Source organism: Marmota flaviventris, chromosome 20 (genome assembly GCF_047511675.1).
Source record: "Marmota flaviventris isolate mMarFla1 chromosome 20, mMarFla1.hap1, whole genome shotgun sequence".
Classification (NCBI taxonomy): Eukaryota; Metazoa; Chordata; class Mammalia; order Rodentia; family Sciuridae; genus Marmota; species Marmota flaviventris.
Genome location: NC_092517.1, coordinates 11960434 through 13113866, shown reverse-complemented (window position 1 = coordinate 13113866; position 1153433 = coordinate 11960434). Strand labels below are relative to the sequence as shown.

General features: G+C 37.8%; 1 protein-coding gene across 2 annotated transcripts; it reads right to left on the bottom strand.

Annotated features, from left to right (window-relative positions):
- Positions 1 to 284247: 284247 nt before the first annotated feature.
- On the bottom strand, positions 284248 to 1121888 carry Grm7 (glutamate metabotropic receptor 7). 2 transcript variants are annotated; one of them, XM_027931895.2, is made up of 10 exons: positions 1121370 to 1121888; positions 828967 to 829183; positions 674424 to 674565; positions 666843 to 666997; positions 575851 to 575991; positions 539522 to 539722; positions 530184 to 530323; positions 398875 to 399810; positions 337287 to 337533; positions 284248 to 284322 (listed from the first exon to the last, which is right to left on the bottom strand). In XM_027931895.2, exons 1-10 carry the CDS (start codon positions 1121886 to 1121888, stop codon positions 284273 to 284275), a joined length of 2748 nt encoding a protein of 915 aa, XP_027787696.1. In that variant the 3' UTR covers positions 284248 to 284272. The 2 variants fall into 2 exon arrangements, with proteins under 2 accessions (XP_027787696.1, XP_027787695.1); XM_027931894.2 differs by lacking the exon at positions 284248 to 284322 and adding an exon at positions 332407 to 332477.
- Between the last annotated feature and the right edge of the window lie 31545 nt (positions 1121889 to 1153433).

The following is a 1153433-nucleotide window of genomic DNA, read 5'->3' as shown; positions in this document are numbered from 1 at the left end:
TAAAGGGCAGTAGGAGTGCTTAGGGATCTCCAGCTTTTTATGTTTTAATCTTGAACTGGAGATTGAACCCAGGGGCGCTTTATTACTGAGCCATATCCCCAGCCCTTCTTATTTTTTATTTTGAGATAGGATCTTGCTAAATTGCTTAGAGCCTTGCTAAATTGCTGAGGCTGACTTTGAAACTTGTGATCCTCCTGCCTTAGCCTCCCAAGTAGCTGGAATTACAGGTGTGCCTGACTTGAGGACTCCTTCTTGTTGTGCCAACATAGTCCCAGGTGCACAAAGAGGAACACTGTGCATATTGGTCTGAGGTAGAAAGCTCTGAAGGTGGTGATGGAGAGACCATGTAGAAACAGATTTCATCCAGTTTGTTACTTAGCTTAGAATAAGCCCTGACTGTACAGAATTATTGCAGGAGGGTGAAAGTGGTGCCCACTAGTGATTGAAGTCACTCACCATCACAGTTAATTGACATCTATTCACCCACTATTTGTTGAGTTCTCCCTACTGTGTGTTCTCAAGTGCCTCACATGTAGACACCAGCAATTGAGTCTTACCTCTTATTGATATTGCTGTTGTTAAAGATGTTCAAAAAGCGTGTAGAGAAGGGACGTCCAGTCTCACCCATGTGTGGTCCACAAAGATGGTACATCGTTCTGGGTCTTAAGGCTAAACCAAAGTACACCAGGAAAGTTGAGGGGGGAAAAAAACCTTGTAGGCAGAGAAAACAGTGGGCATAAGGGGTCAGAAATATTGAGGACAAGATGTAAAATGTACCACAGTTATATTCTTGCTTTCCAAAGCCTTTGGGGCTCATTGCTGATCCTGGTTTTATGAAACCAAAGTAGGGTGATCAGTAGGTAAAGAAATTACAGCTCATCCAGGTTAATTTGAATTTCAGATAAACAACAAATGTGTTTCATTATAGATTTGCCCTCCTGCTGCATTTTATCTAGTAACCATTAGCAATAGGATTGATCATCAACTACTTTTTGCCAACTAGAAACTTAAAAAGAGGAAAAAAAATTAGGAGTCTTAGCCTCAGATGCTTCTTCAAAAGTGGCTGAACCAGATGACATTTTTCAAACAGTGGTTGACAAACTTTGCATGTAAAGGGACACATAGTAAATATTTTAGACTTTGTGGTGCACAGGATTCTGATCACTGAACTCTGCCTTTGTCTTGTTAAAGCAGCCATAGACAATCAGTGCATCAGTGAATGAACACAGGTGTGTTCCAATAAGACTCTATTTATAACAATAAGCACAGTACCCTCCATCACAGTGTGCCAAACTCAGCTTTAGCTGTCTGTTCAAAAAGAATTCTTTTTCCTTGTTGTAAAGGATTGCTTATAACTCCACAACAAAAACCAAACAATAGAATCCAAGGGAAAAAAAAAAAAAAAGGAAAGGGCCTTGACTATACATTTCTCCAAGGAAGATATATAAATAGCCAGTAAGAATAAGATGCTCAGCATCAGTAATAATTAGGGAAATGAAAGCAAAATCCCATTGAGATGCTCCTTCACACCCGTCAGGATGGCTATTTTAAAACAAAAATGGAAAACAACTTGTTGGCAAAGTTATGGATAAATTGACACCATTGTGCTGTGGGAGTATAAACTGGTACGGTCAGTGGAAAAAATGGTATGGTGTTTACTGAAAAATAATAATCATAGAGTTACCATATAATGCAGAAAATCTACTTGTAGTTCTGTATCTAAAAGAATGGAAATCAAGGACTCAACAGATATTTGTGCATCTATTTCATAGAAGTGTTATTTGTAATAGTCAAAATGCCTGTTAACTTATGAATGGATAAATAAGTAATATATATGATACACATTTAGTCAGCTTTCTGTTGCTATGATAATACCTGAGAGAAATACACTTAAAGAAAAAAAAGGATTGTTTTGGCTTATGTTTGCAGAGGTTTTACTCCATGCTTGCTCAGCCCTATTGCTTTTAGACCTGTAAGGAAACACATCAAGATGAAAGAGTGTGGCAGAAGGAAACTGCTCATCCTCATGGTGGTCAGAAAGAAAAGAGAGAGTTTGCTTTTATAACAAGAAGCACATTATCTTGTGAATTCATAAATAGATTAAACCATTAATGAAGTCAGGATTCATGAGGCCCCCATGATCCCATCACCTCCCAAAGATCCACAGCTATGAAGGCTGTTTCATTGAAATTGAGCCCTCAACACACGAGCCATTGAAGAACATTCCAGATATAAACCATAATACCATGGAATAGTATTTAGCCATGAAAGAGGAATGAGATTCTGGTACATGTTACATCATGGATGAACTTTGGAAACCTTATACTTGATGAGATAAACCAGTCAAAAAAAAGGGACAAGAATTACAAGGAGCCTAGAATAGTCAACTTCACAAAGACAGAAAGTAAGACAGTGGTTACCAAGAGAAGGGGTTGGACGAATGCAGAGCTATTGCTTAATAAGTGCAGAATTTCATTTTGGGAAGAGCCAAAAGTTCTGGAGGTAGATGTTGATAATGCTTGTACAACAATGGTAATGCACTTAATGCCGCTGAACTGCACTTAAAAATGATCAAGATAAATTTGAAGTCATGTATATTTTGCTGCAGTCAAGAAGAAAACTACTGCAAAAGTTTGATCTGACTCACCATAAACTGCTCGAAAAAATTCTAAAAAAATACTCTATTTTATATGAGAAAATATTCTCTTTATTTCCCAAGTAGAAACAATGGCAGATTGTAGCGATGTGGAAAATCCCCCAATAAATCTAGATAGGTGTAAGACAAGTGATGTAAAATGCCATCTTCCCAGTGCAGAGATGAATCATGCCTCACACTTGGCACTGTGCAATTCTCTTTCTCCAGTGCTATGGGAGAAAATGCTCTGTGACTTTGCTCACAGACAAGCCTGGGCAGTTATCATCTGTCCCCCTGCTGCAGTGAGAAACAGCTTACCTAGTCTCAGGGTCCAAAGCAAGAATGTCTGGCTGGTTCTGGGAGTGGACAAGGCTATAGTTTTTCTGGTCCTTGCTCTCTGGGGGTTTTGGGGTGTGGTGGACAGAGCATGCACAAAAAATATTTTCTTGAGGGAGAGCTACAAGCAGGTGACAACACATCGACCGACACTCTCCTGTCACTCACTTTGCCTCCTCCCAATCATCACTTCTCTCACTCTTTCTAGCCATTATCAATGCTTTGAATGTTTTTTTTTTAAACCTGTTCCTCCTTGCACAGATGTTTCAAGTGTTTTGTAAGAAGAGCATGGCAAAATGGACACAGAAAAATCAGAATCAGGAAAGAGACACTAGAAGGACACTAGAAGGCACAGGGACAATGTATACATCTCTCTCTCTCTCTCTCTCTCTCTCTCTCTCTCTCTCTCTCTCCACGCACACACACACTCCTCACCCCAGCCCCCCGCCTCTCTTTTCTGTAGTAGGAATTGAACAATTGACCTCAGAGGTGCTTTACCCCTGAGTTACATCCTCAGTCCCTTGTTAAAATTAATTTTTATCCTGAGACAGGTCTTGCTAAGTTGTTGAATCTAGCCTCGAACTTGTGATTGTCCTGCCTCAGCCTCCTGAGTTGCTGGAATGACAGGCATGGACCACCTTGCTAACATACTTTGTCTCAAAGCAGCTTTTACATTTATCTTCCTGAATCTTAAGTTTCTTTTTCAGTAGCAACAGTCAGAAAGCTTCCTTGAATTCTAGCAGGATTGATTTTCCAAGGGGTTGAAATTATTCAAAATCATTGCTTTTGACCCTTGTCTATGAAGGCAGCATTGTAAGTGGAATTTAGAGATATCGTAATGTGAAAATGAATTTCATTTGAAGTAAATCGTCAAGTTTAATAATCTGCTTTTGAGATATGCTAGATACTTGGGCCATTGCCAGGGTTTTGTGTAGCCTGAAAAAGGCTATTGTGGACTTTTGGACAAAGTATTTCCTATTACGTGATTTAGATATATAATATAGGTGCAAGCTACACAAACAGCAAATGCACATACATGCACACACGTGTGTATGTTTCTTTCATGTATATGCACAGCTACATAAAGGATCCTTTCCAAATTTGTGCTCAGAGATTTTGCCTTGATCTTTGAAACGAAAACTTTCCTTTCAAAGAGACATATTTAAAGCTTCTTCCTTTTTGTTTCAGTCTTGGAAAATAGGAATCACCCTATGCTCTGCTCTGTCACTTCTCTACCCACCGTATTGCTACTGTTAAGCCCCAGTGCAGCCCCCACCACAGCCAGCCTCCCCCTGGTCCCTGACACCATCCTTTCTCTCTGCCTGGGATTTAATGAGACTGGCCTTGGAGTAACCATTATCGAATGCAAATCTACTCTTGCCACCCTCTGTTCAGTAGACCTTAGTGAATCCCTGAGGCTTTCAGAGTAAAGTCTCAACCCATTGGCAGGTCAGGGTCTGACCTTGTCCCCCTCCCCTGTGTCCTCTCCCACCACATTCCCACGTGCACCTTCTCTGCATGTAGAATAACCACTTTTATTTCCCAGATGTTCCACGTTCCCGCTCGCACCTGGCTTTGGCTCATGTTATATCATCTACCTACAATACCTTTCCTTTTTCTATCTCTCTGTTTAAATCCTGGGAGCAGAATGTACCACAAGGAGATCAGATTTAGGACAGGGTGATACTACTGAACACCGTAGCTTGCCTTTCCGTGTCACATGCCTGTGGTTCTTGCATCTGCAAAACAGCTTGAAAATACCAACTTTGCGGGGTTCTGATGGTGATTAGCAGGATAATGTGAGAAAAAAAAACAACACTTGGATCTTAGCTGTAGGTACTTCATGAAATATTGCCTTTATGATTCATAATATGGTTATTAGTCAAGATATTAACACTCTTTATATTAATTACTCAAGTGTCACTTTTTTTTAAATGATTTTTTAGACGTCCCACAATATGATTAATTTTCTCTACTCATTCTTATCCTAGGACTTGAACACCCTTTTCTGTTTTAGAGAACCAAATAGAGAAGATAACTTAATCCTCATATACATATGAATTAATCATTCAATAAAAGAATTCCCCAGCTGATACTGGCTTTCCCATAATATCATCCAAAATGACTAGTAATTATTAATTCAGAAACTACCTCAAAGTTAATGAGGTGTCAGTTGAGTTATTTTTCTCAAACTACAGAACCAATGTAACAATGAAGGAAGCAATTCAAGATGGTGGAAAAAAAGAGACAACGGCATCACCATCCCTTGGCCTCTAGTCATCCTTCCTTTAGTTCATTCTTCTCCCAGAATCCAGATAATTCTATTAATGATACATTTCATATGTCTATTTCATGCTTTAAACATTGCAAAGATTTCCTAATGCATTTAGAATGAATGCCATATGCCACAATGCTCCACTTGATGGTCCCACCTCTTATTACTCTCCACCCCTTTCTCAGTGTTCTGGCCTCAGTGTGCTTCTTCCAGTTCCTCGAATCAGTTCACCTTTGCACACATCATTTCCTCTGCTGGATGGTTTCTTACTACTTAACATGCTACCTCCTATTTACCATCTGGATTCAGCTAAATGCCACTTCCTTTCAAAGGTCTTCTTTGATGTATTAAACTAGTATCAAATACTCTCCTTTGACTCTGCTTGCTACCCTATGATGCTCTGTTCTCAACCTTCACACCCTCATTGTTCTTTATGTTGATTAATTACTGGGTGGCTAGTCTCGGCTAGACATACGCTCATAAGGACAGGGATCAAGACTGTTTGGTTTGCCATTGGACCTTCTCACTACATAGTACTTATTGACATATAGCACCCAAAATGTGTTTGCTGAATGTTTCAATTCTAATGGTTTGGAAAGGAGTTGCCAGGATTGTTGCCTCTTTGAAGCTTGATAGCCATCTAAAATTTTTTGTTTTGCGGTAAAAGAAAGTGCATTTCCAAACCAAGAGGTTTGCCATTCCTTTCCTGTCCTCACCCCAACACAACTTGGAAGTGTCTGTTGTCACTTGTTTTAGTTATCTTTTTTTGTCACTAGCCAAAAAACCTGACAAGAACAATTAGAGGAGGAGAAGTTTATTTGAGGCTCAGGGTTTCAGAGGTTCAGCCCATGATTGACCTATTCCACTGCTCTGGGCCTGAGATGGGGCAGAACATCATGGTGGATGGGCAACATGGAGGAAAGCAGCTCAAGATATGGCAACCAAGAAGCAGAGAGAGCTTTGCTCACCAGTGACAAAATACAAACACTAAGGCACATCTCCAGTGGCCCACCTCCTCCAGCCACACCCTACCTGACTATAGTTACTATCCAGTTAATCTATTATCAGTGGATTAATCCACTGATCAGTTTAAGCCTCTCATAACCCAATTTTACCTCCAAATGTCCTTGAATCATCTCATAGATAAGCTTTTGGGGACACCCCATAGCTAAACAATAACATCATTTTTACTTTGTGTCCAGATCCCTATTGAATAAGACCAAGTTTTCTGGCCAAAGTGGTGAATCAGTGGGAGATTCTGGCAGTGTACATGTCCTGTGAATTCAAAGATGGTACAACCTTCAACTTATCCAGTGTCTGGTAATACACTCTGAGACAGATCCATAGATCTTCATTCTCCTTTCATCTATTTTGGTTTTCTCTAACCCTTTCCATTTTTCCATGTGCCTCTGTTAACAGATGAGTAGAGCTGAGAAAACAAGGTTAAAATAAGTCACCTTTCAAACTTACTTCCTTTTTTCACACATACAGTCCTAAGGAGATGGGGTTGTAGCTCAATGATAGTGTGTGGCCTTAGGGGTGTGTGTGTGTGTGTGTGTGTGTGTGTGTGAGTGAAAGAGAGAGACAGAGAGAAAGAGAGAGAGAGACTGAGAGAGAGAAGGAGGCTGAGACTCATAGATGTCAAGACAGACCCTGGCATAGCAAAGGATTACTTCATTTCTTATTTGTTTTTTAAAATATTTTTTTAGTTGTCAATGACCTTTATTTTGCCTATTTATATGTAATGCTGAGAGTTGAATCCAGTGCCTCCCACATACTAGGCAAGCGCTCTATCACTGAGCTACAACCCCAGCTCCTTTGCTACTATTTATTGCAGAAAAGCTGCAGGATGATTTTATGTTAACTCTGTACCCACTGCCCTTATTGTCACAGGCAACCATAGAATACTATAGTGGTATTTTCCTATCTTCATGTGATCCTTTAGAAATATGGAGGTACTCTAGAAAATAGGCTGATTTATCTTTTTCCTGAATTTTCATTTTGATGTATATACTTCACATTTTCTTAACCTTTTCATTCATTTAAGGCTTTACCCTTCTTCAGAAAATTGGGGCTCTTTCTATTTAGTTGATTTACTCTTCCAAGATCATTCTACTTTTTGGTGCCTAAACAATCTGTAGCCTTGTCCATGTTGCCTGAAGACTGTAGAGATCCAGTCCATGTTTGGCTGACTCCATAGCTCTGGGTCTGAGGTCAGGCAGAACATCATGGTGGAAGGGCTTTGTAGAATAGAGGAAAGCAACTCAGGACATGGTGATCAGAAACAGAATCCTCTTTGGGGGCTCCCAGATATCTGTGAGATAAAGCCCAGCCTCTTATCCAGGTGTGGAGGATTCCCAGTCACATAAGTGGGTGGGATGATGATCTCAGAATTCAGGGATGAACACATCATAAGCACTTCTCAGGATCATGGGTACCCACATGAAAGATGGCAAGATCCTAGGTGTTGACTCAGGAAGTTTGCATGAGAGAAGGTATCACAGTAGGTACAGTTTTAAGCTTGATAAGGAAATAAAATCAAAACACTCAAAAGGTATCAAGGAGGTCTAAACCTCTGGTGTCATCACAGCCTCTTAATGACAATGGAATGTTGACAACCATGGAGGCTTCCAAGAGAAGGAGGAGAGGTAGAAAGTGCCAGTGTGGCTTCAAGTGTGATGCAAAGAGGTTTCCATTATCAGAAAAATGGAATTCAAGAGGATATCGAGGCTAGGTGTGATGGTGCATGCCTGTAAGCCCAGCAGCTTGGGAGGCTGAGGCAGGAAGATCACGGTTTCAAAGCCAGCCTCAGCAAAAGTGAGATACTAAGCAACTCAGTGAGACCCTGTCTTTAAATAAAATACAAAATAGTGTTGGGGATGTGTTCAGTGGTCAAATGCTCCTGAGTTCAATTCCTGGCTACCTTTTCTCCCCAACAAAAAGAGGAGGTTGAGGAGAGGAGTTTTGTACAACTTTGAGGGCTCAGTGGGATATTCCAAGGGAGGCATCCAGTGGTTGTATAAGGAATTTGTAAAAGTTTGTTGGAGTGGCATTTAAGTCACAAATGGGAACCTTTGGCTTGGAGGCGTAATTGAAGTATGGGTAATATTGCTTGGGAAGAGAGGATGGGAAGAGAATCACTCCCTTCTCATGTCTAGGACTCCTCGCTACAGGCCAACAGTGTTCTATAGTTTATCATAAGCAGCTACCCTATCTTAGTTATGCTAATCCCTTGACTTTGATGTCTTCTGCTTCTCTTGACTAAGTGCACTTTATGTCTGACTTCTCCATAAGTGTCTGATGCCCACATGATGCTGTAGAAATGTCTTTAAGATTTAGTCCAAGTCCCCTTTCTTTATACATTTAAAACATATTCTACTCCATATCTAATATTTAGTACAGTGATTCCTCATGTTTGTGTTTATCCTGTTGGGAATCTGCTGCATTTCCCCAGACCACAGTGGACTCCCTGAGAACAGACTCACTCATTCTCTGGTCTAGAAGCCATGTACTGTACTTTGCAAAAAATAAATGCTGTTATTTACTAGCATTCTCCCCCTCCTCCATCTCTCTTGGCACCAATTTTTACCTGTTCAGGATATGGTTGGATGACTCAGATGTGTAGATAAAAATATGACTTGTTATGACTGATAAATTATGGAGACAGTTTTAATGGAGAGATGCTTCTGCTCACTTCGTCATTTAAAAGAGCTTAAGTGCCTTCTACCTCTTAAATATATGGACTTAACTATAAACACTTTGGTGAAGAACAAAGCGATAATTGATCCTGAAGTAATTAATCACCAGCTCAGTCCATGGTGGGTAGCTTGGTGCAGTTGTTGATGGCAAAGGCATTTTTATTTTGTAATAATGACAGTACTTTAGGAGGAATCTGGACAATTCTAAAGATTTCCATGGATTTGGGACCATGGGGAGTGTATATGTCAGAACTTGAAGGACAGTATACATTTGTGTATCAGAGGATAAATAGTTTCTTCTCCAGGGCCAGTTGTTAAGTAACCAGTAGAATCTCCCAGGACACAGTTTTGGAAAGGGTATAAGGTGGAGTCTGGATCAGTGGGAAAATATCATGGTGAAATGTGTTTCCTGCAGGTGAAGGTGGGAAAGGTATGCATTTACCTTCTTAGGCAACATCTTCAATGTACAGATCAAGAAACCAAATCTTAGAAGACAAAAATTTTCTTCCAAGGATTTATTGAGGTTTACCATGTTGTTGGGCAATTTGCCACCTGACATAAGTTTCCCCATGCTTTACTGGGAGGAAGGAGCAACTTCAAAGCCCCCAAGCTGCGTTCACATGGTAGAAAATGCATTTGGATTTTTGTATGTTTTCCTGCGCATCTGACAGAAGAAAAATGCCCTCAGCTTACTCACTTAGTAAAGAAATTGAATGTTGATTTCTTAACCTAACAATCTAAATATAGTTACTTTTCATACCTTTTGATTTTTACAAGTATTGCATCTCTCCTGGGGAATAACTTCACACATTTTCATATAAAAAAGTCTCTGATCATGATGGAAATCCCAAACCTAGATGACTAATATTGAGTCTTTTGAATCTCAAAATAAGCAGAGGCTAATTCATGAATTTTTTTTTTCCTCACAGCCTCAAAGCATTCTGGTAGACATTAAGTCTTCCGTTATCTCATACATTCACATCCCTGGAGTGTTTTTAGTCTGGATATTAAATAGTCTGATGTAGATGGTAGAAGAATTCTGGCTTTAAATTTAACTTTCAGATTCTTTAATAGGCACGGCCCAGGTACATCACAGTCTGATTGATTAATGGAGCATCTGGAATTAGCCATCATGTCCATGAAATTTAGGTGGGTCCATTTGGATGGATCAGTGTTCAGCTATACTCATCAAGAAAGAACTCTACAGCATACAACATCTAAGGTCAAATCCTATCTCTTACCTGCTGGGTGATTTTTGGCAAGTCCTATTTAACTTTTGTTTCTTTAAGATACAGATCATAATTAAGCCTGCCTCTTAGGAATAGTATGAAAGTTAGTTAAATGCTGCAGTGGAGATCATATCTAATGGCTGCTCATCTGTTTTGTTATCTATTGTTGTGTAACAAATGACCCTCATAATTTCATAAGTTAAAACAACACCATGCTATTTATCTTTCATTTTTCTGTGCATTGTCTGTGCGGTTTTTCTGCTCCAGATGACTGTGGTCATCTGAGGACCCACATGGCCTGGGATGTTCAACATGGAACCTTTCCATGGCTGGCAGTTGATGTTGTTGTCAACCAGAAGCTCTGGGGGACCCTTGACCAGGCTGTCTCAATTCTTTATGCAGCTTCTCCATGAGATGTAGCAGCTGGGTTCTGAGAGAGAGGTTCCCCAGTGCTCAAAAAAGAAGAAGCAAAATCTGCCAGTCCTCTTGACAACTGAATTTGAAGTGCCAGAATGTTACTTTAGCGTATTCTGTTCATCCGAGTTTTCACATAGCCAGTCCAGATTCAAGAGGATTAGAAATACTTCTGTGGTGGCCAATCTGGATTGCTGACTTGATTGGATTGAGAGATGTCCGCGAAACATCCAGGATTAATACATTTCTGGGTGCATCTGTAGGTGTGTTTCCAAAGTCACTGGCATATAAGACTGCAAACCTTGGTTGAGAACCTCTGCAAATGTGAGCAGCACCATCCAATAGGCTGCAGACCTGGATGGGAAAAAAAAAGTGGAAGAAGAAGAAAGCCAGGGTGCCTGCTAGCTTGGTTCTTTTTAATCAGGTGCTGCTATTACTGCTGCCATTGTCCTTTGACATCAGACTCCAGCCTTTTCAGTCTTTCAATATGGACTCTCACCAGTGACTCTCCAGAAGCTTCCAGACCTTCAACTTTGGACTGGGGCTGCATCATTGGTCCTTCTTGCTCTGAGGCTGCAGCTTCTTGGATTGAGCAGCTGCTGGTTTTCCCAGCTCTCCAGTCTAGGCCATTATGTGTTATAATTCTGAATATGTTATAATTCCACATATATGCATATCCTGTTGATTCTGTTCTTCTAGAAAAGTCTGACTAAAATAACTTCCATCTCCTAATTCAAGGAATAACAAACATGAACATGGAGAGGAGGAATTACTGGGACCACTATTCGGTACTAGCTGTCACTTCATTAAATTTTGAATAAAGTCTGAAATATTTATCAAGGCAACTGGAATTGGCCCTTATCTCCCACAACCTCCACCCTCTCTCTCCTCTTCCTTGCCTCTGGCTGCACTCTCTTATTCTGCCTCAAACAGTCAAATCTTGCTTCAACTTTGAGATCACAGAAGTTGCTATTTCCTTTTTTTTCTGGCATGTTCTTACCCTCAGTTTAAGACTAGCTCTTTAACTTTTTTCTTTTCTGTACTGAGCACCTTCTCAGAGTAATCTTCCTTTACCATCTCTTCAGAAATTGAGCTGCATATTCCTGTCTTCCATCAGATTATTTCAGTTTTTATTACTTTTCTTAATCATCTTCTAGTTTCTTCAAAACACACCATGGAAGTCTGTGGGTGTAACTCAGTGACAGAGCGCATCCTTTGCACGTGCAAGTTTCTGGGTTCTATCCCTAGTACTCCAAAAAAAAAAGGAACAAGAACATTTGAGATAATGGAAGTTTTCCATTTTTTCCCCCATATCATCCACTATGCCATTTGATTGTCTTTTGCTCATCATCTGTTTTTCACATAGAATATAAGGTCCATGATGGTGGGGACTTGGTCTTATTTGCTAAGTATTTCTGGTGTCTAGAACTGCATTTAAACACAGTAGATTCTGTGTGTATTTGTGTACGTGCATACAGAATAGGATGTAATAGGAATGAAATAAATGAATTTGAATTGTCTAGAGACTGTTATTATTGGGAAAATAAATGGTCCACTCTACTGATTCATATTCATAAAATTTTTGCATACTATATTTAAGATAGTGTAATGATTTTTGCTTAAAGAGTTAATGTGGGGGGCTGGGGTTGTGGCTCAGTGGCAGAGCACTTGCCTAGCATGTGTGAAGCACTGGGTTCTATTCTCAGCACCACATAAAAATAAATAAAATAAAGGTTCATCTGCAATTAAAAGAATATTTTTTTAAAAAGTGTCAATGTGGATTCATAGAACTTATCTTGCAAGTTGTGTGTTAGATCATATAAGTAACAAAGAGTTTTGAGATATATTCTCACTGTTTCCATTTAACTGCACTCCACAGATTGGCCTTTTAAATCTTCATTTCAATCTTGAAATTCCATGTCCCAAATCATAACTTTGCAATTTGATGCCTGAGTGCAGTTGTAGATATGCAGATCACCCTGCTTGGAGGAGATAAAAACCATCATTTATTGAAGTTCTGTTGTGTCCCTTGCATCTTCTATATCCTCTCTCATTTTGTTAATACCCCAACCCTGTGAAGAATTTAGGACCCCCATTTACAGATAAGAAAACTGAGGTTCGTAGTGCCTCTATTCTTCCATTCCTCTAGTGCCCAGAGTACTACCTGGCAAAGAGGGGCTCAATAAATGTTTATTAAATACTGATGATAACAGAAGCTAACTGAATTGACACTTAAAAAATGTTACCTAGAAGATTATAGATCAGGATTTGAACCCAGGTTGACATGTTGCAAAGCCCAAATTATTTCTATGGGTACAGAGCCAGCCATGGTGGCCATGGTAGCATCAATGTCAAGTCTAAAAATTAGAGAAGAGGAGTAACCTTAGGGGTGAAAGTAACAGGCCCATTTTCAAAGTGGAATTGAGGCAAGAAATAAGGTAATTATTCTAATTGACAACATTTTATATTAAATGCTACAGTTGGTTCGATGTGGAACATCTGTTTAACATCACATGCAAAATAAAACTTTCTAGTTGACGTTTTTTTGGCTCTGAAGTCTCCTAGAAAATTCTGGTAATCTACATCCTTTGAATATTAATGAAGCAAATTAGCTCCGAAAATGCCCTACTGTGTCTCAACTCCAGGATCCAACATGACTCATTAGACTCCTGTTGATTAGGAATGTTAAAGGAGATTTTCTTTCTTTTCACTTTAATTAAATAAATTTGACAGGCTTCCTGGATTCCCAATTGGTCAAGACTCCCAAAGTGTGGCATGAGAAGAAAATGGCACCTTCTAAATAGACCTTGCTGGTCTTCATTGGGTTTTATTCTTTCTTGAAAGATCCCATGAAGCAGTTAGTCAGTTTTAAGACAAATGAGATCCAAAGGTTTTGCTCTTAGGAGAAAAAGTGAAGAGAAATAAAAAGGTATTTCCTATACGAATGTAGGTATGGAGATTAGAAATCAAGTCGCACTGGTTTGCTGAGTATTTGCGATACTGTGTAAGCAGTGAGTATGATTTTAATTCTACACCACCAAGCTGAGCCACACCAAAAAGCTGCAGTGATTCAAGGGGACTTAATTTTTCCATCTTGATAGATTGATGCACAGCCACAGAGACCTTGTGTGAGATTAAAGCTGAGAAACTTATCCCAGCTGCAAGGAGCCAAGAAAGACATAAACTTTGAGTTCTGTCTTTTATTTGCAGCATCACATAAAAGCATCCTGATTTTAAGTTGCACCATTCTGTGGTCAGTTTACAACCACATAAATACCTTCTGAGAGTGCTATGGACAGGAGCCGGCCATAAATACTTGGTACGGGATGGCTCTGAGATATGGAGGAAAAGAAAAGGAAGTTGTCTTGCCTTTGAACTTCCTACATTGCATCATCTTCTCTTAATGGCAGAGTTAGAGAGCCCTGAGCTGAATTACCGAAGATCTGTTAGTAGAGTCTGCTCTTCTAGGGCATTATATCCCATTTCTATGCCAGAGAGGGTGGAAGAGACTTCCTCATTGTCACATTTCATAGAGAAATGGTCTGATGCTGTGTTGATCACTGTAGAGGAAAGGGAAGGGAGGGGAGGGAAGGAAAAGGGAAGGGAAGGGGAGGAGATGTAAAGAGAAGGGAAAGAGGGAAGGGAAAAAAAAGGACAGATTACTACTGTTTCAAGGGACTTCTGTTACTGCTACCTTCTGTGTGACCTGGGACCTTCAGCTTCATCAGCTATGTGTCTACTGAGTCTCAACTCTGTCCTAGACACTTTTCTAAGCCAAATCACTTCCTTTCTTCGAATTTCTGTTTCTTCATTCATTTAACTCAGGAAGTCTGTCTACATCCAAAAGGAAGCAGGCGGGGGCCCTTCCCTCTCACTCAATGACCAAATATGAAGCTACTTAGAACATGCCAGTACTATAGGTGGGTCTGAAGAAATAAAAAGATAGCCAAGTTATACTGCCTTCTGTAAAATGCTTAGTCTGTGAGAAAATACAAATGGTGCCCTAAAACATAACAGGGTTGAAAATAATTTGGGTATAGACCCAAGTCAATGATTCATATATGTTTGGAATATAAGAATTTCTCTCTCCCTCTCTCATACATATATATATGGAAAAATTATAGAATATATTAAGAATATGTTAATTATAGGATATGTTAAAGATTTCTTCTCTTATACACAATTGAATCTTATTTATACTTCTCAATTTTTCTTCATTCAGAAAATACTTAACCATGAGTTTATTTGGTATCTCTTGCTATGTAACTCCAAATCCTTCAGAGTCCCCAGCCCAGCGTTTCAGAACCTCTCCTGCAAATGCAACAGAGGTTGAAATTAAGAAGAAAACATGGCAGCAAAAGCCAATGAAAAGACAAAACAAACAAAAAAGAAACCTTCACATTTTAGCAGTCTGAAATCAGAACAAGGAAGGCATTCTATTCTGGAAGGAGGGAAATGAAATGGGATTCCTCCAGAATGCAGTCTTTCTACTTCCTCTCGGCCCTGTTATCTGAAGACTTCCTGTGTTAGAGTTGTGGCTTCACAGGGGTACACAAGACAGCCGATTATGTGCGGGAGGAAAGGTAGCCTGATTATAGCGTTTTCATGTTTCTGTGGTGTAAAGAGTCCCATGGTTGGGATGAGATTGTGGCTCACCAGTAGAGCTGTGAGGCACTGAGTTCAATCCTCAGCACCACATAAAAATAAATATAGGCATTGTGTCCATATGCAACTAAGAAAAAAAAAAGAGTTCCATGGTGGTTGGTTTTAAAATCTTAAGTTGGTATCCCTGAACATGAGATTGAGAAGATATGAGCGGAATTGGCTTTTCCCCCTCTCCCCGTACCAGAGATTGAACCCAGAGTTGCTGATGAGCCACATCCCCAGCCCTTTTTTATTTTTATTTTGAGATGGGTCTCACTAGGTTGCTTACAATCTCTATAAGTTGCTGAGGCTGGCTTTGCATTTGCAATCCTCCTGCCTCAGCCTCCCAAGCCACTGGCATTTCAGGCATGCATCACCATGCCCAGCTTGGTTCCTTTGTTTTTATTTTTTAACTATTGAATAATTTAACAACAGTGAGTTTTAATAACTGTTTACAAGGTCCGGGTAAATTATTTCTTTCTTTGGTTTACTCAATAATTTGAATTCATAAAAATAGATTTATGCACTGTGATTTAAATCATTAGTCAGAAAGACCTGTTCATTTGAGTAGTCGGCTTTGTAATTCTTGTCATTCTTAATGCTTTATTCTCACTCAATGTATAGGTTCACTTTTTAAATTATCTGCTGTTCTTTTTTCATTTTTCATTAGTTTAATTTAGTTATACTTAATATTAGGGTTTATTTTGACATGATTATACAAGCATGGAAGATAATTTACTCCAATTCAGTTCTTGGTATTTCCTCTTTCTCTACCCTCTTCCCTCACCCTGTTTCCTTTTATCTACTGATATTTCTTCTATTTATTTACATTTTTAAAAATCAGTGGCTTGTGAATACATATAAAAGTGAGATTCACTGTGGTATAGTCATACATGTACACAGGAAAGTTTGGTCAGTCTTATTTTACCATAAAAGTGGCTCTTGAGAATCAGTAGGAAGCAATCTCAGTGTATCATTGCAAGGAACATTAGATGTGACCTAATTCCCAAGTTTGATTTGCAGAATTTAACCATGTTCTGGAAAGGTCTCAGGGCTTGGTTGGGGGCAGTGTGAAGGCAGAGGTGAGCAGATCTTCAGGCTGTTTTCCTTATAATCCCCTCTCCTCAAACCAGAGAGGCTCACTTTACACGGTTATGTACACTGGGTCTTTGGGTAAGATGCTACTTTAACAAAGTTTCATATTTAACCCTTGCATTCAATTTTGCAAATTTGGTGTTCCCAGGATAAAAATTTCCAAATATGTTAGTATTGAGTTTATTTATGAACATTTATCCTTTTAAATATCCTGAAGAACAAGATTCCATATGTTTTTCTTTTTGGATGCTTTTTCTCAATGTATCCTGGGGCTATTTTGATTCTTGGCTTAAATCCCTATTATGTGGATTATAGAATATTTAGGCCCTTAAGATTTCTGAGATTTTTTGGTATATAACCCTTAGGTATATAGTCTCAAAATGAGCTTTCTGGTATATATGGTCCTTATCACCGTCTCATCCTCCAGTTTCTTGTTTTATATATATTCTTTTGTTCCACTTTGTTTTTGATTCTATCCAGATACCAGTGTTCTCTGAAAAACTTCCTATTTATCACAATTACTCTCAAAAAGTGACAACTATACCTAATATGTGTTATCCCAGCATGGCACAAAAGAAATAGTATGGTGTATCACAAATTCTAAGATGCACATTTTTTTTTCACATTTTAAGGTTCTCTGAAAGCGGGATTCATATTATGATTCAACCTATAGTTTAATTGCAGCATTTCTTTCAACATTATTATAAAATATTTTTTTTTATAAATAATTTTTTTTTTAGTTTTCGGCGGACACAACATCTTTATTTGTATGTGGTGCCGAGGATCGAACCCGGGCTGCACGCTGCCAGGCGAGCGCGCTACCGCTTGAGCCACATCCCCAGCCCTATTATAAAATATTGATACATCTTGCAATTAATATCATCTCTGAGTTGATAACATATGTTACAATTTCTTATTTATTATTTCTTATTTCTAAAAACCTACAGACATGGGTCTTCTAAAACCTTCTGGATGCCTCATTTCTATTTGTTCAAGGAAACATAGTTGCTTCAGGCCGACTACATCAACTGACATATGGAACTCAGTGTTATGTCCTAATTTAGGCACATATCCACATGTATGTGTCTACACAATCGCTTGTTTATGTACACACACACACACACACACACACGTACACATATACTCGCACACACTTGCAAACTCACACCACTCCCAGAATTCAGCTCTATCTGTACTTGACTCTTCTTTAAGCAACCACGGACTATTTCTTCAACTCAAGATTCAGGAAATCCCATTTCTCTCCAACCTCCCTCTCCTCCTCAACTTTATTTCTTCCCCTTTCATTTCGTCTAGGTCTGACCCAATCAGAACCCCAAACAAATTATTTTCCCTTTCTTATGCAGAACAAGCTGTGATCTCTAGTTCTTTCAAATCCATTTCAAAGTACCCTTGCTACTCCAGTGCGCTAACATCTGAGCCAAGCTTTTTTCTCCTTTACTTGGGAAGTGAAGTAAAGTGTAGCTATGCGTTTGGTTTTTGCTGGTTACAAACATGTCCATTACAACACTCCCAATGAGTAGCTCTGTCCTTTGAGAGGAAACTCTCCTCTCATCCAGTGATAGACTGGTCACTATACCCCAAGGAAAGCCCATTTTCAGATAGTACTAATTTTTAGAACCTCCTCATATGTGGACCGGATATTTTCTTCATTGCTAGACCTGTCAATCTATTCTGAATGCACACAAATATATGTCTAGTAACCTCTTTTCCACATGACAATCGCTGAAGGATTTAAAGACCAGGGTCACATTACCATGTCCCATGTATCATCATTTCTTTTAGAGTTTTTGAATGTCAAGGTTCCCAGACTCTACCATTGAGATCTGTCTTTTTGGACATATTCTAGTTTGTCAGACTTGAACTGAGTATATGGCATTGTGATCTGAATGAAATATTTAATACATAGATTAGCAGCACATAACACCTTATTTCCTTCAGAGCACTCTTCTTCCTTTAGCCTATAATCTCAAATTATCTTATTTTCTTATTTATTGTCTTAAGGCATCCTTAAAATGTCACTTCTTTGGGAATATAATTCTTGTCTTTTTCACCCTTTTATCTTTGGTATCTGGCAAGTAGTAGATGTTTAATAAAAATGTGTTGATAAACTAAGTGTAAATGAGCATTGTTCTAGTTTGGACCGTAAATGTCCACCAAAGGCCATGAGTTGAGGGCTTGGTCACCAACCTGTGGCACTATTGGGAGATAGTGGAAATTTTAGGAGGTAAAGTTTCTGGGATGGAAGTTAGGTTTCTTGGGTCATGACCTTGAAGAGGACACTGGGACTCTATCCCCTTCTTCCATCTACCTTTTTAAATTTTGCTTCCTGGTCCCTATGAGGTAAACAGCTTAGCTCTACCAACTGCTCCCTGCCATGATGTGGTACCTCACCACAGGACCAAGCAACCAGGGAGTGAAAGTTCTGAAAATGTAAGCCAAAGGAAGTTTTATCTCCTTTTAAGTTGTTTATCTCAGGCATTTTCTCACAGTGATGGAAAGCTGACTAGCCCAGGCATTCACACCGATACTTCAGAGTCATTCATACTTGTATACTTCATGTCAGAGTTCTACCTGTACCCACCGATTGTGTTTATCAGAGATCTAAACACAGAAATATTTTGAAGCGTCCTCAATCAGCTAGTGTTTCACTTCTCTGAGATCAGTATTTACTGATATGTTGTATATCAATAGCATAGATCTAAAAATTGATAGATGAGTATTTATCAATATCTATTCTCTCCAGTCATTGTAATCATTCTTGCCTGCCAGAAAAGGCAGTGGCAAAATAGAAGTTGAGCAATGCCTTTTTTCATGTCATCTATCAGTTTTAAGAATCTTTTCTGCAGGAAGAGTTAAAATGTACTCAGATACTATATGGATGCTGAGCCAACAGAAAATTCTGCATTAAATGCCCAAACCCTGGGGACAAAATATACCCTTCAAAGGCATAGCCCCAGCAACCTGCTTCCCCCTCCCTCACCTCTGTATAGCTATGACCTCATCAATCACCTCTTAAGACCCCACCTCTGACATTGCTGTCTTGGGGACCACATACCTTCAATGCATGAGCTTTTGGGGGACAATTCATATTTAATTTAGTTATACTTAATATTAACCAAACTCACTGGTTTGGTTTGTATGTAGGATAGCTACTGAATTCTTTTATCTTGTTCTTTTTTTTTCTTCTTGTATGTGTGATTTAGGCATACAGATTCTCTTTCTTTCTTTTTGAGAAAAAGAAAAAATAAGTTTTATTGCTTTGCTGTCAAAGGAGAAACACAGGGAACTCTTATCTCAGAGGCTGATTTTGCCAATCAGAGGCAAAACAGTATTTTTGTTTGTTTATTGTTTTTTGTAGTTTTAGATGGATAGCATGTCTTTATTTTATTTGTTTATTTTTATATGGTGCTAAGAATTGTACCCAATGCCTCATATGTGTTAGGCGAGTACTCTGCCTCTGAGCTACAAATCCAGCCCCAGGGAAAGCATTTTTTAATTTTTATTTTATTGGTTATTTTTAGTTATACATGATAGTAGAATCCATTCTGATATAATTATGTAAGCATGGAGTATATCTTATTCTAATTAGGACCCCATTCTTATAGATGTACACAATGGTGGGATTCACTGTGGTATTCATATACATATATAGGAAAGTTATTTCAGATTCATTCCACTGTCTTTCTTTACCCAATACCCCCTTCCATTCATTACCTTTTGTCTAATCTACTGAATAGCTATTCTTCCCCTCTCCCACCTTATTGTGGGTTATCTTCCACATATCAGTAAAAATATTGGACCTTTGGCTTTGGGGAACTGGCTTATTTCATTTAGCATTGTAGTCTCCAGATCCTTCCATTTACCAGCAAATACCATGATTTCAGTCTTCTTTACCACTGAGTAGTATTCCGCTTTGTGTGTGTGTGTGTGTATTTTTTCTTTATCCAAAATCTGTTGAAGGGCACCTAGGTTGGTTCCATAGCTTAGCTATTGTGAATTGAGTTGCCGTGAACATTGGTGATTGAATCACTATAGTATAAGCATACAGGTTCTTGAGAGTCAGAATCTTATTTGCTTTCTTCACTTCCACATTCATTTTTTTCCAGTACTGGGGATTTTAACCCAGCGATGCTCTACCACTATGCTACATCCCCAACCCCTTTTATTTAAACAGGGTCTCATTCAGTTCTCCAGTCTGGCCTCCAACATGTTGATCTCTCTGCCTCAGGCTTCCCAGTACCTAGGATTACATGTGTGTACCACTGTGCCCAGCCACTATATTCAAATTTGACATTTGCTTTAGCAATTGATATTGAAAGGCTAGAACTTACTGATTCTAAGCAATGTTCTTGACCTCGAACAGTCAGTCATGCTGTGGTTCAGAGGAAGTTGATTTGGCTCTAGAAGAGAAAGACAAGAACACAGAAGAACATGCCAAGAATAGACATGTGAGCAGGAGTAGCATTGAATTTCCATAGAGTTACATCTCAGGCCGTTATGTAAATGTTAAAAATCAAGAATTCACCCCTAACTAATCATTTTTAGGAGTGTCCATAATGTGTTATTGGCTTTAAAAAATATTTCAGCAAAATGCACAAAGTAAGATGTATTAAAAAAATCAAATGTCAAAACCCCTTGTGCCTTTGTGTGTATGCCTTTATTACATAAAGAAAGGGGTAGGGAAGACACTTGCCAGGCTATTTATATTAGTTATCCTGAGAAGTAAAGCATGGAGAGAGAGAGAGAGAGAGAGAGAGAGAGAGAGAGAGAGAGAGAGAGAGAGAGAGAGAAAGAAAGAGAAAGATGGTTATAGATTTTCTTAGGTACATTTGCCCTTGGTGGTTATAAATGTGTTAGTATGTCTATTTTAAAAGAGAAATTTGATAATGATTTCTTTCTTTAAGCAAAGAAAATACAGATCTAAATACAGATCTAAAGCTCAATATTGTATTCAGAGTAAAAATCAAAGCAAAATGAAGGAGAAGTAGAACTTTTATGTCAATTATACCTGTTTCTTCGCATTACCCCCTGTAATGAAAAATGTACTTATTTGAGCTAGAGGATGCCCAGGTAGCTGGTTAAATATGACTTTGGGTGTGTCTGTGAGGATGTTTCAGAAGACAGTAGCAATTGAATCAGAAGACTGAATAAGGAAGGTTGCTCTCACCATTGTGGGTGACAGCATCCAATCTGTAGAAGATCTCACACAGAACACAATAGCGGAGGAAGCATAAATCCACTCTCTCTTCTTGAGCTGGTACATTCACTGTTTCTTGCCCTCAGACATCAGAGCTCCTGAAATTCTGGTCTTTGGACTCTGCATCTTCCTCCTTAATGGGATTAGGGTGACATTAAGCTAGCCTGTTCTCTTGCTCTTCCAACTTTCATCATGAGAGGATGAAGAGAGAAGGAATCTTCCCACATTCAATGTTGGCACCTTGGTCTTAGAATTTTCATCCTCCAGAACTGTGAGGAATAAATTTTGTTCTTTGTAAATACCCAGCCTGTGGTATTCCATCATAGAAGCACAGAACGGACAAAGATGGACATTGGTACCAGAGAAGGATGGTATTGCTACCAAAAAACAAACAAACAAACAACAACAACAACAACAAAAAAAAACCCTCACAGTACCAGACAGAAGCTTGGGAACTGATCATAGGTAGAGGCTGAAATGGTTCTGGAGTGAATGTTGGAAAAGTCTATATTCCTATGAGTGGAGCATTAAAGGATGATTCTGGAGAGAGCGTGGAGGAAGAGAAGAGTTATAAAGAAAGCATGAATTTTCTAGGTATTAACTGAGTGGTCATGAACAAAATGTAGACAGTAAATATAGGCAGTAAAAGCCATTCTTCTGAGATCTCAGATGGGAAGGAAGGTCATCCTTGTTTTAAAGTGGCAAAGAACTTGGCTAAATTATGTCTTTGTCCTAGGACTTTATGGAAGGCAGAACTTAAGAGCAATGAGCTAAGATATTTGGCAGACAAAATCTCCAAGCAAAAAGTTCAGGATGCTACATATTTCTTAACTGCTTATGGTAAACTGTGAGAAGAGAGAAGTCATTGAAAAATGAAACTTGTAATGAAAATGGAAGCAGAAAAAAATGTATAGGTTGGGAGGATTATCAATCTGGCCATGTAGAAAATAAAAAAGTGTGTTTAGGGCTGAGGTTGTGGCTCAGAGGTAGAGCACTTGCCTAAGCATGTGAGAGGCACTGTGCTTGATCTCAGCACCACATAAAAATAAAATAAAGTTATTGTGTCCACCTATAACTAAAAAATAATTATTTAAAAAAGTGTGTTTAGGAGAGAAAAAAAATCAAGATGTGGGCAAGGGACCATTTGATAAGGAAATTAGTAAGGGTGGAAGTGAGACAGCTAAGCAAGCCCCCAGGGTTATGGAGCTACTAGCACATATAGATTTTCTGTACCTTCCTGGGTCTGCTTTGCTTTCCTTTGTGCTTGAGCATAAGAATGAAGAGACTTATCTTGTGCCAGTATGCTTTTATCTGATTCTTCTTATAGAGAGCACAAGAACTCAGGGAGTCTGTAACAGAAGGAAGCTGGGTCTAATCAGGAAGACCTTTCAGAGATCCAGGTTGCCCTCCTATCACAAACCCATAACGCTTTGGTCTTCTGGGAAGAATGGTTTCAAGAGAGGAATCCAGGGCAGTTTGGGGAGCTCAGGGCTTCCGTGCTGCTCAGGGCCCCCCTTGGGTATCTGTTCCTTTTATTCCAGTGCAGCATCCTTAGCCCTCCAGCTATCCCAGAGGTTCTAACAGGAATGAGAGAAGGTGCCTTTGCTAGAAAACAATTGACTCTTCCCTTGGGCCTGCCTGATGGATAACTAAAAGCAGGATAAATCTTGGCATCCCTTACCTTCATTTCATGCCTGTCTCCTTCATGACCTTGAACTTTGGGTCAGATTCTTGCTCAACTCTGTCATAGGCATGTGAATCATTCAGGGAGTGTTCACCCAAGACTGGTAACCCTCCCCCTTCAAAGCTGAATGCACCAAGATAGGAGTAATTGAGATATATTCAAGATTTGCAGGGATATTCAACTGCCAGCTTTTGCAACATCCTGTTCCAGGTCCTGGAGCAGTGCAGCCTTTGCAAGCAGATCACCTCATGATGATACTGCCCCACCTATACAGTAGGAATCCGCTTATGGGAACAGAATTTTCACCTTCTAGGATCATCTGACAGATAAGCATTAGGAGCAGCAACTGGAAATTGCCCCATCAAATTACAGGAACTTCTCCAGAACCATCTTTCAAAACTGGAACTGAAATAATGGAGCAACCAGAGCACAGTTTGATCAAGGATATTTATTTATGCATAATGCTCACTCCTGCCCTCATTCTTCCTCTATTGAAACCTAAAGATCCTTGTTTTAGTCATCTTTTTCACTCTGTGGCCAAAGACCTGACAAGAACAATTCTAAGGAAGAAAAGCTTATTTAGGGCTCATGGTTTCAGAGGTCTCAGTGCATAGATGGCTGGCTTCTTTGCTCTGGGCCCCAGGTGAGGCAAAACATCATGGTAGAAGAGTGTGGTAGAGGAATCCAGGTCAGGACACAGCACCCAAGAAAACAGAGAGAGAGAGAGAGAGAGAGAGAGAGAGAGACCCAAAGGAATACCCCAATGACCCACCTCCTCTAGCCACACTCTACCTGCGTACACTTACCACCCCGTTAATCCCCATCAGTGGATTAATGCACTGATTAGGTTCAAGTTCTCATAACCCAGTCATTTTACTCCTGAACATTTTAGCATTGCCTCACACATGAGCTTTTGGGGGACACCTTGTCATGGGGAGCCACCTCAGAAAACACTCTAAATCCGAATTCAAACAAAAGAGAGCTTTTTTTACCTGGCTAGGGACTGTCCCCCACCCATAGAGACTGATGCTCTGTGGGAGAACATCCATTTCCTGGCCTGTGTCTTGGGAATTTAAAGACAAAAACCACAACTCAGGGGCTTTTCTCAGCGCTATGCAAGCAAGCAAGTTACAGAAACTAAAAAATCAGTTAACTTAGAACTTAGTCACCTACATCTCAGTCAGAAGAAGTATTAGACCGGATCCTGAGTTTCAGCTGAGTGGGGGCGATAATCTATTTCAAAGTCATGTAGACACATAAATGTACTCAAACCCAGGATATAGCTCACCACAACCACCACCATACCCTGAGTTGGATACATTTTAAAGAAAAACATTTTCTTTAAAAGAAGACAGCTTTCAATTCTGTTTCTCAGAAATGGGTCATGAAACAGTTCTTTTTTATAGAAGAAAGCAAAATGGAGTCTTAGGCCTGGCTATGACAGTTCTTGCTTTATAATTATCTTATCTCACTTATCAAAATCTTATATCTATAATCTATATTTTTTACTAATCTATAACCTATAACTTACACTTTTACTGATTTTATTGATAGTTTACAACAACCTAATATCTAAATCACAATACTACTATTAGTATCCCCAAAGATAGGGCTGAGACACTTGATCTCATGAATTTTCCTGCTATGACCATAATGATTCAAATTGTTTTCCTGGCTTCTACAATTAACTTTTTCCATTTGCTTTTTCTGGGGGTGAATAGCAAGACCTGAATTGTTAGGACCCCTTTGCCCCTAGAGTCTCAGGCTTTTGGTCTAAGTCTCCAGTAACTGTGTAGTAACTAAATCCACTCAGGCTGTTGTTCTGGAGGGTTCAAGAAGTGAACTTTCATGGCATCCATGTTGCTCTTATGCTGCCAGGCAGAACACACACCCTGTGGATACACAGCTCCTTCTTAGAGCTTTCTCAGAAAGCCTGTGTCCCAGGCAGATACATGCCACAGGGCTGAGCTGTCACATCAACTACACACTAGAGCAAAATCTCTGGTAAAGGCATGAAATAGGTCTTCCTCTAAGATCCCAGAACAGTAGAGCCACCAGCATGCAGTACCAGCCTAGAAAAACTACAGGGATGAGATTTCACCATGCATGTGCTAAAGAATGAACTGTCCGCAACAAAACTATGCAGGTGGTTCTGCCTGGGGCTTATGGGGGTCCAGTAATCTCCTACTGTGTCTGAAAAGCAGGGCCTGAAGTCAAAGAAGATCAATACCATTCTTCAGACTTAATATTCTTTGCCTCATCAGGTTTTGGGATAACCTGGGACCTCTTATTCCTTTCTTCTTTTCTGTTGCTCCCCTTTGGAATGGGACCTTCTGTGCATGTCTCCATCATCATGTTTTGGAAACACCAGGCAACTGGTTTGATTTTGCAGCTTCACACCTGGAGAATCAGGCTATGAGTCTCACCCCTGTGCTGTTTAGATAAGACTTTGGGCTTTAGACATTAGAGTGAGTTAAGGCTTTGGGGGGCTGTTGGAGTAGAATGAATGAATTTTATATATGGTGAAGGAACTGCATTAGAGGGGCCAAGTGCACCCTGACACTCTTCTGTCCAAGGTTAGAGCCTACCTGTGCACCGGTCCTAGACTGATTGAAAAGCCACTGTCCTAGTACATTGACATCTTTAAATATTATTTCTCTAAGTGTAGTCCCGAGGCCATTTCATCTAAATCCTGGTGGGGCGGATGGCAGGGTTGGTTATCTAATTCTTACCCTGCAGCTCTGCCACAGTCTCTTGACTCAGAATCTCTGAGGCTAAATCCTTGCAAATATGCATTTTAACATTCCCTACTCTCACCCTCCCTGGCACATACACAGGTGATTCATTTGTGCTGTCTGAAAACAATGATATTCAGTTGTCTCTTTTTTTATAATCATCCAGCTGGAACATTCTGGATTTAGCCAACAAAGATCTGTCTTTTAAAGACTTGGTCTGGTGGGTCAGACCTCTCCTTCCCTGAACTCCTTGAAATAAACTTTCCCAAAAGCATCTGCAGATTTTTCCCAGGTAAGAGAAAATAAGCTAGCATGATTTTTTAAAAAAGCCCATCAGTCTGCCATGACTCTTACTGATAATGTGCTTGTTGAGGGTATAAAAGAGCCCCCTTCAGTAATAAGTATAGGTGGGATCCATTTCTTTCCTAGTGTTGACTATTAATGAATAAAAATAATTACATAGTGTAGTCCAGAATGGGTGTGAGCCATAATTGTATAACAAGAGACACAATTAACACCAGGCTTGGAAACCATTATTATAATGAGCATTTGATATAAAAGGATCATTATTTTTTTAAAAGGTATAGGAAGAGAAGACTTAATATGTCAATTAGATTCTGAAGACAAGCTAAATGGCTTAATTATCACTGTTAGAAATCAGGTTTTGAAACTAAAGTACAAATTGTGGAGGCCTGAATTTTATGGGTGTCATCAAGAAAAGAAAGAGGAAAGGGGAGAATTAATGGGCAGTCCTTCTAGGTGCTTTTCTTCTTTGATCTCGTTGAATCCATGTAACTTCATTTGCAGTAAGTATAAGCAGGAAGTGAAGAATGTCAGGGACACTAATGGAAATGTCAAGGCGTCCTGTTTCATGAGGGAGACTCAAGGTTCCTGTGCAACTGGACTTGGTGATACAGGAGAGAAGGGACCCTCTGAGACCTGTTCACACCTTCCTCAAGCTCCACCACTGCCTATAGGGAGATTGTCTCACTCTGACCATCTACATCCCTCTCCTTTCTCCTGTACATCCTGATGTTCTTCCTCAGGCCTTGAATTTCCTGCCATGACCCTTTTACTATTCTAAATCCTAACAAACCTTTATGAGTCTACTTGAGTTATGTCTTAGCCAGTACCAGGTCTTGCAGAATTCTAGCCCACTGGAGTTCAATACCATTTCTAGTCAGTCATGGTTATAGTACTCTGTACTTAATTATTCATAGATGTTTTATATTCTCTCTGCCTCTTTATTTCATATACATAGGACTTTCCATATCAGGAACTGATTTATGAGCTGGGTGCCATGGTCACACCTGTGATGACAGGAACTCAGAAGGGTGAGGCAGGCAGATTACAAATTTGACATCTTTAAATTGGGCAACTTAGTGACGACCTATCTGAAGAAATGGCTTTTTTACGAAAAAGCCTACTAAAGTTGCTCAGTACTGGAGAGCTTGCTTGATTCAGAGAAAGGGTATGCATATGTTGAGATGTGCTCAGAAAATTCAGAGTGATGGTTATGTTCAGGAGCAGACACTTTCTTCTTCCATGCAAGCATACACCGGCTATGGTTAATGTAATGGCAGAGACCCAGGCTCCTTCTGTCTCTATTGCTCTGCCAGCCACCCTCAACATACAGTTTCCATTGTTAGCCTCGAGATTCCAACTAACTTCTATTGATAGTTTTTAGATTAAAGTTTGCTAATTTACTCATTTAATAATAACTTATATTTTTACAGTCACTTCCATACTCCAGTGTCTTATTCCCCACCCCCATTCCATCCCCATAACAAAGCAAAACAAGGCAAAGATTTGCATGTATGTATTTTACTTGAACATTTGTTACTAAGGAGCCAAAAGCGAGAAACAAGGTACAGAGTAAAAGAAGAGGAAACCAATACAAGTTGTGTTCCATACACAGGCCATTGGTATATAATCCCTTGGGACATTCCAAGGAGTTATTATAACATGGTTTTCCAAGTAGGTTCAAATCACGACTCCCATACAGACACAAAAATAAGCACGTGTTAAATATTTAACTTATAATCAATAGTAGACAGACATTTTGCCCATTTCAAAAGATAATACAAAGAATGGACCATGAATCTTGAAATGATTTGCAAATAAATGAAAGCAAAAATAGCTTTTACATAGTGGGAAAGGGAGTCTTTTGGACAGGACAGAATTTGCTTGTCTATGCACAGTAATTATGTGGCTTTATTATTAGTCAAGTATAACTTAGAAAATTGTACGTTAGCTTCCATAGACAATCTAGAGGGGCATTCTTCAGGTTCAATACAGTGCACAGTTTTCTACAGATGCATTTTTCTCTGCTGTAAGGTGTGGAGTTTCCTCTATCATGTTCTCACCTCCATGTGCTGCTTTGCCACAGATGCAGAAGCAACAGAGCCAGATGGCTCTGAAACCTTCAAAACTGTGAGCCAAAATAAACCTTTCTTACTTATAAGTTGTTTTTCTCAGGTATTTTATCACAGCGATGGGAAGCTGACTACTACATTAGTTGAAATTAAACATGGGTCTAAGGGTATTTGCATTGGTGTGCTTCTCTTGGGTTACATCAGTCCTACAACAAAACTCTGTTGTATAGATTAAATAACTTAGGCTCAGAGGGTTTGAATTCAGTCATCCAAGGTTGCACAGGTAGTTGGATAGGAGATTTAGTTTTCATACCCACACAATCTGACTCTCAAACCATCCATCACTCCTAACTTATATTCTCAAGACCAAATCTAAACTAGAACCATTGCTTATGGTCAGACATAAGTGCCAAATCCTGAAGATAGCCAGAGAAAAGCCCCATGTGCCTGAAGCCAAGAATAAAACTCCCAGTGGAAAACAGGTTACAGTACTAGTGTCTGGGGCGGGGAGCTGGGGGTGGGGCACACATGATTAACTTTGTATTTAATGTCATTTGTGTGGGCTGATCTCAGAACCCTGCAGGTGTCTCCACCTCTACTTGACCTTTTCTGAAATAGCTGTAAGGTATTTCTCCTCTTTTTTCTTCAAAGCTAGAAATCTTTATAGAAGTGAGAATGGGGTCATTTGGAAAAGGGGAGAAATCACCTTAAACAAAATCACCCCAGTGACTTAGGGGCTCTTGTTGAAAGAAACAGGAAAGCAACATGACTCCAACTGTCACCAGCTCCACAAATCATCCTCTCCAGTCTGCACACTGTGGAGCTGGGAAAGACGGCATGGGTGATTAGAGAGCCATTGGACAGTTAATCACAGCCCTCTGGGGACTCACAGGTGAGGCCATTCTGATTATTTATTTCTGTAGTGTACCTTCCAGGTGGATTATATATACATATACATTCCTTTACTTGTGATTTCCTTCTCTGGAGATATTTCCAAGTCTAAAAATCCTTTTAGTGCCCCAGCGGAAAAGCCACATGCCCTTCAGCCACATTCCCTTGACAATAAGAAATCAAGTCACAATTGTGCGTACCTCTCCATCCTGCTTTTCTGGGAGTAAATATTAATGCATTTAGAATTTTTCTGGAAGGAGAAAAGTGCCACCCTGGTTGTTTACAGCACTGCATCGAGAGTTTACAAAATGTAGTGCTCCCATCCCTTAAGGGGACTCTCTGACCTCGAACAGGTTTCTAAGATATTTAGTATCTTTGTGATGCCACATGTTCTGTGGAGTTGATAATCCTCACCTCTCTGAAAGAGTAAGGAGAATAATGCATTGAAAATCTTGTGTAATGTATTAAGTGCCATGCTAGATTGAACAAATGCTAATGTCTTTTTCCTCTGATCCTCTCCCCATCCCCCCAAAAATGCTGAGTGTGCGAATTTCCACCTAACTCAGCCAAGTCTGTATTGCAGGAGGATCCAGTGATGTCATCCATATGCAAAGCCAGACCCTGACAAAACATCTAAAGCTAAACCTTGACCTATGTCTCCCTTGCTCATCTTTGAGAAATAGCATGATAATAAGAGATAATAACATCATATGGTCATTTGCAAAGTGTCAGATTGTATGGTAAACAACTTTCTGTTCTTTATGCAACTGGTCCTCTGTGAAATTGGCCACGGATAGAAAACACTAAAGAAACTTTTTTTGCACCTATACTTAACATACATATAGTTTTGTTCTTGTCAGTATTCCTTAGACAATACAGTATAACAAATATTTGCACAGATTTTACATTGTATTAGATGTTATAAGTCATCCAGAAACTATTTAAATAGAAGTATATGTGTGGCTTCTATGCAAATATCACACCATTTTAAATGAGGAACTCTGAGAATCTGCAGGTTTTGGTGCTTAAGGGATCCTAGAACCAGCCCTCCATGGTTGTTCATGTAAACTTCTGAAGAGCAGGGATATATACTTGTTTTGTTCATTCTGCACTGTCTTAAACAACAGTTGGCATAGTACACACTTGATAGCTAAGGTGTATCAGTGGTCTCATTAAGGAAAGAGTCTCAGTTGGAGGTAATACTTCTTTTTTTCTTTTGAATACCTCTTTAACTCTTTCTGATTTTCCCTTTTAAGAGGGTGATCGAGAAGATGGGAAGGGAGGGGAGGGGGGATAGTGGAGGATAGGAAAGGTAGCAGAATACAACAGTCACTAGTATGGCAATATGTAAAAATGTGGATGTGTAACCGATGTGATTCTGCAATCTGTATACGGGGTAAAAATGGAAGTTCATAACCCACTTGAATCAAATGTATGAAATATGATATGTCAAGAGCTTTGTAATGTTTTGAACAACCAATAATAAAAAATAAATAAATAAATAAAAAGCAAACAAAAACAAAAAACAAAAAAAAAGAGGGTGAGTGGACCTTAAACTGAGAGCCTTTCTTCTTCTTCTCCTTCTCCTCCTCCTCCTTGTTTTCTTTTTGCCAGTGTCTTGGGAACTGAATACAGGTTCTCATGCATGCTAGGCAAATGCTGTACCCCCTGAGCTACATACCCAATCCTTTAGCATGAGTTTTGAAAAATTAGCTCTGTTTTCATTTTATCTATTTTTTTCAACTCTAAATGTGTAAAGATAGATTCTGGTATTCCCCTAACTAGAAATTGAAGATTTTCTTTGTGAAATATCTTAAGGGGTTAAAATATAGATTAAATGTATAATTCTACAGATGTAGCAAGTTTCTCAAAAAGTGGTACACAGATAATATGCATTTGGGAAATGCTGATATAGGTGGCAAGTGGAGGCATGATGGGCAGGTGAGAGTCTAGTAGCTGGAGGGATGTGGGGGCAGGTGAGCCTTCCAGAGAACTTCTGTCCACTCTAGGTCATGGTCCACCCAGCTGATTGGAAAGGGAGTTGACATGAGTAATGACATGGTACTCTGGCTTTCAAAGTCATTCAGGCATTTTTGATCCCCACATCTTGTTTTCCCTATTGGGTCCTAAAAAAACAGACACAGAGCAATAGAAGCTGTCAATTCAATATTTGTCTTTCCCAGAATTCTTGTCTTCCCTTCACTGTCAAGAATATTCTCTTTGGCTTCATTTCTGGCCAACGACAAGAGTCTAGTGGAACACCCGCCTTATTCCTCCAAACACTACTCTTCATGCATTCCCTGGTAGGTCCTTTTCTAGCACTGCTGTAGTGCCCTGCTGAGAACTTACTTCCTTGTGACACCCCAGGGATGGAAATTTAGTCATAGTTCTTTGCATTTCTCAGAACAATGTTCAGCCCCACCAAGATGATTTGGCACAGGATCAAGAGATTAAATGCCCCTCCAAATGCTGCCAGCACCAGTTTAACACGATTCAGAGCTCAGGATGAAGAATATAAGTGCTTTTAGTGCAATAAGTTGCAAAAATTATTCTTTGTCTTGTTTTGTACTCCAACTCCTATTCTTTCCATGGATGTTCAAAAATCCAATCTGGACAAAGCATTGTTTTGGGGGACAGGGAGGGATCTGACGTTGTGCCCTACAATTCTTTGCCCAGGGCCTCTCTAACTGTCAGCCTGATTAGCCTACAGGCGGAGCAAACTAGAAGACAGATTCTGTGGAGCTGCTCTTAATCCAGGATGGGAAGAGTCCAGGATAAACACCAGCTTTATCGCTCTCCATGGGACAGCTGAGGAGAGAGCTATACAGTCCCAGCAGCCTTAAGCAGGCTGTGGGATTTAGTTCCTATTGACATTAGTCACCTGCTTATTAACATATCTTGTCTTATCCAGTTTTCCTTACCTGAGTCCTTTCCCATTGTGTTTTTTTCCCTGCTAGGAAAAATAGCTAGGGTATTATGGTATGGATATGAAGTATCCCCCTCAAAGCTCCTGCTAATGCAGGCATGTTCAGAGCTAAAATGATTATTAGATGATAAGAGATTTTGCCTCTTCAGTCCATCCTAGTTTGAATGAACTGTCTGGTAACTGTACACAGGTGGGACTTGGCTGGAGGAGATGGATAACTTGGGGTGCCTCTGGAAGGGTGCATCTTCCCCGAGATCCCTTCATCCTTTCTTCTCTCTTTACCACATGGGCCTATGGGGACATATTAGATCCAAACAATAGCAGTGGTCACTGGCTATGTTTATCACTTAATATAATAGAACTCCTATGCCTTGGAGGTCACGGGGGGCAAAGAAGATGTCTTACCTACTGAGCAGCCACATACCACACCATCTAGAGGGTGATTCAAAGGGATTTTTATTTATGTTCTCAAAGAATAAAATTCCTTCTTCTTCTTTTCTCTCTTTTCCTAATCTCCTACTTCTGTCTTTTGTCCTGTATATCTTTAGTTTTGACAAATGTATATTGATATGTATAAGCAGTATAGTGACATACAGGTCATTTCATTGCCCTAAACATGCCCTGTGCTTGACCTGTTTATCCCTCCCTTTCTCCTAGCTCTGGGCATCCACTCATCTTTTTATTATCTCTATAGTTTGGAGGCAAGTGTTTTTCTTAGTCCCATTTCCCAGAAAAGGAAGCCAAGTCTTAAAGGAATTAACTGAATTCTGAAGACCATAGGGTTCATGATAGAGAAAGGGGGCATTGCATCTATGTCTATAGAATTCCCCACATGAAACCCCAGTAGTCTGTCTCCAAACAAGACCAATGAGCTTTCAATGCTGATGTCTCCAGGTCCTTGTGCTTTATCTGATGCCAAGGGGCAGTCTCACCTTTGGTGGATTCCCCATAAATGGTTGATTTCCCTTTTGTGTATTAACATGAGCAAAGAAGGTAGGTGGATGGAAGGGAGAGCCATCAAGAAGCAGACTGTGGTATAGGACAGCATTACAGACCTTCTCTGCAATCATCTTTGTAGCTGACATTCATGGAGTCCCTACTGTGTGCCAGGCACCCTGCTGGATAAACACATGTCATGATGTTGGTTATTGGGACTGAGACATACCACAGATGGCAATACAGAAATGGGAAGCTGGGAAGCTAAATGGTAGGTAAATCCTAGAACTAGCATATGCTTCCTACCTGACCCTGGCCTTAGCTTAGCAAATCAAAACCCAAGATAAGGGTTTGGAGCTGCCTAAAGATGCATCCTCAGAGGTCGCTAAAAGCTGCTAAGTCAGTGTTCCCACTCTCCATCTGTTCCTCTATTCACAACCTCTGTGCTCCTTTTAGTCACAGAAAACTCCCACAGGGAGGGCATGGGAGTAGACAGGACCCACTCCTGCCAGCTCCTTGTTAAATGCAACGCTCTGAAGTTTCCCCTCCAACCTCCAAAGGAACTAGGAGATGCTGGCTTGAGTTCAAGTTCCTACCAGTAACTAAAAAATGTCATGTGGTCTGCACTAATTAGTCCCGCCAAACCCATTACCAAGGAGAGCCAGAGCGCTTAAGCAATTAGCAATGATTTGGCCCATATCCACATCTCCAGATGGCCTCTGCAAGTCCCCAACATTCTCAGAGAAATAGCACGTAAAGGCAAAGCTGAGATCCTATAAAGGCATGGACAGAATGAATGTTCTAGATGTGGGAAGAAAAATGATAGCACGATCTTCCTCATCAACATAGGTATTGTTTACCCAATAGCAGCTATGTGCCAGGTCGGGGCTAGCTAGATCTTTCATATGCCATTAATTCAATCTTGGCATCAACCCCATGGAGTAGGCACTAAGATCTTCTCCATTTTATTGAAAAGAAAACCAAGGCTTTGATAAAGTGTCCCAGGTCTCCAAATGAGAATAGTTGACTCTAAGATTCAAACTCAGATCTTTTGGGCTGCAAAACACATTCTGAAGTCAAATAGACCATTTTGTAAAAATTTGATAGGAAAATCCTACTTTAAGTAGGACATTTAATGTCACTTCCTTGGCCTATATTATGCTCCAGGTTCATATACTCTTATAACATGTTATGCTTTTAATATATAACCATAACTAATTAGCATTCTTAATACCCATGTCCCCCATTGTACTCAGTTTAATGAAGGCAAGACTTTGTTATTTTCTGTACCACTTTGTCCCCAACTCCTTTACCTTGATGCCTGGTATATAAAATCTGGCCAGTGACTGCTTGTTTAGTAAACTGACTATTTACAAACCAACAGACATTTTAAAAAAGTGAAAGAAAGACAGAATCCATAGGGCTGTGGAAAATTCATTGAGATTCATATTTATAAAAATATAACCCTAGTATTCTGGTAAACCAGTTCTCTGGAGGAAAACAGATAACATTCTGATTTGTAGTGTTTGCCAATTTCCATGGTACCGATCTTCCCACCATGACCAATTTCACTCTCAAAATGATGTCACTGACTGCACAGTTGGGAAGGAATGCACAGCTCAGGACCTCTTACATGGGATTTGTTGACGTCTGGGGAAACTCAATCTCCCCGGTGATTTTTATTCTCCCTGTCTTCTAGAGGTTTCTATGTGCTCTCCATAATTTTGACACTCTGTAAGCCTACATTTGATGTCTTTCATTATTTTGTGTTCCACTAAGTCCATGTGAGGTGTGGGCACGGGTGACAGTAGGTAGGGTACAAGAGGAGACAGCTAGTAAAAAGATGGAGCCAGCAGGTGAGTTCAGTACCTTGTCTCCCCATTTGCCTTTCTTAACACACCTCCCAGGTCTTTCAACATAGCCTGCTTTCTATACCCCATTAAAGGAATCCACATATTTGCTTCTCAAGTAAAATAAAACTGTGTCTTTCCAGTTTCAAACATCAAGTGTCCGTGGAATTTGGAGAACTAGCACCTTGCATTAGAAAATCGCTTAAAGATTGAGGACCCTATTACAGAATGTTGGATGGGTATAGAGAGACTCAGAGGTTTTCCATTTGAGAAAGAAATGGATGTCTTGGGAGTAAGGCGAGGTCTCTATTTTATGCACCCACCCCATGCTTCCTTGACCATCTCCTCCCCCTTTTGCCATTTTCTTTTCAATATAGAAGCTCTCCATCCCAAGGTAAACTTAGGATGTCACAGAAAACTCCAGGGAGAACAGGAGACTGTTAGGACTGTAAGATGAGAGAGTTGTGTTTCTCCCTCTGAAATGTTTTCAATGGGCTTTAACTTCTTAGTATCACAGGACTGCTAAGTCACTCATTTGAGTGTTCATCCCGCAGAAAATTGATAAAACATAGGTTTCTATAAACAGAAAGTTCTTTCAAGTATTCACTATAATTTGGATGGTTCTACAGAGGAAGCCTGTTTCAAGAGGTTTAGGGATTTGGATACAGAGAATGAGCGGTAAATGTTTGCCCTCTTATGAGACTCTGTGGAAAATAGATCATTTCAGAGAGCTGGCAGTCACCCACACAGTGGGGCTAATTAGATCTTTTGCCTTGAAGCTTCTCTCCACCCTTAGTCAATATGCATCATGCATTCATTTCAAATTCAGATGTAGAAATCATTTGTGGAGGCCACCACTATTTGCCAGGCATGTTGGCGGGGTGGAGAGAGAGAAAAGGATAAGAACATCTTTCTCTCCCAGAGCTCGCAGTATGGCACCAGAGGACAGAGATAATAATGGATCCAGAAGAAAGGTGACTTGAATGAAAACAGAACCACATAGGAAAAACCCAGGGCTTCAGGACATGTGGCAAGAACAGATGGATTGTTGGCTATGCACTCAGATCAAGCTTATTTACTGCTCACGTCACCTGAAAGAACTGACTCTATCCCTTGGAGTTTCAATTTTCCTTTTTACAAAATGGGATCATAATAAGCATATCTATCCATCAGGTTATCTTGAGGATTAAATGAAATAATGTATAGGAAGCACTCAGCCCAGATTCTGAAGCATATAGTAAGCACTCAGTAAATATCAGCTCTTTTTCTTGGGTGTAGCATTTGGGGTACTTTATGGTTGATATATGAAGCATCCCCAAAGGCACCCATGTTAATTCAGGGATGTAGAAGGTGAAATGATTAGATTGTGAGAGTCAATACATAATCAGTGAATTAATCCAGTTGATAAATTCATAATTCAAATGGATTACTGGGTGGTAATTTAGGCAGGTGGGTCATGGCTGGAGGAGGTAGGCTACTAGGGGCATGCCCTTGGGGATTATATCTTCTCTCCAGACCTCCTCTCTCTCTCTCTCTCCTGGGACACATGAGCTGAGTGTCTTTTCCCCTGCCATGCCCTTATGTCTTGATGGGTCCAGAGCAGTAGAGTCAGCCATCCGTGGACTGAACCCCTAAAACTGTGAGCCCAAAATAAATATTTCCTCTTCTAAGTTGTTCTTGTCGGCAATTTGGTCTCAGCAACCCAAAGCTGACTAACACTGGATGAAACAAATGTAAGTGGTTGAGGGAAGGACTGAGGATAGGGATGGCATTGAGGGCAAAGTAACAGACATGAAGTTGTGGAAGAGCATAGTACGTTTGGGTAATGCTTAATGGACCAAATCTGTTCAGTAAACATTGAGTGGGAAGGAATAGAATGGGAATAAGACCGGATTAGCTTGAAAAGGTCTGGTAGACCCAGTGAAGAGAGTGACCTCAGGCTGAAAGGCAGAGGGGATCTGCTGACATTTTTAAAGTAGTGATTAGAATAATGTTTTAAGAGGATTAGATTTGCTCAAAAAAGCTGGGTGTAGAGGATGGAACACTGTCTGTAAACCCAGTGACTCAGGAGGCTGAGGCAGGAGGATTGCAAGTTTGAGACCAGCATCAGCAACTCAGTGAGGCCCTAAGCAACTCAATAAGACCCAGTCTCAAAATAGAAAACAAATAAATAAAAAGGGCTGGGATGTGGCTCAGTGGTAGAGCCACTACCACTCGTCTGAGTGTTCATCCCACAGAAAATTGATAAAACATAGGTTTTATCATAGAGCTCAATCTGCAGTGAAAAAAACAAACATACAACTAGAATTGGAGTAATTGGTCTCCAATTGGCAGAAAGACCCTTCTCCTCCTGGGTCAGCAAGGAGTAGAAGAAAAATGAATGGAAGGAAAACTAGATTTGAAGGAGTTGGCACTCTGGTTTGTTCTTTTCTCCCTAGATTAGTTAAAGTCTTTTGAGTGCAAGGAGTTTGAGGTGGTGCCTGCAGATGGGCCATCTAGTAAACTTTGATGCAGTCCCCATGGACAATGAGAAAGAATATGAAGCAAGGTCAAGGAGAAGACTTTGAAAGCATCCCCACTCAGAGCCCTGTTCAGAGCATAATTTAGAAAAGAGGATATAGTGATGCTTTTGTCCAGCCTTGGTGGACAAGCCTGGGAGCAGAGAAAGCATGTAGTGGGGTGGACGATTGGCAGGAAACATACTGCACAAGGGTTGTAGACTAAGAGAATGGGGGAATCTCCAAAGAATTGTCTCTGACATGATTGCATTCGGGCCAGACTGGTAGGGAGAGAGAAGGGCTGGGAGAAGCCAAGGGGATCACATACCAGGACACTAGGGAATGACAGAGAGATACAAGAATGTAGCCCTCGCCATTTCGCATTGTTGTCTCAGGACCCTAGCATGCACTGATGTCTAACTTTCCATTAGCGGTGAATGTTTGCAAGAAATCAAAGACAACCAGTAACACTCCAAAGCATTCTATGCCAGTGGAGGTGACAATACTTATTAATTTGTGTCTTCACTCACTATTGGAATGACTACGCTTTTAAGGGTGACATGGAATTTCTATGAGAAAAAGAACAATCCCTGCATCCTATAATCTTAGAGTAGGATTTTTAGTAGCTCTGGTTGGATCACATGTTACTTTCCCCTCTTTGGTTCTTCCCAGTATTACAAATTCCAAAAATTCTTGCAAGAAGCATATTACAGGTTAGGCATCTTAAACATGGCCAAAGAAGGCATTTACCTAAGAACTTGGAAGTTACTATGATTTCTCACAATTTATCACAGAAATTCCTCCAACAGCAAGTTCCAGAATGATATAAGGTATTATACTTCTGCTCTTCACCATTGGATACGCCTGGGTGTAGTTATGCTGGTGTATTTTATAGTGTGTAGATCTTTTAGGAAATTAGGATTATAGAGTTCAATTTAATTGGGCTGACACTTTTTTTTTTAATACTGAGGATTGAACCCAGGGGTGTTCAACCATTAAGCCACATCCCCAGCCCTTTTAAAAATATTTTATTTAGGGACAGGGTCTTGCTGAGTTGTTTAGGAACTCCCTTACTAAGTTGCTGAGGCTGGCTTTGAATTCATGATCCTCCTGCCTCAGCCTCCAGAGCAGCTGGGGTTAAAGGCATACACCACCAGGCCTGGCATGGCTGACTCTTTATAAAAAAAAAATATATTGTTAGGATATCTGGAGGAGGAAATAATCTTATTAATAAAACACCTGAGTGTTATTTATCTTGCCCTTTTGGTCAGGAGAAGGATAAAAAGAAGTACTATCAGCAGACTATCCAAGAGGGGTAAAAGTTTTATGAAGTTGAATCTATACGTGTTCTATTTTCCTCTTTAATATTTAGTATTAAATAAATAGTGGGCTCATTTTCTTTGTTCTAGCTACAAGGCATATAACATTTGACCACAAGGCTGTTATTCACAAAACTCTTTTAAAAATGTGCTTGTCATTGGAAGATGCATTTATTCATATAAACTAGGAACCTGGATTGTGTTGGAGAGTGAGATTTGCTCTCTTAGGTTTGAAATGAATTTTAAGGATTGTGATGCTTAACCTACCCTCCCAAGAATAAACCCAACACACTCTCAACTGACCCTCAGTATGTATATATTGGTTACATTTTGCTCTAAGGTAGTGTTATGGCTCTCTCCTCTTGGGAATGGGAAGATCTGGGGTGTAAGAATGCCTGGCTGCCAGAGGGGAGTCAGTGTTGAAAATTGACACAGGAATCCAAAATTTCGCTATACATTGCCTTAGATCTGGTAAGAGAAGCAAGTTTGTGTTTGGGGGAGAATATTGAATTATTCAAATTTGAACACATAATGGATACATTTAAATATTCTTCAATAGCTTCCTGTGCACCTAAGTATAAAATGTTGACTCTTCACCATGACCAAAAATTCTGTGCCTGGTCTTGCCCCACAGGTCTCTGCAACCTCCCTGTAAAGAATATTCTAAACACACTTGTCTTTCTTCAGTTCCTCACATACCCACACATTTTCTTACCCACCAGGACCATTGAACATGCTCTGACCTCTGCTTTTTCTCCTACTTCTATCAGATTTTCCATTTCTCTTCCTTAATTTTCAGCTAAGATATCACCTCTTTAGAAATGCCTTCCCTGATCTGTTATATTTATCTCATCAAAACCCCTGTTTGATATCTAGATAGTACCTACCACAAATTGGAATTATGTTAATCATCTGTTAGCACAATTGTAGAAACTCTGCTGATTTTTTTTCACCCGCCATTGTTATTCCTAATCTGGAGCTTAGGACACTGTAAGCATTCAATAAATATTTCTTGAATAAATGAAGTAACAATAACCTTTTATTGCATTATTTCTGGGTGCTAAGCAACTTTAAGCAGCAAACTTATGTCCAATAACTTAGGGAAGAGTTATTACTGTTCTCATTATATAGATTAGTAGATCATTTGGGTAAATTCATTTACCTTATTATTTCTTTTTTTCCTTTTCTTTCTGTTTGGGGTGCTGGGGATTGAACCAAGGGCCTTCTGCTTGATAAATGTACACCTTAAATGAGCTACACACCCAGTATAGTGGTGAATTCTGACTTGTCAATTTGCAATATTAGCCACAATACCTCTCTAGCTATATTTTAAAAATAGCAAGTAGAGGATCTAAATTCAAATTTCTCATAATTCTCTTCTAATTTGATAACCTGCCTAAGTTTTAAAAACCCTCAATCAATTCTTCAGCTTTCTCAAACCTGCATCCTATTTTGGTGGCACTGAGCTGGACTCAGAACTGAGTTTAATTATTTAGGAAGTTTCCCAGGGCATTTTTCCCCCTCCTCTGATTTAAACTCCATCTTCCTGCCGTCCCCATTAAAGAAGGGCTGGGATGCTAACCATCATTGTGAAATATGTATCTTAATAGGTATTTCAGCTGCATAGAAAATGTGCAGAATTCATAGAAAACAGAATCTCAGCCTCTGCAAAAGCTAGTCAAAATGGTATTTCATCAGCCTGGATTTTTTATTCCTCCCCCAGAACTCTAGGTCCCCGGAGCTGTTTTAATCTTGGCTCATTAAAAGTTAATATGATTTGGATTGGTGCTATTCATTTTGTTCCTGGCCAGCTCATTTACCTAGTCTGGGTTGCTGTGTACCAGGTCTATTTGAAATACAGATCCATCCACCTTACCTTCATCCAAGATCCAGATGGGAGCAATCAATAGCTGATAGTTGATAAATGATAATCGTTACAAAGGATACAGATTCAAATGTCAGCTGCAGAATAGATGCCAGCTATTTGTTGTTAGGTAATTCAGAAATGTCAGGAGGTAACAAAGAGAGATTGCTATGCTGCAGTCATTACCCAGCCCAGGGGAGGAGTGTTAAACTTTAATACTTGAGCTGTGAATGTATCGCAAACTTGACCGACAAGCTTTTGCAGCAGGTGGTGCAGGTGTGCTTAACAATTCTAAATTTCTCAAGCATTTGCTGTAAAGAACTATTAATGTTCCAAATCCCCATCTAAGAGTTATAATTAATCTTCACCCACACCTGTAGAGTTGACACTGGCTGGGCTTTTGATCTGGAGAATTATTATCCATTGGTGGAGGAATTTGGAGGGAAAGGGAACTGGAAAATCATCCTTTTTAGTTTGAGGAATGATATCTAGTCCTAGTACAGACTTCTTAGTGGTTACTGTCATTTTCTTGGGGACCCACAATCATTTGCCTTATTTACATATTTCTTTTCTTATTCATCCAAAATGGTTCTCAGAGTTCCTGTTAGATGCAGACACTTGGAACAGTAGGAATGCAAAAAAATGTGAAATGGCTCAGATCTGGACCTTGCCTCTGGAATGGGTATATTCTGCAAAGGGGAAACATAGAAATATAGATATCAGCATAATAATTATTAAAGTGCAGTTGGGATGACTTTTATGTTAAAAGAGCCTATGTGGGTGTATGTTAGGTGGGTGGGAAGGGGTGGGAGAAAAATGTCAAATATGAAGAGATTTTAGATATTGAACTCAAATGACGAAAACTTCATATATATCCGCTAGAGAAGGTAGAAGGGTGTTGACAGAAGAGAGAGCTCCTATAAAGGCTGTATGGGTAAGAGCAAGTACTTAAACAATAATGGCAGGTGAATTGGTACAGTGGGGAATGAAATTGAGTTAAGCAAAGGAATAGTACTACAGTTCATTTTCTGTTGCTCAGGTCAGAGTATTAGAGAATACTACAGGTAATTTATAAAGAAATTCATTTCTAGACAGGTGTAGTGGAGCATACCTGTCATTTACACAGGAGGCTGAGGCAGGAAGACTGCAAGTTTGAGGCCAGCCTCAGCCACTTAGTGAGGCCCCAAGCAACTTAGCGAGATGCCATCTCAAAATAAAAAATGAAAATGTAGATCGGTGTTAGAGCACCCCTAGGTTCAATCCCTAGTACTGTGGAAAGAAAAGACATTTATTTCTAGCAGTTCTGGAGTCCAGGAAGTCCAAGACTGAGGGATATACCTGCTGAGCTGCTGCTGAGGGTTGTCTAGCTGCATCACATCATAGTAGAGGACATCACATGGGGAGAGGGATTGAGCATCATAGCTCAGGTCTCTTCTCTTCGGATGAAGCTACAATCCTATTGGATGAGAGCCCCACCCTTATGGCCTCATTTAACTTTAATTACTTCCCAGAGGTCCTGTCCTCTTAATATTTCACAAGGGGGATAAAATTTTGATGTGAGTGTTGGTGGGGCATTTATACCATAGCAAGTGCCATTGCTAAGAAATGTCCTGTTTTTGTTCTTTTTTATGCACAGTGGCTGTTGTAGGTTTTAAAGGGAGTGCTCTGTGTATTACCATGCTTTATATAAAGCTCCTTCTGCAGTGGAGAGTGGATGGGTGGTAAGGTAAAAATAGTCAAGTCTTTTTTTTTTTTTTTGTACTTGACATTGAACCCAGAGGCAATTTACCACTGAGCCACATCCCAGCCCTTTTTATTTTTTGAGACAGAGTCTCACTAAGTTGCTTAGGGCCTCACTAAATTGTTGAGGCTGACCTCGAACTTGGCTGTCCTCCTGCCTCAGCCTCCTGAGTTGCTGAGATTACAAGCATGTGCTCTCTTGAACCTGAGTTAGTCAAATCTTTAGTGAGAGGTCAGCTAAAAGATGCTGAGGGATGGAAAGGTAGAGAGAGCATCAGTGTTGTTTTCTGAGATGGGGAGTATGCATGAAGGACAGGGAGAGAAGATACGTAAGGTGTTTGGGAATGTTAAGAGTGAGAACAGTATAGGGATTTCTGATGCAGATGGTGGAAAGATATAGAAGCATATGGTTAGCAATCCATGGAGATGTTAAAGAGGAAAATGGGAATTCAGAATAACCGTGGAATGTGTATCCTAATAGTTGATAAAATTGTTGGGGTGGGAAATCATGGGTAGATGAGAAAAGACTTAAGGATGAAAACATGACAAACGTCCACACCTACTGGGTGAGCAGAGGAGATGCCAGTTGACAACACAAGAGTGGTCAGAAAGGACCAAAGGGTACCTCTGAGGGAAACTGGAGGGAAGTGCTTTTATCTCACAACCACTATAGCAAAAGTCCAAATGCAGTTTGTCCTTGTCATGAAGATATTTTATCTGTTTTTGCAAATTTATATTAATAGTTCTTATTGAATCTTGTGGAACATCTATTTTAGGCTATTGGAAAATAATGAAATCTCATTGTGATGCAAGTATTGATGGCAGAAGAATGCGGAAGCCTGTGGGGAGGTCAGGATGGACCCGTCTCTGTCATTATCCGGAGCATTTGCTCCTCAGATCAGATCTCATGATCATAGTTACTAAGGTGGGATGTCTTAGTAACAGAAAATTCTTGATTAACATTACCTACATTACATTTTATAATTGACATTGGGCTAAAACTGTAGGGAACACTTGTCTTAAGTTTAAAGAATTCATACTAAAAACATCAGGTAAAGACCTAACAGAAGAGAAGACGAGAAGTATTTTTTCTTCTACACATGTTCCCCCAGTTTCCCTCCCCTCCTCCTCTCTTTTTTTGTACCAAGGGTTGAACCCAGAGGTACTTAACTTTGAGCCACATTCTCAGCCCATTTATTTTCATTTTTTAAAATTTCAATACAGGGCCTTGCTGAGTTGCTTAGGGCCTAGGTAAGTTGCTGAGGCTGGCCTTGAACTTGTGATCCTCCTGCCTCAGCCTCCCAAGCAGGTGGGATTACAGGCATGTATGGCTCCTCAGTTTCTCTCAAAGTTCAAGAAGGAATTACCTTTAACAGTTTCTTTTGTATTTTTTTTTTTTTTTGTGTGTGTGTGTGTGTGTGAGAGAGAGAGAGAGAGAGAGAGAGAGAGAGAGAGAGAGAGAGAGAGAGAACTAGGAAGTAGGAACCCTCTCTTCCCCTAATAGTACTTAATTGTCCTATCCACATTTTCATTGCAGGATAGATGCTGTACCATGTTTCTGTCTCAACTGCTCTGGAAGTTTCCTGGTTATCCCTTGTAAGTCACCAAGCTAAGAGAGAAAAGTATACACTAATAAGGACCTACAATGCCATGTGAAATAACAGGCTTTGATAAGACACCCGAGACTAGTAAGAGAAGGAATGGACAAGAATGTGTCTCCTAGCATGTGGCAAAACTAACACTTAACGAGATTCAGTTCCAAAAGATATTGAGCCAACAGTAGGTTTGCTTTGTGCTTCCAGTTACAAAAACTCCATTGTAGCCCATTTTCTAAAATCCTGCACTCTTTATTTCCCTTGCATAGAGTGCTACCCTACACTTTGTCCTTCTTTATGCTGTGCTTCTAAGTTTCCAATGGTATTAAATTAAATAGACTCACTCTGTATTTTACAATTAATTGCTTCTTTTGACAAACACATTTTTTGTAAGGGGAACTGTATATAATTGTACATGGAAAACAAGTGCACATTTTTATAAATGGAATATAACTAGAAAAATAAATGCAATTAAATAAATCATATTATTCAATTATAGATAAATTCTATTGCCTGCCAAGTCTATGATCCTGAAGATTATTATTTATTTCTGGAGGAAAAAGTGTTATTTCTCCTTGAGATATTCAGAAGAAAAAAAGGGAAAACAAAAATTTGAAGCATCTTTTTCATTTATGTGGTTTGGATATTGTTTTTCTCCACCAAAACTCATATTCAGGCTTGATTCCCAATGCAGCTATGTTGAGAGGTGTGAGACTATTAAGAAAGATTACGCTTTTTTTCTTAGGAGTTAATTCTTGCTCTCTGGGGACTCAATTGGTTACCACAAGAGTAGGGTGTTATGAAGTGAATCCGGCACCTCCCCTTGATCTCTCTTGCACACTTGCTTACACATATGCTCTTCCCTTTGCACTTGCTTCCCCTTTCTACATTTTCACCATGAATGGATATGGTATGAGTCCTTACCAAAAGCCAACCAGATGCCAGGATCAGGCTCTTAGACATCCACACTCTGAATCAAAATAAACCTCTTTTCTTGGTAAAGTACTAAGCCTCAGATGATTTGTTATAGCAACACAAAATAGATTAAGGCATTCACTAAGGGATGGACCACTAGGTATTCCCAGGAATGCCACATACCCTCTGACTGAGTGAATTATGAGTACAAATAAGTTGTCACTTTTTGTACTGAAGTTTACCATCTGGTTGGTTGGGTCTTTCTTCTCTATGATTCTACCCTACAGTCCTTTCCCCTTTCTTCCACTTGGACTTGTTGCCATTCAGGACAATGCCCTGTCAGTAAGTCCCTCAATACATTCCACTTTGTGTAATCTTGGGTCTACCTTCATCTTTCTTCAGTCTTAAGACAACTTGCAGCAAGTTATTATGTCCTGGGACTAGGTTGTTCTGGAACATTCCTTTCCTTGCAAATGAGGAAAATGAAATCCTAGTAATAGTTCATTAATATGTACACCTATTAAGTGACAGAACCCTCTTTAGAACCAAGTCTTGTGTCTCCTAGGGGTGTGTTGAGCCACTCTTACAGTACATTCTCTGCAAAATGGTGCCTACTGTTTTAATAATACCACATTTTGGATTTCTCTCATTTATCTAAGTTATTCCCAGGTTGCAATTTTGTTGAACAGTGTTTGACTAAGATTTTACTGAACCCTATCCTATGCAAATCATATCCGTACTACCGAAAGACAGTAACTCAGGATGTAACCATAGCGAATACCAGCAATGAAAACTGTCACTCTTCCCCATCATGCTCTGATCACTTGCGAATATGTGTGGATGACAATTGAGGGATATTTCAGCTGAAAAATGGGAGGATTTATTGCTCTCAGATTGTCATCTTACATCTAGGAGGGTGGATTTTATGTTTCTCAAGGTATCTTGCTCATGAAGATAACTCATTTACAGTTCAAGCACAGTACCTCTGATTATCTTGGGAAATATATCTGCAGATGTTGGGTTGAAACAATTGTAGACCTAGGCCCCATTTTTCAATACAAAGACACTCTATCATTCCGGAATGACATTATGTCAGCTACAACTGTTCCTACTTACATATTTGCATTCCACAAGGCAGTATTGCCCAAAGTGTCCCTGAGGTTTCTTTTGTGGTAGGAGAGAGAGAGAGAGAGAGAGAGAGAGAGAGAGAGAAAATTAAAGACCCCAGAAAATGTGAGTTAATACTTTATTTACTCCAAAGATTCTAGGGGACATTAATATGCTAATGTGGAAGCTTAATCTAAAATTTGCTAAAAATATTAAAATCTTTACCCACACCATTCCTTTTTATTCTTATTTGATAAGGAATATTTGCTATCTGAAGTTGGCCCTATAAAAATGGCAACATTATACAGTTCTCTTTTAAAAGTTTGAGAACATAGCATTAAACTTTAGTTCAGGCACTTGTTCTGTGCTTAAATTCCTGATTCACAATCTTTCCTAACCTTTGCCCCTAACTTAACCGTAACAAGTCTGGGCTTGTTCTTGATACAAGTACTAATTCTACTTGTAAGAGTGACCCAGCTATTGACTCTCCATAGTGGCTTTCTTATACACAAATAGAATTTAAAAAATGTATTATTAGATTAATGTTTCCAGTCTCTTACTTCCAATGATGTAACTTTATCAGAAAAGAAAAAAAATCATCCTCAAAATTTGAGAAATTTGGATGTGGGCTTGACACTCCATTGATAGGTACATTTAATTTTCAGGAATGAAAAGTCATGGGGAAATTAGTGGTAGTGATGGCAACAGTTTTGGTATTACCATGCCAGTGGTAACCACAGTCTGGTCAAAGATGAAATAACAAAGCTGACTTTATTTCTTGCTCACACAAGGAAGTAAAAAGAAATGCAAACTCTTTACAGCAAAGGATTTTTTTTTTTGTAAAAGAGTAAAAGTGTATTATATTTAAATAAAGCAAAGATTTGATTGACTAAAAGTAAAAAGGAGTGGATGGAGGGTAATGAGAGAAATGGCAGAGTCAGAACATCCAAAAATCGTTTCCTGTCTAAAAGCTCTGAGAACTCTGGCACTAGTGGTTCAAATCAAATTTTTCATAACTCTTCATGTTAACCAAAGGCTTGCAGCAATTTGAAAGGCCTTCATATTTTAAAAAATGTCTAAATCTAATGAGGATGTGTGGCCTAGATGAAGTATTCTAATCCAACAATTTGAAAAACCTAATAACCCAATTTAAAAAACGAGCAAAGGACTTGAATAGATGTTTCTCCAAAGAGACAATGATGATAAATACTACAACATGAACGATCCTTGTTCTATAGTCTGGATCTGGAATGCCCCCAAAGTTTCTTATGTTAAAAACTTGGTCTTTGGCTTGACACTCTTGGAAGGTGGTTGTTCCTGGGCTGGATCTGCAATGTCCTCCCAAAGCTCATGTGTTGAAGGCTTCGTCAGTCCACAGTGCAGCCATGTCCAAAGGTGGGGCATTTAGGAAAGAAACTGGATGATGAGGGCCCTAACTTCATTAGTGGATTAATCCATTTGATGGATTAATAATTTGAATGGACTACTGGGAGGTGGTAAATGTGTAGGCAGGTGGGGCATGGCTAGAGGAAGTGAGACACTGGTGGTGTGGCTTGGGGACTGTATCTTATCCCTGCCCCACTCCCCATTCCTTCCTTCTCTCCTTCCTAGATGCCATGAGTAAGAATATTTGCTCTTCCTTACCCTTCTCCCATGGTATTCTGTATCACCTTGGGATTATAGCAATGGAGAAGGCTGACCATGAACTGAAACCTGTGTGACCACAAGCTAAAAAAAGTCTTTCCTCCTTTAAGTTGTTCATGTTAGGTATTCTGGGCATTGTAATAAAAGCTGAATAACACATGGTAAAACCTTTAAGAAGTGGGACCTCATGAGAGGTCATAGGTCATTGAGGGCATATACCCTTGAAAGCAATGGTGGGTCTCCATTCATTGCTCTTCTTCTGTCTCATTTTTACTTCTGGCTATGAGGTGAAGGCTTCTTTTCACCTTATGCTTCCACTATGATGTGCTGCCTTGCCACAGGCCCAACCACAACATGGCCAACTGACCATGGGCTTAAATCTTCAGAACCTTGAGCCAAAAATAAACCTTTCCTCTTTTTAAGTTGATTATCTCAGGTATTCCGTTCATAATGGAAAGCCAACTAACCCATTTTCAAAATGTATTAATTGAAATAAGTCAAACACAAAACATTATGATTACATTTATAAAAAAAATCTAAAAATGTAAAATTCCATAGAGACATTCCAAGTAGGTTAATATTTGTCAGGAACTTAGGAGAGGGGAATTGGAAGGTATCTGCTATTGGATATGGGGTTTCTTTTGGGAATGTTAAAAATATTTTGGAATTAGAGACTATGATCATACAGTTGTATGAATATACTAAAAGCCATTGAATTGCACTCTTTAAACAAGTGCATTTTATGGTATGTGAATTATATCGCTCACCAAAATATTGTGTAATAGAAAAAAATGTATAACATCAAGTTTGGGATGACATTAATGGCATATGTGGGGTTAAAGGAAAAGTGACATTGTGTCTGCCTTATTCACTGTGAAATCCTAATCTTTGGGTACCCATTTGCACCAAGAAAGCTGAGAGTTGGCTCATGTACTCTGGAACTACATAACTAGAAATGTGTAAGATTAATGCGGAACTTCAATTTCTCTGTGTTAAGGCTCAAATCCTTCAAGCCAGACTGGAATATTCTATCTGGAACAGAGATCATTGTTATTTTAAATAATGGCAATTATTCATATCTCATTACAGACCACATTTTGCCTTGTAATCTCTGATTTAGGTCATTTATTTCTTATGACAATTCTGTGAAATATCTATTCTTCTTGTACTACAAGGATACTGGGGCACTGTGAGGTGAAAAATCCTGCCCAGGGAAGAACGTGGGACCATCTATGGGAGACAGTGGCAAGGTAGCTCCTGGATCTCTACTGTCTGGTATTTAGGCCCATGTAGTCCCCTCCCCTTGAGTGCAGCAGGCCTGTGATTTCCTTCTAAGTAACAGAACCCAACCATGGTAATTGACTGTCACTTTCATGGTAATTGACTGTCACTTCCATGATTATATTGGATAAAACACAGTCTTTCTCCCTCTTGTTGGCTATCATGCAGAAAATGGCAATGTTGGGAAAGTCCGTATGGCAATAATTTTAGGGCATTCTCCAGCCAACAGACAGTGAGAAAATGAAGTCCTTAGTCCTACACCTGCAAGGAACTGAATCCTGCCGATATCCATGTGGGCTTAGGATGGATCCTTTCCCAGTTGAGTCTTGAGATGGGACTACAGCTCTGGCTGACACTGTAGCCTGTGAGACCCTCAATGAAGCCACACTCAAACCCCTGACCTCCAGAGACAGAGAAAGTAAGTTTATTTTATTTTAAGTCACTAAGCATGCGATTTTTTAAAATGTGACAATAGTTACTACCTTCAACCCCTTGGGAACCAGGGTTTCCAGAAACTAGACCTGCGTTGTCCAATAAAGTAGCCACTGACTACATGTGACTCTGTTAACTCTATGTTATTTACATTCAGTTGAATTTAAATTTTAACAAAGTTAACAAATTCAGTTTATTTGCACGAGTGACATTTTCCACGGTCAGTAGGCAAGGGTGGCTAATGACCGAAGAGTGGAATATAGTTGGATCACCTTATTTATGGTAGTTTTGCTTTGGAAAGTCATGGTGAGCATTCAATTAGTGAATCCTGAACCACTGCTTCAAGGGGAAATACTGGGATACATTTCTAAGAGCCTTTGGTCATTAACACCTTGTATGTAACCTTGTATTGTTGTGTGTTTCTGTTTAAAGATAACTTATTTAGTATTGATAATTAACATACCACTTGTGGCCAAAAGACCTGTAACTCATAATCAAACAAGTCTTATCTAACTCATGTACTTTCTCCATATGGTACATTACAGCTTTCTTGCGTTTAGGAACCCTAAAGAGCACTTTAGCACCACCTTTGGAGACAAAACTGCAAAATCACCAATAAAAGCACAAAGATGTTTAAACAAAACAAAACCAAAAAACCCCCTCAGTACTAGATAGTTCCCCCAAAGGATATTTGTGTTATAGTTTGGGTATGAGGTGATTCCCAAAAGCTCCTATGTTAACGTAGCAATGTCCAGGGGTGAAACGATTAGATAATGACAATTATAACCTAATCAGTGGATTAATCCATTTGATGGATTAATAATTTGAATGGACTAACTGGATGGTAATTGTAGGGAGGTGGGATGTGGCTGGAGGAAGTAGATCATGGGGGACATGGTTTTGAGGAATATATTTTGACCCTGGTGCATGCGCCTCCCCCAGCACTCCCCTTCTCCCTTTCTCTCTTTTCTGGCCCCCATGAATTGAGTAACTTTCTCTTGCAATACCCTTCCACCATGATGTTCTGCCTTACCTCAGGCCCACAGCAATGGAGTCAGCCATTCATGGACTGAACCTCTAAAATCATGAACCCAAAATACACTTTTCCTCTTCTAAATTATTCTTTTCAAATTACACTTTTCCTCTTTCTAAATTATTCTTTTTGTGGACCCAGCCACAAAAAGCTAACCAACACAATTTGTTTAAAATATGAGAACTGAAATAGGAAGGAAAAACGAGGCCTTTTCAGAATGGATACATTTCTGCTTCATAAGCTCATTTGTCTTCAGTAGTCAATATTGTTTCCATAACCTTAAAGAACACTTGGACTCTGCCAGGATTTTGGCAAGATAAGCATCCTTTCTTCCCTGATGAGCTTAAATTCAGTTTTAAACTCACCTTTCATAATTGCACTTGTAGTTTGTGAAGCAGCCTTTGTTTTTTTTTTTTTTAAAAAACAAAAACCTTAAATTTCATGATAACAATGTAGTGGGCTATTAGTGTAACACCTCAAGTTTAGCAATGGTGTAATATTTCACCTCTATCCAAGTGATTCTTCAACTTGTCAGCACATTACAGTGTTTGAGGGAATAGATACCTATTCCCAGGTCTCTTCTTCAGATATTCTTTAGTGGGTTGGGGTGGGGGGATCTTGTAATATGCATCTGACAATCTCACCACATCATGGTGATGTAGGAGGGCTGTGGATCAAATCTGAAGAAACATCATCGCTGAAAATGTGTGGGGACCCCCTGAGGAAGGGCCCCTGCAAAAAATGGCTTACAAACAGTTTACAAAATATACACAAAATGCACAATAATTTATAGAAACTAGTTTTAAAAATCTAAACAGAAAGGACTGTGATTTTAATGTGTGCTTTCAGATCAATAAGAGTCTAGATTGGATTTTCAAATGTTGGAACTTGGGAATTACTCTGATAGTCCCTGGATGATAGCACGAAATACCTGAAATTAGAACTGCTTCAGGAAATGTATGATATGTGCTCCCTGGAGCTACCTCATCATCCTGTGTAAGTCCCTGAGAGCAGCATTGGGGGTCTGTGCAAGTTCATGGCTTGGCAGTATATTCTAGGCTTTCAGAATGCTGATGCCCCTTCTTCTTCTTTTTTTTTTTTTAAGAGAGAGAGAGAGAGAGAGAGAGGAATTTTTAATATTTATTTTTTAGTTTTTTTGTTTGTATGTGGTGCTGAGGATCGAACCCGGGCCACACACATGCCAGGCAAGCGCTCTACCGCTTGAGCCACATCTCCATCCCCGCTGCTGCCCCTTCTTTACTACTGATAGACAAAGGTGTTTCTAGCGCCTTACTCTGTAGTTGGTATTTGTAAGCATTTGTTAAAAAACAACAACAACAACAACAAAAAAACTGTTGAGTTGAATCAGTTCTTTTCTCTGTCACCTTCCTGTGGTGAAATTGTTAAACAATAAATTAATCTGAACTCCCCAAATTGGTAAAAACAAAAAAATAAATTACCTGGATAAATGGAAAGAGAGGTTGCCTGCATTCTCCAAAATATTTCCCCAGTCACCATTTTATGCACCATGTTAGAGAAGACTCCACTGAGCAAACTTTCAATATCATTGCCATAATAAACACTCAGCCCCGTTATTCTTGTTCTCAGATGAAGATGATGCTGTGGTTAAGTTCACACTCTTTATGAGATCAAATGTAAGAATTTCTTTCACTGGCTTCAGAAGCCTGTATTAATTGAACAGTTTCTCCCAACCTGTATTACAAACCCCACAATACCCCGAACAGATTTGCCTTAGAAGCTACCTTGACACAGTTTACAAATCAATTTCACTTGCAGGATTGGAGCCTTTGTTTAGAAAGGAGTTTTCTTTTTTCTGCTCGTTTTGTTCATTCCTGGCACCAATCCAAACAGCATCCTGAAAACAATGCTACACCTAATTTGCTCTTGCAAATGAGAGCCATTAAAATAACTCAACAAAAGTGATGAAGGCTCTCAGATGATTTACAGGCCATGATTGAGGTGTAATGGCTGTGTTTATTCCTCCATCATCTGTCTGACTTGCTGGTCGCCCTGGAGTTCAGGTGGGAAGCACTCTAGCCAACATTTGAGTTGTACCATCCGGCTCCTTACTGAGATGCGCAGCTGTTGTCTGATTCCCAGTGCTGGGGGAATATGGGCCAGTGATGCCAGGTCATCCTTTCCAAAAGCATGCAGACATTGTAACAATCTGCTCCCAAACCAGTGATCCCAGTTCAAACTGAGGTGTGTGCATGCATGTCCCCAATTCCCTAATATCAAGAGGGATACCGTGTGTGGTAGAAGTAGCTGCTGCAGCCCTCCAGTTTGATATTTCTGGATTTCAATTTCATCTTGATCATTGTCTTTTGCTCCTTTGGATCTGATATTTAATTGATTTCTTTGAACCTTTTATTCCTTAGATATGATCCTGGTCTTCCTGAGGGTATAGCCTGTGACATTTTCCTCTCTACCTCATTTCATCCCACTTCTTGAGTTGCTTTTCCTGCTATGGCCTTATTTTTGTGCCTCTAATTGGCCAAAGTCATTTCCACTTCATGGCATTTACCTGGACTATTTCTCTTGCTGACAACCTACCCCATTCTTCTCACCCAACACTCCACCTGCCGGACTCACCTCATGCTTCAAGTCTCAGCTTAAATGCCACTTATTGACACAGGTTCTTTTTGATACCCCTCATTTTAGTTTAATTAAAATTTAAATTCATTATATATATGGTCACATGCTACATAAAGATTTCTCAGTGATGCACCGTATGTATATATGATGGTGATCCCATGAGGTTATAATGGAGCTGAACGATCCCCACTGTGTGGTGGCACTGTGGCTGTCATAACATAGCACAATACATTCCCACATATTTGTAGTGATGCTGGAGTAAACCAACCTGTGTTATCTTTCATATAAAAGCAGAGATTATGCAATCATGTACAATACAGAATACTTATAATTGACTCTATTACTGGTGTATGTATTAAACTCCTATTTACAAAAAGAAGTTTACTGTACAATGGTCTGCTCTGCTGGGCCAGCATCAGCTTGGACTCATATAGCTCTTGTTTACTGTAGCTCCTGATTGTATTGATGTCACCTCCAGAGATTGACCCAAACCATCCATTTTATGTAAGTGTACTTTATAATGTTCACAAAGGCCCAAATTCCCAAATAGTATATTTTTCAGAATGTACTTGTTAAGCATCATATGACTATATTCCTAAGCTACCTCAAATCACTGGGTGGTGACACAAATTACAGTTCATAAAGCAATATATTTATATTTTAATCACCCAACACTCTTTCTAACCTCATATCCCTACCTCCCTGTCTTACTTCTCTTTGGAGTAATTATTCATTTTTTATATATTTCTTAATTGTAGCCTTCCCATCCCCCAGAATATAAACTACACAAACCTAGAAAGCTTGACTATTTTGTTTCATAGCTATATTCCCCGTCATGGTACAAAAACCCAGGTATGACATTGGAGCACATTAGGTGTCGGATGGATGGATGATTGTACATAGAAAGCAAATACTGCACTGAGCAGCATTCATAGCACTCTAATGAAAGCTGGCTATTGGCTACGTGCGGTGGCCCACACTTGGAATCCCAGCAGCTTGAGAGGCTGAGGCAGGAGGATTGCAAGTTCAAAGTCAGCCTCAGTAACTTAGCAATTAGGCCCTAAGCAATTCAGTGAGACCCTGTCTCTAAATAAAAGGGCTGGGGCTGAGGCTCAGTGGTTGAAGTCCCCCCTAAGTTCAATCCCCAGTACCAAAAAAAAAGGAAAAAAAAAAATAGCTGGCTATTGTTACATCAATGAAAAGCCATATAATAAAGAAGAAAGGAAGGGTTTATTTTAAAATAAAATAACTGAACATATTTCTGAAGTGCAGACATGTCCAGTACAATATGTCATCCCCATCTACATAAATAGCTCTGGAAAATCACTGCCACAGGCCTTCATCTAGATCTCCTGCACCCCCATGGTACATGCCTGCTCCCACACATTGAACCACATGAAGGTCACTGAGCAGCCATACAGGTTTAATCTTCTAGGTCTTTGCACTTCTGGGTTCATAGCAGACCGTGTCAATTTATGAAGAAATCTGGCCCCTACCCCACCCTACAATTAGGGATGTATCAATGACAGGTTAGCATCAGAGAATTTCCACTTGTAGTCACGGCTAACTGAAACATAACCATGTCATGCTCTTGATAAATTTTCCACAGCTGTTACCAGTAATACCAGGTTATTGATCTTTTCTCTCCTTAATTCTCAAAGATACCCTCAACTGAGTTTGTGAAAAGTCTTTATATTAAAATAGAAGAATTGAGCCTGTATTCTGAAATTTCTTTAAGATGCAAAACCATAAATTGTTGTCCCTTTCCTTTTTTTATGTTCAGAATTGAAAAAAAAAAAATATATATATAGAAAGAATAAATCAGGGGTTTCATGCAATACTGTGCCTGAAATGGGGTCACATGCTTGACTTAGGGTAAATAATTGGAAAAACATTAAAAATTTTTTGGGGAATACTGGGGAGTGAACTCAGGGACACTTAGCCACTGAGCCACATCTTCAGTCCTATTTTGTATTTTATTTATAGACAGGATCTCACTTGAGTTGCTTAGTGCCTTTCCATTGCCGAGGCTGGCTTTGAACTTGCAATCCTCCTGCCTTAGCCTCCCGAGCCACTGGGATTGCAGGCTACCATGCCCAGTGAGCTTAAATTTTAAAAATGGAAATTTGAAGTTTCCATTAGCCACAGAAATAGATTGGTAGTCTTTTGGCTTTACCAGAATTTTAGCAACTTAGTATCATAATATCTCTCTTGAAGAAAGAAACTGAGGACCAGAATAATTGACTGGTCAGAGAATTTCTACAACCCTTTTCCATGGCTGTGCTTTAAATAAAATTGTCTTTGTGGTGTAGAATTAAGGTAGTAGGTATTGAGTAGTAGTGATTTGTCATGCTGTGTCCTTCCACTGATAGTTTGCCAAGGAAAGATGGCAACTAACATTTCTACAAGAGTGAAGTTAGTGATGAGTATGACTATTATGGTTTGGATATAAGGTGCCCTCCAAAAGCACCTGTGCTAATGCAAGAGTTGAAATGATTATGAAATGATCAGATTATGACACTTATGCCCTAATCAGTGGGTTAATCCACTTGATAGGTTAATAATTTGAATGGATTACTAGAAGGTAACTGTAGGCAGTTACACTGGGGAGGGGTGCATTGGGGATTATATATTTTGTCTCTGGCTCCTTTCTTTCTCTCTCCGCCCCAGCTCCTCTACTTCCTGGCTGCCATGAGCTAAGAAGCTTTATTCTGCTACACCCTTCCCCCATGATATTCTGCATCACCTCAGGCCTGGAGCAATAGAGCTGGCCAACCATAGACTGATCCTTTGAAACCATGAGCCACCATAAACTTTTCCTCCCTTGGGTTTTTCTTGCCAGGTATTTTGGTCATGGTGATAGAAATCTGACTAACACAAGGAGGAATACTGACCAGGTTAAAGGGGGAAAGTTCACTTTCTACTTATCTCTACCAAAATAAAAATGAATGTCCTTCCAGTGATGGAAAGCAATGGAGAGTTCACCTCAGATCTGGGAACAACAAAGAGTGGTGGAGATTGTGGCCAGTTAGAATAGCATACCCTAGCCAGTCTGTTGTCAGATGAGCCTGCTGTTGTCAGGTCTTTGTGTGCTTAGATATTAGCCAGAAATCTAGATTTTTGGGTGAGATTTCCAAATTTCAAATAGCATTTACAAATAGATATTTATTTGTAAATATCCTGAGGACGTTGGAGGCTTCAGTGCTGTAAAATCTTGCTCATTTATTCTGTCATTTTTCATAATCAGGTGTGAAGTCCCAGACCTTCACTGTGTACCCTGACCTCAAGTTCTTGCAAATGAGGCTGACTGCATGAATGTGAGACCCAAGGGAAGTGCATTGTTCACTTGAGTGAAGGCTATGTAGACAGCTGCTCAGAGTGATTCTGGCCCCTTGCAGTCTGTGCACCCTCTGCAACTCTTTTTCTTGCCCCTCGGTAGGTCAGGTTAAGTGTCCTGGTCTGGGTGGGGAATCTCAGTCTGCACACTTCAGTCTGGCTTTCCTGAAATATGGTACCTGTCTGCTGCTGGACCATAACTTAGATGCTGTGTTAGTCAACTTCACATTAATATTATAAAATATCTGAGATAATCAACTTATAAGGAGAAAATATTTGGCTCCTGGTTTCAGAGAGTTCAGTCCACAGTCTGTTGGCCTGTTGCTTTCAGGCCTGTAAAGGAGCAGTGCACCACGGTGGAGAGTACATGGCCGAGGATGCTGCTGAATCTCATGGCAGCCTAGAAGCAAAAGAAAGAGAGGAAGGAGCTGGGATCCCAATATCCATTTCAAGGACACCTCCTCCCTTACCCAGAGACCTGACTTCCTTCCACTAGGCCCCACCTATTAAAGGTTCCACCATCTCCCAGTAGTACCAAGGGCTTTGGGAGACATTCAAGATCCAAACATTGGCAGATGTTCATCACCCATCCAGTTCTTTAGGAGTCCCCAGTGTTGGTTTTGAAAGGCCATGTGAGGGGACCTGTGTGGCTCTGTTTCCATTTTGATGCATGTATTACATGGACCCTCCAAGGCCAGGAACTCGTGCTTTTTGGTTCTAAATAATAATCTTACATTCTCTGATGTTTTTGCTTCCTCTATTTTTATTCTCTTTCAGTTACTATCAATATTCTTATTTTTCATTTCAATTTTCTATCTGTATGTCACTTTATTTTGTGAGATATTTCAATATGTTTCAGCCTGCTAATGTTTTTTTTAAAAATATTGACAATTTTAAAATTTTAAGAGCATTTTCTTATCCTCTTCTTGTTTCTTCTTCAAGATAGCATTTTCTTCTTTCATAAATGCAATATCTTGTCTGTCATCTAACATATTAGTTATCTTTTTTATTAATTAATTAATTTATTTTAATTAGGTATATATGACAGCAGAATGCATTTGGAGTCATTGTACACAATTGTAGCACAAATTTTCATTTCTCTGGTGTAGTGTCACACCATATGAGCAGTCATACAAGTACCAGGGTAATGATGTTCATTTCATTCCACCATCTTTCCTGCCCCCATGTCCCCTCTCCTTCCCTCCCTCCCCTTTGCCCAATCAATCATAGTTCCTCCATTTTTCCCATTTTCCCCCCGAGCCATTATGATCAGCATTCACTAATCAGATAGAACATTCAGCATTTGGTTTTTTGGGATTGGCTTATTTTGCTTAGCATGATAGTCTCCAACTCTGTCCATTTGCCTGCAAATGCCATAATTTTATTCTCTTTTTAATGTTGAGTAATAATCCATTATGTATAGACCCCACTCTTGGCTGCTACCCATGCAGGCAAGGCATGCTGTGTTCCACTATGTGTAGTGAGCTGGCTGCAAAACACAATGAAAAAATCACACGACACAGAAATAATTTTGAAATGAGGGCAGGATGGCTCTGCGACATTAAGGGTCCTGCTTCCACACTGGAAGGAGAGAGAGAGAGAGAGAGCCTGTGTTTTTTATTTTTATATGGGGGATACACAAAGGCTTTTTCAGAATATTCTTCACCAAATAAGGCAGGGGGTGGGCTGTCCAAGCCCAATGGGTAACACCCAACTCCAGAGCTACAGAGCAGCCTCTATAGCCGAGCAAAGACTGAGGTCACATGCTTTGCACAATAAACCACAAAATAATTTGCAATGCCAGACCAAAAACTCCTTGGCTTCAAGGCCAATAGAGGCTATGCAAATACCTTAGAGGTACCCCTCCACCACCACAGTTTCTTTATCCATTCATCTGTTGAAGGGCATCTACATTGCTTTACAATTTAGCTATTGTGAATTGAGTTGCTATAAACTTTGATGTAGCTGTGTCACTATCATATGCTGATTTTAAGTCCTTTGGGTATAGACTGAGGAGTGGGATAGCTGGGTCAAATGGTGGTTTCATTCCAACTTTTCTAAGGAATCTCTGTACTGCTTTCCACATTGGTTGCACCAATGTACAGTCCCACCAGCAATGTATTAGTAGTGTGCCTTTTCTCCCACATCCTCGCCAACATTTATTAATGTCTGTATTCTTGATAACTGCCATTCTGACTGGCATGAGATTAAATCTTAGAGTGGTTTTGATCTACATTTCTCTAATTACTAGAGATGTTGAACATTTTTTCATATATTTGTTGATCAAAAGTATGTCTTCTCTAAGAAGTATCTGTTCAGCTCCTCAGTCCATTTATTGATTGGGTTTTTTTTTTTTTTGGTGTTAAGTTTTTTGAGTTATTTATATATCTTGGAGATTCGTGCTCTATAACTTAACAAAAGAAGTGAAAAACCTCTACAATAAAAACTACAGAACATTGAAGAAAGAAACTGAAGAAGACCTTAGAAGATGGAAAGATTTTCCATGCTTTTGGATGAGCAAAATTAATATTGTCAAAATGGCCATGCTACCCAAAGCACTACACAGATTCATTGTAATTGCAATTAAAATCCTCTCATCATTCCTTATAGAAATAGAAAAAGCAATCGTGAAATTCATTTGAAAAATAAGAGATGCAAAATCACCAAAGCAATCATTAGCAATAAAAGTGAAGCTGGAAGCATCACAATGCCAGACCTTAAACTATACTACAAAGCTATAGTAACAAAAGCAGCATGGTATTGGCACCAAAATGGACATGTAGACCAATGGTACAGAATAGAATTCTGATGCAGAGACAGATAAATACTGTTATCTCATACTAGACAAAGGTGCCAAAAACATACATTGGAGAAAAGATAGCCTCTTCAACAAATGGTGCTGGGAGAACTGGAAACCCATATGCAGCAAAATGAAAATAACCTCCTATCTCTCACCATGTAAAAAGCTCAACTCAAAGTGGATCAACCACCTAAGAATTAGACTAGAGACCCTGTGCCTAATAGAGGAAAAAGTAGGCCCAAATCTTCATCACATTGGATTAGGCCCCAACTTCTTTAACAAGACTCTTAAAGTGCAAGAAATAAAATCAAGAATTAATAAATCAGATGGACTCAAACTAAAAATCTTCTTCTTGGCAAAAGAATCAATGAAATGAAGAGAGAGCCTACATTTGGGGAGCAAATTTTTGACATACGCATGTTGTATTAGTTATCTTTTAGGCTTCTTTTCTACTTCTTTGCATTATATTTTATGTAATTTTTTGGTTGTTGTTTTATTACCAGTTACTGTGTCCCACCTTATTACAGGCTTCACTTGAATGTCTGATGTTCTTTTGTTGTCCCCCAGTTTTAAGAGTGAGGCAGATATGTGTGTGTGAGTCCCATATGTATGAGAAAGCAGGAAGAGGGAAGAGCTAGGATGGTGGGATTCTCTGAATAGTCATTAGGCAAGTTGACCAGTTGTTTCATTAGAGGGTCTCCAAGAATTCCTCCCCAGAGTACAACCCCTGGCTTTCTTTCCTTGGGTGGTGGTGATTAGGTGGACAGGGTGGACCTAACTCCCCATGTTTCTGAAGATAAATTGAAAAGAATCCTTATTCAATACAGTTGGACTTAAACCCCTTGAGTTAGTTCTATGCCTCTTCCCCAGTTTTTGCAAAGTTTGCATCTCATGAATTAGAATATTTCTGAGGTTGAGGATATGGCTCAGTGGGAAATTTGCCTGGCCTCTGTGGGTTCCATCCCCAGCACCTCAAAAGAAAAAAAAGAACATTTCTGATTCAATTTTACTATAGTGAAGAAAAAAGTAGAGGTTGCCCAGTTAAATTTGAATTTCAGATGAAAAAGAAACACTTTTTATTTGAGCAGATCCCATGTAGTTATTCATTATCTGAAATTCAGATTTCACTGGGCCTTCTGGATTTTACCTGGAAATCTTATCCAAAGCATAAGTCTGTGGACTGAGTGGGGAGAGAAGGGTATTGTCTTGACAGCACTGATGTGGGAGTTCTCAGGCACCTGGGAGAGCCCACAATTCCCTTTGGCCCTGCTCTTCACCTGACCTGATAGTATAAGGTGCCTCCAAATCCTCAGCTCCTTCTGGACTTCTGCAGGGCAGCTTGGCTTCCTCTCCCTGGCCTTGCCCTCAGCAAACTTTTGACATTTGGAATTTTCTGTGTTGCTTCCATATTTCATTTCACCTAACATGTAATCTGTAGGATAACCTACTCTAATGAATGGTTAAGAATGACAATCTTATGCTAATGACAATCATGAGAGACTGCCATTTCTAAGAGGCATATCAGCCTCAGAAATGTTATAATAAGGAAAAGATACCACATTTTAGAATGAATGAAATGTGAAAATGCCTCTATTGTCTCTCACTATTGGGTCACATATCCCCCCACTCTTCCAATGGGCTTTGAACCCAGAGGTGCTCTATCACTGAGCCACATCCCCAGTCCTTTTAAGTTTTTATTTTAAGACAGGGTCTCATTAAGTTGCTGAGGTTAGCCTTGAACTTGAGATCCTTCCTCAGCCTCCAGAGTCCCTGGGATTTACAGGCATGTGCCACTGTGTCTGGCTTTTTCTATTATGTTTTCTGGTCTTCAATTATATTTGTCCTTATAGATTAATATGTTTTCAAGAAGCCCATATTTTGCCCATTTTAGAATTTCAGGGAACAGCCAAGATTTCATACATGTGATTCTCTTCTTTCATGTAATGGAAATTTCAGATAAATCTGTCATTTGGCATAAAGAGGCTTATGCTCTTGGCTTCTTGTTTTTTGTTTTGTTTTGGTTTGATTTTTTTCCTTTCCTACCAAATGTAGTGGCAGTATGGTGCAGTGGTTAGTAGACCAAATATTCTTGGCCTCACCTAGCCATTGCCAAATCCCTACCAGTTGTTATAGCTCGGTTCACAACTTCTGCAGCCCAGAGAATAACTTTTTCTCACCACTCTGTGCTGACAGAGCTTCTGAGTTGTGACAGGCTTATTTTAAAGGTCAGGAGATGAGGAGATAAGCCCCCATGCCAAGTGAGACAGCAGGAACAGCAGGGGCAATTTATCTTGCTCTATTCTTTCTGTACATCCCTCAAAATCTCTCTGGCTCTCTTGTCCTCTCACCTTTTGGAGTTCCCTTTTTGGTTTTGAAAGTGATCTTTACCATCCTGCACTGTGTTTTTCTTATTTTCTTTCCCTGAGTCAGACCTTTGTTTTCTTTCTTTTATTCATTCAACTATATGTGGCCAAGATTATTCTGGGGCACCAGGGACACAGCATTCAAAAAGACAACAGTCACCCCTCACAGGGAGCTTACATTCAGGAGGGATGGGGGTGGGGAAGACAAAATAAAAGAATAAGGTGTGTGATGTGTTAGAAAGTGTTCAGTGGAAGAAAAGAGCTTGCAAAGAGGGTGGGCAGGCGTAAGGGCAGGGGTTGCTATTTTAAATGTGGTGGTCTGGGAAATTCTCATGGAGACCATTGAGAAAAGGCCTGAAGGATCCAGGAAGAGGGAGTGAGTCAGGTGATCCATCCTCAGGGGAGCAGGAGGAGTATCCCAAGCAGAGGAATCAGCAAATACATCTGCCCTTGAGGCCCGGGCCTACTGGGGGGAAAAGTCAGAGCCTGGGGTGGTGGTGGCTGGCTAGAATGAGCTAGGGGATAGTGCCAGGCTGGATGGGGGTGGAATGGTTGTTATCATTATAATCTCTTCAGGCTTCTTTTACTGTTTTTTTCTTTGGGTACTGGAGATTGAATGCAGAGGCACTTTAACATCGAGACACACCCCAGCCCTTTGTATTTTTTATTTTTTACTTTGGTAGTGCTGGGGATTGAACCCAGGGCCTTATACATGTGAGGCAAGTACCCTACCAATGTAGGCTATATCCCCAGCCCACCTGTTTTTTATTTTGAGATGGGGTCTACTAAGTTTTTTAGGGTTTCCTCCCTAAATCACTGTGGCTGTCCGTGAACTTGAGATCCTTCTGCCTCAGCCTCCTGAGATGTTGGGATTGTAGGCCTGCGCTGGTCAGACCACAGACATTTGTGAGGGGGTAAGAGAGAAATTCAGAGGTGAGGGAAGGGTGAGGTGAAGCACAAATGAATATAATCTGAACTGCATTTTCTCAGGACTTTGTGTAGGCCAGCTGCACTTGTCTCACTTTCTAAAATTCCTGCTCATTTCTAAATTTCCTTTTGAAAAACCAAGGCTGATGTCCTCTCTATTTACACCAGGAGATTCTCTCTTTTAGGCAAAATCCAGTCTCTTCCTCAGTGACAGCTACACTTTTAGAATCTTAATTTATGTCTCTCCAATCACCATAAGGACTGATGACCATAAAAAGCTCCTACAGTGTTCACTGTTTAATTTTTAGCTTAGGGATTTAGTCTGACAAGTTATCCTTTATCTCAATTATGGTGTCTATGATGCACCACCTTTCCTTTGAACTAAAGGGTAATGTAAAAGACTACTTTGGGGGAGGAATGGGAAGTAAAATAGGTTCCTGGGGTGCAGTTATTAGCATCAAACCTAATACAGTCATCTAACAAGTGCCAAGCATAACCTCAGCCCTTGGAAAAGAAGTTCATCAATGAATGCTGTTCATGTTCTCTACCAGCCTGGCCAGTATTATAAGAAAATATTTTAGGGTTGTTTCAAGGTTGAAGGGGAGCTAAGAGAATCCCTCTTGATCACATTCATTTAAAGACTAAAAATCACAAAACAAAAGGCTGATCAAACAAAGCACCCAGTCATCATTTGTTCTTAAGGAACAGTGTCAAAGGGTCTTATTTAATCATTTAGTGCTATTAAGTAGAAATTAGGTTTCCATGGAGGCAGTGGCTTTAGACTTGGCATTATGATCCTCCTTTGCTCATCTTTTTCCCCTATAGAAAATACAGTGATAATAATAATACTCATTTCTTTTTTTTTTTTTTAATATTTATTTATTTATTTATTTTAGTTCTCGGCGGACACAACATCTTTGTTTGTATGTGGTGCTGAGGATCGAACCCAGGCCGCACGCATGCCAGTCGAGCGTGCTACTGCTTGAGCCACATCCCCAGCCCAATAATACTCATTTCTAATTGCCAAAACTGTAGACCTGGCAGATGACCTGTTAGGTCCAGGTGCTTCTGGGATAGGGATTTATGTTCTTTGTGTAGAAACACGAGACAAAATGAATCAAATTCATTGCTCAGTCTTATTATTGCCATTCATTGGGCATCTGAAACTAGAAGTCTGCAGCTCTGGGCTTTTTGATTGTTTCTCCTTATTATATGTGAGATCAGTGAGCCATATATCTGGCACATTGGTCATATATCTATCCTTGTTCACTGTGAGTTCTTGTGTTAATTTTTGGTTGCTATAACAAAATACCTGACATTATCAACTTACAAAGAGGAAAAGTTTAATTTACTCATAGTTTTGGAGGTTTATTCCATGAAGACTGAACCTGGGACTTTAGGGCCTGTGGTAATGCAGCATCACATCATGGTGGAGCAAAACATTTACCTTATGCTTGGAACACAGAAGAGAAAAAGGAGGAGATCAAGGTCCTATAATCCCCTTTAAGGGCACACTCCCAGTGATCTGCAGCTTCCCCTTAGGCCCCAACTCTTAAAGTTTCCACCATCTCCTAAGAGCATCAAGCTGGGGTGGGAGTCTTTAACATATCAAACATTCCAGATCAAAACTACAGCAATCCAAGCAGAGTTTATGGAGGCTAGAGGCTGACCAGAAGCCTTTATGTACATACCCAGGCATCCCAGATCAGAACCACAAGCTGTGTTGCCCTCTTAAATGCTCTGACCTCCTGAGAATCCTGCTTTTGCTGTGTGGGCACATACCTCACATAACGATCTGCCTTTTCTGACCCTATCCCAGATATTTTCATGAATAAATCTATTAGGCTAGCATGATACATTCTCCAGGTTTTTTATTGCTATGACCAAAATACCTGTCAAGAACAACTTGGAGGAGTAAAGATATATTTTGGCTCAGGGTTTCAGAGATTCAGTCCATAGTTGGCCAAGTTCATTGCAGAAACATCGTGGCAGAAGGTCATGGCAGAGGGAAACTGCTCAGCTCATGGCAGCCAGGAAGCAGAGAGAGAGAGAGACAGACTAAGAGGGAAAGTGGCCAAGGATAGATGTAGTCCCCTAGGCCATGCCCCCAGTGACCTACTTCTTCCAACTAGGTCCCACCTCCCAGAAGTCCATTCAGCTGTCAGTGGATTAATTTATCACATAGATTAATCCACTTATGAACTCAAGAGCCCTCATGATTCAGTCACTGCTTAAAAGCCCCACCTTTGAATGTTGCCACTTCGGAGATCTTGTTTTAACACATGGGCTTTCTTGGAAGCATTTCAAATCCAAACCATAATATATGACCCCTCAATGCAGGCAGCTGCTGGAGTGACCACATGAGATGATATGAGAGAGAAAGCAGAGAAGCCAGAACTTCAAATGTATCTGGGAGAACATAAGCCATTAACCAGTTCTCTTTCCAGTATTAGGTAGATTGAACTTTCATTAACCTTTAATAGAATAATTCTGTTTCCCTTTTTTCCCCTTTCATTCCCTCATTAAATCTTTATCAGCACCTACTGTGCACCTAGCTTGGCACATAGTTGCCCTTAAAAGTTTAATCACAGAATGCTTCCCAGGTATGGGGGTTTATCTTCCTCTGAGAAACAGGACTTGAAGCCTGTCTTTCCACAGTGACAAAGTTTGTATACTTTGATAAAATCTACACACACTATGGAGAATTAACAGTCAATACTAGATCTTTTGTATGTAGGTATTAGAGACCAGCATAAATATTAAAAAAAAAAAAACAACTCTGCATTGTCTGAGACAATTCTTAGTAGCTAGATATTTCTGGAAATGCAGATACATTAGTAAGCTTTAGACAGAAATCAATCAGGCCCCTGGACTGCGTTTCCAAAGTCTAGCCTGTATTGATATAGTCACAGAATGTCAGGACTAGAGGGCTTCAGCTCAGAAATTCAATCCAATTCTTCCTTCAGTTCTTCTATTTTCCCTCAAGCCAGTCTTCTTGGACATGTGTATTGTTAAGATGCTCTCTAGCAAATGCTGTATTTTTAGAAATCTATAATTCAGAGAAAGAACTTTTTTTTTTTGGCTTAAACTGAATGTGCATCCTCCTTTTAGCATTTCTTTCTCTCTGATGAACAAATGTGCTGCAACTTACGATTTCCATCTGTCTTTTTATTAAAAACCAGGTTTCTTATCCATAGTGGATTTTCTCTTTTATCACTAAGCAACCTCTCTCCCCTGGATTCCTCCAATCCCTGTTCCTTTGGCTGAACTTTAAATCCTTTTACCTTCCTGATCACTCTCCAACATCTGCCTTTAATTACTTTTCTGCTAACTAGTAGGCAGGGAAAGGGAAACTGATAAAATTTAAATAAATCATTTGTCCTTTTGGAAATGCATCTAGAAAGTTCCCAGAGAAGACTCTTACATTATAGCAGAAAAGATTTTGGGATTTTTACTAGATTTTATTTAGTTATGCCATCACAAACATTATAGGACCTTGGGGTCCTTAAGAACATCAGATAATATAGCCCTGCATGATGTGGTAATACATGCTTATAATCTCAGTGATTCAGAATGCTAAGACAGGAGGATAACAAGTTCAAGGCCAGCCTCAGCAATTTAGTGAGATCCTCAGCAACTTGGAGAGACCCTGTCTTAAAATTTTAAAAAAATGAAAAGGTTTGGGGATGTAGATTAGTGATAAAGCAGTCCTGGATTCAATTTCCAGTACCAAAATAATAATAATAATAATATTAGTAATAATAATAATACAGCCCAAGATGCTGATTTTGTAGGAGGGAAACTGAGGCCCAGAGAGAGCAAATGTCTTACCCGAGAGCAGACAGGTGACAGTGACAAAGTTGGAAGTCATATCCCTGAAGCCTGTCTTTCCACAGTGACACAGTGGCTTACCTGCCCTTTGGTACTGGGTCCTAGCTTGGCGCATAATTGCCCTTAAAAGTTTAATCACAGAATGCTTCCCAGGTATGGGGGTTTATCTTCCTCTGAGAAACAGGACTTGAAGAAGGATGTATTTGAAGCATTAGGAAGGAAGGTTTCCTCTCAGATCAGCCCTACCAACTCCAGAGTTCTGTATATAGAGACAGGAGACACCCAATCCCTTTCTCCTTCCTCACTCCTACAGATCAGAGGTGGACAAACTATACCCTGCTTGCAAAAAACAGACAAACAAAATGCCTATTGCCTTCTGCTACAAATAAAGTTTTATCAGAATACAACCATGGCCATTCATTTACATATTATGGCTGCGTTTGATCTACCACTGCAGAATTGACTAGTTACCATAGAGATGTGGTAGCCTTCAAAGAAGAACATTTTTACTATCTGGTTTGGCAGAAGTCATTTGCTGAGCACTGTTAGAGAGAGGTGAACTCTAACACTGTTAGAGTTCCAACTGTGGTTTTGACCTACAGTCCTTGTATTTCTGTACGTCTTCTGTTTGACTCTATCATAATGATAAAATGATGATTTAATTAGATGATTTAAATCAATGCATGGAATAAAAATCTAATGGAAGGTCCAGTCCAGGAAAAACAGGTTTTGTATACTTTGATAAAAAATCTACATACACTATGGAGAATTAGCAGTCAATACTAGATCTTGTGTGTGTTTAAGAAAAATATAAAACTTGCCCAAGGATGACAATCATCAGCTTTAGAGCAGTAGCTACATACTGGTGTATGTATAAGAGGTCAAGAAGGATGGAGAGAGATGGGCTTAGCTTTGTGGTTCTTTTTAATTAAAAATAAGAAATTTAAAGAAAAATCTAATAGAATGTTAACTTGGCTACAATTGGCATTTGCATAGTTGGGAGTCTCATATTGATTTCTACCTTTTGTTCCTATGCCTTTTACTTTTGGTAATTGGAACTAAAACCAAAAGGGCAGGCAGGCAGGCAGGCAGGCAGACATTTGCTTGAGTAAATCAGTTAGTTTCTCAGAGTTTTAGAGACAACCTTTAGGTAGGAGTATTTCCAAATGCTTGGGCAAAACCTTGGCTCCTATATTTTGAGGAATGTGGGGCAATAGGCATAACACACATAGAAAGAGATAAGCTTGACATATGTATTTATGCATGCATGTATGCACATATACATTTAATGCTTAGTAGTGTAAATAGGCACATTGCAGAGTCCTAGAAACATTGGTTGTTCAAATGCATACTCCTGTAAATGATTCAATAGGGAATGTGAAATTCCATTTCTGTCCTCATTCAAAGTAGAGGAATTTACCACAAGGAGGCATAATCTTTTGTCTCCTTCTGTACATTTATGAATAAATGAGCATGACTGCCTCTTCTCCCCCACTAATAAGCTCCTACTATAAAGATTGTTTCATGGCCTGTATTTTTCTTGGAGATATTTCCAATTCAGAACATCTATTCCACATAATTATTCAATAGCATTTCATAGAACTGAAAAAAATTCTCCATTGTGCATTACTAGAACGCTTTCGTATCATCATTAAAAGTTTTGAGGGACTAAACTTCTGAAATACATTGCTAATCTATCACCTCATACCTGTATTATAAGAGTAACAGAGCTGGAGGCAGTTTAAGTAGGAGATGCAATAATTACAAAATACATTTCCCCATGTGTGCTAAATCTCCTTGTTTTAAAAAGACACTCAAAACTCATTCTAATCAACTATTTCCCAAGAGAGTCAAAACGTTTAATGATTTCTAACAGGAGGATCTGAGATCGTTTTATTTCAAAATGTTTGCACAAGTTCTTCTTTACAGCAATGGGTGTGAGTGTTTTTTAAGGTCTGAATGGACGTGGAGATTTGATTGAAAAAAAAAGGTAGGAAATTCGCAATTAGGAGAGGACTGAAGCACTTTCCTTTTCTTTGTAAAATGAAGCTCCAAGGGTATGAATTTTATAAAACAAAATCTCTCCCAAATTAATTGAGAATGAGGCTAGATGTAGCTCAGTGGTGGTTGCCTAGCAACCGAGCTCCATGCTGGAAAGAGAATGAGGGTACTTCAGCCCCTGGGTACTACTTAAGGCATTGAGTTGCCTAAAGGATGTGAAGAAAACTGTGCTCTTTTGGAAGTTTCTGTTTAAAGATGCATATAATCTATACTGCATTTTTCACCTGTTAAACAAGATTTGATGTTAAAATTCAGCTTAAATACCACCTCTTCCATGAAGCTTTCCCTGACTGTCCCCAAGGATCCTCAGATTCTGTGTTATATTTGTTTCCTCCATGTTCTGCTCATTCTGTGCATTTCATTTCACTCATCACAGTGTCTTAGAACCATTCGTTTGTTCATTTAATTAGTTTGTTCATTTCTCTTTTTGTCTGCTCAACTTGATTGTGTTTAGGGATTGTCTCTTGATTTTCTTTGTGTCTTCCACATAGAACCCCATGCCTCACACTCTATAGGTGCTTTTGCATTTGTTGGATGTGTGGATGGATGGATGGATGGATGGATAGGAGGGTAGATGAGTGGATGAATGGTGGATGAATGGATAAATGGATGAATGAATAGATAGATGGAAGGGTAGATGGATAGGTAAGTGGGTAGGTGGGTAGCTAGCTAAATAAACAAATGGAGAAATGAATTGAAAATGAATAAATCAATCAGGCATCAGTAAAGTTAATACCTATAAAAGTGGCAGTATTAATAACTCTATAATGTCTATAAATGTAAAGCAATAACTGCAGTACACGCAGTTAGGAGGGACTTTGTGATTAGCCTGTCTCAAACTATGTTCTGAAGAGTTGGTTTGAATTAAGTTTCCTTCCATTTTCTGTTCTTTACCCTACAGGCAGCCTGAGCAATTGTGTCTGATTTCTAAAGTAGATTCAAATTATTATCCAGTTGGCCCTGATCTCCCATCCCAAGGTAAGCATGGCTGCTGCTTTTCTCTGCTTATTGGACTTTGCCTGTGGCTTATTGCTTTGTTTATTATTACCCAAGTGCTCCGTCTTCCCTTTCATATTGTTGTGAAGTATCCTTCATCTTAGTTTGCACAACAAAGTTTCTTGAGGAAACTCTCGATTCCTGGTGGCTGTTAACATGTTTATTTATGACTGCAATAACCCTAGAACTCCCCTGGATAATCCTTAAAGAGGACATTATACGTAGGACTATGTCCTGAGGTAGAGAGCTGTAAAGGGAGCTCATTTCTCATACCCAGGTTTTCACATGAAGATATTAGAGGGATTCTATTTTGAATAGGGTTCTGTCAGGAAGCAGATAGCACATAAATTGTGTCATTTAAAGAAAAAATTTAAAGGGAATTTTACTAGGAGATGGCCAAGAGATAGAGAAACTGAAAGAGAAGGGTAGACACAGAGGCTACAAACAGGATATACCTGAAGGAGAAATGGGTTACCAAAACCTAGAGAAAAGAAAATGAAGAGAAAGATGGAGGGTTGTAGGGCGGGCTGCCTGAAAGGAACATGCCCTGTGTTCAGGTCCATGGAAACTCTGCAGGGAGGCATCCCAGGGAATCAGTACCCTGAATATACCTCATTTCCTTCTTTTGATCTCCTGCTGATGGATCCAGTAGCCAAGCCTAACTGTGTGGCCCACATATGCTAGCCTCGTGAGTCAGGGAGGCAAGTAGTCCAGAGGTGATCTGGAGGGGCCTGTGAAAGGTAATACTATTCAGCCCCCAGGAAGAAAGCAAGCAGAATGGGCTCTGTGAACAGAGGGCATGCTTCATATACCTTACCTCCAAAATAATGGTGGGGAAAACATTTGGACATTTTGTTATGCATCTTCAACTGCTTCTGCAAATAAATACATGTGTATTCTCTGAAAGTTCCTTACCGCCTGTTCATTCCCCACCGCTACCACCAGTGCTGGGGATTGAATCCAGGGCCTCACACATGCTAAGCAAGCACTCTACCGTGAGCTACATATAATCCCAAACCTTTTTAAATTTTTTGAGTCAGGATCTCACTAAGTCACCCAGGCTGCCCTCTATGTTGCAATCCTCCCACCTCAGCCTACAGAGTAGCTAGAATTACAGGTGTGTGCCAACATGCCCAGCTCCTTATTCATCTTCTGGTATTTACTGTTTTGAAAGGTTGTAAGCATAGGAATCTATGTCAAGCTACTTTAGGAAAGGAAAGGATACTTTAGGATAGATTATTGCTCCAGAAGGGCAGATTTCTAAATAGCTTCTGGAATTACAATAGCACAAGGCTGGGGGCTTTAGGTCTAGAAATCTGATTCTATTTCCAAATATTTCTGTAGGTTTCAGTTCTATGGGAGAGAATCTCACCAGTTTAACTTAGGGTAGGTGATTAACCCTAATAGAATTAGGGATGATCAGCCAGGCATGGTGGCTGAATTATGCCTGTAATTCCCATGGCTCAGAAGGCTGAGGCAGGAGAATTGCAAGTTCAAAGTCAGCCTCAGCAACTTAGAGAGCCCTAAGGAACTTAGTGAGGCCCTGTCTCTAAGTAAAATATAAAAAGGGCTGGGGATGTGACACCCTTGGATTGAATGCCTGGTATACCAAAAAAAAAAAAAAAAGAAAGAAAGAAAAAGAATTAGAGATGGTCAGTTGATATATTAAAAAAAAAATACACATATTATCCCTTGGAACTTATTTGCGGGGGGATGGTGGTGGGTCTGGTTCTTAGAGAAGAGATGGCAGATTATGAGTTGGGAAGACACCTTATAAAATTTTCTACACCAAAGACTCTATCCACATTTTACTATAATTGTCATCTTTCTCAATGGGGTCTTCTCAGATCCCTGTAGAGGTTTCTGCGTTCTTTTCTATTATACACCTGCCCCATTATTTTCTATATATCTGTCTGTTGCTCCTCTTAGATGGTGAACTTAAATAAGGGAACATCTCTTATTCATCTTTGTATTCATGGTACCTAGCACAGTGAACAAAGGAGCAATCAAAGCTTTTGGTTAAGCAAGTGGTTAAACATTGGGGCACTAGGATCAGAAGGCTTATACTGAGATTCTTCATTGATTTACTAGATCTGTTGAATTAAGTCAACCTTTAATTTTTTCCCTCTGGTTTCTTCATCTTTGATAATAATCACCCTTTGGATTAACGAAGACCAAATGGTATATATACTCATGAAGCAATAGTCCATAAAGGAGGGGTTGAAGCGGTTGGGAAGATGGATAGTGTTGGAATCAGACATCCCTGTTTTTGAATCATAGGGTCATTTCCTGCAGGCCATCGAGCAAGTTTCCTAACCTTTCTGAACCTCTGTAAGAATGAAGTATTTCATACTTCATAAAGTTTGATTGGAGATTAAACTTGATCATATAAATACTGTATCTGACACTTGGTAGTTGCTCATCTTTTACTTATTTCTATCAAGGCCAATCACTAGGCAGCACCTGGAGATGAAGTCTGGTTTTATGTTCCTTTTGGTTGCCGCCCACCTTATCTCAGTACTTTCTGCCCAGGAACCATGTTTCCCAATATGTTTCTACAGTTGAAAATAGGAGATTAATTTGAAGTGATTTGCTCTATCATTATTTCCTTGAAGTTACTTCCTCGGCATACCTAATTAGAAATCACTCTGTTCATCTTCTGACTTGTGATTATCATAGGTGGTTTTGAAAGTCAAGGAATAAAATTGGTGTAAAGGAGTTAGCATGCGTCCTGGCTCCGATGGGACCCCCCATTGCTGTGGTCATTGCCATTGATGTCATTGTCCCTGTTGTCTTTAGTACCCTAAGACCTTCTTGAATCACGTTCCTGCAAGAACATAAAGATCAGTGAACTACTCTTGTTTCTTGAAGTATCTAAAAAGATTAGGTCTAGCGGTAAGATGATATATATGATATATGAGGAGATAAATATGAAGCTTTTTCCAGAACTTCAGTCTTGGGACTCTTCCCTTGAGAAAAGAATGGTAAGTATTTATTTTTTCTTTCAGTTTTTTTTTTTTTTGCATGCTTCCTGAGCCAAAAACTGTAGTCATTTTGCTAATGCTGTCATTTTGGTATTCTCTAGCTATTCTTTTGTGCACTTTGCCTGATTCAGTTATGGTTCATAAGTTTTAAAATATGATTGGAGTCTCCATACTACTTTAGTCCTGAGTCTGAAAAATGTAAGAATGAGAATATGGTGCAAGCCTGCATTAGTTAGAGTTTGATTCAATCATATATGAAAAAAAATTCAAGTAGCATTGGCTTAATAAGGCAAGAGCTTATTTTTTGCTTTCACATCTAAGATGTCCAGTAAGTAATATGCAGTCCAGAGCTGGTAAGGTAGTTCCACAGTTATCAAGAACCCAGGCCCATTCTCTCCTCCTTTGCCTCCATCCTTCACATGACCTCCTTTCTCAAGGGTACCTCATGGTTTCAAGATAGACTTTATAACTCCAGTCATCATGTTTGAGTTCCAGCAGTAGAGAAAAGGAAGATATAGGGGTACTTGTGTGATTTCCTTATGAATGAGCCCCATTTAAATAGCTTCCTAGGGCTGGGGATGTGGCTCAAGCGGTAGCGCGCTCGCCTGGCACGCATGCAGCCCAGGTTCAATCCTCAGCACCACATACAAACAAAGATGTTGTGTTCACTGAAAACTAAAAAATAAATATAAAAATTCTCTCTCTCTCTCTCAAAAAAAATAATAATAAAATAAAGAGCTTCCTAGTAAGCATTACAGTTCTACAACTTTTGCCTACTGTCTTCAGGGAAAAATACAGGTTCTGTCTACAGTTTACTAAACAGCCATTCATAATTTGAAGGTTTATACATGTCAGCTTCGTAAGCTGACCAGGTCAGAGTCACACTTGCACTTGCAGTTGTATTCCACAGGTATAGGCTGAATAGATTACATGGGCTATGGAATCAGACAAATCTGGGTTTGAGTCCTGGCTCTTATTATCCATATGTTCTTTTTTCCCCCTCATTTTTTAAAAAATATTTTTTTAGTTGAGGAGAGATATACAATATTTTTGTTTATTAATTTATTTTGTACATGGTGCTGAGGATTGAACCAGTGCCTCACACATGCTAGGCAAGCACTCTCTGCCACTGAGGTATAGCCCCAGTTCCTTTTCCCTCATTTTTATTGGTGCATTATAGTTGTACATGTTGATGAGATTTGTTGTCACATATTCATACATGTACACAATAGAATAATATAATTGTTCCAGTATCACTCCCCAGCACTTCTTCCCTCCTTCCCTGACTGCCACCCCTTGGTCCCTTTCCTCCATTGCTCTTTGATTTTTAAATTAAAAAATTTTTTTTTTAGTTGTTGATGGACCTTTATTTTATTTATTTATGTGTGTATGGTGCTGAGAATCCAACCCAGTGCCTCACACATGCTAGGCAAGCACTTTACCACTGAGCCACAACCCCAGTCCCTCTTTCTTTGACTTTTTTTTCTTTCTTTCTTTGATTTTTAAGAAATCCTCCCTGACTTTTGTTTTCCTTTTCCCTCTCTAGCTTCCATATATAACCTTATGAGTTGCCATCACTTAACATGGTGGTGTCTGGTTTATCTTATTTTCCTGCAAATGCCATAATCTAACTTTTCTTTATGGCTGAATAAAACTCCATTATATCATTTTATGTATCCATTCATCTGTTGACGGTCACCTAGACTGGTCCCACAGTTTTGCTCTTGTGAATTGTTCTGCTATAAACATGGGTATGCATGAATTCCTGTAAGATCACTTTAATTCTTCATGGTGTATACTGAGAAGTGGTATAGCTGGGTCATCTGGAGAGTCCATGCCTAGTCTTTTGGGAGCCTCCATACTGATTTCCTTAGTGGTTGTACTAATTTATGGTCCTACCAACAGAATAAAAGTGTTCCTTTTATCCAGCTCCTCTTCAGCATTTACAATTATCTGTATTCTTGATAACTGCCATTTTGATTCGTGTGAGATGAAATCTCATTGTAGTTTTGATTTGCATTTCCCTAATTGCTAATGATGTTGACCATTTTTTCATGTATTTGTTGGACATTTATAGTTCTTCTTTTGAGAAGTGTCTGAATATTCTTATGCAAGTCAGGTGACTTCTTTGAGTCTTCATTTTATCACATATCAAATAGAGACAAAATAGTCATTTCACAAGGCTGGCCTCTTGAAGGAGCATAGGTACATAATTCATGTGGTTAATAGTTTTAAACTGAGTGCCAGCAATTTTACTCTCTTTAATGCTCATTATGAGTCTGAAATTGTGCCAGATTTGATAAATGTCATATCTCACTCTAACTACAAGATTTTCAAGTATATACAGATGAATAAATCAGAAACTCAAAGAGGCTAAGTAACTTGGCCAAGGTTACATAGAACTGTAAGCCCTTCCTAATCTAATAAACAACAAAAATGTAATATAAAGATCTTTCTGATTCAAACATTTTTCTTTTTCTTCCAAACTATATTGTTTGATTCAGACCCAGGTCACAACTCTCCAAACAGCACATACAGGTTTACATGACAGCAAACTGGATTCTTATGCCATTGTAATTCACTGATTATGTTTGCTCAGCAAGAATCAAAAGCTGCCAGAGATGTTGAATGGAGCCTTTAAGGTAGCTGTATCCTGGGAAAAGAACTGAACCCTTCTGTAGCAGAAAAATAGGAAAGATTTTCTCCTTAAGGCATGGCTTCAAAGTATCCTTGTTCCTAACTCTTTGTGCTCTGATTACATATATAGCCTTTGGTTTAACTTCCCTGGTTGCCTGACCAATTTCTATCATTCTTTGTCTTCTAATATTAATTACATTTGAAAAATATAAATGGCGCATCTGTTGTGTTGGTCATAAGGTTGGGCTGCATTAATGTGTGTCCTTGGAGGATAATTACAATGCCCATAAGATTTCTGGAGATGGTAAAAGCATCCATAATAGAAAAGCATAGGATTCTATCACTGCAACTAAAGTTGTGACTAAATTTATAGGTAGGAATTTGAGCAAGGAAAGCAATTTCTAAACTGGAATCTGAAGAATAAAGAGGGATTTGCCAAAGGGAAAGGGATGGGAGAGCATTCCAAGCAGAAGGGATAGTGTGTGTGTGTCTTTGATTCTTAAGCTCTGGCTTCTGGATCCCCATTCTTTCATTTTTCCTATCCTTACCATCTGAGTTTTGCCTTGACAGTGCCAGGGCTGGTTTTTAGCCTCCTGAAAGCCCACCATCAAACATGGAGGCCACCATGTTAAACAGCAGGTCACTGGGCTTCTGTCCCCTGGAAGCCAATGATAACAAACCATTCTGCAGGGTTGTTCTAAAACAGAGATGGCAACAAAGCTTCATTTCCTGTGCCAATGTTAATTGTTGGTAGCTGCCTGGACAGATCAAAAGGACACTAAGGACCACTGGAAAGCATCCCATAATTAATTAGTGATGCTTCCCTGGGTTTAGAACCAGAGTTCTGACGCATGAGTATTGGCATTATTGATTCCAAATCACCGCCCCCCTTTTCTTATCAAGCTTGAATGGAACTAGAAAACATGTCAAAGTAGGGAGTGAGAGATGACAATACCTTCTATCTCCTACTTGTAGCATTTCTAACCTCAGTATTAAAAATGTGGCTCTTGCCAATAAAAAGCTGGCTCAAGGTTCCTTGGGCCACCTTGGTAGTCCCTACATCTACAAAGCCCAAAGTAGGGAGTGAGAGATGACAATACCTTCTATCTCCTACTTGTAGCATTTCTAACCTCAGTATTAAAAATGTGGCTCTTGCCAATAAAAAGCTGGCTCAAGGTTCCTTGGGCCACCTTGGTAGTCCCTACATCTACAAAGCCCTGTTAGGCTCCAGCTGCTGTTCTAACATATCTGTCAACAATAAACCACCTGCTATAAGGGTTGTCCCTTGTGGGAATGGCTGAGGAAAGGTGGGAATATTGTTAGTGATCACAGATTTGCTACTAGTCTGAATAGAATTGATTATATGACTCTTCCTTATAAATGTTTCTGCTCATCCTTTGAGGACCAAACCAAAGACAGTAATCTTTGTGTGAGGGCAATGCATTCTAATGATTTCTCTGCTTTAAAATTTTCATTCTTCTTGTTGACTGGTGCTGACCAGCTAGTCCCTCCAATTAATACCCTCATCCCAGCAGCATAAACAGCTACGTTTGTTTTATTCTCCACCTCCGCATTCTGTCTGTGCTTTTGTTCATTTAGTCTTTCCAGTCTAAAACACTTGTCACTTTCATTTCACCAGTTTAACTATTGCTGTTCAAATTCCAGACTAGCCTACACCTGCCCACCTTTGGAACCTCTACTGTATTAGTCAGCTTTTTCATTGCTGGGATAAAAACACCTAACAAGGACAAATTTAGGAAGAAATATTTATTTGGGGGGCTCATGGTTTCCATCTATTCTTTAGGGCTCAAGGTGAGGCTGAATATCATGGTGAAAGAGTGTGTTGTAGAGTTGCAGGTCAGGAAATCATACCATGAAGCAGAGAGAGAGAGCGAGAGAGAACAAGAGAGTGCTCTGCTCAACAGGGACAAAATATATACTCCAAAGTTATTCTCCCAGGGACCCACCTCCTCCAGCCACTCCTTACCAGCCTACAATTATCACCAAGTTGATCCCTATTAATAAACTGAGTGGTTAAACCTTTCATAACCCAATCATTTCATCTCTAAAGCTTCTTGCATTGTCTCTCACACATGAGTTTTTGGGGGACACCTAATCTATACCATAACATGTACCTGTCCATTCCACCTGGTCTCTCTCTCTCTCTCTCTCTCTCTCTCTCATTGGTACCATCTTGATGCTTTTTATGGACTTGTATTTTCATTATCGAGTGCATATAGTCATAGTTGTCATAAATAAAATATGTGCTCTGGAAGATAGCTTCCTGAAGGCTGGGATTTGATCTCCTTTATCTTCTAACAGGTTTTGAAGCCAGGTCTTCATCACCTGAGATGTTGGATTTAACTTGAACATGGAGAAAAACCCACTACCACTCTCTTTTTACCAACACTTCTCACTGGTCTCTGTGCATGTAGATGGAAGTGAGTAAATCATTAATCAAAGACAGTGACATTTACCAGTTTTATATGTTTGTCCTTGAATTCTTTTATTTTATAGATATTAGGAGAAGAAAGCTCAGGATTTTAAAGCAGACATATTGAATTATTTCAGTGTAATTTGAAGGGAGAGGAGAACATTTATTTTTCTTTGGAATTTTTAGAAAAGAGCTTTTATTTTTATTTATCACAACAGGATTCCAAGCAACATCTTGCCTAATTATGTTAATTGAATTATTCAGATTGCTCATGAGTTAATATTGTCTCATCCCATGTTTCTAGCTCATTAACCAATAACCAAAAATCCAAGTAATTAAGGTATTTAGGAAATGAGTTTGTCAAATGGTCGGGTAGAAAACACTCAACCCACAGCTCTCATTACCTTCTTGGGGGGAATAGTCACAAACTCCTGGCTTATTCCTAATTCACTGGGCCACTTTTCACTTTATGGGTTCTTGAGGTCTTTTTACCTGTTGACCATTATACCATTTGGAAACACGTAGTTGTTCAGAGTAATCACAAGAGGAATGCTGACGACCCTGAGGTCACACTTGCCCCGACAGGCTTAGATGCTTGCTTGTCTTCTCAAATTTGATAAAGACAAATATCAGTATATCTTAGGTGTCCCAAACCCTGTCGACCTTTGTGAGAGAATAAAGTTAAGTCCCTTTTCTTATACCAAATTTAATACCTGAACTCCCATTGAGTTTGTCAGGCTCCATCTTTAGGAGATTTTATTGTTCAGGTGTTTCTGATGTCCATGGAGAATGCTTGAACATTATACAGGTCCACCGTGTTGACTAGCCTGGCTCTGAATCACTGACCTCTTTTTTTTATTTTTAAATTTTATGTTTTTAAACTGATATATAATTGTGCATACTGTGGGTCATAGTATGAAACTTTTATACTATATGTAATGATGAAATCAGAGTAATTAACATTTTCTTCTCTTTAAACATTAATTATTTCTTTGTGTGGGAAGCATCCAACTCCTCTCTTCTAATTCTTTTATTTAAATTTTTTTTACTCCATCTGCTATTATTTTTATTTATTTTTATGTGGTGCTGAGGATAGAACCTGTGCCTCACATGTACTAGGTAAGCACTCTACCACTGAGCAACAGCCCCAACCCCTCTCTTATAATTCTTAATAAAATACATAATAGGTGATCATGGATTATAGTCATCTACTGTGCTAGAGAACAGTAGAACTTATTCCTCTTTTCTAAGGGTATTGTTATCCAACTTCCTTCTAGCCTTCTTCCCCATTAGCCTTTGTAGCCTCTTCTGATGCTGTTCTACTCTACTTCTCTGAAATCAGCTTTTAGCTTCCATATATGTGTGAGAGCATATGGCATTTGTCTTTCTGTTTCTGGCTTATTTGATTTAACATGATGTCCTTTAGTTCTATCCACATGGCTACAAATGGCAGGATTTCATTCTTTTTTTATGGCTGGGAATAATATTCTGCTGTGTCTCTATATATCACCTTCTTCTTATCTATTTATCTATCCGTGGCCTCCTTGGTTGATTTCATAGCTTCGCTATTGTGCATAATGCTACAGTAAACATGAGAGAGGATGTTGACTTACTGTCCCGCTCTTCTTCTGCTGTTTGCATTTTACTATCCCTCCCTTCACTAAGACCATGGAGGTTCCTTCTGTAACTATGCCTGGGCCTGGGCACAGCATCTTTAGTTCACAATTGAGATAAATAATATAGAGCAACAAAAGCCTCTGAAAAATTGGAAGACAACTCCAGTACAGGACCTGGAAATGGATAGCAGAAGCCTCAGGTCTCAAAGTCCACAGGCCAAAGCCTCCCAAAGACTGAGTATTTGCCTTACAGAAGCATGGCAAGCAAAGACAAAAATATTTACTATCAGGCCCTTTGCAGAAAAGATTTAACCATTATTACTTGATATGGCTACAATCTCAGGCAGATGCCCTGGTTCTTAGATCTGCAAAGCGGACTTAGTTTATCCTTCAAGACAGAATTATTTTGTTTTCTAATAAGAACTCTTTCAGTAAAATAATGAAACTCCAAATCACAATTTAGAGTGCAACTGAATTTTGGCTCATATCTGAAAGTTTAAGGAATAACTGGCATTTGGCCTGGATAGACCTAGGGAGGCAAGTTATTTCATCAGAACTCATCTTCCTATCTTTACTTCTTAACCTGAGTTTTCTCTCAGGCACCCAAGTTCCCAGATTTATAGTTGCCAAACCATCCCAACTGAGTGAGGGCATCTTCTTCCTCTTATGTCCATCAGAAGCCCTGGCATGGGGGATGGGATTGTAGTTTAGCCCTTGCCTAGCATGTGTGAGACACTGGGTTTGATCCTCAGCACCACATGAAAATAAATAAAGTTATTGTGTCCATCTACAACTAAAAAAATAAAAGAAAAGAAAAGGAAAAAAAGCCCTTGCATTGAGCATAAAAGGAGCATTATGTATTGTTTGACATTTTCTGACCAATAGGAGGTAAAATCTGATTTTTGGCCTGGCCCAGATTCTAAGTCCTTCCCTGTATGTGGAGCTGAAGATAGCCCCACCTAAATTCTGTGGGATAATTTAGAAGGAGAAATGATTTTCCAAAAGGAAATCATTGAATATTAGTTGGATATTAAGAAACATCTTCTACCCCTGGTCTATGGAGAATCCATAAGGAAACAAAATTAAGAAAGACAGAGAACTGAGCTACCTGGTCCTTCTAAATCCTATCCTGGTAGTTCCTGTTCAGGTCTTGTGACTGACTTAGCCATTATATGCCCATCTGAGGGAGGAGCAAGAATGCCATAGACTCAGATAGTGTCCAAAAAGAACAATTTAATGGCCCATGGATGTATACATACCCTGACAACTGTGAACCCTGATAGAGGAACTATTCCTAGCTCAGAGCACTGGGCATTATGACATCACCCACAGAATTTCTCTAATAGACCTGATGGAATATCCAAGCTGTAATTTCCAGTGCTGATTCTGATAAGAATAGATAGTCAATGGTCAGGCAATCAGGGTTTATGGGCCCCAATTAAGGTCATGTTCATATGTAAAGACCACAACTTGAGGCTAATGTGTAGAAACATTAAATGGGTCCCTTCCAGAGCTTTTGCAAAAGTAAAGACCAGTTTTAACTGTGGGATCCTTCCAGCCAACTCCTTGGTCCCAGAGTGGTGGGAAAATGGAAAATGGGGGTGCACCGAAATGGGAGTTACAGGAAAGATGAAAACTCAGGCTAAAGGACACGGCCAACAGTCTTGATACTTTTTCAATGACTGTTTAACATAGATTTGGACCAAAGACATTTGTACTTTTTCAATGCCTGTTTAACAGATTTTGTCAATCCTCACACCCCAAAACCATATAAGCCCTTAGGCTAGCACACCCAAATGGGTTTTCCTGCTATCAGGTCCCCTCTTGTATCACAGAAGTTCTTCTCTTCTTAGTTAAATACACCCTACTTTGTTTACTCTTGCCTCCCATTATTGTCCTTGGATTTTTTTTTAAATTTTTTATTGTTGGTTGTTCAAAACATTACAAATTTCTTGATATATCATATTTCACACTTTGATTCAAGTGGGTTATGAACTCCCATTTTTACCCCATATACAGATTGCAGAATTACATCAGTTACACATCCATTGATTTACATATTGCCATACTAGTGTCTGTTGTGTTCTGCTGCCTGGATTTTATTCTTCAAATTTCCTAGGCAAGAACCCAGAAAGAAAATAGGAAGTGGGGATCTAGTCTCATTTCAGACTCTTGGTTTCAATTCATCATAACAAACCAAATTATGCCTAAAACCTTACAAGATACAGTTGGGCTTCCCCCTCCCCACCCAAAAACAAACCCAAATTGTTAATTTAATAGCTTTGATTGGGGGGGGGGGGCGGGGGAAGGATCATTGTTGACACCAAACAGAAATCTGTCCACTTCAAAAAGTTTCTTCACCACCATTGTTAGGTTCACTCAATCTGAAAATATTTCCAATGGAAAGAAAGCCACAACTTCCTGCCTTTTGCCTTTTATTCACTTAAAGTGATTAAGTCCCAGTATGGGCCAGCCCTTTCCATTCATAGAACCTGTTCATTTATAAGTGAACCAGGGTTGCTTCATCTTTCTTCACTTACCCAAACCCTTTATTCATGGTGCAGCTACAGCTTTGGGGTTTTCTAAAGCTTCCCAGATGACTGTGCATACTGCTGATCTAGATAATCTTCCTGCTTAACAGTTCTGAATACTTCTCAGCCCTTTCTCTATCACAGAGTGAGCTACCAAATTCTCTGTTTCCATTATGCAACTAGACTTCCCACACTGTTTTGCAACAGGTAATTTATGCACCTGCCTCTTTCCCTAAACTCTGTTCCCTGTGGACAGAGACTTTGTCTTATTACCTACCTACTATATCCTCAGCTCTTAGAAAAGTGCCATGCACAAGATAGATATTTTATAAATCTTAGCTGAGTGGGAGGCTCTCAAATCATCCTCTCAGAGGTGCTCTAAGGCAGGCATTATTATGATCATTCTTCTCTCACCAGTTTGAAAATTAGGGCTCACAGACATTCAGCGTTACAAACAGAGTCAGTCTGATTTAAATTTAGAGCTTCTGACCCCAATACCGTCTTCCGTTCCATAGCATCCTTCTGTCTCCTTCATGGAAAATACCAATGAAATGTTTCCTATTTTATTAGGCTGACTCATGAAATTATAGGTTAGAAATGGTCAAAAAATGGACACCTTCATATGCTTCAGTTTAATACAGTTGACCTCCTGTATCCAGTTTTTGCATTCATAGATTGCACTCGCCTTGTATCAAAAATATTCAGAAAAAGAATGTTGTCAGTACGGAATGTATATAGATTTTTCCTAAAAAAAAAATATAGTACAGCATCTATTTGCATAACATTGACATTGTATCAAGTATTAATAGTCATCTAGGTTTTTAAGCATATGGAAGGATGTGCATAGGCTCTATGGAAAGACTAGGTCATTTTTTTTTTCTTATTTGTTCTTTTTAGTTATACATGACAGTAGAGTGTATTTTGACATGTCATACATATATGGAGTATAACTTATTCTAATTAGGATTCCCTTCTTGTGGTTGTACACGATGTGGAGTTTCACTGGTCATGTATTCTCATATACGAGCATCGGAAAGTTACGTCTGATTCATTCTACTGTCTTTCCTGTTACCATTCCTCCCTCTTCATTCCCCTTTGTCTAATCCAATGAACTTTTATTCTTCTAGGTCATTTTTTTGAGACAGGGTTTCCCTATACTAGGTCATTTTATAGAAGGAACTTGAGAATCTTTTGGATTTTGGCATTGGGGGGTGGAGAGGGGTGGGTGTCCTGGAACCAGTCCTCCACAGATACTGGAGGATGACTGTACTTTTGTTATGACCTTCATTCAGGATATAAACTTTTATGAAAAAGGACTGTATCCCATAATGAAACAAAATGGACATTATTAACATTCTAGATTGGGGTTTTTCTCCATCAACTCATGGAATCATCAATTCTCCAACCTCCATGGAATCCTTTCATGGCCTGAGAAGTTAAAAGAACTGAATTGAAGCATCATTTAAACAACCACCTTACTGTGTGCACTCACAAAAATCTATCATGTTTGCGGGCTTCCCTTTCCTGGCAAAATGGGAAGAATAATTCCTATGTTAACCAAGCTATTCTAAGATATATAAAAGAATATCCATGAAGGACCCGTCTCACAAAATAAAAAGGAGCATACAGTCATATGATGATTTTATTGTAAATTTTTGCTGCCTAGAAGGGAAAGGCCAGGAGGCTCAATAAACACAGCATTAAAATATAAACACTTGAATGAACAACCTAGATATCTTTAACGATAATACATGAGCGTCCGCTTTTTAATGTAAGGTCCCCTCTGACGTGAATAGATTGTTACAGCCAGTTCATTTTCCATCTTTCCAGCAGATTAACTGCTTGTCTGAGCTCCTGAAAAAGGAATGATGAGCCTCTGAGGAGATGAAGGGGCTTCCTGATTAACTCATCTGTTTTCCTATCTTGTAATGAGAAGTTACCACTGTGCCCGAGTGTTCTACTTCTCTGAAGGGCGGCTGTTCTCATTTTGTACGTAGTATAAAGAGGGCACTTGGGCCAACAATAGAGAAATTTATGACCTGAGATTTGGAAAGAAGAAATGACACTGAGAGTGAAACCACTTAACAAATAATACAGGGTCTGGTGTAGTGGTGCATGCCTGTAATCTCAGCAACTTGGGAGGCTGAGGCAGGAGGATCGCAAGTTCAAGATCAGACTCGACAATGTAGAGAGACCCTGTCTAAGAAACAAACAAACAAAAAAGACTATGGATATAGCTCAGTGGTAAAGTGTCCCACATTCAATTTCTCAGTACCAAAAAATTAAAAGTAATACATTAGTAATGTCATCTTCCTGTCTGTATATTTTGGGTGCTCCTTGGTACAATGTCAATAGTATATCTCAGTGGTTCTCAAAGTTGGGTTCCTGGACAGTTGATATCACCATCATTTATTAACTTGCTAAAAATCAAAATTCTTGAAATGTACCCTAAACTTACTAAATCAGAAAGGTTGGATTTGTGGCCCCCCAAATCTGTGTTGGTGATATTAATATACGTTAAAATTGCGGAAATGCAGTGTGTTTGCACTGAGCCAGTTGATGCCTCTTTAAGTAAGACAAGAAGAAAAATAGTAGCATAGAAATATTTAGGGCTGATCTCTCTTCATCAGGTATCAGTGGGCTTCTTTGTCACTTGTGTTCAACTCTGTCTGTGGGACTTTAAGTTATTATAAAATCTAGGTGGAGAAAATTGAGGGTGACTGTGAGAATATAATGTAATATAAAGTTTTAAAACAGCATGTCACCATTTTAGTTGGAAGATATGTGCAGGGGTAAAAACAATGGAGGTGTGACTAAAATATTCAAATAAACTGGTTCTTTTAGGAAGAGAGGGTATATGAACTCTAATGCACCATGTTGTTTGAGCTGTAAATCCAGGGTCACTTTTGATTCAGTTATCTTTTCTTCCATGTTCACATTGAATCCATTAGCAAATCCTCTCAATTCTGTCTCCAAAATATATAGATTCTCAACTCATTCACTTCTCCAAGTGTATGCCATCACTGCCCAGGTCAAAGGTAGTACCAGCTGTCCCTGGGGCTATGCTTTGCCTCCCAGTTTGTACACAACCTTCCACTCTTGCCTAATTTAAGCTAGTCATTCCCAATTCATATATTTCCTGTGTTTTTGTTTTGTTTTCTTTTGTATTTAGAACAAAATACAAAATACAAAACACACACACACACAAAAAAAAATTGCGTTCCTAACTGTGGCCTACAAGACTTGGTTTGAGCTGGACACTAAGACCCAGTCTCATCTCTAACTGTCCCACCCCACTTCCCCAGCACCATCTGCTCCGACAACAATGGTTCTGTTTGTTGGATGTTTAGTCACTGGAGCATTCCAGGCTCCTTGTCATCTGCAGACACTTGCCCATGCTGTTAAATCTGCCTGAGAGTTTCCTACTACTCTTTCATAGCCAGCTTCTCCTTCTGTATTTATTGGTGATCCTGTCTATAATGGGTTTCTCCAAACCCACCCAGTTCCCTATCTTGACTCTTTCTTTGCTTCATGCATAGCATTTATAACAGTTTGAAATTGTTGGTGTTTTTTGTTTTGCCTCTAAAGTACTGATAAACTGCCATCATGTATGTCTTACTCACAATTTCACATTTGCCCCTATATCTATGATATATACCTAGTAATTGCTTAATAACTTCTATATGATGAATGGATTTGAGCACTTTTTATGGTACTTTGGACAGATAGATAATATTTTTAGAATGTTGCACTTTGCATTCTATAATATAATGTACATAATTATAATTATACACACATGCAATGCTACTGTAGTTGCTCTTCAAGAGACTTTTGAAAAAATATTGGCTTATAATGAGACAGGGTATGAATATATGCAGTGGTATGCTTGCTTGTGAGAGTAAATTATTGGAGCTTCTCTTCCTAATTCACTGACTTCATATTTATTAATAGCATGAAATCTGTATCTGTAATTGTGAGAGTATTTACACCATGGAAGATGTAAAAGCTAAAAATCAGATGTTTTTCATTCCACAGAGCTAGTCATTAAACATTTCTGAGCACATCACTGACAGCTGTGTTTCTTAGTCATGATTCCCAGAAAGAGATCCTTAAATGAAATTCTTTTAGTAGTACATTTTTAAAATTTTATTTTTTATCAACATGTATTAGTTGTACATGTTAATAGTGTGATAGTTCAATACATGAATTGATCAAATTCAAATTCAACATTCTTTACCAGCCTTCACTCCTACCCTCTGGAGGTCTAACCTCTAGTAATCACAAATCTATACTCAAGTTAACTTTTTTTTTTTTTTTTTTTAGCTTCCATGTATAAGAAAGAACATGTGGTTCTTGTCTTTCTTTTTCTGGCTTATTCCACTTAACATAATATCCTCTGGTTCCATCTGCTTTGCTGCAAATAACAGAATTTTATTCTTCTTTATGTCTGAATAATAGTCTACTTCTTTATGATCAAATAATATTCCACAGTGTACAGGTACTATATTTTCTTTCTTGAAGTGCTAGAAATTGAACACAAGGTCTTAAGAATAATAGGCAAGACTCCTCCACCACTGAACTACACCCCAGTGTTTCATTTTCTTTATTCACACTCACCTACTTTTGGGCACCTAAATTGATTCCATATCTCAGCTTTTGTGATTAGAGCTGAAGTAAAAATGGGCATGCACGTATCTCTCCTAAGCTGATGGCAAAGAGATATCGCAGGGTTTCTTTTCTATATTTTTATTTTTTTTTTTTTTTGAGAAAGGGATTTATAAGACTGTGTTTTAAGTAAGGGAAGCACAGGAGAGTGAGAAGGGGGACTGGTAAGGGAAGACCAAGCAAGTATATGGTGTCAGGCAAAGTCCCATGGAGTTTTACTTTGGCTCAGTTCCATGGAGTAGATTTGAAAACAGAGTTGTCCAGTTGGGGACCTTGGATGTGGTACCTTTTGTACTCTCTCTTGTGGACCATTCATTTAGGACTTACCCTTGGGGATCAAATATTCTCCAGTCCTCTCTCTCTCTCTCTCTTTTGCATGCAAAAATAAGGCAGGTTCTTGCAGCCGGAGAAAAGTTCTGAGATAAAGAGACACAGATGCTAACGGCTGGGATTGAGAGCACACAACTATAGTCAAGGGGTGCTGGGCCCAGGCAGCTCTCTACAGTAGTGACCCTCAGCATTTCACAGGCATGCATTCACCTAGGGATAATGCTGTTTGGAGGATAAGCAGGTCCAGGGCTGTGCCCAGCATTCTGCACATCAGAAAAGCTCCAGGTAATGCCACTCACTTTGCTTATGATGCACACTTGGGGGAACTAAGTACAGCATGCTTTAAAGTACTTTTTACAGGGCTGGGGATGTGGCTCAAGCGGTATAGCGCTTGCCTGGCATGCGTGCGGCCCGGGTTCGACCCTCAGCACCACATACAAATAAAGATGTCGTGTCCGCCAAAAACTGAAAAATAAATATAAGAAAAAATAAATAAAGTACTTTTTACAGAAAGACCCAATTGTATTTGTCTTGTTTGAGTTTGTTCTCATGGAAACATGGTTTATACAAAGGTTTGGAATAGAATTGTTTTCCTGAGAGATGCTAGGCCTTGCCACTGACTTCCCCCAAAACATTTTATCAGTGTGGTCAAATATTTAGTGATAGCACTTTGGATTTGCAAGGGAGTGTTCAGATCCTCTAGTGCTTCACAGATGTAAATTAAGACCAGGAAAGTGCCTACTAATGTCATTTTAGCATGCCTTTACCATTAATAGCCAAATCTATTGTCCAGAGACCCCCTCGCCCCAACCACCAAATGATTTTTCTCTCTGTATCCCCTTAGATTCATCTCTTCAAACATTTTACAAGACCTTGTTTACACATCACTATGCATGATTCATAGGGACCACAGAAACTAGTTAGATTTTTAAAAAATAAGACAGGTGTGACTCTTGCTCTCAGTGACATCACAAACTGATCAGACACCCACAGTATTTTACTTTGTTAGTGCTGAATGGGTGACACAGCTCCAGTTTCTCATAAATGCTATTTATCTTGTGCAGCCAACTTAAAGACATAAAGTGGCTGCAGAGAACACCAACTCAACCAAGAAATAAAGCAGAAAATTATTTTTAAGCTTTGTCACTGGAGATGTGAAGGCATAAGCGATCTTTTCATGCTAACTATATTCTTTATTTTTATGTTCTTCAATGAATGCTAATAAGACACACCAGGGCAGACTGCCTTGGGCAGAAATAAATATTATGCACTTGCAGTAATTAATTTATGGCAAAATGTAGTCAGCAGAGAAAAGTGAATTTGTGAAATTCTGAGTGCTTGACAGCCTCTTATTGAAGCAGAAATAAAATGCAATCAGTAAATGTTATACTGCAGAAGCAAGTGTTTAGTTATCACCAAAAGAAATATATTAAGTAATTGGGGGTACTTGGCTCTTCCATTCAATCCAAGGGTTACACATTCATTTTATTGAGGTATGAATACAGTATTTTCTAAACTGAGTAAAGGAGGAAATGAGTAAAAGATGACCTCATGAAAGTATTTTTCCAGAATGCTTTTGCTTTAACAGTATGTAAATGAGTTCCTTGAAATGTTGATCCTTACTTGGGTCTACACAGAACCCCCAACTTGAATGTTTTTGTTCACATACGATCAAGGCAATAGCAATTCATAAAATATCATTTCATAAACATGGGAATGGGTTGGCAGGTAGGTATCATTGGCATGGTGATTTGAATATTTCCAGAATCTCCTGTCCCTGGATGTGCCATCTGTTGTGGGCAATCTATTTGTCTTAGTTCCAGTTCTCAGAAGCAGAACCTAAGATGGAGAATCTTGTGCAGGTGTTCAAGAGAAAAGGAATGTAAGAAAAATTTTGGGAAAATAAATACAATTTCGGGATAAGACTAGCATAAGCTTGATCCCACAGCGAACTGTGGAATATCAATCTCACTGCAGAACTCGGGTCCAGGGCTCCCATTTTTGTTTACCCTCATGCCACTGAATCACAAGTGACTGCAGATGGTGGGAGATGTGGATCATTTCCCAAGTGAGGTGGCTCCATGCTGGCAGAGGGCAAGTCTCAGAAGGGGCCCCTGAAATCCGATATGCCATAGCCTGGGAAATGGGTACAACCAGCCCAGTAAAGGAAATCCAATCATGTGTCTACTGTGCTCAATTTTCAGTAAAGGGAACAAACATCCTAACCTATGTTCATCTAGGACATGAGGAAAGGAGAATAAAATGAGCTGGTCCATGAATCAAGTGCTATGTTAAAATAGCAACAACAATGACTCATACTTCTAAACATGTCTTATCTACAAAACCATTTGATTTCTGTTTATTACTGAACTCTTCCTTCTTCAGTAAGCTAAAAAAAAAAAAAAAAATCAATCCAACAATTACCCTATACTGCTCTGAGCAGGTTTTAGCATAAAGCACATCAATAGGAAGAAAGTCCATGGTAACTAAGTTCAGGAAAGTTGCCCAGGGAGGAATGAGCACTTGCATCAGATTACAGAATTGCTGAGAAAAACTGGTAAGTAGAGTGATCCTGGGTCAGGAGCTGGTCCCACTGAACTGAGCATGCCATTTACCTTCTCTGTGGAGGTCTTTTAAAGAAAACCAAATTGACTCCTCCTGCATGTTTTTAGAACTTAGCTGGGTAGGAACTAGAACATCTAAAGCTCTGGTTCCATGTGGAGTTATTAAAACTTCCATGTGTCCTCAGCCACAGCCACCCTGAAAAACCTGGGGTGGCGGGGATAGAAATTTCCTGCATGGAAACCTCAGTGGAAGGATTAATGACTATTTCTTTCTTTATCTAATATCCTGTCATTAAATAGGCATATTTTTTTTCTTTTTCCTTTTAAAATCCCTGGAGTATCTTGCTTCTGTCAGCCTATAGGTGCAGGACAGAGGGACTTGGAATAAATGCCCCTCTTCTCTCTTCTTTTAGGTACCTTTGAGGGAATACAGGACACTAGACTCTGCTTTTCATAGGTGGATCCATCCCTTCTTCCCTGCCTTTATTGTTAATCTCTCCTTCCTCTCTTCCTTGTTTTATTCCTTCTGTCTCCATTATATTTTAAAATTACCTTCCTAGCCACGTGTGGCAGTACATGCCTATAATCCCAGTGGCTCAGGAACTTCTGAAGCAGGAGTTTTAGAAGTTCAAGGCCAGCCTCAGCTACTTAGTGAGGCCCTAAGCAACCTAGCGTGACCTGGTATTAAAAAAAAAAAAAAAAGAAAGAAAGAAAGAAAAAGTGCTGATGATGTGGCTCAGTGGTAAATTGCCCCTGGGTTCAATACTGGGTACCAAAAAACAAGCAAACAAATAAAATTACCTCAGTCCTTTTTCTTGCCTCCTCTCTGCCTTCCTTTTTTCTCCTCTCTTCTTTCTTCCCCACTTCCTATCTCTATCTCTTTCCCTTTTCCCCTCCTATTTTATATGTTTGATCCCCCCAGCCAACTTACCTCCTTCCTCAATCCTACTCTCCCTCCCTCTACTGCATTCCTCATCCCCCTTCCTTCTGTTCATCCTTTGCCTGCCTTGGTTTATATCTGTCCCCTCTCTTTTTCTCTCTCCTGTTATTTGGTTTCCAGAGCAATCTTAGTGTAGTTCCCAGGTAACCAGGAAACCTGTCACATTCTGGCTGGCTGCTCTGGCTCCAGTCTGACCCAGAGGTCCAGCACAAGAACAGGGTATGTTATATTGAATTGACAGATGGGACCCACAGAATGAATACATGCCTATGTTTGACAACTTAGGTGAGGACTTGGAGAATGGGAGAGGTGAGTAGATAATTCAGCAGGGCTCTGGCCTTCCTTACACAACTACTTAGCATAGTTTCAGCCCTCTTGGCTCCACCGGTTCAGATGAGCTGTTATTCCAGGCGTAAGGGTTCTTTGTCATATCCCCTGTTTCTCAATTTATGGCATTCTTCATAGAGCTCAAATAGTGCTGATGTAAGTTTACCATCGTCACCAGCCAGCTCCGAGCAGGACCTGCCTCAGCTGCCTCACTCATTACACATCCCATCTGTCTCTCATGCTCCTTGGCAGTCAAAGAGCTTGATCCATTATGCATCTCATAATATGACAAAGATTATATAACCACCAGGCTATCAAAATCAGGGGACCAGAAATAATGGGAGCACCATTTTCAAGGACTTTCCTCTCAGTTTTAATGTCAAGGAGTATAATGGTATCTGTTAGAGGATTCTAAATAGAAATAAAACCAATCACAGACACAAATATATACGCACAACCCTATAATGATTAATTTTCTCAGCTTTGTTGAAAAAAATGATGCACAGTCATGCATAGCATGATGACATTTCTATTAATGACAGACTGCACATACCACTATGGTCTCATGAGATTAGTAGTATCATCACCATCTTGGTTTGTGTAAGTGGACTCTGTGACATTGGTACAATGACAGGAGCACCTGTCTTTAACAATGCATGTCTGTATTATTTGTCTTTTGGCAAGAGCCTCCCTGAATCATTAACCAATTTTGTGATCCAACAAAGTCCCATTGTTGCCAAAGATGTTGCCATAAAGTTGCAGTTTATGTATAAAGGAATGAAAACAAATGACACTATATCTTTAATGGGTGGCTTAATGATATCTGTAGGATATTTTAGCCATAAATATGATATAGACAATTAATCATATTTTTGCATTATCAATTTGCTACTTTGACTAGGTGAGTAGTGATCTTATGACTAAGTGTTCATTGGCTATCCTAGAAAGACATCCTTTTATACTTCAGTTTGCTTGTTAGAGTGTTCTAGTTATTAGTAAGAGTCAAGTTAATTAACGCATGGTGAGCTCTTAGCACTAGTAAGCAGAAACACTGTGGAACACATGGCGAATACTGTAGTACAGAATATGAATATTAGGGTCTCAGGGGAGCAGGACATCAGAAAGCCTGATGGGGGCAGGGTTGCTAAATTCAAGAAAGGTGGCTTATCAAGACTTGAATACCCTCAAGCACAACATGAATTACTATTCAGCATGATTATCACTTATAGTTGCAAAATTCTTATTTGGAAAATTTCATTCCCTGAGGCCACTCAAATGTTGGTTATGATTCTGGGATTACTCACAGGATTTAAGGGTAGAAAGCATTTGTCTGCACTTTGGTCTCTTGCCATACAAGAATATTACCAGGAACCCAAGCAGTTTCATTTTCTATCATTCACTGGAGCCATAAGTTCTCTATCTCTTTCTATTTTCCACATTTGCTCTCAGAAAAGAAAAGCTCTTCTGCTTCACTTGAGCCTGAGCCACTGCGACTATCCCCCAAATGTGTCCTTAGGCACCAAATTTACATCTTTCAAGTTTCCTTCTCTTATGTTTTAGATACAAGGTATCCCCCAAAACTCCAATTAATGTAGGAGTATACAGATGTGAGATAATTAGAGCATGAGAACTGTGTGATCTGATGTGTGAATTATCCATTTGATGAATTAATAATGTGAAAGGATTTCCTCACTGAGTGTAAACTGTGGTCACTGGAGATGTGCCCTTGGGGATGTGTCTTGTCCCCCTGGCATTCTTTTCTCTCTCTCTCTCTCTCTCTCTCTCTCTCTTTCTCTCTCTCTCTCCCTCCCTTCCTCCCCCTCCCCCCTCCTTTCTGGCTACCATTGAGTTAGCAGCTATCCTCCACCATGCCCTTCTGCCACGAAGTTCTGCCTCACCTTGGGCCCCTATCAATGGAGTCAACTGACCATGGCTGAACCTCTGAAATTGATCACAGTGCTGAAAGCTAACACACCATCCCTAGCCATATATTTTAGTCTTGCTTGACTCAAGTGCCCAAATATCAGGAGGATACATTTTATTGGCTCAGTTGAGGTTGGGTGACAAACTCTGATCCAATCAGTTATGACCAGAAGGTAGTGTCACATGGTATATCTGTCCCATGGTGATTTTTTGAGAGGAGAGTAGTTCTTAGGAATTGTGGATGTGGCTGAGAAGTTTCCTCCAGAGATTACCACATTATTACAGTATCCCAGAGATTGAGGAGATGATGAACAGCATCAGAATGATGATCTTGGAATGGAATTGTAAAAGATGAACAGATCTATAACCTTTTCCTAATTTAAAAGTAATGTTATTAGGTCCTTAAGCTCTCTGTGAAGATGTGTGTGTGTGGGGGGGTTATCTACAAATTTTAATTGATAGGACTTTAACAAATCTTCAAGGAAATGTTCACAAAAGCATTTTTGTTTGACACTGAAACAGCTAACTTCATGTAAAAAACTTAGATGATAGATTTTTTAATAATGATGAACAATAAATAATAGTCTCAATTATTTGATTCTTCTTCTAATAAAAAAATTCCCTCTTCTTTCAACATTTATTTCCAAGCTCTCCTCTCTTTGAAGAAAGTATGTTTAATTCTCTACTTTCAGTTGACTTCATGCTGAGCCAATAACTTCTTAAATAACAAAAGTGACCTGCAATAAACTCTGAGATATGAGTTTTATAAATAAAATCTATACCTCTGCCATTCATTCAAGTGCACAGACCCATAACTCTTTCTTTTCCAACCAAAATCAATTAGTGACCAAGTCCTGCCACTTTCTCTTTCTTAATGTCTATCAAATTCATCTCTTTCAATATCTCTTTCCTTCAATCATTTGGGCACATAGCTGCTCCAGGAATAGTCCTGGAAGCACAGTTTTGCCTTTGTCTATCCCTTCTCTTAACAAACTTTGAATAGCTTACTATGATTTTCACAACCACATTCACTTTATCACCATGGCATTTCAGAGTTTTCTTTACACTCAACCCTTACTTTGTATTAGTCCATTTTCTGTTGCCATAATTAAATAGTTGAGACTAGGAAATTTCTAAAGAAAAGAGGTTTATTTAGCTCTTAGACTAATAAGCCTAAGACTCAAAGCCTAAGAACAGGGGATCTCATCTATTCAGCTTCTGGTGAGGGGTCCCCTGGCTGTGTCACAGTTTGGCAGAGAAGCAGGAAGGGAATAGGCTACATGCAGAGGGGCTCAAGCACTTAAGGTGTCCTTGCTTTATAATGATATACTCTTGTAATAGCTAATCCACTCTAAAAGAACAGCATTCATCTACTCTGAGGGCCCCTTTCTGTAACCTAATCACTTTACCCTTGGCCCCTCCTCTTCAAGGTTCCATCATCTTAACATCATCACATGGGGACCAAGCCTGCAACACACGAGCTTTAAAGAACAAACCACAACCAGACCATAGCAGTCTTTCTCTTATCCCATCCCTATCTCCTAAGATACATGACTGAAGAATATACTCTGGGAATCTATGAAAGGAAGGACACTCAAAGGAATGAATGAGAATTTTAAAAAAAATTTAAATTTGTTTTAATTAGTTATACATGACAGTAGAATGATTTTGATAATCAAATATAATGGAGTATAATTTCTCATTCTTCTGCTTGTACGTGATGTAGAATCACACTGATCATATAGGGTAATAATGTCTGATTCATTTTACTATCCTTCCTACCTCCATACCCCTTCCCCTCTCCACACCCCGCCTACTGAATGTAAAGTAACTCTGTTCTTCCCTAGGACCACCCCTACATTGTGAATTAGCATCAACATGTCAGAGGAAACATTCGGCTTTTGGTTTTTTGGGATTGGTTTATTCACTTAGCATGATATTCTCCAGCTCCATCCATTGAGAAATTTTTAACAATAATTTGATATTTGATATTTTATTTTCAAGTCTCAAAGTCACCAAGAGAAAAATTAAGACTGTTGGTTTCCTTATACTACTCTCATAGTTTAATATTTGGAGTATGTATAAATTACTTACGTCCAAAAGACATTGTTACCTTCTCAGAGCTTCTAAAGTTTTGTTAGAACTTTTCCATAGGGTTTTGCTTTAATAATAAGATCTTTGATTAAGTGAGCTCTTTCACTTACTGTCTCCTGATCATTGTACATGTAGCTTCATCTCAAAAAGTTTCCCAAATCCCATTTCCCAAATCCTACTGAAAATTTCTATTTTCCTCTTTGATTTGAGCCCTTCAATAACTGGGCTCAGAACTATGGACGTCTTTAGCAGACCCACATGTTTACCCTTCCATCCACAGGTACTTATCCTGTCTTTGAATCCCAGAGCTCTTAATATGTGAACTACTTATTTGTCCTAGTAAAGCATTTCATGTTGCTATGTTGCTTTTATTTTTTTATAAGGCATTCATTGTGAAATGAAAGAAAATTGTACCTGGAATCAGACAACATTGACCACAGAGGTCATTTCATCTGTTCTTCCTTCCTTGATTCCATTTCATCTTCTTGGTAACTGAGCCCCGATCCCTCTCCATCTTCTTCTCCACTGCACTTTTTCCTCATGTTTCTGTATAGAAAGGCTGCCTTTCTATCTACCCTTAGCATCCAGGGATGGTTCTCATTTGGCTTGAGCCAATTGGCATATCTCATCCTTCTCCGTGGCCCTATGGATCAGTAAGATATGTACCTATAAGCAATCAGAGCCAAAGAGATGCACGGAAATACCAGTGAGGCTTCTGGGAAAGGGAATTTGGCTTCATTCTCAGGTTCCACAGGGAGTCTCCCATTTTGTTGCCGTGAGAGAAGGTTTTAAGCAGCATATGAGACCCCTTGGACCCTGAGGATGAAGCCAACACTCAGAAAGCCAGGAAAAAAGCAAGAAGGAATGTTGGCCTCATGGTTTGTCCTTCTGTATCACACACCCTGCCTAAAGCTGGTAGCTGTGACATTTTCAGTTTTGGCATGATGGTCTTTTATAACACAAAGATTCCTAATTGATGTTGTGTTCTCAAGCAAACCCTCATTTTTCTACCTCTGTAAATGAAGGTGGAGATAGTAAATACCCCCCATAAGACTGCTGAGAAAACATAAGATGGAATGTTTGCAAGTATCTAATGACACAGATTCTTAGAACATTAATATGTATATATTTTGTTTTTAAAAGTAGTAGAAAGATCATGGGATTTGGAGTCAGAGCAGACTTGAATTCAAAACTAATCCTGCCATTTTTCTTTTTTTGGTGTCAGGGATTGAACTCAGGGCCACTAAACCAATGAGCCCCATCCCCAGCCCTATTTTGTATTTTATTTAGAGACAGGGTGTCACTGAATGGCTTAGCACCTCACTGTTGCTGAGGCTGGCTTTGAACTCATGATCCTCCTGCCTCAGCTTCTTGAGCCACTGGGATTACAGGCATGTGCCACCATGCCTGGCTAATTCTGCCATTTTTCTAGTTGAGTAAACAACTTCATAACTTGTAACTATTGTTATCCTCTTTTACAAAACTGGGCATCATAAAGGTATTTCTCTTGAAGTGCTATTGTCTTCAGAAAACAGGATACAGTGTTTGACCCAAGGTATTTATGCTTATCTTCCCTTTCCCCTTCTGTAATTTCCCCTACTCACGTATGTAACTATTGGTCCCCTCAGATGTGCTAGTCTTTGAGGAAATACTGCTAGGATCTTAAATGTTTGTTCATAATATGTCAATGCAACATGAACGTCCTGGGAATGAATGAATACTAAGAATGATTAAGAACTGTGCTCTAACACATACATTCTTTATATCACTATTAATCACCCAGAAACGTCCTTACTTTATAGATGAGAAACAACTTGCCTACAGTCCCACAAATAACCACCGTGCCAAGCCAGAATTTGATCACCAGTGCATTCCATTGCTAGTCTCCTATTAACTTTTCATCAATATGAACACACAAAGTTGAAACAGGAGAGTGGAAAAGAAGAGGGGAAATGTAGTGTGGAATTAGTAGCTGTTCAGTCAAAGAAGCTACATTCCCCCCCACCCCCCACCCCCCTGCCAAAAAAGAGAAAGCCACCTGTCTGTCCCTGATTCCAATTGTTCCCATAGTCTTCACCTTCATATTCCCATACTGGTCCCTGAAATGATTTCAGAGCTTCCCAGTAGCTCCTCGGCGAGCCTCTGCACTGTTCTGTCTCCTTATCCATAATATATCACATTGCTGTGTTAGGGGATGAATCAGAGGCACGAGTGCCAGATTTGATTTAAAAGCTTTTCCGCTTCTTCTCTTAAAATTCCTGCTTCTATAATAAATGTTAGTTTGCATTTGCTCATAAAGGTATTTTATAGAGGAGGTTCTTTGCAGTTATTTCATTATTTTTCCAACTGTAGAGAAGATAAATTTTGATGTCTTTGTTTGTGCTCATGTAGTCCTATGTTGTACATTTATTCTTTTTTTTAAAGCAAAGGTAAATATACAGAGACGAATTAATATATTATAGAAAAGAATTAGAGCCAGAAATTACCCCTGGCATCTGGTTTGTGGCTGGGAATACAGAGTCTGTTTTCTCTGTAGTTCTGTTCCTCAGTTAATTTCCTCCCTTCTTTCTCACCTGGGGGTGTGGACTTCCGTAATCATGCAAAAAGAACATATGTTTCTTTTTGGGGGGGAGTACGGGGTACCAGGGATTGAACTCAGGGGCACTTGGCCACTGAGCCACATCCCTAACCCTATTTAGAGACAGGGTCTCACTGAGTTATTTAGCACCATACTGTTGCCAAGGCTAGCTTTAAACTCACAATCCTCCTTCCTCAGCCTCCCTAGTTGCTGGGGTTACAGGTGTGCGTCTCTGAGCCTGGCAAGAACATATTGAAATCCCAGATCTCCTGCTTTCCTGACTCCAGCGTTGACAGTATATGTCATGGATTCATCAGACAGATATCTATTTTGAGTGCCTACTATGTGTCAGCTACTCTTCTAGATCCTCTAAAAAAGTCAAGATGACTGTGGAAGAGGTAGAATGAAGTTTTCTACACCCATAATCAAATCCCAAATCTGTTCTTCTGAAGTAATTGAGCTATAAACAGGTTGTTCAAGCATTCTCTGTGCTTCTGTGGTAATAGGGAATCGGAATAAAAAACTAGCCAGATGTGAAAGAATCTGACAAGTGAAAAATGATTAGTACCTGGCCAGGGCCTTCAGCTTTCATTTATCCTGGAATTTTTCTGCTAGTTAGGACCGATGCTAGGTAGATGTAGTCTGTTGTCCAAGCACCCCTGAAAAATAGAACAAGCATTCCTTTGGCTCTACCTTTGACATAACATCATATTAAATGCTGGAGATACAACTAGGAAGAAGATATGGTTCCTTCCTTTAAAATGCATTCATGGTCTTTGGATGTATGGAGGCAGGTAGAATAGGACACCTATATTAACAGGTGAATGTGTGATCCAAGATGGTTCAATCCCCATTCTCCCTTTTCCATTCCTCTCCAATCTTATCCCTTGTGGAAGTAGAACATCTTTGGTATAATAATCCTTGGAAGTATAATTTGAGAAGTGATCACTATTTATCCTGCCTCTAATATGATCAATAATGATATAGAAATAATAACTTACATTTCTCAAAAAAAATTTGTAGTTGTAGATAGACAGCATGCCTTTATTTTATTTGTTTATTTTCATGTGGTGCTAAGGATTCAACCTGGCGCCTCACACATAATAGGCAAACGCTCTGCTACAGGGCTACAGCTCCAGCCCACAACTCACATTTTTGAATACTTAAGTGCCAGGCACTGTGCTGAAAGGTTTATGCATATTTCTTTAGTGATCCTTAAAACTATGAGGTAGGTTCTTTCATTATTCTATTTCCAGTTAAGGAAACTGAGGCCCAGAAATGTTAAGTATCCTGCTCCATAATTCAGAAGGGAGTTTTTCTTGTCAAATATGTGAGGCTCAGCTGTTGCCAGCCTTGGATACTTGAGGCCAGCAGTCTTGCTGCTCTGAATCTCAGGGGTGGTCTGTTGGAACCAGGAACTGGGTGAGGGCAGAGGCTAAGTTTGGTAGGGGAAATAAAGACAGAAGGGACTTAGGGGTGCCCATCTAAAGAGGTCTTTGTACAGTCTGAAAAAATCTCTTGGGGACACTGAGACATCCTTCAGTTTGGTTGCCAACTGTATTTCAGCTTAGCTGGAATGAAAAATGATTTATTTCTGGTACGGGTCACCTGGATATGATGATGAGTCACATGTATCTTTTGGTACCATACCTTTAAAAGTAGAGCTTTTTAGGAGAGACATAAGAGGAAATAGTCAGTTTTACCTGACTGAGTTTTGGGAATTCAGGATGACCTTGATGGAGGTCAAAGTTTGTTTTTACTAGACAAAGAAGAGTGTGGAGAACGTCTTCCCTGGCAGAGCCATCAGCTTGGACATAGGTATATAAGTAGGAAGCAAACTGCTGAGGAATCACAAGAGTTTGCCCTGTTGGGATGACTCACCTGGAGAAGTTAACACTTACTATGACCTTGAAAACCATGTTTTAGAACAGGATGTAGGAAATTTTTGAGGGAATTTCAGCATGGAATAGCATGGTCAGGTTCAAGTTCTAAGGCTCACTCTGTCATAGTACAGAAGATAGCTGGGAGAAAGATGCATAATACATCTATGTTGTTCCCAAATCCACTCTCCAAGTGGAAGTGGTAATTGCAGCTAGTAGATCCTTTTAAACATTTCTGAGCAAACTGAAGAAAAGAAAGATACCCAACACATGTTTTTTGTGCCTGTAAACCTCTCAGGAAAGTGACAAACTGTATTTCTTTCAGAGCAGATGGAAGATCACTTGTCGTTTATATTTACATCTGTGAGAAATATTGAGGATGGAGCGGCTTAGCTGTACTTCTGCTGTGTATGATGTAAAAGTTCATTGGTTAAATCAAGACTCAGTTCTCATTATGAAAACAAAACAGGCTGCTTTATTTCACCATGTCATGACTTAATCAACAAATATCAATTTGGTCTCTATTTTGTGTTGAGTGGGTGTTGTAATATGCACTGTGGAAGACATTAATGTTGACAATATCACTAGTAATGATATGGTCTAGGCTACCTTCATTGAGTTGTGTCAGATATTTTGCCAAATGCTTTATATACATTTCCCGATTTCATCCTCATAAAAAACACTATCAGTTGATTCTGTTACTATTTTTATAATACTGAAAAGGGAACATCCCCAGAGTTACACAGTGTGAAATTACACAGTTAGTTGGATGGAGGTAGAACTAGGAGTTTAAATTTGACATCCAAACCTGAACTTTCAACTTGATATATAAAGAATTTAGCTTCTAGCTGAGGATAAGAACCAAAATGTTTGGGGAATAATAAAAATATCACAGAACAGGTGCACTATAAGTGGATTCAAGAAAGAAATGTGGCAACGTTTAGTTTGGGGAGATTGGGGAAACCATCAGGTAGGATATAGCACTGCTTCTGAGGATGAGTTTTGTTAGAAGTAAACTCTAGGATAAAAAATGAAGTATATGTAGTTTATTTGAAAGGTGATTTCAGAAAATTATGGCAGGGAAATGAGAAGGGAAGGAAACCAATAAAGGACATTTCTAGAACAGATTGAGGCTCAGTCCCATGGGGGGATCCCTTGGAGGCAGTGTAGAATGTGCACCTAAATCTTCCACCTCATTGCACCCATTCTTCCCCTAACTCCTGCAAGTAATCATACCCGAAAAGCAAGAGAGCTTGGGTATTTATCTTCCTGCACCAGACTATCATCAACTTCAGGGTGCTCCTTGGTTTCATTCCAGTATTTCCAGTCAGTCCCAGGTCAGACAGTGTCACCACAGTCCATATCCAGGGCTTACAACAGGATGAGGTTGGAATGTTCTGGAATGATGACTGCTAAAGGGAATGAACCAGGCCCCAGCTACATTCATGATAGCATTCAAACTTTGGCCACCCCTCTTAAAAAAGGAGGCAGAATATATGGTCTTCCTTTTTGTCTTTGTGTACCTAGGAAACAATCTAGAGCTTTTCTGGGAAAGAAAGGAAGAATGGATGTGTGAGAATATCTCAAAGTCCCTAATGGCACCCTGGGCATAATTCACAAAGAGATGTAATATGTACAGAAAGATCAGGGAAGGTTTTTCTGAGCTTAGCAGTCTGAGATGCGCTCTCTCTCTCTCTCTCTCTCTCTCTCTCTCTCTCTCTCCCTCCCTCCCTCTCTGTGTGTGTGTGTGTGTGTGTAACATTGGGGGATACAGAAGTAGCGAAGGACTTGAGGCTGATGCTGAGAAGAACACAGAACATTGGAAGATCTGAAAGAAAGCCAGTGTGCCAGGGGTTAGGAGAAGAAGGGGTGCAGTAAGGCTTGTGGTTAAGAAAAGAAACGGGGCTTGGGTTATGGTTCAGTGGTAGACTGCTTGCCTGGCATGTGTGAGCCACTGGGTTCCATCCTCAGCACCACATATAAATAAATTAATTAAATTAAGTTCCATAGACAACTAAAAAATATGTAAGAAGAAAAAAAATGAAAAGTAGGGCTAGGGCACCAGGCTGGGCACAGCTCATATGAATTAGCCTGTGAAGCTGGTGTCTTTAAATATCCCCCCTTCAATGAGGCATTATGTGGACCTGGTTAATGGTGACTGTTTCTCTACAGAATGGCTGTGGGTCCAGGAACTTCAGGTACCGTGGTAAGTGCTGGGGAAGATACAAGGGTGCATTCTGCCGTTTAGTGCCCCTGAAACCATCCCAGGTGAGCAGCTACTTATAGTCTTAGGATGCATTTGGCTACAAAGAAATCATGGCTCAAATTGAGTTAAATATGAAAGAGATTTATCTTCCATAGGGAGACATATGATCAGGCTCGAGCCACGAGGATTTGGTTGTTTGTTTCCCATTTACTTGACTCTTTCCTTCTCTTATCTGCTTGGCTGTCTCCAAGGCCACAAGACAGAAGGCCAGAGCAACTAAGCCAGAGTGCAACTTTGTTCACATGGGAGGGAGATAATCCATCTTTCTGGCTGGGGGATACCTGTTCTCTCCTTTGGTTCTAATGGATTGACTTACACATACAACCTGCCCCTGGACCACTGATGATTACTAGAAGAATTTCCAGAGCAGATTGGCTCAGTTTTTAAATACAGTCACCAGCACAGACAAAGAGAGAACCACAATTAGCTGAAGACTAATGAAGGACTGCTTCTGGGGGTAAACATGGAGTCAGTTAGGGGAACAGAGTAGATCCTTAACAAAATTATCATTTTCAAAGAAAGAAGAGATGACAAAATGATGCTGTGTCAAACACCAATAATATTTACTTCTCTACTAATTCCATCTGTTCTTCACAACAGCCACAGAAAATACAGGCTTAATAATTGATAAGTTTCAAATCATAGTTTTCCTTGAGAATATCTATTGCAGTTAAAATCTCAGACTCTGGATGTAAACAGTCAGGTCCAAATTCAGGCTCCAGATGTCTGATTTTATACAATTAACTTAACCTTCTATCTAAATAATGGAGGTACTTAAAATTATTCCTACCACAAAGGGTTATGCAGAAGCTGATAGGAGAAGCTACTTATAGAAATCGTGGAATTTTACTGGGCACATGTTCAGAACCCCATAAATGTAAGCTAATGTTATTACCTGTTTGCTTAGTGCATAACGCTTCTGTGCTAGTTGTGATAAAATAGAGCTTGAACTTGTGATGTGATAAGAGTTTCTGGCTTGAAGACATCTTTGGGAATTGGCAAAACTGATACGAATTTAAAATGATTTCTTCTAAATGTCCAGTTTACGAACTGAGGTTTGAAAATGCAGTGAAGGCATTAAAAACTGCTTCCCTGATATGAAAACATAATCAGGATATTAGAATTTCCAAGTATAGACATTTCTGAGCCCCTTCAAGGAACAGATGGACTTAAATATGAATGAATGAATGAAGTGATAACTAAGGTGTAATTAGTGGGAAGGAATAATGACACTGTTATTAGACTGGGGATATACAGAATTAGAGAAGGCTCCAAACACCTTTCTTTCATTGCTCAAAAAATCATTATAGGAGATTGGGGCTGGGGGACCTAGGAGACCTAGCTTCATGAGAATGAGTCCATTGCTTATGCCAAGACACATCCAGCCATTCTGTGGTTTTGCAAATCTCTCTCTTGAGAGAATGAGCAGATAATTTTCAAGGCAGCTAAGCCCTCATAACCACTAAGATGGGAATGAAATTAATGGAATAGTTTTTATATTCCCTCTCACACTCATCTATAATAAATCACACAAAGCCACAGCATTTTCTGCATTTATCATACACATAGCCCCTTTTCTCCTTCAATACCAGAGAAATAGATTCAGGGTCTAGAGTCTGGAAAAAGCCAGTACAAATCACTATCAAATAGCTGCAAAATGCATTTGAAGTCCAACTGTCACTCACCATGGGGACTGTTGTACAAGGGGGAAATGTTTAAATAAGAGAGGAGCTGGGAAAGACCAGTCCTCCCTTATATCATTTGACCTGTGCACCAAGTAACAGCACACCTTACCCCTGTCAACTTTGTGAGGAAGGCCACATTACAAGGACCCCCCTCTCTTCATCTTCTCTTGCATAACTTAGACTGAAACTGAAAGTTGTTGCATCAGATTACTTGGGGGCTCTTAAAAAATCCATCAGCCCTGGAGGAAATATTTGGAAATCTCCCTCTCCAAAATTGGTAAATATGCTCTGGGCCCGATTACTATCTTGCATTTGCAGTCCAGAAGGACTCTCTGTGTCAATGTTATTGCCACTCCCCAACCAGAGGGCCAAGGCAAACCCAGACAGCAAGTATGAAAGGACTCCCTGTTGTCCTTCTCAGTCTTTAGAGATTAAATTGCTTCTTTGTTGAAGCTATACAAAGAAAAAGAATCCTGGACTGGAATGTAAGTGTGAAGTCTTTTGAAACTGGTGGTGTTTGCCTAAGGCTGTGTTTCTCCAATTCAATTGTATTTGATCCCTAGGGGTTAGGGCTGCTGTGCCTGTGGTGTGAGAAACTTCCAGATAAAATTAGATGTATTTGAATACATTATTTGTTCTATTTGACGATTAGTTTATCAATTAGGAGTGCATTGGGCTGCAAGTAACAGAAACAGTAGCTTAACCAAATAGGGACTTAATTTGCTTACCTAGTAAGATCTATGGAATAAGGCAGTTGGTGATTTTAGGGACACCAAAATTTTTCTTTTCATCCTTAAAGCCATCTTTCAACCTTAGCATGACAGCTTTTGTCCTATTTCTTGTTCTTTTAGTGTCACAGTGCATGTGCTTATCACTCCAGGGACCAAGGCAATGTTCAATGTGGGAAGAAGAGAGCAAGAGGTTGACTAATGTCTCTGCCCTCCTTTTAAAGGAAGCAAAAGTTTCTCAGAAACCTCTCCCTGAAGACCCTACATCATCCTCAGTTGCCAGAACTGTCACATTTCTTCTCTAGTTGTGGGGACTATTACATATCAGAAATCTGAATTTCTTCAGATTTGGCTTAGACCAATAATAATCTTGAATTTGGGGTTTATCACACTTGCCATCAAAATTTAGTGTATGTTAACAAGAAGAAATGTCTATTTGCTACTCAATAAATGGGGCTAGTCCCAGTAAATAATTGAGAATATTTTTTGACATCTAAAGAAACATCTAAAGAAATTAAGCAATACCACTTATGGAGACTATGCAATTTTTTGTAGAGTTTTATGTTTCTGAGAAAAGTAATAGGTGAATGGTTAGTGAAAATATTAATATATTAATACCACTAATATGTTAATGCTAATTAATTCTAGAGTGCGCTTTAGATTATGATTTCCAACCTGTTTTAATACACCTGTGTCGATTTCATTAAATTATTTGCACAACTGAAAACATGGTACTTAATGGATTAATAAATACTAAAAGACACCAGAATGCATTGCATGACAAAATGCAAAATGTGCAAATCTTAAGCCAATATTTGAAGAAATCTTAAGCATCCAGCAGCCACTGCCAGCCTTCCTCAGTGTGTAATTCTCTCTCAGTCCCTGCCTCCCATATAGTAACAAGAGGTGCTCTTTGAGTACCACAATCTGAAAATGTTATTCTTTGGTTTAAAGTCCTTTTATACCATCCCAATACTGTTGGGATAATATTTGAAATTCTTCTTGTGACTCTCAGGATCCCCAGCCCATCTCCTATCAGTCTTCCTGCTCCTCTTTTATAAGCTGAGTTCTTCAGCAGACCCAAGTTCTCTTGCCGTGGAGTCTGGTACATGCTGCTCTTAGTCTATGGATCACTGTCCTGCTTCTTCCTAAATCCCTGCCATCTTTCCAGCTGCTGCTTCCCCTGGGAAGACCTTCCTGGTGCACCTAAAGCATTTGATATTCTTATGCATGCTCCTTCAGCACCCTCTCTCAATGTATTTAGAGCTCTTTATTAAAATTGCTAAAAGTCAGAATGTGGAACTTTTACATCTTACCCCTCTGTTCACTGTTATCCTCTCTGCCTAGTGTATTACCTGGTATTCACTGTGCATTCCATAAATATTTTGATTTTAGTGTGTTTTTAACTGCTTGTAGTTTGTGGAAATACACCTTCTCACTTGTTGAATGACACTAATTAAAAAGAGGAAGCTCTATCCTTTCTCAAAAAATTTGAACAGGAAAAATTCAAATATTAGGAAAGGAAAACAGGGTATCAGAAGCAGAGAAGCATTTGACCAGTGGCCAAATGTGGCCCCAGTGCATAGTATATGAGGATTACTTATGACCATTTAGAAATCTTTCCCATGAGAACTGCTTTTCTCTTTCTTAAGGCCCATATTTTCCTAATCACTTGCAATGGGGGTCCATCATCTTCTATTTAAGTATTTGTTCTTTTGTTTTCTTCCAAGTTTACAAATGTGAATATGGATCCTAGGATACTCTCCTTAAGCTGGCTTCCCTTTTCTAAACTGTCTGATTATTCTTTTTCTTTTTTAAAATATATATTATATATTAGTTTTAGGTGGATACATTAGTTTTTTTTTTTTTTTCCCATGTGGTGCCGAGGATCAAACCCAGTGCCTCATGCATGCTAGGCAAGCACTGTACCACTGAGCCACCACCTCAGCCCCTGATTCTTCTTTACATGTCTTAGCATCCATATCAGGTAGGCTGGGACCATGCAGTAGTAAAGAAAGCCCAGAGAACAGGCTTGTTATTAGTGCATATAATCACAGGTTCATGGTCCAGAAGGAAGACAAGCAGAGAAAGGAATCATCTGAATTCTCAGATGTAGCCATATTTGGACCCCTAAGTTTTTCCCCAGACTGTCTAGGTTGATGAGTCAGCAAATGTCCTTTTTGCTCAAGCTATTATGAGTTGAGATAGTGTTACTCATAAGTGAGTCATAAACATAGGATTTGAAATTGGAAGTGTAACAATTGCTTGGTAAGAAGTCTCATGTTTATTCCCATGGCCAATGGTGGGAGGATTTATTCCCATGCAAAACAGAAGAGTCAATTATCAGAAAAGAGAGAGAAAGCCAAGAGTCCAACCAAAAACAGAGGTGTTTTACCCAATCACATGTCCCTTTGTCACTGAACCTTCAGGTAAATTACTGAATTGCCAAATTTCCCTCCTCTAAGACTAGAACTTCCTTTGGAAAGGTGAAAACTGACAACTTTCTGAAAATTCATTCTTCAAGTGCCATTTTGCCAAGGCTAGTTCACTAAAAGCCAGTTTGATAAAAGCACCAATTGTAAATTTTAATTTAAATTAAAAAGTATATTGAGTAAATCAGAATTATCTAAAATATATAATAAAAATATAAAGTAAGTAATAATTTAAAATTACAGAAAAATTCTTTTTATTCCCACTGAGGTTTTTCCAAATGATAAAATGTGTTTTTCTAAATATTTCATTTAACAGCTAAAGTTGGACATGTCTGTTGAAACTGTGATCTTTGGCAAATTTTTATAAAGTTACAGTGAGCAAAGTCGATACATTTGACCAAATGATTCTTAGTAGTTAGGTTCCCTCCAGTAACCTGAACCTAGAGTGGCCACTAACATTCTTCACAAGTTCAGTTCACCCTGTGGAATTCACCCCACAAGGTGTGTTTCCCATGCACAAAGTGTGAAGTCCAGTTTAAGTGGGAAAAGACAGTGCAGATGAAAGAGGACATCTTCCACAGGAAAGTATCTACAGTATACACACTGAAGCTTTATAACATTTTCCCTTCACTATGAACCCTTCACCAAGAGTCTGACCTAACAATAAAATGCCCCATTTTTAAAGAATCTCCTTTTACAAACATTTTAGGGCCTGTTTTCTGGGACTGACTCAGTCATATTCCAACTCTGTGAACTGTGTATCAGGTTAAGCCAGGTTATGCTGCAGTAAGAAGTAGCCCACAAGTCTCAGTGCCTTCACATGACAGTATTAATTATTATTTATTTTCCACTTCCAAGGTGGGTCTACAGGGAGACACAGATCATCCCAGTTGTCTTTGAGGGTTCCCAAATCAACATATAGCTACATTATCCAAACACCTAGTCTCGTTGGTCAGCTCAGTAGAGGAAGAAGGAACATAGAAACCCAAACACATGCTTTTAAAAGTTTTTACTCAGAAGTGATTACTCTCTTCCATTTATATTCTATTGGTCAACCCAAGTCATACTGAGACAGTTAATTTTATGTGGGCAGAGGATGACAATCCTCCTTGTACTTATTTAGAAGAGAGCTGGATGTTGATGAACATTGGTATTATCAACTGCTGATGATTAATTTTTCCATGCCTGTTAACTCATCTCTAAAATGAGAATGATAATGTCCATGTCACAGAGCTATTTATGAAGTTGAAAGTGAAATAATGAATGTAAAAAGCCTAGCACTTTACCTGACAATCAGAAATTTGCAAAATTAACTGTTATTATTATTATTGGCATGAATATATATCTTTAGGATAGATTATTACATTGAGTAGCATCAGTCTAAGTCTTTTGATATGCATCTTTATACATAAACTCAAATTAATTGATTTTATTTGAAGTGAATAAGTTGCATAATCATCGGTTTGGTCTCTCCTCCTCTTTTCTTCCCTTTCCTGTCAGCAACATCATCCACCCATCCACTCAAACCCAAAATTTAGGCATCACCCTTAATGCTTCTCTTTCCCTCCCCTCCCTAATTCCATAAACTTGCTGAGTCCTGTCAATTCTGATTTATGAATATTTTTGTTCCCCACTGGTATTTCAAACTGCCATTGTTATTTAGACAGAATGTTTGCACCCTGTTCATGCCCTGATTTCATATATTGAAGTACCGTTCTCCCAAGGTGATGGCTTTGGAAGGTGGTGTCTGTGGGGGATAATTAGGTGTCCTTATGAGGACACAGGGAGAAGATTGCCACCTACAAACGAGGAAGAGAGCCTGTATCAGATTCCCAACCATGCTGGCACCATGATCTCAGTAACCCAACCTCTGTAACTGTGAGAAATCAGTGCTATCTAAGCCGTCCAGTTTATGGCATTTTGTTATGGCAGCCTGAGCTGACTAAGGATGGTCATCTTTTGTCTAAACTACAGCAATGGCCTCCTAACTGGTTTCCCCCAAGATCAGTCCTCATTCTCCTCCAGCTCCTACTTCTCATAGGAGCCAAAGTGATTCTTTTTTTTATTTTGGTACCAGGGATTGAACTCAGGGGCACTCATCTACTGAGCCATATCCGCAGCCCTGTTTTTTTTTTTTTTAATTTAGAGATAGGATCTAATTGAATTGCTTGGCACATTGCTTTTGCTGAGGCTGACTTTGAAGTCAAGATCCTCCTGCCTCAGCCTCCCAAGCCACTGGGATTAACAGGCATGCGCCACCAGGCCCCACCCAAAGTGATTCTTTTTTTTTTTTTATTGGTTGTTCAAAACATTACAAAAAAGCTCTTGACATATCATATTTCATACATTAGATTCAAGTGGGTTATGAACTCCCATTTTTAACCCAAATACAGATTGCAGAATCACATCGGTTACACATCCACATTTTTACATAATGCCCTATTAGTAACTATTGTATTCTGCTACCATTCCTATCCTCTACCAGGCCCCGCCCAAAGTGATTCTTTAAAAATGTAGACAGGATGAAGGATTGCATCTTCTTTTTCCTCTTCTCTTCTCTTTCAACAAAACTTGTGAGGCTCTTTATGGATATAGGCAGAAAACTACATCCTCATTGCTCAGGCATGAGGGAGGCATCTAGAGTTTCTTCAATTTTCTTTCACTGAACTCTGATGCATGTTGGCTGAAGGTCCTTGTATATACCAGGTTGCTCCCGGGGGTCATTCTCTCCATTTCCAAATGAAACTCCAATCGAAATGAGGTAAACACAAAGGGGATGCCACTTCTTCCCCAGTGGGCTCAAGGGCTCTCCTGTTCTCAGCAAATAGAGATGGAATCATCTGCTTCCACTTGTCCAAACCCTGAAGTTACTACTGTGTCACAGTCCACAGAAGGCTGTAAACCACAGTGTGATTGCAGACTGCATCTCCATTTGGAAACTTTTATCAGCATCTCTGTTTATAGGACGGCAGATAGAATCAGATGTGAGACAAATTAAAAATGATTGTTGCTGCACTGGGTTCCATCAGTTAGCCCTCCCGAACATGATTCTTTGAAGACATGGGGGTGTCTTCTTTCAGATGAGTCACATTTGTCACAAAGTGCTGTTCCATCCCACTCGGTAGACATTCATGACTTCAGGCTCTTCTTTTTTCCTAGATTGGCAGGATTTTTCAAAAATTCAACTTCATTGCTGAAATGGTGGCACACGCTGTAATCCCAGCAGCTCAGAAGGCTGAGGCAGGAGAATGGCAAGTTCAAAACCAGCCTCAGTAACTTAGTGAGGCCCTAAGCAACTTAGCAACACCCTGTCTCAAAGTCAGAAACAGCAAGGACTAGGGATGTGGCTCAGTGTTAAATGTACCTGGGTTCAATCCCTGTTAGTAAAAATTTACAAAAATAAAAAAAAATCAACTTTGTTGAGGCATGATTCACAGACAATCAAATGCACACATTCTTTTTTTATACCTTTGTTTTATTTATTCATTTTTATGTGGTGCTGAGGATCAAATCAAGGGCTTCGCTTTATGTGATGCGAGCACTCTACCACTTAGCCACAACCCCAACCCCCACACATTCTTAATCAACAGTGAAGTATAGTGAATTTTCACAAATGCATGCACTCATATAAATTACAACCAATCAAATGTGGAACATTTCCATTGCCCCCCCCAAAGTTCCTTGTGTCCATTTGTAGTCATCCCTCCTGTGCTCTCCTGAAAGTCATCACTAATTTGCTGTCACTGGAGATTCCTTTCACCCATTCCGGAATTTCACATACTTAGAATCACAGAGTATCTCTTATTTCATGTCTGGCCTTCTCCTGCTGATATCATTATTATTATTTATTTATTTTTAGATTCATCTATGTTGTATGTATTAGTTCATTTTTTAATTGCATAGGATCCTACAAAGATATCACAGTCTATTTAATTGTTGACCTATTGATGGATATTTGGTTTGCTTCAAGTTTGGGTTTTTTAAAAATATAGTTTCTGTAAACATTTATGGACAGTTCTTCTCTAGAAGCATGTGTTTTCATTTCTCATGGGTAAATACGTCCTGTAGTTTAGGGTGTGTGTGTGTGTGTGTGTATATATATATAAACACACACATACATACACACACATATAGGATATATACATATACATACATATATAGGATATATATATACACACACACTTTTTTTCAATTTCACCATGATTTTTTAAAAGTTAAAAGGAAAACACGTTTAATACTTTCACTTAAATATTTAAAATGGATATATTGTTAGCATGATCTCCCCTTCTATAATAATATCAACTTATAACAAAATGTAAATAAATGTTAGTACTTTGGGTACAATGAGGTTTATGGCAGATAATATTGATTGCATCACCAAATATTTATCATATACCTACCAAGTGGAATATATAGTGTGGATAATATATGTGGAATACACAGAAGCAAATTTTTTGCTACCTTGAAAGACTAAAAAATCTTGATGGGGACAATGAATCAAAGCAAAGCAATCAGAGACTTCAAAATAATGATGAACTGCTGAGTTGTATATGGTATACACTAGTAGTGAATCAAGAGATCAGAGAGGTTGTATGATGGACAGTGGTTGAACCAGCATGTAATTATGGATTTCAAACTGGGTTCACCGTAGGGGAGGAGAAACTTCTGCCTTGCTCCCTAAAGCAAAGAGCATTAGTTGATCTGTTTAGTTGGAACTGAGCTTACTTGTATGATTCGATTTGTGGCCACTGTATCACATAAAATGCAAATGCCCACATTTGGCTCACTCTGTCCTGTGCTATATGTTTGAGTGGCTATATGGGCAGGGGTTCTGTAGACCAGGTTTCTCTCTCATCATGTGTTCCCTGAAGGATTGAGAGTTCTTAGATTTAGAGTCAGGGAATTGATATAGCAGGATATACTTTGTTCTCAGTGCTAAACTGTGTGCTCCAGCCTGGATTTTATCAGAGAGACATTCAGTGATGGATACTGACTTAGGCAATGGCTAATTTAGGGTTTCGATTTGCCCTCTCTTTCATTTTTGTCTACCTCTGACTCCTGGGGGAGTGTTTGCAGGACAGAGTCCAAACTCTTTGTCATAATACCATTAATATCCCACAAAACCATCAGCTTTTCAAATGTTTGAATTAGTTAAGATAAACATTTGTAATGAGACATTGGAACAAAGTCTATGTGTTTCAAATGACAAAAGGTTTAGTTGCCCCATTTTTTATTCCTATTGGAGACAGGGTGAACAAAGTAACAAATCTAGCAAAGCTTAATAAATACCATAGAATGTCTTCAGTCCTGAGTACTGACAACAAATTTCAGACTCCTTGACTTGAATGTCAAAAATTGATTTTATTATGTCTTCAAGAGAAGATGGGAGGCAAGAACAAGTATGAGAAGTAACGTTTGGGGAATCCCATCAAATATTTTCTGTGCCTTTTGATTGTCATCTGAGTATCTCCCCCCATGTAAAACTGGTTCAGAGAGAGCAGTAGGGATATCATTGGAGGTACTCATTTGAATTTGAGGGAAGTAATGGCAAATGCCTTTTACTTTCTACTTCAAGTTCAGTTCATTGTCATTGGCTGCTCAGAGGAGGACGAGGATAAGATTAAATGTGGCATAACACAGAAAAGCATTGCGATTGATTAGTAATGTCTGCAACAGGAGAGAGAGTGGTCAAAGGTGACTCGTTTTGTCACCCACATCTTAGCCCTCCAGCCTGGAATGACATCATTTCCCTGGAGTCCCAGGAATCAGCCCTATTTGGGAAATTTCTCCTCAAGAAGCATTAAAATGGCAGTATTTTCTAAGAGTGTCAGGTTTAAAGGCTGGTGGAGTATTTGGGGGCACTTTGAGGAAAGTACATCATTATGCAAGGCAGGTGTGACATTTGTTCCTTGTAACTCTCTTTCACTGCTGGAAATATTTTTATTTCTCTCTCATGTGCCACAAGATCAACAATAATATTCTGGTTCAAACAGAACCTTTTTATTCAAAGGCCTCAGGCTGTAATGGGTAAAAACTTGGAAAATGCTGCAGGAAATTAGGAGCACAACTTGCTACTCCCTTTCAGCCTATTAAAATCACCCTTAACCTTACAAACTGAAGGATGATATTTTGCTCCCAAGGGTCTGCTTCTGTCTTGCTTCAACTTTTAGAATCCAAAAAAGAGTAAACATGAGGCTAGGAAGTCTCCAGAAAACTTTCAACTGAGATACAAACTCAGTTTATTTTCTTTATTGAAAGAAAATATGGAGTTATTTTCTTTAATTTGTTGTCCTTCCAAAACCCATAGATCACACCGTACTGTTCTTTCTGCAAGATATTTGGGAATTATCAGTAATTGGAAATTATTTACATTCAACACCATCATGACAGAAGCAACTTTATTATATTACAGAGGGATGATTAATATATGAGAGGAATTAAAGTTTGCATCGCAGCGGGTAGGGCTCTTATCTGATATGTCACCTCACTGATTACAAAGGCATGCAAATTATATAGACAGAAAAAAATGTTTTTCTTTTATGCTAATTTTAGCTCATCCCACCTGTGCATTAACTCATTTCCAATTAAGTGGTGAAAGGTGAATTTTAATAGATGCACGAAGGTAGATTTCTGCCTTGTCAGCCCACCTACTCTAACATAAAAGGTGGCTGTATCATATGCTTATTTTAACCCCATTTTTTAACCTGTGTTTTTTCATTCCTGAAAAGATAAAATTCAAGCAATTGGTTTGCATGCACTGCAAGGGCTTAGGAGCCAACATCAGGTAGAAAGGTTGTCTTTTTCCTTTAGGCTATTAACCACTAAAGACAGAAAAAACAATAATTTTTTTTTAAATTTTTATACAAAGATACAACTACAGTGCCAGGAACACTACTACCTAAGGACACTCACTCTGGAGCCAGACTGCCTGGGTTTAATGGTCATCTTTGTATTTACTAGTTAAGTTAACTTGGCAAGAATTTGCCTACATGTGGTTCAGTTTCCTCCTCTTCAGAAAGCATATAAAATGAGTTCTTCATCCAAAGGGTCTAATGAGATGATCCATATCTAGAGCTTAGCAGAGTGCCTAGGACATGGTGCTCAAGTAAACATCTTCAAGTTTACTCAAGTAAACATTTCATTCCTGTATATTAATATAGGAATGAAAACATTGCTGTGTCTCGGGCTCAGTATTCAGATTTTTTTTTTCCCCCAGCAAAGACACCGAGGGAAGGATGAAAAACAATCCTGCCGATGCAGGCATTTATAATTCAAAACTCCTCAGCCTTTAAGATTTGAGTCAGAACCTTGCTGTTCCAGGTTGTTAGTGGATGCGAAGGCACTTCAGAGTCTGGAGTGATAACAATAAATGGAGAAATCGGCAAAGGAGCTGCAAAGCAGAATTAGCTTCTCTGGGAAAATGTTGTGCACATCCATGCCTTTTATCCTCCCATGCATATTCCCAGATGCAAAACCTATGTGCCATAGCTCGTGGTGATTTTCCCTTCTCTGACAACAGCAAAGTAAACAGGCCAGTGAGGACTTTAACGAAAGTTTCAGGGATTGTCACTCCCCTTCCCCCCCATCTAAAGCTTAAGGATTCCATTTCACTAATGAAACACTGCCCCATACCTTAGGCCTCACAATAAGCTTGCATTTTATATACATCATCTGTAGGAATATGTGTGTATGTATGTATATTTTAAAGTGTATTTATATTTGTTTATTTTGGCAATTCTGTGGACCAAACCTAGGGCCTCATATATGCCTGGCAAGTGCTCTAGAACTGAGCAACACAGCCTGTCTGTCTATCCATCTATCTATATTATCTTCATTCTCTCTGCAAATCTATGAAGTAGGCATTATTATTTTCCTTTTACAATAGTGAAATGAGACTAAGATGAAGAAGAGTCATTTCTCCATTTCAAGCAGCTATTAAGACCAAGGTCCAAATGGCTTGTGGTTCTTGTCATAAACATCCCAAACCCTCTGATGCTCAGAGTTCTTGAAAGAAGGCATTATGGGGTACATGCATAGCATCTCTCCATAGTAACCTCCATTCTGAAGAGACAGCTATCTCTCTGTGTTAGAAGCCTTAGACAATTGAATTTAATCTAGTTTGAATAAAGGAAAATGAAACAAACAACTGGTGAATTGGGCAGCTTCCAGAACCACAGCAGGTTCTGAGAACTCCAACCAGTGATACAATCTGACAACATTCCTAGAAAAAGAGTGAGGCATAGAAAACACAAATTGCTTCCAGCTTTAACTAGTTAATGGCTTACAGCTTAATGAGTTAGCTACAGGGCCTTTCACAAATCACCAAAGCTCAGTTTCTGTGATTAAAGTCTTTGTTGGCTTGGTTTAGTGGTCCCTGTGGAGGCGCTCAGTCCAAATCCACATTTTCCCACAAATTTTATTTAACACATGTCAAGGTTTCCTGTACGTTGAATTTTTTTCCCGTGGATTAAGTGACATTTCTAACCAAACTATGAACATTTGCTTACAGAACCACTTAGAATCTTGGTTCTGTGATTCACTGTGGGACTGAAGTCAGTACTTCCTTGCGGGGTGACTTTGGGTGTCATCCTGATTGGATTAAGGGCTACTCAGATTACTAGTAAAGCATTATTTTAAATGCTTCAGCGGTACAGAGCCCGTATTTCAGCTGAAAGGAAAACCCACGTCTCTGCAGGCGGTTTGGCGCTTGGTTAGAAGGAGCCTGCGCCTCCTGTTTTGTCCAAGAGGCGGGTTCTGGGGAAGACTGACGTGTGAGTGGACAGAGGGTCGAAGGTCCGCCCTCCTCACGTGCGTGCGCCATCCAATCAGTGGGACGCGGATGTAAAGAAAAAGGGGCGGGAAGCGCAAGCCCTCGTGCTGTGTCCGTTGGAGCTTGGGTGGTGTTTTCTCCTGCTGGGCGTCGGAACCCGGAGCTCTGCAGACTTCAACACTCTGGAACTCACACAAGTGACCTTCTAGGCTCTTCTGCCTTCGGGCTTGGGACTGAGAATTGCACCATCTCCTTCCTTGAGGCAGAGGCCTTGGGACTTGGGCTCTGTCACGCCACCGGCTTCTCTAGAGCTCCACCTTCTGGTCTTCTTTTGAGACTTCTTGGCCTCCCTGACTAAGTAAGCCAATTATCCTAATGAATGCCTCATGATATATCTCGGTATAATCTCGATATATCTCCTGTGAGCGCGGTCTTTCCAGAGAATTCTGATTAATTCAAACGAATGTGGAATGTGTCTAAGAAACGCCTGGTGGTTTTGTGAAAATGCATTGATTCAGAACAGGTGGAGCCTGGGATTTTTGCGTGTTTCCTAAAACATTCCCGGTGATAGCGCTGATGGCGAGAACCACCGGGAGTGTTGAGGGCTTCTTTAGCCTTCCTTACCGTGCGTCCTACAGGTGTCTTGCATTGGAATTAGCAGGTGGCAGAGTGCGCCTTAGCTGTTCTATTGAGAGACCTGGAGAAAGCTGCCTGTTTAGCAGCGTGCGTGTGATTCAGTGTTTTCCAAACTTGAACCTTCATTAGAATCACCTGTGGGTTGAAATCCAGATTTTTAGGTTCTTTCCCTTTAAATTTCCCCAATTTAAGGCTTTGGCTTATCTTGTTTTGATCCTTGAAACGTACCAGTCATGGCTCAGTGAGGTTAGGAACTTGCCTAAGCTCAAAAGTAGAGAGGAGAGGAGTGTCATATAGATGTGTAGATTGATGTGGGTTGATGGAGGCAGAGAAGAAACAAAGAATAGAGAGAGGGGCCGGGGAATTGGGCTCTGTCAGGAGACATCGTGTGGGTGAACCTAGTCTACTCGGTGTGACTTTTAAAAGGCTTGCTCACCTAAAAGGGGTGTGGAGTTTCCTCTCCACGTTTACATGGGCTTCAGGGAAGTGAGAAGCAGGCTCACTTCCAGTTGGTGGAGTGTGAACTCCAGATGAGATAGCCATATAACCTTGTAAATGGTTAGAAAACTTAACTAACACAGCACAAACTTCCACAACTTCTGGTGTTCCTCACACTAGTATCCACTGCTTTATTTTGTTGATGAAAACCAAACAGTTTGCCTGGGGACATGATGGAAAATCATGCTCTGAAAATTACACTTTCAGCCTGGGGTTGTGCCTCAGTGGCAGAGCACTTGCCTCACACATGTGAGACACTGGGTTCGATCCTCAGCACCATATAAAAATGAGTAAACAAATATATTGTATCTATGTATAACTAAAAAATATTTTTTAAAAATTACACTTTCATAATAATTCCCTGTCCTCCTGTATCAATTTTTTTAATTTTTTCCCCAGTTTACACACACACATGCATGCACACATATTTTTGGAGAAGACTTAGATTTTATATATATTAAGGGCAGATTAAAAGTCCAAACCAGTGCCAGTAGATAGTAGATGTTTTAGTCAGTTTTAAATTTTTTTTTTCAGAGGGGGATACCAGGGATTGAATTTAGGGGCACTCAACCATTGAGCCACATCCCCAGTCCTATTTTGTATTTTATTCAGAGACGGGGTCTCATTGAGTTGCTTAGTGCCTCGCCATTGCTGAGGCTGACTTTGAACATTACATCCTTCTGGCTCAGCCTCCTGAGCTGCTGGGATTACGGGCGTGTATCACCATGCCCAGCTTTTAGCCAGCTTTTTAATCACTGAGACAAAAATGCCTGACAAGACAACGTAGAGGAGAAAAAAATTATTTTGGCTCATGGTTTCAGAGGTCTCAATTCATAGATGGCTGACTCCATATCTTGGGTCCTGAGGGAAACTTCAGGATGAAAGTGCATGACAACCAGGAAGCAGAGAGAGCCTGATTCACCAGGGACAAAATATAAACCCAGAGGCATACCCACAGTATCCTACTTCCTCCGGCCATACCCTACCTGCCTACATTTACTACCCAGAATTAATTCATATTGTGAATTAACACACTGATTAGATTCCACCTCTCATAATGTGATCATTTCACTTATGAAAATTCATGCATTGTTTCACCTGTGAGCTTTTGGAGGATACCTCTTACCTGTACTGTAACAATGAAAGACAGATCTCTATGGACAGATTACAGAGAGAATTAGACCAGCCATAGCAAGAATATTGCATCTTTTATGTGAACCTCAATCTATCCTTGGTTGCCTAGAGCCCTAGAGAGGTTCTGAACTGACTTGGAGTGTTCTGTGACTCTATTCTGGGCTTCTGGGAGATGAGCTGTGACCCTTTTGCTGGGTCAGCATTTGACTAACTCATTCCATGTTGCATCCAGTAGTATTTGAACAGGTAACCTACAGTAGTTGTTGACATGAGGGTGGCTAGTAGGATTGAAAGGCTAAAATGTGCTGAGGAATGTGTTAGTTCTCTGCTATTATATTTTTCTCGATATCATTTTCATAACCCAAATGTCTTAGGCAAGTCTTTCATCATGAAGGTTCTGATAGCAGTTTGCTCAGGCGTTGTGGGCCTTATGATCCCTGTGGGAATTGTTTAATTTCATAGAGAAAAAGAAGCTGTAGACAATATGTAAATGGTGGACATTGATTATATTCCAGTAAAACTTTACGTGTAGAAACGAGTGGCAGGGTCATATATAGACCATTTATCCTAATTTACTAAACCATGATATAAAAAAGATTATCAGGGAATGGCCATTAAAGTATGGGCATTTAGGCTCTGGGATTAGGAAAAAAATAAGGCAGAGTTAATTAAAGAGCAGTTAACTGGTGTGGTAGAGTTCTGCAGAGAGCCTTCTCAACCTGTCCCATCTTGCCTATAGCATATATGGGCACTGTTCTCATATGCTGCCACAGATTTACATAATAACATAAGAATTTCTGTGTGGTCTGCTAGATTGGGCATAGGAAGTAGTAGCCCAACCTGTTAATTGGGTTCATTGGTGTGCTGATGGAGGTTTTGCAGCGAACATCAGTCATATCTGATGGACACTGAGTGAAAACAGCAAATGATGTAATAAACAAATATCCCAACCATTATTAAAAATACCTAGCTTGTCAGTCAACGTATTTTTTGAGAGTATTTTACTGTGACTTTTTCTCTCCAGTTCTTATTTGAATCTAAATATTTGCAAATACACTCCACATAAAATGGAATTCCAATTTGGATATCTTTAATTTTTTTTTTTGTATTGGTAGCTTTCTTCCCAAAGACAGTTTAGAACTATTGAGAGTTAAAGTGTTTGGCGGGTAACTGCAGGATGGGTTTCTGATTTTCATATTTTATAAGTTTTTAAAAACTGGTTTTAAATTAATAATTTTAGTCAACTTTAAAAAAAGATCTTGGTAGTTAAGTCTTTTGTGTATTATGTATAATAAGAATTTCTTTTTTTATTTTTTAATTTTTTGCTTTAATTAGTTACACATGACAGTACAATGACCTTGACATATCATACATTTGAATCAAATGGGATATAATTTCTCATTTTTCTGAGTGTACAGGTTGCAAAGAATTTCTTTAGAGTTGTTTTCTAACCCTACTTTGGGTGAACACACACTAGATTCTGGCTAAATGTGCATTACAATTCCTGGAGGATTTGATGAGGAGGGAAACAGTCCTTCCTGCTTTATTGATATTCTAAATAACCCTGTTTTCAAGCTTAGGTCCTGGCTGTAGTGTGATGATGGTTATGTATTTTAGAAACTAGGTACAGAAAAGAGGATTCTATCAGACACCCTTCTAGAAAGAAGGGATGAATGAGTTCATATTTCCTAATTGGTCTCGTTCCCCTATTCACCATAAAATCTAAGCTGTTCCCCTTGGAATAAGAACAACAAAACAGCATTGAAGTCTCCAGTAATCATTTTTTTTAAATCCTATTACCTAATGGAAGGTCCAGCTTAACATTTAATATCATGGGGGCTCTCATTAAAATAGAAGGAAGAGCAGCTGAGGAACCAGGGGAAGAGAGGAGGAGGGGGGAAAATGGAATAATAGGGGATTATAGTGGCCAAATTATATTGTTATAATGCATGCATGTATGAATATTTAGCCATAAATCCCACCATTACATACAACTATAATGCACCAATAAAAAATGTGGGGGGGGAAGGCATGCTCGAGATTATCTTGAATCATCTCTTAAAATGGTACTCCTGGATTCCTAAGTGTAAAAGAGAGATCACTTGGAATTTATGACTTAAAGAGAATTTGGAGGATGCTTCAAATTCAGTTCAATTGTACTAAATATAAATTGCCATCACAGGACCTAGAAAGGCACAGATGGCCCTTTTCTGTTTTTCTGGACCATCTATTCTTCCAGACCATCTATTCTTCCATGTATACTTTTCCTTGGGACTACTCTGTTCTCTTTAAGTAGTGAACCAGACACAATTTATCCCTTCTGAAAACACATTTACTCTTGACTTGCAAAGCGTAGCATTTTCCTAGTTTTCTTCTACATGAACTAACCTGGCCTTTGCAGTGTTTTCTTTTTTCTTGCTACATTTTTCCCTCTGCCAGACTTTTGAATGCTTACATGCCCTGAGGACTTGGGTTTTGCTCCCCTGGTTATCTAAATGCACAGTTTTCTTAGAAAGTTGGATTCAGTTCTTTGTCCATTGCCTTTCTCTCTCCATATCTCTGCCTCTAGGCCAGTATCTCTTACCTCCTATTTGATTTGTGCCCCTGAAAGTCTAATAGTCTTTTAAATTTTAGCATGGCCAAAATAGAATTTCTGGTTCCAGAATCTCCTTCCATCAAGCCTGTTTCTCAATTTATTTCTCAGAACCTAGTTTCTCAAGTTAGGTGCCTAAGAGGCATCTTTACTCCTTTCCTCCCTTCAATATCCACATAGAATTCATTAGCAAACTCCTGTCCTGGTACCCAGATGCTATCTGAAGCCCTTTTCTCCTTTTTGTCTGCTCTTTGATCACTTATCTGGACAAAAGTACCATTAACTGCCACCTGGACTGTTAGTGTAACCTCTTATCTCCTTATCAATCCATCCCCATACCTCTTTTAACAGAGGGAAAAGCTTACCCCATCACTTTTCTGCTTGAAACTCCTCAGTTGCCTCCTAATGCACTAAGAATAACTACAGTGTCTTATGATAGCACATCAGGGCTTTCAAAAAGATTTTTTGTTGACTTCTGTAATCCAAAATGAATGGTTTCTTTCCTTTTCTCACTACATTGCTCTGGATGTATTCTAGGCTTTTGTTTCTTTAATTTTTTCCTCTCTGTCTCTCTCAATAAGCCAGGGTCTTTAAATCATTAGTATTTGACAGTGTGTCTGCCTTGAATGCCCTCTTCATGGTTCTTTGTAGAATTGCCTCCTCCTATCACATAAGATCAGAAGAAACTCCCAAATACCAAAATCAGAAGTCATAGATGGTGTGAGGATATAAGGGCCTAAGTAATATTATTCTGGGTTTGTGAAATATTTTTGAGACATGCATATTTAAAAACTATCACATCAGTAATAACAATTCCTAAAATTAAAAGTAAGCAGAAGCCACTAGCAATAAGCAGTTGGAAATGGAAATAAAAAAGCATTTCTAAAGATTTTTATTTCTAAACATAGTGGAATAAGGAGGACCATATTCCCCCTCTAATGATAAATAGGAAAATATAACAATGTATAAAGCAGTGGTTTTTCCATCACTTGTCAGTCAGTGCAGAAATGGAATCCCTGAAAGAAGGGGAAAGTTGAGGGGAGTGAAAATTGCCTGTAGGCATTTCAAAGTAACAGCAAGAGAGAGGGGATTCAGGGAGGGCTTGAGGAGGCAGGAATGTGTGAGTGAAGGACCCTAGAGAGGACAGAACAAAACAAAGTCAAAATGCCCAGGTGATTTTCAGATACGTCCCCTCTACCTTTTGGCTGGGTACCCATGTTTGAGTGCATGAAAGGGAACTACTAGAGGGAGAGAACCTTTGAGAAGGAGTACAGTAAAGAGTGCTTAGAACTCCTTCTGAGCTGGCAGTGTTTAGTGTTCAAATAATTGTCTGGAAAAGCTGTGGGGTACTTGAATCTTTGGACAGAGTCCTGAGAAGGTGATGACTTCAATGATTGGGATGCACAAGCCCTAGACTAAAATTATCAAGTAACTTTACTGAGTGTTAGAAAGAAGTCTTTGTCTGGAAGCTGATTATGTGAAATATCCAGTGTTCAATATCCTACAGAAATTACTGAGCATCCAAAGTAACAGGATAATATAACCTATAAACATGTAAAAAGAAAAATAAAACACTTACCAGAAACAGACTCAGATATAATATAATAGATGATAAAATTAGCAAGAATGGTTATGAAAATACAAATTAGACTCCTTGTGTTCAAGGGAATAGAAAAAAAATAAGAATTATGAGAGGGAGAAAGTGAGAAATAAAAGCTTATATTCATATGAAAATTTGTACTCAAATATATCAGTATTGTATCAGATGTTATAGCAATTCTAATGTAATAGTCTCAAACTGGGCACAGTGGAAAATACCCATCTACTGATAGATGACTAAACAACTCTGGCTTGTTTATTCAGTAGTATAGCACTGACAATCATAGTGAATGAAATACTGGTCCATGCAACAATAGTGGTGAATCTCAAACAGACCATTGCAAATGAGAGAACCATTTCAAAAGATACATGATTCTGGGGCTGGAGTTGTGTCTCAGTGGTAGAACGCTTGCCTGGCATGTGTGAGGCCCTGTATTCGATCCTCAGCACTGCCTATCAATAAATTAGTTAAATAAAGGTCCATTGAAGGGGGGGAACATAGGGATATGAGAAATCAGAAGTTATGGACCTGGGTATTACAGCCTGATTATAGCTCAAAGGAAGGATGAAGTTGGGTGTGGTGGTGCACAGCCGTGATCCCAGTGACTTGGGAGGCTGAAGCAAGAGGATCTCAAGTTCGAGACTGGCCTCAGCAACTTAGGCCCTGTCTTAAAATAAAAATAAAAAAGTCTGTGGATGTGGCTTAGTGGCTAAGTACCTCTGGGTTCAATCCCTGGCATCTTGTTGCCAGCAAAAAAGAAAAGGACAAGGTTGAAAAGAGTGCAGAAAGGGAGTGGGACAAATTTTGATTATAGTAGTTTCAGTGATGTATTATTTTTGAAAAACTGTCAAATGAGTGAACTTCAAATTGGGTTCGTTCTATTGTTTCTTAATATTGATTTAGAAAATAGAAACAATTTCAGGTGACTATAATAAACAGATTAAATGATATTTATTAGATGACCTCAGAATAAATTATTTTGACCACACATCCTTAATGGAATGTTTTTAACATCTCTAAATTTGAAAACAAACTGGAACTTATAAGCAAATTAAGTATATTTAAAGTTAATGTTTCCAGGAAGAGAAAAATAATTTAGGTGATTGTGGGGATACAATAGTGACTAAATCTATTTTAAAGAGAACACAATGTCTTTTATTTTAGAAAGACTAGAATGTATCTTCTATTTTAAAGAGAATGACACACATACAACCAGAGATATGAAAAATTGTGCTCTGTATGTGTAATATGAATTGTAATCCATTCTGCTGTCATATGTAACAAATTAGAATAAAAAAGTATTCAGAAAAAAGAGAATGACACTCTAAAAGAGAAAAGTAACAGTATATTTTAAAAATATGGAGTAGTTTTGGCTTTAGGGATAGTGTTGATTTTGGCTGTCTAGAAATTATAAAAAATTACATAATTATAATTAAAAACTATCATGAATTAGAAACCCTACAAAGGGAAGAGACAAAAAAGTACAAGTGTAAAACAAGTGTGAGGTAAAACTATTAATGATTAATTTGTCTGGAAAGTCTCTGCTCATTTTCTTCCTTTTGGTACTGGGGATGCAACCTAGGACACTGTGCAGGGTAGGCAGGTGCTCTGCCACTTAGCTGCACTCTCAGGCCTACACTCATACTTTTAAAATTTCCTAACTGTATATTGAAAAAGCCAAGAGATATTAGTGTCCCAGGACTAGTGGTTACTCCTGGCATTCAGATGATGTTCTTTAAATCCCATTTCTCAAAGGAATTCAGCTAAAGAAATGGTTGATTTTAGGTCTGGATATTCCTGGGATGCCCTGCTGTCCTAGAAAGTAAAGAATATTTAAAGATTAAAGTGGTTATTTCAAAAGACACAGCTGGTCTGGGCGTGGTGGTGCACACCTCTAATCCTAGCAATTCAGAAAGCTAAGTCAGCAGGATGGCAAGTTTGCGGCCAGCCTCAGCAACTTAGTGAGGTTCTAAACAACTTAGCATGACTGTCTCAAAATTTAAAAATAAAAAGGACTGGAGGCTGGGATTGTGGGTTAGCAGTACAGTGCTCGTCTAACATGTGCGAGGCTCTGGGTTTGATCCTCAGCACCACATAAAAATAAATAAACAAAATTAAGGTATTGTGTCCAACTATTTCATATATATATTTATTTATTTTTAAAAAAGACTGGAGATGTGGCTCCGTGGTAAATGTTTACATGTTTACACACAAATGGTTTGAGGGAGCTCTTAGTTTCCAAAGCATTTGAAATTCAAATAATAGTAAGAATGATTAAAACAAGTAAAAACATAATTGATACATAAATACACATTAGTTATAGTCATTTTCATAGAAAGAAATCCAAATTAAAAAAAATAGGGCCAGGGTGGTAGAGTGGCATGCAACCATAGTCCCACCTGCCAGGGAGGATGAAGTGGGAGGATTTCTTGAGTTCAGGAGTTTTAGACCAGCCTATGCAACATAGGAAGAATCTGTCCCAAAACAAAATCAAATAATGACAATAAAAAAATCCACAAGGGATTTAAAAGTAAATGACGGGCTAGGGCTGGGGCTTAGTGGTAGAGCACTTGCCTTGCACATGTGAGGCACTAGGTTGAATCCTCAGCACCACATAGAAATACAGATACTGTGTCCATCTAAAACTAAAAAATAACAATAAAAGTAAAGAAAAATGCATTGTTTCTGCTATAAATGTCATGATAGGGTAACGATGTAATCTCATATGATAAGAAAGGACATTTGATAAGAAAAGACATCCTGGAGAAGGCTGCTGACTTGTGAAGATAGAAGGAATAAGTAGGTGAGGCCACTGCCCTCCTGGAATCCCTGTTGGAATCACTGAGTGAGTTAGGGGTCACCAATGTCATTCTGCTGATGAAAGATTGGTGTGGAGTTGGGTTTGTGTGTGATGCCAGACCCTCTTTCCATACTTGCTACCTGCTAGTTACAAGTCAGAATAGGGCACTTTACAAGGCAGAATCCGGTTGTCACTGTTTCAGCCTGGGAGTTTAGGGGTGGAGGGTCATCCAGGTTCTGTTCTCTGCCTCATGAGAAGATGGAACATGAAATGTGCAGCATCACCTGGGAAATAATCTTTCTGAAAACATGAGTCTGAAAGAGCCATTCTACCTTAGTTAGGATTCAAATGAAATATGGTAGAAAGAAGAGGTTCAGTGGAATCATGAGAAAACCTTTAGACACATTCACAGCTCAATATTTTTCTTTAGTACTCTGGGGGAAAAGAAGATTCTATCTTCTTCGGATCTTCTTTGAATAAAACAGTTGATAATGTTTTGGAGGACATATAGATTGAATTATGGTGTGGGAATTTGTCATCAAGAAATTATCAGTTGAACTTTTCTACATACATATATGAGATATAACACAGTGAATCTTACCGACTTGTACATTCAGAAGACACTAATTAAAAAAAAAAAACAAACTATAAATATTAGAGCAGTAGAGTAGAGGGAAGGAAATAGGGAGTAAGGAGGCGAGGGAAACAGGAAGTACTAGGGGAATTAGAACAAAGTATTCTATGCTTTTATAATTATGTCAAAATGAATCCTATTGTGTATTTCTAAAAAGAACAAATAAAAATTATCAATTTTGGTGTTCAAAATTGATAATACAGGGAAATGCCCTTGATTTTCTAAGATTTATAGGAGTATCTAAAGGATGCAGTAGATACTTTAAAATATTAAATAGAAAAGATATTAGAAGTATATATGGCAGAATTGCTTTATTTTTCTGAATCTTTCAAATTTTTCTTAGTAAAAAGTTGAAAAAATCCATTTGTTACCTCAAAACTCCCTTGACTATCCTTGCCAGTGATTCTCTCAACTTCATTTTCTCACTGATGCTAATCAAGTTTGTGAAATTATTTACTGTGTATTAACCCACTAGAGTGATGGCTTGATCAGGACAGAGACCTTTTCTGTCACTTGTCACCAATGTAGTCCTCAGAGTGCTGCCTATTATAGTAGGTCGGTTAAAAAAAACTAAATTAGTACAAAAACTTTGCCTATAAAGTAAGTTACAGGCAAATTATGAAATGGCAGAAAGACTAAGAATTAAAGTGTAGTAATTGGGCAGTGAGATATCTCTAAAGACTTTTGAGCAAGGTAGGGATGTGATCCAAATTAGAAAATGGGTTTTCCTTCCCAGCAAGGCTTTCTGATGCTTGAGGATATAGGTATTCTGCAGAGGACACACAAAGAAAGGCAGCAGGTCCTCATGGGTTTCTGTTATAGCTTTGTAATAGGTAATATTTTATTGGGTGGTTCAACCATGTGTAGCAGTTTATGTACCCGTGACCTATGCAAATACTATAAGGGGAAAGGAATGTATGAATTTCTGATAGAAAAACTTATGTGAGAAACAGGTTTCAGTTCAAAGTAAGGAGCCCAGGTGCTTTCTGAAATTATTTTCTGGGTATTAATAGTTCCTTAAAACACTTTCTTAATTTTGTGTAATTGTAAATTACCATATACTGTACTGTCTCTCCTCCCCAACCTAAGGAATTTCCATACCGTTTTAATGATTCCTTTGGACGTCCTTAATGAAATATATTTCTGAATGTGAACTGTCTTCCTGTTTCCTTCATTTCTTTTCATACCTTGCCATTTTAGTCAGCTTTTTCATTGCTATGACCAAAGAGTCTGACAAGAATGACATAGAGGAAGGAAAGTTCATTTGGGGATCCTGGTTTCAGAGGCTTCAGGCCATGGACAGCCAAACTCTTTAGTTTTGTGCCTAAAGTGAGGCAGAACATCATGGTGGAAGGGCATGGCAGAGAAAAGCAGCTCAGGCATGGCAACGGTAAGTAGAGAGCTCTGCTCACCACAAAAAATATATATATAAAAAACCCCAAAGGCCTCATTTACTCACTGCCTCCTGCCATACCTTACCTTCCTATAGTTAATACCCAGTTAATCCATCTCAGTGGATTAATCAACTTCCTAGGTTAACCTCATAATCTAATAATTTCTCCTCTTGACTATTCTTGTACCTTATACATGAGCTTCTGGGGGATACCACCTATCCAAACCATATTACCCTCTTGCCATCCTGTAGACCATCCTTCCTTGAGAAGGTAGATAGGCTCATGAATTACCAGAAATGGGAAGGATACTGTAGCCTAGAGACAGAAAAATAATTTCTTCCTCCTTCTCCACTTTAAAATTGGGGTGGTGTGAATATTCCCATTATCTATTTCTGTATAACAAATTGTTGACACTTACGGGCATAGAGCCACCATTTAATTCTGCTCACGATGTTTGCAGATCAAGAACTTGGACAGATGGAGTGGAAGATGGTTGCTCTTCCTTAATTCTGTTTGAAGACTCGAGTGGGAAGAGTCAGTGGTCTGGGGTTGAAATAGTCTAGAAGTTTTCTCATCCATGGGCTGGGTTGATTGAACACAGTGCCTACATGTGGCCTAGGTAGGGATTTGGGCTTCCCCAGAGTATAGTTGCAGAGTGGGGGGTTGGACTTCTTACCTAGCACCTTAAGGCTCTAAGAGAAGCTTCCATAGACTGAGGTGGGAGCTGCAAGACACAGCCTTAGAATATGCATGGTGTCATTTCCTCTCTACTCTGTTAGGGGATATAAACATGGATCTGCCCAGTTGCAACAAGAAGGGGTTTTGAACTCTTAATGGGAGGACAGTCAAGAATTTGTAATCATGTTCTCAGACTGCCATGACTGGAGAAATCGTGTTCAGAAATACTACCCTGGAATGACTGTTTAAAATAAACATGCTTATTACTATGAGATGGAGCAAACTTGAGGCAGAATGGTCTTTGCATTTGTGTTGTTAGGTCTGGTTCTTGTTCTCTTGGTTCTTTCTCACACAGTGAAGAACAGTACATGAATGTCACTCTAGTAGCTCAGCTCAGAAAGATTTCTAGTTTTGCTTTACAAAGGTTGAGGCAACAAATTCAGTATACTCAAAAGAGTTAAGGGATCCATGGATCATTTGATCAAATGGTCTCTGGGTAGTGATTCCTCCTGGCTCTAATCTGTGATTCTGAATCACTGTCAGGATGCAAAGTTGATTGTACTCACCGTACCTGGTATCTGTGCTCTATGTGGTTTGTTCACAATGCTTCCCTTTAGGGCTACTGACCTCAAGGAGCATGAACAGCAAGCAGGAAGTCTTCAGAGTGGACCGGCAGTCTGGCCTAGTAAATTAATTATTGAACAGTCACTACCAAATGCTGAGGACATGTGTGCAGTTTGACAAGGCTGCTATGATGCCCAGCCTTTTTAGGAAAGTAATTCTGTAAGGAAATTGCCTACAATAGAATTGGTGGATTCAGCCAGGTGACAGTCTTGTCACGGCAATCAATATAGGAACAAAAAAAATCAAATATTAATGAAAGATGGATTTGTTGGTGCATAGGATCGGTGTTTTTTTGTAAATGCCATTTTACTTCCACTGTGTGCTTTCTAGTCAAGGCTGAGTAGAAGCTCAGTGATAAACTCAAGGTGACATTTCTCATTTCAATTATTTCCTAAAGTGTCTTCCTTCTCCTTTTTCTCCCACCTCTTGTCAAGAACCGTGGGCAACATAATGAAATACTCCATCAGCTGTAGCGTCCAGGGTCCAGAGAGTTAAGAGAATTCTGTTGAGCTTTCTGAACGTAGAATACATCCTAATTTGGAATCCAGCATGAGATTTTGAGGTAGATCTTGGCCTTAGATAAAAATATCAAGATAATTTAACCTTAAAGGAAATCTACATTTCTATTTAGCAAACTAGCTATTAATTAATAAGCTAAAAGCTTTCAAGAGGAGAATCACAGAAATAAGTATAACGTTAACTTACACCTTTAGATTGCTTATGCTGGGTAGTATAATAGAATCTTGCATTCTGAAGAGGAGAGGACAGTTTTAAATCAGTCATTGATGGAATCTGCTTAACTTTTTACTTTTGATTGCTTGTTTTACATAGTGTGTAAAAAGGTGCAAACATTGATGGGGCAGGGAGAAGAATAATAAAAATAATTATTCTTATGACTGGCTATAACTTGTGGGATTAGAAATTTTGAGTTGGTTGAGCAATTGTTGAGTAACTATGCTGAAGGGCAGTCTAAAGGAATTAAGCTAGTTGACTCCATTAAAACAAGTAGATGCTGCCTGTCTTTAAAAACATGGTATATACTTGGTGTGGTTATACATACCTGTAATCCTAGCTATTTGAGAAGCTTAGGCTGGAGGATTGTAGTTTGAGGTCAGCCCCAGCAACTTAGACCCTGTCTCAAAAAATAAAAAGGGCTGGGGATGGAGGTCAGTGGTAAAGCTCCCCTGAATTCAATCACCAGTAAGCACCCTCTCCACCAAAAAAAAAAAAAAAAAAAAAAAAAAAAAAACCCAAACAAATAAACATGGAATATGTGCCAGGTATTGCTCTTCTATTCAATTTCCCAGACTCCTAATACTGATTTTTATCTTGATTTGTGAGTGGACAATAATTTCTCATTTTGGTATGAAATATGTCAAATGAAATAGTTTGTCTTTAACAATTAAAGAAAACTTTTTGTGGTAAACCACAAAAACCAGGGGCACTTTACTATTGATCTACATTACTAGCCCCTTTTAGTTCATTTTTTGAGACAGGGTCTTGTTAATTTGCCCAAGTGACTTTGAACTTGCGGTCCCCTGGCCTCAGTCTCCTGAATAGCTGGGATTACAGGCATGCACCACCACACCTGACACATTACATATTTAATAACGAGAACCATTGGACTGGTCTTGGAGTTTAGCTTCAATTTGAGTTCACAGAAATTTAGTCAAAAGATTAGAGTGACCAAGAGATACACGAGTAGATAGTGCTGCAATGGAAAAGTATTTTTTTGTTTTTTGTTTTGTTTTGTTTTTTGGCAGTCAGGTTTTTAGCAGTGGCCTGGAATGAAGGTGCTGAGGGCTCTGCCCTTCCAGCATTGACTGTGGGGAGCTTGAAGACAGAGAGAAACTTCTCTGGAGATGGTTTCAGAGAACAGCGTCTACTTTATTGTGCAGCAAAAATAGCTTTTATAGTGGGTATGTGCCAATTTACATATAATAGTCATTATAGGCCAAGGGTGATACACAACATATCATCTTCCAGGTCTCCAGACATCAAGAGTTCAGAAACTGCCATGTAGGCTGGCTGACCTTGCATCAACAGGTGAAAACTCCTTGTCAAGGGAGCAAGTAAATGCTGCTTGGCAGTGTTCGGACAGCACTCTGTCCCAAAACATAGCATTCTATGTTAGGACTTCCCTGCTGCACAGTGAACAAGATAAGCATTCCCCCATGAAGGTCCAAGGTCAGATCCTACAAGAAGAAAGTGCGGGATTAGAAAGGAAAAGCCATTTTTCCTTTTCCTTTCCTTTCTGTCTCCCTTTGTGGTAGAGAGAATACTGGCTCATCAAATGTGTTCTCATTGGCAAATGGGTCTTTGCAGATGTGATGAAGTTAAGGATCTTGAAATGTACAGGGTTTCCTGAATTGTCTACATGGGCATAGTGGAATCACCAGGAACTTTCTGAGAAGTAGGCAGAAGAGTCTGACTTAGAGACGGAGATTGGAGGATGGAAGTCAGGCGAATGCTCAGTATGTCCCCAAGCCAAAAGAATGAAGCCTCCAGAAACTGAATAGAATGTGAAACAGATCTTCCTAGAGCTTCTGGAAGGATTACAGTCCTGCATGATCCTTGGGCATAGTTATGGAAGACCCATTTTGGGCCTTTGGTGCTGAAGAATTGCAAGATAACAAATGCTAAGTCACAAAGTTTGTAGTAAGTCATTATAGCAGAAATAACAAATTAATGCACCTTCTGTGCCCTCCCTTGTCCTCCCTCATTTACTCCATGTCCCTTCTCTTTCTTCCCCACTTGTTTTTTTCCCTACCAATATTTCTCTGGATGTACAACAGTGAAAAGGCAGTTAAGGTCCACACCATTGTGTGCTGAGAGCCACAGCTGAGTCGGAATGGCCCCTGGCATTTTGCCAATAGTATTGGTTGACAGGCGAGGCATTACTATCCGCCTGGGCCGTTACTTTGGAGTTCTCGTGGGGATTCCTGGAGAGTTCCCATTGGTTGGGGAAGTGAGTGCAGGAGGAGGGATTTCTGGAGGAGATATTTCTGGTGGCTGGTTCCTGGACTAGCCGCGTGGGTTTCGGGATAGTTCTGGGGAGTGTGTGTGGAGTGTGCTGGTGGAGTTCAGAAATAGTTTGTTCCTACTTCAGTGGCTCGTGATTTGTGCTCAGCCAGACTGCGGCAATTGTGGATACATGGAGTGGGGTGAGTTGGACAGAGCAGTAACTACCGTATCTAAGTGCTTTGACGGGAATAAGCAGGGGTGAGAGAATGGGGGTTCTGTAAGGGTCTTTGAAGAGGTGACATATAGGGAGCTGTCAACAACAAAAAGAAGCTGCATGCAAAGAGCTGTGAGTGAGTGGACTGGAAACAGGAAGGGGTGAGTGGGAGGCATCAGCCATTTGTCCAAAGAGAAGGGACAGCATGAGGCAGGCAAGAGTGGAAGAAGGGGTTGAGCTTACTTTCTAGCCATAGTGTTCCATCTAGACAAACTGATCATTCTTTTAACCATGGGGGCTGGGGGTGGTGGTGGGTGGGAATCAATCTCCAAATGGAATTTCAGACTCTATATTTAACATAAGCTGTCGACATCCTTGATCTTGAAGAAATAGAAAAGATTTTGATTAATTGGTTCCAAGATCCATTCTGTGTTAGGCAATGATATCTGGTAATGTGAAGGTCTAGCTGGAGGAGGGGAGATGAGTTGGCTGACTTAGCTTTGAACTTGGATATTAAGAGACCAGACTAAACAGCCAGTATCTATGACTCAAGCATGCTGCAGAATTAGGGACTCAGTGTAGTAGATTATTTTTCTATCCTCTTTCCACTGTTAAATTGTACTTCTCATTTGTTTTAAAAGTCTTTAATAGAACAATCTCTAGAGGTTTCACCTTCTTTTGAGGAGAGCTCTTATCCCAATTATGGTTCAGGAAAGGGGACTGATGGCACTTATTACCCTCTCCTCCCTCTCTGCTCTTAATTCTATCCTTTCCTACTTATAAAGTGGAAGATTAAGAGCATATTGTGGATAATTCAAGTCACTAAATGCCTTCCTTTGTATTAATTGTAACCAACAGGTACCTTTTGACTTGAATTACATGGTTAATTGCCCTTTTTATCATTGCTGCTGTTGAATACTGTATTCAAGCCTTTGACTTATTGGAACAGATAGCAAGATATTGTTCTATATAAATGAGCAATAACTGGAATAACTACTGAAAGTAAATTAGGTCATTTGCAATGTAACTTTGCATTAGTGAGTAATTGCTTTGTTTCTCTTCTCAGTGCAGTCTTGGCATTGTCCTGTCTCCATGTTTGAATTGTCATTTCACTTCTTCCTTGACTTTTCCTTGGACTCCAACTGCTTTGTTGAAAATTCCCTGATATCCTCCTAGTCCTGATATTCGGAAACTAACTCTCCAACTCTGCTCATTTTTTATTTCTCTTACATATGACATTGTAAACATCCCTTTCTTCTTAGGGCAGCTATTGGCAGAATATTTTTTCTTGTTATTTCCTTTATTTTCTGGGTTTTCTTTCTGCTGTCTAAATGCCCCATTTCTGGCGGTTCTTTCATGTGTAAATTCAGGGATTTCACAAGCATCTGTTCTAAATTGCCTTTCATTTTTTTCTTTTCCTTTTTTTATATTTTGACTTGATAGTCTTATAACATGACATTTCTCTCTCTGTGCCATGTTGATCCTTTTTTATCTTTAAACCAGAATTCTCTACTGGGCTGAATATTTTAGCTGTATTTAACAGACATCTATATCCAAATGTCCTGCTGGTGGCTGTTAGGGGCTTGGAAAAACTGTCTACTTAGCCCACCAGTAGATCTAGCCACTGAAGCAAGATAGTCCAGGCTCAGGTTTTTTTTTTTTTTTTTTTTAAAGTTGTTGATAGACCTTTATTTTATTCATTTATTTTTATGCGGTGCTGAGAATCAAACACAGTGCCTCACATATGCCAGGTAAGTGCACTACCCCTGAGCCACAGCCACCAGCCCCCATGGCTCCAGTTTTTAATTCCTTATCTGTAGCCATGAATGTCCATGTGGCTTAAGAAATTACACCACCAGAGGCTTTTATGACATAAGTCTTCTTCAGGCAGATTTCTGTTATAGCTACTGGAAATGATACCAGGGTTGTCATCATGAGTCCCATAGAAGCACATATTAACATCATGGGAACTCAGAGTGGATAGCCTGCTGTACTTGTGGTGGGGTATGGTTGCCCTTATCTGGGGCCCCTGAATGGGATGTCCTCATTATTTTTCCCTGCCTCATCCACCTGTGCTACTCCAGGTCACCAGCTAAGTAAGCATGGAAGAGGTTATCATCAAGTGCTTTTTTATTTTCATTCTTCTGCATCTTCCCTTATGAATGAAGGTGATAAGAATCTGCAGAAATGGGACACAGGAAAAGCTGGCCTTTTTGGAAATGGGACACAGGAAAAGATGGCCTTTTTGGACATGGCACAGGTGTCTCAGTAATAGAGTGGGCCTCTAGCCATGCAGTGTTTTAACTCAGTGTTCCCCAAATAAACTTTTGAAATTTCCCAGTAGGATCCCTTAGTGTGTTCCTCATTATTATTTTTTGTTTGTGATTGTGGTATTGATTATTGAATGCAGGGCTTCACATGTGCAAGGCAACTGCTTTATCATTGAGCTACATCCCACCTTGTGTTCCTTATTTTTGCCATTGAATCAATGACTTTCCAGCCCATCACCCCAGCTCTGAATTATGAAGCTACTTTGCTTCTAGTTAAAATTTAATTGAAATAGCACAATTCTGTAGTAATAAGGGTGGTTCTATATGAAACTGAAATCATAACCATAGGGGGAGAGGGAGAGAGTGGGGGAGAGAACCCAGTACAGAAATTAAGTCATGACTTTAATGTGACTTGAGAGTTCATTATGGGAAAAAAGGTGAAGGAGAGGGTGGAGTCGAATAGCAATAGTATTTAAGTCATTGAGCCCTTACTTATGTGCTGGGCATTATTCCAAGTTCTGCCCATATCATCATCTATTAAGAAATTGGAAATTAATGCTGAAGTTACAACCTGAACTTTCTAGTAGTGTGTCAGTGCCAAGGGAAGATCCATGGACCAATATGGGTCCATAAGTAATTTGTTCCCATCTGTGACACAATGAACATAGCAACTGAAAGCATTAGAAACTTTTAAGGCAAGATAATAGAGTGACTTTGGTGAATATGAAGAACATTTTGACTTCTATGTCCTGAGCCTTTGCTTTTGTATTTTATGTCTCAATTCATTTTTCATGCTTTTTACCTATGTATATCTGTTACATTTATATGAATATTTTTGACAGGAAACACAAGGCCCATGATTTGGAGAATAGATTATTACTTACTGTTTTAGTATCAGTTCCCTGAACTCCAGTTTCTTTTTAGCAATATGATGAGCGCACGAGAGACAACGGGAAATTATGAGACATGGAGCTTACATAGAATTGCTGGAAGATTGGCCCATTCTTCCATCCAGAGAGAGGGAAATAATTACTCTCAATATAACCAGATATTCTTAGGAAGGCAAGGAGAATGATGTACATGCCTTCCTTAACCTTCAGTATGAGCTGATGTTCCAGGAGAAAGAATTCTTTAAATCTCTTCAGAGCAATATACTGTCTCTGGCTTTCAAGGTGTATTTGCTATTAAACCATTTTTTAAAAAAAATCCAAGTTTGCCAGTTCTCAGAAACTTCAAAGCATACATGTGAAAATATTCATGAAGAAAATTGGTTCCCAACAGTATTAGTTCAAGACGAAGGGCAATTAAAAACCAAATTTCTCTACAATAGTCAAAGAAGCACTAGTGTAACTAGCAGACAGAAGGAGATAAAAATGTGGGGCTCAGTTTAGTGAGGGGCAGGGTGAAGAATTTGATTTAAATAGCATTTCCTGGTTAGGAAGTCCTGGAATTTAGAGGAAAAATGAGGTTTGTAAGTCCTTATCTGAATGATATTTGAGGCCAGAAAGAGTGGAAGAAATCTCCATTGAGTAGAGAAGAGGGAAGAGAAGAAAAGAAGAACATTAAGAAACAAAACTTGGCTAAGTGTTGGGCTTAATGGAAATGAGAGGACATTAAGAGGAGTGTTTGAAGGAAGTTGGGTGGGCAACTAGACAGAGCCAAGATTCACCCATTGTCAGCTACCTGGGAGACGTTGTTGCTATCAGAAGGAGGGTCCCTTGCTTTGTTGTGGTTCAATTAGTTTCTCAGCTACCTTGTTGCAGAGGATAGAGACGAGGAATCAATACACGGACTCCGGGAGCTGGTGAGAGAACTGGCTGGAGACCCACCTCAGGTTGTTGTCCAGTAGCTCAGTTTACTTTTGGAATGCATACAATTGTTATAGGGTTCGAGTGGGGAGTGCCCATCAATCATATACAGGCAAGATAGTATCCATAAGCCAATCATCTTATATGCCTAATATAACCACGCTATGAGGAGGCTCTAAATATTGCTATCATCAGGAAGGGTCTTTGTCCCTAGGGGAGGGGATTTCTAAGTTAGAAGTTCCATGCCTAAAGCTCCTGGCTATCAGTTTCCTGGCCTGGCAGCTTGGCAACGCTAACCACAAGTGCTAAGGATGTGGTTTCACTAATGGCTCGCTAGAGCAGAGCATCCCATCCTGCAGGCATTCCTATCAGGCCTGAACAAGTGTAGATTCTTCAAGCACTCCGAGCTGCTCATAGCTGCTAGCTGTAAACTGAAAGTTATTCCAACATTGCTTGATACTTTAGGACACTAACTATAATCCCTTAGGTTTATTCCTATTAAATCATTTGTTTTTCAAATGCTAATTCTGGGAATGGGAGCCTCTTAGAATGAGAATGATTGTTTCACCTGGATAATATTTAGAAATATGGATCTTTCTCATAAAATCTCACATTATTGGTTTTCTTTCTCTCTCTCTCTCTCAAAAAAAAGGCAATATCAGTTCTTCATATCTCATTAGATAGAACAAGTCTTCTCCAGACCTCTATTATCCCCAACATGTACCCTGACCCTGGCCTTGTACATGAATAGCAGTTACCATGAGTAAATGTGAGCCTCACTGTTTTCTTCCACTCTGATGTCTTGAGTTACTTTCATGAATTATTCAAACCCTTTAATGCACACTCTTAGGTTCTAAGGTTTTCTCCTTCAAACTTCTCTTTTTGAAATATATTTCTCTATTTAAAAAAAAAAATCTCCATGCCAGGAGCCAATCCAGCAAAGGCTTTCAAGAGCTGAGTTTCAAATCTCAGGCCTACAGTACACTGACTTTTGCAGAGGAGTTTTTTGGTCACCAGAGCTGATGGCTTCTGCTCAGAGTGTGAGTTGGTGGGGGGACATTGCTTGCTGGACAGGCATTAAGTGTTCGAGCTCCCATGCATCTGGGTAGAACCATGTGATTTGTGCAGGGCAGTAAAATGAGAGGCAGTGACCTAGGTCACATCTTGACCTAAGAAGTTTCCTAAAATGAAGTTTGTTTTCTGCACACTTGGTACACATATGTGATGCTCTCCAAGTGCATGTGTTAGAGCCTTTTTAGCTTCATAAAGTGCCCAAAACCTGTGGCTCTGAGTCAGTGCTTGAAAAAGAGCCACCCAACAGGATTATACAACCTGGAATATATGAACTGGACTTTATTGGGGAGAGAGTTTCACATTTCATATGTGAAGTCACTGAGACTTTAGTGTTTTTGGTAGAGCAGTTAGCCTTTTGGACGAACATGCCGGACACATCACTTCACCTTTTGATGCCACAGTTTCCACATCCATAAAATGGGAAGTTGAATATAGTATAATTCCTACACTATGAGGATTAAATGAGGGTAAATTCTATAAAATGTTTATAAGAGTATTCATTGTAGACCTTCAAAAAAAATTAGCTGTTTCCCTTTGCATCATTATTTTTGCTTCATTAAAGGAGCCAGAGCTGGTCTTCATAGAAGTGACTCATTTTGTTCTTTTTCACTACTGTATGGATAGATAATAGAGCCAAATCAGGGCACTAAAACTGGTAGCTTGTGATCAGAAAATTCCCCTCCAGACATCTCAGCAGGCCTTTCCCCAGAAAAAGTAGAAAATCCTGTTGTCTGTATTTTAATTTGCCACAAATACACACACACACACACACACACACACACACACACATATACACATATACAATAATGGGACTTTCTTGAAATGGCCATCCTCTCTAAATTCATTATTTTTGTGGAGCCTGGGCCTTTGTAACTTTCAAACTAATGACCGGTGAGAGAAAATGGGAGAAATTCACTGAAAGTAGATGTGTCAAATTATTTTCGCTGTAGGATAGGTATTACACCATAGTGGGTAAGAAATGTTTCTCTCAAATTTGATCCTACTTGTGACAGGGTTTTGCATTTATGGGGAAGGGGACATGAATGCTGAGGACTATGCTCCTTTTTTAAAAATTTTTTATTTGTTTTAATTAGTTACACATGACAGTACAATGACCTTGACATACATTTGAATCAGATGGGATATAATTCTCATTTTTCTGAGTGTACAGGTTGAAGAATCACATCGGTCATGCAGTCACGTATATACACACAGCAACAATAATGTCTACTATCATTCTACTATCCTTCCTCCCCTCCCCTCACTTCTCTCTACCCAATCTAAGGTGACACTATTCTTTTTTTTTTTTTTTTTTTTCCCTCACATCCTCATACATGTCACTGTTGAGCTTGCTGGGAGCTTGAATCCCCTTGACTCCAGGTCTTATAGAAAGTCTTCCTGTTTCTTGTATTTCACCCTGTTGCCGTGTTTGGAAGCTTCTAAAATCCCTGCAAGTGTCGGCATGGCAGAATTAGAGAACATTACTTTGTGTAACTTTGTGTGGCTGTTCTGCCTTCCTGTGATTTGAGAGGATTTGGGAAAAGATGATGATGGGAATGTTTAGAGGGGTCATTTCTAAGAAACTCCAGGTATTTGTAGGAATCCATCCTATAAGGCAAGATATATGTTTTTTCTCCCTGTTGAAGGTGCATAAGGACTGTGATTATTTGAGTTCTGATGACCTTTATCAGATTCACCTCTTCTCCGCACCAAGCTGATTTGAATCCACATTCCTTCTAATTGCATGTACTTCTCATTCTTTTGGCTTAATTAAAGAATCAACTCTGGCATTACCTAAGCTCAAAGGGAATCTACAAAGGGTTGGCACACATGTCTCTCCATCCTTGGTATATTTATTTGTTGAAAGACCAAGAGGAGCATTCTTGGGCCAATCTGGCAGCCCAGGAACCCTGGCTCATTCACCATTTCCCTGTGGGTTTTCTCCTCAAATGGCAGCTCTGGAAGAAGCTGTTGACCTTGGTAGGAAAATCAGGCAGATAATCAGAAAGTCAGATATTCACCAGGAATGGGTATTTGGAGTGCAGCAAGTTCAATTTTCCAGATAATCTGCAACCCACCTCCAGCTTTACCTATAGCACGATGGAATACATTTCAATCTAGATTGCCTCCGAACTCCAATCAGCATTAATTTAACAATACATATTCAACAGGCAAATGCTTCAAATGACTAGAAAATGAATACAGATCCACATGTGTTAATGATGATAGTGGAACCTAAATACAATATTTGTCAGTGATGGCAGTGGAATTTTTTTTTCCTTTATTCCTCTCCTTTCCCCAATTAGAAAATGAAACCATTTGCTAATTGCTAAGAGATTTGCACATGGGCCAAGTTGGGAATGTCTTAGGCAACTTGCTTTTCTGTGTGTTCACACTGGTTTTCTGTAGACTTCATTCTCCGTCAGGGGTGACTTTATTCTCTTGGGGAACACAGAGCTGCCCTCGCTGGTTGGTCTAAAGCAACTGAGCTCAATCTGCTGGGGTGATTCTCTGTGGAAGCTGAGGGAGCATTAGACCATTTTTACCACATAGACAGGAGTTCTGCACAACAGTTCTTAGGACAAAGAACATCCTAAAATAGATTCCAAGACTGTCAGAAGTGGGAGACCATACCTCTCGTAATGCAAACAGAGAAAAGAGTCAAATAATCTACAAGTTAGCATGTAACTTCACAGCTTAGGCAAAGCAAAGACCATACATTAGGCTTCCTGATCCCAGGTCTGTGAACAATCCAAAATGTAGCTGCCACTCAGAAAAGATAAAGGTCATCGTAAGCACATGCATTTTTTGGTGGTTTTTGTTTTAAGCCTGGCTCATTATAGAGTTCTGTTCAAAGAAATAGCTTAGCAACTGAAAAAAAAATTAAGAATAAATGGAAGTGTTTAATACAAAAAAAAAATGATAATGATGATGGTGGAGGGAACAGTATCCCCTAACTGTGTCAAAATCTAATTTTCAAAAAGTTTAAAACTGGACACTAATTCAAATGAAATATAAATAAGCATCATTTTATTGAATTCATTAATAAGGAAGCAGATGAGATGGTAAAAATGGTTGCAGGAGCATTTGAGGGAATTAAAAAAAGTAAGCCTAAGCTTGCTAAGTTATGTACAGAACTGGTTAATGTTTCACAGGTCAAAAAACTGTAGCAAACTAATGTTTGGGGATATATTTTCTACTGAACATAAGTCTATGTAACTTTGCAGAGACCAGATTCCACAAAATGGTAAACAGCAATAATAATTCAACTAGTAAGTACAGGCTTCTGAAAAATTAAATAGTCATGTATAACATAAGAACAACATTTCAGCCAACAGTGTGCCACATACACAATGTAGTCCCACCAAATAAACCATCTAATGACATTATAACCATCTTCGTGTAATGTTCACATAATGACAGATTTGCCCAATATATATTTTAGAATGTGTCCCTGTCATTAAGCAATGGTGTCACTTGTTATGTTGTTGTCCAAACATGCCCTTATTTTCCTGCCCCTTGCTTCATTTTCTTCTGAGTATTGAGTAGTGAGCAAAGCAAATATCCCACCTGTGATAGTTGGTGTTTACACCTGACAAAACCAACTTAAAGGAGGAAAGGTTTATTTTGGCTTCTGGTTTCAGAGATTTCAGTCAATGGACAGCCAGTTTCAAAACTCTGGGCCTGAAATGAGGCAAAAGTAATGTGGTTGGAGGGTGTGGTGGAGGAAAGCGTCTTCATTCATAGCAGCTGAAAAACAGCAAGAGAAAGGAAGGGGCCAGGGACAAGGTAAGTCCCAAAAGGAATGCACCCCGTGACCTACTTCCTCCAAGCATGACCCACCTGCGTGCAGTTTCCATTACCCTCTGTTGTCCATTCAGCCGTCAGTGGGTTAATTTACTAATGAAGTCAAAGCCCTCACTATCTGGTTACTTCCAAAGCCTTATCTCTGAAACTTCCTCTTTGGGGGATTGTTATGGTTTGGATATCAGGTGTCCCCCAAAAGCTTCTGTTAATGCAGGAATAGTCAGAGGTGAAATGATGAGATTGTGAGAATTGTAACCTCATGAGTCTGTCCTAGTTTGAATGGACTGACTGGGTTGTAACTGTACTCAGGTATGGCATGGCTGAAGGAAGTGGGTCTCTGGTGGTATGCCTTAGAAGGGTTCGTCTTCCGTGACACTGTTTTTCTGTTTCTCTGCTTCCTGACCTCGCATGAGATGGGCAGTTTTCCACCACTGGGCCCTTTCTTCCATGATGTGTTGCCTCACTTTGGGCCCAGAGCAATGGAGTTGGTCATCTACAAACTGAGACCTATGAAATCATGAGCCCCAAATAATCTTTCTCTCCTCTAAGATATTCTTTTCAGATGTTTAAGACACAGCGATAAAAAAGCTAACTAAAACGGGGACCAACTCTTCAATACAGCCTTTGGGGGGACAGTTCAGCTCTAAACCATAATGCAAGCTTTGGATCATCATCACAGTAAAACTTGTTCATCACCCTTTAGGTTTTCCTCTCCATATCCAATACCAGAGCCTGCCTCCCCATCCCATGACTGTCGGCAAGTGTCTTTCACTTCTCAGTCCCTGGACTCTTACCTTTCCTGCTCCTCCTTTTCCTTCTCCCAACTCACTTCTTCCCAATGTCAGTTTCTCAGGATGCTCAGATTTTTGCAGTTTTTCCTGTTTTGGTTCAACCTAGTGAGCCTTAAGATAAGAACTTGTCATGCTATCAACAATATTGTGGAAAGGTGAATAGGGGAGTGAGTTCTAGAAAGCCAAAGCTAAATTTTTCTCAAGGGTAGAAAGAGTAAGGAAGATGAGAATGCTCAGACATTAGTAATCTTACTGTGTTTCTGTGGCCAATACAGTTCTGCCCAGCAAAGGGTCTCAGAGATGATGATTCTGGAAAGGATATTAGAATATGACTTTTTTCCCAGTGCCTCTGGGGGCTGAAGCAGGAGGATCCCAAGTTGAAAGCCAACCTCAGCAACTTATGAGGCCCTAAGAAACTTAACAAGAACCTTCTCGAAATATAAAAAGAAAAAGGGCTGGGGATGTGGCTCAATGGTTAAATGCTCCAGTTTCCATCCCTGGTACTACTCCTCTCCCTCCCCACAAAAATGGCTTTGGCTTTCTTGATTCAACATATCCTGCGCTCTTCAGTCTATCAGCAGTACCCCTTTCCTTGAGTTATCCCTATGCTTGAAACTACTTTAAAAGTCCCTGGCTTTCAGTGAGTAGCTGACTTCTCCTTTTACTTCTCTGTTTGTTTTCATGGATATATAATTATTATTAAGCATTTGGCCTGTTTTTGTAGGCACAAACTTCTATTGCCTTACTACTTTTAAAGAAGAACATTTCTGAGAATGACATTTCATTGAGTTTTTCATAGGCTCTAAAACATGGAATGCATTAACTTGTGTAAAGAACCGACGTTTCTGCCTGCAATTGGAGTCAGGAAGTGCAGACTTTGTTTACTTTTAAAATAGATCAGAATTAGAAAAGATGTACAGCTTTTGGACTAGAAAACCTGGGTTGTAGTCAGGGGAGTCTTATGGTAGTATGTGGCCTTGGGCATGTTATTTAGGCCCGTAGAGAGGAAATTATGCTTTCCTTGAGTCACACAGGGAATTAGTGATAGCAAAGGTGTGTGTGTGTGTGTGTTCTCTCGATGGAGGAGTGGGGGCAGCATAGAAACCTGCTCTCCTGTTTTCCCAGAGCATTGCTCTTTGAATTTTTTGCACGTAATCTCCTGTGCAGTAGAATCAAAACTTCTCCTGACCTTATCTTTTATAATTGTTATGATTTAGGTATGATATGTCCCCCAAAAGCACATGTGTGAGAAAACGCAAGAATGTTCAGAGGTGAAATGATTAGATTATGGGAGGTATAGCCTAATTGGTGGGTTAATTCACTGTTATGGAGTAATAGGGCGATAACTGTAGAACAGAGTATGACTAAAAGAAGTAGATCATTGGGGATGTGCCTTCAGGGTTTATACTCTGACACTTTGGTGAGCAGAGGGTGCTTTCTCTCTCCCTCACTCCCCCTTCCCCCACTCCCCCTCCTCTATCTCTGTGCTTCTTGGTTGCCACGTCCTGACCTGCTTTCCTCTGCCACACCCTTCCACCATGAAATTCTGCCTTACTTTGGGCCCAGAGCTACAGAATCAGCCGCCTGTGGACTGAGACCTTTGAGCCCATGAGCGAAAATAAACTTTTCCTTGTCTACATTGTTCTTGTCAGGTCTTTGATCACAGTGACACAAAAGCTGACTACCACAATAATATCCCCAAAGGATGTGGTATTTGCCTGTCATTAACAGAGCTGAGGTTTGACATATTTGCAAAGGCTCTTGGCTTGGGCACTGGGTATTCCATTTTTTTTTTTAGCATGTGAATATGCATCCTGAAAGAGGTCATTACTCTATCCCCCTGTTTATTAATCCTGAAAGTCCCTGAGAAAGAGGGTGAGGGAGGCAACCACAGTCTCAGAAAGTCCATGAGGCTCCTGGCCTGGATGCTCCTATTTTATTTTTTTTGGTACCAGTGATTGAGCCAGGGGTGCTTAACCACCGAGTCACATCCCCACTCCTTTTTTGTATTTTATTTAGACAGGATCTTTCTGAGTTTCTTAGGACCTATTAAATTGCTGAGGCTGGCTTTGAACTTGGGATCCTCCTGCCTCAGCTTCCTGAGCCGCTGGGATTACAGGCATGTGCCATTGTGCCCAGATTGTATGCTCTGTTTTAGATGTTTTATGAGGGAGCCCAGTTCCCCTGCAAATTAATTTCTTTTTAGAGAAGTAATGGGCAGGAATGTTGAAGTGTAGTCTCCTTAGACAACCACCCTGTCCCCAGTAACAGTCACTGTTAGTCATGACCTCTAAGTGCCTTTTATGCTATTTCCTGAAAAGGCCCAGTGAATCCTACAAGTTGTTCACCTCTAAATCATGGGTGCCGAGACTTGTGGAGATCAAGGAATTGGGGCGATGTCCACTTCTGCCCCATGTTCCCTGCTGTTTGAGGACTTCTTTCATCCTAGAGAGTCTGAGTTCTGGCTCTTGACCAAATTTTGACACTAATAGCACAAGACCACCTGCCATCTCCCTGTGCGGTATCTTTAAAGCATCAGGAACACAAAGCCAGTTGAGCATAGATGAGCATGTCATGGTTTAGGGTTTCTGTGATCTTTGAGACTTATCATGAGAGGTGAATGCCAGCTGTCAGGTAGAGTTGTAATTGTTGAAGTAGTTATGGGAAGAGGTCAGATATTTTGTTTAATTTTTTTTCTTGTTCCTTATGGACTAATGCTTTTAAGTATGACAAAAATAATTAAAAAGATGAAATAAACACAAGTTTCCTTTTCTCTCTTGGATTCAGTGGGCAAAGAGTTGTTCTTTTAAGTCTCCATAAAGCCTCTGAATGCTTGTTCTCTTTTCCATTCCTTGTTACAGACTGATAATAGGTAATGTGCAGACCAGCATTGTGACAGTCCACAGTGGGAAGAAGCCTGATTCAGAGAATGTGCAAAAAGGTTCCAGCTTTGCCTTTTTCTTTTTTATTGATGGAGGGAGTAGATTGTAACTTTGATCCTTTTTTCCAAGTCCACAGGCCTCTATCCTACTCATGCCCTCAATAGTGCTGAGACTCATGTTCAGAGTCTGTTTTCTTTAACTAACACATAGACTCAGATGTTGAGACACTTGAGCTCCTCTGGAATGTTTTGTAGGGAAGAGAATTAGGAGAATGTCACCATCCAACCATGCTTTTAAGTCATTCATTGCAGGGTCTGGTAAGCTAATATGTATTTTATATATTTCTTGCTAGATTGCAGTTACGTTAAATTGTCCTATGTGTGACAAATACCTTAGGTCTCTTACTAGAAGCATCAGTTTTTTATTTTTTATTTATTTTTTAATTTTTTAGTTGTTGATTGATCTTTATTTATTATATGTGGTGCTGAGGATCAAACCCAGGGCTTTGCATGTGCTAGGTGAGCGCTCTACCACTGAGCCACAACCCCAGCCCTAGAAGCATCAGTTTTGTAAGGAAGTGGGAATATAGATCTAGAAAGTGATTTGAATCATTATGTTTTTCCAACATGCCCATTTAAGAAGGTTGCCAAAGTGTGAGTATTGCTTAAAATGTGAAGAGGTCTGTGTGGAAGTCAGGTACTTTAAGATGGAAATTAAGAAGCCAGTGACCTCAAAGTTCCTCAGACAGCTCTACTACTACATGAAGGAGAAGGAAAGAGGGAGAGGAGGAGAGAGAAAATAAGAAGCTAGAATCTGAAACTTTGCAAGAGCTGATGTCCTTTTGAAGGAGGTAGATTTGAGGGGTCAGGGCTAATCTTTGGGTTTAGAAGCATTCGCATTGTGAACTACATCAGAAGCACTTAGTTTCCTTTGTTACTGTAGGGAGCACTTCAGTGATGGTTGAAATAATCCATCCCGGCATTAGCTCCATGATGTGTATTTGTTCAAAACCTGAGATGACTTCATCAGTCTAGGAGATTATAACTGGCTTGCTGTGCAATCAGAAGAGAGATGTACTGCTAAGACTAGAAGTATGTAGACCATTGAAAAGGACTGGCAATGCCATTATGTAAAAACTTTGAATTCAAGAAACTATACCAAAGACAAAGTGATACTGTGAGTGTTAAGGAATTATGAGAGAGAATCATCTAGATTGGTGTATTGTGGTACCCATCCTTACTTAGCAAGACTTATTAATACTTGAAATAGATGATGCTTGCCTTGTTGGTGCCTCTGCAAAATTGATAATCTGTTTCACACTTAGATAAATGATGTGCTAGCATTGATGCTATTAAAATGCTTTACTAGAATAAAAGAGGTCAAGTTTTACAGTGCCAGTTTTTATGGGCATCAGAATAACCTGGGATGCTCAGCAGTCATGCAAAATCCAGGATCCTGATCATCAGACCTGGGGCCACCTAAACCTCCTTTACAGGCATGCCAGGTGAGACTCCCATAGGTGTCGCCTGGAGCATGCTTTCACAGTCCATGCAACTTTCACACTGTGTGACAAAGGAAATGAGATTCCACCACGTGGCCTTGGTGAGGCCGTTCAAATTGTAAAAGGTGGAACCATGCCTGAAACTTGGAAATCCTGTCCCATCCCCTATACTACCTTCAAGCTACCTGGGTTTCCAGCTGAACTGTGGCTCTGCCTCAGAAACAGCAATGACATCTTTTTCAGTTTCTAGCCAGAGTGATTTGATGAAACCAGGGTCAACAGAAGCCAATTGCCTAGTATGTCATCAAGCTTGCTTTTAAAAATTTTCCTTTAATTTCATTATATCCTGTAACTGTCTTGGGTCACTGTAAGCTTAGACACAGCCTGAGGATCTAGGAACAGACAGGCTTCCTTTTTTAATTAGGTAGAGATCCAGAAATCACAAGAAGAGGTAGAAGACCTACACAGTCATCATGTACAATGCAGCTCCAAACCAAAGCAATTCCTAATTATAAGTAATTATCTAACACCAGATGTTCTCTGTCACCAATTGGTTCTGACACTCCTTGGCTTAGCAGAGACTAAATGGGTTAAAAGGTAGTCTCAAAAGCCCACCCCTACCTCAAATGCCACCTGCCCTGTGCCTCACTGGCGACACATTTGGATTTCCATGCTGTTAAACCCTTCAGCTTTGGTAATTTGGTAGACTGTCTCCCAGAATCTAGAAAAGAATTGTAATTGCAGTTTTATTATAAAGGATATAACTCAGGAAAAGCCAAATGCAGGAATTTCAAAAGGCAAGATATGGCGGTGAGGAAAAGAGGCTTTCACACCCTCCTCAGGCACTGAAGTCTCCCAGAACATTGGTGTGTTCTCCAAGTCCCAATGTCTCTGAGTTTTTGTCGAGATTTAATTATGTAGCCCACAATTGCATAAATCACATCTGTGTGATTGAACCTGGTCTCCAGTTCCCTTTTTATCTCCAAAAATTGGAGTACAGGCTGAGGTATTCCCACTCTCTAAACATGTTTGCCTTTTTTTAAATGACAAGTCCCCATCCTGGTCCCTACAGGCTACATCCAAGGGCTTTGCCATGAGCCATATCAAGGTCATAAGGGGCTCCTTATAAATAACAAAAGATGATCCTAGCACTCAGGAAACTCTCAGGGTTTTGAGAGTTCTTTACCAGGCACTTGAGGACAAAGACCAAATATCTGTTTTTATTACACCACACCTTTCAATTTTGTTTTGAATAGATGCTATTGTCACAGAAGGCCGTTTGTCTTCTTGACAAATCTGCAGCTTTGTGTGGGGAAACGTTTACTCTCTGGATCTGGACTGCCATGTGTGGGAATATTAGAAGTGATTATGTGTGCAGTTTGCATTTCTTATATTATAAAAGATGAGAAACAAGATGGCCTTATAGATTATTTTGTAACTGTCTAAATGCTATGATGATGTATTAGGAAGAATAGATTTAAATAGGATGGTACATAATTGTGTTATGAATATTAGGTTGTGGTAATAAATAACATCCAATGACACTTTGCAGTCTATAACATTCTTTCTTCCTAAACATGACAGTAAACTTAACATTTATTGAATATATTCTTGGGACTGAGTCCATGCTCAGTGTTTATACTCATTGTAATTCTTAAATGGGCACTATTGCTGTCCTCATTTTGTTAGTGAGGAAGCCCTGTTATTCAGGGGCTAAGTAATTTGTTCCATGTCACAGGATGAGCATCATAACTAAACCCTGGTTTATCTGAGCCCAGAGCCCTGAATTTTAGTCCTTGCACAATAAGCTGAAAGTAGAGGAGGGCAATAGACTGACAGCTAAAGTGAGTTGTAGTCCTTGAGCAGTTGGATTTTCCATTTGACCTTGAGCAATTCACTTTCCTAAATCTCCAATTTTCCCAGGTGTGGTGGCTCACACCTGTAATCCCAGGGTCTCTGGAGGCTGAGACAGGAAGATTGCAAGTTCAAAGCCAGCCTCAGCAAAAAAAAATGAGGCACTAAGCAAATCAGTGAGACCTTGTCTCTAAATAAAATGCAAAATATGTTTGGGGATGTGGCTCAGTGCTTGTGATCCCCTGAGTTCAATCCCTGGCCTCCCCCCGCACACACACACCCCCACCCCCCAAAAAAAAACCCTTCTAAATCTCCAGTTTCTCCTTTCATGTCCTCAGGCAGAGCACAAGTTGAGGTAGAAGCTCTCTCAACTTTTGAAACCCTGCCCTTTGTGTTCTGATGCCTGAGTTGTTTGGCTTCTTTTGTAGTTTTCAGGGAGTTGTTGGTTTATAAATCTGGGAACTTGGAGGGTGAAGGGCAAGTTTCGTAGCTCTTTAAGGTCATACATAATTCCTAGTCACAGCATCCATCCTTCAGGGCAACTTTCTCTGCTCTTTGTATATAGATGAAGTCCATTTTACAGAGCATACAGATGTTGTAAAGGGAAGATTTCAAAACAGAGTCCTGGGAAGAAATTATTATTGTCATTGTTTGTTTTCTCCCCTATGACTGAAATCTCAAGTATTTGGTTGCCTGTTTTTTCCCTCCTACTCTTACAAAGTACTGTAGTTGTTGATGTAGATCCAAGCTTTGGCTTTCTGGTTGTCTTTACCAGTAGGGTTGGTTTTAGTCAAGTGGCTTAAGTTCTCCAAATCTTAGTTTGTCAAATGACAGTAACCTCACCCACTTCAGCGCTCTCTGCTTCTTAGCTTTCCTCCTCCATGGTGTTTCTGCCTCAGAGCCATTAAGCCACAGACTAAAACCTCTGAAACCACAAAAGATTTGGGAGGTCTGCATTGAAGGCAGCATATAGGACCAGTGACAGCATATTTGTGAGCCTATTTAGATTGGCAATTGCTTGAGCAGTAATAAGATCCTTGAATCTCACACAGAATTAACATATGTCTCGGAGGCTCTCCAGGGTACCTGTCCTTCTTGCATAGGGAACTTGTAGCTCTGCCACCTCCACTAAGGATCTTTCTAGAAACATGGTATAGGGAAAGTGGTAGAGCTCAAACATCAGATGTTCAAACCACACTCCCTCACTTGAAAGTAACATTTGTGCCACCACCGACTCAGCACCCCCCCCCCCCCGCCCCGTTGTTGTTTTTTTTTTTTTTGGATGTCTGTGGAAAAAGTGGTCATTTACATTCACCCAAGTGCCAAGTTGTTGAAGTTGTTGAGAAGCAGACTTTTCTAGGTGTACAGGGGGGAAAATATGATTACAAAGCATTGTATCTGCCACAATTTATTCAAAGAAAAACTACAGTATTTGAATTTAAATTTACAAGGGAATTAAGTATTAATTATAAGACTAATTTATTAACATAGACAGTGAGTTCTTTCCAATGAAGATATCACTAACTCATATAACTGACAATTAAAAAAAAAAAAACTCTATTAGGGCAAAACCCCACAAAATTAATGCCTGATCTCAGAAACAATGGTGGCAAATATCCTTGAGACATATCCATGCACTATAAAAGCTAATGAATGACTTAGCAATGCATATGTTTGTAACAGGATCTACTCTGTGCAGTGTTTGGAAGATATGCCAAATTCTTGCTCTTTGGGTACTATTCTCCAGAACATGTCATAAACACTTAGAGGTTTTTGTTTGTTTGATTTTTGGCAATGGGGATTGAACTTGGGTGCTTAACCACTGAGCTATACCCAAGCCCTTTTAATTTTTTTATTTTGAGACAGGATCCTTACTAAGTTGCTGAGGCTGGTCTCGAACTTGGAATCCTCCTGCCTCAGCTCCTAAACTGATAGAATTTTAGGCGTGTACCACCACACCAGGCATTTACAGCTTATTGTTGTTATTTTCTGTGTTAATATCCGTGGATAGGAAGTCAATTTTTATTCAAATAAAGGCATGTCATACTACCAAAATAACACCCATTTCTCCAGATTATCAGGATGGTGAAATGAAAAGGTCTGCCAAAAGACGATGACATAAATCTGAACCATCCTTTCCTGCCTTCTCCCCTTTGCCCTCTTAAGCTTGGCAGGAGACAGTGCATATGCAGGCCCTATGGACATAAGGTGCCCCACGCTTGCTCCTGCTGCTTTTCCAAGTGCTTTCCATATGTCTCTACAGGATCCCGTCTAGGAAGGAAAGGACCCTTCTTGGGATTAGGTTGAGAATTCCTTCTCTTCAGTTTAGGGACAGACTTATTTCCACCTTGGAAATTTCCCCCAGGGCTTTGCATTGGCCCTAGGAATTAGAAGCAGCTCTCAGGGTCCCTATTAAAGATAGCCCTTAATTGTGATCCTGATGACTGGTATGATCTGAGAACTTCAGATACAGTACACAAGGCTCTGGACTTCTAGGCTCTGCGTTCCTCACGGGACACCTTTTACCATAACAATATGACAAATTCAGGTCCTTTTGCTGAGGAGTGATGGTTCACAGTGAGGCAGTGTGGTCCAGCAAATATCTGGACTTGGAAGAGAGACTTCCCTAGATTCTGGATCAGTGACCTTGGGCCACTGACTTAGCTTTCCTACGCTCCAGTTTCCTCAACTGTACAATGGATATGATAGTAGTTAACTCACAAGGTCATGGAGAGAATGTCTGATGGCATATAGTATATTTGCTACTATTCTCAATATTTACACTAATATCATGAAGATAATCTATATCTGTGTTGTTGATACTTTAGTAATATAATGAAAGTAACATTATCAAGAACCAGGAAGTCATGGCTACATAGTTTGGAAAAGCTTTAAGTCAGACTTTTTCAAAGGGTGATATTATGATAGGAGGACAGGCATTTTTCTGAGTAACTGTGAATTTATTTTATTATGCTTGGAAAAATGTAAATAAACGATCTAGTCCATAACTCGAGGGTTTGCTTGAGATGAGGTCAAGGCCTGGTGGTGGGAAAGTCAGGTTCACTATAGGTGAGGGACCAGAAAACTTGCCTTTGGAGCATTTTAGAATGGAAGATGTTCTTTATTATTATTATTTTTTTAATGAATAGCTCTAAGTGCTTAAAGATCATGAAATACAAGGCACCGGAGAAGCATGAATTTTCATTGATTTGTAATGAGATGGTAAGCTTTACTTTGCAATAATTCTGAAAAACATTGAGAAAAATGCCATCCATGTGAATTATTAAACTTGGAGGGCACCCACCACCCCGTCCCTCTGATGAAGTTTCAATCAGGATACATAGTGATTGTTTCCCCAGTTCTGTTTCATATGATGGTAAAAGACCTAAGTAGAATGCCCCCTACTGTTGCTAAAAAGCTACATTTGGGTAGAAATGACAATTTCAAAGGGGAAACTGATGTAGCCAGGAGTATCTAAAGGACTGAAGGGAACCCAGTGCACAGCCATCTGCATTTCCCAGAGGGTGAGCCACCTCTGGGATTGTCATGATACGCTGGAGGAAGGGTGGCCAAGTCATGGGGTCTGTGACATAAATATGGAGAGATCTGGGAAGAGATCTGGATCTATTGTTAGTTCTATCTACTTCTAAACTTCCCTTCTGTTTCCCAGGCTTCCATTTGTAAGAGAAGGAGTACTAAAGCTAGTTCAGAGATGGAATTCGTTAACTGGTTTATCTTGAATCCTGGTGTTGGGTCTTAGATGTTAGACTTTTATTCTTGTTGATCTGCACAATCTCTTAAATATGAAGAAACGTTATTCAAAACCTCTGCAAGCTCAGTTTCTGTTTGAAATTTAGAAGAGCCTGTGGCATTGGCCTCTTGTGCACACAGCAAGAACCTACCAGGGTGAAGCAGCTGTTGACCATTTTAGCTACCCATCCCCTGTTCTTGGTTCCCACTATTCCTGTTGTCTTCTAGTCTCCTTGATTGAGTAGTAGCCATTGCCTGGCCTCCATAGTCATTGTTTGTTAGTGACTTTAAAAACGTTCCTTTGTTTTCACCTCATTCACTGCTTCAATAATAGATTGGGCTTGACAGATAAGCAGTTTCTGGATAAATAAAGTCCTTGATTTTTTTTTTTTGTACTTTTCAGAAATAAATATATTAGTATATATATTAGTGTATATATGTATATGTATGTACATAATATGTATATATATGTATGTGTGTGTACGTGTGTGTGTATATTGTATTGATCTTCATAATTATGTCTATGAACTTTAAGTTGAGTTTACTCTTTTAAATCTGGAATGGACTCCTATATTATAAAATTGATTTGCCCTTTTACAAAGATTGGTTTCGATGTACGTTTTAAATAAGATCCAAGTTTCTTTTATTCTCTTAAATGTTCAGGAGAATCAGAATTAAAAGAAATGAGAGGAGGAAAATGCCCTGGTGTTCAGTGTTATTTGCTAGCACATTATCTACCTCCTCTTAGTGTCTAAGGAATCCAGAAATATGTAATTATTTGGACAAAGAGGAATCAAGTAGGAGGGAAACCTAACAGACAAGGAAAAATAAAATAAGAAGCCCTGAGTCAATCATGGGATCTTACTTATTCAATAAGTGCATGCATGTAATTATCATACATAGTTATATAAAATGATAGAGGGTTTAAAAATAACAGGGAGTAGATACAGGGCCTGCTATACTTTCAGTTCTAAATGAAAGGTTCTAAAATTTGGGTAGTATGCCATGTTTTACAAAGATTTCTTTAAGAAGTTACTTAACTCTTTTAAGGACTTTGAAGAGAGAGCAATATTGACAAACATCTCTACATGATAAAACTGGTTTTACTCTTTGTATGTGACTCCATTAACCCAATAAAACATTCTTAGAGAGTTTGTCTGTCCATCTGGGTGGAGAAAATCTTCAGATTAGGTGTCAAAGAGGGCCTGTCTCTGCCCTGATTCTTATAGCCTAGGTTCTTATACTTGAAGGAACACAAAGGTGGCAAATTTGGAGGGTGGGCTCTCGGAACCTGTTTCCTCCTTTGCAAAATAGGAAAATAATAGGACTTAAAGAGAAACTCATGAAGACCTAACATTCTTCCTGAATCACACAGCATGCATGGTGTTTCACATAAAACAAATACAGCACAGATGTTTTCATTTTTATTTTGGGCCCAGAAAATAATTATTGGGAGCTGAATCCTCCCTTAACCTGACAACTATGAAGCAGTCTTATCTTTCTTAAATAGATGTTTGTATAGTTTTCCTTTTTAAAAAATTAAGAAACAAATTATATCTGTTAGCACTGTTTTGTATTTCCATGTCAAAATCATGAGCAGATGTATGTTGCCTTTGTCCTCACATCTGGATGATAGTTTGCCATTTGGCAGCTCTCACCTATTCTAGAAGTAAAACATTTTGCAGACACCCCCCACCCCGCACCGCCCATGCCAATAGAAGTTACTTTATGAAGCATCAACTAACCTGATCCCACATAGTCCTCATAGTACTGGAGGAACACAGGAAGGAGAGGCAATGAGGTACTTGTTTTATTGGGGTGGTTGGCAAGGATACCTGTTGGGCCAGTGAACCCTTAGGTAGCAGTGAGATACTGTGTATGCAGGGGAGCTACGTGGCTTGGGCTTCCACCAACTAGCTGGTGAGTGTGCACAGTTATTTGGACCTCAGTCTTCTGAATTATTAGGGAAGATTGACACTTGGTAGATCAGTAGACTCTAGGTATGGAGGCTGGTAACTTCCCAAATTGAAAGTGGGAGCCCTTTAAGAAATGAAAATTGAGTGTCTTATTGCCTTGGAAGAGTATAGGATACAGAAAGAGAAGCCTAAGACCAGACAGAAAACACCAGTTTCTGCAAAATTCACTTGAGTGCACACTAACACTTTCAACTTGAGCCTTCTAAGTGTGATCTCTCACTCCACTAGATTCCTAACTCATTCACAGAAGAAAAGAGCAAAAGTGGGGAAAAAAAAATCTATCATGGCCAAGAGCAGCAATCCCTTTTGGATTAGATTCAGAAGAGGGCCACCTGCTTAAATGATTCCTGTTTTTTAGAACTATTGAAAATAGCACTTTTATTTTGTTTGAATTTTATTGTTTTTTTGGTATCAATTGAACTGAGGTGCTTCACCACTAAGCCATATTGCCAGCCCTTTTAATTTTTTTGAGGCAGGTGGGAAGTTGCTAGGGCTGGCCTTGAATTTGGGATCCTTCGGTCTTAGGCTCCCAAGTTGCTGTGACCACAGCTGCTGTTTTAAGCTTTTCTTATACTTCATTTTGGTTGTCTTTATCATAGGCAGCATAGAGGGAACTATTTTTTTTAATAAAAGCATGTAATAAAATGGCTATTCAACAGTATGGTGATCTCTGATATAGTTTGATTTCTAACCATAGTAGTTTTTGCTTATTGCCTATCTTTTTCTTTTTTTGCATTTTCTTTCCCTTTTATCTGCATTCATCCAAGTAATTGGTGTTTTATTTTCTGTTAACTTAGGATTTCAGCTATATATCATTTTTTATGCTTGCCTTCATTTATATTTTACCTTTGTATTTAGACTTCTTCAGTCTTGATACATTTTCACCATTTTATTTTAAAAATTTTTAGATATTCAACTCCTTTAGAAGAATTTTCCATTGTGCATCTATATATTCTCTACCCGGATAGTGTAATTTTTCATTGTATTTTTAAAATGATAGTTCTTTTCTTTTTCATTCATTCATTTATATATTTGTTTGTTTGTTTATTTTTGGTACCAGGAATTGAACTCAGGGGCAATCAACCACTGAGCCACATCTCCAGCCCTATTTTGTATTTTTTATTTAGAGACAAGGTCTCACTGAGTTGCTCAGTGCCTCGTCTTTGCTGAGGCCGTCTTTGAACTCACAATTCTCCTGTCTCAGCCTCCCAACCACTGGGATTACAGGCGTGCACCAACTGCACCAGGCAAAAGATATTTCTTTTGAAAGCTTATTTGCCATTGTTTGCAGTATTGTCTAAAGTTTTCGTTTTCATTTAGAAATTTATTCAAGTTTTTTTTTTTCCCTTTTCTTTAGATACTAGAGATTGAACTTAGGGATGCTCTGCCACTGACAATTTCTTCAGCTCTTTTTGTGTTTTATTTTGAGAAAGAGTCTTGCTAAATTGCTGCAGACCTTGGTAAGTTCTTGAAGCTGTCCTTGAACTTGCATTCCTCCTGCCTCGGCCTCCTGATTCGCTGGAATTACAGGTGTATGCCACCGAGCCCCACTTGAATTGAAATTTCTTAAAGTTCTACCCAATACAGGGTGGTTAAGCTAGAGTGAGTCTTAACACATTGAGTGTTAAATACAGAGGGAAACTTTGAAGTCCCACACAATATGTCCTTTTTATATAGTGACTTCAGAAAGGATTCATTAGCCCCACCTTAGACCTCTCAGCTACTATTGTGTTCCCCAGATTTTACCTCCTCAAATTTTTACCTTTTGAAGTTAAATTTGTACATCAGATGTAATCATATGTCATCTGCTGCCATTTCCAGGGAATGGGTGATTGATCTGCTACTTTGATCATTTTGCCACAAATTGATAAATGTTTAACTGAACTGGCAGATGGTGTCAACCGATTTTATGTTTTTTTAGAAACATCCTCTTTGTAAGATGTTTGAACTGATTTTATTTTAGTTTCTCAAGAATATCACAACTAGTGTATTTTTTTTTTCCTTCTGGGGCTGGGGATCAGATCCAGGGCCTCATGTGTGCTAAGCAGGGGCTCTTTCACTGAGCTACATCTTTAGCCCTTTACTCATGCTTTTGATTAATTAAAAAAAATTAAAATCTATATTGATATATATTTAGTTATTTCCAGAGTTTGGATTCATCAAGTTCTAAAACATAGCATACATCTTCAAGATATTGAACTGCGCGCTCGCGCGCACACACACACAGTCAAAAACATTTTCAGCTTGGGAATTACGAAGAAAAATAATAAGCATGTTAAATGTTATTTTAAAAAATAAAAATGTGACATTTAAATCAGATACCTTGGCATCCCATTGTCATACAGATGAAGAAAAGGTAAACTGGGGGAACTTCTTAGATGTGTCTCCTAAAAGATAATCTGCACTAAAATTAAGTAAATGCCTAAAGAGCTTAAATGCGTTTATGAAAATGTGTAGCTAAAATTTATAGCTCCACAAGATCATGATGTATTCTTTCTCTCCATTCTGGACCAAAAGTTTGTTTTTTCCTATTTGACTTTATATATTTGTGTGTGTATGTGTACACACACATACATACACTTACACACATACATACACACACATATACACACACACACACATACACTCACACATACACACATATACATACACATATATACACACATACACATATATACATATATACACACACACATATACATATATACACACACATATACATATATACACACACACATATACACATGTACACACAGACATATATACACATGCACACATGTATATACGTGTGTGTGTGTGTATGTATATACACACTCATTGTCTTGAGTAATGGTTGGATTTGGCCTGAGTATTTTCTTTTCCATTAGCTTAATCATAAAAAGGGGTATGGAATCAAAGTCTCTTCCATCTTTTCTTCAGTGTGCTGTTCAAGGGTTATTCTGTCTTCCCTGTTCTTCCCAAAGTGCTTGAATTTTCCAGTTTTCTTTGTCTCTGCTTCCTCATCTTACTGTTATTTCTCTTCCACTCACTGTTTTCTGTCCTTGCATCTTAAACATTCTTGAAACTACTTCTGTTAATGCCATAGTAATCACTATAGGAATGGGCAGTTTTCATTCCTAAGTTTGCTGGAACTTTCTGCAGCATGCCATGGTGTGGATAACTGCCTTTTTGCTGAAAGTATGTCTTGTTGGATTCCATGTTTCTGCACTGTCTTTCTTCCAAATCCTTTGCATAGCTGTTCCTTTTTTATATTTTGTCCAATCCTCGAGTGATGCTTTCCTTATGGGTTCTGCTCTAGGCTGTCCTCAATAAATGCATTATCCTTGAGTAAAATCTTACAATCTCTTTAAACTGTGGTCATTAATTTCTAAATCATCAGCTCTCACATCTCATCTCAAGACTGATACATCCAAAAGCCTACTAGATATTTCCACCTGGGTATCTCCAAGGCACCTCAAAGAAATGGAAGAATTTATCTTTCATTTTCTCTTTTTAACTTATTTTCTTGCTCTGCTTTTATATTTGAGTAATGATGCCATCTTCCACCTCTTGGTCTGTGAGGACTTGGGGTTCTCTTTAGCAGTTTTACCCTTTCATGTTTTCTTCTTCAAAAAGGTGACCGAGTTCCCTTTACTTTGCTGCTCTTATATATTTTGAACCTATCACTTCTCATCATTAAAAATCCCTATAAATCAACTTCATTATTGATGTGCTTTTAATAAATTGCTTACTCCATGTGCTTTTATGCTATTCCCACAGTGTGAACCAATTGTAGGTGAAGTACAGAAATGATTGCAAATCTTTGCTTGAAATTCTATAGTGAGTATTCAGAATTCTTTTTAACATGAACCATTCACGTCAGCATCTCATTTTATCTGCCCACCACCTCATTTCCCGAAGGACCCTTAACCATTCTGAATGTACTTCATTTCCCTTTACCTACTGTGTCCTCTTGATTTTCTGGCCTTTTGCATATTCTGTTCTCCCCTGCTTTGACCATTTCCACCCAGCCTTGCTGATTCTTGCTTTCTCTTTGAGTCTTAACTTAAAACACTGCTTTTCCAGGTACTGCATCTTTTCACTCTTGTTCTGCATATCTTTGCTTACATTATATCAAATTATATAATTTCCCCTTTTCTCTCAAGTATACCCTACTTCAGCCAAACATTTTGCTCTTAATAAATTTAATGAGAGCAACCATTGTTAATCCTTATTGGGTATTTCTTTCATATGAGCCACAGTTTAAGAGCTGTCGATGTGAGGATTAAATGGCCTAAAGCAGTAGTTCCATGTGGTAGGTGCTATTAACACCATTACACTGGCGAAACAGGATCAGAGAGGTTAAGTCAGTTGCCCAGGCTCCCACAGCAGGAAGTGGTAACATTAGTATTCAAGCCTAGACAGTTGTACATGGGACCTTTGAACCCATATTTTTAACCTGAAAAGACTTAGAATTTATTTATCTTATTATCCCACTTTTATCTACTATAGCTCTTAGCACATAGTAGGCAATACATATTTATATGGAGAAAGAATAAATGAGTGATGTTTCTGGGTGATATATTAAAATAATCAAAATTTACACATGAGTAAGAAAACCACCACACATTATGCCTGAGCTCTTCTCATGCCACTCACTAGGCTGCTGGTTGAGACTTTTTCATGCACCAAATGCTAGTACCCTTTTGCTTTTTCTCAAAGCAAATATTGCCCGCTAGGAAACCAGGCAAATCTAACTGCCCATTGGCACTTCTCCTACCAAAATACGTTCTTACTTGAAAATCGGTGGACCCAACTTTGAATGACTCCAATAGGTGATCTTTTAGAAGGCTACTGGAGAATACATAGAACCAAAGGGAAGTTTTTCAAAACAAGTCACAACAGAGACATCATAGGAAAATGGGTATTTGCACTGTCCTTTTAGATGAACAGTCTGTTTATTCATTCCCGTGAAATCCTGTTGCAGGTGCCTTCTGCATTGATCTTTGTTCACCACCTGATGATACTCATGGCTGAGTCATCAGAAGATTTCTGGACCCTCTGCCACCATCACATAGAAAATATCTTTGCTATAAATGAGAATTTGTGTTTATCCTTTTAAGGTTTAATATCCTGCTCAGGGTTATATCACCAGCTACTGTAATACTCATGTCTTTTCCCTTCCCTAGCCCATTTCTCACTCATCTCACCTCCCATTGTTTGTGAGCTCTCAAAAAATAGATAAATAATTGGTATGTGTGGTAGTTTCTTGCATTCCCACCAAAATATACAAGAGTCTGTGCAGTCTCTAAAGTCAGAGATGAATGGAAAGAAATGTTAGCATTGTTACCAGTGCTCACTCATTCTCTTTTGAAGTTAAAGTATTTAGTTTGGAACAGGCTAAGAATCCATTGAGAGTGACAGGACCTTCTGTGTTATGTGGTCATATTTATTATTATGTGTTATAAAGTAGCTCCTATGTACTAGATATTAGGCACCTGGTGAAAAGGAGAGATGGTGTTCCTGCCTCCACAGAGGTCATGTTAAGTCACTAGCAGTAAGAAGTCATGCAGGTCTATTAGAGCCCAAAGTTAAACCTCTCTCAGAGTGCAGAGAAATCTGAAGTTTGTAAGATCCATATAGTGGAGTACAGTTCATTACTCTTGACTTAAAACAATAGGGAGACAAGTGATTAGCCTTAGTTTGACAAAGACTTTGCAAGCTCATTTTTGGTTTCTTTGCCTAGAGGGAAGTGGCTCACAGTCTTCTCAGTAGGTTGGGAGCCATCCAAGCAGATGGTCCCCAGCTGCGCTTGCCAGCCACAGAGCGTTTGCCTGGTGTGTTTGCACGTGGTGTGGCAGTTGTCCAAGCACCAGGCCATAAACAGAGTGTTTTCCAGTGCTCTCTGACAGATCAGGGAAGAGAGGAGGAGTCCACGGGATGAGGTCCAGAAGTGGTTTTCTTTCATATATGGTCTTTTTAAGCAGGCTTATTGCTGGGCAGGCTCAGGAGAGAGAATTAAGACTTGGGCAGCATCCTAGAAACCCATGGCCGTTGGGGAGCCTAGAATCCAAAGGAACCTGCTAGGCACATTCATTGGCAGCCTTTCTTCTGGCTGTCCCTACAGCTATATCTGTACATCTATCTACATAATTTTTCTTCCAGCTGAGCTCTGGCAGAGCATTCACATCCAAAAACACTGGTCAATCACTGTTTACTCCTGTCTTCTCAGCGTCACCATGTGGCTTCAGTGTTTTTCCTGTCTCCTGCCTAGAGATCCGATGGCCCTGCACTATAAGATTTGCTTTAATAATAAATTAAGCCTTTAATAATAAATTAAGCATCATTGACTATTTTTGGTCCACATTCCAGTCTTGATGGTTACTCTGTGATTTGAAGTCTTTGCTTAATTACTCTGATCTTAAGCATTCATGTCTATACAATTGGGAGAAAAGTCATCTTTTTGGCTCCTGAAAAGATGGTGATTAAGTATAAATGAAAGTATTTATAAATTAAGTTGCTCTTCAAATATTCATGTTGTGGCTATTATTATTTTTAATGATCTGATAAAGGTGATTTTTTTAGAAATCTCAGGTCTGACTAAAGGACAAAGTTTTAAGTAGGTAAAGAACACAGGATTCTAAATAGTATGTGGATTTAAATTAGTTTTTATGTTAGTTTTATTTCCCTGAGATAACAATTTAAGAGGAAAAACCAAAACTTTGGCTTATGGTTTTAGTCCATGAGTTGGTGGGCCATGTTGCTTTGGGCCCGTGGTGAGGCAGCACATCGGGATGGAAGCACATGGTGGAGGAAAGTGCTCATCCCATGGTGACCCAGAAGTGAAAGACATAGGAAGGAGCTGGATTCCCAGTGACCTAAGATCTCCCTTCCACTATGCTCCACCTCTTACAGGCTCTACCACCTCCAAAGAGTACCACGCTGTGGACTAAGCCTTTAAACATGGGACTTTGGGGGACACTTATCCCAACCCTAACAATAGCAGTTTTCTCTTCTGTAATGTGGACAAGATGATACCTAGGTTTATCTGAAGATTAAATAAGTTAATACTGGCTCTCAAGTCTCTCTTCCCATTTTAACTCTGGCTCTACACAAGTCACTTAACCTCTCTGAGCCTTCATTTCCTCATTTGCAAGGAGGAGTACACCTGCTTTTTTTGTATTAAAAGTGATAAGATGATTTATGAAAAGTGTCTGCTCCAGAGTAAGATCCTATAAATGTGAGTTTGGTTTATCCTTCAATATTATTTATCAAGGGAAGATATTTTCAGAATTTCTGATTTTTTCCTGAGGAAGGAACTGAGGTAATCATTTTTCTCTTTCCTAGTTATTAACAGGAATGACCTTCCCTTAGGAAGTTGGTGCCAGATAGAAATAATAGCTCTCAGCAGAACCAATGGATTCTCTGGGCAAACCATATGCAGAGAGAACAATTAGTTAGATGTAACAGTGCCATTTGGCTGTCCATTCCACCACTAATGTTCCAAGTTTCCTATTGCACTCTTCCCAATGCCCTTTTAAATTATCCTGGTATTTTGAGTATTAGCCTAAGACATCTGTGATTACAAGATTTCTCAATGACTCATACGTAACCAGTTCTGCCATTTCTATGAGTTGCTGCTGACACTTTCCTTGTCTTATATGAACAAATTCAAGGCAGTTGATAACACTATTTCCTTTCATCACATTAAAACAGGATGAAAGACTCTAGGTCTAGTAAAAATTTCTTCCCTATGTCCTGACTTCATACAGTATTTGTCATTGCTATTTTGTCAAGGGACTTTGCTTACAACTTTTTTCTTAATTTGTTTCCCCCAAGCCCCCATGCAGTTTTAGTATAATCACCTTATTCTGAAATTCTCACATAGCATAATCTAGATGCTTAACTCTTGTTTTTCTCTCAAGTTTCTGCATTTTTTTTACAATAGTGACAGGATTTGTGAATTCTTCATTCTAAAGAAAAATGGCACAAAAACTATAAATAATCTTCTTTGCAACCATCTGAGAATAAGCCACAGATACTGTGCTCTAGAATGCTAAATCCTTTAATGCAAATTCTCCTTGGACATTCTTCTTGTTTATAGAATTAGAATAACCATCAAAATAATGAAATTGATATTGCTACAATACTCGGGTGCAGGCCACAGATTCCATTCGTCTCCTATCATATATCCTGATGATGTCCTTTCCAGCCAATGGGTTAAACATGGGGTCACATGTTGCATGTGGTTACTGTATTCTTTTATTTTAGTCCCCTTCAATCTGGAGCCATTGTGCAGGCTTTTCTTGAAATGTTTTAAGAACATAGATGGATCTGAAGATGGTCTTTTGAGTTTGTTGGATTTTCTTATTTGTGTGATCAAATTCAGGTTATGCGTGTTTAGCAGGAGCACTGCCCAAATAACACCATGTGCTTGTGTCTCATCACGCAGTGGATGATTTCAGTGTGACCTACCCTAATGAGATTCCTTCTGATGATCTGAGGTGGTGTTTGCTAGGTGTCTTTACTGTAGGTTATTTTTTCTTTGGATTATTTAGTATTTTGCATGGATATACATGACGACTGTAAAAATACCTTGATACTCACTAACCTCTCACAATGACCACTGGTACTTACTTCTACATTAGTTGACATTCTACTATGAGGTAGTGGGTTTTTTTTTAACCTCATACTTTGACATATATCTTAATATCTCTATGAATTCTTGGATTTGTATTTTATGTTGAGTGGGTTGCACACTATTACTACCATTTATTTTCAGTTTTACTTTGTCACAAATTTGATCATTTTCTGTTACACCTTTTGCCTTCTGGCAGGTTCCCAACATTTTTTGAACACTTCTTACATCTTATTACAATGTGATTTTATAGGCTATATGTGCTCTTTCCCTTCTCCAGTCTTAAATCAACTACTTCTGCATGAAATGCTAGTTCTTCTGAGGGAAAAATGGTATTTAGAAACTAGAATCCAGATATAAGGTATGCTTGTTGTTGTTAGGTCCCAATAACAGCTTGGATCTTATCCACATTGTGGAGAGAAAAAATGTGGGTATGCACATACATTCACCACATTTCTTAGGCAAATCCCAAACTGCTGCCCATGTTTAGCAGTTAGGGATTTGCCTAAGAAATGTGGTGAATGTATGTGCATACCCACATTTACAGGGTCATCCCTGTCTAATCTTATCAGAAACCATGAGTTAGTGTTCCGCCAATTCCATTCCAACATTTTTTCTCTTTCCATATGTGTAACACCCTCCTCCTTCTACATTGAGAAATGTGACTGCTCTGATCTTCTATATTTTATTTTCTCAATCTTCCTTCTCAGAACCAACCTCGCATACCACCTGGGGCGGCCCTTTCCTTTCTCATCATTCATATCTTCCTTCCATAGTCTTTGACCTTGATGATTTTTTTTTTTTTTTAAAGAAAGGCTAGTTGGCTTCTGACCTATTTGTGTGACAGTGTTTTGAAGACCATGCATGGCCCTGCTGCCCATATTTAGCAGTTTGGGATTTGCCTAAGAGAAGTGAGAAGCTGTTTTATTAGTCTCCTATAACAGAACACCACAGACAAGGTGGCTTAAGTAACACTTTTTCACGGTCCTGGAGACAGGAAATTCAAGATGAAGGCATTGGTGTGGGTGATTTCTAGTGAGGTCTCTTCCTCGCTTACCAGTGGCTATCATCTTGCTGTCTCCTCACAAGGGCCTTTCCTTGGTTTTCACACACTGGTGTGTCTTCTAAGAACACTTCTTTAGGACCAAGGCCTTGAGACCTCATTTAAGATTAATCAGCTTCTTAACTTATTTCCATGTACAGCTCCATGGACAGAGGGAGGTTTCAATTTATGAATGCTTCCATTCTTTCATTCATTCGGTTACTACTAATTAGCTTAGCAATTCAGGTTTTTGTTCAGTATCCACTAAGTAATAAGTGCACTAGTAGATACTGGGATATCGCAGAGGATAAAGCAGATGAAAGAAACCTGCCCTTATGGGAGAAAACAGGCCAAAACCATAGTGACGTTTTTCTCATGTTACCTAACATGACGATGGGTGAGGTCCTTAGCTGCCTGGTTCTCCTTTGCAGAATTTTAGGGGAAATGGGCAGGGATATGGAGGACAGAGGTGGTGGTGATGACTCTGAAAAGGAAACAACATGCAGATTTCTGGAAAGCAAAGGCCTTTGGAAGTCATTGAACTGTGGGAGGAGAACCTCCCACTGCCTGTGCTGTGGCTTTACTGATATAGCTTCTTCCCCTTTCTCTGGTATTTAAGATTCACTGTAAAAAGAGCAGGTCAGTCCAGATGACTCTCAGAATTCCCCATGCGACATTTTGAACTCAGAAAACAGAATGTGTTAGCTGTCTAAAGTCTGTATAAGGTAACAAGAGGACCTGGAGGTCCTACATGATCACCATCTGCCCTCAGTTTAAATATTTATTTCCCAAGAGCAAAACAGTTCCCTCACTTTCTTGTTCAGCCCTCCTTCCAAGTCCTCACTTGTCAGAGGAGCATTGATCAAGTATCTAATGCTAGAACAATTAAGCTTAAATAAAATTTCTGCTGTAATGATATGTATTTGAAATTCATTGAAGCATAAAACTAAATGAAGTAACTAAGTGCCTATTTTTTTTTTGAACCTATGTAAAGATTGCTACTTAGACATTAATTCTTAAACAAAGGGCTGCTGTCAGGGTCTTGAAATAAATAGTGTATGTTCAGAGGTAAAAGGAAGCCCCAAATTAGGCAAATTTAAATAATCTCGCATGCTCACAGAACACATAAATATGCATTTGCCTGCGTTCTTGGGAAGTGAGATGAATGCCTCCAAGCTCTGAATCAGAAGTTGACATTCTCCATCCATTTCTGTTAACTCAGATGTAATTTAATACTTCGCCCCTTGCAGTATCAATCTCTCCATCTGTTTATTTACTGACTCATGTTGATTCCAGAACCATTCCTTCGGAAAACAAATACACCAGGAACCATTCTCTAATAATTTAGGGAAGAAAAAATTTTTCTGAGGAAAACAGAATAGAAAAACTAACATACTGAGTCTGTTTTTTCCCAAGTTCTGTAAACTGCTCTAGCAAATTAATTGAACCCAAGGAAAGGTTGTAATAACCCTCAGAAGAAGCCACTGAGAAGCACAAGTCAAAAAACCACAAGGGAGGGCTGGGGATCTGGCTCAAGCCGTAGCGCGCTCGCCTGGCATGCGTGCGGCCCGGGTTCGATCCTCAGCACCACATACAAACAAAGATGTTGTGTCCGCCGAAAACTAAAAAATAAATATTAAAAAATTCTCTCTCTCTCTCTTAAAAAAAAAAAATACAAAAACAAGGGAGGCTAGGGATATAGCTCAGTTGGTATAGGGCTTGCACACACAAGGCACTGGGTTCAATCCCCAGCACTACCAAAAACAAACAAATAAAACAATTGCAAGTTCCATGTGTTTTTTTTTTTTTTTGTTATCTGAAGTGGACAGTATTAGGGATAGAACTTTTTTTTTTAATATTTTCTAGTTGTCAATGGACTTTTATTTTATTTTTTTACATGCAGTCTGAGAATTGAACCCAGTGTCTCATGCATGCTAGGCAAGTGCTCTACCACTGTGCCACAACCTCAGTCCCCAGGGGCAGAACTCTTAACCTGTGAGATCCTATGCTTTTCCCAGGTAGACCATGCTCAAAGAGAATTTAGCTCAGAAGTGCTGGATAATTGCTGTAGTCATCAGAGACCCCCAGTCTCAGCCCCTGCTCTCCCATACTCTGTTACTGTTCTCCACACACTCTGCTTGCTGTCTCCTTCTAATGCTGCTCACATTTAACGTCCAAGTCTCCTGGAGAAGTATGTCTGTCTGGCTGCTCCTAGACCACATTAATAACTCACTGCAAGGGTGTCGGGGAAATGTAGTCCTCCATAGACAGGAAGGTATGTCAGAGGAAGAGCCGTAGAAGCCTACCTGCTGTAAGCAACTTTACCACTGGGTTCTGTTTTCAGACCCTCTGGCTTCACAGCCTTTATCAAAAATCAGAAAGTTGGTCCATGGATGTTTGGTTATCTTCTCATTACTGTGACCAAAATACCCAACAAGAAAACTTAGTAAAGTTTTTAGTCTTTGGTTTCAGAGTATGGAGTAAAGACAAGGAAATCTGCTCCGCTCATGATAACCAGGAAGCAGGAAAAAAAAAAAAAAAGTCCAGAGACAAGATATGGTCTCCAAGAGCCATATTTTGTCACCACTTTCTCCAACCACACCCTGTCTGCCTATAGATTCCACCTCCTCCCAGTTGTTCATTCAGCTATCAAAGGATTAATCTACTGGTGTGGTCAGAGCCCTCAATCCATTCACTCCCCCAAAGCCTCACCTCTGAACCTTGCTGCATTAGGGAACCAAACCTTCGATACAGGAGAATTTGGGGAATATTGCAGATCCCAATTATAAGAGTGGGTAAAGGAGATTCACTGTTGTTGAGCTTTGTGGTATTTAATATGCAATGGATTACAAAAAAAAAAAGTAATAGAAAAAGTTCTCTGTCCTTACAATGCACCAGTTCCAAACATGTCATTTTCTACCTAGTAGCATTTGACATTCATTTAATCAGCAAACATTCGATATCTTTTTGCACCACTGTTAGACATACACAGATGAATGAGACACAGATATTACAGATGAATGTAACACTGTTCTAAGTAGGAGGCAGGTACTAGTTGTTTACTAGTGGAGAAAGTGATAAATAAGTAATTGCAGAGCAACATGATAGGTGATGAACCAGGTAAGCTTCACGGCATTTGGGTTATGCAGAAGAAACAATTTGCACAGTTTGGGGAGTGGCAGGGCAGACTGCTTGATACTGCTGGCACTTCGAGCTGCAACCCAGATGTTAAGGCTGAATAAGAGTTGGGTAAACATGTTGTGTGTTAATGCCTCTTTGTAGAATACTGTCTCAGGGAGAAGGAGTGATTTCCCTGAAGGTTTGGGAAAATAGAATATACAGATGCACAGTGTGGATAAGAAGCCCAGAGTGTTATAGAGAAAGACCATGCTTTAGTCACCTTTTTCTCTGTTGTGACTAAAAGACCAACTAGAACAAATTTAGAGGAGGAGAAGTTTATTTGAAGGCTCACCGTTTCAGAGGTCTCAGTCCATGGACAGCAGGCTCCATTCCTCAGGGCTTGAGATGAGACAGAACATCATGGTAGAAGAGTGTGGCATATGGAAGTGTCTCACATGATGATCAGGAAACAGACTCCACTTGCCAGATACAAAATATGTATCCCAAAGGCACAACCCCAGGGACCTGTCTCCTCCCGGCCACACTCTACCCACCTTAAGTCTCCACTCGGTTAATCCTATCATGTCATTGATTCACTGATTGGGTTAAGGCTCTCATAACCCAATCATTTCTCCTCTAAACCTCCTTGCATGTTTTCAAATGTGAGCTTTTGGGGGACACTTCACATCCAAACCATAACAGACTGGCGTTCGCATGTAGTGATGTAGTGTGTAGGCAAATGCAGGAGGGTCAGTTCAAGCATGACTTTTTATGTCAGGACATACAGTTCATACTTTACCAACTATTGAACTTCTCCCAAAGCTAAAAACTTATTTAGAATGATCTCAATTCATTCAGCTTTAAAAACAACAACAGAGTATTAACTTGTGGGTTAGAAAAATATACTAAGATTTCCCATAAGATGTAAGGTTGAAGTGTAGTGAAGAAGCTTTGGGGACTGGCACTGAGATTCAGGATCCTAAGGACTAGGCTATTCCCTGTCTCCCTCTTGCTTCATGCTTCCTCATCTCTCTCATTCACATCTCTAAATGCTTATTCTAAAGAAAGGCTGTCTTCAAAAATAGTTTAGAAACACTACTGAAAAGAGTGTTTCAGTAGTTATCTATGTTTCAATCCTAGGCAAACACTCTGATTAAGCCAACTGGAGTTATGTGACCATCCAGTTAAACCACTGTCAGAAGGGGTGGCCAACTCTAGTTGGAAAAACCTTGATCACATGTCTTTCCTGGGTATGTGGTAGTACAACATTTTGTGGCCGACTGCTCTTTGTAAATAGTTTTTCTTCTGTTGAATGGTAGTAACTTGACTATTATTGATAGTTTTGTTTACATTCTTATAGCACATCATTCCCAGCAGACTATTTAATAGAGTATATAAAATACATGTTCAAAATATTTAAAAAAATTTTTAGCGGTTGATGGATCTTTATTTTATTTATTTATATGCAGTGCTGAAAATTGAACCCAGTGCCTCACACATGTGAGGCAAGCACTCTACCACTGAGCCACAACCCCAGTGCACATGTTCAAAATGTTAACTTTGAAACTATACATTGCCGGACTGATTGGTATCGTGTTCATCCATGACTTGTGGTCTTCTCTTTCTGAGGAGATTTTATACATAATCACTTCAGTATTACCAGATTTGGAGTGAGAAAGAAACCTTATTTGTTGAAAATTATTGTGATTGGAAATGTGTTATAGAAGCATAACTGAGCCTAAGTGGTCTGATACCAACTGCTTTCTTCAAACATTTGTATATTAAATGCATAGAAGAATTCTCTTGACTCTGCTGGCCAGACCTTGAACAAATCACCATTGTTGAACAGGAGGAGAACTATGATCAGTCTCAGGAGGTCACTTGTACATTCCTTTGACCAATGAGGAAAGGTTTATGTTTATGGTTGGGATGGAGGAAGTGTGCTCTGTTGGCACATCAGAACTTTATTGAATGAGGAGTGGGGTGATATTCTTGTCAAGAAGAAAGGAAGCATAGGTTACTAAAAAGCAGCATTGTCCACTAGAAATTTGTCCTTCTCTTTAGCACTCCAGAAACTTCCTCAGCTACTTCTCAGAGTTGCTAGTTTCTCTATACCTGTTTATGGACGGGTATCACTGAAAAAAATGTTTATGGGAATATAGAGACAAATACTGTTTTGTTTGGGGTTGTTTAGGAGGGCAGAAGTTTATTTCTCACTTTGTTCTCATGAGGCCAAAGCCATCCTGTCCTTCACCTTTTGATTTATATGAAAGACTAAGTGACTGTTTCATCTTTTATCAACAGAACTTATGGTTCTATTTTAGCTCCCAGGAAGCTTGAGAAAAGTTAAAGCTGCACCCTTCAAAAAAATACCCTCAAGGAGCCATGAATTTCTCTCTCAACATGCATAAAGATAATCATGTTCTGTATCCTATCCCTAGTCTACCTGTACCCTACGAAGACCAGCAGATCTAGGCCCCTTGGGGAGGGTTGTGTTATCAGCGTTTTTATGACTACCTTGTATGTGACTGACATTTCCTTTAACAACTCTGAGAACTCTGCTAGATTGATTTGGGGTTTGTGGTAATATTTGTGGTAAGGGAGAAATTGTATGATAAACTGTTAAAAAACACTATTTTCGATTGAAATCTGGGCCATTGTGTGAAGGAATAAGTGAACATTTATTATTTAGTATTTTTGTATACTTACATCTAAGAAATACAGTTCCTTGGGAGCTGTATTTGGGAATTTTAAGCCTTGAATTAGGCAGGTGCAATAGGCATAGACCTGTGATTCTACCTACTGGGGAATCTGAGGCAGGAGAATCTTAAGTCCAAGGCCAGCCTGAGCAACTTAGTGAGATCCAATCTCAAAGTAAAATACTGAAAGAGCTGGAATATAGCTTAGTGATAAAGCACTTCTGGGTTCAATACCTAGTACTGGATGTGGTAAGGGGGGTAAAAGTTAAACCTGAATTGAAATATTTTTGATAAAATGTAAATTGTAACTTTCCCTCCCTGCAATTTAGCCCAAAGTCTACAACATGTCTGTTTTCCTGGTAGGGTCAAAGTTATTCTTGAGCACAGGTGACTAGGTGACACACAGTCCTCCTTGCCATTTTTAAAATCTAGTGTGGAGATTATTCCTTTTAAGGCAAGGTGGATTCATAGCTACTCACAGAAGGGGTAGAACGGAGCAGTTGAAATAAAAAGTTAGTGATGTATCTTCTGTCTGTACTGATGGTAATGTTCAATTCATACGGGAACTGTTTATTTCTATGGTGTTGTATTCAACAGACTTTCTCTACCTTGGAGTACTGAAAAATAAGGAACATTTTACTATGCATTTGGTAACTTCACACATTACATTTTTATTTTATGTATTTTTAATTTGTTCTAATTAGGTATACATGATAGTACAATGCATTTTGACACATTGTACATAAATGGAGCACAATTTCTCCTTCCTCCGGCTGATCATGTGCAGAGTACATTTTTACACATGGAGTAACTGATGTCCAGAGAGAGAAAGTGGCTGTGTAAGGTGGCTGGGATAAGTTCATCTTCTTTGCCTCTTCTTTCTGCCACTCCAGTATTGTCCCAAGTGTGGGGCTCTACTGCCAGCAATCCTTGAGTTATATGGAGTTAGAGGTTACTCAGTGAAAGAGGCATTTCCATTTCAATTCTGTCAACCATTTCCAAACAAAGAGATGGTATTAATTCAGTGCCATATCTTATACTTCTTTTTATAATCTTTTTGTAAAAGTGGAAGGCATCCTTGTTAAATTCTGGTACATTAAATAATATTGTCTTGTTAATTCTAGCAGATTAAATTATGTTTGTTTCAGTTGAATTTATTTTCAGTTAAAGCAGTGATACTGACTTTTAAATTTTCCAGTAGCAAATTGAACTTTTTAGAGCAAAAGTTTACAAAGCAAGTTGACTCAAAGAAAAATTCTAACAAGCAGAAGAGGCTTGATAATATTGTAACAATTTGTAGTTATCCCAGAGCTCAGGTTTGGGAAACAGAGTTGTATTACATTGCTATTCAAATAGGCTTCAGGAATAATTTGCCACCAAATCCTTTTCTCTCCTCCTCCTTATGTATGAATATATCGTGTGTGTGTGTGTGTGTGTGTGTGTGTGTATATATATACACATACATATATATAAATGTAAGTTTGTATACATTTAAATGTATACTCACACACAACATACACACATACTTGAGAGAATGAATAATTAATGAAAAGGAAGTAATATATTAAAACATCTTTAGGTCATATCCTAATTTCCTGATGGGAAAAATTCCATCTAGCCTCGGGGTATTTTGATGGATAATTTAAATCAACTCCCATCTGTGTAGCTAGAGAGATTTTAGGCAAATAAATGAAAAAAGACCAACAATCTTGATGTATGATTATTTTTCTCTACTGCAAAACATATACATGCTTATTGGAATATATGAAGAAGGAAATTTTATTTGCCAGCATGCATTTTAACTCCTTATAAGCATACCTCCTCTTAGTAGCTCCCTCATCAGATAGCTCCACTGTGAAGGGTAACTAGACAAAATGGTGGTCTCCAGTCTGAATTTCTACCTGGCATTCTGAAAGTTTCAGAATTTTTGCTCAGCCTTCATGAAATAGGGAACAGTTCATGTTAAGTTGGCCCCTCTAATGAGTATACCTTTTTAAGTAAACTTATGGAGCTACAATTTCTGGAGCATTGCTTCTTGCTATTCTCAACACTGATCACTTTGCTTGAGTTATCTTGCATAAGTTTTATCAATATCTCCATGAGTCTTTTCTCTTTTTTAAGGCAGTGAACTGAGGCTGTCCTTATTTTATTTTCTCTCCTTATGTTTTGAGGACAATACTGTTACACTTAAGAATTTTTCTTCAGTTCCTAGATTCTGTGCTTGGAATTTTCCCACCAACCACATAGAGGTGCTCACTAGTTAAACAGCTTATCAGGCACCTTCTATGTGCAGGTAAGCTGGGCATACAGAGTCAAGTCATGGTATGCAATTCTCAGTGACACCTTGCTGCTTCACAGCATACTATTTAGAGACAAAGGTATGATCTACAGCAAATTTGAACTTGATCTTGAGAGAAGATAGTGGATCCGGTGGAGAAAAAACAGAAATGCAAAGTTACTGATATACATTGGTTCCCCATGCCCTTGAAGAGGCTATTGGGAACCTGTTCCTTTCCTTTATCTCTTTAAGCTTTCTGGCCATGTGGTGAGCAGTTTGCTCCATCATGTGCTCCCTACTTTTACCATTTAACACCCCCACCAGAGGCCTAAAATGGTCCACCTGATCGTAGACTGGATCCTCTAAAACCATGAGTCAAAAATAAACCTTTTTTCTTTAAAAGTAAATTATCTGAAGTATTTTGTTATAGTGACGGAAAGCTGACAAACACAGGTAGCAATTAGCATATTCAAATCTTAGTAAAGTAAGGGTTGAAAGGATGATTCAAATGTATCATTTCAGAAAGGAGACACCTATGTGGTAGCAAAGAGTTAAAACTTGGGTTATTAGAAAGTTGCTGACATGAACGAGAGTCGCACCTAGAGTCCTATTTGAGGTACATGGTGAGGCTTTGTCCCAGATGTCTGGGAAGGAATGTGATGGATTAATACCCATGGATCTCAGGAGTGGAGAACAGCAGAATCAATGCTGTATGATCCCATAGGAAAAGGATAACATGAATGGCATGTATAAGAATCACAAGGAGCTGGGCATGGTGGTGCACACCTATAATGGTGGTGCTCAGAAGGCTGAGGCAGGAGGATTGCACATTCAAGGCCAGCCTCAGCAATTTAATGAGGTCCTAAGGAACCTAGTGAAACCCTGTTTGAAAATTTTCAAAAGTGCCAGGAATGTAGCTCAGTGGTAAAATGTCCCTGGGTTCAATCCCTCATATCCTACCCACCCCCTCAAAAAAAAAAAAAAAATCACAGGGAAAGAGCGCCCTCATGAGAAGTCAGAAGAACTAAAAGAACCCTCCTCAAGGCTAACCATTTCATTCCCACATTACGCTTCTCCCACTGACAAATCTCCTTGCCTTCCATCTCCTTCTTTAATATGTTCCCCATACCTCTATCAGCTCATTGTTTCAAAAATACTGCTTTGACCATGTGTCAGCTTTACATCATTGTGACCAAAATACCTAAGAACAACAACTTAGAGGAGGGAAAGCATATTTTGGCTGATGGTTTTTGAGGGTTAGTCTGTGGTAGGCTCCCTTCATTGCTCTGGGTCCAACGTGAGGCAGAACGTCATGGAAAAAGGGCATGGTGGGAAAATGATGCTGTGTTCATGGTGGCCAAGAAACAGGGGTGGGAAGGGACCACAGGGAAGATATACCTGCCAGGGAATATCCCCAGTGACACACTTCCTCCAGCCACACCCACCTGTCTACAGTTAGCACCCAGTCAATCCATTCAAACTAGGGTGGACAGATTAGATTACAGCTCTCATGGTGCATCTATTTCACCTCAGAACATTCCTGTACAAATACAGGATCTTTTAGGGGACATCGCCTATCCCAAACCATAACACACCACTTTGCTTCCCAGGGACAGTAGCCTGGAGTTGAAGCTTATGATACGAATCTGTGACTCCTTTCCTGTCATTGTTAAATACAGTTCTCTAGTAAGTTCTCAAGACATGGGTTGCTTCTGAACATCTTCGTCTAGTCACCATAGAAACATCAAGTCAGAGGAGCTTCTTTAAAATTGTCTCATTTTCTCTCATTTCTAAAGAGAAGCCTTTGGCTGCACTTTTCCTTGATGTGACAGACATCATAACCTGTGAGTGAACATCTAGTCATTTTATACTTAGTTTCCCAAAGGTGATTCCTGTGATGTTGGCAAAGAGAGGGAATTAATTTCCATGTGTTAGAGAGGAAGTATATGAACTGTATCCTTTTCCCTAATACATACTTCATCAACAAAATGAGCTGCCCACCTTTGAGGGGTGGCCTTCGGCTGTCCAGCTCTACCCATTCTACCCAGCACAGGGTAGATAAATCTTCCTAATTCAGGGCAATAATAGAGAACAGGTTTGCCCACAGATTAAAACCATATTCTCCTAACAGCTCTCTTAGTACCACATTTGATATTCTGATCTCCATCTGTCAGTCTCCTTTGTCTTCATTCTCATTTGATTCCCGCCCTCTACATTTGTTTTCTTCTCATTCCTTTCTTTACTTATTCTCCTCTCTTCATTATAAGGGGCCTGACCCTTCAAAAGACATTGACAGCTTTGCTGCCAGCTGTCGTCTTATGACTCAGTCAAAGGTGGAACCAGCAAGATGTTGGACAGGAAGATGGGAGAAGCCAGGGTATTCTCTTGTTTCTGACTGCTTAGGTCCCTGTTTCCATCAAGGGTGATACAGCTATCAAGGTGCATCCACTGCTCGCTCTTGGAGTTGATACCTTCTCGAAAGCTCCAGTGTAATTTCTGATTCCACTGAAGGCACCAGCTTCTGGACATCTCCCCACTTGTAGAGGGAGGTGCTTCCAGAGACTGATTTCTGCATTGCTACTGCTGTTCATGTTTGCTGTTTTAGCTCTGCTGACTGTCATTGTAACCAATTCCCTATATCCAGTCCTCTCTGCTGAATTACCTGGTGTGGCTTTTGCATTCTTGCCTGCATTCTGAGGAATATCTTTCCAAATTTAGCAGAGGGAAAAGGGACTGTGTACATTTGACTACTTGTACATTTGAATACCCGTCAGTATTCATTCAAAGATCCAGACCTATTGTGACCTGTCATGAGATAATTGATTAAACCAACTATAGTCCATTTTTCACACCCTAAATTAGTAGGCAACATAGTATATAATCTGCGGCAGTACATATTGGATTAATGGCCTAAAAAACAGCTATGTATGAAAATACAGACAATTCTGGGGACAATTAACATAATCTTGATGAGAAGACTTGTAGTTCTTATCATTTTACAGTTGAAGATACTGAAGATGAATGGGACTTGATAACCTGTCTAGGAAAAGAAACACCATTAGAATTTCCACACCATGAGCAAAAGAACCCTGCTTGTCTTGTTTACTGCCACATCCTCAAGGACAAGAAATCTGTCACATGATAAGTGTTTCAGATCAGTGCCAGCAAATGGCAGAACATGCAAATTTGCAGTTCTTCTACTTGTCTGGCTTACCATTTATTAACAGTCACTTCCTAAGGACCTCAGGTAGGCCATGCTGAAGACACTTTGGGACCGTAGGTATACAAAGGAAAGAGTTGGAGGATATTGGATCCACATTGGTGAAACTGAGCAGGTCTGCTCAGAGTGTGGTTGAATGTAGTCACCTTGGCAATGAGGTACAAAGAATTTACCTGGGCAGATGTAACTTTAACAAAATTATAAAAGAGTAGAAATATAGCTCAGTTGGTAGAGTGCTTGCCTAACATACACAAGGCCCTGAGTTCAATCCCCAGCACCACAAAAATACATTCATACATACATACATACATACATAATAAAAATTTAAGTGTATGATGCAGTTAAGGACATGTGTTGATGTGATTGAGGACAAGAAAATTTATGTCACCCCAAGACCCCTAGTGGAATACAGAGGGACAGCTCAAAGGCAAAGGTTACAGGCCGCTGACATGAGGTGAAAACTTTTTATGTGGTCTCATGTTCCTTCACCTTCATCCATTGGCTATCCCAGGGTAATTGACAAAGGTCTTTATTTATTTTTTTATTACATTTTAATCATGATGGGAAAGTGGCAGAGGAAAGTTAAGTGTGCAGGAGCCACTCCAGAGTTACATTAGAGATTGTAGTAGAGTAGTTACATATCGATTATACACAGCAGCATAGTTTTATTGATTATATGTGGCAGCATAGTATATATTATACACAGCAGCATAGTATATATTATGCACAGCAGCATAGTTTATAATATACAGCAGTATATATTTATGTACAGTAGCATAGTATTATTGACTATATGCAATAGCATTGTATTAGTATACAGCAGCGTAGTAAGTATTGCAACATAGTATCAATTGTATACAGCACCATAGTATATATTCAAAGTGGAAATGCAGTCATAGAACTGCCTTCCATTTTACTTAATCATAATTTGGCTATTTTCTAAGTTAAATTAATTTGTCAGTGAAAAAAGATAAGAAGGAGGATTTCCGCCTTTAAGTTAGATAACAGTAACAAAGCATTTTCCACTTCTATACTATCAGAGTTGTGCTGGCTCCTCTGTAGCTAAGGATATGCACTAGTTTTCAGGCCTTTAGAGTGTTTCTAATGTGTCACCATCAGCCCTCGAGGCAGCCCTGCCAATGTTCCTACCTCTCCCTGTGGTTTAGCACTACTGGGACCCCCAGAACTCTGCTCCAGCTTCTGTTCTGATGGATCAAGGGCCAGGTTATATTGCTTACTAAATATTTTAAATGTCACATCTGGAAGCATTTTTATAGAATTAATAATGATGCATGGCAGAAACCTTATCTCTTCATGGGTTCTTGATGGTAGTAAATTTGAGCTACAATTTATATTATAGATTGAATTTCTCCTTTCCCCACTAAAATAAATCAATAATAATTATTGATAATTAATAATTTAAATACCACTACTAATTATTATTATGTTATATGTTCAAGCCTTAACCACCAATGTGATAGGGCCTTTAAGGAGATAATGAAGATTAAATGAGGTCTTAAGAGTGGATCCTAATCGAACAGGGGTATCCTTAGGAGAACAGGATGAGACACCAGGCATATATATGTATGCAGAGAGAAAAATGTCATGTGAGTACACACAGGGCAACCACCTGCAAGCCAGGAAGAGAGGCTTCACCAGAAACCAGCCCCAACCTTGATTTTGGACTTGTAGCCCCCAGAACTTCAAGGAAGTAAATTGCTGCTATTTAGCTCCTAATCTCTATTATTCCATTATGGCAACCCTAGCAGACTCACAAGTAGTGATGAACTTAAGTATCTTTTCTTTTTACAATGTAATAAAGAGCACTTAGAAATAGCAGTAGGTCAGTGTCATCTATCTTATGGCATTAAGACCCAGCACAGACAGTCTTGTTGCTGTGTATCATCCAATACTAGAAAACAGCCTGATGTTAAATACCAGGTGACCTGGTAGATAAGCTTTCGTTGAGAGTTGATACAGGTCTGCACCTTCTCATTACCTTTCTCTCTGCATCTTCAGGTGTCACAATGCTGGAACTTCAATAATATTTCAGAGAAAGATAAACTAAAATGACATATTCCACTTTAGAAGGGAAGGGCATCTTGTTTCATAAGTCTTTCAGCCTACATGTTCAAATTTAATTCATGACAATTCAAAAAGTCTTTTAAATTTTCTATTCTCATTTGACTTTATATATACCAGGTGATAGTGGGCAATATTAGTTAGTATCATCCCTAGTATAATTGCTCAGAGTTCTCTTCCTCCCATGTGAATGAAATATAAGTGAATGAGAGTGTGTATGTGTGTGTGTCTACATTTTTTTTGTGTGTGTCTACATTTATTTTATTCTGATATCCAGTGAGCATTTGCACTTTGTAAGCTCCAAAATGAATGAAATACTTGACCTTCAGTGAGCTGTATATATTTTGAACATTGAGAAGAATTATTTTTACCACCCAGGCATTCATTCTCCATAGAACAATATATTCTTAAAACAGCACTTTGCTATTCCTTCATAAGCATGTTAAGGCATCATTGGAAGAGAAGTATAAATTATTTTCCCTGTGTACAAGGCCAAATCTGGATTCTCATAATCAAATTAGAGGTGCACTGTGTCTTGTGTGTGGTATTGTCTGAAAGTGTTTTATAACCTGGTACCTCTTTAAACAGGGAATCATCACATATGGCTGAATCCTTACTGTGCATTTGCATAATTTTTTGGAGGGTTGGTATTAGGGATTGAACTGAGAGGCATTTGGCCACTGAAACACATCTCCAGCCCTAGTTTGTATTTTATTTAGAGACAGGGTCTCAGTGAGTTGTTAAGCACCTTGCTTTTGCTGAGGCTGGCTTTAAACTTGGGATCCTCCTGCCTCAGCCTCTGAAGTCACTGGGATTACAGGGGTGTACCACCATGCTGGGCTAGTCCTCTTTTAAAAAAATATATTTTCAGTTGTAGATGGATACAATATCTTTTTTATTTTGATGTGGTGCTAAGGATGGAACCCATTGCCTCACCAGTGCTAGGCAAGCACTCTGCCACTGACCTACAACTCCAGCCCCCTGTAGTCTTCTTACACATTGTGTGTCAACACACATGAGGACTTGTGGTTACATACACACACACACACACACACTTTTCTGCTATTTTGTAAACGTGTACTCTGTTATTATAGTTATAGACATCAGTTGTCCTATCCAGAAACATGTTTTATATCTAAGAAGTATCTGCTAGGTGCTGGATATTGTTACAAGTGTTAGAAACAGGGCAGGGGATACACATGTCCTTGTTTTCAAGGAAATTAACATTACTGTGGCTTGCATCAAGTTTACCCTTGAATAAATACAGGACAAGCTCACAAGATCATGTTTACTACAGTTTTACTGGATGCAAACATCACAAAGTGTAAACAACATGAAATAAAAATGCAAAGAATTGTGAGAATTTGGAACATAATTGGTTGGGAACATGTTCATAGAGTCTTGAATTGTAACATTCACTGGAAGTTCTTTATTTTAAAATAATTAATAATCAGTATTTTTAATATAATGGAATTAAGAAGATTATACTATTCAGGGCATTTAAAAAAATTTTTTTAGTTGTAGATGGACAACTAAAAAAATATTTTTATGTAGTGCTGAGGATTGAACCCAGTGCCTCACATATGCTAGGCAAGTGCTCTTCCATTGAGCCACAACCCCAGCCCTCAGGGCATTTTTTTTTAAACCTCACTTAGGCTGAAATTTAGCAGATGAGCTTGAGAACTGTCAGTATTAACTGCATTTCATTTCCAAGTGTTAATATATGCATCAGTTTAGGCATTTTTACATGAAGTAAATAGTAGTGGCTTTGTTTTTTAAGCATGTGTTCTGATGGAAACAGAATTCTGTATTGATTTGGCTTTGGGAAAATGATTTGTTTTATGGTTGATCTTGCTGGAAACATTGGTACGGAATTAATATGTTTGAATGAGACCATCAGGAAAACAAAACGAAAACTGACATGAATGTGATAAAAAATAAGTCTATTCATTCTAGTGGAATGGAATAGCTAAGAAGTGTGCTTTGTTCAGCATCATAGATAAAATAATCAAATGATTAATACCTATCACATGAATTTAACAAAACTGGTGAGGCATCCCCTGGGGTTGGCTACCCTGTGGTCGTCTTGCCCATTATGTTTAACCCCACATGTGGACTCGTGGGGACAAAACACCTATTTTTTTATACTTCCTCTGTTGCCATGGTTATAGGCAATCAGATACCTTATCCATAATTATCTATGAAGTACCCACTATGGGCCAGGCATAGAAAATCATTGAGGTACGTGTTCCTACAAACTTCATCAAAGATTTCTGAAGGAGGAACGCCACCTGTTCCAAGCACTTTTTACACATGACAGTGCTTCAGATATTTGAGAATCACCGTCATCTCTCTTCAGAGCTATAATGTCAAACTGAAGCACAACCATTCACAAATTTAATCATGGCTGCTATGATTTCTCTGTATAAGACCCCACATAAGTCATATGAAGGTCACCAAATATTAACTATTGAGATGCTGGCATTTCCAGTCAGTTTATTTATTTATTTTTTTGGTGGGGGGAGGTTGCTGGGGATTGAACCCAGAGATGCTTAAGTACTGAATTACATCCCCTAGCTCTTTTTTTTTTTTTTTTTGATTCAGGGTCTCATTAAGTCACTTAGGGCCTCACTAAATTCCTGGGGTTGGCCTAGAATTTGTGATCCCCCTACCTTGGCCTCCCAAGTTACTTCCAGTTGATTCTTGTGCTCCACAGATAGCCGTCTTGATCTGTCTATCTCAATGTAATTTCAGGTTTCCAACTTATTCATAGGCTTGTAGGTATATCATGGATGAAATGCGTTGGTTTTGTTTTTGAGTACACATGACTTGTATTGGAAGCATGATGTTCCTTGGACAGGTAAACACTACTTGGACAGCAGTAAGACTCTAGTCCCTAACTGGAGGCCTAAGAAGTGACTACACAAAAGTAAGTTGACTTTTGAAAGAGAAGATGCTAATGCTAATTGAGGAACATAGATACCAGCTAGTTTTGGTGAGTCTGAGATTGATTTTTCCCCAGTCGTACTGAGGCAATTTGACTATAATTTTCACACTGTATTTGGTTTGTTGGAGAAAAATAAAGCTGTGTATTGATTATTGTTTGAAAAACCAGTTAGTTCTTAGTTTGCTTGAAAGAGAAAAGCAAATGCACAGTGTCAGAACCAAATAAAAGCATGACTAGGACAATAAGTACCCAGGGCTACTACATTGACCCTGAGTTTCTGGAGAAGCTGTGTCTAAGTGGGGACTTGATTTCAACCAGAGCGTCAGGGCCTGAACTCACATTTTTTTTTGGAGGGGGGGTAGGGGTCAGTAACTGATTCTTCCTTGCCATATAGCCATATAGATCAATCCATTTTAAGAAATATAACATCCTTTTTTACTGTAAAATATGGAGATGAGCAGTTTCTAAACTACATCCTATGAACACTAATTCCAAGAGATTAGTAAGGTATGTGAAGGACAGATTTGAAGTACATGTGCATTTGAGAAATACTGGGTTAGACTTAGTTTAATAGAAAGATACCTATAGGAGCTATAAATGTGTTAATAACAATGGTGGCTCCCAAAGAAGCATCTTAACAAAGACAAAGAATATCTGTTGTGGACCTGGAGTTAACTGATATGTACAGCTGGCAGGGCAGCAGATTGTCTCTGGGTTCTACAAGTGGGCCAGGATAGATCTTGGTCACCTCACAATAAGGCACTCAAAGTGCTTATCAAACACCCCACGTTCAACTCCAGTTACCCAAGGAAAGTTCCTTCTGAGTCAGAAATGAGATAAAAGGGGCCTATCGTGGACCAAGATTGTCTTGTCTAGAATCCGTTGGATCTTGTCATTACATTTTTTGATTGAAGTATTACAACATGAACTGTGTATGTTAATTTTTTAAGTTTTTTATTTTTTATTGTTGGTTGTTCAAAACATTACATACTACTTGATATATCATATTTCACACTTTGATTCAAGTGGGTTATGAGCTCCCATTTTTACCCCATATACAGATTGGAGAATCACATCAGTTACACATCCATTGATTTACATATTGCCATACTAGTGTCTGTTGTGTTCTGCTGCCTTTCCTATCCTCTACTATCCCCCCTCCCCTCCCCTCCCCTCCCCTCTTCTCTCGTCTCTCTGCCCCCTCTACTGACATTCATTTGTCCCCCTTGTATTATTTTTCCCTTTCCCCTCACTTCCTCTTGTATGTACTTTTGTATAACCCTGAGGATCTCCTTCCATTTCCATGCAGTTTCCCTTCTCTCTCCCTTTCCTTCCCACCTCTCATCCCTGTTTAATGTTAATCTTCTTCTCATGCTCTTCGTCCCTACTCTGTTCTTAGTTACTCTCCTTATATCAAAGAAGACATTTGGCATTTGTTTTTCAGGGATTGGCTAGCTTCACTTAGCATAATCTGCTCTAATGCCATCCATTTCCCTGTAAATTCTATGATTTTGTCATTTTTTAATGCAGAGTAATACTCCATTGTGTATAAATGCCACATTTTTTTTATCCATTCATCTGTTGAAGGGCATCTAGGTTGGTTCCACAGTCTTGCTATTGTGAATTCTGCTGCTATGAACATCGATGTAGCAGTGTCCCTGTAGCATGCTCTTTTTAGGTCTTTAGGGAATAGACCGAGAAGGGGAATAGCTGGGTCAAATGGTGGCTCCATTCCCAGCTCTCCAAGAAATCTCCATACTGCTTTCCAAATTGGCTGCACCAATTTGCAGTCCCACCAGCAATGTACAAGTGTACCCTTTTCCCCACATCCTCGCCAGCACTTGTTGTTGTTTGACTTCATAATGGCTGCCAATCTTACTGGAGTGAGATGATATCTTAGGGTGGTTTTGATTTGCATTTCTCTGACTGCTAGAGATGGTGAGCATTTTTTCATGTACTTGTTGATTGATTGTATGTCCTCCTCTGAGAAGTGTCTGTTCAGGTCCTTGGCCCATTTGTTGATTGGGTTGTTTGTTCTTTATTGTCTAATTTTTTGAGTTCTTTGTATACTCTGGATATTAGGGCTCTATCTGAAGTGTGAGGAGTAAAGATTTGTTCCCAGGATGTAGGCTCTCTATTTACCTCTCTTATTGTTTCTTTTGCTGAGAAAAAACTTTTTAGTTTGAGTAAGTCCCATTTGATGATTCTAGTTATTAACTTTTGTGCTATGGGTGTCCTATTGAGGAATTTGGAGCCCGACCCCACAGTATGTAGATCGTAGCCAACTTTTTCTTCTATCAGACGGCGTGTCTCTGATTTGATATCAACCTCCCTGATCCATTTTGAATTCACTTTTGTGCATGGCGAGAGAAAGGGATTCAGTTTCATTTTGTTGCCTATGGATTTCCAGTTTTCCCAGCACCATTTGTTGAAGATGCTATCCTTCCTCCATTGCATGCTTTTAGCCCCTTTATCAAATATAAGGTAGTTTTAGTTTTGTGGATTGGTTTCTGTGTCCTCTATTCTGTACCATTGGTCCACCCGCCTGTTTTGGTACCAGTACCATGCTGTTTTTGTTACTATTGCTCTGTAGTATAGTTTGAAGTCTGGTATCGCTATACCGCCTGATTCACACGTCCTGCTTAGCATTGTTTTTGCTATTCTGGGTCTTTTATTTTTCCATATGAATTTCATGATTGCTTTCTCTATTTCTACAAGAAATGCCGTTGGGATTTTGATTGGCATTGCATTAAACCTATAGAGAACTTTTGGTAATATCGCCATTTTGATGATGTTAGTTCTGCCTATCCATGAACAGGGTATATTTTTCCATCTTCTAAGATCTTCTTGTATTTCTCTCTTTAGGGTTCTGTAGTTTTCATTGTATAAGTCTTTCACCTCTTTTGTTAGGTTGATTCCCAAGTATTTTATTTTTTTTTGAAGATATTTTGAATGGAGTGGTTGTCCTCATTTCCATTTCAGAGGATTTGTTGCTGATATACAGGAATGCCTTTGATTTATGCGTGTTGATTTTATATCCTGCCACTTTGCTGAATTCATTTATTAGCTCTAATAGTTTCTTTGTAGAGCCTTTTGGGTCTGCTAGGTATAGAATCATATCATCTGCAAATAGTGATAATTTAAGTTCTTCTTTTCCTATTTTTATGCCTTTAATTTCTTTCGTCTGTCTAATTGCTCTGGCCAGTGTTTCGAGAACTATGTTGAACAGAAGTGGTGATACAGGGCATCCCTGTGTTGTTCCAGATTTTAGAGTTAATGCCTTCAATTTTTCTCCATTCAGAATGATGCTAGCCTGAGGCTTAGCATAGATTGCTTTTACAATATTGAGGTATGTTCCTGTTATCCCTAGTTTTTCTAGAGTTTTGAACATAAAGGGATGCTGTACTTTGTCGAATGCTTTTTCCGCATCTATCGAGATGATCATATGGTTCTTATTTTTAAGTCTATCGATGTGGTGAATAACATTTATTGGTTTCCGTATATTGAACCAGCCTTGCATCCCAGGGATGAATCCTACTTGATCATGGTGCACAATTTTTTTGATATGTTTTTGTATCCGAGTGGCCAGAATTTTATTGAGGATTTTTGCATCTAGGTTCATTAGAGATATTGGTCTGTAGTTTTCTTTCTTTGAAGTGTCTTTGTCTGGTTTAGGTATCAGGGTGATGTTGGCCTCGTAGAATGAATTTGGAAGTTCTCCCTCTTTTTCTATTTCCTGAAGTAGCTTGAAAAGTATTGGTATTAGTTCCTCTTTAAAGGTTTTGTAAAACTCTGCCGTATACCCATCCGGTCCTGGGCTTTTCTTAGTTGGTAGTCTTTTGATGGTTTCTTCTATTTCCTCAATTGATATTGGTCTGTTTAGGTTGTCTATATCCTCCTGACTCAATCTGGGCAGATCATATGACTTAAGAAATTTATCGATGCCTTCACTATCTTCTAATGTATTGGAGTATAAGGATTCAAAATAATTTTTGATTATCTTCTGTATTTCTGAAGTGTCTGTTGTGATATTGCTTTTTTCATCCCGTATGTTAGTAATTTGAGTTCTCTCTCTTCTTCTCTTTTCTAGCATGGCTAAGGGTCTGTCGATTTTGTTTATTTTTTCAAAGAACCAACTTTTAGTTTTGTCAATTTTTTGAATTGTTTGTTTTGTTTCGATTTCATTAATTTCAGCTCTGATTTTCATTATTTCTTGCATTCTACTACTTTTGCTGTTGTTTTGCTCTTCTTTTTCTAGGATTTTGAGATGAAGTATGAGATCATTTATTTGTTGGTTTTTTCTTTTCTTAAGGAATGAACTCCAAGCAATGAATTTTCCTCTTAGAACTGCTTTCAATGTGTCCCATAGATTCCAAAATGTTGTGTCTGTGTTTTCATTTATCTCTAAGAATTTTTTAATTTCCTCCTTGATGTCTTCTATAACCCATTGATCATTCAGTAACCTATTGTTCATTCTCCAAGTTATGTATGCTTTTTCCTTCCTTCTTTTATCGTTGATTTTCAGTTTCATTCCATTATGATCAGATAAGATGCATGGTATTATCTCTACTCCTTTATATTGTCTAAGAGTTGCCCTGTGACATAATATGTGATCTATTTTTGAGAAGGATCCATGTGCTGCTGAGAAAAAAGTGTAACTGATTGATGTTGGGTAGTATATTCTATATATGTCAATAATACAATTAATAACCTAGACTTAATTGAGTTCTATAGTTTCCTTATTCAACTTTTGTTTGGAAGATCTGTCCATTGGTGAGAGAGGTGTGTTGAAGTCTCCCATGATTATTGTATGGTGGTCTATTAGACTCTTGAACTTGAGAAGAGTTTGTTTGATGAACATAGCTGCACCATTGTTAGGGGCATATATATTTATGATTGTTATGTCTTGTTGGTGTATGGTTCCCTTGAGCAGTATGTAGTGTCCCTCTTTATCCCTTTTGATTAACTTTGGCTTGAAATCTATTTTATTTGATATGAGTATGGACACTCCTGCTTGTTTCCGAAGACCATATGAGTGATATGATTTTTCCCAACCTTTCACCTTCAGCCTATGTATGTCTTTTCCTATCAAATGCGTCTCCTGTAGGCAGCATATTGTTCGGTCTTGTTTTGTGATCCATTTTACTAGCCTGTGTCTCTTAATTGGTGAGTTTAAGCCATTAACATTTAGGGTTATTATTGAGATATGGGTTGTTGTTCCAGCCATATTTGTTTATTTATGTTACTAAACATGGTTTGTTTTCCTCTTTGATTATTCCCCCCCCCCCCCCCCCGTTACTGTCCTACCTCCCACTGTTGGTTTTCATTGTTATTTTCCATTTCCTCTTCCTGTAATGTTTTGCCAAGGATGTTTTGAAGAGATGGTTTTCTAGCTGCATATTCTTTTAACTTTTGTTTGTCGTGGAAGGTTTTAATTTCATCTTCCATCCTGAAGCTTAATTTCGCTGGATACACAATTCTTGGTTGGAACCCATTTTCTTTCAGTGTTTGAAATATGTTATTCCAGGATCTTCTAGCTTTCAGAGTCTGCGTTGAAAGATCAGCTGTTATCCTGATTGGCTTACCTCTAAATGTAATCTGCTTCCTTTCTCTTGTAGCTTTTAAAATTCTCTCCTTATTCTGTATGTTGGGCATCTTCATTATAATGTGTCTAGGTGTGGGTCTCTTATGATTTTGCACATTCGGCGTCCTGTAGGCTTCTAGGATTTGGGATTCTGTCTCATTCTTCAAGTCTGGGAAGTTTTCTCATATTATTTCATTGAATAGATTGCTCATTCCTTTGGTTTGAAACTCTGTCCCTTCCTGTATCCCAATGACTCTTAAATTTGGTCTCTTGATGTTATCCCATATTTCTTGGATGTTCTGCTCATGGTTTCTTAACAGTCTTGCTGAGCTGTGTATGTTCTTTTCAAGTTGAAATACTTTATCTTCATTGTCTGATGTTCTATCTTCTAAGTGTTCTACTCTGCTGGTAGTATTCTCAATTGAGTTTTTAAGTTGGTTTATTGCTTCCTGCATTTCTAGGATTTCTGTTTGTTTTTTATTACCTCTATCTCCCTGTATAGTTGATCTTTTGCTTCTTGGATTTGTTTATGTAATTCATTGTTGAAGTGATCTTTCATTGTCTGATTTTGCTGTCTGATGTCTTCCTTGAGACTCCAGATCATCTGAAGCATGTATATCCTGAATTCTTTATCTGACATTCCATCTGCTGCAGCTATTACCTCTTCTAATGTTGAGTTGACCTGCATTGCTTGTGGTCCTTTCTTTCCTTGTCTCTTCATACTGTTCGCGTTCCTTTCTACTTGGTGAAACTATTGTGCTATTGAATTTTCCCCCTATATATTTATATTGGTCTTGTATAGTTGCAAAGTCTCCCTCGCAGGCGCGGGCGGCGGCTCTGCCCCTCCTCCAATTGGGGCAATGTGCCTACCACGCCGGCAGGCCGCTGGGCCTGCTCTGCTGGTCGGTAGCAGGTCCGCCTACCTTGCAGGCGCGGGCGGCGGCTTTGTCCCTCTGCGGGCCGCTAGGCTTGTTCTGTCGGTGGTCGCAGTTCTGCCTACTTTGCAGGCGCAGGCAGCGGCACTGCCCCTTTGCAGGCCTCGGGGGATGTTCTGCCGGTGGGTCGCAGGTCCGCCTACCTTGCAGGTGCAGGGGGCGGCGGCTCTACCCTTCCTCAGGCCACTGGGCCTTTTCTGTCTGTCGGTTGCAAGTCTGGCCTGTTCTGTTGGTGGTCACAGTTACGCCTACCTTGCAGGCACGGGGGGGGGGGGTGGCTCTGCCCCTCAGCAGGCCGCTGGGCCTGTTCTGTGGGTGGTCACAGTTCCGTCTACCTTGCAGGCGCGGGTGGAGGGGGCGGCTCTGCCTCTCAGCAGGCCGCTGCTCCTCTTCTGCCGGTGGGTCGCAGGCCCGCCTACCTTGTAGGTGTGGTTGGCAGGTCTGCCCCTCCGCGGGCCACTGGGCCTTTTCTGTCGGTGGTGACAGTTCCGCCTATTTGGCAGGCGCGGGGGGTGGGGGGCGGCTCTGCCCCTCAGCAGGCCGCTGGGCCTGTTCTGTGGGTGATCACAGTTCCGTCTACCTTGCCGGCGCAGGGGGAGGGGGAGGCTCTGCCTCTCAGCAGGCCGCTGCTCCTCTTCTGCCGGTGGGTCGCAGGCCTGCCTACCTTGCAGGAGTGATTGGCAGCTCTGCTCCTCCACGGGCCACTGGTCCTTTTCTGTCGGTGGTCACAGTCCTGCCTTCCTGGCAGGCGCGGGGGGTGGGGGGTGGCTCTGCCCCTCAGCAGGCCACTGGGCCTGTTCTGTGGGTGGTCACAGTTCCGTCTACCTTGCCGGCGCGGGGGGAGGGGGAGGCTCTGCCTCTCAGCAGGCCGCTGCTCCTCTTCTGCCGGTGGGTCCCAGGCCCGCCTACCTTGCAGAAGTCTGTGTATGTTAATTAATGAGATGGCTATAGCTGAGTTTTTACCTTTGCATTAATACCTCCGCAGATTTGGGGCAAAAATGCTCTTTGGAGGCATATATGTGCTGGGGGCAGTTTGTAAACCAAGAGGATTCTTCAACTCCAGTATTTGATCTTGCGGACAGCATAGTTGTGATTATGATGTCATCGGCCTTATTTATTTATTTATATAGTTTTAGGTGGACAGAATATCTTCATCTTATTTTTATGTGATGCTGAATATTGAACCCAGTGCCTCACAGATGCTAGGTGAGCGCTATACCACTGAGCCACAACCACAGCCCATCACTGGTCTTTTAATGTGTTCTGAATCCCAGGACACCCTAAGACATCTTGCACTGGGAAATTGTCTCCTGGGTGTTTTTGCAGTTACCAGAAAACTTCCCATGTTCTTCTACAGATTCCTGCTGACATTTTCTTTGGACTTTTTACCAGAGGCTTCATTGCTGGTGAAATGGCATGTGTGCCTTGGGTTTTGATTGAAAGATATTTACCTAACCTTTATACTATAGTGGAAATAACTTCTCTGTGTCATTTGAAAAGTACATAACAAGGTGTGGTAGTTACCTTATTTGGAGCTTGGAGATACTTAGAGAAAAAGAAAAATGGTCCCGATTTTATAGAATCTGTCTAGTTCAATGCTCTTATGATCCTTTAAAACAGGGGTCAGCAAACTAGAACACTGTATCAAATCCAATTGGCTACCTACTTTTGTAATTAAGTTTTACTGCACCACAACCCAAACCATTTGTTTCTGTATGTTTTAATGACTGCTTTTACACTACAGTGGCAGAGTTGGGATGATGATAAGAGAAATCATCTAACCTCCAAAGCCTAAAACATTTGCAGAACATTTGGCCTTCTACAGAAAAAGCTTGCCAACAGCCACTTAAAATTTCAGACCCTGGAGCTTCATCTTAAGACATTTTAAGTTAGATTAACAGATGTGTGTCAGTGGACATGTAGGCAGCCTTTTCTGTGCACCCCTCCTCTGTACACACTGTTATTACTCAGTTCTCTCCTCTTTTTTTCTCCTCCATTTTTGAGTGGTTGGGGCTGCAACCCAGGGACTTCTGCATGCAAGGCAGGAACTCTACCACTGATCTACACTGCCAGCCCAGTGGTTCTCTTAATTCTGCATATATGCCTTCGATTTTTTTTTTTTTTTTAGTCAAGCAGCTTCCCCTTCTGAACCCTCCATCAGTTTCACTTGGTTTCCTCTTCAGTTCTCTGGCGTTTCATTGCCTGACTTCTCCTACCCTTCTGTTATTCATCTATTCTTTGGCAGTCCTTCATAAGTCTACGTTTTTCACCCCTTATTGTTCTCCTAGTTCCCTCTGTACATTTCCAGTTATCTGGATCAGAGGGCTGTCTTTGCCCAGGTTTGCTATATCTGAAACCAAATCCATCATCATTTCCCCCAAGCCAACCTACCCTACGGACTTTCCAATTTTCTGTTATTGGTAACATCAGTCTTCCACGTTGAGATCTTTGTCATTAATAATAATGATCATATTTTTTGAAAATTGTACCTACCTTCTGGACTTGAAAAACGCATTTAACGGAAATCAGCACCTAAGGAAAAATAATAAAGGGCATAACTGTAGAAGAAAGTTTACAAAGCTTACCTGATGCATAGACATAATTATTCTAAGAACAAAGACGGAGGGAAGGAAACTAATTTTGACCAGGGACCCCATGTGCTGGTTGCTGTACCAGCCAGGTTTTTGCAAAATGTACATTGTTTTCCTAATAAAGCTTTGAGTAATTTATCATTTTATGCAAGAGAAAGTCTTATCTCACTGATGAAGCAACCTTATGTCACACATCTAGTGAATCTTGATACTGGTATCTATGTCTGTTTTATTTCCCGTTGTTGAATATGAAACTCAGCTTCCACTCTTTAAAAAAATATTGTGGTTTCATCAAATTGGTACATTGATTTGATGTTTGCTGAGGTTTTTTTATTTTATTTTTTTAAATACATGACAGTGGAATGCATTACAATTCTTATTACATATATAGAACACAATTTTTCATATCTTACTGCATATGAATTGAAACTCAAAGTATATTCAGTTAGCAATGACTGTAGTTATAAGAATCACTGTCTCCACTTAGCTCCTAGCTAAGAAACAGTAGTAGTGACAATACTATACTACTGATGGCAACAGTTGACATTCATTGAATGTTTTATTGTGTAGGTACTGTCCTAGCCACATTATATGAATACTTAATTTTTGTTTTTATTTCTACCCTGTCTTCTGAAATGCTTCTAGTGGACAAATACAGAAATGAAACTTAGATTTTGTAACTTGTACATAATCACATAACTAGTCCATTGATTAATGGTTAATAGTATATGGTTAAATGGGATTCAAACCTGATCTGTCAGACTTCAGTCTTACATTATTCTCTGTAAAAAAGATAAACTGTTATATATTTATCAACTAAGTATTTTTTGATGGGATATTTTTGTATCACTTAATTTGTGTTTTATCAATGTTTCTAACATGGCTGATTTACATGTGATATCGCCAGCTCACGGTATACCTGAAGTGTATAACAGTCAACTCTGCTGAACCTGAATTAACTGGTTCTACACAACACCAGACATGTGGAGTTTGTATTTTGAAGATTTATCAATTTGCTTAATTATGTAGTATGCTAGGAAGTCTGAAACACCAATTGGGCCAAATTTGGTTTATTGCCCCGAACTTGCTGTTAGGCAACCTTAGTGTGAACTGGGGTGGTTAGTCTTACAATGAAAGTGGAGCTTAAATCTGGGGTCTTGAACAATGGGAGCTACTTGGGAAGCAAAAAAGAGTGTCTGAGATGCAGAGTCAGGAGAAAACAGGGAAATGTTTGGGAGACAGAGTGGAATGATCTGTAGTAGTAACTTGGGGAGAAGAATATAGAAAGGTGCTCATTCAACAGAGGGTCTTGCCATTCAGGGTCTTAGATGGGTGTGGGTCCCTGAGATTGTGATCTTGTCTAGGTTGTATTGAGGAGCAGGTAATTATATCCACCGAGGGCAGCACGTCTGAGGATCAGCATTTCATGCTTTTCTATAGACCACTCTGCCACTAAGATTCATAACATCACTTTCAATCAAAATCCTCATTAGAGTGAGATTGCTTCTTATGCAGATAGGAGTGATTCATATGTAAGTGTTTGAAACCAAAAACATTTTTTAAAGGCTCTCAGTGCCCCCAAATTTGAAATAAGAAACATCCCTATATTTATTTTTTAATGAAATTTTAAAATTGTCAGGCCAGAGAAAGTGTAAAATGCATTATTATTATCTTATTAGGTGCACTACTCGAGCCATTGAGGTGGAAGGAATTGATTCACCTTGGCTGGAATTCTGTGTACTATATTATGGTTTATGTGCCCCAGATATTCTATAAATGATATGATGTCTAAATTGTGACAGAGTATGTTAAAATGACCCTAGTGCTAGCAATAACCATATCATGTATGTGTCATTACTACTGTTAACACTTAAAAATACATGCTTAGATTTAATAACCCTGGCCTGGAAATTGAATTTGATAAACCATTCACAATCAGCCACAGTGTTATTTGAACAAATATTCTGCACCGCCCGCCCCCACCCAGAAAAAGAGAAGACTTATAAATACAGAAAGTAAATATACAATGAGTGCAGATTTATGCTCTAAGAAAATGCATTCCTTTCCTATTTTAGTTAATTACTGGTATGTTTTAATAGCAAATACTAATTTTGAATTAGAGTTATGGTTTATAGCAAGATCCTTGGGAATGCATGCCTCTATGCTCACTGGGTCCATTTGATTGTTGATTAGCAGGGCTCTGCCTCACAGTAGAGAATGGTCCTCAGTTCATGTGTTAAAGGTTTTTTTTTTTTTTCCCCACAGGACGAGGAGTTACTAAACATGTATTCTCTCATCCTTGTCATGCATCTCTAATGTAAATGTCATGGTGGAAATGCTCATGGGCCTTGCCCATCAATTCCTCACCTAAGACATCTTTCATGTGGTAGATCATCTGACATGCAACTTGTCTGCAAAGGGCCAGGGAAGAACTGGTCTTCATACACAGACTGCAAGAACCTACTCATGAATGCCAGTCTGATTCATCCAATGGTGTGTCACTGTAGGAAGAGACCAGTAGACAGCAGGACATTGTAAGAGTTGTTTTCTACTGGAACTCCTAGAAATCTTTAATTATTAGTGGTAATTTGTCTTGACTTGTTAAGGATGTGGGGGGGCAGGGGGGGCGGAGAAAAGATTACCAGTATCCCAAACTGAATCAAAAGGTGTTGGAGAGTAAAGATCCTGCCACTTGCACATCTTTATACCTTTTCCAGAATTTTATTCCCAGCAGATAAAAGCTTACTAATATTTTTACTCCTTTACTTTAAAATTCTTTTCTTTCATAAAAATCTGAATGCAAGTGTGCTCATTAGACATGCAATATTATTCAGACATTTAACCTCTCACACTGACTCATTAGACATGCAATATTATATAGACATGTAACCTGTTTATAAATGAACCTGTTTACTCATTTGTAAAATAAGGTGGTGAGATTTGGTATTGTATGAAAGGAAAGTGGGTCTCTAGAGATGCCCTGTGGAGCTCCATCTGCCCAACATTTTCATGAGCTTGGAGGATGTGAGCAGCCTATTAATGGAGATTGTAGAGAATGTGGATCTGAAAGCCATTTGTTATGATTTAAATATGTGCTATCCCCCAAAAGCTCATGTGAGATAATGCAAGAGAGCTTATAGGTAAAATGATTGGGTTAGGAAAACCTTAAAATAATCAGTGCATTAATCCCCTTTATTGATTAACTGGGTGGTAACCATAGGTAGGTAGGGTGTGGCTGAGGAGGTGGGTCACTGAGGGCATCCATTTGGGTTTATCTTTTATCTATGGTGAGGGGTGCATATTCTCATTCTCCCTCTCTTCACTCTCCCCTCTCCTCTCTGCTTCTTGATGCAATGTCCTAAACTGCTTTTCTCCTGCATACTTTTCTGTCATGATATTCTGCCTCACAGTGGGCCCAAAGCAATGGAGTTCACCACCTATGGAATGAGACCTCTAAAACGGTGAACTGCAAATAAACTTTTCTTCTCTAAAATTGTTCTTGTTGGATTTTTTGGTCACAGCAACAACAACAACAACAACAACAAAAACTGACTAAAACACCATGGTTAATGTTGGAATGATAAAATTAGAGACAGATGAATTGTGGCACCTTGGAACAGTGGGCTGCATGTCCAGGGAGAGATGTGACCTCAACACCAGATTTCACTTTCATGAGGATATCAGAATGATCAAAGTCATGGGGAATGTCCAGATCAAGCTAGTTCATCTCCTAGAGACTGAGGTTGTGGACTCCATGGGTGGCAGAGTCATCATAAGTAGTTTATAACTATCTCTTCTAAACCTAAGCATTATACATCACATCTCAGTCATCTCCATGTAAGCTGTGTGAACAGAACACCCATTTTATAGATGAAGAAACTGAGGTTTAGATCATTTAGGTCATTGTCCAAGACCACACTGGTAACCAAGGTAGAGTTCAGACAAAAATTCTCCTCCATCTGACCTCAAAGCCCAAGCTCTAAAGTACTATTCTGTCATTTCCCTCCTTGGTGTCTAAGGGTAGAAGGCTAAAGGTGACATTCAAATGCTAAAGGAATGCCCTGGGTAGGTGTAGAGTAAAATTATCTTCTCTGCTGCTTGTCCATCTCCTCCATTGTCTTCCTCCATCATGGTAGAGTTCCATCCTCCTCTGGGGATGTTCTTTGGTCTTCAAGAGTGGATCCTTCTCATACCCAACAAGAGTGTTTTAGTGGCTTTGCCTGCATAGTTCAGTTTTCCTTCCTAGAAGGAATAGAGCCCCAATAGAAGTCATTCAGCCCCCACACAAGATCAACTAGTTATTCAGTAACAACAGTAGGGTTTATCCTTGTGTGTTCATATGCACGGGTTACTGAGATGTTTAAAGGCCTTGCATTTGTGTGACTGAAATTATTTCCTGGAAGCAGCAAAAACCTTTCTAATAGACAAGTATACAACCCTAAGGGGGGCAAAATACATTTTGTGTCACTCTTTATTTAAGAAAACTGTTTAGACTGGTTTGGTCAAAACCAGTACCTGAATGGCTGAAAAAAATATATACCAATCAGCACCATCATATCCCAAGAAGGAAAACATCTCTTTTGCTCACTTCTGCTTGGAAAAAAAAAAAATCTCAGGCACAGGCTTGCTCCACCTTCTGACTCAGTAGCCTTGACCACTGATAAGCAGCAAGCGTGTCAAGACCATGGCTGTATTCAGCAGGTCCCTGAGAGGAGCCAAACACACATGGCAAAATGACCTCCTTTCAACATCCTGAGGTTTCTCCCCACTGTTAGCCCCCAAGAATGTAATGAGATGGAATGAATCTGGTGATAAATCAGAATTTACTTCCTTTGGAAAAATGATCTTCATGACTTCCCAGCCCAGAGCTTGGAGGGTGGGATGGAGAGGCTTGTTTCTAGACATTGGAAAGGAATCTCTTATTAATACACATGAAGAAAAATAATTTTTAAAGACAATAAGCAGAAGTTGAAAGGAAATGAAAGAAAAAATGACCTTTTACTTGTCTTTAAATGGCGAACGGAGAAAACCTCCAACACTTAGAAGTGGTTTTCCTTGTGATCAGAGATTGCAAGTGATTGAAATAATGTTTGCCCTTATTTTTATGTTCAGCATTGTCTGCAACAAGCAGAATTTCTTATACAATCACAAAAGTGGAGATGTGGGTTTTTTTAAAAAAATAATTTAAGTGTGATAGGATAATCTGGGATTGTGTAGGAACCCACACTATTTCCATGAGGGTGGGCTGTCTTACCTGGGTTCCAGGCATGGATTTGTAACTCAAGTCTCAGCAAATCAGTGTATCGATTCCTTTGGCTTCAGTTCAGGAATTTTCATGTGATTCAAGATGACCCAGTGAGACTCAGTTCCAGGAATTTTCTTGGAATGGTTAGGAAAGAGAAGGTCTGTTTTCTTAGGGACTTTTGAACTGGTAGATGAACAAGCCAGAAGCAATCAGTGATCAGTTGGCTTTGGAGTGAATGCAGAGGCAGAGATGAGACATGGTTTTGTTAATTAAATTTCCGAGTACCTAGATGTTATGCTGCAAGTTAGTGCACCCACAGACTTCTATTAAAACTAAAATGTGTGTGTGTGTATTTGGTACCAGGAATTAAACCCAGGAGTGCTTAACCACTGAGTCATATCCCCAGCCCAGCTCCACCCCTTTGAATTTTTTTTTTTTTTTTGAGACAGGGTCTGGCCGAGTTGCTAAGGCTGGCTTTGAACTATAGATCCTCCTGTTAGCCTCCCGAGCTCTTAGGATCATAGGTGTGCACCACTGCACAGAGCTAAAGTTTATGTTTTGAAATATGTTTTAGTCAGCTTTTGTGTTGCTATGACCAAAATAACCACCAATTAGAGGAGGAAAGGTTTATTTTGGCTCATAGTTTTAGAGGTTTGCTCCATGGTTGGCCTACATCATAGCTCTGGGCCCAATGCTAACTATAACAAAGTTGCAAGATTGAGAATTGTATCAGTCAAACCTATACAAAGGTCAGTTTTACTAGAAATAGGAATTACTGAGAAAACTAAGTAATTCTAAACTTGACTACAAGTAAGCAAGTGATAAGTTAGCATAGAGCCTCAGGCTTTGGCATAGTTCTCTTGATAATTCACAGATACAGCTGACAAAAATGATTTAGGAAACAAAAATGGGAATACAAATTAAGTTGCTCAGTGAATTCACCTTCGTCTGAAGCCCATCAATAAAACATTAGCTACGATTAACCAAGTACAAGAAAAAGTCCATATAAACATTAAACAATAATCATTTTATAAGTCACATTCTTAAAAGACAGTGTAATTAAATTGACAGCCTATGAGAACATGACAACTAAAATAAATATATTTATTTAGAAAAAATTAAGAACAAGTAGGTAGCTGGGCACTATGGTGCACACCTGTAATCCCAGTGGCCTGGGAGGCAGAGCAGGAGGATGGAAAGTTCAAAGCCAGCCTCAGTGACTTAGCAAAGCCTTAAGCAACTGAGACCCTGTCTCAAAATTAAAAATAAAAAGTGCTAGGGATATAGCTTAGTGGTTAATTGCCCCTGGATTCAATCCCCACTATGGGGATACATGGGCTATGGATGGAGGAGGGTTAATAGTAGACATCTTTAAATTTTTTATAATTTTTAAGAGATAATATTTCATAGCTACTCAGGTTTATGTATTCTAAAAAGTGTTTTTGCCCATTTTGAAAATTCAGAGTTATTGTAAACCTTAAAACCAGTGATTAACATAGTTTAATTGGCAGCATTTTTTATCTTATAAACAGTGGTAGCTTAGATCTGAGAGAATGCAGTTAGTTTAAGCTTTGATGCAGATTTAGCAGATCAAGAAGTTCCCATCTATTTTTAGTTCAATAAGAGTCTTTTTTCCCACCTTACATTCATGAGTAGATGGATGTTATGTTTTATTGAACACTTTGCTTTTCTTCTATTAAGATAGCTATGTGATCTTTCTTCCTTGGCTTGTTAATGGGGTAAATTTTATTGGCAGATATTTGAAAATTTATCTAGGTTTGTATTTCTTATATAAACCTCAGTTGGTTATGTAGTATTGCCTTTTTAAAATTGCATTGTTGGCTTTATTTTTGCCAGTGTGGAGGGGAGATTTTTTTCAACAAGTTCAGGAATGTCATGAATGCTAAAGGCCTATAATCTCTCTCATTTTGTTATTTATGACTTTAGGGCTCCCTCTTTCTATTCTCTGAAAAAGTGTATATATCATTGGAATTATTGATCCAGTCGTGGACTTCAAACAGAACTTGACTATAAAACTGTTTAGTCCTTCTTCGTGTGTGTGTGTGTGTGTGTGTGTGTTTTGTGTGGTGGAGGATGGAATGTTTAATTATTTGCTTAACTTTTGTAATAGATAAGACTATTTGGATTTCTTTTCTGATTTAGTTTTGTCACATAGATTTTTCTAGAAACTTACCATTTTTGCTTTCATATTGGATAGAATTGTTCATAAACTTGCTCCTTGGATTTCCTCCTTTGTCTCTTAGATTCCCCACTGGTGGTTCCTGATACAAACTTTTCTTGCCTTTTTTTTGCTGCCAGATTAACTGCTACTTCATATCTTCATTGACTTAATGATTTAACTCAATTGCATTGCATTAACAACCCCTATTTCTCTGGTTCTGTTTTAAATTTTGTTATGTCAATGACTTCCTGTATAGCTTTGATATAAACATTTTACATATTTTTATTAGTTGTTCAAAACATTACATAGCTCTTGACATATCATATTTCATACATTTGATTCAAGTGGGTTATGAACTCCCATTTTTGCCCCGTATACAGATTGCAGAATCACATCGGTTACACATCCACGTTTTTACATACTGCCATACTAGTGTCTGTTGTATTCTGCTGTCTTTCCTATCCTCTACTATTCCCCCCTCCCCTCCCCTCCCCTCCCATCTTCTCTGTCTACCCCCATCTACTGTACTTCATTTCTCTCTCTTGTTTTTTTTCCCCTTTCCCTTCACCTCCTCTTATATGTAATTTTGTATAACAATGAGGGTCTCCTTCCATTTCCATGCAATTTCCCTTCTCTCTCCCTTTCCCTCCCACCTCTTGTTCCTGTTTAATGTTAATCTTCTTCTCATGCTCTTCCTCCCTGCTCTGTTTTTACTTGCTCTCCTTATATCAAAGATGACATTTGGCATTTGTTTTTTAGGGATTGGCTAGCTTCACTTAGCATAATCTGCTCTAGTGCCATCCATTTCCCTGCAAATGCCATGATTTTGTCATTTTTTAGTGCTGAGTAGTACTCTATTGTGTATAAATGCCACATTTTTTTAATTCATTCATCTACTGAAGGGCATCTAGGTTGGTTCCACAGTCAAGCTATTGTGAATTTTGCTGCTCTGAACATCAATGTAGCAGTATCCCTATAGTATGCTCTTTTAAGATCTTTATGGAATAGTCCAAGAGGGGAATAGCTGGGTCAAATGGTGGTTCCATTTCCAGATTTCCAAGGAATCTCCATACTGCTTTCCAAATTGGCCGCACCAATTTGCAGTCCCACCAGTAATGTACAAGTGTACCCTTTTCCACACATCCTCGCCAGCACTTGTTGTTGTTTGACTTCATAATGGCTGCCAATCTTACTGGAGTGAGATGGTATCTTAAGGTGGTTTTGATTTGCATTTCTCTGACTGCTAGAGATGGTGAGCATTTTTTTCATGTACTTGTTGATTGATTGTATGTCCTCCTCTGAGAAGTGTCTGTTCAGGTCCTTGGCCCATTTGTTGATTGGGTTATTTGTTATCTTATTGTTTAACTTTTTGAGTTCTTTGTATACTCTGGATATTAGGGCTCTATCTGAAGTGTGAGGAGTAAAGATTTGTTCCCAGGATGTAGGCTCCCTATTTACCTCTTATTATTTCTCTTGCTGAGAAAAAACTTTTTAGTTTGAGTAAGTCCCATTTGTTGATTCTTGTTATTAACTCTTGTTAACATTAAGGAATTTGGAGCCCGACCCCACAATATGTAGATCGGAGCCAACTTTTTCTTCTATCAGGCGCAAAGTCTCTGATTTGATATCAAAGCTCCTTGATCCATTTTGAGTTAACTTTTGTGCATGGCGAGAGAAAGGGATTCAGTTTCATTTTGTTGCATATGGATTTCCAGTTTTCCCAGCACCATTTGTTGAAGATGCTATCCTTCCTCCATTGCATGCTTTTAGCCCCTTTATCAAATTTAAGATAGTTGTAACCTTGTGGATTGGTCTCTGTGTCCTCTATTCTATACCATTGGTCCACCCGCCTGTTTTGGTACCAGTACATGCTGTTTTTGTTACTCTTGCTCTGTAGTATAGTTTGAAATCTGGTATCGCTATACCTCCAGATTCACACTTCCTGCTTAGAATTTCTTTTGCTATTCTGGGTCTTTTGTTTTTCCATATGAATTTCATGATTGCTTTATCTATTTCTACAAGAAATGCCGTTGGGATTTTGATTGGCATTGCATTAAACCTATAGAGAACTTTTGGTAATATCGCCATTTTGATGATGTTAGTTCTGCCTATCCATGAACAGGGTATATTTTTCCATCTTGTAAGATATTCTATTTCTCTCTTTAGGGTTCTGTAGTTTTCATTGTATAAATGTTTCACCTCTTTTGTTAGGTTGATTCCCAAGTATTTTTTTTTTTTTTTTGAGGATATTGTGAATGGGGTGGTTGTCCTCATTTCCATTTCAGAAGATTTGTCACTGATATACAGGAATGCCTTTGATTTATGCGTGTTGATTTTATATCCTGCCACTTTGCTGAATTCATTTATTAGCTTTAGTAGTTTCTTTGTAGACCCTTTTGGGTCTGCTAGGTATAGAATCATGTTTTCCGCAAATAGTGATAATTTAAGTTCTTCATTTCCTATTTTTATGCCTTTAATTTCTTTTGTCTTTCTAATTGCTCTGGCCAGTATTTTGAGAACTAAATTGAATAGAAGTGGTGAGAGAGGTCATCCCTGTCTTGTACCAGATTTTAGAGGGAATGCCTTCAGTTTTTCTCCATTTAGAATGATGCTAGCCTGAGGCTTAGTAGAGATAGCTTTTACAATGTTGAGGTAAGTTCCTGTTATCCCTAGTTTTTCTAGTGTTTTGAACATAAAGGGATGCTGTACTCTCTCTCTTCTTCTCTTCATTAGCATGGCTAAGAATCTGTCGATCTTATTTATTTTTTCAAGAACCAACTTTTAGTGTTATCATTTTTTTCAATGGATTCTTTTGTTTCAATTTTATGATTTCCGCTCTGATTTTAATTAGTTTTTGCCTTCTGCTACATTTGCTGTTGTTTTGCTCTTCCTTTTCTAGGGTTTTGTGATGAAGTGTGAGCTCATTTATTTGTTGTTTTTTTTTTTCTTTTTTTGAGGAATGAACTACAGGCAATGAATTTCCCTCTTAAAACTGCTTTCATTGTGTCCCATAGATTCCGATATGTTGTGTCTGTATTTTCATTTATCTCTAAGAATTTTTTTATTTCCTCCTTTATGTCTTCTGTAACCCATTGATCATTCAGTAACATATTGTTAATTTTCCAGGTGATGCAGGATTTTTCCTTCTTTTATCATTGATTTCCAGTTTCATTCCATTATGATTAGATAAGATACATGGTATTATCTCCACACCTTTATATTTACTAAGGGTTGCCCTATGGCATAATATATGCTCTATCTTTGAGAAGGATCCATGTGCTGCTGAGAAGAACGTATATCCACTTGATGATGGTTGATATATTCTATATATGTTGGTTAAGTCTAGGTTATTGATTGTGTTATTGAGTTCTATAGTTTCTTTATTCAACTTTTGTCTGGAGGATCTGTCCAATGGTGAGAGCGCTGTGTTGAAGTCACCCATAATTACTGTGTTGTGGTCTATTTGATTCTTGAACTTGAGGAGAATTTGTTTTATGAACATTGTAGCACCATTATTTGGTGCATACATATTGATAATTGTTATGTCTTGTTGGTGGATGGTTCCTTTTAACAGTATATAGTGTCCTTCTTTATCCCTTTTGATTAACTTAGGTTTGAAGTTGATTTTATTTGATATGAGTATGGCCACTCCTGCTTGCTTCCGAGGACCATATGAGTGGTATGATTTTTCCCAACCTTTCACCTTCAGCCTGTGTATGTTTTTTCCTATCATATGAGTCTCCTGAAGACAGCATATTGTTGGATCTGTTTTTTAATCCAGGTTACTAGCCTATGTCGCTTGATTGGTGAGTTTAAGCCATTAACGTTTAGGGTTACTATTGATATGGTTTGTATTTCCAGTCATGTTTATTTATTTATTTATTTTAATTTGGCTTGTTTTTCCTCTTTGGTTATTTTTCCCCCCTTTACTGAGTTACCTCCCACTGTTAGTTTTGGGTGCTGTTTTTCATTTCCTCTTCTTGTAGTGTTTTGCTCAAAATGCTTTGCAGTGCTGGTTTTCTGGCTGCGAATTCTTTTAACTTTTGTTTATCGTGAAATATTTTAATTTCATTGTCAAACCTGAAGCTTAATTTTGCTGGATACAGTATTCTTGGTTGGAATCCATTATTTTTCAGCATTTGAAATACGTTGTTCCAGGATCTTCTCACTTTCAACGTCTGTGATGAAAAATCAGGCGTTAACCTAATTGGTTTACCCCTGAATGTAATCTGCCTCCTTTCTCTTGTAGCTTTTAATATTCTCTCCTTGTTCTGTATGTTGGATATTTTCATAATAATGTGTCTTGGAGTTGGTCTATTATGATTTTGTATGTTTGGCGTCCTGTAGGCTTCCGGGATTTGGCAATCCATTCCATCTTTCATATCTGGAAAATTTTCTAAGATTATTTCATTCAACAGATTGTTCATTCCTCTGGTTTGGACCTCTATACCTTCTTCTATCTCAATGACTCTTAAGTTTGGTTTTTTTATGACATCCCATATCTCTTGGATGTTTGGCTTGTGGTTTCTTACCAGCCTTTCTGCGTTGACTATATTCTTTTCGAGTTGATAAACTTTGTCTTCATTATCTGATGTTCTGACTTCTATTTGATCTAGTCTATTTGTAATATTATCATTTGAGTTTTTGATTTGGTTTATGGTTTCCTGCATTTCTAGGATTACTGTTTGATTTTTTTCTAAAATCTCTATCTCCTGGTAGAGTTCATTTTTTGCTTCTTGAATCTGCTTATGCGATTCATTTTCAAAGTATTCTTTCATTGTTTGGACTTGCTGTCTAATGACTTCTTTAAGATTCCATTCCATCTGAGTCAGGTATGCCTTGAGTTCTTTCTCTGTTCATTTTTCTGATACCTCTAGGTTCTCCTGTAAATTTAAGTTGTCCTTCAGTGTTTGTAATCCTTTTTACCCTTGTTTTTTCATGGTGTGCACGTTACTTTCCAACTCTGTTTAACTGCTGTTTCTGTTTTCTCCTATAAATTTTTTTTGGTTTTGTATATCTCTGTGGTCTCTCCTTTGTGGTGGAAGACTATGCCTAGAGATGTTGGGCTTTATTGTAATTTAAAGCTGATTCATTCGATTCATAAAAGGCTTACAGATTCTCTAGGCATATAGTGATCTGATGTTTGGTCTTAGGACTTTATATTTAGGTTGGGTTCTATGATGGTATGAAGGTTAGTATGTCTTGGCTACTTTGGAAGATTCCTCTACTGAAGGGGGATATTAACAGGAGAATGGATCAAGGTATTTGGTAATAGCTAGGTATTTCGGAGCCCTATAGACAGCCTCGAAACAATCACCTATTTGCATTTAGAAAATTACACGTAATGAAAGTCGTAATGCTTGGGATGAAAGTTAGGGGGAAGGGGAAGGAAGGAGTCCTTAAAGAGAAAGAGGGAGAGAAAGATAGGTAGAATAGAGGAGAATGGAAAGAACAATAAAAATTGAAAAGGGAAAAGAAAGAAAGAAAAAAAAAAGATAAATGAAGTCTTAGAGTTGTATTTTCTTCTCTTCCAGTAGGCTGAGCTGTGCCCTCCGAGCCGAGCTTCTGCCCTCTATGTGCCGGCAGCAATCCCTGTAAGGCGATGACTCTTCCCCTACTGGTCGTCTCTCTAATCCTGTTAGTCCAGAGCTGTTTCTCTTCTCCGGCCCCTCCCCCCCTTCCTCCTGCCAGCCAGTCAGACCCCGCTCACCGGAGGTGATCTCCAAGGATCTGGTTACACTTGCAGCCCCACTGCGTGCCCTATTTCCCAAATGACTGAGCACTCTCTCTGTCATTCATCCAGACCCCAGGGTTGTGGAGCGGTGATCTGGGAACCCACAGTTTAATTTGTCCGGACCCCTTTGGTGGCCACGCCCCCCGGGAACTGGCAGCTAAGGCCTTGCCGCTTGTGGTAGGGGTGTGGGGATCAGGAGTCCCCTCTGCTTCCCTCTGCCCCTACAGTCACACCCACACCGCTGGCGGTAGGGGGAGTTGGGGGTCGGGAGTCCCCTCTGCTTCCCTCGGCCCCTATGATTCCCTCAGCCCCTACAGTCACGCCCACCGAGCTCTCGGGCGAGATTTTTGAAGTTTCCCAGCTGTATGTATCTGGTGGGGGTGGGAGTCACACACCTGCTAAAGCCGATTCCGCTGGGAAGGGATCCTGTCCACCGAACTCTGGTGACATCAGCTCTCTGCTATGGCGCGCCCCAGACTCCTTGCTGGAGTGTCTGATGGGAGGGGTGGGTCTGGCCTGTCTCTGGTCTGTCCCAGTCTCCGATTCAGTTCTGGTTCGCTTTTTCATGAAGGCTTGATTAGCAACCTCTTCATAGGGTCCCTCCGCCGCACAGTGCTGAACCGCCTCCTACTGTGCTGGTCACCAGGCAGCGGTGGCGGCCTAGACCTACGCGCTGCGTGGTCGAGATTCACCCATCTGGGATAAGCTGTCACCTCCAATAATCCCAAATTCCCTAGCAGGTCTCACTTCAGCAGAATTTTTCTGGGAGTTTCTCAGCAGGTAGAATCTGAACGTTCTATTGCATCTCTTTGTCCACGTGGTTGAGGACGTACTGAAAGTGCTGCCTCCCTGCCTGCCGCCATGTTGAGTCCTCAACATTTTACATTTTTGCTTTTCTTTCAAATTTTCATTGGTGTGACCGATGATAGGGGTCATTTGAGACAATTTTCCTCCCTCATGTCTTTGGAATTGCTACTGACAGGTTACTTAACCCGTCAACTAAGGACAGCCACTCATGCTCCCTGCTTAGGGTCTCTTTTAAAAGTGATTCACATCTAGCTCTCACACAATGAAAGTTTTCCCTTTTTCAGAAGTAGACTAAGCAGAATTCTTTCTTCAGTAACTCACAGGTCTTATGTCTTACAGCAAGAGTTTTCCCATTGTGTGCTCAGGCTTCTCATTTGCAAAATGGGAATGCAAATAGTCTCACGTGGCTATTGAGGACAATCAGGTGATCATTGTTAGTGTGACCTGCTTATAGTAGGTGTCTTGGAAATGGCATTTGTCTGTTCCTGTCAGTAGTTTCTGCTATCAAAATATGCTAACTTTCTGGTTGGATGACAATAAAAAATGGCTACATTCACTTATCATAGTACTTTCTAATCTAGTCTAGTAAGTCATCTAATTAATATAAGTTCATAGAATTAAGTGAAGGGAGCTCTTTTTTCTCTGTGTGCATATCTTATGAGGCAGAAGAAAAAATAGAGTGTGACACCCAAAAAGCTAATGGGTTCTATTTCCCTATATTAGCTTTTTCCTTAAGAGGGTTTTACAGTCATCTCACAGATGCCTTTGAGAGTCGAGTAAAAATCATGGACACTGTCTTCCCCCAAATGAAGATTTGCATATTCTTCTTACATGGAATTCTATATTTGATAAGTTGAGACTAGAGACCCTTTGAAGAATATTCCCGATGAAGGGTGAGAATCCATGTTTTTGAAAGTAACAGTTCTCTTTAATGTTAGCCTAATGTCATTTTTTTGACAGCTTAGAAGTTCCCATTCCATAAGACTAATGCATCCTGAGTTAGAAGATGCATTTGCAATGGGCCAGGTGGATTTTTTGACATTATTAATTCTTATGGGATCCATCATAATGACTCTGAAAGAACACTAGAAATAGCTTATGAGCCTAAACAAAATAGGAAAACATTTTCAACTCCTAGTATGTTTTGAGGAAGGTGTCCCTGGTGGTGTCCAAGTGAATCTAAAATTGAATGATTTAATACTTTGAAAACTTTTCTCCTCCCCTGCCTAGGCTTTGCATTCCAGCTTATCCTGGGATGACTTTGTATAAAAGCAGTTTGTAAAGCAGGTATGTGCTTGGTTTGTTAACAACAAGAGCAGAATGCCCTTTATCTTTGTTTCAAAAGCAAGTAGAATCTTGTTTGATGATATGAGAAAGAGAGAAAAGTCCAGACAGAGTAGTAGACAAAGAGCACGAATCGGAGACAGAGGTCAGAATCAGGCAAAGAGACAGTCAGAAAGCCAGACAGAACAATAGACAAAGAAAACACATGTGCGCATGCACACACACAGATACCATACAGGGCAGTAGACATAGAGCGCGTGCGTGCGCGCGCGCGCGCACACACACACACACACACACACACAAGGCCAGATAAAGAGCAGAGAGAGAAACAGAGTCAGATAGACAGACACTGAAAGGAGGCCAGACAGAGCAATAGAAAAAGAGCAGAGAAAAGGGGAGAGACAGACACACGAGAAACAGAGGCAAAAGTCCAGATGGAATAATAGGCAAAGGAAACAGGGAAGATAGGCAGATGGAGAAAATGAAATTTTTTCATTTTGACCTAAGGTAGAAAGTGAGTCTATAATTTTTTCAAATAGCTAAAGCAATGAGATACATAAAATAAGGGAAATTCAGAAGAAATAAATTTGAAGCCTTAAATTTTTTTAAAAAATCAATGATATATAAACACATTAACAGCTATTTTATAAGGTTCTCATGCAAATTAACTGAGGCAATATGTGTAACTATCTTTAGCATAATACCTGATAGAATAGCCAAGATGGTTACTATTTCCTACTTTTGTTACTTACAAATTATGTTTTTAAAGCACTGGGCTCCAGTGTCATTTGCTGTTTCTTTTCCTAAATAAATAATAGTGGAAATGCTTTTCCTTAGTGATGTTTGATCGTGTCAAGTGAGCTATTTGTTTCTCAGGATGTGGTAGAACTGGTTACACATGAAAAATGATTCATTAGCTCCACAAGATCACATATGTGCAGTAGTTTTCATAGAAGCACCCATCATAGACTTTAGTTGTCAGTGATCCCTGGAGAAGGGCTCAAAGCTCAAAGACAAAATCAGGGTTAGTAATGAAAGTCCTAAATGTAGGCACAAAAATATTGGCTAGAGGAACTGTATAGAGGTCAGGAAAGGTTGTCCTTAACAGAAACAGTCATTCATCTACAAATACCTTTTTGTAGGCTCCAGGGAACTTTACAAGATCAAGAATATTTCATTCATAAAAGACCTAAATAAATGATGTGACGCTTGATCCTATGATGACTGCCAAGTGCATCTTCAGTTCCTAGATTGTTCTGTTGGACAAATAGACATGTGGAAAGCACTCTTTGACATTTGTGTTACTCATTTATTAAAGCAATTCCCTAAAGACTTTTACTTAGGAACTTTTAAAAAGAATCAAAGATTGTTCTTACGTTGTGGATAAGAGGACCAGTTTGACATCAGAACACAAATCCTGCACTTAAGCTGGATGAATGTATGTCTCAATATTCTCAAGTCCATTTTGTTCACTGTAAGTGGGGATTCTAAGAGCCTTCTCCTTACAGGGTGACCGTGAGCATTAAGTGATGTTTCTCTGCTCCATGTGCTTACCATGTGCATGGTACCTAGAAAGCACTTGCTATTAGCTGCTATTGTTGTTGACATAGTTATTGATCATTTTGACTTAAATGCATCATTGGACCTCAAGGAAATTGGTTGGGGGTGGGGGGGAAAATAGAAGTTGAAGGACAGATGAAGTCTTAAAGTAATATTTGCCTTGTCAAGATATTTCTACACAAGTAGTCAGATGCATTGCATAAATCAATTGCCACACACAGGGATAACTGAAATACTCATGTCGATAGACTAAGGGGAGGGGAGAGCATGGCCATTTCTCAAAGTAAGTGGGAGAAGACAGCTGGGAGAGTCTCATGTTCTCAGAAGTGAGCCCTGGATTCCTTTCTAGAAGGACGGTTGCCATGACACCTCAAGGCCTTTCACCATATTTTTTTTTTAGTACTGTGAAAAGTCATTTGGTATAATAAGGGTGGCAGTGATAAAACGATTTTTAATGCCTACATGAAGATTTGTGCAGTGCTATTTTTCCAAAGATTTTTCTCTGTCACCTTAAGGGGCAAGCCTGGGAAGATATATTTGAATACATGAAAGATTCACTTGCTCTCCGAGAAGAGTTGAGATAAATATTTATATTGGTCATTTGCCATCCATTTAATACTCTATGGGTTATTACATCCACACTTACTCTGAGATGTTCTAAAATTCCCACAGGAGTGCTTTTTCTTGTCAGCTATATTGGGGGATGAGATCAGGAACCAACACCAACTAATAGGAGACATCTGTGCACCTTAAGACAACATTTGCTGGGTACCTACCTTTGACATTTCGGAATGCAAGTGTGTTTTCTGTTCATTGATACAGAGTGAACTTCTGTACTGTTTGACAGATTGCTAGTCCCATTGGACCAAGAACCTGAAAATAACTTGGCCTTAGAATAATAGTGCTTTAAGAAAATGAGATATTAATAAAATAGGAATTATCATTTATAGCACTGGGGTAATAACAGTTACCTTTGCATTCCTTATGTGCTTTGCCCAAAATCAGTTTTAAGTTGAAACATGCCGCAATCCATCCAGCACTTATTGAGCACCTACTATGTGCTGGAGAAACAATGTGTACTGTTAGAGTTTTGGATTTTGGTTGTCCCCAAAAGCTCCTATTAATGCAGGAATATCTAGAGATACACTAATTAGATCATGAGAGCTATAACCAAGTCAGTACATCATGGTTTGAATGGTGGTAACTGTGGATCTAGATTCTCTGCTTCACCAATCACAAATTTGAAGAATAAATACAGAAAGTAATTAAAGGGAGGAATAAATGGAATAGGATTTATTTAACTGAGATTAAAAAAAAAATCCTATGATCTGGGAGGGAGCCTGATAGCAAGAAAACACATTTTTGTATTCTGATTTTGGGTTATGAGCATGGATCAATGTCTGTGTTCTGTAGGCATTAAAAAAGTATCAGGTCTATTGGCTGTTCCTGGAGTTTTAGTCCTTTCTGTAATTCCCAATGGGCTTCACTTCTACCTTCTATTTCCCTGCCTCTCTGAGACAAAGGAATTGGCTGGAGTGTTCCCACAGGGGACCCTTCATGGTGTTTTTACATTTGAAAAAGGTCTTTTTGGTGCCCATTAATATCTCTCTTAGCCTTTTGGTGTGTAGTCTCTGCCTTTAAATAAGACCATAATTGGGGCCTGTTGCCTGACCATTATCTATTCTTATTCAGCTGGAAGAGGTGTGTCACAGAGGGAATATCTGCTGGGCCCTTCCACCATGATGTCCTTGACTCACCTTGTGCCCAAAACAATGGAGTCAACCACCGATGGACTGAGACCTCTGAAATTGTGAGCCCCAAATAAATTTTTCCTTCTCTCAGTTGTTCATTTCAGGTAATTTGGTCACACTGATACAAAAGCTGACTACCACATAGTAAAGTAAATAAAGCATATCTTCAAGTGGCCCATTCTGTAATGGTAGAGTTGAACTTGAAAGCAGAGTTATAGATGTCTAATGTATGCCCAGAGATATCTCTGTAGCAAAGTATATAACTTATTCTGCAGGAGTCAAAGGAAGTTTCTCAGTGGAAGGGAAGAACTGGTATTTATTACACATTGTTGGTTGCCTTTTGTTTCTGGAAACACTAATGAGGGTATATCTGTCCATGCCACATAGGGTTTCAAATAATTTGAATGTGATGCCTTGAATTATTGTTATGCTTGAATTTGGGACCCCCAAAAGACCACCAGAGAACCAAGATTGATGTAAGCAGCAAAGAGGTGTTTATTGCAGGCTAGCTCGGTCCTCCATGCGCACATAGCAAATGGTGACGCTGAGAGGCTCTGAGCCCAGGGTTTGCAGCAGTTTTATACACTCTTTGGGAAGGCAGGAATTTCACAAACATAATAGCATCTCTTAGCAAATCATCACACACCATGGGAAAATCATGAAACAACTCTAAAACATGATTAGTGTATTGTATCAAGTGGCAGGAAAGGATTATTGGTTAGTTCAAGGGGTTGACACACTTAAAAATGATTGGTTTAAACCATGAGGGTGTCACAAGGGGGGGATTCATGCCAAACTGCAGGGCTTCTAGTTTAGATATTGGTCACCACACCTAGGTGGGGGCCATCTGATATTTCAGTATCTTGGCCTATCTTAGGAAATCACCATCTTCACCTTTTCCAAGAACTGTTTGCACAGAGCTTTCTGTGGTATTTTCTGACTTTAGGACTGTGGTAGGTCAGGGGTTAAGTTTCAGAGCAAAATGAGGTCCCAAGTAGAATGAGGTTGCTTAGGTCTTTCATTATCTGAACATTACCTTAGATAACCCTGGATAGGATTTAGTCAGGTGAAAAACTGGTAGAACAGAAGGACATTCCAAGCCAAGGAAAAGCGGGGTAAGCAAAGACTGCAGCACAGGGGTGCAGAATATGCAAAAAGAACCATTAACAAACCATTCTTGCTGGCACTTGAAATGTTAAGTACAAAAGATGAAGATGCTGATAAGGTCAGGGCAAGATGATAGGTCTTCTTTTGGACCATTACTCTTGGTGTCTTCCATTGTGTGCCTTATTTCCTTGATGGGAGCCTTGTCCTTAGAATTTGCTATGGCTGGGAGGACACGGGGAAGAAAGGAGGTATGCCAAATCTAAGAGCCATTGTGCAGTCCTGTTATAGCTCTTCACACCCACAGCCTATCATCTACAGGAAATAGAAGGATGTGTTTCCTGTTGTAAGCTACTGAGATTTGTGGGATGATTTGTTAATGCAGCAGAACTTAGTTGAAGCTGATTGTTACAGTTACATCAAACTGTATTTGGTAGGTAACATAGAGAATTTATATTTATTGTGCTGAATCCGTGAGTATACAGATTGAGGAGTTGTGATATAGAATGCACATTTGTGATGCCCATCCTGATAAAGGGAAAATTCTGCATGTACTTCTGTTCTCTGATAATGGTTATCCTGATATCTAGTGTGGAAGATTGATTGCAACTTTTCATAAATATAAAGCCTACATCATATACTCTAGTGTATCTGGATACTTTCACAATATTATGTTTCAAGGTTCATTCCTATTGAATGTTAGACGGAATCCTTCATTCATTTATGGATCACCAGATAGGCATGATGATGCACACTTATAATCCAGAGACTTGGGAGACCAAGGCAGGAGAATCACAAGTTCAAGGCCAGCCTGAGCAACTTAGCAAGACCCTGTCTCAAAATCATAATTTAAAAGGGCTTGGGAGGTAGCTCGGTGGTTAAGTGCCCCTGGGCGAAATCCATGATACTAAAGGAAAAAAAAATACAAGTCATTTATTGATCACCGTCATTTATTGATACATGATTTTCCATTTTATGAATGTCCCAATGTATGCCACTCTTTTGATTATAGCAGAATTATAAATAATGCCATTATGAATATCCTTATGTGTGGTTTTTGTTGAACACGTTTCTCTTGCATATAAACCAAGAAGGTACCGAAGTATATACCAAGATTTATCTTTAGTATATAATGCATAATAGTTTTCAAAGTGGTTGTATAAATTTCCATTCCATCAGCCAATTGTGAGAGCCTAGTTGCTCCATATCCTTATAACCTTTTTTTTTTTTTTTTTTTTTTTAAGAGATACTAGGAATTGAACCCAGGGGCACTCTACTACTGAATTACATCCTCAGCCCTTTTTATTTTTGATTTTGAGACAGGATCTTGCTAAGTTGCTGAGACTGGCCTTGAACTTGTGGTCATCCTACCCCTTAGCTTCCCAAGTTGCTGGGATTGCAGGTGTGAGCCACTATAGCTGGCTTCTTGTTGATATTTGCCTTTGGCCACTTATTTTGTTTTTAGCCCACCTAATTGGTATGCAGTGCTGCCTTCTTGTTTTCATGTCCATTTCCCTGAAGGATAGTAAGTTTGAGAATCTTGTAGATACTCATTTGCTTTATGGAGTATCCTTTTTTCAAGTCTGTTGTCCATTTTCTTATTGAATTTGATGTGTTTCTTATCAGTCATAAGAATTTTGCATATAATTTGCTTGGGTGACATTCATCAATTATTCAACATATTCCTCAATAATTTATCAACACATTACAAATGTGTTTTCCTTCAGGCTGACTTAACTTTTTATAATTTTTCTTTTTCTTTTTTTTTCATACTAGGCATTGAACCTAGAGGCGCTTAACCACTGAGCCACATAGCTAGTCCTTTTACATGTTATTTAGAGACAGTTGTTTAGGGCCTCACTAAGTTGCTTAGGTTGGCCTGGAACTTGTGATCCTCCAGCCTCAGTCTCCCAATTTTCTGGGATTACAGGCATGTACCACCATGCCCAGCTCCTTTTTTACTATTATTGACAGTGTTTTGGGTATGTTTTTTTAATGAAGTATAGGTTATTTACCTTTTCTCCCATGAATATTAACTTCTGTACCCCGAGTAAGATACTTGTGTCAACTTCATGACACACATTACAGTTAGTCATCTGGAATTGACTTTTGTGTAGGGAGATAGGGAAGTATATATCAAGATTTTTTAAAATGTCCTAGGAGTATCCGATTGACTTATTCCTGTTATTCACATCTCCATTTTTTCCTTATATCTGTAACAGTACTATGTTTGTTACAAATTAAATGCACAGTTATGTATGGATTTAACTCTAGATTATGGTCCATTGGTCTGCTAACACTTATACCAATTTTAGACTTTCAGTTATTAAAGTTACATAAGTATAGTTACCAGTATAAATCTACCACCTTTATTCATGAAAATTATTTTGAATCATCTTGGCCTTTTGTCCATCCATATAAAGGAATCACAATTACAATTTGTGTATGGAAACAAAATCTGCCAAAATTTTATTGTCATTTTAGTGTAGCTATAATAGCGTGAGGGGATTTTATATCATAAAAATGCCCTTTTAATTCATAAACATTGTATGCCCTGTCTTGCATTTATTGAAATTTCTATATTTTCTTAGAAATGTTTTAATTTTTGTTTGTTTGAGATTGGTTTTGTTTTTTTCTGACTTTTTATTAGTTTTTTTAGTTATATGTAACATTAGAATTCATTTTTGACATAATTACAGAAACATAGAATATAATTTGCTCTAATTCAGTTCTCAGTACTTCTATTATCCCTCTCCTCTCCCTCCCCCTCTTCCCTTTCTTCTACTGGTCTATTTTCTTTGATTATTTTAAATTAGTGCATTGTATATATGCATACATTGTATATATAGATCCAATAGGGACTCTATATCCTTGCTTAGACTTATTTCTAGTTAAGTTAGTGAAGGGCTTCTTGATATTATTAAAGGTTTGTTTATTTTTGTTGCAGATGTTTAGAAATACTATGACTTAATACTCAATAATCTTGCTAAATTCAGTTACTAATTCCAAACATTTATTTATATATCTTATCATTTCCAGGTGCACAAGACTGTTATGTGTATAGATAATGATCTTTCTAACCATTTTTTAAGCTTAATTGGGATGAGAAAAATTGGCTGTGTATGAAGACTACACATGGTACTGTCCTAGGATTCATGTCTTGAATGAATGAATTTTATCCTATTATTTGACATGGATAAAGTTCATTCATTGACATTCTGTCTCTCATATGTGCTCAGGATTTCTTTCTAATTGAACTAAAACTGCATTGCATACCACATTGCATTTGGCTCAAACTCTCAGTGTTTATTCCTTTAGCATAGGGATCTTTGTCCCATGTAATCGCCATGGAATTATCATCTTAAGTGAATTTAACACTGATAGAGAGTTAAATTTACCAAAGGATTCCAGTTTTATGATTGAACTGACTGTATTTCCCCCTCTAATACACAATCCAGTCTAACATTAGGAATGCACTCGATTTCTGTGTCTTCTCTAATATGGAACATTTCCATATTTCTTTGATATTTATGACCAATGTTTTTGAAGACTTAAGTCTTCTGTTGTGTATAGAGAACATTTCTTGTTTGGGGCCTCTGTTTACTCATGACAGGAGCTGTGTCCTTAGGCATCACACGTGAAGGCACATGATAATGTTTACCTCGCTGGTGACGTTTAGTTGATCACCTTGCCATGGAATCCATTTTCTCCATTGTCTAATTATTATGTATTCCTTTTCCACTAACCAACATATTTTTGAGAGACACTTTAATGCCAGGCATTCTGGTTTATTACAAAAATGTCCCCTGCATTCAGTAATTCAGTATCTGTCAATGATTCTTGCTTGAACCCAGCTTTGTTATGAAATGTGCAAAATGGTAATTTTCCAATGCTAGCACTCCATATGCACTAGTTGGTGCTCAGAATTTTAGTGTAAAAAGGAGCTCTCCTTTCTACTCCTCCCCCTCCTCTTCTTTATGTATTTATCTCCCATTAAGAAATTATATTTCCATCCTTTTATTGGTTCAAAATTTACTACTGTATTGAATTATTTTGGTGTTCAAAGTTTCCCAGATTTGCCTGGTGAGAGAATCTTCAACCAAGTGGTTTGTCTAAGCTTCTCCTCTTCTATATTTTTGGTTCCTCTGCATCCCCAGCCTTGCTGTCACAAGAAAGAAGGGAAACTGTTAAACTAGTTTCCTTCTGTAGTTACAGGTTAATCATGATTATACTTGTTTTCTAGTGAAATTGAAGCCAAAGCCAAAATGTTGTGTGTGGTCTTCTTGATTTTGTGATCCAGTATAGGAGAGATTCCCCATCAGAACCAAATTTATAATCAAAAACATTTAAATATTTCCAGTATTGATTGTTTAATAATTTGCATTTTTAAAGCATATATTTTACTGTATAGAATTTTAAATAGCATTAACTAAGCATACATATTATTAATCTCAAGAAGGGATGCTCTATTGTTTTAATACACCTCTCTGAGTAACAGATAGAATACAGAAACAATGTATAGATTGGAAAGATACAATAAAATTGGCCCAGTTGACATAAAGTTATTGCCCTGAACATATTAATGTAGTAAATTTTCATTCAGATTTATTCTAATTTTTTTTATTTTGCCCTATACCTATATTAGAGAATTTAAAGTATTTATTTCACTCTATACATTCTTACTGGTGCATTATAGTTGTACATGATGGTGGGATTCATTGTTACATATTTGCACCTGCACACAAAATAAGAATTTGGTCAATATCATTCCCCAGTATTTACCCTTTGCTTTGTCTCCTCCCTCCCCCTTCCCTTTATCATACTCTACTGATCTCCCTTTGATTTTCACGAGGTTTCTGCCCCCTTCCTACTCTTTTCATTTTTTCTAACTTCCACATGAAAAAAAAATGTACAGCCCTTGGCCTTCTGAATTTGAGTTAATATAACATTCTCCAGTTCCATCCATTTTTCTGCAGATGATGTAATTTCATTTTTCTTTATGGCTGACTAAAACTCCATTGTGTATATATACCACATTTTCTTTATGCATTCATTGATTTCTTTATATCAGTTTGCTAGTGATAAATTTACTCCTTTTAATTCTCCAAAAATATCTATTTCCTCCATTCTTTTTAAAATACTTTATTTTTTAATTTTTATGTTGGTGCTGAGGATCGAACCCAGTGCTTCTTCACATGTACTAGGCAAGTGTTCTACCACTAAGCTACAGCCCTAGTCCATATTTCCCCCATTTTTGAAGAATGCTATTATGGAATATGAAATTATAGCTTAGCAGTTATTTTCTTTCACTATTTTTGAACATTTCCATTGCCTTTAGGCTTCTTTGATTGCTGATAAGAATTCACCTATATTTCTTTCTGATGCACTTTGAAGATGATGTATTGAGGGTGGTAGTCTTAAGATTTTTCGTTCCTTTTTTTTTAAAACAGCATCTGTATTATGAGCTTCTGAAGTATAGTTTTCTGTATCTTTATCCAGCTTGATGGTTATGGTTTTTTTTATATTTGTGCTTGATGTCTGTCTCCTATTTTGGAAAATTCTATCAGTATCTTCTGAAATATTTCTGTGCCAGATTTTTTCCACATCCTAGAAACTAATAACGTATGTATTACACTGTTTCACTCTCATGTATTCTATCTATTATTTTTAAAAATCTCTTTGCTTTAATCACTTGTTTCTAATTAATTCCAGTTATTGTATTCTTCAGTTCTTTGATTTCTATTTGAGTCTCTTTATGGATTGCAATTATTTTCTGACATTTCCTACATCTTCTGACTTTCTGGAATCACAATAATTAAAAAAAAATTTTTTTGTTGTAGATGGATACAGTACCTTTATCTTATTTACATATTTGTAAGTGGTGCTGAGGATTGAACCCAGTGCCTCTTTCATGATGGGCAAGCGCTCTACCACTGGGCCACAACCCCAGCCCCCCCCCCCCACATTAATTTTTAAGTCCCTCATAGCTGTAGTTTTCTGTGAGGTGTTTCAAAATAAAAATTAGAAAGAAAGGGACTGTGGATGTGGCTCAGGGGTATAGCACCCTCTTATTAAATACATTTAAAAAATGTATTTATTTTTAAAATAGCTGTCTGTTTTTATGCTATTGTATGTTGTATATTTAGTTTGGACTCAAACTAAATACATTTTTAAACCATTTGTTTGGTATCAGATACTCTGAAGAATTCAGGAATAATGTAGTGGTCTCCTTAGATTTAGTTTTGCACCTGGCACTCAGGCTAGGATGTACCACTTTAATATAATTTGTAGTTGAGCTGACTTGAACCAAATGGGTTTTGGTGTTTGAATTGTTAGTGTTTCTGCTTAGCCAAAGGGCATCTTTGTTTTTGTGATGCTGGAGATAAAACCTCTGGCCTTGTATATGCTAAGCAGATGGTCTACTTCTGAGCCACACCCCCATTGGGTGACCCTTCTGCAGTGTAACACCGCCCCCCCCTCCCCCGAGATATCTTAGTTGAAATCCTGAATGTTCAGCTGAGTCCTTGTCATTGAAGAACCTTAAATTCAAATTTTTGCTTCCTAGCCCCTTGGGATAACCTCATATTGAGCTTTGGCTAACATTTGCCCATTTTGGCGTTTACTTGTGCTCCTGTTGGAATCTTCTATTCCCCTTTTTGGCTTATAAGTTGATGCCAGGTTGAGCTGATAGATGACTTGAGGCCCCCCTACCAAAAAAAAAAGCTGTCCCCAGTATCAGAATCATCTCTGTGCTTCTTTTCTCTTGCAATCTGGACCCTTTGCTGTTCATTGTCTGCCTTGGTCCCCAGAACCTTCAGATGTATTTTATTTTTTTAAATACTTTAGGATTTACACTCCCACCCCAGTGGAATAATTGTTCTATTCCAAACTGGTATGATAAAGCTAGAAGCAGAAATACATACCACATGCTTGTGAAGGATTTTTAAATGGTGGAATTCCTGTGATGTTATCCAGTTATCATTTTAGATAAGATTGTGTTGGCTAAATTTAGGATAAATTCCAGGTCAGCTGGAAATCTTCACAGAAAGTTGCATTTCATTTTGATTCATTTAAAATATTTTAATGAAAAAATCAATTTAAACCTCTGCCCCTCTTTTTTGGGGAGAGGGTACTAGGAATTGAACCTAGGGATGCTATACCTCTGAGCCACATCCACAGTCCCTTTCTTTCTAATTTTTATTTTGAAACAGGGCCTCACTAAGTAGTTCAGGCTGGTCTCCAACTTGAGATCCTTCTTCCTCCGGCTCCTGAGTCCATGGGATTATAGGCATGTGCCTGTGCACATAGAAATTCAAATCATGTTCTGAATCAGAACCTCCCTTTGTAATTGAGCAGTCTCTTCTTTTCTTGAACATGCCATTTTTCTTTTTCTATATGTTCTTTTTGGTAGTATGAAAATTTTAGAAATCTGGAAGGGGAGAACCTGATGTAAATAAACATACAGACCTACACAGGTCTGTGAAAATTTTGGAGAACTGCATGGCTTTGATTCTTTTTTTAAAACCAAGTGTTCCAGGAAATACTCACTTTTAAAGGATGATTTGCTGACAGTTCAAATCTTGAATCCAAGGTGCTGATTCATGAAATTTGAAGTTCAGGGAATTGCTTAAAGTTATAGCTTCCCAGGAAATAATCATATTAATGCCAGAGAAAGTTTGTAGACCTATGAAAAATTGTAATTACATACTCTGATGTGATATACTGCAGCCTGATAGATAAGGGACAGATTTAACAGTGGTGCTGACGGTTGATCCATTATCGATCTTTTGCTTTTAAAGCTATCAATCATGTATCTTGGACTATACCTTCCATTTAAACCCAATAGATAAGAAATTGCTGGTGTGAGAATAAGACACAGAATCAACAGGTTAGAAAATATGATCCACTGTGTAAAACTTTAAAACAAAAGCATATCAGTGATAGAGTATACAAATTCTTAAATCCAATTTTGTTTTGTTGCTTCTCAGGATTGAATTTAGGGGTGCTCTACCACCAGGGTACATCCTCAATCCTTTTTATTTTTCATTTTGAGACATGGTCTCACTAAGTGGTTGAGGCTGAACCTAGTACTTATGATTCTCCTGCCTCAGTCTCCCATTACACCTGGCTACAATATACATATTCTCTAGGTAATTTTGTTTTGCAAGATATTCACAATAAACTTCATAAAAACTCTATAGCCTAAAGAAAAACTCTAGCCAATATTTTATGAAGTCGTATTATTAAGAGGATATCAGTTAAAAAAAAAAAACTATCTTGGAACAATTTCTGAACAATTCCTTGAAATTGACTACTGAAAATGCTACTTTAAAAGTATCAAATTTACCATAATTTGTCTATTCTAAGGTGCATTTAAAAAATATATCGTCACCACTTAATTCAGTGCATGTTTTTGTGTCTGTCATGATCTGAATTCAGTTACTGAAACCTAATTACCAATGTTTGATATTAGAATATAGGGTCTTTGGGATTGAGATCAGGAAGGCTGTCCCTTATGAATGGGAGTAGAGAGCTTATAAAATAGAATCAGAGAGCTGCCTTGTCCCTTCCATCACATGGGACTCTGAGCAAGGAAGACATCAAGACGTGATCTTTCCAACTGTGAGAAATTTCTATTGTTGTAAGCTACCCAGTTGGTATTTTGTTAGAGCAGCTCTAATAGACTGTTTCTTTTGCAATTATTCATAAATAAATAGCTGTGAAGTAGATACTACACCATACATGAAAATTATTAGTATATAAGAATGAGATGGAAGGTTTTAGTTTTTTTTAATGACATGTTGATTTTGTTTAGCAACCATTAAGTAGATTATCTTGATAATTGAGTTTTAAGTTCAAGAATCTTTTCTTAAAAGTATTAGATTCAATGTACAAAGAAGTACATAGGAGTAGATTTGTATAAGTCATTTACAAGGAATTATAGGAGTATTTTATTTTATTTAGAGCTGTTTTGCTTTAAGAAATAAAACTTTACTGATATAGCAAAAGTTTATTATTTTTAATCTTTTTTTCTTCCCTACTTAGAATGATTTAAGGCTGGTCACCGTCAATTCTATATGAAATTATATGAGATTTACATAACAATTTTGGCTGTACACTTTTATTCTAGTTGGGCATCTGTCCACAATGTGTGGTATTTTTTTCTTGATCTGCAGCAATAGAACTGACTGCAATACTGAGTAGTCATTTATTTCATTTTTTTGATATCCTTATAGAAACATCAAACATTTACAAGATTCCTGCTATAATCTTTTCCATTCCCATCATATTAGAGAAGGCACTGAGGATCAAGCTAATTAAATGAGAATGTTGATTGAAGGAAAGGGTCGAATATTATCATAGTTGTACCTTCTGTGTACCTTATCTCATGTGTCTTTGGCATATAAAAGTCTTGACTCAAATATAAACTTTTCATGTGATCCTGGATTGTTTACTTGGGTTCTCATAGACCCAAATTTGTTCTCTGGAAAAAGGAAATGGTGAAAACAGGCTATTGACTTTAATTTGTGCTAGCAGGAATGAAGTACAGTAACTCCAGGCACATCAAGAATGCTCAGTAGATAGTTGTTTTTTGCATGGGAGATGCCTAACCTGGCATTGCCTCCCTCTGCTCCACAATTCTATTCAATTGCTATTGCTTTCAGATCCTTATTGAGTTCAAGTTCAGCAGTCATGATGCTAATGAAAAGAGTAAGTCTGATGAGGGGCTTGGATTGTACTGGTGGTGTTGCATTTAAGTTTGAAGTGTTGTTAAACATTATTATCATTAAAATTAATGCTTATCTCATTTAAGTCGTCTTCTCAATAAAATAGGAGCTGTAAGAATGCATCTTTAGAGGATAAATTGATAACCAGAACAGAGCATTATCATGAGTAAAAGAGCTGCATTTCACTAAGCAGCTGTTGTGTGCCAAGCACCATGCTAAGTAATTTCTTAGATTAGAATTAATGCTGTCAGTACATTTAATTTATATAAAACTAAAACAGGAAAGAAAAGTTCCTCCCATCACAAGACATTATAGTAGGGCCAGGGTTGTGGGAGATTTAGTTCTATTTCACTTCTGTTACGTTGTAATTTTCTGTGTGTGGTCTTGGGGATTAACCCAGGGTGCTCTACCTTTGAACTATATTCACCCAGTGGTTTTTTTCTCCCATTTTGACACAGGGTCTCAGTAAGTTGCCCAGGCTGGCCTTGAACTTGTGATCCTCTTGATTTAGCCTCCTGAGATACTGAGATTTCATGTATACACCACCCACCCAGCTTATATCATAATATTGTTAAAAGATACTCATTATAATGAGACACATTAGTATTGGTATGTTATGATTCATATTTTATGTTTTTTTTTTTTTACATAAATGCCATAGCATAGCTTGAGTGTTATGGAAACTAAGGGCTAGACCTAGACATGTGGATGGTGTCAGAGCTGGCATTGAACTCAGTTCCCTCTGATGACACAGCCTAACAAGAAGTTGGCTACCACCCATGAGTCCTTAAAAGATATGTCACAAGCCTTAGTGCCTTTTTCACTGTTCTGCTTTAAGTGCTCAGCCTTATAAAGTTGAAAGTCGATTTTTTTAAAAAAATATTTTTTAGTTCTAGTCATCAATGGACATTTATTTTATTTGTTTTTATGTGGTGTTGATGATCAAACCCAGTGCCTCACACATGCTAGGCAAGTACTCTACCACTGAGCTGAAAAGTAGATTATCTTTACCCTCATAAATTCAAAGAGGTACTTTCCCCCTCATAATTAACCTCTTCCAAATCTTTTTCTCGCTATTGTTATAAACAGTAGTTCTGCCTGTAGCATCTTGGACTTAAGGAAAGGGAGTAACTCATTTAATCCTTATATTAACCCTTGGAAGACTATCATTTTCATCTCTTTTGAAATGCATTTGTGTGAGGATAGACAACTAATGAGTGTGAGGGCAGGATTCCAGCTGGACCATCAAATCAGAAAGCTCTCACTCTTACCAATCCAGTTGCAGTGAATGCGACAGAGGTCATGTTAATAATATACAAATAACGATTTACCAGTGGTGGGTACCAAATTGTTATAGCTTAACAACTTGATTTCTGGTTAATATCCCTCTTCCTTCCCACCAAATACTGCTGCTATGTCATCTCAAAACTTGAAGATTGACAAGAGCAGATACCATATTGAATCTCAGAAAATACAGCTGGGAATTGAGTTCTTCTGTGTCCATAATGTGGCAGAAAACGTTCTGCCTTCACCCATGATTAATTTATAATAATAGGTCCATTGTCATTCACTCGTTTAGATTTTACAGGTTGGGAAACTAGCCGAGTAAATTTTATATTTAAAGGAGATTTGGAAGAGACTTTAGAAAGGTTGGGACACAAATCTTAAGGATGCACGAGAGAGTTTCCAAGGGTGATGGATGTCAGAACATGGCATTTATTAATGAGGACAAAGGGAAAGGGTGCAGCTGATTGTAAGATCATAAGATCTTTGGTACCTTTTTTTAAAAAATTAGGAACTTTCTGGCTTTAACCAACAGATCAAAAGGAAGGGCAGAGACTAAAGGAGATGTCTTCTTAGTAAATACTGTTGAAAAGGCCACTTATACGAACTCTGTCTATTGCACAGAGAATGTTCACTAAATGGTATGATTCACCCAGGTAATGTTTTGCACCATAACAATTTGAGGTCTTTAAGGAAAATAAAACACTCTCCTTTCTGGTCCATGTGGCCTGATTCCCCTTCCATAGGTATCTACAAGCACAAGTAAGAATACTAGTCATGTGTTATTAAAACGAGGGTATTTATGATATATTTTTAAAATTGTGCTACTTTATATTTTATGGTGTTTGTAAATACTGCATAGAGTTCCTTGAGTGTTTTATGTGTTAGCTGTAGTCATGTGTACAAGTTAGCTTTTAAGGCCATAATAAACCACCCTAATCTACTGGCTTCAATGTAATGCCTGTTGGATTAGTTCATGGGTCTGCAGTTTTGCAGTTGGAGGTAGTTTTAGATGGGTGGTTATTCTGGTCTCACCTGGGCTTGCTTATGGACCTGTGATCAGCTGCTGGGGTAGTGGGGACAGTCTCATCTCACATGACTTCCACTAAATCAGCTCTGTGCACCGTTATAGGAAGTCTGGAGTCATATTGATCCAGGTTTATTTGTTGTCCTCTGTACTTCCTAGTTGTGATCTTGGACATGTTGATTCTTCTTTTATCTATAAAATGGGGCTAAAAAAACCTTAAAGCTTGTAGTATCATTTTAAGGACTGAATGATTTTATATATATCAGTCCTCGTTGTATTAATTGGTAAGGCAGGCACTCAGCAGCAGTTAATCATTGATAATAAAATCCCTGTATGCTTGAAACTGGGTAAATTCACTATCAGTGAAAAACTAAGCAAAACACAATACTAGACCTTAAAGGTTTCCTGGACAAATGACATATGTCTATGTGGTTAGAGATTTTCTTCTCACCATTTCAGTCACGGTTCAGTTTAAAAAATTTGTTTTTGCTTTTCCTTCCCTCTATAAAAACACCTTATTATTTTGAACCATGTCTAATTACCATGTACTGTAACCCTGTTTTCGCTTGTTGGAATAATCAATAATTTCTTCTGAGAAAAGATACCTACTTTGACCTATGACCTTATATGAAAAATCATTTTAATGATCAGAGCAATTCATTTTCTTTTTATTCAACATGATTCTTCATCAGACCATTGCTTCAGGTGACTTACAAAAATCAATCCAAGGGAGAAAATAGTGTCCTTAGAACAGAGTGATGGCAGACAGTGCCCAATGCACTGGCTTCTGATTACCCATCTGTCAGAGTGGGCTTTTGTATTGGAAACAGATTATTCAGCCAGTGGCTGCCTTATCAGTTTGAAAGTTTGGGCTCTTTGAGTCATAGGGCATTGTCAAGCTTCGGATTTCTCCTGAGGAGCCTGTGGTACTTGGAGAGGGCATTACCTGGCCTCCCAGGGCATTTTGAGTGATCACCTACTGACTTCTGTAGCCAGCAAGCTGAAGAATTCCCTTGTAAGAAAAGTCCATTTCCTGTGTCCAGTCTACCTTGCTTAGAAGAAACCCCTGTAAAAATTCTCACTTTATACCTGCTGTCCTTGAATAACAGCAGCTGTTTTGAGATAGATGAGAAGTAAGGTAACCATTGATTTATAAAGAATGCTGGGAAACAGCCCGTTAGGTAGTCTTAAAGGTTGCTTATAAAAAATAACGCACAAATTGCTTCAACAAGATGAGCCATGACTTGGATTTTATAGGTCTACTCTCTTAGTTCTGAAGTTACCCTGTAGCCAGAGTTTTACAAATAGCAGCCCTGACAGCATGGCGGCTCCTTCTCATAGGTGGCCATTAAGCCCTTGCAGTGTAGCAACTTCAAATTCAGATTTACTCTAATTGTACACTAGATTTCACTCAAAAATAAGATGGCAAAACACCTGGTTGACATTTTTGTTAATATTGAGATATTATTTTGGTATACTGTTAAATAAAATTCTTGCATTATATATCAACAGAGTTTTTTTTTTTTTCTTTTGTCATTTTTTTTAATGTGACCACTGACAGATTTGACATCATAAAAGTGATTTGGGGATGGCGTTGTGGCTCAGTGTTAGCTTGCTCACCTAGCACGTGTGAGACCCTGAGTTCAGTCCGCAGCACCACGTAAAAATAAATAAAATAAAGGTGTTGTGGCCAACTACAACTAAAAAAATAAATATTTTTTAAAAAATGTGGTTTGTATTTGTGGCTCACATTTTCTTTCTACTGGACAGTGCTGGGCCTGAACTTCATGACTGAAAATAGGTCCTTAGATCAATGTCCTCGGCATCCCTTGAGAGCTTATTGGAGATCTGGAACTGTGGGCCTTCTCCTACACCTCTGGAATTGGAATCTTGATTTTAACAGCATAACCAGTTCATTGATGGACATACTAAAGTTTTTAGCATCACTGAGCCAAGTGTAGTAGGGATAGAGAGGACTGGTTGAGAAAGGGCTTTTGACAGTTTTTCATACCCTTGTTCCATCTTCAGTGCCATTCCAAATAGTAGTTTCTGCCTGGTGTCTTATCCACACAGATCTCCCAGGAAGTCCTATCTATCATTTTATAATGGGAAGAAGTGACTCAAATAGCAGATAATTCACTTAATGATTAAATTTTCTTTCTTTTTTTATTTTATTTTATTTTTTTGTGAATGACTCTTTCCATAAGCAGACCTCTTCTGTTACTGATTTTGACTTCCTTTTTCTGGATTTCTCTGCTTGGTGGTCATCCAAAAAGTTCAGGGCCCATGTCTGTTTACTCACCAGTTTAACTCATTCATCTTGTAGTTTTGAGTCTGAGGTCCTGTCTCTTTAGTTCCTCCGGCTAGTCGATCCCCATCCTACTAACCTGACTTACCTTCAAGGCACCTATTCCTCATTGAAATGTTTATAATTTATGTGCTTGACATCTACCTTCTTTGTCCACTAGAGTAAAGTCTCATGAGGTCAAGGTCTTTCACTCTGCAGTAACTTCTGATACTATCTAGATTTAGACCATAGGTTAAGTCCCCATAAACTACCCTTGATTCTGATCAGCTGGATTCAAGTTTAATGGTTCCCTCTACCACTTCATATTGACACTTTGCTAAAACAACCTGGAGAACGCAGGAAAGCACTGTACTCACTGCTATGGTTTAATTATAGCAAAAGGATACAGCTTAGAACCAGCCAAAACAGGTGAATTCTTGATAAGGTCTCCCAACTCAGCTTCTGTGTCCTCAGGGACATAAGTAGCCCTTCCTCTCACATCAATGTACTCTACAGTATGTCGCCAGCCAGGGAGGATCTCCCAAGCTTCCCTATTCAGAGTTTTTATTGGGATATCACTTTTGTAAGCATAATGGATTGAGTCACTGATCATGAAATTAAGCTCAGTTTCTACCTCCTTTCTTTTCCCCAGAGGTTGGCTAGTATTACATGGCTCAAGGCCCCATTCTTCCAGTCAACACTGCCCTGAGTCAGCTTTAAGTCTCTGGGGGGCCCACTGTAAGTTACTTTGTTTATATGAAATCAGGTATGTTCTAAGGGGCTCACCATGTGTAATAAAGATTCTCCTATCCCTTGGGAAATTCCAGGGGTTTAACGTTCCCTCCCCAGAATTTGGGACAAAGGGCAAATTGTTTATTACATAGAAACCTCTCTATCCCCAATGCCTGTAAAAGTGACTGGCACAGAGTGGACACTCTTCAAATATTTCAATAAATAAATCCCTTTTCAGCATGGTTCTTTGCACTAAGTGGTTCTTAATTTAAAAAAAAAATGGTAGAACAATTATACTTTTAACTCTTAGTATTTTAGAGAGTGATCAGGATTCAAGCTACTTAACAAGTAGCCTTTTGTTGCCTTACAGAGATACAGCATTGTTAACTTTCATTATTGTAATTAATTCTGTTTAAGTACATAAATCTTTGACTACTACTTCTAATGCAAGTACCATGTTAATGGAGGGAAATCAGTTCCATAAAATGACTGCAAAATGGTGTTTGGGCTTTTTGTCTTGTAATTAATTATTGACAATTTACACTCATTACACACGTTAAAGGAGGAAAAAACACCAATTATTAATATCTCAGGAAATTAATATTTCAGTGTTATTAAAAACACCATTGCTCTCTTAAGAAATGGTTGTTACATACTTTTTCGATTCTGAAATTATTGGTGAGAATAGTTAAAATGCTGCCTCTACAAGGAGAAGCAGCAAGAAGGGAAAATAAAACACAAGTTTTTAGTTTAAATAAGATTAAACCAGGCATGATATTGAATCTGTGTCCTCATATGGGTTCAGGACCCTCTGTGATTTCTGTGAAAGTGAAGGTCATCTGCAGTAAATGAGAGTGAACTGGGACTATAGACAAGGATAGGTCACGTGGGGAGTCACAGATTTTGGTGTTTGGTGGATCAGCTTCCCTCTGCTTATGCATCTAGGTCAATATATCATGAAGAAGTTCAGAAGAAATAAATGAGCTGGATCTTTTTGCATTCATAAATCTAAAACTTTGCTCTAGCAAATGATTTGAGGTTAGTTGCCTAAGCTCTTAATCCTGGTGTCCTGGTCTACAAAATTCCTGCCTGAAGATGACATTGTGTTAGTGAGTATTTCATTGCTATAACAAACATCTTAGATAAATTAAGAAAAGGTTTATTTTGCCTCAAGGTTTTAAGGTTTCCGTCCCATTGTATTGGGACCTGTGGTGAGAAGCACATCATGGCAGGAGACATATGTAGAACAAAGCTATTCATATCATGGCAGCTGGGAGGGGGAAGAAAAGAGAGCCAAGCATCCCACATTTCCCTTCAAGGCCTTACTCCCAGTGACCTAAGACTTTCCTCTAAGTCCCACCTTTTTGTGTGTGTGGTGGTGGTGGTGGTGGAACCCAGGGCTTTGTGCATGCAAAGAACTCTACCAATCGAGCTATATCCCCAGCCTTTGGTTTACTCTTGAGCAGTATAAAAGTGGAAAATTTTCAAGAAAATTTGTTTTTATATCCCCTTTGCTCTATTGTATTTCTTTAAAACTATCTACTCTTTATCTAATATGCCATGAAATCTTCAGGTTTACCTGTTAGTTTGGGTCTTCCTTTTCTTAGGAAGACTGTCATGTCACCTAAAACTGGTATTAAATAAATTCTGTGCGTTTCTTTTATTAGTCTGTCTTAGGCAGGGTATTATAATGGGAAAGGAATTTTTCCTCTCTATAATAGCTAACATCAATCTATTACAAACTTTCTAGTGGGAGTGTTAGCCCACATATAAAAAGGACCTCAGAATTATGTGTACACTGTTGTATATCAGTCACCAACAGAATTAATGAGAACAGGAAGACTGATAAGGAAATAACCTTGAGGAATCAGGAAACTGTGGACACACTTCATAGGAGGAAGAGAAGTAATGTCTAGTGGTTTTCTGTAGGACTTGATTAGGGAACACCACACACTATGGTGGCCATGGATGGTAGAGGCAATGTGTGTAGCTGGGTATTATGGATTGAATATGAGATGTCTCCAAAAAGCTCCTGTGTTAATGCAGGAATATTCAGGGCGAAATGATAGAATTGTGAAAGCTTTAACCTAACCAGTCCAACCTAGGTTGAATGGGCTAACTGGGTTGTACTTGTAGCTGCAGGCAGCTGGGATATGGCTAGAGGAAGTGGGAAAGTGGGGGTGTATCTGGCAGGGTCCATCTTCCCTGTAACTCTTTCCGTCTCTCTCTGCTTCTTGGCTGCCATGAACAACAGAACAGTGCTCCTTTGCCATGCCCTTCCATCCTGATGTTCTGCCTCATATTGGACCCAGAGTAATGGACTCAGCCAACCATGGTCTCTGAAGCCCAGAGCTAAAATAAACTTTCCTCCTATAAGTTCTTGTCAGGCATTTTGATCACACTGTTGCGAAACTGATGACACAGTAGCATGGTGTTGAAAGTGGAGTTCTGTAGAAAGGGAACAAATCTGGCAGGCTCCCTGGGAGAGGAATATCAAGAAAGGATACTCCATGGAGCCAGAACCTCATCAGAAGCATATGTGTGATGTAAGGGAGACTAGATCAACAAGAGGATGTGTGTACTTCATATGCAAATTTTGGGTTTTGGTGCCCAAGGTTTAGGATTAGGGTTCTAGGACCAACCTCTCACGGATGCTGAGGGATAGCTGTTAGTTTGAACCATTGAACTAGGACTCCTTAAATCTCACTCAGCTGCTAATCAGATTGGTCAATAATTACTAAGGGAACTGAGAGGTAAAGCCAGTATGTGGCTTTGAGGAAGAAACTGCTTCTAATTGCTTTTCTTCCACAGGTATCTTATCATGTACTTTGATAACTAATTGGGTGTTAGTTTAAGTTTTGGTCCCTGCATGATCCCCATTCTTGGCAGAACTTTTGTATAGTTTATTTGTTCATTTTTTTTTGATACTGGGGATTTGTTCATTTATTTTTGATACTGGGGTGCTTTGCCACTGAGCTGTATCCCCAGTTGTTTATTTTATTTTGATACAGGGTCTTGGTAAGTTTCTAAGGCTCTTCCTGAATTATTGAGGCTTGCCATCCTTCTACCTCAGTGTCACATGTCACTGGGATTATAGATGTACGCCACCACACCCCGCATTGTACAGATTACTTTTGCATCAATAGATGTCATGTTACTGAAACAGTAGCACATGTTATAAGCCAGTATTTTTCCTTGGGGGCTTTTGTTTTCCTGGGCCAATCCTTGGGAAAGAAAAGTAAGGGAGCTGCTCCCCAACTAGGAGAAGAGCTGCTACCAGAGAGAGGAGAGAATAGGGACTGCACAGCCTGTGAGCTTTGGAGACCCACAACTTGCTCTCTGACATTGTTCTAGTGAGATGAACAAATCTCCAAAGTGAAGAAAATTTGCAATAAGCAAAATAGAGCCCTGAATGACTCCAATGGGAAACTGCATGTAGATTTCCATGTGCTGTGACTCTGACCTTTCCTTAACACAGACCTGTGTTGCAACTTGTGGATAACGAATCATAATGCAAAATAATTCTTGTCGGTATACATAAAAATAAATTCTGCCAGTTGGAAGATCAGTTGACCCCTTTTTCTACCCCTCTGTCTGTTTTTAAATTAATTTCAACAATCCTTGTATCCGTATAAATGGATGCTTCTGGGACGTCTCCTTTGAACTTGCAACATCTTGCAATATCCTCATTAATACTGGATTAAATAAAATCTTTCACGTCTTTATATTGCTTAAACAGGAGATTAATGATTTTTCCTTCTGTAAAATTAATCGTTTAACAACTGTATTGTGGCATGATTTTTCCAGTTCTTATAGGAATGGTCTGTAGGGAGCCTGTTGCTCCCTAGTTGGTTGTCATTTACTTTTGGTCAGTATCTAATTGTGACTGTTACTTCAATGCATGGGATAGCTAGATTCCTTCCTCACAACCTTACTTCTAAAAAGCATGGTGTTATAACAGTAAGTCCCTAAGAAAGTATGCCATTTGGGTAAACACTGCAAATAAACACAAGTAGAAATAGGCACTCTCTGAAATCTCAATGAAGCACACCCTTGGACAAGAATCTTGAAGGTATACAGTCACTTGGAAGCAGGTGTTGCAGTATCCTTATGGTTGCATCGATGACCTTTTGGTTAGATGAGGTGACAAGAGTTATCAGAGAATGAATAGCAACATAGGAATGAATGGGTTTTCCCCACCAATGTATCAAGCTACAGGGCTTTCCAAATCCTTATGGGAGACATCCTGGTGCAAGTTTTCTGACTACCTCTTTCTATCCCTCCCTCTCTCCCTCCCTCCCATTGAACCCAGAGGCACTTTACCACTGAGCCACATCCCCAACCCTTTTGAGTTTTCATTTTGAGATAGGGTTAGGGCCTCACTAAGTTGCTGAGGCTGGCCTTGAACTTTGAATCCTTTTCCCTCACTTCCTGAGTTTCTGGGATCATATGTGCCCCACTATAACTGGCCCACCTGTGTGTTTCTGCACTACTCATCTCACCAAGAAATCTTCATTGTGTCCTTTGTTAAACTGCTTATCAAACTTGTTGCCAGTTTAGATAGAGGCATTTGAAGCATTTTTCTTGGTGGCCACTGGAGTGTAATTTACTGGTTAGGATCTTCCATGGTTAATGGTCCTTCTCTAAGGTACAGAATAAAGTGAGACAGACACACACACATACACACATGAAGATTGCACTTTGTACCGATGCCTGGTTGGAGAAGTTCCGGGGTTTTGAATAGGGGATGGTCAGATCAGATGTGTATCTGAGGACAGTGCTTGGGATCTCTTGATGTTGCTAAGAATCTACAAGAGATTTTATTAAAATACATAATCTGTTTGAGCAGCCCCTGGGTGGGACCTGAAACTGCAGTTCTAACAAATTTTCAGGTGATGATGATGGTTCTGGTGCATGGATTGCATTTTGAGTAGCAAGAGTTTAAAACAAGGATCTCAAATTTCTCAAAGGATTGAGTACTAGGTCATATGGTCTCTGTCACTACTGGTCAGTTCTGCTATTTTGTATCATGAAAGCAGCATTGAAAAATGTGTAGATGAATGGGCATGGCTGTGTTTCAATACAACTTTAAAAACTTGATGAAACTGGCAGAAGCTAGGATTTAGCCTGCAGGCCATCGTTTGCCAGTCCCCTTGTTTTAGACGCATTTTGAAATAGTGTGAGGATGGTTTGAAGGAATGGAGGGGAGATTGGAGACAGGTAGCCCTGTTAAAAGGAAAGCATTTCAGTGAAAGCTAATAAATGCTCAGACTAGGCAGAGGAATAGGAAATAGAAAGCGAAAGAAGAATTGATAGAACTTGACAGGGTTAGACAAAATATGCAGAGTTGACATCAATCTTGGATGGTTTGGGAGACCTCAAGTAATAAAATAAGGTAAAGCGTGACTTTTCCTGGGCACATTTCAGGAGAATTAGTTTTTGGTCTATTGCTTCTAGGATGTGACAGCTTCTGTTACAGACATCCTTCAGAATCTATGAAAGCCCACATGGTTTTATGCTCCCATTAATGATACAAAATTGAAAATTTTTATATGAGGTTTCAGGTTCCAGGAAGAAAGAAACTTTCTTAATTAGGTATCTTTATTTTGTACTATCATATAACCAGATAAACTTTTTTTTAATTATTGCAGTTTTTACAGGTAAACAATTCTGTGCCATTAATTAAATAACAGTTCTTCTGCTCAAGGGACTCAGGTGAGACTGAAGAACAATCACTAAGTATTTGTTTTTTGATCAAAGTTATTTGTGATTAAAAAGATGAACTTGAGACATGTCTAAAACTTGAGAATATTAGCCAGGTATGTTTGAACACACCTGGAATATCAGCTCTTGGGGAGGCTGAGTCAGGAGGATCACAAGTTTGAGGCCAGCCTAAGCAACTTAATGAGACCCTGTCTCAGAAGGGGGGGGGGAGACAAAAAAAGACTGGGGATGTAGCTCAGGCATAAAGTGCCTGTTGGTTTTATTCCTACTACTGGAAAATCACCATTATCATATTATAAAAAACAAAACTTGAAACTTGCTGTTTTTTGATGGGGTGTATAATGCAAACATCCCCAAGTTAAATAGAAGTCATATTGCAATATAATGTTGCCCAGTTGAGTTCTATAGATTATTGGCTGTATAGCTGAAAATTTAAAAAATTTTAGGTGCCTTCTTTTGCATTCAGTTCATAAGTAGAACGTCATACATCTCCATATTCGAGTACTAGTATCAAACCTATGAAAATTTAAAATCCCATTATATTTAATTTCCATTTTGTTTTCATGTTTCCCAATAGTTCCCAATATTTTATGGCTTGTTTTAAAATCAGGATTTGGTCAGACAAACATTGTATTCGGTTGTTACATCTCTTTAGTCCAGTGTTTTCCAAATGTAGTCCTGGACTAGCAGTGGCATTATCTGGGAACTTGCTAGAAATGCAAGTTCTCAGGTTCCACCTAGCCACAGTGAGTCAGACACTCAGGATGCAGCTGAGGGTCTAAGGAGTGAGCCTTTGGTGGTACCAGTGCTGCTGAAGACCAGGACCCTCTGTTGTCAAGGCTGTCCATCTTGGCTGCACAATAGAATCACCCAGGGATGTTGTAAGAAGACCAGATATCAGTTCCCCATTGGGTCCTGCTTCATAGCTAAGCTGGAATACCCTACTTTACTTTCTGCTAACCTTGGACTGTGCTCCTACCCTTTTATTTAACCGCATTGACTTTTATCTTGCTAATTATCTTACAGAAGGGCCCACAATGTGTATATGTTTGATCTTGTGCCTACTTTTGGGTTTGAAAGTGAAATAGGTGAAATAGATCTCATTACAATCAACCTTTTGGGTTTCTTTTTTTCTTTTCAACCAAGTACATCTCCTCTTTGCCATCTATTTGTTCTGTGTTGTAGGCTAGATTGTGACTACTGTGGTTTTCAATTCTGTTTTTCATTTCCAAAGTTGTTTTTTTCTTTTCTTTTCTTTTTTTTTTTTTGGTGGAACATCTCTTGAGAATTTCGCCCCTTTCTCTCTTGATAGCTTTGGACTTATCCATTTCACTTACTTTATTCTTCTGTTTCAAGCTGTATTTTATTAGAGGATTTGTTTTCAATATCCCATCTGGCCATCCTGCGTGGAGGAGAGTGGAGTCTTTGTTCTCGTAGCCTCTTTTTATTTTCACCTCTAGCCAGTCAGTATAGATTTGTTGAAATGCCAGCTCTGAATACTGTTTTGTGACATTCATGCTGACAGTTAACTGAGTTTCTTTTTGTTCAGATTGGTAGGACAAAGCCTGTTTAGACTTAATATGTTTCTGCATTCTCCCAGAAATTTCCAACTCTCTGCAGTTGACCCACTTTTTAAAACTTGGGAGACGGCAACTCCTAGATATTATACAGTGCCTGATACCCGCCTGTGAAAGTAAATGAGACCATCATTCTTTGGGTTTGCATCCACTCCATTAAAGTGAGATGAATTTGATATAAAGGGAAATCAGAGACATTGATATCCTATGTATAGACAAAATGATTCCGAGAGAAAAGTGATTTTTTCCATCTGTAATATTAATGATGACGATGAAGGATCATTTTCACACACTAAGAAGTGAAAACATACACAATCCCACTATTATGTATAATTACAATGCATCAATAAAAATATTTAAAAAATGGAATCATGACTGTCATACAGACTTAAAATGAGCATGTGTTAAAGACCTATTACTAATGAAGGAACCAGATAGATAAGCAAATAGATTCACAGGAAAAAAATTAAGAAGTGCAAATTTATATGGGCATATAGGAGGGTTGAAATTGAATGTGTAAAATGGAATTCCACTGAACCATAGGATGGAAATTATGTGTAAGTCCATAGATAAGATTTGGTTTGTATTAGTACCTGTTATTTGTAATTTACAGTTGTAACATAGCTAAAGGGCAGTGGAAGGCTACAAGCAGAAAACTGAGAAGAATGTGCTCTAAACTTTGCAGAGTAGTCTATTGGCGACACTCAATAATTCTTTTTTAGTATTTTCATCTCTTCACAGTGATGCCATTTGTAAGAAACATGATAGCCTGTAAGGCATTTTGAAACATATGTTTTTGACAATCACCAAGACCTGTGAGGTTGGTAGTATCCTTTATAGTTTACCTTGGGAAGATCAACTATGGAAGATCTTAGCATGGTATCTGGCCTCAGGTAGGTACTCACAGTTTTGTATTTGCTGCTGTAATGAGGCAGTATTGGATGGTGGTTAAGAACAAGGATTCTGGAATCATGTTGTAGATTCTGCCTTATTCTCCCAAACTATACTGTAGGGATGAAAATTATACCAGTTTCATAGAGTTATTAGTGGTTGATGAATTAATTTCTGTAAAGTACAGGGAACAGTGACAGACTGAGTAAATTCTACATGTTGTCACCACTGTTAGGTGTCCAAAGGCCAGATTAAAAAATCGCACCTGTTCTACCTACCTTCAGGTCCCATGGGCATCTTTTGCTGAAGGAGGTACCTTATGAAAGATTGATTTATATATTTTCAGATTTGATAGTTTTCTTTTGTTTTTCATATTTGAAGATTCAGAGTTGTTTGTGGAATACAGGTTTCCTATTTGAACCTGAGAAAGTTCAGGGTGATTCTTGAGTACATATTTCCTCTGACTCTCCATATCTGTGTTTGAGCAGTACTTGTTTGCTGTATGTTGGCAGATACGGACTTTGCTGGTGCTTAATCTTCAACACTTGATTGCTTACAGGAAACATGCCATATTTTGGAGCTCTTAGCTTGATGTTTTGGCCACATTAGGAAGAAGGGTGAGATACCAGTCTCAGAAGTTTTTTCTTAAGAGCCACAGAAAGGGTTTATTTGATTTCTCATTTACGTAATTTTCACAGCAATTCTATGGAATAGGAATTATTATATCTATTTGAGATATATAATGTTATATGTCAAGTTGACGGCGGTGGAGACCCCACTGTATGGTATAAAATCACATCTAGGTCTGTCTGGAAGAGTGTTCCTAGAAGAGATCCACATTTGAATCAGCAGGCTGAGTAAAGAAAGTGCAGATTGGGTTGGCATCATCCACTTCATTGAGGACCTGGAGAAAACAAAAAGGCAGAGGGAGAGCAAATTTTCTGTCATCTTGAGCCAGACATCCATTTTCTCATTCCCTTGGACTCTGGAACTCCTGGATCTTGAGCCATTGGATTCTAGGACTTAGATGAGCACATTCTCTAGCCATTCTCTGGACTTGGCCTCAGAACAGTGTGAGCCACTATGTTCTCAGACTCATTCCCCCCACCCCACCCCACCCCACCGCTTTCTGTCTGTCTCTCTTTCTACACACTCTCTCTCTCAGTCTTTTGCTTTACTGCCCCCTCTAATGGGGATATTGTGGATTGAAGATTAAGATGAGGATCCAGTAAACTGACTCACCTCATGGAGCAGCAAGCTTAGCTTCAGACAGTGGACCCAGAGCTTTGATGAGAAAACCGGCTTTGGTGTAAGCTGTTTAAATGTTAACTAGAGCTCCTCAAATCCCCAGGGCCAGGAACTGCCAGGTCTGGTATTTTAGTGAAGATGTGAGAGGAGTCCACACAGCCTTAGCTAAGTTGGTCCAGGGCCTGGAGAAGCCCAGGTTCAATCCTTTTTGTAGTAGAGACTGGGGTGTGCAGTTTGTCTAAGTCCATACCACAGCCAGGCCCAAGGATGGAGGCTATTAGAGGTCAATGTTTATGGTGGAAAGGAAGCCTACCATATTTCTGGTTCATAGAACTTGCTGCTTTTTAGTCAGTATCTGAACTAGTGAACAAATGTGGTGTTTTCTTTCGCCAGTGTGTTACTGTGTAAAGACAACAGCAGATGATGTCTTATACCAGAGTCGGGCTCAGACCCAGCGTGTGTTTCATTCCCAGCCCCTGTGCAGCTCTCAACAACATCCTTTTTCTCAGGTTCTCCTTTGTTTTCTAGACCTCAAGTTTTACTGCCTGTTTTTTCATCTATTCCATCCATCCTTCTAAAATAAAAAACATTTATTGAGTGCCTATTGTGTGCAAGTCACCAGGCCTTCTGTGGTTTGTATGAGCAGACAGGGCCAAGGCTCTTAGGAACCTTCTAGCTGAAGGAGACAAAACAAGCAGGTAGATGAAGAATCACAAATTGCGCTTGATATTTTTTTATGATGAAGAAGGAAGACAAGGCAGGAAAGTTGAGGGTGATACTGGAGGGTAGACGGGGAAAGCTTCTGCCTGGAGAAATGATGTCCATAGAGAGTGAGATAGTAGTGCCCTAGGCCAAAGGAATAGCGAGTGCCAAGACCCTGGGGCAGGGATCATCTTGGAGCAGCTGAGAGGAAAGGAGCTCCAGTGACCTTGGAGGTGGGCTGAGCCAAGAAATTTTAATAGCTGACATTCATCATAAGACCATCAACATGCTACTAACAAGAATTTATTAAGTTTATCCTGTATGACCATCATGGAACCAGGTGCTTCTCAGGTGTCATGTTATCCTCCACACTACTCTACAAGGTGCATACTTGACAAAGAGTATATGGGCCCTAGGGAAGTTGGTCCTTGCCCCAGGGAGTGTACAGTCTGTTGAAAACACCTGTTAACTAATGGCCTGGCAGCAGCCTCCTAACCACTCTGGTCTTGTATTCACTTCAAGTGAGGAAGTGATAATTTTTTCATCTCAGAGTGGCCTTGAAGATGAGCCAAGGGGTAAAAAGTGCCTGTGACCCATAGGTGCTACATCACTGGGAATAACTGTGAAGTTCTTCATCACTGGGAATAACTATGCTACGACTGACAGCTGCCCACAGTGCACAGAGCTGCATGAGGGACTGAGAGTCTGGGAAAGGCTGGGAAGAGGAGAGTGAGCTGAATCTTAAAACAGTGGGCATTTGTGGGACTCGAGGCAGACAAGGAAGAGATTGACAAAATTCCAAGAAGCTTAATGCATGATACTTGAATAGTCATCATAAAAATATAGTGTGGGGAACAAATGCACCTGTGGTTTTGAGGAGAGGAGGCTATGTGCTGTTACTCCATGTCTAAACTTGGTAAAAAACTTCTTATGTTTTGGGATACCACTTACCTGTCACACGGTTCTGCATATAATTTTAATCAAAATGAAAACTGTGTAGTAAATAGAAGCCTGCTTATTCAAGGGCTGTTTCCAAGAATGTAGTAATCTTTTCTTTAAAAATAAAAAGTACATGTCAACTTGCCCTCTAGTGACAATATTTTGTATTTCAGAAGATAAGTTGCACTCTGGCTTCTACAACAGTGTCATTTTCTTTTCATCAGACATAGGATAGCTGTGGATAGCTCTACAAAAGGAAGGGGAAACAGCAATCTCAGTGAAGTGTCTTTAGGTTGAGCTGGTGTGGTATTTTCTAGACTTCTCATAAACAGGAGTCATAGGGTTTGAGGAACAGAGACTCTGACCTTATAGTCTAAGGGTCCTGGTTCTGAAGCCAGCTCTGCCTCTTTGTAGCTGTGGGACTTGAGGCAGGTTATAGAACATTCCAGATACAGTCCCTTCAGCTTGGAAAGGAGTTAACCAGAATGTCATGAATTTACTTTTGTAAACCTCACTGGTATACAGAATTGTAGGACAGAGATTTTGCTTTGCCACTGTTGAGTTCTTGTGAGCAAATAATCCATATTAACAAATGAATGAGCAGTGACAAATGCCAAATGTTGAAAGCCATCCTTGTGAAAGGCCCTCATGTGGCATGAGGCGGTCAGTGACTGCTCTCCTATATACCCCTCCTCCTTTCCCTGGCTATCATCATTTGCTTTTTATTTCCCATTAATTAAGTTTATTTTCCTCTGGACTGTTTTACTTGCTGTTCTGTTTTTGACCATTTTGAGCAAACATTTGGAAGAGAGAGAGGAGAGCATCGAGGAAGGTCAGAAAGGTCTTTGTAGACCCTTGTGAATGACATTTTAGTTAAACCTCTCTTGTAGACATCCATGGATTTCTCTCCATCCCTTAGCTTTTAGGGCTTCGTCATACACAGAGGATGCATTCTGGAACCCTAACTGGGTTTGTCTCTTAGCTTTCTACCATTCAGTCCCTTTAACTAAGCAGTATTTTGGGTTTTTAAAAAGGATGTTAGCTGATTTTTTTTCCCATCATTCTAAATTATTTTGTTCCTTTCCCTACAGAGTTTATTGTTCACTTCTGCTTTGAAAAGCAGAACCTGGGAGTCTGCTGAGAAGAAAAGAAGCATGATAGGACTTTTCACAGCTGATGGATGAACACAATCGCTACTTACAGCTGAAAAACATCCTCATCTTCAAGTGCCACTTGGGATCCTTCATGCTGTGGAATAAAGGTGAGCGAGAATGCAAAGGTGGCAGATCTTAATGTACTTCTTAAAGTCTCAAGAGTCTAAATGCTTCCTGAGATGGTAGCCCCCTAGAGAGAAGCGAATGTGTCTTTTAGCTTCCTGCCTGGCATCTGAAACCTCAAATCCGAGATGATGGAGAAAAGGCACCACGTGAGAGGTGAGTGTGAAAAATGATTTTGATTCATGATGGTCTCCAGCTCAGAACCAAGTCACACTTCCCAGTGAGTAGATGATGGTAGTCCAGAGTTTCTAACCTTCATTTGAAAGGCTTTTATGGCCAAGCATCCATTTATCTTTTTGACCTCACTTTCCAGGTGGTCTTGGTGTCCCAGTCAAATTGTCCTCCCTGCTGCACTTGCAGCTAGGCTCATGTTTTGCAGATATAATTACATTTTATGTTTAGGGAAGGATAGTGTTTTGATGGATGGAGAAGAAACTGAAAGAGTTGTATTGGAGAATAATCTTTGGCAATACCCATATTGTTTCCAGTTTTTAAGAATAAATGTCTGTACCAGATGTGGTGGCATATGCCTGTAATCCTAGGGGCTCAGGAGGCTGAGGCAGGAGGATTGCAAGTTTAAAGCCACACTCTGCAAAATTGAGATGCTAAGCAACTCAGTGAGACCCTGTCTCTAAATAAAATGCAAAATAGAGCTGGGGATGTGGCTCAGTGATATAGTGCCCCCTGAGTTCAAACCCCAATATCCAGAAGAAAGAATGTATCTATCAAGTTTCTATATTTGTCTAATTACAAGTGATATAGGAAATACATACTCCAAAGGAGATTTATTTTGTCTAGGATTTCTGTTACCATTTTATGGAAAATCTGTTCTTCAAGGTCCAGTTGAGATAACATGTGCTATATCATTGTGTCATCTGACATTGACTTTTTTTTTTAATTTGTGCACACTTCTTCCTGAGTAAATTAGTTTAAAGGATTCACATCTGGAACATTTCTTGTATTCTATGGTGCTTAGTTTCTTACCTATGGTAAAGCCTAAGTAGGGCAGTCTGGTTTTGCTTAAAACTTACATCTGTTAAAAGTTCTGGGATGTAGTTCTAGGATGGTCAAAATCATTGTTGAATTTTTAAAATTGTTGATTAATGTGTTGTGTCTAAATTAATCACTTTTAGCTGTTTTTTTTAAAACCACTCCTTTAATCAGTACTTCTTTGCTTGATCAATATTTATCAGGACTCCGTGTGATAAATACATATCATAATTTTTCAGTGCCCTTCCCTTATATTCCTAATACACCTCTCATGAGAGTAATACAAAAAATGTAACCAGTAGGAGACAGAGTGGGTCAAACTGATCTAGTCCATGGGATATTTGCATTTATGGAAAGGATAAGAAGGAATCCCCTGCCATGTTCAGTATGCCCTGCCGTTTTCTCCCCCACACCTCAACATGTGTATCTGTACCAGGTGTGCTTTGTGATAGGACTGTCATCAGAGGGGGACCTCAGCTCGGAATTACTGGGTATTTAATTACGTTGTAACAGAGAATTTTTGCTTGCGTCTGATATTGAGGCACAGAGATTAAATTAGGAAATAGGAAAACGAGGAGTACACATTCAAGGGAAACTAGGGTGAGAGGTGTTGTTGGGATCTCAAGTTCTTCTTTTAAAGAAGCCTTGAAGAAGGGTGGTTATGGGAAGGTATGTGGGGATGCCATCAGTATGATATTCACAAGACTGTTTATGGTGGTCTGGCAGTTCCCAGGACTTTTGGTTCTGAGCTGGAGACCATCATGAATCAAAAGTTTTCCTTCATTATCTGCTCCATAGGTAACATGGGTAAGAATCCTGTATTATAGATTTCATATTTCCCTTTTGTCAATCTGTGCTAAAATAGCATGCATTTATGGGCTAATTAACAGTATACAGGGCAATTTTCATAAGTACGTGAATTTACAGTAACTTTAATATCGTGAATGATGATGTGTAGCTTTCCCAGAAATTTGGGAATGGTTTTGAAAGTGACAGTCTGAGGAATTCCTGCACATTGCTTTTAGACTATAGTTTTTTGTCCTCCTCCTTCTATTTACTATCTATCTCTTCTACCTTTTATTTCTTCAGTCCATCTCATTTCCTCTATCCTATCTCTGGACCTCTCTGAGGCTGTTCAGTAATACCTATATGACTCGGGTGCTGTGGTGTACACTGCTTGCAAGGCTGAGGAAGGAGTATCTCAAATTTAAGGTCAGCCTCAATAACTGAGCAAGATCCTGTCTCAAATAAAATGGGCTGAGGATATAGCTCAGTGGTAGAGGTACCCCTAGATTCAGTCCCAGTACTGCCAAAAAAAAAAAACGAAATAGAATAATAGTAACAATAATAATACCTGTATAAGGTAGTTGATCAACACAGTGACATGGGCAAATCAAGTCCTTCTTCCCTGTTCACACTGTTTTTATCCCACCTTGAGAGAGGTTGAGACTGACCCGAGTAAATGCAGCAAGAGGTTAACTTTTCTGCCGTAAAACTCCTTGAGATTTGATAGAAATAAGTAAGTCCTTAAACACTTTCCTAAATCATGTGTCCTTGTGGGGATCATTTTGTTTAAAGCTCCAGGAGGCAGCTTGGTGGAGACTTAGTGAGAAAGGCAAGAATTGGCTTGCATGAGCGTGCCTGGGCATCTTCCCCTCTGCCTCACATACTTTCCTTGTCCCCAGCATGTGGGGGAGTTGCTCCTGTGGTATGTCAGGAGCAGTGACTTAAAAGGTGCCATGAAAAGACAGGTGGTTACTCACAAATTCCCTGGGGGAGCAGCAGGTGCTCTACCCAGGGCCACATGGGGTAGCAGCACAGCTGGAGGAGGGGCACAGAGAGTGCAGAGGAGAGAGACAAGAGCCTCTTGTGGTTCCCATAGAGGGGGAATGGGTGAAGTGTGGTACTCAGGTTTAGGACAGGGTGGGGCAGTCTTAATAATCCCAGTGGGCTCTGGAGGGTAGGAGCCAGATAAGGGGAACTGGGGAGTGAACTGTCTATTTATTGGTTTGCACATAAAAGCCCTGCTTGCAGGTGAGTTTTTGCGCCTCTAGGAATTGGTCTGCCTGGGGAGGGACTCTTCCTTTAGATTCAGCAAGTCTCCAGATATGAAAGCATCAGATTATAAGAAGTACAAATGTGGTCCATGCAATGGTGTGCCTCCTGGTGACATTCCCTTAAATAAGATGTAGTCTTAGGTATCCACAGACCGTGCTTTGTATCAGTGTGAAATGCCACAAGTTGGGAGTTCCTGGTGGATACAGAGGAAAGGCTACTGGGGGCAGGGGAAGGCCCTGAATGTTACAGAAATGAAGCTTTCAGTGAAACCAAGACAGCACAAAGGCCCCCTTCAAACCCAAATTTTTGTGTTCAAGCCAGAAAGATTCAGACCTGTCACTCAGAGTAAGAGACATGAGTTTATTAGAAGGGATAGGAAAGGAAAAGGGGATGCTAGGAAAGGAAAAGGGGACTCTATCTCAAAGGAGAGAAGGGGGTCTTCTTAGGAGAGGGGATGACTCTCCTCTCTTGCCTGCCAGTTTTATTGGGAGTCCCAGGAAAGTTTCCAGAAAGTCAGTTCTAGGTCCCTTTCGTTACTTTTGACTGATAGAAGGATGATATCAGACTTTTGAGTCCCTGACCACTCTTGGTCACTCTGGTCCATACCTACTGTTTCTAATTGGTGACTGTCCTTACAGATTTTATGGTTAGGAATCTTATCTCTCTGAGTTATGGGATCTGGTCTGTGTAAGGGTCACAGAAGTTCCCTGTTTAGGGTAACTTGTGTTCATTTTATTGGGTGTTTGGTATGAGAGGGTCTGCTTTTGTCTTGCAGATAACAGGTAGTTTGCTGAGGAATATCCTGTGGATTTTACGCAGTCATGACTGGAGGTAGCTTTATTAAAAGAGAAAGCATGTGGGCATCAGCATAGTGGGTCCATTTTATAGAATATTCCCTTAATCTCTTGTTCCCACCTCTCTTATTTGTCTGTCCCCTGTCATACTCATGAGTCCTGCAGGCTTGCTGTTTCTCCAAGACCTCCTGATGTTCCCTGTCTTTTTCCCTGAAAGAAAACTCCTAGTTTAGCCTGCGTGTTTGCATTGATTTGTTTCTTCTCTTCTCTCTGATAAGGTATTTGCATTTTGACTGCAAACCCAACTGATCTATGCTTTTGCCTGGGCTTCCTTTCATAGGGTATAAAGACTGGTAAAATGGTATTAGCATCTGTCCAGAGGCCTCCCACCCTGCAAGTAACCTGTGGAAAACACCTTTGACCCTGCCCTCCCTCTCCCTCTTCATGTGACTGATGACTGTTGTTGCCCATAAATCTTTCTTATATCCATATGCCTGTCATCACTGCTTCTCCAAGGACTGACTTCTGTATCTCATTTTTTCTCTCACTTGAATTATAGCAACTTTTAGACAGTTACTTTCCTTTCAAGGGAAAAGAAGAGATGGCACAAATCACAAAATGAGAAATGAAATCAGGGGTATTTCTTCCAACTGTATAGAAATTATAGGGTAAGGAATGTTATGAAATACTTACTGCCAACAAACTAGATAGTTTGAACAAAATAGGCAAATTCCTAGAAAGATACAAATTATCAAAAATCTCAAGAAAAAATAGAAAACTTTTCCATATCCATATCAAGAAATTGAAATCAGAAATTTAAAAAATTCACAAATCTATGTGCAGATGGCTTATTTGATAAATTCTGTGAAATATTGAATGATGAAATATTACTATTCTACACAAAAACTTTCAGAAAAACAAGAGCAAGGAAACACTTCTCAGTTCACCTCATTGTACAATGCTCTCTACCAGGATACCAAACCAAAGACTTTAAAAGAAAAGAAGGGGTTGGAGATGGAGCCCAGTGGTAGAGAGTTTGCCTAGCATGTACAAGGCCCCGGGTTCAGTTCCCAGTACAAAAAAAAAAAAAAAAAGAAGGAAAAAAAAATAAGTTATTGAGTTACCAAATCAATATCCCAGGTTTAAAAATTCTTAATAAAATTAGCAAATCAAATCTAGCAATGCATTAAAATAATTATTTACCATGACCAAATGCATTTATCTCAGAATTTCAATGTAGGCTTACCTTTTGAAAATCAGTTATTGTAATATACCGTAGTAATTGAATAAAGGACAAAACACATGATCATATCAATACGTATAAAAGACACTTGAAAACAATCCAATATTCATTCACAATAAGGGGGGAAAATCCCACTTAATTCCCTGTGTTCATAATACTAACATCGGTCTCGCCTCTGATTCCAGTGATGCTTGCCTTGACCCTTAAGGACTGAGCTTTTTGTGTTTTGATCTGCTTTATAAGTTTTTTTCTTTTTTATAGTCAGACATGTTGATGGGCTTAGTGGTAGAGCTCAAGCCTAAGTATGTGCATGGTCCTAGGTTCCATCCCCAGCCACTGCCTCCCCTCAAAAAAAAAAAAATTTAGACATAGTATACTGAATACCAGTAATTGAGGTAAAGAGGCCTTTATTTTGAGATTTTATGTTAATCTGGCTAGAAGTTCTGCTGTGGTTAATTCTTTTTGTAATTAATTACTGGTGTCAGAGGTTTCAAATAGCTCTTTTTGTCTTCCCATTTGACCTTGAGCTTCCTCAAGTTCACAGCTTCTGAGAGTCTGCCTATTGCAGCTCTTTCAGCTGTAATGCAGTTACTAAACCTGCCCTGTTGATGTGGTGGTAGTGTGTTGGGCATTCTAGAATCTTCTGATTTAATCTCAGCCTTCTAGTGGGTCTGGGTCAAGGGCCTGAAACCTTCATGAATGTTTTTCCAGTGTTGTTTTTTTAGATATAGATGGACACAATACCTTTACTTTATTTATTTATACCTTTATTTTATTTATTTATATGTAGTGCTGAGGATTGAACCCAGGACCTCACACATCCTAGGCAAGTGCTCTAATGAGCCATTACCCCAGCCCATATGTTGGGTTTTTCAATCCCTTCAGGTGAGACGGAGACTAGAGAGCTGAGTACAGTAGAAATACCCTTCTAGAAGTTAAACCCCCACCAAATTTTTCCTACTTTACAGGAGGCTTTTGTCATTGATTTTATAATGATCACTTTCCTCCTTCCTCTATCAGAAGGCAGAGAGGAGCTTTCATGAATTTTCACCTTGAAAACCTCACAGGGTTCCTGGAGGTCAAGTCCAGAAGGTACACCTCCTCCCCACCAGATTACAGCCCCAAGGAATTACCAAAGAAAAAGCAGAAACATAGCAAAATGCAGACACGTAAATGTCAAGGTGCAGATGGCTTCCATAATTAATTCTACTACAGATCTGAAGAGGAACTGATACTGGTTCTGTCACCAGAGAAGAGATGCCTCCAGAGAAGAGATGCCTCCAGAGAAGGGTCTAAGGAGTTCCCAGAGGCGAGGGGAACTTAACTCTGGACCAGTGGGATTCTTGGCGTACGTGATGGAAAGACTTTCAGCATGATCCAAACACAGAGACTGGGGTTTATTTAGGAAGGTAGATACTCTTTCAAGGGAAAATGACTTGGGCTGGTCCAGTGTTTATAGAAGGTCTGTATAGAGCCCAACAGGAGGTGGATCCAGGGTGGAGCTGCACAGTTTCACACCAGTTTTCCTGGCCTTGTGTGTGAAGGGAAAGCGAGGAAGGAGAGAGGGAAAGCGAGGAAGGAGAGAGGGTAAGTGAGAAATGAAAAGACGGAGAACAGGCAGAGGTACTCAGAGTTTATTTGTCAGAGCTGACAAACAAAGGCCATCTCTCTATAGGAGAGAGAGGCAAAATAGGCTTGAGTTCTGGGACTTTTATGGAGGAGGCTCAGGAGTCAGAGCTGGGCAGGTCCTAATGTGGGTAATTAAGGTTTGGGTTGGTTTAAGGGAGTGGTGAGCCTTTCTCAGAAAGGCCCTTGGGTGGAAAGAGAAACTTTTTCCTTAAAATGGTGCTGTCATTTAAGATGGCCATCCAGATGCTAAGCAAGGACCTTATAGTGTATTTCCCTCATTTTATAAGGGCATGGGCCAAAGTGTTTTCTGCATCTCAGGGTGTTTCCCTTACAATTTCATATTTTTTTCTTATGGTAAATCCCTTTCTCAGTCCTACACAAACTGAGAATAAGACGAACACTTCCCATATGTTTTTGTAATGCCAGGCTCATTTTGATACTCTAATCCACCTCCAGCACATCATCAATATTAGCATTTGAGTGTTTCCAGTTGTGTGTAGCTCTGTGGCCTTCTGCTCTAGATAGACACTTCTTGGCTGTGGTCCTCTGTCAGTACCCAGTTTTTCAGATTTTAGAGTAGTGACTGCAATTTCCCTGCAATCTCCATTCTATGATAATCAAATTAAAAGTTAGGTCCTTTTTTCCTTTTTTCTTTTCTTTTTTTTTTTTTTTTAATGTAGCGTTCTTGTGTTGTAAGAATGGAGGCAGTAACTTCCAAGTTCATATTCATTTCACATTGGAACTGAAATTGTATGTCCATATGTATTTAATTAGCTCCCTAAACTAAGGAAGTAGATAATATCATTATCCCCATTTATTACCAAGGAAAATGAGTACAAAGATATTGTGATTTTGCCACTGATAGAGGTAATCAGTGGCAGAGCCACAATTATATATATATTTAATATAGTACCTAACATGAAATAACTGCTCAGTAACTAATGGAAGTGATGTGTATTGCTCATATCTTGTCATTTATTCCTCACAGTTGACTCTAAGAGGTAGACTAGTTCACCTTGCATTTTGTACAAGAGGGAGGTACCACCTTCCTTCTTCCCAGAAGTTCTGATGTAATTGGATTATAATGTACCCTAGGCATTACAAAATTGAAAATGTGCCCTCATAATTCAGGTATGAAATTATTTTAGTAAGGTTTTTTCATTGCTGTAACCAGAAGACCTGACCCCCCCAAAAAAAAATTAGAGGAAAAAGTTTATTTTGGCTTTGGGTTTCAGAGGTTCAGTCCATGGTGGGTGGACTCCATTGCTTTGGGCCTAATGTGAGGCAGAACTTAATGATGGAAGGGTGTGGCAAAGGAAAGCAGGTCTGGATATGTCAATCAAAAAAGAGCTCTCTCTAGAGCTCTGCTCACCAGAGACAAAATATAACCCCAATGACACACCCCTAGTGGGACCAACCACCTCCAGTTACTTCCTACCTGCCTATAGTTACCACCTGTTCAAGTGGATAAATCCATTGATTAGGTTATAGTTTAAATATGTAATCATTTCACCTGAGCATTTGTGCATTGTCTCATTTATGCGCTTTTGTGAGACACCTTATCTAAACCATAACAGAAGCTAAGGAGGAAAAGCACAACCTAAGAGGCGTATGGATCAGTTCCATTGCATTTGTACCATGAGGGAAGAACAACTCAGTGTTTTCAGATCTAGTTTTTTCTCCCAAATAGAAGGTGAAAATTTGAGATACAGTGGGAAATTTCCTAATATGGAGTTGCAGGAGATGCATGTATTCTTTAAATCCAGTTTGGAATCAAGTCAGGGAAAGTTGTGCTTAAGTGGTGGCACTTTAATGTGTTCAGGTCCCACCTCTGCCACTTACATTTCAAAAGACCCATTAAATCTGCATGAAGTCCCCTCTCTTTTCAGCTATTTGAACTATATAAGAGGAGGGAAAGGAGAATGACTGGTTAGATCAGGGAAAATTATTTATGCTGTTAAGGAGGGAATTCAGCTATGGATTGGAGTTTTTACAAGCTTGAGTAATAAAATATAAAAAAGGAAGCTGGTCTTGTAACTGTAGTTGTTAGTTTCAGTATATTCCTTTCCCAGATTATACCACACACACACATACATGCACATTGATAGAAATATGTAATATATATAAAATGTGTGTGTGTGTGTGTGTGTGTGTGTGTGTGTGTGTGTGTGTAAAACCAGGTGAAATGTAGTATAAAGACCTTGAGCAGGAGAGCCAGGCATGGTGACACACATCTGTAATCCCAGCAACTTGGGGAGGCTGAGGCAAGACTGTAACAGTGGACCACCTCATGCTTTGAATATAGCCCTTGCTGCCCTTATACTGAGGTTTACTCTAAAATGGACACTTTTTTCCTCCCTTTCCTTTTTTCCCTTTGCTCCTCCCCAATCTGGGGAACATAGGATTTCCCTTCTTCCCCATTCTGGGCCAAGTTAAACCCACCACTGGAGGGGGATGGCGCCAGAAGATCTAAGAAATGACTTTCCCAAATTCACAAGTCTCACTACAGAGAACACCTGAAATGTTGCCTTTGAAACTTATCTTTTAAAAACTCTGTTCCCCCTGATGAGGAGAATCACAGCCTCTGGGATAGGAGTTCCTATGTGTTCTTCCTTTGCTAGCAAAGCAGCAAAACTTGTTTTTCCTTTTTCTCAAAACTATCCTTGTGATTGGATTGGTATCCAGGACAAGGACCACACTTTTTGTAACAGGAAAATCATAAGTTCCCAGGCAAGCCAAAGCAACTTAGCAAGACTCTATCTCAAAATAAAGAATAAAAAGGGCTGGGATGTAGCTCAGTGGTGAAGTGCCCCTGGGTTCACTCCCCAGTACTAGTGAATAAATAAAACTATACATATAGACACACCATGAGCAGGTGATGTAAGTTCCTGCAGCCAGAAAAGATTTCAGGTACAAAATGTAGAGTGTTGACAAAATTTAACAAAATGGGCTAGAAATGACTCATGGGGTGGGCGGGGGCAGGGCTTTTGCCTTTCATCGGGGCTTTTCCCCTAGAACATATTTGAGGCTGGGCAGTACCTTAACTACATCTTTGATAAAAGGGGATCAACACTGAGCTTTTGGAAGAGTGGTTTCTATATGGTAGCACCTACTAGTGAGCACATTTTAAAAATAAAAGGAAAAACTGTCATCTACTGTACAACTACACAGACCCAGTACAAATCTTTTGGGAGACTGCCTTCAGAAAAGGCAGAAGCTGGATGAAGAATAGTGTATGCACATTGTAACCATGTTTGCACACTATGTCTAGTGTATACAAGTTGTTTATTATGTAGTCTATGTATATGTACTGGAACTGGAGTTTTGAGGTGAGATTAGATTCCCTGCTTCACCAGTTTCCTTCTGGGTTCTTGCAAATTTGAAGAACAAAATCCACAGAAAATAACCATGTGAACAGTAAATGGAGTTGGATTTATATAAGTGAGAAGAAGAGAAGCAAAACTTCTGCAGTACAGAAGGAGAGCTGATAGCAGGAAAACCCATTTGGTGTGCTAGTCTAGGGACTTCTATGGTACTTGCATAGGGCATTGATCAAAGTTCCTGCTAAACGTGTATTGAAGAAGCTTCAAGGTTATTGGCTGTGTCCTTTAGTCTGAGTTTTGAATCTTTCCTGTATCAAGATTCACTCCCACCTTCCACTTCCCATTTTGCTGTCCCCCCACCCCCCAACAAAGGAGTTGGCCTGAATGTTTCCATGGGTGACTTTCATTGTCTTTAATTTGAAAAAGGCCTTGACGGAGCCCATTAATGTTTCTATCCCTTAGTCTCATGGTGTGGTGTTTACTTATGAGGAAGACCTTGATTGGGGTCCATTATCCTGTTATCTGACCATTGACTATTTTTATTCAGTATTATATACTAGTGTAACTGTGTATACATGTAAACCTATGTTGTGCTATGTGTACTAAGTACACACTATATAGTACATACACACCATGTATGTATATATATAGTGTGTGTACAATACGTACTATATATATGCCATATACATATATGCATATTATGTATGCATACATGGTATATATGTATACATAGATTTTTGTTTAAGTTTATGGAAGTGTATAATGGAAATGAATCGGTCTGGAAATGATGTTAAACCTCAGCAAACTGGGTATTGAGATGAATAGGAATTGCTGGATCATTGTCTCACCACCCTTGGTGATCACAGTCTCCTGGAGTGCTTGCTATAAATGAAGAGCACTGATTTTCCCTGGTGCCTGCTCCCCCAGCCTCCAGCCTTCGTCAACTACCAATCTGAAGGGAGTCAGGACCTTTGTGGTGTTAGAAGTGATCACCATCTTAACCATGGCCCACAGCGAAGAGAATGCAACCTATACACACATTAGGACAAGCTAACCTGGAGAAATATGAATAAGATTCTCCTGGGCAGGTCCTCTTCTCCCTGGAGGTTCTGAATCATTTGGGGTGGAAAGGAGCTGAGGGCCATATTTGTCATTCTAAATCTTGATCCAGAATTGAGAACCACTGTGGAAGGGCACTGGAAAGGCATGGTGTAACAGGGGTATGGTTTGATTGGAAGTTTGTTTTAAAATCACTCACTATAGTGAGAAAGTAGATCCAGGAGCAGTGACAGAAAAGGAACTGGGAGGCGACTGCAGGAACTCAAGGAGGATAGGAGTAGTGATGGATGTGTGGCTCTAAGGACCTAGCAGTTGATGGGGACTGGACAGCAGAAGTGAGATTTTTGAGACCCAGATGTCAGAGGAAACTGAAAAGAAAATGTCATTTTCATTGAGAATGAGTCTGAAGTTGACAGCAAGGATACTTCAGATGGTACCTGCCTTATGATGGTTTGATTTGAAATTCTGTGGGCTTAAGAATAGCAGGAAGGCAGTACATGTTCAGTAGAAACCATACTTTAATTTTGATCTTTTCCCAGACTAACAATATACAAAATGATCCTCCCTTACGAATATGGGCAAGAGTAGATAGAGAGCTTCCAGTCAGACACCAGTACTTGAGGGCAGACTGCCAATGCTCCAGTACCCTGTGTTACTGAGCCAGTGGGTTAGTTGGATTAAATACATTTTGGATTCATATTGTTTTCAGCTTACATTGAATTTATCAGGACATAACCACATCATAAGTTGAGGAGTATCTATAAGAGTGAAAGACCCACAAAAATCTGTGACCATCAAAGCCCAGGATCAAGTGAAAGGGACCGGGCTGCACCATGGAAACTTCAAATCTACAGCCAAAATCCAAGGCACATGTTTTAAGGGAATTGAAATGTGACCAGGGAGAGTCTTGATCCTGTAGCCTTCCCTTCAATCAATAAGGCAGAGGACAACATGGTGAAAGTGCTCTGTTAGAGCGAGGCTTGATAATAGGGAGGGTGCCCAATGTAATGGAGGCAGGATCATTAGGGAAGGGAAGACTGAAAGTGAAAGGAAGTGGGGGAGACTAATTATAGCAGTTAGGTATGGAGTAATTATAAGCCTGAATTAGAGTGAAGCAGTGAGACAGGAAGTAAGGAGGTCATTACTTGTGGAGTTGTATGAGGAAAATCAACAGGACCAGATGGCTGATTGATAAGTGAAGGGCCATGGAAAAGGTGACCAAGAGCCAGAAGGATGTGAAACTGTGGAGGGGCACAACAAAATAGGAAGGTAGGCTGGGCAGCAGGATTTGACAAAAAGATGGAAGAGTTTGGTTTGTGGTATGCTTAGTGGAGATGATAGTTGCTAAATAATGAAAATGAAAGTGCCCATTCAGGAGAGCAGCTAGAGAGAGGATGAAGAGGATTGGGCATCCAAAGAATATCCTCAGGGCAATAGCCAAGGACTGGAAAAGCTCAGGTTAGGCTCCCCATCTTTGCTCACAAGTTCAGTGTTGGTCTACTAAACCAGGAACTACAGCAAGGCAGACTCATCAAGATACACAAGGATGAACCTTTGTTGTGAGAATTCTGGACTTTTCCAGGATTTCAGATGTTGAGGCAAAGAGAAACAGGCTGTCATTTGTAATGTAGGTCTTCTGCAAAGAGATGTTAGGGAAAGTACCAAACAACTCTAGGTTCAGGCTAGGGGGAGACGCAACATGGGGTCTTAGGGGTGAGTGGCTGGTTTACTGTGCTTACCCGCCATTATTCATTATAGCAAAACACATGGTTTGGAGTTCAAGTTCAGAGTCCGGAAAGCTACATCATGTAAGCCAAATCCAGTGCAACCCCCTGTTTTGGTATATTGTTGTCACACAGTCACCCCTCTTCATTCATATATTGTGTGTGGCCTCCTTTGTGCCACCACAAGATGGAACAGAGCCTGTATGGGTGGTAAAACCTGAACACTATCTGGCTCTTTGCAGATATTTGTGGGATTCCTCTCTAGTTCCTCAGTTTCTGCACCATTATGTCGCTTGGAGACTCATCAGCAGCAGTGCCAACCACTTCTGCCACCAGTGTTCCGGTATCCTCTCTCTGTTGTGCCTGCTATATTTATTGCTGTAGTTTTATGTAAGGCCTAGGAAGGTTAAGTCCCCCAACCTGTGGGCATGGAGCAAGTAGCTATATCAATCCTCTGTACTCATGCATCTTTTTCCTCTTTGGTTGTAATCGACTCCATTGTTTTTCATTTATAATTAGCTCTTTGGCCCCTCATGAAGTTCAAAGTTGGGGATCATAAAGAAACATTTCTCTTCTTCCCTTGTACATGCTTCTTTGAAGGATTAGTCTCAGGAATTGTTGGCTGCCGCGGTGCCTAGTCTGAGAAAAGGGGTGAGTGCTAAAAGAGTGTTAGGGAAGACTGAGCCATGATTCCTAAATTATTAGACACCTTAGAGCAGCCCAGTTTCTGCCCAGCCTGTGGGCATTATGTTTATGTGAACAAATAGCTTCCTTCATCATTTAAATCAGTTCGGATTGAGTATTTGGCCATAGGCAACATAATAAGCCCAGACAGACTGGTCCTAACACAATTATTCCTCAGTTTCCCTAAGTGCTAAGTAGGGGGCCACATCCCCCATACAGTACTTAACAGAGGAGCTTGTGGCAGTTTCTCCATCTCCAGCCTGTGCTCAGCTGTCATGCCATCTGCATTGGCCTCCAGCCCTTTGTCTTGCTCAGTTTGGATGCTGGACTCCATCCCCTGGCATTGTGGATGTTGAAGTTTATTTTGGTCAGTGTTTGAATCAGACTGGTCTTGCTGAAGAGATTAGCAGCAGCCTTGACTTTTTAGGTGCTTTTACATGATTAAGATGTATTTTTAAGTTATCTTGGGGTTGTAAAGAACAGCAGTTAACACTGGCAATTTCTGAAAGGGGAAAGACTATTATTGGATTATATTGGGTATCTGATATCGTGGAGGGAAATCCTGAATCAGCAGAAGTTGGATCCTGGCAGCTCTTAGGTACTAGTAAGCAGAAATGAATGAACTTCTCACTGCGGTCTAGGTGTTGATAAGAAACCACTCCAGCCCTATTGTGCCTTTGTGTCTCTTCACTTACAATCCAGGTTCCAAAAGGAAGAGAGACTTTGCCTCACTTTTTTTCCGTATGAAGAAGGGACTTTGATAGACTCTTCAGAATTATAAGCACTGTTGGAAGAAGGATTATCCAAAGAAAATCATGGTTACTGTTATCCCGAGAAGGGAGCAGATATGAATAGGGAAATAATATTTGCCTATTAAAAACAAAACAAAACTCTGCTTATAAAGGCAAAAGGACCATATTCAGCAATATCTTGTGAGTTATTAAGCAGTTCTCAAACTTTATTAGGTATCAGCATACCCTGGAGAGCTGGCTACTATGCCTCTGTCTTGTGTTCTGATATAGTACCCTGGACACAAGGACCTGAGATTCTGCATTGCCAAAAATTTCTTCAATTGTTGCTTATGATCCAGGGTACATACTCTGAAACTCACCATCTCATGTGGTGTTTTTCTAGGTTTCAATTAAAAACCTTTTTCTGGGAGTAATGCATCAACATTTGCACTCTGAAAAAAATGGAACTCACTTTGTTATAACTCAGCAGCTGTTAACTGTATTAACTTGTGAGTGATGGTGGGTGGAGTGTGTTTCAGATTGTCTTCAAGTGCACCTCACTTAAGCTTTTTGAGAAGATTCCTTTGCCTTAGCCGTTTTAATGTCCATGAAAATGTGATGAAAATCAAATCCTACAGTGTGTTGGAGTCTATCCATTTTGATAGTTGCAGTCAAACTTCAAATAACTTCAGAGGACTGGGAAGATTGGTTCCTACAAATGTGTTGGCAATGGCTTCTCTAAGAAGAAAGTACATTCTTGTATCTCAATTCTGACAAGCCTATTCTCTGTCATTTCTCAAAGGAAGAAGAAAAACCAGTTCTCAGTTGAAAGTGATTCAGATTTTAGTGAATTTCTCTTAGGACTTTGCCTTATAGAAGATGCTCCTGACTCAGGATAATGAAGGTACTCTGGGGACATTATCCAGAGCACCTTCAGCATCATACCCAGAAAGGGGAGGTAACTTCATCAGAAAATACAGTAAGTTGGGGTCAGAGGAGAACAGGAAACCATGTCCCCAGATTCCCAGCTCTGATGATGAGGGTGGGAACAACCATATTAGGTCACCGTTATGCTCACTGTGGTTGTCATCATGAGCTACAACAGTAGGGCTGTTTACCATTCATTGAGGTTATAGTTCATCCAGATTATGTTAAGTTCTTAACACATATTTTCTGAGTTAGGGGTTAGCAAGCAATGGCCTCTCACTTTGGTCCATAAAGCTTTCTTGGGCCATGGTTACACTTAACATGTTTTTGGAATTGTGTGTAGTCGTTTCCTGTCACTGTGGCAGAGTTGAATGGTTGCAATGTAGACTGCCTGGCCCATAAAGTCTATGACTTTTACTGCCTGTTCATGTATGGAAAAAGTCTTCTCTGATTCTTGGCATCACCCTGTAGTATCTACATCATGGTGCCATTTTATCAATAATGACATAGATGCAAAAGAGAAATGAGGCCTCAGGTCACATTCCTCATGGAGATGAGACTCAAAAGGAAGTCCATCAACCTCCAAAACATATGTTCCCTGTACATATTACACTATGCCTGATCAACACCGCTAAGTGTGTGGATCATATTGTACTGTAGCAATGTAGTGAGTGATAATATGTTGACAGTTTTCCCTTCCTTAAACAAAATAAAGTGACATTTTAAAATGGAATAATGAGAACTGGTCCCTACAGGATAATCACATCACAATGGCATATTTACTTTAAAAGGTAAATCATGTTTTACGGCAATTGCTAAGTTAATGAAATTATTATACTGCCAACTAAGTGGATTATGTTATTGCAGGCTTTTTGCATGACACCTGAGCCTTGACTGGTGGGCAGGTGATGAAAAAATTGATTTCCTAGTGGGAATTTGAGCCCTGAGGCTTGGACTCAGCCCAGTAGCTGTATATTTGCACGTGGTGCTAATTATTCCAAATATATCACTCAAGCAAGGTTTTTTGTTGCTTTTAAAGTTTCTGGTTCTATCTTTTAACTCAGTAGCTCTCAAACATTATTGTGCATCACAATCATATGGCTTTTTCCTTTTTAATTTTTGTTCAGGTACTGGGGATTGGATCCAGGACCACTCTTACACTGAGCTACACCACAGCCCTTTTTATTTATTTTTTTTATTTTGAGACAGAATGTCACTAAAGTTGCTAAGTTGCTGAGGCTTGCCTTGAACTTGAGACTGTCCTGCCTCAGCCTCCACGGTTGCTGGGATTACCGGTGTGTGCTCCTGTTCCAACTGCATCTTTCCTTTGCAAAAAAGATCATTCCTATGTTTAGCGATGTTGAAGTTACTCACCCCAGGTTATGGTCCTCCTGACAGCAGAGAAAGTTAGAATTTTTCACTTGAGAGTAGCCAGGGAATTACACATGTTATCTTGAGGTTTTTAGTTTTTACTTTGCTCATTCACTTATATTTTTTCCTATCAGTGGGTCCATACTCACTTGATTATCTTAATAAAAAAGCACTGGATAGTGTATTTTGGAAATGTAAATTAGACAGAGTCAGGCAGCATTTGTCTGGGAAGGGAGAAGGTGTGAATAATCCAAAGGCAAGAAAAGTTGAAATGTCACTTCTTATTCAATATAGAATAGCTGGCTTCTTAATCACTAAAAGCTCTTGATAAAAATGTCAGATTACTGGTCCCTACCCTAGATCTTCCAAAAAGAAGGCATCCATAATTTTAAGATGTGGTAATGGTGGTTCTTAGGCACACTAGGATGTTAAGGCTGTCACAGGTGTGGTTATCCTTATATTGATATGTGAATGTTTCTATGCTAAAGAGAAAAGGTAGGGGAAAGAGGCACAGGCCTATTCAGCTAGCAGAATGTTCCATTCATATGTACAATATGTTATCTGCATGCAAATTCTCATTACTTTACATGTGTATGCATGTAGTGAAGCCCAAGTGTTCTCATACATTTGAACTTGATCTTTCTCTGAACAAGACAAGTTCTTTGTGTATCTGATTATTGTCACCATTCAAATCTCAGCTCAAATATCAGTCTCCCCAAATATCATGCTAAGGGAAGTAAGCCAGTCCCAAAAGAACAAAGGCCGAATGTTCTCTGTGATAAGTGGAGGCTGATCCATAATTGGGGGGTGGGCATGGGAAGAATGGAGGAACTTTGGTTTGGGCAAAGGCAGGGGGGAGGGAAGGGAAGGGTAAGGGGAATGAGGGTAGGAAAGATAGTGGAATGAGAAGGGCATCATTATCCTAAGTGCATGTACGATTGCACAAATGGTGCGATTCTACATCCTGTACAACCGGAGAAATGAAAAGTTTTGTTCCATTTGTGTATAATGAATCAAAAAAATGTCTTCTGCTGTCATGTGTAACTAATTAGAACAAAAAAAATAAGAAAGAAAAAAGATATTCCTAAGCCCACACACACAAATCAGCCTCCCCCTGCAACAAAGGCCTCTCTTGACTATTGTGTTTGATGTACTGCAAACATGTTCACTCCTCTTTCTATCTGTCTTTGGCTATATAATATCACAACTTCTTTCATCAAGAGATGAGCTCTGTTGCCCCTACCCTTGAACTGGACTGACTGAAAACTTTGATCAAGTATAAGCAACCAATTTATTAACTGCAGAGGTCACTCATATTTCTTTTTGTCTTGAAACCCTATGTCCCCTTATAAACAAATCCAGGCTAGCCTGTTAAGGATGAGAGAGACAGGCTTGTCATCTCATCATCTCAGCTGACTGTCGGCCAACCTCCAGACCTGGGAGTTGAGGCTGGTATAATACCAGCCAGCCACAGCCACTCTCACCTGACTGCAGATTCCTTTGTGAGCCCAGCCAAGACCAGTCATGCCTGGCCCACATCAGCAGAACTGCTCAGCTGTTCCTCAATTCACACAAAATATTAGTTGTTATTTGAAGTCACTGTGTGGTGAGTTGCCTTATAATGCAGCCATAGCTAACTGAGGCAGCTGGTTTTTTTTTTTTCAAAAGATCATGCCTCCTTACATCACCATCTTGTATACAGTATATTTTCTTCACATTACCTGAAATTAGCTTGTTTCTACCTGCCTTTCTCCATAAGAACATGAATGCACTGAGGATGAAGCCTCTCTGTCTTGTTTGCTGATGGATCTCCAGTGCCCACAGCAGTGTCTGGCTGATAGCACTCAGTAAATATTTATTGAATCAGTGAACACATTTCATATAGCATCCCTTGAAGATTTAACTTCTTTTTTTTAATTGATTTTTAAAAAATGACAGCAGAATGCATTATAATTCTTATTACACACATATACCACAATTTTTATATCTCCAATTGTATATAAAGTATGCTAACACCTAGTTCGTGTCTTCATACATGTACTTTGGATAATGATGTCTATCACATTCCACCATTCTTGCTAATCCCCTGCCCCCTCCCTAATTCTGTTTACTAAGGCTTATATTAAATTTACTCTCACAGGAACTATAATTGGAAGTTTTTAAAAACCCTAATGTGTGTGGAGGGTTGCTGGGAAATTCCAGTTTGCGAAACTGACTAGGTATACAAAGCCTGTCGCAGAGCCAAAATACAGGTCTACCTGTCCCAAGTGGATCACAGCATGTTTGTTTTAGTCCCAAGTTCTTTTTGCTGCCCTGGCTTTTGTTAACTCTTAGGAGGTTGTGGAGGTGATTCAGTGATAAGTCATTCTAGAAAGGGATATAAATTCCAGGGGATCTGTTGTCAGTGATAATCTCACCATAGGTTCTGCTAATTGCTTCCTATTCCTCAAGAAGGAAATCCCAGAGTATGGCTTGTCCTAGACAAGGACATCAAACTCTGGGGACAGATGTAGCTCTTTCTGCTGCCTAATAGTGCTTGGCAGTGTGTCTCCCTCACTTTATCTTCTCAATCATCTTTTTTCCTTTAGCACTGACACAGTATGGTGGATGTGAATCTGCTCTTTGGAAATTGACCTCCAGAGTTAGTTTAAGAGTTCCCTGCAAACCCGCAGTGTATCCCTGGGCAAATCACTCAGCATTTCTGTGCTCTAGTGCAGTAATGATTTTAGTGTGTAGCTATGTTTTTAAGAATAAATAATCTAATATCTGCAAGATCTCCTAGACTAGAGATGTAGTAAATTCTCTGTAAATATTAACTGGTGATATTTTTATTGACGTTCATTATCAGAATAATTGAAAAATCAATCTTAGAATCTAGAGTTATATTCCCATAGTAGGGTAATTAATAATTATTCACTTTACTACGGATAATAGGTACATCTGCTGACTGCTTACCCTAAAGAGACTGAGTACTAATAAGACACTTTATATTCCAAACTGTTATCGTTAAAGTTTTGTCCCTGGGTTTCATAAACTGACTTCCAGACCTCTCACGTATAATCGAATCAAGCCTTTATTGAAGCACACCGGTGGCGGCTGACCAGAACATAAAGCTGTTCCCCTGATCAGCCCCGAACAATTGCAAGGGCACTCCTTATAAGCCTGAAAACCGCAAAAGGGATGTTCAGGGGGTCTAGTCAATGCAAGCAAGCCAGGTTACAGAAGCGGGACAGTGCAGTCAAGCGGAGGGAAGCCTAACCAATCACAGTTAGCTCAGTCACCCCAGTTACAGAAACAGAGCCCCGTTACCCTAGTTACAGAAACAATACCCATTAGGTAGTTCCGTGTTCTTAAAGGTTTCTATAGCAAAAGGAAAAGAACATCTTGCTCCAGTCATGACTCTTCTACTTGGCATGGTTGTTTTACAGGACGGAGTCATAAAACAAAATGGAGTCACATTTGCTCCTACTATCACAAAACCACAGTAAGGAAAGATTATTGCTTTTGAGATAGTCAAGATTCAGATGGGAAAACAACCTTGCCGAAGGTCACATAGACAGTAAGGTCACACAGTCAGTCAGGACTTGAACCTATGTTGTAGTCCTGTATACCAAGCAATTCAACCTCTCGCTACCACAAAGGAAACAAAGTGTAAAAAGGCAGAAGTTACCTAGTGCATGAGTCTACTCTTAATTTATGATGCCATTTCTGTAAAGAGCTGGAGACCGCATGTGACATATTAAGTCACAAAGTCTTATCCTCAAAACCGCCTTAAAAGGTAGGTAGCTCCATGTCTCCATGAAACTCAAAAGTCAAGTATTTTGAATTCCCTAGCTATTGACACTTTGACATAACTCTGATCCCCCAGATCTAAGTCCTGCTGTCTTCACAATGCTATGATAATGTACTACCACTGGCTTTGAAAATTCAAATTTGTCTTCAAATCTGTGAGGTGTCAAGCATTTTTGGGGGATAGACTTTTGTAATTTATGTCAATAGGCATTGTTATGGTTTAGATATGAGGTGTCTCTCAAAAGTTCATGTGTGAGACAATGCAAGAATGTTCAGAGGTGAAAAGATAAGATCATGAAAGATATGACCCAACACATTTGACTAAGTGTTAACTGTAGGCAGGTAGAGTTTGGCTGGAGGAAGTAGGGTAGGCATGCTGGGGGTATGCCTTTGTGGTTTATATTTTATCCCTGGTGAGCAGAACTTGCTCTCTCTGCTTCCTGGTGGCCATGTTTTGAGCTGTTTTCCTCTGCCTCACTCTTCCATCATGATGTTCTGCTTTATTTTGGGCCCTGAGCTACAGAGTCAGTCCTGTATGGAGTGAGGCCTCTGAAACTGTGCACCAAAATAAACTTTTTCCTCTACATCATTCTAGGGTATTTTGGTTATAAGAAAAAAGCTAATGAAACGAGTATTTAAAAAATGCATTTGTGTTAAAGTATTCCTCTAAAATGAAGGTTTAACTTACTGAAAGGGGAACAATATTTTTAGATACTTGAAAGAACGCATTGCCTATGTCTAATTAACATTTCATAGAAATTTTTTTTAAAAAAATCTATTAAACAACATCTTCAGGCCATAGTCTACTTGGTCATAGTCTAAGTTCATATCCTAGAGAATCAAGCCTTCTAAAAGGCTAGTTAAAATAGATTTTAGATGGAAAATAATTAATCAGTGTAACTTGGTAAGATGTGGCATGAAACAGATTTCTTAGATTTTTTTTTGGAGTCTTTGCTATGTTAGTGTATGCTTTGAAGCTCTCAAAAGAAATGGTTTATAGCTTCACAAGTTTATTTAACCATGAAACTCTCTACAACAGGAAACCATAGCTCGTGGATCATACCCAGAATATGGTCTGCTTCTGTTTAGCCTTTGAGCTAAATAAAAGAATTTTACATTATTATATCTAATGGATTGTTACAAGTATAAAAAGAATATTCAGCAATCTGTGGTCAAGAAAGCTTGAAGTATTGACTGTGGTCTTTTATTGAAAAGGTCTGCCAAACTGAACACTACTCTGAGATAATATCACCACCATCATGACTCATAACCTTCACCAATCCCTGCCCCACCTACACATGTATGTGAATCTCTTATCAAAATATGGCACTCCTCCTCCCAACTCCTTGCATTGGGGCTGACTTGTAAATTCTTGGGCAATATATGAGAAGAATGATACTGTGGTAGTTTGGAACCTAGCCAAACCTGTGTTGAGAAAGCACAGTACTCATGTTGACTTCTTGGAATTGAGTCATCATACAAAATTCCAACCACTCCACTGGAGAGGTCACATGGATTTCCCTTAGGAGTTCTTGGAGAGTGAGAGTGGCCCAGCCTTCCTGACATCCCTATCTACCAGGTACCAGGTATATTAGTGAAACCAGCTTAGACCCTATAGACAGCCCCAGATTCTTGCTGATGTCACCTTTTTATTCCTCTCTGAACCAATGTACACATTCACAAGATATAAAACACAGATTGAGCATCCTGAATCCAAAATCTAAAATGCTTCAAAATCTAAAACATTTTAAGTAGTCATGTGATGCCACAAGTTGAAAATCCTAGACCCTGAAATGTTTCATGTGCACAATTATGAAAAATACTGTAGAAAATAATCTTCAGTCTGTAAGGCATAAAGCAAATGAATTCAATATTGGTTCACATTCCCAGAAAATCTCATCATGTACATGAAAACAATCCACAATCTGAAAAAACCCAAAATTCTGAAACATTGCTTGTCCGAAGAATTTCAGATAAGCAGTGGTCAACCTACGGTTGCTATTTTGAGCTAGGTGGGTGGGGGCAATTGGTTATGAAGCAGTAGATGACCAGAGCAAGCTCCATGCTCATTCTTATTATTGTCTTCATTGTCATTTTGCAGATGGTCTTTAGGACTAGAATCCTACAGCGCTCATTTTGAGAAAATCCAATTCTGAGAGCATAATGCTGTCTTCACAGTTTGGTGGTTTTATTAATTTATGCAGACCATCCAATAAAAGGTCTAAATTTGTGCAGTTTAAACCTAATAATAGTCACTTGATCAAATACTCTGCTATATGCAGGGGACTGTCCAATGTGACACACCTGCAGAGATTAAGATAGCAGTCCAGACCTTTGAGCTCCCTAATCTCATATCTCCAACCATTTTTTGCAGCCTGCACTCCTGTTCCTGGGAGTGGAGAATTTCAAAAAGCTCATCCTCTGCTATCAATTTGTAGTACAATCTCTTTAGAGGTTTATAAGATCATAACATCAGGAGAAAAAAAAAATCTCTACAATCTTTACATGTGCACCAAAGCCCAGCACGCAACAGATGCTCAGTGATAGCATCATGTGGATTTTCATTTCAAATTCAAGAGGGTATCATTTCTTCACTGAGATGGTTGATCATTTCTCCCTCTTTCTGATGATTTTGCCACATAAGTCCTGTATAAGCACCAGGGTACCCTGGTGGCTTGCTTTTTACCTTATCACACTCCTGATTGCAAGCCTTCAGCACCCCCACTGAATGCCAAACCTCTCGTTTCTTTAGCTACCCACATATGCCCTTCCCAAGTTTAGCCCCTGCTTATTTCCCCATCTGAAATGTAATGTCATTGAAAAAAAAAATTTTCCTGGAATGCATTGTTTTCCCATGGCTCCATGGCTGTGAATGTGCCGTTCTTTCTCCCCAAATGCAAACTTTCTCTTTCTAATTCATGTCTTCTCATCATACCACTTCTGCTCCCACTTCTTCTCCAGTAAATTTTTAGTCTTCCCTTTAGGGAAAGTATCATTTATTCAGACATAAATACCCCCATGATATCTGTTAGAGTGCTTACTATGTTTGGTTAAAATTTATCTTCCAGACATAAGTTTTGCTCCTCTGTGCCCAAGGTTTTTTAATGATGAAATGTGATTCCTATTGCTTGCCTGCAGACATATAAAAATTAAAGATTTAATCATGCATAAGAACTTGGAACTGCTAAGGAAGGCCCTCTGTAAATCATTGCTGCCTTCACTTAATTTTCCTACACATGGCAGACTCTCTACCCCATCACACCCTCAGCTGCTCAGGGGTGGGCAATATACTGCTGTTGTCTTCTTATCCATAGTGTCTGGCAGGGACATTGGTAGGTGGCTGTTACTTGAATTGTTCTTTCTAGTCTTATCCTGCTAGTTGCTGGGTTTTGTTTAGAACAGATAGCTACCTGCTGAGAAAACTGTTTAAGTAGAAAAATGACATAGTTGTAAAAGTGTTCCTTTTAAGTTGTGGGACATTATGATGTGGAGAAAACACCATGGCAGATGGGCAGATGTGTTCATTGGCCCATCCCTGCTGTAGTGACCATGTACAAGGTCATTTCTGCTGTGAGTAAAAATTTTTTGGTGGAGGGCCAAGTCCAAGTCTGGACCCAGTTACATTTTGTTCCCCAAAATGACTCAATGCTCCTTTTATAGAGCTGGGGGCCTGCTGGGTTGAGCTAGGGGCAGGTCCTTATGACTTCACCAGAAAGAATTTGAGCATAACACAGAGTAATAAGCAAAAAATTTTAATAGAGTGAAAGGAGAGGGTTATGTACAGCACAGACTGTCTCAGAGGATAGTGTGGTGCTCTCAGGGCTGGAATTTTTTAAGAAACTGAGTCCTTTGTTCTTGCCTTGATATTCCTGTCTCCCCTAAATTGGTTTAGTACCCTTTGGATAACCCCCCAGCAACTTCCTCTGATAGGGCCTGGGCATTCTGGTTGATAGAGTGATTGTGACACAGTTGGTTACAAGAGATAACATCGGCATTTATCTTAAAACATAGTGCCCCTTGAGGGGTTATAACACTTTTCTGATACTTATTTTAGTTAGGGTCCCAGGATTTTAATAATTCCCTCAAGGGATTATAGTTCTCTGCAGCCTGGGGAAGGTTAAGCACTCCAGGTCTCATTTCCCAGTGCTTGCTTGTTCGGATAAGGTTCCCCACAGTTTTCAGTTTTATGGCTCCTGGACTCTTCTTGGTACAGAGGCATAATGACTGTCCTTCATTGTCCTTTCCCTCTACCCACCAGTTCATAGCTAACTAACCTACCTAACACTGCTTGCAGCAGAGGACAGTGAATGCTTCATCAGCTCATATTGCTTACAGGTGTCCAATTCAAGTGTCTTGATATGGATTTATTCTCCTTTTTTTTGTTACTTCCTCCTCCTTGTTGACATTGAAACAGCAGATTGAGCTATGGCTTCATTGAGACACTCCTGTCTTCCCTTCTAATTGATATTGGAGTTTAATGTCTTTTTTCTTAATGTAATTTATTATGGTTCAGCCCAGGTTTTGTTTATGACACTTTGTTTTTCGCTATCATGTGAAATGACTCCCAAGTGAACACCAGTGGAGGTCACTTGGTACAGATCAGATTTTTGTGCAGAAGGCATGGTCTTTTCTGGTTCTTCAGCATCTTTCAGAGGTGTGCAGCTGGGCCCAAGTGCAGGTGTGTGTATTCCGTGGCTGCACAGCAGAGCATGAACTTGCTCCCTGCTGCTTCCCTTTCTGTTACAGGGTCAGATACAGCCAAATTGCTTGGACTCCCGCAGCTTTTGCTTAGGTACCGGATGTTTAAGTTAGTGTTGGAGACACAAACCACAAAGCACCAGGAAACCTGGGCTAAATATCCTGCATGGGGTGTCAGGGCTAAACCAGTATGGCTGCTGGAGGGCCCTCAGTCCTCCAGGAAGTTGAGCAGGACAGTGGCCCCTGCAGATGAGATGTGGGAACCACTACCTCACAGATCTTGTTGCCAGGCAACCCAAAAGAAACCTGGGACCATTCATTGTGTAATCCTGTTGGTGTCCACCTGCATTTTTGTTAGTGATCTCACCATTTGTTCTTATAAATTCAAAGCAAGCGAGTCTCTGAAAATCGTTGATCCTATAAACACACAACACAAAAATAAGAGTCCAAATGGCTTATATATAGGTGAATAAAATGAGAATTTTAATATTTTGTAGCTGAACTGGTACCACAATGGATAGGTATAAGAGGGGTGGATTTGAAGAAATCTCATTCTTTGAAATGCTCTCATTTGTTTTTCATTTTAAGCAGGAAGTTATTTGTAGTAATTGAAGCTTTATAATTATAGTATCATTCATTTTTGTAACCTAACTAAGTTGTTAACAGCTTTCACAAGCCAGCTGAGTTGCTCATATTCTCTGTACACTGCCATTGTTGTGGATTTGGGTAGTCTCTAAATGGCAGCTTCTGCTTTTCCATGTGAGGAATCTAATGACCACCTCCATGCCGCTTTGCATGACTGATAGAAGTACAAGATAATTAATGCCCCCCTGGCCACCCCCAGTGAGTAGTGGGGATTCCCTTGGCTCTATGATTGGATAATTGGGTACTATGGTTTTCCCTGGTTCTCAGAGTTCCCTAGTAAGATTTTGCTCCACTTATCTCCAGGGGCAACTTTCTTGATGATGTACCTTCTGTTCTGTGCATTTTCCTCTGTCTTGCCACTCCATCCAACACTCGTGTTTCATTGCCTCTCTTCCCCAATAAACTACTAGCCCTCTTATTATTTTTTCAGGTCTTCCTCAGAGGAAAACCAAATGAAGATATGCTTGGAAAGAATAATAAGAGCCCAGGGACTTGCTTGGGATATAGCTGAGTGGTAGCGTGCTTGCCTGGCATGCATGAGGCCCTGGGTTCAACCCCTAGTACTGGGGAAAAAAAAAAGTTTAAGAGTCCATATTTCTTGAAAGAAAGTCCATAATATAAAGGACTAGATTAGAGATATCCCATGTAAAGATGAAGTAACAGGAACACCCAGATTGAGGAGAAACCTATGAACTTGAACTGAGAGTCCCAATATACTCAAAAGATACCAGTGATGTGGAAGAGAGGAACTTTGTGGAAGCACTCCAGTGGAGCATCTTTGCAGATGGCTTTCTTTTTTAGGATCTGGCTCTAACCCCATAAGATCTCTTAATTTTTTACTCTCCTGTGTAGTTGAGAGGGAATGGAGCAGTGTGCTGCCTTTCCAACTATCTTGGTACATTTTCAGTTTTTACAACTGAATACCACAGATTGGGTAATTTATAAAAGTAGAAGTTTATTTAAGTCATGATTCTAGAGGCTGAGATGTCTTAAGAGTAGGTTGTGGCATCTGGTAAAGACCTTCTTGACACATGGTGGAGGGCATGGCAGGGAGAGTGTGTGCAAGTGAACCAGGAAGAGCTTGCTTTTGTAACAAAGCCACTCCTGTGGTACCCATTAATGAATTAATCTACAAATTGATTAATCCTTTTATGAAGGCAGGGTTCTTAGGATTCAGTCCCTCCTGCCTTATCTCAAAATTACCACATTAGGGAGCAAGTTTCCCATAGGTTACCATTTGGGGGACTCATTTGAACCTTAGCCAACACTAAGAAAAATCTGAGCTATTTCAGAGTGTGTACATCTTCCACTGTTTGTTATCATCTCTCCTTCTCCCACCAGATATACCCGATCATCTTATGTCATCTCTTCTTCTACCTGGGAAGCAGGTACATATGGTGGTAGAAGGCAGGTACAACAAACATCTTTTATTTTTATTTTTCAGTACTGGGAGTCAAACCCATGGCTTTCATGTGGCTAGGCAAGCACTCTCCCACTGAGCTACACTTCCAATCCAAGAATCTTTTAAAAAGGCCACAGGCCTACCATTGGACAAAGCTAAAGAACATTAGCTTGCATTTTTGTATTTGAACGTCATTATACAGGTGCAGAATTATGGAACTCAGTTTTAGAAGGGACCTCGAGGATCTTCTAGACCCCAATTCCATCTTATACCTTTATACCTCTCTGATGTAGAGAAGTACTGTTCCATAATAGACAATCAGTCAGTATCTTACAAATGTCCATTTGAATTAATTAAGTGTCCTTCTGACAAGCTTGATCACAGTTAATAATTTAGAGGTGGCTCTCTTCCAGGAATGGCCTCTCCATCTCTACATATCCCAAACAGTAGTTCCTAATTCTACCACAGTCATGTGACATTTAATGAAGAGGGTATGCTTTAACAGATACATTGTCATTATGCAGACATCATCGAGTGCCCTCACACAGACCTTCATATAGGTCAGTTACATGCTGTGACTGCTTGATGCAATCAAGAGATGAGAAAAGAGATAAGAGGCAGCTCCCAGCACAATATGGCATATGATTTAAGGCATATTTTTTTTAAAGTGGGAGTGCATTCTAACATTATGCCAAAAATATAGTAGAGTAGGTATAAACCAGTAATGTATCTGTTTATTACCAAGTATTATGCACTATACATAATTGTATGTGCTATGCTTTTATATGATGGTTGGCACAGTAGTTTGTTTACAGCAGCATCACCACAAATGTGGGAGTAATGTGTATGGTGTTACCTTAGCTTTGATGTCTTTAGGCACTGGGAATTTCTCAGCTCTTGTTGTAATCTTATGGGATCAGTGTTGAAAATGTGGTCTGTTGTTGACTAATGTATCCTTTGTCTATATATGACTGTACTTAAAATCCTAAAAGAATTTGGTGCAGTTTCACCCTTCAGGTATATCCTTTAATCCCTCTCTCTTCTGTTTAATAAGAAACACATCCATAGTGTGTCAGCTGTTCTTCATATGAGTCATTTCTGTCATCTTCCTCTCAGCAAATCTCCCCATACTCAAATTTCTTCTTGGTTCTAGGAGTTAAGTAGAATGTATTAACCAATGCAGAGATCTAGGAAATGATACTAAAACTTGTAGATCTGCTAAAATCTGGATGGTGCTGTCCTTCCCTTAGTTATTGGTATGCTGACTGTAAAATGCCCTTTCTAATAGAATCCAGTCATGCCTCAGCATTGGGCAACTATGGGTCTCATATGGCAAATCGAGATTAGAAGCAATCAGATGTTAAGAACCAAGACAATTAGTTATATAATTATTCAGTAGGTAGTAACTTGTTTTCCTGTAAAGATGAGTTTTTACTCAAATAATCAAATGGTTTTTATTTTGCTGGCTTTAAAGGGAACATCAGTTTAAAAGCACAGATCTTACCTCTTCTGCCTGGCTCCTCAGAGATGACAAAAGGTTACAAATGGCAATTCCAATCATATGTCACTTAACTAAGAGCTTTATTGCAATCAATTAAAAAGCTTTTATGTAGGTGGATGAGAGTAGAATTGGAGCTTGTTGTGTTTGTTCAAACACTTACTGAACTTGCCAAATGTGATGGTATCATTGCAGAGTCCTCCAAGGTGTGGCCGACCCATAGATGCCCAGTTGATGATTGTGGCCACAAATGGATCTTACGTCCACCATCTCCCATAACATTTCTTTGGGTCATAATTTCTAGACTCCATGGTGGTGAAAGCTAGTGAATCTCAGGACTTGTCACTTAATTACGACTCCCTTACCTGTTCTCTTACTGGCATGCAAGGAGGGCTTAAAGTTTATTCTTGGTGGAACTTCAGGCTGAAGAGAAAGTCTAGATTTATACCCGTAGAATCAGAAAGAAGTCAAGGTGGAAGCTGGGGTCCTAGCTTATAGAGATGGTGGAACATTATAGAAAGACCAATTTTGGTCATGACGTTGATGATACTAGGTTTTGACATGCTGAGTTTGAGAGATCCAAGAACTGTGCATTATGCATTTGTGATTTTTTTTTTTGGGGGGGCGGGGAGCGGGTGCTGGGGATTGGAACCAGGGCCTTGTGCATGTGAGTCACATACTCTACCAACTGAGCTATATCCTCTGCCCCCTGTAGTATGCATTTGGATAAATTAATTTTAAACTTAAGTGGAGAGGTTTCAACTGGAGAGAGAAATTTGTAAATTAATTGCAAAAAGTGATAATGGAAATGGTAATTTAGGGATATAGGTAGTATGTAAGCTTGAGCAGAGCAGGGGGCCTTTGACCAGGTTTTGATGAAATCTCACGTTTATTGTCTGGGTAGAAGAAAATTAATTTATAGAAAATAAATTACAGAAGGATTAATTGAAAGTGAGGCAATATCAGGAAACTTCAGAACAGAGTATTGTGAAAATAGAAGACTGCTCAGTATCGATGAATGCAGCTGAGAAACTAAATCAGAGCTTCAAACAACACCTTTTGTAATTAATCACATGAAGTTCTTTAGTCAGCAAAGTGAAGCCATCTTAGGAGGTGAATGAAAAATTCCACAGCTTTGGTGTCTCCATATGTAAACTAGTGGACTTCTAAGACTGGACCTCAAATCAGATCCCAAAGAAAACTTTCTGAGCTATTCAGGCCTCATCTGAATTAAAAGGCAAAGTATTATAATTGTTTTAAGGACAAGAAGGCCTTTGTTATTGGCGAACTCTGGTGAATTTAGGAATTTACTGACTTTCCAGTCACTGTTCCCAAATCATACTTGCCATTCCTTGGCACAAAGCCTTCCAAGACTCCCTTTGGCCCACATTGTGGTACACTTTACACAATTTTTACAAACAGCTGCTCCTCTGCCTTGCTTTATCCCCAGTAGTTGTGCAAACCCCTGCGATGCTTGGATCCACACCAGGCTTTCCTGTGAGTTCATGGATTTGTTCTTCCATTCCTTTTACAAGGCATTCATGTTCTTTTTCTATTGTTGCTGTAATAACTTGCCATAAATTTAGTGCTTTAGAGTATACAAGTTTGTTATTTCGCTGTTCTGTAGATCAGAAACAATAATGTGCCACAACCTGGCCTTCTGTTGAGAGTCTCACAAGGCCAAAACTGAGGTATTGGAAGGTGCCATTCCTTTCTGGAAGATTCTGAAGTGAATTGCTTTTGAGCTTATTTAGGTTTTGCCAAATTAAGTTCTTTGTAGTTTTAGGTATGTGGTCCGTTTTCTTGCTGGCTGACAGCTGAGGACCAGTCCTTTTTTTTTTTGTACTGGAGATTAACTCAAGGGCACCCGACTACTGAGCCACATCCCCAGCCTTTTTTGTGTGTTTTATTTAGAGACAGGGTCTCACTGAGTTGATCAGTGCCTCACCGTTGCTGAGGCTGGCTTTGAACTCATGGTCCTCCTGTCTCGGCCTCCCCAGCTGCTGGGATTACAGGCATGTGCCACCGTGCTCAGCAAGGACCAGTCTTGAGAAGCCCCCCGTGTCCCTCCTGTGCTTTCCATGAGACCTCCTTCTAGCAATGGCAGTTGAATCCCCCTGAGGTTTTCATTGTCACATATCACTTAGAGTGCAGTCAGAGAAAAAACTGCTTTTAAGAATTTTACTACTACTACTACTACTACTACTACTACATTGGGCCCAGATAACCCATGGCAGCCTTTTTGAAGTCTTAACTAAATTTCCAAATTCCCTTTTGCTAATTAAAGTGGCACATTCACAGTTCTGGAATCAGGGTCTAGTCATCTGGGGTGAGAAATTATTCTGTTTTCCATAGAAGCCTGCATTCTTCTTTATTCTGGGGTCTTCCCTCTTCATCTTCAAGTTCAAGCACAAATCTTTCTTTCTCTCTGCACATTCTACTGCTTTCTCTACTTCTGGGAGGAACCATCTGCTCCCTGTGTTTCCCAAACCTTTTTGATTCTGTCACATAGTGTTATTGCCATGTGTATTTGTCTCTACCACTAGTCTATAGATATTATGAGGATAGAGATGATGGCATATTTGTCTGTTTCCTCCATTTCATAGGATGAACCTGTTACATGTAGCAGATGCTTACTTACTTTCTCTCATTGAACATGTTTCTGGAAACCATTCTAGAATGTTCCATTTTAATGACCTCTTGACACTTCATCTTCCCACTCTTGTCTCTTTCATCTCCCTCCTTCCTACTACCACAAATTCTTTAAGAGTGTGAAAGTGTTTTCATCTGCATTCACAGAAAAAAAAATAATTGATCTGAATATTGGGTTTCCATCTTGTAACTTACTCTGTGGTGTGGCATAGTGTCCAAAGTGCCCTGTCAGTCAACAGATAGGGTCAGGATCTGCAAACTGGCATTGAGTAAATTGTATTTGTTTTTTCATTTGTGATATTTTATTTAGTCCTCTGCCATCTTGAGATGGGTGTGAACACTTCCTCTATTTTAGACAGGGAAATTGAGTCATGCAGAGTAAGGTGCTCACCTCAGTTAAGAAGGTCTAGGTGGAAAAACAGGAGCCCTGAATCCTGACTCTGTTTCTGGGTCTGTCGTCTGTCTCTCTCTGCTGTCCATATTGCCTCAACTTGTATTATTCTCAACTTGCACATTATTCTCTTTACCAAAAAGAGGGCCCACTGAAGTATCTCCTGTCTTCTCTGTCAGGCAAGTGTTCAGAGATGCCTCCTGCCTTCTGACCCCTGTTGTGCCTGGTAACTCCTGGAATCGCCTACCCAGGTTCCTCTGCCTCCATCCCCACAGAAGCTTTCAGACCTATCTGGTTTACTCTGGTCTCCATACTTCAGTGCATCAGGTTGGGTTCTGTGAGATGGATGAGGAATCGGGATGCAGGGGCCAAGTTTGTCAGAGGTTGGGGTTGTGCATACAATCCAAGTAGAGGCCTGCTGGGTCTCTTTAGAGAAGCCCCGGATATGACCTGGGGCATTCTGTAAACAAAAAGGAGGTGTCCGTGGGAGAGAGGAATAGAGGAAAAAAACAACAATAGCCAAGGGAGCAAATTTTGCTGTAAGATATTGGTTAGGGAGTTCCTTTTGGAATTGAGGAGGTCTGTGCTTTGGATGTGCCCTGGAGGATTCACTCTCATTTAATTTCTAAGCCTCCTCTATAAAGGACAACTTCGAGAAAGTTTTTTTTTTTTTTTTAATAGAAGTAACACATTTTTAGTTTTTTATGAAACTATAATGTTTGAATTTGGTTAACTGTCCTTGAATATGCATGCAATTTTGGTCATAATCTAGTAGCTTCATATAATTTCATGGTGTCCTGTGATCTGTGGGGCACCCTTCCTTCATCCCATTTGGGGATCCATCAATGCAATATTGCTTAGCTACTTTTAAACCCTACTGGTATTCCTCACATCAAGATATATGGAATGTAGCATGTAAACATTTTCTTGAATGTTGCATTAGCTGGCATTTACAATATAAAAGGGAGAGATTAAATTCTACTTTTTAAAAGCTTGTGTGTATCACTTTGCAATGAGTGGCCCTCAAGGCATGGAGCATTCATGAGACTCAGGTCTCCTCCAGTGAAACGCAAAACCCTTTTGACTACACAGGGATTAAGAGAGAACAGGGACCCGGAGTCTATAAACCTCATACTTAATGAGCAATTTCTGAATGACTTTATTTTTTGCTGAATATACTCATTTTTATGTACAGTCTCTTGCTGTGGAAGACCAGTAATGCACTGAGGGTAGGGTCTGATTCTTAGATTTAGTTTGTTGCTATCTAGGTGCATAGGGACTGGATTATAGAGATGCAGTTTGTTAGTGAGAGCCAGAATTAGATGTAGTGTGAGTTCCATTTTCCTCATGTGGAAAGTGCATCAAATGTGGAAGCTGGAGCTGGAGCTGCATGTGGTGGCACACTCCTATAATCTCAGCAGCTTGGGAAGCTGAGGCAGGAAGTTGGCAAGTTCAAAGCCATTTTCAGCAACTAAGTGAGGTCCTGAGCAATTTGGCAAGACCCTGTCTCTAAATGTGTGTGTGTGTGTATACACATATATATGCCTGCAGATGTGACTCAATGGTTATGCGCTCCCGGGTTGAATCCCTGGTACAAAAAAACATGAGTGTAAGATCAGATTAGGGGATCTTGAATACTTATCTCAGCCATGTCTTATTTCCCTGTCTTTAGTCTCTTTATTTTCTTCTGTTCCTGCTTCAAAATAAACAATACATCCAGAGTCTTTGTGATGGTATTCATAAAACTTGATCATCAAATCCACCTGTATCATTGCATTAGTGTTAATGCTGCTTCTGGCTCACACAATAGGACAGCTACTGTGTGTGCAGTGAAAGACAAACGTAGACTAGGAAGGAGTGGCTGGATGCATGGATTTCCCTTGGCCCTGCATCTCTCCTCTCCTTCTGTCTAGGGTGCTGCTATAGGTAGGGGCCACATGTGTGCAAGCTCGCATAGAAGCCAGTCTGCTGGTCTTCCCAGGGAACTGGAACATCAAATAGATGGAACATTATCTCTTGAAAAGAATGGCAGGTGTAAACATGAACTATGTCTTGTGTGGGGGGAGGGAGGATGCAACACAAGGAACAGGAGTGGGATCTGAGTGTTCCTGATTCTCAACTTCTTTCTGGAGCCTCCCATCCCACGTGTACCTAGTATATGATATGTAAGTCCATCTTGCCTCTCAAGTGTAAGACTTTACCTCTGACAACCAGCTCCTTAGAATACTCTCAGATTCTTGAGCAGATGTCATCTGTTTTCTAATATCTGTAATAGACTCTGATTGAATCTTTGGAGTTAATCAGACCTGACTGATTGTTTGACTGATTTTTGGCATTGGAGATTGAACTCAGATTGTGATACCACTGAGTTACCTCCCCAATCTTTATTATTATTTTTTTTAATTTTTATTTTGAGACTAGTCTCAAACTTGCGAATTTGTGATCCTCCTGCCTCAGCTTCCTGAGTTGCTGAGATTACTGTTATGTGCCAACACAGACCTGATTTTGGCTCTGCTAAATACTTGGGCATGGTTTCTACTCTATTTACTAGTTAATTCATTCAAAGAAGGAAGAAACAATGCCCATGAAGGTTATTAGAGTGGAAGATACCATTTATTAAATACTTGATTGATGCAAGAAATTGTGGTAAAAAGAATAAAGATTTCCTTTTAACTAAGTTTTAAAAAAATCTTTGTGGTAGTAGACTGAATGATCTGCATCATTCAGTTGAGGAACTTTACTGTGGTTGACACAATTTACACAAGCTCTTCCAGGTGAGGGGAAAGCAAGGGCTAAACCCAACTCTTTCTGAATCTTGCATTGGAGGCTTAATTGTGAATTGATTTTTTTCCCCAGAGCTGCCTTAGCAAAGTAAACTGGGGGTCTTTCACAACAGAAATTTCTCATCTCACTCTTCTGGTGATCAGAAGTCTAAAATCAAGATGGTGGCAGGACCATGCTCCCTCTGGAATCTGCAAGAGAGGGGCCTTTCTTGCCCTTCTCCTAGCCTCTGGTGTTTTATGATTTGTAGATTTGTTGAGTCTCTCATGCCATCCCCTCGTATTCATCTTCTTATTCTGTATCTGTCTTTCTCTTTTCTTATAAGAACACTGCTCAGGCTGAATTAAGGACCTACTCTGTGCCACGCTGACCTCTTCTGAGCTCATTACATCTTCAGCAACCTTATTTCCAAATATTGTCCCATTATGAAATACTGTAGGTTAAGTCTTTAACATCTGTATTTGGAGACCCAATTCAATTCGTTGCAGTTATTATAATATACAGCCTCTGGAAACAAATGCTTGCAGGGTTGTTGTGACAGGGAAGCAAAATCATGTACATAAAATATCTGGCATGTAGCAGCCCCCAGAAAAATGCTTATTTCCCCAATAAGATTATTTTAGGAGATAATGCCTTAATAAAAAAAATATGTAAATGGTAAGAATTGTGGCCAATAGGGAAACCTTTTGGGGTGTGGAATCTTTGGATCCCCCTAGATGTAACAGCAACAACTTCTCCAGTCTTTGTGTTGTGTGATTAGTTTAAGGCACAGTAATTACTGAGCTCCAGCCCATTTATGCTGCTGCTGCTTCAGCAGTTTTCCTCATCGAGTTAAAAAGAAAAAAAAAAAAAAGGAAAAGAAAATATGTGAATATAGTACTTTTACCATAGAATGAGATGGAAATGTGCGCTTCCAAAAAGGAGGAGGGGACATAAAAACAAGGGCACATACAACCCAGTTTAAGGACAAGAGAACAAGGTTCATCCACCAAATGTAATTTGAAAATTAAGTTCTGCTTTCTTCACATGCGCAAGACCGTTGGTTCAATCCCCAGGACCACACACACACACACACACACCAAAAAAAAAAAAAAAAAAAATCTTTATTGAGTTTCCTGATTACCCTGAAGGAGGGAAATTGTCCATGGCATTATTTCTTAGAATTTTCTCCCACTTTCTATTTGTTATCCTGATGCCCCAAATTCCTTCTCTGTCTTCTAACCTCTATAACTTTCCTTCTATGCAGGTCTTGTCTGCTGCCTCCTGTCTCCTTCCTCTGCCTCTCTAGTTATGTCCCTTTTTGATTCTTCATACTCTGCATCACAGAATTTCTAAGTTGCTACCATTGTTGTGGCAGAACCCTGAATAGAAGTTCCAGATGTTAAGTAGCAAACTGGCCAAGATCCCCCCACCACCACCACCGCCCTTTTGAGTTAGAAGCAAAGATTTGAGAATGATCATAGTCACTTTGTGTCCTAACAAACAAGAGAGGGGATACTTAGAAATTAAATGAGACTTGATCCATGTATGGGTTCTGCTAATTTGCCAGTGGCAGGATCTGGAGCATCAGCTTGGTAATTGCTGAAGCATTTTCTCTGTGCAAGACTCTGCTAATCACTGGGGAAGTTTAGGTCCTTTGTACGCTGCCTTCACCACTGTCATGTCTGAGGCTTGAGTGTGCCCTGAGATGCCTGAGCCTCCTGGGTGTGCCAGCCCTCAGATCTGGTTCACAGAAACATGAGATCGGAGGCCAACACTGAGGTCAGATGCTTCCATCTACCTAAGATTTGATGTTTAACTTGAAAGAATGTTATTTTGGTTCATGCTGCAGGGTCTTGGGTATCAGGGATGACTTGAATTGCAAATGTAAGGATGGAATTATTTTGAAGGAATTGCCAAAGTATAAGGTGCTAGAAATGATTTCAACTGGTTGGATAATGGATTGAATTGAGGATTAAATTTAAGAGGGATGCATATAATTTCTTAAATCTAGACCTACAAATGAGTCTAGGAATGGGACCAGACTGCCGTTGACTCACTAACACTGCTCATAGGTGTGAAAGATGCACCCCATCAAATAATTGTGAATGTTATTTGTTATCAGTCCATAGAATCTATCAGTTACTTCTGGAGTTCTCTCTGTTGTGCTTAAAAAGAAGTTTGTTGGGTGAGGTACCGCACATATGTGATCTCTGTAGCTCAGGAGGATGAGTCAGGAGAATTGCAAGTTCAATGCCAGCTTCAGCAACTTAGTGAGGTCCTGTCTCAAAATAAAAAAAAAATAAATAAAAAGGGCTGATGATATGGCTCAGTGGATAAGCTCCCCTGGGTTCAATCCCTGGCACCAAAAATAAAATGAAAATTTAACAAGTGGAGCTTATGTAACGTGAGCATGCTGTGGTGGAGATAAAACTGAGTTTGAGTTGAAGGAAGATTGTGTGGCCCAGAGAGAAGCCACCTCATGGGGCTCATGGGTTGGAAGGTGCTGTGCAACTTGGGGGGGTGCAGAGGGGGAGCCAGGACCAATTTTCACTATACTCTCCACTGCACTTCCCTTTGTGTGTCACACATGGATGCTTTTAAATCCTTTAAAAAAAAAAAAAAAAAGTTGTATCCAGAACTCAGCTGCAAAGGCATCTGAGAACTGACACATTTGGCCCCCGCTCCATCCCCACAGGTCCCTTTGGAAGTGTGGAAGGTAATTGAGAAAGGCTTTTCCTGTGTCCAGCACCCCTGGATGGGTAATAGAGCAGTGGCTTGCCTCTCGTTATCTCATTACCATTGCACAGCCTAGGTCCAAGTGTTTTAGAATGAAATGTGCAGATCTAAGAGATCTGCAAATAACTCATTAAATCCTAGCAAACCTGCTAGGATTTTTAGAATGAAATGTGCAGCTTGGGAAGTGGAAGGTGGGGAGGGAGATAAATGAATACTCAGGCATTGAAGTTGGCACAAGATATACGTAAACATCATGATACCTTTGTATTTCTGTAATAATTCAATCATTTGTAGAGTGGTGGCCTGGGCTGGGAAAATGATCTATGCCTTCTATTTTTGATTTTGAAGAAATGTCAGAAAGTCACCAAGGCAATGAACAAATGAAAATAGAGAACCAACATCTCTTTAAAAAAAAAAAAAAAATTGAAAGTGTTTTTCAGTCAGTAGATGAGCTGCAAAGACTGATAAGAGGTGGAAACACATATTTCTGATCATACCTTTGATTAACCCTCTCTGCCATTTTGGATGGAAATAGTACTGCAATTTTGAAGGACAGTGTGATTTTAATTTTGGTATAAAGATGAGAGATGAGGGAAGAATGGAGTCAGGCCCATGCTCAGTTTTGTTCCAAGACAGTTTGGTATTGAAATTGTAGCCTGAAATATGTGATGTCTCATTGTGATTCCTTGTGTGCTAGCAGCAAAGGCTGAATAGACAATTTGCCTTCAAATGCAGTCCAGAATGGAAGTGGATGCAGGGATGTTTGCTGCTACCCAAAGTGCAGATGGGCTTCTGAAGCTGCCTAATGATCTGTGCAGAGTGGGTTGGAGTGGCCCTCACCAGCCCTGGTATTTTCTTGTGCTGAGTTAAGTGGCTCTGAGGATGGAATCCATTTAGGTGGGCTTCCAAAGATAGCTTTGGGGAGCACAATCTGTCAGACCCTCTGCTCTGTGGAATTCTGAAAGAGGAGATTCCCCTCCCAGTCAGCACATGAGTCTCTACCTGCCTTCGGGTTGAGTATTTGAGGCAGGTTTGCTAGGATTTAATGAGTTATTTGCAGATCTCTTAGAATTGTCTTATCTCAGATCTGGCATTGGTTATTTGGGGTGCTCCTATGTAGTTCTCATCTTCTGCATGAAAGAATTTTCTAGAAGCAGAAAGAGTTACATGATATCTCCTTGGATAAAGAGTTTTTCTCAGCCAAAATGCATTCATATTACCTATTTCTGTCTCTCCATTCAGAAAGAGCCACCTTTCAGAAGGGGTTGGAGCCAAAAATCTGAGAACCTGAGAGAAGAATCTCTCTTCATCAATTAAGTATCTTAGGAAGAGGTCTGTAGCTCTTTCATTGATATTACTTGGTACATGTGATGTCTGGAATTGCAGCAGCCGTTTTGTGAATGTGAGGATGGAAGACATATCAATGAGAGATGAACAGGAGAAGGAAAATAACCCAGAATCTTGAATTCTTCCTTGATATCACCCTACAAATGCCTTGTTTTAAATAACACCATTTTTCTATGTGTTAAGTTTTCTGTTGCTTATAGCCAAATGTAGTTCTAATTGATAGCTATTTAATATTTTAAATTTTATTTGTTCTTCTCTCATATGGTTACTCCTCTATGAGCAGCTCTTCATCCACGTCCCCTCTACATCCCATCTCCTATCTCCATATTGACAAATGTATCCCAAGTGCCATTTTCTCCTCTGATGTTTAGAAAATTTTTAATAGTTTTCTGTGCTTCAGGTATAAGCAGCCATGTGTGCTTAACCACAGGGATACATTGTGAGACACGTCACTAGGGGATTATATCATTTTGTGACCATCATCTTGTACTTACACAGACTTAGGTGAGGTAGTCCTGTTACTTGATATGCCTCTTGTGTTACTGGCATAACACAGTGGACTACTAAAGTAAATTTGAGTTATTTAAGAATGTTCTCTTTCTAATTATAAACTTAAGTATGAAGTAGTGAATACATAAACTAGTAACAGTCAGTTCTTCTCAAGTGTTACATACTGCACATACTGGGCTTACATGGGACTGGAGGTGCAGAAGGTATATTTGTGCCAGCTTGACCACAAACACCTCATGTGGTGCTAGAATCTCATAGTGGCTGCTTGTCCAGAGCACAGGCATTGTCCAGCTCTATTATGATGTTATGGGATCACCCTGGTTGTACAGCCCATTTCTGATGGAAATATCCTCATGCAGTACATGCCTGCATTATTTTCATTATGTGAACCCTTTAAAGTACTGGAGGGGGAAGTACAGTTTCTTTCAAATGAGGAAGTTTCTGTGGGATACCGAAGAGAACTGGAAAATACCACAATTTTAGATAAGACCTAAGGGGAACAGTTTTAGAGGAGGAAAAATTTATTTGGGGCTCGGTTTTAGATATCTTAGTCCATAGATGGCCAACTCCATTTCTCAGGGCTCCAGGTGACGCAGAATATCATGGTGGAAGAAAGAAGCTGGGAGCATGGTACCAGGAAACAACTCTGAAAGCACAACGCAGTAACCCACTTCCTCCAGCCACACCTGACCTGCTACAGTTACCACCCCTTAATTCCTACTAGGGGATTAATGCATTGATGAGGCTATGAGAGCCTTAACCTAATCATTTTCCCTCTAAGCCTTTGCTGGGGAGCACCTCATATCTAAACCACAAGAAACACACTGGAAATAGGAGGTCTTTTCCCTAAGATTTTAACGGGAAATTCTGAAGCAAAGGTGGACTTTTTTTTTTTTTTTTTTTAAGTGAACCACCTTGTTGCCAGCTCAGCCCCACAGTTTGCATTTCAGTGTGTTTGCAGTGCCACGTGAGATTCTCTGTCACTGTGTGACAGCTGTTTGCCCAGATGGAACCAATGTACTCTTGGATCAGTGTGTTAGTCAGCTTTTTGTTTCTGTGACCAAAAGAGCTGACAAGGACAATGTAGAGGGGAAAAGTTTCCATGGAGGGCCGACTCCTTTGCTCTGAGCCTTTGGTGAGGCAAAACATCATGGTGGAAGGGAGAAGTAGAAGAGCACTGTTCCATTCTTGGTGGCTAGGAAGCAGAGGGAGAAGGGGTCACAGGGGAAACAACCGTTCCAGGGCACGCCTCAAGTGACCCCCCTCTACCTGCCTACTGTGACTACCCAGTCCGTCCATTCAAACTAGGATTAGGTTATAGCTCTCCAGTCACTCCACCTCTGAACATTCTTGTATGGACACTGGGTGTCCTCCATACATTGGCATGCATGTCCACCCTCCCCCATACACATGGTAAATTTTTTTCATACTGTTAAGTATTTTCTCAAGTTTCTGTCACACAGCAGAGAGCCACATGCATAATTCTTATTTCTGGTTTCTCATTCTGATCCAATGGGGGACATGGGCTCCTCTGTCTGGTAATGAGTCCTGGGGGACAGGCTAGAGCCATAGTGGACAAGGATGGCTCTTGTTCCTAATAGCCAGTGTCCTTTTGGTTCCTAGTCCCTGTTTCCATATTTCTTTCAAGAACATGCTCTGGGGAAAATTATAAAAATATATCAGCATCTAGGTCTTGCTCCAGAGTTTCTGCTGCAGTTTATCTAGGGTGGAACCTGGCATGGGTGAGTGTGCAGAGCCTGAAGGCAGTTCTGCCCTCACTTCAGGTCCAGAAAGCTGCTTTCCATTGTGTCCACACACACTTTTGTGTCAGGATCTGGTATCCTGTGCTATTTGCTATCTTAGTAGAAACCCATAGGATGATTTGAAAATCAACTTTTCCCCTAAGTATAAATGTAGCACATTCTCATTGCAAAAGAAATAGGATGTAAAGGGGGGAAATAACTAATAACTCATAATTACATAATTCATTTTGTACATTTTTTCAAGCTTTTTCTTGGCATGCACGTAAGCATTTATGAACTTGATATCATATTTAAAATTAGAAATATTTGTTCTTGTCAATCATTTCAATATTGCTTAATTTTCTTATTGTTATATACTGTCCATGTAGACACTTCTGAGAAATGTTATTTCATTATGGTTAGAAATTTATTTTGTATATAGAGATTTTGATTGTTATTCTTGAGCAAAGAAGAATAGCATGTTCTGGGGTTGGGGATATAGCTCAGTAGTAGCACTTGGGCTTAGCATGTGTAAAACCCTGGATTCTGTCTTCAGCAACTGCCCCGGAAAAAAATAAACCATGTGATGATTGTTTCATGGTAAGTTGTATTGGGTCCAGGGTCAGTGAAATAGGAGTTCAGATCCCAGCTCTGCTGTTTATCAGCTGCATGACATTAGGGAGCTAGTTGGTCTTTCTTATCTTTAAAGTGAGGATAACATTTGTAACTCCACACAAGGCTGCTTTTGCATTCAATGGATGGTGCACATGTATTGATTGTCACAGTGCTCATACACAGCAGGTGCATGTTGAGTTTACCTCTACGATGTCTCCATGCTCTGAGCAGTAGCAAAGGTAGCCTTGCCCACATGGCTGAAGGACCAGTGTAATTTGCTGACTGTTTCTCTTACCCATAACTGTCTACCAGCAGGACAGCATTTACTAAGATGGACTCTGTTATTGTCCAGTTCATTAGACACATGAAACATTTTCTGGAGAGCTCTGGTTGTTAGAAGGAAAAGTTAAAAAAAAAAAAGAAAAATAAAAATCTAAAATACAAAACAAAATAAAACCCAAATACTCTAATAACAGTTGCCATGAGCTAGCTGGCTGGTGGACACAAAGTTAAGTAATTTGCTCCCTGGGAAAACACTACTTCCCTTTCTCATAGTGAATATGGCATATAGTCGAGTAGCAAAGCAGTTTCTCATCTATGGAACCAGGTGTGTGGACAGCTGGGGAAGTGTCCACTTGGGTCTCCATGTCTTTTTGGAGCCCATGGGAGAGCAAAGCAGAAAGTGACAAAAAAAAAAAAAAAAAAAGGAAAAAAGAAAAAATGCCATGTCCAAGTTTTCCAAGTAGAAAGGAGCAGACCGTGGAGGATGAGAAGAAATGCCATGAGAAGAGGAAACTCTGGGCTGGACTTAGCTGAATCTGCATCTTGAAGAAGTCGTCTTTGAACAAGAGAGGAGCATTTGAGAAATGCTGGGCACATCCTCTAGATACCAGCTCATGGCAGGGGACTTGGCTTCTTACCTCTTGAGTCTCTAAGCATTTATAATGGTACCTTGTACATTGTAAATGCTAGAAACATTTATTGATTTAATGTTTTCCCACTGTCTGTTGTAATACCCAAGGGCCAGGAAAAAGAAAAGAAGTGTTTTTGTGGACCTAATGTGAACCAGCAAGGAGTATCTAGTGATGAAGAATCTTGTAGGAAAGAACCAACGTCCTTCCATGTTACCGAGCCAGGGGGTGCAACCTAGACACAGCCAAGTGAACAGATGAGTCTTTAAAAAGACAGATTTCAAAAAGGTGTAAGCAAAGTCAGGAATGGTGGCTCATGCCTGTAATCTCAGCAGCTTTTGGGAGGCTGAGGAAAAAGGATTGCAAGGTGGAGGCCAGTCTTAGTAACTTAGACCCTAAGCAACTGAGTAAGACCCTGTCTCAAAATACAAAATAAAAAGGGCTGGGGGTGTGGCTCAGTGGTTAAGTGTCCCTGGGTTCAATCCCTAGCACACACCCCTGAAGAAAAAGTGATAGCAGTCATAGTCATGAATCTGAGATAGAAGTTGGAATATGGCAAACCCAAGAGCAGGCGAAGGCACTTGGGAGTTAAGTCAGGACTGAAGGATAGAAGAACAGAGAAGTGATTGAAGGACAAATATGGGTATCTAGCAGACATTTCAAGGAGTCAGGTTTCCAGTGCTTTACTGGGAAGTGGAGTTCCTGGGGAAAATGCAGACCATTGCAAACAGTGACAGGTATCCATAGGAGCAGTGTGAGAAAGGCTGAAGTTTCAGAATGAGCAGAAGTGTGCAAAGGCTTGCGAGAGCCAGCAGAAATGTGATTTGCGTGCCCTTTCCTTATGTGCAAAGACAAACAGGAAGAGCAGTCTGGTCCACAGAGCAGCAGTAGTAGCATTATATCTCCTCTGGAATATAGTTAGAAATGCAAATTATCAACCCCAACAGAGACCTGTCAAACTTGAAGAGTAAGGCAGTGTTGTGTGTTTTGATAAACTCTCTAGGGAGTTTTAATTATCACTAAGAGACCCTCTAGATTGGAATATTATTCCTTAATGTCCTCATTAAAACTAACTTTAAAAGTTTGCATGGGGGTGGGGAGGAAGCAGGCTTGACCCCTGCAAATGCCATCTTGATGCTCTGAAGTGAGGTGTGGCCTTTGGAGTATTTTGAAGACCTTGGGGAGTTTGATATACAGGCAGGGTCCATGGGAATCAAACTCCAGTTCAAGATTATGATCTTTTCCAGGAATGGGACCCCTTCTAGGGAACTGGTCTGAGATGCAGAATCCAAGATCCCTCCTGCTGCATCACAATCTGTCTTTTCAATAGGATCCCCAAGTGATTCATAGGCATATTCAAATTAGAGAAGCATTTGTATAAGATACACATGACAGCAAAGAAACCTGAACTTGCCTTTTGCCTCCACCTTCTCTATTGATTTACTGAACTCTTTTAAAGAGGTAAAAATGAGGGACAGGAAAAGGCAGGAGAAACAGACTGCTGTTTGATGCATGACATAGTACAAGTCCAGTGTCATGGCAGGCAGGGCCCAGGCAGGCCACCTGGTTGACAGCACCCAGACCTGTGATACTCATTGCGACTTGGGAGATGGACTTGCCTATACCAGTGTGGTCATTTCTCAGATCACCAGATGGTTTTGCAAAATTGTAAATGAAACCTACCATATCAAATTCAAGGTCAGCAGCCAATTTGTGATTTCTTGCCTTGGCGATTCATTTGTAGGTATGAAGCTAGATGGGTCCTGAGGGTCTGGAGACGCTGTCTCCCCTTGAGGAGTCTTGGAGAGTAGAAGTTTCTCAGAATTCAGAGGTGCATTCAGAACCTCTAGAACTTCAAAGGAGGAAGACGGGGGAAATAATACATGTACATAATTTAAGGGAAGACTGTCAGGCAAATATCTTACTAGTACGTAGAAAAAAGGAAGCTCTGGAAGCCATTCCGGGTTCATGAGGTAATAGGATTATTGATCTCACTTCTTCCCATTTGTGATGGAGATTCAGAAATACCATGGATATGAGAGGTTTTCATTTTCACGAGACATGAAAGATGCCCCCCTTTTGGGTGTATTTGCTGTTATTAGATACAGGAGAAAATAACTTCATTTTTCCTGCATTCTTATGGGGATTCTAAATGTTGAAATGACTACATTGATGTCCATCTAATTCTGATGAATGTACCAAAGTCATAGGTCTTTGGCAGAAGATTCCAGAGTCCTGTTCTAGGCCCTACCATCTTACAGAATATTCCAGTCTTCTGAGGATTAGCAAGGTGAGCTTATCACCAGCACAGAGAATGGAAGGATAGTGAATAGATTTGAGTGTCAGGATCTAAGCAGACACTGGAGACAGCATGATAAAATCCATTTGAAAGGAGGAGGATCCGTTGTAAAGGAAATGTTAAATGGGAAATATCACAGCACCAACTGGCAGAGGGGTTGTGGGGTTTGTGCATTGGAGCCTCACTGATTTTGTATGTGTGAGGTGGCTACCAGAAATGGTGCTGGATGATTGAGACTCCATCATCTGTGGTGACACCAGCAGAGTGATTCTTTCCCATGGCCCCTGTGTCCAACCAACAGTGCTTTAGATTATCATGCTCAGTCTTGGTTAGCATACTCTGAGAGTGAAGTTCATGTTCTGGAACAAGTTTATGTAGTGTCAGTTGATGACTGAAAATATTTGCATTTATATTCTATCTACATTGTAAACATCAAGAAATGGAGGGTCCCAGTGGGTTAATGGATTGGCTAAAATTGTGCAGCTGGTGTTAAGTGTAAATTTCAGGAGAAATGTGTGTTTGGAATAAGCTCCTGCACTAGGCTTTGAAAAATCAGACCAAAAATGAAAATGGAGTCACTCATGCTCAAGTTCCATGTCTTCAGGCTGAATCTAAACTGTTCATCTGATGTTCCTGAGAATCAGAGACAATAGCCAAATTTCCCTTATAGGCTACTTTCAGTTGGTATGATAATAAAGTTCCCTCTGTCTTAATCCTTACACAAGAAAAGTTACTGATGTTAACCAGTCATTTACTTTTGTTACTCTATCTCCTATCCCTGCCTTATAAGAAAATTAACTTTGAAGTGACCAGTCCCCTTTTTTGTTCTGTTTTCCTCAGCTTTTTTATGTTTCTAAAACCAACCCCCACTACTCAGCTCATTAAAACAGTAGCGCTGTTTTAAGGAATGAAATGCTGCCTGATTCTAGAATCAAAAATAAAGGCAATCAAAATCGTTAAATTGTGCTTTGTCCTCTGATAGTGGCAAGTGGTGGAGCTCTGCGCTTCGACCCTGGCATTCTGATTCTGAACCTAATGCCACCATCTTACTCTGGCACCTCTGTCTTTTCCTTTCCTTCTTGGAATATCCAGATGTCTGTTTCAAGTTTCCACTTTAGTGCCCCAAAAGACAGGCTCATCTTGTGATGAACAGAAACCCCACCTCACAGACAAGCCAAGGCTGAGAGTAAAATAGTTCACACTTCTCTTCCTCTTGATGATCTGCATCTTGTTTGTACTCAAATTCTCACCTCCAATGTCTCTTGATGTAAAGTCAACTGCAACCACGTGGCACTGCCTCCTCCAGCTCTCCTTTTGTGTTCTCCATCTCCTTTGCTTCATCTGTTCATTCGTGTTGTCACTGACTCATTTACAAATATGTGTGAATGCCTACTACCTCTGAAGCCTTGTCTAAGTTTTAGGATATTACTAGTAAGCAACACAAAAAATATCTGATCATAGTTATGAAGGGGACAGAAACAAGAAAGAAAATCTATAAAATCAGTTACTCATAAGCATTGTGAAGAAACTTAGAGCTGGTTACAAGATTCACTGGGATGTTAGGTGAAACATCTTTTCAGATACAATCAGGAAAGCTATCAGGCACGATGATGTTTAGAGAGAAACTAGAAATAAATAAGGAACTTGAGTCCTGTGGATATTTCAGGGGAGAGTATGCTTGGCAAGATAATTCCCAAATACCAAGTTTTATAGGTAGGGTAGGATTGGTATAATTGGTAAGGGGCAAGGGGACCTGAGTAATTGGAGAAGAGTGAGTGTTCATCATGCTGCCCAATTTTATTAGCCAGCATTCTATCATTATGACAAAATACCTAAGATAACCAGTTGATAAAGAAAGAAAGGTTTATTTTTACTTACAGTTTTGGAGAATCTAGTCCATGATGAGTTGGTTCTGTTGTTTGGGGCCTGTGACAAGACAGCACATCACGGCAGGAGCGTGTGGTGGAGCAAAACTGCTCACCTCAAAACCAGGGAGCAAAAGAGAAGGAGGAAGAGATGGGAATCCCACAGTCCCCTTCAAGGACACACCCCTGATGACCTCATGATCCCGCACTAGGCCATCTCCCAAAAGCATCAATCAGGGGACCAAGTCTTAACACCTGGGCTTTAGGGTACATCACCGATCCAAACTATAGCATTGATTTTTGATAAAGTGTTCTAATACATACGTTTTATGGGTGTAGAACACTGTATTCCCAATTACTGGGTGGGAGACAGAATTGTAGAAGTTGGTTAGAAATTGGGATAAATAAAGTATACATTTTAATGTATATGACATGTGTGAAATATAAATGTATATAAAAGTTTCTTACACATAGCACTATAGAAATTTTTGTTTCTTTCTTTGTTATTGTCATGAGTGTGATTATCTCAGTTTTACCCTAAGGATCAATAGGTAAAGCAAAGATATTTGGAAGTGGCTCTTTGCAGTTCTGAATGCAATTTCTTTTGCTCTTCTGTTAAATTATAATTTTGGTTATACACTTGAGTGACAGGGAAAGGTTCTACTATAATAACTTAGTGAAAAAAATCACTTTTACGAGTGGCCCGAATACAGCCTGGCTTTCCCACCATGTCCTGTTGTGCATATTCTGTTTCCACGGCTAGAATGTAAGAACAAATGAACACTTTATTCTTAAATTACAACATAATGATCATGATGTTATTGGTCTGGTGGTGTTGTAACAGTGGTTGTAATAGTTAACATGGGTTGAGAGTTAAACAAATGCACATCCCTGTTCTAAGGCCTTTGCAGAAATTTGTTCTCTTAAAACTTGTTAAGGTTTAGATATGAGTTGTTTCCCAAAAGCTCATGTGTGAGACAATGCAAGAATGTTCAGAGATGAAGTAATTGGATTATGAGAGGCAGAACATAATGCATTAACAGGGTGGTGATTTAGGCAGGTAGCTAGAGGAAGTATGTCACTGGGGGTGTGCCTTTGAGGTTTATGTTTTGTTCCTGGTGAGCAGAGCTTTCTCTCTGCTTCCTGGTGGCCATGTTCTGACCTGCATGCCTTTTCCATGCCCTTTTGCTACGATGGTCTGCCTTATCTGGGGTTTAGAGCCGTGAAGTAAATGAACCATTGACTGAACCTCTGGAACTGTGAGCCAAAACAAACTTGTTGTCCTCTACATGGTTCTTGTCACATCTTTTGATCACAGCAAAGACACTAAAACGAGCCTCCTAACCCTAGGAGGGAAGCTCTATGCTGATCATTTTCTGTCTAAGGAAATGGAAAATTCAGAATGTTTATGTGACTTCCCAAAGGACAGGACAGAGGAAGAAGAGCCAGGTTTTACATTAGTGTTTGGCTCTACGACTTGAAAATTTGGATAATTCAAAATTTATTTCTGCTTCGATTTGCATTCTTCCTGTGGTGCATTGGCTGTGTTGGCTGAAGGGTGTTTAAGGAAGAGAGTAAACTGGGAAATCCATTTTATTTTCTTTAGCCTACCATCAGAATTAATTTTCTAGTCTCTGTAAACATGTTGCTTTGGCCAAGGGATCCTAGAGACAGCAGGAGGAGTTTGGCAGGTGCCAAAGGTGGAAAGCAGTTGCAAGTTTTATTAGTCATGGTAGAAAATGAAGGACCCATCTAACATGGACCAACCTGCTCACCATATACATCATGTTGGTTGTCTTTAGAAACCGTATTCTTTGCTTGACTTTTGGTGGGAAAAAAAAAAAAAAAAAAGTGTCTTTTCAAGAAATTGCCACCAGACAGCAGTTTATTTAAGTTAATATTTCTTCTTTATTTTCTCCTTCCTCTGTCATTTTGGATGTTTTTGATAGAAAATACACTGAGTTAATATTTTAATGTTGTCAGGTCTTAACTCCAATTTTGAAGAAGCCAGGCATGGAGGTGTGTGTGCCTGTAATTTCAGCTGCTCAGAGGCTGAGGCAGGAGGATTGTGAGTTTTAGGCCGGCCTGGGCAACCTAGCAAGACTCTTGTCTTAAAAAAAAAGACTGGGGATGTAGCTTAGTGGTATAGCACAAAGAAACAAATGGGCTTTGCAGTTGATCATTTTCTAGGAGTTAAAGTAGCACCTCTGGATTTTAATACATATTTCAGACATGGCTGTGGCTGTGACTTACGAAGTGTTACTTTGACCAGGTTGGTTGTCCCTAGTGCTACCTAGCTTGAGACTTGAAATAAACTATAACTAAAAGGGGGAAAAAACAACTAAAATATTTATTGCAGAAAATAAAAAAGTTAACCAAAGTATTTTATTGATACATTCTTAGACAATACCACGGAATTGAAAGAGAATGGAAAGAGGGAATTTTCCAGCAAGGGTTTTTTTTTTTTTCTTCTTCTTTTTTTCCACTAAATTGGCACATAAGCAGCAAGATTAACGAAAGTACTTATTACAAACAGTAGAAAACATACATGCTTTTTTTTTAAGTCCTTATCACACTGGTCAGTCATAATGGGGCATGAACAAAACCTCAAGACATGAAAAATCCATATTTCTTTCCTTCAAATCGCATAATTATTAAAATTATTGCAAAATATCCATATACCTTAATTAAAATAACAAAAGAGAACAGAAATACAAATATCAAACATAAATTATTAACATGTACTGTAAAATACATTACTGGCATGCATTCCAAGGACCAAGACCTTATGCCATTGAGCCAATGCTTTCTTTTCATGTCACCTATCATGTACCACAGATAGGTGGGGTTTACTTTCTCAGCACAGTTTTTGGTCTTTAAATATCTTTTTTGTCTTAAAAAAAAATAACGTGATTTGCAGTGGTACTATAATCATAACCATATAGTCACATACAGATGTATGTGTGTCTTTGTCTGCCGAGATCTTTTTAAAATTTTAATCATTTTAAAAAATTTCCCAAACATTCCACCATCTGAGAGGGCAGGGCTCTATGAAACAGGGCATTCGGAAACAAACAATGAACCGAGGTACGACATCAGATGGCAAAGTGCAAAAGTCCTCACAAACTGTACAGAAAAATTTCAAAACCTTGCAGCCCGGAAGTGCATACGTAGAAAGACCAGTCAGCCCCCAAGTCGGTCCTGTGGCTCTCCATTGCATCCTAAAGAGCCAGGGTGGGACTTGAGTCTCAACTCTCCCTCTGGTAGGGAAGGTCCACAATTCAAGCCGAGTTGGCAGTGCTAATGCCAGTGACTTATTAAGCCAAGATAAAGTAAGGGTATTTCAGAAAGCAGCTGTTTAGGACACTGGATCCTCTAACATTGGTCTCCTGGCCGGGGAAGCTCCTCTGGTGATGGAAGCGGGCAGGACCAAAAGAGTCCTATGCCAGGTTGGGTGACAGAATAACTGAGGGCCTCTTCTTCCTCCATGGTTCCAAAGGATGGAACAAGTTAGATAACCAGGTTATTATAACTGACATACTTCTTTTTTGCAGCAGGGCCTGGGGAAAATAAATGGAAAGAGTAAGTGTTGGCAGTGACCTTATTTGCAAAAGAGGAGGTGGAGCTAGAACTGTGGGCAATTGTGGTGCAAAGTTAAGGCTGTGGGGAACACACACACAACTTTGGATTTTTCTATTTCTTTGGCTTTGTCCACTAAAATCAGCAGTTCTCAGAGATACTCAAACTATTGAGGTTCTTTTTTCGAGATGTCTTCAGCCACCTCCTTTTTAATCTGTAAGTGGTGTAGTATATATATCAGTGATTGTAACACTTCCTAATTGCCTAAGCTTGCAGGATCCACCCATGTTACACCAAATTTCATCAGGTGATCTTGTCTTAGACATTTGCATGGTAGAGGTCTGTCTTGGGTCATTAGAATTAATTTGTCTAGAGATGAGGTCACCCAGAGTGCTTTCTTATTCACAGACTCAAATGACTATAAGAGTGACTTATAATGTTGTCATTGCTAGGTTGTAAATGGTAATTTGCACAAGTATTTCCATTAAGGTTTGATGTTCTCGTTAATGTGCCAGGTAGCTCAATATTCACAGTCCCCATTTGTTTTCTTGACATTTAGAACAAATTATTTTCCCACTTGGCACAGTGACTCTAGGATTCTCTTTCACTCACTGATCCTAGTTCTCAGTACCACTGAATGGAATGTCCATGGCAGGATGTGTTCTTGGTTCACTAAATCTCAGTAGTTCTGCATCACCTTCTGCTAAACCCAAAGTAACTGTCGTGTATCATTTACTTGTAGCTTATTTCACTTACTCTAGTAGGTTCTAAATAACATTCAGTAGAGAAGGAGCAAGACTTGTTCCCAGAACTCATAGATAGCTCAGGAATTCATATGTGAATTTAGAGGAACTTGGAAGCAGCATTAATATACTGGGACACAGTTTGTATCTGATCTTTGAGTAGTGCATCTGGCATGGTATAGATGTGTATATGCATATATTTGTTTTCCAAAATACTGTGTATGGGGTGTGTGTATGTGTGTATACTGATTTTATTTTATTTTCTGGGCTCAAAATTAGTTTAAAATTAGAATTGTCTCCCTCTGAGGAATTCCAATTGGAGAACTCATTTCTCTGTTATATCACATTGATTCACTAAAAGGAGAAATAGAATTTTATGAAATTAAGGGTCTCCTGAAAAATATGGTCATGAGACTCCATTTATGATGTGTCTTCACTTGATGGACATTTGGGCTCAGCCTCAGTAAGACCCAGGTTCTTCTGAGAAGGTCCCTGAGGTCCCAGCAGCATTCATGGTCTTCAGCAATGTGCTTGTTTGGGGTATGAGGAGGAAAATTTAAGGAATTTTTATTTTCAGTGTCACAACTAAAATATCTCATCTGAACATGAGCGCCTTGTCAAACACCATCTGCTGATTATCCTCAGACCAAAGAAAAAATGAGCAGAAACCTCAGTAACTTGTACTCACCCAAGTATATTAGACCACCTCTATTGTGTAATAAATGAAGATTGTTTGCTGGATAAACATAACTGTCTAGTGAAACAAAAAACAAATATAATTGCAGGTGCTCAAATAGGTTATTAAACCCTAAGGATGAGTTTTCACACACACACACACACACACACACACACACACACACAAAAAAAAAAAAAAAAAAAGGTTAGAAAGCATTGTCCCTGCACTGTAAAGCAGAGTACTGCTTTAGATTAAGATCAATATGAAGTTATCTTTCAAAAAAAACTTAGAAATGATGTTTTGCAGAACAGAATAGCACTCCCATATGCTTTGCCTGGGTCATAGTCTCTGATAGCATAGAGAGAAGGTCCTGTTTTACCTGGGAAGATTCCAAAGGTCCGAGAGACTAGTGTTCCAGAAATGGGTTGTTTGATGCTTGAGTCTGGACTTCCCTCTTCACCCCATGACAGGAATCTCAAGCTGCCACTATACTCAGCTGCCCTAGGTTCCCATCCAATTCCTTCCCCTACCTAAGGTGTGGTTAGCATAGTGCCAAGATGCTGAACTTCTCAGAGACTTTATAAAATTGGGAAAAGAATTTTTACCCTATTGATAGGTAGAATGTTCAAATTATTCCTGTTTCTCATGGGGGAGTATAATGTACAAATGGGTTTTGAGTTACAAATTTCTTTGCCAAATGATAAGCCTAAATGTTTGCTTTCTTTGCAAAATTGCCTAGGAATATTGCAGCAAAATTATAATGAAGTTCATGTAGCTCCTAGAATGGCAATTATGTGCTTTTCACAGCAATGTCCAGTGTATTATAATATTTATTTTTAAACCATCTGGTCTTATGAGTAAATAAACGAAGTGCCTATGGTGTCTAATAATTTCATTTATTTGGATAGTTAAGTAGTTTATGGTCCAGGAAAGAAAATGGCTTAGCTCAAATAGTTGTCCAGTGAAATACTTGTTAGGAAAATAGTTTTATTTTAACATAGAGGTTTTTTTTTTGTTTTGTTGTTTTTGTTCTTTTATTTGGCTTATAAAGTTAAGTTATAGACTTTAAGAAAGAACAGGAGTAGATGGCATTGTCCTTACTGAAGTTTTTAAACTTGTCTATACCTATAGTTCACAAAGGAAGATATCTTAGAGAGCCAAAGCTTACCCATGAGCTAGGGCCAATGACACTGGTTTTTGTAAAGTATTACTGATGCACATCTGCTACCTGTGGAAGGTGAGGCAGTCCAGCTCATTCTCAGTGTCACAAGCAACCCTCAGTTTGACATGAAGTTCAGCAAGTTACTTGTTTCTTCAATTGTCTCACAAAAATTTCTCAAAGTGTTTTGTGGAACATTGGTAAACCACATTAAAAGAAGTATAGGGAAAAAAATAACAATGGAAAAGAGAAAGAGTCTCACAAATATTATGCTGGAAAAGCACTGAATAAATAAAATGAATGGAACTCTTTCCTCTACCCCACTTTTATTTCTTTATTTTGTAAATAATAAGGAATATGTTAGCTAAAGAAATAAGATAAATAAAGCTCAGTGTTTGGAATTTTATTATTTCGAAAACTATGTAGAAATATGTTTAAAACTATGTAGAAATATGTTTAAAGCAATCAAACTTCCATTAAAGTTAAAAAAAAATTCACATCCCTGAATATAATACATGCAAATTCATGGGCATTTTTGCTTCAAATGTGCCACCCCCCTCATAGGAAATGCCTATAGTTAAGGCCCTCCCTCCCCTGCCAACCCTTCCCTTGTCTGCTCTCTCCCCATTGCTACTGCCACTGCATCTATTGTTCCCCTTGAACTATAGGCAGTATTGTTTAATGAGTTTTGACCAGTTTAAAACATTGTTATTCTATGCATATTCATTTATAACTATTTTTCATATAGTAAGATTTATTTATATTGATTTGGTTAACCATTACTATATAGTATTTCCATATCATTGTGGCAAAAATCTTTGTAACTTTTTTTTTATTTGATGGACTTTGCTGTCCAGTTTTCTTTCATAACAAACAATACTGAAGTAGAAGATAGCTAGAAAATATCATTAACAATGTTAAGTGACAAGTATGAGCCAGGAGAAAAAATAAATGCCATATATTTAGATGACGAAGAATGGCTATCCAAATTTGCACAAATGAATAAGTAATAGAATCTAATTTTTAAAAAATTTGTTAAATTTATAACTCGGTGTCTGGAAGACGAGGAAGTACAACTAATTGAAAAATGCTCAATATCATCATTTAGAGAAATGAAAATTAAAACAATATGGTAGCATTTTGTACCCATGACATCAATGAATTGATTGTATTTTGAGAAGGTGAAAAAGAGGGAACTCGTAGGTCACAGTGGTAGGCATGAAGACTGATAATATAATCATACAAGAGTGCCATGTGAAAAGATTTAGAAAATCTGAAGATAAGCATCGTATTGGCTTGGCAATTTCACTTCCACATTATACTTGAGGCATTTCTTCCATAGGTGCACAGGGACATGTGTATGACTTACCAGAGCTTTCAATATAATGACATGCTATGCTCAGAATGTAAAAATGCAAAGCAGGCCAAGTGAAAGATACTAAAGAATAATATGAATGAAGTAGAAAATGTGCACACTGTGTCAGAAGTTGTGATCATGGTGGGAGGCTCTCTCAGCAGGCAAATGCTCCATTTTCAGAAGAGGAGCCAGACTTTTGTATTTTTATATAAAAGTTCGTTTTTTACTTGGCTATCCAAATAAAAAGGTATTTGGGGGGCACTATTAAGTGTTGGGCTCAGTATTAGGGTTTTTAGTAGATGGTTTTCAATCAAATTAAAACATACAGCAAGGAAGATACAAAAGCAAAACATTTCATGGAGTCTATAGGCTGTGAGTTTGCAGCTGGTATTCTCTGCACTGTTTCCCAAATATATTTGAATCTGTGGCACCCTGCCCCCCCCACACACACACACCTGTTTTAGTGAATCCCTTGGCAGTGCACAGAAACATAATTTTGGAAATGCATGGTGATATTTCTTAGATCTTAATCCTACCTGTTACTTTGGTATGTTGTTAATTTGTTGTAAAACTCAACAAATGTGGAAATGCTGGCTTGTTGCCTGCTGAAACTTGTTTGGGAGTGACTCTTGAAGCCATCCTAAGCTCTCTGCCATTTTAACTGTCCTCTTTAACTGCTGCTTCCTTACCAAACCATTTGTCCAACTTGCTGTTTACCTGTGAATATTTCAACTGAGAGGGATTCTTAATATTATCCTTTGCAGTTAGTAAAAGAAATACTTTCTGTGTACGACTTCTGTGTTTCCTGCCTATTCATTTCATTTGTAAACTGCCCCTAGCCTGTGGCTTAATGCCAAAGGAGACATTTACCTTCAACTGTTAATTCTCATTCCAGATTAAAAAAAAAAAAAAAAAAAAAAGCTAGTCAACTTGCAGTATTTTGTGAAGAAAAAGCAATTTGTTTTCTAATCATTGCCCCTACATTCTTTTTTTTTTTTTTTTAAATAATTACTTTGAGTAGCACATTACTCAGTCAAAAAAGTAAAAAAGATGCAAAGCTGAACAAGAAAGAACAGCATGATTACCAAAATAATGAGGCAGACATGGGATGTGGCTCTGAGTTACATTGCCTGCTTAGCATGCCTAAGGCCCTGGGTCTGATGCCCAGCACAGGGGGACAAGAAAAGGTGTTCATGATGACAGCAGTTCAACTCTGAACTAGAAACTTCCTCCTCCCTGATTCACATCCCATCTCCTTGGAGAATTCTAGACAGTTTATCCTTAAGCTTACTAACTAGACTTCACGACACCAGGAACTTGGTGTAGGAGTAGAATATTATCAGTCAGGGAAAGAATTCAGTATTCCAAATTACCCTGAGTTCCAACCCAATTGTAAAACTCCAAATTCTGGGTATCTGTCGACCTCTGCAACCATCTATGGAAGCAGATATTACTCAACACCTCTTAAATGTCATTCATTCTAATAGATGACAATAAGACTTTTTAAAAAATATTTTTTAGTTGTTGATGGACCTTTATTTTATTCATTTATTTATATAAATGACAGCTCGGTCTCAGCAGTGCTGAGAATCAAACCCAGGGCCTCACACATGCCAGGTAAGGGCTCTACTACTGAGCCACAGTCCAGCCCATAATAAGACAGACTTTCAGCCCACAGCTGTTGGTTCACTTCTCATTCATCATATACTTAGATTACTAACAGACATTTCTGTAGGACTACCACGTGTCATCAGCAAGTGGTGGACATTTCCTTTATTTTTTCTACTTACTACAGTAAGGATAAGGTATGAATCGCAGACCACCCTTACATAGAGAAGAAATCCCAAAGCAAAACTTGGCATTTTTCAACCATGCTGAATGAGGGGGGCAGACCAGTGGATGGTGGGGCAGCCCAGCTGCAAGAACCAGCTTACCATCTTTGCAGACAGTAGTGATCCAGTTCAAGAGAATGGAGAAGGAACAATCTAGAAAGCTTTGGGGAGGGGGGTGGAACATGTCTCATGCTTCCTTGCTTTCAAGTAGGGACACAGAAGGCAGTCAGAGTTGGGATGGAACCTTTGCGACAGGACAGAAAATGATCCCACTCCTGTGAGAAGTGCTTAGAGACGAGCTGTCAGGGCAGGTGGGAGTCCTGGACAGGGTGTCCTGCCTCATCCTGGCGGGCTTGTCAGGAGGTATTTGATTGAGTGCTGCAGCAGGAACAGCGTAAGGAGGAGGCAGAGCAATGGAAACGGAGGCTATACTTCCACAGGGAGGCTGGGTATAGCATCATTGTGCTGGAATTCAAGGTCAGGGAGGCCGGTGGGGCCAAGTGAATTACTTCAGTGTATATGAATGTTTTCATACCAAATTCAGGGCACTGGAAATGAGTGAACAAGTTGATATTCCTCTGGTAGTTTAGGTTCGTATTGGAGTTTCTCCTAACAGTCCTTTCATGCTGAGTTAAAGCCCAAGTTCTCAGTGGCCACAGGGAACCTTTTAGAGTGAAAAAAGATCCTTAGACTTGTCCGTTCCATCCCTACAATGCTCTTTTCTACCTTTTCTCTTCTTGGATTACCTGATCAGTTTTCCAGGCTCAGTTTCCCTCCTATTTCTTCCTTGTACTGAATACAAGGAGAGTGACCCTCTGGTTCCTTCTGGATGTAGTGGAATTGTAGGAGTCCGAACAATAGTCTTTTATTTTTTGTCTGTCGATCCTTAGGAAATGTGCTGAATATTTGTTGAAAATGTGGCTAGATGAGCTTTGGTTTTCTATAGCCATTGTTGTCTCTGGGGGAGATTTTAGAAATGAACAGGACAAAAAAACTTGGGACTTGGTGGGGTTTGGTACCTTCCTCTGACCCCTTCTCAGTATCCTCCTTGGTGCCACTGTGTACAAACTGAAGCATGAATGTAACTTCTCAGATTTCATTTGTAACTTTTAAACTATAACATTCCTTATTCCTCTATCGGCATTCAAGCAGGGCTGCAACAGCTTGGTTACAATTGAGAAATCAATTTTCAATTCCACTCCCCAAAAGAGTAAATGAACATTCTAGTGTTTCTTTAAAAAAAAAAAAAAATCTCATTTGTACTTTTAAGATGCAAAGCGTCAAGCAGAGGTTTACATGGTTCTTAGATGATGCATCTGAAGCAAATACAGTCCTTCTCTCAAAATATCTTTAAGCTTGGCTGAGTTCAAATCTGGGTAATTTACGGCTGTATATGGGTTGCTTTCAAAAGAAAAAGAGATGCAGTAAATTATTATATCAGAGAAGCTACTTTTTTCTTGTTATGCACTTTGCCTGGGCATTGAAAAGCTTTGTGCATCTTGCAGTTTTATATATTATAGATGTGAGCATTCTGGAGCGTAGTATGGATGCAGTGCAATAATGCATTCAAGATTGAAGCGGTGCACCAAAGTCTGTCTTAAGGCTAATGTTACAAATAAGGCAATAGTGATGAAATAGTAGCAGAGGAATACTTAGTGTTGCTGGAAGAAAAGCTCTTGCTGAATTCCAGGCCTTGGTTTTTGGGCTCAGGAGATTTACAGTCAGTTTCTTTATTCCTTTATATATCATCCAAATTTATTAAGAGCTCAGAGGTTGTTAGTGAGCTTGGCTATAAAGCAGGGGCATAAAGATAGAAACATTGTCTATCCTGGTACAACAAGCATTTATTGAGCAGCTACTCTGTGTCAGATATGGTTTTAGACCCTTCTTCCACGGGAATTTTCTCCATGAGTGACACTTCAGTACTTAGGAGCCATTTTAAAGGGCAAAGCCACCACCAAAGTGCACCAAAGAACAGGTAATAAATTGAGAAAAGGATGCTTATTCATGTATGAGCAGAAATACAAGGGCAGAGTCTCACTTTGTTTGGCCTCAGCTGGGAGAGTGTGCACAGAGCAACTCCAGTATTTTGCTGCTCTACACATTTCTGTGAATGACTGCAAGAGCCCTGCAAGCATTGATTTCAGAATTAAAAATAAACTCCAGGGGGCTGAGGTTGTGGCTCAGTGGTAAGCACTCGCTTAGCACGTGCGAGGAACTGGGTTCGATCCTCAGTACCACATAAAAATAAATAAGTAAAACAAAGGTAGTTTATCTTACTACAACTGAAAAACATATTAAAAAATAAATAAACTTGAGGGAATAGGAGTGAGTTGGCAAATTTCCAAATACAGAATCATGGAACCAGAAGAATCATTTGTGTTGTGGTTGTTGTCAATCACAAACATAAAAGATGAGAGACTGGAGGGGAGGTGGGGAAGGACCTCATCAGAAGAGAGGAGGTTTGAGCAGAGTTTGGCAGGAGGTGAAAGAGAAGCCATGCAAATCCTAGGCTCACAGAGTATATGTAGGTCCAATACCTGGAAGCTGAATGACCAGAGACTGGAACAGGTGAGTGAGCAGAAAGAGTAATACAGTATACATGGAGGAAGAGTCAAAAGTGAATAAAAGTGTCTGAGGAACTCCGAAAATGTCTCAAAGAGGAGAGAGTATTGAACTGTTTTATTATTTTTGTTGTTGTACTGGGAAAGAATCCAGGACCTTATGCATACTAGGCAAGCACTCTACCACTGAGCTACAACTCTAGCCCATTTTACTTGTTGTTGAAACAGTCTTGCTGAGTTGCTGAGGCTGACCCCAAACTTGAGCTCCTTCTGCCTCAACCTTCTGAGTCACTTGGATTACAGGCATGGGCCACTGTATCTGCTTATTGAACCACTTCTTGAGCAGTAGATTGTGGACATTCTTCAGGCCTCCATAGTTGTTAAAGAAACAGGTATGCAAGAACATTCTAGATGGGAATACCATATTGGCAAAGGTGTGCTCCTTGAAAAATCACGAATAATTTGATGTTTGAGTACAAAATTTATGTGGAAGAGAGAAAGAAAATTTAAAATGCTGGAAAAGAGACTGCTAGGGAGATCCATTTCAGATGGTCAGGGGTATTTTCTGCTGCATACAGATATTGGGATGTACTGTGAGAGAGCTTCACCAGTATTTGAGTTTTCCAATAACAGCCTGGGGATGGATTGGAAATGGGGATGTACCTGAGGATAGCAATCACCAGAAAGGAGATCAGCCATATGTTGATAGAACAGTTAGGACTGCTTGCAATACATGGATTCCCAGTTGGAATTACAGTGGGGCTCTTAGGCTCTTGAGGCCATGCTCATGCAGAAGCATCCTTGAGATTTCCCCCCCACACACCTGTACCAGGGGGTTGGACCCATTTTTTTTTTTTTAACCACTGAGCCACATCCCCAGCCCTTTTAGTTTTTACTTTGAGATAGGGTCTTGCTGAATTGCTAAGGGCTTTGCTAAGTTGCTAGATTTGAACTCACAGTCCTCCTGACTCAGCCTCCTGAGCTGCTGGAATTATAAGCCTGAGCCACTATGCCTGGCTCATTGGTTTGATTTTAATGTGGAAAGGGATATTTGCATGATGACAGTTGAGTTTTTTCAAGCACAATGCCCCCCACCCCTTTCTTTTTGAGAACTAGTCTGTTTTGCCCACACTGGTCTCATGTGCTCCTCCTGGTTCAGCCTCTTTTGTCCTGGGACTACTGTTATGTGCCACCGGCTTCATTGCCTCTTGTTTTGGCTGCACATTTCAGCGGGCTAGATGAGACTCAGAGAAAGGGAAGCCAGAGAAGCCATCTGAGCTAGAAAAAAAGAAGTGAAGGAAGCAACTTTCCTTCCATTTTTGAGATCCTGTCCCTGGAAGATGGTAGGGTTGGTATATAGTACTAATAATAGAAGTCAGAGAGAACTTTGCCAATATAAAGTAAATGTCTTCCAAGTTTTAAATATGGGTTGCTGGGGACACACAGGGAACCAGACATGTTGCTGTCTTTAAGGAACTCACAGTCTAAAAGGCCTGAATCCTCTGGGCTAAATGGGTATCAGGTGTAAAGCTTGAAAGTAATATCTTATACATAATCTTAGTGTAAAAGTGAACAGTCCTCAATTAGACGTGGAAATAATATGTTGATCTATATGGTTGAATCTTGTGGTGATAGTGTTTTCTTCTTATAGTTAAATATTAATCTGTTGGTTTATTTAACCACAAACACTTTATAATCAAAGAAATTAAAATGGAGACAACAGTGAACTGCAGGGTATTTTTGGTTTTTAGGTAAATACTTTTAATTGAAAATAGTATGCATAATAAGAATAGGAATAATAAGAATGTTTAAAAAGAAATGAATTTATATACATAAAGATTTGTGAAGATGTGCAGTATTATGTATAATTTTAAAGTATAATGTCTAACACTGGAAGGTTATTAAGTTCTTTTTGTGGGGCATACTTGGGATTGAACCCAGTGGCACTTTACCACTGAGTTTTATCCCCAGCTCTTTTTAATCTTTTATTTGAGACAGAGTCTAGCTAAGTTGCTGAGGCTGGCCTGGGACTTAACAATATTCTTGCATCAACCTCCCAAGTCACTGGGATTATAGGTGTGCACCACAGTGCCTGGCTATTGAATCTATTTTAATCCTTTTTTTAACACTGCATTTAAAAATCTATGGAAACATCTGGGCTGGGAATATGTGTGTTAGTGGTACAACATTTGCCTAGCATGTATGAGGCCCTGAAGATGATGGTTACAACTGTGGACCAGCATGGAAACTGATAATGTTTAGTACAAAAGAACAGGTCACAAAATCAAGAGTGCTGTAAGAGTAAAACTGCTTCAGAAGTCAAAGAAAACCAACTTTGAAAGAGGACAGGTCTATTTCAGCTTGGGGTTTTGGAATTCTGATCCATGGTCGCTTGGTCCTATTGCCTGTGACACTGGTGAGGCAGTGCATCATGGTGAGAGCATGTGTTAAAAACAGAGCTGGGAGGAAAAAGATACTGGAAGGGGAGAAGGTCCCAGTATCCCCTTCCAGGACACACCCCCAGCAACCTAACTTCCTTACACCTCTGAAAGGGTCCACCACATCTCAATAGTGCCACATGCTGGGGGATCAAACTTTTGACATATAGGGACTTGGGAACATTTCAGGTCCACACCAGCAATTTAATCATATAGATATGTTGATATAGATGTGTATATATGTGTGGTGGGGGGAGGGATGAGCAAAATATTAATAAATGGTGATTTTATACAAAGAATTGGGGTGGGGTGTTCCTCATTTTAATATACATGCATATTTTAAACTTATGGTAATAAAAAGTTGGTAGAGATTTATAGTGCTTTATCAGGGTAATCGAATTATAGTCATTTTAGTATTTAAGCTAAATTTCGTATAATGTTGCTTTTTTATATTGTAATTAGTGTATGTGTCTTTTTTTTTGTTTTGTTTTATAACAAGTCATTTAGCAAGACACAGGTAGGTGCCCATGACCATCCTTCATACCTGAGCAGCCACAATTTTTCCCTTCATTTTCAACCTTTCTCTGGGATAGAGAGAACTTCTTGTGCATTCTGTAGTTTCTTTTGAGGACTGTCTTATGCAATCTACTCTAATTTTTCTTCATGTTTTTATTAGTATAACCCACTCCTGAGTAAATACCATTATAGGAACTGATCCATTATTAATTATAGGGTAAGCATTTCTTCCAGGCTTTTTATTAGGGAAAAAAAAAAAAAAAAGCTCTGAGAAATTTGTTAAGACCTTCCTTTTTTATCTACATGGATTGTGTGTGTATCCACATCATGTAATAAATGGCTCCCTAAAGTATTTTCTGAAACGTGTGTGTTGAATCCACTACTGGAAGTCTATGAGAGACACTCTCTTTTCCCCAATGTTAGGGAGGAAATAGTTTTAGAAATTAAACACTAATTAATTAAGTTAATTCAGCTGTTTTAGGGTTTTGGCTTTTAAACCATGCCAGTCATCAAATCTATTCTCAGAGGGAGAGAGTGCTGGGATTGATTGGTAATGTCTGTCAGAAGTCAAGAGTGCTTGCTAGGTAATAGGCTAATCTGGTCTAAGTCTTGCTTCTCTAAGGGCATTTTATCTACAAGATCCACTTAGTCCCTGGCTGGAAGCCAGGTGGGCTTACCTCTCTACAGAAGTCCAGCTTCCTTCACACAGAGAATTATCATTGATATGCAGTGACAGGTAGAGGCAGAAATGCAAATACCATGGCCTGGGTTAGAAGGATAATGGATGCCTACTAAGAGACAGGTCTCTTCCAATCCAAGTCTTTTCCGTGTGCGTGTGCACGTGCACGTGTGCGCACACGCACTCATGTGCAATGACTTAAGAGTTTATTTATTCAAAGGAATGTGGCTCAAGATTGAGAAAATGTAGAAGTGGAAGAATCAGGAAAATAATTGTAAGTCAGGCCCCAAAGATCATGTAGAGAGAGTTACAAAAACCATGCCAGAAGTACATGCAGGAGAGGAAAAGAGGTGGGGGGTGGGGGCAGAGCCTCTCTGACTCTAGGTTGACAGTGTTCTGGAACATTCTTCCTCCCTTTCCCTAGATAGTCCTAAAGGTGGCTTCTTCTCTTTGTTAGATTTTCAATTTTTTTTCCCCAGCTTGGTGCTGGGGATGGAACCCATGGCCTCACTTAAGTTAGGAAAGTGCCATACAACTCAGCTACACCCCCACGTTTCAGTTTGAATGTCTCTTCCTTGGAGGTCTTTCTTAATCCCCTCTAAAAAACTGACTCCCACCTGCTTTCCAGTTCATTACACACTTTATTTTTCATCAGATACCACTAGCACTCTCTGAAGTATTCTGTTATTTATATTTTAATTTGTATTCTTCTTTCCCTGTTAGAATGTAAATTAGATATGTCAATTTTCGGTTGCCATTGTATCCACAGGACTTGTGAGATTGCCTAATACCCAAAGCATAAATAACTGAATGGGGGACACTTTCATAGGCAGAAGAGGATAGATAGTTTGAGAATAACAGATGGTGATGACTGATCTGACATTCCTTAAAACTTCTCCTTTGACTTCATGCTTTGGCCTAGAATCTCTCCCTTCCATTCTGAAATGGATGCAAAAAGGTGAGGGCCGTGATAGTTTTACCCTAGTTCACTTTCCTGGAGTACGGACTGGCCTCTGACTTCCCACAGATTGCACAGTCCTTCTAGCTCCCCAATTAGGGGGAGGAGAAAAGCCTTTCATTTTCAGGAGGAGTGATTAAAAGAAACTACAGCTGTTAATTGAGGGAAGTAGCAAAGACACCATGTTTTGATAAAATATGGATGGAGCAGACCATGACTCTTCAGTACCTGAGTTTAGGAGAGCAGCTTTTATTGGGAGAAGGGAAGAGAACACTTAAAATCGCTTTTGGCTGAGGATGTTTCAAGCTTGGTAATAAATTGGAGACATCCATGGCTTGGGCTTGCCTAGCTGGAATATATCTTTAAATGAGGCTAGTATGGCAAAATGTTAAGAATTGTTGAATCCTTTTGGTAGATTCCACTACTACTGCTCTTTCTACTTTTCCAAATGTTTGAATAGTTACAAGATAGAAAATTTGAGAATCCCCGTCTTCAAAGTAAAGTTTTGCTTTTCAGCTTTGGGGGGCAGTGCTCCCCACCTTCTTGTTATAGTCTTCACCACTAAGCACTTATAATGTTGACTTATTCTTTTTTGTATATCTCAAATAAGGGATGGAATTGAATTGGGATAGTTTTTATGGGTTGATAACCCTGACGCTCCTAATTTGACATTGAACATTAAAATAACCACCAGATTCAAAGGTAGAGCCATGGGAAAAGATGGACAACAGAGACCCAAGAGTAGCTGCTATCCAACTGTGCGATCCCGGCAGATGAGCATCTCTTCATGCCTCAGCTTCCTCATCTGGACAGTGGGTGTTAGAGGGTTAATGAAGTTTTGGGTAGAGTACTTAGAATGTGGTTTGATAAAAATTTATACTCAATTTACTTTAGCTACGATTAGTCTTCTCTCTGGATGCATTTGGAGAGTCTCTCTCTCGATCTCTCGTGCACGCCCGCACGCATGCACACACACACAAACAAAACACTGAGACATTGTGTTAGCATAAACTTTTCCCTTGACAGAAAGAGATCCTTCTGAAGCTGGTCAACCTGCCTATAAACAAAACTAAATTTGCTGTTTGAATTTGGACACTAAGTTTTCAGAAACTGTCTTAAGAAAGTTTAACGAGATGTCAGAACAACTAGTACATTCTGTCGATTCACTGAAAAAAAAGGAGTTTGTCAGTCACTGTCAGTGTGACCCCACTTCTGTCCACTCACACAGCCACGGTTATCCACTGTGCTATTTGTGCAGATATGATATTGAAACCTTACACTTTGAGAGATTGTACTAGTCAGCTGGTTCCAAAGGGAGAAGCAGGGATTTGACAGCTTCTGTTATGGCAAAATGACAGTTTGTTCCTGTACAGAATGATGCAGGAGAAAGCCGAACACATAATCAATAATCAGTGGTCACTGCTACCCTCATGTACAGTTCTTGTCACCTTTGTGCAGTATTGAAGCTGTTAACCATGGCTTCTTGGAAACCTTGTTGTAGCATTGTTACATTATTTCCATAATCATTGCTGGAAATTATAAATGTGCATTTATTCCTATATTGCTTTAATTCATTTTGATTTAATAAATGAGACACATACTGATGAGTATCAGAAGAGATTCATTTAGATTAGCTGGAGTGAGTTATCCCCTACTTACCAGCTGCTGAATTTTACAGTTAAGAACTGATCTGTGTCTGCATTTATATATATAAAGCAAAGTGAAGACAGTGACAACTGCCAAGCTGATTCTGTTAAAAAACATATTACCAGTGAAGTTATCCACACATGACTGTGGCATGTATGTATATTCAAATAGGGGGACACACACACACACGGACATACCCGTGTGTGTGTGTCCCCCTATTTGAATATAGGGTACCTCTTACCCGGGTTGGTTATCAAACACACTGAATGGTGATCACTCAGAAGTCCCTGTTTCCAAAGAAGCTTTTGAACCCAATACAGTGTGCTGTATCTCAGTTTGACCAAAATGATGTGTGGTGAATTTCACTGGAAACAACACAAAAAAATGTGACACAAAAAAAATGTTCTCCTGGTAGTTGTTGTTTCCCAGAAGCCAAGCAGTTGTTAAGTACTGAACTGCCACACAGTTCGGCATGGAGCTGAGTGACGCTCCCAGTGCTGCAAACATTTGCACTTTGAACACATCATTCGCTTAGCATTTAGAATGTGCTAGAAACTATGCAAAGCCCTGAATAGTCACAAACCCTTTTAATCTTTCCAGCAAGCTATGTGCATTATATATATCTGTTTTATAAAAGGAGAACTGAGGTTTAGTGAGGTTAGGGAGCATATTCAGATGTACTCACCTTTTCCAAAACAACGTTTTTGATAAGCAAGAGAAGGTTAAGTGAGGAGAACTAGATGGTCTCATGTGCCCACAGGACTAGCTAGGAAGTTCCAACAGGTCATGCGAGAAGCAGTATATTTTGTGACATGCTCAGGAAGTGTAGCTACTGATGGCAGCATGAATGTGTAGATTCTAGGAGAAGTACCCCGTACCCAGGGCCACCCCTGTTCTGTGTCACCTCTTTTCTCCCCATGGGAACCAAGTCAGGGAAGATCCTTTGAGAAGGAAATGCAGTGTTGGGGCTTAGAGGAGGGTTTAAAATAATGTCATCACAGGTTCAAATGCAGAGAAAAGGTTGTGACCCAAAACAATCACACTAAAGATGATATAAACTTTATTCTTTATGCTCCCCAAAAGAAGTCACAGGCATTGCCTTGGACACTTCTCTGAGAGGCAGCATGTGGTTATCAGGGTTAATGCGACGTGGCTTATGTCAGAATGCCTGCATTTGACATCCAGCTTTGCTCTTTGAAACTGATTTTTTTTTTTTTTTTGAGAGATCTCTAAGCTTCTTTTTCCATGCATTTAGCTTCTCTACACATAGTATAGTAATACTAGTGATGCCTGGAATAACTGATAATGGGTGAATGTAAAGGCTTCATTCAGCACAGTAATAGCCAGTTAATAAGATGCACTTATTGCCAGTCATAGTGGTGCACACTTGTAATCTCAGCTGCAGATTACAGGCTGAGGCCAAAGGATCACAAATTGGAGTCCAGCCTGGACTACTTAGCAAGACCTGGTCTCAAAATAATATACAGAGGACTGGGGTATATCTCAGTGGTAGGACACTTGCCTAGCATGCACAAGGCCCTGGGTTCTATCCCCAGTTTTACAAAACAAAAACAAAATCATAACCTCCATTTTTGTCATGGCTCTGTCATTATAATTATCATTAAAAGCAAGTCATCTATATAAGTCAGTGAAATTCAGAATTTCAAACCATGTCAACCCCTGTTTCAACGGCCCCTATTTCATAGGATGAACTGCCTTCCTAGGATGTCATTAAACACAAAAATGTTGTGGGACTTGAAGTTGCCAGTTTTGCTCTTGTGCAATAGAGTGTTATAAACTCTGAACTTAATCTTCAAATGAAACCCTTTTGGCCTTTCAGGAAGAGCTGTCTAAGACTGTGCTGTAGTGTGTAAGGATTCTATATTTTTGCAAAGGAAGCTCAGAAGTACAGTTAGATTTCCAATCACTTCAGAGAATAAGAGACCCATCTATCTCAACCTGATAGCATTTGTGTAAATAAATACTTTACTTGGGAGGGGAATTTCTATTTTTAATGATGGCAACATAGGAAATTCGTAATAGCAACATAGGACATTGTTACTATCAAGGCTATCTTAGAACTTCTGGGTGATTGTGTAGCTTAAGAGAACAGTACTTTTCTGCCACGTACTTCTAAATAGTTGCGGTCCCTTGAAGTATCATAGTGCACACTGTCATAAAAGTCCCACCATCTCAACTAACCATCTCATTGAGAGGGAAGGAAAACATTAAATGAATTAAATAAACATTTCCAAAATCCTTAACGTGCCCCATATTCAAGGTCATTTCTAGGGCTTTGTAAAGTCAAGAGGCCTGACTTTACAAAGATAATCCCTGAAGATCTGATCTTGTTTTCTACTTCTGTCTATACTAAGTATCCTGAGTAGAATTTTCTGCTTTCAGTATCCTGTGACCTGTGATCGGTCTTTCCTACTTGACCTGTCCACAGAGTTATTCCCAGAAACAGGTGTAGATGCCCCCCTGTCAATCACCTCCCAGCTAGGAAGCAGCTTGCCCAAGTCCTCAGACAAGCCTTCTCTTTGGCAGATCTTGTCTCCTGCTGTGTGCCTTCTGGCTTTCATCCTTTGAGTTTGCATTTGCATTTGTATTTTTTCCCTTTTGTTTATGCTATTGGTGAGTTCTCTTAGTTTCCAACTCCCTCACCTCTAAGTTTACTGTTTTTCTCCTTGTTGGCTTTATTTCCTTCCTGCAATGTTTTTGGGGCTGGCCTTTCTTGAAGACTTGGGAAAATTATTCTCTGTTCTTTTTAATGTTGCCATGTTGCAGGACTTCCCTTTTTATTGCTGCCCCCCACCAATATCTTAGGATCCATCAGTTAGTTATATGATTCTTTTGTCTATAGACAGAACAATGAATGGGGGGTGAAATTGGGCAAGTCTCATGGGCTGTTAGAAATGAACAGGAGAGGATTAATTGAAATAACCAATTTAAAAGAATTTGCTTAATATTAGTAATATTAGTAATGGCTTATATTGCTAGAGTTCTGCTTCTACCCAGCCATGGTACTGAGCATCATAGGCATATCAGCTCATCAGCTGTCTGGGACGACGTTTTCATTTGCAGATGGAAAGAGCAGGCACAGAGAAGTTAATTATAACTCCCACAGTCACATAACTCTGAGAGCCAAGCCATCAGACTCCAAGGCCCATGTCTAAACTGCTATGAATCTCTTTGAACAGAAGATGTTGCTCATGCCCATTGGCGGCTTCTTAGAAAACAGAAATAGAGAGTGGAAAAAATGAGTAAGGAAATCCTTAATGCTGGCATACTCCTGCATACCTCTCATGTCAAAGTGAGGGATACTGGATACAACATAAAAATTGTTTTGAAAAGCAGAGAGCAAAATTCAACCCATAGTAAACATCTTGCACAGGATGTTATATCTCAAATGTGCCTCTGAAATTGCTCACCCTAGGACAGAGCACCTCATTGCTGTCCAGTATTGGAGACTCCCTGCCTGTTGCTCATGCACCTTGTACCTGCCTGGCTGCAGGTTGCCAACAATAAGCTCAGAAACTAGGACATATTAACTGTTGATGGCACAGGAATTTCATTTACCTTTACATGCCTCAAATTTGAGTCTAGGATTCCATTTACCTTGTTTTAAAAAATATTTTTTAGTTATAGGTGGACACAATATCTTTATTTTGTATTTATGCAATGCTGAGGATTGAACCCAGTGCCTCATGCATGCTAGGCGATCACTCTACCTCTGAGCCACAACCCCAGCCCCTACCTTGTTTTAATCTCTGTACAGGAATACTGTGTCATTGCTTCTCTAAAGATCTATTCGGAGAAACGATGGATTAATGCACCCATAATTTGAAAACCTGTAGTTGGACAGCTGATTCTTTTTCTGTTTATAAGGGAGAAAAGAAACATACGAGCAGCTCCCAGACCTTCTGTAGATTTTTCCAGTTACCTTATTATATTTTTCCCAAATTGCCATCATCAAGAGGGTTGTGCTGTGGCTCTGTCTACTAGCAAAGGAATTTGTGTCGTTTTATTTTTTTTAAAGATGAAAATTTTAGAAGTATTTTTTGTCCATTTTGGAGTGATTTCAAAGTAAAAACTGAAATTGGTCCATCTGTAATTCATTTGTTTTAGATGGGAAGAAGAACATGGGGTCAGAATCACCCATTTTGAAAAGGGCAAGGGGAAAGGACATCCAGTTTCAAAAAAATTCAGGCAATCCCAGGAAGATGCCCAGCTTCATAGCCTTCCGCACAGCCCATCTTTGTACGTGTAGCGTCAGTGATGAGAAGAAGGAACGCCAGCCCTTTTCAGAATTCCCACCTGAGCAAAACCAGATTAAATAATGCTCAGCACGTTTCCCCAAGTAAACAGACTAGAGTGATACATTTTTGAATGTAACAATTTGAACTGTGAGGAATGGAACAAAGAGAGGTTATCAAGTGACCCCCAGCCACTGGAAAATTCAATAACCTTCAGCTCCCTGTTTCCCTCACTCACTGCTTAAATCAGTTTTCCTGAAATCTGTTCGAATGAATCCACTTACGTTTCAACAGGCAGTTTTGATGTTCTGTAAATACAGCCCAAATATCAATTTCTGTAACAGAGGCAACCACAGAAATAAATCAATGAGCAGCTCTGTCCAGTCCACAGGCTCCCAACATCTGGGTGGGCTGTCAAGCATGTACCCTGAGCTGGAGTTGTTGGTTTTGTTCCATTTCCACCCCCCCTGTATGTGACTGCTCACCAGCACACCCAGGCAGGGCTTCTCTGTTCACACCATCTTTTCCTTTTGGATGAAGGTCTGCAGGTTCTCTCCCGTTTCTGAACACATGCCCTAGGCTTTGGGGTGTTGGCCTGTAGAGTAGTGAGCACTGGAACCACATTTGCTGGGAGTGGCATTGGAAAATGTTTTAACTATGGACTCTTAAGGCAGATTCTAAAAAGTACTGTTTTTTTTCTGTAGGAAGAGAGAGATGGAAATAAGGGCAGTGGATGTATCGCATCCTCTTAGGAGTTTTGGAATGACAGAGGGGAACCGCTGGCTGAGGATCAGGCATTTTACCCTGGAGGATAAGGAGAGAGTGCGTGTGCTGCCAAGACGGTGGAAGTACCTACCCCATGCCTGTGAGCTGAGACACCCCACCGTGTGGTCAGTGCTTCAGAACTTTTGAGTTAGACCTTGGGTTTTCTAAGATAACCCTGCATCTTGGGCAGGGAGGAGGCTAATAAGGACTCACTGAGACAAGAATGGCACCAGGAAAGAGAACCTGGCTTGGGGGAGGAGTACCCAATTTCCTGCAGCTGCTTTGCAGGAGGAGTTATAAATGCACAAAGTAGGAAAGGGGACTTCACTGGGAAGTGAAGAAGAAATAGAAAAGAAATCATTTAAAAAAGAGAAGCTGATATTGCAGGTCTTGAGTTACAGCTTTTGCCAGTCTTTGCAGAGTATTATGAATGAAGTTGTTGATATGTGAGACTTGGAGCCATAGTGGGCATTGGAAACTCTGCTCTGCCACTTGCTGTGTGACACTGGTCAGATGAATTTGCCTCTCTGTTCTTTATTTGGGAATAATAGCAAACAATAGAACTTCCTCACTGAGTGGTTCTGAGGTATGCAGGATTAAAGTACTTAGTAAAAACTAGCACTTACCAAACATTTTAATAAGTGTTTGCTATTATTACGTCAGTCCTAGGTAAGTGTTTATATATTGTTTTCTCTCTGTGGCTTTCTTTTTGTCAGAGATAGTAAGAGGTATGATACAGAAATAAAGTAAACATAGTTACAAGAGAGGTGCTAACTGTGTATATCAGGAATTGTGTCATGAAAGCCTCATAAAGCATCTCTTTGGAACCCCAGGGGGTTCCAAGGTTAAGGGTGGCTTATTCAGGGTTGGGGTTTTACTTCTGAGCTGTTCTTCTCTCAGACTCCAGTCTTTGTCATGAGCTATGTTTCCCTGTGCAAGGACACTGTGCCTGGTGTTTGCTGTTTGGTCCTGAGGATCCATAGTGTAGTCCCCCCTGGACTGTGGACACAGGTGCCTTGAGGTGGGTGTATTGTGAGCCCGTGGCTGCCTATTCAGATTCACTAGAAAACAGTTACTGAGCATCTAGCTGTAGGGTTTGACCTCTTTGAGGACCCCAAGGCTCTTCTCTGCCTCCCAAGAATGACAGATTCACTTTGGGGGCATTCCATAGAGTGAGCCATAGGCCCAAGGGGTGGAGCTTCCAGAAGCTACTAAAAAGGTCAGGCGCTCTGGAAGTGTGGCATTTTCCTCCTCCCTGAGTCCACAGCTATCTTCCTTTCCCTGGTTTTTCTCCACAGTCTTCCTGCTCTCCCCCCCCCCCTCCATGTAGTTCCTTGGGCCAGAGGCTGCTCTCTAGGGCAGAAAACCCTCAAGGGTTCAGCAGAGCCAGGAATGTGTTCCCAGTCCTGGAGGAAGAGGCATCTGCTACCATGAAGCTTGGGCAGAAGGAACCTTCCCTGTGGCTTACCCTCAGATTGTGTGTAGATTTGTGGCAAAGACCTGGCTAGCAAGAGCTAATCATTCCTCCATTGTTTGGTTAATTAAACATAATTAATGAAATATATTCCCTCAGGACCTTGATGGGGTGGCCCAGGTGATGATTATGTCACTTTCTTCTTTCTGCCTAGTCATCATTTTGATTCAGAGACAGAGTGTTTTCTTGACTGAGATTTGATAGTACACAGCACAATCTTTGTCATTCTTACACAATCATGAAGGTCAGCTGAGTTGTTATCCCTACAGAGAAAGGGTGTCCTAAGTTGGATGGCACCCTATACCTTCTTTAAGTGCAAGCAATACGAACATCAGATGTGTGGCCAGCCAGGCCTTGAGATGCACCCTTGGAAATGGAAATGGACCACACGTAATGTTCTGTAATCTTTGACACTCGGCTACTTTAGTTAAGTATATAATGGCTGTGGACGAGGCCGTTGTACCTAAGCAGTATTTATTGCAGTTGGGTTATAAGTGACACAGCTGAAGCTGTTCATTTATATTCAGAATGGCTTAGATAGTCCCTGAAAAGATTTTGTCCCCACCGATGAGCCAGTGACTTGTGATGGTGTCTGTGCTTTTTGAACTTAGAAGTAAATGGATTTAGTCCCTGCCAATATTTTGCTGTTTCCCCTGCATAGAGACCCCCCCTTTCTCCAAATACACTGTTTCTTTTAGCTTGAAAGGAACAGTATAAAGAAATAATCTTATAAATGAGTCTTAAAATTTTCCTTGATATTTTTTCCCTCAAAACTTTTGTATAAATCAGGAAGAAAAATGCAGAATAGAAGCTGTAGTGTTAATAGTAACATAGACAAAAACCAGCAGATTAATTGTTTGGAGGGGCACTAATCTATGGGGAAAAGGGGTTAACTACTGAGAAAAAGATGCTTCCGCTAGCCAACTGTGAGAACTTAAATACTGAATTTATATGGTCTACTATAATATTCTTAGAGAATAATATGGTTTGTGGGGAGGAAAACATCTGACATCCATTCACTTAAACAGGTTTGGATGAACATTTTCTCCATGAAGGATCAGTTGTGTTGGAGATGGGATGACCCTCAATTTCCAGGTGATCTCTATTTGTGGTGGTGTTTGTTTAAAGTTCTGTTACAGAAATTAAGGGGATCAGCTTATCAATGGAAAACAATAAGTTATAAGAAGGCCTTTGACCCTTGAATGATGGGAAAAGGAAATATTAGGTGAAACTTGGCTCAGGTACTGCTAGCTAAGATTGCAAACCTCCCTGTCAAACCATTTAGATGAGAATCCCTTTGCATTCCATAGAAGAAGAATGTAAGAGAAATGAGCCCTTGCTGTCCCAAATTAAAAGCCATATCTGTGGTCCTGGGAAAGCTCTGACTGCAATGTCTTTGGCAAGGAGTGGCCCAGGTTCACCTGTTGCTTTGGCATGGAAGAGAAGCCAGCAACTGTGTTACTGTTCATTGCCATTGTCCTTGGCACAAGACTGAGCATATTCTACTTGCAATCTTCACAGGTGGGAACAAGGTATGTTCCAGTTCAGAAGTTCCTGAACATTGTCCCCACCGATGAGCCAGTGACTTGTGATGGTGTCTGTGCTTTTTGAACTTAGAAGTAAATGGATTTAGTTGTGAGAGGGCCCAACCTGTTCTGAGATAGAGGAGTCTCTTCCCAGAGGGAATGAGGAATGAGGTGTTGAAGGGTCTTTTTTTTGGAGGGGGAAGTACCAGCAATTGGACCCAATGATGCTTCACCACTGAGTCACAATCCAATTCCTTTTGAGACAGGGTCTTGCTAAGTTGCTTATGACCTCAGTAAGTTGCTGAGGCTGGCATTGAACTCGAAATCCTCCTGACTTTAGCCTCTTGAGTAGCTGGGATCACAGGCAAGCGTGCATCACCATGCCTGGCTGTTGGAGGGTTCTTGTCTGCTGTAGCTGGGCAGCTGAGTATATTTATGCACCCGAGAGTCAGCATGAGGCAGAGTAGACCAACAGATTGCTGCTGAAGAACACTTTTCCTGTAACCTGCATATGAATCACCTACATTGCTGGCTATGGATACTGACTCAGTTATTGTGGGATGGCTGAAGCTTACACATGTTTATCCAGCCCCCAGTGCTGCTGCTGGCCTACAGACCCAGCATTGAATGAAGCAATGCATTAGGGACATTTTTAGAAACTTACACTGCTGTCAAGTTCTGTTTATCACTCTAGGGGTTGACACATGCAGGGCAGAGGAAAACCAGTATTTTCACCAAACTGAGTCAGGAAAGTAGAGATAAGTGAAATACACCCAGGTTGGGTTTTAGTCTTTGGTGTAAGACACCAAAATGGTTCCTTTGCTTTTTCACTACATATGTGTAATGAGAGTCTGTGCAAATACCCACTCCTGGAGTGCAGTCTTATTTGTTTAATGAACTATTAAGGATAATTCCAAGCTCTTTGGATAGTCCAGATCTGAAAATATTTTGATTTCCATCCCAGATCTACCCACTAGATAACATTGGCAATATATATTCATTGAAATGGGATTCAGACAAACGGACGTGAATGATTAGTTGAAATTGGTTTTGCTTTTTTTTGCATCAAAATGATTGACAGGAAAGAGCACACACTAAGGATGGTTTCCAGAAATGCCCTTTTTGGCCAGAAGAGCTTTTGTGCAGAATGTGTGCTTCATCCTCCCAGAGGCCTAGCCATGGGTGGGCATGGGCAGATGGCTCAAGGGAGCTCAAACCAGTGCTAAGGAAACACCCCTGCTCTCCTGTGAGGGCAGCTGAGGAAGCTGCTCTATTTCATAGTTGTGATGATCACCACAATCTGAACACATATTCTTCTATGAGGCTCATTTGGCATTAATCCCTAAACTATTCCATAAGTTAGATCTTCTTTTCCCTGTTTTATAGGTGGACAAATTCCAGTTTAAATGAGGGAATGTGGGCTGGAGACTCAGTGGGGGAGCACTTGCCTGGCATGCATGAGACCCTGAGTCCAATCCTGAATGCTGCATATGAATAAGTAAATAAAATAAAAGAGCCATTGACAACTAAAAAATATCTTATAAATAAATTCATTAGAACTCATGCTGTATCTTAGGAATCACACTGTGTCTGCTGGGGAATTCTGAGCTCTTAATAGTATTTGAGGTTCTATAGGACCCAGATTGTGGGTTGGATTGTTTCCCCAAAAGAGATGTTGCAGTCCTAACCCTCAGTATTCCAAAATATGAACTTACTTAGAAATAGGATATTTGCAATATCATGTCAAGATAAGGTCATACCAGATTAGGATGGGTCCAGATCTATGGATTGTTATGCTTGTAAGAGGAGGAAAATTTGGACAGGGGTAAACACAGGAGGGGGCCAGGTGATGACAGAGCAGCGATTGGAATGATGGGCCCAGGATCACCCAGGGCTAGCAGGACCTGGAAAGACCAGGGAAATGTCCTCCCCAGAGGCTTTAGGTGGACAAGGCCCTCTGTTGACACTTGGATGCCAGAGTGGTGTCCTGTAGAGCTGGATCCAATTAGTGGTTCTTTTGTAAACTGTTCCTAAGAGACTCCTGTAGTCCAGGATTGGACACTTAACACTTCAGAAAGGTCAGCCTCTCTGTATCTCTTCTCCTCCCTAGTCTCTCTGGCCTCTGTAACCACCATTCTGCTCTCCATTTCCACTAGCTCAGCTTGTCCAGATTGTACATGTAAATGAGATCACTTTTGTTTTTCTATACCTGTTTTAGTTCACTTAACATAATGATTTCCAGTTTTGTCCACATTGTCACAAATGGCAGGTCCTTGGTTACAGTTAAAAAGGAGCATAGAGTTCTCATGTGCTGTTGCACAGGAGGGCGACGATAGATAGCGGGCATGCTACATTTCAGAAAGCTACCAGAAAGGATTTTGAAAGTTTTCCATAAAGAGATGAAAATGTTTAAAGAAAGAAATATATTTAGTCTTAAACATTACATAATATAAACCTGAATCAAAACATAACATGGTAGCCTGGTTCATACGTATAATTTTTGTGTTTATTTTTGTTTTTGTGATGGTAGTAGATAGGAACCCAGAGCATGCTAGGCAAGTGCTATACCACTGAGTTTCATCCCCAGTGCGATTTCTATGTTGTGTCAGTTAAAATGTAAAGTTTGAGAGTAGATCTCATCTTAAATGACCTAACCATAATAATGTTGAAAAAAAAAAAAAAGTAAAACAAAAACACATACTAAAGTAGGATGAAGTTAAGAAAATGATGACATGTTGGGACCTTTTATTAATTAAATGGATATTAATTGCTGTTGTCCTGAGGGAGGGAAGGGGAGAGAAGGAAAAGAAAGGAGAGTCAAGTGAGCACAGGAGCCACAAAGATAGATGAAGAGGAGAAAGGAAAGGAGGAGCTATGATCAGCACCTTGGCCTTCAAGCTGAGTTCAGCTTAGGGGCCACTATTTGGGCTCCAGCTCAAGACTACACCACCCCCAGGTTAATAAGGTGTGTGCAGGAAATGGTGTTGAGTGAAAACACTCCATGCACAAGTATAAGAAAGGTGTGTTTTATTTTTATTCCTTTTTCTAGAAAGGGGAGGTTTGGAGATGTTGACTTGCCCAAAACTTCCCAGTTGGTAAAGAATGGAGCCAAGGTCATTCCTTCTGCCTGACCCTTGCTTCTCACTCCTGGGCTCAGGAAGCTGGGGAGTCTCAGGTTCTCCTGAAATGTCCATGAGGCAGAGGAGCTATGAGAAAGGCAGTCTCTTGGGGCTTTGCCATGTTAGTTAGAGTGGAATGCTCAGTGGCCCAAGTCTTAGTATTCTCCTGAGCTTGCTTTGTTATTTAGTTGTCACGTGTCTCAAGTTGGAGCAGAAAGAGTAGTAGATAATCTGACTGGTTTCGTGCTTTCTGTTTTAGTAGCATATTGCTACTGTTTGGATCTTAAGTGGCTCCCAAAGGCCAGTGTGCTGAAGGCTTAGCCCCAGCATGTGCTGTTGGGAGGTGGTGAAACCCTGGAGAGGCAGGGTCTTGGGGAGGTCTTCAGGTCACTGGGGTATGCTCCTGAGGGGAATTGCCCCTTCCTCTCTGTTTCTTTGACTTCCTGGCCATGAGGCCATCTTCTTGCGACATGATGCTTCCTGGCCACAGACACAAAATCAGTGGGGCCACTGGACCATGGGCTGTAGCCTCCAAAACCTTTTCTCTTCATAAGTTGACTATCCTAGTTGTTAGGATGGCAGCTGCCTGACACACATTAAAAATCTCAGACAGCATTGGAAAGTACCTGTAGAAGCCTTGCATAGGTGGCACACAGGTGTGGTGTCAGGAGAACTCAGGTGGCCCAGAAAGGTAGCTGCTCGGAGTAGATGGTTGGTTCATTGACTCAACAGACTGCTTCCCTAAGTGCATCTTCGTTCCCGAAACTGTACGTTTCAGAAACGTTGTGATGGACAGTTGGGGTGGCTTTGTTCACATCAGGCTCCTCACTGTAAGGCTCCATTAGTGCCCTCTCCTCTTGAGAGGAGAAACTGCCCTCTTCTCCATGGCCTTCCCCTGCCATGTGGACTGGTCCAACCTCATTGTTTTCTGCTCACTCTTTACACCAGCCTTCTCACCCTTCTGCAGCACACCAAATATACACCTATCACAGGGTCTTTGCACTTGCTGTCTGCATGCTGCACACTTGCACCTCTGAATACCTTCCCAGATATTTTTGCATTATTCATGTCCTCCTGTCTCAAACGTCATCTCCTCAGGAACGCCTTAACTAAAACAGCAACCCCTAGCAACACTCTATCTGCATACACTGTCTTCATATTTTTCTGCAAGTATATTGTTTATTTACTTTTCTTTCCCACTAACACAAAAGTTGTGCATGGGAAAGAATTTATTATGCATACCAGTTCCCCCAGTACTTGGGAAACACCATAAAAGGGTCAAATGATTGAAGTAGGAGAATCTCACACATGCACACTCACAGACCGAGATGCAGAGAGGTAGGCACTGTACTTTGGAAGTACTCAGAAAGGACATTACAGTTTTAGGCAGTTGAGAGAAATGCCTTTAAAGGGGTGACTCTAAATAAGAGTGTTGAGACAGACAAGAAAGAGGAAGATGCCTGGAGCAGAGGGGACTGCATTTGAGGAAGAGACACGCTTCACCATGGATGACACACAGGTTATCACAATGGGAGTTGGGGAGAAAGAAGACCAGGGCAAGATCTTCTCAGGGTTTTGGCACTTATTCTGAAGAGTGTGGGTAAGTGTATCGAATGCGGTGAAGCCAGGTAAGGGAAAGGGCCTGGCTTCTTGGAGTCCATGCAGCTCACCTGGGCAGGACCCCAGTGCCTGCACCTTGCCATTGCTCAGGTAGAAGCTGTCTGGCCTGCAGCCTGAGTTCAGGTTCACATGTGTCATTTACTCTTGGAGCTCTGGTTGCCTTCCTCATTTACTCTTTGTGGCACATCTGGCAAGGGCCCAGGAATGTGAGTGACAAAGCAAAACAAGTCACCCTCATGTTGCCTGTAATGATAGCAGCTGAGCTCTAGCCATTCCTGGGTTTGTGAGTGTCAGGGTGGCACTCTGCACAGAATCTTGGCTGCAGCCATGGGGGTTTATGGGAGTTTTTCTTTTTTTTTTTTTAATAATAGCTTTAGATCTTTAATGTTGTGCATTCTTTTGCCCTATTAATGAGGCTGATTATATTAAAAGTACTGTTAGAATAGTGTATTTTATACTGTAGAACTCTGTATACTTTATATGTATATGCATGTAAATATACATATATACATGTATTATTTTAATAATTCCAAGCAGTGTGTGAGCCTTTAGATTTGAGACCTGTCTGAACTCTTAGAGCACCCACAGGTCATGGGGAATTGGGAAACTTGGGTCAGGGAGTGCACTTCATCCCACATCTGGAATCTGGGAATTTGAGGGAGGAACTGTGATTGCCTCATGGTCCATTTCCATGAATATGTATGTACACTGTGTTCTGTGGATGTCAGCTCCCTAGTTTGGAGGAAAAGGGTTCAGAGATCATTGGATGGGGAGGATTCTGCCCCCACCCTTGCAACTCACATTCTTCCAAAGCAGTGCAAGGAATTTAAGTATTGGTTATTTTTTCCCTGAGGACCAGCTACTTGTTGAATCAGATGTTTTCCAATTGGTTGGGAAGCCTGACTCAGATAACTCCTAGTTTGAAACCAAAATACAGAAGGGATGACAAGGAAGTTGTTTGATAGAGAGGCAAGGAGCCTGCACCCTTTCCCTGCTGCTCCACTTCCTGATGAGTCTGTGCCATTTAGACCACAACTACTAAAGTACATGCACATGTGCACACTAGGCTTTGAAATTATAACTTATATATTTCTATATTTAGATCTCATATAAATCATTCATAATCTGCTTTGTTCTGAGACAGCAATCCCAAATGAACCTCAAGCTCCTCTGCTCTTCTCCAAGTCCTTTGTCGAGTCCACACCTGGCTTCTGAGTGAGCAGAGGATGCTATCTGTTCTTGGGCTGTTGGGATGCCATGCCATTGCGGTGATTAGTTTCTGCCTTCATTGCCATCCTCTAGCTTTTTGGTACTAATCGTATCTTTCTGTCTTCCAAGATGGCTCCTTTGCCTTTGTGAATGACAGTCCTGGCTAGTTCTCTAAACTCCCTTCACACATTGCTCTTGGACCTATAACCTGACATGCACCTTTCCCAGCTTCTTTGCACTTGGCTTACCTAACAGACCATCTCAATTAATTCCTAGTTGCCCTTTGAGAATCTGCTGAGATATCACTTCTCCCTGACTTCCCCAGGCAGATTTTGCTCCCTTCTCTCTGGCCTGCAGCACCATGTGACCTCCATACAACCAGGCTTTCACCCACCTTTGCAAATTTTATCTTCATATCATCATTTAACCAATTCCATACACATGAAAGCATGCATTTAAGAATAAATTTTAAAGCTGGGTGTGGTAGCGCACATTTGTAATTCCAGTGACGTGGAAAACTCAGGCAGGAGGATTGCAAGTTTAAGGCTAGTGTCAGAAAGTTAGTAAGAGCTGGTCTCAAAATAAAAAAGGCTGAGTATATAACTCAGTGGTAAAGCGACCCTAGATTCAATCCCCTGTACAAAATAAGTACATAAGTAAGTAAATAAATACTAAAAAGGAAAACTAAACAAAGCTGCACAAAACCAACACCCTAGCTATTTGTATCATCAGAATTGGAAATGGAAGGATTAAACAGCAGATTTGGTAAGGCAAATAAATGACAGCAAATAAACTTGTTACATTCTGTAAAATCCTGTAATTATGTGAAATTAACCAAGATGAGTGTTTCATTAGAGTCCCCATTTTATAAGCACCTCAAGACTTACTTTTCTGAATTTGAAGTTATAAAAAGGCGTGCTTTATAGAGTATAGGAAAACTAGAAAATTGAAACCCCTTATAGTGATATGTTCTGTTGAGATGCCAGAATCTGCACTCTGCCAGGAATGAAGGTAAGTTGCATATGTGGCAAAGCAGAAGCAGAAACAGGAGTTTACAGCAAGTAGCCGCTAAGAGTTGGTCGGTCAGGATAGAGCCACCCACAGGAGTAGAGAAGGGCCAGGGAAGTTGGATTTCTGTGGCCAAGACAGAGGCTCTTATGTAAGTTCCTTGGAATGTTTTGGGGGCATTTGGCCCAGAGTGATTGTGGAAATTTCTGTTGACCTTAAAGTGTCTGCCATCTGTTGGTGTTTTTTAAATAATATTTTCATTTGCCTCTAAAATGGATGGTTTGAATTACAAAAAAATATATAAATGGTAAAGCATTATGTCAAGTGTGAGTCTCCATGGAAACTGCTTGGTTTTATCAAATTGCCAAGGATATGCAGTTGTCATGCTAAAAAAGGACATGGCCCAGCCTCTGTGAATGCTCAGGAAGAGGAGTGGACTCTCTTTAGATCTGGCTTCCAAGTGGGTCAGTGAGCAAGAAATGACTAAACCTCCAAATCTCAGAAACTGGAGAAAGAGGAACATGTTGTAATGTAGGGAACATTCCTTTTTAGCAGTCCTGTCAAAAAATGCAGTTTTTCCTAAGTTGGCCATAAGAAGTACTCTTTTGGATACCAACAAGGATAAAAGAGGTAGAGAAATTCTTAGAAGTTTTCTACCTAAGAGCTACAAAAACTAGTTTCAGGAAAGATATTATTTTAAGATAGTTATGAAGGTAGCATTCAAGATTCCTAGTTCAGTGCAATATTACTTTAACTTCATTTCCTTGGCTAGTACATAAATTGTCAATTTTTGATGTTGTTGGCATTATATGAAAAAAATTAAAGCTTGGTTCAAAGAGGTGTTACTCCAGGGAGAAAAAAACAATCTTGGGTTGAGGTTGGGATGCAAAAATAATCACAGGGTGATTCAGGGTGGTTTCAGCTCGGGCATTATCAGTCAGCTGAAGACAAAGTTCAGTCACCTGGATTATCAGTTTTTCAGTCATATAGGCGCAATGAAGTGCCAGTTGATGCTTGCAATGCTGACGTTCAGTGAGCTTCCTCCATGGGCCTGACTCATGTTGTCACATGTAGATACTGGGAGAGGCATGTGTCCATGACTGCAGGGGGAAAGGACTCCATATTTGTCTTTGTCCTAGACTCTAAGAAGTCCTATGCACTTCTCTTGGCTGATTCCAGTCTTCATCCTTTCCCAGTAATGAATTGTAGTTTAACAGCTTTCGGCATTTTGGGGGAGCACTCTTAACTAAATTATAAAAACAGTGGGTGGTTTGGGGAACCCCTCACAAATTTGCACTTGGTAACAGAAATGAGAATGGTCTAGATGGATGTTCCTTCTCAACTTTGTGGTTAGCCTGAATTCTTCAAACACAAGATTGTCCTTTGACTTTCTGTGTAGGGTCATAATATACCTTTACCAAGATCTCAAAATAATGGGCCTTATGCATTGGAGAAATTACTCTCTGCTGTATCTTACAGGTAAAGTAGAAAAAGAAATCCACCAGAAGCTAGGCAGTACAGATCAGTAAAGATGTAAATTGCCTATTTGGTTGTTGCCTGTCTGAGGCCAAAGAAGTCAATTTGAGGATGTAGGTGAGCTCCACAGTCCAGATGACTGGGTTTGTTCTGGTCAGAGAGGTGGACTGGAATGCAAGTCATGACCAACTCTTCTTGGTTTTAACACCTTGCTTCCTCTTAGCTTCTCTCCATGTCTACTACTAACCATGTGGTCAGAGTCAACATTCTCACCCATTTCGTCAAGTTTCCCCAAGCTGTGTTCTCCATATCTAGCTATTGCTAACCTTTATCTCTTCACTTGTACTTAAGGCTCTCTCATGGCTTCCCGATCCTCTTAGAATAAAGGGGAAACAGTTGCAATTTGGCATACAAATGAGATCAGTTGATGTTTACTCTGTAGACTTTTTCTCAATCTGTCTCTCCTCTGGTTGTCTTTCTTCTCTCCAGCCTCCCTGGCCACTCTTAAGCCTTTCCTATTTGCTCTACTTCTGTAGCAGTATTTTTGCACATACTGTAACATGGCTTTATCTAGATGGCTTTCCCACCATTTTGTGCCCACTGGTGCCTTTAAGAAATCAGACCTTTCTTAAGAAAACTGCTCTTGATTTCTACTGCTAAATTCCACAGTTCCTTGTATTTCTGAATTGACAGAGGCCCGGGCCAGAAGCAGGTGCACATTTGTTATATCTGTGTCACAAGCTACAGTACAATGATCTATTTGGACTTTGTTGGATCTGTAATCCTATACTATTCACAAGAGCCCCAAGGCATTTTGATGTAGGTGGGCTTCAGAGTAGACTTCCTTTGGATAATGATCATGGGGTGCGGTGCTGGCTGCTACACTTGGGAGTTGATCAGCAGCTGGAATGGGTGACTAAAATAAACACAAGCACTAAGAATCATCAGTTTCATCAGGAGATGTTTTCAGGTGGTGTTCCCTGTTAAATCTGTCCTGAGTCACTCCTTGCAGGAAAAGGGGGTCCAAGGATGGCATAGGAAGGACAGCTGGCCAGTTTGTTGCCATCTTGATTTCCAGTGCAAAGCTATGACTTAAAACTTAGGGTCAGTTATTCAAGGCTTGAGATAACCATGCTGGTGATGTGTATCTACCAGGAGCTGCTGTTTTCGGGGGCCCTGGGACTGCCTTGAAGTCTTCATGACAAGAGGAGGAGCTGGTGGTGTGTCTGAGAGTTCCTGTAGGTGAAGGGCATGCTAGTCTGCCTGGAGCATCCTCGAGGGACTGCTCCGTCCATCTGCACATGGAGATCGGTGTGGTGCGTTCCACTGCCCGTGGTGGACAAGAGACCCCTTGAGTTCCTATGGAAGGAATGTGCCCAGAGATCCAGGTGGCTGTGGATGGCAGGGAAGGATGGCTGGATGGGCCTTCTGAAGATATAGGTTCACCAGTTGATCCCATGGTGTTCTCATGAACATTAACACTTCTTTCCATTTGTAACTACTGATGTACCCTTCTGGAGGCATCCTGGTTAATTGTGTTAATAATTGTTCTAATGATCCTGTGTACTTGCCAGATTAAAACATCATCCTTATATAAAGTACTTGAGAGGAGAAAAGGTCAGATTGGGTTCAGAATCCATTCACATTCTCATAAGGCATCTTAATATTACATTTTTCAGTAGGAGAAGCTTATTCTTTAAGTATAAGTTTAAGTGTTATGCAGTTCTATCTTGTAAAAAAACCACTTTCATCATCTATCCATACCAAGGTTTTCATTTATAATCTCTATCAAGAATTTGAAAATTGCTACAAAGCCTTGTTTATAGCAATCTCATGCATAGAAGTTGATATGAAAAGTCTGCTCATGGCTCTGATTTTCATTAAAAGTTTTGGAAATACTAGATTCTGAAATGTGACACAAATTCACGATTCTGTCTCTTCTCTAAAATTTTTGAACTTGGAAATCATAGTTATAAATAACTTATAATTTTTGTTCAGCAAGGTTTTCATAGATTCCCCAATGTCCTCATTGCTGAAAATGAGTTCTCTGTGTAGCCTTAAAACAAAGTACTTGATTAAAACTTTATAAGAAGCCAAGTGGCTCAAAATCTCTTTCCCTGCAGGGGTCAAGTGTACGTCCTACCACCCATTTCAGGAATAAATGGGACAGCTTTGTACACTTGGTACAGAGTGTGCACCTAGTTAAGCATGTGAAGATAGAAAAGACTGGGCCACGTGGTAGTAGGCTCCTCATATCCCTAGGCCTCCAAGGATATAATGGAAATGGCATCCCGTGAGAATTGAATCCTTAAATGAATCTAAGATCCCTCCCATTGCTAAGATTCTTGGACTGGAGGTAGCAGAGCCAATCTACAATTAAAACCAAAACCCAGGTTAACAGGACATTCAACAGAAAATTGTCAATGTGCCATCTTCCCATGAATTTCCCGTAGGAATCCCTGGGTGGAGATACTGAAAAGGATCCTCAGTCTTCTAAGGAACAAACTTCCAGAAGCATGCATTAGATACACCTGAACTTGTTAAAACATAGACTGAGGAGTCCCAGTCTGCCAGAGAAGTTTATCCTGGGGTCATGTACCTTCTTAGCAAGTTCCTAGGAATCATAGATGCTTCTGTTCCTGAGAGTTGAGAGTCCGTGATTAGAAAGCATGGTTCTGAGCATAGCTGTCCTTAGTTATATATTGAAACTACAGCTGTCTGCAGCCTTATCCTGAAGCAGTTACATGGACTCCTGAGTAGTAGGGCCCAGGCACAGGTATATGTTACAAGGTGTTCCTTTGAACACATTCAAAGGAGCAGTGTGTGCTGACAACTCTGGAGGAAAAGCATCCATACTAACAAGTATGGTGATCATCTTGCCATTAGCCTCCTGTGTTAGATTAATTTTTGCATTAGTTTTCTTTTCATTACTATCTATTTCATCCTTTTTAAAATGTCACAGTGACATTTGAATCACAAAAGTGTTTTTATGCTCTGAGACTATTGCAATGGTGATAAGTTACATCCCCTCCTCCTCCTAATTATTTAGAAGCCAGCTTATTGTTAGCATTCAAATAAAAATCTGTAGTCTGTAATTAAGATCAGTATATACAGCATTGCAAAGGGGGTTTGGATATTTTATTGTTTATGCTTTTATTAAACTTTAGGGTGTTTAAAACAATTGTAGGTACAGAATAACTCCCAAGTAATTTGGAAGTGACGACATTGCTAGCCCTGTTGATTTCTGCTTGGTGACAGAAACACCCTTAGATGACAATAGCCAGTTGAATTATACAAGTTTTCACCTTCAGTATTTAATTATGCAGTGACTCTGTGAGGTTGGTTAAGTGCTTATGTTTAGCAAACGCACATCTTCCATGGGGATTAGGTTTTAAAGTCAATGTGCACGCTAGATGTTGGATGTAATCAAAATTTCCCCTTGCCATCCCATACAGCCATATTATCCAAGGTGTGTTTGAAGACCAGCAGCATAGGAGTCGCCCAGGATTTGGTTCCAGATGCAGTGTCTAAGTAACCTATTAAATTCCATCCCTGCATTTTAACAAGATCCTAGGGTAATGGTATAAACATTAAAATTTTAAGAAACATCACCTTAAATTTTAAGAAACATAAGGCAAAGTCCTGGGACTTAGGCAGTGGAAGAGTCCAGAATTACTTGGTTGGATTCTTTTTGCTGTTAAGGCTTTGCTTCCCCCTTAGGAGGAGAAGCCTGGTGCTAAGTTGAACAGAGAAAACAGGAAGAACATTTCTTCCCCATTTTCTTTCTCTTCCTTCAACTCCCTGCCACCCCATAAAATTCGTGGTTTAGTTCATGTTAGTTGAAAATATATGCATGCCAACTTCCCTGTATTTTACACTCTAACTCAAAAAATGGATGGTCTGTCTACCATGTGTTAAGAACTGTGGTAGATGGTCAAGATGCAATGGCCAGGAGAAGAAAAGTAGTTCCTGCCATCAAGGAGCTTAGTGTCTGCAAAGGTCTTATTGAAGATGGTGAGTGATTAGCAGATCCACTGAGCATGAATAATACTGAGTTCTGTTCTATTTGGCTTCCAAATAATTCTAGTGCAGAACATCTTTGGTTAAGAATCCTTTTTAGGGCTGGGGATGTGGCTCAAGCGGTAGCGCGCTCGCCTGGCATGCGTATGGCCCGGGTTCGATCCTCAACACCACATACAAACAAAGATGTTGTGTCTGCCGAAAACTAAAAAATAAATATTAAAAAATTCTCTCTCTCTCTCTCTCTCTCAAAAAGTTTAAAAAAAAAAAAGAATCCTTTTTGCTGACCATCCAGCTCTTTGGGCTAAGAGTTTTCTAAGTGAAGCTTCTACCACCACTTTCATAGACTCTTCCAACTTTTATTGAGACCAAACAGGATGAAATGAAATCAAAGCAGCCAACCACACATGTAACGTCTTTCTGAATGAGCTTCAGAGCCAGGCCTCCATTGGCCAAGGAGAACAGTGGCACTGGGAAAGAAAAATATCTGAGAAAAGCAGGGTAGCATGCCAGTGAAGTTTCTTCTGTTTCTGTTGCCCAGTCCCAAGCATCAGTGAGGATATCACTGATTTCAAAGCCACCCCTGCTATTGGCAGTCCCCAAGAACTCGAAATATTTTTTCCTTCTCTGGGGGACAAGGGAAAAAACAGATCTTAATTTCTATCACCTTTATGAGATTTTCTGAATTGTACTGTCCTATTTCCTTTCTGTTCAGTTAATATCCATCTTAGAGAGTAGAAAGTATTTTTCCATTTCTAAAGGGAAGGGAGGTATCAGGTAGGACTGATCAATTAATCTTGTGAAATTATCCCATCTACTCAAAGATATTTACATGCTGGCCAGTTGTTTGTGGTCCTTAAGTTGCTCAGGCTGCTCATTGTCCTCTTTCCCCAGCAACACATGGCAGATGTGTGTGACTGGATCCTTAGATTCCCTTCATTGGTACAGAAGGCAAACTTCTTGGTGGCTATTACCTGGATGTGCTGGGAGTTGATTAATTATTTATCATGTTTAATCAGAAACTGAACTTGTCTCAAAAGGAACAAAAGCACATACAGGATATTTATGACAATCTGTTTATGAAGAATCTCATAGCTTAGCAATCTTCTTCAAAGACGAGCTAAAACATGGTGAAAAAAAATCTACTTGTTTAAAATTTCAAACCCTTAGCCTAATGTCCACCTGGTCTAGCCTAAAACACAGGATTTGAGTATCCTTTCAAAACCATAGTTGTTGAAGGCGCTGGTTGGTCTCTGCCATGGGTTTTTCCCACTATAATGCAAGTCAAGCTCTTGATGCTGCTCTTAGGGTTTGCTTATGTTTAAATACTTGGTACGTATAATTCTGGCCTCCCTGGTGCTACTGGCTGTCACTCAGACCTCCTCTGTAAGATGGGTTGTAGGGCAGGACTCTGCCAGAGAGGGATGGATGTTCATCAGGTGTGCCTTTCTTGTTTTGTTTTGTTTTTTTGGAGGTGGGTACCAGGGATTGAACTCGGGGATGTTCAGTCACTGAGCCTCATTGAGTTGAATAGCGCCTTGCTTTTGCTGAGGCTGGCTTTGAACTTGCAATTCTGATGAGCTGCTGGGATTACAGGCATGTGCCACCATGCCCTGCAAATGTGCTTCTTTTGAAGGCAGCTTTTCTGCTTATCTGAACAGAGAATAAGGCTGTGAGGTAGGTCTGCTTTCCGTGAAAGTCCTGAATGATGCACCTCTATGCTAGTTAGGAAGGGATGCCCATAACTGAGTCTCTTTCACCCATCCCTGAAAGAATCTGGTGACAGAACGGATTCAACTTTCTGTGTTGACAGAAGAGGCAGCTAAGATGGGAAGACGTTTCATTCCAGGGTTACACCATGTCTCATATCAGAGCAGCTCTGACCCTTAGCTGGTTCTATAGTCAAAGATGGACAGCTTGCCTCCTCAGAGGGGTCAGATAACTTGTCTTAGAAAATCAAGTTTTCTTTTGATTGATTGATTGTGTGTTTTGTCTTGTTGTGTTTTGGGGCATCAAACTCAGGGTCTTGTACACATTCGACAAGCCCTCTACCACTGAGCTATGCTGTCAGCCATCAGGTTATTTTAAGAGAAATCCATGTTCCAAAAGATAAAAGTGGCTGCAAGTTTGGAATTGCACTACATTAAAAATGGCCATAGCTGAATTGTAGAGGTCCAGGAAAATCTTATTTAATCCTCTCCATGACATCATAAAGAAATCTTTGCCTAAAACAAATAGTAGAAAAGGAAAAAATAAAGGTGATTTTTTAAAAAAAAAAAAATGGATTGAATTGTAAGGTACAGTTATGAATTACCATTTTAAGCATAAACATTGTTTAAGCAAAAAATTGTAAGCTGAGCTTGTGGCACACACCTATGATCCTAATGCTCGGGAGCCTGAGACAGGAGGATCACAAGTGAGAGGCCAGCCTGGTGTCTTAGACTGTGTCTCAAAAAGGAGTAGGCATGTAGCTCAATGGAAAAATGCCCCTTGATTCAGTCACCAGTACCAGCAAAAACCTTTTTGACCATATTTCACACTTTGATTTATAATAGTAACATGGTCACTAAAGAAGGAGAAATGCTGTGAAAACCTCCACTTTTGGTTTGAAATATTTGCTCACATGGAGACATGGGGTAGAGTACTTCCATGTTTCCTATTGTCACTAAGTGTAAATATAAGGGCTCTGAGGGCCTCTTTAAAGTTTATATAACCATGATGGTGTTTACAGGATGGTGGGGATCCTGGCATTGCATCTGCTTCTGAAAAATTGGATGATCCACTTTTTGTAAGATCCAGAAATGGAAGTTCAAGTTCTGAACTTCTGGGTCAGGGATTGATCACCTCCTAAGGCCACTGGGTCAAATATTTGCCCAAACTTTTTGTTTCCTGTGATGATCCTTTGCCATCCTCAGTTAGGAATTATATAGACTTGAGAAAGCATCTTTTCTGAAGGTGAAAATTCCGAAGAACTCACTGCCTCCCCTGAAACCTCTTGTCTGATTCTGCATGTTGTCTTTGCTCTGGGGTTCCTCAGGACCTGAACCTCAGATGGCACCTTGGTCACTATAGAGCACATCCTGGAGGCTATTCACAGTTGAATTGTAATAACTGTTTCCTGCCATTCACTAGCCTTACCATTATGTGCTACAGCATGGTTCTCACCCATGCCTCTGGAAAACATTTGGAAATATTTGGAGAGTATGCAGCTCTTTAACGAAGAATTGCCTGGGTGTAACGAGATCAGAATGAGTTCTCAGCGTTGGTGTCTCTGTCTCCTTGGATGACTTTCTGAACCTCCCTGAGCTTGGTTTGTAAGTGAGGAAAATGAGGATAATGTCACCTACTCAAGCCAGATTCGTTGAAAACGAAGAGATGCCCTGTGTACAAATAAATAGGAAAGTGCATCTGCAGAAGGATGGATAAGGACAAATTGATTATAACTCGTAATTGATGATGATGGAACTTGTTCAGATTGGATAGATTTTTTTCTCTTTTTTTTCCTGTCCTTCTAAAACCTTGTTGATATCGTTTTATTGACAAGATTTAGTGATCGATATTATCAATTTTTTTCTGTAAGAAAAAACACAGCTCTGTGTGCAAGTTCACAGAAAGAAAGTCCTTTCTCTCCTCTCTCTGGCCTTTTCACAGCATGGGTTCCTTGTCATATGAGCTTATGAGATAGCAGAGATTCATGGAGCTGCTGGGGATTAAGCATCTCACTCTTGCTCTTGTTCCCACCTTTCCAACAGCAGGAATGCCTTTGGCCAGGGTACATCCTTACACACTACTTGGGATTCACACAGAACTTAGGCTTGTGGAAAATTTGATAGCCACAGTTCTGTTCTTTGCCTGAATGTTTTTTTTTGTTTTGTTTTCTTTTTGTTTTTTTTAATTCTCAAACAGTCACAAAGCACCTGCCAGAAAAGGATGCCAGGGACTAACATGGACAATTTGGACACAACACAACAGGACAATTTCGCTCTCCAGGGAACACCAAATGTGTTCCAGCCAACACCACCATCCCCAGTTGACCGATCATAGGTGAAGAGTGTTGAGAAATGCCTCAAGGTCAGATGAAGGCTGTCTCTGTATCCTTGAATATTTAAGTAGGCCTTTCCCATGTAGACAGTGGCATGGCAAGTAAATACTCAGATTGCTGCCATTGGGGTGGTGATCAAAACAAAGCAGCCTTTCTGCTGCAAGAAGGATGTTCACCTATAGAAGCAATAAACACTGCACTGCAAATAGCTCAAGAAAGGGACTAGGGAAATCTTTCCAAGCAAGAGAAAACCATTTTTGGCCAACAAGGTTCTTGTTGTTGTTCATAATATTTATTGCCCTCTATACAATGTAAAGCTCTTTTTACTAGAACCTGCAAAAGAAATAGGCCCCATGCTTTCGGAGTCAACTGGTAGACCATTTCCATAAGCAAAAGGGAAGGCTGAGAAAAAAGAAAGATGTAGTTCTTCTGCAAAGGAACTTCTTATCCTTGTTTTTACTTTCTCTAATCTGTGGCTCAGTGCTGACCCCTTTGTGGTTACAGAAAGGGTCTGTATCTTTGCCATTCAGTGTGGTAACTAACTGCTAGCTATGTGCACTTACTGAGCACTTGAAATGTTGCTCATGCATCTGAGCAGCAAAATACGTAATTTTCATTCTGGTTAATTTAAGCAGCCACATGTGGCCAGTGGCTATTGTACAACTAACTGTCAGGCACAGTGCAATTGACGACAGAGGAAGAGGTGGTAATAACAAATCATTTAGGATGGTGTGATACGCCAGATGCTGTGTTCAGCATTTTCTATGGATGAAGCCATTGAATCCCATTAAGCCTCTGAGGTATTGACTCACATTGTTCCCACTCTGAAGACGAGAAAACAGAGGCCTCAAGAGCAAGTGGTGTGCTCCCGTCACCATGTGGCGTACAGGGCAGCTGGATACAGCATCCCAGGAGCACAGGCTCTGGGAGCCTCAGTCTCACCTGGGCACCCTACTGCTTCTCCATAAGATCATGGCCAGTGTCACCAGCAGTGATGAGTAAAAGCCACCCTGTTTTCACTACCTGATTAGGTATAACATGAAGAGCTCAAATGAAGATTTAAAATCATTAAATCTCTTTGAGGGCTTCAGGGCCAAATACAGAGTTGACCTCCTGAGCTGCTTGAAATGATTGTATGAAGATCCATCAACTCACTTTGCCTACAAAAGTCACTGTGGCCCACAGAGTATAGGAGAAAAGAAACATTGACCTAGCTTCTTATTGGGTGTTGTCATGGAGATTGAGCTTTAAACAGCTGTGCTGTGTATTCCCACTGAAGCAATTAGAGCCAGCCTTATTTAGTCTACGACACCAGTCTGGATACCCCTTGAGAGGGGACCTCGAAATAGCAGACAGACAGTTAAGAGATGCAATCCTGGGGACAGGATATGGTACCTGACACCTAAGTAATAACCAAAATGCTTTTCCAAAACCATGTCACTCCAATGTCTTAGAAGATACTTGACTGTGTAAAAAGTCACCATCAATGTCCTATTTCATGTATTGATTACCAGGCAGAATTAAGAAAAGCAGTTTTCCAAACATGGATATGCATGAGTCATGGGGAAGCTTGTTAAATATAGGTGAGTCTCAGATGGGCACGAGGTTAGACGAAAAATGCTTTGAATTAGTCTGAAAACTATAAATAGAAAGGTATTTCCAAAGATTTCTTTGTGGCAAATTTTCTGCCATAAATAGGGTTTTTTTTGTTTTTTTTTTTAAACCAGTCCTTGATATTTCCTTAAATATTGGAGTTATAATACCTGAGTTATGAACAGGTCCTGCTAATTGATAGATCACCACAGTGCTGATCCTATTGAATGTGTTTATGCCTGAAGTCAAGAATATGTTCTATGTTGTGAGATTAAATGAAAACTAAGTGTGTTTTCAGTGTGATTTCCCTCATAGCTCATTTGGTAGTGCAGTGAAATTTGGGCTCTAAGGCACCATCACTCCAAAATGGATCAATACTAAATAGGTTGAAGACAACACAGGAAACATATTGATATTTCCATCTGAAAGTCCTTCAGGTTTTCCAGACAAAAATGAGATGTAGATAGATTGCTGGATACTCTCAAACTTTATTGTACATAGTACAGAAAGAGAATACACAGAAGAGATCAGATAGAAGGCTATCAGCTTGGAATCTTCGAGATTCTTTCCTAGAGGAAGTAGAAACAGAAAAGTCCAGTCACTTTAAGGTGACATCATAGCACAATGAACAATTAACCTTTGTATAGATACTGTGCCAACTCTATTTTACCTGCTGTATTTACTCATTCAAACTACTCAGTGATATAAAATCTTACAGATAAGGAAACTGAGGTCCAGAGAGATGATCTTTTCTGAAGAGCCAGGCTTTTCTGCTTTGCATAAATGATAATAATCTCACAACTCATTTGGTGTAATTTTTTCCTGATGATTTTGGTGTACTGATAGGACATTGTATAGGGATCCCCTGGTGAGTAAGCTTGTACCAACTGGACCAGGTCCCTTTTATTCATTAAATTTGTTGGTGGGCTGCGTAGTAATTCTTACTAAGGATACTTGGAAGGATATAGACAGATACTTGCCTTGGACAAACGCCTGACTATATGGGCTGCACAGATGGTCATGGCAGTGGCATTTTCTACCTGAAGAGAAACAACAGCTCAAATCTGGACTTTGGCAAACCATAGGAAATTAATGTGCAAAGGAAATTTGCAAACGGGAGCAAAAACCGGAGAAAAAGGAATTAAGTTCTTAGAATGAAAATCTAGCATTTTTTCATGCTAACCCAAGGAGGCTACCTTAAATCAAATTTTCAGCTATACTGATGATAATGACCCTGGTGCTAAGTTTCTTTATTGAGCTTTGCTGTGGCAAATGCAGAGAGAGGAAGAGCAGGTGATGGAGCTACAGTGGAAATGAAGTTTTTACACTTCTATTCTAACAAATCCTCTTTTGAATTTAATTGGCTTTACTTGTGTTCCCATGTAAAATTTAACCTAAATATATAAAGACTCCTGATTTTAACTTAATGAAGACTGCTCTCAGAATAATGAGTGGACCTCACTGTGTGCTCTTTGGTGGATTTCAGTGAATTCTCCAGAGTTGAGTGCATCCAGCTCTGGCCACTCAAAGAACCCAAGAGGAACTGAGATGGCATCAAGTGGTCTTGCAGTTGCAAGATGAAGGGAAAAAAGTGCATCTAATTTTATAATGGCCTGAGTGAGATGAAATTTCTACCTTGAAATCCTAGAGGATCCACCTCATTTTCAGGGATTTGAGGGCCTCTGGACAGTAAATGCTCATTAGAATGGCAGTGGAAAATAGGAAGTACTTGGTCCTGTTACATTCAATTTCAGGAGAGGTCTCTGTTCACAGATCTGAGCACAGGAATCTACTCTGCCACAATTGTGTATGTTGCTGGTAAGTTGGTATAGAGCTCTGAGCCTCAGTTTCTTCCTATGCCCAGCAAGGTTGAGTTCTTGGTAAACCCTATATAGCAATGGGGATAATATGGTGCAATTATTATCATAATTAATATTATTTTACTACTGCAGAGCACCATGCTAGGCATTTGAAGACAGGTAAATGAGCCTGGCCCTCCAGGGCAGCTCCATATTTGATGTAAAAGCATCAATAGAGATCTCTGAGCCATTTTATTCTAAGCTGGCCTATGTTTCATATCATCACTTTTCTGTCACTCAAGACTTACTAGAACTATTATTTGTGCTTATAAATAAATGTTCCTGAGCTTGCTAGCTGGCCTGGGGTGACCTGTCCAAATTAATCACATGGAGTTGTTCACAGATCAGATGGTATGAGTCTGCCTGTCCCACTGCAGTCTTCTGAGTGACACTGTCAGTTTCACCAAACCAGAAGATTATTAGTGACCCGTCTCAGAGCTTGTTGTACATATCCAGGTTGCCAGTGACATTGGGCAACCTTTCCTAAGTCACCCCCTTCCAACTCTGATGGTTTATGGTAGACAAGATAAGTAACTACAAAATTAGCCAATTAAAATGTCCAGAGGTTAAGTGGGGACCAGCACTGCCACTTTGCTATGTACACCTCTTAGAAAGAAAGGCTTTCCTACACAGCACGCTGTGCTGCCTTCATGGTGTCCCAGCAGGAAAGTCTCGTTTTCATTTTAACCAAGGTGATAGTTCAAGCAGAAACTTGAGGACTGCATAGAATGTGACTAATCCACAATCAGAGATCCCTGACATGAGCAAAGTATGACACCCCAAGTATCCAGAACCAGGGTTGGATTCCCAGTCCAGTTGTCCTTGTTTTTGCCCAGAGAAATGGACAATACATGCAAGGTCATGACCCAGACTCGAAGCAACACTTACTGCAAGGGGGGTTGCCGACTCATGGTATGATCTTCTAAGCATTCAGAACGGCTCAGCAACAACAAAAGTTGAAGACCCGTCCTCAAGCTGAGGTTACTCTGAAAAAGGACGGAGTGGAGAGGGCATTCAAAACTCATCTTCAACTTGAAAAGAAAAATAATGAGAATATTCATGGTGATTATAAAGAGAAATAATGATTACCTTTGATTCCTAGAGAAAGTTAATTTAAAATGCATCCAAGCTCCATTGTACTGGCAAAAAATAAAGAAATAAATAAAAAAAAAAAACTGCAAAGTTGAGATAGGTCTTTAGTAAGAGGAAATACAAGTCACTGTCTCTTAACTGTTGGGAAAATGCTCATTTAGAATAGCTAGGAGAAGAAGGATTGCAGAAATGAACTGACCTTGGTTTAGATCACAAACTTTTAAAATGTAAATGATACCTGAGGACTAAAAGACAAAATTTGCCCTGAGTAGCTGGCTCTAAGAAAATGAACTAAAAAAATCAGAAAACAGCCAAATAGATGGTTCATAATTTTTTAATCAAATTAGAATCAAAAGCATTTGAAGTTACGTGCTTAGCATCCATCTTCATGGAAACTTTCAAGTTCATGTGTGCTTTGAAAGAAAAATTGTACAGACATCTGTAGTCCATAAAAGAAAATAGATAGGCATGAAACTTGTTTCACATACAGGTTCAGCACAGCAAAAGATACTAAATACATAAATGTGGGGTAACCTTGATGTCTCTTTTACGTGTTGTACAACATTTTTTTTTTTTTTTTTGTACACAAGTGCAATACACTTTGAAATCTGTGACATCAGAGAAAACCACTGATCTTTTCAAGGTTTGTGACTTTGGACATGATCTGGAAGAATCCAGTTTCACCTTGAGGTCAGAGAGTGTGTATTCTCTTATAAATAATTATTAACTCATAAATATTAACTGGGTACCTACTAGGTTTTAAGTAAGGTTGCCAGCCTGGGATTTGACAGGCTTTTATATTAAAATCTCATAGAAAAAAGGAAACTTAATCACTTTACCTAATGGTAGTTGCTTAATTCTGAGTCTGCCATCAGATCTGAACTCCCTGAGGACCCTATCCACTTGTGACCCTTGTCTCTAGTCAGTTCAGGGCTGGCTCACAGGAAAAGTGTTCAACAACATATGTTTGATTGATCCAACTTAGGGCTATTGTTAAGGTTTATATATCTTAACCACATAGTGCAGGGCAGTGTTGAATTTTAAAACCTATAGTTTTCATGAGTTTGGGGTATGAAATGTACATTTCTCAATTTGGTTTTTTTTTTTTTTTTTGGTCCCAGGTTTTGAATCTGAGTGCTTAACCACTGAGTCCCATCCCCAGTCCATTTTGCAACAGGGTCTCACTGAGTTACTTAGGGCCTCACTAAGTTGCCCAGGCTGGCCTCATACTTGGGATCCTCTGCCTGAGTCTTCCAAGCACTGGGATTATAGGTGTGTGTCACTGTGCCCAGCTGATGTGTGCTTTTCTTTTCTGCTAAGAACTAGTAGGAGAATTAGCTGCTTGTGCTCATAGTCCATTCTTTAATTAGAACCCAGAGTTGCAGAACACAGATGACAGGTATTAATTGGTTTGGGAAGGTGTGATGAGAGAGCACACCTGATGATGAGAGAGCACACCTGATGAGAGTAATGCAGGTATTTCACAGAGATACCAAAGAGATTCATGGCTGTTTTTATTTCTGAGGAGATTCAATGTCAGATCATTTCTATTCTTTGCAGTCCTTTACTTAAGAGTGTGTCAAAGTGGATTTTAAATTAAGGTGGTATTGAGTTAGAATCATGTTGAATGTTAAAGAGGGACAGTTGTGATATGATCCCAAAACTTGCCTGGCAGGATTCCATAAATCTTACAAGTGCTAAATAATCCCATCATATTAACAACAAGAAACAAGGAATAAAACTTTTATAATGCCATTTCATAAATTAGTGAGATGTCAGTGATAATCATGGAAACAAAATCTTGTAAAAATCATGAGTCAGGATTTCTCTGTCCCACTTAAACTCTTTAAAGTTTTTTAACTCCAAACCTTTTTTGTGGTGTGAAACTGGAACTCCTGAAAAACAATCTGTTCTTGCCTTATGATAATGCCACATTAATCATTTTTTTCTTTCTTAATTGGATATTAAAATAAATGTCTTTAGATGGATAATTTCTCGTAGACCTGTAATGTTTATGAATGTTTAGATGATAGATGGAGGCAGTATGGATTTTGTGGATGCCAGCTCATAATGTTTATCACAGGAGGGTGCTTTTAAGGAGAGGCGTCATATGGAATACAGTTCCTAACATCGTTTGTCCTGTTTAGATTTGCTATATGTAGTATTTCAGCATCGTGGCTGAAACAGGGTTGAATAGCACAGTAGTAGAAACTCCCCTCTTAAATCTATAGTTTACTGTATTTCATCTTCTCAAAAACCATCACATAGAAATGGATCTACCATACAACACATGGCGCCATCTCTCCCTGGTCCCCCAAGCGGATCCGTCTCGTTATTAACCCTGTATGGTGAATCACCCTCTACTTGAATAAATGTAACTTAGACAGTCTTCCATTCTCGTATAATGTTTATTATGAATCTGTAAAGCCAGCTGTAAATTGATCAAAAATGAGACCAAACACTATTTGCATTCAGAATACCATTAGAAAAACAAATATGGAAGAAACAGAATGATGAACTGGCAAAAATTCCTTGGTAGAGATCATATTATTTTCTTTCACTTGTGATGGGACTTCCCTGCTTAGTCTTTCTGAATCTCTCTAATCAGAATCTTTGAAGCAAGACAATCCTAGTGAACAGGTTGAGTATATTCCTAAACATCATGCTCTAAAAGCATTTTTTAACTGAAACATAGACTTGAAAATATTTTCATCTTATTCCCTTTAAGCCAAAAAGCATCAATTTACAATGAAACTAAAGAGAATTTTTTAATGGATTGAGATTAAATCATTTTTTTGTCACCCAGAGAAAATTTCTTCTCATTTATTCTCAGGAAGTCTCATGTAAAAGGACTATTAAAACGATGAGCTGCAGTGTTTTGACAAGCACTTGTACTGCAAAAACTTGAAATCTCACTGGAATACAGTTACATATTCACTGTAGAGAAGAATGCCCTATTTAAAATCTAGGACAGATCATGTTGATACGGAAAAAGGAAATAACTATGTGAACAATACATCTGAAATTAAAGACAGAGTTGTTGGCATCCATCTGAAATCAACAGGAAATGTAATTACTCTTTGAAAGTACTCTTGTCCTATCTTAGAGTGCTAAATGGATTTTTTAAAAAAGAGCAAAATGTTATTTGTATTCAGAATATCATTACAAAAACAAAGATGGGAACAAACAGAGCAATGATCTGATAACAAGTCCCATGATAGCGACATGGGGAAAGAAAGCCAGTCCACGTTATTAAGCAGTATTGTTCCCTCCCATGACGTGGCTCCTGGCTTACTCTCTCCCAGGACCTCTCTAGAGATGGAGGTGGGTCTTTGTTTTTAAACAAGCACAAGAGGAAGTTTAGAGGAACTCAGAAGGGATCCTTTTATTCATAGTTACCACCTCATTTTAATAACTGGACTCCAGGGTGTTGACTGTTCATTTTTCCAGTCTGCAGGGCCCTGACTCCAGCCAGGGGAGGATGCTTGCCAAGCCAAGGGTTGTTTTCCATTGTTTAGGCTGGGATCAGGAAATGATAATAATGCTAGTAATGCTATTGTTTGAGAGCATACATTTGTCAGTGAGATCCTAAAGTAATATATAGGCATAAATGGGGAATCAATGGATATTCTGAGGTCATTTGATTCACGTGGCCAGTTCACCGATCACACAGGTTGTCATTTCTCCAAGTTCTCAGTTTGAATACATTTGGTACATATGTTGGTAATCTCTGGGTTCGACTACTATTAAAATTCATCTTTAGACCCATGTAGTTTGTTGGACCCCTCTCTGGCTTCTAAGAGATGATTGCAATGAGTTAAGTTTCTCAGAGGCAGAACATTGAGCTACGAATTATCAAGCCCAGCCAGTCGGTCTTTCTTTATTATGTCTTTGCTGCAAAAAAGGAACCAAGGCAGCCTTAGGCTGGTAGGGATCAGCCATTTGTGTTGTTTTAATGCATACAATTCTGGGACCATGTATGTTACTTTGAATATATTTAATAACAATAAACCAGAACAAACATTTCTCTCCCTAGGTTTGTAAATGTCTCCCTTCTTTCCCTGTAAGCATTCTACATTGCCAGAATGTGAAAACATGCATTTCAAAATGATTTCTCACCACTGGATAAAGTAAAACATGTAGTGGAGTGACCAGCACCCGTTCTCTGCAATGACAGGCTAGTTGCTTAGGAGAGACAAATGTGCACACACTCGTAAACATATTCTTCAGAACATATACCAGGCACGTGACCAATGGCGGCTACTGGCACACAGCTTATTGATACCATCTTTTCAAATGCATATTCTTCCTATAGGTAGACTTATAGATTGTCATGCACAGTTCTCATGGAAACATGTCTAATTTGCGGTGTAGACAAGAACACATATACAAATAAAAATTAGATTGTTTTCTTACCTTTTGGAAAGCAGTCAAAAGCTATACTGTTGGTGGAATAGTGTACCAAGTGACAGACTTTTGTACACTCTTTCTTACTGGTGGGATACAGTCTACAGGAAAAGTAAATATATAGGTATATATAAAATAAATATGCACACAGATTTTCTTTCCATTATTATTATTAGTTTTCTTTCTGCAGAAGAGGCTGCGATAGAGACCACAGATATCATGTCCCCTCTTTGAGGGGGTTTGGGTGCCTTTTGTAGACCAGTCTGCCACAATTCAGGTACCTCTGAACATGGGAGTATTGGTGCCTCTGGGGTTTACTTTCTTGGGTTGGACCAGCTGAGGGAACCAGCTTCCAAATAACTCATCTATCTGCTCTGAGCATCGTTTGCTTCCTCTGGCCATGCCTCTTGTCTCAGCCTAGCGGGTCACACTGACCATCTGCAATGCTAGTCCAGAGAGATGAAACAAGTAGCGTAATGTCGAGAATGTTAAGATTCCAAACACATGAAGAAGCCAAAACAAAGCAAAGCACTGTGACAAATGAACACAGCACTGGAGTGTGTTCCAGAAGTTTCGAGGCATCGTGGCTTGCGTAGAGTTGGGTACCCACATCCATTTTCCAGCAGCAGAAGAGGTTTCGTGTGTGTGTGTGTGTGTGTGTGTGTGTGTGCGTGCGCGCGTGTGCTCAAATGCCTCCTCCTAGCCACACTTCTCCTCTTTGGTGTAATTGCTTTCTTCAAGAGAAACTCAAGATTTTCAGTTATGTGTTCTCCTTATGGTAAATAGAGAAATGGTAGTGAAAGAAAAGCAGTATCAGAATATAGACTCATCTTTAAATTATTTTATATTTGAAATCAAATATAAAATATTTGATTCTTGAAATGGCCTCTACAATATGTTCATCTGCTTAATACCATCTTTTATCTAGTATCTGTTCAGCCTCTGTTTCAAGGTCATTTATCAGACCTATATCTCTACTTCCAGGATGGGGTTGTGTCCCGAGCTGTCCACCTGCCTTCCATGTCCAGCTTTTTGAAGGCAATCCACAGGCAACTTACGTAGTTGAGGTATTTCCCTGTGCTTTGAGGGGACACTGGCTTAGAAAATGGATGGTGTCTTACTTAGGTCAAAAGTAGTTTGAGGCCTCTCATTGTTATGTAGTGTGATCCTTTACCAAGGAAAGCACGAGACCAGAGGAGAACTCAGAGTACCTTCTGGTTATGACCAGGACAGGTGAAGGAGGAAGAAGACTTCATCCACCCGTCCCTATACAGCCATGCTATCTCTTAGTGACATTATCCATCCAACTTGGAAAGGATCCTTGGGGCCAACAGTGGAAGACAGACCAAGCACAACCATGTCCTTCTATTTATTTGGCATCATTATGTTCACCATGAACTCACATATGGCAGGTAAATCAGAAGTAGAGAGTACAGGGAAAGATGCCAAAATCAGGAAACAAATGACTGAAGTTCCCTTCTTGGAAAGGAATGTTGAAGAGGGACCACCTCAGATAAATCTGAAAATATCCAAATCAGTTTAGGCTCTACTGAACCCCTCATTACAGAAATATTACTTGTATAAATAAAAATTAAATAAGTAGCCAAGCTACACCCTCCTACCCTCTGAGCTTGGTATTTGTTATTTTAATGGAGAGACTTGTAGCCGGTGGCCCTGGTTTGAATATGTACTGTTAGTGCAAAGATAACAACATTAAATTATATTTTTGTTTCATACCCCAAACTGTTTTTTATTAGAGCATTATATAAGTATACATAGTAGTTCAGTTCATTTTGACAAAGTTATACGTGCATGGAATTTGATTTCAATCTCCATTCTTTGAAGCCAGGGTATTTTTGACTGAAGAAGCAACTTGAGGGAAAACTAACTCCTTGACGAATAATAGACCATCCTAGGGCAGTTTAGGTGACTGCCCACATGAAGCCGACAAGCAGGTTCAGGGCTGTGTAGACATGTAGTAGCTGTGTGGACTGGATGGGTGGCGGGAAGCGTGCATGCAGCAGGTGGCAACTGCAGCGATGGAGCAGGGCTGTTCAGAATGCAGACACTCAAGGTTGAAGTACACTGCGACTGAGTGCTTAGAGCAACAGTGAGCAAGAGAGGGTATTTCTGTTCTGTTATTTACTTTATAGCTCATGTAAACTCAACTTTCTTCTCAGATACCTTCTCTCAGAAAAGAGAATACAGAATTTTCCCACTGAAGATTTTTTCAAGTGCATGGTGTCTATTTTTGCTATTAAAAACCAGCAAATAATTTCTTTGTCTCCATTACCAAAGTTTAGATATTAGAGAAAAAATGAGCTATATATATTTTTAATATCTTTATTTTTATTATTATTTATTTTTATGTGGTGCTGAGGGTTGAACCCAGGGACTCACACGTGCAAGGCAAGCGCTCTACCACTGAGCTACACTCCCAGCACGAGCTATATTTTTTATTGAACAATATTATGATAACGCTTCCTAGCATCAAAGCAGTATCACCTATTTATATTAATTGAATCATTCACTACTACTCTTTATGCACTTTTATTTGTACATTTTTGCATTGTTAGAGACTTTCCAGTGAATTGCCATCTAGGATAATTACTTGTGTTCCATACTGGTTGCTCCTTTTGGAATCATTTTAAATAACTTTTTCTTATCCATCTTGGGTGCATTTCAAATTTTTATTAATTTTTTGATTCCTTTAGATTGGATCTGTCCCAGGTCAGCATCGTAGCTGAAGTTAAGGGAGTTTTCTCCATTAAAGACTCAGACTGAGTGTCCTAGAATGAAATCCTTGCAAGATTAGATACACTAGTTTCTAGAGCTGAGTCCTCCAATACAGCAGCCACAGCCATGGGTGTCTATTTAAACTTGAATAATTGAAAACAAAGTAAAATATGAAATGTGTTAGGTGAGTAGTGTATTTCAAGGGCTCTAGGCACCTGTGTTAATGCTGACTGAATTGGATACAAAGGTTCTATCTAGTACATTAATGCCACTATAGCACGTGCCACTGGACAGCTTTAGTGAAACTAAGATCTTTGAGTTTCTCTTGGGGACTTTAGAGGGTTGGATCATCAGAAACCCCAATGTTTGGAGGTACATGAATCTCCTCCTATGGTTCAGAAACATCTAGTCCAAGTTATTATGGTGTTTAAGGGTCATAATGTGAAAAGTACTGAAAGAATCTTAAGATATTTTTCAGACTGGTGGTGAGTCAAAGGCTCTACTTGATTTGCTTTTTCTTTTGGAATGTTGATGTTGGCTCAGTGTAGACACCAGAACAGCATTAAAAAAAAAAAAAAAGAAGAAGAAAGAAAGAAAGAAAAAATAAAACTTTATCAAGGAAAGACAGCCAATGAATTCCCAAATGGAATAATTGTTGTGATTGAAATAGATAATGGAATATTTGAATTTCTGAGTAAGATGAGGCCTCTACCTTGGCAGCCTTATTTGAGTTCAGTTTACTCCTGTCTGTAGACAATACAACAAGTAATAATTCGTTTCAAAGCACATTTAACTTAAGCATCTCTCACCAAACATCATTATTATCATAACCACATAACCAGTCAACTGCAGTGTACTTTTAAGCAAAACATTTTGCCTCTTCAGGAATGGAAGAAATTGGCATTTAGTTGATATACCATTTGCTAGATGCATAATATTTTTTATCATCTACTTACATCTTATTCCATTTTATATGTAATGATATTTAATTTTAGAAAAGCACAGTGAGTCTCAGAGCCTTGTGACTGTGGAGAGGAGGAACCTGGCTTTGAACTTGGGTATGTCCACACCCAAAAGGCTCTTCCTACAACACAGGGAGTGCGACCATCAATTTTTCTTCTTCTGAGTTGCTCTTAAGAGATACAACAGAACCTACACACTTGTTCTGTTGGTCCCCTATCAGGGAAATTATTTTCCTGTCTCTTGCCTTGTTCCAGATTCTACTCTACTGAGAAGTCAAAGTGAAGCCCAAATGTTGGTTCTAACCTTGCTACTCTCTGTCTACTTACTTTCAAAGTGTTGTACCACTTTTGTTTCACTATTTAGAAGTGGAGACCGGCCAAGACTTGGGTCTTTGTACGGTACCCAGTTGGCCTCTTGAATTTTCTGCTGGGCAGTAAGCGTTTTGCCACAGTTAGGTCTATCTTAAACCCGAGGAATATCATAAACACTGGAATCTTTCATCCTATATGGAAGGGGTCAAAATATTCTAGGAAATCAAGTCCTAGAACTGAAAGTTTTAACGTAAAATTCACTCGGTACCAGCATAACTAAAGGCTGCTGGAATATTGCAGATATGACACACAGTATCTCAAGTCTCACATTTCTTCCTTTATTCCAGCCCTAAGGTTTTGTTTTTAAGAGAACAAATCTGTTGTGCAAGGGTGTGGGACATATTTTCCCCACATAGTGATGCCATTTTTACATGGTGGTGGTCTGGGCCTATGTACTTCAATAAGAGTTAGATTAAGTCTCTGGGAGACTTGCTTAGTAAAGAATAACTAAGTTTCTTCATATGCATGTACCAGTGGAGAGGAGTCAGGTTTCCTAAGATCTTAATCTAATTTTATTTCTTCTGCTACAATCCATTAGGTATAGACATTTGCCTAACAGGAAGTCGTTTCCACCAGCAGGAAGGATGCAAGGTGCCACAATCTGAGAGGTGTATTTATGTCAGTTGTAACTAAGGACACCAAGCAAGGGAAAGAGGAGGCTTTGTACTTTTGAAGCAGAACTTCTAAAGGCTTTTTGTCAATGGGGAGTAGAAAGGAAATGGTGGCAGGAATGAGTCAAACTCAGAAGAGCAAGAATTAGCATTCACCAGGGCAGCACACACCACATTTTCTAGGGTCTCCTGATGCAGGATGGGAAGATGAAAGAAAGGAGTTACTTACTGTTTGGGTCTACGTTTTCACAGAGTTCTGTCTTTGCCTCACCGTTGGGTCTGTCACTGGGTTTGTGTGACAGCCGCGATGACATGGTGGCTGCTGTGACTACCGCCTTGAAGCTTCGCTTCCGTTTCTGGACATTGAGTTCAGGGTGGAAAATGATGATGTACACTTTCGGCATGTATAGCATTCCCAGCGCCACGGACGCACTTAGGTTCATGGAGATTGTAAGCGTGGTAGTTTGTATGTAGAGCTAGGAGACACAACACACAAGGCACTATTACAAATAAAATGACCGCAGAGGGGGTCTGCATACTTGAAGTGATATCAAGGGTAACTAGGCCTAGGAGGGAAAACATAGCAACCCTCTAGGGCCTTACAAAGAAGGAAGACAGAATGACTGCACATTTATTGCAGGGTTAATGTATATTAACTGATTGGACATCATTGGGTAAGTACAGAAGTGAGCTTGCCTTGAAGAAGTCTTCTATGTGGAAGTTCAGAGTTAAAGTCATTTTTTTTCAGAATGGCAGGTATTTTATAAAGACATGAAGACCATAGAAATTTCTAATCTGGAGTAAGGAGTGGCTATTGTTAATTTCACCTGTGCAGAAATTGCAGAAATTCTGGGACCTCATTTGAAAAATGTTTGTTAATAAATGCCCTTTTTTTGGTATCATTTTAATAATACTGCACCTTCAGCATCCCTCCCTACAAAGTACTGAGTAAAGTTTTCCTGGAAAGTAAGACCTTCTTGCCTAAGTCTGTGTCACAAAAGACTAAGGTCAAGGGACCAAGACGTACTGATCCTGGCTTGTCCACTCTACATTGTCCAATTGCTAATAGAATGAAGAAAACTCATTCTACCATTGTGTTATCTGTAGTTTGGATGGTGCCCTGTGCTTGTCCTTGTCTCCTTTTGCTTCCTCAAGAAATCAGTGGATCTACCACTCATGTGGTGCCTGATGTGTGAAGTCATTGTCTTGGCTATATGTTTGAAGAAGGTTAGCTGAAGGATGTGGAAAGTTGGACAGTCAACACAGGAAAGGCCACTGACAACTTACATTGGTCCAGTATGTTTACAGTGTGCCCTACCATGACCTAGGACCCCTCATGTGATGATCAGGTGTGTGCTTTGCATGTTTCTAAATGCTAGGCTAAATTCAAGCATCACCTCTTAAAGTTGGTGGAAAGAAGAGTTCCATGACAATGGATTTGCCTGTGGTGTCCCACAGCTAGGCTGACTGCCATATTGACATAAATTTCTATTCTTATTGGAGTCTACATGGTCCCAGTTGGTATGTATTGGACTATTTTTTCAGACAAAATTTTCATCATTCTCCACCTCTCTGTCCCCTCTACTGACAACTCTACCTTTCCAAGGCTCTATCCCCGGGGGCTGTCTTGCAGACCTTGAATGCATTGTGCTCATTCAGCCAGGAAATCTTTGTATATGCCTTTTTAGAAATTCTTCTTTTCCTCTGTGTGGAATGTTTCTCCATCCTAAGCTGCCCTCACCCACAGCTTCAAATCAAGGGCGACAAGGCCGACTTGATTACTTACACACTCTCAAAGGACTATTGTCTTTCCATCCTTGGTCTCAGTTTGTAATTACATATACTCTCTACCATGATTATTTGACTAACCATCTCTTCAACTAGGCCTTAGGGTCCAGGAAGATAGAGTCTTTCTCTGGAGTGCATTGCTTATATCTGTGTGGCAGGCAAATATTAGATTCTTGATAAATAGGATAGATGGTTTCATTTGTTTGACATCTTTGTCCTTCCTATACCTTGGTGGTCAAACAGCCTTTCTTTAAATAACAGGAATTTCCATCAGCACTACTAACTGCCTGGACATCTCTGGTGTTAATTCTTCAAATTGAGGCCCCTGTGAAAAAAAAAAATCAAGAGAGACTGTGCCTTCTCATCTGAAAGGAATGAAATTTTTTCACAAACGAGAATTTGAATTTGTATGTCTCTGAACAGTGAAAAGGATCTGCCAGCTGCTGACTCTATAATACATAATGAATATAAAACAGAAAGACAAAACAATGTTGAATTAATGATCCTTTGGGTTTTTAATTAGACCATTTTTTTTTTTTGTAGCTCATCTTTTCCTACTGGAATATCTTTAGATTTTGAATGTCATTCCCTACTGCTAGCCTGCACTGTTCAAAAAAGGCTCCTCATGGGCACAGAGCTCTATGGATCTAGACCATGGTGCCGGCTTTCTTCATGGTCACAGGTTATCATTGCACTCATGAGGGTGTTGCAGTCCAAGAGAGCACGGGATATAAGCAAATCTGTGGTAACTTAGGTTTTGTTTACATTTCTCTGCTTATGAGCAAATTCTGCAGTTGAAATTATTCACTCATTTCTCTTAAGAAAGACCAATTATTAATTTAAAACTCCAGAACTATGATTTTTATGAAATGTAACTGAATTCTTTTAAATGACATTATTGGGGCTTTGAGATAAACACACATACGTATATATACATATATATTAAATTGTGCAGTCTCTGGTAACACTTGAGAAATATATAGAAACAAAGATAAATGTCACAGGCCACATTCTTATCCCTGTTCCCAGCCCACAGGTTCTCCTTATGCAGCAGGGAGGAGGAGAATAAGGAGTCTATAGAGACAGTCCTGCTGAATTCAGTTAACTTTTACTAGTCCTGTAACATTTATCCTCAGCTTTCATGTCTGTAAAATGAGAATACTAGTATCTCACAATGTTCACATATTTTTTGTGTGTGTGGTTCTTAGGTTTGAACCCAGTGCCTCACACATGCAAGGCAAGTACAAGCTACAACCCTGGCCCGCCTATATCCTTTTTTAAACAAAGTCTCTAGGCCCGGATTTACCCTTCTCTGGGTATCACCTTTGCTTATCTGTCTTGCTCAATACATCAGCTAAAGTTTTTCCCATCTTCTAGGTCAGGCCTGCCCCTTTTCCCAAGTTGTAGCTCAAAAAACACTCACCTTCCTCTGCTTAGAGCATGGTCAGTGGTGGCATATGCTTTCAGAGTGCGAAGTCCTCCGATGGGATTTACATGTTAGAAAGTAATTTGAGCATCACAGAAAGTTCATGCTACAACTGTGTGATTTCTTGAAGAAACCATATGCAAACAGTAGGCTTCATCTCTCTTTGTCAGTACACAAGACCCACACTTGCCCATGTTCCAAAAGACTCACTGACAACCAGCAGTTCTTTTGGAATCAACTTCCTTGTGCAAATGATAGGCCATTTTTTAAGGTATTGAGTGCAATAGTAAGTATTTATATTCATGTCCCTAGCACAATTTTCCCTATCAATACTCAGTCTTTTGTGACATAAATTTGCATGGCATGGTGAGTGTTATAGGATATGGGTGGCAAGTTACAGCACAACTGACTACATGATAAGCACCATGTCAGTATTAAATTCTGGTTAATGAAAAAGTTATACACTTGAAAGAAGTATTAAGTCTGATAAACATCTTTAACATTTACTATTATTTCAAGAAAAGCCATCATTCACAGTTCATTGTAGTGGTAGTTTTCCTATTGCTTGTGCTGCAACTCTATTTCCTCATTACCAGAGTGAAGATAATAATGCCAGTGGGTTCTAAAAGGGTGACCACCATAAAAAATACAGGACAGTGCCCAGCATATTAGCAACCACTCAATAAAGGATGTTAGTATCATTTATTGGCTGTAACAAAAAATACGTTATATCAGCACTGTTCTTTTTTCATAGTCTTAATACATCTTGAAATGATTGTCTTTCTTACAGAATCCACTGAATAACGGCATGTGTTAGGGAGGAAAATCTCATTAAGTTTGTTGTATTTTGTTGTTGGAAAGTATTCTCAAACTCCTATTTCATCTGTCATTGACTATTTCATGAGAAATAACCAATTTTGTATGTTCCCAGGTGACAGTTGAGAATTGGGACAAGAAAGCTTTAATGGAGTCTTTAGGTTGGATGGGAGAAGTTTCATAATTCTCACAACACCCCAGAGTCTGTGTAATAAAAATGAAAAATGTGCCTGATGTGACAGTAGAGAGGAAGGGTGTGTTGTTATCTGAATTTGAAATATTGATGTGACTAAACCAAAATGAATGTTCCTGTACCAAAGACCAGTACTTGCTAACTTTTCCACCTGTAACCCCTGCTTTTTAATTGAAGTGGCCATGGCTGGGAAGGGACAGAATGTTTGCAGTCAGGATTCCCAGAGGTCACCATACTGAGGGATTTTTTTGTGGGTAAGAAATAATAGGAAGATCCAGTATGTTAATGGAGGAAACACTGCTTCCCCCCATTCTCTGGGGGTCAAGGAATTTGTATCTTCTATTAGGATAGTTTAAAGGGTTTTTAGTTTGTTTGTTTTGTTTTTTGATTATTAGAATTGATTTTTGAGTCTTGGCCTTAGACTACTGGTGGGTGATTTGGGGCAAGTTACTTCAGGTCTAGTTAATGAGTGAGTCAAAATTCAAACCAGATTGTTACCAGAGTGCCAGATATAAAATCTTCCTCTTTCTACCTCTACCATGGAGACTTTCCTACTGATTTGAAGGTAAAAGGAGATCATGTGTGCAAAGTAGTCAGCATAGTATATGGCATATGGTGGTGGTTAGGAATTCCAAGTGTCATTATTAGACAGCTTTATAGTCTGCAGAAATGCTTCATGCTGTTCTATTTAGACCTCCAATCTTTAAATAGATGTTAGACAGATAGATAATGTAGTTACAGAAATGCACACCACACAGCAAATAGTCTGGGGTAGGCATCTGATCATTGAATCATAAACAACAGAGAAAACTAGATGATTACTGAACAAGACCTAGTTTTACGTGTTTTGTATTTGTCATTGAATGGCTGCAGGCAGACACGGTACTAAGTCTATATGCAATTGCATTATTTATTTGACGTAAGGCAAGTGCTCCAGGTGAATACAAATCAGTTTCTGGAGCATGAGATAAGTGATTTTGTTCATGCTCGAAATCAGCTACATCTCAGAAGTTAGCTCTGCTGACCGGAAACCTGATGCTGTGTCTTTTCCAACATAGTGTCACCAGAGGGATGCTGTCATTGCAATTGAGCACATCCCCATGTTACTTGGACAAGCAGCAGGCTGTCTTGATGGCCAAGTCTTGCAGAAAAGCCACTTCTGATTCCATGCACAGCCCCCACCCCCACACATACTGATTGAGAGAATTTCTGACCCCTTATCCTTGATGTCAAAAATATTTTCCCCTTCCAGTTGTCGAGGAGGAGCTCTGACAATATTGGCCAGATAAAAGAACACTGTTGGCTCTGTTGCATGATCTAAAAGGTTATTTACCACTCCTGCTGGTTTGAGAGCTGAAAATTTGTTAGGGCTTTTGCTTGCAGTGATTTTTCCATACAATGGCAAAGCACTTTACCCATAGTAAGCCTGGAGAGAGAGACTTGTGCCAGATTCCATCAGCTCCCTTTAAATCTCCAGCCATGTTCATCCAGACTGAACCTGAAAGTCTTTTTGCAGGAGATTATATCTGATTCCATATTGAGATGTGAAAATTCTGGTTTGTAACCTCACTGGGGACCATCTTGGGTATGAAAGAAAGATATTCTGTGTTTTTTTTTTTTTTTTTTTTTCATTTCAAAACCAGTGGGTTTAAGAAAATGAAATCTGAGCTTACATTATTCAGCTACTAAGGACACAACAAATTATTCCATTGTTATAACTGAAAAGCTGTTAAACCTTGCCAACCTTGATCCCCGTTATTGTTAAGGTAAACATAATCAAATGACAATAGCTGAATGATGGGTTAAAACAACATCCCTTAGTATTTTAGGCATATTCCATGTGCTTTAAATTAAACTTGTTCAGTGTTTATTACAACTAGCCCCAGGAGTGTTACTGACTAGAAAACAATGTTAGGTTCTCATAAAAGCAAAGTGTGCAAAGCAAAGCCAATGACAAGAGCTTTGGGATGGACTTGGGCAGGATCACCCCCCTGCCCTTGACTGCTTATCGGTTCTGGGTGTGATTTCTGTGTGCCTTCCTCTGTTCTTCTTGTGCCGTTGCTCCCATTTGACCACTGAGTGCTGATAGCTTCCTTCTTGCCTTTCCTTCCCTGTGTGCATCTTTACTTCCCTGCATGTCTAAAACTGCCTGGGTGGTGATGTGAGGCAGGGCCCCTAGCTGCTACCTGCGCTGTGTGGCAGCCAGTAGTTAATATGCTACGTGGTGTCCCTGGCTGATGGGTAAAGCAGTGGGGTAGATGAAATCTAGCTCTGCTGAATTGCCTACCTAAGGGTGAGTCTGTGTGCTCCAAATCCGTCAGTAAGGTCCTCAGCTATGTGTAGGAGCTGATGTCCCAAAGGTGCAAATAAATAAAACAAGACTGCCCTAGTCATTCAGTTTATGCCTCTATATAGAACAGTGAGGACTCTCAGATGGGGCACAGAATGGACATCCATCCTAATGAGAGGGATACCATGAGAAGGAGTGAGCTCGAGCCACACAGAAGTGGCTGCATGATCTGGGTTTGATCTTGCCTTCCACAGCCTCAGTGAGCTTGCAAGAATGTCCTGAGGAGAAAGTTTATCACGTTTTGTATGGATCACCTCCTATCCAACCCATAGACTGGTAAGGAGGTGCCTCTCTGCTAATATTTATCTTCTTGGGAAATGTCAGCTCCATCTCCTGTTTGCTTCAGTTGGAACTTTTAAGGGTTGTTTTTTCATATGTGGCTTCCATCATATTTTGTACTTCATGTTCAGTCTTTTTTGCAGTTGACTAAGATTATTTGAATAATACTTTAGACTGTTCAGTTCTCTCCCTGCTGCCCCCATCCTGGTCTTAAATATATATTCATCCAGTTAATAACCCTATAGCACAAATAACAGTGGCTTTCACGTTCAAGTTTTAGTTGTTGTTCTCCTCCTCCTACATCCTAGTGCTTGGATATTATATGAGAATTCCAGCTAGCTTCGCTACATCCGTTGTTGTCTCCCTTTAAGCAGTTTTTCAGAGGGCCACCACAGCAATCTTTATAGAAACTTCAAATCAGATCAGGTTGTGGGATCTCTCCCCAGACTCCACATAGCATCTGATTTGGCTACATGGCTGGCTTCCTGAAATACGGTGCATATGGCGTTCTTGGGTGCCCTGCATTCATTCCTAACAAAGGTATTTAATGCATGCAGTTCTCTATGCCCAGAATTTTATTTTTTGCATGAATTCTTCATTAACTTCATCTTTCAAGTTCAACCTCCATGCCCTAATATCCTTCAACTAAATTGATTTTTTTTTCCTGTGATGTTCTCTCTGATAGCCTATAAGAGAGTAATTTTCAGATAGTCATGGAATCATTGATCTCAACTCCCCTCTTTCTTAATGGCAGACATACACCTACCTATCAATAAGAACAATTTCCAAAAGTATTTCTGAATGAACAAGGATAATGATTTTTTAAAAAAGAATTGCAAAGGAAGGTATACATACAAATATCCTAATGAAAAAAACTGAACTATTTCTGGGATATCAATGTTTTAGGGTTACATTTTGGTTCCTAAAGTGCACACACTCAGAATATACTAATTCAAAAATTCTGTTTTCAAAGAGCGTATGTGACCCATTAAGGAATATAGTCATCCCTGGCAAAGCTTAGATGAAAGTGGAAGTTTTGTGACTCTAATGCTCACTCATTCTGCTACACTGATATTCACTTTCAACTAAAAAGCCTATTTAATAAAAGAGTAGATTATAGACTTGTTTAATTTTTCATTCTCTAAGGCTTTAATTGCCAGTGCTTAGGAAAACAAACAGCTCTAAGTAGTTCTAAGGGAACAGGCAACACATTTATGTGTTTATATTTTTACGTTCATTTTCCCCACTAAGAAATGTGAGCAAACATTTTTTGCCTGAAGTTGAAACTTGGTCGGATTTCCTTGCCAAATCCAGATTCTTGTCACGGCAATTCAGGATTTCTGTCTTTCTCTCCGACTATCTGCAGTCTTACATCCAGGCCCACATAACAAATGATCAAAAGATGAGCAATGAGAAAAAAAAAAGAATGAAGGAAAGTGAATTTTACAATGTACTAAAATATTAATCTGTTAAAATGGATTTCTATTAAATGTAAAGAAAAAAGTAAATAATGCACAGATGGAATGTACAAACCATCTGCAGATGAGTAGGTAATGGTGTCTGATGGTTCTGTTTGCTTGCACATGATTATGATATGCAACAGAGGAAGGGCAGAACACAGAAACTGGACAGACAGGGAGGGTGAAAGCCATGTCAAGTTGACATTGGTGACCCAGGATCTTTATTATTTTCTTGGTTGTGGTGGGAGAAGACTTTTCTCCCCTCCATTTACTTTATCGTGTGTGTGTGTGTAGTGGAATAAAAACAGGCCTTTGAACAGTTCCAAAGCAGAGTGTATGCATAGTAATGCATAAAGACTTGTGCTGACAGGAGCCCCAGTGTTGCACCAGAAGGTTCTGGTATCTTTTTTTTTTTTTTTAAATTTGTTTTAATTAGTTACACATGACAGTACAATGACCTTGACATATCATACATTTGAATCAGATGGGAAATAATATCTCATTTTTCTGAGTATACAGGTTGCAGAATCATTGGTCATGCATTCACATGTGTACACACAGTAATAATCCTTCTTATGTCCCCAAACCCTCCCCTCCCTTCTCTCTATCTAATTTAGAGTAATGCTATTCTTTTTTTTCCCTCACATCTTCTTACATGTATTTTGTAAAACAATGAGGATCTCTTTGCACCTTCCATGCATTTCCCTTTCTCCCTCACTTTCCCCCCAATGTACAGGTAATCTTCTTCCCATGTTCTTCCTCTCTTCCCCATTTTGAGTCTCACCTCCCTTATATCAGAGAAGACATTTGGCATTTGTTTTTTTGGGATTGGCTAACTTCACTTAGCATAATCTGCTCTAATGCCATCCATTTCCCTGCAAATGCCATGATCATATTATTTTTTTTATTGCTGAGTAATACTCCATTGTGTATATATGCCACATTTTTTTTTATCCATTCATCCATTGAAGGGCATCTAGGTTGGTTCCACAATCTAGCTATTGTGAATTGTGCTGCTGTAAATATTGATGTGGCTGTGTCCCTGTAGTATGCTGTTTTTTGGTCTTTTAGTCCAAGAAAAGGAATAGCTGGATCAAATGGTGGTTCCATTTCCAGCTTTCCAAGGTTCTGGTATCTTTACAGATACATATAATGGATCTGTATAATGAAATACCCATGCCAGAGAATGGGGAGAAAGATCTGACACCCTGGAAAAGGCAAACCGAAGGGTTAGAGATAAGGAAAAAAATGGGATTTATTCCCCAGGGATAACAAGGGAGGCACTCTTGGGATGACCTTAAATTGGAAAGAACAAACAAAAACATGAGTCAAGGATTTGAAGGAATGAGTTGACCAAGGGGAGGTGACTCATCTTGGACTGGAAATGCATCAGTAAGCATGTTTTACAAAGTTTGGCGGGCTAGTTGTATAGGGTGTTGTTGCTCCTTCTACTATTAAGCAGTAGCAAAGACCTCATATCTATTAGATAGGCTGGGGGATGGTTTTCCTTTGCCACCTGAGTTTGTAATCCCCCAGGCTAACGGAGACATGTTAATCACTGGACTGTTCTAAGGTTGAGTTTTTGTTACTTAATTGATGTGGGAATTAGGAAACATTTATTTCTAAAGTGTTGTATACTCATAGATTGACTTGTCTAGACTAGGAACCTCAGAATGTCTCCTTCCTTTCTCAAGCCAATATTTGTTTCCTTTTTGATTAAAATCTATGGTCTCCATATGTTGTGAAGTATCCCACAAAATCTCCTGTGTTGATCCCAAAATATTCAGGGATGAAATGACTAGATTTTGAAAGTCATAAACTGATCAAGCAGATTAATTCACTTAATGAGTTAATGATTTAAATGGACTAGACTCGTTCCTAACTTGAAGCAGGTGGGTTATAGCTAGCAGAAGTAGGTCACTGGGGGTACCCTGGTGCCTGTATTACTCTCACTGTGTGCTTCTTGGCTACAAAGAGGTGAGCAACTTTACTCTGCCCTTCCCCGCCCGTCTCCCATGCATGATGTTTTCCCTCACTGGGGGCTCAGAGCAGTGGAGTTTAGCCAACCATGGACTGAATGTGTAAAACTATGAAGCCAAAATAAATTTTTCCTCCTTCATGTTGTTTTTGTTAGGTTTTCATCTAAAAACCTAACATACTATATATATCATGCCCCCAATTTAGGAAAGGTATGTTATCTTTTGAAACAGCATACCAATGATGTTTAAATTTGTTAAGCAATTATATACCAGTTATCTGAATAGCATTATAAACAACTATTCATTCTAAAATTATTTAGTACTGCAAAGACACACCAGCAGCAATGTGTTGTGGGTATTGAGCTGCATCATCCAGAGGGATTCTACCTTTCTTCAGGACTGAGAGGTTTGATCCTGCAGATGCTGTGAAGGTATCAGCTGCTAGCTCTCTGCTGACCCTCTTTGAGAATTGTGTTGGGTGCAGACTCATCTTGTCTAAGATGATATTCCCTTTCCATGGCACACTGCCAGCAATCACTGGAAAATGCTAGAACAAATATATAATGATCCAGTTTTTTGCTCCAGGTGGGGACAGCGCCAGAACTCCCCAGAGGGTAGCACTTTGCTAACCTGAGATCATGGATTTTTCTCTTGTCTAGAAATTTTGTGGTTTTAGATTTCATGTCCAGATTTACAATCAATTTTATATTGGTGTGGTAGAGACGTGTGGATCTGCATTTATTTTTTGGAAGTGTATGTGATTTCAGCACCATGTATTCATAGAGCTATCATTTCTCTACTGTATTGCGTTTTGGTCAGCAATAGTTGTCCATATATTTGTGGGTTCATTTCTGGATTTTTTTATTCCATTGATCTATTTGTCTTGATACTAGTGCCCTGCTCTTTTGATTACAATAGCATCATAATATGTCCTAAAATCAGATGGTATGAGAACTCCAACCTTGTTCTTCTTTACTTTTCTTCCAGGGTTATCTTAATTGGATCCTCTGCATTTTCTATATGAATTTTAGAATTAGCTTGTCTGATTCTATAGGACAAGTGTTGGGGTGAATTTAGAGAATGATAGAACTGATACCTTAATATTGAGCTTGCCAATTCATCAATAAGGCACCTCCCTCTGATTGTTTTGGTCCACTTTGTAAAAAATAATAATTGTACATAGTTTTGGGTATCATGTGATAATTATGTGTATATATTCAGTATACATATATTCAGTATATAATGATGAACTGAGTGGAATTACCATTTCCCTAGACATTCATCCTTTCTTTGAGAACATCTGAATTCCTTTTAGTAAATATATATAATAAACGTTATAAGGGATTTCTTTCAGCAGAGTTTCGTAGTTTTCCATATATAAGCCTATTGTAAGACACTGGACTCTTGGGAAGCTCCCATGCAAAACTTCAGGTTAAAATAGTCGTCAGGAGCACTTCATGGGTGGTACTGTTGTCACCTTGTGTACCCATTCAGGGGACACACAGTGCCAGGCTGGCCTGCTGCTAGCAATGCTCAGTTTGCAAAGTAAAAGCGCAAGGCTTGTTTACTTAATGTGATTTTTCTAGTCTCTCTGTAAGTAGAACTTCAGTTTTCTCTAGAGGTAAGAAGAAAGCAGAGGTCACTGTCCCCTCATTCTCCTGGAGTGACTGGGAGACATCTGCCTGGTCCCAGTACCTAGCCCAGGTGACTGTAGTCTTGGTATCAGGGCTTCCTGTGGAGGGAACCTGAGATGAACTCCCGACGGATTAAAGTGAGGAAAACAAAGTCCTCACCCTTCTTCTAATTCTCTCTATGTTGACAATCTACATTCTGGGCCTCTGTCAGTGAGCTCTTATCACCATGGAGCCAGATAGCTTATATACCTATAAAATTTATCCAAACCTAAGAAGCAATCTGTTTTATAGGTACTGAATCAACATTAAACAAAAACAGGTGTTTCACTTATACAATGGTGCGTACTACCTGTGAACAGATGGAGCTTCCAATAGGTGATTGGTTTCTTTCCTTACAGGGCGTATTTTATTCACTGTGAAAAGAATCTATCTATTGAGAGTTTACCATGTGTCAGTCTTGGTGCTGTAGGGTTCTACATATGTGGTTACTTTAAAACAGTCTGCAAGCACAAAATATGTCTTGAAATGGTCATGGTGCCCATGCCTTAATTAAATGGATACCTAGTTTGGTTAGTTTGGCATGTCACATTGTGGTGAAGCATATTTCTGTAAAATAACGTCATTTATCTTGCATCTGGGAGGTATTATAGGATGTGTGCTTGTTTTGTTTTGCAAAAAAGTATGCCACTTTTACTTATTATAGTTACCAAACTGCCTTTGATGGAGGAATAGGATGCAAGGAATATTTCTTTGTATCCCTGAAAACCCAAGTATACAGATGTGTACTGCAAATAATAGAGAAATAGCAATACTCATTTGTGCTCCTGGGGAAGAGGGCCAAGATTCAGCCAGCTGCAGCTACTGTCCTCCTCACTGGTCTCGAACCAAGGCAAGGAGAAAGAAAGAGGAGCAAATCAGACCAAGGAGTATTCAATTATTGAGTTGAGGTACAGGAATTACTTTCCCCCTTTGAAAGTTGGCTTTGAAGAAATCTTAAGTTTTGCCAAAAAATGCAGTTGATAGCAAATACTGTCAACCTTGCATTCATGTGAAATGTGTTTACCTTCCAAAAACTTTTATGCCTTGTTTTCATTAAAAAAACATAGTAAGAGTAAAGTTGACATGCATGTCCAACAAAAATATGAATGAGAAGAGCTCAAAGACTCAAACCAAAATGATTTATAGTAAATATTTGATGATGTAATAATCTTTGTTTTCCATTCTGTTGTCTATACTATAGAAAAAAATATGGATGTTCCTAGGATGTATTGGTATTTACAGAATCATTCTTCTCCCCCTGCCAAAAAGAAAAAAAATTGTCTTAAATAAACTACTGTATTTTTGCCAGATAAGTATACATTAATATGGTGGCAATTAACACCTATTCCTTGCATACTAATCCTCTGTCAAAGGCAGTTTAGTAATTAATAGTGGATACTTTTTTGAAAAAATTTCACATAATGGTTATATCCCACATTTTTGCAAAGCAAAACAACAACAAAAAAACCCCAAAACCTTTCCCTAAAATCTGAAATGATTATGCGGAGAAGTATAGTATATGACATTTTCCACTGAGGGCATTATTTACTAGCTGTGTACCAAGCTCCATGTAAGAATTGATGGGGTGAATCTCACATCTCTGCTGAGGGGAACTCTTGCTGCAGCTGGCTTTCATTAAGTGTCACACAGTGAATGAGTTGTCAAGATAGGATGAAGCAAGCTAAAATGATTGCCAATTGTTATTTAGCCAAAAGGCTACTGAATAATGACAGTGGAACCAGTCTTCACTTTGCCCAAATAATAGTATTTAAGCTTCACACATTTTCTCTCCTCAACTTCTTACAATATATTCTCTACTCAAAAGGTATATGGGGGCTGGGGCTGTAGCTTAGTGGCAGAGCACTTGCTTCCCATGTGTGAGGCAGTGGGTTTGATCCTCAGCACCATATTAAAAAAAAAAAAGGCATGCTGATTACCTACAACCACAAAACAGATATATGGTAAGCACTTAACACTGTATTCTCCAATTTCATTAGAAAATTATTGGACTTGGCTCATAAAATTCACTGTGAGATCCAGCAAGGCTTGATATATTTATTATATTCTACATTCATTTGGATTTTAGAATGTGGTTTATGTAGTTGTTTACTAATGTAAGTAATAATAATGGTCATGTTGTACTTATTAGCAACGGTGAATGGGAATTCTCTTCCCAGCTCCATTGGTAGGAGATGATGCCCATTTTATGTGTGCTCATCCTTCAGTTGATAAGTCCCAGTTATTTCATCTGTTTTTCCACAACCTCTTCTTGACGTTTCTTTTCCCCCAAATGCTATTTACTTTTCGAATGACATTTCTGAAATCGGTAGTTCTTTCATGCAGAGGCATCAAGTAGCTTGACACAGAAATAAGTGAATGCTTATGTTCACAGATGGAGTTTAACCTCTCTGCTTGGTTTTATGTTTGCCACCCCATGCTTTGTACATGTTATTTTGTATATTCTAAACAATATACATTTAATAACATGCACATGTGTCCATACCCCAAATAATAATTTCAAAACAGAGCTTTTAATTTAAGGATGGGATAAAAACTGCATCTAAAGTGAACACAAGGGACCCACCAAATGGTAAGACTTCAGGTTGCTATCAAAGGTTAAGGAGAGTAGGTGCCATTTACTTGCTGTTTTAATCCTCTGGGGGAAACATGATGATTCTCAGATGATGGGTTTTGAAAAACAAAGATTCTTTATATAGCTTGTAAGATCTTACACATGGTTTCCTTATAAAGAAACCATGAAAACGGATGCATTTATTTTTGATTTCTTCCACAAGTCCAGAATTTCTGAAGAGGGCAGTGATGAGCAGATTTCTATTCAGGGTGAGAAAGTTGTCTCTGCAGTTAGAAGCCATATGGTACTTTGGGTAAAACACAAGTTCATTCATGATATTTTTGTTAAAAAAATTTTAGTGTCTAACTAGGCCACTCCTAGGTCCCACCAAATGGTATCCATTAAGGATGGCCAATATAGTGGATTCAATTGTGTCCCTCTCAAAACATGTGTATCCTGGATCTTTGTTTAAATAAGGGGGTCTTTGCCATTGTAATTAGTCCTTCTATTTTTAATCAACATTTCTGGGAATGATTTTGTACCTTGGAGAAGATGTGACTATCTTGAAGGTTGATCCTATATATCAACATAGAGGCGGCTGCACTGCACATATGTCATTGTGCCTATTATTAGCACTTGTCCACACAGAACAATCTGATCACATTTGTTCAATGTAACTTTAAAAAATATTCTGATTTTCAAGGGGAGAGGATTCTGGGTGACATTCTCATCTTTCTTAGACCTCAGTTCGCATCCACAGTAACAATGGTTCTTATATAAGGCATGTGTAGAATTTTATCAGGAGCTAAGATGAGAGATGAAAATTTACTTCTTCCCCCCTCTTTTGTCCAGTTATATATTTTTAATGGTCAGTGTTCCTTGAGTCATATTCTAAAAAAAACTCTGAATGCTCAGAGATTTATTTAACTGTGACATTTTGTGAAGATCTCAGAATCATCTAGGTCTGCTACTTAGTTATTTACAGAATTTGTGCTTAATAGCTTTGAGCTGATAGAAATCATGAATGGTTACGTCCCTTGGTTGGGGCAGCTGTCCCTATGAAACCCTCCTGATGGTGGGGTGGCATGGAGAAGAGATGCAGCCGTTTCTTTTCAGTCAGTCTCTTGAATAATTCATTAAGCACAGCTTCATTTTATTTCCCCCTGTTCTAGAGTTTGTTGCTCCTGAACTGTGGCCACATGAGTTAAGCTTCAGTTTCCTCATTGCAAAGTCAGTGTGAACATAACCCTCATTGGACTGTTGGCTGTGAAATAATTGAAAGGATGAATACTGCACATGATAGTTGATTCGCCACCATTATTGTTGTTATTTATCATTGTCATAATAATTCCTCTGTTCTCTTAGCTGGTAAAACTTGCTTTCATTTCATCTGCTCTCACCCTTTTGCAAGAATTATAGAGAGAAATTATCTACTCTGTGTCTGGAGAGTGAGAATCAGGCCGCGGTTGGGCTTGTGTATGGCCAGCCTACGTTGTTGAAATGGACCCATTCACACAAGTGTAACCAGGGACAATGGAAGCCATGGTTCTGAGAGTTCACTAACTTCCTGTGATGCCATAAGAGGATATGGAGGAAAGAAGAGTGCAAGGAGGAGGTGTATTTCCATTTTAACAAGTAGAGTTGACCACAAGTGAAATAACAAAGGTGGGCTAATCCCGGTGATGGCTTGCTTCCTAAATCAAAATTAGAAGTAAAGTTATGGATAGTTACTAACGGAAACAGTATTTTTGAAGCAACTTTGTTGAAGTATTTAATATGAGGTGTGCATCCTAATTTATGTAGTAGTTTTTGCTTAAGCATTTCAAGACCTCCAGTGGGTATTGAAAACCACACAGAGAACCAAAGGCTGTGTATGTTTTTATACATCCATCCCAATGATGACGTTGAATTATAGCAGTATAGGAGGTTAACAACACTAGTTAATCAGATCGAATGTGGTAAAATGGTCAGTATCACTAGTCTTACACTTTGGGACCATTAACAAAAGTAAAGGGAACTTTAATACCAGCACTGGGATCTCAGTACAGTGGATCTGATAATTAATTAGCAAACTAGTGCCTGGGCTGATGGGTATTGTTCACAGTATGGACTAAGGGATGATTCACACATCCCAGGTGGGGTAGAGCGAGGTGGTGAGAAGTTTCTTTGTGCTATTCAGAATACATGCAACTTAAAACTTTTGAATTGTTTATTTCTAGAATTATCCGTTTAATATATTTGGACCATGATCCAGTGTGAGTAAATGGGATCACTCTATAATGTGCTGTATAGAGTAGTTCATTTCAGTTCTATAATATCTGAGGGGATTGCTGAGATAAACACCCACGGATGTACAAGGTGGACCCAAATTCACACAGATGATTAGTGAGGGGGCGAGATTAAATTGTAAGGCTTCTGGATCCCAAAGTCCATGTTTCCACCTCTGCCTAAGAAGATATAAGCAAGTAATTACCAGTGTTCCAGTGTTGTGCTGGTTTGTAAGTAACAAGTAAAAATAGCATCTGCTTCCCTCCATTTGATACCATATTAATTTAAGAAGAATTTTTTTCCTAGGGCCAATGTGTTCATAAGGAAAAGAAAGTGAGGTAGAGATTGCAATTGGAGTTGGCGATGGTTTAATTATACAGATAGCAGAGGGGCTGAAGATGTCACCTGGCAGATGTAGGAGTGATGGATGAGGCAAGTTGCACTTTGCTTTGTCATTATTATTTTGAGCTGCAACTTTATTAGAAGGACAAGCTTCTGTCCAAGGTCCTTGGTATTTTCACAGCCCAGGTTACCCTGCAGCTTACTCACGTGTCCTCTGTACTAGCATGAGGTCTTTTTCAAAAATGTTTTTGTGGGGCTCACCATACAGTTATATGTACTGAAACAGGGAAGGGTTGAAGAAGATCCTAAGTTAGGGTGTATTAGGGCATGATTGTGCATTTTTCGCAGAGGAGATTGAGTACAGATAGATAGTCTTATATTAAGGTGACTTTAGGGAAGGGGCTGCATGGAGCCAGCGGGATTTGGAAGCCACACTGATCTTTGAGCCCCCATCTTTTAGGGGAGTCATTTGTGCTGTTTCTTCCTATATTTGTATAATGGTTATGAGGGTATCTACCTTGCCAGCTGCACAGATTCAAGATGGTAGTGTATGGAGGTAAAGTTTGTTTAAGCCCTGGGTCACATATTTGAGTGGCCAATGCATTTTTTTTTTTTTTCAGTTTGAATCTGGAACACGCACTGTCAACTTTATGTTCAGCACTCACTTTATTTTACATCCTGCTGCTTTAGTAATTTGACCTCGTGGTCTCAAACCCTTTGGCTTGAAAAGATAAACTAGCCATGTGAAATGAGCATATTAGTCTGTATCCATCTCTTGACCATGGATGGAGAGATTTGATGGATGGGGTTTAGATGCAGAACTAGTTCTGCAGAGCGGCTGCCCAAAGGTGAGAGGGGACACGACCCTCAGACATGGGCGTTCATCAGAAGATTTTGTGATAGTTCAAAAGAATCTGACCCCAGACCATATTTTGAGCATAATGTTGCTACCTGGATTTCTCTGAGTCATAGAGGAATTTGTGTTTTTAGGTACTATGGGTGGTGGGCAGATGGAAAACAAAACATACATATAATATCCTCAAGTGGTAAGTAATAGGGAAAACAGAATAAGGAGACTCTGAGACAAAGAAGTTTTCCGTATTCAAAAAAGGAAGGAAGCCATTGGAATTGGAGCCATGATGTTGTGCACATGACATTTTTAGCCAAGTGGGTAATTGGAGGCAGTCTATTTGAGAGAAAGCCTATAGTTTGTCAAAGGGCCTAGGAATACATCTTATGTTTGAGGATTTCCCTTGTCCTGTTGTGAAGATGGAATGGCATCATTAATCATGCTGTATACTGACCCCTGGTCCCTGCTTCATGGAAAGGGCTTAGTGAGATTTGAACAACAATAAAACTGGTCTAAAGGAATATTCTACTTTTTAATGATTTGGTATTTCCCAGGGAATCAGTGGAATGGTTTTCACTGTATTCACTGACATGACTTAAATTCCATCAATAACATTTGGGGTCTTCAAAAACATTTTTTTTTTTCTTGAACCAGGTATTGAACCCAGGGGCACTTAATTCCTGAGCCAGATCCCCAGCCCCTTTTTTATCTTTTAGGATAGTGCATGCTTTTTGTGTCCTCTGTTTGTCGTGGTTCATAACTTATTACTGGTTTCCCTTACTCAGTCTCATATGCATACTGGCTTGGAAGAAGAAGTGTTTGGTTATTCTAGATAAAATATTACCATGTTGTTCAGAGTGAGCCAAGTGCCATTCATTGACTGGAAGCCTTGGCCTTAGACCTTTTAACCACATGAACAAACTGCTTTTTACAAGGTTATGACCTATATTTCTCCCAAAATGCAGGTAAAAATGACCTGTTTAGAACTTGTCCATTTCTTTTTAGGAAGAAAAAGGTATGCAAGACAGTAAAGATATTTACCAACCTGGCAGGAGTTGAGAGGTTAAGCTCAGGGCTACATAGGGGTGCTTGGCCTTGGAAAGGGAGGAATTCCATCCTCCATCTGTTACTCCTGATGGCTAAAGACTGGCTTTTGCTATGAAGCATAGGACCACATCCTCTGAAACATACTGCTTTCTCTGAATTGCTGTTTCTTTCCAAACATTCATAATGTGAACAATATGGTGGTGAGCCCTCCTCTGGGCATATGTTGAACTGGGTTGAAATTCTATTAGTGAACTCAAGAGCAAGTCTCACAGAGGCAGAATGACGATTCTTTCCCAAGGAAGCCTAATGAGATGTATGAAAATAGTTCTAGCCATTCCTGTTCCCCCTAACTACCAGCCTCCTCAATTACAGAGCAGGAGCTTTGCCAGTTTGCCTGTGTTCTAGAAATTCATTCTCCCGTCCAGCAAAACAGGCATTAGAAAGCCTATAAATAATCATCTTATTCTCACATCTCTGCACTAGCAAAGAGGCTGGTGCTGCGAACAAATGAATTGGCAGTTGATAGACAACTGAGATGAATATTGAAGGGTGAATCTTGCATGATGCACATTATTTTTAAGCAGGACCAGAAGACCACCTGTCTTTTACTGCCACCTGGTTTAAGCTGTGGCTTTAATTCTTTTCCCAGGATAAGGTCCACGGTGACATCTCTGTTTTGTAGAAGCTGAAGGTGAACTTGAAGAAACAGGAAACTTTTAGGGTCCCCAAACTGTGGGATCCTGTCATTGTGTTCAGAGCAGTATAAATATCTACTGCTATTAAAGCTTCATGTATTCAATGAAAAAAGAAGCTCAGTGCCCCATTCCCTGCCTCTCCCCCCACACACCATTTTCTTTCAAATAACAGGAATCATAGTTTAGTTGGGGGTGATATAAGAAATAGTCTTCATGAATTTTTATGAGTGCCCTACTGTAATAATGTTGTTTTAAGGATCCTCTGACATTGTTTTGGTTTTCTGAAGATATTATTATGTTCTCAGTGTGTTCTTAGAAAATGACCTCTGCTTACCCTCTGCGGACAAAAAAAAAAATGAATGCTGCACTTCACTGATAGTGCTGCTGCAATTAATAATTTCATGCATCTGAAACTGAAATAGGGCCAGAGTCTTGGCCACTGAAACATTTCCTTTTTCAAGGTGACAGAAATAACACACTTTGCCAGCAGAAAGAATTGCTGAGACATTTCTGCTGTGCCACCTTCTGAACACAGTGAAGGAGTTAGGGTTCAATCTTCAGCATCACATGATATCTTTTTTTTTTTTTTTTTAAGTTGGATACAATATCTTTATTTCGTTTGTTTATTTTTATGTGGTGCTGAGGATCAAACCCCCAGGGCTTCATAGGTGCGAGGTGAGTGTTCTGCTGAGCCACAACCCCAGCCCCCATGATATTTATTTAATTTTGTGTTCATCTACAACTGTTGAAATAAAGGTAGAATGGCCTCAGATATTTGTGCTAGGCCCGACATGATGTGCCACCTTCTGAGCATGATAACAAGAGTCCCTCTCTGTGTGTTCTGCACAGTATCTCACTTGTCCCCACACAGCAGATGAGTGCCATTTTTATAACCAAGTTCAGATATGAAGAGGGGGAAGAAAGGAGGCTCAGAGAAATTATATCCTTACTCATGGTCAGAAGGCTGCAGATTGCCAGAATTAATATCTGGGAGTGCCTTTGCCTGTGGCTCATGTACTTATAGCAGCAAGTTCTTGAGAAACAGTCCTGTGTCTGCCTACCATGGGCCTGCAAGTATCATTAAGTCATTTTAAAAATTATTATATTTTCCTTATGTAGGATAAAAGAAGTTTTTCTTCCCTTTACTGAATAAGCTTGATATAGGCAAATACAAATAATGTAGGAAAGAACATAAAAACAAATAAGTCACCCTATAATTAAATACTCAGATTCCATTTCAAGACTAGATAATAGATTGTTATTTTTATAATAATTACAGCACATTATTATCACCACTCTGAAATTAACAATTATTACTGAATTCATATTGGTTTAGAATCTGTCTCCTTGTTACAGGAACAGCCCTCTTTACCAGTAGTAGAAATAAATTCCAGTAGGAGATTACTCATAATGTATCCTGTGTCAAGATATTTGGGGGAGGACGAAGGTAAATGTTTGGATTCAGTCCACAATCTGTTAAAATAACATAAATGTCAATGTCCTTCCCAAAGACATGCAATATAAAAATTTGTGAAAGCATGAAAATTGTTAACTCATTTAAACAAGTACTGAAGCGATTCTGCAGTGTCTTAATGTTTGGTTTCTTCATTCATCTCTGCTAAGTAAAACAAATACCCATTATCAAAGACCAGAAATTTATCTGTTGTAGAGATGATACCCACATAGGTTTATTTTACCATGTTGGCCTATGAAACAGGTAGTGCATTGAAGGAAATTTTCCTTTTTTCCTACGCAGCCATTTTCCTTGGGGATTGATCGTGGCAGGGTGATATACCTACTGTTATGTGTTCTATGGGGAATTTGAGTGATTCCTTTGTTTTGTCCCATTAAGCGTTCACAGGCCACTGTAACTATATTGTGGAAGTCACTGGCAGGGGTATCCGTAAGGCCCACCGAGTTGTATGTGGGAATAGCACAGCCCAGGAGACTCAAATTTGCAGTTAGAATATGGTGAGCTTTCTATGCTTAAACTGAATCTCAAGGTATGTCCATTTATTCACAAATGACACTAATCCCCCCAGGTAGTAGGAAGCTGGCGTAGCCTGATTGTCTTGATCTTTCTTTTGGCCCAGATTTCTGGGCCTTGCTTTGGTCTACCAAGGTTTTAGTTTTGTCTCACCTGTTATCCCAACAACAAATATAAATAAATATACATGTGTGTCACATACGCATACAATTTTTTCCATCTATAATCATGAGAAATAAAACCATTCATACCCCTGTGGCTTAAAATCGTTGCCACATTAAGAGATGAAAGTTAAGTCTTATAATCTTTTCAGAGCTCATAAAGGAAGAAATAATAAATATATAATGCTTTCAAAGGAAATGGAGATATTATATTATACGTTTGTTTGGAGATCTCTTGTACCCTGATGTATTTCTAGCATGGCAGTTGAAAAGTTGTTAGAAAGTGGTGATGTGTCCTAGTGATTTCCAAGGGCCAGATTAAAGTTACCTGGCTAAAATAATATTAACATGCATTATTTTCTATATATTTTAGCCCTACAAGTTAAGAATGGATTAGATGTCAAAATGACCTGGGTACTTTTGGTTTGTCCTCCTTTTGGTATCCTCAAATCCATCCCTTCCTTGTTGTACTCTGTCTTTTTAAATAGTATTATCTACTCATGCTTTGACTCCTCCCTTCCCCACACCTGTGTAAGGACATTGGTTGATTCCAAATGTGCATCTTTTGTATTTAATTAAATGTGTCAACTACAAGTCTTCTAGCTGACATATAATGGTAGTAGAGTTGGTTTCCATTATTGTTCTTGGCCTGCCTACCATCCTGAGTGAGTTGTTTTTATTATCATTGCTTAGAATGAGGTGACATAGTACCCTTGCTCAACTCCAACTGCTCCATAGGCTTTCTATGGTGTTGACACTGAGCAGTCTGCAATGGAATGTTATCTACTTGGCGCAATCTCAGCCTAGCCTGTCTCTGTGCCACAGTCTTTTTGTGTTTAGTCACTTTCCTGTTTCAGTGGGCAAGTGACAGAAATACTTTCTGAGAAATGGCAATAAACGAGAATGTATGTTCACATTCTCTCTCAGAGCAAGGAGGGGCCGGATTGAACAAATAGGAGGCCACAGTCAGGATGGTACCATTTGAAAGGAGAATAAAATGAGATGAAGGTTTTTCAGGGTGATTCTTATTTTTTTCCAAGTGCATTATAATTATAGATAGTAGTGGGATTTGTTGTTAAATATCCATACATGCACACAGTAAAATAATCATTGCCAAAATCTATCCTTCCCCAGAATACCCCCCCACCACACACACATGAAAGAGAAAACATAGGACCCTTCACTTTCTGGGTTAGGTTTATCACATTTAACATAATGTTCTCTAGTTATATCATTATTTTTTATGGTCTTGTAAGGCTCCATATATACCATGTTTTCCTGAGGATTTGCTGGGGTGCTCTGCAACTCAGTTACATTCCTGGTCCTTTTAGTTTTCTTCTTTGAGGCAGGGTGTCTCTCTTGGGGTGCTCCTGCCTTAGCCCCCAGGGTCTCTGATTAATTTGAATAGGGTCAGGTATCCACATGTATTCAGCATACCCGCTTAGGTTCTTTTTGCTTTCTTGCACATAATTATTGATTACTTATGTAGCACATAGTCCTTAGTTTCAGGACTATGAAGACAGGAGGATGCAAGTGGATGATAGCACTGTGTTCCCTGACCCTGGTCCACCTGTATTATCAGAATCCAAAGTTCATTCGAGTCCCCAGGGAAAAGTCACATCTTAATTCATTAAAGACTCCAGGTAGGAACTGCTTCTTAACATTAGGTCTTATACATGGTCATATATCCTTGCTGTTCCTTTAAAAAAATACCGTCACATAACATACATATGCTGCTGGCATTGTTGAGCATGGGTAACCTGGCAAAGACTGTTGACAGAAAAATTACTAGCATGTCTTTCAAATCACATGTACTGTGTGGTACTAATGGGTTCCATCAAGAAGGTGGATATTGGTTCTGACAGGACTAACTGCACCATGATGGCTGGAAAATAGTATGTGCTGCACCCAAGCAGACACAGTTGAAGAGGGGGAAAAACCAACCCATGTGATAGAGTGTATGATAGAAAAATCTTGAATGAAGCTAGGGAGCTATATAGATTTAAGTGGAAAATGAAGGGAGAAAGGCAAAGAGATGTAATATGCTGATTGGGTTTTTAAGGTGTTTTGATGGCCTAGCAAACAGAGGCTCCTTCAGGCATTGACAAAAAGAGGTAGGCTGTTTGTGCAGGAAGTGGGTGAGATAAATTCTGCCTCAGTGTACCACTAAGTAGCAGGAGGCTTTGGAAAGTCGGGGTTAGGCTGGTCCGTTGTCATACCCAGGTCCCCAACAGCTCTCTCCTGGCAGCACACAAGACCAAGCTGCTGCTTGCAATGTGACACTGTGGGAGCCAAGTGAAGATTTCATGTCCTCTTTCTCTGTGCTTTGCAGAGATTGACTTGTCTTCCTAGAGCCATCAAACCCAACTGACAAAAGGATTCAGGCTGTATAATTTGATTTTCCTAGGGATGTAGTCATGGTCTTCGGAGTTTGTATTCCCTGGTCTCTCTGATCTGTTTTTCTTGGTGTAGAAAGATCGAGGTACAGGGGACTGGTCAGTGGTTTTGGAGATGGGGTGTGAACTGTTGCTCCTGTGTAGAGCATGACAAGGTGTGTCAGGGGAAGATGGGCAGAGAGAAGAGAAGGTAGGTTAAGGATGTGGAGCCGAGTTCTGTTTTCACCTGCCACTTTCAGGCTTAATCCACAATCTAAATTGGGTCTGCAGGTGCTCCTAGTGTGAATAGAAATCCAGGCAGGAAGTTGGTTGGTTGAAAGAGTTCACTAAGGACCAAACAGATGTTTGTCACCTCTGGACTTGACCCAGAAAGCAATAGTGAAGGTAATAATGCAAATTCGTAGAATAAAAATTCAGTGTAGGTAAATAAAGTCTTGGAGGCAATTTTCAAAAATTTTGGTGATTTATGTAAGCTTCCATGGTAACTTTTGAAGATGATGATCCAGATTCTAATTTCTGTCCCTATCTAGCAGTCCCAGGACTGGCTTTTCAAAGATGATGAAGGTGAGACCATTAGTATGTCTTTTAATATTCTAGGAACTTTTCTGGAAGGGAATAGAATTATTTAGATAGCTTGACATAATGTGTGTCAAATGGCAACCAGGAGATAAATGATTTCTGCAAGCTATCCTGTCAGAAGGTTTGTAGTCCTAGAAAGAACTTAATACATAAAATGTAGCGTTCTTGTGTTCTCTTAGGATCTTAGAGAGTACCACACATACTTATCTTATTTTTTAGTTTTGATCCATGGTGACAAGTATCATTGCTATATGTGTGTAAACAGAAGGTCACAGTTTTGTCAAGATAAGATGTACAAATGCAGAACCGTGGAGCAGGCTGGTATCTTAGCTAGCCGGGTATTTACTTGTTATGCCTCTGCTGTGAGTGGCCACATGCACTTTAAAAAGAAATTCTTCTCTTCAACTTGTAAAGCACTTAGTCATTATGGTGCAATGATTATGATTACCAGTAATGATATTAATAACCTCTTACTTTGCTGCATTATGATTTATAAAGTGCATATTGCTTCCATTATTTCTGACCCTTGCCACAAAAATCCTGCATGTGATTAGCCTCATTTGACAGAAAGGAAACAAAGAAAGGCTTTTAGATGGAGTCCATATCTGGACAGATTCTGACCTATGGAATAATGTGCAAAGTGTACCTTTGAGTGGTAGCAATTCATTTCACATTTTTAAAGTCCAAGGTTTTTGTGTAAAAATTCAAAGCCTGGCTGCTTGTTTTATATCACTGGGAATGGATGGCCCTTTAAAACAGGTGTTGATACTCAAGTTTATCAGAGTCTTCTGTGCCCTATTTTCTTTACTATATATGAATATAAATGGAATTTACTGTGGAGTAAATACCTAATTGGTGGAGTTGATACCTAATTCCTTCTGATGATCCCTCACCCTTTTTATGCCTTCCTTATATAAATATCTTATATCTATCCATCTAAGAGTCAGGAAAACAAACTGGCTGCATGCCCATGAAAAGGTGAGGAAAGGCAACCATTTTATATAACATGGAATGGAGGAACACATGTAGATAATGTCAAGTGGGAATGTAAGGGACCACAATGTAGGATGGTCACTGAAGAATAAAGGTTATTTGGAGACATAAGTTACGGTAGAAGACTGTAGGAAGTCTCTGGGTAATGGATAGCTAATTGATGCCATCAGTGCTAAATTAAAAACAGATTACAGTAGTGAAGAAGGGATGCTGGATCAACTTGTAAAACGGTGAAGGAGGATAACAGTATTGAGGTTGAACACTTTTGGGTGCTACTAGAGAAAGCATTTATGGAAGTGTAACCTATTAGGCTTTCAGGGCACACGTAATAAGGCATATTGGGGACTTGCTCTGAAATCACCTGGAAGATGGGGATGTGATCACATGTGTATGATGGCGTTTGCATGGGGAAGATAGGTCTGGCCCTGGAACACAATGTGTTCCAATGTGGGGAAGGACTGACGAGGTAGCAAGGTTCTGGAGCAAAATTGGTATTGAGAAGGAACATAAACTGTGCATTGAGGGTCTTTCAATTGCCTGGAGGAAGATGGGGAGGTCACTGACGAGTGAAGGTAGGGTCAGCAAGTTGGAAAAAAGTCAGTGGAAGCTGCTGAGCACATCTTGAATATGTTGCCAGTTGGTGGGAAAGCTAAGAAGCTCTGACTGAAAGATTTGGGTGATTCTGCCAAAGCATGACTTCTCTGTTCCCCGGGATTTCTTTTGTCCCCTGATCTTTGAGTGAGAAAGAATAAATCCAGGAAGCAAATGAGAGTCTCATCGTGGTGATGTTCCCTGTAGGCATTATTGTGACTGTGCCCTGAAAGTTTTCAAGGTGATATACATGGTTCTTGAAATCGCCTGCAGGAATTTTGTAAGCCTAGTGAAAATGCCATGGCAATTCCATAAACATTGTGACTTCCAAACACTAAGTACATTTCTATTTATTGCTCAGAAGGAAAGGGGGTGATCTTATCAATGGCATCATTACTTTAGGGTGGTTGTATAGCACACAGAAATCTGGAGCTCATGTGGGCTTCTTTCTAGTGTTATCTTCCAGTTGAATCCGATGGTTCTGTTTAGTGTGAGCTTTAGATTCTTCCGGATAGAAGGATAATGTTGTATGCCTTAGAGAATTACCGAGTATCAATTGATCAGTGTCAAAATGCACTAAAAATTGTATACCACGGAGTGTAAATGGAGTGCTTGTTATTCCATGTACTAAGACATTGCAAAGGTAGACTCACATTGGCAATAATCGATGTATTAAAGAAAATGAATTCATAACACTATTTATTTGAGGAGAGGTTTCTATCTAGTACAGTGTTTCAATTTTCCTGTTGTATGAGACATTACCAATGTTTGCTCAGGGAATGCAGTAGTTAGTACAAGGTCACGAATGTGTGTCAAATGGTTTCAACTTATGTTTCAAACAGGTCTCTGACCGAACCTGACTGCCATGCTGAAGAAAATTTGTGTCATCCTAATTCTTTCTGTTGGTTTCCTCTGAAGCTTGAACTTGAGGGAGCTTTAGTGATATCTGACATTTTAATAGGTGGTAGTGCCTGGCTCTTCAACATGGGAACACCATGTTTTTTGAGAAGGAGTTGACTTAGTGTGGGTCTCTGTTGCGCCAAATAAAAGGCTGAGAAACAGGACTTCAGTTTTACCCCAAATTTGCTAGAAAGCCAAGTACCTACCCCATTAATGGTTCTGAGGAAAGGCTCCAAATTCCTATGTGGTTTACCCTGAGGGAAGGAAACTTACCCAAAAGTATTGTCAGGGGACGTGACTAGAGAGGGTTCTGACAAGGTAACATTGTGTCTCATGGGAGACTTCAAGAACTCATATGATCAATGAAACAGGAAAGTTTGTTCCTCTCTTGCAAACACCTTAAAAAAATGTTTCGGGATGTACAAGCTTACTGAACAGAGTCATCAGTGTGGGCAAGATTTCCATTGTCTCAGCTGAAAATGCATATTGTTCTTTATCAAAGTGACGAAAGCTGTGCAGCTTTTTCAAATTACACTGTAAAATCAGCTCCAGTTTTGCTTAAATGTGTAAAATATCAAGGTTAGGTATATGCCTCAGGGTACATTTTACTTGGATTAAACTAAGGATGTAAGTTGCTTCAAGCACCACCTCACTTCTAACTGATGTAAATTAATACCTTCAATTTATTCCCGAACAACTAATTTCCTTGTTTCAAATCTATATATTTACCATCTCCCACCCCCCTCTGAGCCTATTAAACTTTTCCACCTTTGACATTGCAAGTCTGTGAGATCAGTGCTCTGGTTTATACCAGAGACAGAACCTCTTACCAGACCCAATCAACAGCATTTTTCCTGAAACAATGAATATACAACTCTGCATTATTCCTTATCAGTAGTATTTTACTTTGAAGGTCCCTCTCTTGGACAGACAACATCTGTCCTAAACCCCATGCTTTTAAATCACTGATAAAGTTCTTTGCTTACCACTTCTTTTTATGCATTTTTCTACTGTGTAGGAGTTATGCAACATGTCTTTAAATAGGACAGCTGTACAACATGAAGAAAAATGACCTCCTTGACCACACTGTGCCAACTTCTTGGATTGTCCAAAGCCTCTGTGACACAATTCAATGGTAAGTAGAGATTCATGGACCAGTTTGTACTGAGGCAATGAAGTGGTTGTACTACTTAACTGTACCCTTCCTATTCAAAGACAGAGGATGATGATCATATATTTAAACACTACCCTAATAAGATGGTCTCTGCAGTCCGAAGACAGCAACTCTAACACAGAATGCATACTTTGGCAGCAAGGAGAGAGGTGTTCTTGTCGTAGATATTCATTTTATTCTAGTAAAGACAATGCTGCTACCAGGGAATTAGTGTACTGAGCTTTCCAGGGCATCCAATACTCTTTGAATAAGACTTACCCACAACTGTTAGAGAGTTCTACGTATACAATCTGACTTAGGGTGCCTCTGAATTCTTTTTTTTTGTACCCTTGGCTGGTGTCATGAAAATTCCTTGCTGCAAATGCCAGATTTTATCATGGTTACAGCAGAAACTATCCTACCATCACAGGCTTTTAGTGTGCAAGTAAGAAGCGATCAAAATTTCTGCACTGACTATACACACTCATAAATTATATGAGCCCAGGGCCTCATGCTAGCCTCTAGAATCCTACCTCATGTTGGAAAGGGCTGAATGACTGTAGATGCACTTCAGTACATGAATGGATCAAGAAACTGTGGTTCATATACTAGTATATGAAATACTATAATGTTATAGTAATTATTGACAATGGAATACAAGTCAGCAACAAAAGATGATGCAATTTGTGCAATTGCACTTAAATGGATGCACTTGGAGAACAGCATTTAAGCAAAACAAGCCCAGGCCAAAAGTTGATCCATAATGTGGGTAGGGGACAGGGGTAGGAAAATAGTGGAATGAGATCTAGGTACATGTACAAAGAAGGTTCATATTGTGCAATCATACCCAATCAAAATTGTGCTCCATTTGTGTACAATGCATCCAAAAAGTATTCTGCTGTCACATATAATGATGAGAATAAATAAAGAAGCTGCTTCGCCTGACTACAAAGAAGCACCACATCTGTTTTCCCTCACTGTTACTTCCCCAACTTCCCCATTGTGTGTACCCAGTGGCTCTTTGGAGGATTTTTGAGACAGCCTGTACATGGTATAATAAATAGGTCAATGTTTCTGGCGAAATTTTTGCTCACCTCTTTTTCCTGGTGCCCATAAATGTTTCTGGAATAACTGAATGGATGGGCACATCTAAAATTGAGGCCTGCCTGTTTGTAAGGCCGTGCTCTTTAGTCTTTGGGATAGAAATGAGTCATAAGCAAGAATTATCAACATCTCTATACTTGATGCCAATCTCCCATGTTTTTGCTACTCTTGATGAAAAGCCCAGCAGCATTTCGGTGATGTCAAAACCTAACTGGCCTGCCACAGACACACCTACACTCTGCCTTTTCTATTATAGATTCCCATTTTCAGGATCACAGTATGTGAGTGCAGACTCTGTGCTTTCATTATTTTCTATAATTGCTGTGAAACCTGGTCTGAACAGCACCAAAAAGAATTCCTGTGGCACTGATCGTTGCTATTGTTTTTCATTTGAGGATGGCACTTTAAAAATAAATCAACAGATATGGGTAAGAGAGACATAATTGGAATACACAAACATTTCAACTCTCCCCACAGGATTGATGCAGTTCACCATGTTACAGGTGCAATCTTGTGGATGCAAATTTCATCCGTAATTCTTTTGGCCGACTCCAAGTTTGTGTTTAATTAACTAAATGACTTGAGCCATCCAATTCTTGTTGCTACTAATATATCACAATTAGCACAAATGGTAGCCATGGAAACCATTGGCTCCATCCTAATTCTAAAGTAAGGCTGGCTTACTTTTGAGCCCATCAAATTCTCGGCCCTCCATAGCATACGTTATTTCTAAATTGGGATTTGGAATGTAAGATGTAGCTCCTCATTGCAAATGAATATCATTATGAGAGGTATGCCATTTCACTGATATGTGCCAACTTCCTTTCAGTCCCCTATCCTTCATATTAATGTTCAGTTAGGGAAATATTGCAGTCCATAAAAACACATACAAATTCACTGTGAGGGCAGGAAAACCATGCCCTCCCTTTTTCCTACAGTATAAAAAAAGAAGATTACAAAAATACTGTTAGGTTAAAACTGCAACCTTGAAATGAAACATCCACCTTATACTCAAGATGGGTTTTCCTCCTCACTCCCCTGTGACAAGAGTATTATTGGAGCAAACTCTGTTCTGCCAGAGATGCACTGTTGAGATTCTAGACAAGGTCTCAACAGGAAAGATGATGGAGTCTGGTACTCCCAAACAAAGAGGGACTAAATATGGTAGTTTACACTTTGGGGCATTTGAAAGCAATTTCTGTACTCTGTAACTGGATATAAAAATGAGCAGAAAAGTAACGTGTGCCGTTCTCCACCAACATATCAAAGTCATTTTGGAAATAGTTAACAGGTACCCCAAATATGATGTTGGTGCTAGGCCCAACTTCACTCACATGTCCTGAGTATATATTGAGAGCATCCATTTTGAAAGTAATATTATATTGAGTTACAACTCTAGTTTGAGACAGTCAATTATATATACTTTGGTCTTAGGTATTGAACCCAGTCTGCTGCACACTCAGCATTCTAACCCTACCCTTACCATTTACTCTATCTAAAATTGAAAATAGAACCCTTCATATGCCTCCAATAGTTCCTATATTAAAATTATTCATAGTTCATTTCAAACACAATTAGACACCTAATTTTTTTCCTCAGTCCTGAAACACTATATTGGGTATTAAATGTAGCCTCTCTTTTCCTATCTCTTATTGCTAATAGTGAATACTGAGCTCTTTCCAAACACTAGGCAAGTGAGAGCTGGCTAGAGACACTCTAAGGAATTATCAGGACATTGTAGCCTACAATCACTTCACAGGGAGCCACTTCTACAAAGCAGAGGCAGAATTTTAAAAGAAAACATAGCACTGGACCCCTAAAATACTTTGCCAGTAGCTATCTGAGTGATCATGAACAAGGCCCGATCCTATGAAGACCAAGGAATGTGAACACAGTGTAAATCTCAAAATGAAGAGGGAGCATTTCACAAAACAAGAAATCTTTAGTTCAATTCTTCCCTGAGGTTGAATGTGTAATAAAAAAACCCACTTTTCTAAAGGTGCCTTTTGGTATTTGAGCTTAGTCTTGATTTGTAGAAATGTTTGCTTAGCTACACCCAATATGAAAATGGCACCAACTCCATGTCACACCAATTCTAAAAGGTGCTTTCTAAATATTCATTCCTTGATTGATATCACCCCTACCTTCCATTATTTCTGATTTGTACAAAGGAACTGAGGCCTAAAAGATAGTGATTTTACTAAAACCACCTACACCACCTTTGTACAGAGATGGGTTTTGATTAAAGAAGAACAAAAAGAAAGTAATAATTACATGAACCAAGGTATTAAGCACTATACTTGCTTACCACTGAACTAACCATGATCCATTGTTATCAGTGCTATACATATTTCGGGGGGGGGGGGGGGGGTTATACCAAGAATTGAACTCAGGGGCGCAACCACTGAGCTGCATCCCCAGCCTTATTTCATATCCCATTTAGAGTCAGGGTCGCGCCGCACTTTTGCTGAGGCTACCTTTGAATTCAAGATCCTCCTGCCTCAGCCTCCCAAGCCACTAAGATTATAGGTGTGCACCACCATGCCTGGCACTATAGGTATTTCTGATAACCCAACTCCCCTGTGGCTTAGCAGTGGAGTGCTCACTTACCATGTGCGAGGCCCTGGGTTCGATTCTCAGCACCACATAAAAATACAGGTATTGTGTCCAACTAAAAAATAAATATTAATAACCCAACCCCCAACATGGTGTTTGAAACAATCAGTCAGGAAATGACTGAAAAGGTGTGCTGCACAAACCTGTAGTCCCAGCGACACAGGAAGATAGCAAGTTCAAGGCCACTCAGGCCCTAAGGAAGAAGTAGTTTCATAATAGAAAGAGGATATTTACTCAATCATCAGTCCAAAATAACAAGTGCCCAGGGTATATGAGTCCAGAACCAGCCATCTGATTTGGAACCCTGCCATACCCTACTGACAAATAAAGCTTTTCAATCCAGCAATGAATTAAAAACAAACCCTTAAAAAGGGGCAACTTTTAGAATGTTTTTTTTCACAGAGCTTCCTTCAAAGCCCATCTCAACTCTTCCCTGAGTCTGAGAAGGTACTAATTCTTCAGCCCTGTCCAGTCCATCCCAGAGCTGCATTCTATTTCATTGGCTTCGTCAATCACTTGCATGAGTTCTTTATATTGTTTCTTTTCTATGCTAATAGTATTTTTGTGCATTCTGACAATCTGTTTCTTCATGGCTTTCAGGTTACTGTTTTCCTTAGAGTATACATTTGAAAACTCCTGGAATAAAAAGCACTTTCTATGTATATATATAAATGTTTTTTTTTTCTCTTATTTCACCTGTTCTCTATCTATGGTTTCCTTTCCATGCAGATTGTGAAATATGGCTTGAAATCTGATATTTCCTCTCATGACAACTATCAAGCTTACCCCACATTACACACTGAGCAAAACACCTTAACTCCATTATTTGCAATGACACTTTTAGTATAAACCACATTCTTCACCTTTCTTCTGTTCTATTACACCATGTCTGCATCCTTACAATACCAGCATAACATTTTAATTATGTGGGTTTGAATGTATCTTGCCATGTGCTATGCCAAGTCACTAACATGATTTTTCCAAAGCTATCTTCATTATTTTCTTCTTCCAAATCATCTCAAGAATCAGTTTATCTAATTCCATTCCAGATCTCATAACAACTACAGGAAACCTAAGAATTTCGGGCAGAAGTGGCCCTTTCCTTCCCAGAAAATGTATCTCTCACTTTGTGATGATACCCTATTATTAATTTTTTCCTAAAGCCATCACTGATGGCAGGATATTCTCATTTTTTGGAAATTCATTCAGTGAATTACTATACACAAAATAACCTTTCAGACAATTCAAGCACTTTAATTGATCAGCTAATTTTTAAATAAAGATCTGGCATAAGTTAAACATTTGTGTCAGAGCTCCAAATATAAAAACATACAGTATGCAGATCAGTGAAAGTATCACAACATTATGTCCTAATGTGTAAAATTAGGACTTATCATACCATGGAACAGTTCAGAAAAATGAACCGGTAAAGTGATCATTTGAATGGGGACTGACAGACAAGCATTCAGATCATCTAACATCATTCTGCAACTCCATACATGGGGAAAATGTGGACATTCTTTTCTTATACACTTGCCTGCCCTAGGAGAACTAGTGCCTTATGTTTATTTTCTGAGTCTCAGGGATGAATGATACCACGTATTTAGAGTATTCATCAACAGACTTGCCACCATCTGGGTCAAAATCTAGCTTCCTTTACAAATCTTCTGTCAGCTATAATTGAATCTTTTTAAAATATGCATGACATATGTACGCTACGGTTGGAATTTTGAATGCATACACCAAATCCTGTCTAGCACTTGGAGGACAGCAGTGGAAGCAAATCTTTTTTTGATAAAGTAAACGAAACACTTCTACTCTCTGTGCCTTTAACTCTAGAAGCAGCACCTCATTAATCAGGGAACTAGCTACTGACTTCTAGATCCATGTTCATTCAGACCAAATAAAATTTCAGGGCAGAATTTAATTCAGCTCATGATAAGTACTTCCCAGGCAAATGCAAAGGATCAATTGTTTTTAAGGTCTTTATATCACGTAAGTATCTTTAAAAAGACTTACAAACAATAATTATACATTCCTATCACTAATAATTATATGTTTACATCATCTATTCATTAAACAAGCCCATTAATTTCCTCTGAAAGAGTAATTCATTCAAGTTACTTTACATATTTGAAAAAAAAAATGAAATCCTGCTTGCTTCAAGATAACTGGTGGTTTTGTCACCAGATCTAATTGGTGCAGTTTCACCAAAGATTTCTTGAAGACTACTACTTCCTTGCTGCTCAAATTACTCTCTCCTCTAAAGCTAAGTTTTTCTCAATATTGGCCTTTCCTCAAATCTTCAGTGGTTTCCCATCCCAAATCCCTGTAACCTAATTCTTCACTTTGGCGACACACATGGCAATTCTAGTCCTCTACTCTCTCCCCACAGCCTATTATATATTTTAAGACAGCTATAATGTCTCTTTGGCTCTCTTGTCTTCTCCAAGTAAAAATACCTTGTCTCCTCTCTGTCAGAGCTTTTCACAATCTTCTTGCAGATGGCCATTCATCCTAATTCCAATATTTCTCAGGGGTTTCAGCTCAGAGCTGTCCTTGTCAAAGGCAGGACACTCATCTTTGATTCCAATATATCCTAGCCCTAGGAGTAGTTATAAAATGCACATTGTCCAATTGTTTAAACTGTTTTAATGGTGATGTTTCAATTTTGATTGCAAAACCAGCTCAAGGAATACCTGTTTGGTTTCATGCCCATATTATTAAAAATAAAAACATACTGAGACAGAAAGGTTAAAAAAAAGTAACTGAGGGCAGCCAGGCATGGTGACACTCAACTGTAACCCTAGTAGCTCCGGAGGCTGACGGAGGAGGATCGCTAGTTCAAAGCCAGCCTCAGCAATCGCGAGGTGCTAAACAACTCGGTGAGACCCTCTCTCTAAATGAAACACAAAATAGAGCTGGGGATGTGGCTCAGTGGTAAAGTTCGCCTGAGTTGAATCCCTGGTAACCCCACCGCCATCAAGAAAAAAGTAACTGAGCGCGCACATAACCTGTGACCTAGAGCCTGGACCTTTGAAATATGGTTCTGATGTCCATTGTTCTAACTGCTACACTAACCTGTAATCTTCCAAATGTCATGGCTATAGAATTGTCATCCAGAACCTTCAGAAACAAGGTGCAGAGAGATCAAAGACTTCAAGGTAACAAAAGTTAAGATTACATTTCTTGGCTTTTAGTACAAAGCTCTTCATGAGAACTTTGAAGTAGTGTCCAATTTTTTTCACAGGTTTTTTTTTAAATATTTTTTTTAAGTTTATGATTTCTCTACAATCATACTTCAGTGTCTTACATCTTTAGACTTCTGTTTGCAAGAAAGAGCTATGCATTTCTAAATTTAATACCTACATGCAGATTGCCAGGAGATCTTGTAACCATGTGGATTCCAATTCAGGAGGTTTGGGTGGGCCTGACATTGTGCACCTACAGGCTATTACGAGGGGATGCTGCTGGGTTTTTTTTGTTGTTGTTGTTTGTTTGTTTTTTAATAACCAAAGGTCACAGCTATTCTACCTCTTTGGGCTGCTAGGCCTCACTAAACCCAAGTTCCCTTCCAACCCAGGAAGTCTATGGCAGTTTTACTTTTGTTCCTTCACTAACTTTCCAAGCTCTTAGGTTTGATTGCCATAGTTAGGTGTTTGCCAAACACCTACTGCTCATAACAAGATGCTGAAAGGATGCTTCAAGACAGCATACACGCTTTATTTAGTCCAGTGTAGACATTCAGCAGATGCTCATTTCTGTCCTTTCTCCACCACCAGACCATCAAAACAGTTATAGGTTCAGTCATCTCCCGTGTCTTCTCAAAGTCCATCTTAGTTAGCTACTATGGTCACTAGGATACACAGAGATCTTCTTAATTACTATACACAAAATAACCTTTCATTCAACAACAGTGGGAAGGGACTGAAATATGCAAAGCCACCCATGATGCAAACACCTTAAAAACTATCTTCCAGTAGATCCATTGACTTTGCCTGGCAATCACTTTCCATGAACTGACTTAAATTCTGCCCATTTACATGATCTGAATGAACATGAATTTGGAATCAGTGCTAACACGCTAATGACATGCTCTTTGAGAGTAAAGAGACTCAAGGGACCAAGGATAGAAGGCCAAAGATGAAACTCCACTGGAAAAATGTGGGAATCATAGAAACTTAGACAAAGCCCCACTCAAGAGCCAGGTACCAATATGTCCAGTCTCCTAGCAAGAAACAAGGTAACTAGGTTAAGACAGAAATCCTTAAACATTCACTCATCTGACTTGTCACCATTATTTGCATGAACATAGGAAAGAGAATGCATCTGTCACTGTATTAATGGACAGCCTGATTGCAGGATTCTGTCTCACACAGCAAACAAATTCTCTGCCACTTTGGTTTTTATACATTCTCGAGTGTGGATATGTGAGTGGTTCCTTCACAAAGGTGGTAAATGAACTGGATCATCACAGTGTACAAAAGTAGATGCACTCCATCCATGGGTGATCACTGGAGAGCTGACAAAGCAGGACATGTGATCCACAGTGCCTGCCCTGGGAGACCATAGCCCTGGAGGGCTTCTCCGAGGAGGTCGCCTGCGAGCTCAGAACGGAAACAAGGAAACTACTGACAAAACCGTTGCATATATGACCTAGGGCTTATACAGAAGTAGCGAAAGTTAATAGAATCCCAAGAACAGAGAGGAGTGCAGTGGTGGCAACCCATTCAATGAGTTTGAAAAGGGGCCAAGTCCATGTCACATGGGTCCCAAGAGTCTTTAAAATACTAGAGATTTTATTCACAGCAATGGAAAGCCATTTGAAAGTTTTACTCAAGTAGAAGTGTCCTGTAGATTAAAAATATCACTCTCATAACTGAAATGGACATGCCAATGCAGAGATGGTCAAAGTGGTGAGGAAGGATGGAAATCTAGGTAGTAGCAGTGCAGCAAGGAGAGCGCAGAAGAGTAGTGAGCCATCTCCTCTTCCCTAAGGGGTCTCTATATTCCTGCCATGCTTCCTTCCTGAATGCCTGGATTCTTCCTCAGGCGCATAGACTCGTTCTTGTCTGTTAGACTGCACATAAAGACTCCTAGATCCAAACGGTTTTATGTGATGGTTTCAGTAATCATTATTATCCAGGAACTATACCAAAGCATTAAGATTACTAGCAATGAAAGTACAGTACTTCATTCAATGCCTCACAGTATTCCAAGGAAATAAACACTATTAGCATCTCCATTTAAGATGAGAAATAGGATAACTCCACAAACTTCAGTCATATACACAGCTTTAGAATACTCATACACATTTGTAGCAATAGACTTTACCTAATGAATCATATCCTTCCTATATATTCTCTAAGACACCTTTGCATACAGCAGCAATCTAAATCTCCACAGTACTCTATTACTTCAGCTGTGCCTAGGGGCCCAAAACTTACATAATTTTGTTGTCTGTTTTCTAGCTAGCCATTCCAATAATACTTCAGCTACCCATGTCCTGTTGGTTGTAATCTTCCAGTTCAACATGTAGGGTGATGTCTACAGGAAAAACACTAATCTTTCACCTCTAAGGACATGTGTCCCTGGGGATTATTTGGAGGCTGAGGAAAAAAGCAAAATGTGGATTTCTATAGGAATAATGGAACAAGTCAGGCACAATGATCTGAAATAAGAAACAAAATCCCAACATGCTTCTTTTGGATGGACTGTAGACGTATTCAGTTTTGCTATTGTTGCCACAACTAACATTCCTCTCGCTAGGCCGGTTACCCACTGAAAACTTAAATTTTTAACTTATCGTGTATATGGAGGGAGTTTTTAAGTCTATGTCATGACTCCATGTCTGTAGCCACATGTTTAAATGGAATATAAATGAAAATGCCTTAAGGCATCACAAAGATGAAAAAGTAGAATCTGGTTGTCTCAACTACAGGGTAATTATTTCATTGTACTACGTTGAGACCAACTTCAGCAAGGCTCTTGTAGTGCCTAGTGATGGCCTGTCAGGTCAACGAGTGTCGAGGTCCAGATCACTTTGAGATATGTCTTTATTACAGCCATTCTTTATGCCATACACAGTTCATGAATAAATTGCATGTTTTTAAAGAATAACTCCTTGCCAAAACTGCCACCACTAAAGATTCAAATTCTACACTATTTCTCACTTAACATCCAAGCACTTCTAACACAAGGTGCTTTGCCAAGAATTTCTCCAGGTGCAAACCACCTTCGATAAGAGACTTGCCACACATACTTGCTGAATGACCACCCTCTTTCCAAAAAGAAAAGGGAAAAAAATAGTTAACTGTCCTATTTATATTGATTGGGGTGTTATGTCCACAAGTTGTTTCTTCCCTAGTACCACACTGGTTTTATTTCTCCTTAAGGTCCTCAAAAAGAATTCTCGAAGTAGGCTGCCTTCACTGCTGATTCACCCTTACTAACTATAGAAAGACTCCTAAGGTTACTGGGAAACCATATGCTATTCCTAGCCCTGAATGCTTCCACTTTGTAGGTGACAGTATTATACATGGTCCTCAAAAGCCCAACACTTCCTGCCTTGATCTTTATATACATTGGATGGCTTTGTTTTATATTTCACATAAGAGAAATTGTCAGGGAAAAAAATACATAGACACACACATACCTGTTTCCAGACCCACATTTACCCACCTGTGCTACAAAAAGATCACATTTCCCGAGAAGGTTTGATATTTGAATCTGCTTGAACAGACTAGCAGTAGAGAAAAATAAGGACACTTATTGGATCATTGTTTTACCTGACATGAGAGCCTTCAGACTGAAGACACAAAGAGCCGGGGTGAACTTTGGTTCAGTGAAGTGTGGACAGCAAAGGAATGTGACTAGACTGAAATGGACTTGGCTGGGGAGACCCAGAAAGGCCCCATGGGCCAGATTTTTCTTGGACCTTCACTGCAACCATTCCTTCCAGGAAGCAACAATATATGTTAGTGAGTATGTGGGGGAAAAGGGTACACTCACACATTGCTGGTAGGATTGCAAATTTATCCAACGACTCTGGAAAGCAGTATGGAGATTCCTCAAAAACTAGGAATGGAACCACATTTGACCTGGTTATACCACTCCATATATATATATATATATATATATATATATATATATATATATATATATATATATATTTGAAATCAGCATGCTACAGTGAGATAGCCACATCAATATTTATAGCAGCTTGATTCACAAAAGCTAAGCTATGGAACAAACCTAGGTAGATGACCAGATGAATGGGTAAAGAAAATACGGTTTATATACACAATGGAATATTATTATTCAGCCATAAAAATGAAAGACTTGTGCTGATAACTGGATGGATCTGGAGACTATCATGCTAAGACAAATAAGCCAATCCCCCAAAATGAAAGATTGAATATTCTCTCTGATGTTAACACACAACAAGGGGAAGCGGGTGGAAGAATACAAGTTCAGCAGATTAGACAAAAAGGGAATGAAGGAAAGGGAGGCTAATAGGATTAGGAACAACGGTGGAATGAATTGGACATAACAGTCCTATGTTCATATATGAATACAACACAGACTCCACATCATGTACTCCCGCAAGAAAGAGATCCTAATTAGAATAAGTTATACTTCATGTATGTGTAATATATCAAAGTACACACCGTGAAATTTTATTCAGCCATAAATAAAAATGAAATTATGGTATTTGCAGACAAATGGATGGAAGAAGTTATGTTAAGAGAAAGAAGCTAAAATCAGAAAGTCAAGGGCCGTATATTTTCTCTCATTTTAAAGCTGGAGAAGAAACAGAAAACAAAAAGAAAGCTGTGTGGGAGGGGAAATCTCCTGAAAAATTAAAGGGAGATCGGTAGAGTAGAAGGGTCCCAGGGAAGGGAAAGGGGAGGCAATGGAAAATGAAATTGAAAAGTCATACAAATATATTGTACATGTACAAATGTGAGACACCAATGAAAACGGCGAAAACTGTGATGTTATGTACACATGGTTCACTTTGAATGCTTTCAGTAGACCAAGACAGCAGGTTTCATAACCAAAGTACTGATGAACATAGAAGATATTTTGAGATAGTTCCATCAAGTGCAACTTGATAAGTCTATCTACATCTATGATAAAAGACTCCATATGAAGGACAAAACACTCCAAGTAGTAGGGACTGATGCTGGGGTTGCTGGTACATGAATGATGTTCCATAGGCAGCCACTGGCCGCCTTCACCAACACCTTGTAAATAACTCCAGTAAATAAATCACACGAAATGAAAATGAACTCACAGAACAGGAAACAGTAGATCTGTTCTGTGTGCAGTAGCACTTGCCAGTAATCCTGGCAACTTGGGAGGCCGAGGCAGGAGGGGCACAAGTTTGAGTCCTGTCTCAGCAACTTAGCAAGACCTTGTCTCAAAAAGGGCTTGGTGATGTGGTAAAGGGCCCCAGGGTTCAATCCCACCTTCTACACCAAATAACAACAACAAACAACAGATAGAGCTTTTGAAAAACATGCTTCTATTCACTAAGGTTCAGTGAAACACAGTTTTGCCAGGGATACTACATAGTAAATTATTATGATATAGGCAAGTTATGACTAAGTTCCCAGTTAGGTTCACTTCTTAAATCACAGACTGTAAGCAATGTTGGGGTCCATTGTATGATTGGCAAACTGATGCCCAGAGCAAAGGAGATTGCCAAGGTGGTGCAGGTAGACAGGGGCAGAGCCTGACAGAGCCCTGGTACTCTATTATCCTGTTCCTTTGGAAAACCCAGTTCAACATAATAGGCATAACTAGGTCATTTGTGTTGCTTACCAGGAGCTTTTATTGACAACTATGAGCTCCGAGGACAGATTCAAACAGAATTAACAACATCTAAACTTGTCCTTCTGCCAACCCCATCTCCCTACCTCAACCCCTGGGATCGAGAATGAGAATTTTATTTTGTATGTCTCTCATTTATTCTACATTTCTCTGTGATAAAGAAAATCCATTTCCCGCTAAATTAAAATTGCTTTTTCATCCCAACAAACACTATACCCCTGGTATATACAAGAATAAAAATAAATTGATTTTTAAGTATCTGCTTAGAAAAAAAAAAAAAAGAAGCATAAAAATCATGATGCCACTGTGTGCCTTTTCTACAATTTAGCTATGAAAATGGATTCCTATCTTGGAGACATCAGTTCTGTCTTTATAATGACAACATTCTGGACAGTCCAGTGAAAAAACCCATCTCCCAGATTTTTTTTTATGTATGTCTCCTGGAAGAGAGTTTCAACTCAGTGGATATTTTGATGCATGTGTGTATAATGCATTTGTTTGCATATGTGATGTTTGGCTTCATTGTTGCTAAGATGATAGAATAGTTTATCAGATCATGAAGCAGATCACAAGGTTATAAAAAGAGAACAAGTATGGAATATCCCAATAACCTCCATCTGTCTGTCCACTAGAGAGCCACACGCATCCAGGGTCTGAAGACCCACCCAGCCATCAATCTGTGCTCCTGAAACCACAGCAGATAGATGACAGCTCCACTTAGAGCAAAGTGTCTCCAGCCCACCTGAATGACTTTAGGAAATACTAATAAGAATTGTTCAACTCATTTGTCCTTCAGAAAATTCCTTCTTCACAATAAGGCTATTTAATACTTCAAAAGCCACCCCTCTGTGACACACACACATATGCACACGCACAGAGCACTGTGTCTTTATGCAATTCTTAGCCAGTCACAGCTTAACTTCTTTCTTTGGATACTGAAGCAGGGTAAGATGTCCCTACTTCAACCTCTGCTAACAAGCAAAGACAGTCACTCCAGATATTCCTGAAAACATTCAATGCTAGCCCCTCAAGGACCAGGTTTTTTCTCATCACCGTTTCAGGACTCAGGGACTCAAGTGTAAAAAGATGCCAGTGATGTATCTGCAAGTAATCAGCTGGTCCTCTTTGAGAACATACTATAGTAACTGTGAAATCAATGCATTTTAGTGTCATGAAAAGAAACACACTAAAGTATATTTGGAATTCACAGTATTATTTTGGCATGGCATACATTAATTTTACATAGAAAAGTTCAAGAAGAACTTCCAGAAATAATGGAAAAGCCCACATGTAAAGATATCAGTGTGTTTTCAGGGAATTATGGGAAACATGATCGCGGCATATGCCCTATTAAATTACATCAGATGCTGCCACTGATGATGGTTTCTAGAAGAGCCCCTTAAATCAGAGTCTCTGTTCTTGGATGATGAAGTCAAAGGGCTGCACTGGATTATAGATGCTGTTCCCTCCCGTTAAAATGCCCTTCGAGGGGGGATGCTCATCAAGAGAGACATTTATGATGCATCCCTGACCTTAGCTCTCACTAACTTTCCATAGGTTCATTAAATCCAAGTTTGCAGTCCTTCTGAAAGGCAGACATGGCTCTTAAGTCATCAATGGTCCATTTTTAACCCACCCAAAATCAATGACGGATCATCTCCCTATTGACAGCTTCTCATTGTCCTACCATGGAGAAAACTTTCCGCCTTGTCAAGACACCTGTATGTCTAGCCTACCTTGAAGTGCCACGCCGAATGCAGAATCATGAGTAGAATTTTCAGAACCTTAACATGTTTTTTAAAAACAAACTTTATAATTATTCCAAGGATTAAAAATTCTCACTTAAAAAAATGTCTATTAAAAACAACTTCAAAAGAACATACAAGAGGAAATGAGGGGAAAGGGAAAAATAATACAAGGGGGAGAAATGAAGGTCAGTAGAGGGGGTAGAGAGAGGGGAGGGGAGGGGGGATAGTAGAGGATAGGAAAGGTAGCAGAACACGACAGTCACTAGTATGGCAATATGTAAATCAATGGATGTGTAATTGATGTGATTCTGCAATCTGTGTATGGGCTAAAAATGGGAGTTCATAACCCACTTGAAGCGAAGTGTGAAAGATGATATATCAAGAACTATGTAATGTTTTGAACAACCAACAATAAAAAATAAATTTAAAAAAAACAACTTCAAGATCCTAGCTAAGAAGCCAGAGACCCCTTTCCTTCTGAGAAATGTTTCCTAGTGTGTACTTCTAATGGAAGTTAGAGAGGAAAAGAAAAGAAAGGGGAGATCTGCAGAGTAGGTAAAAGGAAAGGGGAAACACTGGAAAACTACACTGACACAGTAGGGTGGTTATACTGTGTGCATGTGCCTGTGTGAAGGAATGAATGCCCACCATCATGTACTACCATAGTGCAATTTTGTACTGTTTCAGCAGTTAAAGGCAGTGCATCTTTCCAGAGGACCATCACTAGATAAATGGACGGGATCTGCAAGCCAGCCCGCCTTTGTTATCTAAGGACAAGCTATTGGTGACAACATGTTCTGGGGACGTGCACTCCATCTCTCCCAGGCATTCTTCTCACCTCTCCCTTGCTGCTGGAGACAGCACAGGGCTGCCCACCTTTACCTGACTCAGTTCCTGTCAGTCACTGGGACGTGGGGGATTTCTCCTTCACTGGATCACACCCAGCTCTGCTGACTCATTCCAATCTGGACAGCAATATTTATCCAGACGCTGCATGGACAGCACCCTCTCTTTCTTGGTCCCCGGCACTGTAAGTTACATTTTGATGACTATAGCACAGACTCCTTAAGTCCTCAGAAGGTTCCATTTTGCATGCAGATTCCATTGCTGGCCCAGATATACCTGCATCCCGTGGTCAGGAAGAATATATCCTCTTAAGTCTTCCCCAGAATGAAGCTGTCCTTCACTCTGTCTGTTCAGGGGAGGAGGAGATGAGCAGGGAAAGGAAACACTCACAGCCTCAGATAAAACAGAGTCTCCTGTCCATTCCCAAATGTCCCTCTTTTATCCTTTGTGTGCACTGGTCAACTACAAACTATACGCTTCCTATCCTAACTGAATTTTTCATACCTGCCAGCATGACAGAGTGTATCTATTGAACATTATAATTCCAACATCTAATGCAATTCAAGTTTCCAGCAAACAACGTATTTTAAAATCTCACTCTTGTGGAAACAAACAATGAGCCTCACCAAGAAACAACAGAATCCTGAACCAGGAGCCTAACATACCCTTCCCTACACTGCAGCAAACAGATGATGCACTGAAGCTACATCTCCAACTCTAGACAAGGAAGATGGTAGGACCAGCAACGGTAGCCCCTGTTCAAAATCTGCCCTACAGACTGTTTTTGTAAGACTTACAAGCTGGGAATAGGTTTACTTTTTGAATAGGTTAAAAAAATAAATAAGCAATAAGCATATTGCCCTAATAATGAGCTAGGGCTTCCTGAATTCTTCACTTTTTTATCTTTTCAAGACCCTGGGGACATCAGATACGCTTCCTGGAGCCTATAAACATACAGTTCCACCACTGCCTGTGTTGTGTTTGGGGTGTAAAGTTTCCCCAGAGATTCGTGCATTAAATGCTTGGTCTCGATGCAGCAATGTTCAGAGGAGGGGCTCTGATGTCATCAATGGATCAAATTTCCCCTCTTCTTCCCAGTGGATTAAGGTCATAGCTGATGGTAGGTGGTGGGGCCTGGTTGAAGAAGTATGTCTCACTAGGGGCATGCTCTGCAAGGGTATTTCTTGTCCCTGGCCCCTTCCCTCTCCCTGCTTCCTGTTTGCCATGAGGTGAGCAGTTTCCTCTGCCATGTCCATCTGCCATGATGTGTTTCCCACACACACGTGCCTAGAAACCATGGAGTCAGCCGTCCATGGACTGAAACTTGGGAAACCATAGATCAAAATTAATCTTTCCACAGGCATTTTCTCACAGTGAGAGCTGACTTACATAACCTGTGCCTTAATGATATGTTTGGGTTTTGCCGATTCATAGGAGAAAGATCCTTTGCAAGTGTTTCATGTGCTCAATAACAACCTCTGTCCTCCATTCTCTCCTGCTCTCACTGTACTCAGGCTTCCATGCCCAGCATACCACCAAAACACTCTAGCTATCATGATGAATGAACCCTGTTGGCCATTCCAGCCTCGGTCCTCATCAAACTTCAGTTCTCAGCACCCATGTGAAAGACTCTTTCCCCCTTTCTTCCAAATTTCCTTCCTTGGTTTCTTGGTAATTGCTCTCTCCTGTTTCTCTCCTTTCTATTTGATTACTCTAGTGAGCCCTTCACTACCTCCTCTGCTTCCGTAGTTCTAAATATGGGAGTATCCTAGACATTGCTCCTCCTCTAACTTTCTATCTACAGTCCTGCCTGGAGGGTCTCGTTTTGTCTTAAGGGTTCATACAGCATGTGTACTCTGAGAACTCCCAGCATCTCTCCCAAGTTGCAGAACTGTCGACAGAGTTCCTGGTGGACTTATCACCACCTTCCATAGGCATCATGAAGTTACTAGATCCCCAAACGTCCCCGCATCTCCAACACATCTTCCTCTCTTCTCTGGTCTTGCTTGTTCACAAAAAGGACTCTGTCTTTGCTCCAGCCATTCATACCCAAACCTGCACTTTTCCTCTTGCTTGTACTCTGTATCAGTGGCCAAACTCTGTCTAGTCTACCTTCCGAGAACCCCTTTCTCAGGCCACCTTTCAACACCTTCATCACGATTTCTGTAGCTCAGATCTCAGCTGTCTTGCCTGGGTTATAGGAACACTGTCCTGACTCCTTTTCCTGCTTCTAGGTTTACCCCTAGAGTCTGTTCTCATAATTGAAATAACCTTTTTAAAATACAAGCCAAATCCTGTTAATTGTGTCACTGGAACTTCCCACAAACTGCAGAATAAAAGTGAAACTCCTCATTGCAGCCTGTGCGGTACAGTATCAAGTGACCTCGCCCCTGCTCTCTGGAGGCCCTGCCAACTGCTCCTCACCATTCCTCCTGCCAGAGCTTCTGCCCTGGGATTTCCTGACTTCTTACTGGACACTCTTCCCACTCCCAGTCATACTCTTGACTCCTTCCCTTGCTTGTTCTCTAAACCAATGCCACCTCTGCTCCCTCTCCCATCCTGCCCTACTATTTACAAATTTTTTTCAAATTAGATACTCATGTGCTATATTTAATACTGACTCTCACACCAGAGTTAAAGGACTAGGAAAACAGAAAATGTGGTTTCTCAACTCTGTTATTCCATAAAGTAGATGCTCAACTTGTATGACAAAAATCGGAAGGAAGGAGAAATACCAGAGGTAAATAGCAAGTCAGCATGAATGAGTTCAAGAAACTGTCTGCCCTCTGAATCCTTCTCAACACAAATTCACCTTGAACACCGCCTCCTTACTCAAGTCTTCCCTAACCACCATATCCAAAGGAACACTGCCCTCCCCAGCCATTCTTTACCGCTTTGGCCTGTTTTAGTCTCCTCTGGACACATCTCTCTCTGAAAAGATCTTCTGATCATCTTCTCTCAGTAGCATGTGAGATTCAGGAGAGCGCTGACCTTGTTCACTGTCCCCAGGGCCACCCAGAGTTGATAAGTATAAACACAAGTGGACTGAACACATGAATGAATCCATCAATCAGTAGTCCACTGGGCAGATCACCGCAGTGCACTGGAGGAACCGGAAGGCACAGGACAGGAACAAGTGCAGCACGTCAGAAACACACGCGCACAGGAAGGTTGGAGAACAGAAGGCAGCCTCACCCCGCCTTCCCCTACCTTCCACAGTGATATGGAGTTGACACTTTTTAACCCTGGGAGGGTCAGGCAACCCTCCATCTGCTGGTTTCTCTGAGACTGGCTCTCTAGTCTTGCTCCCGGTGTGAGGGCCCCAAGCTTGGAGCCAGGCTGGCAGATGTTCTAGCAGGGACCCAGATGGTGCTCAGGGATGCGTCTAGAATCTCCAATCAGTCCTGGCTGTGGCTCATCTCTGTTACCTGCTTTGATCTGAAATGCTTCTGATGGATTTCCAGAATGAACACGGCCAGAGGCCTGTCTAGGGGTCAGACTAGAGGTTTTGCCTTTTTGTGGAAATGTACCCGTACCCAGCTATCAGTCCAGAGACTTGAATTTGCATAAAGGATGTTGATAAACAAATAAGCTCATTAGAAAACCAAGACAAGGGTAATCACTCTAACCCAGCTGCCTGGTGAACTAAAGATATCATGTCACCCCCATTCCTCATGTCTAGTACAGTGGCAGGGCTGCAGGACACAATGGTTTAGGGGGACACTGTACAAACTTCACAGAACTATGTTCTCATTACAGCCTTTGTGAACAGTGTCCCCTGGCATTGTGCACGACACAACCTGCGCCACCCTATATTTTGATCCAGAGGGGGCACATGAAGGAGTGCAGTAAATTTTGCTGAATAAATGAGGATACTGTAAACCTAGGAGACTCAGCCGCTATATGGAAACACTCTTGGCTAGCCACTAGGCAGGTGAATGAGACCTGAAGGAGCCACATCTTTTCAGTATAGAGTTGGAAAGAATTAGGGCCAAAAGCTCCTGGGACATTACTAAAAGGATCTGCTAACTTCCTGAAGTTATATAGAGTGAGTTCCAGGAAGGTAGGAAATGTGACGCCCTGCTTTGTAACTGACTTTTATTGATATATTCCTGCTGTGGACTGTGTCACTGATGTAACTCTAGAAGCTCTAACAAACTGCATGTGTTTATTAAACCCCCATCTGGCTTCACCACCCTGCATGTCTCACCTTCATGCGGTCCAAGGGGACATTCTACAGCAGAAATCAACCTCCGTAAGTGTCTCCTCTAGTTCAGAGACATTCCAAAGCCCAAGTGTCCTTGGCTCCCCCACTGATACATTCCCTACCATCCTCCACACTCTACACAGCTCTGTGCTCCACAGGGTCTCTTGCCCCACTGGGCATCTCCTCCCTGGCTGTTCCCTATCGTTCCCTCGTGGTACACAGATTTCCACTTGAAGGCCACCTCCTCCAGGGAAACCTCCAGGTCCTGTAAAACACAATCGCCGCCCCCCCCCACCTTTATTCTGCCCATTTCTTCCTCTCATTTCTTATTTATTTACACACAGTCTCTCTTTTCTGTAGAATGCCGTGTCCATGAAGGCAAGGGCTTGTCTTATTCTGTCCCTGGCACGTACAAAATAACTTGGTACCTACTTGACTTTCAATAAATAGTAGTGGGACAGACGAAAGAATGTTTTTTACTTGGAAAATGTAAAAAAAAAAAATACTGAACTAGACAGATCCACAAAATCACTGGAATAAAACTGTGACAACAAAACAATTCTTTCACTCTTTTCTATTTATCTGAATCTTGCTTTTAAAAAGGAAGGAAAAATCCTGTGGGGCAGTTGCCAGAAGCAATGAGCTCATCAGAGTGGTATTTTAAATTCAGAAGTGTTATTGGTGAATTCCTGCAGAGACATGTGGGGTTTAAAAGATGCTCTATCTATTCTGTGTATCCAAGAAGCACTTCTGTGCTCTTATTTATAGTATTGCATGAATACACATGGGAACCCCACTCTCTAGTCCTAAAATTGAAGCCACTGGCCTGCTCAGGGTTCCTGGGGTTTTAACTATTCCTCTGCAGAGTACAGGGCAGGGTTGTTGATAGAATTTCTTTTCCTCGCCCTGAAAATGTTGAGCACACAGACGTGAAGCTGATGAGGGAAGACCAAGGGGTCTTTTTTGTTGTTGTTTTTAAAGTACACATTATCCCTGAAGAAATTTTGAATATTCAAGGTAGGAGATGAGGATGTCAATACTGCTAATAAGAATATCTGATCTTTGTCAAATACTTACTGTATATCAGATGCCATTTTTGAGTAATTTACATGGAATTAATAAATTGATCCTTTCAAAATATAAATCATAAATCAGATAATTTTGCAGCTCCACGTGAAACCTCTGAAGTATTCCCATTGCACTCAGTTTGATTCCACATAAAATGGTGCACAGTTCCCAGTCCATCCACAGGAGTCTCTTATTTTCCTCATTGCTCACAGCCCTCGCTATTATTTTCCAACATTTCTGACATGCTTCTGTCTCAGGACCTTTGCATGTGCTGGTCTCTCTACCTGGACTGCTTTTGTTCTAGGTCTCCTCATGGTTTTTGCTTAGTGTCCTTTATTATGTCCTCTGTGAGCAGCTGTTCACAAATGCCGAGTGTCTTCCCCTTCCTCTCCTTTTTACTTTTTCTATGCAATTGGCCCCCTCTGACATTCTCTATATTGTTCCTTTATTTATTTAAAGGCTGGCTGTCTTCCCGGTACTAAAATATGGACTGGGAAATTCATCTGTATTACTTCTTGCTGCTTCCTCCTTCTTCCCCATTTACAACAGTGCCTAGGGTTGGGAACACAGACACACAGGCGCGCGCGCATGCATAAATAAAATCAACTAACTCATCCGCTTCTCATAACCTTATGATATATACTACTGTTTTCCTCATTTTACAAATAAGAAAACTGAGGCACAGAAAGATCAAGGGTAAAAGACACAACCACTTCTGTTGTCACTGTCCATATCTCAAGAGCATGGTGCTTATGAGGGACAGGTCCTAATCAGCCATGTTCTTTGTCCCTTTCTGGCTCTGAGATGCAAGGAATGTCACTTCACCTCTCTGAAAGTCCCTGTTTTCTCATCTACATAGGGATGATGTTAGTCCCTATTCAGAATTGATAAGGAATTTCAATGTCCCACCTTCTGATTGACACACAGAGTATTCAGTGATTGGTGTCCAAGATGCTATGGTTTGTACCACCATCTTAATTTGTTCCAGGTGGCATATCATACAGAAGTTCTGCCAGGCACTTAACCATTTCCCTTAAGCCCTGATACAGACATTCTGATACCTCCATCTTCGAAATGCTTCCGATTTCCTCGCTGTCTTAAATACCCAGAATTGGAACAACTCCCTTCTTTCTGAAAGAAATGCCACCTTCTCACAATTCATAAGAATGATGAATACAAAGGGAAAGTAGAGCTGCACCCGTATGTGTCCTCCAGTTTCCCTGGCCACACCCACGAGAATTTACAAGATAGGTGAGACTTCAGCCATCAAGAGAACAAGTCCCTTTTAAAAGGGAACCCTAGTCTAGAGCTCATCAGGGGCTGTTGCCATTGCTGTGAACAAATCAGGGCGAGATGCACCAAGAGAATTAATGTGCATATTGCATTCATCAAGCACTGCTTCCTGAAACTCTGAAAAGGAAAGGATCAGAAACAGAAGGAGCTGGAAAGCAAGGTCCTGGGTTCAACTGCACCAGCCTGTGATGAACTGTGTCAGAAGCCACAACGCAAGGGAGCCTGAGGTGCTGGGACCTATTCCCTGTGAATTCACAGAATGACAGACGTAAAAAACTAAAGAAATCTGAACTGCACAAAGAAACAGCAGTTCTTGCTCAAAAGTCATCCATTTCCTATAGGTTCTGGTATATGGTACAAATTTCCCTCCTTAAAGATTTTATCATTTTAGACCAAGAATCTCCACTTCCCTACACCTCTCACTATCACTGAGTATTACTAGTTGTTTAATTTATTTATTTGTTTATTTATTTATTTATTTATTTGGACCCTTGATTCAAGCCTCTTGGGCTCTAAGAAGAGTTCATATGCTGTTCCAGTTGTGATGTTGGCAAGGAGGTGATAATGATAGTATCAATGGGAAACCACTGGAAGGGCTATTAAAAACAGAATGATGTATTCCCAAGTTTTGGGGGGCCTGAAGGCATGTACAAGCACTTAAAAATAGTTTCTTCAATAATATGGGCCATTCTGAAAAAGGAGAGTGTTTTAAAACTCTCATAGAAAATCTTGCTCAATAGTAGTAGGCACTGGAGGAAAAAAATAAAAGTATCATTATGGGGAACAAAAACCTTTCATATTTGCAGTTGCTGGACATCTACCCAGCAGGGTTTTTTAAGACCTCTACAATGCGAGGCCTTGGATCAAAAACTCATGGTTGGTTATCAGCCAAGAAATCAATGGGAACATCAAGCTGAATGGGAGCACACAAACAGAGAGACAGTTTTCATTTTCAGACACCGGAGGACCTGTTACAAACACCAGCACTTCTGCACCAGGTGGGCTGATTGTCAGTGCCGCCATTAAGGATTCATTTCTGTACATTTTCTTTTCCTAACAGCTGTCGTGGGAAACTGAATTTCAATAACAAAATAAAATTATAGCCCTTTCTGTTCCCAAAGCCCTTCATTAGAACCTAAAATTCAGTGCATTTGCTTACCCATCATCCACAGAGCTCTGAGCCCTGGAATAAGTTGGGGAATCCCCTTCTTCCGTGGCCATTTCTGGAATTTTCAGTTCAATGACTGAGTGTTTGGCTTCTTTTTTTTTTTTTTTTGTCCTAAATTTTCATCACTGAGACAACTCAAGTTTCTAACCTGTTCTCTTCTATACTGTAACTAGGTAGCGCTTCAATTTGGAAACCAATCCAAAGGTTTATAAATAAGCATTGATCCTGACTACTTTTTACCCATTTAGGATATGGGAGAAAAAAAAAAGAACTGCATATCAAACTTCACTACACAAATCAGAAACATCTGGTGGTTCCTTGTGTCAAAAGTCTCCTTAAAAAAACAGATAATGATCAAATTTCCAGGTTAAAACTAAACATTCCATTCATGTGGCATTTGGTCTGCACCAGACAGCAGCCCTGACTTTCTCAAGAATTCAACTTGGCCATGGTGTCCCAACCTGGTCATTTTGACCAAGCACTGGGAAGGTTACCCAAGGAAACACAACGGGATTGAGAGAACTGGAAGCAGATTTAGCCAGCCTAAATATCTGGTCTAATCATTACAAACAGATCTATGGCTTTGGGTCTTGCCCGTTAGCCAGAATCTCTCAGGTGTCAACAACTGCCTCTTCCATAAATCAGGTCTCTGGAAACAGTATAAGCTCCTTCTAAAACTATTCCCTAAAATGAGCTCACATCAAACTTAAAAGTGAAGATGACAGAGCTTGCAGCATAGGACTTTCTGTCTCAGTCATTCAGTTGTCCTCCATTAGCTGTGAGGTTCCTCCTCCAGCTATAGAAACACTTGAGAACCTAGAGCAAGAACTAACTTTGTGGCATTAACTGGTTGTCTACATTGTTTGCTACAGAATTCTATCCACACTGCCCTCCAACTATTTATGTCGCCTTCCATTTCTCAATACCCACAGGCATATTTGCATGGAACACATTTATTTGAGACTGTTGACTTCCTGATGCTTTATGACCAAACATAGTCCAACTTGGAGAGTCAAACACAGGGTAGCAACCCAAGACTCAGGTTAAGCTGGGCCAACTGAAAGTGTGTAACTCCATTAAAGATGGCGTATGTCATAAATGCTCAAGATCCAAGTGCCAGTCATTGGAGGACAAAAATCCAGAGACCCTTGATGTTCAGAAGAAACAACCACTATGACCACATACTAAGACCACCTCAAATGAGGAAGGGTGCATAAGGACAGTATGTCTACTAAGTTTAAAAAAACAAAACAAAACTTTAATTCCAGGAAGCCGAGAGAGCTCCCATCAACAAGGACAATATATATATATATATATATATATATATATATGCATCCCAAAGGTATGCCCTCAGGGATCTATCTCCTCCAGCCACACCCTACCTGCCCACAGTCACCACCCAATTAATCCATTCAGGTGGATTCATGCACTGATTAGGTTAAGGCTGTCATAACCCAATTCTTTCACCTCTGAATTCTTTTAATCTCACAAGTGAGTCTTAGGGGGACAACATGATATTTGTGATTTCTTGTGCTTTAACACAAGTTCTTTCTGAAAAATAAGAAGTGGTAAAAGACAAAGAAGAGATTTTGTTGGATAATCGTAATTCTATTTACTGGTGGGTGCTGGGTCCTGGCATCTGGGTGTATCTCTGTTCAAACCTTGGATGACTGCGGTCTGTTTTCACATAGAAAGGTATTTCTTATTCTAGCTCAGTTCAGTCTTACACAGGCTCTTCTTGTCTTTTACCTGGTTTAGGCAGCTTTTTCACTGCTGTGACTAAAGGATCTGACCAGAACAACTATAGAGGAGGAATAGTTTATTTAAGGGCTCATAGTTTCAGAGATCTTACTCCATAGAAGTCCACCTCCATTCCTCAGGGCTCGAGGGTGAGGCTGAGCATCATGGCAGGAGAGTGTGGCAGAGGGAAGCAGCTCACATCACAATGGTCAGGAAGCACAGAGAGACTCCACTCTCCAGATACAAATATATACCCAAAGCCAGGGCCCAATTACCACCTCCTCCAGCCACACCCTACCGCTTCAGTTACCACTCAGTTAATCCCTATCAGGGGATTAAATCACTGATTGGGTTAAGACAGTCACAATCCAGTCATTCCTCCTCTGAACCTCCGTGTTCTGTCTCATGCCTGAGCTTTTGAGGGACACCACAGCTAAACCATGACACCTGCTGAACTAGCTATCTGGCTAAACAATGGACTAAGATGGTGAAGTTGACTGTCCCTGAAATTAACTTATGCTTCCTGGCAGGGGAATGGAAGACTGTGCCATCCCACCATTCCCTAAGCAGACTTTCACACAACTGCTTCCAGAGAGCCATTTAGAGGGGAGCTTAGTGATGGCCAGAAACACAGCAGTCAACAGACAGGAGGTGGTTTCATGTGGATAGACAGAACCATACAGCAGGAACAAGACCCAGTGTGCCTGTCTGTTCCAGCAAGGGGCCACAATGACCTCAGCAAAAGCTACACACTGGGGCCTTTCCCCCACTGTCTTCAGAAGCAAGAAGCATGTTCTTAGCAAGCATTCTAGATAGAGAAAATAAGAAATTTTTTCTTAAAATATCAGTGCATGTGTGTGAAAATGTGAACATGCATGGAATTGTGAGTACCATCTATCAGACTGTTGTCAACAACTGTCAACAGTGACTTGCCTTCATTATGGTTTGAGTAAAGATTAAATATGGTCAGTGTGGGGGCTGAGGTTGTAGCTCATGGTACAGCACTTGCCTAACACATGTGGGGTAGTGGGTTCGATCCTCTGCACCACATAAATAACTGTGTTATCCCCATATATGAGTATAAAAAAAAGTAGGCAATGGTATTTACAAAGTCCTAAACAACAAAAACAATCTGCAAGTAGTCTATTTAAATAACAAAACACAATGAAAGAGAAGGCAGTATATCCACATATTTGTCTAATGTTCAGGAAGTTCAAAACAGCTTTCAAACCTACTCTTACCATTTCTATTCCCTCAAAGTAATGTCATCTTTTGTCAATCTATTACAGCATGTATTTCATAATTTTCCTGCCTCTAAGGTTCTTCTCCCCTAGCTCACCCCAAGGACTGGCCTTGTAATTTTCATTCCAAAATATTCTTATGTTAACATCCTACCCCTATTTATAAACTTCTGTTCACTCTCTGCAGCTTTGAGAGTAATGTCTGATGGCACTGTTGCCTCTGCTGTAGATTCCAGCCCCACAAAACCAGAGGGTGGTGAAAGTGCAACACAGAGATGAGCAGGCATAGTTCAACATGTGTATGAGGGTAACAGGCATTTCAGTTTACAAGCTATAGTATTTAAAATTACCGTGGCCCATCACACTGAAAAACGGTGACTCTTGTCAAAAGTCTAATTTGGGAATGAAATGTTGGAACTCATGCTGTTTTGAAACTTGCTCATAAAAGGAGGTCTTATTAATTTTTCATAAAAGGAGGTCTTATTAATTTTTATTATTACACTCTCTCACATCTTCAAGGGTCAAAAAAATCACATGGGTGCCCATCTGTCTTCTTTATGTGCCAAGAGTTGCAAACACTGCCTGCCACTTTTTCAAATGTGACGTAATTTCTTACTAGATTGTCCTGTCACTTTGTCTGGCCTATTACATTCAGCCTGCTTGTGGCATTTCCTGTGGAGATCAAGGGGAATTTCCTCCTCTGGTGCCTGTTTGTCTCTAGTGGTACACGTGTGGTATGTTTGATGCTATTTGATGTTTAATTAGAGACCTACACTGATCACTAGGTTGTGAGTTCCTAATATTCAAGAATCCTCATTTTTCACCCCTGTACCACAGTCCCAAACTAAGTATTAAAAGCAGAGTAGATGTTTTTAAGATTTTTAGTTAAGGTGCTGAAAGATCATGAGAATTTTAATCAAATAGTACAAAAACTAATATACTTCTTGTTGGGAAAAGTATAAACGGCAGCCGCACTCCAGAGAAAAACCCCAACATGGCGCCTAACGACCTCCTCTTCCTACTTTCCCCTTTTTCTCACTGACGCGAAAAGTTCCCACCCGTGTGAACTCTCCCGCTGGCGCCAATTTCAAAATCTCCCTGGTGGGAAACCTTAGCCCCAATAAGAACTAATTCCTGGGCTCCGGAGCTGATATCTGGATGAACTTACCAATAAACGGGTGGCCTGCCATTTATCTAAGCCCTGCCATCTCCCCTTGGATCTATATAAAAACACAGCCTTTTGCAATAAAATTGGAATTCTCCCGGTGAAGTGTCTTTGCGTGGAGAATTCTTTCACTTCTCCCTAAGAAAACTTTCTGAATGGCCCTTGGCCAGTTTAACAAAAGAGGTTTATATAATCAGGGACAAAATTTAGACAAAGTAAAGCATACTCTGTTTCCCTAACTATTCTTTAGCTTTAAGTAGATTTTTTTTTTCTTTTTTTGGGCAGCGGGGGCAGGGGTGGTTACAAGGGATTGAACCCAGGGTTGCTTAACCAGTGAGCCACATTTCCAGTTGCTTTTTGAGACAAGGTTGGTATCTTGGATCTCTTGGATTACAGGTGAAACACAGCATGCTTGGCTAATTAATCTTAACTAAAGCTGTTTGTTTTCTCACAATGACAACAAACAGGTATCAAGGATCATTTGCTAGAACTCAAATTAAATCGAAAATGGCACATGGAATTCAAATTCCTTCCTTCCAGTTCTTATGTATTGGTAGCAGGTTGTTTTGACACAGTGATGAGAGACATTTCAAGACCACACCTGGGTTCTGGGGATTGACCAGTGATGCTAGACATGCACATGGAGGGACCAATGTTTACCTACCGACGGGATCTGATCCCTCTATAAGGTTTAGTCAGGTTGACATTGTGTTTACACTTTGGGGAGTTCTCACTTTATGTGGAAAATGAGAAGATCTTTATCTTTTTTCCTATTTTCTCAAGAAATACTTGTGAGAAACATCCAAAGCTGCCTGTCTTCTTGCTATTTCTGGTTCCAGGGCCAAAGCCTTGGTCCAGTTCCACCTTTTTAATGTCATGAATGTAAGCCATGGGGTTGATACACCACTAGGCCCTTCTAATCCTTGCCTTTCTCTTTCATTATGGATAGTGCCTTTCTGATCTCCTGATGCCTTGATCTCTGAAGTCCCATTTTCTTGGGATGGGAATTAATTTATTCATAAAGACTCTCAAAGAAGAAATCAAGGAAATTTTTATAGGATATCCTCTGTGGGAAGAACATGTTTACACAGATTTTTTTTTTAAGTATGGTTGGCTTCCCCTGGCATTTTTCCAGCACAGTTGTTTAAAAATGTGGAGTTCTATGCCCTATTCTAGCTCTGTTGAATCAGTTTGGGGGCGGCATACATGCAATGATTTTTTAAAAACAAATTCTTCAATGGATTAATGGGCACCACTTTGACATCCTCTGAGTTAAGGACTTGGCACTGGTTCAGAGATTGACCACCACAGTGTTTTACTTCTGCCATTTAATAGGATAATGCTCCAGAAGAAAACCAAAGGGTCCTATTACTTCAGTCCCATAACACCCCTGGTTCTGTGGACCTCCCCCTTGAGCCCACTACTCTTCTGCAGCAATTTTTCCTGACCCTCCCTTATCCAAATAACCACAGGCTGTATTCACAGAAGACCTCTGAGAACCCCGGATCCCATCCCTTGGGGTCAAGTTGTGCAAAGCTGGCTTTCCAGCCCATATGGAAGAAATAGACAATCCTGCACAGCTGGAAGAAATAGACAGTCCTGCAGCCTGAGAAATGTAGTGTGAAGCAAGCTCCTCACAGAGTGAATCAACACAAACTAGGACAGCCACAGGGTCACAGGGTGATCTTATGAGCAAAAGTGATGGACACGTGGCTGTACTGGCTTATTGTGAGGATGGCCTTAGGCGCAACTCCATTTTAAAAACTCCAGTTTGAAACCGGCAGTCTCACCAGGCAACAGAGCCCTCCAATATGGCCCCCAAAAAGTTATTTTCCCCTCACCCTGATAGTGAAGCCCCTGGCAGGCTGCTCTCGCTTGATAAGAGGGAAAGGCGAGTAGATCAGGGTGAAGACCACCAGACCAAATGTTTCTGACCCCAAGGTAAAAATTATGTCACTGAGAATCCAGTGGTACCTTATAAGCATTGAAAAGGGGGTTCAAAGGCCCCCAAATTTAGTAAATAATAGAGCAAATGAACAGGGATTCAGCCAGCCGAAACAAGGTACACTCGAGCTGCAGAGCCTAATGAGGACCTGACATCCCATCACTTGTCATCATTCCTGATCCTCTGCAGTATCCTCCTCACCGCTTTCAAACTCTACTGCCTGTCTGTGAGAAACTGATGTGACTCCATTTTTGAGAAACCAGCTTCTACCTCAAGGCCTGTCCTAAAGGAAGGGGGTGTGACCCTTATTCTGGGAAAAACCCACAGAACACTCCTAGGCACACACCCACCCTGCTGAGTTGTTTGTCTGTAAATAACAGGAGAGATCTGTGGTACCAGGTGTCCCTGACTCAGTTAAGCTAGATGAGGACCCATAGCAACCCCCCAGCAACCTCCAATCATCCTGAGACAGGGAAAATACCTGGGATGCCAGATGACCCCCCCAGTAGTTTATGGTGGTTGATAACATGTTGGGAAACCATGTAGTTTAGCACATACACCCCTCATGGCCTAAACCAATCAGTTCAAAGGATTCCCCCTCTTGTACTAACCAATCACCCCTACCCAACTTGTTCACGCCAGTGAATGGGCTAATCAATGTTAAGAGTTGTTGTTTGATTTTCCCGAGGTATGGAATGATTTGCTGTGTGATGTTGTGATTGCATAGAGTATCCCCCCCAAAACCTATAAAACCTCACTGGGACCTCTGTGAGTCCAGGCTTGAGCCTGCAATAAAGACTCTTGTGTGACTGCATCGCATTCGGCTCCTGGAGGTCTATTGGGGTCCCACGAATATGGCATTACATCTGGACCTTGGTGAGAGCCACAACTTCTCCCTACCACCCTCTCCTCAACCGGTCGTCCACTCCACACCAGGAAAAGCCTGCCTTGATCATAGCAATCTGACTGAGTGTGCATCTGCTGGACATAAAGCCTAAGGCTTAAGACAGAGGGAATGTCTGTCATTAGCCTTTCATGATTAAGAGTGTTTTGCAGTGCTTAGAATTAATCTAGAATTGTTTGCTGTGAATTGATTATGTCTATTGCAGTGCCTAGCATTAAGGATTGTCATTTTTCTTGATTAAGAACCTATAGAGTGAAACTGTATTGAATAATTTGAGTGAGTAAAGCATTGAAACAGGCAGAAGCGTGTGGACATTCTTTATTTCTCCCCTAAACTGCATACATCGCAATTTTGCCCCCTCGCCACACTTATCAAGAAAGTTCTCCAGAAAACAGCTGGCTGGAAAGCTGTGGATGGCTGGATCATCTATAGTTTCTCAAAATCTGCCAGGATAGCCTGTAACTTCCCTTCCTAAAGCAGACTTCTTTCCTTGTATGTATGACTCCCTGCCTGGATCAACCCACAGGCCAAGCCTCCACTTTCCACAGAAAACACTCTAGTCCTTCAGTAGTGTCAAGATATAATAAACACACAGTGCCACACCACCCCTGATCAGCCAGCTCCCCCTGTGATGCTGCTTCACCAGGTCTAGTGTCTTATTACATCACTACAGTCGCCACCTACAGATAATCCTGAAAACTGGTATCATGCTCCTGAAGCTCAAGTTCACACTTCCATTTCTGGTCCTGTTACAGGATCCCCATTCTAGGAGCCAAAGGTTATGAGTGACCAAAAAAAAAAAAAAAAGAAAGAAAGAAAAGTGGCTATGATCTCATGCATTCTCCGGAGCAAAAGCAAAATTAAATTTCCTGGAGTCTGACAATTAGCAAGAAAATAAGAACTTTGCTTATTCTTTCTGCTATGCTAAATAAACTCAACCAATGAGAACTATCCCTACCATAATCAAAGCAAATTCAATTTTCTGAAACAGTAAACAGTTATGAGTGAACTCACTGCCTAATCTTGATTTTCTCTGCTGAAGTGGAATTCTTCCATTTGAAATACTTAAACTGTTACATCTATATAAAAATGGAAAATGTGTGATCCTATAGTTTGCTAGCTTGGCCAAAAAAAAAAAAAAATAAAGCCTTTTGCTGTCATCTCATTGCTTCACTTGGCAATTTGCCTCTTTTCACAGTTTAAATGCCAAGGTTTCATGTACACAGAGTGATATTTTTTAATTGATCGCTCATGCTTCTCTAGCCATATGCCTATCATTAGAGGGTGTGAATTTTCATATGATAATTCATTGCTCCCATTTGGCAATTCAGTACCTTTAATTGTGCCAGTCAACCATATAAAACATCATAACCTTTGGAGATTGTACAAAGAAGAAATGTGTTTTTTGAAACTCTGATATGAAAAGCATGCTGCTTGAAAACAGGTTTGTGTTTTCCACAGTCAATTGTATCAGCACCAGTGTCTTCTGGAAGAGCTGTAACTGGTGAATGCAATTCCTAGAACTTTGTATCATTTTCTGCTTTTTAAATATACATGTGACCTTATTGAAAAGATCTACAGTCATAATTAGAAATGAAATAAGAAATGTATTGTCAAATTAGTGCTACAAGACCCATCTATAAAACTACTGCTGATTGCCCAGTTTTATATTCCAAAACAATAAATGTGCAGGATGCAACTGTCTTTAACTTGCTTGATGGTGTGTATTTTGTTCTAGTAATAAATAATTATCTCCATAGACTTTGATGAAGCCCATCACTCCCTCCAGAAAGTTCACTGGTTATCAACCTACCAGCATATGTGTATGCATGTGTGTGTGTTTTCTTTTCTATTGCATTTCCCTACATTAATCTATATTCTGTAATTCCCTTGACCTAGGGATCAAGGAAATAAAGTGAATTTCAAGGTGGCTTAATAGACAATAAACACACATTATGAATTTGAAACATACTGTTGGAGCTTGCTATGCTTATTGAGCATATATCTTAGGAAAATCTTCTAAGACATTTCAGGACTGAAACTATAATCTGGAACGGTTAACTTTCCTTAGTTTCAGAATTCTGTGTAGTTTCACTGAAATACTCACTCAAAAAATGAAAGCACAGTTCCAACTTACAGCTTCTGAATCACACAATTTCAATAAAAGACATCCATTCAGTGAGCTAACCTGCTAAAAGCCATTCACTCTATATATGATATACAGGAGAGAGAGACAACCAACATCAGTCAACTAATTCCAGAAAGTACAGACTTTGGTACATTTTAAGACAGTCCAGCTTCAGCCTTCGTTTCTTCCCACTTGAGAGTCTAATCTCTAAACTTTTTAAAAGATTCATCCAAAATATCATGGGAAGAGACCACACACCCAATGTCCTAGAGCACAATCTATAACGAGGCTCTCTCCTACATAAAGTATCAGGGACTCTAGAGCTCAGTTCCAGCCTCAGTTGTACCAACCTGTCAGAACTCTTTATATCTACTGAAGGAACCCACATCTCATTAGATTAATCTCATTAGATGCAAAGGCACAAAACCATAGCCAAAAGGGGTAAGCACAGAAGTCAGATGCATACGAATCACGTCAACTTTAGGAATGCCTAGATGACAGGCATGTCAAACCTGCACCTAACAAAACATTAATTGCATTAAAAATCAAGACGTTAGAGCTAATTTACAGATGTATAATTTGTTAGGATATGGGGGCCATATACCTTAACTGTACCTCAGACCAATGTATTAGAGCCTCCTGGCTTTCTAAACTTTGAACTTTCACAGCTCCTTCATGCCCTATCTCTCTCGGCTGGGAAATTCTCTCTGGCCTCACTGTAATTCATTTCCTCTGATTCATATGTATGCAGTCTAGGGAGAAATAACCACCGAAGTTCTCCTTCATTCACCCATCTGTCTATATTTTCTGCATGTAGAACTAGAACACTCTTACTACAATGCGTAGCTTACATATCAGATCTCATCTCTAATGCGGCGGAGACAGCCACCCAGGGGAGAAGGCGGGTTGGGGGAGGGATCCTACCTGGAAAATGTGTCCCACGGCCACCTTCTATCCTGAAGAAATATGTGTGTAAGCAGAGTGGGATATGAATGAATGAACAGAAAGGTGTAATTTAGATAGATTAGATCATCTTATACTGGATAATTTCCTATGGCATCGAGTAATTCTGTTGTACATATAATTAACCTGAAAAGGCTACCTCTGGTCAGTTTTCAAAGGACTATGCACAGTTCACTGCAAATTTTAGCTTCCTGGAACATGTGTGCCTATTCATTTGGCTGTTTCTCCTCTTAGAAATACCATTCTGCATGTGTAAAACCTCCTACTTTATAAAACCTATTTGCTTTTGATGCTTAACAAAAACACATTTGTGAAAAGCATGGAGTGATGTGAGTTTCCACTTACCTTTTCCGCTGATTGTGCAGTGCCGAAAAAAATCGGAATGAAGGCGAGCCAGACTATGCAAGTCGTGTACATGGTAAATCCAATGGGCTTGGCTTCGTTAAAATTTTCTGGCACACCCCGAGTCTTGATGGCATACACAGTACATGTGACCATGAGGAGGATGCTGTATCCCAAGGAGCAAATGATTTGGAGGTCTGTAATGTCACATTTGAGAACGCCCCTGGCCTGCTCGGGGTTCATGGTCTTATGTTCGTCATAGTCTATGATGATATTGGGTGGGTCCACCCCAAACCAAATGAAAACACCTAGAAGTTGCACAGATATCAAACTGGAAGTGATTGCCAGCTGTGACGTTGGGCTTATGAGCCTGGGAGCTGTCACTGACTTCTTACCCTGCTCAAAGATGCGATATATCCGATTGGTTTTAGTCAAAAGGGCTGCATAACTGATGCACATCCCCAAGCCCAAGAAAACACGCCGGAAAGAACAGACTGCCACATCAGGTTTGGCGATCATCAGGAAAGTGATGATGTAGCAAAGAAAGATGCCTGTCAACAGAACATAGCTGAGTTCCCGCCCAGAGGCCCGTACAATGGGCGTGTCATTGTAGCGGATAAAAGTGGCCATGACAAAGATGGTGGCGATGATCCCCAACATCGCCAGGAAGACAGGGATGACAGCCCAGGGGGAGTGCCACTCCAGTTTGATGATGGGTATATTCTGGCAGCCAGTTCGATTTTCATTGGGACGTTGGTCATACGGGCAGTGCTGGCATGTCATCTCATCAAACTGGTACTGGTATCCATCACAAGGCTCACAGGTCCAGCAGCAGGGTGTTCCCTTCTGGGTCTTCTTCCTCTGCCCAGGCTTACAGGGCAGCGTGCACACTGAGGGCGGGATCTCCCGGACACCCCTACCCCATTGCATGTCCTCTATCTGCAGCATGAGAAGGAGAGAAGGGAAGACAGGCAGGTTACTCAAAAGAGAACAACAACCAACATTAGCAAACAGCTACAGTAGCAGCTAACACTGGGTGGATGAAGCTAAACAGCTCATCCCCTGCTAGTGACAGCCACGGCCATTGGCGTCCAGCAACCTGCACACTCACCAATACAGACTCTGCTCCAGACATGCTAACTGTGAGAATTTACAGACAAAAACTAAAAACACAAGTTAAATGTTTCCATTGCTGACTTCCCAAATAAAAATATCCTAAAAAAGAACTTTGGGCTCTGGATTTTTTTTTTTTTAATTTATTAGTGCATTGTAGTTATACATAATAGCAAGGCTCATTTTGACAGCATCACACAAGCATGGAATATAATTTGCTTCATTCCTGTCCCCAGTGCTTCCCCTGTCCCTCCTCTCCTCCCTCCCCTGACCCCCTTTCTTGACTCCACTGGCCTTCCTTCTGTCTGTCTATAGCAGTACTTTATAGCTATTCATATAAATATAGCACAGTGAATCTCACCTATATGTACATAGGAAAGTTTAGTCAGATCACTCCACCATTCAACCCTTCCCTGTCCTTCTCCCTGTATCCCTTCCTCCACTCCATTGACCTCTCTTCTTCTATTTTCATGGGATTACACCCCCCAACTTTTTATTCCTTGTTTTACTCTAGCTTCTGCATATGAAAGAAAACACTCAACTTTGACTTTCTGGGTCTGGTTTATTTCACTTAGCATGATGTTCTCTAGTTCCATCCATTCACCAGCAAGTCCCATCACTTCATTCTTCTTTAGGGCTGAGAACTCTACTGTGTCTACATACCACATTTTCCTTATCCACTCATCCGCTGGTGGGCACCTGATCTGACTCCTTAAATGGCTCTTGTCAATTGTGCATGTAATCACTGCTGTGACTGTATCATGAGAGTACACTGTTTGTAGATTTTTAACAAGCACCCAGAGGATTCTTGGGAACTGATAAATTGAGAAACACTGGCGTGTACTCTTCTGCCTCCCTCTGGATACTAAGCCTGTGTCACAGTTCAACTTGTAAATCACAAAAATAATGTCAGCAAAGTGAAACTTTCCTTCTTCCCCCTTCTTGGGAGCTTTCATAAAATAATCACTTAAAAATTATTTTAGATCATGTTTCAGTGCTGACCATCTTACCCAAATTCTAGCAGGCATTGTTGCCATTTTCATTGAAAACTTTTAAAATTCAGTGAACTTACTTGATTATTTATCAAAGAGGAGCAATAAGGCTGGTCATTGAAGGATTAACTGGATGCCTTAGAGATCAGAATAATAATAATTGATAAGAAAATAACATGGTCCAGAAACATTTTAGGATTGGCCATCCACTTGTTTAGAAATAAAATTTAAAGAAAATCACTGTATCCTAGAAGAGGATGAAAGTGTATTTGCCTAACTAGAGTATTGGTTTTCTAGAGGAGGATTCATCAGATGTTGAGAGCCACAGCTGAAGGGGCCCCAGCAAACTTCCAGCTGCCAGCAAACTTCCGGCTGATGATTGGCTCACAGCGGCCCCAGCAACATCTAGCTGATTGGCTCCTCTGGGGTGATGCTCATTGGGCTGTTTCCCTGCCCTTTCAGACCACGGAGCTGCTCATTGGGGGACTTTTTTGGTTCCGCCCACGTGACCCAGCAAATCGGCCTCAAGAGCAGGAGGATTGTGGGAGGTGGGGAGAAGCTTGTGTGGGAGAGAGAGGCTTGTGGAAAGCTGGTGGTGGCAGTTGGGCTCTGAGGGTTTTTCCTGAGGAGCTGTGTGGTTTGGTGTGTGGTTCTAAAAATAAAGTTAGTTTCTTTTGACAAGTGGCTCCTGATTGTGCCCAGCCAGACTGCGGCAATCAGCAGCAGTGTTCTGAGAAGTAACGGCATTAGACAAAAGGGAAAACCACTTTACTGAGCTGAAATCTCATTGACATAGGCATCTGTCCTGCTGGCCAGCACAGCCTCTGCTCTTTCTCTTTCCTCCTATCAGTTCCTCAGATGTCTTTGCTGTGTGCTTTCTGTTGGGTTGAGATTTCACTGAAGCTGTAGGGTGCACTCAGGAGCCAGACTGAACAGTTAGTAGACCGCTGTGGCATTCTGGAGCACAAGCTGGGATTGCTGGAAGACAACACCTTAAGCCTGCTCCCAGGTTTTCTGATTCACTGGGCCTGGAATGGGGCCTGAAAATGTGCATCTCTACCAAGATCCAATTGATTGTTGGGAAATACCGTCTGTCAACCACTGATAGATTCCAGCCTCTAGACAGAGCATTAGGTCAAGGATGAGATCTTTGTGTACCTGATCACCAAATTTCATTTCCTGACTTTTCGAGAGATAATACACAGGAAAAAAGTCTTTGCCTTTGGTGCAATTGGAGTTTTCAGAACACAAGGAAGCTAGTGTTCATGGATAAAACAAGGACAGAACGTGCCAGAGAATAAAGCCAACACAGAGGATAACAGAGTATAAAAAGATCAGTAACTGGTGAACTTCTTTGAACTCCTGGATACAGCTACGCCTGAAGCAGGAATTTCCCAAGAGTATGGTATGTAAGATAGTAAATTCACCTATGTTGAAGCATTATGAATTTCATTTCTGTTCCCTAAACCATGAATCCTGAGCAATATATGCACTAAATAATTTTAATATCTACAAGTCAGCAAATTATTTTACAGAACAAATTCTAATTAACAAATGATTCTCTCCCCCCATATCTCATTAATCAAATTTTTAATACAGTTGATCAAAAATAGCTTAGAAAGTTACTGGAAATTCTAGATACTTTTCTAAATGCATAATTTTAAGAGTTAAGGAGAAAACAAACCAATAATTCATTGCTCCTTGGAATTCCAGTGCTCTGTTTGTACAGGATACACAGCAGGGAGGGGTGCTTTCATTAATAACTGAATGTTAACTATGCTTAAAATCAAAAGCAGCTGATTCCAAAAAGTATGTATGTAGATGGCTCAAGGGTTAAACTTCATAAAATATCATGACCTTCCAATGGCTGAATTTAAACTTTAACCAGAGACCCAGACTCTTCAGATGACTCTAATGTGAACTCATCTGCCTGCACACAAAACCCAAGTCAGCACTCATAAATCTAACTAAATATCTTAAAGCATAATCATTTCTTTCTCAACATCATCAGTTATTGAGGCAGTGAGTCACTGGCAGCCATCCCAAATCCATAACATTAAGGAAATAACTTGTAATAAGACAGAAAAAAATATATGCATTAACTTTATAAATGTCACATTTCAAGAGGTACGAACATTTAAAAATTGCTATTATTAATACAAATGTTTTCAAATGTCAAATTAAAAGGCCCTACTCATGGTTACTAGGATAGATGGAAAAACCAAACAAATAGATACATTTCATTAGATAAATTGGAGGTTTCCTCATTCTAGTGCTTATGGATACTGATTTACCATATGATTAAATTGGATCAGTGGAAATAAATGCAGGGCTCATATAAATATGAAAACAAATTATCATTTTATGTAATATTTTACAGTCAATTTCAAACACTGCCAACTCACAGATTTTTCCCTTTTGGAATAAAACAAAATGTCTGGCAATGCTGAACAGTTTTTTCCCTTCTCAACTTATCCTAATATATACAAGAGCTATAACCACAAATGTTACATTGACTGATTACTTAATTTGTTCTCAATTTTCATTTAAAGTAGATTTCAACTCAGTTTAATTGTACATGTTAAAGCAACAAAGTTGCTTCAAATGAACAAAAGTCTAGTTTACTCACTTTGCTAAGAAAATCATCATTGAAAGCATAAGTCCCATCTAACCTTTCAAAGTTCCAATAAGAAAGATTTTGTTAAAACGATGCACTCTGATTTGTGTGCATCCCTGCCCATCCGCACAGAGACAGTATCTTGTTTTGTAAGAAGAAAAAATTAGCAGCAAAAGCCCACAGGCAGCTATTGCAGGGAGGGTAAACACTAGGGGCTGTGAAAAATCAAATATGAAGTCAATTTACTTTGCATGAAAGGTGGTAGGAATATAAATTTCAAGGCTACTCTGAACTCTGCAACCAGACTGTGTTTCAGTTAGCTGGAAAGCCAAATGTAAGGTTCAGACAGATCAGAGTAAAGGTTGGTACGTTTATCATCTTCATTAGGAGATACAGGCTTACATCCAGATTACTACGTGTTTTCTTCATGGGTAAATGGAGCTGACAATTGTTTGATGCCTCCTCATCTGGTCAGTGTCTGCCTTATGGGGAAGGACTGTTGAGGTCCCACTGCTCTACAAGAAAAAGAGCTTTACTTCTAGAACCATAAGTTAACCTAAGAAATGGCATGAAGACATGGATGATTAGATCAGTACTTTGGGCAAGAGCAGATTATTCAACTCTGGCGAATGAAAGCAAGAACAATCCTGGTGTGGAATCCTGGGAAAGTGTTCTTCAGTCTTAAAACATAGACACAAAGAAGAAAAAAAGGTATCCTGGACCAACTATGTTGCTCACACTTTCCTAGTATGTGTGAGGCCCTAGGTTCAATCTTCAACAGAGGGAGGCAGCGACAATTTTCCAATAATTCGAATTCTTGCATGCATAATGGGTAACTGTAGAAGGAAAGCAAGGACTAGACTTGCATGTGCTCAGAAACACTCGTCTCTGATTCCTGAGAAAGCATAATGAAATACTGGACTCAGTGAATCAGCACCAAGTCCATTGTTTCTGGTTCAGACAGAAAAGTGAAAAATCAAGTGTCAGCTAAAAATTCCCTAGCAAACATGTGGAAAGTTGGGGTCTAGCTACAGTAGAGAAAGAGCTACTCCAGAGGGAATGTGCAAAACCTTATTATCACTAGAATTTTAAAATAAAACCAAATTAGTTTCTGTCATGCTGCCAAAAACAAAAATCAAACAAAGAAATTTTATAAACAGTTTGCTTCCATTTTTATCTAGAAGAGATCTGTTCCTTTTCCCAGATAGACATTGTGTTACTCCAAGGATATTTTTCTTGCTGAAATTCTACTTGCATATTTCCAATGATTAACTCCATAGTCCAAGCTGACTGGGGCCTGAATTGTACAGTTCTCTGCTATATTATTTCTACTTATTAGATCTTTAATAGAATGAGTTAACCTACAAAAGGAATCTTATTAAAATGCTGTTTGTTCATTAAAATACATGTATCCTATCCATTTTGATGTATCCATTTTATTGAGGGGGGAAGCTTTTTATAAAAGCACACAGCAATGCAGAATTTTCAACCTGAGGAAAGAGTCAGTTTCAGTTCTCACCTGCGGGTGAGACGGAGGGCTAACAAGAGTCATAGAAATTCTGAAGCAACTATGTCTTTTTAACTCAGTCCCTAATTTCATTTTTAAATTTTCAAAATTTTTATGGTTCTGGGGATGGAACTCAGAGCCTTGCACATGTTAGATACCCGCAGCCCTCGGCCCCTATTTTTTAAACATTAGCATAACTGGCCTGGGAACAGAAGATTAGGACTTATCTATTACAATAGGAAACTTCATTGAAATTATACTCATTCAAATTATAGCTATCACCACCCCCTTTTATTCAATATATTGTAGGAAGAAAATAGTCTATATAATATTAGGAGTATGTTTCATTTGCTAAAGGCTCCTAGTATTAGAGGAGGGATTCAGAATTTCATCTGTGTGCAGTCCCCAACACAGAGACTGAGAGGAGGAGTTGGTGTGCAACTGACTCTCCACTCTGAACGAACCAGGCTTCATACCTTGCTTGTATATTTGAATCACTCAAGGATCTCCTAAAAGTTCCAAAGCCTGGACCACACCCCCATCCAATTAAATCACAATCCCTGGGGTGTGAAATGCATACAGGTGTGTTTTTCATTTCCCCAGGTGATGGCAAATAAAATGTGTGGAACCACTGAACTAAGATGTCCCTAGGGCTGGCATGCAGAAGGAAATCTTTGTGGTGTTTCAGGAACTCAGTGAATATAAAGGTACATCTCTGATCCTCTTTTCTGGATCTCGTGATTTACCATTTCTCACTGGAAGTCAGAATGGGTGACCTAAAATACTTCTTTATAGTCTATTACAGTATAATGGAAACACAGAGGAATTGTACATTGGCAGAGTCAGGAAGATCTCTGGACCTAAGTTTCACTATCATCATTGGTCAAACAACTTAAAATGCCTTCAGAAACTGGGCACAGAAGTAAACAAATAAAGTATGTGGGGGTAAGACCCACCCCTTCCTCCTAAAGCATCCAAGGTAAAAGAAATACAATCCTACTAAATTATACATCAAGAACATATAAGCCATCTGTGTTTCCATCTCCTCAATAACAAGGTGCATCCTCATTTTATACCTGCAGAATTCAAAGCTCCTAGACTAACTGAAGAATTGGCACCCATGAATCATTGTAAGTCTTCTATGAAAGCTTTCTACACCCAAAATAAAAGGGGCCAGTTTTACTTGGTTTCACAACTTCCTTTATACATCTGTTTTTCCTTTTCAGAAGAAATCAGGACAGTCTTATGTGGAATCTCTAGACTTTTTATAACTTTTATGGTGCTGTGGCTTAAATATGGTTTGTTCCCTCCAAAACTCTTGTTCAAATTTAACCTCCAATGCAGGACCCTTACAGAGTTATTTGGGCTCTTTTGTTAAAAATCGATTAATTCATTCCTAGGATTAATGGGTTATGAGGTTAAGGATCAGAGGGGTAGCAGGATATCTCTAGAGTGGATCTACTGTAAAATTCATTTAGTTTGGTTCCTGTCTTTCCTGTCTCTCATCAAGTCATGATGCACAGGGCTGTCTTGTGACTCTGCCAACAAGAATGTCAACACCATACACGACTCCTTGACCTGAGACCAGAACCATGAGGCAAAATAAACCTTTCCTAATAGCTTCACTAAGTATTACTAGCTCAGAAAATTGACTAAACAAATGCTAACAGAGTGTGCCTGTTGTATTAGCTCTGGGTGAGACAGTACTGCTGACAGAGGAGTAATTTCTTAATTTTTTTTTTAACATGCTGACTACCCTTGATTTCTTAGTTATTCCTCTTCTGGAGACAGAGTTCCCTAAAAGAGAACTCAAAGATGGATATTGAATCATATTCTAATTTGCTAAATATTATTGAAAATAAGGTTTTTTAGGTTGGAATTGTGGCTCAGTGATACAGCACTTGCCTCACACATATGAGGCACTGGGTTCAAACCCAGCACTACATAAAACAAATAAATAAAGGTATTGTGTCATCCATAACTAAAAATATTTTTTAAATACTAAAATAAAATAAACAAAATAAGGGTATGCTGTTTATAACTACAAATTTTTTTAATAAAATAAGGTTTTTAAAGACTGAATGTAAAGATAATGTAATTAGGTAAATATAATTCACACGGATTCTTCAGAAATACCCGAAATTCAACTTGTTCAATATTGGATTTGTGGTTCACACTAGGGCTGGCAAACTAGAGCCTATGGATCAAGTCCTGCCCACTACCTGTTCTGGACATAATATTTTATTAGAACACCACACTCCACATTATCTACAGCTACATTTGTGCTAACAATACTAGAACTGAGCAGTTGGGAATATACAACCTGAAAATCCTAAAATATTTACTAGCTCCTAGCTGGTCTGTCACAGAAAAAAAGTCAGCTGACTTGAATCAAACAAAACAAAAATTCAAATTCCCAGTGCACCAAAGCCTTATCTATCTATGAAACAGTTAGGCCCATCTTTGACATCTCCCCTCCCTTTAGCTTTCCCCAGATATAAATGACCAACAATTCTTCAGTTTTATTTCATGCATCCACTTTTATTATTTCATCCAAAAACTACTGAGCACTGGATACTGTTTTATTTGCAGACATAATATTAGTGCCTTTGAGATCTGAACCTTCTTTTTTCATCTTTGCTCTCACATCCTCTTTTGAAAAAGTTTTCTGTAGAGTTTCCTCAACTTGCTGGCTACCTCCTAAGCCCAAGAGCCAGAATGATCTCTTCAATGTGCCTGTCCAATTATGTCACTCTTTTACCTTAACCTTTTCAGTGACTTTTACTGCTCTTCAACCTACTAGATGGCACTGCATAATCGGGTAGGGATACCAAGAACTGGCATCACCTGCCTAACCTTGTCCCAATTCTGTGAAGCTTCTGAAACTGTGGTGGCTCCATACCTCTTCAGCTCACCAGATTGCTACTCAGGAAGTCCTCAGACACACCAGACTGGGTCTCACTTTTATAAACTTGCAAAGATCCTTCTCCATACCACTTAACACAACTTCTCATTATGCAAATACGTGAGTTGATTAAAGTCAAGCTCCTGGGCCAGTGTGTAAGCTTGGTGAGATCGCAGCATTCACCACTTATCTACTATGCAAACTCAACCTCTGGAAAGGGCATCAATAGCATTGCTGAAACCAGTGGATAGAGGATGTGATGAAGGAGAGAACAGACAGAACTGCTCCTTGAGAATTAACTTTTCTACAGTTAGAATTTGAAGTTGAGAGTAGAACTGTGATTGCCAGAAGCTGGAGAGAGTAGTGGGGAGGAAAGGACAGAGCAAGTTCGATCAAGTGGTACCAAAATGCAATCACATAGTAGCAAGAATCTCTGATATGCTACTGTGCCATATAACAGAAATCTTCTACACATTTAAAAAAGCTAGGAGCAAGGATTATGAGAGTTTTAATCACAGGAAATTGGTAGCTGTTTGAGGAGATACATATACATTATGGTTTAGATATAAGGTGTCCCCCCCAAATCCCCTATGTTAATGCAGGAATATTCAAAGGTGAAGTGATGCATTTATAAAAGCCACAATCTAATTACTTCATCTTAATCGAATGGGTTTAATGGATGGTTAAGTGTAGGAATATGGGGTGTGGTTGGAGGAAGTGGGTCACTGGGGCCATGCCCTGGAAGGCTGCATGTTACCTGTGGCCCTTTCCCCTTCCATCTCTCTTTCCAGCTGCCATGAGATTGGAAGCTTTCCTCTGCTACATCCTTCCACCATGATGTTCTCCCTCACCTTGGGCCCAGCCATGGACCAAACCTCTGAAACTCCACACCAAAACAAACTTTTCCTCTTCTAAGACGTTCTTGTCTGCTATTTGGTCACAGTGAAAAAAAGTTCACTAACACAATGTGTAAATGTGAATGTATACATCTGTTGAAATATCACATATTATCTTGTTAATATGCACGAGTTTTATATACCTGTTAAAATATATTTGATTACTTTTTCTTTTTAAATGACGGAAGGATCCATAATCATGAGTTCTGCTTTTTGGTCATTTACTACCTACCTATACAATGAAATGTTTGCAGTTAACATGTCCTTGACATTTTCTTTTGGAAAGAAAGGAAATAAAATAGGGAGCACTCAATTGCTAGGTAGAGGGAAAATGAACACAATTAGCATACCATGGAGCAGGAGGAAAACAAGCCATGCCATCTGGAGCTAAGGATAGAACTCGACTTCATGATGTCCCTGGCTGTTCTCTGAACATTCTTTCTACTTTGGTAAACTTAGGTATGCCTCAAAATAGAAACAGCATGAGCTCAAAGTCACTTTCTTGTGTTTAGAGACAAGATCCATCACCTCCAGACAGCAGGACCACAGGCACATTGACAATACAGTCTCAGCATTCTGAACTTAATTTTTACAAAGACTAAATGAGATGACAGGTATAAGGAGCCATGGTGGAGCCTGAGATGCTACCTAAGTAAAAATTATTTTAATTAAAACATCTTATCGTTCTTATGATCATTTGACCCATGCAATTACCTTTATGATGGACTCTCCAGTCCTCTTCTCTCCCCACCTCGAGATCCAATTCTTCCAGCCACATATTACCAGTAGTAAATGTCACAGTGGCATTTCAGTCTGTAAATCTAAACCTGAATGTGTCATCTTCCTTCCCTTTTTCTAGATCTTTCCATATACCTTCCAACCTGTCTTATTGTACTCAAGATTTCATAGTTTGAGGGCTGGGAACAGATGCACACGAGTCACATTCTACCCGAGTGATCTTGGGAAAATTATTTCAGCTCTCTGAAAATCCTTCTTTTCATCTATGAAAGAGAGATGGTGATAATTATCTTCCAGACTTATTAAGAAAATAACATTTTCTTACACTGTCTAAGACAGTAAACAGTTCTGTCTACTAAAATCATTATTAGGGACAACACAGTCATCTTTGACACACACCGCCCCCAAACACACACACTTTGATGCTGCCCTCAGAACATAAGCACTGTATAGTCATCCCAGCCTTCTCCATGAATCCCCTTCCTTTCTGTCCTCAGTAATGTTGATCCACTAAAGTCCTCAGGACTTCTGTCTCCCCCTTTGTCTCTCACTCTGTACTCGTCTGCAGAGCAAGGACTACCTGAAATTAAATATGTGGATATCACTTCTTTATTCATCTCCTCTCACTCAAAGGCAAGTTATGAGGGAAGAGACCACATTTATCTTGTAATGTCACTCCTACATCTGAGAATAGTGGCTCACATTGACTATGTGTCTCAAATTGCCAGAGAGCCTTCTTGGAAAGCAAGTGTGAATTCTACTGTACACTGGTTACAATCTGAATGAGTCTCCACTACCTGAGACAGAGCCAATGCAGACATTGCATTGGAGTATTCTAGTCACTTCAACATTGATCTTCCACACCATCCTCTACCTACCATGAATCTGCTAGCAAAGGACATTGCTTGAGCTTCCCTTTCAAGAAAGAGACAGGACAGAAAGACATGAGTGGCGAGAACATGAGGTTAAAGAAATAATTCTATAAACTGGGCCCACTGTGCTGACCCCCATATGCTTTCTTTTCCAAGAAGCCATTTATCTGCAGCCCTGCTCCACTAAGTCAACAGTTTGCTGTCACATTCCTCAGCAAACCACCTGTTATCTGCAGGCGAAATGCAGGCCAAAATAAAGAAATAAGAGGAACCCAAGTTACCCAGAAGGGGGAGACTTTTCTGACCCTCTTCAAAGGCTAGATCCCAAAACTCAGGGAGATAAGGATAATTCATTCTAACCATAGAATCTGCAAGAATTTATGGTTGAGAATTCAATTAGAACCAGCGTGGGACAAGTGATCTAGAGTTGTCATGGTGGTAGGGACTTGAACATCTGATGTCATCTTGCTGTCAGTCAAAAGTCAGAGGTTAACCTGGGAGGGACTCTCAGGAAACTTTCCTGGTACTCCCAATAAAACTGGAGTGCAGAAGAGGCATGCCATCCCTCTCCTTCCTGAGAGGACCCCTTCTCTCCCTTGCCGCAGTCTGGCTGGGCACAAATCACGAGCCACTCAAGCAGGAACAAACTTTATTTCCGAACTCACGCCACCCATGTGGCCCTTCCAGGCACACTGTACACACCAACCGGAACTCTCTCCACCTGAATTCCACCCACCAACACGAACTCTCCGGGAATCCCCGCGAGAGCTCAACTGGAACTCAATGGGAACTCTTCGAGAACTCAAAAGTATACACAGCTTAGCTTAATTATCATAATCTTAATGGCTAGCTGGCGTCACCTCTCAACCATTACTTCTGGCAAAATGCCAGGGGCCATTCCGACATGGCTGTGGCTCTCAGCACTCCCTTAAGAGTGTCCCCTCTTTCCCTTTTCCTATCACCTCTAATGAACTCATGCCCACTACTCTGAGTGACATGTTTTAAACTTTTCTGACTTGGTTACAAAAATAAGGGTTTGAAGGAGTGTTTTCATGCTGCCTCAGTTTCCTGAAGGGCTCCAGCCCTATACCAAAAAGAAAAGTTCCCAACTGCATTATTTTATCTACACTTATCCTTTCAGTTGTCATTATTTCTCCCTAATTCTTTAGCAACCAGCTTAAATGTCCCTACTCTTCCCTGGTATCTCCAAGCTAGAAATGGCCTCTCCCTTGTTGGAAATCTCTTAGCATTTTATCTGCTACTTTCCTCCTTCCTCTACTTATACCTTAAAAATGGGGGCCACTATCTGATTCCTTCTAATCCTCTACAGAGCCTAAAATGTGATCTGGAGCCAGGGGCAGATTCTATCACACTGAAGAACTTTCAGGATTAATACACAAAGGCATAAATCCTTAGGGGGAAATAAAAGCCTTCTTTTACGTCCTTGAACATTCCTTTTTGTTTGAGCCTTCAGAATCTGACTTGCTTTAAGTGTGACAAACTATGCAAGCAAGAACAATAGAAGTCCTCACATCACTGATGCTAAATCTTCTTTTCTAACCAGCTCAGCCATCCCTCTTAGGTTTTCACACTGAAAACAACTTGCAAATTGCTTTTCACCCACTCACCTGGGGTGAGTCATACTCTCTACCAGGTGAGTGGAGGAGAATCCTAATCAGCCACTTTTCCATCTGAGATAGGAGAGCTTTGGATTCTGTTTCTCTCTCATTTCTATGCTTCTAAGCCTCTGAAACTCTGCCTTCCCTTTTTTAAACTAGAGAGTAGATACTGTTTTGCACAGATTACTTAGGGTAGTTATCTTGCATATCACTGTGATGAATACCAGCCCTGCAGCAGAATTCCTCCAGAGAAGAGAACCTACCCTACACAACATGGACACATCAGGGGAGCCCTGATACATATTAGCTTATTAAAAGCCTTGAGATGTTTTGTTATTAAGGACAGACTATACCTCCCTGATTTAATCCAGTGCTGTCTAATTCACTTGAGGACAGAACACACCATTCTTTCCCTTCCTGTAATATTATTTCAACATCCTGCTGAATCCAGATTCCTCCAATAACACTGTGGAAAAGCGTGACAGTGCTTAACTAACACAGCTATTGGATTCTAGTGTCACTTTTCAGTTCTTTTCCATTTGGGGGGGCTGGGACAACATGGTTGAGGTGCAGGTGGGCATGTAACAGATCAGAACAATCAGATGACATGAACTGAGTTGTTCACTTTCAGTGCTGGCAGGATCATTCAAGCAAGTTAATTAACTTCTATGAGTTTCATTTCCTCACCAGTAAAATCAAATAGAACCACATATATAAAAAAAATCAGATATAATGCCTACATATGTATATGAGAATCAAATATAACTGCATGTATAAAGATTGCTGTCAGCAGTACTGAATTAAAATCAGTATTTTTATTTCTTTTCTCTACTTTATATCACTGTAGGAGGAAGAAAAGCTATTGTTTCACAAGTTTTTGCTTTTTGTCATTGTCAGCACACTTGTGTTCCTACAGTTCCTGAGACAGACACACCCCTTCCCCCACTCAGGTTAACAAAACTGGGCCAAGTTTCTCTTACTGGTGATCACCTGGCCAGACTAAAAGTCAACCTGCATCCTATAGGGAGATGTTAGTACTACCTGTTAATACGCTGAGCATACAACAGAAATATTTTTAAAGCATGTATGACTGGAGGCCGTGACCCCACACAGGACTCCGGGCCCCAGTTTTGGAGCAGGACCCAAAGCCCTTGAAAGACTTGGTGAGCACCTTAGCAGAATGACCTATCAACACATCTGCAGACTGCCAAGACTTCACTCCACTCCCACACAGGTCACTCAGCTGCTACCTACCCACAGCACAGCCATCACCCGGCTCCCCCAACCTCACCAGATACCCCGGCACTGAAAGCAGACTGCTGCCATCTTGGTTCAACATCCTGGCCATATTATGTGGGGGCAGTTTCCAGATCGGATCTCCAGGGGCAAGGGGATTTTCATAGAAATCACCAGCACTGTGACCACCTGTGCAGAAATCAGAGCCTCTAGGCTCGAGTAATTCTCCCGATTCTGGACCCAAAGCCCACAGTTCTAGCTCACGCATAGCTCACAAGCAGCTTAACAGAAACACCTATCAGCACCTCTGCAGAACTCCAGACTGTGTGCCACTCCCACACAGGTCACAAGGATGATACCTATCCACAGCACAAGCCATTGCCCAGCTCCCTCCACATCACCAGACACCCTGACACTGGAAGCAGACCAACTCCATCTTGGAAAACCTTCCTCGCCATTTTGTGGTGGGCAAGGCTATCAGATAGAATCTTCATTTGAGCAGGTACCTAATTTCTAATTCCTCCCTCCTCCCCAATAGTGTTAACTCAGCACAGAGGCCACCCAACACAAGAACAGCTCTCCATTGGACAGGAGTGCAGTGTGAACAGGGCACCGCCCACCTGGTGAGAGGTGGGGGTGGGAGGTCCCCCACAGTTGGTACCTGATAAATAACAGAGGGGAAGGGACTAAAGTCCGGAGCATAACAGAGAGATCAGGATTTGTGAATCTCTAGGTAGGAGAGGGAGATGATACAGGGGGCTCAAGTCAGAGGAGTGGTCACAAAAAAAGAGCCGTTGGGCGATATTCCCTGCTGGGACTGGTGGGTGGCAGTCCCCACTTCCAGATGCTCCAAACCAGGTCCAGTCTTCACACCCTGGTTACCTACACTGTCCTGAGGGCAGAGACTCCTACTGGATAAGACAACCCCATCTACTGGATGAAAAGAGAAAGAAACGAACATCTAAGATGATTATTTTTTCTCCTTTCTCTTCTACTCTTCTATCCTCTAGCCCTCACATACCCAACATGTGTAAAAACAAGAACTTTGTATGAAATAGGACTTTGAGGAATGAGTCACCTGAATAATATAATATAGAGCAATTGCATAAGCCCTTTTATTTTCTTTTTCTGTTTTCTTTATTTCCCTTTTTTCTGTTTCTTCTTCCTTCACCCTCCAAATTATACTATTTTAACATCCTGCATTTTTCCAAAAACATGTGTGTTTGTTTTATGTACTCTACTGACTTCACACATAACTGTCTACCCCAAATTATTTCCTGTGTATTCTCCTGCTATTAACCCTCTTAATTAGATTTCTCCTTCACAGTTCCTAAGATATATTAACTATATACCCTCACACCTTCTCTCCTCAACATATCGTCCTACGCTTGACCCCCAGTTCATTGTCCGCCACCAGAAACTGTAAACCTTTTCATAAAATACTGATTATATTTTAAATAATAATTTAATCCAACATTTCTGGGCATACATACTAAATTATAAATGTCTTAATAACAACAATTTGTTCATAGGTGATGTATTGTTGATATTAGGATCTACGAACAAGGTCCTTCCCCACAAAGGATTGATTTTGGAACCCTACAAGAGCACTACAAATCTATAGGGTAAAAACTCTAACACACCAAGATCCACAGAACTAGAAAGGCAGACACATGAGCAACATGAATAGACAAGGGAAGACAGTACCACAAACAAATGAAGACAACATATCATTATAAGAATTGACAGCTACAACAGAAAAATGACAGAGGAAGATTTCAGGATATACATGGATAAAATGTTCTATGACCTCAAAGAAGACATAAGAGAACAAATACAAGCAGTGAAAGATCACTTCGACAATGAGCTACATAAACAAATCCAAGAAGCAAAAGATCATCTCAACAGGGAGACAGAGGTTCAAAAAAAACCCCAAACAAACAAAAAAAACCCAGAAATTCCTGAAATGAAAGAAATAATAAATCAAATTAAAAACTCAAATAAGAGCATTACCAACAGAGTAAACCACTTAGAAGATAGGACATCAGACAATGAAGATCAAATATATCATCTTGAAAAGAACATAGCAGAAAACTTTCCAGACATGAAGAATGAAACGGAAATCCAAATTCAAGAAGTCTACAGGACACCAAATATTCAAAATCACAACAGATCCATACCAAGAAACATTATAATGAAAGTGCCCAAAATAAATAAAAAATAAATAAATAAAAATAAAAATAAAAAAATAAATAAAAAATAAAAAAAAAAAGAAAGTGCCCAACATACAGAATAAGGAGAGCATTTTAAAAGCCACCAGAGAAAGTAATCAGATTACATATAAGGGAAAACCAATTAGGATAATGGCAGATTTTTCAACATAGATTCTAAAAGCTAGAAGATCCTGGAACAACATATATCAAGCTATGAAAAATAATGGGTGTCAACTGATAATCTTGTATCCAGCAAAATTAAGCTTCAGATTTGAAGATGAAATAAAAACCTTCCATGATAAACAAGTGTTAAAAGAATTTATAGCTAGAAAACCGGCACTACAAAACATCCTTGGCAAAATACTTCATGAACACGAAATGAAAAAAAAAAAAAAAACAATGAAAACCAGCAGAGGGAGGTAGTACACTAAAGGAAAAACGAATCAAAGAAAAAAACCAAGTTAAATAATAAAAATAAACAAATATGGTTGGAAATACAAACCATATCTCAATAGTAACCCTAAATGTTAATGGCTTAAACTCACCAATCAAAAAGACATGGGCTAGAAGATTGGATTAAGGAAAAAAAAAGATGAGACACTATGCTGCCTTCAGGAGACTCATCTGATACGAAAAGCCATACATAGACTGAAGATGAAAGGTTAGGAAAAATCATACCACTCATATGGACTACGGAAGCAAGCAGGCGCTTCCATATTCATATCAAATAAAGTAGACTTCAAGGCAAAGTTAATCAAAAGGGATAAAGATGGACATTACATATTGCTCAAGGGAAACATACACCAAAAAGACATAACAATTATAAATATATATGCCCCAAACAATGGTGCAGCTATGTTCATCAAACAAACTCTTCTCGAGTTCAAGAGTCAAATTGACCACAACACAATAATCTTGGGTGACTTTAACATACCTCTCTCACCACTGGATAGATCTTTCAAACAAAAGTTGAATAAAAAAAAACTGTAGACCTCAATAACACAATCAATCTGCATTAAGCAGATACTCTTTCTTTTCAGCAGCATATGTATCTTTCTCTAAAATAGACCATATACTATGCCACAAAGTAATGCTCAACAAATACAAAAAAGTACAGATACTACCACGCATTTTATCAGATCATAATGAAATGAAATTGGAAATCAATGACAAAATAAAAAATAAAAACTACTACTGAATCAACAATGGGTCACATAAGACATAAAGGAGGAGATTAAAAAATTCACAGAGGTAAATGAGAAGATAGACACAACATATGGAAATCTCTGGAACACTATGAAAGAAATACTAAGGAAAATTCATTGCACAGAGTTTTCCCAAAAAGTCAACAAATAAATGACCTCATCTAAAAGCCCTAGAAAAAGAACAAACCAGGAGCAAAAGCAATTTAAGGCAAGAAATAATTAAAATTAGAGCTGAAATCAATGAAATTGAAACAAAAGAAATAATTGAAAAAATTGACAAAACTAAAAGTTGGTTCTTTAAAAACATAAATAAAATTGACAGACCCTTAGCCATGCTAACAAAGAGAAGGAAGGAGAGAGAGAACTCAAATTACTAGCATTCATAATGAAAAAGGTAATATCACAACAGACATATAGAAATACAGAGGATAATTAGAAGTTATTTTGAAATCTTATACTCCAATAATACAGAAGACATTGAAGGCATTGACAAATTTCTTCAGTCATATGATTTGCCCAGATTCAGTCAGGAAGATATACACAATTTAAACAGACCAATATCAAGGCAAGGAAATAGAAGAAGCCATCAGAATCTTACCAACCAAGAAAAGCCCAGGACCAGATGGATACACAGAGAGTTCTAAAAGAACTTTAAAGAAGAACTAATACGAATACTCTTCAATTTATTTCAGGAAATAGAAAAAGAGGGAGCACTTCCTAACTCATTCTATGAGGCCAATATCATTCCAAAACCAGACAAAGACACATCAAAAGAAAGAAAACTTCAGACCAATATCTCTAATGAACATAGATGCAAAAATTCTCAATAAAATTCTGTCCAATCAAATACAAAAACATATCAAAAAAGATTGTGCACCATGATCAAGTGGAATTCATCCCAGGGATGCAAGGTTGGTTCAACATATGGAAATCAATAAATGTAATTCATCACATCAATAGACTTAAAGATAAGAACCATAGGATCATCTCAATAGATGCAGAAAAAGCATCTGACAAAATACAGCACCCTTTATGTTCAAAACACTAGAAAAACTAGGGATAACAAGAACATATCTCAACATCATAAAGGCTATCTATGCTAAGCCTCAGGCCAACATCATTCTAAACAGAGAAAAACTGAAGTCATTCCCTCTAAAAATTGGAACAAGATAGGGATGCCCTCTTTCAACACTTCTATTCAACATAATTCTTGAAACACTGGCCAGAGCAATTAGAGAGATGAAAGAAATCAAAGGGACGTGTATAGGAAAAGATCAACTTAAATTAGCACTATTTCTGATGATATGATTCTATACCTAGAAGACCCAAAGAGATCCACCAGAAAACTTCTAGAACTCGTAAATGAATTCAACGAAGTAGAATGAATTCAGCAAAGTAGCAGGATATAAAATCAGCGCCCATAAATTAAAGGCATTTCTGTATATCAGTGACAAATTCTCTCAGAAGGAAATGAGGAAAACTGCCCCATTCACAATAACCTAAAAAATAATAATAATAAGATACTTGGGAATCAACTTAATGAAATAGGTGAAACATCTATACAATGAAAATTACAGAACCCTAAAGAGACAAATCAAAAGAAGACCTTAGAAGATGGAAAGATCTACCTTACTCTTGGATAGGCAGAATTAATATTATCAAAATGAGCATTCTACCAAAAGCACTAAACAGATCTTATGCAATTCCGATCAAAAGCCCAATGGCATTCATTATAGAAATAGAAAAAGCAGTCATGAAATTCATGTGGAAAAATAAGAGACCCAGAATAGCTAAAGCAATCCTTAGCAGGAAGAGTGAAGCAGGTGGCATTGCTATACCAGACCTTAAACTATACTAAAGAGCAATAGTAACAAAAACAGCATGGTATTGGCAACCAAACAGACTGGTAGACCAGTGGTATAGAATAGAGGACACAGAGACTAACCCACAAAATTAAAACTACCTTATTAGACAAAGGTGCCAAAAACATGCACTGGAGAAAAGACAGCCTCTTCAACAAATGATGATGGGAAAACTGGAAATACATATGCAACAAAATGAAATTAAACCCCTTTCACCATGCACAAAACTTAACTCAAAATGGACCAAGGACATAGGACTTAAACCAGAGACTCTGTGTCTAATAGAAGAACAAGTAGGCCCTAATCTTCATCATGTGGGATTAGGCCCCAACTTCCTTAGTAAGAGTCCTATAGTGCAAGAATTAAAACCAAGAATTCATAAACGGGATGGAATCAAACTAAAAAGTTTCCTTCTCAGCAAAAGAAACAATCTGTGAGGTGAATAGAGAGCCTTTATCCTGAGAACAAATCTTTACCCCTCACACATCAGATAGAGCACTAATCTCTAGGGTATAAAAAGAACTCAAAAAGCTGAGCACCAAAAAATAAATAACCCAATCAATCAACAAATGGGTCAAGGACCTAAACAGACACTTCTCAGAAGAGGATATAGAATCAATCAATCAACAAATATATGAAAAAATGCTCATAATTTCTAGTAGAGAAATGCAAATCAAAACTATTCTAAAATCTCACTCCACTCAGAATGGCAGCTATTATGAAGACAAACAACAATAAATGTTGGCGAGGATTTGGGCAAAAAGGTACACTCATATATTGCTGGTTAGACTGCAAATTGGTGTAGCCAATATGGGAAAGCAATATGGAGATTCCTTGGAATTCTAGGAATGGAACCACCATTTGACCCAGCTATCCCGCTCTTTGGACTATACCCAAAGGACTTAAAGACAGCATACTACAGAGACAAAGCGACATCAATGTTTATAGCAGCACAATTCACAATAGCTGAACTGTTGAGCCAAACCTAGATGCCCTTCAGTGGATAAATGGATTAAAAAAATGTGGCATATATACACAATGAAATTTTACTCAGCAATAAAAGAGAATCAAATCATGGCATTTTCAGGTAAATGGATGGCGTTGGAGAAGATAATGCTAAGTGAAGTAAGCCAATCCCCAAAAAACAAATGCTGAATATTTTCCCTGATATAAGGAGGCTGACTCATAGTGGGGTAAGGAGGGGGAACATGGGACGAATAGATGAATTCTAGATAGGGAAGAGGGGAGGAAGGGAAAGGGAGGAGGCAGGGCATTAGCAAGGATGGTGGAATGTGATGGACATCATTATCCAAAGTACATTTATGAAGATACAAATTAGACGTCTACCTACTTTTTATACAAACAGAGATGTGAAAAAAGTGTGGTATATATGTGCAATAAGAATTGTAAAGCAAAAAAAAAAAAAAAAAAAAAAACAAACATGTACATGTATAAAGACATGAATTGGCATGAACATACTTTATACAAAGATATATAAAAACTGTGCTCTATGAGTGTAATAAGAATTGTAATGCATTCCACTGCTGTCGTGTATTTTAAAAAATAAAATCAATAAAAAATTAAATTTAAAAAGCAGTCAGTTCTCTAAAAGTTAATGCCAGAGAACAGCTAAAATAATTGGGATTTCAGGCTCAATTCTAACTCAGAGGATGCAAAAATGAGATTTTTTGGTAAAAGGCCTTTTGGTACTCTCAAACCACATCTGAGCAAGTGAATTCCTACCACCAGAATCCTGCCTGGTGATTTGAGGAACATTGCAGGTGTCATTGGGATATGTGTGTGATGGTGTTGATGTTTACTTCTACATGTGAATATAAAAACAGATGACAATCACACAAATTTGTCTGTCCCCAAAGGCAAGGGAGAACCAAAGATGTACTTTTGCTTATTTTTGCATTGAGGACTTAGGTCAGCTTGAGAAAGTGAGATAAATGAAGTGTTTATTTGATTCAGATTATCATTGCAGAAATGGAGGATAAAACAGATATATATTAAAATTATGTTCTCATCAAGAAAACCACAAAGAGAGCTTTGGCGACTTTGAGTGTCCTGGAAGAATCTTTCTTGCCAAAATTTTGAAGTAGACACTAGTGGCCAGTCTGCCATCCTTTTAACACCATCTTATATTTCTCCTGTCTCCTAATTCAAAGATCCTTCACTGAGCAGTTCTATATTCCATGCATGATATTAAAATATATTTTCAGATATATTTCTTATATCTGAAAATACAGATATAAGAAACACCTGCTTCCTATCTCACCCTAGGATTTTAGTGTCATAGTGGAAATTTGCAGGTACCTCTCACAAATTTAAATGTAATTCAACTTATAAGTGTAACCTAATTGGGAGGAGGAAGGTCAATGAGTAGTTTTAGTTGAGCTGATATAGAGTATACGGAGGGAGAGAGAGAGGCTGCAGACCCAGATACAGGCAGGGAAAAGATATAGAAAACCATTTGTTCATCATTCATTCAATGGCTACTTTTTTAGCCACTCAGTATGTGCTGTGTGATACTAGCTAAGGTACGTTTAATTACTGAACAAGTTGGATGCCTGACCTCCAGGAGCTTTGAGTTGGACAGAGAGCCAGGGCACCTTCAAGGGGCATATCCCAAGATACCCAGCAGATGCCCCAAACTGCAAATAGTACTGAATCCTGCGTACACTATATTTTTCCAATACATTTCTATAATCAAGTTTAATTTATAAACTTATAAATTAGGCACAGTAAAGAATTATAAATTTATAAACTAGGCACAGTAAGAAATTAACAATAACAGTATAACAATATTAATAAAATGCCACAGCTATAACAATGTGTCGATTCAAATATTAGTATTTTCTAATTGAGGTTGACCTCAGGTCATTGAAGCTACAAAAAACAAAATTGTGGACAAGGAAGAAAGTACTGCATAACAAACTGGAGGAAAAAAAAACACACATGAATTGTAACAAATTTTAAGCAGTAAATAAATAATATTCTAATAGAAAATATAATATGAAGGGAATTGTTTTAGATAGAAGTTAACAGAGGTATAAGAAGTGATTTTTATGCTGTGACCTGAAAGGTGAGGATGTAAGTACGGGAATGAACAGGAGTGCAAAGACCCTGAGGCAGGCAAGGATTGGTGTATTTGGGTAGTTATTTTTACACAAACATGGAAACAAACCCATTGCAAATCTTGTAGAGATGCAAATGAAGATTCAGTTGGCCTAGGGTGGGCTTCAGGTTCTGCCCTGTCCAGGTGTTATGGTTTAGAGATTAAGTGTCTCCCAAAACTCATTTGTGAGACAATGCAAGAAGATTTAGAGGTGAAATGATTGGATTATGAGATCCCCAAAGTGATCTGTGCATTAATCCCCTGACACAGACTAAGTGGGTGGTAACTGTAGGCAGGTAGAGGACGTAGATCATTGGGGGCATGCCTTTGAAGTTTATATTTTGTCCATGGGGAGAGGAGAACTCTGATTCATGGTACCACATTCCCAGCTGCTTTCTTCTGCCACACTCTTCCACCATAATGTTCTGCGCCTCACCTCAGACATCAAGGAATGGAGTCAACTGTCTATGAACCAATATCTATGAAACCGTGAACCCCAAAATACTCTTCCTCCTTAAAATCATTCTTGTCATATCTTACGGTCACATAAACAAAAAAGCTGACTAAAAGACCAGGTAATGTTGCTGATGTGGGGACCAAACTTTAACAGCAAAGTGATAGGGGAACAAAAGTCAGAGAGTGTGTCCAGAGGTTAGTGGTGAGGGGGACAACAAGATCAGATAAGGACTGCCCCATGTGCCCTTGGGAAGGATACCGTCTTTACAGACCTATACTTCATTCTCCTTGATAGGGGACAGACAGTTGTGAGTGGTGGGAACACAAGGTTAAGGGAATAATTCTATATACTTGGCCCACTGTGCTGACTTCCACATATTGGGGGATGGGGGGGAAGCAATTCACCTGAAGCCCTGCTGGGCTAAAGTCAATAGGATATGTAACATTTCTCAGCAAACTATCTGTTCTTGGCAGGAGAAATACAGGCTCTGAAATGTTGATAAGAATACAAGTTGCCTAAAGTGGGGGACTTTTGTGACCCTTACACAGACCAGATCCCACAGCTCAGGGATATAAAGATAATTCCTTATAACCATAAAATCCATAAGTACAGGTTCCAATCAGACCACTTCAGCATGAGCCAAAGGTGACCTAGAGTTGCAATGGCAGTGGGGACTCAAATGTCTAACCCTATTGTCAGTCAAAGTCAAGAGGGTGACCTGGGAGGAATGCCTTGAAAACTTCCCCAGGACTCCCAATAAAACTGGAGGGCAGGAGAGATACACTGTCCCTCTGCTAGGAGGACCCACTCTCTTCCTTTAGAGTATCCCCTTTTCCATCTCTTCCAATAAACTCATGCCTGTTACTCTAAGCAACATGTCTGAAATCTTTTTGACTTGATGGCAAGAATTGGAGTTTGACACTGAGGTCTCTGTTGATGCCTCAGTCCCCCCCCCCCCCCCCCCCCCCCGGCCAAGATCCCAGCTCTTTAACATTATGGGATATGAAGGGAGTATGTGAGAGTATCTTCTAAAAAGAAAGAAGAGAGTTTTCTTGGTCTAACTTCATTGTCTGATATATATCTTTATAGACACATATAGGACTCACACACCCTAACATATTATCTTGGGTTAAAGTGTGGCCTGAAGCCAAGAAATTAAACAAAGACCTGGGGTGAGACTGGTACTTCCATATCTCTGCCTACCTCACTTATGTCTCACAATGTTTTTTAGCTCTGGAGTCAAGGGCACAGCCTGACAGGGAGTTATGTACTAAACTGTGTCCTCCCTCAGGTCACACTGAAGCCCTACCAGCCAATGTGAGACAGGGCTTTTATGGAGATTAAGGGGGAAAAAAAAAAGGCGGAGGTCGTAAGAATTGGGCCTAATACAATAGAAGTGGTGTCCTTTATAAGATGAGGAAGACACATGAGGACACATGTGCACGGTGTGAAGGCCAGCTAAGGATACAGCAAGGACATGGTCATTTGCAAACTCAGAGTCTTCACCAGAAACCACCACCCTGAGTGTCATCTCATTCTCAGATATCTAGGCTCAAAAACTGTGAGAAACCTCTGCTGCCTAACTCACCCAGCCTGTGGCATCTTGCTATGGCTCCCCTAGAGCACCAATATGCAGGATAAGATCAGGGAGCTGTGCAAATCAGATTTAATAATCTAATCCTCTGTGTTCACTCACCTTTGCAGTGGCATTGAGAAAGAATTCTGAGGACTGCTGGCTTAAAAAAGTGGTCCTCTGCTCAGAACATGCATAAGATACAGGTTCAAAGACTTGTTCAGGTCCCCCCAGAGGGGTACTGATTTAATTGGTCAGGAATGGGATTGGCACATCTGTATGCAAAGATTTATGTGCATACAGAGGTTATGTGCATACAGAGGTGAGAGAAAGTGAGCGAAATCGTACTTGTAAAGATGCTTCTGGAGGCACTTGAAGGCAGTTATAGTAGATGATATGTCTGAAAATAAATGCAAAGTACACAACTTGGCTTCTGTCCTTTCTCAGACCCTGATAGGTGATAAATGAGAAGCAGTTTTTTGCACCTTCAATCTTTCTCATACTTCACTACTCTGGCCTTTAACTCAGATGAGAAGTCAAGCAGCTCTTTAAGGGCCACACATCCTATTGATGCCCTCAGCCCTTGGGAATTGCTCATTTTCATGGAAAAAAAAAAAAAAAACCTGCTGATATATGGGCATTACTAAAATGTACTCTCCGATCTTTCTTGCCAAACTGCACATTTCTATAATAAGCCATTTCTTCAGAGCTCAATTATATTGTGATGTTTGATTAAATAAAATCAGCACCACAATAATTCTATTAGGGTTAACTGACATCTTCTCAAGGCAAAATTAGCCACCCAGTCACACTTCTAATGACAACCTTCCCCACTCTAAGCAGACATATATGAACACAATCCTTGAGAACTGTTTCAAAGATTGACTACAATTTTATATATATATATATATATATATATATATATATATATATATATATATATATATTTTTTTTTACAAAACAGTTATCATGTCAACAGTTCAAAAATTATTCAGCCTTATAGATAGCATTACAATATTCATAAGACTTGACAGGTAGGATTTAGCTATTAAAGCCTTATAATTAATTTCTTAATCCAGAGCTTAAGAATGATAATGGCTTAATGCCTAGACTATGTCAATAACATTTAGGCAATACAATCTGCTAAAATATAAGATCCCTTTATTCTATTATTTTTGTTGAAGGCCATCTTTATGTATTAAATCATGAAAATTGGAATACAGATTCAATATAGCTGAGATTTCACTCATGAACTATGCTTTGTAATTATCAATTCTTTAGTCTTAGAACCAACTTTAATGGTCACTGATACCTCATGAGTTTAAGCTGTGTTGGAGGTAATTTTCCTTTTTACATGTATCTAAACTCATATTGAACAATAATTATTGGGTTGCAAAGGAGGATTTATTTTCTGGATAAGTTGTAACATATTATTTATATTATTTAATTTTGGTTAATGAGCTTGAGTTCTGAACACTGGGTCAGTATTTTCACTTGCAACATTTCTTGAGTTTTAACTTATCCAGAAATTTTTATTTCATCATAGTCTTGGGGGGGGGGCTTTTATCTCCCAGTAATACAGTTATTATTGAACATCCACTTTATGCCAGGTATTAAATACATTCTATCTCTAATCTTCATTAAGAATTCTACAAGGGAAGAAATATCCCAGAACTGTATGGATGAGAAACTCAGGCTTGGGTTTTAAGTATCTAAGTTTATAAGCTTTTTACAAGTTGATGCCTTTCAGGCCACAAAAACTATTGACTTTAAAATATATACTTAGTGACACATTTAAAATTTCAAGGTTGCATATCTGTATACCATGAAAAATTAACCTCCTCCCATCTCTGCTTCTATGAGGACAATTACTATGGTCAGTTTCTTCCACATATTTTAATGCATCTGTTAAAACATCTTTGCTAACTTACAAGTTTATGCTAATTTTAATGCTACCTTCTCCACCTACTCCCCATAGAAAAGAAAGGAGGATAAAAACAAAACAACAATTAAAAAAAAAAAAAGAACTCAAAGAGGTTTAAAATGTTAATCATTAAATATTGATCCTAGTATTCTAAGGATCCACTCTGTCATCCCTCAACTTTATGGCCCTCTGGGGTTAAGTTCAGATATAAAAAGAGCAGCCTAATTTAGAAATAGTTGGTATAAAGGAACAAAAAGGAGATTTACATATTCATGCCACTCTTCAGAATTATTTTTAATAATACTAATTAAGTTATTTAAGGATGGTTAATGAGCTTAGGATTTTTTCACTATTTTAAGATATATTTAATTTGGTTTTTGGTTACTGTTTTCATGGGCAAACAGGTTTCTGAAGATGGCAAAGCATTCCAGGAGCCCTGGCAGGTCTTTACTCAGTCTCTTTCCTCTCCCTCTCTTCTCCCCCTCCATCTCCTTTTAATGTATCTGTCCATCCCATGGAGGCAGCATGTGCCCCTTTACATATCATTAATGTTGGCTGAAGTGGACCTCATTCTCTGACCTGCTCAGGCTCTGTCAGTCTCACAGTACATCTCCACAGACCCAGGGCATATTGTTTGATCCTCTACTACAGAAGAATAATCAGCATCTTCCTGAGCAATTGCTGTCAATTCCCTGAGGACAAGAATCCTATACTGCCTCTCATAATACCAACACACAGTAGGTATGCCAAGGGAGTATTTTGTGCTGGAAACATGCAGCAGATTTTGCTTTTTCCTCAAACCTATGACCAAACACATATTTTAAAAGTCATTATATACTCTTAGGCCAGTCATTCCATCTTTCAGAATTTATCCCCAAGGACGCCTGCCATAGAGTTCATCAGAAGGATGCACCAAGATAAATTAAAAGCACTCAAAACAGAAGAGGTGATGGATACATGATGATGTCTTTGCTTGTTGTTGTTTTGTCGGTGCTTTGGCACATTTTGCTATTCCAACTATAATTTTAAATTAATATTAATTTGGAAATATAATTGAACTACAATACTACTTCAGAATGTTGCTTCTCAGGCTCAGCACTCTCTCTCTGAAGAGTGAAAGTGCAATTTAGAAAACTGGACCCTTAATGAGCCTCAGCATTTTCTCTTCCCCATCTTCTGTATCTAACCCAAGTCCTTTAAGTGCCTATAATAGCTGGCTACATTTCTACTCACCTACCTGTATCCTCCAGAGACAGTTCTTTTATTTCTCTTAGAAGACTCTTCTAGACTTTTAGAACTAAGAGTCCCTACTCTGGTTCACACACAGCCTCTCAATTCTACCCACTAGACAGAATGATGTTTTCAAAAAAGGCCAACCTGACCTAATCACAAAAATCCCACTCTTCCCTGCTTAAAATCTCTTAAGTGGCTTTTCATTGTCATATGGGTAAAACCCATAATTCCAGCTTGGCATGATAATACATGACTGTAATCCCAGTGACTCGGAAGGCTGAGGCAAAAGGATCACAAATTCAAGACTAGCCTCTACAACTTAGTGAGACCCTGTCTCAAAATAAAAAGGACCTGGGGATAAGGCTCAGTGGTTAAACACTCCTGAGTTAAATTCCTGGTTCCAAAAAAAAAAAAAAATCACTAAAGCCCATAATTTCCTGTGTGGCCTAGAAGACCTTCTGTGTTTTTAATTTCTGCTTTATGCCATATGCCACAATCCTCTCGGCTTTCTTCAAAGGTGGCCCCCTAGCAGGGGGAATATTCTGCTCCCTCTGATGGACTGTGCCCTTCCCCTTACCCAGGCCAGCTCCTGCACCCCTCAGCTCCTGGGTCACTTCTATAAGGTCAGTCACTCCGTATCTTCCACTTAGGTGAAATCCCCTCATGATGGACTCACAATATCTTCAATTGTCACAGATGTAGTTTCACACTGGATGTTAGAAAGAATATTAGATCAACATCTGTCCCCCCTACGAAGTGGTAAGTTGTGGGCAGGGACCATGTTTGAGTTTATCAATTAAGTCCTGGTTACCTAGGGCAATGCCTGGCATAAAACAGACCATCAGTGAATATACATTAATACCAGAATTAGTTATTGACAGCAGGAGGGACAGCGACTCAGTTTACAGCAACACCACGTCTTTTATTGGACAGTATGCATGCAGCACTGTGTTGGATCTCTATAATGAGCAGTGGGCCTCTCAAATCTCCCCTTACTGAGGAGGAAGTAATTAAAACATAAGAGGATGCTATGATCTAAATATGCATATCCTGCCAAAATCTACATGTTGAATCCTAATCACCAACATGATATTAGAAGGTGGAGGCTTGGGGGGTGATTGACCTAGGAGGACAAAGCCCTCATGGATGGGCTTAGTGCCCTTAGAAAGGAGGCCCCAGAAAGCCACCTTGTCTTGTCTGCCAAGTGAGGATGCAGGACCTAGTATCTGAGCCCCATCTTTGCCAGACACAGAATCTGCCAGCATCTTCATCTTGGGTTCCCTAATCTACAGTACCATGAGAAATAATTTTCTGTTCTTTTATGGTATTTTGTTATAGCAGCCCAAATGAACAGGTTAATTTACATTAATCACCCAAAACGCTGGTTCCCTTCTCAGCATTTCATAGAAATACATTTTCCTAACATTAACAATGCCTCTGGTCCTTCATACGGGGGTATCTTAAATACGTGGACGAGTGGTTTCTGGCTCACGCTGAGGTGGCTGCACAGATGGCAGAGGCACACAAAAGAGAAAGTAAGCAGAGTAATGACTTGAGGTGCTGCTAGCTGTTCCACTGTTATAAGTAATGATTTTGCTCCTTAATTGTAAGCATCTGCCTTGAACATTTAAATGCTAGCAAGTGAAAATATTTGCCAAGTCAAGATTTCACCGCCAAATGCCAAGACCTAGAATTCAGGAAGTCATAATGTTTTCATGTACCATTAAAAGGTAGCTAGTTAGAACCAAAAGGGAATTTAAGGAAAAAAAGTTCAGTTGAACACATCGTCTTACAAGAGAGAAAAATAATACCACTGTTGGTAAAATTTGAGTTAAAATTCAAAACAGACATCTACCACAATCAGCCTCAGGGTTAGGAGACTGGCATGCAACAAACCTGATACTGTATGGTAAAGGGAAGAGATGGTAGGGTGCTACAATGCCAGCTAGCAGAGAACAAGATGAAATTTCGCAGTGAGGTGGACATGGGAACAATGATATCAATGAGCTACACAACACTATTTGGGCCCCACTTATTTAAAATTCTCATTCCTTCACATCTTTCCTTATAGTTGCAAGACGCAGCCACAATCCTAATTTAACAGTAGCAATGTGCTTACAATGAACTCATTGGGTCCTATACTAAATGCTGCTGATAGGGACTGCATCAATCATATGATTTATCAAACTGCTTTACTGCCATTACCCACATTTTACAAGTTACAAGATCATAGCACAGAGAGGCTGAGCACCTAAAGCCAAGAACCCCAGCTGGGAGCATCGGAAGCAGGAGGAAATGCAGGCAGTGTAACTCTAGGATCTATACTCCTGATCTAAGTTGCTCCTGGGGAGGTGCCTCTCCTGGATATCCTAAGTTTTCCCTCCTCCTTTCCTATGGAGCAGAAAGCAACTAGGGACTCCCTGAGCCACCCAGCTGGACCGTGTTTTCAAGTCTGAGCTGTAAAAGTTTTAGCATGAATGCCATGCCTTTGCATCATCTGCCTGCTGAATTCACACAGATAAGGAAGGAGGCTCTACAAATGGCAGCACTAACTAACAGAAAAAAGGGTTCTTGGAGGACTGAATGGAGTCCAGGTACTTTGATCACTGTGGCAGCCCCAGAACCCACTATTGTCTTGTCCACACTGGACTGTACAACATGAGTGACAAATAAGCTGCAAAAGTTACAGGTGGAATGCTATGTTAGCTTTCCCTAGCCACAACAAAATACCTGAGGTAGTTAACTTGTGGAGAGAAATGGTTTATTTTGGCTCTGGTTGGACCTATTGCTTAGGGTCTCTGAAGGGGGTGTCACTTGGCAATGCTAGAAGCATGTGGGTCTCTGAAGGGAATTCCAGATATCAATGGGGGGGAGCATGTGATGGAGCAACAGAGAGAGATAAAAAGGATGAAGTCCCAAGGGCCCTTCAAAGGCACACCACAGTGACCTAAGGACCTCCCACTGGGCCTCATGTCCTAAAGGCTCTAGCACCTCCCAATAGCACCAGCCTGGGGACCAAGCCTAGCAAGAGCCCAACCTGCAGAGGACACATGGAGACATTGTCAGTGAAGGCTGGAATTCTGGGGAGCATGCAAAAAGAAATATGATTGGGGGATATCTGGTCACAAAGGATTTCCTCCTGAGAGATGTGTGGCTGTTTGGAGACTAGCTGAAGAACCAGAGTTCCAATGCCTCTAAGCACATTCTTTAAGGAATGCTTTAGGCTAAAAGACTGTATCTACCTCTCCCAAAGAGATGCACTTGAATGGAATTAGAACACAACACCAAATTGTGTCTCTAATTTGGCAACATTCCACTTTGCTGGCTGAATTCATTGTGGCCTTGGATATGAGTTGGGTGGATGGATCAAAGTAACTACATGCACACAGGAGCCCCATGTCTCTCACTGTGGACTTCCTTCCCTTAACTGCATTCTAGAAAGCCAACTGAGAACTTAATCTGCCTTCACAAGGGTCCTGTGTCCCTTCCATCACAGCTTCCCTAAGATGATAAGATCAATGATTGTGAAGGAAGAATCTCCCTCTGGAGAACATACTTTGTGCCAGGAACTCATGCTTGTGCACTTATTAATCTCCAGCAGATTTTCCAACACATTAAGATACAAATAGGAACAACAGGTGGTTCCGGCTCTACTTCTTGTATAACTACCATGCTCCAAGCAAAGGCACTGTCTTATGGGCCTTTACATTATGACAACAAATCTATAAAGCAAAGTGTTAAGAAATAAAGTCACTGAGACATCCCTGTATTTGAGAGCTCTAAGTTACCCTAGACACTTTCATGGATGCTGAAAGAAAATAGGCAATTGCTGGGGCAGAGACAAAGAAGAGTATTTACATTTGGAGTCATACCATATGTGCTGGCTTCCCAACCTCCAATTCCCACAGGACAATGGAAGGAGGGACAAATGGATGTTAGACATGCTGTGGGTTGTTTTATAAGTGAGGAATACTGAGTTTAGAAAACCCCAACATTTTAAAGGGGCCTGCATGAAAACCTGACTGATCTTCAACATGGACATTGTTTGTATTACCCTGAATGGAAAGCAAATTGCCCTCAGCTCCACAGGAACAGCTTTACCTCTATTTTCCCTGAAGTTTGCTATATAAATATCCTTAAAAGGATAGTCTGGAACAGAAGCTGAATTTCTTTGTTCATAAGACAGGCAGAACTGAGAGAGATCCACAGAGAATTGTTTCTACTTTACAAATGTGATAATGAGGCTCAGAATCATTAAGTAATTTTAAGTAATTTTCCCAATGCACTCACTCACAGGAACAAGAACAGGGATTCCAATCCTGATGTCTCTTGCTCTAAAATCCACACTCCTGGCTACTGTGCAATTCTGCTCCCATGTTACTGGGCCGGTGACCAGAGCTCAGGGAGTTAAAGAGCAGATTCAATGTAACCTGAAGAAGCCTGGAAGTAAAGGAGCTGGGATGCAGTCCACATCATCTGAATATAGATCACAACACAGCTACTGATAAGACAATCAGTACACGCGAGTTTGCTGGGCAACCCTGAACATTCCAGGCAAAGCAAATGTGTGCAGAGAACAGGAAGAACAACTAGCTCAAGGGAGACCTGTGACAGAAGAAGGTTTGTGCAAGTGTGTATACCCACACATATACAGAGAGAGAGAGAGAGAGGGAGGAAGAAGGAGTGGCCCAAGCTGAGTTTTGAAGTTGATTTTTATCCTGTGGGCTCTGGGATCTGATTCAAATGGAATTTGACTACAGTGTTTGATGAACAAACATCCAGTGGATGGATCTACCTTACCGCCCCAAATGAGTTCACTTGATTACTCCAGCTACCTGAAAGGCTAGTTTTATAGGATGGCAGCCAATTGTAGGAATAAAAGCACTGTAACAGGAAGCTTGTGGGCTGATGTCTGCAGGCATTCAAATGATTAAAAAAAAAATCTACTTAGGAAAATTAGCAAAGGATATGAACAGAGAACTCATTTTTAATAAAAGAGGATGTGGAGGGGAGGAGGAGTGGGAGAGGGGAGGGGGAGTGGGAGAGGGGAGGGGGAGTGGGAGAGGGGAGGGGAGAGAGGGAAGAATGGCACTAACCATAAGAATTAAGATGAGTGTCACTTGAAGTGAGATGTGCATTAATATACCATAAAGACACTGTCACTCACCATTACATTATACTGAAGAAATCTAAAACTTTGACCACGTTTCTATTTGCTGGGATGTGAGAGGGCCAGTGGTCCTTATGGTGTTACACTATGAAAATTATTTATCTCAGCCTTATACAGTAGCAAAAAACTGGATACAACTAGGAGTCCAGGAATTAACTGAATGATTAAATTAATTATTGGATGGAGACAGATATATATACATATATATATATATATGTATATATATATATGTATATATATATATATATATGATTGAACAAAAATTTTTTAATAAAAGGGCTCTAAGTATTCATATAGGAAAATAAACTAAACCTGTTATCAAGAGTGGGGAGGAAAAACAAAGTGCGGAACACTGAACAAATACTTTTCATAAAAAGGAGGAGGAGGAGGATGCTAAAAATCCAGATTTAAATTTATCTGGGTATGCCAGGAGAAACTAGAAGGCTATTTTAAAAGAGCAGTAAAGAAACTGGCAATGTATACCACATGGCAGATGAAGTCATTTCATATTTTTCTGTACTTCCTGTTTGGCTATTTGAATATATTTCCTTTAAAACGAAATTTAAAAATATAAACACTAAAAAATAATAAACAACATTTTTCTGCAAGATCAGTTTCATGACTAGGAAAGTCTGTTGTCTTGGGTCTTACGAGGCAACTTCAAAATCTTCTGGCATCCTTGTCAGTTGTGAAAACAGAATCGATTTTGCCATTAGAAAGTAGAACATGGATTCCTGCTACTGGCTGGATTTCTTTCTGAAGCATCTTGCCTATTTTGAATAAGATAGTGAAAGTAGTTTCTTCTTCCCATTTGGTTTTCTAAGCAACTTTTGTGAAAATCTTTCAAAGTTATATCCAGTCTTTCCTCACAATCGCCAGGATGCTTAACTGTGCCCATTCCTTCTGTCCTAGTCTGTGTTCCATTTCTATAACAAAATGCCTGACACTAGGCATAAAGAACAGAAGTTTAGCCACGCATGGGGGCACATGCCTGTAATCCTAGTGTCTCAGGAGGTCAATGAAAGAGGATTGCAAGTTCTAGGCCAACCAGGGCAACTTAGACCCTGTCTCAAAATACAAAATAAAAAAAGACTGGGGATGTAGCCCAGTGGTAAAACATCCCTGGGTTGGATCCCCAGAAGCATATTGGCTCACAGTTCTGGAGGCTAGAAAGACCAAAAGCATAGCACTGGCATCTGGCGAGGGACTTCTTGGTGAAAAGCAACATGAGGTGCAACAGAGCAAGTGAGCTAGTTCTGCTTTCTCTTTTTCTTATAAAGCCACTAATGCCCTCATGGAGGCCTCACCTGCATGGCCTCATCTAATCCTAACTACCTTGCAAAGACCCTGCATCCAAATACGCTTCACCTATGACTCTGGGCATTAAGTTTCCCACACTTGAGCTGGGGAACATATCCATCCTGCTGAACTTGCCCTCTTCCCCCACACCTGCCCTGCTATTTTAGGGGAAATATCATAATCCATAATATTGGTTAATTCCCATGCTGTCAATCAATACTCACCCTGACTAATTTCAAGTTGCCAGTGTGGTGTCCTGAGGCAGCACAACTATAACCCATCCTGATTCCAACTCTTAAGACTGGGAGCCATCTCATCACAAAGGCATGAAAAGTTAATTTCTGCTTTACTATAAATTACTGTAATTTCTAGACTTGCTTGGAATGCCTGCCTGTGCCTTGAACTCACCCATGCCTGGTTTTCCCTGACCAGATAACAACACTCTCTGAAACCTTTGTGGTGCCTCATAAATTCTGATGTTGGAATCTAAATTTACTCCCCAAGTGCTAAACCATTTAGAACATTAACCTACTACCTGCTTTTGAATTATGCTTCTCAAAATACTGTTATCTGTAAGTTCTCAAGACACTCCCCTTTTGCAACTTTCTGTGCAAAAAAACTGCACTCCTCCAGAGCCGGAGTACTATCTTCTATTCCCACAGATTTTGGGAGAGGGACAGTCCTGGCCAGTCTGAATAACAAGCTTACTTCAATTTGATTTAAATTGGAGTCGGTGGTCTTTTCTTTGTGCCGTGGTTTAACAACAGCATACAACTATATACTGTTTCCAACACTCAGATTTGATATGTGTAAATAATCTCAAGAGCAGAGATGACAGTAACATATATTAAAATCCTCTGGAAGGACCGAGTTTTGAGAACTTACTGCTTTTACTTGTCATTTAACATATTCAATTTTAATAACAATTGTGTTTTAAAATGGACTTGCAAACTTCCTAAAAAATCTAACAGTTCTCATGAGCCAGGCCCAGCACTGCCAGCCCCCAATGCTGACCCTAAGGATGCATACTCTCTCAACACTCTGCTTACAAAGCTGACTTTGAAAAAACTGAGTAAGACAATCAGACAGGGAGAGTGGGTAACAACAATCACCATAATGTATGGCAGCACAATTAACAGTAGCTAAATGATGGAATCAGCCCAGGTGTCCATCAACAGACAAATGGACCAAGAAAATGTGGTGTATATTCATAATGGAGTTCTACTCAGTCATAGAGGAGGATGAAATTATGTCATTTGTTAATAATGGATGGAACTGGAGGAAATCATGCTAAGTGAAATGAGCCAGACTCAGAAAATCAGGGTAGAATGTTTTCTTTCATGTGTGGAAGCCAGCAACAATAAGGGGGAAAAAAAGGCAGTGAGGGAGGTGATTGGATATCAAAGATATAGGGAAGATCAGTGAGTATATGTAGAAGAATGAGAGGGAAGAAAGAAAAAGGCAAGAAATAAGAAATAAATTTAGCAAAATTAAGTTCTATACATGTATGAATGTAACACAGGGAAGTTCACCCTGTGTGTATGTAGAAAAAACCCATCAAAAATAAAGTAATAAAAGAAAAAACAATAGAATAGGGAGAGGAAGTAGGGGAGAGAAAGTGGTGGGGAACAGGGATTGAAGTCAGATTTCATGCATGGATGATTCTGTCAAAATGACCACAAATACTATGTATAATTAAGGCCAGGGCAAAGGAGAGGTAGCAGATTATAAAAGAAAAGGAAATAGGGAGATAGCACTGAGAAACAGATGTGACTCCATTTTTGAAAACAACAGCTTCTACTTCAAGGCCTGTCCAAAGGGGGGGGTGGGGGTGGGCATGATCCTATCCTTGGAAAAACCCACAGAGTGTTCCTCAGCACATAGCCACCCTGCTGAGTTGTTTGTCTATAAATAAGGAGAGATCTGCAGCAGCAGGTGTCTCTGACTCAGTTATACTAGTTCCTGGAAAGACCTAATGCCTGACCCTGAAGATCCATAGTAACCTCCTAGCAACCACCAATCAGCGTGAGACAGGGAAAATACCTAAAATGCCAGGTGACTCTCCTAGTAGTTTCAGTGATTGATAACATGTTAGGAAACCATGTAGTTTATCATATACAACCCTCGCCGCCTAAATCAATCAGTTCAAATGTATCCATCACTTGAACTAACCAATCACCTTTACCCGATTGTTCCTGCCAATGAATGTGCTAATCAATGTTAAAAATTGTTGTTTTATTTTCCTTCGGTGTAAAATGATTTGCTGTGTGATGCATAGAATATCCCCCCAAAAAACTTAGAAATCCTCACTGACACTCCTTGGGACCCCTGTGTCGGAAATGGTTGTGAGTCCAGGCTCCAGAGATTGCAATAAAGGCTCTTGTGTGATTGCATTGGATTTGACTCCTGGAGGTCTATTGGGGTCCTATGAATCTGGCATTTCAGCACATGGTTGCTAACAGTGTGTGTAGGGGATGGGGAGTGTGGATATCACACTTTCCAACACAAGCAATCACCTCTGAGCTAATCATATGATTTTTGTCTTTAGGTGGGGTGGGAGGAGGAGGCATGAGAAGAAAGGAAACCTGAAATCTATAAAAGGGGCAAGGCACCTCAACTCCCTTGGGCACCAACTCTGGAGCCCCTCCCCCCCTGAAGGAGTGAGTCTCTCACCTTCTTGCTACCTCTCTCTATTCTGCTTCTTAAATAAATTTTACCTTTTGCTCTTGTCTGAGTATTTCTCAGATGTTTAATCCTCAACACCAGGGTAATGAGGACCAAATCTCAATTTTCAAGATCCTGATTTCAAGACCAGTTTCATAATTAGATGCTCTAGTGAAAGGGTAAAGTTTCTAAGCAGCAAAGCCTGAGTTAAAATGTAAAGGACCAGACATTGTAAACCTGCTTATAAACTGCAAAGCATAGGTTAAATTCCTGAGGCAGTTAAGACAATGCCCTACTGGCCATTTAGTTGATTTATAGCCTAAGATCCTGTGCAGTCCAGCATGTACACACCTCAGGGCCTAAACCAATCAGTTTAAATGTAACCCCCTCCTTAGGAATGACCTATCACTCCAGCCAGCCCTGTTCCCGCCAATGTATGTACTAATCAAGTCTAAGAATTGTTGTTTGACTTTCCCGTGGTGTATGGTGATTTGTTAAAGGAGACTGTGATGTATGTAAAGTCCCCGCCCTCCCCAAAAAAGTGTACTTAAGCATTGTTCAACCCCGGCTCTGGGCTCTGGGCTGTTCTCCCTTCTCGAGTGGGCACGGAGGCCCAGTATGCTGGAATCTCAATTAAACCCCCTCCTGCTTATTGCATAAAGTCAGTCTCTTGGTGATCTCTTCCTCTGACGCTTCGCCAGACCCTTACACTAGTAAATGTATCAAGCCCTACAAGGTTCCAGACACTGTGAAAAGTGCTCTCGGGCATGATTTTATTTAAGCTTCACATTCACTTTGCACAGCTGCTTCCCATTACAAAATGGGGTGCAGGTCCTATAATGGGGCACACTCAGAGCTATAACCCAAGGTAGACCCTGTTTCTGAGCTTTTACTCTCTACTACTTTGAAAAGATTCAAGACATAATTTACACTGCCTTGGGTAAATGACAGGTCATTCCAAGCTGTGAAAACTGGAAGAAGAAACAAAGATAGATTTTTTGCAGTGTAATGACCTGGCTTCCCACCTTCCCCAGAAAACACATCTTTCCTATCTCTACAGGATGTTTTTTGTTTTTTTTTTTCTTCAGAATTTCCATTGAGCCAGAGTCTGGATATTCCCTGAGAATTATGTCTCCAATCATGGTCTGAGGGCAGCCAGAGCTGCCTGAGATTCTTGAGGATCCACAGCTGTCTTTATCCATCTCTTCCTCCCCCATTTCCACCATTCTCCCTACACTGGGCTTCTTTTCAGTATCTATAAATTGTTCTTCCTCTTTTCTAAACTAGCTCTTCACAAAAAGACATCCTGTTAACCAAACATTTCCCTTGGTGTCAAGTCAATTGTATTTCAAAAAGTCAAAGGCTTTCAATTCTGTGGCATGGGACAAATGTCTGCTTATTATTATTATTTTTAACAATACAATGATGTTCTAATTTCCACACCTTTGAAGTATGTTTTGTTAATGCAGTGTCTCCTGCTTTGTTCTTTTATTATATTGAGTGAAACAAGCCAGGCACAAAAGGACAAGTACCTTATGATCTGATTCCATGCAAATGCTGCATCTAAAAAAGTTTCTGCCATAAAAGTTGAGAGTAGCAGAGTACTTACTAAAGCCAGAATTAGGCAGTCAAGATAGATAGGTAAATGAGTCAGGTCTGATCAGGGAGGCCAATTTTGAAAGAGTCTGGGAAGTTGGAGACTGTCCCCTGAGGGAGTGAAATGTTAATTCTTTCAGAGCCCTTCCTCCACCCTTATCAAGAACCTGCCCCTGAGCCTACCTGTAACCAAGGTAACCTGTCTCAGGAATTGCCCCTCTCTACAGGGAGCTATAAGGTTGTTAATGTGTCCTTGGCTACTCCAGCCAGCCTTCCCCTTCAGCTCACCTGTTTCTCACCTTTGGGCCATCCCACCCAGCATTCCTGGGCCTAGTCAAGTCAGCAGGAAGGAAAAAGGTAAGGAGGAAAAGGCTGGAGAACAAAGGAAGCCTAGGATATATAAAAAGGGCCAAATACCTCGCCTCTTGGGATACCAGGATACAAGCTATGGTCCCCTTCTGCCTCCCGGGAAGAGTCTATGTTACCCCTTTTAAAATAAACCCTGCTTTATATGCTTGCCTCAGCGTGCTTCTCTAATATTCAAACTTCACCATGTGGGGAAGCAGGACTGTTGTCTGAAAAACCAGCATCTACCTCAGAGCAAAGCCTGTCCAAGGAAGGGGGCATGACCCTTGTCCTTGGAAAGACCCACAGAGCACTCCTAGGCACATACCCACCCTGTTGAGTTGTTTATCTACAAATAACAGGAGAGATCTGCAGAGCCAGGTGAGGACCCATAGCAACCCCCTAGCAACCACCAATCAGCATGAGACAGGAAAAATACCTGTGATGTCAGATGACCCTCCCAATAGTTTATGGTGGTTGATAACATGTTGGGAAACCCTGTAGTTCAGCATGTACTCCCCACGTAGCTTAAACCAATCAGTTCAAACAAATCCCCCTCTTGTACTAACCAATCACCCTTACCCAACTTGTTCCCACCAGTGAATGTGCTAATCATGTTTTAGAGTTGTTTTATGATTTTCCCGCAGTATGTGATGATCTGCTAAGAGATGCTATGATGTATGTGAAGTCCCTGCCTTCCCCAAAGAGTGGGGGAACTGCTGCAAACCCTGGGCTTGAGGCCTCTTAGTGTCACCAGTTGCTGTGTGTGTGTGGAGGACTGAGCTAGCTCGCAATAAACACCTCTTTGCTGCTTACATGGATCATGGTCTCTGGTGGTCTTTTAGGGGTCCCGAATTCAAGCATAACATTGTCACCGATAACTGGGGGTATCATTACCACAGTCCCAGGAGAACTGGAGGAGGGTGGGATGGGAAAAGGTTGATTCTAAGATACTAAGTTATCTGTAGACACAAGCAATAAGGTCTAGAGTGCCAATATACAGTAGGTTAACTATAGGTAAAAATAATATACTGTGTACTTAAAAAAAAATATGGATTAGAAGACCTTGAATTTTTTCACCAAAACAGAAACATGTTGGACTAGATGATCCTAACCCCTAACTTACCCTAACTTGGACATTGTAAAATGTAGTGAAACACCACATAGTGCCCAGATTTACAACTGGGGGTACAATTGGGGTACACTGTATGATTTTTATGTATCAGCTAAAAGTTATTTAAAATTTTTTTTAAAATCCAAAGAAATGACATGTTTTACACTGGTATGTAGTTTAAGGCCGAGTTTACACTTTCATTTATTTTTGTTTTTTTTTTTTACTTGGCTATGTTTTATTTTGAGCTCAAGGGGAGTGGAATGTGTAGAAGGATAACTTCATGGCTAGTATTTCAGCACTTGCCAAACTACTACACCCTGGAATCATGGTGGGGGGGGGGGAGGTTATCTTTAAACAAACACACAGATGCGTGGTATCCTTTCCTCCTCCTTCTGACTTAATTGATAGGTGTGGAACTGGGTACTCGGACTCTTTGAAGTGACCATGATGATTTTTACGTGCAGCAAAGTTGAGCAAACACTGTCCTAGTTACTGAAAAGTCCCTATTAGAGGCTGTGCTAAGGAAGGCCACACTGTGAGGGACTTTGTCCTGGGTCTACTCATCAGATAGGTCCATTCCTTAACACTTCAATACACTGAATTTCCTTTGACCACTCCCATCTTTCCTTAGGCCTCAGGGTTTCTGGAAGATTTAGAATGCAATCCCATTTAGTTTCTCAGGGAGGGTCTCCTTGCTTCAAAACAAAAACACCCCCCTTCCACTCCTCCCCTCCAGAGAGTTGTTTACCAAACAGAGTGTAACTTAGATGGCAAAGGAGAATGTTTTTCAATGGCTTATTAAGTTACTCTAACAGAGGCATTTACATGCAAATAATTAATGGGCCAATTACAAATTATTTGGTTTTGTTCATTAAAGCAGAACTACAATTTATTAAAGTAAGAACTAAAACAAATGTTCTTATTGTACAAATGATACACAGTCGTTAGAGGAAAATTAGACTACAGAAACTCAGCATATTCATATCCATGCGTGCTTGTGTGTGTGTGTTTGTGTGTGTGTGGTATGTGTGTGTGTGTTTTTGTGTATGTGAGAGACAGAGATGGGGGGGCGGGGGAACTCCTGGCTTTTCTGTATCTATTCAGCAGATATAGATACAATTCAAGATCAGCAGTAATTAGGAATTTCAAAAACTCTTATGAATTTACATCTTCTGCATCTCAACTTGGCCAAGCCAAGGTCTAGTAAAGGCTCTGTACTTCATTTGCTTTCCTGTGGGACACAGCAGCCTTGAAGCTGGGTCACCTCAGTTTCCCAGAGCAGGTTCTTTTGTTCATGGACTGTTGGGAAGGATGAACTTGAAAAACTGAATTATTCAATACAGAGGGGCTCCATGAGAGGTTCGGATGGGACACCCTCCCAAAAGTAGCATTGTTTTTTTTCCTTAACCAAGGTCTGAGATGGGCACACAACACAGCAAATCCAGCACAAACTTTACAGAATTCAGGTGGTCAATCTATCAGAGCTCATTTTACCATGCTTTTAACTTTTCTGCGTGTTGGAAGACATTCATGCTGAAATGCTGGGGGAACGGGGAGAATCCTCCTTAGCTTTCTCTGAATTTAAACCTTCTTTACAAATGGAGTCATGGTGATTGATACCATTAGTATGATCTCAATATACATGGGATTAATTAATGATGATGAATAAAAACAGCTAATTAACACTAACTAATCATTAATTTTTATGGCACTGATCTAAGTAGTTTATATGCTATTTTTTTCAATACTCACAATGAAACTGAAATAGAGGCTATTATTATCTGTTTTACAAAGGGGGAAACTGAGGCTCTGAGAAGTAAAGGGCCTTGCCTAAGCACCTGATAATCAAAAGACTCAACTTCATTCTTCTTCCTTTTAATTGGAATATAACATACATCCAGAAAAGTACACAAATTGTCAGTATAATGACTTGTGAATTATGATGAGACAAACCCTCCCATACAATCAGCACCTAGATGTGGGAACAGAGCCTTTCCAGAACCCTCAGTTCCCTGCCCTTCCCTATCACCCCTCTCCCTACTTCTAACACCACAAATTCCATTTTCTTGGCTTCATTCTTACTATGTGCAAACTCCCAGAGCAATGGTTGCTTTTGCAATGGAACCACTTATCATCCCAAAGACTTTCTGGTAAAAAAATGAGTCGAATAAGCTTCTGCTCTACTGTTCGAGATTGCTTTCTCCTCTGCCACCAGAGGGCTTCCAGGTAACAGAAAAAATCCCTTCAAGAGACAGAAAGGATGCTTGTGAGCAAAGGTGTCCTGACCCCTTCACCAGTGGAGACCTCTAGTGACCACAGGGTCGAACTGTTTCAACCCTAGTTCTCCATTTTAATGCTTCCTTTCATTTATTCTTTCATTAAGTGGGTAACAGACATAGCAGGTGATAATAGAGCAGAGGAAGATGACATGAGCCCTCACTGTGCCAACATCAGGTGATGGACACAGCAATTAAAGATCTGAAATTATTTTGATCAAGGTTTTATACGGATTTTCAGAAGCAAATACATATTTCCTATTTGTAGGAAAATGACTAGGTGATTTCTTTTTACATGATTCTTTGAATCCTTACCCATCAAGTGATTAACCCACTGAGCCATACATTAAATATAACTGCACATTTCTTATGTGTTATGTGGTCAGCATACTGCACCAAACCAGACATATATTTACTACTAACATATAAGTTGCTGTATAAAACATGCCTTTTCAGTGGGGGAAGATATTACCCCAAGGGAATAAAATTAGTTTTACTGGGGTCAAAAATAATCTTAGATCTTAACAATAATGCTTTATGACTTTCCAAAGAATCACATTGCAGAAAATCAATACAAAATAAATAACTGTGGTATTAAGGTTATAGGGAAATGGGAGAACAAAAAGGGATGGAAAAAGGTCAAAAATATTCCTTAAAGGAACAATAATAAAAAAAAAAAGGTTGAGAAAAAAAAAGGTCCAGCAAGAAAGGTCAGTAAATAATCAATATGAGAACAGGAGAGGTACAGGGACCAAGGAGAATAGGTACCTGTGAATTTTCTGTACACTGAGACTTGGATAAGTCCATAAGGTTGCCACCAGAAGTGATTTGTGGAGTGCTAGCATCTTTGATTTACATATGGGACACAGGGCTTGGTCACTATCCAAGCTTCCAAACCCTGTAAGTCACAGGAAGATCTAACTTCAAACCCAGGGCCCCTTCTCATGCTTTAATGTCAAGTTAAAGTGTGCTATGTTCTTAAGAGAATTGGGATTCTATCTCCTGTTTTTGAACATCAAACAATGAACTACCCCCATGTTAGGGGCTGTAAATCAACAAAGCTTCAGGTCTAGATTTCCTGATATAATTGTAGAATTCATACAATTGGTTTTTAATTGCAAAAAGGCTCTAACTTCAGAGAAATCTTTCTTTGCCCAAACAGTATACTCAGACTGTTTTTACTGGGTCAGCATAAGCCTGGGGATGAATCTATGCCTCTCATTTAAAGCTAACTCAAGTGCAGTGCCACCCCAGACCTTTATTTGTCTTCTGTCCCTTGCAGCAAGAGCTCGCCATGACTACAGGTTTCTGGGTTGATTTATTGCTTCCTAAAAGTATACCCATAGAGTTATTATCTCTTCTTACATTCTAGCTAATTCTTCCTTCACTGTCTCTTGCTAAATTTTCCATTATGAAATTAAAAGCCTGGATCTTCCCTAATTCCTGAACTGCTGTCCTTTTATTTCAAGGATTTGGACTGTTTTATGTAATGGATAGGTTACCAGGCCTGCAGCCTAGTGACACACTGGTGCCAAAGCAATTAGCTGAATGTGTGGCAGGAAAATGAAAGCATACACAAAGTGGCCTTCGAATAATGCTGTCCTGCAGATTTTCAGAGCAGCTGTGAGACATCAGTGAGTCAGGATTGGTCCTTTGGGAATCTTCTTTGCCAGCTCTTAAGTTACATCTTTGTTTTTTTTTTTTTTTTGATAAATTCCTGAATTACCTTTCCTTTGTTTTTATTCCACCTCCTCCTAATTTATTGAGCCAACAGATCCTAGGATCAGCCTTGTTTGATAGACAGTATAATAGAGACTCAAAGGAGTCAAGTGCCTTGTCAAAGGTCACACAGTAAGTAGTGGGAATTAAAAGGAGAGTTTCATATTAACCTCTCTGCTCTGACCCTTATGTAAAACTGACTCCCTGAGAGAGCTGGTTCAGAGAATACTCACCGCACCTACTTATGGTTTGCTCATTTGTTCCTTCCCTTACCTAACCAAACAGGAAAGAACCCCCCCACCCCTTGCCCAAGGATTTCCGGCCACCACCCGAAGCTAAAACAGAATCTAGAGGGAACATGGCGGTACTGACAACTTGATTTAGGACTTCCAGTCTCCAGAACTGTGAGAGAATACATTTCTATTGTTCTAAGGCCCCCAATCTGTGGGCCTCTGTTATGGGTGCACCAGCAAATTCCTATGGCTTGGTAGGTAGCAATAAGGAAGGGAGATTTGATTGAAGGCAGGCCAGTGAAGCAGACAGGGGCACCCTGGAGACTGACATTAGTCAAGAGAAAAATAGGATGCTGGTGTGGATGAAGCACAAATGCAGAGATGGGACTACCCAAGATTTTTTTATATGCTATCTTCGAAAAACTGTGCAGCATCACCACTCTCTAGTTCTAGAACATTTCATCATTCCAGAGAAAACTGCACACAAATTGTGTGCACTCTTCTTTGGCTTTCATCTGGGCAACCACTCTTTGACATTGTCTGTGTGGATTTGCTGATTCTATACATTTCTTATGAATGGCATTCTATCATTGTATGTTTTGTGCATCTAGCTACTTTCACTTAGCATGTATTCTTTTTTCTTTTCTTTCTTTTCTTTTTTCCTTTGGTACTAGAGATTGAACCAAGTAATACTTTACCACGGAACCACATTCCCAGCCCCCCTCCCTTTTTTTTCATTTTGAGACAGGGTCTTGCTAAATTGCTGAAGCTGATTTCGAACTTGCGATCCTCCTGCCTCAGCCTCCCAAGTGGCTGGGATCACTTAGTATGTTTTCAGGTTTCAAATCTATTACACCTCATTGCTTCATTCATTTACTATTTTCAAATGATGTTTCTTTGCATGACTATATCACATTTTGATCATCTTCTGACTCACCAGTTGATGGACATTTGGGTTATTTATTTCTGTTTGTGGCAATTAATAAATAATAGTGCTCTGCATACTCATGTACATGTTTTGCATGGACATGTGGTTTCCATTCTCTTGAGCAGATACCTAGGGATAGAGATGCTGGGTCATCTGGCAATGCCATGTTTAACCTTTTGAGAAAATGCCAAACTGTTTTCTACCACAGCTGGTCTTGTTAACATTCCCACCAACAGTGCATGTGGGTTCCAGTTTCCCACATTCTTATCAGCATGACTTTGCCTTTTGATTAAAGATACTTCTTTATTTTTAAAAAGCAGATTATAATAAGAAACACTATTTTTGAAAGTTACCAAGAAAAACAAATATGACAATAGAAATAAGGATGATTTCTAAATGGGTTGTTTTCCTTGTTATTCAGATAAAAGACAGAAAGTACAAAGTATCTCTTAGCGTGCCACAGAGATACCAAGATACTTTAATGTCTCAGTGAGACAAGCCACCTTTGGAAATTCAATTCAGTGTCAATGTCATTTACAATTCTAATGAACTTTTAAAGCTGAAAGAACCCTAGTGTTTAAAGCCTTTAACACCCCCCCCCCTCCCCTTTTGCACACCACTGGTCTGCTTTTACAGGGTTTATGCAATTGATGAAGCATTAAAACAGGACGATTTCAGCAAGACATTGAGAGGAACTTCCTGATTCAAAGGCAAAAATGTCAATTTTCTTTTCACTTGGAATTTTGCACAGTGTTTTACAGACACTTCTCAAAAACTTGAAGAAAGCCCTTCCAAACACTGGGGAATAAATGTCATCATGCAGGATTCTAGAAAGTAGAATGATCTACCCATCCCAGTCCTCTGCTGATCTAGGTACAATAAATCACTTCCACAGACATGGTCTGGGGCCTCTGGGTGTTTAGAATCCCAGATCTCATCTTTAAGAATCAACCACCTGAAAGTTAATTTTAGAGGTCCATGAAGAGGAACAAAATTTTACATGATTTGGTAAAGGGACAGTTAATTTGAGGATAGAAGCTGCAGCTTAGAGTCCTTCTCAAAAACAGAAAAGCACACTGCAGTAAAAATGTGTTTTTGCTTTTTCTAGTTGCAGTCAAGCATAAAATCATATCCTCTCTGCCAAACCCCTGTTCTGATAACCTGCTCAGTAACCGAGGGTCCTCTCATATTCACTCATTAGATTTTGTTACAGAAAGAACAACAATAAAAAAAGAAAAAACCCCACAAAAGCCACAATAAGGGATGTGCCCCAAACAGCCAATATGCCTTCTGAATCATCAAAAACAAAGTAAGCTATGTTTCAGCACATTTGTTTGTTTGTTTTTTTTGTTTTTTTTAAATCACACATTGTTTTTTGGTTGCTGTGGTACCTGGTGGTGCAATATCAGCCCAGAATCTAACAACCAGGATGCACAACTTAGTACTTCCTGATTTTAACACGATTTTACTGATGTTTAAAAACTGCCAGGATGTCTATATGCTTTTGTTAAGCATGAGCACTGATTAAATGAAACCTTGAGGTTTCTCAGCCTTGTGAAAGGAAAAGAGTACTTGCTGATGTGGTTTCCCCAGCCTGGTGTATATGGCCACTCCTAGCCTAAGGGCAGTGACCTTACAGGGGCCCATGCCCATCTGAGGTCCCAAATAACGGATTTAGTTACCTACTGGCATCAGGAATAAGAGAAAATTGATATAAAAAGGAAACATGAATCTAACTGCAGTTTGGCCAAAACTGGGAATGAGGTGGGATAGAAGGAATAAAAGGTAGAAAAGAGACAAAAAGGAAGGATGTTGTGGTTTATATATGGTTTTGTCCCACAAAAGCTCATGTGTCACGCAGTATAAGAAGGTTCAGAGGTCAAACAATTTGAGTTATGAGACTCTTAAACTAATCAGTGCATTACTCCATATGAATGGGTCAACTGGGTGGTAACTGTAGGCAGGTGGAGATGTGGTGGGAGAAGGTGGGTCATTAGGTGTGTGCCTTTGAGGTTTATATTTTGTCCCTGGTGAACAGACCTCTGCTTCCTGTTGCCATGTTCTGAGCTGCTTTCCTCCCACATGCCCTTCTGCCATGATGTCTTGCCTCATTTCAGGCCTAGAGCAAGAGAGTCTGCCACCTATGGACTGAGAGCTCGGAAACTGTGAGCTCTAAATAAACTTTTCCTTCCATAAAATTGTTCTTGTTGAATCTTTTGGGAACAGTGATGGAAAGTTGACTAAAATAAGAGATAAGGAAATAAGATTTTAATTCAGAAGTTACTGATAGATCCAACCTGATCTTTTCTTAAAATTGGGAGCAATCTCGCCACAAAGCCATGAAAAGATAATTTCAGCTTTGCTATAAATTACTGCAAATTCTGAATCTGCTTGGAATGCCTGCCCGTGCCTTGAACTCACCCATGCCTGGCTCTCTGGTCAGATAGCAGCCCTCTCTGAAACTTAGTGACACCTCATAAATATTGGCCTTCCCTGGCCAGACAACGACCCTCTCTGAGGCTCTGATGGTCCTCAAATTCTGATGTTGGGGCCAGCAAAAAATGTAAACTACCATTAGTGTGATGCTTGTCAGAGTTCTGTTATCTGTAACCCCCCTTTGTGTAACTTTCTGGGCTATAGAGCTGGGCTGCAGGAAAGCTGGGGTGCTGTCTTGTTCCCGCCATTTGGGGAGGGAGAGGCAGCCCTGCCAGTAGAAATAATAAGCTTGCTTTAATTGGATTTTAATTGGAGTCAGTGGTCTTTTCTTGCATCCTGGTCTAACAGTTACGTATACCTTTTAGGGTCTGTCACTTCCTAAGTCAGTTTCTCTTCTAGTGTCGTTACTCTCAAATTCCCAGAAAAATCTATAAATTTACCTGTGCACTGTCAATGAACAACTCAACAGATAGATTCTGTAAAGAGAGATACCTATTTTGAGAAACCTATGATTGTTACGGCTTTGTAGTGCTTTCTACTAAGAATGAGGACAACATCAGTCTAAGGATCTAGAGAATGACCAGCCCAGGCTTGTCTGAGTCAAGAAGATGGCTATCGGTTCAGATCCAAGATGGTGGGATAGAGGAGGTACTGTTTCTGGCTGCTCTTGGTATGACACCAAGAAAACAGGCAGCTTCTCCACAAGTTCTCACCTAGATGGAATACAACATCTCAGAGTGTGCGAGAGGACCCTTATACAGTGGATTTTCGCAGAAACCACCTGTGCTGCCACCACCCGCACAGAAATCAGAGGCTCTGTGATCCAGTAAGACTCAGGACCCAAAGCCTGCAGTTCTGGCGCACACACAGCACTCAAGCGGAGTAGTGAAATCACCTAATCAGCACCTCTGCAGAACTCCAGACTGCGATCCACTCCCACGCAGTCCACTCGGCTGTTATCTAGCCAAAGCACAAGGCCATACCAGCTTCCCCCACCACACTAGACACCCCAGCCACAAAAGGAGACCGACTCCATCTTGGAAAATCTTTCTAGACCTTTTTTTTGTGGGAGTGGCTATCAGCGCAGATCTCTATTTGAACAGATACCTGGTTTCCAACTCCCCCCCTCCTCGAAGCTGCGATAATCCAACACAAAAAGAGCTCTCAGTTGAACAGGAGTGCAGTGGGGGATCAGGGTGCCACCCACCTGCTGCAAGCCTGAGGGCAAGAGGTCCCCCAGTTGGTACCTGATAAGAAGAAAAGGGAGGGGTCTAAAGCTTGAAACAAAACAGAGAGACCAGGATCCGGGAAGCTCCAGGCAAGAGAGGGAGATGATACCAAGGCTCAATTCTTCTCACCCCAGTTACCTACATCACCCTGAGGGCAGAGATTCCAGCTTAAAACAGAAAACCCCACCTACTGGAAGAGAAAAGAATCAGGAAAGAAACGAAATTCTAAGAGAATATATAAATATTTTTTCTCTTCTTCTTTCTCGACTACCCTTCGATCCTCTGGCCCTCACAACACCAACATATGTGAAACCAAGAACTTTGCATGAAATAGAACTTTGAGAACTGAGTCACCTGAATAATATTATATAGAGGAATTGCATAAGGCCCCCTTTTTCCTTTTTCTCCCATTTTCTTTCTTCCCTTTTTTTCCCTTCTTTCTTCTTCTTACATCCTCCAAATTTTACTATTTTTACATCCTGTGATTTTCTAAATACATTTTTGTGTTTGTTTTTATGTACTCTACTGTCCTTATCCCACAATTTTGTCTACCCTAAATTACTTCCTGTCTATTCCCCTGCTACCTCATTAGAGTTCTTCTTCAAATTTCCTAAGTTATATTAATCCCATACCCTCACATCTTTGCCCCTTAGCATATGGTCCCCACCAGAAACTAGTGACTATATGAAACTAGTGACTATATTTTATATAATAATTGAATCAAACATTTCTGGACATTCAGACTAAACTATAAATGTCTTAATAACAATAATTTGCTCATAGGTGATGTATGGTTGATACTGGGATCTGTTACCATTGTCCTTCCCCACAAAGGAGGGATCTTGGAACCCTACAAGAGCACAACAAATCTATAGGGTAAAAACAAAAACACACCTGTCCCACAGAGCTGGAAAGAAAGAAATGCGAGCAACATGAAAAGACAAGGGAAGAAACTACCACAAACAAATCAAGATAACACATCATTAGAAGAATTGACAGCAACAGCAGAAAAAATTACAAAGATTTCAGGATATACATGGTTAAAATGTTCTAATTTCTAACGACATAAAGGAACAAATACAGGCTGTGAAAGGTCACTTCCACAATGAGCTACATAAACAAATCCAAGAACCAAAAGATCACCTCAACAGGGAGAGAGTAGAGGTTCTTCAAACAAACAAAAAAACTCAGAAATTCTTGAAATGAAAGAAATAATAAACCAAATTAAAACTCAAATGAGAGCATCACCAACAGAGTAGACCACTTAGAAGATAGAACATCAGACAATGAAGATCAAATATATCATTTTGAAAAGAACATAGCAGAAAACTTTCCAGACATGAAGAATGAAACGGAAATCCAAATTCAAGAAGCCTACAGGACACCGAATATTCAAAATCACAACAGATCCACACCAAGACACATTACAAAGAAAATGCCCAACATACAGAATAAGGAGAGCATTTTAAAAGCCACCAGAGAAAGCAATCAGATTACATATAAGGGAAAACCAATTAGGATAATGGCAGATTTTTCAACACAGACCCTGAAAGCTAGAAGATCCTGGAACAATGTATATCAAGCTATGAAAGATAATGAGTGCCATCCGAGAATCTTGTATCCAGCAAAATTAAGCTTTAGATTTGAAGATGAAATAAAAACCTTCCATGATAAACAAGTGTTAAAAGAATTTATAGCTAGAAAACCACACTACACAACATCCTTGGAAAAATATTTCATGAAGGAAATGAAAAACAGCAATGAAAACCAGCAGAGGGAAGTAGACAACTAAAAGAAAACCAAGTCAAGTTAAATAATAAAAATAAACAAATATGACTGGAAATACAAACCATATCTCAATAGTAACGCTACATGTAAATGGCTTAAACTCACCAATCAAAAGACATAGACTAGCAGATTGGATTTTAAAAAGATAAAACACTATGCTGCCTACAGGAGACTCATCTGATAGGAAAAGATATGCACAGACTGAAGGTGAAAGTTGTGAAAAATCATACAACTCACATGGACTGCAGAAGCAAGCAGGGGTTTCCGTACTCATATCAAATAAAGTACACTTCAAGCCAAAGTTAATCAAAAGGGATAAAGATGGGCATTACATATTGCTCAAGGGAACCATACACCAAAAAGACATAACAATTATAAATATATATGCCCCAAACAATGGTACACCTCTGTTCATCAAACAAACTCTTCTCAAGTTCAAGAGTCAAACTGACCACAACACTATAATCTTGGGTGATTTTAACACACCTCTCTCACCACTGTATAGATCTTTCAAGCAAAAGTTGAATAAAGAAACTATAGAACTCAATAGCACAATCAGTTAACTTAGACTTAACTGACATATATACAATATTTCAACCTGCATCAAACAGATACACTTTCTTCTCACCAGCACATGTATCCTTCTGTAAAACAGACCATATACTATGCCATAAAGCAACTCTTAGAGATACTACCAATGCATTTTATCAGATCATAATGGAATAAAATTGGAAATAGATGAAAAAATAAAAAATAAAAATCTCTGCATCACATGGAGACTGAACAATATGCTACTGAATGAACAATGGGTTACAGAAGACATCAAGGAGACTGGAAAATTCCTAGAGGTAAATGAGAACATAGACACAACATATCGAAATCTCTGGGACACTACGAAAGCCGTACTAAGAGGAAAATTAATTGCATCGAGATCATTCCTTAAAAGACGACAAAATGAACAAATAAATGACCTCACACTACATCTAAAAGCCCTAGAAAAAGAACAAAAAACCAGCAGCAAAAGCAGTAGAAGGCAAGAAATAAATAAAATTAGAGCTGAAATCAATGAAATCGAAACAAAAGAAACAATTGAAAAAATTGACAAAACTAAAAGTTGGTTCTTTAAAAACATAAATAAAATTGACAGACCCTTAACCACGCTAATGAAGAGAAGGAGAGAGAGAACTGGTGTGATGAAAAAGGCAATATTACAACAGACACTACAGAAATTCAGAGGATAATTAGAAATTATTTTGAAATCTTATACTCCAATAATATAGAAGACATTGAAGGCATTAACAAATTTCTTAAGTCATATGATCTTTCCAGATTGAGTCAGGAAGACAAACAACTTAAACAGACCAATATCAAGTGAGGAAATAGAAGAAGCCATCAAAAGATTCCCAACCAAGAAAAGCCCAGGACCAGATGGATACACAGAGAGTTCTAAAAGATCTTTAAATAAGAACTAATATCAATACTCTTCAATTTATTTCAGGAAATAGAAAAAGAGGGAGCACTTCCTAACTCATTCTATGATGCCAATATCACCCTGATTCCAAAACCAGACAAAGGCACATCAAAAGAAAGAAAACTTCAGACCAATATCTCTAATGAACATAGATGCAAAAATTCTCAATAAAATTCTGTCCATCAAATACAAAAACATATCAAAAAGATTGTGCACCACGATCAAGTGGAATTCATCCCAGGGATGCAATGTTGGTTCAACATATGGAAATCAATAAATGTAATTCATCATATCAATAGACTTAAAGATAAGAACCATAGGATCATCTCAATAGATGCAGAAAAAGCATCTGACAAAATATAGCACCTACTGCATCCCCTTTTATGTTCAAAACACTAGAAAAATTAGGGATAACAAGAACATATCTCAACATCGTAAAGGCTATCTACGCTAAGCCTCAGGCTAACATCATTCTAAATGGAGAAAAAATTGAAGGCATTCCCTCTAAAAAGTGGAACAAGACAGGGATGCCCTCTTTCACCACTTCTATTCAACATAATTCTTAAAACACTTGCCAGAGCAATTAGACAAAGAAATTAAAGGGATATGTATACTAAAAGAAGAACTTGAATTAGCACTATTTGCTGATGATATGATTCTCTACCTAGAAGACCTAAAGAGATCCACCAGAAAACTGCTAGAACTCGTAAATGAATTCAGCAAAGTAGCAGGATATAAAATCAGCACCCATAAATCAAAGGCATTTCTGTATATCAGTGACAAATCCTCTGAGAAGGAAATGAGGAAAACTACCCCATTCACAATAACCTAAAATAAATAAATAAATAAAAAGATACTGGGAATCAAGTTAATGAAAGAGGTGAAAGATCTATACAATGAAAACTACAGAACCCTAAAGAGAGAAATCAAAGAAGACCTTAAAAGATGGAAAGATCTACCTTGCTCTTTGATAGGCATAATTAATATTATAAAAATTACCATAGTACCAAAACACTATACAGATCTAATGCAATTCCGATCAAAATCCCAATGGCATTCCTCATAGAAATAGAAAAAGCAATCCTGAAATTCATCTGGAAAAATAAGAGACCCAGAATAGCTAAAGCAATCCTTAGCAGGAAGAGTGAAGCAGGTGGCATTGCTATACCAGACCTTAAACTATACCACAGAGGAACAGTAACAAAAACAGCATGGTATTGGCACCAAAATAGGCTGGTAGATTAATGGTTCAGAATAGAGGACACAGAGACTAATGCACAAAATTACAATTATCTTATATTAGACAAAGGTGGCAAAAACATGCACTGGAGAAAAGACAGCCTCTTAAACAAATGGTGATGGGAAAACTGGAAATACATATGCAACAAAATGAAATTAAACCCCTCTCTCTCACCATACAAAAACTTGAACCTAGGAATTAAACCAGAGTCTCTGCGTCTAATAGAAGAAAAAGTAGGCCCTATTCTTCATCATGTGGATTAGGCCCCAACTTCTTTAATAATACTCCTATAGCAAAAGAATTAAAACCAAGAATCAATAAATGGGATGGAATCAAACTAAAAAGTTTTTTTCTCAGCAAAAGAAACAATCTGTGAGGTGAACAGAGAGCCTCTATCCTGGGAGCAAATCTTTACCCTTCACACATCAGAGCACTAATCTCTAGGGTATATAAAGAACTCAAAAAGCTAAGCAACAAAAAACCAAATAATCCAATCAACAAATGGGCCAGAGACCTGAACAGACACTTCTCAGAAGAGGATATACAATCATTCAAGAAATGTATGAAAAAAATGATCATCTCTAACAATCTAAGAGATCATTTCACTCCACTCAGAATGGCCATATTATGAAGATAAACAACAATAAGTGTTGGTGAGGATGTGGGGAAAAGGTACACTCACACATTGCTGTTGAGACTGCAAGTTGCTGCAGCCAATATGGAAAGCAGCACAATTCACAACAGCTAAACTGTGGAGCCAACCTAGATGTCCTTCTGTGGATGAATAGATTAAAAAAATGAGGCATATATATGTATACACAATGGAATTTTACTCAGCATTAAAAGAGAATAAAATCATGGCATTTGCAGGTAAATGGATGGTATTGGGGAAGGTAATGCTAAGTGAAGTTAGCTGATCCCCCCAAAAACAAATGCCAAATGTTTTCCCTAATATAAGGAGGCTGACTCACAGTGGGGTAGGGAGGGAGAGCATAGGAGGATTAGATGAATTCTAGATAGGGAAGAAGGGTGAGAGGGAAAAGGAGGGGGCAGAGGATTAGCAAGGATGGTGGAATATGATTGACATCATTATACAAAGTACATGTATGAAGACTTGAATTGGGTGTTAACATACTTTATATACAAACAGAGATATGAAAACTTGTGTTATATGTATGTATTAAGAATTGTAATGAGGGGCTGGGGATGTGGCTCAGGTGGTAGCACGCTTGCCTAGCATGCATGGGGCACTGGGTTTGATTTTCAGCACCACATAAAAACAAAATGAAGATATTGTGTCCACCTAAAACTAAAAAATAAATATTTTTTTAAAAAAAGAAATGTAATAAAAAAAGTCAAAATATAAAGGCATGAATTGGCATAAACAATTTATATACAGAGAAATGAAAAATTGTTCTCTATATGTGTAATAAGAATTGTAATGCATTCCACTGCTGTCATGTATTTCAAAAAAATAAAATCGATGAAAGATTAAAAAAAAAAAGGTGGATGTCTTCAAAACTCAAGCAATCCATCAGTCACTAAGCAGAAGGATGAAGAGAGTGAAGTCTGGAAATAGAAGAGGAACAGGTAATAAAAGGAGAGAAACTCAAGCTCAGAGGAGTGAATTGTCATGCTCTAGTTTGCACAACTCTGATGCTTGTGTCCTGCCTTCGTATCTTCTTTCGGGGTCACCTGCAGCTCTGATGATCAGTTCCAGTGTGTGCTCTACAATCTCCCTCCAGCACCTGTGCCTTTCTGCCTGAAGACTTTACCTGGCCACAGGAGTTGTGCCTGCTCCATGCAAGAGACAGTGCAGAAATGTCAGAATGTAAATAACATTCTGGATTTGTCAACTATCATGTAAAAATTATCCAGAACTTAGAAACTTAATGTGCATTTATTATCACAATTACTGAGGATCAGAAATTGGAGAAATTTATTTGGATGGTGCTAAAATTTGGATCTATAATGTCCCCCAAAGAGCCACATGTGAAGGTTCAGTACCTGGCATGGTGCTATAGGGAGGTGGTGAAACATTTAAGGGGTGGGATGTGACAAAAGGTATTCAGGTCACTGAGGGACTGAGTACTGAGTATCCTTGAAGGGGACAGTGAGACCCTGCATCTTCCTTTCCGTCTCTTTAGCTTCCCTGCCATGTAGTGAAAACTTTGCTTTATTTTGTTCTCTCTACTATGATATGCTGCCTTGCTACAGACTCCAAAGCAGCGGATCAAGTGATCATAGACTGGAACCTCCGAATCGGAGCCAAAATAAACTTTTATCTTTGTAAGTTAATCCACCTCAGATGTATGTTGAAATAACAGAAAGTTAAGAGTTCTGTCCTGAATTCATTCCTAAGAATGAATTCATTCCTAAGGCGCTGGTTAGAGGGGCAATGATCTGTGTATCTGTGTGGGATTGGATGATCCACTTCCAAGATCACTGAGTCACATGGCTATGGTCAGAGACTTTTCTCCATTTTATCCATTACCTCACCATGCTTCCTGGGATCACCTACAATAAAGCTACCTGATTTCAATATGACCTCATGAGCTTCTGAATTTGGCTTCCAGAATGGCAGTTGGCTTCCCCCTAGCTAATGATCTGATAGAAAAATCAAAATAGAAGTGCCTTTTATCATATGGCTTCAGTAGTGGTATCCCAATACTTCTGCCATATACCATTGGTTATAAACACCAATCCTGATACACTCTGGAAAATGGATTACACAAGGGTATAAATACCAGTTATGGGGGGGGGCAGGTCTTATTGGTGGTTATCTTATTGGCTGGCCATGTATCCTCAGGATTAACCCTCATCTAATGAGAAGTAGGAGTCGGTGGATTAAATACTTCTATTTTTTCTCCTTGGTAAGATAATTCAAAGTGTGTCCAAAGCCCATTGGATAGATCATAGAACAAACTACAAGCTGCTGAATATAGTAACTATTATTGACTTTTTTCCATTTTATCCATTACCCCACTATGCTTCCTTTATCATCTACCATAAAGCTACCCGATTTCAAATTCTTGGTTAAAAATCCCAAACTAAGAAATAGACTCTGGGAAACAAGTCCTTGCATTCTGATTCCAGAACCCATGTGCCGAACCTGTGTGTGTGTGTGTGTGTGTGTGTGTGTGTGTGTGTAAGTTTGTGCACATGCTATACCTACGCTACAAACAAGAATAAGAATCATGTGTCTACCATTCTTGTACATTATCTTCCAAGAAGTTCCAGAAGAGAAGCACCAGTTCATCACCCTGGGATTCTTGAGGAGTAAGGGTTCTGCTATACCACATTATGCTTTGTGTAGATTTTTAAAAGGTACCTCCCACCCCGGGATTGATGGCTTGACAAAAAGATAATGTCCTTGTGAGATAATGCTTTCTCACAAGGGTAGACACATACATTTACCAAGGAATATGGCTTGGTGAGTAAAAAATGGGCTGGGTTGAAACATGACTAGGTTGGAGTCTGGCCTACCTTATATGGTATCTTTGAGAAAAATATTTCTAAGTAAATCTTTCCTATACTCTTAGATGGCTAGAGCAATGTTTATTGTTGGTTCTTGGGGCAAATCTTCAGTGCCTCACAGAATCCTACCATACAAGCAAGAAAACCAGAGCACATGGAAGTTAACAATGTGCCCAAGACTGCCAGACAGTAAATGGAAAAGTTTCCAAGAGTTTTTGAGGAGACTAAGCAAATGGAGGCACTTTCCGTTGCTATGACCCTGATTTCCTGTCCTGAGACTCCTGAGTCATCCCCACACTCAGTAGTGGTTATCTCAGGCAGCTCCTAGAAATACATTTGACTCTCAGATTTATAATGAAAGCAATGCCCTTAGTTATCTTCCTAGTGTTCTTTAAATGTCCCCTATCTTTTCCAAACAGAACCCTCATTTTTTTCAGGCATTCAACCCCATTTAGATGCCTCTGTCATGCCTATTCATTCTCTAAGTCATTCATCGTTGTCTCCTTTCCTGAGACACTACTACTTTGGAGGATTCATACTATGGGATTCTGACTAAAGACTCCCTTAAGTCTGTAAAGAATACCTGGTAATCGTTTTCTCATTAAAAAAAAAAAAAAGACATAAGAAATAGCATTGTCTTTTAGTGAATGATCATTTCTGGATGTGACACAAATACTCCTATAAACACACTGTGACAATGAAAGAGTTAGCTTGGGGACACATGGAAAAACAAGGGCTAGAACCTGCAGATGCCTCCTTATACATTGAAAGGCTGAATAATAACCAGCCCCAGACCATCCTGACTACTGTCCTCACATTACAGGAGATAATACCTTTCCTTATGGTCCAGCTCAATCTGAGACATGGCTTCCTGTTGCTGCAGCCAAAGTAGTCTTAATAGATTCACCACCTGTACCATAACTGTGTCCCCATATTGTGCTGTGTGCATTATAGTTACTTAATGAGACAAGTTGGAGAACTGAAATCCAAATAATACTTCAAAGAAACTTCTGAAAGTCAACTAAAGCCCTTGGATCCATTTGTTACCTGTATGTGCTGTATGTGGCCTTGGGAATGTCATTTCTAAGCGTTAGTTTCCTTACCTGTAAAATGGGAAGTGATAAAGCACAGTAGTTAAAAACCCAAGATATGCATACTACAGTGATACATTCGTACCCATGTTCATAGCACCACAATTCACAAGAGTCAAACCATGGACCTGGCCTAGGTGTGCATCAATGATGAATGGATAAAGAAAAATATGATATATATGCATGCAATGGTGTTGCACTCAGCCATAAAGGAGAATAAAATTATGTGATTTGCAGGAAATTAATGGAACTAGAGACCCTTATCTTAAACAAAATAAGCCAAACTCAAAAGGTTAGGGGTAATATGTTTTCTCTCATATGGAAACTGGAGTGGAAAAAGGGAAAAAAGGATGGGAGAGGGATCTCATGAAAATCAAAAGGAGATCAGTAGAGAAAAGGGACCAGGCGTTGGGAGGTGAGGAAGGAAAGGAGAAGTGCTGGGAATGATATTGGCCAAATTATATTGTTATATTTTATGCATATACAAATGTGCAACAATAAATCCCATCATCATGTACAACCATAAAGTGATAGAATAATGTGGGGGAAAATAAGATATGAAATTAGCCAGACTTGGGTTCAAATTCTTACTCTGCAATATTCTAACAAAGCAAATTTCTTCCTTTCTTTGTGCTTCAGTTTCCTCATTGGTAGAATCAAGCAATAATATGTATCTCAAAAAGTAGTTGTGAGGCTTAAATGAGATGGCAAATTTCAACTACTGAGCACTTTGCCACATTTAATCTTGGTTAATGAATCATGGCAGGATTTACCATGTGGATGAGATAAATATGTACATCATTAACACCCCGCACATGGTGGGAATGCAGTAATTCACTAAAGGAGAAATCACAACTGTAAGTCTTAGCTATGTGGGGGAGATGGCACAGCCCTTATTACACTTTGAAAGTGGGGGAAGATGGCAGTTTAACATAGGCCCTGGCATTTTCTCTTACCTGTGGGAATTAAATATTGATTTCATTTCTACTTCATTAGGTCTCCTATTGATTTTGACAAGGCAGAGTGGAAAATGACAGTCAATCACTAAGCAGACGCTGGGTAAATATCAAGAAAGTTTGCTCTTCTGTGGGACTGGGGCTTCCTCCAGATCATCACGCCCTTTGGTGAGGCTGCATGGCTTACAAGAGAGCCTGATTTGCTCCTCAAGACCAGGGACAAGAGATGAAGGAGCCATCACAGATGTACTAATGTTCGAATGTCTAGCGCTTTTATAAAAGCAACCTGTTTGTTCCCTGTGTTGGGACATGAAAAAATATATGTAACATTATAACATATGATATATAATATTTTATATAATACATGTAAGTTTATATTTATGATAATATCTATATATCTATATATATATATATATCTATATATATATATATATATCTATATATATATATATATATATCGATATATATATATATATATATATTTTTTTTTTTTTTTTTCATGCCAGGATTGAATATCTGTAGAAAAGGGCTAGGCCATAGGACCAGGATCAAGGATCAAGAGTCTGGTAAGATACTGAAAGTGGAGAACAAGGTATTAAGGCAGACAGGATCAACCTTGAACAACATGCTAAGGTGTTCTGAATTCCTGGGCATGCCATAGACAGGGGGCTAGGAGACAAGCTATCTATGCAAACCAAAGCAGAGACTGCAAAAAAGTCCTGGAACAAGAAATTTGGCAATATGCAGATATTTATTACTAATCTTTACAAGGTTAAGGAAATTGATCTGCTAATTCTACTCTTGAAACTATGTCCTGAAGAAATAATCTTATGGCCAGGCTATGCTCTGTCAGTCATAACAAGTAACTAATCACAACTGGCCTCTACCCCATCAGGTAGTGGGCCCATGCCATATGCCAAGCCAGTCATGGTAATCCATTTCCTGTTTACACCTGGTGATTGTGGATTGGTCATGTGACTCACACCAACACAGAGGCTCCCTCTGCATTTCCTCCAATATGGTGCTATGAGGGGAAGACCTATTCCTCTCTTTTCATAAGGCTGGTCAGCCACTGTGGAGTTCCTAGTGACCAGGTCTCCAGACTCAGAAAAACTGTTCTAGAAAACGAGTAAGAGAAATCAGACATGAAGAGAAAGCAAGAGCTTCAAGATGATAGAGTTTCAGATTCCAGTATTTTGAAGACAGCCCCACCTCCATGTTTCCCAGTTTCATTATACCAGTCAATAAATCTGCCTTTGTTGGTTCAAGGTGTTTTGAGGGAAATGTCCCTCACGGTAACCACACATTAAATCCACAAAAATACCTAAATGCTTAAAAATACATTGAGTGCATAATAAAGTTCTAAGAACAAAAATATACTCTGCTACAGGGTCTATCTAAGGGAAGGCTTTTAGTTTGTTTAAGATAAAATATAATGCTGCCACTAAAATTCTTTTTTATTACAAACATTTTTTGAGCATATACCATATGTTAGGCATTATGTAATGTAACCGGCTTTATCTACAGTGGTGGGGACTATGTAGGGTCATTTATAGAAAAGGAAACTGAGGTTACAGAAGGTAAAAGAATAACCCATGTTCATATAAACTGAATGTATCCTGCATCCTACTCTATGTACTTCTGGGTCCTTGTCCTCACTCTGAACCTTTTCACTATATAATGTATCAAAAACACATACAAGCAGATTAGAATTTGAAGTTAAATAAAGGAGAATTGACAGAACATGGAACCACACATACAATAACAATAACCAGATAGGATGTGTATACCCAGCAAGCAGATTTAGAAATGCCAAAATGCACACTGAAGTGAGATCAGGGTTATTCATAAGGGCTTTTTAAAATTTCTCAGAATAAACATGGATTACAATTACTATGGGGAAAATATTGACTGATTATTTTCAGCCGTATATCTGTAGTAAAACTCCTATAAATTCGACTCTCAGGATTGTAACAGATCTTCAATTTAATTCCACCTCCTGATCAGCGCTGGTGGAATGAGTTAATGCAGGACCCAAGGATGATGGGGATTTTCTTTACCTCATTGGCTGCCCCTTTCCTGCCTTCATTTCTGTAGGCCTTACACTAGAAACTGCTGTAGTATGTTAGAAGAGGTTTGGGAGAACCCTTTCGAAAAGTGGGCAAAGTGGGTGACCAGATAAGCTTTGACAGAAGAGGACTGGGTAGACTTCCTCTCTGCCTCATGTTTTTTCTTTTTTGTTTTTTGGGTTTTTTTTTTTTTTTTTAGTTATACATGGACACAATATCTTTGTTTATTTTTATGTGGTACTAAGCATGGAACCCAGTGCCTCATATGTACAAGGCAAGTGCTTTGTCACTGAGCCACAACCTAGCCCCGGCCCCATGTTCTTACCTTAACTTCACTGCAAACCAGCCCCACACCTAACATTTCTAGCATTCCCCACCCTGCACCTAATTCCAAGTACATAATTCTATACAGGTTCTGCAGATGCATGTGTAGCCCTGGGTATTCATGCACTTGACCTACAGGGCCCCAGTAAAGATCTAGTTTCCATCTCATTCCTTCCAATCTTATGTTTCTGTTCTTGAAACTCAGATCCTTGCTCTCCAGTTACTCATTACTGACACTCCTGCTGTGCCAAATCCCAACAGTTGCAAAGGTGTGTGAAGAGATGGCTGTCTGGCTTAAGTAGATCCTTTCATTCAGAACTGTTATACAGGAGCAACCTGAAGCATCTATTCCATAAACGTTAACTGAACCCAACCTCTCAGGGATGAGGCTATACACTGGAGGCCTCTTTATTGATAGGAATAGAGCCAGATACTGTACCAAACACTAGGCTACCTTGAATACAGGATTCTTGCTTTAGAAATAAGAAATTTTCTAAATTTTGGGGGGAGGGCAGTGGGGGGTTCCCAGGGATTGAACCCAGGGGCATTCAAGCACTAAGCCACATCCCCAGTCCCTTTTTATATTTTATTTAGAGATAGGGTCTCAGTAAGTTGCTGAGGCTCACTTTGAACTTGCAATCCTCCTGCCTCAGTCTCTCCAGCCACTGGGATTATAGGTATGCACCACCACACCTGGCTTCAAGGCTCTTAGAAAATACAGGTTCACAAACTGCATTTCCAAAGATCTGGATTTAATTTACTTGACTGGGACCCATAATACTACATTTTTAACAACAGAGGATTCTAACAAACTTGGCCTATAGACTTTCTTTGACAATTACTTAATAGAGATTCAAAGAAGCACCTGAATTTACTTAGAAGCCCACATGGAGCACCATCCAGCCCCCTCATAGTCTCCTTGACCTCTGTGGGAAGAAGAATTTTCCCAGACACACACTGGAGCCTATTACCTTGGAAAAACATCCATAGTAACCCCCCAAACTACACTAAAATACTACTACAGTTATCTTTTATTTTTGTCAAAGTTATAGATTTTTATAGGTCCTCTATTTTTGTTAAAGGCCCATCTCCTGAAATCCTTCATCTCCCCAGCATTACATTTTCATTAAGTCCTTAATCCACCATACCTCCCAGTCTCTCTAATCTGTTCATGTGACAGTGACCATGGCAGGCACACATGCATTTGATGATAAGCCTAGCACCATCCCTGGTTGAGATCTTGAAGATTTCCTCTCCTTCCCACCATCTTTTTCTGATGGTGCCGTGCTTGGGAAAGCACCCCTCTTAATGTTTTTTCCAGATTCACTCATTTCTGTTCAATTTTAATGATGCACATTGTAAAAGGGCACATCCATTATTATTTAAATGCTGTTAGCCTATGGCCTTTCTTCTATAGGACAGAAAGGGGTAGAAGCCCACCCTATATGGACCCTGTATGAGTCACTTCCCAGGGCAAAGCCAACTGGGGAGTGAGATCTTGAGTTCTACAATCCAACAGAGAAGGAGTGATGGAATAGAAATAGCTGTATGTCACACAGAGGAAGGTGTGACAGTGCTTCACCTTGCTCCCTTCCATCCAGGTTGGAAAGTGGGAAGCCATGATTGATTGTGCATGCAGGAAACTGGTGAAGGACCTGTTCCTAATGAGTACCTATGCACCCTAAGTAGTTTAGTAGGATAACTCAGTAGAGATCTTTGATCTCTACAGGGCATATCAGTATTTACAGAGAGGCTGTACCTTAGACATTCATTGGTAAGACTCATTAAGACATGAACCCACAAATAGGAAGAGGTATTAACAGCTCTAGGATCCCATGTGAATGGATGCTAACTGTATTTTTTAGTTCATTATAACTAATGTAATAAAATATTTTATCATAAGTCTATAGGCAGGGATGTCTATGATCAAGCCACTAGCAGATTGGGTATCTGGTGAGAATCCCACTTTTTGGTTCACAGAGGGTGCCATTTTGGTTATTCTCATGGAGAAAGAGATAAACTCCCTCAGGCCTCTTTTATAGTGGTATTAATTTTATTCATGAAAACTTTGCTGTCATGACCTAATCATATCCCAAAGGCCCTATCTCTTATACTATTACCCAGGGTGTTATATAATTTAAATATATGAATTTTGAGAGGACAGAAATGCTCAAACTATTCAGATCCAAGCGAGGACCAAAGACTTTGGTTTCACCTGATCATTCACCAATAACATAAGACAATCTAAATCACTGGGAACCTAGGAAAAGATGGAAAACCGGGAGTCTTTGGTCCATTTGATATCATGTTCCACCACCTAGTGTAGCAGGGGGCTCAAATTCTGTGTTCACTAATTCAAAATTAATTATTTGTATCCCTGAGTTTTTGACCAGTGTGCCCACTCCAGCTGGATGCTCATCAGTACATTAGTTTGATTCCCTCCCTCCTCACTCCTCTCTCCATTTGCTCACAACCTTCTTGCAACTCAGAATGTGGAGGAGTACACGTGCCAAAGGAAAATGAAGAGAAACCAGAATATGTTAGAAAGGGAAACCCCAAGCTTTAAATAGATGCAGGAATGTGTATCAGATCTGTGAACACTAGACTTACCTTCACAATTAAGTGTAATACTGTGAGCTGGAAGGTGCATGTCCTACCCAGGAAAGTAGGCTATTTGGTTGACATCCCCCCAGGGAAATAGAATCTATTTTAAATGGAAATCTGAATGCTACAATTATAGCTCAACTGTCTATGTAACATCATTATAAGTCTTAGACAGGGAAGGATGTGTATGAATTGGGCTCCAGGAAATTTGTTTTCCATACCCTGATCTCCCTAAAGAAATAAAAGGGCAACAATATATAGAATGTGAACTTGTGTCAAAGTGAACCTCTAATTCTGGGCTTTAGATGTATTTGTTCTTGATGGACAATGGTAAGAGGTCTGCGACGATATTTTTTTCACATCCAAAGAGTCACTTGACTTTGGGACAAGAAGAAGATAGAACCTAGAAGGACTAGATGATGTGATGAAGATCAGAAGTTATGGGGATTAGTGAATACTCATATCTGACTGACCAACAAAGTATCTTTTAAACACCTGAATTCAACAGAAACTTTCCAGCCTTCTATTTATTCTTGCTTTTCCTTCAGGTTTCTAATAAACATAGATAATCAGATTAAAAGACCCTTCTTTTGGAATATATGTCCCAAAGATGGTCCATGTTTTAGCTTTTGTGTCACTGTGACCAAAGTACCCAGCAAGAACAACTTAGCAGAGAAAAAGCTTATTTTGGCTCAAAGTATCCCAGAGGTCTCAGTCCACAGATGGCTGACTCCATTGCTCTGGGACCAAGATGAAGTGGAACATCATGACAGAAGGGCATGGCAGAGGAAAGCTGCTCATTGAGGGGTCAAAAAGCAGGGAGAGAATAGACTGATTAGACCACAACTCTCATAACCCAATCATTTCACCTCAAAACATTCCTTCATTAACAGGAGCTTCTGAGGGAAACCTCACAGCACACCTAAATGCTTTTGTTTTTTTTAAGTATTTCTTTTAGTTGTTGATGGATTTTTATTTTATTTATATGTGTTGCCAATAATCAAACCCAGTGCCTCACACATGTTAAGCAAGTGCTCTACCACTGAGCCACCACCCCAGCCCCCTAAATGATTTTCTTATGATACAACTGATAACCCTCTCCTTTAAGGGGTGAGATTTATGTTCCTTCTTCCTGAATCTGGGTGGGGGATTAGGATTACTCCAGCTAACACAGCATGGTGAACACGTCATGTTGTTTTCAAGGCTGAATCCTTGTTCTTGATGCTTGCTCTTAGCAACCAGCAACCATGCGGTGAGGAAGCAGCAACTAGCCCACTGGCATGCACAGGCTCACTGAGGCCCCCAACCAACAGCCAGCATAACTCACCAGCAACCAAGTTACCGAAGTTTCAGATAATTCTTGGACTCGGTCTTTCTACTGTTCCACTTTGCACAATACCAAGCAAGCAAAAATGACCTGTCTCTTCTGAATCCTCTTTAAATGACAGACTCCTGAGCAGAATAAATTTGTCTTCTCTTGGGCCATAAAGTTCCAAGGAAGCTTTTCTATACTGCTAAAGGTAACTGTTACCGATCTCAGACCCGGACTTTCCTTAAGCAGAAAATGATAAATTCATTCCTTGAAAAAAAATCAAGAAATGACTCTAATTGTACATCATTGGAAATGTGGATTTATCTGTGCTCTTTCTGACCCCTGTTCTATCTGCTTCTGATAATTGCAAATAAATGGATCCATTATCTGAGTTGATTATAAAGTGATTATAAAGTTAACTGAGAGGTCCCCCCATGACAACAAAGGATCCAGACCAATCCTACACGGCAGATGGAGATTTTCAGAAGGACTAAAGAGCAGTTTATAGTGGAAGTAAATGCTTTTAAATTCTACTGATAAGTGGCTTAAGTGAGCTAAAAGAGCAGTACATTTATAGTGGGGGGAGGGAAGTATATTGTAATTTACACACTACCATTTTCTAGCTGTGCAAGTAATTTAACTTTTTCAGAAATCAGTTTCCTCAAATGTGAAACTGGGTTAACAATACTACCTCCTTAGCACAGTTCTTGTGAAGATTTAATTAAATGGGTTAATGGATGGAAAAGGGCTCAAAAGTTTTACAGGGAAATTCTGAATGACAGTTTAATTTTTCTCAAAAAGGACAGGTGTTAAATATAGTAAGCTAAACCTTAACATGAATCAGAGGTCTAATATTTTCCTGAAGGAAAATTAAGAACTCATTTCATTAACCTATGTTTCTTGGTATCACATGAAACTTACTTTCCATTTACTGGTAACCACCTTTCTAATTTCTATTTGGGTTACTTTAAAATTGGCTGGCTTCTCAGAGTTTGGTTGGCTTTTACCCAAAACAGAACCTACAGAAAACCAGAGTTAGTACCTGTTGTACTATAATCTTAACATTTTAAAAACTCAGCCAAGGGGTTGTGGCTCAGTGGTAGAGAGCTCGCCTAGCACGTACGAGGCCCTGAGTTTTTGATCCTCAGCACCACATAAAATTAAATGAATAAAATAAAGGTACTGTGTCCAACTGCAGCTAAATATTAAAAAAAAAAAAACCCAGCCAGTTCAGAAGCTATTTTTCATAGCACTTTAATGTCAATGAATTAATGGCAGGGTATCTGAAATAAGGTTAAAAAAAACAGAGAGGAACCTTGGAAGTAGAATGTTTTCTCAAGGGAAAAAAAAAGTTAAGTTATAGAATGTTACATAGTTCCTAGGATGCCAAGAGAAATGAAGAGTGGGGAAGCCTGCCCCAGACCTGCTTTGTGAAATGCATATCTGAAAGGATGCAGCGTGCTGGAGCAAGGCTGGCAACAGAAAGACTGACAGTCCAGGGGGTAGACAGTGGGCAAGGTCTGCAAAGAGGTGCCCCTCTGGACCAAAGATGAAAACTACCAATAGTTGGACTACTACAGTAATTCCCAAAGTCATCTCAAGGTATATAGGTAAGGTGTTATTAAGTGAGAAAATGTTGAAATGCTGGTGTGGGTGTAGAAGAGGCATGGGCATCAAGGCAAGCACAGAAAGAGTAACCTAAAGGTCAACATTGGCCACCCCTTCTAAGAACTGGAATTTCCTGGTACACATTCCTTCCATAGGATATGCAGGTCAGACTCTGATAATTGAATACCATGTGGCATTGGAGGGCTCCATCTCACACCCCTGGGTTCCTGTTTTCCCTTGTAATTGTTTTGGGAATTAATAATGCTTTTCATATCAACTTGAATGAGTATGTACCCTTGATAGTTCCATTTCTCTTTAAGAATTCATGAACTAATCATGTGATTTTTATGCCAGCCTCATGAGGCACTGTCCCCTAGGTTAAGCAGCAAGAGCCATCTATCCCTAGGTACAGTAAAATCTCAGTCATGAGCAAGTATGAGGTCATGGCCTTATAAAGGTTGAGGATCCAGCCCTTTGCTGTGGCTAAGTGATGGGTTACTTGGAAGTTCTCAAGGAGGCAAGCTGGGCTTCCTCTGCCTTATTTTCCTTTGCCTATGAGACTTCTAAGGCAGGGCAGCTTTCAAAAGAATAACCCTCAAAACCCTGGCAAGATTACACTTCAGCGGGTAGCGCGCTCGCCTGGCATGCGTGCGGCCCGGGTTCGATCCTCAACACCACATAGAAACAAAGATATTGTGTCCGCCGAAAACTAAAAAATAAATATTAAAAAAAAAAGATTACACTTCAGTTTCCTTTTTGTTGTTAGTTTGGTAAAACACTGGCAAGTTTTGATGTTTTTGTTTGCCACTGTACACCTTAAAATTACAGGACTGTGATCAACTGGGTATTTCCTCAGGAGACAACTGAGAAAATCTAGTGACATTTTTGATTGTCACAGGGAGGAGGTGCTACTGGTATCTAGTGGTACAGGACAAGTATATTTTTAAACTAAACCTGTTACAATGCACAGAGCAATCCTCCACCATCAACCCACAAAGAATTATCTGCCTGAAAATGAGCAACCTCCAGTCAGGAGAAAATGTGTCTTTATTTCCCCTAATACTGCAATTAAGTTTTCAAAACAAACAGAAAACCAGCATGTCTGGGGTACTCTGTATGCCCACCAACTGCTTTTGAGTATATTTTTAATTGTCACACATTGTTTATGATACTTACTAGTACTTACATTTTACACATGGGGTAACTAAGGATAGGAGAGGTTGAATGACTTACCTAGGGTCACACAAAACCAAAATTCAAACTTGGGTATGTTTGGACTTCCAGACATTCTCTATGCCTTAAGAGTCCTAACTGGATTTTGGGGGTGGGGCAGAAGGAATCCAGCTTTGCTCAACCACTTTTCTGTGGATATTGAAATCTGAGTCAAGTTTCATTGAATAAGAGTCTGGAGAATAAGATCAAATGATTGTGTTTTAAAGAATGGATTCCACTGAGCTCCGGAGTGGGTGAAGATTCACATGGGAACCTTCAACCATGGTGTATGTTTAGAGCAAAGTCAGGCTCAACCCTGGATTTATATTGCACTGTGCAATGGTTCTTGTTAGTTATTCAGTTCTACAAATGAGGTAGCCTATAGTTCTTACAGGAGAGGTTTGGAAGCAGTGCCCAAGAGCTTTAGCAGACTGTCAGAAAAATCAATTATTCTCCCTTCAGGAAAAGGCTCCCAGCTGGCCACAGCTACACCAACCAAATCCCCTTTGATGACATGTGAAATTTCACACAAGGGAATATCAGAGTCTACATCTGTGTTTAGTCAATCAAAAAATCCAGGGCTAATCACTTTTCTCTGACCAAACTTCTCAAAATTTAGCTTACATAAGAATCATCTGGGAAGCAGATTAAAGATGCAGGTATCTGAGGGTCTTATTCCAGATACTCTCACACAACAGGACCTGCAATTTTGATAAGCACCCTTGGCAGTTCTGTTGCAAGGGGTCCTTATACTTTCTGTCTTAAGGAGAGTTACATAGAGTGAGCATCCATCTCCAGCTCATCTTTGTTCCTCCCTGGGGTTTTTCAATAGAATTACATATTTTTGTATAAGATGTACATGTTTTAGCTTTGGATAAAAGAAAAGAGACAAGAAGAAAATGAAGAATGATATTAGCAGCTGACATCTTTGAGTTCACACCACACACCAGAGCTTTTGCTACAAGCTTCATGTTTATCAGCTCATTAATACCCAACAGAGTGGATGCTTGTCATTACCTCCATCCTACAGCTGGGCAAATAGGTCATGTCATGCACTCAGGGCACATAGTTAGTGAAGAGCTGGTCTGGGCTCTGGTAAATGAAATCCTGCCCTTGAGAATGCTTTAGAATACTAGAAAAATGAGGCAGATTGCAAATAACTACAGATAGAAACAGACAAGTGCAGTGAAAGGAAGACTTTCTTTGCAACTTAAGTTCAGAGAAGCAAAAGAAAATACCCAGGGAAGGGATCAGGCAGGAGGTTATGGCTGGTGGTTTTAAGCTATGCAGTAACAGATATTAGGAGTGCCCAGCCCTCCTCTAGGAACATCAGGAGGAGGGCTGAGAAGGTGGAAATTGATGATATTCCTCACAGCAGGGTCCTAAAGGAAAACACCATTTTGTAGCCTTTATAGGTAATCTGTTTTCTGTGCAACAGCCTTCTTACGCAGAATTCTCCAATGTCTTCCTTGCAATACTCCTAGGAATTGAAAGCAATTCCCTACTCCCTGGACTCATTTATTTTCTCCAGGTACTGCCTGGCACCCATCTGTAACTGTAAACAATAGTTCCATTTGGGACAATTAAAATTGATTTTCTATTATGTGAAAAGCACTTAATTAGTATTTCTGCTTTTACCACATTGATGAATTTATTTAAACATGGCAACAAGGACCTGTGAAAGAGGACATCATCAGAGTCCAGACTGGCCATGTCACATGCCTCCTCCATCTTTCCTCTTCTCCATCCTCCCCCCAGAATGTCTTACTTTCTTCTCAAAGAAGCAGCTGCTGGGTCCCTCACCAAATGTCCCCAGATTGGTCAAAAGTGTTTTCCTTGGCATCAACTCAGGATTTTCTAAGAGAAATTTACTTTAAATCACATGTTTAACTTGAAGAAAGTACACCCACAGATACTCTTGTACCAAGGTTCATATTCCCAAAGTCTCTTTTCCACTCAAAAAACAAAATCAGAAACAAAAAGTGAGATCCCCACACATCCACCCCTCACCCAAAAGATGCTTATTTCAACTATTTCCTTTTCCCTGAAAACTGAAATAAGAGAACAAATATCACATCATCATTACACATGTATGTCTACACTCAGTCTCCACGCCCACTCTGCATGGGCTTTGCAAGGGCTCATTTATTAGAGAGAATCTTTATCCCTCCTCCTAGAAGGTAACTAACTAATATCTACCTTATTCTTTAGTAATGAAGGGTTTTTACTTTTTCAGGCTTAGATAGTACCTATATCACCTATTTACTTTTAATATAAATCTCCCACAAGAACACAGTTATCCAGGATTGGTACTGAAAACTGGTACTCCTGGGCCTTTCCACAGTCATTAAAGGGTCCTTTTTTATGTCAGTCAATACCTCCTAAGGGTAAACACTGGATACACTGTGCAGATAAATGTGACAACTCCCTTTCTTTCCAGTTCACCTTCTTTCCCTTCTTCAGAAATGCAGTAATGCCCTTATAGTCTCATTCAGAAATATCCAGTTTAGATTTACTAACACAGAATTGACTACAGTTCTGAAACTGGATGGCAAAAATCACAGTAGATCTTTAAAACCTTCCCTGGGCTTCCCCAGGTACTCTGTCACCATGGCACTGGGCAATACTTGTCTGGATATGATCCTATCAGCTATGATGTACCTGGAGGGATGAGAGATGAATGACAACACAGCCTGTAATGAGGAGTCCACTCAATCTTAATGACAAGAGGTCACAGTATAAGCTGTACACCCACTACTGCTCAGCAATCTTTGAGTGTAACGAGGTGGCAAACAGCTTTTGTTGATCTTTGGGAAGAAAAGGACTCAGATCTGTTATGATTTCTTCCTGGCATCACTGTTCAAGTTCTGTAGTGGACATCTGGTCCCTCTGCTAATTTTTTTGATGGGGCCATTAATCAAGATTCCCTCTGCCTTGATCCCTATAGTTAAGGCATGGGTATATAACCTACCTCAAGGCACTCAGACTGTTGGTCTACAATGTAAGATTGAGCCAAACAATGAGGACTGAGAGGACCACAATCTCTGTGATAGTGACAGTCTAAATGACAATATCTTCTGCCTACATTTCCAATATTACCCTGGTTTCCAAGTTCCCTGAGGTCTAATTGCCAACTGGATCCCATGAGCTAACTTCAGGATTGACAAGCTTTTCCTGAAAAGGACTTGGTAAATACTTGAGGCTTTTCTGACCACATAGTGGTATCCTCCAAAAGTCATGTGTGAGACAATGCAAGAAAGTCCAGAGGTGAAACAATTAGATTATGAGAAGCATAACCTAATCAGTTCATGAATCCACTCATATGAACTAACTGGGTGGGAAACCAGGGTGTGTCTGGTAAGAAGCAATGAAGACATACTTTTAGGGCTTATCTTTTGTCCCTGGTGAGCAGAGGTCTCTCTCTTCTTCCTGCCTGCCATTTCCTGGGATGTTCCTTGCCACTATACCCTTCCACCATGATGTTCTGCCTCACCTATAGCCCAAGCAACAAAGTCAGCCATATATGGACAAGACCTCTGAAATTGTTAACCCCAAATAAATTTTTCCCCATATAAAATTGGGTTTTGTTCCATCTTTTGATTATAGGAACAAAAAAGCTGACTAAAACACCACCATACTGTTGTAGTTGTATGGCCAGAGAAAGTAAATAAGCAAGGCTTGTACTTCATTAAAACCTATTTACGAACAACTTGATTTGAATTTCATATAAGTAATTTTCATATGTCATGACATATTTTCCTCATTCTGATTTTTCCCAACAGTATATAAGTATAAAAACTGTTCTTAGCATGTCCACTATACAAAAATAGTCAGCTGGACAGTTTTGACGGAAGCCCTGGGCTGTATATTCTTGAGCTAAACCATTTCCTTCCAAGGAACTTCCTTTGTTTTGCCTAATCTAACCGGAGCCAGTATCTGTTGCCTGCCACCAAAGACGACAGACTATAATATGCAATGAATTTGTATCCGAAAGAAATTGCCTGCAAGGTTTGTCAACACTGCTGAGTTTCTTATTTGTTCATTCATGCATTCAAACTGCATGAAGCACCTTTCATGCTCTGGAGACTATAACAGGCACTGAGAATACAGCTATAATTTAGGCCAACACCATCCTGCCTTCCTGAGGGAGCTTTCTATACAACAAGCACAGGCAATACTGATGAGAAACAAAGGTGAATATTTAAAAAAATCAATGAAGGCTACATAGGATGTTCTCTGGGGAACGTGGGTATTCAAAATACATGCTGTTTGAATGCCCATGTTTAAGACACACACCATACACCATTCACCACAGCCCAGTCATATATCCAGCCTACATGTCTATTAACAGATGAATGAAAAAAGAATATTGGTATATATACACATAAGGGCGTTTCATCCAGCCATAAAAAAAGAATGAACTTAATAAATTTGCAGGAAAATGGATGGAACTGGACAACATCCTATTGAGTGAATCAGTCAGACTCAGAAAGTCAAGGGCTATACTTCTTTTTCTCATAAGTGGAAGCTAGACAGAAAAAAGGAAAAATAGTAGGGAGATGAGTAGGTTAGAGGAAGGGGGCCAGGGGAAGGAAAGGGGAGGTACTGGAAAATGAAGCTGATCAAATTATGTGACAAATATGTCACAATGAAACTCACTCTTATGTTTAATTATTATACACCAATAAAATCTTTAAAAAGAGCTTCATGACACCCTGATTAAAAAATAAAATTAGAAAGTGTTTGTCAGCTTTTTTTTTTTTTTTTTTTTGGTCACTGTGACCAAAAGACGTAACAAGAACAAGTAGAGGATGAATAGTTTATGTTGGATCACAATTTCAGAGGTTCAGTCTATAGACAGCCATCTCAATTCTCTGTGTATCAGATGAGGCAGAATATCATGGTGCAAGGGCATGGCAGAGGAGAACAGCTCAGGACAAGACAGCCAGGTAGTAGAAGCCCTTCGGCTCACTAGGGACAAAATAAAATCCCCCACTGACCCACCTCCTCCAGCCACACTCCACCTGGCTAGAGTTACCACCCAGTTAATCCACGTTAGATTAATCCACTGATTAGGCCAGAACTTTCATAATTCAATCATTTCACCTCTGGATGTTCTTGCTTTGTCTTACGTAAGAGTTGGGTGGGTGGGTGGGGGATGCCACATATCTACACAATAACAAAAAGTTACCTCTCCTTAAAAAAAGGAAGAAGAAGAAAACTTGTACTACATAAGGAAAAAAAGAGGAAATCCAAGATGACGATGATGAGGTGAACAAATGATATAAACAAGGACCAGGGTAATTCAGCTCTTAGTTGAAATTTCTAGGGTAATGGAAAAAATGTAAGGACTACCCTCAGCAAATTCCAAGTTCTAGTTTAAAGAGAAGGAAGAGGAACGTGCTATCAAAAACCAATGTAAATAAGATGTTCTTGGTTCAAAACTGTTGGGGACCGCAAATCAAGTCAAGATGGAGCCTGGCAGTTTGCCAGGAGGAGTGATTTGTGAGGCAATGCCACCAAGCCATTAAGATGATGGGGATTCCTTATTGGCTACCTACTGTATCTAGATGATGCTAATTGAGACAAGCTGTGTGTAATCAGTAAGGTACATATACCTCTGCTGTTCCACAATAAAGCGGCTCCTGCTACCTTGGGTGCCCGCTACCTTGAGTTCCCGCTCAGTTCCCGCTGAGTTTCCATTGCAATAAAGCAGTTCCGGCTTCAACCTTCAAGTTGCTTGTCACCTCCCAGTTATTTTGCGCAGCCTGACTGCGGCACAAAACTTCTTTTAATTGTTGCCTAAAGCAACATACACTCATTATTACAGAGGATGCTGGTTGACTTCCCTAGTTTTCCAGGCATGGAAGGAATCTGGACCAAAATAGGCATTTAGTTTAGCTCTCTTCTTTCAAGATGACCTGCAACTGAATGAGCTACATGAGAGTTCTAGCTTTTCAAGCTCTCAGTGGTCCTTCTTCCTTGTTCTCTTTTCATCCCTTGATACTTAGATTGGGGAAATCATTTTTAATATTAAACAAAATCTCCAGCAGGGAATGTAAGCATGCCCCTCTTGTCATGTACTCAGGAAATGAATTGCGACACCTTCTCCACCAAGCCTTTCTGAAGTGGTTCTAAAGAAAGATTGCTATTAGATTGACCATAATACTATCATTTTCAGGACTTAATTAACTTGGATGAATGTACCTCATCCCAGAGGAATATTATGATCAAAATCCATTAGGAAGATTAGAGATCACTAATACAGATTGGATATCACTAATAAGAATCAAATAGAAAACCTCAACGTTTTGTGTTCTGCCTCTTTAGTACTATAATACAGATGCAAATTCCAGTGCTCTAATACATATCTCTTTCAGAGGTATATGGTGTCAGACTGGTAGCAAGAACTCCAGAAATGCATGGTAAACGAATGAAAGTATTCTGAACTGACTCATCTATGACACTGAAGTCTTCCCTACCTTTTTATAAATTCTGAGCCTCTTACTTTTCTTTCCTCTTTACTTCTCTTGCAGGAAATGTCATATAAACCATTTTTTTTCAAAACAACTTTTCAACTCACTAAAATCAAAACTGGCCAAACAAGGATGGCTGAAAAGCTCTTAGTAATATATTTCAGGCTCTCCACTATATGGCTCATTAATGAAGTAGTAAATAGTTATAAGACAATCATTTATGAGTATTTATTTGACTACTAACCCATCAACCTCTTTTTTACCATTGTTATCTCTTTCTTTCTACATGTGTGTATGGGCATAAAGATACATCAATATTCATTAGTTATAAACTGATTGTAAATTATTTGCATTCATATGGAACTATAGGAGCAAAGCATCAATTAATGCAAACTCTACTTCAAGGTACAGTTCAATATGCCTTCTCTCCAAAATCTCACTTTTATTTACCACCTTCTAATTCAATCTTCATTTCTGTTCTGTCCACAAAATTAGTTATAAACTTAATTTCCATTTTAAATGCTATTTTATTACTGGAAGGCTAGCACTCTGTATCATCCTTAAAAATGTGGGGACAGTAAAATACCATGTGTCTGAATGCCCCTTACCTGTTCCCCCAAACCTCTCCAAGCTAAAGAACAATGACAGAAGACCTGGGCCAGAATGCCCAGATACCTACTCTCTTGAAGAATACTGGCTTTTTCTTATGTGCACTGGGAACTAGTTAGTAGTTAGTTCTGTCTGGAGAAAGCTACTTTTCTGCATGTATGCCAGGACAGTTGCTCCGGGAGAGATGAGTGATTCTAGCAAAGTAAGAGAACTAATGCTAATGACATTAGTGTTTCTACATCTCAACATACAAAACCCCTTTTGGTGGTCAGTGGTATGGAGCTGAGGGCACTGTGGAAAGGGTATGTGTCACGCATTTAATTAGCTGTCACTACATAGGGTCTGCTTCGCAAAGCATCTTAAGAAGGTGCTACCTCGTCAGCCTTTTGCCACTAAACTCTTCTTGGAGCAGTCACTGATTTCTTGTAAGCTTTCCCCAATAAATCACACATCTCACACACCATCTCCAAGCACTTTCTTTGGCTTGTCTGCAACCTAGCCCACTGGTCCAAATAGGCTATTTGCACGACTACTCACTACAGTTGTAGTCCTCACTACTTCTATTTACCTAACAGACCAAAACTAATTATTTGACAAGTGCTTAAAAAGGAAAAAAAAAATCTGACTGGAATTTGCAGCAACTGGACTTCTAAAATGTTTCTTTACTGTTTTAATCCTCTAGGTGAGAAAAATTAAGTGTGCTTACCAGAAGAACAGAAGTAAGTATTACCTGGATTATGGCATAAATACCACAGAAATTCTTCTTTGTTCAAAATAAAACTGACCCTTATAATACATACAGTATGGATTCTCTAAAAGAGAAATTTAATATGTTGGATTATTAATGTGAACAATATATATAAAATGTCAAAACACCTAGAATAATGCAATGTTTTCTTGATAGTTAATTATCAGTTAATAAAAGAACTCTATCTTGAGTATCTAAAGTTAGTGGAACTGTATAAGTTCTCAAATAAGACCACACATTCAGACACGACTTGACCTCAGCTTTTATCTGCTGATAGGTTAATTGGCTTCAATTAGCTTGCACACCTTATCAGAACCACCAGAGTCTCTTTAATCTGACAAACCTTTGGAGTACAGAATATGTTTTCCCAAAAGCAGCTTTCCCTATAAGACAGATACAGAAGGCTGAAGTATCTCTCTTCCTCAGGACCTACTTTGTTTCCCATCTGTTCACAGTTCTCTATATGGAAGTAATTCTATAATTGTCCAAAGACAAAAGACACGGTTGGTGTTTACATGTCCCAGCAGCTGTGCCTTGACCAGATATCCCGTGCTATGAGCCCACTTTCATGGCTACTGCTTCCAAATTCTGTACATTGGATTCTTCCTGCACGGATCTCAACCTGGTTCTCCTGATCCATAAGAGGAAATCCTATTTAACCCCCTGCACTGAAACTAACCAGAATTGATTTCTGCTATTTAGAATGAAGTATCCCTATCTGCCAAATAATTCATTTAACTGTTTTTTTTAAATGCTTCCTAGCTCTTGTGCATTTGTTATCAGTTATGGGCAATTGAAATGCCTCTGCTCATAGGAGCTCATGTCCTAGCAGACATGATTACAAAACTAGTGATGAGGACCATGTGATTAAAAATTCACTGGGTGTAGAAGAAGCAGTGAGCCTTTTGGAAATGGTGGTAGAGGGGTGACTCTGGGAGGTGGTTATAACCTCAGAGCTCAGCTCTAACTAAAGGAAAGGAGGCACCTGTCAGAAAAGCCAGGGTGAGAATATTCTACCAGAGTACTAAGGATATAGCTCAGTGGTAGAACACCTGCTTAGAATGCATGAGGCCCTGGGTTTAACCTCTAACACTGCTGCCACTCCCTGCCTGCCTCCAAGTATTCTACACAGAGGGAAAAGCAAGGACAAAGACACAGGAAAAAAAATTGGTGACTTCAAATAAAATGGTTAAACCATATGACCTCACTGGGCATGGTGGCACATGCCTGTAATCCCAGTGGCTCAGGAGGCTGAGGCAGGAGGATCACAGGTTCAAAGCCAGCCTCAGCAACTTAGTGAGGCCCTAAGTAACTTAGTAAGATCCTGTCATAAAATAAAAAATAGATAGGGCTGGGGATGTTGCTCAGTGGTTAAGTGCCCCTGGACTCAATCCCCAATACCATAATAATAATAAACGTATATGTGTATATTTTGTGTGTGTGTGTTTATGAACTCTAAAGTAGCTCATGATCTCTCTTTAGTTGCCTATACACTACATAGTCACCTGTGGGCAGAAAATCTCTATGATACAACCCTATTCCAAAAGTTTCTCAAAATTTTTGAGAATTATTTCACCATATAATTTATTGATTTTTAAATTCTATCACATATTTAAGGCTGTTTCCCAAGAAAACTTTAAACCCTTGCAGACTGGGGACAGGCCGTATACTTTCTTTACATTTCCACACCTTTGGTACATGGTAGGTATCCCATAATGCATAAATTAACATTCCAACCATGCATCCATTGGGAACAGTTATCCTTAGTCTGATACAGTGTGTGGTACTAATTGTCTATAAGTCTAGGTTGCTTTATCTCTGCATTCATTAATTAAAGCAATTAGGTTAGAGATTCTTTATACATATCCAGGACAGTCTGGAAAAGCTGATAGTTCAATTGAATTAATCAGCTAAGTCCCTAAAGTTACTAGCTCTTATAATTAGCAATTGACTTCAGAGGCCTTAGCAAACAATGACAAACATACTGACATTTCCAATCCCTCCTAATGCACAGAAATAATCATGTTTAATACACCAGAGAAGAACCACATATAGAGAATATATGCAATATCCTACCAAGTGGAGAATTCACTCTGAAGTGGACATTATTAAAAGATAATGTTTCTCACACAACTGATTAATTTTAAAAAAGAACTAATTGCTAGAAATGTAGCAAGGGATTGTGTATGTGATCCATCTGGAATAATTCTAGAAGTCAAAAGAACTGAAATATGTTGCAGTTGCTATATGCTGGGAGACCTTAGCTGAATTCTGGGAAGCTTTTTCTTTAGTATTTATTTTTTAGATATAGGTGGACACAGTATCTTTATTTTATTTTTATGTGGTGCTGAGGATCGAACCCAGTGCCTCATACATGTTAGGTGAACACTCTACCTCTGAGCCATAACCCCAGTCCTGGGAAACATTTTTATGACCTTGGTGCAAAGTCCTCTTCATCTAGAAAAATACCCTATAAGAACTTATTCTAGTGGCTTTGAGAATGTGGATCAGGGAGACATGATGGCCAAAAGAAGCCTGGGCATTGTTTTTTCTTGAAAATTTTTCTTTTATCAATGATTTTTTTTAATTCTCTAGGATGTATAATTTTGTTAAAAAACAAACAAACAATAACAAGGGTCTGGGGCTGTGGCTCGGCAGTAGCGCACTTGCCTCGCATGTATGAGGCACTGGGTTTGTTTCTCAGCACCACATATAAATAAATAAAGGTCTGTCAACAACTAAAAAACACTAGTTTGCTAGTCCTTGGGAAGGCAGTTGTATGATATTATATGGTTTTCCCTGCTGTGTTTTCTAGACAATACTTGTAATGAAAATTAAGAAACACATACTAACAAGAACAGTTTTATCCTAGACAATAAGTGAGTCAGGTTTGGTGGTGCACACATGTAATCCCAGCAATTTAGAAGGCTGAGAAGGGAGGGTGGCAAGTTTGGGGCCAGCCTCAGAAACTTAGTAAGACCCTAAGCAACTAAGCGAGACCCTGTCTCAAAAAATAAAAAGGACTGGGAATGTGGCTCAGTGGTTAAATGCCCCTGGGTTCAATCCCCAGTACCCCTCAACAAAGTAGAATAAATGCCACATACTAATCATTAATAAATCTACTGTATGGGCAAGGAAGAGGGACTAAAATTTAAAAAGAGGATCATAAATAAAAAATTTGAACCCACTTCAATCAAATGTATGAAATATGATATGTCAAGAGCTTTGTAATGTTTCAAACAACTAATAAAAAAAATGATATTAATGTTAACTTAATATCCACTTAATATTAAGGAAACTGAGAAGAAAGGACTTAATTAGTAAACTAGAAAAGGGTGTTCAATTATAAGAGTGATATTTAAAGTTTTTTGTTTGTTTTTGGCAGTCGAACCTAGTGGAATATTACCACTGAGCTACCTCCATAGCCCCCCCCCCCTTTAAAAAATATTTTTAGTTGTAGATGGATATAATAACTTCATTTATTCAATTTTTGTGGTGCTGAAGATCAAACCCAGTGCCTCATTTATGCTAGGCAGGTGCTGTACCACTGAGCCACAACCTCCACCCTCCCTAACATTTTTAATGTTTGAGACAGTCCTACTAAATTGTTGAGGCTGACCTCAAACTGGCACCCTCCTACCTCAGTGCCTCAAGTCGCTGGATTATGGTGTGAGCCACCATGCCCAAGTTGAAGGTGCTCTTTTCAAGAGTAACATCTTCCAATGGAAACATACCCAAATGAGAATGATGGAGATGTTGAGGGCCTGTGCACGCTTTGTCATAAGATCATAGTTACTGCTATGATCTTTTTTTTTTTTTTTTTTTTTAACTTTGTACTGGCGTAGTCATTGAGCTAAGGTCTTTTAAGGCATTTCAGTCTTGGTGATTTTATAGATAAAGAGTGAGGCATAGCAAGATAATGTAGCTTGCTGAGGTTTATATGCGGCAGGCAGGAGAGTCAAAATTTATGTCCAGTTTTGTTTGAATTCAAAACAAAACATTTTTACAACAAATAAGGCTGCATTTACCATTGAATTAGACACTTAGTTCCTACATGGAATGGAAAGATCAACCAGAAGTTCCAGAATAAGGCCTCTGCTACCCTTGTGTTCTATTACCATATAGCAATAGAACTTAGATTTGCTGATACTCAGTCCCAAACTTTCCCCAGTTGTCCATTTCCACTGTATCTTGAACATATTGAATTCTGAATCAATACATTTAACATCTTTGTGCATTAAATGATATGATTAAAACGGAGTATAACAGTCCATGGCAGTCTTAATCAGATCTTATATGCTATATATAAAAACGTTGGTTTCCAGCATGGTACTGGAATAATCAGATCCTAATAAATAGAAACTGTCATGTTCCTCAAGAATCTTAGAAGCACCTGCTTTGTGGATCTTAATAAGGACATTCAGGTTCCACTCTGGTACATCTTTCAAGAGAGTAAGTTTTTATGAAGGATTCTAATCATGTTCTTCAAAGGCAAAAGCCTCTTAAAGGTTATAAAATGGGGATAATGGTATTAAATTCTTTATAGGCTTGTTTTAGAATGAAAAGAGATGATGCACAGAAGTTCTTACCACATTGTAGATACATAATAATAACAACCTAAAAATTTTCAATGCTGGGTAGTTGATAAAATTTTATTGTTACATTTGTTGTCTTAGATTTCATGCTGTGAAACAAAAGTCAAGAATCTTGAGTGATTTGCAAGGACAAACATTTCCTTTCCCCCTCACAGATCTGCAGGTTGTTGACTGATTGATGTGGCTGAAGTAAACAGGGTTATCTGGGAACCTCTGTTTCCAAATATCATGCTTCAAAGCAGACTTCAGCTTAGACCAAAGTCTGTTCCATGTTGTATTTCTTTCCTTTTATTTTTTTTTGGTACAGGGGATCGAACCTAGGGGTACTGTACCACTGAGCCATATTCCCAGCCATTTTTTGAAACAGGGGCCTCACTAAATTGCTAAGGCTGGTCTCAAACATATGATCCTTCTGCCTCAGCCTCCTGAGTTGCGGGGATTATAGGTGTGCATCATTGTGCCCAGCCTTTTTCCATTAATTTCTTGTCTTATTTGTGCCCCTTCACCCCTTGCCTGTCTATCTCATTGTGAACTATGTCTCTGGTCCAGTTATGTTTGCTAATAGTCCAATGATCAAAGTAAATTCTACAGCAGGGAAATGAAGTATAGTTGCTTAAAGGGATGGGCGTGGGGTTTGGATAATAACTGAACATATCGTCATTGGAGTTCAGCTGTTCAGCAACTAGGTAGATTGATCAAAGTCATCCACTATGAAGCAAAATGTCCTCCAGGCCTCTGGAGCACTAAACCCTGGGAATGTGGGTAACTGGATAAGGAAAGACTCGATTCTCCCTCAAGATCTTTTCCTGCAGAACAACTTGAAGAAACCTGGCCCTCTGGCAGCAAAACCACACTTAGAATTCCACACCAAGAAAGCTAGATTTTAGGGAGATTAGCACAGTGAAGCAAATACCAACTCCCAACTCTTATTATGTATGGTTGAAGGGGATGCCACCTTCAATATACCTCCAGTGAGAAATGATTCCCTTCCAAATCCAATCATAAGAATACTGAGATTTTGATACAATAGAATACTTTTTATACAACAGAACAAAAGGAGACTTAAAATCAAAGACAAGAGCTCATAGGAGCCTCATAGTGAATTCCAGGGGGCATCTCAACCTTGTTTGTCAAAACAGATTTGCAAAAATAGATTATAAGGAATACTGTGAGAGTTTTGAGATGCTATGGTGTAGGAAATCAAAAACAATGTGTACCAACCTAGCTCGACAACTCAACCATTGGATTTTTACTAAATCAGTTTTATCAGCCTCTCCAGCCTTATCTTGAGAATGGTCAGAAACTAATCTTCAGATACTAACTCTGTCCTTATTCTTTGTTATCTGGGAACTCTTTCTCAATTACCCCACCTGCAAAGAATTGCTTATTCTTAAAAGATTTTGTAAGAGTTAATATGTAAAGTATTCAAAAGATGCTCATCAGAGCAATCCCCTCATGAAACATTAGTTTCTGTCAATATCAGCAGTACTGTCATTTACCAATGGATCTACTTCACAGGGTTTCATGGTTTTGTAACAGGTCTGCACAGTCATTGACCATAAGAAGGTAGTATCTATGCCCCTCCCTTTGTAACCAGGTGGGTCTTCATGACTGTGTGAAGGAACAGAACATTGTGGGAGCTCCAGTTGATTCCACAGGCCACCACAGAGAAGTTCTGAAGTTTCTATTTGTTTTTGGTAGGATATTCACTTTGGGAGCCTTCACATGTCATGTAAGATGATCAGAGATTATAAAACTACCTAGTCGAAAAGTAGGCAAGACCCCATTGTGAGTGAGAGATGCCTGGGAGACCCCAGCTCTCCCATCCCAGACCCACCCATGGAGCAAAGAAGCCTTCAGGATCTTCCAGGCCCAGCTGCCACCCTGCAATGACACACCAGAATGTGGGTGAGAAATGTCCAGCTGAACCTTGTCAACCTTGTCAAATCTATTTTGCCTTCTGTCACTTTTTCCATGATTTGATACACACTAACAAATAATCAGACTACAGCAATTCCCCATAGGTGTCCCTTCAGCCTTCCCCCTGTGGTAGGACAGAAACAAGGTAGGCAGAAAGTATGGGGCTGTGGCCTCATTCTCTATGTCAATCCTAAGACCTCTCTTTCATAGACTGAAATTTTCTACACATTTCTTATTTGGAAAGAAATAAAAAGGCTCATAGAATTTTCAAAGAAAAAGTTTGAAGACCACTACATGATATCTCAAATGATTTTGAGATCCACAGCTTCATAAACAGTGTACATGTTGAATAACAATACTTGAATATGTATTGTAAAGCCACATGTACTGCACAGAATCCTTCATGTTTACCCAATCACAAAATCATCTTCATGTCCCACTAGACCAAAGTTTACCAAGTGTGAAACCAGAGTAGGTATTTGAACCCAGGCAGTCTGACCTGGGGCCCCATGCTTCATTAGAAACCAAGAGCTAAACTTAGCTATCTTGCTTTATAAGAGAGAATGCTTGAATTTTCTAAGGATACTTGTCAATAAAGGCCAGGTCTACTTGTGAGATGAGTGGCAGATACAAAACTCAATTGGCTTTTAAAACATGGCCCTATCTACTTTAATGTCCCCAGCTCCATGCTCTTCAGGGTAAAGTCATCCTAGGCTACAGTTCTTGGGAGAGAGAATTCCCACATTAATTTTTCTAGTAGACTGGCAATTACTTACAGAAACTTGGATAATAAAAAGACAGACAAGGTTCACTGGTGAGAAATGGCAGGGAAATATTTTCTCTGAGAAATATATAAAACCTCATGGGGCTGTTTTTGTGTGTATAAGAATAGAGAATAAGGGAGAAAAGACAGATTAATGAGAAAATCTGGAACTAACTGAATTAGAAAAGGTCCTTACATTTCTTCATTGATTCTTTTTAGAAGACTGGACTTCCTGGAAGAATAATCAATAATAATTGATTTATTGTTAGTACTACTATCTGTTATGTCCCCCACCATGTCCCTTGATTTCAAATATATTAATTCTTAAAATAACCCTGGGATGTGCATAATAGTATCTGCAGTAGGCATATGAGGAAACTGAGTCTCAGGGAGATCAAAGACTTTCCCCAGATGACAGAGCTAATAAGAGGTAGAGGCCAGATATAAATGCAGAATTCAAGGACCGATTTCACATCTGCATTTTCCTCAGAGACACCAAAGGCGAGGTCATCTCCATTCAGTGATACAGAGGAGTCCATGTACATACCCAACACCCAAGTCCCCCATCTCTTCTTTAAACAGGCACAAAGGAAATGACATGAGATGGAACACAGAGGCATGCTGTGTGAACTCAAGGTGCTCCCATGCAATCTGCAATCAAAGGTGACTGAGAGAAAAAGACAAATTGAACCAAGTAGTGAAATGTGCAATGTTGGCAGAGACGGTCACTATGTGGGGAGAAAATATGGATCCAAACCAAGAGGGAAGGAGGAGGTCCTCAGAACATAACAGATCCTAATGGGTGGGTTCATGCTCCATGAGAGAACTTTATGTGGTTTCCAGCCTACCGTGGGAAACATTGCCTTTTATTTCTACATATGGACTCATGGAAGAACAGTGACTGCCTATGTCTAGACATCTCATGAGCACCTCAGTGTTTATTGAGGCAATATAAATTGAAAATGCACATATGACTGAAAAATAACTCCTATCACTATCCAGAACCCTCAGCCTCTCCAATCCTGGCCCTGACCATGAGGGCCACTTTGTGACCATAAGAACCACTTAATGACCTCGAGGGCCACTTTATGACCATGTTGGACACCGCTGAAATTTCTAAACAGCCTGCCCTAGTGACTAGTAAATCTTAACTAGCTAAAGTAAGAGTCATCATTCCTAAGTTCTCCTATGAGGCTAGATGTGAACTGGAATATTAATCAGATTTTTAACACTCATATATTTTTGCAATATTTTCAAATTTAATGTAAAAGTTGCAAGAATGACACAAAAAATTTCATACACCTTCTCATAAATTTGTAACATTTTACCACTTTTCCTGGTTACATTCTCCCCTGCCCTGTGTGTGTGTGTGTAAACACACAATATAGATATCTACAGTGATTTGTTTCTGAATCATTTCAGTTTAGTTGCTTATGCTTACCCCTTTATACTTCAGAGGACATTCCCTAAAAATTAGAACATTTTCTTATATACTAAAGTAAAATTAACCAAAGCAGAAACTTTAGCAGTGATAGGCTATGTTAATATACTTTCCATGTTAGAAGTATTTCATGGTACCAAATATATAACAGTGTTCACCTTAGCAATTTTATTTGCTTTATGACTTCCAATATAAAACTCTGTATTGCTTTTAGCTCCTATTTTAGCCAGCTTTTTCATCACTGTGACCAAAAGACCTGACAAGAACAATTTGGGGAAGAAAAGTATATTTGGCACTCATGGTTTCAAAGGTTCAGTCCATGGTAGTCTGTCTCCATTGCGTTCTGCCTTAGGTGAGGCAGAACATCAAAGTGAAAGAATGTTGAAGAGGAAAGCAGTTCAGGGCATGGTCAAAAGGAAGCAGAAAAAGTGCTCTGATCACCAGAGATAAAATATACACCCTAAAGGCATGCCCCCAGGGACCCACCTGCTTTAACCACACCTACCTGCCTATAGTTACCACCCAGTTATTCCCTATCAGGGGGATTAATGCACTGATTAGGTTAAGACTCTCATAACCCAATCATTTCACCTTTATACTTTCATATATTATCTCCCACAGGAGCTTCTAGGGAACACCTCACATTTAAACCATCACAAATGTCACACCCCTTTAGTTTCTTTCATTCTGGATAAATTCCTGATTTTGTTTTCCATGACATCATCACTTTTTTAAGAATATGGGCTCACTTTTTTTAAAGAGGTCTTACCTTGTGTTTCTTGTGTCTCTTCAGGATAAGATGATGATTAGGCATTCCTGCCAAAAATTCTACCCCAGTTCATCTGAATACCTTGTCTATAGTCTCATGGTATCCAGTTGCCTTCATTGATACTAGTGATAATCATGGAGTCCAGATGTTGTTAAGGTTATCCACTGGTAGAAAGTAGTTATCTCTTGCAACAAGTAAGTGCTTTCTGAGGAGACACTGGAGCAATCCTATGTTTCAAGTACATGATTCAGAGTCGGTCCCCCAGCTTACCCCCGCCTATGTGTTTCTTCCTAGAAGCTCCCACACTCTCATACCGATAAGAGGGATGGGAGATGAGTTTCCTAAACTAAGACATGGACATTTTTTGAGATAGGAATAAAGTGGCAATAAAAATTGATTTTTTTACTTCCTCTTTGGTCAGGTTGACACAGATTCAATTTTCCTAGTTCTCTCCATCTAAGTAAACATAACTATAAATGATGTGATTGGTGCAAAGAAGAATTCTGAAATGTGGTGAGATGAATATGATTTGGTTTGGGAACAAGAATAGACAAATAACATGGGAGAAGGCATCTGATTCCTTCCTCTCCAACAGAAGGTGACATTTCATGATCTAGCAATAGAAGACATCCCAAGTAGGTCTATGCCTCTCTTAAGGAGGAGTGCTTGTGACAACATCAAGTGAACCACACATCTAGGGGTCTATTAGAAGTCCCAGAAGAAGTAACCACTTGGAGGAAGCACTCAATTTCCTTGCTGGAATTAAGATTCCCCTTTTCTGTTTAGAAATACTGACATGAGCATGGAAGGCCAAACCTGCAAGAAGGATCCAGCTATAGCAAAGGTATGGTCTGGGAAGTCTCTTTGTCCCCTTAGGCCTAAGCCTCTTCTGCTCCATCAGAGAGAGACTGGGAAAAGCAAGGAAGAGACTCAGTAAGATCAAGAATCCTGATCAGGGAGCTTCTTTGTCTCTGCAGACCCAAGAATTTTCTACTTTCTTGATCCTCCATTAAGAGAAACTGTGAATGGAGGAACAAAAGGAGAATCTCATCATAGCCCTCTTCCAGCAAGATACCTGGTAGCTTAGAATGGGAAATTGTCCTCCAGCCCTCTCAGGTAGTACCATCAGAGACAAAGGGGAGAGCAGCCAGCAACTGACAAATGAAGCCAATGAAAACAATACTCCAAAGACTCTTAAAATTAAATGCCATTAAAATGGCATTTCACAAAAATGGGCCAATATCCATATGCCAAATTTTAACAGTAACCAATTGATACTAAAATAAAAGACTAAAAAGGGACACAGTGTCCCCTAACTCTATAAACAAAGGAAGTGAAAATGACCCGTCACACTTAGAACCAATTAATTCATAACCAGAAGAAAAGGCAACCAGTTGATGTCAATGTTGAGATAAATCAGATAGTGGATATATTTGACAAATATTTTAAAGCAACCATCATAAAAATGATCCAATAATCAATTATGGATTCCCTTGAAACACATGAATTAAAAAAATCCCATAAAAATTCTCATCAAGGAAAATGTTTAAAAAAGAGAATGAAATGAAAATTACAGAACTTAAAATTAAAACCACAGCAATAAAAAATACTGGATGGGCTCAAGAGAAGACTGGATATGACAGTATATAATCAGTAAACTTAATAACACATGAGCATTATTTACCTAATTTAAATTATAGAAAATAGACTAAAACAAATCAGAGCTCTAGTTAACGTCATGCGAGTGGTAGTAGCAACAGAAGCAATATTTGTATTCTTAGAGTCCTAAAAAGAGGAAAGAGTGAGTTTAAAGAGTATTTAAAAAAAAAAAAACCTAATGGCTGGGGCTAGGGTTGTGGCTCAGTGATAGAGTGCTTGCCTAGCATGTGTCAGGCACTGGATATGATCCTCAGCACCACATAAAAATAAATTAATAAATTAATTTAAGTTATTAGAGATAGTGACTGTATGGGGATACTTAAAAACAAAACAAAACAAACAAAACTAATGGCTGAGCACTTCCCCAACTTGATAAAAGGCACAGACCTAAAGAAGCGGAACTAATTCCCAAATGAATAAAATAAGTGCACATCATAATGAAAATTCTGGAAACAAAATATGAAATCTTCAAAGGAGCCAGAGAAAATGATTTAATAAATATAGAGGAGTAGCAATTCACATGATAAATTTCTATTTAAACCATGAAGGCCAGAAAGACAATACTTTTCAAGGACTTTAAACAAGAATTGCCAACTGTGAGTTCTACAACAGGTAAAACTATCCTCAGGGGCAAAGAAAAAACAGTATGTAGTCTATCACTTTCCTTATCATTTTCATAAATTTATTTATTTATTCTAACTTGTTCTTCATGTTATACATATAGAGCACAATTTTACATGTCTCTGGTTTTATGATTGACACAAAAGTTATAACATTGTATGATACTGAAGATAATAATATTAAAATATAAGGAAGGTAAGGAGCTTTAACTAGAAGCAATATGGTAAAATGTTAACCCAGTAGAGTGTTAACAGGTCATGTACACATACTATACTACTAAGAACAACCACTATGAAAAATATACAGGCATACACTCAAAAATACTACAAATCAAGATGGAATCGTAAAAAATATTCAAGGGACCCAAGGAAAAAAACAACAAAAAAGAAATAGATGAGGTATTAGCAAAGAAAACAAAATCAATAATTAAGTGAAAGAATGAAGCACTGATACTCAGTTATCCCAAATATAAACGGTCTAAAATGTCAATTAAAAGACAGAGACTAAAAAAAATAAAAATAAAAAAATAAAAGACAGAGACTGGCAGAGTGAATTTTTAAAAAATAACCCAACTATATGCTTTTTAAAAGAAACTCATTTCAAATTCAAATACTATATAGGTATGTTGAAAATAAAAAGGATGGAAAGAGATATACCATAAAAGCATTAATTTAAAAAGGGTAGAGGTATGATTATATTAGCATCTGATAATGTAGAATTTCAGAGCAAAGAATATTGCTACAAAGAAAAATGTTACAAGGAAAAAAAAAATCAGGAGCAACTCACCAGAAAGACACAATGATCTTAAATGTGTAATCACCAAAATACAGAGTCTCAAAACACATGAAACAAAAAACTGACAGAGCCGAGAAGCATAATGGGGAAATGTACAGTAATAGCTAAGGACAAACTCTCCTTACTTGGATACTGGTTAAATGACAAAATAGAAAGTTAGTAAGGATTTATAAGATCTAAGTGACATATGAATAATGAATGCCCTATTCGTGATGGGAAAATACACATTTTTAAGTATTCCTAAAACACTTGCCAATATCACATCTTTAAACAAATCTCAACAAATTTGATATAACTAAAATCATATGGAGTCTCCTGAATGTTAACAGAAACAAACAAGAAATCAATAACAGACAACCTAAAAACTTTAAATATGCAGAAATTGAACAACATGCTTCTAAATGATTTATGAGTTAAAGAGAACATATAAGTAGAAAATTTGCAAAATACCACAGAAATCAATAAAACAAACAGGATATACCAAAATGTGTGGGATACAGAGAAGGCACAGCTGAGAGTAAATATGTAGAAAGTTCTCAAAAACAGTAATCCAAGCTTATAGCTCAAGACACTAGAAAAACAACAGTTAACTTGAAAGGATGCAGAAGAATGGAAGTAATGAGGTCAGAAATTAAAGAAACTGAAAATAAAGAATATACGAGAAAACTCAATGAAATAAGACATTGGCTCTTAGAATAAAATGAGTTAAATTGATGAATTCTTAGCAAAACTGCTTAAAACAGAGAATACAAATCACCAACACTGGAAGTTAAATAAGATGAAATATTACAGATCCTGTAGTCATTAAAAATGTAAATAGACACATCAGGAATTAAAAAAGAAAAAATACTACAAATAATAGTCATTAAAAATGTAAATACATACAACAAAGCACTTTTTACTCATAAATTCAGCAACTTATAAAACATAGAACAACTTCTAGAAAACAGTAGGCTGCTTAAACTTCATCAAGATAAAGTAGATAACCTAAATACAATCATTATAATTTAATCTGAAATTTTAAAACTTTTTTTATATGTGTGTGGTGCTGGGGATTAAATTCAGGGCTTTGTGCATGTGAGGCAAGCACTCTACCAAATGAGCTATATCCCCAGCTGAAATTTTAAAACTCTTAAAAGAAGTTAGGGCCCAAATGGCTTTCTGAGATAATTTTGTAAAACATGAAAACAAGAATACAAATTTTACTCTATTTCAGGAAAAAGAGGAAGAAACATTTCTAAACTCATTTTATAAAGCCAGTATTTCTCTGATACCCATACTGAGTGAAGGTAGTGCATTACAGTGATAACTACAAATATCTCTCATTAAATTGGATTCAAAACCTCAATATAAAATATGATTTCATGAATAAAACTTAGGTTTGTATTAAAACAAAAATATCCTCAAAAAATATTAGCAAACATGGGGCTAGAGTTGTGGCTCAGTGGTAGAGTGCTTGCCTTGCACACATGAGGCACTGGGTTTGATCCTCAGCACCACATAAAAATAAACAATTAAAACAAAAGGTATACGAAAATATTAGCAAACAAAATCCAACATGGACAAAAAAGAATTATATTACCAGGTATGCCAGGCTGGTTCAACAATACAAAATGGAACAAAGCAATCCATCATATCAAGAAGCTAAGGAAGAAAAATTCTAAGATCCCATTTTCACGGTTTTGATGCCAGACTCCTTGCCAGAAGATGAGGAACATTCAAGAGATTTTTAAAAATGGGGCATTTCCCTCACAGTAGAAAAAGTGAAAAAGCTGCTTATCATTCAAGCATTGTCTACATATTTGACCCATGCTTAGGACTGTACCTAGCATTCCCATACTCAACATTATTTAATCCTTACTACTTAGTCTGTTTTTTGAAATGAAGAAACCAATAAAAAGAAGAGAAGATGACTTGCCCAAGGTGAGATTGAAGTGGCACACCCTTTCTCCACTGAAAAGTCTTAACTGGGCCTCTCCAGAAATCTTCATCATGGCTGATTTTAGGACTGTCAGCAAAACAGTCTCTGCAAAAGAGTCCAATGTAGATAAAATTCCTATTTTTGTGTCGCCCTGTTTACTTGGCCACTGGCTGAAAAGATACCAGCACTCCAGGTGCTGGACCAACCCCCTTACTAGTTTTCATAAAAGTATCTAGTATAGTACTTTGAAGAAATGTGCAAACAAGGCCTCTGGCCTTGAGCTGGGCTTCACAGAGATGTCTACACTTTTAAGTTGCAATTGGGCTCCATGGTAACAGCTGGCAGGGGGAGAAAAGAAAGGGGAGAAGAAGCTCTCCCTTTCTCAGGTGTTGTCCTTGAAGAGTTAACTTGCCCAGAACAGTGAAAGAAAAAGCTGCTTTTATGTGAACTTCTGCAGACTGCCTCTCCCCTTACATGCTGGGTATAAAATTCTGAAACTCCCTGAACTCGGGGTTCAAGGGATTAATTGATTACAGCAAAAGCTGTGCCCTCTGAACCTGACTGCAGCCAAATAAAACTGTTTCCTGCTATCTTTGGTGCCTTGCCTCATTTATCACTACAACAAGATAGATCTTATGTAAAAGAGGTGGTGTCCAAATCCAACTCCTCTATTCATCCCTTTTCCTGTTGACTGGAAGCATATTGTCACAGAATGTGATCACAGATCTTGTCAAGGAGAGCTAGAAAATCAATTGTACTCATCCTTCTTGTGGTGGGGTGCAGGTGGCAAGGTCATATAGAATAAGCATATGTTTTGGTTTTTGCAAATTATAATACAGACAAGTTCAAGTTTGGGAACCAAAGTGCTACTCTTTTTGCTATTATATAACCTACACAACTATAAAAGAGGAAATCAAAACACAAAATAATCCACCCATTCAGAATTCCAACAACCTAGCAAATTGTCTCTTCATTATAGTCTATTTTCTTCTTGTTGTCTATCTACACGTGTCATTTTACAAAATTATCAAATCAGTAATTTGATACATTTGAATTGAACACCAAATATAAACTAAATTTTTCTTGACTTTGGGAAAATAATGAAAAGCAAAAGTAGAAACTCTCATGAAATTTAGAGAGGATGAGCCAGTTTTTATTGTATGATACAAATCTTTCTACTTGTTGACATAATTATATTATAAACCACAAAGAAGCATATACCATTCAATAAAACATTATTTTTAGCACATTATGGTTTAATTCCTTTCTTATTTTTAATACTTTAGATAATAATGCTTTTTTGGTTTTGTTTTAGATTATTTCTTTATGTTAAACTCCAAGCAGTAGGGCTGTGAGGTTATGTATATGGGGGCTCTACTTATGAATGACCCAGCAGGCTACAAGGTTATAAGCCTATGAACATCTTCATAGGCTCTAAAACACTGTGGAATTTACTTGTGAAATACCTGTCCCTACTTCACACAGCTAACCGGAACATAATTAAGTCCTATTCCATGTATAACAACCATGTGTATTATTGTGACTTAAATTTTTTTTAAACGGGACTTTTCCAAAATTAAAATAGAGAGTACAATAGATCCCTGTATAAAAAACACTCAACTTAAAAAAATTATTATAAGCACTTTTTAAATTATTTGTAAGATGGAGAGTCTTAAAGGGAATACCATTTTTCCTTCACTCAAAACATAACAATCAAACTACAGCAACAAATATTTCAACATTATAGGTTAGGATTAGATCTAACCATTCACTCATTAAGCCATTTTTTACTAGTTCATTATAATTATACATAGTTTTTTGGGATTCATTTTGACATAGCTATACAAGTATGAAATATAATTAGAAACCAATTCAATCCCCAGTACTTTACCCTTTCCTCCCCTTTCCCCATTCCCCTTTCTCTACTTTATTGATCTTCTATTTATCTATAGTTCATTTTTAAATTAGTGCATTAAGGATATACATAGAGGTGAAATTCACTGTGGCATATTAATATATGCACATATAGGAAGGTTTGGTCAGATTTATTCCACCGTTTTCCCCCTTTCCTGTCCATCCTACCTCCCCATCAATTCCCTTTCTCTACTCCACTGATCTCTCTTCTATTTTCATGGAATACCAGTTTTCTTTTACTCATGCTTTTTCTACCCCCCTGCATTTTTTTCATTATTTTTTCTCTAGTTTCTACATATGACAAAATACATTTGACCCTTGACTTTCTATATATATATATTAGTTGTAAGTGGACACAATACCTTTATTTTATGTGGTGCTGAGGATTGAACCCAGGGCCTCGCATGTGCTAGGCCAGTGCTCTATCACTGAGCCACATCCCCAGCCCTGACCCTTGACTTTCTAGGTCTGGTTTCAATAAGCCATTTTTCTAGGAAGACAGCACTGCATAGAGAAAATCTAACTGCAGGCCACATTTAGGTGAACTGAAAATGTTGCTCTGCTCATATATGTCCAAGGGGGAGGTATAAAGAGGGAGAATCTTCCATGACTCTTTAATTATTTAATCAACTTCCAGAGGTTTCAGAGTATTCTGTACTCTGAAAGTACTTTGCCCTAAAGCATGTATTTTTTTGTGCTTATCATTTTCTTAAAGTGAAGTTGAAGTGCAAAACATCAGCGTGACCCCAAAGGTCAGAAAAACAAATGCATAGGTTCTTCCATTGTTCAGCTTCTCTTACATGTGCATGATTTGCAAGCATGAGTGAACGATCTGCACCATTAACTTTGGGAAGTTAAAAGTTAACCTGCACCATTTTCTTTTGGGGAAAAAAAGGTCAAAAAAGCCAAAGAATTAATAAAATAAATTTCATTACATATGTTTTATGTATGATCTCCATATACCAAACTTCAAATTGTGTTTACTAGTTACATGAACTTGTTTACATTGTTGTTGTTAAATGGGTATCTTTTTCTGTTACAATGGGGCATCTTTGGGGTGGATTTCAGCATTTATTTTATTTTCCCAATTACTAGTATAGTATGGATATTTAATAGAGTATATAATATGAATTACCTTTAAATATTAAATATTATTCATAATGTCCTCTTAGGTGCAGTCTATATTTATTAGTTCTAAAGCCTATGTAGTTTGTGCAACAAATATATGAAGAGCATATATTATGAAGAGCATATATTCATAATATGTCTAATATATATGAAGAGCATATATTCATAATATGTCTAATATACAATTACTTATTATATATTATAGGCAATATTATACTCATATTTCTGGTTGGTCTCCTATGCACCTCTGCACTCTACCTAAAGAATCTGGCTCAATCACAGGAACAAGACAACTCAAACTACCTTGTCACCTGAAGCATCAACCTTAGAGACAGGTTATGGTTGCCATGGCTTACAAAGCAGGATGGGGAGATCCAGCATTTTGAAACTGACAGGTCTGGATCAACTTCTGACCCTGATTCATATTAGCTGGTAAGTTTAAATTTGCTCTCTGAGCTTCCTTTCTAAAATGGAAATAACAACATGTCCATTACAAGTTTGTTGTAGTTACTAGGTTGAGTTATGTGAAGTGGCTTATAACAGATTTTTAGCAGATCTTGACAGTGATGGGGAGTGGGGGAGAAAAAGGAAAAGGAGGAAGGGAATAACAGGGACTAGTTCACAACTGGTTTCTTAAAATAAATGATAAAGAACAGAAAATGCTTTTCTTGGAGTGTATATGTGTGAGTGTAGTTGGGCTGTGTGGTTAAGTGTTCTTATCCTGGACCACATTCAAGTGAGTTTTTAAATATGCACATCCATGCAAACACTTTAACACTGTGAGGATTGTATTGGTCTCTCCTTCCTGGAGGGGTTGTTTCCTGAGTTTGTGCAAGAAAAGTTCTTGAAGCAACATCTGCACAGGACAAGCAGTAAGGTGAACCATTGGTAATTACTAGTTAAGGATTATTTTCAAGTTGGTGGTATATGATCTCAAAGGCAGGATAAAACTATCACCACTGTCACCAAATATGGGAGAAGGTGTTACCTCATACACACTCTAACTACATTTTCCACCATGTAGTACTGTATGCTCAAAGAGTTTTCTAGATTAGTGGTTTCCAGAAATATAGAAAGATAGAAAATCACAAATGGCAGGGAGCAAAGACAATCAACTTCTTACTTTGCCAAGAACTTGAAAACAAATGTGTTCCTACATGTTCTCACCATTATCATATCCACAAACAGTCAAGAAAAGCAAGAATACTTAAATTCAAAGTATCTTGAATATAATTTTTCAAAAAGCAAGAATACTTAAATTCAAATGACACTGGTGGAGAGCTGGCCCCCCCTGAAACAAGTCATCAAATAAATTTAGGCTTCTGAAAAATGCCAAGGTGTTCTGCTTGTTCTTCCTTACTCTTGGAATATGAAAAATATGAAACATAGACTTAAATCAGTCAGTTCTAGAAGCAGTATTGAAAAATCTAGATTCTTGCCCTGTTTGACTCTTCAAAACTTTAAGTGTAATTCAAATTCTGTAAGACTCAGCACTTCTCTCTAGAGAATCTGATAGCATGCCACATCTGTTTATGCATGTGCACTTACTTATACATTCACATACATCTATTAAAGGCACCTCAAGTTACAGATTCTACTAACTCCTTTTGAATTGGTACAGAAAAACCAATACATAAGTGCTTCTATTGTTCAGCTTCTCTTACATGTGCATGATTTGCAAGCATGAGTTAACAATCTGCACCATTAACTTTGGTGGCACCAAAGAATCTCTTGGCATTATGACAGGAGACTAGCAATAAGAAATGACTGCTAAAAAAAATTATATGCTTTCTATAATATCTAGGAAAGCAAAAAGGTTCTCTGGGGAAACAGGCACCACTACATGGGAATTAAAAGACCCAGCAATTACTGGACTTGGTGAAGTAGTTTCTGATACTTTGGGATGGTTTCCTCTCTTAAAAAAAAATCTTTTTAGTTATACATGACAATAGAATCTATTTTGATATATTTATACAAGCATGGAATAGATGTTATTCTATCTAGGATCACAGCCTTGGGGTACACAAGGATGAATATAGTTTTATCCTGCCTTTGAGATCATATTTAAATCTCCCATATTTAAATGTTCCGAAACTTTTTTTTTTTTTTTTACAAATTATTCAAATAGGAAAAGGTATGTATAAATTAAAAGACATAACGAATCTCTCATGAACAGACCAAATTCCTACAAACTTAGGGATTAATGGCCTTAGAACTGAGATCCTCATTCTGCTCCTACCAAATATTTATCCAATTAGATGTACTTAACTGATAAGCCCAGGACACCCTTATAGATGAACTGAGAAACTCATTAAGGAATATTTCACTGATAACTCTTATGAGAGTGAATGCATTAAAAATTATTAAAAAAAATTAAGGCTAAGGAAAATACAGTGTATTAGGTATCTACTGCCAAGTAACAAATTACCCCAACCCTTAATGACTTACAACAACCATTTGTTTTCTCACAATTTCTATGAATTAGAAACCTGGACACAACTTCAGTGAGTCCTCTGATTTAGAATTTCTCTCCTATGGCTACATTCAAGATGTCAGCCTGGGGGTCATGGGGCTGAGGATGTTGCTCAGGAGTGGAGCACTTGCCTAAGATGCACAAGGTCCTGGGTTCAATCCCCCAAAACCACACATACCAAAAAAAGTCAGCTGGGACCAAGTCTTACCTCAAGGATCCAGTGGGGAAAAGATCCACTTCCCAGATCAGTTTGCTGCTGTTAGCCATATTTAGTTGGAACAAGGCCTCAGTTCTCTCCCTGGCTATCTATCAATCAGAGGTCTTAGTTATTTGAAACTCACAACCCAGCAGCTAACATCTGTCAGACCAAGCAAGGTCAAGTATGAGAGACAGAGTACCCCAAACAGATGCCACAGAATCTTTATATCTTCATCTCAGAAATGAACATCCTATAGAACTCAGGGGCATTTACCCACTAAGCCAAATCCCCAGCCCTATTTTGTATTTTATTTAGAGACAAGGTCTCACTGAGTTGCTTAGTGCCTCGCTTTTGCTGAGGCTGGCCTTGAACTCTCTATCCTCCTGCCTCAGCCTCCTGAGAGGCTGGGATTACAGGCATGTACCACCTTGACCAGCATAGTATCCAATTTTAATTTACATATTTAGAACATTTATATTTAAAATAATTATGGAAATTATAAGATTAGCTTTGCTACATTTGTAACTTTTCTATTCATTGCTCTTGTTCTTGTTTCCTTATTTTGTCTTACATTCTTTTTCTGAATTATTTGATTTCAATTGAACATTTCATATCATTCTCTTAGGTCAATTATGCTTCTATGTATTTTTTTGTGGTTTTCTTAGAGTTTAAACAAATTCTATTAAGTAGCAACAGTGTCATTTTTTATAGGAAGTGAGTATTTTAAAAATATTCATTAAAACTCTTGGCTTTTCAGCTATCTTATGGTATTTGACATGTCTGTAAAATAAACAGCAGCAACATAAATCTTAATGGTTCCATTGTTGCACTATTATAAGTAGTTTTTCCAATTGTGCTGTATATGTGTAATAAGAATTGTAATGCGTTCTGCTGTCATTTATTTTTTTAAAAAAATCAATTAAAAAATAAGTAAAAGAAAGAAAGAAAGAAAAACCGAACATCCCATCTTGATCTATTTCATATCTGAGAAATTAGTTACTAACGTTGGCCAATAAACAAAGGGAAGGGAATACACACTAGTAATAAGTTATACTAAGTTCCCTATAATGAGCTATAGGAAAAATTAATGCAAATACTAACAATAGGCATGTATATTTTTTCTATTTGTTTACTATTATACCCCAGTTCTAAAAACTATGCCTGGTGCAAAACTGAATGACTAATGGACCAAGCCATGTTTCCTGTCTGGACCATAAGGGGTTGTATATTTTCCACTCAGGTTTTCCTAGCTCCGAGCACTGGAAGAGACCTATTTTCAACTTTACAGGGGGTCCCATACATTCAACTTGGAGGATATTGATATTATCCAGTGTAAATCAATCCTCACAGGGTGAGTCACAGTTTTAAAGGACACCTACACTGGAACCTTGTACTGGAGAAAATCACATTACCGTTGTTCCACTAATCATAATAATCTGCATAGCCCCAAAATGGTAGAAATGACACTTTTCTTATTTCTAATCCAGTCCCACTAAAGGATATAAAAACTTCTAATGTAACCAGATTTGAAAAAAATCATAAATTTTAAAAAAATCAGGAAATCAGTTGGAGGTACAGAGTCATCCACTCTTATTTTAAACACACCTTACCATAAGTATGTTACATTTATATATTGTTTTTAACAAGTGCTTTCTCAGTTGTGAAAAATATTCTGAAAATAAACTAATTTTAGAATTAGATCTCTGAATATTTGTATCAGAATGTGTTGAACCAAATTTTCTTTTTTTTTTTTTAATTTTTTATTGTTGGCTGTTCAAAACATTACATAGTTCTTGATATATCATATTTCACAATTAGATTCAAGTGGGTTATGAGCTCTCATTTTTACCCCATATACAGATTGCAGAATCACATCAGTTGCACATCCATTAATTTACATATTGCCATACTAGTGTCTGTTGTATTCTGCTGCCTTTCCTATCCTCTACTATTTTTTAAATTTTCTTAAATAAAGCATATTCAATTATATTACTCAGTGTCACTAACATATCAATAGTGCTTTAAATAGTAACATTTTAGTGAGTACCAACTTTTTATTGTAATACAATAGTTATCACATTTGTTCCCTTTTTAGCTGACACTTTTAAATGCTTATTTTTTGTGTTTTATAACACTCCTAAGTAAAACTAGAGTAACCTATATGTGTGTGTGTATATAATTATAATATATATTGCTACAGTTTAGATTTTTGATGACCCCCAGAAGCCCATTGTTGAAGGCTTGACCCCACCCACACCAACCCCTAGTACTACTGGAAGGTGGTAGAACCTTTAAGAGTTAGTGCCTATAGGAGACTCATCTGATAGGAAAAGACATACACAGACTGAAGGTGAAAGGTTGGGAGAAATCATACCACTCATATAGACCTCGGAAGCAAGCAGGGTTGTCCATATTTGTATCAAATAAAATAGACTTCAAACTAAAGTTAATCAAAAGGGATAAACAAGGACACTACATACTGCTCAAGGGAACCATACACCAACAAGACTCGATGATCATTAATATATATGCCCCAAACAATGGTGCAGCTACGTTCATCAAACAAACTCTTCTCAAGTTCAAGAGTCAAATAGACCACAACACAATAATCATGGGAGATTTTAACACACCTCTCTCACCACTGGACAGATCTTCCAAACAAAAGTTGAATAAAGAAACCATAGAGCTCAATAATACAATTAATAACTTAGACTTAATTGACATATACAGAATATACCACCCAACATCAAGCGGATACACTTTCTTCTCAGCAGCACATGGATCCTTCTCAAAAATAGACCATATATTAGGTCACAGGGCAAATCTTAGCAAATACAAAGGAGTAGAGATACTACCATGCATTTTGTCTGATTATAATGAAATGAAATTGGAAATCAATAATAAAATAAGAAAAAATCCTACATCACATGGAGAATAAACAATATGCTACTGAATGAACAAAGGGTGATGGAAGACATCAAAGAGGAAATTAAAAAATTCTTAGAGGTAAATGAAAACTCAGACACAACATATCGAAATCTCTGGGACACTATGAAAGCAGTACTAAGAGGAAAATTCATTTCATGGAGTTCATTCCTTAAAAGAAGGAAAAGCCAACAAATAAATGACCTCACACTATATCTCAAAGCCTTAGAAAAGAAGAACAAACAGCAGCAAATACAGTAGAAGGCAAGAAATAATTAAAATCAGAGCTGAAATCAATGAAATAGAAACAAAAGAAACAATCAAAAAATTGACAAAACTAAAAGTTGGCTCTTTGAAAAAATAAATAAGATTGATAGACCACTAGCCACGCTAACAAATAGAAGAAGAGAGAACCCAAATTACTAGCTTACGGGATGAAAAAGGCAACATCACAACAGACACTTCAGAAAACCAGGAGATAATTAGAAATTATTTTGAAACCCTATACTCTAATAAAATAGAGGATAGTGAAGGCATCAATAAATTCCTTAAAGCATATGAGCTACCCAGATTGAGTCAGGATGATATAAACAACCTAAACAGACCAATATCAAGTGAGGAAATAGAAGAGGCCATCAAAAGACTACCAACCAAAAAAAGCCCAGGACCAGACGGATATACAGCAGAGTTTTACAAGAACTTTAAAGAACAACTAATACCAATACTCTTCAATCTATTTCAGGGGATAGAAAAAGAGGGAGTACATCCAAATTCATTCTATGAGGCCAACATTACCCTGATTCCAAAACCAGATAAAGACACTTCAAAGAAAGAAAACTTCAGACCAATATCCCTAATGAATATAGATGCAAAAATCCTCAATAAAATTCTGGCAAATCAGATACAAAAACATCAAAAAGATCGTGCATGACCAAGTGGGATTCATCCCTGGGATGCAAGGCTGGTTCAATATACGGAAATCAATAAATGTAATTCACCACATCAATAGACTTAAAGATAAGAACCATATGTACATCTCAATAGATGCTGAAAAAGCATTCAACAAAATACAGCATCCCTTTATGTTCAAAACACTAGAAAAATTAGAGATAACAGGAAATTACCTCAACATGGTAAAAGCTATATATGCTAAGCCTCAGGCCAGCATCATTCTAAATGGAGAAAAACTGAAGGCATTCCCTTTAAAATCTGGAACAAGTCAGGGATGCCCTCTCTCACCACTTCTATTCAACATAGTTCTTGAAACATTAGCCAGAGCAATTAGACGAAAGAAATTAAAGGCATAAATATAGGAACAGAAGAACTTAAATTAGCACTATTTTCTGATGACATGATCCTATACCTAGCAGACCCAAAAAGTTCAACCCAGAAACTTCTAGAACTAGTAAATGAATTCAGCAAAGTGGCAGGATATAAAATCAATACCAATAAATCAACAGCATTCCTGTATATCAGTGACAAATTCTCTGAAATGGAAATGAGGACAACTACTCCATTCACAATATCCTCAAAAAAATAAAATAAAATAAAATAAAACATCTGGGAATCAACCTAACAAAAGAGGTGAAAGATCTATACAATGAAAACTACAGAACCCTGAAGAAAGAAATAAAAGAAAACCTTAAAAGATGGAAGGATTTACCTTGCTCATGGATTGGTAGAATTAATATTATTAAGATGGCCATATTACCAAAAGCACTTTACAGATTCAATGCAATTCCCATCAAAATCCTAATGACATTCCTTGCAGAAATAGAAAAAACAATCATGAAATTCATCTGGAAAAATAAGAGACCCAGAATAGCTAAAGTAATTCTAAGCAGGAAGAGTGAAATTGGTGGTATCGCGATTCCAGATTTTAAACTATACTATAGAGCAATAGTAACAAAAACAGCATGGTACTGGCACCAAAACAGGCTGGTAGACCAATGGTACAGAATAGAGGACACAGAGTCAAATCCACAAAATTACAACTACCTCATATTAGACAAAGGTGCTAAAAATATGCAATGGAGAAAGGATAGCATCTTCAACAAATGGTGCTGGGAGAACTGGAAATCCATATGCAACAAAATGAAATTGAATCCCTTTCTCTCACCCTGCACAAAAGTCAACTCAAAACGGATCAAGGAGCTAGGAATCAGACCAGAGACTCTGCGTCTAATAGAAGAAAAAGTTGGCCCTAATCTTCATCACATCAGGGCAGGCCCCAAATTTCTTAATAAGACACCTATAGCACAAGAGTTAAAACCAAGAATCAACAAATGGGACAATTCAAACTAAAAAGTGTTTTCTCAGCAAGAGAAATAATATGCGAGGTGAATAAGGAGCCTACATCCTGGGAATACATTTTTACCCTTCAAACATCAGATGGAGCTCTAATCTCTAGAGTATACAAATAACTCAAAAAGTTAAACAAAAAAGCAAATAACCCTATCAACAAATGGGCCAAGGACTTGAACAGAAACTTCTCAGAAGAGGATATACAATCAATCAACAAATACATGAAAAAATGCTCACCATCACTAGCAATCAGAGAAATGCAAATCAAAACCACCCTAAGATACCATCTCACTCCAATAAGAATGGCAGCCATTATGAAGTCAAACAACAATAAGTGCTGGCGAGGATGCGGGGGTGGGAGGAAGGTACACTCATACATTGCTGGTGGGACTGCAAATTGATGCAGCCAATTTGGAAAGCAGTATGGAGATTCCTTGGAAAGCTGGGAATGGAACCACCATTTGACCCAGCTATGCCCCTTCTCAGACTATACCCAAAAGACGTAAAAAGAGCATACTACAGGGACACAGCCACATCAATGTTTATAGCAGCACAATTCACAATAGCTAGAATGTGGAACCAACCTAGATGCCCTTCAATAGATGAATGGATTAAAAAAATGTGGCATTTATACACAATGGAATATTACTCATCACTAAAAAAATAAGAAGATCATGGCATTTGCAGGGAAATGGATGGCATTAGAGCAGATTATGCTAAGTGAAGTTAGCCAATCCCTAAAAAACAAATGCCGAATGTCTTCTCTGATATAAGGGGGATGACTCAAAATGGGATAGGGAGGAAGAGCATGAGAAGAAGACTACCACTAAATAGGGAAGAGAGGTGGGAGGGAAAAGGAGGGAGAAGGGGAGTTGCACGGAAGATGGAAGGAGAACCTCATTGTTATACAGAATATATATATGATGTTGTGATGAGAAAAAGAAAAAAAGTGTGTCACATTAGATTGGATAGAGAGAAAGGATGGGAGAGGAGGGGAGAAGTAGGGGGGATAGGAAGGGCAGCAGAATAGAATAGACATTATGATTGATGTATATACATTCCATGTATGTATTATATGTCAAAATACATTCTGCTGTCATGTATGACTAAATAAAATAAAAATAAATTGTATGGTTAAAAAAAATAAAAATAAAAATACTTGAACCAAAAAAAAAAGTTAGTGCCTACAATAAACCTATGAACAAAATGTTCAGCATCATTAGCAATTAGGGAAATACAAATCAAAACTACATTGAAATTTTTATCTCATACCAGTCAGAATGGCAGTCAACAAAAATACAAATAATAATAAATTCTGGAGAGGATGTGGAGAAAAAAGAACACTTTTACACTGCTGATGGAATTGCAAATTAGTACATCCACTATGGAAATCAATATGGAAGTTCCTCAAAAGACTAGGCATAGAACCACCAAACGACCCAGCTCTACCACACCTCAAAATTTATCCAAGAGAATTAAAGTCATCATACTACACTGATATATGCACACACCCAGGTTTATAGCAGCACAATTCACAATAGCCAAACTATGGAACTAGCCTAGTTGCCCATCAGTGGATGAACGGCTTAAGGAAATACTACATATACACAATGGAGTTTTACTTAATCATAAAGAAAAATGAAATTATGGCATTTACTGGAAAATGGATAGAGCTAGAGCCATTATGTTAAATTAAATAGGTTAAACTAAGAAGGTCAAGAGTCTTATGTCTTCTCTCATATGTGGAAGCTAGAGAGGAAAATAAAGGTGGGAGTGGATCTCATGAAAATGAAAGGGAGATCAGCAGAGGAATGTGACCAAGGGATGGGAGGTGGGGGATGACGGGGAGAAGTCTTGGGAAGTGATATTGGCCAAATTATATTGTTATATTGTGTATTATGCACATGTAAAAGCATGCAACACCAAATCCCATCAGTATATACAACTATAATGAACCAATTTAAAAAGTGGGGGGAAAAAAAGGTGGGCATAGCGAGAGGAAGTTAGGTCATTTTAACTGTGTATCTGAAATCCTGGTTGTTCCTCTCTTCTTCCTAGTTCCCATGAGGCAAATAGGTCTGCTCTATGTTGTGCTACCACCATGATGTACTTTGCCACCACTGACCCAAAGCCATAGGGCAAAGCAAACATGGGCTGAAACCTGTAAAACCATGAGCCAAAATAAAGAGTTTTCATTATTCAGTTCATTGCCTCAAGTATTTTGTCATAGTGATGGAAAACTAACTAACACATACACATACATATATAGATATTTGTACCCATATGAATGTAACCATACAAATAAATTCAGAATTTTTTTAAAAAGATATTTTCACTCCTTAAGATTTCCAAATCAGCACTGGAGTTGTGGCTGTTGAACACACAGCTAGAGTATGCAAGGCACTGGGTCCAATACTCAACACCACATAAAAATAAATAAAATAAAGGTATTAAGTCCAACTACAATTAAAAAAATAGAGAGAGAGATTTCCAAAGACTTTATAAGCCACAATTCCTCTCACATGGAATAATAAAACTAGCCTAAGTGCCTTTCATGCTGTTTTTCTCAAATTCTACAAATCAATTTCAGTTCTGAAACCATAGCTATAACTCAGATAATATCAAGTCCATAATATAAGTCTTTACATGGCTTCCCATTGCACTTTGAAGAAAACCCCAATTTTTCCCACTGGTCATTGCCTACCTACTCTATAAGAATAATCATTCAGCTTCTACCACCATAGTGTCTCCCCTCAGTTCCCAGAACACACCAGGGTCTCCCTTCTCAATGCTTCTTTGTGCCTATTGCTTTTTTCCTGCCAATTCCATTTGTACTCGGAGTGGTACTCTTGACTTCTCATCCCTGGAATATTGTTCAACTATCAAGCCCACAGGTAACCCTTGTTTTCCAATCCAAAGTATTCTTTGTATCATGTCACCCCATTTTATTTCCCTCATAGCACCTATTATATATATTTATTTACTGATTTACTTCACTCACCTGTTATCCTCCATATCAGCAAAAACCTTCTTCCTCATGTTCAAAGTAGTATCCTCAATGTTTATAATACTTTTGCACCACAGGCATTTAATAAATATTGGTTGGATGAATAAGTGGATATGCTCCAAAGAGAATTCAGCCTACTCTATAAGGCTCCCAGGAGTATTGAATGGGATAATGTAAGTAACTTCACATACAAAGACTGACATATAATAAGTATAAAACAAATGTGTGTTCTTTCCATTGTCTCCCCAAGGAATGTGTAATTCCTTTAATGTTACTTATTTAAAATCTCACCAGGAGGGTGGAATACAGTGCTTTGCCTAGCATGTGTGAGGCACTGGGTTTGACTCTCAGCACTGCATATAAACAAATAAAATAAAGGTCCATTGACAACTAAAAAAATATTAAAAACAAAAAACACCAAATGATACAACATATGGATTCTCAGAATCAGATGAATCACATCCTTAACCTTTTCCTAAAACATTCTGAAAGCTCTTACTCTCGGCATTCACCTCACTTTCCTCACATCATATTCCTTCATAGAAGCCCCTATCCCTAGGTCAACTTTCGTTGAGTTTTCACAACTGACCTATTTGTAGCATCTCCTCCAGCCTCTCAAAGCATTGATTTTCTTCCAAATCAACACGTGCTCCATGACTCTCTGACAGTGCACATATTGGTCCCATGTGTCATTGTCTCCCTTCAGGACTCAGCTTAAAAACTGACTTGTTATTTGTCTTTCTTAGTTTTCCTAGGACAGAGTTAAAATGTTGGAAACTTAATGGGAACTAGTTACCCACAGACTACATTTTCCTCGCTTTGGCAGTTAAACTAAGGAGTTACATTTCTTCAGGTCACGGGAGTTTACTAGGAAAAAAATAAAGGGAAAGACAGAGTCTTTGTCCAAAGCAGAGTTAGAGCATATATGAGATTGAGACACACTTAATCAAATGTAAAGAGTTTGTACCTGAGTTAGGCTCCATGCCATGAACACCATGCTGTGAAATACTAATTTCTAATTAGCAAAATGCTTTGACCTCTGGAATGCATTAATAGCACCTACACTTTCTGAAGCTCACAGCAGGGCAGTCTGCATGGCCAAGGGCTACACTGAGAAACTCTGAAAGTTAGTACTCATTGGGAATTCCCTGAGAACCCTGCAGAGGCATCATGCATACTAAATATCCACATTAACAGACTTTAGTCCTTTTCTTTCCCTACAAGGGCTCCTCCCAACAAATCATTAGAAGATATACTGGTTACTCAGTCACAAATAGTGATAAAATTATGATTATTTTTTAAAATAATAGTTATTATGATTATTTTTTAAAATAATAGTTATTATAAAATAATATAAAATATTCACATATATAAAATAATAGTTATTTTTAAAAATAACTCTGTTAGCCAAGTACCATTCCTGTTTTCACAACTGAGGAAACTGAGATCCAGCTGAGCCACATAATTTGCTTGAGACCTGTTAGCCACTCATTAACAGATATGAAAAAATTAACTCCAAGTTTATGTTACTTGCTGCACATTACTTGCATCAAATTAAAAGATATATCTGGATTTGCTTTAGAAAGTGTGAAGTCTAATGTGCAAAGATTTCTGCTTTACAACCTCATCCTGTAGGCCAATAGTCAAATTATGTTTTCATGTGGGCAACCATGCTGGGCTCTAATGTACTCTCATTTCTAGGTGTGTCTCCTTTCTTATGTCCTTTATATTTCAATGGGTAATTGCTTATTTGAGCATTATATTAGCATTATATAGTCAATTCTGGGTTCCTTGGTAAATACAGACTGTGGGTGAGTATGGTCCACAACTCAACTTCATAAGAAGTATCTCTGGCCCTGAAAAATACTGTTTCAATCAGACTTCTGTTTGGTGGTAGGCTTTGGTAACTTCCCTATCAAGATGCATCCTACTGATGTGAACAGACAACATACTCTAAATTCCCAGCTCTAAGCTCTCCTTCTAAAAATAGCAGTAGCTCTATAACTCAAAAACAATTATTATTCACCAAAGGCAATCAAGGAAAGAGAAACAGTATGTATGGACCACCAATTTGCTTGTTTCCTTTTTAGTTAAATACGTCAGTTAGGAGGATGTTATGGGGGCAATTTCATACATTAAAGGTAAATCTGGTTAAGCCCTTGTTAACACAACTCTAAACTCAAAGCCTCAATTTTATTTCAGTCGTGCTTTTATTAGTGCATTAAAGTTATACCTAATAGTGCAGTTTATTTTGACATATTCATAAATGCATACAACATAGTTTGCTCTATTTCAATCCCCAGGGATTCCTCTTCGCCTCCCATCTTCCCTCACCTGATTCCCCTTCCTCTTCTCTATTGGTCTTCCATTTCTTTAATTGATGCTTTATAGTTGTATATAAAATTGGAATGTACGGTGGTGTATTCATACATGCACCTAATACAATTGTATTAATTTCTTTATGCAATTCTTTTCCTTTCCCTTCTTTCCTCCCACCCACTTTTCTACCCTATTGTTCTTCCTTCTTTTCATTTATTCTAATTGCTTTTGAGGTTTGTTTAAAGATAACCCATTTCCCCTTTCCATAAGTGGGGAGAATGGTCTCTTCCTTTTCCTATATACCACTCTCCTTGTGACTTATCTTTTTCTATGGCATTGCTCTATATCTGCATTTCCACCACCTAGAGCCCAGAAAGCATATGATAAAAGAGGAGGAAGAAGCCAACCTTGAGAGGCCTGAGTTAGGCATGCTTAGTTTTAATTTCTGCCACTTTGATAGGTGAATCTGAGCATCTTCACTGCCTAGTTAGACTCTGTGATGATGGAACTGTCTCCTCTGCTTCCTCTGTGACCCCCAATAGCTCTGAGAACAAAGCTCTGCACACAGGAGACCTCTAGTCACTGCATTTGACTGAAGACTGCACCTGGTTCTGAGAAGCATGGTATACTACAAATGATGGAGAAGGGTCTAAAGAAAAATGTCAAGTTATTTGTTTCTAAGGTTTTTCCTGGGTCACCTAAGTTGCCCCAGTGACAAGGTGAAAATATTTATGTGAATATAAACATCTTTTTTACCCAACTTTTCCTCCTTTACTTGTAGAAAGGCAGTATATAGAGTGGTTATAAATGTGGGATCTAGAACAAGAGTATATGGGCTTATTTAGCATTCCTACTTATTTTCTATAAAACATCACTGATTGAACAATAGTTCAAGAGAGGACACTGGGTTCCACATCTGTAAAATGAGAACATAAATAGTATCTACTAACAAGTGAGCTATGGGGGTTAAATGAATTAGCAGAAGCAAAGAAGCTAGCATCCAGTAGGTTATTAAAAATGTTACTTAGAGTTCACATGCCTTCAGAAGCCCTATGAGTTAAGACACTTAACTAGCTCTTTTGCATATATCATCATGGGATCTCTGAGAGGTAGGTGTATGTAGCAGGTGTTGTCCACACCCCATTCATATCTCCTGGGCCCACGTTGGTGTTTGCCTGGCAGGCACATTCTGTACATGTTGACAAATTTCCCAGTATACATGCTAAAAGAGTACTTGACTGTCTGCTTATGGGTGTTCTCTGGTCATTTTAGATACCAGTGCTGGGGAGAAGATAATGGCCAAGGAGCAGCCCTCAAGCACTGAGGCATGAGGGTTATAGATCAGTCCCCCAGCTTTTTGCCAGTTATGAGAATATTCTAGACACTCTGAGTCTCCATCAGGATTTGGCTCCTGATGCCCAGAGTGCCAGTTTGTTCCTAAACACAGTTCTATTGGCCTTTTTCTCTTTCTTCTCACTCACCTACCCTCTTACATGTTTGCTGGGATCATCTGCCAAATCCTTGTCTCAGAACCTGGGTTTGGAGACATGAGGACTAAGACAGTATTGATGTCCCCCCACCTTATACACGGGTATACTAAGGTCCAGAGTGGTTTGCTGGACTCCAAAGGCTGTACATTCTGCCTCTGTGCTGTGTTCCAGTCCTTAGCATATATGCTTTTGAGTAGAGGTCAAGTGGGAATTCAGAGAGGTTTTACAGAGTAAGTGTAAAAAGAGCTGCCTCTTCAAAGATGTGTAGGGTAACTCCAAGCCTGGTGGAACCAGACAGACACAGCACTAATCATTAGTCATATGGAGAACAATGGCCTTGTTAGTTGTAAAGATTAAAATGCCTACACACTGGGTACTGAATAGGACTCTCCCTTCCTCCAGCAAGGATCCCCTGCTTCCACTTTTCCATATTTTCTCTGGAGTGCCTGGAGTCTACCTATGCTCCAGCAACTTACAGGTTAATTCACTGGGTGACTTTCAGGACCCTATGCCAGCAAGTGCTGACAACTGTACTAATTGGACCCCAGATCTTACTGGTTATTAAATATTTGGCATCTAATTCTCTTGGCAAAAAGAAGAGCACTAGCAAAGATATTTACTGTTTAAGTCCCATGCTTTCTTTCCTCTTCAAAATGTCCTATTCATCTCTCTGTTGAAAAACAAATGTCTTCTTGATGCATTGGCTAATGTAAATTATTAATGCAGTGAACAATTACCCAGTTGGTATCTTTCCCATAGCACGGGAGCTAACAAAACAGAAGCCCACTGCTTGGAAGGAAGACTTCTACCTAAGATGGCAAGAAACATGATCTTTCCACAGGTCATTAGTTCTCGAGAATTCCCTCCAGTTGGCATGGGAAAAACTAAGCTGGCAAATTCATGGTTACTGAAAAGCACTGTCAGTATGAGGTTCAGAAAGCAGAAAATTATATACAAAGATATGAAAAATTGTGCTCTATATATGTAATAAGAATTGTCATGCATTCCACTGTCATGCATTTAAAAATAAATTCAATTAAATAAAAAAAAAGAAAACAGAACAAAGGAAAATGACTGCGAGGGAGGCATCAGTGCAGCAGATAAACATTGATTGCCAAGTTCACACACCAGGATGGAGAGTGGCACTTTTCACACTGAAGAAATTATCTTTTCTGACACTTCAGGGAGGGAAGGAGCACAAAACCACAATGAAGCACAAATATTGTGCAACTTGTGATCAAAGTCCCCTTGGTCATTTACCACAATCTAGATTAAATATTGATTCAGACCAAGGTATGCTGAATCTATTTATGTGTGATTTTTGATTTTTAATTGGAAGATTCTGGCTTCTTAGGGAGAGAGGGAAACTCAGTAACCCCATGAGAAATGACTGGAAAAAGGACATGAAAATATTCAAATTGGGCTTCAAAAGTAAAGAAACCTATCATGATTTTTGTTTGTCTTGGATGGAAGGAAGAAGGAAGGAAGGAAGGAAGGGAGGGAGGGAGGGATTCATTTCACAAAGAAATACACTCAGAGGCAGACAAATAATTGCCCAAAACCTAAGTACTTGGTAGAGAGTTTGTTCTTAAAGAAGTTACCTAACACAGTTAAATCTAATACTTCTGGCCTCAGACCTGTGGATACCTTTATGAAAATCATGTCTTCGCTCAGTATTTGTCTTAAGAGTTAAAGTCATCATACTATAGTGATACATGCATACCCATGTTTATAGCAGAACAGTTCACAATAGTCAAAAAATGGAACCAGCTTAGGTGCTCATCAATAGATGAATGGATTAAGAAAATATGGTACATGTACACAATAGAGTCTTATTTGGCTATAAAGAAAAATAAAATTATGTCATTTGCAGGAAAATGGCCAGAACTTGAGAACATTATGTTAAGCAAAATGAGTGAAACTCAGAAAGTCAAGGGACATATGTTTTCTCTCATATGAAGAAGCTAGAGAGGAAGGAAATAAAGGTGGGGCAGATCTCAAAGAAATAAAAGATAGATCAGTGGTGTAGGGAAAAGGTTTAGGGAAAAGGGTCCAAGGGAAGGAAGGAGAAGAGGGAAGGGGGATACTGCCATGTTGCTTGCATTTTTTTTGAATTTAAGTCAAAGGTGCTTTTCTCAACTCCAATCAAGACTCTTCTCATGAAATTGCAGGTGCAGAGCTCTCTGGGCAAAGAAAATTCATGCCAGAGAAGAGGTCTAAGTTTTAACCACTCTACATTTTCATTCTCAAGCACTGATTTAGTGTCTAACAAACACTCTGTGGGGCCTTGCAAGTGGGGCAGTGCTAGGGAGAAATTCACTGAAGTAGTTAAAGAAGTCAAACCGACAATGGAAGAGGTAGAGTTTGGCAAGGGAAGTTAAGGAACAGGAAATGTTTTATATTAGTCATTGGAAGTTGAAATATGTTCAGGGGTCAGGATTTGGTTCAGAGGCAGAATAAGGCATGTTTAGGTGGTGTGTACAAGATACAGAAGTATGTCAGCTGGGTGCAGCGGCACATGCCTGTAATCCCAGCAACTCAGGAGGCTGAGGCAAGAGGATCATAAAATATCAGAGCAAATATGACAGATCCCAGACCCTCAGATTGGTTTGTGAGACAGAAACATCAATGTGAGCAGCAGAACAAGGATGGTGAGGTAGGGACAGAAGGCAGGAACTGAGAACAGTGCCCATCCTCATCCTGCAAGAAGGAGACAGTGCTAAGAAGTTTTAACAAATGGGAATGGCATGGTCTGTGGGTTTCTGGAAAGCAGGTAGAAATTTAATAAGCATCATTCTAGCAAACTTTTATTATACTAGCTGCTGTCCTAAGCACTTTTTATGTAATTATATCTTACAACGATCCTGTGGGGGGCAGGTAGGCAGCATTATTAGTCCCATTTTATAGAAGAGGAAAGTGAGGCACAGAGAGGTGAAGCAAATTAAGTGGTAAAGCCACTTAGAGATGTATGTCAGGAACTGTATCCAAGCATCCTGCCTCCATAGCCCAAGGTTTTTAACGCTGTCCTATCACCTCTTCACAAATGAAGAGCATATTGTTTTAATACAAATACCTCTCCATCTTTCAGACAGGAAAATAAAGGAAGAGGAAGAAAATTTGATGAGGGTAGTTCACACAGAAGAGTTGGCAGCATTTTCTGTTTTAAAACAATCATATCTATCAGTCATTGTAGGTACAGACAGTTCCAAAAGCAAATATAAGTACAGAGCAGAGAACGGCAGAAGGTGGCATTTCAACAGTAGTCCCTAAATCCTAAATACCTCATTATAAGAATGCTCACAATACTGTTTGTGCCTAATAGGACGCTTAACAGGGAAATCTTCAAGACATCCAGAAAATCGTCTATAGTTTTGCCACAATGTTGTCAGGTAATGACTAGGAATCCCATCAGTGAATCTTCCACTCACATCTCCTTTCATTATGGACAGCCATCTCAAGTGGCAATGACACTCATTTGTATAACAATAACAGTGATGATAAAGAGAAGTCCTCATTGGTTCCACCCCTTCTCACCACACTCCTGACAGGGTAATGGGGCACTGTTGATTGAATACTGCCAACTGGCACTTACAGCCAAGGTAATCTACACTATTAATGGAAAAAAATTAACTATTGAGAAATATACACATGAATCATGAAACTGACTATTTACCAAGATGCACATAAAATGTTAGACCTGAGCAAAACATTCCTAGGAATAGACAGTGCCTACCTGAAAGGACAGGGAAAGGGTGGACACCAGGTAGAGGAAGAACAAGGACTCTTTAAGACAAAAGCCCCCACTTAGGACACAGACACTATAATTTAAGCAAAAAAGCTTTGGTGGAACAAAGTATGGAGCTGGCTTTCATAAGCAATAGGGAAAGATTAGGATGACATAGCTCAATGGTTATGGTTTCTTGGTTCTGAAAGTTAAGGGACAGTGAAAGAGGCAGATAAGTTTGACATCTCATAATGGCTCATGACATATAAGCAAGAGTATTTGTTATCTCTGAATATGTCCAGAAGTGATGTCACCAAACACAAGGTGTCACAGAACTCTACAGAAGATGACACTATATGCAGGGGTCATATCAGAGGCTAAAAAATTCTAACACAGTTCACCTCCTCAGAACAACTTCCCCATAATCACACAGCTTAACAGGACCCAGAAAACTAAAATTGTTTGCTCTAATAGGGCTTTACTATGCCATAAATTTTTCACCAGGAAAATAACATTACAAATTTAACAACTTCTTGATTAACAAAAGTCTAGTTGAATAAGAAGTCACTCCATTCTTACAAAAATTAGTTGCCATGAATGTAAATAGTCCTTTTTCAGGGCAACCCATTGCTTAACTGGGCAAAGCCTTCTCATCAAATGACTATTTACTCAAAAGACTTCTTTCAAACCCTTCATTTGCTATGCCAGTCAATGCAAAACTACAATATTACATGCTTTTCCAATTCTACATTAAAACAAGTACCTTAATCCAGATCCTCAAATCTTAAAAATAACTGCCATTGACTTTCCTCTGTGGTACTCAATGAACATGACTTTGTTTTATCAACAGTGTATTTTGGTAGCTTTTTCAGTGATGTGGCAGTCAGTACTCCAAATCTCAAGCTATTAATTACTGTATTCTACTATTTTATAGCCTTTACAAGCAGAAGAATGTTATAGCTAATAATATACCTGGGATATTTGGGGTTGCTGGTTCATATAGTAACTTCATGTTTAACTCTGAGAAAATGCCTAATCTATTTTCTGTTATCCCACTATAAATGAAAGAAGAAAGTTGATTCCTACAGTTGAGGTTGGAGAAAGAAATGAGGAAAGGGTCACTGTCTTCTCCATATTTAACAGGTCTATGGTTCTACAGCATCTTTTCTCACTACTCTGCTAGAAGCTGCATTCAGTTTCTGTAGCTTGGGCCACATCAGCACCCCCCCCCCCCAAAAAAAAAAAACCTCAATCAATAAATGAGCCAAACCAAAAAACATAACAGAGACTTCTGAAAAGAATAAAAATGTTCAATAAATATATGAAAAAATGATCAATATTCCTATGCAATCAGGGAATGCAAATCAAAACTCCATTGAGATTCCCTCTAACTCCAGTAAGGATGACAATCAACAAGAATACAAATAACAAATGCTGAAAAGGAGGTGGGGAAAATAGTACACTCATACATCTTTAACAGGACTACAGATTAGTACAACCACTTTGGAAAGCAGCCTGGAGATTGCCCTAGGCAATGCTGAGTTGACGTGGATCTGGGGCGAACAGTTTATGCCTCTCAGAACACACACCGAGCCCAGAGCAGCTGAACTCAGGCTCCCGTTCGCCTGCGTCTCACAGACAAACCGCTGTGACTCAGCACTAAACGCTCCCACTGAATCAACTTGTCGGTTACTACTGAACCTGCAGAGGTTAATACCAACGGATCCTTCATAGGCAGTGGCCACAGGATTGAGACGGGGCTTGGGAGAGCCGGTCAGAACCCACTCATTGCATCGGACACCCGGCAAAGAGAACGAACTGTTCATTCGCATGGGGTATCACCATGGCAGAGAACTGACGTCACCAGAATGCGGCGGAGGAGATAACTTCATTGAAATCAGCGGTGGCAGGTGTGTAACCCCCTAGCCCTCCCTCTCCACACAGTGGGGAAACCTCAAGGACCCCTCCCAGCTCTCCCGTGAGCGCGATTGTCAGACTGAGGGAACCAGGAGCAACGCGGGAACCGTGGCGGGGGACCCCTGGCTACCGATCCCACCAGCGCTGACAACTGAGGTCCCTTTCACCACCTACCTGGGGCATGGCTACCGGAGGTTCTCAGCCCCACGCTCCACAACCTTAGGGTCCGAGGGAATGGCAAGCAGGGAGAATGTTCCCAGTATTGTGGTAAGCATCACCAGTGAGGGGGGCCTGGCTAGAGGAAAAGTGGGGAAGTGACTAGACACAAGAAAAGGCCCTAGGCACTCAGGATTGGAGACCCGCCCAGTCGGGGAGAAGGAGCTGCGTCACAGTGATTGGTTCCTGCGTATTGAGAGGAGAAGCTTGGCCTGGTGGGCACAGCTCCACCTGTTGGAAGAGAAGTTAATCGAACTCTAAAGACTGAACTTTTTAAATTTTTTTTTTAATTTTAATTTTTTTTAAAATTTTGTCTTGTTTTGTTTAATTTTTTTAATTTTTAATTTTTAATTTTTATTTTTTTAATTATTTTTAAAATTTTTTTCTGTTTTTATTTTCTATTTTTTTCTTTTGTCTTTTCATTTCTTTTCAATTTCCTTATTCCCCTTTCCTTGAATTCTACCTGTTTACTCTCATTCTCTTTAGTGACTACTTCCCTCCCACTTCTAATACCTTTCCTCCCAACCATCAGGATGCTGTTTATGTGTAATTTACTAAATATGTATAGGTAAATGTTCCAAGACATTATATAATGCTACCAAGTCCCTAGCTACCCCCAAATACTCCAGACCATTCTGCTGTTAATATCCCTCGTCAGTAGAGCAACCTTTCAAGGTTGCCAAGAGATACCAACCTCAATGACCTTAACATCATTCGACCTAAATATAAGTCCCAAGACCAAACTGCAGACCACTATATGCCATCGGAATCCGTACACAGTTTAAGAAACGAAGAATCTGCTTTAAAGTGCAACAAAACGCATCACCTCTAGTCATAGTCTCCCATCACAAAAGAGATAAACAAAACCAAATAAATTTATAGGAGTAACAGTAACTCAGCAGTCAAACAGAACAAGAAGTAACATGAGCAGCATGAAAAATCAAGGAAGAAAAGGAGTACAAACAATGCAGGACAGCCTAAATATACAGGAGGACCTAGGGGCATCAGAAAAAATGGTCAAATGAAGAACTTAAGGAATACCTTAGACAGATGGAATGGAATCTTAAAGAGGACATGAGACAGCAAATTCAAACAATAAAAGAACACATTGAAAATGAATTACATAAACAGACAAAAGAAGCAAATAAGCATCTTTATCAGGAGATAGAGATTATAAAAAAAATCAAACAATAATCCTAGAAATGAAGGAAACTATAAACCAAATTAAAAACTCAAATGAGAGTATCACTAACACAGTGGAGCAAGTAGAAGCCAGAACTATCAGATAATGAAGACAAAATATATCATCTTGAAAAGAGTCTAGCCAACTCAGAAAGGCTGGTAAAAAATCACGAGAAAAACATCCAAGAGATATGGGATAACATAAAAAAAACCAAACTTAAGAGTCATCAGGATAGAGGAAGGTATAGAGGTTCAAACCAAGGGAACAAGCAATCTGTTGAATGAAATAATTATGGAAAACTTTCCAGATATAAAAAAGGAAACAGATGTACAAATTGTAGATGCATACAGGACACCAAACATACAAAATCATAGAAGACCAACGCCAAGACACACTGTTATGAAGATATCCAATATACAGACCAAAGAGAAAAATATTAAAAGCTACAAGAGAAAGGAGGCAGATTACATTCAAGGGTAAACCAATAAGGTTAACAATGGATTTTTCATCACAGACGCTGAAAGCGAGAAGATCCTGGAACAACATATTTCAAACACGGAAAGACAATGGATGCCAACCAAGAATTTTGTATCCAGCAAAATTAAGCTTCAGGTATGACAACGCAATAAAAATCTTTCATGATAAACAAAAGTTAAAAGAATTTGCAGCCAGAAATCCAGCATTGCAAAGCATCTTGAGCAAAACACTACATGAAGAAGAAATGAAAAACAATAACCAAAACCAACAGTGGGAAGTACCTCAGTAAAGCAAGAGGGTGGGGAAAAAGCTAATCATGGAGAAACAAACCAAATTAAAAAAAAAAAAAGATAAATAATCAAACATGGCTGGAAGTACAAACCATATATCAATAGTAACTCTAAACGTTCACAGCTTAAACTCACCAATAAAGCGACATAGGCTGGTAACATGGATTAAAAAAACAAATCCAACAATATGCTGCCTCCAAGAGACACATCTGATTGGAAAAGATATACACAGGCTGAAGGTGAAAGGTTGGGAAAAAAACATACCGAGCACATGGCCCTCGTAAACAAGCAGGGGTGGCCATCCTCATATGGAATAAAATCGACTTCAAGACTAAGTTAATCAAAAGGGATAAGGAAGGACATTATATACTGTTAAAAGGAACCATTCACCAGCAAGACATAATAATTATCAATATTTATGCACCAAATAATGGTGCTGCGATGTTCATGAAACAAACTCTCCTCAAGTTCAATAATCAAATAGACCACAACACAATAATCATGGGTGGCTTCAACACACCTCTCTCACCATTGGAAAGATCCTCCAAACAAAAGTTGAATAAAGAAACTATAGAACTCAATAACACAATCAATAACCTAGACTTAACTGACATATATAGAATATATCAACCATCATCAAGTGGATATACTTTTTACTCAGCAGCACATGGATCCTTCTAAAAAATAGACCATATATTATGCCATAGGGCAACCCTCAGTAAATATAAAGGGGTGGAGATAATACCATGCATTTTATCTGATCATAATGGAATGAAACTGGAAATCAATGATAAAAGAAGAAAGGAAAAATTCTATATCACATGGAAAATGAACAATATGCTACTGAATGATCAATGGGTTACAGAAGACATAAAGGAGGAAATCAAAAAATTCTTAGAGATAAATGAAAATACAGACACAACATATCGGCATCTATGGGACACAATGAAAGCAGTTTTAAGAGGGAAATTCATCGCCTGGAGGTCATTCCTCAAAAAAATGAAAAACCAACAAATAAATGAGCTCACACTTCATCTCAAAGCCCTGGAAAAGTAAAAGCAAAACAACAGCAAATGTAGCAGAAGGCAAGAAATAATTAAAATCAGAGCAGAAATCAATGAAATTGAAACAAAAGAAACTATTGAAAAAATTCACAAAACTAAAAGTTGGTTCTTCAAAAAAATAAATAAGATCGACAGACCCTTAGCCATGCTAACAAAGAGAAGAGAGAACTCAAATTACTAACATACGGGATGAAAAAGGCAATATCACAACAGATGCTACAGAAATACAGAAGACAATTAGAAATTATTTTGAAACCCTATATTCCAATAAAATAGAAGATAGTGAAGACATCTATAAATTTCTTAAGTCATATGATTTGCTCAGACTGAGTCAGGAGGATACACACAATTTGAACAGACCAATATCAATGGATGAAATAGAAGAAGCCATCAAAAGACTACCACCCAAGAAAAGCCCAGGACCAGATGGGTATACAGCGGAGTTTTACAAAACCTTTAAAGAAGAATTAATACCAATACTTTTCAGGTTATTTCAGGAAATAGAAAAAGAGGGAGCTCTTCCAAATTCATTCTATGAGGCCAACATCACCTGATCCCGAAACCAGTCAAAGACACTTCAAAGAAACAAAACTACAGACCAATATCTCTAATGAACCTTGATGCAAAAATCCTCAATAAAATTCTGGTGAATCGGATACAAATCACATCAAAAAAATTGTGCACCATGATCAAGTAGGATTTATCCCTGGGATGCAAGGATGGTTCAATATACAGAAATCAATAAATGTTATTCACCACATCAATAGACTTAAAGATAAGAACCATATGATCATCTCGATAGATGCAGAAAAAGCATTCGACAAAGTACAGCATCCCTTTATGTTCAAAACACTAGAAAAAATAGGGATAACAGGACCTTACCTCAACATTGTAAAAGCTATCTATGCTAAGCCTCAGGCTAGCATCATTCTGTATGGACAAAAATTGAAGGCATTCCCTCTAAAATCTGGAACAAGACAAGGATGCCCTCTATCACCACTTCTATTCCATATAGTTCTTGAAATACTGGCCAGAGCAATTAGACGAAAGAATTTAAAGGCATAAAAATAGGAAAAGAAGAAATTAAATTATCACTATTTGCAGGTGACATGATTCTATACCTAGCAGACCCAAAAGGGTCCACCAAGAAACTACTAGAACTAATAAATGAATTCACCAAAGTGGCATGATATAAAATCAACACACATAAATCAAAGGCATTCCTGTATATCAGCAACAAATCTTCTGAAATGGAAATGAGGAAAAACACCCCATTCACAATATCCTCAAAAAAACTAAAATACTTGGGCATCAACCTAACAAAAGAGGTGAAAGATTTATACAATGAAAACTACAGAACCCTAAAGAGAGAAATAGAAGATCTTACAAGATGGAAAAATATACCCTGTTCATGGATAGGCAGAACTAACATCATCAAAATGGCGATATTACCAAAAGTTCTCTATAGGTTTAATGCAATGCCAATCAAAATTCCAATGGCATTTCTTGTAGAAATAGATAAAGCAATCATGAAATTCATATGGAAAAATAAAAGACCCAGAAGACCCAAAGCAACTCTAAGCAGGAAGTGTGAATCAGGCGGTATAGCGATACCAGATTTCAAACTATACTACAGAGCAATAGTAACAAAAACAGCATGGTACTGGTAACAAAACAGGCGGGTGGACCAACGGTACAGAACAGAGAACACAGAGACCAATCCACAAAGTTACAACTATCTTATATTTGATAAAGGGGCTAAAAGCGTGCAATGGAGGAAGAATAGCATCTTCAACAAATTGTGCTGGGAAAACTGGAAATCCATATGCAACAAAATGAAACTGAATCCCCTTCTCTCGCCATGCACAAAAGTTAACTCAAAATGGATCAAGGAGCTTGATATCAAATCAGATACTCTGCGTCTGATAGAAGAAAAAGTTGGCTCCGATCTATAGATTGTGGGGTCGGGCTCCAAATTCCTTAATAGGACACCCATAGCACAAGAGTTAATAACAAGAATCAACAAATGGGACTTACTCAAACTAAAAAGTTTTTCTCAGCAAGAGAAATAATAAGAGAGGTAAATAGGGAACCTACATCCTGGGAACAAATCTTTACTCCTCACACTTCAGATAGAGCCCTAATATCCAGAGTATACAAAGAACTCAAAAAATTAAACAATAAGATAACAAATAACCCAATCAACAAATGGGCCAAGGACCTGAACAGACACTTCTCAGAGGAGGACATACAATCAATCAACAAGTACATGAAAAAATGCTCACCATCTCTAGCAGTCAGAGAAATGCAAATCAAAACCACACTAAGATACCATCTCACTCCAGTAAGATTGGCAGCCAGTATGAATTCAAACAACAACAAGTTCTGGCGAGGATGTGGGACCCAGCTATTCCCCTTCTTGGACTATTCCTTAAAAGCCTTAAAAGAGCGTACTATAGGGATACTGCCACAACGATGTTCATAGCAGCACAATTCACAATAGCTAGAACCTAGATGCCCTTCAATAGATGAATGGAAAAAAAAAATGTGGCATTCATACACAATGGTGTACTACTCAGCACTAAAAAATGACAAAATCATGGAATTTGCAGGGAAATGGATGTCACTAGAGCAGATTATGCTAAGTGAAGCTAGCCAATCCCTAAAAAACAAATGCCAGATGTCATCTTTGATATAAGGAGAACAACTAAGGACAGAGCAAGGGAGGAAGAGCATGAGAAGATTACCATTAAACAGGGACGAGAGGGGAGAGGGAAAGGGAGAGAGAAGGGAAATTGCATGGTAAAGGAAGGAGACCCTCATTGTTATACAAAATTACATGTAAGAGGAAGTGAGGGGAAAAGGGAAATAAAACAAGAGAGAGAAATGAATTACAGTAGATGGGGTAGAGAGAGAAGATGGGAATTGAGGGGAGGGGAGGGGAGGGGGCATAGTAGAGGATAGGAGAGGCAGCAGAATACAACATACACTAGTATGGCAGTATGTAAAAAAGTGGATGTGTAACTGATGTGAATCTGCAATATGTATATGGGGTAAAAATGGGAGTTCATAATCCACGTGAATCAAATGTATGAAACATGATATGTCAAAAGCTTTGTAATGTTTTGAAAAACTAATAATAAAAAAAATTTAAAAATAAAATTTTTTAATAAAAAAAATGAAAAATAAACCAGAGTCCCTGCATCTAACAGAAGAAAAAGTAGGCCCTAATCTCCTTAATAGGCCTCGTACAAGAATTAAAATAAAAAATCAATAAATGGGATAGTTTCAAACTAAAAAGCTTCTTCTCAGCAAAAGAAGCAATCTGTGAGGTGAATAGAGAGCCTACATAAAGATACCATAGAGAATTTATGTGTCTCTATTAAGCACCAATCAAAAATAGATTAAAAAAAAAGACCAGGAGAGTAGGAGGAGGAGGGAGCAGAGGGAAAAAGGGGGTCCTGGGTACTGAAATGCAGCAAATTAAATGCCATGCATGGATGATTATGTCAAAATGAACCCCACTATCATGTGTAACTGTAATGCACTAATAAACACATTTTTTAAAAGTGGCATGTGGCCATAAACCTCACTGGCATTCTTCTATCAGGTAATCACAATTCACCCTCAAAGTGTCCTTCTGAGATAGATATTTTGCTTGATTTGACTTTATTTTAAATACACAAGGGGTCTATGTTTAGGGATTGTTAATACGTTGGACTTTCAATGTCCAAAGGTCCAAGTGTTAAGGCTTGGTTCTCAGACCATGACTCTGTTGAAAGGTGGTAGAGCCTTTAAGAGGTGGGGACCAGAAGGAAGTTTTAGGTCACTGGAGGTATACCTCAAAAGGGATGTTGAAAAGGTATACCTCAAAAGGGATGTTGAAAAGCTTCTCCTCTCTGCTTCCCAGTCACCATGAGGTAAGCAGCTTGCTCTAACGTGTAGCCCCTGTCCTAATATTCCAACATGCAATAGACCCACAAGCAATGTGGCTTACGGATCATGGACTGAAACCTCTAAAACTCTGAGCCAAATAAACCTTTCCGCTTGTTAAATTGATTAACTCAGTATTTTATTACAGGGACAGAAAATTGACTAACAGGGATGTTAAGTGATTTTCTTAAGCAACTAGTGGAAAAGATAGAACTTAAATGGGGACTTTTAATGGGGTTCTACTTTATTATATTATTTCTTAGTTGTTTGCAAACACTTGAAATATAATTCTCATATTTTATTTTTAACATAAAGTGATCATTCTAGAATTTTTGGTTTCCTAGGGCAAAAAAGTTAGGTACATAAACTCATCTTGTCTCCTGTCAAAATTCTGGTTTGGGAAACTTGTAAGAATCCCTGTTAAAATAACTGAGCTCTCTAACCTCATTCATTCATATATATATACACACACACACACATATATATATATATATACATATACATATATATACATATATATGTGTGTGTGTGTCTGTGTATACACACATATATACACACACATATATTTTTTATTTTTTAATTTTTATTATTTGTTCAAAACATTACTTAGTTCTTGACATACCATATTTCATACATTTGATTCAAGTGGGTTATGAACTCCCATTTTTACCCCGTATACATATTGCAGAATCACATCGGTTACACATCCCCTTTTTTACATACTGCCATACTATCATCTGTTGTGTTCTGTTGCCTTTCCTATCCTCTACTATCCCCCCTTCCCTCCCCTCCCCTCCCCTCCATCTTCTCTCTCTACCCCATCTACTATAATTCAATTTCTCCTCCTTGTTTCTTTTTTTGAACCTAAAATGCAAATAGTAATGGAATTCAACAAATTCCCCCATAGAATGTGGAGTATATTAATAAATACAAAGTGATTTGCTTGAATACCTACAATGTAAACAAGAATTTATGGTAGTTTAAGTTTCTGTAATGTTCATGTTTGTGGAATCCTAGTGGTAATTATAAAAACTAATAATCTTCCAGACATTCACAGAAAGAACACTGCTATATGCCACTGATTACCAGAAGAGATGCTGACAAAACAAGGGAAATTCCTGTTTCTTTCATTTCCAACATGTGTGAGAATAGTTACTAATGCATGTCTTCAAAGGAAAAAAACACTGTCTTTAAATTAAGGTAGTATTATATTGCAGGCTCTATTTACTGACCCGTAACAGATATTATTATATACTGACAGGTGTTTAGGGTCATTAGTTTTATTAATCTATTATTACTGAATTGGAAAGCCAACTTCCTAAGTTTATAATTTAAAAGTCAAGCATATGTTCAAATCAAATTAGTGGAAGTTAACTCAGAATCTACTGAAACTCTAGTTTAGGTATATGAAAATGCCCCTGGGAGTTGGGAGGTGTGGGAGTAATGTTTAAATGAGTGGAGTTTTAAGTGAGTGGCTGTCAGGAATGGTGAGATCTGTTTAAAGGAGGCTGCTACTTTGATCCATCTATCTATTTTTTGGAGAGGGAGAGGGAGAGGGAGAGAGAATTTTTTTTTTAATATTTATTTTTTAGTTTTCGGCGGACACAACATCTTTGTATGTGGTGCTGAGACTCGAACCCGGGCCGCACACATGCCAGGGGAGTGTGCTACCACTTGAGCCACATCTCCAGCCCCCGCCCCTTTTTTTTTTTTTTTTTTTGAGAGAGAGAGAGAGAGAGAGAGAGAGAGAGAGGGGGAGAAAATCTTTTTTAAGTTTTTTTTTTAAGTTTTCGGTGGACACAACTTTTTTATTTTATTTGTATGTGGTGCTGAGGATCGAACCCATTGCCCCGCGCATGCTAGGCGAGCACACTACCGCTTGACCCACATCCCCAGCCCCCAACTATCTATTGATAAAGGGAATAAGAACATATTTTTGCCAGACCCAACCTTCCAAAGAGAAGCAAAAAATACAGGTATTGTGGAATTTCCAGATTTATAAAATATTGGCAAGCAATGAGTTGTGTAAACTGCTTTTTCAATTTGGGATGTTTCATCTTGGGCTAGCTAACAGATATGCAGCAGTACACACTGTTTTGGATTTATAAATGTCCTTTGTAAAAACTCAGAGATGCTGACAAACTGAAATAACTCTTGGCATGATGGTGGCAGGTTAAATGTCATCTTTTCAGAGAGACCTTGCTTGTGTAGGTTCAAAAATCTAACATCAGGGCCGAGTCATGATTAGAGACCAGATTCATCTGATCCTAAATCCTTTCCTGTTTTAACATTTGCTCTAAGGGCAGCAAGGAAGGTAGCAGATGCAACCAGCCTCAATCACTGGATTATTAGTTCACTTTAATCAAAGCAAAAGTAGCCAAGACTCCTCCACTTGATCTCTCAAGAGCAGTAATTCCACCTCATGTCTTCAAATAAGCATTGAAAGGTTTCTAAAAATAAATTAAAAGGTTTCTAAAAATAAAAATCAATTTGAACAAAAGTAAAGTCAATTACTTTATCCATTTTCCTTCTTTTCTTCTGACCTGCCTTATCATTCAAAATTTACCTTTGCAATGTGAACAGGTCTATAGACTACTTAGAGAAGACTCAAGGAACCCTTCTGGTAGACCAAGTTTGTAAATTGTCTAATAGAGTCATGCAGAATTGCCAACTAGGGTCTGATTCTGAATCCATCTATTCATTCTTCCATCCAGCATTGGAACACTAGGTCAACAAGTGATATAGTCCTGCCCTTAAGTAATTTATCTAATTTAACTGTCTATTCATCTCCCAGTCCAAATAATACTGAAGAAGCCATATCCATAAGCTAAGCATTATGCTAAGTGCTGAGTATAAAGAAAAATAATCAAACTAGTACTAGAAATTGGTATCTTGAGCATTTTTACAGATCATGTGGCATATTAAGTTTGTGTAACTACTGTTGTTCATGAGGTTGTAGCTAAAAAATTGGTGAATGTTCACTCCTCACCAGGCACTGTTCTACGTCAGTTGCATATATTTATTTTAAATAATAACATTATGAAACAGGTACTGATGTGATCCTGGCTTACAGCTAGTTAAAGGAGAAATGAGACTCAGGTTCATTCGATCAGTACATCTTCAAAGCCTGCACACCTAATCACTAATAATAAAGCTCCAAATTACAAGAGATATTAATTATAATAGGCAACATAAAAGAAGCCTTCAAATTAAAGCTGAAGTAGTACTGGGTTTTGACAACTGATATATTTTTCCTTGTGTCAACACTGCTGATTATGTCTATTACCCCATATCCCACCCGTCATGTTATAAATGAGTGTTTAAATTTTTAAAATATTTTTACTGTTGAAATTATGATACAATAACGTGATCAGTAGTTTTATAGACAGGTGTAAGTAATTACTGATTTGGGGATATTTAATTTTATTAAACAGTGATTTTGTAAATCAACTGTTCTCGTGTCTTTATATGTCTGTAACAAAGAAATTCTAAGCAGCGTGAAAGGATTCCCTATTGGACAAAATCAAAACTTTTGAAATTAATTTTTAGTCAGATTAATTTTGTGGAAAAAAATTCTGCCTGCTAAGAGTGGAGACTAAATTTTATTTTTCTTGTCCATCTTCAACAAATACAAAAACCAATTTATTTTTAAATTTTTCATTACTGTAGTGGATGAGATTATAAGAGTATCTTATCTAAATTGTTTTTATTTATTAATTACCAAATGGTCCAAAAAGTATTAAAAATGACTGTCTATATAGAATTTCTTAGATTTCAAACAAGTTTTGACTTCTCTGATCTGTAACTTCTACCCCGTGGCCCCCATGGATGTACCCATTTCCAAGAGACATTGTTGGTATCCCAGACGAACCAGCACACATCCAGTGGCTCATACCAATTGGAGAGGCTTAGTCTGCATGCCCATCTCTATCACTATGGCCACAGTGGCTTAGACTAAAGCAGCTGCCATCCTTGAACTTGTAAACATCTAAGACAAGCCACATGGCTACAGAAGGAGACTTGGGTTCTTTGTTCCCAAAGGAAAGAGGATGGCACATGACTGCCAATAACATCCACCATTAAGAAGACTACAAGTTCATTATAAATGGTACAATTTTTAAAAAGACTACTGCACTGGTAGTGATTGAAAACATAGATTCTATCTCCAAAGAGCTTTCAGGTCTCTAGGTGTGACTTTTAAGTTCAACAGGGAAGAAATCACAGAAAAAGCTAACAAGCTTCATACCACAGACATAGAATGACAGATCAATGAGGTTTATGAGAACTAAAGTAATTCAGAAAAGGCAAGGCAATATTTACTCCATTTTTATTGAAGAGAGAATGCCAATCACTACAGTAAGTTGCCTCTTAAGAATAGCTTAAGATTTGCAGTCCCACCAGCAATGTATGAGTGTGTATGAGTCCCACCATCAATGTATGCGTATGCCTTTTCCCCCACATCCTCGCCAACACTTACTGTTGGTCTTCATAATAGCTGCCATTCTGACTGGAGTGAGATATCTTACAGTAGTTTTGATTTGCATTTCTCTAATTGCTAGAGATGATAAACATTTTTTCATACATTTGTTGACTGATTGTATATCCTCTTCTGAGAAGAGTGTGTTCATGTCCTTGGCCCATTTATTGAATGGTTTCTTTGTTTTTGTTTTTGTTTTTTTTTGGGGGGGGGGGTGCTTAGCTTTTTGAGTTCTTTATCTATCCTAGAGATTAGTGCTCTACCTGATGTGTAATGGGTAAAAATTTGCTCCCAAGAGGTAGGTTCTCTACTCACCTAACAGATTCTTTTGCTGAGATGAAACTTTAGTTTCAATCCATCCCATTTATTGATTCTTGGTTTTAATTCTTGCACTTTAAGAGTCTTATTAAGGAAGTTAGGGCCTAATCCCACATGATAAAGATTAGGGCCTACTTTTTCTTCTAGTAGACACAGAGTCTCTGGTTTAATTCCTAGGTCCTTGATATACTTTGAGTTGAGTTTTGTGCATGGTGAGAGATAGGGGTTTTCTTTCATTTTGTTACATATGGATTTCTAGTTTCCCCAGCACCATTTGTTGAAAAGGCTCACCTTTATTTCTATCATCAATAGAGTTCATGAAATATTTGGAGAGTTTTCTAAAGCATCCACATTCCATTCCTTTCCTTTTTTTTTTTTAACTGGTGATTGAACCCAGAGGACACTTAAGCACTGAGCCACATTCCCAGCCCTTTTTATTTTGAGACAGGATTTTGCTACATCGCTTAAGGCCTGACTAAGTTGCTGAGGCTGGCTTTGAACTTGCAATCCTCCTGCCTCAGTCTCCCAAGCCTCTGGGATTACAAGTGTGAGTCTCCACACCTGGCTCCTTTCCTACTTTCTAATATATTCCCTACTGCAATTTTTAAACAGTACTGCATTGTGCATTCTAAAGCATTTTTTTCTTATTTCCTTTTATTTTGGTTTTTTTGTGTGTGTGCTGAAGATTGAACACAGGGGTGCTTAACCACTGACCCACATCCCCAGCCCTTTTTTATGTTTTTATTTAGAGACAGGGTCTCTCTAAGTTGCTTAGGACCTTGCTAAGACACTGACTTTGAACCCACAATCCTCCTGCCACAGCCTTTGGGATTATAGGTATGTGCCACTGCATGTAGCAATGTTTTTAGAACTACTACTTATCCTTCAAGATTCATTTTAAATATAACTGGATTTTTCCCCTTAACTCAATGTCTATGTGTAGTCCTACTATACATCTACTATACATCCATTATTGAAGTCTGTGGACTCAGAACATAGGGGCTTGCTCTTTTTAGTGTATAGACACACTGCTGAAAAGCAATACAATACATATTTGTTGCCTTTGTGTCTTCTGCGTTCTCCCAGGAAGTATGTTTTTGTGAAATCTCTTACTAGTAGAATAGAAACCTGAAAAATTAAGGTTATTTATTTATGAATTGCAACTGGGAGAGTAAGTGACTTTTCTGGTTCTATAATTCCCTTTTACAAATTTCTCATTAGTGCAGAAATATTCTGGTACTGAGCCATGCAATCATCTCTTAGAACACAGAAGAGTCAGGGCTCAGAGCTACCACACTGGCAGTAACAGTACATGGAATGCTCCATTAATAGAATATGCACTACTAGGCACCTCAATTATAGCTGATCGCATGTAGAAAAGACACGTGAGTCTGCTCTGCAGCATTGGGATTCAGACAACCTGAAACTTTCTTGGCTCAGAAACTCACCTGCAATTACTGACTTCAGAGAAAGCTCTCCTGAAATTGTCATTTGCTAGAGAAGATATAACTTGGGATTGCAAGGGTACCCCTGAGTCTTTGCAAATGAAGAGACCATCCGCTACTTGAAATGCTTTGTATTCTTCTGTTGCTGAGAGGAAAGCAAACTTATAAAACAATGCTTGCTATAATTCCACTCTTGCAGATGTGTTAAACTGAATCCCAACAAATACAACAGAAGGAAGAGCATGAGTAGAGTGATGTATGACAGGATGCCAATCACTGGATAGGACACCTGAACCGTGGCCATGGGTTCCAGGTAAGAGGGATGAGGTAAACTCTCCAGACTGTACTTTTCTTCTTCTTTTCTTAAAATGACTTAATTCCAAATTAATAAAAGGGGTCCACAGTATCACCTCCTATTACAACCTGCTATCTAAGTGGTCACTCTAGTTGAACTAACCCAGATTCTCACCCCTTTAAAAATAACTGTTCATGCCTGATTCATCCCTCTAGACTGCACATAATCCTAAACATAAACAACTGCATCCACCTGAGGACTCAGGGAGACCATTAGCTCTTTATAACACACTTCCCTCAGCATGACAAAGTAGAATCAAATGTGTCCTCACTTGATGCCAAGCCAAAGATACACTTCAGATCTAGCTTTCATAAAACCAAAAGAAAATTCAAAGTAGGTAGTTGACCCAACTTTCCAGGCTAATTGAATATTTTAAACTGGGTACTGTTTGGAGTAGCTGGAATGAAATTGTATTGTTTTCTAAGAAGTTTTGAAGGCCAGGAGTTCTCTGCTATTCTCCTTTCTGTCTTCTTACAAGCCCATTTATAGGTTTATAACTCACTTTTTTAAAAAAGATAATTATAGCTCAAAACTCTTGTTTGCATTTCAGGCTTATATCCATTTCATTTGGCTTTTGAATATTTAAGAAGTCTCACATATTTTAAAAAAATCCAAGTTAAGAACTGGCAATCTTGATTTTTATTCCTCCTACTGCCTCCTATTCTTTCTCATCTGAAGGGGTGCCAGCATCCACAAAGCCCCTTAAATAATACATACATACCTCTCATTTGGCTTAATCTCCACAATCATTAAATATGTCTAAGCCAGTGTTCCTTAAAGTAGCACCTACATTACCCAGACTTCTTAGAAAGACAAACATTCAGGTCTCCCTTAGCCCCAGGCCTTTTGAATCAAACCCTGGGGATGAGGCCCCATAGTTCATGTTTTCACAAGCTTCCAGATTTGTTCTGATACATACTCAAGTTGAAAATCACTTCATTAAGCCACCCTACTGTCACCCAACATCTGCAATACTTTTTTCCTAAGTTATTTTTTATTCCTTAATTTTTTTTTTAATTTATTTTTGTGGTGCTGAGGATTGAACCCAGTACCTCACACATGCTAGACAAGTGCTCTACACTGAGCTAAACCCCAGCCCCTGCAATAGCCCATTAGTCATTCTATTACCCTTCTTTTCCCTTCCAATTCATTTTCTTCCCAGCAAAATAATTTTTATCCCTTAATTTGAAGAAGTCACTTCCTTATTATCTCTTAGTGGCTTTTAAATGCACTCATAATTAAAGTTAGAGTTTTCACCATGGTGTACTAGGAACCTCAGAGATAAGACTTTTACCTATAGCTCTTACATCTTCCCAGTCCTTCCCCATCACTGATGACACTAGGGCTATGTCAGCCTTCTTATCAGCTAGATGCTCATCCTGTGGACCCTACATCTCCACTTCTATTATTCGCTAACCATCTCCCTTGTAACACTCTGGAATGACCACATACCCATCTCTTTACTTGGACACCTGGTAGTTCCCTCCTACATGATCAATTGGCATGAGAACAAGTATCCTGTTTCCTTTGGCAATATGTATTTACCCACTGCCTCTCACAGAGTGTATCCAAAGACAGGTATTGTAAAAACAGAACCAACACCAAATTTGTTGAATGGCATATCAAATGTGATTCTCACAAGGGATATGATACATACGCAGTAAACAAAAATAAAGTTAGTATTGATACTGGTTCTTAACATTAGTGTGCTTAAGAAATTCCAAATCACATATGAAGCTGGTAAATGCCAGTTGGCAAAATCTTATGTACATGGACAAATCACGCATTCCGAAAATTAAACACAGGTGATGAAGCTTGTGCTAGAAAAGATTAATCACCTGTTTAATGTCCTGGGTTTTATAATAATCTCTGTGCATTTCACATATACCACAGACCTTGACTATACTTTTAGTCTTGGTTGAACCATCTTTCTATCACACAAGTAATACCAGGTAAATCTCCTTTTAGGTAAGTCCATCAGATTATACCACACTTTGATTCTGCTTTTTATCACTATACCTTGGATTTTCTTTTTTAATTTTCTGTTTTGCTTTATTTTTTAATTCCTTTTTGCATACCAGATTAGGGCAGCTTGCATTCAGGACAATTTTAGCTGCTTTTCAGCTATGTCCCTAAGCATTCATCTCAGCGAGGGCTGGCACTTAATTCCAAATTCCGGTTCCATTCATTCTTGGATGCCACATTGTAATCCTTTAGGTTCAGGCTTGGTGTCAGTTCATTTGGCTGGTGAAACTCAGGAAAGGGAGATGGAGAGGTGGACAGGTATAAGCAAAGTCAGGCCCCAGGAATGGGCAAATAAGGTTAACTGGCTTGTGATCACTTTACACTGTTCTCTTTTTAGAAACCATGAAACAAATCCCCATCCCAGCCCCAGATCCTGATTCTGTTTTCCACTTTCAATGACTCCCCAAGTGCCTCCAAAGGTACAGACTGATAAAGACTAGTGACATCATTTTCAGCTTCAGAAGAGACAAAGAATTTTCTGGGAAAGGACTATGATGGTTAATTTTATTTGTCTACTGGACTGGGCCAAAGGGTGATAAGACATCTGGTCACATGTTATTCTAGGTGTACCTGAGTGGGTGTTTCTGGATAAGATGAGCATTTTAATCAGTAGACTGAGTCAAGCAAACAGCCCTCCCAAACGTGTATGTCTCATCCAACCTATCCAAGGACTAAATTGAACAAAAGAAGCTGAATAAGAGACAATTCTACCCCCTCCCTCAAACTCCCTGAGCTGGAACATCAGCATGGACTTGATCCTATGCAAAACAGTGGCTGTTTACTTGAGATCACATTTTAAAGAAAAAGGTAGAAGTTATGGAAAGTGCTAATACTGCAATTAATCAGATAATCTCAGTTTAAACCAAAATGACTCATTAAAAATCATCCAAAGAAATAAAAAAAAATCATGTCACCTCCAAATAAGGAAGAAGGAAGAAATGAAAGGACAAAGGAAAGTGTAAGAGAAGGATCCCATAAAAGTGACAGCAGATAACTTGTTAAGCAATATAAGCTTTGGGTTAAATGAGAGAATTCACAGAGTTTATAACTATAGTGCAAAAAATTCAATACACGTTTTCTAATGCATGACCATGATCATCACCCTTACTGGTACTATTAGTCAGACCTTACTGGTGCCAGTAACAAATTGCAACTTCACTTGTGTATGCATGCACACATGAAAACAAGAAATACCTGTTGGTGGAGCTGGAGTGTAACTCAGTGTTAAGTGTTTACTTAGCACCTGTGAGATCCTGGGTTTAATCCCAGCACCAAAAACTGAGAATAATTTGTTTTACTGTGCAAATTAAAATTCACGAAACACTGTGGCGCCTACCTTTAATCCAAGCAGCTCAGGAGGCGGAGGCTGGAGGATCACAAGTTCAAAGCCGGCCTTAGCAGTTTAGCATAGTACTAAGAAATTCAGTGAGACTTTGTCTCTAAATAAAATACAAAATAGGGCTGGGGATGGGGCTCAGTGGTCGAGTGCCCCCGAGTTCAAAAAACAAAACAGAAACAATTCTGCTCATTCATCTGACAAGGGAAGAGGAAGAGCAAATAGAACTCACATTGAGCTGCAGTTCATCTGTCCATTGCCCAATCAGACGATAACCGGGATTGGTGGTGTTCGTCGTCTGGTACTGAAAGATGTCATAACGCCCAGGGGCATCCCCATTCTTGTTAAACATCACAGGGGTGCCAGCGCTACCTGAAAGAGGCAAGGAAATTAGATTTTAGAGTTAAACCAGATTCCTGTGTCTCTTGAACTACGGGTGAGTCTGCAGACCTGTGGAGAAGAAAGTTGGGAAATAACACCAATGCTTAGGAGGTTTTCCCCAAGTGGTCTGTGCTGTTCAAAGGCAGGTTATGTCTAGGCCTGCAAATGCTAATTATAAAAGATAGGAAGACAATCCACCTCTTCTTTTGAAGAATTCCAGTTCTCAGTGTTTCTTAAAATTTTATTCCAAACTCTTCCCACGTCAGAGGAAGAAAAACTATTATTTTTCAGAGATGACAGAAGTTTTGGCATAATGCTACTGTTGTTGAATACAATTATGATCACCATAATGGTTGTTATTATTTTAGTTTCCTTAACAATAAACTGTGGTCAACAAATAGCAGTTTCAAAACCAATAAATTTTTAAAAGTGTATGTAATTAAAAACAAGCAAGGAAATAAGTATAAATGTTTATTTAAATATGTACTTGTCTACTGACTGAATTTAAAATAATTTATTTGATAGCCAGTTTAAAATGCTTAGCAGTGGGTCTAGAAGAGGTTCCATAAACATTAGTTTCTTTGTCAATCCCCATTTGGATCCTCTTAGAATGTCCTTCAGATGCAATCAATCTGACATTGAAGTCACTTTAAAAAAGATAAATGTGTTAATATATTGAGTGTATATACACACATAATTTGCAAGTGTATACGGTTGAATGAATCAAAAGCCCTTAATGTCAACTACCTGGAATAATCAGTAAACCATATACAAAGAAGGCAAGACATAAGCTTTGGTTGCTTTTAGCAAAACTCATAAAAGAATAAAAAAAATGTTCAGTAACTTGTATTTTTTATGTTTCCTTAATCCAGGAGAAATATAACTGACTTTATGGTATATATCTGATATGTGACTACAGATTTATATACCAGGTCAATATTCTTACCAGAAAACAATGCTCTACTTTCTGTCATTTGTAAGTAAATTCATAGGTCATTTACCAGCCAGAACAAGATCAATGAGAAGTCCACTCTACTTCTCAATGGGGTGGAACAGGTATGGAGAAGTGTTAAGAACCATGAAGCACTTTTGATAATTTTCTCATTATTGAACATAAGATATTAACACTGACAGAGTTCTCCATCTAGTTAACCAAATTTTTAGCTTCTGCAGAACTCAGGGAAATATAAATATTTGCATTAATGATATGGATGAAAACATAAATCATCTGGTGATTTGTTAAGGGAGGAAACTGAGGAAGAGTCAGTTGTTAGGTGTAACACAGTGCAGGACTCAGATGGGAGTGACGGAAAGGTTAAGTTTATTATTCCAGATCCCAAACAGGTAGCCAGCTTCACACAGGGCTAATAGAATGAGTGGGTGGGGAACAGCCTGGAGTAAGTGCTCAGCCAGTGGGTGGAGAGGAAGAGAGAATGGGAGGGGCCTGAAGGTCAAAGCCTATGCTGGGTGTTACCTAGGTGGGTTTCCTATGACGGAGTGGGATGGTTAATATACAGAGTGCACAAGCCTGGTGACTTGTGGATTACATTAACGAGCTCACCAGGCATCAACCAGAGAAAGATGTTGTAGTGGTCCAGGGTAAAAGGCCTGTGTATTCATCTCTTTGTCACTGTACCCAAAAGACCTAAAAGGACTATTTGAGAGGAGGAAAAGTTTATCTGGTGCCCAAGGTTTCAGAGGTCTCAGTCCATAGGTGCCTGAACCCATTGCTTCAGGTCCAAGGTGAAGCAGAACATCATGGTACAAGAGTGCGGAGGAAGAAAACCACATAGGATATGGTTCCACCATGAAGTAGAGAGAGCACTCCATTCAATGAGGGCAAAATATAAGCCCCCAAAGCATGCCCCCAGTGACCCACCTCTTCCACCACAACCTACTATCCTACAGTTACCACCCAGCTACTCCCTATCAGTGAATTAATGCACTGTTTGGTGTAACATTCTTATAATCCAATCATTTTGCCTCTAAACTTTATTTCATTATGCTCTTGGGGGCCACCTCATAGCTAAACATAACAAGGCCTTTTCTCTCTAGAACATGAAAATAGGAATCGGAGAAAGACTGCTTCAAAACATGCAAGTCAAGGATGACAAGACTGGACAGCAAGATGATATGAGGCTGCATTCCTATGAGAGAGTTATCACACCATGTTAACCAGACAGGAGGAAGAATGTTTAAAATAGTTATAGAAAATAGTTATAGAAACAAAAGACAATATTTGAAGAAACAAGCATGAAGTCAGAAGTGGCCCCATACAAATGATCATTCAACATAAGGATGAAGTTAAAATGAGAGCCAGAAAGAGGGCAATATATGGGGTCCTAAGAGGCCTACCATACCAAGCTGGAAACTCATGCTGACAGTGACCCTTCCAGGCAACATGGGCTCAACATCACAGGTAGGATAGAGGAACAGTCAAGCAAATGCACACCATCCTACAATTTTATGATACCACTGGATATTAAAGAAAAGTTTTAAAAAATCAGCTTGTAGTAGGCTGAATAATGATCCAAGTAGGTCCAAGTCCTAATTTGCAGAACCTGAAATGTCACTTTCTGTAGCAAAAAGGTCTTTGCTGAAAATATTAATTAAGGACCATGATATGGAAGATTGTTCTGGATAATATGGGAAGGCCCAGTGCAATCACAGAAGTCCATATAAGAGGGAGGCAGGAGGAGTAAAAGGTGGAAGATGTGATGATGGAAACAGGAAGTTGGAGTGATATGAGGCCTGGGTCACAAGCCAAGTGGCCTCCAGGAGCTCCAAAAGGCTAAAGGACAGACTTTACCCGAGTCTCCTGAAGGGATCAGCCATGTCTTCACCTTAAATTCAAGTTAAGGGAAGCCTATGTTGGACTTGCCGGCAGCAGAACTGTAAGATAAAGCATGGTCACTGTTCAAGCCATCAAGTTTGCAGTGATCTTCTTATGGTAGGAGTGGCCAATGAGGATGTAGATGGAGGAGACAGAGCATCCAACTTCCTAATTTTATAGGTAAGGAAGCATAGGCATATCTTAGAAAAAGGGAAGTCACTTGTTCTAGTCACCCAGCTACTTACACTAGAACAGTGCTTGGTAACTGGTTTTAGAATCCTCTTGAATGGGTTTAAATTCCAAGTTTACCACTTAACTGAGGTTTGGCCTCTGTTAAGGTCTCACTTTCTAGCACTCATATTACATTTCTCACAGAGTGAGGATGTATTTGGTTCTGTGCCTTTTACATAGTAAAAGCTTAATAGATAACGATTTTTCTTCTTCTTGTTGCTTCATTTGCTGATATTTTGAAACCAGACAGAACACATGCCTTCAGTTAGTCACACTTTGGTCTTTTCCAGGGCACCAATGCTGCCTCTGTTAACTGGTATCTAATTTAAATGTCTCTACTGCTAGAAAAGTTTTTTCCCCCCATATGACAGGCTAGAGCCCAGTTTGGAAGTGGGAACTAACCTCCTATGAACAACACTGATTTGGTCTCACCAGTTAGTGTCACTGGTTAAATCTGGTTAAACAGCCCAAGGCACTGTTTTAATTTCTTTCTTCTCTGTGTTACTGAGACATCATTCCTGCAGACTACAAAAGCACCCACTTTATCTTAACAGAGATCTTGTAAGCTCCATGTATGAATCAACACAAACCTTCCCAGTGTATGGAGAAAACAAAAGCCACATCAACAACAACAACAACAATAACAAAGGTTTCAATATTGGCTTCCTGCTTTCAGCAAGTCTTCTAAGTCTATAAGCAGAAAAAAATGAAATCTGGATTTCACATTATTAGCAAGAAACAAGAATCTTGTTGTTTTGCACTAATAACATGCAGATATTCACCTTTTCCCCCCCCCCCCACACTGGATACTAGGATTTGTGTTCTGCTTTGCTATAAATTCTACAGCTTCGATTCATTCAATAATACAAGTGGAGTTTTTCATTGACTTGGAGAGGAGAAAGAATATAGGAGCCTAGGACTCCAAAGAGACTCAAGAACATGGCCTAAATATTCACTGGAATGGGACAGGTCACCTAAATCTTCCTCCTCCTCACAATCTTTGTTAGAAGAAATGATTCTTGTCTTGCCCTTTCCATTCTCTTTAAAGCTGTGTTTAAAAAAATCCAGATTGAAGAGCTGGATACTTTATCTAAGTGATGACTTGTAATAGCATATAGTGCAGCCTTGACCTTCTGAATGGGTTCTATATACTGCAACTGGGTTATTATCTCTAGTTTTTTTTTCCCCCACAACTCTTTTTTAACAGAACCCCTGAACTTCTTGAAAGAGAAAAAATAAGACTTTTCATTCAATGAACTTTATATTTAAAAAGAAAATCAAAGAAGTCCTGAGAGAAAAAAAGAGATGGGGGCGGGTGGCGATGATCACTGCAGAGATTTCTACAAGGTGTTATGACCAGAATACAGGTATGCTTGGGCAAAAGAAATAGGGATACCAGATAAGATGGGTGGCAGAGAAGAGAGTGTACACATGACTGAAAATCCCACTAGGTGAGAGGATGTGAATAAAATTGCTTTCTTCCTGAATAGAGAAGGACTGGGGATTCAGACTGCCCTGATGATGAAAAGATCCCCTCCATCAAGTGAACTGCCTGGCAGGTTTTCTGTTCTCATTTTACCACCCCATGCAAAGAGTCTAGAAATGCTGCACTGATACGAGTTCCTGTTATCTCTTTCAGCTCAGCAAATAACCCTAAATCTTAACACTCAAGGCAATGAAATCATGGATTTGGTAATTAGGTCAGGACCCAAGGGAGGCAGTATATCTCTAGACCATGTGCATCAGTTTGCAGCAATTAGAAGCTCACATGCAGGATAATTGAGATGGGCTGTAACGTGGGATCTCAGCTGTGGCTGTGACTAGAGCACCTATGAGGATGACATTTTGTCTTTTTATCAGAATAATTATGTTTGTATTATTTGTAGAGAACCATGCAGAGCTCTATTACTTTTTGTGCAATGAGAAGTCACGTGATGTCACTTCCAAATTAGTCACAGCCTCACCCAGATTCAAAGGGATGGAACAAAAACCTCATCTCTCAATGAGGGAAAGCTAACATTTTCCAAGAAAGCATGTGAGATGTGACATCTTTACAAAATATCTCCTACCTCAATTTCTCCTAAAATGAGAAAACATAGGTCCAGACATACATTTATTCATTCATTTCATTCCCCCCCCCCCTCTCTGTCTCTCTCTCTCTCTTTTTCTCTTTCTAGTGGTGCTGGGGATTGAAACCAGGGCTTGGTGCATGTAGGGCAAGTCCTCCACCAATTGAGCTATATCCCCAACCCAAGATATCAAGATTTTATATCCAGGCACCAAATCTGTTAAAGTTGCATTTCCAAGTATTATTATCTGGTCATATGGGTCAACATACCAATAACTACAGTGAATTTTGGCTTGGGATTTTGCATTCATTTGGGAAGCAGGGAAAGGTGGTTTGGAATGAAGAAGAGTCATCCTTTTGCCCTCCATTCGTAAGAGTAGGTGAAGTACTTGGTGAAGTGGTAGTAATACTTTATGGATGCTCTATTATCATTTTCTAAATTGAAGGTCAGAGTTATTAAATTGTACTCTACTGGTCTGAAACAAAATTCCTAGGGATAAATGGAATTTCTTACTAAATTAAGAGGAGCACAATGAAGCATACTGAGACAAAGAACAATCAAAATCCTAAACATAGGAAAGGAAGACTAAATTCTCTATAATGGCCTGAAAAGAGACTTAGGCTATCGGTCTCTATCATTTGCTCACTGTGAAGTCTCAGAAAACATGTTTTCTCACATCTTAGGATTTTATTTCTTTACCTACAAATCAAGAAATTGACCAACTAAAACATATCAAGTTTCTTTTCTCTCTCAACGCAACATGGGCACTTCACTGATTAAATTGTGCACAGGATTCTTATTCTTTACAAAAACTTTTGAGCCCTGCCATCAATCAATGTTGCAATGTCCCAGAATCTATAAAAAATCTCCCTACTGTCCAGATTTTTAAAAAAAGATATTCCTCAGAAAGATACTGTGTGGGCCACAGAGCTTACACTGGTGTGACACAGGGTGAAATTGACCTTTGCAGTGAAATCCCCAGAACTGAGATCTAAGATGGACCAGCAGGACTAATGTAATAAGCCTCTCCTCTCAACAACTCTGAGAATAATAGTCAAGGGGGCAAACTGTGGATGCAGGTGCCCTATGCTCTAGGAATCCACACAGGTGTACAACTCTGTCCATCATGATTCTCTTAACATCTCTGTGAATCAGCTACCTTATCTATGAAGAAGAGAAAAAAACAGAATCTAAACATCATGTAGTCTTGAAGAGTAAATGAGCCAAAATATTCAAAGTACTTAGCAGAGTTTCTGGCATAGAGTAACCACTGTGATAAATAATAGATATCTATATCTCCCATCCCCTGTGTCTATTCTAAAATTCAGCAACACTAATTCATCAGCAGACAAGATGGTCTTGACAAAAATGAGTCCGTAGTCTATAATTATTGTCAGGGAGAAAAAACAGGGCACAATAATTAAGAAAACTTGCACTTTTTTTAATCACTAGCGTAAGAATGTTCACACATTTACATGGACCAGAATACAAAGCCCAGAACCAATCTCAGCTTATGTTATTTACTGCTTTGTAAGTAATGAAGTTCACATTTGTTTTGTTCTGTGAAAATTGGTTTTATATAGTAAGAGATTCTGTAAGATCAGGAAGAAACTATGAAAAAAAGATGACTTATAGTTGAAGTATATTCTGGATTTATATATAGTCATTTTTGTCTTCATCTTAACTAGAAAAATACTGCTCCCCAAATTGGATCACTTCATCCAGATACTAGGTAACTCCTGAAAAATATACACAATATTTTGAGTCTAAATGGACTTTAAATTCCAACAAGAGAAGCAAAAGAGTTATTGTTGTCTTGTGTTAACTGTTATATAGCTAACAAGGAAATTAATGCTGGTATATTAAAACTATGAAACAAAATTTATTATGATTCCTTCAATATCCCATGAATGTCCTTCTTCTGGTGTAAGATAACATTCCAACATTGCATCTGATAGCAATCGTTTCTCATTTTCCTCCCTTCTGAAACAGTTCTACCATCTGTTTTTCTCATGACCGGAGCACTTTTTCATTTCAAGACAGGGTCTTGCTGTGCCACCCAAGCTGACCTCCAATTCCAGGACTCGAGCAATCCTCCTGCCTCAACCTCCCAAGTAGCTGCAAGTATAAACATATGCCACTGCACCTCACTTAACCTGGATACTTTTGAAGAGTACTGGTCAATGATTTTCTTAAACAACTTTGAATTGGATTCGCCTAATGTTTCCTATATATTATTGTACATTTCTTATATTATGACTTATGCAAGATATTTATTTTTTGCAATAAGGCCTCAGACATGATGCTCTAACAGTGCCTGTGCACAGTATCAAGACACAAATGACAACGATAAGTTATTACTGGTTTCGTTCACCTTGATCACTTGTTCAAGGAGCTGTCTTGAAGTTTCCTCCACTTCAAAGCTACTGTTTTCACCTTAGAAATTAATATGTATCCCAATTGAAGATACTTTTGAGACTAAGAAAACACCTTATTTCTGTTTATACTTTAACCCAATAACTTAAGCATTCAATGATTCTTGCCAGAAACAATGATTACTGAGGCCTTTGCAAATGGTGATTTTTCATTTCCGTCTTTCTGTCATTCTATCATGCCACCCATTCTCTCACATTTGTTTATTCAATCCAATTATTATTTATACAAGTATGGACTTATGGATATTTACTTTCCTTTATGAATTATAACCCACTTGGTCCCAGAATTGGCAAATGAGACCTCTTCCAAGTTGATCTGTGCCCTTGTCACACAATCCCACTAGTTTCTGAGTTCTCTCTTCCTAGAAAGGCAGCTTTTGTAACCCCTCTACCAGTAGCATTCTTTCTTTCTGGCACAGAATATCTGAAGTACATACTGTATTTTCTCTGCACTGGCCGTGGATTCCATTTCTCTAAGGAACTCTGATTCTTTTTCCTGGAGAATGGTATTTGTAAATAAGATCTGAGTGCCACATGTTATTTTTTCCTGAGGTGCCACTGTCCCTAGGCCACTCAGTGGACATACCTAGGTGGTACAAGTAAATAGATACATTCAATACATATCTGTTCCTGTAACTACTCATGTGTATGTATATGAAGAAATGCAGATATCTTTAAATCTAATCTGACACAACACAGTTCATTCTACCCTTAATTTATCAGTAATTTCTATCTCCGCCAAAGAGAAACCTGGCTCTCATTATCCACAATGAGAAAAATCCAACATATTTACTAGCAACTGTATAATATCCATGTTATTTTTCTGTAGCCATACCTTATACAACTAAATACTATTTTCTAAAAATTTCTTGCATTTATTTTTCTTCTTTTTTCCCCTTTAGTGTCATTATATTATTAATTTGTGATATAGTTAAGAACATTTGGTAACAAATATGTTGAATCTTGTGTTCTACACTGAGGTTTATTTGACTTATTTGTTTAGTTAGGGGACATGAAACATTAAAATGTTCTAAGAGTCAAGATAATACTTAAAGGTACTGTGAAAGAAATGGTATTTCTCCCCTCTCCACCAAAGTCTTCTAAATTGTTTACCGATTTTTCTATTTATCTCTCCTCACCTCTTTTATTTAACCTATTAATTTATAGTTGCATTCTGTAGTTTGAGAAATAAGTTTGTACTGTGAAATGTGGTTAGAGTGGCAAATTGCAATTACTACTTCTATTACCTTGGGTACCTATAGCAATTTGGTCATGTGAAGGGTGGGGTACCCTCCACCCTCTCCTCTTACATGACTGGACTGTGGATATAACGCTTGGAGTTTAAGCAGCCATACTGTCCCTTTCCCTTCCTTTCCTCCCTTACTCACATTTATAAAGGAAGAATTTGGCTTTGTGCAAGAATTTCTCTATGTCAACATGAGAATGAACTACAACCCCCAAATATGAATTAATTCATGCACTGACTCAATCATTCAAAATTACATAATCTACCAGGTTTTGACACAAGCTCAAGTTCAAATAATAATGCAACTATTTGATTTATGAAACATGGAGTGCCAACCATTTTGGATTCCAGAAAGTTCAGATGGTAGGGACTCACCATTGAAGTTAACATTGCGGATATACTTCAACAACTTCTTGCCCCCAGCTTGCTCCATTTCTGGGCACACACCCCGGTAATCAGCACAGAGATCCTTGTTCATGTGGTGAAGAGCATGTGCCATAGCGTATACAGCATCGATCACGAACTGAACTTTACCCTCCTGCTCATAGTTGGAATCTTTTCCAATTCTCTCCTGTCCTGCACATTAAAACAAGAAACACATGCACCAAGATTGGTGTTGAGTAGAAGGTCTAAATTTGCATTGACTTTCAATGGAGCATTAAGAAATGAAAGCTCTAAGGAACACATAATGCAAGCCACTTAGCCACATTTGGCTTCCATTTCAGTTGATCTTCAGAGTTGTGGTATTTTGCTTTGGAGCACATTACACTAACTACCCTGATTTATTAGATAAAGTTTATTTATTTATTTATTTTGGGGGGCAGGGGGGGTAGTAGATTATCAGGAATGCATTATCAATGAGCCACATCCCCAGTACTTTTTTATTTTTTGAGAGTCTTGCTAAGTTGCTGGGGCTGGCCTTAAACTTGCAATCCTCCTGCATCAGCCTAGATTGCAGGTGTGCTCCACTTTGCCCAGCTTATTAAATAAACTTTAGAAGCAGTACTTCAAAGGGTCACAATGGCAGCTTTTGCAATAAATCAACACACTATCCAAAATATAATGGTAACATAGAAATAAGGGATTTGGAGTCAGAAACAGAGTTGCCACATTCAAATTCAGATCTTTAAAGGCCATTAGGAAAATGATAGAAAACATTCTAAATACCACACCTGAACTCCTTTTGTATACCTACTCCCCCTACCACACTGCCTATCTGAACTGTAGGTATTATGAAAGACTCAAGTTGCTCAGGAGAGAAACCCTGGTGTCTGTTTTTATTCTCTCACTCCTAACTTTTTCACGTATATTGACCTAATGGAACAGCCGGGTCCTATCAATTCTACCTCTGAAACACTGAACTGTTCTGGACTCTCTGCTGTAGCTCTACTTATAATTATCGGGGTCCAATGTTTGCTATCTACCTGCGATTATTCATTCCTCCATATTCCCCATTATAAACTGCAGAGCTGACCACCCCAACCCTGTTCTCAAAATCCTTTCTTGACTCTGCACTAACTATATTTAAAAAAAAAAAAAAAAAAAAACAGAACCTAATCTGTTCCCCTGACAACAAAAAGTATTCCCTCCTTTGCCCTCAGCTGCCTAACAACAACAGACTGACATTGATTAAGTCCCCATGCTGTTTTGGAAACAATGCATTTTTGAAATTATTATCTCATCCATAGTTTGTGAGTTTCATGTTATTTTTTCTTATTCCACTCAAGGCAAAGCTGAGGCTTCTAGTGACTAAATTACCTTCCCATGATCATTTACAGGTAGAGCAATCACAAAGACTTAGGGTCCCCAGGCCCCAAAGCCCATGTTCATTTCACGAGGCTGACCCTGCCCATCCTTTTTCTATATACTTTTTCCCTTCCAAATACAGATGACTGATCTTTCTGTTAATAAGATTTTGTTCTTTCATTTCCTGGAGATATCCTCTTTCTTTTCACCCATATAAAACACAACATAAAGGTCTCCTACACTTTGCCCTTCAATACTAATTAAATATTTTTTCCATAGAACATTTCAAACTTCTATCAAAACATTAAAGATAGATTTTTTTAAATGGCTACAGACATTTTTCTTCTTTCATTCTTTCCTCTTCTATCCCCAGCCCTACACAACTTGTATTAAGTACACAATACTGTTTATTTTCTTTAGATCTCCTGTCCCTCTATGAAGCTTAAGTAGTCATAGATTGAGTTTCACTCTCAGTGATCTTTCCACAATAATCTTCTATGGCACACATGTGTAGTGAAGAGCAGTAGGAATTCCAGACCCCAAACCCTGCCCTGCAAAACACAGGACTTTTTTTTGTTAAAGTATTGGGGTACTCTACCATTGAGCTCCATTCCCAGCCATTTTTATTTTTTTATTTCGAAACAAAGTCTCACTAAGTTTCTCAGGCCAGCCTGGAACTTGAGATCCTGTCTCAGCCTCCCTAACAGCTGGAATCACAGGCATGTGCCAGTGCTCCCAGATACAAGGGGCTCTTGACATCCACTGTGTTAAAACCATGTGTATCGCTGTGTTTGTGGCTCAGTGGTAGAGCACTTGCCTAGCACATGTAAGGCACTGGGTTCAATCCTCAGCAACACCTAAAAATAAATGAATAATAATAATAATAATAATAATAATAATAATAATAATAATAGAAGGTATTGTGTCCATGTACAACTAATTTTTTTAATGTGTAGGTTTCCTTCCTGAAAGATTTTTTTTAGACCATTTATAAAAATGTGAAGCATAGAGGATCCAAGATGGTGGGCCAGAGGGAAGCAGACTTCTGTCTCTCTCCATGACCTAGGATTCGAGTAATGAGAATACTGCTTCTCTGTGAGCGTTATTCTTGCTCCTGCGCAGGAATCACAGCCACTGTGCCTATGCAGGCTCCAGGCCTGTCAGAGCAGGTCTCCCAAATACTCAACCATGCAGGACTACCAGGTGCCTGAGCAGGACCATCAGCACCGGTGCATAACAAAAGCCATCCACCTGAGCAGAAATCATCAAGGCCACTCCCAGATAGGACATCCAGCAGCTTTCCACACATTGAAACTCTGGTTGACATCCCATGTGGACCCCCAGCTATCAAAGTGGGGCTTCCCCAGTCACCACCATCTTGGGACACTGAAGCAGCATAGATAGTCCCCTATGCACAGTAGCCTGCGTGCACCCAAGAACCTCACACAAGCTCTGAAGACAGCCGACAGCCACACACTGCACGCCACAGAGCTCGTCTACTGAACTCCTTAGCCAATGCCATCGCTCGGCTCCTGGCACCCAACCCGACACCCCACCACTGAAAGCAGGCATCTCCATCTTGGGTCACTTTCATCACCAACTTCAGTGAGGGAAACTCCCAGTTTGGAATTCCAGCTGGCCAGGTACCCAGTTTCTAACCCACCCCTCTCCCCTGCAGCTGCTACCCTGGCACAGTGACACCCAGGTTACCTTCACCATCCTTAGGGCAGAGACACCAGCTAATGATAGACAACCCCATCTATTGGATAAGAAAGGAAGCAGGAATGATACTAATTTCCAACCAAAACAATTCCTGTTTCTTCCTTCAAAAAAATTTTTTTTCCCTCTCCCTCTCTATTCTCCTGCCCTCACACCCCCAACATATGTGAAACCAAGAGGATTTTGAGGACTGGGACATCTGAATAGTATATTAAGCCTATGTTGTATATTTTTTTTTCACCAATTTCTACTATTTTAATATTTTTTGTTAATATATATATGCGTTTTTGTTGTTTGTAGTGTACTATCTTCCCACTTACTTTTGTCTACCCAAAATTACTTCCTCTCCCTTTTCCTGCTACTAATCTTCCTCTTTAGATTTCTCTTTCACACTTCCTAAGAAATAACAACTCTATATCCTCACCTTCTACCTCCTCAGCATATTATCCCTACTCTTCATTCCTGGTTCTTTGTCCACCAACAGAACCTGTAGACCCTTCTATAAACTTACTGAGTAAATTGTAGATAATAATTGAATTCACCATTTCTATACATTGTGACCAAAGTGTAAACATCTTTATAGCAAACATTTGTTTTTAGGGTGTATATTGCTTATATTGGGATCTGATAACATTGTCCTTCACCTCAAAGGAGAGGTATTGGATCCCTACAGGAGCACTATAAGCCTATAGATAAAAATGGTAATGCCTAGGATCCACAGTGCTAGAAAGGAAGACACACAGCAACATGAAAAGACAGGGAGGAAAGTGCTCAAACACCACATTATTAGAATCCATGGCCAGCGCAGCAGAAGAAATTACAGAGAAGGAGTTCAGAATGTACACAATTAAATGTTCTGTGAATTAAAGGATGATATAAGAGAGCAAATATAAGCAGCAAAAGATCATTTTGACAAAGGGCTACATACAAAAAAAAAGCACAGGAAGCAAAAGATCACTTCAATAGGGAGACAGAGGTTAAAAACAACAACAACAAATCCTTGAAATGAAAGAAACAATAAATTAAATTAAAAGTATCACTAATAGATTAGACCACTGGGAAGACAGGATATCAGACTATGAAGACAAAATATATGATCTTGAAAAGAATGTAGACCACATGGTGTAAATGGTAAGAAACCATGAGCAGAACATTCAAGAAATATGGGATAGCATAAAAAGACCAAATTTAAGAGTTATTGGGATAGAGGAAAGCATAGAGTTCCAAACCAAAGGAATGAGCAATCAATACACTGAAATAATATCAGAAAATTTCCCAAACATGAAGAATGAATTAGAAAACCAAATTCAAGAGTCTTTTGGGACACCAAATGTATAAAATCACAACAGATCCACAAAAGGCACATTATAATGAAAATGCCTAACACAGAGAATAAGGAGAGACTCTTAAAAGCCATGAGAGAAAGGAATCAGATAACATATAGGGGGAAACCATTAGATTATGGGCAGATATTTCATTCCAGACCCTGAAAGCTAGAAGATCCTTGAACAACATGTATCAAGCTCTGAAAGAAAATGGATGCCAACCAAGAATCTTATATCCAGCAAATTTAAGCTTTAGATTTAATGATGAAATAAAAATCTTCCACAATAAACAAAAGTTAAAAGAATTTACAACTCGAAAGCCTGTACTACAGAACATCCTTGGCAAAATATTCCATGAAGAGGAACTGAAAAACAACAAAGAAAATCAGCAAGGGAGGTATTACACTACAGGAAAAACTAATCAAAGGGGAAACCAAGTCAGTTTAAATACCAAAAATAAATAAAAATGGCTGGGAATATAAGTCATGTCTCAATAACAACCCTGAATGTTAATGGCCTAAACTCACCAAACAAAAGACGCAGACAGATTGGATTTTTTTTTTTTTTTAAAAAGACCCAACAATACGCTGCCTCCAAGAGACTAGACTCATAGGAAAAGACATCCACAGACTGAAGGTGAAAGGATGGGAAAAAAAATCACACCACTCACATGGACTGTGGAAGCAAGCAGGGGTTTCCATCCTCATATCAAATAAAGTAGACTTAAAGCCAAAGTTAATCAAAAGGGATAAAGAAGGATATTTTATACTGCTTAAGGGAAACATTCATAAACAAGACATAATAATAAATTTATATGCCCCAAACAATGGAGCATCTACAGTCACAAAAAAAAAAACAACAACAACAAAAAAAAAAAAAAACCCTCTTCTCAAGTTCAAGAATCAAATAGACAACAACACAATAATTCTGGGTAACTTTAACACACATCTTTGACCACTGGATAGATCATCCAAACAAAAGCTGAACAAAGAAACTGTAGAATTCAATAATACAATCAATAATTTAGACTTAACTGACATATATTTAATCCTTCAATGAATGAATACGCTTTCTTCTCAGTAGCACATGAATCCTTCTCTAAAACAGACCATATATTATGCCACAAAGCAACTCTTAGCAAATATAAAAAAGTGGAGCTACTATCCTGCATTCTATCAGATCATAATGGAATTAAATTAGAAATCAATAATAAGATTAAAAAAAAGCTATTCCAATACCTGGAGATAATATATGTTACTAAATGAAAAATTGGTTGCAAAAGACATCAAGGAGGAGATTAAAAAATTCTTAGAGGTGAAGGAGAACCGAGATACGATGTATCAAAATCTCTGGGACACTATGAAGGCAATACTAAGAGGAAAGTTCATTGCATGGAGTTCATTCCTTAAAACAAGAAAAAGTCAACAAATAAAAGACTTAACATTACATCTCAAAGCCTTAGGGGAAAAAAAAAGAACAAATCAACACCAAAAGATAGTGGAAGATAGGAAATAATTAAAATTAGAGCTGAAATCAATGAAATTGAAAGAAACAATTGAAAAAATTGACACAACAAAAAGTTGGTACTTTGAAAAAATAAATAAAATTGATCAAGTCTTAGCCAAGCTAGCAAAGAGGAGAGAGAAAACTCAAATTACTGTCATGCATGATAAAAAAGGAAATATCATGACAGACACTACAGAAATACAGAAGATAATTAGAAATTATTTTGAAAACTTGTACTCCAATGAAATAGAAGATATTGAAGGCATTGACAAATTTCTAGAGTTATATGATTTGCCCAAATTGAATCAGGATGGTATACACAACTTAAACAGATCAATTTTAAGCGATGAAATAAAAGACACCATCATAAGCTTACCAGCCAGGAAAAGCCCAGGACCAGTTATATACACAGCCAAGTTCTACAAGACCTTTGAAGAAGAATACCAATACTCTTCAATTTATTTCAGGAAATAGAAAATGAGGAGCACCTCCAAAATCATTCTATGAAGCCAATATCACACTGATTCCAAAACCAGGCAAAAGACACATCAAAGAAAGAAAACTTCAGACCAATATCTCTAACAAACATAGATGCAAAAATTCTCAATAAAATTCTGTCTAATCAAATACAAAAACATATCATAAAGGTAGTGCACCCCGATCAAATGGGGTGCATCCCAGGATTGCAAGGTTGGTTCAACATATGGAAATCAATAAATGTAATTCATCACATCAATAGACTTAAAGATAAGAACCATATGATCATCTCAGTAGATGGAGAAAAAGCATTCAACAAAATACAGCACCCCTTCATGTTCAAAACACTACAAAAACTAGGGGTAACAGGAAAATATCTCAACATTATAAAAGCTAAGCCCCAAGACAACATCATTCTAAATGGTGAAAAACTGAAAGCATTCCCTCTAGAAACTGGAACAAGACAGGTATGCCGTATTTCACCATTTCTATTTAACACAGTTTTTGAGAAACACTGGCCAGAGCAATTAGATGAAAGAATTTAAAAGGACACCGATAAGAAAAGAAGAACTCAAATTATCACTGTTTGCTGACATGAGTAGAAGATGCAAAAAATTCCACCAGAAAACATCTAGAACTAGTAAATGAATTCAACGAAGTAGCAGGATATAAAATCAACACCCATAAATCAAAGGCATTTTTGTATATCAGTGACAAATCCTCTAAAAGGAAAACTACCCCATATACAATAGCCTCAAAAAAAGGGGGGGTGGAAATCAACCTAACATAAGAGGTGAAATACCTCTACAACAAAAACTACCGAATGCTAAAGAAAGAAACTAAAGAAGACCTTAGAAGGTGGAAAGATCTACCTTGATCTTGGATAGTCAGAATTAGTATTGTCAAATGACCATACTACCAAAAAGCACGATACAGATTTAATGCAATTCTGATCAAAGTCCCAATGACATTCCTCATAGAAATAGAAAAAGCAGTCATGAAATTCATCTGGAAAAATAAGAGACTCAGAATAGCTAAAGCAATCCTCAGCAAGAAGAGTGAAGCAGGTGGCATCACGATACCAGACCTTAAACTATACCATAGAGCAATAGTAACAAAAACAGCATGGTATTGGCACCAAAATAGACTGATAGACCAATGGTACTGAAGAGAGGACACAGAGAATAACCGACATAATTACAGTTATCCTATATTAGATAAAGGCACCAAAAACATGCATTGGAATAAAGACAGTCTTTTCAACAAATGGTGCTGGGAGAACTGGAAATCCATATGCAACAAAATGAAATTACACCCCTCTCTCTCACCATGCACAAAACTCAACTCAAAGTGGATCAAGGACCTAGGAATTAAACCAGAGACCTTGCGTCTAAGAGAAGAAAATGTAGGCCCAAATCTCCATCATATCAGATTAGGCCCCTACTTCCTTAATAAGCCTCCTATAGTATAAGAATATCAAGAATCAATAAATGGGATGAACTCAAACTAAAAAGCTTCTTCTCAGCCAAAGAAACAATCAGTGAGGTGAATCGAGAGCCTACAGCATGGGAGCAAATTGTTACCACTTGCACATCAGATAGAGCACTAATCTCTAGAGTATATTAAAAAAAACTCAAAAAGCCAAACACCAAAAACAAAAACAAACAAAAAACAACCAAAACAATAACCTGATCAATAAATGGGCCAAAGAACTGAATAGACACTTCTCAAATATATGAAAAAAAAATATTCAACATCTCTAGTCACTTATTAAATGCAAATCAAAACTATTCTACGATTTCATCTCACTCCAGTCAGAATGGCAGCTATTATGAAGACAAACAACAATAAGTGTTGGCGAAGATGTGGGGAAAAAGGCACACTCATGTGTTGCTGGTGGGACTGCAAAATGGTGCAGCCTATCTGGAAAGCAGTATGGAGATTCCTTGGAAAACTGGGAATGGAACCACCCTTTGACCCAGCTATCCCTCTCTTTGGATATACCCAAAGGACTTAAAATCAGCACTCTATAGGGACACAGCCACATCAATGTTTATAGCAGCACAATTCACAATAGCTAAACTGTGGAACCAACCTAGATGCCCTTCAGCAGATGAATGGATAATAAAATGTGGCATATATACACAATAGAATATTACTCAGCAATCAAAGAGAATAAAATCATGGCATTTGCAGGTAAATGGATGGAGTTAGAGAAGATAATGCTAAGTGAAATTAGATAATCCCAAAAAACCAAATGCCGAATGTTTTCTCTGGTATAAGGAGGCTGATTGATAGTGGGGTTGGGAGCAGCAACATGGGAAGATTAGATGAACTCTAGATAGGGCAAAGGGGAGGGAGTGGAAGTGAGGGGGAAAGGGGCTAAGAAAGATGGTGAAATGAGATTGATATCCTTACCCTAAATACATGTATGAATGGTGTGAAAATACTTTATGTACAATCAGTGACTTGAAAAATCGTGCTGTATATGTGTAGTGTGAAATGAATTGCATTCTGCCATCATATGTAACAAGTTAGAATAAAAAATACTATATAATAGTCATAATACATAATTAAAAAGATGGGCTTAACCACAAAATGGAGGGGACAGAGGAAATAATCCATGAACTGGAAGGTAAAATAAAAAACTTATCTAATCTGAACAGCTGAGAGAACATAGACAAAAAATGAACAAAGCTTCAGGTACCAGTTGGACTGTAATAAAAATACAATACTTTTGTCATCAGAGTTCCAAGAGAGGAAAAAGATGCCAAGACTGAATATGTGCTTTAAGAAATAATAGCTGAATTCTTTCCAAATTTGACAAAAGACAAAAAATAAAGAAGCTAAGTGAATTGAAAACTAAAAACCAATGCAAAAAACATAGTATACTCATTTATGAAGAATAAAGGCAGAGAAAAATACCTTGAAAGCAGCAAGAGAGAAATGACATCTTACCCTAGGGAAAAAACAATTTGAAGGATAGCAGATTCCTCATCAGAACTGGGAAAGGCCAGAAGGAAGTTGTACGTTTTTCAAGAGTTGTAAGAAAAAGAAGAATTCTATATACAGTAAAAAAATCCTTTAAGAATAAAGAAGGACATCAAGACATTCTCAGATAAAAGGGGGAAAAGATAATTTGTTACCAGCAGACTACTCCTCAGGAATGGCTAAAGACAGTTCTTAAGCAGAAAGGAAACAAAAGATAAAGACTTGGAACATTAGAAAGGAAGAAATACATTTAAAATCAACAGGCTTTCTTTCTTATATGTTTTAAATTTTGTTTGAAGGTTGAAGCAAAAATAAACTGGTTCTGCTATTTAGTGTGGTACTAAAAAAAAAGTGAAGCATAATATGTGTAAGAAATTCATGAAAAATACAAATAAGAAATTTGTATTTCTCTTATCAAGATTATACATTAATCTCTCAGACACTTTGTTTCATGTGAAGCTCATTTACATATCAACCTGATGCTCCCTGCATGTCACAGAAATGAGGGCTTTATAGCACATTCATAGTGCTACTTTCAAATAAAATTCAAGACTGTGGGGTTTTTATTTAACTTGGTATTTTTTTACTACTTTAAAAGGAAAATGCTGGTTCTTAGAGACAGTGTCATGATTACTCATTTGCTTTATTCTAATACTATGCAAATGATGTTCTTAAAACAACCTCGTCTAATAAATAATCTGAATAGAACAGTGTAATACACAGTCTGGTGTACAGACTTTGCTTTCTTCATTTTTTGTGTGTTTTGGGGATGGATTCTGGGAAGAGGGATTGCTTTTTTAATGAGTAAATTTCACCTGAATTTTTGCCATATAATAGCCAACTCCTCTGAAGGGGTTGTACCATTTCGCTTTTGTGCAAGAGATGAGATTTTCATTTCAAACTAGATATAATTTCAGTCTAGAATTTGCATTTATCACATATGTAATAAAAGCCACCAGTGAATAGATTTTTATTTGCAATTTTTTTTTCTTATGTGGGAGTTGAAACATCTTTGCACACAGAAAGATGCAAATGGTTTCTATTTTGTGCAAATTGTGCATAATTGAGACAATTTAATTTTAAGTTATTTTCTATTTTTAAAAACTGCATTAGACAGATTAATTCTTAGAGATTAAGTTGCAAATATTTTTCGTGCTTTTTTAATACAATTTTGTTCCATTAAACTTTGTCTAATAAAATTTATTGATTTTTTTTCCCTCATTACATCTGGATTCTCAATCATGGCAAGAAAAAAATGTACCACTTCAGGTTCCATTTATGGGTTTTTTTAATTTATTTTTTTATTAGTTACACACGACAGTACAATGATCTTGACAATTCATACATTTGAATCAAATGGGGTATAATTTCTCATTTTTCTGATTGTACAAGTTGCAGAATCACATTGGTCATACATTCACCTATATACATACAGCAATAATAATGTCTGTTTTATTCTGCTGCCCTTCCTATCCCCCCTTCCCCTCCCCTCCCCTTATGTTTTCTTCTAGTAACTCTATAATGTAAAGATCAACATTTGATGGACTTGGAATATATTCAGGTGTGTAGTGAAGAATGAATAACTGTTTTACTTCCGATCATGCAGTTACTGTAAAAATAATTTTTGGACATTGCATTGTTTTGTTTTGGTACTGGGGATTGAACTCAGGGGTGCTTAACCACTGAGCAACATCCTGGACCTTTTTTAATATTTCACTTAGTGACAGGGTCTCATTAAGTTGCTAAGGTGAGCTTTACATTCGTGATCCTCTTGCCTCAGCCTCCAGCGTGGCTGGGTTTAGAGGTATGCTCCACTGTGCCCAAATGGATGTTCTATTAATAACACACAACAGTCACTTTCTCTCATTACATATTAAATTTCTATATGCAACTCTGTATATTTCTGGATTATCAAAATCTGCTTCTATTTCTGGATTATCAAAATCTGCTTCTATTTCTGGATTATCAAAATCTGCTTCTTTTCTATCTATTCATGCACTAACACAAAAGTTTAATTATAAAGGATAAATAACATGTTTAAATATCTAGTAGAGATAGCCCCTTTCCTACCATAACTGTTCATCTGTTTGGGTTTTTTTAAAATATTTTTTAGTTGTTGATAGACCTATATTTTATTTATTTATATGTGGTGCTCAGAATCAAACCCAGTGCCTCACACATGCTAGGCAAGAACTCTTTAAAAAGAGCTACAACCCCAGTCCTTGCATATTTTTTTTTTTTTAATTTTCCTGGACGTTTTTGCTTATTTTTTTAGAAATAGCCTTTAACAATTATTTAGATTCCAAACAATGAGTCAAACAATATGGTGGTATGTTTACTGAATTTCCCTCATGTTTATTAATGAATTTACCTAGAATAGACATCTTAATGAAGATATCTTCCTTCATGTCTTTTAATTTTCCCACATCTATTTGGCTTCCTCTGATAGTGTTTTAAAATGTTTCTCATATAGATTATAAAGTGTTGCTTGAAAATTTCAGCCAGAGTATTTAATTTACTCACATGTGTATGTGTGTATATATTTATGTACATATATACATATACATGTGTGCATGTGTGAACACATATATGCATGTGCGCATATATAAAGAGAAATATGAATATAGTTATATATCTAGCTCTCTATACACACATATGTATACACACACATTTATGTCCAAAGTGGCCTTGAACTGTACCTTCTCTTTAACTCCCCCCATATATATATTTTTTTCTTTTCCACTTATCTTCTCACTGATTTTGAGTATATGAAAGATACTTTGTTTTGTTCTATTTGTTATATGACTTTTGGTTATATTGCAACCTTCTATTATAAAAAATATAATAAAACATAAAGGTTAAAGAAATTCACAGTGAGCCCACCAACCAGATCTTAACAATGTCATTTTGCTATACTGTGGTATTTACTTTTCTAACATTACCATTGTACTTATTTTATAAGCTAACCATTTTAAATATTAACTTTGTAACATGATACTTCACAAATTTCTCATATTTTATGGTACTTAGAAAATGCACTATTGGAGGCATTATGGCCATTGTAAAATATATACTATTAAATGAATTCAGACTAATAAAAACAGTATGTAAACTGTGTTCATGAAGACATTTGTCCCAGAAGGAATGCTCTGAAAATAACTGAACTATTCACAATAACAAAATATTTTATTATTTGAAAAACAGCTCGGCATCTATCCCTGTCTTGGAGGATCACCAGGCATGTTAGTGTACTGAAGGATTTGAGAAGACTTAAGGGTTAAATGTGTCACTCTAACAGAACTGGAAAAAACTTAACCTTATGTCAAGAAAATCAGAAATGGCAAGTTCATTTAAAAAGTAAAAAACACTTTAATATTACTTTCGCTAGTAGGACAGACACAATTCTTTATCAACCCCACAGTCTCTGGCTAGTTATCTGCAAGCCCCTGCACCTCCTTTCCTAACTGAAATCTGATTCTGTTTAAATATTGGTGGTTACCCGTGGAAGGGTTGGTGGATGTCTCCTGAGGCTCATCCTGACTTGATGTCACCCAAGCCATTTCCTCTGAGGGACAGTTATAGGAGCAGCTAAGGAACCCAATTCTAATCCTGAAAAATAAGAAAAGAGTTCCTGGCAAACTTCTACAAAGTTATTTGCTCTTACCATGAGATTAGTCAATGACATAAAAACCTTCCCTCCTCACATACTCCACAATTATTGTATTTATTGTATAGGACTGAGAAAAATACACAGTATATATCCACAATGATATAATGAATATGTGGTGGGGACATGAAAATACATCTGAGCTGATTGTTAAGCCTAAAAAAAATCACCCTCCATTTGTTTTTCATTTTTTGGTTTTTGTTTTGTTTTATTTTGTTTTGTTTTTTTGTACAGGAGATTTAACCCAGGGGCACTCAATCACTAAGCCAGCCCTTTTTTATTTTTAAGATAGAAGTCTTGCTAAGTTGCTTAGGGTCTCACTAAGTTGCCAAGAATGGCCTTGAATTTGTTATCTGGTTCCCTCAGCCTCCTGAGCCACTGAGATTACAGTGTGTGCCACCACACCCGTTTTTTATTTAATATTTTTTATTAATTGATTTTATTAATTATTAGTTGGACACAATACCTTTATTTAATTAATTTATTTATTTATGTGTGGTGCTGATGATAGAACCCAGGGCCTCACACGTGCTAGACCAGTGCTATACCGCTGAGACACAACCCCAGCCCCTACATTTTTTTTTCATGGAGTATATTAAATCGTTCCACCACTTATTAAAGCTTGATACTCAATATCTTCTAGGTTTGCTTATGCACTATTTATGCACCAATTCGCAACATTCTAATGGAGTACCATTAAGCACATTACCAACACGCTGGAATGCGGCACTAACTATTTTCAACAACACAGTTGGAAACAGAATTTTTAAAAAAGCATTTCCAGGGCTGGGGTTGTGGTTCATTGGTAGCGCGCTTGCCTGGCATGTGTGAGGCACTGGATTCAATCCTTAGCACCACATAAAGACAATAAAGTCCATCAACAACAAAAAAAATTTTAAAAAAGCATTTCCAATTAATTCTCAGTTAACAGCTCCTTCTTTCAACCTTTCCGATTACATGAGACACTGTTTTGTTCCTTCACACTTTTACTTTCTTTATATAGGTACTTCATCCCTTTCGTCATATTTCCCAGGAAAGAGTCTAGGGGTTTAGAGGAAATGAGAACTTTGAGGCATTATCTTCTGTCCTCCAGCATGCAAAGAGGCTTAGCTTTCCAAGTCTCCTGATTTTCTGCTTCTGTTGTTACTTTTACTTCGAGTCCAGTATTTATCTTCAAAATGCACACTCTTTTAACCCTCTGTTGAATAAATTGTCAGTTGCCCTACACAAGAATAATCCATAAATACTTTTGCTATCAAAATTTCTAATGTTTGTACTGCTAGTGAGGGCATTTCTTTGAAGTACCTGCTTAACTTGCACATTCAAACAAACACACTCCTTCTCGGAATATGTGCCTCAGTGAAGAAGCATCTGCAAATTGTTAGGGAAGAGAAGTGGAAATTGAACAAATAATTTCACTGACATGAAATTATTAATATAAATAATGATGTTTGGGGGGGGGGGGCGAGAGCACTAGGCAGACCTGGAAACCAATAAAAATGTCTGCTAAGACACACTTAGATACAAATACCAGGAAGGTCCAGAGCATTGAAACAATTGGCCCACTGCTTCCCTGGTGCTTCTAAAGGAGGGAAAAAAATGGCAATTTTTATTCTGATTTCAAATATTAATTCAAGTTATTTGCACTGCAAAGCCCTTTCTGAAATAATGCACATTTGGTGCTAAGGGCCCTTTTAAAAGACTGATCTGCCTTTTATACTGAGAAGGCACCTGGTAGCACTCCTAAACCTCACATTAAGCAAATTTATTTTATTTTATTTTATTTTTTTGAGTAGAAATTAGAAGTTTATTAAAGGACAGCAGAAAAGACTTCTCCCGGAGGAAGAAGGGGACCCAAGAGGTGGAATCCCTAAGCAAATTTATTTTATTGAATATCAACACTCAAATATTTCTGAGGTGAAAGTCCTGAGTAATGAGATATATAATTAACTGATGTTTGGATCTATGAAAAAGGATAAATATGCTAATAAAGAAAAAAATGTTGTAGGATTTTTAAAAAGAGGGTACATTTTGGTTGCCACAAAACTGCTAGATTCTGAATATGGAGGATACAGCAACAGCGGGGTGGTTAGAACCAGAAAGTGTTAGGAAAAGTTGCAACATTTTGAAAATACAATATGGATACAGTTACACCTCAGCAAGATACTACTGCTATCCCTTCTATAACTTAGAAACAGAGAAATAATTGTGGACTTCGCATTTTATCCTCTCACGATGAATGTTAATGGCAAAATAAGATTTGGTATTTACAATTTTTTATTTCAGTGGCATCTTCTATAGTGACCACATTTACAGAATCCCAAAGTAAAAATATCCATGACCTTGCAAAATATATTATCAACAGAAGGAAAACTGGAAGAGCTTCATCGAGTCAGGAACAGAACTGTGCCTCTATTCCTAGGTAACGATGAGTGAGAACTGAATGGGATAAGCAAGCTGGGAAAAGGATGATGGGGTCCCAGTCGGTCCTAGCACCATGGGCACTGTGTGTTTATTTGTAGACTTTTTGTGGCCACGTCTTATGAAAAGCACATTTATGGTTTCACTTTTATCTCTTAATACCCTCTGGGAGGAGATACTATCATTTTTTCCATTGATTTCCATCTGTTACTCCCCATTGCACACTATAGACAGTGAACCAAATAGTTTCCTCCCCAGCTAAACATGGAAAAGTGATGTGCTTGAGGTTACCCTTTTAATTCTTTTCATTTTCAGCTTTTTTTTAATGTTTTTTTTTTAGTTGTAGTTGGACATAATACCTTTATTTTATTTATTCATTTTTATGAGGTGCTGATGATCAAACCCAGTGCACCTCACATGTGTTAGGCAAGCGCTCTACCTGAGCCACAACTCCAGCCCACAGCTTTAGTTTTGAATCACAAATAATCTTCAAGTTAATGCAAGCCATGATTTTTATTCACATTTTCTTATCCTCACTAAAGTTTCACTAGAGTTCCCTACAGGAGGAAACAGAAGGTTATGGCAGCCACTATTATATCCTTCCCTGAACTTTCACTGAGTTTTTTAGTCAGTACAATTGCCGAGAGCCTGGCAGAAAAACCAAACCACATAAAAGAATTTTAGCAACATGAGAGTTAAGAAATAATTAAAGAAATTAGCATCTGGTCTTTAACCATGACATTATTTTGATTAATGTGTATTATCCAATGAAATCCCAAGCACATGTTATTTAAGATAGACAAATAAGTTAGCATGTACCCCGAATAAGTTGTTACCTGAGGAGTCCATTCACTGAGTGACAAAGACCTTCTACAGAGAATTGCATGGCCATCCATGTACATGCCGACTCCATGTCCAATGATGCTTTCTTTACTCAGTGGCTCAGAAAAATAATGCTTAATGTAAGATCAAACTGTGTGCCTACTCATGAAGACCTATGAATCTTCAGGCAATAAAGCTCATTGGTTTGAGGGGGGGAAAATAACCAACCAACCAAACTACAAAGTGAAAAGGCCACAGGACCTCCCAACTTATATGAACAAGAGTTATTTGAAACTGAACCATTAATATCCCAATGTTCTGTGACTGAAATAATGAAGACTTTGTTAAAGGTAAGGGTTTGTTTGTTTGTTTTGGGGGGTACCAGGGACTGAACCCAGGGGTACTTAACCACTGACCTACATCCCCAGCCCTTTTTATTCTTTATTTAGAGACAAGGGTCTTGCTATATTGCTTAGGGCCTCACTAAATTGCTGAGGCTGGCTTTGAACTTGGGATTCTCTTTCCTCAGCCTCCTGAGTCACTGGGATTATAGATGTGCATTGTTAAAAGATTTTAAAAGAATTCCAGCAAAGGAGAAACCGTTTCTAGCCAAAACACCCCATTTCTATCCATTTTTTCTCCAGGATGCTTCCTGGAGGGCTCTTCAATTTTCACTTAAAACTACATTTACTTGGACAGTTCCATTTTCAATTTCCAGGTAAGTGTATGTAAAAATGCAAGCAATAAATAATGCTAGGTTAATAGGGTGGTGAGTGTGATTTAGGTCCCATGTGCACATTAAAAGGGAGAGATGTTTCACCTCCCATGGTCAATGCCCCAAACATGTAGAAGATCCCCAGAGAGCCTTAACCAAGGAACTTCTCTATTGCCAAGAGCAGTCTGTTAAGAATTGTTCTGCTCTGGCTCTCAGGTGTCTCCCAAAGCTTCAGTTAATGTAGCAATATTCAGAGGTGAAATGCTAAGGTTATGCGAACTGTAACCTCATCAGTCCATCCTCATTTGAACAGAAAACTGGGTGGTAACTGTAGGTGGGGTATAGCTGGAGGACGTGGGTCACTGGGGGTGGTCTGGAAGGGTACATCCCCCACCCCCATATCCCCTTTACCCTTGGCCCTCTCTGCCTCCCAGATACCATGAATGCAGAAATATCACTCTTCCATCATGCCCTTCTGCTAGGATGTTCTGCCTTACCTTGGGCCCATAGCTACGGAATCAGCCATCTACAGGCTAAGAAGTCAGAAGCCATGAGCATCAAATAAAATTTTCCTCCTCCATGTTGTTCTTGAAAGGTATTTCGGTCATAGTAATGCAAAAGCTAACTAAAACAAGGATAATGCCAACCAATTCAGCTAAGCTAATCACAATGTTCGCTATGAAAACTAAAACATAAAATGTAATGTACCTTGCTACTAAACAAAAAGCTATGGTTTCTGAAAGAAGAATGCATAATTTGTTTTAATTTCTCACATACATCTTCTCTCCTCTACATTCTTAGGTCAAATTTTTGTTTATAGGGTTTGAGTGCTCTTTTTTTTTTTATAACCCATAGAGTCACTGGGGAAGAGTTCATTCCAGAACTGAGTAAAGAAATCCATCCTTGGATTTCTAGCCTCTCGACCCACAGCCTACCCAAATTCTGCATATGTCACTCCAGAAACTGTATTAAGGCTGAATTATCAAAACACTCAGGAATCAATTTATTTAATGCAGTGAGATGCGAGATAAAAATAATAGGCTGTGCAATTTTTACAATGATTGCTAAAAACAGGAGGAACAATCATGAAAGATGAGTAACATAATATAATCCCAGAGACTTGGGAGGCTGAGGCAGGAGGATCACAAGTTTGAGGCTAACATCAGCAATTTAGGGAGGCCCTCTCTCAAAATAAAAACGGGTTGGGAATGTAGCTCAGTGGTGGAATACCCCTAAGGTCAATCCCCAATATTAAGGAAGGAAGGAGAAGAGAAGAGAATAGATGATGTCAGTAGGCTGAAGACACTGGAACCACAATTTACCTTTCCCTCCCCCGTCCTTCTCTCCTCTACTCTTCTTCCTTCTCCTGCTCCTTCTAGATATTAGCAAGATTTGTTAAACTTGGAAAACAACATTGTATGCATGCTTGTGTATGTGCATGTAAAATGTTTTACTAAAATATAACTTTAAATTAGTTGAGTTGCCTTAATTTTTTTTTGCCCCCAGAATGTTCTGCCTCCCAAATATAACCACTTTCTCTTCTGATCTTAACACACAAAATTATACAGATTTTAGGTAATTTGTAACATGATGCAATAGTCATAACATCACCTGTTAAATATTCCAAGAAAGAAAGGAGAAGGAGGAGGTTGGGGGGTAGAAAAAGAGGGAGGGAGAGAGAAAAGAGAGAGGGGAACACATGAACCTAATCATGCTTCTGGATCTATTGACTCAATTTTTACTAAATAGAAAATACAGAGAATGTAAACCAAGGTGCAAAATCGAAAAGTGTGAAATTCTACAACAGAGATGGAGAACACTTTGAGGTTACAAGAAATTTACTTTAGAACATAACTCACAAATGTGGTAGATGGACCGTGTTTGGATAGTGATGAAAACAAATCAACTGTATAAAGGCATTTATGAGAAAAGTGAAACTATTTAATGGCCTACAGGGTGTACTCTTTCTTACAAAATGCTTTCCACTGGAAGCCAGAAGGGAGAACCCACCTGGTACTCTTGTAATGCCCTTAAAGCATTTCTGGCTTAATGCATGTCTCATGTTTACAACTCACAGGGAGCTTGCTCAGAGGGAAAGCCACACTACTCAAATCAAAGCTGCTCCCCTAACCCTAGTTTTGTGGCCTCTGAGGTTTGTTAGTACTAGAGAATAATAGCATTGTGTCAGAGCTCCAAATATTAAGTTTTCATTTGAATGCATACTGCTTTCTCTATAATAATGAGCTTATTCCTATCCTGGTCCAAATACATCTGCCCCTTCTCACCTAAGCACCAAGTTCGAGTTATCTGTTATTCATAGCAAATATGATGGACTACACTGTCAACATTCATGCAATATTTTTCTATATTCCAAAAGTTACCTCAAGCACTTAGCATGAGTTATCTCATTTAATCAACCTATGTGCTATTATTATTACTGACATTTTACAGGTAGAAAAACTGGGGCTTGGTTTAATAACTTACCTAATATTACACAGATAACAAATGGCTTAGAGTTGACTCCCAATCCAGTGTGTAAATATTTTTAATGAAGGTATATTTTGCATACATTGAAATACTAAGTCAAGAGTGAACTGTTCAAATTTAACTTATTAATGTCAGTGCACAGAACTCTTTATTATTTCAGAATTACGTTGGGGGCCAGTGTCCTGTTATTCATCATTAACTCTTCTTACTAAGAAACAATTGTTGGTCTGAAATCTAGGACTATAGTTATGTTTATTCAAGTATCTCAAACAAATAGAATCATACAATGTTTAGTCTAGCTTTTCTTGATCTATATAATACTATTTGTATTTATCCACTTTTTGCATGCATCAATAATTCATTTTTATCAATATTATTACACTTAATGGATATAGTAGAATTTGCTTATTTTCCCATATGACGTCTGGGCTATTTCTAGTTTGGCATAGTCAACTGTTGAGGGGCTGGGCATGGTGGTGCACACCTATAATCCTAGCGACTCAGGAGGCTGACAGGAGGATCACAAGTTCAAAGCCAGCCTCAGCAATTTAACAAGGCACTAAGCAACTCAGTAAGACCCTGTGTCTAAATAAAAAATAAAAGCCCCACATATAACAGGTTTGCCTTCCACAGTTTCATTGAGTAGGTTGAGGTACTAGACCCTGGGCTTAAAGCCAGGCAGAGGAAGCAGCACAATTTTGTTTGCACTGGATCCCCTCAAGTCCGGTGGAGGTGAAGGAGAGTTGTTCAGCTGGACTCTGCACACACAATGTGCTTATGTGACAGCTGTCAAATTCTGAGCTTTAGGAAACGGAATCTTTTATGTCATTGTATCTAAATGACCTTCACTCCAGAGGGGTGTATTATTCTTATTTTGATGACCAGTTACAAATCTTCCCTGTGTTCCATAAGAACCTACCACATTTGTCCTCCAAGATCACTTTCTACGTAAAAATATTTTGAAAATATTACCAGTGCCTCTACTTGCAAGCTAAGCAGAAATGAGTGACCCAGAGAGAACTGGCCGTAGGAGGACTGAGTACAAATTAAGCAGTTGTGAACCGCTACACAAGGGTCTGGGGACATGTGTCTTCATTTATCCTAGACTGATGCTTAGGAGTAGACTTGTGCATCATAGTCTCCAGGATATTTAGCTTTTAAAGAAGGCAACAATGTCCCCAATCGTCATATTTTAACAGTGTTTAAAAGATTGGTGGCTTCTCCATATCTGCTTCCATGTTTGATGCTATCCATTTTTTTTTTCATTTTATCCATGTGTAATAGAATCTCATTGTAGATTAATTAGCATTTTTTTCTAGTGAATCATGGTGATTGGAATTTTTTTCACATACTTATTAGACAATGGTGTTCAAAGTAGTAGCCTCCTCTACCCAAAACCTTTGAATAGAATATCTCAGGTCATGCAAATCTTCTACTAGGAGGACCAGCTGGTCCAAGAGGGAATACCTTAATGCCGGAATGATGTCAAAATACATTATTTAAAAATCATTATATTAAATAAAAAAGGACCAAAACACAAAAAAATAATAAAAATATTTCTATATTGGCAACAACCACTAAATTGTAACTACACAAGAAATAACTTCCTCCATGTCCCCAAATGTACCTAATTTTTTGTCATTTAATAAATCTTTTAAATGACATATTTAGAATGTAAGGTTTATTTTGTGTATCCAAGTGAGCTAGCAGACACAGCTTATAAGATTTTGAAATGATATTCTCCCTAGGGTTTAAATTTATATGGGGAAAAGTATTACTCTTGTTATTTATTTATTTATTTATTTATTTATTTATTTATGCTGGGATTGAACCCAGGACCTTGTACATGCGAGGCAAGCACTCTACCAACTGAGCTATAATCCAAGCCCCTCTTGTTTTGTTTCTTAACACACACACACACACACACAAATGATATTAACCCTTGAATGCCAGAAAGATGATACTTCTATGAATCAGTTTTTACCAAAGAAAAGTCAAACACTTGGGTTCAACTCTCAGCTCTGCCAGATGGTAGTGGCTTAGAGTGAGCCACTTAAACTCTTTCAGAACTCTACTTTTATGTTTTTCTTCAGTAGACTGTAAATATTAGCAGCTCTGCTGACTCCAATGAGTGGTAGGGTGATCAGATGACATAAGGGATACGAAAACAATTTCAAGGCTCTAAAATGCCTCTCATAAAACAGGTAAATCAGTCCTCCAACATATGGGAAAAAATATTCAATCTTGCAAGTTTTCCAAGAAACACATTTGAAACAGAGGTAACATTTTAGTGGCTTTGCCAGCGGCTGAATAAATTAGGATGGTGCTTTCAGAATTTTACTTGGCAATATATTTCCATTGTCTAAAAAAAAGTTTATATTCTTTGGATCAGTTAAGGGGGTGGGGGGGAGGACAATGTGCATTTACCACACTTGTCAGAGGGCTTCCTATGTGCCAGGCATTGTACTGAGCACTTTATATGTATTAATGCAGTGCTTCTCCTTAAACGCAAAACAAAACTATCAGGTGAGTATGCACACCATCACATTCATAAATTAGGAAACAGGCAGAGAGGTGTACAATCACTGCTGTCTGGTTTCAGTGCTAGTATGAGCAGGAAATGAAAGAAACTTTAAGGTGATTGGGCTTTACAGTCCTCATTTTTCTCTGTTTTACAAGTTCTAGGAAAATATCCTAAGGAAGCAAGCCATATAAGCAAAAAACAAAAGGCCTTCCAATATTTCCTTAATATGCTTTGTATAAACCTGAAAACTGTGGAAGCAAACAGAGTAAAGAGTCAGCAGATGATAGTCTGTCAAATCACTGGGTTGTCATAAAACATTCAAGATGATCAACCCATGTCAGCCAGCTTTTGTCCCTGTGACCAAAAGGCCCGAGAAGAACAAGCAGAGGAAAAATTTATTTGACTCATGGTTTCAGAGGTCTGGGCCACAAGTGAAGCAGAATATCACGGGAAAGGTGTGGCGGAGGGAAGCAGCTAAGGACACCACTGTCATGAAGCAGAGTGAGCTCTGCTCATCAGGGACAAAATATATATGCAAAGGCATGCCCACGGTGACCTACCTCCTCCAGCCACACCCTACCTGCCTATAGTTACCACCAGGTAATCCATTAGAGTAGATTAATATATTAATTATATTTAGGCTCTCATAGCCCAATCATTTCACCCCTATACTTTCTTGTACCGCCTCACACATGAGATTTGTATTATTATTATGTTGGGCTCAGAGAATTATTATAATTTTTGATTCAGTCCATGCCAGCCCTGTAAGTTTCATATATAGGATTTTAAAGTACAGTGTAATTATTTCCTGCGTATGTACTACAAGTCAGGATCATAAACCCCAGTGATATCCTGAGAAAGTCTTAGTCTCCAGGAGTGCTCATGGGTAGGAGAGTGCCCAGGAGATATGATCCAGTATTTCAATAAAAGAGTACACACAGAGGGTTAAAATCAGAAGAGACATAACAAATAACCTAAGAGCTTGTCCCAAGAGGAAAGAGATAGTGGGGCATACCCTGGAGCTTCAGACAACCATCTCCATCAGAGCAGTACAATCTCTCTTTCAACGATAGTCACTTTTCTTTGGGTCACACCCTTCCCTATGCTTGGGTAAAAAGAAACTCAATGACCAAATGGGCGACACCTTGCATAGGCAGGGAAACACAATAGCCAATAAATCTCTAAAATAGGACTCTTGTCAAACTCTAGATTTAGGCAGATGTTAAAAACAAACAACAACAAAAAAAAAAAACAGCAGAAATCTGAGGTCCTGTGGTCACATGTGTCACTCCACTTCTTTTCCCAGGTGTTAGGTGGATAGTACTAAATGTCCTGGACATAGCAGTGCCCATTTTTACTCTGAGTTGTCTCAATCCAGGAGCACCATGCAGAACAGAGGAAATAAGTAGAAGCACAGGGATCTAGGTGGGCCAGACTCAGGGTGGGAATTCTGCCTTGGTCATTTTTCTAATGGAGGGACCCATGGGGTTTAACTAAGTTCCCTCAGCCTGGAGGATGCTGTGTGAACTTGGGCAAGCTGCTGTTGCTCTCTGTTATTTATTAAATAGCAGAAATAACACTATCTCAGAGCTTCTGTGAGCAGAAAAAAAAAATTGAAACCCAATTTAAACTTTTATCAACTCAAAAGTGAACATAAAACTGTAATAACCATTTGGGGAATGATTATGATCTGTGAAAACTGCTTGGGCTAATGACTGGCATATTGCAAGTATTCAATAAATATTGCTTATTAGGATTATTTTTAAAAAGATGCCCCAAATTAAAATCTTCAGTGTAAAGTTTATGAAAACAATTTTTGTTCATTTAGATTTGTGTTCACTTGCCTATGTTTTTGGAAGACACTGTCATTTAACAAAGTATCTAATTATATTGTCTATTTTGTTATTTTTTAGTATTATGGTTTTAACCCTGTATCTGAGTTTTTCCTAGTTGCACATAAAATACAACTATTCTTTAGTAATGAAAATGACAACTAATCAAGGGAAGGCTATGGTCCACACTGATGCATTTGTTTCAGTTGTCTGTTCCTGTAGTTTTTTTTTTGTTTTGTTTTTTTTAAGAGAACAACAGTTAAAGGATATTATAACTTATTCAATTTGGGAATTATTGCATTTTTTCTTTTAAATGGAACACTAGTCAATACAAACAAATTCAGATCTTGGTATTTTCGTTTTGTGTCTTCTACAAAACAACATAAGAGCCTTAGAAAATATTTAACACATACAGACCAATAAATCCTACAAAGCCCCTGATTAAACCTATTTTCCCGGGCTGATCCTTCAAATGAGTGATGCCACTATGGTGCCTGAAGTACAGCAATCTGGGCACCTTCAAGAACACGCAGGTGTGTATCACCTGCCCTTCCTCTTCTAACCCGATCAATTGCATTGAACTGTTTCATGCAAAGCAGATGCTTTTAAGCATGGAAAGTAAAAATTCCTTAATGATTACTTATTAAACTCGTACTCCATCTGAGCTGGGGCTGAAGATGTGAAGGAAACTAGGCAGAAACAGAGGAGTAAGGGCTAGGTTTCACTAAGCCTGAAGCTTAGAACAGGAGAAAGAAAATTCCACATACTCACATGGAAAGTACGTCATCACGAGTTGGACAAGTGCCTTTCAGAAGGAAAGATGAGCAAAGGCAGGAGAGTAGACAGTAAACCACAGATCACTGTGGGACTTTAGAGGAGGCTTCTATAAAGAAGTGGCACAATGAGAAATGACAAGCAGGTGAGTATAAACTAGTCAAAAATTGCAGTGAGGAAAAGGAATTTCAGGCAGAGGGAACAGCATGTGCAAAGGTCCTATGGTAGGGAGAATGCAGATCCCCCCACAGAACTGAAAGAGGGTCAGAGCACAGGAGCATGAGAGTCTATAGGATCCCAGAGACCATGCTGAGGGTCTCAGCCTTATTCCAATAAATAATGGGTTGGCCATTGAAATGTCCTCAATATTGAGAGTAACAGGGATTAATTTTGCAAGATACAAATATCACTAAGCTGTGAGTGTTTAAAATTCAAAATTATTTCTGCTATCTTAAAGCTAGTCCAAGAAAAGAGAAAATCTACTGATATACACTTGTTGCTGGATGTGTGATTTATATAGTCACATTAATAGTCAGGCTGGCAGTCATTGGAAGTCTAATAACTAGCCATTCCAGTGATTTCCTTTTTGTACACTTGTATGCACAGAGGGGAGCTGCTTCAGTGTGGCTATTGAAATCTTTTTCTTTTTGTCTTTTGTATTTTAAAAAAATTGGATTCTAAAGTACAGCCATTTGTTACAAATTTGTCCAAAACTTGTAATAAGATGGTTGGGTTATTCCTCAAATAAAAAAGAAACTACATCTTATAATTCAACACTTTTCTTCCACAGTCAATTGTGCATTTCTTCCAGAGACCTGGACCGCTTTGGAAGCTGGATTTATATCTGCTACTCCAATACTGGTAGCACTCCACTTGAAAGTATTATTCTGTACAGCTTTGGCTTCTCAATAATTCAATCTCTACACTTTGCTTCAATAAATTTGCAAGACTGTCTGCCTGGTCCATAGGGGGCAGTAGGACCAAAGTGAGGGAGACATATCCACATAGAATTCTGTACACATGGCTGTGATTCCCTATCGTATTATCAAGTTGCTTTGCGACAAGGAGTTTGAATCCTCTGTCTTCTTCCTTCCTGCAAAACACTTATGAGATTTTTCATCAATATAATAAAATCTAAACTTAAACTGGAATATATTACCCTACTTTGAGTTCAGGAAATAAGAAAGGGAATAACTCCTTTCTCCACTAAACTGTTCATTAGTGATGACTGAAAGGGATCAATTGATGATCATTATCAAGCTTGTCCCAATAGAGCCCTGTTGGCCTGGGTATCATAAAGCAAAGGGACTGGTTATCAACAAAACAATAAAATTATCCCCAAATTTGAAAGCATCTATTCATATTCCCTAAGGGTCTTGGAAGGCAGATAGGCATCAGAAGAGAAAAAGCACTAAGAGTAATGAGCTACATTTACCTTTCCGTTAATGCATCTGAGCCTCGACTTCACCATCTGCATATTGGGAATAATCTCCTACAGACAGCCTCGAGGCTGTGATCGTCTCTGCTGACAATCTACTCTTGGAACAATAGGAGCCTTCCAGTTCAAACTCTTAATTTTTGCTTCCATAGCACTAAGTACAACTTGTAATTATTTCACAAACTACATAAGAGTTTTCTTCCTGCCTCCTATATGGTAATATAAACTCCTGAAAGCAAAGGCCATGCCTGTCATCTACTGCCCAGCACATTCATTTGTCCTGTGCCACCGCTCAGTATCCATTTGCTGAATAATTAAATGAATGACAGAATGCATGAGAAAATGAATGCACAACATTAGCTGCTGATATATATGCATACTTCTCATTAGTGGCCATGTTCTCAGAAAAAATCATGAATTTTTAAAGGTTGAGTTTTGTTTTAATCTGTATAAGAGGGACGATACCTGCCTTCTTTAGCTCACAAGGTTTCTAGGGGATCCACTGGAATGATAAACATACAGAATAGTACTGATGTGTATAGCACAATTCATAAGATAAAGGATGTTTCAAGTAAAGGAAGAGTAAGGACTGTCATGAAAATCAAAGAAGAACTGGCAATATGTATCATGGAAAGCTCTTTTAAAAAAATGGAAAAGTTTGTATCAGTCACCACCGTCAACATCATCCACCAAGATGGCGCATGAGGCCAGTAAGCAAGAAGCATCTGCACCAGTGTTGTTCTATTTAATTATTATTAAAGATCCCACACAGCAGGGAAAATTACAATTATTACATTACAGATGAGAAAATGGGAGTGGTATGAGAATGTTTAAGTAACTTGCTATGGTTTAGATATAGGTGTCCCCCAAAACCTTGTGTATGAGACAATGCAAAAAATTTTAGAAGTTAAATGAATGGGTTATGAGATGGACCCTGCAGTGGATGATTTCTTCCTCTGCCACCAACCCTAAGAAGCATGGAAAGGAGTCTTTACTGTCCCCCTTAACCTAATTAGTGTGTTATTCCATTGAAGGATTAACTGGGTGGTAACTGTAGGCAGGCAGGGTGTGGCTGAAGTGGGTAGGTATTGGGGGGGTGCCTTTGGGGTCAATATTCTGTTCTTAGTTAGGGGAGCTCTCTGCTTCCTATGGCCATATCCTGAGTGATTTTCTACCTCCACACCCTTCCACCATGATGTGCTGCCTCACCTGAGGCTGAGAGGGCAATGGAGTCAGCCATTTAGGGACTGAGACCAATGAATCTCCGAGTGCCAAATAGACTTTTCCTCCTCTCAAACTGTTCTTGTCAAGTCTTTTGGTCACAGCAGCAAAAAAGCTGACTAGACACCTGAAGTGTCACAGTAATAAAAAGAGCTAGCATTAAACTCAGGCAATTTGATGCCTCAAATCCTCACCTGTCTTACGAGCAAAACCATGAGGCTTCAGCCTACAGCTGGAACTCCATGTCTCTATATAAATAAAGACTGTATTTAAAACCAGCACAGAACTTTCTGTGCTTAGGAAGGTAAATAATAAATATTATTTGAGGATGAGAAAATTAGAAGCCTCCCCATGTGGCCACCCATTTGGGATCTCCCATATTGAAAATAAAGAGACAAAGTTAGAAGGAACTTGTGAAGTTTTTAATCTGGCTTTTTATATGTAGTTGACAATTATCTTCTGAGCTTTTTTTATTTTTTAGAAATGTGATTATGACTTTGCACAGACTATAAAATCCAAAAATGCTTTTAGTATCCATATTTCTCTTTGGGGATGGAGAGAGGATTGGAAACTTCTATTCCAGAAACTCCATGGGAAGTTACACTCCATTCTGATTTTCTTGAAGACACTTGATGAGTCATTCAACCATCCTTTCTTATCCCTCCTAAAATGACTCTAAGCATCCACTTTATTTATACTTACATTGAGACATTTTATTTATCAGAATCATTGCTTAAAAGATGCATACACAATAATTTGCCTAGTTTAGGAATTTCTTTTCATGAGTGGCCTTGCCTGACATCTTTTCCAAATATGGAAAGGCTGTAACTCCCATCTTTAATGCCACTGCATGCTGGTGTTAATGAGAAATTAATGACAAACAGCTCAAATAACTGCGGCTTGTAGCATTGATGCAAACAGTTTTACCTGGGTATTCCTTTCAACTTGGTATCCCTCTGCCTGGTTTGATTCTGCACAGAGTTCTGAGCACAGTTCTTGTGGGTGCCTTGAGGTGCTACAGGAAAAGTGGAATTTGAGGGAATGGGACATGCATTAAAAGGGGGAAAGTTGGGCTGGGGATGTGGCTCAAGCAGTAGCATGCTCACCTGGCATGCGCGGGGCGCTGGGTTCGATCCTCAGCAGCACATAAAAATAAAGATGTTGTGTCCACCGAAAACTAAAAAATAAATATTAAAAATTCTCTCAAAAAAAAAAAAAAAGGCGGGGGGGGGGGGGGAAGACCCCTTTCCATGCTTCTTAGGGATGGTGGCAGAGGAAGAAATCATCCACTGCAGGGTCCATCTACAAATAGCGAACTCATAAATGTGAAGATAACTAGCCCCCACCTGGGGCATCTGGTCAAGATTCAGGGAAAAAGTTTATGAGTTCAGTGCTATGACTGCATTATTTCTTTGAAGACAAGGGTCTGGCATGCTCTAATTTTTGTACTTTGGTGTTCGAAGATGATATTCTAACATGTTAATGTTACATTAATGAATGTGCTTGGCATTTCTCCTCCCAAGTTTTTTGTCTAAATTCCAAACTCTTCTTCATTGCTTTGAGGGAGGATGGTTATCATTGAACAGAAGACAATAGGAGAATACACAGGTGAAGGAGTGGGGTAGACAGAAAAAAGGGGGGAGTGAGAAAATGAAGGGAAGAGCAGAAAGGAAGATCAACTTTTTTGAGTTTTAAAAGTCAGTGTTATATGGTCAATATGAGGCTCTAAGCTTCAAAAAATGGATCTCTACAGGATTCAGGATATAAAGTACATGCCATATGCAATAGATGTGGAAGACGGCATCTGAGTTAGTCTCCCTTCCCAGTCTCCTTAAAGACATTCAGGATTGGAAGATGAGAAAGGAGTGGCTGAGGGGACTATGAAGGTTAAGTGCTGAGGCAAAGGTCTGAGGCTCTGCAACCCTCTGAACCATGAGGACAGGAGGGTCCAAGAGGTCCTCAAAATGATAATCGAACCCGGGACACTGAGGTTAGCACCATAAATGCATGAGGTGGTAATCTTCAGAGATCCACCAGGAAGGGTAGTAACAGACAAGGTACATTTCTGGTGTTGGATCTGTGGATACGAGTAGCCATGCATAGAAACCAATGGCCAGAGCGCGGAGCTACCCTACAAGGAACTGCAACAACTTGGGCTGAAAAAAGTTGTAACTTCATTGTAACTGAAGGTCAGACCCATAGACCAGGTAGGAAAAGGGAATATAATAAGGTTGGTTAACTTTCTATAAAACTCGGGAATGGAGACTTGCAAAACCAAGTGAAGTTGCAGCAAATGATCACAAGTTCTATTTTTTAAACTGGTGGTTTTGTTCATCAAGATTTCTGCCTATTACCATGTACAACCACAGGAAAGACCCTGCTAATTATGCTGTCAGAATCAAGCATTGTCTAATCATTTGCTTATCTTCTCTCAAATTCATCCAGTGGAATAATTTTGACAATTGACACAGTTGGTAATATGCTGCCATTGAAAAGAGTTTATCTTTTAGTTCCTAAATTCCTGTTAAAAAGAACTTTATTAAGAAAATAAATTTCACATCTAAGTGAATTAAAAATAAAGCTATAGCATTTACATGGCACTCCATTCGATTAAATGTGACACTAAACTCTATTTTTGACTATAGTATCTGGGAACTCAAAGTTTAGAAACGATCATCCTTTTGGGTCATATGATTTTCATTTAATACTTCATGTTTCAAAAAAGATTTCAAGAGATTTTCCAGGATGAACAAAGATTTCTGATGTGACATTCAGATCATTTTACATTGGGGAATCCTATGCTAAATGACATCTATCTAAATTCTATTAGCAAGTTAACTCCATCATTGCTGTAAAATGTCTTACTAAATCCACAGTTATATATTTTAACCTTTCTGGGGCAATTCTAGGATACTAATATTTAATGTTTGTCTTTAAATGAATTTGTTAACAAATAAAAAGTCTTAATGATTTAACAGGTTTCCAGTTACCACAAAAACAGAAACTAACTATGTAGGAGGTAGGTAGGGGAAGACTTAGAACAATGGTGGGAAGAGAAATGTTCATCAAGACTGACATTTAGTGATGAGTCAGAGAACCAAAAATTTAACAAAGCAGCATATGAACACTCAGTCCTATGATACATGTTCATGGAGAATAAATCATAATTGATGTGTGTTGAGCCTTGGTTTGAGATAGCAAAGAGATGTAAAAATGCAGCTTGCATGGCTTGCCATTCAACGGACTTCAAAATGTCTCCAAGCATCAAGGGTCAGACAGTATTTATCAAATTTTTATGTGGATTCTTCAATCGTGCTACACAAATTAGGTGCCACAATACAGCATCTATGTCATAATGAAAGGTCAATTCAGAATAGAATAAAAGAATGACAAAAGCTAATTGTAGAGACATAAATTGTTTCTGCATGTGTATTCCCAAAGCACTTGACTTTCTTAAGTGTAACTCTTTTGTCCTAGAATTTGTTAACAAATTATGGAGGCTCCAATGGGTCTGGGTTCTAGTGAGAAGGAAAGACTTAAGAAATAGACAGTGTGTCCACTTACAGTATTTAGGAATTGGATTTTCAGCACCAGTAACAAAGAGACCTTTACTTAAACTACTAGGTTTCAGAAATGAGGTGTGAAAGATAACACAGCTAATGGTTCTGACCTTACAAAATATGGAATTTACCAGTTTGCTCTTTACCCCAATCTCTTTCCACAATGAACACTGGTTGAGAAGCACACAAATCAAAACAGAAATCGGCTTGTCCTGTGACTTCGAAATAAAAGCAATGAAATATGTGAGTTGTTTAAAAAAAAATGTTGCCAATTCATTTATCCTCTGTCATCACAAAAGGAAAACACAACTCTGAAAGTCAAATTGCCCCTTCACAGGATGATGGATTTCTAAAAGCTGGTTCCTTATTTTCAGCAAAGAGGTAACACTGATGAATCAGAATCCGCAAAGTGGCATTTGGCAGAAAGAAGATGTTAGTTAGACAAATGCTCTGTGTGAGCCATAGATTTGACAGAGTGATAATCTTTATGGCTGCAACAGGCACATGCAGATTCCCAGAATCTCCTTCTTGATTTGAAAAATGCATTTGGGAGCCGAGACCTTGAGGATGCTACCAGCCATGCGAGGATATAGCTCATCACAGTAAAATGGGAAGAATTTGGTAAATAAGGAGTGCAAATCCAAGCCCTGTGGTACCTGGACACAGACTCTGCACCATGATGCTGAAATCTGTTGGGTCTTGACCTTATTGCACTCAGAACATTCTACTGTGTGATGCCTGTGTGTAAACCTTTTGGCACCTCCATCAGTCACTCACCCAGTAACATGTACCCCAGTGAAGAGCTCCTATCTACAATTATGTGCTGAACCAAACCTCTGCCTTTATTTTTCCACAGCAGTTTGAAGTATACCTTGATTTTCCTCTAGACTGATGCAGGTGATGGAATCTTCACAAATTCCTACAGACAACAGTAATAGGCCCAGAACCACAGATTAGTATTACCAACATGGAGCTCTTACTAGGTGACACTGTCATTTCAGGTTCTATATTTGAATTATCTAATGTAAGCCTAACAATTTAAGAATTAAAGTTTTTGTCCTCATTTTAAAAATGAGGAAAGAAGCTGGGTGTGATGGCACACTCCTGTAATCATAGTAACACGGGAGGCTAAGGCAGGAGAATCACAAGTTAGAGGCACACCTCACCAATCTAGCAAGGCTCTAAGCAACTTAGTGAGACTATATCTGAAAATAAAAAATAAAAAGCGCTGGAGAAGTGGCTCAGTTGTGAAGAACCCCTGGATTCAATATTCAGCCAAAAAAAAAAAGGAAGAAAAAAGTCATTTTGAGAGGTAAAATAATGCTATTCAAACTTTTACAGCTATAGTCTTAGGTTCCTAACTCCTTTGATTCCAAGTTGTTGTTGTTTTTTTATTCCAAAACCTTCTTAACCAGTTTAGTATGGGAATTGTCCTCTCTACAACTTGGCTTCCATCTGTTTTCCAGTGACATCATTTGAGTACTTTTCCTTCTTTCCTTGGCCTTAGTCTCTCTGCAGAAACATTATTCCCAATGAGGTCAAACCCTAAACTGGTCTTTGTGTTGGTAGTGTACTGGGAGGTCTCATGGTAAACACACTTAGTCCACTGGCTGTAAGTGCAGGGACGTGGACACAACCTGAAAACAGGTCACACCTGATCTTTCTGCCTCTAAATGAGAGAGTCTGTGGGGAACCCTCTAGAAGGGCTTGCTTCATAGTGTGAAGAGCTGACACCCAATGAGAGAATGTACCTCTACCATAAAGTAGCATGGATGGCCTTAACACCTGCCAAATAAAGTTTGTGTTTTCAGGGAAAGGTTGGGCCACTGTCCACTTGCATGCCTCAAGGGATGGAAGCCTTCAAGCTTGAGAGCTGCTGGCCCATGAGCAGGACTGGTCATACCAATGTTTTATCTTTAATGGTAAAAATTAGGCTACTGCTAAGGAAACTAGGAGGAAGATAGCTAGCTTGAACCAGGTATCAAGGAAAAGTGAGAAGTTCTTAAAATATTAAAGAACATGGTAGCATCCCTTACTTGAAGGAAATGTTAAGTGAACAGGGATAATTTATAGGAGTGAAGAGTACATGGCTATAATCAGTAAAAATGCTTCTAGCCCCAAGTTAAATTATGAGGTATGCACAGCTTATCCCATATTTCTTCATTTGTTTTTTTTTTCAAAAATTATTCTTCCTTTCAAGATCTTTTACTGTCATGGAATTTTAGAACTCATCATTAAACCATGACTCCAAGAATTTGGTCTCTTCAAATATTATGGATCTCACTCCTTATTTTTGAAGCTTGACTTGAAAGATGACTGATTCAATGATGGTCTATTTGGAATTGATATGTAAGAAATAACTCATTATAGCTAATGAGCATGTTAAAATGTTTACACTTTAATTTGTGCTCACAAACATGGAGTATTATACTGTTATTCTTTAACAGAACTTAGTAACTGAAAGTTACAAAGGGGACTCTTTTCCATATTCCTCATATCTAAACATCGCTATCTCTACACTAAACTAAACATATACTGTATTACTGGATTGTAAAACTAGACCACTCATCCAGAAGCCACCTTGTCTTGTAGCTTCTTCCTAATGCACACATTCTTTTTTTTTTTTTTTTAGAGAGAGAATTTTTTATTATTTATTTTGTAGTTTTCAGCAGACACAACATCTTTGTTTTGTATGTGGTGCTGAGGATCAAACCTGGGCCACATGCACGCCAGGCTAGCGCGCCACTGCTTGAGCCACATCCCCAGCCAGCACACATTCTTTTAATGTTACAAAAGCTGGCTACTAAGGTAACTTGCCTTACACATCTTTCACATCCATAAATCCACCTGTGCTTCTTTCTCCCCTGCCTTCGTCGAGCTTAAGACTCAGGTTCTCACCATACATTCAAGAATTCATCTCTGCAATGGAACTGTCCCTTCTCTTCATTGTGATTCTTTTCCCTCTGACTAGCCACAATTTTCTTACAATTCTTGACACTTACGTGTCAAGATTTTTTAAGCAGTATTTTGAAAATACTACCAAAGCAATATATAAATTTAGTAGGACTTGGAAAAAAAGTGAAGGATCAAAGACAAATTCATCCACATATTCTCATCCCTGCAAGAGTAAGTAAGAATGATAGCAACAGGACTTGCCATCCCTCAAAATGGTGCATCTTATCACAGAGAAAAAGGGAAGAACGGAAAGGGGGAAGAAAGACCAAGATATAATCTGGGGTTCCAGGTAATTTAGTAAACTTAATCATGGATTATTCATACAAAAGGAGTATAACAGGAAGACAGCTCTGTTTCCATTTTTACAAGGTGGCAATTTGGGGAATAACCCCATTTCTATAAACCCAAGTTATCAATTTTAGCCAACACTAAAATATGGTGACAGAAAGCATTGGATCATGTAAAAAGACAAGCTGGAACATGTAAGAAGATTGTTCCAGAGACAGGAATAATCCTGATGCCCACCAGACAATCGGTTCCACCTCCAGATAGCCCATAGAACATCCAATGTTAGAAAAACTCAGAAAACTTCCATCAATCATCTGCATACTTTTGGTACACTTGAATGTTCCCTGTCTTAGAGACAAATTATCCAGATGTCAAACTAATTTTTTTGGTTTCCACTTGAAAGCTTTGTGTCACCTAGGTCCAGTCACCATTGAATTAGTTTTATTCCCTTTCCCCCATCGTTATTGAGCCATATTTCTGAAAACACTTTATTGTTACATAACATAGGCTGGAGAATGTGATTAATGTGACATTAGAGTTCACTGTTCTGCCTTCCATATATATCCTGTTCATTTCATATCACTGTTTTTATTCACATCTCTGTTCCTATCTTCTTTGTTTTCACAGAAAACAACTGAGAATTAAGTCCTCAACTCTTCGTTGTATTCTTAGTACCATGTTGTTACCTGCATTCCACCTGATTCATAGATGCTTGTCTAGTGGCTTCAACTATAGCACCCAGGTAACCAGAATTCAAAGAGCAATACTGCAAAGATAAAACTCAATGCTAGAATTTTATCCAACCTGAATGTCCCTTCCCTGGTTCTAATGGAGATATTTTATGATTTTTCAAGGTCACCATTAAAAATGTTGAAGGCTACTGGAACAGAGTTGAGGAATGCTGCTACTAACATGATATGTAATGTCATAACCTTGTGTAACATCCTTCCATGGTTGTCCAAAACCCAGGATAAATTTAGGTATATCCCAACCAACTTCATATTTTCTCATCTCTTGGCACCTGCAGCAGCAGTTCACACAATCTCAGACATTTTTCTGTCTTTCAGATCCTCAGAATTACAGTAATCCCTCTTAGTACACCTCTTTGCCCTGTTTTCTTCTATAAGAAACCCTCCAACCCATTTTTCTCCTTCCCTAAGCCATCTTCAGATTTTTAAAAAATATTTATTTATTTCTGCATTACAATTCTTAATACACCATTCATCTTCAGATCTTAACAAAAGTATCATTCCCTCCATTTGAGAAAGCTTCCACCTTATAAGTCAAATTCCTCAATTACATGTCCTCATAATATACATAATTATGGACTGCAATATATAACCCTAAGAATATGTATCACAGTCCATAATTTTTTATTTCTTAGATCACTGGAATAATGTTAAATTTCCCCCCACTGGACTATAAGCAACATGAAAGCAGAGCCTTACCTGGTTCACTCATCCTGAAACAACAAATGCCTAGCACAGTTCTTAGCAGAAAAGGAGGTTGTTTAATAACACTTATGAATGAATGAATACATGCATAAATGTGATTTTTCTTTTTGACTACCTGAACACACATTCTTTTAAAAATTTTATTTGTTCTTTTTAGATATACGTGACATAAGTGTATGTTTTGATCTATTTATGCAAGCATGAAATATATCTTATTCTATTTAGGCATACATATTCATATTTGGACCACTCACATAAGTTTACATATAAGGAGGAGTAAATATTTTTAAGTGTATTTTAACTAGCAATTGACTTTTTAAGTTAGATATCATGCAAATCATTTGAAAATTTCATTATTAGAAACTCATAGCACTTTGTTTCCTTAATCAAATATACCATTCTTGGTAATAGTTAAATGTAGTACTGGAATAAAATTTGTTAGAGATTTTTGAATATGTGAAAATGACTTCACACCCCTGGCTAAAAGATGAACTAATACTCATCAATGACAGTGTTCAAAACAATGTGACCTCTTCTGAATTCAGAGAATCAATGAAAATGTCAATTACTGCTTGATGGTCAGGCAGAAAAGAATACAGTCTTGTCTGTACTTCTATTGTCCTGCAAGACTTATGCTCCTGTTCTATTTTCTGAACAATCCTAGTAAAATTCAATTTACTTTTTCAATTTGTCTCCAGCCAAGCTTCCTTCTGTCAACTATGCAGACATTTCAATGCTGGCCACGTCAAGTCACAGGAAAAGGACAATGACAATGAAATTACCTGTGCATTTGCGATCTGTGTCTTCCTTTTTTGACCCACTAATAGTCAACTTGCAGTTGAAGTTCTCCTCCCAGTACTCGGCAAACCACACATTTCTTCTGTTGTTTTCAAGGGTGCGAGATGTGAAGTAGGCATCAAATCCTAAACAGAGTTGAAAGAAAAGGTCAGTGTTTATGGGGCTCTCCGGACACATCTAGAAATAAAAACGCCAGTGATGGTTTTTCTTCGGTTTAGTAGACAAGATGCTTTTTATGTCAATCAAAAGCAAAAATCATCATCGATGAAAGACGACAAAAACATATATTCCAAGGTCATGAATGAATCTGCCAGGCTGATGTGTGGCCTAGAAATAACACTGGCACAGTGAAATTTGCATCAGAGAGCCTAGAAATGACATAATGATGAGAACATGTTTGCATTTCTGATGAGCTAAAACAGGACAAAACATTCTCAGCAGTATCATCAAGATAATAACTGCCAGCTAGGTGCACTGGCACACACCTGTAATCTCAACAGCTCAGGAAGGTGAAGGAGGCAGATCACAAGTGCAAGGTCAGCCTTAGCAACTTATCATGCCCCTTTCTCAAAATAAAAAATAAAAAGGGCTGGAGATGTGACTCAATGGTTAAGAGCCTCTGGGTAGTTACTATTATTATTCCCATTTGCAGATGAGAAGATGGCTTAGAAAAAAATAACACATCCAAGATCAACCTTTACACCACCATCTACATTGCTAATTCAGTGACTGACCTAGGAGTATCATTTTAACAATTCATTCTTTTAGGACAATCCCATCATATAACAGACTCTGTAGTCAAAATGAGAATAGAAGATTTTTTTTTAAGAGGCCATGGATGAAATAAGCTCAACATAAACCTCAATGCTATTCATAAAGAGTGTCCAAATTAGACCTAGTGACAAGATTCCCAGGACTTCTGCCTTTTTAAGATAATGGAACTTTAAACATCCTGATGGTACTATAAGTTCTTGTGAGAATGAGTCAAGAAAAAATATTGGATTCAGAGTCACAAAGGACAGACTTCAATTCCAGCTCCACTGATCTCACTATGTCATAGTCTTCTGTATCTTCTCTGTAAATAAGAAAGTGGTACCACCTTCTTTCTCTGAAAACTTAAGAGTTGAAGGTCAAGAACCAGGGAAGAAGGAGTTGTTTTCACATACTCAACTTATTCAAAGTTTTCCTTTGAGACCATGAAAAAATTGCATCAATTGATACATTACAAAAATAAGAAGTATTCATATACATTTTTCTCAGTGGTTTAGTAGGTAGAAGAATGAAACAATTATGAGGTCAGGTGTTGGAATAGGCAGATCACTCAATGGTACAACCGGCTTCACGGTCTGACAGTGGTAGGGCTAAGGCCAGTTTTGGAAAACAGGATTCCTGTCACATCATTCAAAGAGGCAGATATATCAGATGGATATTACACCATTTAGTTAGTTCTTCCTGACATACCTCTGCTTAGCAGAGTCAGATTTCTTTCAGGGCCTAACAATCTATTGATGTCTCTTTACCAGAGATATTGAAAAAATACTGAATCAATTTTCACAAGTGGCTTCTACTCATTTTCATTCTTGAAGACTGTTACCGTCAGCCAGGTGTGGTGGGGTGTGCCTGTAATCCCAGTGATTTTGCTTCCTACTCAGGGAGGGCTGAGGCAGGAAGATCTAAAGTTAAAAGACAGCCTCAGCAACTGAGACCCTGTCTCAAAATTAAAAAAATAAAAAGGCCTGGGATGTGGGTCAGTGGTTAAGTACCCTGGGTTAAATCCTGGGTATAAAAATTTTTAAAAAAAAAGAAGTATGTACTGTCCAAGAGATCTTCATTTTTTTAAGTTGTATATGGACACAATCTCTTCTATTTATTTTATTTTTATGAGGTAATGAGGAAAGAATCCAGTGCCTCACATATGTTAGGCAAGTGCTCTACCACTGAGCTATATAGCCCCAGCCCCAGATCTTCAAGCTTTTTTTAAAAAATTATTTTTTACATTAGTTACTCATGACAGTACAATGATCTTGACATATCATACATTTGAATCAAATGAGGTATAATTACTCCTTTTTCTGAGTGTACAGGTTGCTGAATCACATTGGTCATACAGTCCCGTATATACATACAACAATAGTAGTGTCTATTTTATTCTGCTGTCCTTCCTATCTTTCCTATTTTAAGAAAGATCTTATTATAGCCATACATTTATGGTGCCTTAGAGTATACTTGGCATCTCTGGGTAGCTCTTCTTTAGTAAGAGATAAGGGCTGGTTTAATGTCTTCCTTTTGCCTGAAGACACTAAACCCTCACTTTTAGCCCTCACTCCACAACCTAAAGATCCTGCCTATCTTTTTTTCATGAACAGGGTATTCAGTACAAGATGTGCAGACCCCAATGTGGAGCAGAGTCAAGGCTAGACACAGAAATTAGAATAACTCTAATAATGTAATTGTGTTCCTTGTTTCCTATTGAATTGAGGCTTTCATCCATCTCTACTAGATCTCAGAAGAAAAATTATCTGAATGCATCTCTCATTACTATTAGTTAAATTATCAGAGTTTTAAAGTATATATCCTTAGGCATGGAGACCAGGATTTTAGTTCAAAGGAAACAGAATCAGAGTTACAACAAAGGAGAAAGATCAATCTTTTATATGAAGCAGATGGAATTCTGAGTATCAATTTTTTTTCCTTTTCCTGGACTGATGAGTTTCATTTCAGAAATTAATCTTCATGCTGTTCTGAAACCAGTGTCCCACTGGGTACATAGTGAGAAACACTGCTAAAATCTTAGGACAAAACTTGGAACAACATACAGAAAACGAATAGGGCTTTAGCTGGCATTATGACTGTAAGTACCTGCTTCTTTCCCCTTTTAAACGGGGTACTGCCCTCAAACAGTCCCTGAAATTTGTGGCTGAGACAAGAGAGTGTAAATCAATAGAGACATAATTCATCCCAGGTGGTATGTTTGAGAAGTGACCTTTCCAGCTGTAAGGGGGAAAAAAAAAAAAATCTCCTACCAGAGTGTGATATAAAAGGAAAGCTATCAGAATGTCAAGAGCAGGGTCAGAGGACAGAGCTGCCTGCTCTGCTGGGGCAGGAGGAGGCTGACAGCTACTAATGGGGCTTTATGTGGTATCAGAAAGCAACCTGATAACAGCCATCTCAGGTCACTCATGCATTGCAGATGAGAACTGCTCTCTCAGCCCAAGTGCCAAGGAGCTCCCAAGACCTCTGGCCTAGACTCTTGGCATTTCCTGTTCTGCTTCCAACTCGGGGAAGATGTGCTAAGTATTGAGAGAGATTATCAGTTATATAATACCAGTGGATTAAATAACAGGAAATACAAATAGAACATGAGAATGAGAATAGAGGAGGGGAGAGAGAAACATTGATCAGGGTGAGAAGTAGCAGTACTCACTTCCCCTACTGCTGAGAGGGTTATTCTATAAACCACTTTGCAGAATAGATCAGTGTTATAGTAAGAGTCCATGGCACAGGAGCCATGGCCCACACCTTCCCCATTTAGCCAAGGGTGACAGACGCTACAGGGGGGGCGAAAAAAAGAATAGATCAGTGTTACCTATTAATACTGCTAATGTGTGTATTCTAAAGATCCAGCCATTCTACTCTGGGTTCATTTACTAGAGAAAGCTTTACTCATGAGCCCTAGGGTATATGTTCAAGAATGTTTGGAGATGTTATTCACAATTAAAATGTGAAATATCCCAAATGCTCATGAACTATGGGATGCATATACTCTAGTATCCTACACAGCAAAAAACAAAAAAAGAACGCAGTTCACAGAATCACAAGAACAGATGAGCAAACAAGGAACAGAAAAGTCTACTCAGAATTACTCATGTCATACAAAGTCCAAAATTAGGCAGAACTAAGCCACATGATTTGAGGAGGCAGACATACATGGTCCAACTTTAGAGAAAAGCAATGGAAGTGTTATGGTTGAAATAGGACATACCAGAAAATACATCATTTCTGAAGGTAGAATAGAGAAGGCAGACAATAGTAGAGGGAAGTAAGGATGTAGGGGCATTGGTCTTGTTACTAAGTTTTCACTCTGGTGACAACATACTTATTTTCAAATGGTGTGCATTTGCTTTATGCTCTATTTCTATAACTCACTAGAATGGGTTGAATCATGTCCTTCAAAAAATGTATTTCCATGTCCTAATATCCCAAACTTCTGAATGGAACTTCTTTTGAAAAAAGAAGGATCTAGAGATGAACATATCCTGAGTATTTCATGTGGGCCTTAAGTCCAATCTAAGGGTCCTTACAACAGACACACAGAGGAGAGACACAGGGAGAAGGGAAGAAGGTCGTGTGAAAGTGGAGGCAGAGCCAGGTGTGGTGGCATATGCCTGTAACCCCAGGGACTCAGGAAGCTGAGGCAGGGGGATTGCAAGTTCAAGGCCAGCCTCTGCAAGACCCTAAGCAACTTGGTGAGACCCTGTCTCAAAAACTAAAATGGGGGGCTGTAGCTCAGTGGCAGAGCACTTGCCTAGCATATGTCATGCACTGGGTTTAATCCTTAGCACCACATATAAATAAATAAAATAAAGACATGATATTCACCTGCAACTATAAAAATTTTAGAAAAATACTAAAAAGTACTGGGGATGTGGCTCAGTGGTTAAGTGCCTCTAGTTCAAACCCTGGTATTAAAAAAAAAAAAAAAAAAAGGCAGCAGAGACCAAATGGAAGCAACCATAAGCCATTGTCTCCCTCAAATGACCAGAAGCAGCAAGAGGGAAAAGAGGATTCTCTCCTCAAGTCCTCAAGTCCTCAGAAGGCCATGTCTTGCCAAAACCTTGACTGGGGATTTCTGACCTCTGGGACCATAGAAGAAAAAACAAAAAAAAACTTATTTTAAGCATCACAATTGGGATCATTTTCTATGGCAGCCCAAGGAAACTAACAAAACTATAGCAAGTAAAACATTGTTGTAAAGTTGCTAACTTCTCTTTGGTTTAAATGATAACATTTATTTCATCAGATGTCACAAACTGGAGGCTTGTGGAATGCATTTAGCCTGTAGACTTGTCTTGTCCTTTACTATGTTGCACCAGAATAATTTTGAAATCAACATAAAACCCAAGAGATTTTGTTTCAAACTCTACATTCCTGGTTTCACTTGCAAACTTAGAAGAACTGGTAACACAGACCCATTCCCTGTGGCAGCAAGTGGCAGGTGGTCAAAACCCCACTGCTTGAGAGTGGTCCTTACTTCTCCAGCTCACTCTGCTATCTACCACTACCCCTTATGGTTACCAACCTGGGCTTCTTTCCCCATTTGTACCATATATTCATTTTGAGGGCTGACATAGAACCTTTCACCATAAGCAGTGCATCTTTCTCTTTTTTATTCTTGCACTGGGGATTTAACTCAGGGGTGCTTAGCCACTGAACTATATCTGCAGGCCCCCGTGTTTTAAATTTTGAGACAGGGTCTCCCTAAGTTGTTTAGGCCTCATAAATTTGGTGAGACTGGCCTTGAAATTGCAATCTTCCTTTCTCAACCTCCCAAATTGCTGGGATTGAAGGCGTAGACCACCATAGCTAGCTGAAAAGTGCATCTCTTTTAAATTAATACACCTTTGCTACTACTTGAGCCATATTTAAACTCCACTGACATGAGAAATACTATATGAGATCCTTCAGAATACGCCCTTAAATAAGCTTCTAAATTTACGGAAGTCAATTAACAGAGAGAAATCATCTATACATATCTACTCAAATAATACTACTTAAAAAATGTAATGGAAGAGAAAACCAGTTAAACAGCTAGCAAACAAACCTCTCCAAGCACAAATGGTATCTTTCCATTTAATGGGACCAAGTTCAGTCTTTCAAGATGGGTTTGCAGTATCCTTCAGTCAACATCCTCCAAATTGATTTGTAAATTGCATCTGATCTGAGTAAAAATATTAAGTTCTTTCCCCTACATAAGACCCATGGCTTCAAAGTTCACATGGAAAAAAAAATACAAGAATCAAGATAACTGAAAAAGAAGACCAAGAATGGATGAGTGTTTGCAGCTTCTGGTGAGGGGATAGAGCAATGTTTTAACAATAAATTATAAGTTAATTCTGTATTCCAGTACTAATGAAATAGTACTGGCATGGGCACAAATAAAGGATCAACAGATCTTAGAATATAACAGAAAGCCCAGAAAAATGGGCAGGGGGAGTTGACAGTAGAATAAAGGTTGTGTTATGGCTTAGATGTGAGATATCCCCTAAAAGCTCATTTGTGAGACAATGCAAAACAATTCAGAGGTGAAATGACTTGTGTTATGACTACATTAACATTATCTGTGCATTAATCCACTGACAGCAATTAATTGGGTAGTAACTATATGTAGGTGGGTTGTGGCTGGAGGAGGTGGGTCACTGTGCAGCTGTGCTTTGTTGAGTTCAGCTTAGTCTCTGTGTTTTCTGGTGGCCATGTCCTGAGACGCCTTCTTCCACCACACTCTTCTGCCATGATGTTTTGCCTCACACTGCACCCAGATCACTGGAGTCAGCCATCTATGAACTGAGACCCTGAAACTGTGTGCCCCCAAAAAAGGTTTCTTCTTCTAAAATTGTTCTTGTTGGGTCTTTTGGTCACAACAATAAAAAAGCAGACCAAAACAAGTAGTATTTCAAATTACTAGGGAAATGAGGCCCTTATAATCATCATCTATCAAACAGCAACTGGTTGAATAATAGGGAAATGATCCAGTTGGACACTAGAAATTTAACATTATATGAACTCACAAAATATATAAGGATACCTTGGGTGGATTCAATCTGAAGCAAGTTAACTGAGGTTTTCTGTCTCATGATGCAATTTCACATTGCTGTAGAAAGTGGGGGTGCACCCTTGAGGCCTGTGCTTCTTGAAGTTTTACCTTGGACTTTTATTGTCATTCATGGTCCTATGTGCACTTCCACAGAGCTGAGAGCAGCTGGTTCCTTGTTTGCCTCTAGCAACCTGGGGTTTCACTGGTCAAGGACTACTTCCCATTCATCTCCACTTTCCCCATTTGAGTTCCTATAAACATTTACTGAAGTAAAAGGAAGTTAAAGACATTTAAATCAGTTTGGCAAGAAGATAATTACTGATCTAGTGGGACCAATTCAGGCTCTCAGACATACCCCAAGACACTCTGGCTGTGTCTACTGATGAGTGGTGGAAATCAGCCATCATTTTTGAGAAAACAAATAAGAATTATTGCATGGAGATTATTCCACAAAGAACAAACAATCCCACGGGAAGTTTTTATGGATGAGGTAGAGGGAATAAAGTCTACACTATTATCCCACAAAATGCTTCCAAAGGGCTGTTGTATATTATATAATGCAGAATGCCTTCCATTTGTCATTCTTCTGCAGTGCCTAGGGAACAGAGGGCATTTATGTAATCTGAATACACTTATATGGGAATAAATATGGTTAAAAACAATACATACTAAGTTGATAGTTTAATGCTTAAAAGCAGACACTAAAGCTAGGATTCTAGGGTCCCATTCCTACTGGAATGGGAGCAACAGACCTAACCAGACTAAATTTCTCAACAAAATAGGGATGATAACATCTACTCTATTGGTTGTTGGAATCACTGAACTTTCAAAACACACAAAGTTTATAACAATGCTGGACAAGAAGCAGGAGTATGGGGCTGGGATAGTGGATTAGCGGTAGAGCGCTCGCCTCTCACGTGTAAGACCCTAGGTTCGATCTCAGCACCACATAAAATAAATAAACAAAATAAAGATATTGTGTCCATGTATAACTTAAAAAAAGAAAAGAAACAGGAGTGTAAATGCTACATAACTTAAAAGAAAATTAACAGACACACATATGAAGTGCAAAAGAGGAAAGAAGAAGAAACATTTCAGAAAAATGTGGACTTTAATAACAAAAACTATGAAATACTCAGTTATCATGAGACTGGGTTTGGAGTTACACGGATCAGAATTTGGATCCTTTTTTATTTCACTTATGTTACGCTAAGTCAACATAACATGTTTTGACACTAAGTTAAAACATCAGTTTTCTGATGATTTTGTTTTGGTGTTGTTTTGTCTGCTTATTCTATTTTATTCATTCCTTGCTTAACCTATTCCAGAAAGGACTTGCAAAGACATGTAGGTTTGTTCATCTAGAAAATGAAGATAGTAGTACATATCCTAAAGATGGTTTTGAAAATTTAAAATTTTAAGCTAAACCAACTAACACTTTGATATTGTTTACTAAATGCCAGTTTTCTTTCCTCTGGTGGACACTAGTAGTTTCAATATCAGTTCCTGACATTAAGAAGAACACCACGTGTGAAAGTCCCTCACCATTTCCCTATAACATGTACACTCATGTAAACTTCATAGCTATAATATGTGTCGTGTGGGGGCTGTTCAAGTTGTCCAAGGTCCATAGAGATGGAAAATAAAATAAGTGTCCCTGGAGTGGATGATTTTGGAAAGAGACTTCTACCTGGAGACCACAGGCTGTGGACCGGATAATGGATCACTGTATGGTGGGATACTTTTGCTCTTCTGCAGAGAGCATGGAAATAGGGCCTTAGTCATATGGCTTACAACATTTCTTTCAGGCCTGGGTTTTTACTGATATTGTGGGTAGTAACTGTAGTACCCTTCTGCCTCCCTACATTTTCTCCTTGTACACTAGCTTATTTCCAAGGCATCTCATATTTCCCTATTTTTTCTTTTTCTCTCAGCAATAATGAATATAAGAGGTGTCATACCAGATTTCTGCCATCTTTGCTGCAATACATACTGACATTTGCTAATAAGCATCAGAAGTCACAAAGACTGTGCAAACATGTCATAGTAGCAATTTTATTTTGAGGTATTTATCCTCATGAAAGAAGTACATGCATTTAAACATATGTATAGAGCACCAGAGGATATTGAGAAAATTTAGTTTTACAGGATGTGATAATATTATGGTAATTATGTAAATAACAGGTCCTATTGATTTGAAATACTTTAAGTGAAAGACATAATGTTTAAGATTTGATCTGAAATTTGCTTTCACAATAAAAGTTCAGCAGAGATACTTAAAACCCAATTAGCAAATTATAGATGATGTTTGAAACTGGGATTTATGGGGTTCATTATATGATTCTATCTATTTTATGTATATTAGATAAGTTCTATCATAGTGTATTTTAAAGCTTAATTTTTGAGCACTGTTTATTATAATAAAAACTAAGAACTACTGCAAAAAAGTCCAAGATACAGGATTAAATATGTTCAAATAGTAAGGAGTCACCAAAGTTTGAGAGAAAAATCATAATTTTTAAAATGATACCCCAGGAATCAAGAATCCATAGTAATGTTATATTACAAAGTTACAATATTTTATAACATATATATTATATATGTATAAATTCACATACGATATTCCTAAAATCAAATATCTATATATCAATTCTGTGTTTTTGATGACAGTAAATGACATTTATTTACTTTTAACTGACACATAAAGATTGCACATATTCATGGGGTTCCATATGATATATCAATACATGTGTATCTTTGTTATGTTTATAACAGATTAAACATATCTACCTTCTAAACATTTATCATTTCTTTGTGGTGAAAACATTCAAAATATTTTCTTCTAGTTTTATGAAATTTATGTAAAGTACTGTTTTCTACAGTCCCCCCTACTGTGCAGCAACACACCAGAACTTCTTGCTCCTGCTTCTGGTAGGCACCATGCTTCTCTCAACTGCTATGAGGTCAATTTTTTTTTTTTAATTCTACATGTGGTTGAGATCATGTGGTGCTTGTCTTTTTGTTTCTGGCTTATTTTACTTAGTATAATGACCTCTAGTTCCATCTATGCTGGCACTAATGACAAGATTTCATTTTTCTTACTATTAGCTCATTCATATATACTAATCTTCAAAAAACACATGTGTGCATGCATGTATATGTGTATGTGGCAAAGCACACACAATAAACCTATGCATATAAAAAATTCCATAAAGATATATAGTTATACAATTTTATGTATTATAAATACACATAAAGCTACACATATAAACTACATAGTTATGTATTTACATATAGCTATATATACAGTTATATGTATAGTTATGTAGTTACGTGTGTGTGTATCTTTCACCTAAGTATCTGCCCTTAACAAACAGCATCCAGGCTCTTTTGAGTAATAAAACTTTGTACAACAGTTACCCTCCAACATAAATGAATACCTGTTTCTGTGCACACCCAATTTTCACAAAAATAACCTATGAATCGCCTATGACTTTACCTGTAGTAGATACAGTAAATATACTCATCTAACCACTCCCTACATCAACTCCATATTGGACATCAGTAATCAATCATGAAAATCAGTTTTGTTTTTGTTTTTATAGTTGTAGATGGACACAATACCTTTATTTTTATGTGGTGCTGGGGATTGAACGCAGTGCCTCACACATGGTAGGCCAAGTGTTCTACCACTGAGCCACAACCCCAGCCCCCAAAATCAGTCTTAACTATCCTGGTCTCAAGCTCCTTTACAGTTTAGGGCTTTAGTAAGCTCATGTCGATATGATTTTGAGTTCAACTTGGTATACCATACTTGAGAAGAATGTATACTTCCTAGAAGTTGTTCTTAGACATTCACTATATTCCAAATTTACTATATACCAGATATGAATATTTAAACAAATTAACAATACCACCATATCATACTTAATGGGCAACAATTAGACCCAGAACTTTGGTCTACAGTTTGCATTGATCTTCATAAGTTGTACACAAATACCCTGCCCTCTATTCTCATAGAGCTCTCCGTCCAGTAATCTCTCTCTTGGAACATACTCTCTTAAAACATAAGGTATTCTCATTTAATATAATCTGTTCAGTACCTTTGTGAAAGAAATGTGCTAAGTGGTGGAAATGTCCTCACAGAAAACCCACAACAGTAAGATGTGTTGCACTGTTGTTGATACATGAGTTAGCATCTTTGTCTTAACCTTAATAACAATATAAAGATGTTTTTTTCTCCCTATAGGACTCAAAAAAGTTCAGGAGATTTCATGATCTCCAAGAGAATTCCTGATGGGAGAAAAATAAGGACTGGAAAAGGGTCTAACGGAATTCACCCTTGGTATTCCCTCTGTGAAATTCCATAGAGCTGGCATCCCTGTTGCCAGCTAAGGCTGAAAGCTTTACTTAAGATGAACAGATTCCAGAGCAGTTTATTTTTAACTCCTCATTATTAAAACCAGTCTTTAAAGAATGCATCATTTACCAGAGTTTCTTTTCTCTTTCCCCTGAACTCTAAGACCCCATATTAGCTTCTATTACCTGTTCAACATCCATGAAAAAAACCTGATAGTACAAATCCAAGACAGGCTATTAGCCTAATTAACTAGCTGAAGAAAATGATGAGCAATCAAAAATAATCACCAAGAATCTACCAGGGAACTTCCCAGATGTGATCTGCCTTCCATGAAGGATGACCTTTACATAATAAAAAGGGTATTTGCCAAGACCTGATTCCTACAAATGCATTTTTAAAGACTATACTGTAATAACCCACCAATCCTGACTCATAAGAGAGACCCTTTCCAGAAACTCATTCCCTAATCTAAGTCAGATATTTGCAGAATACCTGTGTTTAGAACAGTAGTTCACATCGCTGGTTGGCTATATGCAAAAATAATATATGGCGGGGGTGGGGGAGTACCTATGCTGGAACTTCAAACCAGACCAACTAAATCAGAGCTGCAGTTGGTAGGCCTAGGCACCAGCATCTTTAAGTTTCTATGTGATTCAGATGTGCAATAAGGATTTACGAAATGCACCATGGAATATTATGTAATTTGATCACTCACATGTTCGTTTTACACACAGCCCTGGAAGAGCTATACAAGGTCTACCACAGATATACAAGGTCTACCTGGAAGAGCTATACAAGGTCTACCACAGGTCTATCATCCTCTCCATTGAATCTATGATATGCATCTCACAATTGCTCAAACAATAGCACATGTTCAAATGTCTGAGGAAACAAATATTGAATGAAGTATATTGACCATGTTTGACTACATCCTGGTGTCATTCTTTGAAAATTGTTATTCATTATATGAAAGAGTTCAAAGTTTTAATTGGTAATGCTATTTAGTATACAAAGGATATCCATCCACATGTTTATTCAAGCTTGATATCATCTTAATGACTCTGGGGTCAAACTCACGTTTTCACAGCAGACTGTGTAAACATTTGTAATGTGTAATTTTTGTTCAAAAATATTTATGGAAGGTTTTTGAGGAGTCATATTAAATTATGATAATTGCATTCATGGTGATTTATAACTCTGCAATAACCATAATCTTACAAAATAATGAGTTTTACCCAGAGAAATTATTGATAAAGCAGAACCCATCTCTTTTTCCAGGCCACATCATAGTGAAAACCAGGCAAACTTGCCAGAGAATTATTCCGCAATGTAGAAGTTTCACGATTTATTTTTAATAACTGTACAAGAAACATGTTGCCTGGTTACCATCTTCATTTTCTCCTCTGATCTAAAATAGTCTCAGCAGCCAGAAGTTTTCTGAGAACTCAAAAATCTAAACTTATATAATCAAACATCTATAACAACCCAAAAGGAATTTAACCAAAATAATACTTCATTTTCTTCCTAATCAGCCATTGACCAAAGATTGAGGGGCAGGAGGAACACCTAAAATTTTGAAAGTATTTCATTAAATGCATACATAAAGGGGGGGGGGAATATAACTTGAAACCTCACAAAACAATACCAGTGTCCCAGAAAATAACAGTACTATTTAATATGAATTCCAATAATATAATATATTCAGGAATGCTAAGACAAGCCACAAATAGATGCCCCATGTAAATAAAAATCCTCATGTAAAGAGCAAGTTCAAAAAAAATTTTCAGATCATTTCATTCTTTCACCTTCTGAGTTACTAAGATATTTTTCAGGTTAAGATATTGCATTAAGTTAGTTGTCCTGATCCCTAAACTCATACACTTTTATATACCTGTTTTCTAGGAATCTTATACATTCATATGGTTGTAAGAGAACTGATGCACTGGATTAGGGGTGAGCTCCCAGCTCTGCCAGAGCCAATCAATTTCCCTTCCATGATAACCTGAAATTGGAAATAACAAAACTCAAGTCAACCAAAACTGCTCACTTATATAGTGAGATGTAAACTCAGGAGTTGTTGACAGCAACCATGTAGACTCAGAAGAGAAAAATGTCAGTTTGCTTCAGGAAAGAAGAATGAGTCAATTAGAAACCTAGAAAGGAGATGTGGAAGGTAAAAAAGGATTCTGCTTTTTCTACAGTGCTCAAGCACCTGGTTCCAACCTGTTTCTCAGGCCCTGAAGTCTTCCCTTCCCTCCAGTTCTTTAAGACATTTGTTTTTTTCTTACAATAAACCAACCGCCTCCTTTTTGCTTCTGGCAAACTCTAGTGAATGTCTGCTACTGATAACTATAATGGAATAACTGATGTGGGAACAGGTCAGACATAGATCGAGAGGCAGAAGTTATAGGGATGAGGTAATAGAAGTTTTCACAGGAAGAAGACAACATTCCTAAATCTAGACAAGGTGTGTCAAAGAGTTTGTTGCAACAGTGTCCTTTGATGGTATTTGAAAATCTTTGGAATGTTGACCAATAATTTCTTTTTTTCCCCTTCTTCTATGTGGTTGGTTTTGCAGGAGAGTAACTTCAGCCCACTGCTAATTGGTTTAGACAAAGAATTCCTCGCTTTTCTCTCAAAGTGGAATGATGCTGGTTGCAGTGCTCCAGATTCACTGGAAATAGTAACTGAACTTGGTGTTCACACCATAAGAAGACATTATAAACATGGTATTGTTTTGGAAATGGACATGATTTTTCAACATGAACATGGTCAGTACTGTTTGTGCTATTATCTCATTGACAATTTTCTGTTCCTTTAATGGGTAGGCAACACACTGAGAGTCACATCAGAGTTTTGTGACACAGTTCCTGGCAGGTCCTGTGCTTGTGACCTGGGTCACTACAATGTCCAGAGGAAACAGTCCCATTATAGTTGGCAGGGATTACTTCTTTGTCATATAAATTTCAAGTGTGTCTTGGATGCAATCAGAAAATAGCATGATAGAGCAATTAATTACAGTAGATATTAATTAAATCAAGAGGCATTATGTGGAGAGATTCTGAAAGCATATAATGCACAGTCCCTGCCCTAGGGACACTTTTAGTGTTTGGTGAAAGAAAACAACAATAGCCATAGTTCTGGACAATATTTATTGAAAACTTTAAAAATGATTACATTTGTTCCCTTCTTTTTTGAGGGGTAACCAGAGATTGAACTCAGAGACACTCGACCACTGAGCCACATTCCCAGCCCTATTTTGTATTTTACTTAGAGAGAGGATCTCACTGAGCTGCTTGGTGCCTCACTTTTGCTGAGGCTGGCTTTGAACTCGTGATCCTCCTATCTCAGCCTCCCCAGACACAGGGATTACAGGCGAGTACAATCACATCTGGCTACACTTGATTCTTAAATGTATTATTTCAATCCTCACAACCTACCTAGGAATCAGTCATGATTATTGTCCTTATTTGGTCAATGAGGTCAACTAAAACTTAACATAGGGTACATATTTGGTCCAAAGGCTTATAGCTCATATGTGAGATCTGAACAGAGTCTACCTGATCCCAAAGGATGAGGTTTTAAGCACAATGCAAGAAAAAATAAGAGAGCAAAACCATGCAAGAATGTTAGAGGAAGTCCATTCATGTGATAGAATTTCAGGAGATGAAGAATGCTAGGCTGTGGAGGGTAGAGGGTAGTCATTTATGCCATGGGAGAGCTGTGGTCTGAATTCAGCCTAGAAAATGCTGAGTTCATACAAACAGGAAGGAAAGGAGAGATCAGAGAAAGAAAGCATAAGGTTAAGATGGGGGCATTGCATGTGTTTCTGGGAAAGGAGTACATTAATATGACTATAATGGATGTGCGATACAGAGGAAAACTTTACCTAATGGAAACAGACAGTAAAGGCCCTCGAATGGGAAGAGTTTATATGTTATCTCACAGGCAGCAGGAAGTCATTGAAGGCTGCTCCTTAGGTTTGGAAGCTACATTTGAAGAAGAATGCAGTAACAGGACTGGGTACAAAGTTCACATGTGTTGAGTGACATTGCCATGGAAACATTGGAGTATATGCTTTCCTATAATCTTTACAAAATCCTGAGATGTAGAAACTACCATGCCCTACTTACATGATTGATCCAAAATTCTGTCATGAAAGATGTCTCCCCCAAGTTGATCAGATAGAAAATAGAGGCAAATATTTTGTTCCTGATCTGTTTACTTCAAAACCCACACTCTTAACAGTTCCCCAAGAAGCAAACAGTTATTGCAAAGCTATAATAAAAATAGTAACAGCTAATATTTACTGATCTTTTCCTATTTCTACATTTGAAGTGATTTGCATACAATAGGTTATTTAAACTGACAGCCCTGAGATGGACACTACATTATTTTGCAGATGAGAAAAGGAGGCAGAGATAGCATGGATCATTTGTCCAGGACTGAAGCAGATAAGATTTTTTTTCCCCATCTTTAAGCTCCAGAGGCTGTACTCCTGGTCCTGATGAGCCTCTCATTTACAGCAGCAGGTGACCAAGAAGTATTAAAAAATGCAACTAGTAAAATTTTTGCAATGATAGACTTTAAACAGGGACCTTGATGGAGGAAAGAATGAGATATGATTAGATCTAGCGTTTGAGGGAAAAAAGTTAAGGGTGGACTCAAGAAAGACTCAGGGGATCCTCCCCTTTTAATAGGAAGATGGTATGATTCTAAATCACTGATCTTGAGGTGATGTTGAACCATGAAGGAAAATGCTCTGAAGTGTGAAACTGTGGATTTGGAAGCCAAGCAAATAATGCTGGTTATTCTTGGAGCTGAGGGGAAGAAAAAAAAAAAACCTTCAGGTGGAAGAGTATAAAAATGAGAGTGATACACAAGATGAGCCACAAGAAGGGTCCACATTTAAGTATACTACAGAGAAACAAAGGGGCCATGAATGGAAATAGAGGGAGACCTGTCAGAGAAGTACCAAGAGAATGTGGGATATATGGGACTGTGGAATCCCAAGAGACAGAAACATTAGGGAGGGCCTTCATGGGCTTGCAACCTGAGCCCTCACACAGGTTCCCAGCTTCACAGAAATGCTGTGAAGTCCTTCTACTTTATGACACAAAACTATTTGATGTACACAAAGGAAAAACAGACAGTTATAGTAAGCTAGAAGGGAAGTGTTTTAAAATGAAGTAGACAAACCAAAACACAGTGATTCCTAAGAAATAAGAAGAGTGCTGCCATTGGCATCAGAAAACCTGTCCAAAGGGACTTGTGCATTTCTCATGAAATAGACACTGAACTGACCTCATTTCCTGCATAGACCTAACCATCTATCTAAAACATGTTCCTTAACAACTACTACTTTTGTGTCTCAATGATACAAAAACATAATAATAATACATGGAGACACGTTTGTGCAATATCCCAAAGCTTCCTGCAGGGCATTTTAAAATAATACAAATAAAAATATAAAACACAGTTAAATCAGAATATCTCTAGTATATGTTCATTCAAAATGCAAAAGTTGAGAATTGAATGAATTTGAGAATAGGCTAATGATGAGGATTTACAGCTTTTTTTCCCCCTTTCAGTGTCAAAAATATGTTTTAAAAGGAAAGTAAAAATAAGAACAAGGGAGTTAAAGGGATGCCTTTTTCACTATTTCAGATTTACCATTCTTGTTTGGTTGCAGTCTTATAAGTCATTTCAGCTTATACATACAGATTATATTAAGCACCATGTGTGATTATGTGGATTTTGAGAAAGAAAATTTTTAATGAGTTCAAATTCAAGTTCAGACCATGTATACTCTGCACATACTTATTAGACTAAATGAAAGTAGTCAGAAATCAGCAAAGATACTAAGAATTGGAGTGTTGTTTTAAGATGCCTGACAGAAAAGTGTTTTCCCTATTTTAAATAGAAGAAGGCAAAGAAAGATGAAATGTGTAAAATAATCTTAAGATCATTCCTTGGAAAAATCCCCTCGTAATCTCATAACAAATAGTGAAAACAAGTAGTACTTTGCATGAACACTCTTCCACATGCACACAAATGCATTGCAAGAGCCAAACAAAAACGCTCAGAGTATCTTTGTTGGCAGAATCCAAATACTAGCAGCACCTAATTATCCATTAGAAAGAATGAAAATTAGTATCTTCATCTCTTGCAAACTACCAGCAATAAAAATGAATGAACTGTAATGGAAATCCTTCTTAGGAATGACCCTTCATAATGAAACAAATCATTGACTGAAAGATACCAAACACAATACATACATGGTAGGATTCCAGTTACATTAAGTTAAAAAATATTACACTTGAAGTAAACTAATATAAAGAAAAACATGAAAGAAATTATCAGAATACTGAAAAGAATTAATGTGTCTCTACAAAAACAAGGTGACAAAATCACTCCTTCAGGGATTGGGCCAGATTGTCCAACAAAAGGTCTAGAGCTTTCACCTGTCTTCTCTTAATGGTTATTTCATTATGATCTTACTGTCATAATAATTGAATACATATTCTCTACAAATAAGAACTTAAAAACAAAAACAAAAAAAAATTTGTATAACTAATGCATTCCTTTAAAAAACGCAAATTACTTGAAAAGCAATAAGTCTCATTCTATATAGTCAAATATCACATAATTTAGTTTCCTGAAAATGCATTAATTCCTTATTTTGATGAGAAAGGTTTTCCAAGGTATTGTTTGCATATTTTAAAGAGAGGTTCGATTTCTTTCTTTTGCCCTAAGGGAAAATGTAAATGCTGAATATTGTTTGGAAGCTTTCCAGATTAAATGGTTTCCATTTAAAGGCAGTTTACGAAGGAAGGTATTTAGTCAGTTTGTCATCGCTGTAACAAAATACCAGAGAAAATAAATGAGAACAGATTTGATTTTGATCAAGGTTTCAGTCCAAGGTCAGTTGGCTCCCTTACTTTGGACCTGAGGTGAGGCAGAATATCATGGCAGCAGGAAAGTGAAAGAAGTTATCACCTCATGGCAGGCAGGAAACAAAGAGTAAGTAAGGAAAAGGCCAGGTCAGGCACAAGATATGCCTTCCAGGACATGCCCTCAATAACCTATCTCCTTCAACTAGGCCCTGCCTCCTATGGTAGGCCATTCAATTATGAATCCATCAATGAATTAATCCATTAATGAGATCAGAGCCCTCATGACCAATCATTCTCCAAAAGACCCATCACTAAACACTGCTATACTAGGGACAAAGCCTACAACACATGTCTTGGGGAAAGTTTCAAATTCAAACTATCTCAGAAAGCAACATATCAGTTTTCCCCTCACTATTACATCTTTTAAAATAAATTCCAACTATTTAAATTGTGGGGACTTTGATTTCCAAAGCACATTTCTGAATTTTCTGACATTTACTAGAGGAAAAAGAGAAAACACGTTGTTTAATGAAAGATTTTGAACAGGAAAAGATGACAGAACCCTCCTGAATGTTCTGAATCTCTTTGGGGGCAGGAAAAGTTAAGCCATTCTTTGGAACTTGGTAATCACCAGTCACACACTGGCTACTGAGCAATTGAAATGTGGCATAAACAACTTAGATGTGCCCTGAATATAAAAAGACATTTAGGATTTTGACAACTTTGTATGAAAAACAATGTCATAAATAATTTTTTATATTGCCTATGTGTTCTGATAGTATTTTGTATGTATTGGGTTGTGTATAACATTCTGAAAATTAACCAATGTTTACCTTTTTAAAATGTGGCCATTATATAATATAAAATTTCATAAATGTTTGCATTATATTTCTTTTTTCTTTCTGGCACCAAGCATTGAACCCAGGAGCACGTAACCACTGAGCCATATCCCTAGCCCTTTCTATTTATTTTTTTAAATTTTGAGACATGGTTTTGCTAAGCTGCTTACAGCCTCGATAAGTTGCTGAAGCTGTCTTTGAATTTGAGATCCTCCTGCCTCAGCCTCCTGAGATGCTGAGATTATAGGTGTGAGCCACTATGCCCAGCTACATTATACTTCTATTGGAAGAAATATAAGCAACTAAAGCAAAATCAAATATTCAAGAAAGTATATGAATTTCTTTTAATGATCCAGATATTTATTTATGCTACTTCACAAAGAAATATAAAATTTATTTGGCCTTTAATGTTATAATAATTTCAGCTTTACACTTACACTAAGGTCTAGGTGACTTATTCTTAGTCAGAATTATTAATAAACTTAAAGATACAAAAAGTAAACTTCACAAAGCTAAAGACAGTGGGGAAATATAGTCCCACTTAAATAGGTAAACATTAAGGTTAATTAAAATAAAGCTTGAGGCAGATTTCATCTATCTCAGTAAGGTATAAATGTATTTATGCATATTTCATTAAATTAATATTTGAATGACTTCTATGTAGATGTTTCTGTTTTTGTATCCTTGCCTCACAATATAGTGGGGAAAGCAAAAGATTAGTTTAAGGAGACTTTAGGGGAATCTATGACATTTCACAATGAACTCCTTTTCTTGAGAGTATATCTCAAAATTATCTGAAGTTTATTAGTCTTTTATTAGCATTTTATTTGATACATAAATATGACTGTGTAATTTAATGAGGAAGTATATAAGTAGCAAAGGTATGTCCTTTTTTTGTATGGCTAAGTATACAACTTTTTATTTTCTAATAACATGGGAATGGTCTAAAAGTTCATTCTCTTTTTTAAAATTTAAATCCCAAAGATGCCAGTTTCTTCCCCTCCATAAACCATCTTCATGTTCATCCTCAACTTTCACTGAGTCCTCTTAGCTACCAGTTCTATAAATGAACTAAAGAGGCAGATAAAAGATGAAATGTGGCCATCAACATTTGGAGCACCAGGACCTATACCACCAGTTGTAAGTTTCTGACTTTTTAGTAAAGCTAAGTGAAACATCTTAACCATGTTCTATGGAAACCCATGAAGAGAAAGGGTATTTCTTTTAGGGTCAATGCTTTGGTGTTTCAGTCAGCTTTTCATCACTATGACCAAAAAGACCCAACAAAAAAGTCTTAGAGAAGGAATAATTTATCTTGCTTCATGGTTTCAGAGTTCTAGTCCATGGGGGGCCAAATCCATAGCTCTAGATCCAAGATGGGGCAGAACATCCTGGTGGAAGGCAATGGTAGAGGAAAGCAGCTCAGGACATGGCAATAAGAAAGTAGAAAGAGAACTCTGCTCACCAGGGACAAAATATAAAGCCAAAGGCATGCCCCCTTTGGAGGACCTATGTCCCCCAGCCACACCCTACCTCCCCTACAGTTACCATCCAGTTAGTTCATTCAAGTGGATTAATTCACTGATTAGGTCACAACACTCAAAATCTAACCATTTCACTTTTGAAGATTCTTGCATTGTTTCACACATGAACAATTGGGGACACTTCATATTTAAATGACTGTAGTCACCAGCACTATTTTTACTTTGTGGATGAAGAAATGAAGGCTCAGAGGTCAAGTAATCCTGTACTTCAATGGAGTCAGGCTCTTTGGATCTATCATCTCGGAGAAGCAAATGATTCATCATTTTCTCCTTTTTCTTCTAAAGAACTTAGATTATATTTATATACACCTTGGCATAGCTGTTTGATGAATACTTACCTTTCTCAATGAGTCATAAACTCCATAAGCAGACTTTAATGAGTTTCGTTCACCAATGTAAGCCCATTATTTGCACATGATGTAGGACTTGGTTATCACTCAGTAAACATTAGCAGAATAAATTAATGTGTGAAAGTATGAATTATGAATGGACCTGTGCAAAACTGCATAGCTTTTGAATAGGAAAGCTCAAATTCCTGTCTTGCTCTGCCTGACCTCAGAGCCCTACACACTGTCAACAAAGTGATAAAACAAACAAAAATAGAAAAATGCATTATTTTAAAAGTAGTAAAGTGGTTCATCAGAAAGAAATCTACTATATGAAAGAATGAAGTCGGGGAAGTAGATAGATGGAACACAGAAATGTATGTAGGGGGAAAATAAAATCGGCTTTGAGCCTTGCACTGGCCCAAGCTAACAGAGAGCAATGATTAATTACTTCTGCCTTTAAATTTGACTTTCTCCATCACAAAATGCCTCTCCTGCTGTAATCCCCCATTTTTGCTCACCTTGTCTTATGATTTCTAAACATATAGCCTTGCTGAACAAGACTTTTTTTTTTTCAAAGACTTGGATACTAAAATGGAAAAATACCAGGGGGTATGTACTTGGAAAGAATAGTGTACACAGAAGGAGCGGATGTGCCTCTGACTGAGCAGTTCCATGGGGAAGCTGGAAATTCTTTACCTTCCCTCCTGTGCTGAACCTCTGTCAGCTGGAACATTACAGAGAACACATTCCTTTAGTTGAGTTCAGCTTTGGTATTTAAGTTAGTATGTTCAAAACTGAGTACACCTTTAAAGAGTTCATTTTACCAGGTGGGTAGGCTAGACAGGGCCAGGCCCCTTACCACCTCCTCCTTGCTCCTTTGGAAGCAGTGCCTGCAAGTCAGTTATTTAACTAATTGAAAAAGCAGTTGTTTATCCTGTGAACCTATGCTGCACTGAAGCCAGCAGGAGAAGGTGGCAAGAGTGGAAATGTGCTGAATCAGAGAATCCATTTGCTGATGCATTCATTCGACCTCCATCAGGAAACAGTGTTTCAACTCTGGTTAATATCTATTTATTATGAATTACCTTCTCAACAGAGTACGAAGTGAAGACAAGGTCCAGGGTAAAAAGTCTTTCTTTTCCCACTGTTCCAAAGGATCTTCTGAGCCTTTATAACACAGCTATTCCAAAGTAGAATGTTAAAACTGCTTCAGACTGTGTCCAAACTAGGTCATTCCAATCTCGTTTCTTGCACTTGTATGGAATTTATTTAAAAAATTCTGTGAAAAATTATTTATTTCTCCTGCAATGTTAACAAGTATTTATTTGTTCAGTGAATATGGACCTTCCCTGTTTCAAGCCATGTCAGCCTTCTATGCTTCTCCAGTGGCTTCTATTGGTTTTGCAGGAAGAGCTAGCTTAGAATAAAATAATAGGTACAAGCTATCTTTGTATGGTGTCGTCTGCTGGTAGAAATAAGACAAAGGCAGGAAGCAGGTTTGGAGAATGGAGACACAGGGAGATAATGGAAAGAAGGGCAGCAAAATTCAAGGTTGGACTTAGGAAGCAGGCAGGAAGAAAATCTGCTCCAGGCTCTAGTGAATAGAGCTCCCTGTGCAACTAAAAATACAGAGAAAGCAGGCAACCAAGAGGTGCCAAGCAAGGATTTAGGGCAATCTCACGTTCCCAGATACAGAAGGAACATATGTAAAATATGTTTTCCAAACTGGTTTGCTTTAAATATAAAATTTCTACCACGCATGATTTTTTTTTCCTCCTCCTGAAAATTAACATGCTTGCATTCTTAATGTATTTGCAAAACATTTGGTCATTTTCACATGAAAAATCTTGTACAAATATGCAAGAGAAATGGAGTAATCCCAGTGTTACAAGATTTTTTAACCAATTAGACTGTTTACTAATAGAGTTTTAAGAAAATAGATGGTGATAGTCCAGGGTTTCGGATAGCTACTTTGATACCTCTTAGGGAAGTCATCAGGCATCTCTGATCTTTAGATTTTGCTATAATACTGCATGTGAATAACCACATGATGTCTGACATGTAATAATAATTCAATACATGTAACTTATTTAAAACTAATGTTACAAAGGTATCATTTAGACAATTAGGGGAATTTGATGTTGGAATGGTGACTATCTCTGGTAGATGGGATAATGGCATTGCAGCCATTTTAAAGAACATTCCTAATTCCTAGAAAAGCATGAGACATTGGGGGGCGGGGGAGTTTGGTGGCTGGATTTTTTTAAGTCCTTAAGTTAAAAGAAATAAAAAGCTCAATAGGACTAGGGTTGTGGCTCAGGGGTAGAGCGCTCGCCTAGCACAAGTGAGGCCTTGGGTTCGAGCCTCAGCACCACATAAAGATATTGTGTCCACCTATAACTAAAAAATAAATATTTTTTTAAAAGAGCCCAATAAATCACATGGGGCAAAATCCCGATAACTGTTGAAGACAGGTGATGTATACATTGCAGTTTATATTAGCCTGTCTACTTTTGACTGTGTACACATTCACAGTAAAAATTTAAAAATTTAGATATTAAGAAACTTCTTAAAACTATTGTATATTTAATGGGTGAAATTGCATTAATTAGTTAATGTAATTAATGCAATTTCACCCATTAAATATACAATAGTTTTAAGAAGTTTCTGAAACATGAAACACCCTTCTTGTCACAAACATGTTTCAAAGTGTGAATTCTACCTTGGCATTTTCTATAAAGGAAATAGAGGGCGTAAAGGGCTCATCTTAGTAGTTGATACACCTGGGTGGCAGAGGGACCCCTTGATTCCCAACATTGCTATAATACTTGGGTCTTCTTTCATTTCTGGTTCAAGCAAATAGAAAAGCTTTTGCTTCATTTAAGGGTACATGCCCACGTGTTTAATTACTTCCAAGCTTGATGGGTTTGTGACAAAATATCATAAAGGCTCACTCTCCATTTTTTCATCTCTGCATTTTACTAGGGAATTTCACACTCAGACTTCACATGCAGTAAGATGACAGCGATCACTCCAACTTCCATGATTCCTCAAGTTTTAGGACCGAAGAGAGTCCTTTTATCAGAAACTTAAGAGCCTGTTGGCTCTGGCTGAGCTGGGCTGCAGTTCTACCCCCAACCACCATGAACCTGGGCAGGAAAGCTGTCTTAAAGCCCTTAGACTTTTACTCAGAATTAAAAGTACATTCATCTCCACTAAAAGGACATGGATTAAAATGGGGTGGGGAAAGGGGGGCTTTCCAAAGAAGACAGAGGCAACAGACTAGATTTTGGGAAGTAAACTCAACAGTTGTTCCATATAACTGAGACTACCACTGGAGCCTCCACAACAAATACAGTACAGATTGTTTTTGTTTGGTAAAGAAATATCTGCACTATTTCTTTAACTTAGCAGCAACATTCCATGACTTGCACACTATTTTTGGAACTGGGGATTGAACCCAGGGCTTCTTTTCCACTGAGCTATATCCCCAGTCATTTTCATATTTATCGTAAGACAGGGTCCTCTCCGCTTTGGTGACAGTCTTACTAAATTGCTGAGGCTGGCCTTGAGGTTGTGATCCTCCTGCCTCAGTCTCCTGAGTCACTGGGATTGCAGGCACATGCCTCTATGTCTGGCTGACTTTTGAGACTGTTAATGTTCTATTAGCACACTGGTATTCAGTATTTTTAACTCATCTTATATAATTTCTTGTTATGTAAGTAACAAAAATATATATATATATATATATATATATATATATATATATATATATATATATATATGTTATGTAAGTAACATAACAATATATTTGGACTCTTCCACTTGCAGCCTGAAGAAATGGACCATGTCTTTCAGTGAAAGACCTAGTTCCCATCCTGCAGGGGACATAAGCCCTGTCGTCAGTCATGTAAGTGTTACAGGGAGTCCAACATCCGAGGCCACTTTCATGTTTTTTCAACACAAACACATTATGGGCTTCATATATCCTTCTGCCATCTGACAGGTTGCTTTCTGAATACCAAGTTCATTTTCTTCCTCCCCTCCACTGTCCTCCTCTCCTCCACTTCCCCTATCCCTCCACCACCACTATTCATACCATAAGCACTCACTAGGTACCCGGGTCTCAAGTTCTTTATACGAATGTGACCTTACTTAGTCCTAACAACATTTGAACAAAGAGGAAACACAGGTTCAAAGAAACAAAATAATGTGCTCAAATTTATAGTGCTAGGTGACAAGGCTCAGATGTAAACTCAGCCCTGCCAGGTGCCACTGGGTATGTTGCTCAACCTTCCTATGACTCTGCCTTCACTCCACACCCTACTTGATTTGAACTTCTAGTTGAAGGAAAATAACAGGAAGCAGATTAGAAAAATCTCAATATTTCTCCAACCATGCAGATAAAATAGTACTGCCCTAAGGTAAGTGGCATTTGTACAGTAAGTTTAGCAAAGAAAGAAGTTGATATCTTTGATGGCTTCACATTTTCCTAGAACTCATTTGCTCTTTCTTTCTTCTAAAATGGATTTGAGTCTATTTTGTCTCAATCATCGTTCTCAACTGACAATGATTCCCCCCCACCCCCACCCCGGAGGCATTTGGCAATGTCTGAGGACAATTTTGACTGTCACAAAAGGACAGGGTGTCACTATTGGCACCTAGTGGGTAGAGGCTGGGTGATGCTACTAAATATTGCATATTATACTTGATGTCACCACCTCAAAGAATTCTCCTGCAACAAATGCAATAGTTCTGAAGTTAGAAAATCTACTTTACAACAGAGGTTAACTTTTTCTTCCTGTAAAGAGCCACTCTTTTAGTCAGAATTTTGTCATAACCAAATGACCTGCCAAGAACATTGTGGAGGAAGAACAGCCAATTTGGGGCATGATTTTAGAGGTCTCAGTCTACAGTTGAACAATGAAATAGCTCTGGCCTGAGGTGAAGCAGAACATCATAGTGAAAGGTCATGGCAGAGGAAAGCGGCTCAGGACACAGCATTCAGGAAGGAGAGCTTTGCTCACCAGGGACAAAATATAAGCCCTAAAGACATACCCCCAGTAACCTCTTTCCTCCAGCTACTCTTCGACAGCCTATAGTTATCCCCCAGGTAATCCACATGAATGGATTAGTTTACAATTTTCATAGTCTAATCATTTTACCTCTCAATGCTTTTTCTCACACATGAGCTTTTGGAGAAACCACATATCTAAACCATAAGAGCCACACACAGTATTTTAGACCTTGCAAGCCACATGGTGTCTGGCACAATGAGTCAACTCAGCTTTCACAGGGTGAAAACATCCAGAGACAATACATAAACAAAGGAAAAGATCTGTGTTTCAATAAAACTTTGCTTATAGGTCCAAAGGGAAGGGAGCTGAATGTGTCCTTAGAGTCATATACTGTTAACAGTTGGTCTAGAGTATTCCCCAAAATTGTCTAAGTTTAGCTGAAAGATGGCAGAGGTTCTATTAGAAATATTATCAGGATAATTCTATTTTCAAGTAAGCAATTATCTTCTCTCAGGGAATGAAGGAACTCTAACTCTTTTGAAGTCCTCACTGTGTTTCCCTTAAGGGACTCAAAGACATTTTGCATAGGAGGAGGAAATATACACTTGGCATATTTAAAAATTTTTATCAGTTGATTGTGGTACTGGAGATTAAACCAAGGGTGCTCTACCACTGAAATATATCCCTGGACCTATTCATTGTTTTTATTTTGAGACAGAGTCAAAAGTTGCTCAGGTGTTTACTCAGGCTTGGGCTCAAATTTGTAATTCTCTTGCCTCAGTCTCATGATTCACTATGATTACAGTAGTGCACCATTGTGTCCAGCTCATGCACAGAATTTTTGAAAATAACAACCTGGTCTGAGAATAACAATTTTGAGTAGAGAGCCAGCACAGCACTTGCAGCCACAGAGCATAAACTAGTAAATGAGAGTCCAGGGAAGGGGAAACATCCTGTTTGCTTAAAAAGGAGCTACTTGGCCCATATGGTGAGAAACATCCAGACAGCTAGAACCAATGGGCTTGAACATTTTGCTTCTTAGAGCTCATGATCAGCGTGATGCAGACACAAAGTCAGAAGGAAAATTTATCATTAAAATGATATCACTTAATACCTTCAGGGCACTTTGCCATTTTAAAATGCTTTCACCTATATGATTTCGTAGGATCCCTGGGACAACTTCACCTAATCAGGAAGACCCTCTGAGCTATAACTAACAGATACTGGGGTAATAATGGTGCATGAGATTTAAGCTTCTCTTGGTCTAGTGGGAAAAATAAAGATACAAGGACAAAGAACACCAGCGTGCATTAATTGAAAGATCTGAATTTAGGAGAAGCTGGAGGCATAGGGTGGTGAGGGTGAAGCCAGGGGGAAGGCATGACTAGGGATGCTTCCTTGAGATTGTCTTGTTTGAGTGATGGAGTGATGAGGAGTTAATGTAGAATTAGGGGTGGGAAGTGGAATTGAGAAGAGAGGGACATACACAGTATGAGCCAATCTGGCAACAAAGAGGGATGGAGGGGGAAAGAAACAGGAGATGGTAGGCACAAAGATAGTGAAGCCATGGAGCTGAAGAACACAAGAGAATGGATGTGTGACAGCAGCCTTACAGAGAAATGAGGTTGAATTTGGAGAAGGAAACCTAAGTAGAGAATGGTTGTGTAAATGAAGCTGGTTCATGGTTTGTTCTTGGTTCTTCTTCTGAGGTGCATGGACTTGATTCTTTAGGTAATGGAGAACATAAAGATCAAATGTCATGCTTTTAGCCCCTTTATCAAATATAAGATAGTTGTAACTTTGTGGATTAGTTTCTGTGTCCTCTATTCTGTACCACTGGTCCACCCGCCTGTTTTGGTACCAGTACCATGCTATTTTTGTTACTACTGCTCTGTAGTATAGTTTGAAATCTGGTATCGCTATACCGCCTGATTCACACTTCCTGCTTAGAGTTGCTTTTGCTATTCTGGGTCTTTTATTTTTCCATATGAATTTCATGATTGCTTTATCTATTTCTACAAGAAATGCCATTGGGATTTTGATTGACATTGCATTAAACCTATAGAGAACTTTTGGAAATATTGCCATTTTGATGATGTAATGTTTTGAACAACTAATAAAAAATAATTAAAAAAAAAAAAAAGATCAAATGTCAAAAGTCAAGTCATGGTACAAAGTCCACATTTAAGGAGAAGAGTGGAGGTGGTAAGTCCCATAGGAAAGTTGCTGTGTGTTTCACACAGGAGAGGCTACAGCCATTGTAAGAGGAGAAAAGAAAACAGACTCAGGAATTATTCAGGAGATTGGTCTGAGCTTAGAAGTACCCTCCAATAAGTAGGGCAAGAGGTATCATTTCCATCTTGCAAATGAGGTTCCAACATATGAAACCTGAAGTCATCAGCTCACTATCTCAAACATGGAAGCTCAGTTTACCTCAAGTCCTTATTTCTGACTATATTTGTATCCATGTGCATTCATAGATATATTTGTGTGTATGTATTTTTAACTCAATTCAGAGGTCAAGAGACTTATATAACATGTAACATAACCAAGGAAGGGCCTAGAGATAATAGCAGAAGATGGATTTCTACCAGGCTCTGCTGCCCTCTCCCAAAGGACCCAACGTGAAGATGACTGCCCCTCAGAGCTACACTTTTCAATATGGTAACAAATAGTATTTGCCTATTTCAATTTATTATGCAAAATAAAATAAAAATATAAAATGCAGATCCTCCACCCACAAGCCACATCTCAAAGGTTCTATAACCACATGTGGCTAGTCACTACCCCATCACGCAGCATAGACGCACACAAGCCATCAACTCAAAGAAGCCTACAAATGCTATGGCCACTTCAGTATCTTAAATTCCAAAAATGTCTCTGTCACATTCCAAAATTACTGATGGAGCAGAGTTTTTAATGTCACAAGCCCAGAAATAAAAAGGTATCAGCTGTCATTTTATTTTCTTTTCCTCCATCCCTCAGTAACTAATACAGATCCATTTGTGAATAGAAGACAAACTTAGAGTGCTAACTAATTAAATTTTACCTTAATGTCCACCTTAAAACTAGGGAAAAGTCTGATGTAAGGAGTGGAAAAAAGCTTAAGAAGCTCTGAACTTTTCTGGTAAAAGACTGGCTTCTTTGCACCATGCTTATCAATAGTTTAATGGAAACTGGAGATTAACTAAAGAAGACTGATAAAGAAATTCTACCTAACAAGCCCCTTTAAAAGCAATTGAAGCTTAGTCTAAGCAGCTATATAATCTGATTTCTTTGTATGCTCACATGTTCAGAAATAAATTAAACCTGATCAAGATGAAAATCATTTGGGATAATATTACAACTAAACTTGAACTAATAAAATTAGATGTTTGTGAAAAATTAATGACCCAACTACTGGGTCCCAATCATAAAAGCAACTTAAGTTCCCGAAAGAAAAAGTGGATAAATGGGATTTAGAAAATCAAGTATCAGTGGTACCCAAGATTAGGTACCACAAATAATTACAGAATTAAGCAGATAGTAGCAGCTTTCCTTTGAACTATGGAACTTTCTGCAGAGTGTCCTTGAGAAAGAATAAGACAACCTGAGTGCCTTTGGATTTTGTCAATGGCTGGATCATAATTCCCAATTTCAGAAAAGTTTCAAATATACTATTCTAATTATGCTTTCAAAATGGTAATTTGCATTATATTGGCTTAAAGATAAATCATATAAAGCTTACCCCCCCCAAGAAAACAAAGTAAAATATAACTAGTCTTCATTGCAAAGGACAAATTTCTTATGAAATATTTTTATTAAAAAGCTTTCTGCTGTTTAATTTTCTGACCACCTCCTCCCCTCTCTTGACATATCCCTCTCATATACACTACATATAAAATTTAACATGGGTCAATATTGTTGTTGCAAGGTATAAAATAATAATAATTATATATATATATACATTATATATATAAAAAATATCCCCCATGTCCTTGGTCAAGATGACAAATATCAATCTGTTATCTGTTTTGGACCAAAATGCAGATTTCTGAAACATCTATATATCTGGGGACCTTAATTCCGAGTCCTTCTGTTACATATTAGAAGGATGATTCCATGTTGAAATGCCACAGCCTAAACTGTGTCCAAAGTGAATGGTGTGCAATTTCAGGCTACCAAGTGTTCTTTTGCTTCTAGCTCCAAGACTAATTGGGAGAAGATTTATGTATGCAGAATGCTTTTCACAATTCTGGGGCCAAACTCTTGTTTCTCTTAAAGAGTTTTGATCTCGATGTCCCATGGATTTCCGATTGTTTTCTGAACATGATTAAATCACGTGCCACCTGTCTCAGCCTCCTAAACTGCTAGATTACAGGCATGCGCCACACAGCCTGGTTATAATTTCAGAAACTTTTAAAAAATTGAATTTCACAGGGCAGGGTCTGTAGCTCAGTAGCTGAGTGCTTGCCTAGCATGTGTGTGGCAATGGGTTGAATCCTTAGCATCACATAAAAATAAACAAATAAAATAAAGGCATTCTGTCCATCTACAACTACAAATTTTTTTTAAATTAAATTTCAGAACATTCTCTTCTGTTTTTCAGGTACACTTCAAACTGAGCAATTGAAGAGGAAATGAGAACTCTGGTTTTTAAATTCTCTAATACCAGACTGCAGAAATGCCAGCCCTACTGCTGATGTGCATGATGTCTTGAAGGAGGAAAGATGAAATAAGAAATCTAAGAAGGAGAAGTTTCATTTCTGATCCTATTTCAAGATTTTCCTTATTGACCCCTCAGCTTCTGGATATTTCTGCAGACATCTTTGCTGTAGTCCTGAACTCACAGCATGCACGACTCTGGGGTATGTGAATATGAGGCATAGGTTTAGGCAGATATTACATCAACATTCCACAGACCCTAGGAAACTTATTAAAGGACTCAATGAACTAGTTTGAGGAAAAACAAACCAATCTCAATATCAGCTATTTAAGTCTCATCCCTAGATATAAAAAACACTTTTAGTTAATCAGAAACTTATTTTGTAAGCTAAAAGCTAGGGGCTTATGATAGAGTTCATTGCCCTACATTATGCACTCACACCACAGTCTGTGCTGGGCAGAGAAACCACAATTTAACTTGCCCAGCTACTGCTTTTTCAAAGAAATTTATTTTAAGAGATTGCTCACATCTCAACTATTTCTTTCACCTATAGGATCCTTGGTTAGTTCATAGTAAAGATAAAGAAAATGGGAGAAAAGAAACTGTAAACCAGAGAACAGCTACATTTTCCAAAAATCATGTGTGATTTTACCACATAACTCCAAGTAATTCACACAAGTTCTGGGGTTGCTCATGCATTTAACAATTTTGATTTTTTTTTTTTTTTTTTTTTTGCATTTAACAAATGCAAAACTATGAACATCGCTAGTGACACGATGATAAACAAAACACATTTTCTGTCTTCAAATCCTCTACTGAGAAGAACTAAATGAATTGACATCTTTCCAGGGAAAACAGTGATGTAGGAGAGAATTATGAAAATTCACAGGGCAATAATGATTAATTGTATTCTAATCCCCCCTTGAATAATATAACCCCAACATTTTAGCTAATACAGGTTAAAATTATGTTTTCCATGTAATTTATTAAGGCTACTTGGCAAAGTTTTTTAAAATATTTTTTAAATTGTTGATAGACTTTTATTTTATTTACTTATATGTGGTGCTAAGAATCAAACCCAGTGCCTCACACATACCAGGTAAGTGCATTACTCCTGAGCCCCAACCCCAGCCCCATACTTGGCAAAGTTTTGACCACAGGAATATAAGAAGTGAGGTTCCCTTTTGTAGGGAGAAATTGATGTGCTCACCTCCCACTGCCTGGACATTTTTTCCTACTTTCTGAGCTTAAGAACTTCCCAGAAGACACATGGTGTATAGTCTCTGATAACATATCCCCCAGCCACAGTCCATTCACCTCTGTTCAGTCATGCTTATTTCTGGTACATGTTATAGCACCTTAGCATGTACCTTGACTAATACAGTATCTCTTGCCAGACCTAACTGGTTTCTGGAAGCAGTCAGCATAATGGATAATAGAACAATGGCAATGTTTGTGATGAAAAAGGAATTAAGCAGAAACTGGGCCAAATTGGGCCATAAAGCTATGTAAGAAATGTAGACTAACTTTACATCAATGTGGAACATGAGTATAAATGTTCTTCAGAAAAATTTCTCAGATTGTATTCTACAATATGAAGGGAGAACAAAAAAACAGAATAGATGAATGAGAATGAAAGATAACTGGAACATGGCTCAATTTTTTTTAAAAGTAATTGGATCAGATGGATAGATTCACAGTGTTCAAGGAAAACACTAACTACTGTCATTAATTTGTTGATTCATCACCTTTTTAAAAGGCCTTTCTTAAGTGCTAATTACTATGTTCAGTGATAGAGATAAAACAGAAATCAAGAATAGATATAGTCTCTGACAATGTGAGGCTAGAAATTAAGGGACCCATGCACTGTCCCTCTGATCTGTGCTACACCCAAAATATAAAGCTCATTGTAAATGACACGTTTACAAATGAGGAGCCTGAGGGTCAGTTTTAAACAGTACGATGTTAATCTGGCTTGTCTGTTGTTCAATCCCATTTTCTCCCAACTAAATCTTGCAGCAACCTGAGGAATACCATAAAAGGAGGAAACAAATAATCCTCATTTTCAACACTAAATGCTAAAGCGATCTAAAGGCATGAGTTAACATTTTGAATAGAACTTATGAGTTATATAAAGTAAAACTATTACATGGATCCCACTTTACCTGTTGTCAAATCATAATCTCTAAGAATTTAACTATCAGGAGAAAAAAAATTTACTAAAACAAAGCTTGATATTTAAGTGGTGTTTACAGAAAAATTCTGGTTCATTTTGTGATATGTAGAGAAAGATAATCGTGTACCTCTAGAGTTTTGCAAATCACTTCTTTTCTTAATTAGTGGCGTGATTATTGGTTCTAGTTTGACAATCTCACCTCTATCCTGGGGAACAAAATTCCCAGAAATGCCCTCTCAGTGTCTGCAAGCCCATCTCTAGAAAAGATGAGAAGTCCAGACAGGTGAAATATTTTCTTAGCCATGTTGCTCATGCTCTCAAACTGTAGGTGCTTCTGTTACACTTGTTCTGTTTTCTCTAAATGGATATTATTTCTTGGAATCTCTTAAGCCTCCTTAAAATTCCATTTACTGAGGTTTCACATTCTTTTTCCCTTAATAGCTAGGTTTGGAGAATAATCATTGCAAAGGGAAGAATGCAGAATGTGCAGTTTCAAATGAAAACTTGGATCAGCTGCCCATAAGGGCACAATCTAGATGACTCACAGAAAAATCACCAGGGGATTTTACTATCTGGATCTTCTCAGGAGTTTTTCAAACATGAGTATTACAATTTCTCTTCCCCTCCCCCCAATCTCTCTTAGAACTACCATTACAAATTGCACTGTTAACATGTAATTCAGTTCCTTGATAAGATATTAAGAAGATTTTGGAGGAAGTCCAAATATGATTATTGGGTAGGGCTCTCGCTTCCTTCTATCCCTGTTGTCTGACAGCAATTCAACTTGGTGTAAAGAAAGTACAAGAAATACAGATGAAAAAGCATAAATAATATTCATATTCTACTCAAAACCTAAAAATATCCTTACAAGAGTCATTTCAGGAATTCCTATTAATTTTAGCAAGAGTTGGAATAGAAAAGACATTGATTCATGTCTGATTTATTCAGGCTTGACATCAGTATCATTCTCACAAACAAAATATCCTCCAAAAGGACCTAGTGATACTAAAATCTACTTTCAACAGAAATTATAAACAATGAACATCTTTAGAAATACAGCAATGATATTGTACATGCAGAATAAACAGGTTGAAAAAACAAGATTATTATGAAGGGCAAAGAGAACCATATACTTTTCCCAACAATGTTTTAGTATCATTATGCAGAAATCATATGGAGGGAAAACAAAGAAATCCATATGATGTTTAAAAAAAAAAAACCTAAATGGTTCAACTTCAGAGATGAACTATTAAGTCAGTGGAAACATAAATTCATTATAGCCCTACAAGCATCCTTATAGTGATTTATAGCAAGAATAAGAAAATACACTATTGAGATTATTTTAAGATCCATTAAAATAACTCATTAAAAGTATAAAATAACCAACTATTATAATCTATCTAACAGCTCTCATTAAAATTTATTTTGATTAAATAGAAATCTCAATGACCCATGGCTTTTGCTATTACTTAAGAAAAAAAACTCAATGATAAGGAAGGAGTGGGATGTGTCATGTTATACAAATTCTAGTAACTGTGAGTCAGAACCTATGCAGTCATCTCTCATGTGGCCTTCTTAGTATTCTCTGCCTTTTTTATAGAAAGAGCAATGAAGTTGCAAACTCTGTGGCTGAGACAATGAAAGAGTCTTCAAAACCAGAGAAAGATATGGGATTGTCAAATGGTCTGTGGTTATAGAATTTTTTTTTAATTTAATAATTTCCAAGCAGAATTAGCACCAGAAATTAATAAGAAAATTTCATTTCCAAAATTCATTACTTAGATCTTAATTAAAAGTGCCCTTCACTCAAACTATAAGGACATTGAAAATAAATGTTCTTTTATTCCAGCAATAAGGTGAACTGGGGTATGCAAATATTTGAATGAACTTTTTTTTCTTTAAAGGACACAAAATGTGCATGACATGAAACATAACAGTCTTCCAATACATAGAGAGTTCAGGCATGTCTCATTTATTGTGCTTTGCTTTAGGGTGCTTCACAACTATTGTATCTTAACAAATTAAAAGTCTGCATCCAGTCAGTCTATTGGCGCCGTTTGCCAACAGCAATGTGTTCTCTCATGGTCTCTGCATCACTTTTTGGTAATACTTTAGCATTTCAAATTTTTTCATTATTACAATAATTTGCCACAAGACAGCAAATTTAATGGATAAATGTTATGTGTGTTCTAACTCTTCCATGGACCAGCCTTTCCTGTCCTCTCCCTCTCCTTTGGCCTCCTTATTCCCTGAGACACAATATTGAAATTAAGCTAACTAATAGTCCTAGAACAGGTTCTAAATGTTCTATTGAGAAGAAGAGTTGTACTTCTCTTCTCAAAAGCTAGGAATGATTATGTTCAGTGAGGAAAACATATCTGTTTTAGTCAGCATTTTCATAGCTGTGACCAAAAGACCTGAAAAGAAACATTAGAGGAGGAAAATTTTAATTTGGGGCTCATGGTTTCAGAGTCTTAGTCCACAGACAGCTAGCTCCATTTGGGGGTGCCCAACTGAGGCAGAACATCATGGAAGAGTTTGGCAGAGGAAAGCAGCTAGGAGCACAGCACCAGGAAGCAGAGGGAGAGACTTCTGCTCAGCAAGGGCAAAATATAAACCCCAAAGGCCCCAAGGACCCACCTCCTCCAGATACACCCTAGCTGCCTACAGTTACCACTTTGTTATTCCTTATCAGGGGATTAATAAACTCATTAGGCTAAGGTTATCATAAACCAATCATTTCACTTCCAAACCTTCTTGCATTTTCTCATACAAAAGTCTTGGGAGACATCTCATATCTAAACCATGACAGTGTCAAAGGCAAAGAGACTGAAATCTAGGCCTCTAGCATGACACAGACAAGCTTCAACATAAGAAAGTGAAATGGCTTTGTTTCAGATATAGAAGACCTTTCAGTGGTCAGAAGTTTGAACCAGCCACAGGATTCTCTCAAGCCAAAGCATCATTTATAGACTCAATCTCTTTGATTTTATGAAGGCTGAGAAAGGCAAAGAAGCTGCAGAAGAAAAGTTGGAAGCTGACAGAGGTCGACACATGAGGTTTAAGGAAATAAGTCGTGTATAATCACAACGTTCAAGAGGAGGCATGTGCTGATGTAGATGTTTCAGCAAATTATCCAGAAATTGTAGCTAAGATTTTTAATCAAATTAGCTATACCCAATAATATGTCCCTCCCCCCGCCGGTACAAGTGGTTGAACCCAGAGTTGCTTAAGCCATATACCCAACCCTTTTTATTTTGAGACAGTTTTTCATTAAGTTGCTTAAGGCCTTGCTATCAAACAACAAAATTTTAGTGTAGTAAAAACATTCACTTATTTTAAGAAGGCACCAGGTAGGACTTCCATAGATGGAGAGGAAAAGCCAATGCCTGGTTTAAAGCTTCAGAGACAGGCTGACTTTCTTGGCGGGGGCTAACACAACTGGAGAGTTCAAGCTGAAGCTAATGTTCTCTTACTGTTCTGAAAATCCTAGGATCCCTAAGAATTTCACTGAATCTACATAGGCTCCACTCTGTAAATAAAACAACAAAGCCTGGATAGGAGCACATCTATTTATAATTTGGCCTACTAAATATTTAAGCCCACTGTTGAGACCTATTCCTCAGAAAAAAATTTATTTGAAAATATTGCTTTTCACTGACCTTGTATTGGTCACCCATGAGTTCTGACAGAGCTATCCATGAGATGAATACTGTTTTCATACCTGCTAATACAACCACCATTGTTCAGCCCATTGTCAAAGCAGTCATTTCGACTTCCAAGTCTTTTTTAAGAAATACAATCTGCAATTCTATAATGGCCAGAGATAGGTAATTCTCTAGTGGATCTGGGCCCAGTGAATTGAAAACCTTTAGGAAAAGATTTATCATTGTAGATAGAAACCAATGAGGACACTCACGTTTCATGGGAGGAAGTGAAAATACCAATGTTGCCAGGCACGGTGGTGCACAATATGCAATTATAGTGACTTGGGAAGCTGAGGCAGAAAGATAACAAGTTGAAGGCCAGCCTCAGCAAATTAGCAAGACTCTGTCTCAAAATAAAAAATAAAACAAAAAGGTTTGAGAATGTAGCTCAGTGGTAAAGTACCCCTGGGTTTAATCACCAACATTACCAGGAGGTCTGGAAGAAGTTGATTCCAATTTTCATGGGTAACTTTGAGGAGTTTAAGAACAAATTGCTCATGTGGTAGAAATATTAAGAGAACTAGAATTAGTAGCTTAGCCTGAAGCTATGACTGAATTGCTACCATTTTATAAAACTCTACTTGGATGAGGTATTTCTTCTTATGCATGAGCAAAGAAAATGGTTTTCTTGAGATGGTATCTACTAATAGAGTGTTTGCCTATTATGCACAAGGCCCTGAGTTCAAGACTCAACACTGTTTAAAAAAAAAAAAAAAAAGGCTGGAAGAGATGGCATCTACTGCTGGTTGAAGATGCTGTAAAACATTGTTGAAATGGCAACAAAGAATGTAAGGATAGTAAGACACCAATTTTGAAACAAGTTACATTATCAAACAGCATTGCATGCTTCAATGAAATATTTTGGGAAAGGGAAAAATCAATTGGTGTGTCAAATTTTACTGTTAAATTAGTTTAAGAAATTGCTACGGCTGCCTCGCCTTCAGCAACTAGCACCTTGATTAATCAGCAGTCATCAACACGTTAAGCAGGAACCTCCACTAGCAGAAAGATTATGACTCACTGAAGGCTCAGATAATCGTTAGCATTTTTTAGCAATAAAACATTTTTTAATTAAAGTATGTCCACTGTTTTTCAGTCATAATGCTATTCAATGCATACATAATAGGCTACAGTACAGTATAAGCCTACGTTTCACAGGCATCAGAAAGCCAAAAAACTCAGGTAACTCCCTTTATTGCTCTGATGGTCTTCAACTAACTTGCAATAAGATTGCCAAGGAATGTCTACAAAGCAAAGTGCCTGGATGTCAAAAATGAAGAAGAAAATTAACTAGAGGTCTTAGTAATCCAGAAAATAGGAGAGTGACGGAGAATATAAGAGTATCCAGTCACAGGCTATAATAACAAGTAGGGGTTGGCAGTTAAAGTGCTCTTGAGGATGGACAGTTGGACTTTGGGTCCACTGGAGGCACAGGTAGCCTTGCAAAGTCAGAACTCAAGAAAAGGAGTTCTCTCTATTTCAGTAAAATGAAACAATTTGATTCCTTAGTCAGAAAAGTAACAAGATTAAAGTATAACAAGGTAGCACCATATACTGAGTACTAGTTTAAATTACTAGTATAATATGAGACACAATGATAATTTAATATAAAATCTGTTCCCAAACTGGTGAAACTCAGTCTCCTGCAAAATCAAATATTAATTTCCTCTATTATCTATAATCACACTTCCACAGAGCAGGCCACTTAGACCCTACAAAGAAAGTCCTGTCCTTACTGAGAAAATTTGAAAAAAAAAAAAGTGTTTCAATAGCATAAATTAGAGTCAATAGAGAGAGAAAACAGGTAAATTAGTCTGCAATGTTCAGATAATGAAGCCAGGTGAAAAAGGCTATAAAATACTGGGCTTAAGTCATTAGAAAGATAAAAAGAAAATATAGAGACAATTTAAAAATCAGGAAATTATAGAGTCTAAGAAAGAATAAAAGGAAATTGTTTACCTGCTATGACAAATATAAAAAACAAAACTAATCTGAATGAGAAACAAAAAATAGGGTTAAAAATCAGATTAGATATAAATGAAGAGATAATCAGTGGATTGGAAGACAGTTTGAGAAAGCTTGATAGACTTTAAAAGACCAGTGCTCTCTTCTCTGAGCCAAAGGCCCAAAATGTCGTAAGATTTAGCACAAAGAAATGAATGGAGAAGAAAATAAACGTTGTCTCCCTACGCATAGGGACAGAAAATCTGTGAAGTACTCCCAGAAGAACAGAGAGAAATGTTATAAGACTCAAAGAGAAATAGGCTGAGACTTATATTGAATTCATGTATCAATTTCAATTTAAATGAAAACAGGTACGCTTATAAACTACCTGTGTCTTTAGAGAAATCATAGACAAGAAATAAAAGGGGGACAGGGAGTGCCTTGAAAATAGACATGAAAAAGAATTTGATTGGAAGCAAAGCAATTATTGGTAATGTATGAGCCAGAAAGCTGGAAGAATATCTTTCAAGGTGTGAAAAGGCAAAAATTGTTAGCTTTTAATTCAGATTTCTATGGTTAACTACACTGCTAATTAAAAGTAAGGACAAAATAAGGACAATTTTAGACAAGGACTGCCAGTGCTACACTTTTATTGTAATGAATGCTAAAAACAATACTTTCAGAACAAATAAGAGAAAACTAGATGAGCGAGTTGGATATGGGGGAAAAAAGTGAGGAAGGAAATTAATTATCATGTAATCATTCAAATTTCATTTTTTGTATTTTCTATATTTTATGATTTCTATTTGCCTTTTCATTTCTTCTTCCTTATGCATCAATAATCATGATAAAATGAATACGATTAAAGTCACTATGGAAAGGAGAGAGATTCTCAAATCGATCTTTAAAACTTCACATCAATCATACACATGGGGCACCCACTATAAATTTATAGCAATCCAAAATCTTGAAAAAAAAATGCTAACAAAAACAGACTTTACCTATGAAAACAAAATTTTAGGCAAAAATCCATAATGAGCTAAAGAAGTTTAATAAGACATTATGAAAGGGAAAATGCACTAGAAAAAGATCAATTCTGAACCTCATTATCTTCTAACAAGAAAAATTGACTCTTTTCTCTCCCATAAAACATGATAGGATTACAGGGAGAAAGAGAAATCACACATAATCATGGTACAGCATTTTAACAAAACTCTCTCAAAATTAAACAGTGCTTTGTTAGGTTAAAGGTTTAGTTGGCACATTTAACAAACTTTATCTACAAGCATGTACAGGACAACTTCTTGCATTTAGAGAACACTCTTTAATCATGAGTAGATAATCCACCAACAGAAAAAACTATGTATATTCACTTCACAGAAGAAGAAATTGTAAGGACAAATAAACATGAACACTGTACTAATGGCCAGGACAATTCAAAACAAATTAGTTATGACTTTACTCTTGTGTGAATTACTCTAGAGAAGCTAGTGGTGCAAGCCAGGCATTACCAATGCCATTGGTTACTTTTGGGAAATATTTCTCTAAATAAAAAGATGTTATTGAAAAAGAGGGAATAAGTGTTTTGTAGCAAAGGGAGATAGACGTACATTACATACATGTTAATTTTATGTAGAGAAAACTATGCCTTGTAAATTTTTATTCCAAGAATTATTGGTGCTTACGTTTGGAGGACTATGGAGAAAGCTTGATGCATGGGTAAGGAGGAATTTGGAGGTGACTGGGTTTCCTAAGGTCCACCATGATACTATGCATTATGCTGCAATAGCTTTCTCCTTTAGTCAGCCTGGTCTAAGTGCCAAGTAATAGCTTTTCTCTATCTTAAAAAAAAAAAAAAAAGATTAACTGGGAGCCAGAGGGTGGTAACCAGGAACTGAACCCAGGGGCACTTAACCTCTGAGCCACACTTAAAATAAATTTTTTTTGTATTTTATTTAGAGAGAGGGTCTCTCTGAATCGCTTAAGGCTTTGCTAAATTGCTGAGGCTGACTTTCAATTCACGATCCTCCTGCCTCAGCCTCCTGAACCACTGGGATTACAGGTATGTGCCACTGCGCCCACCCCTTGTCTTAATATTGATATTTAGATTATCTACTGCCACATAGATACCCCTTGTGATGTCAAGAACTTCTCAAAGCTGGCTGCAGGATGAGTCATGGAATTGAGGCAACAGCAGTCGTGGCTCTTATGGTTTGCACAGAATGATATTTAAATACCACAAAAACTTTGTGAGTTATTATTTTATCACTGTTCCTACTTTAAGTATAGGAAACAACCTCAAATGGACCCAATATTGTTCATGTATCAAGGCAATAGTAATGATACCTAAACTAAGGCATCTTCTCTGTCCCATGCATCAACTTGGGAGAATCAGCCATATTACACACCAGAAAGTCTCCAAAGAAAAACTGCAGAATTTTATTATTTTTTTTAATGAGATGTTCAACTAATAGGCAGTTGTGATAGATCCATGGCAGTGGATGTCACCAATGCCTATCAAGTAAACTGGATACATAAGCTGGCATAGGACACAGTCCAAGAGACGAGTATGTCTTAAATTTTATATCTTAAGTTCTTCTGGGATGTTTAAAGCATAATTACTTTCAAACATGGACATTTTACCTTGTTTTTAACATATTTGTACGTATATAGACATATGTGTGTATATACCTTAGAATACATTACATATAACATACATATTATATGATACATATCATATGATATGTTATCATATATATCAGATGATATAAGATAATTTCTTAATATCTGGTAACTTTTCACACACTTAATATCTGACAATAAATTTTTGAAACTAGAAAGTATCTTTAATGATAGAAACTTGCTATGATATGTTTAAGATATGTTCAAAATAATCATCATTGCTCTGTTCCTCACCTCCTACTGGGGTGCTGATAATATACAGTTTCAACTTTCAGTCATCCATATCCCCTTGCACATTTATCATGCTGTTCCAAATGGCTTGAAAAACATTGCTATTTTAAGAGTATTTCAGATATGATGATATGCTATAACTTTCAAACTCTAGCTTTAAACTTTCATTTCTCTGCTCAGTATGAAGAATAAATTGTTGTGACATGGCATTACAGACTAGGCCCACCCTGCAGAATAATCTACTTATTAAATCCTGATCTGAGATGTGCCTGATCATTAAACAACAAAGAGACTTCCGATGCCCCTGGAACCAGCAGAAATCCTCCATAGAGATCCTCCAATTCTATGGCTGTCAATCTTGATTTGATTCTGAATCTCTGGGACACTACCTAAGTAACATCTACCCAAATTCTTTCTCCTTCTTTGAACAAAAGAGGCCAGGTACATATCAGTGGCTGGAAGAAAGCAGGTATGTTTCTAGTGGTATGATCCACTCCATTTTCAATCTTTTTGGAGTCCCCTCCAACCAATTTTTTTTTTTTTTTTTTTGGTGCGATGCTGGGGAATGAAGCCAGGGTCCTGTGTATCTGAGGCAGGCACTCTACCAATGGAAACAACTCTCCCACCTTTTTCATTACCCAGAATTGAACCCAGAACTTCATGCATGCTAGGCAAGCACTTTCCTAATGAGCTACATGCCCAGCCTCACATATTTTTTTTTTTCCTAAAATTAACATGCATTAGTTTCTGCTGTTTGCAGCCAAATAATCTCAAATGATAGAATTGTGCTGGAGTGTTTGAACTCATTTGAATAATTCACGGGGGAGAGGGGCCCCAAGATGTGAGGCTTAGCCAGAAGTCTTTAGGAAACAACAACAAAACAAACAAACAAAAACATAAACATCAAGTACAGAGAACAGGAATAAACCATGCATGGGAAACAGGTAGTAGAGGCCAAGAGCAAACTAGCCTACAAATAGGTCATAGTTCCAAAATACAGCAAAAATGTCCCTGAATGACCTTGGGTCCAGACTTGACCTTTTTAAATATGTATTTATCATTATTAGTGGCATAGTTGTGCATATTACTGGGGTTCATTTTGATGTAATCATTCAAACATGGAATATAATTTGCTCCATTTCAATCTCCAGTGCTTCATCTGTCTTTTCCCTCTTCCCTCCCTCTGTTCCCCTGCCCCTACTCTACTGGTCTTCCTTCTATTTATTCATAGTTTTGTTTTTTAAAGAGTGCTTTAGAGATATACATAAAGTAGAAATTCATTATGGTATATTCACATATGTACATAGCATAGTTTGGTCAATTTTATTCCACCATTCTTTGGTTCTTTTCTTTTCCCATCCTTCCTCCCTCTCTCTGTTCTACTGATCTCCCTGTTCATGGGATTCCCAGCGCATACACTTTTTTTTTTTCCTTATTTTGGTCTAGTTTCTACACATTTGACCTTTGACTTTTTGAGGGTGGCTTATTTTACTTAGTATGATGTTACCTTGACTTTTTAAAGTTGGCTTGAACTTTTTGAGCTGAAAATTCAGGATAATGAAAATATACAGGTTAAAAGTAGCTACTGATAAACTCCTGAAAACTACTTCTAAAATTAATATACAGTCCTATCACTATATATATGTATATATGCACACACATACATACATACACATACATATTCTTTACAAGTTTGAATAGAGTATTTGGAATATCAAATCAGTGATTGGGTCAGAAAAATGAAATACATTAATAAGCAAAAATATATACATAACCAGTAACAGTAGTTAGTCACAGGACTTGGAAGTTTTGAATTATATCAAAAAGGATTTTTTTGAATAGGAATTTGGGAGTTAGGCATAATTACAAGAATCACAGGTTAAGAGGAGAATTTCCAAACCACTGAAAAATCATGCCTAGCATGGCACTGTATTTAAACAAATGCAGAGAAATTAAAATCTTTTAAAACAGAGGATCTCATCGGAAAGAACAAGGAAGAAAAAAGGGAAAGAAGAGAAAAACAGAGGAAGACAGGAAGAAAGCAGCAGAGAAGGGCAATCCTTTGCAGCCTGTAATTTTCACTTGACATGTTATGGTTCAAAGGCCCACTCTTCATCACATTTTATTTCCTTAGAGAACATATCTATATATCTTTATGACTTTTTTTTAGCTAATGTTAATTACATTTTTCTTAGAAAAAATGCAAATGAATGAATATTCTTTAGTTCAGGCTTTATTTTCCAAATGTATGCTCTCTAGCCTGATTTGTTTTTAAAAAAAGTGTACTGTAAATAAACACATTTAGATTTACCCGAAAACTCATATTTCATTATTAATCTATTCTTTTGTTACACAGTCACACACACACATAAAAATATGAAGGGATCCCTAAACTTGCTGACACTACAAATTGGAGATTCGAAGACCAACAAACAACAACAACAAAAAAAAAAACACCAAGGTGCTATTTGTAACATCAGAATGCACATTAATCATGATTTATCAGTTTTCTATCAATATTCTGACTCAGCCAGTGATATGGTTTCTACATGAGGTACCCCCCAAAAGCTGATGTGTGAGATAATAATGTGTGAGGCAACGCAAGAAAGTTTAGAGATGAAATGATTGGGTCATGAGAGCCTTAACCTAATCAGGGGATAAATCTACTTGAATGGATTAACTGGATAGTAGTTGTAGGCAGGTAGGGTACAGATGGAAGAGCTGGGTCACTGGGGTTTCCTTGGGGGTTTATATATTGTCCCTGATGTGTGGAGGTCTCTCTGCTTCCTGGTGGCCATGTCCTAAGCTAATTCCTCTGCCATACCCTTCCACCGTGACGTTCTGCCTCACCTTACATTCAGAGCTATGGAACCAGCTGACCATGGACTGAACCTCTGAAACCATGGTCTCAGATAAACTTTTCCTCCTAATTTTTTTGCGGGGAGGATGGGGGTCAAGTCTTCTGATGACAGTGGTAAGAAGTTGACTAAAACACTCAGTACACCATGTTTGCTAAAAATCACAGTAATTGATAAAGTGTGTACTAAACTTTTAGGTGGTTCGAAGAAACCTCAAGTAGAATCTGTTCAAGACCCAATTCTGAACAAGAACTACACCAAGAATCACAGGGGTAATTCTACGAACATTTTTTTTAATTTTATTTATTTTTCCAAAAAATGTTTTATAGTTGTAGATGGACAGAATGATTTTGTTTATTTTTATATAGTGCTAAGGATCGAACCCAGTGCCTCACACATGCTACACAAGTGCTTTGCCACTGAGCTACAGCCCTAGCTCCACAAATGTTTTCTTCACACCTATTATGTGCCATGTGCTGTGCTCATTTACAATAATACAAAATCCACATAACAAAACCATGTTACGAAAGAGTCAGAATAGGAAAGGATATTCCTTAAAAGGATATTCCTTGGATTAAACAAAGGGAAAAGGATTCATATTTTTTGTGTGTGATGTATCCAATAAAATTGCAGTTAACACAATATAAAATAGTAAAAGCAAAATCACTTCAAAATTCTTTAAGTTCAGGTTTATAAAATACTTGCACAGTTTAGTGAGGGGTAAGGTCAGACATAAATTATACAAAGGGACAGTTAGCTATAAAAAAAATGTATTCAATAGAGAAGCTTAGCACAAAAGGCATTTTGGTAGAATATTCTTCCCACAGGGAGGTAAACATTGTTATTTGTAAAGAAGTGTTCTGTGGTGAAGTAAATTTTGGAAGCACTAGGCTAAAGTTAAATTGATTTCTATGTTGCAGGAATTCCTCAAACCTTTATGATATTAAAACAACTTGTGCCTCTTACAGAAAAATGATAATATATTTTCCAAATTCATTTGACCAAGGGATCCTTTGAGCGTGGAGCATTTGAAAATTAGTGTTCTATGAAACAAAGTTAGGAATATCTCTTGAACATTAGTATTCTATGAAATATCCTTAGGAATATCTTATCCATGTGAATTCCTCCAACTTTTATGAATCTTTGTTATTGATCAAATGACTATGGGGACTGTGGGTGCTGAACTCCTGGGAACTAATCCTTATATTCTCTGTTTACTTTTGGTACCAGGGGGTTAAACCCAGGGTTGTTTAACCAGTGACCCACACCCCCAGAAAACTACAGAACTCTAAAGAGAGAAATAGAAGAAGATCTTAGAAGATGAAAAAATATACCCTGTTCATGGATAGGCAGAACTAACATCATCAAAATGGCGATATTACCAAAAGTTCTCTATAGATTTAATGCAATGCCAATCAAAATCCCAACGGCATTTCTTGTAGAAATAGAGAAAGCAATCATGAAATTCATATGGAAAAATAAAAGACCCAGAATAGCAAAAACAATGCTAAGCAGGAAGTGTGAATCAGGCGGTATAGCGATACCAGACTTCAAACTATACTACAGAGCAATAGTAACAAAAACAGCATGGTACTGGTACCAAAACAGGCGAGTGGACCAATGGTACAGAATAGAGGACACAGAAACCAATCCACAAAACTACAACTATCTTATATTTGATAAAGGGGCTAAAAGCATGCAATGGAGGAAGGACAGCATCTTCAAAAAATGGTGCTGGGAAAACTGGAAATCCATATGCAACAAAATGAAACTGAATCCCTTTCTCTCGCCATCCACAAAAGTGAATTCAAAATGGATCAAGGAGCTTGATATCAAATCAGAGACACGCCGTCTGATAGAAGAAAAAGTTGGCTACGATCTACATTCGGTGGGGTCGGGCTCCAAATTCCTCAATAGGACACCCATAGCACAAAAGTTAATAACTAGAATCAACAAATGGGACTTACTCAAACTAAAAAGTTTTTTCTCAGCAAAAGAAACAATAAGAGAGGTAAATAGGGAGCCTACACCCTGGGAACAAATCTTTACTCCTCACACTTCAGATAGAGCCCTAATATCCAGAGTATACAAAGAACTAAAAAAATTAGACAATAAGAGAATAAACAACCCAATCAACAAATGGGCCAAGGACCTGAACAGACACTTCTCAGAGGAGGACATACAGTCAATCAACAAGTACATGAAAAAATGCTCAACATCTCTAGCTGTCAGAGAAATGCAAATCAAAACCACCCTAAGATACCATCTCACTCCAGTAAGATTGGCAGCCATTATGAAGTCAAACAACAACAAGTGCTGGCGAGGATGTGGGGAAAAGGGTACACTTGTACATTGCTGGTGGGACTGCAGATTGGTGCAGCCAATTTGGAAAGCAGTATGGAGATTTCTTGGAAAGCTGGGAATGGAGCCACCATTTGACCCAGCTATTCCCCTTCTTGGTCTATTCCCTAAAGACCTAAAAAGAGCATGCTACAGGGACACTGCTACATCGATGTTCATAGCAGCACAGTTCACAATAGCAAGACTGTGGAACCAACCTAGATGCCCTTCAATAGACGAATGGATAAAAAAAAAAAAGTGGCATTTATACACAATGGAGTATTACTCTGCATTAAAAAATGACAAAATCATAGAATTTACAGGGAAATGGATGGCATTAGAGCAGATTATGCTAAGTGAAGCTAGCCAATCCCTAAAAAACAAATGCCAAATGTCTTCTTTGATATAAGGAGAGTAACTAAGATCAGAGTAGGGACGAAGAGCAGGAGAAGAAGATTAACATTTAACAGGGATGAGAGGTGGGAGGGAAAGGGAGAGAGAAGGGAAATTGCATGGTAATGGAAGGAGACCCTCAGGGTTATACAGTGGAGGGGGTAGAGAGAGAGGAGGGGAGGGGAGGGGAGTGGTGGGGAGGGGGGAGGGGGGAGGATGGGAAAGGCAGCGGAGCACAACAGACACTAGTATGGCAATATGTAAATCAATGGATGTGTAACTGATGTGATTCTGCAATCTGTGTATGGGGTGAAGGTGGGAGTTCATAACCCACTTGAATCAAAGTGTGGAATATGATATGTCAAGCAATTTGTAATGTTTTGAACAACCCACAATAAAAAATTAAAAAAAAAAAAAAGAAGAGCTATTATCAAAAAGACTAAAGATAACAAGTGCTAGCAAGAATATAAAGAAAAGAGAACACTTGAACACTGTTAGGGGAATATAAATTAGCACAATCATTATGAAAAATAAAATAATCATTCCTCAAAAACTTAAAAATAGAATTATTATAGGATTCAGCCATCCTACTCCCAGGTAATATAGACAAAGGAAATAAAATCAGTATGTCAAGACAGAGCTGCATTTGCAAGCTTAATGCAGCGCTATTTACAATAGTCAAGAAATGCAAACAACCTAAGTATTCACCAACTGTCAGATGGATAAAAAGAATGCGGTATATGTACAAAACGGAGTACTATTCAGCCATAAAAAGAATGGTACCCTGTCATTTGTGACCTAGGAATGGAATGGAGACCATCACATTAAGTGAAATAAGTTAGGCACAAAAACACAGTACTGCATGATTTCATTCTCATGTGGAACCTAAAAAAAAGTATATTATTATACTAAACTTTTCAAACGCTAGAAAAAAAAAGGGTTTTAAATATTTTCTCCATAAAGAAATAATAAATGTTTAAGGAAATGATAGATATATTTAACCTGGCTTAAATATTACACAACATATACATTTATCAAAACCTCACATGGATGGTACCTTGTTAATATGTATGACTTTTACATTTTAATGCATCAGTTAAAAGATTTTTAAAAAAAAAACTGGCATTGCAAGATTATGAAGATTTAATTTTTGTGATGTGGAGGGGGTCGGGTCAGCTTACATCAGTTTTTCACCTGTAGCTAAAAAGAAACTGAGTGCTGAGAGAGGAGCTGGAGGTGGAGAGACAGCAGCAGTGTGTGGTCCATGTGTTTCCTGGGACACAAGATGAATGTCTTCTACCTTCTCAGATATTCAATGGCAACTGGAGGAAACATCACTTTCCTCTGATGACAAAATGGAACCTGCTAGCATTAACACTTCCTTTCCATAAGAAGAGATAAATATCATGAGCTGGGACTGAGTGTTGGCCCCATCCTTTACTGGGAACTCTGGGGAAATCACAGAAGTTACAGAGATTCAGTATCCTCAGGACAAACATGGAAACAAATGTCCTTTCCAGAGCATTGATAAAAGAATAGATGAAGTCACATAGCTTCAGTGATGAGAAATGATTCTGACCTCCTGCAGACCTCAGATTATCTCTCCAGTTTTATTATCTTATCATATACTGTCTTGTACTTTGATGCTTCACTACAAAGGGAGGTTACATATCATTGTTATGACTGGACATTCTCTAGCTTATTTGTTTAGAACATCATTAGGGCAAATGACCCAAACAAGGTTAATTTGGGGGTATTATCAAGTTCTATTAAAAGATAACAGAAAACCAAAGAAGTGTAACACAGTTCTGAATTGCTCTTGGTGGTATGGCCCAAATGTTGCAAATCTTAGAAAGCTCAAGAATCACGTAAGTTATTTTAGAAAATAATCCATTATGAAAAGAAACATGAATGCCTAAAGTTGAAGTACAACTTCAAATTTTAAAAATCCAACATTATCCTTAAGTGTCGTGATCAGGAACTTACACATGGTCAATCATTCTAACAATAGGTTTGTCCACAGATTGAATACATCTGTATCTTGAACAGTGTAGGCAGAAGGCAAGTAGATATTTGCTAGAGAACAATGAGATGTTTCAAAATGTGGTGTCAAAAATGACAAAGGAAGCCGCGCATGGTGGTATATGCCTGTAATTCCCAGCAGCTTGGGAGGCTGAGACAGGAGGATTTTACCAAAAAATGAAAAAAAGAAACTGGGTTTAAAGATGTATAAATAGTATGGGAATATAATGACTTCCTCAAAAGAAAAAAAGGAATAATTCCAAATTATCATCCCATACACAAGTTAAATGTGTGTTTAGGAAAAAATAATCATTTAAAGATTTTAAGTAGATGTTTAATTTCTAATCTATACACTTAGATGTTACATATTCAATTGCCCATATGAAAACTTTTCTTTTTCCAACCCTTAACAGGGAAAATGGAAGACTCTCTTCCATTAGGGAATACATAATATACTAGATTCTGTAATGACATGGCTATGCGCTGTGTTACAGAACATTCCCCAGGGGCTGGATCCGGTCATGGGAATGATGCTGACTTATTAAATTACACAGGGCTTTTGCAATTCATCCTCTTCAAGACCCTAAGACAAAATATAAAACCCCCACTACCATCCATGGATACCTTTAGGATTTGAGCACCAATGAATATCAGTGCAAAATACATGTGGAGATGACAAATTCCAAATTAGAAACATTCATACTGTGCTTGAGGAACAGCTAGCCATTATGTTCTGAATTCTGAATGACCAACCTATCAGCTGGATCACTTTATGTTAACAGAAAATAAGCTGACATGTTACAGCAACGGACATTCTCTTAATGAAGAGAGAAAAGAATTTATGTCAAGCTGTAACCAAGTAAAATGAGGGAGAAAAATCAAACTACTTGGAGATGTGGAAGAACAAATAACAGCAATGAATAAGTAGAAGGGGTTAAAAAAGGAGTGAATTAGATGAAGGAGTGGAACTGGGGATATGGTGCATTTGGGACATGTCAGTAAGGAGAAAGACTCAGATGGAGAAAGAATTTGCATTAGCAAACATTGGGGACCTAAGTATCAAGATATAAAAACAGTCTGTGACTTCATGGTTTGGAATGCCAGATTCAGAAGACTTAACTCGACAGGAAATTCCTAGATGAGATGATCCATAGCTGCTTAAAAGAATGCTATGCCCATGTTGATCTGAGCTGGCTGAGAACACAAGTCCAGATGCAAGTGATGGACTTCATTTTAGGGACTACTGCTGTCATTCAGAATCAGCCAGAGTTTCAGACAGATCTTGGAACTGATCACTCAATCAATTAGAAACTTAGTTCCCTTTTCTATCAATAGAAAAAATGGCCTTCCAGGGTTATTGTAAGGCTCACATGCAAGTGTGCATGGGAAGCATTCACCTCATGCTCTGTTGTGAATCCCCCCAATAACTTTCAGCTATAAGATCAAAATTGGAAGGAATGAAGAAGAAAGAATAAGTCCAGAGAAAACTGTTAAAGAAGCACTTTGAGGAATTTGTTACCTATTATATGTACTATAGAAAAGACAAATGAGCTCAAATTAATATTTCTAATTTAGGATGGTTGAAAAGAGTGGAACAAAAGATAGAAATAATGCAGATGGGAAGACTGACATAAGACAATGTCATTTTTCTTCCTTTTCTAATCCCTCTATGCTTGGCTGGCATTTGGTCAAAGTAGGCTTGAGGAAGATGTAGAAGAAAATGGACTGTTGGGATATTTGGATACTATCAATGTCCAAACATTTAGGGGGAAGAAGACATGCTATGGCGACATAGTTCTTTGGAAGAACTCAAGGTTCAAAAATCTAGATAGCTCATGATATTACTACAAATTCAATTTGCAGCACTGAAGAAAATACTTAAAAAAATTTTTTAATTAGTTTTAAATAATTATACATGACAGTAAGAAAATGGTTTCCTAATTAAAATAATTCATTCCTAACCAAATATAACTGGTATATTTACAAATGCCATAAGTGAACCAAGAGAGATCAGAAAGAACAGTCTATTGGGAGTCACTGATGGCTATACATATCCATTACATATCCACATATCCATTTACGCAAGTAAATGTCAAATCTATCAGCAGTCTAAGCATGTTGTCTTAAACTCTCAGATATTGTAAGGAGCAGCCTTGCAATATTTTTAAACATGTTGTGATTGCACTGTAGCAGCAATACTCCACTTAAATTTCAGAGCCACCTTATCCTCTAAATACATTTGAAGACCTCTTTGGAACTGCAATAACATTTTATCAATTTTACTAAGTGACCTGGATTGACTGAAAACTTGGGGAAGCTTAAAACACTAAAAATTCCTCAAGGGCATTTTTCCCTGGTATATGTTTTAGTTATTTTTAATAGTGTTCTCCCTCCACAACCAATCTGATTTACCATTTTATCTGTCTGGTTTCTTTTAGCCAGTTCAGGTATAGCACAAGATCCCTCTGGATCTGAACTCACTTCAAAGTCCCAAGCAGGTGCTCGTGTTGGGGGATATCTTACGGGTTCAAGATTTCATGTTCTAGACTTACAGTCTTTTTTGGTGCCAGAGCTCACTTAGATTCTCATCGTATTAGAAAACATCAGAGTAAACTGAATGGATACAAACTAAGTGATAAAACTGCAAATTAGGAAAGATATTTTAAAAAAGAAATACTTTCTATGTCCTCAACTCAATGGCACTCAGTGGGTACTTTCACAGCTAACTTAAAAATAAAAAAGCAGGAAGACTGAAGAAGATACAAATCTTCCAAGTTTCCATTTTCAGAGAAGAAATAAATGAAAACATGGTTCTCTTTTCTCACACCACTGAAGTATCCTAACATTCCTGGGAGTAATTGTTTTGTCAAGTCTCCATGGAATATGATACTTCTTACAAAGTAAATGATTCATTGGAGAAATCAAGCAAGCAACCCTGGTGAAATTCACTGGGTTTTCCTCCATGCTTCACTATAGGGTGAACAAATAGAACTATAGGGTTCTATTCAGGAAGTCTTTGCCTGCACCTACATGTTGAAGTGTCTATTTTTTTTTCCTCCTAACAGTTGCATAGTTTGTGGTTTTAGACTTAGATCCTTGATCCTTAGACCCTTAGATCCATTTTGAGTTGACTTTTATGCAGGATGAGAGAGAGATATATAGTTTAAATCTTCTATCTATGGATATTAGTTTTCCAAGTACCACTTGTTGAAGAGGCCGTCTTCTGCAAGGTATGATTTTGGTACCTTTATCAAGAATCAGATGACTGCAGTGATGTGAGTTTGTTTCTGCATTTTTTTTTCTGTTTCACTAGTCTACCTGTCTGCTTTAATGCCAAGGCCATGCTGTATTTGTTAGGATGACTCTGTAGTGTAACTTGAAGAGGTTTCTGTGAGGCCTCCAGCATTGCTCTCTGCGCTCAGGATTGATTTGGATATTCTTTGTTCCTTTATATGAATTTTAGGATTATCTTCTATAAAGAATATCATGGTATTTTCAGGGGGTTCACAATGAATCAGACTGCTTTTTGGTCAAATGTCCATTTTAATATTTATTTAGTTTTGTTAGGTGGACACAATCTATATTTTTATATGATGCTGAGAATCAAACCCAGTGCCTCACGCATGCTAGGCAAGCACGCTACCACTTGAGCCACATCCCGAGCCTCAAATGTCCATTTTAACAATATTGTTTATCCATGAACATAGGAGGACTTTACATCTTCTAGTGTCTTGAATTTCTTTAGTAACTTATAATTTTCACTGTAGAGCTCTGTTGTCTCATGGGTTAGGTTTATTTCTAGGAATTTATTTTGGAACTACTATGAATCAAATTGACTTCCTGATTTCTATCTCAGTGAATTCATTATTGGTGTGTAAAAAAAGCTGTAGCTCAGGAAATAAGAGAAAGTATCAATAAATGGGATGACATCAAATTGAAAAATTTCTGCACTACAAAGGAAGTAGAAGTGAAAAAGACAATAGATAGAATGGGAGAAAACCTTTGCAAGCTACTCTTATGACAGAATATTTAGATTGTATGAAGAACTAAAAAACTCAACATTAAAAAGCAAATAACCTGATCAACAAATGGACAGATACACTCAACAGCATTTCTCCAAAGTACAAATGGCCATTAACTGTGAGAAACTCTTCTACATCTTTAGCCATCAAGAAATGCAAATCAAAAGTACATAAGATGTCATCTTACTACAGTTAGAATCAATCATCAAAATAAAAATAACAGTTAATGCTTGTGTGTTGAGCGGGGGCACATTCTTATACACTGTTGGTGGGGATGTAAATTAGTACACCACTATGGAAATCATCAGTATGGAGGTTCTTCAAAACATTAAAAGTAGAACGACCAGATGATAAAGCTGTACCAGTCTTCGGTATATACTCGAAGGAAGTAAAGTCAGTATACTTCAGAGATACCCATGTTTATAGCAGTACAAGTTATAGAGCCAAATTATAGAATTAGCCTTGGTGTCTGTCCCTCAACAGATGAATGGATAAAGAAAATGTGTTTTATACACACACACACACACACACACACAAAATGGAGTTTTATTCAATCATAATGAACAAAATTAGTCATTTGCAGGAAAATAACTGGAATTGGATATCATAATTTTGAGTGAAATAAGGCAGATTTATAGAAAATTACTGAATGGTTTTCTTCGTATGTAGTACCTAAGTGGGGAAAAAAGGGGATGCCATTAATGTAAAGGGTGGCCATTAGAGGGAAGGGATGGGGGAATAAAGTATAATAGGGACTGAAACTAATAAACTTGTGATTTTATGTATGTGTTAATATGCTACAGTGAAACCCGCCTTTTCTATATAATTGTGATGCACTGATTCAACAAAAAAAGGAGGTGGAGTAATGAATAAAATCATGTCACCTACGTTCCACACAGACAAAAACACACAGACCTTGCTATGGCTCATAAAATTCATAAAACATTTTAAAAATTGAGTCATTAGAGGTGCCGTCATCCTGCTGGAATACCTCAGAATTGATAGGATGTGGAAAACTTACAGATAAAGTCTGAACTCAAGGCTTCCATGGCATGGAAATCCTCTAAGCACACAGATGGTGTGATGATTGATGAAAACATACTATAATCACCTAATTCAACTAAAATGGAATATAAGTATTTGCCACATGTCTGCTAGGTACATAAAAAGGTAGATTAGTGGCTAACTACTTACTTATATCTTTTGCTATTTGTGGTCAATATATTAGGGGGGAGAGAAACATGGTTTAATTTATATCATATAATTACTTCTCTCTAATGAGAGGTAACATTTTAAAGTTTGAAAACATCTTCTGGGGGCTGGGGATGTGGCTCAAGCAGTAGCGCGCTAGCCTGGCATGCGTGCGGCCCGGGTTTGATCCTCAGCACCACATACAAATAAAGATGTTGTGTCTGCCAAAAACTAAAAAATAAATATTAAAAAAAAAAAAAAACATCTTCTGGGTTGACCTTGGTATACTTTTTGAGAGTCTCTTTATTATATGTCAGCTGCCTGCAGGATTCAACTCCACCAAAGAGATATAGTAATGGAAAAATGGGAAGCATATGAAAGCAGGGGTTATCTTCACCCATTGGAGAGACCAGCCATTCACTATAATCAGAGTTGATGTGTACTTAAGTACTTTATATGTGTTACAGGCTTTGCCTAAAACAGGCTGCCAAAGGTGTTTCGTCAGTCATCTGAAAGTCAGAACAAACAAATGAGACCTGAGACACAGTTTGCAAATCATAAGTGGAAATCACTACCAATTCATAGGCCATGCCATGTAATACTACTTCAGACTGGGACACTCCCACTAGGATATTCAGAAACCATTCTTAGTACTAGGTAAGTTTCCTTCCACAACAATCACACATTATGCATTTTTCTTATTTTCAAAAACAATTTGATAAATATCCAATTGCTATGATTTGGATGAGTGAAACTTGAAGATCCCTATGTAAAAGCTTGATCCACAGGATCACAGTATTGGAAAGTGGTGGAAAGGTGGGGCCTAATAAGAGTTGAAGTCACTGGGAGTGTGTCCTAGAATGAATGGGACAGTAGAATCTCATCAGCCCTTTCTATCTGCTTCCTGACTTGAGATGTGACAGCTTGCTTGGACACAATCTCACCGTGATGTGCCACAATCACCAGGGGCCCATCCTGCAGGCCCACTCAATCTTGGAATTGAACCTCCAAAACAATAAGCCATAATAAGTAGTCTATGTCAGGTATTTTATTACAGTGAAAGAAAGTTGACTAGTAATAACTGAAGGTTAACTTCCCAAGTCAGGGTCAAGAACTCTAGTGATTTAAGTGTTCTGATTTTGAGTTCAGACCAACAGCCAACCCTACAGTGAGAACCTCTATGATGGGGAACCAGACTCCTAAGAATCTAATTCCTCAACTATCATATGCAATTGCTAGCTGAGGGGCTCAGAAGGAATATCAGAACCAAAGCACAATCGTGGATGTACAAAGAAATGATGAAAGGAGCAAGGTAATTCAGATGAGGGTTTCAGTCATCAAAAGGAGAAATTCCTGTCATAAAATCAAGCCACGCCTGGTGACAGCACAATTATTTCAAAGTTTTTCCATAGATGTAAAGAGGGACAGTTCCCTTTATAGTGCTAAAGATGTTCTAGCAGTTTAGTCTTTCATATGACAAGGTTGAGTATTTTTCCAAGCATCAGCAACTTGACGACAGTCTGCCTCTTTGTGCATCAATCTAATAATCAAAAAACTCAATTGTTCATACTATAGTATATGAATAAATGTTTCAACAACAAGAAAATTCCTCCTAAAAGAGCTGTAAACATATACAATCTCCTACATCTTAATACCTTCCATTGCTTAACAGGGCTATATACCATATATGTCACTATATGAATGTTGAATCACAACACATTGATCATTTGTGTAATTTCCATGTACAGAGCTCTGAATAGCTCTGTACATGGAAATTAGCCACAATAAATAAATAGAATTAGTTAACTCTCTTGGTAAACATTTTAATTTCCAGGTCCTTTTATAAGTACTTAACATGCAAATTCACTTATTCCTGACACAGATTTTATGAGAGAGGTTCATCACACCACATTTTACAGATGAGGAATTGCAGGTACCCAGAAGTTCAAGAGTTTGTCCAAAGGCACAGCCCTCCTAGGTGATGAAGATCACATTTATACAGGCAATCTCCTGATACCATGATCTCAACTGTAGTATTATTAAACAATGGTGGTTCTCAAAGTTTGAAATCTGGTGCATCATCTTGAAACACATTCCTTAGCCGTAGAGCTCAGACATACTGAGCCTGGTACACTCAGTATGTATACTACTGGTATACTATACTGGTATATATACTATACTATACTGGTATACTCAGTATGTATATGCCGTCCATACTACTCTGGCATAAAATCCAGGATACTGCTTTAACAAAATATCTTGCAGTTTAAGATAGGCCACATGTTGAAAATCATTAGTCTAGGACTAACACACTGAATGGGGCAGAAGGGCAGGTTCTCTTCCAGTAAGCCCTTGAGATAAAATGTGTGTGTGTGTGTGTGTATGTGTGTGTGTTTTCCTGTCTCTCATGGCAACAGTGAAATGTCTGTTGAGAGGCTTCTGAGGCTAATCTGATACAACAGGAAACAGTGCTATGATTAATCGGTGATCTCTAGCATGGCCTCCTAAGAGTGGATGGACAGATGGCTGCTTTTTGCCTTGTAGACACTAGACAATCTAGAACCCAGACACTTTTTCCCCTCTTTTTTGTTATTCTAATTTGTTATATATGATAACAGAGTGCATTGTAATTCATATTATACATATAGAGCACAATTTTTCATATCTCAGGTTGTATACAAAGTATATTCACACCATTTGTGTCTTCATACATGCACTTAGGGTAATGATGTCCATCTCATTCCACCATCTTTTTTACACCCTTCCCCCTCCCTTCCCCTTCCTCCCCTTTGGCTTATCTAAAGGTTCATCTGATCTTCCCATGCTCCCCCTCTCAGCCCCACTATCAATCAGCCTCCTTATATCAAAGAAAACATTCAGCATTTGGTTTTTTGGGATTGGCTAACTTCACTTAGCATTATATTCTCCAACACCATCCATTTACCTGCAAATGCCATGATTTTATTCTCTTTTACTGCTGATTAGTATTCCATTGTGTATACATACCACATTTTCTTTATCCATTCATTTACTGAAGGGCATCTAGGTTGATAAAGCCTAGACACTTTTGATGTTTGTTGGCAAGCTTTGAGATCTGAATTGAGGAGAGAAGCTACATAAGAAAGGCAATAGAAGCCAGACTAAATAAAACTTAGTTTTTCTTAAAAATCACCATACAAGGGAGCCAGGGACAATGTCTCTGTATAATCAAGTCACTAGAATGTCACTTAGAGCAGATAACTGGTTCCAACAATGAGACAGGACACAGACCCAGTAAGGAATTCATTTGGGGACAGAAGAGAATTGGGCATAATGTTGTCATCTCCATAATATCATACACTAATGAAAATTTATTATTTATGAGAAGTTGGTATCTGGTATAAGCTTCCTTTCCTAAATGATTCTACTGTCTATATGATATATAATGTTAACTTGCAAAATCTGTATAGAGCTTTAAATGACAGAGGCAACAGATTAATTGTTCACAGCACTGGTTCTAGACTCATACTATGTTCAAATCCCAGCTTTTCTCTGAACTTACTACAGAAACTTGAATATGTTGTTATACTTCTTCTAATATTTAATTTCTTCAGGATAGGTTCTATCCAAAAGGTTTTGGCAAAGGTTAAACACAAGTAAAATATATAGTAAACACTCAATAGATATTAACCCTTTATGTTACATGATGAGTCCATTATTGAGACAAATTATATAGCCATATAGTACATATGGATATACAGTACTCTATCAAGTGCTCCCTGAATGGATGGTTTTAATGAAGAAATTGAGCAAAAGTACTTGTTATGGTTTGGGTCTTCAATATCCCCCTAAAGGTCATGTGTTGAAGGTTTGATCTTCAGTCTGTGGCACTGGGATGTGTGAAACGTTCAGTAGGTGGGGCCCAGTGGAATAAAGTTAGGTAACTTGAGTATGTGCCCCTGAAGAAGGCAGAAAGATCCTAGTTCTTCCTCTCATTTTTCTTCCCAACAACCATGAGATAAGCAACTTTGTTCCACCATGAGTTTCTCCCCATGAAATTCAACCTCACCACAGGCTCAAGAACAATGGAGCCAACTGACCCTGGTCTAAATGTCTGAAACCGTGAACCAAAATAAGTATTTACTCATTTTAACTTGTTTATCTCAGGTATTTCTTCACAGTTACAAAAAAAACAACACACCCTAACACAAGTACTTCATGCTGATCTAATCAATGAATACATTACTACAAAAGTTTAGTTCTATCTGTAAGAATGCAAATCTTAGAAAAAGCAGAGCAATATCTCACAATCCTTTGCAATCCCAGCACAAGGCATGATTCATAGTGTTGAGTAAATATTTGTTAAATAATAAAACATGACTTGGAATTCACCATTCTTGGTACTATTATCTCCACAACCCCACACATACACACAATCCCCTTTAAATGATAGTCTCCTGCTGTTATTGAAAGTTATGTGTTGGATTCTTACCCACATGTAATCTCCAGAAGTCTAAAATCTGAAGAAATGCTTTTTTTCCCTACCTGTAGCAACAGTTGATTATGGCTTTCTTTTTAGTAAATGGTTCTTCTCTGACACTCTTCCCCAAGCCAGAAAATGTGCCAAAATTAACAGTACTGAAGAACAAAGAGAAGCATCTGGCTGTAGAATTTTTCCTCATTTCCTACCCTTAGTCATGTTTGATGTTTCCTCTGAGCTAGGGAAAGCTGTGGGAGATGGAAGCTACCTCTCTGATAGTGCCAGATGCAGGCGAGGTAAGCAATAGTTGTTTGATCTCACTACCAGTTCAAGGCTTGACAGAGAAGCACAGTTCCCACCTGTGAGTTGTCTGAGCAAACTGCAAAGAAAATTCAGGTTGGCTTTAATTTCATGTAGGACCACTGGTGACAGATTGGCAGATACTGATTCTCTTGCTCATCATGGACACTTAGTTTTCCCTTCTCAAGAACAAAATGGCCAAAATGATTCATCCAAAGCTCTCACTTCTGAGAATGACCATCTTCTAACCAGGAGCAAAAATCATGGAAGGGCAATTATAGATGTTTACAGAAAACATAGTATATTCCTGGATGCACTAGCTCTACACATTTTTAGGTATTTGAAAAAATGAATATAATACCACTCTTGCTCAGAAGAATCATTATTTTATAGAAAGATCAAAAACTATCCTAGGACAATAAGACCACTTACTCAACATGCAAAATCCCTTGAATTTTTGAGTGTTAGAAGAAACATAAGTTACTTTACCCTAAATATTTAAAATTGTTTCAGAAAGTTATTTCTCAACTTCACAAGGATCCAGAGGCCTAGATAAGATCTTTAGAGCCAAGAATGCATTTTTCCCTGGCTTTCATTATCCCCTTCTGCTATCCAAATGGACACAAACAGCAGTCCCAGAGTCATTATTTTATACTTGAGGGACCATGTTCTTTCAGGTCGCTGAATGAATCTGGGGGACGAGTTAGTTAGGACAAATGGTCCCATAGCTCATAGGTTTGAGAGCATTCAGCAAAGCCCTCCAATTCACCTCTCCCATCCTTATTAGATATGATTGACATGTTCCCTTCCACAAAGATGCCTATTTTCCCCTTGAACCAAATTTCCTTAAAATATGGAACCTGCACTCTAGGTATACTAATCTTCCAACACCTGCTTAACAATGCTCCAAGCTGACTATAAGAGGCCCAAGGATGGTAGAGCCCAAGGGGACCTCCGTGGAATTTTGACAGAGTCCTATGAAAAGTGAACATTCTTGTAACTCAACAGATGTTTCAGAGTCTATCAGAGATGAGTAAATGTATGTAAGATACTAAATTTACACAGAAGACCCATTCTAGCTGAACATTTAAACCCTGTGGCCCATACTGTACTTAGAAAGCAGATGCATTTCCCTTGTAACAGGGTCCTACTTAAGAAAGGGGAAGGATGGCAAGTTAGAGATGGAGTAAAGGAGTTGGCACCCACTAATTGCCTTGATATTTGTCTTTCTGGTGACTTTCCAACCTTTTAAAAGTCTACATAGAATCCAGGCAGGCTGTCAACAGCCATTGCTACTTTGGCAATTCATAAACAAAAAAAAAAAAAAAGGAAAGTTTCTCTAGAGCTTTTCTTCAGAGATATTCCAAATATATAACCACATTCCTGCCTAGCACACATTTGAAATGTTATCCTTATAATCTAATGTGTATGATCAGATGATTGCTCAATGCATTTCTCTATGGCTTGAAGATTTCTGGGGTTTAAAACATTATTTTATAAATTCTGATGTTTTTTTCTGAAGAGATAGAAGTACAAAAGATGGCACTATGAGGTGGTAATTCCAGATAGGAGGTTTTTTTGGCCTGGAATAGTCTTTCTCTATGAAATTACAGCAAATAGTCTTTCTCTATGAAATTACAAACTGGTACAATGCCAAGTTTATAGGCCTAAATTTATTTCTATAACCATAAAACTAAATGGAGAGAACTTGTTGGTTTCAACACCAAAATTAATCCCAACTTTATAGGCTTGTTCTGGAAATAATCATCTACCTTTATTTCTATAATCATGATATCCAATGGACATTATTTTCTATGTTCAGTACTGTTGGACCAGTGATTGAAATTCAAAGAGCAGATGTTCTCCAGGTGGCTATGGAATGATGTTCTCACTCCAAGGACCAACTACAACCATTTATCTCATTTAAAGATACACGTGAGGGCAACATGTCTTTAAAAGAAATGACCTTTAAAGACTTCATTGTCTCTGATTCTATTATTGATTCCTATATAACCTAGAGGGGAATTAGGCAAAGATAATATTCTTCGATTACAAAGCTTATGTATGCTACCTTGGTACAGTGAACATGGTTCATGGTCTGTCTTGAGGTGGGCTGTCATTTACCATAGAATAGCTCCTTCTGTTACCAAGAGACTACAAAGGAATCAGTGTTTGCAATTTAAGTCCAACTCTCACTATTTATCAGGTATGATCTTAGTTCTTTTTCTTACCCTATAAACTACATGAAGTATCTCCTCCTTTCCCCAAAAACTTTTGGATCTCATGAGATAATGAAAGGAAGGAGTCATTCAAGCTTCAAATGTGTACAAACTGAGAAGCAGTGAATCAAAGGACACTGGATTGACCTTCACTATCATCATGGAATTCTGCTCCACGCTTAACAAAGCATTGGTATTTTACTGGTATTTCACCACTGATAATTTACTGAAAGCCACTGAGATGTAAAATCTACTGTAGATCAAGGAATATTCCTACTGGATATACCTTCAAGACCTAACTACGATCCAGCCACTTTTCACCATCATCTCTGCTACCACCTTAGTCAGAGTCACCATCATCTTTCAACTTTTAGTTTTAACCTATTCCAGTCACATCCAATGGGAATGTCTTAGCTTGGTCCACTTGTCAGTTGTTAGACTATTTAAGAAATCTAACAAATGTTCTTGACATTTGACACCAAGATTCTTTCTTAATTCTTGAATTGCAGAGCTAGCAGTGGCCTTAGAGGGCCCACCTCTGTACTTTTTACATATGCGGTGACCTGGGCTCAGTGAGACATCAGACTCCTCTTGCTCCATACAATTATGAAACACGAGAAGCATGAGAGACAGGACCACAACATGCAGGACCTTATTCTATGACATAGTCTTCCCCAAAGTCCCTGGAAAGATGTAGGATAATGAGGACAATGTATTTACAACTGAAACTGCAGGGCTTCTGATGCTTCTGGTGATAAAACCCATGCTGCTGTCTCAGACTGGCTGCTCAATGACAGCAGGAGGAAAAATGGATTATGCTTTTATAGTGAGATATTTTGCCTTTTAACATCTTAACTGGACTTGGAGCCCATGAATCTTCTGCCTTTTCTGAATGTCCCTCAATTTGTCCAATTCTTTTCTCTAAGCTTTGGATCATTTGATATTCCTCTTCAAACAAAATTCCCCCTTCTTCAAACCCAGCCTATTGAAATTCTGCCAAGTTCTTTTCACATTGTAAAGCTTTTTGTTGGCCCTACCACTCATTCTACTTCATGATTATTTTTGTAGTTTGCCCCCACAGTATCATGCGTGCTTTGTACTCATTGATTTTAAGAAAGTTATTGAGTACTTAATATATGTCAGGTCTTACTTAAAAAAAATTTTTTGTACCAAAGGAAGAAAGCATTAACCAAGACTGGATACCTGACTTTGTGGAGTTTTCATTCTCCTAGGTAATACAGGCAGCAAGTGAATAACTAAGGGAATTTTCAGTTAGGGTAAGTTTTATAAAGACAATCAGAAAAATGAACTACGTAATTAACTTTTAATGGCCAGAGAGGAGGAGGAGATTCTTCAGATGGACCATGAAAATTGAAATTGATAGGAATGATAGAGGAATCAGTACCATGGAAACATGGGAAAAGAGATTCTAGGTACCAAGAGCATCTGGACTCCAAGTCCCAAAGTGGGAACCAACAATGCGTAATGGAGAACAGTAGAGGATGCCAAGATAGGTGAAACCATGGGGCAGATGGCAGAGGGCCTAGAGATGAGAACAGAGTTCAGGCTGCAGCCCTAGAAGACCAGCACAGATATGGGGTTTCTTACAGATGGGACAGTAAGTCACTGGAGAGCTCCCTGAATCAAACCCAGGGCCTCACACATGCTAGGCAAGCGCTCTACCAGTGAGCTACAACCCCAGCCCTGGAAACATTTCTTATATCCTCATATAATCATTAAAAATGTCAATGTACCATAGACATCTTGGCACCTCTTCTACCACTAATTCAATGCCTTAGAAAGAGTAGGGATTCAATATACATTTGAGGATCTGGTTATATAGTTCATTTTTATGAGGACTTCTGAGTTCATTTAGTCAAAGTTCTATCTGAAGTAGCTACTCCATGTCTCAACCTCTGTGATTATCGGATGCTGATATTTTCTTCTCTATAATTATATTTCTTCCTCCCAAGTGTCATTCTTAAGAGTTGAGCAAATTGTTTAATCCCGAGTTTTCCCAAACACTAGTCATTCATGTACCACCTCCAAAAATTTGGTGAAAACTATGCAGTCTATAGAATTGGACAATTAATATTTCTCTACAACAAAATGATATTCACTCAAATAAGTATACTTCCATGGGGAATAGATAAATGTGTTTGCATGTATATATACATACTAGATATGTAACTATATAAAGAAAAATAACATACAATAGTGTTGTATATGCATATCTGTATCTAAAGAATGTAACATTCTAAATGTATTTATATTTTATGTCCATGTAAAAATATGACTTAAATGTTTTTTTAGTGTTCATTAATGCACACCTAAAAAATCCTCATTGATGGTATGCATCTAAATTATGATCTAATCCATTCACCCTCTTTATTCTGGAAAATCTGAGTCTCAGCTCATCAAAGCAGGGCTCAGAGAAGAGTTGCCTGTAAGTGGTGGCTGCACATGCACACCCAGAAATGATAAATCAGGTTGCAGCTTATCAATTACAGGTGATGCAGTCTTGCTCACTGTGGATGAAGTGGCTTCTCTGTGGTCCTGTATGAATGGCAGGGTAAGGCAATGTATGGTGAGGCTTGGCTGCAGGGACCCTAGTTGCTGAATGAACAATGTAGTAGTTTCCAGCCTAGCTGTCCTACTTCAAAAATAAGTACCTTGGGAACTCATCTCTCTCCTCATGGAAGTAGCAGCAGAGTAACAAAGCTGAGGAGTACATCTGTCATCAGAATGTTCCTCAAGTGACATTGTAGCCTTGGTTCAAATACTTTGATGAGGTCCTTCATGGCAGAAAACAGGTTATGATTAATACGAATGTTACAGAGCTAACATCCTTAACATAGGACAGGTTACAATATAAGGTGACCTAGGAACTGCTTTTATTTTATGTTTTTATCAAATCTCTCAGAGAAATTTAATTTATATTCACAAGGAAGAGCACCTGCAAAAACACTAATGGGTCCCATAAAGCATAGATGGATATATTGAAACATGCATTGCATACCACGTGTACCCATCCCCACAAAAACATACCTATCTTCCTACCATACGCAAGGCTCAGTTCTAAGTATGGTAGGAAAAAATGTTAAATAAAATTCCAGACCTGGGAGGGCGCTTACAGTGCAACTTGCTTTATCTAGCAAACTTTATGTCACAGAGGAATACATTCAACTAAAAAGAATAAGACTATTCATGGACTCTTAAACTGATGGGGGGGGTGCATTTTCTTTCCCTGCAAGTATTCCGAAAGCAGAACATGGAGTTCCGGTGCTGAGGTGCAAGCATCTGAGACCCAGGTGTATTCTGAATTTCTGTGCTGCTGTCTACCATGCTGACATACTGATTCACAGACAAAGGGACAGTCCAGTCACATTTACCTGTAAGGCACACAGTGGTGATCAGGGTTGCACTGTTGTTTATATCTCATGGACCAAAACACTGTCACCTGGTCACCTCTAAGCAGCATGGGCACTAAAATCCTAATTTGGAAATGAAGCAGCAGTCAGAGATTAGAAACAGTTTGGGAACATACAAACCCAAAGTTTGTTTCACCAGGCTTTTCTTCAAAACTTCTTAACTAGGACCCATTATTAGAGTATGAAGTATAAAAAAAATTTTTTTTTAGTCAAATGGTTCAAGACACAAAAACCATGGTGGTGAATTAGAAAATGTCTCCCAGTCCATTATCCTCAGTAAGTTAGCCATGTACAATTTTTGTTTTCATAGAAAAATCTTTAATTTCTTTCGTCTGTCTAATTGCTCTGGCCAGTGTTTCGAGAACTATGTTGAACAGAAGTGGTGAGAGAGGGCATCCCTGTCTTGTTCCAGATTTTAGAGGGAATGCCTTCAATTTTTCTCCATTCAGAATGATGCTAGCCTGAGGCTTAGCATAGATTGCTTTTACAATATTGAGGTATGTTCCTGTTATCCCTAGTTTTTCTAGAGTTTTGAACATAAAGGGATGCTGTACTTTGTCGAATGCTTTTTCCGCATCTATCGAGATGATCATATGGTTCTTATTTTTAAGTCTATTGATGTGGTGAATAACATTTATTGATTTCCTTATATTGAACCAGCCTTGCATCCCAGGGATGAATCCTACTTGATCATGGTGCACAATTTTTTTGATGTGCCTTTGTATCCGAGTGGCCAGAATTTTATTGAGGATTTTTGCATCTAGGTTCATTAGAGATATTGGTCTGTAGTTTTCTTTCTTTGAAGTGTCTTTGTCTGGTTTAGGTATCAGGGTGATGTTGGCCTCATAGAATGAATTTGGAAGTTCTCCCTCTTTTTCTATTTCCCGAAGTAGCTTGAAAAGTATTGGTATTAGTTCCTCTTTAAAGGTTTTGTAAAACTCTGCTGTATACCCATCCGGTCCTGGGCTTTTCTTAGTAGGAAAAGAAGAACTTAAATTATCACTATTTGCAGATGACATGATTCTATACCTAGCAGACCCAAAAGGGTCTACAAAGAAACTATTAGAGCTAATAAATGAATTCAGCAAAGTGGCAGGATATAAAATCAACACGCATAAATCAAAGGCATTCCTGTATATCAGCGACAAATCCTCTGAAATGGAAATGAGGACAACCACTCCATTCACAATATCTTCAAAAAAAATAAAATACTTAGGAATCAACCTAACAAAAGAGGTGAAAGACTTATACAATGAAAACTACAGAACCCTAAAGAGAGAAATAGAAGAAGATCTTAGAAGATGGAAAAATATACCCTGTTCATGGATAGGCAGAACTAACATCATCAAAATGGCGATATTACCAAAAGTTCTCTATAGATTTAATGCAATGCCAATCAAAATCCCAACGGCATTTCTTGTAGAAATAGAGAAAGCAATCATGAAATTCATATGGAAAAATAAAAGACCCAGAATAGCAAAAACAATGCTAAGCAGGAAGTGTGAATCAGGCGGTATAGCGATACCAGACTTCAAACTATACTACAGAGCAATAGTAACAAAAACAGCATGGTACTGGTACCAAAACAGGCGAGTGGACCAATGGTACAGAATAGAGGACACAGAAACCAATCCACAAAACTACAACTATCTTATATTTGATAAAGGGTCTAAAAGCATGCAATGGAGGAAGGACAGCATCTTCAAAAAATGGTGCTGGGAAAACTGGAAATCCATATGCAACAAAATGAAACTGAATCCCTTTCTCTCGCCATGCACAAAAGTTAATTCAAAATGGATCAAGGAGCTTGATATCAAATCAGAGACGCGCCGTCTGATAGAAGAAAAAGTTGGCTACGATCTACAGTCGGTGGGGTCGGGCTCCAAATTCCTCAATAGGACACCCATAGCACAAAAGTTAATAACTAGAATCAACAAATGGGACTTACTCAAACTAAAAAGTTTTTTCTCAGCAAAAGATACAAAAAGAGAGGTAAATAGAGAGCCTACAACCTGGGAACAAATCGTTACTCCTCACACTTCAGATAGAGCCCTAATATCCAGAGTATACAAAGAGCTCAAAAAATTAGACAATAAGAGAACAAACAACCCAATCAACAAATGGGCCAAGGACCTGAACAGACACTTCTCAGAGGAGGACATACAGTCAATCAACAAGTACATGAAAAAATGCTCACCATCTCTAGCAGTCAGAGAAATGCAAATCAAAACCACCCTAAGATACCATCTCACTCCAGTTAGATTGGCAGCCATTATGAAGTCAAACAACAACAAGTGCTGGCGAGGATGTGGGGAAAAGGGTACACTTGTACATTGCTGGTGGGACTGCAAATTGGTGCAGCCAATTTGGAAAGCAGTATGGAGATTTCTTGGAAAGCTGGGAATGGAGCCACCATTTGACCCAGCTATTCCCCTTCTCGGTCTATTCCCTAAAGACCTAAAAAGAGCATGCTACAGGGACACTGCTACATCGATGTTCATAGCAGCACAATTCACAATAGCTAGACTGTGGAACCAACCTAGATGCCCTTCAATGGATGAATGGATAAAAAAAATGTGGCATTTATACACAATGGAGTATTACTCTGCATTAAAAAATGACAAAATCATAGAATTTACAGGGAAATGGATGGCATTAGAGCAGATTATGCTAAGTGAAGCTAGCCAATCCCTAAAAAACAAATGTCAAATGTCTTCTTTGATATAAGGAGAGTAGCTAAGAACAGAGTAGGGTCGAAGAGCATGAGAAGAAGATTAACATTAAACAGGGATGAGAGGTGGGAGGGAAAGGGAGAGAGAAGGGAAAATGCATGGAAATGGAAGGAGACCCTCAGAGGTATACAAAAGTACATACAAGAGGAAGTGAGGGGAAGGGGAAAAATAATACAAGGGGGACAAACGAATGTCAGTAAAGGGGGCAGAGAGAGAAGAGGGGAGGGGAGGGGAGGGGAGGGGAGGGGAGGGGAGGGGAGGGGGGATAGTAGAGGATAGGAAAGACAGCAGAATACAACAGACACTAGTATGGCAATATGTAAATCAATGGATGTGTAACTGATGTGATTCTGCAATCTGTATATGGGGTAAAAATGGGAGCTCATAACCCACTTGAATCAAATTGTGAAATATGATATATCAAGAACTATGTAATGTTTTGAACAGCCAACAAAAAAAAAAAAAATCTTTTTTAAATTCAAAAGTTTAGATAAACCATAGCCACTGAAATTTATCAGGTGGTTCAAGAGTATGATAGATAAAGTAGGAGTTTCAGCACTGAATTACCCGAGTTAAAGTCCCTTCTTTGGGACTTGGTAGCTATAGTCCTGACCAAAATCACAATCAACCACTCAAAGCTCTTATTTTCCTTATTTGCCAAATAGAGGACATACCACTTATATTTTCATACTTTTCCTATAGGGTGTAATGTTCTTATACGTTTTTTAAAAATGGTATCCAACTCAAGGCAGATGCATATTCAATAATTGCACTGGAAATGAGTTTAACATAAGCACTGATTCCACATCAGGGTCACACAAGGGATATTTTTTTTTTTTTAAAGCAAGTATTATGTCATCCTTTAGACTTCGTCAATAAGGACTTAGAGAATAGGGCTAAGGTATCTTGGTTTTTGAATAAGCTTCACTGGAGACTGAAGTGTAAAGCTTGACATAAAAAAAATTCAAGGTGGATAGAAACATCATGTACAACCACAAGACTTGAGTCCAAATCATATACTCCATATTTGCATAAGTTTGACAAAAATATACTGTTGTGTAAAACTAAAAAGAACAAATGTAAGTTTATTGTTCCTGACACAAATGTTCGAAAATTTCATGTACATAAATACTGCCTTTCTATTGTAAAAAGACTTATTACAAGAGAAGGCCGATATGGTTTTTTGGAGTTAAGTGTACAAGGCAAATTTTTCACTTAGATAATACTGTAAGTCAAGATTTTTAATATAAAAATTAATATACATGAATATGTTATCTTTCAGTTTAAAATCAATACTTTATAGGACTGAATTGAATTTTACATCATTGAATTACTTTAAATTGGGAGAAAAGAACCATAATGCTCCTCTCTCTCGCTCTACCCTCTCCACCCACCTTTATTTTTTTTGGTGGTGGCAGTGAGCAACATTTATATCAAATCAACTTACAAAGTAAACTCATAATCTCATAACCATCACAGTATTTGCACAGATAAAATGGTGCAGTAATTGTGTTGGTGACACCATACAAAAAAATTGAAATTTGTAAAAGAAACAAAATTTGAATGCTTAGTACATACTAGACACTGTTCTAATTATTTTACATATATAACTTTGCTCACTTCCTTTTTCCCATAAGCTTTCCCTTATATGATCCAGCTATCCCATTCCTTGGCATTTTTCCCAAAAGATCTGAAACTGGCATACTACAGCTAAACAGCGACCTCAATGTTTGTTGCAGCACAATTCACAATAGCTAAATTATGGAATCAAACCAGGTCCCCATCAAAAGAAGAATGGGTTAAGAAATTATGGTACTGAAGTCACCCATAATTATTGTGTTGTGGTCTATTTGATTCTTGAACTTGAGGAGAATTTGTTTTATGAACGTCGCAGCACCATTATTTGGTGCATAAATATTGATAATTGTTATGTCTTGTTGGTGAATGGTTCCTTTTAACAGTATATAATGTCCTTCCTTAGCCCTTTTGATTAATTTAGTCTTGAAGTCAATTTTATTCGATATGAGGATGGCCACCCCTGCTTGCTTACGAGGACCGTGTGCGTGGTATATTTTTTCCCAACCTTTCACCTTCAGCCTGTGTATGTCTTTTCCAATCAGATGTGTCTCCTGGAGGCAGCATATTGTTGGATTTGTTTTTTTAATCCATGTTACCAGCCTATGTCGCTTTATTGGAGAGTTTAAGCCATTAATGTTTATAGTTACTATTGATATATGGTTTGTACTTCCAGCCACGTTTGATTATTTATCTTCTTTTTTTTTTTTTAATTTAGTTTGTTTCTCCATGGTTAGCTTTCCCCCCGCCCTCTATCTTTATAGAGTCACTTCCCACTGATGGTTTTGGTTATTGTTTTTCATTTCTTCCTCGTGTAGTGTTTTGCTCAAGATGCTTTGCAATGCTGCTTTTCTGGCTGCAAATTCTTTTAGCTTTTGTTTATCATGAAAGATTTTTATTTCGTTATCGTACCTGAAGCTTAATTTTGCTGGAAACAAAATTCTTGGTTGGCATCCATTGTCTTTCAGTGTTTGAAATACGTTGTTCCAGGATCTTCTCACTTTCAGCGTCTGTGATGAAAAATCCGTTGTTAACCTTATTGGTTTACCCCTGAATGTAATCTGCCTCCTTTCTCTTGTAGCTTTTTGTATTTTCTCTTTGTTCTGTATATTGGATATCTTCATAACAATGTGTCTTGGCGTTGGTCTACTGTGATTTTGTGTGCTCGGTGTCCTGTATGCATCTACAATTTGTATATCCGTTTCCTTTTTTATTTCTGGAAAGTTTTCTGTAATTATTTCTTTCAGCAGGTTACTCATTCCCTTGGTTTGAATCTCTGTACCTTCTTCTATCCCGATGACTCGTAGGTTTGGTTTTTTTATGTTATCCCATATCTCTTGGATGTTTTTCTCGTGGTTTTTAACCAGCCTTTCTGAGTTGGCTAGGCTCTTTTCAAGATGATATATTTTGTCTTCATTATCTGATGTTCTGGCTTCTACTTGCTCCACTCTGTTAGTGATACTCTCAATTGAGTTTTTAATTTGGTTTATCGTTTCCTTCATTTCTAGAATTATTGTTTGGTTTTTTTTTTTATAATCTCAATCTCCTGATAAAGAAGATGCTTAACTTCTTCTTTTATCTGTTTATGTAATTCATTTTCAAAGTGTTCTTTCACTGTTTGGATTTGCTGTCTCGTATCTTCTTTAAGGTTCCATTCCATCTGTCTAAGGTATTCCTTGAGTTCTTTATATGACCATTTTTCTGCTGACTCCAGGTCCTCCTGAATATTTAGGCTGTCCTTCATTGTTTGTACTCCTTTTCTTCCTTGCTTTTTTATGCTGCTCATGTTACTTCTTGTTCTGTTTGACTGCTGAGTTACTGTTTACTCTTATAGATTTATTTGATGCTTGGGAGGAAAGATATTAGAAGGGAAGGGAAGAAGTCACTAAAGAGAATGAGAGTAGGCAGGTAGAATTCAAGGAAGGGGGAATAAGAAAATTGAAAAGAAATGAAAAGACAAAAGAAACAAAAATAACAAAGATTAGATAATAAAGAAAGAAAGAAAAGATGAAAAAAAAATTTTTAACAAAAATAATAGTGATAATAAAAAAATGAAAATTAAAATTTAAAAAAAATAATAATAAAATAAAAAAATTTAAAAAAATAGAAACATTGAAAAAAAGTTAAAGAACAACAACAAATAAAAATTGAAAATGAAACAAAAAGAAAAAGAAAAAAAATGATAATAATAATAATAATAAATGCAGTCCTAGAGTTCTATTAACTTCTCTTCCAGTAGGTGGAGCTGTGCCCACTGGGCCAAGCTTCTCCTCTCAATAGGTGGGAACCATTCACTGTTCACCAGCTTTCTCCTAGACTGGGCGGGTCTCCAATCCTGAGTGTCTAGGGCCTTGTCTTGTGTTTCCTCAAGCCAGGCCGTGCTCACCTGTGGCGCTCACCACAATACTGGCTACCCGCCAGGTCTGCTGCTCCTGGGAGCCCTGTTTTCATGAACACCTGGGCTCACTCTCCCTGTTTGCCTCCCTCAGACCCTAAGTTTGTAGAGCTTGGGGCTGAGATCCCCCAGCAAATTTGCTTGCCCTCCTGTAGCCACGCCCCCGGTAGCTGGGTGACTTCAACACACCTCTCTCACATTTGGACAGATCCTCCAAACAAAAGCTGAATAAAGAAACTATTGAACTCAATATCACAATCAACAACCTAGACTTAACTGACATATATAGAATATATCAACCATCATCAAGTGGATATACTTTTTTCTCAGCAGCACATGGATCCTCCTCAAAAATAGACCATATATTATGCCATAGGGCAACCCTCAGTAAATATACAGGGGTGGAGATAATACCATGCATTTTATCTGATCATAATGGAATGAAACTGGAAATCAATGATAAAAGAAGGAAGGAAAAATCCTACATCACATGGAAAATGAACAATATGTTACTGAATGATCAATGGGTTACAGAAGACATAAAGGAGGAAATCAAAAAATTCTTAGAGATAAATGAAAATACAGACACAACATATAGGAATCTAGGGGACACAATGAAAGCAGTTTTAAGAGGGAAATTCATCGCTTGGAGGTCATTCCTCAAAAAAAGGAAAAACCAACAAATAAATGAGCTCACACTTCATCTCAAAGCCCTAGAAAAGGAAGAGCAAAACAACAGCAAATGTAGCAGAAGGCAAGAAATAATTAAAATCAGAGCGGAAATCAACGAAATTGAAACAAAAGAAACTATTGAAAAAATTAACAAAACTAAAAGTTGGTTCTTTGAAAAAATAAATAAGATCGACAGACCCTTAGCCATGCTAACGAAGAGAAGAAGAGAGAGAACTCAAGTTACTAACATACGGGATGGAAAAGGCAATATCACAACAGACGCTACAGAAATACAGAAGACAATTAGAAATTATTTTGAAAACCTATATTCCAATAAAATAGAAGATAGTGAAGACATCGATAAATTCCTTAAGTCATATGATTTGCCCAGACTGAGTCAGGAGGATACTCACAACTTAAACAGACCAATAACAATAGATGAAATAGAAGAAGCAATCAAAAGACTTCCAACCAAAAAAAGCCCAGGACCGGATGGGTATACAGCGGAGTTTTACAAAACCTTTAAGGAAGAATTAATACCAATACTTTTCAAGTTATTTCAGGAAATAGAAAAAGAAGGAGCTCTGCCAAATTCATTCTATGAGGCCAACATCACCCTGATTCCGAAACCAAACAAAGACACCTCAAAGAAAGAAAACTACAGACCAATATCTCTGATGAACCTAGATGCAAAAATCCTCAATAAAATTCTGGCGAATCGGATACAAAGGCACATCAAAAAAATTGTGCACCATGATCAAGTAGGATTCATCCCTGGGATGCAAGGATGGTTCAATATACGGAAATCAATAAATGTTATTCACCACATCAATAGACTTAAAAATAAGAACCATATGATCATCTCAATAGACGCAGAAAAAGCATTCCACAAAGTACAGCATCCCTTTATGTTCAAAACATTAGAAAAACTAGGGATAACAGGAACTTACCTTGACATTGTAAAAGCTATCTATGCTAAGCCTCAGGCTAGCATCATTCTCAATGGAGAAAAATTGAAGGCATTCCCCCTAAAATCTGAACAAGACAGGGATGCCCTCTATCACCACTTCTATTCAATATAGTTCTTGAAACACTGGCCAGAGCAATTAGACAGACGAAAGAAATTAAAGGCATAAAAATAGGAAAGGAAGAATTTAAATTATCACTATTTGCATATGACATGATTCTATACCTAGCAGACCCAAAAGGCTCTACAAAGAAACTACTAGAACTAATAAATGAATTCAGCAAAGTGGCAGGATATAAAAATCAACACACATAAATCAAAGGCATTTCTGTATATCAGCGACAAAACTTCTGAAACGGAAATGAGGAAAAACACTCCATTCACAATATCCTCAAAAAAAAAAATAAAATACTTGGGAATCAACCTAACAAAAGAGGTGAAAGATTTATATAATGAAAACTACAAAACCCTAAAAAGAGAAGAAGAAGATCTTAGTAGATGGAAAAATATACCCTGTTCATGGATAGGCAGAACTAACATTATCAAAATGGCGATATTACCAAAAGTTCTCTATAGATTTAATGCAATGCCAATCAAAATCCCAACGGCATTTCTTGTAGAAATGGATAAAGCAATCATGAAATTCATTTGGAAAAATAAAAGACCCAGAATAGCAAAAGCAATTCTAAGCAGGAAGTGTGAATCAGGCGGTATAGCGATACCAGACTTAAAACTATATTACAGAGCAATAGTAACAAAAACAGCATGGTACTGGTACCAAAACAGGAGGGTGGACCAATGGTACAGAATAGAGGACACAGAGACTAATCCACAAAGCTACAACTATCTTATATTTGATAAAGGAGCTAAAAGCATGCAATGGAGGGAGGATAGCATCTTCAACAAATGGTGCTGGGAAAACTGGAAATCCATATGCAACAAAATGAAACTGAATCCCCTCCTCTCGCCATGCACAAAAGTTAACTCAAAGTGGATCAAGGAGCTAGATATCAAATCAGAGACTCTGTGTCTGATAGAAGAAAAAGTTGGCTCCGATCTACATATTGTAGGGTCGGGCTCCAAATTCCTTAATAGGACACCCATAGCACAAAAGTTGATAACAAAAATCAACAAATGGGACTTACTTAAACTGAAAAGTTTTCTCTCAGCAAGAGAAACAATAAAAGAGGTAAATAGGGAGCCTACATCATGGGAACAAATTTTTACTCCTCACACTTCAGATAGAGCCCTAATATCCAGAGTATACAAAGAACTCAAAAAATTAAACAATAAGAAAACAAATAACCCAATCAACAAATGGGCCAAAGACCTGAACAGACACTTCTCAGAGGAGGACATACAATCAATCAACAAGTACATGAAAAAATGCTCACCATCTCTAGCAGTCAGAGAAATGCAAATCAAAACCACCCTAAGATACCATCTCACTCCAGTAAGATTGGCAGCCATTATGAAGTCAAACAACAACAAGTGCTGGAGAGGATGTGGGGAAAAGGGTACTCTTGTACATTGCTGGTGGGACTGCAAACTGGTGCGGCCAATTTGGAAAGCAGTATGGAGATTCCTGGGAAAGCTGGGAATGGAACCACCATTTGACCCAGCTATTGCCCTTCTTGGACTTTTCCCTGAAGACCTTAAAAGAGCATACTACAGGGATACTGCTACATCGATGTTCATAGCAGCACAATTCACAATTGCTAGACTGTGGAACCAACCCAGATGCCCTTCAATAGATGAATGGATAAAAAAAAATGTGGCATTTATACACCATGGAGTATTACGCAGCACTAAAAAATGACAAAATCATAGAATTTGCAGGGAAATGGATGGCACTAGAGCAGATTATGCTTAGTGAAGCTAGCCAATCCCTAAAAAACAAATACCAAATGTCTTCTTTGATATAATGAGAGCAACTAAGAACAGAGCAGGGAGGAAGAGCAGGAAGAAAAGATTAACATTAAACAGATACATGAGGTGGGATGGAAAGGGAGAGAAAAGGGAAATTGCATGGTAATGGAGGGAGACCCTCATTGTTATACAAAATTACATATAAGAGGTTGTGAGGGGAATGGGAAAATAAACAAGGAGAGATATGAATTACAGTGGATGGGGTAGAGAGAGAAGATGGGAGGGGAGGGAGGGGGGATGGTAGAGGATAGGAAAGGTAGCAGAATACAACAGTTACTAATAGGGCATTATGTAAAAATGTGGATGTGTAACCGATGTGATTCTGCAATCTGTATTTGGGGTAAAATTGGGAGTTCATAACCCACTTGAATCTAATGTATGAAATATGATATGTCAAGAGCTTTGTAATGTTTTGAACAAACAATAAAAAAAAAAAAAGAAATTATGGTACATACATACAATAGCGTTCTACTGAGCCATAAAGAAGAATGAAATGATGGCATTTGCTGGTAAATAGACAGAAATGGAGAACATCATGCTAAGTGAAATAAGCCAGACTCAGAAACTCAAAGGTCAAATGTTTTCTCTCATATGTTAAAGCCAGAGTAAAATAAATGAAAAGGAAAGGAAAGAATAGGATAACAAAAAGATATAGGGAAGATTAGTAATGTAGAAGATTGAGAGACAGAGTGGAGGTACTGGTAAGGGGATGCAATGCAGAATGAATTCTTTAAAAAATCATGTTATGTGCATATATGAATAAATGACAAGAGACTTCACCTTTATACACAGGTAGAAAGGATGAATCAAATGCTATATGAGCAAAGGAAAGTCTGGTAGAAGAAGGAATAAGAGGGGAGAGAGGACAGAAAGGAAAAGGTGAAGGGATCAGTGGATAATGAGCTGAAATAAAATTCTATGAATGTTTTAGTTTGTCAGGATGAATCCAATTATTTTGCATAATTATAAAGCTATAATTAAAAAAACAAAAGTAGGGCTGGGGATGTGGCTCAAGCGGTAGCGTGCTCGCCTGGCATGCATGCGGCCTGGGTTCGATCCTCAGCGCCACATACAAACAAAGATGTTGTGTCTGCCGAGAACTGAAAAATAAATATTAAAAAAAACCAAAAATAAAACATGAGAATCCCTGATTTACACTCTATTTGTAGGGAACTCAGAGAAATGGATGTCATTAAAATGGGTACATCTCTAACAACAAAATGCCTTGTTGTATAATTCCCCACACTCCAGTTTTCAAAAGACTCAACAAATTTTATTTACCAATTTGCAAATTTCCCTTCCCCTAAATAGATTAAAAAGGAGTAATAAAGGAAAGAGCTGGGACTGTGGCTCAGTCAGTGGTAGAGCGCTTGCGCTCTTTCTCTACACACACACATATTTTAAAAAGAGGGGCAGGAATCAGGTGGTTGTGTGACAAAATCCCAGTTTCAGCAGGTATTATCTTATATAACTGGGCAAGTTATCTAACCCAGGAATTTTTTTTCCACCTATAAACTGTGGATAAAAATACTTCTGACTTCTGAGATTGCATTTCATAACACTTGGCACTTTCTCAGTGTCTAACAGAAATTCACTACGAATGTCATTGTTACCACCATCAACATTGCTATGGAAACAGCTCCATATAATTATCTAATCATTATTCATCAAGGAAAAGAATTTAAACTCCATATATTTCCTTTTTAAAAATATTTACACAACTTATTACAAAGGAACCTTGCTCTTTTTTATATTGGCTATGTTCTTAGTATCTTTGGGTTTTTCTTGGAATCAAACTCTAATTTGCTAGAGGCCATTTACCTCGGCATTGACATACAGAAGCCAGATGTAACCCACCACCCCAAAAGTCTCCAGCACCTGCAGAAATGAAGTTGAGAGTTGAAATAATCAATTCAAGACAAGAATATTTTTTTTTAAATCCAAGGCTACCCAAAAGGTGCCATTTGTGCTATTTCCCTTGGCTTATATGTAAGAAATTCCCTAATTTTTTTTTTTTTTAAGAAAACACCAACCAGGCAGAAAATTTTAACACTCGATTTATTCCTAAAAAGCAAATTACCTGAGGTTAGAATAAATTATTGCTCCAAATGTCAGAGGGATTAGCTTTCGACACTCATTTGATTAAAATAAACAAAAACCGCCACATACCCAAGAGTGTTAAAACTCTACTAAAATAGGAAAAGAGAAATTTTATTCTACTGTGATTTATTTTGCAAAGAAAAAAAATACATAGCAGAAAGATCATAAATAATTTAAAAAATATTTTTTTCCTAAGGAGAAGAATTATGTGATTAATGACTTTGGAGCACTAAGTTAGAGATTGGTTTTTATCTTCACTAAACTCATCAAATAATTGAACTCCCTACTTAGTATATACTGGTATGACCACACATCTGTCAGAAGGAAATTGAGGTTACAGGTAGAACTATAAGTAGAAATCCCATCTAAATTGAACATTTTTTGTGTCATCATTAATGGCAGAACCTCATCTTTAATAGCTGTATGACAACTCATATCATAAATAATCCTTTTATAATATTTTCTATATTATTTAACTACATCCTTTCTTTGGCGGGGGGTAGACATTTGAACTCAGGGGCATTTAAACACTGAGTCACCGCCCCAGCCCTTTTTATTCTTTTGAGACAGGATCTCACTCAGTTGTTAAGGCCTCACTAAATTGCTGAGGCTGGCCTCAATCTTGCGATCCTCTTGTCTTAGTCTCCACATTTACTGGGATTACAGGCATGTGCCACCACACCTGGCTATTTAGTTGCATCTTGCTGCATTATCTGACTTCCCACTGCTCTCCAGCCATATCTATTATTTTTCTTTGTGACTTTGTTTTATGATCGCCACAAAAGCTCCTCAAGAGCTAAGAGACATAAAGATGAAGAAAAACACTGCAATACTTTGTCAAATGGTACATTAGCTGATAAAATGTTCAAGAAGAGGAATTTACCAAGGAAGACATGAGCAGTGTAAGTAATAGGAATGTTTGTGTTTAAGTATAATCTTTCAGGGGCTGACATTGTGGCTCAGTGGTACAGTGCTCGCCTAGCATGCATGAGGCACTGGGTTCGATCCTCAGCACCACATAAATGTAAAATATATTGTGTCCATCTAAAACTAAAAAATAAATATAAATATAAAATATAAATATAAATATAAAATAAATATATAAATATATAAATATATATATATATATATATATATATATATATATATATATATATAAAATATAAAATAAATAATCTTTCAGTAGGGAGTACCAGGAATTAGATCTGCAGGGCATTCACACACAAAAAAAATGTTTATGATTTATCAAGATATTGATACATGGTACATTTGTAAAATGGAATATTACACAGAAATAAAAGCAGCTACTATTCAGTTCAATGTGAAAGATCCATTTCTAAAACACTGTGTTGAGTGAAAGAGAACTCACACACAGAGATGTAGTTTAGGACGTGCTAACCCTAAATATTGTCTCTTAGGATTTGATGAAGTAATAGAGTCACTCTGAGCTTCTCCCACAACTGCCTTTGAAGCAGGTCTTAGGACTCTCAATTCAGCAAGTTCCCTCCTCATAGCTAGAGAACAGGGTTGTCTTATCTTTTACACAGACACAAGGAAGAATCTGAACAAAAAGCCCTAATAAGTCTCCAGTTTATTACTATTAGAGCATACCTACCTTTTCATACTTCACAAGTATTCACATCATCAGACAGAATAAACATCCACACATTTCCCCTTTCTTTGGGGTCTTCATTTCTGAAGGCTCCCAACTCATGTATAACTTATATATCATAAATGATGAAGGCGATCCCCCTCTCACTATCTTGACAAGGTCACAGTGATGATGAATGCTGGCAAAGCCTTGATGGTGGGAAACCGAAACCATGAGACCCTTTTTTACGTAATTGGGACTTTTAATTTTCCTGCTCATGTTCCTGACAGGAGGCATGAGTATGTTAAATGCCAAACCAAATTAAATTTCAGATGGCTAGAACATAACAGGTAGTTCATGCCCTGAAGGCTGTTCTACTACCCCCCTCAGCATATCAAGGACAAAGTAGAAAGCTGCTCTTCTATCTCAGCACATTGAGGACAAAACTGATAATGGACAACAATCATTCTCCAAAAGGTCATGAGAATCTTAGGCACCACAATGATTATATCAACTAGAACCCAAGCCCATATTTCCAGCCTCTTAGAAAACCTAATCATTTTGCTCATTGTACAAAACCCACCATTTGTAGTTTCATTCTTGATTAAGGAAAGTTATGTTATACACTTAGGAAAGTTAAGACATATAAGGACACATTCTTCTCGTTTTTCTAAACCCTCTTTACATAGGAATTTATAATGAGCATACTTAACATTGGTGGAAAGCGGACTGATATTTAGAACTTACTTTATATTGAGAAAGATTACAAAGATATAAGAACTAGTGCACCTTGACTGAGAAACAACAACAAAAAAAACAACTCTTTGAGAAAGCAGCTCAACCAGTTTTATGAGAATAAATTTAGGAATTAATTAAAGTAGCTTTATAAGACATATTTTTAGAATAATGTTAGAAATATTATTCTATTTAGATTCTTAGGATTAGAATTCTTAAGTTTTTAGTCATATGGGTTTCTGATGTTTTAAGAATGGTTTATAAACTTTAGGATATTCTAAGTATAAGATTTTTTTTTAAGAGAGAATTTTTAATATTTTTTTTTTTTTTAGTTTTTGGCAGACACAACATCTTTATTTGTATGTGGTGCCGAGGATCGAACCCAGGCCGCACGCACACCAGGTGAGCGCGCTACCGCTTGAGCCACATCCCCAGCCCTTAAGTATAAGATTTAAGGGGACTTTTTTAGATGGGAATTTTAGATTAGAAATAAAAGTACAGGTGTACTTTAAAACTTAAAGGTTAATGATAGGCTAGGAGACTTAGAGTCTGGTTACGTAGTTTGGCATTAGTTAATAAGAAAATAGCATATCTTGGGGAAAACAGTACATCTTGGGAAAATCTGAAAAAATGTAAATTAGTGATGTATTTTTATTAATGATTGATAACTAAAGGTCACATCCTGGAAAAATGTAAATTGATGTTACATTTTTCTATACCCCTAATTATGGTTAAGGAAATGTTATGTCTTGGCAAAGTTTTGAAACTGTATAATCAATGATGTATTCTGAGTCTATAATGATTAAAAATAATGCAATAAAAGATGACACAGAGAAACCTGCCTTAGAGCTCTCTCTCTGGAGATTGCTCCAACAGAACGACTCCTGTCTCATCTTTTCGCTGACGCCACTCATCCTTCAGGACTCCCTGGACCCCGGCACATAAATATGTATACTTCTCTCTTGTTCACCTCTCTTTTGCTATAGGCACCTCACCTATGAGCCTAGTAATGGGTGGGGAAAGAAGTCTTTTCTTCCCTATGGCGCGCATGCGCGCGCACACACACACACACTCCATTCAATAAGCTAATTCCATGAGTTTTAAGAACAGGCAAAACTTGGGCTGAGTATAGCTCAGTTGATAGAGTACTTGCCTTGCATGCACAAAGCCCTGGGGTTCAATCCCCAGCTCCACAAAAAAAAAAAAAAAAAAAAGACAAAACTTATCTACTGGGAGATAAATCATTCTATTTAAATGAGGCAGGAAAAAAAAAAACCCATTAACCTCTAAAGGGATGGGAGAATTTGTGATGGAAGTACAGCCAGGGAACCACACCTGGTATGATGGAAATAATTTGTTTGATTTGTATGATGGTAAAATTCATATGAAAACTCATTCAGTAGCATATTAAAGTTTTGCATATTCTAGTTTATGCAACTATTCTTCAAGTAAAAAAAAAAGTCTAATAATGACAGGATACAAATGACAATACAAACACGTGGTTCTTAAATCAGAAAATACATAAAGAACAATGAAAAAATGGGAACGATATATTACATCAGTTTGGATGGTTTGTCGTTGGCTTTGTGGGTTTCTGTTTTGGCCACAAAAGTCAAGGAACTTCTTGGCTTTTGTTCAAAATGTATGAGCAGCTTCAGGCAAGAACCACCTCACTAAATACATCCAAATAGCTAGTCTTTCCTGGAGCCTTTGGCTATATGAGAAACATTTTGATTCTCCAGAATAAATCCTACAATTTGTCAGATATCTAAGAAATACTAGTTTTAGCTCTCAGTTGGGATCACAGCTCAAAATTAAATACTCCAGAGACTCAGCTGCTTCCATTTTGCTGTAGAGGTCTTCCTAAAAGCATGTGCATGGTTTTTCATAATTTGATTTTTTTTTTTCATTCTGACCTACCATTCATCCAAACTCCTTCACACTTCTAGCTTGTTGACATACTGTATTTGTACTTCTGTAAATTCTGTGTCCCTTAAACTGACCCCTTCAACCTTTGCCTCCTGAGGCTACTACTGTCCTTTAGAGCTGAACTCTGGTGTGGCCTATTTGTGTCAGCTAACACTCTCTATCTACCTCTCATGAGTTGGGACTACTCTTATCTGTTCTTGCCAAAACATCCTAAATTTTCACATGACAAATTGGTGTATTTGACTGAAATATGAGCTCAAAGAAAAAACGCAGTCTTCTCCTAGCAATATTAAAAAAGGATGAAGTTCTATGAGGTTAGGAAGTAATTTTCTAAGACAAATTACAAATGGCACACTACACTTGGTCTTTGGAAACACTGTGCGGGGAAAAATGTTTTAACATATAAAGAAGGTCATTTTAACTTTAAAATTCTAATTAACCTACAGCACACACCTAATATCATGAACATATTGGGCCTGAAATATACTCATCTCTTACTTTTGAATTTTTCCTTTTTCCAAATGAGGACATATTAAAAAGCATCTAATTTTTGTGAAAAAACATTAAAGAAGCCCTTTCACCCTCCCAATTTGTATAAATGACTTTTCCTCCAGCCATCCATTTGGCTAACTTAATGGCTCTTTAAATTCTCACTACTGGTTTATGTTCATACTCAGCCTTGGATTTAATAGTTCCAAGCACTTCCTATCTTACTGCTCACATTTGATCCAAACTAATCACACCTTTTACTGCACTAAGTATTCTTTTCATCCCAGAGGCTCTTGGGAATAGCACACTGCTTGCAAAACAAAGGGAAACCAAGTCAGCATAATCTTATATGCTGAAGACAAGTTGTTTCCCTGCTCTGGGTGATGAGGGAGGTATATAACTAGTGTTATATATGAGAAAGAAAAGCAGGTTTTGGACAGGTTTCAGGGAAATTTTTATTTGGCTATAGGTGATTCCAAGGAAAGGGTACTTTACAGCATTCAGATGTCTGGGATGTCCTCCCTCCTTGCTCAGTTGTACGTTTAAAAAAAAAGTTTAGGATTTAAGCATTTTACCTGGCCCTGGTTCCCTTTCTTTCTTATTCTTTAACTTTAATAATGTCTTATTTTCTATCCATTCTTTACTGGATAGCTGGATAAAACCAAGATGAGCATCAACAAATCTTTTTGCACACATTGGAGATTGAACCCAGGGTACTCTACCAACGAGCTGCATACCCAACCAGCATTGTTGTTGTTGTTGTTGTTATTATTATTATTATTATTATTATTATTATTATTGAGACAGTATTGCTAAGTTGTTGAAGCTGGCCTTGAATTTGTGATCCTCCTGCCTCAGCCTTCTGAGTTGCTGGGATTATAGGTATGTTCTACCATGCCCAACTGTCAAATCATTTTTTATTTAATGTATTTTATTCCTCTCCCCAGAACTCTATTATTCTTGTGATTTTCTCTCCTCTTTATTCCCTCATTTTCTCTTGACATAAGTGCTCAAAGTGTGTTTATTACAGTAGTGTAGCTTAGCCTATTGAAATTGAGGTTCCCCCCTCCTCCCTCCCAGGAACCCAGGACCTCAGGCATAATAGGCTCTCTTGCACTGAGCTATATCCCAGGACCTCAAGAACCATTTTTAAGTCTACTCTCTCAGTATTCTACACAATTCATAACTGAATCCTATAAGTGCTGGCCTTGGAAGAGGGAAGGCAGTTCCCTCCTTTTGCTGACTAAGAGTTTCTTCCTGGGATAGCCTCATTCTGTTATTCTTCAAGTAGTTCTTCCTCTAAAGTCTGCTCAGTCCTCAATTCACTTTCTAGAGGGTAACCAAATAGAGATAACCTTGAGTAATGCAGGTGAACTAAGTAATGCAGGTGAACTATCTATCATTTAGTCCTAGTTTACCACTCCTGATATGCATGTAGAATAGCTGCTTATTTGTGACAGGTGCTTCATAAGCAAAACAGAGTGCTTGAGAGAATGAAATTAGAGAAAGGGGGAGGAAACAGAGGAAGGAAAATATATGTAGATAAAACTCATGATGGGTCCTGAAGAATGCATAGCTTTCATGAGAAATGGGTAAAGAAGGAGAAAGGGGAACAGAGGGGCATCCCTGTGGGGTAAATTACACTTGGAAAGGATATAACTCAGAAATTGTAAATGGTAGGAAAAATGCATGCAAGGAGGCCATGGTAATGTTCAACCACATTTGTCAAGTCATTTGGGTTGCAAGTCTCACTCTAAAGCATGTGATTTGATTAGTGTAAGTCTCTAAGTTTATAAAAAAGTCCAGATCAAGAGTCTCTAAGTTGATAAAAAAAAAAAGAGAAATCCAGGCACAGAATGGCCTTATGGAATCTGAATCTGCCATCTTCTTTTCCAGCACTCAGGTGGAAAATGTTTGCAGGTAGCTTTCCTTCTCTTAACAAAAGTAGGTTCCAGCAGCTCAGTTTACATTGAGGGATTAAATAACATAACCACAGTCTGCCTTCAGAGCTGGGCTAGCTTTGAAATCTTCCTTGTGACTACGAGTGACCTGTACTCTATGCTTGCTCTTGGAGTCAAGGGAATGAACTACTGCCACCTGAATAATGTAGACTGATAGTGGTGCTTTGGGTCCTGCAGATGACAAGTGGAGACTGATTAGAAAGGGAATGGATGTTGAGTAAGCAGAAATAATAGTTGATCATCACAAAATCCTGACTTGGAATGATCCTCCTACAAGGCAACTTAGAAGTAATCTAGTTGGAACTCTTTGTTTTACAAGTGAGAAAATTAAAACCCAGAAAGGGAAATCCCGAGAGAAAATAAATTAGTATATTGGACACCCAAAAATCAAATATGATTAGAATATACAATTGGTTAATCCAAAAATTCTCTTAGAAATGAAATATTGAAAAGTCATAAATAAGTGTTTTTACTCAAGTCATACACATACATACACACAGGGTGGGGAAGAGGAGGAGGATGACTTGTTAATCTTGATGTGGGGTCAAGTTCCTTCCTGTGAATAAGTATTCACTGGCCTGTTATGGAGGCGGGGCAGGGGCAGGGCAGGGAAATCAACTGTGATCAAATAGAGTCTTGGGCTTTTTAAAGTGAAGTGAAACCTTGAAAGTAGCTGCATGGCAACCTACTTGCAACATATTTTCTAGTATTCAAGACTTCTCTCCAATATTTTACTATTGTCTTGTCCATGATTAACAGTGACAAACTCACCCAATGTTTTTAAATTCATTTTCTCTGAAACAGCATTCTCTCTTCTTCCACTAATTTTAAATAATTGTAGTAACACATATTATTGGAATAAACCAATTTGAAAATAATAAATACAGTGAACTCTTGGTAGCCCAAATTCCTGCTGGTAGGAAATACTACAGATCAGTCTATAAGTTATAAGTGAGTGTTCAGTGCTTTGGGGCATCAGATGGTACATCATAAAAAGAAAATAGCTTCTTTTGGGTTTACACGTTTCCTAGTTCAAAAATGACCACTAGCCAAAAATAAAAGAAATTGGTGCAGAGAACATCTATTGTATTATTTAATAGGAGACAGCATGTCTCAAAGTTTGGGAGAGATAGTATATATGTACAGGTATAAATATACATATGTGTGTATGTATAAAAGGAAACAATTATTCCCAAATCTCTAACTAGGTTGTAAGTTTCTCTGCATTCCTTAACACTTGCTCAAGGCCAAAATTCTCTAAATACCACAAGATTAAAAATAAGATGGCATCACCTCCACTGAGGTGTTCTTCTAACCCTTGCTTTCTCAGGCCACTCTGTTATGAGAGGCAGCACAGTCTGAAAAGTTTCCACAGGGATGTCTAAGACAGACAGATGGCCTCCTCTGTACTTTCTACTCTGGGGAATTAGGGAAGAGGCTTTCATGAATGCTTATAACATCAACAAACCACAATCGAGCCATCACTTCACTCCTGCATAGAAAGCCCCTCCAAGTGAGAAACACCTTTTTGGATGAACATTTTCAAATTTATACATATAAGCATCTCTCTGCATATTCTTTACAGGTCCTCCTGTGAAAAAGCAGGAATTCATGAATAAAGACAGCGTGGCAAGGAACCAAAGGACTGATGGCACTTCCCTCAAAGTGGTTCAGATCCTAGTTGTGAACACTGCATGAGCATATAAATGAATATAGTGGTTGCTATAAAGTAGGTCCATGGCATGTTTTTGACTGTGGATGCCATGAATTTGCTTTGGGAGGGGCAGTGTGGAACAACTCTTTCTGGTAGTCTTAAAAAGTCATCCATGAGAGCTGGGGATGTAGCTCAGTGATCATGTACTTGTCTAGCATTCATGAGGCTCTGGGTTTGATCTACAGCACCACAAAAATAAATGAATGAATGAAAAAATTAATAATAATGATTTACTTTTGAGAAAAAAATATTTTCCAGGTCAATAATAGGGAGATGAGAGATAATGGTTGGCTTTTAGGCAGAAAAAGGTTCTAATTTGAGTACACACTAAAATTCAGAACAGTCTGGAGATGCTTGAGCTACTAACCTACATTCATATCCTTCAAATCTTTATGGTGACTGCCAATGTATCTCAGCTTCCTGACCTTTCTTCTTTCTTTGTATCTTCGTTATTGGTATGCTAGTCCTTAAGGAAAGGTGATTTATGGTAATTATCCTATTAAGGGATTTTCTTATATTCTTTATTATCATCTGTCTTCTTCATATCAGATGCCAGACCTGATGTAGAACTGATATAGTTTGTAATCTGCTATGTCTCAGTAGACATATGCACGTAGGCCTGAGACTCTGCTGGAGCTTATAACTTGAACAATTATAAAAAGACTTAAATTGTCATGACAGTGAACATACAGTATCTCACTGCACCCTTATTAAACAAGCTTCTAGGTCCCCCCAAAACATGCCTTGCTTAAAAACAGCATTGTGGATCAAGGCAGTATTTATTTTTTTCTTGGTGTTTTCTCCCAGTCACCTAACAAAACTGACACATGAGGTATATTCTAGGTAATTATGGAAGGATACAGTACAGCATATCTAAATTGAGCCAGAAATATTTTAGTTCAGATCTTCACAGCTTTGAGCTTTCTTGTTTTATGAAAAATAAAGCATTTGATCTTGGGATCGTGAGTAAAATCATGAAATCATCTTCTATAAAGCTAATTTTTTTTTTTAATGCTGGGTAGAGTTTTGGTTTTTGTTGTTTTTGTCTATTACTTCACATATAGCAGATTTAATTCAGAAAGCAAACTGTTCTACAGGCCCACTGGAAAACCACCACCAATTGTGAGAGCCATTAGAGTTAGCTTTGAGAATCCACCCTTCATTACACTAGCTTCCCTAATGTTAATGATCACAGCACTGATGAAAAATTGCTAGTTCATGACCTCTACTGGCTCTAAGCAAAGGACACCCAGGACTGCCTCCTCTCAGAGAAGCAAAGCATTTTGGACAGTGAAGAGTTTAAGGTGACGTGGGGATGTTTTGCTCCGAAGACATGAGGTCTGAAGAGGATTACTGTGTGTTCTAGCTAACGGGCAACACAGGAGTGAGGAAAATGCCAGGAATTCCTTGGCTCATCAAGAAAGGCAGAAACTAAAAATTACACAAGTGCTTTGGCTCAGGAGCTAGAGGAGGGCTGCCAAGTTCTGGAGATATTCCCTAAATCTGCCATGAATACTGGGCAGCCAGTGGGACTACAGCTGACCATCCCAGAGCTTGGTTCAGTTATCATTAAACTGCAAAGGGCAGAAACAATACCTTTGGCTAAAAAAAAAAAACAACAACAAAACACTGATTCTTCATTTTCTATAAATGGAAAATAAACACAGAAGATAAAAGGAGATATAAAGCTACTTTCATAGCAACAGGGTACTTGCTTGCAATTCAGCCAAAAACAATTTGTTATGTTTATGCACATACAAAAAATGCCAGCCAAAAATCCAGATGTTGGATGAACATGATCAAAATATGAATCTAAAGGGTAATAATGTGAATTATTAATTAGCTTTTTGCCTTTTCTCAATGAAGTGTTTAACTTAGTCAAAGATAGAGGATATATTATGAATGCTGCAGGATATGCCAATTCAGCATAACCCAATACAGAACATCCACAAAACTGAAAAAATATAGGGGTGGTGAGGACAAGGAAGGGTAGAAAATCTTACTTGCCCTTATAGAATATGCTCCATTTATAGTTTAATTCTAGATGTTCCACAGCTTTGGTCAGAAGCCTCAGCTTAACTGAAATGTTATTTCTTTCTCCACTTTATTAGGAGTGATACCATAAAGGCATTGCTTCAATCTTAATGTTCTATCTGCTATGAAATTGAAAGAAGCTTGGTTCTCTTCATTACAATGCACATTGACAGGATGGCTGGATAGAAGCTATATAGCCTTTTCTATGCATCCACATGACAATATTCATTTTTCTCTGAGTAGGAAAGTTTTGCATGAAATGGTTACTGTTCCATGCATCTCAATATTACTTTTAATAATGAAAACATTTCTCCTCCATTTCATTGTCTAGGGCTCTTTTTTCCCTTCCTTTCTCTTATCAGTTCATGATGCTATTTTGTGTCTGATTTTGTAAACTTGCATATCCTCATACATGCATTAAAATAGTATTTTCTTTTAAGTATTTCTGAAACCTTTCACATAACTAGTAATTTCCTAAAATAACATGCACCTGGGGCAGTAACCATGGAATATGGGCATCATTATGTGGTATCTAGAGCTTACGAAGAGGATCTCAGCTGAGACCCTGTAACTTGTTGGTTTGCCTTGATTCATGCCAGATCCTTACCATTCACCTCTCCATAGAGACATCTGAGTGAGCCTTGTAAGACCCTCACATCACATCTCACATATACAACTCAGGTTATATTCTACAGACTTTCAGAATCAAGTACAAACTCATTGTGATTTTCAGGAGCCTTAGCTATCCAACTCTGGCCTACTTATAAACCCTAATTTGTGTCAGGCCTTTATGTGATGTGTGATTCCTCATCCATCCAGATATACAAACACCTAAAAATTTGGTTTGAGTATTGCAATATCCAGGCAAAGAACTGAATGCTAGTGATACAATGGTACACAGACATATTTTCAGAGAGAGATAAGTAATAAGGTAATACAATCATGGGTGACATGTGGGATGCTGGAAATGCAGAAGAATGATCTACCAGCTGAGACTGGAATTGAGTGTGATGACCTCAGAGAGTGTTATAGTTTGGATCTTCATTACAATGCACATTGACAGTATGGCTGTCAATGTGTATCTCCCAAAGGCTCTATATTAATGGCTTGTTCCCCAGTGTGGAAAACTTTAAGAGGGAGGCCTAATGGGAAGTCTACGCCATTGTGAGTGTGCTCTTGAAGAAGATTATGAGACCCTGGCCCCTCCTCTCTTTTTGGCTTCCTGGTCATAAAAAAAGTGTATTTTATTCTCCTTGTGCTCCTGCTATGATGTGCTGCCTTGTCCAAGGCCCAAAGCAATGGGGCCAATCAATCATGGATTGAAACCTTTAAAACTGTGAACCAAAATATCATTTTTCTCTTTATAAGGTGATTATCTCAGTTATTTTTGTTATAATGACAAAAATCTGACTAACACATGATTTCCATTCAAAACTAATATCTAAGCAAAGACCGAAAGAATATAGAGATATCAGTCAGCCAGATAGTATAATCATGACTAGTCATCCAGTAGAGAGGGGTCTTTCTAATGTCTTATAATCAGCAACATTTTTAAAAACTAATTATTTCACGATGGTTGCAATGTAGGACTATGGTGCAGAATGAATGATTGGCAGCTCCCCTATTATGTCTTCCCCTTCAATCCTCTGTCCCCACATACTTAAGCCCTCTTCTTATTGTCTGCAAGAGGAGCTCCCAGTCTTTACTTCATGTACTACATTCTCAGAGTATTCTCCACCCTTATCATCATCCTGCACTGACAAAGACTCCTTGACTTTTCTGACACTTTCCCTCAATTATACCTGCTTTGAGGGTGTCTCCATCATTTGTTTTCTTTCCTCCTAGCAAGAGCAAGGGACATAATGAAAATGTATTTGAGTAAAAAGGAGAAGAGATGGTTAAAAACCACATCTTTTATACTTGCAATCTATCTACAAATGCATTGGTCTGCATTGTAAGATAGGCAATCAGATCTAGACATGTATTAGGGAATGGAATTGATTCAAAACCTTTCAATGAAAACATGGGTGACTCATGGGGTCTTTATCTCCTTCTGATAACATACAAAGGGAATAGTGATTTAAAAAAAAAAAAAAAAAAGCCTAAACAGAGCATGAAATATTCTAGGGAAAATACTTAATTAGAGTGGAGAAAGAATAGAAAACAATGCAAGTATGGGATCTCCTTTGAGCAAGAGGAAGGAGTTCAATCATTGTGCAAAGCATATCTTAAGAAGTCTTTGGGGGACCTGCACCATCAGAAAAGAAATACAAAGCAGGACATTTGCAGAGGAGTTCCTTTCTCTTGACATAGTATCTTCTTTTAGAAGTAACTTTCCTTTTAAAATTAAACAAAACAAATTATAATCAGCATGTTATGTTAGGTCAGAAGGATACCAGTAAATACCTTTCCTGCTGGTGTCACAAGAAACTGTTGAGCTGAAGCACCTCAGTTCTGTGTCCCAATGAAAGAAAATTTACAGTGTAGTGCAAAAAGTCAAGCAAGATAATTTTATTATAAGTGAAAGTAAACTAAGGCTCAAGCAAAGAGCTCTCTAAAGAGAGACTGTGTTGTCTCTGAGCAGAAAATGACAAAGAAAGCTACTCTATTTTCTAATTTGTTACTTTGATATTTCCCAGGAGAACTGGGTTCCACCTTCTGCAGTCTTTACCAATCTCCTCCTTCATACTGGAGGGAAGTTTTTGACCCTACTAGGTCCTAACTGGAACTGTCATGACAACCAATCTATTCATGGAGGCTTCATCTACAAGTTTTTAATCCTGTGTTCTCGTGGGTGCTGGGGTTAATGATGGGACAGACTTCATTTTAGTAAGCCTGTGCTACTAAAGGAATTTCGCTTCTGAAATACACTGAGAAACCTATGACCATAAATCCTAACTTTACAATGCCTTCAGTAGACTGTCAGAAGTTAGCCTTATTGCTCTTTTTTTAATTGACATATTTCTTAATTAGCTACCTTTGTTTCTCCCTGTTTATTCTTAGGGGGGTATATACACCTGTTGTTCTACAACTTACTTGATTATTCATTAAAGGCAATTCAAAGAAACCCTTGTCCCTGCTATGTTACGGTTCACATTTCATTACTCATTACCACTACCTAACACTCGTATCTCTCAAAAAATCTTTGTAGTAGCAAAGAAGATAGAGTAAAAGGAAGGAGAACAAATTTAGGAAAGCAAGAAAAAGACAAAGAGTGAGAAAATAAGAGATCTAGGAAAGCAAGGTGACATTGATGCCTACTAAGAGTAGTGTGCTACTCATCCTACTCATCAGAGCTTCCTGGGTCTGCAAGAGACCTGGAAAGGAAAAGGGGAAAATGATTCCTGTAGTTTTTCCACTAAGGAAGTAATGGATAAATTACAAAGGGAAAATGGTCTTCTCTGAAAATGCAGCAAACTTAATACACACTTGGATGCATTATTATTTCACTTCTTATTAATGTTAATGCTCTCCTCTCAGAAAGCTCTCCTCTCATAAAAAAGAATATATGCTAATTGCAATATTATGAAAACAATTTGATCACTACAAAAGAGGAATGTCAACTCAAAGAACAGACCAGGTGTGTAGATTCATTTGCATTTCATGGCAACATGTTGGAAACCAGCCTGCATAAATTATGTGCAAACACCAAACCCTCAAAGAGACACATGCTTTAGCAGTGGAACACAGCACCAACCACTCTCTCAGCATATCCTACTGCTGACAAAACACCTACCTTCTACAGTGGCTCGCTTGGGCTGGATGGTGATGGCTCCTTCTGCAATATCTTCATGCTGGTGTAGAGGGTTTATTTTGGATCCCCAGCTGTCTGATCCCACCCAAAGAAAATGTCCCACTTGGTCAGCTCTTTTGGCTGCTGCAAGAATTTGCCTGTGGAAAGGAATATAAAAAGGAACATTAAAATAATAATAATAATAATAATAATAATAATAATAATAATAAGGAACATTAATGATAAATAGCAGAAGCTGGACATAAGCATATTCAAAATCAAGTAGAAGGAAAGCAAGCTATTTTTCTCAAAAAGTAAATAATTGATGACAACAAAAAGCATGCCAAAGGATTTATATGCCTACTAAGAGATTTTGCAAACCAATAATAAAAATGTCAAAGCATCTCGAATAAAATAGTCAAACGACATAAAAAAAATCAAATTATAAAGAATTATAAATGCCCAATAAGCTGGATATACATATGTCATAAAGAAAGGGAATATAAACTAGAACCAAGATAGCAAATTCATGTCCTATTTGGGACTTTTTTTTTTTTTTTTAGTTTGCACTTGGTGCTGAAGAAAAGACTTCCATTTACAATTGGTGGTGTCATTTCAAGAAAGCAATATGTTCACATAAATCAAAGTTATTTATTAAAATAAACAATTTGACATTAAACAAAAATTATAATCTATTTATGGATTAAACTACTTTATAAATAGCAAAGACAGTAAGAGTAAATGAAAGAAAAAAGAAAAGTAGTTATTAATGGAAAATCATTACAGTAGTATTTTTGGAAGAAGAGGGATGAGAAGTAATTTTGTTTTCAGAACACACACACACACACACAAAAAGTACAACTAAAGCTCCTTTGGTGGGTAATGCAACAGGGAAAAAAAGAAGAAAAAAAAAAAAGAACTTGTTGGCCTCACCGGATTTGAGGTTACCAGAGGTATAGAACTAAAAACAAAAGGACTGACTTAAAGCATGTACAGGAAATGACAAAAAGCCAGCTCATTTCTTCAAGTCAGGAAAAGGAATGGTTATTTTCTTAAAAAGAAATGTAAACAATGGATTCTGATATTATGAACACTCAATAAAAGATAAGAGTTATATAAAACATGACTGCAAATTAGTGCAACCTTTCTGGAAAGTAGTGTGGAAATTCCTTTGAAAAATTGAAATGAAGTATAACCCCCACTCCTTTGTATTTACACAAAAGAACTGAAATCTGCATCGTGTAGTGATACAGCCATATCAATGTTTATAGCAGCAGAATTCACAATAGCCAAATCATGGAATCAACCCAGAAGGCCATCATAGATGAAAGGATAAAGAAAATATTGCATATATACATGATGGAGTTCACTCATAAGGAAGGATGAAATTATTGCATTTCCCAGTAAATGTATGGAACTGGAGAATATCATGTTAAGTGAGATAAGCCAGACACAGAAAAATCAAGAATCAAATGTTTTCTCTCATTATGTGGAAGCTAAAGCAAAATAAGGGTAAGCAGAGTGGGGGAACAGAAATTCATAAAGATGTAGGGAAGATCAGTGTAGTAAAAGGAGGAGACTGAAAGGGAGGAAGAATAGGAAAGGGAAGGAAATATAGAAGAATAAATTTAACAAAATCATGCCATGTACATTTATAAGCATACCACAGTGAATTCCACCTTTAGATATACCTATAAAGCACCAAGCAAAAAATATATGAGGGAAAGGAAAACCAATAAGGTAGAATAAAGAGAACAGGGGGAAGGAGAAGGGGAGGGAAAAGGTGTGGAGTCCCAGGACTAAAAAGAAGTAAATCAAATTCCTTGCATGTACGATTTTGTCAAAATGAACTCAAGCATTACATATAACTATAATGCACTATGAAAATTAAAAAATAATTATACAACAACAAAACCCATTGAGGTAAGGATGGGAAGAAATGTCTACAAATCAATATATTAAATATTGAAATGGTAAGACGTCAGGAAATATTCAACTTCTGCTTACAGAGCACAAAAAAACAGGAAAAAAGTTTGTTAAGTTCTGAACCATCTCAGAGGAAAGACCTGAGATACTGACTTACAGGAAATCCCTCAACAGAATGACCAGTTTGATACCTGACCAGCCCAATGGGGACCCTTAGCTGGTAAGTGTAGCCCAGGTACACAATGGAGGATCACAATGCCTAAATGAAATGTGAATGGCCTGAAGTTCCCTTAACTATAGAAAATCTCCTACATAAAACAGAATAATGAACAAGAAAAAAGACATTGGTGTGGTATGGGGAAGAGATAATATATGAAAAGACCAAAATAACAAATACATTTAATTGAAAATTATCACTTGTGTAAACAGCAAGATGAAACAGTAACACTATGAAACAGCTCTTCCAAAAAATATGAAATCAAAATTATATTTGAAGAGATAAAAGAAAAAGTTTAGGAAACACTGCAAAAAGTAAAACAACCAAAAATAAATAAGAAAAAAGTGTTAAAAAATAGATATAGGAAACCCTATATCCAAGTAACATTTGCAGAACAAATGTGTGATGGTTTATTTATTTATTTTTTTTTTTTGGTCCTCTGGGGATTAAATTCAGGGACACTCAACCACTGAACCACATTCCCAGCCCTATTTTGTATTTTATTTAGAGGCAGGGTCTCACTGAGTTACATAGAGTGCCTTACTTTTGCTGAGGCTGGCTTTGAACTCAAGATCTTCTTGCCTCAGCCTCCCAAATAATTTTAACTTTTTTATTAATTTTAATTTAAATAATTTTTTAATTTTAATGTTTTTTTTACAGAAGAAAAATCCAAGAAATTGAAAGGCCTGGATTTCCAAAATAGGAAAGATAAAATAGTGTAAAAATGGGAGAAAATAAAGAATATTACAAAAATTCAAGATGACTGAAAATAATGAGTATTCTGAAATCATTCAGAGAGAAAGGACACGTGCAGAGAAATAAAAAGATCAATTGCTCAAGTGCAAAAAAAAAAAAATGAAGGATGAGACAGCAATGATGCATTAACTCCAAATTTTGGGGCAAAATTTGTTGTTTAACCCAAAATAATATTTAAAAAGTAAATAAAAACCCCAATGCAAAGAGAGTTTGCATGCATGCCAAGTGGGTCTTATAGGTTTTTCCATGCTAAACCAGAATTTCACAACCTCTACAAGCATGAACTTCTCTTTAAGCACCTACAGATATTTGTTGTAAATCATTTATGGGCTAGATATGGTGTATTTAAGAAAAAAATACATGAGAACACTTTTAACACCCCAATTGTATTCAGTATAAAAACAAGTTTAGTCATTAAATATACAAAGATGTTTTAATTTACTCTTTTGAAAAATTTATTAGAGAATGTGCTCTAGGGATATGAGAAAATAAACCAAGAATAAAAATCACTACAGCCAGGAAAAATCATTGAGAAAGAGAGCGTGTACACATGAGTGAAAGAACAAGCAAGAGAAAGAGTGAGAGAGTTTGAAACTCTTGACAGTAACTGGTCCAAATTAAGGGAATGATGGAGATTTCAGGAAGGATGTGCACAGGAAAAAATAATGGAACTTAGATTTTTTTTATATATGAACATATAGCAAAAAGTAGTAGACCTATGAGGTCAACCGAAAAATATTAAAGTAGCTTCACAAATAAAAAACATTGTCATGGGGCTGGGGATGTGGCTCAAGCGGTAGTGCGCTCGCCAGGCATGCACGGAGTGCTGGGTTCGATCCTCAGCACCACATAAAAATAAAAGATGTTGTGTCCACCGAAAACTAAAAAAAAAAAAAATTAAAAAATTCTCTTTAAAAAAAAATTGTCATGTTAGCATGAGGAAAAAGCAAAAAGATTTTTCTAAAATACAAGATAATTTAAAAACAATGCTATTGTGTGTGATAATTACATAATCATAATAAACACTTATTTTTATGAAATAAATCTGATAGAATATACTGGGAAGTTAGGAGAGAAGTAAGTGACTTCAATCCTACCAGAAGGGAATTCATTATGCAGATAAGAGCAAAAAAAACGGGGGGGGGGGGGGGGGGGGCCTTAAAGATTAAAGAGTTAAAAATAGCAGGCTGGGGCTATAGCTCAATGGTAGAGCGCTTGCCTTGCACATGTGAGGCACTGGGTTCGATCCTTGGCACCACATAAAAACAAAGATTATGTCCATCTACAACTTAAAAATAAAAGTTAAAATAGGCCCATGGTGGTGCAATTTAGTGAGATACTATGTCTCAAAAACTAAAATGGGTTAGAGATGTGGCTCAGAGAGTAAGAGCCTCTGGCTTCAATCCCTGGTACAGGAGGAAAAAAAAAAAAAAAACAGCTTTATTTTCCAATGGATTTACAATGGGAACGTTACTTTTATAATCAGAACGGTATTTCAGAAAAAGATTCACTGTTGCCTAAAATCCAAATGATCAATACTCTGAATGATTTAACACTTAGCTTCAGAATCTAGATACTAATGTCTTCTCACTGCTATTCTCAGACCAAGTATTTGAAGTTAATGTTCCAAGAAATCTCAAAATCTCCCATCTACAGTGTAAAGCTTCCGAAACAAGAAATAACAAACATTGTAGGTGATCTGTACTCTTCAGACACCCGTGCTTCTAAGATCACATTTTGGACGAAATATATATGTACTCCATTTTTATCACCATGCTCAAAAACTATGATTGCAGTCATTACAATAAATCACAATATCCAGTAATACTCAGTGCACAGACCAGAACACTGAAAGAATGAACATAATTATTAAGTAAACTACATTCATTCTACATCCAAAATAAACTCATATGCTACCTAAAGATCAAACGTATTAGAACTCATCAATCAACAGATCTATCAGTAGTACATTTTGTATGTGCTGAGTGCATTTAAAATAAACATAAGGCCATGCCTTACCAATATGATACAAGTTTTAAAAATGTGTGAAATAGGTATGGGAAGGATTTGAGATAATCAAGGAGGTTATTATTAGTAGCATGGGAAAACAAAGTGTAGCACAAAGACAAGTATAGTAATTACAAACACAGAATTTCAAAAATAACTAAAACACTGATTGAAGAAGAAAATATCCTAAGAACAACACAACCAGCATTTTCTAAGGAGAGAGAGAATATATTTAAGCGTAATCAGAAACATTTCCCTAGCATGTATGAAAGAGACTTTGAAGAACAGATATTGGTTCATCAGAAAGAGAAAAGACAAAATGAATAAACGCTATGACGGAGATGCATTTGGGGTGGAGAATTGGGTGTGAGGTCTAAAATGTTAAAGTGGGACATTTTAAATAATTGTGTAGTTCAGAAAGAAAAGTTTGTACTTCCAATCATGAAGTTCTGGCATAAGACTATGTATTTCTTTCATGTATCCAATGCCACTCATTGAGAATCAACTATGGCCTGTGTACCACCACAGGTATTAAAAATACAAAAATCAGTCAAGGGAAGCATTATCTCTATGCTAATAAGGATTACAGATTACTGGAGAATACCGACATTAATTTAGCCACGCAATGATATAACACTGCACTACTGGCATAAACTGAAGTATTATAATGAATTTTCCAAAGCTACTCTGTTCCATGATTTCCATGACAAAACAACACTAGAGCTGGAACTAGGGATGAAAAAGGGAAGGAAATGCATTCTAGGTAGGTGGAAGAGAAGGTATGAAGACCTGGGAGGAAGAAAATGCAAACAACCCCTTAAAAGTATTTTCATTGTATTGATGGGAAAACTGAGGACCTGAGAAATTGGGACTTATTGGGAGGAACTTGCCCAAAGTGGGACAGTGCCCATTTAAGTAGTTAAATATTCTCAGATTCAAGTTTAATACTTTTCCATGTCTCAGCCCTGTTGTCCACCTGCAATCAGAGGTTTGTACCAGGATGGATTTATGGGTAGTACATAGACTACACAGACAGCAGAGTAGGGGCAGATGAAGGTACAAAGTCTGGTTACTGGCAGTGCATAGATCCAAACAAATTGTGATCATGGCCTGGCCCTGTCTTTTTTTTTTTTTAATTTATTTTTGTTTTCCTGTGGATTAAACAAAGGGCCTCACAGGTGCATGATAAGCTCTCTACCAATGAGTTAAAACCCCAGGCCTTGAGCACTACAACTTTACCCAATAAAAGATATTTGCCGTCACATTCAATGATATATAATTTTGAACTACCAGATAGACAATGATTTAAACGAGTTCTTTCACATCAGTGAATCAAAAACTGGCATGTCTCTAGGAGACAGTATTTTAAGGAACACATCTTTATCCTAGTACTTTCATTTCAAGGACTTTATCTTATCATACTTATTTATTTATTTAGGTACCAGGGATTGATCCCAGGAGTGCTTAACTACTGAGCCTAATCCCCAGCCCTTTTTAATATTTTTATTTAGAAATAGGGTCTTGTTGAATAGCTAAGGGCCTGGGCCTAAGTTGCTGAAGCTGGCCTTGAACTTGTGATCCTCTCGCCTTAGCCTCCCAAGCTGCTGGGATCATAAGCAGGCACCACTGCACCTGGCTATCTTATAATTCCTTGTAATATAAATATATAATATTTTTGTATCATATTATTCCTGAACAAGGTATATAATACATAAATGTTTACATGTTAATAGATTTTTATATTAAAGTCTATAATCAAACTTAAATGTCATCAACAAGGGGACATTTAGATAAGTTAATTATATATGTAAAATAAAATTCTGCATGGCTATTCAAAAGACTACATCTATCAGGTACTGAGATCCTCAGTGAAAAAAGCCTGAGCAAAGACATTCAAGGTGCAGAATAGGTACAGGTAGTTCATGTATTATATTTAAAAACAAGAACATAAGCACAAACACAGTATCTCTAAGAATGATCTAACAAGAGGCTAGAATGATCTAACAAGAACTGAGAGACAAGATAAATTATATTTTACCTTCTAGCGTGGATACTTACAGAGTTATTTTACTTTTGAATCAGGTAATAATTACCATTTATTCTATAAAGATAAAAAATAGATCCTGGACCAGATTGGGAGTGATTAGAAAAGGAAGCAGGGGACATCATGTTCTAGAAAGACCGGCTTTACATGGTTTGCCTACAAATCCAAGGAATTAGGGGAAAAGGGAAGATTATAAGTAGCTTTGTGTAGACTGAGGGAGAGGGAATAAAGACATGAGAAGGAAAAAGGGGATTCAGGAATCCACAGATAGGATAAGTTTTGTTCTGAACATAAGAGATTAAGGCATTGCCAATAAACTAGACTTATAAGACTTTACTAACATTAACAGGACATTCTTTAGATAAAAACCTACTATATCTGGATATGCTTTAAAAAGTTTAGTGTTTTTTCTTCTTTTTAATAACTGAATACATTTATTTTCTAATAGAAAAGACAGAACACGAACAAGGTGCTATATCCATGGGAGAGTACAGCTCCCTGTGAGGGAATAGAAAGCACACACAGATACTGCCATTGTATCATTACGGCTTTGATCCTATCAGTCAGCATCCTGGTCTTTCTGTCTCCTATAGCTGCAACATGCATATGAACATATTTCACCAATAATCCTTACTTTATATCCTCATCGTTGGCAAAAATCACGACGGCCCTGGAGTTGGGGGTGTCCAGGAGCTGTTTGATAATCCTATCAAAGTCAATGGTCCTGTCTTTGCGCTCTTGGGGTATTCTCACGGACTGGGCAATGCAGAGCCCACCTGTTCAAGAGAAGAAAGCAGAGTGTCAATAAAGTTCCCACAGAGATACGAAAGGAACCAGGGAAGGTAAATGGGGAGGAGAGAATCCTAATTGCACAGCGCTTTCCTGGTGACATACATGGCTTTGGAAGGCAAAAGACATGATGCTGTCTATTGCTCATAGTTCACGTACTTGTCATTGGGCTGTAAACCTCCCTCCCTATGCAATGCACTTGTAAATGTCTAATTATACCTAGGAATACCAGGGATGTTAATTCTGAGTAGATAGGCAACAGTGCCAGATAAGGTGGGCAGGTGGGAGAAGGTGATATGTTACACTAAAATAATAAAGAAAAATGGAACACCTAAAGCTCATGTTTTTCTGAATTTTCCAGTTTGGGGATTCTCAGTAAATTTTTTCCTTTCACACCAATCTAAATTTTCAAAACTCAGTTCCAGTGAAATAAATCTAAAAGGAAAGCAAGAACATCAACTACTATATATCATAGTGTACACACACCATTTTTACATATGTATCTTATGCTATCTCATTTTATCCTCTTAAAACTCTTATATAAGGTACATACTATTACATATTTTATCTTCTGGAAAAGGTGGACCAAAGGATTTTTTTTACTCCATACTTCACAGAGTAATTATGATAAAAATTGATATTATGGATTTCAAGGTGGGAAAATATTCAATAGGTTACTAAGCAATTGGTAAACTTCTTCCTGTTCCACCTCCTGCTTAGTGATTGTTTCAGATTGTAATATTTTGTAAAACACACTTTAAGAAAGGCAAGTGTAGGTGAAAGGTGTAGAGTATATTTGTGGGAAAGACTATAAAGTCATTCAAGGGGCAGAAGACTTAGAGGTAGGGACAAGAAAAATGTCTTACTCTATAGACAGCTGTAGTTAGCAAGTTTACACTTTGCATAGACAAATGGTTGTATGTTACTAGGTATCCATAAATACAGGAAATATGAACCTGAACTCCAAATTGAGCATTTATTACACTTTACTGTCAATTAGTGTTAGTTCTAAGTGGCCCTCAACCTGCAGAGTGCCTGAAATTATCTGTTGTCCTGCTTCAAAATATTGCTAATAATACTATCAATCAACTTGACTTAACTGACATCTCTAGAGCAATCCACATAACCACAGAACAGGCGAGACTCTTTTCAAGTATAAATGGAACATTTACTGTGACAGACCATTATATGAACGTGAACTCCAGTTCAGGGCCATTATGGGGGTGGGGGGAGGCTTAAAATTAGAAAGCATAGAAATCATACAAAGTATGTTCTCAGATCATAACAGGGTCACAGAAGAAATTAATAAAAAAGGTAACAGGAAAATTTAAGTACTTGGAAATTAAACAGCATACTTTTAAATGACCCCCAAGTCCAAAATAAAGTGCCCAAGAAAATTTAAAAACAGTGAACTGAAAATGAAACCTCAACATATCAAATTCATAGATTATAGGTAAAGCAGTGTTCAGAAGGAAATCACCATTATTCAATTATCTTAGAAAACCTGAAATCAGCAACCTAAACTTCTACTTCAAGAGAAAGGGTGAATAAATACCCACAGAAGGCAGAAAGAAATAATAAAAATGAAAGCAAAAGTCAATGAATTTGAAAACAGAAAAAAATAAAAACAATGAAATCAACAGTTACCATTTTGTTCGGATCAGTAAAAATTTACAAATCTTTTGACAGGCTAATCAAAACGGGAGGGATGGCAAATGACTGAATGAGGAATGAAACATAATACTGTCGAACTTACCCATGGATATTAAAAGCTAATAAGAGGGTATTACAAATAACTTTATGCCAATGAATTCAGCTATGTAAAATTAAGAACTCTGAAACACACAAATTTTCATAACTAGACGAAGAAAAAATATGTATGTAGAATCCTGGTATAAATTAAAAATACCAAATTCACAGTTTAAATTTATAAAAAAAAAAAAAAAAAAAACTTCCAAAAAGAAGATTCAGACTCAGATGGTTCCATTCATAAAGTCTACCAAACAATGAAGGAAGAAATAATCTCAAGAAATAGAAGAGCATATATCATTCCATGAGTTCAGAATTATGAAATAACTAAAATAGACAATGTTTACATAATAAAGTGAAATACAGTAATAGAGTGCAGTGGCCAGGACAGACTAAAGATCTGTGGCCTGCTAGGTGGCTTGCTTGAGCCAATATTATAGCTGCCACCAAACTTGGATTCACACCTGCTATTCTACATCATGGAGGACCCAGAGACGAGCACCAGCAGATAAAAATGTGACCATCTTGAGAAAATAAGATTTTGGGGCACAAGGAACTAGGCCACCAGAAGTGACAAGAAGAAAACTGTGTCCCTAGACACAGTATACCCCAAGAGAAAAATGGAGCAGTTACACTAGCAGGAACTGGAGAAGTTCCCAGAGAACTTTACTACCAATATCAACCTCAAACCTGTCACTGAAAATATGGCTAAGACCCATCACCAGGTCCTGTCTCCCACCACTGCAGCAAGAGATACCTTAAATTATAAAGAGGCCCCCGAGTACTTTGATGAATGTTTTCCCATCAAAATGTGTGTGGCTCCAAATTAATTTTAGTTGTTCGATGTTTGCTAAATTCTAAATAAGAATTTCGAAGGTACATATGACCATTAAATACGGAAAGTAAATTAATATAAACTGATAGGCTCGGTAAGATTTACTCTAATATGTAAAAGGCCTGAACTCCATTTCCTTTATTACACATAAGAAGGGATATAACTATTCAAATAGTAGACTCATTTCATAATTTGCACAATTGGTATACAGAAAAGAGTTTTTCTGTAAGTTTATGCAAGTTTAACTTACAGAGGGATAAAGACCTTCATCTAATAAGTTTCCTTTATTTTTAGAGATACAAAAGACAATCACTTTGTTCAAGTAGTGGATACCTTGTTATGTAAATTGGTATGAACTGTGAAAGTTCTAAACTTAGCAACTCAATTTTTGGAGACAAAAGTATTTAAAAAGAAATTTCAGGGGCTGGAGTTGTGGCTCAGCAGTAGAGCACTCACCTCACATGTGCCAGACCCTGGGTTAGATCCTCAGCACCACATACAAAAATAAACAAGTGAAATAAAGGTGTTGTGTCAACTAAAAAATAAATATATATATGTAAAAAAAAATATATCAGAAATATTAAAGTAGTTGATCTGTTTTATCATGCCAAAAACTGGTAAGAGGCAAAAAGTAAAAGTGACCAACATAATTTGGTGAATATGAGAGACATATTGGTATTTTGAATTGGCCAGAAGAATATCAAGTAATATTACCTGATATTCTTGATTACTTTCAGGAAACATTTTTAAATTTATCTTCAGATCCTATATTTCAGCAAAGTTTCTTAATTTATAAAATTCTTTGTACATTCCTAATGTTCTAAAACAAAAATGCCCAAACTCAAAAAATATGCAATTTGATGAAATAAAACCAATTAATTTTTTTTAAAAAAGAAAAATTCAGATCAATTTTATTCATGTGCTTATGTGCTAAAGTCCTTGAAAATATCAACAAATCCAGCAACATACAAAGAAATTGTAACACATTATGACTGAGTATGTTTCATCCAAGGAAGATAAGGCTGATTCATGATTTGAAAAAAATCAATGATTATGACTCACATGTTGTCAGATTAAGAAAACCCACATAATCTTCTCAATACATGCAGAAAAAGTACCAAACAAAATTTACTGTTCAAAGTAAAAACCATAAACTAAGGTTAAAAGTAAAATTTTTTAGTGTAACATGCATCTACAAAAAACCCATAGGCAGAATCATAATTAATAGTAAGAGAACTAACTTACCTAACTATGGTTAGTTAGGTAAGGTTATCCTCTCCAACATTGTATTGGATGAGGAAAACAAAGAAAAAGTACACAGTTTACAGAGGAAAAAATAAAGTTGTTTCCATTTGCAGATGACATAATTATATAGAAATCACTGACTTCCCCCCACCCCCAACCAAACATCTCCATCAAATACTAAAATCAAGAAAGGTGGCAGGATATGAACTCAACATACAAAAGTCAATCAGGTACCATACATTAGCAATGATCAGTTTACATTATAAATTTAAAACAATGCCATTCACAAACACTACCACCAAAACCATGGAGTCCTTATATATGAAAGTGTGGAGAATTTGCAAACTGAAAATCTCCCGAATGTCGTAAGAACAACACAAAATCTCAATGAATTTTCTAATCTGTGTTAATTTTAACAGTTAACTCTACATTTATATGAAAACGCAAAAGAACTAGACTAACAGAAAAAATTCTGAAAAAACAAAATTGGAAGCCACATGGCTGTGCGTGCCTATAATCCCAGCAACTCAGGAGCTGAGACAAGATCACAAGTTTGAGGGCAACCTCAGCAACTTAGTGAGATCCTGTCTCAAAATAAAAAATAAACTAACTAGAGATATAGCTCAACACCCTGGATTCCATACTTAGTACTACAAAATAACTAAAAAGAACAAAACTGGAGTCTCGCAGAACCAAGTCCAAGACTTCATATAAACCTACAATATTCAGGGGCTGGGGATGTGGCTCAAGTGGTAGCGCGCTCGCATGGCATGTGTGCGGCCCGGGTTCGATCCTCAGCACCACATACAAAGATGTTGTGTCTGCCGAAAACTAAAAAATATTAAAATTCTCTCTAAAAAAAAAAAAAAAAAAGCTACAATATTCAAAAGACAGTACAGTATTGATGAAATTATAGACACTTAGGTGAACAGCAGAAAACAGACTCAGAAATACACCAGAACAGCTACCATCAGCTGACTGTGAGGAAAGTTACAAAGGAAATTAAAAAAAAAAAAAGACTGTTCATCATATGATGCTAAAATGGCTATTCACATGCAAAAATAATGAATCTTGACAAATACCTAATAATCTATACAAAAATTAACTCTAAATTATTGTAAAACACAAAGCTAGAAAACTTAGAACAAAAAGGGAATCTATTTAACCAATTTTGGGATCTGACATCAAAAATACAATCTCTAAAGAAAAAAAGACACATTGGGTTTTGTGAAAATTTGAAACATTTTTCTGCAAAAAGACAGTATGAAGGGCTGCAATTGTAGCTCAGTGGTAGAGCGCTTGCCTAGCATGTGTGAGGCACTGGATTTGATCTTCAGCATCACATAAAAATAAAGGTTTTATATCCATCTACAACTAAAATATATACATATTATATTAATATATGGCACTAATATGTACCATATATATGGTGCTAATAAAACATGAGACAGACCAGGATAAAAATCACATATCTGATACTGGATTTGCATCCAGAATATACAAATAAACCAACAAAAACAAAGAAGAAAACAGGCAAATATCTCAATTCATACTTTTTTTAAAAAATGATACAAACATGATAAATGAGCATATAATAAGTTGTTCTATTGTGGTGTTAACTATTACAATCAATGAGAGTAAGTTATAGGTTATAGATTAGTGAAAAAATATATATTATATATTTTGATAAGTGAGATAAGAATTATAAAGCAAGAACTGTCATAGAAAGGCCTAAGATTCCATTTGGCTGCCCTCTATAAAGAAGTGTTACAAGAGTTGTTTCTGAGAAACTGAAATGAAAGCTGTTTTCTTATAGTATATTGTTTTCTGTACTTTGTACCCCACAAATATGTACTCAACCTAGGATATAGTGGTCTTGGTGACCCAAGACTTTGAAGTAGATTCTCACCCCTGCTAACCACCTGCTCAAACTCAGGATGTGGTTATCTAAAACCTGCTCAACTCCAAGATGTGACTGTCTTGAGTTGCTGGTAAATTGCCGTCTTAGCTTCTATGACTGACTTGTTTGCATGACGCTAAGGAAAGTCCCCGAGTTACGGTTTTCGCCCTTAAATTCCCAAGCCACAGGCTAAGAAATTGCTGTTCTCCCACAGCGCCTCAGTCTCTGTGGGTAGGTTACAGTGCCTGGCCAGGTAAATGAAGCGCTCTTTGATTTGAATTCGGACTTGAAGTGTTTTCTGAAGCGGCTCCCCATACCATATCACTCAGGAGAAATGTTGGTAAAACCAGAGGCAGAGGGAGGAAAAAAAAAATGGCGGATTAGAATGAAGCAGCATTTCTCACAGCTTTGGCTACCGCGGACACAAACCACGTGGATACTGTTTCTCCCCAGGTGGGTGAAAAGGAATTTCACTAACATTCAATATTGGACAGAGAGCCTTAGAAAAATACAAAGTTTGGGTCCATTAAACAAGGAAAAGAGACGAAATTCGAGAAACTGCTTGAGGGAGCAGTGGAATTACCACACGAGACTGACAAAGCTGAGAAATATCACAGACTTAGCACAGAAAATCCTGAGACTGAATGGGTAACCTGTCCTAGCCAATCCAGAGGCTGTCCAACTCATTAAACAGGCCCACAAAAGAAGCCCCAAGTTTACCAATTGTCTGCGGGGAGCCGAGCCGGGCGCCCTCTTGGATACTGTGTGCAGTGGCGCAAGGGGATCTGGGAACTTGGACCTGGGAGTTCCTGGCTGACACCGTGTAATCCGACCTGAGCCTGCGAAGACTTAACTGAGTCTAGCAAACCTGAGGAAAATCCAACACAGACACTGAGAACATTTTGCCCTTTGAGTCTGTCACTTGGCATGCTCACAAGGCCAGTTACAGTGGGTCAGGAATTTGAAGGGTGGGTGTGACAGTGCTCAGTACTCAGTCCCCCCTCAACTCCCCCCCAATTTTTTGAAGGTAGTTATTTTCCCTTGATCTGCTTTCTATATAGTCTTTTTCACTACTCTATTTCCCTTGTTTCCCTTTTGGCTAACAGCCAAATTTATTCTCTCTTTAACTCTTCCTTATTATTTTACTTATTTTTTTCTCCTTCCTCATAACCAACACATCTACATTTACTGCTGCATTTGCCCTATTGATCTCTTCAAATTGCAAACACCTTTCTATCTTCCTATCTCACTTCTTTCCTCTTAATCAACTTTATCCTTTAAAAAAAAAAAAAAGAGTTTTAATGTGGTGCTGAGGATTGAACCCAGGGCCTCACATGTGTAGGCAAATGCTCTACCACTAAGCCACAACCCCAGCCCCTATCCTTAAAACTCTTAACAGTATTTGGTTTATATAACTTAGGTCCCACCACCATTGTTATAGCAATAATTAATGTGGTGGGATACATAGACAACACCGATTACTTTATTTTATGCCAGACATAATTTTTGATTATCTATTGCTTTTACCAATGAAAATTGCTGATTGCACCATTTCTGCTTATTGTGTCAATTAACATTGTAGACATCATAATAGGAATGAAGTTCCTAGTCTATTGCTATATATTGTTTGCATAGGTTGTTGCTATTATTAGGTTACCCCCCCCCCCAAAATCTGGGAGATACTAGTAATATATAGGGACATGATAAGCTCACAGGGTAAAAACTCTGCTGCTTCAAAACCATCCAGATACATGGGTAGACACACAGATAATATGAAAAAGCAAAGGAACAAACCATCCCATATAACACATAATACCTCAACAACAGAACTCCCTTTACACCACAATGGAGGAAATGTCATAAAATTTAGAAAGTTCATTGTCAAACTGATCTACAAGGTAAAATATGACTTAAGGAATAAAATCAGGGAGAAAGTACAAGAAGTGAAAGATTACTTAAATAAGGAGATAGAGATTCTGAATAAGAATCAAAAATCCTCTAAATTAAGTAATCAATTAAAAAATTAAACATTCAATGAAAAGAATCACCAATTGGATAGACCACTTGGAAGATGTAGCCTCAGGCAACAAAGACAAAACATATAATCTTGGAAATAAAGCTGACCATGGAGAAATGATGTTAAGAACCCATGAACAGGGCTCGGGTTGTGGCTCAATGGTAGAGCACTTACCTAGCACATGTGAGGCACTGGGTTAAATCCTCAGCACCACATTAAAAAATAATAAAGCTATAAAAAAGTTGTTTTTTTTTTAAAAAAAGAACCCATGTATAGAATTTTCAATAAATGAGATAATATGAAAGGCCAAATTTAAGATACACAAGGCTAGATAAAGTCTCTGAAATACAAACTAAAGAATGTACAATCTTTTCAATGAAGTAATATCAGAAAATTTCCCGTACCTAAAGTGGAAAATCAAATACAGGAAGCATACAGGACTCCAAATGTACAAAATTACCACAGACCCAGTCCAATATACGTTATGAATAAGCCTAGAATAAGTTTTAAAGGCTGGTAAAGAAAAACAAATGGTCATATTTAATGGTAACTCAATCCAGACCTTAGCTGATTTTTCCTGCCCAGACCCTAAAAGCTAGGCAGGTGGTCTAGGAATAAAATATACCAAACTCTGAAAGAGAATGGATGTCAACCAAGAATACTCTATCCAGTAAAATTAAGCTTTACATTGAAAGATGGAGCAAAATACCTTCCACAATAAACAAAAGTTAAAAGAATACGCAACTAGAAATCCAGCACTACAAAACATACTTGATAAACTATTTCATGAAGAAGAAATGGAGAATAAAAATGAATAGAAATAGGAAAGATAGCAGAATGAATCTGACATAATTTTCTTATGTACATATATGAAAATATGTAACTGAATCCCATAATAATGTATATTCACAAGAATATGGTCCTAATTAGAATAAGATAAAATATATGCTTGTATTTTTGTATCACAATGATTCTACTATCATATATAGCTAAAAAGAATCAATTAAAAAAAACAGTGATATACCATTATGTACATATTTGAATAGAATAGTAAAAAACAACAAACTAACAAGACTAAATGCTGGAGAAGATAGAGAGAAACAGGAATGTTCATTTATTGCTAGTAGGAGAATGTAAAAATCACTCATTAGAAAAGTTATTATATACAATTTCTATCCTGGGCTTTTGGTCAAGTGAATTGAATACCTCTATTTACACAAATGTGAATGCACATGTTTATAGCAACTTTATTAATCACTAAAACTAGAAGTAATCATTCAACTTTTAAAAATGAAGAGAATATCACTCCATAAGAGAATTCTATTTTTTTTAATCAGCTTTGTCATTACTGCCAAACAACCTGTCAAGAACAATTTTAAAAAAGGAAAAGTTTGACATTCAGTTACAGAGGTCTCAGTCCATAGCCAGTCCATTATTCTGTGCCCAAGGTGAGGCACAACATCATGTCAGGAGGGTGTGGCAGAGGAAAGCAGCTCAGAACATGGCCACCAGGAAGTACACATAGCTGTGCCCACCAAGGAAAAAAATATATTTTAAAGTCACGGCCCCCACCCTCCCTGTCACCTACCTCCTCCAGCCATAATCTACTTTCCTTCAGTCATCATCCAGTGATTTCCTATCAGAGAAAATTAGAGAAATCTAATCTACTAATTGGATTAAGATTGTCATTACCCAATCACTTCACCTCTAAAGTTTCCTGCATCATCTCACACAGGAGATTTTGGGGGACACCTCATATGTAAAGCATAACACTACTCAATAAACACTCAGTAACTGTTGGTTCATTCAAAAATGGGAATTATTACTAAATGCATTTTTCCATACCTGAGATGAAAAAGTCAGTTGCAGATAATGGAAACCAGGTTTCTCATGGTCAGAAAAAGTTTAAACATAAGCAAAGGGATAAAGCTGGAATGAGTCATGTGGTGCTCAGAGTCAGAAACCAGAATAAACTTGAGTTTTAGAAACAGAAGTTTGCATACTATGCTATGGTTTGAGTATGTGTCTCTCCCCAAATAATCTATGCTCCAACTTAATCCCTGATGTGGAGCTGATGCTGCTGGTCTGGGCAACTTCACTTTGAGAACCGCTGGACTAGGTGCAACTGCTAAGGTTTAGGTGCAACTGCTAAGGTGACCAGGAGTGGGAGTTAGTTTTGAGAAATACTGGCTTAGATGCCTCCATGTAAGTTGGAACCAGTCCTGGTAGAATTTGTGTGCATATTCTAGCCAAACATTTTTAGAGAGCACTTAGGATGGTGAAATGGAAGGAAGGGGATGGATCATTATGCTTTGTTATAAAGTACACAGAGTTGCAGAGAGAAGGCAACAGGGAAGGTTTCTCTGGGAAATGGCCACTACTGCCTCCATGCTATTATTCCTCCAAGTCTGGATGGCATTATGTAATAGGGAGGAATGACACCATCTGCAAACTGTCCTAGGGCTGCTGAGGAGAAATGGCTATTTCACCACCTTCTCGGCAGAAGGGAAATCATTCTGGATGGAAACCCAACTTCCCATCAGGATTCAATTACAGCTGAGTGATTAAGCAAATGAGAGCAAACTCCATTTGGAGATGTGATTAGTGGAGGGGCGGTCTGTACTCTGGGATGGAGAGCTCACCGTGAGAACCGACGCATGGTGTTCCATGATTGCAGAATCCAGACACTCACCCTTTCTTACAGAGAACTGCCCACAGGTGAGCAAAATCAAACAATTCTACAGAAGGGGGAAATGGGCTATTAACTCAGTAATGGGAATGAACATGTTTGTAAAGCTAAAACACAAAAGACAAAGAAGATTGAAAAACAGGAATAGACATAAACATGCTGTTTTGATCTGCTCTTGGAAGGCTTGGGTTGTACCTGCTATAAAGATAATCACCACATTTGCATCAGAGCCATAAGAGAATGTGGCAAGTTTAAAAATTCACTTATATTGTATGTAGATGACTTCAACTGGGGCATTCAGTTCAGACCAATGATGCGATGCCAGAAACGTGTCACTGTGAGAAAATGGTGTGTCCTGTGTGTCCAACAAGGAAAGGAATGATACACACCATATACACGTGCACACCTTGTGCTCATGAATCAGTTCTCAATGATATTCATATATCAGTTCTCAAAAATAATATTTTCAATAATAACTAAGCACATATTTGCATACCAAGCTTTTGTCCCATTGAATGCAAATTCATTCTCTATTCCAGTTTAGTCTCTCATAGTGAATTCAGTTTACCCTCTGTGACAATTCTGATGCTATTTGATCACCACAGTGTGTAAATACCTTTTGAGGACATTTAATTTGCCTGTGAAATGTACTTTTGGTACATTGGTACTGTTGGTCTTGCTATTGCCCAATTAATTCACACTTCTGTGGGGTGCAAACACATGGAACTGGACAGTCTCAGTATAAATGTTTCAAATGAGCACCATGTCATATACATGACAACTCTATTCATGGTGTCTCAGCTCTGGCTGAGAAAATCTTGATATGGAGGTAAAAACTGCTCAGTTTTCTGTCTGCCCAGGGTAGGAAGCAATCTGTCTGAGCCAGTGGAACCTTAAGAATCAGCACACAGATTGTTTCCAATCAAATACTTCTCTCTCAAGCACTTATGCATTCATCATCTAAAAAGCAGATGCAAGAGCAAACAATTTACAGTTTGCATCACAATCCTGGAAGAGCCTCCATACAAAACTCTTCTACTGATGATTAGGTATTTGTATATGCCAATTCAGTGCTCCAAATATTGAGACCAGGATGTGCAAGCTTCTTCAGGACTGTATGTTGCTGGGAATTGAACCCATGCTAGGAAAGCACTCTGTCCATAAGCTCAATCTCCTGTTCCTCTGTAGAATTTGCTCTAAAAGGAACTACATAAGCAGAAGAACTAAGAAATAGAGATAACTATTAGAATAACAGACAGTTGAACAGTGACACCAACCATAGGGGATGGATTGGCTCTTACCCAGTTCAGACTATACATCACATACCATTTTGAGTGCTTTATATGTACCAATACATTTGAGGGCCATCCCACCCAGGGAGGTAAGAGGAAACAGGAATTCTCAAGTTACTTACCCCAAACCACAAACTTAACTGCAGAGTAGTGCAGTAAATTTCATTTTCTAGTAGTTCAAGGTAAATGATGAAACAGTGTTCTTCTCCTTATATACTTTACAAACCAAGAGGGGAGAATAAATGGGCATACTTTCTTAATAGAGGAATCAAGGTCTTTATGGAAGAAATTCAATTTCAGATGTTTCCTATCTGGGAAAGGAAAGGATACTTGGAAGAAACAGTAAGGTCAAATGTGAAAAGTCAAGGTCATTTCAGGTAAGACTGTGACTGTTGTCTCCCTTTGGGTGATTGCTAATAGATTCCTGAATTTGCTTAGGGTGGCCAGGTACACAGTCCCAAATAACAGCTTATCACTGATCACAGACAAAGAGGACAGCTCTTTGCCTCTTTCATTCTCTTTTCAAGTAGGAATGACCACATGACCCAAGGAACAGGTAGAAAATTTCAAGAAACCATTCTGGGAAAACTTTTGCTCCCATGGGGAGAGGTTAGAGGGAAGAGAGAGACACTGGTATGGCTTTTTCCTGCAGTCTTGTGTATATTATGATGTCTGGAGCTATTATTGTCCTCTTGACACCACTAGGCCATAAGCAAAAAGATGAAAACTGCTTAAAACTGGTAAACCAGAAAAATGATTGGAATCAGAGTCCCTGACTTCATGTATCATTGATCAAAAGATATGGTGTCAGCAACCATCTATTTCCTGATACAGGAGAAAAAGCGAACACCTTTTTTTTTTTAAACAGATACAACATTTTTTAATATCTTTATTTTATTCATTCATTGTTATGTGGTGCTGAGGATCGAACCCAGTGCCTCCCACATACTAGACAAGTGCTTTATCACTGAGCCACAACCCCAGCCTACAAACACTTTTTTGTGTCAGCTATCCACAATCCATTTTCTGTTATTTTCAATTAAGTGTAGTCCTAAATGATTTTGCCATCAAAGAACTCCCAGCTTAGTATAAAAGGTGAGAAAATGCTTGAATGTATTAAAAAGTCAAAATGACAAAGCAAAGACAGACCCAAAGAAGCATCATTTGTAAAGGAGAGGCTGATGAAAGGTAGCAACTGGCACCTGTACAGATTTGTGGCCAAGATCAATGTGAGAGAAAAAAACAAACTGGAGAATGATCAGTAGCCAGAATGTAGGAAGAATTTTAAGGAACATAGTGAGATGAGATTGGCTGCAACAAAGTATTATGCAGCTCAGTGGTTAGACAGGTGGGATTGATTCTGAATTGCCCAGGATACCAAGAGAAATCATGTACTCGAACTGGGCGAGGTAGTGCACACCCAACAACTCAGGCTGAGAAAGGAAAATTACAAATTCAAGGCCAGACTGAGCAATTTAGCAATACCCTGTCTCAAAATGAAAATAACAAGGGCTGAGTATGTAGTTCAGTAGTAGAGTGTCCTTGGGTTCAATTCCCAGCACCATTAAAAAAAAAAAAAAAAAACTATTTATTTTGGAGGACCGCAGATCTCATTCAGAGCACAACTCAGGCACTATCTATATATACTATTAAGGAGTTAGTCCACCATATATTCCAGCCAAGAAATGTCAGATGGCAAGCCTCAGTTCAATGTGTTCAGGAAATTCAAACTCATCATTTGTCCTGACAAGTATTTGCATTATACTTTAAACACATGGAGGCTTAAAGTGATCTTGGACAAAATCATGTACATTCTACTTTTGACTCTAAGAATGAAAAGAAGGCTCAGCACAAGCCTCCTATTAATCAGATGATGAAACTGGTCCAGAAAGAGGATGCAGCCCAAACAGCCTCCAAGCCAAGGTTGAAATTAAGCTTTTGGAGCCAGGCATAGTCATGTACACTTGTAAGCCTAGAGGCTCAGGAGGCTGAGGCAGGAGGATCATGAGTAGAAAGTACCCTATCATGAGTACTTTGATCATGAGTACCCTATCTCTAAATAAAACACAAAAAGGGGGTTGGTGATGGGGATGTGGCTCAGTGGTTAAGTGCCCCTAGGTTCAATCCCCTTACCAAAAAACAAAACAAAACAAAAAAACCCTTTTGGGGATTCTTGGTTAGATACTCTCATTTTGTGATGTTACACTATGAGTTACTTTCTTTGCTGTTTTCATATTCATATACTCATCCATTCATTTAAAAAATACATATTTACTAAGCAACTGCCATGTTTCAGTCTCTTTTAGTTGCCTGTAATAGAGAAATAAGCACAAAAGACTACCATCCCAATTGCTTGCACAGGAAAACATATCAATAAAACAACTTCCCTTTTTAAATTCCCTTTCCCAGAGAGTAAATGCTCCAAGCTTAGCTTACAACCAAAATCCCAGTGGAGAACATCAAGCTCTTTTCAACAGCTGGTATCTTGGCAGGTCGTGAGTGGGTTAATCAAGAATGTGCTCAGTTGCAGGAAGCCTTTGGAAGGCAAGCTGCTCCTTTCCCTCAACAAGAAGTAAGAAATTGGCTGATTTTTTACAGTCACTGGTTTTCCCTGTGGCTGTACCCACCCACAGCAGTTAAACCAATTGTCATGTATCTCCAGGTATCTCCTCCCCAAGGGTGCCCCACTATCTACCCTGGACAATTAAAAAAAAAATGGTCAATTTTGTATTAATTCTTTCACTAATGTAATGTCTCTCTCTGTGTAGTAAGTGCTTTTACTACTGCTGAAGATTTTTAAAATTTTTTTAATTAATTTTGTGGTGCTGGGGATTGAACCCAGGTTGTGTATGTAAGCACGTGCTCTACCACTGAGTTCCATCCCCAGCCCCATCTCCATTTTTTTAATATTTATTTTTTTAGTTGTAGTTGGACACAATACCCTTATTTGATTTACTTATTTTTATGAGAATTGAACCCAGGGCCTCGCACATGCTAGGCGAGTGCTCTGCAGCTGAGCCCCAGCCCCAGCCCCCATCTCCATTCTTAGTTAAACACAACCAAGTACCACAGAGTTTGGCAGAAATGAGATGCTGGTCCATTTTACAGATAAGGTAAATGGACCTTGGAAATCAAGTTGATTTGTCTGGCACTATATGATTAATGGCAGTGCTAAGACAAGGAAAAAGAACTCTTGACCCTTACTCCAGAGCTATTTCCTTACATATATTAAGAATTTGGTTGAGATTTCCCTCACTACCCACTCTGCCCCTCATTCTTTTCTCCATTACATTTCTTCCAATGGCTCAATAAAACATAATAAATGGAATGCATTTAAACTTCTCTATGGTCTTATAGGATATCAAACTCTTCTGACTGGTAAACATTTTTGTCAACTCATTCATAATGTGTCTTTACATTCAGTGCCAGATTTTTTTAAACTCAACCCCTCCAGAAGTATATCTCCCTTTGTATATCCTTTTTTTTCTTTTTATATATTTTTTTTTCCTTCTGGAACTGGAGATTTAACCCAGAGCTGCTCTATTACTGAGCCATATTTCCAGCCCTTTTGAGACAGGGTCTCACTAATTTGCTGAGGCTGGCCTCGAACTTGCAATCCTCTTGCCTCAGCCACCAAAGTTACTGGGATTACAGGCATGTGCCACCATACCTGGCCCATCCAATTTATATCTTTAAAGGAGAAAATGAGTCTTTAAAAGGATAAAAATTCTGCCAAAAGGATTGGGGACAATTTCTACTAAGATCTTTAGTCTTGTTCTGTGCGGTAAAGAAAGCATTACTTTCATGAAAGTACACCACCACTTTGGATAACAGTTTGCTGTATTATCAAAATCAGTTATAACAACGATTAGCTGTCATCAAATTAGCGACTGCTGCATGCTAAAAGATAAATTAAAATGAGATGTAAGAATTTTGATATATTTCAGCATCTTTTTATGCAGCTCTCTTCTTTCTTTCCATGATATTAATGTCTCTAAGATATATCAGTACCACAGCAAAACTGTTCCTTAAGACTTAGAAGACTACGCATGTCTATGAGAGCCATTTAAAAAGAATTGGAGCATTCGTCATTGTAAAAGAAATCTTGCTATTTATCAGTATGTTATATCCCAAACCAAAAAAGTAGAAATAAATCCTGCTTTTCGTGGCTTTAGAAATGTGACATTCTCACCATTTTTCATAAAGCTCAGAGAATTTTTGCCCTTCTTCAGTGAAAGTTGTAACAGTAAAGGCTTTGTATGAGCTGATACTTTTTCAAGCACAATAGGTAGATGTAGATGCTAGTCAGCCTCACAGACAATTTTGCACAAATGTGTCCCAAGTTCCAGAAGATCCATTGATTTGTTGAATTTGAAGCACATTCCTCCATCTTCCAATTTACTGGTCAGTGCTTGGAAAACTCTTTTTTCTTTAGAAGATCCCCACAGGAAGTTCAAACCATGAAAGTAGCCATCAAACGTGTGAATTTAATACTAAGTTGCTTAAGTCACACTTGCAGTCTGAAGGACTGCCTGCAGCCACCTCTGCAAAATGTATGTGGATTTACTTACAGGATTAATCTGGAAAAAATCATCCTTATTCAGTTACACAGGATTAGGAGTGCTGCTCTAGAGGGGAACCAAGCTCTCTGCTTAGGAATCAGGACACAGACTCAGTTTCAAACACCTCCCAAGTGACTTAGCCAAAACGGCACCTGATAAAGCTAAAGTCCACTCTAGAAAGGTGCTGTCATTATTAAACCAAGAGGGCTTTTTTTTTTTTTTTCCACCTCATGGTATTTGCAAATATACTTGTCTTTGAGTCATTTTTATTGTTTTTCTAAAATAGAAAGATTTTTCATTTTCATAGTTTATACAAAGGAGGAAAATCACACCTCTATTCACCTCAAGATAAACTGGATAAACCATTTGCAATAGTCTTGAAAGAAAAATGGAAGAAACAGGCACACACACATCCTCAAGAGACATGAGGGATTAAATAAAGTGTGGCTAGTGTGTAAGGCTTTTTATTTGGGGTAACAAAAATTTGTTTTTAAAGAAGGAGACAATAAGGTATTATTTTTCACTTTTGTTATTTCATATTCCAAGGGTTATTGAAACTTAGTAAGTGAAAAGTTAAAGAGATGGCGATGTTCCATGCATAAAGATGAAGCCAAAGCTTTTGAAGCAGCTGGGACTGCAAATCAATTGCCTCTGATAGGCAGAGTTCCAGGATAGTATCACATCAACACCCATAAGGAAAGACTGAGGAAATGAATATTTATAGACATCACACAATTTCTCTCCAGAGTATAGTGAGTCAGAAATTACAAGAACCTCAGGTTTATCAATTGATCTTACAAATGTTGAATTACATCTTGAAATGTGTTCATACAAATTACCATCTAATCAACTAATGTTAAATGTTTAATGCAAAATTTTAAGGAAAATGTATGTAACCTTGTAACAATAGTAGAGAGTGAATGTAGATTAAGACTAAGGAAATACTTTAACTATTCTAAGTTCTGAGCCAGCCCTGGAAAGTCTCCTTCTCCAGAAGGGAAAGTGCGGGTTACTTCTCATTCAAATACTTTAAGTAGAGCCTGGGATCAAATCTGTATTGGTATTCTGACAACATTGTGAGTTTAAGAAATCAAAGGCATGCACACAATCATCCTCATCTACAGACATTTGCTATATTTTTCATGTCACATGGATTCCATCGATGCTACCCTTGGGCTTAAATTCCAAAAACCAAAACCATGCTCAAAATCACCTGGGACTTCATGAACGACTCCAGGACATAAATGGGAAGATGAAAATTCCATAAATAAATATGCTAAGTGGAAGGGTGGTAACCTTTCCATAAAGAATCAAGAACCCTGTCTTTCTAGCCAAGAAGAGAGTTGTCTTCTCATTAGAAGAATGACATCACAATGCAATGGAATTGGCAAAGTACCATTTGAAAAGTAAAAGCATATTCCATTTCAGCTGGACTTAGCAATCATAGTCTGACTTGGACCTCTATGGTATAGGAGTTCTTGTGCAATATAGTTGTTAGTATCTGCACCCGGTTCCATACACATTTTATCCCCCTCTTAAGAGTTCCTCTACCACCTCCCCCAATAAATTATGGTTACAATTAGGCCCTATTTGGTTCATAAATATCATCTTCATTTAATCAATCACACAATAACACCACAGATTTTGTCAGGACACAGAAATGGAGATGATAGGAAGGATTAGGCAATAAGTGGGGCTGTTTACAGGGAATTAAAAAAAAAATTAGAAGTCAACAGCCAAATGATAGGAATTCTAATCAACCAGGGAAAAAATACTGTTCTTCAAAATTTTTTTTAATATACATATTTAAGGCAGGAGTCAGGAAATGTTTTCTGGAAAGGGCCAGATATTGAATATTTCAGATGTGTAGGCCACACAGAACCTGTCACAACTACTCTCCTCTGTCAAAATTCCAAGTTAACTGCCATTGACAGCACCTAAATAAATGGTCATTTCAAAAAATCAAATTTACAAAATAGGCAGCTGGGTGAATTTTCCCTGCAAGACCAAGATTGTCTAAGTTCCAAACAACTGTTGCAGTTGTAGAGTTTTAGAATTACATGCATAAGCTTTAAATCTTCACTATTTGTATTGCTTATCCTGAATAAATACAAACAACACGCAAGTGAACTCTGAGGACTCTCAATCATGCAGTTGACCTCCGACTCATGTAGATTCCATTATACAAGTTCAAGACTAAATTCATCACTTTTATATTGTTGATAAAAATAAATTAGTATAGCTGCTAAAGAAATCAGTGTGGAGGTTCCTCAAAAGACAAGAAATGGAACTATCATATGACCAGCTATACCAAGAATTAGTCATTTTACTACAGTGATAATTGATACTCATGTTTATAGCAGCATAATTCACAATAGCCAAACTATGGAACCAGCCTTGGTGTCCATCAACAGATGAATGGATAAAGAAAATGTGGTATATACACACAATCAGATTTTATTCAGCCATAAAAGAAAATGAAATTATGGCATTTTCAGCAAATGGATGGAACTAGAGTCCATGGAATTAAGCAAAATAAGTCGAAGGTTAAGGGTCCACTATTTTCTCTCATGCAGAAGCTAAAGAGGAAAAAGGAAAACAAAGGGTGGGGGTGGATCTCCTAAAAAAAATAAAAAATAAAAAAATTCAAAGGGAGATCAGTAGAGGAAAAGGTCCAAGGTATGGAAGGCAAGGATGGAGGGGGTAAATGCTGGGAAGGGATACTGGCCAAATTACATTGTTATATTGTGTGTATGTATGAAGGTGTAACACAAATCCCGTCAATATGTACCCCTATAATGCACTGCTAAAAAAAGGACTAAGTTCATAACAAGAACCATTCAAGCTCACAGACAGTTCCTGCCATAAAATCATATATTCTCTGGCTGGAGTTGTGGCTCAGCGATAGAGTGCTCGCCTTGCAGGCACGAGGACCTGGTTTGGTCCTCAGCACCACATAAAAATAAATAAGTGAAATAAAGGTATTGTGTCCAACTAAAAAAAATATTTAAAAATTTTATATATTCTCACATTCAAATATTATATTTTAATGATAGCACAGTGATTTTAAGAATCATAACATGAAATACTTCAGTGTGGCCATTTTAAAGCAATAAATTAATGTCCATATTTGGTGTTAGTTGTCATTTTCTCAAATTTTGTAGACAAAACATTGGAAAAAATTACAAAATAAAACTAATTTATGATGCATTTTTTTCTACAAACATGTTTTAGGGGAAACTGGCCAGATATGGACATATATGAGAAAAATCAATCCCCCAAAGAAATAAAAATACAGTGGACTGGAAATTTCTGGAATTTACTGTGGAAAAGGAATTTGATGAATTTTAGCCAAACTTTTATTCATCCTCAAGAGTTCCTATTTGAGGCTGGGGTTGTGGCTCAGTGGTAGAGTGCTTCCTGGCATGCATGAGGCCTGGGTTCGATCCTTAGCACCACATAAAAATGAAAGTATTGCATCCATCTACAACTAAAAAATTTTTTTAAAGAGGTCCTATTTGAGGGCTGGGGTTGTGGCTCAGTGACAGAGCGCTTGCCTAGCATGTGTGAGATACTGGGTTCAATCCTCAGCACCATATAAAAATAAATAAATAAATAAAGCAAAAAAATAAAAAAAGAGGTTCCATTTGAATTTCTGGGAAACAATTTTTTGAAATAAAATAAAAATCATTCTTTTACCACTTTTGAATAAACAGAATGGCTAAAATAGTTAGGCTGTCAATTGAACATATATAGGTAAAGAATATTGACTTTTTTTAAAAAACAAAATAATTGACAAATTTATGGAAGTGAAAGCCTTCAGTCAGAATCTATGATTTATTGTTATTACAACAGGCCAGATTCTTTATATACAGGTAAAATTTTCTCCCCTTTAAGAAAGACAGTGTACTTAGCTGGCCCTGGTGTCATATGCCTAAAATCCCAGTGACTCCATAGGCTGAAGCAGGAAGATTGCAAGTTTGAGTCCTACCTCAGCAATTTTGTAGGCCTTGAACAACTTCATGAGACCCTGTCTCAAAATGAAAAAAAAAAAAAAAAAAAAAAAAAAAAATTATATATATATATATATGAATAGGACTGGGTATGTAAATCAGCAATTAAGTGCCACTGGGTTCAATTCCTGGTACCAAAAAAAAAATTATATATATATGCATATATATGTATATATGACAGTGAGTCCCACTATTATATATAATTATTGTGCACCAATAAAAAAATTTTACATTGAGTTCATAGAATGTATCTGAGCTCAACAATAATTCTGTTTTATAAATGGGTATAGGAAGGTAAAGAGTGATTTATTTACCCAAGACCAACCAGTAAGAAAATTAAGCCCAATTCCCAAACTAGGTTTAATTATATAACAAATACTTTATTTCGTCACGATAAACAGAATGTAACTACAGCCATGACTTGGAGGAAACCTCAGAGAGGAAAATTCCTGGCAAGGGTTCTAATGAGAGTGGATTAAATTTAGAATGTAAGACGACGACAGAAGATGGGGTCACAACTTGTAAATTTGTCTAACATTTAATTAGACCTCCCCATTCTGAGTGATGAAATATTCCACTTTATTAATTAGGCTATTTTTCTGATTTTGGAAGTAATTGGTCCATTTTGACTTGGAGCATCTCCCCCGGCACTGGCACACAGAAGCAGGAGTGTGCGAATGCTCACACCTGGCCTCATATCCCACAAGCCTTGATCCTAAAGTTTAGCACTCTGCTCTCGGTAATCAGCATTTGATAACTAGTTATATCCGTGATTATGAGTATTGTGATTTCTACTTAGCTAATTAAACCTGTGGAAATTATTATGTTTCTCTCAATTTCCTTCAAAGCTCATTTTTCTATCACAACTTAATTGCGTTATTAGGCTGCAATAGAGACAAATTAAGATTCCCGATTATGTTTTCCTCTCTCAGGAAAGATATTGACACTGCAGTTCCAGTTATATTTGAACTGTCACTTTACAAAAGTACAGACAGCACTTTCAATTAAAAGATCTAATCTTGTGAATTGGTTTGATTAATATATTGTTTGAATCAACTTTCATATGAAATTGGATTTATTAGAATTTCAAAATAAAATACCAAGTCAGGAACCCCACTCGTATTCTTTTGAAAAACTGCTGAAGTGTTTTATGTTTGTCAATAATTCTTCTTTGTGAACTTTTCAACTACCAGTAAAAATCCATGCATAGAGCTTTAGAGAATCTCTCAGTGATTGGGCTCAGGCTATGTTTGTGTAGCTGTTCATCTGAAATGATAGTTTTGATAAAAGTATTTTTCTTATACAATTCTGCCAAAATCTTTAAAGATCAATTTTTCTTTATCTGACCAAATGCCCTCATCCAAATTCTTTTCCTTGGTTTGTATTTAACAGCAAATCTTAATTTATAATTCTTTTAATTTTCAGTCTATTTATAAAACACTCTTACATATCCATTAAATCTACACTTCCATAAGAAAGTGGGTTTATCTTTGTGTATCATTTGTTGCATTGGGTTTTGATATTTAGTTATTTTTATTCCTAAAAACAAAAAAATCTCATCAAAACAGTGAAAATTAGTGTTCCAGGCTTTCATCAATTTCTCTATATGCATCTATATTCACAAAAATCTTCTGATGTTTAAAGTACCTTTGCTTTATGTGTACAAACCAAAGTTAAAAGAGTTTAAGTAACTTCTGGACTACATGGCTATGAAGCAGCCATTACCAATATTCGAACTCTGACTCTAGATCAATGTTCAAAAAATTCCCTACAATTTTGAACTGGGAAACTAATGTTTAGAGAGATTAAATTCAAGGCCCTAAAACCAGCAAGTTGCTTTAGTCAGCTTTTTCATAGTTTGAGCCAAAAGAACTGCCAAGAACAGTATACAGGAGGAAAAAATTATTTTGAGTGTTTCAGAGGTTTAATCCATAATCCCATGATCAGCCAGCTCCATAGCTCCAGGACCTAGGAGATGTGGAACATCATAGCAGAGGGGTGTGGTGGAGGAAAACTGCTCAAGACTTGGCAACCAGGAAAGCTTGGAGACAGCTCCTCTCACCAGGGACAAAATAGAAACCCTGAAGTCATACTGCCAGTGACCTACGTCCTCTGTTTACACCCTGTCTGTCCACAGTTACCACCCACTTATTTAATCCATCAGTGGATTAATCTATCAATTAGATTTCACCTATCGTAATCTAATAGCTTTACCTCTGAAAATCCTTGCACTGTTGCACACATGAGATTCTAGGGACACCTCATATCTCAGTCATAACACAAGTGATAGGTTCAAGGTGAATGAAAATTTCCCAGTAAAACAAATAGAATTGGAATATGGGAGTAAAATAATCTGTCTGCAGTTAGAATGTTATGAGATTAAGATCTCTGATAAAACTTTAGTCCTAAATACAGAAGCCCAGGGCTCCATTGTGGGTTGACTAAACCTCAGAGAATGCAAAGGAAGAATGTAAATTCCTCTAATGTCTGTTTTCCAAATTAGTTCCCCTCTTCTAGGAAATGATAATGACAGGATACTGGTTTGAGAACATTTGATGAAAATCCCAGTGTCTCTTACTATCAGTTATCTCATAATGGGACTTTAATATAGTAAAGATTTTGAGAAGCCCTGTAGAAAAGGAACATTCTTAATTACATTTAATCAACATTGCCTAATTGTACTAACACACATCCTATTTGTAATAGGCAGAATAATGACATCCCAATGGTGCCCAAGTCTTACTCCCCAGACATGTCAATTTGTTACCTAACAGACAAGGTAAGATTATGAATGTAATTATGGCTGCTAATCAAATGACCTTGCTAAGGGTAGATCATTCTGGATGATCTAGTGAGTCCATAGTAGCAGGTAGACCATTATATGTGATAAAGGGAACCAGGTTAGTCCAAGCAAGACAGATTTGAAGAAGGTACACTTCTGGCTTCAAAGATGAACAAGGCCATAAGCCAAGGCATGGTGGCAGAGTCTAGAATTTAGAAAAGAAATGCAATCCCCCAGACTCCGTGATTTTAGCCCACTGATGTGTATTTTGGATTATGACATCAAGCAATTCAAAATAAGTCATTTGTATTCTTTTAAAATCATGAAGTTTAAGGTAATCTGCTATAGATAGCTACAAACAAAGTGAATACAGCATTTTTGGTAACACTTTTTGACAAATTTAACTTTGCAAATACTGATCAGGTTCACCATCTTAGCTTGAAGAGATACATTTTAAAACTTAAAATTTCTGATGTTTTAACTGCACTTACATGTGTAATAAGCACATGGGCTATGTAGGTACATATAAACACACACACCAGGGATTAAACCCTGGGGCTCTTTACCACTGAGCCACAACCCCAGCCCTTTTTTTATATTTTATTTAGAGACCAGGTCCCACTGAGTTACTTAGGCCCTTGCTAAATTGCTGAAGCTGGCTTTGAACTTGCAATCCTCCTGCTTCAGCCTCCAAAGCCTCTGGGATTACAGGTATGCACACTATGCATGGCTCTAGGTACATTTTAAAAGGGAAAATTCTGATACAATTGGTCTAGATAGTGCTTGAATTTCTGCATTTGTAACAAGCTCTCAGATAATGGTCTGCTGTATCTACAGCTGCTTACTTTTAGCAAAGCAAAGTTCAAAAATTACCTAGGGGGAAAAAATGCCTTAATTCTTAGGAACATTTCAATAAAACAAGAAGAAAAATAGCTAGCTGCAGATAAATGACCATGGAAAGAGATTATTAAATACTGTCCCATCAATCAGAATTTAGGGCAAAAAAATATATATAAGGAAAAGGGTATGGAAGGAGAAGGCACAGTTGATTGAGGTCTTCCATCTCTAAAAATTTAGGTACAATCTGCCTCACTAATAAGCCAAGTGACATGTAACACAAAAGGAGGTTTTATAAAATATTCGATTTGATCACAAAGTCCCAGAAAATACATGTTTTGGTACAACAAGAATTAGATTTACATAGAATGCAATGCTAAACTTAAAAAAAAAAAAGAATCTAAAGATTTTTGCCTTGTTCTCTTTTTCAAATGATATTTTAAAACCAGTTTCATTTCCAATGTTTCATACTTGCTTTAAAATACCCAAGTTTATGGAATGAGAAAGCCTCATCAATTATCTTACCTGCCTAGAGAAGGGAAAAGAGCTTAAGTGAATTTGAGAGTGCCAAAGAAAACCATTCCCTACCACCTGTGCCAGAACAAAAAGAACAGATCCTTATTTTTTCTTTTCAAAGTAAATTTAATGACCATGAAAGGTGCCAAGTGAAAAATCCCTAGAAATATACACAGGCTCCTGACCTGTAAGTCTGGCAATGGTGATAAAAGCTTTTTCATATGGCTGCTCAGTCCCAAGGGAGAATGTATTTCTCAACCATTTCTACTTATCTGGTCTTTATATAAGGAGAGAGAAATTACAGCCAGTAATCAATTGTAGACACTCTGAGGATTATCTCAAATACATCATCTTGTGCATCGAGAAATCTTTGTCTAAACATGATCACATATGTACAATGCTATAGAATTTGCAAAGCACGTACAATAATGAAATGCACAGCCTTGAATTCATACTATGTGCCAGGCAGTGGGCCTTGTATCAGGTGTTTTATATGCTTAATGGTATTTATTTCTCATTACAGCCTAAGAAGCTGGTACAATTGTTATTTCAGTTTTGCTTATTTACAAGCTGAAGCACAGAGTGATCATATACATTGTACGCTCTCATAGTTAGTAAGTAGAGGAATCAGGATTTGAATTCAGAACCCTGGTTCTAGAGCTCACTCTACCAGGATAGTTTGCTCTAACTGGCATTTCAGCACAGCATAGAAATGGGATTCAGTTGGAATTTCCAGAAGGAAAGCTGAGAAACCAAGAAAGTCTCTTACCTCTGCCTACTATAGCATATCTGCTGTCTTCTCCTTTTCACAGAGAACTCTTTCACTTATTTATGGTTTCTGACCCCTCATAACTGCAACAAGCTCACATCAACTGGTCGCTGTGGTGCCAAATATCAAAGTCAACATGACTGTTAAGTGGCTCAGTCTTTCAGACCTGCTCAAGGTGGGCTCATCAAATGTCCATTCTTTTTGCAATTTATGTGTAGAAAGGAAAAGGTGGTGTATCTTTTGCATCAGATATTATTATCCAGATTTCCTGTAGTGTGGACCAGGGCCTAAGTAAGAAGAAGTGTGCATGTGTAGTCAGGTCCAAATCATCCTTCTTTCACCATCTTGAAATAGAGCAGGTATGTCACACCTTTATTATTAAAAATTAATGGGCATTTTCTTAGATTTTAAAGTTCTCAGAGAATAGAATTTTATATTTTTACTTGACAAATTATTTCAATACTTGGTGAACCTAAATACAACCTTTTTATCAACTCAGTTGTGAGTGTATCTGGAATATCATTCTCTCATCTATATTGAAAAACTAAAGCAGTATCCTATGCTTTGCTTATTCACCCCAAAGTGGATATTAGAATCATAAATTCTCATGGTTGAAAAGGAACTACAGAAATTATCTATATTGGACCCGACATTGTCTTTCTCCTGAGACCAAAGCAATAAGATTACAATAACATTGAAATTTATAATCTCAAGTCTACCAGAAAGCTAAATGATGACTGTGTCCTATCATTCTTCTTTACTTTCAGATTACTCAGTTTGTATGTAATCCATTCAGTGAAAACCTGAGAATCCCCTGCCTTCTAAACACAGTGTTAGTGCTCAGGCCTTTTCTCCTAATGTTGTTACAGATTCAGCTTCATTCTTCTTCTTTTCTTAATTTCTAAGTTTACTAATGAAATGGGAATAAATGGACATTCACATGCAAACTGAACCTACACATCTAACTTATCCCCTTCACATGAATTAAAAGTGGATCAAAGACCATGGGAAATACAGAATTATAAAACTCAAAGAAAACATGAGTTGAGATCTAGATAAACTTGCATTTGACATTAATTTTTTTTAGATACAGCACCAAAGGTATGATCCATGAAAGAAAGATTAGCTGGATTTTATTAGCTTTACCTCAGCAAAAGACAGTCAAGAGAATAAAAAGGCAAACCAGAGAGTGGAAGGAAATATTTGCAAAAGATTTGACTGGTAAAGGACCATTGTATTTTCCAAATCATGCAAAGATCTCTTAAAATTCAAGATTAACTCTGGACATAGTAATGCATGCCTGAAATCCCAGTGACTTAGGAGGCAGGGGCAGGAGGATAGGATGGTAATTCTATACCAGCCTCAGCAACTTAGTTGAGGGCCTAAGCAACTTATGGATGCTCTGTTTCAAATGAAAAATAAAAAGGGGTGGGGCTGGGATTGTGGCTTAGCGGTAGAGCACTCACCAAGCATGCGTGGGGCCCTGTGTTCAATCCTCACCACCACATAAAAATAAATGAATGGAATAAAGGTATTGTGTCTAATTTCAACTAAAAAAATAAACATTAAAAAAAGAAAAATAAAAAGGGCTGGGGATGTGGCTCAGTTATTTAGTGCCCCTAAATATACAGAGTACAAAAAAAAAAAAAAAAAAAAACCCCTCAAATAACACAATCCATCTTAAGTATGTCCCCCAAATAGATACCTTATTAAAGAAAATATATACAGATGGCAAATAAACATAAGAGATGCTTCACATCATACACTGGAGAAGTGCAAATTTGAATAATGAGTTGCTTCTGCAAATGGCCAAACTCCATAATGCTGCTAACACGAAATGCTTCACTCCTGGTGGGAATGAAAAATAACAAAGCCCCTTTGAAAGGCAGTGCTGCAGTTTCTCACAAAACAAAACCTTCTACTACCCTAAAATTCAGTAATTTGCAGTCCTTGGTATTTACCCAAACTCACTGAAAACTTATTTCTACACAAAAACCTGTGCACAGTTTCTATGGCAGTTCTATTTATAATTGCGCAAACTTGGAAGCAACCAACATGTCCTTCAACAAATGTTGTAACTCCAGAGGACGAAGTATTACTGAACACTAAAAATGAACTATGGAGCCAAGAAGAAACATGGAGGACTCTACAATGCATGTTACCAAGTCACAGAAGCCAAGCTGAAGAGGCTACATAATGTTATTCCAACTAGATGATACTCAGGGACAGGGAAAACTCTGGAGACAACAAAAGACTAGTGGTTGCTAGGGACTGGGAAGAAGGAAGGATGAATAGGCAGAGCACAATGGATTTTCATGATAGTGAAGCTATTCCATGTGGTATATCAAACATTTGTTCAAACCCATAAAATGTACAATTTTAAGAATATTGATGTAAACTATGGACATTAAGTGAATGCATTAACAAAAGCTCATCAATTGTAATAAACGTCCCACTCTGGAGGGGGCAGTATCAACTATGGGGAAGGGTAATCATGTGCAGTGGCAGGGAATACATGGGAAATCTCTGAACCTTCTGCTCAATGTTACTATGAACTTAAAACTATTCCAAAAATAAATCCTGTTATAAAAGGTAATAGCTAAGTGATAAATATTTTTCAACTGGTACAGTAGTGTGTAATCTGCAGACACCTAAAATATTTGACAGCCCTAACTTGTGACACATGCTCAGCTCTCATACGAAGGTGAGATCAAACTCTTTATAGAGAGCACTGTATTGGGTGTGGGAAGTCTGGTGTACTCTAGCCTCAGTTACTCATATACAAAATGATTGTGCACATTCTTTGGTCTGCATCATCTCTGTAGTTGAGAGAAGGTGCGAGCTAATGCTCCAAAAAATGTCAAATGTATAAGAAACAGAGAAAGGGGCATGGGAGGAAGGGAGCAATGGGAAATAAAAGGGCCTGAAGAGATGAACTGGGAAACAAGAGGAAGATGGAATGTAAGAATAAATGATTGCACCTTAACTGCACAGAAATGGATTGCTTCAATAAAATGTGGATATGATTTACAGCTTCTAGATAGGTCTTTCTTTTCCATTCATCTGTCATAATATTTAAGATGACTGCTTTCTTAATTCATTTCAATGGGGCTTAGAAAGACCCTGTTAAAACAAAAGCACTCATCTCTGAAGGTGGCTCTCAGCAGTTATCAGCTGTCAAGAGCACAACACCTGTGTTGGTACAATTCCACAGTGATCATATGCAGAATAGAGGGGGAAAACAAAGGCACACAATGAAAGAAAGGGGAGCACTAGGGTAAAGAAAGAGGGTCAGAGGGAAAGAAGTAGAAAGGGTGGAGAAGGTACTAGGGAGGGAAACTGATCAAATTTTTTGTTATGCATATATAAATATGCCACAATGAAACCTACCATTTTGTATAATCAAGAAAAATTCCTTAGTCACTCAGCTGAGAAAGCCACGAGAAAACAGGGCAGACTGAGGATATACTGGGGCTAATAAAAGAATGAGGTTGGGGTTTTTGTTTTTGCATTTTTTGTTGACATTTCAGAGCTCTTTATATATGACTTGGTCATTTGTTGTTGTTGTTTTGTTTGTTTTAGAACCAGGGATTTAACTCAGGGGCACTCGACCACTGAACCACATCCCCAGCCTTATTTTGTATTTTATTTAGAAGACAGGGTCTCAGTTGCTTAGCTCCTTACTAAGTTGCGAGGCTGGCTTTGATCCTCCTGTCTCAGTCTCCCTAGCTGCAGGGATTACAAGTGTGCGCCACTGCGCCTGGCAGTCATTTGTTTTTTTTTTTGACTGTGTTTATGTTGTATTTAATCATGCACAAGATATTTATTTATTTAGTTACCAGGGCTCAAACCCAGGGTGCTTAATTACTGAGCTACATCTCCAACGTTCTTGAGACAGGATTGTGCTAAGTTGCCTAGCACCTTGCTAAATTGAGATGAATGTTTCTTAAACCTCAGTGTACACAGAAAATGAGCCAGGGACTTAATGAAACTGTAGATTCTGATTCAGTGAGTCTGCTGGAGGACAGGAGAGTCTGCATTGCTAACCAGCTCTGCATTACGCTGAAGCTTCTGGTCCTAAACCCACATATTGAGGATAAATAATTGGTAACTGGGAGAGAACATCCATTTTAATCCAAGCTGAGGCATCCCTGAGAAGATAGCTGGATGCCTGGGAGGCAACTGAAACTTCAGGAAAACACAAAAAGAGAAAAAAACTCAGAAAATGGGGGAAAAACATACATTGTATGTTTGTATTTTATTTAGAGACAGGGTCTCAGTTGTTGATTTGCCATTCAATACTTATTTGCCCATCAATACTACATGCTAATGACACTGTGGTGTGTAAAAATCAGTCCTTGTCCTCAATGAGGTTACAGTCTAGCAAGACTCTAGCAAACAGGTACCAAAACTATAAACACACAAATGGCAACAGAGAAAATTGCACAGATCAGAGTTGCTATAAAACCTTAAGGAGACCTCAGACACCTTTCATGTGGAAATAGCAGTAAGCTAAGATTCAAAGGAATTGTTCTCCAAACTTGGTTCCCCAGATGAGCAGCACCAGGTGATAACTTGATAGAAATGTAAATTATCATCTGGAGTAGTGATGCACATTTGTAATCCCAGTGACTTTGGAGGCTGAGGCAAGAGGTTCAAGAGTTTGAGACCAGCCTGGGCTACTTAGCAAGTCTTTGTTTCAAAAATCAAATTTAGTGATCTTGTGCTTGCTTAGCACATGCTGAACCTTGGGGTTCAATCCTCAGTGTTGGGGGGAAAAAAAAATCAAATGTGTTCTATAAGTTCTCTGGCTTCACCCCACATCCATGGAGTCAGAAACTTTGGAGTGGGGGATGTGGGGGATGCACAGCAATAAGTGAATTCACTAGCTTTCCACGTGATTCTGATGTAGGCTAAAGTTTGAGAAATAGTAATCTAAAGGCTGTGTTGGAGTTAATATGTTAACACACTGGATGAGAAAACAGGGTGTTAGAGTTTAAACATGAAGTGTCCCTCCAAAGTTCAATGTGTGAGACAATAAAGAAAGTTTAAAGGTAAAATGATTGGGTTTCAAGAGGTTTAATCTAATCAGTGCATAAATCCCTTGACAGAGATTAATTTAGGTGTAACTGTAGGCAGGTAGGGTGTGGCTACATGTGGGTCCCTGGGGGGTGTGCTTTGGGTTTGTGTTTTGCTCTTGTTGAGCTGAATTTAGATTCTGCTTCCTGGTACTATTATCCCCAGCAGCTTTCCTCCACCACACAGTCCTGCCATGATAATATGTCTCATTTTGACATAGGGATTTAGGATAAAGAGAGAAATACTGAATCTTACAGGAAATACCCACAGCCATTGAGACATAGAAAGCATACCCTTGACCCTTGCCCTTGTAAAATGAGGGAGATACACAAGAGCAGGGAAAACAGGCATGAAATTGTGCAGCTCCACCCTGGACCCACCTCCTGTCTGGCCCCTGATATAGCCCTTCTGTAAATATTGGACCCCAGCTGAAATCAGGGCTCCTTCTCACCCTTGAGGCAGCCCATATTCTCTCTTGAATGCGTATCTATCTTCCTAAATAAAACTCTGTTTTTGCTTGGCTCATGCTGAAATTCTTTTCCACATGTATGCCAAGAACCCCACTGGTCCTGAATTGAGTTTCCCCTCTCCTCGGACCCTTCTCCTGCAACAATTTCAGACCCTGATGAATGGAGTCATCTATCTATGGACTGAGATCTCTGAGCTCCCAAATAAACTTTCTCTCCTCTAATTGTTCTTGTCAGGTCTTTTGGTCATAGCGACAAAAAATGCTGACTAAAACATGGTGTTATAATAAGACAGGTGAAAAGGCGTTCCTAGTTCAGAAAACATCAAGAGCAGAAACCCCCAGAAGGGACGGGTAGAGCTGCAGAAGACTTGAGAGTCAGAGTGAAATAGACATAACAAGAAAATAATCCTTCAGTTTTCAAAATTAAGAGTAGCCAAATGTCAACCTAGAGACAGAATCTGCTCATAGACCTGTCTTCCTTAGCCTGCAGGAAAATTAGCTTTAATTTGAACAACTAGAAGGAGCAGGATCATGCATTTACATCTCCAGGATGGCCCCCAAAGACCTTTGTTGTTTCAACTTTTGCTAAATCAGCTGGTTGGAATTAATTCATAGCTCCTTAGAGAAAACATTCTCAGCCATGGCGCTGGAATCACCTGGGATTACTTTTAAAAAAACAGGAGGCTAACCCACAGCCGCATATTAAAATCACCTGTGATCTCTTAAGAAGAATAGTAATACAGGAGGAAAACTTAGAATAATTAAACAAGAACTTTAGGGATGGGATCCATGCATCGTGTTTTTGATCTATAAAGCTACCCAGGTGATTTTAATGTGCATCAGGGATTGCTCAAGCACCCCTGATTTGAAAAGCAAGAAACAGCAATTCATGATCTGGCAAAATTTCTGAAGATCAAGTTAGGAAAGAACATAAGAGATTCCATTTTGGCTTTGTTGTTTAAATCTGTTGACATTGGGAAATTTTTCTGTTAAATTTTATGTTGATTTTCATGAGCAGAATGCATAATGGACTTCAAAGCAATGGATATGTACTTCCATGGTAAACTGCCCTCACTGAGGGCACAGCCCTGTGGGTTATCTAATTCTATGGGGGCTGATTCATTACTTTTGAGCTATTTTACAACTCCTGAATTTATAGATAAATGACATCAAGAAAAAATAATTCTTGTCTAACAACATGCAAATAAATTGTCCGGTGGAGGGTCAGTGGACTACCTTCCCATTGCCCAAGCCAATTTTCTATGAAAAGTTCATTTCAATATTCCTTGGATACTCCTCTGAACCTATTATAACATCTCTCCAGTTTCTTCATTAATAATTGAAGATTTTAATGTGTTACTTGTATTTTGGGGGGATAGGGGATTGAACCTGGGAAAGCTTTACCACTGAGCTACATCCCTAGACCTTATTTTTTTTTAGACAACTTCATACTCTCTCTGTGCCCAGTGAAAAGCATCCAGGGCCCTCTACACCATTCTCCATTCTTTTCCTGGTTCTACCAAACTAAGAGATCACAAAAGTAAAATTCTAAGTTCCTAACTCACAACTCCTTTTCAGAATACTAATGGATGCAACTTTCTCACTAACCCATTCCAGAAAACAACAAGTAGCTCCAAGAAACTTCTGTAGTAGCAGAAGTAGTAGTTGGTTTCATTAGTTACAACAGAAAACTCTCCTTAGCGTTTTTGTTGTTGTTGTTATTAGATATCTTTAGTCCATATTCCTTTAGGTTCTGCCAACTAAAGGTGATTAAGTTGCCAAAACATATAATACTTCTGTCTTTGACTCCTTTATTTTCTGTTATTAAGAATACAGTAGCCAGGAGCGGTACTGCTCCCAGCCGCTCAGGAGGCTGAGACGGGAGGATCATGAGTTCAAAACTAGCATCAGCAAAAAGCAAGCTGTTAAGCAACTGAGTGAGACCCTCTCTCTAAAGAAAATACAAAATGGGGCTGGGAATGTGGCTAAGTGTTTGAGTGCCCCCAAGTTCAATCCCTGGTCCAAAAAAAAAAAAAAAAACCAAAAAAACAAAAACACAACAAAGACTTGGTAAATTGTTAAGAGGTCATCTTGGCTTACGGTTTTTCCAGTCCCAGGTCAAGGGTTGGCCTTTGCTGATCGCCTTCTTCCTGACAGAGGCCCCAAATGGCAGGGAGGGTTAGAGAGCAAGCACACTGTACATGTGTCCTTTTGGGGTTGTTTTTTTTTTTTTTTTCCCTTCAACTTTTAAAAATTTTTGGTGCCAGGACAGAACTCAGGGCCTCGCACACCCCAAGCGAATGTCTCCGGAGTGAGCAAGTTCCTAGCCTTGCTCCCTATTCTTATAAGGGATTCAATCATGGTGGTTCCACCCTAGTGCTCTTATCTAATCCTAATCACCTGCAGGACTCCAGCTCTGAACACCAAAATCCAATTGAGTTTTCACCTGCCTAATGTCTCACAATGGATCTTAAACTCAAGCCTGGTTTTTCAGATGAAAAACCAGTATCTATCTCAGAGCAAAGCCTGTCCAAGGAAGGGACATGGCCTTTGTCCTTGGGAAAACCCACAGAGCACTCCTAAGCACATTCCCATCCTGCTAAGTTGTTTATCTACAAATAACAGGAGAGATCCGCTGCGCCAGGTGTCCCTGACTCAGTCAGGCTAGGTGGGGATCCATAGCAGCCCCCTAGCAGCCACCAATCAGCATGAGACAGGGAAATACCTGGGATGCCAGATAACCCTCCCAGTGGTTTATGGTGGTTGATAACATGTTGGGAAACCATGTAGTTCAGCACGTACACCCCTCTTGGCTCAAACCAATCAGTTCAAACGAATACCCCTTTTGTACTGACCAATCACCCCTACCCAACTTGTTCCCGCCAGTGAATGTGCTAATCATGTTTTAGAGTTGTTATTTGATTTTCCCGCGGTGTGTGATGATTTGCTAAGGGATGCTATGATGTGTGTGAAGTCCCTGCCCTCTCCAAAAAATGTATAAAAATGCTGCAAACCCTGGGCTCGGGGCCTCTCAGTGTCACCAGTTGCTGTGTGTGTGTGAGCGGAGGACCGAGCTAGCTCGCAATAAACACCTCTTTGCTGCTTACATCGATCTTGGGTCTCTGGTGGTCTTTGTGGGTCCCGAATTCGAGCATAACACAGAGAGGACAAATCATATTGTAGCCATAGCAAACTTTCCAGGTGGAGCCTTTGCATTCCTGTAATCAGTATCAATCTGTGTTTCAATTTACCACAAAAAAGCCATTTCCATTTTTCTTTTTGTTTTGGCTTTTTTTTAATGCAAAAAGGAAAAAAAAATTTAAAGTCCTTTAATCACAAATTACAAATGCACAACAGTAGTTAACTTGAGGTTCTTTTAAACAACTTACAAAAACACCAGAGAACAACTCCAGCAAACATTTCCACTCTGTATAAAAAAACTTGCCAACTGCTGTTACAAACTAAAATCAATGGCCCATTAAAACTTTGAAGGGTCTCCTCTCAACCCTAAAGTAAAGGGCTAGGGCAGTGGACATTAAATAAAGTTACATTTAAATGCAGAATAAAACTTGTTTGAGACGGCTTGGGAGAAAGCCTGGAGGCTGTTGAAAAATATGAATTATCCCAATTTCAGAAGCAAATATGATTTCTTTGAGTTCAGGTTCAAGTAGGTTCACCAACTTAAAACATGATACAATACCCAGTTTCTGCACGGATTGAAATGAAAATAAATGTTTTTCTGGATTATATTAAATTGATACACAAAATCTTGAGCTCAATGCTTTTGCTGAGTTGAAAAATAAAATAGAAAATGTTTTGTTCAGTTAAAAAAGAGTGGGCACTTTGTTTTCCCTATATAAGGTCTTCAAGGGTGAGAAATAACAGTGTTCAGGCATTGCTAATTTAAGGAGATTTGTTTGTTGCATGTAATTTCTGGGTAAAACCCTGGTCACACACAAACAATCCTTTCTGATGTCACTTGGGCTGCCTTGCAAAAAGCAATTTCCAGCAACCTCTACCTACGCTGAGAAACTCCCCGTTCCATGACATGATTTTATTTTTTAGGTCCAGCTCTTGTAATTTCATGCAATCATTTAGGTGATTGTCAAGCATGGTGTATTCAAACGAAATGCTTTCTTTTGAAAAGTAACACTTTGCCTTGCTGAATCCTTCAATTTATAGCCAGAAGAAGTGGGTTTTAATAGCCCTGGCTCGAATCTCTATTTTGGATATTTTTCTCCTTTAACAATGGACTCATTTTTTTCTACCATAGTATTATATCTTTATTTGGTCATTTCATTATGGTAAGGAATATCAGCATTTTTCTCCCCGCCTTTTTTAAAAACCACTTTGCCACTTCATTATCATAGAGAGGCACTTACAGGCTTCCAAGCTCCCCTGGAGTAGGGATTAAGTCACCCTGGGCCCAGCACTGACCATTGTCCTGCTGAGTCTCCCCAAAGAAGCATACCATGGCTGGATACCCTTCCCTGCAACCCTGCTTGGCCTCCCAGGGCCTGTTGGAGGATTAAGAGGATAATGCCATCAAAAGGCTTGCACCTTCTCAGCAGGGCCATTTTCAGAAAATGAAAACAAGAAGAGTTGAGGCTGCTTAGGATGGAAGAAAGAAAGGTAGATCTGCATGCTCTGTACAAAGGAAGCAAAGTGCAGCTGTAGCAGAACAGCAAAACAGTGAACAGGTAGGTCCCTTCGCCCTCCTTAAGCTCTCCCCACTCTACAGTCACCCAGAGAGCATTTTGCACAACGCCAACTGGGTAAGATATGCAATTCACAATGTTCTGTCTCGCAATTTGCATTGTGTAGATGTAACTGAAGCATCACTCCTTTCTCTGGGGACCAAATATCTGTAAGTGGGGGAAATCCTAATCTCACAGCCTTCTCTCAAGTTCATGGAATCCATTTGCTTTCCTCTAGGGCAGAAAAACAAAGATATTTAACCTTTCTTTCCCATTGATGCTCATGACTAAGATGTGGATAATAATAATATGCAAATTATAGAATTGCTATAAGTTCAATTACTAAAGCTCTTACAAAACAGCCTGGTATACATAAACATGTTTGTTTTTCTAGTAAACAAACTGCAGAGAGGTACTTTCTTCAGATTTTTACACTTAAAGTCAAGGCAGATCAAAAGTCTGGACTAAGTTTCCATTCAAAAAATGTTCAAAGATAGTCAGGATGTTACAATCAAGTAGGGAGGTTGCTGGGCTATATCATTTTTGACACTTTGCCAACATAAGATGATTCCAAATGTGACCCTAACCCCCGGGGGTAAAATGTGTCTGCTAAGAGGAATACAAGTGACCTGAAATGGAAATTTGAACATTGCCACCAATCTCTAAACACAGTCCTCAATGAGAACTGAGATGCATATGTCCAATGAATACAAGTAATCTTATTAAGTTACCTAATAATGCTGCATTAATGGAGTATCAACTCTATAGCAGCCATAAACACATTTACCCAGCCAATCACCAGCACTTTACAGATGGTGAAACGAAGCTGAAAGGAGTCAGCTTAGTACATTTGGACACCAATGTAATACGAAGTGTTTTTCACGTATTCACTTGGTCTTCACGGCGCTTCTTGGCCTAGAGAGATGCTGACCCTAAGTTCAAGAGGCTAACTAATAACTGGTAGAGTCTGAATGTTAAGTCTCTGAGACTCTAATGCTCAGGATACTTTCAGCCTGAACCACAGACACAGGATGCAGGAAACCAGATCGCAAAGGTTGCTTTTTCCTTGCTTTACACAGAAAGACAGGAGCCTTTTCTAGCCTAGCTCTTTATCAACAAACCAAGTGAAGGGACCTCTATGTGTAGGGTAGGGGGCCAGCTTTTAGAAACCAGAATGACTGAGAAGCTTTCCCACGTGGAGGGGTGCCAGGCAGTGCTGTGGAGCACCTCCACCTGCTGAGACCAATTTGTTTCTAAACATCCTGTGAGGCCTAGGGCTCCCCCCTATGCTCTGAAGGTGTTGGAGACTCTATTTCTCAAACTAAATAACGTTCTTTTAAAAACTGTAAAATATATCCAGCAACCACTGTTTGGCTTGCTGGTGAAATACTCTAGCAAAGAAACAAAAACAAAACCCCACAGAATTCAAACTGGAATTAGATATTTGTTTTTAAATATTGGAATCTACTGGCTGATTAGCAGCAGTTTTCTTTCCACTTTGTACAAATTAATGTGGTTGCTCATAAGGACAACCAGATAAAGGTCTATAAATCAGCATGTGTATATCCCTTTTGGAAAAAAAAAATCCTCAAAATAGATGTCTTTCTATACTCTTGCTAGACAGTGAAGTAAACTCATTTTGCATTAAGAATAAGAAAACACTAGATGAGTTTAAAACACTGATTTTTATCTCTCTAAACATAGTTTTAAAAATAGACATTTAATTTTTAAGTACCTTTTGAATATTAACCTTACAGCATGGAAAAGTAGCCAAGTATGTAGTTATAATCCCTGAGTCTGGGATTAAATTTATATGGGTTGAAATTTAGCTCTAACACTCACTGTGTGACTTCATGCAAGTTACTTAACCTCTCTGTCCTTCAACTTTCTTTTCTGTAAAATGGAGATTGCAATAGTGCCTTTCTCAATAACAGTTGTAAGGATTAGACTTAATCTAATAAAGCTTTTAGTACATTATTAAGTATTTTATAATTCCTGTCTCTAATTAGTTTATTAAACTTCTAAACATGGCAGTGGGGGGGGGGGGGGCAGATCATGGTGATCCCAGCAACTCCAGAGGCTAAGACAGGAGGATCACTAGTTCAAAGCCAGCCTCAGCAATTTCGCAAGGCATTAAGCAACTCAGTTAGACCTTGTCTTTAAATAAAATACAAAAAAGGGCTGGGGATGTGGCTCTGTGGTTGAGTGCCCCTGAATTCAATCTCTGATTACCACCACCCCCCCGCCCCGCCCCACAAAAAAAAAAAAACCATGGGATTTTCACCCTCACTTCAGGTTGCCACATGGGCTCATGCTTTCTTTTCTGCTCCTGCAGCTCTGACAGCATGCTTCTGACCCCCACCTTCCCTCAACCAACTTTTGTCATCTTGCTGAATAAAAATAGAATAGACAGTAAAATGTCAGGCAGTCAGGGTAATGGGTCCCATTGAGGCCTTTTCAAATGTAAAGACCACTCTCAGAAGCTAACCCTTTCGACATCCAGCCAACTCCTTTCTCCCAGAGGGACAGGGAAGGTGGGGGTGAACCCAGATGGGAGTTCCAGGAAGGATTAACTCAAAGGTTAGCCTGCATACCTATAATCCCAGCAGGTTTGGGAAGCTGAGGCAGAAGGATTTGAGTTCAAAGCCAGCCCCAGCAATTTAGCCAGGTGCTAAGCAACTCAGTGAGCCCCTGTCTCTAAATAAAATACAAAAACAGGGCTGGGGATGTGGCTTGGTGGTCCAGGGCTCCTGAGTTCAATCCCTGATGCCAAAAGAAAAAAAGAAAAGAAACCTCAAAGGCCATAGTTTAGTTGGTAGAGTACTTGCCTGGCATGCACAAGGCCCAGGGTTCAATCCCCAGGACCACAAAAATAAATAAATTTGGGCTGAGGTTGTGACTCATTGGTAGAGCTACTTGCCTAATATGTGTAAGGCACTGGGTTCCATCCTCAGTAGCACATAAAAATAAATAAATAAAATAAATGTGTTCTTCTACAACTAAAGAAAAACAATAAAAAAAAAAAAAAAAAAGAAAGAAAAAGAAAACTCAAAGGCCAACAGCCTCAAAACTCCATCAAAGCCTGTTTAACATAGATTTTGGGCAATGGTCATACCCCCAAACCATATAAATCCTTAGGGTAGTACATCAAGATGGTATGCTGCTAACAGGTTTCCTTACCCATCTCAGGAGTTCAATCTCTTCTCTTCTTGTAACAAAGGTACACTTTATGCTTTGAATTTAGCCCTTGCTGCTCTGCCACTGCAACTTATTTTTAAAACAGATGTGTTTCTTTCTCTTTCTCTCTCCTTGTTCCTTCCTCATCTCTCCATCTCCCTAATCTCAGGGAAAATGGGATTACCTTTCTTCCCCATCCTAGGCACTTATCAGTCCTTGAGCACACACCCACCACAGGAACAAAGTAATTCAGATTTAGGGATGGCACCCAAAGATCTCAGAAATAACTATCTCCCAAATTAACAAGTGAATTCCAACCTTGGACAGGGAATACTGAAGTGGCACCCCCTTTCTCCATAGAAAAGCCTTCTACACCATGGCTGATTTTAAGACTGTCAGCAAAAGAGTCCATTGTAGATAAACTTCCTGTTTTCATGTCACCCTGGTTTACTTGGCCACTGGCGGAGAAGATACCAACACTCCAGTTGCTGGACACCCCTTACTAGTTTTTCACAAACGTATCCAGTATAGTACTTTGAAGAAATGTGCAAACAAGGCCTCTGGCCTTGAGCTGAGCTTCACAGAGATGTCTACATTTTTTAAGATAAGTTACAAATGGGCTCCATGGTAACAGCTGGCAGGGGGAGGAAAGAAAGGGTAGAAGAAGCTCTCCCCTTCTCAGGTATTGTCCTTGAAGAGTTAACTTGCCCAAAACAGTGAAAGAAAAAGCTGCTTTTATGTGAACTTCTGCAGACTGTGAACTTCTGAGCCCCTCCCCTTACATGCTGGGTATAAAACTCTGAAACTCCCTGAACTCGGGGTTCAGGGGATTAATTGATTACAGCAAAGGCTGTACCCTCTGAACCTGGCTGCAGCCAAATAAAACTGTTTCCTGCTATCTTCGGTGCCTTGCCTCGTTTGTGCCTACAACAATACAACATGTAGAAGGTAGCCTTCCATTATCTCTTTCAAAATCCCCTGTTGCCCCGGATGAGCAGAATCACAGCCTTTGGGAACAGGGATGTCCCCTGGTTTCTCCTTTCTTCACAAAGCAATGAAAATTTTTTCTTTTATTCTTTTTTATTTTCAAAATTACATTCTTGTTATTGGATTGGCATTGGGGACAATGACTGAGCTTTTGGTCTCCATGGACTTTATTTTTCAAATTTGCTAGACAAGAACCCAGAAGGAAATGGCAATGAGTTACTAGGCTTTGCTGCAACACCAAGAGGTGCAACATGCTACAGGCTGCTCCACTGCTCCACACTAGCAGTAAGAAATGCACTTTTGCAGGCTTCAGCCCTGGGGCTGTCACCAGCGGGCCTCACCTGCTTTATCTAGCTGCTAACACTGAAATGGGCTTTCTTCTCTGCAAAGGCCTGCAGCCTGCACAAACCCCAACTGCCAACAGAAGTGGCTAATCTAGTTTCATCAAAAACATAATGCAAATACTATCTCTCTTTCAAGTCTCAGGTGTAAGGATTAAATCAAGGGCTTAACATAGTGCTCCATGGGTTCAATCACTTAGAACTGCTGAATGTGAAGAAGATGCATGAAAGAGAATGGAAGATACCCTTTGCAATTTCTTAAGGCCAGTCACCCAGTTGGGAAAAGAAGGAAAAACAAAGAATAGAAATTTTACAAATGTTTACCATAGTTTCATGGTTTGCATATGAGGTATGCCCCAAAAGATCACTTGAGAAATTGCAGGAATGATCAGAGGTGATGATTAGACTACGAGAGCAGTAACCTCATCAGTGGATTAACCTACTTGTGGGATTAATAATTTGAAAGGATTACAATATTGGTGATGACTATACGCAGGTAGGGTGTGACCAGAGGAGGTACATTACAGGGAGCATGCCTTTGGGGTTCATATTTTGTCTTTGGTGAGTGGAGCTCTCTCTCCTTCTTGGCTGTCATAAACTGAGCAGCCTTCCTCTGCCACAGCGTTCTACCATGATGTTTTCCCTCTCCTTGGGCTCAGAGAAATGGAGCCAGCCAACCATGAACCACAAGCCTAAATAAACATTTCCTCCTCTAAGTTGTTCTTGTTGGATATACCGGTCACAGCAACACAAAGCTGATTAACACAATCATTCAGTGTGAGAATATCTTATAAGGCCAATGAGTGAAATTTAAATAAAACGTTTGTATGATTGTGGTAGAACTTGTACAGGAAGCTCGAGGTGGACAAGTGAGATCTGAAGGCCTGGTCCACACTCCCAGGAATGGTTCAGCAAGAGCAATCATTACTTCTGTCAGTTATAAATTAGGAATAAATTTGCTTGGTATAGTAGGTTTCTATTCAAGGTCAGTTGGACATGAATAAATTGCTTCATATGATAGATGTGAACAATTTATACTCAGGGCTCAGACCTTTCAAAGTACTTGTGGGAGAAAGGGAAAAAGAGCAGAAGTTAGAGCAAAAGCAGATTCTCTCTGTGAAGAATGTCATCCTTGGGAGGTATTGAGCTTCCCAAGTTATTTGTATGGAATAAAAAGGTTCGAAAGGCTTTTTGGAGAGATTAACTTGATTTCTTAAAATTTCAGGTTGCTTTTTATCAAAAAAGTTCTTTTGATCTGGAGTGGTCATGACATCCCCACAGAATTCCTTTATGGATATTTTTGGGGGATGTAATTGTCAATATGCAGACAATGAAGCAACCAAAGGGATACTGCCTTCTAGGAATGCACACATTCCTGTTTGCTGAGAGGGCTCCCATAGAGAGGATTATTCTTATTAGTCCCTCACCTAAATTCACCTTACTGGAAAATCCCCCTCGCTTAGGGCTCTCCAGAAAAGTGAGAATCTGTGGATTCACTAAGGATTGCCCTGCCTTATTCTGTAGTCTGAACATTATAGTTAGAGATGGGAAATGGGACAGAGAATACCATAGAGAATTTAATTTCATACATCTGAGCCTTTGCTGAAGAAAATTATTGTCTGAAAGTGCTTTGTTTTAGTAAGCTTTTTTTTTTTTTTGTCATTGTTACCAAAACACCTGCCAAAGACAGCATAGAGGAGAAGTGTATTTTGGCTCACAGTTTCAGAGTTTCAGTCCAAGGTCGGTTGAGGTCGACTCCATTGCTTTGGGCTCCAAGTGAGGCAGAACATCATGGCAGAGGGGCACAGTGGAGGAAAGCAGCTCAGGACAAGGCAACCAGGAAGCAGAGAGAGTTTCATATTCCAGGGACAAAATATAAGACCCAAAAGCATGCCCGTAGTGACCCAGTTCCTCCAGCCACACCCTACTTGTGTAGAGTTACCACCCAGTTAATCTACTCAAGGGGATGAATGTACTAATTTGGTTAAGCTTCTCGTAACCCAATCATCCACTTCTGAACTTTCTTCCATTATCTAAAACCTGAGCTTATTTTTTGGGGAGCACCTCAGGTCTAAACTATAGGAGGCTTTCTCTTCTTTTCTACACATCAAATGCTACTTGCTTTTTGAAACCTAGCTACCCACTCAAGACTTCTCAAACATCCCTGAGAAACTCAGTCCCTCTATTTTATATTCTCTCAGAAATTTTGAACAAGAAATTTTATAAGACTGCAGTTTATTTGTGGAACAATCTCAATTCTTTTACTAGATGATGAATTCCTCCAGAATGAGCAGCATACATAAACTTCTTTGCATCTCCAGGTCCTAGAACATTCCTCAGGACACGTTAAGTAGTGTCTTGAACAACTTTCATTAGGAACTTGATTTCACTTAGTGTGTGGATATGGCTGGGGAATCTGCAGTTTCACAGATAAAGGTGTTATCATGTTCCTTCAGTGGATTCTGCACCATGATGTCCTAGAAGTTTCTCAACACAGCAAAATGACAGAAAACCATATGTATACTCTGGTAGACATCCAGTTTTGTCTCTGATACTTACATGATAAAATTGTGAGCTGGCATGTTAAGGCTGTTTGTTTAATATGTTTCTTTCAACAAATGGCAAAAAGAAATCATCCTATTCATTCATTTACTCATTTAATAAATATTATTGAACACCTAACATTTATCAGGCCACATTCTAGGGGCTGGGCTGAACTAGATAATCGCCTATTTTGTAGTAATCTTTTTCTAGTCAGGGAATATAAATGAAGGAATCAAATACATTATTTCCTAGGGAAATAAGTCTTATATGATAGTTGAGCTCAGTGCTGAAGAATAAATAAGATGGCAACAGCATGTGAAGCTCTGGTGGTTTGAAACAGAGGAAACAGCCTGGCAGCAGTGGGGGAGAAGGGAGTGTGGTGTGCTGAGGCAGGGTGCATGGAGAAAAGGCCCTCATCCTGAAGGAGAAGCAGGTAAGAGATTATTTCAGGGGTCTGATAGGAACATGTGCATCAAAATAGCCACCTGAACAGAGGTGTGCATTTTATCTGAGTGCCGATAAAGCAATTTAAACAGGGGAATGGCGTGGTTTGATGTGCAGATTTGCAAGATGGTTTGTGCAGCTCTGTGCAGAAACACATGATGGGAGATACCCAAGTGTGGTAACAGAACCCTGAGGGGGCTGTTAGGCTAATACAGTGAGGAAACCATTCATTGCTGCTTGGGGTGCTTTGTAGGATCCAGATAGCACCCATGTTAATCATGAGGAAATTACACGCTTCTCAATATTGTCTTCAAGGGAGAAAGCATGATGTTCTGCTAGAAATTGCACCCAACTAACTTCTCATGCCTTCTATAAACAGATTTGTGGTTTAAATATTTTGAATGAGCAGAATGATTTTTTTCAGGCCATGTTTTTGTTTTTGTTTTATCTGAAAAATTTGAAGCAAATTAATGTTGTTGCCGTAGTGTATATTTAAAATGGGAAAAAATTTGAGCACTCTTTTTTGCAATATGTCAGTTTTTAACTCAAAATTATGATTGGGTCATAAAGACAATGTGTTGACTCCTTATTTGATGTATGAAGGATCTAACAATGGAAGAGGACATGGCTTGACCTTTTAGGCTACGAGCTGGAAAGGCAGTGGCCTCTATGTGCCTTGATGGAGCACCACCAACCTAAGAACAACTAGCGATGAGATGGAAAGCCTAATGTAGTCATAGCCCACGGGCTCAACATTTGCACCATGCAGCTTCTCCAATTTAAAAATGGCCTTGGGAGTTATTCTAGTGCAGCCCCCCATACTTTTTTCATTACAAGTAACTTCTTGATTTCAGAGCTCAAAAACTTAAGTTCAGATTTTACAGATCAAAAACTGAAGTTCAAAGATAATAGACTTTAAAAAGTGCATATGCTTGATATTTTGCCTTTTTGTTAAATAATTCCACTGAATATGCATTCTCGATTAAGGCTAAAAGTTTCTTACTGTGACGTATTTGCAAGGGAAGATGGGAAAAGTACATTTACATGGGATATTTATTTATTGGTATTAGGGATTGAATCCAGGGGTGCTGAACCACTGAGCCACATCCCCAGCCCTTTTTATATTTTTTTCTGAGACAAGGTTTTGCTATGTTACCTAGAGCCTCGCCAAATTATGGAGGCTAATCTTGAACTTGTGACCCTCCTGCCTCCACCTCCCGACTTGCTGGAATTACAGTTATACACCACCATGCCCCGCAAACTTGAAGTATTTAAAAAGACTCAAGACTTATCTGGCAAAGGATTTGACAAAAGCATCTTATTTTATATATATATATATATATATATATATATATATATTAGTTGTAGTCATACACAATAACTTTATTTTATTTATTTATTTATTTATTTATTTATGTGGTGCTGAGGATGGAACCCACTTTTACATGAGAGATCAGCAAACTACAATCTGTCAGCCAAATTCAGCCCACTACTTATCTAATATAGATGGAAGTTTTTCTGAAACACAACTATACTCTTTTTTTTTTTTTAAGTTGTGGATGGACATAACACAGTATTTTATTTATTTATTTTTGTCCAGTGTTGAGGATCAAACCCAGGACTTAATGCATGCTAGGTACATGCTCTACCACAGAGCTACAACCTCAGCCCTTACATTCACTTTTTACTCTGTTCTCACAGCTGCTTTTGAGACACAGTGGCAGAACTGAATAATATGATTGAAAAAAACAAAAATATTTACTATTTGGCATGCTGTGGTTTAAATGTGTCCTTCACTGGGAATTTACTCACCAATTAATATGGTATTGGTATTTGGAATTCACATCTTATTAAAATTAGATGAGGTCATAATGGTGGGGCTCCCATGATGGCAATAGTGGCTTTATAAAAAGAAGAAGAGACTCAAGCTATCATGCTTGCTCTGCCTTGCCAGGTGATTCCTCCATGATGTTGTGATGGAGCAAGAAGTTCCTCACCAGATGCTCTTCCCAGTCTCTAAAACTGTGAACCACATAAACTTCTATTCTTCATAAATTACAATCTCAAGTATTTTGATATAGTGACTGAAAACAGAATAAAACATGGTCTTTCACAGAGACTATTTACTCATCTAGAGCCTATATCCTGAACATCTTTAGCTAATATTTACTAAGTGCATAGAGCATGGGAGGTGCTGTGCTGGGTGTTCAGTAAGCAGAACACGTAAACCTGATGGGCTTTTGGAGCAATATGTTAAAAGATGCTGCCTCCTGGTCTGATTAGGTATAAAAGGTGTGAGGCCCAGTGCAAAATGCAAATGGAGGCCTTTAAAAAAATTATTAAGGGCTGGGGTTGTGGCACAGTGATAGAGTGCTTGCCTTGCACATGTGAGGCACTGGGTTCAATCCTCAGCACCACATGAAAATAAATAAACAAAATAGGATATTAAAATAAAATTAAGACTTTTAAGGCAGCAGTAGCAGAGCGTTAAGCCAGGCAGAAGGCCTTCTTCAATCACGGGGTCCTGCAGGACTGCGCAGGTCACATGTCCATGAAGGTGGCCCTGTTCCTGATATAGGTTTGCTGACAGGCTGTGAAACAAGTGCCAAGAGAGCCCGACAGGGTGGTCTTGGTGCATTAGGAAGGAATGTTCTTCCCACCCTTGATCTTCCAGTCCCAGTAACCTTGGGGGTGAAGAGAGAAGGCAGTGAGCCTACCCTCGGCCTTTGTGCCCCCCACCCCCCCCCACCGCCCGCAGTTCACTCACTGATGCTGTCACTTTCAGGCAACATGTAGGCGCCATCATTGGTTGGACTACAGGAGTACTGGACAATTTGTTTCCATATTCTGATTTTATCAGTCATCACACAAAGGGAATACGAAAAAACTCATTCTCAGTTTCCATGAATTTCTATTTCAGAATGAACAAGTGAGCATTCCAAGCAATTGGGGATGGAACCCAGAGGTGTTCAACCACTGAGCCACATTCCCAGCCCTTTTTATTTTATTATATGTCACTAAGATGCCAAGGCTGGCCATGAACTTGCCTCAGCCTCCCAAGCTGCTGAGAGTCCTGGGCCATCATGCCTGGCTCAAAGCAATTTCTGAGAGACTTTGTACACGGGGACCAAGAAGTCTTTGCAGGGTTCTGGAAAAGGGTGTGTCTCATCAATGTGCCCTGAGATGGTGAAGAAAGGCTGCAGATAGATGTGTGAGAGGTTATTCAGAAATGTGTTAAAGCCCCAACTCTGCAGGTCTAAATGTCTGCACTGGAATCTTTCCTCTAATACAGACTAGCGCTATGAGCTTGGGCAAATTAACTTCTCTTTGCCTCAGTTTCTCTGGCTGTAAAGTGGAAACAGGAAAGGTAACTACCTCATAAAGATGCCACAATAATTCATTTTAAAAATGTGAAATGTTTAGAATGATACCTGGCAACTGCTACATGCTACAGGCATTTGAATATCATCATTATTGTTATTTATTTCCTATGGAGGGAGATACAAGCTAGAGATCCTATACTATTTATTAAGGCCAAAGTAACTTAAGCAAAGTTAATGCAAATGACGGAGATTGGTATTTTAAAAGAGAAAGTAATGAGAAATATGTGAAATGAGAAATGCAGGGTTATCCAAAGGGCCATCTATCTACTCCTCAAAATCAGCCAGTTGCTTTTATTCCCAGGACTGCTCCAATAGAAGTAACTCTTACTCTTCTACAGAAAAGCCAGAAATCTAGATTATTTTTTTTTATAAGAAATTTCCCATTGTTCTCAATTTTGACAATGAATTCAACTTCATTTAAATATAGTGAGCCTGGGCTGGGGTTGTGGCTCCGTGGTTAGAACACTTGCTTAGCATTTGTGAGACACTGGGTTGGATCCTTAGCACCACACATAAATAAATAAAACAAAGGTCTATTGGAACAAAAAAATACACTGGCCTATTGAGCCATATTGAACTTTATCCTTTATTGAAACATCTTAAAAGAGATTTGATCTATATTGTTCATCAGAGTCTCAAGGGAGTGTGGTCTCATAGTGAGTGAGAATTCCCACAGCAGAGCTCTCTGGCTAATGAAATTGATTCATCCATTTTAGGCTCATACCCAGCCACAAAATCAGATTGGTGACAACCATGTTTGATAATTTGCTCTCTATAGCAGATTACCTCTATAATTCTTAATGGATATAACAGACAGAAAAGCCTTAAATCCCAGTTGACAGGGGATATTTTAGTGGAGTTACTATATTTGTAGAATCCATCACAGGGTTAGGCACACAAATTGGATTCACTGTGTGGATTGGATACCTGGGAACAGAACCAAATGGTAGCCCATGTTTCTGGCCAATGTTTCTGAACATGAACCAGATATTCAGTGGCCCATAATAGTATGCTAAACAACAAATATCACAAAAATGCAAATACAATAACAGGCCAACACAGACCTCTAATGTAACTACTACTTACTTTATTATAATGATAGCATAGCACTGATTCAAATGACTGGTATGTATGGAATTTGAATGGCATTTAGTATCTTTCCATGTATTTTCATGAGATTCCCATACTATCTTTATATAAAAAAAAAGAGCATCAGAGAAAGTAACTTATCTTGACTCCTAGCCAGTTATACTTTTCTCAATAAATGAACTACTCCTTTTATTCTGCATTAAAACTATCAAAAATTGTTCCTGGTTTGTCACACTTTCAATAGTCCCTTGTTGAATTGCATGAACCCTGGTCACATCCCTTTCAGTCTATTATTAGTAAAGACCTAATAACATAAATTGCCCACAGAATAATATTCAAAATCCTTATCAAGGTTTAGATGGTACTTCACAGTCTAACCCAAGTCAACCTCTCCCCTTAGAATCTTCCACCTTTCACCCTGTGTTTCCATTGGAGTCATCTTCTTTTTCTTAAGTTTCCCTAATTGGCTCTTCTGACTTCTAATCAAGTTCATTCTATAATGAGTTCATACATAACTAGAATCACTCTCAAGTTCCCAAGTGCCTACCATGCAAGGACTTTAAAAATTCATACCAGTTTCAACTTAAAAAATATATGTAGGTAAATGTTTAGTTTCTACACAAATACTTAATTATTAAAGCCAACTATGTCTAGAGTTAAATAAAGTAAAGCAAACTATGTCTAGAGTTAACTAAATTAATATTTTACTTTCTTTTAACTACTTCTAAGTGCATCCTTTCAAAATAGAAAAGCAAAATTGTAACTTCAGGATCCCAATCATGGGCAATATAAATTACAAAGAATGACATAATTCTTTGAATGAAATTGTATATAGGACAAAGAATCTTCTGAGGTTTTTCTGGTTTGTTTATTTTCATACATATATGTTTGTTTTATTTAGTTTTCTTTTTTCTCTCCTCTTTACAGGTTTAATTTTTCAGAGGTATCTAGTTTCAAATGTTTTTCCAAAAGCATCCACACTTCCCTCATTTTGCCCAAGATTTAGCTAAGCATTTAATCAAAAAGAATGAGAATTACATTTCCCTGCCTCATTTGGGGACTTCCTTCTGACCAAGAGATCTGAGCACAAGGATGTCTATAAACTGGCTATGTTCTTAAAAGGAAAAGTATTCTCTTTCCTTCCCATTTTTCTCCCTTTGGTTGAAGGCAGACATGGTAGTGCATCATCTTGATTCTTGAAAGCCAGGGAAATGCTCATGAGATGGCAGAGAAGGCAGAATTAGCAGGAACTCTGAGAACTTTCAAACATTACCTCTCAGACATTAGTGAGACAGATATTAAACTCTCTCTTGATTATTGTGCTATTTTTGGTCTATCACATGCAACTATATCTATATTGTATCACATGCATATGGCTAATTCCTTGTTAATTTCCACAGATTTTTCATGTGGTAAATTCAGGAAGCAATCCAATCCTAATGTGGTAATTTGTCTATGTCAGCATTTTCCACATTAGAGATTAAAGAATTTTAAAAATAATATTCTCTCTCTCTTTTTTTTTTTACATCTAATCCATTTTCATTTCCCTTGTAAGAGTACATTTCTATGTTATTAATACATATTTATTTTTTTTAATGTGACAATGCAATTTTAAAGATAAGCACTAAAAATGCTTCCTACCCATGTTCCCTAATTATCTCTAGGTACGTGGCTGATAACACATGGAATTTTTCTGCAAAAATAATGTTGACAAGGTTTTGCTTCTCCTTTCTCATTTACCTTCAATACAAGAAACGATAAAAAAATTTAAAAAGCTAAAAAAAAGCCCAACAAAAAAATGCAAATAGCTCTACAGATGGTACACTCACATTTATAAACATGATCTAGAGTCCTTTTGGTTTTATTTTTTTAAAGCTGGGTAAATACTTGGTATAAAAACTCCCTGTGGGAAATAATTCCAGAAGAGGTATAACTAATCTTTTGGTAGACATCACAAAACCACTTTGATGAAATTTCAAGAAAGCTATAGAAATGTTATTCCAAGTGATGCACTTGTGAATATACATATATGCTTAACATACAATTAAATGAGGTCACTGGTTGAGCTGACCATGAGCTCAGTGAGCAAAGTATGTATACATACAACAATAAAAACTAAGACTTGATATTGTACTTCTAATGCAGGTTAAGGAAAAGATGCTGTCTGCCATTACCAGCATCTTGGTTCATCAAGCTTGGGCACTACAACAAACTGTTCCTCAGAGTGGCCTACTGAGCCAAGTGCTATGGTTACCTAAAAACTCCAACAAAAGAGGAGAGGAGGGTAGCAGCAGATGTGAAAAAAAGAAGGATGAACTGAGATGTCTATGTCAGCATTTTCCACTTTGGAGATTAAAGAATTTTTAAAATAATATCCTTTTTTTTTTTTTCTTTAACATCTACTTCCAGAGAGAGATCTGGCAGAAGCCCAAGATGACAGCATATTAATAAGTGAGAAATTCTAGGTGTCCATCAAAGAATAAATGTATTAAAAATGTGTATATATACAAAATGAAGTTTTACTCAGCCATAAAAAAGAACAGAATTATGTCATTTGCAGGGAAGTGGATAGAACTTGAGAACATTATATTAAGCAAAATAAGCCAAATGAAAGTTAAGGGTCATTAACTTTGCTCTCATATGTGAAGCTAGAGAGGAAGAAGGAAGAGAAAATGGGGATCAGGGGGAATCTTATGAAAATCAAAGGGAGATCCAGTAGAATAGAGAAAATGGACCAGGAGGAAGGATAAGCAGAAGAAAAGGGGAAATACTAGGGAATGATATTGGCCAAATTATATCATTTTATAGTGTACACATATAAACATGAAACAACTCCTACCATTATGTACAATTATTATGCACAAATAAAAAATAGAAAGAAGTGAGAGGTTTGTGGGATCCTGTATTTGTCTGGGGTAATAATATATAAATATTTTTTTTGGAATTGTGTGATTTAAAAAAAATGTATTTATATACATTGATATAAATACCTGTATCTACAACTCTGACAATGTATTTAAATCTATTTTCTCCCAAATTTTTAAAATATGTTTAGTGTTTAGTAAACTACTATGTTCTCTACCTGAACACATGTATGAATGATGATAAAGATGATAATAAATAAAAATGATAGCAATAGCTACCTATATTGATTATTTACTCTGCCTCAGGTACCAAGTACTTTTGGTCTTATTTAATCTTCAAAACAAGTCTTTTCTATAGGTGATTTATAGATGGCATATATGAAGTATAAAGAATTTAATCACTGGATAATGGCCCTTACAGAGAGTGAAAGAGTCAAGATTTGATACTAAATCTGTTTTTTTTAAATTAAGGAGTAATTTACATATCATAAAATAAACAGATTTCAAGAACAAGGCTCAAGGGCAAATGTAGTTCAGTGGTAAAGTGCTTGTCTAGCATGTTCAAAACCCGAGGTTCTATCCCTAACACTGCAAATAAATTTTAAAAAAATTAAAGAAGAAAATAAAAGTATTGATAAACTTTGACACATATATAACCATGGGAATAAGAATAGGAGTATTTCCATTTCCTTCCAAAATTTCCCTTTTAGTTAACCAACCTCTTCAAGCATGGTTGAGATTTGCCTCCACATGTGTTAATGTTGGCTGTTTAAGAATGTCACAGAAGGTTGGGCATGGTGGTGCACATCTGTAATTCCAGCAGCTAGGGAGATTTTGAGTTCAAAGCCAACCTCAGCAAAAGTGAGGTGTTACACAACTCAGTGAGATCCTGTCTCTAAATAAAATATAAAAGAGGGCTGGGAATGTGACTCAGTGGTCAAGTACCCTTGAGTTCAATTCCCGGTACCCTCCCACATGCCCCTCCCCCCAAAAAAATATAAAAGAAAAAGAATGTCACAGAAGCCAGGTATAGTGGCTTCTGTGTAATCCTAGTGGCTTGGCAGGCTAAGGCAGGAAGATTGGAAGTTTGAGGCCAGCCTCAGCAACTTAGTGAGGCCTTAAGCAACCTAGTGAGATCCTATTTCAAAATAAAAAATAAAAAGCATTGGGAATGTTGCTCAGTGGTTAAGCACCTCTAGGTTCAATCCCTGGTACAAAAAAAAAAAAAAGTCACAGAAATAAAATTGTTCACTGTGTTCTCTTTGCGTCTGGCTTCCTGTATTTGACATGTTTTTAAGATCCAGCCACACTGTTATATTTATTAGTGTGGCCATGTGTTGCTTAAAAACTGGGATATGTTCTGAGAAATACTCTGTTGGGCTATTTCATGATTACATGAACATCACAGAGTTTACTTAGAACAACCTAGAAGGTATAACTTACTAGCCTTTGGTACATGCAGTCTGTCGATAACTGAACTGTGAGTTACGTAGCATATCACAGTAGCGCTGTTTGTGTCCTAAGATATCTTTACATATCTTTAGGTTATGAATATATATTCTTAAACATTTTCCCTAAAAGCATAGTAGGGAATCAAGTATGCTTATATTTCTGATTCTGAATAATTTTATGTATGTTGGGGTTGTAAGGGTACAATTTCGGTTTTTAAAATGTTCAGATGAAAAAATAGCCTAACTCTATTGAGTTACCTTGAAGACTTTGTAGAAAATCAATTCATATGTGTGGTACAGTGTGGGTCCATTTCTGGACTCTTTTCTGTTGCATTGATCTGTTTTTCTATCTTTATGAGAGAATGATACTTTCTTGATTACTGTAGGTTTATAATAAGTCTTGAAATCTGGAGTTATAAATCCCACAAGAATTTTATTCTTTTTCAAGACTATTTTGGCTACTGGCTGTTCTAGTGTATTTCCATATAAACTTTATAATAAGATTTATGATCCTTACACTATTCTAGAATACTCATTTGGGAGTTTAGGGATTGTATTAAACTTATACAACAATTTGGGAAGAATAAGTACAGCAATGTCTAACGGGGAGCCTTCTTAGGTCTAATAATATCTCATTCAAACACAACTGGTACCAGTCTATGTTGAAGGATTTAGATCAGGCAAGGACTTGGCAGAAGAGCAAAGTCATGTATTCCTGCTCAAAGCAGTATTAATATCCAATGCTACTCGAATCACAAAGGAATTATCATTGATCTACTTGTGATGACCGCTGAGCTAAAAGGCAAAATCCCCACTCTGGATGTGAGGTTCACATTTCTGAGAATCCCCTATGTACAAAGGCCAATGTCTTCTGTAAAAAATTCACAAATATCATTTCCTGAGCTCCTGCGACAGATATGGCCCTGTTTAGAGATCACCTTTCTATGTAAGGGAGGCCCAAATTTAAGAATGCCTACAGGAATATATAGGACTTCCCAGAGATGCACTATACAAACCCTGAGTCACATTTACTACATAGCTGATACATCTTAACCTGCCACAACATTTCCTGGAGAACAGAACTAAAAAGCAGCTGGGAAAATCTAATAATTTTTGACGTCTAATGAAGTTCAACCATAGCCAGATGCCATATTCTGGTTTGACATCCAGTTCAGTTTCTCATGCAGGAGGAGAAAGGATTTTGTTAAAGATGCACTCAAAGACACAGTAATATTATGCCTTTCAAACTATGAAAAGGTTATATTTCTCCAGCTATTTGAATTTTCTTTAATTTCTCCTAGCAATGTTTTGTAATTTTTCAGGTAACGGTCATGTACCAAAAAGACTTGGGAGTACCCACAAGAAGAAAGCCAGTTAAATATGGCTCTCATTCGGACTGTGGTCCTTCTTCCATGGATTAAATTCTCTCCAAATTTTTCTTGCTTTTGGTCAATCTTCAGTATCTTTAAATTTTAAAAAATATCTTTCCAGGATTTATAATGGTTTTTGGTAGGTAAATTAGTATGATAGAAATTTTTCCAACATTACCAGAAACTAGAATTTTAATACAGATCATTTTATACAAAAGCCATTTTTTCATACAAGGAAAATATATATATATTTATGTTTAAAATATATATATTTGTACTGGGCATTGAACCCAGGGGCACTTAACCACTGAGCTACATCCCCAGCCCTCTTTTGCATTTTATTTAGAGACAGGGTTTCAGTAAGTTGCTTAGAGCCTCGATAAGTTGCAGAGGCTGGCTTTGAACTCATGATGCTCCTGTCTCAGTCTCCTGAGCCACTGGGATTATATGTATGTGCCACCCTGCCCAGCTATATACAATATTGATAACAGGATGCTGCTGTTGTTTGAATGGTCCTTTTAAATGTGTTTTTGAAATTTAATTGCCTCTCTGCTGGTGTTGGGAGGTGAGACCTTTGAGAGGTGATTAGGTTATGGAGGCTTCAGACTGAATGGATTAATGCCATTATGGTAGAAGTGGGTTAGTTATCTCCAAACTGGGTTGTTCTAAGGCTGAGTTGAGCTTCCTAGGCTTTCTCTTGATCTTGCCTGTCTCTCTCCGTGGGTTCCTCTGCCATGTTAAGATAAAGCAACAAGGCCCTCACCAAATGCTGGCATCTTGATGTTGGTCTTTCGGCCTTTATAAACGAGATAATTAAATTTCTTGTTTTTTACAAATTTCTTACTCTGTAATCTCCTGTGACAGCAACAGAAAATGAGCTAAGACATGATGTATGGCATCAACAAATACATAGGGAAATTTGCTTGCAATTTTTTATAAAAAAATAGACTCATAAATAAAATAAATATTTTAACCCTTAATAGAAGTTAAAACTGTTGATGTTTAAAAATGGCCACACACAACGTGGGCTAGGACATTTCCACAGTTACTATTACTGTGCTTGTGAAAATCATTTTCCCTTATTGGATGCATTGTGTTCAGATATATAAAGCATATAAGACTATTTGGGACACACATGGAGACCCCACTGAATGTCAGCAATTGTAATTATTATAGAAAAGAAGACTGATTGCTCTAGTATATTTAACCATTACACTTCAAAAAATAGGTGTTGAAACAAATATACATGTACAAAAATAATATACCTTAACTAATAAAATATAATATAAAATAAAAATCATGGTAATATAGGAATCAGAAAACCTAGCAGAAACCATCTGTCATTTTTACCAACAGCTGCCCATTTTCCCTTTTTTTTGGTAATTGTAGTGTAGTGCTGGGAGCTGTCTTTTTGACATTTTGCTTAGACTCACACTAACCCAAAAGTCAAGCTCATGACTTTGGCCTAAGGCAATAGTAGAAACACCTACTCCTGAGTATAGCACTTGGTTTAGGGCTGGGTTTATGTTCCACTCAGAATAAAGGAGATGTCAGAAGAATTTCTACAAGAATTCTTTGAAAAAGCCTTTTCATTACAGAAATATTTATCACCCTAAAATTATTATCAATATACATGGGGGGGGGGCAAGAGCCAGTAGAGCTAATGTATGAAGCTCCACAGGAAGTTCCACCCACTGAATCAAGTACAACTTTATAATTTAAGAGACAATAAATACCATTTTATCCTCAGCAAATATAGGCTGGGCTACTGTAGCTCTGATAAAACAGTTTAATTTAGGCCAGAGCTTTGCAAATTGGGGTATCATGGAATGTTCTTTTGGCCTTCAGGAAAGCCAGAAAGGTCAACTGCCACTATAGCCCTTAGGTTGGTCAGTTGGAGCCAATACCCACCCTCAGTGTTAGCCCGGTGTGGCCCTCAAATATCAACAACTTTTTCTGCACCACAATATGAAAATGTTTGGAAATCATTGCCTTAAGCAAACCTCTGGATATTTCTAATCTTTGTTTTGACTTTAAACATTATTTGAAAAATGAGATAGCTAGCTATAACAAGACAGCTTTAGGGGATTTTTAATCTGTGCCATTTTAGGATTCTACATTGTCAATTTTGACTGTAGAATTCTAGTAACTGAGTTCAAAAATCACATTGTATAATCATGAGGGGAAAAGGGATATATCAACATTGAAAGAAAAAATGGAAAAAGCATGATTAATGAATGAAGAAACACTTAATGCATGACCTTGAACATAGCAGGGGGACTGCATAGAATAACCATAAAATGGATGGGGGTCTCTGCCTCTGAAACCTAGATGCTTTATGGTAGCTTTTAAAATTTTATTTTATATTTTATTTATTTATTTTCTGGTATTGGGGATGGAACCCAGAGGTGCTTAACCACTGAGCCACATCCCTAGTCCTTTATAATTTATTTTTGAGACAAGTTGTTGCTAAGTTGCTCGGGACCTTGCTAAGTTGCTGAGGCTGGCCTTGAACTTGCAGCTGTTATTACAGGCATGCACCATCATGCCCAGCTTGTGATAGCTTTGTAAAAAAGAAAGTCCTATATTCCAAATTTCAAATATACTTAAATAGGATATAAATATTGAACCTAAAAAACCTGTCCTTTAAAGTCTCCAGCTCTTGACCCATAACTGCCAACTTCCAATAATAGGATTCACATATGCAATATAATTGTTTAAAGCTGAAACTAAAAAGGTAACACATTCTGTCTATTGCATGGGACAGGACACAGTTTGAATGTGGTCAAGCCAAATTTCACAAAGCAAGATAATTCTGCTATATTGGAAGAGATTTTATACAACATTTCCCAACTCTGTCATTTTAAAGATGAGAAAGATCATTCTAAATATGATCATTTTCTGATAAACCAAATAGTTTCTTTGGCTTCATGACACTTAATCATGACCATCTAATTTAAGATGCAAATTAGTAAAAGATTTTGCATTAAAAAGATTTCCTCTATGGATACAAAGATGCAAATCTGTAAAAGATTTCATTACGAATCCATTTGCTCCTTGGGAAGTAAACAATTCGTGATAGTTCTTTAGTCATTTTGCTCTAGCCAGTTAGAGAATCTTCATTTGTTTACATCTTTGTTTACTCTTGTCTTGATTCTAAGATACGTCGTGTAGGAAATAAGGTTTAAAAAATTGGCAAAAAATGAGGGATCTATTTATCACTTCAGTTGGGGGGTACCAGTGATTATTCTCTTTCCTCAGAGAGGAAGGTATCATTTCCAACCCATTTTCTCAAAACTATTAAAAAGATTCACAGGTAAAAAAAGCAAAAACTTCAGCAGGGGATATGGAAAAAACAGGTGTAGTTATGGTCCCGATATGCCAGCTTTGCTGAGAAATTTGCTCCTGGGGCGTGATAACAGACTGGGACCTTCAAAAACTGGCAGATCTCTGAAATATTCTACCAATTCAAGCACCTGTGCATAAATGTAAATCTGGAACCATGCCCTGGAACCATGTGCCTTGGTAGCAAACCTGAAGTACCACCAGCCTTCAAAGTCCTCCATTTTCATGCAGATAGAAGACAGGCATTCTGGGAGATTTACAGTGAGTCTCAATTCTCCACCTCTTGCCTCACTGGTCACCCAAGTGTATTGCCTAACATTTAGCAGAGTTTACTGCATTTAATGGCTAAACAGTACATCTTGACCAAATTTACTAAATATAAAGTAAACTCTTTTTTTGAAATTGCACTTTACCTAATTTGACTTCATGTTTATAAAATAGTCTTATTTCCTTAATTAAAAAAAAAATCCAAATTTAAACTTCAAATGGAATTTCCTTTATGGATAAAAAGTAATGTTAATGATGAACTGTTTACTTAAGGCAGTGCATGGTACATATATAAGCATTAATTGTTAGCATGATGATAGCAGTAGCTACTATTACTATTCAAATGTTGGCAATCCATATAGACTTCTTTTTTTTTTTTTTATGGTGGTGGTACTGGGGATTGAATCCAGGGGCTCTCTATCACTGAGCTCTCAGCCCTTTTTATTTTATTTTGAATCAGGGTCTGACTAATTTGCCCAGACTGGCCTTGAACTTGCAACCCTTCTACCTCAGCCACTCAGTAGTTGGAATTACAGGTATGCACCACTGTGCCTTTAAACCTCACTTACATAATTAATTAAAAAGACATATATTGATTGAATACTCATGTGCCAGGCATTGTGCTAAGAAACATGCTACCTTCATGTGGAAGAGTGAATAAATGAAGGAATAACTACTGAGGAGAGCAACTGGAATCTACCTGAGAAGAAATAGAAACAGACTTTTCAATCCTATATCAAAGTTCAGGACTCAGATTACTGAAATGTAGTTCAGGTTGGAGGGCTGAGCGCAACACATGGCTCTTCTGACAAGCTAGACTGTCAACACATACCAATGTGTAACTATATCTTAATAGTTATAAAACTGCCCCATTCCCAATAGCCTCAAAACAAAACAAAACAAACAAACTTTGGAATCAATTTAAAAAAAGAGGTGAAAGACCTCTACCATGAAAATACAGAACACTAAAGAAAGAAATTGAAGAAGACCTTAGAAGATAGAAATTTCTTCCATGCTCTTGGATAGGCAAAATTAATATTGTCAAAATGTGCTATACAAATTAAATGTGATTCTAATTAAAATCCCAATGTCATTCCTTATAGAAATAGCAAAAGCAATCATTAAATTCATTTGGAAAAATGAGAGACCCAAATAGCCAAAGTAATCCTTACCAAGAAGAGTGAAGCAGGAGGTATCACAATACCAGACCTTAAACTGTACTACAAAGCCATAGTAACAAAAATGGCATGGTATTGACACAAAAATAGACAGGTAGAACAATGTTTACAGAATAGAGGACACAGAGACAAACCCATATAAATACAGTTATCTCTCATACTTGACAAAGGCACCAAAAACACACATTGGAGAAAAGATAGCTTCTTCAACAAATAGTGCTAGAACTGGAAATCCATATGCAGCAAAATGAAACTAAACCTTATCTCTCACCATGCACAAAACTCAACTCAAAGTGGATCAAGGACATAGGAAATAGACCAGAGATCCTGTGCCTAATAGAAGAAAAAGTAGGCCCAAATCTTCATGACATCAGATTAGGCCACTACCTTCCTTAACAAGACTCCTAAAGAGCAAGAAATAAAATCAAGAATCAGTAAATGGGATGGATTCAAACTGAAAAGCTTCTTCTTAGCAAAAGAAACAATCAATGGGGTGAAGAAAGAATCTACATTTTGGGAGCAAATTTTTTGCCCCATGCATGTCAGATAGAGCACTCATCTCCAGGATATATAAAGAACTCAAAAACTTAACACCAAAAAACCCAAATAGCCCAATCAATAAATGGGCTAAGGAGCTGAAGAGATACTTCTCAGAAGAAGGTATACAATCAATCAACAAATATATGAAAAAATATTCAACCTAGTAATTAGAGAAATGCAAATCAAAGCAACTCTTAAGATTTCATCTCACGCCAGTCAGAATGGCAATTATCAAGAATATAAACAACAATAAGTGTTTTTGAGAATGTGGGAGAAAAGGCACACTCAGAAATTTCTGGTGGGACTACAAATTGGTGCAGCACATCTGGAAAGCAGTATGGAGATTCTTTAGATAACTTGGAATGGAACCACCTTTTGACCCAGCTAACCTACTCCTCAGTCTATACCAGAAGGATTTAAAATCTGCATACTATATATAGCGACACAGCCACGTCAATGTTTATAGCAGCTTAATTCATAATAGTTAAACTATGGAAGCAAACTAGATACCCTTCAATAGAAGAATAGATCAGGAAACTGTGGTATATATACACAATGGAATATTACTGAGTATTAAGAGAGAATGAAATTATAGCATTTTGTGGTAAATGGATGGAGTTGGAGAATATCATGATAAGTGAAGTAAGGCAATCCCCAAAAAACAAAGATTCAGTGTTCTCTCTGTTAGGTAGACACTGGTCCATAATGGGAGGCGTGAGAAAAATGGAGGAACTTTGATTGGGCAAAGGTGAGGATGGGGGCAGGAAAGATGATGGAATGAAATAGTCATCATTATCCTAGGTACATGCATGACTGTGAATATGGTGTGACTCTACATAGTGTACAACCAGAGAAATGAAAAGTTGTGCTGCAGTTGTGTACAATACATCATTTTGCTGTCATATATACCTAATTAGAATAAATAAATAAATAAAATTTAAAGAAAGATTCACTCATTCCTATTTTAGAAACAAATCTATCTTAGAGGCCCCAAGGTATAAGTCACTGAATTTACTCCCAATAGAAATGTTTATTTAGTGCATTTTTTAAAAAAAATTAGGAGCTTTCAAATTAAAAGAAAAAGAAAAAAAAAAAAACTTCATATGTCTAAATAGTTTAAGAAACTTCAAGCTGTGTCAACGCAGGGCTCTCCTTCCCATATGACCACAGTTAGCTGGGGAGTTATAGCAGCTGTCCTCTTTAGACAGGTTTTCTTGGTAGGGTTCAAGTCCCCCTTCTCATACCTCACAAAAGTGCATGTACATAGCTCATTTCATTTCCTCATATTACTTGCTCAGCCTCTCCCAGCACTGGAGTGTGTGACTTCTGCCCTACATCCATAGAATCTTTTTTTTTTTTTTTTTAAGAGAGAGAGAGAGAGAGAGAGAGAGAGAGAGAGAGAGAGAATTTTTTAATATTTATTTTTTAGTTTTTGGTGGACACAACATCTTTATTTTATTTTTATGTGGTGCTGAGGATCGAACCCAGCGCCCCGTGCATGCCAGGCGAGCGCACTACTGCTTGAGCTGTATCCCCAGCCCACCCATAGATTCATAACGTGTCCTTTGTGGCTAGGAGGCACTGCAAAAACAATGACGCGTAAGCTCAGGTGCCCTTGCTAGCACACCTCCTTGTAAGGCCCCGTACCTAATTTCATCTTTTAATTCTTTATTTAAGAGTCCTCACCACCAGATTACATATTTCAATTCCTTTCCATCTAGGTATGCCTCTGCTTTCTCTAACAAATTTCCAAATTAGGATGAAATCAGACTGTGAGAAAACAAAAACAAAATAAAACAAAAAGCATGTATGCTAAATGATTGCTGCTACTCCTTATGTATGCATGGTTGATGGGAACCCACTGGGGAGAATGGCTATCTGCTGTTGTTGAACATTATCTCTAGTAGGATATGGAGAATTAAATGATAAAATGATAGAGTGCTTTTGCTCCTGCAGTGCTTGTTAAAATCCAGGGGAAAGCTTGCAGCCAAAAGAAATTGAAAATATGATCAAAAGTTACAGCCAGACCACATGGTACAGTGTGCGATGTTCTGATTTCAGGAGAAAGGCAGAACTAATGTGTGAACAAAAGCCTCAGGAGACCCTGAAAAAGGAGCACAAAGCCTTACCCCCTGTGTTGAACAGTCAGTATTTTTTGAGAGTTCTCAGGAAATTTTCCCAAAGCAAAAATGTGTCTCCTTATTTTAGAGCCTGGCCTCTAGAAGCATGATCCTAGAGATGGTGCTGGTGATTTAGTGGCAGTTCAGAGGGTCTCTGTGGGAACTCCAAGTGGAAAGTAGAGAGAAAGAGACCACCAGAGTTGAAACAGAAGGCTAAAGCTGAGGAAGGCCCAGCTGTGACTTAAGCCTAATGTCATTTAAAAATAAGGGCAAAGCATAAAGGAGTTAGAACAGAGGTAAACTGAGATAAGACAAAGGTAACAAAGTCTCTCCAAAGAAGGAATTTGGTAAATGATGGTTCACAGGCCATTTGCTTATTTCATATAAATAAAGTTTTATTATAACAGTCACACCCACTCTTTCAGTTAAGACAGCAAAGCTGAAGGTGTAACAGAAGTTGCATGGTGCTTCAGGTAAAGTTTAGCAAACTTCTGGGATGAACGGTGTTGCATGTCTGTAATCCCAATGGCTTAGGAGGCTGAGGCTGGAGCATTGCAAGCTTGAGACACCAACTCAGCAAGGCCCTAGGTAACTTAGTAAGACTCTGTCTTAAAAATAAGAAATAAAAAGGAACGGGGATGTGGCTCAGTGGTTAAGCACCCCTGGGTTCAATACCCAGTAAAAACAAAACAAAACCAAAAAATTCCAGTAAAACTTTACATACTTTCTTCCTCAAATTATTCCAGGTCTGCACAATGAGAACTCTTAGAGTTGATTCTGACTCAGAAGGCTGAGGCAGGAGGACTGCAAGTTCAAAGCAAGCTTCAGCAACTTAGAAAGACCCCAAGCAACTTAATGAGAACATGTTTCAAAAAAAAAATAAAAAGGGCTCGGGATGTGGCTCAGTGGTAAGCCTCTGGGTTCAATTCCTGATACCAAAAAAAAAAAAAAAAAAAAAAATCAGCAAAATGACTCTAGGTAATTTGGGGTTATATGTAAACATGCATATACATATACATATATGTCATGTATGTGTATGTATATGTATGCATGTGTGTATATATGTGTATATATATATATATATATATATATATATATATGTGCATGTATGTATCAAAAGAGATTTATTATGAGGCTTTTGATCATGTGATTTTGATGGCTAACATGGTCTGTTATTTGCTAAAGACTTAGGAAATTCAATATTGTATTTATGCTTCAGCCTGAATGCTTGAGTCCCAGAAAAGTCAATAGTGAGTGCATCTCAATCCAACAGTCAAAGATGAGATGAGATTACTCGATTCAAGTAGTGGGCAAGAAGCAAAGGCTGAGTTCCTATCTTCCTCTACATTTTGTTTATTTGAGCTGTGCATGGACTAGAAGCTGCCCATCCCTATTGGGGAGTCCATGGATTCAAATGCTAATCTCACCTGAAAACACCCTCACAAACACACCTAGAAGCAATGCTTAATTCAAGTACCCTGTGGCCAGACAAGTTGACACAAAACTATCTATTGCAGCTGGGTACCATCATCATCTCCATTTCACACTCATAATCTAACTAAACAGGGAGGATTCATCATATTCTATAGCTGAACCAACAACTATGGCATCAAGGAGAGAAAATTCTCAGAGCCTCCTAGTGGGCTACAGGACCAAGTACTGTTCCCAAAGCCCAGGATGTTTTCATGACCTCACATGGTGATTCTGAATTGGAATTGTGGACGTGTGTTATGGAGTGTCCGGGAGGTGAATGTGAGTAATGATGGGCAAAGTCCCAACTTGCCAATGAATCATTTAAATCTTTAGACATTTCCTTTAACAAATACTTACTTTTTTTTTTCCTATACATGAAGCCTTAGGATAAAGCAGTGAACTAAGAAGAAAAGGTCTTTGTACTAATGGAGTTTGTGTGTTGAAAGAAAAAGAAAAAAATAACCAAATAAGGATTTAGAAAATGTCTAGTGACATTAGATGGCAATAAGTGAAATGAAGAAAATAAAACAGTTTACAGGGTAGGGAGTGGCTTTGGAAGGCCACTCTGAGAAGGTGGGTTAAACTTTGACCTGACTCATCAGCCACTCCTGGATCTAGGAGAAGAAAATTCCATAGAGAGGAAATAGTGGATGTGATCAGTCAACAGTGGAACAACTGAGGGACAGGAAGAAAGTTCAGGCAGGGTTGAACAAGGGGATGAGGAGTTGGTGTGGATATCAGGGGGGATGGCAAGAGAGCTGCAGTGACAAAGCGAGTCACACCATGAAGAATACTGAGAGGTGTGTCCATCAAAATTTATGCTAAAACTATTATTTTTTTTTAAAGAGAGAGAGAGAATTTTTAATGTTTATTTATTTATTTTAGTTATTGGCGGACATAACATCTTTGTATGTGGTGCTGAGGATCGAACCCAGGCCGCACGCATGCCAGGCGAGCGCGCTACCGCTTGAGCCACATCCCCGGGCCCTAAAACTATTATTTTGATCAATCCTACAGTGCATGGAACACACCCTTGATGAAGTGGACACATAGGGTTTGTTATTCTTCCTATCACTTAGAATGGGTCCAAATGCAATGGATTTAAAAAAGAAAGATCACTTACTAGTTACTCTACAGAATTCCACAGAACAACTAATAGTAAGGACTGCTTAAAATTGAGGGATTTTTTTTTTTAAAGGCAACTGCTTAAAATCAATATCAAAAAGAAAGGGGGCATGAGAATGGGGGCAAAGGGAAGGAACACAGGCTTCCAGCTTCAGCTCAGATTCTGTCACTTCCACTTAATGTTAGAGTGACTTGGGAGAAGACACTTCTTTGGAATTTCAATTTTCTCATCTGTGACTGGAGATAAAAGCTGTCCCTCTGAAATTCTTTAAAGACAAAATAGGTACATAAAGGACCATACATAAGGAAGCACTTGATATTTTCTTTCCTTTTCTTATCAGTATACTAGGTAGCTGAGCAAGGAGGAGTAAGTAAAAGGAAGAGAGCTTCCTGTATCTGAGAGCTTCTCATGCATAACAAAATCCCCCAAACTAACTGGTGAGCAGCATGCGTTTATTGTTGCTCAGAAATCTGTGGGTAGTTCTGTAAACCTGGGACAGGCTTAGATGAATTAGGGCTTAATCACAAGTCTGTGACCAGTTGGTTCAGAGGTGAAGGGTGGGCGTCCTAGGAAAGATACCAATGACATGTCTTGTGTTTGGTTGGCTCTTTGCTTTCTGATGGTACTAGATGGGTCCTGGGTCTCTTCTTGCCTACAGGACTAGTCTGAACTTGTTATTGCTACTGCGCAGGGTTCAATGACAAAGAAAATAAGAGGCAAGTTCTCTTGAGAGCTGTACTGGGTACAGCCACTGTGTCTACTTGTACCACATCCTATTGGCCTGGTAAGTCACAAGGCCAGTCCACACTCAAATATTGGCGGAAAAATTCCATCATTTGACAGAAGGAGCAGTCAAGTCCCACTGCATAAGGCATGTATATGGGATGACATAATAAGTTAGAACCACAGTCAACCACTTCTTTCTTAAAACAAACAAAAAAAAGGGACAAAAATTACATTTTTTTCAGATTTGAGATAAAGATTATTAGACAAAGTATTTAAATATCTAGGATACTCTTTATTACCTATAAACAGTAGTGCCTGCTGTGGTTTAAATCTATGTGTCCCATACAAAATTTATGCCCAAACTCCCATCTCTAATGCAAAAGTAATATGATAGTATTATGAGAGGTGGGACATTTAGGTGGTGATTAGTGCCCTTCTGAACGGGGTTGAGGGAATCTGTTACTCCTCTGTTGCCCTTCTCCCCTTCCATGACATGAGGATGCAGCAAGATGAGATTATGTTGGAAGCAGGGAGCAGCCCTCACCAGACGACAAATCTGACAGCCCCTTCATCTTGGTCTTCCCAGCCTCCAGAACTGTGAAAAATAAATTTCTGTTGTTCACAAATTACCCAGTCTAAGGCACTGCTGTGGCAGTACCTGTCTTAGTTAGTGCCTCTCTCTATTGATCTAATTGATGTACTATCATTTAAGCAAATATTTTCTTCACAGATGAATTATTAAATGAACTCCAGAAAGAATTAATTCTGAGTAAGGAACAAATTATATGCAAGCTATATTCTTTGCATCAAGTTGAGAAATGATAAATATCTGATAAGGCACCTGAAAGTTGGACTGTGTTTCCTTTGTGAGTTGAATGCATTTGCATGTTTTCTGTGTTGTGTTAAATCCAAAAGTAAGACCGAAATGATGAGGGTGAGCTGTCACTCTCTGGGAAGAATCTGCTTGGTGGCTTAGGTCAAACTGGCTAGAGGTAACTATGTTCCATCACTGCTTCATCTCTGAGGATTGGAGACAAAACAGAGGTAACATTTGGGCATAATGGGGAACCTAGGGGCACTTATCAGTATCATAAAAGAATCTATATTGGTAGTGATCAAATCATTATGATATATCAATGTCTTCAGAGATGCTTAAAAGCAAAAGACTCTATACCCAATCATGTATAAAAAACACTGTTTCAAATACAATGAGTTACTTACTCAAGTAACAAGAACATAAAAATACTATTTACACCAGCAGAACATGTCAGAGCATGTTGATTTTTTTTGAGAGAGAGAGAGAGAGAAGAGAGAGAGAGAGAGAGAGAGAGAAAGAGAGAATTTTTTTAATATTTATTTTTTCTGTTTTCGGCGGACACAACATATTTATTTTTTTTTAATTTTATGTGGTGCTGAGGATCGAACCCAGTGCCCCGCGCATGCCAGGCGAGCGTGTAAACGCTTGAGCCATATCCCCAGCCCCGCATGTTGATTTTTTTAACTTCAAGAATAGAAACTGCCAGGTTTCAGGGTACCTGTCTGTAATACTAGTGACTTGGGAAGCTGAGACAGGAGAATCACAGTTTTGAGGCAACTTAATGATTTCCTAAGCAACTTAGCAAGACCCTGTCTCAAAAAATAAAATATAAAAAGGAATGGAAGTGTAGCTCAGCTGTTAAGTGCCCCTGGGTTCAATCCCTGGTACCAAAAAAAAAAAAAAAAAAAATAGAAACTTTACTTTTTGTTCTAATAAGAGACGTGCTTAGATAATAATTAGGTATCAAAATGAATCTATAGAGAGGTGACATACATAAATATTAAGAAGAGTTAAGTGTAATTACAGGCAACAAAAAGATAGATGAAAGTCATACTACAGAGGCTTGTCCTAAAAATTGGTCAAAGGAAAAACTTTAATGAGTTTAATAAAGGACTCTTTGATCTGGCATCTTCAAGAATATTAAGCAGTAAGGCAAAATATCTCTAATGAAGAGTATGGAAAAATGTGTCAGGAATCTTCTCATTATCTTACCTGTTACATTAACAAATTATTCCCAAGTGACAGTGTTTTGCAAATAAAGAGTGTTTGTAAACTAATGACTACTCTCCCCAAAGCACGAGAAGACGATTTTCTTTTTCTTTTTTTTCCAGCAAAACATGTGAGGGGGGAAAAATGTAATATTTTGCTTTTTCAGACAATCTATTCCCATGTTGTGATATCTAGAATCACTGTTAGATATGATACCTGACACATGTTATCAGTAAATATTTGTTGAACGGAGACTGTATTGAGAATTGTTTATAGACTGTATCATTTGCTAAGTACTTCATAAATATAATCACAACCACACAATTCTATGAGGCAGGTACCATTATTACTGGTTAGGAAATAGAAGAGATAAGGAGCTTACTGAGTAAGTAGTGGAAATAAATGGAATGCTAATTGTGCAGCTGGAATCCACATCTGTGGATTAATGACTCTCCTTTGCATAATCAAAGTTAATCATCAATGCTAACTAGGCACATAAACATTTTCTAATGACCCTCAAATACAGGTTAAAAGCACAAGTCTGGTTTTGATTTTTGAAAGTTACATTTTTCTTTTTTTAGTAATTCATTAAAACCCTATTTCTAGGGGAATATGAAACATAATTTGGTTTTCTTAAATACTATTACAATTTATCAAGGATTTCTTTTCTTTGGCTATTTCAAAGGTTTAATACATGCAAATCTGCACTTGAAATATTAAAGTATTGGGCAATAAAATTAGGACAATGGGTAGAATTTGCAAGAATAACATTTTTGGTGTTTCGAACTATTTGAAAATGCTAGTCATGCATGGTGGCACAGGCCTGTAATCTCAGCTACTTGGGAGGCTGAGACAGGAGGATCACAAGTTAGAGGCCAGCCTGGGCAATTTAGTGAGGCTCTGTCTCAAAAAATATGAAGGACTGGCAATGTAGTTTAGAGGTTCTATTCCAGTAACAAAAAAATTAACAGAAAAGTGCTATGAGGGCTTTGGCATATAGTAAATTACTCACTGCAGGAAGTATTCAAAATGACTAAGCAGTCCTTCAGTAGGAATGCTGCAGATTAGAAAGCCAGAAGGGGAGAGATTAAATTTTCCTCTCAGTTTAGAGATTCCATAGACTCCAAAAACTGGGTTACTCATTGCAATGTTGACACATTTAATAAAGAAAGATTCTTACCTATTCAGAAGTCAGACTCTGCAAACTAAGTAGAGTAGTTCTAGTCACAAGCCATTTTCTCCTTCCAAACTTGGTGTCTTACACAGAGTGGGTATTCAACAAATGCCGGTTGCTGTGTTACTCATAGTTAACACAATTACAAAAAGACCATATCCTCTATCAAAATAGCTGTTAAAGGGGCTAGGAATGTGGCTGAAGTGATAGTGCACTCGACTAGCATATGTGAGACACTAGGTTCGATTCTCAGCACCACATAAAAATAAAATATTGTGTCCACCTAAAACTAAAAAATAAATATTAAAACAAAATAGCTGTTAAAGATTTTTGTTATCCCTGTACAGATTAAATAAGTTGAAAGGCTTTAAGAAAACTTGAAGTTACAATAACTGGTACACTCTGATATCATAATCGTAACTTCATACGATTAAAAGGAGGGTCTACATCCATATTCCTGCATTTTTCAACAATTATATTCATGGTTTCTTCCCACTATATTTGAGGATTAGTCACTGATATTTAATCAGTGAAAGGATCATAATTAATCCAAATGCCCATTCAGAGAAACTTGCAACTGATCAAGACTTTTTAGCCTTCTGACAAATCTTATCTTGGAAAGCTGCAATAAGCAGATTAAATAAATTGGGCTTTCTCTTTTAAAATGTAATTCTGTAACTTCAGTTACAAAGTTTCCCAGAATTCTAAACTAGGACATAGATATTCTTTTTTCTATTTTGAGAACACATAATCTGATTTCAAAGTTAAAAAAAAAAAACTCTTTTGATATAATCATCCAAACCTAAATTTGGTAATGGCTTTAAATTTATTCAACACAAAAAAACTATTTTAATACATCTCTTCATATAGTTGTGCAAATAGAGAAGTATCTGTATTCATATGGGCTCTCTATCATCTAAGTATTCTTTTTAGTGTGCTCATTCAGTATCATATGAAGATTCACAGAAGGAAGTCATCTAGCTGGAAGAGATGGTGAATAGGCCATGTCAGGTGCTTAAAAGTTCATCTTAAGCAACCCTATAACGGGTTCATCTCAACTGAGCCTGGGATAGAATCTAAGCTCTGTTACTAACTCATTGTCTAACTATCATCTGCAAAATATTGCTAATGGAGTCAAGTTACTAAATGAATGACTCAAATTAAGTCTTGCAAAATGCCAGTGTTTTGTAAATGGAATGCCCCAAATATTAGTCTTTTATCACATACTGCAAGACCTACTCCTCTATCTTTTAGGAATGATGAGAAGTTAAAAAAGAAAAAAAAAAAGATGTTGATTGACTTACTGCCCTTTCATACAAACTGACCTTAGGAAACATTTGCCCTGTTTTAAAATTTCTTTTCTTATCTTCAGATCCTTAAACCATTTTTACCCCTATCCATCTGTGTTTTTCTCACTTGGTGCAGAAGGAAACCTTTGATGCACAAAAGGAAAGACAAATGCTCAAAATCTTATCCCTTTTTTTAATCATATTCCAATTCCCATGATTAAAATCTCAGCCCAGATTTGAAAACGTTGATTCAGTCCAGAGCCAGCACTGAAAATTCAGTGTTTGTGTAAGATCTGAGTGAGAAAAAAATGTTGGAAGGGAGTCTACCCATATACCAAAGATCAGCAGCAGTTTCATGCCCTGGGGTATGCATGCCTGTTATATTCCTTCTGATCATTTGTCAAAACTCCTACTCATGCATCAAAAGGCACCCTATAGAATTTTTCCTTTCCTACTTAGCCAGGAATTAATTACTTATTTCTAGGTTATTCTGATCAGTACGCTAATGCAATTTTGTATTCACATCTTTCTCCCTCAGTAGCTTTCCATGGACTGTTGGGCTATATCATGGGCATCTACAACAGAGTCCCATGTACACTGGGTCTTCACAAATGTTGAACGGAAATAATCACCAAGCGGAAGGCAGACTTAGAGCTGGACTACCTGGGTTAAATCCAGCTCCAACTCTTTCCAATTTGGGGACCTTGTGCAATTAAGCACTATCTGCCTTAGTTTCCTTATCTGTAAATCAGTGGGCAATCTTATCTATCCTGCAGTAATGTTTTAAGTATTAAATAAATCAGAGCATGTGAAGTTCTTACATCATATTAAGTTAATATATGTTGTCTTACCTGATGGTAGTTTTTATTATTGTTGAAGCGATTGGCTTCTATACAACTGTAAAGTCATAGGGCATGGATGTTCCAGAGATGCTTTTATTGGTTAGCTTTATTATTATTTAATTTTTTTCTTTTTTTCAGTGTTGGGAATAAACCTAGTTGAGCATGCTGGGCAAAGACTGAACCACTAAGCTACATCATAGTCCAGACTCAATTGATTAGCCTTGGTATAGAAAAGTTTTTGGAATGAATGTGTGTACACACACACACACACAAACACACACACACATATACTCTGTGTATGTATGTGTGCATATGCACATCATTTTAGATTTTTAAAAAAATGATTTCAGATAAAATATGTGAGTTTGCCATCTGTTCCTATATTGACGATGGTAGGTTTGATGAAATTCTAAAGAAACGTTTAAATGCTGCTTTAGTTTGAATATGACTTGCTCCTACTAAAACACATGTTGAAATTTGTTATTGTGAGGTGCTGGGAGGCAAGGCCTTTAAGAAGTGATTATTACTTATGAGGGATTAAGTCCTTTCTTGTGAGACTGGGTTAATTCTCTGGGTAGTGATGAGGTTCTCCGTCTCAAGGAGCTGGGTTAGTTACTGCAAGAGTGGGTCTTTATAAAGCAAAGCAGACCTCAAGTTTTTTTCTCTTCTGCACAGCTTGCTCAGTCCTTCCGACTTTCACCATGCTATGAATCAGAATATGAACCTCACTCTATGGAGTAGCCCAATCTTAGACTTCCCAGCCTGATGCAACCAAAAGCTGCACAAACTTCTTTCCTTTTAAAATCTTGGAAATTCTGTTATAGCAACAGAAAACAAACCAAGACAAACGCTTACATGTCACTCTCAACGATATTCTTTGATTGGGTATTGAGTTTACTCTAATAATCTATGCAGGGCACATGTTCTTTGGATGGATTATATGGGTAACAACAAAACAGTCTGGAGACCAGGTATCACCATTTCACATGTCAAATGTCTGAATTAGTGACCAGGGCTTCCAAAGGAGGGGGTGACACTTAAACATTTTTCATTGTGACAGTGTTGCAAATTATAGGGATCTCCCTCCCTCATAAAACACACACACAATTTAAGGTCCATGTTTAAACATATTGTATGGGTGGCTTTTCAGTGCTCCTGTGAATAAGCAAATGGATGGATGCATGTGAATGCTGTTTCTTGTGGTTCATTTATGGTGGGAATGGCCTATTTCACTATTCTTCCCCCTCCTCCAGAGTCTTAAATATGCCAAAAGGGCTTATTTAATAGTTGCTTCCCAGAATTACTCCTACATTCACAACCCTGGCTCGCTCCATTATTTCTTCCCTGAGGCATGCTTAATGCTGTTTGCAAAAATGTCTTAACACATCAGATTTTAAGTCTTTCCAGATCATTGTCAATTCATGAATGTGATACAGAAAAATGATCCATTCTTATACAAACAAAATCTCTTCAAAAGCTTCTTCATACCACTGGCCCATAACCAACTTGTTATATGCGTCTGAGTTTGTCCTTACATTCAATGCAGCTTTTGCTGATTTCAGAGGTATGGTGGACATTTGTAAGAGAAGCATCAAAGCTACGTGAAATGACTCTCTCCTCCTAAAAAAAACTGAACCCTCAATCAGAGCTAGACACTAAGGAACTGTTGCTGATACGTTCTTAATCAGGTGACTAGAATTCAATTTTCTATCTAATGGCTATCTCTTGACCCTTGATAGGCAATAAGAGAAGGTCACATAGGAATATATGACTTTACTTGTTCTTGAGATACATATATTTCTACAAAACAGTTAGCATTTCCATGGTGTCTATTCTGTTTTAGTTTTCGACTTCTTCCAAATATCGGGGTCAAAATTTTGTTTGTTTCTGTTTTAGAATGATTGTGAACATCTATTTATTTACTTGATAATTAAGTTAATCAGTTTGAGTAGACAATTTCTTTCCTACAAAAGAGTTCAAGTAGGGCTGGGGATGTGGCTCAAGCAGTAGCGCGCTCGCCTGGCATGCGTGCAGCCCCGGTTCGATCCTCAGCACCACATACAAACAAAGATGTTGTGTCCGCCGAGAACTAAAAAAAAAATATTAAAAAATTCTCTCTCTCTCTCTCTTTAAAAAAAAGAGTTCAAGTAGAAGATGAGAGATTGCTGATCCATAATCTTTAAACATAAGAAAGCATTAGACATCTGTCTACTGAAAGGAAATGTGTGTAGGGTGAGCAGTGTTGGAGGAAGAAAGTAGCTAATTTGCTTTCTCTCCTACTATTGCTTTTCTTCTCCTAAGAGTATTTCCCACTAAGATCCATCTACTCTTTAATTACTCTTGCAAAATAGTCAAACTTTCTACACATTTTCAAAACTCTCATTGAGTCTAACGAATACAAAAATGGATAAATGAGTAGTATCTACATATGATGAGAGGTTGTTAAAGGCAATACTTATACAGTGCTTGGGCTTGAATTCCAGGTCTGCCACTTCTAGATAAGTAATCACACCAGTTACTTAGCTCTCTGTGGCTCAGTTTCTTCAGCTACAAGAAAGAAATGAAAGAGCCTACTTCACAGGGTCATTTTGAGGATTAAGTGAATTGTGGGAAGTGATTCAATTGCCTTGTGTTATACTGGAAAGATGCCTCAAGTCACTTAATGCAGAGCAACACTGAGTAAATATTCTCCCTGTCTCTGTTCTGTTGTCATGAAAGTTAACATGCAGGGCTAATCCATTAATTACCCCTGCCTCACCTCTCAATTTCAGCATCAGCCAAGAAGATGAAGTTGGCTGGCCTTTTCTGAGTGGTCATATAGCCCATCACAATGGATGCCAGGAAAGCCACTGACATGGACCAAACTGACTTTACTTCATGATTCTGTCCACTGCATGATGTATAAAGTGTTGAAAGAAAAGCCTGACTTAATTTCAATTTGTGTAAAACTATGCAATCATACCATGTCAGTATTTCTCAAATTATCTTCAAAAACCACTGATATGTCACCCTGTTAATTGGTTGGCGAATGATATGTACATCTCAGCATTATCTTTTGCCATTCTAGACACCTAAAAGGTAGGCACCAGTGTTATCCACATGAATAAAGGCAACAGGTAGGATTATGTAATGTCCCAAACCACACACCTGATTCTGAATCTCACAAATCTCTTGTGAAAGAGACTCTACCGTGACAATAGAGAACATGGCTATGGATCCCTCTGTTATTCTTGCCTTCCAACATCTATTTTCATTTCTTTTTTTAACAGTTGTGCTGATTTTGATTTGAAAACTATCTTTTTCTTACTGAATGCATTCTTAATAAGACAAAGGCAGAAGACACTTTTATGTTTCTCCCCACCTCTTGATGAAGGATGGAGGCATAACCCAAGCTAGGCTAATTATTCACTCTTCCCCTGGAAGGTGATTCTTCATTTCAACAATACAGGATTTTGGGCACATTCTGAGAAGGTTTTGATGGTATTCCAGAGAGGACAGCCACACACCCTCTAAAACTCTTATAACAATGTTGTACCCCAGAGATGTCAAATTATTCTAGAATAAATGTATTGCCCTTCATTTTCTTAATTCCTGAACCATGAACCCTTTGCAATTTCCCATGGATTCACATAAATGATGAAATTACATTTAGCTAAAGGTAACCAAGAAGAAATTATATCTAGTGTAATAAAATAATTAATATGACATTAAAGGAAGACTTCTACATTTAAACTGGTAAATACTGCAGTGGAGATACCTTGATTCATATAATACTAATTTAAATAAAAGTTATAACTAGATGTACCAGTTTATTTATTTATTTTTAATTTTTAAAAATTATTCTAATTTGTTATATATGACAGCGGAATGCATTACAATTCATATTACACATATAGAGCACTATTTTTCATATCTCTGGTTGTATACAAAATATATTCACACCATTTGTGTCTTCATACATGTCTACCACATTCATTTAAATACTAATTTAAGTAAAAGTTATAACTAGATATACCAGTTTAAATCTATTTTCTTCTAATCTTTAGGTAAGTTCTTACCCTCTAGAAAGTCTTAGCTAACTCAAATACCCTTGAGAATGCCCTTTAAATATGCTTCATGGTAAGTGAATTTATTTATGGGACCAAATTATGGAAATACCACCCTTAGGCTTTGTAGGTTTTGATTCTGAAACAAGTGTTTGTGATGAAATAATACAGACCTTTAAAATAGTTTTATTATCATGCAAATTCTCCAAGAACAGACTACAGAATACAACACAGCACGAGAGCTTCCACAATAGTGAAGTAGATAAATGCAGAAAGTCATTGAATGTAACAAAGAATAGAGAAGGAAGCTTGTTTTTTATAAGACTGAATAGGAAATTCAGATTTTGTGATACCTCCTGGGGCGGACACACTCTAAGGTGACCCAATGAGTCCTACCATACTTCCCCCCTCACCTGCAAGTAGATCTTGTGAGTTATAAGATAGCAAAGTTTATGGATGTCACATGTAAGATCATATTATAATAGGGTTCCCTCTGAGCAGAATGGAACGGGAGGAGTCTTTTACTGGTCTTCAAGAAGCAACAATCATGGAGAAGGAAAGAGGGCAGAGAACTGGTGTGACCGCTACCGTCCTAAGATACCCCCAGCCAACAACCAGTAAGAAGTCACAGTCATACAACCACAAGGAAATTAATCCTGTCACAACCTGAATGGGCAAGTAGACTTCTCCAGATAAGACCAAGATGAGACCCCTGCCAGGGCTGGCGTGAGGATCACAGATGTACAGCTTTGCCTCGACTTTTGAACCATAAACTTACGCTTTAAGTATAAAGTGTCTCTCCAAAGCTCATGCATGAAACAGTGCAAGGAAGTTAGGAGAAACAATTGGGTTATGAGAGCCTTAACCTAATCAGTGCATTAATCCACAAATAGGGATTAACTGAGTGGTAACTGATGGCAGGTGGGGTGTACTGGAGGAGGTGGGTCACTGGAGGTGGCCTTTTATATTTTGTCCCTGATTAGCCAAACTTAATAACTTTGCTTTCTGATTGTCATGTCCTCAGATTCTTTACCCCATCATGTCCTTCTGCCTTACCTCAGACTCAGCAATGGAATAGGCTATCTATGGGCTGAGACCTCGGAAACTGTGAGCCCCAGATAAAATTTTGCCTTCTCTAAAATTGTTCCTGTAAGGTCTCTTGTTCACAGCAGCAAAAAAAGTTGACTAAAACACATGATAATTATGAGATAACAAACACTTGTTCTTAGTTGCTAAATGTGTGGCGATTTGTTCCACAGCAACAGAAAACTCTTATACCTTCTACTGTGAAGTTCATGGGTCTCAGGTCATATCGCATGGTAGGTATACAGTAAATATTTATCAGTGAAATAAATGAAAGTGTTTTTTTAAAACCCGAATTAAGAATACTACTTTGCTCCTGTAATCTCTGTGACTGGGGAGGCTGAGATAGGAGGATCACAAGTTCAAAACCAACAAAACCAGCAAAGCAAGGTGCCAAGCAACTCAGTGAGACCCAGTCTCTAAATAAAATACAAAAAAGGGCTGGGTTGCAGCTCAGTTGGCAAGTGCCCCTGAGTTCAATCCCTAGTACATCCTGCCACTCACCCGCCCCAAAACAAAACAAAACAAACAAACAAACAAAAACAACTACAATTTTGCTAATGGAAGTGACTGGTGGCATTTATTACAAAAAAGATCATTAAAAGCAGAGGGTAAGATAGAAACCTTCTAAATGGCTCACAATAGATTCTGTTGTTCTTGAAGAAAGCCAGGTAAAAAGTTACTACAAGAGGATTATTTGATGAGGATGTAGTTTCAGATACAATTGCAGATGAGGATTTGAGATTTAGAGATTCAGAAGCTGCTCTGGAATAGTTTATGCAATTTTGTAAATGTATGCATTCTTTAAAACTGTTCTATATCGGCTTCTTGTACAAACCAAATCACAACACCTTATAAAAATAATCACCTTGGCAACTCAGAGATTAATTAGTTAATTTATTTAAGATACGAAAGAAATTATACGCAGCACTGCTAAATTTGAATGATGAAAACAATAGTGAGAACAATACAGTCACACACTGTTGAGAATGTTATAAACCGGTATGAATCTTTAGAACAGCAATCTAAATATGTATGAGTAAAGAATTATGAAGATAAAGTCCATAGACTCTGATACATTCATCCTTCTTCTTCTAGGTACAGGAATGGGTAAAACAGTCAAGATAAATATTGAGATTTAGATATTCAATCTAATATTTCATACAACAGCAAACACAGTAAACTGTCAAAATGTGTGTCAGAGAGCAGATAATTTAGCAGATTTTAGGGAACAAACGAAATGAATTATTACCTTAAGTAGTCATAAAATTACAATGATCTAAACTAAAGAAAAACATTAACAATTTTGGTATATAATATGAAATACATAGAGCACAACAGAAAGATATACATAGAATGAGCAATACTACTGAAAATGGGATTGAGGAAATGTTTCATATTTGGGGAACAGATGGTGACTCAGGGATAAGTCCCAACTCTTCCTATGATCTTATTTCTTCTGCCATTACACATGGCCCATCAAACACATCCACCATCTGTAAAAACTTTAGAACATGATTGAGGGAATAAAAAGGGAGAGAAGATCCTCTATAATTATTTGAAATAAAAATGTGTCATGACTAACCGCAAAGTTTGACACATTTTGCAAGGAGTAGTTGTTTGGAGAACAAAATTGAAGAAATAAAAGTTGCTCAGTTGATACCTTCCATTATATCCCCCTTATAAGTATTAATTAAAAAATAAAAAATTATATCAGGGTTATCAGTGAGATCTACAGGGACCAGTAATGTGAAAGTGTGTCTCCTTCTTCTGGAACAACTTTTGGATGTAGTTTCTATGGAATGATAAAGTCTGAGAAAGATATCAAAAAGACAGCCAATGCTTATTTGAAATAATTCCTCAGTCTACAGTTAAAAGCAACAGGAACGAGTCCATATATGGCCATCCAGTGTGCCAGAAACAGAGAATAAGTTGAAAGGAAAATTGGTTGATTACTTGAAAGGTAATTAGCTTTACCCATGTAAAGAAGAAACTATGGTGAGGTCAAGTGCCTTGACTAACAACCTGCAGCTACCTCCTCACAGTCTGTCACATGGAAAATTCCTCAATTGGCTACATATATTTGTATCATGCTACTCTCCAAGTTATAAGACTTGACAAGCTGGCTAGTTGTGGTGGTGCACACCTGTAATCCTGGCAGTTCTGGAGGCTGAAGCAGGAGGATCATAAGCTTGAGGCCAGCCTCAGCAACTTAGTGAGGCCCTAAGAAACTGAGTGAGACCCTGTGTGCCAGAAATAAATACTATGAGCTCAAGTGTAGCTCAGTGTTAGAGCATCATCGGGCTCAATCCTCAGTTCCAAAAGGAGGAGGAGGTGGAGGAGGAATAGGAAGGAAGAAAGTCTTAACAAGCCACTTCCAGGAGTATCCTTGTAACAATGATACAGGCAGAGGGACCTCTGCAGATAAGATCAGACTTGAGCCCTTTTTATTTTTATTTTGAATTTTCTATATACAGATAAATAAACACAAAATACCTAAGGTAAAACATATAAATTTTCTGTAAAAAAGGAGAAAGGAGAGCATATAATTCAAGAAGAGGAGCTTGCCTTTGAAAAATATTTATTTAGGGAAAAAAGTATTAGATTATGCCAGGTGATTTCAATAAACTCAGATGTAAATCAGAATATTAAATGAAAGATTAACCAGGAACAGTGAAGAAAAGTGAAAAAAAATACTGTGGCACTATGGGAGGGAAGGAATGGAAGCTTATGAACTTTTCTAGTATTAGAGGCAAGCAGGAGAGATAAATATCCAAAAATTAAGATGTATTAATTGTAGAATGGTTAATAAGACAAAACAAAATTGAGATAATTAGTAATTCTTGAAAACTAGAATGGAAGGAAACCAAACAAAATTTGAAGTTTAATGTAAGAATGTTTTCTGAGTGTTGATGCACAGTTTGTACCAATTAACTGGCAGAGTAATAGGGGAAAAAACACCCATATTTAATTTAGTCAACGCATAAATTTCAAGAACAAAAATCTAAACAGAAAAACAGGATTGTCAAAAGGGAAAAGAATATGTTGTTCCTTACCAGCATTAGTTTAATAATGTGAATCAAATTATGAGAACAAGGATGTATGATATCAAAACTCATTATACAGATATGCTGTCATTTATATTGATGGCAAGAGATAAATATTCTTACAAATTCAAGTGTTAAGAAAACAAACTGGATAGAATTACTGAAAAGACTGGCATTAAATAAAGAAATAATCTGAAGATAAAATTATCCCAAATTAACACTTGACATGTAATGTAAATCTCAAGATCCTACCAACAAATCTTGGGTGGTGTGAAGAGAAACTGAGACAGAGCTAATTTCATTGCTTATTGAATTCACTTTCCCATTGCTGATTCAAAAATCGTAATAAAAAATGAGCAGCTTAAAACAACTTATGCTCCCATAGGTCTGCAGGTCAGAACGCTGGTGGGTTCAGCAGGTTTCTCAGCTGAAGAACCTCACCAGGTCCAAAGCAAGGTGATGGCAGCACCTTGTTCCTTTGTGGAAGCTATGGAGAAGCATCTGCTTTCATATTTGTTCAGGCTGTTGGCAGAGTTCATGACTGTAGGACTGAGATTATGTTCCTTTGCTCCAGTGAGGGGATAATCTCAGCTTCTGGAACTACAAATCCCTTGGCTCATGGACACCTTCCTCCATCTTCAAATATGATATGTTGAGTTCTTATCTTTCAAATATCTCTGATCTGTCTCATCTCACCTCTGCTTATGTTTTTAACTTTTCTGTCTTCTACTTAAAAGGGCTCCCTGATCAATTAGTAACTTTTTTTTTTTGAGGTGTGTGTGGGGGGTCTCACCTCTTTGCCCATAATGGCCTCAAATTCCTGGGCTCAAGTGATCCTCCCACCTCAGTGTTCTCATTTGTTGAAAGTACAGGCACGTGCCACTATTCACCAGTCAGGAATGATTTTCCTATCATTGATGATGTTCAAATTCTCTTCATAGCACTACCTAGACTGATGTTTGAGTCAATGAATCTTGGGGGCATATCTTGAGAATTCTGCCTATCAGACCTGGCAAAGAAGCCAGTCAGACATGCCATCAGGATGCTACCCATGATGATTCATACATATACCCTAAAGAAAGATGTTTTCTCAGGAGGCTAGGATTGTGGCTCAGTGGTAGAGTGCTTGCCTCGAACATGTGAGGCACTGGGTTTGATCCTCAGCACCACTTAAAAATAAATAAATAAAGATATAAAAAGAAAAAAAAACTAAGAACATAAATTTTAAAAAAAAGATGTTTTTCAGGACTTGAAAGTAATTAAGAAATTTAAAAATAGGATGCATTACTTCCAAGTAATTTAAGAAAAGCAGAAAAAGAATTATTATAAAAATTACTGGTCTGGGGTTGTGGCTTAGCAATAGAGCACATGCCTAGCACATGCGAGGCCCTGGGTTCGATCCTCAGCACCACATAAAAACAAATAGACAAAATAAAGGTATTGTGTCTGACTACAACTAAAAACTAAATATTTTTTAAAAAATTACTATCAAAAAACAAAAACACAAAATAATAAATACTGGTGAGATTGTGAAGAAAAAGGAATCCTTACACACTGTTGGTGGGGTTGTAATTAGTACAGAAAACAGTATAGAGGTTCCTCAAAAAACCCTCCAAACTACCATATGACACAGCTGTCCTACTACTGGGTATATATCTGAAGAATATGAAGTTAGTATACAAAAGAAATACCCATGTTTATTGTGGCACTATTCACAGCAGCCAAGATATAGAATCAGTCTAGTTGTCTAGCAATAGATGAATTGTATTATAGTTTGGATATGAAGTGTCCTCCAATGATTTCTGTGTAAAAGGCTTGGTTCCTAATGTAGCAATGTTCAGAGGAGTAGGTCTTTGGAAGAGACTAGGTCATGAAGTCTCTGATATCATCAATGATGTCAATCCATTGAGGGTGTTCAAAGCTAAATAAACTATTGGGAGATGGCAGAAACTGTAGGAGGTAGAACCTAGGTGAAGGGAGTAGGTCCCATGGGTATTCAATTGAGGTATATCTTGCCCTTATTCTCCTTTAATCTTTCTGCTTTTTAGCTGCAATGAAGTAAGTACCTTTGGTCCACCATGCCCTTCCACCATGATATACTGCCTCACCACAGATCCAAAAGTAATGGTGCCAGTCAACCGTGAACTGAAAGTTCTGAAACTGTGAGCCAAACTTTTAAGTTGTTTTTTCTCAGGTATTTTGTAAGAGTAATGAATAACTCTCTAACACAAATATATAAAGAAACACACACACACACACACACATACACAGGAACAATATTTAGCCATAAAGAAGAATAAAATCCTGTCATTTGCTAGAAAATGGATGGGACTAGAAGACATCATGGTTAGCAAAATAAGCCAGACACAGAAAAATGAGCATTGCATGGTTTCTCTCACAGATTAAAAATAAGAAAGATAACTTGAAAGTAGAATAGAATCTATTATAGGGACTTGGAGCAGGGTCAGTACAAGGAGGGAGCAGGGACAGAATAAATAGAGGACTTGATTTAAGCTTGATATGCATGTATGGAAATGCCACAGCAAAATCCAATAATTTGTATAATTAATACATATTAATAACTGTAATAAAAAATGAAAACAACCACATATCAAATGATATAAAGCAAATAACACAAGCCAGGCATAGTGATGCATACCTGTAATTCCAGCCACTTTGGAGGCTGAGGCAAAAGGTTCACGGGTTCAAAGTCTGCTTTAGCAATTTACTAAGTTGCTAGAATAAAAAATAAAAATTGCTGGGAGTGTTGCCTAGTGGTTAAGCATCCCTGGGTTTAATCCCTGATTTAAAAAAAAAAATCAATAAAACATAACATAAAATAAAAGAAACATCCAAAAACAAAAATTAGGGAAATGTAAAAATTAATAAATGTAATAATTATATCAGTAGAGACAATAAGTAAAATAAAGCGTGAAAAAGAAACTATAAAAATATTAGATAAAAATACAAAGGTTTATTTAACTAAATTCATATTTAGAATTCCTCATGATATAAAATGCAGCATCTATGGAGATTGACTAAATTGACTAAATAAAGAGCAAATATTTCTACATGTTAAGAAACAGCAAAATCAAAGACATTGAGTAGGAAACTATTTGCCACATGGTTCCTACAAATCAAAGAAAATCAACCCAGTGGAAAAATAAGCAAAGGATATGGGCAGAGAGTTGACAGGAAAACACACAAATGTCTTAAAAATATCTGAACAGATGTTCAACTTTGCTCATCAGAAGAAAAATAAATCTCAAAATTACACTGAGATTTTATCTTTACTATATCAGAGTAGCAGAATAAAAAAACATTTGATAAATATTTTTAAAAGGAAATAGTGTTAAATAACTGACGGAAGTAAAGATTCATATAATCTCCATGGGGGGTTATTTGGAAATATGTTTACAAAAATAAGTTTTACAGCAGCTTTGGGTTATATAAAGATTTCAATGACAACTATAGAAACCTCATATCATGTTTCCTATTATTATCTTCTAGCACTAGTATTGTGTATTTATCTTGATTAGTGAAACAATATTTATACATTATTAACTAAATCCAAGTGCTAGTGATATTTCATTTAAAAGAAAACTAATGTCCTTCTTTTGCTGTTCCAGGATCCACTATAGCTAGTGGTCATTTCTCCTGAGGTTCCTATTCCTGTGAGAATATCTCAAACTTTCTGATGACTTTGGTAGTTGACGACCAGGTATTTTGTATAATGGTCACCCACTGGAATTTTTTTGTTGCATTTCTCATGACTAATCTGGATATGTGTTTTGCAGAGGAAAAGCACAGGGGTAAATGCCATTCCCTGCATACCGTATTAAGGTAATTTACTATCAACATGACTTCTCAATGTTACTTGAACCTCAGCTACATGTTGGAGATAATGTTTCTCATGTATTATCACAGTAAAATTACACCCCCATCCCTGCTTTCTATACTGTACTTTTTGAAAAGGAAGTCACTATACATGGCCCACACTTGAAGTATGGGTTTGTGATGCACTAACAAACATATAAAGAATATGTATATAAGCTGGGTGTAGTGGTGCATGCTTGTAATCCCAACAGCCCAGAAGGAGAATTGCAAGTTCAAAGCCAGTCTCAGCAACTTCTCAAGGCTTTAAGAAACTCAGTGAGACTCTATCTCTAATAAAATATAAAAAAAAGGCTGGGGTTCAATCCCCAGTAACACCACTCCCCACCAAAAGAAAAAGAAAAAGAATGAGAATAACTATGTATATGTAAAGTTTTTAGAATTCTGTATGGGAGATTTGTCTCTCAAGTTTATTTTTTATTTATTGTCATTCATTTATATCAGTACAGACTCATGGATACTGTTTTAGTCAGCATTTTTTTTTTTTTTTTTTTTACTACTGTGACCAAAAGACCTGAGAAAAACAATTTCAGAGGAGGAAAATTTATTTGGGCTCATGGTTTCAGAGGTCTTAGTCCATAGACAGTCAACTCCATTGCTCTGGGCCTAAGGTGAGTCATAACATCATACTAGAAGGGTGTGGTAGAGAAAAGCAGCTCAGGAAATGGCAATCAGGAAGCAGAGAGAGGGTTCCAATACAACTTTATATATTTTCTTTCTAAAATTATTCCAGTTCTGCACATGAGAAGTCTTTGAGTTGGTTCTGGTGTCCTTCTGATATAGTGTTTTCTTTGTGGCTATTTTTGTTTCTGTTTTTATTGTAAGACACTTTAGGTTCACCTTGTGTATATCCTGCTCCAATCACAAAATCCACCTTTTCTCAAAGGAGCTCTGGTTCCATTTATTGGATAGTGTTAGTAGAAGCCAAGACTTCAGTGCCAGGTGTGCACTGGGGTGCAGTCACTTCTGGACCCTTTCAATAAACACTAACAGAGCAAGTAAATATGTGTACACTAACCAGTACACATAAAAATACCCATAAATAGTTCTGTAAGTAACCATCATTAGCTACAATGAACTAAAGGGGAGCTTATACAAATGTTGCCCACTCCAATCCATCACCACATAGATCCCAGAGCCTCCTACCATAGCTGATCCATAATTTAACATTCAAAAACTGGAGGAAATGTCTTATAATTTCAAAGACACACCCAACAATTTTACCTACACAGATAGATTCTTACATGTAGAAAATGACACATACAAATGCATTCACTGTAGAGACGTGAAGATAACAGGGGAATTTAATCATCAATAGATGAAGATGACTCACTGAACAATTTTTTTCCATAGGAAGCCATTATGTCAGCTTCATATATTCTGATTGGATAAAATCTCCAAGTTATAGTATTCAATAAGTGAATGCATAAATGGATGAAGGAATAAAAGATGAATAACAGAATTCGAATAAACAAGAAAATCCTCAATAGGATATTATATTACTAATGTGGATTTAGGAAGACCTTTCTACTAAGGTAGAAAATTTAATAACTAGAAAATCATAGTTTTTCCTCACACTATATACAGTAATTAACTTCAGAAGGATTTAAAGACTAAATGGAAAACAAGAAATCTATGTGTCCTATACATATCGCTTCATGATCAAAACAACTCATACCACTAATGACAAAACATCATATAATCAATAGCATAAACACCATTAATTTCTCTTAGTGGCCAAAATAATAAACATACTATCAATAGGCAAAGCATACTTTTGAAAAAAAATAAATTTCTACAGCCCTTCAAAAATCAATATCTATGACATTAAAACATAAATATGAAAAGACAAGAAAAATATAGTTAGATTATAGAAATAGACAACAGAAGAACAAATTCAGAGTTAATCAAAATATGAAAAGATTTTCAACCTTCCTGATTAACCAGGAAAATGCATTAAAAATGACATAATAATTTTATACCAACAAATGTATAGAAACTGAAATATTAGTATAGTTAAGTTATTGTTGTAGAATATGGGTAAAGTTTACTTATTTATCTATCAACTTATTTATCTTTTGTGGTACCAGGGATTGAGTCTAGGGGTGCACAAAACCACTGAGCCACATCCCCAACCCTTTTTAATATTATATTTAGAGACAAGGTCTCACTAAGTTGCTGAGACTGGCTTTGAAATTTGATCCTCCTGCATCACTGTCTCCAGTCACTGGGATTACAGGTGTGCATCACTGTGTTGTTTTTAATAAGGAATATGTACGTGTGTGAGTTTGTGTGTGTGTGTGTGTGTATACATACACATATATATGTACATGCATTCATATATCTACAACATATCTATGTCTATATCTATAACACTATGCAGATATAAACAATGGTTGTCCCTTAGTTTAGGGATTTTAAAATGTCTTTAAAAACATATATGTATACATATTATAATAATTCTTAAATATTTTATTATTATCCATGTAAATGCTTTTTTATACGAATATAAAATTTTCCATAATGCATACATATTATATTTGCTCTTAGCATATGTGTGTAGAGAAGAAAGATAATAAAATGTAAATAAAGGACTGTAAGTCAATTTTCCTTATTATTATTGAAATGTAGATTTAGTGAACCAGAAAGTATAACTGCATTGGTGTTTTTTATTCTTTTCTTGGAGATTTTAGGTTTGGATAAACATTTCCATTTTAACGTCTGTGATGAGAATCCAAATGAAAAACCAATTGCAAGCAATAAAGCTGAAGAGGATGGCCAGAAAGGCATACGGATAGGAGAGCAACTTTGACCTCCACCCATTGAGTGAGGCACACTTCAGTCAATCCACCACTTGAAGCAACACTGCAATTGCCTGAAGAGAATCCCTGGTGGTCCATTTGTAATTCTCTTCTGTCTCATCCCTTCCTCTCTCTGTAACCTTACTCTTGGTCATTCCTCTTTCAAATTAGCTCCCTTTTTCAAAATAAAGGCATTTGTTCTTTTGTTGACTTTCACTTTTCTCAATTTCAGCAACAGTTAAGCAGACAAATGACCTTTAAGGAATGTTGGCTCCACTCAAAGAAAGAAAACCATTTTCTCAGAATGCTATAAAGAAATACTGTGATTACACAAAGTACAGAGAACTTTCTACAAAGCTTTCTATTAGAGTGCCTGAGTCTCCTCAGTCAAATATGAATGTTTGCACTTAAACCAGCACCTTCAGTCTTGATGCAGAGAGTAACACAGGCATATATAACACCATGAACAAACAATAGTTTGTGTCAATTATGTTCCTAATGAACACAAAAGGGAGGAAAAAAATCCTTAAAACAAAATGAAAACCAAAACCCTGAACAGGCTTTGGATGTGCACAACACACTTGTCGATTTGAGTAACAGGAACATTTGTTAACAAATTCATGTAATAATAGAGAACAACTTATTTGGGGCATTTACAGAGAGTAAGTTAGTGGCGTAACAGTGCCCTTCATGTTTAAGGATATGGTCACAAAAGATATGTTATTTTCAGAGTTTGAATAAATCTCTAATGTAATCTCAAATTCTCAGAGACACCACCATCTCTCTACTTGATGGCAAAGCACCATTACATACTCCATTATCAGTTTTGGTCTCTATTTCTTTGCTTATTTTGAGGAAATAAAAAATGTAAAATATGTTCAAATGTCAGTCACAAACACATATACACCAATACATAACACATGCACTCATAGGCTCCTACTCCCTTCCTTCTATCAATTAACAAGAGAGTATGCTTACTGTTTATAGAACATGATGATCACATTTAAAGACATGTTTTCTGTGAAAAATTCACCTCCTTTGTTTTCCCCAGTGATTTAGTCAGTTTTTGCATCACTGTGACCAAAATACCTTACAAGAACAATTTAGAGGAAGGAAAGCTCATTTGGAGCTCACAGTTTTAGAGCTAGTTCCAGTACACTAGGTCCAAGGTGAGGCAGAGCATCATGGTGGAGGAAAACTGCTCACTCCTAGCAGTCAGAAAGGAAGGGAAAAGGGGAAAGAGCCATAGGAGAAGATTCATCCTCCCAGGGCATGTCCCTAGTGACCAACCTCTTCTAGCCATGACCCATCTGCCTACAGTCAGCACCCATTTAGTCAATTTAAATTAGGATGGACTAATTAAGTTACAGCTCTCATAATCTAATCACTTTGTCTCTGAACATTCCTAAATTAACAGGAGTTTTGTGAGCATACTTCATATCCAAATTATAACACCTAGCTACTAAATTCTGAAACCACAGGCATAAATCCACTTGTTTGATCAGATGTGGAGTTTCTAGTGAAGTGACAGGAATAGCAGGAGATAAATTTCAAAGGCATTTTAAAAACCATTAGGTAATAAAATAGAGTCAGATCTGGGAAATATATCCACTTCATTATTTTTAAAAGATCTAAAAATTTAAAAACCTTTATATAGAGATAAAACTTTCTCATCACTTAAATGATGAATAACTGAAAATTCTTATTCCTGTCTCCTGACATGGGATATCTTTTTCAGGAAGATTTTTCCAAAGAGCAACAGATGAGTGGGAATTCCTGAGAAGACACCAAATATTCAGTTGATGGGAAAGTTGAATTTAGTCCAATTTTCCAAAAGGCTGTGTTAGAAGCAGTGACTCATAGAGGGATGTAATGTTGAATTCTTAAAATTTTCATTCACAAGGAAATCTGTCTAACCTTTATCACTTTTAAGACATTCTTATGCTTGCTCACTTTAAAAATAAACATTAGCCACCCACTCAGGGTAGAAAAAGAAATTCATTCTAAAAATCACTTCAATACAAACAGAGGCACAGATAAACTACAGGATTTGCCCAGAGTCATGAGGAAAAGGCTACAATCAGGATGGAGACTAAATTTTTGACTCTAAAGTCTCTGTTCTTTCCAATGTATTAAGTCATTTTGAATGATCAAAAAATGATACATTACTAAATCTTGCCCCAGATTTTCTTTTTTTAAAATATTTTTTAGTTTTAGGTGGACACAATATCTATATTTTATTTTTATGTGGTGCTGAGAATTGAACCCAGTGCCTCACACATGCTAGGTAAAGTTACTACTTGAGCCACATCACCAGCCCCATCCCAGATTTTCTAAATCAGAGTTTTAGGGAATATTTTTTGGAAATATAGATATGTATGTATGTGTTTGTATACAACTAATTGTTTCTACCTTGTTAAACCATTCACCCACTGCTTCAGAAGTCAACTTTTAAAATTATATAATGAATATATAGTTTCATGAAACATAGAAAGAAAATATATTTTCTCACTTTGTAAGAGGTATAACTTGGGACATTCATTTGCAAAGGAAGCTCTTAGGTCTTTTGGAATACTTATCTCAGAAAAATCCTGGTGGGTATAAGGAATCCAAAGAAAAATCTTTGGGAAAAATCTGTAGGTGTCAGAATATCTGTGCCAAGAAAATGAGAACAACAAAAAATAAAAATAAATAAATCACAGCCAGGATGATTTTTTTCCAGTGACTAGCAAATCATATTCTTTTCTTCTGAACATATTTTTCAAACTGGGCAGCATTTCCTTTCCTTTATAGTCTACCTCAGGAAGATTTATGAGGTCTCTGAAATCTGGCTGGAAAAAAAATATTTGTTCAACAATTAATTATTTAGAGATGTGATGGTGGAAGCTCAAGTACTTGTCTCCATGTGTAGAAGAATTTGCAACTTTTTTCTTGCACCAAACATTTAAATGCCAGTCATTTAAGTCAGTCATTTAAGTTAGAGGTATAAAGAAAAACAAAACATAGCTCAATAATCCAGAGCCTACAATATAGGAAGAAAGATGTGAGAAATCCAAGAGAATAACCTCTAAGAGATCAGGCCTTAAGGGCAGTGTTATAGTTTAAATATGTGGTATCCCCAAAAGCCCATGTGTGAGATAACATGAGAATAGTCAGAGGTGAAATGGTTAGGTTGTGAGAGCTGTAACCTATTCAAGTGCATTAATGCTCTGATGGATTAATGGGGTGACAACTGTAGGCTGGTAGGGTGTGGCTGAAGGAGGTGATCACTGGGGGTGTGCCCTTAGGGTTTATATTTTGTTGGTGGTAAGGGAAATGTGCTCTCCTTCTCTCTCTTTCTCTCTCTCTCTCTCTCCCTCCCCCCCCCCCTGCTTCCTGGTGGTCACATCCTGAGCCACTTTCCTCTACTATTCCCTTCTGCCAAGATGTTCTGCCTCACCTTGGGCCCTGAGGAATGGAGTTGGTCATCTGTAGACTGAGACCTATGAAACTCTTGTTCTCAGCATCTCAAAAGCTGACTAAAACACACAGGGACCTTATTTTGATTGCTGCTAAACCTCCAACTCCAAGAACATTGCTGAGACATAAACAGGGGGCTCAATAAACATGTATGGAATTTAGCACTGAGCATCAAGGGTTTTGAATCCAATTTTCAGTCCATTACTGAATGACTGCTTTCTCACTTTTCTATAGATGGATATTTATGACCTCTACATTCACTGTATTTGCTTTGTAGGTATTTTGTGACCTCTGTCTTCATTGCATTGCTTTGTAGGCAGGTATTTGTGACCTCTGCATTCATAGTATCACCTTGTAGGTGACCTTCCAAATCCATAGTAAATGATACTTTAATCATGAGGCCTTTCCCCAAGAATCTTCACCATGTCTTCTTCAGATGTTGCTTGCTGGTTGGGGTTCTGATAAGCCCTTGGGCATCCAAAACTAACACTGAAATTTGGTTTCTCAGGCAGCTACATCTTTCTTAATTAATCCTTTTACTTAAAATAATAACTAAGACAACATGCACTAATGAAAAACTTAGCACAGAATCAAAGAGAAGGCTCTTGACTCCTCCACACTGGGATATACTTTTTTATGAAACAATTCTTATCCCAGTGGTAAACTATCAAGTGGACTCTGGTACAATACCCTCGTTCTATCAGCTATGAGGACCACTGGAAAGTGGTGGCTTTCCTAGAATTTCCCTGTGTAAGATCATGCTTCCTCCCCACAGGCAGCCCACCTCCAGTGTCTTACCCATATGCCTCAAAGTAGGACAGAATTCTCTGTGGGATCATTTGAAGCCCTTGCAGATACATGGAAGGACAACCACCTCTTCTGCTCTCCTGTGACTTCTACTCTCCCTAAAGGAGTTCTCCAAGTTCCCCGCCAAAAGACTTCCTGCACATTTAACTCTTCCTCATAGCCTCTTCCTAGAGAATCTAACTTTAGATACCCCATATTAAGGCCTGTACAGGTATTTGCATGACTTTGATCAACTTAATTAACATTCTTGAGTTTCATTTTTATTCTAACATTGAGACTAAAGTGCATGATCTCCAGGGGCCTTATTGCCTCTAAAATTGTACAATTCCATGACCCAGTCATACTATTAAGACATCCATGAATGGTTAGTTTCTTAGCTGTCAGAAAGATAGAAAAGCCAAATTATTACTAATCTTGATGGGCAATGTTTGGATAATACTATTCAAATTCAATTTTCCCATTAAGATGATTACAACAATTCAAATTACTTTGCCTTCTTGGAGACAACTAAGAATATTTTGTTCCTGGATGGTTGAACTACCATCTAGAGGAGACTCCATTTCCTTGAGCAGGGATCGGCAGATGTATCTTTAAATTGTAAGAGTAAAAGAAATTGAAGTTAAAGTGTAAAAAAAACGGGTATTATAAAGTTTCTAAGCTGCAAAGCCTGAGTTAAAATGTAAAGGACCAGGTATTGTTAAGTTCCTATGTTACACCCCCAAAACCTGAAATTCCTGTAGCTGTTAAAACAATTCCCGGGACTGCCCAGTAAATATTCCCCCTGACCATCTAGTTGTTTAATAACCTAGGACCCTGTGCAGCTTGGCACGTAGGCATCTCAGGGCCTAAACCAATCAGTTTGAATGTGTACCCCACTTTAGAGCTGACCTATCACCCCCGCCCGACCTGTTCCTGCCAATGAATGTGCTAATTAAGTTTGAGAGTTGTTGTTCGATTTTCCCGTGCTTCATGATGATTTGTTCTGATGTATGCAAAGCCCCCACCCTCCCCCAAAAGTGTACTTAAGCACTGCTTAACCTCTGCTCGGGGCTCTTGGCTGCTCTCTCTTCTTGAGTGAGCCTGGAGCCCCAGTGCGCTGGATTGGATCCTCAATAAATCCCCTTTTGCTGTTGCATGAGCCGGTCTCTTGGTGGTCTCTTCCTCCGACATTCGCCGGACCCTTACAAAGTGTTTTATCTGGAGCTCAATGGGACCATGGTGAAGGAAACAAAAGTGAAACAGAACTGGGATGGTAAAAATCTGAAAAGTCCTCCAAGTAGGTGTGGGTTTTGAACCAGGTTTTCTAAGACCAAAGCAACATGCAGCAGATCTTGCAGCTACTAGAAGGCTATGAATAATCCTCTCACCCCCACCATGATTCACTGGGCCATGCTCTTGTGCTAGACATGGTTCTTAGTTATACCTAAAATGTACGATTACTTGGAAAGTTTTATCTTCTCCAGTTTTAGAGATAACAAAAACTAAGAGGAATGAGTCACCACCACAATGTTCAATGTCTAGGACCGAACTAGGATTGAAATTCAAAATCTGCCTCCATAGGTGTTGCTCTTTCCACTTTGCCACTTAGGGGGTCTTCTGGAGGGAGAGGTTACAAGCTAAGGAAATATACAGAGAGATGAGTAGATACCAAACAAAGCACAAAGACTGAGTTATTATGTCACAAAGGATCAATTCACCAAAGACAAATATTTGAATTTGAATAATTAAATATGGTATGATTAGAGAAGACCAAGAAGTCTAATTTTTTTTGTACTAGAGATTGAACCCAGGGTCACTTTACCACTAAGCCACTTCCCAGCCCATCTTTTATTTTTTGATTTGAGACAGGGTCTTGTTAAGTTTCTTAGGTTCTCACTAAGTTGCGGAGGCTGGCTTTGAACTTGCAATCCTCTTGCCTCAACCTCCTGAGTTGTTGGGATTACAGGTATTAGGCATATGTCTTGATCATTTTTTTTTTAATTCCCAGCCTGTGGGGAGAGCATTAGTTAATAGGGAAAGATGTGCCCGCCCCAAATTTCCGATCTAGAGAGTCTAAGGAACACCAAGTCAGGGAAGTCAAGAGCAGAAGGTTTTAATTAAGGTGGTCACCATTAGTGGTGTCAAATGCAGCAGAGGGGTCAGGAAAAACACCTGGCTCTCTTAAATTCCTCATTAATAATTTGTGCTATTAAAGCCAATATGCAGCCTGAAGTGCAAAATGAATTTCTGCTCGTACTTGCCTTTTATAGTTATTTCTTGTTGATTTTTATTTCTGGAATACAGAAAGCTAATTTTAAATGCTGAGAAATTTTTGTTCATTTTTAATAGGTTCATATAAAATCCAATCCTCCAAAATAGATCCTATCTGCTGATATTCCACAGGTAATCGTCTTGCTTAAATCTTGCTGGTAAAGACCAGAGCAAAGCTTTACCAATTAGTGTTTCTAGGCTATAACATTCCCACTCAGGAACCCTGGAAGACTCATCTCCAAATCCATTTTTTTTCCTCACTGGTTTTCTTCCCACCAGCATCAGAATCCTAGAGTGTGCTTCTTAAAAGTACAAATTTTGGTGCCTTTCCTATAAAGGATCTGATCTGAAAGTCCAATAGGAGTGTCTACAAATTTGACAAGCAGCTCTAGCATTCCAGATGCATACCATTTGGTAGTCTGCAAAATTCTCTGGGAGTTTACACAGAATTCATCTGTTTTTACATTTGGCATTTAGAATAGTTGGTTAAATCATACACGTATTTTAATCAAAAGTAAAGCATTTTGGTCGAAGGTGAAGAAGGAAAAATCTACTGTTTTTATTCATACTAAATATCATACTGTCAAAAAGACTGAACACCTCAGGGATAAACACAACAATAAATACCTAGTTGGTGTGTTATTTATTTATTTATGAAGTTGACTTTTCTGTTGGGAACTGAACTGGTAAATAATATTTGTTTCCATGGAGCAATATACCACCAGGGTAGATGCACCTTCATTTACTAAGTGATTTCCATTTCTAATATTGAGTAGCCCTCCTACTATGAATTATTCATTGTGCCACAAAATATACCATCAGTTTAAACTGATGGAAAGTAATATTAGACCTGTGCCTTGTAGCTCAAAACAGAACATCATAATTCCTCAGAAAGCCAATATTCACATGTGTATCACTGTGTTTATTGTGGTTTCTTTTTTTATCTTCTCTCATAGAGGCCCAGTGCCTGCAAGGACAGGCCATGGAAGGCTTTCATGGTGAGCACTGTCCTCAATTTTACCTTTGGAGCTGAGATATTCAGAAACTCCCTTTTATTCAACCTGTCTTGAACATTGCCTTTATTTTTGGTGACAGCAGGATCTTAAATGAAAAGGAAACTTCCATTAAAATCCCATCTGTGGTGCTTCCAGCATTTCTGTTCTTAACTTGATTCTTAAAAACACATTCCTCTAGCACCTGGTCTAATGCTTGCAAGCCCTATAGTTTATCACTTTTTTTGGAAAATAATATTAAGGCTCTGCTTTAAGAATAACAAATCTTCCAAAGATACCTCCAGCCTTATTGGTATGCTGAATGGAACACTAAGGTTTTATATAAGAGCGTAGGAAAGCTTCTTAGGCTACATTTCTAATGTAGCCACTGCCGCTAATAGATGGGAACTTGGTAAACCCTCCATTTGTTTAAGCTTATAATACCTTTCCCAGCTCTGTGCAGCAAAGGATCCATGGAAAGTTCCTTAGCTGGGATTCCTTGACTCCACACCCCAGCTATTACCGATTACCTTGAAAGATACAGCAATATCTGAATGCAAGAAATATTTTATATGATGGACTGTGAACAGCTGATGATGAGGCTCCTGGACAGATTGAAAGGAAACATTTCTACATGTATCTAAATGATTCTACAGAATGGTCTCTGCAGGGATGGCAGTGAGGAGATGCTACCAGCATAAGAATGTTACTATCACCATATATTTTTTTTAAAATATTGTTTTAGTTGTAGACGGACATGATGCCTTTATTTATTTGTGTGTGGTGCTTAGGATTGAACCCAGGGCTTCACACATGCAAGGCGAGTGCTCTCACCCCTGAGCCACAACCCCAGCCCACTATCTCCATCTTTCTATTTCTTCTCTTCAATACTCCTGTCAGCTGAGAGGTAAAATCTTAACTGGTCCTGTCAAACCACTGACCCTTTATTGTCATATAAAAACAAAATTAAATATCACCCTCTGATGCTCATGCTAACCAGCCACATCTTCTACTTTTACCTACCTATGTCTTGCCCCAGATTTATGCATGGCTCTTGGCCGATCTCCAGGTCAGTTCCACATTCATTGAACACCTTGATCTGGTTCCAACTCTCCCTCTTCAATCTATTAATTTATTTATTTAGTTTTGAGCAGGGTCTCACAATGTTGCCCACTCTGTTCCCGAATTCTGGGCTCAAGCAATCCTCCTGCCTCAGTCTCATAGGCAGCTGGGACCAGAGGTGCATGCCACCATCCAAGCTGCCTCTTTAATCATAAGCCCTCACCTTCCACATGACTTTCATGTGCCTCTGAACTAAGTTGACAACTGAAGGCTCTTTAGTTGCATATGTTTTCCTTGTACATTCCACATTGGCTGCATCTGCTACAGTAGAATCTGTAGCTGGCTTCTGATGTCATCTGCATGGTGCCATCCTTTTAAAACTTTGAATCAAATGCCTGACCCTCTGGCAATGAGTTCTTGCATTCTGAGCCCAGTGTGAATTGTTTAATCCCTCTGTTTTTTCTTACCCATGCGCCTCCTCCTCTCTCTCTTGTCCTTTGCCTTATTGATTTATTTATTCTAATGTGACCTGACTTCTCAGTTTTTTACAACAGTAAATTCCTGGGCACAGAGAAGGTACATTCAAACGTGCTCTTGCCACACTCTCAAATCACTTGATTTCGCATCTGTTGCATTCTCCTGAAAAATTCTGTCCAGGTTAACGTTAAGCATTTGTCACCTTTACTCCTATACCCATGTCCCCAAATCCTAAGGCACATTGCAGAGCAGTATGGAGTAATGCCACAGTTTCATTAAATAAACTAATTTGTTTCATGAAATACAATCAGATGTATCATTAATCATTTGCGATGCTCTGAATCCCTCAAGAACCCAGTATAGCCCATGATAATAAAAATGGTAACAGCTAGTACTTACTGCAACCAGTGTAGGCTGAAGAGATGCCCTGTGAGCAAGCTCTCTTCAGCCTCATTACCTTTCATAGCTCCACTACCCAGTACAGTGCCTGATATCCAGAAGGTACTCAGGATAGGTGCTAAGTACATCTATATCACACAGATGAGAAAACTGGGGCTGAAAGAAGCTAAAGAACTTGGTTCAAGTCCCACAGTAGTGAGCAGAAGACCAGCAACATAACCTGGGAATCACACAGCACACTATGCAAGCTTCTGGCTCACTGTACTGAACTCACATTCTGGGCACATCCTCTTCGTGGCTATCAACACGGAAGAGGCGGAGCCCAGCCAAATCAACTTTGCTCTGTATCAGAATGACTTCCTCTAAGAAGATGGTTTGAATACATGAATGAATGAATGAATGAATGGATGGATTGGTGAATGATCTTTTGGAAGGCATCAAACTGGGGGCTAGATATTTATCCTCTCTGATCCTGAGGAGAATAATAGCTGCAGATGCTACAGGGAAGAGTGCTAAGTGCCCTCTTAATTCATCTTGCCACATTTCATTTTAAGGCAGTTGTACTAACAATAGAAGGACCAGTATCTCTAAATGACCTACTTAATAACACTTTTCCTTTGTTCTTCAGACTTTTCTTTCAAAAAGAAACATATTTGAGCTGGGTGTGGTGGCATATTCCTTTAATCCTAGTGGCTCCAGAGGCTGAGGCAGGAGGATCTCAGTTTTGAGGCCAGTCTCAGCAACTTAGAGATGACTTAAGCAACTAAGTGAGACCCTACCTCAAAATAAAAAAAAAAAAAAAATGGATTGGGGCTATACCTCAGTGGCAGAGCGCTTGCTTGCCTAGCATGTGTGAGCTTCTGGATTCGATCCTCAGCACCACATACAAATAAAATAAAGGCATGCTGTCTGTCCATACACACACACACACACACAATTTTTTTTTAAATAATAAAAAATAAAAAGGGCTGTGGATGTTGCTTAGTGGTTAAGCACCACTGAGTTCAATCCTTAATAATCCCCTTCCCCAAATAAAAATAAATAAAGAAAGAAACATATTTGAGAAATATGTTCTGTTTTCACAGGCTGTTAACTACTGAAGCATTAAAAAGATAAAATGGGTCATTTTCATTATGTTTTTGAGCAAATGCAGCAAGGCCAGTATGATTTGGAAAGACAGCAACACATTCCAAAATATATACTATTGGCATCTTAAAAGTTTTAAATATCTACTATAAGTCTATTGTTTCCCATTACAGAGCTTCATATCCTATTGATAGTGTCCAAAGCCCAAGTCAAGGCAAGATAATCCTTGTACAGAAGTTTTGATTTATGAGGAATTTGATTGGAATCTTTCGATTCCAGAGTATTATTGGAAAGGGTGACTGCAAGTAAATCATGTAAGGCCACTCCAAAAACTTGGGCTGTATAAGCTGTGCGCTAGCCCAGGTAACTCAGAATCCCTAGGATTGGGTAACTCAGGCAAGAGCCTATTTTCAACCTGCCCAGCTGTTTCTGGAATTCAGTCAAGATTGAGAAATACTGTTCCCATCTCTAATATGGACAGCTGTTAGAAAGTAGGGTCACAATAGCTCAACAGGCAGTGTAGGACATTTGCTTATTTTTTCTTTCTGGCTATGTTTACTTTGTCATGCCAGCTTTCTTTATCATTGTTAGTTATTTCCATCCAAAGAGTCCATTGGCAAATTATCTAGCCAAAACTCCTGCCTCATTGGACATATATATCTTGTCCCTGTTTTCAACCAAAACCCTTCCTAGTAAATCTTCTGCTTAAGCATCCCCCAACACAAAGCCAGCTGTTTAGAAGCAAGTATCCATTAGCACATGTCAGATAAAAAGAGGAGGGAGAAATGACTTCCCATTTCCTTTAAATCACCTTGTTCTCCAAACCAATTACAGTCACACCATGATCATGAGGTGGGCCCTGAAAGCTACCAAGACTGCTGAATTTTCTCAGATGCCATCTCTCATCTTGCAGAGGTTTAGCACATATAAAGATAGAATCTCCTGTCTTGCACCTTAGAAACAACAGGATTATTTTTTTTTTCCTGGTCTATGATGACTTCAGTGTAGCCATTGTTAGCTTTGTCATATGTCCTAGAGAATAAAGGAGGTTGGCTATGTGAGGTCATGGACCTAGCTTTATTAAATATACAATACTTTATTTCTTTTCTGTCAAAATTTTCAACCACTGGCAAAGAAAAGACATATCTGACATAATTCAGTTTGGCAATAAACTGGTTTGCTTAATTATCAATTACTAATAAAATGGTAATGGATAAATAATTCCACATAGATGAGCAGCACTCGGCTTCATTTTTGCTAACAGTAAAAACTTTGTCTCCCACCAAACATTTAAATGGAGCTGCTAACAGGTTACAAAAGTAGCATATTTAAATCTCATTCTCTTTTGATTTCCCTCTCCATCTTCTAATGAAAGATCTAATAGTCCAGGAGTCAGCCAGGAGGAGGCCATGAAAAAGGGGAGAGAGGATCAAAAGGAGGAAGGAATAGAGAACAAAGTTTAGATTCCATCCCTCCTTTCAGGGTCCTGGCAATAATCACGATGCCAGAGGCTCCTCTCGTTCTTAGTAAACTTTGGGGTAGCATGAATTAAAACCAGGGTCCTGACACAATGTCATAAACAAAGAAAATCATGTCTAATGCACAGTGGTACCAGGAAGAAATTTTAGGAGTGCCTTAAAAACACATAAAATAGGCCAGGCGCATTGGCTCATGCCTGTAATCCCAGCAGTTTGGGAGGATGAGGCAGGAGGATTGTGAGTTCAAAGCCAGCCTCAGCAAAAGGGAAGGTGCTAAACAACTCAGTGAGACTCTATCTCTAAATGAAATACAATAAATAGGGTTGAGGATGTGGCTTCAATCCCCAGTATCCACTCAACCCAAATCCACATAGAACATTTCTGCTATTCTTCTGTGCTCATATCTTACTTTTGCCTTTTCTTCTGTCTCACAAGAACCACCACACTCACATAATTATCCAGACACTATACTGAATGACTTTCGGATCTTTTCACATGTTGCCAAGCATATTCTGAAAGATGTGATATCTCAGAGAAATATTGAAGTCAATGAGTAAGTATTAGAAAGCAATACTCTTACGTGAGTTTATTAAATAAAAATGCACATCCTCATTATGACACTTGGGGTATGGCTCTGAATGAGTTATGTGGCCTCTAAATCCAATATCAGTCTTTGAAGCCAGACTTCCTGTTTCCAAGTGCTACCATAGGTATATGTGACTTGTGTTACTGAGCTATGGAGTTGAAGTAAATGGTTTTATGGTTGCATCTAAAGATCTTCCCCAATGTTATCTATGAAAAGTTAAAAGGTACACAAGAAAATATGACACTAAATCCAGGGCACTGTTCATAACTCAAGGGCCCCCACGTTGTTGTCCTTTGAAATTATGTAATATTTTTTTTCCTCAAAAGTTCCTGAAAATCATGGCCAGTTCACTTAGTTCGTGTAAAGACTGATGTTAACTTCTGAAGATGTGTGATGTTTGGAAGTAACAATCTTACACCATGAAAGAACAGAAAGGAAATTGATATTGTCAGGAGTCTAAAACCCTGGTTTTCTCATTCTCATGCTTCTCTTTGGATATCTAGGACAGTTATTCTTCCTCACTTCTACCCTTCTTCTGTACATATTTTTAGAGATAATATTTAATAAATCACCCATAAAGAAGATGGTTATTAATTATTTACTTATCTGGAGCTACGCATTTTGAGTTTTCACTGAATTACTTATTTACAAATGGAAAACAACTCAGAAAACCTAAGCACATTGACCTAGTACATAAGTTTCACATCTTTTTCCTCTTACAAAGCTATTTTTAATTTGAGCAATCACAAATGCATAGATTTAAACAAACTTGCTCTGTAATTAATGCAGTACTGGGTCCAGTATTTTTCCATTTCTGTTAAAAAGTAATGATCTCACGCTTCCCATGTTTAGAGCAGCACAATGCACAAGAGACAAGTTACATGAAACTAGTCCAGGTGTCCATCAATGGATAAATGCATAAAGAAAATGTGATATATATATATATATATATATATATATATATATATATATATATATATACCAATGGAGTTTTATTCAGTCATAACAAAGAATGAGATTATGTCATTTATAGTAAAATGGATGGGACTGAAGATTATCATGTTAAGCAAAATAAATCAAATTCAGCAAGTCAAGGGTATGTTTTCCCTCACATGCAGAAGCTAGAGAAGAAAAAAATGATCTCATGAAAAGAAAAGGGATATCAGTATGGTAGCAGAAGACAATCAGGAGGAAGGAGAAGGGGAGGGAAAGGGGAGAACAGGGAGTGAAACCAATCAGAGTATAATAAGGGCATGTATGAACACATCACAATGAAATGCACAGTTCTGTATAATGAACAAATAATAATTTTTAAAAAGTAGTGTCTGTCTATTGGTCCTGGTGGGAAAACCCTAGTGTGATAGTTGGTACCGTGGAGAATTCATCTTACACTTCACCAGGTCCTCTTCCTCTGGGGTGGTTATTCACCAGCCCAGCACGCAATTCTCTTATGTTCTTCTGTGTGTGTGTCCATTCTTTCCCACAAGATAGCCTGTGTGTTTCAAGGATAGCTGACCTAACCTCTGGACCTGATTAAGCCAAGTCCTTCTTTACCCTATTGCCAAGAGTGGGCCTCAGGAATGCAGGAGTTAGAAGTCAGTTTCAGGAGATTTTTGTTTGACTAAAGGGACTGAAAGGAAACCTATTATTAGCTAATAAAAATTATTAGAACTTTATTTTTGGTACAAAAACAAAAGAAAACAAAAAACAAAAAACCAAAAACATAACCTTCCTAAGAGAAAACCCTTGGAAAAGCTCACCTCTCTTCCTCTGACCTGAAGAAGGCCTTATACTTGGCATGACCACTGTCCACCTGGCTGAGGATCAATCTGCCCATGGTAGAGAGGTAACCTAAAAACATCTGATACCTCTTATGTCTTTAAACTAAAATAATGCACTTCCTATATTATTTAAGTGCATTTGATTTTTCTTTCCTACTAATTATAATCCAAAGCACTTTTAAAGAGTCTCCAATTATAAACATTACATCTCAGCTTCCTCTAGAAAGCCCAGTCCCTTCCCAAGCACATGTTTCTGCACAGATCATTCATGATTGACTGAAAATCAATCTAATATCCAATATCTAAATATAAGGTGATAAGATTATGAACACACAGGAGCATTTATTCCCTTTGTATCTGAGTTTAAAAATGTATATCATGTGCCAGGTGCAGTGGTGCACATCTGTAATCCCAGTGACTTGGGAGGCTAAGGCAGGAAGATTGCGATTTCAAGACCAGCCTCAGCAACTTAAAGAGTCCCTAAGCATCTTGGTGAGACTGTGTCTCAAAATAAAAAATAGAAAGGGCTGGGAATGTGGCTCAGTGGTTAAGTGCCTAAGGGTTCAATTCCCAGTACAAAAAAAAAATGTGTATAATATTCTGTGCAACATATTCAGAAAGTTCATATTTTTTAAACTCAAGACTCAAATACCCACATACACACACATATATTTTGAGAGATGCCAATACAAATCAGTTTTGAAAATGCCAATGGGTTTCTAAATAATCACAGCTCAAAGTCCAGATTGTGAATGTAGAGGTTAATATACAACACAGATTTCCACCAAGCTAAAAAAAAACAAAAACAAAAACAGTTTTCTAAACCCCTTCCCCAGAGGCCATGACTCAGAAGGCTTCATGGTGATTGTACTTTGAATAATGTCAAGAATAAGGGGAAATAGGTTTCAAAGCAGCAAAAGACACTGAGCCTGCATATTGTTTAAAATATGTTTTGCTTGGACTTGGGAGTTGAAAATTAATGAATGGCAATAAAAAAGATTGGCTGAAACTTTACCTAAATTCAATATTAATGAGAGCAGTAACAGATGACAGAAAAAACTTAATCTTTCTTATAAATCAGAAAATGATTTATTCCAATCAAATTACCTTGATTGGAAACAAGGTGACTGTAGACATTCTAAGCTAACCAAACACCATTACTATATAATGCATGGCACAAAAGCCCCAGATGGTGAAAAAAAGATAAGAAGAATATGTCAAATTTTCATAAAGTTAAAAAAATAGCTGGTAATATAATTAGTCATAGACAAATAGAAAAAACTGGTGGTCATAGCCACATCCCGTCAAGGCAACATATTAAATCTCATTTCAAAATATTTCCTTTATTCATTATAGAGTGAGGCCATTCTGTTTGAAATATTGCTTTAACTAAGAATTTTTTAAAAGGCATATTTAAATACAGAAGCCCATATTCCATCCCTGAGAAATAGTTAGACATCAGATTAGACAGGTTGAAAATTGTGGCTCTGATATTAATTAGTTATATAATCTTAGGCAATTATCTTAAACTTACTAAGCTTCATTTCTCAGTGCATGCATTGGGGCTAGTAACTAATACCTGCTTCTGAAGGGACTTCCAGGTGTAATTCATGAGATAGCACTGACACAAGCTATTTACAAGATGCCGGGTACATAGCAAAAATTTAAGAAGGTTGAGCTCTGGCCATCACTATTAACGTCTTTTCTCTAACTTGGTAGAAGCATCAACTTGGAGCTCCAATAGAGAATGTAATTACACAAACTTACACAAACCCAGAAAGAACTAAAAGACTGACTCAGGGAAAAAAAAGAAACCACCACTTTTTAAAATAAAACTTCTGTTAATAGCACATAGCCCATGACTACTCTTAATAAGCATAAAAATCTTCCGAACTTTTTGCATGTTGGTCTTTCAAAATAACTTCAAGATGAAAATTAGAAGTCACTTAAATGAATTATAACATTAAATGTGTTTTCCCAATATACACTTGCTTTTCTTTCCAAGTGGAGTATTCTAACATGCTCCCCTAGCACAGTATTTGATAAAGTGCCATTATGGACTACAGCTATATGAATCACCCTAGGAGAAACAATTTATTAAAATGAAAATTACTAGATTTCCCACCCAGACTGAAGGAAGAAATATGGTGGGGGCTGACAGAGTATTGAGAACCTGCAAGGTTTTCAGCTACCTGAGATAGTTTTTATGTACATTTAGGAAATGATAATCTAGGGCAGTAGTTCTCAAAGTATGGTCCATGGAAAGAAGCATCAGCCTTACCCAGAGACTTGTTGGACATACACATTCTCAGGCCATGCTTCAGACATGCAGAATCAAACTTTCAGGGGGAGGCCAATGTGTATTCCTTCCAGGAGTTTCTGACACATGGTTAACATTAAGTACTCCTGTTTTAGAGATTTACTATGCAAAATATTGCCCAAGGAGCAAAGCCCTAGTCCCAGTGAATCAGATTCTACATTTTAACAAGCTGTCTGGATCATTTCTACATGCATTACAGTCAGAAACCCTTGACTAGGGCAGTATTTTAAACCTTTCATGAAAGTAAAAATATAACTTCCATGAAAAGTCTGGTATGATTTCAAGGTATCAAATGCACATCATGAATCCCAGGAGATGAAGATTCTCATGAAGATTTAGGAAAGATGGCTCCTGAAGTTATGAAACACTTCTCTATTAACATTTGGGGGTGGAAACTCTCTTTGGCAGGGTACTCTATGCTGTTGAGGATACTTACCCACCTCCTTGTCTCTCCCTGCTAGACACCAAGAGAAACCTCTACAGTTTTCACAATTGAAACTGTCTCCAGACTTGACAAAAATCCTCTGGTGGGGCACAATCTCTTCATCTCCTGTAGAGAGCCACTGTTCTAGAAGAAAACCGGTTATAGATTGCTGTGTAAGCCACCACTCCAAAGCTTAGCAGCTGGAAACACCACTAGGGGGGGTTTCCCATGGATTAGGGATTCAGGGGAAGTTTGGCCCCAATGGTTCTTCTGCTATAGGTGGTGTCAGTCCATGGTGTCAGTCGAGCTGGAGGCCCAGGATGACCTCTCTCACTCACACATGTGGTCATTAAGATCTCTCTAGCCAAAGTGTGTGCCAGTATTCCTCAGTCCAGTCTAAACTTCTTCATAGCATGGTTGATACATTCCTAAAAGAATGCAGAAGCATCCAGGCTTCTTAATGATTATACCTGGAACCATCCTGGTCACCACATTCTATGCATCACAGCAAGTCCAAGAATAGCCCAGATGTAAGGAAGGGGCAAACAGAGTCAAGCCACTTACAGAAGAGGAGATACTGATGGCAGCCATTTTGGAAACAGCCACATTAAATCTCAATAGAGAATAATTAGATACTCATAAGATAAATAATAAGAGAAATAGTCATAATAGTAATAAAAATAGTCATACTATGTTTATATATCCTACTAGACTTCTGTTTTGAAATATGCACTATGGAAATCACTTCTCTGGCTTTCTAATTTCTATCACTCCAATTTTAACCACCCCATTTTAGGGAATACATTTTTTGAATGACAACACATTACTATAAAATATACATAACTCAACTGCACAAAGAGATCAGATTTTACATCCTGAATCAGGATATACTAGGTGATTAGCACCCAGATACCTCCTATTCATTACTTCCCTCCCAAAATAACACCACTGCTTTTCATCACCATAAATTACTTTTTTCTACCTTCCAATTTCACATAAATGGAATCATGGAATATTAGCCCCTTGTGTTGATTTCTTTTGCTCAGTGTCACAACTGGGAGATATATCTTTACTGTTTTATATAGAGCCTGGCCTTTTACACTTCTCCTTAACTAATATACCTATCTTCTATCTTTTCCTTCTACTTTATTCTTTCTTCTGCAACTCCATTGTTTCCTTTAAAAGCTGATATTAGCTCTTCTGATTAAAACTCATCACCAATTTCTGGTTCTCTGCTACTTCCAAAACAAAATCTAAATGTGCAGCTTCCACAACATGAAATCAATCTGTCTTTTCAAATCTTATGTTACTCATGAAACAGAAAACCCACCTGAGTTTCAATTAGTCTTACTTTAGTCTACTATATTTTCATTTAGCTTCACTGGGGTGAAGAAACTAGCACTCTCCCCAGGGGTCTGGTTTTGCTTTTGTTTTTCTTGCTCACATGAGTTGGCTGGAATTCTAATCATGAGTCTGCAGTCAAACCATACACAGCATTAACTAGTCTATAAGAGACCACCTAACACCAGAAAGTTGAAGCTGTTCTTGACTAAAGTGGAAAAAATTTTTGAGGTAGCAAATACTTTTTTCCTTGAGATGATACCTCAATTAGAATCAGGAATTCTCAAAATACTTAACCAAATTGAGATCTCAGAAACACAAATGGATTAAGAAAAAGATTGAGGAAATTGAGAAAGACATTTTAACAGAAGGCTGCATAGTATGACCATATTGTCTGGAAGAATTACCCATCCTTCTGCGGTAGGAATCCGTTAGAATAAAGAGTATTATCAGATTCTGGTTTTCACAGCTTTGGAGGGACCATGTATTAAAGAAGTAAACACATCAGAAAATACTAAAGTTTCAGAAAGAAGTGAATATCATTGAAAAAAATGTAAAATTTTTATTTCAAACCTAAAGGAATAGTGGACATGAAAGATGCCTTTCCATAACTGGAAACAACGTTATTTGTGTCCCCCCCAACCCTTGAGTCTACAACTAGATCTAAACGACAGGTATCAAAGTGGCCCAAACAGCATCAGGAGCCAATGAGCTCCCTAACACTGGAGTTTTAGCTTCCATTAAAATTTGGTCTAATATAAGTGGTTTCCAGATTTGGTTTACTAACCAGAAGCATCAGAATTAGTGGAACACTTGTTAAAAGCAAAATCCTCCAGTCCTACTTTCTAACCTACTGAATCATTTGGGACATGATGACCAAGAATATACATTTTTAAGCAAGTGCCCAGTCATGGCTCTCAAACCTCTTAATTAAAGAAATGTTTACCTGTCAAAGGAAAGGATCTATTAAAATGTTTCAAATTTATCCCTGATTAAAAAGAAAGCATTTGGTTTCTAAGTTTAATATGGAAATGTCTTTTGGATCATCTTAACCTCCACTCATTCACATGTGAATGACACAAATAGACACATGTGTCAGGTCTCTAAACTCATAGGGTGCTGAAATTAAAAGAGAAACAGATTAAAGTAACAGACACAGAAAACACATTGGTAATTACATATAATTGTGAAAATAATGTGCGGGAAAAAAACTCAACAAGAATGGGGTTTGACACCAAGATGCTAATAAGGAGACCTGACTGAGACTGGAGATTAGGAACATCTCCACTAAGGAAATGTCATGGAAGCTGAGACTGAAGGATGAGGAGGAATTTTCCAGGCTGTGAGTAGGTGAGAAATTATTCCAGGTACAGTGAGCAGCATCTGTGATGGCCCCAAAGCATAGACAGGACATTTGTGGTCCTGAGGAACTGTAAGAAGATCCATGTGTTTAAAGTGGCTGAGTGGTTCAAGACGAAGCTGAGAGATTGCCATGGCCAAATGTGCCAATGTGATAGTCAATTTTATGTGTCCCCTTGGCAAGGTCATGGTGCTCAGATATATGGTCAGACATTACTCTGCTGTTTATTTGAGGGTGTTTTGAACTGATGTTAACATTTAAATAGGTGAATAATTAGAATAAATTGCCTTTCTTAATGTAGGTGAACCTTATCTAATGCACTGAAGACTCAGTAATACAAAAGATGGATACCTCTGGAGCCCAGAGGGAGTTCTTCCAGAGGAGAGTCTTTGGTCTCAAATTGGAATATCAGCCCTTTCCTAGATCTGTAGTTGGAGGCCCACTCTAAAGGTTTTAGACTTTTCAATCTTCATAACACTTGAGCCAAGACCTCTCTTGAGATAGAGATAAATAGATACAGCTGTATATCTATCCTTATATGTACACATTCTATGGGTTCTATTTCTCTGGAGAACCTTAACTACATAGCACATATTGGAAAATTTCTAGCAAGAAGAGAGAGAGACAGACAGACAGAGATAGAGAGGGAACTTATAGTACAAAACACCTTAAATATTATGAACACTTAAGATGTATTGATGATTACTATTTATTATCACATTAATTTTGATCTTTGCTTTTGGATTTTCACAATAGAATTCAGGTCCTTGCAAGGAACAGAGGGAGCAAGAAATGAACCAAACCTTAGGTCTGCCCAAAATGGTCCATAAGCTTCCATGTTTTATCATGGAACTTCTAAGCTAAGAAAAAGTCAGTATTCTGATTACTTCTAAATGCTGGGTAGAAGAGAAAGGACTCATGAGAGTGAACAGAAATTTAACAATCATCTCTACCATAAACAAATTCACACAATAAGATGCCTATGACATTTTCCCTTGTTCTAAGGTGTTTCACTAGTTCAAAGCAATTCATTCAGTTATCTACCCATCTATGTGCCTGCTAATTTGTTCTTTAAGTAAACATTCATTGCATGCCCATGATTTCATTCAAGGCATATGACCCTAACCAGAGGTGTAATTATTATTATTATTATTTTGGGGGGTACTGGGGATTGAACTCAGGGGTTCTTAACCACTGAGTCACCTCTCCAGCTCTTTCTATTTTTTATTTTGAGGTAGGGTCTCACTAAGTTGTTTAGGGCCTCACTAAGTTACAATCCTCCTGCCTCAGCCTCTCCCTGAGTCAGTAGGATTACAGGTATGTAGTACCACACCCAAAACCAGAGGTATAATTATAAAATCATGAGCCTACAGATGGTGGTTGAAGTCACAGGCATGGGAAAGATTTCCTACATAAAAAAGCCAGCACCAAGGATAAACCCAAAGAGAACACAGACATTGAAGGAAAAGGAGTATAAGCTAAAGATGGAAATTCACACAGAGTGATCAGAAAATTAGGAGAACAAAAAAATATATACCTTTAAATAAGAAAGAATGGCTCATCAAAATTAAGTCAGAAGACAGAGTAATTTCAGAGAACTGGACTCAAGAGGTTAGTGGCAGGTGCCCAGTAGCATCTCAGCATAGGGGTAGAGATAAAGCCTCATGACCTTAGGTTGAAAAGTGAAGGGTAGTACTAAGCAATAAGTGTCATCTGATGTCATGTACTTTATTTAGGCATCTGGCTAAGAAAACAAACAGAAAGCATGAGCAACAGAACAGTGTGAGTCAGAGAATTGATGGTATGAGATGGGAATGAGCACATTTGCAGACTGAGTGGAAGATGGCAGTCTAGAGGGAGATATTGGAAATGCAGGAAAGAGAAAGCAGAAGTCAATAGCCACTCAGATCAAGAGCACAGAAGCAAAGATAAGTAAGCTTTGCAGATAAGGTGCACCTCTTCCTCAGGTACTGAAGTTGCTGCTTTTATCAATAATTTCTTTTATCAATATTTTGTTCCTTTTATTTCAAGTTGTATTCCAAGTTTGTTTTTCCATTTTCTCATTGTAGGGCATATAAGTTGTTTCTGGTTTTAACTATCATCAGAATGGCTAGAATGAACATCTGTGTACAGATTCTTCTTTTTAATGTGTCTTCATTTCTTTAGCATAAATAACCATGAGTGGGATTGTAGAAAAGGAAATTTCTTGATTAATGAATAGTCATTGTACAGTTTTTTAATTAATGAATAGTTACTGAACAGCCACTGTTCAGAATATAGTTTTAACTGCCTAGGAATAAAAGAATTATCCTTAAGTTGAATAGGATGCAGAGAGGGCTTCAACATGAACTAGGAGAGATGGAAATTTCCACACTAAAGAACAGGGTAAGGGAAGGGGCTCTCAGGGGAAGTGTTGACTGGTCACTATATTTTAGAATATATCACCACAATTAGAGCAGTTTCATGCCCCAGAGAAATTCCCTTCTGCATTTAGTGAAATTATTCCATGATTGCTAAAATTCTTTCATTGCCAATCCTATAGTAAATTCCAATGCAATGACCAATCTGAAATCAAGCAAAATAAGACAAAACAAACAAACAAACAAACAAACAAAAAAAACACACCAGCTTTCATGGATATTTTTGTTCACCACTGTATCCAAAGATTAGTATACAGTATACAGCTAATAAATGCCTGGTGAAGCAGTAAAAGAGTTACATATATGCACATATGGTGGAGCCAAAGGGCAAGAGGGTAGTAATGGAAGATGTTAATGCTGTAGCAGATGAGATCAGGTACATTCAAGTCTGTTTTGTGTTGTAAAATTATGGTTCTGGAACAGCAGGAAATCCATTTCTCATTTGGTACTGCTTTGCATGATGCCTTTCTCACCTCTGGCCATGGAAAGCCAGTAGTGGCAACTGTTGTCCAAATCTAACAACTCAGTGGTAGGTGTTAACTGAGGAAGCCATTACACTTGTTACTTTGTGCCTGGAGACCACCCCCCATGGAGGAAAACAAAACCAAGAAACCAGTAAACTGCTTGCAAGAAGGACAGCCACAAAACAAGTCTTAAAATGATGGTTCCCAAGCTTTGTCCCAAACCAGAAATCATAACTGTCAAAACCTGTACACCTTGTTAGTAGGTGTTGAGTTTTCTATGAACTTCAGAGAATAAAGCAAAGTTGTTCAGGAAGTGCAAGGGAAGGCATCCGGAACTGTCTGATCTCACTTCCAAACCAGATCAAACAGGAGACTTTCGATTCTCCCTTGATTTTAAAAATAGGAAAAGGACCCAGGAAGCCAATTTATCTAAAATCAACCACATCTGTTTTGAAATCTGCTTCTTAATCTTTATTTTTGACTAAGACAACATCCACTTGGGCACATTACCAGGAGAAACATGGTGTGCTGAGAATAGCTAATGAATAGCCTTAAGTTTGTGAAGGAATAAGTAGGCTGACTAATGTGAAATGAATGCCAATCGCCTGTCTTACTTGGCTCAGCATGCTCTAAAACTGGGAATACTAGACATTGAGAAAGCACAGAGAGAGGGCATTTGCCAACAGCGTCAGTGGACACATTATTTGACTACAGTATAGTGACCACCATGACCATGGCGTCTGGGAGTAGCACACAGGATATAACCTGTACAGATAAGAGGACTCAATGTGTAAAACCTTACAGAAAAGAACAACTTGTATATAATGAAAGTTTTTCATAGAATATATTTATGAATCTTTATGTAGAATGAAATTGACCAAATTATGTTGTTAGATTGTGTGCAAGTACAAATATGTAATAACAAATTCCACTATTATGTATAATTATAATGCACTAATAAAGTACATCAAAAAGAATATATTTATATGTATAAAAGTGTATATACTGGAGATTTTATATATATACATATGTATATAGCATTATATATATCATATTTAATATATGAAAAAAACTGACTAAAACAATATATATATATATATATATATATATATATATATATATATATATATATATATATATTGTTTTAATCAGGTTTAGCTGATATATATATATATCAGCCTTTTTTTTTTTTGATCGCTGTGACTAAAAGACCTGATAAGAAAGAACAACATGGAGGAGAGGAAGTTTATCTAGGGCTCATAATTTCAGAAGGTCAGTCCATAGATGGCTGACTCTATAGCTTGGGGCCAAGGTGAAGCAAGACATCATGGTAGAAGGTAGTGGCAGAGGAAAGCAATTCAGGACAGGCAATCAGGAAGCAGAGAGAGCCAACTCTGCTCACCAAGAACAAAATATAAATCCCAAAGTCACAACCCAAGTGATCCACCTTCTCCAGTCACACCCTAGCTTTACCTACATGTAATACCCAGTTAATCTATATTAGTGGATTAATCCAGTTAAGGCTCTCATAACACAATCATTTCACCTCTAAACTTTCTTGCATTGTCTCATATATGAGCTTTTGGGGGACATCTCACATCTAAACCATAACACACATATATCTCTGAGTATCACTATATGGCTTCTGATTTCATTGCTAAGGGAAGCAATCACTTCCTAGCTGGGTCAACTGTCACCACTACTTCTCTGTGTCAGAAATGGATAGCACAGAGGTAGTGACCATTACATATAGCTGGTACTGAGAAAGGACCACTGGGCCAGGAAGAACAGGTACAAGGCACTCTGGTTTCTAGTTAAGACCGAACAACCAGCTGATGCTGATAGAAAATGAACAGAAGGAACATATGTCACTTAAAAACCAAAGTTGTTCAAAAGCAGGTGAGTCAGCTGGAAGTCAACAATGAAGACATATTGTGGAATGTCAGGACAACAACATGAGGAAGGGAACCCAGGTTCCCAATCCATCACATGGCAAAGGGCTGTCTCCAAGAAAAACAGGTGGATTTTTGCATCCATGAGAAACCATCTCCTGTGCTACGCTGTTGAAATGGAGGCACCTGTTTGTCACCATTCTCTTCTCCACCCTTCTGCACACAAGCACCTCACTTATTTCTGTCTGTACTCATTATTCCCCATTTCTTACACCTACAGGGATCAGGAAACACTTTCTGCAAATGGCCGGACAGTAAATATTTTAGGCTCTGAGGGCCCCTCAAAGACCTCTGTTGCATATTCTACTTTTTAAAAAATATTTTGTTCAGTTGTAGATGGACACAATATCTCCATTTTTATTTATTCATTTTTTTAATGGGGTACTGAGGATTGAACCCAGGGCCTCACATGTGCAAGGCAAGCATTCTATCACTGAGCTACAACCACAGCCCTGTTGCATATTCTATTTTATGTTTTAAATAAAACTTTAAAAATGAAGAAAAAATTTGTTGAGTGTCATTCAAACACAGATTATGAGTTACATTTGGCCTGCAGACCATAGTTTGCCAACCCATTACCAAGAATATTGTAATTAGACTAAAATTTTTATTATAAACTATAGTACCCACTATATCCAGTAACAGAGATATTTGAATCTATATTTTCTAATTTATTTAGCTTTTTTAGCTCTCTACTTAGAGTTTAGGCTCTTCTGTAGGTTGGTAATGCTCACTTCTCTTCTTGCTACCACTGTAAAATAAATCCATCTGCCCCTTCCCCACTTCATACTTCTCTGTCTCCTGCATCTCTTCTCTGCATGACTTTTCTCAATCCTCGTGCCCAAATACAACAGGAAGTATAAGCCCTGTGAGCCAAGGCCCATCCTGCATTTTTCCCCCTCAATAAAACTTCACCAGGAATCTCTGATTCTTCCAGGCTCACCTTTCATATGAGCTTCTGAAAGAGGACTCTTTAATTCCATTCATCAGCACTTACTGGTATTCTTGGATATCAACTCTCAGTGGTAGTATTCAGTACCCATGCCCATGCCATGTCCCTCGACCTTCACAGACTTATGAGGAACTACAAAGCAAACAGATGATGATAATGTAAACTTAAGTGCTGTCAGAAGGAATCAGAGTGTGCAATGTAAAGCATGCAGAGTATTCAGTAGTCCTCCTGATCCATAATTTCACTTTCCTCAGTTTCAGTTACCTGCAGTCATGGCTGCCCATGAAAATTTATAAACAATTCATTCATAAGTTTTAAACTGCACACTGTTCTGCATTGCATGATGAAATCTTACACCATCCTGTGTAAGACATGAACCATCCCTTTGTCCAGCATTTCCATGGTCCCATGGGAGACAGGAACCATCCCTTTGTCCAGCATTTCCATGGTCCCATGGGAGACATGAACCATCCCTTTGTCTAGCACTTCCATGTCTCTCTATTAGACGCTTGGTAACTATCTTGTTTCTCAGATTGGTGGTGGTGGTATTACAGAGTTTGTGGTCAAGTAGCTCCTCATTTTCCTCAATAATGGCCCCAAAGCACAAAGAGTAAAAATTTTCCTGCAGTACATTGGTATAATTGTTTTTTTTATTTCTGTTTTGTTTTTTGTAGTACTATGGATTGAACCCAGGGCCTTTGCATGCTAGGCAAACACTCTATCGCTGGGCTACAGCCTGAGCCCCTTGTAGCATTTTATTTTGAGGAAGGATCTGCCTAAATTGCCCAGGCTTAGCCTTGAACTTATGAATTTCTTGCTTCAGCCTCCCAAATAGCTGGGATTATATGCATGTACCATCACACCTGGCCACTGTTTATTTTCTTATAGATTATTATTAATATTTCCTTATTATGCCTAATTTATATTAAATTTAATCATACTTATGAATGATTAGGAGAAAAGATAGTACATGTGGGTTTCAGGCATGATTTCAGGCATTCATTTGGAGTCTCTGAGACTCTTCCCTTTGGATATTAAGGGAGACCATTGTATCTTTTTTGTTGTTGTTGTTGTTGATGGACATTGATTTTATTTATTTATATGCGGTACTGAGATTAGAACCCAGGGCTTCACACATGCCAGGCAAGCGCTCTACCACTGAAACCCCAGCCAGAGACTATTATATTTTGCAGAAATTTTTGTTTTTGTTTTTGAAGGCACATCTTGTTATTAGCTGAATAAAATTGTGTGTGTGTGTGTGTGTGTGCGTGCGCGTGCACGCGCGTGCACATACACTTGTGTGTTCTCCCCTCTGGCAGTGGGATGGACTATTTCAAAACATATTCAGTTGATTCAGATATAGAATTTAAAGTAAATCATTTGTTAATTGCTACCTACATATATGAAAGTCAACATCTAGATGCTCAGGCAAACTGGAAAAAAAAGAAAACATTATTTATAATTTTACTAGTTCCAAGAGAAGTTTGAAGTTGCTAACAATAGAAGACTAATTAATTAATACCAGGCTCATTAAAATAAAAATAGAAAACTAATACAGTACAAGAAAGATGATAATTATACCATAAACATGGGCATATAGTAGTTATTACAATGACACATTCAATGTATCTTTCAACCACCCAGTAACCAATATGAAAATATCCAATAGAGATTAACAGATACATAGATACAATTGTTTAATAAAATAAAGGGAATCAACTAACCAGCAAATTCAATTTTTGTGAGTAGATGATTATTGTTACAAATAACTGTGTCCTGGCCTTACTGGTTTTAATAAACAACCAGGATGGATGCTGGGATGATTAGTACAAATGAGATTTTTTTCCTGGCACTGAAATTTAAACCAAATGTCTTGCCTCAATGATTATACAAGGAAAAATGAAATGTTCATGAATAACAACTTTTTAATCAACTTTTGAAAAATAGTGGAACTTCAACCTACAGCCGGTGCTTCCATGGCTGAATGTACGAAAGAAAAGAGGCACTAGACATATATGCCAAGCATTCAACTTTTTATTGATTTAAATTGGCACAAGGTTACAACAGAAGAAAAAACAAAACACAACTTGAAATGTGGGTATTTATGTAGTGCATTACACTACTTTTCTTAAATGTCAATAGATAGAGGAAGGGTTTTGGCAGGAGCTGAGCTGTCATTGAAGAGTCAGCTCACTGTGGAAGGACTGAACAGCAATCTTTATCTTTTACCACGGGATACACATCTGCACTAGAGCAGCTAGATTCGCCCATCGCGAAGCTGAAATTTTGCTAGGAAACATTAAAGATCTCACTTTGTATTTTTGTTTAAACAGAAGGTCATAACTTCTCCATTTCCAGATGCGTTAAAGCAAGGAGAAAAGTGACCTCATAGCACAATTTGCTTAAGTTTTACAGGTAAGGTATTTGGATCTTGTCCTAGCTATTTAAGCCGAGGCACAGTTTGTAGACTTTGAAGGGCAAATATTCCCAGGTGGCTATGTAGACTACAAGGCACTGGTTTTCATGGGTCGGCATGTACCTGAAACTCCTTGGGAGTTTGTTAAAACAAGTTGCTGGGCCCACTTCCAGAGTTTCTTAGTTTTTGGGTGTGATATAAAAGCACCAAATATTTGCATGTCTCACAGAACCTCAGGTGATGCTATTTCTCTGGGGAATCACATCTTGACAGTTACTACTTCAATCATTTTGAATATTATTCAATGAGTTCACCATCACTGATTAACTGCAAAACAGTCATAGAAATCTAATTACAATGTCTAAATAGAGTGATATAGTAGGGTATATTTGAAAATTGAGGAAAGCTGGCCAAAATAATCATTTTGGTTTGAGCAAAGATTTGACTGAGTTATTCAGTGAGGTTTTTGGGTTTGGGTTTTTTTTTTTTTGGGGGGGGGGGGTAGTACCAGAGATTAAATTCAGGGGCACTCAACCACTGAGCCACATCCCCAGCCCTATTTTGTGCTTTACTTAGAGACAGGGTCTCACTGAGCTACTTACTGCCCTACCGTTGCTGAGGCTGGCTTTGAACTTGAAATCCTCGTCTCAGCCTCCCAAGCCTGGGATTACAGGCATGCACCACTGTGCCCAGCACTGTGAGGTTTTAAATTTGCTAACAGGTTCACATGATGTCTAGAGGTAACAATAAATGCTACAACCAAGGCCACAGAAAGGCATCAACACCCACTGGCAATGGAATCAGGATAAACAATTAGTTTTTTCAAACTCCCTGTGAAGGTGTCAAGGCCTATCTCATCAGATGTGAATATCATGGTATGAAAGTATAAGCTACTTTGTCCTTCTATTAGATGATAATTAAGGTATGGTGCTTATATTCATACAGATCAGGGTTTAAATTTTGGCTTCTGAACTTACTAAATATATTATATTTGGCAAGCCATTCTCACTTCCTAACCTCTAATCCCTTACCTGTACAATGAATGCTAGCAGTGTCTCTTAACTCATGTGACTTTTAAGGGAATGAAATTAACATACAAAAATATTCAGTATTGATGGGCATGGTGGCATATCCCGGTAATCCAAATAGCTTGGGAGGCTGAGGCAGGAGGATCGCGAGTTCAAAGCCAGCCTCAGAAATTTAGAAGGCCCTAAATCACTTAGCAAGGCCTATCTCTAAATAAAACATAAAAAAAGGACTGGGGATATGGCTTAGTGGTTAAATACCCCTGAGTTCAATCCCTGGCGCATGCACGCGTGCACACACACACACACACACATAAATCAGTGTATGGTTGATACACAATAAGTACTCAGTGAAAGTTAGCCACTCATACTAATATCTCCTTCTCTTCTTATTATCATTACTATTATTGTCACTAGGTGAGCAGAGAGTCACAATAATAGCAATGCAAGCATGCAATGGAAATGGATCAACCACAGAGATGTCAAGGAAGCATAGAGCTGAATGAATAATGTAGGAGTTACACACCACAGCATAGCTTGTGAAAGCAGAAACTATCTGAATATATAAATATTCATCAGAAGCAGATTGATTAAGTATATTAAAATTTGTGTGATGGAATATCATACGGTCATTAAAAATGATTATGTAGTTCTAAGTTGTTTATATGGAAAAATGGCAGGATGCATTTGGGGGAAAAGGACACAGATCTGTGAGGAGAGAACAGAAAAAATTATTTCTGAAAAGATCTATATACTGCAATGTTTATAGTATTTAGCACTGAAAAGAAGAATAATTAGCATATTTTATTTTCTTGTATATAATTTCTGCTTTACACATATATGTATATATGACTGATACATAATAATATGTGTATAGATGTATATAAAACAATTGTAATGTTTTGGGCTTTATTTAGAAAAATAATAAAACTAGTTCCAGTTTCAAAATCAATATATAAATTAGATTAATTCATCCAACACAAGGAGCAATATTAAAATAAACAGTCACAGCAGAGAGCAACTGTCTAGGAAAGGATAAATGGAGACTGTATTCACAAATTTTTCAGAGAAAGAAACTTCCTATTTCCCATGTGGGCTGCAGTTTTCCTCAGAGGAATGCTATATGATACCCTATGCATGTAATAAAATGGTTTTGTCTTTAGTTTCTCTCATTCTCTCTCTCTCCCCCCCCATTTCTATCTTCTGCCTCTCCCCTTTAATCATCTCCCCACTATCACAAGACTAATCATTCCCACTACCACAAGCAAATCTTCCAAAATACACATTTGATATCACTTTTTGGGAGGTACTGGGGATTGAATATAGGGGTGCTTATATAGAGAGTTACATCCCCAGGTCTTCTTTAAATTTTTTATTTTGAGACAGGGTCTCACTAAGTTGCTTAGGGCCTCACTTAAGTTGCCAAGGCTGGCCTCAAACTTGCAATCTCCTGCCTCAGCCTCCTGAGCTGGTGGGATTATAAGTGTGTATCATGATACTCCACTGTTGTCACTTTTTTGAAGAGGCACCTTCCATCAGGGCCACATCTAGATGAGTGATGCTGTATCTTCATAGTATCATTTTTTTGTATCTGTCCAATTCCCATGCATTTGCTTATGTCCTACTTGCATCTCTCTTCTTCAGAAGACTTCCTCAGTGTCTTCGCCCTGAATTGTTTTGTTTCTTTGGGTTTTGCTGTGTGCACTCGTGCCTGCACATCTAGTGTAGGATTTATGAAAATGTGCTTTCTTCACAGCACCAACGGCAGCCATAAGGAAAGCAATGTCACAAATAGATGTTAGCATTTACTGAGCTTCCACTTTATGTCAGACCCATGACAAGAACTCTTCTTATCCCCATAGAATATAAAGCTTCATTCTAAGTATCTTAACATTTGAGATGAACAGCACTTACAACTCAAATTAGGGGTTCTTTCTTAATATGGAGTTAATTTGAAGTTAATGGACATGGCATCTATTAAAATGCTTTAGATACACATGGTATTATGTTTTAGATGTGAGGTGTATCCTAAAGGTCAAGTGGGAGGCAATACAAGGAAGTTTAGAAGTACAATGATTGGATCATGAGAGCTCTAACCTAATCAGAGCATTAATCCGCTTGAACGTGGAGTAACTGGGTGGTGAGTGTAGACATATAGAGTGCGGCTGGAGGAGGTGGGTCATTTGGGCATGCCTTTGGGGTATATGTCAAAGGCATATACCCGATGTGATGTCCTAAGCTGCTTTCCTTCTCCACTCCCTTCTGCCATGATGTTCGGCTTTATCTGAGTCCAAAGCAATGGAGTCAGCTGTCTATGGACTGAGGCGTCTGAAACCATGAGCCGCAAAATAAACTTTTCCTCTTAAAATTGTTCGTGTTAGGTCTTTTGGTCATATCATCAAAAAAGCTGATTAAAACATATGGAAACTTTAAAAAATAAATATGCTTAGCCATAGCCTAGAATTAAAGAGCCTGAATCTCTTGGATCAAGGCAAGGGCAAGAATATATACTTTAAAAATGTTTTGTTTGTTAGCTTTCTGTTGGTTTAACAAACACGTGAGATTAATCAACTTAAAAACAGGAAAGTTTTGTCCTGGCTCACAGTTTGGGGGGATTCAGTTCACTGGGAGGCAGCCATTGTGATGGGGAAGACCAAGGTGGAACAATCCATTCACTTCATGGAAGCCAAGAAATAAAGATAAAGGAAGAGAAAGGGCAAGGGTCCCACAATCTTTTCAAGAGCATGTACCAAATAACAGAACTTCCTTCCACTAGATGCCACCTCCTAAAGTTTATGCCACCTCTCAAAATGGGCTAGGGACCCAGCCTTCAAACATGGGGACCTTGAGGGATATTTACCTAAACAGGGCAGGTTCACAATTTGCTCTGATGCCCAGTCTGTAAGTCACCTCCATTTGACTCTTCTGCCTATCTTAACATGCTTTGATAAACTCTATTTTGCACTCTGCATGGAAACTCCTAAAAGCTCTAAGCTGCTATGTTATTCATCTCTTTAGCATCTTCCTCATGCCCTACATCTAAGACATAGTTCATAGTAGGGTCACAACAAAATCTTCTCCACAAAACTACATATGATTTTTGTAAAATAGTCTATCTCCTCTTCAGGAATGGGAAAAATTATCAATGAGGACTCCCCAAGAAGAATTTGTTTACCCTTAACCTTGTTTATTACTCTTGGTGGGGTTAGGTGAATGTTTTTCTTCAGAAGAAATAGTTGTTACAATTAATGGATTCTTTCTTATTTAAGGACTTGGGGGAAGAAATCAAGCATATAAAGCATACACTCTGAAGGACTTGGTACCATTTCTGAACCTGACATTTAACAAGAACTAAGTGCAAAACACAAATTGCTAGGTTTATGGTGTTGTAACTTCATCTTTAAAAAAAAACAAACAAACAAACACCCCAAGCTGCTTCTTCCTATTTGACCACGGAACAAACAGTAAAAAACAAAACAAAACAATAGCAATCCTATCCAAAAGATTTCTATTGAAGCAATAATGTTTTTTAAAATGTCCAAAAGATACCAGAGGAAATGAAATTTGCAAACTCTTCAAACTGGCTAATTAGGGGGCAGTTTTTATTACAAAATGCTTGGATACTGGCACATTAAAGAGAGGAAAGCTTGAAGCTATCTCAAAGTTAAAAGATATTAGGATGCTCTTTTATTTAAATGATTATATTTTGCATCATCAGTAAATTTTGAGAGTTTTTTTAATTACCCACATAATTCACTGAACTTCAATGCAGAAGGTATCTATGAATAAGGATAGTGTATTAAGTGGAAAAAACGAATCAACATAGAAAACAGTTTTAAGAGGAATAAGACCACACTAATTTTGGCTTGTACTACTCTTTATCCATGAATATGGAAAAGAAATTAACATATTGGCATTGCATCAAGGCCACTGCTAACTAGATTTACATACACTTATTTGTATCCAGCTAAAAGCCTATGTCTTTTGTTAAGTTTTGCATAATTTAATATGATTTAAATGATGTTGAAACTACTATTTCAAAACCTGATGGGGACATATCTCCTGTTTTAGAAATGGAGGAACAGTTTGGAATATTTCTTTGCTCTATTTAAGACTTTTTGGAAAAAATATATATAAAGCTAGCATATGATCAGACAGAGTTGATCTGAAATGCTACTTCTGGTTCTTTCCCTTAAAATTATCATGAAGCTCTTGCACTCTTAATTTTCTCTTCTTGCCATGTCTGGTGGCCACTAGAATAACAGGACATGTTGTCCCGCTTCATTTACCATGCAGTGTCTCCCAGCTTCTTTCTCAGGGTTATTTTAGAAGACTTCCAATTATATTTCTCTCCCCTCCATGAAGATCCTATCTTTCTAATATTTAAAGGGTCTCTTTCCCTCCCTAGGAATCTACCATTCTGAAATCTTCTCCCTGGGTTTTAAAAGACAATACTCATTCAGTTTAAGTATGACAAGTTCAGCTCTAGAATTCTGGTTACAAGAGTGAACTAGTAATTAATTTTTGTCATCTAAAAGAAAAACTATTGAAGAAAATTAACCAAAGGATGCCTAGATAGATAGAAAGCCTGATTCTAATCTTTACTTTAGGAATGTGCAGCAGAGTCACACAAGTTAAAGTTTTGCTCTTGGAAGGATTAAAAGGGGAAAGAATTAAGTATTTCTGATGTTTTCCTTGGCCCATGCCCCATTGTGAGAGTTTCATGGGGGTTGGGTTTGAAGTTTCAGGAGTTGGTGAAGCATGAACTCGACATTCTGTCCATACACTGAAGATACCAAGAACCTCTGTCAGGAGTAAAGACTGCTCTGAACCAGGATTTAGTCTAGAATATCAAGTCACTACATTTTCCCTAAAATAATCCTTAAAATAAACCATAGCACACTTGTCTGGTCCTCAACTGATTAAACAGATTGGTTTCAACACTGAGGGAAACCGTACTGGTTGAGGCAATTTGATTGAGACATGTCCATCTGCAACTCCACCTTTCCTACAAGCTTCTCAAGGGAAATTTTGATGAGATGCAATTTCTGCATTCATGATCTGATTCCTGAATCTAATTCTCACCATGAGTATATAAACATACACCAACCTGAGAGAGGAAGCAGAACAAGGCTGAGATGCATACAGGCCCAGTAGGGAGCTATGAAAACTACAGAGCTTTGATAGGGTTAAAAGTACATCAGATATTTAAGATAATGTAAGATCGCTGGATTCTTCAAAATGAAAATTGCAAAAAAGAAGGTGAATTCTGATCATACAATGTAAGTCAAATAATAAGTCAGACGAGAATGGCATAAACAAGGTTTTGAAGACCAAAAGAAGGTTCTTAAGTCAACTTCCCTCTTTTTCCTTGCCCAATCTAAGGTATTTCCATCAGAGTAACTCCAATTAGCACACAAACATTCATAGATGCCATGATATAACTTTGGCCTCAATAAAACACAGAGAAATTGTTCTTTAAGAAGACTTGCTTTCAGGGCTGGGGTTGTGGCTCAGTGGTAGAGCACTTGCCTCTCACATGTGAGATACTGGGTTTTATCCTCAGCACCACATAAAAATAAATAAATAAAGTCATTGTGCCCATCTACAAGTAAAAAAAAAAAAGTAAAAAAGAAGACTTGATTTCATATAAGCTGACAGATATGCTTAAAGTATTGAATGCACTAAAGAGCCATTTTCTAATAAGGAAGTCAATCAAAATGAAAATCTAAACAAAAGCCAAAAAATTTAAGCAAATAAGTGAAATGATTAATTTCACATAGACCTTGGGATTTTTAACAAAATATAATAGGTGATTTTTTTTTTCTGGAAAGCAGAGAAAACTACTATTGGAATGAAAAATTTTATGCTAAAAGTATTTTCACTTGTGATGGGATTTAAATCAAACTTTAGGTCTTTAGTAATGATTAATTATAGGTACTGATAAGAAAAATCACTCTTGTGTCCTCAGAGCAAAATTACAAGTGGTCAATAACTTTAACACTAAGAATACATTATGAAGCCTGATTCTCAAAATTAAAAAAATATATATTTCTTCCCTCACTCACTCTCTTTCTCCTTCTCTCCATCCCTTTCTTTCTTCCTTACTTTATTTTAGTTTATAAGTACAAAAACTCAGGAACCTAAATGAATCAAGTACTACTCTTCCTGTCATAAAACGTAGAAGAAAAAGGGATACTAGGATGACTTAGACATAACTACTATACCCTCAAGGCACTCACACTCAGGAAGTAGAAATAATACCTATGCATAACAAGTAGAAAATGCCACCTATCATTCTAGAAAAACTCCAAAAGTTACAACCACAACACTATTTCAACCTCAAAAAGCCCCAAGTCCATGCATTTGGGAGCCTAGTTTAGCAAAGAAAAGGTTGAATCTTCAGAAGCTTAAATAACTTGCTCAATATTCTGCTAAAACAATAATACCAAAACAAAAAATAAAAACAAGTTAGATCAGAATTTTGGCAGTTGAACTTAAATATTCATATTATTTCCCAATTCTGATCCCTAATACTTGAAGAATCTGTAGAGATATGGGAGTAAAGGAAGAAGGGAACAAAGTAAACAAAAAGAAAGATTCAGAAAAAACTGAGATCCATGTGAGAAGAGTGGTAAAATTGCTGTGGCTAGACCTTGGGCTGTATTGAAGGGCACTGGTAGAAAACTTAGGGAACAGAGGAGGATTCTGATGCTTAAAATCTTAGGGTTATTCAATCTCTTTCACCAGAAGTTTAGCTTTTGTTGATCATTACGTAATTCTGAGTCATAGAACTTGGGGTAACATCAACTCACAGGTGTAAGTTAGAAGACTGGTGTGGTTAATTAGTTATTATAATAATTGAGTTAAGACTGAAGATCAAGACTGAGGATGGGAGGGTGGAACATAACCAAGATGTAATTAACTCAAAGCCTTGGCCAACAGAATAGTTCTAAGAGACAAGAACAAGACACAGGTGGGAACATGGTGGCAAGGTTTCCAGTTTGAGTGCCTGAGAAGGTCATTTTCAACCCCTTATTTTTCTAATCCTCATTCAATAATTAATACACACCAACTCTTTAGAAGAACAGTAGATTATTCCTTCTTTGCAGACAAATTGAGCAGATTGATTGCATATATTTTCTCCTCTGAGAGCAAACATGAAAGGATTAGCTTGACAAATTGTAATATAAAGTGTCACATGTTGGGATTTATTTATTAATATTTTTGGCCTAATCTACAAACAGAAATGCATCTCTAAAACTTCTATGTCACAGTATTTTCTTAGCCATGCCAATGTCAAAATCAGAAATCACATGGAACTGCTGGATCTAATGATGCAGGTACAAGGTCTTGGAAATGTACACGGGTGCGCACACACACACACACACACACACACATTAGCCAATCACAAAGAAATCATTTCACCTTTTGGAGGCTTTGAATTGACTTCTTTGGTAGATCTTTTGTTCACTTTTGACAATACTTATTGATAAAGAGTAATTTCTAGTTGATTCAAGTTCCTTTCATCATTAAATTTCATAGTTGTTTTAGACACTGTGCATGAAGCTGCAAATTAAGAAGTGATGTAATCATTATTTCTCCATTATGGGCTGAGTCCAACATTATTTCTTTGTTCCATGAAGACACCACAACAGGGTCAGACAATCTTACAAAATGAATTAACAACTTGGAGTGTAAAATTGTTAGAGATTATGAAATCAGGGCAAGTTTTGAGAGCTACAGTGCTAAGTGGTTGGATGTAGGACTAGGGTGCTTCCATATAACTGCTGGTAGCAGCTGCTGGCTGAGTTGCAAAGTTGTCTCTAGCTCAATATAGGAAAGTTATCATTTCCATTCAAGTCCTCAAGAATTTAAATACATGTTCCAAAAGCAAAAATGAAAACATCAATTTGGAACCAAGTATAACACACACTTTTCTTGGTTCTTCATTTTTCTCCTTTTTTGCTACCTTCTGTGGCAACTGGGTCTTGATCTCTACTTCTTCCAAAAAATGATCACTTATGTCTAGACACTCCGTTTGGATCATTACTGTATTCTTCATTATAAATCTATATGCTGGCTGTCATTTTCTTTTTCATTCTACTGAAAACTAAATTGTGGCTTAGAGTATGATGCAAAATCATTTGACTGCCTACCAAACTTTCAAACCCCTCTTTCCACAGTGCAAAGTTGACCTGGAAGACAGCTAAATAGCCTATTAGTTTTCCAGTACCCTTTGCATCTAAGTAAGGCCATGTGATGAGTTTTCACATGTGGAAGGTAGAGCCAGAGCTTTTGAGAACAGGAAGGACATCTCTTCTACCTCTTCCCCTGTTTACCAAACACAGCAGACTCTTCATACTTTATGGGGATTGCAGAACCATGAGGCACAAGAAATAAAGACCAAGGACTCCCATGTTAGACAATAGACAGAAAAAAACTTTTAAGCCACTGAAACATTACAATTTGTTTGTTACCAAATGCATTAAATAATAAAGGGCATAAATGAAATTTCCAAGGTCAATCAGCAAGAGAAAATCAGAACTGGAATAGAAACCTAAAATACTCAATTTTAACTACATCCCTGTCAAATAATGCTTGCTAGGCCTGGCACAGTGGCACAAACCTGTAATCCCAGTGGCACAGGAGGCTAAGGCAGGAGGATCACAGTTCAAAGCCAGGTTTAGCAACTTAGTGAGACCCTAAGCAACTCAGCATGAATCTATCTCTAAATAAAACATTAAAAAAATGGGCTGGGGATGTGGTTCAGTGGTTAAACACCCCGGGCTCAATTTCTGGTACTACTACTACTACTACTACTAATGATAATAATGCTTGCTAAATCACTAATGTCATTCCCACACTTACATTTTTAAATGGTTTCTTTTTTCTTACAGAATAAAAGTATGACTTCTAGCTCCCCAAATTTACTTGATCCTAATTTTCCAAAATTATTTTCTGCTACTCCCTTTTCTACTACTCCAACTCTGTATTCAAACAAACCTACACTCACCATCAGCAATAAACATTGTGTTTGTCTAGCACTAAGATTGACATGGGATTTTTCTGCTACCTAGAAAGATCTCATTCCCACTCTGTAACCTAGTCTTATTTAGAGCCATGCTTCAAAATAAAGAGGAAAGGCCACCTTCTCAATGTTGCTTTCCTGCCTGCCTCAATAAAAACATTTATCTTACTCAGATCATTCAACAGAAAAGTAGCAATTCAACCATGCATGATTTTATGCAGGAAATGAGAAAAAAATCTATTCTCATGAGCTTGCATTTTAGAAGAAGCAATCAAAAGCAAAATAAATAATGGATTAGTGAAAATTAAATTAAATAACACAGAAAACTAAAGGCTGCTAAGAAAATCTATTTAAGAGGAGAGTGCTTAGTTGTGGAGGAGGATATCTAGTTTTCATGAGAGAGTGACATTTGAGTCAATGTCTGAGAGTTGGGTAGAAATTAACTTGGCCAAAGAATGGGGGAGGGGCCTGACAAAAGGTGGAGAGAAGATTTTTAGGCAGTAGGAACTGAGTGTGTTGGAACCACTCATCTACAGAATTATGGAATATTCAAGCAATAGAAGACATTAAGATTGATACCAAGATACACATCTTGGAGAGGACATAAGAAGTGGTGATCACCCAAGAAGGGCCAGGTCATTTAGAACCTTGTAAATATGGGAAGAGATTTTGACTTTCACTCCATGAGAAATGGTAATCTGGTGGACAGGCTGAGAAAGTGTAATGTATGAAATGCATTTTATATAGTCATTATGGTCATCACAGGAAAAAATCAGTGGGAGTAAGAGAGGGGCTGAGGGGAGCAGCTGGCAAGCTTTTACTGTGGTCCAGGTGAGACATTACACTGATCTGGACTTGGAAATAGAAGCAGAAATGGAAAAAGTTGGTTCAATCCAAGAAACTTGCAAGGAATAAGGGCAGGAGAGCTTGGTGATTAATTGGAATGTACTTGACTTCATTCCTAAGAAGCTTAGTAAAGCCTTGGAGGGATACAGTGATTAAGACATGAGCTGTGAAGTGAAACTAAGAGCCAGCATTCTAGTACAGGCTCTGTCACATCATGGTTCAGTGACTAGGGACAAGGTCCTGAACCTCAGTGTCCTTAGCCAGAAGATGGAGAAATTAATAGGAAAATAGGTTTCTCCTTCATAAGACTGTTCTGAGGATAAAACACATACACATACACATATATATGTATATGTATTTAATAAATTATGCATGTAAATATATATTTAATAAGTTAAGCATGCATGTGTATATATTTAATACATTGGGTATTTGTTGTTATTATTATTATAGAAAATCTATGTATATTTTTATCCTTTCCTTAGTAAACAATTATTTTCTTTCTCTTTCTCCCTCTTTTTTTTTTTTTTGGTATTGGGGATTGAACCTAGGGGTGCTTAATTACTGAGCCACATCCACAGCCTTTTTTATATCTTATTTAGAGATAGGGTTTCTCTGAGTTGCTTAGGGCCTCATTAAATTGCAGAGGCTGTAGGCTGGGGTTGTAGTTCAGTGGTAGAGCACTTGCTTCACATGTGTGAGGCATTAGGTCGATCCTCAGGACCACATAAAAATAAATAAATAAAGTAAAGGTATTGTGTCCACCTACAACTAAAAAATATTAAAAAAAAATTCCTGGGGCTGGGGATGTGGCTCAAGCGGTAACACGCTCGTCTGGCATACACGGGGCACTGGGTTCGATCCTCAGCACCACATAAAATAAAATAAAGATGTTGTGTCCGCCGAAAACTGAAAATAAATATTTTTAAAAAAATTCTCTCTCTCTCCCTCTTAAAAAAAAAATTCCTGAGGATGGCTTGAACTCATGATCCTCCTACCTCAGATTCCCAAGCCCCTGAGATTATAGACCTTTGCTATAGTGCCCAGTGAGTAACAATTATTTTCTTAAGGGCTGTATTTACATCTATCAGAGCATTGTATTTACATAAACTAGAGATTCAATATATGCTTATTAAGAATCTACACTTTAATATACATTATTTATCATTTTCTAAAAATTTAGTCTCATGGTACCACTGGATGTAATCCTTCAAAGCAAGTATCAGTATTAGTAGAAGTCAAGTTATTTTCCACTCACCAAATAAAAGGGCTTGTTCTTTCCCAAAATATAACATCAGAAATTAAGTTTATAGCCACTGATACAATGCCCAGTGATGCCATTTGGGGGCAAATATGTAATGTTATATTACACAATGTTTGGTGAAAGACTGTCATTCACTTCCAGAGATGTCCTGGGGATTTGAAGCTAAGGAAAAAAAAAAAAGATGTGAGCATTGTCTGAAAGCTTCTAGTGAGAAGAAATAAGACTAGCCGGGCTCTTGAAAACAAGCTAAGATTATTGAAATTGCTAATATCTAAATTGTCATAGATGTATGGCTGGAAAATAACTTCATTTATTCCCTTTCCTTTAGAAGGACTGTAGCTAACCCTGGGAAGCTAAGAGAATGTAGATCCATCTATTTATGTAAGAATTTAAAGTGTCTACCAATGATATTACTAAAACCCCCTCATTCCATCTACCCTGTATTTGATCTCAGATTTGTTACTTAAACACACACACACACACACACACACACACACACACACCTGCCATTTAAAATCCTAGAAAGCATAAGATATATTCCTTTGCAAATCTTTTGGGTGACCAACAACTCAAGCCTTAGTGACATGGTGTTATTTTGAAAAACTTGTGCTGAAAGAATTTATACGGAAATGAAACACACTGACAAATTCAAACCTCAGCCTAGAAGTCCTTTCCCTTAACACAAGTGCTGAAAGAAAGACACATATCTTTCCAATGAGAATGTTTTCTAAATCTACTCCTGCATCTAGGGAGTAAGTGCATCAGGAAACTTCATGCTGTTTTCATTTCAGTGCTAATGTATTATTCTCCTGAGGGAAGCTGTAGGGAGAATGCTTTAAACTGAAGTTTGCCTGGTTGCACATAACCTCACCCCCAATCGTGGGATGCACTCAGCATTTCTTTGGTGCTAATGTTCAGGCAGGAGGTGATGTTCCCATTTTCTAAATCAGAATTCTCATCAAGTCATGCCCTGTGTCTCATAGTTCAATGACTATGCCCAAACAGCTTAGCCTGCATGCAGAGTTCATGCCTTTTGCTTATTAAAAATATACTCAGTGGCACCCATACATAAGTTGCTAACCTTGCCATCTTAGGGAGTGTCTTCTTATGGGGTAGACAGACAACCACATTCCTGCATAAATTACACTGAACGTGTAGCTGTGATCTGTTCTAAAAGTTGAAATGTATGGTGCAATAAAATCTATTGCTGTGGGTTGATTTTTAACCCCCCAAAAAAGATCAAGCTGGAATTCTCACCCCCTAGTATATCAGAATGTGATCTTGTTAGTAAACAGGGTCTGTACAGAGGTAATCAAGTTAAAGTGAGATTAAGGTGGGTCCAATCAGTATTAAGGGGACTATGATCAAAGGGGGGGGGGCATTTGGGCACAGACACAGATACACAGAGGGAAGACAATGTGAAATGACAGATGATCATCTACAAGCCAAAGAGACACCTGGAATAGATTATCAACTCAAGATCCTCAGAAGAATCCAACCCCACAGACACCTCAGTCTTAGACTTCTATGCTACAAGACTGTGAGCCAATCAATTTCTATGGTCTAAGGAACCCAGTCTGCAGTACTTGGTTGTACCAATAAGGGAAATCAGGGAGGTGACAACTGAGTGGGTAGCACAGCATTAACTAGGACAAAAGGGAGAAGATAAACTCTGAGGCATGGGGAATGGTATGTATACAGTGTGTCTGTCTGTGTATATTAAGCACCTATTCATGTTCTCAATGATGAATAGAATGTCCAGAACAGATGGACCAGGAGGAAATGAAAGGCAAGCTCAGGCTGGAAAGAGATGCTAAACCCAGGGTGTAAGAGGTCTTGTAATTCTCATCAAGGATTTTGTTTGTAGCTGTCTTTTTCGCATATATTCTCTCAAACAGCCTATTCTTATCCTTTTCTTCTGAACAAAAGAATACCTGTAATACCTGCATCCAAATACATGTAAAATCTTCCTGCAGTGGATATAGTTTCTTTGTACTCAGTCCCTTTTGAATAATCACACTATGGATGAGGAAAAGCCAAGCTTTGTTAGTATCACTTCCCCAGCTTTCTTCACATATAATGTAGGGGACAAGGATCCACCCATCAGATTCTACCCTGTGATAATCTGCTTCAAAATTCAGCAATTTGAGGAAAAGTCTCCACTCAGAATCCAAAAATGGGAAAGACAATCTGGCACTCAGGCAACACAGTCATTTTAAGAATTGGCACTGATGTTGACACAATCAAAAGAAAATCAAAAGCAAAGTTCCTGGCAGCCCTGAAACTGACAAGTATTCTTTGCTTAGCTCATGGTGGCCATTCAGTCATCAAGCCATTTACTTGGTGTGTTATTCCTACAAAATTTGCCTCCATGATTTCCCCATGAATCACCCAATATCCACTTTAAACACCCATTTTGATAGCTAAACCCTGCTTTTCATAACTAAGGATTCTCAAAATTGACTGACTTCCCTGATCACCCTGCAAGTGGATGTAGCGGGTCCCTAGCTTCATAGGTCCCTGTATCAGTGGTTCTCAAAGTGTGGTCCCCAAGCCTTCAGCATTAGCACCACCAGAGAATGAATTGGAAATACAAATCTCAGCCTCTTCCCTAGACCCACTGAATCATAAACTCTAGGTAATGGGCTCAGGGATCTGTATTTTAATAAGATTAACAAGGTGATTCTGATGCAGATTGAAGTTTGAGAATCATTTTACTCTGTTGTTAATATTTTAACAGATGTTAAAATTGTTTGTTTCCCTTCCAGATCCTGAGTTCTTCAGAGGAACGACTAATTTTTTTATGGTCCAAGCAACCCAGTCTGCAGTACTTAGTTGTACCAGTGAGGGAAATCAGGGAGGTGACAACTGAGTAGGTAGCGCAGCATTAACTAGGACAAAAGAGAGAAGATAAACTCTGAGGCATGTCTTAGTTATATTTAGAGCCTCAGCATTGAAATGAGACTGGTACAAGTACTGAATTACTGGCAAAGTGGTGCCTCTCTTCTGCTAGTCTCTTGGTTAAAACGGACTAACCATTGCCCCAAGAGCCTTGTCTAACAAGTTGGTGTCATAAGGAGATGATCAACAGGTCCACACCCCAAGGAATGTAAGATGAAAGTAAAAAACTTACAGTTTTAACTGGGATTCTGCCTACCTTGTCACTATGTGCTGCCACCTTAGCATTTTCAAAACCCAGATAAAATTCCCCATACATTCCATTCAATGATATAATTTTTTGATAATATTTTTTAAATTGTCAATGGACTTTATTTATTTATATGTGGTGCTGAGAATCGAACCCAGTGCCTCACACATGCTAGGCAAGTGCTCTACCACTGGGCCACAACCCCAGTTCTCAATGATATAATTTTTACAGCACCTTCTACTATTCTACATCCATCTGATTTGATGTGTTCTCTGGATGGTCTTGAGGTGTAAGTGTTTATTCATGTAAGGGATGCTCCTAGTATGCCACCCCACAATAACACTTTTGAATGAGGCTGAGTGCCACCTACCCACCCTGCTTCTCACAGCACTAGGGAGTCAGGGGACCAATAGTGGGAGCCATCATGCTGAGTGGATGAGTAACCTTTATTACCAAAGGGACAAAAAGGTACTTTTATAATATGGATGTATCATGGTAGAGGATAAAGCCAGGGAAAAAAATCACTGATATTGCTATACTGTCATCCCCAGGAAGAAGATAGGATTCTGGAAACAAAACAAAACAAAACTCCACTACTGTAAATATAGGACTCATTCCAGAAGAAGAGCTTTGGTTTGTGCAACTCCAGGCAAAGACATTAAACCAGTTGCAGTATTAATCAAAGATAAAGGAACACATGTTGTGTCCTGGGGAGGGGAGTGCTGAATATTAAGTTTGGGTCTATGGCTTTATGAACAGTTTTTAAACATTTACATTCTGACAAAATTGTATGGTACAAATTCATACAAATGCTTTCTTTTTTGTTATATTCTCATTATTTTCTCCTTTTATTTTATATGAGTAATGTGGAGATGCTTAAACTGGATATGCATCCACTATATGATGAATTGTCAGCACAGGATGATATCCTATCATGGAGAGGTTGGTCATTATTATCTTAGGACCCAGACTTGGTAGTTAATTCATAACATGAAGTCTCTGGGTGCAGCTATGTACTTTTTGATCCTGAAAAATGTTAGATAAATTTTTAGCATTATATGGAATATCTGAATCATATGGACAAGCATGTATATGAATAAAACTGTCTTAGTTAACTCACTCCATATTGAGTGGCTTGAACAACAGATATTTATTTCTCACAATTCTGGAGGCTAGAAAGCCCCAAGTCAAGGTGCCAGCAGATTCAATATCTGGTGAGGGCCATCTTCCTGGTTCGCAGATAGCTGTTTTCTTGTGGTATCTCACATAGCAGAGAGTCATAGCTCTCCCTTCCTTTTCCATTAATCCCATTATGAAGGGCCCAACCTTGTGATCACCCCTCTAAACCTAATCACTTCCAAAGGTCCCACCTCTAAATGCCATTACAAATGGGGACAAGAGCTTCTATATCAATTGGGAAGGACATAATTTGGTATACAAGAAACATAGATAAACTTGATAATGTAAATAGTATAACAATCACCAAAACAAAAGTGAAAACTGTGCCTTTATGAAGGATCAGGGACTCTGCTAAGTGTTTTACATAAAAAAGACAGTGCTTGTAAATTGGGAGAAATGAAAGGAGTGGAATAAAAAAGGCAACTACTTAATACACAGAGATCCCCCTTCTCTCAGAACTGCCATCATGATGATAATCTAAAAGTGAGTAGCCAACTTTAGTTGGGCTTGTCCAACTAAGAGTCCCAGGTTTTTCACTGACTCTTCAGGCTGTCTTGGAATGGAATTCAGTTTATATCACCAAAACAACTACCAACTTGGGTGGAGGCAGTGACTAAAGGAGGGAAGGAGAGGTTTACACCAATTTGGCATACTAAAGAGAGCATCCTGCTAATTATTGAATTTCCCTTATCAGCTAATTTGTGGGTGTTCAATTCTAAGATGTAGATGAAATATATCAACAATTATTATCCCAAATTCTGGTTTAGGCTATTGGTTAAATTTGATGTATAATTCTTCTGTCCTAAAAGCATATGACAGTGTTACAAGCACAGGATTAGGATAATTTATATATGCCACTTCAGAAATTCAGATTTTTATTTTGTTTGATGAGAAAATGGACACTTGTAATCACTGAGATGACTAGAAAGATTTATGAGAACCCACCAGTAAAGGTCTTGATGTGCTCTGAGCTCGCCTTTTCAGAGATGTGCTTATTCTAGTCTGCCCTGAACACTGTGACACAGGAGAGTGTCAAGTAAATTCAACATTTCCCTTTGGCTAGCAAGAATCAATTGCTGTAATTTGCAACCAATGAACCCTTAACTAACCACAAAATGGAACAATGTGTGCAAAGGCACACCCAGGGATGTGTGAAAAGCCATGTTGATCTTACCTCTGAAGTAGGACTAGAAAGAGTGAGCCCCTGTCACAGTATGCTCATTAGAACAGGGTGTCACAGGATGCAAAGCATCTAACAAGTTTCAAAACTATGCTTGTTCTGTGTGGCCAATGCAAAGTATACTTATCGGGGGATATTGTTTCTAATCAATAATAAAAACAAGAGTGGATGCTATGGTAGCTTTGCTCAGAGAGCTGGTGAGTAAAATGTCTGATGGGTTGAAAATAAACTCACTTTCTTAACCTTCTATTGCCAGTACAACGGTGAATATTAAACTACAAAGAGCCATGCTGTCTGTATAATTAAAATACCATTCTCTTTTATCATTTCATTCAAAGTATAATGAGCCTCCATCCTATTCAGCTGGGCAAAGCTTACCTTATTTCATAATAACTGAAATACAATAAAATACAGAGGTTGTCATGATATACAACACATTCCATTTAAACACAAATAGTCAAATTTTATTCATTTCCTAAAGCCTGATAAATGCCAAGGCAACATGAGCTTTTATTATTAATAAAGCTGTAAGCAGGAATCCTGAGACAATACTTACAGTGGTGATTTCTGCACTGCCCTGGGACTGATTCAACAGAATCATTTCCTCTGATGGATGTCATGCCATCAAGTGACATCTGTTCGTTAATAAGCAGCTGCCCTGGAATTGGCTTAGAAAATGCAGGGATTTGGTGTACATGGTCTAGTGGTTAGAATGGCAGTCGAGAGTCCACATTCTGGGCCAGAGTCCCAGGCCTGTCACTGACTCTTCAGGCTGTCTTGGAATGGAACTCGGTTTAGATGACACCAAAACAACCTCTCAATTTGGGTGGAGGCAGTGGCTAAAGGGGGCAAGGGAAAGTTCACATTAATTTGGCATACTAAAGAGAGCATCCTGCTAATTATTGAATTTCCCTCATTAGCTAATTTGTGGGTACGCAGTTCTAAGATGTATATGAAACACATCAACATCTATTATCCAAAATGCTTGTTTAAGCTATTGGCTAAATTTGGCACATAATTCTTTTGTCCTAGAAAAAAAATGACAGCATTATAGGTATAGGTATAGGATTAGGACAAATAATTCAAATATGCCACTATTACAATTTTTTTTAAGTTTCTTTAGTTAAACTCAAGGATAGCTCCTTGTCTGAAAGGAAGTTCACATTTAAAAACCAGCTCAAGTATTTTGCTCTCAGGATGGAAAGACTATTAACTGTAAGATTATATAAATCTCTTTGTCCCAGTTTTCTATCTGAAATTGGTGATGATAACCTTTGCCCTAGTCAATGAACTTTCAAGATAACATATTGCAAATATTAAAAAGATAAAGAAGATATTTACATTATTTTTCCCTCTGTGACACTGAAGTATGAATATATTTCCAAATACTTGAGAATTTAAAACTATAAGCAAAATTTAATTTATAATTACTAAGAAAAATCAGTAAAAATAAAGAATAAATTGGCAATACTAATAAAGAATGCAAGGTTTGGTGTTAGGATATAAATTCGGAAAGCCAGCTGGTGCAATTGAAATTTTAAATATTTAAATAGAACTTTAAAAATAGTTTATCATTAATACATGTTGGTTAAATGGCAAACATTTTTAAGAAAAAATTTCCTGAAGAGACTTACAGTAATCAATATTTTTCTCCTAATGTCATCATAGCCAAGTATTGATATCCTAGTATTTCTACAACATGTGTAGAGAATAAATTTGTCAAGTACACTTGATTGAATATACCATAACTCCATTGCTGCTTCTGTGATTGGGAGAGAACTGGGGATCAAACTCTGGGCCTTACACATGGTAGGTAAGCACTCTACCACTGAGCTACATCCCCATTTTATTTTTTTATTTTGAGACAGGGTCTCTAATTTGCTGAGGCTGTCCTTGAACTTGCAATCCTCCTGCCTCAGTGTCCTGAGTAGAAGGAATTATAGGTGTGCACCACTGAGTTAGGCTCTAATGTTACATTTTCTTTAATTTATTTTTTAAATACATGACAACAATGGAGGTTTTCTTTTCCTTTAGCATACCTGAGTCCATCATTGTAAATGACTGCATAGAACTTTAAACAACAAAAAATTAAAAATAAACTTGATCCAACTAAAAATATACAGAAAATATACATACTTATAGTTCCAAACAGTATAAAATATTTACTTCTAAATTACTGAAAATTTCAAATTTTTTTTCTTCTTGCCTTTATCATATATATATTACCATGAATCAGATGTTGACATTCTATGAAAAAAAAATCTGTGATTGCTCTGTGCAATATATGTTAAGGTTTGGATAGAAGGTGTTCCCCAAAATCTCTATATTAAAGCAAGAATGTTTGGAGATGAAATGATTGAATTATGGGAGCTGAACCTTAATCATTCCATCATGTTTGAATGGTATGACTGAGAGTTAACTAGGTAGGTGGGGTGTGGCTGGATGAGGTGGGTCACTGGGGCTGTGCCCTGGAAGGGTGCATCTTCCTTGTGGCCCCTTCCTCTCTCTTCTCTCTTTGCTTCCTTACCCCACCATGAGCTAAGCAGCATTCCTTTGCTGGGATTTTCCACCCTGAATACCTCAGGCCCAGAGAAATGGAGTCTGTTGTTTGTGGACTAAGACCTCTGAAACCACAAACTCCAAATAAACTTTCCCCTCTGCATTGTTCTTGTCAGGTATTTTGATCACAGCAATGAAAAGCTAACTGAAACAGCACACTTAACTCAAGAATCATTGAAGGTATCTAAGCAAGAAATAGTTGCTAGGATGTGCCATAGGCAGTAAGTCTGCTTCATGGGGATGCAGAATTGGGCGGTGAAGAAGTTGGGAAGAATGGAAACAGAAACACCTGGAAAATGCTGTCACAATATCTCGAGTGAAAGATAATGAAAGTCTAAATTGGCTAGCAGTTATGTGTGCCTTCCTGAATTAGTTACTTGTACCTTTTTGAATTCACTCCCCATCTCTCACAGCATCCTTTTAACTGTATGGGGAAATGTATAGTACACTGGGCAACAAATGCAGATGCCTATCTTGCCACTACAAAGCCATAGGAGCTCTTGGAATCTCCTTTTCCGTTCTTTCTTTTCTTTTTCCAGTTTACTCATCATCACCAGAGGATGGGCACAGGATTCAGTAACCTCTTCTCTAGGCTTGGCCTTTGTTTCAAGTAAGACAAGGATGAAAAAAATGCTTGAATTTTTTTCATTTCAATTGCAGAGTCAGTAAGAAGTAGATGAATCTTGGGGCTGGGATTGTGGCTCAACGGTAGAGTGTTCGCCTAGCATGCATGGGGTCCTGTGTTCCATCCTCAGCACCACATAAAAATAAATGAATGGAATAAAGGTATATAAAAAAAGAAGTTTACATTAAAAAACAAGAAGTAGATGAGTCTTACTAAAACTTTCAGGAGCCACCTGAGTACCAACTATTTCACTCCTGCTGATTTCATTATATTTCTCTATACTTAAATTCGTTTCTGTTGCTTGCAATAAAAAATGTATTTGATTGTTATGGTAACACCAATGGAAAGAAGAGAAGAGGAGATGGTCTAGCAACTAATTGGACTTGAAAGGGAGAGGTGAAAGTGGGATTGGTTAATGGGGATGCTGGAGATAAGCTAGGGATGTTGCATAGGACAGATGGCTTGGGGTAGGGGTGATAACTTTGTAGAAATGCAGCTCTGAGAAGTCTTGGCATCTTTTGCTGTCCAGAGTTACATAGAGGTTAATTGTAATGCTAGGGTGAAATCCTAATTTTTGATTTGTTTTCATATTAGGGATTAAATCCAGAGTCCTTAACCACTGCACCACATCCCCAGCCCCTTTTATTTATTATTTTGAGACAAGTTACTTAGGGCCTTGATAAGTTGCTAAGGTTGGACTCAAACTTGCAATCCTCCTGCCTCAGCCTCCCCAGTCACTGGAATTACAGGTGTGCACCACCACATCTGGCTGAGATTCTAGTGTTTGACAAATGTTAAAACGATGGGATGGGATGCTTTGCGAGATGGTCACTGTGTGCTTCTTATGGGGCCTACAGAGAAGCCACCAATTAGGGAAGATTCCAGGATGAACACCAGAAGCACAGTTAGACTAGTACTAGCATTTTGTTAAACATGTTATAAAAGCATCAAGGGAGCTTTTTTCTTTTTAAAGGATGGTATCATCATGGCCTCAACTAAATCATTCCATATAATGAGATTCTTTCTTTGATGTTAGTCAGACATTTCTACATCAAGCTCTTTGAACATTGCTATCCCTTTTGCCTAGAATAATTTCTTACATATCTTCATATGGCCAAGTTCCTCCCTTCATTCATCCCCCTGTTCAAATAGCCCCTCCTTAATGAGGGTTACAACCACCTTGTCTAAAATAACATCCAACAGACACCTCTTCTACTGCCACCCTTTAATCAGCTCTACCAGCTTATTGTTCTCTAGTATAAATTCCATGAAGACAGAAACTTCACCAGTGATCACTCAAAACCTCCAACAGAGATGAGCAGCGTAGGCACTCACTAAGTACTTGTGAGTGAGTACTCAATAAATACTAAATACAAAAAACAAAAAAAATTTTTTGAGTTGTGCACATGTTTTCTTCAAGAGAAAAGTGGAGCTTTTGCTTACACATTATGGGCAAGTTTTTTTTCACTTTTCCACTTAATTGGGATGAAGAAGAAGCTGTTACTTAAAATTAATTGAAACAAACACCCTGGCTGCAATTTTGAGGAACTTGTCTAGTACCTCTCCTATCACCTCTGTGAGTCTGTCCTTGCACAGAGTACACCGTGATACCAGCCACATGGTCCAGCTTCTCTTATGATGTCATCCAATCACTTTGTCCAATTTCCCACCTCCAATTCTTTCTTGAGCCTACTCTATTCAGGATTTGGCCTCATCATTCCACCCAAGCTTCTTCTTCCAAGTTATCAATGACTACCATATTGTAAAATGCAATAATCAGTTCTCAGGCCTACTCTTTTTGAAACTTCAGTTTATTTATCATCCCTGCTCCTTTAGCTTCTTTAAACTTTTTTACTTGATCTCTGAGACACCATAATTCATGGTGTCATAATTCTTCCCCCTACTTCTTCAGGTACATCTTCATTCAGATTGCTGGATCCACCATCAATTCTAGACTTTGAATTATTTTGTTGGCTAAGTCCCTAGGCATCTTCCCTACTGAAATGATTGCATCTCATCTCATAGAATTTTGTACCATTTATATACTTACAAATCTCAAGTTATATTTCCATTGTAGATTTCCCTTGTTAGCTCTAAATATGTATATGTATCTGACAATTCAGGTACTGCACTTATATATAGACAATCAAGATTCAAAAGTTCAAATTTTTAGGGATTGCAACTCCTACACCATTTCCCATACCTACTCTTGAATCCTTTTTTTTTTAGTATTTATTTTTTAGTTGCAGTTGGACACAATATCTTTATTTCACTTATTTATTTTTATATGGTGCTGAGGATCGAACCCAAGATCTCTCACGTGCGAGGTGAGTGCTTTACCACTGAGCCATAATCCCAGCCCCTCTTGAATCCTTTAGTAATAGTCATTGCCATCCAATTAGTTCTTCACAACAAAAAGAAAAAACAAAGCATAGTTGAATCTCCCTTAAACTGTGTATCCAAATAATTAGCAAGTTTTATTGATCCTATCTTGAAAATATCATCAAGTTCTTATTGCCATCCCACCCTCATTCACCTTTCCAAGTCATCTTCATTCCTCACTATAATGCAAGCTTCACAAATAAAAAGAAATTATGGTTCACTAATACATCCCCAAATTATACAGCTATTTTTCTACTCTTTCGTCTCACTAGAATGTACACAAAAGGTCTGGGTCTATCTTCACTCCAGGCATCCAGAGTAGGGCTTGACACCAGTAGGCACTCAATAATTATTGAATAAAAATAATATAAATAATAAGAAAAAAAGAATTTTTACTATTTGTGATTAGTTCATTATAGTCTTACATAATATTGAGGTTCATTTTGACATAATTATTTGTCCTAGAATTACCATTAATCAGCATTATAATAATCATTAAATAGTTAATATTTATAGAGGATTTGTTCTATGATGGGAAATCATGCTAAGTATATATATATGCATTCCATATCTCACTTATTTAAAAAAAGCCTTTTAATGAAGGAGCTAGTACTTTTTATGTTTTATAAACAGGAATGTGAAAGTTTGATGAGGATAGGAGATACACATATTTCTAACATGGGTAAAGGTAGGATTTTAAAATTAGGGCAATTTGGCCTCCAGTTATGCTCATAAATATCAAGAAATACCCATATATTCAGGTTTTCTATGGTTGTTTGCAGAGAGGATGAAATGGGCAGATGAATGAATAGTAGATATTGACCATTTGCTCACCTCCTCATGATAATCACCATCTTCCTCTATTAAACTAGAATGGAGAGGTGAGATTTACAGCAAAATTTGAATAAGAAGATTCGTGAAGTTTTAGATGTTTAAATTTTCCTACATAAACAGATGCTGATTTATTAGTAATTAATATTTCCATGGGACTGTGTTATAAACTCACACTAGCATCTGGACCATGAAAGATGCCCAATAATTTTTAGTTCACCTTTGCCATTTTTAATATCTGTAGCTATCCTGAGGGAGTTCACAATCTTTCATGTCATAACAGTGACAAGATTAAATGTGTTGCCATGGATATGCATATCAGTGGCAGGGATTCATTCCTCTTTATCTGGGAGAAGAGAATATACTGGAAAAACTTCAGACAAAGTTTTCCAGGCATCTGAGCTTGGGAAGGGATGTTCCTGCAAAGGAGAGTGTGTGGGTAAAACCCCAGAGGAATTTAAGTGTTTGGTGTTTGGAGATTGCCTTGTCCAAGGGAGGAAAAAAAGGACAAAGGAAAATAATTAATAGGTTAAAATGAAGCTGAGAAAGCGAAAAAGAGATTTAAAGCAGAATGATGGGTCCTCAGTCCTTCCCCTGTGTTCACCTAGTTAGTGAACTTTTTTTTTTTTAAATAACAGACTATTAACCCACACCTAAACAGTTGCATTTTGGTTCTAAACTTTTCATTCTTGCAGCTATCCTTCACATCTTGGAAAAGTGAGTATGTGTGTTGAAAACTCCACTTTCCTAGAGTTAGCATTTTCCCAACTGAACAATGAATGGCAGGCTTTATAAAGATAGTTTTGCTAGAAACTTTTCTTTCTGAAACTGTCTCCCACATGGTTTTTGAAAATGTTTACTACACTGCACAGCAAACACCACCACCAGCAGATTCTCATCTCCACCCCAGCATGCAAAGCACCCCTGTTATTTTCTTTCTCCAGGAGGTTCCTTTCTCCTGGGCTTCCACACAGAACATTCAGCTACCTGATTAAACCCATGCGCCTGCAGGGAAAGATGCAGGAGCAAGCTCTGTCTTCTGCCACTTCTACATTTCAAAGAAAGTTTGTTTATTCCCATTATCAAAAACCCACAGCCACAGAGATTTGCTTGGAGGAATTCTAGGATTGTTTAAAAAAAAAAAAGAAAAAGAAATAGCATTTTTTTCTCCAAATTGTTCAGCACAAAGGTAACCAACTCATTCTTATATAAATATGCTCTTCTTGACCCACTATCATTAGAAGGAGTATTTAGATACCACAGAAATTTCCAGTAGAGATGACAGATTGCCCCCTGAACATTCCTTACATTTCATGTCTTGGGGTAGGGTAGAGCTAATTGTATTACCTGATTGAAATCTGGCACTTAATAAACCCCATCACAGATATATAGCTGGGAAAATTATATTTCCTATCTCTTTAGAAAGCAAGTAGTTTGGGAAATCTATAAGCCTTTAAGTTGCAAAGGTTTCTTTTGAGCTTCTGGATAAAGGGAAAAAAATAAAATAAAACAGCTTTTATTTTAAAAAAATCAACAGTACTGCTTCACCTAGAAAATTTTACACCACTATTAATTCTTCCTTTTCCTCCAAATTTGCATTATGGGGACAGGACTATTTTGTCCTGCACATTTATTATTTTCTTCCTCCCAGTTACCCTTTAGGTATCAAGATCCAAAATTTACCTTGGAGTGTCTACAACAGTTCCCAAAAATTGTTTTACGGAATTGACCCTCCACTGTCCCACTGTCCTATGGCCAAGGATGACCACATTATCAATAGTGCACACTGGGATGCTTTCCTACCAAAATCTGAGTTTGGGATATAGAACTAAAGGGCTAAATGAAGTTGGAGCTGACTCATCCTGTTAGTGGTGCCCTGAATGTTACAGGGCATAGGCCCTCCACAAAGGTGAGACGGTAGGGAGCCCCCCTTTTTCAAACCCTGGTTCGTACAATAATGCCAGAAAGATTTCAGACATGTTGCTCAGAGTAACAGGCATAAATTTAATAGAAGAGATGGGAAAAGGAAAAGGGGGACATTTTCAAGGGAGAACGTGGTTCCTCTTAGGATCAGGACAATGTTTCTCTCCTGCGTGCCAGTTTTATTGGGGGTCCCAAGGAAGTTTCCAGAGTATTGGATCCAGGTCTACCTCTTGACTTTTGACTAACAGCAGGATGACATCAAGTCATCTTGCTTTTAAGTCCCACTGCCATAACAATTGTTATGGCCCATACTGATCAGTTCTATTTGAAAGCTGTTCTTATAGATTTTGTGGTTAGGGAGAAATATCTTTATCTCCCTGAGTTCTGGGATCTGGTATGTGTTAAAATCACAAAAGTCCCCCTTTTAGGGTGACTTGGGTTCTTCTCATTGGCATTTTAGGTTTGCATTTCTCCTGCAGATAACAGGTTGTTTGGTAAGGAATATAATGGATCCTGTCAGTTTAAGCCAGGCAGGGCTGCAGTAAATTGCTTTTTTAAAAAAGAAAACATGCAGGGGTCAGCACAGTGGGCCCAATTTATAGAATTATTCCCTTAACTTCTGTTCCCACCACTTATATCTATCCCATCATTGAAGACACAGTTCATCATCTTTTGTGCCTAGTAGTCTGTTCTGTTTTCATTTCCAAACTTGATTCTTTAATTCTTTCTTCTAATTCCTTGAGTTACTTCATAACTTTTCAAAGAATTCTATTTTTTTATTTTGCTTAAGCACCCGAAGTTAGTTTATGTTGCTTGCAATTTTTTGTTTGCTTTCAGTAATTCTTAAAACAACTGACATAAACTGCCAATAAAGACAATACAAAATGCATGAATGAAAACAAATTTGAAAACAACTGGAAATCCTGTTGTCAAGATGCATGATGCCAGCCCTGCCCTTCTAGAGCACAAGGTCATGATGTAAAGGTGCATGCACTCATTATTCTGCTGTGAACTGACTCATGCATTTAACACTCAGGAGGATGACTTCAAGGTTGAAGCTTTTCTTTGTACACACTCAGCCGTAAACAAGATTTTATGTTTTCACATAATAGATACCAGGATTACTTCTCCATGTAAAGGGAGTGGACACCAGCCAAGTAGCAAATAATAATTATTAGTCAAGAGCTAGTCAAACTGGAAATCAGACAGCTCAAGAGAAGCATGTTTTGCGATTGATCTGATTGCCACCCAAGCCATTACTTTAATATGAATGTGGTGATCTAAGGCACAGTGAATCTATTCAGAGAAAATAAGCTGCATCCAACTCTTACCTACAACATATGAGAAAATAGAAACTTAATTTTGTTCAATAACATTAAATGAGCACATTAGAAAATATTATAATCTAAAGAAAAGTTGTAATGATAAGCCCATTAGTACAGCTTATCCGTTAGTCCCCAGCCACCTACGATCCTGACTCTACCCTAATGATGTTTTATGTCTCACCATGAAGAGCCCCCTCCATTAGAAATCGGAAAATTGATGCTGGCCAGGTGTGGTGGTGCACACTAATCCCTAGTGAGCCCCTAAACAACTTAGCAAGACCCTGTCTCAAAAAACAAACCAACTAACCCCTGGGTTCAATCTGTAGTACCAAAAAAAAAAAACAAAAACAAAAAAGGAAAGAAAAGAAAAATTGATTCAAACCCTAAAGCTGTATGCAAGCTAACAGTCCATTGTAAGCTGTTTTGTTTTTGTTTCCTATCTCATTTACTTACTGATACATGTTGAACAAAGCATCTATTAGAACAGACTTACTGTAAAATAACACTCCAACCATTCAAAAGTGTGAAGAGTAGAATGAATGCTAAATCCATTACCAGATACTATGGAAAATAATATTCATGACCCTGAAATGAAACTAAATGTTACTACATTTTTGCTAAAAAATAAAATCAGAAGCATCAATAATTTCTGTACCCATTAAGACTTTGAAAACAATATACTCATTTAGTGACTACTCATCAGAATTCCTGTAGTCATAACTCTGACCACTTCACCTTTTCTAAGAGAAATTATCATCCTCTTGATAAGAAATACATCTGGTGTGCTGGTTGATGTTGTTTTTGTGATGCTCAGGATTAAACTCAAGGTCTCTTGCTTGTGTTCTCTTACTGAGCTAAATCCTAGCCCCAGGTTTTAAAATATAGTTAAATCAACAATGAGCACTGACACCTTCGGGAATTGTGTACATAAATCTTTTTTTTTTTTTTTTTTTAAGAAAGAGTGGAGAGAGAGAGAGAGAGAGAGAGAGAGAGAGAGAGAGAGAGAGAGAGAATTTTTTTAATATTTATTTTTTAGTTCTCGGCGGACACAACATCTTTGTTTGTATGTGGTGCTGAGGATTGAACCCGGGCCGCACGCATGCCAGGCGAGCGCGCTACCGCTTGAGCCACATCCCCAGCCCCATAAATCTTTTTAATAATAATTATTTTATGGGGGTGTTTCTAATTATATATATATATATGTATATATACATATATATGTATATATATATGTATATATACATATATACATACATATATATATATATATATATATATATATATATATATATATATATATAATTCTACTGTTAAACAATAATTTTGTTATGGTTTGGTATCACCCAAAAGCTCACGTGTTAGACAAGAAGGTTCAGAGGAGAAATTATTGGGTTGTGAGAGTCTTAAATCAATCAGTGAATTAATTCCCTGATAGGGATTAACTGAGTGGTAACTGAAGTTGTAGGGTGTGGCTGCAGAAGGTGGGAATTGGGGCATGGCTTTGGGGTGTATATTTGTATTTGGCCAGTGGAGTCTCTCTGTTTTCTGATCAACATGTGAGCTGCTTCCCTCTGCCACACTCTTCTGCCATGAGCCCTGAAGAATAGAGTCTGTTCCATGAATTGAGGCCTCTGAAACCATGAGCCAAACAAACCTTTCTTTTTCTACAATAATTCTGATCAGGTCTTTAAGTTGTACAAGCGAAAAAGCTGACTAAAACAAATGTTATTACAATGATGTTGACTCTACTTTAATATTTTCCTTTGTATGTTAATGCTTATACTGTAAGCTCTACTGTTTCTCAAAGGTGTATCCTAGGGCTGAGATTATGGCTCAGTGGTAGAGTACTTGCCTAGCACATGTGAAGTACTGGGTTTGATCCTCAGCACCTCATAAAAATAAATAAAATAAAGGTATTGTATCCATCTAAAAAAAAAAAAGGTGTATCATAGTACTATTGCCTGGAGAGCATAGTGCTAAGTAACACCTACTTAGCAGAAGCTTGCTTGACAACTCCTGTCACCTCTGAAATATTGCTGCAGAGGAACAACAGAGTCCAAGGATTATTGGCTGTTACTACTTGCTGTTCAAGTCATCCAGCCAAAAAAAGTAACAAGAAATATGCATACTTGGAAATAGAAAAAAGCTGGAGCTACTTAAGATCAAGGTCTCTCAAGGTCATTGGATGTGATCTGTGATTAGGATGGCTACTATTACTCCCAGCAATCTAGATCCTCTGCTGCCTGACTATTTGCCTAAAAGTACTAATGCAATTGATGTGGGGCTTTGTAGAATTTTCTATAATCTCTTGAAAGATTTAACAGCAGGAATTCATTTGGCAAATTCAAGGAAAACAGATTCCTTTGTGTAAATCTCTAAGAAGCTACATTTACAGGTATCAAGTTGTTCAAAATACAAAATAATTTAGGAAGTGTTGGCATTCATAAATAGACATTTTGCAAGAAACCAATTATTAATTTAATATATTAATGGAATATCTGTCTCTTCTTTGAAAATATCCATTTGACAAATTCCAGTGCCTACTTTCTTGCCTGTTTTAAGAAATTTTGCATTCTTCTGTGCAGCCACAATTCAAATCTCTATTTTACTTGTTCCAGTGGGGTGGAAAAATGGGAAGCTTCTAGCAAACACAACAAAAAAAAAAAGTGGTGTTTATTGCAGCATGACTACCCAACTTCAATGGAGCACCGAAGTTACATTACAAAATATCTTCTCTTCCTTATTGTGTGTAGCCTTGCGGGGATGAAAAATCAAGGGCTCCTACTTTCCCACAAACCAAATACTGGCAAATGCCATTGCAACTAATTTCCGTTCTTAGATGAGACACTGAAACATGAGCACAACTGGTGCACATTGGTTGCTCTGGACTTCACTTAACTACTTGGTATTGAACCCAGGGGTACTTAATCACTGAGCTACATCCTCACCCCTTTTTATGTTTTATTTAGAGACAAGGTCTTGCTAAATTGCTAAGGACTTCTCTAAGCTGCTTAGGGCCTTGCTAAATTGCTCAGGCTGACTTTGAACTTGTGATCCTCCTGCCTCAGCCTCCCCAGCTGCTGGGATTACAGGTGATACATTTTTTTCCTATTAAAATTTGTCTTTTTGCTACTATCAAAAACTATGGAATTCAGCTGGGCACGGTAGCACAAAAGCCCAGTGGCTCTGGAGGCTGAGGCAGGAGGATCACAAGTTCAAAGCCAGCCTTACCAAAAGTGAGGTGCTAAGCAACTCAGTGAGACCCTGTTTCTAAATAAAATACAAAAAAGGGATGGGATGTCTATTTAACATAATCCTTGAAACTCTAGCCAGAGTAATTAGACAGACAAAATAAATTAGAAGAACTCAAACTATCACTATTTGCTGACATGATTCTATACAAATAAATTCAGCAAAAAAGCAGGATATTAAATCAACACCCACAAATCATATTTGTATATATGTATATGTATATATATATATATTTCTGTATATCAGTGACGAATCCTCTGGAAGAGAAATTAGGAAAACTACTCCATTCACAATAGCTTCAAAAAAAAAATACAATACTTGGGAATCAACTTAATAAAAGAGGTGAAAGACCTCTAAAATGAAACTACAGAATGATAAAGAAAGAAATTAAAGAAGATCTTAGAAGATGAAAAGGTCTCCCCTGTTCTTGGATAGGCAGAATCAATATTGTCAAAATGACCATACTACCAAATGCACTATACATATTTAATGTAATTCTAAACAAAATCCCAATGCCATTCCTCATAGAAATAGAAAAAGCAACCATGAAATTCATTTAGAAAAATAAGAGACCCAGAATAGCCAAAGCAATCCTTAGCAGGAAGAGTGAAGCAGGAGGCATCACAATACCATACCTTAAACCATACTACAGAGCCATAGTAACAAAATGACATGGTATTAGCACCAAAGTAGACATGTAAATCAATGGTACAGAACAGAGGACACAGAGAAAAACCCACATAAATACAGTTATCTCACAGTAGACAAAGGCACAAAAAACACACATTGGAGAAAAGATAGCTTCTTCAACAAATGGTACTGCGAAAACTGGAAATCCATAGGCAGCAAAATGCAACTAAGCCCCTATCTCTCACCATGGATAAAACTCAACTCAAAGTGGATCAAGGACATAGGAATTAGACCAGAGATCCTGTGCCTAATAGAAGAAAAAGTAGGCCTAAACCTTCATCATGTTGGATTAGGCCCCTACTTCCTTAACAAGACTCCTAAACAGCAAGAAATAAAATCAAGAATCAATAAATGGGATGGATTCAAACTGAAAAGTTTCTCAGCAAAAGAAACAAAGAATGAGGTGAAGACAGAACCTACATTTTAGGAGCAAATTTTTGTCATACACACGTCAGTAGAGCACTCATCTCTAGGGTATATAAAGAACTCAAAAAAATTTAAGACCAAAATCACAAATAACCCAATCAATGAATGGGAAAGGAACCGAACTGAACAGACACTTCTCAGAAGAAGGTATCAATCAATCCATCAACAAATATATGAATAAATGTTTAATATCTTTAGCAATTAGAGTAATGCAAATGAAAACTACTCCAAGATTTCATTTCACTCCAGTCAGAATGGCAGCTATTAAGAATACAAGCAACAATAATTGTTGTTGAGGATGTGGGAAAAAGGCACACTCACACATTGCTGGTAGGACTGCAAATTGGTGCAGCCAATCTGGAAAGAAGTATGGAGATTCCTTAGAAAACTTGGAATGGAACTACCATTTGACCCAGCTATCCCACTCCTTGATGTACACCCAAAGAACTTGAGAATAGCATACTACAGTGACACAGCCACATCAATGCTCATAGTAGCACAATTCACAATAGCCAAATTGTGGAACCAATCTAGATGCCTTTAAATAGATGAATGGATAAAAAAGCTGTGGTGTATATATACACAATGGAATATTACTCAGCATTAAAAGAAAATAAAATAAATAAAATAAAATAAAATTAAGGCATTAATTATATTTATTATATATATTATTATATTGGAGAATATCATGCTAATCAAAGTAAGTCAATCCCCAAAAACCAAAGGCCAAATGTTTTCTCTGATAAGTGGATGCTGATCCATAATGGGGGTGGGGAACATGGGAGAAATGGAGGAACTTTGGGCAAAGGGGAGGGAGAAGAGGGGAGGGGGCATGTGGGTAGGGAAGATGGTGGAATGAGATGGACATCATTAGCCTAAGTACATGTATGAAGACATGAAGGGTATGACTCTACTTTGTGTACAACCAGAGAAATGAAAAATTTTGCTCCATTTGTGTACTATGAATTGAAATGCATTCTACTGTCATGTATAATAAATTAGAACAAATAATCAATAAATAAGTAAACAAAAATCAAATAGTGTTGGGGAGTGGCTCAATGGCCAAGTGCCTCTGAGTTCAATCCCTGGTACCCTGAAGTCAAAATTAAAGACAGGCAGTCAGTATAGATAGATAATCTGGTCAGATGAAAGAAATAGAGGCTGATTTATGTCTGGAGATTGCCCCTGAGGAATTAAAATATTCATACCTTTAGAGTTCTTCCTCCACCTTTATCTAGATAATCTGCCCTTGCTCCAACAGGTTGGTAAGGTAACCTGACTCAGGAATTGTCTCTCTCTACAGGGAATTGTAAAAGTTGTTAATTAATGCACTCTGGGCCAGCTTCCTGCCCAGATCACTCCATCTTCACCCCTCCAGCCATTGGCTTCTTACTTTTTAAAAAACAATTAATTAATTAATTAACGCTATTCAAAGTTCCTCTGTTCCTCCCATGCCCCCCACCTCCTCTAGGTTGATTCCACAATTTGGCTATTGTGAACTGTGCTAACTATGAACATTGATGTGGCTGCGCCACTGTAGTATAAGGTTTTTAAGTCTTTGGGGTATAGACCAAGGAGTAGGATAGCTGGGTCAAATGGTTTCCAAGTTTTCTAAGGAATCTCTATACTGCTTTCCATATTGGATGCACCAATGTACAGTCCCACCAGCAATGTATGAGTGTGCCTTTTCCCCCACATCCTTGCCAACATTTGTTATTGTGTGTATTCTTGACAACTGCCATTCTGACTGGAGTGAGATGAAATCAGATAGAGCAATAATGTCCAGGATATAAAGAACTTAAAAAACTTAACACCAAAAGCAAACAAACAAACAACCCAATCAATAAATGGATGAAGGAGATGAACAGACACCTGTCAGAAGAAGATATACTATTGATCAACAAATATATGAAAAGAGGTTCAATATCTCTAGCAATTAGAGAAATGCAAATCAAAACTACTCTAAGATTTCATCTCACTCCAGTCAGAATGCTTCTCACCTTTTGGCCATCCCACGGGAGCATCTCCTGGGCCAATCATGTAAGTAGGACTACAGGAGAGAAATAAGGGTGGAAGAGAGCAGGAGAACAAAGGAAATCTAAGATGTATAAAGGAGGTAAAATGCTGTCACTTATTGGAATACAAGGATATTAGGTACAGCTCCCTTCTCCCTCTTGGGAGAAGTCTGTATTACCCCTTTTTATATGCTTGTCTCGATGTGCTTCTCTGATTTATACTTCAACCTGTGAGGAAGCAGAAATCATCACAGATAACTGGCAGTATCACCCCCTACCCACTGCAAAAAACAAAAACAAAAACAAACAAACAAAAAAGACAAAAAACAAGAACTATGGAATTCAGAATTGGGACTCTTCCCATGAACCTTTTTTGTGTGTGTGTTTATGTGAAAACTTGGAAAAGAAAGTTTCACCTTGAAAACTGGATGTAGCCTCACTAAACAGAGGAAAGAAAGTTTTTGCTTCTATAGTTTATTGGTTATGAAGCTATTATTAGAAAAGCCTAGTTATTTCACAAAGTAAGCCACCACAGGGCAAAAGTGCTTTTCCCTCTCTACTCAGCTGAGGAAGAATTTGTATTGTTCAATAGGATTTCTTATACTTGAATCTATATTCCTTTAAATTGCATTTTTAACCACCATGCCTGAGTCTCATAGGAATCCTCTCCTTAGCACATGCATCAGATGATAGTCAAAGTCAAGAAGGCAAATAGAGACTCATTTCACCTTAAGATCTTATCAAGTTTGCCATATTTACAAGATGTAGGAAAGATATGTAAAAGAGAAAAGAAGGAATAGGTAAAATATGCTCTTCGACTGTTTACTTCCTTATGCAGCAAAAACAGTCTGCCAACATTTATTTCCAGACCCCTGCCACCAACCTCAGTCTTATTACCTGGGAGGAACCCATTCTCTGCAAATAGAATGAAATGCCTAGAACAAGACAGACAGTGTTCTCAATATACATGTGAGAATTTTGCAATCCAGAGAATAAATATGCTGGTTCCCAATTAGTTACCTAAGAAATCAAGGCCAGAACTTCAAGCTCCTGGTTTAAAATCCAAATCATTTTCAGGAATAGTTACCATGTTGCTTGGAAAAAAATTTTACATCATTGTAATTCAAGAGCCATAACATTTTTCAAAGCAATGGTATTTCTCTTATAACTTTTAAGAATGCAAATACATGATTTGGGGTTTTTAACATGCTTCTCTCTTCCTAGAATGTCATCCATAACCCTCTTTAGGGCAGCTTATTTTTTGGCCAACTCCACTACCTTTGGGGCTTGTTAAGAGTCTACCTTCTTCCAGAGTTCTCCCTTGCAGCATGCCTCAGGCTGTGTTCATTGCTCTACTTTTGTATTTCAACTCTTTGAATGTCAAGGGTTGTTTTTCTTTTTGTCTTGTGATTGTCAATACTGTAATTATTACTTAATGTAACAATTCCAAAAGAATAACTTGCCTAAAAGAAGGTATTTAGATTTAAATTACATGAGCAAAGTTATAACACTAGATGCCCTGTTCTAGTGTTTTCCTCCTATGAAGTCAGTTTATTATAGCAGATTAACAATTACTTTAGAAAATAAGAAATGTAAAACCTTTCAACAGTTTCACTGAACCAATTATAGCTTCAGGCTCATCACCACTCATATCATGAACATATTATTTTGAAATTTCATTTGTGTTTATTGAACCCAGCCTGTATTGTTCACTGTACTGGGTATGAGTGTTGAAGGTCAAATACAATTCACTATCTGCCTTTCTGATTGGAGCAGATAGCAAGGCAGATCATCATGATGAAATTCAATGAATTCTCTTTCAGAGTTATACATAGGTTATCAGGGAACTCCTAGAAGACATCCCTAATTGTTTTAATGAAGGTTGCAGGCAAACCAAAACTTCAAGTCTGTCCAAACTGAGCAGAAAAGTAATTTACTTATGTTAGATAATGCACAGAATCACTACAGAGGCCAGGAATCCAAAATCAGAATATGAGTCGATATGAAGTAGGCTGTTGGAATCCAAGCCAAAAACAAATAGAAACAAAGCTGGCTTGGTACTGTTTTGGTTTCTCCTAAAAATGGGAAATTAGAGACTGTACTACTATAGCCAACTGATGCTAAGAAAATTGATATTACTGCTCCTGTTGGGACAAATTGGGTTTTCCATTGCCCTCCCTTCTTTGTTTTCCTAGAGCTTGATTCATTCGTGGCAGTTACCATGGCTAGTAAAGATATGATAAGGACAGGACTCTCTGGCCTTTGTGGCTCTACCATGATACACAGGCTTATTCATTGATCAGAACTTCTGCAACATGGTTATTCCTTAAGAATATATTCGTGGATTTAAACATGTTGTGTTGTTACAGAGACAAATGTATACATCACAATCCAAAATGTGACCATGAAGGAAGACTGGGTAAGAGATAGTTCTCTCTAGGCATTATGTTTTGAAAAAATAAATTGGAGTTAGCTGGAAGTCAAGGCAGAAAGCAGAGCATTTGCAAAGGTTCAGGATATTCTGGTACCTACAAGAAGGGTGAATGTGACTGATTTTAGAGTATAAGAATGGGGCTCAAGGTGGGGATTACAGAAGTTTAAGTGTAGGAATGAGACTGGAGATTAAAGCAGATACCAGGTCATAAAGTTCCTTATGATCCACGCTAAACAGCTTTACTTAATCCTCTGTGGAATGGGAAGCCAGGGAATGATACTGAATATACTAAAATGACTGTGTTTCAGAAAGATGATCTACATAGCTGATTGGATGCTATGTTGGAACAGTTATTCTGAAAGGAAAGATCGTTGCACCTATAAATTCAGATGAATAAAATGAGTCCCCAAACTAAGGCAATTGTAATAATGATGGGCAGAAAGGAACATACTCAAGAGGGGCTAGCAAACTGAGCATGGGTTAAAATCTAAAAATGTGCCGACCGTTGAGGACCCAAACCCAAATCAAATGTAGTCTCTTCCTGAGGAACTGACAGCTCAGTTCCAAACATTCTTAAAGATAAATTATATTGTAAGAGTTTTTGTGATGAATGTTTAAAATAAGTCCTTGAATGTCTAATGTCTATATATAAGCTGGGACCACTCAATACCACATAAGGGATGTAATCCATCTAGATAATAAAATCTGTTAACTTTTCTATATTCACCATAGAAAAGAACAACAACAATAAAAAAACAAAAAGGAAAAGAAAAGAAAAATCCTCAAAGTCAAAGTCAACATAGATGGTGGTATTGGGAATTAAAGCTTTGCACCATATCACTATGAATTTTATAAGGGAATGGCAAGAGGGAATGATGGTATAGACGGGAACATACTCAAGAGGTGCTAGATCGAGGGCACCTGTAATAAATCAAAGTGAACAGATACAATATTACATATTAAAAGTGCTTCCTTTACCTATTTTTAAAGGCAAAGGAGAAAAAATATGATTCTTCCTTTCTTTTCTCTTTCTCTTAAGAAATAATGTTTGTTTTCTATATACCAGGAATGATGCTAGATAAGAAGGATACAAGACTTCTCCTTGCCCTAATAAGACTGACAATTAACAATGCATACAATGACACAGAACTTTTATATATGAAGAAAAGAGACATACAATGTTATAAAATCCCATAAGAACTGTACATGGTGGTGCACACCTGTAATCCCAGTGGTTTAGGAGACTGAGGCAGGAAGATTACAAGTTCAAAGCTAGCCTCAGCAAATTATGATGCCCTAAGCAACTTGGCAAGAACCTGTGTCAAAATAAAAAATAAAAAGAGCCGAGGATGTAGCTCAATGGTTAAGCACCCCTGGCTTTAATTCCCAATACCAAAAAACAAAAAACCTCACATGAAGCAAATCCAACTAGATCCTAAGATCAGAAAAACTGAAGAATAAATAATAGTTAATACTATTAAATAATAAATAATAGTTAATACATGGAGGCTTCAACTCCAAGGAAAAAATATTCTAGGTCAAGATAAATTATTAATTCAAAAGATGCTTCAGAGTTTATCTGAAAACCAATAATTACTTTATAAGACCAACTGAAATAATTATATGAAGTGATTGCAATGGAATATCAAAAGGAGAGTTTGAGTGTTCTTTTAGGTTTTGAAAAATTGGCAAGTCAGTGGCAAATCATTACTATTTGTGACACACTTTCTAGCAGCAGCCCCGGAATACTCCTGGAAATTGTCTCATAGACTGTGAGAGTCATATATGTATTTGGTAATCTTAAAATCCTTGAATTGAATTTGGTTCAAAGGATCTAGACCTTATTACTTCCTCATGTTATCATCAACATTAACTTTGACCTTCATTTAGAAAAAGGAGTCTCTATGTCCACAGGAGTCCAGTTACATTATTATGTGGACCTGAATTTTAGAGCATACAGGGAGTGAATTTTCTCTCATTCCCTGCAATATTAAGCAATAAATTGCTTTTGTTGACATTGCATGTGTATCCATTACAGGGCAATTTATGCAAATACAACTGTTTTATTACAAAATCTCATCATCTGAGAAAATCGTGTTACAGTCCTCTTTGAAAGTTCAACATGAAGCAGTTTCTGTGTTTATTTAAATCTTCCAGGACCATCCACAAGAGAACAATTATTGAGGCTCTCTTGGATGGCTTAGAAAAATTGTGAATGGGCATCTGTGTTCCAAATAAATTATATGACTCCTGTTAAAGCACAGATTCTTTTCTCTGATGTGATTATCTTGATTTGCTTTAACCCAGAATGACATGACAGAGCTCATCATGCTCTGCTACCAGGTGCAGGGCAGAGATAGCTCCACTCTGGGTTCTAAGTACCTGCTACCTGAAGACTTAAGTCAGAAGGAAATTTTGAAGCTAGAGCATTCTAAAAGGGAAAAGACATTTATAAATGAGAATTACAATCCTCCAAGTCACTCTGTTTAGAGAGAATGGAATTGAACTCCTTCAGCCTGCTCCCAGCATACAGAAACAACAGGATTGAGCCTGTGCTTGCTTACTGTCTCTCTTATACGTGTGTGTGCGCGCACACACACACACACACACACACACTCCACACACTCATGGGAGATCATGAATAGCTCACCTCCTCTTCTTATACTTCTTATTTGGTGAAAGCAAATTAATAAGAATAGTAATTAGCTTATGAAATAAAGAACCTTGTAATTACAACTAAAGGCAGATATCATCTATCACTCTGGTTATTTTCCAACTATTCAAATTCAAAGAGTAACTGTCCATATCCAGTGTGATCCACTAATGGTCAGATATTGTTGGATATTTAAATGCTTTCCCTATGTCTTCTGTAATTTACCAGCCTGAGGAAGCAGGCACCATGAATCTATGAAGAAGCCAAGGCTTGCAAAATTAAACCCTGTATCAAAGTGTTTATAATAAAAAATATTGGAGTTTAATATTCAAATACAGGTCTTTCTGGCACCAGAACCAGTGAGCTTGCTCATTTCTGCACTTTACTTACACACACACACACACACACACACACAGTGAATTTGTGTCCTTGAGGGTCAATTTCAAGAGTCAGCAGATAAGGAAAGAAGTGTACATTTAATATTATCTCAAATATTCCATCAACCAGTTGGGTGTAGTAGCACAAACCTGTAATCCCAATGACTCAGGAGGCTGAGGCAATAGGATCGCAAGTTCAAGGCCAGCCTCAGCAACTTAGAAAGACTTCTAGCAATTTAGCTAGATCCTAGAAAGACCAGAGATGTAGTTAATAGGTAAGAGGATGCCTGAGTTTAGTTATCAATATTAACATATCCCTTACCTGTAAGAATACTTATAGGAAATTCCAATAGAGCAAGTTTTCCTTTTCTCTTTCAGAAATATAATATATTCCTCTTTCTTTCACTAGATATCAGAGAAAATAATTATATATTTTTTAGAAGTCATGGGATATAAATACATATCTTTAAATACTAGAATAACCTTTGGAGTCACAAGATCCTCACATTGAAAGAGGTCCACAGAAATGAAACCAAATGAACCTTCCAATTTTTTGAGGCCATACTCACATGGAGTATGATACAAATTACAATTTCCCCTTCCCTCCTTCTTTCCCACCCTGTCATTTCTTATTATATAAGTATATAAGTTAATTCATTCAGATTAATTGCTCATATGATATAATTCCAATTAATTTTATTATGAACATCTCCAAGTACCATCATACTATGAGGAACTAATGTTCAGGACATCCCCTGAAGCTGAACCTTCAGTGTTCTCTCAAACTTCTACAGCAGCACATGGCTTTTAACTGATCCTCATCCCCAAGAGAAAATATTCTCAGATTGAAGGATTTCATTCAAAATGATGTCCTAAGATACAATTTTTATTTTGGAACCGGGGCATTTCAATGAATGATTGGATAAAAAAAAACACATTTTGAGGGAGTTCAGACCACATTACAAGGGCTGCTCATTTTTGCAAAGTCATTAATTAGAAATCCCTGATATTATATCTTAAATTTCCACAGTGACACTAGGAAAACATAACTGTATGAACCCCATCAATGATCTGTCTTTAGAATACACTCTTTTATAAAGACTCAGAACAAAGATATGACTTGGTCCTAAAGGAAGAAAAAAACATCCTTTACTGAATAATCAGCATGATTTTGACCTTATAAACCTATAAAGTTTGTAATAGAATAGTTATAATTCTTTCTTTGCTTTATCGAATACAAAGTTCAGTATTAAATTTGAGTATCTGAAATTCATCTATGAGCTCTATCTTACTATATTTACCCATATTCTCTCTTGATCTTATCTATTTGCTTCTATTCTGATATTTTAGGTATTTCTCTATGTCAGCCTCTAGTCATATTGTGATCAAAGCAGGATTCAAAGAAATAAAGAAATAAAAACAGTCATCCTAAATGAATAGGTATATCTTTGGGGACTCATGAAGTCAGTTGTTAATGAATCCTATAAATCATAGCATGGCACAAGGCCAGGGTTAAGATTTCTATACTAATCAGAAAGTTTTTAGCTAAATTACACTCAATATTTCTCCATCAGGAACACAGCAGTTAAGGCCATAGTAATGAATGAGACAGACAGGGTCTCCTGTTAGAGCCTGAGGGACAAAGTAAGGGCAAAAACAAGAAGAAATTATATTAACACAAGATAAGAGCTATGGAGGAAGATGCTATACCAAGCCAACAGGACCAAGGATGGTGGGTGAATATGTGTGGTCAAACGTAGAAATGATGTTCAGGATGATACAAATCTCTGATGAATTTTGAAATAAGAGCTAATAATGATGCACTGAATTAAAAATAAGATTTACAACCAAACCTTAGCCCCCTTCTTCCAGCAGCCACATGCAGATACATCAGCCATATTTTAAAAAAAGACATATCTTAATATACATGTTATCTGGGAGTCAAATACTCAAAGCTCTGTCTTCAAAACTTGTGATGTCTTTCCTCATCAAATACAACTCTTTCTTTCTTCATGATTAATTAATTAATTTTGCAGTATTGGGGATTGAACTCAGGGGTGCTCTTCCAATAAGCTCTATTACTAGCCCTTTGAATAATGATAATAATAATAATCACAATTATTATTATTATTTGAAATTTGGATATGGTCTTAGTAAGTCCAAGCTAACCTCAAACTTGCAATCCCCCTGCTTCAGCCTCCTGAGTCACTGGGATTATAGGTGTGTACCACCACACCCACCTTGGACTCTGTTTCTATTGCCCTGTTAATTTGTTCACATTTATAGTCCATTAACCACAGTAGTCAACAATCATTTCAAGTGAATAAATTTTTTACAAACAAAACTGAATTTAAGCTTATTTGAGCATAAGAACTATATAGAAATTTCCAACCATGCACACACACCCACATATACAACACACACACACACACATATACACACATTTACTATATCCAATATTTCAGTATGTGGAAACCTGAATATTTATTGTCAAAATTCCTAAAGTGAGAATTTTGTCTCATTTTCTAGAACATGCCAGTAGCCAATATTTGAACCTATTACTTCCAATTTGAGTTGAATAGACAAACATTAAAGAATCCTAAGTTTCACTAAATAAAACTGTCTTTATTAGAATAATCTAAAGTCCAAAAGGTTAAATACATTGTACAACCTGGATAATTTATTTTGTTTTGTCTTAGTCATTCAGCAGCATTACTGTTAGTCTTCAAATCAAAATGGAACTGTGATAGGGTTCACCTAATTCTAAACCATTCTGCCCATTTTGGAAATGTATCCATGCAGAGGCACATCCAGCATATTCTCAGGTTTCTACATAGACTGGAATCTATCATCTGACAGAAGTAAGATATCAATTATAGTACCTATTTTCTTCTGTTCATTTCTACTGGTACTTAGGGGACCTTAGTTTCACACCTTTGAAAATCTCTCTGAAAATAGCAGCATGTTATAAACAAAGATGTTACAATTGTGGTTTGCAGGATTTCGGGAATGTGAGTGTGAGATGGGGTGACTCTCTGTAGTGTTCACTCAATGATGTCTAAAAGGAACCCTACAAGCCATTTGAAAAGGGTAACTTGGTGACCACAATTGCTTCCTACCTGCCTCTTTTGAAATCTGTGTGAAGGATTCAACACCTTTTTCTCCATAACTTCCTTCAGATGCGAGAGTAGACACATAGTTCCAGCCAAGGGCCTTTACGATGTCTACCATGGCCTGGGCTTGAAAGGAATCAGGTGGGACCACACGGGAGAAGAAGTCATACCGCCGGTCATCACTGAGCTCCGGTGCTGTGGATGCATAACTAATCTGAGGGATCTGAAAAAAAGAAAGCACCACAAGAGAGCATATGGTCAGGATAGGAGCAACTCATTAATATTTATGACAGGTTACGCAAAGTACAGAGCAGGAACAGTAAAGGGGGTATGTGTTGGGCCATATTACCCTCATGTCATCTTAGACCACCTAACTATGACTACTTCTTTGCAGTACAGAAGTGTTGTTGAAGTCTTGCCCTTTCATTTTCCCTCTTAGAAGGAAAGGTTGATGATAGCATGAAAATTTCAAGGTCAGGGTTGTGGTTGGTTAGGAGAAAAGCATTTATGCCCATTCTACTCAATATTTTATATTCCCCTTCATGCTTTCCTTCTTAACAACAATAGAAATAAAAGCATAATACCCTAACTGGACTGTATTCAGAGCTTGGTTTAGTTGATACAGCTTTTGAATATTTAGGAATATAATTAGCCATTTTTTCACTGATTAAGTCCTGGAGACCTGCAAGGAAATATCCGAGTAAGCTACATGAATTGTCTAATTGAGTCTTCACAAGAATGGCACAAAGCAGCTCAGCCCCAGGCAAAGGCATTTCTTGCTCAGAAGAAGCCTTAGCCCTGCAGCCCTTCCTGGCTTACGTCCACATTTCTCAGCAAACTACCTGTTACCTGCAGGAGAAATGTAAGCCCAAAATGCCAAAAAGAAAAGCAGAAGTTACCCTGAAGTGGGAGACTTTTGTGACCCTTATATACACCAGATCCTGGAACTTAGGATGATAAGGATAATCACCAGTAACCATAAAATCTGTAAGAACAGGCCCCAGTTAGAACCAGTCATTTTGGACCAAAATGATCTAGAGTGGTCATGGCAGTGGGGACTTGATAGTCTGATACCATTGTGCTGTCATTCAAAAGATAAGAGGTGGACCTGGAGGAGACTCTCTGGAAACTTCTCTGGGATCCCCAATTAAACTGGAGGGGAGGAGAGACACACTGTCCCTCTTCTCTCTGGGAGGTCCCACTCTTCTCCCTCTTTTCCCCTTTCCTATTCTTTCTAATAAACTCATGCCTGTTACTCCAAAAAACATGTCTGAAATCCTTTTGGCCTGATTGCAAACAAGGTTTAAAGGGGGGAGGGTCTCTGTGACTACCTCAGCTTTGTGTGGGCCCATGCCCTGTAACAGAAGGTCACTGGATAACAATCAAATGGCTTCCCTTAGCCCAGGTAGTATCTCTTTTTTTAGGAGCATAAGTGATATGATTACGTGAGTAGTCTTGATACCTTGATTTTAGCCAAATCAAATTATATAAATAAAGAAACTGCATTTAAAAAGACTTGCCTACACTCTCAAACAACCTAAGGCAATCCCAAAAATAGGCCTGGATGAGGAATCTTGTTTGGAAACTAATGCCAGGAACCCTATGCTAGTTACTTCTACAATACACTAAACACACACACACACACACACACACACACACACACACACCATTTTTTCTCTTAGCTCCAGCAAGTACTAAAGTATGATTAGTATAATTTGTATGTAAGAACAATCAACTCTAACAATATTCTGCTTGAAAACTCTTTCAGTACTTAACCCTGATTTATCATAATGATTTCTCAGATATCTAAAATACAGTTATAATCTGTGTTCAGATTGTGTTCAACAGTCAATCTAGTTTGGCCCCAACATGCCAAAGCTAAAGTCAAAATGCCCCTTTGAGCCCTGCATGCTCTTCAATATTAACCTTTTTGCCTTTTTCTCTTTTTGTCTTTTGGCTGAATGTATCCATATGACAATGTTTAAGGCCAGTTATCACTTCTTTAAACATCATTTCTTCACTGTTCAGCTTCAAAGTCAAGTCATGCTGCCTTGACATCATATCACCCACCACTATTTTCCTTGTATCAGAACTGTGCTGCAGTTCTACTATACAGCCAGTTGGGGGATGGCTCACTGCCCCTGACTCAAAGCCAATGCAGAATGAGGAGGCCTCAATATCATTGGATGGATCTTTACCTGAGCAACTATTCTATCAGTACAGTATACTAAATCAAGACTATACTATACCATGCTATTCTATTATTCTACTAAACTATAGCAGACTACTTTATTACTATATTATACTATATCATATTATTCTATTTCTACATTACTGTATCACATGCTATTCTATTACTAAAGTGTATTACAACGTACTATCCCATTGCTATGCTATTCTATATCAATGCTAAACTATTTCATACTATTCCATCACTGTGCTATATCAACACTATACTATATCATACTATTCAATTACTACACTATATTATATCATATTATTCTATTTTTACAATATACTATATAATGCTACTCTATTATCAACTTGTTTTGACAAAAGTAGAGAATTAAGAAAAGAATATGAAAAAAAGAAGAAGAATATGAGCCTGTCTTAGGTCATAAAGTTGTAGAGATCCCTACTCAAACACTGCAAATGTCTAAACTCTTAATTTTGCTAAACTGTTACTAAGATGTTTTAATAATAACCAGAACATGAGGAAAGCCAGTATATTATGGAAGTCCAGGCTGATTTCTGCCCACAGCACAGACTAAATAGTCATTAAAAGTTATTTTGTTAGTCATTCTTAGACTCTGTTTAGACATTTTATTTAAATTCCTTGGTAGAAATGCATGCAAATATTTTTATAGAATGAGTTACTTAAGTGTTGGTTATAGTTCAGAGGTTTAAGTCTGAGTCAAGGAAATCTAATGAATAAAGACTTTGGGAGAAAAGCAGGGGGAGGGAGGAAAAGAGGCTTCTCCTCACAAGAAGTAAAAATCCTTTTCCATCAATTTCAATTTATGGGAATGCAAAAGCTTCGTGCTTTTGCACAGATGCCATTCCTGCCAAAAACCCTTCCACCTTGGAAACAGTGCTAATAAAGATATACTCAGCATTGTATTAGAATTTGTATTAATGTAGCTGCTGCAAAACATCATAATTGGAAAGGCCTCAATGCAAATGAATTTTCTAAACTGTGCCCCAAATTTTCATAATGAAAATCCCAGTGAAGCAGATTTCCTTCCTCATCACCACTTGGACTTAGAAAATGATTGCTCTCTATGGTTGTCCCTTCCAGTGTAAATAACCAGTATCTACTGGCTTAAGACCTATGTTTCCCTTTAGATCATGCACAGGTTCTCCATTTGATGATACTTGTTTCTATATTACACATATAATGATGCTAGAGTAAGGAATGAAAGAATAAATGAATTTCATTTCTGAGATAACAATATAAATTTACAAAGATATCTCTTCCAGTAAGAGAGATGAAGGACTGGAAGGGTTTATGTAACCTAGGAAAATATTTATCCATGATGCTTCTTATTTAGACACTTGTTTCCAAGCTAATGTTTAAGTCTCCACCATCATTATTTGGAGGTGTGGGTTACAACTGGTATATACAACCGGCCAAGTGATTATTAGTCAACTATAATGATTAACTTCTGCTCTCTCCTTGATACCTGGAGATACTTTCTCTTTCTACTATTAAAACCCTCCCTTCATGCCAATCTCCTATCAAAGTCAAGAACTGATCTTTTAATAGAAACAATTCAGTGTAATGATTTTCCAGCTATAGATAATAGACATTACGTCCCTTCATGAGGCTCCTTTTCCATTAGAAAACTTGAACATTTTTTATATTTATCATAGAGATAAAATGTCATGTTTTTTTCTTTTTTCTCATTTCATAAAAATTGGCCTATCATCACACAAGAATGGTTTTGTTAATGATTGAATCTCCAATAGCTTTGGAAGTATACATAGCTTACTCTACATGCTTTTACTTAGGAAACTAACAATAAATATTATTTATAAAAAAAAAATACAGAGAATAAAAACCAAGAAAATCAGTTAATGTTAATTCCTGCATGCCTTTTAACATTTGTTATATCTTTTTTATTGTTCTTGTTTGTGTATTTGGCTATGCATACATATGTTATTCATTATGAGAATTTGAATCTTGGTCTCTTCTTCCCTCCTCTCTTTTTCTCCCACCTCTGTTTCTGGTTGCATAATATTCTGGTTGACTGTTTAACACCCTTTTTAAGCTTCACTATCATTAGAAGTCAAAACAAAATCCTCAAACCTGATCAAGTCCCTTGTACACATGTACGCATCCTTCCTTGGACATGTTCAAGACTCTGTTCCTCCAAGTGACAGAAGTATCTCTGACCCTCACTGAAATCTTTCTCTTCATGGAAATTACTTTGGGTTGTCACATAAGGTAGAATAGCAATATGTATCTTTTTGCACTTGAATGGGTAGCTACTTGTCCCAATACCATCTATTAGGTAATTATTCATTCTTTACTGATAATTCTCAAACAGTGGTGGGTCTTTGGGGGGGGGTGTATCTTTTATTATTCCTCTTTTCTGTATTCTAAATCTTGGGTCAGCATTTTACTATTTTAGTTCTCATAAGCGTAGAGTATTTTCAAGCATATATTATTTGCAATATTATCCCTTCCCCTTCTTTTCAACTTTTCTTTAAAAAAATGACAAATCACATATGCTTAATTTTCCAAATAAACTTTAGAATAAGTTTTTTCAAGTTCAAAAGAAGTCTATTAAGATTGTTGATGAGAATTACATTATAGCCATAAATTAATTTAGGCAGAATTGATACATTTACAGTATTTTGTTTTCCCTCAAGGGAAAATAACTGTTTTCATTCATTCACTTATTTATTCTTTTGTTAGTAAAATTTTGTAATTCTTTAAATGTGAGTATTACACATTACTTGTTAAATTCATCTTTAAGTAATTATAATTTTCATTGCATTTTGCAATGAGATAATATTACATGTTTGTTATCTATCTATTCCTGGCATGTAAGAATCTATTAGTTTTTGCATGCTTTTTGACTTATATCCTTATTAAAACTGTTATTACTTTTAATAACTTACACTTTATTTTCTTGGGATTTTCATGTAAGTTATAGTAATTCATTTAGTTTTATTTACTAATTATATAATGTAGAATTTTGAGAATGAGATGGTGGGGAGATTGCTTTCCCATTTCCTGTTTCTCAACAGTGAGCATTTTAAAACAATTAGAATTTATCCTCTTACCTTGAAAAGTTATATAGTCCAGAGAAGAATTAAGTTTATCATTTAAAATTTTATTTTGTCAATGAAGAAACTTAGCTAAAAACTCTAATTTTTTTAGATTGAGACTTTCAGAATTGAAAAACAAAAACCAAAGACTTCTAGATCGTCTGGCTCAAAGTGTCTCTTTACATATAAATGTGTCTCTAACTTTCTCTATTTTTTTTTGTACCAGGGTTTGAACCCAGCAGTGCCTAATCACTGAGCAACCTCCCTTGTCCTGTTTATATTTTGAGGTAGGGTCTTGATAAGTTGCTTAGGGCCTTGCTAAGTTGAGGCTGGCTTTTGGTCTTATGATCCTCCCGCCTCAGCCTCCTGAACTGCTGGGATTTCAGGCCTGTGCCACTAAGCTTGGCTCTGCCTCTCTTTAATGCTCTGGGAACACTTGCCCAATCTCTGTTATTGTCTTCCACCACACTTCCTAAAAACCCTTCCTTTACATTTGCTATCAATGTAGAGCATACTTATTCTACTTGGGATATAAAATGGCACTTCTCCATAAAATCTAGGTAAAGCTATCCCGTGAATAAAAATTAAAATAATATAAAGCATCACTTGGCTTTTTCTCATGAGGGATGATACTAAGTATTGTAATGAATAATCTTATTCTGATCCTCACAAAAACCATCAAACTAATTTCAATTTTTCTGACTTTAGAATGTATGGAAGAAAAAGATCAAAAACCAGTGCTAAGGGGCTAGGGTTATGGCTCAGCGCTTGCTTCCCATGTGTGAGGCTCTGGGATGGATTCTCAGTACCACATAAAAATAAATAAATAAAATAAAGGCATTATGTCCATTTACAACTGAAAAAAAGATTAAAAAAACAGTGCTAAGGTTATGTGTGAGTGGCAAATCTGAAATTCTCCTAAAGTTTTTATTCCTAAGCACTTGCTGTAATTCATTATTATTGTTTTTATGCCTAAGCACTTGCTATAATTCCTCATTAGTACCATCATCATAATTGCTACTGGGGATTGAGCTCAGAGGTGATCTACCACTGAGTTATACCCTAACCCATTTCATTTTTTAAATTTTGAGACAGGATCTCACTAAGTTGCTTAGGGCCTCACTAAGTTGCTGAGGCTGTTGTCAAACTTGTGATCCTCCTGACTCAACCTCCTGAGTCAGTGGGATTATAAGCATTAGCCAATCTGCCTGGCAGCTATAATTCCTCTCTAAGATAAATGATAGGGTCTGGGGGTATAGTTCAATAGCTGAGTGCTGCCTAGCATTGGTGAGGCCGGAGGTTCAATCACCAGCATAACTCCCCCACTATGCCCTCCCCCCACAATCCCCACAAAAACAAGATACCATCGTGTTAGTTAGAAAGCAGCACAGTTTACAATATCTTTTCCTTTTATTGTGTTATTCTCCCTCCATTGTTTGATACCAATGAAGAATTTTTCTCTCTGTGATTGAAATACTTTACCATTTTATATTCTTTTTGGCATACTATACACTTTTAATCTTACAAATTTTCATTCTCTCTTTTGAGAAAGACAGGTACCTCAGATTTTTTTTCCCCACCAATTTAGGGCCCTCAGCACTTGATATCTTTTGTCTTTATTTTTGTTTGTTTGTTTGATAATACTCAACAGGTATAGGTGATATTTTATTGTGGTTTTGATTTGTATTCTCTGCTGATGAGGGATGGTGAACACAGTTTTATATACTGGTTGGCCATTTCTTTGTCTTCTTTGGCGAAATAGTTATTCATGTCTGTATTAGTTAGTTTTGAATTGCTGTGACCAAAAGACGTGACAAGAACAACTTACTATAAGTCTTTCACCTCTTTTGTTAGGTTGATTCCCAAGTATTTTATTTTTTTTGAAGATATTTTGAATGGAGTGGTTGTCCTCATTTCCAATTCAGAGGATTTGTCGCTGATATACAGGAATGCCTTTGATTTATGTGTGTTGATTTTATATCCTGCCACTTTGCTGAATTCATTTATTAGCTCTAATAGTTTCTTTGTAGAGCCTTTTGGGTCTGCTAGGTATAGAATCATATCATCTGCAAATAGTGATAATTTAAGTTCTTCTTTTCCTATTTTTATGCCTTTAATTTCTTTCGTCTGTCTAATTGCTCTGGCCAGTGTTTCGAGAACTATGTTGAACAGAAGTGGAGAGAGAGGGCATCCCTGTCTAGTTCCAGATTTTAGAGGGAATGCCTTCAGTTTTTCTCCATTCAGAATGATGCTAGCCTGAGGCTTAGCATAGATTGCTTTTACAATATTGAGGTATGTTCCTGTTATCCCTAGTTTTTCTAGAGTTTTGAACATAAAGGGATGCTGTACTTTGTCAAATGCTTTTTCCGCATCTATCGAGATGATCATATGGTTCTTATTTTTAAGTCTATTGATGTGGTGAATAACATTTATTGATTTCCGTATATTGAACCAGCCTTGCATCCCAGGGATGAATCCTACTTGATCATGGTGTACAATTTTTTTGATATGTTTTTGTATCCGATTCGCCAGAATTTTATTGAGGATTTTTGCATCTAGGTTCATTAGAGATATTGGTCTGTAGTTTTCTTTCTTTAAAGAGAGAAATAGAAGAAGATCTTAGAAGATGGAAAAATATACCCTGTTCATGGATAGGCAGAACTAACATCATCAAAATGGCGATATTACCAAAAGTTCTCTATAGATTTAATGCAATGCCAATCAAAATCCCATCGGCATTTCTTGTAGAAATAGAGAAAGCAATCATGAAATTCATATGGAAAAATAAAAGACCCAGAATAGCAAAAACAATGCTAAGCAGGAAGTGTGAATCAGGCGGTATAGCGATACCAGACTTCAAACTATACTACAGAGCAATAGTAACAAAAACAGCATGGTACTGGTACCAAAACAGGCGGGTGGACCAATGGTACAGAATAGAGGACACAGAAACCAATCCACAAAACTACAACTATCTTATATTTGATAAAGGGGCTGAAAGCATGCAATGGAGGAAGGATAGCATCTTCAACAAATGGTGCTGGGAAAACTGGAAATCCATATGCAACAAAATGAAACTGAATCCCTTTCTCTCGCCATGCACAAAAGTTAATTCAAAATGGATCAAGGAGCTTGATATCAAATCAGAGACGCGCCGTCTGATAGAAGAAAAAGTTGGCTACGATCTACAGTCGGTGGGGTCGGGCTCCAAATTCCTCAATAGGACACCCATAGCACAAAAGTTAATAACTAGAATCAACAAATGGGACTTACTCAAACTAAAAAGTTTTTTCTCAGCAAAAGAAACAATAAGAGAGGTAAATAGGGAGCCTACACCCTGGGAACAAATCTTTACTCCTCACACTTCAGATAGAGCCCTAATATCCAGAGTATACAAAGAACTCAAAAAATTAGACAATAAGAAAACAAACAACCCAATCAACAAATGGGCCAAGGACCTGAACAGACACTTCTCAGAGGAGGACATACAGTCAATCAACAAGTACATGAAAAAATGCTCAACATCTCTAGCTGTCAGAGAAATGCAAATCAAAACCACCCTAAGATACCATCTCACTCCAGTAAGATTGTCAGCCATTAGGAAGTCAAACAACAACAAGTGCTGGCGAGGATGTGGGGAAAAGGGTACACTTGTACATTGCTGGTGGGACTGCAGATTGGTGCAGCCAATTTGGAAAGCAGTATGGAGATTTCTTGGAAAGCTGGGAATGGAGCCACCATTTGACCCAGCTATTCCCCTTCTTGGTCTATTCCCTAAAGACCTAAAAAGAGCATGCTACAGGGACACTGCTACATCGATGTTCATAGCAGCACAGTTCACAATAGCAAGACTGTGGAACCAACCTAGATGCCCTTCAATAGACGAATGGATAAAAAAAATGTGGCATTTATACACAATGGAGTATTACTCTGCATTAAAAAATGACAAAATCATAGAATTTACAGGGAAATGGATGGCATTAGAGCAGATTATGCTAAGTGAAGCTAGCCAATCCCTAAAAAACAAATGCCAAATGTCTTCTTTGATATAAGGAGAGTAACTAAGAACAGTGTAGGGAGGAAGAACAGGAGAAGAAGATTAACATTTAACAGGGATGAGAGGTGGGAGGGAAAGGGAGAGAGAAGGGAAATTGCATGGTAATGGAAGGAGACCCTCAGGGTTATACAGTGGAGGAGGTAGAGAGAGAGGAGGGGAGGGGAGGGGAGAGGTGGGGAGGGGGGAGGGTGGAGGATGGGAAAGGCAGTGGAGCACAACAGACACTAGTATGGCAATTTGTAAATCAATGGATGTGTAACTGATGTGATTCTGCAATCTGTGTATGGGGTGAAGGTGGGAGTTCATAACCCACTTGAATCAAAGTGTGGAATATGATATGTCAAGAAATTTGTAATGTTTTGAACAACCCACAATAAAAAATTAAAAAAAAAAAAAAAAAAAAAAAACCATAAAAAAAAAAAAAAAAAAAAAGAACAACTTACTAGAGGAAGTTTATTTTGGTTGATGATTTCAGAGGTTCCATCCACAGTTGGCTGACTCCATAGCACTAGGCCCTAGGTAAGGAAGAACTTTATGGCTCAAGGGTATATCAGAAGAAAGCTGTTCAGGACCCAGCAACCAGGAAGCAGAGAGAGCTCTCACCAGGGACAGAATATAAATCTCCAAGCCATGCTACCAATGATTGGACTCCTCCAGCAACATCTTACCTACCTACAGTTACTACTCAGTAATTCATATCAGTGGATTACCATACTGATTAGTTTATACCTCTCATATTCATTTTAACTCTGAATATCCTTGCATTGTCTCACACTTGAGCTTTTGGAAGATACCAAAATAACAAGGTCCTCTGCTTACAATTTAATTGGGTTATTTGACTTGGTGCTATTGAGTTCTGTGAGTTCTTTATATGTATCCTAGATACAGGAACTGCAAATATGTACTCCCATTCCATGGGCTGGCTTTACTTTGTCAATTGTTTCCTTTGATATCACCCCATTTTTGTTGTTGTTGTTGTTTTTAAAGCCTGAACCTTTGGTGTAAGATTTTTAAAAAATAATTGCTAATACATTATTTGTGAAAGTATCTTTACAAATTCAGTTATGTCACCGATTTGCTCTAGAGCATATATATAATTCTAGAATCTTATTTAGAGAAGAAACCATATTTATTTCCCTGGAGAGACTTCACTATACATTACAATATTATACAGATTCAGAGTACCAATGAATGAATTTACACTCTCGTCTGCAATTAATTTTCTCACACCTAAGTTTCCTCTTCTGCAGAAATCAATTTTTTTCTCTAGGGAATATTTTTCTTCTTCTCAAATCAGTATATAGACTATTTTTACTTCTATTACACTAAATAACTTGAAGCACTAATTAAACCAAACTTGCCATTTTTATATTGATCCTTCAGGTTAATTTACAACTGGAGAAAGCTGTGTGTCACCACTTCTGGACACTGTGATCCTTCTAACATCACCATGGGGCCAACATTTTTCCTCTGGTACTCTGATGTGTTCAATATGGTAAAGAGAAAATGTGATGAAATACTCAAATTTTCACTGGTTTTAACAACTAATTGTTGGTAGAAGTTCATAATATCATCTAAGAATCTAAAAAACATTCTGTGAATAAACTACAAAAAATGCAATTGAGGTGAAATTTTGGTCAGACTTAACAATAGTAACTCTTCCTCTTCAGTGTCCCTTTAATTTCTTTTGAGGCTGTAACAAGAAGATAATTCCAAATGTGTCAGAAGCATGAAATATACCTCAAGAATGAATTCCTTCATTTTCATATTTTTAATGATTCTTATCACTGAGTTTAATAAATGCCTCCATTGCTCCCCATCCTCATGGATGGATGCCTATCATATAAGCTTATGGCAAACATATATGTACAGTGGACACATTGTCCACATCTGAATTATTTTTATCTTAATTAATAATTTAAAGAAATAGTGAGAAAGAAAAAGTAAACTTTGATTAGGGAATTTTCAATCTTTAGACATATGCATATGTGCCTCTTGTTTTTCAATATCCTGCACTACATTAATGAACACTACCATATTTTCATAGAAACTAATTTTTTATTTATTTAACATTTTCAACGCCTTATGATTCCTTACTTAAACAACTTAACATACAAAAACCCATTATGCCTCTAAAATGACTTTATATATTCAAAGATGAAAGAGGAATGTGTAATTTTTATTATTCATTGTATGTTTGTATACAAACTTATGATCTATTTTATCTATATATTACTTTGCTGCTTCTAGATTTTCAGGGTAAAGAAGGGTCTTCTGTCCTGTTAATTGTACATATTATCACCTAGAATTCATGACAATACATTTGCATAATTGTTTTTTAGCTTTTATACTTTAATGCATGAAGGAACTATTTTTTATATCTCATAGACAAGACCTCAATTTTTTTCTATTTGATAGGCAAATAAATAAGCAGTGTGTTAAGAATAAAAGTGTATACTTGCATATTATTATTACTGTTACTCATATTTATATAAAATTATATCCACACAAAGACTGTGAGCAATATAAATGGATATCTCATCTTCTTGGATGGCTTACAAAATTCTCTGTTCATATATAAATTATTTCTTTTTTTATTAGTTCCTTATGTTTATACATAATATTGTTGTTCATTTTGACATAATTATGCAAGCACACAATATAATATACCTTCAAGTAACTGAATTTTAAGACAGACATGAGCAATTCTCATGTCTCTGAATAGTCACTAAAAATGTATGAAATTGGGCTGGGGTTGTGGCTCAGTGGTGGAGCACTTGCCTAGCATGTGTGAGGCACTGGGTTCAATTCTCAGTACCACATATTCATAAATGAATAAAATAAAGGTCCATCAACATCTTAAAAAATGTATGAAGTTAGCTTTTATGACCATTTTAAATTAATCAAAAAGCAAACAGAAAACAGCAATATAAATGATCATTTTTGAGTCATTAGATGTAACATTTCCCAAACTCATTTCTTACTTTCAAGACATAAAAAAAGACCAATTCTCTTTGTTCCTAATTTAATCTTCAAAATGTTCATGAAAATGTGTTGTTCAAAGAATTCTTAAACCTAAGAGCTAAAGTTAGGGGAAAACCAACTTCAAACATAATTAAAATGGACATCTAAATAACTCATGCCACAAAGTATTTTGTAAACACTTTTGAGAGATGAATATTAAAATCTCACCAATACAAGTGATTGGAATACTTCAATTATTTTGGTGAACAAAGAGGATAAAGAAAAATTAAATTACATCCAACAAGGGGCACACACTAACCACTTGAGGACACTCTAGGCACTCCCCTAAAGTCTCCAATATTTGGCCTAGAAATCATGGAGTGTATAGAAAAGTCAGTTGATGAGTTCTTCTGGGGTATGGCAGCTTTCTTTGGAAAGAAGCTTCACAACTCTAATTAAACAATTATGTGCATAATTATGTACTTATTATTCTCTGTCTTCCTTGACAGTACTTAACCTCATGGAGGGCAAGGACCTTGTTCGTCATTGCTTCAGCACTGGACAGCTCTCTAGTGGGGACAGAATTGGAGTGAGCCAGTAAATGAATAATTGGCATAATCTACTGCATGACCAATGTGATTCTGCAACCTGTACACTCAGAAAAATTAGAAATTATACTCCATCTGATTCAAATGTATGATATGTCAAGATCATTGTACTGTCATGTGTATCTAATTAAAACAAAATAAAAAATAAAAAAAGAATTACAAATAAATGGCATAATCTGAAGACAACAGAGTCCTCTGTTGTGCCCTCATTCACACAGCTAGTGTGGCTAGAGAGAACTGCAGTAGTAGGTAATACTAGGTAATACTAGGGAGGGTCGGCAAGCCCTAGGCCCTGGCAGAATTACTTGTTCTCACTCTTTCTTTTCTTGGAAAATTTTTCCTGGGATTTCCTTCCTCACTGGAATATAGGACAGGGAAAGCTGCATGGAACTGCAAAAGTAAAGGGACCATGTGTGGTATCTAGGAGCCAACCCCTATTGTTATAGGTAGGTCTCTTTCCTGACCACTCTAGCATCTATCTTACAGCGCCTCAGGTGTCAGTCAGCTGCCTTGTGGGATCAGTCATTTCAAACAACTTGGTCCTGCCCTGCCATCTCCTGGACTTCTTTTGCCTCAGGAACCAAATTGTCAGCCACAGGAAGAAAAGAGAGTGTGTGGGGTCTCAGGTCCCCAGTTAATCTTACCTTAACATTGCTACCCTCAAATCAAAATGGGAAAGTACGTACATGTTTACAATAACAACAAACAAAAGATGGAATATATTCAACATATCTAGAGAAAATAATTCTGTGTTATTTCTACTACATACAATGCACAAAAATCAAACAATATGAGTGTGTAATACATTATCCCATTCCAAGTGTTGACAGATTGAGCCCTTCTAAATTAAATTATATCCCATAATTACTATATAGTCGACTGCTACTTGGAAAGAGATCTCCTAGGCTTGGAAACACACTCCCTTAGGCATCATCTTATTGTCAACATCTGTTAAAAATAACCAAAGAACCATGTCCAGATGTGTTCTCAATTACGTTAATACAAATGTTTTAAAAATCCAAATTGCCAAAACCAATCCAGCACAAACTTGGTTCTCATTAAAATACATTTGAGAGTATTTATGTAAGTGAGGGGAGAGTTCTATTTATTTTTTAAAAAAACTGGAAGTGTCTGGATTTGGTCCTTCTTCATCTTTATATTACAGCCTTTTTGCTTATGATATAAAGGTGGCATTCATGACAAGGTCAGGCATCTGGAGAACATCTTATTTTTGGAAAGGGGAATGAGGTCCCTTTGTTCCTGGGGAATTTGCACAGCTAGGAAAAGTAATACAAAATGTACTAAACCTTGCAGCGAAGGGCAGCTTCCACAAAATTTGTAAAAGACAATTTTTGGAAGTATAATGCACAATTAAGATAATGCTTCAGTGTACCTGTAGCGATATTAATGAACTCCCAGTGGGGCACTATTAAGTTCACAGTTAGCAGTAATTTCACTTTTAGTTCTTATTAAGCTTTATTGGTATGAATCCCCCCAAAAGAGAAAATGGGGTGGATTATCTTTTCAGGCTCATTCTTTGAAGCATTACTCTCCTCAATTTATAATTACATCCTCCATTGATACCATCTCTGCTCATATTAGGACAAAAGGGCAGTAATTCCAATTTTGGGTAGTATTATTTATTCCTAAGTACTAAAGAAACACTAAAACTTTTGAATTATTTGAAATCTGTAGTTTTATACAACTTTAAATTATTCATGACAGGGATTATCATTAATAATTGCAGCTCTTTTCCTACATCTTTATTTCTTTAATTTCATGCCAATCACCTTCAATATTCTATGGATGATATGTAACCATTTTCTTGTGATCCAAGAAGTCATTTTTGTGTGTGAATTTTAAGTCTTTTTTTTTTTTTTTGGTGCTGGAGATTGAACTCAGGGGCACTTAACCAATGAGTCACATCCATAGCCAATTTTTTTTTTTTTTTAATTTTGAGACAGGATCTCACTAAGTTACTTTGGGTCTCATTGAATTGCCAAGGCCATCCTCAAACTTGTGATCCTAAGTCACTGAGGTTACAAGCATGCATCACCACACCTGGCTGTAAGTCATATTTGTGACAGTACATGTTTATAAGAATTCTAGCTGTTACTGTTTGTATTATTATTGTTTATTACGTCTTTATGTACTAGGCATTGAGATGTAAAGAATACTACATTTATATTCTCATGGATTTTTTCAACAGCCTATATTTGTAATAGGCAAAAATATTAGTGTCATACTAACACTTTTTGCTCATCCAGCACAACTGGCCATTCTTAGGGCTAGGGCTTCCTTATTAACCTTGGGAAACCCCTCTCCTCATCCCTGATGTCTATAGTTTAGACAGAGATAAAATTCTTCAGGATCTACATGTTGGCACCTGGGATAAACCTTGACTAATCAGAACACAAAATTCAGTTAGCCAAGAGATTGGCTCAGGAGGATTCATATAGCCTGATCCAGACCTGTGTGCACAAGTGAAATACAACACTAAAGTAAGGAAAGAATGCAGAGAAGAAAAAACCTTGTTTTTACTAAAATGTCTGAGAACAAATGATGGTACTAATGAAGAAGAAGGAGAGGATGAGTAAGAAGAGGAGGAAGAAGGGGAGGAAGATGAGAAGAGGAAGAGGAGAAGAAGGGGAAGAAGAGAAAAAGAAGAAGAAGAGGAGGAAGAAAAGGAAGCGGGGAGAAGGGAGGAGAATGGTTTTACAGGGAAAGGTGGAGAAACACTGTTATCTTATACAAGTCAGAGTTGGCAAATACCAGGAGCAGAAATTGAGATAAAATATCACTTTAAAACCATCTGATACCATTCCTTAAGGAACACAGAAAATAAGGGGAAAAGTAATTAATAGAAGTTAAATAGCAAGAACACATATGGCTTGACCAAGCTAGACCAACTCTCCACAACTTCCCTATCCATAAAACAGGGTTAATTATTTCAGTCTAAGAGACACCACAGGATATAGACCTGTACTTTACATGCCACACTAACACACCACATGTTTTGTCTGATTGCTTAGATAGGCTTCCTGGTTATAAATTTGTGGGGGTCCATGGATGTGAATAGTGCATAAACAAGCTCTCTGAGGTAGACTGTAGAGATGTGGTCTCCCATATGTTTATAATATTTGACAAAAAAATTCAGTACAATGGAGGCCTTTGCTCCCACCACAGTGCCACAGACATCACAGATACACAATTTTCTAGAGGAGGAGTGGAGAGAAGAAAAAGGGAGAAAATTGTATGTATGACTTTAGGTTCCTTTCTGATCTTAATTGTCTAAGAACTGTCTCTTGGTCCACAACTTAGTATTCATCCTTATAGTCAGCTCTACAGGAAGAAACAAAATTCTACAAATGGTTTCTTCCAACATTTTTCTTCTTTGTTAGATATACTCTACATCTTTTTCAGGCCCCAGGCCCAGAATCTCCTGTATAGAAGTTTGGTTAATCAAGCACCGAAGGCTGATTTTTGAGGTAATTTTCTAGCAACATGAACATCAACTCTGTATTGCAGGGCTCCTCAGCCTCGGTACTATTGACATTTTCAGCCAGATGATGCTTTATGGCAGGGTGAGGAAGAAAAACCATTTTGTGAAATGTAAGATGTGTAGCAGCATCCCTGCCCTGCTTCCATTAGATTCAAAACTAAACACCAGCTGGGCATGGTGGCACATGCTTGTCATCCCAGTGACTCAGGAGGCTGAGGAGGGAAGAAAGCAAGGTCAAAGCCAGCCTCAGCAATTTAGCAAGGCCCTATGCAACTCAGCAAGACCCTATCTCAAGTAAAAAAAAAAAAGTGGGAAGAGGGAGGGGGCTGCAGATATGGCTCAGTGGTAAAGCACCCTTGGGTTCTATCCCCAGTACCAGGAAAAAAAAACATTATAAATACATAAATAAGTAAATAAACATATTATCCCTTTTCTTGCAGAAGGGGGAGCAAACTTGTTACAGCTGAGGACCACTGGGATAGAGAGAGATGTGAAGGACAGTCACAATCATAAGCCATGATCACAAAAGGAAAATGAGAGAAGGAGCTGGATTTCATGTGTTGTAGACCTTCTGTACTTTCCACATTATGTCTCCTAGTTTCCAATATTTACCAGTGATCAAAGTTCCTTGTGTTCCCAGGCACCTTCAATCTTCTGGTTTCTCAGAAGTGTGCACAATGAGAACAGAGGGACTTCTTAAAGTGAAGAGAGAAAATTTTCTGGAGGGAATGAAATTAAACTCATATAATTTTCTTCCTTTTTTTTTACATACTGGGAATTGAACGCAATGGCACTTTACCATTAAGCTGCATTCTTATCCCTTGTTTATTTATTTAAATATTTTTTTAGTTGTTGATGTACCTTCATTTTATTCATTTATTTATATGTGGTGCTGAGAATTGAACCCAGTGCTTCACACATGAGAGGCAAACGCTCTACTGCTGAGCCACAACCCCAGAACCTTTTTATTTTTTATTTTGAGACAGGGTTGCTTGGAATCTCACTAAGTTTCTTAGGGCCTCACTAAGTTGCTGAGGCTGACCTTGAACTTGTGATCCTCCTATCTCAGCCTCCCAAGCCTCTGGGATCACAGGCCTAGCCCTTGCCTAGCCCAGCCCAGCTCAGCTCAAATAGGTTGTTGTTGTTTTTTTTTTTAAGTCATTGTAGATGGACACAATCCTTGTATTTTATTTATTTATTTTTATGTAGTGCTGAGGATCATCCCAGTGCCTCATACATACAAGGCAAGCACTCTGCCACTGAGCCACAATTGCAGTTCCCCAAATAGTTTTTTCAGAACCATCTTCACCTTTGTTAGCACATTCTAGTATAAATAAATATACACATTTTAAATCAAGTAAACATATTTATATATATCAATCCATCAGTAACAATGATTTGAACTTATAAAAGTTCACTGCAAAAAAAAATTTCAGTGATAAAAAAGAAAAAGTCTTGATTATTTAGTATGGTTGAACATAGAGTAATAGAGTTAATTGTATATTCTAGTCAACTGCCTGGTATGATCTATATGAATTCCAGTCAGTAGACAATGAAGTGTATTTCACAGACATGCTACTGAACCTGATGCAAACTTTTCTTAATGATTCAGAGGCCACTGTCAGGATCAGGCAGAGCCTCAGGCACATTTGTTCTGATTGTATAAGGCTACAGATGTAGATGTTCAACAAAGTGAGGTTAAATCTGCATGGATCCTTTGATTCCAAGAAATAGGCTGACTTGAAAAAATTCTTTATTTACTCTTTGTTTCCTTACAAAAAGAAGGTAAACTAGGCTCTTTTATTTTTAGTTTTTGTCTGCCTCAAACTTTAATGTCTAATTGCTAATATAAAAAAGATGATTCATAAGATTTTTATTTGCTAAATAATTCCTTATCACTTAATTCAGATAACACCATACCACACTAATAATGGATGACCCATTTTTAAATGTTTTCAGATACCTTTATTTTATTTATTTTTATGTGGTGCTGAGGATAAAACCCAAGGCCTCGAATGTGCTAAGTGAACGCTCTACTGCTGAGCCACAACCCCAGCCCTAATTTGTTTTTTAATCTATGAATTTTATGGATTACAGATAAAGTAAATGACTGACTATAAATGTTCTTGTAGGCACCCAGGAATTATTTAAAGCAAGCATAGAGAGCTCCTTAAGTGCATACATGTGCAGTTTCTCACGAGAGAATAGAATACGGAGTTTTGCAAAGGACATATGAAACATAACTCCTTCTCCCCCGCCCCCAATAATTTCTTAGCATCTCATGATTGCTGTTCTTCAGGAAGCACTAAATAAAATAATAAAACGTTACTGAGAAGAGAACAACAATTGAATGCCAGAAGCTTGGAAAATATATAACCAAGAGATGCTATTTAAGCTAACAGTGAGAGAGGAGGCAGATTTCCTCCAGCCAGAGAGCAAAGAAAAGTGTTTCCCATTGAAGAGTAAAGAGGAAGTGGGGTTCCTTTGAAGAAACCAGAGAAGCTTGTCTGGCTTGAGGGTAGAATCTATAATTCTACTTGATTTACATCCAGAGAAAATCATGTGGCCAGAAGATGAAATAAAGAGAATTAATACTTCTCTAAATTAATTTTGTTTCTTCTCCTATTATAATAATTACTCTTCCAAACTAATAAATTACATAAAATTTTTCTAATGCACATTATTGCACATGTAGAAGAATAGATAGAAAATACACAAATAGAAATCTCAAGAGCTACTAAAACCCAAATACATCCAGTATAATAACTAAGAGGCTCCTTCATTCAGATACTGGCATCTCTCAACAAAGATTCAAGTAGAGAAAGTGCCATTGATTCTTCAACAAGCTCTGTGCAACAGAAGGTTTTCATTGTTCCATTTGGTGTCTGAAGTAGGCCATTCCCTGCTGTGAGAGGGAATAAGGAATTTGCTCACTTCAGTAATAAAGATCTTTCCTGCCTACAGATTGTAGAAGAAGCAAAGCTGAGCACTCAGTAATTTCCTCTTTCTGTACTTGTTCCTCACTCATATGTATCCTGGATGGGTATATAAGCATAAAAAAGAAAAAAAAATAATAAAATTTTTTGGAGAGGGAAAGTCTAAGCCATAGATCAGCAGTATCAGTGAAATTCATCCAGGGTTAAGAGATCCTGATAAAACTCTGTGTGTGTGTGTGTGTGTGTGTGTTGTGCGCTTATGTGTGTGTTACGTGCTTATGTGTGTGTGTGTGTGTGTGTATGTGTGTGTGTGTGTGTGTGTGTATGTCTCAATTTCAACTGTAAAATTCTCAAGATATTTTTTTTCAATCTGGAGTAGCCTGGTAGGATATCTTCATTGCACATTATTGGAATTATTGATTCATTTTGGATTTTAACATTTTCAATATTCCTTCTCTAAATCCAACGATTTCAACTTCAGCTATCATACCACCTGCCACCATATCATCTTCCAATTACAATGATTGCATCTTTTTTGCATGTAATTGCATTTCAGGTTGACTGCTTCATGTAGAGACCTAAGGAGACAGAGCCTGCCATAGTAGGACTGCGGGCTGTTTTTTAACAAGTATGCTTCAGGGAAGATTTTGAGAAAGCGCTGCTATTCTTCTCCATAATGCATGGATTTATTAAAGGTAAGACTTGGCTGGGCATGGGGATTTTGTCCTCTTCCTGATCTTGTGCTTTAGATCTCTGGTTATAAGGGACATTTTTGTCAGAACAAGGTGTGTCAAATCATCAAGGAGGGGATGTTAATTGCCAATGAAGTCCAATCTCTACTTTTCCAGGGTGTGATGCTCAGAGAGAAAAAGCAATTCACCCAAAGTCACAATATTATAGAGTTGCTGAGAAAAAACTACCACCACAATTTTTAAAGTTTTTCAAATATTTTTAGTTGTAGATGGACACAATATCTTTATTTTACTTATTTCTTTTTTATGTGGTGCTGAGGATTGAACCCAGTGCCTCACACCTATGAGGCAAGTGCTCTATTACTGAGCTGCAACCCCAGCCCCCACCATGTTTTTTGATGCTATACTTTTTTCCAAAAATTTGTTATCATGTCAAAGTATTAAGTCCCCTTAGAATATTAAATTTCAAAAATTTTTAAAAGGGCTCATTTTGAGTATTATAAATTTTGCACCAATTTGGTTGCAAAAACAAAAAACAAAAAGTACAAAATAATAGAAACTTAACAATATGTTTATTCCTCTTTTCTATAGAATAATTTGATAGTTAAATAGTTCATAGCCGATTCAGTGGTCAGAAACCCATGCTCCGGGTGTTTCAGCTCTGACATCCTTACCTATAGATTCTATCCTCAGTGCCATACATAGTCCCAGATTTCTGTTGAAGCATCAACAATCTGGGGCATATTATAGGCAGTAAGAAGTGAGATAATGAAAAAGACAAAATAATATATTTTCCAGTAGGGTGTCCTTCTAGGATACCTTCCTCTTCCTACAGAACACTTTTACCTATCTATCATTGTCCAAAAGAGTCTCAGGTCACACTTGGTTGCAAGGGAAGATTTTTGAAAAATCTAACCTTTCACATACATTGTCAACTCCTCCCCACCAAAAAAAAAAAAAAAAAAAAAAAAAAAAACCCAAAACCTAAAGACTATATTAATGAAGCAGCATCTTTGGGGGTGGGCATCATATGGTACAATCCTAAAGGCGGATAAAATTTGGCCATGTGCAGCTAGAGGCCAGGGAACTTGGGAGTAGATAGGGCTGATGACTTGGGTGTGGTTGACTCAATCTTTAATTGTCTTTACCTCAAACAAGTCAAAGCCATCAGGAAATCATTTCCTAGTAGGGTATTAATTGCATATTGACACAAGCAATAAATTACTTGGATTCCATTAGGATCATCTGGTAATGACCTCCTATTTCCATAAAAACATTCCAGGCACAAATTTGGTATGCTTCTAATGGCATGGCCTTTACCGCTCACAGTTCTTCTGCTATGAACATCCATAAACATTCATTAATCTCCTTCAATTTCTCCTACAGAAAATTCTTAAGTGTTTTAATATGTGCAAGTTTATGATTCCTTCAGAAAACAACATTAACTCCTGACTTGAGCTAAAAGGCAATTTTACCATAATTTATTGAGGTTCCTATATTCTTTTTTACCATAATGTTCCTCAGTACGTTGAAAAAAACTCAGCTTCCTTAATATATTTCACTTTGCACAATTAAGAAGTCATGATTCTTGATTTGTTCACTAATAAAAACAGGAAAATACCTATAGCTATCTATAAACTATCACTCCAGATGAAGAACCCAGGAGATTCTCTAAGTGATCATGGTCAGATCACGCATGTAGGGCAATGAGCTATGGGTGTGAAGTGTCTGCTTTCCAATAGTCAGTCATGAATCATGTTTATATTCATGCATATAAAAAATAGAAAAAAATAATTTCCCAGCTAAAATGGAAATCAAAACAGTGAAGACATGTTTCATTCATTTCTTGCATGGAATAGATTGACTCTGAAAAGAAAAAAATTTCACATTCAAACTTTAAGTGGATTTGGGAGACCAAGACTTTAAGTATCTTTTAAAATATATGTATCTGTATTTTTTAGTTGTACTTGGGCAAAATACATTTATTTTGTTTATTTATCTTTGTGTGGTGCTGAGGATTGAACCCAGGCCCCACACATGCTGGGCAAATGTTCTGCCACTGAGCTACAAACTCAGCCTCACTTTAAGTATCTTCAAATTTAAAGATATTTGAAGAACAGCCATGCCAACTAAAGTATGTCTTCTAATTTCTCACCAATAACTGTCATTTTGTTTCATGACTACAAGCATTTTGTTTGTTTAAAAAATGTCCCCATAGATAAACTTGAATTCTTCTAGTCATTCCTTAGCCATCTTTTACTTTTTCTCTCTAAAATTATACTGCATGTGCTTCCAACTTGAAAGAATCCATTTTGTCCAGGTTGGCACAATTATACTTGAAAAAAGGATTCACTTTTTATTTGGATGTCAATCTATGGACACAGAAAAATCAATATACAAATCAAGGAGCCTGGACTATTGTATACTTGATAGAGAATTCATGTAAAACTTTCCAGGTTTGAAGATCTTTTATTCCAGTGAGGCATATAGTACTGGAAGTAAGAAAAATGTCAAAAGATTCCAACCTAGCTTCTTTTAGGTTTCAGATAAAATATTTGTACTTATTGCATGTACATGTGTTATAAATAAAATTTACTGTTGTAACACTGTATATATTTTTAATTATAAAAATTGCACATATTAAATATAGTTTAAGGAATATACCTTCTCATTTAGTATTAAATAAAAATCAGACTAAAAACCTTTATTCATCCAAAAAAATATTCTAACAAGAAGCTTTTCTCAAGAATACTAATGCTGGAGTAGAAAACAGCCAAACAGCCATCTTGAACTTAACATATGTTACTGATAAGGAAAATGGGTGCTGAGATATGAACTCTAGCTTCTATGATAAGATTGGCATTGTACCATCCATTCTCATGCAAATATACCTATTATTGAGGTTAGATGCTGTCAACTATTTTCTTTGTGGTGATGGTAAATCTATCCACAAGAAATCGTCTCATCCTTTCTATGTTCACTAGGTTCCCTGAGCATTTTATCAGAGCCATATTGTGAAAGATGTAGGGGCACAAAGAGTTGTGATCACTTTTCTTCAGGTACTTAGTGGAAAGAGAGAGATATGCAACTTTGCAAATGTGTAGTAAATGTGACTCCTATCCACTACTGCAAAAATATCTTTCCAAATATTTCCCTTCATCTTCCCATCAGAAGGATAATTTCATAAGTGACATCCATTTTTAGGGAAGGGATGAGCTCTTTTAATATAGGCATTATACCAGTTTGGTATAGCTGTCAGCAACTAGTCAGGATATCTTGGCTCTGGCCAAGGCCCTTTGGTATAAGTTCTCTGAAGTGGAACATTCTGGTAATTTAGGTTTACTGAACCTATTAAAATAGACCCATGCACATCTTGATCATGCTGTCTCAGATAGATGGTGCCCAAATGCATTTCTTAACAAACTTTTCCATATGCCATAAGGGAAAAAAATATGAAAGAAAGTCCAAGCAATTAGAGACAGATATTCAGAAATATACTACAGTGGAAAATGGAGAGATTGATAGGAGAGAAAGAAGAAGACCGATGTAAAGAGAGAGGGACTGAAGAGGGAGACAGGGGAAGGGATAGCTGAACAATTTCTATGACAACACCATCTTTTATCTTAGGAAGTTTAACTTTTTTGTTAAGTTTTAATTTCTTTTTAAGTTCCCTATGAAGCTCATAGTAATTAACTCAGTCCCCCTGCTTCACCATCAAAATCCTGGAAACAGTGAAAGATACACATTAAACAATACATCGACGAGCAAAAGGTCTAGGTATGTCTGTGTTTCACTGTTTTTCCAACCACAGGGCTATACTTCTGTTAAAGGAAACAAATCTTCAGGACTGCATACGTGATTAGCGTCCCCCAGCCAGCCAACTCTGTGTCCCAGAGCACAGCAATTAAGCCATAAGGGGTGAATTCCAATGCATTGCTTGCTCTACGTCTGAGAGTCACATATTTGACCTCCACTGACTATCTACAAATGGGAATTTTAGTGCAGAGTTATAGTAATAGATGACACTTTCAGAAAGGCAATTTCAAATCTTAATAAAATACCAGAGTACCAGCCTATTTTGGGAATGGAAACCAATGGAAACCACATCATTAGTCAAGTTCACTTAAGGCTAGAGGCAGTTTGAACCAACTGAGTAACCTTCCTAAACACTGCATCTTCGAAATTGACCAGTGTCTTTGAGCTCTTCCCAATGTGATCTTTCTTGGCTCCCAGGATATCCTGATCCTGTTTGCTTTGCAGTAGTATAAGAGATTCGCTTTCTCTGTTCTTCTATTTCCTGACACTGCACAGAACAAATTATAATTAGGAAACTACCTGAGGAGAAGTTGTCAATTCATTTATCAATTTTCGTGGATAAATCCCATTTTTAGCAACACAACCTAGGCAAGCCTCTCACTCTCAAAATAGATACACAGGAGATGCTGTAGTTATCTGGTTCATTTCACTAAGGAAAGAAAGCACACAGAAGACAGCAACTACCACAACAACAGAAAATGTGAACAGAAAGAGAACCTCTCACTGTACATATGTCCATGGCCAATAAGTCTCTAATAGTGGTGTGAAGTGATGTTGCAATAGACATTGTGCAAAATAGTGCCAACTAGAAGCAGCATGTCAGCATATCAAATGCAGCCCAACAGGACATTCTGAGATAAATGAGTGTAAATGTGCAAAAAGCAGAAAATAAGCGCATATGCTGGTTGAGATGGGAATATTTATACAGCTCAGACTCAGTGTGAAACTTCAGCTCAGAATGGATTAAGAATATATTTTAACCATCTTATCATTAGTCATTTGGATGCAAGCTATAAACTCTGTTATCCAAAGGGGATTTTTTAAAAATCCCAGATTAATTTTTCCCACAACAGGCAATCTTTATGCTATGAACACTCTATGAGACGCATGTGAGGGGAGCAATTTGTGAGACTAATGTAAAGAAAATGTGTCAGTCATGGTGGCATACACCTGCAATCCCAGTGGGTCAGAAGGCTGAAGTAGGAGGATCACAAGTTCAAAGCCAGCCTTAGCAACTTAGTGAGGCCCGAAGCAACTTCCCAAGACCCTGTCTCAAAATAAAAAATAAAAAGGGCTGGAGATGTGGCTTAATGGTTAAGCACCCCTGTGTTCAATCCCCAGTACCAAAAGTAAAAAGTAAACAAAAAGAAAATGTTATCCATAAAAAAGTAGTTATCTTAGACCAGAATACTTTTCAACACAAAAGGTAGCATTAGATCAGTCTGCATGACTATAACAAGGGTATAAATCATGGTTGTCTGAAAAGATAATTATCTCTTTCTTAGATTTTTTTCTTCATCATATTTTTTGTCTTCATCAAAGTTCCTCATTTTAAGAGGAAAGAACTCAAAGAGAAGTAGCACTATTAATAAATGACTGAACTGCCTCCCTGGTGTTAAGGAAAAGTACAGTTGTTATAATCAGAGAAATTAGGGAAAAAAAGAGCTAAAAACTTTGCTAGTGTCTATCCTGGCAAAGTAATAAGTATTTTCTCAATGATTAGGTAAATGTAATCAAAATTCTGGGTCAATCAGGTTCCTAATATTGTGTTTAACCACTCCCATCCTCTAAGTCTTTTTTTTGTCTGACATTCTGGATTATGTAGCTCTCCTCTTAAGTGATAAAAGGCCTGGCTCTACCACATATCTTTAAATCTAAGCAGTCTATGCTCCACAGTTTAATTTCCCTGAAATCAGGATGCCTCCTCAAGCAAGATGCTGTCAGAGCCAGGAAGCACTGTTATTGGTCAGCATTTATAACCCCTGATTTAATAAAATGTTTTGCTTTAACTATGCCCTTAAAATATCAGAAAAATAATTGTATCCATGACAGCTCCATTGAATTTGATTATGTTTATCACCAGGGTATATGCAGGATAAGGAGTGTAAACAAATAGAAGAGAAAGATATGATATTGCTGGATTCAAACAGGGAATAGGTCAAGAAAAAGACAGGATACCAGGAAAAAGGATTAGGCCCAAGACAGAATAAACATGGAGACCCAAGACTCAGAAGTGGGAAGAAGGATGAAAGGCTCTTCTGCAAGAATTGATGCCTAGACCAAAGGACAGGAATTAAAAGGTGAAGAAAGGTTTCATCAAGGGGACAAAGGGAGGTCTCAACATGTTCTTTCAGAAGCATAGTCAAATCCAGGAAGAGTTGACCTCCAATGCTGATGAGAGCCATTATGGAGTCCAGTTATAAAGAGGGCAGAGGATGAGTTATCTGTGCAGAAAGACTAGAGGGAAAGAAAGGAAACATAAGTAGGAAAAAGGAGAACAACGTTGAAGACTTTTTTTTTTTTTGGTGAACTTGTGGCTCCACCACTGAGCTATACCATAGTCAGAGTCTTTTAAGGATCTTTGGGTCCCTGTGTGGGTCTCTGGAGAGCATCAGGAAGATGCTCTCTGATACAGTGTGTTCCAGAATTCATCACACTCCCTTTAGCAGAGTGCACAACAGCCTGTGGGATGAGACTGCCCATTGACACACTGCCATCCTTGCACATGGATCTCCCCAAGTCACCGGCCATCCTCATCCAAGGATGAGCACTTTCAAAAATGAACAGTAGGGCACATTCATATAATCTCTGCACCCACATGGTGATGATACACATGTGGATTTTAATAGAGGAGGAGGGAAGAGATGAAAGGAGTGGAAGATGCTAACCATTTGTGTATTTGTGTTCATCATGCATTTACTACTAACATGTTCAAAAGACAAGATGCTTCTGATTATAGTGATTCTAATTTACCTAATGCACTGTGAGCAACGGTGCATAATTTCCATATGTGTCTCAACAAGAGAAAAGGGTATCTTTTCACAAATTCCCAGGAAAGCTTATTTTCATAGCTACTAGGCTGTTCTTGCACTGATATTCAAGGTTAAACACATGTCCTTCCCCATGATAAAGTGCTGGTTAAGATCTTATTAGTTACTTTGCCTATTTGATTTATTTTAGATTTAAAAGCTATTATTTTTGAAAAGTAATTTTTATCTAATGGCAGGTATCTACCCTGACAGATGTTTGCTAAATAATTTGTGCTACATGCAGAAAATGTTCTCTTGCTATTTTCTACAATTTAAAATGTTAGCACCTGAATATCTTTTGCTAACAAGGATTCTTAAAGTAGAAGGAAAGTGAGGTAATTACTGTGTACATAAGTCAGTCACATTTTTTTCTAGAGCATTTCACCACCACTTTCTGAAAAATAAAATCATTCTGGTAAAATATGTAATTTTACAAAATTCATTTATATGATTTGAAGAACTAATCATATTAAAACAGAAAATATTGACTTTAAAAAAATTTTGAAATAATTTCACAAGGTATAATTTATAACACTGTAATTTGCCCTTGAAAAAAGATATGTGGTTCTTTTAGTGACCTTTTTTTGTCACTATGACCAAAGCACCTTACAAGGATAACTTAGAATAGGAAATATTTATTTGGGGCTTACGGTTTCAGAGGTGGCCAACTCCATTGCTCTGGGCCCAAGATAAGGCAGAACATCATGGCAGAAAGGTCCAGTGGAGAAAAGCTGGTCAGCTCATGGTGGGGTCAGGAAGCAGAGAAAGAGGGGTTGGGGTGGCAGGGAAGATGCACCCTTTAGGGAACAGCACCCAGTGACCTACCTCCTTCAGCAATGCCCCACCTGCCTACAGTTGCCACCCCATTAATCCATTCAAACCAGGGTGAACTGATTATGTTACAGCTCTCATAATCTAATTATTTCACCTCTGAATATTCCTGCATTAACAGGAGCTTATGGGGACACCTCACATCCAAACCACAACAATGGCTTAGTGTCTTTTTACAAATGTATGCATTGTGTAACTACCACCATAGTCCATGTATAGGACATTTCTTTCATCCATTCAGTCATTCTTTTCTCCTCCTAACCCCACCTTAGCCTAGCAGGCAGTTATCTGGCATTATTCTATCTTAGAATCACTTTTCCCATAGTTTCATATAATAGAATCTGATAATATATATTCTTCATGTCCTCTTCCACTTAGTATAGTATTTGGAGAGTCATTGGCATTGTTTTTTTATAGTGTGGAGTAGTATCTCTCTTATGGATCTGTTTATCTGTTCACCTGTTAATAGGCAGGTTTGGATTGCTTCCAATTAGGGAATAGAACTACCATGAATAGAACTACCAAGAACAGTCCATGTGTGGAGACTGTTCTGATGAGCAATTATTAGTGTATGTTATAATCATTTTATCTTTCAGAACTAGGAGTTTATCTTTAAACCTGTGCTTCAATCATCTATGTATTTATTATAAAAAATATTCTGCACATTTCTAAACCATTACTTAGTCATCGAATTTTATATAACTTGTTCCTTATGGCTCTTGCCCCTTTTGTCATGAGAAAGAAATATGTTATTGGCAAAATTTGGTCACTGTGTGCTGTTCTTATTTTTAGGCTTACCCCAGAAATTCTTACCTATGTTTCCTCATTTATCTTTACACTACAGTAACTCCAGGAGACATTGTGTCTCCAGATTCTTAAAGGATGTTCAGTCACTCCTTGAGGATGAGTTATCCTTTCAGTGAGACTGGGTGGGAGATGGGAAGGAATCCAGAATAGAAGGAAGCAGAAACCATGTTGGAGTCTTGATTATAAGGATCTCCATGTTACTGAATTAAAACTTGAATTTGGTACTTAAATACACCAGAATTGGGCATGGGTTCAGAGTAAAGCACAGGTAACTCATAAGGACTTCAAGAAAGCATTTTTATACATTCACTAACAATGCCATGTGGTAGTCAAAGTATCAAACACAATGCCTTAAAATGATTGGATGGATGGATGAATAAAAAAAGCACAGTGAATCTAGTACCACAGCAAGGGGCAAATGGTCCTGTTGTCTCTATGCACAGCTGGCCCTTAAGGTAAATTCCTTTACATGTAATCTGCCATTGGAAGATGCATGGAGTTTTTGAGCCACGTCCAAATAAGCATTACCCACCAGGAACAGGAAAACTTCACAGTAATACTCTTTCATAAAGAATTCAACTCAATAGGGCTTGGAATATAGATTACTTGGTAGAATGCTTGCCTCATATGCACAAAGCCCTGGGTTTAATCCCCAGTACCACACATACACAAAAAAAAGCAACTCAATAAATATTTACTGAGATCTGTATGTATCCGGAAGCCTACCAGGCCTTGGGAAACCCTATCATGAGTAAAGGACTTAGTCTCTGAATTTAGGGAGAAAAGAAGGGGAAAACAGCCACAATAATAGTGTTGAATATTGTGATTTAGGTAAATGTAGTATGCTAACAGGGGCAAGGTGGAGGGTACCTAAACTAAGACCGAGCTTGGTGACAATTTAGCATTCCCTTCAATTTAGTTTTATAATTCTAACTATTCTAACAAATAAACAGTATTCTCTAGAAAATCATAAACATAACTTTATTATGACTCATATGTAAAACTAGCACCAGATATATAGAGTGTTATGAGTTATGCTTTTAATATTCCAAATCAAACACTTTTGATCTAAGCAATTCATGGATCTGAGATTTTGATTCTTCTAGAGATGAAATGTATCCTTTGATTCATACCTGTTTAAAACAATTGCATATTCAATATGGAATATGTTTTTAGGATTATATACAAAAATATTCAGTAGAATCCTGGTATAATCTTGTATGATTTGTTCAAGCAATTATTACATAGATCTTATCAGGTTCACCAAAAACAAAAACAAAACAATGACAACAACAACAACAACAAAAATATTTAGTTCCTGATAGGAGCTATTTACTACCTAAGGGTATTAATTGGCTCTGTAAGAACAGAAATGTTCTGTTCAAATTTCCAGAAAATATTACTATTGACTATAACTATGATAGAGAGTGGGTACCCCAAGTATTTCCAGCTTCTAAATACCTTAAAATATTATGCTAATTAATTCAGAGTTTCACAACTATATATGGTACAATTGTGGATTTAGGAAGCTGTGATTTTAGATATGTAGAACTTTAGCCTCCTACACAAAATTTCATTTTTCAGTACTTAATTCATCTTGCTTTTATTTTAGGCTTTCTAGTACATGAATATTTCAGTCTCTGTGTAAATTAACTTTTTGTATCAATAATGGTTACCTCTTTGTTCTAATTTTCTTCCTGAAGCCAAATATCTCAAATGTCTACAGACTTTTTAATATTATCAGAGACTTTTTGTGCTTGTTTATATCTCTCAATCTCCTGAGATTTATTTGTAGGACTGTGGCAGGGGTGGGGTGAGGCAGGGAGCCATCATCTGCTACCTTAATGAAAGATTATCATCTCTAGAAAACCTTACAAGGAAAAGCCATATTAAATCAAAGCAAGACAAATGTTGTGCAAACATATTTTACAATGGGAGGAAATGAGCTATGTAAATCAGAAGCACTCATCATTTTGAAATGTGAGCTCAAGTCATCTTCAAAGATATTGACCTGATTTTGCTGTGAATCAGTTGTGAATTTGTCCCTAAAATGATGATGCTGTGCTTATGGACAAACATCTAATTCCTGATTCTAACTAGAATGGAGGAGAAGCTCACAGAAACAATTAGGCTAATCCTTTAATATACAGGATTTGGATTAACATGAGTGACTACAGGGTATTACCCTGTCCCAGATTAAAGATGTCAGAGCACACTTCAAGTCATACATTCAAAACATTCACCTTAGAGCTCGAAGATCTAATTTTGGTAAAATCTGTCAAGTGTATATCTGAAAAATGTAATTGTTTTTCCTTTGGCCAAAATTCCTTCAAGTATTTTGTGTGGTTTCCAGGGTAAATGAACCACCAGTCTAATCCTGTATGTGAAATCTCGAAGAGGCACTGTGGACCACAATCACCAGAAAAGAACAGCTTAAGATACCCAGGAAGTACACAATTTCAGTAAAACATGATTGAAATTGACCTGTTTTTAAAGGTTCTAGGGAGATAAAAAAATATGGACCAAAATTAATCTCATAAAAATATGATTGTATCATATGGGAAAATAAAACTGGGTAATTTGTAAGAACATACAGCAGATGTTATGCAAAAGCAAACATGGTTCTGGACTACCAGAATGGTCACATCCACATACTTTTTCATAAGAAAATAAAAGGTAAAAAGGACAGAGAATATCTGGGAAATTTAGTTGATTTTTTAAAAATAAGAATTCTAGAAAAGTTGGATTATAAAAAAAAAAGTAGAAAAGTTGTTCCTCTGTTGTAAAGCCAATAATTAGAATGTTCCTAGTTAATGAAATAAGAGGGGAAAAGACTAATTATTGTTTTAAAGCAAACCTAAATACGATCAAAAATAAAATTCACACTCCAAGATAAAAATGTAACCTTCTAGGCAGGATGGAATGTAAATGTGGAAAGATTTAGGGAGGCAGGATGTATTTAAAAAATTATAACAAACTCATTTAGTATTTTTATTCTTGGTGCTTCTTTCAGTTTGTGTTGTTATGACCAAAACACCTAAAAAGAACAACTTAGAGGAGGAAAAGTATTTTTGCTCAAGGTTTCTAAGGTGTAGTTCATAGTGGACTGGCTCTACTGCTCTGAGCCCAAGATGAAGCAGAGCACCAAGGAGGAAGGGCATGGCAAAGAAACACCACTCCATTCACGGTAGCCAGAATGCAGAGAGAAAAAGGGGAAGGGATCTTAGGGAAATGAACCCTTTCAAAGCACACCTCCAGTGACCTACCTCCTCTATCTATACCCGACCTTGCCTAGAATTACCACCCAGTCACTCTAGTCAAACTAGAATAGCTGATTAGGTTATAGCTCTCACAATCCAATTATGTCATCTCTGAATTAATACAGGAGCTTTTGTGTGTGTGTGTGTGTGTGTGTGTGTGTGTGTGTGTGTGTGAGCACCTCTTATTCAAACCACAATAGTGTTTTAAGATTTTAAAAAGGTGAAAACTATTATAACTAGTTTCCAAAGACATTAGCCCACTGTCATCAGGCAAGCTATCATAGAAACCACATGGACAAGGGTGATTTTTAGCTCACAAATAAGAAAGGAAGAATTAGTCTGTCTCTCTCTCTCTCTCTCAGGAGAACTGATCACCATTTCATATTTTATTAATATATCTCTTTAAAGATATATATATCTTTTAAAAATCTGGAAGGATTGAACTATTCCAATGTCCAAATTAATCACATATAATGTCACTTCATGCTATGAAAAAAACCAAACTATTGTTTCCTGTAACATTTTTAGAAGGAGAGGGCTAAAGATATTCTAGATTATATTTTATTCTTTATCTAAAAATAGGTTTAATTTTGTGACAGATTTACCTGTGGGTTTTGTATGTACAATCATGTTTAAGGAAAATATGTTTCCCTTTAACAGAATCTTCTCCCACACTTTTGTAATCCATGATAACTAACAAGTTGTATCTCATGTACTCATAAATAGTTTTACAAGGTCTTGGGCAACCAGGACTTGATTGAAGGTGAATTAAAACTGTCACTTATGTTTTTAGATGGCAAGAAACTGGGAGTTTAATTTTATGAATAAAAGAAGGACAGGAATTATTACTAACTCCTCAGAGTTGGCATATATAGTTTAGCCAACTCAGTGGCACAATCTAATGTCACTCTCCAACTGAACAGCAAGTTCTATAAGGAAAGGGTGTTTTCTTAAGTGGTCCACAGCCTTTAAGATATGAGCAAATTATTACACAGATCCTAAGAAAAGAGCAGAAGATGAAAGGCTTAGCTCAGGATTTTATGGAGCCCCAGGGCCTACTAAAGCAACCCCTGTATTGTTATTTCCTCTTTTTAGATGCTAATAGAAAAGAAAGCTTGGGCCACTTAAGCTCTTCAACTCATTTTTTCTTCATCAGTAAAATTAGAATGATGATATGTAACACAGAGTAATGTGAAAATTAGATGTAAAATGTCAAGTCCTATGCTCTCATGTAGGAGGCCTTTCCAAAATAAATAAATGAATAAATAAATAAATAAAGGGTATGGAAGGAAATGAGCTTTTGGACTTGAACTTGTGCCTTTAAAATCCAACTCATATGATGGTGGAGCCCAACACACTTGACTGGCCAGGCCCATTATAGCACTGAAATGAGCACCATGGTTATTTCCTCTGCTATATCACAGGAGTATTCCTCTACCTCCTCCACACTGTGAATACTAGGATGTATTCTCTGTTTCCAGGTCTGACCAGTACCCCTGGCAGGAAACGAAATCAGTGGTCAATCTGCCTAATCTTATCTTAGTTTCTTCATCCAGTTTCACCTTGACAGCTAAAAAAGAAATTGCCTGACTCGAAGTTTTATTCTGCGAATTTTGTTTAAGTTCTAATTTTATGCAAACCCTATCCATTTCCACAATCCCAAGCAAATGAAATTTTGATCACTCAGAGGAAATTTATTTAGTACCTGATTCTTTTTTTTTCAAAAGCTACAAAAAATGAGTATAATATTTGTTGATAAATTTATTTTATAGCAAAATAAACCTTTATTTTTATTATTTTATTTTTGTATTTAGGTACCAGGGATTAAACCCAGGGGTACTTATCTACTGAGCCACATCTGCAGCCCATTTATTTTTAAATTTTGAGACAGGGTCTTCCTTAGTTGGTTAGGACCTCACTCAGTTTCTGAGGCTAGCTTTGAACTTGTGATCTTCCTGCATCATCCTCCATAGCTGCGGGGATTATAGGCACACTCCATTGTGGCTGGCTAACCCTTGATTTTTTTAAAAAAGGAACAAATAAAATAGAACATCTGCTGAAAAGAGAAGGGTTATATTTTGCTCACAGTGATCAAAACCTGCAAAACATAATACTGTGGGGGAATTATGTTTTTCTTGGCACCATTCTAACTCATTGCTTTTGTATTAGCTCCTGAAGTTATTGCTGTGTCATAATAGTAAATTAACCTCATCACTACTTTACAGTACAATGACAACACCTTTAAAAAATAAAGGCATACGTAGAAATAGACAGTGAGAAACAGTGGAAAGAAGCTTGGGCTCTGGAGCCAGACCTGCATGCAAACATTATACTTTTCTGCTGCATCTCTCAATCTTGGCCTCAGTTTTTGCATCTGCTTAAGAGTATGGTGATAGATCGTCAAAAGTGCTCAACAATCAAGTACAAGCCAATGATGCCCAGCTCACAATCCATATGTATAGCAGCTGTGCCTCAATTGATGTAACGGTTTATAATTTTCAATTTGCTGTAAAACTGGCTACCCCTACAAAGAGGTGGACAATTAGACAATTGTTCCTATGATCACAAGGGGACAGCTTCCAATTCTAAAAGGGAGGAGTTATTTTTGCCACCATCAACATGCTTTATTGGAACAGCAGTGGAGTACCTCCATCTAACACAACCAGCACATACCCTGGAAATATTCTGACAGTCCAAAAGAACAAACCTCATAACTTAATTTACCTACAAAATCTACAGTTTTATTGCTAAGAACCCTACACAACAGTCTTCTGGAAGAATCCAAATAGAGTGGTGAGACATTTAAAAGACAATATTTAAGCAAAATTACTTTTGTACCCAAATGAAATAATGTCAGACTGTTAATTTGCAAGGGTCAGCCTGTTCTAGGAGGCTGAAAAATTTATTTCGCTCCTTCAATACATACACACTGATTCATGTTCTACCTTACCAAAACTTTGATTTCAGAATAGCCAGGAATGATTCTGGAACAGGACAGATGTTTTGCATATTTTTCTGGGCTCTCTCCATGAATGATGAGGGTGGAAATTGTTTAATTAGGCAGGCGATCTGGGTGACTTTGCTACAGCCACCTGTCCTGAGTGGTTTTCAGGAACAGGCTCTGGGAAAGACTAACATTTATAGCAAATTAGCCCCTCCCTCAGATTGGCAGACAGAAATGGGCTTATTGTGCTTTGGATCTTTATAGACCTTAACATGAGAGAAAGGCTCTTGTAAATGTTCCTTAGCACTCATCTATAGGTTCATGGTTGGCATGAGGAGCAAATTTGTCTTGGCTCTATGGACAAGTTCTGCTTAGAACTACACAGAAATAGAGGAATTTTGGTAATGAATGAGCTTGTCCTGAGCACCTAGAACTTTTCAGATGCTGATTCAGTTGCTTGGCATATGTTGTTTTATACTTTCCTCATACAACTTTAGTAAGTCTATTATTGCTAGTTATAAAACTATCGATGAAGATATGGAAATCATAGCACAGAGCATCTAATGAAATTGCAAACAGAAGCCTCCTAAGAAGCTGAACAGACTCTGAACTGAGAGTTGTCTATCCTAAAGCCCATACTTTAAAATACACCACTGTGGTTCAGATCATGTGTCTGCAGTTTGGAAAAGTTAGACTCAAGTTACCCGCAGGGCAATGAGCTAGCTCGGTAATCTCAGATAAAACCTGTTTGTGACTTGGAATGCACAGCTGTGGAACAATCCAAATAGCAAAGATGCTGATGAATCGGATTACCTCTATTCATTCCATCCTTGACATACAGCAAGTGATTGCAAAATGGTGGGTTTTACCACCTGATTTGCCTCTTCAAAAATAACCACTTGTACATGAACAAAGGCCACTAAGACAGGCTAAACCATGGGGAGACTGTCAGTGACAATCTGTATTTGGACTTAATATCAGCCACAAAAAGAAATTTCCCTGGGATCAGCATTAGAAAATGATAAAACTTGGTCTATGCCTAGTTCCTTCTCCCCAAACCTACCATCTTGAACTCAAAACTGATGCTCACTAGTGCCACAGTTCAAGATTTCTAAAATGGAGTTTAAACAAGGCCAAGAAAGACAAGCTGTGTGGTGATTCCAGCAGAAACAGGAATGTGGAGAGAAAAAGTTGTACCTATGGGCTCTGTTTGTTCATTCCCAAGCAAGAGCTATATTAGTAAGTTTGAATGATTTTTTTCTTTTTTGTAGTCCCATCAGAAAAGAGAGAAGAAATAACCTTCTCCTTACAGAGGTAACTGCATTTCTAAGTGCATATTAGGTCCTTGGTAAATTTTATATTTTGAAAAAAAATTATTCCTATGACTTTTAGAACAAAGCTCCTCAGTTTATTAGGGGGCCACCAGATGGGATCATGCAAACCAAAGCTTAAGACCTAAAGACCACAGCTCTTAGTATGATGCTGTCTTTTTTCTTATTATTATTTTCTTTAACAAAGTGGGCTTTGGAGTGAGCTGTGTACACATGTATAGCAACTTCAGATCAGGTTGCATTTCTATGAGAACCTTGGTGCTCTCTAAACCATTAAAATGTGAAGCTGCTGGATGTGAGTTCCACTTCTAGGCAGAATGCTATAATGATCCAGTCTATACAACAGTAATGTAATAAAATTCACAAAACTCCAGAGTTTTTCCCCCCAAATTTGAATATTTTCTTTTTATCAGGTTGGACAGTTATATTTGCTGTGACACAGCTGATATCAAAATAAGTAAACAATAACAACAATAAAAATCTGATCTCTCTTATCCAAGAGGCAATATGTATACTAATTATATTCAGGAATTTGGAATTAGATAGATATGGGTTCCAAATTCAACTTTGTTATTGAAGATCTTTGTAATCTTTGGAAGGTCACTACATTTATAAAATGAAGAACATAATATAATTTATAGAGATATTAGCATTGAAATAATACACATAAATAATTTATCAGAATATCATACATGTGTAATAAATACTCAAATATCCACTGTTATTTTCTCTTTACCATGGTCATAGATCAATGTTCTGTTGGAAGCATGCACAGAAATTGGGTGATGGGATTTTCTGGAAGTGTGGGAAATACTATTTTTCATTACATCTGACACTAAGCACTATAAGATGTAGCACTATTTAATATACCACAAAGAACACCAAAAATGACACAAGAATAAAAAACTCTGCAAATATGAATGAGTCCAAACTCATTGCTTCCACAATACCAAGAGTAAACCTAATGTAAACTGTAGACTTTATGTGATAATGATATGCCATGTATATTCATCCACTATGATAGCTGTGTCACTCTGGTGGAGATGTCAATAATATAGAGGCTGCCAAGGCAAGAGGTATTTGTGAAATCTCTACATTTTTCTCAACTTTGCTGTGAACCTAAAAATGCTCTTAAAAAATAAAGTTTATTTTTAGAAAAACAAATGAAATAAAGCCATTACCACTAAACTATGGCATGATCTGCTCTGATCATTTTGTTACTTTAACTTTCTTTATAGAATTATTTTACATTAATGAAAGACACAATTCAATAACATGAGAATTCTTTATGTGTCCTTTACAGTATTAAACAAAAAAGTCATTAAAATATTCCTAAAACTTCAGCATATTCAACCTCTGAATCTTCTCAATCACTTTATCCCTCAGAACCATTCATTAATTTCTGCAGTATTTTCATCTGTGCTCATTTTGCAAGTTTTGAAATGAATGCTCTCCTTACCTGAATACTGTCAGCTTTTTGTCTTTCTCTATAGAGTTGTAAGTTAGAAGGGGAGAAGGATGGAAGGAGCCTTCCCCTTCAGAGTCATCAGGAAGCTAGCGGTATATTCCCATGTTTAATGAGTTACCAAGTCCTGCTGGGTCAGTCACAGGAGGCACTCATGGCTTTGACATACCTTTCTCTTCTTGAGGGATGGGGCAATTTCCCCTGCCTTGTGGCACTGCATGGGGACCCACACCTGCAGCACTAGCCAAACATATAATCAAAGTGATAAGTCATGGCCAAGTGCAAGTCAAGTCAGGGCAAAGACACACTAGCAAGAGCTGCCACCCACCGGCTGATAGTGGCTGCAATTCAGTGTCCATGGTGAGATTTGTCTCAATGTCAAAGACATAAAAATGTGAAAAATACATTTTTAAAACGATAAAATATAGAATCTCAATTGCCCAACTATTAAGAAGAAACATACCCTCTTCCATAAAAATTGTGAATCAAGTCCCTTCTGTTATCAATTCATGGGCTAACTGCATAACCTTTGCTTTCTTTGAGATATGATCTTTGCCATATGCTGTATTAACAGCTTCGATAAATCTCCTGCCTTTTGCACTGCTGCCAACTTAAATTTCAATTTCATCAATTTTTGCCCCTTGCCAAAAATAGTGGGCAGCTTGAGGAATATAATTTTTACAGAAAGTCAATCTCAGGCTTAACTTTAAAGGCACTGAAATGGGCTTTCTAGGGGGCAGGGGAGCTGACAATATATTCTACTTCTTGATCCAGGTGCTGGTTATACAGGTATGCTCACTTGGGGAGAAAAAAATTGGAGCTGTGTACAAATCATAAGTTTAAAGATCAATACTTTTTTCCCAAGTGATGATAACCACATAGATATGGTACCTGTATTTTCCTGCGTACATGGCATAATTAAATTAAAAATTAAAAAGAAAACAAAAGGCATTTGATTATTCTAAAAAAATAGGGTGAGAACAAATTGCAATAATGTAATAATGAGCTTATCTGACTACCCTATGATTAATTATATAGTCACATTTTTAGTGAATCTGAACCTCTGTTCCTCCAAATTTGTCAATTAGAAGCAAAGCCATTCCCTAGCCACTCATGTTGTAAATAGGTTCCTGACATGCTTCCATTCTCCCTCTCCCTTTCTATCTTGAATTGAATGCCAAGTCTCGCTGCTGATGTTACTTTCTAAACACCTTTTAACATGGTCCCCTAACAGAGCGATTTGCTGGGTCCTCTGCAATATATTATCATTTAGAGCAACTCTGGTCTCTACTATTGCCTACTTTCAATACACTTTATCACCATGTGTCTTAAAGTAACCAGTTCAAATGCATGCCAGGTCATGTGATTTTCCTGCTCAAAGCCATATTTTTGTGACCCATCCTCCGGGCACACTCAGCACCTGAACAGGTACATGCTGTAATCAGCCATTGCAGCCTACTCCCATCATTTCCTATTCCATCATTTACACTGACACCTGTGGCATGTTCCATTCCCTACCTCTGTCCAAACTCTATTGGCTTGAAAAATAGTTCTTTCCCCAGTCTCATCCCAACCTTCCTTCCTGCTCTCTGGGCTCCCACTCATCCTTCTTTTCACTCAACAGTTGTACTTCAACTTGAATCTCAGCATCATCTTCAGGAAGAATCTTTCCTGAAATCTCTCCACACATACTGTGTTGACTTCACTCACCTGTGTTCCTCACATGTATATACTCATGTATACACTGCCTCTTAGATCTCCCAAGATCTTCTTGTTGTTCATTTACACATTAATTTCTCCCTCCAGTCTACTCCTCAAATTCTTCTATGTGCTATTTATTCTGGCACTCTGAACTGTGAGCATCTGGCATTTAGTAGGTACTCTATTAATATTTTATAAATGGAAATTAATGTGAAAAGTCTTGCTGAATGAAATGGGAGGGCCCCTCTAGCAAGAACTTATTCACAAGTGTTTATCTGAGACTAAGTAAGATAATATAATTAAATATATTTTATGTATTTGTGAGTTTCATATTCATTTCTAAAAATCAGCATTATATTTTATGTTATTGCTTCCTATAAGGAATGATATATTATCAATATTCACGTAAGTGGGTTGAACATCTAGCACTATAGGCTTTAAAGTTTTCACAGTAATCAACATCTGTTAGAGATTTAGGTGGTATGTTAAATTACTTGGCTACTAAATTATTTTTCACAGTCAATGGATTGAAGTTTTACAGCTTCAATGTTTAAAAATAAGTAGTAAGACTTAGTCTTTGAGCTACAAAACTTCATGTCCCATATCATTTTAAAATATTGCTATTTACAGTTAGAAAAGTGCTCAAGTACATTTGTAGAGAGAAAGGTTTGGCTTTGATTTTTATTCATCTAATTTAAGGGAAGCTAAGCAGATTTAATTTAAAATTGCAAGATAAAAACATCAAAAAAGAAAAATCAATCCTGGATGAGAAGATTGTGTTTATAATGGACTCACAGAACATGCTTTTCATGACAGTGGGCGAAATGGGAAAAATGTAATAATTGCTTGCCATGGTATTGCTTTTCTCTAAATTGGCATTACCTGCATACAATTTAAACAACAAAAACAACAACAAATAAACAAACAGATGGAAGTTGCTTTTCAGTGGCAAGTAAATTGATTCATTTGAAGTACCTCTTACATTTAGCATAAGCAGTTGAACATAGCAGAAGAATGGAAAAGAATCCACCCTCCTCCAGGCTGCATGTGAATAGTGAAAGAATGGTTGACAACCCTTTGTTAGATCAAAAGATATTTGGGCCACTGTTGGCCCATTCCTGGGCAATAAATCTATTAGCAATGATTATTTCTACAGGTATTGCATGTCCCAGCCCAACACAGCTAATAAATAAGCTAGATATAGCAACAGGTGAAATGGTTCTGTAGCGTGGAGAGAGAGATGCCGGACATTTTTTTTTTTTTTTAAATAGCAGGGATTGAGCCCAGAGGCTCTTTACCACTGAGCTACAGCCCTTTTTATTTTTTGATTTTGAACAGGTTATCACTAAGTGGCTTAGGGTCTTGCTAAATTGATAAGACTAGCCTCAAACTTGTAATCCTCCTGCCTCAGCCTCCGGAATTGCTAGGATTACAGGTATGTGCTGCCATGCCCAGCTGCAGAGCTTTTGTTAAGAGTTTGCACTGAGTTTGGTAAAAGCAATAAATGACCTTGTATCCATATTAAATTAACAAAAGCTTTATGGAGCAAAAACAAAGAATAATCATTAACTTTATATCAAATTTCACAATATTTGCTTCTTTGAACTCAAAGTTTCTGCTGAGTACTTATTCAAATCACACATTATGATCAACAAAAATTTCACAAAACTATACCTTTGCAAAAGGAAAAGATAACCAAGAGAAGGAAAAGAAGAGTGTAGCCTCCTTACATCATCTCAGCATCTTTTGTGCTTAGTGCTTGGCTGTAGATACTTTCCTGAGTGTTCTGTCTACTTTATCACTCCGTCCTTCAGAGAATTATCTAAATCAAAACAACATCCAAAACTTATCATATTATGGGGGGGAAACATGATATCTCTGGGACAAATCTCCTATGAATCCTGCTACTACTCCAAATCCTATCATGATAGAGACACTTGGGGAGCTTTACCTGCATGGATATCAAGTGCCTAATCTTACTGCATCTTTCTCCTGAGGACCCTCACCCATTACGCCAGCTATTCCTTCTACATAAATGGCCTTTTGTGGAGGTGTTAAGTGGTTGGCCATTTTGGCCATCATGGATTGAACCAAGAGGTTACTTATTTGCTCAAAGTAGCTATCAGAACTCTAATCTGATCTAGATTAAGAAATTAAGCGAGATGGCGCATTATGGGTGTGGATTGCCTGTGCCAATCTTTCCTCTTTGCCTGTCCTTGACATGAATCACAGAGAAGAAAACAAATGACAGAGAAATACAGATCTCAAGAGAGCAAGAAACATAAGAGAAAATCATAAAATAGGAATGCGAGAGTCCAAGGTATGGTAAAATCATAATGGGAGCAAACACTTTCTAGCATTTGAATGTCCCCACCAAAACTCATGTTGAAATTTAATCCCTATTGTGAGATACTAAGAGGTCAGACCAGGTGGGACTTTTATGTCATAACTGGGTCAAGAAGGCTTTGCCCTCATGAATGGCTTATTCTATTCATGGATTAATGGATTAGTGGATTAATGGGTTATTTTTGGAGTGGCTTTGTTATAAAAGTGAGCTCTCTTTGGCTTGCTTGTTCTTGTTCTTCATGACATGACCCAGGATCAGGCCCTCAGCAGATGCAGAATAGATGCTGGCACCCTGATCTTGGACTTCCTAAACCATCAGCTATAGAAATTTCTTTTCTCTATAAATTAGCCTTCCTTACAAATTGCTCAGTTATAGCAATAGAAAATGGACTAAGATAAACCTGCTTCTAAGGGAATATAAGATCCCAGATTCTTCAGAACCCTGGGAGTAGATCTATATCCAATAGCTAATCAATAATGCTCCATTTCTCCATGGAACCTTTCCACATATGTCTCAGACACCTTGCTCCTTTGTACTGCCTAAGGCCACCCACACATATCCCTTCTTAGAGTCACAGCCCCAACCCAGGTCCCTTACATGGATGCTGACAGTTCATTTTGACTCTGAAATATAGAAAGTATAGGACTCAATAGTTTTTCCAATCCTCTGTCAAGTGGCACTGACTTACAAAGTTCAATCAGCTCCAGTTATAGCACAAACACAGTTTCCACTAAAAACAACCCCACTCCCTCAAGCAACTCTACTACCTGCTATGTTGAATAATGATGAAAAAATTACTACTCCATAGAGGATCTCATGCATCCCTTTCCTATCTACATGCAAACTGTTCTCTCTTCCACCTGCTTTCACAACTAAATATCTGGATTAGACAAAAGGAAATGAAGGGAAAGGAGTAAGAAGGGGAATAGGAAAGACAGTAGAATTAATCTGTCATAACTTTCCTAGCCTTGTATTTGTATACACAATCAGGGTAACTCCATATCATGTATACCCACAAGAGGGGGACCCTACATAGAATAAGTTATACTCTATGTATGTATAATTTACCAAAATAATTCTACTGTCATGTATAACTAAAAAAATGAAAAATAAAGGTATAAAAATTAAAAAATAAGAAGTTCCCCTTTAAAGAATGGATTTATGGGGCTGGGGTTGTAGATCAGTTGGTAGATCATTTGCCTTGCATGTGTGAGGCACTGGGTTCGACCCTCAGCACCATAAAAACAAATAAATAAAATAAAGGTATTGTGTCTGTCTACAACTAAAAATATTTTTTTTTAAAAATGGATTTATGGGACAAAGTGACTTCAGAAAACTTGGGTAGTCATGCTGTAGAATCTATTATATATCCACTCTACAAACATTTGTCAAGCTCCTACTAGGCATCACACACTCATCTCACTGGCAAGTGAAACAGATTGTATCCTCCAGAAGTGAATAGGAACCATACAGTCTATCACTTGTTCGTGGCCTGAGAGTATCTCTATTCTAATGAATAATCAAGAGGAGATTGTTGAATGAAATAACACAAATGCTCTGTGATCTGAGCCTCCCCTTTTGTGCCTGCCCCAACCTGGGCCATCTTCTGTCTCACTCTCTGTGCCAGAGACCCAAGGGTATTATGTGGGCTTAAAAGGGTAGCTCCTTTCTAACTCATTTGTTTAACAGGGGTTTGTGTGCATCATTATTACGTCCTCAGTGTCCCACCTGGCACTCAATACATTTGCCCAGCAAATTGCATTATTTTCTCATCATTTGCTGATGGTGTCCTGGTCATGCAATACCGAGAAGGACTTTCTAACCTGTCAAACACACACAATCTGTCTTCTCATAGCCATTATAAATAGAAATACACATTTGCTTTAAACAAGATCATCACTCTAAGTTTATCCCATAGATAGTTTGTCAAGTGTCTGGAAGTAGCAGGTGGAACTAGGTCACTAGTAGAAATGAAAATGTGGTCCAAATGCCATAACTAAAATGGACCAAGTGCCAAATGAATCTGATTGTGGCCTTGCTTCAGCTGCATTATCCTGCACTCATTCCAGCTCAGCTGTGGCCATTATTCCTGTGTTGATTGCTGCCCCCCCTCTCTAAAGTGGATGGCCATCCCATTCATTAGAGCTTTGTTTTCTTGAAAATTATTATTCACAATTTTTTTTTGGTAACTGTCTAACATAGCAATATCCAAGAAGTTGGAAAATTCAGGCATTTGATGAAAAAAGAATTGGAACATGAGTGGGGTCAATACGGGAATGAATGGTCCATAAGTGATCAGGAAGAAGAAAATATTCTTAATTGCTTTGTTAAAGTTGTTACTGACCTCCAACTTCTCTCCCAATTTAATTTTTTTAGAAATTCCCATTTTGAAGACAACATCTACTATTTTTATTTTAGCTACAAATTGATATTCTATTTAAAAATTCATCACTTTGTGAACATTAGCTAAGCAAATGAAGAAACAAAGAAGCAAATGGATTGCACTGAGTGAGAATTAGCTGAATGGGCAACATAAAGCCTATGTACATTTTCCAAATAGAGTTTTTAAGAAGTTAATGATTTTGGAGGTGAGACTGTACTGCATACAATTTGTATTAAGAAAAAAAGCACTATGTAGATATCAACATAAATTCCAAATGAAGTCATTTGAAAACAAATTTATGTTATTCCATCATGGTTAGTGAATAGAAAATATTTATTTCCCTGATGACTATTTATGCTGAATATTTTTTCATACACCTGTTGACCATCTGTATGTCCTCTTGAAGAAATGTCTATTTAGGTCTATCGGCCATTTTTCAGATTATTTAATTTCTTTTTTTCTATAGGATTTTTGGAGTGATATATATATATATATATATATATATATATATATATATATATATATATATATTTTTTTTTTTTTTTTTTTTCTGGATATTAACCCATGTCAGATGTACTATTTAAAAATGTTTTCTCCTTTTCCAAAGTTGTCGCTTCACTTTTTTTCAGATGTTGATGGACCATTATTTTATTCATTTATTTTTATGTGGTGCTGAGAATCAAATCCAGTGCCTCACACATGCGAGGTAAGCACTCTACCACTGAGCCTCAACCCCAGGCCTATCACTTCACTCTTGTTTCTTGTAATCTCACTTGTCTGTTTATATTCTATTCACTTTTGTTTCCTGTGCTTTTGTTTTATTTCATAGTTACTGGTCTTACATTTAAATCTTTATTTTTTTTTTACATTTCTTTTTTTCTTTCTCTTTTTATTTTTTTGGTTTTTCTTAATTATACATGACGGCAGAATCCATTTTGATAAAATTATACAAACATGGAATGTATCTTATTCTAATCAGAAACCCATTCTTGTGGGAGGGCAAGATGGTGAGATTCATTTAGGTATTTTCATATGTATACGTAAGAAAATTATGTTAAATTTATTCTATTGTCTTTCCTATTCCTATCCACCCTTCCTTTTGTTCCCCTTTATCTAATCTACTGAACTTCTCTTCTTCCTCTCTCCCCTTTATTGTGGTTTAGGTTCCACATGTCATCAAAAACATTTGACCTTTTGTGTTTTGGGGTTGGCATGATATTCTCCAGATCCCTCCACTTACTGGAAAATGTCATAAATTCTTCTGAATGGCTAAATAATATTACATTGTGTATATATAACACAATTTCTTTTTTTTAAAATTTTTTTATTGTTGGCTGTTCAAAACATTACATAGTTCTTGATATATCATATTTCACACTTTGATTCAAGTGGGTTATGAGCTCCCATTTTTACCCCATATACAGATTGCAGAATCACATCAGTTACACATCCATTGATTTACATATTGCCATACTAGTGTCTGTTGTGTTCTGCTGCCTTTCCTATCCTTTACTATCCCCCCTCCCCTCCCCTCCCCTCCCCTCCCCTCCCCTCCCCTCTTCTCTCTCTGCCCCCTCTACTGACATTCATTTGTCCCCCTTGTATTATTTTTCCCTTTCCCCTCACTTCCTCTTGTATGTACTTTTGTAATTCATCTGTTGAAGGGCACCTATGTTGGTTCCATAACTTAGCTATTGTGAATTATGCTGCTATAAACCTTGATGTGGATGCGTCACTATAGTATGCTGATTTTATGTCCTTTGGCTATATGCTGAGGAGTGGGATAACTGGGTTAAATGGTTGTTCCATTCCAATTTTCCTGAGGAATCTTCATACTGCTTTCCATACTGGTTGCACCAATTTGCAGTTCCATCAGCAATGTATGAGTGAAACTTTTCCCCCACATCCTTGCCAATGTTTATTGTTACTTATATTCTTTTTTAAAGTATTTTTTATTTGTTCTTTCTAATTATACATGACAGTAGAATGTATTTTAACATATCATATATACATGGAGTATAACTTCCCATTTCTTGTGGTTGTACACGATGTGGAGTTACACTGGTCGTGTATTCATATATGAATATAGGAAAGTTATGTCTGATTCATTCTAATGTCTTTCCCATTCCCATCCTTCTCTCTCCCCCCCATTCTCCCCTGTCCAATCTGATGGACCTCTACTTCTACTTCCACCCACCCCTGCCTATTTTGAGTCAGCATCTGCATAAGAGAGAACATTCAGCCTTTGGTTTTTTGGGATTGGCTTATTTCACTTAGCATAATAGCTTCCATTCCATCCATTTACCTGCAAATGCCATAATTTCATTCTTCTTTATGGCAAAGTAATATTCCTTTGTTTGTATGTACCACGTTTTCTTATCCATTCACCTATTCAAGGGCACTTAGGTTGGTTCCATAGTTTAGCTACTATTAATTGGCTTACTATGAACATTTATGTGGCCAAGTTAATTCAGTATGCGGATTTTAAGTCCTTTGGGTATATGCCGAGGAGTGGAATAACTGGGTCAAATGGTGGTTCCATTCCAATTTTCCTGAATAATCTCCATGTTGCTTTCCAGAGTGGTTGCACCAATTTGCAGTCTCAGTAGCAATATACGAGTGTACCATTTCCCCCACATCCTTGCCAATTTTATTGTTATGTGTATTCTTTTTTTAAAAAATATTTATTTATTTTTTTAGTTATTGGCAGACACAACATCTTTGTTGGTATGTGGTGCTGAGGATCGAACCCGGGTCGCACGCATGCCAGACGAGCGCGCTACCACTTGAGCCACATCCCCAGCCCCTGTTATGTGTATTCTTGATAGTTGCCATTTTGACTGGAGTGAGATGAAATCTCTGTGTAGTTTTAATTTGCATTTCTCTAATTGCTAGTGATATTGAACATTTTTTCATATATTTGTTGCTCATTCATATTTCTTCTTTTGAAAAGGGCCTGTTCAGTTCTTTTGCCTATGTATTGATTGGGTTATTTGGGTTTTGGTTAAGCTTTTTGAGTTCTTTGTATGTCCTGGAAATTTATGCCCTATCTGAGGTGGAGGTGGCAAAGATTTTTCTCCCATTCTCTTTTCACCCTCTTGATTGTTTCTTTTGCTAAGAAGAAGTGTTTAATTCAGGTTGAGAAGTGATATTGGCCAAATTACATTGTTACACTGTGTGCATAATATGTAACAGCAAATATGTAACAACAAATTCCATCATTGTACAACTATAATGCACCAATAAAAATTTTGGAAAGAAAAAATCTTTAATCCATTGTGAATTGATATTAGTAAGGAGGAGGAGGACGGAGAATGGAGGCAAGGTGTAGGATTAATCAGTGGCCACTAAGTTGGAGTCAGGTGGGAGTAAGAAATGCTACTCTTGCATAGTAGGGGGACTACAGACTAACAATGATGTACTGTGAATTTCAAAAACAAAACAAAACAAAATATTTCACTATTAAAAAAAGATAAATAATATTTAAAGAGATAGGAATGTTTAACCTTATTTAAACATTCCATAATAAATGCAAGGATCAAAATATCACATGATAGCCCAGAAATATGTAAAATACTTTTGTTTTTGTGTATCAGTTAAAAGTGATTTTAATTTAAGATAAAGGAAGTAAAATATTAAGAGGAAAAGTATTTCCCAGGCATGGTAGTGCACACCTGTAATCCCCAATAACTTGGTAGACTGAGGCAGGGGGATTGAAAGTTTGAGACCAGCCTCAGCAATTTAGTGAGGCTCTAAGCAACTTACCAAGATCCTGTCTCAAAAAGGGCTGGGGATGTGGTTCAGTGGTTAAGCATCTCTAGGTTCAATTTCATATTTTGTGCATTTATTTAGTAACAAGCCAAAATTTCAGTTGAGTAATCTCAAATTCATATATAAATGAAATCATTCAAATTTATCTCCCACACACCACTTGATTCTAATTATTTTGCCTATGTGGTGCTGGAAATGGAACCTAGGCCCTCACACATGCTGAGAAGCAGCTCTATAATTGAGCTACATACTCAACACTGATTCTAATTTTTTTCCCTAACATTATAAATTTACTCATCTCACAAAACACTTGAAGGAATTTGAAACAAACTGAAAGTGAAGGTACAATAGATGTAATTGTTCACAAAAATCAAGGAATAAGAATTATTAAAATTCCAAGATCTTGCTAAGTAATCTTTAGAACTAAGGAAGAGAATAGTTTACATAATATAAATCATAGACTTAAGAGGGAAACAAGTGGTTTCCACTCCTGTAGGTCTCATCAACTTAGTCTCTTAATCAAGGCAGGAAAACCAGAGGAAGATCTATGCTCCCTAAATAAAAACTCCAGTATGAGGGACTTGGAAAACTTGCTAACAAATACCATAATTTCATTCTTCTGCTGCAATCAATTGTGCTCTGAGATGCAGGAGAGAGCTAAGACCTAGAAGTTAGACTCCAGAGTGAGCACAGTTCCCACCAGATCCAGCAACACTGCAGCCAGATCCCTAGGGAGATGGCTAAAAATGTAAGGTGTCTGGGGTTTTTCATTCACTTTGAATAATGAAAGCCCAGGTACAAATTTGCCAAATTGTTCTAGGTCAACCGCTCATTTATTGGCCATAATAATCTAGGATCCTGTTCATACACTTTTAAAAAAAATCACATATTACTACATTATGATAAAGAATATCAGGGCTGAGTTAAGTAATATATTAGGTTCTGAAATCTAGATATTTCAAAAATCTGGGCCTGAGTAAAATGGAATAACTAAGTATTTATGGACAATCTCTTATATGCACTAGTCAGGGAGAATAAGGTAATACTTAGGGATCAAACCATTGAATCTTAAATTAAATGGCAATATGCACTGCATTTATAATAGTATATAAAACACAATTATGTCACTTAAGTTAATATTATATTATGTTATATTAACCTTGGTAAACATTCTGGACTTTGGACCCAATAGGCATAACTTTGAATTTTAAATATGACAATTTCCCCTTAACTTTGTAAAAGTTTCTGCATTTTGTGAACCTGAGATGCTCCCTGTGTAACAGGAATAATGTCAATTCCTAACCCATAGTATTGTTGAAAGGCTATGTGAATAAATGTCTTTCACAGGGCTGATGATTGATTATAAAGACATTGTTGAACGGGGTTGGTAGCCATATAGTGTGCTGGATGGGCACAGGCATAATATAAAACATGCAAAAATGTTTAGGAGAAAATTCTAGCATTTACTATTACTTGGAACAAAAAAATTAGAAAATTAGTGAATAATAATCAACCACATGTGAGCAAGTGTTAAGTGAGTCAGTGTGATGACTGAAAGAATAGCAGGCTTTGCAGTCTACTATCTGGGTTTAAATATTTGTCTTGTGTATGTATATTCCCCTCTCATTGTATCTCACATCATCTAGAATGGAATGCTGACATAAGTAATCATCAGAAAGAACATCATTTCCTTAGTATTTGGCAGGAAACCTTGTTAGAACTGAAATATGGCAAAAATTTCTTTCATCTTCCTTTCTAAAAACTTCTCTATTCCACTTGCCTACATTGGGTGGATGAGAAATAAATCATACAATTCTGTGATTTGAAATTACAAAGATTTGAGAGTTGTTTCTTCAGTGCTGATAATGGAAAGTGACTGATAAGAATAACATTTTATAAACAGAAAAAAATGATAAGGAATCAGATTGTGAAAGTGGAGTGAACCTGGGACATCAGTTTGGTCTGCCATAATAAAATATCACTGAATCAATGGCTTATGCATGAGAAATGTATTTTCTCACATTCTGGAAGCTGTGAGAAAGACCTGACAAGAACAACTTAGAAGAGAAAAAGTTTATATTGGCTATTGGTTTCAGAGGTCTCAGTCCATAGTCAACCAACTCTATAGCTCTACTCCTGAGATGAGGCCAAACATGATGGTGGAAGGGCATGCCATAGGAAAGCTGCTCAGTTCATGGCAGCCAGGAAGCATAGAGAGAGCAGAAGGAACCAGAGACAAAATATAAACCCCAAAGGCACACCTCCAGTAACCTATTAACTCCAACCACACTCAACCTGCCTACTGTTACCACCCAGTTAATCCATATCAGTAGATGAATCCACTGAAGATGCTAATGCTCTCATAACCCAATTTTTTCACCTCTGAACATTCTTGCATTGTCTCACACATGAGTTTTTTGGGGACATCTCATATATAAAATGAAAACACAGAGTCACTTTCTTAGTGTGTCATTATAGGGAAGTATGTAGGGAGAGAAAGAAAAAAAGAGCAATCTCTCTGGAATGTCTTCTTACAAGGGCACTAATCCAATTAAGTTTACTCCAACCTCATGCCCTCATCTACACCTCTCAAATACCTTCACATTAGGAGTCAGGGCTTCAGCATATGAATATTGGAGTGGGGTGGGGCACAATTCAGTTCACAGAATGGAGACAGAAGAACTTTAAAAGTAAAAAAAAAATGCTAAAATTCAAACCTGTAGCAAAAAAAAAAAAAGTAATATTGCAGTGACTGGGCATACTGTGAAAACACCAACCATCTTAATTTAGTGGATTCTTGATCCCCAGACCCAACTGTAATGATAGTCTGATGTCAGAAAAGAAACAAATGAAAAGGTCAAAGACTAAAGATCACTAGAAAGAAAATTTTAAAGAAGCCATGCAACTAACTGTCAGTTTATTTGATTATGGAAATGCAGATAGAAAAAAGATAAGGAGATGTGAGATGATGATAAGAATCAATGTTGGAACTAAAAATCGTGTAGCAATCAAACTACAGAGATGCAATGTCAGGGTGTCCTAAAATCACTGGCCACAAAACATCTCTTCACAAGTTCAAAGCTTTGCTGACTCCTGAGATAAAATTTGTGTGGAAAAAGTCCAATGCTTCCAGAAGAATTAATGCCTGCAAATTTATAAAGCCTGAGCCAAGATTTCAGTTTCTGCCCATTATAGGGAGGTAGAATTCAGGATTTGAATCCTATCAAATTACAAAGGTTTAGCAAACACTTCACAGTCATGCTGCAGGGGCAAAGGCTAAGGTTTACTCTCAGACGATAAATGAAACTGAAATTTTGTGAAAGTCTCCAAAAATTCAAGCCAATTGCCCAGGATTTTTAACATCATATAAAAAGGAAAATAAATTTTTAAAAGAAAGTAGAATCCAGAGTACCTATCAGACACTATTCTTAATTTTGAATGTAATTTTTTTTTTAAAAAAACATGAAAGTATTTTCATAGTCAAGAAAAAGAAAATCAATAGAAATATGTTCTCAATTACCTAGTTGTTCTCAATTACCTACTTACAATACATGCTTTAAGCATTCTTCTCATTAATTCTAAGTATATTAGAGACTTAAAAAGAAAAGATGATCAAATGACAATTAACAGAGAACCCTAGAAGAGCAAAGGAAACTGAAAAGAATTATAAGCTGAGTGTGTTGGCACACACTGTGATTCCAGTGGCTGAGAGGTTGAGGTAAGCAGATTGCAAGTTCAAAGCCTGCCTCAGAAACTTAGCAAGGCATAAGCAACTTAGTGATACCTGTTTCTTAATAAAAAACAAAAACGGTTGGGGACGTGGCTCAGTGGTTAAGCACATCTGGGTTCAATCCCTGGTACAAAAAAAAAATCACATAAATCAAACACAAATTCTAGAGTTGTGAAATAGAAATTTTTATATGAAATAAAAATTTGCTGAACTGACCTAATAAAATACTACAGACAGTGTCTGATAAAACATTATCAGACAAATGCCTAAAAAAGTGTCATCATAACATAGAGAACATAAATAGACTCTGTCCAATGTAACAGGGATACCATGAGACTGAAAAATAAAATAAACAGAGCTTTAGTCACCTAAAGAACAATGTAAAAGAATCATATATGTATCTAATTGGAGTCTCAGAAGAAATATAATGACATAGAAAAAATATATGGAAAGAGAAACTAGATAAATATTTCCCAATTCAAGGAAAACATCTCAATTTACATATCCAAGAAGATCAATAAATTCTAGTAGGATGAATAAAAAGGAAGCCATATATAGGCACATCACAGTCAAACTTCAGAAAACCAAATGATCAGAAAATCTTGAAAGCAGTCAGATAAAACCAGCACTAATGAGCATAAAATTACAGATACTCTGACTCTTCTTCAGAAACAATGGCAGTCAGGGGTATGATGGATTAGCATTGTGATGTACCAAGAATATAACTTTTAACTAGAATTCTAAATTTGGAGGAGAAGGGGATCCATATGAAGGCAAAATCAAAACAAAACAAAACCACAGTAAATAAATAATACATTATCTAACAAATAAAAGCTAACACCTTTGCTTGGCAGCAGAACTGTAAGCAAGAAATGCTAACAGAAATTCTTTCAGGCTCTAGACAACACAGGGAGTAAACAATTTTAAATGACAAATAACTGGGTAAACAAACTATCTTTTCTTAGTTACTTGTAAGGAGTATCTACCATAGACATGCTGGGACATGTTGGGACTCACTAAGTTGCTGGCCATAAGGAATAGCAGCTATAGGCATGCTTAGCAATGAATGGTTACAATAATTAGGGAGCACAGCTCCATGGACATGTGCAAAGAACATGCCCTGTTGCAATTACATCATCTCACTAGACATAACCAATGGACATTGACTTTCACTGGGTGTAACAAATCACCAACACACACCATCAACTTGGAACTGTATTTAAACTGCTTGTTCTGCCACATCAATGAGGCTGCTACGAGGACATCAGTGAGACTGGCCATCTGGCTGTCTATCCCCAGATCCACTCCACCATTCCCTGACATCCAACCATAAGATAGAGAGAACCACCAGACAATGACAATGTCTGCTCCCTGGCTAAGAGAAGTTGTCTGGCATCAGAGGTATTTTGGGGCTTACGGTTGCCCTAAGAATGTGTGATTTGCTTGTAGTGTTTCATTGGTGTGCATTAAATGCTAGTTGGGGTGTTCCAGCACACAAACACTTTTTGCATTAATTATTTCAGTTTGATGATTGGTGTGATTAAATATATACTTGCATTAGAGAAAATCTACCTCAAGGAATTATTCACAGCACCACTGGCAACATTACTATAAAAGGAAACAACTGAATGAAAAAAATCAGCATTATAGTATGAAATGTATGATATACCATGATATAACAAAATTAGTTGACAAAAATCACATAACATAGGGGTAAGTTAAATGAATTTACACCTTTGCAATTCTCTTACATTTTATTTGAAATAGTACATTGTAATCTTTGAATGAACTGTGATAGATTAAGGTGCAGATTGATATCTCTAAAATAATCTTTAAAAGTACCAAAAAAAAAAAAAAAATACCAAAAGCCATGAAAACAAATTGGTCAACAGACATTGTCTCTATCTAACAAATATTTTACGGATGAATAAAAAACATAAGAGGAGGAAAGTAGGATTTTAAGAAATCAGACAGAATATACTAAGAGGGAAATGACAGACCTAAATATGGTTGTATTACACAGAAATCTTCTAAGCACTCAAATGAACTGAGGACAAAATGAAGATATGACTAAATGCTATCTATATGATATACACTTTAAGTATAAAGACACAATAAGAAAATTAAAAAGAGTGAGCATAAGAAAACTAGTAAGAATATACTAATATCCAACAAGTATTCATACTTCCAAGTTAAATAAAAAGTGTGATACAAATATATACCCTTTAGAAAGGCTGAAACTAAAAAGAGTGGCAAAATCCAAAGCTGGAGACACCATGAAGCAACTATGACTCTCATAGTTTGTTTGTAGGAATGAACTTGGAGGAACTACCTTGGATAACAGTTTAGATGGTTTTAATACAGTTAAACATAAAGCTACCCTATGGCCCAGAAATTCTTACTACTGAGTAATTTCCAAGAAAACAGGAAATAGATGTTTTCAAAGACTTGTACAAACAAGTTCATAATGACTTTATTCATAATAAATAAAAACTGAAAACCACATAAATGTCCATCAGCTGGAAAACACAAACAAATCCTGGTATATTCAGAAGATAAAATACAATTCAGCTACAGGAAGGGATAAATTACTAATCATACAGAGATGAATCTCAAGAACATATTTTAAGCAAAATAAGCCAGTTACAAAAGAACACGTGCTTCCTTTCCCCAGGACATCAAAAACAATCAAACCAACGTGTTATGATGAAAATCAGAACATGATTTGCTTTTACATGTGAAAGGGTTGGTCAGAGAGGACATAAGGAAGCTTTGTGTTGATGGGAACGTTCTACATATCGATGAAGTAAAGGGCCACCTGAGGGTATACATTTACCAAACTCCCATAACTGTTCTTTTATGATCTGAGAATTTTACTGCATTTACATTTTCTTTAATTAAAAAAAATCACATTTCTAAATAATGCTGGATTTGGAATTTTAAGGCTCATTTAATTAATTTCATATTCTATGACTTTTCCTATATTCCACACTACATTCATTAACATTAAATTATGGAAGAAATCTTAGCTGATGATCTAGGTTGGTATTTTTGTCTATGAAAAACAACCTTATTTTTATTTTTCTAATAGCCATATCTTCCCTTTTTACAATATGCTTTCTGGGATAGAAAAAGAAGTGAGCCTCTTGGGAAGTTGCATCAAGCTCTTTAAAACTGCAGGAATGCCAATTACATAGTTTCAGAAACAGATCCCAGAGAGATAGTCCCAATACCAAGTATGCAGATACCACATTGTTTAAGTATGTATTTCAACAGTCATTTAAAAGCAATGAGAAGTAAACAACAACAACAAAAAGTTCATGAAATCAGCATGTTATAAAAGTTTGGGCTTTTTAGTTCTGTCCCATTTTGTTACTTCATTTTTATATGTACACTGAAGATTTTAAGAGGCAAATTTATGTCTATGACCTTTGGTGGGTCAAATAAAGAAAAACTGTATATGCAATTAAATCCATAAGTTGCTCCAGGCCTAATGTTTTTCCTCAATTTGCTGTATATTCATTTAGTTATTCATTCCATCATAAAAGTTACTTGAGTTTCAGATTAGTGCTGATATAAGATTAAGCACAAATGAGGTACAGGTCCTGGCTTTAAGAAGCTTTGGCTAACAGCATTTGTAGATAATTACAAGGATAAATTATGGCAAGTGCTAGAATTAACCCATAAAACTTCATGGCAAGTGCTAGAATTAACCCATAGCATTAGAGAACATATATGACAGTCACTTAGGTATGCTTCTGCATATATAGATATCATATATATACATATATTATCATGTGATATGTCATATATTATATCTTATATACATACTATACATTATCACATGCATATATAATATACTTTATATGTATGTATGATATATATATATATATATATATATATATATATATATATATAATGTGTTATTTATATTATTTCTCAATGAGGGAAGCAGAGCATTGTTTATCTAATAACATGCATGCACTCCAAGTCTCATCTCTTCCTTATGCAGAAAATTCATGATATACATAATCACCACCCTAAGGAGCCAGACAGACTGTGATAGCTCTGTACAAATGGAGCCTGTCATATGGAGCTACCCATTTTAGATTTCTTTTTTATAAATGGCACCTAAAAATATTTCCTAACAGCTTTCTCTACTATTGTTATAATTATAGTATTACTAAAAATAAAAATAAAAAAGTTAACGACATATATTTTCACCTTCAAGTTCTTTAGATAATGTAGTTATTGCTTTTGATAGATTACATAGATATCTGGGATAAGTACTTTGTGAGATTAATTCACAGAAGAGAAAAACATCTCATATCCCATCCAAAATTTTAGGGTTGGTGGACATTTCCTAATTACACCTTCTTCATTTGTTTGATAACTCAAAATTGACTCTAGAAACTACTACTCAATCCATGGTAATGTGTTATATCATTGTAGGATAATTTATTAGATTTTCAAGCTAGCCTAATTCATATTTATGGATTGCTGGACATAGGTTTTAATATAAGCACTTCAACATGCAGTAACCCAACAAATAACAATTCACTAGATTTGAAATTGTTAATTCTTATATCAAGTTATTCAACAGGCCATGAATAACTTGGCTTATCATTTCAACCTTCAACATTCATGACACAAAGTTGAATCACTAGAAAAAAGAAACAGCTGTTACTGAGTGAATAAGGGAACACTGTTAAAAACTTGAAAATCATTCTGGGTAATCTGTTCACATTCTGGAAACTAACAGCTGCTTTGCAAATACAAAATCCATACACTTCAGTATTTATTTTACTTTTGTCTCTTTGCCATTTTGATGTTTGTCATCAGGATGTAATAGCTGAGATTACACAGCTATTGTATATTGGACTTTCCAGCAGCTACCCATCTCCTACAGGAGGTCCAATGGTGCCCCTATTGCTTGTACAAGAATAGCCAAGTCAAACAATGCTGAGCAATAAGTAAAAGATAAAAATATCTCCAGTAATAATGGAGTGTTAAATGAGCATAGGAATCCAGAATTTCGACATGCTAGACCAGGCCGTGAAATGTGGCCACTGGGAAGTTCTAGTGATATCACAGAGTTTTCAGTACTGTTAAGTATATGGAGACCAAACCAGCAAGGGTACTTGAAGAACTTAGGCAGTAGACAATCCATGAATAATACTTAGTAAAGTGAATAGAGATTCTTTATTACAATACTTATTTTGGCAATCCTAAGTATTTTGTATTTCATATCACTCTACTCATTAGTAGATAGGTTCGATGGTGTCTTAAAGTTTCTACATACTCTACCCCGTAGGAGAAGGGAATGTTTTTAGGGATTGTTTCTGGTTCACCATAGACTTCTTCTTTCAGGCTAGCATATAGAAGAAATTAATCTGATTGGTACAGCATAGTAGCAGCCATTGATGGATATGTCTTCCCTGGGTACATAATTACTGCAAAAAAGAGCATTAGCTGTATCTTGATTGTCTTCTATCCTCTTAGACATGCCAATATGTAGGCATAATGCTCACCTTGGCTATCAAACTAAGTGGTGGTGGGGGTTGGGCTCCCTTTCTAGGTAAGTCAAATCCACCTCTATCTTTTTTACCTATTATTGGTAAATGATCAACCATTCTTTGCCCTGAATGTATGGGGAGCTTGTAGTAAAAAATTGAGCACAGGATCCAGATTATAACCCCATTATCTCCACATTTAGGCCTTTTGTGTTTATTCCTGATGAGCTATTACTCACAGAAGAAGGGAATTGACACTGATAGTCCCCTATTCAGCATCACTTCTCAACTATATAACTGATTTTGATAAAGAATATGTGTAGTATATATATCTGTACAAATCCCTGGTACCTAGCTTAGTGCTTCAAAAACCCTTGGAATTTCCAGGCTGATAGGAATGGCTCCGTTACCCTAATGAGGTAACTTATAGTTGGCCCTAACTAGCTTCCAGCTGTAGTTTGGTCAACTGAAGGACCAACTATTGTGATTAAAGCATTGGATCATTGAGCCACCCTGAGCTCCCGGGAGCCAATGGGGTTGAAGTTTGAGTGCAATCATGTGGCCAGTGCTTTTATCCACCATGCCTATGTAGTGAAACTCTGGACTCCAGGGCTCAGTGCAGTTCCTGGTTGGTTAACACAATGATGTGCTCAGAGGGCGATTCATTCTGACTACATGAGGAGAACATAAGGACGCTGCTTGCTCCCTCCTATACTCTGCTATAAGTAAATCCTTTACACTAAAACTATAATCATAAATATAGTACTTTTATGAGTTATGTGAATTATTCAAGGAAATTATTGAGCCTATTAGAGTTATGGGGCCCTCCAAACTCATTCCATTAGAAGGATGAGTGGTTTGGGGACCATCAAAGTATGCCTAGTGTGTGAAGTAAAGGCAGTTGTGTGGATGACTGAGTCTTTAAGGTGTGGGTCTATGCTAACTCCAGATGGTTAGCATCAGAACTATATTGCTATATTCCCAATTGGTGTCAGACCACTGGAGCTGGTACAGAATGGAATTTTAAAGAGTCACCTGCATGAAGTAATGGAGACCACCATAGTTTTGTAGGCAACATAGAAATTTTTAGAGAAGATACTTGAAATAGACATATAAAAGACAGTGATTCATTTAAATATAAAGATAATATAGTAACTTCAAGAAAATTAGTTTCAAGCAATAAAGTGTGTATGCATAAGTTTATGTAAACATGCACTACATACATAAATGATATAGGTATCAAATGTCTATTTTGTGTATGGATATAGATGTGTGTGTAAAGCATGTATGCTCTAAAAGCTTCAGATCATTAGTCCTTTGGCTTTTCAACAAAGATGTTAATTTTCTTTGAGAAATGGAACATCTTAGAGGATCAAAGTAAGGGCCTAGTAGCCAAGAAGAAACATGGCAAAGTAGACATGAAAGAGATGTCCTTTGAGACCAGAATTCTGACCCTATCTTTTCATGACCTTTCCTATTTTTTTTATCTATTTTGCATTAACATAGAATACTATACCCTCCAAATAATGTGAAATATGAAAATGCCTATCTCTGATAAAATAGAAAATATCAGCCTATTTTTAAAGCAATCAATGGATAAAGAATATTGTTTTCATCTTCAAAGTTACAGTCCTGCCAAAATGTGTCATTTCAGTATCAATAACCCTTATTATGAAAAATAAATATTTAGAACAATGAAAGGAAGGGCAAAATGACAGACATTAACCCAATCGTTCCTTAAAGAAAAGGCATCAGTTTGCTGATGAGTCCCTCACTAAGTCATTCCAGAGAGGAATGCTTTGAAAAGAAAGCAGGAAGTTAATAAGTTTAGAGATGAAGCCACTTAGAAATCTGAGCAAAAGAGTGGAATCTAGGGACTCATTGCTTCCATTTCTCCATCTGTCAGATAATTAAAGCTATTTACCTTCTTCTGAGAGGTTTAGGAAAGACTAGTTAATTTCCTACAGTATGTTGAAAGCAAAAACTGTGTTTTCAGCAAGTTTGTTTCGTACACTTACTTGTTTGGGCATTACTGTTAATCAACACCAGAGACCAAGAGATTCAATAGAAACCTAAGAACATAGAGTCATGAGTGGACAAGAAATTAAATCAATAGGGACTGGTTTACAGACTCCTTTGATTAAAAAGTGGAACTGCCACTTTTTAAAATCTTTTTCATAAAACATGCATAAATATCACCCTCTGTACTAAATAGTGTAATGTATTAATAAAGTGTCCTTGGTTGAATTAAGATCTAATAACTTTTTAGCATTTACTTTATATGTGGCTATATGCTAAGTGACTTGCATGCATTAACTTATTTCATCTCCAAAATTATAATTATTGATAACATTTTACCATTCCCATTTTGTGAATTAGGAAATGGAGGTGACACAAGTTTAATTATTTTGGGCTAAATTAGCTGTACAGCTAAGAGATAGCAAAGCTAAAATATAAATTCTGTAGCCTGTGATCATAGTTGTACTGCCTACAGATGCTATATGTTTTATTTAAGGTTTGAGCTGTTGTGGGGAAAAGACCCAACAAGAAAATCTTAGAGGAGGAAAAGTTTATTGTTTGGCTCTCAGTTTCAGAGGTCTCATTCCATCGATGGACCAAAGAATGGAGCATAGATGGCTAAGTCCATTGTCACTTGGGCTCTTATAAACATAACTCCCCTATTCTGTCTTACAGATGTTAAGGATTCTAACTTGAGCCCAACAGTTTTCTCAGGGTCCTTCAGGATCCCAAGTGACTTATGATCCTAGTGAACATCTACATCCAAAGAAGAATGCAACCTAAAACATCTTCAAAGAATAAATAATAATCTCTAACTCTTAAAGCTAAGTGTCAGGCAGCATTTGATTATTCACTGTGGATAATCTTATTTATTAGACTTCTAATATGTCATTTTATAAAAAAAGCAAACTAAAATGTAGAATGGTCCAATCCCACTAAACTAGCAAGTTTACAGATCTAGGATTAGTTACAGATCCTAGATTGAACCAAGAGTCTGGTAAGAAAAACTTCTGATCTGAACATTATAGGTAGAACAACCATGTGCCAAGTTTAAGATCAAATATTAAGTAATTATGTCTATTTGGATGTTTTACCCTAAAGTTAGCTAATTAGTCCTAGGCAAAGTAAATTCAAGGGCTTAAAATAGATTCTGATATGACATATCATGAATTTCTTAATTTTATTTCTTTTTTTTTTTTATTTTTTTTTTTATTTTTTTTTAAATTTTATTTCTTAATAAAACTTTAAAAATAAAAATTCAACAATCCTTCTATTGTATACATGAGAAAACTGAGCTTACAGGTAAGCAGAAAAGCTATGCCACATGATTACTAATTTGACAACTGCAACAGCAGATAGAAAAGAGCTCCCTGATATTATGCCAAGACAATACCTTCACAGGAAATAACACAAAGTAGCTAATGTGGCATTCACAGCTCCTAAAATTATTCTGCGCTTTTAAACTCAGTCTGCACTATACTGTCAAAAACATTTATTCCCGACATTAAGTGCCTGGCTTTAATTAAGTTATTTATATAGGTTTTTTACTCCAAATGTATTTGTTGAAAAGGTGGAATGTATCAAAAACAAATTGTGAGATTTTGCTATGCACTACAGCATCTCCCCTCCTGCACATAAATGATTTAATGAGATAATGGGACTTTGGAAGGGTGTGCAAATCCAAAAGGGAGCAGATGCTGCCAAAAAGGTCATTTCTTGATGCCTGTAGCAAAGGGAAATGTTCAAAATGGACCAGCATAAACATACCAGGAGGCACTTTGGAATGTTCTCTTCAGCCATTTACAAGGTATTTTATGTGATGTGCTTGATAAAAATAATAAACATCTTATAACAAATGGTTGAAATGATGTCTTGTGGTTCTGCTACCTGCTGTGGTATCGCTTTATGTCACCAGAGAAACCTAAAGAATGTTTAAGTCCCACACAAAGTTAGCAACATTTAAAAAAATGTATTGGTTACTCTATCATAAGTTGTTGTTATTGTTTTGTGGGGATGTATTTTTGCTTCTGCTTTTGTACATTATAGTTGGCTCACAAATAAATTCTTTGGCAATTATTAACCTGAAAACTCTTCTACCCCTAAATTGAAATTTTGCCATGAATTAATCTGTATATAATGCAAATTCCAAAATATGTTCCAATACAGGGAATATGCAACATTAGTATTTTGGGACAAATAAAATATTACAGAAACATTCAATATGTTAATAATTCAAAATCAGACGTTTAATGTTCATCTCAGCATGTCTTCTGTATTCTCTTCCTTACTCTTTGAGTAATTTTCTTAAGCAATTGTTTAGAAAAGTTCTGGAAAAGGATCCCCTAGTAGCTTAAGATAATTTTTGTTAAGAAGCTAAATTCATCTCTGAAGCACTTCAAAGATCCATTGCTGGCTTTGCGTTAGCAGCTCATGAGACAGGATCGCTTTCTAAATCCTGGAATTTTTGCTTTCTTTTTTTTTTACTTTATTTTTGATTATTGGTTTACAGTCTGAGTTCCTTGAAGATATTAAAGGATAGAGGTAAGGATTTTATGCATAGAGGCTTATGAGATCAAGTCTTGTATCCTTGGCTTGAGAATAGTGTCACCCCTCTGTTCCACCACAAGGAGAACACCTGTCCACTGCCACTTTGGGAACTTCAGTGATACCAATGAATTAGGCAGGTATCAGACCTGAGGGTCAGCTGGTCATGGTCAAGGGGGTTGGAGGCCTCTTCGGGTGGCAGCATTTCCATTTTGCATGAACACTGTTCTAGAAAGTCTTCTATATTAAAATACCCACTTTCAAGTCCTCTTCTCAAGGCCCCTCATTCAAGCTGTCATCCCACTCTTTTAACTTCCTAACAGGTCTTAAGACTCATCTTTCTCAGTAGTTCCCCACTTTTTACCACCAACAAAATGAAATACAAAACCAAATAAATGAAATAAAAAAACCAATCAAACAAATGAGGCTGGCTTTGAACTTACGATCCTCCTGCGTCAGTCTCCTGAGCTGCTGGGATTATCAGTGTGCACCTTGGTGCCTGACTCAATAATCTATTTTTAATTCATGACTAATTTAAGTGTTTGGCTTTGCCTCCATCCTTACTCTCATCAGATCTTTCTTACAATGTCTCTAAATTATAGTTATTTCCTAACTACCCATTCTTATTTCATCACTGGTATCTTTTTCTTTCCCTGACAACACAAATGCAAGGTCTTCAAAGATAACCTTAGCCTTTAAACTCTTTTTTTAAAATTTATCACTTTTTTTTTAAGTTGTAGCTGGACACAATACCTTTATTTTATTTATTTATTTTTATGTGATGCTGACAATCAAACCCGGTGCCTCACACATACGAGGCAAGTGCTCTGCCACTGAGCCACAATCCCAGCCCAGTCTTTAAACTCTTGAATAAATCTTTGAGACAATCAGTAACAGATCTCTGATTATATCAACTATCAACAATCAGTTGTTTTCTGCCTTCAGTTTTGATTTTCCTGGGAATAAGTTCTCTGAAATATCTGCAGAGAGCAGAGAGAAGCAGAAAGAAGATACACAATTGTCCTGATTCTCTCACAGCTCCTAGTCAGCTCTTTGGTTGAATGAATACAATTAGATGAGAAAGAAAAACTCTTTAATACTATGTTTGGAGAATTATGGAAGAAACACAAACAGCCTTAAAAGAAACTAAATATACAAAGCAGTCCATTCTATGAAACCTGTTGCCAGTGTAAGAAAATCACATAATTTGAAAAGTTGATACCATTCTCATTTATTTTATGACTTGATATGTTATTTATAATATTTATTTATCCTGTTTCCTTCCCTGTAGATTTTATGCTATCCTTGGTACAACTGAATTCTGAAAGGCACTGGCTGCATATTGTTTGAAATAAAATAATTCTGCCAAATAAAATTGGAATTTCCCAAAAGATAAAATTTATCCAAACCATCAGAAAACAGAGAGAATAAACCTAAAGAACTAGAAAGGTCACAAACAATTTTTGTAACTGATGCTTGCTTCTGGTAGGGAGAAGCTAGCCTTTCTTTTCTGAGCTAGAACAATAACAAGCTGATAACAAAGGAAGTCTTTGCTTTTAAGGCAGGAGCTTGTGCCTTTCACATTTGCCAAAGCACTGAGTGGATATCCTCTAGAAAAGCCTTGATTGGATTCTGTTTACAAACCAGAATGAATGAAAGCATTCGTTCAACAATTCTCATTTATCATTTAAATAGGAAAATTATAACCAAATGTTTTCTGAGACCATGTGTTTGTTTACAAGATCACTGGCTCTACCAATGCTGATTATAGCATATATAACCACTGTACCGCCAGGGGCTTATTCTACGTAAGCAGCCATTTACCATCAATGCACTCTTAGAGCCATTTTCAAATTCCACTTAAATTTCAAATTCTTGACTCCCTCATACATTTTAGATTCCTTCCTACAGATGTCTTGCTTTAAAAATTTTCTTAGCTTTTCCTTCAAAGCATACTTGACTCAACTGTCCATCTTGGTAATCCATTCCACATACTTCCCTGAGTTGGGCAACCATGAAGAATGGAAGGGTGGGACTGGGGTTGTAGCTCAGGGGTAGAGCACTTGCCTTCAAGCGTGAGGCCCTCGGTTGGATCCTCAGCACCAAATTAAATAAATTAAATAAATAAATAAATAAATAAAGATATTGTTTCCACATACAACTAAAAAAAAAAAAAAAAAGGAAAGAAAGAAAGTAAAAAAAAAAATGGAAGGGTTGACATTTTCTTTTTTTATCGATTTTTTTTTTTAAAGAGAGAGAGAGAGAATTTTAATACTTATTTTTTAGTTTTCGGCGGATACAACATCTTTGTTTGTATGTGGTGCTGAGGATCGAACCCAGGCCGCACGCATTGTGTGTATAAATGTACATGTTGACATTTTTTAAAGCCCTACAAGAACATGTTCGTTTTCATTTTAAACACACTGTTTATTTATTTTTTAAATTACAGGGCAGTCAGGCTTGGAGGGATTTGAGAGGTCAGGAGTTCTACTAGATTGAAGGAGGGTGCAAGAACATTAGTTTTTTAGGAATGCAAAGAACTACCACTTGAGCCACATCCCCAGCCCCTGTTTTTCATTTTTTATTTTGAGACAGGGTCTCCAATATTGCTTAGGATCTCTCTAAGTTATTCAGGCTGGCCTTAAACTTTCCTTCCTCCTGCTTCAGACTCCTGAGTTTCTGGGATTACAGGCATGTGGCACCATGCCTAGCTCATTACCTTTAAATAGGTAGGCAATGTATCATTTGTAATTTAAATTCTAATGTTACAGAGTTCTTACAGAGTCATCCAGGGACATCTGTACTAAAGAGCATTCACTTTTTAGGACATTTCTCTTACTTTCTGTCTTTCATCTTTGTGTTCAGGGTTTTATACACAGAATATTCACTTAAGATGGTCTTTAAAATTTTTATTCTATGGACCAACAGGGAATAAAGATAATTAAAGTCTGCCTTTCTTTTCCTTCAGCTGTCTCTCTTATGATCATGAAAGTTTTCTTCTCTTTGCTGTAAATAAACATTCTTTCCTAGTTATCAATGGAGAAAAGGTCATGAGAGTTATACCTAACTTTTCATTTACGTGAGAAAATGAAGTATATTCCAGCATAGAAGATGTATAGTAGCTTAGCAGAGAGTTTAACACACACCTGATATAATCATTATAATCAAGTCCAAAAACTTAGTAATTTAATTAAGAGAACAATTTCCTCACAGGGAGGGAGTAATACACCCCACAAAGTTTAACATCGTAAGAAGATTCTTTAATCTAGCAAACCAAGAATAATACTCTTAATAAACCACATCTCTTAATCATTAAATGAATCTACTAATCATAAGAAAAGTCATGATCATCAACCAGCTACTTAGGGTTTACTTTTTAGCGTTACCCCTAAACAACAACAACAACAAAAAGTGACTTTTTCATTTTCTTTTTAAAATTTTCTCTTCGGCCTCCTATAATATCTTCTTTTGTTTAGCACACATACCCTCATCCAGGAAATGTGTCCCTTGGGTGTCATTTATTGATGTAAGGAAGCACCAGAATGGTGGTTACACAAACTCAGATCCTGATCAGCTAAAGGAATAGCAGTAGCTCTCACTCCTCCATTTGACCACAGCCAGTAGCCAGAGGATGGCCTCCAAATGAACCTACATATTGACTACTAAATCTTGAGACTGGAATTTTTCTCCTTCTATTCTTTTGTAAAATTTTCTTTTAAACTTATGTGTTATTTAATATTTTTACATTTTACATTTTTAAATTTTCTTCTCAATATTTTAATTTTTTTAATTTTAATTTTTCCTTTTCTTAAGTAAATGCAACAAGTAAGGACACAAAGTAAAACTATGCCTTTATTTCCTTCAATTCCAGGACATATGCTAAAGTCTTGCATCTTTCCATCTGGCTACATTCTTTGGGAGCTTCTTGTTGGGGAACAATAAACCAAGCATCCTGTGGGACAATGACACCCAGCTGCCACTCGCTAGAACCTCATATCAATCGATAGCAGCACAGATGTCACCAGGATCTGAGGCAAATATCACAAAGCATTTGAAGTATTTCTTTGCAAATATTGTTCTTCCTCTGTATAGTTTTTTTTTTCTATTTTTTGAGAGAGAGAAATTTTTTTTTTTTTAATATTTATTTATTTATTTTAAACCGATGTGATACTGCACTCTGTATATGGGGTAAAAATAGGAGTTCATAACCCACTTGAATCAAATGTATGAAATATGATATGTCAAGAGCTTTGTAATGTTTTGGACAACCAATAATAAAAAAAAATAATAATAATACATGAAGGGATGGTTGAGGTGTAGGTGTTGAAAGATTGGTCAGGAGTTAATTGTTATTAAAGAAGGATCATGGGTATTCTATTTTGTTTATTCTTGTGTGTGTTCAAAATGTTACACAATAAAAGCTTTAAAAGTTAGAGCCAAAAAAAAATTTATTTATTTTTTTTAGTTTTCGGTGGACACAACATCTTTGTATGTGGTGCTGAGGATCAAACCCCGGCCGCACGCATGCCAGGCAAGCGCGCTATCGCTTGAGCCACATCCCCAGCCCCTGTATAGTTCTTTGCATTCCTAAAAAACTAATGTTCTTGCACCCTCCTTCAATCTAGTAGAACTCCTGACCTCTCAAATCCCTCCAAGCCTGACTGCCCTGTAATTTAAAAAATAAATAAACAGTGTGTTTAAAATGAAAACGAACATGTTCTTATAGGGCTTTAAAAAATGTCAACATGTACATTTATACACACAATGCTGTAGTGTGGATCTTGAATATATTCCATGGGTTCATGTTTTGGAGACTTGATTTCCAAGGTGATTCTTTTAAGAGGTGGTAAAACCTTTAAGAGGTGGGGCCTAGTGGAAGGTCATTCAGTCATTAAATGTGTCCCCACCATGATATGCTGCCTCATCACAGACCCCAAACAAATGTGCCACTCAAATAGGTACTAGAACTTTTAAAACTATGAGCCAAAATAAACCTTTCTCTTTAAGAATTATCTGAGGCATTTTGTTATACTGACTAGTACACATATACAGGTTCATACATACATACACACTCACTCACAGTTTATATATTGTGATAAAGTACCACTTGGGATGGTCATGTTAGACAATGTCAAAATGTTAGACATTGAATCTATCGACACAATATGGCTTCAATAAGCATAACTAGAAGTTACAGGAAGTTCAAAAGAAGACTGCATTGGTGCAATACAAAGGACTGTCTAATATAATGAGATGCTTAGGAAGTAGATTTCCCTATCATGGGAAACAATAATGAAAAGTTCTTGCCAACCATGTATCAAGAATACAGAAGATGGGGGCTGGGTTGTGGCTCAGTGGTATGAGCACTCGCCTTGCATGTGGGTGGTTCTGGGTTTGATCCTCAGCACCACATAAAAATAAATAAATAAAATAAAGGTATTGTGATCAACTACAACTAAGAAAGTATATTTTTTAAAAAAGGAATACTTAAGATATTTGGAAAGGGTTGACCTAGATGGTAGAGTTTCATATAATCCTAAGATTCTATGATGTGTGCATCCATTTTTTCCCCTAATAACTTAACACTTGAAGAAAATTTATAAAGCAATAGTGACTTATTCAAACTATAAAATAGCATCCATGCTACTACTTCTTAGTTTCAATTCCTCTTATATCTCCAAAAATACCAGGCACCTCCTTATTAGTGTGCCGTGAAAAAAACTAACATATTTGTTGCTGAAGCAGATGCTAGAAAGAAAGCATTCCTTGTAGGGATAAACTATTCTATATTTGTCCTCCTGAGGGGCACATGTATTTTTAAAGAGAAAACACTATTATGAACACTACACACATGGATAGAAAAAAAAAAACGTAGAGAGTAGTGAAAATACCATCTGTGCCAAAAGGCACAGCACCCACATTTCAAAATGATGTTGTCTTTTCCTCATGAGATCACTTTAATAAACATTAAAAAGTTCAAACCAGGCATGGTGGGACACACCTGTAATCTCAGCAGCTTGGAATGCTGAAACAGTAGGATCATGAATTTAAAGCCATCCTCAGCAACTTAGTGAGGCCCTAAGAAACTTAGCAAGACCCTGTCTCTAAATAAAATATTAAAAGGGCTGGGGATGTGGCTCAGGGTTAAGTCCTTGGTACAAAAATGAAAAAAAAAAAAAAGTTCAGCCATCCCCTCAACTTCAACTACATAAACTACACAAACAGATACACACACACACACACACACACACACATACACACACAGACACACATGCAGTAAATATATATGAAACAGATTTTTATTTATGACAGTTATTCAGGTAAGGTTGTATATTTAAAATATATATAATAGAAATGCATGTACATATATATTATACTTCCATTGTATATGTGATAATACAGATATATTTATTTGGATATATATTTCTTCAGTATCCAATACTCATGAAATTATTTTAAGTATCTACTTGTGTCTTTTATCGACCTTCTTATTTCCAATGGACACTGTTGTCATATATATTGCTGACGTAAATCCACTTTGTCCCATGTTGTCAAGATACATTTATTCAATCTGAGTTTCATGTTATTTCTGAAAATTTTATCATAAGCCGAGATATAGAATTCCATAATATTAGAATATACTAGCTTTAATATTTACACCATAAATGTATGATCATGGTTGCTGCAAGATAACTGTATACTACTTTGTAAGTAAATGTGATGACATTCTTAGGACACAAAATGACTATAACTGTGAAGTCTTTATGAGTAGACGTCAAATCTACACTCATTTTTCTTCCTAACTTTTCTTTATTCTTATTACAGTAACTTCCATAAGCATTCAAAATGAGAAGTGACTCAGATAATTTCAGGGTACAGTGTATTCTGCAAACAGTGTTTTATTCCTTTAAATAAATCCATTAAGAGAAAGCTTTATATTATGGAAGATTTGTGAGGAATCTAATATAAGGTACTACCTTTTTACTTAATGAATTACTATTCTTATTTTTGTTATTATAAAACCTCAACTGACGTTTGGTGTTAGGATTTATACAAGACAGCAGGAACTTTCCACCATGTGGTCTCTATGTCAGAGACCACTTCTTTCCACTCCCAGCTACCATAGTTAAAAACACTCATGAAAGTTAACATCTTTTTTTTTTTTTTTTAATATTTGCTTTGGGGATTGAACCCAGGGAGCACATAACCACTGAGCCAAATTTCCAGTCCTTTTTATTGTTTATCTTTTAAAAATATATTTTTAGTTGTAGATAGACACAATACCTTTATTTTATTTATTTTTATGTGGTGCTAAGGATTGAACCCAGTGCCTCACACATGCTAGGCATGTTCTCTACCACTAAACTACAACCACAGCCCCTTTATTTTTTTATCTTGAGATAGGGTCTCAGTAAACCTCTCAGGGCCTCACTAAGTTGTTTTGGCTAGCCTTGAATGTGTCATCCTTCTGCCTTAGCCTCCAGAGTTTCTGGGATTATAGACTTGCACCACCTTGATTGGCTCACAAGTTAATATGTTGATGTCCCACTTCTGAAACAAAAAGATTCCCACCATAGCCTTTATCCTGAACTTAAAACCAGCCTTATTCAGGTCCATAGAAGCAGAAGAGGCCATGGAAGATGGCTATAAAGCACATCCATCACACGAAGCCTTTCACAAATATCACTTCTGATTCATTGAATATTAAATGACAGACAGTGTTGTTTAAAAGCCATATCAGCAGCATGAAGGGATCTCTGCTAACACACATGAACCACAGCAAGCTGAATGCTTGAGCAAAAAATGTCAAGTTGCAGCCACTCAGCACCGGGCTGAGAAAAAATGGCAATGTCACAGGGCACCATGAAGCATGGCCGCAGACCACCTGAGAATGACCAAGGCCAGGCATGCTCACGGGAACACTAGCATCACTGAATCTTCCTTCAAAGAAACAACTTTAGACAATTTTTACTAGGAAAAGAACTTCACTCTCCTTATCAACTCAAAGGCAACTCATTAAAGGTCAAAGTTTGTCATGACTGTTATTACATTTTATTTTATTAATTACACATATTGCGATTGTTTTATCATTTTTGTTTTATTAATTACATACATTACAATTGTTTTATATCTGATAGATAAATTTTTACCTTTGTTTTCTCTGATATGTGGAAGCTAATGCACAATAAGTGTGGGGGTTTGTATTAGAAGTTCATTGGAGTAGATAAAGGGGAATTCAGGGAGGGGAGGGAGGATGGGAAAAAGAAAGAGGAATGAATCTGACATAGCTTTCCTATGTACATATGTAAATTCACCAAAGTGAATCTCAATATTGTGTACATCCATAAAAAATTAGTTAATAAATTAACTGGGTAAATGCAGAAAAAATCAATAGAGGGAAGGAAATGGAAGGAGAGGTACTGGGGTCTGAATTAGAACAAGATATATTCCATGTTTGTATAATTCTATCAAAATGGATTCTACTGTAATATATCACTAAAAAGAACCAATATAAATTTAAGAAAATATGCTAACATCTCTGTTCAGTTTGAATAGGCTTCAAAGACTTTAAAAAACTGAGCCACATTCCAGATACTGGGTGGATTCCACATCTCCATGAGAAGACAGATATTTTGTTTGTCTTCACATCTCCTCCATAGGAGGCTTACAGAAGACACTGAAGCCCTCCAAGTATATAGAACTTCACTGTCAACTACAATGCCAAAATCAACTCTATCTCAGGCCCTGAGCAAAAACATAAGTCAAACACATCATTGTTCCATTCCCAAAACACACAGAGTAATCAGTACTGAAGTTATTCTAGTTTCCAACTCTTTCATAGTTTACCACTAGTGATCATGAAAACATACCAAAACCATAATGCAGGACCAAGCCAAGCAACTACTGCAGCTTATGTTTAAGAAGAGAACAGTGTTCTACTTATAGTCATAATTTCATTATAAGTCTAAATAAAACTAATAATCTCTTACAATCCAGTCATTTTCTATATAGTTGGAACATTTAAATTCTTGAAATAGAAAAGATATGCTGCATTTCCACCAAAGAAGAAAATTGGTAACATGATCTATAATTCATGTATCTGAATTTCATAAAAGAAAAAGTTATGTATCAGCAGCCAATATAACTCTGAGCCTAGGCTGCTCAAAATTAAATTGATTGGTGTGAATTAGACAGAGCCAATTCTGACAAGGTTTGATGTGAAACAGATTTCACAGCTTATTAGGATCCTTGGTATTGTCTCCATAAAAATGTCACTCCATGGTCTTCTACAGCAAGCAGGCCCCTCAGCAAGCTATTAAATCAGATATAGAGTGCTACCTGAGGACATGAAATGCTCACAACATCTTTGTCTTTCAAAGTAATAAGGGAATGATTTTAATTTCTGGGCTCATTAAAATACACTTAGTCATTTAGGAGATTCTATTAGGTGATCCACAGCATATGACAAGTTGAAGGAATTAGTCTTGGGAAAAATTTCAGAATATACTTCTCTTCTTGAGCTAATTTTAAAAATGCTGCCCTAGATAGTTCTTTAATCTCTACAGGTCCTCTTCTAATTCCATTTATTCAACATGGAAATCGAGAATAGTAATGTTATCAGCATATGTACAAGGACTTAAGCAGATTTATTAAAGAGAGACTCCAGATTTGAGTATCCAACTAACTAGTCAGCAACTCCACCTGTAGGCCTAACAGACTCACTGAAATGAATATGCCTAGAACTAAACTCATTCCAGCGACTCCCCCAGAATCTTCTCTCTGCCTGCAACTGGATTCAACTAGTTCATTCAGAAACCTCCCCTCTCTATTTTTCTCATTTATATCTTACACATTAACCATCAATCAATCCAATTAGCTCCAACCTTAACATATATCAATAATATGACCACTTCTTATTAATGTCAAAGCCATTAAGGTTGAGCCAAGTGGTTGCTGAACTTTGGTGAGCACTGAATTCTCTGGAAGGCTTGTTATAACTCATGCTCCTGCTCCCTATTTGTCACTACCATCTCTGATGCAGATGGTCTGGGGTAAAGCCCAGGTGATGCTAACGTTGGTGCCTGAAGACACATCCTTGAGAATCTACCATCTTGTATTAACTCACAATTACCTCTTTACCAGACTATTTTGTAGACTTCTTTCTGCTTCCCATTTTCAGTCTATGCTTACTGAAGTTTGCCCTCCACATTGCAGCCCACAGGTTTTGTTTGTTTATTTATTTATTTAGGTACCAGGGATTGAACCCAGAGATGCTTGACCCCTGAGCCACATCCCCAGCCCTCTCAGCCTCATTTCATTTTGAAATTTTATATAAATATATAAGATGTGTGTATAATATTGCTGCAATTAACACAAATATATGCATTAGTGTGTATATACATCTATACATATAGCAATTGTATGTATATATGTGTATATGTTTAAACAGGAACATATACATGTATGTATATATGTGTGTGTGTGTGTGTATGTTTATATGTGCACAAATATGTGTGTGTGAGTGTTGTATATAACAATTATATTGTGTTTCTCCCCTAGTGGATTATTGTTGTTATTATTATTATTATTCATTTATTTATTTTTTGGTACCAATGATTGTACCCAGGGACTCTTAACCACTGAGCCACATCCCATGCCTTTTTTAATTCTATACTTTAAGTCAGGGACCTACTAAGTTGCTTATGGGCTCACTAAGTTGCTGAGGCTGGCTTTGAACTTGGGATCCTCCTGCCTCAGCCTCCTGAGTCACTGGGAATACAGGCATGTGCCACCCCAAAAAAGTTTATTGTAAGCCTAAGTCAAACAATATCATTTCTCTTCTCAGATCTGCTCTGCTCCCATGACTCCCCTCTTATCCAGAGAAGACCTAAAGTCTCCACAGTGACCAAGAAGACCCCACAACTTCTCCTATTGCCTATTAAAAAAGTCATTATTTTTTCTCCCAAAATTCACTGTAAAATGCTTCATGGACATTCAAATACATTCCCATCTGGATGCTGCTCAACTTTACCTCAATACTCACCCTCCACATTTTGGTATGGTGTGTTCCCACTGCATGTTTGAGTGATATCTTATTAGAAAAGACTTTATCTTCCTCTTAGCTCTCACAGAGAGCAATTTCAACTTTAGTAGATGTATTTGCTTATTTCATGTCTGCCTCCACAAAAGCAGAGACTTGGAGCTCTTTGTTCCTCCCTGGATCCCCAGCACCTAGGACAGTATCTCACACACTTTTCCTGATTACACACTATTAGACCAATTGATGGGAAAATAAACAAATATAGACCTAGAAAAGGGGTAATGAATTAACTTAGAGTATCTGCTGTGCTTTTGTATCAGGAACTGTGCTAGACCTCAACTGTGTGGCAATATTTCTATCCTACCAAGGACTCTATGCTGGAGGTAATTTCATAAGTGATACCAAAATGATGAGAGGGGGACTCAGAGAAATTACACAATTACCTTAAATAACACAGGTATAGGCAGATGCTTAGGGGCTCAAGTCAAGTCTCTGTGACTATGTGGCTTAAGCCTAGGTTCTTTTCAGTGTATCAAGCAATAAATGAACTAAACTAGATTAATTCCTTTGCTGAATACTTTAAGTGTACATTAGGTATTATGTAAGTATATGACACACTAGAATTATAATAAAAAATACTCCATTTATAATCCAGTAGCGAAACTGGCACAGTGGCACACACCTGTAATCCCACTAGCTCAGGAGGTTGAGGCAGGAGGATCATAAGTTCAAGGCCAATCTTAGCAACTTAGAGAGGCCCTAAGCAACTTAATGAGACCCTGAATAAAGTATAGAATTAAAAAAGGCATGGGGTGTGGCTCAGTGATTAAGAGTCCCTGGGTACAATCATTGGTACCAAAAAATAAATAAATGAATAATAATAATAATAACAACAATAATCCACTAGGGGAGAAACACAATATAATTGTTATATACAACACTCACACACACATATTTGTGCACATATAAACATACACACACACACACACATATATATGCATACATGTATATGTTCCTGTTTAAATATATACACATATATACATACAATTGCTATATGTATAGATGTATATACACACTAATGCATATATTTGTGTTAATTGCAGCAATATTATACACACATCTTATATATTTATATAAAATTTCAAAATGAAATGAGGCTGAGAGGGAATGTAATGGTCCCAGCACAGTATAGTATAAAATTTTTAAAAAGCATATTAAGCTAAGTTCAAGAATTTAGTTTGAGATTGTTACATATTGGTTGTCTATCAAACATCTAATAAAAGATGCTAAGTAAGACACATTCCCTATCAGTCTGAAGCTACGAATAAAAACAAGACTGGGAGGTCCACATTTTGGGCTGGTCATAAGAAAGCTGGTTCATAATAACCTGACTACAAATGTACTTCCAAAGCCAGCCTTACCTAGTAAGGAGACAGAACCAGATGTGGCCATGGGAAACTCTGGTATTTTAAGAGTCCAAAGAAAGTGTTTCATGAAGAGAAAAATACTTAACAGTGACAGCACTGCTGAGTAACTCACCAAGATTAGTACTGCATAAAATAATGGGGTTAAGGACCACATTTTGGAGGGGTTTGTTGAGCGAATGGAAAGGGAAGACAGCCACTGTAAAACAGGTGTTAAAAAGACCCTCAGGGTACTTGCTTACAACAATGTGTGTAAGGAATTAGCATCAGTGTATTAAGGAGACCAATTAACTCTTTGTTTCATGTAAGTATTATACATCAAATGGATTCTGGTATGAGACTTTCTGGCTAGAAGAATGAATGAATTAATAGTTTTGAGTGCAAGCTCCCTTACACTGAGTTCTTTCATGAGCATGACCACCTGGGATTCCCACAACATAAAAGCCTGTGTGGAATTATCAAAAACATCAAGCAACATAACTGAAATAACTTTGCTGGAAATTAAATTTCTGGAAATTTTCAGAAACTCTGTTCAATATATATCTCCAAATTCCTGTTTTATCAGTTCTCTTAAATGTACTGCAATCACAGGCTGAATCATCCTAATCCAAATCTCTATACCCATTAAGTCCTTCTCCTGCCCACTCCTCCCCTTCTCCTTGGTACCTCTGGTCATTCGTTGACAAAATGTCCTCTAGCTATAGTGTGTGATCACCCAGCATGGCTGGAGAACACTCTGGAATCAACTTGCATTATTGTTTTTCAAAGAATTAATTGCAAACTGTTTCAAATCTGCCAGTCATTTCTCCAAGTTTCCATTTTTGCTCCTGACAGTCCCTGCTACCTGTTTAAAAGGTTGAAATAAGATAGTGAGATTTATACAGTATCCTTCTTTCCAAGAGTACAGTGACCTTTATCATCTGTCTCACAATGTACGTAGAAGAACAGGCTTTATTCTCATTTAACAGCTGACAAAACAGTCACAGAGGGGTTCAGACTCTGAGATGATGTTCCTCTGATATTCTTGTTAGCGGTGACCTTACACTGTGAAATTCTTTATGGAATGTGGACTTTTTAGAAAAAAAGAGGTACTAAAATTGTGGTTAAGTCTCCAAACCCAGAGATTGGGTCATTGTTTTCACATAAACCAGAAGCTTAAGTTAACAGAAAAAAAAATAAAATAATTCAGTATGTTATTTCTATTTATACATCATACAACTAATATGAAAAATGCAGATTTCCCGTGTAAATTTCTAACTAGCTAAGAACATTCTATGGGGGGCTTAAGTCATTAAAACAAAATTTTCTCCAACATGATATTATATCTCTACGCTTTTTTCACTTCAAAGATAGTGGCTATCCCCATTCTAATAACATCTATTAACTCTGCTTACCACAGCCAAACAATGAAAAATAATCTCAGAGTTCAAAGAAGATGAAAGAAATACCAGCAGGAGGTAAGCCAATATTTCTCTTTTTACTTGATTTGATAAACCCACTTAATGAGGCATTAATCACAGGATGGAAATGGTTCACTACACAATCTGCAGCGACTCTCATATGCTTTATCCCCGATCACTCATGACCAAATTTTATTCGTAATTCCAAGACAATTGTTTACAATATCTTTGTAGCTTTCACTAGATTCTGAGTTTTCGGAGGAATAGGATTTCTGTATTAGGAACACAGGCATGGGTGGATGGAAAGTGAAAGAGTGATTACTTTAGCTCCATTATGGAGAGTGCTTTAGGGCATCATTTCCACTAACCATGCAAATCAAAATTCTGTCTATTAGGTTCTTTCGCCACCATCAGTAGCTACCTGTTGCTTTTCCACCTCAAATGTGCAGATATTCCAAGGAGCTGATTCTGGAATCAGTGAGGCCTTGGGTAGGTAGGGCCTATGATCCTGCATTTCTAACAAGTTCCCGTGTGATGACATGTATAGACTACAAAGTGCACCTGGTTTGTCTTGGGCTCTTACTAAAGAAACAGGCCAGGAGAGTTTATAAAGTCTTAAGTTTATAGGACATAAGATACAGTTACTGTTCATACCAGAATGTGCCATCTGGTTTAATTCCAAAGACAGGAGTCTTCATCAGGGTCCAGCAAGCTGTTGCCCACAGGTAACTGAAATACAAGCCAGCCTATTCCTTTATCTATTGCCTCTGTGGCATTCATTCAATATGGTCTGCAAAGCCTCAAATATTAACTACCTGGGCCTTTTCAGGAGAAGATTGCCAACCTCTGCTCATAATATTACTGTACAATATCGTTATTAATTTGTTTTAATTTCCAGAGCCATACATTCAGTGCTGTGAAACAAACACTTAGATTTCATTAGTTTAAAGTGATAGCTCAGCTGGGTGCAGTGGCACAGGCCTGTAATCCCAACAGCTCAGGAGGCTGAGGCAAGAGGATTTTGAGTTCAAAGCCAGCCTCAGAAACTTAGTGAGGCCCTAAGCAACTCAGTGAGACCCTTCTCCAAATACAATATAAAAAGGGCTAGGGATATGGCTCAGCACCCCTGGGTTCAATCCCTGTTACAAAAAAAAAAAAAAGTGATAGCTTTCTTCTATCTCTCCACATCATTTTACAACTTTTATGACCCATAATTTCTACTTATATTAGCCTAATATCCTCATGCTCTTCTCTTTGAACTGCAGTCTTTAGAGTGGGGTACACTTTCCTGCAGAGTATTCAATGTGATCCATTGGAGTACAAGAAAATGGAACTTCGATTTATATTTTTTACTATTCTGATTAAAGCAGTACGTTGTATATGCTTTAGGATTATTCTTAATAACGTGTATGACAGTGACCTTCCCAATAAATACCAAATAGGTAAATAACCCAAATTTTGTTTTTCTCATGCTCAGAGTGCCTTATATATAGTAGGTGCACAGTGAATCTTTACAAAATACTCATTTAGTAAAATATTTTTCTTCTTTCTTTTTTCCTTTAAAACACAGATGAGATAATATCCACTAAAGTTTTAGAATTTGGGACAGAGGAATATGGTAAGAAAATAATGTCATTTGGAACACAAGGAAGGAAAAATTCTAACTTCTAGGAATGTAGTACTGCAGATTGTTGAAATAGTTTGGCATTTGGGCTAGAATATTCTATGAAAGATGCCTTCTAGAATATTCTGTGAAAAATAGATGGAAATTCAGGTCTTAGAAGAAAGAAGTTTTGTATACTGAAAAAAGATCAAGAGGAACTGTCTGTGTAGAGTTGAAGGAGCCTTGAAGGTATGAAAGTTATAAGAACGAAGGAATACCTCAAAGAACAGGCTAGCAAAACAGTATATCAAATTGAAGTCCCCCAAGGCAGCAGCTAATGCTGCCTCTGAGTTGCTCAAAATCCTCCCCTGGCTGCCTTCAGCAGGGAAATCCTGGGTATTGAGCCCCAGAGCCCTTCCTCCACGTATGTACTGAAAACATCACTCTGAAATGTTCATTTTCACTCACAATTACTGCAGAAATGGATCTCAGTTCATACAGACTCCAAGAACTTCTTCACAATTTTTTTTTGCATAGATCCTCTGACACTGGGCTTTTTCATATAATTTTCTTTGTTTATTCTTAAAAGTGAATAACAAAAACAAACTGAAAAGAGACCCTGATAGAAAAGGGTGTCTGACTTCAATAGTGTTCCTTGGACTAAAATGTTCACTGGAGTAAGATGCAGTGACACAGCTGTTATATCACTCTTCTTTTTTATTCTTACGGTAACGTGTTCAGTGATCTTTGATTGAAAATCTATCATGCTCTATAAGCATAGTACAAGATCCTAGCTAACATATTCTATGACAGGGGTTGGATGTGTGTTGCCCACAAAAGCTCACGTGTGGGAAAAGGCAAGAATGTTCAGAGGTGACATGATTAACTGTAATTGTGCAACCGAATCAGTGTATTAATTCACTTGACTGGATTAACTGGGTGGTAACTGTAGGCAAGTAGGATGTGGCTGGAGGAGGTAAGTCACTGGAGCTGTGCCTTGGAGCTTCTCTTTTGTCCCTTGTTGAACAGAACTCTCTCTCTTCTTCCTACCTGACATGTTCTAAGCTGCTTCCCTCCACCATGCCCTTCCACCATGATGTTCCACCATGATGTTCCCCATCCCCAGAACTGTGGAGTCAGCCAACCACAGACTAAATGTCTAAAACTGTGAACCCAAATAAACTTTTCCTTCTCTACATTTTTCTTGTCAGGTCTTTTGATCACAGTGACTAAAATCTTACTAAAACATTCCCGTTTTTAATCTTGGCAACTTTTCTAATTAATTAAACCACTGAAAAAATAATAATATTATGTTTGGATCTTGAATGTTCTCCAAAGTCTTAAGTGCTCAGAAGAACTTTTGGAAAATGATTAAATCATAGGGGTTCTGACCTCATCGGTAGGTTAAGCCAGAGAAGGCTGAATGAATTAGTAGGAGGTGAGACCAAGGTAGAAGAAGCAGGTCACCAGGGGGGTATGCCTTGAAGGGTTTTAACTCACCCCCAGAGTACCCTTTCCCCTTCTCTCTCTGTTCACTGGCTGTCATGAACTGAGGACTTTTTCTCTGCATTGCCCCTCTACCATGACATTTTTCTCCAGAGCTAGTCAACCATCAGTTGAAACCATTAACCATTAAATCTTTCTTCTCTAAGTTGTTCTTGTAAGGTGTTTTGATCACAGCCATGAAAAGCTGACTAACACAAATACAAACCAATTGAACAAGGATGGCTTTCATTTTACTTCAGTCTTCTTAAATTATCTGGTGGAAAACACTAGATTTTTGTTTGATTTTAAATTTTCTAAATAAATCCATGATCATTATAGAATAAAATGATCAAAATGACAAAAATATAATCCTAGAAACAGTAAAAGAAAATCATACACAATGGTCCTTGTTGATTATTCTTAGATTCAATAGACTACCAAACTGCTATCCAAGTTTTGGGGCATGGACTCAAACCTACATGCAGGGTGCATCAGAACTGGAACACAAAGAATTCTTAGAATGACAGAAATCCATGGACCACACTTTGAGTATGAGACAGGTTTGGAGGGCACAGTTTACATACCACAGTCCACAAGGCTATTTTCACTCTTAGTTTTATTGGTAGCCTGAACCTCCACATTCCTTATCATTCATACTGAAAGAACTGAACTCTATGCTGATGCTTATGTGATTTACTGGATCAAAATCTGAGCTCTACCATTCACCACTAGTGCGACTTGAGGTAAGAGCTTCAATGTCTAAGCCTTGATTTTTTTTTTACTCAAAATTGAAATAGTTACAAACCAACTCAATTGTTATTATTTTGGGAACTGAATGAGACAATGCATGTAAAATTCTTAGTACTAAGCATATTAATGCATTGGAAATACTCAGGTATTTGTTGTTACTCTTATTAATAAATATAACAACAAAACCAAGGATTACTTCCATTCTCTGTATTATCTCTTTCTATATGTGTGTCTATATATGTATATATATATAGACACACATATATATATACACCTATATAAAGTGTGTGTGTGTGTGTGTGTGTGTGTGTGTGTGTGTTGCTAATTGCCTTTCAGTACCATGCTGAATGTCAACACTATCCAGTGATCTTTCTCTTTTATTTTTTTTTTAAGGGAGGGAGGGAGAGAGAGAGAGAATTTTTTTAATATTTATTTTTTAGTTTTCAGCAGACACAACATCTTTGTTTGTATGTGGTGCTGAGGATCGAACCTGGGCCGCACGCATGCCAGGCGAGCTTGCTACCGCTTGAGCCACATGCTCAGCCCATGATCTTTCTCTTTTAAACTCCACAATTTGTTTTCTTATTTAAACCTTTGTGATATTTTAAAAAATCCAATAATTAAAGGAATAGTTTTTGGAAGACTTAATCTTCATGTCATTTTCTTCACCCCATCCTCATGAGACATAGGTATCATTATAACACATTATTCCTTCAGTCCTTCATCTATGAGGACAAGGATACCATGAAAATTATCTTCTTCATCTGAATCAGAAATACCAAATATACTATACACAGAGTGCAACAAATATTTGCTAAATAATTTCTCAGTAAGACAAACCTGAGAATTATAGCTTAGGCAATGTATAATCCACCAGCATGTAGATTTGAAAACATACTTCCATAGCACCAGGGTTTCCATGTTAGATTAATATGGACTTGTTAGAATCCTTAACTCCAATAGTCATTTTAGATTTGAAGAATTCTTGAAATCTGACGTGATGATCAACTATTAGGGGCAGATTATGACTGTTCTGTCCTTCACATAAAAAAGATGACAGTCTCTCTGCCGGCAATACCAAGGTCCAATGCTGCCTTGAATGAAGGAAATCAATCAGATGCAATAAATTCCTCCCAGCTCCAGGGATTTCATGGAGTGTATGAACCATTATTTCCAAGCTGTATCGACACAAGCTCATCAACATCCATTACACAGGGCAGCAGATGTTACACAAGGAGGAATTATTTTGAGATGTAAGATATTTGAATTGTTTGTACTTTTGATATTTAACTATTTTATCAGCATATCCATCTGAAAGTATCATATCAGTCATGCATTTTATATAATTGTTTTTAAGATAAAAATATTACTATTTGTTTGTTCTGGGAAAAGAATGAAACACGAAATGAAAAAAATGTCAGCAGTCCTTGGTATTCTATGGAAATATATCTCCTTCATACTAGGTAAACTATCTTAAAGGTTACCTGATGCAGCATCTATCAATTTCCACTTTTGAATCCATAAATTCTTCCTACATGTCATCCAAAGAAGCATTAACGACAGCACACACATTGAGGGGTGTTCAATAGCATAATGTAAATTTAGTCAAACTTTAGCCAAGATTGAATGATTCGATGAAATAGTCCCGTAAGCAAATAAGCACATTGGAAAATCTGAAGCAAGCATCAAAATACTTCCCAGCAATATTCTTTCACAGGCATAAAGGATTGGGGATATTTCACAATTTTAGTTACTTGAAGTGAGAATTTTAGATATGACCTGTCCAGCAGATAAATGAACATACTAAAAATAACTTCAAACTATTTAAACAGATAGTAATTTAATAAAACTATTTAAGGCCTCTGAGACTCATAGGACCCCACCTGTGACAAATGTCCTTTCCTGCTCACTGTGAAAGTTTGAAAAGCTAATGGTGATTGTGAGGAGGGATAGAAATTTACCCCACACTCACCTGCAGGAGATGCTGCAGGGTGTTTCCAAACAACAATCTCTCCTGATTGAACCAGACATACTACTCTCACCTTGGGTGATCCAGGACCACCAGGGAGCAAGATTAAGACATAATGTGAATCCAGCCATGAAAAGTGAACACAGACTTCTTCCCTTCTTTGCAGTTGTCATGGTAACAGTAGAACTGAATTTAACATTTTATTCAACATCTTTTTTTTTTTTTTGGTAGACAGTTTTCTGAAATTAAGAAAAACTGAGTAAGTTTTAAATATTATTATATACTACTGGCAATGCTACTGTAGGTTTAATAGGACTAAATGGTGTTTATTTCCATAGTATTTTAATTTACCTTTACCAAAGAGTTTATCATAGAGGCATCTTATTAAACACTGATAAATATAGAACACAGTATGCATAAATAAATATTTTACATACTTTCTCCAAAGAACTTAGCATCACTAAAAGATTCTTCCTTATTTTATGGTTCCTTTCATAACACTTCTTTCTATCTTAAACACAGGACATAGTGGTTGTTAATGTATTCTGTAGACATAACTCATTCTAATGCAAAGACTGTAAGTCCCTGGAGTATATGAATGGCTAAAGATAAAACAGTAAGAACACTGGGAGAGAATGTTTGGAAAGCAGGAAATGTCTTTCTTCACTTCTAGAGTGGGTTTTTAAGGCCATTTTGTTGCTTCAACAAAATACTTGAGACTGGGTGCTTTTATAAAGAAAAGAGGTTTATTTAGCTCACCATTTTGGAGGCTGAAAGTCCAATATCAAGCAGCCCTATCTGCTTCTTTGATGAGGGCCTCCTGGCTATGTCACAACATGGCAGATGACAAGGGCATGTGACAGAGCATCAAGTGACACAGGTAGAAGAGAGAAAGCAAGAGATTAGGAGGGTCCAGGCTTGCTCTTTGATAGCAACTCACTCTCATGGAACAGATCCACTAATGCAAGACCTAACCCATTCTAGGAGACCAGCATTAACCCCCTTCATTACCAGATCACTTCCCTCTGGGCCCCACCTCTAAAAAGATCAGAGCACCTTTCAATACTCATATATTGGGGACCCCTGGGGACTAGCCATATCCAAACCATAGCAAAGGATTACAGTATTATTCCTCCTGGAAAGTTCTGCTCAGATGAAACAAGTTTCATCCCTAGGCTTAATTCTTTTGAGAGGGGTCAAAAGTTATTCTACCAGAGAGAGAAACTTGCCATTTATCTCATTCCTATTAACTCTATCCAAGCCTTTTCTATGACTAAAATACTCTACTTCAAAGTGGAAAACAACTCAAAAATAAAAACCCTTGCCAGACAGATCAGTTTAGGTTAAAAACCAAGCAGAAGAAAGTCACCATCCCCTGACAAACTGGACTCCAGCAGACAAGCTTTGCTCACCTCAGAAAGAGGCTTGGACTTCTCAAAGGAGCACTGTGGTGACTCTTTTCTTTCATGGAGAATGAACACGCTGTCTCACCAGAGAATTTAAAATAGAAACCCCTCAGCACTCTTGAAAAGACTGAGATAACAGTTTAAAAAGCAAATTAAAGTTAAAAGAACTCTTTTCAGTCAAGCTGAACCAGTTGACTGTCCTTGTGTCAGGTATTACAGAAAGACTCAGAAATACATGTATTTTCTTTAAATCAATAAGCTTCTGGTTTCCATTTGATATGCAAAATTTATACTCACTCTATCTATAATTCTTAGTTCTTCTACCCTAAATCATTTTACTGTGTTCTCACAAGACTGAGGGGAAAAAAAAAACCTCAGGAGCAACTAACAGGAGGTAAAAATTTCTGTGGAAAAAAGAATGGGTAGAGAGAGGAATAAGCTTGACATTCGTCATCCTCCAAGAGTGACTTTTTAAAAAAACTATATTTGTCATACAGCTATCAAACCAAAGGAACAGATCCTATGTGAAAAATAATTTGTTTGTACTCACATTAGAAAAGTATTAATAAACTATTGCTACATTTTTCTGTAGCAAAGACTATTAAAATAATAATAAATTGATTAATATCAAATCATTTTCATTCTTAGCTTTCATTTGGAATTAATGTAGATTATTCCATCAGGAGAAAACTATTCAGCATATAGATCATGATACTACACCCTCTAAGGCAGGTTATTCTCTATTTTCCTCAGCATAACTGGGGAATTCTATACAAAATGCAATATGGAAACTCTTACTCTGCTAATTGACCATTTTATGAAGCATGCATTAACCAGCTATTCTTTTCCAATTTTGTGTTAGACTTTGAGAATATAAATATTTTTAAGGGAGTGAGGATGTATTACTCTTTTCCTCCATGCTATGGAAAAGTATAGAAGACGAATAAACTTGGCATCCATTATATTCCCAGAGTGACTTTTTTTGTTCAAAAAGAATATTTTTGTCATACGTCAATGTCCATCAAACTAAAGGAATAGATCTTTATGCAAAAAAATAAAAACCACCCAATTTTTTATGTATTCATATTGGAAAGGGATAGGTTATCTTCCTGAAGAAAACACTACATTAAATACATAGTATTTAATCCTCAGTATTCATCATTCCTCCTCCTCTCTGGAAAGTGAATCATTTCTTTGGTTTGAGTATAAAACACTTGAAATCTACTGGAATAAGTCACCAACAGGGGAAAATTTGTGTCTTAAAATCATACCCGAGATACATCATTCTGCTCTCAGATCTTGTCAGTTTCATGGATCTACAAAAGTTATTGTTTGAAAAATCTTCCCTAATTCGTGAGCTCTTGGTCAGGTTGTTAATCACACTATCAGACATCTACACAGACAGGGTTATACAACCCAATCACCAAATTTCCCTGGCATAATGATATGTGCATCTAAGACCCAAGTAGGGCCCAAGAAGACTTTTCTCTAAAACTCAGGAGGCTACTTAAAGACAAAGTAATCTATTTACTCAGAGTGTCTTCTCAGCAAAAGAAACAATCTGTGAGGTGAATAGATAGCCTACATCTTGGGAGCAAATCTTTATCCCTCACACATCAGATAGAGCACTAATCTCAAGAATATATAAAGAACTCAAAAAACTAAGCACTGAAAAAACAAATAACCCAATCAACAAATGGGCCAAGGACCTGAAGAGATACTTCTCAGAAGATGATGTACAATCAATCAACAAATACATGAAAAAAATGTTCATCATCACTAGCAATTAGAGAAATGTAAATCAAAACCACTCTAAGATTTCATCTCACTCCAGTCAGAATGGCAGCTATTACAAAGACAAACAACAATAAGTGTTGGTGAGGATGTGGGGAAAAAGGTACACTCATACACTGTTGATGGGACTGCAAATTAGTGCAGTCAATATGGAAAACAGTATGGAGATTTCTTGGAAAATTGGGAATGGAACCACCATTTGACCCAGCTATTCCTCTCCTTGGTCTATACCCAAAGAACTTAAAAATCAGAATACTACAGGGACACAGCCACATCAAAGTTTATAGCAGCACAATTCACAACAGCTAAACTGTGGAGCCAACCTAGATGTCCTTCAATAGATGAATGGATTAAAAAAAAACGTGCCATATATACACAATGGAATATTACTCAGCAAAGAGAATAAAATCATGGCATTTGCAGGTAAATGGATGGAGTTAAAGAAGATAATGCTAAGTAAAGTTAGCCAATCCCAAAAAGCCAAATGCTGAATGTTTTCTCTGATATAAGGAGGCTGATTCATAGTAGGATAGGGAGAGGGAGCATGGGAGGAATAGATGAACTCTAGACAGGGCAGAGGGGTTGGAGGGAAAGGGAGGAGGCAGAGGATAATTAATGATGGTGGAATGTGATGATCATTATTATCCAAAGTACAGATATGAAGACACGAATTGGTGTCAATATACTATGGATACAACCAGAGATATGAAAAATTGTGCTGTATATGTGTAATAAGAATTATAATGCATGCTGCTGTCATATATAAATAAAACAAACAAATAAATAAATAATGGAAAATGCCAGTATTACTATGTGACCCTCAAAAAAAAAAAATGGATGAACTTGTAGGATACTCTCTATTTCCTCTGTACACCTAATTCTTACCTTGCTCTGGACACTTGTACTCCATGAAGTATGGCAACTACCATTTCTTACATTCAGTTAGTTCTTTCTCTGCTGGGCTGCAGGTTGAGAGTGGCTGTGTTTTCTCCTACAGGCCACAGCTTAGTTTAATGGCCCTTTATTTCCACTCCAGTACTCACTCACTGATCTGGGGAACCAATATTTCCCTTATTCCTTCAGCCCTGAGATACAATGGTTTCCCCTCTGCCTGTAGTACCTTTCCTTCCCTCCTCAAAACTTACAAATAATTTCAGTATTATAGGCTCCTTAATCTCTCTTTTAACTGCACCATTTCTTTCCTACAAGGTATTTCAGACTGGTATATATCATAACATCATAAAAACAAGCCTTAGTCTGATAATGCCCATATTATGTGCCTGATAGAGAAACCACACAATTAATCAAAAGTTCATTGAGGAAAGTGCAGCTAAAAGATGGGGAAGGGGCTGGGGCCGTAGCTCAGTGGCAGAGCGCTTGCCTTGCACATGTGAGGCACTGGGTTCGATCCTCAGCACCACATTAAAAAAAAAAAAAAAACTAAAAAATTTGGGGCTGGGAATGTGGCTCAAGCGGTAGCGCGCTTGTCTGGCATGCGTGCGGCCCGGGTTCGATCCTCAGCACCACATACAAACAAAGATGTTGTGTCCGCCAAATACTAAAAAAAATAAATATTAAAAATTCTCTCTCTCTCTCCCTCTCTCTCACTCTCTCTTAAAAAAAAAGATGGGGAAAAAGGATAGTTACCCCCAAAACTGCTTTTCAGTCATGTCTACACTATGTCTGATGCCAGAGAAATCCCTAGGCATTCCGCCTAGATGATTTAATATATTTTCATTTTCTTCTCAGTAGTTTGGATTGGGTTTTTGGCACTTGGAACTGCAAAGAAAGGCTCAGCTCTTGTAATGAAATATATGCAATGCTGAGAACTTCAAATTCTGCAACATCAATAAAAATAATAAGGTTTATGAGAAAAATAGGATTGAGGGCAGACTATCCAAAACATACAACTATAACTCTGGATCTCAACCATTAGTGAAAATAAACCTAATACAATATTGTCTTGGTCCAACAAAAAAAGAGACACATTTCCAGTATAAATAAGCCACAGTAAGAAATGCTGCACATAATATGGTCAAGATAAGAGTTTATGATCTCACCGATGCTTGTAGGAGATCACAATGTGCATGGGCATTGCGGACAGAGAAATAACTATTTGTTGTAATCAGCCATGAAGTTTACTTTGTGTTTAACTATATTACATAATGGCACAGAATCTTAACAAGCTGGGGGAGAAAGTGTATACATCAGTGAGACTTCCACATTACGCTGACATCATTACCCCATTTGCAAGTAACAGATGAGTTAATTCACACTGTAGAAGCATGTGCTGCACCAGAATAGACCTCAGTCCTACACAGCTATCGTTTTTCCTTTGCTCACTTGTTCCACTGGGGATTTAGACAGGGATACATGTGGCATTTATTCTATCAGTAATTACTTCTAAGTATTCTAAAAACACATTTCAATCTCTTTTTCATTTCCATGCAATCTCCTCGTCTCAGATGGTTTATCACGAAGACTCCTTGTCTCAGCATCGTTGATGCAATATCTTTATACGCTACGAATGATCTAAAATGATCTCCCATTTCTTGTAATAACTACATCTTAGGATGGCAGTTGCTCTGAATAGTTGTTTTGAATAGTTTGCTGGAATGGGAAATGAGTGTTTGCCTTTTTTATAAAGTAAAAGATAATATATGCATAATATATTTATGTGTTCAGTATCATATTGTGGTTTAACAATGAGGGCATTTTAAGGTAATATGATTGTAGAAGTTGAGTGGCATCACAGTACAAACTGGTTGGTTATTCTTTAAACTTTCCATTAATGCTAGGCACACAGCTATACTTTATTCCCCAGACTTTCTTACAAGCATGCATGGCCTTACAACTGAAATATGGTCACCAGAATGTAGACACAAATGATGCATGACCTTTTCAAACTTAACCCACAGAGTCTTCTCTCTAGTTTCCAACTTCTCTCTTTCTCTTGCCTGCTGACCAACATTCAGAGTCATATATTAAAAATGTCAGATCCTCTGACAGCTTAGGTCCCTGAGTGACTATGTAGTTTATAGGGTACTACTTTGCATGCCTCCTTATTTTTATTCTATATGGCTTGGACAAAATTTCTATTGTGTTAAGCTACAGAGATCTCCAGATTTACCTATTAAAGCAACTTGAGTTACTTAACTAATATGGACAGTTTCTGTTGGACATTGCATGGATTCTAATTTCAAAAATTGAAGGCCTAGATAAAAAGGTTATGTTTATATTTACTCTTGTGTTACTTTGCAGGTAAAACAGCACCCAAGTGCAACAGTAATCTGGAATCTGTCCCAATGGCGAGATTCACCTACTTGCTAACACATTCCCCCTACCCTCAGCTGATATGTGCTTTAGCCAAGATACTTTTGGCTTCAAGGATCATAAACCTACTCAAAGTATTTCATGCAATGAAAGGGATTATTTTAAGCTACAGAGATTTTTATTGAATTCATGATCAACAGCATGAACATTTTGCAAAGAAATTAGGATCTGTCAGCTACTGAAAAACCTACTGCATCTGAGGTATAGCTAGTTTCTTGTGTCTGCTCTTTCTGCATATTCAGCCAGTCCTCTAACCACCAGCTTTGTCTGCTCTCTCTCCAGGCTCATGCTCCCACATAGCCACCCACCCAGTAATAACTTCCATGGAACAATGATTTCTGAGTTCAAGTTCTAGAAAAAAATAAAAATAAATGAATAGGAATGCATGTGATAAAATTAAAATAACCTCTGATTCAATGAAACCTCATATGCCAAGCCTTAATTGCATCTTGGTTGTCCTTGGATTACTAATGTGTTCTCCTCCAAATCAATTGCTCTTGGCTGGAGAAGCCTAGGTTTTAAGATCCATAACCATACATCAGGGAGTATCTTTAATACAGGCAGCAGTGGGCGTGTTTGAACCAAAAGGCAGTCACTTCAGCTGAATTTATGTTTGTGCTACTTAGTGAAGGAGAGTTGGGAAATAAATGCTGTTAAGTGTTTTTTTTCCAAATATTATGTTTTAGTTATAGTTGGACACAACATCTTTATTTCATTTTTACGTGGTGCTGAGGATCGAACCCAGCGCCCCAAATGTGCTAGGCTAGTGCTTTACCACTGAGCCACAACCCCTGCCCCTTAAATGTGTTTTTACTTAGAATGACTTTCTGGTGTATAGCATGGCTCCCCAGTGGTAATCAGATGGTCCCTTGAACCATCATTATTGCTTTCAAGGGGAAATTTTAGTGTAAATCTCTAGGAATATAGCCAAGAATAAGCTATTACTCTTACAGGGTTATTTCACTATGAAGAAGCACAGCTAAGACAAATACTTTGTGAAATTCAATCTCTTATGTATTGTTTTTTTACCCAAATTACCCAGTTTTAATTTGTAGATGACAACCATTTAATGTTGCTATGGGTTGTCTCTACTTTTGTATATATTAGCAATTTAGTAGAGTTTAGATGTGGCAAGAGAGAGTGAGAAAGATATGCTAAAAGTCAACTTTTAACATGGAGTTTTCCGTTGCTCATTATCAGTATCCAATGATGCCTTGACCCCCAAAATTCTAAACTTCCCGAGTGAACTAGCTTAATCCAAGGTACTAAATTGCAGAGACCACAGCTCACATTTCTTTGCATTTATTATTAACTCTTGGCTTAATATTAAACATATAGTAGGTTCTATATTTCTTAATTAATTTATTCTGATTCTCTCTTATTAGAATGAAACTCTTCTTCTTGTTTTCTCCTTCATTCACAGGAGGATGCCCCCAAGTTTAATTGTTAGTCCCATCCTCTAAGATGGTACAGCATCTCCATCCTGTCCTTTGAACAGAAAAAAATTCCTTAGTATAATGTTTTATATCTTCCATGAACAATCCACTTCCTGATTGCTAGGCCTCTTTCATCTTCTCTAAGATCTCTGTATTCTGAACAATCCAAGATGATTGAGTCTTACCATATTATTTTCTGTAGTTGTTTCCATACTATTCTCTCTCCTAGATGAGCATACCACATAGATAATGAGTGAGAAAATTCTACTATTTTGCACTAAAAAGGCCTGGTTTGAATTCCAGCTCTTATATTTACTCTGAGAAGAAAGTTCTTTAACATCCTTGTGCTTTATCTATTTTGCTTTAAAGGTCAATAATAAAAACTATTTTATTAGTTGCTTTTTGGAGGGAATTAAATGATGTTGCATTTGCAAAGTACCCAATGGGGTAGCTCCTATTTTCATTCTGTGAGTTCTTATTCATCTATTCTGTTACCCAGATTAAATATCACTATAGGGACATTGTGTGTTCCTTGGCTTTTGATGGGTTTACATTCCAATAATCCCATCCTAGGTTTAAAATATCATAAGTTGAAAATACATTTAACATTCTCAATCTACCAAACATCATAGTTTCATGGCACTGTACAGTATCACTTATTTATCCTTATGATCAAGTGACTGACTTGGAGCTGCAGCTCAGTGACACTGCCAAACATCATGAGAGATTATCTTATAGCATATTGCTACCCTAAGAAAGATCAAAATTCAAAATTCTGGATTGGGGTGAAGTTCAGAGGTAGAGCACATGCTTAGCATACATACCGCCCTGGGTACAAACCCCAGTGAGCATGTGCACACACATACACAGAAATGCACATTAAATTCAAAACATGCATATGGTTTCTACAGAATGCATATCACTTTTACACCATTATCAATGGTGTAATTAGTCCCATCCCAAAATAAGGAGGTGGTGGTAGTGGAACGACAAATTATATGTTGCATTGTCATAAATCAGCAACCCTGTGCATTTATCATTATGTTTCTGTTTCATCATTTTCCCTGTTGTTGTGTCTATTTATTTTTTTGTAGGCTTGGTTATTTTAATTAAGGAAGAACAAGATATAAATACTTTCTTCTTTGATACCACAATTTCTTAATTCAGAAGCACAGTAGGGTAATGGCTAATAATATTCAACTCCAGATGTGAACATCAGCTGGCTGTTTGTGGATATTTAGGTGTATTACTTATCTGTCCCTCTTTTACTCATCTGTAAATGAGAGTAATGTTTATATCCTATCTCATGTTTTCTATGGAGATGGAATGAAGTTTGAACTTTTGACGTTATCTATCCTATAGTAACATCTCTATTACTGTTAACAGTATTATTATAGCTAAGTTTATAGCCAATATAAACTTACTTTGCAACTACCTAAGAACAATTCAACATTATAAAAAAATACATCCAATATTATGTTGAATTTTCATACACTGACTTACTGAGATTTATTACATACCCTAAATCCTAACATGAGGAATGTATTCTTCAGGAGTTTGCCCACTTGTAAATCTCAATATATTTATGAATGTATATCACAAAATACCTGTACTAACATGATAGTGAATTCCAAATAAAACTAAGAGGGCATTAAATTACATTCACAGAAATAGTTTGGGGAAAAGCTTATGGATTCAAGGCAGTGGGTTTTATAAATCAGTTACCCAATGTGACAATAAGCACTATGAAAGGTGGATGATTCATCTCACATGAGGTGGGAAAATTGCTCCAGAGATAAAAAATGATGTGCCATATAAATATCAACATATGCTTCAAAGGCACTGCTTTTATCTTTTCCCATAGTACCTTTTATTCTTGGTTTTCTCAATATAAATAAGGCTATTTCCTTCATTTATAGGCACAAGAAAATGTATCTAGGAAGTAAAAGGAATAAGCATAATATTTTTATTAAGCATGATTAACCCAAAAAGTAATTTGAGTTAGCATATCAAATAAATACCCAAACTGGAGTAGCTTAACATAACCAACACATATTTATCATTCTTGAAGCAGCTGATTTTGTGTGTTCCTGATTCATGGGCAGCTCCCTTCCCCAAAGCGATTCCTTCTACTGTGCAGACTCAACAGAGCAAAGAAAGAGAACAGAGAAGGATAGAAAAAGCATGTCTCTTTCTCATCATCTTGTCCCTACAATAATAGATCCTTTCTGCTTCTACTCAGTTGGTGAACACTAGTCATTTAGTCCCATCCCAAAATAAGGAGGTGGTGGCAGTGGAACCACAAACTAATATTCTGCTGAAAAGACATGTCCAGTACTTTTACACCAAACCACTGCCAATGAAACATGGTCTTGGGGTTTCTTATTTAAATAAGCTATATATATTGAAGGAGTTACTCAAAGCATGAACCCACAATGTCCAAGTAGAAGGGACCTCCTGGGAAACTTTTATCCTACTTCTTCTGCCCTCCCCCAAGTCCAAATTATTACAGAATATAGGGAGGAAACTGGGTCTGGGCCTTCTAGAATATGTGCACTCTACCCCTTCTAAAGATAGTGTCAGTCTATCTAGGATGCTATAAGAAAATGCCATAGACTTAGGTGGCATAAAAACAACAGAAATGTATCTTTCATTTCTGGAGATTGGGAAGGCCAAGGCCAAGCCAGTAGCAGATGAGGAGTTTGGTTAAGATTAATTTCCTGGTTCATAGAAGGCATCTTTTTGCTTAGTCCTCATATGGCAAAAGGGGATTGCTAGCTTTCTGGGGTCTGTTTTATAAGACCATTAAAACAATTCTTGAGAGCCCCATCATGACCTAATCAAATTCTGACCCTCAAGTTCTGACCTCCTAAAACCATCATCTCAAGTATTTTAGATATATGGTTAGGAACTCAGCACATGAATTTTGGAGGTGGGGGTGGGTGGGTAGCACAAGTATGCAAATAATAACAAATGGAAAAGAAACTATTTTAAAACTTAATTTGCTCCACTTCACAAAACAAAATTGAAATTACTCTTTCCAAACATTTAATACTAATAAATGTGATAGTCTATAATAGCCAATTAAGATGGAGAAAGCTTTTGTATATTTGTTTCAAAACTGGAAATTGTGAAATGTATAGAATATAATTCTACAGATAGAAAATGATTTGGTTCAGTTTTTCTAGTTAGTTAGTTTATAGAACTTTATACAGTTAGTTTTCTAAAACTATCTGCAGCTAAAAGAAAGAAAATTTAATAAGATCAATCATTTCAAAAGGCCTAAGATTTTCACTTCTGCACTTTGATGAAAAGGCATTGGAATTTCAAAGGATAAATGCGGCATGAACTTACATACATGAGAATTAAGGTCTGAGAAATTCACTCTAATTCACTTCAGGCTATTACCAAAAGCTGGGTCTTTGTCTCCATCACAATTCAAAAACACAGGTTTGTTTTTTTTTGTTTGTTTGTTTTTTGATTTTTTGTTTTTTGGTACTGAGGCACTTGCTTTTTGAACCCAGGGGCACTTGACCACTAAGCCACATCCCCAGCCCTATTTTATATTTTATTTTAGAGACAGGGTCTCATTGAGTTGCTTAGCACCTGGTCTTTGCTGAGGCTGGCTTTGAACTTGCGATTCTCCTGTCTCAGCCTCCAGAGCCACTAGGATTACAGGCATGCGATACCATGACTGGCCAAAAACATAGTTTGGAGGAAAAGAAAATTTTATTGCATTGCTAGCAAGGGAGAGACACAGGGGACACTTGTCCTATAGGCTGTAATTATGATTCTCCCATCTTGGGGAACAGAGGGCTTTTAAAGGTGATTTAAAAGATGGGCCTGACAGAGCGGGAATTTACTCGTTAAGTTGGGAGACAGTCATTTCTTAGATCTTCTGGCCATATTCCCTAAATCTGAATTACTTCATTCCTGGGGTGGGTGTGTGCTAGAAGACAGATAATTCCTCCTAAGATGGAGAAGAGGGGTATTACTGTTCCTAACTACCCCAAGATTAGGGACGGGGAGAGAAAGAAGAGAAAAAGAAAACATTTAAAAATAAGCCTCAGTGGCAGAGCAGCAAGGGTTGTATTCAAAGCATGGGTGGGCCACTGTTAAAAGGCCATCAAATATCTCCAGAGAATTTAATTAGGTCCCAGAGGGAAAAGTGGAAAAAAAAAACTAACTAAATAAAGGATACTGTGTTCACCTATAACTAAAACAAATATTTAAGAAAAATTAAATATAAAAAATAAAATAAAGGTATCATGTCCACCTACAACTAAAAAATGAATGTTTAAAAAAATAGTAAAACAACACATAGAGAACAAAATTCTGGCCACTCACATTCCAACTACCCAGAGACAACCCCTGTGTTATTTTATACTCTGCTAATTGAGAATAGTTTACTTGAGATGAAAGATCCCCTAGAAAACAAAAGAATTGTATATATACAGGGGGAAACATTTCAGAGGTACTACTATCATTATAATTAAATGAATTTAAGCTCCTAAGAAACATTTATTTGCATTGAAACAACCCATATGTTAATTGTCAAGCATTTTGATCTGATATACAATTCCCAAGAAGTTTCCTAGGGATCCATCATAGATAACACTTAACTTTGTTAGCCTAGCTTTTCATACCAAATAGTCTTGAAATGAACCTAATTGAATTTCTTTTAATATTTTGATTAATTCCCAACACACATATAGATGTCCCCTACAAAGTCCAAACTAGCATGTTTAATTATACTGCAGAATGATTTAGAAAATTAATTTAGAAAAAGAAAACGACAGTTTAAAACCCTTAAAACTAATAAGGACATCTATGAGGCCTACAGCAAAATCAAGCACTAAATACAAGATAAGTATTCAAGTTCAAGTTAATAATGAGATAATATACTATTTTTAGGAGGAAAATACTTGAGATTTTTCTCTCTGTTTATTCCACTATTAGAAAACATAAATAAAAGCCAAGCACAGTGGTGCATGCCTATAATCCCAACAGCTTGGGAGGCTGGGGCAGGAGGGTCACAAGTTCAAAGCCAACCTCAGCAAAAGTGAGGCTGCTAAGTAGTTCAGTGAGACCCTGTCTCTAAATAAAATACAAAATAGGGCTGTGGATGTGGCTCAGTGGCTGAGTGCCCCTGAGTTCAATTCCCAGTACCCCGCCCCCTAAAAAAGAAAAGAAAACATAAATGAGAATTTAACCAAAATTGGATGTTGTAAATAGTAAATACAATAATGTGGCACACCATCCAAAACTTTTTTTTAGAGAATATTCAAATATCTTGAGTGCAATGGTAAAAAGAACTAAAAGAAAAGAAGTTGTCATCCTTTGGAACAGCTGCAAAATCTATCAACCACTGTACTGCATCTCACTGGAATGACTATTCAATGGGGCTATATTTTAAAAAGCCTAGTGATTGCCCTGATCAGCAGTGGGAGGGCCACACATTCCTGTGTAGGCAGTCTGTTTACAGCAGTCCAGTTCTTGATCTGAACACACAAGTGGGGAATTGTTAGTTTACATTCAATAAAATGAACCTCTCTCCAGCTCTGAGTACCACACCATCCTGTCTTGGAGGTGGTCCATGAAATTCCTATACTGTCAGTTAAAAGTCAAAAAATTGGAAAAAGCCTGACCTTACAGCTTCTCCTCACCCAGAATATCTGAAAACTCAAAGAGTAGTTACGACCATCAAAAGCAGTCTTAAAAAACAGCTAATGACAAGAAAGAATCTTCTTCACCTTGAGGGGAGGAAGGGAGAAGAAGAAAAGGTAGGAGAGAAGGGAGGAGAGGAGAACAGACCCAAGAGCAGTAATTCTGGATACATTAAATAGAGCCCTAGAGAGTGAGTTCGGATGTCCCTCAAAGACAATACATTTTTACTTGGTGTAAGCAAAAAATTTTAAAAAATATATTCTTTTTTAATTTTAAAAAGGTTGATTTTCATAGAAATAAAAATATCCTTTCAAAATATGAAGGATTATTCAGTTGAAGACCACTTAAATGCAGGGGAGCCTTTGCTTTCTCTCCATTTGCCCCAAAACAGACTATAGGTCTAAAATTTTTACCCTTCTTCCTCTTTTCTCACCTAGAGAATTCTCTTCACAACACTTGCTTATCAGCTCAGAGGTGACAGGGCTGGAAGAATCTGTGAGAAGACTTTTTTTTTATGCTATTATACAGGACTATGAGCAGACTTTTTCCCCATTAATTTACCTTTCTACAGTTTTCCCACCTCTGAAGCCTGGGACTGCTTTTCTTTTGTCCTGTCGCTTCTCTAAAATATATTGTTCTTTGTTAAAATAATATTTAAGCTAGTACCCTAAGCTATTCTCCTGTATGATTTGCACTGCATGGATTGATAAATCTGTTTTTCTCTTGCTACTTTCTTTTGTTATAGCCATCTTTCTCAGCTACAAATTTAAAAGAGTTTGAGGAAAATTGTGGTTTTAGCCCTTAGTAACTAAACATCTACTAAGGAGTCATGGTGAGAATAAAAGAGATCAGATTTATTTACCCACCTTAAATAAAAGGAAAACTGAAATATATATTTTATGCACACACACACACACACACACACACACACACACACATCAGGAAATCAAATTGGATAAGCCCTACTTCTTGTCAAACCCATTGCCTGGAGAGAGATTGTAGGATATACTGTTAGGCAGCTACTCAGCCATGAGTGGGTGAGCAAGAAAAATATAATAAGGGTGACTGAAAGTCAAAGGGAGCCTTATCTAACAGACAAGCACTTGGAAAATGGGGGCCTGCTGTATCAAAATTTCCCCTGCCATAATTAAGTCCCTACTGTTCAGGGACCATTATCTCTTGTAACCAAGTCTCCAGGACCCTCCCTTATTACCAAAATTATGTCACCCCCCATCACCTGACAGCAAAATCATTAAGACCTCATAAAGAAAACTTGATAGGGGCTATTCAAAGGGTAATCCCCTGATTAAGGGGCAGGAAATCTAGGCAAAAACAAGGGAACTCAAGTTCCTAAAAAACTCCAACAACTCTGTTGAGTACCACCCCATCCTTCAGGAGGGGTTCTAAGCAGCTCCTAGGTTGTCAGTCAAAAGTCAAGAGGGGGCTGCGGTTGTAGCTCTGTGGCAGAGAGCTTGCCTGGCATATGTGAGGCACTGGGTTTGATCCTCAGCACCACATAAAAATAAATAAACAAAATAAAGATTAAAAAAAAGTCAAGAGGACTTTGGGGCAGGACTTTGGAAACTCCCTAGGACTTAACAATAAAACTAGAAGGAAGGAGGGTCATGCTGTCCCTCTTCCCTCTGAGAGAACCCACTCTCTCCCTTGAGAGTGTCCCTTTCCTATCCATTCTAATAAACTTGCACCTATTCTGAGCAACATATCTGAAATCTTTCTGTACTGATTGCAAAAATTGGAATGAAGATAGGATTTGGCACTGCTTCAGTTTCATGGTAGGCCCATGTCAGGACCCTAAGCTATCTCCTCAAATTGCTGTTCTCCCATGATGTGTACTGCATAGGTTAATAAAACTGTCTGTTTTTCTCTTGTTATTCTGTCTTTTGTTACAACCATCTGTCTCGAGTTCAAATTTAAAAGGATTGAGGAAAATTATGTTTTTGTACCCATCAGTAATGAAATAGTTGCTATGAAGGCATGATGAGAATAAAAGAGATCAGATTTATATACCTGCCTTAAATAACAGGAAAATTATAATACATATGTTTCAGGGAATCAAATTACATGAGCTATATAGCTTGCCCAATCCATTGCTTGGAAAGACATTACAGGACATATCATAGGAGGAGGATCCTGAGTAGAGCCTGGTACCATAACTGAACTGAAGAGTCAGAAGTTGAGGTTGAGGGTTCCCAAGATGCCCAGAACTACAGGGAAAGAAGAGAAATTTATGTGATGAGGAGAGAGCTGAAGAGAGGGAAGTAGAGAGGGAAGTAGTGAGGGAGGGAGGAAGGAAGAGGGAGGGAGGAAGGGAGAGGGAGGGAGGGGGAGAAAGAGAGAGAGAGAGAGAGACAGACAGACAGACAGACACACCATCCTGAAAACTACAAAGGAATCTATTTGAGGCTTTGACCAAATAATGATCTGGGCATGTGTGTGGGGAAAACAGCAAGACTGTGGGAAGGGGCAGATGAGACAAAACTCAAAGCCTACAATAGGATTGAGGACACTCTTTATTCCCACATGCACAGGTCATGAAGAAGCAACCAGAGAAAGGTATTAGACTATTCCTGATTAGTATTAGGTATTCCTGATTAGTCTAGGAATAAAGGCTACACAGGACATGACATAACAAAGATTAAAAGCAAAACTCAAAAAAAGAAATCAAACTGCTTCCAAATGACTTAAAAACAGAAGAAAATATTACATCAACAAAAGGAATACCACAAACCCACGTGCCAATGATGTAAAATATCCAGCATGCAATTATAATTGACCCAATAAACAAAAAAAATCCTTTAAGAAACATGATGACAAAGTAATGTAACTCAAAATTACAAGGAAAAGGTGGGCAGAAACAGAACCAGAAATGGCAGATCTAGTACCCAAGATGTTAGAACTATCATAAATATTCTTCATCTATCAAAAAAAGGTAGGGGAAAGCATGCACATGAGATAAAATAGAAAAATTTTTTAAAAACTAAGTGTAAATTCTTTAAGTAAAATATAATCAATAATATGAAATGCAGATGGGATGAAGTTAAAACAAAATTAATGGAAGAAAACAGGTAGTAAATAGAAGGTATCCAAAATAAAATAGAAAAGGTTTAAAAACAGTATTAGTGACCTGTTGTGAATATCAAAAGCCTAACATGTTGGTAACAGGAATCTAATAAGTGCAGAAATTTCTTAAATGATCAAATATTCAGGAAGTTGATACTAAACTATGAACCACAGACCCAAGAAACTTGATGATTTGAAGCAGAATAAACAAAAAAGAATAAAAACAGCGTATGTCAACAAAATTTTTGAAAATTTTTCATAAAGAGAAAAACTATAAAGTAAAAAAAGAAAATGTATCTATATACATTTAAAACAAATAACAGCAGACTTGTTTTCATAATTCTGTAAACCAAATGATTAATTGGATAAATCTTTAAAGCATGAAAAATGGGTACAAGGAATGGTTTCATTTCGAGTAAAGATATCCTTGTAGACTAATGCCAAAATAACATTTTTCAGGGCTGGGGCTGGGGCTCAGTGGTGGAACACTTGCCTAGCATGTGTGAGGCCCTGGGTTCAATCCTCATCACTACATAAAAATAAATAAATAGAATAAAGGTATTGTGAAAAAAATAATACTCTTCCAATTTGCTTACTTTGAGAATTTCTTTTCAGCAGTCCTGAAATTCAAAAAATATCTGGGAACATTATGGGAAGTCCTTAAGATAGAAGGAAAATTACAACAGGTGGAATTTGGGGATTACTTCAAAGGATAAGAAGGAACTGAAATGCTGCATATGAAAAGAAATATAAAACAATTATTTTTCATTGTTTAAATCTTTTCACAAAGATAACTAAATGCTTCATGCAAAAATAACAATCTCAAGATATTTAAAAGGGTTGAATTCATGTAAAGTATGCTACCTGAATATATCAGAATCGATTTAGAAACCAAACACAAAGAGATAACTGGAAAGTCCACCCTCCAATTTTTAAATTAAACAGCACACTTTTTAAAAAGATGTAAAGTCTAAAGAAGATGTCACAAGGACAATCACAAATTTCTGTAAATGGAATAAAGGGGGAAAGAGAACATTTAGGTACTTCTGGGCCCCATGAAAATAAATCAAGGCTTATAGGAAATTTATAACATTCAAAACTGAAATGTCTCTAATCAACTAAGTTTATACTTTAAAAAGAACAAACTAATTTCTCTTTCTAAAAAAATAGTGGTAATAAAATAATAACATAAGAGCAGAAATTAATTAAATTAAATATAGAGCCAGGCCAGGTGGTACACGAGGAGGCTGAAACAGGAGGATGGTGAGTTCAAAGCCAGCCTCAGCAACTTCACAAGGTTTTAAGTAACTCATTGAGACCCTGCCTCAAAATAAAGTATAAAAAAGGGGTTCAGATATAGCTCAGTGGTCAAGCACCCCTGGGTTCAAACCCTTTTATAAAAAAAAATTAAATAGAAAAAATTAACTAAAGTTTTGTTTATTTGAGAAGAAATTAGATAAACTAGTAGCCATACTAAATAGAGAAAAGAAAAAAGGAAACTACCAATATCAGCAACAAAATAGAGAACTACTAGAGTCTACAGACATTTAAAGAGCATCAAGAATTAAAGAAAAAATACATCAAATTTTAAACTTGATTACTTTAAGTTTACAAGTAAAAAATGCATATATTTATGGTACACAGCATGATGATAAATATATACTTTGTCAAATGACTAAATTAAGCTATTTTATAATGCATTGCTATATATATCTTATATTTTTGCAATGAGAACATTTAAAAATCTACTTTCAGGGGCTGGGGTTGTAGCTCAGCGGTAGAGCACTCTCCTAGCACTTGCGAGGCCTTGGGTTCGATCCTCAGCACCACATAAAAATAAATAAATAAAGGTATTGGGTCCAATTATACCTAAAAAATAAATATTAAAAAAACTACTTTCATCAATTTTCAAATATATAGTATTTTGCTATTAACTATGGTCACTCTGTTTTTCAACAGATCCTATAAATCATTCCTTCTGGGTGAATGAAATTTTATATCCTTTCACCATCTTCTCTTCAATCGCTTCCCTTCCAGGCTCTGGTGACCACAGCTTTACTTTCTCTTTCTATGAAGTTTGACTGTTTTATTTGCCACATATAAGTGAAATCATAAGATAATTGTATTTCTGATTCTGAATAATTATCTTAACAGGACATCCTCCAGGTTTATCTGTGTTATGCAAACACTAGAATTATCTTCTTTTTCTAAAGCTAAATTGTATTACAATGTTATATATACATGACATGACAAATTCTTTATGTATTCATCTATTGATGAATGTTGCAATAGGCACTAAAGGACAGAAAACTCTTGGACATACTGATTTCTTCCTTTGTGTATATACATGTTATTGGGGTTAATGGGTCACCTGGTCCTACTTGTAACTTATTGAGCACTCTCCACACTGTTCTCCTTAATGGCTATAACAAGTTACATACCCGCTAACAGTGCACAAAAGTTTTCTTATCTCCTCAACCTTACCAACACCTGTTATCTCTTATCTTTTTGATAAAAGCCATACTAACAGGTGTAATATGATATCTCATTACTGTTTTAACTTGCATTTCCCTGATGATTCATGATGTGGGATATCTTTTCATGTACCCATTACCCAATTTACATTGTGAATAATTTAAATGACAATTTGAATCCACCTACAACTCTAAATAAGCTAAATCCCTAATTCAAAATTTCCCTCAAAGAAAACTTAAAATCCTACCAACAATTTGGAATATAATACCTATTCTACAGTAACACTTCCAAAAGGAGATTAGGAATCATCACATCCAATCTTGTACTGTGAAGTCAGTACTACACTGATACTAAAATCAGAAAATAATACTAGGAAAGATAACTACAGGCTAATATTCCTTATAAATATAGACACAGGGTATTTAATAATATTTTGTAAATATTATTTTTAGTAATAACTAAAATAGCATATCAAGGTAATTTATCCAAGAAAGTAACATATGGACATCAATCAATATAACTTACCAAACTGAAAGGTGAAAGAGAGATGTAGAGAGGGTGGGGATAATAACAATCAAACAATTGACCACTTCAATACATGCAAAGTTTTTGACAATAAATAAATGAGGTTTAAAAATAAAACTTTACAGAAATTAAGAAATGAATTTCATTAATCTTAGGAGTTTTAACCAAAAATCATAGTTAATGATAAAGAACTGAATCCTTTCTTCCTAAGACTGAGGCCAAGGCATAATTTCTATTTAACCCTGTAGTACTGGATATATATTGATTACAATAAGGCAAGGAAAAAAGGGCATAAATATCAAAGTATAAGATAAACATATATTGATTTGCAGACCTTCTAATTAGGAAAACCTAAAAAATCTTCAAGAAATAGATTAGGTAAGCTTACTTACATCACAAGATATAAGATCAATATATAAAAAAAATCATTAAATTAAATTGTTTTATATATTAGCAATTAAAAGTCAAAATAAAATGAAAATATCAGTTACTATAGAAGAAAATATAAAGTTAGTATATGTTGAAGAATATATTTGAGAACCTGTAGAATAAAAATTTTAAAACTGGTAAAATTAAAGAAATTCAATATACCATACTCAATATTATTAAGTATGAATTCATATAAATGATTTATAGATTTATCACAATCCCAATCAGAGTTTGAAGATTTTTGTAGAAATTGACAAACTAATTCTGTTATTTATGTGGAAAAGCAAAGAACATATAGTAGACATATCAGTTTTAAAAAAGAAAAACAAGGGCTGGGTTGTGGCTCAGTGTTAGAGCGTTTACCTAACTTGTGTGAGGCATGAGGTTCAATTCTTAGCACTGCATAAATAAATGAATAAAATAAAGGCATATATATATATATATATATATATATATATATATATATATATGAAAAACAAAACTGAGGTACATATGCCATCTGACTGCAAAACATTTTAAGCTATAGCAGTCAAGACAACATAGCATTCAGGTAAAGAGAGACATCTAGAGAAATACAACAGAATAATCCTGTTATACATGGTCAGTTCATTTTTCCAGAAGGTATCAAGGCAACTAATTGAGAAAGGACTACATTTACAACATATGGTTGAAAAATTAAGATATCTACATACAAAAATCAATTAACCTTGATCTTCACAGTAAAACAGCCAAATTAAACAAATAGATAAGAGATTTGAATTGACATTTTACCAGAGAAGATTCATACATGGTATGTAAATGCATGAGAATATTTTCAGCATCATTATAGTTTAGAAAAACTGTAAATTAAAACCACAATGAAATATGATGAAATATGAACACACACCAAGTAGAAAGATTAAAATTAACACAGACAAAATGCCAAATGTCAATGAGCATCTGGACCAATTGGGACTCTTATGATGCTGGATGAAATGCAAAATAGCTCTTTTGGAAAACAGGTTAGAAGTTTCTTATGAAGTTAAACATATACTGAACTAAAACTCCACAATACACTACTAAGTATTTACTCAAGAGAATTTAAGACATATGCCACTGGAAGACTTATTCACAAGTGTTTGTAACAGCTTTATTCTTTTTTTAATTTTTTTTTTTTTTTTTTTTTTTTTTTAGAGAGAGAGAGAAAATTTCAACATTTACTTTTTAGTTTTCGGCGGACACAACATCTTTGTTTGTATGTGGTGCTGAGGATCGAACCTGGGCCCCACTCATGCTAGGCACGCTCGCTACCTACCACTTGAGCCACATCCCCAGTCCCAGCTTTATTCTTAATACCCCCAAATTGGAAAGAACTCAAATGTCCATCAAACAGGGAACAAACTTTGGTGTATCCAAATAAACCACTACTATGCCGCCCTAGGAAGAAACAATCTACTGATACTGCAGTAAGGTTGCACAGCAAAGCAACACACTGAATGGGAAAAACAACAACAACAACAACAAAAACCTCTAGACATGAAGATTACATAGTCTTAATTCTTTTTATTAAAGAATAAAAGAAAACCATACCAACAGAAAGCTGCTCAGCATTGCAAAGACCTGTGTGTGAGGGTGTGTGTGTGTGTATGTGTGTGCGTGCACACACATTCAAAGGAGTATAACACAAATAAATTTGGAGGATGATGGAAAAGTTTTATATATTGATTCTTGGTGATGATTTAGATTTTCTAAACAGATTTGTATGCTTAAATTAATGAATGGTGTTTGTAAATTTAATTCCTCAAAAAATTGGTTAATTGTTCTTAAATGTTTCAATTTGGATAATTATCAAAGAATCCAATGAATAATTTGCTGCACGGGAGGTTTTTAATATTATTATGAAGCAAAGAACAGAATAGGATGAGTAAATGATTCTGACCAGCAATGGCATCTGTCAGTAACAAAATATCCAGCTTAAAAACAAAGACCATGAAGCTCAAAGGCAAATAAACATTCATTCATAAATTCAGTTTTAGTCAAAATATCAACTGTTCCTGCTCTGTAATTTGGAAACTCCAAAATTAAATCCCTGGAGCAAAGTATAAGAAAAAAGAGAATTAATGACATGAGTTTCCCCTAATATGATTTATTATTTTATTAGATTAACTCTCTGTAGTTCTGTGAAGGATGGAGAGTATCATCTTGTCTCCTGGCATGAAGGATTAAAAATTAATTCACATAAGTATCTTCTCTGGATAAAAGAGTTAATTAGATTTATGTTGTTTCTAAGTTATTAAATAAAGTTGTCCACTGATGAAGAGTTTACAGGTTGATCTAGCAGCTTGGCCTCTGTCCCTGTTTTCATTATCTATTTGGAATCCTTTGAAAAATATTGCTCTGGGTGAAATCAATGGGAACTACTGCAGAATACAAGAAATGCCTACACACTTTAAAAGGCATTTGAAACTGCTGGTTTCATTTAGAAAGTGAAAACCAATCTTTTACTTAGGGTTAGAAACAGTGGGGAAAAGGAGGACGATTTCTGGTTACCTAACTCTTTTGAATCCTCTGTAGTCAAGTGCAAGTGGATCAACATTTCCTAAGGACTCCTTCACCAATAATTTCTATTTTTAGAAAGGGTTGTTCAAGATTCAATTGCTAACTTACTTTCCTTAGGTGGACCCTTAGGCCTGGAGAAATGCTACCTGAAGCGTATAAAGGCAGAAGGGAAGGTACCATAGATTTCCTTTTGGATTCAGCTTCCAGATGATTTATTCTGACAGTTTGTTAGGAACTTTGCTCTTCTGTCCAGTAGAGCAGGAATTTTTATTCTTCTCTTCATTGGATGCAAACTACCCTCTGGTTCAGACCAACCATGATTTTTCAATAACTAACCAATCTCAAAAGGTTGGGGTGAGGATCTAATGAAAAAAAGAAGTTTGACTATTTTTTAAAAATTAAAGTACTTTTCGCAAGAAACTTTACAAGATGAATCCTTTGATTTTGCACATCATGTATTATAAATCCTGTTCCTCAATTACAAATCGTCTCTGATTTTTTACCTTTAATTAAAGCAGTGGTCCCAATCTCTAAAAAAATAAAAAAGTATGGGTGAATATATATATATATATATATATATATATATATATATATATATATATTATATAATTATAGTACAATAAACATTTAAATGAAAATTAAAAATAATGGGACAAATAAAATTCAAATCCTTTTACCCTATAGTGTTTATACAACATGAACAGATTTAACCAGTTATAAAGCAAATAGAGCTTTATAGCTTTATTTAAAGACAATAGAAGTTGTCACTCAACTGGCAACTAATTGCTGATGAATCAAATCAAACTCTATGGGGAAAGGAAAAGGCATTTAGAAGGTTTATCGAGCCATTATGGCTTATTCTCAGAATTTCTAAATCCTGTCTGTTGACCATATTATATAGCAACATTCAATACAAAATCATTCCTGTAAAAATTACCAGAGGAGTCAATAGGAGTGGACTCTTGTGGTTTTCCCTTTGCATTTATATGGGTTATTGTTTAACTTGCCTCTGAGAGTCTTAGCAATTACCTCTTGGAAAGAAACTCCTGAATTTGTTTTTCTAGCAGTTCCTTAGATTTTATTTAATAATACTTAGTCATTGATCCCTATTAAAATGTTTACATTAAAAGAGGATTCTAAGCTAACTCTGAGGGATAAAACATGGGTTTAGAAGTGAAATTCATGGAGTTAAATTGTACTTTAGGAAGCTGTATGAGACTCATGGAAGTTTTGCAAAGCCCAATTTCTTCATCTGTCAAGTGGGATTTACATATTTATGAACTTACATATTTATGAACTTGATCTTGAACAGTTTGATGTTTTCTAAGCTTTTAGGTCAGAACAGAAGCACATATTAGTTATTTTCTTCTTCCTTCATTGCATTGAGGTGTCTTTTAATTGACCAAATTAACATAAGTGAGGTCCATGGGAAATCCCACAGTTGTGAAGGAGTAGCAGGTGAAGAGCGAGTCCACTGCATGCATCACTTACCAGAGGCCTCCCATTCCCTGGAGCCTTCCATTGTCAATCCTGCTCCAACTCACTATCTCCCTAGCTATGGGAGAGGTATTTTCAAATCCATGATCCTTTCCAAACTCATGCTCTTCAATGGCGGTCTCTTGCTCCCGACCACACTCACTATGGTGTGGTCTCTACTTTTATTCCCAGCTTCCTCTTACATTGAACTATTGATCTTCCAATTCTTTGACCTAGCCTTGGATATTGAGCTGGCCTTCATGATAGGACACTTTTTTTAAAAAAAAACTTTTTCTAATTAGTTATACATGACAGCAAAATGCATTTGAATTCATTGTACCCAAATGGAGAACAACCTAGGACTTTTGCAAGAAAGTTAATTCACTTTGCTGGAAACACTCCCCCACCCTCAACATCACCCATCCTTTGTTAGTACTTTCTGGTTCATCTATAAGCTCTCTGCTCACAGGCATTCTGAAAGCAGGAATTGATGCTGAAACCCTATTCGATGTCAGGTTTGCTTTGCATAATTTTTCATAGAACTCTATAACTATGATTCTTTTCTCCCTAACACTTTTCTAGGGTGTAATTCCACATTTATGTAATATTATTTTAATAGCTGCCTCCCTCAGTACGTATAACACATGCAACATGAGAACAATGATAGCATATGGTTTTCTCAGTATTTATTTTAAGAGGCCAGAATCAGTGAACTCTCAAAAGTCACTTATTTAATGAGCAAGTGTGACCAGGAAAAATGGACATGACTGAGATATTTGACCTCAAGATTTCAGTATTTATTGAATCTGGGTGATAACACTATGATCATCTCCTTATTTAATTTCTAGAAATACACATTCCATTAACCAAAGAGCAAAATCCTAAGGGAAAGAAATTGTGTAAAATATGGGGGAGTAGAAATATGCAAGATCTTTCCAAGACTGGTAAAATGTTGGTCAAATGATTTAAAAAGTTCAATTAATTGAGGAAATTCAGTGAGTCTATTAGCTAAGCATTGTGGTATATACCTGTAATCCCAGCAACTTGGGATACTGAGGCAGGAGGATCACGAGTTGAAGGTCAGCCTCAGCAAATTAGGGAGATCCTGTTTCAAAATAAAAAATAAAAATAAAAAAGGCAGGGTATGTAGCTCAGTGGTAAAGCACCCTGGGTTCAACCCCAGATACCAAAAAAAAAAAAAAAAAAAAAAAAAAGGCAATAAGTCTATTATACAACACGGTGGCTAAAGCCAATAACAATACATTATAACTTTGAAAATTGCCAAGAGAGTAAAATTTAAGTGTTTTCACCAGGAACAATAAGTATATGAGGTAGGGCAGGCAATGCATGTGTTAATTATCTCAATTAAGCCATTCCACAAGGCACATGTATGTTTCTAAGTATACTTGATAAATATATTCAATTTGCATAAACTGAAAACAAACCAATTTTCAAGACATGGAGGAAGGGAAGCTTGTCTTTCTAAGCCTCTAAAACTCATTTACTTCTAGTGAAGTTAGTACACCTCCTTGCTACTTCTCCCTCCCTTTAAATCCCATAACCTATACCTTCCTTAGTCAACAAAACATACAAACATAAATTGTGCATACATTTTAATTAATTATTATTATTTAAAATCAACACTCTGGACATTTATTTTAATAACAAAGCATTAATTTTATGTGTATGCTTCCTTCTAGACAAAATCACAACAAACAAAAATGAAAACTCTCAATGCTCAATATTCCAATGTCAGATGCTAAGTGGACTCAGAGTTATGGGCTCCAATGTACAGAAAGACAATGACTCAGTGATGCTTGATCAAGAGGGAAAAAACTTTGAATGCAATCCGTTACTTTGCTTATCTCTTATGCTTGACAATGTAAGGCAGAGATAATTAAAAATATAGGAAATCAAACTTCTCTGGAGGACTTTCAGTATTCTAAGAATTTGATGCACAGATTCAGCTGTGTTCTATTTCACCACTGTGTTAAACTCAGAATAAGGATCATTAATTATGTTCATGTCAGAGGAAATTACTTACATCAAAATCTTCACACTGCCAATACTTATTGTAAGAGAGTGTTGCTAAGCAGAGGTGCAATGAAGGGCCTCAATGACATTGGTAGAATTCCGAAGTTGAGGTCTCACAGTCATTTTCAAAATTAAGAGCAAAACCCTTGGTATCAATAAAGATCTTCCTTGAAAGCTCACTCAACGTTATGATAATGCAAAAGGTTCCTGCCAGGATCTTCAACAATGACTCCATATTTTGTATTGGGGTGTTTTGCTATTACTAGGAATTTAACTATTTTGGGGTAAAATCCAAAAGATCTAGACATTCTGTTCCACTATAAAGCAGATACCCAAAATGTTAAGGATTCATGAAAATACTAGACAAAAGGATCACATATACATTCATAATGAAGCGTTCTTTATCAATTTATTTAGTAATGCCTAGAACTATAGAGGCCTGGAGGTGTATTCTGATTTGGTCATTAATTATTTGTGTGACCCTGGGCACTTTCCCTCTTGGTTTCCTTTGGTGGGAAAATGGGATCAGGACTGGATTACTCCTCTGAACCACAGGGCTTGGTTTTAAAGCCAGACACACATCTATCTCCTAGTCTATCTTTTCACAGTGGATTCGGCAAACAGAAATGTTCTAGGTCTCATATCTATGTATAGGAAGTTTTGACAAAGCTTTTCTATGAATGGAATAAATACATATTTTCAGCTTTATAGGCCATCCAGGTCTGTATGTCACAACTACTCAATTCTGATATTGCAGAGCAAAAAAAGTCATAGCTCAGACAAAAAATAAATTGTTTTCCAACAAATTTTATTAAAAACAAAACCAGATCCAAGCCAGATTTGATGCACAGACTACACTTTGCCATGCCCTAGTGTATACTTTAGTATGTATATCACTATAGGTTTGGAATAAAAAAATCCCAATGTACCTCTATTCTTACTGATGTAGCCCAAATATGTTTAATTAAAAACTCCCTGTCATCTAAATTTGCTTCCTTTTCCTTCATTCATTCTTTATTCATCTATTGTCCTACCTTTTTTTTCTGAACAAGACTAATTCCTTTGAGCCTATAGCTTCAACTCCCCAGAATTCTGGAAGTTTCTGAGAATGGTAAAGAAGAAGGCTTTCATGTCAGATTCTCTTTTCTTAAAACTGCAGTTTTATCAATCAGGACAGGTTTTGCATCCAGAACCTTGAAAGTTATTTGTTTTCCCACCCGTAAATTAACTGTCTACTTCAAGTCCTGTTGTCTTGTCTAATCTAACTTCCAAAATAAACCTCTCAGAGAGGACAGCTAGTTACTCTGACCAACTGTCTAAGAGGGAAGGTTTCATAAGAAGAGCCTGGGGGGTACAAAACCACAGACCAGAAAATGCAACCAAAGTCTGGTGTGATGGCACTTGCCTGCAATGCCATAGATTTAGGAGGCTGAGGCAGGAGGATTGCAAGTTGGAAGTCAGCCTCAGCAACTTTGTAAGATCATCTGCAACTTACCAAGAATCTGTCTCAAAATTTAAAAAATAAAATAAAATAAACTGAAAAAAGACTAGGGAATATTGACATGTAGTTTAGTGCTAGAGTGCCCCTGTGTTTGATCCCCAGTGCCTCCCCCACATGCACAGAACAAAGAAATGAAACAAAAATGACTCCCTGTTGGAAGGCAACTAGCTCCATCTCACCAAACTCCTAACTCTACCTACCACTCACACATACTCTTTTAATTATATTCCGGAATCCTGCTAAGAAATACATAAGGAACTCATTGAAAACAACAGCAAAAAAGTGAAAATTTTAAAAAATAAAATTAAAAAATATCCTGATTCAAACAAATGGGCAAATGTCCTGAACAGACATTTTTTAAAAAATGTAAATGCCAGCAGGTATGAGAAAAGATAACTAAAATCAAGAAATGAGAAAATGCAAGTAATACAACAATGAGGTATTTACTACCTTACATCTTTAAGATGGCTATTATCAATACAAAATAAGAGCCGGTAAAGAAATAGAGAAGAGTAAATTCTTGCACACTATTGAGGATGTAAATCGGTACAACCACTGTGGAAAACAGTGAAGTTCCTAAAAAAATTAAAAATAGAACTACCATATTGATCCAGCAATTCCACTTCTTCTTATATATCCATAGGAAACAAAAGCTGGATTTCCAGAAGATACACACAATACCATGGACAATGCAGCATTATTCATAAGACAGTTGTGAAGACAACCTAAATATTCACCAATAATGGAGCATCCAAAAAATAGGAATATTTTATATCGGAATATTATATGAATATAATATATCAGAATATTATTCACCCTTTAAAAAGGAGATCCTGCCATTTGTAACTACATGGATACATTTGAGGACATTATGTTAAGTAAAGAAAGCCAAACAGAGAAAGACAAATACTGCAAGATCATACTTATGTGTGAAATGTAAAATTGTCAAACTCATAGAAGCAGAATAGAGTGGTGTTTGTCAGACACTGGGGCTTAGAGTGGGCACATGTTGATCAAATCCATTTTGGAGCTCTAATGTACAGCATTGAGACTCCAGTTAACAATGCCATATTGTGTATTTGAAATTTGGTAACAAAGGGGCTGGTGGTGTATTTTAGTGCATGCTTAGCATATAAAAGGCTTTAGCTCAATCCTGAGCATCAAAAAGAGTTAAGGAAATAAATTTTCTAAGAGGGTAAATCCTAAGTGTTCTTACCACTCATATATAAAGAAAGCAAGGAAAGGGGCTGGGGTTGTGGCTCAGGAGTAGAATGCTTGCCTAGCACATGCAAGGCCCTGGGTTTGATCCTCAGCATCACATAAGAATAAATAAAATAAAGGTATTGTGTCCAACTACAACTAAAAATAAATATTAAAAAAAAGAAAGCAAGGAAAAAGAGAATGATAATATGAGGTAATGCATATGCTAATTAGTTTGTGGTGATCATTTCACAGTATATACATAAGTCAGAATGTAAGTTGTGCACCTTAAATTTGCACAATTCTCATTTGCTAATTATACCTTAATAAAGCTGAAAAACTTAAATGAAAGAAATATTTACAGTCTGTGCAAATGGCTAGGCTCTCAAATTCTAATGGGTACCTCAAAAGAAAGATCTCCTGTAGTAATGTTCTCTCCTAAGAGGCAGCAGAAAGGAAAAGGTAAAAAGGGATTTACCCAACGCTTTGCAGGATTCTCCCATCACTTGGGTTAGTTTAGCTGAGCTACAAGGATTCTCTCTATCCCAAGAAACAAATATGACAAGTCTCTTGGTACATTTCTTTCTATGAAGAAGTTTAGAAGAGTTTCTAACATGCATCTATCATTTGGTTAAACCTGCTTGACTCCAACTTTCATTGATTCTAATCTATCCTAGAACCTTACTGCTTAATGAATAAATTCACTAGCATGCTGGAGTTTACATAGAACAGCAAGAGCAATCAAAAAGACCCCCTTGCAGTGAATGAATCTCCCTACATGTCCATGGGTCTCTCTTTTGTCTTTGTGCCCTTAACAAAAGGAGTCTCAGAGGCTACCATTCAAGATGGAACTATGAAATTCGACTCCCTTTGCTTGTTGCCCAGGCAAATACAGAGGATTCAGCAAGAGATCTTATAAGACACCTATGCCAAAAGATGGAAGGAACCTAACATGGCTAGCTGGCTGTAAAACATCTGGTTGCAATATGCATACTTTGCAAAACATCTCCCTGGTACAAAATTATTAACAAAAATATTAACAACCCTGGCAACCAACTTGTGAAATTCAACCTCATAACATGTTGTGGTCATGAATATCAGACTATATATTAAAAGTACACCACCTCTTCCCACACCAACACACACCACTTGTGGTCGCAAATACACATTCAGGAAACTTCAAGCTGTGTTTTGATAAACTTCTACGATGAAAGCAAGAAAGAGTAAGACAAATAGACCTTGGAGCCAATCATACAACAGTAAGTATTTACAGAATGGAAATAGAATTCTGTAATTGATTTCATCTTGAAAATTTCTATCAAGAAATAGTTTTTTAATGGCCTACAAATTATGGTGGGTAAAATAAACATCAGTTAAAATTCTATGAAGAAATGGGAAGAAATCAGATCTATAAGAATGTGAGTGATTTCCACCAGATGAAGATGCTCTGAGAAATTTGAAAACTTCCAGCTGCAATTGGTCAGTTTCAGGGCAATGTAAGAAATTCTACTGAACAGGGATATTAGAGATTAACACTGTCCCACATTTCCAAAGGCGAAAAACATCTGTGGCATAGATTCTAGAATGGATGATTAAAAAGACAGATTGTAGTCCTTTTAAATTGAAAATACGATCATTTGGAACAAGTAAGGATTAACTAGTAAAAAGTCACTGCAGAATTTATTTTCTATTATTCTGAGTCACCCCACTGATACGTTGAAGGATGCTGAAAATAAACAACTTTTAAAACTTGTTTTCTCATATTAATATATTTTCTCATAAAAATAAATCCCAACATAAATTAAAGTATTTTTAAAAAGTAAGCCAGGATAATCACAGCCTTTGGGATAGGTGTCCCCTTTACTAGCAAAGCAGTGAACCTTCTTTTTCCTTTTTCTGAAAACTGTGTCCTCATTATTGGTTTGGCATCAGGGAAAAGGACTGAACTTTCAGCAACAAATTTGGCCACCCAAATGGGACCTGAGAGCAGCCCCTGATACAGCTTTCTTGGGCAGGCCTGGCTTTCCAAAGAACTCTACTTCCATGCTGAGGATTCATTGTGCTGGAGAACTTGTTGAGAACCAACTGCAGGAGAGTTAGGAGATAAGTGAGTTTACCTTTGTTGAAACAGAGGAGCTGTTCCTGTGAGTAAAGGGAGGGACTGTGGGATCATCCCAGTAGTTACTGAAACTCCTTTTGCTATGGGAAACTTCCCTCCTTCTCTCCCTGAATAGTACAGGTTGCTCCATCATGTCCATTTTCGAGAACAAGGAAAATGAACTCAGGAAAGTCACAGCAACTTTGGCCATTTGGTAAGTCCCCCAGTATACACGCCAAGACCCTTGATTCCACACACTTGGTTCCTCTTTGTGGGAACATCTGGTCCTTCTTTCTGGGGACATCTATGGCACTACTGGTATAGGAGTCACAGTTAAGCAGGACTTGAGAACCTAGGGATAATTGATCCTTTCTGATCTGTTCTAGGTTCTCAGCTGTTTGTTGGCCTTGAACTTGGCAATTCCCTCTGGTTGTCTGTTTTGTTTGTATCTCCTACTGCCCCTTTTAAGACATGGCCAGCTTTACATTAATTCTATAGGCAGTCTCTTGGGAAAGATACTGGCTGGGCAATTTAAACATTCCCATCTGTTGGCCATGGTTTGGGGGTTCCTCTCTTGTTGTCTCTGTTTCTTTTTTGTACAATCTTACAATTGGAGTGTGTTTTGTCAGAGGTAAAGTGAGTTGAAGAAAGAGCCACCTCTAAGTCTGTCTAAGATAATGTTTTACTGTAATAGCTTTCTAGATTATTATTAAATCTTGCAGTTGGAGTTGTCTGTCAAAGGTAAAGTAAGTGGAAGAAATTTCTATGTGCAGGCTTGTCTGTTTTAAAGATTCCTGTCTGTCAGCCCTGGTTTTGGTGATCCTTTCTTCTCTGCTTTTTGTTGTTGTTGTTGTTTTGTTTTTCTTTTCATCTGTTACTGGCCTTCAAAGACATGGGCCATGCAGCATTAATCTTACCAGTATCTGTTCAGCAGAGAGATCTTGGCTGCGTGGGCCAACTATAGGGATAATTCTGTCTAAGAGAAACATGATTTACTATAACACAATCTGGCCTTTAAATGGTTTTTCTGGATTGTTATAAGATCTTGACATTGAAGTTGGTCTGTCAAAGGTAAAGTATATGAAAGAGATTTTGTATGTACAGTCATTATGCAGTTGTATGATAGAGGTCTAAACTGTTAGGAACTAAACTGAAGGTGCCAAAAGGCATTGCCTCTGGTGTGCAAGGATAGGAGGACACTAGAAGAAAGGGTTAAAAAGGTTTAAATCTTTTAAGTCCTGTGCTGGCACTCCCAGCACTGTTTCTCAGCCTGGCCCCAGGCATTTGCAGATCATCTCACAGTGGTCAAAAACACTAACCCTAAACTTGGGGTGGGGGGTAGGGGGAATCCCAGAAAAGCTACTGGACTATAGGAAAATGGACAAAAAGAACTTGGCCTCTGCCCTGCTTTCCAGCCCCTTTTGCCCATGGAGGGTAGAGGCTGCTGCCCACAAAGGATGTGGCAGTAGGTTCCAGCTCTGTCAGTTTATGACCTAGGGACAAGAATAGTCTTCCTTTTGAATATCTGACAGGAGACCTCCATTTGGCCAGGGGATATAATCACTGGGGCAAAGCAATTCTTGCTATAATAGTATCCCAACAAACTAAATGCCTGGGGAGATTAGCAGAATAAATAATGGTACCCAAAACAGAAAAAGACAGAAACTAAGGCCAACCTGTGTTTTGTAGGCAGCCTCTGCGCAGGGATCTCAAGGAAACCTAAAGAAAAGGATAGAAAGGGCCTCCTCCATTGCATATCAATATACCTAGTATCAGAAAAAGGCCCAAAAAGAGGCTCTGGGTGTAACTGACAATGGAGAACTCACATAAAGTTGATGGCATTGTGATAATAATAACAGAGACAGGTCAGGCTCAAAATGTCCTGTGCTCCAACCTCCTGAATGCAATCTGGGTGAAAAAAGATTAAAGTACAGGTTTTGTATATGCTGGATTGTCTAACCCTCTCCTGGGATGAAATTTTTTGTGTAAATTAAATTCACAGAAAACATTCATAAGAACTTTTTCAGAATATAAATTTAAGAAATGGTCCAGAACAAGAAAAGATAAAAGAAAGTTGTAGGTATGGAAATACATTTTAGTATGGAATATTGGAAGGTAAAACAAATGATAGTGGATGAGAAAGTATTTTATCCGGTAAAATAATATTCTTGGGCTAAAGTCCAACATGAAAGAGGAAAAAACTAAGGATGTAAAGTTGTGAATGTCTTAGTCACAGAAGTTTTGTGGAAGGTAAATCTCAAAAAGTTTGTGTTTGTAATTAAATTGGCTATAATTAGGACAGTCAAAGTTATTTGAACTTTAATGGACTAATATGAAGCAAGGTCTGAAATATTGATCTGCCGTTATCTATTGAGATAATTTTCTTGTATTTGTTAGGTTTTATTACTTGGGCAAACTAAGTCTTAAAGAAATTAGGGTTTGTATCTGTTTTAAAGTCTTATGATAACTTTGTAGCTGGTTAAATAAATAATTGTTATCTAGGTTATAACAATATTGTTGACACCAAAATATATGTGACCAGGTAGATATATGAATCTGAGAACCATATCTGTCTAAGCCTTTTCTAAGTTTATAAAATTAACAATGTTTCCTAAATGTATAAGAGATTTAAGCCTATCCTTTGATTTTTTTGTTAACCCACGCAGACTTGTGATTATTATTACCATACACTCTTGATTCTAAATTATACTTTAAAAGTTAAACTTAGTTAAATGTAAAGCTTAGAAGAGCCCTTTGCCAAAACTAAAATTATCTATAGCAAAAATATTGGATAGGTTCAGAAATAACAAATTTGGTTGATATTTATTCATGTCATTTGATTTTTTTAGTTGAATAAAGTAACTTGTTATCGGTAAGTTATATATACAATTTTGTGTTACTTTTCACACTGGAATTAAAATTTAAATGCATTTTTGGAAGATATCAAAATTGTTTAAAGGTGATACTATGAAACATTGAAGCTTTTTGACACTTTTTCCACAAAAATAAAGTCAAAAGTTCTCTTAGCCTTTCTTTGATTTATGTTTCAGATGTAATATTATATTGTGTTATTTGTGAAGAACATCATTTTACCTGAGATAAGGCCCTGCCTCCCACCTTACTCCATGTTAAAATGGCTCCAAAATAGGTTTGACTTCAGCTCATTTAAAGTTGTGTTCAAAAGATTGATTTTTGATGTAAAGATTACTGTGATCTCAAACAGGGGATAAAATATATAACTATATAAAGGTTCAAGATTATAAAGGTCATTTTTCTTGGTTCAAACTGAATATGTTTTTGCTCTGTTAATTTCATTTTGTATTTTCCTTGTAAACTTTATAACTGTTACCTGTTAGTGTTTTCCAGAGGTACTACTTCTAAGAAAAAAGCCAACCTTGTTTAATTTGAGATAAAAAGCCATCACCTATAGGACAGCTAGATAGTACATAATGTGACTTATAGTACTAATACTAACCCCAATTAAGTGAAAGGGGTATCTGTAAAATAACAGATATTGAAGTTATAACCTTTTACTCCCTCTTTAAGACTGGTGAAACTGGCTTGCTGGGTGTTAAAAAAAAAAAAAAATTGGAGACCAAAGTCAAGGAAATAAAAGGGCCAAGGAAAAAGCAGCAAACATTTTGGCCCTTGGCCTCTAAGGTCAGCCAGGACTTAGAAAATGATGGGACCCTTCTCTGGGCCCTGCAACTCTGGTGAGTAATCCAATCTGCTGATCAGGGAAATTGAGAGGACCCTAGAGAACAGGAAGCCAACCAGAGCACATTCTGCAAAGAGAAGGGTGGATGGAGATGGAAATGCCCCTGATGCTTCCAAGAGAAGCCTCATATGGTCAGCCAGACCCTAACCCATCCTGGTAAGAGACACTATTAGTAGAGGAAAGCTAAAGGAGCAAGGAGGTTTTACAAATCTCCCCAAAAGTGATTTTTGAGGAGTCCAGCTAACTCTGAAGAGTAGATAGGAACAAGGTCAGTTTTGACCAACTTGGTCTGAAACACCTGGCAGGAGAATATAGTCTAAAAATCCAGTCCTACATTGATGTTTAAAAGGAAAAACAATGTTTTTTTTAAATGTAACTTAAGATGTACATTTCTGTCAGCTCTACCAAAAGTAAGTAAAGCTGGAGGCTATAAATAAAGGGGTCTTGTGTGAGATTGCCTAATAATAATGATCACAAGAGTTGCATATTTGTCCTGAGTTAATTTGAGTCGATTTCATAGACCTACAAATCTTTCTAACCTCCTACATTGATGAACTTGATCTGTTTTTCCCTGATAAGATTATGAGTAATTGTCCTCATGGTTTTCAAAGACTGGATGAAATACCAATTTTGTGCTAATTACAAAAAAGTAATGCTTTGCTGTCTATATTGTTTTCTTAGCATGATCCTTGCCCTATGTATACCTTGTCCAGTCACCTGCCATCAGCCACTGTGGTTCTCCATACTTGTCTTAGTCAGTTTTCTTGCTGCTGTGACTAAAGGATATGACCAGAACAATTTTAGAGCAAAAGTTTATTTGAGGGCTCATAGTTTCAGAAGACTGTCTCCATTTGTTAGGGCTTCAGGTGAGGCTGAACATTATGGTGGGAATGGGTGGTGGAGGAAAGCAGCTCACATCATAGTGATCAGGAGGCAAAGAAAAACTACACTTGCCAGATACAAATATATACCCCCAAAACACACCCCAATTCCCATCTCCTCCAGCCACACCCTACTACTTCAGTTAATCCCATCATGGGTTAATCAATTGATTGAGCTAATACTATAATTTTCCTCCAAACCTTCTTGCATTGTCTCACATGTGAGCTTTTTTGGGGATACCACATCTAAACCATAACAAGACTGCTCTGATATTGAATGCCCTCAACTGTCCACTTTAGGTTACTTCCTCCAACTTCACCCCCTTTCAGCAGGAAGAAGTTTGGAGACGTTGTTGCCCATTTATCTACAGAAGTGAAATATAGAAATTGACAGTAGGGAAATTTCTCCATAGAAATGGAATATAGAAATTAACAGTAGAAAAATGTAACAGTGGTCCACTTTATGCTTTAAATATAGCCCTTTCTGCTCTGTCCATTTTATTTTTAAAATGGACATGTTTCTTTCCCTTCCTCTCTCCCTTCTCCTCCCTAATCTCGCCCCTTCCCTTAATCCCAGGGGAAACAGGATTACCTTTCTTTCCCATCCTTGGCAGAGTTATCTGTCCCTGAATACACACCCATCATAGGAACCCAGTAATCAAGACTTTAGGAATGGTACCAGAAGATCTCAGAAATAACTATCTCCCAAGAGAACACATGGAAGGTAGCATTTGAGTCACCTCTTTAAAAGCTCCCTGTTCCTGCTGATGGCAGAATCACAGCCACAGTCTTTGGGACAGGAATCTCCTGTGTTTCTCCTTTGCTAGGAAAGCAATAAACCGTCTTTTAAGTTTTTCTCAAAACAAAAACAAAAACAAAGCTGGGCAAGGTGGCTTACACCTGTAGTCCCAGCAGCTTGGGAGGCTGAGGCTGGAGGATTGTGATTTCAAAGCTAGTCTCAGCAATTTAGCAAGCCCCTAATCAACTCAGTGAGACTCTGTCTCAAAATAAAATACAAAAAGGGCTGGGATGTGGCTCAGTGGTTAACCGCTCCGAGTTCAATCCCTGGTTTAAAAAAAAAAAAAAGTGAATCCAAACACCACCAAGAGACAATCACCATCAACATTTTCATTAACTCTGTGTATTTATACATTAAAAACATAGAGCCCATCTTAATGTCAGTACGGATTTTGGTAAAGATTTAAGATATCTCTGTAAACAAACACAAATTGAATGGTCTTCAGTAGGTGAGTTTTAGATTTGGCTAATTTGGTACATAAAAATTATTGATTAATAGATCAATGTGAGTCTGAAAGAACTCAGAGCGATATCACCTGAATTATTCTGGTCAATATTTTTATTAGTGACTTGGATGATGATATGAATAGGCAACATATTTTCAGATAATATGGAGCTGGAAGTACTTTGAAAATAAGATGATGGTGTATTTTTCAAAAGTGTATTGACTATTTTGAGTGACTGTCTAAAGCAAATGAGATGGCAATTAATCAACATGTAAAATGTAGCCCTACTAAAAGAGGTGATGCGGATAGGAAATTGTGCATTTAAGAAAATGGATAAGTTGGGTATGATGTGTCCCTAGAGTCCCAGCTGTTCACTGGAGAGGATGGGGCAGGAGGATCACTTCAGCTTATGAGTATCAGACCAACCTGAGCAACATAATAAGACCCCTTCTCAAAGAAAGGAAAAGGAAAAAAGAGAGAAAAAGGAATGTGCATAGGCAGAGGACTCATGCCAGTTATCATCTGAGGATGTTCAGCCTTAAAATGAAAAGATTCAGAGAAGTCATTAGAGATGTCACGTGGAAGAATGATGCTTCTCAAAATTTAATATGCCTGAGATCTGCTTCTGACCAAGATGGAGTAGAAGAAGGTACGTTATGCAAGTTCCACTTTCACTGGAAGCAATTAAAAGTTGGGGAAGAAAATATCTTAGAGAACTTCCTTCAAGATTTAGACCTTAGGCAATGAAGGCCTCTGAACTCTGACAATCAAGAATAAATGAAATGAGTTTATGATTGCCCAATTTACTAGATGGAAAGAATTTCCAGGCTGTGACACAACAGGGAAATCCAGAAGATGCACTTAACTGAGGAGATTATAGCTAAGAGTTCAGGGAGACAGAAGATCACAGAGGAAAGAGACTCCTTGGGAGAGACTACTGAATTTATCCAAAGATTCCCCCTACTTCAATGTACAGCCAAGTATTGCTCAGCTCTGATAGGTGACTGACTGCTTGAGGCCTAGAAAGAGCCTTTTGAAAATATTGAGAGAACAATACCAGTTCTCATAAAGCTGGAACTAGTGTCTGTCCCTGCTAGCCCAAGGGGAAAACCTCATAATTCATAGAGCATCGGATAGAGGACTGCAAAGAGATTATTCCTCCATAGTGAAACAAAAATTAACTCTTTGCTTAATGATAATCTGATATCACTTAAGTTTAAAAGAAAGGCTAAAAAAGATAAAACTGTCTTCAAGTAACCTAATATGTTCTAGAACAAGACATAAAAATATTTATAAAACTATAAATTAAAATATTTAGCTTTCAACTTGATAAAATTCATAATGTTTGACACTCAATGAAAACTTAACAGTCATGCAAACAGAAGGAGAATTTGACGAATACAGAGTAGGAAAATCAATCAGTAGGAGTCAATCCAGGAATCATATAAATGAGAGTAGATAAGAACATCAAAACAGTTATTATTACTGCATTTCATATGATCAAGAAGCTAGAAGAAAAATTGTACAGGTATAACAGAGACATGTGAAATTAAGGAAAAAGATGCAAATTTATAGAGGTGAAAATTAAAATGTTCAAGATGAAAAAATATTTTGAATAGAATTAGAAGAAGATCACACAGTGTAGAAGAGAATACTGGAAATATTTGAACATGAAGATATAACTAGGGAAACTATCCAAAACAAAAATAAGAATGAAACACAGTGAGGGGGGGGAAAAAAGAACTGGGTTTGGGGGAGGAGGAATGTAAGAAAACAGAACCAGTGAAGTGTGGGACGAAGATCTGGCAGTTTCTAAGGAAACTAAAACCACCATATGACCTGGATATCCCACTTCAGATATTTACTCATAAGAAAGGAAAGCACATGTCCTTATGAGGACTTGTACATAAATATTCATAGCAACTTCATTTGTAATAGTAGAAATATAGAAACAATATAAGTGTCCATCAAGAGGTGAATGCATAAACCATGGTATATTCATAAGGAACACTATTTAAACAATAACAAGGGATTAACTATTAATACATGCAACAACAAGGAGAACTCTCAAAAGTTAAGAATTAAAATTAAAAAAAAAAACATATATGTTGTATAAATCCATTTATTTTACAGAAAGTGAAAATTAATGCAGTGATGGACAACAGATTGGTGCCTGGGGGGAGGGGGGAGTAAAAAGGATCAGAAGAAGCAAATTATAAAGAGATACTAAGAATTTTCTAGCCATGATGATGTGCTCCTTATCTTGATTGTACTGATACTTACACACTCATGAAATAACATAAACATTTATAAAATTTTTTTTGCTTTAAATGTTTACCTAATTTTATGTGAGCTACATAAAGCAGTTTGAAAATGTTTGATATGCAATCACCAGAGGGGGTTGGCTTTTTAAATAGGATGACTCCCAGTCAGAGATTTGGATTGGGGTCTGAGCACCTGCATTTCTAACACACTGCCCATGAGACCCAGTCTTCTTGTCTGGTCCCAAGAGAGGTTTTTTGTTTGTTTGTTCCCCCCTCCCCCTCCTTTCTTTCTTCTTCTTTACTTTTTCCCCTTTTCTTTCTTTCTTCCCCCTCCCCTCCCCCTTCCTCTCCCTTCCCCCTCCTCCCCTCCTCCTCCTCATTCCAAGAGAAGTCCCCCCCCTTTTCTTTCTCTTTCTTCTTATTTTTTCCCCTTCTCTTTCTCTCTTTCTCCTCCTCCTCCTCATTTCTTTCCCCCCTTTTCTTTCTTTTTGTCTTCTTCTTTTTTCCCCCTTTTCTTTCTCTCGTTCCCCCCCTCCTCTTTTTTTTTTTTTAATGTAGCAAAAGACCAGATTCATATTTGGGAACATAGACAATAGTACAAGGTGATTGGTTTAAACTTTTAGGGAGACAGAACCCAGAAAATATACCTCACCTTGGAAGACTGAGTGTTCTGTGACAAGAAGTTTTTACAGAGTCTTTAGTTTTCAACTATGTTGTAGAGAGGTTGGGATTAGAATATTTCTAAATTTCCTTCCAATGCAAAAATTTGATGATTCATTAAACTTGAACTTCAAGTCAATGAATTTTATAAACTGGCAATCTTGGAATGTGGCCCTGCAAAGGTGTACTGCTCCAGTAAGCACAACACAAGGACAGCGGCTAAGAAATAACCTAGCTAATGAAGGAAACATCGACCATTTATCACTAAATGTTATGAAGCAATTGCTATGTACTTGATAGAAGAGAAACAGTTCTGAATGTGATGAAACCATCATTTGAAACTGCCATTGTTTTAAAATTTCCAAGAGAACGAGGTAAGTGCTTCTATTCATAAACATTCTAAAACATTGAATGAAACAGGAAATAACCAGTTTATACCTTCACGAGAGCCAAGAAGATTCGAAAGAAAGACAGATCAGCAACCACAGACCAAGTCCAGTCAGTAGAACAGAGCCTAGTTTATTGAGGAATTCTTAGACATTCTTTTTCTCAATTACTGTTCTGCATCCCCAAAATCCAAGTGCGAAAGACTTGGTTGCTAGCTTATGGAGCTACTGGAAGCTGCGGCTACCTTTAGGAGGTGGAGCCTAGAAAAAGGAAGCGAGGTCACTATACATGTACCCTTCTGTTTCCTGGCTGCCACGAGGGAAGTAATATTGGTCCACCACATTCTCCTTGCCATGATGTTGCCACTGGCCCAAAGCAATGTGGTCAAGCAAACATGCGCTGAAACCTCTGAAATCAGGAGCCAACATAAACCTTTCTGCTTGTCAATCGATTTTGCTCAGATATTTTGTCACAGGGATGCAAAGCTAACTAACACAGTTACTATACCAGATTATCACAGGATCAACATTTTATCAGAACTGAATTTTAATTTTGTAATGATTGACAACGTGTTAGGTGGGAATTTTGTGTCTTTCACTTTCTCTTGTCATGACATATCCAATATTATATATGTGACACGTATTTCCTGCACAGTCTTCTTCACAAGCAGAATGATGCCACTGTCAGTTTATTAGCATAGGCATTGCTCTAATCCCTTGAAAGGGATTGAGCTGTCACAAACACTCAGGAAAAGGAAGGTTACTTTTTATCTCAGTGTACTTCATTAGAGAAATGAAGACATAAATAGAATTTCTTAATCCATATAATACCTGTCACAAAACATAAGAAAATAGTCACATTTTCATTTAAAAGTAAGCTAATTTTCTCCATGTCACCTGCCTTCCTATATGGTTAGAAGTGGAGGTTTTTCACTATATGTGACAGTATTTCAGAAGCCTTGGGTTTTCTCCAAGTTTTTCTTGACAACCTGTTCTTTTGTTACAGGTACCAGGCAAACTTTACAATCATGGGCTTATAATAATCTCAGCAATCTTAGCTGGGTTTATAAGCTTATTTTTCAATATTTTAAGATTAAACACACACACACACACACACACACACACACACACACACGAGAGACACTGTAGCATAAAACAGTAGTCATCAAACTCTACCATGGAGCAAAATGACTTGAAAAAACTTACTGAACCACAGATGGTTGGGGTCCACCCTGGATTTTAAAATTCAATATGTCTGGGATAAATTTTTTTTTCTCTTTCCCCTGCTAGGAATGGAACCCAGGGCCTCAGGCATAGTAGGCAGGTGCTCTACCTATCTCTGAACTATACCCCCAGCCCATGTGTGCTTCAAATTTCCAATTCCTTGGAGATAAGGATATCACTGTCCTCTGGCACTTTGAAAAACCAATTGATATAAAGGTTAAGAACATGCCTGTTGGGGTCAACAAAGCAGATTTTTTTAAAAGTATTCGGAGTTGGAGGTTTGCTAAGATTTGGATGTGGTTTATCCCACCAAAGGTTCATGTGCTCAAGGTTTGGTACCCAGTATGGGGGTGCTCGGGTGGTGGAAACTCTAGGAGATAGGGCCTAGTAGAAAGGAATTAGGTCATGGGAACCACTTCAGAGGGTTAATGCCTGTATCTCAGGAGTGTATTTGTTTTTGAAGGACTGGATCAGTAACTTGAGTGTGGGGGTCTTACAAAAATTCTCTTCTGTGTGAACCAATAGGGATTTCTCCCTGCCATCTGCCATGTTGTGACATAGCTAGAATCCCTTGCCAAGGCCAAACAGATATAATCACCTGATTTGAGGCTTTCAGCCTCAAAAACTGTGAGCCAAAACAAAATCCCTTTTCTTTATAAAATATCTATATCTGCTATTTCATTAAAGCAACTCAAATTCATTCAGACAGGGTCCTTATTCATTACCTTATGCATTGTCTAAAAGTTCCTTGAGCAAATTAAAATTTTCTAAGTCTCAACATTCTCTACTATGACAAAATAATAATTATTATCAATCTTTTTTCTTTTTCTTTTCTTTTCTTTTTTTTACTGTTGAGAGAAAGAGAACAAATGCTTATAACAAGCTTATTGCATAGTAGGTTGTAGGCACTTAACAAATACTAGCCAGCACATGATCATGATAAGTAGTGATAGTAATAGAATTATATAGGAAGATAACCTTTGGGGAAGGGATCATATGATAGTTTTTTTGTTTCTTCATTTGTTTTTTCTAGCACCAGGATTTGAACTCAGGGGTGCTTAGCCACTGCACTACATCCCCAGCGCCCTGCCCTTTTTTAAAGACAGGATCTCCCTAAGTTGCTAAGAGTCTCCCTAAATTGCTGAGGCTGACATTGAACTTGAGATCCTCCTGCTTCGGCTGGAGGATCTATAATCCTATAAGCCACTGGGATTATAGACATTTACCACCATTCCCAGATGAAATCATAGAACCAAGTATTTTCCTAGTTTCTCAGTCCATAAAGTTCCTGCCTTCCTATCTTTGAGCTCTGACTCTGAAGCTAAAGAGCTTCTTTACCAGAAACTAAGTCAATGAGTTTTGTTTTTTACCGTCTCTCATTTGTTGATAAAATCTGTTTGAGTGCCAAGGGAAAGGGAGAGAAGAATTGGGCAAATCTGATGCAGTTTGCAGGAGAGTATGGATTTAGAGTGCAGAGGAAAGATCCAGATTCTTAAGGAGCCTCAACTGTAAGGGTATGTGTTAATGAATACCTAGGAGCCTCTGTTCTTGGCTGGCAATTGAGTGGAAGCAGACATCCATCTTAAATGTGATCCAAGAGAATCAGAGATTTTAAAAAAGAATATCCTCAACTATATTATGCAGGCACTGTGCAGCAGCCTGCTCTCTAGCTGAGATTGCAGCTTTAGTGCATCTGCTAGGAATCAACCCATCGTTAGTCAACAGAGATGGGTCTACATATGAAGAGAAAACTTTCATTAGTTTCAGTGCCTTTTTTTATTGACTGAAATGATGTTATTTGTTATAATTCATCAGAAGAAAAAGTGGCTACCTCTTTAATATGGAAAGCAATTAGACTTTATTTAAATTAGTATAGTGGGGGTTGAGTACTTTATGCTTAGAATATATTTCCATGTTTATGAGGTCTCTGTTTATTATTTAATAACTAGAGACTTGGAAATCTGCTCCGAGTATAATTTCCCCTTTGTGGTTTCTATGACTACTCTCCCTTTTATTTTATGAACACATTTTAGTCAGATATGTGGCTGTTGCTGCAGTAACAGGTTCTATTTCTTGAGGAAATTAAAATATTTGTACCAAATATATTTTCTCTGTTCCTACAGGCATTTAGCAAACTATCAAATCCATGGCAGGCTTGTCGTTTCCTTTCTTCAATCAGACATGGTATGTTTAATGTTCTTTTCAGTTCCTCAGGAGGTGTGGACAAATATTTTGTGTCTGTAGGAAAGTACCTCAGTTCCAATTAAAGAGAGAAAACTAATAGGTAACATGCTTATTGTTATGGTATGAATATAGCATGTCCCCCAAAAGCTCATGTGTGAGATGATTCAAGAATTTTCAGAGGTGAAATGATTGGGTTATGACAGTCTTAACCTAATCAGTGCATTAATACACTTATATAAATTTACTAGGCAATTCTGTATATAGGTGGTGTGTGTCTGGAGGAAGTGGGTCACTGGGTGAGGTCCTTTGCAATTTATATTTTGTCCCTGGTGAGCCAAGTTGGCTGTCTCTGCTTCCTAATTATGACATCTTGAGATGCCTTCCTCTGCCACACCCTTCCACCATGATGTTCTGTCTCTCCTGTGAACCAACAATGGAGTTGGCCATGTATGGACTGAAACTTTTGAAAATGTGAACTCCCAAATAAATCTTTGCTCCTATAAAATTACTGTTGTCAGGTCTTTTGATCATAGTGGTAAAATTGCTGACTAAAAGACTTACCAAGAATGACCAAGTGCCAGGCACTATTCTAACTCCTTTGCTTACAGGAACTGAATCCCTAAAACCATGCCAGGATGTAGTATCCTTTTTCCTGTTTTTAAGATGAGAGGACTCAAGTAGATTAAATAATTTGTCCACCAGTGACCAAGCTAGGTCATGAGCCCATACACTCTAGACTCTTGATTCTTTTCTTAACTTTGTAATGTATAAACTATGTTTCTTCTAACCTGGTAAGCAAGCCTCTAATTCTAAATAAAGGTAAGAAACCCTATTAGCTGTTGAGTCAACTAGTAAACTACAAGCAAAACCTTGAGAAATTTATATGACTGTCTAAATAGTTCTAAAAATTTACCCAAGGCTAAAGTTATCTCTAAGAACTTGGATTATTTCCAATATTAAACAAACATTTCTATGCCCTAAGAGAGTAATTGACTGATTATATCTGCTGTCATGTCAACCTTATTTCGGATAAAGAGGGCACAATGGCAGATTATTTCATAGATGTCAAGTTAGGAAGATAGATAGACCACCCATTTATCTATCACTTATTTTGCCGTGCCCTCTTCATTTCATAAATTTCATCAACATTGTGGTTCCCAGACCCATTTTGTAGATGGAAGAATTTGAAACATAGAATAGTTCCTTATTTTCCTGAATCTTATTCAAAGTTTATGACTGAGTTTGTAACTGCTATTTAGTATAATAAAAAGTAATAAAGATTTTCTCAAGTCTTTAAAAGAATGGTGATTTAACACTGCAAAATTGTGGGGCACTAACAATGAAAAGGAAGTTTTATATAATTTCTGAATTAGATTGGGAAGCCTCTCTATTCATTCAGTGAAATTAAAGTATATAAGATTTTATAAAAAGTCTCCCAAGTAAAATGTCTATTTTATCATTCAATTAGCTCTTCATTGAATTATAATTGGATTGTATTCTACCTGCTCTCCTCTTCCAGATGATATTTTTAATGAATTAGATGTGAGAGTTAGAGATTCTAGAATCATCTACATCCTGGTTATGAAGATACAATTCTTAACATGATGACCTCAAGATATTTTCCCATTTTCAAAATCATTCATGTCAGAGTTAGGTGACATGGGCATGTCCTCACCACACAAAGCAAGTAAATTAACTCCCACATAGAAAACAAGCTGTGGAAATTACATTTTCATTTCCTTGTATTGGAGTATGTTTCTTATTTCTTCCTCTTCTCTTCAACACTGTTCCAAACCACTGACCACAATTCAGTTATCAGCCTCTTTTTAATCTCCCTTTTCAAAGATATTTATGATCCAGTTCATAGATCATAATGCAATAACCTCTAAAGTCTGGGATATGAGAATGCTTGATTTAGAGACTGGTATGCCTGAATATAAGTCCTAGCCCTGTTCTTCTCTAACTCCCTGACCTTGAGCAAGATACTTCCTCTCTCTCTGACTGAGTTGCCTCATATATAAAATAACAATAATAGAACTAACAGAATTTGTTGGGGGTGCTGGGGCTGTGGCTCAGTGGCAGAGTGCTTGCCTTGCACATGTGAGTTCGATCCTCAGTACCACATAAAAATGAATAAACAAAATTAAAATATTGTGTCCATGTATAACTAAAAAATTTTTAAAAACCATAAAAAGCCAAAATTTGTTGGAAGAATAAAATGATACATATCATCACTTTAGCCACAACACCCTCCTATATGCTCAGTAAATATCTGGAAACAGAAAGCACCAATTCAAACTTAATCTGCATTTGTTTCCTAGCAGGGTACCAACAGCCTGTGAGTATTTTGAAGACATGGTAAGAACCTGGCTCTGGGTTTTGTGTTTAGAAGTTCCAAATCCTTAACATGTCCTCATTTTATAGGTGTGTAAGCTCTTGGGGAAGCAGATCATGATTATACTCTGATATCTCCTTTTAAACCACATCTAAAAGGAAATATGTCATTCAATTATATGTCATTCTCTTCTTCCAGAGAGCTCCCTCCTTATGCAGTTCTTCATATGGGCCTGGAAATAGCTTTTTCTAGCCTATATTCTTCTCTATTCTTTCATGTTTTCCCTATTGTCAGGAGACTACATTTTATTCAATAGACATCCTAAGTTACTGCCTAAATTGCCTGATTTCTTATATGAACAAATACACATCTTTGCTTGGTTTTTCTGCCAGCATTTCTGCTGTGGCCATTTCAATAAGCTCAACTCTGGCATAGCACATCTCTGATCTCAAAGAGGAATCATTGTCAACAACCTGCCCTCTTAGTCCTACCAAGGGGTCAACCGCCATCCTGGAGAGGATGCAGCTACTCAGTCCTAAAGCAACAGGCAGCACCAAGACACATTCCTCCTCTGCTCTCCAAGTGTAGCCCATCCCTCATCCAGAAACCTCCCCAAAGTCCAATGAAGACCAACCCCATGAAGCTACCACTTCTGCACAAGCCTGACTCACCCTCAACTTCATCCTCTGGCTCCTCTTTCTCCAAAGTCTTATCCTTTCTGAAAGTCTGAAAGACATCTCTCCATATTGACACAGGGTAGCTGAACTACCATCATATCATGTCCTTTCCTGAGCTACGGGAGCCTGGGAGGGCTGGATATCCAAGTGGTCTCCAACTGTCCCCATATGAAATGGATGCAGCTAGTCACCTTTCAATGGCTTCATGTTCTGGCTACTTTACTAATAATTTACCTAACCTCTTTTAAAATTACTTTTCATCATAAATATCTGTTCTTGGCTCCTGAATTCTTACTTGACAAGAGTGAGATATTGTTATATTATGATTTATAATATAGAGATTTCTTAAAGGAAGTAATAATATTGAAAATATTGACATGTAGATCTGTATATATGAAGTTGTTTTATTCCTGGTTAGGTTTAAACCAAGAAGTAATGCTTGTTGGTAGAAGCCCTTTACCCAGTTAATGTTTTGGGGGTAGTTCTTTTCAGATAATTTGAGTGGAGGCCAAATATTTCAGTAGTTTAAAGTTATTCTTCCTAAATTTTGGTTGATCATCCAAATCACTTAGAGTAGCTTTCTAGTCTCCACCAGGGATATTTCAGGCTTCTAGGGATGGGGTCAGGATTTTTATTTTTTCCCAAATATACCCAAGTGATTTGAATAATGAGAACAACTTAGAAACAAATGAAGAATGAGATCATTCAAGAAATCTGCTATAATCTTTTTCTTTAATTTGTAGTTATAAATGGACAAAATACCTTTACTTAATTTATTTATTTATATGTGGTACTGGGATCAAGTGCTCTACCATTGAGCTACAAACCCCAGCCCCTCTGCTATAATCTTACCAAGAGGAAAACCTTCCCTTCGGTCTACTTTGACCAGTGTCTATATCTTACTATATGGTTCTTCTGCTTAGGAGAGAAGGTATGTGTAACAAATTCATGCTTACCATTAGCAGGAGGACTCAAACTGTGAAAATGGTGCCTATACAAAGTGCAGATAATTGCCGTTTGGTATTTTAACAATGTTCTATAGTACCTGCAAAGTAAGGCAATTTTCAGAAGGGTGACACTTTAGAAATATAATAAATCAGCAAATGATTACTACTTAGTCCTCCTTATCACTCTCACCCTCTCGAGTTGCCTTCCCTTGACACTTTCTGCTAGGGTGGTGACCAACTGTTACCTGAGATGGAGGGGTTTCCCAGCATGGGAGGATTTTGATGCTAAATTGAGATATCCTGGGCAAACTGGGATAGCAGCCACTCTATTCCTTTTGTTTTTCTTAAGCATATAGAAAGAAAATGAAAAGACTTAGAAAAGTAGCAAAAAGATAAAGGTGACCATGAAAGGACATCTATAGCTTTTTTGGGAAAAATATCTTTCAGAAACATTTTATATGGCTTAGTATGGGAAAGAAGCAAGATTTAAAGAAAGGACAAATCTAAGAATGTGTGTGGCCAGCTAGACACAGTGGCATATGCCTGCAATCCCAGAAATTCAGGAGGCTGAGGCAGGAGGATTACAAATTTGAGGCCGACTTCAGCAAATCAGTAGGACCCTAAGCAACTTAGCAAGGTGCTGTATCAAAATAAAAAATAAAAATTGATGGGGATGTGGATCAGTGGTAGATAGCCCATAGATTGAATCCCCAGTGAAAGAAAGAAAGAAAGAAAGAAAGAAAGAAAGAAAGAAAGAAAGAAAGAAAGTCAGGCTGGGATTATGACTTAGTGATAAAGCAACTGCCTAGCACATGTGCAGCCCTGGGTTCGATCCTCAGCACCACATAAAAAAAAAATAAATAAATAAAGGTATTGTGTCCAACTACAACTAAAAAATAAATATTAAAAAAATAAAGAAAGAAGGAAGAAAAGAAAGAGAGAGAAAAGAAAGAGATAAAAAAGAAAGGAAGAAAGAAAGAACGAACGTGCCTGGTATGAGAAGAAATGCAATTTTAGTAATATTTTGAAAGTGATTTTATAACTTTCATTGCTTTTAGATCAGGCATAATGGCTCATGCCTGGATTCCCAGCTCCTCAGAATGATGATGAGAAAGGACTGCTTGATTGTTTCTTTTGCTGAGAAAAAGCTTTTTAGTTTGAACCATCACACTTATTTATTTTTGATTTTATTTCTTACGCTTTAGGAATTTTGTTAAGGAAGTTGGGGCCTAATCCAACATGAATAATTTTGAGCCTACTTTTTTCTCTATTAGGCACAGGGTCTCTGGACTAATTCCTAGGTCCTTGATCCACTTTGAGTTGAGTTTTGTGCATGGTGAGAGATAGGGGTTTAGTTTCACTTTGCTGCTTATGGATTTCCAGTTCTGCTAGCATCATTTGTTGAAGAGGCTATCTTTTCTCCACAGTATGTTTTTGGTAACTTTGTCTAGTATGTGATAACTGTATTTATGTGGGTTTGTCTCTGTGTCTTCTATTCTGTACCATTGGTATACATGTCTATTTTTGTGCCAATACTACGCCATTTTTATTACTATAGCTTTGTAGTGTAGTTTAAGGTCTGGTATTGTGATGCCTCCTGCTTTACTCTTCTTGCTAAGGATCAGCTAAAGAAACAATCAATGAGGTGAACAGAAAGCCTACATTCTGGGAATAAATTTTTGCCACACACACATCAGATAGAGCACTCATCTCCAGTATGTATAAAGAACTCAAAAAACAACCCAATCAATAAATAGGCTAAGGAGCTGAACAGACACTCAGAAAAAGAAACACATTCAGTCAATAAATACATGAAAAAATATTCAACATCTCTAGTAATTGGAGAAATGCAAATCAAAACTATTCTAAGATTTCATCTCACAACAGTCAGAATGGCAGTTATCAAGAAAACAGATAGCAATAAATGTTGGCAAGGATGTGGGAGAAGAGGCATACTCTTACATTACTGGTGGGACTGCAAATTGGTGCAACCAATCTGGAAAGCAGTATGGAGATTCCTTAGAAAACTTGGAATGGAATCACATTTTGACCTAGCTATCCCACTCCTCGGTCTATACCCAAAGGACTTAAAATCAGCATACTATAGTAATGCAGCCACATCAATGTTCATAGCAGCTCAATTCACAATAGATAAACTGTGGAAGCAACCTAGATGCCCTTCAGTAGATGACTGGATAAAGGCCTACTTTGTTTAGCATGATATTCTCCAACTCCATCCATTTACCTACAAATGCCATAATTTTATTTTTAAATGCTGAATAATATATTCCACTGTGTATATATACTGGTATATATATATAATATAATATATTCCACTGGTATTTTTGCCTCTGATTCACTTTATTTTTTTAGTGTGTTTCTTATTGGTTTCTGATTTCCTCGTCTGCAAAATGATAGAATAAACTAGAACAAGAAGATGTTCAAAGGATTCCCTCCCTAACCCCTTGGTGTATGAGTTGAATATGAGTGAAACTTTAAAATGATTTCATATTATTATCATGCATATAGTTTTAATAGTCACTTCCTACTAACAACTCATGCAATAGTATCTTTAAGCAAATAATTTGAGATCATAATGGTGTATTACCCCTATTAAAAAAATCCTCTGGAGACTTTCATCCAAGACATGGTTTAAAAATAATTCTCACTTGATATGGAGGAGAGAGGAGCTGTCCCAAGTATACATCTGAATTTCTTCTAAGATCCTAAATTGGGGCTCAGAGGATAATACCGCTCAAATTTGGCATCATTTGGCATCCTGAGAAGTTAGATCACACTGAAATTAAAAGGCCTTAAAAACAGGCCTAGAAGCAAGGTCCTTCTAATCTTCACTTTTTTCTCCCTTCCCAATGCAGGGAGAAGCTTTCAGCAAAATTCCCTTAGTTTTCTGAAGTCTGCACCTTCCAAAGAAGAAGCAGGTAACTCCCATCATGTCCTGGAGGTTTCATTAGCTAAACTCAAACTGCAGGAAAAAAGAGTGAAGTCTGGATCCTCCTGAACAGACGTTTATCACACACTATTGTCTTCTACTTCCATCTCATAGAGAATCATTTAGAAAACACTGTTCTGCAGAAAATACTCTGTCCCGGGCCACTGTGTGTTCTCTAAGTCCCTGAGTTCCCCTAAAAATCATTTACTAATCCTTGTTCTCCCATTCCTTCAACTACTACAGAAGAAGGGGCATATAAGTTTCTAAATGATGATCAACTGCTGGATAATCACACTCCTATGGTTATCTCCTAAAATATCTCTCCTTTTGCATATTAAATTAATTTCTGCTTTTTCTCTTGTTTAATCTTTGTCAGTTTATTCCAGTGACCCTTCAAAGGGCAGGGGGAGATCTTCCCTTTTTCCCTACAAGAGTAATAATAGTTATTAACATGTATTGAAAACTTACTAGGTACCCTCCTAAATGCTTTTGTCTATTATCTCCTTTAATCTTCTCACAACCTTGTGGAGTTGAAGGGATATAGAGTTGTCCGCCTGTCCTCCTCATAGATAACCAAATAACTCATAGGATCAATTTTAGAACACAGACGAACAGTTTGGACTGAAAGCCACATTTCCCTGCAGCTACTTGATCAGGGATGCATTTGGGAATGAAGTATAGATTCTATATTCCTCTTCAGCAGAAGGCCTGCTTGCAGTTTAGACAGCAAAATCATCATTTACAGCATGGGAACATATTTTCTGCAAGCTGGCTTACCAAATTAGCTCCCAGAGCTGCTGACATCTCTGTGAGATGTCTTTTACATATTTAAGGAGATCAGGCACTTCAAATACTCAACTACAAATCCTTCCCTTAGAGATAGAAGTATTGATTACCATTTCCTTTAATGTGTGGTCAATTTCAGAGGACAGGTAGGTGAATGGAGGGGGCACAGATTAGGAGACTATGTTAGCTTTCTAAATTAAGTTTTCTTGGCTATATCACCAAATTCTCTGAGTTTGATTGGTTCATTTTCACCTTATATTTATCAGATGTGTATGACAGCAAATTCTCTGAGTTTGGTTAATTTTCAACATATATTCATCAGATACATATTTGTACCAGGCTTTTCGCTACCTATTGGGAACAAATTAATAAAGAAAATGGAATCAAAAGACAGAGTGTGTGAGGGAGACAGAAATTAAACAAATAAAATCATGTATTTTATGTTCCTATACATCATCTTAGTATTTAACTCAACACTCAATAATAGCAAATAAAGTGTATTAATAAAGAGAAAGTATTACAGTAACATTATAAAATGCTCTTTCAAGTCAACATTTTTATGGGATTTAAGGAAGGTCACTGTGAGGATTTGATGGAGATATCCACATTGAATCAAGGGAACTGCAACCTAGGCAGAAAAGGGAACATTTAAAAGAAATATTGGGCCACTCACAGTGACGTATGCCTGTAATCCCATCAATATTGGAGGTTAAAGCAGGAGGATAGCAAGTCTGAGGCCAGCCTCAGTAACTCTTACAAGGCCTACAGCAACTTAGCATGACCCTATCTCAAATAATTCTAGTACCAAAAATAAAATAAGGGGCTGGGGTTGTGGCTCAGAGGTAGAACACTCGCCTGGCATGCATGAGGCACTGGGTTCCATACTCAGCACCACATAAAGTAATTTAAAGACATTGTGTTCATCTATAAATAAAAAATAAATATTAAAAATAAAAATAAAATAAAATTTTAAAAATATTGGGTATGAAAGAAGTTATTGTTTCAATGGAAGTTAAAGAACAGACACAGCAGTAAAACAAGGGGGAACAGAGAGGTATAGGATGAAGGGATATGATTTTAAACTAAGTTTAATTGGAAAACAGCAAATGATTGGGTTAGTGGTATTTATTTCACACTTTTGTCTGCCTCAAAAATAATGTATTAGTGTTTATGGGTGTGTGCCTTATAGAAATGTCAAATGATATAACGTATTTCTTGCTGCAAACATTTTTTTCAACAGGTACAGAATAGAGCCTATTTTTTAACTTCTGTTCCAAGAATTTTCCAAAGACAACCACAGGAGCAGGGTGCTTTCATATTGCACTCCCAGAGAACCAGAGCTTTGGGTAAACCTGATTCTGAATCATTTGCTTCTAAATAATAGATGTTAGACAATTTTATGACTGACATATTAATTATTCATTTGGATAATTTAAATTGATTTCAAATTATACTATATCATTTTCTATTAAGTTTCAATAGGACTGTAAGAAATCCATTAAATTCCAAATCATTATCATTAATTTTCATTAAGATGCCTGGACACCAAATACATTCTATCTCCTAAAGTCATGATTTCCAGAATCCATTTGACCAAATTACTATGAATTTGAGCCAAGCCTTGGCATGTGTCCTTCATAAATAACAATGACTTTAGATCAGAAGGTTTTCCTACACATACACATATTGGTTTTTCGGCTAGTGTTATGTTACTATTTGTTAACATTTTTATTGAGGTTTTATAATACAGTAAACTTCACATATTTAAAGTATTCAGTTTGATGAATCATGACATAGTTTAGTGATAAAATCAGCAAAATTAGGATAATGAACATATCCAGTACTCCAGTACTCCACAAGTTTGTCAGTGGCCCTTTGGGATGCTTCCACCCCAGCCTGTCTGCTGCCACCTGCCCTTCCAACTCCCTGAGCTGCACATGCTAATCTGTAGACCCACCACTGATCTGCCTTTTACTGATAAAGATTAGATTGCATTCTCTAAAGTTTTGTATAAATGCTATCATAGAAAGAATTCTCTTTTCACTTCTCTTCATTCATAGTGAACATTTTAGTGTCCTTCAATGTTGATGCGTATCTCAGTAGTTTATTCCTTTTAATTGATAAACATTATTTTATTGTACAACTATACCTCAGTTTGTTCATCCATTTGCTTGTTGGTGGATATTTCCATAGCCCCCACTATTTAGCCATTACCGGTAAAATTGCTATGAACATTTGTATGTAAGTTTTTGTATAAGTGCATCCTTTATTTTCTTTTGGATAAAAAAGTAGGAGTAGAATGGCTAGATATTATTTTAAGTAAGTGCCTAACTTTTTATTGTGGCCAAATACTCATAACATTAAACTACCTTTTTAACCATTTTTAAGTGTATGGTTTAGTGGTATTAGGTACATTCACACTGCTCTGAAACCATCACTACCAACCATCTCCAGAACTTTCCCACCCTCCCAAACTAAACCTCCGTACTTATTAAAAGTTCCCTGTTGTGATGTAGATATGAGTTTTTCTCCAAAAGCTCATGCATGAGACATTGAAAAAACATTCAGAGGTGAAATCATTAGATTTTGAGAGGTATAACCTAATAGTGGCTTAATCCACAGATATAAAGTAACAGGGCTGTAATTGTAGACATGTAGGGAGTGGCTGGAGGAGGTAGGATACTGGAAGTGGGCCTTTGATACATATCTTTTGTCCCTACTTCCTGTTGCCATATCCTGAGTTGCTTTCCTCTGCCAAGCCCTCTTTCCCATGATATTCTGCCTCACTTGGGCCCAAAGCTATGGAGTTGACTGACCATAAACTGAACCTCTGAAACCATGAGCTAAACTAAACTTTTCCTCTGCTTGTTCTTGTCACCTCTTTTGGTCACTTCAATGTGAAAGCTGACTAAAACACTCTCCATTCCTCTCTCCCAACATCCAGCCCTGGTAACTGCTTTTCTGCTTTCTGTCACTCTGCCTGTGACTACTTTAATTATTTCAGTATAAATGGTATTCATAAAATATTTGTCCTTTTGTGTTTGACATATTTTAATTTACAGAGTGCTTCAAGGTTTATCCTTGGTATAGCATATGTTAAAATTGCATTTATTTATAAGGTTAACTAATATACCATTTTTAATGTACACCACATTTTGTTTATTCATCCATCAGTAGACATTTGAGTTGTTTGTACTGTTTGACTCTTGTGAATACTGCAGTTATCAACATTATGTATAAATACTTTTGAATTTGTATTTTCCCTCTTTTTGGTATATACCCATAAGTGGAACTGCTGGATCATGTGGTAATTTTAGGCTTCAAAGAAGTTGCCATATTATTTTCCATAGCAGCTACACCATTTTACAGCCCCACCACCAGTGAAGTAGAGTTCTGAATTCTCCTGAATGTCTAACTTTTTAAGAAACTGTCACACTGTTTTCTAAAGTAGTTTCCACTAAGACTTCCTATTTCTTTGCATCAGTGTAGACTCTTGACATGGTCAGTCTTTTTCATTTTGGTGATTCTGACAGGTGTGTAGTAGTAGTTCATGGTAGTTCCAATTAGCACTTCTCTGGTGACTACTGAGCCAAGGATATTATTATCTAATTGTCCTAAAACTAATATAACTAATAGATTCCTTCATACTGGAGTTTTAAATGCATTTTAAAGTCACTCTGTAAACATTATCAAATCTCTGTGAGGCATCTAAAAAGCCACAGATTTGTCCTCTTAGTGGATTTATTTTTAATGTGCAAAGCCAAGTGTCCACTTATGAGATGCTTATTAAACTGGCAGGGCAGAGAACGCATATGTATCTATTATATATATATGACATTCTGAGCCAGGCAGGTGATTCATTAAGCTGATTTTGCAGTGGTTGTTCACTACATTTGTTCTGCACTCTGCTAGGCTCTGGAGAAACAGCAGTGAAAAGATGGACATGGTTTCTGTTGACTGGGAGCTTACAGTCTACTACAAGGAAACAGGAAATAGGATCATGTTATATAAGCAGTACTTAAGAGCAAACAATGATCTGAGACTTAAGAATGGAGTAAATTTTTATGGGATGATACAGTAAGTCTTCAGATCTAAATGATAGAAAGTACCATACATATAAAACTCTGGAAGTAAAACAAATAGCTAAGACAAGCAAATGTCTAAGTAATGAACAACTGGGCATGTTCAAAGCAGAAGAAAAAGGAATGGTAGACACATCATGAGTCACTGTGAGAGGGGTCTCAGGGGAGGGGAGCTATCAGAACATGAACCAATGAGGTGACAATAATCTCTTATATAGTTTCACACATTTTTTTTCCTTTGGAAATATTGGCCTACCTTCTATATAAGAGGGAGTAGTAGAGAGGCAAAAATAATAAGCATAAGAGCTAAGTGAAATTAGCCAATCCCAAAAAACCAAATGCTGAATGTTTTCTCTGATATAAGGAGGTTGATTGATAGTGGGATAGGGAGAGGGAGCATGGGAGGAATAGACGAACTCTAGTCAGGGCAGAGGGGTTGGAGGGGCAGGGAGGGGGCATGGGGTAATTAATGATGGTGGAATGTGATGATCATTACTACCCAAAGTACACGTATGAAGACACGAATTGGTGTGAATATACTATGTGTACAAACAGAGATATGAAAAATATATGTAATATATTTTATATATGTAATAAGAATTGTAGGGCTGGGGATGTGGCTCAAGTGGTAATGCACTCGCCTGGCATGAGCGGGGCAATGGGTTCGATTCTCAGTACCACATAAAATAAAAATAAAAGATGTTGTGTCCACCGAAAATTGAAAAATAATTATTAAAAAAAATTCTCTCTCTCTCTCTCTCCTCTCTCTCTTTAAAAAAAAGAATTGTAATGCATTCTGCTGTCATATATAAATTTTTTAAATTACATAAAAAATAATAATAAGCATAAGAAAAACACAAAAATGGGTAAAGGCTAATTTGAAGCTATCATAACGTCTCCTGAGAAACAATAATGAAATAACATGAAAGAGTTAAAGGTGTTTGGATATAATGAAAAGCATCGGTGTCCCCAAATTCTAGTCACTTATTATTAATTTAAATATAGGCACAATGCTGCTAGCTGTAGTAATCTTTCAAAGATCCAGACATCCAGATTTCTAAAATAGCTTAATTTTAAAATACTGTATATGATACTGAAAAATATCTAGGAGATATACGAATTGTGCAGGCCAACATAAGAGAGAAAAGGTAGGAAGAAAAAGATAGTGTCATGTATTGTGACCTCTACATATGAAAATCTTCTCACAAGAAAATGAGAGTCAGAAACTGTTATGGTTTGATAAGGTGGTACCCCAAAAGTTCATGTGTGAGACAATGCAAGAATGTTCAGGGGTGAAATGAATACATCAAGAGAGCTAATTCATAATCAATGGACTAATTCGGTGATATGGATTAACTGTTTGGTAACTGTAGGCAGGAAGGGTGTGGCTGGAGGAGGTAGGTCATTAGGGGTGTTCCTTTGGGGTTTATACTTTGTCCCTGGTGAGCAGAGCTCTCTCTCTGCTTCCTGGTTGCCATGTTCTGAGCTGCTTTCCTCTGCCACATCCTTCCGCCTGATGTTCTACCTCATCTCAGGCCTAGAGCTAGGAGGTCTTTGATCATGGAAGAAACATCTGAAATCAGGAACCAAAATAAATTTTTCCTCCTCTAATTTGATGCAAAGTTGACTAAAACAGGAATAGCTTCAAGGAAGAGGTGGTACTAATATGTAGAGAATGAACTTAACTGGAGAGGGGATTTTAGTGAGAAAGGATGACACTTGCTAAGGCAATGCATTTTGAGAGCTCAAGAAATGTTGGGGAAAGATGAATAAGTTTGGTGATACAGAAGTAAATCAAACTGAAGAGGCTGACTGGGACCAAATGAATTAATTTGGGTAGCTTTGGAATTCAATCTACAATTCCTACAATTGAGCCTATATTTTCTGGTGTGATAAGAGTCAGGGAGATTGGCTCAATGATTATTCTTTATTTTATGGCCAGTACACTAGGTGTTCATGCTAGCTGAGGGAAGGGCAAATGACAGCTTATTGGAGAAAAATTGAGTTGGTATCTTCAGTGATGATCCTTATGTGGGCAAAAGTCTGGGCATGCATCTTCATGTAGATGCATTTCTTCCCTTTTCCTGAGTGCCAGGAGGATGCTTCTCTTTCATACAGGTGCCAGGATGATAAAACCTCCAAAGTACTTTATTAAAGGCCAATTTAATCAGCTTTTCAAAATCTCTCAGGGTTAGAAAAGCCCTTGAATAGTGAACACCATAAGCTCTTTTGTCCCATAAGCATTTATAAGCAGGAGTAGGTGACAGGAACTTGAAAGAAGCATTTTATTCAAGATTCTGTTATCCACCTTTGCACGTAACGACTAAAGCTATTCATATGATGGGATTTCCTGTAAACAGCATAGAACAATCTGAGCAGAGTCATTATGACTGGTCCTACTGAAACAGGGGTCCACTTTCTACTTTGAATATAAACTTTGATGCCTGACCACTGGTGGTTCATTTTAAAGCTGCCTTTTTTTTTTTTTTTTAGAGAGAGAGAGAGAGAAAGAGATCTTAATATTTATTTTTTAGTTTTCAGCAGACTCAACATCTTTGTTTGTATGTGGTGCTGAGGATCGAACCCGGGCCGCACGCATGCCAGGTGAGCTCGCTACAGCTTGAGCCACATCCCCAGCCCTGCCATTTTTTTTTTTTTGATCTTTTTTCCTCCTCCCTTTTCCTTTCCCTAATTGCAAGGGAAGCAAGATTAATATTCTTCTTGTCCTAAGCTGAGTTATCTTCCCTTATACTCACGTCCACAAGAGTAAAGATGCTCTGGACCTGGAAACTGGAAAAACAGCTCTTTCAGATACAAATTACACTTTAATTAGATCTACTGATAATGATGGTTGGAAAAGAGTCTTTGTAGCCCCCTTTTTAAAGCTCTCTGTTCCCCCTAACAATTAGAATAGCAGCTTATATGATGTGAATCCATTGTCTTTCTCCTTCTCTACCAAAACAATACTTTTTCCCTAAACTTTGCCCTCACTACTGGCTTAGCACTGGGAACAAGGACCAAATTTTCAATATCACTCCTGGCCACAATACACCAAGCAACTTGTAGCTGGCACTGATAGTTAGCAAATTTAGCTGCTGCCAACAGTGTTTCTCAGAAAGTGAGGCTACATGAGTCATGGTCTCCAAATCACTGGGTTATGTCAGATTCCATCATGCTCTCTGATATGACTGACAGGACACTGCCAAAATCTGTGCTTTCTTCTTCCTCCCCCTTTTGATTAGGATATGAAATATGTGATCAGCTTTGAGAAGCTACAATTTAGTCATTGTCAGGGGGTGTATGGAGATGATAAACAGTCACAAATAGTCACCTAGCTACATTCTCTTAACCATGTAAGGCTTTGTTTCAAGGAAGGTGTCATGAGATAAAAAAAGATATAAATATATCAGTGCATTACTTCTGATACTGCAGACTCCTACTAGTTGTTAACTAAATGGTAGGTCTCTGGGTACAGTGGAATTTGCCTTTTAAATGTAAATGATGGTACAAATGTCATTCTCTGAGTCATGGAATTATGGTCACTAGCTAAACCCCTCTAACAAGATGCTTTGATAATGAGGGTTCTAAAAGAAAGCAGGAGACTAATGTTCAAATAAAATGCATGTAGAGCAAAATATAGGAAGTTCATCAAGAGAAAATACCAGAGAAGACACAGAGTGGAAAAGACAGGGCAGAGAAGTAACCAACAATTCTGTTGTGAAAACATCTATGTGTGTTCATGTTGCATGACTCTGGGAGTTGGTGTCCCAACCTTTACAGAGATAAGTGGCAAGGGACGTGGGGAGGTTGGAATGTCATGCACTGAAGATATACCTAAACATCTGTCCCCTCTATATAAACAGACAACATCTATAGTTATCCACCTATGCCATCTATTCAATCCTAGAATGAACTATTCCTTAACTTTCCACATGGCAGAGACATGTGGACCTTAAGTCTCTATTTTACCCTCTTCTTGTGGTAAGAAGAACAACACTTTTCTCCAGTGATGTCTGCACCCTAATTCCTGGAACCTATGAATATGTCCATTACTTGGCAAGGGTGAATTAAGTTTATAGGTGGAATTAAGATTGCTAATGAGGTCACCATGAGATATCCTGGATGATCCAGGCAGGCTTAAAATAATCAGAAGTTCTCTTTAAGTGAAAAAGGGAAGCAGGAGAGAGTGTTAGGTAATGGAATGTGAGAAAGACTGAGCCACCATGACTGGGTATGAAAGTGGGCAGGGCCATGAGCCAAGGGATGAGGGAAGCTTCTAAAAGTTAGAAAAACTGAGCTCAATGACATCCACCTCAACTTCTGACATTCAAAAACATTGGGCAATAAACTTATGTTTTAATCTCCTAAGGTTGTGGTAATTTGTTACAGCAGCCATATAAAATTAATAGTCTCCCCAGAAACATCTGCAATCAGTGTCATTTTAATGCAGTGAGTTTCCTGGGGCAGAGGTAGTTCTAGGGAATGGTTTTTAAACAACCCCTCTTCTAAAGTTGAGGAAACTTATCTCTAACAGACAGATTTTTCTATGCTCAACCTTATCTTATAGTTCCACACACTATATTCATAGCCACACCAGACTATGATTTTGTGAACATCTCTCTGCATCTCTGTTCTTTGCCTGGAATGCCCTGCCCCAATAGAAAACTCCTTGTGCCCAGCAATCACTTATGTGCCCTTGAAATTTCCAGTTCAAACATCATTTTCTTTTATATTCATCACCTTTAATTTTGGAAAAAATTAAGTTTTCTCCCCTCTGTATCATGAGGCTGAGGTTAGGGTATAAATGATCAGTCTGCTCTACTCTGGAAACAGAGATTGTGTTAGATTTGGTTGGTTGATTTGGTTTGGTTTGGTATGACTTCCTTTGCTGCTCAGCAGGATAGAATTTATCACCCCTCCCTCCTGGGGAAGGTTTAAGCATTAAGACTTCTCTGACCTAGATAAGAGGATGCTAGTTTTCCCATTACTAAAGATCCAGGCTTTGAGTTAAACAAGTCTGTGTTAAATAAGACAAAAGAAGGATTTGAGGAGAGACCACCCCTGAATGAAATGAGGAGCAGGTAATAATTTTCCAGAAGTGAAAAGACAGGAAGGGATAAATTCCAGAGTCACTTGAAAAGTTGTACCATAATAGAGTGAACTTGCTACCCCTATTTGTGTGTTTATTGCAGGAAGGTCCCATAGCCTGTCTGCAAAGAGTTTGGGACCCAGAACCATCAACTCCTTGGGAAACCTCTATTAGCACCACTTGGTATTTGTCCCCAGGAATGATGCTATCCAGGCCACATTATACTTCAGTCCCCTTCTGATGGCCCCATGCTAACACTCTGCTGTGGTTGTATTGTGTCGCCTCCAAAATAATAATAATAAGTCAAAATCTAATCTCAAAGAACTGTTACTGGGAATTTGTTGGAGAATTAGGATATTTATGGAGGCGATCAAGTTGAGATAAGGTCTTGATTGGATGGTGCCCTAATCTGATATGTCTGATCCTTACAAGAAGAGGGAAGTTTGGATAAAGACACACAGGAAAAAGGCCATGTCATGACAGAGTCAGAGAGTAAGTGACATAGCTAAAGGAACACCAAGGATCTCTGGCCAGAATCTGATTCTCTCTTGCTAGGAGGCAATACTTTTAATTCCTTCATTTTGGACTTCTAACCCCTAGAGTTGTAAGAGAATAAACTTCTATTATTTTATGGCCCCCGTTTGTAGTGCTTGGTGAGAGCATCCTTAGGAAACTAATATGCAATGCTTCAGAAGGAAGCCTATTAATTAATAAAAGAAGAGGAGGCCCCAAGACACTAACTTGGGCCCCTGTTTCTGCTACCATAGCTGCACTGGGACCTACATGGGTACAAGGCACTTTTGCTTTCATGGGCCACTTCCTCTGTTAAAAAAAAAAAATTAAGCATTGGGCTGGGGATGTGGCTCAATGGTAGAGTGCTTCCCTAGCATGCCTGAGATACTGGGTTTGATCTCCAGCCCTGCAAAAAACAACCAAACAAACCAAAAGCAAAATGTACATTTTCCAAAATGTATTTGCAGTATATTCACACCTTCACAGATATAAAGGTGAATGTGTTCATATTACATATTCAAACACATTCTTCAACTTTAAAGTTCAGGGTTTTTCCCCCTGTGATTTTAGAAGAAAGTAAAATATTTTCTTGGGCACCTAAAAATTGTGTGGGCTTATTCACAGGGTCCTGCCTCTATCCAGTGAGTCAATCAATTCTGCTACAGCAGAAGTAGGAAGACAGAAGTTCCAGAAGTTCTCAAAGTTGGGACCAGTGATCAATGATATTTCCATACCTATTTTTACATGTCAGTTTTGCAGTTTTCTTTGATATTAATGTATTTGGTTTCTTTGAAATGAGTACGGTGTATGATTTTTTTTTTATGTGTGTGTGAGGAAAAAAGCCCTTAATATACTAATTCATCAGGCTATACTGTAACACCAAGTACCAAGCCATGCTAAGTGCTATAGAAATAAGTGGTAAGTTGTAGACATTCAACAAATATTAACCAACCACATGAAGAAGGAAACAAGGAAACCATCTGACTAAAACATGCTTTGTTTTAAAAATCCTTTAAGCCAAGGGATCCTGGATAAATTCAATTATTTCATTTATTAGAAAGGTTTTCTCCCTGGCAAGTGAGACCTGTACCAAATAAGCAGATGTTCTACTTTTCCATTCTTTAGCAATTGCCCAGAAGTGACACTTCTAGGTGAGAAAAGAACTTTCCCCATTCAAAGTCCAGAAGACTAAACTTTCATTCACTCAATCTTCTTCTTACTAAGTGACTAATCATGAGCAATGTTTCAGTCAGCTTTTTCATTGCTGTGACCAAAAGACCAATAAGAACAATTAGAGGAAAAATAGTTTATTTGGGGTTTCAGAGGTCTCAGTCTATAGACAGCCAGCTCCATTCCTAGGGACTCAAGGTAAAGCTAAATATCATGATGGTAGGGTGTGGTAGAGGAAAACAGCTCAAGACATAACACCAAAAAGCAGAGAGAGAGAGAGAGAGAGCGAGAGCTTTGCTCACCAGAGACAAAATATATACTCCAAAAGTACACCCCCTCTGATCCACCATCTCCATCCACACCCTAGCTACCTAGAGTCACCACCCAGTTAATCCCTACCAGGGGATTAATTCACGAATTAGGTTAAGGTGCTCATAACCCAATCATTTCACCTCTAAACATTCTTGCATTGTCTTACACATGAGCTTTTGAGGTCACTGTATATCTATAACCATAACAACCAAGTAGTATATATCTCCATCCAGGAGTGGGGGAGATTCATTTAAATCAATGATTTCTGTTGTATTAAGATGAAAGTGTATAATATAATAAAATGCATTTGATAGAAAAATATTAATGAGCCATTTGGACAATGTAGGCGTGTATCTATGTTACTTGGAATCCACAAGAAATATTCAATGGAAAGAGGATTAAATAACCTACGGGCCATTTATTTATTCAAGAAGAGAGAGAAAACATTTTATTTTTATTTTTAAAGAGAGAGAGAGAGAGAGAGAGAGAGAGAGAGAGAGAAATTTTTTATTATTTATTTTTTAGTTCTCAGCAGACACAACATCTTTGTTTGTATGTGGTGCTGAGGATCGAACCCAGGCCGCACGCATGCCAGGTGAGCGCGCTACCGCTTGAGCCACATCCCCAGCCCCAAGAGAAAACATTTTAATTGCTTAAAAAATAATGACAAAACTATTGACAGATCATTTTTTTAAAGTGTCCTGAAAAACAATCTGGCAGAGTTTATTAAGATGATGTGATCTAATTGCTTCCTATCTCATTTAAGAGATCTGGTCTCCCTAGGGATACTTTCCTCTTGGCTCTCAGAAACTATTTTATATTATGTAAATTGACATCATCAAGCTACATCAACTGTATCAATTATAATCTACATTCTGTCAACCAAAATGAAAGGTCTTAGACAAGTGAGAGTAACTTATTTTATCATGAATTGCCAGGTACTTAAGCAGACTCTTACACATATCAGCACTCGGAAGAGATTATACAAATAAACACATGCATTAATGAAGCAGGAATAAATTTGGAAAAAGTTAGAAGTTAGGTGGGAGCACCACTACAGGCCTGTAACCCAAGTGAATCAGGAAGCTGAGGCTAAAGATCACAAGTTCAAGGCCAGCCTGGGTAATTTACCAATACCCTGTTTCAAAAATGGGGGATTGGGTGGGGATGTAGATCAAATGATTTTGAGTTCAATCCACAGTACCACCAAAAAATTAAATTAAATTAAAAAGTTAGAAATTTACATACAAGTTCATTGAGGTCATATTTATAGTATTACATCTATACTAAGAAGTCTTTATGCAATAGATCTCACAATTATATTATTTTAAGCTGCAGTTCTTAAATTTTGTTAGGTATAGTAATTGCATAGTTATCTTATGTGAAATCCAGACTCCTGGACTCTAAGAAATGATGATGTCAGTAAATATGGATTGAGCTCCAGGAACCTATCTGCATTTGAACAATGAAGTTTAGCATCTGATAAACAATCTGAGAAACACTGCTCTGAACAGTATACTTTCCTATGACACACATGATTGAACATCCTGGTTAGGAGTCACTCTTCAGATTTATGTAGTTTACATACATTTACACATATATTATTTTACATATTTATTTACATATATTTAAATTTATGCAGTTCACTACATTTTATATTTTATTTTAAAATATATCTATTTTATATTTAGAGATATATCTATGTTTCTATTTTATAGTGATCACCAGAGCATCATAAAGAAACAATTTAATTGAATAAGTCATCTTGCAATGCAGTGCTTCTGAAACTTTCACATGCATATGAATCACTGCAGATCCTGTTAAAATGCAGCTTCCCATTCAATGAGTCTGGTATTGGTCTGGGATCTGCATTCTGATGCTGAGCTGTTAGTCATGGGCACATAGTGAGTAGTGATGATATCCTGCATGTCTTTCGAAATTCTGATGCACAACAGACAATCTCCACAAGATACACTTCACTGACCATATTCCTTGGCCAAATAAACATTTCCGTTGCTGTGTTATAGCTCACTCTTGTAAGTTACAGTTCACTATAGAATCATATATTTAAAAAGTTGGGACAAAATTGCTTGTTACTAAGTGAAAGAAGTCAATCTGAAAAAGCTGTCTGCTATATGATTCCAATTAAATGACATTGTGAAGAATGTCAAACCATGGAAACAATAAAAGGCCACTGGTTGTCAAGGCTTAGGGAGAAGGAGAGATGAACAGGTAGAGCACACAGGATTGTTAAGACAATGAAACTATATGATGTTATCTACAATGGTGGCTATGTGTCATCATACCTTTGTCTATTCCCATAGAATGCACAACACCAAGAGCGAATCCTCAAGCAATAATGATATATCAATGTTGGCCCATCCTTTATAATAAATATACCATTCTGGTGCAAGCTATTGATAATAGGGACTGTTGTGCATGTCCATGGGACCAAGGAACATATGGGACCTCTCTACACTTTCCTCTCAATTTTGGTGTGAACCTAAAATTGGTCTTTAAAAAAAAAGTGTTTAAAAAATCGTAAGGAGGACAAAGATAGCGGTGAATAGAGTGCATCACCCCCGTGTACCGCATCACTGCGCAGGTGAATAACGAGTTAGAACAGCCAAAAGCTATCTTGTTTGGAATTTCCAGCAAAATTGGGGTGCACCGAAACTGAGAGGAAGGATTTCCATAGCCTGAGGATTGGTTATTGGGGCTCAACTGCGAGTGAACCATGCGCCTGGAGATTCAGGCTGTTTGACTGGCGGCCAGCCCCGCTGCTAGAGACTGCAGCGGCGCCAGGAAATGGCGTGTCAGCAATGCAAAGGAACGGTGCTGCAGATGCTGTGGGGTCCTGCCGGCTGTGCCCTCACTGTGCTCCGGGCTGAGTTCTGGGTTTTAGACGGGGGAGGAAGTGGTCCAGTTCTGTCCTCCACACCGGACAAGCCCACCGAGGAAGCCAGCGGCCACCATCTTGGAGAGCTGACGTCACCATCGCCAGTTTTCAGCAGATTGCAGCTGACAATAGAACAGGTGTGTGTCATTTAGACTATCTCCCATACAGTGGGGAAATTGCATAAATTCTCTCCCCGGCTTTCTGGGAGCGTGATTAACAGAGTGAGCGTGAATAGAGGCATGGGGAAAGGTAAAGGCACCTGATCTCCAACACCCCCCTCCCACCAGCGGCAAAAACGAAACCTGTCTCGCCAGCTCTCAGAGGAGGGGCTAGCGGAGGGAATCAAAACAATAGGGGCGGGTTCCCAATAGCCACGCTACACATCCAGGAAACTGCAGGCCCAGAGTGTAGCTTGAACTGCTGAGAGGTATCACACTGGGAAAGGCCTGGCTGGCAGGAGAAGCGAGGTGACTAGAGACCAGGAATAAACCTAAGGTTTTGAGAGACACGGGGGGTGGGGGGGGAGGGCGGGGAGGAGAGAGCGGCCTCACACGGATTGTCTCCTACAGCCGGAGGGCAAAATCTTGGCCCGGAAGGAACAGCACCACCTACTGGAAGCGAAGAAAATGGAAGCCTAACAGTGCCCTTTTTTCCTTTCTTTTTAAAATTTTTAATTTTTTTAATTTTAATTTTTTAATTATTTTTTTAATTGTAATTTTTATTTTACTGCATTTTATTTTTTTTTAACATTTCTTTTTCTTTTCTATTCTTTTCTCTTTCTTTCCTCTCTCCCTCTCTCTTTCTTGGTTTGCTTCCTTACCTTTTCCCCATCTTTCCTCTTAAGCATGACCACCCAGATTATGTACAACTTACTAAATGCAAATAGATGAATACTACGAATCGGTCTATAGTCCGCCTAAGCCATTAACTACCCCCAAGTACTCCTGTCTATTCTCTTGTTAATATCCACCTGCATTTGAGCAACCCCCCAAAGAAGCTAACATATACTAACCTCCATACCATCAAATCGCCCGACCTCAACATAAAATCCTAAATTCAAACCTCAATTCTCTATATGCCATCAAAATCTGTAGGCCTTTAATGAAACTAATGAACTTACCTTAAATCACAATTAAATCCAACATCTCTAAACATTGTCTCCCAACACAAAGGAGAGATATTGGAACTATAAAAACCAAAACAAATTTAAAGGAGAAAACAGAAACACAGCAGTCACACAGAGTTGGAAAGTAACGTGAGCACCATGAAAAAACAAGGGAAAAAAGGATTACAAACAATGCAGGACAACTTAAATTCACAGGAGAACCCAGAAGCATCAGAAAAATGGACAGAGAAAGAACTCAAGGCATACCTAATTCAGATGGAACAGAATCTTAGAGAAGACTTTAGACAGCAAGTCCAAACAATGAAAGTATACTTAAAAACGAATTACATAAGCAAATTCAAATGGCAAAGAATGAGCTCTACCAGGAGATAGAGATTTAAAAAAATAATCAAACAGTAATCCTAGAAATGCAGGAAACCATAAACCAAATTAAAAACTCAAATGAGAATATTACAAATAGACTAGACCAAATAGAAGTCAGAACATCAGATAATGAAGACAAAGTTTATCAACTTGAAAAGAATATAGTCAACACAGAAAGGATCCTAAGAAATCACGAGCAATCCATTCAAGAGATATGGGATGTCATAAAAAAAACAAACTTGAGAGTCATTGGGATAGAAGAAGGTGTAGAGGTTCAAACCAAAGGAATGAACAAACTATTGAATGAAATAATCTTAGAAAACTTCCCAGATATGAAAGATGGAATGGATTGCCAAATCCTGGAAGCCTACAGAACCCCAAACATACAAAACCATAATAGACCAACTCCAAGACACATAATTATGAAGATATCCAACATACAGAACAAGGAGAGAATATTAAAAGCTACGAGAGAAAGGAGGCAGATTACATTCAGGGGTAAACCAATTAGGTTAACGGCTGATTTTTCATCACAGACGTTGAAAGCGAGAAGATCCTGGAACAACGTATTTCAAACGCTGAAAAATAATGGATTCCAACCAAGAATACTGTATCCAGCAAAATTAAGCTTCAGATTTGACAATGAAATTAAAATATTTCACAATAAACAAAAGTTAAAAGAATTCGCAGCCAGAAAACCAGCACTGCAAGGCATTTTGAGCAAAACACTACAAGAAGAGGAATGAAAAACAGCACCCAAAACTAACAGTGGGAGGTAACTCAGTAAAGGGAAGAAAAAAAAATAACCAAAAAGGAAAAACTAGCCATATTTTAAAAATAAATAAATAAATAAATAAGCATGACTGGAAGTACAAACCATATATCAATAATAACCTTAAAATTTAATGGCTTAAATTCACCAATCAAGAGACATAGGCTAGTAACCTGGATTAAAAAAACAAATCCAACAATATGCTGCCTTCAGGAGACTCATATGATAGGAAAAGACATACATAGGCTGAAGGTGAAAGGTTGGGAAAAATCATACCACTCCCATGGTCCTCGGAAGCAAGCAGGAGTGGCCATACTCATATCGAATAAAATCAACTTCAAACCTAAGTTAATCAAAAGGGATAAAGAAGGACACTATATACTGTTAAAAGGAACAATCCACCAACAAGACATAACAATTATCAATATGTATGCACCAAACAATGGTGCTGCAACGTTCATAAAACAAACTCTTCTCAAGTTCAAGAGTCAAATAGACCACAACACAATAATTATGGGTGACTTCAACACACCGCTCTCTCCATTGGACAGATCCTCCAGACAAAAGCTGAATAAAGAAACTATAGAACCCAATAACACAATCAATAACCTAGACTTAACCGACATATATAGAATATATCAACCATTATCAAGTGGATACACGTTCTTCTCAGCAGCACATGGATCCTTCTCAAAGATAGACCATACATTATGCCATAGGGCAACTCTTAGTAAATATAAAGGTGTGGAGATAATACCATGCATCTTATCTGATCGTAACGGAATGAAACTGGAAATCAATGATAAAAGAAGGAAGGAAAAATCCTGCATCACCTGGAAAATGAACAATATGTTACTAAATGATCAATGGGTTACAGAAGACATAAAGGAGGAAATAAAAAAATTCTTAGAGATAAATGAAAATACAGACACAACATATCGGAATCTATGGGACACAATGAAAGCAGTTTTAAGAGGGAAATTCATTGCCTGGAGTTCATTCCTCAAAAAAAGAAAAAACCAACAAAAAATGAACTCACACTTCATCTCAAAACCCTAGAAAAGGAAGAGCAAAACAACAGCAAACGTAGTAGAAGGCAAGAAATAATTAAAATCAGAGCGGAAATCAATGAAATCAAAACAAAAAAAAAACATTGAAAAAATTGATAAAGCTAAAAGTTGGTTCTTCGAAAAAATAAATAAGATCAACAGACCCTTAACCAAGCTAATGAAGAGAAGAAGAGAGAGAACTCAAATTACTAACATACGGGATGAAAAAGGCAATATCACAATGGACACTACAGAAATACAGAAGATAATTAGGAATTATTTTGAAACCCTATATTCCAATAAAATAGAAGATAGTGAAGATATCGATAAATTTCTTAAGTCATATGATTTGCCCGGATTGAGTCAGGAAGACACACACAATTTAAACAGACTAATAACAAAGGAGGAAATAGAAGAAGCCATCAAAAGATTACCAACCAAGAAAAGCCCTGGACCAGATGGATATATAGCGGAGTTTTACAAAACCTGCAATGAAGAATTAATACCAATACTTTTCAAGTTATTTCAAGAAATAGAAAAAGAAGGAGCTCTTCCAAATTCATTCTATGAGGCCAACATCACCCTGATCCCGAAACCAGACAAAGACACTTCAAAGAAAGAAAACTCCAGACCAATATCTCTAATAAACTTAGATGCAAAAATCCTCAATAAAATCCTGGCGAATCGAATACAAAAGCATATCAAAAAAATTGTGCACCACGATCAAGTAGGATTCATCCCTGGGATGCAAGGCTAGTTCAATATACGGAAATCAATAAATGTTATTCACCACATCAATAGACTTAAAGATAAGAACCACATGATCATCTCGATAGATGCAGAAAAAGCATTCGACAAAGTACAGCATCCCTTTATGTTCAAAACACTAAAAAAACTAGAAATAATAGGAACTTACCTCAACATTGTAAAAGCAATCTATGCTAAGCCTCAGGCTAGCATCATTCTGAATGGAGAAAAACTGAAGGCATTCCCTCTAAAATCTGGAACTAGACAGGGATGCCCTCTCTCACCACTTCTATTCAATTTAGTTCTCAAAATACTAGCCAGAGCAATTAGACAAAAGAAATTAAAGGCATAAAAATAGGAAAAGAAGAACTTAAATTATCACTATTTGTGGATGATATGATACTATATCTAACAGACCCAAAAGGGTCTACAAAGAAACTACTAGAGCTAATAAATGAATTCAGCAAAGTGGCAGGAAATAAAATCAACATGCATAAATCAAAGGCATTCCTGTATATCAGTGACAAATCTTCTGAAATGGAAATGAGGACAACCACTCCATTCACAATATCCTCAAAAAAAAAAAAATACTTGGGAACCAACCTAACAAAAGAGGTGAAAGATTTATATAATGAAAACTACAGAACTCTAAAGAGAGAAATAGAAGAAGACCTTAGAAGATGGGAAAATATACCCTGTTCATGGATAAGAAGAACTAACATCATCAAAATGGCGATATTACCAAAAGTTCTCTATAGGTTTAATGCAATGCCAATCAAAATCCCAACGGCATTTCTTGTAGAAATAGAGAAAGCAATCATGAAATTCATATGGAAAAACAAAAGACCCAGAATAGCAAAAGCAATTCTAACTAGGAAGTGTGAAACAGGTGGTATAGCGATACCAGACTTCAAACTATACTACAGAGCAATAGTAACAAAAACAGCATGGTACTGGTACCAAAATAGGCGGGTGGACCAATGGTACAGAATAGAGGACACAGAGACCAATCCACAAAACTACAACTTTCTTATATTTGATAAAGGGGCTAAAAGCATGCAATGGAGGAAGGATAGCATCTTCAACAAATGGTGCTGGGAAAACTGGAAATCCATATGCAACAAAATGAAACTGAATCCCTTTCTCTCGCCATTCACAAAAGTTAATTCAAAATGGATCAAAGAGCTTGATATCAAATCAGAGACTCTGCGCCTGATAGAAGAAAAAGTTGGCTCCGATCTGCATATTGTGGGGTCGGGCTCCAAATTCCTTAATAGGACACCCATAGCACAAGAGTTAATAACTAGAATCAACAAATGGGGCTTACTCAAACTAAAAAGTTTTTTCTCAGCAAGAGAAACAATAAGAGAGGTAAATAGGGAGCCTACATCCTGGGAACAAATTTTTAGTCCTCACACTTCGGATAGAGCCCTAATATCCAGAGTATACAAAGAACTCAAAAAATTAGACAATAAGAGAACAAACAACCCAATCAACAAATGGGCCAAGGACCTGAACAGACACTTCTCAGAGGAGGACATACAATCAATCAACAAGTACATGAAAAAATGCTCACCATCTCTAGCAGTCAGAGAAATGCAAATCAAAACCACCCTAAGATACCATCTCACTCCAGTAAGATTGGCAGCCATTATGAAGTCAAACAACAACAAGTGCTGGCGAGGATGTGTGGAAAGGGGTACTCTTGTACATTGCTGGTGGGACTGCAAATTGGTGCGGCCAATTTGGAAAGCAGTATGGAGATTCCTGGGAAATCTGGGAATGGAACCACCATTTGACCCAGCTATTGCCCTTCTCGGACTATTCCCTGAAGACCTTAAAAGAGTGTACTACAGGGATACTGCCACATCGATGTTCATGGTAGCACAATTCACAATAGCTAGACTGTGGAACCAACCCAGATGCCCTTCAATAGATGAATGGATAAAAAAAATGTGGCATTTATACACAATGGAGTATTATGCAGCACTAAAAAATGACAAAATCATGGAATTTGCAGGGAAATGGATGGCATTAGAGCAGATTATGCTAAGTGAAGCTAGCCAATCCCTAAAAAACAAATGCCAAATGTCTTCTTTGATATAATGAGAGCAACTAGGAACAGAGCAGGGCGGAAGAGCAAGAGGAAAAGATTAACATTAAACAGAGACATGAGGTGGGAGGGAAAGGGAGAGAGAGAAAGGAAATTGCATGGAAATGGAAGGAGACCCTCATTGTTATACAAAATTACATATAAGAGGTTGTGAGGGGAAAGCGAAAAAAATAAAAAAAAAACACAAGGAAGAGAATTATATTATAGCAGATGGGATAGAGAGAGAAGATGGAAGGGGAAGGGAGGGGGGATAGTAGAGGATAGGAAAGGTACCAGAATACAACAGTCACTAATATGGCATTATGTAAAAATGTGGATGTGTAACCGATGTGATTCTGCAATCTGTATACGGGGTAAAAATGGGAGTTCATAACCCACTTGAATCTAAAGTATGAAATATGATATGTCAAGAGCTTTGTAATGTTTTGAACAACCAATAAAAAAGAGAGGAAAAAAATAAAATAAAAATAAAAAATCGTAAGGAGTCATGCAATAAAGAAATAACACATTCCCACAAAGTTTATGTTCACAAAACTCACTTTTTAAGCCATAAGATTAACTTCTGCATTATATAGTCTGTAGGGCATTTCTTATGCTGCAGATCCTTGCAGTTCCACTCCTATTGCCCTGTAGCTTACTGCTTAGGGAGTTATTTCCCTCCCTGAGGTGCTTTCTTAATCACATTAGCCAAACACTGCCTACTTTCTTCCTGAATTCAATGCAAGGAAGAAAGTCCAGAACAGAGTCATGACCTTGTGATGATGCTGTCCAGAGATTTTTGTTTTGTCCCCTAGTTAATTAATAGATTTAAGCAATAATCATTAATAGATATAACATCACTAAAAGATAGCCATACACCATATATATTCAGATAAAAGTAAAAAAAAAAAAAACACAAATGTTGTGTGCATATTGTTGCAAAAACAAATGAACAAAAACCCCAAACCCATCAGAATAGATTAAGCCTTTATATGCTATTGTCAATACACTGAAAATTCAATGGAGGGACAAATATGTCAGACAAATCATTAGAAACAAATACAAATTGTGCAAAATACAAAGAAAAAGTGATGTTGTTTCTTTAATAAATTAAATGAAATAGATGATAAAAGAAAGGGTAGATTAGTAGATTAAAAAATAAATGTCTTAAAGGACATATAAACAGTTGAAAGGCTTGATTTTATTTGGATCTTAATTTAAGTGAACTTGGAAAAAATGATAAAAGGGAAAAATTGATCAGTATTTAAAACAAAGAAAATTATAAAAGTATTAGGAAATGGTGAATATTAACTGTAATTTTTTTTTATTTTTAGGGATTGTGATATTTTGATTGTCTTTTAAAAGTCCTTGACAGAGAAATCTACTCAAATTATTACAGTTGAAATAGTATACTATATAGAGTTTGCTTCAAAATAACAAAGGCAGAGGAAGAAGAGAGACAAGAAATATTATAAGAAAGATAAGAAAGACTATGAGTTAACAAGTTTTGAAGAATTATGAGTGAAGGGAGGAAAATGTAGTTTTTGTTTTTTTTTAACCTATTCTAGATTCATGGTGAAGGCCCCTACATAAAATACAGATTAACAAGATAAAATCACACACACTTATTTAGTATAAGTTTGACAGGACACATTTTTGGAAATGAAGACTCAAGAAATGGAAAATTTTTGGTTTTAGTTTATTTATTTATTTTTTAAACAGGTTTCATGAAGAGCAGATAGTAGTGGAGAAATATGAAAAGGGTGTGAATATCACAAAGGATGTGTTGGAACGGTAATGATGGGAAGACTTAGCAAGGCCAATCTGTTCAGGTTCTTCTCTGTGTCCCTGCGTTATCACAGGTAAAGATGTTTCTTTCTGTTGCTGAAAGCTCGGTCCTTGTCCTGATGCCAATCTAATAATGAGGACACAGTTTTGAGAAAAAGGAAAAAGAAGGTTTATTGCTTTGCTAGCAAAGGAGAAACACAGGAGACTCCTGTCCCAAAGACTGTGATTCTGCCCATCCACAGGAACAGGGGGCTTTTGTAGACGGGATTCGGAGAAAATGAGATTAGGGAGAGATCAGGAGGAAGAAGATCAGGGAGGCGAAGTTTAGAATAAAGAAGATTGGGGGAAAAAAAAAAAAAAAAACAACATGCAAGTTTCAAAGCCATGAGGAATATAGTCAAAGCATCAAGTGAACTCCTGTTACATTTTCTTGGGGTATAGGAGGCCATCTCTCAGAGGGAGAGTTTTTGGACTTTGTTTAGGAGGGAAGAAGAGGGGGAAGGCAGAGAAAAATCTCCAGCTACCAGTTTCTCAAATGCCTTCTACTGAAAGTACTCAATATGTCAAAGTGACAGATTTGGGGGTAGTGTGTGTCCTAAACCCTATCATGGGTACCTGGAGGTTCATTAATAATTGTTTTCTGCTTTTTCATCTATTTGGAATTCTAAGAAACTATTATTATTATTATTATTATTATTATTATTATTTTAAATTAGGAGATTACACATAACTGAAAGGGACGTTTTCCAGGTTTTTTTTGGGGGGAGGGGACAGGTACCAGTGATTGAACTCAGGGGTACTCGGCAACAGTGCCACATCCCTAGCCCTATTTTGTATTTTATTTAGAGACAGGGTCTCACTGAGTTGCTCAGCACCTCGATTTTGCCAACGCTGGCTTTTAACTCCTGATCCTCATGCTTCAGCCCCTCTCCCCCATCTCAGACACTGGGATTCAGGCCTGTGCCACCATGCCTGGCCTATTTTAGGCACAAGGGGATTGGACTGACAGCTGAGATAAAACATGTTGTTGTTTGGTACGAGGGATTGAATCGAGGGGGCTTACCACTGGGCCACATCAGTCCTGTTTATTTTTTATTTATTTTTGAGATAGGGTCTAATTACTTAGGGCCCCACTAAATTGCTAAGGCTGGCCTCAAAATTGCTTTATCCTGGGATTACAGGCTTGCACCACCAACTAAAATGTGCTTTCTTAAGTGGACCCTGGTCCTCTAGGCTTCCTCTTGTCCTTACTTGACAGGCTTCCTTCCTGCACATCCTCTTGCAGAGCACTCAAAGCAGGTGATCTCCAGGGAAGCAAGGCCTCTCTGAAGCACCAAGGAGGAAACCAAGAGTGAGCATCAGGATCCTAGTGGTAGTGAAAGAAAATGCAGTCCAAGAAAATGCAGGGGGAATCTGATTTGGCAGCTTAACCTCCTTCTGAGGAAAGTTCAAAAGCTTTATTTTAGAGGAAAGCTATGTTCCAAGGAACCCTCATTTTCAAAACAAAGGGCAGAATTAAAAAAAAAAAAGGAGCCCAGTACACTTAAATGGCTGATTTGCCATTTCCTAAGGCTTTTGTGGAAGCTCAAATGTAAAATGATACCTTTCCCACTGTTTCTATTACAAATTCACTTAACATTTTAAAATCTCTTTTTAATCCTTTAAGACTGAAGAAAAGAGACGCCCATTATCACACACGTGGTCTCAGTATAGATAACTCAAGCCTTTTTCTGTTACTAGGTTTGCTTTCAATTGTTAGTCAATTACAGGAATAAGTACTTGGTGTTATTAAATGGATTCCATTTTAGATTAAACAGATTTTGCACTGCTAAAAACTACTGGCCTTGAGTGATAGCTATGTAAATGAAAAATAAGATAATTACCTTGGCTCTGTTCTCTGCATTAAACTGGGTTAAAAGATAATGCAAAGACTAAAATGACCAAAAAAAGTACCTCCTAGTACTCAAATTCCACCAGAGACATAAAGTGCTCATTTAAAAGTTACTGTATTTACTGGAACATGAACATAGCAACTTAGTAAATGCTTTAAAAAAGAAAATTTGTCACTAAGAACATCAGAGTAGATATTTACCAATTAACTAATGGTTATAAAGGTTCTTTTATTTACAGAAAGTTCTTTTATATATGGAGTTTCACTTATGTCCATCTTATTGTTGTTGATGATGATGATGATATGATGATGATGATGATGACGATGACTGGTAACATTAATATATGTGCCAGGTACCATTCTCTAGGTGTGTGGATCACCTCATTTAATTCATGTAACAATTCTACAAGTTAGATACTATTTTAAGCCCCTCTCCATCACTTTTGTCAGGTAAAAGAAGCAAGAGTCTGGCATATTGAAGTCTTCATAAACTGTATAGTAAGGCAGGAGGAAAGCAAGACACAAAACTAAGTATTCTGACCCTAGTCTCACGCTGTATCTACCCCACAGTTTTTCTTAAGCTAGGTACCAACTCAATGAATTTAAGGGAAGACCTTTTTCCTTTCCATGACTCTGCTTCTGCAATCATTATCCTGATGGGTCAGTGATATAGTGAAAAACCTTTTTTGAGCATGTGTGCCTGTGTGTTTTTATTTCCTGACAGTTCCATGGTTTTATCAGGAAGTTTTCTCTAAAGGGAACAGAGCTAAGAAAGATGGTGCTGCCCTGTTCCCCACCTCAGGCTATAGTTGACAAACATTCTTTCCTTAAACAATCTCTAATCAGTCCCCTTTGAACTCTCTTCTCAGGTAGGTCCTCACATTTGGACTTCCCTATTTGCCTCTGCATTGCTCAGGCTAAGTAAGATTCCTTCTAATAAGTCAGCTCTTCAAGAATCCCCCATCCTTTGTATCTGAATGGAATAGTGGTCCATTTCATGCTTTGAATATACCCCTTGCAGCTCTGCTGCTGAGACTTATTTTTAAAATCACAAAATTCTTTCTCTTCCTCTTTCGCTCCTTCTTCCTAATCTCTCCCCTTCTTAGATCTCCCCTTCCTAATCTTCCCTCCCTACTCTGGGGGTAGAAGAGGATTATCTTTCTTACCCATCCTAGGCCAAGTCATCTGTCCTTGAGTAAACACCCACCACAGGAATGAAATAATTCAGATTTCAGAGATGGCTTCAGAAGATCTAAGAAATCTCCCAAGTTAACAAGTAAATTACAACTCTTAGCAAGGCATATTTGGAATACAGCCTTTGAATCATCTCTTTAAAAACCCTGTGCTCCCCTTGAGGGGCAGAAGCATAGACTCTCATACAGAAGTCCCCTATGTTTCTCTTTTTCTGGCAAAGTAATAATACTTCTTTTTCCTGTTTCTCAAAACCTTATCTTCATTATTGGATGGAAAGGGCTTTCAGAAACATGAACACAATATCTATGGGTTCCTCATCCTCCATCATGGGTCTGATGACCTTGGACCTACCTTCAACAAGAATCCTGTTAGGCCAGGTTAGTGTGAACATCTTCACAAGGGACTAAGGGACATTAGTGGTGAGAATACAAGGTTAAGGGAATAATTCTATAAAATGGGCCCACTGTGCTGACCTCCTCATGCTTTTACTTTTAAAAAGCAATTTACTTGCAGTCCTGCCTGGCTTAAGTCCACAGGATATGTAATATTCCTTAGCAAACTACCTGTTATCTGTAGAAGAAATGCAGGCCTGAAATAAAACTGATAAGAGTAACACAAGTTACCCTGAGCGAAGGCACTTTTGTGACCCTTACACAGACCAGATCCTGGAATTCGGGAGATAAAGATAATCCTCCCCAATCATAAAATCTGTTAGAACAGGTTCTAATTAGAACTGGTCAATAAGGGCCAAAGTGACCTAATGTTGCCATAACATTGGGAACTTGAAAATATGAGGTCATCCTGTTGTGTGTCAAAATTCAAGAGGTGGACCTGGGTGGGACTCTCTGGAAACTTCCTTGGGACTCCCAATAAAACTGGAGGGCAGGAGAGGCATGCTATCCCTCCCCTCTCAGAAAGGATTCACCCTCTCCCTTGAGAGTATCCTCTTTCCCCTTTCACATCCCTTCTAATAAACTCCTGCCTTACTTTGATTGACATATCCTAAATCTCCCTGTCTTGATTACAAGAACCAGGGTTTGAAGGGGAGCCTTCACACTGCCTCAGTTTCCCAGAAAGCTCCAGCCTTGTAACACTCTTTTTCTTGATGTTTTCTATCCACTGACCTATGCCCTGCTCCTTGTGTATAAATTCCCATGTTCCCTTATTAGAACTGGAGTTGAGTCCAGTCTCTTCCCTACTGAAAACCCCACTGCAGTCATCCCTACAGCTGTCATAGTGGTGCTAAATAAAGTCCACTTATTTTTCCTGTAACAGGTACTAATGAATAGTATTTTTTTTTTCAGTATTGGTCTGGGTTTCTAATTTTGGAATCTGTAAAAAAACAAAACAAACAAATAAACAAAAAACACTCACCTACCATAACCTACTGTGCTTAATTCTGGGGATTTCTCAGATTCCCAAAACCCATTCCCAAGGACCTCCTAGACATCTATCAGTTAAGGATTTTTTTCTTGGGATAACCTTACAGTGTCTACAAGGTGACCATCATCATTTCTAACAGCTAAAGGGACCCAGTGTGTACAGGATCTGACAGAGCTGGGTATGGACCAGAGTTCTGCCACCTGCCCACTGTGTGACCTTGGACAAGTTCTTTATACAAACTCCACCTTATTCATTTATAAAGTGGTGAATCTATAGTTCTTATATCATAGTTTATGGGCAAGTTAGTTATATTAAATCGTTCAATGTTTAGTGCCCAGGAAATACTCAGTATGTGTTATCAAAATGGCAAAAATATAGGAATAGAGATATTACCATCACTGTCGCGTGAAAAATAACCCCCCCCCCCTTAAATAAAACCAAAGAAAGAATGAAAAACGTTTAGGCACCAGTTTTGTAACTGAGGACAGAATGGTGGGAAACTGGCTTTAAATGAATAAAGCTGAGTCTATTTGTTGTGAGGTAAACAAAGTCCTCCACGAAGACAAGAATGAATAATTTTGAAATTATTTCTACAAAGAAGTCACTAGCTCCTAATTATAAAGACTTACAGGTTTGGAGAAGGTCTTTTCACACTCATTATTTCATCTAATCCTCACATAAATTTTATGAGATCGTTGTTATTATCACCTGCATTTTTCAGATAAGAAAACCCAGTTTGAGAGCAGTAAAGTGTTTTGTTTAAATCTGTGCTTTTAATTACAGCACAGAGAGAACTGAAGTCCTATTAATAGGCTCTAAGCTTATTCCAAGGAAGAAAGAAGAAAGTTAAGGCAGAGGGGAGTAATGGAGGAAAAAGTTCACAAGAGACTCAGGGGTAAGCCTATCAAATTCTAGAGTCACTTCTAACCCTAAAATTAAGTAAAAACAACTGACTATCTCATCCAGAATGATAAACTTATATTTAAGGGTAGAAATAAAATCATCTTTCAGTCATGTTTTTCATTCTTTGCAAACCATTTTCCTTTAACAAGATAGTATTTAATTTTGTTTCCATTTGTCTTCTGGAGGACATGCAAATTTCCAAACAATTGAGTTTCCTATTCAGCAACTTTCTCCAGATTAAGGAGAGTTCTCTTAATTAAATGTAAATACATTTGGCAAATCAGCAGAGTAAGTACCTAAAGGTTTCTGGTGATGATGTGAGCTGTCATCAGAGGTTCCATCAGTTAGGAGTGTTTGCTTAGAATACCAAATGATTTCAACTCCGTAAACAAAGGAGGAAAATTGAATCTTCAGGAACAGTCTGAGTAGGCCACTCCTGACAAAGGAAATAGACAATTGGAAATACAACTTTAGACCAAGCTGTTGCAGAGATGCTCAGAGCCACTTGGTTCCATTTACTCATTTTGGGTCAGAGAGGTACCTTGGCAGAGTGAGAAAATCCACACATTGTAGACAATTCAGTTAAAAGGCCCCAAAAAGCCAGGCATGGTGGTGCATACCTGCAATCCCAATGGCTGGGGCAAGAGGATCATAAGTTCAAGGCCAGCCTCAGCAACTTAGAGATGTCCTAAGCAACTCAGTGAGATCCTGTCTCAAAATAAAATAAATAAATAAATAAAAAGAGCTGGGGATGTGGTTCTGTGGTTCATTCCACAGTAAATAAAAACACAAACAACAACAATAAAACTCCAAAGATAGTTGCAGAGGATTACACTTATATTTTTAAAAACGTGCATACCCATTGGGATTTGCAGACATTATTCAAATGTACACTGCTACAAATCTGTACCATGGACGCTCTTTTACCTCCTTGTTAAATGTTAGGATTTTAGGCTTAGAAAAGATTATGATTTGCCTTAATTTCAAAGTAAGATAGAAAGGAGCATTTTGAACATTCCCATGCTCCTAATTCTACAAAACAATTGAGCCAAGGACCAATCAATGGCCTATTTTCTTTTCATATATATATTTTATTTTATTGTAGCAGTAGATAAACAGAATGTCTTTATTTTATTCGCTTATTTTTTATGTGCTGCTGAGAATCGAACCCAGTGCCTTACATGTGCCAAGCAAGTGCTCTACCACTGAGCCAAAACCCCAGCCCTCAACAGCCTGTTTTCTAATACTGAAAACTATTAGTCCTCCATGCAGTTTCATAGTTTGGATTTCATTTGAAGTTCCTCCAACTACTGTATGTTGCATATTTAGTGTTTTCTTACTTATGAAACAACCTGTAGATAAACTTGAACATTTTGTGGAGGTCAGATTATTGAAAATTCTTACATTAAGAGTATCCAATTTTATATTAAGAGGAAAATACAAGCTAGATTTTCCAGGAGAGAGAAAACTCAGAAAAGGGTTGGTAATTCAGAACTTCCTATCTTACACCATGAGAATATTTCCAGCACAGGTGCATTGGCTGGGAATTTGAAAAGGGAGCATGAGATAATCTGTGCTCAGAGATGTTAAACTATTTCAAATACTGAGATATATCTACTCAGAGACTTTCCTGAATCTCTGTGAGTTAACAAGGTAACCAATGCAATCTCTACTTTGAGTATATAATATCTGCTAGAGAAAAGTTAAGTTTACAGAGAAGATCTCTAAGCCCCCAAACTATCAATAACTAGATTTCTATTGATGATTACACTGTTCTGTGTTAATCTTTACATAATATGTATGTATGTACAACCATGCATACTTGGTAAAGGAATATTAATTTCAGTTTATAATATTTACAATAGCCCTGCAAGGTGGATAGGGCCATTATCTCCTCCCACAGATGGGAAAACATGCTCAAAGAGCTGAAGGGACTTGCCAAAAGTCACTGTTAAGTCAGAAGCAGGTCACCTGCCTCAGGTCCTCATTACCCACACTGTCAGTAGTTATTTGAGAAATCTAGGTTAAGCTGGAAACCCAAGTAGAAATACTTCCGGCTAGTATATGCAGTCTATTTAGAAATAATCGTTAAATTATCTCTCCTAAGTTATCTATCAAATTTTGTTGTTTTCCCCTAACAAATAGACTCTCTTCTAACTATACTCCTTGATATATTCTGTACTATTTGAAGTCACTTAATTGTGTCTTAATTATCATCATTATTTGTCAATTACTTTAAAGAAAGGTCACATTTTTATCCTTATAGTTTCTTCAGATTCTAACATAGAATAGGTACTCATAGCAAAAGTTTGTTTTGACTTAGTTCAATAGAAATACTTCAAGATTATAAACTGAAATTAATATCTCTTTACCACATATGCATGGGTATATATACATACGTATCATGTATATATCAGTATATATATATATATATATATATATATATATATATATATTCTATCTATTCATTTACATATGTGCAACACATACATAACTTTATACAATGTTACTATATTTATAGGAATTATTTTTCTAAAATGAAAATTAATTTAATGAAAAATTGCTAACTTTTCCTCCCAATATTAATATTTTATTAGTTTGTTTTTTGAATATGATACAGGATTTATTGGTGAGTGTGATTAAGGAGGGGGCAACATAGTGGAAGCCTTCATGAATGCAGGATCCCCCACCTGTCTAGGGGACCTCAATTGGGGGTCTATTTGACCCCACAGCTATCAGAAATGAGCCTCTTCTCAGTCATCATGTTTTCAAATTTATGAGCATTATACCTGATAAAGCTCCACTACTTCTGAGATATATATATCTGGCAGCCAGGGAACTTGAACTTGGCCTTGAATTTGAACTTGTGTAAGGCCTCAATCACATGATCCTTGCTCTGCAATTTGGTACAGATGCCCATGATGATTAACCAATGGTCACCATGGTCAACCTTGGTCACCATGCTCTGAGGTTTCCCAAAGGCACCCCACATACTTATCTGGATCCTAGATTGTTCCCAATATCATTTTGTGTGACTTATGATATTATTCTAGAGTTATAGTTGGAATAAGAAAGAAACAAGGACTGGGAGAAAGGATGTAACAGCCACAAGAACTAATATTTTTATGGAAAAATAATAATTTTTCTTCTGCACTTCTTTACAGTCTGGGTAAAAAGGAAACACAATCAGATGAACGATCCATATGGCCAAATGGAAGAAAGCATATTAATACACCCAGATATGGACTGTAATTGACCCTGTGGGCATTCCCACTCAGTTATACTCTGCATTTCTTAAGCAATTGTTCCTTCCACTTTTTCTGGTAGTTTACCTAATACAACTTTGAAGCATGGGATGTTGATTGAGATTCACTAGGCATTTATGATCCAATTAGTTTTCTAGCCATTAACCTATCTATTTAGAAATGATAAAGGGTATATGATGTATATGAGACAAGTACTTCCTCATTTCCTGGGTAATTCTTTCCAAACATATATCCAAATCTTTGCTCCTCTGAAATTCAGATGAGCAGAAAGAATGGATTTGGGGATGAGAGAAAATGGGGGGTTAGTATCTTTCTGATTATAACATCCCATTGTCCTTTGAGGAATCATGCTTCTCCTATATCTTAGTCACATTATATGGAATTGGCTTTATCCCGTTCAATGCATGAGCAGGTACAGGACACAGGCCAGTCAGAACCTTCCTCACCACTGGCCACATTGCTTGGCTTCTCCTGAGTTCCTCTAAGGGCTACCTTCCATGGCAGCCTGAAGACTCTGAACACATTTGACCACTGGGGCTTTTGGACAAGTAGGCAATAGTGTGCCTCACTTCTACCCCAAGTGTTCTGCACCCATATCTCTTGCAAACCTATAACTCATAGTCCAGAGTAATATCAGTCACATGTATTCAATATATTGAACATATATTCATTCATAAAATACAATAAATTTTACTGAAGATGGAAATTCTTTTAGAACTATAAAGATGTCAGGATTATGATTTTATGAAATTGATAATAAAACCATTTGATAGACAAAATTTAACAGACAAATTTCATCAGACTCAAAGTAAAATCAATCATGCTCCACTTAAAAATGGGATATGTTCTGATAAATGTATCATTAGATAATTTTTGTCCTTGCTTCAATATCACAGAGTACACTTACACAAACTAGATAATGTAGGTTAATCACTCTACATAGCCTCTTGATGCAGTCAAGATACAAGATAAACTTGAAATGTTTGAAACTGTTGTCAAGGTAACATCATATCTAAATATACACTCAATTTTTTTTCCCCACATTAAGTACAAGGAATACACTCTGAAATAACAGTAAAAATTAAAGTATAAATGGAGTATGAATTCTCAATTTTTCCACGTGTACAGATTGCAGGATCACATTGGTTATACAGCCACGTATATACATACAGCAATACTAGTGTCTATTGTATTCTGCTGCCCTTCCTATACCCCATTTGAATCAAATGTATGATATGTCAAGATCATTGTATTGTCATGAGCAACTGATAAAAAAGTAAAATACATAAACCAGTAATAGTCAATTAAAACCATTACCAGGTGCTATGTTTTGCATATAATTGATGTGCTATATTGTTATACAACTGACAAAACAGTGCTATGTATACTAGTATCCTCACAATTACATGAGTGATACATTGTGCTGAGTTAACTAGGACCATGTCACTCAGCAACAGGAATTTTTTTAGCTCCATTATAAGACCATGGAACTGCCATGGTCTGTGGGGTCTATCTTTGAAAAATTGCTGTGCAACATACTATTGTTACTGTAGCCTATGAGGTATAGGTTTATAAGAAATATGGATCCAGTGCACTTGTGTCTACTTGTCTAGAGTCTCCATGCTAAAATGTGTGCAGTCTTCAGGCTTCCCTAGAAGGTAGCCCTGAGAAGAACCACTACGTAGGCCTATGGACCTGCCTGCCTGGTAGTAAAAAAAATGAACAATATCTAGTATTTGCTGTTCCACTCTGATGTGCTGATTTGGTTAAGGACATGAACTAACATATGTCCATCTATCTCAAGAACCAGCTGCAAGCCATGGTCTTCCCCACTACACATGAGGTGCACTGCCAACTTCTCACAGAGCCAAAGTACAAATTCCAGAAGGGCCTATGCAGGGAGATTCTAAGCAGGGCCTCCTGATAGTTCCAACTCCAGCAAGCAGTCTGAAATCTAATTGATTTTTTCTGTCCATTGTCTGATGTGTTTTTTCTTGTATTTGTCTCATGCTATTTTGGAGGCATCCAAGCTCATTGTAGAGTCCCTAATCCAACAAGGCAATACATTTTGTAAATTATAGTTTCATCATTATTTTGAAATACTCGACAAGAAAAAAATTGATCGGATTTTTAAATCTATTCACATTTTCACAATAAATTGAAAAGACAGAGATGTTATAATTCTAAATAGAATTTGATATAAGTTTTAAATAGTTATAAAAATGATTTTTATTATTTTAATATCTATGGACTTGAATAAAGTTTTTTTTGTTGAAGATGTTTATCAAGAATTTGAAGAAACTCATGTAAAAGTCTTGATCAAGAATTTCATATAACTACTTCAAGCATAAAATGAGTTCTTAAAAATATTTTTATTCTCAACAGGAAGTACAAATTTCTCATGTAAATGGTCTAAAAAGATTTTATTTAAAAGTTTTTCCTAGCTAAATATTTCATATCTGTCCTAATACTTATGTTCTGCAATTTCAAAATTAGATATTCTTTTTTAAAAACAAGAGGGATATCTTTCACTAAATATTATTTTGTAATTTCAAATCCTTTTCATTTTAACTCAGTTCATATATACACACACATGTAATTCTTATTATTTTACTATGATATCCAGTCTTTTAAATGGATCCAAAGTATTCTCATTTCTTGTTCCTCAGGTTTGTATTTAATTCTTTTTACATTGTTTGTGACTGACCTGTGTAACCATGAAATACTGCATAATGTAGGAATATGACTTCTGAGATTGTGTCAAAAAAGACCATGTGGGGGCTGGGGTTGTGGTTCAGTGGTAGAATGCTTGCTTAGCACAAGTGAGGTGCTGGGTTCGATTTTTAGCACCACATAAAAGTGAAATAAAGTTACTGTGTCCACCTATAACAACAACAACAAAAATTTTTAAAAAATGACCATGTGGGGCTGGGGTTGTAGCCCGGTGGTAGAGCACTTGCCTGGCATGTGTGAGGCATTGGGTTTGATTCTCAGCACCATATATATGTAAATAAATAAAATAAATGTCCATCAACAATTAAAAAAAGAATATTAAAAAAAATAGACCAATGGCTTCTTCTTTGAGCCCTCTGAGACCCCTTATCCTGCTTGCCATGATGTAAGCTAACAATCTCTATTGACATTTTTTTTTTTTGGGGGGGGGTAATGGGGATTGAACCCAGGGGCATCCTTCCACTGAACTACATTGCTAGCACTTTTTAAATTTTTTTATTTTGAGACAGGATCTCACTAAGTTGCCCAGGCTGGCCCCAAATTTGTAATCCTTCTGCCTTAATCCCCAGAGTGGCTGCAATTATAGGCATGCACCACCATGCCCAACCTTGTGCACTCCCCCATGCCCAACCTTGTGCACTCCCCCATGCCCAACCTTGTGCACTCCCCCATGCCCAACCTTGTGCACTCCCCCATGCCCAACCTTGTGCCCTCCCCCATGCTATGGGAGGTTCACAAGCCAAGGAACTGAGGACCCACACCTCCAACCAATGGTAACTTGCTAGGAACAGGCAACTACAATCTAGGAAGTAGATCCTCCAGTTCTTATCAAGCCTTCAAGACACTTCAGCTCTAACTGGCAAATAGACCAAAATCTCTTGAGATACTGAGTCAGTTGAACTACTCACATTATCCCTGACTCACAGAAACCATGAAATAAATGTTTACTTCTGCTTTAAGGGGATCTTGTTCCACAGGTACAGGTATCTGCACCATTGGATGGTATCACTATTATAGAACTACACTGAATTAATTACTCCTGTAACAGCAATCACCCTGCTCTTAGCTAAAAGTGCAAAATCAAACAAAATTGAAGCATATGTTTAACAGATGTAGGCTCACTCACTAGCTCAGTGACTCATTTCCACACATCAGTCTTAGAGTAAGCAAAAGTCTTATGTGTAGACCAGTAACATCTCAGAGTTTCCTATGGTAGGATCCTTTGAGAACCATCCAAAAATGTTAAATGGTTGTATTGCAGTTGTCTATTGCATTTGCTCATTGCACATTATAATCTTAGTACATCTACCATTAGGCTAGGTACCATCCCCATTTTTGCATATCTCTCTATCCCAAATGTCTATCCACAAGCTCAGGATAAAGCATATGTTCAACAATATCATTTCATTTATGTATGCAAAATATTTTTAAATATCTTACATGTGTTTATTAGTGATTATCAGTAATGCATTTTTTATTCAATATCACATTCTGTAAAATGGGGGGCATAATAAAAAAATCTGTGCTTTAATAAGTAACAGTATCTGCTGGGCATATGGTTCTCATTTAATAATCTGAGCAACTTTATGATTATTCCAGTTTTTCAGAGGAGGAATCTGAATGTAGTAAAAGCTGTGCTAAATTCCTCAAACATAAATCTGAACAGTTTTATGGGGCAAGATTAGAAATGAAACAGCTGTTTGATTCAGAACCTGGGTTCCTAAGAATTATACCTTTAAGGTATCAGCATCCTTTCAAAATTATTAATGATTCATTCTTCAAAGAGAATTATTTACCTTTTTCCTACTTCCTAATTTGAAAAAAGTAAAACAATAGATAGATAAGGAGTCATTCAAATTATAGAACTGCTTTCTGTTTTGTTCAAAAGAGCTAGTCCAAAGACAGTCTAATAAACAAAATTACACTAAGCACATTCTGTTCAAAACTAAATTAATTTCAAAACCCTTAATTCAGTTTTTAAAAGTGAAACCACTCTTTTAACTCAATTTATGGGTAACTTACTCTTTTTTTCCAACTCAAATTAAAAGTTAATCATATTATATTTTGAACTCTGAAACAAGCTGTTCCTTATATGTGGGACGGGCCTATTTACCAGTTTACAAATAGGTGTATTTTTCATGTGCTCTAAACAGGTCCAGAAATAAGTTCATAATTAAACAGCTCATCTGTAAATTACACACATGTAAAGCTGTCTCTTTAACTACACTGTGCATTTCGTGCACATGCATACAAATGCAGCCTTTAAAAAAGCTTTGCACAACTTTAAATTCTCATATTACTTTTTTTCTTTATTTTGGTTTATATTGGATGACTGGGTATAAATTATCACCATTTCTTAAGATTCTCAGGCAAAAGACCATTACTCCGCTAAGTAACACCCTGATGGGCAATATCACTGAAGCATATTATATTTTTCCCCATTTATTTGTTCTCCTTTTCCATACATGAATGCATGCCTTGTAGAGGATCCATGCAGAGTACAGGTGGGGCCCTATTATAAGTCTCCATCATGTGACTCACTCTGGCCAATGGAATGTGAGCAGATGTTATATATGCCACTTTTAAGGGGAAGTTTGATTCAGGCTTGTTTGTCCTTTTCCTTTGCAATGTCTATCTAAAGTAGTAGTCACACCTTGGGCCTAAGTTCCAGAAAGAAAAGAAACACTGAACTACACAGGTCAGTCCACAACAACTGATGAATTTGGCTTGTGGTTGTAAGTCATTAAGATCCAAGGATTTAGATCTTAAAGCAGTTGACAGATACAGCCGTCTTTTAATAGACTTCGTATAACTTAAATTTGATGCTTTTCAAAGAGAAGAGAAATTATCATTTATTGATCATCTATTGTCTGATTTAATCCAGATAGTAATCTATGTGAAGCAGGAATTTATATGTTGTTATACAGATAAGGCAATTCAGGCTCACAGAAATTAAACTGCTTGCTGGGCATAGTGGCACATGCCTGTAATCCCAGCAACTCAGAAGGCTGAGGTAGGAGGATGATAAATCCAAAACCAGCCTCAATAACTTAGCAAGGTCCTAAGCAACTTAGACCCTGTCTCAAAGTGAATAAGAAAACAGGGCTGCAGATGTGACCCAGTGGTTGAGTACCCCTGGGTTCAATCCCCAGTATAAGGAAAAAAAGAAAAAGAAAGAAAGAAATTGTTCACATCACAAAGCAAACAAGTAGTAGAGATCAAACTTAAACTCAATTCTAATGGACCCTACTTATAATCTAAATTTTACACAACAGACACTAGTATGGCAATATGTAAATCAATGGATGTGTAACTGATGTAATTCTGCAATCTGTATATGGGGTAAAAATGGGAGTTCATAACCCACTTGAATCAAAGTGTGAAATATGATATATCAAGAAATTTGTAATGTTTTGAACAACCAACAATAAAAAATTAAAAAAAAAAAAAACTTTGAAACCTCAGAATGTGCTTATTAAAATGTCAAGCCCAATATTATTACTATTGTGGTTGCATTTGCTGATTTTTAAAAAAAATGTAATTTCATAAGAGAAAAATTTTTTTAAAATATTATGTAAGTTCATGTACTTTGTTTATATAGTCCATAATGAATCCAATAATTTGTTAAGGAGAATATATATTATACTCTGAAGTTTAATTAGAAAATAATATGCCTCTTATTTTAATATAATAATCATCTTCTTTTAAGCTATTAAAATATTAAGCCAAAATTTTTATTGAAAGGAGATAAAATTAACTATCCACTTAGGAAGTCAATTTCAGTAAAGGACTTTGACCAAGAAAACATAATTGTCAGTATGGTTATTAAAATCAGCTTTAAAAATTAATAAATAAATAGCAAGGCAAAAGTGCTCTGGAATAATGAATTAAGTATATCTATAAGTATGTCTATATTAAATCTAAACTCTCTCACACAGTGAAAAAATAAAACGAAGCCAAGATTCTGAAATTATAAATATATCTTTTTTTATCACAACTTATTACTACATTCTGGGAACCTGAAAATTCTCTGATAATTCCCAGTTTTGTAGTGTTTCATCTGGATTCAGTCCGTTTGTATGTCAGAGAATTGGATGGATATTTCTCTCTTCCTCCTCCTCTTCCTCCTCCTCCTCCTTTTTTCCTTCTTCTCCTTCTCCTTCTTCTTCCTTTTTTTTTTTTTTTTTTTTTTTTGATAGAGCTGCAAAGATTTGTTTGTCAGGGATTTTGCTTCTGGTGAATAGGATCCTCTCAGCTCCCTTAAGGAATCCTGGGTTTAGGTTTCCATTTGCAATGAAGCAAGAAATCAGCAACACGGATGACAGAAGGCAGATAAGAAATAAAGGCTGTGGGCAAGGAAGATACCTTTGCTTTCAGGACAGAAAATTGATGGACATAAGAAGTTTGGCTCATCAGAAGAGAAATTGGGGCATTTTTTCATGAAAGAGATATCAACACACTGTGAGGATTAGCCCCCAAAGAAGCATTGTTTTAGAAAATAGGCAACGTGGGAGCAAAGTCCCTATATAGCATTGCCTAGAGAGTCCTTGACTATACCATAGCAAGATGAAATTTATTGACCTAACAATCACACTTTCCAAATCACTCTTTAACCCAGATTGTGCATTGATTACATAATGTTTCAGAAATTATTCATTTCACTCTAATTCTTTAAATGACTAATTTAAGTGTAACATACATGCAGAAAAGGACACCTAAGCCCAGGTATACAGTCGGATACATTTCCATAAAGCCAACACACCTATGCAACCAATCTCAAAACTTGAGAAATGGAAAATCACTAGCATCCCTAAATCCCACCTCTGAACTCTTTCTAAACCTCTGTAATTACAATTTGAACTCATTTACTATTTGTGTTAGGGTTTAAATGGCATAGAAAATGTCAGAAGATGTATTTCCATGAGTCTCTGCTTAGATATAACTTGTCTTCCAATTACCACTTTCCTGGCCATTGCTATAGCTTTTCAGAGAGAATTTGTTTCCTTTCCTTTTCTTTTCTTTCTTTTTTTTTTTTTTTGTGTGTGTATGTGTTCAATACTGAGGAAAATTTCTAGGTGACCCACTTTTTCTTAAGTAATACTCCCAAGTAGATTTTTATGGCCCTATTTCATTGATTCCTGCTGTGACTCAGTTAAAGATCTGAACATAAATCACCTTTACATGGTCCTATTTTAACAAATACTCTCACAGAGAAATACAAAATTGCCATTGCACCTCTTCATTTTTCTAAAGCAAATCTTCTTTATAAAGTGTAAATAATAGTTATATCAGAAGGTATAGTATATGTTATGCTGCTACAACAAACTCAACAACTCAGGGCCTTAAAGCAGATTTCAATGAATTCCATAGACTGAATCTGTCTGTTATCTAATTTTACAAAGAAAGTTTTATTGCAAATAATAATACCTGTTTATTTACTTTTTATCTATGATAGCACTAAAATACCTACAATGGCATATTTGAAGAGTTGTAATGTAGATAATGTTACCTATGAAGCCTAAAATACTATAATGTCTCCTAGAGGCAAAGCTTGGGTGACATATTATGTGAATAAAGTTTATTTATTATTTATATCTCAAGATGCACACAATTTGGCTGAGAAACACTATGTTGCTTGCAGTCACTACGGGATCTTCTATGAATGAGTGTTTACTCTTTCACCATGAAGCAGAAGAAAGCTTGGTGTGCTCTGTCTTTGAATGCATCCCTCTTACTTTCTCTCATTTATGCAAAGCAAGCCATGTGATTCACTCATTCCAAGATACTGGGGAAGGGTAGCCTATATTGAACCAGAAATAGTAACATCATATCCTTAATTAAAATCTCATTTTCAGCATGGAAATACCAACTTAATCCAGTTATTTGAACACTCAACTTCACCATGAAGAACTTCAGAAACACACACAAACACACACATTAAACACTTACCACATGTATATGGGATATAATTACTAAGAAAACAGTGGAAAAGAATTTATATTTTTATCATTACTCAAGGTCTATAAAAATCATGCTCAACAAGTAGTTTTCTTAAAAAAAAAAAAAAAAAGCTATATTAGGTTAAAGGAAGAATCAGCATGTCCAAGACAAATGTTCTACAAAAGTTTTAAAAATGTTTCTTTAATATTTTACATCAGGAAAAATAAATATGTAAAAGCTCCAGATACTAATTTAAGCATTGAGAATTTATGATAATTTAATTATTCATCAGGTCACTTTTAGAAAGTAGTGTCTCCCTCCTGTGGACTCTTAGAGTATTGTTATTAATTTTTTTGAGGACAACTAATAGTTATAGTTACATAAAATAGGCAGAAAACAGAATAAGAGGACTGCTTTTCTATTCCTTGCTAACACAGTTGGGTCTCCTCTCACAGAAACAAAGCCCCATTACTTCCCTGCCACCTCCCTGCACGTGGTCTGTCCTCACACAGCTCCTTCCCCATCAAAGTCTTTGAAAGAGTAATTTACATAATTGCCCACTCCAACAGACTTTCTCAGTCCTGGTTCTTTTTAGAAATGTTTTACCTTGAAAATACCACTTTCCTTAGCATCTAATGGCCTGGTATTTTCTTCTTTTCTTCTCCTACCCCAAAATATCCCTTTTCTACATCTTGTATTGACACCTTTATATAATCACATTACTAAGATGTGATTTGGCAAATTGCCCCTAATAAATCCATTATTATTTCATATTCTTGGAAACTCTATTTACTTTAATGAAGTTACTACCATCTCTATGTAGTTAAGTCTTCCTCAAAATGTACAACTTCAGGCTATGATGCACGCCAACCCTTCACCAGCCCAGCACAACTAGAATAAATTCATCTCTTCCTTGCTCAGTTCCACTTCTGACTGTCCTCTTTCCTTGTGCTATGGAACAACATATATTACCCAGATTCAAAGCCCTTATTCTTATGTCTTGTTCTATATTTAATCCATTGCTAATTCCTTCTGGCTGTAGGACCATGATTTCCTATGGTCTCCCCACTTCTTCCAGACCAGCATCTTCACTTATTGCAGTGACTACACTATTCTCCTGCCTGGTTTCTCTTCAGAGTCTCTGGGACCTCCAAGATATCCTTTCTGACACAAGATGGATTGCTCCACCATGCTCTCTAAGTCAAGACCATTAGACTACCACCCACAGGATAAGCCACCTGGGTTGGCACTAAATGCTTTTTCCCACTTCATTATAAGACCACTTCTCTGACACATACCATATCTTGTAGCCACTCTGAGTTCATGTATTTCATTTTCTACTCCATTGCCTTCTTTCCATCTGTTCACATACCTGGGAACATTCTCTCCTGATATTAGCCATGCTGTTGGGTTCCAAAGCTTGTATCATTGTGTGATATGCTCTTAAGACCTCCAACAAGAACCTCCTTCATCATCAGACCTCTCTTCTGTCCTTGCCTATCCTGATCAGTGTCCTAAGAGGCTACATTATCTTACTGACTACAATATTCAGCCTCCCACATCAGCTGACTTCACTGTCTTGGCCTGTGGAACATTACATCAAGAAATAAAAAATTGGGAAGAGAGTGAGAAGCATTGATTTTTCATTCCATGTTCCAACCCCCTGCCTCCCTATTTTTTTCCCCCTGGCAGTGGTTACTTTCCTGTAACTGTGGTTACGGCTCCTGCAGGGCATACTTCTCCCCACCTCCACCACTTATTGGGCTTCAGTAACATGATTTCCTCCCCTGGTCCCTTAAGGGCCAAAGTTCTAACAGCTTCCCGTGGTTGCTAGTCTCTGCAACTTCAATATCCCTTGTGAGTTCCTCTGAACCTATCTACACCTCTGTAAATAGTTCCTTCATTAAAGTTTTTAGAACCGTCTGAATTGGATTCTGTTCCCCGCTGACAACCTTGTTGATAGGAAGGGGTGACATGACCCACTTAGCAGTCCCCAAAGGCAATTTGCTCCTGTATTTGTGACTTGTGTCCAACTCTACTTTGCATTTCAGTTATTTGTAAGTGCATATTATCTCTTCCACTTGACTGTAAGTGATTTCATGTTAAATATTTATTTTTGAAGACTCCAGAAAATCAAAGTACATAGCCTCACACAGAGACTCAATAAATGCATGTGCAATTGAGTGTATTAAATAGCAGTAAATTATGTCAAAGAGCACGAAGCACAATAGGTAGGGCAAAGGAGGAACACTAAGAGCAATTTTCCTGAACAAAGACCTATCTTTGAAACTACTGTACCCCTTAACCAGTGGCTGCACCCCTGTTCTCTCACTTCCACCCTTCTTTCTGTTACTATAATGTTCTCTTTTTTTTATTGCTGAAGCTCTCTTCAGTTTCCCTTTAAATAGTAATATTATAGAAATCAAATGTTTCTTGATATTTCTATATTCCTAACTAGCAACTTTTTTTTTTTTTGTACTGGTGATTGAACCCAGGAGTACTTTACCACAAAGCCATATCCCTAGCCATTTTTATTTTTTATTTTGAGACAGGGTCTCACTAAGTTGCTGAGGCTCTCAAACTTACATTCCTCCTGCCTTAGACTCCCAAGTCACTGAGATTGCAGGCATGTGCCACGGTTCACAGCTCTAACTGGCAACTTTTAAAACATGAATAATAGTGATAATAGTTACAACCTTGAATGCCTGGATGACTGGAGTTTTACTAAGGAAAAATAAAACTGAACAAGAAAGTTGTATTTTTTATTTATATGTAATTCCTAATTATAGTCTTCCAATTCAGTATGAATTAATCTTGGGAAGTTAAAAACAAACAAACCTACAAAAAACATAATCATCCTGAAAGTGTCCATAAGTAGTATTATAGAATTGCTTTTTGGTTTACTGTTAATATTTTTAAGTTTTTCTTACAGCATTTTCAAATATGAAGGTAACAATAGATGAAAATTCATGACTAGAGAACCAACATCTTTCAGAGATTTGGGGAAACAACTATTAGATAGAATTCTCACCACATTTGTTGGGATTTCATTTTAATTCAAGATAAAAGGGGGAAGGCTTTCTACCCCAAAGATCCAGTGAGTTAAGAGGATACCCCAGGTAGCATAAAGAGTAAGTATCTTCATTAGATATTGCCCTCCAAGAATGGAGAAGAGGTCATTGAGACTGAAAAGGATGAATCAGCTAGCATTCTGTGTAACTAGAAGTCACAAATCAGAACAACAAAGGGAAGAGTAGCCATGCAGAAAAGGGGATGCCATTGCTGTCCACATTTCTGAATGTTCAGCCAACATTCTAGCAGGCTCATCAGCACATGGTAGAAATAGACTTCTTTCTCTTTCTCTGGATACTATATTTCCCTTTATGGATTCCAAGATGACCTTAGCTTTTCTCATAGCAATGTGGCACTGATGATGGATACTGAGTTAGTGATAAATGAAGATACCACTTCCTTTTACCAATAACACTGACCAAACAACACCAACTCTTGTTTTTTTGCACCCAAGTTTGACTTTTTACCCCCCCACCTTTTTTTTTTACTTTCTTTTTAAAAAATTTTTATTGTTGGTTGTTCAAAACATTACATAGTTCTTGATATATCATATTTCACACTTTGATTCAAGTGGGTTATGAACTCCCATTTTTACCCTGTATACAGATTGCATAATCACATCAGTTACACATCCATTGATTTACATATTGCCCCTTTATCTACATTTAGTCTTGGCTTTCTAGGCTTGATCAGTTTCTTTCAGAATACTCTTTGTATTTACAGATTCACGTGTCTTCTATATTTGTTATCCTGGTGGCTTGAAGTCACATGGTCTGGAGTAAAAATTTGGAAAATGAAGGGGAGGTTGTGAGAGAAGCAGAGAAGTGGGATAAAAATAGATTCTCTACTCATAAATGGTAGACATGATCATCATAGTTAAAGAATTACAATACTACAATACTACCTTCCACCCCAGCTGTGTGGCCTTAGGCAATTCACCTGACTTTACTTTGAATTTTCTCATCAGAAAGTCAGATCCCTAAAAATTCCAAATTTCATTAATCTAATATTCTATGTTGCCCTAACTTGCTTGTCCTATAGCATTAGCCAAGGTAATTAAGAATATGAAGTATATGTAAGAAACAGTTCCTTCTTTATTTTGAGCCAAACAATGACTTTCCAGACTGATATTTGAATACAGAAATATCTTCAAGTGAAATTTATTGATAGACTATTACTTGTAAATGCTTTATGCAAAAGGGTTCTCTTCTCAATTTATTTTTAGAAATGTGGTAGATTTCAGTAATCTCTCTTACCCGAAGAACCTCATGGCATATTTTCATCTTGTAGGATTTAAGAAATCCTATCCCAAAGAAAACTAATTGTTTTTAACATTTTATTTAAAAAATAATGGGAAATCAGGAACTTTTTTTGCAATACTATCTTCTAATATCTCAAGAATCAAATTGACCCTTAAGGAAACATTGCCTTAGGAAGATTTATTTAATGGCCTATAAATAATTCTACCTTTTGTGTGTATAGAGAGAAGAAATATCCAGCTTTGATTATAGTTTGTGATTCAAAAACATAAAAATATAAATGACTTGGAACTTATGCTCCAAATGAAAAGTTTAGCAAAATATGTGTTCTCTGAATGATTTACAAATTAAAATTAAATTTTAAGACCTCAATCTCCACTGTCATCAAGCGAAATGGGAATAAAGGTAATATGAAATATTATGACAATTGGTATGAAGGAAAACAACAAAAATCACCACTAAGCATTTTTCACAGCTTATACCTGAGCTACAGTTGAGAAGCACAGATTTGCTAAGTATTCAGCATAAGAAATGATAAGAACAACATTAAGCCCTGGCACTGAGACTCAGTGAGTAGGGAAATAAATAGAGGGCTTTAAACAAGATAACTCATTCAGGGATTGAAAGGCATTCTCAAAGAACATAGACATGTAGTACTTGATAGAACTTTTGATGGTCACACAAAAAGTCTAGCTGTTAAGCCTAAAAGAGTTGAAGCTGGAGGTGATGTAGTTTGCCTAGCTGAGACCAATTCTGAGAGATAGCTCCTGTAACAAGAGTGCTTTGATGTCTCCTTTAAGGATTCAGGCTCTTTTGGAATGAGAATAACATATGAAAGAGATGATTTCCACCTCACTGCTATTCTCTTGGCCCATACTGCTATCAAGCCTTTGCTGGGACATGTCCACAGCCCACTTCTTGGTCTTATTACTCTAGCAATCTTGGGCATTAATATTCCATTATATAACAGCCACTGTCACCTTTATATATGGTAATGTGATCACACTATTTTCCTGTCAAAAATCTCTACTAGCTTCCCACTACATTTTGAACATAATGGCCTGTGAGTAGCTCTCAAACTTTATGTCAAAGTTCCTCTGTTCACCTGTCTTCTCCTTGAATGCCCCAAGAAGTCTTTAACCCATAAAGGCTAAAGTAAACATGCTGAGTGACTACAATATCCAGAACATTTGCTCCACCAAAAGACATTCCTAAGTGTAATTCATGATAAGACAAACTCTTTTACAATATTCATGGGGTAGGATAAAAAGGATTCATGGGAAAAAAATTATTTCCATAACAAAAGTATAGCACCTGTTTCCATGATTACTTTTAAGCACTTATCAATCAATCATTACTCACAATGTCTGTAAACACTAATGGAGTAAAATCTCTGTAAATGCTGCTAAGGATTATCATGGTAATTCATCAGCTTTCAAAAAAGTAGGAGTGTACATATTAGACAGCAGGATTATAAATTAAAGATACTTTAATTGCACTGACTAAATTGTATTCCTTATCTATAATTCTTTTGTGTTTTGCTTTTCCTCATGATCTACATGCTACCTACATACTAAAAACAATAAGGATAAAAATAATGCATTGTATTCAATGAGCTCTTGACTTATACTTCACCTTCTTATCTATTTCATCAAATAAGATGTACCAATAAACTTACATATAATTTAATATGGACAAATGGGAGGGGGTAATATCTTTATTCCAAGCATGCCTAAAAGTCCTCAAATATCAAATGTAGTAGGGAAGTGAAAGACACATTTTGAGTAATGAGTTTTTATTTGTCCATCATGCCATTCCAAGGATGTAATCACTTGTCATTTTTTTAAAAAATATTTATTGTTTAGTTATTGGCAGACACAACATCTTCGTTTGTATGTGGTGCTGATGATCGAACCCGGGCCGCACGCATGCCAGGCGAGCACGCTACCGCTTGAGCCACATCCCCAGCCCCCATTTTTAAAATACATGGTATAAGCTTCTTGTTTTATGGTGAAAGAGGAAAGCAAATGTTAAGTTGTGGATATGTTGTATCCCCAAAAGCTCATGTAAGACAATGTTGAGAGGTGAAATGATTAGGTAAACTGAGGTACAGCCTCATTAGTGGATTAATCCACTAATGTGATTAACTGGGTGTTAACTGTAGGCAGCTAGGGTATGGCTGAAGGACGTTGGTCACTGGTTGCAAGCCTCTGGGGTTTATATTTTTGTCCCTTGTGAACAGAGCTCTCTCTGCTTCCTTGTTGCCATGTCCTAAGCTGCTTTCCTCTATTATGTCCTTCTGCCATTATATTCTGCCTCACCTTGGGCCCAGAGCATAGAGTCAGCTGACCATGGACTGAATCTTGGAAACCATGAGCCAAAATAAACTTTTCCTCCTCTAAGTTGTTCTTCTCAGGTCTTTTGTTCACAGTAAAGCAAAGTTGACTAAAACAGAAAAGCAGGCAGGGAATTTTGTTGATTGTTTTATGGATTAAATTAAGATGGACTCTTTAATGAGATCTATCAAGTTTATTCCCACTCATGAGACTAAAAACTAAAAGAAAAAAATTCAAAGGAAGGGTCATCTGAGGGCAAGATTGTAGAAAACGCTTAATGCACTTAAGTCTATAAATAGGAATTTGGTAAAAGTAGGGTTCTTTTATAATGTTTAATTTGAGGATGAACTGCATTTTTCAATGTCAAGTCAGAAAATGGAAATATCCCAAGGCAATTTACAAGTTTGTGGTACTCTGACAAAATAGGAAAGTTTATATTGTTTTAATAAACCTTCAGGTCATTTTATGTATAAGAATCATGATGAACAATAACTAGATCCACAGTAAACATCTAATTCACAGTGTCAACAAGGTGTCTCTTCTCAACCCTTAAAAAAATTATGTTCTTAAAACTATTATGGAGAGTAACCCTTCCCTATACTCAATCCCTCAAGGTTTCTACATATAAACTCTGAAAGTTTTCCTCAGTGTATTTATCAGAGTTCTAGCTCTATCCCTACGCTGGAAATATCACACCAATTTTTTCCTTTATATGAAAATTAACTATGTATTACCATTGCTCTGTTTTTACTTAGTATTCCCTGCAGAAATTAACTTGGCAAATTTTTGTGCCAAATATTCTTTGACAGTCAGAGATATATATGGCTTCTTAGTGGCTTATGGTTCTGTTTCCCAGCCCATCTTGTTTTGCAATCCTTCATTTTTTCCTATATTAAGTAGAAAGACCTATACCAATAAAAGTAGAATTTCTAAAGGAAAGGGGCAAAGATTTGATAATTTTAAATAATTTGAGACTACCATTACCTGTTCCATATTGTTTTTCTTTAAAAACCAAGGTAAGTCCATTCCTTGGTGTGTTCTCTAGAGAAATGGAAATTCATGTTTATACAAAATCCTATACACGAGTGTTCCTGTTACTTTTATGTGTAATATCCCAAATTGGGGAAATATCCAAATGTCTTTGTTGGATGTGATTAAAAAAAAAAAAAACAAGTTACAAAGTAACTTTTGGATAACTCTCATAGGCATCATGCTGAGTAAAGAAAGTCAGTTTGAAAAGGTCTGGTTTCATTTGCACGATGATCTCAAAAGGCCAAGGCTACAATGATGGAGAACAGATCAGCTGTTGCCAGAAGTTATCTGTGGGGAAGAATCTCACCATAACGTGGTAACATGAGAGGTTTTTTTTTTTTTGGGGGGGGGGAGGTGATGGAACTCCTCTCTGTATCTTGACTATGGTGGTGTTGATAAGGATATATCCATGTGATAACAGAAATAGAATTGTACACCAAAGGCAATTCCCCTTCTGGGTCTATTCCCTAAAGACCTAAAAAGAGCATGCTACAGGGACACTGCTACATCGATGTTCATAGCAGCACAATTCACAATAGCAAGACTGTGGAACCAACCTAGATGCCCTTCAATAGATGAATGGATAAAAAAAATGTGGCATTTATACACAATGGAGTATTACTCTGCATTAAAAAATGACAAAATCATAGAATTTACAGGGAAATGGATGGCATTAGAGCAGATTATGCTAAGTGAAGCTAGCCAATCCCTAAAAAACAAATGCCAAATGTGTTCTTTGATATAAGGAGAGTAACTAAGAACAGAGTAGGGTCGAAGAGCATGAGAAGAAGATTAACATTAAACAGGGATGAGAGGTGGGAGGGAAAGGGAGAGAGAAGGGAAACTGCATGGAAATGGAAGGAGACCCTCAGAGTTATACAAAAGTACATACAAGAGGAAGTGAGGGGAAAGGGAAAAATAATACAAGGGGGACAAATGAATGCCAGTAGAGGGGGCAGAGAGAGAAGAGGGGAGGGGAGGGGAGGGGAGGGGGGATAGTAGAGGATAGGAAAGGCAGCAGAACACAACAGACACTAGTATGGCAATATGTAAATCAATGGATGTGTAACTGATGTAATTCTGCAATCTGTATATGGGGTAAAAATGGGAGCTCATAACCCACTTGAATCAAAGTGTGAAATATGATATATCAAGAACTATGTAATGTTTTGAACAGCCAACAATAAAAAATTTAAAAAAAAAAGAACGAAACAAGGGCTGGGGATGTGGCTCAAGTGGTAGTGCGCTCGCCTGGCATGTGCATGGCGCTGGGTTCAATCCTTAGCACCACATACAAATAAAGATGTTGTGTCCGCCGAAAACTAAAAAATAAATATTAAAAAAATAAATAAATAAAAAGTAAAATTAGAGAAAAAAATCTAGGTGTTTCATAATTGGCCTTTATATTCTATATTCTCCCCCACCAACTTCCTTGTAACCTCCATTCTGACAGATTAAAATACCATTTAACCAGAAACCAAGCAGTCCTGTCCAAAACTGAGAATCAGAATCAATCAACTTGATATTGATCAGGTAGCCAGTGAATCACCTTTGAGGGAAAGAAAATTCCTTCAAAAAGAGGAAGGTAAGATTCTAAGTGGTTATCCTGCCATGGAAACTTTGCATAAGGTGGACAATCTAGGCCAACAGCAGCCTCTAGACACAATTATTTATGAAAGAACCAAAATGCTTCTGGAGCCTCATTTCAATAATTTTGAGCAGGAATGGGGAGATTCCACTATTCAAAGTTTCTTTTTCACCTTCAACTTCTGCAGAAAAACATTCACAGCAAAGAAAGCCCAGAAGTTGTGGTGAATTATATAATATGACTAAATTTAGACCATGAAGATAAATGAATTAGAATGCTTAAAACTAAGATATTTTTTTCTTTAAAAGAACACATCTGAATTATAAATGAACCAAACATTTATAATTTAAATATTAGAAATATGCAATACCAAAAAATATAGCCAACATCCTTCAGAGTTTGGTAAACTTTATCTGAACTCCATTCAATGGCATCCATAGATTTGTATAAATTATTGATGGAATCACTGTTTTTACCTCTGCTTCCATCCCCTCCAACTAAATTTGCCTTCAAGGCAGGCTAAAAACAAAGTTTAATTTTTTTCAAGGTTCTGCCTTGGGGCAAAAAAACCTCCCAAGTTAGCATTTTTGGACTCAAATAATTTCACCAGTTTACATGCTTGGCTTCTGGGAAGGGGACATATCTTCTAATCTAGATCTTTTGCCTTTCTCTCCAGTGTCCCATTTTTCCTCTATCTTCTCTCATTTTCTCTTTGGAGTAATAAGAAAGTTCTTTTTTTGCTTCTCCAGCAGAGAAGCTCACTCAGGTCCTAGTGAACAAGGCTGAATTGAAACTCACTCAGAAGTGGCTAAGAGAAATTTTAACATTTCATTGGTTGTGTCCTGGGTATATGTTTGCTTGCCACATATGGTATTCAAAGTTTTTGGTCATATATATATACATACACAATGAATTCAAAACATTAATCTTTTGTCAAGCAATAGACATTCTCAAATGTAGAGAACCAAACTTCTTATAAACATGATAGTTGGGCCCCATAGATATAGGGGTACAGATCCAGGCTTTCTGGATGCAATAGACAAGAAGACTGCCCTTCAATTTTTTTTCATTTATAAGAATTTGTTGGAAGACAAAGAACTTTTTAGTGCGAGTGATAGGAATACAACACTGACCCTTTCCTTGGCCTAGAAGAATTCAGCTACAGGGAATATAAAAGATGATTTCATCCAGGAGGTCCTAACCTGAAATTGATGTGTGATGGGCTCCAGACAGTTCACAAACATCACCTTTTCCCCAAAATATGCCAAGTTGTTCCTATGTGCATTTTCTGGAGAGAATATCAATATTTTCATCAAATTCTGTAAGGGTCTGTGACCTCAAAAATATTGAGTATAATTGAATTAACCATTAATACTATGCTCTGATTATTTAGGTTAAGAGTTAAATTTCTTCCCCCTCTCTGGAGTCTTCTATTACACTTAAAAAAAGAGAGGGAAAGAGAAAGAGAAGAAGGGAGGGAGAGAGAGAGATGGGATCAAGAAAAAAAGGAAAATAAATTATGAAGCCAAGGTTAGCAAAATACGTGCCTCTTTAACATTTAACTCTAAAGAGTGTCAACATGGAAATACTAGAATCTGGATGATAAACAAACAAATCCTAGTTGAGATTCAGCATTGTTTAAATAAGAATTGACAATCACAAGTCTTATCCTTACGCTTTTATGGAGTGGAAAATGGTACTTCTCATAGAACCATACAAATATACTACACAAAAGAGTGACAATCATCCAAAGCTGGCTGGAGTGGTAATCATATGTAAAAACCTACTATGTAACTTTCTAGTCTATTTTCTCTGCATGTAAATATTTCCTGAAAATGAGATAATGCAGTAAATAATGATTTGTAGTCTGCCCTTTCAATATTTCAATACGTATAGATCTTTGTAATATTTTCAATTGCTGCTGTATATTTTGTGATCTCTATGGGTAATCTTTCAGCTAATTTCTTTGTTTTTGTTTTTGGTTTTTTTTTTTTTTGGTACTAGGGATTGAATCCAGGGGCACTCAACCACTGAGCCACATCCCCACCCATTTTTTTGTATTTTATTTAGAGACAGGGTCTCATTGAATTGCTTAGCGCCTTGCTAAGTTGCTGAGGCTGCCTTTGAACTTGTGATCCTTCTACTTCAGTCCCCTGAGCCACTTGGACTATAGGTGTGTGCCTCCACCCATGGCTTCAGCTAATTTCTGTATTGGGACATCTAGTTGTTTGTTTGTTTTTTTTTTTTTTTTGCTATTAATAAACATCACCTAAAATAACATCCTTACAGATACCTCTATATGCATCATTGTGATTGCTGTTAGTCTTAGAAATGTGGTTATTAGGTTAGAACATCTAAAAAGCACATGCTTATGGGCATGTTGTTGTCATAGTTTGGATCTGGAGTGTCCCCTGGAGTCCATGTATTATAGGCTTGGTCACCTGCCTGTTATACTACTGGGAAGTGGTAGAAACTTTAGGAGCTGGTGCCCAGTAGAAGGTAGTTAGGTCTTTGGGGACATGTCCTTGAAGGGGACACTAGCCTCTTCCTCCTCTCCTTTTGCTTCCTGGCTGACATAAGGTGAGAAGCTTTATTCTTCTATGACCTCTTAGCCATAATGTTCTACATGACCCCAGGCCCAAATCAATGGGGAAAAGAAATCAAGGGTTGAAAATTTTGAAACCATGAGACAAAATAAATTTTTGTCATTTACATTGATTCATAGCAGGTACTTTGTCATAGGGACAGAAAGCTGACCCATAGTTATCCCTAGTTTGTAAGAATCACATTGGACATCAGAGATACCAATGATCTCTATTAGCTATTGAGATAAAGGTCATGGTTGACAAGATGGTCTGGCCAGTTCTTCTTCCCTAAAAATGGTGTGATTTAACAATATCACTACTGAAACAATCTACGGCAGAAATTACTCTCCTGCTGATGTTTAGATTCATTTCCTTATTATATAATGAGAGGGACTTAGTTGATGTTAGAAAAAAAAATTTTTTTTTTTGGATTAGGGATTTAATCCAGGAGCACTTAACCACTGAGTCACATCCCCAGCAATTTTTTATTTTATTTTTCAGATAGAGTCTTGCTAAGTTGCAAAGGCTAGCCTTGAACTTGCAATCCTCCTGTCTCAGCCTCCTGAGCTGCTAGGATTACAGACGTGCATCATTATGCCCAGCTTGGTGTTAGAAAATCTTAAGTGGTGGGTCATTTTGATTGATTTTACATGGATATATTTTGTTATTGCTAATCAATTAAAGGTAGTTTACATGAATACAATAAGTATGTTGAAATTATCTGAGTTTCTCTTTTATCTCCTTACTCATCATTTGACCAAGTGACTGCTCTGAAACATGAATATATTATCACAGAAAATTCTTCCTATAAACTCAGGTAGAATAAAAAGAATTGTGTGAATGTCCCTACATCTTCTCTCTAAGGCCTACTTTGTTTTAAGTCGTTATCAAAGATGAATGATTATTTTGGAAGTATTTGGAAGTCTGCCTTCCCAACTTGGAAAAATAATACTAGGGAAATGTATAACAGATGAACCCTGGGTTATTGTTTCCACTTATTAACAAAGTCTTTCCTATTATTTTTTTTAATAAGGAAAAGTGTTCTAAGAGATCTTTTAGTTTCCTGTAATGACACTATGTGGTTTTATAATGGAAATACTGTAAAATAAGTCATCCTTTCCCCTACGCAGCACCATAATAGAAAGTAGTTAGAAAGAAAAAAATCCTAATTTTTCAGTGTAATTTTGCCTAACCCAGCATTAATTTGACTAAATAACTTTTCCATTGATAGAAAATCATTCTGGAAAAGAATGAAGATCTGTGCCAGTCAGTGCCCAAAACAATTTTTGGATGAAATGTGAGGGAAGTACTAAAGTATTCATTCATCATACCTTGCTGAACTAATTTACTAGTGTTACAACCATTAAAAAGCAACAACAACAACAAAACACACACACACACACAAACTCAGTGTTTTAGAAAAGAAATTTATTATCTCACGTTTCTAAAGGCTAGAAATCCAAAATTAAGGTGTGGGGGCAGAGCTTCACTCCCTCCACAATCTCCAAGGGAGATCCTTCCACTCCTCTGGTGGCTCCAGGGTCCCTTAGACTGTTTCTGTATAACTCCATCTCTGCCTTGGTCTTTACATGACCTTCTTGCTTTGTCTCTACTGCTGTCTGTATCGAATCCCTCTCTTCCTTTTCCTCAAAAGGACACTAGTCATTGGAGTTAGAATCTACTCAGATAATGTATGATGATCTCATTCCAAGATCCTTCTATGTTTCTTCAAAGACCTTTATTTTCCAAGTAGGTGCATAATTCACAGGCTTTAGAGGTCAAACATGAACATTTCTTTTGGGGGGCTGCCAATAAAGCCACTACTCTTGCTCACCTGGGGCCTTTAAAACAAAATCTAATATGTTTATTAATATAGGGGTGAGAACAGAATCTTATTTTCCAGTTCATTTTTAGAGAAATATGTTTTATCTTCTCAGAGTCACTCTACCATTGACCAAAATACTAACAGTAGGATTACTTTAAAACACACTTTTGGAGCATTTACAATATCCCTTTGATTCACAGAGTATTTAGGCCCAGTATTTGGCAATGCCCACATAGTTCACTGCTATTAATATCTCCTCTGTAAGTCTACACTTTAACCCATCCTAGTAAAATCTACCAAGTATGCGGAGGTTGGGGACGCCTCCACAGTAGAAAGAATAAAATTTGTTTTTTAATCATATTTGTGGTTGATTTGTTGGCTTGCTTGTTTGTATTTATTTTCATTTATTTATTTTTATATCAGGGATTAAACTCGGGAGTGCTTAAAAACTGAGCCACATCTCCAGCCCTTTTCATTTTTTTAAAAAAATATTTTTACTTACAGATGGACACTATGCCTTTATTTTATTCATTTATTTTTATGCGGTGCTGAGGATTAAATCCAGTGACTCACATGTGCTAGGCAAGCACTCTACCACTGAGCTACAACCTCAGCCCCTCATTTTTTTTTTTTTTTTAAAGAAAGGTCTAACCAAGTTGCTTAGGACCTCCCTAAGTTGCTGAGGCTGGCTTTGAACTCATAATCCTCCTGCCTCAGCCTTCCGAGTTGCTGGGATTATAGATATGCCTCACCAAGTCCTGTTTATTTGTGCTTTTATGTGTGAGTTTGATAGGGTCCCTTCATTTAATGGCTAGTTGATATTTCTGAACCTATTAATATAATATAATAGTATATGATATACTATAATAGTGTAAGATATTCCAGGTTTTTTTGATCCCACTTAATATGAGAATAGATTAGGGTAATCTAGTAATTCATTAGGGAATAGAGTATATTTAAACACCAATTTCAATCATTTATCTCATATAAAACAATACTTGTATACGGACAGCAGCTAGTAGTTGCCATTATAGATAAAAGGATAGGGTCTCAGCATAAGTTAAAAGAATAAAGGTGAATTGCCAACTGAAACCACTCTTGTTTCTGGTGGAGTTAATTTATTGACTCCTTTGCTGGTTTATGATGTTAATTACATCAGCAAATGGCAGCACCTAACCCTTAGTCTTTCTTGTAGCTTCATATTTAGCCAAGAGTTGGTTTCTCCCCTTCTTCCTGGCAGGACAACAAATGGAGGAGGAAATGTATGGTGTTTCTTGGATAGATCAATGAATAAATAGCCAGGAGTCATTCTGAGCAACTGTTGCCCAGTCAGTGACCATAATAAATTCCAGTTCATATCAAAGCCCCTGGCTCTGCCCAGCCTCTCGTGGCTGCAATTCTAGGGTTTAGATTATCCACCTTTGTAAATGACAATGCGAATAAAGTAGGAGTTAAAACCTGTCACCCTGAGATTAGACTTGTCTCCTGCTTTCATCAGTATCCATTAAAATACTGTTAATAACTCATCTTATTTAGGTATATAGCAATGGGGTGAGCTGATTTTGTTTCAGTGCACTTGTAAGAGGAAAAGGAACCCATGGGACATGAGGACTAGAATGCTGGAAAAATAATAAAAGAAGGACCTCATTTTTTTTTTTGCAGTCCTTGAATAATAGGTACACTGAGAAAGTCTCCAGAAAAGTGAGGCCTGTGACCTCCCATTGACAATCAAGTTTGATTCTGACATCTGGCTTTTATCTGCATCCCTGTTTTTTGATCATTTGTAAGAAACCTATTAAAATATTTTAAGTGGATTTTAATTTCCGTGAAGGAATTAACTTAAAATTCCTCTTTTCTCTATCACTTCTAGTAAAACTGTTAGGTTTTTTCAGTGCTGCATATACATTTACTTACTGATACTTATTTAAGAAGATTAGTTGGTTATTATGCTTACTATAGCAGAGGTTGTATTTAAGAAGACAACTCAGTTGATATTGTGTTTAAACTATACCAGGGGCAGAGCTGGTGCCCCAAAGGAAAAGTAGATCAAAATTAAAGAAAGAATATAGCCTGGAGAACTCAAGATGATACCAGGCTAGGTATAACAATTCTGATTTCTCTATAGCCAGCCGAAATTCAAATGGTTAGTGTTACTCCATTTTAAAATCTTGGTAACTCACCCGTTAAAAAAAAAAAAAAAGTAGGGGCTGGGGTTGTGGCTCAGTGGTAGAGTGCTTGCCTAGCATGCATGAGGCACTGGGTTCAATTCTCAGCACCACAAACAAATAAATAAAATAAAGGTTCATCAACAACTAACAACTATTTTAAAAAATGGTAAAACAAAATTAACCTACAATCAGTTTCTGAGCACATGCTCATAATGTTCCTGCTATGGATGAGATTCCTAGGCCCTTTACCTTCTCTGGCAGAGCTCTCAGAGCTGCATAACTACAGATTCAGAGGCAGTTAGGAGAATGTCTTTTTAAACTCTGGATCATGATCCATCAGGGTTGTATACTTACTTCACAACTAACTAGCCACACTTAAAATACACACACACACACACACATACACCCCAACAGCAAGGCAAAATGAAACTAAAATGAAAAATGAAATAAAACTGGCAATGAATAGAAAATATTAGCAATGACATACACATTAAAGTTAAGCATTATGCAAGGCACAGCGGCACACACCTGTAATTCCAGCAACCTGGGAGGCTGAGGCAGAAAGATGGCAAGTTCTAGGCCAGCCTCAGCAACTTAGCAAGACTTGAGCAACTTAGCAAGAACTTGTCTCAAAATAAAAATAAAAAGGGCTGGGAATGTAGCTCAGATGCGGCTCAGTAGTTAAGTGTCGCTGGGTTCAATCCCCACTTAAAAAAAATAGTAAGCATTATTTCTGAAATTTTACTATTGCAAATATATATGTTTATGTAGATAAGTATGTATGTTTATTGGGTCACAGTGTAAATTATTTTAAAGAGAATCAGGGTCAAATGAATGTAAAAGTCTTAGTCCAGTCCTATGATTATAGACAAGCACATGGAGACAGAGAGTGGTGAAATGATTTCCCAAAATCTACACAGCCAAAAAATGGGAGAATTAGAATGGTAGATCTTCTTGTTAAAAATCTCTTGCATATGCTTATTTTGAAAAGGAACTAAAATCAGAGCATGGCTATGTGTTATAGTTTGGATTTGGAATGTTCTCCAAAGACTGTATTAAAGGCTTGGTTTTCAGGTTGGCACTATTGGGAGGTGGTGAAATCTTTAACAGGTGGGGCCTAGTGGGAGATATTTAGGTCACTGGGAATGTGGACTGTAAGTTGATTGTGGAACCTTGTGTCTCTCTCTCTCTTTCTATGCTTCTTGGCTACCATGAGGTAAGCAGCTTCCTATGCCATGTACTCCCTACCATGATGGGCTGCTTTGCCACAGGCCGCAAAGCAATGTGGCTAACGGATCATGATCTGGAGCATGTAAACATATGTATGCACTCATGTCTCACGTGAACTTTAAGACACTACTTCCTCTTGTTCTCACCAGAGGATATGTCTCAGTATCCTTTGGTGTTACCCTCTCATTCTATACAATGCTAAATGCTTAGCTCCTGGGCTCAGTCCCCATATATCTATTTTCAATCAAGACTCATTTGCTTAATAAACTCAACACTCTCATTCTCTAGGTGTTCAATTCCTTTTTAGGCTCATAGCTCCCTAAATGGGATCTTCTGTTGAACCAGCAGAGCCCTTTTACTCAACTGTCTATTCAGTGATCTACTAGAATCACAAGTAGGACAGGATAATTTGTTTTTTTCGTCCCAAGCTGAAATCCTGATCTTTTCCCAGATGCTACCCTCAATATCCTCCCAAATAAGCTATAACTATCATTCCCTTCCTATCTTAGCAAACCGCTGCCCTTCTTGTTTTTCAAGTTCAAAACTTCATGGAATGATTCTTATTCTTTAATTCACATTTCATACACTCTTCCTTGATAAATAATGTTAGATTTGCATTAAACTCATGTCCAGAATCCAGTCACTTCAGTTGAGATTCAAAATCTGAGCTACCATCATCTCCCTCCTGGATGACTACAGGGGCTATATCTCTCTGCTCAGACACTCCCATATAATCTATTCATAATAACACACCAGCCTTTGGGATCTTGTCCATCCCTGCTCAGATTCCTGCAATGCCTTCCCCTCTTATCAGTCAAACCCAAGCCTTTACCATGGTTGCTAAAACTCCATCTAATTGGTATCCTCACTGTTATCCTTGACTATTACCTTTCATGTTTCCTTTGCTTACTCACTCCAATCATAGTCAACTCTTGCTGCTCCTTAAAATTCTAGGCATCTTCCCATTCAGGATATTTAGACCTGCTATTCTCTCTGTCTAATGGTTCCTTTTCAATATGTCCCATGACAGTTCTTGCTGTCTTCCTATTTGGTACAATTATCACTGTAGCAGTAAAATCTGTCTTGATGACTATATATAACAGAAAACCCTTATTTGTACTGTTTTGTCTGCCTATATTTTCTCTCCCAGGCACTAATCACTGTATGAAATCTGATATATTATATATTTATTATTTGCTGGCATATATACACATGTTTAAATATAATTGTTATATTTATATAAATATGTATATTTATATTATTTATTTATTTCTCATTGGTATGCAAACTTCCTGTGAATAGGGACTGATTATTTTACTACTGTAATCTCAGTAGTAAAAAGGAGCATGATACAAAGCAGGTGTTCAATTAAGAGCTGTTCAATGAATGCTTGAATGAATAAGTACTGTTTCAGCATAATAATAATGAAGATGATAATAAAACAACTACCAAAGTTTTCAAAGCATTTGTATATCCCACATAGCATCTGCACATACATAATCCCATTTTTTATCTTTCCACCAGTCTTCATGATTGATATATACTATGACCCCATGTTACAGAGAAGGAAAGTAAAGCTCAAATTGCCCTAAAAGCTGTAAATGGTAAACCAAGAAACCAAAACTGACATTCATTTATTTGACTCTAATTCCAGTTCCAGTTTTCTCCTGAAATGTTCCACAAATTTATCACCCTCTGGTGGACACACCAATGTGCCACTGATATTCCCCCTAAGAAATTACTTTTTGCCCTGCTGTATGATGTGAGGTTTGTTTACAGCCTCAGCTCTTCATTCTCACAGGATCTCTGTCAGCTCCTGTGTTGAGGTCAATCTATTCTGGGGGCCAGTAATGGAATAGGGTAGGCAATTTCTGCCTGATACAAGAAGATTCTAAAGGGCAGTCTTTGTCGCAGACTTCTCCGTTAGCCTTGCAGACTTTCTAAGATCTTGCCACGGTTTTGTATCTCCTATGGCCTATTCCTGCATCCTTTTTTCATTTGACAGGCTATTTTCAGTAAACTATATTCAGTAAACTTTTTGCATCACTATCTTCATCTCAGCTTTCCTCTCCCAGAAAACTCAAATCAGTTACTGATGACAACCAAGGCACATCAAGAGTGACAATGGATGGATGAAAAGCAAGGGAACCTGAGTGGCCTCCCTACACATATTTTATAGTGTATATCTGGTCGACCCTGTAGGGGGAGAATTATTTACTTTTTCATCTTCACCTTCTGCTTTATGTTTGAAACCTAGAGACGTGGATCAGAACTCTCTAAATATGGCAAACCCCAGTACTGCAAAGATTCAAGGAAGGACTTCTGTGTTCGAAATCTAATTTAGGGAGCAGTCACAGGAGCCCTTTGCATAAATTGAATGCCTTCCTGCCCTGGAATGCCAGACACACATCTAAAGGTAATGGTACTGCATGTTCTGATATCAATCAAGTGAGAAATGCCACTTCATACAACTCACATATCTCTCAGGAATCTGTGCTGATAATGCACATTCCCTTTTTATATTTTTAGCTTGGACTGACTGCAGCCAGGCACTCAGACATCTCAACTGTAAAATGACATAATAAGACCTACCTGTTAGATTGTATGAGAATTAAATGAGATGACACATGATAAAGAGCGTACCACAATACTCAATATTGCTTGTAATCATCTTATTAATTATTTCAATGCTAAAAGAAATGGAATAAAAATTGCCTTTCAAATCATGTTTACTTCTAAGTCTTAATTTTGTTTTGTTTTTATTTTTATGGTTCTGTGTATTGAACCCAGGGGCACTATACCACTGACCAACATCCCCATCACTTTTTACTTTTTTTTTTTTGAGACAGCATCTCTCCAAGTTGCTTAGGGCCTTGCTAAATTGCTGAGGCTGGCTCGAACTTGCAATCCTCCTGCCTCAGGCTGCTGAATAGCTGGGACTAAATTCATGTACCACATGCCCATTTTAGATCTTACTATTGGTTTCAGTAAAATACCTGTGATGAACTCTGTAGATATTTGTAAATTATTGCATGGTTTACATTTTATTCAATGTGAGTTTTTTTTTTCTCTTCATTGCTGTAAGGCCTTTTTTTAATGCACATTATCTCTACCTCAAAAAGTAAATTGAACAATAATATGATAAAATATGTAGAAAGGGAAAAAGAAAACAAAGAATTGGGGCTAAATCTACACACATGTGCACATGAACCATATCTAGTATTCCTCTGGATAAAATGTCTCCAAGTCAACCAGGAAGCAGTGCCTGATCCTAAACTGGATTCTTTTACTGCAAAAGAGAGTTTTATGGGAAAGACTGAATTGGGTCCAACATGTATTTAGTAGTCATTTAGCGATGCCCATCTCCTGATTTTATGGTTATATTGAGGTTTGCAGGAGTATTGTCCTTGTTTGTAAGAACAGTACCCTAGAATATTCAAGGTGTGGGGGTGATGGGCATCTGGTAGGCAACTCATTCTCAAATGGCTCAGGAAGAAGAGTTCTTTGCACTACACAGTCATAACACTCCTAATGATGTGTTGATCAACAATGTACCACATGTAGGATGGTACTCAAGTAAGACTGCATCACCCATAATGACTGCCATCTTAATTTGTAAAAATATACTCTATTATAATGTTCACACAATAACATTGCCTATTGACATGATTTCCAGAACTTAACCACTCCAAGAAGCAGCATCTGAGTATGTTTGCAACTTTTCTGAAAGGGTGTAATTTTTTCCAAAGTAATAATAAAAAAAGTAATGATAGGAAAAATCTATCCAATTATTGACTTTTGTGTTGATATGGATGGCTTTTAAACTAACTGGTTATTAAATGTACATCCTATTAGGATCAATTAGCAAAGTGCTTTATTGTTATTTTTTATGTTTGTCTTAAACACAGCAATTAGCTTTGAAGATAAAATTGTAAGTTTGAACACAGTGATTCAGCTAGGAGGCCTAGTGTGCTCTGGTTTGATAGGTTAATAGCCCCTAATTATGCTGCAGTCCCTTAGACACTAGTTCTAACCTGGGGATCAGAAAGGAAAGTCTTAGAACAGGCTTTTGAACAGTGGCTAAATTTCTGAGTTGAAGATCCCATGAATCCTCATTGACTAGGAACCAGATAGACCTGAGTTTATTTCTCTTTAGAAAAATATATTGAGAAATATAATTTTACCAAAAAAAAGGTACACTCTGGCCTAGTCCACTTAGTGCAAGGGGCAGGCAAGGAGTGTGTGAGAGGCAAGAATGTATCATCTTTCATCACACCTCAGGCAGAAGAAAATTGATTCCAATCCTAGCAAAGAACACTTGGTTTTTTGTTTTATAGGTTATGAAGGTGTCAGGAGGAAAAAGAGGTGACAATTCCAGTTATACCCAGTGCTCTTCTTTTTCTGGTAACTCCCTTGTGACCCAGGAAAATATAAGTAACAACTCCATCTGGGATTGGGGATCCACCTGTGTCCCTAACCAACTGTTATGGTGTACCTATGAGGGATCCACCAAAAGTTCATGTGTGAGACAATGCATGAATGTTCAGAGGTGAAAGGACTAAATTATGAGAGCTTTAACCTCCACTGATATGGATTAACTGGGCAGTAACTATAGGCGGGTAGGGTGTTGTTGGAGGACATGGGTCACTGGAGATGAAGCTTTGAGTTTTATGTTTTTCCCTGGTAAGCAGAGCTTTCTCTGCTTCCCAGTTGTCATGTTTTGAGCTGGTTTCCTCCCCAACATCCTTCCACCATGATGTTCTGCCTTACCTCATGCCCAGAGCAATGGTGTCAGCCATATATGGAGTGAGACCTCCAAAATCATGAGCCAAAGTAAAATTTTCCTCTTCTATTTTGTTCTTGTTGGGTTTTTTGGTCACAGTGAAGGAAAGCTTAATAAAACACCAATCACTAAGGAGCTCAGTATGGCATATGAGTAGAACTGTCAATTTCCTTGACTAGAAAAGACAGGGTAAAACCTTGGGGTGAAAGTACAGACAGTTGTTTAGATATCAAGAACTGGAAGATTTGTTATATTGACCCCCTCATTTTTTAAGTATTCATGAAGCACCTAATCTGCTAGCTTAGGAGACATAGATTTTACAGTCTGTGATATTCCCAGAGATCTTTAACGTGCCCTAAAGATGAAATGGGTCATGGAGGGAAGAAACCCTGGATTGAGACTTAGAAGACTTGGGTTCAAGTCTGTAGTCCAAGTCCATTAATTCAATAACTCTTCACTATATGTCCTCAGAAAGTTTAATTAATCTCTTTGAATAGTTAGTAGGAATAATGGCAACTATCTACCACAGCTATTTGAAGGTGAAAATAAGCAATGTATCTAAAAATATATCTCTGAACTGCAAAGGACAATGTGTGTGTGTGTGTGTGTGTGTGTGTGTGTGTGTGTGTGTATGTGTGTGTATGTAATGAACCACAGTAGTCAGGCATAAATACTGAACATTTATGACATTATTAAGTCATAATGCCTATTTTTCCCAGATGGGGTCAACTTTTAAAACTAAAAATTTCAGAAATTAAAAACAAACAGGCAAACACAAATAGAGATGTGCTGATGGAATTTTAATTATTTTATCATTAGGGAAAAAAGCACATAAACAAAGAAGTCTAGATTTGCAGAGTGGGCCAATTTCAGTGGTGTAAATATTCCCACCACAGCCAATTTCATACTACCAACATGACATCAATATTGGAGATAAACAGGGAAGAATTAGTTATAAACATTTGATTTTGAATAGATTTCACATACAAATTGAATTTCTGGTGTACTTAAAGAAATTTGACAATCTGAGGCCCATATCCGACATAACAGCAAGTGTTTCCCAGTGAATGTGTAGAATATATAGGAAAGATTAGGCTTTCTGCTTTAAGATACAATTCATAAAACTTCAATAGGGAGGGCAACTGTTTTGAGTCAGCTTCCACTTCCTGACCTATAATAAAACCTCTCCTGAGCCAATGGAGCACAAAAGTCTTGGCTATTTCTCTTAGAAGGACAGGAAAAATTACAGGAGGACAAAGTAAATTATAATAATGAGGACAAATTATCCAAACAAGTGATCCTGATACATAGCTAATATTAAAATTTATTATTTCTGGCTAACTATTGCAACAAATATTCTTAGTTAAATTTCCCACTTCATTCCCTCAACAATGAAGTGGGTTTAATATTACCCCACTAGCCAGATTCATGTACTACACCTTATAGTTTGAACTATATCATTCTGAAAAGATATTTCAAGTCATTGCTTCCTGCTTTAATCAGCTTTTAGTTGTTGTGACCAAAAGAGCTGACAAGAACAATTTAAGAGGAGGAAAAGTTTATGTTGGCTTCAGAGGTTCAGTCCACATTCATCCATCTCCACAATTTTGGGCCCAAGGTGAGGCAGAACATTATGGCAGAAGGATGCTTCAGAGGAAAGCAACTCAGAATATAGCAACGAGGAAGCACAAGGTACAAAACAGAAACCCCAAAGGCATACTACCCATGACTTACCTCCTCCTGCCAAACCCCATCTTCCTATAATTACTGCCCACTTAATGCATATCAGTGGATGAAATCCACTAAGTTACGGCTCTCATAGTCTAATATTTCACCTCCGAACATAAGATTTTGGGAGACATAAATCATAATACCTCCAATATCTCAGAATGTGACCTTACTTAGAAATAAGGTGTTTTCAAGGTAATGAAAATAAAATAGTTCATAAGTGTAAGCCTTAATCCAGTGTGACTGGTGTTTTTATTTAAAAAAGGAAATATGGACACAGAGATATACATGCACAGAGAAAAGATGATGTGAATAAACAAGAAAGAAGAGGTAGCCATCTAAAAGACAAGAACATGCATGAGGCTACCAGAAGCTAGGAGACAGGCATGGGACAGATATTTCTCCCTATACCTGTCAAAGAGAGACTGCCGCTAATGGCCACTTGATTTCTAACATGTAGCTTCCAGAATATAAGACAATATATTTTTCTTGTTTTGTGCCTCCCAGTTTGTAGTTCTTTATTATAGGAGTCCTAGGAAAATGACACACTAAGTTCCAGAGAAGATAAACAAATGGCACTATCTCTCTTACTAAATTCTCAACTTGGTTGCCACAAGTTTATTTCCTTTTTGCTTTTTTAACAAATATTCCTCATAACTAGATTCTGTTGTTTTCCTCTCTTGCCTTCTCCTTTTCCCACCTCAAATGGTAATTTAGTTGGCCCTGGGTTGGGACACCCTCTGGAGTTCTGATATGAAGCCAGATTTAAAGTAGCAGGATGGGGATTCCAACCCAGGCCTGCCTGTCACCAAACTCTGCATTGAGATAATGCTCTGACATTCCACATTTCACACAGAAGAGAGAGCCTTATTCTATATCAATATATAAAATACTCTATCCCTTTTGATCATTATATTTTCCTCCATGAAGACTGAAAAACATGCTCACTTACAATGTACATTGAATGAAGACAGAAGGCATTTACATGAAACAATAAAATCACTTGATTAGGAAAATCAAAGAAGGTTTACTAAGGTCTCTTTAGAGTTGAGAACACAGAGCAATGCCTACAGTGATTCCTACCATTTGTTGGGAGCCAAAAGAATATGCCAGGCTACATCATACCCTATACCTAACATTTAACCAACTCTGATGCTCATAAGAATTTTGTAAAATACATTGTTATTCCTCTTTATAGACAAGATAATGAAAATGGAAAAGGTCAAGCCTCTTGGCCAATGGTCACATAAATTATAAAAGCTAGGACAGAAAGTTCAATACCACATACAACCCCATCCATTTGATTTATCGACAATTACAGAAACCCTCTAATATTACTGATCAGTTGCTGCCACCATTTTCCATATCTGACATTAAGTTGCCCTTCTTGACCCATTTTCTATGAGGGAAAAGTTTTAAAAGTTTCAACAAATGTGCTGACTTTATCACTTGTATCAAATCTATAGAGTGTCTTTGCAGGGGCAGAAAGAGAAGACAAAGAAATGGGTATAAAATTCATGTCTGAATCAGAGCTGATCAACAGTCTTGGAAAGTTTACCAAGAGGTAAAATCTGAGTCTATGCTCTAAGAATATTTATTGCAAGAAATGCAAATGGCAGAAATACAGTTACTTTCATGGCAAGAGCCACTAAAAAATCCCTAGGTTAGAAGGTCTCGGTGTTACTGATCCAACCTCATATCCTCATTTCTTTCTCCTCCTATTTAAGGTTATTCTATTGTGATCTACAAAGGAGAACAACCAAATGTGAAGGAGAATTACATCTTCACAACTCTTTCATCTCCTATCTACTCTAATTACGTTGTCTAATAGAGGAGATTAAAATGATGCCATCCAAATGTAAAATAAATTCTATGACCACAAAAAAAATTCCCTGGATCTAGGTAGTTCTAGGGGAGTCACTGAATTCTCACTAACAACACAAAAGCCAGGAAAAGAACCCAAAGGACCTTTTAATACAAACACTGATGATATTTGCAGACATTCCCGGCAAAAAATTCTGCACCCCAGGTTTGAAAATCATTCTGAACTCCTTGGTGCAAATGATAGGATGGGCCAACAGGGATAATCAAAAGACTACTTCTTATAAGTGTGGCTGTACTTCTCAACTTGAGTGTGACTCATCTGAGTATGTGCTAGGGATACCTTCCTTCTCCTGCTTGTCTGCACATCAATAACTGGCAGACCCTTTCATAGAACGGCACCTTCAGACTGATGTGAGCAGAACAGTGCTCCTTTACTCTCTAGAAAGCACTGGTAAGTGGTCATTTACAGGCAGAAATTGAGCTGGGGACAATTAAGAGTAACCTAAGACTTTTATTTTAAAAGGAAAACATTTCCATCTCTTACCTGAGCTGTCAGGTGCAGACTGAAAGTGAAAGCCAATGTGCTGTTGACTAAAATAAGAGCAGAGAAGGGGATATCTGCATGTCAAAGCCACCTTGACAAAGATCTGGACTTCTCTGAAGCAAATTTCTTCTGTCCTATCTGTGCTTCCATTACATTGGCTTATTTATTTGTTTGTTTATAACAGAGGTTGAACCCAGGGCATTTAACCACTAAGACACATCTATAGCCCTTTTTACTGTCTCTCTCTCTCTCTTTTTCCTTTTAAGACAGGGTCTCACCAAGTTGTTTAGGGCCTCACTATATTTCTGAGGCTGACTTTGAAATCTCAATCCTCCTGCCTCAGCCTCCTGAGAAGCTGATGTGCCATCATGTTCAGCTCAAATTGGCTTTCAATTATGTTCCTCTCAAGTAGCAAAGGAACCTGCCCCCAAATCCACCTAGAGTCTCTGGACATTGCTGGGAATGTTCTTCTATCTCTTTAACAGTCAAATTCCATCATCCCTCTGATTTCAGCAAAAATGACCATTTGTCAATGAAGCCTTTTTTGAGTATATGCCTCCCACTCCCAAATTTTAGAGCTATAAACAGAAGCTCTTTTCCTTAAAGCATGTACAGTTTGTGATTACATCAGCCTCTTCCATCAAACAATGTGTATGCAAGAGTAGGAACAGTGTGTGTTTGCCATCATCTTTTCTCCAGTTCCTAGCCAGGACCTAACACATAGCACACACTAAAACCCCAGCTAGGTATGTTAAAATAGGTAGTCTCTTTCCACAATTACTTCCTGTGCCCTCGTGTCATAACACAAGGAATCTCCCCCTTCAGAGAAGCATCCTTTCTCATGATACATGATGTGTTATTTAATTTAAACATTATGACTTTAATAGAGTGGTCTCTGGAGGTTAGGAGGGAAGATGGACATTGAATAATCGGTACCAGAAAACAGTTAGATGGATGGATAAGTTCTGCTGATCTATGGCATGGTAAGGTAAAAATACCTTATCGATTTTATAAGAAACTGTAAGAGGTTCTGGCACAAAGAAATGGCAAGTGTTTAAGGAGCTTGAAATGCTAATTACCTTGATTTGATCATTTTACATTGTATACAAGTATTATGCAAATGAATTATATATACACTATACTCTGTAAATAAGTAAAATTATTATTTCAATAAAAGTAAAATAGAAACAAATCTTATAAAAAATATTCATGAAAATCCAGAGGAAATAATAATAATAATAATAATAATAATAATAATAATAATAATAATAATTTGATCACTTTAAATGAGTATTAATGATTGTGCATACCTTTTGAATAAACACATTCACAGACACACACATAATTAGATATTTTATGAATTAAATACTATTTACAAATCTTTCCAAGTTAGTGTAGAGCTGTTATCATAATGGAATAGTAGTATGCTATGAGGAATTAATTTAGCCAGACTTTTTTCTTTGAACTCTTGAATTTTAAAAATTGGAAACTTTAAATTATTTAACTAATGGACTATTATGCAACAATAAAAATGTTTTCACTTTTTATACATGTGAATTTAATACAATGGAATTTACTCCATACAATGAAGCACTGTGCAACACTTAAAAATGTCCCTATTTTTGACATTTTAGGCAGATATAATTTATCATTCATACATTTAATGTATTGAATCTAAATAAAAAGTAAATATTTATGGGCATATATCTCTCTTGGGAATCAAGTTGACAGTTACCTGCTGACATTTACATGAATTAATTTATCAGCTTACTTTATTAAATGCCATCTAGATAATAGTTAGTTCATAATTAAGTTGGGGTATTCATGAGACCTAGGGTCAAGGGAAATTTGAAAATTTTTTTGAAACTAGAAGAGAACAGTTACAGCCATTGGGAGGGATGCTAATTAAAGGACAATACATGAACATCATTTGCTTTCATGTGGGTTTTGCAGAGCAGGAGTCAGAATGAACACTAAGCTTTCTCTGCCTCACAATTCTCAAAGGACAGGACTCTGAATTAAGGAAAAAGTGAGATTAGAAATCAGATCAAGATTTTTACATACATTAACTGAAGTGATGTTTATAACAATCTTACAAAACAGGCATGGTAGTGTTCATTAAGCCCACTGTAAAGATGAATTTAAAAAGATTTAGCATTAAAATCTAGCTAGTGACTGAAAGCAAAGCCCTGATCTCTGACTACAAATGCAGAATATTATAGAGGTTTCATACATTTGTCTCAAAACTTCTTTAAAGGTTTCTGGCAACCTGAAAAGTCTTAAAACAGAAAGATATTGTGATTTTTAAAACAAGCATGTTTGACATCTTTGAAATTTAAAATGTGGCTTTCATAGGTTAAGAAAGCAGATGGGGGGGGGGGTGAAATTCTTACAGACTTGGGACTTATGTCATTTTAGCCATTTGCACATGGCTTTCCTACTTTCACTTACACTCAAAACCAAACTCAGCCTTGTCTTTTCTTATCAGCTCTCCCTGAACTTCTTGGTATCTGACAAAACCACCAATATCATTTTTATGGACTTCCAGTTATCTTACTATTGTGGGTTTTGTATAGTTTGGATATGGAATTCCCCCACCAAGACTCACATGTTGAAAGCTTGGTCCCCAATGCTGCAGTGATCAGAGGTGAGACCTTGAGGAAGATGATTGGATTTTGAGGATGGTAACCTAATCAGTGTATCAATCCATTGATGGATTCATAATTTAATGGCATTGGGAGGTGGTAGAGACTGTAGGAGGTGGACTTGGTTGGAAGAAGTAGGTTACCCTGGTACCATGGAAGAGTATATCTTATCCCTGGCGGCAGCTGCTCCTTCTAGTCCTCCTTCTCCTTCTCCTTCTTCTCCTCCTCCTCCTCCTCCTCTTCCTCCTCCTTCTTCTTCTTCTCTCTCTCCTCTCTCTCTCTCTCTCATCTTCTCATCTCCATGGCTACCATGAAGCACCACACTGATTCCACCATGATGTTCTGCCCTGCCTCAGGCCCAAAGTGATACAGCCAGCTGACTATGGACTGAAATCTCTGAAAGCATGAACTAAATAAATGTTTCTTCCTTCAAATTGCTTTTTAAAATTTTTTAGATGTTGATGGATCTTTATTTTATTCATTTATTTATATGTGATGCTGAGCATTGTACCCAGTCCCAGTGCCTCACACCTGCTAGGCAAGCGCTCTACTACTGAATCACAACCCCAACCCCCTTCAAGTTGTTTTTCTCAGGTATTTTGTCACAGTGACAGCTGACTAACACAGCCATCATAGCACTATTAAATTCTAATCGATAAATGACTATTAAGCAACTTCTATAAACCAAACATAGAGCTTGGACTCTGACCTCAAATAGTGTACTGGCTACCTGGTACAGGTCAAGAGCTAGGTAGTCCAGTGCTACTTTTCTGATTTCCCACAATGATCAATTGGTCAGTGGTGTGGACTCAGACAAGATGGTGGCAGTGGAAGTAGAAAACAGACATTTGGAAGAAAGCATCCATGGCACACAATGAATAATGAAATACAAATTCAAGAAACAGGAAAGAGTTAATCAACACTGGCAGTGAGATACTGAACATAAGGGGATTGATGCTAGAATTGCTGTCAGATTCCGAGAAATGTAGAGGGGAAACTGGTATAAAAGAGCAATAATGGGTCTGGTTCTTGGGGAAAACAAATAAAAGATTCAGCAGAGGGATGGCATAGAAATGAACATTAAAATGACTATAGTTCAAAATAGTAGAATCATTCATTTCTAGGGGAAGAACAGAGAGCTAAGACTGAATCTGAAGACATGTTTATTTTATGGAGCCATATGGAAAAAGTAGGGTCAGCAAAGAAGGGGCCAGGTGTGTTTGAGAAGTAGGACAAGTCATGGGAAGCAAAAGAGTTTGAAGAGGAGAGATATAATGGACCCAATTTACAATCCTCATGAGTAACATTAGTGTCCTTTTAAGAGTGACCCAGAGAACTCTCTGAATCTCCACCAAGTGAGGTTATAACATTTAGGCAATGTGCAAGTCAGAAGTGAGTCCTCACCAGAACCCAACCATGTGGATACCCTGACCTTGGACTTCCAAGTCTCTAGAATGGTAAGAGAAATTCTGTTGCTCATGATCCACCTGTTCACCCAGTCTGTGGTCCTTTGCTATCAAGAGGCCTTTACATTTGGTTATGAAAATCCTATTACTGATCTCTAAGGGAGCAGTTTCAATTAAACACTGCAAAAAAATAGAGGCCTGGCAAATCAGAGATGAAAATATTGAGGCAGGGAATGGAGATGGTTTTGTACAGAAATTAAGTGGTGAAAGAAACGCAGTTGCTCAAAAATATGGAAGTGTCAGAAACAAGCTTTTATAAAATAGAAAAAACTCCAATAGGACTTAACCTTGGCAAAACCCAATGGGCACAATGAAGATGAAAAAAGAAGCCTTATTTGCCTATTCATTCTGAGAGTACCCTTACTATTAAGTGTTTATTTCATTGAGTCTAGGATATTATCCATGTGAGTGACACTATTATTTTACAGAAGAAAGGGAAAAATGCTACCAAACTATGACTCACAGTGGTTGTGAGCTACACCATAATTTTAAAAGTGCTAAAGTGTGTGTGTGTGTGTGTGTGTGTGTGTGTGTGTGTGTAGATGTGAATTTTAGTCTGTTTTTTATGGCTGTAACCAAATAATACAGACTGGGCAATATATAAAGAATAAAAACAAATTGAACTCATGATTTTGGAGGATGAGACTGAGAAGTTGCATTTAATGAAATCCCTCTTGCTGGCTGGGGCTCTACAGAGACCCAAGACAGTGCAAGGCATCACAGAGAGGAACTTAGCATCCTAGCTCAGTTCTCTCCTCTTTCAAAGGCTTGGGTCCATTGGATTACACCTCTACCTCATAGCCTTATTTAACCTTAATTCCTTCCCCAGAGTCCCACTTCCAAATAAATACCATGATCAGATTAAATTTCTACACTGCTCACAACGGGGATTAAATTCCATTATAAACTTTGGTGGGTATCTTCAACCACACAACTGTGTATGCATATAATCATTTTGGAATGGATGAAATTTAGTAGTGGCCTTTCTCCAGTTTAAATCATTAGCAAAGATATACTTTTCATGGTATTGTATGCCCATACACCCTTATGCATGATATAGATTCAGCAACATCTGGATTCTTTCAGTACTTGAAAACAGATGTTGTTTTTTAATTACACTGTAGGTCTTCATAATTGCTGAACCCTAGAAAGCAGGAATATCAGACAATTACAAGTCTTAAGAACTTTCGACTTCTGAGTTTTCTACACAGTTCTATTTTGGCAAATAATTTACTTTGCAAAATTGCAGAGGTGTGTGTGTGTGTGTGTGTGTGTGTGTGTGTGTGTATTTGATAAAGCAGCAGCTACATGTACATTGCAGAATATTGGCCACCTGAATAACATATTGAAGAAATTGAGGGCTCCCAAAGAATACTATGGCTCTTTTTAATCTTATTTATAAGAGCTGCAATTATGCACTGCTGAGAAATGAACTATCCAGGGGTCCTCTGGCAGTTTTCCAGAGATAAAGGCAGTTCTCCCCTACATTTAACCTTGAAATACACTTCCTCACAATCACATCATGATTTATAATAGTTGGAGACAAATAAACAGCTTAAACTTGAAAAGTAAAATGATTACAGTATTCATTCTCCTTTTTTTAAGGAAGAAATTCTGTTCACTTTATTTTCCTGTTAGATTGTTGGTCTTCTTGAAGACTCCTGCAGTTATCCCCTCCTCCAGAATTACTTGGGGGTGTAATTCACGTGCAATGGCCCACAGTGGTTATGAGCAAGCATCCTTGTCAGTTCTGGATTTGAATCCCACTTTTGCCACCACTAGTTGTGTGACCTTTATCAACTTAATTATGCTAACAGAACCTGATCATATTTAACCCCTTATCACCTGTATTGACTTAGCAATGGGAATGGGACAAAGACATGTCACCACTGTCAGTCATTTTAATACTATTTTTACCTTCACAAACTGTTGAAGACTATCTCAGTATATTCATGCTCTTCAGATTTCATCTTCATAATTCTAGCTATTTTCCCTTTTATTTTCCATCTAACATACTGTTTCCTGCTTGGTTCTCAATTTTCCTTGTTCTCTATTCCCTGGAGTATCTACAAATGTAATTTTCATAGATATCCCTAACCAATGGGTGAACTGCTTTTATTTTGTCATGCTTTTATTCACAAAAATTTGTTCAGCTTCTACTATTCTACTATCCACCAGGATTGTGCAAGGTTGTGCAAATACAGAGTCAATTATGATACAGCCTTTATGTCCCAAAAGTTCAGGTAGGAGTAGACAAATAATCATAATGCAGCAAAAGGTACACCAAGGGAAATGTAGTTCTGGTGGTATTAAGAGGATGTATAAGATGATGAATGAAAATTAACATTAATTTGGTCAGATAAACATTGTGGAGATTAAAGGTCAATTGGAGTGCATTAGGAAAAGACTGGAAGTTATGGGAATTTAGGCAAAATTTTCAAGGACTTTTGCTTATATAAAGGGAAGAACTGATTAAGGATTTTGGCTATAGGAAACTTGCAGTTAGCTTGTTCTTTAGATGGGCTGGTATAGTATCTTATCCTCCAGTGTGGGTAATCCAGTAGAGATGAGAAATAATCATATTAGCACATCACTCAGGTGAGGTTGGAAGGAGGCCACAGTACAGGTGTGAATGGGTCGAATCAAGGCAAGAAGGAGAAGATGCAGCTGGGTTGGCAGATGTGGTGGTAGGAAGGCATTATTTTTTTTAATTGTGTCTACACTATTTTTCAGTGAAATGAGTAGTAGAATCACTGAGAGTAAAAAGGAAAAGGAGAGACTTGATGTTTAAATAAGAGGAAGCCAAGCACAGCGGCATTTGCCTGTAATCGGGGGGCTGAGGCACAAGGATTGCAAGTCTGAGGCAAACCTGAGCAATTTAGCAAGACCCTGTCTCAAAAAAAAAAAAAAAAAAAGGATTGGGGATGTAGCTCAGTGGTAAAGTACCCTTGGGTTCAATTCCTGGTTTCAAAAATAAAAAATTAAATAGAGAGGAGAATGCTGATTAACATAAGGTATGGGCTGGATTCCCCATCAGTGTGGAGGCACTCAGCATACCTGTGCATTTTTCTACTCCTTTGGATCAGAAACCTATTTTGAGATAAGGTCTCCTTAAATTACCAAGGCTGTGCTCAGTCTGTCGATCTTCTTGTCTCAACCTCCAAAGTTGCTGGGATCACAGGCCTTGTTCAGGAGTCTAATGGTTAAAAAAATTGATTAGGCTTTGCCAGGCCTACCAAATGGAAAAGGAGATGAAAAAGGCAGTGGTTACGACAAGGATCACAGCAATGTATTGGGCAAGGAAGAAATAAATTGTGGAGGGGCTATAAGAATGGAATAATTGGTGTGATATAGAAAGATACAGGAAACTGTGAGAACAGGAGATTCTATAGATTGCCATATGGGAAATTACACTCTTATTGAGACACGTTTCAGGAATGATTAAAGGAACTGTCCAGAATCAGGTGGAAAAGGAAGTCATTTCTTGAATTTAGAGAAAACTATGAGAAAGAGATTTTAAAATCACTAAATATAATGACAAGAATTGTCAGAGAAGGACAGAAGGCTGGAAGTGAAAGTATTCCAAAAATAAGGAAAAATTCAGGAGACTTAATAGACAACTATGGCATCCAGAATATCCAGAATAGTAAAATGTGTTGGCATGTGTTTAGAGCAGGCTGAGTGGAATTTGAAGAGATGTCTTAGAGTAGTGATGGAGAAAGAGAATGGCAGTCTTTAGGTCAATGGGTAACATAGAGGAGGAAGAAGTATTTTCCTATCAGGGGTCATCAGGGAAGCCAATTTTTAATTCACTATGAAAAAAAAGGAAAGAAAAAGTATGAGAAAATATTGAAGACTGATAATTTTGGTAAAGACAGACTATAAGTTCTAAAAGATAAATTCAAAAATTTCTGAGGGGTGAAGTACTGAAAAGAGATGAGAGAGTATATCAGATTAAAAGATTCATGATGTTATGAGGATGAGTTTGGAGTAAAGACCTTGAGTTGCTTGAACTTTTGGTCGTTACAGAGCAAAAAGAGGAAAAAAAGACATAATGGGATCCATTCTAGTGGTCTTCTGATGGAAGATGAATCAGTAGTGAAAGCAGAGGAGGTGTGGAGAGATGCTGCTCTGGATTGGTGAGGAATATTTTACATAATTCCTGTGGGCTTCCAAAATGATGTCATGGCAGAGAAGAGGAAATTCTTATAGGACCTTGGAGAATTCTTTGGACATTTTTAAAATTCAGAATGGCAATAAAGAGGTTAGGAAATGCATAGGATAGGACTGGGGGTGCCTCACCTGAGTCATACCTGAGGTACAGATGGGGGCTGGGAGTAATCCTTAAAAGAGAGGCCTGGGGAATCAATATTTGTCCAATATAATACTGGAATTAATTACTGAAGCAATGTATGTATAGTTTATAGCAGTCTACCACTCATAAGCTTGACAAGAAAATGAATCTCCCAATAGAGTCACAGCATTTTAAACTCAGCATAAGGAAGATGAGTGCAGACGGGGTCTGGGTGATCATGGGCTGATGATCTATAACAAATGTAGCTATAAAGATAAATGGATTCTGAATGGATCTGGTGATAGTTCTTATTTATACATTGAGTACTTCCTATTTAAAAAGACTATGAACTCATTTGAGGGATATATGTTCTTTGCAATTAAAGATGAGAATCAGGCCCCTTAATGAGCCCATATGGGGCAATACATTGTCTGGTATTAGCATTATGCTGCTACTTTCTAGGATGCATGGTTTGATCGAGTCTCTTCATTGTCTTTCAGATAATCACAAAGGGTAATTTAATCATCGAAAAGCATTTAGAGAAACACTTCATTTATTTGGCATGATTGGGGAATAAACGTTTCTACCTTAACTCTTATTTTAGATAATTTAATTTTCTCCCTAGAGAGTCTAAATTTTGAAGAAAAAATGTGTTTTTGATAGAATTCTTTCACAATGTATTGTTTTCTCACACAAGTTAAAATAGTATAATAAACTTTTCTTGGTGACTTGACAGGCTAGGATCATGATGGCTAGAACTTTAAAACCAAGATCAAGGGGCTGGTGTTGTGGCTCAGCGGTAGAATGCTTACATAGCATGCACAAGGTCCTGGGTTCAATCCTCAGCACCACATAAAAATAAATAAACAAAATAAAAATATTGTGTACAACAAAAAATAAGTAAATAAATATTTTTAAAAAAACGAAGACCAGATATTTAACTTTCCTAAGGTTTACTTTTTTCTTCTTTAAAACATATCGATACCTACTTCATAGGCTCATCATATAAATTAAATGAGATAACATAGAGAGAAAGATTGGCATCAATTCTGGTACACAGTACACAGTCAGAGATAGCTATAATTATCAGTAACCTCTCCAGATCAGCATTTTAATAATGCCACAAAAAATTTCCCCAACTATGATCAAATGATGCCACGAGAGTCCTAGGCCTCTGGACTTAGCGGCCCTACATGACAGAGGTTTTGAATTACAATCTTGTGTATTTCAACATTGTCCCTTTTTGTTGTAGGATATGTTCTCACATATCTGCATTAGTTCTCTTTAGCCACTGGATGTGCTGCCTCTGATGTGCTCTGGTATAAGAGACTTTGGGTCTGGATAAACTAAACTAGAACTGTATAAAGTGAGTATAAAATAGACTTTGAATGAGAGCCTGAGGGACTCTTTCATGAACAAGGTCATGGATTTACAGCATGAAATTGGTGAAATCCATATTGGTTATTGAGAAAGCTTTCTTGAATTTATTTTAACTCAGCTTCACTTCTATTTGTGTCAGGCATCTGTTATGTAAGGCCCAGATCATAGTCACTTATTCAATGACCAAATGTCTCAGGTAATGAAATTATGGGCTCACGAGTCCACTCCTAGATATTTAGCCATGGGAAATGAAAGTATAATGCCCACCTGAAGACTTGTAGACAAAGGTTTGTAGCAACTTAATTTAAAGTAGACAACTTGACAAGCAATCCAAATGCCCATCAACAGGTGAAAAGATAGGTTCAAATTGCACTAACTCTCTGGCCTCTGTGCTACTTAAAGAAGACACAGTAGTTTACTAAAATACTACAAAAAAAAAAAAAAAAAAAACAAACAACAACCCAAAAACTTCTGCAAGTCGAACACATAATTGAGAAAGATGAACATTAATTTCAGGTGTTTTTCAACTTTTCAGGTGTTCAGAGAGGAAAGACATTCATGTGAGCAGGACTGAGCAGGTACATATACACAGAAGCATCCCTTGAAAGATGCTCCGGATTGAGAAAGTAAGACAGAGGAAAGGCATCCACATAGCACAACATCAGAATATGAGCAATGCAACATGAATCTCTCAGAATTCCCCCTTGTACAAAAATGTTAAAGGATTAAAAATATTAGAAAATTTAAAATCTATGGTACCTGAGTTTGTCCAAAGTTTTATAGGGAGGTATCTGAGAACAGGAAGATTTCTTTGCAGTGACAATATCCTCTAATCTGAATGAGAAATAATTTCAGAGTAAAGGGAGGTCAACAGGAGGCATTTCTACTTCTTCTCATTAATACTCACTGTAGACATTATTTATAGATGAAAAACTCTTTTTCATGTTAATCTCAGATTTGTCCTCAGAACCTTTCCTAACACAACACAGTGCCTGTAAAGCAGGCCTGTAAAGCAAAAACTATTTGATACCCTGACTTAAAGGATCATATTCTTTTCTTTTTGAATTGCCTGAGAACAGGTCTTCTATGGCATAGGTTGGTTTTTATCCACTTTTGAATTTATTTTTATGTCTTTTCAGACTTTTCTACCAGGAGAATCTCTGGTAGGTACTAACTTTCCAAATTGAATTTGTCTTTAATAATGATCTTAAATTTAACCCCAGGTAGGGCTTAGAAGATTATACATTTTTAATGTTTCTATTGTTTGTGATTAAAGCTATTCCATGTGTTGCAGAAACAAACTCACAGAAATTAGCAATGTTCTTCTTCTTCTGTGATTTCAATGGTCAAATCCTTCAGGGAAAGAGTGTCATCCTATTCTTACATAATGGTGTTATATACAATAGTATTTTTTATAGTTGATTAAAACTTTGTTTTATTTAAAAATTTTAAAAAGTAGAAGGCATAGTTTATGTGTTGCCTAGAGCCACACATAACTATAAATACAAGAAGGAATTTTCACATGCATTTAGTTCTAGGTAAGGTTCTATCGACTTTCACATATCTTGTAATAGGATCACTGTATTAATGCTGGAAGGAGGGTCCTGTTAACCCCCTTTTATGGATTAAGAGACTGAGTAAAAGTAATCAAGTAAAAACATGCACATAAATTTGAGTCACTATACTCCAGCTCTAAAATTCTGTCTACTACATTATGCAGCCTCTTCTTTGTGGCCATGCTATTGATTATGATACCTCGCTATCTTATATCAATATCTGTTAAGTTTTCTACATATATTATCACATATATGGAGTCCCCCAAAAGTGCATATGTGAGACAATGCAAGAATGTTCAGAGGTGAAATGATTAGGTTATGAGAGTTGTATCTTAATTATCTGATTAATCCACTGATAGAGATTAACTGAGTAGTAACTGTAGGTAGGTAGGGTGTGGTTAGGGGAAATACATCACTGGGAGCCAACCTTAGGTTTTTATATTTTGTCTTTGGAGAGGGAGTTCTCTTTCTGTTTCCTGGTTGCCATGTCATGAGCTGCCTTCCTCTCCCATACCCTTCCACCATAATGTTCTGCCTCATCTCAGGCCCAGACCAATGGAATTGGCCATCTACCAACTGAACTTTCTGAAACCATGAGTGCCAAATAAACTTTTCCTACTCTACATTATTCTTGTTAGGTCTATTGGTCATAACAATGAAAAACTGACTAAAACATGTCCTTAGAAAGCACTATCTCTGGCTAAATTTCAGAAAACACAGGTAGTCAGGTTCACACAGTTAATGGGCAATGGGACAAGAATTTGAATTCTGAGTTTAAAAACAAAGCTCTTTATTAGCATGTTTTTCTGTTTCTAGGGTGGTGAAATCCAGTCAGTTATAAGTGTTCATACCTTATTTAGGTGGTATGTACAGAATAAGTGAGGAGGAAAACCCATTCTCTCTAGAAACCAGGAATCTAACACACAGTACAGGCTTAATAGAAGTTAGCTGCATTAAACAAACCAAGTTTAAATTTCTTCAATATATCAATGATTAGACCTTCAATTATGGATTACTATCCATATGAACCTGGGATGATGTTTGGCATCTTACATAAATTCTCACTTATGTCTCACAACCACCCTATTCAGTTGATGAACTCTTGGATTCAAAGGAGCAGTTTATAAATCTCAAAGAACTACCACAGGTACTATTCTACTTGGTTCAAAGGGAGCTGAGCAGTTCTATTCTACAGATGCCTTAGAAGATAATGATCTCTTCTTTTTGTAAGGATGCCACAGTTTTAGGATGATTCAGTAATCACCTAGTGGGATGTAAGGCATGGTTTTGATCCAAGTGCAGGAAACAGGCAATAACAAGAAACTCAGTGTGCTCTGCTTGTTGTACAAGAGAAGCGGGATCCATTGACAGCATGAGTGAATGAAACACCAAGAAACCTTCAGACTGCTGCCCATGATCAGAGTTGGAGGGATGGAAAAATAAAAGTAAAGCATCATTTTAGAAAAGATTGAAATATCAAATAGTACTTTGCTTCTCAGAAGATGGTGAGTAATTCAGAAAAGTGTGTGTTTTCTTTCATCTGTGCAAGGTTGTTGACAGATGTTGACCTGAGCTTCCTTCCTTCCTTCCTTCCTTCCTTCCTTCCTTTCTTTCTTATTTTTGCCAGACCCTCTGCATCCAGATCTAGACAATGGGATGGGAACTGAGGTAATGAATGTCCCTTCAGGGTTGAATTAAGAATGGTTTCACTTCTATACCCTTTTCTGTCTTCCATCTATATTAAAAAACCAACCAAAAACCAATCATCCAGGCCCTAGAGAATGACAGAACTAGGAGAGGGAAGAAGTCTGGGAGTCTGAGTCATTTCATAGAGAAAAGGCCATAGCAAATTAGCAACAACATGATTATTATGTGGACAAGAACTAACCCTTTTTTTTTTTCACATTAAGTCACTAAGATATAGAGAATTGTCACTCCAGTAGCTCGTATTACCCTTGCTAAATATGATGTAGAAATGAAAATCTTCTTGATTTCATTAAGAACAGATGTTGTACTGTGCAGTCAATTATCCATTGTCATTGGAATTTCGCATCATGACTACATTAGGGAAATCCACAGGGAAACATGAAACTTCATTTTAACCATGAGGATGTTGGTAACAAAGTAATATGAGAGATAAAATCATATGGTGCCATTAATTCAATTGTGCATGCTCACACACTTCCTACCCCAAGTAAGATGAAATAATAAGGGACAGATTTACCCTATTTCTTGAAGCATTAAAAAAATAAAATAAAAGATAAAAGAGACAGAAAAAAAAGAAAAAAAGCATAAGAAGCAAATTTTAAGAAATGAAGCAATGAAGGTCAGTTTTCCTGAGAGATGGGAAACAAAGGTGACCTCCATGATTGTCCCAATTTAGCACACACATGGAGGATTCAGGCGAAGGGCAGAGAGGAGAAATAAGGAAGAGCCTATCAGACTCCTTGAGTGGAGGAAACATAGCTGATGGCCTGGAGAAACTAAGACAGCTAGACTTCACAGAAAGTATAATAATGGATAGAATAAGAGGATAGAATATAAGAAAACAATGAGCTGCACATGGAGCTACAGGGATCCACAGAAGGGCTCCCTCAAGCACTTAACAGAGTACTGATAGGTGTATGCATGGGGAGAAACATCAGAAAGCAGAAAAAGAGCAGTTGAAAAGGTTTAGAGGCAACAAAGTTAGGTGCCCACAGGACTTGAGAAAGTGCCTATTGCTTCTACCCAGAATGAGAAAATCTCTTGATCTCTGAGATATTAGGAAGAGGACTCTGGCCTCAGTTGTAGGTGGTAATTAGCCTTAGATTATGACTCTGTTCCTTCCTAACAACTATTAAAAGCAAGATTAGAAAGAATGGAACTGTTTCTAAGAAACATCACAGCCTGCCAGAACAGAGCTCAAGAATATTTGAAATCTCAGACATAAAATGGACTGAACAAGTAGAAAACAAATAGCAAGATAATAAGCCTGACAATATCAATAATCACTGGTAAAAGAGAGTTGAGTGGTTACACTAAAACTAGACAAAGTGGATTCTGGAACAAAATATTGCCAGGGATAAAAATGATTTCATAATGATAAAGGGGTCAATTTATCAAGAGGACATAATAGTTCTAAATGTCTATGTAAAGAAATAACAGAACTACAAAATTCATGAAGTATAATAATGGATAGAATAAGAGGATATGCTAGACTTTTACAATACCATTAACTTGACCTAGTAGACATTACAGTCCTCCATCCAGCAAAAGAGAAACATACATATTTATTTTTTGGATTGGTACCTGGATACCCAAAATAGACGATATTCTAAACCATAAAACAAGTCTCCATATATTTAAAAGGTTGAAAGTTCTGTAATTAGAAAACCATAACAGAAAAATCTCTGAGAAAAATACCAAATACCTTAAAAATAAGTAAGGCACTTCTAAATAGCCCATGAGGCCAAGAAGAAATTATGAAGGAAATAAAAAACTATCATAACTTAAATGTTAATAAAAACAAAACATCAGTGTTTATGGAATGTCACCAAAGTAGTATTTAAGGGGGGAAATATACAGTACTAAGTGTATTGTTTTAGTCAGTTTTTCATCTCTGTGACCAAAAGACCTAACAAGAATGACTCAGAGGAGGAAAAGTTTATTTTGCTTCATGGTTTCACAGGTTCAGTCCATGACTGGCTGATTCCATTGCTCTGGGCCCAAGGCAGAAAGAACATCATGGCAGAATGTGGTGGAGGAAAAATAGCACAGGACATGGCAAAGAGGAAGCAGAGAGATCTCTGTTCACCACAGACAAAATATAAAACCCAGAGACACACCTCCAGTGACCTACCTCCCCCAGCTACATCCTGACTATGGTTACTTCATAATCTAGTCATCTCACACTGAAAATTCTTACACTGTCTTACACATAAGCTTTTGGGAAAAACCTAACACCTAAACCACAGCATGCATACATGAGAAAAAGAAGAAAAATCTTAAATAAGCAACTTTAATTTTCACAATAAAAGACTTCAAAATGAAGCAAAAATCATTCCCAAAGTAAAGAAAGAAAACTCAGCCCCTAAAAACAACAATAAAGAGAGAAAGGCCGATACAAAAAAATCAATCAGACAAAAAGCTGATTCTTTCAAAAATTGACATATTTTTAGACAGATTGATCAGGGAGAAAGGAGAGAAGACACACATTGCCAATATCAGAAATGAGATGTGACATAGCTACAATTGTACAAACAGTTAAAACATAATATAGAATATTAAAAATACTTTGTGCCACTAAATTAATAGATGAAAAATACAAATTACCAAAGCTCAAATAAGAAACAGAAAACTGGAATATACTTCTATCTACTAAAAAAATCAAATCTGCAATGGAAAATATCACAAGTAAAAAAATTTAGGCCAGATGTCTTCACTAGTATATTCTATTCAATGTTTAAGATATGATTAATACAATTCTACATATGATTCAGAGAATTCAAGAGGAAGGAAAATTTCCCAGCTCAATCTGTAAGATCAACATTATTCTAATAACAATTTTAAAGGAAAAAGAAACCATCATGAGACAATAAAACTGCAGACCAATAATCTCTCATAAACACAAACGCCAAAAATTCTAGATAAAATTTGAGGAATCAAATTCAATGATATATAAAAAGGATCCTATAAGATGACTAAGTGGGTTTATCCTAAGAATGAAAGGCTCGTTCAACATTAAAAAAGAAATTGATAATATCTGATATATTAATAAACTAAAAAGGGAAACCATGATTACATCTCCACAGATGCAGAAAAAAATCAGTTAAGAAAACCAACATCTGGATATTTTTATCTGAATATTTTTGTTCAGATAAAAATTCTTAGAACATTAGTACTAGAAAAGAACTCCCTCAATCTGAAAATGAACATGTATAAAAACTTAATAAATCATTATGCATAATGATGAAAGATTAAAGATTTTTCCCTAATATCAGGAAAAATATAAGAATGTCTTATCTTGCTATTTCTATTCAACTTTGTAATAGAAATTCTCTCCAATGAATGACAAAAACAAGAAATAAAGAGCATCCAACTGAAAAACAAGAGACTAATCTGTCTTAACATATAGATGGCATGATCATATATACAGAAAATGAAATGGAACCTTACAAAAAAGCTGATAAAACTAAAAAGTGAGCTGATGAAGACTGAAATATATAAGATCAATACACAAAATCATATGTATTTCCACATATTAGAAAGAAAGCATTAAAATTGAAATTGCTTTTAAATACCATTCCCTATAGCATCAACATTGTGAAATATTTAGGGGTTAAAGTGACAAAAGATACAAAAGCCCTGTATGCTGAAGGCCATAAAACATTGTTGAGGAAATCTGAAAAGACCTAAATAAAAAGAGATTATCTTTCTCATGAGTCAGTAGGTCAATATTATGAAGAAGAAAGACAATTTTGCTCAAATGGATCAATAAGCTGAAAACAATTCCAGACCAAGGCCAGCAGGTGACTTACACAAAATTGATTCTAAAATTCAGATGGACATGTGAAATACCCAGAATAGGTAAAATAACCTTAAGGAACAAAGTTAGATGATTTATATTACTTGACTTCAATATCCATTATAAAGCTACAGTAACTTACAGAATGTGGTATTGGCATAATGGGAAACTGAAGTGCAAATGAAGAAAAATAGCATCTATAAATTAACTCACACATACACTAGCAACAGATTTTTAACAAAGATGATTAAATGGAGAGAGAAAAGTTGTTTCAACAATGGTATTGGAAAAATGAAATTTCCAAATGCAAAATAATGAACTGTATAACATATACCATATACAAAAAAATGAGCAAAACATTTATTATAGATCTAATTGCTAATTTATAAAACATATAGTTGAAAACAAGAGAAAAGCTTCAGGTTAGGCAAATAGCACACCATAACCATGATTCATAAAGTATATGAATTAGAGTTTATCAAAACTAAAAACTTCTTTTAGAAAGACCTTAAGTGAATGAAAAGACACAGTCTGAAAAAAATAATATAAAGCATATAAGTGATGAAGAATTTGCCTCTAAAATATATGCAGTATTCTCAAAATTCAAAAATAAGGAAACCAAAAATTTGGACAAGGACTTGAACTTTTTAAAAAGATATATGGAAGAAAAATCTAAAGAGATAATTAAAATAATTCATCATTAGGGAAATTCAAATCCAAACCACAATAAGATATCACTCCATGTATACAGAATGGATAAACTCTAAAAGGCTGACGATCTAGTTTGGTGGGGATATAAAGAAAGAGGAGCTCATTTGATGTGTTGGGAATGTAAAATGGTAATTTTAATTAATGTAAAACCACTTTGGAAAAGTTGGGCAGTTTCTTAAGAAGTTAAGCATATCCTCATCCTGACTTCACTTAAGTGATCCTAACCAGTCTTCATAGATATGCATTTGTGAAACTGATACATGAAAAGTGGGACATAAGATAATGATCCTCCAAACTTTGGGGCTCCCAGCAGAACCTGGCTTACTCAGAATCCTGGAGATCATCATATCTAGTCACAAAGCAGCATCTCAAGGGTCTCTCAGGAAGGTGACCCAGGACAGGCAGAAAATGATGGAGAGTTGAGATGACCAAAAATGGTGAGCACAGAAAGCCACACTCACACCCAAGAGTCAACCACAATGGGCTCAATGTTCAATTGCCTGGATATCAACTGCTGTCATTGTCATCGCCAGCTGAAGAGTATGCCCATGCTCACTGTGAACACAGAATGGCTGGTCATTTTTGTGACATGCTTATAAAAACAACAAACTTGTATTGCTTTTAATTTTATGCACATAATCAGAAGATATTTTAATTTCTTGAGTATACCAAAAAAGAAATAAGAAACCATAGATTCGTTCAACTTTGTAATTTCTGAATATGTGTAAAAATATGTCAAAATTTCTCATTGCATATGACTGTGCACTACAGTAACATAAATGTAAGTACAAGTTAAAGCATAAGATCTGATAGAAAAAGTTACATTTATAGAACAGGAACAAATTTCTCATTTAAAAATTTTAAAATATTTTTTGAGAATTTTATAGAAACTAAATATTTAAGATCTTCCCAACACCTCATACTTTATTTTTACTTCAGTTGTTTAATATAAAAATATGATACCATTTTCATCAAGCTCCATTTACATATCTTCCAGTTTACCCCAGTGTGGTTATATAAATAATATCATTTCCTAAATATGCTGTGTAGTAAAAACAGCAAGCAGTAGTGGCCTGGAATATGGGTAACATATCAATATTCACAACTAGACACTTTGTTCCAGATCAGAAAGGGACAGAAATCAGAAGATATCCTCAGCCTGTTGATGAGGTACATATTCAGTATAAGATTACATCTTCCCTAGACCCACAAACAAAAAATAAATAGCAAGATATTGAGATCTGTGGTTTTATTTGGCAATGTAGACACTAGGGCAATAATCCCTGGGGTTTTATACATTAATTGCCTTCCATGGAATTTTTTGACACAGAGTAGAAATTAATTTCATACATCTTACTGTTCTAAAACTTACTTACATTTTTCATGACACATGCAGAATCCAAAGATTTATTAAAACGAGGTAGATAGACTTATAATTTAAATGCAGCAACAAGCTATTGCTCTGAGCCCCAAATAACAAAGAGAATAACTGTTTGTCTTTTTAAAATCCCAGATCAACTTAAGTTTTGTTATTATTTTTTCTTTAACCCACATTTATTTTTATTTATTTATTTTTTTGTATTATCCTATGGAGTCAAGCCACAGTATTCTTCATATGAAGAATCAAATTTATTGCTTGGTAATGAGATGAAAGAATCAAAAATCTGTAGATAGCCCAAGTGGATATGTCTGACTACAATTTCTTTATAGCTTTCTGGTCAGGTATGTGTGGATCAATTCACTTAACTGTGCTTGAGTTACCCTACAAAAGGCTTGGCATGAAATATTTATTTCTGAGTCCCCGTAAACATTTTGTGATTTGGGGTCTGTATAACTTGTGCAAAAAAAGTTAAAATATCATGAATCTCAGCAGTAGTTATTCTAGTTACATATTCAAACAAGGAATGGAGAGGGATTATTTATATACCAAGTTTCAATGATTTTACACCATGTTGTCTACTAATGAATAAATAGCAAGTGCAGATAGAGAATCTATAACCCACAATATATCAACAGATATCCTAAGTTTTTGGAGTAGGAGGTAGTTATTTATAAGGCACAACTTATGATGTTCTATTAACTTCAGTCCCTTTCATTTCTTTGGTACAAATTTTTAAACACTGAGCAAAACCTCATGATTCAGAATTTCCTGAGAGTGGCCTACCTTTAAAGAAGAAAATTCCAATTATTTGGCTTGAGAATGGGCCACACAGAGCTCTGCCCACTGGAAGCCCCTTTGCCCACTCTCCCAATTTCTTCCCTGCCTAATGATTAAAGTGATGTTACCAATGGTGTCAATGCCTATCTCTCTTATTCTGTTTTATTATTTTTAAATCCCCTACAAAGGGGTTGAATGAAGGTGAAGAGTCTTCTAAAGTCCATCATGAGATTTCCTTTTGCTTCTGTGTATGTGCAAGTCAGTATAGTTCTCAGGCTGCTGCCTTTGAAGACAGTTTGATTTTTTTTTTTGCACTAGCAAAATACTGATACAAAAGTGTGATCATAACAAAATTCTGGATATATTTCTCCCCAGTGCCTTTTTATATAAAATGGGGATGGTACTGGTATTTACTTCTTTGGGGGGGGGTACTTATTTAATAGAGGGATTTGTGGAGATTAACTAAATCAGTTCACAAATAAGAGGCATGGTTGTTTATACAGTAGGTGCTCAATAAGTGACAGTGTGTGGTTAATGGTGCTAATGATTATGACCACAACAACAAAGATGCTACATCCCTGGGTACTTTTATGATTACACTGTGATATTACATACAAATGTTACAACACCATATTCTGAGACTAACAATGGTACCTCTTGCAAACTTCCAAATTGCTTGTATTCAGAAATGCACCAGCTCATTCAGAAAACATCTAAAAGCAAATTGGAAATATAAATATTGCGTGAAGATGACTGCTTTTAGAGGTAGTCTGTAAAGAATGTTGGTTCTAGAAGGGATTGTCCCCATGTTCATTTTCATTGGCTTTCAATGAAAGTATCATTTCCTGGTTGGTTCAAATTAAATGGAAAGATGCCCAGTTGTTCAGGTATGTTCAGCTCTACATCCAGCATTTTCTATGCCTGGGAAGCAGTTGTGTCAAGAAAACAACTGGGTCAGTGGATGAAGGATTCCAGCTGGACCTACAGGGGTCTTTATTGTAAACCCAGGAAATCAGCCAAGCTCCATTTGTTTAAAATGTTCAGGTTAACAATGTGATTTCTTTTTCAGAGCACTCCCTTGCAAGACCTACCAAGTTATTCTGAATAATTTAATTCTTTTGCATTTACAATTATTTTGATGAGGTGTATTTCCTAAATGTAAAACATAAAGAAAACATTTAATCAAAGCAGCAGCTAGAAGTGGTTTATTATAATTGATATTTAATGGCTTGGTCTCAAATCTCGTTTTAGTTCTTGTGTTGCATGAGACACTTTAAAAATTCTTGCTATGAAAGTTTTGCAGGAAACAACAAACGTCATGACTCCCTTTCTTCTTATATATATATTTTCTGACATTTTATTAACCACTCAATAATTCCCCTGGGATTACATAAAGCATTTATAAGGTCCAAATGACTAAACATTAATTGAGGGCAATCATTACATACGTGAGCAAGGGTTTATGTTCAAGGCTGTTCACCAAAGTCCTTTTTGCAATTTAAAGGCAGTATATATTTTTAATAATGAAAAATAAAACAGCATGTATGGCTGATAAAAAAGTTGAATGAAAAAATATGATGTACAACTTTTATAAACTATTATGCAACCATTAAAATAATAATGTAGAAACTCATAAGATATTTGTGGAAAAGGGTCCATAATTCTTTTAAAACTAAAAACAGTAACATCCACACAAATATTAGATTAGAGGATTTAATACTTATTTTGGGTCCAACCAGCAGAGAAAAATCACACAACTTTAGACTGGAAAGTTTCATAATCAGAATTATTAATTATAGTGGGCAATGAAAAAGTAATGAGGAAATAGATATCAACTACATAATAAATTTAATACTCATTCAATAAATCTTACTTTTCATTTAATTGCAACATGAAGCATAAACACAAGGATAATATGAACACTTTTCCTTCTAATTGCTATTGGCTCTTTCTCAATATAACCACTTAGTTGAAAAAAAGAGTTTGTAAGTCAATGTTTCCTATCATTTAGATTGGCTAAACTTAAAAAAATCTTCTGGTCTACTCTTGCAAGCCATGGCTTGCCATCACTTTGGCTTCTATCTGAGATTTTATGCAGGCCATAAAATGCATTTTGTATCAATGGCCTCCTAGGTACCAATTAATACAGGGCTGAAGATGGCATTAAAATCCATCAGATGCCTTCCATCTTAAAGTAAGCAATATGCAGTGGACTTAAACATAGTTGCTGCTTCTATCTATACTGACTAGCCAGATTACATATGAGTGCACTCAGGATGATTTAAGGAAATGTCTTGCCCTATCCTTTCTTTATTCATCCCTTCTTTTTTACATCTCTCCTTTATTTAAAAAAAATGAATAAGCCAAAAAACTCCAGTCCATTTCTATAAAGATTTCAACTGGAGAGTTCGTGTAATCTTCTTCTCTAATGAATATAATACCTAATAACTTATGTCTAAAGCTGAAAGAAAGCTTGTGGTATATTTAAATTAATCTTTTATTTTAAATATCCCTGACTGTACTAGTAAAGATATTTTTTTCATCCCTAAATTATTTTTCCAAATTTTAATTGGTACATTATAGTTGCACATAATGGTGGGAATTGTTCTTACATATTTATACATGTATACAACATAACAATATAATTTGGTCAATATCATTCCCCAGTATCTTCCCTTTTCCTTTCCTCCTCCCTTCCTCTGGTCCCTTTCCTCTGTTCTACTGATCTACCTTTGATTTTCATGAGACACCCACAGCTTTCTTTTCCTTTTTCCTCCCTAGCATTCAGATATGAGAAAAAACACATGACCCTTGACCTTCTGAGTTTGGCCTATTTTGCTTAACATGATGTCCCATCCATTTTCTTGCAAATGAAAATAATTTCATTTTTCTAATATGTCTGAATAAAACATTATATGTATATATCTATATATATCACATTTTCTTTATCCAGTCATCTGCTGACGGACACTTAGTATGGTTCCATAGTTTGGCTATTGTGAACTAAACTGCTATAAATGAGGATGTGCATGTATCAATGTCGTATGATAATTCTTTATCTCTGTTATATATTTAAATATAAAAGACATTTATAACTTTACTCCTCTAAATGATTCCACTATAATTTCATGTCCCAAAATTGTAGGAGATGCTTGGTCCATTTTCTGCTTAAAATATTAGACCTATGTTTCCATAATCCCCACTAAACTTTGGCAAATTGGGACCCAGAGACCCAATACATGCTCCTGGATTTGAAAAACAGAGGACATATCAAGTAAAAAGCTATATGGGGGGGGGAGAAAATGTGGTATATATACACAATGGAATATTATTCAGCCTTAAAGAAGAATGAAATTATGGCATTTGACAGTAAATGGATGGAGCTGTAGAATATCATGCTAAGTGAAATAAGCCAATCCCAAAGAAACAAAGGCAAAATGGATACATGGATGCTAATTCACAATAAGAGTTGAGGGGCTAGGGAAGAATAGACATACTTTGGTTTATATAGAGAGGAGTAAATGTAGGGGAGAGGGAATTGGAGTAGGAAGGGTAGTAGAATGAATCTACATCATGTACAACCAGAAGAACAAGACGTTATATTCCATTTATGTTTGATTTGTCAAAATGCATTCTACTGTCATGTATAACTAATTAGAACAAATTCAAAAAAGACAGAACATTGATGAACAAAAACAAAACAAACAAACAAACAAACAAAAAGTATAGCATTACTGGGCATAGTGGCATATACCTGTAATCACATCAGCTTGATAGTATGAGGCAAGAGGATCTCAAGTTCAAAATCAGCGTCAGGAACTTAGCAAGACTGTAAGCAACCTAGTAAGACCCTGTGTCTAAATAAAATATACAAAAGGGCTGGGGATGTATCTCAGTGGTTAAGTGCCCTGGGTTCAATCCCCAGTTTAAAAAAAAAATTCTCAAAGTGAAAGCCTAATTGTGTGCTTTCCAGGGGCAAAAATGTCCATTAAATGCTTTTAAAATAATACTGCATATACATATTAATTTACCTGGTAGTTTGATTTGATTTGAAATAATAAAAATACTTTAATGGTGAAATATAGCATTCAAATAGAGAACAGAAGTTGCAGTGTTTGATTTTTTTAAGTTGCAATTTTATTGAGGTCTACTTTTACTTCTCACTTAATCTGACCAGCAGCATACCTGGTGTGTTGTCCCAACACCTGTCTCTTGATTCAATCAGCAATATTCCTTTACACCTGTACTGCTTTTACCCCACCCACTGTCTCATAAACTTTTATCTTTTTTCTTGGCTTTATTTTTTAATTTTTTTATTCATTCTAATTAGTTATACATGACAGCAGAATGCACTTCACTACATCATACATAGATGGAGTATAATTTCTCATTCTTCTGGATGTATGTGATGTGGAATCCTACTGGTTGTATTTAATGAATTTTCTCCTTCATTGGAACATGAGTTCTGCAAAGCCAGCAGCTCTTGTTACGTCATTAGGATCTCCAAGGTTTAGTGCATTCATTGTTACCACAGGTATTTATCAAATGTCTATTTTCTCCTGGGTATAGGTACTGGGTACAATATAGTTGACTGAAAAGAGAGAGAGATGGTTCTGCAGCTCCTTGAGAATAATAAGTATAAAAGTAAACTTACCACATCTGACACCTGCCTATAATCCTACCAGCTCAGGAGGCTGAGGCAGGAGGATCACAAGTTCAAGACCAACCTCAGCAACTTAGCAAGGCCCTTAAGCAACTTAAGAAGGCATTGTTTCAAATTAAAAAATAAAAAGGTTTGGGATTTGGCTCAGTGATTAAGCACCCCTGGGTTCAATCCCTAGTGAAAGAATGGAAGGAAGGAAACCTACCAAGGAATGGTTACAAATTCATACAACTTTGATAGCATAAAAGAGGAGGGAATTGCAATGTACAATAACCATAAGCAATTTCTGAGGGTAAATGGGACTTCCCTGTAGAGGCCCCTTTGGAGGATGAATGCTCAGCCAAGCATCCTGGCAAAGGAAAGAGAGTGCCTGGAGATGCCCAGTCAGGAAGATTCAGTAGCAACTTAATGGAGAAATGAAGCAAAGACAATGCTGGTAATTGTCTGAAAATAAACTGTACAGGTGCATGATAAAAACTAGGGACATAATCCCAGTCTCCAAGTAGGTCATACAGACCAAGGACATTAAGGAAGTCTCAATGTTGTCCTTTCAGTCCTCTATGCCATTCTTAATTCTATTCTTTCCTCTTTCACTCAAGGAAGATATTGCTTATGAGTCATGACATTCTTCCCCACTGAAGACAGACAGTCTTGAGATTTTTCTTAACTCTTCTGTCAGTAAGAGTGCTTTTGGCAGCCACTACAAATTATTCAAAATAGGGCACTTGGGATGATGCCATCTTGCCCTTCCTAAGTAGTTAATGCCATATTTACCTAATGAATGAAAGATTGATAGCTGTTTGAGAGAGACAAGAGCTAACACAAATTTAGAAAACATGTGCGCGCACACACACCACACACACACACACACACACACACACACACACACACAGCAGTGCACAATGTAAATGGATATGAAGCCAAGCTCATTACAGGCACTAAGTTGGTCAGAGTGATTATAAAGATGTTAGAAATAAAAGTAATAATGGTGAAAAAAGATGGGCTATCCCAGTAACTAGAGGGAGTTTGCATTTCAGATTACTGAATGAGAGAAAAATGACCAAAGCATTGCATGCCTTTAACAACTTTGTGGATTTTACTTGTGTAAGACATATCCTTACCCTTCAAGAAGATGACCATCTCTAAGTGCATATAGCTACTGGAGATCAGCATCTTGATCTAATCTAAGCAGCCTCAAAATGATTAACTTACTGGCTCTGCTAATTCTACCTGTTAGTCTATGGAATGAGACTAGAAGCCCAGACTAGAAGCTATGGTCAACCAATTCAAAATCTTTTTTTTTCCTCACCTGCATTGGGCAAACCATGTATTTTAGATATAAAATGCTAGCATTTATAATTTAGTAAGGGCTAAACTCAAATGAACTCTAATGAATTATTAAGATTGAAAAATCAAACAGTGAGAAATCAAAGAATTCAAAGCTTTAGTTCTTATAATGACATGTGTTGGAAATGTGTTACCTACACTACATACTGAAAATCTCTCTGGATGTAAGTTGATGCTTTAAGACCTATCCACAAGACAGTCACACACTCAGATAAATCTTTGCTGACTCTAAGCTTTTCTGATAAGTTTTCAATATATTGTTTCACTTTAGGATGGTCTACTAAATAGATAGTTTTTCCTCATGTTTGTGCATAGCTACCCCTTTGAATGTCTTTTTTGTTAGTACTTACCTTTTTACATGTATTATTTCTAATGCTCACAATAATCCAGCAAAGATTGTACCCATTGCTACCTTATAGACAAAGGAACTGCAATTTAGAGAATATAAACAACTTTTCCAATTTGCATAATGAGGTCCATGATAGGGTTGGGATTCTAACACAGGTGACCTCACCCCAGAGCTCCTATCATTCCTCTGCCGGCACATTAATTTAATTGTATCCCTTAGCAATATATGGGTTGGGGGAAATCAGATGAACATTGAAGACACCACATTTGTAGGGGCTTCCCTTGTAGATGGTATAAGAAGGGGTGATCTGTGTAAGAAAAAGAGTCATTCTCATCTGATACTGAGAAGCTCTGGGACAGGACTCATATACCTTAATAGCTCCCCAAGCCCCTCTGATGGCATCTGAGCAATGTGTGTGATTGGCACCTTCAACTTTCCCCACACAGCCTCAGGCCATTTATGATTCTAATCAACTTTCAATTTTCTAACATAAGCTTAGGTTAACAAGTGTCTCCTTATAAATACTGCCAGATGTAGGGTCCAACAAATTCATTGATAGCCAAAACTCCACATATATTCTCTTCCCCACTTCTATCTTAGAATCATGGATGACATTTTAGTCCCAAACAAGAATAGAATGGAATCCATTTTCTTTTCCTTGGGAAAAAGAAAAAAGTAAAAAGGAGAGAAAGCACACCTACTGGGTGATATACAGCAGGTAATCTGCTGCTTCATCTTCCTAAATAGCCTACTGTTGTATAACTATTCAATTTTAGCTCATATTCTCTTTCATTAGTTTCCTGATTCTTGTGTTATATTGTGCAGCTCATAAAAGACTGATTCATCTTTGCAGAAAATGGGCCCTGTACTTTCAGAGCTTCATCTAGTAGATCTTCCAAAGCAGGTCCTAAGACGTGCAGTTGGTAGGATGGGGGAGGTGGCCAGCATCGCATGGAGTCCTAATGAGACTGATAATGGGGACAATGAAGGGGAATGGATGCCATTCATTATTAACGATGAATATAGGCCCTTTTCCCAAGAAGATACACCATCTTTCGAAACTGAAATTATGCCTTTCTCATGCCTTCCTGAACTACTGCTTTTTTTTAAAAAAAAATATATTTTTAGTTGTTGATATACCTTTATTTAATTTATTTATATGTGGTGCTGAGAATCAAACTCAGTACCTCACACATGCCAGGCAAATGGCTATCACTAAGCCCCAGCCCTAGACCCTGAACTACTGCTTTGATTGTGATTTTTATTAACAACTCTACATGTGCTATAATAATATCACACTGAATGGAACAGATTGATAGTCCTACAGAGATCCCTGCCCTTTTCAAATTTTTCTCAGATTTCTGAGCAGGCTGTGGGTGGTGAGTGCAGCTCTCTCATTTGCCAGCAGAGACCAAGTGCTGCAAGCTTTTTAAGTGAGCACCTTCCCAAGGCATCTAACCAGAAGGGCAGATGTGAAAAATCACCCTAAAATCCCAGAACGGGCATACTATGAGCCAGTTCCAATAGAGGTGAATCTAATCATTGTGAGCTATAAACAAGTGTTCACAAAACTACTACTTATTAGCACTGCAAGCGCCATTCGAAAGGAAATTTTCTAACAGTAAACATAGCAGAAATCTGCAATTACAAACTTTCAATGATTGCAATCCATGGAAAAGCTATTGAATGATAAATTGAAGGGCAAGAGAAGATTATCACCTGCTTAACTAGGCTTCTATTGATTCTATCAAGTTGTTTGCCTGGAAATATCTGGGCTATGATGAAAAAGTTGAGAAAAACTAATTTTTTCCACATCTAAATATTATTAATTATAAGCATTCATTTTGAAAGTTATGTGGCACTTTGACTGTCAGAAAAAGATTTGCTTGACAGCTACTAATTACACTTAATAATAAATAATATTTATCATTTGCATAATTATTTTCACATTTAAGTCCTTTCACAAATTTTGCTTCCTCATACACCATGATGCACATATGGAATATCAATACAATTTCATTGTGCAAGTAACCTTGGGATATTCCTGTGGATGTAGCCCCAAATATAGTAAGTTCTCATGGGAAAACTGTGGTGCTTAATTGTATCTATACATTAACAAGTCATTATAACTGCATTTTTAATTATGGGACCAATATTGAGCTATCTTTGAAGGTTTTCTAAGGGACATTTTGGCAAACTGTGGAGGTAATTGCAAAACTGTGCAAAGTACTTAGGGAAGACAGGGCTGTGGAAAAATAAGATCAATGAGAGATGAATTAATATATATATGTATATACACATAGATATGTAAAAAAATTAACTCTTCTCTAATTGATTGTATTTATTGAGACAAAGGAGAAAAGGAAATAAAGGAATATAATTGAAATAATTGTAGAGGTGAACATATAAACTTAAATTTTTTAAAAAATTACACATATGAGGGTATAAACTGAACGTGACCTAGTGATGATTGCATATTTAGAAATTTGTTCTAAGTGTGTAATTAGAAAAGAACAAAGAAATATGTGTACAGTGCCATTGATTGGAGAATTTGTAAATGGAAACATTTTGAGACAACTTAGGTGCCCAACAATAGGATATTATTTAAAAAGTGATCCCATATTTTGGAATAGAAAGTATCTTGGAGGTTAGCTGATGAAGAATGTTAGATCACATGGGAAATGGTCATGTGTAATATTAGGTGAAAAATGTGATAATAAAATTATATAAATAGCACATCCTAATGCTATTGAATAATGTATGTATAAAATATAAGTAAATGTATTTATGTATATGGTTATGCATATAAAATAGGAAATTATAAGTATATGTAAATATATTTATGCATATAGACATGCAAATAAAGCAGGAAAATTTTAAAAATAGAAACTATAGTACTTATTTTCTCAAAAGTATATGTACAAGGAAAATTATAGGGCCTTGAAGAGAAATAGAAGACACTAGAAGATGGAAATACCTCTCTTGTTTATGGAAAGGCAAAATTAATATCATTAAAATAGCCATATTACTAAATGCAAACTACAGATCTACTGCACTTCCCATTGAAATACCAAGAACATTCTTCAAGAACTTGAAAAAACAAAAAACAGTTCTAAAATTAATATGGAAGAACAGCAGACCCAGAATAGCCAAAGAAATTCTGAGCAAAAACAGTAATGCTGGAGGTATGACCATTCCCAATTTCAAACTACATTACAGAGATTTAATAACAAAATCAGCATGGTACTGGCATGAAAACAGACACATTGACCCATGGAACAGAATAGAAGACACAGAGAAAGCCCATAGATGCAGTCATATGACAAAAGTGCCAAAAACATGCACTAGAGAAAAGGCAGACTCTTTCACAAACAGTGCTTGAAAAACTGGATATCCCTATGTAGAAGATAATTAGATCCCATTCTCTCATCCTGCATAAAAGTCAACCCAAAGTGGGTTGAAGAACTAGGATTTATACCAGTAATAGTAAAACTGCTAGAAAAAAAATCAAAAGGTCAACACTCCAACATATAGCACAGCAAGAACTCCCTCAATAGGACTCCTATAGCTCAGGAAATTATACAATGAATTAATAAATACAGTCAGATAAAATGAGTCTGTCATACTATGAGTGTGTTTAATTAGTGTCTTGTAGCCCGTTAGACTTGTTTTTCATACATATGACAAGTCACCAATGAAAAAGTCATATCTAGATTGCTACTCATCCTCATGGAGTTCCATGTCCAAAGCAGAGCCAGCTTGTCATGGCATCTGCTTTTGTGACTCTTTAGCCATAATCCTTATCACATATAGTAGTTCTCAATCTTCATTGCATATTGGAATCATCTGAAGGCCTTAAACTACACAAATGTCTTGGTCCAACTCCCAAGAAAATCACGTTTATTTGGTGTAAGTTTCAGCATGGGCTTTAAGACTTTAAAAAATTCCCCAAGAGATTCTATTGCATAGCCAAAGATAATAATCTCAGGCATCATTGATTCTCTGTCTTGAGGGGAAGTCAGAATTCTCATTTTATCCTAGTTTTGATGCTCTTAGAGATCTAATCTATCTAGAGTCTATCTAGTCTATTAGAGTCTATCTCTTTGAAGTACCTTCAGAAGGCCCCTACAGTGTTCCCTGTAGTCACTATTTTCAAACAGAGTGTGGTGAACCTTCAAATGTGTTCAATTCTTTCATAGCTTTCCAACGTGGCAACAGATGGGTAGAATTTCTTTTGTTTACCATCCTAAGCACGTTGTGTGGTAGACATAATTATTCCCATTTTATAGACTGAATAACTGAGATTCCGAGAAAATAAGTGAAGTACACTTTGCCATGAAGCTAGAAATTTTTTTTAAAAAAGAGAAAGCTCAAGTCACCTTACTCACCTTACTTATAGAAGTCTCAGGTGTCATTCTTTTATTTACATCACTGATACTTTGTCATGGGTGAACAAAAGAAGAGCACATGAATAAAACTGGAGTAGCGTATGAACAGAAAGAACGTTGGAATCCTTTACACAAGACTCAATGTGTGTTGGCCAGGAGTGATGTCTAGTCAGCTGTATTTACAGTCCCATAAATGGGAAGAAACATCATGACAAAAGGAAATTTTATGAATCCAGTGAACAGCACATCAGATGAAATAAATATTTAATAGAGTAAAGATCACAGAGTTGGTTCTGATAACACAGTATCTAAAATAAGTGTTGATGTGTTTCTCCAACCTTTCTGTCTACCAGTCCAGGTGCAGGGGGAACAAAATAAAACTATTATAGATCTGGTAAAGGTTAAACAAATAGTAAAAACAATCGGTGGAGATGAATTCCAAATTGATGATTCTTTTTTTCAAAAAACATTTATTTGCAATGTTAATTCAATCTCAAGGCCATTGTAGAAATAACATTTTTTTTTGGTACTCGAGTCCATGCCCAAATTAAATCCAAATGTTTCTAGAATCCTACAACTAATTATTATCAAGGTTTATTAGAGAACCAGGGTCACTCATTTTATAGGTGAGAAAACTGAATTAATAAGTGATGGAATTATAAACTAAAAATCAACATAATTCCTGTCAGTAGCCAAAGCAAGGCTAGCATGCAGACCTCCTGCTTCCTCTTCACTTAATCATTCAACATTCTTTATCTATTTAAGCACCACCAATGCACTGGTTTGTGAAATCAGAACATTCCATTGGAACATTCCCATGATAGTCAAAATACTAGACTCCAGCAGTGCTTCCATAGTCTTTGAACATAACATGAAACAACTGACAATCATAATCTGAACTTCTTTCTAAATGAATTATGATATATTCAGTTAAATTTCAACACTGATTTTAGTATATTTCCTAGTAGGTGAGTCTTCCCTGGTCTCTTCATAAAGCCCTACATGCATAGAGTTCCTAAAATTTGTGATTTGCTAGAGGATATGCTTATATTTACCATGATCATTCATCCAGTAAGAGTAAATGCTCATAGCAAGAAAAACAAAGAGTTGTCTTCATGACCACTAAAAAGGTATTCATTGAAAAGACTCAAGCAACCTTCTTAGGTAATGGAAATATAAATGCTTTTCAAGCTTATTTATGATTGTTTATTCCTATCCTGATCAACATTCAGTTTCTCAGACTTCAGGATAAAAGCAAATTGCCAGGTGATGAAGGACATGTGGTAAATACAGAAAAGAAAAGTCAGAGTAGGTGACATGGCTGTGTTCAACTCAGCTTCTCCTCCCTTTGCATATCTGTAAAGCAGGGAACACGACATGTTAGACTCATGATTCTGCCTTCACATGTTTGGGAGGGAATTGGAGATTCAAGCTCATTGTGCTCCATTCTGCTACTAGAAAAGAATTTGCTACTGTTAGTGGCTAAAGACCAGATATGGAAAGTGAGTGGAATTTTTGCTCCGCAAACGTTTACATTAGTCACAAGGTTTTGCCTGAGTCATGAGAGTCTAGGCTTGTCCTATGGTCTAGTCATATGTGATTTGAGGGATGGAGAAGGCAGGGGGGAGAGAGAGAGAGAGAGAGAGAGAGAGAGAGAGAGAGAGAGAGAGAGAGAGAGGTGGGGGGGAGGTGTAGGACCTCATGCAGAATTCCAAAATGGCAGGACAAGGGCTACTCAGTATTAATGAATCATATTTTGATAATATTTGGTATTCTGGCTATTGCTTCTTGTATACAGAGCCCATGGAACTTTTATCACACACTTCAGAGATCTGGTATTATATAAAATACAGTATGCAAATCACACAGTGCAGCATGGAGTATATAATAAGTTCTCAAAGAATATCAACTGGTTGGCTTTGGAATTCCACCTATACTTTCGTTGCTGAATCAGTTTATATAATACCAGGTATCCTGAGCCTTATGATAAAAATAGATCCATGTGTTCTAATAGATGAAAAGCTATTTGAAATTCTAAATAACAGACTGTGCTATTTCAGGTAGGTAGAAGCTGTTGACTGGGCATTCCCTTGAGACATAGGTACTGACTGAAGGACTCAGGATGTTGAAACCAGCCTGGCAGTGGATGGTAAGCCATTACCCAGGCACTGCTGCCTCCTGTTCAGCAGAAGGATCTCATGCAAATTGCTTTCTGAATCATTAGCTGTCATCTATCCCAAACTCTCTTCCTGCAGCTGTTCTTTCTGATTCTGCCTGCAAACTTTTTGCTAATATTTATTTTTCCAGTTGTAGTTGGACACAATGCCTTTATTTCACTTATTTATTTTTATGTGGTGCTGAGGATCGAACCCAGGGTCTTGCAAGTGCGAGGCAAGTACTCTACCGCTGAGCCCCAGCCCCAGCCCCAAACTTTTCACATTGGTTATGCTACTGAGTCAAACTAGTTGCCTCTCTGCAGCTTTTGTTCCTGCTGGGGGTTAGAATCAAATCACAGAGATCAGCAAAATATGGATGGGACTTGTACTCATATATTTATTGCAAGAACAGATGCCTCTAGGCCAGTGTGATGAATGCCTTTGGGATTAACCTTTATGAATTAGCTTTTATACAGGTTCACATGAGAGTATCATCCAGGTTCCAGAGTTATATGCTGCTATATTAAAATTATCTCTTTAAGGATTTCATAAAGTGTCCATAATTTAAGAAGTACCTTTAGATCATATTCTTCCTCTTGGCTAGAATATGTCGATGCTATTTTAGGGAATATATGATTCTGAGATATGTTTGGGTCGGCTCAGGCAAAATAAAATGATACCTGAAATTATGAGAAGTTCATATGGAAATCACTTCTCAGGCACACAACTTTCTCCTATGTCAACAACATAGGAGACACAACTCAACCATGTCTGAAAATCTGAAGGGAGAAGTAGGGCCAACCCCAAACAATGGTAATGTGAGTATTGGATGAATTAAAGTAAGTCGGACATTGAACCAGATGATGCGTGAGAGTTATAACAAGCAATTGCAAGAAAAGTCATCAGTCTCCATTTTTTTTTGTTTTAGGCCTTGATAAATACTTTATTCTTTATTTGTTTCAGCTTAGTAGTCACAAAACTCTTTTGTGAAGTAATGAGGGATAGAAATGCATTTAGAAATAAGAAATGGGGCTGGGATTGTGGCTCAGCAGGTAGAGCACTTGTCTCACATGCGCATGACCCTGCGTTCGAGCCTCAGCACCACATAAAAATAAATAAGTGAAATAAAGGTATAGTGCCCAACCACAACTAAAAAATAAATATTAAAAAAAGAAATCCGTGTGTTACATTTAAATCATGCTTACTGCTTTTAGTGGTGAAACATTATATATATTCCCTGACTGGTAGTATCAAGGAATAGAACATCTTCGTGTCTGATTCTTAAAAATTATGTTATACTCTACTCTATAAAAAGAGCATAGTAAGCATTTGCTGAGTAATCACCATCTCATTTAGTTAACTGAGCATAAAGTAAGCTTTGCTCTTGCATTTAGCAATTTAACCTGTTGAGAAACTCCAAAAGGAAAAGGTACAAGTTCTATATAAACAAATTAAGGAAAAAGAAAGGAAAAATAAAAATAAATGATGTTTTACTCAAATCCTAATTTTCTATCATGGCCTAATACAACATCAGGAATTAAATAATTTGGAATATTCTAAAAATTATATTTATCCATATCACCTCCCCCTAAAATCAATGATTGGCATAAACTCAAATCAAGCAGGGAGAGACTCCCATTATCTTATATCCGAAATAATTTTTTTTAATTTTTAAATTTGTTTTAATTAGTTACACATGACAGTAGAATGTATTTATGCACTTTGATAAATCATACATTGATGGGGTATATTTACATATATGTAAATACACATAAAATAATATTGTCTGTTTCATTGTACTACCATTCCTATCCCCATATCCCCTTCCCTCCCCTCCATTCACTAATCTAAGGTAACTCTTTTCTTCTTTAGTAACCTCTCTTTATTGTGAATTAGCATCCGCATATTATAGAATACATTCAGTCTTTGTTTTGGGGGGATTGGCTTATTTTGCTTAGCATGATATTCTCCAACTCCATCAATTTACAGGCACATGCCAAAATTTCATTCTTCTTTAAAGTTGAGTAATATTCCATTGGCCACATATACCACATTTTCTTTTTTTTAATTTTTTATTGTTGGTTGTTCAAAACATTACATATTTCTTGATATATCATATTTCACACTTTGATTCAAGTGGGTTATGAACTCCCATTTTTACCCCATATACAGATTGCAGAATCACATCAGTTACACATCCATTGATTTACATATTGCCATACAAGTGTCTGTTGTGTTCTGCTGCCTTTCCTATCCTCTACTATCCCCCCTCCCCTCCCCTCCCCTCTTCTCTCTCTACCCCCTCTACTGTCATTCATTTCTCCCCCTTGTATTATTTTTCCATTTCCCCTCACTTCCTCTGGTATGTACTTTTGTATAACCCTGAGGGTCTCCTTCCATTTCCATGCAATTTCCCTTCTCTCTCCCTTTCCCTCCCACCTCTCATCCCTGTTTCATGTTAATCTTCTTCTCCTGCTCTTCGTCCCTACTCTGTTCTTAGTTACTCTCCTTATATCAAAGAACACATTTGGCATTTGTTTTTTAGGGATTGGCTAGCTTCACTTAGCATAATCTGCTCTAATGCCATCCATTTCCCTGCAAATTCTATGATTTTTGTCATTTTTTAATGCAGAGTAATACTCCATTGTGTATAAATGCCACATTTTTTTTTAATCCATTCGTCTATTGAAGGGCATCTAGGTTGGTTCCACAGTCTTGCTATTGTGAATTGTGCTGCTATGAACATCGATGTAGCAGTGTCCCTGTAGCATGCTCTTTTTAGGTCTTTAGGGAATAGACCGAGAAGGGCAATAGCTGGGTCAAATGGTGGTTCCATTCCCAGCTTTCCCAGGAATCTCCATACTGCTTTCCAAATTGGCCGCACCAATTTGCAGTCCCACCAGCAATGTACAAGAGTACCCCTTTCCCCACATCCTCGCCAGCACTTGTTGTTGTTTGACTTCATAATGGCTGCCAATCTTACTGGAGTGAGATGGTATCTTAGGGTGGTTTTGATTTGCATTTCTCTGACTGCTAGAGATGGTGAGCATTTTTTCATGTACTTGTTGATTGACTGTATGGCCTCCTTTGAAAAGTGTCTGTTGGGTTGTTTGTTATCTTATTGTCTAATTTTTTGAGTTCTTTGTATACTCTGGATATTAGGGCTCTATCTGAAGCGTGAGGAGTAAAGATTTGGTCCCAGGATGTAGGCTCCCTATTTACCTCTCTTATTGTTTCTTTTGCTGAGAAAAAACTTTTTAGTTTGAGTAAGTCCCATTTGTTGATTCTAGTTATTAACTTTTGTGCTATGGGTGTTCTATTGAGGAATTTGGAGCCCGACCCCACAGTATGTAGATCGTAGCCAACTTTTTCTTCTATCAGACGGCGTGTCTCTGATTTGATATCAATCTCCTTGATCCATTTTGAATTCACTTTTGTGCATGGCGAGAGAAAGGGATTCAGTTTCATTTTGTTGCATATGGATTTCCAGTTTTCCCAGCACCATTTGTTGAAGATGCTATCCTTCCTCCATTGCATGCTTTTAGCCCCTTTATCAAATATAAGATAGTTGTAGTTTTGTGGATTGGTTTCTGTGTCCTCTATTCTGTACCATTGGTCCACCCGCCTGTTTTGGTACCAGTACCATGCTGTTTTTGTTACTATTGCTCTGTAGTATAGTTTGAAGTCTGGTATCGCTATACCGCCTGATTCACTCTTCCTGCTTAGCATTGTTTTTGCTATTCTGGGTCTTTTATTTTTCCATATGAATTTCATGATTGCTTTCTCTATTTATACAAGAAATGCCTTTGGGATTTTGATTGGCATTGCATTAAACCTAAAGAGAACTTTTGGTAATATCGCCATTTTGATGATGTTAGTTCTGCCTATCCATGAACAGGGTATATTTTTCCATCTTCTAAGATCTTCTTCTATTTCTCTCTTTAGGGTTCTGAAGTTTTCATTGTATAAGTCTTTCACCTCTTTTGTTAGGTTGATTCCCAAGTATTTTATTTTTTTTTGAGGATATTGTGAATGGAGTGGTTGTCCTCATTTCCATTTCAGAGGATTTGTCACTGATATACAGGAATGCCTTTGATTTATGCATGTTGATTTTATATCCTGCCACTTTGCTGAATTCATTTATTAGCTCTAATAGTTTCTTTGTAGACCCTTTTGGGTCTGCTAGGTATAGAATCATGTCACTGCAAATAGTGATAATTTAAGTTCTTCTTTTCCTATTTTTATGCTTTAATTTCTTTCGTCTGTCTAATTGCTCTGGCCAGTGTTTCGAGAACTATGTTGAACAGAAGTGGAGAGAGAGGGCATCCCTGTCTTGTTCCAGATTTTAGAGGGAATGCCTTCATTTTTTCTCCATTCAGAATGATGCTAGCCTGAGGCTTAGCATAGATTGCTTTTACAATATTGAGGTATGTTCCTGTTATCCCTAGTTTTTCTAGAGTTTTGAACATAAAGGGATGCTGTACTTTGTCGAATGCTTTTTCCGCATCTATCGAGATGATCATATGGTTCTTATTTTTAAGTCTATTGATGTGGTGAATAACATTTATTGATTTCCTTATATTGAACCAGCCTTGCATCCCAGGGATGAATCCTACTTGATCATGGTGCACAATTTTTTTGATATGTTTTTGTATCCGATTCGCCAGAATTTTATTGAGGATTTTTGCATCTAGGTTCATTAGAGATATTGGTCTGTAGTTTTCTTTCTTTGAAGTGTCTTTGTCTGGTTTAGGTATCAGGGTGATGTTGGCCTCATAGAATGAATTTGGAAGTTCTCCCTCTTTTTCTATTTCCTGAAATAGCTTGAAAAGTATTGGTATTAGTTCCTCTTTAAAGGTTTTGTAAAACTCTGCTGTATACCCATCCGGTCCTGGGCTTTTCTTAGTTGGTAGTCTTTTGATGGTTTCTTCTATTTCCTCAATTGATATTGGTCTGTTTAGGTTGTCTATATCCTCCTGACTCAATCTGGGCAGATCATATGACTTAAGAAATTTGTCGATGCCTTCATTATCTTCTAATTTATTGGAGTATAAGGATTCAAAATAATTTTTGATTATCTTCTGTATTTCTGAAGTGTCTGTTTTGATATTGCCTTTTTATCCCGTATGCTAATAATTTGAGTTCTCTCTCTTCTTCTCTTCGCTAGCATGGCTAAGGGTCTGTCGATTTTGTTTATTTTTTCAAAGAACCAACTTTTAGTTTTGTCAATTTTTTCAATTGTTTCTTTTGTTTCGATTTCATTAATTTCAGCTCTGATTTTAATTATTTCTTGCCTTCTACTTCTTTTGCTGTTGTTTTGCTCTTCTTTTTCTAGGATTTTGAGATGAAGTATGAGATCATTTATTTGTTGGTTTTTTCTTTTTTTAAGGAATGAACTCCAAGCAATGAATTTTCCTTAGAACTGCTTTCAATGTGTCCCATAGATTCCGATATGTTGTGTCTGTGTTTTCATTTATCTCTAAGAATTTTTTAATTTCCTCCTTGATGTCTTCTATAACCCATTGATCATTCAGTAACCTATTGTTCACTCTCCAAGTGATGTATGCTTTTTCCTTCCTTCTTTTATCGTTGATTTTCAGTTTCATTCCATTATGATCAGATAAGATGCATGGTATTATCTCTACTCCTTTATATTGTCTAAGAGTTGCCCTGTGACATAATATATGATCTATTTTTGAGAAGGATCCATGTGCTGCTGAGAGAAAAGTGTAACTGCTTGATGTTGGGTGGTATATTCTATATATGTCAATTAAGTCTAGGTTATTAATTGTGTTATTGAGTTCTATAGTTTCCTTATTCAACTTTTGTTTGGAAGATCTGTCCAGTGGCGAGAGAGGTGTGTTGAAGTCTCCCATGATTATTGTATGGTGGTCTATTAGACTCTTGAACTTGAGAAGAGTTTGTTTGATGAACATAGCTGCAGCATTGTTTGGGGCATATATATTTATGATTGTTATGTCTTGTTGGTGTATGGTTCCCTTAAGCAGTATGTAGTGTCCCTCTTTATCCCTTTTCATTAACTTTGGCTTGAAATCTATTTTATTTGATAAGAGTATGGACACTCCAGCTTGTTTCCGAAGTCCATATGAGTTATATGATTTTTCCCAACCTTTCACCTTTAGCCTATGTATGTCTCTTCCTATCAAATGCGTCTCCTGTAGGCAGCATATTGTTGGGTCTTAGTTTTGTGATCCATTCTACTAGCCTGTGTCTCTTAATTGGTGAGTTTAAGCCATTAACATTTAGGGTTATTATAGAGATATGGGTTGTTCTTCCAGCCATATTTGTTTATTTCTGTTACTAAACATGGTTTGTTTTCCTCTTTGATTATTCCCCCCCCCCTTTACTGTCCTACCTCCCACTGTTGGTTTTCATTGTTATTTTCCATTTCCTCTTCCTGTAATGTTTTGCCAAGGATGTTTTGAAGAGATGGTTTTCTAGCTGCATATTCTTTTAACTTTTGTTTGTCGTGGAAGGTTTTAATTTCATCTTCCATCCTGAAGCTTAATTTCGCTGGATACACAATTCTTGGTTGGAACCCATTTTCTTTCAGTGTTTGAAATATGTTATTCCAGGATCTTCTAGCTTTCAGAGTCTGTGTTGAAAGATCAGTTGTTATCCTGATTGGCTTACCCCTAAATGTAATCTGCTTCCTTTCTCTTGTAGCTTTTAAAATTCTCTCCTTATTCTGTATGTTGGGCATCTTCATTATAATGTGTCTAGGTGTGGATCTCTTATAATTTTGCACATTCGGCATCCTGTAGGCTTCTAGGATTTGGGATTCTGTCTCATTCTTCAAGTCTGGGAAGTTTTCTCGTATTATTTCATTGAATAGATTGCTCATTCCTTTGGTTTGGAGTTCTATACCTTCCTGTATCCCAATGACTCTTAAGTTTGGTCTCTTAATGTTATCCCATATTTCTTGGATGTTCTGCTCATGGTTTCTTAACAGTCTTCCTGAGCTGTCTATGTTCTTTTCAAGTTGAAATACTTTGTCTTCATCATCTGATGTTCTATCTTCTAAGTGTTCTACTCTGCTGGTAGTATTCTCCATTGAGTTTTTAAGTTGGTTTATTGCTTCCTGCATTTCTAGGATTTCTGTTTGTTTGTTTTTTATAACCTCTATCTCCCTGTATAGTTGATCCTTTGCTTCCTGGATTTGTTTGTGTAATTCATTGTCGAAGTGATCTTTCATTGTCTGATTTTGCTGCCTAATGTCTTCCTTGATACTCCAGATCATCTGAAGCATGTATATCCTGAATTCTTTATCTGACATTCCATCTGCTGCAGCTGTTACCTCTTCTAAAGTTGAGTTGACCTGCATTGCTGTGGTCCTCTCTTTCCTTGTCTTTTCATACTGCTTGCGTTTCTTTCTGCTTGGTGAAACTGTTGTGTTTTTGAAATGTTTTTTCCCCTATATATTTATATTGCTCTTGTATAGTTGAAAAGTCTCCCTTGCAGGGTCAGGCGGCGGTCTGCCTACCTTGCAGGCGCGGGCGGCGGCTCTGCTCTGCCCCTCCTCTAATTGGTGTGAGGTATCTACCATGCCCCCGGACCCCTGAGCCTGTTCTGCCGGTCGGTCGCAGGTCTGCCTACCTTGCAGGCACGGGCGGCGGCTCTGCTCTGCCCTTACTCCAATTGGGGTGACGTGTCTACCACGCCGGCGGGTCATTGGGCTTATTCCGGGTGCGGGAGGTGGCTCTGCTCTGCCCTTACTCCAATTGGGGTGTCGTGACTACCACGCTGGCAGGTCACTGGGCCTGATCCGGGCGCGGGCGAAGGCTCTGCTCTGCCCCTACTCCAGTTGGGGTGACGTGTGTACCACGCTGGCAGGCCGCTGGGCCTGACCCGCCAGTCTGTCGCAGGTCTGCTTACCTTGCAGGCGCGGGCGGCGGCTCTGCCCTGCCCCTCCTACCATGCCCGCGTACCACTGGGTCGCAGGTCTGCCCACCTTGCGGTCACGGGTGGCAGCTCCGCTCCGCCCCCTCTCCAATTGGGGTCACACGACCACCACGCCGGCGAGCCGCTGGGCCTGTTCCGGGCGCGGGCGGCGGCCCGGCTCCTCCCCTCTGGCTCGAAGACAAAGCAAGAGAGACTCGGGTGTCTGTGACTCACCCTCCCTACCAGGAGACCAACTGTTTCTTTTGCCGCTGGTATTGATGAAGTTCTCTCCTCCGCCGCTTTCTGATGACATCAGATCTCTGCCCTGTTGGTATCCTATGCGAATGGCAGCATTTCATTCCCTTTGCCCAGTGACCAAAGCAACGGGTGAGTCCTGACCGGCCCTCACAGGCCCCGTCTCAGTCCTGTTGCCACTGCCCACGAAGGCTCGGTTGGTATTTACCTCCACAGTACTCAGCAGGAACCGGACTGAGAAGCAGTTTCCGCGGGCTCCTTAGCCCTGGGCCAGAGCAGTTCCGGGAGCCGGAACTCGGCCGCTCCGAGCTCGGTGTATGCTCTGATAAGAGCAGGCTCCAAGAAGCAGTTTCCGCGGGTTATTTAGCACTGAGCCTGAGTAATTTGTCTGCAAGCCGCAGGTGAATGGCAGCCTGAAATTACCTGTTCTATGGCTGAATGAGCTGCGGTCAGTCGAAAACAGGGATGGTGACGTCAGCTCTCCAAGATGGTGGCCGCTGGCCTCCTCTGTGGTCTGACCGGTGTGGAGAACCGAATTGGACCTCTTCCTTCCCCCGTCTCCAACCCAGAATTCAGCACTGAGTACGGTGCTTGCACGGCTGGCAGAAACTGCAGCGCTGTATCCCTGCGTCGATATCTCCTCGTTTCCCAGCGCGAGCTGCAGACTCTAGCCGCGGGGCGATTTGCTGAATAAGCAGTGTTACCCTCCGTGCGACAAATGTCTCGCGTTTGAGTCCCCGTAGCCGATCCTCGTGCGATGGAAATCCTTCCTCCAGGTTCCGGAGCACCCCACTATTGCTGGAAATTCCTAACAAGATAGCCTTTAGCCGTCCTGACTCGTCATTCTCCCACACCGTGTCGCGGCACACGGGGGCAATGCACTCCCCTTGCCACCATCTTCCCACATTTTCTTTATCCATTCATCTATTGAAGGACACCTAGGTTGGTTCAATAGTTTATCTATTGTGTTGAGCTGCTATATACATTGGTGTGGCTGCATCACTGTAGTGAGAGAGTTGGGTCAAATGGTGGTTCCATTCCAAATTTTCTGAGAAATCTCCATACTGCTTTCCACAATGATTGTACCAATTTGCAGTCCCACCAGCAATGTATAGTGTGCCTTTTTCCCCACATCCTTGCCAACATTTGTTGTTGCCTGTATTCTTGATGATTGCCATTCTGACTGGAGTGAGATAAAATCTTAGTATGGTTTTGATTTGCATTTCTCTAATTGCTAGAGAACATTTTTTCATATATTGGTTGATCAAACATATTTCTTCTGTGAAGTGTCTGTTCAGTTCCTTAGTCCATTTATGGATTGGGTTATTTCTTTTTTTCGTGTTAAAGTTTTTTGAGTTCTTTATATATCCTAGAGATTAATGCTTTATTGGAGGTGTGTGTGGTAAAGATTTTCTCCCAATCTGTAGGTTCTCTCCTCACATTATTTCTTTTGCTGAGAAGAAGCTTTTTAGTTTGAATCCATCCCATTTATTGATTCTTGATTTTATTTCTTGTGCTTTAGGAGTCTTGTTAAGGAAGTCAGATCCTAGGCTGACATGGTGACGATTTGGGCCTGTTTTTTTCTTCTATTAGGCACAGGGTCTCTGTTCTAGTGTCTAAGTCTTTGATCCACTTTGAGTTGATTTTTGTGCAGTATGAGAGATAGAGGTTTAATTTCATTTTGCTACGTATGGAATTCCAGTTTTGCCAGCACCATTTGTTGAACAGGCTATCTTTTCTCTAGTGGAGATTTTTGGTACTTCGTGTAGTATGAGAAAAATAAAAGCAAATTTTTTATGGAGCCTTCTTTACACTCTTTTTTTGTAGGCTACTGAGGGAAAAGTAGCTGCTGAGCACATCCAAAAATATATTGATAAAAAAAACAAATAGTGTCTTCCTTTGTTTTGAATTTGAAATGTTTAAAAATATTTTAAGAGTTCCCCTATTTAGGCAGACATACCTAAAGAACCATAAGTAAATTTAATTAGAACAGAGAGGCAAAAATTTCCCACTAACGGAAATGGTGAATACAATTGGAAGTCCATATCTAGACTCAGCTAGAAAATCACAGAGTGCATGATAACTTGGTATGGAGACGGGTCATGGAAGTCAACTTTAGTTACAAACACAGTCATGTATAATAATTTGCTAAAGCTTCCTTATGTGCATCCCTCTTTTAATCCTTACCAAATGAACAGGGTTCATTACTCACATCCTCCAGATTTGGAAACAAAGACTAGGAGTGTAGTACATCTCAAACCACAGCATATTATGGATCTCAATTATCTCCAGGCCTTTTGAAACTGTGTGAGAGTCTTTCCTCTTCTCTCTCTTACCTGAGACTTTCATCTTCTTCTATGGTCAGTTCATATCTTACCTCTAACCTTTCTTGACTTCTACTATCCAGTCAAAAAGTCCTTCTGGCTTCCTAGGAAATTTGGTCATTCTCAGTCAAATGCTCAGTAGGTAATAAATACATAAAAAATTTTTAAATGAATAAATGAATAAACATAAAAGACTATTAAAACTGACACTTAATGGAAAGAGAACAGGCTTTTAGGGGTTAAATAACTTTATCTGAAGGTACATAAAAGTAGAAAGTGATAGGAATCAGAATTCGAATTTTAAAGTACATGTGAAAACCACAAGGATAGTTAGAGTTATCTATATCAGGGCAGAATATGCCCAGATTAAATTCTTCACTAGTCCCTAAATAACAAAAAAGAGGTACTAGATATCTAAAACACTTAATTTCCTATGCATCCAACAAGGTGATGGTAAAACTTCCTATGAAAAGATGAACTGCAGGCGTGAGTACTCTCTTGGCCTTCACATTTAACTCTGAGTCATTTCTCTGATGAAATCCTTGTCTAATTCAGAGAATGACCTTGACCAAGTAGCTTTCCTGTACACCTTCCATTTCTTCTGTAAAATACTATTGGCAGGTCTTGCTCTACCTGCCTCATAGAGATGTATATACAAAGCTCTTTGGAAAACAATAAAAGCTCTCTTCAAAAGCAAGCAAATATTTTAAATGTCATTGCCAGAAGACTTCTAAAGAGGGACTTCTTTATGGTAAAAGAAACATTAGCTTATCAATTGTACAGCTAAACCATACAAAATTTAAGGTAGGATATTCTTGGTGCAATAATAATTTCAAGTAAATCTCTCGAAGGATAAGTAAAGAGTTAGTCAAAACCTCTTTCAAATTATTTTGATTTAATATGGACAGCATCCCTTAAGAAGTTATGGAAATTTAGATACAGAAACTTCAGTCCTAGATTGCAATGTGACATTTTATTTTTTCTAAACCTCTGCTGCCAGTCTTGCTATCAGTTGAGTTGCAATGTAATATATTACTGCATTTCATTTCTAGGCAAGAACATTATTTACTCACAGGAGAAATACTTTCCTGAGGAAAGACTGTCTTTGGGAACTTTTCAAGGACATTTGAGAAATACTTCAGTCCAAATCACAAAATTATGAGCATTTGTTTGTGCCTCTGTGTTCCAAGGGAACCATTTTTTAAAAATCTTTCATTGAAGTTTATTACAAACATTCATCTTCCTTTCCAAAAAAAAAAATAACAATTAACAAAACTTCATTGATTTCCAGTTTTCCTAGGTGTCATTGCATAATGCATATTTTTAATCAATTCACATCATTATGTTTGCCTCTTTCAAGAATTCTTTCTCCCTTTCTGAATTTTGACCTTGTATGAACAGTTTTATTTATCAATAACAATTTACTTCAAATAAATCTTTTTCAGCACTCACCATTTTAAAACCACATTCACTTTCCTTATCTACTTCTAATTTAGGAAACTATGTGCCAAAATGCTATATGACACCAATATCTAAAATTTATATAGAGACTAAATGCTGGGCACAAGGCTAAATAGAGTCTTACCAAATCCTATAAAGTAGGTATTATTAATAATATCACTTGGCAGAGGAGAACACAGAAGGACAGTAAGCTTGAGTGACTTGCTGGAGGTCCTACACTAGTGACTGGTATGCCTGAGAGTTTTTCTAAATCTAGTATTGAGAAGGTGCTGCTATCCCTCCCTGCACCCAATAAAAGGAAGACATCTAAATCTGAATTGGGGAACAACATGAAGGTGACTTAGAGTGATTATGTGGAACCATGTTATCTTGTAATAATCCCTGTCCCTACCCAGCCTCACTTCAGTTTTGGGGAAACATTCTTTTTGTTCTTCTTTTCTTTTCTTTCTTACACTTCAGGACAGAGAAAATGATATGTAATAAGAAATAGATATGTAGTAAGTTATGAGTGAAAAAAAAATAAATACAATAAATCCTACTTTTGTTATGGTCTGAACTTTCTCATACTCTCCAACATTGATATCTTGGAGAGTAATACCCAGTACAATAGTATTAAGACGTAGACAGGACACATGGTAGGGACCATCTACATTGCAGATACTTATTCTTTTGGCATCTTGATCTTGGACTTTTTAAGCCTCTAAAACCATAAAAAGAAAATTTTTATTATTTACAAATTATCCAGGCAAAGGTATTTTGACTAGCAGCAAGAAAAAATTAAGACAATCTGCTTATATTGCTCATTTCTCTGATTTCCCCCATCACGTACGTCATTTGCTTAGGTAATACATTTTCTCACTTCAGTTCAAACAGCATGTAGGAAAGTCTTTCGTGGATTCCAACAATACTGAATCTCCCTTGACTTATCTGTCTAGCATTTCATATTTATTCTGCTTTTCACATATACTGGTGTGACTGTAGAATATCTGAACCCCTTTTTCCTATGGGTATCTCTAGATCTACTCTACTTGCCAAAATATAAGATCTGTAATTCCAGGACTGCAGATGCAACTTGGTGGCAGAGCACTTGTTCCTCATTGTATCTTCAATATCTGGCACATAATAAGACTTCAGAAAAAGTGCTCAATAAAGGACTACAGGAATTTATTTGAACAAATGAATGCATGACTGAATCAATGATTTTGGTTGTGTGTAACATAAGCAACAGTGCCATGTTAAAAATTTACTCAGGTTCTACTCCCCCAAATCCTCTCAAACTGGGTTCCACTGATAGGCACAGACAAAAATTTAAACAATCAAACAAACAAACAAGAATCAAGCTCTGAATCTGATATAAGTTGAAATGAAGGGTGCATCAAGAGTAATTCTTCTAATGACTGAACTATATTCAGAATAGATCCTTGGATAAAACATTTTTAATATATTTGGGTGAAGGATGAAATAGGATTATCACACCCATTATCCATTATTTAATTCTGGTTTCCAGTTTTCACATCCATTCCATTGAATTTGAATGCCTACAGGAGAAGCTCAGCCAAGAATTTATACCATCTCAATGACTACTGAAATATCAATTGATACACAGAAAGAAAGTTACCAAATTTCACAGAGAAAATATTATCATAAACTTAAAAATGTAGCACTCAGGGTCACTGGCATGCATCAAATCAAATGACTATTATTAAAGTTGAAAACTTGATGCCTATACTGGGAAATTGCTTCCCATTTTAAGATTTGGAAATTAGAAATATTGTAATGATTCACATTTCTTCATAGTTGCCATCCAGGTGACTATAAAATCAATTTTTATATATTATGCTTATAAAATTAAGCATATATGTTGCAATGGAAGATTAGAACAAGCTGCCTATTCTCTTCAAGGCACAACACAGCATAAAACAAACAAAACATAGCAGTAACAACAAAAACCCAACTGTTCTATTTGGCCTCTTTAGTTATAAAATAATTACATTCAGAGTTATAAAAACTAAAACTTTCAAAGGAGTTGCACTCTGAAGAATATTTTTAAATACTAATATGCTGTATGTGATTCATTCACAAAATCATCAAGGTGCAACTGTCCAATGCATATGTTTAAGAATATCTTTATGATGTGGAATGAAGAACTGCATACAATCACATTGGCTTCAGCCTGAAAACAGGTAGAACATTTCCTATCTTCTTGGATTCCCGACATACGCACCTGACCAGCTGCTATAATCAAAGTATATTGCACACAAAAAATAGCATCCCCATTGGTCTTTAATAGAGACGAGGACTGGATGACATTTCCCTCATTCTCCAATGTTACTGGAACAAAACTGACCAAATGATACTGGGCATGTGTGACAACATAACAACAAATCACACTATAATTATAATGCTCTGATAAAAATATAGAAATAAAATATAAAGGCAAATTTATTGAACACCTACTTCATAATCAATAAGGCAATATACTAGAAGATTGAAAAAACTAACAATTAATGCTTAATGGCTTCAAGAAACAGATATCATCCTAGAAATAACAAAATGTGTAAAGTAATGTACTAAAGAATATTTTAATATCATTTTAGGTAGCATTAAGTCAAATACGTGAGCTAAAATATATTACTATGAGAGCAACATAATCATTACTGGTGAAGAATGACCAGTTTGTTAGGAGTGGAGGGGAGAATTTTGTTCATCCTGCAAAGTATTTTTGAAGTCTTTAAAAACCAAGTAGAATTTAGATCTATGAATAATTTGAAGGAACTTTCTAGGGAAAGGAAAAGGAGATACACTGGACTACAAGAGAGGGAAAGCCACTTATTCTTCAGATAACAGAGGGAAGTCCAGGTGAATGAATGTTCAGTATACAAAGGAAAAAAGTAGAGAATAAGATTAGGCATGTCTGAAGATGAGAGTGTGCAGTATTCCAGTTAGAATGACAATTATCAAGAACACAAATAATAATAAATGCTGGTGAGGATATAGAGAAATATCCTCACTTGAAAACAGTATGGAGATTCCTCAAAAAATTAGGAATAAAACCACTATATGAACCCAGCTACCACACTCCTCGATATTTATGCTGAAGAACTAAAATCAACATATTATAGTGATATGGGCACATCAGTGTTTATAGCAGCACAATTTACAATAGCCAAATTATGGAATCAACCCAGATGCCCATCAGTGTATGACTGGATTAAGAAAATGTGGTATATATACATAAAGAAGTTCTATTCAGCCATAAAGAAAAATTAAATAATGGCATTGGCTGGCAAATAGATGGAACTGGAGAAAATCATGCTAAGTGAAATAAACCAACTCAGAAAACTAAGAGTTGAATTTTTTCTCTCATATGTGGAAATTAGAGTAAAATAAAGGGAAAAGGGGTGGGGGTGGATATCATAAAGGCATAGGGAAGATTAGTGGAGAAGAAGAGAGAGGGAGGGAAGGAAGAGAAATGGGAATATAAATGAAATGATTTTAAAAAAAATCATAGTATATATATATATATATATATATATATATATATATATATATATATACACACACAAAGGTATACCAAAGGGAATTCCACCTTTATGTTTATGTAGAAGAGATAAAATTCAGAAGAGTAGAAGAGGGAGAATAGAGGGAGAGAGGAGAAAAGAGGAGGGGGATGGGGGTGAATTCAAATTTCTTGTATGCATGATTTTGCCAAAATGAACCCAAATACTACATATAAATATAATGCTCTAATGGAAGGAAGGAAGGAAGGAAGGAGAATAAATGAAAGATAAAGAAAGAAAGAAAGAAAGAAAGGGAGGGAGGGAGGGATGATCTTGAATACCAAGCTTAGGAACTGTGAATTTGCCTGGTAGGCTATTTCTCAGATGAAGAAAGGCTGCCATGGTGGAGAAAAAAAACTACTAGTCAAAGTTATGAACTTGATCATTCAGTCTGGTCATCTGTCTTTCTACTGCATGAAGCTAACCAGAAGCAGGATGAGGTGGAAGATTATACATGGCTGAGGACAACCCATATAAACTCACGCTAATAACTTTCTGAATTCTGGAACTAAGTGATATGAAAAAATGAGAATAGAGCACATGAAGTTCATGGAGATATATATATATATATATATATATATATATATATATATATATATATATATATATATATATTTGTTATCCATAGCCTCAAAAAATCAAGTCCTTCCAAGATGATAACTTATCTGTCTCACATTAATCCAATTACTCACTGATGGCTACATGACTTAAACAATGTAACATACAATAGAAATAAAATACAAATCAATTGCAAAATAAAACCTTAAATTGTGCAGATAGAATCTTCAGGAATCTGCTAGGTAAAACATGTAAAGCCATTGCCAAATAAGAATATAGCAAAGATATATAGTAAATAATTACAAAATTTATGAAGAGACATATAGAGGCTATGAAAGGAATTTGGGGGGGAATTAAATGACTAAAAGAAGACCTTAGGAAAACTGTTAAACTCCTTGAATCTAATTTGGTCAGAATGATTCTGTTTGATTTGAACTGTTAATGTTGAATATTAGGTGAAGGACAATGTTCTGTTCTATAATCCAATTTTGTTTGGATAATCACTGAAGTTAATATGTAATTCTATTTTCATTCTAGAAATTATGCAAAATTACAATTTACCCTATTTTTACTAGATATAAGATAAAATTTGCAGGTTTTATTTATATAATAGCAGTGAATTTCAACAAAATTTAAATTAAAATTCTTTTTTTAAAAAAACTATTTAATCTTTAGTTATGATTGCTAATTTTAGGAAGATTTTTTCTTCTGGATATAAACTGTCTTAGAATAAAAAGGATTATTTGACTTGTGTAGCACTTTCCTTCATCCATATCTGGATAGCCTATTTAGGTCCAATAGGCAAACTTTAGAAGTTAAAACTTCCTAACCATAAAAAGTATTCAGGTTAAACCTTCTTGGGAGAATGTTTCAACTGTAAAATCAGCTGATTCATAAGGTATTGAACATGTGTTATCATAGCACTAATTTGCAGTCAAATGAGCCTACAACACAGATATTGTGTAGATTTATGTATTGGAAACAGGATGAGCTTGTCTGTGGGCCCCCTTCCAACTGTCAAAATTTCAGCTGCACAACTGAGACTCAGAATTTCCCAGTGTTGCTAGAGACAAGAGTACTTTAAAATGTTCTACCAACAAAGGATAGACAGTCTAACTAAAGCTACTTAATGTGAAAGTTCACAGAGCCCATTATAGCTCTTTCTATATCCCAGAAACCCAGAAATCAAGAAACTTTTATCTAATCCAGTACTGCCTGAATATATTTTAAATGCAAAAATTCTTCATTTTCCCCCTTTCACTTAACATTAATTATGTCCTACAGAAACTCAGGTGATATGTTCAAAATATTTAATAATGTTCAAGGGCAGGCAGTAAACAATTAGACAAACGTCTAATTAGAATGACCATGAAATGATTATTATGTGGAACATACTTGGGAGAAGGGAATCTGGTTTAAACTGACAATATATTTAATAATCTAGTGCCATCAATCTGCAAAGTTGATTTAATTTTTTTTTTTCTTTTGGAATTGGAGATTAAACCCATGGGTGCTTTACCACTGAGCGAAATCCCCAGCCCTTTTTATTTTTATTTTTTTAATTTTAATTTTTTTAAATTTTTGGGTATGGGGGTTGAACTCAGGGGCACTTGACTACTGAGACACATCCACAGCCCTATTTTGTATTTTATTGAGAGACAGGGTCTCATTGAGTTGCTTAGTGCCTCACTTTTGCTGAGGCTGGCTTTTAACTGACAATCCTCCTGCCTCAGCCTCCTGAGCTGCTGGGATTATAGGTGTGCACCACCACAACAAGCTTATTTTTTTATTTTGAGACAGGGTCTTTTAAGTTGCTTAGGGTCTCACTAAATTGAGTCTGGCCTTGAATTTGAAATCCTCCTGCCTCAGCTTCCCAAGTTATTAGGATACAGGCATGCACCACTGCCCGGAGCTTAAAGTTGCTTTAATTATCAGATTGCTTGGCTTATGTCTGATGGGCTCTCATTGGCTGACATGATGCCAATAATTTCAGATAAATTTTACATGTTCCTAGCTTCATACCCATTTCCTAAGTTTAAAACAAACTCATTTTAAGTGGAATTTTTCTTAACTTTTAAAAATTTAGTTGTAAATAAAACTAAAGGCAATTTTAAAATCTAAACAGAAAGTTTACAAAGTAAATTACTAGATATAAGTGAGAGTTAAAGTAAAAAAGAAGTTTCCATTAGCTATAAAAAAATCTCTTCTTAAACCTCATTTAAAAAATAAATACCAAAGATTGGTTATTACATTATTTTCTCTGTTGATTACCATTTGTATTAGAGTGCAAACATCTACTTAGATAACCTATTATAGTTTCCTTCCTCTATAATTTCATGATATGATAACCTTTGAAATATATACATGTACATTTGCATATATTCGCAAAATATTCAGATGGACATGTGAGAATCAACAACTATTCCAAAGGTGTCTAAGCTCTAACAACTGGTTAGGTGAAGAAAGAAAAATCCCAAAAAGAATTTACTGTTTATCTTTTCATCCTGTGTGATTTTTTGAATATGTAATTCAAATGGATATTACAAAAAAAAAAGCAACGAAGAAGTTATCCTTTTAAGAAAGAAGCCAAAGAAAATGTGGTTGTATTCTTTGCCCAGAAGAATGCTGGAGAATTCGACCACAGACTTAAACAGGCCAAGAAATATGGAAGAAGAAGGAATTATTCGAATGTAGAAAATAAATGCCAGATTTTCAGAGGTACTTTTTTCTTTTTAAATATTTTTTTAGTTGTAAGTGGACACAATACCTTTATTTTATTTATATTTATGTGGTGCTGAGGATCAAACTCAGTGCCTCACATGAACTAGGCAAGCGCTCTACTGCTGAGCAGCAACCTCAGCCCAAGAGGTACTTTCTGATATGTACAGCAATGCATCTGACTCCTTTCATTTTATTTTTGGTCAAGGATGATGAGATGCTTTGTGCACATCAAGTCAATTGTTCATACCCTGATATAAAGTACTAGAGATGAAACAGGGCCCCAGAAGAAAATAATGGTAAGCTGCCATTGCCAGCACAGTACTTGGTTGATACAAGTATTTGTTGAATTATTAAATAAAAGATATGACTATACTTCTTCCTATCTAACACACAAACTAGATTGGTGGTTTCCAGTGGATGCTTTAATCTATTTCAATATGGAACTCATTTAGATGGGACAATGCCCTCCTCTGCCACATTTTAACCAACTTCAATTGTGCCCAGACAGTGAGTTGCATTATATTTCACTCTTCCTACACACAGAACAATCCATTTTGCAGGCTACCCTGCAGTTAGATGGTAGTCATATTTTACATTATGGCCAAAAGGACATGGGTAATATCATTTCCAGGTCCAGCCAGGAGAACTCATGCATTACTGTCCATGTTTCCATCTACTAAAATTTAAGAAGCCATGTGTTTCTGTAAAACAACTGCATCATAAGAAGGAAAGGACATGGGTTCCTGATTCACTACTTGGAGACAATCTACTATGAAACAATTTCCTTATTCACACTGGAATCTGATAAAAAATAATAAAGTCATACCACTTGGACTTAAGGAGTACTTGTTATAGCATTTAAAAGTGACCACTCTGATTGATTTATTGTTAATTAACACACTAGTGATAATCATAGATTGGTGATGCATCTCCTTAACACCAACTCTCTCCATTTTTATTGTTCATTTACTCTATGTACTAGAAATTTTCAAATACCATTTCTTGATGACTAGCCCAGCCCATATTATCCTTCACACTTCTTTTTCTCTTTCTTCAGTTCAGCTTCCCAATAAGGAAAGGAACATTGTCCATTAGCTACATAGACAAAATCCTGGAAGACTGGATCATAAAGAGATCATTGCTGAAAGGCTCTGTTCTGCAGGATTCATAGCCTGTGTTGGATTATGTATCCTGGGTTTACTTATGAGTTTGAAGTAAAAATAATATGACTTTGAAGAAGGAAGGTCAATGACTAACCAAATTTCTAAAATCAATTAGATATTCATTTTCTTCCTAAAGTCTGTATCAGTTCACTTCTCAAAATCTTCTTTCTCTATTGTATAAATATAAATTATTACATAAAAACCACTACTATCCCCAATATCTATGTCATGGATGAAAAAATAGGACTTCTCTAGCATCCCAACTCAAATCAAAGAGTAATGGATGGTTTATAATGGGCAGAAGAATCCTAAGGTCATGTCTGGACCCAGAGGGAAAGAATGTCATGATATATTAGTAATTAATGAAATGAATGTGGAAAGAAACAGTGGTGGCATATGTGCCAGAAATTTATATTCCAGACCTAAATTATTTCCTTGTTATACAAAGTAAAAAAAAAAGTACTAGTTATTCAAGTGGTGCAAAATGCTAACAATCCATTTACCACTCTAATGAACATGTATGACTATTAATCAGGACCAAGGAATGTACTTTCTAGAAAGGGAGAGAAAAACATGATCTCAGATGTGCCCGGCAGGACCTCCAAGGGTAAGACTCAACTTACCCCTAAATAGTAATTGACACAAGATAACAGAAGGACCAAAGAAGTGGTTTGCTTTATTGTGCACTTGAGGGATAGAAAGTAAAGATAAAATTATCTCTGAAGTTCTAGACCATTTTCTTATTATCATTGATTTTGGAGTAACCACCAATAAAAAAGGGCAGGTTTAGAATCTACATATAAGTGCTTCACTAAATGACTACAGGAGCTTGAGGCCTTCAAGTTTTCTCCAACCAATTAGTTCCATTTCCTTTTCATGAACAGACAGTTTAGAAAGTCAGATGCCATGTTTTTGTGAGTTCACAATGGGAATGATTTACTATACCTGGAAAGCCACCTGTTTTGCTGCTACCTAAGGTTATAAGAATTGAATCACAGGAGGATTTAATGACTTGAGCACCTTCTTTCTTGCAAATATGTGCAAGACAAATGATGAATAGCCTTCAATTATAATACAGGGTGTGGACCCTGAATTTTGAGTCTGTAAGAAGGAGTGGAGGTGGGGGGCTGGCAAAAGATATTCTTGAATTACCTGCACAGTAATGCACCTCCAACTCCCAGGCATTCATTGGAGCAGTCAGGCCACAAGATATATCTTTAATTTCTGAAAACCCTAGTTCTAGCTACGTTGAACGGGAACATGATCATAACAGATGTCTCATGTTTTTCATAGAGTGGGGTTGTCAAATTTTGTGGAATAAAGTTAACCAAAAAGATGCATCCTTTTATAGAGCATTCTTTGTGTCTGTCATAGCCTGAGCATCCTAATCAAAGGAAATTTCAGGGATTCTGTGTAAAAACAGGAACAGTGCATTTTAGCAGTCAGAGTCAACCAGTGAACAAGAATCACATGAGGGAGGGTGAGCAGAAGGATGCTATTCCTGGTGCTGGCATCACTTCAAAGGATGGCCATGGCTGAGTCAGTTAGCCTCTCTGAACCTCAGTTTTCTCATCTGTGAAATGCGGGAAAGAGTTTCTTACCCTTTTCTCCATCTCAGAATTATTGGAGGATTAAACAGGTAAAGGCTGCCAGCTAAAGTACATTAAGCCCATGGGGAAAAAAATTTTAAAAAGACATCATCTATGTACATTATATTTTTCTATTATCATTAATTTCCAAAGGTGAAGATAACATTGTAAAAGAATCATGTAAGCTGACTGTTCTCTTGGAAATAAAACAGGAGCTCAACCAGCATCCTGCATTAGGAGAGGGCTGTCAAGGTGGAATATGCTTTATGAACCTACTTTGAGTGAAAAGATCAAGTAGTTCTTTCTACTCTTCTGAGATTCTGCCACTGTAATATTATCTTAGTTATTATCTTCTTTAAAAATATATTAGTTGTATTTTGGAGTTTTCTGAGTGCATACTATTGTATATGGAAGATATACAGTTCACTAGCAAGGAGACATTAGAGAAGAGAGAAATAAATTAAGAACAAATCTACAAAACCAAAGACAGTGTTATAGTCTAGATATGCATTGTCCCCCCAAAAAGCTCATCTGAGAGACAATGCAAGAAAGTTTACAGGTGAAATGATTGGGTTATGAGAACCTTGATCTAATCAGTGCACTAATCCAGTTGAATGGATTGACTGGGTGGGGACTGTAGGCAGGTGAGTGTGGTTGGAGGAGGTGGATCATTGGGGGCATGTCTTTGGGGTTAATATTTTGTCCCTGGTCTATAGCTGCAGTCTGTCTGTCTCTGTCTATCTGTCTGTCTTTCTGTCTCTCATTGCCATGTCCTGAGCTTTCCTCCTCCATGCCTTTCTGCCCCACCTTTGTACTGAGCAATGGAGTTGACTGCTTATGGACCAAAAACTCTGAAACTGTGAACCCCAAATAAACTTATCTTTCTCTAAAACGGTTCTTTTCAAGTCTTTTGGTCACAGCAACAGAAAGCTGACTAAAACACAAAGTAATTTAATAAATCTAAAATTCTGCATAAACAAATTGAAGAATGTGGTTGCTCTAAAAAGAGTAGCTTGGAACAAGATTCTGTGGTTTCTGCTTCATGCCCTGTATTTCCCTGCTTTAATTAGAGACCTGGTCTGAGAAAAAGCTTTATCCACCAGGAAATGACAAAAGGAATAATCTTTTTTTCCCTCCATGATTCCTTAAAACCAAAATGGACTTATTCCTTCTCATTTTTGTCTTTAATGCCACTCTTTATCATAGTCAAATGAGGGGAAAACAGCATTCTGGAATTATTTAGAAGTAATTAAAGATCATTCAACAATTCATCATTTCCAGGATCCTTACGCAAAAAATGTGAAGTTGAACCCAACAAGTTCTTTAGTTCTAGCTATGGGTTCTTTGATGGGGAGACCACATTGCCATGGTGCTGCTCCTCATTGATTATTTTTAGATTGGAGATCAAACTACTATTTATGTTATTCAACATAAACCTTCAAAGATCTAATGTCCCCATGAGCTTTGCAGAACAATTTTCACTTTATAAGCATTTATTTATTTATGTTTGGAAGTGCTGTGGATCAAACCAAGGCCTTGCACATGCTAAGCAAACACTGTACAATTGAGCCACACCCCACAAAACTTCATCTGTCAGAGTGGGAGGCAGAGGTGGTGGGATTTTTCCTTCTTACATTGACTATATTTTTTCAAGCATTTAGTATAGTTTAATTTTAAAAAATTATGAGGAGTTAGCATAATTAATCCACTACTTATTGGTATTTATTATAAAAGCCATCAAGGAATCTTTGGCAAATGCTGGGTATGTCTGTTACCTTGATTCTTGCCAATCATGCAAAGGAAGCAAATAGAATCAGTTTTTAGATACAAAATTTACAATGAGAGATCAACCACAAACACCCAAGTATTAATACCTGCAAAAGGATAAAAGTCAATTTGCAAAGTCATAGTAGACTAACTTCAAGGTAAGATGTCACATCATTTCCTTGGGACATGATTTCAAGAATTTGGTATTTAATTGTTTTAGAGTCATCAGTTATTACGCCGCATAAATAATGGTCCATTTTATATCATTAGCAATTAGGGAAATGCAAGTAAAAACTACACTGAGATTTCATCAGAATGGCATCATCAAGAATACAAGCAATAATAAATTTTGGAGAGGATATAGAGAAAAATAAAAACTTTTACACTGTTGATGGAATTATAAATTAGTACAACCACTATGGAAATCAAGGGAGGTATAGGCATGGAACCACTATATGACCCAGCTATCCCACTCCTGATTATTTATCCTGAAAAATTAAATTCATCATACTATAGTGATATATACACATTCACATTTATAGCAGCACAATTCACAATAGCCAAACTATGGAACCAGTATAGGTATTCATCAATATATGAGTGAATAAAGAAAATGTGGTCTATATATATGATGGAGTTTTATTCAGTCTTAACAAGAATAAAATTATGACATTTGCAGGAAAATGGATGGAATTTAAGATCATTACATTAAGTGAAATAAGCCAAACTCAGATTAATGATTCTATGTTTCCTCTTATATGTGGAAGCTAGAAAAAAAAAGAAAAAGAAAGGTGAGGAGGGCAGGTTTCATGTGTCACATGAAAATCAAAGGGAGATCAGATGAGGAGAGGGACCAGGGAGAGGAAGGATGAATGAGAAGGAGGGGGAAAGTGCTGGGTTTGATATTGGCCAAATTACACTATTATATTGTGTGCATGGAGGAATATGTAACAACAAATCCCATCATTATGTATAACTGTAATGCACCAATAAAAATTTAGGAAAGAGATAAAAAATAATGATCCATTTTAATCCAAAAGTACAAAACTCTGTACTTTCTAGATTCCAGAACAGTAGTGTGTGTGTGTGTGTGTGTGTGTGTGTGTGTACGCTTAACTGACTCAAGTACATACCATGTACATTACTAACTTCTAACAGGTCTAGAATGAGTTGAATTGAAGATCAGTTGTAATCAGATAGGGGCCACTTCACTGGCACTGCAAACTGTTAGGCAACTTGCAAGTCTATCAAGACAATCATGGTTTCTTTTGAGATTTGATATATTTTTATCTTCTTATTAGTGGAACTGAAAGTGTAACTCTTAGCAGCATTTTAGAAGTGATAGAACAGATATCACTACAGCAAGCCAGGAGTTTATGGAACAAGATTGTCTGAGTACTTCATGTACTGAAATTCTAGTTCTCATCATTGAACGAATTTAGGTTGGATTTTTTACAATTCTAAATTTTATCTATAAAGCAGATATATATGCAATGATAACACTAAAAGCCTATGAACTGGAGCTTTGGGGTCTAAGCTTTCTCTCTCAATGACCTCAGGTTTAGCCAAGACATTGAGATCGGCCTAAAATTTTTTTCACTTCTGTACTCATGCACAATTTCTCAGCTTGCTTTCTTGGATAGTTGCCACCAAAGAAGTTTATGCAAAAGCTAATGTCTTATACAAAAAAAAAAAAAAAAAAAAAAAAGCAATTTCCCCTGAACTTACAGTAATATAGGCAACTCATTGTATTGGAAGCTTGTGGTTTGTGGTATACACTAAATCTGGAGGTGAAGAAAGGGTAAACTTGTTCAAGTACATAAACTATTTCAAACATGTGCATGATGTTAATTCACTTTGCAACAAAACCTTTGCCTTATCCTTACCAGGAAGAGTGAAGCAGGTGGCATTGCTAACCAGACCTTAAACTATACTGCAGAGCAATAGTAACAAAACCAGCATGGTATAGGTACCAAACAGACTGGTAGACCAATGGTACAGAATAGAGGACACAGAGACTAACATACAAAATTACAGTTATCTTATACTAGACAAAGGTGCCAAAAACATGCTCTGGAGAAAAGATAGCATCTTCAACAAATGGTGCTGGGAAAATTGGAAATCCATATGCAACAAAATGAAATTAAACCCATATCTCTCACCATGCACAAAACTTAACTCAAAATGGATCAAGGACCTAGGAATTAAACCAGAGAAAAAGTAGGTCATAATCTCCATCATGTGGGATTAGGCCCCAACTTCCTTAATAAGACTCCTATAATGCAAAAATTAAAACCAAGAATCAATAAATAAGATGGAATCAAACTAAAAAGTTTCATCTCAGCAAAAGAAATAATATGTGAGATGAACAGAGAGCCTACATCCTGGGAGCAAATTTTTACCCCTCACATACCAGATAGAGCACTAATCTCTAGGGTATATAAAGAATTCAAAAAGCTAAGCACCAAACAAACAAATAACCCAATCAACAAATGGGCCAAAGACCTGAACAGACACTTCTCAGAAGAGGATATACAATCAATCCACAAATATATGAAAAAGTGCTCATCATCTCTAGCAATCACAGAAATGCAAATCAAAACAACTACTCTAAGATATCATCTCACTCCAGTCAGAATGGCAGTAATTATGAAGACAAACAATAATAAGTGTTGGTAAGGATGAGGGGGAAAAGGCACATTCATATGTTGGAGAAATATGTAACAACAAATCCCATCATTATGTATAACTGTAATGCACCAATAAAAATTTAGGAAAAAGATAAAAAATAATGGTCCATGGTATAGTACATGGGACTGCAAATTGGTGCAGCCAATATGGAAAGCAGTATGGAGATTCCTTGGGAATCTGGGAATGGAACCACCATTTTACCCAGCTATCCCTCTCCTCAGACTATACCCAAAGGACTTAAAAATAGCATACTACAGGGTCACAGCCACATCAATGTTTATAGCAGCACAATTCACAGTAGCTAAACTGTGAAACCAACCTAGATGCACTTCAGTGGATGAATGGATTAAAAATGTGGCATATATAAACAATGAAATTTTACTCAGCAATAACAGAGAATAAAATCATGGCATTTGCAGGTAAATAGATGGCGTTGGAGAAGATAATGCTAAGTAAAGTTAGCCAACCCCCCAAAAACAAATGCCAAATGTTTTCTTTGATATAAGGAGTCTGATTCATAGTGGGGTAGGGAGGGGGAGCATGGGAGGAATAGATGAATTCTAGAAAGGGTAGAGGTGTGGGAGGGAAAGGTGGGGGCAGGGGATTAGCAAAGATGGTGGAATGTGATAGACATCATTATCCAAAGCACGTTTATGAAGACACGAATTAGATGTCAACATACTTTATATACAGAGATATGAAAAATTGTGGTATATATGTGTAATAAGAATTGTAATGCATTTTTTAAATCAATACCAAAAAAAAAACCCTTTGCCTTTTCATATAAAAATTAGTTTTTCTTTCTAGTTTAACTCCAAAGAAATCCCCATAAATCTTGCCTCCATGGACAAATATAAAGAATTCTTTTTTAAAAAATAGTGTATTATACCTCTATACAGTGGGGTTCATTTTGACATTATCATACATACATGGTATATAATTTGCTCCATTTCAGTTCCCAGTACTTCTTCTTTCTCTCCTGATCTTGATTGCCCATTTCCCCTACCTTTACTGCATTGGTCTTCCATCTATTTATTTATTATTTTTCAATTGTTGTTTTATAGTTTTTCACTGTGGTATATTCATACATGCAAGTAGTAGTATTGGGTCAATATCATTCAACAGTTCTCTGATTTTCCCATCCAGCCTCCTGCCCTCTTAAGCTCCTTCCTCTATTCACTGATCTCCCTTTTATTTTAATGGGATTCTCATTCCCCTCTCTTATTTCTACCTTCCATAAGAGAGAAGATATTTGACCTTCAACTTTCTGAGTCAGGCTTATTTGACTCAGCATGATGCTCTCCAATTCCATTCATTCACCAGAAAATGACATAATTTCATTCCAAATGGCTGAGTAAAACTCCATTGTGTGCATAAACCACATTTTCTTTATCCATTCACTCACCCATTTATGAACACCCAGGCTGGTTCCATAGTTTAGCTGTTGTGAATTATGCTTCTATAAACATGGGTATGTATGTGTATCACTGTACTATGCTGACTGATATTTTAGGATAAATAATGAGGAGTGGTATAGCTGGGTCATATGGGAATTCCATTCCTAGTCTTATCAAGAATCTCCACATTGATTTCCATAGTTGTGCTAATTTAAAATGCCACCAAACACTGTAAAATTGTTCCTTTTCTCCACATCCTCTATAGCATGTATTATTGTCTATATTCTTGATTACTGCCATTCTGACTAAAATGAGATGAAATCTCAATGTAGTTTGATTTGCATTTCCCTGATTGCTAGGGATGTTGAACCTTTTTTCATTTATTTGTTAGTCATTGTATTCTCCTTTTGAGACATGTCTGTTTACTTCTGTTGCCCACTTATTGACTGTTTTCTTTTTCTGTTTGTTTTGTTGATAATGTTTTTGAGTTCTTTATTCATTCTCAATATTATGAAAATGTCTTATCAAATGTGTAGAAAATTAGAATTGTCCAAAAACTTATAATTAGTCTAAAGCTAAGTTCAGTCAATAGAAATTTAAAGATTTTAGGAACCGTGTATGGCCTTCATGCGTTGGGATTGTAATATTAAGAAAAAAATAATTTTTTCTAAATGTATAGGCAGATGGAAACAGTAAAGATTAAAGCTAGAGGAAAAAATTAAGAACAAAAATATTAGTCCATACAGTTAAAAACACCATTAATTTTGGTGTATTACCAAAGATCACACAAAATATTTCAAATATCACACAAATAAAAACAAACAAACAAACAAAACTGTTTTCAAATTGTCCTAATTAAATTTGCTTATTGCTAAACTGGTAGGAAGAAAACTTCTCTTCAAAAAACTGAATTATACCTATTCATAGTTTTAATTCTGAGATGGATTCTTTTAAAATATATGTAATTTTAAAAGAAACATGTTTGGGTTAGTTGTGGTGGCACACATCTGTAATCATAGCAATTCGGGAGGCTGAGGCAGGAGGATTACAAATTCAAGCAGCCTCAGCAAGTTAGGGACACTGTGTCTCAAAATAAAAAGTGCTTGGAATATAACTCAGTGTTAAATATAGCTCAGGGTTAAATCCCCACTACCAAAATAAAAAAAAAAAAAAAAGAAAAGAAAAGAAAATGTGTTTAATTGTTTGGGGCATCTGTCATTAGCTCAGATTTAATTACCTAATTCATCTTTAGCTAACACCTAAATTAAAAATGCAAATACAACATGCTTTATAGCATTAATTTCAGAACTCTAATAGTTAAGAATGCTAAATATGAAGAATAAACTTTAGTTTTAGTGAAAAAAGAAAACTACTTTCCAGTTTATGAGATGAGGGATTATTTTATGTGAGAAAAGCAGGCATCACTAAGGCAAAAACACAACCATCCTTGCTGAGTTCTGGTGCCAGGAATGCTGTGAATGTTTCCCTGGATTGTGTAAAAATAGCCACTGTTCTGGCACTTCCAGCTCTGGGTCGTGGTGTGTTAAACAATATAATACCTCATACTGATGGAACTTCTTTGAGCTAAAAAGCTTTCACCTGCATTATTCCATTAACCCCGCTGCATTGTTATGGGAAATGCGTTTATTTTTTGAAATGACAATCAGATACATCTGTAAAAGTACACTTCAGGACTCCACAAAATTCTCTTCTCTTTTGGCCAACACATCACCTTTTAAAAATCAATAGCTTATTTCTTTCTTTGTATCATCATATTTCAAAACTGTAGTAGCTAAGAAATGTTAGCATAATTTTTTCAAGGATGCACTCTTTCTAAATTACTATGCCCTATTTTTTATCCTGCCTACTAAGGAAAAATGTAATTTTCCCCATTCTTTATAATAGTATTGGGATTATAATTTTTTTTCCCTAAATTTGAGTTTTGAGTGACATCTATGTGCACCAATTAAATCTACATTGAGTAAATTCATGTGTTTTTAAAACAATTACTGTTATGCCCTTCCCTGTATTCAAATATTTATAAACATCAGTTTAGACTGGGGTAGCTTTTCTGCAACAATCTGATCAACATTTCTGCTGTCCAAGCATATTTTATTCTCTTTCTTCCCCACATATTTTATTCTTCAACTATTGCTCTTAAATCTATAAACTCTCTTGAAGGTCTTCAAACTTCATGTCATTTGAACTCCTACTTTTTTCTTCATTTTGATCTTCTTCTTTTGAATTGTTTTTAAATTGCCATCTCTAACCATATCCCCTTTCTAGCTGAATTTATACATACTCTTCACCATAATTGCTTTATTTTTACATCTTTTTAAAAATTCTTAAATTCTCTCTTATGTCAGTATCCTTTATTGCACAAATTATTTTGTTTTACATTTTTTCCTGAAGTAAGTTCATGATATTTTTGACAAACACAAACTGGACTTTGGAAAGTAAACTAACCTTAGGATTTTAGGAATGGATTTATGCCCTTCATTCACCACTAATGAATATCATGACTCCCAATAAAACCTGAAATTTATAGAAACTCTATTTGCTCAGCTCCAAAGAGAGCTGATTAAAAATATAAAGAGGCAAGGTGCAGTGGCAAACACCTGTAATCCCAGCGGCTCATGAGGCTGAGACAGGAGGATCATGAGTTCAAAGCCAGCCCCAGCAAAAGTGAGGTGCTAAGATACTCAGTGAGACCCTGTCTCTAAATAAAATAGAAAATAGGGCTAGGGATGTGGCTCAGTGGTTGACTGCATCTGAGTTCAATCCCCGGTACCATCCCCCACCACACACACACACACACACACAGAAAAACAAAGAGCTTGGTGTTTAGATTTTTAGTCACAATTTTGTCAGTGAGAATCTCAAAGTCTATACATTGTTCTTATTTACATCACTAGCCAGGTTCCCTAAAATAAATTACAATTTATGAAGACACTGTTGTTATTTCTTTATGCAATCTAATCACAGTAAATATCTATCACAGGTCAATACTAGAATGCCTACAATTTGTCCTTCTGTAGTCTTATCAACTTGGCTCCTCCTATAACTGTCACAGAAACCTTTTATACACACACACACACACACACACACACACACACACACATGTATTTTCTTCTAATGACTTTAGAATTTTCAAAAGACATGACACTAATATTAATAGGACCACATATCCTCCCCAAATCCTGAACTACTCTGCCTATTTTTTTAAGTTAATATTTCATCCACAGGTGTTCAACTATATAATCAATGCTCCACTGTCAAATATATCACATGTCCTGTGTGTTGTCCAGCTGATGAGTTGACTAGGAATTAATTTTCTAGTATGTTTTACTTTGATACTCTCCTCTCAACTACATCATCAATTGTGTTGCTGTGTCTACAGATAAAGCAAAGCAAGAAAAGACATATAAAATGACTAACACCATATCAGGCAGATAAAAAGTGTTCAGTTACCATGCCAAGTCAAATAAGCCAGATTCAGAAAGTAGAGGGTTGAATGTTTTCTCTCATCTGGGGAAGCTACAGCAAAGTAAGGAGAGAAAGTGGGTGGAGGTTGGATCTCACAAAAATAGAGGGAAGATTAATGGAGTAGAAGAGATTAAAGGGGAAGGAAGAGAGATAGGAAAAAGAGGAGATGCAGAAAGAATTTGACAAAATTATGGTATGTACATGTATAAATATACCACAGTGAATTCTGCCTTTATATATATATATATATATAAAGCATCAATTAAAACAACAATAAATAAGTAGAAGGTAGATCAGTAGAGTGGAAGAAGGGAAACATGGAGAGGAAGGGGAAGAGGGAAAGAGGAAGCACTAGGGACTAAAATGGAGCAAATTAAATCATGCATGTATGAATATATCATAGTGAACCTCACTATTATGTATAATTATAATACACTAATAAAAACATTTTTTAGAAAGTGTTCAATAGTATTATTGTCATTTTCACATTAAGACCTCATTGCTGAACTTAATTCTATCTCCATTACTCATTGGTCTTCCCAGCAACCCTCAAGGAAACTGCATTTTGTCTCCATGTTACAGATGGGGATAATGGCCTCTCAAGGGTTCCAGTAACTCATTTGAAATCACACAGTCAAGAATTCAGGCTGAACTCTTCCATAACCACTTTCCTGTGCTTTGTAATAATAATACCAACTAATTGCTTACCTGGCTTCACCACGTTACTGCATTTTCTACACTTTTATTTACACTGTTATTCAAGCTTCCCAAAGCAAGTTCACTTTTACTTCCCAGCTTTAGTGAAGCGAGTAAAGGTGGAAATCTCTGGTGTCATTCAAATACCAACTTGGTCTTTACTTTCAACTCCTCTAGTCCATTTCTACTCCCACACTCTCCATTAAACTCCAGAGCCTTCAAAGCTTCTTTAAAGCTCAACTCAAATTCCAGTTCTCCTTGAAAGCTATTGGGATTTTTCAAGTCAGAACTAAACACTTGTTTCTGTATGTGTCTACAATGGTAATGACATTACAATGGAAAAATATTTCACAGCTTGTTCACCATCTGTGGCAAAAGTATTTGCTTTTCCTGTCCAGATCATTTCTCCCTGTGCCTTTGGTGTCTTAGATGTCCTACTTAAAATTGCACACTTGGCCTCTGGCTTCTCTTAGAGTTGACCCTTGGGAGACTGTTGGAAAGGCAGAAGAGTGAGCCAGAATGTCTCCACCTGTGGCTCCCTCCCAGCCATGCTGCTGCAGGTTGGCTGCATTTCTTGCCTTGAGGTCAGAGCTTCTGAAGCAATGCTCCCCCTTTCTCTAATATTGTTCTTCACCTCCCTCTCCTAGACCTTGACTGATAAAAGTAGCCAGAGGTTTACTGCTGCCATCATGTGACATCATCTAATTTCTCTGCCCACTGCTCCAAGTACCCTTTACAGGGTGCCACTGATTTCCTGCTCAAATCCTGCCTGGTGAGCTTCTCAATAAGCTCTGAATGATGATGATGGTAACAGCCAGCATTTGTTGAACTGGCATTGTTTCACTCTCTGGGGTATGATGGATATTAATCTAATGCAATTATTATCATTATTAGCCAAGTAAAGCTGAAAGATGGTAAGAAGTTTCCAGAAGTAACTTGCCCAAGTTCACTCTAGTGGCTGAGTGGAGTTTAGGAGTCAGGTCTGTCTAAAATCTAACCTTTATTCTTTAGGTCTAGATCTGGGGTTCCTAAACTAGATTGTGATCGAAAGCACCCAAGGGCTTGTTGAAACACAAACACTGGGGCCCAGATCCAGAGGGTACAATTTTATAAGTGTGAAGCAAGGCCCAAGCATTTGGATTTCTATCAAATTACCCAGTGATGCTGATATGCTGACCTGGGTACCCACAACCGGAAAACCACTTCTTCATGTTATATTGCTTCTCAGACACTTTGACTAAAGATATTCAATAGGGTAAACTACAAAATGTTAAGCCTTTCCATCTGTCTATTTGGAAATCAGAAGAACAAAGGGATATTACTGTATATAAATTGGCAATCAGATATGATCCAATTCAGCCAACATTCTAGAAGCACCAATTAGATGTTGGAGTAATTTTCTGATGATAGATGTCACAAGGGAGAAACACTCAAGAATTTATTCTGATTATGTTAATGCTTAAGTAAACAAATAACTGATATTATAAAACTTGTAATAGAGCAGATAGATAGGTAATGAATGGAACATAGTAGATGGTAAAATAATTATGTTGGTGGGAAGATAATAAATTCAATCTCAAAGACTAATGAAATTAAGTGTTCAAGGAAGAGGAGTTATCCTCCAGGCAAACAATATGACATAGAAATTTAAGGGGAAGAACATGCCTTTTTAGCATGTGTACAAAAGGAACTGGAGAACAACTTAGCAAGTTTCTGGTATTTGATATACATAGAAAACAAGAGTGGATGGATATTTTACCTTTCTCCATACAACATGTAATCTTTGCTCACTGGTTTGCACACATCATTTGCTACAGATAGTTACTGAATATTTCCTAAATGCTTAGATGCTGGGGTCAGCACCAAGGCCACATTGAAGATGCAGGTCCAGGGCCTGCCTTCAAAGAGTTTGCATTTTAGATGATACCAAGTGGCTAGATAGACTGCATTATGGATAATATACTGAGTTCAAACTTAACCCCAAGCAAAATATATTCATGAAAGTGAACCAGGGTTCCAAAAAGCATCAGACCTCATCTCAGAATCAGTGCTCATTTTATGAAGTAGTAGGAGCAATCTATTTTCTATGACAAGATAGGCTTCATTTGGAAGATGCACAATTCTTTTCTTCTTAGTTTAAGATCCAGCTGTAAACATATGGCTTTTTCTAGAAGAAACTTTCTTTCCCAATAACCTAAATGTAGGGGGGAAGGGGTAAAATAATTTTGATCAAAAGCAGAATCTCATTCCAACTGCCCAGCACAACTCTAAATCACAGTCTTCTGAATGATTTCTAAACTAAGTAATTTAACAAAGTGATGAAGAAAAAATGGCACATTAATCTTAGACTGCATGTTATGATTTAACTCCAGCTTTAGCATAGCAAAATATTATTTGCATTGATTTAAAATATGCTTTATGGCTGCATACATTATAGGCCATAATGTATGGCCTATAATTTAAAAAAATTTAAATTATTGACTGGGTTGACATGATAAACTACACAGGGGGACTATTAGATGGCACCTCCATGTCATCTGCTTCTAGTATCATATTGGAATAAAAATATACATTGCTAATGTGTGATCTAATTCCAAACACCAACACACATCCATTTCCATTTGGTGGTTGTAATCATGAAGCTGTTAGCTAAACATTATTCCTTGGAAAACTCATATGTAGATAAATTCTTATTCTAACTATCCAACCATTATTTTGGTATTCCCCCTGCTATATGAACCTCATATAATGTCCTCCTCAGTCTTGCCATGAGGACTTATTTATTATTTCATTCAATAATTCATTCAAATGCTCTGGGGGACATTTCTAAGACTTAAGTTGTGGTCTTTGGGACCCAACTAAAAAGCTTCAGGATTATTTCTTACTAACCATGTGACCTCAGCCAAGACATTTGGTATCTCTAAATATGGCTTTCTGAATTCATAAAATGGAAATAATAATAGCACCAAAGTTGTAAGATTAAATTTAAAAAATGAATGTAGCAATCTAGTATGACATGACAGAAAAGAGCAGTTATCAATGGCCACTGTGATGAATATGGTTGCTAAGAGTATTAAAAACCCTTTGCATGTGTCTATTCAAGGAACTACAATTTTAAATAAATTTTTAACCTTATTCCCAATTTCACCTCTAAGATCCTGCACACGGTGGCATTTTGGGGAAGAAGCCCCACATTACTTGGATATAAGTCATTATAGGTTCTTCTAAATATACAAGGAGTACACGAATTGTAGGCTATCTTTGGAGTTCCTCTTTGGGGCTCTATTTACTTTTCACTAGAGTCTTAATATCTCTCCTTGTAGGCACCAGTGGCCTGGATGATCTGTTTGAAACTTCTGGAATCTTCTGGACAGAGGATGGGAAGTCAGATGAAAGGCTTTACTCTTCCACTCCTATTGCTAAGAACCCTTTTGGATAAAGACTATGAGAAGGCAAGTTGTGGCAGGACAAAAGCTATACATAAAGAAGAGAAAATTGGAATCTATTTATATTTATACTTACTCTATTTATACTTATATTTTATGTGAGATACCTTTTACAGATGAAAGATTGAAGAGAAAGCAGAGGTTTCAATGCTCTGAAGGCACTGGAATATAACAATCTGGGCATGACTGCAATAGCCTTTTTTTTAAAAGAGAGAGAGAGAGAGAGAGAGAGAGAGAGAGAGAGAGAGAGAATTTTATTTTTAATACTTATTTATTTTTTTTTTTAGTTTTCAGCGGACACAACATCTTTGTTTGTATGTGGTGCTGAGGATGGAACCCAGGCCGCACGCATGCCAGGCGAGCACGCTGTCGCTTGAGCCACATCCCCAGCCCCACAACAGCATGTTTAATTATACTTGTAGATAGAATAGTGTTCCCTCAAGGTTAGAGTGACTGACCAATTGAAATGTCTGACTTTATCTTAAATGTCTGATTAGATACAAGATATTCTCTAAAAGCTTATTACAAGATAATGCAAGAAGGTTCAGAGGTGAAATTATTAGATTATGAGGTTTTAATTTAACCAGTGCATTAATTAATTGATGGATTAACTGGGGGGTAACTGTAAGCAGGTGGGGTGTTGCTGGAGGAGGTAAGTCACTGGGGAATGACTTTGGGGTTTATATTTTGTCCCTGGTAAGTGAAGATCTCTCTTCTTCCTCTTGCCATGACCTGAGCTACTTTCCACCACCACACCCTTCTGCCATGAAATTATCCCTCATCTCAGGCCCAAAACTATGCAGTCGACTGACCATGGTCTGAACTTCAGATATTGTGGCATGCCAAATAAATGTTTCCTCCTCTATGTTGTTTTTGTCAGGTCTTTTGGTCACAGCAATGAAAAGCTGACTAAAGCATTATCCCAAATTTAGAACCAAGCAAATTTGTTGAAAGCCTACCCTGTCTACCATCCTACCTTCTCTGCAAAGCCTTCTCTGAGCACTCAAGTTAAAAAACAACCTCACTTGGGACTGGGGTTGTGGCTCAGTGGTAGAGCACTGGCCTAGCACACATGAGGCACTGGGTTCAATCCTCAGTACCACATAAAAATAAAATAAAGGTATTGTGTCCATCTACAACTAAAAAATTAATATTTTTTTAAAAACCTCACTTATATAGGCATACATGCATGTATATATGGGTGTGTACATACATGCACTTTATATGAATTGTATTTTATATACATGTACAGGTCTGTATGTTTATTTCTTTGTCACATTAAATTATAGCTACACAGCTTTTCTTCCTGATTCCCTGTTAGTCACAGTGCTCATGTACATCATTATATCTTCCAGAATATCCAGAATAATGATATTCAGTATGATAATGACAGATGATATTCAGTATAGAGTTACTTCACAAAAATTAATTAATTGTTATAGAAAACTAGTATCTCTTAATACATGTCCTTTGGATCATGAATCCCAGGAGACAAGGCATGAAGAGTAGAATTAATTGGTAAAACAAATTGAGGACCTGCTGCTTATCACATTTCCTTCATGGAGACTCATAATTTACTATGACTATTCAAGAGGCTCTGTAGCAAGGAAATAGCTGGACTTAGCTTCATTTAGTATTTGAGACACACATATACAAACCAGCTCCCGAAGGCAAGAACTGTTTCCATCTGTAATGCAAAATCTCTACTTAGGCCTTGTGCGGCACCTGGCTCTCAGTAGATACCTAATGAATATTTGAATGAGCTTGAATATATAGCCTTCTTTTTAAGTCATAAAAGAATATAGTACATAATATATATTTATTTGTTTAGGGTATATAATTATATACTGTGATGGAAATATGAATAAGTACATTAATATAAAATCATTTTTAAAGTAATATATAGTATTTTTTACAAGTCTACACAATAGCATATTTAGTTTTATTGTGATGGCAAATAAAATACATTTGCTTTGAAAAACTCACTATTAAAAACTAAAAATTTCATTCAGAAAAATACAATCATTCCATTTGTCTCCACTCCCTAGTATTTTTAGGATAGAAAGAGCCAATTATCTAGATTTGCTTTTTGCTATAATAGAACATCACCTAAGGAATTATATTTTATTAGCTAGAAATAAGATTTGCTTTGATTATTACAGTATATTTGATAAAATAAGAATATTGTAGGATTTTTTTCTTATGTGAATTTCATCACATCTGAAATTTACCTGGGAGATTCAGATCAAATTTCATGTCAATTCCTAGGCTGCTTAATATATGATGCCACCACGACTTTAATCTGTATGTGGCAAGGCGTGGGTAAGGGAAGGCAAAGAGAAATGAAATAAGTATATGCAATGACACTTTACTAATATTTCCTCAAATGCAGGGGTGGGGAGTTACATCTGTATATAGAAAGACTTTTCATTGTGGAATTTATAGTGGTTGAACTTTACAAGAACATTTTTCATTGCCAAAAAAATGCAGTTTGTTTTACCATAACCAAAAAATTTTCCATCTCTCCTCTTCTAGGTTTGACCTCAAGATTGTCACTTACCTTAATGGAAATCACTCATATGCCCTGAGAATGAATTCACAACTAGATAGGAAATGCTTAGCAAGAGGCGCAAGGGGAGCACCTCACCCCACCCACAGAGAGCTTATGTGTAGATTTCCCCTTCCACCTTATGTCTTTCAATGTTTTCATAACTTTAATGAAAATGTACAGTATAACTTGTACATTTTATTATTCTACAAATATTGTTAGAATAATAAGAATATAAATAATAACCAATCATAAAACTGCCTTGTAAAAGAAATTTTTTTTATTTAAAACAATCCAAATTGCTGAATGTTCAATGCTAAATGGGATTAATACAAAAGATAAGAGACTATGGAAGATGACTGTATTTCATATACCAAGGGTCTTATTTCTTTTACTCTTGGCCCCTGTTCATCTGAGGGCATTCACTCTTGGCTCCTGTTCATCTGAGGGTACATATTTCCAACATGGGAACATGTTTGGGATGTTAAGTTTGTAACTGTGGTAAAGAACAAAGATTACTGCCTCAGGTCATATGTTATATAAGAAATGAATCAGAGATCACATAAAGATTTATGTTGTGAGTACACAATAGTTACCATTAGTACCAATCATAAATACCAGAGTTATGCAATAAGTCTATATATTTATTTTATTTTATTTGGTAATTGGGATTGAACCCAGGGGCATTCTATCACTGAGCTACAAGTCCAGCCTTTTTTACTTTAGATTTTGGGATAGCGTCTCCTTAAGTTGCTGAGGCTGGCCTCAAACTTGCAATCCTCCTGCCTCAGCCTCCAGAGTTCCTGGGATTACAGGAATAAGTCACCATGCCCCATCAAGCCTACATATTTTAGAACAATTTCCCTTAATTTATTTATTATGTATAAAGACATCTTAGTTCAACCATACTCACTGCTTTTTAGACACTCCAGAGACTAAGCTAAAATTTGTGTGAAGTAGGTTCATGTTCATTGCTCTGCCTACATGTCAGTGGTTCCATGTCACGCAATGGTATTCAGGCATATCTGCTGTCCTGTCACTCAACTGTGAGCCCGGGAAAATTCCTAAAATTTTGAACCTTGAGGGCAAGGGGATAATAAGAGTGCCTACCTCAGAGGGTGGTATATGAGATAAAAGGTTTTTGAGGTTTTGCCCTTCAGCTAGGAATATCTATCATCAAGATCATCACAGATAAAGACAACACCAGCACCTGGAAGCCCAACATTCCCTGGGACAGACACACCCTTTTCCTTCAAGGATTCACATTGTATGTCAGGTCCTAACACTGTGGAGTGACAGAAAAATGTAAGCCTTTATGCTTTTTCTGTAGCTAATTTTGGCATCTTTCAGTCCTGTGTACTTCAGTCTTAGTTCAGTGTATTCCTGTCACAGGCAGTAAAAGCTGCTCCCCAAGGAGAGGAACAACTTTGTTTCAAGTGATAAAGGCATTGAGTGAAGTCCTTCATGCCTGGGGATGCCTGAGGCACTGTGCAGAGGACCTCTGGGTTGTCAGCCCTGGGTTTACCTTGCCTGCTATCACTGGGGGAAGGGACAGCCTCCTTAGCAAATGGTCTGCCAAGCAAAGGAAGCTGTGGGTACAATTCTAACACAAACATAACTGACTTCAGTTTTTCCTTACTTAACAGATGCTCCCAAAGTGCTCCTGCTCTTGCCCCCTAACAGGAATATGTTATACCTTCCTGGATTGTATGGCCCCTAGTAGAGCAGGAAAGTTCTTATTTGCAAGCAACACAAACCAGATTATGGCTGGTTTGGACAGAAGGATTAAAAAAAAAAAAAAAGGTTGTATGTCTTAGTAACTAGACATAGACTAAAGAACCAGAAGACAAGGCTATACTATTGGGATAGATTCAAGTGGAGCTGGGGTTATAGGCAGTGGTAGAGTGCTTGCCCCTCACATGTGAGGCACTGGGTTCGATCCTCAACACCACATAAAAATTAATAAAGTAAATATATTTTAAAAAATCATGCCAGAGCAAAGTTAAATGTCCCAGTATGCTGACCCAGTGGAAAGAGGACATGGGATGCTGATCCACATACTGCAGCTACACTGTTACCCCATGAAGGGATTCTTCTCTGCAATTTTCATCCTCATATCATCATTTCTGTTTCAAAGCCTAGGACAGGATGTTATTGGCCAGCTCTGATTCGGACAGTAAACAATGTTTCTGATATTTTCAACTTGTTTTGTGGAAGACTGGTAAAGTGAGCAATTTCCCAAATAAAGAAAGAAATTTCAAATCAGATGCTTGGAAGCTCAAAACAATAAAAACAAGCAAATTCAGAAGTAGAATTATGTACATCTTAAAGTTAAAAACAAATGCTTCCAGAGGTCCAGACCTAAGTTCATATCTTGAGCAAGCTACTTGATTTCCTTCAAAGGAAAATCATGTGAAAATAATACCTACAAAGTAATGTAGTACTGATTAAATGAGATGATATATATGTAGTATTGGTACATTCTAAGCATTTTGTAAAGTTCTTATTATTCTTGTTACTGAATACTAAAATAATTGCAAGAATCAACAGAAAAAAAAATAAATATTAATTTACCATGTTAAGTATATTTATTATCTTAGATGAACATTTGCTGATTCAATAAATAATCCACATACACACAATAACCTATTGGCATATTGATTTTTTTTAAATTGAGGAATAGGAAGCATAGACAACAGACAAAAAAATTGCTCAGAGGTAATCTCAGAGAGGAGATTCCAGCTTAGGATGATCTGGCTATAAAATTAGTCTTACCCATAGTGATAATAGTAGCCCTCACATCAAATGCATACCATGGAGATTATAATTAATAATATTATATTGCTTGCTTGAAATGCATTAGGAGAAAAGATCCTGAGTATCCTCAAAACACATACAAACACAATGATAAATGTGTGTGTTGATGGATATGCTAATTAATTTGATTGTGTTCATAATTCTATACTGTATAATCATGCTATACATCTTAAATATATACATGTAAACTTCATAAAAGCCAGAACTGTAATATGTGCTCCTCCAATCTGAAACAAAATTGCAAAATCTCTAACCAACCCGTAAAAAATACAATATAATGCCTGTCAATCAGGTATGATAATAAAATGCTTAGCAAGTTGGGAAAATTAAGTAAGTAGTATTTAACTATTACTTGCTATTAGTTGCACAATTTCCTCCTTAACTTTAGCCCAGCATCTCTAAATTATATTTGACCATGGGTTCTTTTCCTAAAATACCTACAAGCAGATCAAGCCTATTAATATTCCATGAAACACAAGATCTCTGGGGTCCCTTCCAGCTACATCATTCTGTGAGTTCTTGTAAGTTTTTGGCATAACTTATTTCAGACTACAAAGGTTTGAGGTGGAGATTCTTGCTACAGAACTTCTATGCCCCTGTCAGTACTTGGGGAGTAGACAGAGTAGGGAATGAGGTCTCTCAACTTCCAATCCAGAAGCTCCTTTAGTTGGGTGGCCTTCACACCATCTCCCTTAGAATGTGAGAATAACACCTTTCCTTCATTTGCTCTGGGCATGGATGCCTGTCAGTTTTTCTGGGTATATGTTAAACTTTTATTTATATTCTAATCTACTTGGACTTGTTGTATCAATAATGATTTATTCCATTCCTTATAGAAGTCAGGTATACATGTTGAGCATCAGAGGACTCCACCCACAGACACTACCATCCATCTTCCTTCAGTCTTTAAAAGCACACATTATTTCATGTAAAGAAAATTGTCTGAGGCAGTTCAGTGACTTACCCAAGACCACACAGCTTGACTACAAAAGAGAATAAGGGCATATTTTAATGGTGATAGTTGTTATAACTAGATTATAACTAACAAAATTAAAAAGTCAAAATTATCCTAACATACTGTTACCAGCCTTGATGTTGTAATATACACAAGACTGCAGAAATGATACATAGGTTCTTTAATGTGCTACTTAATATTTTTGGCAAGGAGCTAGCTACCTATCAGGTTGCTCCTTCCCTATTGACTCCAGAGGTCAAATGTGGTAACACCTTACTGCCTACAGTATCATCCAGCTTTACCTGGAGGCATGAACCACACAAGCAGTCAGCTGGCCTTGATAAATGGATACAATTTCAGTTTTTCAAAATGTTGAGTGTCATATTCATTCATTGTAGCAAATAGATCTGTCAGATGGCTTTGCCCATTGGCCAATAGGTATACTAAAAAAGAAAACATGCTGGGTCATCAAAAGGACTGTCACCTCACTGATACTGTAATCAATATAATTTATATTGGCATTTACCACACATTGACTTGAAGGGTCACAGAGGAGCTCCATGTCTCCAATCCACAGACTTACCACCTCTGCTCTGCAGAGTACTATGTGCTCCTTTCCAGAGGGGACAAAGGATAATTGCCTGGACTCTTCAATTTGCTCACCCAACCTGACAACACATGATTGTATCAAGAGCCCTTGAGCAAGTGCCCCAGAGTTAAAAATTCTGAATGCTTTGATGGAGGACAGAGGATATGATATGCACCATGCTCTCTTCTTAATGATATGCCTATCCTATGTAATGCTTGCTAATATTGTTTCATACAAAAATAAACTGTATTTTTAACAAGTATAAATGTCATCTTTATAAATCATGAAATTACCAACACAGTGATTTATGATTTTTTGTGTGTATTTGTGTTGTAATGGGACTCAAACACAGTTCTTATGTGTGCTAAGCCCATATTCCAGTGCTAAGCTATATTCTAACCTCCTCCTTTTAAAAATATATACCATAGCTACACCATAAAATCTTGTTTTATTGGATCATGGAGTTTATAATCCCTTTCAGAGCACATATATCTTTTGTAAATATAATATGAAAAAAAATTAAATTCCCATAATGCCAAAAATGAAAAATTAGCTATAATAGATGAGACAGTCATATAATGTAATATATGACTGATGATTTTCCTCAGGCCTGGGTTCAATAAAGGGCTTTTGAATAGACTGGACAACATAAAGAACTTCTATAAGCATAAAATTATAATTGATAAATTAAAATCAAGCAGGCAAACTGCATTGGCAAAACAATATAGTGAATACTCCAATATATAAAAAGTTATTACAAATGAATATGGAAAATGAGTAAAGATCAGAAAGTCACAAAAAGTAGAAAGGCAAACAGCCAGAAGTATATGAAAATAAGTTCAACCTCACTCTTCTTATCTAAAGAAAAATAAGTAAAATCATTCGGGTGTCTCATTAGATTTATCAGAGGAATATGGATGAAATAAATAGATAATAATGGTAAGAATAAGAGCATTAAGAGCCACAGATGATGCTAAATTGCTGATAGAAAGGTGAGGTAGTGTAACCTTCCAGGAACATACGTCAATATGTGCCCAAACTGAAAAGCAGATGATCTACTTCTAAAATGTCATTCTAAGGAAGTAAATGAGTAAATGCTCAAAAACATATAAATAAGAATGTTTCTCTCATTGTTTTCAGGAGGAAAAGACAACCCAAATTTTGAGCAGCAGGTTACTAGTTAAACAAATAACGGAGTGCCATTCAATCATTACAAATTATGATATTGAGTTTTATTAAATGATATGGAATCACAGTTGCAATATAATACTAATAGGTAAAATATATAAGTTACAAAAACAGTTTTATAGTTTGATCCCATAATTAAAGATATTATGTGTGCATTGTGTTTGTGTTTACCACCCCCACCAACAACAAAGTCTCAAAAATTACAGAGATCATTTACTGGAAGTGATATTTTGAATTATTTTCATTTTTTCTTTATATATTCTTCATTTCTAAAGTTTCCACAATAAGTTTGGTTTCTAAAATTTTTATTGGCTCTTTTTAGTTATACATACCATTAGGATTCATTTTGACACAAGTATAAAAGTAATAGAATATAATTTCCTCTAATTCAGTCCTCAGTACTTCCCCTTTCCTCCTTTCCTTCTCATCCTGTTTCCTTCCCTCTATTCTACTGATTTTTCTGCTATTTACTTATGGTTGTTTTTTTTTTTTTTTTTTTTTTTAGTGTCTTGTGGATGTACATGATGGTGAGACTCCCTGCGATCTATTTATATATGTACTTAGGAAAGTTGGGTCAGATTCATTCCAATGTCTTTCCTATCCTATCCCTCCTCACTCTTTCTCAATTCTCTTCCTCTATCCCACTGATCTATTTTTATATTTTCATGAAATTCCCTCTCTTTTCTTCCCCTTCCTCCCCCCATCCTTATTTTGGACTAGCTTCATATATCAGAGAAAATATTCAACCTTTGACTTTCTGAGTTTGCCTCTTTTTTCTCATCATGGTGTTCTCCAGTTCCATCTACTTAATAGCAAATGCCATAATTTTATTTTTCTTTAGGGTTGAATAAAACTCCATTGTGTATATATAGCACATTTTCTTTATCCATTCATCTATTGAAGGGCACCTGGGCAGATTCCATAGCTTGGCTATTGTGAATTGTACTGCTGTAAACACTAATGTGGCTGCATCTATTTATATCTTTTGAACATATACCAAGGAGTAGGATGTCTGGGTCGTATGGTGGTTCCATTTCTAGTCATTTGAGGAATCCCATACTGCTTTCCAGAGTGGTTGCACTAATTTGCAGTCCAATCAAAAAATGTACAAGTGCATCTTTTTAGTTTATTTACTTTTATAAGTGAAAACATTGTAATTGTCATCCAGACTTATATTTCTTAGGTTTTCCAATTATTTTGCACCACAGCTCAGGGTATTTGTGTAAAAGAAAAATCAGCCCCCTTTCTGCATTAATTAAAATGCAGTGGATTATTTTCCACTAATCATTTAAAATTGGTGAAACCTCTATATACAAAAAATGTTAGGGTTTGGTTGTGCTATCTACACCCTTCAAAGCATTGGTGACTGGAGTGATTTCTTTCAAAGTTTTCCTCATAGAGGTACTAAGGCAAGTGTGAGGTGGCAAGTGAAGGAAAATAGTATTTATCTTGAGTTAGGAGAAAAACAAGAGGAAATTGGATCTATACTTTTCTATAAAATTGAATTATCAAAATGTCTATTTATATTATATGCATTCTTCCTACCCCACTTCCCCTCTCTCCCACCCCACCTCTCTCATTGACTTAGGCTAATAGTGCATTATGGCTGAAATGACCAACTATTGACTGCCTTGGAGTTTGGAGACGCTGTCCTAGCAACAGAGCAGGAACAGTATTAACCATCTATGCCACTTACATCCGAGTGTGGCCATATCACTGTTCATCAGTCCAAAGAATGTGTCCAGAAATGGTATAAAGAATATTCATTGGACAGATGAAGAGTTTACAATTGAGTCTGAATTTTTCTCTTTCCTTTCCCTCTGAGAGAAACCTAGAGGCACACAATGAAGACAGAAGGCTCCTGAACCATTTTACAGAGAACTGACCACTGAACCACCAAAGTCTGTACTAAATTATTGAGTGCATGAGAAATAAATTTGCAATGTGTCATACCATGGATGTTTCAGGCACAGTTCTTACTCTTTCTTACCTACTGCATTTTTTTTTCTTTTAGGCCTAAGTTTCTCATTTGTAAATGATGTGCTCAGATAAAATGATTTCTAGTATCTTCCACTGCCTATATTTTTCCTATTTTTAAATTCTCAGACACACTCCATGTATTGCTTACATTTTAAGCTCATCAATAGTCCTTAGTCTTCCCTTTCTCACAGAGGGATGTTCTTCATGCTTCCAGGAAAACCAAAGCAGACTGCTCCTTTTTGAGAGGTGAGTTTGAGAGGTGAGTCCAAATAATGGAGAAAAGAAGGTAGCAATATGACCCACTGAAGTGCTTCTGACAAAGGAGCAAGAGATGGAATACCGAAGAATTCTTACTAACAATGAAATCTGACCAGAGAAATGGATGGGACCTATTGAGTTGATTTGTTCAAAGGCATTTTGGAAAGAAATAATTATGAAAATGTAGGGAGGAGAAGAGTACAGCAATGACATGAAGTGCCTCTTGGTCCCTAAGTGGATTTTACTTACCAAAGATTCAATGTTTATTTGTGAACAACAACAATAAAAAAATCTCTGTCCACTTTTTCCAGAACTTTCCAAAGCCTGACAAAACATCTGCAAAGGGAGAGAATGACATTCCAGGATAATCAACTGCAAGTTGCTAAATAATGAGCAAAATGTCCTTAACCTTGAATATTTTTCAAAGAGTTTTTTAGAAGAACAAGGCTCTCTAGGGGGTTGTATAATTACATGATTGTACCTTTTATAAGAGGCTATTTACAGGTTAGGAATGTTTCCCTTCCATTCTTCAAAGCAAAATATATAAAATAAAATAGAGGTGGCAGTATCTGTCAGGGTGATTGCACAGGAAGCCTGTGCAGATGTTGTAAGGCTTATTATTCCATTCTTCCCTTATTCCTTGCTCGCAAACTCCTGATCTACAGACCTCCCAGCATGTGGAAATATATATATGTGTGTGTGTGTGTGTATGAATAATAATATAATATATATCACACTGTGCTCTACAAATGTAATACAATCATGATTCATTAATTAAAAATAGTACTTTTTAAAAAGAGTGTGAGCAGACTCCCTAGATTCAACTTTCTAATGTGCTACTTACCAGTTGTATGACTCAAGCAAATTAATGAACTTCTCTGGCACCCTATAAAGTAGGAAAAAGGAGGAATATCTCCATACCTTATTTACAGAATTAAATGTTAATTCAGGTAAATTTCCTGTAATCTTGCTTGGATCAACAAATTTTATCTGGTATTATTATCTATGGCCAATTTAGGGTACAACCCGCCCCTTTGCCTTCCTAAACCTCTCTGTAAACAATGCTCATGGCACACTGAATCCCACACTGAAGATGTTCTCCATAAACAAGTGGTTCTCAACGTATGATCACTGGATCAGAAACACCGGTCACACCTGGGAACTGCTCAGAGGTACAAACTTGGGGATCTGGAAACCTTAAGGGTACAGCCCAGAAAGATTTTATTGAACAAGACTTCCATGTAGATGTGATACATAATAAAATTTGAGGGCAACTGCAAACTGAGACATCAACATCTGTCTGAGAACCTCCAGAGGATGTTCAACAAAAATACAGTCTCCTAGACCTTGCACCTGTCCAACTGTGGAAGGGTGCTTACCATGTGATTTTTTGGCACATTAACACTTGAATATCTCTGTTATTTCTAATGTGTGGTTTATTTATCTGTTTTCTTATTTGACAGGATTTGCTATTCTTTTTGGTTATAATGTTATTAGTTTATGTCCATCTCTGGAACCCCTAGTACTCTTTGTCCCACACTAATAGTAGTTGCTCATTAAACCGGGTGTCCCAAAAGGTCTCAGTAGAGCTTCAGGATGAATTCCTCCAGAGGAATAAATACTACTCCCACAATAAAGTGCCCTTTGAAAGTTTAATTACTTAAATGTCTTTGACATTTATTCAGTTTTGAAAATTTTGAATAATACATATTTAATTTTAATTTTTTTCTTTCAATGTTTGCCATCTTCAATCAGAAGGACAGAAACAAGTAAATATGATTAAATATTTACTTTCTAAAATTCACAAATGTAAATAAGTATAAGGAAAATTTCAATAATTAAACTTTTGAATGATTTTTGGAGGTATGTTTGTGATCCCATCCTTCTGAAAGCTATTAACAATTAAAACTGCACTAAGATATTTGGAACAGGTTTATATTACTGTTAATGTAATTTTGTGGTGGAAAGTGAAAGAAATATTTTATTCAGATAGAAAATCATAGATACAAATCTACAAAAAAGCAAGTTAATAAATTAAATTGAATCAGCTATTTTCCTGTGTGTATAGATGCTTATGACTTCACTTATTTCTTGCTAGCAGAAGACAAAAACACACATATACATACATATATAAAAACTAATTTCAAGTTGTTTATATATATATATATATATATATATATATATATATATATATACACATATATATATATTTATTTACTACAATGCATGACCTTGCACATATAGATATACATATATGAAATTTTTAAACTCAGGAAATTATGAAGTAGCTATTTTTTTCCTCCATGAATTGTAAAGGAATTTCATTTTCTACTCTTAAAATGTCAGTCTACTTCATACAGGTCACAGATTCATATTTGAAAATCCATCATTTTAGCCATGATGTCTTCACTAGGACACTGGACCCTGTGCCATTTTCAAGTGCTTTTCCCTTGGAGAAATAAGAAAATAACTTGCCCAGGTTGTAAAAAGTAGTCATGGTGGATGGCAGGTAGCTGTCAGCTGATGTCACATGATGTCCATATGCATGTAGGGCCATCAACCCATAAATACATGCATGTTCCATGTTCAAATTGAATCTATTTTATCATTAATCCCAGGCAAAAACAGTAAGGTAAGTGTGCTGTTATACTACAGCATCAGGATGTGGTACATTAACAGTCTTGGTTTTGTCAGAATGAGACACCCCCTCCCTAGGCTCCCAGCACCAAACCCTCTGTATATCAGGTGAACCAGTCCAAGACTTTTGTGTCTGCTGAGGAAGAATTTAAAGAAAGGGAGCTTACTACTACAATGCATGACCTTGAACATGTAGGTATTCAATACATTTTGAATGAATGAATGAATTGGTGTTATAAAATAACCCTCACCTATATCTAAGGAAAATACTATTGAACAGGCTGGAACTCCTCCTATCCCTTATGAACTTACAATCACACTGAGTTAATTACAAAAAGAGTAAGAAAAGTATAGAAATGAATCCACCCTCAGAGAGTCATACACAACTTTATTTCAGAGCTAAAACCCTCTGATTTGTCAGTCAAGTAGACCTAGCTCAAGATCCACCTCCACCATTGGTCAACATGAGCATTTAACTGTTTTTGAGGCTCTGTTCTATGTATGCACTGTGGGGATCATTCTATCATGTCTTTTTACAGTATGACTATCTGGGATGAAATGAGGCAATCCAGTTATAGAGGTCAGAAAATTTCCTTGCATCCAGAAAGCACTTAAGGCATTATCTGATCTTAATAGGGAGGAAACAAATACACAAGAAAACATACCCAGGGCACTGACTCCTATCCAGTGGTCCCTGATCTATGCCATAGTGACATTCTTCATTCAGCCTAGTCTCTTCCCATTTAGATTGGTGAAAGGAAGATGAACATATTATGATAAGCCTTCTTAAGATAGTTTTATATTCCTAAGTGAGCAAAATTATATATGAAAAGTTGATGTTCTCCAGAAATATAAAAAGACTCTAGTTCTTCATGTTACTTCTTCAGAAGACCAATTTATGGATTTAAGATGTACCTCCCTACACTATACCAACTCTGCCATGATCAATTGATGGCATTCTCAATGGATAAATCAACAACACAAGCAACAAGCTAACTTAAAAGCAGTTGAAAATTCATAAACTTCCTAGAGGAAACTTAGGGTTTATCAGTATATATTAAATAAGGTAGTAGGGATTGCAGGTTAAGGATCCCTATCTGAAATACTTGGGTCCAGAACTTGGATTTTAGATTGGTTTTCAAATTTTAGAATATTTGCATAATGAAAATATATTTAGTATGGAATCCAAGTCTAAACACAAAATTTATTTATGCTTTATGTACAACTATTCACAAGTGTTAAGGTAAATCTATATAACATCATAATGTGCCTATGTTTTGAAAATGACTCATGAGACCATTGTGGGATTTTCCACTTGTGGTGCCATATTGATACTTTAAAAATTTCAGACTTTGGAGCATTTTAGATTTCAGGTTTTAGACTTAAGGATATTCAACCTATACCCAATGTAAACAGAGAAAAAAGTGTCTGCAGAACCATGAGTTAAAACTCCTATAAAAAGGCTATAAATATATTTTGAATGTCACCTTCTAAGAAAGAATTTTCTATGTAATTTTTAATGTACTATTGGACACAATTCAACAAAAATCAAATAAATATTTGCAGAACCCCTACAAGATAAAAAGCATAGAGTTAGATGCTACAGGAGATAATTGTACTCCAGAATGAGTAAGACCTCACACTTGACCTCAAATAAATTAACTTTAGATAGAGTGAATGAGTCATGTGTAGGATGTAAAAATACTGAAAGGTCAAGGTAAGTCCCCAAATGAACATGTAGGGATTCTTAAGAAGGAAATAAAATGTTAGCTAGCTGTTGGAGGAAAGGCTAAAGGGAGGAAGTTCCCTTTGGTTTTTGAAGAGACCCCCTTTTCTCCTCCTGTCAGCTCTGACACGAGGATGGCATAGGAGCTAAAGAGAAATGGGCATCAAGAACCTTCTCTACTCTTATAGGAGTGGCTGAAAGGTGATCTTCTCACTAGGATGTAGGAAAACTACATTTTTAAGACTACTGAGCTCAGAGAGACAGAGTTTGAATATCCTGACTCCATCTCTTTTACTGTGGGTCATGTATAGCCTTCCAATGACTTACTGCCTTTACAGGTGAAAAGGATTTCTCCTACCCATGTGAAAACAAAGGGCATAAAGCCTATACAGGGTCAAGCCTCCTACCTGACACAGAGTATGTGCTTAGTGTAGTCAGTGTGGTGAAGATGGTGACAAACATGATGTGCTAGTGGTAGTACTGATGTGCCCGCACCTAGAGCTGACCCTGACCGGGGCACAACTGAAGGACTTCCAGGTTCCTGAGGCATTACTTGTAAGTGAAGATTAATAAATGTAAAATTGATTATCCAAGTGATCTTGTGCAATTCAAGAAAGGGAAGGACCTACTGAGCAATAATGTTAGTCATGGAAAAAAGTCATGGCAACCAACATTGATTGAGCACATACTATATGCCAACCTACATACCCAGTGCTTTCAAAGGATTTATTCTTATATTATTCACAATAGCAGCATGCAGTAGGCCCTAATATTACTATTCCTTTCTTTTAGATGTAGACTCAGGATTGCAGAGATTATAATAGGCATCTAAGACCCACTGTCAGTACATGATAGGAATGAGTTCAATTTTTGTCTGTCTGACTTTGGCCTCAATTACAGAACTATTATAATTAAGCTTTTTTCCCTTTGCTTGATGCTCCTTCTGCCTGAATATTTTCCTCAGTGGTTCCCTAGGTGATGAGAAGAGAAAAGTCTTTTTCCTTGACTCTAACATGCCCTAACACCCAATTTTCCTTCTTAAACAAGAGATTGCTTTAATGAGCAGCAACAGATGCTGTGGACCAGTGAAGACTAGGCGTCAGATATTGGGAAGCAAATACTCTCTGACAATCCTGCCCTTGCACAGGGAAAGGACAGGTATGTGGGTTAGGGAGTAACGGAATAAGGCATAAGACTGATCACATATATGAAAAAAATAGCAATAACACTACTGATAAATCAACAATCAACTCCCCTGGGCTGTAGGTGTTGTATTAAGCACTTGATATTGATAATCTTGTTTAAGCCTGAAAAAGTCCTAGGAGGATAGAACCATTATTATCATTATTTTGCAGGTAGGAATAGTGAGGCCCATGGAATTTGTTTAACTACCCAAGCAGTTAGCAAGTAAAAGCAGGGATTTAAGCCATGTTTAGTACCTAAATGCTTTTTTTTTTTTTTAATTTTTTATTGTTGGTTAACCATAGCTATACTGGCTCCCCGAGATTAAAAAGTGCAATGAACTTTTCCCAGAAGTCATTCTTGCTGTCCAAACTTGAATTCAAGTCCAGGACAAGTGTATGGGGGGTGTGGTGGTATTGAAGAGTGGAAGGTGAGGGAGAGCTGCTGCCTATCATTTCATAACAATGTAATCAGTCTTATGTGATGCAGTCTTGTGATAATCTTCTCAATTAATTATCAAAAAGCAAGAAGCAAAGCTTAGAATATAAATATGTCCCTACTAAGGGGGATGATGAGACAGTGTATTTGACATTGTGCTTAACTATTCCAGAAATGGTGATCCCAGTAGGCAGAGAAGCTAGTAACTGTGGTCTTTCCAAAATCAAAAGAAGTATTTCATTTTCCTAGTACACTCTTATGCCTGTCATTCATATACTGGCCTGTTTTATTATTTCTATATAAAAAGATGCTAAGTCGGTGTGATGAGGCATAAAAAGGGTGGCTGAGAGGGAGCCATGGTGCTTCAATGTGTGTGTTTTTTGTTTTTAAATCTTAATTCTATTATGCCAATTCCACTGAACTTAATTATAGTGAATACAGAATTACACAATTACCCTCTGTTCTGTTCTTCAGATGCTATATTTTCATAAAATTTACTACATGCTGCTCTCCCCCTGAACACTAGAAATGGATGTGTGTTGATATAAAATGTGTTATAATTACAATTAAAATATAGCTTACATAATGATAGTGGTAAAATAAAATTATAGATGTGTAGAGACAACATGGTCATGAATTCTGAGTATAAGTACATATTTAGACCAATATCTGGTAGCCAAATAAATAAGGAACAGAATCTCGGTGAAGCCAAAGAGGCTATTAAGGGTATATAAATATCTAAAGGGAATCTAAACCAGGGAGATAAAATTTCCCTATCAAGTTTTCATTTAAAAGGTAAATGAAGGACTGAAATCATGGTTCAGTAGGAGAGTACAGGTTTATCAGGCACTATGCCCTGGGTTCAATCCCAAGCACCAAAAAATAAGTACTTAAAAAAAAATAAGATATTAATAAAATTTATGAGTTTCATGAACTGTTCAAAGTATCCAAAGAGGTATCTTAAGTCAGGCATAGTTTTTCTTCTTGAATACCTGGGTAACTGCCTAAACTTAGCAAATGTATCAGAGATGACTAATTTTCAACCAAGTTTAATGAGGCAAATAATAATAATAATAATAATAATAATAATAATAATAATAATAATAAATAGTAGAGTCCCAACTAAAAAGCTCTAAATTGCTTCTCATTAAAGAAGTACCCAATCACAACTAACTTAAAGCTTACAGAATATGTTTACAATTACAATTTCATGGGGGAAAAAAAGGAAATTTAAATGCTTCTTCTAAGTGTTTGTCCTAATGGCATCTGACTAAAATAATTGTGTATTAAATATTACTAGAATAATGAGAAACCATTGTGCTCAGTTGTACCAAGAAAACAAACTACATAATTTCTTATTCATTTGTGATAATTATTTTTAGCTAATATGGATTTTTCAGAATCCACAGTGCTAACTATGTTCAATGCTGGAAGTAACCTTTTCATGTGATTATTATTTTTGTGTGTGGAAGTGGTGCTGGGGATCAAACTCAGGACCCCTCACATGCTAGGCAAGGGCTCTACCATTGAGCTATATCCCAGCCCTGTAATCATCCTTAAAATCTCCATTTTATACAAATTTATCTCTTGTTCAGAACTTCCTTCCAAAGTTGCATACCTGTCTAGCTGACATCTCTACCTGAATGTGAGGAAACTATCTTGAACCTTCTATCTTTAAAATTGATCTTTAAACTCCTAAACTTGCCCCACCTAGAGTCTTTTGCATTTCAAATGATAGTATTGGCACTGTTCCAGATAATCAAATTATAAATCTTGGATTTAGATTTACCCTTGTTGGCTTTCTTGGTTTCATATCCCACATTCCATCTACTAGGGAATACTACTTCAAATAAGCCACTTCTTGGAATGTCTGCTGCCAACATCCCAGCTGAAGCCACCAAACTACCATCTATCTCAGGAACACTTAGAAGTAGCTGCTATCTGTTCTCCCTGATTCCATTCCTCCTTCCTTATCCTCAATACTGACTATAGTGCCTTTTAAAACAAAAGAGATCATGTCAAACCTCTGGATCCTACCTGTGGTTGTCTACATATAGTAAAAAGAAAGTGCTTGTGATGACCTCCAAGGCCTAACACTCTGTCTCCATCACATCTGAGACCTCAGTCCTCCTTTTGCCTCTTCTTCTCCATTGACTCTGCACAACTACAGTGGCTTCCTGGATATCTCTCCAACATGCCAGGCCCACTTGTGCCTTAGAGTTTCAACACTGGTTGTTCCTGTTCCCAGGCAGCAATGTTCTCCTAAATCCACTCCACCAACTCTGACCTCAAGTCGTTGCTCATGTCCCCTTATCAAGGCCACCCTGACCACACTATTTGAAACTGGAGCTACATGTAAACACTTGCAGCAGGGCTGACCCAGCAGTCTTCAGCACATTCCAGGTTCTCTTCCTTCCCTTATCCCACAACTTCCAATATAACATAGGATTTATTTATAACACCCATCTGTTTTCACACATGCCAGTGTAAGCTGAAAGAGAGGAAAGAAGAGAGAGACAGAGAAAGAAAGCGTGAGCTTTTTATTGATGTGTCCATGGAAGTACACATAGAAGGGGTTTAATAAATATTTCTAGGTTGTAGATGAAGAAAATAGGAGTTAAGAGAGAAAAAGTGTTTAAGAAATTTTCCAGAAATTCTGCGGCTATAAAAGTGTTGCATAGAAATCCAAACTTGGGTCTGGCTGACTTCCACTGCTCTTAGCTTCTCTGCTACCTTAACTTCACAGAATTTGTGATCTGTTTTAATCAGGGCATGAAAATTCTCATTCCACTGAACAGTATCAGTAAAGTATTTCTCTTACCCCAGCCCCCCAGACATTCCATTCAAAGAAAAAAGAAAACAGAAAAGAGTGAAATGCAGTATAGGTAATAGGGTCATTTTACAGCAAATTTTACAGCAAATTTAGCAATAGTGATTATTTAAGCAGTAGTGACATTTAATGATAGTACCATAATAATAAAAGAATAGCTTTTTAGATTTATAGAACACTTATGCCAACTTCAGTGCTAAAATATTTCCTTGCATATTTCATGCAATTCCTACAATTACTCTGTCAGACAGGCAAATTTTTATTGTCCCCATTTCAAAGATGAAGGAATTGGTGAAATGTGTGATACCTGTTTGATCAAGGTCAGACATGTATTAAGTGGAGAGTAATGATTTCAGTCCAGGTCTGTCTAATTCCAGGATTTGACTGTTAATCCTTATAGGGAAATTCTGATAATTCTCTTGATACTATGTTTTCTCATGAGCAATGGCCTCAATGATGTTTGCCTGACCAGATACCTTCAGAACATACTCAAGTTTCAAACATGATAAAAATGTTTAAATACTACTTTAACAGAAATATTTCCATCTAAACAATGATGCAGAAGGACTGAGCCCTTATAAGTGGCTGAGTTGCTACCTTCCACCAAGATGCAGAGGAAAAGTCAGCAGCTCAGAATGGAGAACACACAACACCCAGAGATGGAGACTTTTGTAAATGGCCAATTATAAAACTATTAAGCTGCAGCACTTTTATAGCAAGAGGCAAAATAATCCATTAAAATGAAAATTCTCCTATCCTTCCCTCCACAGCCCACACAAACATTAGTGCTGCATTTATTAGGAGGTACTTCCTGTGCTCTGTCAACTTCACTTTGAGCAATTGTATTAATCCGTTCCTCTCACTTTTGCATATGTATCTGCATGATGGATTTCTCCACTGAGGTTTGTAGAAAGGGTGGAGTGAATGAAATAAAGTTTAGGAAGAGCCATCAACAATCATGATGATGAGCACTGAATCGGGACAATAAGGAAGATTTTCTTCTCATTTATTTGAATGAAAATTCTACTGTAGATTTGAGCCTGCATAATGGGCTACCTGGTGACTAACAGAGAAGGGGAACCTTATATTTGGAGGTATGAGATTGTGTTTTTCAGTTTCTATGGGCCTACAGAATTTATCTGTCTTAGAAGTGAAATACAGTATTTCTGTAAACAGATATAGAAATAACTGGCAACTTTGATGTCTTCTAACCACTATGTTTTCAGGGCAGGCAAATCTATAATTATGCTAATCATTTCTGCATTTGTGCAATGACTGAGCAGTATGCATAGTCATTAACAGCCTGAGTGTTATCAGAAAATACGAAGTTGGAACCCAGACTTTGCTCCTCACCAGCTAGGTGACTTTGGGCTATAAAAATTACTTTCCTTTTCCCCCCTGAGCTGGACAATGAAGATGATAATATGTACATTTCTAAGACTACTGTGAGAACTAAATGGGAAGAAGTTATTTTTAGTACATGGCACAGTGGCTCAGTTTGTACTGAGGACTCAAATTGTCATTGTGGTCACTACTACTATTATTGAAAAGAAATTAGAACTCCTATTTGCATAAAATGTGATATGTAGCCTATATTGCTGTAATTTTATATATTTCACTTTTGATCTTATAATCTAAGAACTTGATTCAAGAAACATTTAGTAGTAAACATAATTGAAGGTTAGTTGTCAAACATGAACATGTCATACATTAAGAATTACGACACTCTTTTCAGATACATATTTCCTACAAAAGGGTTTTCTTTTTATGCATATAACATTTATATTTACTGTATCAATTTTTAAAAGGTCCATTAGTTAATTACTCTGGCTATATATATATATATATATATATATATATATATTGCATAAATATCCTCTTAAATAGTAACCATATATGCAATTTAGTTGTTGGGAAAATGTGTTTGCAACTGATTTTAGTTGCCTATTTAAAGAAAAGGGGACCAAAGTAGAGTCAAGCTTGCTGCTTACTGTATAGGGACCCAGAAGTTTAATATACTTTGTATTCCATTATGCCATGAAAATGTTTCTGTGCCCTGGGGATATCAACAGAAGATTTACTTTAATGAAAGGAACTGAGTACAGTTCCAAAGCTTCTAGACAAGAGGCCCATAGGCTACAGTTTACATCAAAAGTATCTGCCCTCTCTCTGCATCAAGATAGGAAAAATGTACTAATGAATGCTTTAAAGCAATTATTATATGTTAGGAAGAGTAAGAAAGGATGTAGACTCCTGAAGATTCCAAACCAGGGCTAGAAGGATTATGTTTAAAGCACAAAAAAATGTATGTTATTCTTCACTTAATGAATGCCTATCAGTGAAAGTTACATTAATGTAGAAAATCAATTGTTTTCAACTGCATGTGGCAAAAATCAAGCTCAAATGTGAGGAGATTTTTTTTTTTTTAATTTAAAGACATGTACTAAAAATTTAGAGGTGAATCTAGATTCAGTGCTAATTGGACTTATAAGTTCCAGGTCAGCCGGGCTCCAGCTTTCTCTCTACTATTAAGCCCCATTTACTTCAGTGTGAGTCTATGCTACAGAAAGTGTTTTCCTGAGTTGGATGGTCACTAGCTGCCCCAGCATCCCATCAACCCCATTTTGGAAATTCCAGAGAGAAGAAATAATTTTCCCACTTTTCTTTGACAGATATGTCTTGGGGAGGATTCTGATTGGTCTAGATAGTCAGATACCTACAACTGAATCAATCAACAGATTTATTCAGCCTTGGACAAGTGACTCATCTCTGGGGCCAAGAACACAGGCAGACTGTCACTATCTAGCAGTTTCCCCAAAGAGAAACCTAGTACTGTTGTAAGATGAGATGGGATGGAACACTGGATAGATGAAACTGTAAACTCCAGAGTTCTCCTACCCTGTCTTGACCACATAGTTAGCTCCCACAAGGTCACTTTCTCTACTACCATTCTTTATCTATATGATGAAGGAGCAGACTGATAAAATAATTTCCAAAAAGTCTCAATATGGGAAATTAGTGAATAATGACCAAGTCAGCTATGTGAAAATACCCTTTTAAATTCTCCCAAACTCACTGAAAGTTCTAACAGGGAACTGGAAGGATGTGTCTGAAGGTTTTGATAAGAGCAGATTTTCTCCAATCTAAAGAAAAAGAGGAGACACTCCTAGAAACTACATTTTTAATCAGTTTTTAAAATTTACATATGACAGCGATATAAGGAGGCTGGTTCATAGTGGGGTAGGGAGGGGGAGCATGGGAGGAATAGACAAACTCTAGATAGGGCAGAGGGGTGGGAGGGAAAGGGAGGGGGCATAGGGGTTAGAAATGATGGTGGAATGTGATGGGCAATATTATCCAAAGTACATGTATGAAGACATTAATTGGTGTGAATATACTCTGTATACAACCAGAGATATGAAAAATTATGCTCTATATATGTAATTAGAAACTACATTTTTTAAAGAGAAAAGTCAAATGAAGTAGATGAGTGAAGAATAATGAGTGAAGAATAATTAAGTGACTTATTGAGGGTAACTTAACCAGTTGATGACAGGATTAAGAAAGACTACAGAATACTCTGTAACCTACCTATGGTGTTTTAGATCTAATAAGACATAATCTGCAGGTAGGTACAAAAAATAGAGCAGTTGTCATTTGTCAAAACTCCAAACATTTGTGAAACTAAAGTAAACTTGCTCATTGCTTCAATTATTCCCCAGGGGAAAAATGCCCAAAGACATCCTAATTATATGGGTTGCATATACATAAAATACACAAGGAAGTCTCTTCAAATATAGCAGGTGCATGTCTTCATTCCTTCCCTCTCTGCTCTTTTAAAAAATGCCCCTTTAAAAAGTACCCACTCACCATCTGTTAGGTAAATTTCCTAAAACCCAGTAAATGTAGAGTCAGAGATTGTTATACAGATTATTCCAAATGGCAGTGACACTTATATTTATGCAATTTAAAAAATATGTAGGATAGAGTTGCCTTTAAAAAAAAATTCCCCACTATAGTAATACCACATTACCCTAGGAGCTGAGTTCTGTTCTATTACATAAGAGAGAGAACAGGGGGAGAGAGAGAAGAGTGGGAACTGGGTAGAAAGGAAGGGAAAGTGTAAGCACTTATGTATAAAACACTATCCTAGAAGTTTGACATTGTATTTTTTTCAATGAGCAGATGAAAAAATATTAACACATTTACAAATGTATGTCAATTTTGGTACAGTCTTACATTTGCATATGCTCCCTTAAGGATACAGTTGACCATTATTTCCATCTAGTTAGTTTGGGGGAGAGGACAAGTGGAAGAGATGCTATTCAATTCCAAGTCTATACTCTGATCCATGTCACTACATGTAAAATACTGTTCATTCAAAATCTGATGTAGCAAAAGTTATTTATACTCTCATAGTGTTTGCTCTCAAGTCAATAACAGAGGAGCCTTGAATAAAAATGTTCCCATTACTTCCCAGTATAATATATCTTATTTACAACCCATAAAACAGTGGTCAGAGGAGATTTATTCTTTGGTTACCAAATTATATAACCTCTCAACTTTAAGCCATCCCCACTATGTGATTATTTTCTCAAAATATGTTACTCATAGTCAATATTAATTTATGTTTAATCTTTCTTAGCATTAAGAGAGTATTATTTTGCACAGGCTCAAATACAAATCTCCAGAAATTCCTCCCTGATGCTTCCAGGCTGAAAATGCATTGCAAGGCAGCGGTACTGATTTAATTCTACTTGGCAGAGCCCTGGCCACACACTAATTTCATTAGCCTCAAATTCCTGGATTTGGAAGACCCACTGGATATGATTCCTGTTCTCAGCCATGTCATTTACTAACCTATTCAGTGTGGCTGTAGAGCAGAGAGAGAGAGGGGGCAGTTGCTCAGCTCCTATCTTTGGGTTATCTTTGGACCAGAACAGGAACGGGCAAATGAGAATTACAAGTCAAAGACACTATTTACATCTGAGTAGTCATTCAAACCCAGGTCCTCACTTTCAGCAAAGAACTTCATCCCAAGGCTTTGCCAGTGGAAGCAGCAGCAGCAGCTGTTACATCTATTGCTATCTCATTACTCTCTCCTGCCCCCCAACACCCCCACACTTTAGTCCCAGAGAATTTCCTCCCCTAAGCTAGAGACTTAGCTCACCATAAATTTATACCTCAATTGATTAGTTTGGCTTCACCTCACACCCCAGCATCCCAGAGGGATCAGAGGGAAAAAGAATACTCAAAACATTGTAAAGAATTCAATCATTTGGAGGAATTTATTTTCTATAGGACAATTTTAATTGAGCTGAACCCTAGAATCCCAGAGAAGATTCACTTGTTCTCTTTTTCTTCATTCTCTGATTGTGTTTATGAACAATGGGGTCTGTGCACCATTATTTTCCTTACTCATTTTGCAGGCTGACAGAAGCTGGAAAACTGGGGGCTGGACTTGAATGCTAGGAGCTTCTGAAATCACATGCAAAAAAAAAAAAAAAAAAACACTGGGAAAGAAACACACACACACACACTCACACACACACACAAATACACTCACACGTCAACTTGGGAAATGGCTAACCAATGGCTATCTAGCTTGCAACACAAGCTACAAGTTAGTGCAACCTCTTCTCAATAAAATGCAGGTGAAAATGGGGGGCTCTTTTCCCCTCAGCTGTTCAATCCAACATGAATAGCTGCAATTTGCAAATTAGAGGAATGACAGTGTTTTCTTTGAATGTTTTAGTCCCAACCCACACTGCACACACTGGCATTCAGTTCCTCTCCTCTCTGGCTCAGGGAATGGGGAAACTGATTGTAAGATCAGCTGTTTGTTTCCATAAATTGCCTCAGGTTCTAAAACTAAGATGAGGAATTGGTTCCTGCTGTAATCTTTTCCAGCAAACAGTTCTGAGCTTAACCTGCAAAGGCTTTCTTCACTTCAACGTGTCTCCCTTTTTTCAGACCCGCAGGCCCATCTGCAGTGGGCCCAATGCTCTGAGTGAAGAGTGAAACAGGCAGCAAAATGATTTGAAAATGATAAACACAAAATGTGCCTTCAAGCCCCAGGAATGAGAGGAAAATGCTGTTATCACCCCAAGCATTGCCCTCTCAAGTTGTCCAGCACTGAGCCCAGAGATAAGGGAAGTACTTATGGGTTTTGATTATAAAACCCCAGGTTCTTCCCCCAAAGCAAACAACCCAGAATTAATCTACCCCCAAAGCACTTAAGGTTTACAAACATCTAGAGATTGTCTATACTGGTACACTCAGGAGGCATCAGGGTTGTTCTAAGGACCAGAGGGGCCATGCCAGGCTGCCCCCTTGGATGAATGCCCCCCCCCTTTCTTGAAAACAAACTTTGCACCCAAGGAGGTGAGCAGTGACATCCTGAGTTTGACAAGGAGTCCCCTCCTGAAACCCACACCCTTAGAGAAAACTCTTGAGAAAGAGACAATTTCTCAGATTTGGACAGCATAATGGTGCCAGGAACATCAAGCATATCTGGGGAAGGGATTAACCAGGCTTGGGTACCATTAAGCACAGAGAGCCTTTCATTAAGAAAGGGCCATATCAAGACAGAGATGAATGGAGAACTTACAACTGAGAAAGAATTCTTGAGAAAAACAGAGGTTGAGGGGGAGAATAAATAATAAAGGGAGGGAAAACAGAGCAAGGAGACAGAGATAGATGCACATACAGGAAGAAACACGGAGAAGAGAACCCTCTGTCGCCGAGACTCTGAAACTCATTTTCTGAAGCTCAAAGCTATCCATTTATACCCAATGCAGCACTGGAGCCCCGGGGCAGAGGCTGCAGGAACAGGAGGCGAGAGAGCACTGCGGTAGAACCCACCGCTCATCAGTCCTGGATCCGCCTTCCTCCCATTTTTGCCGCGGCTCTCCGGAACCCGGAGTAGAACCTCGGGTCCCTGCTAAGCGCACCCCACCGCCCCAGGCGCATTCTTGCCTCGCTCTGAGAATCTTCCTTTGAGATCAGAGTCCAGGATTGGGGTTGGGGGCTGAATTAGGGAGGTAGAAGGCGAGGGGGCGGAGGGAGCAGGCAGTGAAAGCTATTTTGTTTCGCAGTTAGCATGAGCTCATCTCTGGGCTGAGGTCTTAAGTGGCAAGAGTAGAAAGCTGATCGTCCAGCTCCTGCCAGTGGCGGAACTGCAAATGCAATTTAGATGGTGCAAAAAAAAAAAAAAAAAAATTGCCCGGAGGAAATCAACTGGGGGGTCACGTCTGCAGGTGGCATCTCCAGGATTGGGGAGGTTCCCCCACGTATCCTGCCCCTGGCTCTGTTGAAGACTGGCTACAGGTCGGAAATCCAACCTGAGAAAGAAAAGCTATTAACATCCACATCTAGCTGACCCCTCAGTTTAAGAAATGCCTCCTTAAGGTCGTCTCAAAAATTTCCAAAGAAGTTGAGGTTTCCTAGGTGGCTCCAGGTGGGACGCTAGGGAGTTAGGAAATGCCCAGTTTCTAGGCATCTTCTCATCTTTCATATCCATGCGCCTAACCTGCTTTTCTAGGAGCCCAGCACTTTTACAAGCCGGTTTTCGGACCATATTTCACTCTAATGCAAACCCATTTAAATCATCGCCTTGTTTTTCGCAGATTGCTTCTTATAAATGGGGCCATAAATCCAGAATGTCAAGTCGGGTGGAGTGGAGCGTGGACAGGGGAGTGATGGAAGGGAAATAAAGCAAGCAGAGAAGGTACCTCCTAGGATGGAGAGAGAGGGATTCGGCGGGATTTCCAGAGTGGAAATGCGGGAAGGCCGACCTGACCCCGCAACCCTGGAGTCCAAACCAGCTATTAAAGCTAAAAGCGCCTAGAACCAAAGCATGTTCCAACCCGAGGGAGCGCCCCCCCCCCTACCTGGAAAAGCCTCAGAATGTTGGCTACCATGATGGAGACCGAACTCCCCGAAGCCCCAATCACTCCAACTACTTTCTCTGGCTTGACGAAAACGGGGGGCTCGCCATTGGTGCAACGCACGTCGGAGGTGTCCTTCTGGATGAGCGCCTGGACGAAAGTGAGCGACTGTTCGAGCGCATAAGTGTCCCTGGAACAAGTGTCCAGGATCCGCGCGCCCAGCGTCACGTTGGGCAGCAGGTTGGGATCGCTGTTGATCTGGTCCAGGGCATAAAGCATAGCTTCCAGCCTGTGGATCCCGTTCTCCCTCTTGATGTCGCCGCAGGGCACTCCGCTGGGACCCTTGGCGTGCACCGGGAACAGCCCCCCAAGGGTGACGTCCCCCTCAATCCGGATCGAGTGCGGGGCGTACATCTCCTGGCCGCGCGCCGCCGCCGCCAGCGCGCACAGGAGCACCTCCAGCACGCAGCAGGGGAACTTCATCAAAGTCAGGACGTGGAGCAGCTTCCCCAGCTGGACCATGCTGCTCAGACTGCTGCGGTGGCGGCGGCGGCACCGGAGGGGATGGTGGTGGGCTCCCGGAGGTCCGGGCCCCTAGAGGTGAGCTCCTTTGGGGAAGCCCAGGGACTTCTGCAGGCACGGAAGGTGGGGGCGCCCGAGGATGGGCAGCCAGACAGGGTGAGGGGTCCCAGGGCGCCCGCCAGCCTGGGGCGCCTAGCGCTCTTGGGTTCGCCAGCCAGTGCGCCGCGCTCGCGCCGGGGCTTGCAGCTTGTGCTCTGGAACAGCCCAGCACTGGGGAGAGGGCAGGGATTGCTATCGCTTTAAATGGTCGTTCGGCTCCCTCTCCTCCTCCCACTCTCTCCCTCCCTTCCTCGCCTGCTCTCCTTTTCTCCCCACCCTTCCCAGCGCCCGCCCTCCCCACTGGTTTGCATCATCACGCAGGGAGGGGCTGCGTGCTGAGGTAAGGGGGGAGTGGGTGGGCGGCTGGGGAAGGGGGGAGGTTGCCTCGCAATGGGAGTTTCATGGTCCCCAAGGAATTTAGGGATTTCGGGTCGCAGTCGAAGGCTGAGCTCTTGCCCCCAACTCACCGTGGAAGCCTCTTGTCCTCCTACACCCACACCAACCAACATTATGGGTATAGGTGGCAGCAGTCTTGGGATGAGCCTGGGATGACTGGTGCTGACTGCTCCCAGACCCTAGGTTCGGAGACTTGGCTCTTCCCTCTGGGAGAACGTGAGGGAACCAGGAGGAGGAGGAGAAGCCAGTGAAGGAGTGACGCTGGGATACCCTAGTCTTTACTCCTGATTCATCCTTGTGCTAGTTTTTACTAAGAAAAACCTATAACACACCAGAGTCTGATTCATGATTTAAAAAACATTTACCTAGAGGTATCCATAGGGCTAGACACTGGACTAGCCTGTAGGGAAGTAGAAGCCAAGAGCAAACGTTAGAGATAGCATTGCATCCTTGGTATTTAGGGGTTACTAGGGCTATAGCTGGCTAAACTGACCGCAGTCTCCAGCAGCTCTGTGTCAAAAACCTCGAACTCATTGTTTTTCTTCTTTTTGGAACTGAGAACTCCGCAGAGCACACTTTCTTCTCTAGCTTTGACAGGTGTAAGGCTTCCTCCGACCTATTTCCAGAGACGTTTCTGAGATGGTGACAAGCTTTTGCGGTTAGGAAACAGCAGGGAAGAGGTGCTGGTAGGAGAAAAGGACACACATAAGTCTCCCTGTAGATTAGGAATGCCTTTCTCTTTCTCTACTGGGGATCCTGGGGTAAAGTCTGGATGCCAAAGCAGGTTGCAACTGCAATTATGAAGCTCTTTATTATAGGTGTTCCCTCCTGCAAGACTTGGCCCATTAAAGCAACAAGTGGTTCTCATTCCGATGTAAGGACATTTAATATTTTTGTCCTTGGGAACTAGAGTAGACTCAAGGAGATTAACTCAAAGCTTGCTGAGACTTTGTGTTGGAGCACACCAAAACCATATTACACAGAATTGAGGGCAGAAAGAAAACCAGACACAGATGTTTGTTGTTGATGATGGGAAAGTATTACTGTATTTAAGAGGAGTTGGGAGGGACAAAAGATGGGTAGTTTATTATCTCTGCCACCAACTACCTATGTGCCTTTGGCATTTCTATTCCCCTGCTTGAGTTTTAGTTTCCCCATCTGGAAAATGATGAACTGGATGCTCTCCAAGTTATGTTTTAACTCTCAAATCCTCTGTTAAAATAGGCCATGTCCCTTTGGCCACGGTGCTCTTTTTAGGCCAATGTTCTCTGTTCCTTTATGTGTAGAAAACCAGCACAAAGATAGCTAAAGATCATTAGCAACATTTTCTGGTGTATAGGACTTTTTGTTTTGTTTTCTTTTGCTGAATACCCACTTTCCTCCTTCTGTGGAACAGTCCATCAATTTATTTTTGGACAGACCCCTGCACATTTCAAAGCTTGGGTTTGAGAACCCACTCCATTTCCTACAGTCTAGGCCTGGCTAATCAGAGCATCAGATCCTTCTGGCCCAAGTGCTGAGTTCAAAGATGAGCACAGAGCCAAACCAGAGCCATTCAGAGTTAAGCCCCAGATGGAGCACCTAGAGTGGAGACTCAGGGTTACCAACTACCACACAGACATATTTCTGCACAAATCAGATAAAAATGGTCCCCCTTCCTCAATATGCTTTATGATTCTCTTTTGGGAAATTGTTATGCAATTCTGATTCTGTAAGAACAAGATGTTTTACTGTGATCTTCCATAAAACCATGCTGTAATTCATATATAAACCTGCCCTCGTACACAGTGTAACTATCAATCACCCTTTCATTTGATGACTTCCTACGTAAATGCACACCATGCACAATAGTGTGCAATGATGACACCTACTTTTCCCTCCCAGTCCCCCAGCTGTGAGCGTATAACCCTGTCATATTTTGTGCCAGCAGTTTCCACATGAACAGGGAGATATCTAAATTCAAAAGAAGAGAAATAAATATAAAGAGACAGAGACAGACAGACAACACAGACAGACAAATCAAGTGAGAGAGTGAGAGGAAGAAAGAGATTGGAGCTTCATTAAAACATTTGTACTCCTGGACCCAGGCCTGTTTGAAAGAATGCCTCTCGACTCTTTCAATTATATAGTATTTTCTTTCTGTTGTTTGAAGCCCCAAAGATTCCCTTCTAGTTCTTCTGTTTCAATACCAGGAAAAAAAAAAGGTGGAATCCCCGGAGATGCTATCCTGTTAAGATAGCACAAACTAATTTGGAAGGGAAAGAAGCAGCAAAGGAAGCCACAAACAGGCACACATGGGAACTCAAGTGCTAGTTTTTAAGCGCCAGCATCTCAGGCAGTCTTTGACCAAGACTACATCCATTTTTAAATTTTAATTTCAGGCTATTTATTAGAAACTCCATGCCCCAAACAAAACAAAACAAAGCTAACAAACAAACAAACAACAACAACAAAAAGAGAGATAAGTAATAAATAGTGCCACCTGATTTTTCACCTGCACATGTCCCTGGTGGTGCTGTTCTCCTCCATTTTCATTTCGCATTCTGTAATTGCTGAATGCACATCTCCTAGCTGACTGTGGAATGCTGCCTTACTCTGTGTTCCTTCCTTGCTCTGTTTAGTTCTCCCCAAACATCTGGCAGCCATCATTATCGTCCTTGTAGTGAAGCCATTTGTGTGCAAGTCTTATTTCCCCTGCCAAGTTATAAGATCCTTGAGGGTAAGGGCTGGGGATTATTTATTATTTTACCTGGGACAATGCTGTGAATGGTGTTTTGTGCCTAAGATACACTCATGTGTTGAATGAATCAGAACTGGTTTTGTCATTCCACACCACCTTTATCTGACAGTAACTAAAACCTAAATTGGGCAGAGCAGGAATACCGGCAGATAAATTACTACCCTTTTAGTCATCATGCACAGTTTTTGGAACTCAAACGATAATTAGTGTATTTTGAAGTGAATTTGCTTTTTAAAAATGTTGAGACAGGGTCTCAGTAAGTTGCTTTGGGCCTCTCTTAATTGCTGAGGCTGGCCTTCAACTTTCGATCTTCCTTTCTAGCCTCCGAAATTGCTGGGATTACAGGTGCATACCATCACACCTGGTTGAAATAATTTTGTTTTCAAAATAGTTTGTAAACCTAAGGTGTTCTAACTGTAAGGAACTTGATAAACCTTTCATGAAAACTTTAATAGGACTTTCTGGAGTCAAGTGCTCATTCTTGATTCATTATCTGTGGCCACTGCCATAGGCTGCTTAGGGAGGTCACAAGCACAACCTTCTTTCTATAGCCAGGAAATATAAACACCTGGATTACATAGCAAGTGTATGGTGGCACTTTCCTGTGATTCCAGCAACTCAGGAGGCTAAAGCAGGAGGATTGCAAGTTTGAGGCCAGCTTGGGCAACTTAGCCAGACCCTGTCTCAAAATAAGGGGTGTAGCTCAATGGTAAAGCACCCTTGAGTTCTATCCTAGTACTGGGGGGAATGTTTAAGAAAGCAAGTTCTGTTACTAGAGAAACCAGAATGTGATGCTGAGTTTGCAAAATCATCACACATGCTGGGCATGATGGTGTACACCTGTAATCCCCACAGCTTCAGAGGATGAGGCAGGAGGATTGTGAGTTCAAAGCCAGGCTCAGCAACTTGGAAAAACCCTAAGCAAATCAGTGAGTACTTTTCTCTAAATAAAATCTAAAAATGGGCTGGGGATGTGGCTCAGTGGTTGCCGTGGGTTCAATCTCCAGTACAAACAACAACAAAAACAACAACAACAACAAATCATGACACATTCAGTATCTACAGTATCTCATTCATCTTTATACAGTTAGCCAGGGTGCACAGAATCTGGTCCTTCATAGATGACTTGGGGATTCCATTTTGTTTCTGTTTTTTTTTTTTTTTTTTGAGAATATGGACTGCAAATTTCTGTCTAAGACTAGTTCATGCAGAAATGTGCCAATCATTATTCTAGGGCCAGGATTGATAGGAGGGGAAAGGAGTTTTGGGGACAAATATTACTCATTATAAAAGCTAAGATTAAGTTACTTGAAGATCAGTTTTTGGATTCTGATACTCCAAATAGAAGTTGAGGACATGGAGCACTTAAAAGAGAGCCCAAAAAGTTGCAGTTGAGTGGAAGGGCTAACCACTCACCCTAAACAGTCTTAGAAATAATCTTAGAATAAGCCTGGAAAAGATCATTTTGATCTGCAAGTACCTTCATGCCTACTAAAACAAACTTGGACAGTTTTTAAAGGGTGACAATAAAATGCAGACACATAACTATGTTACATTTACACTGTATAGAATTCAGTGCAAGTAAAACATGGAGAATGCTGGAGAAAAAAAATACTCAACAAAAAGAGAATCTGGAATGAAAGATTTTAGAATTAGCACCTAAACACAAACAACAAAGTAGACCAAATACTGGAATTACCCACATGGTCTCTTACATTACATGGAAAAGTGCTCATGTCGATGTAATTAAGGTAATCAATTAGTTGACATAAAGGTAAAGAGATTATCTAGGAAGCCCATCTGACACAACAGGAATCCTTCAAACAAAATGACTTTGCTGGTTGCAAAAGAGAAAAACAGAGATGTGAGGTAAGATGAGGATATGACACAAAGAAGAGTCTCTTTTACTAAGAGGAAGAAGACCACATGGAAGGACCTGAGAGTAGTCCTAGGAACTAGTTGGAAGACAGCCAGAGGGAAGGCAGGGACAACAGCTCCATCTCTGCAAGGAGCCAATTTCTATTAACAACCTCAGAGAAGATAGCAGTGGACTCTTCTCAGAGACTCCAGATAGGATCTAGGCCTGACACCTTGATTTCCATCTTGTGATGGCTAAGGAGAGAATCTAGCAGAACCTGCCCAGACTTCTCACAATAAATGGTAACTTGTGACATGGCAATAGAAAACTAATACAAACAGACACTGTAAAAATGTTGAGGAATTTGAGAAAGAAATACATATAATTAGGAAAGAACTAGAAAATACTTTTTGAAAAGAACCAACTGGATCATCTAGAAATGAAAAATCTAATAGAGTAAATTCAATATCTGAAATTCAGTGCCTGTAGCAGCAGGTGCACACTGCAAAAGAAATGATCAATGATATTGAAGATACATGGAACATTAATCAAAACAGATCCCATGTTGCTCTCTAAACCAGGTCTTAATACATATTAAATCATAGAATTAATTCTGATAACAATGGCATTAAATTAAATGTCAATAACAAAATGATGTCTTCAAAATCCTCAAATATTTGAAAATTAAATAACATAAGCCCAAATAACACATAATTCAAGCAAAGAAAAATAGGAGAAAAAAGAAAATCATTTTAAATGATAATATAAGCAACCTGTGTAAATTTGAATGATACAAACTAAAATTGAATGATACAAACTCCCCATTAAAAAAATAAGTTAGCTTTAAGTAGAAAGAAAAAAAAATAATAAAGAGCAGAACTCAATGAAATAGAAAAAGAGCAAAAATAGAGAAAAATCACTAGTACCAAAAGAAGTTGTTTGAAAAGTTAAGTAAAATTGACTCTTTAACTGGACATGAAATAAAAAGAGGAGAGAGAAGCAACCAGTATGAGAGAACATAACTCTGGACCCTCTACTTATGAAAAGAATAAGGAAACAAATGGTATGAGCAATTTTATGTCCATAAAATAAATAATAATGAAAGGAAACAGGTTCACTGAAAGACTCAATTTACCAAAACTGACTCAAAAGGAAATTGAAAATCTGAAGAGGTTTATGTCTCTTAAGTTGACTTTATGATTATAAACCTTCCCACTGTTGCTTGGGCCAGGTGGTAGAAATGAGAATTAACTGTAAAGAGGCATGAGAGATCTTATTAGAGGTGTTGAAATGTTCTAAAACGGATTTAAGGTGACAGTTGCACAACTTGGCAAAGTTAATAAAAATTATTAAATTATACCCTTGAAATAGATGGATTTCATGAGTAAAATGTATCTCAATAAGCTGTTTAAAATAAAATCTATGAAATCATATATCTTTAAAATTCTTCCCTTAAGGAAAAATCCAGATTTAGATGAATTTATTCACACAATTAAGGAATATCTTTTACAGACTCTATAAAAAAAGAAAAGAGAGACAAACAGGAATGGAGAAACATGTAATTAAATATATAAAACATGTAATTTGATTAAAAAAACTTGTTACATAAATCAGGTTATCATGCTTACATGCATAGACATTGAGAATAAAGAATTTATATATCTACTCAATAATATATATAGAAGGCAATGAGTATATAAAAAGATGCTACTAAATATTTAGTTACCAGAGATAATCAAAACCACAATGAAATGCCACTACCTATTAGAATCACTAATAAAGAAACTACCATTCCAAGTACCAGCAAGGATGGGGAAAAGCCAGTACACTGCTGGTCAAAAGGTAAAATGGTACAACCACTTCAGACAACTCTGGATCAGTTTCTTATAAAGTTAATTATACATCTGCCAGGCAATCTAACATTTTTACTTCCACTCAAGGAAATAAAATATGTCTATGGAGATGTCTATGTAACTGCTTATAATAGTGTTGCTGCAAACACTCATAGAGTAAAAGCAACTAAATATCTATCAAGAGTGTAAATACATCATGGTACAGTCATACAATAGAACCATTTCCGTTTATGACCAAAAAAACACTACAGATATAGTACAGAGAAATCTAAAATTTGTTATTTCAAGTAAAAGTAGACAGGAAAAAAAAAGATTATGTGCCAAATGATATCTTTCATTTGAGAAACCAGAAAAGCTTCAATGTACAAGAATAGCTTTTCAGCCTGGGTGTGGGGGTAGTGGATGGACCGTGTAAATAGAGGTACAAAATACTTTTCTAGGGTGATGGAAATGTTGCATATTTTGAATGAGGTAATGCTATAAGATTTATGCTTGGTTTACATATTTATAACATTATCAACCTGTATATTTATCATGTGTGCATTTTTATCAAAATTATATCTCAATAAAGATGATATAAAGGGTTAAAAAACAATATGATCCTAGTAAATAATTGAACTTTTTCTTATATATTTATCTCATCTATAAGCTGAAGTGATATTTTTCCAAGTTTTAACATTTCTTTCAGTTCTAATTACATGTCATTATTCTTACAACTATTGATAAAAATATAAATTTGGATAACATCTCCTTGTCAACTTTTACACTTATATTTGTGTTGCTTCTTGTTAATAGCATTATTTTCCCATAAATCTAACAGTAGTAAACGTTGAAACTGATGCTTTCCAGAAAGCATTTATAAAAGCTGCTTTAGAAAGTGCTGCTGATCAAGTCTCACTTAGGAAGATGGGATCACACCCAAATTACACCTAATTTTATAGACCTCATAAAAAAGTGGACCTTAGAAAGCTTTGAATATTGAATATCTTTTGATTCTCTTGCCTTTCATTCTTGCTCTTCAGAAGACAATATCCCCTGATTAGACCCAAAATAGTCTTCTATGCTAGAGACCTTAGTCATGTCAGGCTGCTTCCTGTATCCATTCTCACACATTAAGCAGTTATGAAGGAGGTCCCTCTTTCCTCTGTTTTTTTTAATATCTTATTTTTGTCTTTGTAAATCTCTTTTTATGAGAGCAGATTATTAAACTTATGTTCATTCTCATGTATGGGACAAGATTTCAAGACATGAAAAAGTTCATTTCTTAGTCTGTCCAGTCAGGAAAGACACATAGCTCAACCAGTCTGTGGCACCTTATAGAATAAACCAGCTACTTATTTCTAGAGCAACTTAAATTGTGTGCTATACCTGAGATAGCTGGGGGCACTTTCTGACCCCATGATAACTTAAAAGCTTCTCTAGATCTTCAGGAAGTAAAAAGACTGAGTTAAGTTAAAGTTTTTATCAAGTCTGATAGAAAAGTTCCACATTTTGACTTGGGGAAGTGGCTATGTGGATGAATTTATCAGTCAAAAGTAATGGCTTTGCACATTTGAAATGTGTACATTTTTCTTTGTATAAACTATACCTCAAATAAATAATCTTTTTAGCAGAGTAACTTTACAGTGGAGAAACATGCCAAACATTACCTCACATCAAGTGACCCAAGGTTAGCGTCAACAGTGAAAAGTCACACAAATGGTTCATACCTTGGATGTGATGTGAGGATCCTGCCACTTCACTACTTGGTAGGCTGGAGGCTCACAAGTCTGAAGCTAGGCTTGGCAATTTGGAGAGACCCTGTATCAAAATGAAAGTAAATACATATGAAGGAAGCCTGGATTCAATTCTTCCAGTGCAGAAAAAAAAATCAACTGACATTTTATTTCTGTGGTCTTCCTCTCAAAAACTCATAGCCTCATTTTAATTATGAAACACTGTTAGATAATGCAAGTTGAAGGACATTCTGTGAGGAACTATCACAGCCCCAGTTGAGCCCAAGGAGACATGAAAACTGCATAGAACATGGTATTCTGGATGGGACCATGAATCAGAGAAAAGGAATTAGGAAAAAATGAAAATTATGAACAAAGTCTGTACTTTAATGATAAGGTATGGATATTGGTTCATTAAGTTTGACAAATACATATCTGAAGTTAATAATAGGAAAAACTGGATGCAGGATATATTGGAACTCTGTTCTATCTATCTGTCTATCTATCTATCTATCTATCTATCTATCTATCTATCTATCCATCCATTCATCCATCTATATATTTGGTAATGGGGATTAAACACAAGTGTTGCTTTACCACTGAGCTAAATCCCTAACCCTATTTAATTTTAATTTTGAGACAGGGTTTCTTTAAATTGCTGAGACTGGCTCAAACCTGTAATCCTCCTACCTCAGCCTCCCAAATCTTGGGATTAAATGGTATGTTTCACTCTGCCTGGCTTTTCTATAAATCTTAATCTCTTTTCCTTAAAATAAAGAAGTTTACTGAAATCACTTTGAATGAAAGACATGTACATAATTGCATGGGAGTAAAACTGAAAGCATTTTCTCTAAGATCAGGAACAAAACAAGTCCACTCTCCTCTTATTCATTATAGTACTAGGAAGTTTAGCTAGAACAACTAGGAAAAAAAAAGAAGAAAAAGAAAAAGAAAGAAAGAAAGAAAAAGAGAAAAGGCAAATAAACAGGAAAGGAAGAAGTCAATTTAGCCCTGTTTATAGATGGTATAATTCTATACACAGAAAAGCCTAAAGATTCCACCAAAAAAGACTATTAAAACTAATAAATTCAGTAAAGTAGCAGGATACAAAGTTAACATGCAGAAATCGGTAGCTTTTCTATACAAGGAACATAGTTTTTATTTTATTATTGCATTTGCTGAGAAAAAAATCATGAAAGTCATCCCATTCACAAAAGCAGAGGGAAGGGGAGGGAGGGGGGGGGGGTGCACGCAGGAGGGAGGAGAAGAAAGGGAGAAAGAAAGAAAATGAGAGAGAAAGGTAGAAATAGGGAGGGAGGAAGGGAGAGAAAGAAAGAAGACCTAGGAATAAGCTTATCTAAGGAGGTGAAATTTTCTACAATGAAAATTACAAAACACTGATGGAAGAAATTGAAGACAACAGCAAAAGATGAAAAATATTTCCCATGTTCATGAACTGGAAGAATTAATAATATTAACATGTCCACACAATCAAAAGAAATCTATAACTTTAATTGCAATCCCCATCAAAATACTAATAACATTCCTCACAGAACTAGAAAAGTAATCTTAAAATTCATATGGGAATGAATGACCCTAAATAGCCAAAGCAATTGAGAGCAAAAAAAGCAAAGCAGGAAGCATCACAATACCTGACTTCAAGATGCAGGATGGAACAAGCATAACCAAACCAGCATGGTAGTGGCATAAAAACAGACACATGGACCAAGCAGTGGAGTAGAGGAAATGAATTGATGGGGAGGGAGGAAGCACAGGAAAAGAAAGGAAAGGTGGAATGAATCTGACCAGATTATCTTACGTACATATATGAATACACCACAGTGAATTTCACCTTTATGTATATTTATCATGGATTAATTAAGAAACAATAAACCAAAAGATTTTTCATTTTAAAAAGACACTAAAATATATGGAAGTTCATTTTATATACACATAATACATATATACACTCACACATGTATGGGGAAGGCCATATTAAAGTGATCATTATGAATTGCTGTCCAAACTTAGACATTTTTTTAGAGTAAAAGTCGATGCTATTAATGACTATATTAGGACAAGAGGCCTAAACTATGATGTATGGACACTCTAAGGAAACCACATATTAAATATTCAAGTATTGGTTTCACACTTCTGGTGCTTTAGTCCAATCTCTGCCATTACCCAGTTGGATAAATGAGTTAACTTCATGATCTAACATTTGCTGTTTGAGAAAGATAATCACATGAACCTTACAAAGTTTGGGAGGATTAAATGAGGTAACCAAATTAAAGTTTTTATTTAGTACAGTGCCTAGACTATAATGAACACTAAAATGGTAGATATAAAATGTATGCCATATATAGATCTTAGCAAAGTTTGCTCTAATACTTGCATGGTTTCCCTTATACTAATGAGTCTCTTCGAATTTCATCTGCCCAGTAGTGGCACTTAATCACATTTACTGCAACACGTAGCTGTCATCACCTAACACCTTTCATGTGTCACCCAGTAATGATAATGAAGATAAAATATTAATAATAAATAACAACAAATGATATTGACTACACACCGTGCTCTTTTGTTTTTGGTAACTTTCTCCCTCTCACTTCTTCTGATCTCAGTGCATCTATCAATACCATAGTCCTGGCACCCAGCTACAGATGTGGCATGTGGACCAAACTGAAACACAGCTTCTCAGATGCAAAGATCAGGACAAGACTAAGTGGAGTTCATCAGAGTCATTTGGGGAAGAAAAATAACACTTGTCACTCAATTCAAGACCTCTTATGGCAATAACAAAGTTGCCAATATTTTTCTTTGTCATAGCTCGGAGAGACAGAGACACCCTGAGAAGGAAGGCGAAGCAGAACCAGACAAAATAGAAAGATGAGAGGGAAGGAGACTCTAGTGTTAAATTTTAAACCCCTATATCTAACTGTGCCTGAATGCAGCCCCTACACAGAGCTTTTTGTTTATTTTTAACTAGAGTTAACTTAAAACATTTTTTTTGCCTTGTCATTTGCAACTGAAGAAACCATGAGTAATAGAGTGAATTACCCATTCTTTCCTGCATTTGCCTACATTTCAGTATCTATCATGCTGAGCATAAAATCTTGAACTGTTTCTTTCTTCCCTGGATTGGACAGAGTCTATTCAAGTCCAGAAACTTCATCTTTATCAAGCTAGAATTTCTCACTCTTGAGTGATGATTTATAAATATTCACTGAAAAAATAGAACATGTTGAATGATTAGTCTTTCATCATTAGAAAGCAGAAACAGTAGGTGAACAAAGGACAAAGTCTTTGGTTTAGATCCTGGACATTTTCTTCCTCCATTATCGTCTCTATTTCAATCTTCTATGAGGTCATTTTTCTCTGGTGCCTCGCTTGTCCTTGGGTAACAGGCTTGCAAGAAAACTTACACACTCATTATTTCTCCATTAAGGTTCAAGGGGCTTTATACTCCTTTTTATAACTATTGGGTTTTATGCCTCTTTCTCTCTTCCATTCTATAATCTATTTGTATTTACAATTCCTTACCCACTTTTGCTCAGAGTATTCTCTTTAAACTGATATCATTCAACTGTAAATGATAAAAACCTAACACAAACTAGATGAAACAAAGAGATTATTTTATTGATTCATGTTGCTGGATGTCCAAGGGAAGAAATCTAGCTTGAGATAGGGCTGGATCCCGGTGCTTAAAGAAGTCATGAAACTATCTCTCAGGGCCCACTTGAGTTTTCATTTCTCTACTTCTTGGCTCCATTCTCTCCTGTTATGACCAGACTCTTGGCACTAGCAAGCAAGATAGCCAAGCACAGTATCGTTTGGCTTGCAGAAACTTTAAAGGGCAAAATCCAACCATAATATAAATCTCTATGCCAATGTCTACAGAACACATCTTTTATAAATCATAAAAGTAATCTGATTGGGAAAAATTTCATCACATTTCTTCCAGAAAGTGATCAGCCACTGTAAGTTGATAGATTCACCAAAGGTAATGGAGAAACAATTCTATTTTGGAAATAATAGGGGCTCACTCAATATAAAGTTTAAAAAAATCCAATAATGGATAAATCAATAATACCTTTCTTCCTTTTATGGTAACTATGGGGAGTTGATTTACACATTCCTCTGGTTTTGCGTAGTAAAGGAACAGGTTCAAGACAGAAGTTACATAGAATGGTGCAGTTCATTCTGCAAAATAGTCACTTCTTCATGGCATTTCCCTTCCCACACCATAAAACATATTTGGGTATCAAAGTTTTTCTACCATCATCTTCACCATGCTCAGCTCAAGAGATTGACTGCTTTGTCCAAAAGTTAAGAACAAAGATTTAATTCTGTTCTGCCCAATATTTCTAGAGCCTTGACTCTCACACCTGCCTCATGTCTTACAGTCCCAATTATTTTCCTTAGAATGCCTCAAATATCTCATTATTTTATCTAAAGTCTAGTAAAAAGTGTCTGTCCACAAAAACTAACAACAATATGACATCTTCCCATATCTCTCAATTCTGATCCAATTCCACATTGCCTACATCAGTGGTGCCCTCCAGTGGATACTGGGCATTATCTGGAGATGTTTTTGATTGTCGTGACTGGGGGAATCTCTCCTCCTATCTAGTATTCTGAGGCCTGGGATTCTACTAAACATCCTACAGTGTTCAAAACAATAACATCCCAAAATAATTCAGCACAGAATTTCTGTAATGCTGAGTTTGAGAAACACTGACTTAGATTAATACTCTCAAAGATTCTAGAAAAAGAATTACATTATCACTCCAATATCCACAATGTACTCAAAAGGGTGGAGAAATATCTAAAGGCAAACTTCAAAAGAGAAGGATAACTAATAATGACTTTGGTCCTTTTATAACCATTTTCTTTCATTTATTTCCAATCCCTCACGTCTGGTTGTCACATTCTAATTGGATTCAACACAAAGAAAATGGAAAGTAAAAAGCACAGTTCACGCAAACTCAAGAAACCCTGATTTGACTTCTATTTAGGTCTTTCCTGGAGTTATGATTTGGAAAGATCATTCATTCCCGTCGAAATTTATTTTCTATCTGTGGAATATGAAATATTTAGATTAAATCACTGTTATTATTTTTCATGTAATAAAGAAGACCATAATATAAAAAGAAACATGCAGAAACTCTATAGGAAAGAAAATTGAAGAACCAGGGATTCTATTGATTCATCTTGTGCCTTTTTCCAAAATGGCACCAAAGAAAGAGATTCTTCTAAATTCATTTTTATAATTACTGAATTCAATGACTTCTCTTTTCTCCTCCAGCTTTCATGTTAGATGAATAAAGCAATATTTACTCTTCGTCCAAGTTTTACAATATTTTGTTCTTTAGTCTAACCTAATAAAAATACATATTTTTTCTACATATGGAAATGTTTCTAATATAAACATACAGAGGTCTCTTTAGCAGCCATTCTAAGATCTACTCTCTCAAGCACTATGCCAATCTAGGGCAACTGACATTTTAGGTGAGGGTGTTACAGGAATGGGGCATTCTGGGAAACTAAGGCAGCACAAAGGCCCCCTTCAAATCATAACTCTTGTAAGCATGCCAGATATATCAATCAGTTATAAGCATAAGTGTATTAGAAAGGAATAGGAAAGGGGGAAAAGGACACATTCAAGGGAGAAAGTGGATTCAGAAAAGAGAGGAACTGCACATTTCTCCTATCCTTCAGTTTTATTGGGGGTCCAAAGGAAGTTTCCAGAGTGTCCCGACCAGGTCCACCTCTTAATTTTTGACTGATAGCAGGATAATATCAGACTTTGCATTTCCCACTGCACCTGACAACTCTACATCATTTTGGCCCATGCTGACTGGTTCTCTTTGGAGCCTAGTTAATATTTAGAGTGACCCTATGTTGAGTTCTGGGATCTGGTCTGTGTAAGGGTCACAAAAATCGCCCCCTTCAGGGTAACTTGTGTTCTTATCAACATTTCAGGGCCTGCATTTCCCCAGCAGATAACAGGTAGTTTGCTGAGGAATGTAACATATCCTGTCTGCTGAAGCTAAGCAGGGCTGCAGGTAAATTACTTTTTAAAAGAGAAGACATGTGGGGCCCATATTATAATATTATTTCCTTAAACTCAGGTTTCCACCCCTCGCATCTGGCTGTCCCCTATAGAGGCTTACATTTTGCTCTAGTCAAATTATGGGTGAAGATGACTTCTTTTTTTTAATATATATATATTTTTTAAGAGAGAGAGAGAGAGAGAATTTTAATATTTATTTTTTAGTTTTTTCGGCAGACACAACATCTTTGTTTGTATGTGGTGCTGAGGATCGAACCCAGGCTGCACGCATGCCAGGCGAGAGCGCTACTGCTTGAGCCACATCCCATGAAGATGACTTCTTTAAGAACTTTCTTTCTTTCTTTAAAAAAAAAAAAAAGTTTATTTATTTATTTATTTATTTTTAATGTGGTGCTGGGGCTTAAACACAGCACCTTGTAAGTGCTAGGCCAGTGCTCTACCCCTGAGCCCCAGCCCCAGCCCCTTTAAGACCTTTCTTAAATAAATGGCTCTAATATGCCAAGCCATGGAGATAACCATGTTCCTGAGACAAGGGCAAGTGACAGAATATCAGACCTCAAATAATTCACATGAAGCAAGAAGAAAGATGTATGGCAAATTAAAACAAAAAATGGAACAAAACAACAACAAAAAAGCCCTTCTGAATTCTAAAATATTGAAACTATGCAAAAACTACAAAACAGAATTTTCCTTGGAGCCTCCTAATAATATTGTGTAAGAACCTTCAAATAAGAATTTGGAATGCCAGAAACTGAGCAAGAATATAAAAACAAAGTCCTAAATTTATTTCTCCCTCCATGTTTCCTCTTCTCTCTCAGCCTTACTTACCATCTATACTTGGTTTAAGAGCTATTGGATTTTCCTTTTGCAGCATCTTGCTTTCGTGTCTTTGTGAGGAAAGTAAAAATGAATAAAGATTCTATGATCTAATTCTGGCAGAATTTAAGTGTATACTTGACTTTGGAAATGCTTTATTTATACCCAAACTTTCAAACTGATGGATTTATAACATGATATATTCAGAATATGAAGCCTTGACATATTGACTTTTTTTTTTTTTTAAGTTGAAGGTGTTTGAGGAATTGCTGGTGCAGGAAAAGACCCTCCTCTCTCCTTCCTTCCCCTGAAAGTGAGCCTCCCCTAAAGTGGTCATGAGAGCCTCATGCCGAGGCAGGACTACCACACCCCAGATTAAAACCTAGGCTAGAGCTTGTTGTTTTGTTTGGTTTTGTTGTGGGCTGTTTGTTGTTTTGTTTTGTTGTGGGCTGCCTGACTGGAAGGCCTCACTCATGCTTGGATGCCCATACATTCTCTCCTTGCTCCAGGTTTCCTTGACTACCCCAGCATTACTCAACCCCAAAGAGCTATTTCAAATTCGTGCAATTCTTTTGTTTTAAGGAACAAGTACAGGACAAACTCAGGTTAACAAATGCATTAAACCTTCTCATTATGGGAATAAGAAATTAAAATTGCACACTCTCAATTGAGTCGAAAAGTAGAACTATCAAGAGACACTCTCCAATAAAATGTTAGTTCATCATTGAAATAATATAAAAACCAGTAGACAGATAGCCATCAATGGTACAATCTTTGGGACCTCTTCCATGTTGTGGGAGCTTTCCTTACTTGTTTCTAACAAATCTGCTATTGAATTCTCACTCTCTGTTATTTGGGTACTTCATTCTTTGGATACTCAAGACAAGAACTCTCTAGAGCTCACAGGACCCTGTGTCACAGTGTGAGAGATGTCCTTCCTACACCCAGAGGAAAGGAGCACCCTTGTCTGAAAATGGAGGAAGGCCAAGAGGTACCTAAAGAAACCGGCCTTGATAAGATTCCTCAGTTCTAGTACTTTGAACTCAAAACCCTTAGTCCTACTACATCTTCCCATAACTTTCCACTCTTTCTCAAGGCTTATTTTAACTTAAGGTTAACATTTCCTTGAGGCTTCATTTCCTTCTGAAGGTGCCCGTATCACACAAAACTGATGTTAAGTAAATTTACATGCTTTTTTTTCTTCTTACTCTATCAAGGGCCCAGTCTAGGATCTAGAGGGATAGAAGGAAGAAAGTTTTTTTTCCTCCCTACAGTTTCTGGTGACAAGAATGGGATTCCTGAGGTTAGAATATCTTGCTCAGTCCAGGAGCTGCAGCTGAAATCTGAGGCCTTTGACAAAGTCAGAAAGAGGTGAAACTTCTTACCAAAATCAGCCTCTTAGACTTTTATTTACAGGGTCTGATCTAATGGTAAAAATCTATCATTTTTCTTTCCAAATTTAGATTGGAAAATTTAGAAGAAAAAGAAAAATTTTAAGAATTATCTTTAGATTGTGACTCTTGTGAATTTGGTTTGGAATACTCAAGAATTATTATCATTATTATTATTAGTTGTTTGTTTTGGTGCCAGGGATTGAACCTAGAAGTGCTTAAACACTGAGCCAAATCCTCAGTTCTTTTCTGATTTTTTTTTTTTTTTTAATTTTGAGACAGGGTCTCACTAAGTTGCTGAGGTTGGCCTCCTACCTCAGCCTCCTGAGCCTCTGGGATTACAGGCATGTACCACCATACCAGGCACTCATGAACTATTTGACAATGGCCCCAGGAGCACCCAGAAGGCTGTTTTGATGTCCCTTATAAAATTCACTTCTTTAAGACTATAATCAAACTCCTTAGGCTCTAGGCGTTCACTTGCAAGGTGCTATACAGATGCAGCCATAAAAATTATACAGATTCTAGCCATAAATTTCACTAGACTTCACTATACTTAAAGAAAAGGAAAAGTTAAATAATAATTGCCCCAGATGTCTAATAATAAGCAAATATTTTCCTGAATTCCTTTTAGAGAAAACTTACATTCTCTGTCTCTTACTCCTAGATATAAAGCTTACTGTTTCTTTGAAATGGAAACTTCAGAGCAGGTAATTCTTGTCTCCTATAAAAGAGGAGAACAAGACTTGGGGAAACAAATTGCTTCTTGATAGTTCCATGGGGTCTTTCTCACACAAACACACACACACACACACACACACACACACAGTTTCACAGCCTTCATAAGTTTACTTATTGTGGGGCATGATAATCCCAGCCATTTGGAGACTGAGGCAGGAAGATCACAAGTTTAAGGCCAGCCTCAGGAATTTAGTGAGACTCTACGCAACTTACTGAGATCTTATCTCAAAATAAAAAATAAAAAAGGACGGGGGATGTGGCTCACTAATAAAGTTCCCCTGGGTACAATCTCCAATACCAAAATAAATAAATAACAATAAGTTATGCTAACTTAAGGAATAGATATTCATTAAATGTTGGAGTCATTTTTAAAGTTCTACTGAAACATTAATTGCCAAGCATGAGTTTATATATCTTTGCCATCTTATTTTTATACAGCATAGAGAAGCTAAATATATTTAGCTCTGTTAATAAACAGAAAAAATTATACAATGAGGAGGCATATGCCTGTAAGAAATGTGAGATAATATATTCATAAAAATTTGCTCATCTGCTATGGAAAGCTGGTACATGGCCAACAATTCACAATTATCTCCTTCCTTATTTTCTCTATGAAAGAAAGGTTACTAAGGGTTAAACATTGTTATCAGCTGGCTTGGTGGTGCAAGCCAGTAATCCCAGTGGCTCAGAAGAATAACCAGTTCAAAGCCAGCCTCAGCAAAATTGAGGTGCTAAGCAACTCAGTGAGACCTTGTCTCTAAATAAAATACAAAATAGGGCTGGGGATGTAGCTCAGTGGTCCAGTGCCCTAGTTCTATAATCCCTGGTGCCACCCCCCCAAAAAAATTGTTATCAATATGTGAAATACAACTACTAAAAAGAATAAAGGAAATAACTTTGCATACAAAGTATGTGAGGATCATAGCCTGTATTTTTGATAAGGAAAAATAAACAAGACCTGAGAATATGACTTATGTTAAGAGGGAGAGGGAACCAAGACTAATTTTATCCTAAAGTAGGATGATTAGTTATTCTAGAGTGATAATAAGGACAAATCTTGCATATAAAGTTGTACAAGATTTGCCAAAAAAGAGATCTTATCTCAGGTAGTTAAGCTGACTAAGATATAAATGGATTTATTGTAAGATTTTTAAAATGAGCTTTAAAATCAATAGTGTACCTGCATAAAACTAGAACCTAATTTTCTTTCTCTGTTAAAAGGACCAAGTTTGGTTGTACTATTTTCAAAGATTTTTTTATTTACCATTAAGTAATTTGCCTAAGAAGCAAAGATTCTATGCTGTATTGGAGTGTTTCCTGGCCTTTCATGTTCTCTTTATCAGATTGTTGATGATAAAGAAAAAAGTAATCTTTTTTATATTGCAAGAGCTAAGTTTTTGTTTGTTTCTGTGACTTATTTTTTCTATTTGCCTTTGAAATACTTAATTGTCTCAGGTTAAATTATGATTATTGTTTAATAAAAAGCTGTGGTTCTATTTAATCAAGTGTTCAATCCTTTGAATATTGTTTTACAAACTGCCCAAATCAAATAGGCTTTGTAAATTCAAACTAACTTTGAGATTTTCCTGAGGGCCCCTAGAAAATCTCAAAAGAATTCCTTTCAATCTTTTTTTTTTTTAAGAGAGAATTTTTTTAAATATTTATTTTTTAGTTATTGGCAGACACAACATCTTTGTTTGTATGTGGTGCTGAGGATCGAACCCGGGCCGCACGCATGTCACGCGAGCGCGCTACCACTTGAGCTACATCCCCAGCCCAGTAGGGTTCATTTTGACATACTCATACACTCACTGAATTTAATTTACTCTATTCAGACCTCAGTATCCCTTCTCTCTCTCTCTCTCTCTCTCTCTCTCTCTCTCTCTCTCTCTCTCTCTCTCTCCCCCTCCCTCCCTTCCCCTTTCTAGACTACCCTCTTTCTAGACTACCCCCTCTCTAGACTACTGGTCTACCTTCCACTCATTTGATCAAGTGTTTTCTCTCATATGTAGAAACTAGAGCAAAGTAAGGGGGAAAAATGTGTGTGGTGGGGCTGATATCAAAAAGATAGAGGAAAGATCAGTGGAGTAAAAGGAGATTGGGGACGAGGGAGAAGGGTTGGGAAAGGGGAGGAAATGTATTATGTTATGTGCTTGTATAAATAAGCCACAGTGAATTACTATTTCTTTTGTCTTATTCCTTTTCTTGGCCAATCACATTTATTACATGTCTCCAGTTGTAATGAATGGATGCTAACGACCCTCAAATCAATATCTCTAAGCCAGTCTAGTCTCCGGCTCAGACTCTGGTCTTAAGCTTGAGAATCAAATTCTAGTGCTGCTCATACACTACTCCAGAGTTCATGAACTCTTTGTAAGCAAATTTTTTTTTTTAATTTTAAGTCTCAGTCTTTATTATAGTGTTTTTATTAATATGCATGATTAATATATATTGGTTAAATAAAATATTTGAACCCAATAAACTACATAGATTAGTAGTACATCTAAGAGTTTGAAGTGAGTTAGCTTGCCATTGGTAAAATCAATTTCTTCATTTGTTAGCTTTATATAAAAACTGAAGAAGGTGGACTAGATAATTTTGCTATGGTCCCTATTAATATCATATTTTCATTTTAAAATTTCTATTCTATGTTTAAAAATGGAAAAACATGTTTTTTTAAAAAAAAACTTTTAAAACCAAAAAAAGGGATAATGGAGTAAATCAATTCATGTTATTTCAGTTCAAATGTCTTCATTTAAAAATCTTTTTTGAATGCTAAATATGTGCCAGACATTGGGGTAAAACGTTTAAGATGAATAATACATGCTAGGGATAAACAGAGAGAATTCTAAAGGAGGTGATTTACATTTTAATTTAAAGTTTTATATTCTGTGCACATGCGCTTAAAAAATATATATCATTTGTATATAATATATGTTACTTGTATATATGTATATATATTTATATATGTAAATATATATATATATATATATATATATATATATATATATATATATATTTGAAATTACACAACATCTATGTCATTATTTTCTCCATCAAATCTTTTTGTTGTTGCTGTTTGGCAGTACTGAGAATTTAACTCAGGGCCTTACATATACCAAGCAAGTGATCTACCTTTAAGCTAAATCCCTATACCTTCACTGAATCTTAAAGGAAACTAAAAAGAACTTGGAGACTGATCTGAAAACATCAAAAATTCACTATTAATGAAGCCACTAAAGAAATACATAATGCTAAAATCTCTTCCTCATTTTGAAACTTACAATAAGATTGGTGTTAGCTGCAAAGATTTAGAAAACAGTATTTCTTAATAAATATTAGATTAATTTTAACCATTTAATGATTATTTTGTTTTCTGTTTTCCATAAATTTTGAAAAGATGAAGGAAATTCTGAGAGAAAAACAATACTGGCCTCCTACTGGCCAGAAATGCTGGAAGACCAAATACTTTCTATTCATTATCAGAGCTAATAGAGAGGTCACAAATAGGGAATATGGCCCATAGCAACTTCTGAGTAAAAAACTAATGGCAAAAGCATTGGCTGACACTTAAATCACCACTGTGTTCAAGCCACATATATGAATCAGAGGTTTCAGTAGCCTGAGATTTAAATTTAACCTTCTTCCCATTAGAGTGAAGATGTAAAAAGGAAATAGCTAATGTAGATAGTTCATCAGTGATAAAGACATACACTATTATATAGCTAATTTTTTATATTTTTCAAATGCACTTGAAATTATGTAGCAATACACTACATAAAACATTGGAAGAAAAGCTAGCATAAAAATAAATGAGATGGGGCCAGTTGAAGTAATATACTGTCATTACTATTATTTTGGGGAGTGATGAAATGGAATATATCAAGAATATGGATGAGTGTTTGGTATTCCCTTCATAAATCCTTACTGCATGCAGAAACAAGTCTTTCTTCAACTTGATATTGTTAATATTCAGCAGAGCATGTGCCCATGAGAAGGGTCTGTAGAAGGCTGTTGAATTCAAATAAGTTTAAAGAAAAAAGAGAGGGAAATATGCAATATATGCATTAATGATATTAGCAAATAAAAATACTGTGTAAATACAGTAGAATCTCTTTTTACTGACCTCCACTTAACTAACCTATCAGATTAACCGAGAATCACAATTTCCCTTGTAAAACTTGTAAGTTATATGCATCACTTAAGGACTGTTCAAGGCTACTTAATTATGGTCTAGTATTGTACACTTCTGCTGCTACTATATAAGTTGTATGCTTACCAGGAATTGTTTGTGCTTCTCCCTAAATCTGTTTTTTTAGATATACTTTTTATTACTTTTTCATTATTCATACAATCTCATGGAATATGAGCTGGAAGAGAGCTGTTCCTATGAAAACTATATTTATTGGTTTCAAAATAGTAATAAAGGCAAGTTGCAAAAAGAATCCTCTTGAATTATTTGCAAAATTAAAAATATTGGAGAGGGAAATGTAAACTTCTATGAACAGTCTTGTCTTGAACTGTTTCAAAAATATGTATGAGCTCTCAATTCACTTAAAAAAATGAACAACATGGAAATAAAAGACAAAACATTATGGGTATAGTTGATACAAAAAAATGCAAGATAGCTCTTCAAGCATGCTAAAAACTAAAACCAAACAAAAAAGAAAAGAAATGCAGCCCTACTTTAAATTATTGAAAAATGAATGACAGGCATATAAAACATTTTAAAATCATTTCTCTCCTTAAATGATTTTTTTCTCATTAATTGACCAATTAGATCAATATTTTAAATAGACTTTAGTCCAAACCAATTACAATATGTGATACCAGAAGTCCATTTCAAAAACACTTCTGTAGTTATCACTTCTTCCTAGAAGAATTTCTTTCATAGTACCCATTGTATCATTATGAGTTAGCCATGAGATTTATTATCTCAGGTAAAGTTCGGGCAAATTCAACACAAAATTTGCAGTCCCTATTTAGCTTCAAGTCTCAAACTTGACTTATTTTTTCTCCGGGGTGGGGGGGGCAACCTTTATACTTTTCAAAGTGATATTAGGATCTCAGTATTCCAAAGGATCTTTTGTTTAATGAGTTAAAAACTAATGTGGGAGCAAAAAATAATGAATTAGGCATTTTTTAGTTAGTGGTTTCAACCACCACTTATGGATAAAGCTTTAAAAAGTTCTTCTTGCAAAACAAGGCACCTATAAAACATTGTGTATGTTAATGGTTGTAAAATCATGTTTGTGATGAGGCTTCACCTGATAAACGCCATATAAATTGTTCCCTCTGAAAATGATTTACTGAGTCATTTGCAGTTGAGAAAAGAGAGAGAACAGACTGCTATGAGTCATGAGACAGTCAAGTCCATCCAGAGTGGGAGAGGGATCCAGAAGTTCTGGTATGTCCCCAAAGGGAAAGGTAAGCTTATCAAGAGGCTGGAGTCACCACAGTGAAAGAATAGGTATTCTTGGATGGATAACCTTGGTATGAATGGTATTCCCCAAGACTTGAAAGGTGGGCATTTTTCAGACTCAGAAGATCTGACCTACTAGTGAAGCCAAATTACTGGTAAAGTGAAAAATTCCTGAACATTTCCTGAATGATAGGCCCATGAGCTTTCAAGAGTAAGAAGCAAGTAGAACAAGATATAAAACTATGGCTCACAGTTCATTTGAGAGGAGTTACAGGTTGTCTGGAATTTATCTGAAGTTAGAGAGGAGCATAGAGACCAGGTACACTTAGATGAGTGTCTCTGGACAGTAGGTGTGAACTCTGACCTGACTGAACATTCACTGCCAAAGGAATTACTTTCATTTAGGGAATGTAAGTTTTTCTGAAGGTCACTTATGGAGAAATAAGGAATCATTTTATTCTTTCCACATTTGAGTGACAGTGCATACATCATTTTTTACACATATACAGGCATTCAAACACACACACACACACATACACCTAAGAATAGGAAATGAATGTATAGTGGGGGGATCCATGTCTATGTTTTCACAGATAAAGTCATATTTGTTCCATTGGTTCTATGGAAATTGCAATAAATAAAAATGGATGCTCCTTGTCTTTGTTTCACTTATTAAATAGATTCACTGGCAGTTTTGAAAAATAGAAACTTTTTAGTATTATACCCCTTTAAAGTGTTTTCATACAGTCATAAGAATTCATGTCTCCAAATTAATTATTCTAATATATGTAAACATCAATAGCCTAAAAACAAATAAAACTACATCTGTTGAATTACTTGATATATGAGATTAATTTTGGTCTCATTTTTTAAAGCTCATGGCCAATGAATCAGGCTAATACAGTTAATAAAAATAATGCCATGTTACAGGGATGCATTTAATTGAAAAGTTCTATTTTTTATTAAATGTATAGCATGCTCCTAATCAGACTTCACCTTCCTGAGAGCACGAATGAATGATTTAGCTATCAAGAGCTCTATCATCATGGTATTGTTATCAATTTGATTTTACCCCCAAATTTATTTATTTTTCTTTATTACACATTCTGCCATTATGGTTTGACTATAATAACATGATCTCATAGCAAATCCTATTTGTATATTTTGGTGATTAGCAGAATATTTCATGTTCATATATTCATGCTCACAATCTTTCCTTTATTTTTTTCTTAAAACATTATTAAAAAAACACATATGATACCATTGGAGAAATGCAGCTGTGGATTTTAATCATATTTAGAAACTATAAAGATCTATAGGTACTTTTTTTTAGGACACTCAGCTTCTCCTCATAACTTTCATTTTAATAGTACTTGAGTATTTTCTGTAAATACTCTGATTCAGTTATATATTATGTGGTATACATGAAAATTACAAATTAATACTAGAAAAATCCAAAGGGAGTAAAGTAACAGAATCCTTTTTTTAAAAATTTTTATTGTTGGTTGTTCAAAACATTACATAGTTCTTGACAAATCATATTTCACACTTTGATTCAAGTGGGTTATGAACTCCCATTTTTACCCCATATACAGATTGCAGCATCACATCGGTTACACATCCACTGTTTTACATATTGCTATACTAGTGTCTGTTGTATTCTGCTGCCTTTCCTATCCTCTACTATCCCCCATCCCCTCCCCTCCCATCTTCTCTCTCTACCCCATCTATTGTAATTCATTTCTCCCCCTTGTTTTTTTCCCCCTTCCCCCTCACTTCCTCTTGTATGTAATTTTGTATAACCATGAGGGTCTCCTTCCATTTCCATGCAATTTCCCTTCTCTTTCCTTTTCCCTCCCACCTCTCACCCCTGTTTAATGTTAATCTTCTCATGCTCTTCCTCCCAACTCTGTTCTTAGTTACTCTCCTTATATCAAAGAAAACATTTGGCATTTGTTTTTTAGGGATTGGCTAACTTCACTTAGCATAATCTGCTCTAATGCCATCCATTTCCCTGCAAATTCTATGATTTTGTCATTTTTTAATGCAGAGTAATACTCCATTATGTATAACTGCCACATTTTTTTTATCCATTCGTCTATTGAAGGGCATCTAGGTTGGTTCCACAGTCTTGCTATTGTGAATTGTGCTGCTATGAACATCGATGTAGCAGTGTCCCTGTAGCATGCTCTTTTTAGGTCTTTAGGGAATAGACCGAGAAGGGGAATAGCTGGGTCAAATGGTGGTTCCATTCCCAGCTTTTCAAGAAATCTCCATACTGCTTTCCAAATTGGCTGCACCAATTTGCAGTCCCACCAGCAATGTACAAGTGTACCCTTTTCCCCACATCCTCGCCAGCACTTGTTGTTGTTTGACTTCATAATGGCTGCCAATCTTACTGGAGTGAGATGGTATCTTAGGGTGGTTTTTATTTGCATTTCTCTCTAACAGAATCCTTAAAGTTTGCTTAAAGGATTTTTTCACTCTTATATCTTTCTTGACAATAGTACCTGCGACATTCTCAAGGTGAAGTTTGGTGTTTCTTCCCTAACTGTATTTTTTTCCCTGATCTAATGTGGTAATAGAGTTCCACTCCCTGTCACAGACACATCTCCATTCCCTATGTATCGCTCTGATGCCATCCCTACCATCAACCTCACAATCATGTAATGAGACCCACTGAATGGACACTGCGGAGTGTATCCTTTTTTTTTCCCCTAGCTGATGTTATTCTTTTCTCCAGCAGAATAAATAATATTCTGAGAAGACAGCATTTGAGCACACAGAGCATACAGTTCAACAGAGTCACTTTAGGACACACACCTGGCCTATCCCCCAGATCGGCTCTACTGTTCTCCTAATTGTGGTCCATAATAGCAACTGGCAATGGGTTTTAACAACTGTGTTCTACCCTGTAATTATAACAGTAGCTTCCATATTTACCTTCCTTACTTGGTGTAAACTTCAAGTCATAGTCTAATCTTCTTTCCACTTGTGGGCAAATGAGGAAAACTATTATCTGTTTTATATTGAACCCAGGAGTGCTTAACCACTGATCCATATCCCCAGCCATCTTTCTTTTATATTTTATTTTGGGACAGGGTATTTCTAAGTTGATTAGGGCCTTAATAAGTTGCTGAAGCTGGCCTTGAATTTACTATCCTCCCGCATCAACCTCCTCCAGAGCTGCTGGGATTACAGGCATGTGCCACCATTCCACAATGCTCTATTTTATATTCTATTAGTAATTTTAGTAATTCTCCAAATCTCACTTTTATAAAGCACAGTTAAATTATATCCAAGAACAGTGGTAAATTATCATGTTAGAAATCAGAAATTTTTAAGTGAATTTCATTTCAGAAGAAAAATGATATTTTGTTGGAGGTTGACCATGATGAGTTTATAGCTTCTTTTGTAAAATTTGACATTTATTGAAACAAATTAGATATTTTAACCTGTTCATGAGAAAAACAACAATAACAACACAATAACTCTAAGTGCTATAAGCTCTTATTAGCAAAAAAATTAACAAAAAAGTTCAACCATCCAATAATTATATCATCTTCATTTCGTTACCATTATCAACAATTATAAAATATAATGTGCTTTGAAAGTCCTTTGTATCCTCTAACTGCATTTACACTTCATAACCACTTGAGCTTAGTAACCTCTCACTAGACTGCTTATTTTCCATTTTGTAAGGTCAGATTACAGCATGCTAAACAGTAAGTCAAATAGCTGTAACTTTCATTCATAAATATATTTAGTTTCCAGAGATACTGTCTCTCCCCCCTTCTCTTTCAAGTGCGTGGCTAATGCTATTTTCCAAAATAAGGTAAAGTTTAAAAAAAATTTCCTTATGGTGAGTCCAGTCAAGCTAATTTCATTGTAGATATAAAGAATAGCACACTTTTGAAATTGCTGGTGACAGAAATTAAAATAGAATGTGCAGCGTACTTAACCACAGCATTGGGCATTGGTCTGTCTGCCCCACAGTCTACAGGAGTCTGTATAGATAATTCTAATAAATTATCTGATAAATTCTGACTCCAAAAATGGCAAGGAGTAAGGAATTATTGGTGTCAACTGAAAAACTTAAAAGGTGGAAAAAAAGCTACATCAGAACCCAAAGATTAACTTGTTCTCTGCTTAGGGTTCCCAGCAGGAAGCCAATATGAACTGCATGCCTAGGCTTGAGGATGAGCAATTATCTCTTGGCTGGAGTTCGGATGGGCAAAGATCCAGGTGTCATGGCTATATGACACTGAGAATAGAGTGACATTTGGTGGCTAAATGAAGCAAAATTCTTATCTTTGATTTGTGGTGCTATCGAGTATCTTAGGATGAGCTAAAAAATTAGTGTGTTCCCTTTCATTTGGTCAAGAGGAGCAGCCAATTCTCTGTGGGTAGTTTCTTATTAGGAGCTAGCATATTCACTATTCACCATAAATGAGAAGACATAAGAAAATTTTTATAAGATGAATGAATCTGGACAATATAATAGAAACTTCTATATAGTGTGAGCCAAAGGCAATGACAACAGTAGATCAAAAGATATAAATTCAAGTACATTTTGAGTTGGAGACCTCACAATTACCCACAGATAAATTTCAAAAGAAATTCTCTTTTTACAAGAAAGGGGGGTCTGGAAGAATTTGGTGTGTATGTGTGTGTGTGTGTGTGTGTGTGTGTGTGTTTGAAGTCACCTTAATTAGTTTTAAATGCCCCTTCACCTCCTAAATACCTTGAGAGTTCTTCCCTTTGAAAAGGATTTCCTAGCAGTCATATATACTTTAGAGTGAATTAAAATCACTGTGGTTCCAAAGGGAAAATATGCTTACATCAAGATTGCATGAAGAGCCTGGCATGGTGGAACATGCCTGTAATCCCAGCAACTAGAGAGGCTAAGGCAGGATGATTGCAGATTCAAGGCCAGTTTTAGCAACCTAGTAAGGCCCTAAGGATCTTAGGAAGATTTTATCTCAAAAGAAAAAATGAAAGGGGCTGGGTGTGTGGCTCAGTGGTAAAAGCACCCCTAGGTTTAATCCTTAGTATAAAGAAGAAGCAAAAGAAGAAATGAAGAATTTTTCTCCTACTGAACAGAGTATAGCACATTAAAAAGAAGGAATGGAATGTGAGAAAGAAATGATGATTATAGTTTAAGATATTGTGCTCTTTATTGACTAAGCTACTAAGTCTCCTTGCTACCTACACACACACACAAACACATACACAATAACTAAATGCAGTGACAGATGTGCTCATCAATTTGATTATAGCAACCATTTCACAATGCATATATGTATCAAATCATCATGCTATACACCTAGAACATACACAATTCTTTTTGTTAATTACACTTCAGTACAACTGGATAAATAAATAGAAATGGAATTAGAAATAAAAATAGAAATAAAGTATAGGATAGGGAAGATTGGAGAAGGGAATACAAGAATAAAACAAAATAAGTATTTTTTGAATAAAAAATGGTAGTGCTAAAAGTTTCAAGTCCACTTTGCTATTTAGTTCCCCAACCACACTGGCATCTAGAATGAATTCTGAATTATGACCTGAGATCTTTTTGCCCTGGTTTTGCTTATTCTCTGAGATCCTTCACCATTTAAAACAGCAATGGGTTTGGGATTCAAGACCCAGCAGATAATGTCAAGGCAGCAGATATGGAGCTTTGTATTCTGTGAGCTTCCCAAAATATCTCTGGGATTCTGCTGTACGACTACTTTGACAGAGAAGAATTTTGGACATAAATGATACACTTAGAGAATGTTTATCTAAAATTCAGGTTTTACCACTAGTACAGTAGCATGAAAAATCATTTGTAGTTCTAGAGAACATTAGAATTAGTTGCTGGGCTGATAAATGAACCCCAATTCTGCAGTTCTGTGTCTGGTTCAGGCAAGAAAGGAGTGGAATGATGTGTGCAGAGATCCATCATTTAATTGGCACAGGCTATTGTGGATTATAATAATATTAGGTTCTCCCTCCTTTTATTCTGCACAAAAAGTTTAGTGACACTAACACATGATTACATTAAAATATTCAGTTCATATTTTCTATTTAGTTATTGATCAATTATCAATACAATTATAAGGAAAGCATAGGAATATTTGTAATATTCTTCATTTAAGAAGTCAGAACCACTTAATAAATTACTATTTTCCTCCATGTAAAATAATACAACCTAAGAGGGTCATAAGTTGTGTTCTCTTTTTAGAAACACCTAACTTTGAAAAATTCAAAACACTTTCTAATTGATCTTATTTGCCCTCACAGCACACCTGTGAAATTCTTACCTTCCATTTTACAGAAGAGAAAAATGTTCTAATTTCTATTGATCTTAGAGTTTACAAGTTTCACTCACTTCTATAAACTAAGTTTATCTTCATAATACCTGTGTGTGAAGCTGAACAGGTGATGAAATGTCTATTTTAACTTTGATGCAAACAGAGCTACATTTGTCCATGTACCTTTGTCAAAGGTACACCACTAGCAAATGACAGATTCAAATTCAGACTGCAGGTCTCCTCTCTTAGGACTAGAATTGTTTTTTTTTCATCAAATCATAAGACCCATAAAAACTATATGATTTATCCAAGAAAACTGGCAGAACAAGAACAAAGGAAAACAATCTTTATCATCCTCTGTGAATCCAATTCAGTAGGTATGGCTGGGGTCTTCAGATGATAATGAGCTATAGACTGCATTCTGAGAGACAAATGGCTTGTGCCAAAGTTATCATTATGAACCCAGAAAGAAAACTTACTGTGGGTCCTAGAAGGATGCTCTATAGTTTATTTCACAGCCAGGGGGTGGGGGTGGTTACTTTTGTATGATATCTGTGTATTTGTCTAGATAAATAGATAATACATGTAATATGTATATATACACAAGTACATATATAATATACATTTATAATTATATAATATATAATTATAATATATTCATATTTCGTATTTATTTGTTGAAAGGAGGTAGTGATTTCCATTCTAGACATATCAGGCACCAGTTCAGACACTTTTTAAATATTACTTTAAATTGAGATGAACAGGGAATACCATTTCCCTCTTTAGCATATATCGAATTACCCTACTTCTAAACTAGAACAGCAAACTGATAAATCTATACCATATATCAAAGATGAATGAAATGATATTCATAATAATAATGATACCATAACAATCCTAAATGATTTCTAACTTCTCAGGAATTGGACAAGGCTGTTCTCTTCACATTTCTCAGCAAAAGAAGGTAGGAAGGAAATGTCTATTTCATTAAGGTAAAGAAAGGAACTATGCTGAGCCTGAGGGTATTCTGGACTTAATGGATAGGACTGCAAATACTTTGCTTGCTAGATTCACAAACTTAGGCAAGACAATTGCTGACCCTCTGTTGAGCCTCTGTTTTCCTTGAGCCTCTGTTTTCCTCACTTAATAAAAGGGAGGTTTTAATCAAGCTTACACTAGATTTATAGACTGTTTGAAATAGCATGTGTTAATTTTCTGGTAACAGAGCTCATGTTCAGTAAACTTCTTAATGCTGATTTCTACCTCAGGATGCTCTTGATAAACAAATAATATTCCAGGAGTAGAGAAACCTTGGAGGTGGAAAATAGAATAGAATATCAAATGGAAGGTATAGATAAAACCCATTGTTTGTGAAATGAGATTGGTTTTTAATTGTTATTTTCTCTGAAAATCTATGTAGTGTTATCTTAGATTTTCAGTTTCTTCTCAAGAATGCTATGGGTGTTAAGAGACTATGCAATTCTGCTGGGCACCATGGCACACACCTGTAATCTAAGCAACTCTGGATGCTAAGGCAGAAGGATTATGAGTTCAAACCCAGCCTCAGCAACTTAGCAAGACCTTAAGCAACTCAGTGAGACCCTGTCTCTAATGAAATATAAAAAAGGGCTGGGGATGTGGCTCGGTGGTTAAGTGCTCCTTGGTTCAATCCCTGGTACCCACCCCCCAAAAAAAAGATGATGCAATTCTATTTCGATTGTCAGAACCATCTCTTCAAGTTTTAGGTACCACACACTCAATTCTCTCCACAACCTTATGTGGGAATAATCATTATCCCCATTTCCGTACTTGATAAAGCAGAGATACAAGGAAGCAAATAACATTCTTTCACCAATGTCCATGCTTTTTCCAGGGTACTACTGACCTGGGGTTCCAAAACCCATGATACAGACACTTTTTCTGGTTAATATAAGTGGAGCATGTTTTAGTAAATGACATTAGTAGCCTTCTAGAACTTCTATGTTGGCAATTGGGCCAGGGACTATAAAACTAGAAATAATACTTACAGTCAGTATGCCCACCCCACTGGTTGATGTGTAAGCTGGGAAATTTTACAATTAGACATTTTAACTGTGATGGTGATGGGCAGTCTCTGTCTCAGACGGCAGGAAGTTT

Excerpts from the sequence above, each read along its gene's own strand:
- Grm7 (XM_027931894.2), bottom strand. The coding sequence starts at position 1,121,888 with ATGGTCCAGCTGGGGAAGCTGCTCCACGTCCTGACTTTGATGAAGTTC. Across the intron at positions 666,998-674,423 it reads GCCAACGATGAGGATATAAA|GCAAATTCTTGCAGCAGCCA; the intron begins GTAAGGATTATT and ends TCCTTTCCACAG. Across the intron at positions 530,324-539,521 it reads CCGCAATGTTAACTTCAATG|GTAGCGCTGGCACCCCTGTG; the intron begins GTGAGTCCCTAC and ends TGCCTCTTTCAG.